Consider the following 1,121,279-nt stretch of genomic DNA (forward strand, 5'->3'; position numbering starts at 1 on the left):
AATAATTTAGTGCACATATATAGTATATATGCACAGGTATACATATGTATAAATACTATATATGTGCACTAAATTATTCTTTGTACATCATTGAAACAAATATTTATCAAAATTATTATACATTAGATGTTATTATTTTTTCTTTCTGAAGAAAAGAAAACTAAAGGCTCAGAGAGGTTAAGTATCTCTAAGTCTAAGGTTGCATAGCTGGTAAGTAGAGTAGCTAGGATTTTTGTCCTGTCTGTGTCTTCTCAAACCCATATGCTTTATAATTCTGTAAACCAAATATAGAGCTGCATTTTCTTCATTTTACCTCTTTGAGAAATGCTCATTATAAAAGTTTCAAATAATCCTAAAGCTTAAAGTGAAAATTGCTTTCATTTAGGATATGTTTACGTATGAGAGGAAAAGAGATACTAAGGCCAAGGGGAGAGAGCGAGAGATTTACTTTTGTTCTTTCTCTTCTTTCCTTGGGTAGCAATTGACTAGCACAACTCAGAGACTATGTGAACCAAACTTATTTTTTTAGGAGTAAATCACACAGCCCAGCAGAAAGATATTGCTGTATATATATTTGATCTCTGATCTCAAATGAACAGCTAGCTCTGCTTAGCATTCTGTTTCTCTTTCATGCTCACGACTCTATTCTCAGATATTCTGTGTGTATTTTTTACTTTTCTAATTATTTCAGTCTCTGCCGAGGTACCAAGCCATTAGTGCACCAAGATAAGCTCATATTTTATAGACAGTATAAAAGTACTTAGATGGGAACACTCTCCTATTCCCACCTCTAAATCTACCAACTAACCTGTTTCTGCTGACATACTAGTGTTGTTGGGATTCCACAGAGAAGAGTGCGACATTATGACTTCTGATTTTAAAATTGATAAAAACATTTTCGTGGGCCCTAAAAGCATCTGGAGGCCCCTAAAACTGTTCCTACTGAGCCTAATGGGTAAGTAGACTCTGAGGAAGAGCCTTTCTCACTGTCAAATACTAACCTTCTCTGTACCCTGGATTGCATTTCCTCTCACCTGCTTAAGGAATTTTACTTTGGCTCTCTCTCCTCATTACATTGACTCCTTTTTTTGTACTAGATTTCTACCCCCAGTATGAAAACAAGCTTCAGTGTCTTTTCATTTTAAAACAAAAAAAGAACAAACAACACATTTATTCATAATCTTCTGCCTCCTGCCTACCACTGTCTCCACTCCCATCTAGAGATAAGCTCTTCTCATTCTGTTTTTGAGATTGGTAATTTTTATTAATAATTATTTTTCTGTATTAATTTTTAATAATATATTATTCTTTTGATTGTTATCCAGGAGAGTTGCACTGCCTGTGGCCTCCACTATAAAGTTGAATACGAAAGGCAATAGCAGACATCCTTGCATTTTTCACAATCTTAGGGAGAAAACATTCAATTTTCACCATTACAAATGATGTTAGCTGTAGGATTATTGGTAGATACCCTTTAACCAAGTCTGGGAAGCTCCTTCTATTCCTAGTTTGCTGAGAGTGTTTATCAAAAATTTATGTCGAATTTTGTCAAATACTTGTTCCATATTTAAGATGATCATATGGTATTTTTTTCTTCAAGTTGTTGATAGGTGAATTCCATTGATTGTTTTCTTCCCCCAATTTTTTTATCGTGGTACCATATGCACAAAATGAAATTGACTAACCATTTTAAGTGTACTATTCAGTGGAATTAAGTACATTCACATTGTTGTAGAATGATTACCACCATCCATCTGCGAAACTCTTTTCATCTTGCAAAATTGAAATTCTAATCTATTGGACAATAACTCCTTCCTTTCTCCCCTAATCCTGCCTTGCCTCAGACCCTGGCAACCACCATTCAACTTTCTGTCTCTGTAATTTTGACTGCTCTAAATACCCCATATAAGAGGAATCATATAGTCTTTTTTCTTTTGTTACTGTCTTATTTCGCTTAACCTAATGTCCTCCAGGTTTATCCACGTTGTAGCATTATGTCAGAATTTCTTTACTTTTTAAGGCCGAATAATATATATATATACACCATATTTTGCTTCTTCATTCTTCCATTAGTGGACAGTCGGATTACATCCACGTTTTAGTTCGTGAATAATGCTTCTATAGTCATGGTCATACAAATGTCTGAAGACCCTGCTGTTAATTCTTTCAGGTTCCACCCACAGGTGGAATTGTTGGATCATATGGTAATTGTATTTAATTTTTTTATTTTCTTAAAAAAATGTTTGTGGTTACATAGTAGGTGTATGTATTTATGCGGTATATTAGATACTTTGATACAGGCATGTAATAAGCAATAATCACATTATGGAAAATGGGGTATTCATCCCCTCAATCATATATCCATATCCTTTGTGCTATTACACTCTTTTAGTTATTTTAAAATGTGCAATTAAATTACTATTGACTATAGTCACCCTGTTGTGCTATCAAATACTAGGTCTTATTCATTTTATATTAAAGTTTTTCAGGAACTGCTGTACTATTTTTCACAGTGGCTGTTCCATTTTACATTTCCACCAATGGTGCACAAGTGACCCAATTTCTCTGCATCACAGCCAACACTTGTTTTCTGATTTTTTATTGTTCTTGTTGTCATTTTGTTTTTCTAATACTAGCCATCCTAATGGGTGTGAGGGGCTATCATTATGGTTTTGATTTGTATTTCCCTAGTAATTAGTGATGTTAAGCATTTTTATATACTTATTGGCCAGTTGTGTATCTTATTTGGAGAAATGTCCATTCAAGTCCTTTGCCCATTTTTAATCAAGTTGTTTGGTTTCAGTTGTTGAATTTTAGGAGTTCTACATATTCTAGATAATAATAGCTTGTCATATATATGATTTCCAAATATTTTCCCCAATTCTGTGGTTTGATTTTTTACTCCGTTCATACTGTCTTTTGATGCACACAATTTTTTAATTTTCCTGAAGACTAATTTGTCTTTTTAGTTGTTGCCTGTGCTTTGATGTCATATCCAAGAAATCATTCCCAAATTCAATGTTGCGAAGTTTTGCCCTATATTTCCTTCCAATAATTTTATAGCTTTAGGTCATGCACTTAGGTCACAGATTTATTTTGAGTTAATTTTTTATATGGTGTTAGATAAGGGTCTAATTTCATTTGTTGATGTGGACATTCAGTTTACCCAGCATCAATTGTTGAGCAGACTGTCTTTTCCCCCATTGGATGGTTTTGGTATTTTTGTCAAAAATAATCTGATCATATGTGTGAAGGTTTATGTCTAGACTCTCTGTGCTACTCCACTGTTCTATATGTCTGTCTTTATGCCAGAACCAGGGTTTTTATTAACGTAATTTTGTAGCAAGTTTTTAAATCAGTAAATGTGATGTCTCCAGTTTTGTTCTTGTTTCTAATAACTGTTTTGATTATTGAGTCCCTTGAGATTCCATCTGAATTTTAGGATGGGTTTTTCTATTTGTGAAAAAATATGTCATTGGGATTTTGATAGGGATTGCATTAACTCTATACATTGCTTTAGGTAGTATTTACATCTTAACAATTTCAAGTTTTCCAATACTTGAATACTGGGTGTTTTTCTACTTATTTATGTTTTCTTTAATTTCCTTCAGCAACTTTTCGTTTGTTTGTCTACAGTATACACGCCCTTTAGCTCCTTCGTTAATTCTTAACTGTTTTATTCTCTTTGATGCTATTATATATGTAGTTGTTTTCTTAATTTTCTTTCTGAATTGTTCATTAATATTTTATAGAAATGCAACCAATTTTTGTGTGTTGACTTTGTATTCTGCTACCTTGTCAACTTTGTTTATTAGTTCTAGCAGATGTTTGTGTGTGAAATATTTAGGGTTTTCCGCATAAAAGGTCATATCATCTGCAAAGAGAGATAATTTTACTTCTTTTCCAATTTGGATACCTGTTATTCCTTTTTCTTGCCTAATTACTCTGGCTAGGTCTTCTAGTACTATGTTGAATAAAAGTGGTAAAAACAGGTATCCTTTACTTATTTCTGATCTTAGAGCAACAGCTTTCAGTCTTTCTCCAGGGAGCATGGTTTTCACTGTGGTTTTTCATATATGAATGTTATGCATTGACTGATTTTTAAAATTTTGTTCAGAGACAGGGTCTTGCTATGTTGCCCAGGCTGGATTCCTGGGCTCAATTGATCCTCCCGTTTCAGCCTCCCAAGTAGCTGAGGCTATAGGCACTATTGTGCCTGGCTACATTAACTGATTTATTATGTTGAACCATTTTTGTATCTAAGGAATAAACTCCAATTGGTCATAATGTGTTATCCTTTATATAAATATTTATATTTATATTTACATATAGCTAGATTGCATCTAGTGGCATATCGTCGAGACTTATTGTGTCTTTTTTCACATCAAGGTAATTCTGCTGTTAAGAAAAATTTGGAAAATATTCTTTCTTATTTTATATTCTGGAAAAGCTTGATATTATTGATGTTATTTCTTTTTTAAATACTTGATAGAAAGCCATCTAGGCCTGGAGTTTTGTTTGTTGGAAAGTTTTTCAATAGCAAATTAGATTTCTTTAATAGCTATAGAGCTATTCTAGTTATCTCTTTGTTTTGGCTGAGTTTTCACCATTTGAGCTTTGTAAGGAATCTGTTCATTTGTTAATCCAACTTGTTCAATTTATGGGCATATAATTATTCTTAGTATTCCTTTACTATCTTTCTGGTGCTTGTAATATTTGTCCTGATGTTACTTCTTTAATTTCTGATATTTCTAATTTGAGTCTTTTCTCTTTTCCTGGTTAGTGAACTTGAAGTTGGTCAGTCAGGCTAAAGATTGTTAATTTAGCTAATCTTTACAAAAGAACCAACTTTTGGTGTTATCAATTTTTCTGTGTTGTTTTCTGTTCTCAATTTCATTGATTTCTACTATTATGTTTGTTATCTTCTTTCTTCTACTTTATTTAGACTTAATTTGCTCCTTTTTCTAATTTCATACGATAGAAACTTTGATATTATTATTGTAATTTTAAATTTTCTGATTTATATCTGAATTTGGTTCTTTTAATAATTTTGTCTTTACAGTGTGCTTTTCTTCCTTTTGTGTGTATATGTATGTATCATGTAATTTTTGCTTGAAAGCCTGTTATCTTTAGTAGAACTGTAGAAACTGAGATAAATAGTAAATATTACAGTATATAAGTATATATATAGTATACTAATGTATGGTATTATATATTATCATCCATATTATTATAAAATAATAAATCATTTATTTCATGGCTAGAAATAGACATGCCTTTATTTACTTATTTTTATTGATTGATTGATTGATTGATGGATTGATTGCTATGCTTCTAGTGTGAGAGGTTGAATTAATATAGTTATAGCTTAAACTAAGTTTGGATTTTCCTATTGCTGTGGTTATTGTCAGTGCACCACAGTCTCAGTTCTAGATTTACCTTGTGCTTAATGTGACAAATGCTTTGTCAGCTGACTTTCCTCAATTTATGATTCTATCTTCAACTTAAAGTTTTTTCTTTCTACCTGCACTCAGGGAGTCTTAATGCACTTGCCTCTCTCTCTCCCAGCAGTAGATTGCTTTTATTTATTTACTCTACACTTGTTAGCCTAGTGACGGGGGGTAGGGGTGTCTTCTGTTGTTCTAGTTCAGCCTTAGTATTGGGCAGATGATCTGTCCCTGGATTAAGGGTCTTCTCAGTGATCTTGCCCCTTTCTCAGTGGCAGAGGCTCTCTAAATATCTGGTCCAGGGTGTTTTCTTGCTTCTTTTTTTGGGATAGAGGGATATTTATTCTATTCCTTTCATCCAATTGTAAAGAATCTTCCCCTATTGCTTGGGGGTGACAAAGTATCTGCTCCCCTCTCAGGGTCTTAAAGCTTTTGCACCACAGGAGAGATGGGAGAAAAGAACCTGGGTGGATCTTTGTCTTAATCAGTTTAAGCTGCTATAACAGAATACTATAGATTGGGTGGCTTAAGCAACAAGCATTTATTTCTCACAGTTCTTGAGGCTGGGAAGTCCAAGATCAAAGTGCCAGCAGGTCTGGTGTTTGGTAAGGGCATTCTTCCTGGTTTGCAGGTATCTATCTTGTATTCTCTCACAGTGAAGAGAGAAGAAGCAAGGACTTTAAATTCTCTTTCTTTAAGGGCACTAATCTTATCATCAAGTCTCTGTCATAATGACCTAATTGCCTCCCAAAGGCCCCACCACCTAATAACGTTCTATGGGAAGGTGGAGGCACAAACATGCAGTCTATAACAGCCTGTTTGCTATTTCTGTAGTGGCTGATGTTCCCTTTCCCAAAGCTGGCACCATGACGGATGGATGCATTCTCAGGTTTCTCACCATATTCTCAGTCTTTCTTACGAATGCCCAGGAACAGTCTGACGAAAAACTTGCAAGTGGGCACAAATGTCTTTTGTGTATGTGGCTCCCAGTGGTGATAAGCTCTTAAACTAGCCCACATTTAGATTTGGGCCATTTATTTAAATTTTAGCTGAATGTCTTCTCCCTGGCTTATGTAGAATCTGATACCTATCCCAGGTAAGCAGGTACTTGCATTCTTTCTTTTCTCTTTCGTTGAGGTAACACATAGACTGAGGTCATAGATTCAGTTGGGCATCCCAGTTGTAAAATCCATGCCTTTTATATTCTAAAGGCTTGTCTCTTATTCCTCATGCAATTGAATCAAGGTTCTGAATTATCAGAATCAGCCACAAATTCAGTGACAACTCACAGCATTGGCTTCCTGAACCTTCTTTGCTTTTAGCCATTGGAGATTTCCTTTTTTTTTTTTTTTCCAGCTGAAACAATTATTTAAAGAACATTTACTTTGTTGAACCCAGGACTTTTAGATATTTTATGTTAAGCAACATCTATTTTGTTTATTCATTAATTCATTTATCTTTAATCTTCTATATTGCCCAGATGTCAGGGGCTTCAAGTATTGCCCATGGTGCCATTTGCAGTTCTCCTAAGATAAAATCTTATTTTTAATTTTAACAGTTATTTTTTCTTAAATTTTAGACTTGCCTCCATAAATACTACTTATATTTATACTAGACATATGTGTGTGATATTTGTATAAAATATATTAATCTAATATATATATAAACAATCAAATGTAATCTCTTTTAAAAGATGAATTAACTCATTTTACATTTATTAATATTTCTGATTAATTTATTTGAAGCAATTTAACTTGTACTTTCTACTCATAATGTTTCCCCATTTACTTTTTCTTTGATTTATTTAATTGCTATTATTTCCCTCCTCGTCTTAATTGTTTGAAACTGTTATATTATAATCCTATTTTTATTAGTGTTTGCCTTTGCATTTTTAGCATGCATATTTGTCTTAATATTCTCTGAAAATAAACAATATATCTACCCTACACTAAAACAATATAGGAATGTTTGAATGTCTTATTTTTACCCACTTATGTTCCATTCAATATGCATTGTTGTCTACTATTTAACTCCACTCACCTTACTTTTTCAACCTCTTTAAAATGTCATTATAACTGTTTTATTATTGTTACATTTCACATTTATTTAGCTTTGCCCAAAAGCTTGCTCACCATAGCTTTTGACATTTTGTAAAGCATAGAGAGGATTTATTAATAATAAACTCTCATTTTCAGCTTTTATATAAAACTGTTCTTATTTTCCTCTTAATATTGAGTTATAGTTTTACAGATATAGAATTCTAAGTTTATAGTTATTTTCTCTCAACTCTTAAAGATATGATCCACTCTCTTTTGGATTCTATTATTGGTAGAGAAGGTCTACGGTAACTCTAATGTAGATGATTTCTCTTTTCTCTTTTGGATTCTGTAACCTCACACTCTCCTTATTTCCTTCCTATCTCTGTTTATACCCTGCTGTAGTCACTTGTAGCTGATCTTTCAGTATTAGAGTTATTCAGGGATATAACCTGATTATAGTCTTTCCTTAAGAAATATTACCATTCCCAAGTTTTTAAATATTACTATAACTCACAAATTGATATTTTATTCCACTCTTATTTTTACATCGCCACTTGAATGTATGCAGCCACTTCAGTCTTACTTAACATGCCAAATACAGAACTCTCAAGCTTCTTCTCTAAAACTATCACTCTAACAATTCTCTTTACTGCAGCAAATGACACATCTATCATTCAGTTGCCTGTGTCAGAAATTTTAGAGTCATTCTCAGTTTGCCCTCACCTTCCTCATCTTTCCCATCACCAAATTTGGTTAAATATACATTCACATTTATTCAAACTCTCTTTTTTTATATCTTTCACCAATGTAGTGCAGGTCTCTATCTTCTCTTGCCTTGACCACTGAAAGATCTCTTTCACTGGTTTTCTTGATTTCATTCCTGCTTCCTCTGCAATAATCTTCTAATCAATAGTGATATTCATATTTTAAAAGCATAAAATATCACTTCTCTGCATGAAATTCCTCACTGAATTCCTTTATTTAAAAGAAAATGCAAAATCCTTTATGTGAACTATAGGTTCTAAGAAAATCAGCTCTCTAACCACTTCCAGGTAAGTGTTTACTCTGCCAGGAAAACACTCCTATTTCTACCTGGCCAACTCTTAATCAATTTTTAGGATTCAGCTTTAATGTTGCGTTCTTAAACAGACCTCTCCATTTGTTCCAAAAACTATTACACTGCTGCAAAAGGAAGAAGAGATGATCAATTTTGGTAATCCTGATTTTGACTATATCAGAATTCATTGTGTCTTAGGATAACATCAAAGCTAGAGGTTAACATAACAATGATATTAAATAATAATAATAATGCTAATACAAACTAACATTTACTGCCAGGCACTGTTCAGTTTATCAAAAAATGTTGGGAATCTCACTATAGCCCAAAAACTGTTTTAAGACCTAGCGATAAAGCAGTAACCTAAACAGTCTCTGTCCTCACGGAGTACATAGTCTAATGGATCTATCGTGCTAGGATTCTCACAAATAGCTAGACAATTGGGATAATTTGAAAAAGACTTCATTAAAAATAAGATATTTACAAAGATTTTGGCAAAGTGTAGGGAAAGCACAAGGAATGGTACAACAAATTGGCCTTTGAAAAGTTGGAGCTGTTATTGCCTCTCAATGAAATGAAAAAACTACTGTAACCCAGAAAAGCAGTGAGTCTCAAACTTTACCATGCCTATGAATCACCTGGAGCTCATGTTCAACTGTAGACTTTTGAATCAGTAAATCTGAATTGGGGCCTGAGAGTCTGTTTATCTACTCAGCTCCCAGATGATGCCAATGCTGAAGTTCCTTGGATCATGGTTTAAGTAGCACAGATGTAGAAGAAATCATTCTTAAGAAGAGAAATGATCTTTGCTAAAAGAAAACAATGAGTCTGAAGTGAATCAGTTATTAAAATGATCCATGTAAGATACCTAACCTTACTTCACTCTTCTCCTTGCCTCCTTTATGCTGCTGGGGTGCTCCATTAGTCAAACCTAACAAGATGCCAGAGAAGAAGAGAATTTCTTCATACTGTCAATACAGATAAGTGTCCTGGGCAAAAATCAGGCTACAGAAGACTGGAGGTGTTTCTGGAGAGCCAAACAGAAGATATCTAACAAAGAAGACAGACAATAAACAAAAAAGATGAGTCAGTACATGGTCTGCAAAACAGTGATAAATGTTATAGAATAAAAATAAAGCTAGACTAAGAAGCTAGAAAAGATTCAGGAATAGGAGTGACACTCTCTTGGGTTTAGAAGGGCTCTCAAATAAAGTGGTCCCTTCTAAGAACTAAATGGGAAGAGAGAGAAAGTCATGTGTATATCTGAGCAAGAGCATTTCCAAAAGAGAATAAGTGAAAAGGTTGACAAAGAACACAGTGTGACTGGAACAGAGTGTGTCGGACAAAGAACACAGTGTGACTGGAACAGAGTGTGTCGGACAAAGAACACAGTGTGACTGGAACAGAGTGTGTCGGGGCTAAAGTGGTAGAAACTGAGGCTAGGTTAGAGGGACTAGACCATGACGAGAGCGGAAGAAATAGGGAGAACAGGCAGGCAGTTTTGCAATGGTCTCGCGAGAAAATTATAGCTTGTATCATGGTAATAGCTGAGGGAATGATGAGTCCTGTTCTAGGTACTTTACATTTATTAAACCATTTAGTCTTCATAACTACCCAGTAAAGTAGATGTTATGATTTTGTCTCAATTTCACAGATAAGAAACCTCTAGAAAGTATAGCAGAATCAATCATTTAATCTTAGATAATCTGTATTGGGAAAAACATTCATTTTGAATACCAGAACTAATTTTTGAAGACTGTCTTCTCTCTAAGACATCAAGCTCATGAATACCATTATCAGTCATTAAGTTGCAAGCCAATTTAACTGCAAAATATTGTGAATATGATTTTTAAATTTCCTCTTCAACCTTATGTATATCTTTTTAGTATCCATGTTTGATTAACCTTTTTTTTTTTTTTGAGATGGAGTTTTGCTCTTGTTGCCCAGGCTGGAATGCAATGGCCCGATCTCGGCTCACTGCAACCTCTTCCTCCCGGGTTCAAGCTGTTCTCGTGCCTCTGCCTCCGGAGTAGCTGGGATTACAGGTGCCCGTCACCACACCCAGCTAATTTTTTGTATTTTTAGTAGAGACGGAGTTTCACCATGTTGGCCAGGTTGGTCGGGAACTCCTGACCTCAGGTGATCCATCCGCCTCGGCCTCCCAAAGTGCTGGGGTTACAGGCTTGGAGCCACTGCGACCGGCCTGATTAACTCTTAAAAATCATTCACTCTTCATCTATGTCTATGGCTTCCTTTCCCACAACCAGTAAGAGTTTCAGTTGCTCTTTAGATATTCTTTAGAGCTGCTCTTGACTACCGATAAGATGATAAATTTTTATCTGGAACTCTTTCTTTTAGCTCAAAGTTGGAGGACTTCACTGATGATGCAATAGTATAACGGACCTAAGTCTAGTTGTTCAGGTCTCTGTTATTGACTTTTGTCTTCACAATTTATAACTTTTCTTTAACTTTTAGCACTATTACCAATTCATGCACTGAAACCTCCCATGAATATAACTTTGGTATGTATTTATATTTCTGTAATAAATCTGTTCCAATTATTGAAATATCTTTCTGAACTCACATCTTTATTTGCAAGTGTTGTGGCAAATATAGTTATAATGGTGGTATTGATTTTGTTTTAGTGGCAAATATAGTTATAATGGTGGTATTGATTTTGTTTTAGAAACAGATTGAGGATCTTCGAGAAAAGGTCTCTCTTGCCTGTCATCCCAGCACTTTAGGAGTCTGAGGTGGGAGGATCACTTGAGGCCAGAAGTTTGAGACCAGCCTGGGAAACATAGTGAGACCCTGTCTCTACAAAAAAATAAAATAAATTGGCCAGTCATCCTAGCTGCTAGAGAGGCTAAGGCAAGAGTATTGCTTGAGCCCAGGAGTTCAAGTCTGCTTTGAGCTATCTATGTTCATGCCACAGCTTGGGTTACAGAGCAAGATTCTATCTCTTAAAAAAGAAAAAGAAATAGATGAAAATCAAGGACTATGATGTTTTTATTTGGCTAAATAAAATATACTCAGCATGATACTGAGTTATATATACTGTATTCTTTCATGTATGACTATATATTAAACCAAATAAATTATTCCAGTTATTCAAATACTCTTAATACAATTTAGTAAAGATCCATGTCTGCCTCAGGCATCCATTGACACAGATTTTAAAACCTATAAGAAAAAGTTTTCAAAATTGTTTTTCTGTTATTAATTATATTACATAAATGAGCACCAATTTTCAATTGTTTATGTTAAAGTATACATTTTCATTTATCATAATCACATTTCATGGATTCTTTCTTTAATGTTTCTTAAACGTACAGCAGTTTAAAAAATATAAGTAGACAAGTAGATAAGTAGACAATGCTAGATTTCTTCCTTTGTCTCTCATCTCTTTGCATATTATAATGTATATTTCTAATTCTTTAAGCTGCTTTATTATTTTTAGCTGATATGAAATTTGCCAATGCATAGGATATGGTATAAATATTGCTATAATATTTAGAAATTAGAAATCCAGGAGGTGATAGGTATTCAGCAAACGACAGAGAAAACACCTATTGCTAAAAAGACTCTTTTACATCTATTTTGAAATACTGGTCCTCTTTTGGTATTAGATCCTAGTCATTTAGTATGCAGATTAACATTTCAAATCATTAAAATTAAAAAAACTCTCAAGTATTATTCAAATTTCCTTAAAATTCAGCTCATTGTATACCACTTTATTTATGGTATGGCAGCACATCATATGCTAATTGCATTATAAACTTTCCTAAAAATAATCTTAAATTCACTTTGAACCCTTTGACTTACTGTTAATGAAATTTTCCAAACATTCCTAAACATTCATCTATAAAAACAAAACTATACTTCACCCAATGAGAAGAATCTGCAGTTTGAAGTATTTCTAAAAAATATTGGTGCACAGACTTTTTAAAAGTCACACATACATTCTCATCCAGTGTTATTAATTATAATTTTTAACATGATATATAAGTCAAATCACTAAATAACCTTATATATTGAATAAACAACATATCTGAAAATTTTATTTCCATACTTATGGATGTAAAGTCAAGATAATTTGTTTACCAAAAAACAACAAAATATTTAAAGTTATTATTTCATCGTCTCTTTGCTTTATACTTTTAGATGTCTCAAAACAAAGACTATGATAGGAACATTTGTAATTCATGTGATAAGTCTTCCAATGACAAGTACGTTGAGTGATTGAAAATTATAGAAAATGAGCTACACAATTAGAAAAGCTCTAAGTGAATTGACAATGGAATATTATTAGCAGAGGATATAAAAATATTTAATAATGTACCTGTTAGCTGAAAGTAAAGTGACTTCTTATAATTACTCAAAGGTTGTGTTGTATCATAAACATTTTTAAATCACTACATTTTAGTCATAATTTTTCACATTCATGAAATTTCAAGAAACAGTTCCCTGTGGTAAATATATGAAACTTAATACATTTAGTCATTGCACTTAATGCATTTTAATGAATGTAAATTTGTCTGTGTCACTTCATTTCTTTCTTAATGGTCATTCAGTTTCCGACATATATTAATTAAATATCATTAGTTTTAGATAAATATTATATACTCTACCTAGTAACTGAAAATAATTTTAATTTAAATTTTGTTGAGAAAGCATTTTTACTAGAATTTCTGAAATGAAATTTGATGTATTCATTTGGACTGATTTTTTTCCTAGACGTGTCTTTTTTATTATGCATTTTATGTTTTTTAGTTCAGTCATTAATTTGATTATTTGCTTTATGAGATCATGTTATCCTTTTATACTGATCTAACTACTTAAGTATTTATAGGCATATTTTGCTTCTTTTCCAATGTCTCAATGTAAGAATCTCGTTTCAACACCAATCGGATCAGTTGCTACTTTTTCACTTTTATGGAATTGTTATCATAGATATTTCTATGTAGCATACGTTCCTGTCTTTGGTTTTCCCTTTTCAGTGTCTTACATTAAATTTTCCCCTCAGCTTCACTGCTTGACTCTAGGTTAAGTTAATGATAATCACCAATTTTACTGTATCTTCTAACATAGTAGACCAATGCTACTTTTTGTTGATTACTCGTTGTTGCCTTATCAGCAAGCCTTAATCAACCACAGGAATTGAAATATAGTGCTTGTTGTTGAGATAATATTCTTTTGGCATCTGACAATATTTGGCTGTAAAATTGTGTTCATTCATTAATGCTGAGAAGAAATTTGGTAAGCTGCTCATATTTTCTCTGTTGAATAAAACTAAACTTTTCAACTTTTGTTTTAATCTGTAAAATGCTTTCTTTGAATGCATTTTTACATGGAACCCCAATATTTGAAATACATAAAATTTATATTGTGTGGCTTAAACAGGGTTGGCTGTTCTTTTTCAACTTCCTTAGCAACTCTGAAGGGAGTCCACAGAAAGGAAGAGAGAGAAAGAGACAGAGGTGGAGACAGAGATGCAGATAGAATTGGAGAGGGTAAGAGAATGAAGATGTGTGTGATTCTTCTTTGAATGACTCTAATTTATATCAAGCTTGTCTGTTTGTATATGGAATCACTATTTATCGTATATTTATTAACACAGAAATGTCATTAAGTGAGAAGAACAATATATTATGAGGCTATCTATGCACACACACAAAAATTCAGACACCAATAATAGTTTCAGCATATAATATTGAGCAAGTTATTTGCCCCATCTCTTCCTTAGTCTCTCATCTATAAAACAGGAAGAATAATAATAACAACTTCATAAAACTTATTATATGTAAATATATTTAGAATAAGGCTTGACAGCATCTACAAAGGGTTCTGAAAATATTAGTCATCATTTTTCTGTCTGTATGTTCTATTCTTTAATTTCTGATTTTTCTACATTATTATGTATTACTTCGGTGATATAAAAACTTATTTAAAAAGTGAAGAATGCTAGAAAGCATGTAGAATGTGTAAAAATACTTTATAAAAATATAAGTGTTCCTGCATTACGAATAATCCTCAAATGCTGAAGTTATGAAGTAGTGTGGCTACAATTATACATTTACAACAGACTGAAAATGGAATTTGTGCCCAAGGCTCTGTGTGAAACTTGTTGCTTTGCCTTAGACATTTTCAATCTGAATGTTATAAGGTACTGGGAGTTCTAATGAGGTGCCTCTAGGGTTGGGGCAAGGCATGAAGGAAGGATGAATGGATGGGGCTCAAAACAAACCTCCTTTTCTTCATTTTGAGCAACTTCAATTTTTTTCTGTTTGATATAGCAGACTTCTGAAAAATGAAAAATGTCTTGAAAACAACATAAGGGATCAAGTAGAACATGTGCCACTACCGCTTGAAGCCCATCAATCCTAGGAGTAGGACTCATTTGAACAATGAGAAATATATGTGCAACGAGCAGAAAAGACTTTCCTTGGAATAAACACTACTTTATGGGAGTGATTAATTAGGCCATTCTTTAGTAAGATAGGATACCATGATGACCCAAGATCTATTAATTATTGTAGAAAACTTTTGAATTTTACAGTGACTCTCATCAATTTTCTGAGTCTATAGAGAAAAGTTATTGTAGATCACCCCTCATGTTCTTAGAATTTTGAAGTCCAAGAAACCCTAAGCATGTCAGTCTCCACTTTCACAAAGCAACTCAATTTCAAAAGAAGTTGTAGAATTTGCTGGCTCAACAGGAGAGGCTTTTCCAGACACGACTGAAATTCATTTGCCAGCTCAAGTTGGAGTCTCAGAGCCTCTTTGCAATACTGAGATTATAAGCCAGATGCCTCCAATCAAGATGAATTCCAGGAAATGCTGGCCCAGTTATACTTTTTAAAAATGCTGAGAACTTTTTGGACTACACTCATCTATTCATGGTGAGTCAAAAATAGAAGGAAAAGAATCTTTCATTAGAAATTCTTCAATGTTTCTCAGAAATCTATTTGTGACATGAAATATGTTTATTTATCCAGCATGTTTGAAAAACTAAAAGTATAGCTATAGATTTTGCAGGGTGTCTGATTTCAATGGGAGTTGAAAAGTGGCAGGTGCTTTATCGTGAAGGCTAACAGGCATATTACAGAAATGGTGTATTTTCTCACCTATAACTAACTAGTACCTTACTGATGATACAGCCTAGAAGCTTGTCTCTTCAAATCACAACGACGGAATTTTCTAAATGGCAGATAAATAGCCCTTTTAGTCTTTCAAATTATTAATGCAAAAACAAACCATAGAGAGAAAGATCCAGATGGAAGTTTTAGGGCTCGTGTTTAGAGACATGCCAACAGCAATATGGGTAAACAACGGTATTAAGGGAGGCAATGGTAGCATGAATACTGAAAGTTCAGAATGATTAGACAGAGGAAGAGTCATCAGCACAGAAACAAAAAGAAAAAAGTGAAAAGAGAAATAAATCTAATAAGAAATTGTACACATTAGACATTCTTGTTTACCTAAAGGTTATGTAAATTGCAGAGGAAGAGCACAATTTGCAGTAAAGGTAATACTGTAAGAGGAGATGTGCAATATCTTAGGAGGAGTTAGCAAGGTCAATGACAATATTAGGCTTAATGTGAGGAAGGTGGACTAAGAAGTGAAGGGATAGACTGAGACAAAGATCTGGTCTTCATACCCCAAACAAAACTCTTTCAATCTCTCTAGCATATAAGGAATGATGGTTATAATGGACTCAATGTTGTATAATTGTCTTGTCTACGTTTAGAATGAAGTTGGGTACATTCGATTTGATTATAATTCATCCATACTTCAGTTACTAAGCAATTCTCAAACCATTCATTTTTGTCCAAGTCTTTGTTTAAGAACTAAAATGAGTGTTTGTTTTTAATGATCCTGCCAATAACATTTCTACTTGCAATAAAAACAAATGAATACAGTTGGGTCCAAGTTCTTTCCTATACTCAGAATGGTGACCATTTTTTTTTTTCTAGAAGTAACTTATACCCCATTCTATTGATGTTAAGTAGGATATTTTATGTAGTTATTTTCTTTGCCAGTCCCTGGCGTATATTTAATGCTCAATAATTACATTCATTGAAGGAATGACAAATTCATTTCTTAAACACTTTTTCTAAATTTTCAGTACTACATGTGAAAAACTATTACTAATGAGATCACCAAAAGATTACTAAATTTAAATAAGATAATGTTTGTGTTTTCCCTCTTGATTAGGCATTCTAAATTAAATAAAATTTTAACAGATCTTATTTTTGCACTTCTATAATTTCTAAGTAATTCTAAAGTTCATTTTGATTAAACTGAGTAGCCAAAAGCAAATTTATGCGTGGCCTTATTTAACACAATATGATTGATTTATATATATATATAGTCAAAATAGCACAGTTGATTGTAACCATAGGCAAAACTGCAATATTTAAGGGCTAAACTCTAATTCATAAAGGGTTTAGAGCAAAAATGGAAAAGGCATTAGTTTGTTTTTAAAAGTATTGTAATTCATGGAATATTAATTTACCTATCTATTTAGATGATGAAGAAATAATGAACCTCTTATTATGTTAGATATCAAGATAACTTCTGATAAATATAGCTTTCTATCAAAGCAGTGTAACAAGTTGATATAATCATTTTAGGATCTCAATAAAATTGTTTTCCTTAAAGGTAAGTCTAAAGGAGGCATCTGTAAGTTAGATAGTGCTATCAATTCAGCCAAAACAAAGAGACAATCCTGCATGTAACTCAGCTACTCCCATAGGAGATATTTTGCCATCAAGATCTATCACTTCTCAGCCATCAACACAGTGCTCTTAACCTTTACCCTCACGCATTATTGCATCTTGAAATACTTTGCATTTGGTTGCTCCTTCACCCTTGGGCAAAGAACTTCCCCCACATAAGCGTGTGTGCCAGTCAGCAGCCATATTGTCATGCTGTCTCCCCAACCATTCCCTGTCATGCTATCATGACCCTAGTTATGATCCAGCCTCCTGAAATATCATTAATATATGGTAGAAATGGCTCTACTTTGAACTAAGTCCAGCCTGGCACTAGTGCCTTTGTTAATGCATTTCCCAGACTTTAGCATTCATAGCTATTTTAACCAGGGGCACAAACATAGGTGCAAAAAGCTTAATGCAAAATTTAAACTATCTAGCATTATTGTAGCCCCTTCTACCTAGTGTAGGCTACATAAAGCTTTGAACAGATCCTGAGGTCCCCATATAACAACATATTAATATTTTATCAATACCTAACATATTGGTATTTTATGATGATGCTAAATTTAAAGATAGTTAAAATCACATTGGTGTGCTTAATTATGACCAGAGGCTCATGAACAGGCTTATAATTTTGTGTTAAGTAATGACTTAGTTCCAACAAATAATATAAATGTCACAGGTTATACAAGTAACATTGTGTCTTCAATATTAAATTAATTATCAGTACCAACTTGATGTCATTTTTATCAAACAATCAGTTGTGAATCATTCTAAAAATACATCTTGTTTATCGAGTGTGGTCCCAGTATTATGTTAAAGGAGATTTTTTAAAAAGTATGATTGACGTATGTTCTATAGCCTGAGGGCACTTTCAATCTAGTGCGTAGATGTGTCAAACAAACTAACAGAATACAAACACTTAACAGAGATACAATAAAAAAGGACATGACAAGAATAAATTATAACTGCTTCAAAATTTCAACTATATCTGCTTCAAAATTTCAATTACAAAATTTCAATTTGTAATTAAGCATTAACAAAAACAGACATGTCAATAGGAGGAACTGATTTGGTGGGAGCAGATGATGAGTTTGGGCCTCAACAGTCAAACTTCAGTTTCAAATGACACACCAAGATGGAAGTATTCAGCTGAAAAGCTAGCACTGTTTCCATGAATCCAAAAGGGACAATGTTTGAATTGTGCTTTTAAGCAACAGTTCTTGAACTTTTTGAACTTAGGACTCCTTTGTCCACTTAAAAATTACTAAAATATCCAAGGGGAAACTTTCTTTTTATGGGCTCTATTTATCAATATTTATAGTGTCAGAAATTAAAACTGAGAAATTTTAAAAATTTGTATTAAGTAATCTAAAATAATTAAAAAGTCTTATATATCAACATAATCGATACATTTTAAGGCATAATACCACATTCTCCAAAACATATTAATGAGGAGAGCATTATTGTTTAAATTTTTTTTGAAAATAGTAGTGTCTGGCTTAACAAAAGACAACTGGAATCTTAAAGCTACTTCTGTATTCAATTTGTTGCAATATCACACATCATGTAGATTCTTGAAAACTTCATTGTAAACTTGTGAGATAATGAGAGTGAAAATAGACTAATAATGCCTGTGTATTATTATGAAAATAGTTTGACTTTAGTTAGAGAACATGCTTTATATAATTTGAATCCTTTAAATATGTTGATACTGTTTTATTGCTCAGAATACGATGTATCTTGTTAAATGATCTATATGCATTTGAAAAGAATGTGTATTCTTCTATATTTGTGTGGAATTTTCTATAAATGCCCATTAGGTAAAGATAGTTAATAATGTTATTCAAGTTTTCTATATCCTTCCTTTCCTACTAATTTCATGTCTACGTATTCTATCAATTAATCCTATTAATTATGATGAGATTATTGAAATCTCCAACTATAATTGTGGATTTTTCTACTTCTTGTGATTTTCTCACTTTTTGCCTTGGGAATTTTGAAGCTTTCTTGTTAAGTGCATAAAAATTCAGAATTGTTAAGCCCTCTTGAGTAATGGAACCCTTTATTGTTATGAAATGACCTCATTTACCACTGCCATTCTTTGCTTTTAAATATACTTTAATAGTAGTATAACTACTGCAGACTTCTTTTGGTTAGTGTTATCACAGTATATATTTTTTCATCTCTAATTTTAACCCATTTTTCTTATATTTAAGGTGTCTTTTCTTCAGAATTACCATTTGACCCAGTAATCCATTATTGGCTATATACCCAAAGGAAAAAGATTATTGTAGCATAAAGACACATGCATGTGTATGCTCATTACAGCACTATTCACAATTGCAAAGACATGGAATCAACCTAAATGCCCATCAATGGTAGACTGGATTTTAAAAATGTAGTACATATACATAATGGAATACTATACAGCCATAAAAAGGAAGGAGATCACGTCCTTTGCAACAACATGGGTGGAGCTAGAGGTCATGATCTTATGCAAACTAACCCAGGAACAGAAAACCAGATACTACATCTTCTCACTTATAAGTGGTAGCTAAACTTTGAGTACATATGGATACAAAGAAGGGAAAAACAGACACCAGGGCCTACTTGAAGGTAAAAGTTGGGAGGAGGGTGAGGATTGGAAACCTACCTATCAGGTACTAGGCTTATTACCTGGGTGACAAAATAATCTGTACATCAGACACAGACAACACACAATTTACCTATATAAAAAAACCTGCACATGTACTCTGAACCTAAAATAAATGTTAAAAATAATATATAAAGAATGTTTTTTTGTAGGCAACAAATATTGAGGAGTTATTTTATATTTAAACTAGAAATATTTCCTTTTTATTTGGGGCATTTAGACTTCTTGCTTTAAATGTAATTACTGATGCTGTTAGGCTTAAAGCTATCATTTGCTATTTGTTTTCTATTTGTCCCATCAGTTCTTCACTCCCTTTATCCACATTTTTAGAGATTAATTGCATATCCTTATGATTCTTTTCTATCTCATTTGTTGAATGATTGACTATATAATTCTTTGTGGTTTTTAAAAATATTAAGTTATTTTAACGTTTATAGTACATAACTTTAACCTTTCAGTCTACTTTTAAGTAATATTATGCCACTTAATGTGTAATATTAAAACCTTATAATGGTATACTTCCAGTTCTTCCCACCTGATATTTATGCTATTGTTTTCCTGCATTTTAGCTTTACATATGTTCTGAACCACACACTACTACATTATTTTGTTTAAACAATTTTATTTTAAAGATAGTTACATAAAACTATATATATATATATTTATTTATTTATTTATTTATGAAGTCACCATGCTCAGTGCTTCTCATTTCTTTGTGTAGATCCAGATTTCTGACTGTTGTTTTATTTTTATCTAAAGACTACCTAAATATTTCTTGTAGTATGGATGAACCTGGAAGACACTATGGTAACTGAAATAAGCCAAGTGCTGAAGAACAATTGTGATGTCAATTATGTGTGGAAAAAAGTCAAGTGTATAAATGGAGAGTATAATTATGGTTAGCAGAGGATGGGGGATGGGGAGATTGGGGAGATTTTGGTCAAAACACTCAAAATTTCAGTTAAACAATAGAAATAAGTTTAAGAGGCCTATTGTATATTATGGTGACTACGGTTAATAACGACATTGGGTACTTGAAAATTTTTAATGGAGTAGATATTAAGTATTTTTACCACACAAAAATAATAAGCACGTGAAGTATGCTTAAGTTAAATAGCTTGATTTAGCCATTTCACTATGTGTACGTATATCAAAACGTCATGTTGTACACCATAAATATAGGCAATTTTTATTTGTCAATTTGAAAAATAAATTGAATTTTTTTTTCTCTGCTCTCCCTTCAATAAGTTCAATATTAATAATGGTGTAGCTTCTAGTACCTTGACTCTACAGATTCTTAATCATCTCAAAACTGATAACTTTCTTCCCTAAGGTTCACTTTTGTGTATACTTAGGGCCTGACTTCCTCAGGAAGATTAAATACATTTCTTCTCCTTTCTCATTGCACATTGTATAATACAATGGCAATCATCGTACTAAATTGTAATTAATGATGTTAGTTTCCACTATTAAGCTATTGCCAATTAGAACTATTTAACTTTTAAAACGCAAAACATAGACTTGTCCATTTTTTCAATTTTCTCACCCCAAGTTTGCTTTTCATACTCAGGGTTACAGTCTTTCCCTATTCTTTACAATAATATCCTAATTTTATTACTGTTACCTAACCTAGACAAAATTATGATTAAAGGGAAGGAGAACAGGGTACCTACAGAACAGGTACCCATGTGGTAATATTGTCTTGGTGAATTTACTATAATTTAGACACGGATTCTCAGTATTTTAGTTTCAGAAACGTATCTTTTTGTGTTTCATAAGCCAGTCCCACCCAAATTAATATTTATATCCATTACAAATCCACATTTGCAACAATGGCTATAGCTAATCTTATATCTTGAACTATGGGACCCAATATTGTGGACTGGATAAAAATTCTGATCCCCCACTTATGGATTTTTTGTACCAAAAAGGCTGTAATGATAGGATCCCTTGATGATGCTGCTGATATTAATGACAATCATCATCATAATAAAATGATCCATAACACTTATCCAGGACTTTTGTGTACCTAGTGCTATTCTAAGCGTTTATTATTTAATCATCACCATAACCTGATATAATAGGCACTAATATTTTCTCTATTTTACTTGATGTGGTTTCAGTTTTAATTTGTTGGCTTCTTTTGTGGCCCACCGTGTAATCTGTCTCAGAGAACATTCTGTGAATGCTTGACAAGGATGTGTATTTTGCTGCTGTTGAATGAAATGTTCTGTATATGTCTGTTCGAAGTGTAGCATACATTCAATGTTTCCTTATTGGTTTTCTGTCTGGATGATCTGTCAATTGTTAACAATGGAAGATTGAAGTCCCCAATTGCAGTCTCTCTCTCTTCAGATTTATTAATACTTACTTTCTGTACTTAGGTGCTGTGATACTGCGCATCTATATACTTACAATTATATCTTCTTAATGAATTGATCTCTTTATCACTACAGTTGGCCCTCGAACAACATGGGGATTGGGGGCATCAACTTCCTATGTCGTCAAAAATCTATGTATAACTTTTAACTACCCAAAATCTTAACTACTAATATCCTGCTCTTAACAGGAAACCTTACCAACAATATAAACAGTTGATTATTGCATATTTTGTATATGTGTAATATGCCATATTCTTACAATAAAATAAGCCAGAGAAAAGAAAATGCTATTGAGATAATCATAAGACAGAGAAAATATGTTTACTATTCATTAAGTGGAAGTGGATCATCATGAAGGTCTTCATGTAGCCTTTTCAGTGTGAGTAGGCTGAGGAGGAGAAGGAAGATGAAGAACTGGTCTTGCTGTCTCAGTAGTAGCAGAGGCAGAAGAAAATCTATGTATAAGTGAATCTGTGCAATTGAAACCCTGAACAACACAGTTGTTCAGAGGTCAACTGTATATAATAACCTTCTTTTTCTTGAATTACAGTTTTGGACTTAAAATGGTTTTTGTTTTTGTTTTTGTGTTTTTTTGTTTTGTTTTTTTTTTTTGAGATGGAGGCTCTCACTGTCACCTGGGCTGGAGTGCAGTGGCGCCATCTCAGCTCACTGCAATCTCTGCCTCCCAGGTTCAAGTGATTCTCCTGCCTCAACCTCCCGAGTAGCTGGGATTACAGGTGGCTGCCACCACGCACGGCTAATTTTTTGTATTTTTAGTAGAGTCAGGGTTTCACTAGTTGGCCAGGCTGGTCTCGAACTCCTGACCTCAGGTGATCTGCCCACCTTGGCCTTTCAAAGTGCTGGGATTACGGGCATGAACCACTGTGCCTGGCCTTAAATTGTATTTTATGCGTTATACATATAGTTACCCTTTCTCTGTTTTGGTTTGTATTTGTTTTCTCTCTTTTGGTTTTCGTTTGCATGGAATACCTTTTTCCATTCTTTCACTTTCAAGGGTGTCCTTAAAAGTGAAGTAAGTCACTTGTGTATAGTTGGCTCTCCTATTATCCATTCAGCCAATCTATATCTTCTGATTGGAGAATTTAATTCATTTACATTCACAGTATTTACTGATTGGTAAGAATTGACTACTGCCATTTTGTTAATTGTTTTTGTTTGGTTTGTTGATCCTTTGTTTCTTTCTTACTCTCTTGCTGGAATTCTTTGTGACTAGATAATTGTCTCCAGTGGTATACTTTGATTCCTTACTTTTTAAGCTTTTGTATGTTTACTATAGATTTTTGCCTTGCAGTAACCATGAGGCTTAATAAAATATAATAATAACAGGCTATTTAAGTTTATAGAAATATTACTTTGATCACATAAAAAGATCCAATTTTAGTTCATCTCATTTTTTTGATATCACAATTTTAATCACTTTATATTGTATATCCCTTAATAGATTATTGTAGCTTTTATTATTTTTAATGTTTTTGTTTTTAACCTTTATACTAAACAACATACAACATTACAGTATGAAGGTATTCTTAATTTGACTGTGTATGTATTTTTATCAGGGAGTTTTATACTTTCATATGCTTTTGTGGTACTAATTTTTTTCCAACTGGAAGAACTCCCTTTAGCATTTCTTATAAGACAGATTGAGTGGCAACCAAGTCCCTCAGGTTTTATTTGTGAAAGTCTTCATCTCTCCTTTATTTCTGAAAGACAGCTTTTCTGCATATTCTTAGTTGGCAGTTTTTTTCCCTTCAGCATTTTGGATATGTAATCTCATTCTTTCCTGTTCTGTATGGTTTCTGCTGAGAAATCTACTGCTAGCCTTAATAGAACTCCTTTACATGTGATTTGCTTCTTTTGCTGCTTTCCAGATTCTCTCATTGCGTTTGATATTTGACAATTTAGTTATAATATGTCTTGGTGTAGTCTTGTTTGGGTTGAATCTGATTGGAGACTTCTTACTTTTCTGTGACTGAATATTTATATTTTCCCCCAGATTTGGAAAGTTGTTTGCTATCATTTCTTTAAGTAAGCTTTCTTCTCTTTTGTCTCTCTCTTAACCTTCTTTACCTTCTGTAGTTTGAATTTTGCTCTTTTGATGCTGTTCCATAAATCCTGTCAGGTTTCTTCATTTCTTCTTATTTTTTTCTTTCTTTTCCGCTAACTGTATATTTTCGAATAGCCTGTCTTTAAGTTCACAGATTCTTTCTTCTGCATGATAAATTCTGCTATTGACACTCTCTATTACATTTTTCATTTCACTATATTTTTCAGCTTCAGATTTTATGTTTTTTTTAATGTATATAATTTCAACCTTTCTGATAAATTTCTTGTTTTGGACATTTACTTACTTTCTTGATTTTGTTGAATTATTTCTGTATTTTTTGAAGTTTGCTAAGCTTTCTTAAAACAATTATTTTTAAATTCTTTTTAGGCAGTTCGTATATCCTCGTTTACTTGGAATTAACTACTGGGAAATTACTGTGTTCTTTTGGTGATGTTTTGTCTCTTTGGTTTTTCACGTGTCTGGTTGCCTTTTACATTGATGTCTGCACATTTGATGTAGCAGTCACCTCTTCCAAACTTTATGGACTTGTTTCTCTGTAAAAAGACCTTTCCCAAATGAGGGAGGCTGTGAGGGCACTTTCTGGGTGAGGTGCAAAGGTACTGGCACTAGTGACAGCACTGCTGTGTGGTCTTTGTGCAGATCTATCATCTGAGGTTTGTGTTGACAAACATTGCAGGAATCCTTAGCAGCAAGACTGGATATTTGCAGTGGTAATGAAGATTGTTGAGGTCTTTGGTGGCAATGGATGCTAAGGTGTTTCTCTCTTTCTCCTACTGATGAAATTTTGGCTGAGGGGATTGCTCTTGGCCCTGGGACTGGCTTGCACACACAGCCATGGTGGCAGTGGAATTGGTATCTGATGAGTGGCCATGAAATGAAGGCATGAAGCATGGACACATGTGTGGGCACTTTGGTTCTGGGATCTGCGAAGTAATTGCTCTAGTCCCTGAGATGCAGGCACATTTACCACCATGTTGTTAATAGTTTGTGAGGCATGGGTGCTTGTGAAACAGCCAGGGAGCTAAGGGGCACACAGGCTTGTGCAAGTTGAGTGTCTCTGAAGTCAGGGTGGGGCCTGGATGTATATGGCATGTGCCATGAAAACTTGGCTTCAGGGCTTAGAGTGCAAACTAGCTCATTATGGCTATGGTTCCAGTGTTTGAGACATAGGCAGACTCAATGCACCAATGGAGTTTGGGTCTAGAGTGTTGGGACACTTAGGGCAGCTGTGATTGTGAGAGATGGCGGCTCCTTTCCTGAAGCAGCTCAATAGTGGTTGCTTCTTTGGTAGAAGATGGGTGTGTAGCCATGTCTCCTTCCCTGAGGTTCCCTGGTAGAAATTGTAACCTCAGTGGCAAAAGATGCCAGTGTCCTCTGTGGAGCAGTCTTCTGGAAACTACAGTGGTTCCTGTCATAAGCCGGATATCAACAGCCTGTGACTTTCTTATTTGTTCCTAGTCATCTACTGGCATCTCAGGTATGTCAGTCTCACCAATGATCCTTTCTGTGTGGATATTGTGTCTTTTTGCTCTCCTATGTTGCTGCAGATTCTTTAATAGGCCTTTGAGCCATCATTGGCCTATTTTGGTTTGTGGATAGCTGCGTATATATTTTTGTGGAGGGATAAAGGCTGGTATCCCCTACTCTCCCATCTTGGTGGCCTTATCTCCAGAAACTGTTTTCTTAAGCATGAAAGAATAAATAAATCAAATAATATTCTAAGGAGTAATTAAAGAAATGTCACAAAGCAGTGCAAAAATAATTGCTAATGCAAATAGTTTGGTTATTTAAAGAATATGTATGTGTGAATGTTATACATGGCTTTTGTTGGCTTGTGTTGAGTCAGTACAGTGATGCCATGACAAGCAAGGCATAGTCTGAATGATTAAAAGAAAAACCAAACCGAAACAACAAATACACTTTTAATGCAGAAAAATCTTTCAGTTAGATAGATTAAAAAAAAAAAAAACCTGTCAAATGACCCAAACACACACTGTGGCAATAACATAAAGCTGTTCTACTTGCCAGCTGCTAAAATTCTTTTCAATTTTTTTTATGGGAGAGGTCAGGGTCAGCAGAACTGCTAGAAAATAATATCACAATGAATACACTTAAAGTTTTCTCTTAAGTCACACAAGATGTTTAATCAGATGTAAAGATGTTTTTCTCTTTCTCTTTCTGTGGTTTAAAGAAGGCCACAGGAAAGCAGGAGGGAGCCCAGTCAGCTAAGTGGGAGAGATGCCTCCAAACTGCTGTCTCTGGCCAACAGCTTGAGCCATTTGGGAGTGTTGCTCTACTTCTAATGCCCAGGTAGCAACATTTACTGCATCATTCTTATTACAACATGACACAAAAAGGATAAATTATAAAAGAAAAAAGATCTATAATTTTTAATTCATTAAAATAAAATTTTATATGTGTATATAAAAGTCTATATATATATATGTCTTCAAGTTTGTTAGATCCTGTTCATTATCTACCCTTTACTTTGTTTCTCCTGATTTTTATTTATTGTACTTAATAACAAAATTTTATTATCTTTCCAGGTATTCTTTGTAATATTATGGGTACTTTATATTTATTTGCTATCCTGTTCATTGCCCTATTTTCCTCTTTCTTTTCTCTGACACAAACATTTCATCTTGTCCATGATTGTACACACTCACATTTCTTCTCTCTCCCTGATTTCTAGTATCATCTTGCTTTTTCTCAAACTTACCTATATTCAATAATTTGTCATTTTTGAGACAAAATATAATGCCTAGATTGTAAAATATAATGCCTAGTTTCTTGAGTTTTGATAAGTTTATAAACTTGTGCAACTCCACTCCAACTGAAATAGAGATCATTGTACTCCCCAAAACTTCCTTTGGGTCACTTCCTAGCCAGTTTACTACATTCAAGTGAGTAACCACTATTCTAATACACAAATTAGTTATGCCTGTTCTTAGCTTTCATATAAATAGAGTCAAATAGTATGTACTCTCTTGTGTTTGGATTCTTTCACTAAATACAATATTTTTAAGATTTAATTTTGGGAGAATTGTCAGTAGTTCATTCATATTCATTTCTGAGTAGTATTCCATTTTGTGACCGTATCACAATTTATTTATTCATTTACCTCTTGATGGACATTTGGTGGGTTCTAGTTTTAGCAGTTATGATTAAAACTGTTATCAATATTATTGTATAAGTTTTGTGTAAATATTTATATTTACTTTTTGGGCTAAATAGCTAGTCATAGAATTGCTGTATCATAGGGTATATTTGTATTTAATACCATGAGAAAATTCCAATCAGTTCTCCAAAGCAGTTGTACCACTTTGCATTCATACCATTAAAGAATCAGAGATCCAGTTGCTCTACAAACTTGCCAACTTAAATATTCCCACTCTTTTTTTTTTTAATTTTAGCAATCCTACTGGGTGTAAAGTGATGTTTTATTATGATTATAATCTGTGTTTTCCTGGATATTCATGTTGTAAAGCACCATTTTTGTGTGCTGATTGGCCATTCTAGTACACAATTTCTTTTGTGAAATAACTGTTAAAGTTCGTTGTTCATTTTTTGTCAGTTGAATATCTTTTTACTATTGACTTGTAACTTTTAATATTTTTCTAAATATGAATTATTTTTCTGATATACGTTTTGCAAATATTTTTCCTCATTTGCAGATCGACTACATTCTTAATGTTACTTTTGTTCAAAAAATTTTTTGAATGAACTAAAATTTATGAATCTTTTTACTTTTATAATTAAAAAATATACATATATACATAATATATATTTATAAATAAATTAAAGGTTGCTGCCCAGGCATTAGAAGTACAGCAGCACTCCAGAATGGCTCAAGCTGGTGGCCAGAGGTATAGGAGCATCTCTCCCACTTAGCAGACTGGGTTCCCTGCTTTCCCGTGGCTTTCCGTAAATAGACCATTCACGCATTTGCCTGTGAACTTAAAATAACCCACATCCCACATGCTATTTCCTTATACGTATTGCTAGTTTTCTGTCTCCGCCTGATTCTTTTTTCCTGTATCACGTGACGCAAGGATGGAGGACTGCCCTCTTAACTCATTGCAACATCCCTGCCCAGGATCTGAAAGTAAAAGTATTTTAACTTGTTTTCTATTACTATGGTGTACTGAATTTGTGCCTTCCATATTTCGAACCAGGGGCTACCTCAGGCCAAACTTGCCTCAGAACATGGGGGTGAGATGGGGGGACACAAAGTTATGCTCCTAGTGCCAGAGTGATGGTCAGGCAGATCTGAACAGACCATGGGGCAGATGAGAGCCAGAAGGGTGTCTGCCATTGTCAACAAGTTTCCTGTGTGGAGAACCCCTTGGTCATTGGTTGGACAAGTAGGCATTAGGCCGCCTGCCAAGTAAAAAAAAGTAAGGAACACTGTAAACACCCATGTCCAACTCCCCTTCATTTCCTACTAGGGTAGGGTTGCTAGCTGCTCTGGTACTGGAACCCAATTTAGCTGGGGAGTCTCAAAACATCTATTTAAGAAATCTTCGCATATCCCAAAGTCATGAGGATATTCTCCTATAATTTCTAGTAGATGCTTTATTATTCCAGTTTTTACATTAGGTATGTGATCCAGCTCAAAATAATTTTTGCTTGTACAGTGAGGTAGAAGTTAATGTTCATTTTGTTTTCATAGAAATAGTTGATGGCTTAAGCCCTATTTGTTAAAGCAAAACAAAAACAAAACCCTCCTTTCCCAACTGAATTAACTTTCTACTTTGGAAAAGTTCAACTTGCCATATAAGTATGTAGATTTTCTATATATTTCCTGGACTCCTTATTCTATTAAAAATGGTATTTAAAAAGGTATTTCTCAAAAATTTACTCATAGTTTACAAAAATAAAATTTACTTTTGCCTATTGACCTTATATCCAGCAACATAGCTAATTTTGCTCACTAATTCTGCTTAGTCCTATTTTTTTTTTAGAATTCCATTGGGTTTTCTATATATAGACACTGCTGTGCAATAACAATATTCTTCTAACTTTCTAATAATTGCATTACTTATTTCTTTTACTTGTTTTACTTCAGTTACTAGGGTTTCTAAATCAATTTTGAATAGAAACTGTATACATGAACATTCTTCTTTTCTCAGAATTTTAAAAGGAAACAACATTTCTGCATTAAATTTGTTAGCTGGATATTTTTTGTAGCTGCCCTTACCAGCTTGAGGAATTTCCCTTCCATTTCTAGTTTTTGAGTGTTTTTCTCATGAATGCAAACTGAGTTTTGTCAAATGCTTTCTTGGTGTTTGAGATCCTATGATTTTTCTCTAGCCTACTGTTAATGAGATGAATTACACTGATCAAGTTTTGATGGTTAAGCCATTCTTTCATTTTGGGATAAAGCCTGCTTTGTCATGTAGTATTATTACTCTTTTGAACATAGTGGGTCTTCTTCTGGGCACTTTGAAAATACTCTCTTTACTAGTTTTCAGAACTTACGATGTGCCTTGGTGTAATTTTTTTCATGTTTCTTGTGTTTGGAGTTTGTTAATGCTTTTGGATTTGGGGGTTTATAGTTCCATCAAATATGAAACATTTTCTAGCATGATATCTTCAAAGTTTTTTTTGTCCTGTACTTTGGTGACTTTAATTACAATATATTAAGCCATTTGAAGTTGTATTATAGCTCACAGATACTCTTTTCCTTTTTTTTTTCAGTCTTTTTTCTATCCATGTTTTATTTTGGGTATTTTCTATTGTTGTGTCTTCAAGTTCATTAATCTTTTAATCTTTTGTATCTAATCTGTCTTTAATCCTATTCAGTACCGTTTTCATCTCAGATATTACATTTTTTCATCTATAAGAGTTTGTTAAATATTTATAAATATACATTTCACATCTCTATCTAAACTGCTCCATCTTCTCTACATTCTTGAAAATATGAAATATACAGTCATCCTTTGTTATCTGCAGAAGATTGGTTCCAGGACCCCCATGGGTACTAAAATCATGAATGCTAGAGTTCCTTACATAAAATGGCATAATATTTGCATAAAACCTATGCACATTCTGCTTGTACTTTAAATTATTTCTAGATTACTTACAACAATTAATATAATGTAAATGCTATGTAAATGATTGTTATACTGTATTTTAAAATTATCTGCTATTTTGTTATATTTTATTTTTTTTTTTGAAATATTTTTTCATCTGATATTGGTTAATTCCATGGATACTGAACTGGTGGACCCCTGGACTGTATTCTCCCTGTACTTTAAATTATTTCTAGATTACTTATAACACTTAATACAATGTAAATGCTATGTAAATGATTGTTATACTGTATTTTAAAATTATCTGCTATTTTTATTGTTATATTTTATTATTTTTTTGAAATATTTTTTCATCTGATATTGGTTAATTCCATGGATACTGAACTGGTGGACCCCTGGACTGTATTAGCTCCAAAGATTGTTCCACCTACACTTTTCTATTATTTTTCGGCCTTAGGTAGTTTTCTTACAACACATTCACTGATGTCTCAGCTAAAGACTCTAGGGGAACTCTCTAGATATCCAGAGCTCTTTCTATACAGCTTTCTTCTCTAGCTGCTTGGCCTTCTTGGATTCTATCACCATTTTCTCAGTACAGGAAGGTCTTCTACATCCTCACTGCAACCTAGAAACTGGGAAATTTCAGGTCTCATTTTGTTTGTTTTCCCTCTCTCAGGAATCACTGTCCTGATGGCCAATGACTGAAATCCCTATTTTATGTACTTAAGCTCAAGCCAAAATCATTAGACAAGGGAACCAGTTATTAAAGACATTTGAGATTGATCTTCTGGGATATAAAGCAGCATGAAAAAAGGCAGAGAGAGGACTTGAAGGGGCAAATAGAAAATATCCAGCATACTTGACCGAAGAGGTTCTCATCTTAGCTACTTCACAATTTATTCTTGTAAATAAACTGGACTAAGTCCTTTGGCCTCATTTCCTATTCTAAGCGTCTATAGACTTTGCAGCATATGATAAACTAAACATCCTCAATTTCATAGTTGCGAAAATACATAGTGTCAGAGCAATTTTGCCTATTTGTTCATCCATGTTATTTAAAATAGAAGGCAAATTTTACAAATTCAAAAGTTGAGTTCAGTCTCCTGATTTTATTAATAATGATTCTTCAGTATGTACAATGAAGTTCAATACATGTATCCAATATATCTGAATAACAATAATAGCTATAATTTATTGAGAAATGTCTGTATAAAATGTACATAATACATCATTTACAGATACTTCTCTTGTTTAATCCTCAGAGTACCATTATAAAATAGTTATTGTTATTTTAATACCGATTTACATATTAGAAAACAAAATTAAACTGATTCTGTGTGTTCACGAAGATCATCTAACAAGTAAATAGCCGTGCTTGGATTTAAGCATTGAGCTTTCTGCCTCTACAGCTCACTCTCTTGTTGCCTCTTTTTGCTTTGGTAAAAAATCAAAAAACAGTAACACAGGTTCAAAGACAATTTTTATTGTTGGGATCCAGAAAAAAAAATTATTCACATTTTCAATTTCAATATGAAGGTTAACTCAAGTGTCCCTTTAGGCAACTTGCCCGGACTCCACTGCTTCTCCTCCATAACTGGTTCTTTCCCTCATTTGGCACCTCTCTCATATTGAACGGTGAGTCCACTTTCAACATTTCTCTGATAGTGAAAGAGAGAGAAAAAGAGATAGTATGGAGCTTTAAGCCTTTTATTTAGTTACAGCTACTGAAATATTTTCATGCGTAAAGGCTGCAAAACTGTACTCAAAAAGGGTTGCTTGACATTTCAAAATGGTACCATCTCTGTAAAGTTAAGAAGAGCATGCTATTTACAAATCTTCCTTAACACAAATGCATATGATGTTTCAAGGATTCTTTTCCTCTTAAAACTGAAGTGCTTATACCTGTTTTCTCATCTAACACTGCATTAGAAGTGACAAAAAATAGCGTGAATCCAGGTCTGACTGCCAATGCATTGTTACATACAGATGGATAGAAGTCAGCTTTGTCCATATTAGCATTAGATGACCTTACTGACCTATTTACTGGTGTACAATATTTTATATCTAACTACTGAAAGGAATTAGTTAGTGCCGTGTGTGTGTGTGTTTGTGTGTGTGTGTGTGTGTGGAGAGATATATATATATCTATATATCAAGAGAGAGATATATATATATATATCAAAAATAACAGGAAAATAACAGAGCAGATGACAAATTGGAGTAAAAAGAGTGAACAGCCTTGTTTTTTGGATCTGTAGTTAAAGGGCAGAAAGAAAAAGAGGAAACCTTCATCGTCTTTACAGTAAGTCCCTAATGGTTATCACCCTCTACAACTGATATCAAAATAAAAGTCTCCATTATAGGGCCCAATGCCGGCAAACAGGCATAAAGATGTCACCTATTAATGAATTCTCTGTCATGGGAGATGTCCTGGATAGAAGATCACTTTGGGGATATATTGTACCAAAGTAGATGTTTGATAGAATGTACTCAGAGGTCCCTTACAACTCCATTGTTCTATAATCTTAAGAGTTATATAGATTAATAAGTAATTCCTTCCACATTACTATGTACTTGTGATGCAAATAGAAATTCCTGACTGTCAATAAGACAGCAGCATGTAAGTGCACAGCATATTTCTGGCCTTTCCATTGCAATTCATTTTTAAAAAATTATAGAATTGTTATATTTGAATATCATTACCTTCAACTTTTCATTATTCCAGATGAAAAAGCAAAGACTTGGAGAACTGAATTGACTTGTTAAAGTTCCTGGAGCTACCTAGTGGTAGATCTGCTAAGTAAATCATGACCTGCTAAGTAAATCATGGGAGGTTTAACTCAGTGCTCTAACCTACACATGCTAAAAGATAGTTTGTAGTTACAGTGTGCAAGAAAGAGCCATAAAGTTTACTACATTTTATATCACTATGTTACATCAGTTATTAAGTTTTCTACATTTAATTGTTCCATCAGTACAGTGGACAAACTGTTTTCTTCCCAGAAGTCATATAAATGTTGCTTCATACTTACAATTTTAAGATAATCATATAGAAAACATGCCATATATTTCCAGTGATTTATATTTTTATATAGAAAGAAAGATAAAACAAATAGTTTTTAAAAACAAAGCATGAACTGACAGAAAACTTTAGTTTTATCTGGACATTTAATAGGTTTCTCTACTATAAGCAAAGTGTGAAGAATATATACACTCGGAACTAAGTTGAACTACTCATTGGTTATCTTTAAGCACCCCACATCAATAGGTGGTTTCAAATTTTCTTAGCTATAGACTTGGTTATCTGAAATAAGTCTTATATTCTGAGCCATCCCGCAACCCACATGTCAGCTGAGAGGCCTTTCTGAGTTCTGTACGTTATGTAAGTGACCTCAACTCCAAGGCCTATGTGAATCCAGAGCTCTCTCAAGTTTTCTGCAGATGTGCAAGCCTTCACAAGCTTATGATCTCCTTTATCACCTAACCTCCTGCTTCCATATGCTACTCTCTTGCAAAACCCAACTCCCTTGCCAATTTCTATCCACAATCAGCAATCATCAACAACATCCATCCCTCCCAAAACATTTGTGAATATGGCATGACTAAGGTAGAATTTCCTAAGTGCTGAAGAACCTAAGTAATGAAAAAGGATGAGAAGGTCTTTGCTTATCATGCAGTAAACACTTTTAAGACTGAAATTAGACGTTCCTTTTTTTCTGTAGTCCTCTGGGTTCCTCTCCTAGCTCTCCCCCAAGATATCATTCCGTCTTATGTCCTTTCCAGATTCCTTTCTTCACCAGCCCCTATTTCCTCACCCCCTTCGCTTTCTCTTTCCTTTCTAAAAAAAAATTATCTTTCTCTGTCCCAGAAGACCAGATCCATTCCTTGCTCTGAAGCCTTTGGGCTTTGGAATGTCCTTGAGACCCATCCAGGCAGTTACGATATTTTTTTCCTAACTCAAAGATAGTTCTCTTCCTACAAATCCTGGGGTGTATTTATAGATAACATTTTATTTGCCATTTTTCCAGTTTTAAAGTAAATCTAGGGAGGGCACAAGAAGACCAGATATATAGATTGGCCTCTGAAAGATGCTAAAATTACCAACAGACTATACTGGAGTAAATTATGTGCCTCTAGATCTTGGGAAAAAAAGAGATAAAGTAGGGTTGGCAAATGCCCACTTGCCTCATTGAATATTATTCAAGCTATAATTTTATCAAGGTTATTGTGTTTAATAATTTGAATTTAAGTGACCACAATAATGAAAACTGTTACCTTTATAGAAAGAAGTGAATAGTACTTCCTGCTTGCTAAGTTATTTTCCATACTTCATCTCACTCGAGCTTCACAGAAACCTGGGAGAAATAGATGAGGAAATATCATTAGTTTAGTTTTTTGTAGGTGTCATGAAGGTATGTTATTTTTAGAAATGGGATTTCAACTTTAGTCTTTCCATATGCAGCTACTCAAATTTAGCCATTTTTCTATATCTCTGCCATTTCCACAATGGTGACCTCCCTCCTGTCTTGAGTTTCTCTAATTCAGTCTCACTTCTGCAACCAAAGAGATATTTTAAAAATCCAGATTTGCTCATTCCACATCCTTTCTTAAATTGGCTCAATGCCTTCCCATTGTGTGATGGTTAATATTAGTTGTCAACTTGATTAGATTGAAGGATGCCTAGATGGCTGGTAAAGTACTCTTTCTGGGTGTGTCTGTGACTGTGTTGCCAGAGGAGATTGACATTTGATTCGGTGGACTGGGAGAGGAAGACTCACTCTCAATGTGGGTGGGCAGCAATCAACTGCCAGTGAATCTAGAACAAAGCAGGCAGAAGAAGGTGGCATGAACTTTCTTGGTTGGTTGCCTTTTAATAATCATTTAATCACAAATTGCCCCATCTATGAAGTTGGAGTCTGGTGTCTTTACTATAGGAAAGCATATGACATCATGGTACCAGACATACTGCGGAACAACTGTTTTTATATTCATCTGTTTCTGCTAGTGGACTTCAAGTTATATGAGGAGAGTGACCATATTGCTTAAAAACACTTGTTGAGTAAATTCATTCGGGGGTCAGCAAATGACATCTGTGGGCCAGATTTAGCTCACAGCTGTTTTTGTACAGCTCACAAGGTGAGAAGTTTACAATTTTTAAAGGATTAGAAAGAGGAAACATAAAGAAAAAGAAGGAGGAGGAGGAGGAGAGGGAGCAGAGAAAATATATAACCCTCAAAGGCAAAAAAATAATGTATTATCTCCATCTTTACAGAAAAAATTATCAACCTCCAAATTAGTAAATATTTTTACTAATTAGAAGATATTTTGAATCCAAATGTTTGCCTCTTTCAATAAGCCAAGATCCTTCTCAAATATCTTATGATTATCTTTAAAATCTTTTGATTATAGGGAGAGTCACTAAGCCTGTTATATGAACATTCTAAATGTCAGTTCACCTTACTGATTAATAACAATAATAAACATCTCTGATATGTATTGCCAGGTAACAGTGGCTGCTAGCGGCATTAACTAGCTTCATGAGACTGATTCAACAGAGGTTGCTTATATCTGCCAAAAGTATGATAAGCATGGCAGACTACAAAACAAAGTAGAAGAAAAGTGTTTTTGAGAGCAAAATCAACCTGGTAATTTTGACTCTTATACTTTGTTTCTCAAAATATTTTATTCATCAAGTTGAGAGCCCATATGCGAAAGAGAAGAAACAAAGCTTTCAGGTTAGTGGGTAGCACATCCTCTACTGTTTTTATAAGAAAAGTGTGGTCTAGGTAGTTTTCAAAGGAGGAAAACAGTTTTTTAATATGTTTTCAAAGTTGTTATTTAAATAGCTGGCATTCTTAAGGTCTATTATGTATTCAACCACGTGCAATTTTATGTATTTTACCCTTAGCAACCATAATTTCTTTGTTGTCTGCATCAAAATAAAGATATTTAGGTGAAGGTTTTCACTTTCCAAGTTTTCACTCTACTTAGCAAGTTACTGTGTGATTGCTGATTCTCTAAAATATCAAATTATAAACAGGATGATTAAATAAAAAAGACTTATTGGTAATTGATAATTCTATTTTGAAAATGTATTGAACCTAGTGCTTTTTGCAAAGTCATGTGAAATATTCTGGTGTACATAGTCTTTTTATGACAAAATGTTTTAATAGGCATTGGACAATAAATTATAAAAATATTTTTGTAAATTTTCTTTATAATACTTATAAATTTACTTACATGAATAATGTCAGTGGAAAACTAGAGCTCAACAATTTTACAGTGCAATTACTGAAAGTGTGTCCTCCTGTTCACTGGTTTGCTTATCAAAAGTCTATCAGCTTGAGGTATGATTTATTCTTTGGCAAGCAAGAGTGTGACCATTCAAACCAATGGACACCAGCCCAGTCAAGTCTGAGCTTTCAGGATTTAGGGGAAGTGGCGAAGGGGAAGTATTGAGAACAGGGAGGGAATAGACACTGTGTTGAAAAACCTATTAATTTACTTTTTATAGAGGAGATGATGAAAATGTTGATTGCCTGTATTCTTAACATATGTAATCAGCTAATAAATAAAATTAGAATCCCTGAGTTTGCGTATATTATTTCTATATATTATTTGCAACAAATGATATATTACCATCTAGCTCTAAGTTATGATCATGTCCACTGTCAGAGCCTTTACTGGGAAATTCACAGTAAATGCAGAATCTGTTACTGTTTTAGCTCAGAGTCAAGTAGCACAAATCATAGATTCACTATTCAGGAATTAGGCATTGAAATGGCTCAGAATTTGGTAAGTAATTTTTTAATAATTCTATTAATTTAATCAACACATAGATTTTGGAGTACCTAATATATGCATGGCATTTCACCATAAATAAGACTAGTGTTTTTTCTCAATGAGTAACCAGTTTAATTGGGGGTAGCAGCCTATAAATACTATCATTTCAAATAGTGTTGGAAGTATGAAATATGGGCTATGAAAACACAGAGCAGGTAGGAAGAAAGTGTGTAGAGTATTCCTTATGAGGTTCATATTGACAAATCACCAAATAACTATGATAAATGTAAAGAAAGAGAACATGTTTGAGCTGCAAAAGTACCCCATGATTTTCCAAAGGGGAAAACATTGATACAACTCTATTTTTTTTGTTTGTTTTGTACTGGGCCAGTTAATTAAATTAAGGGCAAGGAAGGTCAGGAAGACCCCGGTATTATAAAACTCAATTTATAACTTGAGTTCCTTTTATGAAATGCATTATAGACATACTTGCTTAGGAATTTATTACTAGAATATAGTAAATAGTTGTTAGGAACTTTGCTGTCTTGATGTCAATGAAATAATGAATAATAATGCTGATGCTATCTACCTCTAATTGAGCTTTCTGTAAAACTCTACCAAGTGTTTTATATCTATTTTTTCCATTTAATTATTTTAATGAGCTAGGTACTATTATTATCACCATGTTACAGATGAAAAAACTAAAGCATAGAGATGTTAAGTAACATAGGGCAGCTAAGCAAGGCATTGGTAGGTCAAAGAGCTGGGATATAAACCAAACGTTGAAGGACTCATAGCTAAGAATTTAACTATTGTATTTTATGAAGGTAAAGACAAAATAAAGCTCAACATGCTTTTATCTGAAAAGTCAACAACAAAGGATATAGGCCAAAATTAATATGCTTATAATTTGGCCATAATCATTTATATATTTTTCTTTTAAAAAATGTTTCTTTGAAAGTAAAATTCTAGATTTTTTGTATTGTGGTCCCTGATATTTTTTACCTGCTGAATCCCAAGTATACAATTTTACTCTATTTATGTACTCATTTTGGACCTGTGCCAAATCAGAAAGTAGTAATTTTAGGATAGAGTGGTAATTCATTGCTTAAGACAAACCAAGAATGGAGATTAATAAACAGTAATCAAATGGTAGATATAAAATATGTGTTTGTGGGTTAGATTATATGCTATGAAGTCAAAGATGCTAGCTGATAAATAGTAACATTCCCATGCCTCTCAGAAATATTTATATATGCATTGTTGCCAAAAGTGGTAAACGTAGATGAATTGTAAAACTTATTGTCCCCTTTGCTTTTTTCACACATGTTCTTTGCACTGCTTTTAGAGAATCACATGCCGTTGGCATCTTCCCTAGTCCCTTGTAAACTTTGATTATAGGATTCCCCTGTGTGGCCCATTACCATCAATTTGATTAATGCAGTATTCCCATTTTTTTTTTTCCTGGGGCCTCTCAGTACCCAGAAACCTAGTTTTACATTTTCACCAAAAACTAAACTTTAATTATCACATCTGTGTTGGTTTCCTTTTGCTGCTGTAACAAATTACCACAAGTTTAGTGGTTTAAAATAACACATCTTTATTTTCTTACATTCCGGGAGTCAGAAGTCTGAAATGAGCCTTACATGGCTAAAATCAAGGTGTCAGAGAGCTGTGTTTTTTCTGATGTCTCCAAGGGACAATGTGTTCATTGTCTTTTCCAGCTTCTAGAGGCCACCTACATTCTTTGGCTCATGGGTACATCACTCCCACTTTTACTTTCATTGCCATATCTCCTTCTCTGATACTAACTCCCCTCACTCCCTCTTTCCTGTATAAGGGCCCTTGTAATTACACTGAGCCCACCTAGATAATCCAGAATAATCTCTCCCTCTCAAGACTTAACTTAATCACATCTACAAAGTCCCTTTTCCCTATAAGCTGACATATTCACAAGTTCTGGGGATGAGGATGTGAACATCTTTGGAAGGGCTATTTGGGACCATGATCCCTAAAAATGACATGGCAAGGTTTTGACGAAAAACCTGTTTGCAATTTTCAAAATATAATTAACAATCTTTTCATTTACAGGGAGTCCCAAATAATCCTTCCAGTTCTGCCTGATTATTTCTCTTCTCATCTTTTCTTATCTCAAGTGTTTGGGATAAAGTAACTGAATATAGGAATATAAGTCAAGTAACTTCATGTAGTAAATTATTGTGGTTTTTTTCCCGCCCATCTTTAGTCCTTTTGGTATTCACCAATGAAATCTGTTTCAGAACCACATTAGACTAAAAGAGGATGCATCGTGGTATGGAACCTAATTACGTGTTCGTATTACCTGTGTTTCAGGAATTATGTGGACATAGTCTGGTGAATGACATACAGCAAGTGCAAAACTGTTTGGTCTTGCTTTCTCCAACCTTTTCAAAGCCTAGTCAAGGCTGTAGGATGAAATTCATCTGTTCTGAGCATGACCCTTGAGTTGTCATTTTGGTCCTCCCAAACATCCATCCCAGTGGTTTGTATTGAAGCGGGCATTCAGTGAGATTCTTCCATCTGTTCAGTTCCTGATCAGTGGTGACTTCAGTCCTTCAACAAATGGTGCATTTGAAAAGATTAATGGGTTTTTTATCCTTGATGATGTTTCTAAATTCTGCACTAGGAAACAGAACTTGAGCTGGAAGATTTTGCAGGTTGAAGTTACCAGAGTCATAGCAGCTATGGTGTGGAAGAGTGTGCAATTTAAAAAGTTGCCCCCTCTCCCTATGCTTCTTGAATCTTTGAAAACACATTTATGCACAGAAAACATAAAACAGGGATAGCTTGCTTCAGATTGATTGGGGTTCCAACATTTGCTTCACTTATTAAAGCTTATAAAATGTCATTTAATTAATCCCAAGTTTTATTTTGGTAGGAAATTATGTAGAAGCCATTTTATTATCACAGAAGCAAGGGAAATAATGATAATTTTTTAAAAGATTATAAAAAGTATATTTTATTTCAACCTTTCTAATTTTTAAAATGAAATAGTGAACATCTGTGACTAAATGATTTTAATTTTATTTAAGAAGAAAAGGTTTAATGTAGCTTCTGTGGGCTGTTGTACCAATGAGCCCTTATCAGCTGAACTCTATAAACTCTAATACTTACACCTGGGATTCTTGGGACTTTGTCTAGATTCACCATAAAAGAACTTCAACATTTACTGGGTTCAACCAACAGCCATAGAGTGCCCACTATGAGTTAAGGCTTTACACTATAAATTAGCAGTGCAAATATAAATAAGATATAGAGGTCTTATATATTTATATTTCTGCAAGAGATTTATATTCTAGAACAACATTCAAGTTCTATCCAAATACAAGTACAGCACTCCTGCCCAATGGTGACACCAACATAAATAAATCTGGTCCCTGCCCTACGGAACACAGAATCTAATGTGGAGGCAGAAAAGTACGTGTGGCCCATATACATACTGTATAAAAATATACTGTAGAGTGAATGTACATGTATTAAATGGAGGAGACTTCGTTTGGAGAGGGTCAGCAGGCAAGTAGCCTCACAGAATTTTATGACGTGGGCCATCATACAGTTCAGAGTGTGTTTGTTACTCTGGTATTTCCAGAAATTAGATATATCAGTGTACTCAGGGGAGATTATCAAACAAGACAACAGTAACTACATTCTGAACATTAGTGGATACATCATTAAAGATGTTCTTTTGCTATGATGAGAACGTTCATATTTCCTTTCCATATTATTCCATTTTCTCATATGAAAAATATTACCATAGAGTATACTATGAATTACGTATTTGCTCATATTCATAGAGCATACTATGAATTACGTATTTACTCATTTAATCCTCAATACAAGTTTATGAGGCGGAAAATCATTTTACAAGTAGGGAAAATGAGGCATAGAGAGGTTAAGCAACTTTCCTGAAGTCCTACAGTCGGGAAATGAGGAACCGGATTTTGAGTGCAGCTTCATTCTCAAGCTGACAGTTGTCACTTCTGTGCTATTTTGCTTAAAGGGTCTTTAAAAGAAAAACGGAAAACTGATCAAATAAAATAAAAATTAAAACATTTTTATTATATAGGTTATTATTCCTGATTAAATTAGAAGTAGGTGTTTCAGGAATACATTGTCTCCCCAAATTATGTGTACATTTAAATAGTCTAAACTTTCAGAGACAAGCCTTCTTTCTGTGGGTCTCATTTCTTGTCTTTCCAGATATGTCTTGAAAAAGAATCAGAATAATAAAGATGTGAACCAAGTGTGGTGGAAACAAAACAGAGAGATGTAAATGCTTTAAAGCTATAGCAACAGACATGTGCTAATTAGTGAATAGCTTGTCTCTATCATTTCTGTATTGCCTGTGGTAAAATGCCTCCATGTGAGGGAGGTGATTTTTTATATATATAGAGTTGATTTTATATATATATATATATATATATATATATATAGAGAGAGAGAGAGAGAGAGAGAGAGAGGTGATTATATATATATATATAGAGAGAGAGAGAGAGAGACAGAGAGAGAGAGAGAGAGACAGAGAGAGACAGAGAGAGAGAACATATTTAATTTTTCTCCTCTCAGGATTTATCTGAAGGATCTGTCAGTGTCATCCAGCTCTAAAAATTGTTATGATTCCATAAAAAACCCTTCCATTTCCTTGCATATATAACATTTTTGTCTTAATTGCAAAGTTAATGTTATTTCCCATTGTAGCTATTAGTGTTAATCTCTATGTACAATTCGCTTATTACAGTAAAGCTTGGCTATCTGGAGACCAGGCATCCTAAAACCCCAGGCTTTCATCCAGATCTGAAGACAATTGGAGAAAACATGCATACACAGGATCAACTCTGCCCATTTCCTTTTTGTCATGGAGACTTGTTTCCTGTAGCCACTTGAAATACACAACAGAACCAGCTTAGATGAAATGAAGATCCCAGGGCTACAGTTCCATGTTATAACTGATTTGTCTTCCAAAATGAAGAAAGGAAGAATAAGTCTAGATAAAATTAGATTTGCTTTTTTTTTCTTTTTTGGCAAAAAGAGTAGCATTCTTTATGTAACAGGAAACAAAAAGACAAGGAGGGAGAAAATCAGAAATATGGAAGAGAGCAATGGAAATTAATAGTATCTGGTTCTCTTACTGAGGTTGAAAAATGAGGGTAAGGAGAGGAGGGGTCAGTAACTGAATCAGAGAATCTTAATTAAAAACAATATAATAACACTGGAGGGGTAAATCAATCCAGAAAATCTACAGTAGAAAAGATTTAGTTGCTGGAGACGAGTGGAGGATTAGAAAAAATGGACAATCTCAAAGGAGTCAGAGACCAGGATCAAAATCAGTACGGACAACAATGTTGAAGTGATGTGTTCACCACAGAGTGAAGTGGAATAGAAGCAACTGAAATCTACTGTAAGAGAGGGAAGAGTTCTGAGTGATAGTTTATAACTCAGCAGCATTTAGGGCTTGTTTTTAGGGTCACCAAGAACTCTTTGCAATGGTGAGTAAGTATGGCTTAAAGAGTCAAGTGCTGGGTTTATGTGTAGCCACAGTGGTGACTAAATGTTAATGAAGTCATTGGAGACTGTGAACAGCAGACACTCAAATAGTGGTGAACTGCAATATAAATGCATGTTTAGCTACATGGTGTTCATTATGCAATGATGATGATGGTAGAATTCCTAAATCTCCAATCCCCAGGTATCCTCTCGTTTGTTGTCCTTCCAGATATGCCTTGAATAAGGAACAGAATGATAATTCATATCCTATACTGTTTTCATTTCCTATAATGAATTCATTCTTGACTCCATTTCCTAATAGTATAGGATATCATTCTGTGTGTGTGTGTGTGTGTGAGAGAGAGAGAGAGAATGGCATCTGTGCATCAACATTGAAAACTTCCTGAAACTGTTGATACTTCAATGCAAGTTGCCTTGAAAGTGGTATCTCTCCATTAAACTTTATTAAAACCAACTTCTGCATGTACCATTGACCCAATGAAGGGTGAGGTAACCTGCTTAGTAACTATGGCTTCAGTCCAATGTGCTATTAGCTATGAAGGGCCACAAGGCCCATGATGACTTATTATCTTCCATCAGCTCTCCCAGGTCATGTCATTGTATCTGCAAGGGCTATTCCTTCTGCCTAGAATGCTCTTCCCTTGGGTGTCCATGTGGCTAATTCCATCGTCTCCTCCAAGTTTTGTTCAAATATAATCATCTCCTTGAGTCCTAACCTGACCACCCTATGTAAGATTCTAATTCATTCTTCTTGTCACACATAACCACCCCTTACTCTCTATTTTTTTCTTTCCTTCTCACTCATCGCTTTCTAACATACTATATTGTGTTCTTTTTTGTTTTGTAGAGTTATCTATCATTTGTTTTCTGTCTTCCCCCTCTTGAACAGAAACACCACAAAAGCAGGGGGTTTTTTGCTTATTTAGCTCACCAATGTTTTCTAATTATCTAGAATATTGCTTGGTTCATAGTATGCACTCAACAAATATTTGTTGAATAAGTTGAAAAAATAGATGATGTGGAAATGAAATACCTGAACCTATGCCCCAAGCCTTAGGCTTTCAGTTTGGGCTGCAGTTGAGTTCATTTAGGTTAAAGTGTCCTCAGTGGTAGGAAAGACTGACAGAGTGAAATCGCCATTCCTAGCTTTGCTATTTTTGTCTTTCAGTTTTAGTCCATCTTTCATCTACTTTTTGCATACAGAAAACTACACAAAAGTGTGTACTTCTTCGTGACAGAATTTTTCTTTAATTCCCTGCTTCTCCTGAGCCCCTGGGATTCCAGGATTAAAACATGTATTTTCTGAACATTTTTTCTCAGAATATTGTTCCAAATTTCTTTTCCTAACTGAAAATTGTCTATCCCCTGGGAACAGCATATGCTCTGCAGAAACCTCATGTATTAGTCCATTTTCATCCTGCTGTGAAGAAATACCCAAGACTGGGTAATTTTTAAAGAAAAAGAGGTTTAATTGACTCACGTTCCACATGGCTGGGGGAAGCCTCACAATCATGGCAGAAGTCAAAGGAGGAGCAAAGGCACATCTTACATGGCAGCAGGCAAGGGAGTGCGTGCAGGGGAACTGCCCTTCATAAAACCATCAGATCTCATGAGGCTTATTCACTATCATGAGAACTTCACAGGAAAAACCCGCCCCCGTGATTCCATTACTTCCCTCCAAGTCCCTCCCATGACACATGGGGATTTGGGAGCTACAATTCAAGATGAGATTTGGGTATAGCCAAACCATATCACCTCACTTGGAGAAGGCTGATACTTTCAAAACCCATTTACCTCATGTGGTATTGGTGTCCTCCTTGCTCCCATGAGCTGCTTCCAGATCACTGTTCATTCTCCATACTGCCCAACTCTTGGTTCCTATGCTATCTCACTTTCTTTACTTCATCGCTTTTTTTTTTCTTCTTCTTTCTTTTTTTTTTTTTTTTTTTTGAGATGGAGTCTTGTTCTGTCACCCAGGCTGGAGTGCAGTGGTGTGATCTCAGCTCACTGCAACCTCCACCTCCCTGGCTCAAGCAATTCACCCGCCCTAGCCTCCCGGGTAGCTGGGACTATAGGTGTGTGTCACCACGCCCGGCTAATTTTTTGTATTTTTAGTAGAGATGGGGTTTCACCATGTTAGCCAGGATAGTCTAGATCTCCTGACTTGTGATTCTCCCACCTTGGCCTCCCAAAGTGCTGGGATTACAGGTGTGAGCCACCGTGCTTGGCCTCATTGCTATTATTAATCAACCTCCTGACCATTCCTTCTCATTTTTTAATGACTGGGACATGGTCCACTGTGCAAGTCCAGAAAGAGAGGGGCTCAGTGTTCTGTTCTCCATGACTTTCAAATACTCATTCAGTGATATTTTTCACCGGTCCACAGCAGCCACTCAATTTTTATGGTCATAATCCTGATTTGTATTTCTCTGGACTGCTCCATTTGTGAAGTCACTAATTCAGATATCTTACTGTCAGATGACAGCTTTCTACCTTCAAATTATCTGTTTGTCTACTTGCACTACAAGTTTTCTGACATCAGGATTTCCAGACAGCAGAGTCCATGGTCCATAATTTTAATTACCCTTTTTTCAATACTCTGAATCCCCTTGCCAATTACCTGGCCCACCTGTAAACCTGAATGAACTCAACTAAATGGCTTTCCTTTTCTGCTCTTATAAATACTGTTTGAGAAAACCATGTAACTAGTTGTTTTCTTTTTAATCAGAATGTGTGTTCATCATGAACTGATTCCTCAGTACTGCTTAGGAACTGTATTATTTGTTTTGTAGTCAGATCATTTCTTGTTTCCTGCAACAAATATTGAAATTCTCTGAGTCCTGATATTTTGTTTTTGTACATGTGTCATTTATGCCTACAGCCTATAGTAAGCAAGCACAAACAGCTAAGCAGTAAAACTCCAGGTAACTGAAGCTGGGAGCAATATCAGATGTTACAATCAAGCAATCTCGAGTTCATGTTTTCTGTGTAGAGAGGGAGCCTTTGTGAGGTAGGACTCAGCCTGGAAGCTCCAATAAACACAGTTCAGATGGACTCAGAAAGAGTCAGAAGGCACACAGCAGAAAGCGTGCAGGGCAGAAAGGCAATTCCCAGGTAGTAAGTGGCTGAGCGTGGCATTTTTCAGGGCTTTTGGAAGAAGGACAAATCTTCTTAAATTCTGCAGACAATGGAGTGGCTACAAGTCACAGAAATACCACTGATAAAGCCTCCAAGGAGTCTGACTGTAAGGAAGCTTTATCCAGGGAGTTGGAGAATTCTCTACTATTAAAATTAATAACCTCAGTTCTGCTCCAATGCGGGACACAAAAAGTGTGGGATGCAGAAGAGGTCAGCAGATGGCAGCACTAGATGATGAGGAGGAGAATCCAAATGGATGGAAACAGAGCTATTTCCTTATTTCCTTTGACCCCCTAGCAAAGGGTTTCCCGAAGAGTGCACATACACAAGGTAATTATTTGTAGTTTTTGATATGCACTCATACACTGATAGTTTTTTAATGCTGTATGTGACTTTTTTGTAGTTTATGTGTTCTGTTATCCTATACTAATTCTTTTACTTCTTCATATATTTACATACAGATGATATTACCTTTAAACAACTTATTTTTTGCTGAATGAGCTGTACTTTATATAAGCATAGTCTAACTGCTGAATAGTTTTACAATGGTTTGGTATATTTAAACAGAAAGAGGAAATGGATTCTCTTTTTATGTTATAATAGCTACAGAATTCTATAAGCTTATTGGTAGTTGTTAGAAAGTATCATTATCCTAGAATTTTCAATTATGGAAAGCATTTTTAAGTACATTTTTAAGCATTTGAAGTGTTGATGGTTAGTCATGAGAAATTTGAGGTTTCCTATGATGATGGTGATATGGTTTGGCTCTGTGTATCCACCCAAATCACATCTTGAATTGTAATGCCCATGTGTCGAGGGAGGGAGGTGAATGGATCGGGGGGCAGTTTCCCCCATGCTGTTCTTGTGATAGTGAGTGAGTTCTCATGAAATCGAATGGTTGTATAAGCGTCTGGCACTTCCCCTGCTTTGCGCTTCTCCCTGCTGCTACCGTGTGAAGAAGGTTTTTGCATCCCCTTCGCCTGCCACCATTATTGTAAGTTTCCTGAGGCTTCCCCAGCCATGTGGAACTGTGAGCCAATTAAACCTCTTCCCTTTATAAATTACCCGGTCTTGGGTATTTCTTTACAAAACTGTGAAAGTGGACTAATACAGATAGCATGGATTGTAATGAAAAGAAAAATCACAAGTCATTTTATCAAAATGTTCAACAAACAGGGGGGAAGTGACCAGAATGTCAATGGGTGACAACTGTTGAGTGTTACCAACTATTATGCATCAAGTGAGGAAATATTTTACATTTAAGAGAAAAAGATGTATCTGGAGGCAGCAATGGTGAGCTAAGAGATTTTGTGCTTTCTGCACTCTGAGGTAACAGAATCAGGGTGTAGGAATATGAACAGTCACCACTTGACTTGTCTTCAGGGGAACCTATGTTCCAACTTGGTTTTAGTTGATGTAGGGAGTTTGAAGAAACGTTAAGTAAAACATATGTAGATAAATATATTTACCACAAAACTAGGATTCTAGAGAAAATAAGGTTAGATTGAAAGGAACATCAATTTGAAAAAAAAAAAAGGCAAAATGAAGAAATCACAAGGTTGTGTGTGAATACTGGGATTGAGCAAGTAGCTCACTAGAGCCATCTTACATTTGTCCAGTGACCAAGAATGAAATGGGTACGGGCCAGAGTTAAACTGATAGTTTTTGAGGCTACCGTCTTAGAAATACAGGTGAGACTATTAGACAGCGTACAGAGAGTATGTTCCTGAATTCTTCTGCTGTTTTGGTTGGTTCTTTGAGGTAATTTTTTAGTGGTGAATTCTCCCTAGGCAATGGCAGGAAAATATTTGGCTCTTGAGGTTAACCTCCAGGGTGTAATCCCAGTTGCTTAATACTCAGAACAAGCTATTGAGGGCATTTAACTTGCTTGTATAAAAATAGTCTTTAATTACAGTTCCTAATGGGTATTGGTTTGATTCTGAATTCTTACCTCATTATTTCATGTAACCTCTAAACAATCTAGCAACTTAGATAGTACAACCCGTTTTAATAATGAGTCTAAAATAACAGTTTCAGTGAGAGAGGCCTGCAAACATTCCTAACCTCTTTTCAACTGGGAAGAGCCACTGGGGAAGTCTTCACTTGTGCCTGGAGTTATGCTCAAAGTCAAACTTAGGGAGAGTTTGGAGAAAAGTGGGCCTGTTGTCATGTCAGCAGCAGTACAATATTCTCTTCAGGGAATGATCCAGACTTTGATAGCTTAGGAATACACTTTTCTCAGAACACCCTAACAGAAGTTTTTTAAATGATAGAGAAAATGATCTTTTTATAGTCATAGTATAACATATGAATATGGATAAGTATGCAGGCTAATAAGAAGGTACATGGGCATTGTGTCATTGATATTAAATTAATAATAATTTTTTAAAGTAACAACAGTAAAAGCCAAAAGAATAATACAGCAACAGTGAAAAAGGTGATTTTCTGAAGAGTAAGAACACTACCAGCTGGCTAAATCTCTTTAGCCTTTTATTCAACAGCTAAATTTAAGTTAAACCATTCAAGAAGTCATTCAATTTTATTCATTATTATATCTTTATTTAAAAAAAGCAAAAGATCTAAAACCTGACATCACAGAGAAAAATCCAACATTTTGGCAGACGTTATCTGGCATCATCTGCAATGTAGGGTAGAGGGTTCCTTTTTATCTATCCATTTCTCAGCTGTAATAGGTCTTCTTCCACTGTGCTCTGGGAGCAATAGTTTGCTACATGCTCCCCCGGGGACTAAAGACTTCTGTCTTATAAGAGCTAGGGTCTAGCTGGCTTCCTAGTTTTTCTGTGGAAAGTAGCTTTTCCTTCCTCCAGGCATGTACCACTGAGAGAAGCTTTCTGTAGTCTCCATGCTTGCCATCTTTGTTATTAGTATGCATTGGAATGAAGCCTGTAGAGAAGAGATAGTGAGTGGGTGTGAATTCCACTTACCTCTGTTGCTCTGAGGGATTCTATTTTCTTACCTAAGCTTAAACTAAGCCTTTAGAAATTTGTTAACATTTCAGCTGGATTCCTCTTATTTGTTCATGTGTACCTGACTTCCATCTTTTCCTTACATGCTCTAACACAGGTGAAGCATGCTTATGCCATGTCTTGACTTGGATTTCAGGCTACTCAGCTCTCTGATGGGTTCAAGAGAAGTTATGATTTGCAGTTTATCTGGCTTTTTCTTGTCCTCAGAGCAGTAGTAACACTCTTTACATATTTCTGCACCCTAGGCAGAAGCACCAGGATCCATAACTTCTCTTAATATTTAATATTTACCACCTCGTCCTTTCCCTGCTATGTTTTGAACGAAGTCCTCAATACTATATTTGTCTTTATCCAGTCTGCATTTTTTACTTTTTTAGTAATTATAGCTTTCTTCCAGGATTACTTATTTTCTGTATTTTTTCTGTTCTTAATTTATATTTGGTTGTTTTTGGTTTCTCAGTTTTTATTTTTTAAGTGTGCCATTTATTCCTCTATCTTTTTGACAACACTAAATATACTTAGGTTAAAGTAATTTTTAGATTGTTCTACTATTTTCAATTCACTGGGAGTGAATTTATCTCTAGGATTATATTATTTATTATTTGATTTTTCTCAATAATAGCTTATCACTTATGCTTTCTTTCTAGCCTTTTCTAAATAGTTAATTTATCTCTCTCTCTCTCTCTGTACCCACGATCTCTCTGCTACACATGTGGCAGCATTGCATATCTCACCTCCATGCCAGTGGGTGGCCTGACCCATTTCCAGGTTATACAGTGGTCTCTTACCCTGCCCACAGAGCAGACCTAGGCAGAGGTCAGCGTTTTTATCAGTCCTAGTCCCTGATTGTCACAATGGAGCCTGATTCTGGTTTTTGCTGTGTGCTGGATGCTTTTCATCTCTTTTATTTGTAGCAGTTGACTTCCTTGTGGCTTTTTACTTTCTTTCAGACCTAGAAGCCAGCAAGGCCTGTAGCTTTAACCTTCTTACCACTGTGTGTTTCTCTTCTATTTTGGGCCAATGAAAATGTTTGTCTTTGAACATAATGACTGTATGATGGTTCTTCAGAGAAACAGAAACAAAGCATGTATATCTTGAATAGCATAAATAAAATATTTATTATAAGGGATTGTGTCATGCAATTGTGGAGACTGAAAGTCCAAGATCTACAATTGGCAAGTCTACCCAAAAGAACCAATTGTAAAGCTCCAATTCAAATCTGGAGGCCCGAGAACCAGGATAACTAATGGTGTAAGCCCCACATGCAAGTTCAAATGCAGGAGAAGACTAAAGTCCCAGCTCAAAGACAGTGGGCAGAGAAACAGAATGCTCTCTTCTCCCACCTTTTTGTTCCATTTAGGTCTTTAATGAATTGGATGAGACCTACCCACATTGAGGGGAGCAATGTTCTTTACTTACTCTACAGATTCAAATGTCGATCTCACCAAGAAACACTCTCACAGGCACACCCGGTATGATGTTTAGCCAAATATCTGGGGCACCCTGTGGCCCAGTCAAATTGACTTATAAAATTCACCATCACAACTACACCGTTTCATATCATTTTTTAAAAGTTATTGATAAAAGTTTGGTGTGAGAAGAGCACTTAATCATTGAATTTACACTGCCATTTTGGGAATCCAGAACAAATAAATGTTATTGCTTTATTTAGTAATAAACTTGGATAACTGTACATAGTAAATAGTGTATGGTTAATAATGCATAGAAATTTATTAAAAAGGTAATGAGTTTATATATTATATATTGCTATATATCCTAGCTCCAGAAATTACTATCTATGTGGTAGTTCGTGAATTCCCAAATAATGTCAATTTTTTTACACTCAGTGTCTGTTTCCTCAGCTGTGCAGTGGAGATAGTAAAGAGTACCTATTTAAAAGGATTATTGTGAAGATCATGTAAGGAGCTTAGATTGGTGTCTGACACATGGAAAGCTCTTGATAGCTGTTGTCTATTATTGTTACTATTATTATTATCAGTGTTTGTGTATGTATGCAAAATTAAATGGAATGTATGGCTATCTTTGCATTCAGTTACTTATTCCTAGGGCAAAGCATAGGAATTAGACCTACGCAGTCATAGCCTTGTACTTTTTAACCTGTACATTTATTTTTGTTATACCAGCTGCCTTGATGCAAAAATTGTGCACCAGGCTCTTTATCACTAGGCTTGTAAACCTAAATCCATAAAATAATGGTCAAGTACACTTACACACTTACACACACACAAAGATTCTCTTTATCATATTATGTCTTTTTTGTGTGTGTGAGACAAAGTTTCGCTCATGTCACCTAGGCTGGAGTGCAGTGGTGAGATCTTGGCTCACTGCAACCTCTGCCTCCTGGGTTGAAGCAATTCTCTTGCCTCAGCCTCCCAAGTATCTGGGATTACAGGCACCTGCCACCATGTCCAGCTAATTTTTGTATTTTTAGTAGAGATGGGGTTTCACCATGTTGAAGGCTGGTCTCGAACTCCTGACCTCAGGTGATCCGCCATCTCGCCCTCCAAAAGTGTTGGGATTACAGGCGTGAGCCACCATGTCTGGCCCCATATTATGTCCTTTAAATATGACATAACATGACATTACATTTAGCTTTTAGTTTTAATAACTCTTACATATATATACAGACACATATATAAGCATATATATATATATTTGCTGCTTTAAATATTGATTGTTCATTTCAAACTTTCAATACTTCTCTACACTACACACAAACACAGATAAACACACATACTCACAAACAAAATTTAAAGATGACTTTGAGTTTTATGCCATTGAACAAATATATACTATCAAGTAGAAGCTCTTTCAACTTCCCTGCAAATTCTGCGAGTTTACTTGTATCTGCATTTATTGCCATCCTCTTAACTTTAGTTTTCAGGCTCTTCTACATTCTCAAGAACCTTGTCAACCTTCCCTTCTCTCTGTTATCAATCTGACCCTCTCTACTTGGTTCTTTCGATCAACAATTCAAAGTTAATATCTCCAATAGTAAAAAAAAATCAAAAAGAAAAATACCTGACCCAATTTCTCTTTGCAGCTACAAATCGATCTCTATCCTTCTCTTGACAGTCAAACTTCTGGAATGAAGTTCATGATGACTGTTTTCATTTCTTCTCCTCTAACTGACTGCTAACACACTTTAGTTTGGCTTCTGTCCTGAATTTTCCACAACAACTGGTTCACTGAGGCCACCAGTGTCCACACTGGACACTTTACAATTCTCATTCTTATCCTCTCACCAGCATTTGCTGCTTTTCACCTCCTTTCTTCTCCTTTTTAAGATTATTTTGGTATGTACACCCTAAAATGCTGTTATTCCACCCATCTGTGTCAGAGGCCCTTTTCTCTTCCTTGTTTTTACATTCTGATTAACGATCTCTCCTATCCATCATGCACGTGCTGACAGTTCGCAAATATCCACAATATCCACAATGTCCACAGTACTCCCCTTGACTCCAGATCTATCATCAATGCCTAGCTGCTGTTTTCCACTTGCATTTCCCACAAGTACCTGAAATTCAACATATCCCAAGAAAGTAAATTATTTTTTATTCCCCAAACTGCTATTTCTTCAGAATTGCTTATCTTAGTATAAATGGTACAATAAGCTACTCAATTCCTCAGGCAGGAAATCTGGAAATGATCTCCAATGTTTTGTCTCTCTCACTTTCCTCTCCATGTCCTATCAGTTCTATCTCCTGAATAACTTTCATAATTTTCCATTTACATCCATTTCCACTGCTATTATTCTATTTATACCACCACCACTCTAGTGTCAATAATGTGAACACCATTGAAGGACTGTGATAACCTCTTTCTAAAACAATTATATAAATTTAAGGGGTGTAAGTGCAGTTTTGTTACATAGACATATTAAGTAGTGGTAAAGTCTAGGCTTTTAGTATAACCATTACCTGAATAACGTACATTTTACCTATTAAGTAATTTCTCGTCTCTCACCCCCACCCATCCTCCCAACCTTCAAGTCTCCAATGTCTATCATTCCACACTCTATATCCACGTGTACACATTATTTAGCTCCTACTAATAATTTACCTCCCATTATTTAGTTCTGAGAACATGTGATATCTGACTTTTTGTTTCTGAGTTATTTCACTTTAGGGTAATGGCCTCCAGTTTTATCTATATTGCTGCAAAAGAAATGATTTTATTATTTTTATGGCTGAATAGTGTTCAATTGTGTGTGTGTGTACATTCTATTTTCTGTACATATATTATATGTATATCTGTATATATATATATATATACACACACACACACACATACACATTCCATTATGTATATATACATACATTCTATTTTGACTGGTTTAAGATGATACATCATTGTGTTTTTAATTTGCATTTCTCTGATGATTAGTTAAGGTTTGAGCGTTTTTGTATGCTTTTTGACCATTTGTATGTCGTGTTTGAAAATTGTCTGTTCATATCTTTTGCCTCCTTTTTAATGGGGTTATTTTTCCCCTGCCTCTGGCTCCACATCTAATGGGGTTATTTTGTTATTATTGTGGTTGTTGACTTGTTTGATTTCCTTGTAAATTGTGGATATTAGCCTCCTTTCAGATATCTAGTTTGCAAACATTTTCTCCCATTATATAGGTCATCTGTTTACTCTGTTGATTATTTCTTTTGCTGTGCAGAAGCGCTTTAATTTAACTAAGTCCCATTTGTCTATTTTTGTCTTTGTTGCTTGTGCTTCTGAAGTCTTACTTATTAATTTTTTGCCTAGATCAATATCCAGAAGAGTTCTATAGGTTTTCTTCTAATATTTTTATAGTTTTGGATCTTAGATTTAAGTCTTTAATCCATCTTGAGTTAAATTTTGTATATGGTGAAAGGTATAGGTCCAATTTTATTCTTCTGCATATGGCAATCCCATTACTCCAGCACTATTTCTTAAAAAGAGTGTCCTTCCCCCACTGTATATTTTTGGCAATTTTGTCAAAGGTCAGTTGGCTGCAGATACATGTGCAATGACCTTTTAATAAATTTTCTTTCTTACATATTTCTTTTTATTCATTTATTCATTGATTATAAATATTTATGAAATATTTACATGTGCAAGATAAACCATGTGCCGGGCACCCTAACAAATTAAGACAAACAAACTAATCTGTGAACCACTTCTTAAATAGGGCAGATGAAAATGCATAAATAAAAACTACTGAGAATCAAATGGTTATGCTTGCAGCAAAGTTATTACAGATGAAGTGCCAGAGAAGTTCAAAAGAAAAAGTACTACTTCCATCTTGAAGGTAAAGGAAGGAGGTCTCATGGCAGAGGAGACATTTGAACTGAAATCTACGTTTTTTGGCTCAAGAGTATTGGGGTTAAAAAGATAAAGAGAAAAAAGTATTTGGAAAAGGAATGCTCAAAAAGAAGAAACCAGAGTGAAGTAAAGCAAGTAGGGTGAAAGTGTATGCACATCACTAAATGTAGCATCCAGGGGCTGGGTGCTCAAAGGAGTTCATTGGAAGATGAGGCTAAGAAGTAAACACTTAACATAATTTATGGGGGTGCATTATTCCCACATTCCTCACCCCTCTGTACATTGCATTTGATTGGTAACATATAGAAATAGAGGGCTGGGCGCAGTGGCTCACACCTGTAATCCCAGCACTTTGGGAGGCCAAGGCGGGTGGATCACCCGAGGTCAGGAGTTCAAGACCATCCAGCTAGATCAACATGGTGAAACCTTGTCTCTACTAAAATTACAAAAATTAGCCGGGCGTGGTGGTGCATGCTTGTAATCACCACTGCTTGGGAGGCTGAGGCAGGAGAATCACTTGAACCCAGGAGGTGGAGGTTGCAGTGAGCTGAGATCGTGCCATTGCACTCCAGCCTGGGCAACACAAGTGAAACTCCAACTAAAAATAAATAAATAAACAAATAAATAGAGAGGGCCATATCTGAAATTCTTTTTTGAAAGAGGAATGAGATCTAGTTGGACTCTTCAGGAATGAGATTTGACTCAGAAAAATAAAATGGCTCTTATGTGCACATTTTCATCATGCCTACCCACTTTAGAGCCACATTTCACCTGGCTCCTACATCCACAGGCAATCTTTACGAAAGGGAAATTTTCTATTAGGAAATCTTTCTAGGCTGCACATTACCTCTCTATACGTGTAGGGGCAAATATCTATCACCTTCTAGCGATCAGAATGGTTTAGTTAGCTCAAAGCAGCTATTACATAAACCAAAATCTTAGATATAATAATATGAGCTTAAGGTAAAGTCTAAAAGGCTCCTTTTCATAATAACATCACACATATTGAGTACTTCTAATATATTTTCCATTGTGAGAGTACTAGAATAAATGTGAACCTGCTACTTCAGGCTTGCAACCTGATTTATGAATTTAAAAATTATAATTACTATTTTAAGCATCAAATATAGTACATTTATTTCTCTGAAAGAGAGAAAATGAGAAAGAAATGTGAGAGGGCAATTATCTCTGGCTTGAATCCTAAGATACTTAAATCATCTCTTGTTTCCTTTGCATTAAATATTTATATTGATTTCTTAATAGTGTAAGGGAGACCTAACAATGCTATTTATACATAAATGACTGGAAGAACACTTTTATACTTTGAACTGAACTAGATTATTAAGAAACAGGCACTTGATATTGTATAAAGAAGTATTTCATCACTTTAATGTAGTCCATAAATTATAATTGAGCATATGAAAACAAAACACATTTACTCATTACAAACAGGGAAATTTACTCTGAATCAAATTTTTGCCATTTTAAGTTTAAGCCAATCATCATTTTAAGAGGTATTTTCCTAAAACATTTTCTTGCTCTTTTAAAAAATCATTTAAATATATGTTTTTAGAGTTAGCTTTGAACTCCATTTATTTTCTGGATCTCATTTTTCTTTCCTTTTCTGGACAGAAACCTTATATTTATCACATTTTTTTCTTAATGAACTTAATACATCTTTCTTCGTTAAACATGCTCAGTTCTCTTCCAAATTAAAAATAAATCTTTTTTTGGTAGCTGGCAAGATGGCCAAATAGGAACAGCTTCAGTCTGTAGCTCCCAGTGACATCAATGCAGAAGGTGGGTGATTTCTGCATTTCCAACTGAGGTACCCAGCTCATCTCATTGGGACTGGTTAGACAGTGGATGCAGCCCATGGAGGGCGAGCTGAAGCAGGGTGGGGTGTCACCTCAACCTGGAAGTGCAAGGGGTTGGAAAACTCCCTCCCCTAGCCAAGGGAAGCCCTGAGGGACTGTGCTGTGAGGAACAGTGCATTCCAGCCCAGATACTATGCTTTTCCCACAGTCTTCGCAGCCTGCAGACCAGGAGATTCCCTCGGGTGCCTACACCACCAGGGCCCTGGGTTTCAAGCATAACACTGGGTGGCCGTTTGGGCAGACACCAAGTTAGGTGGAGTTTTTTCATACCCCAGTGGCACCTGGAATGCCAGCGAGAGAGAACCATTCACTCCCCTAGAAAGGGGGCTGAAGTCAGGGAGCCAAGTGGTCTAGCTCAGCGGATCCCACCCCCACAGAGCCCAGCAAGCTAAGATCCACTGGATTGAAATTCTCGCTGCCAGCACAGCAGTCTGAAGTTGACGTGGGACTCTCAAGCTTGGTGCAGGGAGGGGCGTCCACCATTACTGAGGCTTGAGTAGGTGATTTTCCCCTCCCAGTGTAAACAAAGCTGGCTGGAAGTTGAAACTGGGCAGAGCCCACCACAGCTCCGCAAAGCTTCTGTAGCCAGATTGCCTCTCTAGATTCCTCTTCTCCGGGCAGGGCATCTCTGAAAGAAAGGAAGAAGCCCCAGGCAGGGGCTTATAGATAAAACTCCCATTTCCCAGGAACAGAGCACCTGGGGGAAGGGGCGGCCGTGGGCGCAGCTTCAGCAAACTTAAACGTTCCTACCTGCCGGCTCTGAAGAGAGCAGTGGATCTCCCAGCACAGCACTAGAGCTCTGCTATGGGACAGATGCCTCCTCAAGTGGGTCCCTGACCCCTGTGCCTCCTGACAGGGAGACACCTCCCAGCAGGGGTCGGCAGACACCTCATACAGGAGAGCTCCAGCGGGCATCAGGTGGATGCCCCTCTGGGACAAAGCTTCCCGAGGAAGGAGCAGGCAGCAATCTTTGCTGTTCTGCAGTCTCCACTGGTGATACCCAGGCAAACAGGATCTGGAGTGGACCTCCAGCAAACTCCAGCAGACCTGCAGCAGAGGGGCCTGACTATTAGAAGGAAAACTAACAATCAGAAAGGAATAGCATCAACATCAACAAAAAGGACATCCACACAAAAACCCCATCCGAAGATCACCAACATCAAAGACCAAAGGTAGATAAATCCAGGAAGATGAGGAAAAACAGTGCAAAAAGGCTGAAAATTCCAAACACCACAAAACCTCTTCTCCTTTAAAGGATCACAACTCCTCGCCAGCAAGGGAACAAAACTGGAAGGAGAATGAGTTTGACAAATTGACAGAAGTAGGCTTCAGAAGGTGGGTAATAACAAACTCCTCTGAGCTAAAGGAGCATGTTCTAACCCAATACAAGGAAGCTAAGAACATTGAAAGAAGGTTAGACAAATTGCTAACTAGATTAACCAGCTTAGAGAAGAACATAAATGACCTGATGGAGCTGAAAAGCACACCATGAGAACTTTGTGAAGCATACACAAGTATCAATAGCCGAATCAATCAAGTGGAAGAAAGGATATCAGAGATTGAAGATCAGCTTAATCAAATAAAGCGTGAAGACAAGATTAGAGAAAACAGAATGAAAAGAAATGAACAAAGCCTCCAAGAAATATGGGGTTATGTGAAAAGACCAAACCTACGTTTGATTGGTGTACCTGAAAGTGACAGGGAGAATGGAACCAAATTGGAAAACACTCTTCAGGATGTTATCCAGGAGAACGTCCCCAACCTAACAAGACAGGCCAACATTCAAATTTAGGAAATACAGAGAACACTACAAAGATACTCCTCAAGAAGAGCAACCCAAGACACATAATTGTCAGATTCACCAAGGTTGAAATGAAGGAAAACATGTTAAGGGCAGCGAAAGAGAAAGATCAGGTTACCCACAAATGGAAGCCCATCAGACTAACAGCAGATCACTCTGTAGAAACCCTACAAGCCAGAAGAGAGTGGGGGTCAATATTCAACGTTCTTAAAGAATTTTCAACCCAGAATTTCATATCCAGCTGAACTAAGCTTCATAAGCAAAAGAGAAATAAAATCCTTTACAGACAAACAAATGCTGAGAGATTTTGTCACCACCAGGCCTGCCTTACAAGAGCTCCTGAAGGAAGCACTAAATATGGAAAGGAAAAACTGGTACCGGCCACTGCAAAAACATACCAAATTGTAAAGACCATCAACACTATGAAGAAACTGCATCAACTAATGGGCAAAATAACCAGCTAGCATCATAATGACAGGATCAAATTCACACATAACAATTTTAACCTTAAATGTAAATGGGCTAAATGCCCCAATTAAAAGACACAGACTGACAAGTTGGATAGAGTCAAAACTCATCAGTGTGTTATATTCAGGAGACCCATCTCACGTGCAAAGACACACATAGGCTCAAAATAAAGGGATGGAAATTTACCAAGCTAATGGAAAGCAAAAGAAGAGCAGGAATTTCAATCCTAGTCTCTGATAAAACAGACTTTAAACCAACAAAGATCAAAAAAGACAAAGAAAGGCATTACATAATGGTAAAGAGATCAATGCAAGAAGAGCTAACTATCATAAGTATATATGCACCCAGTACAGGAGCACAGAGATTCATAAAGCAAATTCTTAGAGACCTACAAAGAGACTTAGACTCCCACACAATAGTAGTGGGAGACTTTAACACCCCACTGTCAATATTAGACAGCTCAACAAGATAGAAAATTAACAAGGATATTCAGGACTTGAACTCAGCTCTGGACCAAGCAGACGTAATAGACATCTACAGAACTCTCCACCCCAAATCAACAGAATATACATTCTTCTCAGCACCACATTGCTCTTATTCTAAAACTGGACACATAATTGGAAGCAAAACACTCCTCAGCAAATGCAAAAGAACAGAAATCATGACAGTCTCTGAGACCACAGTGCAATCAAATTAGAACTCAGGATTAAGAAACTCACTTAAAACTGCACAACTACATGGAAACTGAACAACCTGCTCCTGAATGACCACTGGGTAAATAACGAAATTAAGGCAGAAATAGATAAGCTTTTTGAAACCAATGAGAACAAAGACACAATGTACCAGAATTTCTGGGACACAGCTAAAGCAGTGTTTAGAGGGAAATTTATAGCGCTAAATGCCCACAGGAGAAAGCAGGAAAGATCTAAAATCTCCACAATTAAAAGAACTAGAGAAGCAAGAGCAAACAAATTCAAAAGCTAGCAGAAGATAAGAAATAACTAAGATCAGAGCAGAACTGAAGGAGATAGAGACAGAAAAACCCTTCAGAAATCAATGAATCCAGGAGCTGGTTTTTTGGAAAGATTAACAAAATAGATAGATTGCTAGCCAGGTTAATAAAGAGGAAAAAAGAGAAGAATCAAATAGACACAATAAAAAATGACAAAGGGGATATCACCACTGATCCCACGAAAATACAAACTACCATCAGAAAATACTATAAGCACCTCTACGCAAATAAAGTAGAAAATCTAGAAGAAATGGATAAATTCCTGGACATATACACCCTCCCAGGACTAAACCAGGAAAAAAAAGAGTCCCTGATTAGAACAGTAACAAGTTCTAAAATTGAGGCAGTAATTAATAGCCTACCAACCAAAAAAAGCACAAGACCAGACAGATTCATAGCCAAATTCTACCAGAGGTACAAAGAGGAGCTGGTACCATTCCTTCTGAAACTATTCCAAACAACAGAAAAAGAGGGACTCCTCCCTAACTCATTTTATGAGGCCAGCATTATCCTGATTCAAAAACCTGGCAGAGACACAACAACAACAACAAAATTTCAGGCCAATATCCTTGATGAACATCGATGCAAAAATCCTCAATAAAATATTGGCAAACTGAATCCAGCAGCACATCAAAAAGCTTATCCACCACAATCAAGTAGGCTTCATCCCTGGGATGCAAGGCTGGTTTAACATATGCAAATCAATAAACGTAATCCATCACATAAACAGAGCCGATGACAAAAACCACATGATTAACTCAATAGATGCAGAAAAGGCCTTTGATAAAATTCAACACCACTTCATGCTAAAAACTCTCAATAAACTAGGTATTGATGGAATGTATCTCAAAATAATAAGAACTATTTATGACAAACCCACAGCCAATATCATACTGAATGGGCAAAAGCTGGAAGCTTTCCCTTTGAAAACTGGCACAAGACAAGGAAGCCCTCTCTCACCACTCCTATTTAACATAGTATTGGAAATTCTGGCCAGGACAATTAGGTAAGAGAAAGAAAGAAAGGGCATTCTAATAGGAAGAAAGAAAGTTGTATTGTCGCTGTTCGCAGATGACGTGATTGTACATTTAGAAAACCCCGTCATCTCAGCCTAAAATCTCCTTAAGCTGATAAGCAACTTCAGCAAAGTCTCAGGATACAAAATCAATGTGCAAAAATCACAAGCATTCCTACACACCAATAACAAACAGAGAGCCAAATCATGAATGAACTCCCACTCACAATTACTACAAAGATAATAAAATACCTATGAATACAACTTACAAGGGATATGAAGGACCTCTTCAAGGAGAACTACAAACCACTGCTAAAGGAAATAAGAAAGGGCACAAACAAATAGAAAAATATTCCATGCTCATGGATAGGAAGAATCAGTATCGTGAAAATGGCCATACTGCCCAAAGTAATTTATAGACTCAATGCTATCCCCATCAAACTACCATTGACTTTCTTCACAGAATTAGAAAAAACTACTTTAAATGTCATATGGAACCAAAAAAGAGCCCATATAGCCAAGACAATCCAAAGCAAAAAGAACAAAGCTGGAGGCATCACGCTACCTGACTTCAAAATATATTACAAGGCTACAGTAACAAAAACAGCATGGCACTGGTACCAAAACAGATATATAGACCAATGGAACAGAACAGAGACCTCAGAAATAACACCACACATCTACAACCATCTGATGTTTGACAAACCTGACAAAAACAAGCAATGGGGAAAGGATTCCCTATTAGTAAATGGTGTTGGGAAAACTGGCTAGCCATATGCAGAAAACTGAAACTGGATCCCTTCCTTAGCCTTATACAAAAACTAACTCAAGATGGATTAAAGACTTAAATGTAAGGCCTAAAACCATAAAAACCCTAGAAGAAAACCTAGGTAACACCATTCAGGACATATGCACAGGCAAAGACTTCATGACTAAAACACCAAAAGCAATGGCAACAAAAGCCAAAATTGACAAATGGGATCTAATTAAACTAAAGAGCTTTTGCACAGCAAAAGAAACTATCATCAGAGTGAACAGGCAAAAGAAACTATCATCAGAGTGAACAGGCCACCTACAGAATCAGAGAAAAATTTTGTAATCTATCCATCTGATAAAGGGCTAATATCCAGAATCTGCAAGGAACTTAAACAAATTTACAAGAAAAAAACAGCCCCATCAAAAAGTGGGCAAACGATATGAACAGACACTTCTCAAAAGAAGTCATTTATGCAGCCAACAAACATAGGAAAAAAGCTCATCATCACTGGTCATTAGAGAATGCAAATCAAAACAACAATGAGATACTATCTCACGCCAGTTAGAATGGCAATCATTAAGAAGTCAGGAAACAACAGATGCTGGAGAGGATGTGGAGAAATAGGAACGCTTTTACACTGTTGGGAGCGTAAATTAGTTTAACTATTGTGGAAGACAGTGTGGTGATTCCTCAAGGATCTAGAACCAGAAATACCATTTGACCCAGCAATCCCATTACTGGGTATATACCCAAAGGATTATAAATCATTCTGCTATAAAGACACATACACACGTATGTTTATTGTAGCACTGTTCACAATACCAAAGACTTGGAACCAACCCAAATGCCCATCAGTGACAGACTGGATAAAGAAAATGTGGCACATACACACCATGGAATACTATGCAGCCATAAAAAGGATGAGTTCATGTCCATTTCAGGGACATGGATGAAGCTACAAACCATAATTTTCAGCAAACTAACACAGGAACAGAAAACCAAACACCACATGTTCTCACTCATAAGTGGGAGTTGAACAATGAGAACACATGGACACAGGGAGGGGAACGTCACACAATGGGGCCTGTCAGGGGGTGGGGTGGCTAGGGGAGGAATAGCATTAGGAGAAATACCTAATGTAGATGATGGGTTGATGGGTGCAGCAAACCACCATGGCATGTGTATACCTATGTAACAAACCTGCAAATTCTACACATGTATCCCAAAACTTAAAGTATAATAATAAAAATACAATAAAAGCACAAAAAACCATTTTTTTCTTGATGACTCTACCTTTTATGGTGAAAAGCCTAATCTTTTTATCTTTCTGGATGATCTAAATTTCTATGTTTTATCAGTTTACTCATTTACATCACTTCCTTCATTTGTTCGTTTTATTCCTTCAAAATAAATATGCACTGAATTTCAGTCAGTCCTTGCTCCTTTCCTTCACTGAGTTTCCATTGCCCTCTTTAATTCACTTGTGTTGTTTGTGTTTTGTATATGTTTGTTTATTTGTATATGTGTTTTGTTTAACCTTCTAATTAAAAGCTCTTTGAGGATAGTGTCTCTGCTTTGTGTATTTTTACGTCTTCTGAATAGCTAATCAATTGCTTGGATAAGTCTCTTCAATGAAGTACAGAATATATACAAGGCATTAATTTCTAGAATTTCTATTTTAACAGGCAGGGATAGAGAAGGAATTAAAGTAACATAAACAAATTGAACAGAGATGCAGAGGTGGGAAGCCATGATTTGTAGTTTTGCAGCCTCAAGAATGCAAAGACTGAAGGAAGGCTGAAGGAACTGGAAAGAGGCTAAAAGGAGAAAAACTGGGAGTAGCATGTGGTGAACTATTATTATGGCTGAAGTTAAAGTTTGCCCAGCCAATTGTTTCACCTTTCTTCTTTTGGTAAGCACCCTAGGCTTTTCCTACATTGGCCTTTACTGTATGTGTAAATCTTGTTGTGCTACCTTACCTCATACAGGGGTATATCACGTGTCCTGCACCTGGTCAATAAAATTAACCCCATCTTCAGTCACAGAAAGGAATGTGTGACCCAAGCAAAATCATTTTAAGTCCTCCATAGGATTTCTTTTCTGTAGTTAACAAGGTAATTTTCCCTGGGGATGTTGCCCTGAAGAGTATGTCTGGAATTGCTGACAGGCGTCCTGCCCCAAAGGTGAAGAGAGGCTTCCTGAAAATAAAGGCAAGCCAAGGAATGAAGAAAAGGAAAGGAGAAAAACTTAAGGACCTCAGTTAAGGCTCTGAACATAATCAGGGTGAGAGCTAAATGCACCCTCAACTTCTCAGTTAGGTAACTGAGTTTGGGAGTTTGCTTTTTTTTACTTAATTGGGCCTGAGCTGAGTTTCTGTCACTTTCATTATAAAGAGGATGGATGATATTGAAAGATGTCTGTATTTTTTACAATGAAATGGAAGATCGTTGAACATTTTAAGAAAAGGAGTAATGCACTATTCCATTTCTTTTTGTTGTTGTTGTTGCTACATAGTTCAGACACCCTTTCATTTCTTTTGTGTACTATTGCAATAATTTCATAACTAGCTTCCCTGCCTTTGGTTTTGTCTCTCCTTCCTTATTCCACTCCCCATGCTGCTACAGACAGACTTTTCTAAAAAGCAAATATGATCACACAATTTCCTTGCTTAAAGCTCCCCACTGACACTGCTTGAAGGGTCAGGTCCAAACTTAATTGTCTGACACACAAGTCCCCTCATTATCTCACCCTGGTTACATACAAGCTCATTTATTTCCCCTCAACTACATACCTCTCCAAGCTCTAGCTAAATTGAGCTGCTTACCTTTAAGAACACATTTTGTTCTCTAGTGAGCTCGTGTCTTTAAATATGTTAGTCTTTGCTTAGAATATCCTTCCCTAGGAAGTCCTTTTGTATTATGAATGAGGGTATCATAAGGTCTAGGTAGGTTGCTACCTCAGAGATACTGTAACTTCAAGTGGGAAGAGACCACGTCTCATAGTTATTTTCATTCTTCAATAATGCAGTAAAAGGTACAGTTGGCACTCAAAGGACTGATGAGTGAAAACTCGTTTACTGAATTACATTTTCTCAGGAATGTACTTAATTCTGTATGTAAATACAGAAATACAAACTTCCAGGACTTAAATGTGATTGACATGAGATAATGTAGTATAAATAAACTTTACCAGCATACACACAAAACACAATCTTAACTTTCTTAAGAGCTATATACATGGGCATATTGTAAATGTGATTTTACGCTTAGTAAGTGCTTCTATAAATTTCAAGTTCTTAAATAATTACCAAAAACGTACTTTAGAACCTAAAACACACACACCCCTAGATACACAGTTGAAAGTACTAAAACTCTGGGAAATGAGCAAATGTGCAACCTGTCGTGTAATAAAATACCATTGGCTCTTAAATGAGCAAAGTATCTTTGAAAATATGGCACAATTGCTTTATGAAAACATTTGGGGCTAATATATGCTCATTCTAAATATTATCTCAAAAAAGTGGGGTCCATGTCCCATGAGTATAGCTTTAATGTATTTTATGTAAGACATTCATTTAAAAAATTGTTTTTCAAGGATATCTGAGAAAATTCTTATGCCTTTATGCTCAATTTTTAGCTAAAGTTAGAGATGGTCTATAATCATGCCCTTGAAATTTATTATTGAATCAATTTGGCTTCACACATTAATTGAACTACTTTAAGAGTACCAAAATGAGTCAGGCATACTGTTAGGTATATGGCATACAGCAGTAAACAAAACAGATTAAATTAAGTCCCTGATCTCATGGCACTTATCTTCTGGTGGGTGAAAAAAGCTGGCAAGCAAACAAATAAATATAATCAGATTATAATAGGTATGTTCAAGCAAATTCAAGAATTTAAGAAGGCAGAGAGTGAATAGGGAGGAGAATGCTATTTTAGATAACAGAGTCAGCGGAGATTTTTTAAAAATTATTTATTTAGAGATGGGGTCTTGCTATGTTCCCAAGGCTAGCTCTTAACTCATAGGCTCAGACCATCCTCCCATCTCAGTTTCCTAAGTAGCTGACTACAGGAGTATGCCACCGTGCCCGGCAATATTTCTTTGAAGGTAACACTTGAGCAGAGACCTATACGAATGAGGGAGGGAGCCTATAGCTATCAGGAGGAAGAGAGGTCTGGGAAGAAGGAATGGATATGTACAAGTTCCTGAGTGAGAGATTATTTGATATCTTATAAACAAGATATCAAACGATCCAGAAATAATGACGACACAAGATAGGCTGTGCTATTGCATTATGGGAGGTGCAAATTAGTCACAGAAGGGAAAATGAAAATAATTTCTGGCTCAGGGGATCTTTAAGATAACATTTTTGGTAGTTTTCCAATAGGTAGAGATGGTGATTTGGATAGTCCAAAATAAAGGTGTGTGGGATTGAGAGCCTGTTGAGCTTTGGTTCCTAGGATAAGAAGTTTGTATTTCACATGATAGAAAATACAGATTTATTAAAGGGTTTCAGAAATGGGGTTTGACTTGTTCAGGGCTAGATAAAAACAGGATGGATTTAGCCAAGCTGCATAGACCATATGTGGTAGAGGGATGGTGTGTGAATAGACTAGAGTTGGAGACCATGTGGATTCTGGTTAACTGGATATTATGTTAAGAGAACCTAGAAGTCAGGTTCCGTCTTGTTAGTATTAATAATATCTATATGTTTTGTCCAGGTTATAAGAAGACATTACCAGGAAGCTGTGCAGGGGGTCCACTTGGCAATGCTACAACTCAAAGACTATTTGGCTCTGTTTTTTCTTTTAGAACAGAAATATGAGCCGTCATTGCCCTATAAACTCTTTCTCAGTATATTATTTATATTTAACCAATTTAAAGTAAAATACATCTAATTTATAAGGAAACTTGCAAAATAATTTCATCTAAGCATCACATTTTATTAATATTTGTTCTTCCTAAATGCCTTGGGAAAGAAAAACTATGTGCTAATCTCCTGCTGTGGGTCTTTGGGATTTTCCAAAGAATGAGTAATATTCCTGCTTTTTCTTTAAGATAACATGCTATTTAATTTTCCTTATATGAATAATTACTAAAGAAAAACATCTAGACAGGCGCGGTGGCTCACGCCTGTAATCCCAGCACTTTGGGAGGCTGAAGCAGGTGGATCACGAGGTCAGGAGATCGAGACCATCCTGGCTAAAACAGTGAAACCCCATCTCTACTAAAAATACAAAAAAATTAGCCGGGCATGGTGGCGGGCGCCTGTAGTCCCAGCTACTTGGGAGGCTGAGGCAGGAGAATGGCATGAACCCGGGAGGCGGAGCTTGCAGTGAGCTGAGATCGGGCCACTGCACTCCAGCTTGGGTGACAGAGCGAGACTCCGTCTCAAAAAAAAAAGAAAAGAAAGAAAAACATTTTTCCACTTAATGACCTCTGGACTGAAAGCATGCTGAGTCTACACTCTATTGAGGTGTCTGAGGTACAATATGCTGTTTACACTCAAGCCTAGCTTTCTTTTCCAATATTTTCATTTTCATTCCTGGGAAAAACAAATTTTAACGTAACAATGATTAGGTAATAGATACATGCTTATAAAGTTGATTTCTCTACTTCTCTAGTGATTTTTCCCTATTCTCACTCATAGATTTGTTTTCATACTAAGATTCTTTCGAGCAAACATTTTCAGAAAATGCTAATACTCTGCCTATTTGCTACATTGAAGTCTCCTTCCAAATTTACAAAGGAGAAGACATGTGTAGGTAAGCTTCGTAGGGTTTTTATTTGTGTTTGACTTTCCAGAGTTCCAGTACTCATTTCAAACAATTCTTGACATGGTGAAAGGCAGTACACACAAGCACAGTTAATATCACAACCTAGAAGGCCACATGATTTTCAATGTAAGTTGGATCAAATCTTCTATATTTTACTGATGCCTTTATCACTTCTTCATGTGTTTAATGTCTTTTTTATGTCATCATTCACATTTAATATGTTTAGTCTAATATTAAAGTTAATTAATAGAAGACAAATATACCATAAGAAAAACAAAAGGCAAGGCCGGGCACTGTGGCTTACACCTATAATCCCAGCACTTTGGGAGGTCGAAGTGGGAGAATCACCTGAGGTCGGGAGTTCGAGACCAGCCTGACCAACATGGAGAAACTCCATCTCTACTAAAAATACAAAATTAGTCGGGCACGGTGGTGCATGCCTGTCATCCCAGCTAATTGGGAGGCTGAGGCAGGAGAATCACCTGAACCTGGGAGGTGGAGTTTGCGGTGAGCCGAGATTGTACCATTGCACTCCAGCCTGGGCAACAAGAGCGAAACTCTGTCTCAAAAAAAAAAAAAAAAAAAGATGATAAAGATAAAAGAAAAAAAAAAGGCAGGAAGGACCTAGGAATCACTCTAAAATCACTAATGACTTCCTGGTTATAGATACCATATATTGCCAACAAATGTCTTCATTAGTTTTTAACACTAATCTCAAATATCCATACAAACACACGCGTGTGTGTTGGTGTTTGAATCAGAAGAGAAAACATATTATGAAGATATTAAAATAGAAACATTGAAGAATTACATAATTTGTGTGCCAAGTGCTTTACGTGCATTATTTTGGATAATCCTTAAAACAATTCTACAAGGTAGGGACCATTATTATCTCCATCTTGCAGTGGTGAAATTCGAAGTTTAAGGAGATTAAGTGACATGCACCAGGCAATAACAATTTGTCAATCCAGGATTCAAACTCAGGCAATCTGATTCCAGAGTCCCAGACCTTAACTACATACCAACACAAGAAAAATAAAGTAAAAAACAAAACTTCTTGCTATGTAATTGCTTTTGAGATCAAATGGTAGGGGATGGGTTTATTTCCTTAAGAGGGTTTGATTGGTATAGTGGGAAAAAAATGAGCAAGGAGGTTTGGCTCATTCGTCTATATTTACAGATTGTGATAAATGCTGTTTGTGTAACAATTCATTTTGTTAAAATGCTTAGACTTTTTGTAAAACTAACTCATAGGAATGAGGTAATAATGGCCAACTGATAGTGTAGCCATGAAAATAATGAAAAGAACCCACAAGAGAACCTATTTAAAATTAATCTCGTACTATAAATACCAAATATTGGAAGTGAAAAATGCTTAGTTATTACCTTTAGGATTCTGATATTAACCTCAGCAAATACAGTTAGGAAGTGGTGCCCACAGCCTTGAGATACAAGAGAGTATATAAAACATTATGTTATGTAAATTATAATGGAGAACTTTATAGAATCATCCTTATTTCTTTTTTATTCTTCACTTGTCAAAATCATATCCTATATCAAGTTAGGTTAACGATGGAATCTCATGAAAATTAACAGGACCCATTTAGGTACTTTCACAAATATTGAAATAGATACTTATTTCTCAACTTTCTTAGGAAATTCCAGACAAATTTCAAAGGGTTTAGGTTTCAAATTAGACAAACTTGTGCAAGTTGGGCGTGGTACACCTGTTACCAAGAATCAGATGCATGTTTTAGTAGAATGAAACTTCACTTTCTTGCGAGCATTACCGAAATCTGCTGGATTTCTCAACATATAGCCTAAAATTTACTTAAAAAAAAAAAGAAAAACATGACAAGATAGACTGGATTCTAAAACGACATCAAGACAATGTGGTACTGAATTTCCTCTAAGCCAAAGGAACACGTCATATTTAAGACTGTTTTTTTTTAAAAATCAGAGCGGAAATGGTAGAACCTTGGTTTCTTACTTACTGTTATTAATTAATGAATGAGTGATAAGGGCCACGGCAGTCTAAATGTTAAAGTTCCTTTCTTTTACTTGAATTGTGGAGATTAAAGCATACATGAGATTGAGAAATATGAAGCAAGCTCTTAAATGGTGAGAAAAAACATATCTCTAGTTCACGTGTCACAGCGATTTTCTACTGCTAGGTTTTCCTTTTGGGGTTAGGATTATTACAGGTGGCAATCAGTTAACTTAGTGGTTCTGTAGGCACCGCCCTATCTTCCAACTCACTTACATTTAAAAATTCACACAGAGAGGCTAGTGGGAAGCGGGTAGGTGTAAATAATGTGCTATAGTGAGTCACACCCGTCACAAAAGCCAACAATGATTAGCTGTGTTTTTTTAAAATCACCTAACCAGCAGCAGAAGCTGTGGGCACAGCCAGGAGGGAGAGGCCAAAGGCAGTGGCGTTGCGTTTACACTACTCGCACGGAACAGGCTACAGCCAACGAACGCTTCAATTCGGAGATTACTCTGCCTCTAGCTAGAGGAAGCAGAGGAAAGAGAGGGGAGTTTGGTGGCTAGGGATTTACCAAAAAGGCGGTGGGGGGGGGGGGCGGAGGAAAGAAGAGGCACAGTGGAAGGCTGTTGCCTCCAACTCCGCGTTCTCCGTCACCAAGACGAAAACGCCTGGAACCGGAGCACGATGACGCCGAGAACAGAGAAACTCAGAGCGTCCGAGGCCTCGCGTCTGGGCGGCCGTGCCGGTTCACTCACACGCCGCTCTGAGTGGTTTGGCGAACGTCACACGTGACTCCCTGGGCCCTTCACCCCTCCTGCCGCCACGGGCGCTGCGGGAGCTGCGGGCGGAGGACGCTCGGCTGCCGCGGGAGGAGTAAGGGAGGAGGGCGGAACTTGTAAAGGGAGGGACCATCACCAGCACCAAGTCTGCCACCGCCGGACCCGCGCCCCCGAAGCCCACCCCCACCAAGATCGCGCCTCCGACCGGCGGGAGGGGCGCGCAGGGGAGGGGACGCTGTGCAATAAACCGGGCGGGGAGAGGGAGGCAGGGGAGGGAGTCCTGGCTCTGAGGGGGGCAGGATTGGGTCTGGAGGATGGTCTGGCTTGATTCAGACTCCTGCACCCGACAACGCCACGGAGTGAGGGGAGAGGGAGAGAGAGAGAAGGTGGCAGTGTGTGTGCGCGCGTGTACGTGTGTGTGCGTGTCTACAGGTAGCAGTGGCGGCGGCGGCGACGGGGACCGGAGCAGGGGACGCATCTGCAGCCACCTCCCCGCCTATGATTTTCGGAGGCGATTGCTCACTTAGCTGAGGATGTGTAGCCCCGGGAGATCTTCTCATCCTCTCCATTTCCAAGCTTCATAGGTGTCTTCCAGTTTCAAGTGTGTGTTTTGGGTATTTTATTTTTAATTTTTTTCTTTCTCCCTCTAAATCTCGGAAATTCTGCATATTGAAGCAGGTGGCTCCTGGTACGAAATCTCTGGATACATTTGGCTTGCCAAGTTTTGCTCTTCGCTGTCCCCTCCCGCTTACAGAAGCATCTGTGGTGCTTTTCTTTTGGATTTACATGCAGGAAACGTATATATGTTTATATACCGACCGCATAATATATAAATACATATACGCGTGCCCAAGCGCCTGGTTTTCGTCTCTCCTCCCCACGAAGCGGAATGTTTTGGAGCCGATGGATAACAAGAACACTATTAACATTCTTTTGAGCTTGTTTTTTAAAAGGGGGAGGGAGCGTGAAGAATTGTTTAACATTCGGCCATCGTTTGGCTGCACACTAAGCACCACGAAGTATTTATGGTTGCAGATCAGGTGCAAACGGGGCATAGAGAGAAAGGTAAGGGAGCTTCCTGCGTCCGCCGAGCTCCGGCGTTTACCTTAATCCCGGGGATTGCCGAGAACTTCCTACTCCCTTCCTCTCCTTCGCCTTCCCCACCTTCCACCCACCCTTCTCTGCTCTCTCTCTTCTGTAAACTCAACCCTTTTCCAGTCCCATTGGGGTGGGGGTGGGGGGTGCTGGAGGTGTAATCGTCTATTAGAGTTTAAATGCGTCTCTCTTTCCCAGGCGAGTAACTGAGTTTTCCAATAGCCTTTCTGGCGGTTTTAAGGAATTGTGTCCTTTATAAAAAATAATGCTACCTAAATAAGTGTTTTAAACATCTGAAGGTGCCAGTCCCTCACCCTATCCTCTGATGAAAATAAAAGCAATAAAAAATAATGAACTTTAATAAACTGGGTGTTTTTTTTTTAAGCGTTGGGGTTCATGGAAGCTCCCAAACGCTTTTTTTTTTCATTTAAAAAGAAAGATAACCAGCAAACAAACCAATATCTCAGGAGGAGTCCACAGTGGAGGAGATTCGCCTTCCGTTTCTGCATAAAACCAATACATTTCACTTGGAGGGTAATTTGCCAGAGTTGAGCGAGACGAAGCCGTGTCTAAATAAGTACATGACACTAAATTTCCTTTTAAATCCACCTTTTACACCATGGCCAGTCGCTTGTTTGACTCCCGTTCAAGGGACACGGTTTTCAAACCTGACCTTTTGGGGAGATGTGGGAACTTCCCCTCATTTCTTCTTCTACCCTTCTAACCCCCTTCCTCCTCCGCGCGGCATCTCTAGCCCCGGCAGTTTGTAAATTGCCCGTTTTGCCCACCCTCCTGGTGGGCGTTCTCTCCCCCACTCCACTCCTGCCCCCTCTGTCCTTTCTTCATTGGCGTCTTCGGAGCAGATGCATCTTCTTTCTTCTTGGGCTCACTCTCCCGTTCCCCCCTCAGTCCCCCCACCCGCTGCTCCCCACTTGCCCCAGCTCTCCTCGCCGCTCCTCCCCGCCTCCCCGCGGAGGGTTGACCCTTCAATTCCGAGTCCCGGCCTGTGGGCGGGCGGGGGAGCGCCGCGGCTGTGAGCCGAGGATCAGGCGGCGGCGCGGAGAGCGCGCCCGGGCGGCCAGCGCCGAGCGCGCGGAGCTGGCGTGGGGAGACACGGCAGGAAAGGCGAGCCGGAGTGGGTGATGAGAGGCCGGGAGAGCCCGTCCGAGCCGGAGAGACCGGAGAGAAGGGAGCGAGCGAGTGTGCGGCGCGCACGCTGCCAGAGCCCGGGGGGAGTGCAGTCGCCTCCAAAGCCTTAGAGCGGCGCCCCAGTCACTGCAGCTCTTCACCCTAGAGCTGTGCCCTGGGACCACAGAGACCAAGAGCATGGAAATCGGCTGAGAGGTACAAAAGAAATAAGGAACAGATTTACGAGAAAGCGGGGAGGGTTTCCTGGCGAAATACGGAGGCTGAGCAGATGGAGGAACAATGCCGCCTCCAGAAGAAAACCCTTGCCTGAACCCTCGGCGGAGCGCAGAGGAGCTGCTTTCAGCCTTCTGCTCTCCCCAGGCCCTCCGGCTAGTTCTGGGGTTGGTTCCGCCGGTTAGTTTGACAGGGATAAGAAAGTTGCTCTTCTTCCCCACAACGTTTCCTGCGAGGTGGTTTTCAGATCTGTGTGTTTTCAGTCAAGATGTCACTCCCTAGATCCCCCGCGTTGAGCAACTAATATATTATGCATTATTGGGCAATAAACTCTCCTGGGAAGAGAAGGTATTCCAAACATTTAAACCGTTCTCCACCGACTCCTGCCCGCCTCAACACAATGCCTTGTGAGTAGAAATGAAAAACCACCTGAATTTAAAATTATTTAGGTTGAGATTTTGCATTGGGAATAATTTCTTCCAGAGGAGGTTGTTAGTGTGTTATAGAGATGAGGGATATTACATGTCCAATATTTGATTCATTTGTGATAATTCTAAATCCTGAACCGTTGGCCTCCACAAAGGTACTATTTCTTTTTGCATTTCCAGGGCCATAGTGATACATATAGGACTTGGGAAACGTGAATTCGTATAGTTAACCCAGTATCTGTTACTCTGCATTTTTACAGTTAGTTAATATACTCATTTTCCCTCTTTTTATACTCAAACTCTGGTAGACTATTTTTGCTTAAATCAATTGAGTTGTCATGCTGTACATGAAAATTACAGGGTCTTAATGCATTTCTCACAATTAATTGTGCTCAATTATTAATAGGATCATAGATATTAAAATGTCACTGAGAAAGGGTATGTGTACCTATGTTTGAGTGTAAAACCTATAAAATGTCTCAGCATTTCCATCAGCCATTGTAACCTAGCAGAACACAAGGTTTTTGAAATGAGCTCAGAAGCAAGGGCCATTCATGTATTTAAAATATTAAATGTTAAATGCAAAAACATTAAATTTACTGTGCCTTTGGCAGAGAATGAATCTAAGTCTACTTGCACTGCAGAGTGATTGAGTGATTCACAGAGAAAGTGGAAGTTAATCATTACTCAGGCCTTCTGATTACATGGTTTGATTAAAAGAAGTAACTGTTTTCTGTAAGCCTGCTATTCTGCAGTTAGTCTTCCCAATCCTCTTAACATAAGCAGAAATTGAGGGAGTCAATCTTTCAGCAGATTCTACTAGAGTTCCAGTAGTGTGGAGTAAGAAAAGCTTCTTTAGTTCCCGTCCTTCCCATTGTCTCCCTTCTTCTACCCCCAAAGTACTTGCTGTCAATCTTTTCTTTATTCCCTCAGTGTAGTTTTATTTTGTGAAATTTTCCACTTACATTTAGTAATAACATATTTTCAAAGGTAAATGTTTGAATGGCTTTGAAGTTGAAGGTGAAATATACACTTACAGAAGGTAGGCTGAGAACTCCATTGATTTCATTTGCAGGGTTTTGGAAGGCCTGATGACCCTATGCATCCCTGGATGACTTTCTTGGATCACTCTCTAAAGTCTCTTCCAACTCTGAAATTTTTATATTTTATTCTGCTTTTACTATTTTCACATGGTTATCCAGTGGCAGGATCTACATATCCCTTCAAATTACATTAAGCTAGCTGTTTAGGGTTTTCTTTATAGGATAATTAAGTAGCTAGAACTAGAAAATACAGTTATAAATCTGAGATCTCAGTTTTTTATAAAATTTTTCACATACATTTTAATGCTATTGACAACTTTTTGTGAGACAATACTAATACAGATATAGCTTTGAGTGACACATATCTGTCTGGGTTTTCATGTATTGAAACAAACAGTTTTTAACATAGTAATGGTTTATCTTGATAATTCTTTATTATTTTTACACAAAGGAGTTATTTCACAAATTACCTAACAAATACTAATTGGTAGTTTTTGTAAGCAAAACACAGTTAAATTAACAGTAATATTAGAAACTGCAACTGTGTAACATATACCTTTGCCACATTTTAAAGGCTTAGTTTTTGAAGTGAAGTTTACAGTCAGTTTCCATCTTACTGGATTGTCAATAGAAAGATGATTTTTCAGTTATGTTTTAATTATTTGTAAATGGAATCATCAAAGTCCAGTCTTCTAGACTTAATATTATTATTATTTCTGAAATATAGGTATGATCTTATTAACATTGGCCAGTGGCTCCTTATAGATTATTACATGCCAAAGTCCACAACCCTAATGCCACTCAGTGCTTTTCACAATTCATTCTTAAACCTCCTTATGTAGATTAAAACACTGTCCTCCTGGCTCCCGTTCTCAATTCACTCTTTAGTCCATTCACAAGACTCTTAATTACTATTTTCCCCAACACTACATACCATTTTAGGATTTTGTGGTTTGCTTATGTTAATCTTTCTTCATTGATCCATTCCCTGCCCCTCACCCCACCCCCCCAAATATACACCAATGGTAGGACAGAAAAACATTTTAGTTCCTTGGGTGGTCTTTCCTTCATCATGCTGCTTCCTTCCTGTGCCCTTACTCTGAGCTCCCACAACACAGTATTTATACTGGGAGTAGCCCACCTTTCACACTTCTAATGGTTGGCTTTCTCACTGCACAGTGAATTGCCAGAGATCAAAAGACATGCCTGATTTATCATGTCATTCAGAAATGATAGCTTACCTTTATGTCTGAACTTAGAGTCTACTATAAATGAATAGTAAGTGTATTATTTGTAAATATATTTGGCTATGAAGTAACAGAAAACTTGGCTAACCGTGGATTAAGCAAATAAAGCTTTATTTATCTCACATAATAAAAAGTCAGGAGAAGAGAGTTGCTTAAGCATTTTATCAGGCTTCTTCTATTATCTCGAAACCTTTCTTCTCATGGGCACAAGGTCACTGATGGGCCTCCAAACTCGTGTCTGCTTTTGGGGTCCAAAATGGGGGAGAAAAAGATAACAGTATTCTACCTCAGGATTTCTCAGCTTTGACACTGTTGTCATTGTGGGCTGGATAATTATTTGTCTTTGTTATGGGGGAGTGTACTGTACATTATAGGGATGTGTAGCATCATCCTTGGCTTCTGTCCACCAGATGCTGGTAGTGCACCCCACCCCCACCTCATCATGACTATCCAAGTATCTCCAGACATTGCCAAATGTCCCTAAGAGGTCAGATTGTCCCAGGTTGAGAAGTATTGCTCTGAGATCAGAAGGAAGGAAATTCTCTGTTTCCTACTCTTCCCTACCCCTGTTTTGTTTTGTTTTGTTTTTTGTTTTTTTTCCCTGCATTATGGTGGTGGCGAGGATCTTTTTGATTTTTGCTTAATAAGTGGTAGAGAACACATGATGAGATTTAAAAAACAAATAAGAAGAAGGAAGAGGAGGGAAAGAGGCCAAATAAGGCTTCTCTGAGCATTGTGTCTTTTTTTATGGTGTGAACATTCTCCCCATAGCCTTCCATTCTCATATCACTGCCAGACTGTGTCAGCTGGCTACTTCTAGGTAACTGAGAGGTTGGAAGACAGATTTTTAGGGTGGCATTTTACTACCTTCAACAAAATCAGAATCTTCAAGAAAAGAAGGGGAAATGGATTTGGGTTTGAAAACTTAGTGTTTGCTGTGATGGCAGAGTGAATGAATACATAAAATTCGTCTAAATACTTCAGAAAGGAGAAAGAGTAAACACAAAATAAACATCCATCAAAGAGGGTTGATATGATTTTTCCACATGCTAAATGTTAATAAAGTAACTAGGATAATACTGTGATATTTTTCCTTTGATGATATTTTACTTAGAAAATAAATGAGCAGAATGGAAACATATAGCACTTCATAACATTTTTCTCTGCAGATGGCATCCCTTCTCCTCCAGTCTATTGAATAAAGCAATAGAGTTTGCTATTGATACTTACCAATTATTTAGTAATCATGTGAGAGATGTCAAAGGAAATAAAAATGCGCTCTATTGTTTTAATATTTCTTTCTAATGCTTGTATTTAGAAAGATAACACATGCTAGTGAATGCAGTAGGTAAAATAATGGATTCTGGTACAGATGCGTTAGCATGGACTATAGTAACTTTAAGTTGGGTTGCTTATCTGCCTACCATCTACCTACCAATAAGTACTCTTGGATTCTATCATAGGAAATAATTCTGTCTTGCAAAGATATATTAACATTGCTATGGACGACCAATGATCTTGTCTGATCGATTGTAATCATTTTTCTTCCTATTCTTGTTTATATTTTCTGTAAGTTCGTTGAATGCAAATTTTTGCTCAACTTTGTATAGAATATAGAAATATAAAAGATGGTGTCTGTTAGGAAGCTTTTGCCTGCAAGTAACAGAGTACCCAATTAAAGGCTTTAACAAAAAATACATTCATTATCTCACAGAACCAGATTCTGGAGGTGTGCTGATCCAGGGTTGACTAACTTAGGAGTTCAAGGATGTCATGGCTCTGGTATGACTTCACTATAAATCTCTTGAGTCTTTATCTTGGAAACAAGATAAACAATATGGTTTTCACAGAACCAAACATCACCTCTTCTCATAGCCCCACTCAAAGCAGAAATGAAAAAGCAGTCTTCTTCTCATGGATATGTCTCTTTATCTAGAAGGAAACTTTTCACAGAAGATATCAGCAAACTTCCCTTTATGCCTGAATGACTAAAACTATGTCACATTTCACTCTTAACTTATAACTGGCAATGAGACAATGCATTGTACGATTGTTTTTGATCATCATGGTCGGTCCCTTGAGGGCTGGGGAAGAGGTCTGTTTTCCTGTGGACTTGGCTGCATCACATGAAAAATCAGAGCTCTGTTAACTGGGAAGAAGGAGGCAATAACTATCTGGGGCTCCTAACAGGGAGTTCCACAAACAAAATGCCTATCCTTCTCAAATCTCTTAAAATATGGAATGCCTATATGAAAATTAAATTCATGAAAAAATAATTACATGGCCTTTGAATCCATGGAATGAATGGTGTATATGTCTGGCTGCATGCTTCTGATGTAGAATGCATGCTTTCATGATGTTACAGAGTTTTTTTTTTTTTAAATAGAAACTGAATAATTGGAAAATGTAGGAATGTGTCCTGCATAAAATTGCAAATACTAAATTATACTATATTACATGTCTAAATTATAAACCTTGCTTTGTCATCGTATACCTATCTATATGATCATATAATGTAAACCATAGTTAAATCAGAGGATGTCCACCTTACCAAACAGGTCACGTATCCTCATCTATGTTTGTCATATGATTTCACCATCATAATTCAGAGATAATAAGAGAAATGACTGAACCCTTTGGCCAGTTACTCTCATAAAGAAGGACTTCATATATGCTTTGCACAAATAAAAATTACTTCTTTGTTTCTGATAACGGTTTATTTACTTGAGGGGCTCAAGGGAGGGATCTAATTTTCAGCTCACATACCAGTGAGTATCTCTCTCATTGAACATTATGACTCATTTTTGTAAACAAGGAAAGCTTTATTTTCATTCTTTTGCCTGACTTCATGGAAGCTCAGAGCCAGTTTTGTGCTCAATTGAAAAAGATGTCCTTAATCATCTTCTTTTACTATGCTTTATTATTTGGATTCATTTTTAAACTTTAACTTTGTTTCAATATTTGATTATTCTGGAGTTTTTTTAAATCATAGCTGCTTCAAATTATTTTTTGGAAGGAGAAATAATGTAATGAATACATGCACAAACAAATGAGTGCCATCGCACATCACTCAATACGTGTCTTTTTTTCCCTGAATGAATATATGTTTGGAAATTAGACAATACTATGTTCGGTAAACTGAATTTGTGGCATGAGAGGAGCAATAGGTACAATATGGTGCAATAGGATTTCAGGGAAAAGAGATAGCAGTTGTGCTTGAGTTATTTTTATGGAGATACATATTGTAGTTTGCAGACAGGTGGGAAACTAAGGCAGTGTAGGTGAGATAAAACATAAATAAATTGAATTCATTATATTTATTTTGCTCTATGAACAGATATCAATTGTGTCTCAACTTTTTTTCCCTCCAGCTATAGAATTCTAATAACTTCATTGCAGTAACTCTTCAGTATAAAGGATCCAAAACCACAATGTAAAGGAAACATAAACTAGGAAAAGAATGGGGTTGATATCTCTGTTTCAAAGCAACTTTTGTGATGGATGTTGGCGATCTTCTTGGCTTACCTTCAGTATATTAGAATGTGCCTTCTGAGCATCTCATCATTCCATTGACAATTCTCTACTTTCAGGCTCCACGCCTAGAGCTGTTTACACCGCAGCAACCACCTCTGAACTGGGCTCCTCGCCTCCAGGGGAATTGATTTTTGAATCAAGCTTAAAATGGTAATTAGTAACCCCATCTGTGTTTAGGGTCAGGAACAGATGCTTTTCCTTTTTGCTTTAATGGAAGATATATTTGAAGGTGGAAATGTAGTGAAATAGAGTTTAAATAGATCTGTATTGTGGAGGGCACTCTATGTCAGGTGATGACCATCATGGAAGTATGTTTTTGAGTATCTACCTGAACCCTCTTATCTGGACACAGTCCAGATGATTAGAAGGTTTATTTCACAAATCCATTGTGAATTCATTATGGTTCATAGCAATGAGCCTAAGCTACTGCAAGTTCCTGAAACCTCTGCTAGGGAGTTAAATGTTTAATTATATTTAATAGACCATATTTTATCAAAACCAAGGAGCACTGATTCTAGAACACTGCATTTTATTCACACTGTGGAAAGAAGAACACCCCAGTATTAATTCCACAATCCTTCCCTACTAAGAATTTTTACTTTATATTTCTATAAAGGAGGATTTTTAGACAAATAGATACAGATTTTTAACATATATCCATCTTTTACATGAATAAAACATATATTAGCAAGATGCTTTGGCTTAAGAATTTAAAAAAAATTATCCTATTCAGAAACTCTTCTGAATCATTTTTTGACTCATTCATAGCCATGTTTTTCCACAGAAAATAGTATGCATGTGTTGGTGATGCACTATTTTTTAAGGGCTCCGCGATTGTCTTCAGAATTTAATTCCAAGCAGCTGATACCTTCTGAATGATTTGATCCTGGTGTGTTGTTGATTTTACCAGAATGTGACAATGGAATGTTTTCAGACAACAACCAGAACTCATTTGCCTTCCTTAAATTGTCCTGAGCTGTCAGGAGTGGTGGTTGTCTGGTCATGCTAAGAAGAATAAGAAGAATACAAACAATTTTCACATATATAGTCTATGGCTACTATGCCTCCACTACTGCTTGGCCATAAGAAATTGTAAAATGCACCTTGATTTCAGATATGTTAAAGGTGTCAGAGTCAATGAAATATGGCAACTTTAATTATACATGTATCCTCATTTTTTAAACAAACTAATGCCATAGCGATAACTAATTAACCAAACTAATAATCTCCAAATAGTTAGATAAGAGAAATTATTGCATAATTCTTAGAAAGTATGATTAAAATATAATCCTATCTCTTTTTTTTCTCTATTTGCCCTCCAATTATGTAATATATAAAATATAGCTAGTCTTAAGAAAAGAAGTAATAGTAGGATGAAAACAAACGAAGAGAAACGATGTCTGGGGAGCAGACTCTTCTAGTAACTCTCTGTGTCATTTCTTGTGATCCCTTCACTCTAGGCTTTGGTTTTCGTGTTTCAAGTGTATGGTTAGACTAATTAAAATTAAACATGTTTCCTGGCTCTAAAATCTGTTTTGGGTTAAGATAATCAGAAATAAAGTCTGTAATAATATATTACACATTTTAAGTTAGTATGATATAAATACCTAATAGTGGAGGGATGTACTCTAAGCTGGTAAGCTTAAAATATATAACATATATTATATAACTTTAAGATTTATTGTATCATGTGTAGCTTTAATATTTTACATGTTTTGGGAGACTTGTCCATACATATCTTACTTGTTCTTTAAAATAACTGTTAAGCAATGCAGAAGATTCAACAGAACAAAAGTAGGATTTAGGAACTCTTCTCCTCAAATATACTGGATGAGAAAGATTACTAAATAAATCACAGCCAAATAGCGGATGCAAAAGTGGGAGGAGGCAAGAAGAAAATGCATTTTCCACCAAGAACAAAGAAAACTTATGCAAGGAATTAACTATCACTATATATAAATGTTCTTCTTTTAAAGAATTATCAGTAAGAAGCAAGAGAAAATTGACAGGTAAAAATGAAGTTTCCCTTTTTTATTTTATCATTACTAAACCATATTTTATGATTCAGTATAAATTGGTGATGTACTATTTTATTTTATATGTATATTTACATATGAATATATCTGAATCATATATATATATGAATCATATATATGAATTCAATATATATGAATATATGACATATATCTATATATATGAATATATATTCATATATATTGAATTCATATATATATATATATATATATATATAAATCAAAGGAAGAGAAGCCTATAGTTGGACCAGTCAGATGCTACTATTTGTGGATACATCTTGACAGTTCTTACTGTGCAATTCCACAGACAACAGTGTTTCTTCCCTGTATTGTATTTGAAAATTACCACTGCTCTTAAGTGGTCAGAAAGCTGGGCACTTACTTTTTGATGAATAACAAGCTCTCCAGAGGTGTGCCACTCTCCTTTCTCTCATTGTAGCTGTAGTCACCACAGAGAAAACACTGTGTTGCTTCTCACCTACCTGATTTGCTTAAAAAGTGAGTTGATTTATGGAGCATGAAGAAAATCCTTCTTTTTTATTTTGGCTAGATATTCTTGAAGTTCTCTCATAATACAATTAAGATATCAAAAACACGATATAGTATTACTGAAGTAAGTCGGTTTCTATAAAAGTATTAATTAAATTATTTTAATCCTCTAGTTGTGTCACTTTGTCCATAAGAAAAAAATTCAAGATATTAGGTTTCAAGATGGAGAGTACTATTTAATGGCTTAGAGTCTCAGATCATTAAATGGGGTTCAGAGATTATATTCATATTGTAATCACATCTTTATGACTAAATGCATAAAATCACATTTTTTGACCTAAGGTGGTTTGTAAAACATATTGTACAAAGGAATCATTTATTTCTAAAAACTTTAATAAATTTTCAATGGTCTTTCCAGCTGAAAAGCTGAAAGGGCCATGGTGGGTTTTAGATTAACATAGGCCCACTTCCTTAGTTTACATGTGACAAAACTGAAGTCCAGAGGAAAAAAATGATTTGCTTGTTTATGCGATGGTAGAGCTGGAACCAGATCTTCACATAATGCCTTCCTGCATTAGTTTTATTTAAAGAGCAGTAATACATACATCAGCACCATATATTCTGTATATAAGTTACCATGATTACATAATTACTAGAATTTTAGAAGTATAGGTAATAATCGCCAGAACTGATAAAAAAGGGGAGTCATATTTTTAGCAAAGTTAGTGGAGGAGGTGTTATTTAAAGGAGATTAGGATATGAATAAATAGAGAAGAGGGAGCAAGCATTGCTTGCATAAAAGCAATAAAAATCGAGACTAGGACAGGCAGCAGAGGCAGTTGGCCGTTCTGGATTCTTTCAAAAGTAAACACACACATACAAACACATTGAGAAATATCATTGTAGAAAGCAAAGAAAAATGCTTATTGAAATCATACATCTTATTTTGCATTCAGTATTTTGGTTTAGGACCTCTGCAGATTAGAAATAACACTTATACATTTATTTCGAATAAATAGTCCTCAGAAAAATTGGTTCATATTACTCATATCAGAAAGAGTTTGCGTCCACTAAAAATAAATTAACTTAAAATGGGACGTATGATTTTCTGAGAATGTCTGTTCATGACACTGGTTGATACAAAAATCAAGCTGAGATTATTTGATTACCTGTCATCAAATGAGAAGATTCTTCTTATCACAATCCTGCCTACATATGGTTCTCTAGCCCGAGCACTCTTTCCATAAGAAATACTAGAAACGTTCTGCCTCACACAATATGTCTTCTTTTCCATGCTCCTTTTCAACATGGTACTCCAAGCAGTCCCTCCAGATTTGATGATTGCAAGACAAAATGCCTATTTGCTTAAGGGAGAGAGAATCTAGTTGGTGCCAATCTGTCTTTTAATGCTCATTGATCATACTCACCATCACTTAAAATTTTTTAACATTTTTAAGGTCTAAGGAGCAATTTCAAGAGAAATGTATTCTTCCGTTTCTACTAAATTCTATGTAAAATCAACACATCCCTCCTGACTCTCCTTGAAGTCACTCTCCATAAAAACAGCAGCTCATTCTGGGAGTCAGTGGCTAGAATAACCAGCACCTGGAGATTAGGGAGGAAATCATTCAGAAGAGCATAAGCGTGTTTTCTATAGAACTCCATAAACATGGCCTCTATAACTTCTCAAGAATAGGTGCATTGGCCGGGCGCAGTGGCTCACACCTGTAATCCCAGCACTTTGGGAGGCTGAGGCAGGCGGGTCACAGGGTCAGGAGATCGAGACCATCCTGGCTAACACAGTGAAACTCCGTCTCTACTAAAAATACAAAAAATTAGCTGGGCGTGGTGGCGGGCACCTGTAATCCCAGCTACTAGGGAGGCTGAGGCAGGAGAATGGCGTGAACCCGGGAGGCTGAGGCAGGAGAATGGTGTGAACCCAGGAGGTGGAGCTTGCAGTGAGCTGAGATTACGCCACTGCACTCCAGCCTGGGTGACAGAGCGAGACTCCATCTCAAAAAAAAAAAAAAAAAAAAAAAGAATAGGTGCATTACAACTCTGCCAGTCAAAATACCCTGGGAATAGTCCTGGTATGCTATTTTGAATGTCATTTCCTCACCAGCCTTCTCTAGAACCCCTAGGAAGCCTGAGATTTCAGAGAACAGCCTCTCATGGGACACTCTACCATAGAAATCTGAGAAAAACAAGAGCATGGGGTGGCGCTACTATAGGGGAGAACGAAGGTATAATCACTGCAAATGGAATAATTTGTTAGAGCGTTAGAAAGAGTATAAAGAGCCATCTTTAACATTGCAATATCTTTTATTTATCCTGCTACACTCAGGTTTGCAAAACTGCCATACGTATACATATATATCAATATGTAAATGTGTATCTATCTACCTCTATCTGTTTATCTATCTTATTTAATTGAAAATTACAGTTGAATGATTGATATGAGAAAGCCTGAGAAGAAACAATCACTTTTCTTGGAAAAAATTGTTCATGTTCCATATATACTGTAGACGAGAACACGGAAAAACACTAGAAAACGTGTCACTGGTGCCCAGGAAAATAAATCTAGCATTCATCTATCAGTCCATATATTTTTTTGCTTATCTTCATGAATATTATTTCTTTCCCCCATTTCCAACTCCTGATTTCCTGTCTCCTGATCCCTGTATTCAGTCAACAACGTCTCTTACACACGTCTCTTACATGGCATCCTTTCTGTACCTAAATCCAGAACCCAAATTCAAGATTTTCCATTGTGCTTTTGAAATGTTGCAAAAGCCTTCTAAATGCAAATATCAGCAACCAACACTCTAATATTAATAAGCTTGTCTGAATATTTCCCTCCCCCATGTGATACATGGCTAAAAAGAATGAAACATAAAAAAGACAAGTATTGATGGGGAAGGCCAGGATGATCAGTTTAAACCAAGATCATTGCTAGTGAGAACAAGCCTAGGTTAATGCCAGGTGCTTACTAGAAGGATGTTTTAGGGACCTGTAGGGGGGCCAAGAGGCAATCTCTGGAGAGGGTGGGAGATTGAGGAATTTGGGTCTGGGAAAGGGGCTGACACAAATGAGCAAGATAAGGGGGAAAACAAACAAACTTGTTCTGCATCATTCTTTAGCTTAATAAGTGGTACTGCTGCTAAGTTAGTACTAAAATTCATGATTCTGTGTGGACTTCACCTCTCTTTGATTTAGTTTTTCTGTCTGTAAAAAATACACTGAGAGTAGTCCTGCTAGTCTATTTTGAATGTCATTCCTTCACCAGGCTATTCTAAAACTCTAAAGAAGTATAGAGCTGTTATGGGAATAAACAAAATAACATAGCACTTTTGCCTGGCACATAAAAATGTTCAGAAGTGTTTGCATTATCATGAGAACCCTCCATACATAAACACAGACACACTCTGCTCACCTACTAATAGCCATTTATCACGTATTTTCTAAGTACTGGGTGGGACATGGTACTAGGCACAGTGGAGAAGGCAAAGATGAGTCAAACACTATCTCAATTGTGACAATCCTTCTTTTTTCACCTGGAGTTTTTGAAGTTAAGATATAGTGTTCTACATCCATGTTTTTGTTAATGCAGGGGAGATAGGGCTGCTTTTATTTCACTAGCACATGGAAGGAGGGATAAAGCATTTAGAAATGGTGAAATTGGCAGCTTTAGAAAATTGAAGAACTCTATCAGCATTAGAATGTGAAAACATTTGAGTCATAGGCTTGCTAGGGAGTATTTAATAGGTGCCTTTGTAAAATCTCCAAACTGGGCTGTATCATTTTCTATACATGTTTAAATCTCTTAATTACAAAGCAACTTTAATTATACATAAAGTATGCCACTTCAATCATGTTTTAATCACACATAAAAAAATTAAATTTATCCCAAAGTTATTTTCTGCATTTCAATTCTGATTTTTAAACTCTGGCATATTCTGTACCAAAAAATTGCATTAAGCTAATGTTTATGCTTGCACATAATCCCACACTTTCAAGGCAACACTTAAAATATTCAGAAGAGCTTCACAAGAGGGAGTAGTTTAATTCTGTTGTTGACTCAGAGCCATTGTTCTTCACAGTTACAGCTCCGCTGGCATAGGCTACATATGGTCACTTGTTTTCTCAGTGTACAGAGTGATAATGCATTAACATTCTGGCTGGTGGTGGAGGCTATGCTGTGTTTTAGAGAAGTATAGCAGGGATGATGTGCTGCCTCTTTGGCAGAAAAGAGGGCAAGATCAACATGAGAGAGCCTGCAGATTGTTATAAACTAATCATTGGGACTGTACACTGTGGTGGCTGACCTAGAAGTCAGATCATCCCCTTACGGAGTCTAAATTTCAAACATTGTCTGTCTGTGAGTAGGACTTACATTGAAAGAGTGGTCATCAGAGAGAACTATGGATCACAGCCACGGAAGGAAGTTTTGCCAGCTTCCTTCACCACTGCCATTCAGAGGTGCTGTTCTGGAGCCCTCGGTTGCCACTTGGAAGAGACTTTTTATGATCCCACTTTTGCTCTAATCATGGCTATGTAGGCCGCAGGTCAAGTGGAGTGCTGGGCTGGTGACTGATGGCCCTGTTGAGGTCCATTAGAAGTAGTACTTAAGTACTTTGTTAGGTCATTAGTATTCGGCAACAAGAATGGGGGATTTTGGCTGGGGTTTAGTAAACATGACTTTTCTTAAAGCTTTTGCAATTTCCTTTTGTGTATATGAAGTGAGTGAAAAAGGCCAAGGAAGATATTAAGCGTCTATTCCTACCCCGCCCTCCAAAACCCCTTATTTCTTATCTAATGTTATTCCATGTGAGATTGTGTGCCAAGAGACATTTCCAGTTATGAGGGCTTCTACCTACTTTTTCCTGCTTATCTGGGTTACATCTGTGGTTGCGAATAGAAAAATTAATACTAGTGGCAGCACCAGAGGGAGCCACTTACACGCTTTTGTTTCAAGCAGTGACGAAGCTGACAGGAAGACTTAAAATGCAGAAATATTAAGATTTAATTGTATTTTCTGAAAGAGAATGGCAGAAAAGTAGATGATATGTAAAATCTGTTAGCAGCAATTCCAAATTATGGGACTAGTAGCAACCACTTTATCTCTCTCACTTGAAATATTTGTGAATGGTAATTGCCTGGCTGCAATCCAGAAAGTAAATCATATTTCAAAATGTAAAATTGTGTTTGGAGCAAGAAATATTCTCTCTGATCCTGGCATTGTCCCTCTGCAGAATACTATTAGCAAGTTTGCATGTTTGAAACCTATACCAGTTTACTGTTTTTGTAGTGTTAATGATGCTACCAAAAATAAAGAATGAGGAATTAAGACTAAAACTTTTTAGATGCACATGCCAGTGCTCAATACATTCTCTCTCACTCTGACACACACACACACACACAGACACACACACACACAGTGTGCACCCATATTTGCACAGGTGATTTTGCTGTAGAGCATTAGAACCAGGATTGCTATAAGGACATCAGGTAAGCTTGCTCTTGAGTGCTATGATACGGTTGAGAGAATTAAAATCCTGAAAGGAAAATAGAATGTATTTATCTTTATTAGCACACTGACCTTTTTTTTTAATGAGGAAATAGTCAAATGCATAAAGTTCTGAGTGAAACTCTCTTAATTACCACACTGACAAAATATTTCAGGAAAATATATTGATTCCACCTTCTTGGAGGGAAGGTTTCTAGCCCTTCTCTTGTTTTGTCTTGGCTGATTCTAAACCAAATTATAAAAACACTGGAAAGGAAGAATTGCTATAGTTCTTCTTTGAACAACTACAAAAAAAGCTGTATTCTTAATACTGCTCAGCCTTCCTCCACCCCGCTTTGACAGCATCAGGCATATCCAATAACATACTTTCACAAGAAGGGATTCTATGAAATTAGATCATCTCCTTTGGCTCTGTAATGGTACTTTTTTGGCCTGATTGTGATAAGGCCTGCAGTGCATAATGCTGACAACAAATGCTTTCTTAGGTCCCTTTCCGTGTAACAGTAATTCTCTTCAAGAAAGTAGTTGATTAACTGTGGTTTGTGCTACAGATGGAAAGGAGGGAATAAGAAAGATTATTTGTGCTTGACTCCCTGGTGATATTTATCCTTCTTTCTTTTTAAGAGTCTTTCCTTCTCTTTCTGCCTTGCCCACCCTAGCCAACATGGTTCCCTTGCAGACTGCCCATTCCTAATCCATTTTTGGGGGAAGTGATGGACTAAGGAGGTTGGGAATACAATGTGACTGTGATCTAGTGTCCTTCTGCCTTCTGAACTTTTAAGAACACAAATTTGCCTCTGAGACAAGGAAGTTCATATATTTTTTGTTTTATCTATCCATCCATCTACCTATTTTATTTTAATTTTAAAAATAAAACTTCTCGGCCGGGTGCTGTGGCTCATGTCTGTAACCCCAGCACTTTGGGAGGCTGAGGCAGGCGGATCACAAGGTCAGGAGTTCAAGACCAGCCTGACCAATATGATGAAACCCCATCTCTACTAAAAATACAAAAATTAGCTGGGCATGGTGGCACGCACCTGTAGTCCCAGCTACTTGGGAGGCTGAGGCAGAAGAATTGCTTGAACCCAGGAGGCAGAGGTTGCAGTGAGCTGACATCATGCCACTGTACTCCAGGTGACAGAGCAAGACTCCATCTCAAAAATAAAATAAAATAAAATAAAATAAAATAAAATAAAATAAATAAAATTAAAATAAATAAAAACTTCTTAGTTTAGAAAGAGGGATCATTGGACCATTACTGAGGAAGAGATCTACAGCAATTTTGTTAACTTCCAAAACTCTGGAAGACATTGGTTATCACTTCCTTCAGGAGCCTTGACCCCAGATGTCTAGAGAAGTTCAGGGCCAGAGCAGCAGGTCAAATGGGAAGCCCTGGAGCTAAACATACCAGGTGATTCTGGCTACCCTATGGGCAAAAGGTTTCAAGAACCTTCTTCTCCCTGGAAAAAGAATAAGAAAGGAAGCAGCAGTGGTTGTGGTACAACAGGTGACTAGTGAAGGTAGAAGAGATGATGTGAGCTTTGTATGTACAGAGAAGGTGTCCCCAGCACGCGGTTCCACACTGTAGTGATTGTCATGTCCACTTTGCGCACAGGAGATCCTGGGTTCAGGAAGGTACCCCAAAGTGCCTCCAAAGCATCTTCATACTTACGTTGTATTAGGATGTGAACATATAAGAACAGGAGTGGGGGCCCGGAAGGGAGAGGGGCATGTGTGGTACTGAAAAAGATGATCTTCACATCTTGTTGTTTCAAGCTATGTCTGCAAGCAAACTGGTAGCTGTGTTGCTGACTTAACAGAAACAGAGAGGATGCTTGAATATTGACTTGAGTGTGATAAAGGAGATATTTGTTATATAGTACTCTTCTTGGTAGTATACAAAAAGCTGGGAAAGGGCAGGGAGCAGAGTGAGTAGAGGGCATGTCTCTTGGTTAGGAATGATTAAATGGCTATCTTTGAATTGGACTGGAGAAGAAGGAATCCTCAGGGAGCTAGGAAACCGATGGACTTAAGTAAGGGGTCAGTGTGGTCCTTTCTTTTGTAATCTGAGAATTACCGCTATGCTTTGTTTAGCAAAGGGTACATAGAGGCTTCAGTTTGCCACCTCAGAACCTTAGTTAAGAGACTAGAACTACATTATATGATATGCAACATCTCCATGTGAAAAAAAAAAAAAAAAACACCAAAAACTTCTTAGTCTAGAAAGAGGGACCATTACTGAGGAAGGGATCTACAGCAATGTATCCATTTGTGTTTAATAGTAAAACCCTTGAAAAGAAAAGGACCTGAACATTAATGTCTTTGGGGAGAGAAAGGCAGGATGATTTAAGGAGCAACATCTCACTTTGGAAATCAGATTTGGAGGAGCAGGACCACGAAAGGTGAAGTGAGTGGTTTTGAGAAGGCCCAAGAGGGTGTACAGCCTAGAATGACAAACAGTAGGAATCAGATAAGAAAGCATCCTGGGACAGAGCAGGGAAGAGGCCCTAAGATGTCCACATATGAATAACGTCATCAGAGAAGTCCACCTGGAAGCCCTAAACAAATAAATTGAAACAAGAGCCCACAATAAGATGCAGATGGAGACAAGAGGGCTATAAAGGAGGCAGCTGCCAAGTGAGCCAAACTTCTCTTTGGTCTTTGATTCTTCATCAAGCAAAGTCAGAACATTTGCAGTGTTTTGAAAACCGCATTTGTTTTTCAAGCTAATTGTTATTAAAGGGTGATTTCAAATAGTTAGATTTAACATTACTCCAAATAATTGTAGTAACTCAATTGTATGTGGTTAAATTCTGGACCTTTGAGCAAGGCTTTCAGCAAAAACCTCCTTTGTCAAGTGCAAAATAGGCAAATTTACAGCTCCTATTATATAGGGATTGCTATTTAAATCTGAGATGGCAGGAAGTAGGAGGGGGGATAATTTAAAGCAACTGACAGGCATTATGTCTTTCTCTGATCCTTATTTTTTAAGTTCTCAACAAGCAGTTTAACAGTATGAAGACAAATCTCTCCCGGAAAAAGTAGAATGGAAAGAAGCTTGATGCTACTCATAGTACACTGGGATTGAAGTTGGATGATGTAGATATAAGTTGACATAGGTAAGTTTTGACTTTGCCGTATGCTAATGATTGCTGAAGGCTGTTCAACCTGGCTGAATTTCAGTGTTTTTCCCTATAAAATAAGAAAGACAACATATTCTTGCCTGTTTCATAGAGCAGTATTAAAGGACCAATAAGTCAAAGTCTGAAAAGGCATTTTATATACTATTAAACTCTATATGAATATAGGATACCATTGAGTACAGCAGAGAAAAAGGTAATATATTGTAGTAGAGTCAGAAATTGGATGGATTCAGGGCATAGGCCTTAAAATCAGAGGAGCCTCTGCCATTAAGTTATTTAGTCTCTATGCTTCAGTTTCCCTATTGATAAAGGGAGATAAGGAGAACTCTACCTGTGGAACATTGCAAGGAGTAAATATGTGTATATATATATAGAGAGAGAGAGAGCGAGAGAGAGAGAGAGAGCGCTTGGCATAGAGCCTAACACACAATAAGATTGCATACATAAAATGAATATTAGCTATTACCAGGCGTGATTATTGGTTGACACCACTGAGTTTATTTATCTTGGAAATGATAAATTCATGAGCTTCACAGATAAGGACCTTGAAGCTCAAGCACTTTGTTTCTATATAACACTTACGTCACTTACATTATACTTGTTGATATATAGATGGTATTTAAGCCATGAGATTAGATTACACCACCAAAGGAGTGAGCATAGATGCTCAATATATGCGTTCCATTCCCCAAACTTCTAAACTACATAACCTTATGCAAGCTCCTTATCCCTCTAAGCCTCATTTCTTCATTTGCAAAATAGAGATAATATCTTTCTCATAGAATGAGAGGGTTTAATGAGATAGTATATGCAGAATATGCAGCACCTCATTGGAATGATTTCATTCTGTTCTTTTGGTGATAACTCAGCCTTCAGAAATGGCCCTGAAGGGCCAAAGGAAAAACAGGCAACCAGGAGCAGCTTCTTCCTCATGAATTTCACTTTGTGAGTTGTTTTCCCTAACTCATATTTCTTTTGCTTTCTATTTTCTAAAAGACTCCGTATTTCAGTTAGTTCAGAAAATATTGCTTTGATCACAAAGCTGACCCCTACTACATATAATCCTGAGGCTTTTTCTGGTAAAAGACATGCAAAAATATACCTACAAAACAATGTGTTTATTTCTTACTTAGATATCATTCCAAAGCATGTGAGCATCAAGATTCAAAAGAAGAGGTAGGAGACATATGGTTGCAAATAATATTTGTATTCTTTAGAATTTGATATGATTAAATGGATACTGATATGGCCCAAGCACAAAGATTTCACTTTAATATATATAGTTAAAGTGAGTCTAATGTATTTTGAGAGAGATATAAGGAAACCCAAGTATTTATTCTGAGATCTTCTACAAATAATGTTTTTGAAAGTTCATATAAAATAAATCTTTATAATACCATGATCAAACTGTAATATTCATCTGTCTGTATGAATTCAACTCTTATGTTCAATAATGGAAATATATGCTCTTGCAGTTATAAAATTGAAAGCTCTTGAGAGTACAAACTGGTAAACCTGGAAATCCATTACTTGGAATTAATACTGTATGTTATTTTTTTCATAGAAAATAATCTACCTTTTTTGTATTAGATATTACATTTGACATATTCTTCCAAGTCTCAAGGTAATATCTATGGTGTCACAAATTACATTTGTAATTAGTTGTTCATGCCATTAAACTTAAATATACTATAGAAGTTCAAGAGAGTTTGTAGAAGTAGAAATGAATTTAAAATAAATTTTCTGATTATCTTTTTTAAATGGTCTTTTTCAATTTGAAGACTATAGAATTAAGTAATCGTTTTAAAAGCTCACTGATTAAAACTATTTTTAAAATGTCTTGATATGTGATACTTGAACTTAATTCTCTAAATAATCTATTTACAAAAAATAGTGATTTTCTATTTTGCTTAATTATCTGAATCATATAGCATTTTTACTTTAATTGAAACAATAATTTTCTTTATAAAATTAGTAATTCATATTTTGCTATCATTATGTGGATTTAAACACTCTTAGAAAATATGTATCAGACACTAATAGGAATTATTTTGAATTGCTTAATTATCATACACCACACAGAAATGCAATAATTCATAACAGATTGCTTGCAACAATAACTTGTAATTTCAAAGATATGATGTTTGGGTCTCTATCAGTTATACGATTATTTTGTAACTTATAAATAGTTCTTGTACATGTAACTTGTGTAACAGATATTGTAATACAAAACATAAAGGGAATGAATGCACAATATGAAATATTAAATTAACGGTTTTTTAGGCGTTTCTTCTTAAACTAAACTTTTTTTTTTTTTTTTTTGAGGCAGAGTCTCGCTCTGTCGCCCAGGCCTCGGCCTCCCAAAGTGCTGGGATTACAGGCGTGAGCCACCGCGCCCGACCTAAACTAAACTTTTATGTAAACTTTCTGCCTCCCTATTCTTCTCAGACTAAGTTTTACTCATAAAATTTTGTGGCTTTTATTATTTTTATTAAACAAGAAATACTCATCTTAATAATTAGAAAAAAACAATTAAGCAGATAGGAAGAAAAAAACAGAATTCTGTCATCACAGGGTAGCTCCTTTTATTCATCCATTTTCTTTCTTTTTATTTCTGTGTTTATGTGTGTGCGCATATTATTTGAAAGTATATATACATAAATATAATAAAATATAATAAGTATATATAACAAAGATGATATTTTAATGCTCTGTCATACATTTCTTTCACATATTAATATGTGAAACATTAGAAGGCATAATTATAATTATAATATAATTAGAAGATGTAATTATAATTTCAAAATATAATTAGTATACAATGTAATATTGTTGTATACTATAATTTAACAATTTATTGCTTGAATTTTTTTTGCTTTCATTTCTTTTTTCTGTTAACTATGAACTGCATATTTCAATGCACAGTTTGATTATTTTCTTAGGATAAATTATTGATCATGAATTCTTGGGGTTAAAGATATGCACACTTTAAATTCTTTCAATGTATATTCCTAAGGTGCTTTCCATAAAGGTCATAGCCCAATGAAATGTCTCAGGCAGAAGTTCATTGTGCCTTGTGCAATACAGATATTACATTCTTTTTGATATTTTCCAATCCAATAGGTATGATCTTTCTTCTCATTGCATAAATTGGCAAGTCTTTGATAGCTAATGATATAAAACTATAAAAATATGTATTTGCCAAATGATTTTCATCTTTGAGATTTCATCTAATTTTTCTAATCTACTGTCCATTTATTCTGTTTATGTAAACACAGCTCTAGATCTTTGTTACTGTTTCTTTCTTTAACATCAAGCTTAGATTCTGAGAAGCCAGATTATGTACATATTAACCCATATGTTCTTTAGATAACTTTATGTCTTGAGTTTTTACAATTACATATTTTTCATCCAAAATGTGTTTTGTTATTAATTATGATATAAGGATCTAAACCAGACTTGTCCAACTCACAGGCCCTGGGCCGCATGGGGTCCAGGATGGCTTTGAATGTAGCCCATCACAAATTTGTAAACTTCCTTAAAATATGATTTTTTTTTTTTTTTTTTTGCAGTTTCCTTTCTGTTCTTTACCTTTCTTCTTTGTTTTTTGTTTATCAGCCATCATTAGTGTTAGTGTGTGTGTATATATATATATATATATATATATATTTTTTTTTTTTTTTTTTGGCAGTTAAAGACAGGTTTAGTTTCGATAAAACCTGAGAAGGGCTTCTGGCTGATTTCGATCAGGAGCGCTTTCTCTTACAGACTAAGTACATGAGTATATATTGGTTTTAGGGTGAGGGGGCTTATCACAAGCTTGGAATGTGTATGTGTGGGGGAGAAGTTTATGGTGAGGTTGGAATGTCTCTGGGTGAAGGAGGGATTATCTTGGGGCTGACATCTTTCCAGCAGGAATTGGGTTATCTCGGGGCTGGAATCTTCCTAGGCAGAGGGGGGCAGCTAGCATGTCTCTGGTCGCAGAGGAATTTGGAATGTTTCTGGTGGGAGATGTGTTTTTTGTTTCTGATCATGCTGATCTTGGCCATTTAGGCTGATGCCCTTTGGATTTAGGCAGTTTTTGATTAAGGTGAATTGGAAAATAACAGTGCTTGTGCAAGATGGTGATACTCCTGCTCTGTCATACTTCGGCCTCTCAAAGCTCGGGGATTATAGGCGTGAGCCACCGTGCCTGGCTCTGTTGTCTGATTTAAAGTCTGTTTTATCTGATATAAGAATAGTGACCCCTGGTTGGGTGTGGTGGCTCACGCCTGTAATCCCAGCACTTTGGGAGGCTGAGGTGGGTGGATCATGAGGTCAAGAGATCAAGACCATCCTGGCCAACATGGTGAAACCACATCTGTATCTGGTAAAAATACAAAAATTAGCTGGGCGTGGTAGTGCGTGCCTGTAGTCCCAGCTACTCAGCAGGCTGAGGCAGGAGAATTGCTTGAACCCGGGAGGCAGAGGTTGCAGTAAGCCGAGATCGCACCATTGCACTCCAGCCTGGCGACACAGCGAGACTCAGTCTCAAAAATAAAATAAAAAATAGTGACCCCTGACCTTTTTTGTTTTCCATTTGCTTGATAGATCTTTTTTCTTTTTTTTCCATTATTATTATTATTATTATTATTATTATTATACTTTAAGTTTTAGGGTACATGTGCACAATGTGCAGGTTTGTTACATATGTATACATGTGCCATGTTGGTGTGTTGCACCCATTAACTCGTCATTTAGCATTAGGTCTATCTCCCAATGCTATCCCTCCCCCCTCCCCCCACCCCACAACAGTCCCCAGAGTGTGATGTTCCCCTTCCTGTGTCCATGTGTTCTCATTGTTCAATTCCCACCTATGAATGAGAACATGCGGTGTTTGGTTTTTTGTCCTTGGAATAGTTTGCTGAGAATGATGGTTTCCAGCTTCATCCATATCCCTACAAAGGACATGAACTCATCGTTTTTTATGGCTGCATAGTGTTCCATGGTGTATATGTGCCACATTTTCTTAATCCAGTCTATCATTGTTGGACATTTGGGTTGGTTCCAAGTCTTTGCTATTGTAAATAGTGCCGCAATAAACATATGTGTGCATGTGTCTTTATAGCAGCATGATTTACAATCCTTTGGGTATATACCCAGTAATGGGATGGCTGTGTCAAATGGTATTTCTAGTTCTAGATCCCTGAGGAATCGCCACACCGACTTCCACAATGGTTGAACTAGTTTACAGTCCCACCAACAGTGTAGTGTTACTATATTTTATGTGTGGCCCAAAACAATTCTTCTTCTTCCGGTGTGGCCCAGGGAAGCCAAAGATTGTACACCCTAAAAATGGTGGCATTGAAGAGCCTATCTTTACACACTAATTTGAAATGTGTACTTTTTCCTGTACAAAATTTTTACACATAGTTGAATCTTCTGGACTTTCTATTCATTGCCATTGCTCTGCTTATTGGGTGAAAATGCTACATTGTTTTAATTTATTGTGTATTTCTAATACTGTTCTAATATCAGGTAGTACAAGCCCTGTGCATTAATTATTTTTCTTTTTTCAGATATTTTCTTACCATTCTGTCTACTGTGTTTCTTCTAAGTGTATTGTAAAATATTCTTCAAGTTAAAAATAATAATATAATTGTTATAAATTAATAAGGAAATGTTAAATAACCTCACACTCTTAATTTTCAGAATCAGGACTCTAGTCTATTTCTCAAATTTTTTAAAAATCATTTTTATTGTATACTTTGTATTTTGAAATAATCTTAAATGCCTAGAAAAGTTATTTATTTGGATGTAGTCTTAAAATTAGAATTTACAAGAGTACAAATGTCTATTTTTAAAGCCATTTAAAAGTAGGTTGCCCATCTTTCCTTCAAATACATTAGTGTACATTTTCTACAAATAAGGATATTCTCCTTCCTAATTACAATTGCCATCAAAATTAGGAATTAACATTGGTATGTTATCCCATCTAATCCTTAGACCCTTTTCAGTTTTTCTCAGGTGTTCCAATAAAGTCCATTATAGAAAAAGGATCAATTTTATAATAATTATTATTTTTATTATTATTTGAGACAGGGTCTCTGTCACCCAGGCTGGAGTGTAGTGGCGCAACCTCACCTCTTTGCAACCTCTGCCTCCTGGGCTCAAGCAATTCTTCTGCCTTAGTCTGGGATTACAGGTGTGCATCATCATACCCAGATAAATTTTGTATTTTTTGTAGAGACAGGGTTTTGGCATGTTGCCTCAGGCTGGTCTTAAACTCCTGGGCTCAAGTGATCCTCCCACCTCAGCCTCCTAAAGTGCTAGGATTATAGGCATGAGCTACCACACCTGGCCCAGTTTAGAATTATGTTTTGTTTTTAGTTGCTATGTCTCATTAGGCTTCTTCAGTCTGATACAGTGTCTTAGTCATTCTTTGATTTTATATCTCAACACTTTTTAATTGATACATAATGATTTTACATATTAATAGGATACCTGTAATATTTTGATACATATATACAATGTTTAATGATCAAATCAGAATAATTTGGTTATCCATCAAATGCAGACATTTATTATCTCAAACAAATAAACTCAAACACTTATGATATATACGTGTGTATATATATGTGATATATATGTGTGTATGTGTACTATATATATAGTACACTATATATACATGTATATACACACACAATGGAATACTAGTCAGCTATAAAAAGAAGGAATTCTTGTCATATGCAGCAACATGAATGAACTTGGAGGACATTATGCTAATTGAAATAAGCCAGGCACAGAAAGACAAATATCACATGTACTTACTCATACGTGAGAGCTAAAAAGTTTATCTCAAGGAGGTAGAGAGTAGAATGGCTGTTACCAGAGGCTGTGAAAATAAAAATACTATATGATCTAGCAATCCTGATTCCATACCTTAGCTGCTATGAATAGCACTACAATAAACATAGAAATATAAATATCACTTTGATTTGATTTCATTTTGGATATACCCAGCAGTAAGATTGCCAGATCATATGACATTTTTATTTTTGTTTTTTTTTGAGGAACTATTATACTGTTTTTCTATAATGGCTGTACTAATTTACATTCCCACAATCAGTTTACAAACCTTCCTCTTTCTCCTTGCCAGCATCTGTTATTTTTTTGTCTTTTTGATCATACCCATTTTAACTGGGATGAAATTATATCTCATTGCAGTTTCGATTTGTATTTCTCTGATGATTAGTAATGTCGAACACTTTTTATATACTTGTTTGACATTTGTATGTCTTCTTTTTAGAAATATCTATCTAGATCATTTGTCTGTTTTTATACCAGATTTAATTTTTGCTGTTGAGTTGTTTGAGGTTGTTATAGATGCAAGTAATTGATTCCTTGTCCGATGGATAAACTGCAAGTATTGTTTCTGTATTAGTCCATTCTCACACTGCTATAAAGATACTATCTGAGACTAGGTAATTTATAAAGGAAAGAAGTTTAACTGACTCACAATTCTGCGTGGCTGGGGAGGTCTCAGGAAACTTACAATCATGGTAGAGGGCGAAGGAGAAGCAAGGAACTTCTTCACAAGGCAGCAGGAGAGAGAGAGAGATTGAGGAAGTGCCACACTTTAAACCATCAGATCTCACGAGAACTCTCTCACTATCACAAGAACAGCATGTGGGAAACTGCCCCTGTGATCTAATCACCTCCCAGCAGGCCTTTCCCTCAATACATCAGGATTAAAATTTGAGATTAGATTTGGGTGGAGACACAGAGCCAAACCATATCATTCTGCCCTTGGCTCCTCCCAAATCCCATGTCCTTTTCACATTTCAAAATCAGTAATGCCTTCCTAACAGTCCCCCAAAGACTTAACTCATTCCAGCATTAACCCAAAGTCCAAGTCCAAAGCCTCATCTGAGACAAGGCAAGTCCCTTCTGCCTATGAGCCTGTAAAATCAAAAGCAAGTTAGTTACCTCCAAGATACAATGGAGGTATGGGCTTTGGATAAATGTTCCCATTCCAAATTGGGAAAAATTGACCAAAAAAAAGAGGACATAGGCCCCATGAAAGTCCAAAATCCAGCAGGGTAACCATTAAATCTTAAAGCTCCAAAATCTCTTTTGGCTCCATGTCTCACATCCAGGGCACACTAATGCAAGGGGTGGGCTCCCACAGCCTTGGTCAGCCCTATTCCTGTGACTCTGCAGGGTAAAATACCTATGGCTGCTTTCACAAGCTGGTGTTGAGTGACTGCAGCTTTTCCAGGTGAACAATGCAAGCTGTTGGCGGATCTACCTTTCTGGGGTCTAGAGGGTGGTGGCCCTCTTCTCACAGCTCCACTAGGCAGTGCTGCAGTGGAGACTGTGTTGGGACTCCAGCCCCACATTTCCCTTCCGTACTTCCCTAGCAGAGGTTCTCCACGAGGACTCCACTGCAGCAGACTTCTCCCTGGACATCCAGGCATTTTTATGCATCCTCTGAAATCTAGGCAGAGGCTCCTGAAGCTCAACTCTTGTCTTGTGTGCACCCACAAGCTGAACACCATGTGGAAGCCACCAAGCTTGGGGCTCACATCCTCTGAAGCAATTGCCTCAGCTGTAACCTTGGCCCCTTTTAGCCACAGCTGGAGCTGGAGCAGCTGGGATGCAGGGCACTAAGTTCTGAAGCTGCACAGATCCACTGGGCCCTGGGCCCGGCCCATGAAGCCATTTTTCCCTCCTAGGCCTCTGGGTCTGTCATGGGAGGGGCTGCTCTGAAGGTCTCTGACATGCCCTGGGGACATTTTCCCCATTGTCTTTGCTAGTAACATTCAGCTCCTCCTTACTTGAGCAAATTTCTGCAGTCAGCTTGGCTCAAATTCCTTCCCAGGAAATGGGTTTTTCTTTTCTACCACATGGTCAGGCTGCAAATTTTCCAAACCTTTATACTCTGCTTCCCTTTTAAACTAAGTTCTAATTTCAAACCATCTCTTTGTGATCATATATAACTGAAAGCTTTCAGAATAAGTCACGTTCTCTCTTGAACACTGCTGCTTAGAAATTTCTTCCACCAGATACCCTAAATCATCTCTCTCAAGTTTAGAGTTCCACAGATGTCTAGGGCAGGGGCAAAATACCGCCAGTCTGTTTGCTAAAGCATAGCATGAGTGACCTTTACTCCACTTCCCAAAAAGTTCCTTATCTGCTTCTGAGACCACCTCAGCGTAGACTTCATTTTTCATATCGCTATCAGCATTTTAGTCAAAACTATTCAATAAGTCTCTAGGAAGTTTCAGACTTTTTCCCATATCCTCCTGCCTTCTGCTGAGCCCTACAAACTGTTCCAACCTCTGCCTGTTACCCAGTTCCAAAATCACTTCCACATTTCAGGTTATCTTTGTGGCAGTACTCCACTCTGCCAGTACCAATTCTCTGTATTAGTCCATTCTCACACTTCTATAAAGATACTACCTGAGACTGGGTAGCTTATAAAGGAAAGAGGCTTAATTGACTCACAGTTCCATACAGCTGGGGAGGCCTCAGGAAACTTACAATTGTGGTGGAAGGTGAAGGAGAAGCAAGTACCTTCTTCAGAAGGTGGCAGGAGAGAGAGAGAAAGAGCGAGAAAGTGCCACACTTAAAACCATCAGATCTTGTGAGAACTCCTTTACTATCATGAGAACAGCAAGGGGAAACTCCCCATGATCTAATTGCCTACCAGCAGGTCCCTCCTTCAGCATGTGGGGATTACAATTCAAGATGAGATTTGGGTGGAGACACAGAGCCAAACCACATCAGTTTATCATTCTGTAGATGACCTCTTCACTCTACTGGTTTTTTTCTTTGCTATGCAGAGGCTTTTTTTTTTTTTTTTAAATCTTTATAGAATTTCATTTGTCACCTGTGTTACCCAAAAAAATCATTGTCTAGATTAATGTCCTAAAATGTTTTCCCAGTGTTTTTTCTAATAGATTCATAGTTTCGGGTCTTACATTTAAGTCTTTAATTCATTTTAAGCGATTTCTGTATATGGTGAGAGACAAGGTTCTATTTCCATTCTTCTGCATACAGATATCCAGTTTTACCAGGATTATCTATTGAAGAGACTGTCCTTTTATGTTCTTGGTGTCTTGGTTGAAAATGAGTTGGCTGTAAATGCATAGACTTATTTCTGGGTTCTCTGTGCTATTCCATTAGTTTATGTGTTTTTATGCCAATATCATGCTGTTTTAGTTATTGTAGCCTTGTAGTATACTTTGAAGTCAGGTATTATAATGCCCCTAGCTTTGTTCTTTTTGCTCAGGACTACTTTGACTATTTGGGGTTCTTTGTAGTTCCATGCAAATTTTAATAATTTTTTTTCGAAATCTGTGAAGAATGTCATTGTTATTTTGATAGGAATTGCATTGACATTGTAGATCACTTTGGGTAGCATGGACATTTTAACAATATTATTTTTCTCCGTGAACATGAGATCTCTTTTAATTTTTTGTGTGTCATTTTTAATTTCATTCTTCAGTATTTTATAGTTTTTATGGCAGAGCTGTCTCACCTCTTTGGTGAAATTTATTCCTAGGTATTTTATTTTTTGTAACTATTATAAATGGAATTGCCTTCTTGATTTCTTACAGATTGTTCACTGTTGGAATATACAAATACTACTTTTTTATGTCATGATTTAGTATTATATTTTGCAACTTCATTGGATTAGTTTATTAGTTCTAACAGGTTTTTGGTGGACTCTAGGTTTTTCTAAGTATAAGATTATGTCATCTGCAAACAAGGACAATTTGACTTCTTCCTTTTTCATTTGCATGCCTTTTTTTTCCTTTCTGTTCCTAATTGCTCTAGCTAAGGCTTCTGCTCTGATGTTGAATAAAAGTGATGAAACTAGGTATCTTTTTCGTTTTCCAAATTTTACAATAAACTTTTTCAAATTTTCCCCATTCAGCATGATGTTAGCTATGGGTTTGTCATATACAGCCTTTACTGTTTTGGGGTATGTTTTTCCTATATTTGTTGAGAGTTTTTATTATGAACAGATGCTACATTTTATCAAATGCTTTTTCTGCATTCATTGAAATAATAGGTTTTTGTCCTTCAGTCTGTTCATGTGCTATAGCACATTTATTTATTTATTTATTTATTGAACCATTCTTGCATCCCTGGGATAAATCTTGCTTGATCATGATGAATAATCTTTTTGATATGCTGTTGGAATCAGTTTGCTAAAATTTTGTTGAGGACTTCTGCATCTGTGTTCATCAGGGATATTGGCTTCCAATTTGCTTTTTTGTTGTGCCCTTGTCTGGTTTTGGTTTCAGGGTAATGCTGAACTCATAGAATGAGTTTGAAAGAGTTCTTTCCTCTTCAAATTTTTTGGATTAGTTTGAGGAAAATCAGTATTATATTTTCTTTAAAAGTTTGGCAAAACTTAGCAGTGAAATTATCTGGTTATGGACTTTCTTTGTGGAGATTTTTAAAATTACTGATTCAACCTCATTACATAATGGGCTGTCCAGTTTTTCTATTTCCTCATGATTCAATCTTGTAAGATTGTATGCTTCTAAGAATTTATTCATGTCTTCTAAATTTTCTAATTTGTTGATGTATAGTTCTTCACAGTAATCTCCAATAATCCTTTATATTTCTGTGGTATCAGTTGTAATGTTTCATTTTTCATCTCTGATATTACTTGGGTCTTTGTTTTTCTTAATTAGTCACACTAAGGTTTATCCATTTTGTTTATCTTCTCAAAAAAAACAGCTTTCTATTTTGTTGATTATTTTTGTATTGCCTTTTTCATCTCAATTTCATTTACTTTTGCTCTGATTGTTAGTATTTTTCCTTCTATGAATTTTCAGTTTGGATTGTCCATGCTTTTCTCTTTCCTTTAGGTGCATAGTTAGGTTGCGTTTTAGAAGTCTTTTTTCTTTTTCGATGTAAACATTTATTGCTGTAAACTTTTTTCTTAGTACTACTTTTTCTATACTGCATAGGTTTTGGTATGTAGTGTTTCCATTTTCATTTGTTTCAAGGAATTTCAAAATTTTCTTTGCAATGTATTCATTGACCCATTGGTTGTTCAAGGCCATGTTGTTTAATTTCCATGTATCTGTGCAATTTCCAAGGTCTCCTTTTGTTATTAATTTCTAGTTTTATTCCATTGTGTTCAGAAAGGTACTTGATATGATTTCTACTCTTTTGAATTTGTTCAGACTTGCTTTGTGGCCTAAGATATGGTCTATCCTGGAGAAGTTCAATAGGCTGATAAAAATAATATGTATTCTTCAGCAGTTTGTTGAAATATTCTGTAAATATCAGTTAAGTCTTTCTGGTCTAGAAACTCTATTTTTTTTTTTTTTTGGTTGAGTTTCTGTCTGGAGGACTTGTTCATTGCTTAAAGAGGGGCACTAATGTCTCCTATTATTACTGTGTTACAGTCTGTCTCTTTCTTTATATTTATTAATATTTGCTTTATATATTTTTGTGATCCAATGTTGGAGTACGTATGTGTTTATAATTGCTATATCCTCCTGTTATATTGACCCACTTATTATTATGTAATAACCTTCTTTGTCTCTTGATAGTTTTGGACTTGAAGTCTATTTTATCTGATATAAGTTTAGCTACTGCTTTTTTATGGTTTCCATTTGTATGGAATCTTTTTTTTCTCCTTCACTTGTAGTCTATGTTTATCTTTATAGGTGAAGTGAGTTTCCTATAGGCAGCATATGGTTGGGTCTTGTTCTTTCAGTTGCATAATTTAGTTTATTACATTCAATATTATTATTGGTAGGTGAGGACTTACTACTACCATTTTGTTTCTGATTTTCTGGTTGTATTGTAAGCTCTCTCTTCCTTTTTTTCTTTTCTACTGTCTTTTTGGCTAAGTGATTTTTTTCTGGTAGTGTGTTTTATTTAATTTCTTACTTTTTATTTTTAACATATCTGTATTTTTGATTTATGATTACCATAAGGCTTACAAAATATTTTATGGATATAACAACTTAAACTGATGACAACTTAACTTTGACTCAAAGAAAAGAAAAAAAATGATTCCATTTCCCCACATTTTGACCTTTTTTGTCTCAATTTATATCTTTATATATTCCTATATCTTAAGAAATTATGTAATTATTTTTGATAGATTTGTCTTTTAGTCCTCATACTAAAGGTATAAGTGGTTGATATATCACAAGTTTAGAGTATTCTGCATTTGTATTTGTTCTTGCCTTTTCCATTGTTTTATACTTTCAGATGTTTTCATTTTGCACATTAACATTCTTTTTTTTTCATATTGAATAACTCCCTTTAGCATTTCTTATAAGCTCAGTCTGGTGGTGATGAATTTCCTTAGCTTTTGTGTGTCTGGGAATGTCTTTAATTAGAGCTCCTTTATATGTTGTTTCTTTTGTTTTGCAGCTTTTACAATCCTCTTTTTGTGTTTGGCCTTTGAAAATTTGATTATTATATGCTTTGGAGTAGTCTTATTTGGGTTGAATCAGGTTAGTGATCTTCGACCTTTTAGTATCTGGATAATCTTTCTCTAAGTTTGCAATATTTTCTCTTATTATTTTTTAAATAAGTTTTCTACACCTTGCTATTTCTCAACTCCCCAACTCCCTCTTGGTGATCAACGGCTATTAGATTTGCTCTGTTGAGGCTATCCTCTAGATCTTGTAGACATTCTTTTTTCTTTTTCATTCTTTTTCTCTCTCCTCTGACTGTGTATTTTCAAACAGCCTGTCTTCATACTCTCTGATTCTTTTGTTTAATCAGTTTTGCTGGCAATAACCTCTAATGTATTTTTCTATCTAGCCATTGTATTTCTCAGCTCCAGGATTTCTGTTTAATTTATCTTTTATTATTTTATTCTTTTTGTTAAATTTATCTGAATAAATTTCTGCACTGATTTACTGTGTTATCTTGGAGTTCACTGAGTTTCCTCAAAACTACTGTTTTGAATAGTTGATCTGAGAGGTCAAAAATCACCATATTCTTAGGGTCAGACATTGGCTCCTTTTTTGTCTTTTCGTGGAGGTCATGGCTACGTGTTTGCTTTTGTTTCTTATGGATGTGTGTCTATGTCTTTGCATTCATGGTTTAGTTGCTTATTTCAGTCTTTGCTGTCTGCCTTGATTTGGTCTTTCTAGAGTATGTATGATTAGAAGTCCTGTGCTGGTTGATTTTTGAGTACCCTCAGCCCAAGAACACTGCCTTCTTTTCTGCACTAGATGACACCCTTGCTCAGATTTGCCACAGTTCCTGCAAATAACCAAGAGTGCTGCCCATCCCAGATTGGGGGTGGGGGAATCCTAAAGTGTATATCCCCGCTGTGTGGGAAAGGTGGCTAAGGGTTATGCCCAGAGGGCCCCTGAAGTACCTCCCCTAAAGCATGTTGCTGCTGAACAGATTCAGTGATTTGGCATCTCCTTTGACAGAGATGAAGAATAGCTGCTGAATTTTGTGTCCTGGCTGGTACTAGCCACACCTCTACTTTATGCCTCTAGTTCCCTTAGAAGCCTTCACCCTACGGGCATTTATGATGCTTCCTGTGGATTCAAGCAGAAATGTTTTTCCTGTGAAGAAACCTAACTGGTGACGAAACTGTCTGTCTTCCTTGATCTCACTTTTTCCAGGGTAAAAACTGAATCTGCTAGAACCTTTCTGCATAGTGCCTGGCAGCTTAGGGGAGGGGTGTTGTGGCCAGAAGGTTTTGTTTCTTTTACCTCCTGCTTGCGGTTTTTCATTTCGCTGTGATACCTGGAGTCATCACATCCCCAGGTTTTAGTTCTGGGATGTCCCTGGTAATAATCTTGGCCCTAGATAATTGATTTTGGTTTTCTATGAGGGAGAGTAAAGCCAGATTGCTCTTACTCCACCATTTTGATAATATCACTCTCTTGACACTTTTAAGGATTATAGACCTGTTGTTTTATAGTCTCTAAGTTTAGAATTGTCTGATATTTCTTCATGATTACTTTTATAGGATGTATCTTTTGGAAAAATGTCACAGAAGTGAAGCTGTTATCTTACTGCATCCTATCAGGTGGCTCTTGATTAAGGTGGTATCTGCCAGCCTTCTCCCCTGTAAAGCTGTCTGATATCATTTGGGTATTTTTCTGCTCTAAATCTCTTGTTAAAACTTTATCCCCAATGCAGGAGGTGTGACCTAGTGGAAAGTATTTGCGTTATGAGGGATATGCCCTCATGGCTTAGTGGCATTCTCATGAGATTAAATGAGTTATCACTGTTAGTTCCTTTGCCATCTAGTTGTTAAAAACAGTCTGGCATCTCTTCTTCTCTGCTTCCCACCGTGTGATCTTTACATACCAGCTCCTCTTTGCTTTCTATCATGAGCAGAAACTTCCTGGCAGCACCAGAAGCAGATGCTGATACCATGCTTCTTGTACAGCCTGGAGAACTGTGAGCCAAATATATTTTCTTTATAAAGTACCCAGCCTCAGATATTTCTTACAGCAATACAAACAGATGAAGACAGTATTCTTTTCCCCTTTGTAATATATCATGCCCAGCTAACTTTTAATTAATTAATTGACTAATTTATATCAGTATATACTCATTCTATTTTCATTGAATGGGTCAGTTTATTACTATCATTTTATTCTTTCATGCTAAAACTTTCCCTGTTTCACTAGTAGAAGCATTTTAGGGTGGAACACATGAACTTTTAGCATAACCCTATCATACTGAAAGCACTTTCTTGCCTTCTGGCCCAGTAAGATGTTCCTGGCTCATCTTGTGCTTTTCGTTCTCTAGCTGTTGAACCAGCCATTTCTCCGACGATAATTGTGTTTCCTTTTTTTTGGTTTTTAATCTACATTTTAGTGTGTTTCTTTAGGAATAAGAGTAGTTTTGGGCAAATATGGAGCAAACAATTTCTTTTTATTCATGCACTTTCCTTATCAAATCTAGCACACGTATATAATATACAAAGTCTTTCTTGTACATATATAACTTTTTATTTGTACAAAATATTGACAAACCTGATGAAATCAGTATCTGTGAGCATTTTTTCAAATTCAGTAATCAATTTTTTGCATGATTTTTGGATATATATATAATATATACTTTAATTTTTAGAGCAATTTTACATTTGTAGTAAAATTGATTGGAAGATGCAGAGATTTCCCATATATGCCCTGCCCTCATTCTTGCATATCCTCTTCTATTATCAGCATCCTACACCAGAGTGGTACATTGTTATGAAGAGTGAATCCACATTAACACATCATTATCATCCAAAATCCAAATTTTCATTAGGAATCATTGTTGGTGTAATACAGTCAGTGGATTCCATAAATGTATCATGATATATTCCCATCATCATAGTATCACGCAGAATAGTTTCACAGCTCTAAAAATCCTCTAGAGCTCTACGGTCTGCCTATTTATATGTTCCTCCCCACCAGCCCCTGGAAACCACCAGACTTCTTACTATTTCCATAGTTTTGGCTTTTTAAAAATGTCATATATCTGAAATCATATGGTGTGTAACAATTTTATATTGAATTCTTTCACTTAGTAATATGCATGTAAGGTTCCTCCATGTCTTTTCATGGCTTGATAGCTCATTTCTTTTTAGTGCTAAATAATATTCCTTTGTCAATATGCATAACAGTTTATCCATTAGCCTACTGAAGAACATCTTGGATTCTTCTAAATTTTGGAAATGATAGATAAAACTGCTATAAACACCTGTGTGCAGGTTTCTATATGGACATAAGTTTTCAACTTCTTTGTGGAAATACCAAGGGTGTGATGGCTGGATCATCGGGTATGAGTATAAGTACTTCTGTAAGAAATTACAAAACTGACTTACAAAGATGCTATACCATTTGTATTTTCACTAGCAGTGAATGAGAGTTGCTTTCGTTCTACCTCCTTGCCAGCATTTAGTGTTGTCAGCATTCTGGATTTTGCCCTTTCTAATAGCCGTGTAGAAGTACCTCGTTAGTGTTTTAATTTGCATTTCTCTAATGACATAGGATGTGGAGCATCTTTTTCTGTACTTATTTACATCTGTATAGCTTCTTTGGTGAGGTGTTTGCTAAGGACTTTGACCAATTTTTTAATCAGGTTATTCATTTTTTTATTGTTGAGTTTTAAGAGTTCCTTGTATATTTTGGATGAATCTTTTATCAGATATGTCTTTAATAATCATTTTCATCTAGTCTGTGGCTTGTCTTCTCATTCTCTTAGTAGTGTCTTTTGCATTTTTTTATTGTAATCAATTACAGCTTATCAATTATTTCTTTTGTGGATTGTGCCTTTGGTGTTGTGTATAAAAGTTAATGCCAAACCCAAAGTCCTCTAGGTTTATTTCCTGTTATCTTTTAGAAGTCTCATTTCCTTTTAGAGGATAATGATATTTAAATCCAAGATTTGGGTGTTGGGTATCCTCATTACTATGTGGGAACCACTCCCCCCAGGCTCTCTCAGTAGACAGAGTTAGGAAATATATATTCATCCAATTTATATCTCTTTATATTTCTGTATCTTTCTATCTATTAAAAATAATGAGTTTACACTAATACCTAAAATTCTAATCAAACACCACAGAGAGTTTTCTCCCTTTTCATATTTGCAACATTTTTATGTTAATGAGAAACATGGCTTTTATTATTCTTAAGGTATTTACCTGTTTGACCAATTGCCCTGTATTGAACCAATCTCCCATTGCTGCCATTGTGCCTTCCTCTGACAGATGTCCTCCGCACCCCACCTGGGCTCTGATGCTCCTTATTGGGCTGCCCTCCTGCAGGAACACCCTCATCCTATTTGGGGTTGAACAGTCTGTGTCTGAACTTGCCTCTCTTTGGATGCCTCCTCATTCTGCCAATCCCCTAGCTCCCCACAGTGTTCCCTCCTTGTCTGAAACCTCTCCTCACAGTGCTCAGGCTCTGATCCCTTTCTCTGGGCCATCTTGGATGAAAACCTTCCCCTGTTAGGATGCCTACTTTTCTCTGTCTTACCCAGTTAGTTTAGCTTAATGTTCAGTAAGGAAAAAGAAGGAAAAGAGAAGAGGGCCTGATTTTTCATGTCCCTCAGTAAAATTTATAATTTCATTGTTAGCTTTCTTAGATTTCTAGCTATTTTATAGTTTTGCTTGTATGGTGCATATTTATTTTCTTTTTTCTATTTTCTCCCTTTATTGCTGGTACATAGATAAGTTTTTATTTGTATGTTGAGTGTTTAATTTATAACCGACCAAGTTCTTGATCATTTTGCTCCCTCCTTATATCTATTTAATTGAGCTCTTCCTAAAACATCAGTTGTCTGATCACTTTATGTGTAATGGAAGTTTTCTTGAACTGATACTTCTTTGTAGTTGAGAAGCTGCTGGCTTAGGTTATATAATTAGTATTTATGGGAAACAAGTTGCATAAATAAAAGTGTCCCTAAAAATTCGTTAATTAGTATTAAGATTTGTTTATGATTTACTATATAAAATGATGAAATATAGAAGAGTGAGGCCCTTTTAAAAGTATTTAAGAATCAGCCAAAATACTGCTTGCTATTTAAGCTTAGATTCTTTTCTTCCAAACTGTAGAAGTAGAAAATACATGATTATTCAGAATTCTAGAATCGACTTTAATCCAAAATCCTTAACTAGAAAGTGGGGGTCAGGAGAGGTGGGGAATTAGAAAATTACAACTATGTGTTATAGTTTATATCAGATAATGTTTAGACATATTCAAATTACTCAAAATATTTTCTCCTTAAGTTTCCTTTTTTTCATAAAATCTTTAAACGTATCGAAAAGTATAGCAAAGTAGATTCTAATGTTCATATTCTTATTCCTAATATAATACATGAGTTCTTTGTAGTAGTGGTTTTCAAATTTTAACATGCGTGTGAATTACCTGGTAATGGGGCAAGGAAATTGCATTTTGATCAAACACTGCAGGTGATTACAATTCATGGGCCTCACTTAAGAAACACTGATTTAAGTGAAACCATATTTGAATAAATGTTTCAAGTAGTATACTTTTGTTTAAAGTGCAGACAAAGAGTAAACACACTATTTCTAGTGATTATGTCATTATTCAGGGAATACAGGACATCATGTAGTTGGAGACAATTGCACTCTCTACAATCTACTTTCAGAATAAGCTGTTGATGTTCACCAGCTGTCCAGGATCAAGAGCTAAGTTCCTTGAATGTTCCTATCCTTTCTGAGATTTTTAGTAAAATGACACCCTATAAAATAGTCTAAAAGGAGTTGTAAAGCCAGTCTATTTTGTAGTGATTTATCCAATTTTCAGTGTTTAAGAAGCTTTCTATTAGGCAAGAGTAGGTTCGGAATTATCTGCGAATAGCTGCCAAATAATGGTTGTTGTTGGAAACTCCTAAGTGTAGCACATGCTTTAGAGGAAATTTTTTGGTCATTTGGTCTAATGTAAAACTTAAAAGGTGGCCTGAAGTTCACCCACCATTTGAAAATACGTAGGTGCTCAGTTCCATGTCACTAATGCTCTGCTTTCTCTTTGCTTTCTGCCACTTCTGAGGAGCAGACCTGTGAAGCTTGAGGCCACTCAAGTTCCAAATTTGTGACAAATCCCCCAGGGCTCACTGGAGTGGCAGTAAGTTCTCGCAGTTTGATTTCCTTTCAATCATTGAAGTGTTAGAAAAGTAGCAACAAAAGCTCCCACGGAAAAACAGCAGTTCTGTTTCCTGACCATCCACCACAGTCATGACTTACCTCTTTTGTTCCATTGATTTTTCTGTTGAACAGTTTTAATACTTTTGGCCATACAACGTGCAGTATAGTTTTGACAAGCTGGCATAATCCTTTAACCGTGCTTTGAGTGTAGCTACTGTTTCTCACACTTCTTCTCCTTCTACCCCCATAACCTGCCATAGAAAAATTGATTTTATTTTTGAAAATGTCTTTACCCTTTTCAGCTATTATTTTCACTTAAATATATAATGTTTTTATGTTACAAAGTTTGATTCTCTTTTGATGATATATACATACACACACATATATGAAAATCTTATGTTCACGGAAGCGTTATTTTGTGATATTTATAATCAGTTCAGTAAAGTCATTTTTAGAAAAAAAAATGTAGTAGGCTGGGTGCGGTGGCACACGCCTGTAATCCCAGCACTTTGGAAGACTGAGGTGGGGGCATATCACGAGGTCAGGAGATCAAAACCATCCTAGCCAACATGGTGAAACCTTATCTCTACTAAAAATACAAAAATTAGCCAGGCATGGCAGTGCACGCCTGTAGTCCCAGCTACTAAGGAGGCTGAGGTGGGAGAATTGCTTGAACCTGGGAGACAGAGGCTGCAGTGAGCTGAGATCATGCCACTGCACTCCATACTGGGCAACAGAGCAAGACTCCCTCTAAAGAAAAAAAAAAAAGAAAAAAAATAAGAAAGAAAAATTTAGTAAAAGTCTACACCATGCATTTAGTCAACAAGGAAGGCTAACATCATTTTTAATGAGAGAAGAATATTTTAAAGAAGAAATAATGGCTTTTGGGTCAGAAAGAACCACTGATATCAAACTGACTCTCTGTTCTTTGTAACTAAACCCCAAACCAAACTGATTAACCTACAACCACAAGAACAAAATCAAACAACACATGATGTATGTTATTAAAGCATGTCTGTAACTCCCTTTTTAAATAAACTTATCAAACACTGAGTGAACCCAGCACTTGTTGAGAAAAAAAGACAGAAATGATTATTTAGCCTTTGCTAAGAAATTAAGAAATCAGTTTTAAATGACCAGCATTAAAAGCAAAACAATTTTTCATTGTCACCATCCAAATATGCTAAGAGGGAAACATCTAGAATATATTTCCCAATATTAAAATTATTTCAGAGTAGTTATAAACAAACAGAAGACTGCTCTACCTCACACAATTTTGTTTATTCTGGTTAGTTGGCTCCCATTCTTTGGTAAATAATGCATGGCACACACATGAGTTCTGGAACATGTTTTAATAACTCTTAATTTCCTACCACTCATGACCCATCTGTCATGATTTGAGGACCTTACATTAGGGAAGTCAAATAGGGAAGACTCTGTATTTGTGACCAAGACCATTAATTTTAGGCGTGGTTTAACTATGTGTCCCATTAACTCCATAACATATCTACAGGTTTTTATCTGTAACTCAACCCAGCCAGATCCATGTTCTCCTCTTCTTTGTCTTGTTGTATGCCTTGAGAAGCTAACCTTGACTTCTATAAGCTACATCCACCCAGGCCCCCTTGATAGTTGGCTTCTTCTAAAAATCCAACAAATGCAAGACAATGGTAGGAGAACAGGGTGTAAGAGAGAGAGTTTGGGTTAAACCCCCGTCCCTGCCATTCTTTCCTGCTCTAAACCATGATTTCTAGCAGTTACTACGTCTTTTTATCACTATGACCCTGGTTGGGTGACCTTTTTCTATGCCTCCAGCTCTAACTGTACTCCAGTAACACTATTTTTCTCTTGCCCTTAGGCCAGTCATAACTTCTTTCTATTGCCATTCCCTGGGTGCTGCAATGTTCCTTTTTATTTTTCTTCACCCTGTCCAGATCTAAAGTCATCCTTATTAAAACTTCTTGAAGTAGATTCTGATTCCTGCATGACTGACTCAGACATTAGCAATAAGAAGCACTACATAAAACATTTGACTGTCAAGATTCCATTTTTGGATATAGAAATAAGATGAGAAACCTGAGGAAAATTCCGAAGTCGTGATCTGTTTAGAAAGTACCTATACTTGGAATAATTTGACTGTTGCTTCCTCCTGCTCTTTATCCCCTGGTTTCTTAATGATCACAGCTAGATGTTCAGCTGTTGGTATTATCCATCACCCCCAACACCACATGTGTCTATTGTGGCCATAACTACTGCTTTCTGAGAGGACTGGGTCATCTACTGTAAAGACCTGATTACTCACTGTGATCAGAAGCCCTTTAAGATTGAATGAAGGAAGATGAGGCTTTTTCAGCTACATTATTAAAAGACAGTTGCAGCTGCAATAAAACATGCATTGGAATTTATTCAGCACTGCTGTGTGCAGCCCCTTGCTCCTGCTGCTTTTGAACATTGATGGATATGACATTGTGTCTAATCTCAGTTGTATTCTATGGTACTTGTCTTGGAGCTGGTTCTCTGACTTGACTCTTCATTTAGCTTAGTGGACTTGATTTCCTCTCATTTGGTTACCAACTTTTGATTTTCTTTAAATCTTGCCTCCAGACTACAAAAATGCCAAGTATCGTGCATCGCGTGTGGTTTCTTTCATTGCTGTTCCTGCTACCATCACTCTTGGCTTTGCCTCTGCTGCTGTCATTACTTTCACCACCCCCAGCCACCAACACACACACACACAGATGTGCACACACACACACATGCACACACACACGTGCTGTGTTGTGTTACAGACAAAGGTCTGCTATCTTTGCCTTCCTGATCCTGCTTTCCCTACTATCAGTCACCCTTTAACCACTGCCACCATCCCCTCTACCATCAAACTAGCAGTTTACTGGTCTTTTTCTTTCATTTCAGCCCTTAGACTGAGTTTCCAAGTATCCAAGTCCCCAACGATTATAAAATTTGTTATTTTGGATTTTTTTAACATTGCAGATTTATTATCAAGGGAAGTTAGTCCTGAAGGATTCATTCATTTGGGGTTTATAGCAGATAGACATGAATATATTTTTCTCTTAAAAAAACAGAAATAAGCCTTTGATGGTTTGGGTATTTTGAGATAACTTTCATTTTAATGGTGTTTTTTTCCCCTTTGGACTGTATTTCCAAATCAAAACCCTTTTAATTTGATGATGGAGAAAATCTTATATCCTAGATGCATAAATGTTTTGTGTGTAAAGTTTCTATACCAGAAACCCAATTTCCTGGTTAAGATAGGAATATAGTTTTAAAAAGGTGAAAAAAAATGAGTCCCTACAAATCGTCTTTCCTATTAAAACTATACAAGGAAAAAAATGACAGAAATGAAGGAAAGAACTAAGTTAAAGAGATATGCCAACTTGATCCAGAATTTCTTCCCGGGATCCTGGGCTCACAGATTCAATATGCAGTCTTTTTTAAACAGTATGCAATATAGTGCTCTTATTTTTAAAAATAATATGGTTCTAATATTGATACCTGTTATAATTATGAATCACTGAGAAAAAGTTTTATTTAATTTTTCACTTTTATTTTCAAAGTTTAGAGCTGAAATTATTAAGAAAATATAGAAAAACTGCAGAAGATTTAGGGATCATTAATAGTCTCTCACACATTTCAAAATGGGACTTCTAAAGAAAGATTAAAGGAATTAGAATATTCAGTAGACAGAAAAGATAAAGATACAATTGCCTTCAGGGAGTTAATAGGTACCGGATGTTCCTTTTTCTTCCTTGAATGTAAGAAGAGGGAACAGTGTTATATGTTAGCAAGAAAAGTAAAAACCATAGTTATTGTGTGGACATTTTTAGGATTATCTCTTCTGAAGTTCCTTAAAGATAGACTTATCTGGGAAATATTTCAGTATTTTCCAAATTCAATTCAGTGGAGACACAATTTATCAGAGATACTCACTTTCTAAGATTTCCTTGGTCAAAACAGCTTGACAAATGTCTCATGTTAAATTCCTCTCTTGGATATTAGCAATCTGGATTAGCATATTTAAGAAAAATTTCTGGAAAGAAAAGAGCTGTTGAAGTCTGTTTAATGCTTAGGCAACAAAGTTTATCTGCACAAGGGAAGAATTTTTTCCCCCATAGCACATATCACATTCTTTAGTTTCCTCTTAACACCTGTTCAAGAAGCAGTGGTTTAAAGCCTGGAGAATGAATTTCTAAACCTGTTGAGGCTCATTGTTGAGTTTTAGTGTTATATTAACAAAGGGTTATAAACTTGTGAAATTTAATCCAGTGGATGAATGGGAGCCAAATAAGAAATATGCAGGAAACTATATAGAGGAATTATTTTGAGGTTGAGTAAATACGTTATGCTCCTATTCCCATAAAATGTGTCCCAAGGTGTAGAACACAAAGAAAAATGTGCTCATCTCACATCTTTGAAAAAGCTGAAGTTTATTTCTTATTGTTAAAAGGACTGCTCATTCACCTGCAAAAAAAAAAAAAGGGTACAGAAACACTTTGGATATATTGTAGGTTTTGTTCCACATCACTGCAATAAAGCAAATATTGCAGTAAAATGAATCATGCAATTTTTTTGGTTTCTCTAGTGCATATAAAAGTTATGTTTACACTATACTGTAGTCAATTAAGCATGCAATACCACTGAATCTAAAAAAAATACATATCTTAATTTAAAAATACTTAAAGCTAAAATGCTAATGGTTATTTGAGCCTTCAGTGAGTCTTAATCTTTTTATTGCTGGAGGGTCTTGCCTTGATGTTTATGGCTACTGACTGATCAGAGTGGTGGTTGCTAAAAATTGGGGTGACTGAGGGAACTTTTTCAAGTAAGACAGCAATGAAGTTTGCTGCATCAGTTGATTCTTCCTTTTAGGAAAGATTTCTTTGTATCATGCAAGTCAGTTTGATAGGATTTTACCCACAGTAGAATTTCTTTCAAAATTAGAGTCAGTTCTCTCTCTTAGTTGCTTTATCAAGTAAGTTTCTGTGATGTACTAAATCCTTTGTTGTCATTTCAGCAATGTTTACAGCATCTTTACCAGGAGTAGATTTCATGTCTTTGACATCCATAAGAAGCAACTCCTCATCCATTCAAGTTTGTTCATGACATTGCAGCAATTCATTCATATCTTTAGGCTCCATTTTTAATTCTAGTTTTTCTTGCTATTTTTTTTAACCAAATCTGCAGTTACTTCCTCCACTGAAGACTTAAACCACTCAAAGTCATCCATGAGGGTTGGAATTAACTTATTTTTGCTAATGTTGATATTTTGATCTCCTCCTGTGAATCACAAATGTTCTCAGTGGCACCTAGGATGGTAAATCCTTGGAAGAAGGTTTTCCATTTACTTTGCCCAGATCCATTAGAGAAATCACTATCTATGGCAGTGGTAGCCTTATAGTGTATTTCTTAAATAATAAGACTTGAAAGTTGAAATTCCCTATTAATCTATGGGGTACAGAATGAATGTTGTGTGAGCAGGCATGAAAACAACATTAATCTTGTACATCTACATCAGAGCTCTTGAGTGACTAGGTGCATTGTCAATGAGCAGTAATATTTTGAAAGGATAGGTCTGAACTGTAGGCTTAAAATATTCAGTAATCCATGCTATAAACAGATGTGCTGTCATCCAGGCTTTATTATTGTATTTATAGAGCACAGGCAGAGTAGATTTAGCATAATTCATAAGGATCTTAGGACTTTCACAATGGTAAATGACCAGTCGTTTCAACATAAAGTCTCTAGCTGCATTAGCCCCTAACAAAAGAGCCAGTCTTTCCTTTGAAGCCTGCAAGCCAGGCATTGACTTCTCTCTAGCTATGAAAGTCTTAGATGGTATCTTCTTCTAATAGAAGGCTGTTTCACTGACATTGAAAATTTGTTGCTTTCTGTAGCCACCTTCCTGAATGATCTTCTGGATAAATGGTGCAGCTTCTACACCAGGACTTTCTGCTTCACCTTGCACTTTTACATTATAGGAATGTCTTCTTTCCTTCAACCTCATGAACCAATCTCTGCTAGCTTCCAACTTTCCTTCTGTAGTCTCCTAACCTCTCTCAGCCTTCACAGAATTGAAGAGAGTTAGGGCCTTGCTGTGGGTTAGGCTTTAGCTTAGTGGAATTTTGTAGGTGGTTTCATCTTTTATCCAGACTACTAAAACTTTCTTCATATCAGCAATAATGCATTGTTTTGCTTTCTTAACATTTTTGTGTTCAGTGGAGTCACATTTTTAATTTTCTTCAAGATTTTTTCCTTTGCATTCACAACTTAGCTAACCATTTGAAACTAGAGCCCTAGCTTTTGGCCTGTTTTGGTTTTAGGCATCCCTTCCTCACTAAACTTAAGTATTTCTAGTTTTGATTGAAGGTGAGATATATGTGACTCTTCTTTCACTTGAACAGTGAGGGGCCATTGTAGGGTTATTAGTTGGCCTAGTTTCAGTATTGTTGTGTCTCTGGTAATAGGGAGGCAGGAGGAGAGGCAGAGAGATAGGGAAATGATGGTTAGTGGAGCAGTCAGAACACACATATTTGTCAGTTAAGTCTACCGTCTTTGTGGATGGGGTTTCCAATACCCGGGCACAATCACAATGGAAACATCAAAGATCACTGATCACAGATCAACGTAACAGATGTCATAATAATGAAAAAGTTGAAATACATGAGAAGTGCCACACAAAGTGAGCACATGCTGTTGGGAAAATGACACCAATCGATTTGGCTAATGCAGAGTTGCCATAAACTTCCAATGTGTGAAAAATACATTCTCTGCAAAGCCCAGTAAAGAGAAGTGTGATCAAGCAAGGTATGCCTGTATTTGAAGTATACATTAAATCTGTTAAACCACCAAGTCATGATGTAAATTCCTGGTTGCCTTCTGTATTAATCTAATTTTAATATTTTGAAATGAACCTGAAAAATCTGTATTATAGGAAGTCAAGGTGTGTATTGGCCCCTTTAACTTCAAAACCATGACATTTGCAGTCAAATTTTGTAAAAATATGTATAAACAGCAATTAACTTAAATTTGGAGTAATGAATGTGTCTTTGCAAGTTAGAAAAATGCCAATAACATTTGGGATCTTAAATCTGTTATGCAGTTTTCAATGTGCAGTGATTTGTATTGAGTGCATTGCCTGTTTATTTTTGATTTTAAAATCATTAATTATTGAAAATCTTAATGCTATAAAAAACTAAGTGGGGTTTTTCATGTATAAAGAGTATTGAGTTATTTCCATTGTATTTAAAATGTATCAAATGTTTATTTTTCATGTAAAATTACTAATCATATTTTCTATCAAACGAGCTTTTCATTATACAGTTAAATTGGTTTCATCTCTCCTTTTAATAAAGGAGATCACATTGTTCCTGAATCCAGCCAAAAATAATGTGTAACATTCAACGTGTGTAATATTCTCCAAGGAAAAAGAGATTCCTGCAGGCTAATTTTTGTAACTTCACTTTGTTAGCATATAAATGACTGGATAGGGATGTTTGTATTGAAAGGTTTAAATTTTACACTTGTTTTGTTGTGTACTTTCAGTAATTATTGAGTCTTAATATTAGGTTAGAAACAACTCTAAAATTATTTTCAAGATTATATTAAAATATTAACTTTTGAAAGGTGTTTGATTAATTCTATTAATCAGAGGTCTGCAGGATTTGATAATAAATACCATGACAGACAATATAGCCTAGAGTTTCTGAATTTAAGGATGTTAATAACTTGCCTGCTGTTAGTTGTAGTAATAAATCTTTCAAAATTTATACTTCTGCCTGATTAATTATAGTATGATTTAGTCTAACAAGTAAGATACACAAATACACACATATTACATATATCTTTTAAGTAAGCCAGCAACCTATAGTACTAACTAAATATAATATAATGCTATACAACCAGTTTACGGAAATGACAGAGTGGTTTGAAGCCAGTTGGGGTCTATAATAGAACACTTGTGTCAGCAATCTTTCCAGGGGAGGCAAATGGCTGTGTATTTTAAAGTGGAAACACAAGATTTAAAATTAAATGCCAGTCAGGTGTTGTGCCTAGTGGCTATAATCCCTACTACTAGGAAGACTGAGGTGGGAAGATCACTTGATCCCGGGAATTGGAGGCTGCAGTAAGCTATGATCATGTCACTGCACTCTAGCCTGGGTGATGGAGCAAGACCCTGTCTCCAAGAAAACAGAAGTTTTTTTAAAAAATTGCCCAATTTTTATATTTTTACTTTAATAGTGTATATATATATATATATACTATGACTATATATAGTCATAAAAGGATAAATTGAAGCTCTTTGTGATTAAATTATTAATTTTTTGAAACTGTGCTCCCAATACCATTTTATATAACTTTATCGATTATGATTTCTGTTGCTTTGATAATTTGAAAATTATTTTCTATTTTTGAAAGCATTTAATGTGAATGGAAAAAGAAGTAAATAAACATATATATTGTATGTGCAGTATCAATAAGGATGCACACAGCACATTTTAAAAATTTACTTTCAGACTTAGACTTTTGGTATTTAATTTTCAATTTTCAACAATGTTTACTTTTCTGGCAATTTATGAATTTTTGTTGCTTTAGGAAGAAAAACGTGTAAACATTACTCTTAAGCTGGAATTATTTTCTAGAGAACAATTTCATTGTGTTTTCTTAGTAGAAAGACTATAGTGCTAGTTAAACCCATAACCATTAATATTGAAAATTGTAATGCTGTAAAGAACTTGAAGGAATCATATTTTTCAAGGTAGTACAATTTTGAAATAGATAATTTACACCTACTCATGCTTATTCATTGACAGCATATCATTGTATAAATGGCTCACTTAACTGATCAGTGAACATACATTCTTGGATAATAAGCAACATAAGATTGTATCGATACTTTGGTATTAATTTGCTCATAATTTTTGCTTCACTCTATTTTTTGTGATATCTGTGTATAATTTTAACTTGAAAAGATCTGTAAAAAATATAGTTTGAAAAATATCACATATACTGGGCATCTTTCTAAAAAGGCAATATCACTGGAATACAATACTAAGATTATAGGAATTTAGACTTACAGTCTTGTTTATAAAATCCTGACTTAAACATCTTTTTAAAAAGTTTAGTGGCTGCTCTTCTAAGGTTGTTATAAAATCAATTTCATATTTGATATTATGTTGTATGCCTAGATAAAATGATAGATGTCTGTGGCTCCATATCTGTATAACAGAAGGAGAGCAGGTAATGCTGCTCATCAAAATGAATAGGCTCTAATATCTATAAAATAGAAGATAAAACTTAGACTTCTGCTTGAATGAAATGAGCACGGGTGTGATTTCACGCAGGTCTGGTATACATTTATTTCACCTTCTGCCATCTTTTCTCCCAGTCTCGATAAGGCAACTTCTGCATAGTTGATTTTTAAGCTAAAAATTACAACTATTAATTTAAATACAAATGTGTGGATTTTGGTCTTTCAAAAAAATATATATATTCTCTATTTTACTTTATTTAATTTGGTTCCTTGAAGAAAATAGACATTTCTCAAAAAAGCTAAAACTTGAAAATGCCCTTACTATATTAGTTTATTTTTTATATTTCCTGGCCTCAATGGCTGGATGGTCACAACTATATACTGCAGTGACTATCTATCTATACACATATATACATGTGTATATATGTGTGTATATATAAATATACATGTGGATAGATAGATACTGCAGTATATAGTTGTGTGTGTTTGTATATATATACACACATACTCACACATATATTACATTTTGTAGCCCTTTAACATTACAGAAAATATTTTCTTTGTTGTTTTGTTCTGCTGCTTCAGGAATGCAATATGCAAGGACTTGTATTAAAAAAAAACAAGTACTTGTGTGAAGATCTATTATGGTTTCCTGTCAGTTGGTGTCTTTTGTTTTATTTGATATTCTAGTAAAATGACCTGTTCCTTAGGTATGGTTAATTAAAGCTTAAGTTAATTAAAGATTAATATCCAGGCTCAAAACTCTTTATGTATGTTTCAATTTATAGAAGCAAAACCTGAGACTTGGAGAGGTTAGATAATTTGCCAATGATCTCATAGCTAGTATATGGCTGAACTGACTCCAATTCCTGAATATTTTGCTCTTCCCATACAGTGAGCTCAATTGGTACCATCTGCACTAATAGAGTAATGCTTTTAGAGCCTGCTGAGATATGTTGCACAGTTTTCTTCCACATTAAATGGCTTCAGATAGCTAAAACTTTGGAGCCATTGTGTTTTCTACATATCAGCAGCCTTATTCTTCATTCTTGTTGACCCTAGCAGGGTTTTCTTTGTGCTTTCACCAGGGAAGCCAAGCATTATTTTAGAACATCAGAAAATAGGGAAGTTTGGGAACACTTTAAGTTTGCACTGACCAACCTCAGATAAGCCCTTAGCAGAACTTGGCAATTTGATTGCTGTTCTTTAGTTTCCTGATTTGTGCAATGAGGATTTCAAAACTTCTTCACCTCTAACAGACATTTGATCAATTCACCCTTGCCCTTACTGTGAGCAGATTACCCCTGTTTTTGCTTTACAGAGAAAATAAAAGCTATCAGATGCAAATTCCATTAATTTTCTTTCTTTTTTCTTTTCTTTTTTCTTTTTTTATTATTATTATACTTTAAGTTTTAGGGTCCATGTGCACAATGTGCAGGTTAGTTACATATGTATACATGTGCCATGTTGGTGTGCTGCACCCATCAACTCGTCATTTAGCATTAGGTCTATCTCCCAATGCTATCCCTCCCCCCTCCCCCCACCCCACAACAGTCCCCAGTGTGTGATGTTCCCCTTCCTGTGTCCATGTGTTCTCATTGTTCAATTCCCACCTATGAGTGAGAACATGCGGTGTTTGGTTTTTTGTCCTTGTGATAGTTTGCTGAGAATGATGGTTTCCAGCTTCATCCATGTCCCCACAAAGGACATGAACTCATCATTTTTTATGGCTGCATAGTATTCCATGGTGTATATGTGCCACATTTTCTTAATCCAGTCTATCATTGTTGGACATTTGGGTTGGTTCCAAGTCTTTGCTATTGTGAATAGTGCCGCAATAAACATACGTGTGCATGTGTCTTTATAGCAGTATGATTTACAATCCTTTGGATATATACCCAGTAATGGGATGGCTGTGTCAAATGGTATGTCTAGTTCTAGATCCCTGAGGAATTGCCATACTGACTTCCACAATGGTTGAACTAGTTTACAGTCCCACCAACAGTGTAAAAGTGTTCCTATTTCTCCACATCCTCTCTAGCACCTGTTGTTTCCTGACTTTTTAATGATTGCTATTCTAACTGGTGTGAGATGGTATCTCATTGTGGTTTTGATTTGCATTTCTCTGATGGCCAGTGATGATGAGCATTTTTTCATGTGTTTTTTGGCTGCATAAATGTCTTCTTTTGAGAAGTGTCTGTTCACATCCTTCGCCCACTTTTTGATGGGGTTGTTTGCTTTTTTTTCTGGTAAATTTGTTTGAGTTCATTGTAGATTCTGGATATTAGCCCTTTGTCAGATGAGCAGGTTGCAAAAATTTTCTCCCATTCTTTAGGTTGCCTGTTCACTCTGATGGTGGTTTCTTTTGCTGTGCAGAAGCTCTTTAGTTTAATTAGATCCTATTTGTCAATTTTGGCTTTTGTTGCCATTGCTTTTGGTGTTTTAGACATGAAGTCCTTGCCCATGCCTATGTCCTGAATGGTATTGCCTAGGTTATCTTCTAGCGTTTTTATGGTTTTAGGTCTAACATTTAAGTCTTTAATCCATCTTGAATTAATTTTTGTTTAAGGTGTAAGGAAGGGATCCAGTTTCAGCTTTCTACATATGGCTAGCCAGTTTTCCCAGCACCATTTATTAAATAGGGAATCCTTTCCCCAGTGCTTGTTTTTGTCAGGTTTGTCAAAGGTCAGATAGTTGTAGATATGCGGCATTATTTCTGAGGTCTCTGTTCTGTTCCATTGGTCTATATCTCTGTTTTGGTACCAGTACCATGCTGTTTTGGTTACTGTAGCCTTGTAGTATAGTTTGAAGTCAGGTAGTGTGATCCCTCCAGCTTTGTTCTCTTGGCTTAGGATTGACTTGGCGATGCACGCTCTTTTTTGGTTCCGTATGAACTTTAAAGTAGTTTTTTCCAATTCTGTGAAGAAAGTCATTGGTAGCTTGATGGGGATGGCATTGAATCTGTAATTTACCTTGGGCAGTATGGCCATTTTCACGATATTGATTTTTCCTACCCATGAGCATGGAATGTTCTTCCATTTGTTTGTATCCTCTTTTATTTCATTGAGCAGTGGTTTGTAGTTCTCCTTGAAGAGGTCCTTCACATCCCTTGTAAGTTGGATTCCTAGGTATTTTATTCTCTTTGAAGCAATCGTGAATGGGAGTTCATTCATGATTTGGCTCTCTGTTTGTCTGTTATTTGTGTATAAGAATGCTTGTGGTTTTTGCACATTGATTTTGTATCCTGAGACTTTGCTGAAGTTGCTTATCAGCTAAGGAGATTTTGGGCTGAGACAATGGGGTTTTCTAGCTATACAATCATGTCATCTGCAAACAGGGACAATTTGACTTCCTCTTTTCCTAATTGAATACCCTTTATTTCCTTCTCCTGCCTGATTGCCCTGGCCAGAACTTCCAACACTATGTTGAATAGGAGTGGTGAGAGAGGGCATCCCTGTCTTGTGCCAGTTTTCAAAGGGAATGCTTCCAGTTTTTGTCCATTCAGTATGATATTGGCTGTGGGTTTGTTATAGATAGCTCTTATTATTTTGAGATACATCCCATCAATACCTAATTTATTGAGAGTTTTTAGCATGAAGTGTTGTTGAATTTTGTCAAGGGCCTTTTCTGCATCTATTGAGATAATCATGTGGTTTTTGTCTTTGGTTCTGTTTATATGCTGGAGTACGTTTATTGATTTTCATATGTTGAACCAGCCTTGCATCCCAGGGATGAAGCCCAGTTGATCATGGTGGATAAGCTTTTTGATGTGCTGCTGGATTCGGTTTGCCAGTATTTTATTGAGGATTTTTGCATCAATGTTCATCAAGGATATTGGTCTAAAATTCTCTTTTTTTGTTGTGTCTCTGCCAGGCTTTGGTATCAGGATAATGCTGCCCTCATAAAATGAGTTAGGGAGGATTCCCTCTTTTTCTATTGATTGGAATAGTTTCAGAAGGAATGGTACCAGCTCCTCCTTGTATCTCTGGTAGAATTCGGCTGTGAATCCATCTGGTCCTGGACTTTTTTTGGTTGGTAAGCTATTAATTATTGCCTCAATTTCAGAGCCTGTTATTGGTCTATTCAGAGATTCAACTTCTTCCTGATTTAGTCTTGGGAGGGTGTATGTGTCCAGGAATTTATCCATTTCTTCTAGATTTTCTAGTTTATTTGCGTAGAGGTGTTTATAGTATTCTGTGATGGTAGTTTGTATTTCTGTGGGATCGGTGGTGATATCCCCTTTTTCATTTTTTATTGTGTCTATTTGATTCTTCTCTCTTTTCTTCTTTATTAGTCTTGCTAGTGGTCTACCAATTTTGTTGATCTTTTCAGAAAACCAGCTCCTAGATTCATTAATTTTTTGAAGGGTTTTTTGCGTCTCTATTTCCTTCAGTTCTGCTCTGATCTTAGTTATTTCTTGCCTTCTGCTAGCTTTTGAATGTGTTTGCTCTTGCTTCTCTAGTTCTTTTAATTGTGATGTTAGGGTGTCAATTTTAGATCTTTCCTGCTTTCTCTTGTGGGCATTTAGTGCTATAAATTTCCCTCTACACACTGCTTTGAATGTGTCCCAGAGCTTCTGGTATGTTGTGTCTTTGTTTTTGTTGGTTTCAAAGAACATCTTTATTTCTGCCTTCCTTTCGTTATGTACCCAGTAGTCATTCAGGAGCAGGTTGTTCAGTTTCCATGTAGTTGAGCGGTTTTGAGTTTCTTAATCCTGAGTTCTAGTTTGATTGCACTGTGGTCTGAGAGACAGTTTGTTATAATTTCTGTTCTTTTACATTTGCTGAGGAGTGCTTTACTTCCAACTATGTGGTCAATTTTGGAACAAGTGCAGTGTGGTGCTGAGAAGAATGTATATTCTGTTGATTTGGGGTGGAGAGTTCTGTGGATGTCTATTAGGTTCGCTTGGTGCAGAGCTGAGTTCAATTCCTGGATATCCTTGTTAACTTTCTGTCTCGTTGATCTGTCTAATGTTGACAGTGGGATGTTAAAGTCTCCCATTATTATTGTGTGGGAGTCTAAGTCTCTTTGTAGGTCACTAAGGATTTGCTTTATGAATCTGGGTGCTCCTGTATTGAGTGCATATATATTTAGGACAGTTAGCTCTTCTTGTTGAATTGATCCCTTTGTGATTAGGTAATGGCCTTCTTTGTCTCTTTTGATCTTTGTTGGTTTAAAGTCTGTTTTATCTGAGACTAGGATTGCAACCCCTGCCTTTTTTTGTTTTCCATTTGCTTGGTAGATCTTCCTCCATCCCTTTATTTTGAGCCTATGTGTGTCTCTGCACCTGAGATGGGTTTCCTGAATACAGCACACAGATGGGTCTTGACTCTTTATCCAGTTTGCCGTTCTGTGCCTTTTAATTGGAGCATTTAGCCCATTTACATTTAAGGTTAGTATTGTTATGTGTGAATTTGATCCTGTTGTTATGATGTTAGCTGGTTATTTTGCTCGTTAGTTGATGCAGTTTCTTCCTAGCCTTGATGGTCTTTACAATTTGGCATGTTTTTGCCGTGGCTGGTACCGGTTGTTCTTTTCCATGTTTAGTGCTTCATTCAGGAGCTCTTTTAGGGCAGGCCTGGTGGTGACAAAATCTCTCAGCATTTGCTTGTCTGTAAAGTATTTTATTTCTCCTTCACTTATGAAGCTTAGTTTGGCTGGATATGAAATTCTGGGTTGAAAATTCTTTTCTTTAAGAATGTTGAATATTGGCCCCCACTCTCTTCTGGCTTGTAGAGTTTCTGCCGAGAGATCAGCTGTTAGTCTCATGGGCTTCCCTTTGTGGGTAACCCGACCTTTCTCTCTGGCTGCCCTTAACATTTTTTCCTTCATTTCAACTTTGGTGAATCTGATAATTATGTGTCTTGGAGTTGCTCTTCTCGAGGAGTGTCTTTGTGGCGTTCTCTGTATTTCCTGAATCTGAATGTTGGCCTGCCTTGCTAGATTGGGGAAGTTCTCCTGGATGATATCCTGCAGAGTGTTTTCCAACTTGTTTCCATTCTCCCCGTCACTTTCAGGTACACCAATCAGACGTAGATTTGGTCTTTTCACATAGTCCCATATTTCTTGGAGGCTTTGTTCATTTCTTTTTATTCTTTTTTCTCTAAACTTCTCTTCATGCTTCATTTCATTCATTTCATCTTCCATTGCTGATACCCTTTCTTCCAGTTGATTGCATTGGTTACTGAGGCTTGTGCATTCGTTACGTAGTTCTCGTGGTGTGGTTTTCTGCTCCATCAGGTCCTTTAAGGACTTCTCTGCATTGGTTATTCTAGTTATCCATTCGTCTAATTTTTTTTCAAAGTTTTTAACTTCTTTGCCATTGGTTCAAACTTCCTCCTTTAGCTTGGAGTAGTTTGATCTTCTGAAGCATTCTTCTCTCAACTCTTTAAAGTCATTCTCCGTCCAGCTTTGTTCCATTGCTGGTGAGGAGCTGTGTTCCTTTGGAGGAGGAGAGGCACTCTTATTTTTAGAGTTTCCGGTTTTTCTGCTCTGCTTTTTCCCCATCTTTGTGGTTTTATCTACCTTTGGTCTTTGATGATGGTGATGTACAGATGGGTTTTTGGTGTAGATGTCCTTTCTGTTTGTTAGTTTTCCTTCTAACAGTCAGGACCCTCAGCTGCAGGTCTGTTGGAGTTTCCTGGAGGTCCACTCCATGCCGTGTTTGCCTGCGTATCAGCAGCGGTGGCTGCAGAACAGCGGATATTGGTGAACCGCAAATGCTGCTGCCTGATTGTTCCTCTAGAAGTTTTGTCTCAGAAGAGTACCCTGCTGTGTGGGGTGTCAGTCTGCCTCTACTGGGGGGTGCCTCCCAGTTAGGCTACTCGGGGGTCAGGGACCCACTTGAGGAGGCAGTCTGCCCGTTCTCAGATCTCAAGCTGCATGCTGGAAGAACCACTACTCTCTTCAAAGTTGTCAGATAGGGACATTTAAGTCTCCCGAGGTTATTGCTGTCTTTTGTTTGTCTGTGCCCTGCCCCCAGAGGTGGAGCCTACAGAGGCAGGCAGGCCTCCTTAAGCTGTGGTGGGCTCCACCCAGTTCAAGCTTCCTGGCCGCTCTGTTTACCTACTGAAGCCTGGGCAATGGTGGGTGGCCCTCCCCCAGCCTCACTGCCACCTTGCAGTTTGATCTTGGACTGCTGTGCTAGCAATGAGTGAGGCTCCATGGGCGTAGGACCCTCTGAGCCGGGTGCGGGATATAATCTCCTGGTGTGCTGTTTGTTAAGCCCGTTGGGAAAGCGCAGTATTAGGGTGGGAGTGACCTGATTTTCCAGGTGCCGTCTGTCACCCCTTTGTTTGACTAGGAAAGGGAATTCCCTGACCCCTTGTGCTTCCCGGGTGAGGTAATGCCTCGCCCTGCTTCGGCTCACGCACGGTGCGCTGCACCCACTATCCTGCACCCACTGCCCAGCACTCCCCAGTGAGATGAACCCGAAACCTCAGTTGGAAATGCAGAAATCACCCATCTTCTGCGTCACTCATGCTGGGAGCTGTAGACTGGAGCTGTTCCTATTCGGCCATCTTGGCTCCCTTTTTTTTTTTTTTTTGAGATGGAGTCTTGCTCTGTCGCCCAGGCTGGAGTGCAGTGGCGCGATCTTGGCTCACTGTAAGCTCCGCCTGCTGGGTTCAAGCCTCAGCCTCCCAAGTAGCTGGAACTACAGGTGCCCGCCACCATGTCTGGCTAATTTTTTGTATTTTTTTGGTAGAGACGGGGTTTCATCATGTTAGCTAGGATGGTCGCGATCTCCTGACCTCGTAATCCACCCGCCTCAGCCTCCCAAAGTGCTGGAATTACAGGTGTGAGCCACGGTGCCTGGCCTAATTTTCTTGCCGGCTTTCACATTCAAATTTTCTTATTGTGTGTTGATATGTAAGTCATAATTTGTTGAATACTTACAGTATGTATAATTTATACACTGTGGATACTGATATGAACAGGCCTGTTTTCCTGGCCTCTAGTAGCTATCACTCCATAGTAGAGACAGAACATAAACTCATGTTTAAATGCATTAGTCAAGGTTATCCAGAGAAACTGAACCCATAGGAGAGAGATAGATTACTTGATAGATAGATGATTAATAGTACAATAGGAGATTCAGGGATACCTCAGAAATACTGTGTGTTCAGTTCCAGACCATCACAATAAAGTGAATAACACAGTAAAGTGAGCCACAGACATTTTTTGGTTTCCCAATGCATATATAAATTATGTTTACATGACACTGTATTTTAATAAGTGTATAACATTTTGTCTAAAAATGTACATACCTTAATTAAAAATATTTTATTGCTAAACAGTACTAATGATCACTGGAAACTTCAGTGAGTCTTAATCTTTTTGCTGGTAGAAGGTCTTGTCTTAATGGTGATGGCTGCTGACTGATCAGGGTGGTTGTTGCTGAAGATTAGGGTGGCTATGGTAATTTCTTTTCTTTTTTTTTTTGAGAAAGGGTCTCATATTTTCATTTCTCATGGACTGGGGTGCACTGGTGCAATCACGGCTCACTGCAGCCTCCACTTGCCAGGCTGTAGCAATTCTTCCTAAGTAGCTGGGACTACAGGTGTATACCAATACACCTGGCTAATGTTGTACGTGTGTGTATGTGTGTTTTATAGAGATGGGATCTTGCCATGTTGCCGAGCTGGTCTTGAATTGCTAGGCTCAAGTGACTTTCCTGTGTTGGCCTCCCAAAGTGCTGGGATTGGGATTGGTAGTTTTTTTTTAAAATAAAACAACAATGAAGTTGGTCACATTGATTGATCCTTCCTTTCAAGAAAGATTTCTTTATAGTGTGCAAGTCGGTTTGATAGGATTTTACCCACAGTAGAACTTCTTTCAAAATTGGAATCAATCCTCTTAAACTATGCCACTGCTTTATCAACTACATCTATGTATGTTCTATATCATTTGTTGTCATTTGAACAATGTTCACAGCATCTTCTCTGGGAGATTCTGTCTCCAGAAACCACTTTCTTCACTTATCCATAAGAAGGAACTCCTCATTCATTCAAGTTTGTTCACGAGATTGCAGCAATTCATTTATATCTTTAGGCTCTACTTTTAATTCTAGTTCTCTTGCTGTTTTCACCAGATCTGCAGTTACTTCCTCCACTAAAGACTTGACCTCTCAAAGTCATCCATGAGGGTTAGAATTGACTTCTTTCTGCTAATGTTTATATTTTGATCTCCTCCCATGAATGTTCTTATTGGAATTTATAATGCTGAGTCCTTTCCAGAAGGTTTTCAATTTACTCTGCCCATACCCATCAGAATAATCATTATCAATCTGTCTATAGCCTTATGAAATGTATTTCTTAAATAATAAGACTTGAAAGTTGAAATTGCCTCTTGATTCATTGACTGTAGAATGAATGTTGTGTAAACAGGCATGAAAACAACATTAATCTCTTGTATAGCTCCATCAGAGCTCTTGAGTGACTAGGTGCATTGTCAATGAGCAGTAATATTTTGAAAGACATTTTATTCCTGAACAGTAGGTCTTAACAGTGGGCTTAAAATATTCAGTAATCCATGCTATGAACAGGTGTTCTGTCCTCCATGCTTTGATATTCTATTTATAGAGCATGGGTGAGTAGATTTAGCATAATTCTTAAGGGTCCTAGGATTTCCACAAGGATAAATGATCACTGGTTTCAACTTAAGTCTCCAGTTGCATTAGCCCTTAATGAGAGAGTCAGTCTTTGTTTTGAAGCCTGCAAGCTAGGCATTGACTTGTTCTTTCTAGCTGTGAAATTCCTAGATGTTATCATCTTCTGTTATCATCTTTCTTTAGAAGAAAGCCTACAAGCCAGGCTTACTGTACCCACCTTCATCAGTGATCTTAGCTAGATCTTCTGGATAAGTTGGTGGCAGCTTCTATGTCAGCACTTTCTACATGCACTTTTATGTTATGGAGACATCTTCTTTCCTTCAAGTGATGAACCAATTTCTCCTTGCTTCCAACTTCTTTTCTGTAGCTTCCTCACCTCTGACAGCCTTCATAGAATTGAAGAGAGTTAGGGTCTTGCTCTGGATTAGGCTTTAGCTTGAGAGAAGCCCCTTGAGGATTTCGAGAGAATGTTGTAGCTGTTTTGATCTTTTATCCAGACTACTAAAATTTTCTCTGTATCAGCAATAACACATTATTTTGCTTTTTTATCATTTGTGTGTTCAGTAGGTAACACTTTTAGGCTTACTTCCAACTTTTGATTGAAAATAAGAGATGTGTGACTCTTCTTTCACTTGAACAGTGAGAGGGCATTGTAGGGTTATTAACTGGCCTAACTAATACTGTTGTGTCTCAGGGAATAGGGAGGCGGGAGCAGAAGGAGAGAGACTTGAGAATGGCCAGTTGGTGGAGCAATCAGAACATACACAACATTTATGGATTAAGTTTGCCATCTTAGATGGCTGCAGTTCACAGCACTCCAAAACAATTACAAAAGTAACATCAAAGATCACAGTGTTAGCCCATTCACATTGCTATTAATAAATACCTGAGGTTGGATAATTTATAAAGAAGGGAGGTTTATTTTGGCCTGTGAACCTCAGGAATCTCACAATCATGGCAGAGGGTGAAGGGAGAGCCAGTGCTTAACATGGTGAGAGCTGGAGCAAGGGAGTAGATGCCACACTCTTTTAAACCGTGAAATCTCATGTGAAAGAGCAAGAACTGACTCATTATTATGAGGGGGCACCAATACATTCATGAGGGATCCACCCCCATGACTCAAACACCTCCTAATAGGCCTGCCTCCAACATTTGAGGTTACATTTCAATGTGCAATTTGGTGGGGACAAAATATCCAAACCATATCAATCAGTGATCACTCTAATAGATACAATAGTAATCAAAACATTTCAAAAATTTTGAGAATTACCAAATTTTGAGAATTACCAAAATGTGGCACACAGACAGGAAGTGAGCAGATGCTGTTGAAAGTTGGTTGCCACAAACTTTCAATTTATAAAAAAATGCACTATGTGGAAAGTATAATAAAGCAAACAATAAAACAAGGTTAGCCTGTGTGTATATATATGTGTGTGTATATATATATGTATATATGTGTGTATATATATGTGTGTATATATGTATATGTGTGTGTATATATATGTGTGTGTACATATATATGTTTATAAAGATTTATTTTACATTATTGGCTTACACTGTTACGGAGGCTGAGAAGTTCTACAATCTGTCATCTATAAGCAGAAGACCCAGAAAAGCCAGTGTAGTTTGAAGGCCTGAGAACGGCAGAAATAATGGTATAGATTCCAGTACAGGTGGGAGGGTGGAAAGAATGATGGCCCAGCTTATACTATCAGGCAGAAAGCAAATTGAACATTCCTCCACCTTTTTGTTCTATTTAGGCCCATAAGTGATTGGATGATACACAGCCATCTGCTTTACTGGGGAGGGCCATCTGCTTTAGTAAGACATCAATTCAAATGCTAATCTCTTCTGGAAACACCCTCACAGATATACCCAGAGATAATATTTAGCCAGATATTTGGGCACACTTGGCCCAGTGATGGTGACATATAAAATTAATCATCATCATAAATAAATATAAATGATATTTTTAAAACTGATAAGCTCTAAGAAGAGAGTAAAGAGGTGACATGAAACAGTGCCAAGACAGGAGGTGAGGATGGGGAGAAGGCAGCATTTACTAGTGTGGCAAGGAAAGATACCTCTTGGGAAGCAATATAGCATGAGGGTTGAGAACATGGACTGAGGTTCAGATTCTGCTGCTTATTGCCTGAGTAACACTGGGCAAGTTACTTAGACTCTCTGTTTCTGAGTTTTCTCATTTGTAAAGTTAGCCTTGTCAGTATTTACATATTAGTGTTAATGTGAATTAAATACATGTAATGTGTTTAGAAGAGCACCTGGATTACGGGAAACATTCAGTGATTATAGCTATAGTATCTGTCAAAGACCAATTAGCACATTCAGGAGTTCAAATGAAGAGAGTTTAATGATGGGGCCATTTATGGAGCTGTAGGATTAGATGATGGAACGAGCAGGATGTGGAAAATCGCCCAGGTAATAGTAACAGTAGAAAGCCAAGCCATTACTACCCATAAGCATGAAGAGGCACAGGGAAAGAATGAGAGTATTTACCAGAGCTTGGTGGAAGCAGTAGCTGTGAAAAAGAATCACTGGTGTCCTTTGGATCTCAGCATATGATCTTCTTCCTTCAGTCTCCATAATCTTACCTTAAAGATGATTATTTTCTGTATGATTTAGCTGCTCTTGTATATGGATTCCCTGATAGGAGTTGTGGTCGTAAAGAAACTCAGCCATGGAAGAAGAGTTGCTTGGCAGGGAGAACCATGGGAGGGTGATACCCTAACCTATCTCTTCCCATTTTTCAATCTTCTAGCATTACTTACTATCAGAACATCCAATCAGAATTCATGATAAGGGAATCTAGAAGATGTGTTCAGTGGAGGATGATATCCTGAGCCACAGAGAAAGACACAGAAGGGTGGTGAATGAGTTGAGGAGGACATTAGGCACTGAGCTTCATTATCATTATCATCACCATTATCATTATTATCATCACAATTTTCATCATTATTAAATGACATTTGAGTTGAGAAGTCAGGCCATTCCAGAATTAGGGGGAATAGTACCAGAAACAGAGGACAGCAAGTTTCAATGCCCTGAAACAGGGTTGTTGCATGTGGTTGTGCGGATTTTGAACCACATAAGTGTAGGGGGTGATATTCAAAGAGGCTAGGTTCACAAAGCATAAAGACAAGTGTGATTTGAGTAAAATAAATATGGGAAATTGGGGGAGAGATGCAACTGTAAGGATAAGCAAGTCCAGATCATTTAGGTTTTTAGAGGCCATGCCAAAGAATTTGAATTTTATTTTACATGTAACAGGAAGGCCCTTGAGGATTTTAAATAAGGAAGAGATGTGATCCTATCTATATTTACAAAAGACAACTTTAGATGCTACCTGAAGGTTAAATTGTTATAGGCAAGCAAGAGCAGAAGAAACAGTAATGATGTCACAGTAGTCTTGCTGAGAGATAATAGTGGCTTGGCCTAAAGTTGAGATTCAGTATGTATGAAATAAAGCAATAAGGCTATCTTACGGGTTGAATATGAGGAGATGGAGATGAAAAAGAAAAGAACTGAGGATAATTCCAGGTCTTTGGTTTAGACAGCTAGGTGGACAAGATTGGCATTTATGCAAGAGTGAAAGCCTGGAAGTAGAAGCATGTATTTTGCATGCATGTGTGTGGTGTGTGTAATAGGAGTTAGGGAGATGGGTGATAGGTAATCGTTTCAGAACCAGGAGTTCTGAGATTTCAGGATTTGAAGGATCCAAATTAACATATTAAGGAGACAGTCCAGAGTACAGAGATGAATTAAGGCCTGAAATATACATTTGAATGTCATCATGATATTGATGGGATTTAAAACTATGGAAAATAGAAGAGGAGTAAGGACTGAGGCCCCAGGTATACCTCAGTGTTAGGAATTTCAGCAAAAGTAGAGAAAGCATTGGAGAGTGAGAAGAAACAGAGAGTGAGAGAAGAGGGAAATCACTGCTGTTTATGTCATGAGTGCAAAAAGAAGAAAATATTTTTTTCTTTTGCTTTGTTTTGTTTTGTTTTGTTTTTGCATAATCCTGAAGGTCAGACATCAGAATAAAGTGTTTTTAGAAAGAGGGAGGGATCACTGGTGTCCTGTGGAGCAATATGGTGCTGGACATACCACCTTCTTTCATTCTCAGGTATCTCACCCTAAAGACGATCCTTCTCTTTTCTGTATCGTTTATCTTCTCCTCTGCATTCGATCCTGCCAATAATCATTTAAATATGCCCAAATCTTTTCTCTCTTAAAAACCAAACCAAACCCAAACAAACCAAAAATCCTACAGACTCCTCCCCAAACTGCAGATCCAGCTACTTCTCCCATTGTCAATGGCTCCTTCTCATCCAAGAGCAGTCTAACCTCTGTTTCCAGTTCCTCATCACCCACTCTCTAATCCACAAGTTGAGTTGTGATTCTTTTGGTAACAAGTTACTGAATACCCAGATACAAGTGACTTAAAAAATGAGGATTTATTTTTCTATTAAGAAGAAGGTTGCATGTGGGAAGTTTTAGGGTTGTTTAATTCAGCAATTCAGGGATGTTGGTGCTCTGCAGTCCCCTTGGCTTTTTTCTTATGGTTGCAAGGCAGCTGCAGCAGTTCTAAATGTTGTGTCTGCACTTAGGAGATGTTTATTTTTCACTATTTCACATTTCATTAAGGAAGAAACACCCTTTGAGAAGACACTAGCAGACGCCACTAAGGTATCATTGGCTAATATTGGAACATGTGCTTCACCCATTCTCCAGCCACAGAGAGCCTGAAAGAGCAAAGATCTAGCATCTTTAGCCTCAGTGGTGGGAGACACTCTGTTAAGAAGACGGTATTTTATTTTTAATGCTCAGCTCATAGCCCGTCTCTTCCTCTAGACTAAATTACATGATCTTATAGCAGTAATCTGTTTTGTTGTTCGTCATTTTCTTTTTAATGCTCAGCCCATTGCTCAACTCAGTTAGTTAAGATATATTTATTTAATGAATGCACAAATACATTTCAATGCATTTTTTTAAAAAATAGCTATACCAACAATTCTAATTTCCTGTTTCCACTTTGTTAGGGATTAAACAAATCCCCAAGTTTTTTCAGGTGTGTGTATGTGTGCATGCACATACACATGTGAATTCAATTGCAAATATGCTTGGAAAGAATGACTGATAACTTTCTTTTAACTAATGCGTAAACTCAGTGACAGTTCTTTGGTTAATCAGAGGCTACACATGCTAATTTTCTAGTTCTTGAGTTTGTTATGGTAAACAGAGATTGACAAATCGTTGGCTTCCAGGTCAATGAGATATTATTTCATTGTAGAAAACAAGATCATGAGAAACCATGGAAGTTTTTTCCGAGTTCACATTTTAAAATAATTTCTGAAATAATCTGAAGAAAATTAATGTCTAGTTAAACTTAAAGATGCAAAATAAAATTATTGCCATCAATATATTTATAATTTTATGCTATAATGATAAGCCATACACAGACCTATTTCAAGAGAGTCCTTATAATATGTTTGAGTAATAGGCAAGTCCTCAATAATTTGCAGTTAAATATTATAATAGCATATTTTTGTGTATCAAATACATATTTTTAAAGAAGAAATTATAATTAGGAGCCTTATTTATAAAGCTGTTATCAGGGGTTATTAGGAATTTTTGAGCTTTTATTTAAAACAAAAATATTATGAGAAGCAATTATTTTTATAGCATATATGAATGAAAATTGACAATGCAGAATTACTTTTTGCTGTGGGATTCTTAGATACAATAAACAATAATTTTAAAAATCAATATTTTTTAATTAACATATTAATTAACACATATTTGGAGAGCTACTAATGTAGGCCTAGTACTGTGTTAATAAGAGTTAATTGAAAATTTCAGTTGTAATATGTAGTTTCATAAATCATGTAGGAATTTTTATGTGTGCTCTAATTACCCTTTGGCCTCATAATGGTGCATTGTAGGTATTTATGAAATACTCATAAGATAGCTAGACCAATAAATAATATTAAATTAAAGGAGGCAACATGCTTTATAACTAAGACTACCCACATGACCCTCAGAAAATGGTAAGCCTTCAGGAAGCTTATGGCTTAGTTGAGGAGATCAGACATACACAAAATTATAAAAAGCTGGGACAGCAAGAAGAAACTGTTATTCTCTGTTCTTTCTTTGAAACTTGGCATCCCTTCTTCCCATAATAGTTCAACCAGCTAAGATTGAACTATTAAAGTGTTGAATGTTATCACCTCAGTACTATGACAGAGCTCAAGAACTGAAGGTATGGTTTTTGTTTGTGTTTTTGTTTTTTATCATTTCTGGGAACATGTAGAAGTACCAGTCATCAGAAGCTGCAACTAATCGTTTGGATTCGTTGCAGTTATATTGTTGGCCAAAAGTTAGATACACTCTATATTCCAGAATTTCTATTTTCTTGGCCCAGAAAGAAGTTGGGTTTACAAATGGTAAAGAAATTTTAATTTGTTTATAATCCATTTTTTTGATGTCTACATGGAAATAAAAGAGAGGTTTTCTGGGATAAACCATGGGGTATAAGCATTGGACCTAGTATCCCAACCTCAGTTGACTTTGATGTCCTCACAGTGTGAAGAGCTGTCTAGGGAATGCTCTCTCGCCAGACCTAAGGCACAGTCCTTTCCACTCAGCAATCTTTCATGGGTGAGTTTGAAAGAGACTTAGTCTGTTTCCGTGATTACATCTGGATGGTATCTCATACAAGGATGAATCAGAGAGAAAGACAGTAGAATGGAGAGACAGTAGTTTACTCTAGAAACTATTGAGCACCAGGGCGGTCTATTATAAGCAAGGCAGATATATCTTGTAGGCAAATCCAAACAATTAACACCTATATGAGCCTTGATGTAAGGAAATCAATCAAGGAGACTGAACTGTCCATGCGTGGCTGAAATCCTTGATTCTGAATCAAAAGGGTGGTAAAGTACCAAATTCAGTTAGTGATTTTAGTGAGCACTAGGGGAATTTTATACTCTAGCCAAACATGTGGTTATCTAATCCCCTTGGGAAAAATGTAGCGTCCTGAGTGTACTAGTTCTCCCAGTCCCATTTGTTTTTGTTCTTGCATTAATCATGCACTGTGCTAAATATTATATGGACCACATCATTTAATTCTCAAATGGGGGAAAGATTCTATTATGACCATTATATAGACATGGATACTGAGATTTAGAAAGACTGTTAACTTACTCAACTTCACTCTATTTGGACATCAGCTGATCTCCATTCTGCATAATATATTGTACATGTAGTAGGCCTTCAACACATATATGAGAAATAGAATAATAATAATTCTCAAGTCAACATCAATACCACTAACTTTAAACTTCATTTGACATTGTCCTATAAATACTTGTGATTTAGTAAACAAATATTATTGAATCATGTCCCGGTTACTCACAAAAGAAACTAGAAAGATTATCTCGCCATATGATGTAACCTGAAAATATATTGTAACATTCTACAAAAAAAGTCTCTCTTCTTCCCTGGTTTCTCCTTTTGCCTCCTCACCTACTTTTTCAAATTTTTCTTACCTGTATAGGTTAAATGTCTTACTACTTAGTAGCTGTGACAGTTTTCCTAGTGCCTCAATTCTTCACCTGTAAATTTCACATAAGAATAACATTTATTTCGTGACATAGCCGTGAAAAAGAAATCAGATAAAGCCTGTAAAGTTGTGCTTCTCAAACCGTCTATGGTGAATGAACATTTTCTATAAGTTATTATCAATTGCAGACTGATAAAACATCAAAAATCAATTGTAAGAGAAATTAAATAAAAATGGAAATTTTTATTATTAGGTTCAGCGCTGTTACTGTTTTGAATTCCTATAAAAGTCTTTCAAAGCTTGCTCAGATTTCTTTACTTATCTCATTGCAAATTGATAGCAAATAGTTGGCTCGTTGGCAATAGTCCATTGGCCCCATTTTGAGCAACTCTGATGTAAAGCTCCTAAAAGAGTGCCTTTTACATATTACATGCACAATAAATATTTGCAGTTTTATTGAAAATAAGCAAGGTACCAATGACACTGTTAGTTTTTACCTTTCTTTTTAGCTTTCTCCTCCAAACCACTATTTTCTTCACAAAATTTTCTCCATCAGATTTTACTACTCTCTATCCTCCTCAATGCTTTTGTTCCTCTTGCTAATTTATTTTGAATGTCCCCTAAAGTTTAATTCCTGGACTTAAGGCTCTTTCTCTTTTTGCATGTATTTCCTTGAATTCTTCATTTCATTAGAAAGTCGCCTTCTCCCTGACTCTACCACCTTCTCCCCTGGATTTTTGTCTTACCATAGCCAGTATCCAATTCAGACAACTCTGCCTCCCAGGTGACTTCAACCTTCAGCCTTGTTACCTTGCTTTCATATCAGTGCAACAATCTTCTGTTGCTGTCTCTACCATCATTTATTTCTGTTTCAACTTATTTTGCATGCAGTGGTTATTGTGTACTATTTTGATAACTGCTTACATTTAAAATAATTGTCATTAATTTGTTTTCTTAAAAAAATCTGTCAGGAATTGAGAAGTTGATAGTACCAAATTCAAGAAAAGGTGTTTTATATTCTGCTGAGACTTTATTTCAGCAGTAAGTCCTCTTTCTAGTTTTTCTCTTCAAAATTCAGTCTGTCTTTTCTTAGCTTCCTTCAGTCACTCGCTTTTTAATTCCTCACATCTTTCTTGAGGATTGTTTGTAACTCTGGTCATGCTGAATTGCTTTATATAGGAGAGGCAGGATCTCCACCTTGTCCTAATCCCTCTGGGACACTTTATTTGCTCAATTTAGCTCTGAGAAGAAATCATTTGTTCCCAGACTATGGGCTAGAGATCACTGGGACATGCTAGGATGTATGCAAGTGGTCTGTGACTCTACAGGTACCCTCTACCCAAACATCAGTCTTATTAACTATTCTGAATAATTCAAACTATACTTTCCCTTAAAAGGATCATATTGTTCAAAAACATGAGTAGAACATTATTCATTGTAAACAACTTGAAAACAAATCAATACAAAATATACATAAAATGTGCTTGTTCTTAATTGTATCCCTGTGTTTTCCCCACACTTGAAATTCCATCTCCAATTTCTTTTCATCTCTCTTCTGTACAGATCTGTTGCTCCCGCTGACCTTGTGGTACATTCAGTTCCACATTCCAACCTTAACCACAAATGTTAGCACTGCCTAGAATGTTCTCTTGTAGTGTCTCTGCCAATTATCATTCATTTATTAATACTGTTATTGTCATTATCATCATCGTTGTCATTGTTGAATTGGCTCACTTCTTCCAAGAAGATGTCTTGGCTAACTTCTTAAGGCAAGCAGTTTTCAAAGTGTGGTAAGAGGATCCCTCGGGGTTCCTGGTATCCTTTCAACTACGTATTTGTGTGTGGGCGGATTGTCTTCTAATACTTCAAGCAAAACACTGTATCATGATAGATTGAATGAAGGAGCAGATATGGCAATCCAGCTGTCTCATATTAATCCTAGCATTAAATATACTTGCAAAAGTGTAAAATGGCACAACTCTTCTCACTAAATGATTTTGTTTTTGAAAATATTGTTATTTTATATAAAACATATTTATATTAATATATAATGGGTTTATAGTTGTTACTTAAAGATAAATTGATACATAAATATACATTTTTCAGAATTCAAGCATATTATGGTAAATATCCATAGAGATATTCTAAATATTAAAAAAAAAACCTCTTTAGAATCCTCAATCATTTCTAAAGTCTAAAGAAACAGAGCGACCAAAAAGTTTGAGAATTACTGCTTTAAGCATTAAGGTATAAAGGGCATTTTTTTACTATATATATCTGCTCATTCTCTTTAGCTTCATAAATAATAATAAATAGCATTTACTGAAAGTCTTCTATGGAGAAGCATGATATGATATGTGCATTATCTCTATCCACACAGTAAACCTGTAAATTAGCTTTGTTACTCTAATTTTATAGATGTGGAAACTGATGTTTAGAGAAATCAAGGAATCCCTAAGTTTTCCCAGAAACTATGCTGGTAGAGTTAGGCTACTACTTAACTCCAAGTCCCTGCTATTTCTTAATATTTACCACTATTTTGTATAAATCCACATTATTCATCAAACCACCTCCCATGGTATCAGTTACAATTTTTTTTTTTTTTTTTGAGATGGAGTTTTGCTCTTATTGCCCAGGCTGGAGTGCAGTGGCACAATCTCGGCTCACTGCAACCTCTGCCTCCTGGGTTCAAGCGATTCTCCTGCCTTGGCCTCCCAAGTAGCTGGGATTACAGGTGTGCACCACCGTGCCCGGCTAATTTTGTATTTTTAGTAGACACGGGGTTTCTCCATGTTGGTCAGGCTGGTCTCGAACTCCTGACCTTAGGTGATCTGCCCGCCTTGGCCTCCCAAAGTGCTGGGATTACAGGCATGAGCCACCATACCTGGCTGGTATCAGTTACAATTCTATATGCAAGGAGTTAATGAACAAAATAATTATTAAATAGATAAAGTCAACCTATCTTTAGAAACCCCTAATGGCAGAGGTTAGTCTTCAAATGACGTATTTATCTCTAGAACTATTTTTTTTTTCTAAACTATTTTTTTTTCTAAATTATTTTCAGTCTGAATTGCCTCCTGTAGACAGTGGAATATTGGTTTTGCAAATCAGTAGGTTTCAAAGAATGAACACAATTCATTCAACTTCTACTTAAGCTTTCTAAGCTTAATTCTATATTAATTCACCTGTAGATGCTTAATTTGATCTGGAAACATTTTATAATTCCACTTCCTGATAATATGCTTAGGCATTTCTCACAGAGGAATTAAGATTTTCAAAGTTATCAGTACATAATTAAGCCTTGTTCAATTAACTGGCCTGCTGCCATGCTTGCAGGGTGCTGTGTCCTGCAACTCAGGAAACTGACACAGCATCACAGAGGATTCTGGCTTTTGTAGACAAGAGCCAACACTGAAGATGTAATGCTTAGGAAAAACACCCAAATGAGCAATCCACTTTAGTTGTTGCTGAGAACTTCTTGGAGGAAGGAGCTTTGCAGGACAACTGACTCATCTTGCAGCAATGTGTAATGCTTGTGCTGGAAGAGATTCTGGTAGGAGAAAACAACTATGGCAGCAAGGGGCAGAAACACCACCCCCTAGCATACAAAAATACAAAAGTTATTTGAGAAAGGGCATTTGTCAGAAAAATAATAAATTTGGTTTTAGCCAAATTTGATGTAAAGCCTATGTTTTTAACGGAAATGCCAAGTAGGTAGTTAGAAATGTCAGAGTGAACATCGGAAAATAATAAGACAAAATTCATAGAAGTGAATGTTTTAGATTAGAGGTAAGAGATGAAGTCATATTTTTTGAAAGGAAATCACAAAGCAATAAGCTGAAAAAGATGACTGTTAAACTTTATATAAGTCCTATTGTTATATTGAGAGATTAAGAAAAGTAAAACTTAAAAATGGCAAAGAAAAATATGGTAGAACATGCAGTTGGAATATGCCAGTGCCTGCAACATCTAGTGAGAAAGAAGTTTCAAGAAAGAAGATTCCATCAACAGTGTGAAATATTCCAGAGAAAGTGAAATAAAGAGGAGGAAAATATTTGGCTTGTTAATGAGAAGATACTTGGTGACTTGTGAGTTGTTGATACGGGAGCTAGATTATATGTCAGTAAACATGAGAATAGAAATATGATAATAGCTTAAGGAACTAGTAGAAAGACAACAATTATAAACAAAGATAAATAGACCAGGTTCTAGTGAAGGCTGAAAATTCAAGTTAGGATGATGCATGCATAACTTGAGGGAAAAGTTTCATCATTTTCAGATTGTCTAGTAAAAACATGAAAGACATGTTCATTGAGCAGTTGTGGTATAGAGGCACTGTCTTAGGTGCTTGAATATAGCAGTCAACAATTAAAACCAAGATATCTAAGCTGTGGAGCCTGAGATCTTTTTTGAATATTTAACAGGCTCCTAGCCCTGGGCCAATTAAGCACTATTAGAAGAAACACACTCTTGTGTTATATACAGTGGTGTGCTGGTAATCTAGCTTACTGGGAAAAATAAAAATAAAAAATAAAAAGCCTTGGTAGAGTATTTGAGGAGTTCCTAGTTGTAAATATTCCTGTACTGTAGCCAATTTCTAGCTACCAAGATAATACCACTGGTGTAGAGTTGGGAAGGAGGTGCAGAATAGGCTCCTGAGCTGGCTGCAACAGAGCGCTGGTACTGGCATGTTTTGTTTTGTATGCTAGGTATATTAACATGCTTCTACCTTTATTTTATTCATATGTAAAATAGGAAAAATATTTTGCAACTTTTATGAAGTTGTTTATTGATGAATATTTTTGGTGGAACCAAAAACTGGAGAAATGCAAGCTATCAAATTAATCAGCATAAGTGAAATGGTTAGACATTTATACGTGAAAACAATATTAAATTTAGATTTGGAAAACCATAGACAATTAAAATTAAACTCACAGATGGTAGACAACTTTAGAAATGCTGTAATACACCTCACTTATCTAACGTCTTCAGGGAATGAGCTGTTTCATTTAAGTTAATTTTCCTAATAAAACTTACAGATTCAAGCACTAGCACATTTTAATTTTAACAAGTTTATGTGGAAACCTTTCAAAAATGGATTCGAAAATTTGTTGCCTTCTTTATTTTTATAACACATATTTTGAGTTTCAAAATAATACATGATCATTATATAACATTTGAAAATAAACACATATAAAGGAGAAAATAAAAATATATTTCTAATCTCATCATCCAGAGGAAACCAGTGTTATCAAGATGATTTAATTTAATTCCATCTTACTTACGTGTATATTTTTAAGTAATTGAAATATTTTTAATCAAATATATGTTACATGAATTTATTTGCAAGCATTTTCTCACATCATTAAATATTCTGTAAATGTATGTTTTTTTAATGGCAGTACTATTTTGTCAAATATGTACACTAGAAGCATTTTAAATATATACATATTATTGATAGTAATTTACATTGCTTCCATTTTTCATAATTATAATGTGCTGCAAAGAACAACCTCATATATCTCTTTCTACCTTAGGACACTTCTAATTATAAATTCCTAAAAATGGAATTAGTGGGTCAAAAGATAAGGTTATTGTTTTAGACAATTAATGAAGTTGGTCAAATTTTAGTGCAAATTGGTCAAACCTTGCCTGCAGAAAATGTATGACAATTAATACTTTCACTAGAAATGTGTGAGAGTACCCATCTCTCTGTATTCCTTGTCATCAGCAGACATTGCCATCTTTATCGTTTTCAAACAATGTGCTGCGTGTCATAATGATTCAGTCATCATCATGTTTATAAGTGAGATAAATGAGATAACGTATGAGGTAACACCTAGAACACTCCATGACACATAGTCACTATTTAGTAAATAACTAGGTCAAAGTTGAGGCTTAACACAATGTTTATCTCTCATTCACATTTCAGTGTGAGTCAATGAGGAGTCGGCTCCGTGCAGTCCTTTAGAGATCGAGGCTTCTTCCATCTATTGGCTTCACCATCACTTAAGGCCTTAGAATCCTTGCTTCAAAACTCACTTCTGTTTAGTGGCAACCAGAGGCAATCTAAGGCATAGTTATTAATTCGAGTAAATTTTTGTTTTATTCATATACAAAGGTGCACCTGTGATTTATTAAAGATCATAAGCCTGTTTGCCATGTCTCAGACAAACAAATATTATACTGGTTCATGATTGCACACTGAATGTCTGCCCCTCTTCTAGGGTGGAAGCACTTTGAGAGCAGCGGGCTGAGCTTTATTCAACTTAGGCACTTATTAATATTCAATTAATAATGATTGGGTCAATAAATAAATAACTGGATTAATAAATGTTCTTTTTTTTCCTTTGCCTGTTTTTGTGGTTTCATTCATGTGGCCATATGTTCTCTCAGTGAGTCTCCCTCTCCTTTCACCAGTTATCCTAATCTTCAAACCTCTTGGAACTTCTGGGATAGTATATATAAAATAGAATATTAACTATCTGTGGGCCTAAAATAACTCTTGAAGTAGTTAAGCTTAGAAACTTTAATAAAATTCCTTTACATCAACACTGCCTTACTGTCTGGCCCATTACTATGTTCTGGGGAACTGAGGCCATCAAATAAACAAATCTGAATGAGTGAGGCACATTTTCACATCAATGTAGGCAGATACTCTGTTACCTAAAAAAGAAAAAAAAACTGGATGTGCATTATCCTCATATGTTGAATAACCTTTTCCCCTCAGTAGTAGTATTTGGCATATTTGAATTCAACGTTTTCCCATGTTTTGTGTTTCCTGGACCAGGTCTTCTTTGGAATAAAAGGAAACAAAGAGTTCCTGGGATATCAAGAAGGTTCTGTCCGTTTAATGACTTTTAAAAAATAGCACATCTATAGTAAGTGAGTTGAATCAACTCAGTTTCATATTATGGTTTAAAAAAACTGAAAATAAAAAAAAATTGTCCTGAGAGTTATCCACTGCAATGGAATTAAAAGCCAGTGCATAATAGGAAACTCTGTGTTCTGGAGTTGAGGAACTGATCTGACTTGGTGTATGACTAGGGTATTGCAGGATGAGCTACTTCAGATTCCACTACTACTAGATATGTGGTCTTCATATGAAAGATAAGTTTTATAATATCTGTTCTGTCCCCATCAGAAGTTTATTAGGCTTAGTTGAGATCAAATATTCAGAAGAAATAAAAATGTTATCAATACTTAAGCAACACTACTTATTTTAAATAATACACTATTGATACTTCTTGTAAAGCCTTAATTTTTAAATTTTTTCCAGTTCTTACTGGTAAAATGAATTTTATTCAAATTACAATAATTTTTCTTGAATAATTTATTATTTATTATAAAAGATAATGTACTTTTAAAATGGTTTCTAAAATCTCTTTTCAAAGAGGGCAACTTTGTTAATTTCCAACTAGGCTTTCACCATAAATAGGCATCCCAAACATAGCAATACCTCCCAGATTGTTAATTAGTTCTCCTACTCCAAGTTACACTGATGATCCCCTCTTCTTTTCTAATAGTTCCTAAGGAAGCAGTCTGATTACACAGGCCATTGCATATTTAGTTGGCCAATTAAAATCTTTGTCATTTCAAAATGTTCCTTGGCTTGTATCACTTATGCCAGCAATCTTTACGATTCAGGAGAATATTCCTAAGGCAGATGGATGCTGACTGACATTTGGGTGATGCCTAGGAAGCACAGTTAAGTCCTCAGAAAGTTGGTATATGCACTTTTAAAAACTAAAAAAAAAATACATTCACAATGTTGTGTAACCACCACATCTGTGTAGTTCCAAAACACTTTCAACACATCAAAGTAAAACCCCTTACCCATCAAGCAGTCTATCCTTATTTCCCCTTCCTCTCAGACCCTGGTAGCCACCAATCTGCATTTTGTGTTTTTCAAAACTTTTTAATGTGGAAGTAATTTAAAATTTATGAGAAGCTTTAAAATAAAAATAATACAAAGAACACCTACATATGCTTTACTCCAGTTCATCTGTTGTAAACATTTACCTCATTTGCTTCTCTATTATATATGCATACGATATATAATAATTATACTTTTATGTTAATTATATATGATTATATATATGTATAATTATTTTCTGAACCATTTGAGGGTGACCCTCAGACATTTGTGTGGTCTGGACATATATTCTCAGATTCAGCTTTAGAATTGACTTGCCCTCTTTCAGTAGCTGCCAGGGGTGCATCTAAAACACAGAGATGGATTGTATCTCTAATATGCTCAAAACCCAATGGGGACTTCTTTTTTTAAACAGAGAAATCTCTTAACTGCTTTACAAGGGCATTCAGTGTGCACCACACCCTGTTTTTAAACATCCTGTCTTGCCTCTTCTGCTGTCTCCGTTTCTTTTTCTTTCATCAACCCCATCCACACTGAACTGCTTATGATTGCCAGTGACTGCCATCATATTTTTGGGGATTTCTTCCTCCAGATATATACATTTCTCTTTCTCTCCTTGTCAAATTCACCCATGGCCCAGCTTAAATACATATTTTTGTTTTTGCTTCCCTGACCTCATCCTTTATCCCCAAACACACATAGCACTTGTAGCAGAGGGACTAACAGCATGGGTTTGTCTTGCCAAATCATGGGTCTGTCACTTGTTAGCCATGTGAATTTGAGCAATTTCCTTCTCTTTTCTTCTGTTTGTTCATCTGTAAAATGAGAATAATAATAATACACACCTCCTAAAGCTGTTATGGAATTAAATGAGAGAACGTTTCCAAGTGTCTAAAACAGTCTTTGGTAGATAGAAAGCACTCAATAACATGGGAACTACAGTTTTAGCAAGACTCAACTGAGTATATTTTGATTAGGTGTTTATGTATCCATCTCCCAGTGCAGGCTATGGGATTCTTCATGATGAAAACCCTTGTTTATTCATCTTCATATCTCCAGCCTTGCTGTTAGTAGAGCTACCTTGTGAATAATAAATACTGCTAACTCTACAGGTAATGCCCTTCTTTAGACAGAGTAGATTACAAGGGACGTCTCAAAGTGACACAGTTTAAAAGAAAGGTGGAATCTGCACTAAGGAATCTTTAGCCTGTAACTGCTTGCATGCTCTGGAATGAGCAAACAAAAATTCTAGTTATCTTTCTAGGAAATGGATCAAATAAAAGAATTAGTTGATCTCCAGAAAACAACAACAACAATAAAAGCCTGCATCCTTACAGCAAATTTATTAAAGGAAGACATTGTACTTTGAAGTACTACTGTTGCCTCGGGTCAGCATTAAGTTTCTAAATTCTGTGATATATCTACAGGTATATTAGTTTTTTAGGGCTGCTGTAACAAAGTACAACAAATTAGGTGGATTTAGCAACAAGATTTTTTGTTTCACAGTTCTGGAGTCTAGAAGTCTGAGATCAAGACATCAGTAGGATTGGTCCTTCTGAGGGCTATGAGGAACAATCTATTCCTTGCCTTTCTTTCAGCTTCTGGTGGTTTGCAGGCAACCTTTGGCATTCCTTGGCTTGTAGGTAAACCAACCCATTCTCTGCGTTCGTGTTCACATGGCGTTCTATCTGTGTATGTAGCTCTGTGTCAAAATTTCCTGTTTATAAGAATGTCGGCCATATTGAGTTAGGGGCCCAACCTAGTCTAGCACAACTTCATAATAAATAATTACATCTGTAATGATCTTATTTCCAAATAACATTCTGAGGTACTGGGGGGTTAGGACGTTGACATATGAATTTTGGTAGAGACATAATTCAACTAATAACAATAGACTTTTAGAGAATGCCTTTAACACATTTATTAAGGATGGAATATCAATAGATGTGCTTTTGTTCGTCACTGTCCCTCCAATGAAAATTGTTTTTGATGCTGCTTTCCAGAACCTAAGTGTTAAGAGGAAACACTTAATGTTTCTAAACTTAGCTTTATGATACTTGATATTCCTGTGCACTAGAGAAATTCCTATCCAAATAGATAGATTTATGATTGTGAACCTGAACTTTGCTGAAGCAGGCAGGTTTGCAAATTTTAGCAGTGTTGACATTCCAAGAAAGAATGTAATGAATTCTAGAAATTCAAATCTGATTATTAAGGTAGAAGTGCTGGGGTTAATATAAAACTCAACAGAAGTAAAATATTTAGACAAACAGTAGAGGTATCATAGAATTTAGGGACTTGGGGAACATTCAATCCTTCCCTTAAGAAAAAGTCATTATATCTAAAGTAATGCACACGCTGTTCTCAGTTCTCAAACACAGAAATAGGATGCTGATTACATTAAAGTAAGAAATTTGAAAATACCTAGCTTCTTACCCTGCCCAGTGGTAATATCTCTTAAAATTTGACCGCAAACATATTCTACTCTCTGTTTCCTCCACTTTTTTTGTTTTAGTTTTACCTGCAGAAAAACTTCTGCCATTTCTATAATTTTTATCCTTAGTCATAATGTCTTTATGAATGATTTCATTGTTTTACCTTCTAAAATCTTGCCTTGTATAGAAAGTTTAAATGTGAGCCATATAAGAAATGATGTTCCTTGCTTAGAAAGTATATTTCAGGAGTACAATTTGCAGAGTTAGAAATTATATTAAATAATTAAAATGGAGAATAATTTCACTTATCAAATTGTATTTGAGTTAACCTTGAGAAACTCTTAGTATCTAGTATTATGCCTTGGGTAGAAGGAATTTATTAATATCACCAACCTCCTCGGATTTATTAAAATTATCCTGTATTCAATAGTTCTGACTGAAATTAATACTTTCTCTTTTTTATTACTAATAAAGGAATATTATTAACCTGGGGTGGGAATACATAAAAAACGTCATGAGGACACAAGTTCTTGAAGAATTTAATTACTGTGACTATAGCATCTTTTTTCTTAGCATTTTTCAATTGTCAACCTAAAAAAGAATTGTCTGTACTATGTAAGGCATTTTGACTCAACCCTGAGTGTTTGACCCAAATGGGATAAATGAATCATTTTCATCTGCCCCTTTAGGAGTCTCTTGGCTCTACAGATCTTACATCATGAATAATTAAACAGTGTTGGCCTATAAATTCCATCAGAAGCACAGTATCTCAGAGATTCATATTTATTTCACAAAAGATAAATACATTGAGGAATCAAATCTGGCAATTGTGTATAAAGCTTATTTTCAAGTATAAGAATTTTTTTGTGCAGTGAGAATTCAAAATCCTTAATAGACAAAATGTTAGTAACCCCACAACAGAAATCCAAGATAAGTCCGTTATTGCTTTTAAAACCTTCATATTAAGATTTCCTATAAAAATGTAAATGTTATGTCTCTGTATTTGTGAATTCAAGCTATCACACAGTATAAAAAATATAGAAAATGTTTTGATAATTACTGCAAGTTGAGAATATGAACTGTCTCAGCAAGAGTACCTGGCCTTTCTAGAGTAATGAAACATAACTTAAAGAAGACATTATTTTCTCTATGCATTTGGATTGTTGGCCATTGGGTTAAAAGTAGAGATTAATTCCCCACTGTGGGAAATGAGCATTGAAATGCTGATTGCAGAAAAGATGTTTAGAATGAATTCAACTTTCCCTTTTTTAACCTTCAAATATGGACCTTGAAGTCCAGGAAGACAACTATATACTTCACTAAAATAGTTGCTGTTTGAGGACTATGTGCCTTGGGTACTACTCTTCTCAGACAGTGATGCAGCATGATCTATTTCAGAAAACTCTTTCTGTTTTCCCCTTCATTCTCCCTATCCCCAATTGGCTGTATATAAATGAAAATATTATATAATAAAACAATACGTTATTTTTTGCATTGGGCAGTAATTTCTGGTGTATTTTAAAGTGTGCATTTCCTACTCAGTTCCCAAATAAATCATCTCAAGTCAACTTCTCTGCATCATTTTGCTGGTCAGGAGGACAAGCCTTCTGTGTGCACTACAGCTGCTAGATGCTAGCGGGCGAATAACACCGCCTTCATCTTTAATGAGACGGCAGATTTCCTACCTCTGAAAATTAAGAATGTTGGTCTCTGCGGTAATCTGGCACAGGGCTGCTTTTACTTTATTAAATTTCTTCTAGTAGCAATAAAAAGAGTGCCAGTGTTAGCCTCAAACCCAGGGCTAGAAAGAAAATACGTTGTTAGCCTAGGCCAGGTCTCAGTTGAACTTTTTAATACTGGGTGTATTTTTTTTTTCTTCCTCCTGCTCCTTCTCACCCTCGTCAACCTCAGCCTCCCCCTCCTCCTTTTCCTTTTCCTTCTCTTTTTCTTTCTCTTCCTCCTCTTGCTCCTTCTCCTTCTTCTTCTGAATTCTAGTCTGTTTTTATTTGAGAGTCCTCAGACCACTCTCAACTAGCATGGGGTAGAATCTTCAGTACTTCATGAAAGACTTGTCCTTTTTAGAACTGAGAACAAAGAAAGTAAACTTGAATTAACAATACTGAAATTCACAGACTGGAAAAGTGGCAATTATTCTGTGAAGTGTTGCATCATCCTAAAGAAACCCCCAAATCCTTCAATTTCTTAAGAATATCTATATCTATATGTGTGTGTGTGTGTGTATACAAACTATATATTCTCATATGCAAATATGCAGCACTTAAATGAAATGTTCAAAATTATTTATGAGAAAAGGAAAACCTGAGAATCACTTGCCTAATATGAGGTTATTCTGACATATAGTTTGATTAATATGTATGTACTGATTGTCACAGTTTTCCTTGGTTAGTTTCAGTATAAAATATGCATGTTATTATTAAATATGCTTAAGAAATGGCAGAAGTTGGGCTGGGTGCGGTTGCTCACACCTGTAATCCTAGCACTTTAGGAGGCCGAGGTGGGTGGATCACGAGGTCAGGAGTTCGAGACCAGCCTGGCCAACATGGTGAAACCCTGTCTCTACTAAAAATACAAAAATTATCTGGGCATGGTCGTGTACGCCTGTAATCCTGGCTACTCAGGAGGCTGAGGCAGGAGAATTGCTTGAACCCGGGAGGCGGAGGTTGCAGTGAGTGGAGATCCCGCCACTGCACTCCAGCCTGGGCAACAGAGTGAGACTCTGTCTCAAGGATAAAAAAAAAAAAAGAAAAGACAGAAGTTATACATAACAAGCTACTATGATTCTGATACTATGAAATTTTATGCAATCTAAAAATAGTTTTTATATTATCTTAGATGCAGCATCAAAATTACCAATATAAATTTATACTCTGGCTAATAGATTTTCCAACATAGAAAAGAAGTGTTTTACTAATTAATTTCCAACTCATCACCTCTATAATTACTAAAGTTTGTGAAATATATATAATTTCTAAACTAATGTTATTTCAATTACTTGTTAGGGTAGTCAAAGCTATTTATACATGAATAACAAGTTATTCACATGTGCTTTAAATTTTTTTCTAAATGAATCGTTCTTTTGTTTTCTGATTAACAAAATCCTTTAAAAGAAATAACTATATACAGTCTCTCTGTGTGTATATGTGTACATTTATATATTCACTATTTAGCATCTGATTACTGAGCTCTCTAACATGCTGTCTCAAACATTTAAAGTTATTTGTTATTGTTTTTATTTCCAAATCTTAAACAAAATATAAGATTTAAAATCAGCTTGCCAAAACTTCAGCATCTTATATGGTTTGCTAATTTTTTTCTTACAATTCTAACAAAAAACAAACCTTTTTGGGAGCAAGTACTACATCTTGTCTGCCAGTGAATCCCCAGATCCTTATATGATGACTGATACATGGTGGGAGCTCAATAAATATTTTTAGCCAGAGTTAATTAATGACTGATCACTTATTGCATAGCAATTACCACTAATCATTCCTCAAGTATGTTTTATCTCTTTGAACTAAGCACATTACTCTTAATCAGATTTACAGAATTTTTGGATGTGATGTAAATACTCTAATCCTTGCATTTGAGACAGTTTCTAAAAGAGAACAACTGCAAGATGTTGTTCAAAATCAGTTAATTGGGTTTATTAATTGGGTCTATTTATTAACTAAACAAGCACTGCACTTCAAGAGAGTACGTTCATGAGATGAAAGGAAGGAAGCGAGTCATTTTCTTCTTTAAGAAATTATTGAAGTCAACATTGTATTATGATATTTTATGGCTGTAGTTCTCTGGCTACAGTGCCTTATAAATATTGATTATTTAAGAGTAGAGTAAGACAAGCTGGAGAATTACCTAAGGAGAAGGCCAAGAAGACAACTAACATCCCAAGTGGCCAGTAGACATAATTCAACTCAAAAGCAAGTTTGATTTCTTTAGATCAGCAGAGCACTGCCTGAGTGGGGACTCTGTCTCTAGCGATGGTGCTAATGCTAGATGTTGAAAATAAGTTTCGAAGGAAGCATTAGCAAAAAGTCAAAATTTTATAATAAGGTGCTTAAAAATGAGTTTCCTTATATTATCCTGTATGTGGGAGAAAATTTGGATAAGTTTAATGTTGTAACTTTTAGGAGTTAATCAGGCAAGATAACTACATACATAATTATAAATCTATTTATCATCTATTTTAAAACTGCTCCAAAAAATTGTGGCCTTTTTCGGTGTACATGAGCCCACTTAACACTGGAATGTAGGTTTCAGAATGAACAACTAGAATTGGTAAAGGCCTGGAGTCATAGAAGAATATACAGCATTTGGGGAACTGTGTAATGAGTAGATGTCATAGGTGATGGAGATAAGACTGAAGAAGTAAGGCCAGATTATAAAGGGTCTTCCTGTGCTATACTAAGGAATCTGCTTTATCCATTCTTAAAGTGAAGTGACAAGGTACGGTTGCATTTTGAACTGTCTTTTAGACATTTCCATGAAGGGTAAGTGGGTGGGCCTTTACTAGAGATAGAGAGAACATTTAGATAATAGATAATAGAACATTTCAGTATATTACAAGAGATAGAAAATGTATTTATTTGAATGTAGAATGGAAGAAAGATCTACCATTCTCCACTGTAGATTGATTATGTGTTGGAGAAAGAAGGGGTCTAGGCTGTTAACTGAGTCAAGGTAGTTGTGGAAGCAATTGAAAGGATGATGGCAACATTGACTAGGCTAAAGAAGGAAGGGAGGAGGAAGAACGGAATGTAGAAGAGTATGAAAAATTCATGTTTTGATTTGTTGAAGTTGGGTTATCTTTAATGACCTAGTGAAATGAGCATCAGCAGCCAGTTGGATATATTGCTCAGAGTTCAGGGGAGAGATCTGGACTAGAAATGGGGATGTCATTTCTAGTAACGATGTAATGTAAGTGGGTGTCAATGCAATGTAATGTAAATGGTGTCGTTTACATATAGGTGGAAGGTGAAGCCATGAAAAGTGAGATGAGGTCAAGAATGAAACCCCGACCAGGTGTAGTGGTTCTTGTCTGTAATCCCACCGTTTTGGTAGGTTGAGGCGGGAGGATCCCTTGAGGCCAGGAATTCAAGACCAGCCTTGGCAACATAGTGAGACCTTGTCTCTACGGAAAAATACAAAAAAAAAAAAAACAAAAAAAAAAGCCAAGCATGGTGGCCAGTATCTGTAGTCCTAACTACTCAGGAGGCTGAAGTTTATCACTTGAGCCCAGAAATTCGAGGCTGCAGTGAACTATGATCCTGCCACTGCATTCCAACCTGCATGAAAGAGCAAGAGCCTGTCTGAAAAAAAGAAAAAAAATAATGAAACCTTTAGTATTGACAGATTTGTAAGGAACAAGCACAGAAAGGGTAGAAAGGGACCGCCTGAAGGGATCTGAAACTGAATAATGAAAGAGAAAAACCCAAAGAAAATGGAAGCGTGGAAGCTAGAGGCAGATTAACTTTAAGAAGTTCATCATGCATTTCTCTAATGATAACTGATGTTGAGCTTTTTTTCATATGTTTGCTGGCTGCATGAATGTCTTCTTTTGAGAAGTGTCCGTTCATGTCCTTTGCCCACTTTTTAATGGGGTTGTTTTTTTCTTGTAAATTTGTTTAAGCGAGATACCATCTCACACCAGTCAGAATGGCAATTATTAGAAAGTCAAGAAAAAAATAGATGCTGGCGAGGTTGTGGAGAAATAGGAAGGCTTTTATACTGTTGGTGTGAATGTAAATTAGTTCAACGATTGTGGAAGATGGTGTGGTAATTCCTCAAAGATATAGAACCAGAAATACCATTTGACCAAGCAATCCCATTAATGGGTGTATACCCAAAGGAATATAAATCATTCTATTACAAAGATACGTGCATGCATATGTTCATTGTAGCACTATTCACAATAACAAAGACATGGAATCAACCCAAATGCCCATAAATGATAGACTGGATAAAGAAAATGTGGTACATATACACTATGGAGCAGTATGCAGGCATCAAAAGAATGAGATCATGTCTTTTGCAGAGACATGGTTGGATTTGGAAGCCATTATCCTCAGCAAACTAATGCAAAAATAGAAAACCAAACACAGCATATTCTCCCTTATAAGTAGGGGCTGAACCATGAGAACACATGAACACAAGGAGGGGAACAACACATACTGGGGCCTGTAGGGAGTGGGGAGGGAGAGCATCAGGATAAATAGCTAATGCATACAGGGCTTAACACCTAGGTGATACATTGATAGGTGCAGCAAACCACCATGGCACATGTTTACCTATTTAACAAACCTGTACATCCTACACATGCTGGATGTGGATGTATGTATGTTGGAACTTAAAAATAAATATTAAAAAAACTTTTTACAATGAACAATGTCATGTATTGGAAATCGGCCAAGTGAAACAAGGACAAAATGTGAAAATTGGGCTGGGCGCGTTGGCTCACACCTGTAATCCCAGCACTTTGGGAGGCTAAGGTGGGCGGATCACATGAGGCCAGGAGTTCGAGACCAGCCTGGCCAACATGGTGAAACCTTGTCTCTACTAAAAATAATCCCAGCTACTCCAGGGGCTGAGACATGAGAATCACTTGAACCTGTGAGGCAGAGGTTGCAGTGAGCTGAGATTGAGATTGAGATTGCACCACTGCACTCCAGCATGGGAGACAGAGCAAGACCTTGTCTCAATTAAAAAAAAAAATAGAAAAAGAAAATTGGATGTGGAAAATAATACTTCAATCTGACTATTACATGAGGCATTTCAATGTAATAATCAGGGTTGATATCAGTTGAAGAACTAGAGGAAATGAGTATAGACTATTCTTTCAAAAGTTTTACTTGGAGAAGAAATAGCTATAACAGGATATACTATAAAAGATGTCTGAGTTTGTTTGTTAAATAAACAAGCCTGTTTGCATGCAGTGGAAAAATACTAAATAGAAAGGCATCATTTGAAGACATGAAAATAAGGGCTATGATGGAATGGCTTGGTTCCTGAGGAAATGGAAGGTGTGAGAACTAGAATACAGGTGGCTATACATGTGGCATTGGGCAAGAGTGAGGATGAAGGAAGTAAGAAAATAAAAGAGTGAAGAAGAGAGGAAAAGGGCCACAACTGATGTAAATTATAGAATCCCAAGCCAGAATATATAAACAAACAAGGGAATGTATTGACTCTCATAATTGGGTAGGTCAGGAATAGAACTGGTTCCATAGAGCTGGATCTGAAGGAGCCTAGTTATCACAATCATGAAATGTGGTGCTAGCTTAATTTTGTAGACAGGCTTTCTTTGTGTTATTAGTTTGATGGTCACTGTGATGTCCGGATTCTACTTGCATTTTAGCCTCAAGGGAAAAGACTCTTCTACTCCCAGTGTTGGTATATCAACCCAGAGGAGTTCTCTGCATGGCCTTCACTGGCCATGTGCCTGTCTCAGATCACAGACAGAGAAGAGGGTGAAAAACCATTATAGAGAGCCCAGACAAGACCACAGGAAATGGAGATGAGATGGGAAAACAAGAAAAAACTGACAGCAACAGGGAAAAAGAGCTATGAACTTAATATGAACAATATGAACAATAAAGAAAAAATTGATGTAATTTGAGAGAGGGCCTAAGTGTAAGAGAGTAAACACATAACCATCTTTATTTTTATTTTTATTTTTTTGTAGGGTTGTAAAGTAGAAAGAGAAGTTGTTAAAGTGTGAAGGATTAGAGTCAAGTTAGGGACTTACAGATGGTGATGATTTCCAACTGTCACTGAAGAGAACCAGAAAGAAAGCTGGCCGGGATATGTAAAGAGATGGACAATTTGGAGCATTTATTATATAAGACAGTTGAAAAGGTACTAGAGTTAGTTCAGATGGTTTGGAGTATATTCTAGTGCTGCCACATTTTGCTTGTATGTGTTTAGGCAACATCTCTTCTCTGGTCCTCTTTTTTTTCCCCCTTTTTTATTTGTATAAATGAAATGTGCAAAACATGTGATTCTCAGTGCTAGCCACAAACGAGGTGTTGCATTATGGAGTCATAGACTCAGAATCAGATGAATGACAGTAAAGTGATCTAGAAGACAAATATATGACTTGCTTCCTGGAAAAGAAATGACGAATGGGTTTCTATTGAAATTGTCCAACTCTCACTGAATAGAAAATGTAAAATAAACCAAAACTCACTTTTCCTTCTCTAGTTTTAAAATATATTAAAGATGAGCCTGCTATATTGGTGACGGTTTGCACATATGCACTCAGATTTGAATAAACCAATGGAGAATATAAAAAGAGGAATAGGTCCAAGATGTTACTCATGGGGTCTGGATAATACTAAGACAGATTTATAGCAGTTACTTTCCGTATCTCATTACATAATTACCCAATCAAGGACATCAACAGGATTAAGTCTCATTAAATTGGTGGTAAATGTAGTAAATTTTCTAATTCATCAATAGGAAATCTCTAGATAATTTGACTAGGTGATAGCTCTAGCTTTTAAATTATTCCACTTAATTAGTCAATCACTTATTTAGAACTCTAAGATCTTTGGATAAATGTCACATGAATTTATTAAATATAGGTTCTTTGAAACTATCTAGACTGTAGTCAAACTCCACATAGTTTAGTTAACTTTGCTCATCTCAAAAGAAGTAAAGTAAGATCAATTGGGTATGAATAATAAGTGCTTCATAAGCACAATGAGTGTGTGTGTGTGTGTGTGTGTGTGTCTACACAAACCCTTAAATTGCATTTATCATGTGTCAGGTATTCTTCTAAATACTTCACATACATTAACTCATTTAATCTTCAGAAATATGCCTTTAGATAGATATAATTGTTATTATTAGACTAGTGGTATTCTGGTTTTTCAGATAAGGAAATTGAGGCATAGAAAGCTGGAATTCAAATCAAGGCAGTTTGGTTCCAGAATCTGTGCCCCAATAACACAATAGTTATGCTATAAATATATGCTATTTTAGAGAGATTGTTTACACAGGGTTAAAGGTTTTTTTCAGAATTGACAAGATTTGGTAATGTTTTATAACAACTAAATAAATATTTATTGTGGAGTGTCTGCTATTTTAAAATAAAAATTATTTTCTGACTATTTAATATAAAATTATCATGGAAAAGATTGAAAGGAAACTAAATATTACACATAAACTGCAGTGCGGAACTAATAACTATTATTCATTTTGGTCTACTTCCTTCCACCCTTCTTATAAATATGTTAATTGATTTTACAAAATTTGGGTCAAATTTTGAATAAACTTGTATATTTTGTTTCTTTCACTTAACATTTGATTAGAATCATACTTCTTTACATAATCTTCAATATGACTGTGTTCTTCAAATAATTTGTTTTGGATATAATATTTTCATATGAATGTATCATATGTTAAATAAGTCTCCTATTTTGTTTACTTTGAAAATTCAAGTAATTTATTATATCAGATAATATTATGGTCATTGTTATGCATTTTGAACATTTTTTAAGGTAGCAGCTTAGATGTTGAAATTATTCAATTAAATCATATGGCCTTTAAGGCTCTTTTAAAAAAACAAACAAATTGCTCTCCAGGAATATTATTATTCCAGTTCGCATTCTTACCAGCAGAGTGTGACAGTGTTCAATTCATCACATACTAATTAGCATGAATATTTTCATTTAAAAAAATCTTTGACACTTTGGTAAGTGACAAAATTATATTTCATTGGTGCTTTAATTTTTATTTCTTTGATATTAATAAAATGACACATTTTATGTTTGTTATTCATTTGTGTTCCTTTTATGAATTGCTGAGGTCTTTTATCATTTATCTTTCTTGTTATTTACATATAGGGAATTTGTTTTTCAAATCCCTTTCCACTCTCCCTAAATTGACGTTGATCATTCAGTTTTGTTTGTGGTAATATTTGATGATGTTCACTTGTGTGTAATCAAGTCAAGTGGTCCTTCATGCGTTATTTTTCATTTTGATAGCATATATGGAAATGCCTTTCTCATGTTTAGATTACAGTCATCTGTATACCTTTCTAGTGCTTGTATGTCTTCATTTTTTTATAATTACACTTTAATACACCTACATTTCTCCTTTATATGTGTGAGAGGAGGACCTCAACATTTCTTTCCAGAGTACTTTTGAAATTACTAGTTTATCATGTGATATAATTTTTTAACACATTAATTTTTTCCAGGTGGATCTGTCTCTTCAGGTTTTGATACTCTCAAATTCCTACCTTCACTCCCAGCCCTATCTGCACACTTTCAATACACTATCAGAAATTTCCTAGTTAGATTTTCCTGCTTCTTGATTTTTCTCAAAATATGACATAGAAATTTCAATTTAAAAATTTTCTAAATTCCTTTATATTTTAACATGATCTATTAATTTTTTGAACATTTCTCTTGGAGGCTATTTTAGATACAGTGGTGAGGGAAGATCATTCTGAGACGATGACATTTGGGCGGAGAGAGCTGAGTGAAGTGAGGGAGAAAACCAGAATTATTAACAGACATGAAGGAAAAGCAGTCTAATGAGAGCTAGGTTAGGAAGACCATGAAACCTGATAAGAACACTCTAATTTCCTGAATGCCTAAAACTATAGGCAGACAATGTCCTTAATTATTGACAACTATTATTACACGGACAGAATCTTAGGCTTCCCAGAATTAGAAGGAAAACTTAGGACAAAAAACGTCTACTTTGATACCCTTTCTCATTGGTAGGAATAAAATCGCTTCGAATTTAAATGTGTTATAGATCACGTCATCAGTGGTAGAATTTAGAGAAGATACAAATCACTTCACTTCCTGTTTTATATCCAGTCTTTTAAGCCTCCTAACCTCCAGTAGTTGATTCTGTGGTAGTCATGTTTTAGGAACTATAGATTACCTATTACACAGATATTCTTGGTAAAAAGCTCCTCAATAATTGAACACATCTTTTTGATGTTGTTTACGTTTTTGCTTTTTGAAAAACATATTCTAAACTTCCACAATGTAATTTTTAAAATACTAAGAGATTCTAGTTTTCATGTCAGGATATAGTGGTTAACACACTTATAATAGTTACATTTTGTGACAGTCTTTCTCATTAAACATGTAAATTTGCCTTTCTGACTTTTTTTTTTATTTTATTTTTTTTATTTTTATTAAAAAAAATTTTTTTTTCTTCTTCTTCTTCTTCTTCTTCTTATTATTATACTTTAGGCTCTATGGTACATGTGCGCAACATGCAGGTAAGTTACATATGTATACATGTGCCATGCTGGTGCGCTGCACCCACCAACTCGTCATGTAGCATTAGGTATATCTCCCAATGCTATCCCTCCCCCCTCCCCCCACCCCACAACAGTCCCCGAAGTGTGATGTTCCCCTTCCTGTGTCCATGTGTTCTCATTGTTCAATTCCCACCTATGAGTGAGAATATGCGGTGTTTGGTTTTTTGTTCTTGCGATAGTTTCCTGAGAATGATGATTTCCAATTTCATCCATGTCCCTACAAAGGACGTGAACTCATCATTTTTTATGGCTGCATAGTATTCCATGGTGTATATGTGCCACATTTTCTTAATCCAGTCTATCATTGTTGGACATTTGGGTTGGTTCCAAGTCTTTGCTATTGTGAATAATGCCGCAATAAACATACGTGTGCATGTGTCTTTATAGCAGCATGATTTATAGTCCTTTGGGTATATACCCAGTAATGGGATGGCTGGGTCAAATGGAATTTCTAGTTCTAGATCCCTGAGGAATCGCCACACTGACTTCCACAAGGGTTGAACTAGTTTACAGTCCCACCAACAGTGTAAAAGTGTTCCTATTTCTCCACATCCTCTCCAGCACCTGTTGTTTCCTGACTTTTTAATGATTGCCATTCTAACTGGTGTGAGATGGTATCTCATTGTGGTTTTGATTTGCATTTCTCTGATGGCCAGTGATGGTGAGCATTTTTTCATGTGTTTTTTGGCTGCATAAATGTCTTCTTTTGAGAAGTGTCTGTTCATGTCCTTCACCCACTTTTTGATGGGGTTGTTTGTTTTTTTCTTGTAAATTTGTTTGAGTTCATTGTAGATTCTGGATATTAGCCCTTTGTCAGATGAGTAGGTTGCGAAAATTTTCTCCCATTTTGTAGGCTGCCTGTTCACTCTGATGATAGTTTCCTTTGCTGTGCAGAAGCTCTTTAGTTTAATTAGATCCCATTTGTCAATTTTGGCTTTTGTTGCCATTGCTTTTGGTGTTTTAGACATGAAGTCCTTGCCCGTGCCTATGTCCTGAATGGTATTGCCTAGGTTTTCTTCTAGGGTTTTTATGGTTTTAGGTCTAACATTTAAGTCTTTAATCCATCTTGAATTGATTTTTGTATAAGGTGTAAGGAAGGGATCCAGTTTCAGCTTTCTACATATGGCTAGCCAGTTTTCCCAGCACCATTTATTAAATAGGGAATCCTTTCCCCATTTCTTGTTTTTGTCAGGTTTGTCAAAGATCGGATAGTTGTAGATATGTGGCATTATTTCTGACGGCTCTGTTCTGTTCCATTGATCTATCTGTCTGTTTTGGTACCAGTACCATGCTGTTTTGGTTACTGTAGCCTTGTAGTATAGTTTGAAGTCAGGTAGCGTGATGCCTCCAGCTTTGTTCTTTTGGCTTAGGATTGACTTGGCGATGCGGGCTCTTTTTTGGTTCCATATGAACTTTAAAGTAGTTTTTTCCAATTCTGTGAAGAAAGTCATTGGTAACTTGATGGGGATGGCATTGAATCTGTAAATTACCTTGGGAAGGATGGCCATTTTCATGATATTGATTCTTCCTACCCATGAGCATGGAATGTTCTTCCATTTGTTTGTATACTCTTTTATTTCCTTGAGCAGTGGTTTGTAGTTCTCCTTGAAGAGGTCCTTCACATCCCTTGTAAGTTGGATTCCTAGGTATTTTATTCTCTTTGAAGCAATTGTGAATGGGAGGTGACTCATGATTTGGCTCTCTGTTTGTCTGTTATTGATGTATAAGAATGCTTGTGATTTTTGTACATTGATTTTGTATCCTGAGACTTTGCTGAAGTTGCTTATCAGCTTAAGGAGATTTTGGGCTGAGACAATGGGGTTTTCTAGATATAGTATCATGTCATCTGCAAACAGGGACAATTTGACTTCCTCTTTTCCTAATTGAATACCCTTGATTTCCTTCTCTTGCCTAATTGCCCTGGCCAGAACTTCCAACACTATGTTGAATAGAAGTGGTGAGAGAGGGCATCCCTGTCTTGTGCCAGTTTTCAAAGGGAATGCTTCCAGTTTTTGCCCATTCAGTGTGATATTGGCTGTGGGTTTGTCATAAATAGCTCTTATTATTTTGAGATACGACCCATCAATACCTAATTTATTGAGAGTTTTTAGCATGAAGGGTTGTTGAATTTTGCCTTTCTGACTTTTTATAACTCGATAGGAGGGTAGAATTTCATGAAGGTCAAAGCAGTATGATATTATTGTTATAGATTGTGTAGAAAATTAACATTAATTGGAAAATACACAAATTCATATAATTAATGTTATTCTACTAGTCCCACAATTTTAAATGAAGGGATAAGTTTATCATTCAAACATAACAGATATTATATTTAATAAACACATTTAATTTTTAAATGAGAAAATATAGAATCTATGAACAGTTAAAGACAAAGGTAATGATATTGAACTTTTTAAAATGTAAGCAACTTTATTTAAAATTTATTTTTGTAAATCTTGAGAAGTTGTTCCACTTGGAGAAAAAAGATTTGCTCATACACGTATGGCAAAAGCCTCTGACTTATAGAGTGGGAGGGCCCTTGCAGATCATCTAGTTCACTAGGAAGATACAGAAACTGTGGATAAGAGAAGCCATTTGGCCCACACCCCTAAGAAACTAAAGTATCACATGTCACTCCTCTACTCCTATCTCTGTTCCTTTGAACCACATAAATGAAGAAATCAAAGGGTATGTCCATCTTTAATTTCATTAAACTTTGCCTGAAATGTAACAGTTTATAATACAACAGCAATACATGAGAGTTGTCATTTCTTCCAATTATTTCTGACTTTAAATTTTTACCAATCTTGATGCTAGTAGAGTTCAACATCTTTTCATAGATGTTTAACTACAGATGTTTCTACGGATAACACAGATTATAAAAGGCTATAGGAAATTAAATAATATAGTATCACTATAAGAATAAACAGTAGACCAATTAAGCAGGAAAAAAAAACCTTAGACCTATGTGTATTTAGAAAATATACAAAGCAGTGGAGAAAGAGTTGCTCATTGAACAAATGATGCTGGGATATTTTAACACCTATATTGAAAAATACATGCTTAATGGATGACAAAATCACATCCAAATGGATTTAAGATCTGTGTGTGAAATTCAGACTTTGAAACATTTTAGGAAAAAATATCTTTTTGATTGTGGGGAGGGGGATGGATTTGCTCTAAATTCTCTTATAAAATTTTCTATCTGTTAAACAAAATTTAAAAGATGGAATGTGTAAGAGAAATATTGATAAATAAGATTCATTAAAATGCTTGGAACACATTTTTAAAGGGCCCACAAGCAAAGCTGGGAAAAAAAATTCACAGACCGAGTGTAGATGCAGTGTATATTTCTCTTAGAATCTTAATAAGCAAAATATTCATATTAAAAGTCTCCTTCAAGTCAATAAGAAACTCTAAATGGGGAATGAAGATGGAACAAAAGACATAGGCTAATATATCTATGAAAAGATATTTAACTCTACTAGCATCAAGATTGGTAAAAATTTAAAGTGTATTGCTGATCATATTATAAATTCTTACATTTCAGGCGAAGTTTAATGAAACTGAAGATGGACATACCCTTTGATCTGTTCATTTATGTGAGTCAAAGGAACAGTGATGGTAGTAGAGGAGTGACATGTGATGCTTTTGTTTCTTAGGGGTGTGGGCCAAATGGCTTGTCTTATCCTCAGTTTCTGTGTTTTTCTACTGAACTAGATGATCTGCAAGGGCCCCTTCCACTCTATAAGTCAGTGACTGTATTAGTCTATTTTCACTGTGCTGATAAAGACTTACTCAAGACTGAGCAATTTCTGAAAGAGAGGTTTATTGGACTTACAGTTCCACACGCTTGGGGAGGCCTCACAATCATTGTGGGAAGTAAGGAGGAGCAAGTCACACCTTACTTATGTGGCAGCAGGCAAAACAAACAAACAAACAAAAAGGCTTGTGCAGAAACTACCGTTTTTAACTCTATCAGATCCACTATCACCAGAACAGCCTGGGAAAGACCCGCCCCCATGATTCAATCATCTCCCACTGAGTCCCTCCCACAACACGTGGGAATTATGGGAGCTACAAATGAGATTTGAATGGGGACACAGAGCCAAACCATATCAGTGACTTTAGCCATATACACATAACACAGATTATAAAAAACTATAGGAAATCGCATAATAATTTAATTAATAATCCTCTTTTCCCTTCTTCAAAAATTGTTGTGTTTATGTTTACTTTCTCTTCCATTTGAATTTCAGGATTAATTTTTCAAGTCCCATAAAAAATTATGCTAGGATTTTGTTGGGAGTCGTATTGAATTTAGATTAATGTAAGAAAAATTGCCATGTTTAAAGTATTGATTCTTTCCATTTATGAACATGGTTTCTTTCTTAATATTTTCAGTTCATCTTTCATGTCCTTCAATCCAGCTACATAATTTTCTGCAAAGAATTCTTGTATGGTTTTGAAGGACTTACTTTGAGGCATCTTTTAAAATTGTTATTAGAAATGACATTGTTTTATAATGCATATTTCCTAATAAAATGCAGCTGATTTTTATATATTTACATAGAATCTTGTAATACTTTTTTGCAGATACTTTTTCCTACATAGGTAATCGAATAATCTGAAAATAACAATATTTAGTTTTTTCTTTTCATATCTTTCCTTATATATTTTTCTGACATTAATTTGGCTAAATAGTCCAGGAAATGTCACATTGCTTTCTTTAGGTCTTATCTTTTTGTTTTGTTTTTTGTTTGTTTTTTAACCTCTCGGAAATCTGGCAAGGCCTCCCAGTGTAATGTTGAGTAGTGCCTCTTTTTCTAGTTTCTAACTTTATTTTTATTTTTATTTTTGAGATGGAGTCTCACTCTGCTGCCCAGGCTGCAGTACAGTGGCATGATCTTGGCTCACTGCAACCTCTGCCTCCCAGGTTCAAGCGACAGGATTGAGCCACTGCACCCAGCCTAGTTATGCTTCTAATGTTCACTGATATTTTGAGGTGAAATTATAGGCTTCACTAGACTGTCAGAGGAGTTCATGGGACAAAAAATGCTCAGAACCTTACATTGAAATGATCAGTCTAGGGATTTGGAGCAAACGCTGTGGAGAAAAGACTTCATAAAGCTTGCTGGTTGCCCTTCTACTTTTTATCATTCCACAAAGCATAGGGCTTTGTACCACCCTGATTTACTTCTGTGGATATCAGAACTAGAGCTCGGAGTCACTGCACCTCTTAGGACAGGCATTATTTAGCTCAAGGAAATGGAAGGAAAGAAGCAAGAACATAATTCAATTTGTTCTTTACTATTTTATCCTCCCACACTCCTGACTGTCTCCTGCTCAAGGTGCAAACCTGAACAAAACAGTTCAACTTTTGCCTGTTATCATCTTTATTGTAACTAATATGTATGTTTCATTAATTTCTGTTCAAATAGAAGCTTCTTTCTAATAAATTAATATTATGTTTAAAAATCTTAACATCTTAAGTTTCAAGTTTAGTTCATGCTTTTTAACCTTTTCTTATTTTCTGATATGTGCATTTAAGCTTATGACTACTCCTCTAAGTGCTGCTGTAGATATATCGCACAAAACATATATAGTGTTCTCACCATATCAGACATGTATATTTATTATTTCTTGTTTAAGCCATCTATTTTTAAAGGGGTATTTATAAATTTTCAAGCCTTAGTTTGGGAATTAGGAGTTTTTTTTTATTATTTCTAATTTTGTTGCAGTGTGGTTTGTATGCTGTTAAATCCTTAGTATTTATTAAGACTTGCTTGGGGATCAATTCTTGTAGATGTTCCATGTGTTTGAAATAATATTGATTCACTAACTCTTCTGGCTAGGGTTTCGTAATTATCTATTAAGTAATATTATTTTTTTTCTAAATCTTCCATGTCTTAGTATTGCTTTCATTTGTTTAATACATTAGATATTAGCCTATCTATGTTAAAATTGTTAAATTCCATATTGGCTTTTGTCAAATTCTCTTTATAATTCAAGTTATTTATGTATTTTGCAACAATATTGTTAATGAAATACAGGTGAAGTATTATTGTTTTCCTAGTGAATTGTTCTGTGTATTACACATTTTATCTCTAATATTTCTTTTTGTCATAAAGTGTATTTTATGTGAAATCAATGCAACTATGCCAGTTTTCCTTTCTGAGTATTTGTCTAATTTCTCTTTCTTCATTCCTTTCTTGAAATACCTTCTCTGTTGTTGTGTTTTAATAGTTTTTTAAACAGTATGCAGCTGTTACTTTCAATGCATTTTTAAGTTTCTGTCTCTGAACTAAGTTTATTTAATATCTATTTATTTTGGTTACTGATCCATTTGAATTTATTCTTTTTCATCTTATGTGCTTTATAATTACTAGTTTTTGTTTTATTTTGTTATCGCTTTTTTATTTTTGCTTTTTCATTCTTTTCTACCTTCTGTTTGATGATATTTTCTTCATTCTACTTTTTATGTTGTACATTTTATTTCTACTTTTTAGTGTTACATTAGATTTTTTAACACTCTTACTTGCCAAAATAATGCTTAACATTAAACCATAATTGTATCTTCTTTTCTAAAGTATAAGAATCTTAGAATATTATTTTACTCTAATCACTACCCACCTCATCATTTTATTTATTCATACTACTTTCATTTGTTTTAGTTCCAATTTGTGTTTAAATCAACCTAAACTAAAACCTACTCTTTGTTCATACTCTTTGCCATTATTTTTTTCTCTATGTGGACATATTTTTCTATGTATTTGCCAGCCATTATTTTTTATTTCCCCCCACTTTCCTTCTGGATTGAATTCTGTTTTCTTGATGTGCGTTCTTTGTCATTTCTTTCAATGACATTCTGTAAGTGGTACGCTTTTGCCTATGTCTATCTGAAAATATCTTTATTTCAGTCTTAGTTTTAAATTATGGTTTAGTTGAGTATAAACTTTTAGGGTAACCACTGGTTTTCCTGGGACAGCTTGAATATATATTCCATTGTAGTCTGGTCTCTATCATTGCTGTTGAGAAATCTGGTATTGTCTTCTTGGTATTCAAAAGTAATCTTTTTATCCCTGCTGTCTTTTTTCCTTTTTCTTTATGTGCTGCACTATTATTTTGGTAGGTCTAAGGTTTGATCTTATTTATTCTACTTAGGATTTGTTCTGAATCTAATCATTAATATATTGTATCTATCATGAAAAAGTTTCAGTCGTTGCTTCTTTCAAAATTTTTTCCTTCACAGTTTCTCCATTTTTCTCCTCTGAAACTTTTATTAGGTGATCCTTCAGCTTTCTTTTTTTTTTTAAATTTCTATCTCTTTATTTCTTTGCATTATATTCTGGGTAAATCCTTTTAGTTAAACTTTCATTTCACTAATATCTCCTCAACTACACCTAATCTGAGCTTTAAATTTTCTTCTCAACCCCCTATTCACTCCTTTCTCAGCCTTTTTCTTTTTCTGCTTACTTCTTAATTAATATTTTTCTGGGTTTCATTTCTGCTAATACTGTCTCAAGCAGTCATGTTTGTGCTAGCCTTCAATTATCCCCCATACATTTATGACTTCCATATCTATATCTCTAGGATGGTTCTTAGAGTATTGGCCTTGATACATCAAAAACTCCTAAACTGAGCATCATTTCCTTTACTAAATCTGCTCCTAATTTAGCTCCCTATAGAATCACATGCTGAAGCCAGTTTTAGGAGTCATCCTAAGTTGCCATTAACTCCTCAACTGTGCCGTTAATATCCTACGCTATAACACCACTCACCAAATTCCATTTATTCTACTACTTAATGTGACCCACCTGTGATCCTTAGCACCCTTTTTATTCTCACTCGAACGCTGTAATTCCTCCTCACTGACAAGGAAGCAAGATAGTGGATAAAGGATGGGATATGGGAGCAAGATAGACTGAATTTGAATTTACACCTCTGGGTTTACTCTATGTATAATTTCTCCAAGTCTCAGTTAGTGCTTAATTCATTTATGGTTAGGATTCTAGGCATAGTAATTGGTACATGCACAATACTGCATATATATATTTCTTATGGGTCAATCAAGCTGTATTTGATTGAAGAACAAAATGAATGTTATAAATGATAATATTTGTTACAATAGAATTTCCTATATATTTGGATATTTTCTAGGCAAGGTTGGAATTAGTGTGCATATATGTGGCTCATGCTTCTATTTAATTAAATTATAACAAGATTAGAATACAATAATTACTTAGTCATAATTACATAACAAGAAATATAATTGGTAAGGGAGATATTTTTAAATATATTAAATCAGAATCCATTGCAAAAAGAATAGTTTACTGTATCAGTACAAAAATAGAATAGGTTGGAAGAAAACCAAAGTAGGAAAGAGGAATCTATAATCTTTGATTAAATTATTTGCACTGAATTATTAAAGCAGATGATAGTGTGAATAAATCATGCTAGAGAAACCCTATGCTTTAGGCTGAAAATTTGGAGTTCCAATGTTCTAATATGGGGAATATTAGTATCTCCTTAGGAATCCTGGGTAGAAGGAATTTTCTGGATATTTGAGTCTATTCTCCAGCTCCAGGTCATTGTCAGTGGCCCCTGAAACATATTATTATTATATGTTAATGAATATTTCTCCTGTAGTAAAAAGTGAGAGCTCCACTTATTGAATTCACATTATACGTCATACTTTGGATTAAAGTTTTACCTATGGTAAATTTCATTTATTCTTCAATATATGCCTATTGGGTATTATCAACTTCATTTTACAAACGAAGAAATTGAAGTTCAGCAACATTAAATATCATGCCCCAAGTCACACAGCTGTTGAGCCGCTTGTCTGAGAATTCTATCCAGGCATGTTTATGAGGTATGAACCACAGTCCCTGCCTTCTGGATGTGTGCCATATTTTGCCTACTAGTGAAGGGACTCATTTTTACATGCTCCTTGGTCCAAAGAGTAGAAAATGTCATAATTTCAGCAAACAATCACAAACTGCAATTTGTGTTAATCATTTGAAGCTGCTGATAAAATTGGGGATTAGTAACTCAACTTTAGTAAGCACTCTTGTCTATTGTAAATATATTTGGAGTGGGTGATGTATGTTAGTTAATATATGTATTTAATAATATTATAATAGCTAACATTTTAAAGTGTTTACCATGTGCTGGGCAAAATTCCAAGTCCTATACATTCATAAACTCTTTCAATGTTAGCAGAAAACACATGGAAATAGTACTCTCATCACTTATATATTACAGATGAAAAAATTAAGGCACAGAAGGCCAAATACTTTGTCCACATTCACACAACCAGTAAATGGAAAACTGGATTAAAGTTTAGGCAGTGTAGCACAAGAATTTAGATAACAACTGTTCTATGAACAAATACACATAGAAAAAGATTTGACACGTGTAAATAATTTAATTGAATATATATGTATATATATAGTATTTCTTCAGAACTTTTACCCTTATTTTTGATTTTTTTGAAAGTTTCTAAAAATTTATTAAAATTGAAATAAAACTATATTAAACTTCCACATTGTTATCCTCAGATTCAGCGATTGCTGCATTTTGCCTTACCAAAAATGGTTGATAGTTCTCTAAAGTGTTGTATAATCCAGACTTCTCTGGTTACTTGTGGTTTCTTTTATCTTTTTCATCTGTGCCCTGTTTTTCCCATTCCTTCACATCTTTGTCAATATTTAGTGTTATAGGTGAGTGTGTGTGTGTGTGTGTGTGTGTGTGTGTGTGCGGTGGGTGGTGGTGGTGGTGTTTGGTTCTGTTGTTGCTATTTTGTTTAGTTTTAGCCATTCTAGTCAGTGTACAGTGGTATCTTATTGTGGTTTTAATTTGAATTTGTCTCCTGATTGATGATGTTGAGTAGTTTTTCATCTGCTTTTGGGCATTTGTGTATCTTCTTTTAGTGAAAATTTTTTTTTTTCAGTTGTTCTGCCCATTTGTCTTAGTGGTTATCTTTTTATTATTGAGTAGTAGTTATCCTCAATATATCATAGATACTAACCCTTGGACAAATATATATTTTTATAAATAGCATCTCAAGTTATTGCTTTCCTATTCATTTTCTTAATGGTGTTTTTCAATGATTAGAACTCTTTGATTTGATGAAGTCTAATATATCATTTGTTTTTCTCTCTTTGCTTACATTCTGTGACATGCCTAACAAACTTTGAATAACATCAAGTTATGCATACATTTTATGTTTCTCCAATAGCTTTTTATTCCAGATTTTGTGTTTAGATATATAGTTTGAATTATTTTTATGCATGATTTGAGGTAGTGGCTGAGAGTTCATTAATTTCCATAGGAATGTTGTTACTCTAGCACCATTTTTTAAGAAGACTTACCTTTTCTTATCTGATCACTTTTTTATATTTGTCAAATATCTAATTAATAAATAATTGAGGATTTATTTCTGGTGTTGATATTCTTTCACTGATCTATTTGGCTGGTATCATATAGTCTTGATTATTGAGAATCATACTAACTCTTGAAGCCAAGTAGTGTAAATCCTCTAACTTTGTTCTTTTACTAAATTGCTTTCAATATTCTAGATGCTTTGCATTTCCATGTAAGTTTTATAAACAGCTTATCAATTTTTATAAAATAGTCACTAGAATTATTAAATTTTGTTGAATCTTTTGTAATTTGAGGATCATTACTATATTAACAGTGTTAAGTCTTTCAGTTCAGGAGTATAACTATCTATATCTTCTTTACTTTCAGCAATGTTTTTATCATTTTCAATTTACAGGTCTTACATACCTTTGACTAAATTTGTTCCTAAATATTTTATGGTTATTGATGCTATTGCAAACATAATTGATTTTTAAATTTCATAGTTCAGTGGGTTTCTCCTGGTATGTAAAATATATACAATTTTTATACATTAATATTGTGATATTTGAGCTGTCTAAAGTTACTTGTTTATTCTATCAATTGTGTACATTCCTTTGGATATTCTATGTAAATTTTCATATCATTAGGAAATATAGGTGGTTTTACTTCTACCCTTCTGATGTTTATACATTTTATTTCTTTCTCTTATTGCAATGAGTGTGGCCTCTAGTAAAACAGTGGGTGAGTTGTAAGAATATACACCATTACCTTTGTCTTAATTTTAGGGGGAGAATTACATTCAATATTTGACCATTAAGTTAGATATTAGCTGTAGCATTTTCTAGCACCTTTATCAGGTTGAAGAAATTTTCTTCTTTTCCCGGTTTTCTAAGAGTCTTTTTTGAAAAAAAAAAAAAAAAGCTCTATTGAGTTATAAATTACAAACAGCAAAATACACCATCTTAAGTGTATTACCATAATCAAGATACACTATATTAAACAACTCCACAAATTTCTCTTGTACCCCATACCAGTAAATCTTCACCCCATCCCAGTCTGTGCTTCTGTTTCTGTACGTGAAGTTTGTGTTTCCTAGAAGACATATATCTTTGTATGATTTGAATCATAGAGTTTGTATACTTTTGTAACTGGCTTTTTTATTCAGTATAACGGTTTTTGAGAAATACTGATGTGGTTGCATGTCTCTGTAATTGACAATTTTCAATTCTTTTTTTTACATTGCTAATTTCTCTATCTATGCTTGTTCTCATCTCCTGTCAGCTTCTGCAGATTTTGTGCTACCAATTATACTTGGATTTTTCTGTCTCCCTGCCTTCTTTTATGTTTCTCCTCAACAGGATTCCATCTCCTTCATTACCCAACTTTGAGACTAGAGACCATGTCTTCATACTCTTTATATTCATTTAATCAGTCCTTTATTGAGTATCTGTGTTGTGGCTGCCATGATGGGCTCTTAAGTGATGCCAATACTGCTGGTTCAAGAATCGCATTTGAATAGATAGCTTCTAGAATATTCTGGGATACTGGGGACAGGTGAAGTTTAGATTACTAAATATTTCCTCATCTAATACAAATAATATATGTAATTTCATGTAAACATACAAAATATTAAAATTTATATTTATCAAGAAGGCAGATTATGCTGCAGGTGATCAGAACTAAATTTTTATATACATATATATGGTTATTCAATTCATAAATGTTTTTATAAAACATGGGAATATCTGAGATACACTGAATTTACAAACCTTAGAGAGACCACCTACATGGATTCTTCAATCAGGAGCACATTCATATTTAGCCTATCTGTTAGCTTATCACAATTGACAGAGATGCTTTGGTTGTGAGTTTGGAATATGAACATAAATGTGGTTGATGGAGAGACAAAGGATTTTTCTTAATGAGAATATATAAAAATAGATGGATTTACCTAACTAATATTACTCACGTGTTTAAACAGAATACACACAATTAGAATAAGATTTAAAGAAATAAGACTTCCTATTGTAAATAGAGATCTTATTATTAATATTTACTAAATCCCTTTTTAATCGAACTCTAGGATTTTGAATCTTAGCGCTTCTTATAGTCTTCCAGAAGACTTTTTACTTTTCTCATTCTGTTGTTTAATCCTTTTATTACAGAGTATTAATTACTTTTAAAATGGCAGAAAAAGAAAGTTTTGCAGTGGTGTGAGGGCACCTTTCTTGAATCATCATGATAACATTTTATGTAGACAAAGGCTATTTGTTTTCTGACTTACTTTGCCATTGTTTTTTCAGATATCCTTATTTAGGCCAGGTGCAGTGGCTCATGCCTGCAATCCCAGCACTTTGGGAGGCCAAGGTGGGCAGATCACCTGAGGTCAGGAGTTCGAGACCAGCCTGGCCAACATGGCAAAACCCCGCCTCTACTAAAAATACAAAAATTAGCTGGGCATGGTGGTGCGCTCTTGTAATCCCAGCTACTCGAGAGGGAGGCTGAGGCAGGAGAATCGCTTGAACTCAGGAGGTGGAGATTGCAGTGAGCCAAGATCATGCCACTGCACTCCAGCCTGGACGACAAGTGCGAAACTCCATCTCAAAATAAATAAATAAATAAATAAAATAAAGAAAGAAATTCTTATTTATATCTTCTCTTAAACTTAAATAGCTATCCAGTAAACTAGCATTATCAGCTCACAAGATAATTTAGACATTTCTTTCTATGAAGTTTTGGGATTAAAATTACATACATATACACATGTATCTATTTAATAGCATAATTTTAAGAGCACACTTTAAAAAAATAACAAAATAATTAAACAACCACAAGGTAGTGTGTAAGCTACAAAAAATATCTTCAAACCAATTCCTGCATTTGGAAAAATCCCAAATGTTAACTAGTCAGAACTTTTAATGATTTACAAATTGATATTCTATTAAAATTTAGCCATAAAAATGAACATTTGCATTAGAAAAAAAATCAATATTCAAGGCCCAAGTAGCCTAGGCTATTTTTAATGTTTGCCTTAATATAATTATCTTTATTGACTATGACAGTTGTTTTATGGTGTCTAGAAAAATAGTCTGCATAAACAATAATGCAAGAAATATCTTTATATATATGAATGTATCTGATAATTTTCATAGTAAAAATTCATTTGTTGTTCAGAAGATAGGCACTTTTTATAAGGTTTTAGTTATCATTAACAACATACTTCCTCTCAAATTTGTATTTGGGTGGTAAATGTCAGTTTCTCTAACCCTGAGTAGGTTCATTCTTTTTTTTTTTATTATTATACTTTAAGTTTTAGGGTACATGTGCACAACGTGCAGGTTTGTTACGTATGTATACATGTGCCATGTTGGTGTGCTGCACCCATTAACTCTTCATTTAATATTAGGTGTATCTTCTAATGCTATCCCTCCCCCCTCCCCTTACCCCACAACAATCCCCGGTGTGTGATGTTCCCCTTCCTGTGTCCATGTGTTCTCATTGTTCAATTCCCACCTATGAGTGACAACATGTGGTGTTTGGTTTTTTGTCCTTGTGATAATTTGCTGAGAATGATGGTTTCCAGCTTCATTTATGTCTCTACAAAGGACATGAACTCATCATTTTTATGGCTGCATAGTATTCCATGGTGTATATGTGCCACATTTTCTTAATCCAGTCTGTCATTGTTGGACATTTGGGTTGGTTCCAAGTCTTTGCTATTGTGAATAGTGCCGCAATAAACATACGTGTGCATGTGTCTTTATAGTAGCATGTTTTATAATCCTTTGGGTATATACCCAGTAATGGGATGGCTGTGTCAAATGGTATTTCTAGTTCTAGATCCCTGAGGAATCGCCACACTGACTTCCACAATGGTTGAACTAGTTTACAGTCCCACCAACAGTGTAAAAGTGTTCCTATTTCTCCACATCCTCTCCAGCACCTGTTGTTTCCTGACTTTTTAATGATTGCCATTCTAACTGGTGTGAGATGGTATCTCATTGTGGTTTTGATTTGCATTTCTCTGATGGCCAGTGATGATGAGCATTTTTTCATGTGTCTTTTGGCTGCATAAATGTCTTCTTTTGAGAAGTGTCTGTTCATATCCTTTGCCTACTTTTTGATGGGGTTGTTTGTTTTTTTCTTGTAAATTTGTTTGAGTTCATTGTAGATTCTGGATATTAGCCCTTTGTCAGATGAGTAGGTTGCAAAAATGTTCTCCCGTTTTGTAGGTTGCTTGTTCGCTCTGATGGTAGTTTCTTTTGCTGTGCAGAAGCTCTTTAGTTTAATTAGATCCCATTTGTCAATTTTCGCTTTTGTTGCCATTGCTTTTGGTGTTTTAGACATGAAGTCCTTGCCCATGCCTATGTCCTGAATGGTATTGCCTAGGTTTTCTTCTAGGGTTTTTATGGTTTTAGGTCTAACATTTAAGTCTTTAATCCATCTTGAATTAATTTTTGTATAAGGTGTAAGGAAGGGATCCAGTTTCAGCTTTCTGCATATGGCTAGCCAGTTTTCCCAGCACCATTTATTAAATAGGGAATCCTTTTCCTAGTGCTTGTTTTTGTCAGGTTTGTCAAAGATCAGATAGTTGTAGATGTGTGGTATTATTTCTGAGGTCTCTGTTCTGTTCCATTGGTCTATATCTCTGTTTTTGTACCAGTACCATGCTGTTTTGGTTACTGTAGCCTTGTAGTGTAGTTTGAAATCAGGTAGCGTGATGTCTCCAGCTTTGTTCTTTTGGCTTAGGATTGACTTGGCGATGCAGGCTCTTTTTTGGTTCCATATGAACTTTAAAGTAGTTTTTTCCAATTCTGTGAAGAAAGTCATTGGTAGCTTGATGGGGATGGCATTGAATCTATAAATTACCTTGGGCAGTATGGCCATTTTCACAATATTGATTCTTCCTACCCGTGAGCATGGGGTGTTCTTCCATTTGTTTGCGTCCTCTTTTATTTCATTGAGCAGTAGTTTGTAGTTCTCCTTGAAGAGGTCCTTCATGTCCCTTGTAAGTTGGATTCCTAGGTATTTTATTCTCTTTGAAGCAATTGTGAATGGGAGTTCACTCATAATTTGGCTCTCTGTTTGTCTGTTATTGGTGTGTAAGAATGCTTGTGATTTTTGCACATTGATTTTGTATCCTGAGACTTTGCTGAAGTTGCTTATCAGCTTAAGAAGATTTCGGGCTGAGACGATGGGGTTTTCTAGCTATACAATCATGTCGTCTGCAAACAGGGACAATTTGACTTCCTCTTTTCCTAATTGAATACCCTTTATTTCCTTCTCCTGCCTGATTGCCCTGGCCAGAACTTCCAACACTATGTTGAATAGGAGTGGTGAGAGAGGGCATCCCTGTCTTGTGGCAGTTTTCAAAGGGAATGCTTCCAGTTTTTGCCCATTCAGTATGATATTGGCTGTGGGTTTGTCACAGATAGCTCTTATTATTTTGAGATACACCTCATCAATCCTAATTTATTGAGAGTTTTTAGCATAAAGGGTTGTTGAATTTTGTCAAAGGCCTTTTCTGCATCTATTGAGATAATCATGTGGTTTTTGTCATTGGTTTTGTTTATATGCTGGAATACGTTGATTGATTTTCGTATGTTGAACCAGCCTTGCATCCCGGGGATGAAGCCCACTTGATCATGGTGGATAAACTTTTTGATGTGCTGCTGGATTCGGTTTGCCAGTATTTTACTGAGGATTTTTGCATTGATGTTCATCAAGGATATTGGTCTAAAATTCTCTTTTTTTGTTGTGTCTCTGCCAGGCTTTGGTATCAGGATAATGCTGCCCTCATAAAATGAGTTAGGGAGGATTCCCTCTTTTTCTATTGATTTGAATAGTTTCAGAAGGAATGGTACCAGCTCCTCTTTGTGCCTCTGGTAGAATTCGGCTGTGAATCCATCTGGTCCTGGACATTTTTTGGTTGGTAAGCTATTAATTATTGCCTCAATTTCAGAGCCTGTTATTGGTCTATTAAATACCTTATTTTCACAGAGATACCTTCTCCAACTCCTCAGCATGGGTTTAGTCCCCTTGCTACAAGCTCCCAAGATATCCTGGGCTTATGCTTCACAACACTCAGCACATATAATGGTGTTAATTGAGTAACTGCTTTTATTCTTTGCTAATCTGTGAGCTTCATTACGGAAGGAACCAGGTATTATTTACTCTGCACTTAACACAATGCTTACACATGGTAGACACTAAAAAAATAGCTACTGGGTTTTTATAGTAATCAAATGACTGTGTTAGTATCTTCCAAATTGACATCCTCCAGGTTTTTAAAAATCTTTTTCCAAGATATCTCAGAGTTTTATGTATTTATTTATTTTGTTAATTTTTATTTTATTTTAAGTTCCGGATACATGTGCAGGACGTGCAGGTTTGTTACATAATGCCATGGTGGTTTGCTGCACCTATCAACCCATCATCTAGGTATTAAGCCCTGCATGCGTCAGCTATTTATCCTGATGCTCTCCCTCCCCAGGCAATCCGCCAACAGGTTCCAGTATGTGTTGTTCCCCTCCGTGTGTCCCTGTGTTCTCGTTGTTCAGCTCCCACTTACAAGTGTATCTCAGAGTTTTAAATAGGTAATTGGATGACCTCTGAAGGCTTGTCTCTCAGACTTTCACAGCATCCAGTAATAATTACTTTGTAAGAACCTAGCAAATTTTGATAAGCAAACATCTAAATAAAAACAAAACTTTAAGCCCCAGAGACTTTATCTACTTCCCACTTAGAAATTCTTTATCATAATACAATAGTTCTGTTTACTACATACCATTTATGTTACTATTGTTGTTAGTGATTTGGAGTAACAGACTTTGTCCAGTTTTGAGAGATGGGAGGAAAATGTGAAGTGGCAGATAATTATGTACAATATATGTATAATTATATATATTAGAATTATATATAAAATAATAATTATAGAATTCTCTACATATAGAATTTCTATAGATAAAATTCTATAAATTCTATTTTTATGTTCAGTGCATGTAAAAACATCTCATAATGTAAAGAATAGATATAGATAGAAGATTTTTATCAAAAGGAAATGATTTTTCCTTTTCTTATTAAATAAATGCTGAACAATTATTTAAAGAATATTGGTTGGAAAGACTCCAAGTTGTTAGCCTGCCCAGGGCACCCACATACCTTGGTACAGTCATGGTCTTATAATAATAAGGCAGTGTCTGATTGCTCACAGTTTTCAAGTACATGACAGATCCTTACATGGTATCTGCTCACTCATGCTTGATTTAATAATGCTTGTCATGACCTAGACTTTGAGGTCGCTAGACACTTATGACTCTATATGTTAAGTCACACTGCAATAATTTTTTCCATAAATATTTTTACAAGAGTAGACATTTCAAGTGGTAAGTAGTTCATTTTGACAACAATCAACTCTATTATCAAGAGTGGATATTCTATTTTTCAATGTTCAGAAGTGATTATTAATTTTTTGGCCATGAACATTAAATTCTAGTTCTTGGCAATTTTCCTAGAGACTTAGTAAGAGAGGATCTTACGTTCCCAGTTTCCAAAGTATATAAATAAATCTTCAGGTCTAAAGGAGTAATTTCAATGAAATGTGATACCTTTATTCGTGTGTGAACTCTTAGATGACACAAATTAAGTTGATTTGAGGTTTGTGCTGTGTCAAGCTATGTATGTAATAAATGCTTCCAGAGAATATGAGCTACTGTTCTGATGTTGCCAGAATTTCACTTTTCACAAAAGGGATATATAGTTTTCTAGCTAATGTTTTCTTCATGAGCACACATGTTTCAGGTTCACTTATGTGTGTGCACGTATGTGTGTATGTTTCACCAAACATGTAAGCTTATTCTGTATACTGACAAGTATATGTAGGAATACTTGTTATATGAAATTAGGTACTACAAGACATGTATTAATATTTTGATTCAGCATATAAATATTAAGTGTAGAGCAACTGGGAAAGAGAAATAGCAAACTGCACAAATCACTGAATTTTAATCGACGTCCCCTCCCCTGGCAGTACTTTTAAGTTCCTATATGACCTTCACAAAGGGGTTTGATGTTAAAATATTTAGAGGAAGCAATGATCAGTCTACCAGCAGAAGGTAAAATGCACTTCCTAGTCTTGAAAGACTTATATTTGAATTGTTGTTCACTGTGGTTACATAAACTGAAGTTGAATTATATATGAATCACATTGTGTTTATGAATTATATATGTAATTTTATAAACCTTTTGCAACTTATAAAGCCTTATTCATAGTATCTTTTTTCCCCACAATTAACATGCCATATAAATGTATGTATATGGCATGTTATGTGTGTGTGTGTGTGTGCGCGTGTGTGTATTTAACCCTATTTTACAAACTGACACTTAAGGATATTGAATGACTAACCTGACCTCACAAGTATTAAGTTCCACATCCAATTACTTGAAGACAAAGAATCTTAGTTAACATCTGCTAAGTAAATATATAAGAATTCTGCAATATGGAAATGAAACAAACCTTCTAGCAAATATTTGCTGAGTGCCTACTGTGTGCAAAGCAGCGTGGGAACCTCATTTTCTCGGGGCTCAGCAGCATGTTCTAAATCCCTTGCGTGTTTTATAGTTGCATTTTCTGTCATTATAAAGGCATGACCCTCTTCTGGGCTTCAAGCCAAACACTGAACAGCATGAGATAATGTGCAAAGGCTTATTCTTGACATCTGATAATTTATAAAAACAAAGTTGTCCATGAGAAAGATTCCTATAAATATCTTTTATATAAAATCATTTGTAGAAGATTTTACTTTTTAAATTAAATTATTTGTTTTTCACTTAAAAGATTGTTGATAAATTTGGTCTACTAAGCTGTCATATAGACCAGACATCCATAGTGTCTGCAATTCTCCCTGGGAATGCTTGTCACTTTGTAGGAATCATATTATCTTTTTGAGGCCACCTGAAGATAGTTTATTAATTTGTTGGTTTACCAGTCTGTAATTATCCTGAAAGACTTAACTCCATTTCCAAAGGTGCTACAGGGTGTAGCACTGTAAATCTGATACTTGATGGTAATTTTTATATTATATAAATTTCTTTCATGGGAAATTCCATATGCATAACTAGAAGGGAACCCTGATTGGGATTTTTCTTTTCTTTTCTTATTATCTTCAATTTAAAGCACTTTGCTTCTTTTGCTCGCTGAAGAGAAGAAATAACACACATGAGTTATTGGTGCAAGATAGGAAAATAGCAACATCAGAAATCTGATAGGAGGTTTATAATGGCACACGTGTCATAAACTGCCAATTAATCTTGATAATGAGAAATGTAATCAACTTTAGTTATGAATAATGCCTCTCTTCAGAAGATTTAGAAAAATGTCAGTGGTCCATACAATTTTTATCTTTGTTTCTGTTTCATTGGACCACTATAGGCACACCCCTTCAGAATGTTTATCTGCAGGCTATAGGTAATGCTGGTTCTAGTTATTGAGTGTAATCCACACACTTGCTTATTTATACACTATATACAGCATATGTATACAGCATTTGGTGAATTAATGAGGAAATGTATGTAATGGAATACATTCTGAGATTCTAAACTGATAGCTCATATGTGTGCTTTAGCATTTTCAGAAATAGTGTTTTTAATCCCCCTATATTGAATTTACTTCAGATTTACATTTTCAACTTCAGTAATTCAAAATCTAACCTAAAAAGAGGAAAAATAGAGTTTGCAAAGCACATATCTTTCTGTTAAAATATTTTGATAGTATGAAGACCCTTGAAATCTCTTAACCTCACATCTGCTATCCACGCTTGTCTACTGCATTCACAGCCCAAGGTTAAGAAAGACCTGTTTATACCCAAGATTTCCATGTCCTCTTTTCTCTTTCACCCTTCAACCCACTCCAGTCTGTTTTCACACGAACTCTCCACCAAAATAGACTTTTTCAGCACTTGATGTCACCATTCATCATCTTTCAGTCCTCTTCATTGGTGATCTCTCAGCAACATTTGACCTCCATTGACCACTTTCTCTTTCCCTTATCTTTTCTTCCTACCTTTCCCATTTCTTCTTTCAGAATTCCCTGCAGGCTTGTCCTCTTAAGTCTATTTTGTGTTGGACTTCCTCAAAACAAAAAACTCCTAAATAAATATTTACAATTAAGACCTCAAATCTAAAGAGCAGATCCAGCTATTTCAGAGCCTGTTTGATATCTACAGTTGACTCTCTCATAGACATCTCAAGTTTAACAAGTCTATAATTAAACAAAATGTGCCCTTCCCCCCAACACACACACACGTGGACTCCTTCACATCCAGACTTCCTCTTCCATTCTGTGTCTCAGTAAATGACATCACTCTTCAACCATTGCTTGAGTCAGGAAACAGAGACTTACTCTGGATGCCCAACTTTTTCATCCTCTTTATTAAGACATCACTTTTAATTTATGAACACTCCTTGAGTTATCCTAGTTCCAGTTTCCACTGCTGTAACCTGAATTCAAGTCACTTTAACCCCTACCTGGCTTACAGCATTGGCAGATTGTAATGGAGCTCCCTGCTTGGAATCCAGCAGCCATATTGCAGCCAAAGCGAACTTTTGAGAACATAGATCTACATCATGCCACTGCCTTACTTAAAATTCTGCATTGGCTTCCTGTAATTCTTAAATTAGTGACCATGTGTTTAATATAGCCCATAATGCCCTTTAGAATTTAATATCTGCCTCCTCTCCAGATAATTCTGATATTCTGCACCACTCTTCTCCTAATGGTCTTTCAGTATATCAGGCTCCTTGGTATACTCAGAACATTACCTCCACCTTGAAAGTTCTCTGCATCCATTGTACCTTACCTCATCTCCCATTACCTAAACTATTCTTCAAAGCTTGGTGAAAATGTCACTTCCTCAGAAGCCCTTCCTGACCATTCAGGATCTTCTTGTTATCCTAACTCTCATTGGCAGTCGATTCCTCTCTGTCACTGAATTTAGCACAATTATTAAATAATGACTTAAATAACTACTTGTTTGAAGTCTTTCTCATCTGCTATAATAGAAGCTTTATGGGATAAAGAACTATATGTATATTGCTCATTGCTGTACAACACCCAAAATAATAATTTGCCTGTTACAGAATTTGTATGTATATATGTTTAATGAATGAACAAATTAACAAGTAATAATTTCAACAGCTAATACCACGTATTTCTAACACCACTTGCATATAGTTGGCACTAGGTAAATATTTATAAATAAATCAATGAATATAATGAAAATATACATTTTTGCTTAGTGTTCCTGATAAACCTTGAACCTTGACCATACTATTAACTATACTTTTTAGTTTCAAAATGGTGTTTGCTGTTTTTTCCTTTGGCAAAAGGAATTTTCTATCCTCTTGAAAACATACTTACCAGAGAAAAGAACTTGGAGTGCTTCTAGTTCGACATACTAAAGCTGAGGGTTACTATTTTTTATCTAGGAAATGTCTTCCTGTTAGAGTCTATATATTTCAGATTTTAACGAAATGAGGTTGAATAAAACTTTCTGCAACTATTAGATTTAACTGATTTTACCATTATATTATTTTAGTTTTTTTAACTGTCAAGATTTCTTGGGCAAATTCATAGTCCTTTGCTGAATTGTAACATTTCCCTTAATTATGAATTTAGACAACACACCACACTAGTAACTAGCTATAATTGTGACTTCAACACTTACAGAAAACACAAATATTTCATATCATTTTACAGTTGTTACAGACATTTTAAAATATTATTTTTACTCATCCCTTCCTTGAAATTATGGTAGCTATTAAACCTGCTACTATGTTTTGTTACAGAATGTGCTGAGACACATAAATACCCATATTACATTTATTTAAAATATTGTTAACAGTATTACTGGTTCTATCAGAATTCTATATTTGTTTATTTTTAATGAATTTTAAAACATTCTGGGACAACGGCTTGGTTCACCAGATTGCCAAGAGATCCCTATCAAAAAATGATCAAGAACTACGGCATTATGCTATATTTTCAGTTGGGTCAGTCATTGCGTTTCATGTTCAGAAAAGCTTTTTAAGGAGGAGACTCTAGTTTTTAAAAGAAAGGTCAAAATGAAAAAGAATGTCACAAGTTGTAAATTTAAACTCAGTTGTAACACTTGGTTTTTCAAATGGTTGTGCAAGTGTCTTGCCTTAATGTGCAGTATTCTTTTTCGTCCTTATTCTTCTTTGCACCCAAACCCTTCTCACTTCAGGCTGAAACAGATTTTGATGTAGAGTTGGGTCCCTGAACACTTGCTACTTCACACTTCTCTGCAGGAAAATAATTCTTTTGGATTAAATTTTTTCACTTCTGCTGTAGGGAATAAGTACATGTTTGCTGCTGATGAGAGAGAATTAACCTCAGGTTTATTCTATTCTGGACCACACAAATCTATGCTTTTGAATGGAAGGGGGAACCAAGAACCACCCTTAACATTTTGTCACACTGAGAGTGGAGGAATTGGTCGAGGAATCTTTTCATGGTTTGTAAAGGACAATCAAATCCATCCAATTAAAATAAAAAAAATGATAGCACAATTAGCTCTCTCTTCTTAACTGGATTGTTTTGTTTTGGAATGGAAATTTTCATTTCTCATGGTCATTACTAATGCCCAATAAGAGAGAATATATTTGAATTCTATGATTGCTATTGAAATAATTATGATTTCACTTAGTGTGTCCACCATGGTACATGGTCTTCAGCAAATTAGCAAGTAATCATTTGTCTTTGTGATTGTTTTCAGGTAATAGTTATTTATGTAAATGTAGAATTTTTTATATGTTGTATTGATGAAATTATTTCAAAATGCAGTACATCTTTCCTTACTTTCCCAAATAGTGTGTGTGTACATATATATTCCTGCCTACATTCTAAAAATGATTTAATCGTGACTATAAGTATTACATTATGCTAAATATGGCCCACTTTTCCTGACAGTTGTTAGAATACAAAAAAATGCAAGTAGGCATTGGTATTAGGGAAGACATTGGCTTTGAAGCAACGTATCTGGGTTTAACTTCTGGCTCCTCTGTTAAACGTGCAGTTTTGTGACCCTGGACAATTTATTTAGCTACAGCTCAGTTTACTCAACTGTAAAAAGAGAGTGTTAACACTACCTCTTACTACCTCATTAATTGAGAGGTACATATCAGGTACCTAATAAATGTTAGTGATAGAATTAGTGTGTTGTAAATTCTGTCTTCAGGACAACTGAATACTCGGTGTTTTTTCCTATAAAGAAGATCCACTTTAGGGTTCTTTTATCTACTTTTAGTGGCTAACATATCACTGCTAAGAGTATTTGTAACCTGTAACTCCTTTCTTATTTTTGCTTTGGCTTTTTCTTCTTCTCTTTGTAATTTTGGCTCATAATATTAGTGTTATGATTAGCAATTCTTTTGTTTTACAGCCAGGGTTACAAAGGTATTACTACATGTCTCTTCTATTTGATCAATGAGCTAATAAATTATGTTATGATGCCTGTAATTATTTTTTCTGACAGATCCTTTTGTGTCTTAGGTGATTTTATGTCATCTAGGGACTTTTCTTTTCCACTTGGTCTTGATTGGAACACCATGAAACTACCATGGAAAATAAAATGTAAGCCAGGGAGGCTTTCCTGTGTAATCTTTGCTATCCCTGAGGCTCCCCATGTTATACATCTACAGGAACATTATTACATCTTAGAAATGCCAGGAGAAAATGGGTTGGGGTAGAGGTACATGACTCTTCCCGTGGAAGTGCTTTTTGCTCTATAGTTGTTCTTCTCTGGAGCCCTCTACTCCTGCCTTCCCTCTGTTCCTTTTTGGTCTGCTGGTCCTGTGGGTCATTTGCCGGTTTCCTCTGAGTTAACAACCTCGAGTTTTCGTCCTGCTCACTAAAAAAGAAGTCCACAGCTCTTCAGTTTGCTCCCCAAGGAATACAGTTCTCCAGTCATATCAAACTCTCCTCTCCAGGGCTAACAGCCCTAGGGCGAATATGAGGGAGGCAGGCTGTTTCCTAGTAGGGTCAAGCCCAGCCCGAACTCTTTTCTTGGTCCCCCTGTTCATTCTAACCCCTGATTCCGCTGCTCCAGCTCAACCAGCCCATTTGTATCAGATGTCTTCTCATTTATAATGCAACAATTTTCCATGATAGTCCTGATGTTCTTTTGATATTTTCATGTCAGGTTCCATCATCCCAAGTCCATCAGAAAGATGGTACCTCTGAAATACATGAAAATTTCTTTCTTACAGGGTCCATATTTAAGAATATTTTGAAACCTGAAGTTCATTAAATAGTATCTTATAAAGTCTCCTTCCCCACCACCCACCCACTGCCACAAATAAGCCACTAAGTAAAATTCTAACATAACCTATTCAGCTCTAAGTCAAAACTTGTTGCTACAAAGTAAGTATATGTATAACACATCTTGACGTTTTTAGCATTTAGATATTTTGAAGGATTTTTAAACTATTTTCATCCCATTTGACGCTTTTTTCCATATATAGTTCCCATTACTCTTTCTAGATTTGTTTTTATTTTTTCAAATTTTTGATATCAAAAATGTATTTAGTTCGTGACCAGCCTGGGTAACATGGTGAAACCCCATTTCTGCATAAAATACAAAAATTAGCTGAGCGTGGTGATGTGTGCCTATAGCCTCTACTACTCAGGAGGCTGAGATGGGAGGGTCACCTGAGCTTGGGAAGTTGAAGCTCCAATGAGCCATGTTGTGAAACTAAACACTGCACTCTAGCCAGGGTTATGGAAGCGAGACCCTGTCTCAGAAAATAAATGAATAAATTATAAATAGTATTTCTATATTCACGGATTTTAAATGATTTTTTTCACTAGCAAACAATAAGTCAGGATATATAACTAAATAGCATAGTTAGATAAGAATAGTGCCAACATGCTTAGATTAATTTGAGAACATCAAAAATTATACCCCATGTGAAACTATAAGGTCCATACACTACGTTTGAATTTTAAAAGCATTATTGTATATTTTTCCTATAGAATTATGAATTGATTGTTTTGATGTGTTTTGCACCAATGAGTTAATTTCAGGAGAGTAGGTTTGCTTGTAAACTATGAGAAATATCCAATTTCAGTGGATGTGAAGGAGATAAGCACATGGAGTATGCTTCAGTGCACAGAACAGCAGTTTTAGTCACAGGAATAGATTTGATAGGAATCACATTTGGCTGTAACAAGAATCTACATATGGAGCAATGTACAAGGTAAATTCTCCACTTGCAAGATCAAAATGTAAGGTGGATTTAAATATCTTCCAAATTTTGGAACTCCACATAACACGATTTTTTTTTCTGTTTATGAATAGAGAAGAAGCCTACTGGAGGACAAGTAGAGAAACTGAGACTCCAACTCTTTCTTTAAATTTGGTTCCCTTATTCAAGGTGATGATTGATATCACTCACCTGCCATTTAACTTAATACTGCACTCTTGGCAAGGGTTAGTCTCCATTAGGCTCAGCAGGTGATATCACTGTCCATATGATTAAATGACACTTAGTAAGATGGATTTCCCAAATTGTGTAGTATCTTTCTAGTATGTCATCACTATTCCCATTGTATAGCCAGAACACAGGCGAATTTGGATCTGCAGTGAAAGATTCAGATAGATAAATATGAGAATGGGAGGTTTTCATTTGCTATTGGCATTGTTTAACATTCATAAAAAATTGTTTTATTGCCCAGATGTTGGAAATGTATTAATTATCGTATTGGCTCTCAGGCCTAGTTCTTGCAAGAATGATAGTAGATGCCAGAAGCTAAATAACCTTTTGTCATACTGCTGAATAAAGGATTGTTTGTGCTCTCCAGTTGATAAATTATCTTTGTGCCTTGTCGTTATAAAAAGAAACTCATCTTGTTCACTAGTCTGACAGGAGATGAGAAGGCCCTAGAGACAGCACAGAGAGTTTTTCCTTTCACAAATCACATGTAGGATGTATGCTGTGGGTCCTGTCTGGAAATGAATGTGGAAAGAATCCAGGATGAAGCATACAATTTTCATTGTTACTACTTGGTATATGATAGATTATTACAAATTTGCAAGATTAAGGTTTTCCTTTTACTCATACTAACTTATCTTAAATCTAGGAACCAATTCTAGCACAGACAAATGTTCTTTTGTGCATAGTTGAGAAAGAAAAGGATAGTTTAAATTTCAATGCAGCTAAGATAATATCCATAATTTTATGGTTATTCTATTAGTTTATGACAGGGATTTATGGAAACATTTGCTATGAAGTCATATCATTTTGTATTGAAGAGAAAAAGCTCAGTTATTCCTTTAGACCAGTGTTTCTGCTAAACAAAATGCACTGAAACTTGCAAATGACAAGTTGTTTTTGTTTTTGTTAGTAATAAACTTTATTTTATATAGCCTGTTTTAGGTTCACAGCAAAACTGAGGAGAAAGTAAAAAAGATTCCCGTATGTCCCCAGTCCCCACACACTTACCACCTCCCCCATTATTGACAAACATCCTGAACTCAGTTGGTACCTACATTGATACATCATTATCACCCAAAGTCCATTGTTAACATTAGGGTACATTCTAAGTGTTACACATTCTGTCGATTTAGACAAAGGTATAATGATTTTTATCCTGTTTGGTGTTCCCTGAGCTTCCTTGATCTGAGGTTTGGACATTAATGTGGGGAAATTATCAGTCATTATTGCTTCAAATATTGCTTCTGTTTCTTTCTTTTCCTTCTGGTATTCCCATCACATGCTTGTTAGACCTTTTTTGGTTATTCTACAATTCTTGAATATTCTGTTTTGTTGTGGGTTTTTTCAGTCTTTTTTTCTCTTTGCTTTTCAGGTTTGGAAGTTTTTATTGTCATATTCTCAAGCTCAGTGATTTTTTTCCTCAGCTGTGACCACTCTACTATGAGTTTACTGAAGGCATTTTTTATCTTAATTCTTTCTTAGAATTTTCATCTCTCTGCTTACATTATCCATCTGTATTTTTCAAGTTGCCTACTTTTTTCATTAAAGTTCTTTGCATATTAATCATAGCTTAAAAAATTCCTTACCTTATAATTATATTGCAGGGTATTTTCTTGACCCCTTCCTAAGATTCATGACGGGTGCATCACTTACTAAGCCCACTCACCCAACCCCTCATGGGTGGGAGTGTGCAAACAAACAAGTGCAGGAACCAGCTGCTTTGGTGCTGGCAGAAGTGAACTCCAGGCAAGCCCATGGGAGTGTCCAGGTCAGGGTGCCTGTGACCCCAAGACCCCAGAGGCTGAGTTACAATGCTCTCTTAGCTCTGCCATCTGCAGACAGCAGTGTGTTATCAACTCAGTGGGCCCTTTGCCTTGTAGCATGGGGAAGCTGCCTTCCGCCAGCAAGGGCAAAGTGCCAGTGTGACAGCCTTTTTGGGTATCCACACCCAGTGCATCTTGAATTCTTGTCCGGTGCCAAAGAGGAATGAGGTCACATGGACGAATTGAAAGATGGTGAATGTGGAGAATTTTATTGAGTGATGAAAGTGGCTCTCAGTAGAGAGGGGAGCTGGAAAAGGGACAGGAAGGGAAGTCACTCTCCCCTGAAGTCAAGCCACCTCTCTCCGATGTCCAGCCACTGTCTCTGAAGTCAAGCTGCGTCTCTCCAACATCCAGGTGCTTCTTCCCGATGTCCAGCTGCTTCTAACCTCTGCCGGCTGAGTCGGGTCTTATAGGCACAGGATGGGGACAAGGTGGGCCATAGGTAGTTTTCAAAAAGGAAACATTCGATTGATAAAAAGACATTATTCAGAAAGAACCAATTGGGAGAGAGTGGACACACAGGGATGGAAGTTCTCACTTTGGGCTATGAGTTTCAGGCTTTTTGGTTCAAAGGTGGGGATTTGCCAGGGACCCACCCCTGTCTGCCTAGAGTTTCTCTGCACCTGTCACTGTCAGTTACAACATTTCTATCATATCTGACTCTCTTCTGACATTTGTTCTGTTTCATTTTTGCCTTTAGTATGTCTTGTAATTTTTATGTTGAAAGATGAGCTCGATGTATGGGTAAAAGAAATTTCAGTAAATATATCTTTAGTAATGCAAAGTAAGATGTGGAAAGAGGGAAATGTTTTAGTCTTATAATTAGATCTCAGTCTTTTGGTGACCCCCTACCCCTGGACTGTGAACTTTCAAGCACTTCTCCAGTCCCCCACCTCCCAAAGTGGGCTAGGAAAACTAGAGGAAGCTGGAGTTGGATATTTCCCTTCCCTTATCTGGGTTAAGCTCTGATAAACATTGGCACCTTAGGTTCTGGTAAAATAGTTTCTCCTGAGGGCAGACTTTGTTACAGAATGTTCTGATGTATTTGAAATGGCTACAATTCCCCTCCCTCTGCTGAAAATGAGATTTTTTTTCCTTTGATAATTGCTGTGAGGAGGTGGTAGAGCTCCTGTAGGTAAAACTCACAAAAGAATGGGTATGCCTCTATGACTAATCCTTTCTAGACACTTTTGGAACAAGTCTCACTTTCAGACTTGTTCAGTCTGAGCCTTCAGCAATTTGTCATTTATAGCTTAGGTTTTCCTTCCCCAGCACTGCTTCCAGTGGAGGTTTATGCTCATGGATTTCTGCTCAGGTAAGTTGTGATTTTCTATATTCACCTTTCTCACTAATTTTTGAAGCAGTGGTTTGCCCTGTAACCTCACTTCTCTGATTAATCTAAGAAATGTTGTTGATTTTTCTGTTTGTTCAGCTTTTCATAAGTTGTTAACACAGAACGGCAACTTCTAAGCTCCATAGATACCAAAGTAGAAACCAAAAGTCCTGGTTTTCTTAATGAAATATGTTCTCATTTTTTGATGAATAAAATAGATACGTTCTCACTGTTTGGTGAAATCTTCCATCACTTTCATTAATATGTGTTGGCTGGGCATGGTGGCTCACACCTGTAATCCCAGCACTTTGGGAGGCCAAGGCAGGCGGATCACTTGAGGTCAGGAGTTCAAAACCAGCCTGGCCAACATGGTGAAACCCCGTCTCTACTAAAAATACAAAAAAAATAGCCAGACGTGGTGGTGGGCGCCTGTAATCCCAGCTACTCGGGAGGCTGAGGCAGGAGAATCGTTTGAACCCAGTAGGCAGAGGTTGCAGTGAGCAGTGTGTTGTGTTATACATTGTGTAACAAAGTAATGTGTTCATTAACATTGCTATGTATAATGATACCATGATATCATGTTAAGTTACTCACTGCCCTTCTAAAACATACTGACTGCACACATAAACAATGCTCAGTACATAAGTGTGATGTATTCTGAATGAATCATATGAGATTTAATGAGTATGTTTTTAAAAGTCATACAGGGTTATATTGAAGAATAATTACCGAAATTTATCTATTTCTTGACATTTTTAAAAGTGTTCAATAGTTTTTTGGGGTACAGGTGGTTTTTGGTTATGTGGATAAATTCTTTTGTGGTGATTTTTGAAATTTTAGTGCACCTATCACCCAAGCAGTTTACACTGTACCAAATATGTAGTCTTTTATCCCTCAACTCCCTCCCATTTTTCCCCACCCTAAATACCCGAAGTACCCATTATATCATTCTTAGGCCTTTGTGTTTTGGTAGTTTAGCTGTCACTTGTAAGTGAGAATTTATTTATTTATTTATTTTAAAGTTTAATTATGGTAAAACCACTTAGCATCAGATCTACCCTCTTCACAGATTTTTAAGTGTACAATATAACATTGTTATCTATAGGCACAATGTCACACAGCACATATAATAATTTACTCATCTTGGAAAGCTGAAATTTTGTGCCCATTGATCAGCAACTTCTTGTTTCCCCATACCACTTAGCCCTGGTAACCACAATTATATTGTTTGCCCCCTTGAATCTGATAATTTTAGGTACCTCATGTAAGGGGAATATTGTGGTATTTGTCCTGTGATTGGCTTATTTCACTTAGTACAATGTCCTTACTTTAATCCATGTTGTCACATATGGCAGGATTTCCTTCTTTTCTAGGGCTGAATAGTATTTTATTGTATGCATATACCAAAGTAAATTTTTTATACATTTATATGTTGATAGACATGTAGATTGTTTTACATTTGGCTATTGTGAATAGTACTGAAATAAATATGGAAAAAATGTCTCTTAGAAACCCTAGTTTCAATTCTTTTGGATAAATACCCAGAATGGGATTGCTGAATTATATGGTAGTTCTGTTTTTATTTTTTGAGGAACCTTCAAACAGTTTTCCACAGTGACTGTACCAGTTTACATCCCTCCCAACAGTGCCCAAGGGCAACAACTTATCCACAACCTCACCAATACTTACCTTTTCTCTTTTTGATAATAGCCATCCTAACAGGTGCGACATGATAGCTCATTGTGGTTTTGACTCGTATTTCCTCAATTATTAGTGATAGTGAGCATCTTTTCACACCTGTTAGTCATTTGTGTTTTTTGGAAAAATGTCTATTCAAGGTTTTAGCCCATTTTTAAATCAAGTTATTATTTATTTTATTATTGAGTCCCTTATATATTTTGGAGTTTAAACCCTTATCAGATATATGATTTGCAAAAGTTTCCTCTCATTACGTAGGTTGCTTTTTCACTCTATTGATCATTTCCTTTGATTTGCAGAAGATTTTTAGTTTGCTGTAGTCCCACTTGTCTATTTTTGCTTTGGTTGCGTGTGCTTTTGGTGTCAACATTCATAAAATCCTTGCTAAGACCAATGTCATGAAGTTTTACCCAGTATTTCTTCTAATAGTTTTATAGTTTCAAATCTTACATCTAAGTGTTTAATATATTTTGAGTTGATTTTTCTGTGATAGAAGGGTCCAATTTCATTCTTTTCATGTGAATATTCAATTTTTACAATACCATTTGTTGAAGAAATTATCCTTTATCCTTTATGATACTTGGTATTCTTTTCTTTTAGTTTTTAATATTTTATTTTTATACTCATAGCCCTCATTTCCTGAAGATTAGATTGGCATTCCTGCTGAAGATCAGTTGACCATATATGCATGGGTTTATTTCTGGACTCACTATTCTGTTCCATTCTTATATATTATCTGTCTGTATGCCAGTAGCACACTATTTTGAGATTCTTCATTTTTATCATAAAAGGGTCTTGATTTTTATCAATTTTTTTCTACATTTATTGAGAGACCGTATGATTTCTATCCTTTCTGAGCTCCATTTTACAAATTTATTTTTTTGACGGCTACCTTCAATTTAGTTTTCTTAGATTGTCATTGACCTTGTATATATGGAAAGTACTATCTTGGGTGCTTCTAGAAATGTGCTGATGAGGAAATCATCCGTGATGATAGTGACAAATTTTTTAATGGAGCACATATTATTAAAATAGAAGGAATAATACAAGGGTAAGAGCCTGGATATTCTAACTTACTATTATATATTGCATTCTCTAATTCCTTTTTATTGAATACACTGAAATCAATATGTCTAATCCATACAGCTCTCTTGAGTTCTAGCTCCACCTTTTCATATACTGTCTTCATATCTCCATCTAGATAGCCAGAGGTTTATCAAATTCCAGGTGATAAAAACAGAATTCATGCTCCTCCTACAATATACTCCTCTTCCTGAACTTTTTATATCAGCTAATGGTAATTTCACTCCTCTTGAACTCTCACCCAAACTGTTGAAATCACCTTCCAACTTTTCCTTCCACCTCCAGTCTCTTCTATCTTTGAGATAGATGCCAATACTTATCTTTCTATATTGTAAACATTGTTATATCTATTGCCCCCTCTAAAACCCTTCGGTGGCTCATCATTGCCTAGAAAACAAAGTCCAGATTTCTCAACATCACATTCAAGAAATCTGCCTAGCTGTTCAACTTTATGTATGTTCTTCATACAGTATTTTCATGGTACTCTCTATCAAACATGTTGCTTCCCATCATTCTGACACCAATAGGGCTTAGGAAGCGAAAGAGTGTTAGCAGAAGACCATGATTTTGAGCTAATAAATTATTGAGTATAAAACCTGACTTCAATAGTTTGGTAGTAATATGAATAATACAAATTGATTAGCTTTATCTACTTCATAGAATTATATTAAGGATTTGAAAGACTGATTCTATTTATATACATATTTTCTTACTATCTATTATCACTATGTAGTTAATTTATTACCATTCTATTCATATATCTTTATTAGATCTGCCACTTAGTAGGCAATTAATAATTTATTAATGTAATTATCCTCATCAGTCATGTGTTATGTTCTCATAAAAGCTTCTTCTAGTTTCTGTTAATGAATTTTTGACGTGCATCAAGTTGTTCAAAGAGGGATATATGCACATTGTTTTATAATTCCTTGTGTTCGCTATCCATCTCTTTCAGTATGAGTTTCTCATGCTCCTTAAATGAAGTAATGAGAAGGGAATTCAGTGTTAGAATAGAAGACGCATGGAGGAATTAGTTGCAGAACAAAGAAAGGCAAACACAGACCACTCATTGTGGAAGTTTATTCATAGCTACTATTGTTTTTCATTTCCCTCACTCTCAGAAAACTTCTTACAAAATATCTCTCACTCTGTCTTCTGAATCTCAATACTCTCTCTTACTCCTCAACCAAAGACAGTGTGAATTCTGCACCCATTACTCATTGATAAAATTGCTTATTCAAAATATACAATGGACTAATTTTTAGTGCTTATTATATTTTCTCTTAGCTATATTTGACATGTATAAAATACTTACTTCTTATAGAAGTATTCTCTGTGTTGCTTTCTGTGATACTAATGCTCTCCTTATTCTCTAATTTTTCTTTCCACTAGTCTTTGTTTCGTATATTTTACTCTTACTCCACAATTGTACCACCTTTATGACATTTCTTTAAAGTTTGTTCTCTTCTTTTTCTATGTAAACTTTTGCTGAAGCAATCACATCTACTTTCATGACTTAAATTTTAGCTTTTATAGTTATGATTTCCACATCTATACTTCCAGCAACTGAAGACTAGTATATTCAAGTGCTTATGGGACATTTTCACTGGGATGTCTTTCAGACCCCCAAAACTCAATGTATAGAATGTTGAATTCAAAGATTTTCTCTCTAACTCTAGTCTTTCTTCTTTGTTCCTTATGTCAGTGAATGATATAATCATACCGTTACTTTAGCAGATAAATTAGGAATAGTTCTTAACTCCTTTCTTTTTCTCATCTCCAAAATCCAGTTATCAAATCTTGTGTGTCTAAACCCCTCATCATGTTTTGAATCTATTCAATTTATCCCATCTTTTAAAATTCCTATTATTGGCCCAGAATGGTGGCTCATGCCTGTAATCCTGGCACTGTGGGAGGCTGAGGTGGGCAGATGGCTTGAAACCAGGAGTTTGAGATGAGCCTGGGCAACAAGGCAAAACTCCATCTCTTCAAAAAAAAAAAAAAATACAAAAAATTTAGCCAGCCTGATGGCATGCATCTGTACTCCCAGATACTCAGGAGGCTGAGGTGGGAGGATTACCTGAGCCCAGGGAGGTCAAGGCTCCAGTGAGCCATGATCGTGCTACTGCAATCCAGCCTGGGCAACAGAGCGCCAGGCCCTGTCAAAAATAAATAAATAAATAAATAAAAATAAATTCCTATCATTATCTTCTTTTTATGGAATTGCTGCCCTCATTTACTAATTGGTCTTCCTCTCTCCAGTCTGTTTTCAGATATATATCTCTTATCAAACTCTTTAAAACCCCTTATTGACACTTCAGCAACTTTTTCCTTGAATGGAACTCATTTTCATGATCCATTCCTTGTTTTCTAGCTTAAAAGTTACTTTCTCTGGAGATGATTTTATAGCACTCAAAATGTATGTAAGATGCCCTTTTTATAAGGTGCCCCTATTGTCCTTTGTATTCTATATTAATAAACTTATCAGACTGTTCCTTTAGTGCCACGTTAGTTTTCTTCTCCATTAGACTGCAAGCTCCATGAAAGCACAGACCTTGGCCCTTTTCACTGATGTGTCCCTGAAGTCTAGCAAAATATATGGCATGAAGTAGCTACTTAAAAGTAGTTTCTTAATTTGGGAGTAAAAACTAAGAGAGCAGACAGAAGACAATATGAATAATTGGAGGGATTTTGTTTGTTGGTTTGTTGACTTGTTTGAAAAGAGTTGGAGAAAAGGAGTGTCTCTTGTTTTTACTTTACATTTCTAAAATAGTTTTTGTTCATTTTCATTAGCTAATATATACACATGCTACAAAACGGAAAAGCACAACAGAGTATATAGTGAAAAGTTCATCTGCTTGTGTTCTTTGTCACCCAGTCATGCTTTTCCCCATCCTGGGGACAATTCCTGTGATTAGTTTTCTTTTCATCCTTCCATATACAGTCTATGTATTCTCAACATCTATGTTTATATGTATGTGATTCTTTAAAACATTTTATACAGTCAGCAGCATAATGCACTTTTCTGCACTTTGCTTTCGCAAATTTATCTATCTATCTATCTATCTACCTATCTATCTATCTATCATCTATCTATCTATCTATCATATCTATCTGTCATCTATCTCCATGGTGGTAATATAGCATGCCCTATTTTTTAAACCTTCATGAAGTTCCAATATATAGATGTGTTATATTTTATTTAATCTGCTCTACACTAATGGACAATTAGACTGTTCAAACCTGTGAAATAAAAGATATCACTACAATGTATATTCTTATACAACCATCCTTTTGTACACATGAGAAAAGCTTTAAATGAGAAATTAGATCAAAGGGTGTATCTGTTTTTAATTTTGAAAGGTTTTACTAAGTTGCCTCCTTAGAAACTGTACTACTGGTCACATTCCTACCAGCTAGATCTTCAACTGCCTTTAGGCAATGACATCAATGCAGTGTGTTACCAGACAAATTTTTTTTTGACAAACTGGTTAAAAAGTATCTTATTTTCATATGCATTTACATTTGTGCTAATATAAGAAAGATGCATTTTTTTCCTAAGATTAAGAGCCATATGTTGACTTTTTTTTTCTTTTGGGTAAACAGTTCACATGCTTTGCTCATTATTTTTCTAGTGAGCTAGGGGTCTTGTGATGAGCTGTTTCCAAATTATATAGAGTTATAAATATTTATATGTATATACATATATAATTACATTTACTGTAACTATAATTATGTGTAGGTATGTGTATACATAGTTATAAATACTTACATATTATAAAAGTATATATGTATGCATGTATTATATATATTAGTATGTGTATGTGTGTGTGTGCACATGCATGCATTTGTGTGTGTGTGTGGTGTGTGTGAGATATGAGTTGCAAATATTTCCCTCATTTATCTCTTATTTTCTGACTTTGTTCATGGAGTTTTTCCTCCTGCTTTTGAGCTTCTTTTGTTTCCTGCTTCTAACAACCTATGATCATATGTGTGATCAAAGAAATAACATAAAACTGGAACTTACATTTAAAGAGGAAGCAGAGTGTAAAACTTTGAAAAGTTTGCAGCCCAGCCACGTGGTAGAAAAGAAAAATCCATTTTCATGGGAGAAATTCAAGCTGGCTGCAGAAATTTGCATAACTAAAAGGAAGGCAAGTACTTACACAATGGGGGAAAGGCCTCGATGGCATTTCAGTGACCTTCACAGCAGCCCCTCTTTACAGGCCCAGAGAGGTCTAGAACGATATAATGATCTTGTTGGCCGTGTCCACGGCCCTGCTGTCCTGCACAGCCTCAGAACACTGCTCCCTTCATCCCAGAAGCTTAAGCTCCAGCCATGGCTGAAAGGGGCCCAGCTACATACAGCTCAGGTCACTGCTTCAGAGGGTGCAAACTATAAGTCTTTGCAGCTTTCACGTGGTGATAAGCCTGCAGGTGTGCAGAGTCCAATAGTTGAGTCTTGGAAGCCTCGGCCTAGATTACTATATTATGTATGGAAAAGCTGGAATGTCTAGTCAGAAAGCTGCTGCAGGGGTAGGGCCCTCATGGAGAACCTCTACTAGGGCAGCATGGTGGGGAAATGTGGGATGGGAGCCTCCACACAGAGTCCCCATTGGGACACTGCCTAGGGGAGCTGTGATAAGAGGGCCACTATCCTCCATACTCCAGAATGGTAGATCTACCGGCAGCTTGCACCATGAACCTAGAAAAGCTGTAGGCACTGAACACCAGCCCTTGAGAGCAGCTGTGGGGACTGAACCCTGGAAAGCCACAGAGGCAGAGCTGTCCGAGGCTTTGGAAACACACCCCTTGCACAAGTGTGCCCTGGATGTGGGACATGGAGACAAAGATTATTTTGGAGCTTTATATTTAATATTTAATGACTGTCCTGCTGGATTTTGAACTTGTGTGGGGCCTGTAGGCCTTTTCTTTTGGCCAATTTCTCTTTTGGAATGGATTATTTACTGAATGCTTATATCCCCATTGTATATTGGAGGTAACTAGTTTTTTTATTTTTTATTTTACACCCTTATAAGTGACTTTCCTTATCTCAGATGAGAGTTTGGACTTTGGACTTTTGAGTAAATGTTGGAATGAGTTAAGACTTTTGGGGACTGTTGAGAAGGGATGATTGTATTTTGCAGTGTGAGGACATGATATTTGGAGGGTCCAAAGGTCGGATGATGTGATTTGTATCTCTATCCCCACCAAATCTCATGCCAAACTGTAGTCTGCAGTGTTGGAGGTGGGACCTGATAGAATCATGGGGCGGAGTTATCATGAATGGTTTAGCATCATCCTCTTGGTGCTGTTCTCGTGATACTGAGTTCTTGTGAGGATTGGTTGTTTAAAAGTGTGTAACACCTTCCTCCTCTCTCTTTTCTCCTGCTTTGGCCATGTAAAATGTGCCTGCTTCCCCTTTGCCTTCTGCCATGATTGTAAGTTTCCTGAGGCCTCCACAGAAGCAGGAACTGCTGTGCTTCCTATACAGCCTGCAGATCCATGAGCCAATTAAACCTCTTTACAAATTACCCATTCTCAGGTATTTCTTCACAGCAATGCAAGAATGGATTAGTACAGTCTTGTAACATGCTGCTGGATTCTATTTGTACTTAGTCCAATATAATAGGAGTAGATGCAAAATTTTATTGAGATGAGAATGAACAAATGTAGGGACTTGTTATTGATAACCTTTGTCAATTCACTGAAATAAAAGGAGTGATAATCTTTTTAGTCACTTAACATTTGTAAAGCCCACACTAGAAAACAAGTACTGAGTTAATGCTGGGGCTGAGAATATGGAAAGGGCATTATTTCTGTCTTCAAAAGCACACAGCTGAGTGGGTCAGAAATATATTCAACAAATCATAATGTAGTGTGGTCAAAGCTTTTACAATAATAGGACCATGAAAAATCAGGGTCCAGCATAACCTAGAATGTTTGAGGGAGTTGCAGGATGCATAACAGGTAGTGACATATAATCTGGCTTGGAGACCAAAAACTTAGTTTTTGGAGAAACAACTGGGTGGAGTTTGTTAAGGAACAAACAAACAGAAGAGATGGTTTTAGGTAACCCAGACATTAAAAGAAGAGCCAACTTGAATTTAAAACATTTTTAGAGAGCTACTTTTATAACTAGAATTATTGAATATAACAGGTGGAAAGAAACTTAGGACTCATCTCATTTATGTGGCCATCTCGGTTGGTAGCATCCTTCTTTAGCATGAGAGGTGAAATAGTGAGATGGCAATTGAAGTTAGCAGGTATAATAAGGCCTGATAGTGGTCAGTGTGTGCAAGAGTCTAAGGAGTTTATAGGGCATTATGGGCATTTATCACAGACAGAAGTAAAATTGCTATACTATGTGAAGAGAGAGGCATTAAGAAGAAACACATTCTGCTGGTATAAGATGTAAGAAATAATTTAGATAGGGAGACTGTATATCTAGTATTTCATAACCTGCTGCTGAATGCATGGCAGACACCATACATATAATATCCTCTAATTCACAGAAATCCTGAGACATTGGTATTTCATAAGTGAAGGGTTAGATACACTGTGTAATTTGTTCAAGTCAAAAGCTGGTGAATGACAGAGCCAGGATTAGAGTGAAGGTATTTGGGACTTTGGTGAAGCCACAGATCACATGGAGAAGTGTGTAAGATCTCCATAGAGGTGCTAGCCTTCTATCCCTACAAATTTTACCTATTAAAACCATGGTTCTCCTTGTAGACAATATACGCCTAAAAGTATCGAACACCCAAATGAGGCAGTGATTCCAAAAGAGAGTAGTAAAGCCTAGAATCAGCACTATACTCATGGCCTGGTCCCTGGTTTTTCACTAATTTTTCAAATAACAAATTCTGAGTCTTTTTATGATCCTCCTAGTTATGTCTGCTCCCATAGAAAGTTTGACCCTTTATTTATTAACACTGTTACTTCCAGAACCTCCCAGGATGATTAGGAGCTCTGAGCCTAGTAATAATAATAGTGAAAATACTTCCGTAGCATTTATTATTTGCTTGACATTGTTCTAAACACTTTACATACTCATTTAATCTTCACAGTTAATACTATGAGGTATATCCTACAGCATTAAGAACAGTCATAGAGCTTCTAATGACAGAGCAGGATTTGGATTCAGATTTTTAAAATTTTTAAACATGTTTTATTTGGAAGAACACAATAAATTCTCCTTGTTTTTCAATACATTCTACTCATTTTCTTAAATTAAATTACATTTTATATTCAGGGGTTACATGTTCAGGTTATAACCATAGTAGTGGGTAATTACTAGTTACACTAGAAGCCCAGTCCCCACCACTGTAGTGTAACTATCACAGAATGAAAGAACATTGTGTCCCATAGGTAATTTTCAACTCTCTGCACACCTTCCAAGCTCCTTATCTTTTGAAGTCCCCAGTGTCTACTATTTCCATTTTTATGTCCATACGTACCCATTGTTTACCTCCCACTTGTAGATGAGAACATGCGTTATACATTGATTTTTTTGTTTATGAGTTATTTCACATAGGATAATGGCCTCTGGCCCCCTTCATGTCACTGCAAATGACACTATTTCATTCTTTTTTATGGCTATACAGTATTCCATGGTGTATCCATACCACATTTTCTTTATCCAGTCCACCACTGATGGACACTTAGATACTTAGATTGGTTCACTTTACTCTTGCAAATAGTGCTGCAATGAACATATGCATACAGGTGTTGTTGTTGTTGTTTTGAGACGGAGTCTTGCTCAGTCGCCCAGGCTGGAGTGCAGTGGCATGATCTCGGCTCACTGCAAGCTCTGCCTCCCAGGTTCATGCCATTCTCCTGCCTCAAGCTCCTGAGTAGCTGGGACCACAGGCACCTGCCACCACGCCCAGCTAATTTTTTTTTTGTATTTTTAGTAAAGACGGGGTTTCACCATGTTAGCCAGGATGGTCTTGATCTCCTGACCTGGTGATCCACCCACCTCGGCCTCCCAAAGTGCTGGGATTACAGGTGTGAGCCACCCCGCCCAGCCATTGTTGTTATTTTTTAAATACAATTATTTCTTTTCCTTTGGGTAGATACCCAGTAGTGGGATTTCTGGGTTGAATGGCAGTTCTGATTTTAGTCCTTTGAGAGCTCTCCTTACAGTTTTTCATATGGGTTTAACTATATTTACATTCTCACCAACAGAGTATAAGTGTTCTTTTTTCTCCTCATCCATGCCAACATCTTTGTTGTTTTTTGACTTTGTAGTAATAGCCATTCTTACTGGTGTAGGGTTATTATCACCTTGTGGTTTTAATTTGCATTTCTCTGATAATTAGTTATATTGAGCATTTTTTATATGCATGTTGGACAGTTGTATGTCTTCTTTTGAAAAATGTCTCTTCATGTCCTTTGCCCACATTCTAAAAAATGAGGTTATTTGTTTTTGTTGTTGTTATAATTGAGATGTTTGAATTCCTTATCAATGCATAATATACAAATATTTTCCCTCACTCTGCACATTGTCTATTCACTGTGTCGAATATTTATTTTTCTGTGCAGAAGCTTTTTAGTATAATTAAATATCATTTGTCTATTTTTGTTTTTGTTGCATTTGACTTTGGGATCTTCATCATACTCTTTTTGCATAGGCCCATATCCAGAAGAGTTTTCTGAGTTTTTCTTCTAGAAATTTTATAGTTTCAGGTCTTGTGTTTAAATATTTTATCCATCTTGAGTTAATTTTTGTATATGGTGAGAGATAAGGATCCAATTTTATTCTTTTGCATATGGCTAGCCAGTTTTCTGATCACCATTTGTTGAATAAGGTATCCTTTTCCCATTGTTTATTTTTGTCAACTTTGTCAAAGATTAGTGGGTTATAGATATGTGGCTTTATTTCTGGGTTCTCTATTCTGTTCCATTGGTCTATGTGTCAATTTTTGTACCAATACCATACTGTTTTAGTTACTATAGCCTTATACTATAATTTGAAGTCAGGTAATGTGATGCCTCCAGATTTTTTCTTATTGTTTAATATTGCTTTAGCTATTTAGGCTCTTTTTTGATTACATATGAAATTTGTGATTGCTTTTTATAATTCTGTGAAAAATGGCATTGGCCATTTGATAGGAATTGCATTTAACCTGTAGATTGCTTTGGAGAGTATGGTCATTTTAACACTATTGATTCTTCCCACCCATGAGCATGGGATGTTTTCTCATATAATTTCTTTCTTTTTTTTTTTCAGATGGAGTCTCTCTCTGTCACCCGGGCTGGGGTGCAGTGGTGGGATCTCGGCTCACTGCAGGCTCTGCCTCCCGAGTTCACGCCATTCTCCTGCCTCAGCCTCCCGAGTAGCTGGGACTACAGGCACTTGCCACCACGCCCAGCTAATTTTTTTTTTTTTTTGTATTTTTAGTAGAGATGGGGTTTCCCCATGTTAGCCAGGATGGTCTCAATCTCCTGACCTCGTGATCCGCTTGCCTCGGCCTCCCAAAATGTTGGGATTACAGGCGTGAGCCACTGTGCCCGGCCTCACATAATTTCTTTCATCAGCGTTTTGTAGTTTTCCTTATAGAGATGATTCACCTCCCTGGTTAGCTATATTCCTAGATATTTTATTTTCTTTGTGCCTACTGTAAATGGGATTGTGTTCTTGATTTGACTCTCAGCCTGGACATTATTGTCATATAGAAATGCTACTGATTTTTGTACATAGATTTTGTATCCTGAAACTTTAATGAAGTCATTTATCAAGTCTAGGAGTTTTGCGGATGAATCTTAAGGGTTGTCCGGGTATACAATCATGTTATTAGCAAACAGAGATTACTTGGCTTCTCTTTTCTAATTAGGATGTCTTTTATTTCTTTCTCTTGCCTGTTTGCTCTGGCTAGCACTCCTCGTACTGTGTTGAATAGTAGTGGTGAGAGTGAACATTCTTGTCTTACTTCAGTTCTTAGGAAGGATGCTTTGAGTTTTTGCCCATTCATTATGATGTTGGTTGTGGGTTTTTCATATATGGTTCTTACTGTTTTGAAGTATGTTTCTTCAATGCCTGGTTTGTTGTGGGTTTTTGTCATGAAGAGATGCTGGATTTTGTTAAATGCTTTTTCTGCATCTATTGAGATGATTATATAGTTTTGGTTTTTAATTGTGTTTATGTGATGGATCACATTTATTGATTTGCATATGTGAACCATCCTTGCATTCCTGTAATAAAAACCCCCACCCCCAATCATGATGAATTATCTTTTTGGTGTGCTGTTGGATTCAGTTTGCTAGTATTTTGTTGAGGACTTTGCTTCTCTTTTCATCAGGGATATTGTCCTACAGTTTTTTGTTGCTGTTGTGTTCTTACCTGATCAGAGGGTTACTGGTTTTATAGACTAGTTATAGGAGGACTACTTCTTCCTCAGGTTTTTAGTTAGAGAGGAATTATTCTTTCTTGAGTTTTTGAAATAGTTTCAGTAAAATTGGTACCAGCTCCTTTTATGTCTGGTAAAATTTGGCTAGAAATCTGTCTGGTCCTGGGTGGGTTTTTTGTTGTCGTTGTTGTTGGAAGATGTTTTATTACTGATTTGATTTTGTGACACATTACTGATCTATTCAGGATTTTTATTTTTTTCTTCTCCAATCTTGGGAGGTTTTATGTTTCCAGGAATTTATCCATTTCCTCTAGGTTTTCTAGTTTGTGCACATGGAGGTATTCATAGTATTCCTTGATGATCTTTGTATATCTGTGGTATGAGTTGTAATGTCACTTTTATCATTTCTGATATGTACTCATTCGAATCTTCTTTTTTTCTTGGTTAACCTAGAAATTTATCCTTTCTAAGAACAAACTTTTTGTTTCATTGATGTTTTATATCTTTTTTAGGTTTCAGTCTCATTTCATTGTGCTCTGATCCTTGTTATTTCTTTTCTTCTGCTAGCTTTGGGTTTGAATTATTCTTGTTTTTCTAGTTCCTTGAGGTGCAACATTACGTTGTTAATTTGAAATCTTTCTATCTTTCTGATTTAGGCATTTAATGCTATAAGCTTTTCTCTTATCACTGCTTTTGCTGTATCCCAGAGGTTTTGGTATGTTTTGTCTCTATTTTCATTCATTTAAAAAATGTTTTTTGATTTCTTACTTTTGTTGTTTACCCAAAAGTCATTCAGGAGCAGGTTACTTGGTTTTCATGTACTTGTGTAGTTTTCAGAGTTCCTTTCTGGTATTCATTTCTAATTTTATTCCACTGTGGTCCCAGAAGATACTTGATATGATTTTTATTTTTTTGAATTTATTGAGCTTTTCTTTATGGCCAAAAATATGCTCAATTTTGGAAAATGTACCATGCACAAATGAGAAAAATGTATATTCTGTTGTTGTTGGGGAGAATGTTCTGTAAATATCTATTAGATCCATAGATATTTAGTATCTATGGGTCTGCGTACTGTTGTCAGTGAGGTGTTGAAGTCCCTACTTCTGTATTATTGAATTGCTTCAATCTGTTTTCTTAGATCTAGTAGTATTTGGTTTGTAAATCTCGGTACTCCTACGTTGGGAGTATATATATTTATAGTTAAATCTTGTTGCATTGAGTGCTGTATCATTATATAATGCCCTTCCTTGTCTTTTTTTTAAACTGTTGTTGGCTTAACATCTGTTTTGTTTGATGTAAGAATGGCTACTGCTCTTCATTTTTTAATTTTTAAATTTCCATTTGTGTGATATATCTTTTTCTACCTCTTTGCATTTTTTAAAATGTTTAAATTTTTATGGGTACATATTAGGTGTACATATTTATGGGTTTCATGAGATATTTTGATATAGGCATCCAATGCATAATAATCACATCAGAGTAAATGGGATATCTATTGCTTCAAGCATTTATCCTTTGTGTTACAAACAATCCAATTATACTCTTTTAGTGATTTTTAAATGTACAATTAAAGTATTTTTGACTGTAGTCACCCTGCTATGTTAGAAAATATTAGGTCTTGTTCACTCTTTCTAACAATTTTTTGTACCTATTAAATATCCCCACTTTCCCCACTACCTTTCCAGCCTCTGCTAACCATCCTTCTACTCTCTGTCTTCATGAGTTCAATTGTTTTAATTTTTAGCTCTCACAAATAAGTGAGAACATGCAAAGTTTGTTTTTCTGTACCTGGCTTATTTCACTTAACATAATGACTTCCACTTCCATCTATGTTGTTGCAAATGTCAGGATCTCATTCGTTTTTATGGCTGAATTGTATTCCATTGTGTATATGTACCACACTTTCTTTATCCATTCATCTCCTAATGGACACTTAGGTTGCTTCTAAATCTTGGCTATTGTGAATAGTGCTGCAATAAACATGGGAATGCAGATATCTGTTGGATATGCTGATTGTTTTTCCTTTGAGTGTATACCTAGTTCTATTTTTAGTTTCTTGAGGAACCTCTACACTGTTCTCCACAGTGGAGAACCTTCACAGAAACAGTGTATGAGGGTTCCCTTTTCTCCACATCCATGCCAGCATTTGTAATTGCCTGATTTTTGGATAAAAGCCGCTCTAACTGAGGTGAAAAAGTATCTCATCATAGTTTTGATTTGCATTTCCCTGATGGTCAGTGATGTTGAGTACCTTTAAATATAATTGTTTGCCATTTGTATGTCTTCTTTTGAGAAAGATCTATTCAGAATTTTTGTCCATTTTTCTTTTTTCTTTTTTTTTTTTTTTTTTGAGATGGAGTCTCACTCTTTCACCCAGGCTGGAGTGCAGTGGCGCTATCTCAGCTCACTGCAAGCTCCACCTCCTGGGTTCACACCATTCTCCTGCCTCAGCCTCCCGAGTAGCTGGGACTACAGGTGCCTGCCACCACGCCCGGCTAATTTTTTGTATTTTTAGTAGAGACAAGGTTTCACCGTGTTAGCCAGGATGGTCTCGATCTCCTGACCTTGTGATCTGCCTGCCTCGGCCTCCCAAAGTGCTGGGATTACAGGTGTGAGCCACCACGCCCGGCCCCATTTTCAAATTATATTATTAGATTTCTTTTCCTATAGAGTTGTTTGAGCTCCTTATATATTCTGGTTATTAACCCTCTGTTAGGTGGGTAGTTTCCTTTATTTTGAATCTGTAGGTGTCTTTAGGCATTAGGTGAATCTCTTGAAGGCAGCAGATGGTTAGGTCTTGTTTTTGTTGTTGTTGATGTTGCTTTAGTTTTTTTAAATCCAATTTGCCACTCCATCTTTTACATAGAGCATTTAGGTCATTTATGTTCAAGGTTAATATTGATATGCGAGGTTTTATTCCTATAATAGTGTTGTTAGCTAGTTGCTTTGAAGTCTCAATTGTGTAATTGCTTTATAGGATCTTCTATGAGCTTTGTACTTACATGTCCTTTTATGACGGTGAGTATTGTCCTTTCATTTCCATGTTTAGAACACCTTTGAGCATATCTTGTAGGTTCAAGGTAGTGATGATGAATTCCCTTAGTGTTTGCTTGTCTGGAAATGACTTTATTTCCCTTTCATTTATGAAGCTTAGTCTGGCAGGATATAAAACTCTTGACTGAAAAAATTGTTTCTTTAAGGAGGCTAAAAATAGGTCTCAGTGTCTTCTGGCTGAGATGTTTGCAGTCAGTCTGATGAGATTCCTTTTATAGGGGATTTGATGTTTCTCTCTAGCTGCTTTTAGTATTTGTTATTTTGCATTGACCTTGCATAGCTTTATAACTATATACCTTGATTATATTCATCTTGTATAGTATCATCCAGTTGTTTTCTCAGTTTATTGTATCTGTATTTCTGCATCTCTGGCAAGATCAGGGAAATTTTCCTGCATTATTCCTTCAAATATGTTTTCCACATTTCTTAGTTTTTCTTCTTCTCTCTCGGGAGTAACTGTAATTCATAGGTTTGGTCACTTTACATAATTCCATATTTCTCCAAGGCTTTGTTTATTTTTTAAAAAAATATTTTCTCTTTACTTTTGTCTAACTGGGTTAATTTGAAAGACCAATCTTCGAGCTCTGAAATGATTTCTTCTGCTTGGTCTAGTCTACTCTTAAAGCTTTCAACTGTATTTTGAACTCATTTGAGTGGATTTTTCATTTCCAAACGTTCTGTTTGTTTTTGTTTTTAAGACATCTATCTCTTCCTTCATTTCCTGGGTTGCTTTTAGGGTTTCTGTGTGTTGGTTTTCAACCTTTTCTTTGATCTCATTGAATTTTCTTACAATCTATACTTTGAATTTTTATGTAATTTCCGAATTTTCATTTTGGTTAGGGTCCATTGCTAGAGAGCTGGTGTGATCCTTTGATGGTTTCACAGCATTCAGATTTTACATGGTACCAGAATTCTTATGCCGGATCCTTCTCATCTAGGGAAGCTGACACTTCTTGCTTTTGAAGTTGCTTTTGTTTGGATGGAACTTTAAAAATCTATCTTTATTTTATTTATTCCGCACCCCACCTTGAGGGCGTGACTGTACAGTATGTTAGTTAGGGGCCTTTTGGCTTGGCTTCTATGGTCGTGTGCTCTTCTGTTGGCAGGTTTTATATTGCATTGTGTGGTTTGACCTACCGGCCAGTAGGTGGCACTTGCGGGTAAGAGCCAGCAGCGCAAAAGCAGGTGAGTACGTACTTGACACTTGTTTACTGTGAGGTGCTCTCTGTTGTTTCATGTGATGGGCTGGGCAGCCCTGTTCGGGGTGAAGGGGTGACACAGATGGGCAGATCTGGGCCACCTGGCTTGCCCATGAATACTCCGATGAAGAGAACAAGCACCAGACTTAAGGGGGTGACAGTGGGGGCTCCTGGTTAAATGCACTGAGATCTTCGCTGGGGTTGAAGAGGCTGCACCAACTCCATGCCCTAGATCGGCAAGAACGTGATCTGTTTATCACATCTCTGTCCTAGGGGCTTGTGACTCTTAGTTCAGATCCACACCGTTTGTCCATCTATCTCTAGGCCACAGTGCAGCTGAATGCCGTGGGAAATGCCTGACCCTCAGCTCTCAGTAGGAATGGTTTTGGGATGGAACCTCTTTGTTCCACCCAATAAAGACAGCTTTGTGGCTAACCTGTTCTTCAATGCAGTAATGTTGCTACTTTGTGTAGAGAAGGGGAGGATACCTTTCAGGATGTGCGTGCGGCTGGGTATTAGCTGTGGTGGAGTTGGCTGGTTGGGTTGACCGGCCTCTAGCCCTGGGTGGAGTGGTCAGGTATCAGTGGTGTAGAACTGGACTAGGTAATTCCCCAACTCCCATGTTCCTAACTTATGGAACGCTTTCTTTTCCTTTTTTTTTTTTTTTTAGATGGAGTCTTACTCTGTCACCCAGGCTGGAGTGCAGTGGCGTGATCTCGGCTTACTGCAACCCCCGCATCCTGGGTTCAAGCAGTTATCCTGCCTCAGTCTCCTGAGTAGCTGGTACAGTTACACACCAACGTGCCTGGCTAATTTTTGTGTTTTTAGTAGAGACGAGGTTTCACCATGTTGGCCAGGCTAGTTTTGAACTCCTGACCTCAAATGATCCTGCTGTCTCGGCCTCCCAAAGTGCTGGGATTACAGGTGTGAGCCACCAAGCCCGACCTTATGGGGCACTTTCTGTGTGCCTAGTTGCACCAGCCTTGTTTTCATTCCCACTGTGACTCTGAGGTAGGTATTATGATCCCCCTTTGGTGAATGAGGGAAGGAATAAAGGACACTGATGAGTTCTATGTGTTGTCATCCTGGAAGAGGGAGGGTGTGGATGAATGAAACAGAAGTTAAACTCACCTAGGGGAGAAATATTTTCTGTTGGAAAGTAGTAGATATCACCCTCAAACATAAAAGCTATTTGTGAGGGTAATTTTCTGAGGTGAGTTTAGTTAAATTACTTACAGATATTTAACCATATGAGTGAATTAAAAATTTTCATCGTATTTACTTAATTTAGCACTTTTTATTGAAAGCTGTTGGCATTGGTCTTCTATCAGCAGAGAAAACGTTATTGAGTTGTTATTTAAAGTGTTAATCTGATGGTTCTTTAATTTTTCACCTTTCTACTAAAAAATCTGATTTGATGCCAAGCAAATGCCTGCTCTTTTAAGTCTGAAAACAGAGTTTAAATAATTACTTTCTAGACTCTTTATACGTCATCATTTTTCTTTTGTCATTTAGTTTATAATTATATTTAAATGCTCTTTGTTTTAGTTAAAATTATTTTTACTGTTCGATGCTCATTTTTTAAAATAAGTTTTTAAAAGTATTTTGGGTTTTCTTGGGCTTTGCTTTAATTGGCATAATTTTCCAGTTCTACCATTTTTTGAAGCTTTTAAAATCTTTCTTTCTTCTAAAATTCTCGCTGTCATTTTTGCTAGTCTTTGACCTACTCTGCTCTTCATTTTTAGAATATACAATTACTCTATTAGAAAAAATATATGGCTGTGTATTGTGACACTTACTTTTCTTTAAACTAACATGCACTCCATAAATTTTATGCTTAAGCACACAAATCTAGGTAACTATTTTATTTTACCTTTTTATTGCTATTATTTCCTCAAATACTTTGATGCCAAGAAAATTGGTGAAAATATATAGAGGCATAGCACTTGGAGACCTGGATTTTTCAAGAACTTTGAAGTTTAGTATAAATGTAGAAAAATAGTGTATAAGCAAAATAGCATGGTGCCATGATGGACATTGCAATTTTTTTTAATTTTATATTATTGCTTATTCTCTAGGATGTTTAAAAGTACAAGAAACCTTTATAATATTCAATTTTTAGAAAAAAATCTTTACTTCTATTTAGATTTTCATTCCTTTTGAAAGCTATTTCTAGCACATGTGATGAACTTGATTTTTATTCACTTTTATTTTTCTTAAAAATTGTATTTATTTTTACCTGTGTGAAATACACACACACACACTTCTGTGGAAATCATGTTATTAGTCAGTCAAGTTCTCATATTCTTTATTCCAGCTAAACTTTTGACTACCTATAAATCTCATGCTTTATATTCAAAGTTAAGGTAACCAATTATTTAAACATGTAATTCTCAACAGATCAAAGATTTCACCTTTGATTGGCAGCCAGTCTAAAGTTCTACCTTACATTTGATTCTTTTAAGCCTCCAGCGAGGATATTTGATCCTTTTCTAAGTCCTCTGCTCTTTTTTGCCCTCATGCCACTCATCTCCTTGTAAAATCCTGCATTTCATTATTAGCTTTATGCAGACCCACAAATGGCTGTTTTCTCTTATTAAGTTTCCCTGGGCTCTTCAGCCAAAGTGGAATTCTATTTTATAGAAGTGCATTTCAACTCCAACTATTACTATTGCCTTTCACTCATTGCTTCAATTTCCTCTTCACTAGATTTCCTTTGAATTTCCTTTAATTTGGCCTCTTAACTCATGAATTCGCCAAAGCTATACTTCCAAATGTCACTAATAATCATTTCTTGTTAAAATCCCAGAGCTTTTACTCTGTTCTTGTCTTTCTTTCACTCTTGATTGCTTTAGATATGTTTAAAAGTCTCTCTTCATTTGTTATATACATCTTTCAGTTCCAGGACCCTAGAGAATGGTAGATATTTGATGCCATCTCTTTGAGATACATCTGTTAAAGAAAACCATATATATTATTTGGTCTCTTAGGCCAAATTGTGGCTATTTCAAGGTATAGCTATTTTCCAGGATTGGAAATGTAAAGGATAAAGGATAATTGTAATTACCTTCATATTCCTAATGTTCTATGCCTTCTTTATTTTGTATTTTTGTATAGCCTAGTGAACACATCCACTAGGGTAACCCATAGTCATCTTAAAGCAAACCAGAATTTACCAACTCCTTCCTATTTCTAAGCCACTTGTCTTACTTGTATATGTGTGTTTCTTGAAGAAATCTTCATGATTAAGGAGATACTATAAATTGTCTGTTTCATCATAATAAGCAAAGTCCGATAGAGTAGTCACTAGTAATGTGTGGCTACTGAACACTTGAAATGTAACTGGTTACATTTGTTTCTTTTTTATTTCTAAGGTCGGCCACTTAAAAATTTAAAATTACATATGTGGCTCACATTTTATTTGTATTGGACATTGTTGGTATAGGTTATGCCACAGTCATAATCACAAAACCTTAGTGACTCACAGCTACAAATATTTATTCTCTCTGATACTCCATGTTTATTGCAGGTTGGCTGAAAGTTCTTCTCGATATCTCCTTACTCCTGAACCCAAGTTGATGGAGCAACCATATTCTAAAGACTGCCAACAGTGTGATAGAGGGAAAGAGAACTCTAGGGATCTTGCATTAAAAATGAAATGCTGTGGCCTCCAGCTGATTAATTTTGCATGCGTATTCTTGATTCACTGACCAGAATAAGTCCCATGGTCCTTTCCTGTAGTTACTTGGAAATGCTATTTTGGCAATCATACCATTGTTTATTCTAGCATAATGGTAATTATTAGATTTAATCTTTAGAACAACCTTACATTATTTTCAGTTTCTGATTAGAGCTTAGTTATTATTGGATAACCCACACAAAACTGTTATACTTCAATTAAATCTGTATTAGAAAATTTATAAAAGCAAATATTGGAAGGTGTTTACTTATCCCCTTTACTTATAGATTGTTTTCTTCATAATTTTTCTCAAATTAAAGGATTTTTAATTCCTCAGAATTCTACAGAGTTGCATGCCCAGTTTAACAGAGATTTCATAGCAATTAACACTGTTATAAGCTGTTATGACTGGAAAAACACAGAAAATAATTGAGTTATTTATTACCCCATGAGTATGCAGGCAACTCTCCATTCTCTGAGATGTGGCAGGTCTTAGGATCACTTGGTTCTTCTGGAAAATAAAGCCCGTAATCTTATTTATTCAAGTTCTCCCATGGCTCTCTCAGAGGAAGGTTGTGAAATCCTATATGACAGACCCACTCTCCATGAAAATGAATGACCAAACGACATGTTTGACACCATCATCAAAAAATATCCTTAAGATACAATTATGTATAGAAGCAAGGTTGATCACGTAGAAAGGTTTTGGGGCCGGGCTCGGTGGCACATGCCTATAATCCCAGCACTTTGGGAGGTTCAGGCAGGCAAGTCTCTTGAGCTCAGAAGTTCAAGATCAGCCTGGCCAACATGGCAAAACCCCGTCTCTACTAAAAACACAAAAATTAACCAGACCTTGTGGTGCGTGCCTATAGTCTCAGCTACTTAAGAGGCTGAGGTGAGAAGATTGCTTGAGCCTAGGAGGTGGAGGCTGCAGTGAGCCGTGATTGTGCCACTGCACTCCAGCATGGGCCACACAATGAGACCCTGACTCAAGAAAAGAAAAGAAAGGCTTTGGAACATGGGCTTTTTAGCCAGAACACATCTTCGTGCCACCATTTGCTAAGTGATTTTAATCCAAGTACTTAAGCTTATTCAGTCTTATTCCTGATCAGGAAAATGGGGATAATGCTTACCTGGCAGGTTTGTTATGTGTCTAACAGTCTTCTGGCACATATTAATTCCACAGCAAATGCTAGCTATTTTAAAAGAAGTATAATGTAGTTTCATATCCTAATTGGTGGCCACATAAACAGCATATTACTTTTCAGATAGATTCTTTTGCAAGTAAGTGTCCTCATTATTCGTTTCTTCTTAATAGTGTTTTCACTTTATCTTGAAATTATAAATCACGTTCAATTTGCCCTTCTACTCGGATTCTTGATGTACCTTTACTATATATTATCAAATTCATTAGCTTGCCCTTCATTCAAATCATTAGGGGCTTTTCTTCAAACTGGCCCCAGCTGGGTCTCTGTCTTCAATCATTTCTTTCTGTCTCCCTTCTCCCCATGGCACTTTGCTTATGCTGGTTTCGTGGCAATTATTACATATCCCCTTAAACTATACTCTTGTATACATGAATTATTGCTCTCTAAATCTTACGCTTTTTAGGGCAGGAGCTATAATAGTAAGAATCAACTAAAATGAATGGAAAACCTATTCCCTACTAAGTTTTCTAATTTCTTTATCTCAACTTAAATGTCTAAAGGACACAAAGAAGTGGGAAATTAAGGTTAAGACAGTAATTACCCAAGGCCACACCAATATGAAGTGGCAGAGCCCAGATTCAAATCCAAGTTGGCTTCTACCTAAAACTTAAGTTTTAAATCAGTTTTCACATTTCCTTTCCTCACACCTGCCCAACTCTGGTGGAGCTCCCCACCCCCTGCAACATTCAACATAATGCCTTGATTCATGCTTTTAATCGATTAATAAATAAATTCAAATTTCCTTAACTATCACTACTTTTATTAGTAAGCAGCTGTTTTGTTCTTTGCAAACACTGAAGGGAACAAAAGCACTAATAACTTACAGAGAATAATACCACTCTCCCCCAATCACAGGGCATGCTGAGAGTGCCCGTTTCAAAAACACATACAATTTAACAGAATGAAAATGGATAGATTAAAAATATAGAGTAAAGGGAAATAAGAGTAGAAAAAAAACAGATATTTCAGGCATATGGTTAGTCCACAAGGATACAAATCAGAAGACAGTGAGTTGGAACAGACTTCAAATTTGGTGCTGACCTTCTTTACATAAAAGTAAAGTGGAAAGATAATGAGCTATGAAATATAGCGTTCCTAATATGGAAAAAACTGTTTGCTCAAGGAAATTTGTTAACATATGAGGGCACTTTTGATGTTGTGAAAAATATCCTGCACTAAATACAACATTCCTTTTTGCATGGCTACATGATAAGTTTTGCTTTGTGATGCAGCCGTGTAACAGAACTCACTTATTAAGTAGTGTGCGTTCTGTCTCTCAGCCAAACACCCGTATTATTCCCTACTAAATTCAGATATCAGATCATAAGTGGCAGGACTATCGACAGTGCTCTGAGCCTTAGTAATATGTAAAAAAGAAGAAAAAATGCAAGGAGAATTGTATCTAGGCTGCTCAGATTATCAGACACCACATCTAGAGTGAGAGGATCAAACTAGTGTAAACAGTGACCATAAGATGTTGACTTACTTTTGATGAACGAGACCCACCTTTAATAATGGATTTATACATTTTTAATAGTTGGCTTACATTTCATTATTGTTTATTCAATAACCATTGCAAGCCTTTGGTTTTCTGTTGTTAAAATAAGTAGGAAAAACAGAAGATCAAATGGTCATAGTATTTTTTACATTGAAATAGGGCTCATGATTTAAATACAGGCAAGGGCATGCACAGATGAATTTTGATAGAACTGAGAAAACATTCACTGTCATCAAGTCAGCTCTCACTGTCTAAGACGTATTAACTCGTTTGCAGTCATGTGATAAAACAAAAGAGAAACCTCAGTCTCAGAAGTTTTACACAGCAAAGCACAGCATCAGGGAGTGGTCCCCCGTGAAGTTAGAAAGTATAAACCAAGTTGCCTCTTGGATTGTGCTTTTTGGGTGGGTGGGAGCCTTAGAAAACTTGACTGGCTTAGTGAATCCTTTTCTGATGATTCCCGTCTTCCCTTCTGGTGTCTGTGAGGATGGGAAGCTGACAACTGATCCAGTAGATGTCTCACCAGCTACTGAGTTCTTCCAAGAGGTGATCAGGCATAACTCTTAGGTTCTGCTACCTCTTAATCACAGTCTATTCTGGAGATGGTTAGTCTTCCCTGCTAATGAGGATTTAATTCTATTTTAATTGTGATGTTCCGTTTTCTTTGACTTACTCCCAGCTCCCAGCTTCCATTTCTTCACCTTTGTTCACTGAGAGTTAATCGCTCATCAATATCTGGGGGGAAAAAGTAAATAATCTTTTCAGTTTTGATGAGTGAATAGTAAGATATTAAGGCAGTATTCTCAGTGTGTTTAAGGACTATCTAAATTGGAATATCTTCATGTACTTGTTAACAGGCCAACATGGCCTCTACTCCAAACTCACTGAAGTTGGAGAACCAATACCTTACATTAACTAGCATAGCAGAAATGTAATTCCTACTTTATCTTAATGGTTTTAATTACTTAATGCTTTACTCTGTATAAAAATGTTGAATAATAGCTAGCTGTCTTTTCATGATGTATTAGTCAGGACTCTCCAGATAATCAAAGCCAAGAGTAGGGGATATGTGTGTGCACGAGTGTGTGTGTGTGTGTGTGTGTGTAGAGAGAGAGATAAATTTATTATAAGTAATTGGCTCACATGATTGTAGAGGCTGACATGTCCTAACATCTGAAGCCAGCAAGTTAGAGACTCAGGAGAACTGTTGTTATAATCTGAGTCCAAAGGCCTGAGAAACAAGAGAGCCAATGGTGTAATTTCCAGTCTTGAGTCTGAGACCAAAAGCAACAGAAGACCAATGTCCTAGTTTGAAGGCAGGCAAAAAGAGTGACTTCTCCCTTACTCAACATTTGTTCTTCTCTTCAGGCCTACAGTGGATTGGATGAGACCCACATACATTGGAGAAGGTAATCTGTGTTACTGAGTCCACCAGTTCACTGTTAGTCTCACCCAGAAACACTCTCAAAGACACACACAAAAGAATGTTTAACCAAATGTCTGGGCACCTCATGGCTCAGTCAGGTTGACAAATAAAATTAATGATCACAAATCCACGTGTTGTCAACTTGACATCCATATGTATCTCCTTAAGTCACACTTAATCTCCAAATAAAAGCAATAACTAGGTTATAATTCCAACTATTATACAAGTCTCCTGCACACAAACTGAGAATACACTAATTGCTCCCACAGACAAGGAGGTAAAGTCCTTGAGTAATGTTAACTTTTCTCCTTGATATTCCATAACTTAAATACTGTGATATGAAGTCAGTACATCTTACGTTACATGACAAGAAGGGAAGAAAAAAAGGTATTTTGCTTAGTGTGTGTGTGTGTGTGTGTGTGTGTGTGTGTAAATATATTTATAATAAAATAGGGAAGAACTACTCATAACAATTACAACCCTAATTTCTGTAACTGATTATATAATTGTAGCTGGTATTTATGGCTACTTTGTTCTACTATGCATTCTGTATTCCCTTTGCCTTCAGCAAGCACCTCAGCTAGCTGTGGTTCTTTACTGGTGGAGTGACTCAAACTTTCATTCCTGAAGGGTCTGGACTATTTGTAGTGCTGCTTGGATTGAGTTGGTGTACTCTTTCATTCAATTTAGGCACAGGACATAGTAATATCAAGAGATGCCCTAAAGGATCTCCTATATTCCAGACATCCTCTTTCTTACCTCCATTGTGGAGTTGCACTCCAGTTTTCATTTGGTAGCCAGGATCAGTCAGCACAACTAGCACAGTAACTCCCTTCTTTGTTGATTCAAAGGCATAAAGAGTTCAAAGTGGCTGTGTGGCAGTATTAGCTTCCAGGTCAATGGAATAATTGTTGTGTCACCTAGGGGAAGCATTTCTTTCCCTGAAACTAAGACTTCTAGGCCAGCAAAGGATAAAGCTGTGGAAATGGGAAGCAAAAATGTTGTAAGTGGTGTAATAGTGACTGGTACTACTTCTGTTTCCACCCTTGGTTCCCGGACCTATGAATCCTGGGAGAAACAGCACCATATATTGGATGCTGATTCAGACCGCATACAGCCTTCTGGAGAACCTTGCCCCATCCCTGCAAGGTATTGCCAGCTAGCTGTCACTGTAATGAAATCTTTGGAAGACCATTCCACCATTCTATGAAACCAGCTGCTTCAGGGTGGGGGGAAACATATAAAACTAGTGAATTCCTTGAGCATGGGCTCATTGCTGCACTTCTTTTGCTGTGACGTGAGTTCCTTGAGCAGAGACAATGCTGTATGGAATATCATAACAGTGAGTAAGGCATTGTGTAAGTCATTGGATGATAGCTTTGGTAGAAACGTTGTGCGCAGAGAAGGCAAATCTAAATCCAGGGTAAATGTATATTTCAATAAGGACAAAATGCTGCCTCTTCCATAATGAAAGCAGTGTAATACATTTAACCTACCACTAGGTAACTGGCTGGTCACTTGAGGAAGTGGTGTCATGTCAGGGACTCATAGTTGGTCTCCACTGCTGGGAGATTAGGCTGTCATTGATGGCTCTAGCCAGTTGGCCTTTGTGAGTAGAAGTCCATATGTGAAGCCCATGCCTAACCTTCAACCCTAGGTAATTGTGGAAAGAAGCCATCTGGAATCCACAGAATAGGTCATGCTATTCAGTAATTATGAAAATATTCCTCTGCTAGGGTCACCCTTTGGTGAACATTCACATGGAGCACAAATATCTTCATGTTTTTTTTTTTTTTTTTTTCTCATTCAGAAAGTCCTGTCCACACACATCTTCCCCAAATTTCCTTGTCACCAATTTTCCAATCATGTTTCTTCCAAGTCCCTAACCTTCTGGACAAACCATCAGCCACAGCCCCTGAATTAGTATATAATCACACATCTGACCATACCTCCTTACAAGAAAAGTGAACATCAGATGAACTGTCTGAAGTTCTGCCCACTGGGAGGATTTCCTTCACCACTGTCTTTCAAGGGTGTCCCACAGACGTCCTGTAGTGCTACATTTGTCCACTTTTGGGTGGTACCTGCTTATTGTGCAGACCGTCTGTAAATCATACCTAGCTCTTTTCTTCCTCTGTCATCTGATAGTAGGAAACTCTCTATTAGGCCATAGGTGCTGGTGGGGAGAAAGAAGGCAGTGTAGTAGGAGTGGGGATATGTACATTTGGGTCACCTCTTTATGCAACTCACTTGTGCTTTCAGGATCTGTTTGGGCTCCATCATATATATATATATATATATATATATATATAAAACTTCTACTCAATGATAGAGTGCTGTTGAGTGGGGCAACTTTATAATGGCTTACTGGGTTAGATAAGACCCAGTTTATGATGGGCAGCTCAGACCACATGGTAATTTGGTGATTTCTGGTTAAGTGTTCAGTTTCTACGAAGGCCCAGTAGCGGGCCAAGAGCTGTTTCTCAAAAGAAGGGTAGTCATCTGCAGAGGATGGCAGGGCTTTACTCCCAAACCCTAAAGGCCTGTGCTGAGATTCCCTTATAGGGACCATTCAAAGGCTCCAACCCGCATCCCTGTCTGCCACTGCCACTTCAAGCACTGTTGAATATGCTAGGTCATGTGGTTCATGTGGCAGAGCAGCTTGCACAGCTGCCTGGATCTGCTACAGAGCCTTCTCTTTTGCTGGGCCCCACTCAAAACTAGCAGCTTTTCAGGTCACTCAGTAAATGGGCCAGAGTAACACATCCAAGTGAGGAATATGTTGACTCCAAAATCCAAAGAGGCCCACTATGTGTTTTGCCTTTTTTGTGGTCATAGGAGGGGCCAGATGCAACTTAGCCTTCAGAAAAAGAAGGTTGTGCATTATGCGTTGGCTCTTAAACCCTCCACCTGGAAGTGACACATGTCATTTTCAGTAACAAGTCTTTGGCAGTGGCTCCTTTCATGGGTCCATGAAATCTTAAGCAGGGCCAGAAAGTGCAGCCCTGCCGTGTTCTCAGGGGTCAGAGAACAGGGAATGTTTGGTGAACAGAGCTAATGACTGACGGCAAGTTCTTTTGAAAAGCAAGTGTTCTTGTTGTCAAACTCCTCCCTCCTCTTAGACATTATTCCCTAGTGACAACTACTTCTGCTTCTGTGTTTAGCTCCTTTGGTGCATATTTTAATATGACACATTGACACGTTTTTTTCTAAATCAACTTGTATGTTACGTATCTATTCCTGCTATAACACTGAAGGGTTTAGTTCATTCACACCATCAACCTTTTCTCTGCTCTTGGCACCCAACCCTCTCTCCCACAATCACACTTTCTTAAGAAGTTAATTGAAGATGTACTTGGGTAAAAAACAGGATGTACCAAGGATGATAAATACATAAGCACAGTGACATGCAATCCCACTATGATAGCTGTACTGCTGACCTAGAGGTCAGTGGACAGAACACTCTAGGAAACAGTATATAGGGAATCTATAAGATATAAAGAATGTTTTACAGCTTGTACACAATAGAGAACATTATAAAGGCATTTGTAGAGTGCTAAAAAGGAGAATTCATTCTAAATTGGCACTAAAGGTATTTTCCTTATAGAGGCATAGGGGCTACAAAATATATGGGGGATGAAATATAATCCTAGTATATGACTCAAGGTTGCAACAAATTATATTTGTGTCATTATTGTAATAATAACATTTATTAGATTTGAAAGTTTGGAACTAATCCATGTAAACATAAAGGTATATTTAAGGCTTTGTGACTTGGGTAGTGCAAAAAATAAGGTGAAGAGAGAGGGTAGGAACATTAATATCATTTCTTATTCTATAAAATGGGGATTCAGTGCATATTGTCTATGATTCATGAAATTCAAAATGAAGGTTTAGCTATGCTGTTTGAAATTGTAAAGGCATCAGTTGATGAACTGAAGATAGTGATATAATTATTTGTAGGTGGGGGGATTAACTTAGTGAGAAAGGAAACAGAAGTGGAAAACTTTCTGATTCTTTGCCTATCTAAAAATGTCTTTATTCAGTCCTCATACTCAATTGATAGTTTCACTTTACATAGAAATTATTTTTGTAGTGCATCACTTTGAAAGTTTTGTCTTACTTGTTTTTATACATCTAATGTTGCTGGAATCTAGTTTGATTCCTGTTTACTTCATTGGTGACCTATTTGTTTCTCTTTAAAAATATTTGTGGTGTCACCTTTGAGCTTGATGTTAATTTTTACAAGGTGTATGTAGATGTGGATTTTGTTCATTCTTTTTGCTGGGCACTTGATGGACCCTATTAACCGAAAAGTTAAATCCCTTACTTAGGGAAATTATCTTCTAATATTTATTTGATAATTTTCTACTACATCCATCCCTCCCCTTATTCTCTCATACTTAAACTGTGATTTATCAGTTACTGGGACCTCTCTGTTTGATCCCCTGCATTAAATGTTTTCTCTTATTTACTTTATATTTTTAATATAATTGGTTTATTTTAAAATTATTTTATAAAATTTTAGCTTTATTTCTTCTATTGAATTTTTATTTTGAAAAAATTCATTTCCCCTTTCTAAGAGCCCTGTCTTATTCTTGTATGGCTCCATTTTTGTTGAATCCTCTTTTTGTTTTATGTCTGCAGACTCTGCGTATCTTCTCTAAATATACAAGGGGAGACTAACTTTTATTCTATTCTTTAAAGGGTGTTTTCATCTCTTTGGAAGTTAACTTTTTTATTTGCCTAGTTTAGGCTTCCTCCCTGTCATTCCCATTGCTTGATTTCCTCAAATATTCACTAATCATTGCTCACCTTTTATGATTAGAAGTGAGGTAAGTAAACATTTCCTAGAAGCACTGTAGATATAGACAGATTTGATTATTAGTCTCTTTATGGTAAACAGGCAAGAAGCTAACCCTTATATTGGTGGACTGGTAATGTGAGGTGTTTAAGTTTTCTTCTTATATTTTATTTAGGGAAGAAACTTCTGTTTTTTGTTTTGTTTTGTTTTGTTTCTTTTAACCTAGTATAAGTGGTGTGCGGGGTATTTTACAGTATGAGGACTTCTCTTTAGAGGCTTTCATTCTAACCCCGTCTCATCTCCTAACTCTGGCATTATTTATATACACTTGTCTTTTATATTTAACGAAGATTTTGCTATAGTTGACATTTATACTCTAAAGTGATTGAAAATACATGCCACATGTCTATTGTCTTTGCAATTCTCAATGGCTATAGAACGTATCCTTTTATCTAAATAGTTGTAGCTGATGTGACTGGTGTCTAGAGTTCTGAGTATTTCCTCTTACTTTCCTACCCCATCATGTCCAGGTTCCATGTCTTCAACTTTTATTTCACAGTAGGTGGTGTAGCAGAATGTATTGAAGAAAACTCAGTGTTTACTTATAGCATTTTATCTAGCTCTTTTGTTACCCTGCCTTTGCACAACTCAGATGAGGATATGATGTAGCTTAATTCTGTTTGATTTCAGGACCATGTTATTGAATTTTTTCTTGTATGCTAAAATGTAAGAAAACTGTTTTTGAACCAGAAATCTTCCTACAGAAATGTTGCTTTTATAGCTTCCAGCTAATTTCACAACATATGTTCTGATTTTCTACTTTTGTCTATTAGCATAGCACTTAACAATGTTCTATAAAAATAGCAAAAATGGATGTATTGCTAATGGGTCTATCACTTGGATGTCGGGCTTCCCTAACATAACTTAGTAAAGAACTTTTAGCTTTTTCAAGATAATCTTTCATTCCCAGCATTATTCTGCCTTTTTAAAGCAGTACATAAACTCCTGATGTATACTTATGAGGATATACACTGGGGTAAAACAGTTCTTGAGTAATTGTCTTGAGGATTTTTGATGATTCCGACAGTGTCCACTGAGTGAAAAGTTTATCAGAAGATAGCAAGCGTATTCTAATATTGTGTTCTGAAACACGACTGAAAGAGATTGAATAAAGCCAGATATTATAAGTGAAATTCTTGTAAGAGTAACCAAAGAACCTTGGATTTTTAAAAATAAAACTTCTATAGGATTGATAATGATTCCTTTATTTATATGTGCAATTTAAATTATTTATTGAACTCTAAATCTGTGCTAGTCAGTACAGTAGAAGATAGAAATAAAATGGCATAGAAACAGACACAATCTTTGCACTCATGAAGCTAAGAGACAAGTACAGAGAGAATTGTAATACAGGATAAGTTCAACAAAATGTTATTTATTATGAAACATAGATGAATGACAGTAAACCAAGGTTTGAGTGCAGTGATAGACGTCAGGGAAGACTTCTTAGTGGGAATAATATCTTAGATGAAATCTAAGTGATATATAGAAGCCAGGCATCTAAGAGGTTAAAGATGAATGTTTCAGAGAAAACTCCTATGGAAAATTCTGAAGTGTGAATAGAAACGTGGTATAATTGAGGAACAGAATGTTCTGAGTGCCTGGAGTATTATGTTGAATTGCAGGTAATAGTGGAATAAGGTGGTAAGGCATAATAGCATGCCAAGTCATCATAAAGACGTTGACTTCCTCCAAAAAGAAAAAGAAAAAAAAAGGAAGCTCTTATTTAATTTTAAGTAGTAAAGTACCAAGATTATATTATGTGTGTGTGTGTGTGTGTGTGTGTGTGTGTGTGTGTGTGAATTACTCTGGCTGCTGTGTGGAGAATGGTTTATAGAGAGCAGCAGAGAAAGCAGAAAGAAGACTATGCATTCATTTCAGACATAAAGATGTGGCAATCATAACAGAGAAAAGTAGATGTCATAGAATAGGTAGGTTCTAGTAATTGATTGGCTATCATGAATGGGGAAAAGGACTCAATAAGCACCCTAATTCTAGCTTGGGCAACTGTGTAGCCATATAGTGGCTACCAGTTCCATTCCCTGAAAATGGGACTACAAGGAAAGGATTTAATTTGAAAAAAGTCCCTTGAGGCAAGTTTGAGATATGTTGAGTTTGAATGATCTGTGGGATATCCAAATAGAAATGAAAAGAAAGACCATTATAAGAAAGAACAGGAAAAAAATAAGTTAAAAAAAGATTTGGCCTAGATATACAGATTTGGAATTTTCAGTACATAGGTGGCAAATTAAGTCACAGAGTTCATGTTATAATCCAGAAAGAGACTATAGGATGAAAAAGAAAAGGGCCCAGAAGAGAAAACTAAGGAACCTCAACATTAAAGACATGGGAAACCAAGAAGTCCCTAGAATTAGAAAGAACGGGAGGGAGAGTTATCACAAAAACCAGGAAAAGAAATTGTTGCAAGAGGTAGAGTGTAAATAACCAAAAATTTGAAATGATACTGATGGGTCAATATATGATAAAAGATAAAAGTTGTCTATTATATTTAACTATAAGGAGGTCATTGATAACTCTGCAAAGTTTTGTGTGTGTGTGGGGGGGGGTTTTTTGTTTGTTTTGTTTTGTTTGAGATGGAGTTTCACTTTTGACACCCAGGCTGGAGTGTAATGGCACAATTTCGGCTCACTGCAACCTCTTCCTCCCAGGTTCAAGTGATTCTCCTGCCTCAGCCTCCCGAGTAGCTGGGATTACAGGCATGTGCCACCACGCCCGGCTAATTTTGTATTTCTAGTAGAGGTGGGGTTTCACCATGTTGGTCAGGCTGGCCTCAAACCCCTGACCTCAGGTGATCCACCCACCTAGACCTCCCAAAGTGCTGGGATTACAGGCGTGAGCCACCGTGCCTGGCCCTCTGTAAAGTTTTTATTATCAAAGATGAATTGAGGCCAGAAAGGCAGAAATAGAAACAAATGTACATTTCAGAAAACTTACAACTTTAACAAAGTATGTGGAAATACGCTTTCCTTAAAGCTTTGTCAGGAGAGAATGTAGATTATGCTAGGTTGATAAACAGATTGTTTTTTTAAAAAATCTGAGGGTAATGGCCCCACCATCCCATTACTGGCTATATACCCAAAGTATTATAAATCATTCTAATATAAAGACACTTGCACATGTATGTTTATTGCAACACTGTTGACAATAGCAAAGACTTGGGAACCAACACAAATGCCCATCAATGATAGACTGGATAGAGAAAATGTGGCACATATACACCGTGGAATACTATGCAGCCATAAAAATGGATGAGTTCATGTTCTTTGCAGGGATTTGGATGAAGCTGGAAATCACCATTCTCAGCAAACTAACACAGGAACGGAAAACCAAACACCACATGTTTTCACTCATAAGTGGGAGTTGAACAATGAGAACACATGGACACAGGGAGGGGAACATCACACACTGGGGCCTATCAGTGGGTGGGGGGCTAGGGAAGGGATAGCATTAGGAGAAATACCTAATGTAGATGATGGGTTGATGGGTGCAGCAAACCACCATGGCACGTGTATACCTATGTAACAAACCTCCATGTTCTGCACATGTATCCCAGAACTTAAAGTATATTTTTAAAAAATTCAAATGATATTGATCAAAGATATGAAGTCATGATGGAAAGGAGTTCAAATATATACAATGTAACAAATATGTCAGCATAACACTGATAGGGTGGAGGTATCATTATAGTTGGATTTATGCAGACATTTAGAAATACACCACTGCATTCTATTTTGTGAAATAGTGAAACCCCTGGCACTTGGGATTTCTGAATCAGCACTATTTTTTGTATCACGTATGATATGTATGTATATTTTTCCCATACCATGAACCATCTATGTAATCACTTTAATTGTCATGTTTTGTCTGTTGAGGTCCCTGATGTACATCCAGTCCCTAAAATACTGTCTGGAATGTGTGAGATGGGCAATATATATTTGTTAAGTGAACAAAAGTTTCTTAGAGAAGTGCTGTTAAATAAAAATACATTGGTTAAATGAAAAAAATCTGAGGCTTTCTCATAGGAGTAACAAAAAAGAAAAATGCACATAAATTATATTCCACTAGATCTGAGGTTTCTGAATTTTTTCAGGCTATAGTTCTAATATTCCACTATATTTCCTCTCTCTGTTATGCATAGGTATGATAAGCCTTGGCAGTTGGGCTGCGCTATTAAATTCATGCATTATTGTTCACCTGATAATGAAATGATAACAACTGTCAAGAATCATTCCTTTATACAGGCTTTTACTTATACACATAAAGTTGAGCAGTATCCACCAATGTTCTGTATCTTGGATGAAGAAGAAAATGATTAAATATCTTATATTCTTGAATATAATGAGAAACACTATTTCCTTGCAAATATTATTTATAACTTAGAAAGTAATATGTGCAGATGCATAAAAAAGCAATGAGTACAAAACTAAACAGTATAAAATAATAAAGTGCCCTCTTATTATAAGTACCTTGCTTACTTCCTGGAGGAACCCATTTTTTCAGAACTTTCCCATGTTTCTATAAGTAAGATGTTCATTTTGGTGATACTCCACTTTGGAGTACTTGTTAATTAAACTTGGAACTAGAAAGACTTGCATTATTTAAATTATTCTTGGGTACAATTGCTATTTTTTTTCTCATGACTACTTCAGCGAATATTAGTCTGAATCTCTCCAAATCTTGTTTTCATACCACAGACCACCATCAACTGTCATTTGAGTTCTCTATCATTATGAACTACAGTCTTGTAAATCTTTTATTCACTCAACAGGATTATAGCGCATACTCTGAAAGAAGTACTTCATCCTAATTAGTTCCACAGGTGCCTTTCCTTTATAAAGGAAATAGTTTCCACACTGTCTCCAGAAGAATGTTTTCGGGTCATTATCCCTTTGATAAATGAACGTGCTGCGGAACCTGGGTTTCCCTGAAGGGTCTCTGCAACGCACAAAAATGCTGTGTTGTAACTTTTGATCCATGATTGCCCTAATTTTCTCAATTTATCCAATATTATATCCAGATATGCAGTCCCAGATCTCCAATGAACCACACTGATGCTTCTTTGTTGATTTTATGTACTTATTTTTCCTCAGGTTGCTACTAAACATAAGTTCTTCTCTTCATACTAGGTATTACGTGTCAGCTTTTAGAGAATTAGATTGTTTATGGCATTGGGATGAGAATAAAGTACTTACAAACAATGGATTAGTGGTTTGAATTCTTCCCAGGCTATCAGCAATCAGAGGTTGTTAGTACTCTCTTGGGGTCTATATAAAATGAAGGTGGTCTGATTACAATTCTGGGCCCGCAGGAAGGAGTACAATTTCTATTATAGGGGGCAGGAACAGAAGTCTTGGTAAGGAAGCCAGATGTCTCCTTCTAATTGCTTATAAGAACAAAACCTGAACATGTTTTAATTTTTTTTTCCTCAAAGCACTATCTCGGGAGTAGTGCTAGGGTATTTCATTCCCTCCCCACAATCATTTTCTCCCACTATGATAACTTATTCGTTAATTTACTTACTCATTTACTTCTTTCTCTAACACTCAAAAGTTCAAAAAGTTCATTGAGATTGTCTCTATTTTACTTGTTCCAAGCCAGTGCCTACCAAAATCAAACACCTTTGGCCCTTCACTTACCATATGCAGCCACCTTGTTAATCACTGTTTTTCTGGACCTCATAGTTTATTGCCTTTGCAAATAGGGGCTGTAAATCTATTGTGCTTCTCTAAAATTAATTTCTGGTCAATATATCAAAGAAGCTTTGATGACATTTGACCAAGGCAGATGAAGATACAAAAACCTATGTAAAATGATTCTGAAATGCTTCCTATAGATCAGCCAGACTTTTAAATCGTATATGCCTTACTATGATGAAAAAGTGAAGGAGAAAGCATGAGGAAACTAGAGCAAACTGGGAACTCTGCTTGGAACCCAGAGTGATACCAGCACCTCACATTTTTTTTTGTAGATCATGTGATGCTTCTGTAGTGGTTATAGAAGCAGTGTGATCTGCCTGTAGAGCTAATTGGCATCAGTGAGTTTTAAGACAACTTTCTGAAGGAAAATACAGTATGTGATTTTAGTTTGGTAATGAAGGCTGGATTTTTATACTATTGAAACAGCTTGAAACTGTTTTGACCAAGGCCTGTAGAAAGAAATATATGTATTTAATATTAGAATCTAGTGAACACAAACACGCTGACACGTGTGTGTATGAAAGTGTATATGTATATATTTATATATATGAAAGTATATCTATTTGTATATGAATATAATTTGAAGTGGAGATTCTATTAAATGATTCTTATCTTGCTGTGTGTAATGTCCTCTGACATATTCTAGTATTTATTCTACACTCTACCATTAAAAAATAACTCAAGTATCTGGCCATATACCGTTAGATCTATTTCATGCATGCTTAATGGATCATGTACTGCAGTTTGAAAAACATTGTTCTATTGTTACTCCTTAGGAATTGTGGACATGTATTTCTATATTATGTCATTTTTACCATAATTGCTTTCATTTCAAAAAAAATTGTGTTAAAACATGTTTATGCATTGGTTTTTTAAACTACTGAAGACTACAAATATGTTCACCATCGTTGTGAATTGAAATAGTTTGTAACTATTCCCTTTTCACACAACTAAATAATAAATCCAGATAAATTATATGTTTGAGAGTATCAAGATTTTTCTTTTCACTCATACTTACCTGTTTCCTGAGTAAATGAAAGATAGCTTCCTAGAGTGTTATTACAACATATTTACAAGTTCTAAATATTCTTTAGCAAAAACCAAAATATTTCTTTTTTATTCTTTTGGTTTTTTAAATTTTAAATTTGTATGGCTACATAATAGGTGTATATATGTATGGGGTACATGAGATGTAGAAAACATTTCACATTTTGATTAAACAAAGTGATTAGATTTATTTCACCTGTATGCCTGCTTTACTATAGTTTCAGTGTTACCATGCAGATTTTTCCATTTATTGGTCCGTATTCCTGTGTTAATAAAAAAAAGGTACCTCTCATTTTATAACAAAATTTACCTTCTCTCTGAATAAAAACAAGGCTTGCTCTTTATTAGATTAATTTATTTACAGGAGGGATGCTAAATCATGCAATACTTGTTGTAAAAATTGCTTGAAGCAGTTTTTTATATGCTTATATTACTGGCGGAAGATGACTATGCATATTTCTTAACCAAACTTAGACAGCTGACAACATTAACCCTTAGGATTTGAAGGACAAGCCAATCCTGTATAAGCTATTTAGGATTTCTTTTACGTACAAGTCATCCAACATTGCTCACTCTATTATGGAAGTCAGTCACTAAGTCTCTCCTAAAACCTGACCTTTTCCAGTGAACCATTATTGGTGACATAACCTTATCTTCTACTTCAGTGATGAATTCCACAGGTCACTGGCATATGATGGTTTTCAAAATGTAGAAGATGATGAGGAGATTATGAGGATCTATGTCAACTGAGTTAGACTCTGAAAGCTGTAAAAGTGTCATGAATCCTGTTATTGGTTGAGTCAAGGCTTGATTTTTAATATCTCAATTGAAGGTCTTCATGCTGCCTACATGCCATACAATATGGCAGCTTGTAAATTTTTCTTTAGCAATCTTAAAGACTTTTTTCAAGGGAAATGTGAACACCAATTATATTTAGATATTTAAAATGAATAAAATTTTGTTATTAATAAATATATGCAGAGAGATAGAACAAAAATCAGCTATAATATTATCCTCTTCTGTTGATTAGATAATGGGATAAAATATACGTCATGTTTTGATGAATAGCGTGTTTGGGCACACATGCATGTTCTCAAGTAAGGATCATCTGCTGTTATTATATCCTCCATCAATCTTCACAAAGAACTCAAGTTCAAGAAAAGCAGGAAGGTAAAGGAAATAACCTACATGAATTCATCAATAAGAATTATGTTAGCTATTTATCTTACATTTCCCTTTAACACACAGGAGCTCTGATATGGCCATTTGATAATAAGTATATTTCGTAAGACTGCTGAAAAAAATAGCATTTGCTAAATACTTGGAAAATGCGTAATGTTTACAAACCACATTTGTAACCTGCAATGTCTTTTTGAGACCATTAGACAACTACTTACTGAAGTTAATTTTACTAACATAGGCGTTAATGGTACACTAGTGTCTTAAACAGCAGAATGCAAACTAGGATACTATTCAGAAACATCATAGACATTGAGTAGCTGTGATTCATTAAAATATACATTACAACCTATTCACTTTTCGCTACGTTGTATAAAGGATACATTTTTATTTAAATATTCTTCCGATTTTTCTCCCTGTACACATGAGAGCTTCCGGTTTTTCTCCCTATACACATGACAGCTTGTCTCCTCTCATCTCAAATATTTTTACAAATCTAAGCAGATTTCTGCCTTTATTGCATTATCACCTTATTTGAGAAAGCTCATTCTGGTTCTTCTAATCACTTCTACTCTTGTCTCACCTTCATTGATAACTTTAACAGTGGAGAAGTCACAGATTAAGTTGGACTGGAGTTGTGGAAATAAGGTGAGGTGATTTTTCACAGAAATTAGAGGAATCTTAGTGATAAATAGTATAATTTTCAGGATCTTGCCAAAAGTTTTTCCAAATAACAAGCAAAAATAGAAAGAGTTGAAATTAAGGATCATCGTATTTTAGAAAACAAACCACAAAACTAAACCAGCTCAATGTGTAAGCTACAGGCAGGAGCTAATATCTGTATTATGGATTCTGTTAATATCTGTATTATGGATTCATTAAGTTGGTTGTATACTCTTTACCACTTAGTTAATATGTGAGCTTGAAATAGCTTAAAAGCTGGACCAATTGTTTCATGTTTTTAAAATATTGTGTTTGACATAAATTCTTGTTAATGATCTCTGAGCCTAAGAAGGCTTATATTTATGCCCAGAGGATAGTTCACATTTTAAAAAAATCATTTTTTCTTTTACATGTACTCTGAACGTACTATGATGGAATCCCTTAGTTTTAAGGATTATTATAATTACTTGCTTCAAGAGAAAACCTTTTATGCAGTAATATGAAATTTCTTTCAAAGGCAGGGAGGGTTGCATTGTGATCTTGGTACCAAAATCATCTGGCTCCATATTCCGGGTTACTTATTTACTACTCATGTGACCCCCACACAAGCTACTTCACATCTCTGAACTTACGTTTTTTCACTCATATAATGGTAACTATTGTACCTACTTTTTCAGAATTCCGTAAGCCTGGCTGACACCAGAACTTTACATGAGGTGGACACTCAAAAACAGTTGTAGTGGCTGCTGTTTGGCTCCTAGGCACCTATTAGGAAATAGTAGGAAACTAAGTAAAACAAATATATCAAAAGTGATAGAAAATACTCTTTGTAAGCCATTCAGGAGCTGGCTACTGTTAAGAAATGGGTGATTTCCTCCTTTGAGAAGAGAAAATTACTTCCTCCATATTGAAATAGACTTATTGCAGAATAGTCATACTATCACACATGAGAAAATTTCTGCAGTATGTGTGCCTAATCCCCTGGAGGAGAAATTTATTTTCACCCTCATGAAAATATGGAGAAATCTTTTTGATGGCTATAGTAAGAGCTGACCACTGGGGAGGAGAGAAAGTCAGCCTATGGAAATCACTCTCAATTAACAGGTCAGAAGAAGTCATGGTGGTTTTAATTACAGGACAAGTTTTGAGCAATTATTGACCTCTAACTATGCAAAAATAATTTGAGAGAGTTTTTTTTTTTTTTCTCAGAGGATCTATGCATCGGATAATAATTGTTAGCAGTGGAGACCTAATATGAGTGCCTCTAATTTTTCCTACAAATTTGAGGTTGTTGCATTAAATGGCAATGTTGCAGGACTTTTCCCTAGTTTAGCTGAAAAAGGGGTCCTTGATCCACAGCCACAAAACTTTAGGCTTGCAGACGATTTGAAGGGTGAGAATAATGGGATTTATGGGGCAAAAAGGAAAAAGTGGTAACAAGGACTCTCCACAAGGCCAGAGTTCTTGCTAGTGTAGTCTTCCCACCTCACAGATTGAATTCCATGTTTCGCACAGGAAGAGGAGGAGCCAGGCTCCTCCTCGCTGCAAACAGCACGAACTTCCTGAGTCTCCAGCTGGGCACGCAGGCCAGTTGCAGTTTTGCCAGGGAGCCCTTCCCACCTGGCTGTCTCAGCATCATTTGTTTATACATGTGTGGTACTGTTAATGTTTTGTCATACTTGTATGTTTATATAACACACAGTAGTGTGGAAAAACATGCTATATTTTTGAAACTTGAAATCTGTATGAGAAATTCTATTTAGATCCTGTTACTCAAAATATGATCCATGGATCAGAGACATAAAATCTTGCTAAAAATATGTTCTCTCTGTCCCTGGCTCAGAACTGTTAAATCAAGTACTATGTTTTAGTAAAATTCCCAGGTAATTCAATGCACATTAAAATTTACGGGGCAGTGGGTTAGATCACAAAGCTATTCCTGACTTTGGAGCTCCTTGTGCCTCCAAATTGTAAATACTTGGGAGGATTCTCCTTGAAAATCCAAATTCCCAAAGTATGGGATCACCATAGTTAACTAGTACCTTAAGAAATAAATCTAGATAAAAAGATAACTAATTGCCTGTGGATAGATGCAAAAAGGAAATTATATTATTTACTAAGCCTGATCCCAAGACCTAAGGAAACATCAAGAAGAGGTTCTAAATATATGAAGGGTTGTCCACCAGAATAGGAATGGCAAATACTCTCTATAGACCCAGAGAGAATTAATTACTAGGATCAACAAATAGAATTCGCAGGAAGAGAGATTTTGGTGCCAGATAATTGAACTATGTATAAGTGCAATGCTTTTCCTCACAAATGAAATCTATTTATCTCCTTTCTTCAAGCCAAGGTTTACCCAATATCTGTCATGGGCTCTGTTGAAAGAGCCTCGTAAGTAAGAGGTTTGAACTGAAAGACTACAGAAAAATGACCTCAGAGGTCACTTTGAAGTCTGAAATTCTAGGATTTGTCCACTCAGGGAGTAACAAATGCCTGTGAATAATTGAATATATGTGACAAGTGAAAAGAGAACTGTTTCAGTGAACATAAGTAGTGGTTAGGTTTAACAACTAATAAGAATAATCAGCTACACAGCCTGTGCAGATTTAAGAGGCAAATTATATGTTTAGAAAAGCCGGCTAACAGAAGGGCTCTTAGCTGTTTTGTGAAGACTTGGAAAGTTACTCGTTGAGCCCTCTGCTGGCTGATATGCAGGGCACTGATTTTTGGATAGGAAAGGAGACTAAATTTCCCCCCTGGGAATAATAGGTGATATTCGTACATCAAAGAGAAGTAGTGAGAAAGAGCAAGGATAAGTTGATTAAGATCGCTTATGAGAACTGCAACTTGTTTGACTCTTGGACATTTATTTGGGATTATCTTTGTAATAGCAATTGATTCAATTGCTACCATATGGTGACACCAGCAAATAATTTTTATTTGTTAATATTTGAATCAACTTTATTTTCAAAATCTATGTGGGGAATTATAATTCTATAAAGCTTCCAGGTAGTATAATTAATAAAGTACTAGCAGTTTCCAAAACTAAAAATTAAAGATGATTTAGAATTACTTTAGAAGAGAAACACACCTGTATGAAGTTTCTTCATGTCTTTCTGTATGTTTAGAAGTATGTTTATTTTCAGCCTAAATCTACAGTGAAGGTTGTTACTATCATTTCTAGAATGTAGTGGTAAAAGAGAGAATCCAGTGTATGGTAATGAAAAATACCCACTGTAGAATATTTCCATCATCCCCAAATGAAACATATCATCATCCCCCAAAGTTCCTCCTATTGTGCTTTTTTTTTCTCAGTCAATTTCTAACACCTGCACAACCCAGAAAACTACTCTTCTGATTTTAATTAGTTTTGCTTCTTCTAGAACTTCAGTAGAGATGAATTGTGTTTGGCTTCTCTGGATTTGAAAGATTCACCCAGGTTGAGTTTATCACCAGTTTCTTCCTTTTTATTGATGAATAGTATTCCACAATTTATCAGTTCCCATGGTGATGGACATTTAGCTTATTATCAGTTTTTGGTTCCTTTGAAAAAAGCTGCTATGAATTTTTAATTTATCTTCCTTAACCATCTAGGAGTGGAATTTCTGGTTTTTAGGGTAAATGTGTAACTACAAAAATCTCTCAAACTGTTTTTCATAATAATTTTAGGTTCATTTATTATGAAGAAGTTATATATTCTCATAAGTACTGTATGTGTGAGAGCTCAAATTGCTCTATTATCTTGCCAATATTTGGTATTTTTTGGCTTTTTTGTTTTAGCCCTTCTAGGGAATGAGAAACTGTATCTCATTGTGGTTTTTAACTTGCATTACTCTAATGACTAAAGATGTTGAACACCATTCTGTGTGCTAATTGACCATGTATATGTCTTATTTAGTGAGTTATCTTTTCAAATATTTGCCCATTTTTATTGAGCTGTTTACCTATGTATTGTTGATTTCTTAATATATTATAGAAGTAAGTTTTTATCAGATGAAGGAAATTTCACTATTGTTGGTTTGTGAAATATATCTTAAAGTCATGAATGGGCATAACATTTTGGAAGTATTTTTTCCTCCATCAGTTGAGATGGTTGTATGACTTCTGTCCTTTAACTGGTGAATTATATTGAATGATTTTTTAATGTTAAGCCTCCCTGGACTTACTGAATAAACTTTGCCAGTGGAATCTTTCTTATGTTGTTCCATCCATTTGTTAATATTTTAGTAAGGACTGATGTGTCTAATCTTAGGAGAATTATTAGTTCACATTTATCTATTTTTCTTACATGTTCCTTCTCAACCTTTTTTTATTTGTTTGTTTGTTTTCTGTTTTTGAGACTAGGTCTCACTCTGTCAACCAGCCTGAAGTGCAGTGGCATGATTACGGCTCGCTATGGCCTCAAAATCCCCAGGCTTAGGTATTCCTCCTACTGAGCCTCCCAAGTAGGTGGATGTGCACCACCACATCCAGCTAATTTTTATAAATATACATATTTTTTTAAGAGATGGGAGTTTGCCATGTTGCCTAGCCTGGTCTCAAATTCCTGGGCTCAGTCACCCACCTTGGCCTCTCAAAGTGCTGGGATTATAGGCGTGAGCAAATGCTCCCAGCCCCTTGTCAAGTTTTGGTATCAGGATTATACATAGAATGAATTGGGAAGTGTTCTATACTCTTATGTTATCTGAAAAAATGCTTTTAAAAGATTGACTTTATTTATTCCTTGAATGTTTGAAAATTCAGCAATAAAGCCTCTTGGCCTATTTTAGGAAGTTTGTTTTAGGAATATTTTTAATCATTAATTCAATTTTTAAAATAGAGATGAAGCTGTTCAGATTTTTAATTTTCTCAATCACTTTTGATAAGCTGTGTATATTAACAGTTTGTCTGCTTCATCTAAATTGTGACCTTATTCACCTAACGTCCCTACTATTTACAAATTTTATTTCTATTATCTAAAAGATTTTTTGTTGATCTTTTCTTTTTCATTCATGACATGCCTAATTTGTGTTTTCTTATTTTCCTTCATCAGTCTTCCTAAGTGTGTTTTGATGCTATTGATCTTTACTTAAAAGAAACTTTTGGTTTTGTTGGGTTTTTAAAGATCAATTTCTGTGTACAAGCACACATTTCTTGGCTATATTTGCTCTTCTTTTTCTAACTTATTGATTCTAGCTATCAGTTTCTCTCTAAGCACTGCTTTAGCTGCAAATCACAAATTTCAATATTGTATGCTTTTATTATCATTTAGTTAAAATATTTTCTAAATTACCTTATAATTTCCTTCTTCTTTTTCTAATTTGTTTTTAGGAGGGTGTTCTTAATTTCCAAATATATGGATGTGTTTTTATTTAAAGACTTTTTTTTTTGGCTGGGTACAGTGGCTCATGCCTGTAATCACAGAATTTAGGGAGGCTGAAGCAGGAGGATCATTTGAGCCTATTCAAGACCAGCTTGGGCAATATAATGAGTCCCCTTCTTACTATTTAACAATTAGTCCAGCCTGGGGCACATGCCTGTAGTCCTAGCTACTAGGGAGGCTGAGATAGGAGGATTGCTTAAGCCTAGGATGTCAAGGTTTCGTTGAGCTATGATTGCACCACTGCACTCCAGCCTGGGTGACAGAGCGAGAACCTGCCTCAAAAAAAAAAAAAAAAAAAAAAAAAAAAAAAAAAAAAAAAATTGCTGTTGATTTCTAAGTTAATGCTATTGTGCCTGAGAAAATATTCTTTATTATTTTAATATTTAAAGTTATTGAAACTTATTTTGTGCCCTAGATTATGGTATATCTTGATAAATGTTCCATGTGCAGTTATAGTGTTTTGTCACTATATGGATATATAAATATAAATATCCATTAGGTTGATACGTTTATTCAGATTTTCTGTAGGCATACTGATTTTTTTGTCTACTCATTCTATCAGTCACTGAGAAAGTAGTGATAAATTTTCCAACTATCATTCTGGATGCATTTACTTCTCCCTGAGATAAATTTTGATGCTTATTTATTAGGTATATACATATTCAGTTGTCATGTCTTCCTGATGAATGGACCTTTTTATAATTATGAAATGTTACTTTTATCTCTCATAAAACTCTGTCTTCAAGCCTGTTTTTCTGCTATCATCATAGCCACACCAGATCTCTTGTAATTAGGGTTTGTATGGCACCTGTGTTTCTATCTTTTTATTTTTAACCCATTTCTGTCTTTATATTTGAAGTGTGTCTCTTATGCACAGCATATGACTTATCTCATCTTTTTTTCTCATTTTCAAATCTTATCTTTAAATTATTTAATCCACTTACGTTTAATATAATTATTTATAAGATTGTGTTGAAGTCTACTTTCTTTTGTCTTCTCTTTGCCCTATTTAACTTTCTTGATTCTGTTTTTCTATGCTCTTTAAATAATTGAATGTATTTAAGCCTTCTGTTTTATATCTTCTATTAACTTTTTATCTGAACCCCTTTATTGGTGCTTGCTATCGAAATTACAGCCTAAATTCTTAACTCATCACAGTCTACCTTGAATTAATATTTTACCACTTCACATATAATACCAGAACCCCTTTCCATATATTTTACGCTGTTGCTGTCATTTATTCCTATGTTGGTAACCCCATGATGCTTTGTTATTGCTTTTCTTTAAATATTCAATTGTCTATTAAACAAATTAAAGAAAAAAAGTATTTTGTATGTACACATATAGTTACCATATTTTCTGTAGGTTCAAATTTCCACCTGGCAACAGTTCCTCTTGAAGAGCTTCCTTTGGCATTTTTCTTGTAATTGACATTTGGTAGCATCAATTTTTTCACTTTTATTTACGTAAAAATGTCTTTAAAATTTATTTTTTGAAGTTTTTTTGCTGTCTATATAATTTTGGATTAACAAATATTCTTTTTTCCCCTTTCTCCACCTTAAAAATACAGTTGCATTGTCTTCTTACTTGTATTATTTCTGATAGAATATCAGATGTTATTTTCTAATTATTATTTTCCTAATTGTAATATTATTTTTCACTGCTTGCTTTTTAAGATGTTCTATATACCATTGGTTTTCATCACTTTGAATATTGTATCCTTAAGTGTGATTTTCTTTGTATTCATCCTACTGTGGTTTGTTGACTTTCTTACGTCTGTAAATGCATATTTTTCATCTAATTGGAAAACATCTGGTCATTATTTCCTCATTTGCCCCCCTCCAACCCCATCCTGTATATCGTCTCCTCCTGTATTCCAAATACTTACATGCTAACGTAGTTAATATCATGTCACAGGCACTAAACTCTTTCATTTTTTAGCAACGTTTTTTCTTTGTTTCAGTTTGAATAATTTTTATTGACCCGTCTTCAAGTTTACTCATTCTTCTACAGGACCTACCCCTTTCAGTTCATCTAATGAATTATTTTTAGATGGTTTTTTAGAGTTTCTGTTTCTCTTTTGAAACAGAAAATCTCTTCATTCATTATATCCATTTCCCCTCGACATTTTAAAATCATAGTTATAATGGTTATTTTGAAGTCTATGCCTGTTCTGTTACCTGGGCCATTTGTGGGTCTGCTTTAATTCACTGTACTTTTAACTTGGGTATGGTCACATTTTCTTGCTTCTTCATATATCTCATAATTTTCTTTTGTATCCTGAGTATTATGTCTAATAGAAAAGTGAATATTTTAGTAAAGGCTTTGTTTGAATTTTGTTGTTGTTGTTGTTTTTCCAAATAGGTAAGCTGTTTTCTCTTCCTGGTGGTTAAGATGTAGGAATCCTCAGTCAGAATTTTTTTGGTTGAATAGATCTGATACGGCACTCATATTTAATTAAATTGAATTCATCTATGAATAGATGTACTAGCTACCATCAGTATTGCCTCTACCTTTTTGATCTTAGTTTGGACGTCGGAAGTCATTGGGCTGAAGTTTCAGATATTTGATTTATCTTTGGATTCATTTCTAGTAAAGCCTTAAAATCAAAGCTGCTTGGAATACACTATGATTTCTCTCAATTTTCAGCCCCTTTTCCACTGCTGGTTTCTTGGCAAAATTCAATAGGCAAGAATTGATGGCCCAAACATTTGTTTTAGCATATGAGTCTCTTTCTGATCTACATACAGTCTACCTACTCTGTGCTGTCTAAGGCACGACCTATTTATCCTTATCCCTGAAAAGTCTCCCTGTCTGTGGCAGACCCTTTCCTCTGTCTGCCTATACCTAGACTAAGGACTTGACCCAAGAATACAAGATGCTATACTCATGGCTCACCTATTGAATGCTTGCCCTTGTCTGGACTTTGATTCATTAAGGCTTTCTAGCATCCACCATGCTTCACTAACCACACAGAATATTAGAATTTTTAAATTTGTCTAGGATTTTTTTATTCATATCATGACAGTGAAGGTGTTTTGCCTTCTCCTATAACCTATCCAGAAGTAGAAAGCCCACCAGCAAGTAAATACTTTAAATCAAATCTCAATTTTTAAAGCATATATAAATAGAAGTCGAGATATAATGAGAGAGAATTAGAGATGTAAAGAAAAGTGTTATCTTAATATATGTTTTATTTTCAATGAATGCTAGAAAGTTTTTGATATTTTTATGGCTAGTAAATTGAAATATATATAAGTAGATTTAAAAATTGCATATAAACGATTTTCTGTCAGAAGAGAATACTTCTAGTTATTAATGAAAAACACTAATGTAGATTATCATTTGACTTCAGTGATAATGTTACTTTGTCTAGATACACTTTTTTTTTTCTTTTGAGACGAGTCTCGCTCTGTCGCCCAGGCTGGTGTGCAGTGGCACGATCTCAGTTCACTGCAAGCTCTGCCTCCCAGGTTCACGCCATTCTCCTGCCTCAGCCTCCCTAGTAGCTGGGACTACAGGCGTCTGCCACCACGCCCGGCTAATTTTTTGTATTTTTAGTAGAGACGGGATTTCACCGCAGTCTCGATCTCCTGACCTCATGATCCACCTGCCTCGGCCTCCCAAAGTGCTGGGATTACAAGTGTGAGCCACCGCACCCAGCCTAGATACACTTTTTAATAAATCTGAGCATTATGACTTTTTTTCTAAGCCATGGAAATATGGAGTGGCAACAAGGAAATTGAGTAAAAATAGGAAAGAAAGAGAGGAAGAAAAGAAGCAAGGCAGGAAAGGAAGGAAGGAAGAAAGAGAAGGAAAGGAAAAAGGGAAGAAGAGGAAGGGAGGGAGGGAAAAGGCAGAAGAAAACAAGGGAAGAGAAGAGAAAGGGGAGACTAATTTCTTATTTACTCCGGTAAATAAGATAGATTTCTTAATCAATAGATTTCTTAAACTTATTCCTCCTAATTGAAATTTTACATTCGTTGAGCAACAGTGAACAAAAGTATTTAACAAACAAAAGCAAAACAAATTAGGAAAATAAAGTTAGCTTCAGGAGGGAAAGGAGTGTCTAGGACTTTTTTGTTTGTTTGTTTTTTTGAGATGGAGTCTCGCTCTGTTGCCCGGGCTGGAGTGCATTGGCGCTATCGGCTTGCTGCAAGCTCCGCCTCCTGGGTTCACCCCATTCTCGTGCCTCAGCCTCCGGAGTAGCTGGGACTACAGACGCCTGCCACCAGGCCCAGTTAATTTTTTTTCTTGTATTTTTAGTAGAGACGGGGTTTCACCTGTTAGCCAGGGTGGTCTCAAACTCCTGACCTCGTGATCCACCGGGCTCGGCCTCCCAAAGTGCTGGGATACAGGCGTGAGTCACCGCGCCCGGCCTAGGACTTCTTTCTTCAACACTCTGTGTTTGTTTTCTCAGAGCTTTTCCCCAAGGAAAAAAAATGCTGTAGCACAAGGGAAATGCATGGTTCTTTAAAAGTGCAGTAAAATTACTCTTCAAAAGGATTTTACACTAATAATGTGTTAGTTTATCCTATCAGTTCTAGGAGAACATTAGGCACAATTTGAAAATGTGTTTTATTAGACATAATTTTAATAAAATTATTTTTAGGTTTTCTTGAAACCAGCCGAAGTAAAATAAAACAACACGGATACCTGGGATTGTGAGCTTGAATTTATTTACTTATTACTTCAAAATCTATTATAATACTAGTTCTTTTTAAGTGAGAGATTTTTCCTTCATCTTTCGGTTTATGAATTAATTGGCAGTCATATGCATTTTGTTACTCAGGGCTTTTATTAATTTTTTAAAAATTTTAACATTCAAGTTCTATCAAAAATCTTTACTGTATTATAGACATATTTTCAGAGAAGGATATTTTTATTTTCTTAAAACAGTAGTCCCTCAAATCTCCTTAAGAGTAATAGGTTAAATTTTAATTTTTTTTCTTTTTTCCGAAAATATCTGTTTTCTCATCATGGTTTCTTTTCTTTTTTTTTCTGTTTATTTGTTTTTCCTTTTTAATGCTATTTTTTTTCAGATGCTTGCTGTTCATTTTTTCTGTTCAAATTTATGAATAAAAGATTAGGGTGCTTAATGTAGGTATCTAGCAAGACATCTCTGTCATGGGTCTGGAAGTTTTAAGAGCTGTGAATTGGGAGCTGCTGGGGTCCATGACTGTCATTTTCTGGCAATATGATATAGCATAGGCAGCAAGTTCAACTGAGGCCCATTTCTTTGGAATGTATTCTACACTACCGCACATTCATGCTTTCTCTAAGAAATTACTTAGCAGACAGCATTCATTCATTCATGCATTTCTTCTTCTAACAAATTCTGATTGTGATGCTCAATAGATTAAAAATGCTGGGGAACAAAGGTAGGAATGTGGATAAAACTCTGTCTCCCAAAGAACAATTAATACAAGCAAATATGATAAAAGATAAGGATAAGCATAGTTTGAGTAGGCTTAACCCCAACCTAGCTTGGGAGTGGGGGCCAGAAGAGGTCAAGAGTAGCAGTGAGGGGTGAGGTAGGATAGATTGTATCTCTGAAGGGTTAATAGAGGCAGTGCTGAATAAAGTAAGAATTGATGGATCTATAGAAATTAGAAAGGTGGATTGATTAGGAAAGAGGGCATCCAAAAGGAAAGCTTTTCAAACAGAAAGACCATGTGCAAAGGTGAAATGTTTCAGAAAGAGCAAGGTGGATTTGAAAAGCCGCAAGTAGCACAGCATGCTTAGAGAGGCAGTGTGTGGAAAGAGAGATTGCTGGTCAGGAAAGGAAGTGGCCAGCTTGGAGGTGGTAGCTGAAGCTATTCACAACCATGTGATCTGGGAGACACTGTAACATGGCATTTCGTTAGGAATCCAGAGACCTGAAATCTTTAACTGGGTGAGCTTAACCAAATAATTTTAATTTCTGAGGCCTCTGCTTCCTTCTTTGTAAAAGGAGCATGTGATTTTTAGTGCTCCAGGAAGCCCTCCCTCCAATGGGTGCTAGGTGGGGATGGGAACTTGGTGGCCAGAGCTCTTTGTCCCCTGCCTCTTTCACTTATACTATATCAGTTTTGTTTTCGCCTGAATTATTTGCTTACAAATTACAGTGAATTTATTTATTTAAGAGAGAGTCTCACTCTGTCGCCCCAGCTGGAGTGCAGTGGCATGATCTCGGCTTACTGCAGCCTCCACCTCCCAGGTTCAAGTGATTCTTGTGACTCGGCCTCCCGAGTAGCTGGGATTACAGGTGTACACCACCAAGCTCAGCTATTTTTTTGTATTTTAGTAGAGATGGGGTTTCACCAGGTTGGTCAGGCTGGTCTCAAACTCCTGACCTCGTGATCCACCCGTCTCGGCCTCCCAAAGTGCTGGGATTACAGGCCTGAGCCACTATGCCCAGCCTATTAATTTATTATTTTTGGAAAACTGGCCTCCACAAAAAATATGTTGAAAGCCACAAGACTAAGTTATCTGAGGTCTTTCTGTACCCCACACCACTTAAGGAAAAATAGCAATGTTTACTATTAGAAAGAGCAGTAGACCTGGAGTTCAAAGGTTGGATTTTTATGGTTGGCAGACCTCTGTGTGGCCATAGGGAGCCAATTTTTCTTAGCTGATTTTTTTAATTATAAAAGAGGAACAAATATTATCTGCCCTTCTTGTCTTGATTTTCTTTTTCCAAAACTGAAATAAAATCAGATATGTTGAAGTGCTTAGTGAATAGTGAGGTATTTTAAAAATGACTGTTATTCTTAAGGAAAATATTACCTATGCTGAAAGCTGTCTCTAGGTATGAGTATCTAATATGTAAAAGATGCTCTTGGTATGATGAGTCTGGTTATTTAATGGAGGTGTCACACTTCTTATGTTGCATTTTTCTCGACTCAAGTTCCCCTACCTAAAAGTGAGATAAAAATCTCTGTACTGGACAATTTTCTCCATCGTTTTCTAGATTTATCAGAATGAGTTTTATTAAAAGAAAAATAAATATTAATGATCATTTTAAACTTCATTGTAAAGTGATGGTAACCTTATATCCCAGGATGCTTCCTTGAGTTATTCACTGTGCTTAAGAGCATGCATTAGGCTGGAATATTATGAATCTTCTTTTCATAGTAGTTTCATAACAAAGCTCAGGAGAAGTAGGTTTAGATGTTTGTTTTTTGTTGTTGTTGTTGGTCGTGATCTTTTAATGGAGCATTTCAAATCCAACAGCCCTTTCTCCTATTAATAATACTGCCCATTCTCAAAAGCAAAACTTAGGTATGTGTTAGGTTAAAGAAAGCTTTACGCAGTGTGAACAGGGTAAAAAATTAAGGTTGAAGGAAATAGATAACTCTTTCTACAAATATTACAGCCACTTCCACATTGCAGATGAGGAAAAAGAATAATTTTCCCTCTAAGAAGTTATTACTCAGAGGGAATAATATAGTTAAATATCACCCAGGTTTTTCTGAATGCAAATCCTGTGCACATCTCCACATGCTATCAGGATCCAATTTAAGGAGGACTTTGTTACCATTCTGCAGAGTCTAAAACATGTCTCTGGATCCCTGTTCTTAATCCAGGCTGCATATAGTGATAATTTGAAAGTGTGACCTAGCCCCAGCTCCAGAGATTCTGATTTAATTGTTCTTGAAGGAGGGGACCAAATATTGGTATTTTTACTCCCCACCCAAGGGATCCAAGGGATTCTAATGTGCAACCATAGTGAGAGCCACTAATTCTGGTAAAAATTAAGCAGATAAATGATTTGTTCAGATTTGTAGTATAAAAAAACATTATTTTGGTGTGAGTGTGAGAAATAGATTGGATGAAAGTTAGATGAGGAGGGCAGAGGCCAGTGAGGCTGGCACAGCCATGCAGCCATGAACCAATCTGAGTCCATGCCAAGAATTTCCAATATTGCTTGCAATTTCTGGATGAAGAATCTTGTTACCAAATCCTCTGCGATCTATTTCCCTGACCTTAGTTGACCCTTCTGCTTTCATATTTACTGGTCATTCTCTCCTGGTGCTTCTAGTTACACCTTTCTCTGGTTGTCGTAGTTATGATTTCGAGCCAGTGTCCTTTCCCAGATAAAGAGGGAAACCAAATATGTTGCTGTGAATGCAGAATTTTGAATGGGGCATCCTGGGTATTTTCTCTCATCTGATCAGTCCTTTCAGGAGGATTTTGCTTACAGTTCCCAATTTGCAGTCTCACCAGAGCCCTCCTCTTGTCTTCCCTTGCCTTAATACATAGTTCAGCTTCACCCAGGGAGGAATCACTGTATCTCACTACAAGGAGACACCTTCATCCTCTGAGTAATAACTTCTCCTGCCCTGTGTGAGGCAGGAGAACTAAAGCTACCCCAAGTCCCACTGTTATTTCTGCCTCACAAGAAGTGCTTGGAGCATTCCATCACTACAAGGTGATGCTCTCTTTTTTAGAAGAACCCCTCAACTGTCCATTCCATTTATATTAGCTCCGAACCCTGAAACTATTTCCTCAGTACCCATTCTCTTCAGCTCTGAGTTACCACCCTTCACAATGAACGGGAAGTACAGGAGGCTTGGATTTATACTTGGATGTAATCTCAGTTTAATCTGTTGTTAGCAGCAGCAAGTCACTTAGTGTTAGTGGGTTTCAGTTTTCTGACTTGTAAAAGTAGGAAAAGTTATATGTACCCTCCAAACTTGAAAAAAACCTATAAGCTTAAGAACTGAGTACAATATTGGTACAGAGGATGCATTCAACAAATGAGAGTTGATATTATTTTTGCTATTATGATTATTAAGTTTGCATGCCTTCAAGTCAGCTGAGAGAGCAAATACATAGTTAAAAATGTTAGTCTTTGTAATGGCTAAATGGGGATACATGTATCTTCATATGTATATTATATATATTAATTATATACATTTAATTCAGTATATTTAATATATAATCATTTATAATATAATTATGTATATTATATGTATTTTGAAACAAGGGAAATGGAATAGGGGAGAGGAAAATGGATAATGAGCATAGGAAGAAGACAGGCTTTCCTGAGATCTTATTATTTTTATGCTATTATTATTATTGTTTTTGTCTGTTATATTTGTTTCCTGGTCTAGTTCTCAGTGAATATGGGAAGAGGAAGGATAGAGAAAAAATTTTTCATTGTGTCAGGATTAAGAGTCAAAAAAGATGAAAAGGCCAGGCGCGGTGCCTCACACCTGTAATCCCAGCACTTAAGGAGGCTGAGGTGGGCGGATCACGAGGTCAGGAGATCAAGACCATCCTGGATAACACGCTGAAACCCCGTCTTTACTAAAAATACAAAAAATTAGCCGGGCGTGGTAGCAGGCGCCTGTAGTCCCAGCTACTCAGGAGGCTGAGGCAGGAGAATGGCGTGAACCCGGGAGGCGGAGCTTGCAGTGAGCCGAGATCACGCCACTGCACTCCAGCCTGAGCGACAGAGCGAGACTCCACCTCAAAAAAAAAAAAAAGAAAAAAGAAAAAACATTGCCATTATATCATGAAAGTTCTTTTAAAATGTATGCAGTCATAATTAGTTTTGATGCTAAATTGCAGTTTAATTACTGATTTGTTTTAAATTTAGATTAATTTTGAAGTTTTTATTAAATGTGCTCTTTTTATAAGGTAAAGTTCTTTTTAAGTCAATTAAATGCTGTCAATAGAAATACCTTTTGATAACTAAAATATAGTTGATTAGTTAAATAGAAATATTTGTGTAGCAGGGAGTAACCCAAATATAAGATCTTGACTTCTGTCTTTCAATTGAGGACACAGAGAGAAAATAGATGTTAAACTTTGACTAAAGTGAATTAAAATTCAATTTAAAATTTTATATTTAAATAATTTAAATTAAACTATTAGTAATTTTTAAAGCATCATTGAAAATACTAATTCTAAAACAGTTGATGGTTTTAAATAATTTATTTAAAGTCTGTAATCTAAGGCAGGTACCTTACTAAAGTGTCTCATTCCTATTTCCCATGAAACTAACATACTTAATGGACAAGCCCAATTACAAAACAAATTCCTTTAGGAATTTTATGCCTCAAAAAAGGAATAGAGAAGATAACATGAGAGAACATATATTGAATACTACAGTAGAATGATTGTTCAACTTTTAAGGGATTTATTCAACTACACCATAATTTAGCCCATATGTCACAGTTTTGTTCACAAGAAAACTAGGAGTGACTTTTGTAAAAGCCCTTGGATGCAGTTAAGATAAACTAGGCAAATGACACATTTGATCTGCCACTCCAATAATTATTTAAAAAACACAGGAGCTCACTCTGTCACCTAGGCTAGAGTGCAGTGGCACAGTCATGGCTCACTACAGCCTCCAATTCCTGGGCTTGAGTGACCCTCCCGCCTCAGTCTCTCAAGTTGCTAGAACCACAGTCTCACGCCACCATGCCGGGCTATTTTTAAAAAAATTTGTGTAGAGACAGGGTCTCACTATGTTGCCAAAGCTGGCCTTAAATTCCTGGCTTCAAAGACCTTGGCCTCCCAAAGCCCTAGGATTACAGGTGTGAGCCACTGCACCCAGCTCCAGTAATTCTAAAAAAAAAAAAAAAAAAGAAAAAGAAAAATTATGGTGACTTTACACTTAGCAAACACATATGAGCATCAGTTTTAGAATTTCAGTTAATGTCAAGATTGGTAAACTTCAGTTTATGGAATCTTGTTTGAAAACCAGGACAGTTAATTTTCATGGCACTTTTTCGTGGTGACTTAAAAATAATAGATATTAGTTCCAAGAACACTTCTTCACATACTTTTGGTGTTCTAAATTAGGTAACAGATTTGGACCTGAAATCTTAAAACAAATTTAAGTTACCTTCAGGCTTTCTTATTTCCTCACCATCATATTCTTTTTCAGTTCAAACACTATTCTTCCCTATGAAGCAATTGGAGCTGAGATTTAATAGTTTTGCTTTTCTCTTGGTCATTTGTTCATATTATGTAGTTGGCCCCAAGCAATGTTATTCTGATCCCATCCTTGGCTATCACTTTCTTCTAAAAATACCAGATAAATTTCTTTCTATTATTGCTGGCATTTTTACAAACGTCAGTCAACTCAGTATCATTAGGTAATCATACTCTTCTTTCATGTTGTTTTTAAGTTTCATTTCTTTTCAGATCTTTCTTTTTAAATATAATTCTCAAATACAAAGTTTTCAGAAACTTGCCTGTAAAGCCATCCTGATAATTTGTAGAAGCCTTTGTGATTCTTTATCTAGATTGTGACAGAGCTTTAGAATGATACGGAATAATATATACAGTTTTCTTTTTAACTTGTTTCTTATAATCTAAAGCTGCACTATCCTTTATGGTAGTCACTAGCCATATGTGGCTGTTGAGCTATTGAAAAGGAATTATTCCAAGTTGAGATGTGCCTTAAATATAATATACACATTGGATTTTGAATATATTTATATGAAAGCAATTAAATTTCTCAATAATAGTCTTTCATATTGATTATATGTTGAAGTGATAATACTTTGACATATTGGGCTAAATATAATACAGTATTAAATTTAATTTAACTTGATTCTTCATTTTTTAATGTGGATGCTAGGGAATTTAAAATTTCCTGTGTGGTTCACACTATGCTTCTATGGGCAGCACTAATTATTTCCATAATATTTTTAATATCTTTAATTTAATATTTTTAATTAAGTGTATTAGTTTCTATTGTAGCTATAACAAATTCCCACAAATTTAGTGGCTAAAAACAACACAAATTTATTATCTTACAGTTTAGGATGTCAGAAATCTACAATGATTGGCAAAGGCTGTGTTCTTTTTGGAAGTTCTAGAAAAAATTCTGTTTTCTTGCCTAGAGACCACCTGTTTTCCCTGGCTTGCAGCTCCTTCTTTCGTCTTCTAAGCTAAGAGTGTAGCATCTTCAAATCTTTCTGACTGTCTCTTTCTCTCTCATCTCTGTTTCTGTTATCACATCTCTTACTCTGATTCTGACCCTTGACCCCTCTGCCTTCCTCTAATAAAAACCCTTGTGATTACTTGATACCCATCTGGATAACCCAGAATCATCTCTCCATCTCAAGATCCTCAATTTAATCACATTTGCAAAGTCTCTTTTGCCATATAAAGTGGCATATGCACAGATTCCAGGAATTAAGACATCTTTGTGGGGGGGGGGGTGGTGGAGGGTATTATTCTAATTACCATATTAAGTATATTTAATGATACTCTTTCTTGATTTGTTAATTTCAATTTTTAAATTTTGGTTGTGGTCCAATATTTTAAGATCAACGAAACTGTAATACCAAAAAACAATCATAAGAAACATCAAGTCAGGTGTGGCATGGCACAACGGCTTCTCATCTGGGCGATGCTGCTGACCTCAATGTGATCTTAGTTAAGTCACTTACCTTCTTGGGCTTTTTCTGTTTGGCAAAAGGAGTTTGTGAGTCTATGAAGGAACTTTAAAACTGCAGTTCTTTGGGCCACTGTTCAAATATACTCTAGTTGTTTTAATGATTAGTTTGAGCCCCTGTATGATGAATTTCAGCTGTAAGATATATCTTATAGCTTCACCAGACTTATGAATGATGAGGATGTGAATTGTGAGTTGGTTTAATGTATTACACATAAGCCAAGAATTATATTCTCATTCCATCATATAATGAGTATACTTTCTGTTAAGACATAAACCATCTATCCTCATAGTCTATTTTGTGACGTAACAAATCATGCTTTGAACTATCTTAACATTGCCTTTTCTGCTTAATCTATGTAAACAACTATGTCTGAAACATTACTATGTCCTGCTTTCCTTCTCTCCCTTCCTACTAGTACAATTTATAAATAAAGGGTCAAAATTTAATTGTTGTTTGTTTTTTTTTGTAACAAATCCACCATTTGTTAGCTTGTTTATCACTAGGGAAGGTTTGAGAAACTTTTATAGAAGAGGACACAAGAAAAGGCTGAGAGTCATGAATTTTATGACGGTTGAAAGGTTGAACAATTTCTTGTGCATTGAATGTAACATAGTTTTGTCATTCTGTTTAATTAAATCATTCTGCTTGTTTCTAGGTCATCAGAAATAATTTTATTCACATACAAGCAAAAGCAAACTCTAAAACCAAACACAAATGATCATAGAAAAATATATCATTTTTGAAAAACTTGTGACATATTTTCTCAGTTTCTTGTAAGTAATCAAAGATTAACTAAAGAGACAGAGTAATGTGTAGATAGATAGGTGATAGATGGATAGATAGATAGACAGATATATAGACAGATAGATAGAGACAGAGAGATAAGAAGACAGAGAAATAACCATTCCTTTAGAAGATGTCATTTTAGGCCAGGTGCGGTCGCTCACGCTTGTAATCCCAGCACTTTGGGAGGCTGAGGCAGGTGGATCACGAGGTCAGGAGATCAATACCATCCTGGCTAACATTGTGAAACCCTGCCTCTGCTAAAAATACAAAAAATTAGCTGGGTGGGGGTGGGCACCTGTAGTCCCAGCTACTCGAGAGGCTGAGGCAGGAGAATGGCGTGAACCCGGGAGGGGGAGTTTGCAGTGAGCTGAGATCGCACCACTGCACTCCAGCCTGGGCGACAGAGCCAGACTCCGTCTCAAAAAAAAAAAAAAAGAAGATGATGTAATTTTAAGGGTTCCTTTATTTAATATTTTGGAAATCATGGAACTAAATATTTTGGGACAGGTAGAAGATGCTCATTAAGTTGCTAATTAAACAATAATGAAAATTCAGGCTAGTGTTTACTTTTAATTATGTAATTAGCATAAAATCCTATTCAAAAAAAGAGTACCCAACTCTTGTCTGTGAAGTCAATGAGATGTCAGTGCCACTGGGATATAACTAAAAATTTCTCTTTCCATCTTGAACTATAGAACATTAATTTTCATGTGGTTTCCCATCCTATTAGGTCAAACTTTATAGTATATTCTGCTAATACTGGAAACATAGACTCAAATAAACTAATATTTTACAATAAGCATTAATGAATGATATTTAATAAGATGATTTCCTGATTGTGTTTTTTCAGTACTTAAGAAACATCTAAGATAATTTTATACAATTTAACTCATTCTATACTACATTGCAATATCAAAATCAATCATGGTACTATGGAATTAAAAGCCACCAAAATATCAAGAGAACCTGCTCTGAGGTTATTAGAGGGTCAGCGTAAATACTGCCTCACAAATGTACTTACATTCAAAAATGAAGAAAATATTCTGCAAAATAATGCATTATGCTATTATTAGCTAAAACCTTTGAAATTGGAAATTTCTATATTTTTCAATTTTACCAATTAAATAAATGTATAAATTATAGATGTAAAAAAGACCTCTTTCTAAAAGAAAGCAGAATCTTAATTATTAGCATAATGGCACCATTATTTGAAAGTTTTTAACAAGTCAGAATTATTCAAGTTTGTTTTGAAAATCTGGATTTATTTCTGATTTAAACCCTTGTAAGAGTCCCTCTGTAAATGTCTTTTAGCATCTCTAACCAACATTGATGAAAAAGCCCCATTTCAAAAGTGGCAGTCTCATGCTAAAATATCTAGTCTTGGGTAGTCGCAGTGGCTATGCCTGTAATCCCAGCACAGCCAAGGTGGGCAGATTGCTTGAGCTCAGGAATTCAAGGCTAGCCTGGGCAACATAGTGAAACCTTGTCTCTAGAAAAAAATACAAAAATTAGCCTGATGTGATGGCATGGCGCCTGTATTCCCAGCTACTCAGGAGGCTGACATGGGAGGATCACCTGAGCCCGGGGAGTTTGAGGCTGCAGTGAGCCATGATCGTGCCTCTGCACTCCAGCCTGGGCAAGACAGTGAGACCAGGTCTCAAGATAAATAAACAAACAAACAAAATGTCTAGTCTTGATCATCACTTCCTTAGTTTCCATTGCCAATCTCTATTCCATGAAATATAAAGATACATCTGGTATATTTGGCATCCAGGCAGGTGTGTTCTCCCAATACGTATCTGAAATATAGTCAGTACCAGTCAAGCATTTTAAGTAGTCTTTTCTAATTAAGCAGGATTGTGGGAGTAGATTCTTCCCCATAGAAAGAACCTCTTTGTAAACAGTCACCTTTGCAGTAGTTAGAACTTACAATGTTGCACCACTTTTTATTTTTGTTTCTTTCATAATTCCCAATTGCCATTCATTTAGATTCAAGTCTTGAGCACTTAATATGAGGTTACATCAGGGGAGTTCTGAAGATAGTAGAGGATTTTTTTTTTCTCCAGACTTGCTTTACAATTCTGTTTTATTTTATTTCCAGCTTCAGAATTTTTTAAATTATTTTTAAATAATTGTTGTGGGTATATAGTAGGTATATATGTTTATGGGGTACATGAAATATTTCGGTTATTTCTTTTTCAGACACTGAGCTGCAATCTTTCACAACATCCTAAAACGTTTATCACAAGCCAGAGCTGAATTGATTTGACCTGGTCATAAAAGATGTGCACTTATGTGATTTTTCAGAAAAAATCCACCTTTTCCCAAAATAACTCTTTTGTATTAAAAGCAACAATGAAATACTTACTCATCTATTTGTTATGAAAACCATGCTACTCCCTCACATGATCCATTTGGTATTAATCAATCCATCATTTTCTATTTGCTATAGAAACCAAAATAAGATATGTAATTCTAAGATGTTTTTTATCAGAGCTGAAATTTTAATAACACGGTTAAATTGGAATGCCCTATAGTGCTCGGGTTTGCCAATCTTGGTCTTTTATTTCCATTATTATTATTCATACTAATTTTTACTTCCCTCCTGTATTGATTTCATTTTCTGAAGAAATTAGCAAGCCCATCTAATGAAGAGATTCTCTTCATTAGAGAGTTTATTCTCTTCATATAGCAACTAGTTTTATTGTTTGATCTATTAAGTCAGTCATTTACTAATAATTTGTATCATGAGGGATACAAATATTAAGTATGTTTCTATCCTCTCTGTCAGTAAATCACCAGGGAGATAAATGAATTTGATTCACATTTTTATCCTCAAACACCTTTCCTCTATCCCTCCTTCTCCTTCCACTTCTCCTCCTTTTACTCCTCTTTCTTCATTGACTACCTTACTCTGTCAACCCACTTTACTCTTAAACATACTGAAAAATGAACCTTCAGTTCTACATTAATATCTAATACTTGTTCAGTATGGATGCTGAAATATTAATTGATAATAGTAATAGTCATTTGCACTCAACAAATAAATCATCAATAGGAAACTAAAGATTTGTGGTAGTTGGCTGTTTTAAAGTCAACTCTCCTATGATATACTTTGGGTTGTGCCCAGTATACAGGAGGTATTCAATAAGTGGTTGCTGAAAGAATGTCAACCTCTCCAAATTTCAGAAATATAATGGTACATCTGCTTCTTCTCCCTTATCTTTCTATTATCAAAGGAAATTAAATTGGCATATCACTATTTCCTCATCACAAATCTGTTTTGGTTATTTCCAGGAAATCTATTCAGAATAGTTGAAAATTGATTGTTTGAAAATTAACTCAAGCATTTTTCCTGAGTCCAGGGTGCATTGAATAGTATTAACTGCTCAATTGAGTTATAAAAAATGCCTTTTCTAATATTTGGTATCTCTTTTGCATGGATTATGAAATATAATGCCTAGTGATTGTGAAATGAGGTTTCCAGTCCTCATATTTCATATCAACAAAGTCTTCTTATTTGAATTCACATACATATTTTAAATACTCTGGGTGAGTTTTCTTTCATGTTGTAATTTTGGCTTATGGCTACTCTGGCTTTGGTAGTTTATAGTTAACTGGTCAGACTGAACATAATCAATCAGTTGATTGACTGTTTCACAATTTCAGAGGCCCTGTTACTATTTGTAAGATCAAAGGAAAATACAAGAAAGAGCTAGTTGAGGATTACATATATATTTTTTTAAATTTCAATCAGATTTTCCCATTTAGGTAGTAATTTTTGCTTCCTAGCTAGAATTTCTAATATCAATTATAGAAATAAGTAAGCACCATTCCATTTACACTTCTTAGAAATATTCAGTAGTACAGTTTTTAAAAAAAATCTCCATATAAAAAGCACATTATGAAATATTGATATTTCATTTTTTCACATATTTTTTAATTAGAAAATTGTATAATATGGTAAAGATTCACAGAAATAATGTAGTCTAAATCTTTAATTTTAATAAAATATTTAAAGCATATAAACAATTTATATAGTAATATTGTAAACACCCGTGTACTCAAGATTCAGGCTAAGAAATAGAGCACAATAGATACAGTTGAAGCTTCTGGTGATGCCTTTCCAATTTCATTTACTTGGCACCCTCCCCACAGTAACCTCTACCCTGAATATCATGTTTGTCATTATCATACATGTTGATATATTTTGCTCTATATAGGTATGTGATCAAATATAATAGATGTAATTATTTTGCATGTTTTTGAATTTTATATACAAATGTCATCATCCTATAAGCATCTTTCCACAACATCCTTTGTTGTTGTTGCTCCACATTATATTTTTTGAGATTCATTTATATCAACTCAAGGAGCTAAGGTAACATTCATTTTTCTTGTTACTGTTTCTACTATTGCAGTATATAAATATTCTATAAATATTTTGTCCAGCTATTTATCTAAAGGTGTTTAGATTATTTCTCTCTCCTACTGTTTTTTTCTCTTTCAAATAGTTCTGGAATGAATAGTTCTAGGAGTGGAAAAACTGGATTATAGGACATAAAAATGTTCAACTATTGCTAAACTGCTTTCTGAACTTGTACTATCATATACTCTCCGTAATTTCTTCACATTTTCATCAATATTAAGTTTTGCTGGACTTGTAAATTTCTGCCAATTTCATGACTGGGAAACAAAAATCTCATTATTTTGAATTGCATGTCTCTAATAACTAGGGGGATTGAGGACCTTTTTCAGATGCTTATTGGACATTGAGAATCTTTTTCTGTCAATCAACTATTGATTTCCTTAACCCATTCTTTCCTATTATATTTTTTATCTTTTATAAGACCCTTTATGTACTTTGGATAGTAATCCTTCTTTGATTATATGCATTGCAAATATCTTTAATGAGTGTACATTTTGATGTATATAATTATGTTATTTTAATATATCAAATTTAATATTATTTCTTTATGGACTTTGGCTTTTTTATGTTGTTTAGTAAACCCTTCTGTTCTCATCTACCCAAAATCATAAAGCTATTTCCCTCTAAATGTTGTAAAATTTTGCTCAGAATCTTTAGGTCTTTAACCCACCTTAACATACATACATGTGAAATTGCAATCTTGTATTATCATTATTTCATATGGCTAATTCAGTGTCTGAATATGTTATCTTCCCTCAATGCTTTCGAATGTCACCAGTTATATATCAAGTTTCCACAAATCCATGAATATTCTTCTGGACTTTCTATTCTGTTCCATTGGACTAGTTTCTAGCCCTGAACCAAATCTGCATTGCCTCAGTTACTGTTATTTTATGTTAAGCCTTAATAGTTCATATGGGAACTTCCTGAACCTTGTTCTTCAGATTGTATTGATAATTTCTTACCCTTTGCCCTTGCAAACACATTTTAGAATTAACTTTCCAGCTTCCACAAAATATTGTAGTAGAGTTTATTAATAATTACATTAGTTCTATAGATTAATTTACCGTATTGATTCTCCCATCCAGGAACATGTATATTTGTTGATTTATATGGGTTTACCCCTTAGTGTTAATAGATAAATTAGCTGTGGGCCAAAATATGATGGCCCAAAGTCACAAAGCCAATTAATAGCAACACCAGTGGTAGAAGAAAGGTCTTTTGACTCCTTAACAGCTTGTACACTAAAAAGGCTTAATTATTTAGTCAGTTAAGAAGGAGTATCTTGGACTCCTTGCAGCTACAGAACCCGTCACCATAAAAGAGAATTCAACTTCTCTGGTTTACTAGGCCCAATTTGTGTTTCAAGCCCTCAAAGTGTGATTAGAGCGCTTGGGAAAACAAAGTCCTGAAATTCCTTGCATTGACTCTTTCTCTGGAGCCTGTCGGAAATGCTAGGGGTAATCTTGAGGTCATTGAATTTCAAAGCATTCAGGTAAGCAACATTGAGGCCTATGTAATGACTCTTAGGTCTTGTTCTGTGACCACAGGCTTACAGGAGCTATCACTTGCTTTGCTGAATGAACACTAAACATCCCAAATGAGTAAGAGATTGTCTAAGAATACACACACACACAATCACATTCCTTTAAAGGAAATAACATTTTAAATGTTTTTCCAAAAGCAGCATATCTCAGGAAGAGTAAGGCTTCTTCTAGATCGATAGTTATTAAAGAAACAAATACAATTGCTTTGAAATCACCGAGTTGCCTCAAATTGGCATTTTGGCTACTAACTGCCATTGGGGAAATTTTTGTAGACAAAAAAAAATAGAATCCAGAGGAGACAGAAGCACAGAAGATTCAGTCTTTAAACATAAAACAAAGAAACATCAGATGCTATATTCAAGTAGTCATATACTATTCATGTTAATTGCAGTTCAGCCTTCTTTAACTACTACAGTAGCCAGTTACCTAAAGGGGCAGAAAAAAAAAAAAGGTGAGGAGAGGGGATGGGAAAAAAAGTGAGATCCCTGCAATATCGCCTCGAGCCACTAGGGGTATCTTTGTACCATTTTTCATCCTGCACCGATTTGGAGTAGAAACCTATATTAGGGTAAAACCAGGGTCCTCGGCATTTTTTTTTTTTTTTTCGAGGAGTGCACCCAGAATCCAAAAAAGATTTTTTAAAAAAGAAAGAAAGAAACCAGAGTTTTTTTTCAGTCACCCGAGCAGGGTTATGAAATTGTTCTTCTGGACATCAGCACCGGGAATTCATTTTTGAGGTCAATTTCCAATCGAGATAAATCTATTGGATTAGTAGGATTATCTGATTGCAGCCGAAAGAAGTAACGTTGTTTGATCATTTGTATTTCTTGCCTGATGGTCGGATTTACATGGAGGTGGCTTTGGGTCCCCAGGATTCTGGATCGTGGTTGCATCTCGAGAGAAAAAAGGATCAATCGACACGTTTTGGAAGTGTCCGTGGGTGAATAAAAAAGGAGGGAGGGGTGCAAAACTGGGGTTGCGGATGCTTAAAGCAAAAAAAGAGAAAAGGAAGCGTCTTCATTCCTGAAACAAGAATTACCGGGTGCTCGAGATTTCAAAAAAGCGTCTAGAAACTGGTAAATACTTGGACCATTTCAGCTTGAATTTGACGGCGAAGTGTTGTACAAACCGTCTCCTTGAATCATTGCAAAGGGACCGGGGAAAGATGAGGGGGCTCCCTCTGTGGATTTATCTTGCTGAGGGTAAGTTTGTGGCTCTTTTATTGGGAGGGGGCTGCGAGGGTTTTGTGCCACTGCGCGGAAGGTGATGCGGACGCGGTGCCTGTGAAATGGAGAGAGAAAGGGGAATGTAAAACCACCTCGCGCATCCCCGGGGGGATCGCTAGGGAGCTACCTAGATCGAGCTAAAAGCCTGATTTTTGTGGCGTCGGTGGGGGAGCCAAGCAGCTCTCCAAGCTCTCAACTTTGCATTGAAAATCTCTCAGTTGGGAGATGCTTCCCAGATCCAGTGCTTTCTCCTAGCAATACTTTAAGGAGAGGAGACAGCGGTGCCTTGGAAAACCTGCATGTAGAGCGGAAAAGCCCAAGTAGAAATCGCTGGTGCTTCGGCCGCCGTTTCGGCGGCTGTCGTGGCTTCTAGGGGCATATTTTGCAGGGGGAATTGGCTGTTTTCATGTTGTCTCCTCCCCCACCCCTCTCTTCCTACCCCTTCCCGCTTCCCGCTTCTCTCAACCGGACACTAAAGGGTTACAGGGTCACTGCACCGGATAGAGACACTAGAAGTGGGTGGCTGGCCACACATGTTGTCTTGTAATTCACTTGCACGACTTTCCGTAATACAAGTCCAAGGTAACTTTCTTCGAGTTGGAGCAGCCCAGGAAGACGTTGCAGGCTTTTTGCCGAGGGCCCAGGCTAGCGAGTGCGCCAGGCAGACGGCTGCATTTCTGATGCATTCCTGCCCTGCCTGCCTCGCCACTTACTGGCTTTTCTTTCCGACTGAGCGGTGCGCGCGCGTTCCCAGACATTTTCTTGCAGCTGAATTCAGGAATTTTTTCTTTTTTTAAGAATTTTGTAGCTCCCAAGAAAAACTCATCTTTATTTGCAGAACGAAATCAATTTCAGCAGCTATAATTAATCACTCAAATCAGTGAATATGAATTGACTCAGGCAACTAAAAGTTGCTTTGGAACCCAGAAAAGCATATTATTCTGAAGTAATTTTGGAGTCCACGTAGCTTCAGAACAATTGCATACAAAGAACTGATTTATTTGAGGGATGTATATAAATGTGTTCAGTAGGTTAACGAATCTGAGACTTCAACATCACAATTTTAGTTGGCTTTTTTTTTTAAAGCCAATTCGTTAAATTTTAAACTTGTAGACATTCAAATGCTTTGGAATAAAATGGAGATGGATAAAAGATAAAACATACATTTTGTATGTTCTAATCTTTAGAAGAAAAGTGCTACCTTTTTTCAGGGATTTCTGGTTTACAGGTTATGAAGTGTATGCAGATACTTTTGTGGTTTTACCACTGAAGTCTGTTGTGTGTGAACTCATCAAAAGGCAACTCTTCAATGTCATCTGAAGCACACTCATTCTCTAGTACTTTTTTTCAGGAATTCCAGATACATGCGACATTCTGATTATTAGAAGATTAGTCTAACCAAACTTTCTTCCTGGATTTGTGTGTGTATGTGTGTTTCTGAAATCTAATTTTGAAGCATGCATATGAGATTTGTTTTTTAAAGATGAAATAGCAAAATAAAAAACTTTTGTCTCCCAGGAATTCTAAACTGGAAAAGATAGATATTTCATATTTCAGTAGACATTGTGTAAGCTTATTTAGAGATTATAGAAATAACAATAAATAGTTTCTGCAAACCCAATTGTTAGTTTTAAGGTGATATCTGAGAAGCTAGGTTAGTCTCTTTTTACTCTGCTGTAAGTCACGTGGTTCATGTGCAGGCTGAGAGTAGAAGAATGGATGTTCTGTGTATTGGCACAGTCTAGCCACTGATCCTAGCCACACTGTCTAATAGTGTTTAAAATATTTTCAAAGTTTAAACGGATTTTAAAAAGACAGCTAGCAAATATCATTAAGTGGTAACAGCAAATAAGTAATGAAGGTGAGTGGTAGGTGGGTTGGAATTTCTCTTTTTTAAGCTAATAGAGAATATGGCTGTTGATATAAAAATCGATGGATAATTTGAAACATGAAAAAGAAGGTCCTTTTAAAATTGATCTGCATATTCCAAAACCATTAAATCAGTAGTCATTGCATGTGCCATAGTATTAAAATGGAAGACTTAACTGAATGTGCCTTTGTAGTGCCTGGAAAATATATTTCTGTCAGAATAAACAATACTTTCTACTCCCCTATTATATTCTCTTTTGTCAGTTAAAATGAAAACAGAGAAAGTGACCTACTCTTTGTTATAATCTACTTGGAGGGGCTGTATCCTTTGTTTCTACAAGCAGTACATACACAAAACTTTGGTAAACATTGTAGGTAGTGAATCCACTTTGGAAAGCCAATAACAATGGAAATAAGTATATACAAAACTACACACCAAAAATTTTTTAAAAGTTGTGGCCAGTAAATGAAGAGCAAGCTACCCAGTTAGATAAATGCTCTCCCTAATAGAGTGGATGGTTCTAAGAACTATTGAAAAACCTGAGGCATGCACTTAGAAAATTAATTCCATTTAGCTCTATCTTACCCAATACATGTTTTTGGTCCTAATTATTAAAAAGAACATGGTAGCCTTGATGAGTTGTGAATTTTCTATCAGAGTAACACAAAATGTGGTAGTTTGGGGTAAAGAGATGGAAGCTGTCAATTAGCCCTGGAAATCTGCAAGCACAGTTTCTGATATAAGTGACAAGAAATAACATTGGATTCCCCTAACTTATCACTATGGAAAAACTGATGTTGCATTCACTGGAGTTTTGCTTGACAGCTGCACCTGTCCCTCAAAAACCTTTTATGTATTGCAACTGGCCTAACATTCAGGACAAGCTAACACATTTGCTATAGATTCTTTCTATGATTTTAAGATGATTAACTACATTAAATGTTATTTTACGTTAAAAAGAAGTTAGCAACACACTCTTAGTTAGAAGCAAAGTGATAAGGGCAATTATTTTTAAATGACTTGTTGAAATTTAACACATGACACTTCCAAGTGCAAATCTTCCATCTCTTTTGCTTTATTGAGAAATAAAAAAGAACAAAAACCAACTTTCAATTAATTTAAAATTTAAGTTTTTGACATATTGAATTTGCCAAGCATTGAAAAATATCAAATTTGTGAACACTCATGATGAGTCTAAGGTTTTTATTGCTTTTTAAGAGATAATTTAAAACATCATGAGGTAGCTAACCATATAATCCTGTGGGATAACAACATTCTGTTTCTAAGAAAATTATTTCTAAGAAAAATGATTCCTTAATAGTAACACATTTGCTGGTCACTTTTGTTCTGCTATTAATGAAATAATGTTGATAATATCAAATATTACTATATTGGTATAAAATGATCTGAATAATCTCTGCCTTCAAGAGTCATCCTCCAAACAAAGTAAAATCAAACAAACAAAAATCCCCACAGCCATTTGGTAGCTAACCTGTGTGATAGAGAATGACTGTCAACTCAAAGCTTAAGTGAAGTCAGGGAAAACTAGTGAATCATTCCAGGCATTTGAAATTATTAGACATTAAACTTTTGGGGGATTTTTATATGAATTCTTTTTATAACAGTCAGTATAATCTCTTCTGTGCCTATTTCCGTTGCATGTAAGAGAAATTCTAGTCAATGGTAAAACGCTTTACTGCTGCCATTACTGCAGACTTTATAGATCAGAGATGTGTCAGCATGTTAGGTTTAGCAGTAATGCCTCTTTTGTGTGAAACCTTATGGGCCTTGCAGGCACTCTGTCATCCTGACACTTATAAAACGTTCAAGTCCCCATATTTATTATTTAATTTTCTTCCTATATATAGCAACAGAGCACTTCAATATATGAATGTGTAGTCAAAAAAATGACAGGCAATTGTGGATGGGACTAATGAGTTTTAATAATACACATATTAGGGACTGCTAAAGGAAGTTTAATTAAGAAAAACAAGTTGAGCATGAAATTCATTTTGGAACAAATGCAAGTTAAGTTACTACTACAGATGTAAATTCAAAAACCACAGTGATATATCACAGGAAATTAAGTTCCAGCCTGAGACTAGATCTAACTAATGCAGTTGACATCTTAGGACTTAGCTTCAAGTGGACAAACTTTGATTTGACTTATGAAACAGAAGAATATGTACTTTTTTCACTTTCTCCTGGTTTGTATAGAAATTTTAGTTTAGTATTTTCACTGCGTATCCAGCCACACTTTATGTATATAATATTAGTTCACTTGTGACAGGCCACACAGTAACTTTTTCTTTTTCTGTAGCCTACTTTTCTAATGCTACATATGCTTACAATTAGAGCTACCTGCTGAGGCCCGTGCTATCTCTTTGGAGGTGCTGTAGGTGGTGCTTCATTAATAGAACTGCATAGTCATCAACTTTCCTCTACCTATAATTCTGTTTATGTTTTGCATAATTTAGAAAATAAATAGACTAATGTGTTTGCTTGCTTACTTTTATTTATTTATTTATTTGATGGTGGCAGTGCATGTGGAGGAAAAGCAGAAGTTGGGGAAGAGATTGAATATTGGGCAAATATTTTCTTAGAATATGATTTTGTTATATTTTGCCTGTATTGAAATAACACAGGCACTTTCTATAAAGAGTAAATAATCAGGCAATGATATGAAGGTCTTATTGTATACATATGGTTCTCAACAAATGCCTATTGGGAAACATCCAATTGATATACTGTTTTTTATACCAATGTTTGTCATCAGTTTTGTGTAACCATAATGATTCATTTTTCTTCCCTGACACACCCAATGAATGATAGATCTACAGGAGAAGAAAAGAGGTTACTTGTAATGTTTGAAAATTGTCATTGCTTTTTAAAAAATAGTCACAATGAATACTCTCATATTGTCATATGGAATACTTTCTGTGCTTGGAAGATCAACAAGTTCAAACATGTAATCAAGTAATATTGATTTGATAAAATCTAACTTGAGATTATCATTAGTATAAGTTTTTTCCATATGACAACCACCACTTCTATGACAGAACTGACCAGAAAAAGTGATTACAGCATAGAACGTTGTGAATATTGTGAATGGTTGTCACAGTATTCACACCTTGAAAATAAAACTTGAGCAATTTAGTAGTTAACTATAGAGCTAAAAGGAATAAAAGTTCACTTCAGCAACCATTATGTTTCAAGTCAGTGCATCTGTCATTTCTAATTTAAATCTGTATTACTTACTGTCCAACACTTTACACACAAGTGACAGTGTTATCTATTCTTTTTCTTATGGGTAGAAAAAGTCACCAGTTTCATTACCTGTTTAACTGTGCCAAGTGTTCTAATACATATGTTACTACAAGATTGATGCCAAAAGTCCCTGTTATTTTACGCCATGGTCTTTAATAACAACATCTAAGAAGGAAAGCGTTTTTTGTTTTGAAGGAATACTATACTAGTAGTCTGTATAACCTCCACCATAGTAGGGATTTTTGTCTGATTTGTTCGGAGCTGAGTGTATTTCTCTTCATCACCTAGAACAGTACCTGGTACATAACTGGAGATCAATAAACATTTATTGAATGAATGAATGAAAATCGACTTGTGTTCTAGCCTTGGATGTTAGTAACTAAACATGTAACCACTTTATGTAATGAATACCTGGGATCTTCATTTTTGCTTTTTAAAAAAATGTATAATCAGTAGTTATTTGAATTGACAAATAATTTTAAATAATGTACAAAATTCCAAAGGGAGGAAGGATTCTATTCAAAAATTGAATATTAATTAGAGACAAATAGTAATTGAAGCTTTTCAGTGATTTCATATGGAGTTTATATACTTCACTTTGATAAATTATTTGATCAAGACTTACAAGTATAGTAGGATTATTTATATTGTTATAATTTACTGAAGGTACATTAGAGCTATTTTCTTCCATGAAAAAAATGTGATATCTCAGGGAATGTTGGAATTACTAAAAGTTATTTCAAACAGGTAGAACATGAACAATAAGACAAGATTTAAAGTATAACGGTTTGGGATTTTCGTCATTACTTAAGATCTTTTTCCATTTTGTAAAACTTTATAATCCCATTCTCCCTATTATAAAATTTGAATTTAAATGGTGACTTTATTTGGCAACCTATATTCCATGTGTATATTACATTTTTGTTAATGTTCTATTCTATTCATTAATATGTTGATATACTATTTGTGTTACACAAATGGCCCATGAACAGGGCATTATTTTGAAGTTTGTTATTGTTATTAGTACTAATATAACTTTTATATGAAGGGAGAAAATGATGTAGATATATAAAGAAGATTGCTAGTGTGATATTCTTTCTCCTTTGGATCACTGGTTGAGCTCTAAGCCAGGTCAGGAGTGACAGGAAACCATTATTGCTGTTTGGTGCCTTATGTGAAAGGCGTTGGTGGTCTTAGTCCAGTTCCTAGTAGACAGCTACTCCTTAAACAATAGTCACTATAGTATTTGCCAGTTCCAGCAAAAGCCTGGGACTGAATGGACACAAAGGTTTAACTACCCTCTCTCTGCTCATCATCCTCCAAGGGGTCAAGATTGACACACCCTGGCACAGGGCCATACTCAGACTTAGCACTGCCTCTGCCAAAGTCGCAGCTATTCTCTGGCAACAAGGGATTTTTTTAACTGGACTTTAATTAAGCAGGGAACCAGGAATGGCAATTTTCCACTCTTCCCAGGCATGAGCAACTCACTACAAACAAACATAAGCTTAAAGAATGAGTTGAGAATGTAGCACTCTTTTTAGGTTGTGCTAGCTTCTCTACAAAGATACTAGCAGGCATAATTAAGTTGCTTCTGAAAGCAATGACTTGTGACCCAAAGGTGGCCCCTTCCAGACAAAAGCATCAACTTAATACCAAGGGAAGTAATCAGCTTTACCAGGCTGTCTCTTCTGAGCTCTCGAGTGATTATTCATTTTCTTCTGTGGGATCACAGGGTCATCAATTGGTTTTAAAAATGTATCCTGTGGTAGTTTACATATGCATTAAAACTATTGCCCATGATTTTTGAATAACATTCTGTCTCATTGATTTTTGCCCCTCTTGCCCCCTTCACCTTCCTGTTCATTTGGAAGTCAGGCTTCCTAAGTAGATTCTAGATTTAACAATTAATATTTGGAGATTACACCTGAAAATAGTTTCAGAATAAATAGAAAGTAAAACTGATGTAGTTAATGTTAATTTTTTTTCAGCCCTCCTTCTCTTCAGAATAACAAAATAAAGAAGAAGCTATCTAATATTTAGCCATTAGTTGTAATGATGGTTATAGCAGAAATACTCAGTTTTGTAATGCAAAAGACAATGCTGTCACCTTAATCTTTTTCTCTTTTTGTTGTCAGAAAAGCTATTATGGCATCTTAGAATCTTATTGTATTTTCTTTTTTGCCACACAATAATGGAATTAGCTGCCAGTCTGTATGGATATCTATGCACACTCCTACATGATGAGAAATTTCCATTGTACTGTAATTTGTTTCCACCTCTTCTATGTTTCATCCCCCCTGGCTGCAAGTTTAATTAAGCTAATGCCTTCACAGAGGTCAAGCATCACAGATGGATAAATAAAATCTGAGGGTTGTGTTAATTGATGAAAAATAGTGTAATGAATTAATGGGTCATTCATTCAAGAAATATTTTCTGAGGACTTCCAATGTAATGCATTGTTCTGGGGATGGTGGTTAAAAATCAACAATTCAAAAGACACACCCTCTACTCTCAAAGTGTAAGGGTAATCTGATCATGTCATTTGTATGATTATAATGATTCTCATCATACTTTGGATAAAATCTCACACCCCTAAAATGGCCAACTCAAATTCTTGAGTTGTCATATCCTTTCTCCTTTCCAGTCTGATGGGCTGCCCTTCTCTCAGTTCACAGTGATTTCTTTGGAAAGCCCCAACCTCCACAGCATTTGGGTTTCCTGTTACTTCTGGCACATTCTATACCCTGGTTTTCAATTGCCAACTCCTACTGAATCTCAGACCCCAGTGTCCAGATTAATTCTTCAGGAAGATCATCATTCCCACTTCACATTCTTAAATCTCCCCTAGAAATACCCTGCATTATCCTTCTTGGTATAGTATTTATTACTAGATAGCTCTCTGTGTAATTGACTTACTTAAAGTCTATCTTCCCCCAGTGAACTTCAGTCTTTTTAAAACAATTATTTTCAATTCAAGGGTACAAGTGCAGATTTGTTATATAGGTAAACTAGTGTCATGGGGGTTTGTTGTACAGGTTACATCATCACCCAAGTACTAAGCCTATTACCCAATAGTTACTTTTTTGTCTTCATGAATGTTAGCGCTATTCCTCTCCTGTTCATGTTGTCTTCTCCAGTGCCTAGTACTATTTGCCAAATATAGGAATGAAGATGGAAACTGAGATTACAAATTACTGTGGAAAAAAGTACTGTGTGTTTAGTTGCAAAAAATGTAATAAGTGTTTTGAGAGATAAAAGAAGGGAGTATTTTTATGACTTGAAGGACTAGGGAAGGAAGCCTTATTGACTTTTGAGCCAGGCCTTGAAAGGTACTAGCTGTGGTCCCTCCAGGAGGAAACTGATAGGAAAAGCATTCTCCAGGAAGAACAATCTTGGTGAACAAGTTGGGCCCAATGAACTGAGTGCTGCTTCCAGTGCTGTGCTGTATTAGTCTGTTTTCATGCTGCTGATAAAGACACACCCAAGACTGGGAAGAAAAAGAGGTTTAATTGGACTTAGAGTTCCACATGGCTAGGGAGCCCTCAGAATCGTGGCGGGAGACGAAAGGCACTTCTTACATGGTGGCGGCAAGAGAAAATGAGGAAGATGCAAAAGCAGAAACTCTATTGATAAAACCATCAGATCACATGAGACTTATTCACTACCACGAGAACAGTATGGGTGAAATCACCCCCATGATTCAAATTATCTCCCACTGGGTACCCCCCACAACACGTGGGAATTGTGAGAGTACAATTCAAGATGAGAGTTGGGTGGGGACATAGAGCCATACCATGTCATTCTGCCCCTGGCCCCTCCACATCTCATGTCCTCACATTTCAAAATCAATGATGCCTTCCCAACAGTCCCCAAAAGTCTTAACTCATTCCATAATTAACCCAAAAGTCCATAGTCCAAAGTCTCATCTGAAGAAAGGCAAACCCCTTCCAGCTAAGTCTGCAAAATCAAAAGCAAGCTAATTACTTCCTAGATTCAAAGAAGGTACAGGTAATGGGTAGATACAGCCATTCCAAATGGGAGAAATTGGCCAAAACAGAGGGGCTACAGGCCCCATGCAAGTCCAAAATCCAGCAGGGCAGTCAAATCTTAAAGCTCCAAAATAATGTCCTTTGACTCCAGGTCTCACATCCAGGTCACACTGATGCGAGGGGTGGGTTCCCCTGGTCTTGGGCAGCTCTACCCCTGTGGCTTTGTAGGGTCCAACCTCCCTCCTGGCTGCTTTTAGGGACTGGCATTAAGTGTCTGTGGCTTTTCCAGGTGAATGGTGCAAGCTGTTGGTGGATCTACCATTCTGGGGTCTGGAGGAAGGTGGCCCTCTTCTCACAGATCCACTAGGTGTTTCCCCAGTAGGGACTCTGTGTTGTGGCTCTGATCCCACATTTTCCTTCCACACTGCCCTAGCAGAGGTTCTCCATGAGTGCCCCGCTGTTGCAGCAAACTTCTGCCTGGGCATCCAGGCATTTCCATACATCTTCTGAAATCTAGGTGGAGGGTCCCAAACCTCAATTCTTCACTTCTGTACACCCACAGGCTCAACACCATGTGGAAACTGCCAAGGCTTGGGGCTTGCACCCTCTGAAGCCGTGGGCTGAGCTGTACCTTGGCCCCTTTTAGTCATGGCTGGAGCAGCTGGGACGCAGAGAATCAAGTCTGTAGATTGCACACAGCACATGGACCCTGAGCCTGGCCCACAAAACCACATTTTCCTCATAGGCCTCCAAGCCTGTGATGGGAGGGGCTGCTGTGAAGACCTTAGACATGCCCTGGAGACATTTTAACCATTGTCCTGGGGATTCACTTTTGACTCCTCGTTACTTATGCGAATTTCTGCAGCTGGCTGGAATTTCTCCTCAGAAAATGGGTTTTTCTTTTCTATGGCATTGTCAGACTGCAAATTTTCTGAACTTTTATGCTCTGCTTCCCTTAAAAAACGGAATGCCTTTAACAGCTCCCAAGTCACCTCTTGAATGCTTTGCTGCTTAGAAATTTCTTCTGTCAGATACCCTAAATCATGTCTCTCAAGTTCAAAGTTCCACAAATCTCCAGGGCAGAAGCAAAATGCCACCAGTGTCTTTGCTAAAACATAACAAGAATCACCTTTTTTCCAGTTCCCAACAAGTTTCTCATCTCCATCTGAGACCACCTCAGCCTAGATTTTATTGTCAATATCATTATCAGTATTTTTGTCAAAATCATTCAAGTCTCTAGGAAGTTCCAAACTTTCCCACATTTTTCTGTCTTCTTCTGAGCCCTCCAAACTGTTTCAACCTCTGCCTGTTACCCAGTTCCAAAGCTACTTCCACATTTTTGGGTATCTTTTCAGCAGTGGCCCCACTCTACTGGTACCATTTTACTGTGTTAGTTCATTTTCATGTTGCTGATAAAGACATATCCGAGACTGGGAAGAAAAAGGGGTTTAATGGGACTTACAGTTCCACACTGCTGGGGAGGCCTCAGAATCATGGCAGGAGGCAAAAGGCACTTCTTACGTGGTGGTGGCAAGAGAAAATGAGGAAGATGCAAAAGCAGAAACCCCTGATAAGACAATCAGATCTCCTAAGACGTATTCACTACCATGAGAACAGTATGTGGGAAACCACCCCCATGATTCAAATGATCTCCCACTGGGTCTGTCCGACAACACGTGGGAATTATGGGAGTTCAATTCAAGATGAGATTTGGGTGGGTACACAGAGCCAAACCATATCATGTGTGTTACCTTCCAGTAGTATTGTTTATTCACAAAATTAGTTTACTACCAGGTATAACGTCTACCATGTACTCATGTTTTACTCCTTGTTATTTTAAAAAATATTTTATTGGTAATTTTTTTTCTCCAATTAATGTTAAGTTTTAGTTGGCCTTTTCTCATTAACATTCTATTTTCTCTCTCTTTTTTTTTAAAATGTTATTGGAGAGGTACATTTAGTGTGGAAGTAGCCCAAGGGTAAAGAGAACAAATAGAACCATTTATATACTCTGCAGAGAAATGGGGAATATCATGCAACTCTGGAATACTACTGAGGGCTGCCCACAATTTCTCCCAGAAGGAGGTTCTGGGCAAAATTAAGAAGGAGGCAGCGTTTGTCTTTAGAGAGTGTTAATTCTTCAGCCTTATCTCTTTCTATTTGTTGAAGCTTACTGCATCCATAAAATGTGCTCTTGTTTTATTGAAGGATGTTACTGTGGCTTTGTGTTTCTGACTTCAATTTAATTATCTGTTACAAGGAGATGATAATGATCTCTATCTCATGGTACTCAGAGACAATAAAGGAGATGATGCAGTTAGCTCAATGTTTAGCCCCAGTACTTACTCATTTGGTGCTTGTCATTAATCCAGTTATTATTAAATGATGCTCATGGCAGAGTAAACTTGTCACCACTTTAGTTCTCAATAGCCTTATGTTAATATGGCCATGACATGGGTCCTGGCATCCCTTGGAACTTCTCCGTGATCAAGATCTTGAACTTTTGATATTCTCATCTCAGAGTAAACCCTTTTTGGCCTTGGCTTTAACTGTCTTATACTTTTCCCCTGTGTGTCCTTCTGGTACTGCTTACGTCTATATTTAGATTTAGTCGATCCGTTCAACATTAGGATTACCATTTCTTGTAACCTTTGTTCTTTGCTGTTCTACCATTCTTTCCTTCCTTATCCCCAACCCTGACTTCTATCATTTATTCTCTGCCCCAGGCTATTGAATGTTGCTGGAAAAAAGTTTCAATACCACAGTCTTTGGAGCGGCTGCAAATTATGACTGTTAACTAACCCCAGCAAGAGGATGGGCAGCCTTTTTATTTTCCTTCTGTTGATATTCTGTGTGTTTCACTCTCCTCAGTTTCTCAACCTGAGCATAGGACTTTATTGAATTGGTCTCACTGAGGTACAGAGCACAAACTCCTGTGTCACAAAGGTTCAGGATATGTTCTTTGGAGTTAGGCAGTGTTGGGTTTGTTTCTTGGATCTGCCTTTTCCTGGCATTGTGGCCTTCAGAGAGTTATCTGACCACTTTCACCCATGTTTTTCTCACCTCAAATAAGAGGGCTTGGCTTATAAATCTGTTGTGAAGACTAAGTGACATGAACTATATAAAGTGTTTTGGACAGCGATTGGCAAGTAGAGGGTGACCTACAATAGTAGCTGTTTCTGTTGCCATTTTCACATAATTGTGGATGAATCCAGCTGATATTTCAAACTGAACATGGAATTAAGATTCTCTCTGGTTTCTTTTACACCAATTCATTCACAAAGGTAATGATTCCCACACCTTTGTATCTGGTCCGTACGTTTGATAACCAGACCATATTTTTGCTAAAAGATGAAAAATGTATACATATATACATATATGTTACTTTTTAGTAAAAAATATGGTTTGGTTATCAAAGATTTATGTAGGAATATACATATATATTTAATAAATATTTCTATCATCAGATTGCACAACATACACAAAAATAGGCACTAAGAAAATGAGAAAGATGAAATTAACAGTATTTTAAAATGTCTAATAAATACTGGTGACTTCATTGCATTATTCACTAATATCAAGGCACTGAGATTTTTAGGGCACAGTTCACAGCTAATAAAATGGGCATTAATTCACACTTCAAGTTATCTTCTTGAGGTTTTCAAACATTTTTTCTGATTTGTTATTATATCTGATTAGATGGCCATTATTTTTAATCTTGTGATATAGCTGAAGAAGAGCTTGTCCTAAAAGTAGAAATTTCATTTTGCCTTTTTACAGTTCTTTATTTATGATTGTATTTCTAGTACTGCCTTTCATTGATATTTGATAAAAAGTTAATCCAGTAGTTTGTTTTTTAAGGGTTACTTTAATTACAACTTGATACAAATGTGTAAATTTATTTATCCAATGATGTAAACTCTAATGCATCACCGCACATTGAAAATGAACAATTAACAATAACAAAGTGCTACTGGTGGTTAACCAACTGCACTACAGACCAATCTACCTCCCCAAGAACACTGTAAGTGCTGTATGCATCAATAGCCTCGTGATGACACTGCTGTTACGTCATGTATTCATATTAGCAAACTTTAATTGCTTTCTCTTTTTGTTTTACATTAAAAATGGCAAATAGAAGTTCAACCATTTAGTTCCCTTATCTAATCATCTTGTGATGGAGTATGAACACGCTGCTCTAGAGGTCTCTGTCCCAAAATACTGCCAGTTTAATTTTCTTGTGAATGAATTTGATAATACTTTCCTTCTGCTAGGAGTGTGTAATGGCTTTTCATCATCTGGAGAATAAAATCCGAACTCTTTAGCCTCTTAACGAAGGGCTTGCTTGATTTGGCTCTAGCCTGCCATTTCAATCTTATCCAATGCTCATCCTCATTTACTCTGTCTTCTGGGCAAACTAGACTGTGCCTTCCTCAAAAAAGCCTTTTACTTTTCTTTCTGTCATAAGTCAGGCTTCCAAAGGAAAAAAATAAGACTTTGAGATGAAGGTTTGTCTACGAGAAGTTTCCTGGGATGTGCCATTGGGAACAATTCCTGTAAGGGAGTAGGAGAATCTCAACCAACTCCTCCCTCTGCCCATTTTCATGGGGAGCTTTGGGGCTCCTCTGATTATTCCGTATTGAGAAAAGGAGGCCAGGCCTTTGTAAACTGGCAGGAACTAGTCTTTAAAATGTGAGCTGCCCTCAGGAAGGGTGAGCAGCACAGTGTCTACTGAACATTCTTTCTGCTGTGGAATCCCTTCTGTACCATCAGTGTTTGTCCAAATCGTGTTCATTCTTTTAAGCCCATCTCAAATTTCCCTTGATTCATGAACTCGTTTCTAATTTACTAACTGGAGGTACACTTGTCTCTTCTTTTGAAGCCTAATATCATTTTGTAAAAATGTGTTCATTTGTTGATTCATCCCATTTTAAGACTATGTGAGTTAATTACACATTAGTTACTTTAAGTATTCATTTGCTGAAAGACGTCAAACAGTTTATACTCATTGGACAGCTTTATTACAGGCAAAGAATACAGTATGGCAACAGCAGAAGAAGGATATGCATTAAACTGAATTTAAAAACGTCAGACTCTGGCTTCTTTGTTCTCCCGCTCCTGGGTCACGAAGAATATCCTTTTGTCTCTAGGTCTTTAACCACCACTAGTGCATATGAAACATTTTGCTACAGGAAACCCAGTATCTGTCAGTGGTCAGGTTCTCTTACAGTGAACTAATCACATAGATAAATTCCAAGTATATGGCTAGCCTTGGTCATCAAGTTTCACCACACTCTGCTGAAACCAGATATTATTAAATTGCATTATTTGTTAAATTAGTATTACTAAGTCCATTTTTATATCCATTTATTATTACCATATATAGTTGGTAAGCTAGGGTGGCCTGACTTCAAACAACCTACAGACCTATAAGTGCAAAACATTATTTGTCTTCAGTTAGTACAGTTGATCTTCATTATTCCTGGTTTCTGTATTTGCAGACTTGTCTATTCACTAAAATGTATTTGTAATCCTAAAATCAACACTTACAGCACGTTTACCGTCATTCCACAGACATGAGCAAAGCAGCAAAACTTTGTCACCCTATGAGCATCTTGCCAGCTGAAGTCAAACAAGGCATTGCTCTGCCTTCCTTTTTCAACTTTATGAACACAGGTTGGAGATAGTAGAGGCCATGCAGTGCAGTGCAAGATGCTTCATCTTTGGGATCAATTGCGGGGCATTTTAATCCCAACTCTAGCACCTGTTAGTGAGGCGGCCTCAGGCACTTAATGCTTTAGAACCTCAGTTTTTCTTTCATAAAATAAAACAGAATCTACTAGTTGTAAGCATTAAGGATTTTAACCTATAATCTATGTGACATTTGTTTATCTATATATGTGGGTATATCTATGTACGTGTGTGTACACACACACACACATATATACACACATACATGTGTATGTCTTTAAAAACAAAAGGTCTGTGTTCCCTAATTTAGTGTTCATCATGACTTTATAGAACATAACTACCATGAATAACAAGGATCCACTGTATGTTGTATAGCATTGGTTAAGAGTCACCATCAAGCCAGGGAGCTCTAATGGTAAGCATGCTGTCCAATCCAGACCAACTGAGATTTAACCATGCTTGCACTATATAACACATTTTCATACAGATTTTATGAGGGACATAAAGATATTTTTTAAAACACAAGTGCAAAGTCTTGCCCCAGGTAAGAAAGTTAGCAGGGAGGAGTTGAGTTCAACAAGAAAACAAATAAATGCAAACAAGAAAACAAAGCAAGGTAGAAATAAAAACATATTTTTTTTTTTTTTTTTTTTTTTTTTAGAAAAAGATATGTAAAAGATACGTAAAGTTAGAAGTCAGATATTTCCTGCTAGGCCCTGCTCCCACATTCATCATGTATTTATGGAACACATGTCACATTTCATCTTGCATTAGAGTAATTTTTTTTAGATTACTTATTCCTTTACAATGTCATAAGCTACTTGGGAGTAATGAGTAGATTGTTCATGTCTTTCAATTCTCCTTAACATTCAGTACAATAGCTTGCACATTGTAAGTATCTAATGTTTGTTGAGTGAATGAAAGATTGGATGAATGTGGCCACCCACTGTAATTATCTAACGTCCCATACAGTTCTCCCTACTCTCTTTTCTGAGTTTCTCGGAAACAAACTAGTTGAGGGACCAGCTTTTGGTGAATTAATGTAAGGGAGAAAATGTATTATCATTTATGATGCACTTTTAATTATTATTTATTTTTATTTTATTCTTTTAGTGGGACTATACACGCTTTAAGTCAAAAAGAGGAATAATGGGGAAATTTATGAGCCAGTATCCCCATTAACTTCGAAGTCAGACGAAGCTAGTCCTATGTGTGGATTGATAGGCTAATCTATGGGTAATATCTGATTTGGTCTACTGAGTACGAGTTTTCCGGCCTTCTTATTTTAATGTATTCTGAAATATTTCAAACATACAAAAGAATACAGAGAAATCACATACTAAGGTTTTGTCAAACTTGCTGTAGTTTGTTGCTGGCCTTTTAGGGCCTTACCACAGGTTATCCGTCTTAGTTGTCTATTAAATAATTGGCCCAATTAATTGATTAGTTACTAGAATGAGCCTTATTCTCTTTCCTTTTTACTCAGAGATGACAGCTATCCTGTTACTATGTATTTATGTATTTGAGAATAATATATAATATTCTTTTATATACTTTAAGCTTTATTTAAATAGTATTTACTGTACCTAATTTTCTGTGACTTGTTTTGCCAAAAATTTTGAGATTTATGTATGTTGATATTTTGGGCTTAGGTCCTTTATTTTCACTAATATATACAATTTGAATTTGTGAATACATCATAATTAATTTATCAATATCTATTGTTGGACATTTAGGTTGTCATAGTTTGGGGATTTTGGGCTACTAATAAATAACCAAATTATTACACAAATCATTGTTTTAACATGATTTTGTGTAATGACATAAGAGAAAACTATCATTACATTCAATAGAGTAAAACTGATAAAATATGTATAAAATATATAGCAAAATAAAATATTAACTTCCAATAAGAATAGGGTAGACCATTTTTTAATTTCTTTGTCCTATGAAATTGTCCTATGAATATTTACTGAGACTTCATCTTCTGAAGAAACATAAAATATTTTTACAGTTCAATTTTAAATACACTAGGATCAATTTTTTAAAAAGTGATAATTGTGAATTGAGGGACTGTATCATGAGCGGTGATCATAAGGATGACCTTTAAATCAGATAGCAGTGGGCTCCTGGATCTGCTACTAATTAGCTAAGAGACTCTGGCCAAGGTAAAAATTAACCTCTTCAAGTCTGAGTTCCTCATGAGTAAGAAGGGGATAACTGTTGAATCCACTTCATAGGGTTGTAAATGAGACATAAATGCATGAAAACTGAGGATTTTTTAATATACTAAGGAAGCATCAATAAATAGGGGGAAAAACTGTCAACAAATTTGAGACTTTCTATTTAGGCATTTTTTTTTTAATTGTAGTACTTTAAATAAGCCATATTTTTACATTTGACTTGGATGACTGCTATTATTATAGTAGCAACTTCTGAAAATTTTGGGGAGTCAATACTATAGTTCTGCAAACATACAACATGTAAAATGGGATATTTTTGTAACCTCAGGAGCTAAACATCATTCAAATTTGAAAATCCATCATGGCATGCAGAATTCCAATCCTGTGCAATTTGCGTTAAAGTAGCACATCAGTGGGAAACAGGAGCTTCTTTATCCTTAACACAGGGATTTCTAAGTACAAAAAAAGGAGTGTTATTTTGTTCATAACAAAACAAGTATTTGATATCAGTTGTGTGGAGAAAAACTTTTGGAAATTGCTGTAGAGTACTTGAAAATTAGGTTGAATAAAACGTGATGATGGACTTTTAAGACCTCACCACAGGTTCTCTGAGTTAGGTGTCAAAGCAGTGCATTTTTAACACCAAAAGGAACTTGCAAAGACTCATTCATGCTGTGGCCCACTATGATGCTGCACAAGAATAAGCATAATGTACACTTTACAGAAATGGGTTCGTGTAGCTGAATCTTCGATAAATGCTAGAGTTCTGGAACAGGAATTGGATTGGTCTAAGCCTGTCTTTTGTATATTCATGTGCTTTCACAGAAAAGGTATGTGAATTAACACAGACTAAAGTATTTTCGAGGAAAGACATTTATCTCCTTATAGCATTCTGTGATGGATTGTTCAGAGCTAAAGACACACTGTGCCAGAACCAAATCTCCTGCTGCCCTATATAGTTTTTACAATCTCCTTTTAAGTAACACAAAGTCAGAGCAGTCTCACTGCCAGACCAACACTTCTTTAGGTATCTTCCCATAATATACAGTATAGATCCATCTCTAATACAAATCAACACTTTATTTTCAAAGTAAGCACTTCAAAAGGTTGCTTGAACAAGAAAAGACACATTTTTTGAGCTGTACGTTATTTGACAGTTAACATCACATTACTCCATGGATTGCATTGCACTGAATGTTATATTTTAGTCTGATGTAGTTTAAGTTGAACTGTGTAAACAGTGATAGATGTTTGATTAGTGTTAATATGCAAGATGCCGTGATTAGGTATGATTGTTTTTTTAATCACCACACTCTCTTTTTGTAATCTTCCTTTGATCTCTAACAGACAGTGAGAAAAAAACTGTAATTTAAAATATATTGACTTTGACTCGTAAGTTAATTTTGGCATTGCAAATTTATTGATATCTATAATATATAGCAAGATGGTAAAATAACTTGTCTGCAAAAAAAGATGTAAACTTCTGTCTCTTTTACAAATTGTATCTCATGCCATTTTCTCTTTTAAATTCTTGAATCTTAACTTCAAATAGAAAACCTATAAGCAAAATTTTATGAAAACATTTGAGACACAGCAAGGAAGTGAGGTAGTTTCATCTGAACAATCATAGCTGAACTCATATTAATTTTCTTGTCCTCATATTATCTTCCTTTTTTTGATAAGCATAGGATTGGGAACCACCTTTTTGTTTGTTTTCCAATGCATACAGTCATTCTTACAGAGTTTGTATCTGTTCTGCTAGTTTACTGCCAGTTTCTTAAAATATTTTCTGCTATTGGGTTTTAAAACTGAAACAGATTAATCATCTGTTGCTTGAAGTGATTGAAGACTATTAATAAAGTATAAATTTCACACCTAACATTCAGTGTTTTTAAATACTTTACTGTGACATGTTTCTAAAACTGTGTATTTTAATAAAGCCTGCTTCCACGTAAATGTATATAAAGTCAGCAGATGCATTTCTCAGTAATCTTATAATCAGTTAGTTTACTTGTCATCTCACTTCAATCCATGATTTTCCTATGGTAACATTTAACTTACCTGATGCTAGTCATTATTAATGTATTTCTATAGATTGTAAAACATCTAGTTATCACACTGTCTATGTTAGCTTGTTCCAGCTCATGATTTATTTTCATTTTTTCTAGGATATAGACCTGCAGCTAACTGGATTTGATTTATAAGAGAGAAATCTGCAGTCAGTGCCCACTCTTGCCACACTGCTAATATGGAAAACAGAATGTTCAATAGGATATGGTCGGATAAATAGTGATGATTGAAGATACTGCTCCAATACATGTGAAATCAATGGGAGATATCTGCTGTCTGAAGATCTTTCAGAGCTTTTCTCGAGAAGCTCCCCTGTAAAAAATCGGAGGTATACTCTACCATTATACAGTCTTTCTCAAGTGGATATAAATACGTTTGCCTCACTGTAACCAGACAACTAGACAACTAATGTGGGACCATGGCACTGCCCAGATGCACGTGGCCAAATTATGTTTGGAGAGCAGTGATGGCATGCTCGGTACACCGGGGATTGGGTGCCCCATTGACTCTCTGTATGTTGGGATGTTTGCTTCAGGCTGGCCATGTGCTATCACAAAAATTGGATGATGTGGACCCACTGGTGACTACCAACTTTGGAAAGATAAGAGGGATTAAGAAGGAACTCAATAATGAAATTTTGGGGCCTGTTATTCAATTTCTTGGGGTTCCATATGCAGCCCCACCAACAGGGGAACGTCGTTTTCAGCCTCCAGAACCACCATCTCCCTGGTCAGATATCAGAAATGCCACTCAATTTGCTCCTGTGTGTCCCCAGAATATCATTGATGGCAGATTGCCAGAAGTCATGCTTCCTGTGTGGTTTACTAATAACTTGGATGTGGTTTCATCATATGTGCAAGACCAGAGTGAAGACTGCCTATATTTAAATATATATGTCCCAACTGAGGATGGTGAGTTTATTGCAGGAAAAACAGGGAGATATATTTATATATTTTTTCTATTCTAAGTTCTAACAATATTAATTCATGTGTACTGGTAGTATGCATGGCTTTTCCTGTTGGCATGTAGACATATTTTACATGCGTGCATGGTGCTCTTTTTGTTTATGTGTGTCAGTGTATCTGTACTTATTTTTTTCCTGTGCTTACTCATTTTCTTTCCTCCACAGCACGTATCTTTAGGTAGAAATGGGTTTCTAATTTCCATTTCCTACCAAATGACTTCTGAGAAGATGCATCAACATTTCCTCATTGCATGTGCAGGCTCAACGAATTGGGGATCTTTCGCACTCAGTAAATGCAGGAGCATATTGAGTTAGATAGTGGTGTTGCATGTTCCGGCGGTCTGTGATGGAGCGCCATGTTATTTTCTAGTCTTCTATTCATTTTTCAGTAAAAAGAATATCCAAGGAATGTGCCAGAAAGCCCGGCAAGAAAATATGTAGAAAAGGAGGTATGTATAAAAGTGGAAATCAAAAATGGGGGAAAAAGCTTGCAGAGGAAGAACAAGATACTCTCCCTAAGGATGATTTGCTGATGCTGGGAAGTAAATGGTTAGGTGATGTTTGGAATCTGATGAAGGCTGTCAAGGAATATAAAGGTGTTTAAGGAGAGCTCTAGCTGAGTAGATTACATTGGCAAAGCTCATTGGTTGTGCCTTGTGTTCTGGTGCTGGTAGCATCGGCAAGAGTTGAATCTTTGCTTTGAGTTTGTGTTTAGTGGAATATGTACTTAGGCTATTATGATACCTGCAAGGAACTCAAACAATGCTATCTTACGAACTGGCAACTTTGATCTCTGAACTCTTTTCTACAGATATATATTTGTGTTCCTCTTAGAATTTGATCACTAAATCACAAATCTAGTTGTTTTGTTTATTCTCAGCGTTCCTTCTGAACACTCTATGGACTTTCTCATCCTAAGGGTAAATTTTCCATAATTATTGAGCAATTATTATTATTAAGGTAATAGTGTTTTTTTCTTAGTCTTTTCATTTTTAGTCACTTTTCCAGAGGAGAATGAGATTTTGCAGATTTGATACTAAATATTTACAGTCTTAAAATTACTTTAACATTTTTATATTTACGTTAAACAATTTAACACATAGAGAAGTGCATGATTCAGAAGCTACAATTAAATCAACCTTCAAATCATCCTCTAGCCAGATTGAGCAAATGTAGACACTGACAGCTGCAAGCTTGCATCTGAATGTAGCTTGTCCACACTCCACTTTTATATAACATTCAGTAAATCACTCATAGGAGAGTATGCTTTTTTATGGCAGTAAATCATCTAGGTGTTATTTTGACCTTATTCATGACTTTGTAGAATTTCCAATCTTCATACAGAAGTCATATTAATATTCTAATCCTGTACATTCTCTCTCTCTATGTACTTCTAATATCCTGGCTGGACCCAGTCAGATTTCATTATAGCATCCTTGTGGGGCAGGGAATGTCTAAACTGTTCTGTTTTACTGGGATTGCATTTATATGGAAGACACTTTATAAATAACAAAATTCATAACTCAGTTCAGAAGTATTTGCATTAAATTGAGGGGTTTTTTTTTGTTTGCTTTGTCTTTGCTCTTATTTCTTGGGTAATACTGGTAGAGTGAGATTTAACCTTCATTCTTTATTGATGTTATGAATTGGGTTAAAAGCACACTATACTTGAGAAGATGGATATGGAGGCAACAAGGGTGTTTTAAATGACTAAAAAAAGTCTCTTTTTTTCTGCAAATGAAAATAACTGCAGTAATTTACATACCTTCAACTAATGTACAGTACTGCAGTAGTTATTATTATGCAGCTTATCAAGCATGTGTAATTAGCTAAGTGACTTTTGCCTCCTATTACAAAGATGTTGATTCACAAAGTCATAAATAAAGATGCTATTGAAGAATGTATAAATAGAGCATAATAAATAAAAATATGTATGATGAAGAAAAAGATAAGAGCACCAAAAGGTAAGCTAGTAAGTGAGAAAGTGACCTTTCTTCTCATACAACTTTAGAGGATAAAAGATTTATTAGAAAATTCTTTTTCATTGTTCTTTGTATTGTTGGTTCCATTTGCTTTAGTAAGAGAGTTGGCAAAGAGATGTGTAGGCAATGCTATTTACCTTCACAAACTCTGAACTAAGTAATGATTAGAATGAGGACAACATCTATCAATGCCCACTTGAGCCTGTGTGGTTTACATTTTAAATCTATTGTGCTTATTCATACTATTAACTATGCATTCTAAAAATCATTTTGGCTTGGAAATTTAATATATCCTATTATTATTATTAAATACATTCTGCTCATTTATTAGCTGTTTGTACATTATCCTACAGTCTAAATAACAAGTAATTTTATTCTATAAATAGTATTTTTAAAATAAACAAAAATTAAAGTTTAGAGTTTAGCTTTTAACTAGAGGAGTAGAAATCATTTTTCCAAACTTTTACCTGTTTTTTTCTATGATTTTTCTACCATGAAGGGGCTATTTTGGTTATTTCAAGATACCATGTTTTTTGGAGTCAAGAAATTATTAGTCACTTTATATCTGTTTATGTATATACTAATATATACTGCATGTGGACTGTGAGATTTTCAGTAGAATGCCAGGAGTGTATAAATGATGGTTTAGGAACTGTGAGAATAGTTGCTTTGCCAGGACTTTATGAATGATGGTTCAGGAACTGTGAGAATGGCTGCTTTGCCTTTTATCTAGATGCCATTAAAATCCTGTCTTGTTATTATTTATTCTTTTATTATGTATGGATCACCTGCAGAGACAGATGGACTCCCATCCTTGAGCCAAGTACTCTATAATCTGTGCATATTGTATTCATGCAAAACTATTTCCTAATTGCCAATTACAAGCCACATACTATTCAAGTCAGTCCTCTTCCCATAGAACTTATAATCAAACAACTTTACAAAGAGCAAAGCATTTTCTGTACTTTGGTGTGTATAAAAGAAAAGAAATCTTATTCCTCCTCCAAGAGATGTTGTTCTATAATTTTTAAATAGGCCATTTACAGTATTTTCCTGCAATTTAAGAAAAAAGCTCATTTTTATCAATAGGCTGCCTTTTGTTTCAAAACAGGTCCCAGTTGTACTTTTTAATCTGTTTTTTAATATTTCCCATGATAGTTTTAGCCATATGTTAATTACCCTCTAGATATTTCTTCAGAGTTTTATCCTTACAAAATGGAAAAGAAGAATGAATTCTTAAAATGAGATGATTTTCAACACTTGAACAAACAGGCAGATAACATGGTAGAAACTGGAGTTTGGTTGTGGAGAACAGACACCTGGTTGTATCTATTAGGTGTTTTGCATAATTTATCCATTTAATCATCATAGCAACATTAGGGGGAAAGTATATTACTCTCTCTGTTTTTTAGTTTTAAACTTTTTATCTCTATTTTACAAGTAAGAAGGTAGACTCTGAAAAGTTAGGTATTCCAACCTTACCACTGACTGCTAGTTAGTGGTAGAGGCAGGTTTGGCCTTAATTCTTTTTTACATTAGATAGATTTTCGTTATGTTAAGTTACCTTCTGTGATGATTTCCATAACAGAGACTTGTATCTATCCATCCTTCCTCTCTCTCTTTTTTCCTTCTTTCTTTAACACATTCAAATATGTCATGAGTTCTTTTTATTCTATCAGTTGACCATATTTTAGACAGACTTAATGCTGACCTTAATTGAATTGAATCAAGCTAATGTTAGCAGCCAATTTCCAAAAATATATTCAGTAATCATTTAGTGAATACTTTAAACCTCAATTACTTTTGCGCCAATCTAATAATACCACATGCTTCTTACTGTCCAGACTAAGATCCCCACATATTCCTCCTGGCTGCTATCAAGGAGTTGCTTTACCTTGCTTAAGTTTCCCTCTGTTTCTTTAGGTTGCTCTCCTGTGAGAGTTGCTAACAAACAAGAAAGTGGTCAAATACTAGGCAGTGAACATGAGAAGGAGAAACAAAGGACCCAGAGAGGATTCACAAACACATTTTCTGGCTCATGGATTCTCTAGAGTTGTGTAGTCTTGTGTTTCTCCAGCACTTTTGCTATTATTTGCATAGCTCTTCTAAGATGGATACAGAACTAATTTTCATTCCTGCACTTGTGAGACATTAACTTGCTTTTTTATTTACCCCAATTTGTATTGTGCAGAAGATTAAAATCTTTATACATGACTCTGGTACAATCATTTACTCTTTGAGCATTTTGTTCGTGATTTTCAAAAGTGTTTTACTTTTACATGCTCTGGTTCATAGTCTTTACCTGATAATATTGAATTCTTTCAAGAGCCTTTTCCACAGATTTTTGGTTTGTCTGGTTGTCTATTTAACATAGGGACTGATTTTTTTCCTAATTTAATATGTATAACAATGACTCCTAGTACTGTCAAGGTTTTTAAGACTGTAAAAGGGGATTATATTCCAGAATGTTCTTCCTTCTTGCTTATGCATTTCTCACTCATTTACTTACTCATTTGACAAATATTTATTGAGTACTTACTCTGTGCTGACTATTGCTCTAGGTACAGAGTAAATAAAAGAAGACAAAAACCTTTCCTGCTTGTGTGAAGCTTACAAGCTAGTGGTAGAGACAGTTTGTAAATGATGAACACAATAAAAACTTTAAAGGTGTGAGAGGGTGAGAAATTGAAACAGAGTATGAAAGACCAAGAGTGCTGGTATGGAGAGAGAAAATAGTTAAAAATAAAATGAGGACTACCTCATTTGAGCAAAGATCTGAAGGAGATAAGGTTGAGTATCTAGAAAAGGATATTTAAGGAACAATTAGGAATATAGCAGATCTGGAAAGGGGGAAAAGAGAGAGAGACAATGAGATTCAGAATAATCTGACTTGATATTTTTAAAAAGTCACTCTGGCGGATGTATTGAGAGTAGGTTGTAGGAGAGCATGGAGAAATGGGGAGAGTAAGAGGAGGCTCCAGGTAAGACTTGGTCATGGTCCAGGCTCAAACCAGGGTAGTAACTACGGAAGTGATAGATTCTTTATGTATTTTAAAGATCACGTTCCTTGATCAATTTGCTGTGGGCTGTGAAAGAAGAGAAGAAGTCAAAGAAGATTACTATGTTTTTGATCTGAATACCTGGAAGAATAGATTTGCCGTCAATTAAGATGGAAAGGAAGAAGGGTTTGGGGAGAAGCAGAGTACAAAAATAAGTTTAGTTTTGGACACGTTTAATTTGAGATGACCCTTAGACATTCAAGTAAAGACATCAAAAAGCCAGTTTCTTGAACCAATATCTTGAGTTAAGATAGAGAGAAAGGTCTATGTAGAGATATAAATTTGGCAGTCACTCTAATATAGAAGGTAAAGATTTCAAGTCATGAGCTTGAGCGAGAATAAAAGGAAGTGAATGAAGATAACAAAAGAAACAAGACACCAAGGTTTAATTTATAGGAACATTCCAACATTATGAGGTCTGGAAGAAGAGAAGGAAAGCAATGGAAACTGAGAAAGAATTATGTATGAGGTGGTAGGTAAACCAAGATTTTTTTCTTGGCCTGGAAGTTAAGTAAGGAAAATGTCTCCAAGTCGGCATAGTGATCAACTGTGCCAAATTAACTTTTGTGGGGTGGTGTGGGTTTTACACACTGGAGTGTGTCTAAGAGAGAATGGGTGAAGATTTGGAGTGGCTTAACATAAATAATTATTTTAAAGAGTTTTGCTTTTTAAAAAGGCATCAGAAAAATACGAGAAGTGAGGAAAATAGAGGTTGCTTTTGTTATGGTAGGTTAAGATAGAAGAAATAAAGGAATATTTTTATACAGCAGCAAATTAACAATTTTAAATATAAGCAAAAGATGGTAGAAATTCTGGAACAGTATCCTTCAGTGGGTGAGAAAGGTGGGATTTGCAGATTTTGAATTAAAGGAACATAGGTAGAAAAATTAATATGTTGCTATGCACAGTACATGAGTGAGTGCATGGGCAGAAGTATAGTGGGGTTCTGTTCTTATCTGATTCTTTCTATTTCAGTTGTTTGATGTGTAATGTTAAGGGAAATGAAGATAGAATTAACATCAGTGAGATCTTCCTATGATCTAGACATCATGGCGTATTAATTTATTTGATATCGCAACAGCCTCGTGAGGTTCTCACCGTCACTTTCCAGATGTGGAAATGGAGGAACAAAGAAGTTAAATTATCTTGCCCAAAGATTCATAATTTGTTGTTGGCCAACTCTTTCCTTTGAAAGGGCTATTTTAGAATGGAGGAACTAAAACAAAACAACAAAAACAGCACAAAGCAACAATAAGAATCATGTTTATATGGGATTTAAGATCACATAGCAAATGAAATTGGTGGTCAATTTGCTAGTAGAAAAATCACCACACACTGAAATAATTATAACGCCTAATTCACTTAGAGTTTGAAGATGAACATAAAACTATATTGAACCAGAGATTTGGCTTCATATTTGAATTAGTAACTGTGGACAGATGTGGTTATGTCTTCTAAAAGCTAAACAGTGTAAGTTGGGACTCTGAAATGAAGTAGATCTAAAGGGCTGTAAAGTTTTAAAAGAACAACATCAATTGTTCCATTGTTTACTGACAGGCAGAGAGAGTCTCCTGAAGCAGATGATTAAAAGACCATTATAGTTGTCCAATTCAATTTTTCCAAAGAATAAATACTTTTTTTCTTATAGAAACTGAGATTGAACTTGAAAACATTTAAGATTTATGCCACCAGCAGAAAGAGTTATGCTAGAAAATAAATTCTTGGTAGAAACTGCTATCCTTTCTCGTACCATATGTAGTATCTTTCCTTATGTATTCTTTTCACATATATGGCATTCGATGAGCTTAATAATTAGAATGCAATGGTTTTTTTTTTTAAGTTGAGTTCTATGTTACTTACCATTACACATTTTGTAGATAATATTCTGGTCTTTAATATTTCTCCTATGAATACTCTTCTCCTTCTTCCTCTCCTGGCAGTACATGCTAACATAGTTTAGGACATGGCAGAATTCAAACATCACACCAGTATAGACATTTGCTAGTAACAATTCCAGAGAATCATTCTGGGTTTGATCACCTTAAACTCTGGACAAGTTGTAGAAGCATAATTTCTAATCATAAATCTTCACATAGCCTTTTATAACTGGACAGAGTACTTTATGTAACACTTCTTGTATAAATTTCCTAGGCTGCTGTGACAAATTATCACAAACTGTGTGGTTTAAAAGAACAGGGATGTATTCTCTCAAAGTCTGGAGTCAAGAAGTTTAAAATCAAGGAGTGGGAAGGATTGGCTCCTTCTGGAGGCTCTACAGGAGTACCTCCCTGCTTTTTTCTAGTTTCTAGAGGTTGCCAATAGTCCTTGCTGTTCTTGGCTTGTAGTTGCATCACTCCAATTTCTAGCTCTGTTGTCACATAGCTTTCTTTCCTGTGTGTCTCCCTACGTCCCTGTGTCTTCATGCGGTCTTCTTACACAGGTGCTGGCCCCTAGACTTAGGGCCCATTCGAATCCAGTGTGACCTCACCTTCATTATATTTACAAAAACCTATTTCCAGATAAGGTCATTGTATCAGCTTGCTGGATTGCTGTAACAAAGTACCACACACTGGGTAGCTTAAACAGCAGAATTGTTGTTGTTGTTGTTCTGCAGTTCTGGAGACTAACAAGTCTGATATCAGCACGTGGGCATGGTTGGTTCTTTCTGAGGGCTGCGAAGAAGAATCAGTTCTGGGCCTCTCTTTGTGGCTTATCAATGGCTGTCTTCTCCCTGTGTCTCTTCACATGGCCTTCAGCTTGTGTATATGTCTGTGTTCCAATGGTCAATATTTTAGAAGGATACAAATTATATTGGATTATGGTACAACCTAATGACCTCAACATAACTAATTATATCTGTAACGATCTCATTTCTAAATTAGGTCACATTTTGAGGTACTCAGGTTAGGACTTTAACATATAGAATTTTGGGGAGACACAATTCAACCTATAACTGTCACATCCGAAGGTTCAGCTGGACATAAGTTCTTGAGGGACACTAAGGACATTGCCACTTTTTTCCAAACTAATCCTCAGAATGATCTCAAAATGTTTCTATTATTATGTCTATTTTAAATGTTGAAAAACTATAGCTTATTGGGGTTAAATAAGTTGCCCAAGTTCACATGACTGTTAGGAGTACTGAGACTCCTGTTCAAGTCAAAACTCAAATTTTATGTGATAGCTCCCTTTACCACGATGACCCTTCCTACAGATAATGAATTTTCTGTGCCCTCCTGAGAAGTTCTTTTAATTTGTTTTTTGGTATTTTTCTATCAAGATAGGATACGATGCATTAGTCCACATGCTTTTATATATCCAAGTGTTTGACTTTGTGTCAACAAAATGATTCAGTTTTTTAATATATTTCTTGAATTTTAAACTTTTTATCCAGATGGTTGCTTATGTGCAAACATGGTTTAAGTTAAAATGAAGATCCTACCAATTTAAAACTGTAATATTATTACTTTTCAGTTCTGTTCCATTTGTTACTTTAGGGAATTGAACAAAGTTATTTTTAAAATAATTTTTAAGTTAAGACCTAATTCTTTGTTTACTGTAATCCTATTCATTTGGTATCTATGAAATGATAACACTAAAGCAATTTAAGCATAGCTCATAATTTTCATGAAAGCCTGTAAAATGTTGCAAAAATCAGATTTAAGCAATGACAAAAAGAATCTTAATAAAAGGATCTGGAGTCATTGTAACCATAATTATAATTTTTAAAAGTAGAAAAATCTGATTAATCAACAGTGGTCCTAATTTTCTGGTCCCCATTGCAGGAATGAAGGAGGAAGTCTTCACTTTCCTTTTCTTCCTTTTTTTTTTTTCTTGAGGCAAAGATCTTTGGAGTAATTATTCCAATTAAAAAAAAAAAGACCATATCATCTCCTAGTCTTAGAAGCATATAAAAACATCTACCTTTTCCTCTTACAAAAGTGCTCACATTTTCTTTTCTCCAAAAGGTTTGGGGCTCCTCTTCTAGAGTCTTCTTTCTGAGTTCCCCTAATTGGAAAGTGAAAGAAGGAAGAGCAGGGGCAGAGGGATAAGTATGAGCAAGGGCAGGGGGATAAGTATGAACAGGACAGGTTGACACTAGGACAAGTAATGTAACCCTGTCAAGTAGTAGTAACTATAGCTACTCTCAGTAAAGGAAGAGGGATCCCTGGTTAAAATTATTAAAAATATATATGTGCTTCCTAATTTGGACTCCTAGGCCTCTTGGGAACAGGTATGTTCTGTGGAGGATCTCTAAAAAGAAGAATGCCTGCAGCATCCTCTAACTGTCCATCCCTGCTAAGTTCCCACAAACCATCTTCTTCAGCTCACCATCTTTCCTGACAATGAGCAGGCCAGGCCTCAGTTTGCAATTCTGAGCTTTCATCAAAGAGAACTGATATGTTGCTTTGGCACAGTAAGGAGGCAGATCCCGAGGTTTCTGAGCTTCTCCAAGCTAGGCAGCCAAGCAGCCTATCAGTGCTTCTCTTGACCTATCCCCAGCTTCCCACCAACACAAACACCCACACTCCCACACACACCCACTTGGACAGCTTCCTCATCCCTCACACGTATGTATATGGAGACACCACCTACAATGGAAAGATTTCTTTCCTTTTCTTCACTTTTCTTCTCTCCTTCCTTGATTTCTTTCTTCCAGAGCAAAGGGAGGTTCTGTTGCCTTATTAAAATGTTAGGAAGTCATTCATTTAAGGAATAACTTCATTTCAGTGAAAATGGAAATATTTGTAAATTTGCATTCTGAGGAGAAAATATTTTCTAAAATGGCCACTTGAATGATTTTGTATTCCAACTGACTCTGAAAGGCCAGAGATGATTTGTTTTTTTTTTTCTTCTGTATTTATTTTATGAAATTCTTTGGCTGCCTCCATCCGCAGTTTAGCAAAGGGTCTTCTTATAGGGATAGAGGGGAAGAAAACATAAAACTTTGTATAATATTTACTGGGGCCTCAGACTGTCATCAGGTGGAAACTTTGACTATGGCAAGTGGTGCTTTTATCAATTAATTGATTGATTGATTGTTATTCTTTTTGGTGTTGTTGCCTTGCTGGGCTTTGTGTTCTGTGTCCTGGAGGCCCTGCCTCAGGTTTTCCAGTTTGGCTGTTTCCTGCCTCTCTCAACCATGGCCTACTGTGGACAAAGTGCCCCATCTGGCACTTTGGGAAAGAGGTTGCCCTCAGAGGGCTTACATTGCAACAAAAACCTCAGTAACAAGAAATAGGGCTTTTTTGTTGATGTCCATGTCAATATTACTAAGTAAATGTAAGTTTGATGTGTATTAAAATCTCCAAAAAACAAAATGAGGAAATAGCTGCTTCTGTAAAGAAAGAAAAGGTAATGATGCTGATATTTGGCACTGTGTTCCCCATAATAAAACATTTAATTAAATCTTTAAATGTGTATAGAGCACAAAATATGCACATCAGAATAAAACACATCAGGCATAACCCAAACTATAATTATATCAGCCCTGTTGCCTGAGCCCACCTTAGTTGCTCTGCCAAGAAGCAATGGTTTAAAACTTTCCATCCATCTGTTTTTTGTTTTTTTTTTAAAGTCTAAAGTATACCTATACAAATCTCTTTAAAGCTGGGGAATGCTTTGGCTACTGATACAACAGCTGCTGGGTTACAGGCTGTTGCTTCCAGAGGTAAAAATGAACAGCTGATGCTCTAGGGTTCTTTTCTCACTTTTGTTGGAAGTCTTCTCAGTGCAGAGCCCTGGGGTAGGTCCTGGAGATACTGAGATAAAAAAAGGCATTAAAGAGCTGCCCTCAAAGAGTTCACTATCTTGTGGGGGAGGCAGATACAGAAAGAGAAAATAACAATATAGTAAGCACCCTGAGAAAAGGAGGCAAGGGGCATTGAGGGAACACACAGGAGAGGTATCTGTGGTTCGAGATTTTGAAATAGAAAGTTAACCCTTACATGAGCACTCACGGATAAATACTGTAGTCTCTCAATACCTTCAAAGGCTAATGTAGTCTATAGGACCATATTTCAGATATTAAAATATTTTTGAGTGCTTTTTAAAAATATGTGTGTGTTCTCTTTTTTTGCATGGATATCAGTTGTCTCTTCTTCCTAATCTCACTTTGCCAGGATTTTAGAAACACTATCTGCTCACTTCTGTAGTCCTGAATCTGATCTGTCACCCATACTTGAAACACGCAAACAAACAGAAAAACTTGTTTGTGAAAAAAACTGGAATCAAAATGAGAGTTTTCACCATCTGTAACCCATGGGAACTTAAATATATAGACTTTGTTTGATGGTAATATTTTTTCAGTTTTATGTTCTGAATAACAGGCCACTGAAGACGTAGGCTTCAAATAAGTGAGGTATTACTAATTGGGAATCTATAGAAGCCAGCCCTCCCAACATGAGGAGACCTTTCAGGGCTGTGTACAGGCATTGCTTACTCCTGACATTCAGGACACCTGCAGACACCATCCTTCTTCCCTGGTGCATGCTCTCCTTCCTTCTCTATTTCTCGCATCCTAATCTAGAGCCTCCATTTCTTGCCTCAACCACTGTAATGGCCTCTTAACAGTTCTTCCTATTTCCATTCCTGCTTCTGCAATCTTTTCTACACATAGCAGCCAGTGTGATCTTTGCTTTAAAGTCTGAAATCAAATTATATCACCTCTTTCTTAATTCCCCTCAAGGATTCTCTATTGCTTTTTAAATAAATGTAGAACTCCCTACTATTGCCTAGAACACTCTGTAAGACTCTGCGTAGTAACTCTTGTCTGCTGTTTCAATCTCCTTCTGTATATTTCTCCCTTCTCTCTACTTTCTAGCTTTATTGATATTCTTTTTGTTCCTGGAATAGTCAACCTCCATCCTGCCTCAGGACCTTTGCACATGCTGATGATCCTTCTACTTTTAATGCACCTTTACCTGTTTACATGTCTGACTAAGTTTTATAATTCAAGTTTTGGAAAAATGCCACCTTATCAAAACAGCCTTTGCTGATCAACCTATCAAGGTAACCCTACCCTTTTCCTCCAGTTATTCTTTGATATCTTTGTGGTTATTTTCTACATTACATTTGTATGTTCATATGAAATTATTTTGTTCAGTTATGTGCTGATATTTACTCTCTCACTGCCCCCAAAAGAACATTTCTCTTGCTCACTGCTATATCTATAGCATTCACAAGGAATTCAATAAATATTCATTGAAAACATAAACACCCTTAAGAAACAATGCAATTTGTTGAAGAGAGCCTTCATCTCCCACCATCTGCATTTATTTGAGTAATACTACACCTACAATAATTCCTCACCAGACATAGTAAATTCTGTTCCTTTCTGCTATGCAATCACTATTTGTTTATGGCACAGTGCTCCCCAAATGAAGTAAATTTCAAAGCCAACATCAGAGTCTTTAACTAAGAAATAACAGTGTTCAGTGGCTCAGAGTCTGACAGATATAACCTGGACTCTGTCACAGGGGCCCTCGAAGCCAAGTGGCTGCCAACAGCCGGGGCTCTTGGCTTTCTGCACGTTACTGCCAGCCTTATTGCCTCTGCACTGAATTTATATTTTAATACAGGATGCCGACAATGCATTTGTGTAATAGGAGCACTGAAAATGGTTTTTCTTTAGTAGACAGAAGCTTAATTTTTCATTTCCCACCTTCTATTTTAATCTTTTTCTTCTTATTCAACCCCGATTTCCCTCCCCTGACAAATATATCTTCCAATTATTTTCTTTTTTCCTTGTTTTACCATCTACCTCTGTAAACAGGACTTCTTGCTAACATTTTCTCTAAGGCATTTAACTTGAGATTATGAGAGGCAAAAAGCCTGAATACCAGATAATCTAAGAGGTCTAATTGTGTTTGTTTAAGGGGTTATATAGCATTAAATAGCTTCTCCAATGGCCTGTGTGGGGATCTCATTCCTTATGATTTGGCCTTCCATTGGTTATCACCATTAACATATACATGAATTCAGTGGGTTTTTGTCATTGTTCTTCTTTTCTTCTTTTTTTTAGAGACAGGGTCTCACTCTATCATCCAGGCTGGAATGCAGTTGCAAGATGGTAGCTCACTGTAATCCTTGAGCCCATGGGCTCAGGTCATCCTCCTGCCTCAGCATCTTGGATAGCTGGTACTAGAGACACACACCACCATACCTGGCTATTTTTAAATCATTTTGTAGAGATGTGGTCTCCCTAAGTTGGCCAAGCTGATCTCTAACTGCTGACTGCAAGCGATCCTCCTTCCTCGGGCTCACAATGTGCTGGGATTACAGGCATGAGCCACTATGTCTTTTCTTCTTTTATTAGATATTAGCAACCACAGATTTCCCAGGGCAAGCCAGAAATCACTTTATAAAATGAAGCAAACCAGAGAGTGAGACTATATTATATATTTATCACCATAGGCAGAGTTTTTGGAACATGGTTAGTGTCCCCAAAACAGTTGATAAATGAAGGAGCATTTTGAGTATGGCAGAAAATGGGCCAGTTAGATCATTGAGATAAATAGAGTGGCCAGTGGCTTTTCTAGTGGATGGTGGAGGCTGAATCCTGGAGAGTGGTGGTGGAGAGGCATACTAAGAATGTTATTGACCTATAACATCCCAATCTAGGAGTGAGAGATAAAGCTGGCAGTGAGAGATAAAGTTGGCAGTGAGATCAGAACACATTGCAGAGTGATAGAGAAGAGGGTGTTGGATTTCTGGCGGAGCTGGCTTCATGGGCTCGTAGTCTGTGCAGTCCGGCTGATCCCTGAGCTCAGAATGGCCCCACACTTGGTTAAACAATCTTTTTTCACCATCTTGAAATTCCTAATACTTTTCGAACAAAGGATCCTGCATTTTCATTTTGCACTGGATCCTACAAATTATTTAGCCAATCTTGTTTCCTGGTTTTGCTGGCGTTTTCCCCATGGTGCACATCAGTAAATGTTCATGTAATTATGAGAGATGACAGAATAGAAACCTTCTGTGCACACTGAATAATTAGATTAAAACTCTCAACTAAAACACTATGACCACTTGTATTTTTACCTTTACAGTTCCCTTCACATCTAAAGGGAACAATGGAAAAAAGACATGTTGTAACTTCGGGAAATAAAAGATCTGTTCCTCCATTATTCTATTATTCTTGTTTTAACGTACTTGTTCATTATCTGATCAAACAGTTATTTACTGTTTAATGAGTCCTAGGGGCTATACTGGACCCCGAAGATAAAAACAGGAAGACTTGGTACTTGTCATAGGGTACAATCAAGCAAGGACTCACAAAAATCATTATTATAATAGCTACAATTTGTATAGTGCCTACCACAGGCCAAGCATTGTTTTAATGGCTTTATATATTAACTTACTTAATCTTCACAATAAAACTATGAAAAAGTTACTATTAGTATTTCCACTTTACTAAGGAGAAATATGAGGCACAGATAGGTTACTGTGCAAGGTTCCACAGTTAGAAAGTGGCAGAACCAGGATTCAATGCCAGATGGTTTAGCTCCATTGACTGTGCCCTTAGCCACTCACTATAACAAACATTAGAAATGCTATGGGAAATAAGTAAAATTTACATATGGTAGAATGCTACCCAAGGCGGGGAATGGACATCTCTATCTTGGATGGGAGCTGGAGAGAAAACACTTCATCATGGTAATGATACTTGAAATGACTGCAGAACAAGAGGAAGTGGCCCATCCACTGAGCACGGGATGTGCAGGGATGAGTGGGAGAGGGCTTCTTTAGGTAGAGAACAGCTTGTGATCAGAGAGTACAGTGAGAGATGAGCCTGGAGCTCTAGGCGGGATCCAGATGTTTCTGGAGCTTGGAGTATTTCTCTAGGTGATAGGATGTCATTGAGGGATTTAAGTAAAGGCTTGACATAATCAGATGAGCGCTGCAGAATGTTCTTTCTGACAACAGTATAAATGATGGAATCCAAGGATGATAAACCACGATAGGGAATAACTAGAAGTTCAGTACAACTTAGTGTGTCGGTGACAATGAAGGCCTTACCCAAGACAATAACTGTGGGGTAGAAATAAAGAAATAAAGGGTAAGAGATATTGGGCAGCTTCATAGGGTTTGTGGAGTAATTGGTTGTTATGGGGTGGCAAGACTGTGGAAATAATGGAAACAAGGATGACTCTAAGATGTCTCACTGTCCAGTACCTTCCTCCTTGACCTGATGTCCTTACTTCCCCTAACCAGCCTTGTCTAACGTGGTTTCTTCACCGGAACTCCAGAAGGCAGGATAGAGAAGACAGTGAGTTAAAATAATTAAAAAGTAAGTTGGAGAAAAGGGAAAGTATCAAAGTTAGAGGAGAAAAAGGGGAAAAGCCACCAGAAAATAAACAGAAGGGCAGGATGGAATACCGAACAAATTTTTAATCACTCATCTGCCAGATAAAAGGTAAGTTCTTGAAAATAAAGACATCTATATGGATTTATTTTATTGAGTCATCTTTTAAAAATAGAACTTGGGAGAGAGATAAGTATGTCAGAACGAGACAGAGATAGATAACACAGAAGTGGGGCTGGGAAAGAATCATAACTCTGCAGCTTACTCACGGTTGGGGTAAGCTCAAAATTGAGAAGAAAAACATGCAGACAGGAAATCATAAACTGTCAACTGGAAAGAAAGCAAAATAATTTAGTTGTAGTGGAAATTGCTAAAAAGAACAGGCAGGTGCATAATCTATGCAGATTTGTATTAATGACTAGACAAATGAACATAATTTTTCAGAACACTGGTAGGTCAGAAAATGAACATTGATTGAATTCAACGTGTATTTCCGAGCGTTTACTGTGTGGCACACCTCATGCTAGGTACTGAATTACAAATCAAGTCTGTACAAATTAGTGACACACAAAAGCATACAAGTACTGCACTTGGGTACTCAAAATGTGATATGAAGGCAGATTACAAATAATCAAATATGTACACTACAAGACTAGAGAGGTCATTAAGGAGGAAGAAATGTTATAGCTCTTCATAAAAATGTACGAACTCATGACGTTTAGGTTGAAACAGAAAGGTATCTTAGAAGAATAATATTTGGAATCAACCTTGAGTGATGGATAGACTTTCAACAGGCAGAGATGTAGGGCTTTTGTCTGGTAAGGGGAAAGGCATTACAGTTGGTAAAGTCGGGGGACAGTAAGTGTGCAGTTGATTAGATCACATAAAATATTGAATTGTGATAAAATATTGATTGTGGTAAAATATCAGAACCCTGCAGGGTCAGGATGAGGCATTTTACTATCAACAAGTATGCATTGATGGTTTTTGGGCAAGGAGCTGTGATAACAAGAGTGGTTTCAGTAAAGGATGGGCAGGGAATGGGAAGAGTAGAGAATTAATTACAGGAAAGGAGACTAGATATCGGGTAATAGCACTGCAGTTTATATGAAAAGTGACTGGCAGTGGAAATAAAAAGATAACAAATTTGAGAGACATTTCAAAGCAGAAATTAGTAGAATTGGAAAGTGACTGCATATGGGGGTGGACAGTGAACAAGGAGGCCTTGGCAAGGTTGACAACAGATTGGAAATGAAATGGCTGGGAGGAAGGAAGGTGATGCTGTTAATAAATCCCATTTCCAAGTCTACTCTGAGGATAGATTAGCTTGTGAAGTTTTCAGCAAAATTGATCATGGGAATGAATTTACCATTCTTTCTTTTATTCTTATCAATATAGAGGTATAAAAAAGCTATTTATGCCTTTGTATTGTGTTCAAATAAAATATTAACCTCATCAATTCAAAGAAATGCACTGAAAAATCCTCCTTTCGTTTTTTGCCAAAGCAGGGAGAAAAGATGATACATCTTACGCACTAAAATTTCTCTATTACTGTCATTTCTGGGCTGTGTATAGCTCTAGATTTCCAAAAGAGAAATGAATAGGGTACATAATCCTTTCTTTTTAAAGGCTACCCACAGCCATAGGCTGTCTGAGTATAATTTTCAATGACAATCCAAGATTGAGGAATGTATACAAGGCCAATTACAGACTCAGCTTGTTTTTTGAGCATTTAACTGTTCCCATCTAGTGCTGTGTTTATCTGCATGGGAGTGGAATGGACCCAAAGAATTTGAAAGCAGTGAAAGCCACATGTCTTGCTGTGGGAAGTACAGATGGGACTGGTTAGGCTCTTTCCTGAGACTCATACACCTAGATCATTAAAACCACATAAACCTCACAGAAAGACTGAGAATACAGAATGTGGGACATGAAGTAGAAAAGTATCTAAAAGCAATGGCAAGGACATCTGGAAAGATCAGAGCATGATAGAATGCCCAAATTGCTTTCTGATGCTGACCTGCTGGAAGAAGAAGAAAAATAGTCCCAGTAAAAAGAGGAGAAAAAAAACCCCAAAGCTTATTTTAAGATTCTAAAAAATGAATAGAAGTTTCCACTTGTAAGATGATTATGCCGTTGCCAGGACTGCATTGGAGAAGTGGTTTTATTTCACCTTAGGTAGTTTAAAGGGCAGGTATTACACCCGTGGCATTTAACATTGCCGAGAACTATTTTTGTTGCAAAAATTAGGAAAGTAAATCAACAGTTTCTACAATGTGATTCCAATAGAAAAATTATTTATTGTTTGCTATTTCCAAAAAAAAAGAAAGAACAAAATTACTAACTGACCCAATTAGTAAACACAACGAGTTGCCATACTTCCCGCTCAATAACAAATGTAGGCCTTGGGGAAGCTGCACATAGCCTTCCAGATCATTTAGCAAATAAATTCTTCAGAAATCATTAACAGAGCTTCTAAATGCATTCTGTACCCTCAAGGGAGTGTTGAGTCCCAGGGAACTTCAGCTGGATGAAGAACTAGGCTATGAAACCACAACAAACCAGCACCGTGTTTTTTTTCATAATCATTCGACAGCAACATATAGTATTTAGACCCATTCTGCCTCTAAAATGGCCTCTATATAAACCTCGGTGAAGGTTAAGTCATTCTTGTGTATTCTGTCCATGAAGCCCTTTGGCATGCAAGTCAACAATACTAGTTGGATGTTGGCAGCAGTGGCACCCACTGACTATGTCAAGGAGCTCAGTCTGATTGGAAAAGAAGTTAGGACAGGTGCATGCATACTGTAAAAATGGGGAAATGTGATTATTTTTGTGAAAGAAAAAAACAGATTGTTGGAGAATTAAAAGGGAAGGGGGGTAATATCTAATCGTGAATGTGTTTTGGATGAGGTTAAAGTGAACAATCAGAAAATAATGAGAGTTAAGATAGCCTTGAATAATATAGACTTTTTGACAGGTCACTATGGAGGGAGAGAATGTGTACCAACAAGAGAGAATAGCATGGGCAAAGAGAAGCGTTGAGATGGGAAAGAACAAGGTTTGTGATCATCACGTGGCTGCAGTTGAGCTGGGGAACAGGTAATAAGTACCAGGAAGGAAAGATTGATTGGGACATATTGTGAAGGGCTTTGAATGCCAATGTGAGGATTTTAATTTGGTAGGCAAAGGGGAGCTACCAGATGTTTGTGCATAAGAGAGTGACATGATTAAAATTGTTTTAGGAAGATTAATTTGGCAGTTGTCTGTGGTTAGATTGATGATACAAGAGACTGGGTCTTGTGAAAAATAGGAGGCTTTTGCATTTGTGCCATCTGACAAGAAGTTGATCAGTAATTTCAAAAATCTTTTAAATATTTAAATTTTCTTGCCGTCCCATTGACATCTATTTAAAAGGCCCCAAAAGATAGGCAATAAAGAACTCTATTAGCCTTTTTTCTTTTTTCAAATAAAAATAGGAGTCCTAGAAGAACATGAATAGAGTTCAGAAGTTGTTCTCCATGAAAGGGGCAGGGCCCTCTGGCTCTAACAACAGGTCAGCTGTTGATAAGAGTTCTTGACCCATGGCTTCCTGTTCTGGCTCTGTCATTCTGTTGCCATGTATTTGAGCAAGTCATTTTTATCGCTTTGGGCCTCAGTTTTCACTTGTGTGAGATGAAGGTTTTGGCTTCATGACCTTCAGTGTTGCAAGATTTCTCATTTTTAGGTTCATTCTAGGAACAAAGGGAATTGCAATAGATTACAGGGTTAATATTTGTCTGCACTTTCTGCCTACTTCACTGACTTGTCAAGAATTCTAGTAAGGAGCATGAGTTTCAAGACTTCACTTCATGCATGGATTTAATGTAGCATGAGCTTGTTTCATTTGTTGCAACAGTTTAAATGCCATCTTTAATGTTTTCTTCTCATGCTACTGCTGCTGTTTTCCCTGTTTCCAGGAAGGGAAACTTTTGTAGATATGCCTGCTCCCACCTCCTACAATGAATTAAGGACACATTAAGGAGACAATTTCTTCTTTATATTTAAGAAGATTTAGAATACCAATTTAAATAAATTAGCTGTGGTATGATATTGTATATCTTAGTTTTAACTGTCAGGGAATAATTTGAATCAGCTAACTATACTGTGTAGTAGTTTAACAACATGAATGCAAGACAGCTACCACATGCAGTAAGAATGAGCAGAAGGTTTCTCAATTAATTTACTTAATTCTAATAGAAGGTAAATTAGGAAACTAATGGTGGTATTACCCAGACTAATTTATAGCTCATAGGTTTTAAATTTTTTTTAAATAGGAAGATGACGATTTATAATTCTTTTTTTTCTATTTTATCCACTCTCTCTTTATTTATAATTTTTTTCTGGAGGCTTTCAGATAGTTCCTAAAAGACTTGGGATGATAGTGAGAGTCTTCTTAAACTTTAACTTAGTTGACAGCAATTTCATCTATGTCAGTCTGGTCAGACAGATGTAGAGAATGAGTGAGTCAAATATTCTTAATTCTGCCCACTTACCTTTTCCCTAATTTTAACTAGAGAGTCCTCAATTGTTTCTGGATTTACTATAATACATTTAAACAGTACTAGCTGAGTTTGAGTCATCAAGGAACTGGGGATACCACTGTCAGAAGTCCCACTCTTTTTGAATTTCGCAGAAAAATGGGCAGATAAAGTAGAATGGTAAAGAAGTAAGGAAAAGGACTGACATTTTGTAATTTAGGGAAATTTTTCATGATGTGTATTTTAGACATAAGATGTGTTTTGAGATGTGTGTTTATTTTATGATTGTACCTATTTCCTGTCCCCTCCGCCCAACACACGTACCACCACTACCACCATCCTGGTACGTCTGCTTAGATTGCAGCTGAATAAAGAAATTTAGGTTTGCCAGTTGACTGTACTAAATTTGTTTAAATGGTGACATGTATACATTTACTCATGCTTTTGCACTTTTCCAAATAATTTCCAAGGGCATGTGGAAAAGTGGGGAAGGACTCTGTCTTCCCCATTTTTCTTTGATAAGACAAGAGGCTTTCAATGTTTGTAATGTTTCAAGTTACAAATCATTAACTGTTTATTAAATAACTTTTATGTACTAGTTATAGATCAATAATAAATTGATATATTATTTACTGATGAAATATTAAGAGATATTAACTGATAAAATAATGAGGTTAAGGAGTATTCGGTTAACTTGGCTAACCTGTTCACCTGAATCTGCATAGAAAATCTTGGAATGTTAACGTAATAAGTCTTTATGTAGTCTATAGATACAAATCAATTGACTTTTTATTTAAAACCATATTTCTAGTTTGAAGAGCTCAGTATAAAATTGAAATAAACTTTCTGTTGGGGTATGGACTTTGTTACACTATAAAGATGATAGAAACAGTTTTGAAATTTAGTGTGATTTTTCTTGTAAAAATAAATACAGCTTTGGTAATTGAGTTTTTATTAGCAACTATATCATAATACATTCAAATGTATAATGTCCCTTCTCTGTTTATAACCTGTATATTAGTGCTATCCAATAGAGCTTCCTGTGGTCGTGGACATATTCTATATCTTCTCTGACCAATACAGTAGCGTCTAGCTCCACGTGGCTATCAAGCGCTTGAAACATGGCTAATGTGACTGAGAAACTCATTTGATTTAATTTTATTAATATAAATTAAAATTTAAATCGCTACCTATGATTAATTGCTACCATTTTGGGCAGTGCAGCTGGAAATGAATATTAGTATTACCAGGAGAAGGAGAAAAATGATCTTGGATTTTCAAATATGAGTAAAATCTTAGTCTTTACATTTTCATATTTTTAAATTTACAAGATAATAGCTAGAAACTGTCACAAGAAAGGTACTTGTTCAAATAGAATATGTGTGGTTTATTTTTGCTTTTAGGCATTTTGAGAATAGGACAATGTAAAATTTATTTTAACTACTTTGAAGTTTTTGCTGAAATTTTGTCATAAATGTTTCAAAATTAAAGCAAAATTCCTTTAGAATAGTCTGTTATATCAAGGGCTATTTTATATATGGCATTTTTGCTAATATTTTTTAGAAATATAAAGTAGATGAGAATTATGTTTTTGTTTCTGGAACTAGTGTTTACTACGTTTTTTCCCAGTGATATAGACCAGTGTGAGCCACATACCTAGGCTATTCTAGAACTGGTCCCTGAAAAATGATGTCACCATTTGGAAATATTTTATTAGTTGTTTTTTATGACTCTTGGTTTACAAACTTGTCACACCTTTTCTTCGGGAGATTTAAAATAGATTATTATAACTGTTGACTTTTCAAATAATTTCTTAAAGACTGTATTGATGATTCATAATCTGTTCCTCATTTTGGAAAAATAGCCGTTGTCAAAACTGGCAAAACTATCCTAGCAGGAGGAAAAGGTAGATTTTCCTTAAAAAAGGAAGTGACTTTGAAGTCACTCCTTGAAAGTCACTGACTAGGAAACAAAAACATTTTCGTAAGACTGGCTCATAAGTAAACTACGTCCTCAAAAGTGATGTAATTTTTCTTTCCCTTTATTCTTTACTCTGATCTACCATGGGTTTTTTGCTTGTTTGTTTTTCCAGTATTATTGAGGTATAATTGACAAACAAAATTTGTATGCATTTAAGGTGTACAATGTTTGTATCCTTTGACCATCTTCCCATTCCTCCCACTCCTCAGCCCATGGAAACCACCATTCGACTCTGTGCTTGACAAATGTGACTTTTTAAGATTCCACATATCAGTGAGGTCACACAGTATTTGTCTTTCTGTGATTTGCTTATTTAATTTAGTATAACATCCTCCAGGTTCATGTGTGTTGTTGGAAATGATGAAATTTCCTTCTTTTTTTAAGCTGATGATATTCCATTACACACACACACACACACACACACACACACACACACACACACACACACATCATTTTCTTTATCCATGTCTTTCTCAATGCACACTTAGGTTCATTGCTACCTTGGCTATTGTGAATAATGCTGCAACGAACGTGAGAGGGAAGATCTCTCTTCAAGAGAGTGATTTTATTTCCCGTGGATATATCTACCCAGAAGTGGTACTGCTAGATCATATGGTAGTTTTATTTTTAATTTTTTGAGGAATCTGCCATAGTTTTAAGTTGAGCATATTATATGGAAACATCTGAAATTTGTAATTTTCCAGCATATTATCCCTAGAGCTCAAATTCTACTCATTACTTGCATCATCTCTCCTAGTTCTGTGCTGCTTTGTTTGTAGCAAATGAAAGTACCTTTTTTGGCATTTTTTTTTTCTTAAAAGGACTTATGCTTTAAGTTATTCAAGCAGCTGACTATATTTCATTCAGCTGAGACTTTTTTACTTTAAAATGTTGGCTGTTCAGAAAAAAAAAAAGCTGTTCCTGAAAATCTGTGTGTATTATCTGAATTCTTTTGCCATCTTCCCATGAGGCTTATATTGATGTTGTACCTCATTCCAGTATTTGTCCACTGAACTTCTCTCCTTTGTATTTTTATCTTTTGTGTGAATGTTTGGCTCTCTTCCTGTCAGGTATTGCTCTCCTCTTCTGTCATAGCATAGCTGGGAGTTTAAGCACTGAAAAATAGTCTGTACTGACTGGGGCCTGTCCCACTAGATAAGCAAGCTTTTCGGAGCCCCGCGGTTACCCTTAAGGACTTGGAGTCCTCACCTTTAGGATGACCTTGCTCTGTAACTTGTTCTTCTTACTGGAGACTGTTTTCTGTTCTTGTTTATAGGTATGAGAATGTCATTTGACATCAACTTTAGGTTGAGCTCACTTAGCTACTGGGTGGTGGGGACTAAACAACCCCACCTTATTCTTCGTTTACTACTGACTTTTTCTGCCTGTAATGCATGTGAAAATGCCTTAGGTTTTGCCTTTTACAGTAGATATTAATAAGCATCCACATCTGCAGAGGTATTGCACTGTGATTGAATAAATATAAAGAAGTCAATGTAAATATGCACATAAAAAGAGAAGTTAGAGAATACTACAAATTAAAGTTTTACATATATATTAAATCAATATGTTAAACATTGTTAGTTACTGTCTAATAAAACTGGGAGTAATTTCAGAGATACTTTAGGCTACACCATCTTTTTTTTTAAGTAGAATAACTTACTTGGGGTCTGATGTAGCTTTAAAATGTTGTCCTAGGAAGCTGGATGTAATATTTTATTTTATTTATTTATGTTATTATTATTATTATTATTATTATTTGAAACAGAGTCTTGCTTTGTTGCCCAGGCTGCAGTGCGGTGGTGTGATCTCAGCTCACTGCAACCTCCGTCTCCTGGGCTCAAGCGATTTTCCTGGCTCAGCCTCCCTAAGAGCTGGGATTAGAGGCGTGCACCACCATGCCCGGCTAATTTTTGTATTTTCAGTAGAGACAGGGTTTCACCATGTTGGCCAGGCTGGTCTTAAACTCCTGACATCAACTGATCCACCCACCTCGGCCTCCCAAAGTGCTGGGATTACATGCTGAATGTAATATTTTTATTACTTATGATTACTTATGATTAGTAAAAGAAAAATTATAAGTTATATTTGAATGAAGATCTAGGTAACAATAGGTCATAAAATATCCAGTGAAAGGTTATTTGACACTTGGAAATCCTTAGACAAAGGGCTTTTAGCAAATTGTATATCAAGTTTCTATTAGACAACTCCCTTTGAATCATGTATGCATAACTAATGCCTTTATCTCCAGCTCCTCGACACCTTGTTTAATATTGCTGTTATAAATGTATGTCCCTCCATTGCTTAAAAAAAAAAGAGAGAGACACGACTGTGTTAAAACATTGAAAAAATCAATCTCCACTTCAGACTTTATCAGACTTGTACAATTTTCATTGGAAATGCTTTCAAAATTCAATAAATTCCTTTTCTAACCTTCATAGAAACTTTTTTAAAAAACAGTATATACCAAAAATAGAGGAGAACTTAAAAAATGCTGAAGATTAAAGAGGACAAGGGGTTATTTGAGAAGTATTTTCTATTTTACAGACAAAGGAAAGGAGTGGGAAAAATGCTTGTCTTTAGAATAAACTGTGTTTCTAGGTTACTTATGAGATGTGTCTGGGATAACGAACAAAAGCAGAGCCAATAAGTGTAATTGAGAAAGTAAGCTATTTTAGAAGTTATTACCAAGTCTACACAACAAGGAGAAAAGAGCTTAAGTGTTTGACATTCTTTCCAAGGTATGAGGAAGAATTCCAAGGGACAGAATTAATATTTCCCTCTATTAACATCCTGAACAGTGAACAGTGATCTATTTATATAATGAATGTTAAGTTCTAGAATCCCTAACTGTAATAGTCACATACTTACCTGATTTTCTTTAATTTGGGAATAAGTCTGCTACATTTAAGAAGACAGAAACCAAAGGACATTTCAACATAAGGTCGGTATAAGCTAAGAATTAAAAAAAAAAAAAAAGGAAAAAGAAAAGCTTTATTAAAATATGCATGGATGGCAGTGTTCTGCATTTCCCAAAAAATCAAGTGGTCTAGTATTTTTTTCTAGGTACATCTTACTGACCTTTAAAAATCAGATTCATTTTTTTTTCAGTCATCTATTTTTAACATCATTCTAATTTAATAGTATCATCCTTCAAAATTTCTTCTCTTCCACAGAGAAAAACTCAATCCTTTGTGAGGCCTATTTATTATCTCTTCAATGACATCTCTTACTAGGTACCAGTATTCTTTAAAAGTCCCTTCCTTAACATGTTTTCTTAATACAGAACAATATTCTTCTGACATGCCTTACTTACATTTTCTTTTACATGCCATAAACTTCTTGATTTGGTACCCCAATTAACAGTGTATGCAAATATTAGAGTTTTTGAAATTTGGAAAGAGAGAGACTCTTGGGAGAGATGAAACTTGAGAGGGGCAGTACAAAATCAAAAGCATCTAGAGCTGTGGTCTAGTGGAAGCTGGTCCAGATGGGGAGCTTCAAAGAAAGTCCCAAGAAGAGAGCCAGAAGGCAAGTTGCCTTCTCAGGGCATGAAGTTCTGCTGTGACTGCTCCACCTTCTTTGTGATCTCTTCTGATTGGTAACTGTGTAGGTAGTTTCAGATTTAAATGTTTGAGGAACAACAAGTTCACTCTGAAAGTGGTTATTTTAAATTAAATTTGTGGTTTCACTCATTATCATTATCAACTCTCTATGAAATGACTGCTGAGTAAGGAATATTCTGCTAAGCAGTCAGAGGGAAGATTCTAACAATGTGGAGAATACACATTTATTGTTTTGCGAAAGATTGTTAACACTATTTGTCCATCCTTTCTAAGTGTAGACTATATATCTATCTTTAGGGCTTGACTTTCCTTTTTTTCCGCTTTGTTATTTATTCAGAGACTTGACTTGCCTTTTACTCTTGAACAGCAAAAAACAACCAAAAGCTTTGCACTTGGTGTGTGTGTATCTGTGTGTATGTGAATCTGTGTATGTTGAAGGGACGGCAAGTGTTTGTATGAATTTCTGTTTATGTATCAGAAAGAAACAGAGGCTACTAGGAGTAAGGATTTTACTTCTCTCTTTGTACTTCATGAAGCAGGTTTTTGCCCCGGAGTTATTTTTAAAGTATAACATCATTTGGCAACTTGGTAAATATAGATATTCATAATTATCTATAACCATGGTTACGAGAGTAAATCTAGTCCAACAAAGTAAAATTTACTCTAGAATGATATAGTTATTTGCTCAAAGTTATTTTCCAACATGCACTCAGAATAGGTTAAAATAGATTTTCATCTCATAAATTTCTGGTGGTTATTTTTCATGCGTTATTTATTTTACTGAATAAAATTTACTTATTAAAATTAAGTTTTGGGAGAAAATTATTCAATCATATTTATAATTTCAAGACGAAATTTTAAATGTTCTTTTTTCATAATGAACTTTAATATTTTGCTTTTTTCTTCAGCCTACAAAACATGATCCTGTAGCAGATTTTTTACAGCTGGGTTATAAACCCTTGGAAAATTGTATTTATAATAGAAATGCTGCCGTAACTTTAAATCTAGCAATACTAGGAGGCAGCCTTCAATCTTCGTGATTTGCTGACAACATAGAAGTTTGTTTTCAGATACATCTGCAGTGTCTATCTTGAGCATTCCAGATTGTAGGGAATGAAGTGTCTTCCTCTCTTAGAGGAAAAAAAGAACATATTCATTTTGCTGAGGGCAGCATCACTGGAAATGGGTTTAGTATGCTGTACATATCACTTTGTGTTTCTTGAATTTTGTTAGATATTTTTGTTGTGACATGGGGCTTCCCAAATGGTGGTTGTGCAAACATTTGTTCTGCTTCATTTTCCCCCAGAGTATCTGGGAAAAGTAGCTGAGAAATTTCTAGGAATCAAGTGACGAAGTTCATCTTGCTTCCCTTTCACAAATTTTGGTGCATCCAAATCTGTGGAAGATGCCTGCAGTCACTGGGAGTTTATTTTATGTGAAGCGATGCTTGTGTTGTTGGTCAACAAACACATACTCAAAGAATGAGCATAAATTAAGTGCAGCAGAAAAAAATGGCCTTGGTTCATTTTTAGCTCTGTCCTACCTATGTTCATGAGAAGTTCAGAGAATTCAGTCAATTCATCGTTAGATATTTGAATACCAGCTGGGTGCTCAAATATTTGCATCACTTGAAAATCTCAAAGGGACAGGATTTCCTGTAGCTGACTGGATTCCCACCTTCCAATCCTTCCTTTTTGAGATTTAGAGCCAAGGAAAGCAGCCAGACATTTATGTTTCCCTAATATTGTGGATTCATTGTATAAATAGATAGAAATAGATAGGATTTTAGAGAAGTCCTCCTTGAGTGGTGGTTTTTTTTTTTTTTTTTTTTTTTTCCTATAGTTGTCTTCTCAAAAAGGGATGATACGGGACTGCTTTAGTACCTGCTGCCTGAGAGCAGTATGAGTATAATTGCTTCAAGCAAACTATCTTGTTGGCCAAATGATTGTTGTTTGCTCTTAAAATATTTTTCTCTTGTGATGCCATGAAATGTTTGTTGTGTAAAAAAGATTAGTGGGAATTAAAATCTGATAAATGGGGGCCTAGATCATAGACTGTTTTGTAGGGAACTAGAAGTACTTTAGCTTTTACTTGGTTTGGGACAAGGAGACTTTGTGGAGTTCTGAGCCAAGGATTGACACAGCTGACTTATGTTGACATTTTCACATCATAATTGAGATTATTTCACCATCTTTCTGAACCCCGTAACAAGTTTGAAACCTTCTGTGGTGTTCAATTGCTTTTCATGTAAGATCCTCCATGGCTTGGCCTCTGCAAACTTTTCTAGCATTATTCATGTCCACACTTGGCCTTGATGCCTGGTCTGCAGTCATTTGTCTTGCTTTCAGTGTTTTTAATGTACACTTCCCTAGGGCAGTTTCACCTGTTGTGTGTTCTTAGCCAAATATAGCTGCCATTCCTATCATTGAGCTACAAGGTAAGTGTTTACAACTGATCTTTAAGAAATAGAGATTTTGTAAGTTCCTGGAAAGAGGAATTTGGTGGCCTAGAAGTTCACCCTATGGAAAGAACCTCAGAAATATCGAATTCAAACATTTTACCATAGCATTCGAAAATGACCCTATGGGTTGACAGCTTCAGTGACAGGCAGGGGAAGTGCCATCTGAGAAGGTAGCCCAGCCCTTTGGGCTTTTCTGAGAAACAGCTTCTCTAAGAAAATAATTTCTGGTGAAGTCTATTGGGTGAAGAATATTAGACTTCTAAGACCAGTAAAAAAACAAAACTCCCCGATTCTCCTTATCTTCTAATTATCGTTTAGCAGTACAGTATAGGAAAAGAGAATATATCAAACTGGATCTTTTTTTTCATAACCCTTTCTGATCCCCATAGTTTGTTAAACCTCTTACATATAATCCACTTATATTAGCTTATACTCACAACACTGTAAGGCATTGTTCTGTTGCCCATTTTAATAGAATTCTGAGATGATGTGATAAATGACAACTTGCCTAAGTAATTCTCTACTAGAATAAAAACAATCTACTCAAGGCTGTATCTGCCAATAAAGGTAACCTTGCCTAAATCCACATTTTTAATTAAAAACATTATGGGATTTTAAGTTTTTTTAATTTCTAAAGAAATACATGTTCTTTGTTATAAAAGAAAAGCAAACAATACAATATTGGATAAAATAAATAAAAAATTCCCACTGACTTCTTCAAAATCACTGGACAATTTGTTGAGAGTACATATGATAAAATATGGTTTAAAAATAAAAAAAGAAAATTATTTAAAATGAGTATTACATCCCCTATAAAAGAAATAAGTAAATAAAATCTTCTCCAAGTTCCCCCAATCTCATCCAAAATATATGGTCACTAAGAACAAATATGTATATTACTGTGCCTCATGTAATATGTTTTTACTTGCATATTTCAAATACTTATATTAATTAGTACATAATTTACTTTTTTACAAAATGAGATGACACAATACATACCATTAAACAATTTCTTCTTTTCAACTAGCAATAAATTATAGACCTCTTTCCACATCAGTAATGCATATCTTTTTTGACTAATTTGTAATATATATGTGGTAGGAGGAAAGTGTCATGATTCATTTAATCATTTTCACCTTGAAAATGTATTTTTAAATGCACAGTATTATTTTATTTATTGCATTTATACTTGAGTCTATTTACTGTTCTTACGAAGAACTATATTTTAGGAGGATTGCTCATCCACTTAAGGCAGAATTGGAACTGAGAAGAAGAGTAAGGTAGTTTCTTCCCTGGGTGATCCACATCTGAGACAGAGAGAGCTGGACCAGGATAGGACTGAGGGAGGACTGAGGCTGAGAGATGCAGAAAGCGCCATCAGGGAAGGAGCCCTTGAGATGGCAATAGAACCTCTAAGTAGGCGTGTAACAGACAAGGGGAGAGCGCCCTTCTCCACAATGCAGGGATTTTATCTTTATGAGACATGGTTAGGTTAACTGAATTTTTAATCTCTTCTAAAATATAACACCTGTAGCACATGTAAAAAAAAAAGTTAATAATAAAACTCTGCTTTATGTTTTGCAGGTCTGTGAACACTTATTTTGTCTAAAGACATTAATAGTTATATTAATAGTATGAATAATAACAAAATAGCTACAGAGTATTTTATGTTCCCTCCTGCCCTTTGCTTCTTATATACACATCATCTACTCCCTACAGTTTCTTAAGAGACAAGTATTATCATTTCTGCTTTATTTTTACTCCTGTGACTCAGAGATATTAAGTAATTTCAGTTTATAGGGAGTTATTATCTTTGGAACAATACCACTCCTGCAAATAAGGACAAGGGAGCTCCTGTTCACTGCATTAATTCTCATTGGTTCTCAAACAAATGCGAATTACTGTATAATGGCAATCACAGTAGAGCCCTATCTCTATTTTTGAAAAACTATTATTCATCTACTCTGTTTTGTATTGAAGGTTTAGGTTCATTTTTCTGTTTGTCAAAAGAGAAAAACAGTCACAAATATCTATACTGTCTTAACTGTATTTCTAGAAGAAACACGTAAAATTTTTCTAAAGAAAATGATTTCAGGAAACACATTTTTGGAAATAAGTGATCACCCGGCCAGGAACTAACAACAATCTGAATTCTTTCTTTGTTTGGGTGCTTTCTATACTTAGAAATGATTTACTTCTATTATTTTAATTTTCTCATTACTGTTATTAATTAGAGGCATATTTTATATCAATGAAAACCTTGAAGTATCATTCCTTCTTCCTCAAAATGGTTAGGAAATATGTCTATGGGGACTTAATTGGATAAAACATTTCTGAAAGGAGTGAGTTTTATGTTCAGTAAAATGAGACTCAAATTTCTATTGAATTTTTTTTTACTATGAAATCTATTAATAAATAGATGTGAAAGAAGATAGTGATCAAGAACACTCGGCAGGCTCCTTATGTGCAACTGCAGAGGAGACTGTAGTATATTTATTGGCCTTGCTATCGAGGGTGGCAGTGTTTTATTTCCTGCTTTGAAATTCTTTTAATTTGTTATTTGGTAAATTGCCTATCCTCGTTTTTACAGTTCTATAAAAAGTAAGAAAAGAACTTAACGATGGTATTTATCAACTTATTGTTTAGTAGAATGTAATTAGTTGGTGAAAGAGGAAAGATGCCATATGTAAATGATATCTGTGATTCCTCCTATCCCACCGCCGCTGCATCCCTGCACAGAACTCTCCATTTGTACACTGGTTTTTTTGGTATGTCCACCAGACTCAAAAAAGAAAGGAAAAGAAAAAGCAGTGTTTTTATCAACAGCCGTTTTCACTGTATAACTAATTAAGCAGTGAGGTGGTTCTATTCCTTCAAGGAAATTGTAACTATTTTACAGGTTAGGAAACCGAGGTTCACAAGCTGGGCATCTTCCTCAAGGTCATAGTTTGTTGATGACATTTCTGTCTCTCTTTTCTTACCTTTAATTTAATTTAATTTGTTTTGTTTTGTTTTGTTAATGAGAGCACTCCTTATTCTACTCTTAGCATATCATTTTTTTTTTTTTTTTTTTTGCTTTTCAGACTGGAATATTCTTTGGTATGATGTAACTAAAAATTTCCCAGCCAAGAAAATTGAGTTCATGGTTTGGAATTTCAAAACATGATTATTTGAAACTTTTTGTCCACTCTTGGGGCTACCTGGGAAATAGTTGTATGGGGATTTTTAACTTGAAACAACATTAAGGATAGATTATCTTGTAGATAATACAATGACTCATTTCTCCTGGACACTAATGGGGTCATTAATACCTATACTGTGAAATATTGTAATAATGAATAAAATTAGAAATTTAGCAAAGAATTAGAATGAAAATGTTTTGCAGTGAAAAGAGGTCAAGAAAAGACAATGGGGTATCTCCTTATAAGACAGTGCTGTGCTTAAGCTAGGGTGAAAAATAAATACAGTCTTAGCTGTTAGCTTTATTGTGCAAAGTGCAAAGAGAAATAAGATAAATTCTGGGAACTTTTTGTCTCCTTGTGTTAGTCTTATAGTGAATAAGATAAATTCTTAAAAAAATAGTTACTTTGGCTGAACAGCAAACATTGGGTGATGTGGAACATTCTTTATTGCCAAACAAAAAACTTGGTTGTATAGGGACTCACCTAGCTTCAAAATCTGAGGGTCAATGAAAATCATTAAAGAGCTCTACTATGGAATGAGTAGGTAACTGTATCTAGAAGGCAGTTTATCATAAAATATCTTCGGAAATATGCGGAGTTTAAAATATTGAGAATAATTGTGTTGCTCCTTGCTTTTTCATCTGTCCTGCTATTATGGTACATAAAAGGAATAGTGGACAGAGTGGTCCATTCTTTACATCTGAATAACATTTAAACTAAATGACCTCTGTTGGTGTGAATCATATAGAGAATAATATTTACCACTATTTCTTTCATGTAAGCTTTTTATATTCTCTTGTTCTAGTTACTGTAAAATGCTGAAAATAATCTTTTAATAAAGTAGTCAAATGATAGCATGCTTATTTAAGGCCCACAATATAATGAGAATTTGATTTGTATGACTCTTAATTGCTTCCACACGCATTATTTTACAGCTAGGCTATTGAAATACTATGACATTATGAGACATGTCTATGTAGGACAGATATTTGTTCTCTGAGAAGCTTCCATGATACTTTACATGGAATTGAGCCTTGGGTGAAAAGACCAATGGAAAGTTGCATGGGCTAGGTATACTATTATGCAGAACCATGAAAATGGTTCCTTTTATGCCTCAGTCATCCTAGTGTGCCATAGGTTACATAGGATATAAACTTAAATTAGTATTTTCATTTCTTTGTGTCTGTGTTTGGGATTTGGTCTTATACACCCACATAAAAATCACCAGAGACAGTGTTTCATTCCCTTATCTTTCAACATTTGGAAGTGGAAAATGGTGAAACTTTGATGATAAATCATTCACTGCAATTGAAGATATATACTAATAGGTGTGCCAGTAGATTTTAATAGAGATATTTACTTTTCCTCCATCTCCCAGAAATCTGGAACTTGAGATATGATTTTTTTTCACCTATAATGAAACTCCTGTTTTACGCCAGTTCACTTTTTTTCAGTAAAGTTTTGTTTTGTTTTTTAACCAATGAATAAATAGGGGAATGCATTTGTTAGAGTTTTTTTTATGTAGCCACAAAGGTAAAAAACTTGGCTGTGACTCTGTTTTGATGTTCCAGTCTGAGGAAGTGTAATTGTAGCTGTGAAATGAAGTGGGTGTAAAACGAGTTTGATGGTTCAGTCAACTTCAATAGACAGATGTTGATTTTATCCTTTAATGGGAAAAGGTTCTGCAAAAATCATTATAAAATGAAAAAAAACCCCAATAAATTTGCAGGTGTGCAAGCCTTATTAAAAGAGGTATTTACATTTTAAAATAAAATTTAAGATCATATTCTTGTAAATAGTTTGTTTTTATTTTTTAAATAAAAACAAAGGCTCCCTTTCATCACCTGCTGAGCATGTGAGGTCAGGTTGCTCAATTTCTCTGATATCTTTACTTCTCTTTTGTAAAATGTACGTACCACACAAGGATTAATGACTAATTTGATGAGATAATATACAAGAATTGTAACTTTAAGGCCCCTTTCACATAATGGATTATTTTAATCAGAGGTGGAATCTCTATGAGGGGAGTTCTCTTTATTAAAATATCAATTTTAAAAATGTGGTTCATAGTCTGGTTACACAGTGTTTTTCCTGTAAGTTCATTGTGAGATGTGTCACAGCAACTTTGGAGGAAAGAATTCCTTTCATGTATTAATTTTCATGTGCTAATTATAGGTATTAATTGTTTCTGAGGTATAGAATATCAGCATGTAGTATAGGAAGGTAGTGAATAAATAAAGGAGAAGTGTTTATGAAAATAGAAAAAAAAAGAGTTGAAACTTCAAGAGAAGTGATTGTTCTGCCTTTGTTTTATGTCTGGCCAGTTGTGTGCTCCACAGGAACGCTGAAGGACTGGTGAGCATAGGGGTGAGGAAGTTGTACTCTTGGGCATGAATCTTTGATATAAAATGCTTCACTTGTTAGAATTTTATTTCACCATGTTTGCTTTCTCACCCTAAATGTGAATGGAACAGGCCATTAAGAATAACATATTTAAGCAATAAACTATTTTCCTGGCCTGCATGTTCTTTCTGGCTCAGTTAAGGCTGAATCCTAGGGGAATGCTGCCAAGCAGCAATGGAATGAGGCAGTCATTTGGGATGTCTCAGTCTTGGAGGTTCAACAAGACAGGTGGCTGATTTGGGTCAATCAGTGGAGTGAAGGGGACAGAACTTGGTCTGGCAGCAAGCAAGCTGTTGAGGCATCTCTGACCACTGGGAGAACTGGGCCAGACCTCAGCTGCTGGGTAGCCTTTCAGCCTTCTGGTCTTGTGAAAACTGATAGGGATAAGGCTGGCATCCAGTCATGGGGAATGGCACTGGACAGGTTCATGGTTAGACATGGAGGACTGTTATGGGGATCTGTTTATTGAAAATGAGATTTAAGTGCAGAAATGTAATTATTAGACCAGTTTTAAGATGATCGGAACAAGACTTAGCAATTGTTTTGGCCTAGCAATGATTCTCCTGAACTACTAGACTGGAAGTCCTGAAAGTCTCCCACAGAAAAGCCAAGACTGATGCTGTAATATGGGGCTTAATGAGTTCACAACTGGAAGCCCAGGATCTGGTTAAGGAAACGGTTTGTCCTCAGGGAACACTGCACATTTTATAATGTTCACTAAGCAATTGTCTGTCTGCCTCTTTCCTTTTCTTGTTTGTGAAGTCTTCTTCCTTCCTTTCTTTCTTCTCTTTTTTCCTCCTCCTTCCTTTCTTGCTCTTTCTTTCATCTCCTTCCCTCTCTTTTTGTCTCTTTTCTTCTTCCCATTTCTTTTCCCTTCTTTCCTCCTTCCATGTTTAGCTTTTATTGAAGGTCTAAACTGCAATATTCTAATTCATTATTGAAAAAAGCTTTTAAAATCACCTATCTGCATGATGCTTAATATGTCATCTGTCGAGGACAACGGGGTGCATAATATAATGATGCATAATGTACCAAGTATATTACATATAAAGGATAAATTGCAAATTATTTCCAAAACTATTTCTCAGTAAAATTATTCAGAGAAACAATCTGGTGATCAGATAGACTCTAAAGTCAGTCATCTGAAGCCTGTATTTTAATGAGGGAAATTTTACATTTTAGAAGAAAGGTCTATATTTCTCCAAAAATTTAATTTTTGGCATTTGCATATTGTATTCTTCTTACAGAAGAATACCATGAACACTCTTCATATTCTTCACCTAAGTTCATTAATTGTCAGTATTTTTATACATATCATTTATACGTATCTTTTTATCTATCTAGTGACAATGTTTTTGAATCATTTTAAACTAACAGATAGCAGGACACTTCACAACAGAATACTTCAGTGCATCTCTTATGAATAATGACTTTAACCATAAGGCTATTAGCATATCTAAGAAAATGAACATTTATTTAATACAATAATCTGATAACATAGAGTCCATATTTACATTTACCTAATTGACCCAAGTAGTGTTTTTTATAACTTCGGTGTTTGAATTTTCCATCCAGGAGTTAATCAAAATTCATGAACTGTTCATTTACTATGTCTTAAATTAGTTGCCCCACATTCTAATTTTTTGGTGTTTTATGACCCCGATGTCTTTTAATGGCCAACTCCAAATGTTGCTTACAATAATTCACATTCTGTATTTGTTTGATTGTCTTGTCATAGTTAGATCAGATTAAACACTTTGGCAAGAATATTACTTAGGGGTTGTTGCTTACTTTTGTTAGAAAGCAAATCATATCAGGGCTTTCTATTATTTATGATGCTATATATTTGAACACTTGGTTAAGACAGTGTCCATCATATTTTACCATTTAAAAAGTACATTTTTCTCTTCATGATTAATAAGCAAACTATGGAGTGATATTTTGAAGTATTTGAGATATTTTAAGATGGTGTGACTATTCTGTTTCCTAGTATTCTTGATAATCCTTGAGTGACTAAATAATTACACTAGAGGATGTGATGCAAATTTTTAATTTTCTAATCCCTTTGTACTTGTTATTCTTTCTAAAAAACCATTTAATTTTGTTATAGTAAATTAATTCATTATTCTTTCTTATACTCTAATATCTAAAGTTGGCCCCTTGAAGTTCTTTCACTTCAGCTACTTTTGATCCCATTAATATCTAGGTACTTCCTATTATTATTATTATTAGTATTATTAGTATTATTATTTAGATGGAATCTCCCTCTGTCACCCAGGCTGCAGTGCAGTGGCACGATCTCGGCTCACTGCAACCTCTGCCTCCCAGATTCAAGCTATTCTCCTGCCTCAGCTTCTCAGTTAGCTGGGATTACAGGCGTGTGCCACCACGCCCAGCTAATTTTTGTATTTTTAGTAAAGACGGGGTTTCACCATGTTGGCCAGGCTGGTCTCCTGACCTCAGGTGATCCACCCACCTAAGCCTCCCAAAGTGCTGGAATTATAGGCGTGAGCCACTGTGCCTGGCCCATATCTGGGTACTTCTTACCTTCCAGTGCAACATGATGTCTCAAGCTCACTTTGTACTTTGTTGCCTCAAACTGAAATTAAGGCATTTCCTAAGAAACCCTCATTTCTTTAAATGGAGTATAATATTTTGAAAACAAGATGTTAATACTAGGTTTAATCTTTGTTACTGGGGTGGCATTGACCTAGATTAGAAGTGGGTAAGCTAGAGCCTGTGAAGCAAATCCAATCTACTTCCTGGTTTTGTAAATAATATTTTATTGGAACAGCTATGCTCTGTTGTTTACATATTATGTATTTCTATTTTCACACTACAATGGCGGAGTTGATTATGTGCAACAGAGACCATATGCCTGCAAAGTCTAAAATATATGCTATCTTGCCCTTTACAAGAAAAAAAAAAGTTTGCCAGTATTTTATATAGATACTTTCAGTGGACTGCTCTCTCTCTCTCTCCCTCTCTCTCCATATATATATATTTTAATGTCATGATTTTACTTCTGTTCTGGCCAAAATGGAGTAACAGAGACTGGATCTGCCTCTTGCCTAAAATAACCAAAACACAAAACTAAACTAAATTAGATAAATTATAGGAAACAAGGAGTTCCACTATAATGGATGTCAGACAATGAAGATGAAAGAGAACAAATCCTGAGAAACAAAAAAACAGACAAAGTATGCCATACAACTCTCCCAATTTATTGCCTTGAGAGTTTTCAGACTACACTATAGGATAACGACAAACCCAGATGGAATCTAGCCGACTCTCAGGACTGGGGAGATGGAGTCCAGCCGACCAAAGTGGCTATGGGTGGCAACAGGGGCAGTGGGGGTCTCCCTTGAGTATTAAGCACCATGATTAAAACATGCATGTGAAGAAACCATCAGAGTTCAGGGAAAGAATTTGCCAAAACTATTACATTGACCAACATATGATGTGTAAACAAAACTAGAACTGATGCACACTGCTAACCAGCTAAACTGACAAATTAATTCATGAGACATGGGGTAGTGTACTCAGGAAGTTCTTGCCTTAGTGGTGGAAAATAATTAACCCTAGATCTAGTGCTGCCCTGTACCTACTTAACACTTCTTAAAGCAAGATTCAAAAGGCTTTGCAAACTGTTGAAATATACCTTAACAGAGGCTCAGCTCAAAGCTCAAGAATGTTTTTAGGGCTGCAAACATATCCAGCACCCAATAAGATAGATTTCAAAATGTTTGGTATCCAATCAAAGGTTGCAAAGTATGCAAAAAAAGTACTTATGTATGACCCTTAATAAGAAAAATACTAAGTCAATTGACACTGTACTAGAACTGACCAATACGTTAGAATTAGCAGACAAGACATTAAAAGTCATAACTGTATTAAATATTTTTTAAGTTAAATATAAAATGTGTATCTATATATACACACATCTGAAGCTACCTTCTAAACGTGAAACCTATAATATGTAAGAGGAAAAATACATTGAATGTGATTAGAGCAGATTAACATCACAGAAGAAAAGAAGTGAATTTGAAGACACAGCAATAGAAACTATTCAGGATGAAACGGAGAAAAGAAAATTTAGAAAAATAGAGAGAGCTTTGGCAACCTATCTGTGGCACAACTTTAAGAGATCGCATATGTGCATAACTGAATTCTCTAAAGCAGAGTAGAGAGAAAGGGTTACAGAAAATATTTGAAGACACAATTGTTGAGAGAATTCTAAATGCCATGAAAACTATACATCTATAGATCCCAGAAGTTCTATGAGCTCCAATCACAAGAAACACAAAATAAATGACAACATGCACAGCATAATGAAATTGCTTGAAAATAATGGTAATAAGAACATATAAAAATCATCTGAGAAGGAAAAGACACTGGGCATACAGAAGAAGATAATAACAGCAGAATTTTAATCAGAAACAATGTAAGTGAAAATAAGGGCGAGCAAAGTATTTCAAAGTACAGTACTTTAAAAAGCAAAAACCAAAAAGCTGTCAGCAGTTTGTGCCACATTCATACAATGGAAACAGATGCTCATTCCTCATTCACTCAATTGACATATAAGAATGTTAGTGTGAAAGTTACTGATCTTTATTTGGGCATACTGGGGGAAAAATAATCTTAGTGACCTCTTTATGTTTGTAACCAGGCTACCAGAGTTGGGGAAACAAGACTCTTACTCACTGAAAGAGATAGAGTCTGGTTATGCTGCCCAGACTGGTTTTGAACTCCTGGGCTCAAGTGATCCTCCCACTTCAGCTTCCCAAGTAACTGGGAGTGTGCTATCATGTGCACTGGTACAGGTGTGTGCCACCACACTTGACTTTCTCTCCATTTTAATTATAAAAACATACATCAGAGGAACCAGCAAACAGGATGCCCAAATAAAAGGTACACATGGAAGCTGCCAGTCCACCAGCTGCAGATCACCTGAGCCCTGGGGCTGGTGCTTACCTACTGAGAATGGCACCAAGGACCAGCCAACAAAGGTTAACCTGGGACACTCTTGGAGAGTGATTCTGATGTTTGTTCTGAGCAGCGCACTCAACAGTATGACAAGAGAAAGGGGCCAATGTCCACTGAACTACCAGTTCTTCCTGCTGCAAGCTTTCCCAGGGCTGAGATCCCAGGGCTAAACAAGGAGCCAGCCCCAGTCCGCACCTTGGCATCTGCCTGGCCTCAATGGCCCTGTCCTACTGGTACCTGTATGACATCCACGGCTTACTTCTGCGAGGTGATGCTCACTGTGGGAGTCCATGATGAACTTGAACTGGAAGTTCCAGGCAAGCATGTGGGCCCTCTTCATTTACAACACCTCCATCCTTGTCATGGGGCGCATGTACCTGTGTCTGCATGGCTGCTACCCACTGCTACTGTGCTGCCTCATCTACACGCTTTGGCTCTGGCCTACTCATGAGAGTTTGCCCCTTGCTGCATCCTGCACCAGTTCAACACCTGCCTCTGGAAGTACTGCCAGTTCCACTATGACTTCATGGGCCTATCACCCTGGAGTATGCTGTGCCCTGGTTCTGCGAGTCCCTCATCATGGAACAACTCCAGTGCACTCTGCCCCTGCTTCAGTGACACCCAGCCTGGGAAGCCTAGCGGACCCCTGGCCCTGGCCAACATCCATGTCAAGACTGACTGAGAGTAGGGGGGGTGAGTGGGTGTTCTGGAGGTCTCTTATGGAATTCATGGACAAAGAGACCAAGCTGGTGTATTGCTCCTTCTGTGCAGCACAAGCCCTGTCCTGGCCAGGCCTCAGCCCTGTAGGGCACACACAGCCCCATACCCTCCAAGGTGGGCAGGTGTTGAGGGGGCATGGTCAGGTGGTGGGGGACAGGGTGTCAAGGCAGCAGAGGAACGTAGGGAAAGATACATGGATTTTGGCCCAGCTCAGAGGCTGGTGGTGGGAGGCTGTGGGTAAGCGGTGATTGGACTGTATGGTTGACTTTGGAAGCAGCAGTCCATCCTGGCTAAGGGACATTGAGAATGGGGCCACAGGTAGGAGGCAAGGCCTGACCTCCCTCCCTCTCATCTGGATTTAGTTGGACTTTGGCTGGTTCCATTAGGCAACATTCAGGTTCTTGCTTGCAACCAGTACCTTCACAGAGGTCTGCTGAGCTGTAGCCTAAGAGAGGCTGGGCAGCCAGGAGGCTGCTTGGCAGTAATGTTGATGTACAAAAGCTAGGAGACTTTCCCTCAGCTCCTCTCCCCTCCCTCACAGACGTGCATAGCTTCCGTGGCCTTTGGGGGCCCCCATAGTGCTGGATTCCCACCAACCTTGGGCTTTTGGAGGTTTCAGTCCCCATGACAGTGCCCTCCCATCTCTTTCAGGCTTTCCTCCACTATTCCCGCTTTATCTCTTTTAGCACCACTATTCCTGGTGCTTGGGGAATTCCTGAGTTATGCCTCCCAACTCTTGGTCTAGTGGGCTGTGGCAGTGTCTCCTCTCCACTGTGGCCCAGCTGAGAATGAATGATGCCCTTCAATGCACAGTCAGGCGGAGATGGGCCTTGTGGATCCACAATGGTAACCTAGAGGAAAATTAGTTCTGTGGGGAAAAATCAGAGTTGTCAGTCTCTTAGGCTCTAACTGGTTTATTTTCAAACTAATTGAACAATCTAGCATTCCAGGGGATGGAGGAGGAGGTATCCAGCATTAGAGACTCATGGAGAATGAGGGAGAAAAAAAAGAGGTGTCCTTCAGCCTTGGAAAGCTCTTTGGAGCACCCTTTGTCGGAAAGGATCAGTTCTTGCTCTGCCATAATCCCAGCCCTGTGGCAAAGCATTCTCATGGTTGCCATTCCCCTCGGCCCCCTCCCAGTGAGGAAGATTCTTTGAGCTTGCTCCTTAAACAGTCTTAACCCTGCCACACTCATGGGCATTGTCATCTTGGTTCTGCCCTCTCCCTTTTCCTTGTGACAGGCCCATTGCGGGCAGTGGACAGGTGAAATCCTCCCTCTAGCCGATTTTGGCTCTGCCCCCTATTCCCTGAGGAGAGGGGTCTGTCAGAAAGTGGTCCGTCCCATGGTGTGTGGTCTCTTCTTGACCACACTCAGACACTTAGGTAGAAATTAGCCTTTCCCTTCTTATAGATCATTTTTAAATGACAGTAATACCCCCTCCAAAAAAAATTATCAGTGTGGAATTCTCTATACCCAACAAAATATATTTTAATAGCTACGGTGAAATTAAGACCTTTTGGAGGCTGGAATAATTAATCACCAGTAGAAAGGAGGAGTAATCATTTCCTGCTGCTGAAGCAAGAGCCTCCTAAGTACACTACCCCATGCCTCACAAATTAAGAGTTCACCGCTTTCTCTGGTTAGGAATGTGCATTGGTTATAGTCCTGTGTGTGTGTCACACACTGTTCACTTTAGTTCTTTTGAATAATTTTTTTCCTGGATGCTAGAAGAAAAGATTTGAAGAGTTCCCAACACAAAAAATAGTAAATGCTTGAGGTAATATATATCCCAGTTAATCTGATTCTATCATTACACATTGTGTGCAAGTATCAAAATATCTCATGTGCCCCATGAGTATGTACAATTATTACATATCAATAAAAAGATGTCCACTATAAACCCTAAATCAATGACTAAAATATCAAAACAAAGAGTTACACCTAATAAGCCAAAAAAGGATACAAAATGGAATTATAAAAATGTTCAACTAATCCAAAGGTAGGCAGAAAAATAAAGCGGAATAAACAGATGGAACATATTGAAAACACATAATAAAATACTGTCAAATTTAACTATATCAATAATCACATTGAAGGCAAATGTTTTAAACATTTCCATTTAAAAGGCAGAGATTGTCAAAATTGGATAAAAAACAAAATTAAAACATTTTTGCTGTCTAAAAGAAACACATTTTAATATAAAAACACAGGTTAAAAGTAAAAGAATGGAAAATATATGCCAGGTTAACACTACTCAAAAGAAAGCCAGAATGACTATGTTAATATCAGTTATACCAATTTCAGAACAAAGAATATTACTTGAATTATATGAGAAAGTTCATTTCAAAATGATAAAGGGGTTAATCCATCAAGAAGACATAACAAGCCTAAATGCTTATGCTTCTAATAATAGAGCTTCAAAATACATAAATCAAAACCTGATCAAACTTCAAGGAGAAACAAATACAAAATTTTAATCAGAAATTGAAATACCCTTTGTTCTGTAGTTGATAGAATCAGTAGACAGAAGATCAATAAGAATATAGAAGATTTGAGCAACACTAATAACCAATTTGACATAATTGACATATATATAAAACATCCCACCCAACAGGAGCAAAATACTCATTCTTTTCAAGCATGCACAGAACTTTTACCAAGAGAAGTGATATTCTGGATCACAAAACAAGTTGCAATACATTTAAATGGATCCAAGTCATGCAAAATGTGTTTTCTGATCTTAATGGAATTGAATTGGAAATCAATAAAAGAAAGTCTCTGGAAAATTCCCAAATATTTGAAAACCAAATAACACTTGATCAAAAATAAATCAGAATACAAAAATGGAAAGTATTTTAAACTGAATGAAAATACAATATATCATAATTTAGGAACTTCCCCTAAGCAGACATAAGGTAAAATTTATATACTAAACCCCTATGTTAGAAAAGAAGGAAGGCCTCAAATTAAAGACATCGGCTTCATTTTATGAAACTATTATAGAAGAATAGGAGCAAATTCTGCCAAAGCCAATAACATGAAAATATGAAATACATAGGGATGAGTATGACAAAAGTTGTTAAAGACCTGTATTCTGAAAATAGAAAAGTATTGTTGAGATAAATGAAAGAAGACCAGAATAAATGGAGATATACCTTGGTCTTTGAACAAAAGAGGCACTATTATTAAGATATCAGTTCTCTCCCATTAATCTATGGATTTAATGTTACACCAATAAAAATATAATCAGCCTTTTTTCTTAAAAGAAAAGAAATTGACAATCTGAGTTTCAAAGTCACGTGGAAATGCAAAGGACCTAGAATTTTTAAAACAACTTTGAAAAAGAACAAAGTAGAATTAACACTACCTGAATTCCAGAAAAAAAAATTGACAAACTGGACATCACCAAAATTTAAATCAAATGACTTCATTAAGAGGATGAACAGATATGCTACAAATTGAGAGAAAATATTTTCAAATAATATTTCTGTAAAGGATTTATACCCAAAATGTATAACAAAATCTCTAAACACAATAATAAGAAACCAAAATACAAAATAAAAACCAGTCAAAATATTTAAACAATGCTTCACCAAAGGAGATGACATAAGAAATAAGCACATGCTATGAAATGCAAATGACAGCAAAAATGAGATACCACTTTACAAGTAGCAAAATAAGTTAAACAGACGATCATACCAAGTTAGTGGAGGATGTGAAGAATTCCAAACTCTTGTACACAGATGGGAATGTAAAATGGTACAACCACTTTGGAAAACAACTAGGTAGATTCTTCTTTTTTTTTTTTCTTTCTTTTTTTTTTTTTTTTTTTTTTAGACAAAGTCTCACTTTATTGCCCAGGCTGGAGTGCAGAGGCCCTATCTCAGCTCACTGCAACCTCTGCCTCCCGGGTTCAAGCCGTTCTTGTGTCTCAGCTTCCTGAGTAGCTGAGATTACAGGCGTGCACCACCACAGCCAGCTAATTTTTGTATTTTTAGTAGAGATGGGGTTTCACCACGTTGGTCAGGCTGGTCTCAAATTCCTGACCTCAGGTGATCCACCCACCTTGGCATCCCAAAGTGCTGGGATTACAGGCATGAGCCACCACGCTCAGCCCTACTATAAGATCCAACTATCCCACTCATCAGTATTTAACGAAGAAAAAAGAAAACGTGTCTATTAAAAAATTTGTGCATGAATCTTCATAGAACCTTTATTTCTATTAGTACAAACCCAAAACAACCTAAATATCCATCAGCAGATGAACAGATAAATTGTGGAATAAGCATAAAATGGAATACAACTCAGTAATAAGAAGGAATTAACTATTGAATATTAAAATAATTATGCTGAATGAAAGAAGCCAGATTCTCTCCTTGACAAGAGTATATACTGGATAATTCCATTCGTATAAAACTTTAGAAAATGCACACTATAGTAACAGAAAGAATATGAGTGGTTGCTGGGATGGGACACTGGGGAAGAGAGAGAGGGATTCCAAAGAATATAAGAACACTGTTGGGAGTGATAAGGATACAATCTTGATTGCATCCTTACAAGTTACATGTCTATGTAACTATTACATGTTACAAGTTACATTTTGTAACATTTTGTAACTATTACAAGTTAACATGTCTATGTAACTATTACATATACATGTCATACATATGTCAATACATATGTCAAAATGTATCAAATTACATATTTTAAATATGCACAATTTTTTATGTGTCAATTATACCTGAACAAAGCAGTTAAAAAATGTTGAGACCACATTGTTACTTTAAATTCAAATGAAATGCCGTAAGATTCTTTTTCAACTTCCCACATTCCCTCCTTGTATTTTCATTTTCTCACAGTGAAAACTGGTTCCTAATAAAGTTAAAATATGTACTTATTGTTCTGTCTCACAACACACAGGCAACTATGATCACACACAGACCTAGAGAGAAAGAGAGAGAAAATTGGTTTTAGGATTGTATCTATACTATTACTAAACGAATATCATAAAAGTAAAAATTAAAGGTTTCTTGCAGTTCTTTTGGTCCATATGATATAAACCATTAAAGTACACTGAAAGTGTTCAATAAAAAAACTGTGTTCAAATTACTTGAGTTCTTATTTTAAAAATATAGTTTTTCAAAATAAAACTGTATGAAAATGTATACTCAAATATTTCTCCCATAATAATCTTTCTCACTTACCATTTCCGTTTACCACATAAAAAGGAAACTATATTCTTAATTTCTTTTTGCAAAGAAACCTAAATTTATATTTTTTATATTTGCGTATGTACATATGTGTGTATATGCATACTCATTTCTTACTTCTCATTTCTTACACAAATAGTGGCATACTGTACAATATCTTTATTTATCAACTTTCTTACAGTTTGATTTTTTTAACTTAATACATCTCAGATGTAACACAGACCATGAATATCCTCTTCATTCATCTTCAGCTACATACTTCCTACTCATCATTATTCACTCAAATTAGTTTCCTATGGATGGCATCCTATGGACAGTTTTCCCTATTTTGCCTTTCCAAATGATGGCACAATGAATAAACTTTTGCATAGATATAGATAAATATGAATGTAGATATAGATCTAGAATAGATATAGGAAGTTTATTTTTAGGGGAAATTCCTAGAAAGGGAACTAGTTCTGTTGTGGAAGATAATACAGATTTCGCCACAATGGTTATTGTATAGTTTACACTTGCTCCAGAATCTTTACCTGACTCCCGCCTATGTATGTATTGTCAAACTTAAAAGTTTGCAAATACAACAGGTTAGGAATGGTATCACATTGTGCATTAAATTTGTATCTTTGTGATAATGAGTGGTATCTATATGGTTTACTTTTTTATTCACCAAAATTCTTGCTTCATTTGGAACTTATTGTGGTGAGTAATGTTAGGTTGTGAAATAAGTATTAGTTGTCTCAACATAATTTATTACAAATATTTATGTTTTCAACAGTGAACTGAGATGCTACCTTTACTATACACGAAGTTTTCATACATTCTTAAGTAGATTTCTGGTAATCTATTTTGTTCGTTGGAGAAACCTCATATGCTTTTAATTATAGCGGTTATAGAGTATGCTTTTATATTTGGCAGGACTGCTACTCCCTCTTGTTATTTTTGGAGGGATTTTCTAACTCCTTGCCTGTTTATTTTCTTTTTTTATTATTTGTATAAATTTAAGGGGTACAAGTGCATTTTTGTTACATGGATATATTGTGTCGTGTTGAAGTCTGGGCTTTTAGTGTAACCATCACTTGAATAATATACATTGTATCCACGAAGTAATTATTCATCCCTCACCCGTCTCCCACCCTCCTACCCCTCCAAGTCTCCAGTATCCATTATTCCACTCTATATGTTCATGTCTACACACTATTTAGCTCCCACTTCTAGGTGGGAATGGGTGGTGTTTGACTTGCTGTTTCTGAGTTGTTTCCTCTTAAGATAATGACCTCCAATTCTATCCATGTATGATTTCATTCTTTATATGACTGAATAGTATCCCATATATATTCAATATTTATGTGTTATATATATGTATATATAATAAATTGTTATATATATTACTTTTTTATTCGCTCATCTGTTGATGGACAGTTAGGTTGATTCCCTATCTTTGCTATTGTGAATAGTGTTGTGATAAACATAACAGTGCAGATATTTTTGATATAATGATTTCTTTTCCACTGGGTAGATACCCAGTAGTGGGATTGCTGGATTGAATGGTAGTTCTATTCTTATTTCTTTGAGAAGTCTTCATACTGTTTTCCATAGAGGTCTTACTAATTTACATTCCCCCAGCAGTGTATATGTATTTCTTTTTCTCTGCATCCTCACCAACATTTGTTATTTTTTGACTTTAATAATAGCCATTCTGACTGGTATAAGATGATATCTCATTGTGGTTTTAATTTGCATATCTCTGATGGTTAGTGACGTTGAGCATTTTTTTTGTGTGTGTGTTTGTTGACCATTTGTATGTCTTCTTTTGAAAAATGTCTACTCATGTTCTTTGCCCATTTTTGTTTGTTTGTTTGTTTTTTGAGACAGAGTCTGTCTGTCACCCAGGCTGGAGTGCAGTGGCGTGGTCTCGGCTCACTGCAACCTCCAACTCCTGGGTTCAAGCGATTCTCCTGCCTCAGCTTCCTGAGTAGTTGGGATTACAGGCACACACCACCATGCCCAGCTAATTTTTGTGTTTTTTAGTAGAGATGGGATTTCACCATGTTGGCCAGGCTGGTTACAAACTCCTGACATCAAGTAATCTGCCTGCCTCAGCCTCCCAAAGTGCTGGCGTTACAGGTGTGAGCCACGGTGCCCGGCCCCTTTGCCCACTTTTTAATTGGGTTATTTGGTTGTTATTGTTGAGTTTGAGTTTCTTATAAATTTTGGATATTAGTCCACTGTCAGATACATAGTCTGCAAGTATTTTGTCCGTTATATAGGCTGTCTGCTCACTCTGTTGATTATTTCTTTTGCTGTGCAGGAACTTTTAGTTTCTCTGAGTCCCATTTGTTTATTTTTGGTTTTGTTGCTTGTGCTTTTGAGATCTTAGTCATGAACGCCTTGCCCGGGAAAATATCCAGAAGAATTTTCCTTAGGTTTTTGTCTATCATTTTTATATTTTCGGGTCTTACATTTAAGTCTTTATTCCATCTTTAGTTGATTTTTGTGTTGGGTGTGAGAGAGGGGTCCAGTTTCATTATTCTACATATGGCAATTCCCAGCACCATTTGAAAAGGCTGTCCTTTCCCTGGTGTATGTTTTTGTCAATCTGTTGGCTATAGATACGTAGCTTAACCTCTGGGATCTCAATTCTGTTCCGTTGATCTATTTGTCTGTTTTTATACCAGTACTATGCTGTTATAGTTACTATAGTCTTGTAGTATAATTCGAGGTCAGGTAATGTGTTGCTTCCAGCTTTGTCCTTTTTGCTTAGGGTTGCTTTGGCTATTCAAGCTCTTTTTTGGTTCCGTATACATTTTAGGATGTTTTCTCTAATTCTTTGAAACATGACATTGATATTTTGGTTAGAAATTGCATTGAATCTGTAGATTGCTTTAGGCACTATCGTCATTTTAACAATATTGACTCTAACAATTCATGAATGTGGGATATTTTTGCATTTGTTGGTGTCCTCTATGATTTCTTTCCTCAGACTTTTGTAGCTTCCCTTGTAGAGATCTTTCACCTCTTGTTTAAATATGCTGCTAGGTATTTTTTAGGTAGCTATTATAAATGGGATTACCTTCTTGATTTTGTTCTCGATTTGATTGTTGTTAGTGTATAAAAATGCTACTGATTTTTGTACATCTATTTTGTATTCTGAAACTTCACTGAATTTATTTATCAAATCTAAGAGGTTCTTTTGCAAAGTCTTTAGGGTTTTATAGATATAACATCACATCATCAGTAAACAGAGATAATACAACTTCCTCTTTTCCAATTTGGATGCCTTTTATTTATTTCTCTTTCCTGATTGCTCTAGCTAGGACTTCCAGTACTATGTTGCATAGGACTGGTGGAAGTGTAAAACCCTTGTCTTGTTCTAGTTTTAAAATGAATGCTTTCAACTATTTTTATTCAGTATGACATTGGCTGTGGGTTAGCATATTTGGCCTTTATTATTTTGAGGTGTATTTCTTCTATGCCTAGTTTGTTAAGGGTCTTCATCATGAAGGAATGCTGAATTCTATTAAATGCTTTTTCTGAATTTATTGAGATGATCATATGCTTTCTGTCCTTAACTTTGTTTATATGATGAATTACATTTAACAAAAATGTTAGCACCAATTTTTAGCTTAAGAAAATGAAAACTTAGCATCTTTATAAACATTATGTTCAATTTATATATTGATATAGTTGATTAAAAGATAGCTATAAATTATTTGCTATTTATGTATTGAGACGTGGAATCTGATTTCCCCTTCCTGGAGTCTGAGCTGGCCATTGTGATTTGCTTGCCTATTTGTCTATTGGAGTGTAGAAGTGACATTCTGAGACTTAGAGGCTTGGGCAGAAAAAGCCTCACAGACACTTTCTAGGTCTAGGAACCTCAGTTTTAGGAACTGAGGAAGTTCCTTTCTAGCAACCTCTTAGGACCCAGACACCATGCTGTTAGGAAGTCCAAGCAGCTCCCTGTACAAGCCACATGAACAGGAGCCAATTATCCTTGTCAGCAACCTTGGCTGAGTCAATAGCCACTACCAACCGGTTAGCCACATGAGTGAGTCTTCTTAGAGGTGGATCCTCTAGCCCTAATAGAATCACCCAGCTGATGCTATATGGAACTGAGTTGAGTCATCCTCAATAAGCCCTACTCAGATTTCAGATTTGTTTGACAAAAACTGAATAATTATTAAAGATTACTGTTGTTTTAAGCCAGAAAAATTATCTTAGGGAGAATTAAAACTGGATAGATAATTTTTAAACTTTCCACTTTGCACTAAGTTGCCATCAAATACTCTTTATACCTTCATTTTTCTACCCTATTCTATTAAAAATAACGTTTAGAGGATTGTAATACAGTCTATTTAAATAAGCATTTTACCTTAAATACCTTAATAGTACTAGTAATATCTTATAAAACATTAATCCTGAATAGCATAACATTATACTTGTTTAGTAAAATGAATAGTTTCTAATAATTAAAATAAATTGTTACTCTTATCCTATATACTTCAAATAAGAGTTCAAGGCAGGTAAAAATCTATCTATGCATCAGGTCCCTATTATAAGTAAATAGAAGGAGAAACCTATAAAAAGTAGGGATTACATTATTGCATTATTTTCTTGGTTCTAAGTTTCATCCTTTTAAACTAATATTTCTCAACTTGGATGCTTCTTGTGATTGATATATATGTTTAATGTAGTGACTCTCCTACCATCCAAAAGCTATTGCTAAGTCAAATAATATGTTAGGATTGGAGAATTATGTATACATCTTGAAGCATTTTCCTTTTTTTCTAAAATAAAATTAGCATCTATAGATAGATATCTGAGAACGGCAAGAAGTTTCTTCAGGCAATTTGATTGAAATGGCCAATGTAGTTAGACAGATATCCAGTTTGCACAGGAGGTAAAGAATTAATGGATGGATGATGTATTTTTCTCTGCTTGGCATTGACTTTTTCAATCATATATATAAGCATAGAGCCAGTAGTGTATACAGTGCGGTCACAGATACTGAAGCCAGACTCCTTGGTTTCAGATCTCAGCTCTTCCATGGTAGCCATATGACCTTGGGAAATGTTTGCTTCCATTGTAGTTTTCTATGAGTATTCAATAAGTTAATATTCATAAAGCACAAAGGAAAGTAATAGCATATAGTTTGCACCTTGTGGAAGTTTGTTAAATAAAATTAAAATGCAGGGAGGACCTCAGAAGGGGGAAAGCTAAATAAGTATTTTAACGGGAAGAAAAAAGGAAAAAATAGAGCAGGCAACACTGTAATGGGATTTATTTAAGCAGCTGCTGTTTCTTTACATCAACTCTTATTCACTTATATAAAGCATCTCTGTAGAAAGTATGAAAGGTGCTTCAGAGAAGTTTTCGAGCCTTTAGAAAGTTCCAAAGCCTAAATATATATATGAACCTTTTTGTATTGCAGCAAGTCATTCTGTTATGTACACATTTTAGTACAGATGGCTATTTTGAGAGAGTGTAAGTAAAACTGGTTATAACAAATGAATTTTCTATTCCCAAGATTTGTTTTTCTCTCAGTATGTTATCATTTTGAGCTACATTTTTGGAAGCATATATGACAGGTGTACTTACCAACTGTGCCTGAAAGAATGATGTTTTGAAAAAAAAAATCTACCACTTCAGACCTCTAGTTCTCTGTTCTTTCTTCACATTGAAATTATTTCTGGATGAATTTGTTTATTTCTTGTTTCTCAGGTGTATTTATTTATACTTTGTACCCTACCTACATCTCAAATGATTTTAAGATAGCTTTTAAAAATTCATGCATAATAAGACAATTAAAATTAAAAAAAATCTGACACTACATGTATATGACTGTATGAGAGCGTGAGGTTCTCAGTGGAAAAGTACATATGTTACCAGTGGATGGTGTCCAGGTTCTTGGCAACTTGAACAAAGAATTGGACAAAATGCACAGACAAAGCAAGGAAAGAATGAAGCAACAAAAGCAGAGATGTATTGAAAATGAAAGTACACTCCACAGGGTGGCAGTGGGCCCAAGCATAGGGGCTCAACAGCCCTGTTAAAGAATTTTTTGGGGGTTTAAATATCCTCAAGAGGTTTCCATTGGTTACTTGATGTACACCCTATGTAAATGAAGAGGATGAAGGAAAGTTACAAAGTCATTTACTCGGTGTTTGTCCTATGTAAATGGAGAGGATATTTCCTGTCATAGCTGAAGTGTTTCCCTTTGATTTAGTTTTAGGAAGTCCTTAGGTTTCCTGCGTCCAGACCCTATACTCCTGCTTCACATATGCCTAAAACTTTGTAATATCAAATTTTGTTTTGAGCTTGCTGGTAGGCAAGACAAAAAGGAGCACTGATTAAAAGAGGTATTCTAAGTTAATTAGAGCTCATAACTATTTTCTTTTCCTTGTCCCGAATTCTGAAAAGCATCCATTGGGTGGTTCCTACCTACACAGAAATAATACTCTCTACAGAGCTTTTGCAAAACATACAGAGATGTCCCTCATATTCCACTCACTTTTGATGAAAGTCATAGGCGTACTATGCAAATGTCACTTAGTGAAAATGTAAGTTGGTGTTTGGTTTTGGATTATTTTATTCATTTGTTTGTTCATTTGCTGTTGGTGAGACCCAGCTAACATGGTTCAGATGTGTTGCCTTCTCCTCTGGTGACAATTAAAATTCTTAATGAAGTTGTTTTCAGAAGATGACCCCACCACTACCTGAATTAAAATCACATGAATAATTTGTTAAAATGTACATTTCAGGTCCTCAGCTCAGTCTTACTCAATGAGGATTTTGGGGACTGGGTTATTTTTTAAAAGCTTCTCAAAGGATTGTTATGAACACCAAAGAGGGCAAATTACTTTCTTAGACAAGTACACCTGTGGGACAGGGATCAAAGGGCAATCTAAGCTACAAGAAAGTGAAGGTTTGAAGACTTTGCATACTACTCTGCAGGATTTTACAACTGACAAGTTAACAGCTTCTTCCTCATCTAAAAGAGGAGGAAATCATTTTGTCTTACCTACCAGAAAGGATTGTTGTAAAGATTACATTAGACAATAAATGTAAAAATGCTTTGAAAACCATTATGTAAAAAAGAAGACACAGTTTTCATTATTATCAAGAAAAACATGTAGTTTTTAAAATCCAACTCTAATAAGGAGGTTGTTAGGCATAGAACTTTGGGATCTCATGGTGTGTGTAACTCCCGAATTTCACTCACTGTGGTATCTAAAATAAAAGCCCTAAATTCTGGGTCTCAGGGAATCTGGAGATCCTCTGCTTCCTAAATAGAATTTCAAACTCCTTCTATCTTTAGATTTGCCTTCCCCATCCTTCCAACTCCATGTGCTGCCAATTCCTGGGGCATTTGGAGTTCTATAGTGCAAATTGAATTGGTTTTTGACCTTCTTTACTGCTAACCTAGGAATCAACTTTCTTAGCTACGGATTTGCTTCTTGTCTTTCTGCAGTCCAGCTTCTAAAATAGTGCTATTTTCTCCGTTCCCCCTGCCCCCCTTCTTTTGTTATTGTGAAATTTTTTCCTCTTTCAGAAGTTATTTGCAGTCATTTTAAGGGGCACTGGGCAGTGGGGGGAAAGCTAACCCAAGATTTTTGCTTTGAAGTTGTTGTTTTAAAATGTAAATGCTTTCTCCTTAAAATCATTAGTTGCAAACTTGATTCACACTCTTGTTTTATGATGTTTTAAAATGTGGTGCATATATTTTGCCCTCAGCTAAATAAAATAGGAATCATCCCACCCACTCCAAAGCCCCAGATCTGGTTACTTTATTCTCAGTAGCAGGATGGAAGAAAGAAGGAGGAGGGAAGGAAGGTAGGAAGGAAGCCAAAATTAATGGATATTGATTTTGAAGAGTATTGGTGATGATCCTTGTCAGCAATGTATTAATACTTCCTAGATTTTCTTATGACTCCCCTTTTTTCATATAAAATCTGATGAATGTGACAAGTTTATGCCTGATTGTACTGGGAGAGTAATAAACTTAAGTTTGTAAGTGCATGGTGACTTTCAGCAATATCCAGTAAAGGGACTTGGGAAAAAATAGGTTTTAGGGACCCTATCAATAAAACATAGGTAATTAAAGAACTAAAAATGGTGTAACTTTTATAGGGTAGTTAGAGAAATTTAACAGGCATGGTGACAGTCTACATTATTAGTGGATGCTGTGGCTATACATATTTATACTATAAGTCCAAGGTACCCCATATATAACTATGAACAATCAAAGAGATATCGGGTCTTTGCAGATAGATGTCCTAACTACTTCTCATTTTCCACAGGTGTGTTGCTACCAGGTATGTGATTAGGAAGCTGTCATAACCTAAATTACTCCTTTGTTGAGTCTCTGTTGGGTGTAATTCCATTAATTGCTTTACAGGAGAGAGAAATAGCTTGGGATAGACAAGTTTTGGAGAGAATTAAGAACAGCAATTGTGCTTCAGAGTAGAATCCAGGCTAGTGACATACAAGAGCAATAATCCGAATTTGTTCCATTCTCAGGTAGTCCTACTTCTAATCTTTATATTGAAGCTTTATGACTACTATAACATTAATTTGGAAGTAGCATAGAACTATCCTGCTCCTTCAGATGACTTCTGATGAGCCCATTCTTAGTTGTGCAGTCTTACAGAACCGGGAAAAATGATTCAGTGAAGGCCTCAAAGCCTTCTTGCTACTTTGCTTTGGTTCATTCAAAGCTGGGTGCTGCTAAACTAAAACTTCCTTGGGATTACCCTTGCTAGTCTCTCCCAGGGTCCTATTTCAAGGGTATGTAGGCATGGTGTTGATTCTAGTGCTTGAGTACTGCTCTAAGAAGAGGCCCCAAGTGATCCACTGGGCCAAAATATCTTTGCATGTTCTATAATGTACTTTATAATCTATTCATACAGCACTACATTTGTATGGTTTATACACATGCATGGAATGGAGGTTCACCCTCAAAATGTTTGTAAAACCATCCCATAAAATAAGAAAATTATTTGAAGAGTACAGTTAACCTTATTTGATGCTTCTGTGAAGATAAGCACACAATTATTTTCGTCTTCTCTTCAACAGAGAAGTGTAACTCCAGAAGCTTGAAGCCTTGCATTATCTCATTAGGCAGGTGAGTCCCCTAACTTCTATTGCCACTACTCATTTTTACCAAAAAATCTTGTCTTACCACTAGCATTATTGAGAGCAATAACCAGTGCAAGTAATAATAAAATGTCCAGTGAAAATAAAACCTAAATGTAGAAGAATTTTAGAGTTTAGGAAAATGTCAAATTTAGAGGTATGCATTCTCATTCTTACATTATACTCAATGGTGGTGTGTAAGCTATTAGAAACAAATCATATTAAAGAAAGGGCATTTGTTTTGTAACTTTTTTCAAATGAACAAATTGGTGATGCCTAAGACCATTTTATTTGCTGTCTCCTCTATTTGCTGAAATGTCCAACTCTTTGTGACAGCTGAAATGACAATCGCTGCATGACATAACCATTTACCTAGTGTGTACAGGGATATTTCAGAAATATTAACCATGTGGGAGTCATTTAAAAGGCAAGTAAGTATGACCAGAGTCATTTAGCACTTAGAAACGTCCAGAGCAGCAGTTTAAAAAATAGCCTTGGGCCACAGAGTCTTCTTTGCCAGCTAACATATTGGGTTTATTATATATATGTATATAAAAGAAACCGTTGTGATGCCTTGATCTCTGATTCACAAATTCAGAGCACTGCTAGCTTCAAATCTTGGTGTGTACCTTATGGTTGCTTATTTATGATTCACTGGGCTTCTGTGTGCGTGTGTATGTGTGTGTGTATGTGTGTTTAGAAGGGGGTGGTGGTTTCTTCACTGCTTTCATCATTTGCATGCTTGTGTTTGGTTTTCGCGAGGAGGTGTGTTTTGGTTCTATGTTTTGTTGAAATTCCTTATCACAAAAGTCCACTACCTTAATAACCATCTTGCAGGCTAAATGTGACTCCTGAAAGTCATAGGTGTTTTGTTCTGAATTTACATACTTGTCCTTAACTGGCAGATATGCAAGTTTCCTCTGTCTATACTTTGTTGATTTGTATAGGTCTCCTATTCTGAGGACATAGTGAGAGAAAATGTGGTACATGTTCTAGTAAAATGAGTGGTTATTCTTGCTATTCTGTAGAGACAGCGGAGGCAGGTGAATTATGTTCCACTATGTCAGCCCCAAGCTAAATAGAGCTTTATCTTTTCCACACAGTGAAAGCATCTAGAGGGAATGCAAAGTAGTTTCCATTGTGCAGTGAATCACTCATTAAAGTCAATTGACATCCAAGGAACACTTGTTTCAGTTATCACAGCTATTGGTAGGGGGAAGCTGGTTATCAAAGAAAGACGGAATACCACACTGGACCAATCATCCCCTTATTTTTTTTTTCAAATAAAAAACATACTTAGAAGTCAATTCATCACATTTTGTAGGTTCATGCATCGAAATTCAGGTTCCCCAACTTTCAAATTCTATGTTAAAAGTTTCTGAATGTATATACATTATTTTCACCTCTAGAAAGTTATTGAAACTATTAAATTGCTTGGATGGCTGAAGATCAAAAGCATTACAGTCAATTAAGGGGAGAATGCCATAGTAAGTGATCTTTGGAATATAATACTTTAAATACTAATTCAGCTTTACAACCTGAAGGTAAAAACCAAATAATTACATGGGACAAAAACTGCTTTAATGTATTACTTCTTATCTAAACACTGTTAAAATGCTCAAATTCTACTGCTAGTATAAAATGAAAAAAATGAGCACCAAAATATATCATGTTCTCCATCGTCAAGTCCTTTTGACTGGTGAGAAAATACTGGTTCATATTTTATCTAAATGTTCCCAACCCATCCTCTTCACATTATACTTGGATGCACTTTGGTGTACTGAAAAGAAGTTTGGCTCAATTTCAGACTCAAACATTACCTCTTCATGTGGTCTCAAGTTAATGAACTTCCCTGGGCCTGAGTTTCCTCATCTGTAAACAAAGAGAGTGTGAGGGCACTCATAAAATATTATTTGAAAAGACTGAAAAGCAAACGTGAATGGGTACTGTCCAGTGAAGGGTGTGTGCCAATAATCCACTTGAGATTGTTCATGCCTTTCATTCTGTGTGTTAGCGGCAGAGATGGAGGGAAATGAACTAATGAAAGAAATATGTAGATGGATAGGATCAAAGGAATTCAAAGTAGAGTAGTGAGTGAGCTGAAGAATTTTGTATAGTTTCTCTAGGATTCTAAAAAAGAAACTCATTTAATGACTGATAATTATAATGCTTCAAGTTTATTAATGGCTTACTGCAACGTGTCTCAATAAAAGGTGACTGATGTTGTCCACGTTTTTCAGATGGATAAGTTGAGGTCAAAGAAGATAAGTACCTTTCCTAACGTTCCATGGCTCATAGGTGGGAGCATTTGGATTTGACCATGCATCTGTCTGACTTCAAAGTCCAGGTTCTCAGCACTGGGTGAAGAAGCCTCCCAAATTGTGGTAAAGGTACCTAGTTATTATTATACCACATAGTGGTAAGTGAGATTATAGAGCAGGAATAATTCCCCTTAGGATACTGAGTTTACCTTCCACCATTTGAAAAAAGAATTTCTTCTTTGACTAGATATTTGGCCTGTGTCTTGCTAAAGCTGTTTCATCAGACATAAGTTTATGTTGTGATTAGAGAAATGTGTACTATTCCTTATCTTAAGCTATCTCTTAATAAAGTTACAATTCATAACTATAAGCAATATAGAATCATTAGTAAATAGCATAATCTGGCATTTTGGGCCACTTAGTGAAAGTCATTAGAATACCATTTCATTGATTAAAAGAGAAGTTTACCCATATCGTTAATATAAATAGCCATCTGCTTATACCATGAGCATGGTAACAGGCAAATCAGAGCAGGAAGCAGGGTGCGTGCAATAGCATTTGGAACCTTGGCAAATCAGACCACAGCAGGACTTTATTAATTAAATTGCTGTAGGCTGATTGCTGAAGGCATTGGTCTGTACTGTTAGAACTCAAATGACAAGAGTCACGTAACTGTTTGTACATAGTAAATTCCTTAATCACTTGACTCTCCGTGTATGGCTTATAATTCTCTTCCCCTTCCACTGAAGGATAAACAAGTTATCTTTCCCTTTATCCATGGCTGCTGAATACCTCTTTCAGCTTACAAGCATTGATGACAAAGAACATTATCTTAAGAAGAAAAGTATGAAGGCCCAATTCCATTGCCAAATAGGCCCTTACAGAGCTATTTATGGAATCCTAAAGTTAATACATACGGCAGTAATAATGAACTGAGACTAAAATAATTTGCTTCTAGACATAGTTCTGCTACATTTAAAAAGTATGTTAGCCTTGACCAAATCACTTTATCTTAGTTTTCTCACCTAAGAAATGAGGAGGTTGTACAATTTAAGGTGTCTGTCAGTCATGAAATCTCAAGATCTGTTCATCTATGTTTAATTTCATGAAGTATATTAAAAATTATTGGAATAATTTGTGCAGCTTAAAGTTTATTCATAATTTATCCATTTGAAGTATCTGTGTATTTCAAGATGGCTACATTGTTTTCTGTTCTTACTCCTTTTGAAATAATAGATGTTTGATTTTCTATGAATCTTTGGAAGGATTCCAGATGTTTTCATTGGAGTCTTTCTTAGCCATTAGCATATGATTTCATCAATTTCCTTTAACTCATATCAGTGGTTCTCAACTTAAGACATTTTGGCATTCTCAAAATAAGACATTGTTGGTTGTCACAACTTGGGAGATGCTACTGGTATCTCTATTACATAAAGACTAGGAATGCTGTTTTAAATCTCACAATTCACGAGGTAACTCCATAACCCCAACACAAAATTTTCCTGCCCAAAATGTCAACAGTATACTTTTCCATACGTATTTGGAGAAATCCTAAACTAACTATATACATTAAAGTAGAGAGGAACTAGCCCGGGAGTCTTATTTTTATACCAAATATAAAGCACACTGCAGGGAAGTTGTAAGTCAGTTTATTATGCATTTTAAAAGCATCAGGTGATACTTAACTATAAATAATTATTTTCCATTTCAAAATTCAGTGGGATAGATGGTAAATGCATGGACTTTGGAGTAGGTGAACTTGGGTTCATATCCTGACTTTATCATTTAATAGTTATATGACTTCAGACAACTGCTTTCTCATTTTTGAGTCTCAGTGCTCTCATCTGAAAAAGTGTTTAGTTGTATCTTCCTTTCATTGTTGTAAGACTTAAAATGGAACATTAAGTGCTTATAAGGAAAAGCTGTTTAAGACAGACACATAACAATGGTTATGTTAACAATGATAGCTGATTTGCTAAAAAAGTTCCATGAATCAAAATTTTCTTTGCACAAAATTGTTTAACTTATTAAGATTTTACAGCAGAAAAGGAATACTGATAAATGCTTCTGTTGAAACAATGAAAAAACAGGACAAAAACAACTTTTCAAAAACTTTTTTTTAATTTAAAAATATATATGGGAAAACACATTTTATGCTGTAAAAACGAAAGTTCTTGCATATATAGAAGCTAGTGCCAAAATAATAAATAGCATTGGAAAGATATTGTAAAGAACCGTGCTGAACAAGAGAAGCTCCTAAAGATATTAAAACCACCCACAAATGAATCAGAAAAAAGCTGCAGTTGAGAGATGACTAGAAATGTATTGGTAGCTGAGCTGGGAACAGTTTTCAACATGCTTTATTTCTAAACATTCCATCTTTTCTGCACTAATATGTCCAGTAAGGTCAATGACTATAGAAAATGATCAAGTATAGACAGAGGATTCACAGATATCTGAAAGCCACGCTCCTTGAAGATTATCAGTTTAAAATCTGTGAATCACTGCTACTTTTTTTTTTCCATTATGAGCAGTCTTTTTCCCAAAGGAATTCTGCCTGATGAGTAGGAGTACATTGTTTGAAAGAACTACAGAAGTACTTCTTAGGTGTTTTTCCCCTTTAGCAAAACGTTGGGAAGATGGAGGAGTATTCAGCATGAGGTATGCTGTCATTATATTTATTCTGGGCCTTTCAGCAGTGTAATTTATTTCTGTGCCAAAACAATATGAATTGTTAAAAAATGTACTTCTCCAAAATATGAAACAATTGGACTGGATCCCTATTGAATTATGCACATATCTTAGCCAAAAGAATGGTATTTTCTGAATAATAAAAATCATACTTTTTTGCAAAAGCAAAAAACTCAAAATATTTATCAGTACATTTTAAGGGCTGTTCTCCCAATTGGACCTAAAATGAACTTTAAAAAAATTCATATGGTTCTCAGAAAGCCCACAGCATTTATTTAGAACAGATTGTATCTACCATCTCTTATCTTTTTACTGAGATGATTCTTCCTAGTAATGAAGAATCCTAAATGGAATTGGCATCTAAATTTTAGAAACACAGAATCACTTTATTGTGCATGAAGATGCTTCTAGAATAAATATAGTCACATCATCTCTTTATGATAAAGAAATTGGTAGCTTGAGTGAGGGAACAATTAAAAGTGTTAAAAAAATGAGCACTGGACAGTGTTAATAATTTCCTCTGCTGTGATTCTTACACAAAGGGAAAGGAAGTTTCCATTCATTGAACACCCTCTGTGGGTAAAGTACTCTTCTGATGCTTTCATACATGTTCTCATGGAATCCTCAGAGCCACATGCAAGATGTGGAAACTGTATTATGCATTATGTGTTATTATGTATTATGTCAGAGATGAGATTACTGAGTAGCAGAGAAGTTAAGATCATTCAATTAGTGAGTAGAAGCTCTGAGTTTGAATCCAGATGTAAAGTATCAAGTTCAGTGCTCTTTTCTCTAAATCACACAGCTTACATTATTTATTATTATTTTATATGTGTTTGTATTTAAACACTCCCCAAAATGCTCTGAATTTCCACTGCTAGGTGAGTTCTTCAATGTCAGGGGTAATGATTTGAATGTTTCTGAGCTCATAATATATTCCGTATTAGTGACTGGCATATGGTTGGTCCTTATAAATATTTGTTAAATAGATTCCAATATTGACAACATACAAGAAATACATCTTGCTTCATTTGTCAAAAAAAGGTGGTTGAAATGGTCTGGCTCTGTGTCCCCACCGAAAATCTCATCTTGAATTGTAATTAGAATTATAATCCCCATGTGTTGGGGGAGGGACCTCATGGGAGGTAATTAGATCGTAGATGTGGTCCCCCCAAGTTGCTCTCATGACAGTGAGTTAGTTCTCAGGAGATCTGATGGTTTTATAAGGAGCTTTTCTCCCCTGTGTTCTGCACTTCTCCTTCCTGCCGCCATGTGAAGAAGGACATATTTGCTTCCGCTTCCTTCATGATTGTAAGTTTCCTGAGGCCTCCCAGCCATGCTGAACTGTGAGCCAATTAAACCTCTTCCCTTTATAAATTACTCAGTTTCGGGTATGCCTTATTAGCAGCTTGAGAATGGACTAGTACAGTTGCAGAATGGCACACCTGTCAAGCCATTTAGACTTTCTGAAGATAATGTTATATAAATACATCATTATATTTCTGCGGAAATGACAAGGTTTACATAACTGACATTGAAGAATCTCGCATGTGTAAACAGTGCTGATCTTCTGTGTACTTTAAGTCTTGCTATCAAAAAAATTCTATTGGGTATGTATTCAGAAATAGTTGCCTAGGACAACATAAAAAAGTTAAAAACATATGTATTTCAATGGGAAACATTTAAATTTACCTATGTGGTTTTATGCACTTCTTAATGTGCAGAGAGAAGAAATAAACTGTTGTTGAAAGATCTAAAATAGTAGTGACCAAATTCTTTTGGTACATTGTTTCCCTAATATGAAGTTTGTCATAATTATTCTTGTTTTTTTGAATTTGTAATTGGTATTAATTTTGGCCTTCCATTGGCATTATAACTTAGTGCTTCCAAATGCATTTTCTTTATATGCCTGACACTTTTCCTGAACACCTGAATGACAGAAAATGGCTATTCATCTTTGTGTCCCTGCAGGCATCTAATAGGTGAATTCATACTTTACCATACTGTTGTATGTGATTGAGGATATAAATTGTGATATACTTGGAAAAAGCATCATGCCTGTCATGAAAGCTCTGGCCTTACATCTTCTCTTATATGTCAATTGACTTTGAGTTCCTGATAAGTGATATCATAGTGTTGTAGTAAATATATATATATATATAAAATTTTGAGTTCCTGATAAAATCACTACAACACTATCAGCTTTCTCACCTCTGACCATTGATGTAGATAAATATAAGCCTAAGTATCCTCCTTTAGAAAATGAAATGTCCTATTGATAGGATACAATCGATGTAATTCTGGACCAAACCATTAGCTCAGATGTATTTTCTCCAAAATGTGTGTCATTTTATATGCAATTTATACAGTCAGAGTTAAAAGCTACACTATGAAGGGAGTTGAAAACATGCCTAATGTATTGGTGTTAAAACAAGTTATTGTTTTTGAAGGGAAATTGTGTTGTTAGAAATTGTGTTGATACAGTCTTGTTTTAATCAGAGGATGTCAGAGTTTAAGGATGTCTCCTTACAGAAATCTGATTAATGGATCAACCATTCCCTAACAGGGACTCTCTTGGTGATGCTCTCTTTCTTTGAAGATGATCCCAGTTATTTTTGGATGTGTTGTACATTCATTGCTGTCCTGAAGGTGAAAACTCTGCTCCAGTGAAAAGTTTTTTAAAAGTTCATTTGCGTGAATACTAAAATGTCAATAAAGATGAGAAGCTTTATTTATAATAGTTTTTTAATGGCACTCAACATTAAGACATCTTAAATTCTAAAAACAACATAGTTTTTAATTGCATTATTAGAACGATAGAAAACACAGATTAACAAACAAAACACTCATTATCCTAACTCACATAAAAAGAAAATGTTAACATTTTATTGTATATTGTTCAAGATCAGTTCCTTTGCACATATTCAGAGATAGGAACTTTTTGGACATAAAATACAAAAAGTAAAAAAGAATAAACATAATCACATTGTACTTTACATATATTTCATTCTGCTTTTTAACATGACAATGGATTACAACAACCCATGTATGCCAATAATTCTAAAGAAATATAATAATTTTCATGGCAGAATATAGGTTTGTGTGATGTAACATTATTTGTTGGATTTGTTGGGCATTTAGGTTATTTCCATTTTAATTTTTCAAACATTGCCGTAATGAATGAAACACACGCATACACACACACACACACACACACACACACACACACACACACACGTACAGCACTGTGGGCTTTTCTGATTATTCCCTTAGGATACATTTTAATAGATAAAACTGTGGGAACAGTAGATATGTATACTTCTTTTTTAAAACATTTAAAAGAAAACTAATTTTGGACTTGAAGAAAAATGGCAAAAATAAGACAGAGATTTACCCAACACACCCCACCCAGATTCCCTGAATGTAACATCTAGCATAACCATGTTACTGATTAAAACCAAATAATTACATTGGTATGATACTACTATCTAAATTGCAGACTTTAATTGAATTTCACCAATTTTATTCTGTAACATCTTTTTCTGTACCAGGATTCTATATAGGTTTTCACAGTTTATTTGGTTGCTATTTTTTCTGAAATTCCCTTTTTTTTTTTGAGTTCAAGTCTCACTCTGTTGCCTCGGCTGGAGTACAGTGGCTTGATCTTGGCTCACTGCAACCTCTGCCTCCTGGGTTCAAGTGATTCTCCTGCCTCAGCCTCCCGATTAGCTGGGACTACAAGTATGCGCCACCACGCCTGGCTCACTTTTGTATTTTTTTTTAGTAGAGTCGGGGTTTCACCATATCGGACAGGCTGGTCTCGAACTCCTGACCTCATGATCCGCTTGTTTTGGTTTCCCAAAGTGCTGGGATTACAAGCGTGAGCCACCGTGCCAGACCCCATTTTTTATGATAGCAAAACCTGGAAACATATATAACTTCTTAATTTAATAATGAATTATGTCTCATTCATTCATGCATGCAATTCACAAACATTTATTTATCTTCAATTGAAGGCACAAGGGATACAATGTGATTTCCTTAAGAAGCTTACATTCTAGTAGGAAGAAACAGACCTGTGAATAATATGATCGCTTAAATACTACAATTGGCATTTGTCCAGATTATTATGAGTTCAGAAAATAGGCAGTGATCAAAATTTCCTTAGGGAGAATCTAACTAGACTTCACAGAAGAAGAGACAGTTGCCAAGTCTTAAATATGTGAAAGTAGTTATCAGTTTAGTTGGGGTTTTAAGGCAGAAGAAAAAAATATTGCCAGCAGAAGTAATGAGCAGAAAAATACCAGGCTCAACTAAAAGACTCACAAACCAAAATGGGTGCATTTTGGGGTAATATAGTGGTGTGGAGGCTGGCTAGTGAAAAATGAAGAAATGATATTGAAGTACAACACAAGTAGAAGCCATATCTGGAAGGGATTTGGAATTATTGCTATTTTCATGTGATAGCTATCTGTGTATGTCTTTGAGGAAGACAACCCTGTGTGAAAGGCTTGGCCATTCTTCAGTATTGTAGCCATGGACAGTTCACTTTCTCACTAAGTCTTAGTTTCTTTTTTCTTTTTTTTTTTCTTTCTTTTCTTTTTTTTTTTTTTTTTTTTAAGACAGAGTCTTACTCTGTCACCCAGGCTGGATGGAATGCAGTGGCATGATCTCAGCTCACTGCAACCTCTGCCTCATGGGTCCCAGCGATTCTCATGCCTCAGCCTCCTGAGTAGCTGGGATTACAGGCATGAGCCACTGTGCCCAGCTAATTTTTGTATTTTTAGTAGAGACGGGGTTTCACCATGTTGGCCAGGCTGGTCTTGAACTCCTGACCTCAAGTGATCCGCCCGCCTCGGCCTCCCAAAGTGCTGGGATTATAGGCGTGAGCCACTGCACCCAGCCAGTTTCTTTATCTTTAATATGGGAATACTAATACTTAGTTCAAGGGGATTCTGTGAAGATATAATAGATATGGCAAACCCCCATGCATGGTCCATAGTGGATTATCATAAGTGTAAAGCTATAATGTAACTGTTATATTTGCATGCAGTGTTTATTTTTTTCCTGTAGACACTGGGAAGTCATTGCAGGGTTTTAAGCCTATGAGTATGTTCTTACTTTAAGAAAAAACAATGTAGTGACAATAGGTAGAATGACTTGAAGAGACAGTGAGACTTGTTAGGAAGGTGTTACATTTATTGGGTGTGTAGAGGACAATGTAATACAATCTTGTTTTATATTGTTTATATTAGTTTCCCAGGGCTATTGTAACAAAGTACCACAAACTGGGTGGCTTAGAACAACAGAAAATTTTGTCCCTCAGTTCTCGAGGCCAGAAGTCTGAAGTTAAGGTGTTTGGCAGGGCCATGCTCCCTCTGAATGCACTAAGAAAAGATTTGTTCCCGTCTCTCCCCTACCTTCTGGTAGATCCTTAGTTTGTGGCAGCAAAACTCTAATCCTCACATAACACTCTCCCTGTGTGCGTGACTGTCTCTCCACTTGGCTTTCTTTTTATATGGATGTCAGTCATATTGGATTAGGGACCACCCTAATTCACTAAGTCCTCGTCTTAATTTAACTAGTTACATCCACAACAACCTTATTTCCAAATATGTTGCATTCTGAAGTACTAGGAATCAGGACTTCATAGGTGAATTTGTGGGGACACAATTTACCTTACAATATTGTTTTTTCTACCTTCAGCATTAAATGGTCCTTTCTGGGTGCTCCCTAGTATTTTTGTTATAATACAAGTTTTTTAACAGAACTAGCTACCACTGACCATTGGTGCCAATCAAAAACCAACCCCACCATTCAAATACTGGGCAAATGTGGGATGGTGTATAGAGCTTCTGTTTACCTATGCATACATTGTTGGATAAAGAAGTTTAAAACTATTATGTGATGTAAGGTTTTAAAAAATAAAAACACAAAGTCTTGTTTACAGCGTAATTAAAACTTTGTAAGGAATATGCATGTCTGAAATTTAATATACTAAAAAAAGTGTTAGTTTTACTATAGTGGTAAGATTTTGATTTCAAAATTATCTTTAAGCTGATTTTTTTCCTATAAATAGGGAGAAAGCAGATAAACTGAAAAGTGTTGAATTCTAGATCTTAATTTTCATGGAATTTGAAAACTGTCATCATTATCCTGAGAACATAGGTTCCTGGTGCCTTATTGTGATTATTAATATCACATCTCAAATGTGGCATGAGGAAAGGATAGAGCACTGGACTATGTTACTGCATTCTTTCCATTTTTATTTTAACTATTGGCCCATTGCTTGATGCCAAGAGTGTTAACTTTAATGTCACTTAGTCACCTTTTAACTTAGAGTAAGGACAACAAAAGTGATGTGTCATTCATTTGTTTACAGGAGGATTATGAAGTATCATGTCAGGTTTTGTTCTAGAAAAACATTTTTGGACTCAAAAATGCTGTGCTTTTGAGTGTGATGAGATGAGAAATAGAAGTGTGCCATTTGCTAATTGTAAGTTATTGGTGTTTTTTTTTCAGAAGTTCTGTAAGTAGCTCTGTTATAAAAATTTCAAAATGGACAAAGTGCATGAAGCTATTTTGGGAACAAAATGTCATTACTGAAGGTATACTTTTTCATATATTGAACTAATGCGTAGTTCAGAAAGTTCTTTGCTAATTTATCAAAATGTCATCTTCAGGTACTGGGTTGGAAAATTAGTAACTGCTAGAGTGTTTGACCATTGAAAGGTGTCATTATATGTGGGAGCCTATCAATTTTTAGCTTCTAGCATAAAACGATGTTTATCATTAGTGTTGAGATTTAAAATGTCAGAAGTTCTTAAAGTTCTTAGCATAAAAAATAAAGGCTAAAAGTTAAGCATCTACTATACTATAAATCCAGATGTACAAAAGGAAAACACAGTATTCAAAAAGCATTAAATGTACTCAAATAAATTACCTAAAAAGTGCATAGGTAACAACTTTTAACCGTGTAATGGCAAATGTCTTAATTTTATCCTTATAAAAATGATTCCTGTTGGCTTTTAATTACTCTAAATTGAGGAATGGTGTATTATTAGTACACTCTTCACATATATGCTATTCACTCTTAAATACTTATGTGGCCAATCATATGTTGGGCAAATATAGTTTTGCTTCCCTGACAAAACTCTGAGCAATTAGAAGAAGTAGCATAAAACCTATAGCGAAATAATATAAGAATTGAATCCCTCGGCCAGGCATGGTGGCTCATGCCTGTAATCCAGCACTTTGTGAGGCCCAGGACCGTGGACTGCGTGAGCCCAGGAGTTCGAGACCAGTCTGGGCAAAATGGCGAAACCCCGCCTCTACATGAAATATAAAAAATTAGTCTGTAGTCCCAGCTACTAGGGAGGCTGAGGTGGGAGAATCACCTGAGCCCGGAAGTTGAGGCAACAGTGAACTGTGATTGTGCCACTGCACTCCAGACTGTCTCAAAAAGAAGAAGAAAAAAGAATTGAATCATTTTACCTCAACATGGTTAACCACATTGGAAGACAGAGGATCTTGATATGAAATAACTTCACAATTGACTATACTTCTACTTGCAACAATACTTCTCCTGCCACTTTACGTTTGGCACTTTGGTCAATCTCCCAACACTTTTGCATATACTTTACTCTTTTTCTCCACCCATTATGAAAACAAGCTAGATAGGAAATCACATTTGACAGGTGAGAAAATGGAGGCACTGATATTTCAAGTCTCTGACCCAATGGCAAACACAAGGTAAAACACCTGGTACTACAATTTAGACTTTCTAGAGATCAGTGCTCCAGTGAAAAGCTTTGTAGTTAAAATGTTATTTTTAATGCAGAATGAGTACTTCGTGCTCATAAGAATTCAAATAAGAAAGGAATAGTTGGCCGGTCGCGGTGGCTCACGCCTGTAATCCCAGCACTTTGGGAGGCCAAGGGGGGTGGATCACGAGATCAGGAGATCGAGACCATCCTGGCTAAGACAGTGAAACCCTGTCTCTACTAAAAATACAAAAAATTAGCCAGACGTGGTGGCAGGCGCCTGTAATCCCAGCTACTCAGGAGGCTGAGGCAGGAGAATGGCGTGATCCCGGGAGACAGAGCTTACAGTGAGTCGAGATCGTGCCACTGCACTCCAGCCTGGGCGACAGAGCGAGACTCCGTCTCAAAAATAATTAGAATAAAATAAAATAAAATAAAATAAAGAAAGGAATAGTTTACCTGTAGTCATGAAGCTATACTTCTCTTCAAGGTTTTAGCAGAGTAACCTTTGGGATTTATGTGCTATCTTGCTTCCAAAGAGAATACAGAAAATTTTTCAGATGTTATTGATCCATACCTGTGAGACAGTAGATGGTTGCTATCAGGGCGAATAAAGACTGGGTGAAATGCTTACGAGATTTGCATAAGGTTATTGTTTACAACAGAGTCTGTTCTGACACCTGATGATATAGAAATTCCTGGATAGGGGAAGATTAAATCTTGGATGTATTCTTGATGGCTTTGGACAAGTTATTGGGCCTCTGAGAGCTTTTGTGTCTTATCAGTACAATGGGGATGCTGGTGACATCTCTTGGATAGAGTTGACAAAAACTTGAATGGGAGAGCCATGTAGATTTCCTACAAGAAGGCTGACACCTTCAAGGAAATAGTCTTCCCTCTCTCTTCTCTCCTGACCATGTAAGAAGCTTCTTCATTGTTTCAACTTAGGTTACCTCATTCAAGCCTTATTATCATTATGTATAGCATTTTATAATTTTATTCTCAAGTTGAAGTACCTATTACAATGTAGCTCTTTCAACTATACTTTTTTCCCACTTGCTGAAAAATAGAGGTCAATGTCACTTTACAACAGCAGAAATGGTTATACATTCCTCAAAAATTAGGGTATATTTCAGCAGATAGACCTTTAAGGAGTCACTGTAGGTTTTTGCTGGTTTAAGCCTTGTCAATAAACAATTGCTCTCTCAGAGTAAAGGGATTTAGAATGATGGTTATATTTTTAATAATTGTGATGGCATGACAAGGAGACTGGTTTGTGATTAAAGGTTGATGCTTTTAAGTACTAAATGGAGACTTTTTAGGAAATTATATTGGTAAATCAAAGATTTACATTATCAGCATCAATTTTTTTTCCCTCATGAAAAATCTGATAACCATATATGATCAGAATGGTATTTTCTTGATGCTATGAAATGTACCCCTGGGTAAAGTAGTAAAATACTAAAATCATGTGAGCATAGTTTATGTTAAGTCATTCCTTTAGCAATAAGTAGCTACTAGTACTGGTTAATCCCTGATACAACTCTTAATATGTAACGATATGGTTATGTCATTCACAAAGAGGAAAATAATGCCTTTCTATTTGCCATGGTAGACTACTTGTGCATTTATTCTGAAATCAGTATCAGAACATTAGAGTATACATTAAAAGGAGAGGCATTAAAATATGGCTTATTTTACCATTTTTGAAACACTGGTCTGGTTTGCAAGGTCTAGTTTGCTTACCATGATTTTTGTAGTAATAGAAAATGCAATTTTTGCAGGAATGTTGCAGGAGTATCAAGCATGGTGCATTTAGTTCCTAAAATAATGCTGTGAGCTCAGTGGTATTATCCCATTTTGTGCATGAGGAAACTGGGGCATAGAGAAGATAAATATCTTGTTAATGTTATACAACTAAACATCACAATGCAACCTCCATCTAACCACAAAGCCATGTACTTTTTTTGTTTTTTTAAGTACATATGTTAATGGTAGAAAGGTGTCCAGGTTCTTGGCATCTTGAACAAAGAATTGGACAAAACGCACAAACAAAGCAAGGAAGGAATGGAGGGGTTTATTGAAAATGAAAGTACACTCCACAATGTGTGAGTGGGCCCAAGCATAGGGGCTCAAAGGCCCTATTACAAATTTTGGGGGAGTTAAATACTCTTAGAGGATTCCATTGGTTACTTGGAGTACACCCTGTGTAAATGAAGAGGATGAAGTAAAGTTACAAAGTCATTTACTTGGCCTATGCTCTATGGAGAGGATATTTCCTGTCATAGCTGAAGTGTGAATCGGCCGTATGTTCCCTGCCTCCAGACCCTATTTTCCTGCCTCATATATAGTCATCCAATAATCACTCATGTCTAGAGATCCATATTACGCACATAAATTTTGTTTAATTTTCCGAAGTAATGAGAGGTAAATGAAAAATACACAAAATTGTAGACTTTTGACAGATTTATGTAAAACATGAAAGTGAATATATGAACAATCAATAGTAAAATGGCCTTGTCTAAAATTTAGTTATTTTATATGTGCATTAGCCATTGTACCAAGGTTATTTATTGTGCCCTTATTGTGTACAAAGCACTATGCATTCATGTCATTATCCCAGCTTTACATATGAGGAGACTGAGGCTTAGGGAGTTTAAATAGCTTGTTCAAAAAAAAAAATTCAGTCACATCTGGGTGACTTCAAAATTTGTGCCCTTAATCAGTATGCTATATCTCAGGCTGAAGTGAAAGCCCTATAGGAAGAAAGAATTGTAATGTTATTAATATGTTATTTAAAGTTACAGGAAAATTTTTTAAAGGAATAGAAAGCTGTCCTTTCCAAAATTAGATTTCTCTTTATACCTGTATAAGAAATCATTACTGAGGAATTAATTACATCAATGATATATTAAGGATTGAAGACTATTAATTATTACGGTAGCTTTTAAAATTTTGAGTGGAGAGACCTTTCCTAAAGCTGCTTATCCCCACAAATTCTAGGTTAAATAAAACATGGTGAGAGAGCTTAGAGAGTCCCAGTTGGGATGAGACATAGGTTTATAAACTTGGAGAAAATAATTCAGCCTACACTAAGTTTTCTATCCCCCAGGATTCTGTAACTGTAGTAATAGGGATTTGGGATATATTTTTATCATTATAAAAAAATTTATATTTTTTTCATGTTTCTGTATGATAAGATTATTTTGGTTAACTAAAATTTTTTTTACTCAAATTATGTCAATCAGTGTGGTAGCATTATTTTTCATATGTTGGCTGGAAGTTTTGATTGACAGCTATATGCCTTTAATTTGTAAAATATATTAATTATTAATAAATTGTGTTTGTTAATCTCTAAGAGCATGAAATTTTGGACATAGCATAAAGGAAGAGAGAAGCAGCAGAAAGGAAAAAAATCTTTGTTGATTGAATATTTGGAAATGATTGTGCTGATGTCTATGTGGATCTTCCTTAATGAAATGTTTTTATTTAACATGGATGAACATCAATAACATATTCTTTTTTTCCCACTTTTTGGTCTTCTACCAGAATCCCATATTCATTTCATTGCACATATATCTCTCAATTGACCATCCAGCTCAATCTTCAAAATTGATCATTTTAATGCATCTAGGAGCTTCAGGTAGCAGAAGTAAATTGAACAATTTATTAAAACAAACAAAGAAAGCTCTGAGAAGTCTTTACATAAAATAATTCATCTGATTATCAAACCATAGATAAATAAGGAAAACGTGCTTGCTAATAGGGAGAAGAGATAGCACTTCACTCAAAAATTTTAGTCAATTATTTTATTCTTGGTAGCTGATAATATTGTATTAACTATCAGTTATCGATGCCAGGAAACCATGTAAGATAATTTTGTGGTTGCTAGAGGTGTTGGGGGAGTGGGTGTGGGTTGGGAAGAAAGGAGGTGGATGTGGTTATAGAAATGCAAAACAAGGATCTTTATTGGTGATGGAACTGTTTTGTATCTTGACTCTTGCGGTGGACACATGAGCCTGAATATGTGATAAAAGTGCATAGAACTGCTGTCTTTCTCTGTCTCTGTCTCTGTCTCTGTCTCTCTCTCTCTTTCTCTCTCTCTTTCTCTCTCTCTTTGTCTCTCTCTGTCTCTCTCTCTCACACACACACTAGAGTATAAGTAAAACTGGGAAAATCTCAATAGGATTAGTGGATTGTATCAATATTAATATGCTGGTTATGATATTTTACTATAGCTTTGCAATATGTTACTATTGTAGGAAATGGGTAAAGTGTGCAAAGGATCTCTGTAATATTTCTTACAACTACATGCGAATATACAAGTAATGTCAGAATAAAAAAGTTAATAATAATAATAGTAGTAATAATAATAAGATAGAGCAAAAGGAAACTAGAAAGAAAATCCTTCATTGAGCTTTGAGGCATGCTGCTTTTTCTTGTTTTCTAAACAGCCAGAGAGCTGAGGTAGTGATGCCTTTGACAGACTGTAGAATCTTAGCAGTCTAGCAGGCAGATCAACAGGACTGGAGGTCAACAGGGCCAGATGGAAATTGGAACAAAAAAAGCCCTAGTAGTGGGACCAGAGCTCTGCTATATTCCAAATCAGTTCAAGTACCATATGAAGAATTTTAGCCAGTCTACCCTTTTGGTTCCCTGACAGTGGCTATTCAGTATCCAGCAATTGCTAATATAAAGAATATACATTCTATGTGTTTCAGATAATATAAAGTTTTTGTTTGTTTTTTCTCTATAAAGGTAATATGGTAAATGAATAAAATAATTTTATATATATACCTTTGATGTACTTTTTATATAAATTCATAAATTGGAAAATACATTTTATTCACATTTACATTTATTTTAAATATATTTTATTCAAATTTTTATTGTGAACGTGTGGTTGCTGCACACTGGAAATATTAAGTAAATATCTATCTTTAGTCTGAAGAATGCCTAAATTTCCACTGTACATCTCAGCATACCTCAAACAAAGCAAAATTTCATATTTTCTTATAATTATTTGTCATCATATGTCTCTTCTGATAAGACATTGAGTCCTTGGACTGTAGAACAATTCTGCTTATTTTGTTTGTGTCTCTCTTCTTACTTTGATCACCATCCTTTTAGTCCTGGCCCTGATGTCTAGCATAACACCCTGAAAATGTAGATGATTAATTAATATTTGCTGAATTAATTTAAAAATGAATTGTGGGAAAATAGGTTCGGTGATAGAGCATGTATAAATTCCCAGAGCATATTAAATTTCCAGAGAAGGAGAATAGAGTCAGAAATGAAGGACCTGAGACTTAGAGAAAGACTATTTGTGTTGCTATCAGAAAAGTGCTTCAACAAGGACCAGGGTAAGCTGTACAGATACGTTGGCAGCTGTAGAGTGAAGATTGGCTATTATCTGGCTAGAAGGGTGATCTGAAGACCAAGATTTACACCCAGGAATACAAATCAGAACTCGATTATATGAATACTGTCTCTCACCAGACCCAAAGGTAGTACCATCTTGCACTTGCTTGGAACTATATGCTAGAATATCTTTCAGGCATCCAGGCTAGTACAGAAAAACATACAATATGTTAGCCTTTCTTGCATGTAACTCCATCAATCAATCATTCCTTTGTCTGCTTCCATTGCTTGGTTTTTATTTACTTTAATTTTTAATAAATTTCTCATTTAGAACCTTCAAGTTGCCTATAAATTATTGAGGAGAGAAATAGATTTTAATTTATTTAATAATAATCTATTTAAACCAAGGCAGTTTCTTCACAGATGAGCAGAAATATTGTTGTGCAAAGACTACTATATAGATTTGATAAGTTTATAACCTATCATCTATGAGGCTTATGCATTCTAAATATACATTTAAAAAACATTGTAAATGCAGATAGATATAGATACATACATATTTAGCTCCATGGGACAAAAAGAACTACCATAAATAGACTGTCTATAACCAGCTGGTCACTGTGGCTAAGGACTCACATGATTTCCATAACAATCCTTCCTGAATTCTGTATTAATGTCTACATTAGGTAGGTACAGCAATCAAATCTTGGAAACATTAAATTGTTGATTGAAAGTCTTACAGCCATACTAAAGATGGGATTAAACTTAGGGGCTAACAGCAGAGTCTTATTCATTGACACCATGACGTAGTGCCATATAATGTAATTTTCAGTTATCTATAGTTTCTGGTGCAATTTTCTTCAGTCCTGTCCAGTTCTGTGTGTGGCATTGTGTATGTGCAGTTTCCTCAGTTTGTCCCTTATCTTGCTGTATATGGAAGCATTTATGGGATCCACTTTTGAAACAGCCTCTGAATTGAAATACAATGTATCTAGTCAACCTGAGTGTCCACAGGCCTTTAATGTGACAAGGGCAGTTTATTCTCACAGTCTCTAATATAGTCATTTGACAAACGTATATTCAATGCTTGCTGTTTATCTGGATTTGTTCTATGTACTAGGAAGACTAAGATGAATATGGCATGGTTCCTGCTTTTAAGAAACATACAGACTGTTAAGAGGGCTACGTTAGAAATAATTACTACACAGATTAAGGACATGCCGCAGTAGAAGGAAGAGAAAAGGCCATTGGATGTACAAAAAAGGGAGAGTTTAATTTTGCCTAGTTATTATAAATCAATAGGAAAACTAGGGCAGGCTTCACAAAGGATGTGATTTTTGATCTATGTATTGAAGGAATCATAGGAATTAACAGGTGGAAAGGGGGGATGGGGTTCATTCCAAACAGAAAGATCCACGTCATGGAGGTTGCAAGGGTGCTGCAAATGGTTCGTTATGGCTATAGCGACTATAGAGTAAAGAAGTTGAAGAAGCAGCTGAAGACAAGAGATCCTCTGAGGTCTGATTTTAAAGGACCTTATACCCTAGGGGTTAGACTTCATTGTCTTGGTAAAGAAAACTATTCATAGGCTATATTTTTAAATTAGGAGAGTGATGTGGTCAGATATGAATTTCAAAATGATTACCCTGCCAACAACATGGAAAATAGATTTTAAAAACTGAAAAGAGAATACTAGTTAAGAGGCCACAGATCTAATCTAGGTGAGAAACATTGAGAGCTTCCACTAAGTAAGTGATATAGAAATTGAAAAGATGGACCAATTTTATAGACATTTGGGAGAATTCCTTGCTTTACAAGGTGTTTGAATTGAAGAGTCTATAATAATTGGGTGGTTCCGTTAAGTAAGAGAAAAAGTATAGTAAATGGAGCAGAGTTTAGTTGGGAATTAGATGAGTTTGGTTTAGATATGTTATTGAGTTTGAGGACACTCAGGAAATCACAAATTAATACTGAACCAGTCTGTCAGTGCAAAGATTTTTCATTCATCTGTGTTTTGCAGCCCTGATGTGAAAAAAAAATAAAAGTAAAAAAGTACAGGGAGATTTTAGAAATGATTCAGAGTTGATGAACAGCAAATAGATTAGTTGATTGAGATTTTTGATAAAAGAAAAATGTAAATGATTCACCAGGGCTAGTAAAAAAAGAAAAAAAAGACGAAGAACTGATAGATGGACAGAAAATGCACAGCTCAAGAAATTAGAGGTTCCAGGATTTAAGAAAAGATAAAGAAATGAAGGAGCTGAAATAGTGTAAAGATTTTACAGACAGCACTAATTCTGAGTCATGTGGTATTCTATAGATTCGGGTTATATGAGTGGGTTGCTGAAGTGATTTGGGGATGAATGTTCTACAGGGGAGGGGATAAAAAAGACTGAGAAGCTAGAAAATTGGATAGGTTATCTCCATGTGTTGCAATCACTGAATACCATTCATGAGTTAGGTTGGAGAAGTAGACTATAAGCCAAGAGCTAATTTTCTCTATGAATGTAAAATGACCTGGAGGTCAGTTGAAAAAATGATGAAAGGATGGAGTAGAGGGTGTTACAGTAAAATAATATTGGTCTCAGGAAGGAAAGACTTTTTCAAGAGTGAGGTAATTCTATTTTGAACTTTGAAGTAAGATGCCAGGAACATACCTGGAGTCTGATCTTAGTAATCCCTGCATCTGATTTTAGTAATTGTTAACCATGATAAACCTACTGTATGTGCTTATGAATAGGCAATGGCCATCAATGAATGAGACGTGGAAATCCCCTCTATGTCCTACAGAATATGGCATGTTTTATGATAAAAGTTCTTTGAAAAGTTCATGCCAAGGAAACAATTAATTATGACTGTGAAAAGAAATCAGGAAATCTTCTACAGAAGAGAAAGTATTGGACCAGTAATTGAAAAGTGCATATGATTTTGGCTGGAGAAAAAGAAATAAATAAATGGAGAAAATTTTCTGGAAAAGAGAATATATTAAGGCTAAAGAGAAAAGAAGATGAGGGTAGAAATATTTTATTCTGTAAAAAATAAATTGAGGTTTTGAAAGTTTATTTTGTTTGTTTCTTAGCAGGGGTAGTGGTATGGATAGTGGGAGGTATTTTAGTTAGAACTCATGAGGAATTCAGTATGAGATGCTGAGCTTTGCACTAATTTATGTTAATATACTGCAGCCTTATTAAGTATTTCACTTACTTATTTTTCTTGGTAATGTAATTTGTGCAAAGGTAACAGTAATTTGCAGAAGGAGGTGCTATTTTTAGGAATGATCAGAAATGTACTTTTAAATTATCTATATGCCTATAAATCACCACTGCCAAGTTCTAGAAAATTCTAAGGTAAAAGCAAAGATTGGAAGATAAAATTGCAATTTTGAATTAATTTGAAGTGTAGCCAGTCATCAGTTTTTAAAACAATATTCTCTTTGTTATCAAGGTGACAACTTTTTAAAATTCTGAAAAAACTAAATTCAGTTTAAATTTTAATTCTCTAGGTGTCAAGTAGCAAGATGGAACAAGGTTATGATTCTTGTGTTTGCTCATTAATACCATTTTGTGACAATGATGATATTTCTGCATACATTTGAAATGTGTTAATGACATGTAGTTAAAGGAGAGGACATTGGTTGATAATTAAGTTGAACCTCAGTCACTAGGGATCATGGATGGAAACTAAAATAACTTTGGGAGGTATATACAATATTTATTTGTTTCAGTTCTTGGTGCAGAACAGAACGTTCTGGACAAAGAACTAATGCAAATGTACCCTTTCTGGCTCCAACTGAAGCAATGTGATGCCTTGCAATTGGAATTTCGAGACATGGGAAACTGGGTCAGATTTTCTTTCTGCTTCAGGCTACATTTTTTAAAAAACCCTATAATAATTAATTTTAAAGATTTCCCACTTGCTTCATGTTAAAACTATGTCTTTCAACATGTTTAACAGTGAATTTTAGCTATGCAATTTTATTTGAAATTTTTTAGGCTATCAAATGCATGATGATTGGACTGACTGTTAACTTTGTATAGATTGAGTCTACTCTCTTCAAAAGAAATGCAGCATTTTCTGACCAGTGAGATAAGATAAGCAGAAGTTGTTTTATATTCAGAGTACTATTTTTTTTAATATGGTAAGAAATAGAAACATGAAATATTTTTTCCAAGCTAAGGTAACAAGATGACTTTATGGTCAGTGTTTGGATGTGAAAGAGGAATAGAAGATTGATGTTTTGATGGATAATAATTGACTGTTAGCTGTTCTCCCTCTTCTAAAGGCAAGGATGAATTTGCACTGATGCTTCCTTGCTGTCACTCTAAATAATATATTTCTGTGGCTCAAGCTGTTATCAGTAATTGTAAGTAGGTATTTTTGTGACAGTCAGTCCTCTGGAGCCTACATGATGAATCTATCCTTGGCCTCTCCAAACCTCCCTGGCTGATGTGCTTGAGGTTTGCAATTGTGTACTCCCTACCCCTCAGGGAGAAATCTGCACATCTTCCTGGTACTGTTTTTATGGGGAACTCTCAGAGTAAGACATATTTTTGGCCCTGATTAAGCACTTGGGCTCTAGACTCAGACTGCTAGTAACTACTTACTAGGTATACAATTGGGCAGGTTACTTAGGCTCTCTGCACTGTGTTCCTTCACTGACCATAAGAATATTGAACAGACAGTAACCCACCTCACAGGGACGTTATCAAATTGAATGTGCAGGCATGTGATGCCGTCAATACAGTGCTAATAAATGCTCAATAATTACTTCTTATTGTACTTCTTTTGATGGTTTGGGGAATTCATTTAACTACCTTAGTCAACCTCATTATTTCTAAAACACTTGAACATAATATTTTTAAAGGATTCTGAGATTTGTGAAACTAACTTACTAAGAATTGACAGTGTGAGCTTTATTTAGTAGGAAAATAGGCTGTGAAATCTGTTAGAACTGATTCGATCATAAGTATGCCATTTTACTAGTGTTTTTCTGTGGGTAATTTGTCTTTACTCCCTTGTCTTTTTTCTCATTTTTAAGGAAAGGTGAGAATAATAGTAGTGCCCACATCATTGAGTTTTGAAAGAATTAGATGAAAGAGTTTATGTACAACACTTCATTTAGTGACTAAATTCAAGAAATAATAACTATTGTTATTATTACTATTTTCAAATTTTTCATACAAATATTGCCTTTATGAAGTTGTCTTTGCCCACCTATAAAGACAATAGGTGGCTGGGCACGGTGGCTCACGCCTGTAATCCCAGCACTTTGGAAGGCTGAAGAGGGTGGATCACGAGGTCAAGAGATCGAGACCATCCTGGCTAACATGGTGAAACCCCATCTCTACTAAAAATACAAAAAATTAGCCAGGTATGGTGGCACGTGCCTGTAGTCCCAACTACTCAGGAGGCTGAGGCAGGAGAATCGCTTGAACCCACGAGGCGGAGGTTGCAATGAGCCGAGATTGCACCACTGCACTCCAGCCTGGGTGACAGAGCGAGACACTGTCTCAAAAAAAAAAAAAAAAAAAAAGATATTACTACATAAGCCATGATTTTCCATACCTAAGAACTTAAATAAATGGGCTAACCCATTATGCCTGAGGTTGCAATTTTGTGAATTTTTGCAATCAGACCTTGGCGATGACCTTGAGCAGTAGGATATAAATAACTCCCACATGTTTAGCGTTCCAATAATGGAACACCAGGCATAAATGGGTCAAGTCTTTTAAATTGTTGCCTGAGGTGTCAATAAATTATATACTAGCAAATAATGGATGTTGAAACCTGAGGTTCATATCAAATTCAGATATCCCTTTAGTTGAAGAAAGCCACCAAAGCTATTGTAATGTAAGGAGTTTACTCCAGCATGAGAGAATATTTAGAGATTTTTATTAAATTGTCATATAAGTTGCTGGTTTTGCAACTGTTGACAGATATTAAAACCATGCTTTTCATCATAAGACATTCTGTATACAGTGTGCGTTTTAGTGGTTAGTTTTAGAAAATAAATTTAAATGTTTCTCCCATTTAGTATTAAAATGCATCTGGCATGTATTTATAAATGATGTATAAGAATCTATTTTTTGCTCGTTATAAAATACAGAGATCTAATTTGATTTGCTTTTCTTTCATTTTTATCCCCTTGTTGTCTCAGTGGAAGAAACTACCATTCCTACACGTTTCAAGTCCTCCTTCCTTCCTCTTCCTCTTCCCCCCATGGCATGAATACTGCTTCATGCACTGTGTGTTTGAAAACACTGCTTTTAGTGAGTGCTAGTATTATCTTTCTGGGAAATAGAGTTGAAATTCCCCCAGATCCCACTAAGCTCTCCTCAGCCTGTCACTACTGAGGATATGGAACTGACAACATATTGGGGCATCTCCAAGTGACAGAACAACTATTGCTGAGATGTGTAAATTAGAGAAAAGACTGGATTTGAGGTAGTAACTCAAAGTATGGTTTTCTTACCCTCTTTCTCTCATTCCCTATTCCCATGGTAATCAAAAACACCTAATTACTTAATTTCAAGTTAAGCATTTACTGTGAGAAAATTATTTATTCTTACTTTACTTCAGAACCCATCTGCATAATTAAAACACAAGTAATTCCTTTCACTTAGTTGATACGATCAAATAAGATAATGTATATGAAACAGATGATAAACTGTGAAGTGTGGAAGGGTGTGTCAGGTGTAATGCTTGGTGCTTTGCCTATGTTTTCAAATGTAAACATCATTTCAACCCAAACAGATGCATATTGTCACCATTTTGCAGATAAAAAAACAGAGGGTGAGGCCAAGGCACATGCTGGGAAATGGCTGTTGGACTTGATTTTAGCACAGATCCAGCTGATTCCAAAGCCAATGCTATCTTTAATCACAGTAAACAAATCATATATCATTATACAATTATGATTTACATAGTAAACAATTTACACAGTAAACTGTGTAAACAGTTCACAGTAAACAAAAGTATATTGTTATTATTACTTAATTGTATATAACAAGTGTACCTTATTTTATTTAGTATATTGAAATTCAAACATGCCAGAACAGAAAATAATTAGAAGTGATTATTAACTTTTCAAAAAAATCATTTGCTTTTGAAGACACAGTAAGATTTTTAAAGTAGAACCCTTTTTTTTTAAATTCTAGTGTCATTAAAGATATGACTTGATTTTTAAAGACTTCACTTCTATATACCTTTCCAGCGGCGTGTGTTTTAAACAGACTGGTTTGCCTCTACAGTGCCTTTTTACTTTGAGCTCCATTTATGGATGAAGCACATTTGGCAAGGATAAATATGAAGTTTAAAAGTCAGAACTTAAGCAGTGTGCATATCTTTATGATACTATGAGGCTAAAGTGTACCTGGGTAATAGACATAAAAGATGTCCATTGCTCTAATTTACTTATAGGCCATTAGCTTTCTGCATATCTGGGCTTTGAAAAACTAGACCAAAGGAAAACATGCTTGTGAAGTTCAAAGAACCCAATTTTTAAAATGTGTCGAAGTAGTCCCACTAAATCTCTAAGCTCATGTGACATCCAATTTACATCATATTGGAAATGTCAGTCACTGAATCAGGTTATTGTTCGCTTTTTTTGTTTGTGTTCAAATTACATATAGAGCATTTACATGAAGTAAGTATTTCATGATGAAAATATTTGAAGCTTGAAAGTTGTACTTTAGTTGAATTAACTGTATATTCATCCCAATTTAATATTTTCCTGACCTTAGCAGTTAAAATTATAACTAAGCTATTTTAAAAATTAATACATAACAGTGGAGTGTTATTACAAAGGCCTTTAAAGGTAAATAATACTTGCTCTACTTCTGATAATTCAGAAATTATTGTTTTTAATAGAGTTCTTTTGCATGTAGATAATATATTATTTCATACTGATAGATTTTAATGTGTGCCACCACTTGAATCCTCTATGCCTGGTATGGCACCAGATGATTCTTAGCATTATGTTAAGCCCTCATTATTAGACCATTTAATGGCCTTTTTCTTTAATAATGGAAACTCATTTAATAATGCATGGTTTGTGTTACATTAACAATAATTACAGGATGCCAAGTAGTTGCTCCAGTTGAAAATCAATTTAAATAAGTTGCTCCCAATATTACAATAGACATAAAATGAAACTTGTTGGTCATTAGTAATTATGAGACAAAATCATTAGGAGCCCTGTGGACAAGAAAAGAACAGATTCAAATCATTTTTTATGTATGGTTAAGACATATTCCCAGGTTTTATGAGCTATGAGGGTTGAGGTTACTAATATCTTATGAAAATTAAGGGCTAAACGTGTTTTAAATGCATCAATAATTTGAACTGTCCTAAACACCATTATAAAAATGCTCCCATGATTCCTACTTAAACAGTATTGCTGGGTGATTTTCGAGGCCTTAAGTTAATAGTTACCACTGTTGTACCTCAGCCCCTGCATAGAACAAGGGCTGCCAGGCAGTCACCAAATCCCAGGAAAAGAGGTTATTAAAGTTCGGTTATCAGAGATAGGCTAGAAGTCAATGATTTAAGATGGTGAGCTTTAAGTTGTTAGGGTGGAAAGACAGCTATGTCACGTAAGGACTCAAATCCAGGAAGTTTGGTAAATGATCCCAAGAGTACCAAGTTTGGGTGATCCAGTGTGACTCTGAAGCATGTGCCGGGGCTTTTTGTATGTGCTGTGTCAAAAAGGTAAGCACAATGAGAGGGTTGAATGTGAGTATGGAGATATCATTTACAATTCTTCAACAGCAGATGTCCTCTTACAATTAAAATAAAATTAATACTTCTTTCACTCGATTGAGAAGATCAAAACCTGAATTGATGATGTGGGAATACGTGGACTATATCAAGCTCCAAGAAGGGTAAAGGGAAGTGGGAGAAGAAAAGGCATGGCAGAGCCTAGCAATCGTTGACCATGCTCATTTGGGAAAGTGGATAACAACTGTTTTTAAATTTTAAAACATTTTAAAGGAAATACATTGAGTTAAAACCCAAGGCAAGAACTTGTTATTTTGGTCACAGTACACAATTGATTTTTCATAGCATAACTCTGCAGCAATATTGAGATAACTGTGAAAGTGGAGACATTTTAGCTTATTCTTCAGTTGTTGAATTCAGAGTTCTCTTAATATTGTACTAAGATGAGAAAGCAAATGCAAAGCACTTGACTAAAAAAAAAAAAAATCAAAACAGAAACAAAATAAAATTACCCCAACTGTTGTAATGAGTGAAAATTTCTTTTACTTCCTCTTTTTTTCATTTTCAAAAGCGGGTTTTAACTTCATTTTAATTTTATTATACTTCTCCTTAAATTAGAATTACTGTATCAAAGTTTTTGAATTCTGGGACTGACTCTAATGGGAAGAAAATAAGGGAAATGATGTTTCCTGGTGATCTAATCAAACTTTGCTCTCTGAGGACTTTTAAGGGTGGTTAATTTTATTGTCATTACTATGTAAATGTTTCCCAGCTTCTAATCATAGGCATACTATTGCTTATCCATGCTTCCCCCAGCCATATAGACAAGATCCATAACCTACTCCAACATCCTGCATATAAATAGACACTCATGGCTGGATGTGGTGGCTCACACCTATAATCCCAGCACTTTGGGAGGCCGAGGCAGGCAGATCACGAGGTTAGGAGTTCAAGACCAGCCTGGCCAACATGGTGAAACCCCATCTCTACTAAAAATACAAAAATTAGCGGGGCGTGGTGACAGGTGCCTGTAATTCCAGCTACTCAGGAGGCTGAGGCAGGAGAATTGCTTGAACCTGGGAGGCAGAGATTGCAGTGAGCCGAGATCACACCATTGCACTCCAGCCCAGGTGACAGGGCAAGACTCCGTCTCAAAGAAGAAGAAGAAGAAAAAAAAGATACTCGTGAACCTCATATGAAATCTGAATTGTGTGTGGTATGGGAACAAGTATCCAGGAGGAGTGGTTACCGTGGGTTGGAAAGTGTGTAGCACTGGGACAGTAGTAGTCTATGCATGTTGGGTTTTCCTGTGCTTGTAAAGAAACTCCAAATGGAATCCACGATCAGGTTGTTTACCTTAAATTCTGGACTTAACCCTATGTTTGTAGAACCGTGATGGATTCTCCTGTAACAGTGGTTCTCAATAAAATAGACTCAATAACTCCTTTGTGTAAAATCTTTTGTAAGGCACATTTTACTTTAATAAAATGAAGCTAATGGATGATATTCTCTACCCACACATGTGATTTTTAAAAGTAATTTTAAAATGATATAGACCTTATTATGTAAATGCGTGGGTATGGCTTCACTAGAAGATGGATAAAATAGTCAGATGCTTATGCCTATACATAGAATCACTAAGATGAAATAGCTAAAATGCAGACAGATACAGGTGTGCTTTGTTGGGGACTCAAATAGTAGGAGCAGCCCTGCTGTCAGTCACCTGATTTTCCTAAATGGTAACTTACTCTTGATACAATTGTGAAAAATAAAAATGTCTCTGGACTTATAAAACAGTTGTATTTTGGGAGAATTTGTATTTGTACTAAAAAGTGAGAAAAATAAAATGTTTAAATATTGATATGTGAAAAGGAGTTGTCGATGTCATCGGCTCAGATAACTATACATATTTATTTCACTTATATATGTATGTCCAGCAAGGTCTTTGAAAGTTGTGTCAGATGTAGGATAATTCTTCACTCTACAGGAATGTTCCTTGAATGCAGAACAGCTAGCAAGTATTTCCAGATAATCAATGAAAGAGCCTCCCAAATTAAAAAGCGAACAAAAGACATTCTAAGGAACACAGCCACTGCAGGCAAGAACTGTTGCTCTGCACTAGAATACCACGTTTTAAAATCTCAGTTAATTTCAGGAAATACTAGTTCTCTAAGAAAGGTCTAAAATTAAACAGAATGGTCAGAAGGTAATAATAAGGCATACTAGTGTTTCAAATGCCTGATATAATGGACATTCTGCAGTTCATACACAAAGTTGTATGTATTCAGTTGAGTTGTAGACCTAGACTATGTCTGATGATGAGATACTGCTGGTCATGTGCCTTTTCAAAGGCGTTTTTTCAAATATTTAATGCTACTGCATGTTCTTCCTACTTGTGAGTCATATGACATGGTGTATGTGAACATGCTTTGTAAACCATTAAGCCAATTGTGAGTGTGATCAATTCTATTGTGGAGATTTTCTTAAATACTGACACAAGGATTTGCTAATGGCTCCTGAGGATGCAATGGAATCCTCTTATTTCATTTGCTGTCCTAAGGGAAGTAAGTTTAAGTAAGCTTACACAAAGTTAATGATTCATTAGGCTTTGAGTTTTGGCCTCCTAAAACAATGCTGTTTTTCTTAGGACTTTGTATTCCTCTGAGTGCTGTGTGCTTGGGCAGTGGAGAGCGACTAAAAAGGTCACTCACATTTTCTTTTTAATCATAGCAATACACTGGAATCAAAGAATCATAGCCATTGAGAGAGCCCTGTTACTGTGTCAGTCATTAAAATAAAGCTGTTTATCAAACACTAAACACATGCCAGACACTACGTTATTAAAGATACCACAGGCAAGTCACGTGGTCTCTTACTCCAACTGGATGTATAAGAAAACTAATCTTGCTTTCCCCTATTGGATAAAAATTAACTGAGCATCCAATATGTTTTCAAGCTTAGGTATAATATGATAAAATAGTTTTTGTAGTCAGCATTCAAAATTAGTCTTCAAAATGTCATGGACGAAATTGCTAATTTCTAAAAAGATACCTCCTCCAATTTTCTTTTCTTTCATTAAAATGGTGCCGAGGAATATTGGGGAAGGGAGTTACATATGAGACTGTCAAAAAGTTGGGTTTTTCTGTTTTGGCATCCTGTTGTCACATTTGGTGTCTGCATTTAGTCACTTTCCATTTGGGTGTACTAATAATTTATGACTAACATCTGCTGCTGTCATTTATGTCCTACTCTGGTAGACCCAGATCTGCTCTTACTGGCTGCCTTGGTCCCATTTGGCTCCATAAAAGTCAGACCTTCCTTTATGTCCTGAGTCACCTCCAGCCTCTAAAGTATTCCTCTAGATTATGCTGGTGGACTGTACTGCAGGCCTGCTTGTTCTTGACTCAGTATCCTGGACATGTGGGACTGTGCTTGCAGCATGGTAAAACCAAACCCAACATCACCCCCTCTGACTACTTTTGCTTCTAAGGGTATGAGATTGCTCTTGTCACAGGACAGTGTGAGGTATCTTGTAAGGAGGCTTCCCCTGGGAAGTTACAGAGACTTGGGTAATGGAGGAGGCAGCCCCAATTAGCTTGTAGAGTTCCTCTGACTTCCGTAATGCCACTCTCTATCTGCTGGACAAATCTGAACACACCCCTGCTGAAATGGCTCTTCAACTTTTCTTTCCACCTCCCAAAATTCTCTGAGATCAGAAAGAGAAAGTGGCATTTGACCCCACAGTCTTTTCCTGTAGGCACTATTAAATCTGACCTTTGTTACCCTAAAGAAGGAGCCAAACGAATTTTGACAAGATTCCTCAAGATAATGGCCTGGTTTGCAAGGCTCCCATGTGCTGCAAAATCATATTTTGTGTATTACAAGCTGAATTTTATCTTGAATTATTTTTCATTCTATCTGTAACGAATCCTGAGCCTCCCACTCTACCTTGCCCCGTTCAATTAGGTACCTTGGATGAACTACAATAAAAATCCTGTTCTCAAAAATGCAAACAAGGAAAGCACTTCAGTAGTTTTCAAAATAAACTAGAAATAGGGGATGCAATAGTGGAGAGGATAGACATGATCCCTTACTTCTATGGAGCCCATGTTCTATTCATAAGGAATGGGGGTCAGATAAATAAAAAAATAAGTGGGGGATTGGTATTATGAAAAAAGTAGACATAACATTAAGATAATGAATATAGGGAAGTTTGAAGAGATTGAGTGATTCTAGTCTTTTGTTTATATTTGAAGAAACTGAGACTTAGAATTTTCCAAATATTAATCATTTACTTACTGACAGCCAAAAGTGGTAGCAGGACTCCAGAATCCTTACTGAGTGAGCCCATTTTATAGGCGACACTTAAAAAAGAAAATGAACTAATGGTCTTGGCGTGGATTCAGGTGAGAACGGCTTGTATTAAATATTGTGTAAAACATTTTTTAGAAGTCTCTACTCAAGTGAACAGGACTGCTGACCACACCATCATGACTTACATATTCTATACCTTTAAACTTTTTGATTCTCATTCCTAGAATGCCATTTACTCTCACTTCTAGGCATTATAATTTTTATTCCTGCCTAGACACCTCCTTATTTAGGATTCCAACTATAATGACCACATCTAGAAATAAGCTGTCAGCTCTTGCTATTACCTTCTGTGGCATTTTTCACATACTGCCTGAATTACTGTTTGGTTTCTCACTAAGTTGAAATCTTTTTGTGGGGCAAATAATATATACTATAAATGTGTATAGTGCTTTGCTCACAGTTATCAGTAAATATTTGGTGAACAAATACATGAATTATGTAATGGAAGTCCATGATGTCAGATTCCATAGAAGCTCTTAGTGTATGAATGATTCATGGACCTCATAATCTATAATCAAGTTAATGAAGAACATAGTTTCTGCTTCCGTTTACAGCAGCACTGACTGCATATAAGAATAAATGCACAACGAGGCATAGATTTTTTAAAAAGATAAAAAGTACAAGATACATAGATATGTGACTAATTATAGTTTGTATGGAGAGATCAGAGCCAAGTGTGGTTAGGGAAAGAAGCCAAAGGCAGAAAGACTTGAGTTTAAACCGTTTTTGGAGTACAGGCTGAACAGGTTGTGGTGCCTTACAGAAAGTGCCTTAGGAGAAGCTGTAAAAATTGCAGACGTTGTAGAAGGGTGAACACAGTTCTAGGTAGAATATATTAAGTTGATATACCTGACTGAAATATTAACTGGGGATTCCGGGAGATGGAGGAGTGGAAGCTCTGAAGCTTGTGATTAGGAGTCTGAATTATATTCAAGGAATGATTGGTAGTCATTGTTGGCTTCTAAGAGGGAGAACTTGAAATAACATTTAGGGAATACTCCTACTCCTGTCCTTTGCTCATGCTGTTTTCCCATCTGGAAGATTTCCTTTTCTCCAAACCCCTCTTTAGCCCATTTCTTCAAGGCTTAATTCATATCCCTCTGTCTCTGAAGCTTTTCCAATGATCCCAGCCAATGCGTTCTCTCTCTCTCTTTCTCTCTGTCTCTCTGTTTCTCCATCCTCTGCATTTATTGCTTTTACTACAAAATTAATATCCTTCTGAATTCTGTCTTCTTAATTTATAACAGGCTCCTTAAAAGATTTTCTAAAATACAATTTTGTTCGGTAGCTGCAGGTTCTTATTTACATCATAAGGAAAATAAAATCTTTGAAGCCAGGGACTTTATATTATGTTTTATATTTTGTTTATAATATATTATATTATATTATGGGATTTTGCTCCATTTAGCATTCATCTAGGTTCACATGTGTTTAATATGTGTCTTAAAGTGGGATAACTTATAACCCAAGTATCAACTCAGAGATAACGTTTAAGAGTTAGAAGAGACCTTAGAGGTCCTCCGCAGAGCTTGTGTTGAGATCATATATGAAGTCAGTACCAAGGGCTTGCATCACATTTTTTTCTGTCAGTGGTGTTATCTAGCTGGATTCTATATGATACTGACCGTACTTGGTTCTAAATGCTATTGAACGGCTTCCAAAACCAAAGAAAATGAAACAACAGCAACAAATATTTTCTTTAAGTGAAATGTTTTTACTACTAAAGATTTTTGGAAAAAAAAAATTGGCTTATGGGTGGTGACTGAGAATACACATTAAATTCCCATCTGTGGAAGGACTTTAGTCATTTGAAAGCTACAATTGACTGCACAATGCATCTTTTTATAACAGAATACAAAATTAATTTTATTGCACTAAGGTACACATGATAACTTGAATGTTGTGGATGTAATAGGTCAGAAAGTAGTAGAAGATTTATTTTTCATGTAGCAATTATCAGGAAATAAAATTCAATGTACTAATTAAATCAAAATATAGCATCAATATAATTCTCTTTTCATTTACTTGTTAGACATAAGGCATTCTCAACTGGAAATCAATATTTTGTTAAGCCCACTAGTGTTTAAAAAGGAAATTGCTCTATTATTAATTATTCTGCTGGTAGATGTTATGACATCGCTTACTTATGTAGTCACCGTCTCTTCAGATATAAAAGCAGTAAACTTTAAACCTTGTTTGGCAGTTATCACTTTTCTGTGTGAAGAAGTTTTTATTTAATTAAAAAGTCAGTGATCTATTCACATTTGTGGCATGAAGATTAACTGATAAGTGTCTCTATAGCCCTAAATGTTATGTGACTGCTATATAATAAAGCAAATAATCAGTTATGTCTTTGAACATAGAAAATACTATATAAATGCAAAATATGACTTTTTCAACTACATTTTTCTAAAGTACAGAGGTAAGATTGGACTTATCTAATACCTGCAGTGGGTGATGAAAATCCTTGGTAACATACTACTTTAGTGTTTATATTGAGTATTTTAGAAATGTGTTTGATAGCTACAATTTGGAAGTACGCAGAAGGCTACGGAGCCCTGAAGGCAAAGGTGAGCTGCTTGAATTAATATGAACTAAAATGATAATACCTTATACTTAAAAGCTAACTTTTTTGCAATATACTTAGAAGTCTTTAGCTGCATTACCTCTAATCCTCAGAATACATCATGAGAATGGTCTCTGTGAACAGGGTTAAATGCATTGGAAAGAACGCTGATGGAAATAAGGAGGGGTCACTTTCCCATTAACAGGTACTATATAGAGTCAAAAGCACATGCCTGATGTCAGATAGAGCTGAGCACACAAACCATTTCTCCACCAGTGAGACATTTCAATCAAATCAAGTATCCTTGCTGTTTTGCATGGTTCAAATTGGTGGCCTAAGGAGATTTGTTACTTGATTACCTCAAGAGTAAGCTACAAGTGAAAGTAAAAGCTAGAGTTACAAGTTGGTTAAGGAATCTTTGTAAGGTAATTTTGTGGAAAAATAACAGAGCAAGTGATTCTGACATCTCAAAGCAGAATAAGATAAAATGCTGGGGATTTTGTGGTATGGAAGGAAGTGTTTTGATGTGCACCTTCTATAAAGTTAGTCCTTCATGTATTTCGGAACACAAGAATTTTTTTTAATTGTGAAGTTAAAGGAGGGACTGAAATAAAATTTACTTACCAACTATGAAAAGCAAATACTATTATTGCAAATTCCTTCATGAATAGGGAAGTAGCATAAATATGTAACATGTGAGAGTAGAAAACAATGGAGAATAATGGAGCATGTGTGAAAAAGCTAAAACTTTACCAGTACCTTCAAACATAAGAAGTTACTTAAAGTATTAATATAGTATTTATAAATTAAAATTATCTATTCATTGAAGAGAATTTTCTTTACTAAGTATCACACTTGACAACCTGCTTATATTCATGTTGTATTAGAATTTTAATTTATATTAGCATTCACTCTCCTAAATTTAGTAGCATGAATTAGAGATGTTTTTCTTCTAATATTGACTATACAGCAGACTAACAAATAGATAATGTTTGGGAGAATGGTGCAGAAAATAGTGAACAAAAAAACAGGAAATGGTGTTCAGAAGAATGAAAAATAAAAAAGAAGGTTAATTTTCTTTAAAAGGTAACAATATAGGTTTTTTGTGTTATTTTGGGTCGCTGAAGTATCCAGAACCAACATTTTTGGAGCAAGTTGAGGATAGTGAATTGGAAAATAAGATTAAGGTGTTTATAAACTATTAATATACAGATATTAGTTTAATTCATGCTACAAATTAAAATTTTAGGGAAAGTATAAAATAACACATTTAAGGACAATACGCTGCTGATAATAGGAAGAAATAAAAGGAAAGCATAAGAAAATAATAGGAAGAAAACAGTCCTTAAAAAGTATGAGAACCCAGAGGAAACTGAATCCCAAAGTATCAACAAAGAGAGAGCAATGAGACTGACCAGCTCTTAGTGATTTTGTATGATTTATATTGCTTGTTGCTGGTCAAAGTTGTGAAACTCTATTTTTTTCTCTCTCTCTTTGTCTTCTGAAATAAATAAGGTCAATTTTGAATTGTATTTCTTCTGTTATGTTTAAAAGTCAGTGATCCACTCTGAGCAGTCTAGAACAAGATATGACAAGATAAGCACCAAATAAAACATTATGTAATGTAGAGGTGCAAAACTAACTGAAAATTGTTTGGACACTTGAGGGCCAAGTGCGGTGCTGAAAGCTTGTGAACAATGATAAAGGCCCATTTAATGTTTCATTGTGTTTGGTTCATTGGGACATACTGACGTGTACATTATCTAGGATTTCAAATATATTGAGGTACAAACGGATTCAACAGAACATATTTTTCTCTCATATTGCCTTGTGTGATAAAAAGAAGCAAAACTGAATAAGATTTTGTTTGTTTGTCAGAATGTACAGTAGGGTAAATTAAATATGTTTTTGTGCATAGCTCCTGATATCCAGAGTGAAAACTTGTCATTTTTTTCATAGGTGCCATTGAAAATATTACTTACCTGGTAGATTCCAGCCTTCATTGTAAATTGAAACATAAGATTATAAGCCTAGGGCTTACAGCATATCTATGCAATGGTCCTGATTGGAATATTACTCACATATGCAATTTTGTGTTGCCTTTTGTTGACTGTGACAAGACACATGACATGCAGCATGTGCACAACCACTGCAAACAGTATTAGCAGAAAATGAATTCCAAAGAGGGAGAAGAAAAATGTGGCCCACTACCAGCCCTCCACTGAAGTGTGGACAGATAATTGAGGTGTCAGAAACTTGCAGATTTCATTAATAAATTCTGCATTTATCTTTATTTGCTTTGACTTTTCCAGTAATTGTATTGAGACTTTCAGTATCTGAGGCTTTTCCAGAGACTTTTAGCTATATATGTTGAGCCTGACAGTCAAAGACTTGCAGCTGGGTGTTAAAATTAGTCAATTTTTTAAAAATACCATATTTTATGGCCTAAATAAAGTTGCTAATAAATACTTCATTTTAAAAAAATACTTTTTCAGGAGAAAAAGAGAAGAATATCTACCTTCAGTATCCAGAAGTACTTTGAAGACATGATTCTGTACTGTTAAATATTCTAACAAACCAAACATTATTAATAGAGTCAGTCCCCATGTTTCAAAGTAGTTGTCTTCTAAAATCCATTTGTTAATAGGTAGCTTGAAAATAAAAAACAATACATTTTTATGTAGGAAAAGATAATTAGGTTTCCAGACTGATCCACAAAATTCTCCTCAAAGAATAGTGCATCCACAAGGATATATATGTTCATACTGAGGATTTTTTTTTCAATCCATTTATTGTTCTGAGTCATTAATAAAATTTTATTTATAAAAATAGACCATATATTCAAATTTTTTATCTTATTATTTTTCAGTGCCTCTTACACTATACTCGCATGCTATTAAATATTTTGTTTATATTTTGTTTTTGTTTTTAAAAATCTTATACTTAGCAGTAGTCCACAACTTTTTGCCAAACTAGTAATGTAAGAAGCATATCCACAAGCATAACTCAACCTTATTGCCACCACTTCTTGAAATAAAACCTTGCACAATTTAGTTTTTCTATCTATAAAGTGTGAAGAATAATAGTCATATCATGGAATGTCTGTGAACATTAGAGAAAGTTTGTGAAGTGCCTGGCACTGTGCCCAGCATATATTGGTGCTATCATGGCTCACTGCAGCCTCGACCTCCTGGGCTTAAGCAGATCCTCCAACCTCAGCCTCCTGAGTAGCTCAGACTACAGGTGTGAGCCACCACGTCTGGCTAATTTTTGTATTTTTTGTAGAGACAGGCTTTCGCCATGTTTCCCGGGCTTGTCTTGAACTCCTGAGCTCAAGCAACTCTCCCGCCTTTGCCTCTCAAAGTGTGAAGATTACAAGTGTGAACCACCGAGCCTGGCCTTATTTGTAATTCTTTACGGTACCTGTGAAGAAACTAAGTTCCAACTAAGTTGACTAAAAATGGAAATCTATTAGAATATACAATTCAAGAAAAGATTGAACAATATAAATGCTGTGTGACAGGAGGATTTTGCCCTCCGAAGGTTTAAATACTGACAACATTCTCTTTTGATTTTTATTTCTGCTTGTCTTGGCTTCTTGACTCCAATGTCTACCTTAGCACTCTAACTTCTCCTTGTGGCATAGTGGGAAAATGGCTATGTTTTAGATCCTAGTTTTATGTTTTATAGGTATGGCTACCAAGAGACTTTTTTTCTCAGCTCCAGTTTTCTAAACCTTGAAAAGGGACTATGAGTGGCCCTTTTGTTGAATCAAGAGATCCAACCCATTGCGGAGCCAATCATCTGTGGCCCAATAATGAAATCATTCTGAACATTGAAGAGTTATATGGTAAGCATCTTTGAGGAAGGAGTAGACTAAAATTTCTAGAAAATGGAAGAGAGCACTGGGAAGACAACTCTGTTTACTTCTTACTTCTTTTCTCTCCTTCACCTTCCTTTTCTTTCTTTTCTCTAAGAAGAATATGGTCATTGACAATTGAAAGAACACTAGTTGGGCTTGTTTTTGTTTGTTTGTTTCTTATGAGTTTTAACCACATAAAAATGTTGCCCTACATATACAAGAAAGTGTAAATTTCTATGAACTAACCACACTTTTTCATAATTACGTCACAGTCTTTTGTATTCACCTGCAAGGTGTTCTGCAGACATTATGGAGTAAACACCTAAACAGAGTAGTATGTTTCATAGAGGTATATTGCTACAGTAGATTCGGATTTTTATGAAGAAAAAATTTATGACTCTTCTGAAAATGGGCAGTCTGATAGAGCCATAGAGCAAGCCAGAGAGTAATAATAGCTATTACCTATTATTAACAATGCTCTCCTTCTCATCATTTTAAAAATATGATCAGAAGTAGTATTGCCACATTGGCTTTGATCCTAGTGAAAGTTAAATGTTTCTTTCCAGTTTTTATGCTGCCTTCATTCACTAACATATAGATACATATTTTAATTACAGGCACATTGCACAGATACTCATAAAACAACCTGATGAGTTAATATGACAGCGTGTCAGAGGATATGCTTGGGAGTGTGTCAAAGCAGGACTCAAGTTTATTTATTTATTTATTTATTTATTTATTTATTTTTGTACATATTTTCCAAGCTATGTTTCCTTAGGCAATCTGCCCTACCTTTCTAAGTCTCAGTTTCTACATTTGTTAATAAAGAAAATGGATACAATAAGCAAATTACTGGCCAGTTTTATTTTTCATTGTCTGATTTTATGAAAGAATTTTTAGAAACATTAAGAGAGAGACATACAGATTTCTATATTGTTTGCTAGAGTGACAGGGACAGAGAGAAAGATTTTCTTTTTTTTCTTTTTTTTTTTTAGACTGAGTTTTGCCCTTGTTGCCCAGGCTGGAGTGCAATGGTGTGATCTCAGCTCACCGCAACCTCCGCCTCCCGGGTTCAAGCGATTCTCCTGCCTCAGCCTCCTGAGTAGCTGGGATTACAGGCATGCACCACCAAGCCCGGCTAATTTTATATTGTTTTTTGTAGAGACGGGGTTTCTCCATGTTGGTCAGGCTGGTCTCGAACTCCTGACCTCAGGTGATCCACCCGCCTTGGCCTCCCAAAATGCTGGGATTACAGGCGTGAGCCACTGCGTCCAGCCAAGAGAAAGATTTTCAATCTAATATTATTTTTATTACTATTCCCCTTTATAGGTCAGACCTTCTCTGTGATTAGGGGGTAAATGTGCACTTTTTAGTAATATATTAATTTTTTTCAGATTATTGGGGCCATTTTGTAAATGTATGTTCCATTGCAGTGGATGGTAACCAGTGGCTTAAACACATAAGGACAAAGCTTAGAAAATGAAAAAAAAAAAAAAACTTATTTATATATGCTTTATTTCAAGATAGCTTAAAAACTTTTTCCCATGTTCTAGTTCATTAGGATCATAAATCCTTAGGAGAAATCACTGTTCTATTGCAGAAGATGTTGTTCACTGATTTGTGAAGGTTTGTAGTTTATTTATTCTGCAACTGTTAGACACTTAATAAATGAATTTGATGATAATGCTTATGGTATTTTTTCCAAGAATTAGAAATCCAGGAAAGAAGGACATCACGTTGCAATACTGCATTATCAAATGGAAGATTTTTTTTTTTTTTTATGCCATGTGAAAACAGAATACCCATTCTTTCACTGATGAGAGATAAGAGACCACCTAAACCATTTCATTAAATAGCTTCTGGTCATCTGATGCATTTATGCGCCTTCTACTGGTGGAACAACCGTATTCCCTTTTGATGCATAAGACTTTACCCACTAGTGGCAAAATGCTTTAAAATGATAGAATCAATTGGCCATCATATTTGTTCAGTTCTCAGTATATACCTTACTCTATATTATGCCCTGTGGAATATACAAAAGAAATAGGTTTTCAAAGAGCAACATGTTTGCTACATAATTTTTTTTCTATTTTATGGAAAAAAATTCTGTTGTCCATACATACACAAGAGAAGCTTTCCCAAATGAATAAATGATTAATTTCAAAAAGCCTTTATTTTGTTTTCTTTTGACATTATCTGCCTATTTGGAGCCAAGAGAATGCCAATGATGAAATGGTGAGAAATGTTGTGTATTGTGCAATTAGAAAACAGGAAGTTTTTTGTTTGTTTGTTTGTTTTGAGATGGAGTTTCCCTCTTGTTGCCCAGGCTGGAGTACAATGGCGCAATCTCAGCTCACCCCAACCTCCACCTCCCGGGTTCAAGCGATTCTCCTGCCTCAGCCTCCCGAGTAGCTGGGATTACACGCATGCGCCACCATGCCTGGCTAATTTTGCAATTTTAGTAAAGACGGGGTATCTCCACGTTGCTCAGGCTGGTCTCGAACTCCCGACCACAGGTGATCCATCCACCTAGGCCTCCCAAAATGCTGGGATTACAAGCATGAGCCACCGCACCTGGCCCAAGAAGTTTTAAAAAACAAAAATATAGGACCTCATCTCCCCCCTTAATCATGGCAAAACCAGTTATTTCAAAACCCAGATTTTATTATGGTTTACCAAGCATGAACATAAAATAAAAGAACACAAACTAAATGTTACCAATACAGGTTAACAATGCACATCCATACAATTTAGGGCAAATCCAAAATCAACTTGGCGTTAAATATGTTAGCCTATTCTTGACGTTAAATATGTCAAGCTCTTCTCTCTTGGTTTGTTTTGACCTAAATTTCTAACCTGATATTCTTATTCAAATGTGTCATGAGGGCAGCCAAATGGCCTGATTTTTCCAGGGCAGCAGTAAAAACTGTTCTGCTTTGTCATGGATTGTTCGAAATAAGTTGTTCTTGCAGTGAATACAAATGTAAGCTTCCTGTCTCAGTGAACTAAGCAACAGAATGGGAGTTTTAAAAGTCACAGATCCAAATCCCTCTCTCCGGTACTGAGTCACCATGTAGCCTTTGTGGCCTTGGGTTCTTGGTTTTCACTATAGAAAATGGGAATTATAAAATGCAGAGAGTATTTTATGTTTTAAAGTTTAGGGGGAAGGATGTAGAAGGGTATAGGAGAAGCAGCAGGTAATTTTTTGAGGACTGGTGAATAGACACACTGTAAAATACCTCACAAATAATGAGCTTTCCCCTCCCACCAGTGGGGAGAAAATTGCCCACCAGTGGGAGGTAGGAGGAAGATAGAAAAAGAAAAAGAAAAGAGAACTTTTCTGGTCACAGAGGTACTATTTAGTGCACTGGAGCATAATTTATTAAGTGGACCTTTGTGGCTAAAAAGAGCTAATTCACCTACCAAACTGAGCAGATTTACATTCTTCCCATCACAAGGACAAAACTCCACAGTTAGTTATTCATCTTTTGGGAAATAACTGGATAAGATATGGGCAATGGAGTAAATCAGCAGAATGAAAACCATTCCCCAAATGCCAAAAAACACAGGCTCCTGGGAAATATACTAAGATGTTATTGTTAATTGTATATCTACAAACATTATTGTAAATGCATTCATGTTCATCACTACTGCAGAAGTGCTCTATTTTCTTACTTTTTATACCATTCTGTTTCTTGGAAAAATACAAGATAATTTTGAAAGCAATCAAAAGAGCCAGATTAGTTCATTTTAATTAAATCTTACAGAAACTGCCTTGTTATCTATGTGAACTTTGGTTACTAACTTTCTCAAGGTGAGAAAAGATGTATTCAGATCTCTGTATTACTGTAATGTACTTTGTACTCTACAGGCAGAAACAAATAAATTCCATCATTAAGACTGTATGAAGAAAGCTGAACAGTAGCGGTTTATGTTTTCGTAACGAGTTCCTTGTATTGAATGTGGAACTTCTGTTATATTTTCATGGAGTCTGCGTAGAATCTATACATAATTAAATGCCTGTTTTCTGCTCTCTGATGCATCATCTTTAGGCAGAAACCTGCGTTTGTGTTTTTTGTGTCTAGCTATTACTTGAATCTAATTTCTGTCATATTTTATTTTTTAATGTGTTATATAATATTTTATAATGTGTTATATAATATTTTATAATGTGTTATAACTGATACATGGTAGGGCAAGACAATTATGTAGAAGCCAGAGTACAATGCTAATGTGTATGTTTGAGAGAGGCTAATAGAACTCTTAAGCTCTAGACCTCATAAAAGTGCCAGAAAGGCCGGGCGCGGTGGCTCACGCCTGTAATCCCAGCACTTTGGGAGGCCGAGGCGGGCGGATCACAAGGTCAGGAGATCCAGACCATCCTGGCTAACACGGTGAAACCCCGTCTCTACTAAAAATACAAAAAATTAGCCGGGCATGGTGGCGGGCGCCTGTAGTCCCAGCTACTCGGGAGGCTGAGGCAGGAGAATGGCATGAACCCGGGAGGCGGAGCTTGCAGTGAGCCGAGATCCCGCCACCCACTGCACTCCAGCCTGGGTGACACAGCGAGACTCCGTCTCAAAAAAAAAGTGCCGGAAAATGCCGTTGAAGTTGGTCTAAAGTTTTTCTGAAGCATACAGGCAGAATAATGTTCCCCTCACCATCCAAAAATGTCCATATTCTGTGAACATATTAGCCTACATTGCAAAAGGAACTTTGCAGATGTGATAATGTATCTTGAAGTGGTGAGATTATCCTGGATTTTCTGGGTGCCTCAGTGTAGTCACAGGAATCCTTATAAGAGGGAGGCAAGAGGTTCAGAATCAGAGAAGGAAATGTGATGAGGGAAGCAAAACTCAGAGTAATGAGGCCACAAGCCAAGGCATGTAAGCAGCATCTAGATGCCACAAAGGATAAGGAACTCATTCTTCTAGAGCCTCCAGAAATAATGTAGCCCTGCAATACTTTTGATTTTAACCCAGTGAAGCTGATTTTGGACTTCTGACATCCAGGACTGTGTGATAATACATTTCTGGTATTTTGAACAACTAAATTTGTGGTGATTTGTTAACAGGAAACTAATAAACAGTTATTGATCTGACTTTTCAGTTTTAAATACAAAACTCTGAGGTTTGAATTAGAACAGAGTGATTCAGACACAGCCTTAAGCTCATGCCTTTTCTAATAACAGAGCTAGAATATAAATAATACAAGCCCATTGCACTTAAGTAACTAATGCCAGTGGAGATAAATGACTTGCTTAAGGTAGTACAGCTAGTTAGTGATAGAGATGAGATGAATTGGGCTACACAAGGCTCTGAGACCACTGATATTTAATTTCTACTGTGCTGCCTTTGTTTCATGGTATAAAAACATTTGCATACAAAAGTCATGTTTAAGAAGAGTTTTCAAGTGTAATAAGAAATGGGGTAAAAGTGGGTGTGCGGATGAAGGGACAAAGGGAAGAGTGACTTCACAACAAGAATTTATATATGTCCTGCTAAGTTACAGACTAGGCAATCTGTAGTGAATCAATGAGACTTGGCCCTTGCCCTCTTGGTGCCTGTTGGGAAGACGAACATAAACAAATGTAATTATAATTAATTAATAGGATACTTTAAAGTAGCAAAGTTCTGTAAAGACTTTATCATGTGCAAGGAGTTTTCCTCTTAATCTATATTGTCTTTGAATAAGATGATGATCAAAAAGAATTTTATTCTATTAAAAGAACATCATATGATTTTGAGCTGTTACTCTTATTCTGCAAAGATATAATCATCGCCTTTTATTATGGGGAAGAATGTATACATGTATTTTTCAATGTCTTTGGAAACATACTTGTGTATATTTTAGAAGCCCAGGTTTGTGGATGACACTTCACTACAATGCCATCAGTTTCTATGGAGACACTAACTATTGTGCAGTTAGGAGGAAAAAAAGACTCCTCCGCTTCCCTGTAGCTTTAAACTGTTTTTACTCATCTTTCTATTCCACACATTCAGAAATAAAATTAAAATGGTTTTCTTTTCGAGCAATATTACTTGAATGCCAATAGTATTATCTTTTATTTCACAAAGACTATAAAACATTTATGAATTAAATATAGTCCAACAGAAAATGAGATCTTCCCTAGCCATCCCATACTAATGGCAAAGATAATATTTCCTCTGTGTGGTTTATAAATCTAGAATTTTTGTTGCTATTATGTTACTAGAGTTTTTTTTTTTTTTTTTTAAACTTATACGTTAAACACTACCAATAACTTCAACCTTGGTCTTTCACACAGCTGTGGTGTGTAGATAACTTCCATTTATATTAACTGAAGTTACATTTGCATGCTAGCAGGAAAGTACCCTTTATAGAACCAAATTAGTACAAAGCTATGTGAAAGAACAAATCTTTTCTACTTAGAAGAGGCATGGCAATTCAGTTTAATAAAGAAATTCTACATCAGTGTTTGTTTCCTAGATCCTGATGGGTTCACTTTGTCTTCTTTTACATCATTAATTTTAAATAATTTTTAAAAATTGGTAATCAACAGATAATATTGCCTGATTTGAACTTCGTTTTTACACTGGCTTTATTTACTGCTGGGAACTTTTTATTTATTTTAACTTCTTCTTAAAATAAGAATCTCTGTTTTACTAACATTTGTGTTTTTAAGTCCTGTGAATGCTGGATTACATAAGTATCAGTAAATATTACAGTTGGGAAAAGCTTAAAATCGCTTCCAAAAATAATTTTAGGAAACCAAAAATAATTAAAATGTCACTCCTGAATTCATACATTCAAGTGTATTTTAATATCAAAGTTAAATGTTAAGTGTTAACCATGAATCCATGGAGATAGTGTCATACTTTGCAGTCTAAGTACTTTTAAGTAGCACAAGGTCTTTCAACATAATTAGCACAGAATATTGAACCACGCCAGAAATATGGGATTCGTCATTAAATTTAGAGGCTTCTGTATCTCTCTTGAGTCTAATCATGTGTGCAGAAGACTAATTGTTAATGGCATGGTCTTTATTGCTCATAGCTTTCTTTTATTTTAAGTGGAATGGTCTGCTTTGTGAGAAATAATTAGGTTTTATAGGCCTACCTGCATGGAGCCTTTTGTTGAATGTCTTATGGTTTTGCCAATTCAAATCCTGAGAGCAATTAGAAGCTGTGGCGGAACTGTTCCTTAAATCACACACATATTGTGTTATTGCCTGCCTTTTATTTTTTTTACCTGCAGTAGCAGATGCAGAAGCTTCAGTTACTTGCAAGTACACACACTAATTGTTAGCCAGTGCAAAAACTACTTGGTTTGGGAGGCACAAACTAGGAAGACAAAGTTGTTATTATAAGTGTGGCACATAGTAGTGTGTCCTAATGTCTGACATTGTCCCCCAAATAATTATGTTCTCAATTATAGAACAAGTCTGTAATGATTCTCTGAAGTGACATGGTAGTTTCATTGTTTAAAATGATGGTCAAAATTGGTGGCCAAGCTGTAGTCTTTCAGTATGTATGGATTTTTTTTTCAACCAGAATAATTTATTTGCTTCCCACAGTCAGCTGGGAATTATTGTTGCTCAGTGAGGTAAATAGTAGAGACACTTTTCAAAAGTGATCATAACAGTTATAAAAATCAACGTTTCATTTCTGAAAGAGTTCAATTGGTATGATTCATCAGAGACCCAACTGGTGAGATCTGACCCAAGTATTGTCTGAAATATTGCAAGTTTCAATATCATTTTGAGAGAACTACATGTTATAGTAGAAAACAATGGCTGAATTATTTTGGTCACTCTGCCTGCTTGCCTTCTTCATGACACAGAAAAGCTCAATGAGATTATTCTTAATCATTTAATGATGATAAAAATGATTGTCATTTGTATGTTAGAACACCTTCATAAATTGCATTACCTTGGAGCTGTTTGTCAAATTGTGGTGAGGGGTTGGTGTTCACTTTTCCAACCTTCTCACATGAAGTTACAGTAAATCCTATTTGTCTACTGTTCTGTTTTACATAAATTTAACAGTGTTTTATCCTCTCTGTGTCATCAACATTTTAGCCAGGTACCATTTTCTGAGGCAACTATACTCCTGCTACTATGTAATCAATAACACAGTACTTTCAATCTTGACAATTTTCTTTAGTGGAAAATTACTTTGCATAGGGTTTTTGCCATTCCAATTGATAAGCCATCTTCATTCAGATTTACAATGTCAAATATTATCACTCCCAAAAAGGCACTGACAGCCTTAAACATATGCATGTACAAATCAGTATTTTTTTCAACTGGTCTCCTTTGGAAACATTTTTTTTGAACTGAAATACTAGAAGGTAGATGAATTTGTGACCTACATCCTGTGGCAAACCTGAAGATAAGTTTGAAAAAAATGTCATATGAACTTGCAGGATCCACAGAGAAATTTACTTGTGGGTAGTACATCATTTTTGATATAAAGAAATAGGTCATTGTAAAATGTTTTCATAGGAACCAATGGTACTGAGATGTTTATTTTCTGAATTTCTGTCTTTATTTTGCTAAATTCCTCCTCTAAGTAAGGGAGGGCCAAGAAAACACCTTTTTGTTACCTGGCAGATTGCCTTCTGGGTAACAGATGTTAGGTAAAAATGCACATTGCTGCTTTGAAACACACCTGAGATTTTTGAAATCCTAAGAGGCGTTTACAGTTGTATAAGAAATTGGCTAATTAAAATGTTGTTGAAAGATTATTTGAGGGAATATTCCTTTTTATGGAAAAGAGATGAGGAAAATAGAAAATCTAAGAATAACCTTAGCAGGTCGAAAGTTTTGTTTTAAATAATTTAACTTTTTTGTCATAAAAATGAATGGAATACTTATTCGGTCGTCATGGAGAAAGCCTAGCCTACCCATCCTTTTTTTTTTTTTTTCCTAATATGTGGAGAGCCTGTTCTTTTACATTTGCTTATGCTGCTTTGAACATTTTGGTCACAATTTTTATTTTTTATATTCAAAGTATGTAGACCTTGTGACAATCAGTTGTAGCAATAACTCTTCTTGTGGTCTTTGAAAGATCAAGCACAAACCAGGAAAAAAATCTAAATAAGGTTCAGATTATTTGAATAAATTTCCCCTTAAATTTAGTGGGGTTTGGGAAGAATTGTGTGTTATGAGTTTATGACAACTGAATAATAATTAAACTTCAAATGATTAAACTTTAAATAAGTAAAAGAGAAATAATTTTCATGCTCCTTGCAATAAGTCAACAGTGTTAGTGTTAAATAGAGCATGAGAGTTCCTTGTAGACCTATTTTTAGAGACAAAAATTGTTTATGATTTGGTATATATACCTTTCCATACTTTTCATGCGTAAGTAAGTATATTTTATCTATTTAATTGTAGACATGCTGTATTTACTGTTGTATCATTCCCCTCTTCACTTAACAATATGGGGAGGACTTATTTAGACATTTAAAGCTACCACTTTTTAGAAATAGGTGTAATTTTAAAAATAATTATGCATGATTAAGATTTAGACTTTTCAAATTATTTTAGCATAAACACTATTGTAACAAATGTTCTTACTCATATGTCTTTGCGTACTTGTTCAATTATCTCATTAGTATGGGTTCCTAGAACTAGATTTGCTGGCTTAAAGGTGCTTAGGTAGATATTTTATACTTCATGAAAATTTTGGTTTCCGCATCCCACAGTAGCATTGTCCTTAACCATCTTTTATGTTCTGTGTTTCTCTAATTATAAAACTCTAATTGGTTTTAAAATCTGCTCCCTTTGGTTATTAACACGTTGGTGGTCTTTTCAGCCATCAGACTGAGCAGACATTACCAAGCCTATAGCATAGGGTATTTACATGTAGATATTGATCTACAGATATGAATATAGATCATATAGATATAGATATAGTAATTGATATGGTTATAGACATGGTTATACACATAGATATAGACTTGGATAAAGACACGCATACACACACACGCCCACGTATGCACACACGCATGCACGCACGCACACACACACATCTTTTCCCAAAAGCAAGTTGTTGTTTATGCTGTTTCATCAACCTAGAAAATTTTATTTTTCGATATTCAACTTTATTCATCCTGAGAAGCTGAGCTCTGATTTCACACTCCCTACCAAGTCACAGCCATTTTTTATTGCTCCTGTCAGAAATCTCATATTCCTTCATAGAACTTATGTGGTACCTTGTACTCTCCTATAACACTTATCCTGCTCTGTCTTTAATTTGACTTAGGCATATCTCAGCTTCAGGATTCATAGATAAAGTCCTTGGTTGCAGGAACCATGTCTGACCTATTTTTTTAATCCGCAGATACTTCATGATTTGCCAATATTTGTTGATTTGGGGTAGGTACTAAGCCAGTGTTGTATACATATGGATTTCCATTGTTGTCTGCCACAAAAAGGAGTAATTTTGAGAAATGCAGTGTTTTGGAAAAGAACATGAGACATGCAGTCAGAGAATTTGCCACTTAATTTCTGTGTGGCTTTAAAGATGTTCCTCATCTTCTATGAACCTCAGTTTAATTCATCTGTGAAACTAAGGGAATAACAATATACTTCAAAAGTAGTAAGTATATCACAAAGTAATAATGAAGAATAAACAAGATACTGGCTTGACAGTGCTTTGCAAAGTTATATAAACATAAATATAATAATTATATATTATTACAGCTAAGATTTCTGAATTCTTATGTCAGTAGAAAGTAAATAAGAAGACTGAGTCTCCCTCTCCCAACATGTACCCAATGATATGAATCTTAAGTAATCGGATGGATAACAAGATTCCAGATGTAAATGTTGTGACCATATGCATCCATCAGAAATAGTTTAGTAAAAACAGAAAGAAAAATAAGCTCACAAATAGGGTTGCACTCTCTTTCCTGTATGATAGAATAGCTAAATTAATGGCTAAATCTAATTAAGAAACTGAAAAATTATAGCATGCCTGCTGCCAATATTAAACCCAATGGACTGTGAGATAGGGATATGGTAGCACTCAAAAATTACCTCACCATTGTTGAATATTAAGGCAATTTTGCTACCTATCCTTAGAAATAAAACAGCCCTTGCAATTAAATTTTGTAATTTGTTATTGGTTCAAAAATTAATGCCTTTTACTATCATAAATTTATCATCACAGGTGACAAAGCACAATTTTAATTAACAGTGGCAGGTAAAGCTCCTTACAGTCAGATTGAATTTATATTAGCAATTATATAAAAATTATATTTTGATCATCACAGTTTTGCATTGAAGCCAAGAGTTGTAATCATATATAGTCCTGCCCCTAACGTTTTGTGGGGCATGGGCCAATAAAAAATTATAAAATAGCTACAAACTGCTAAATATGTCCTTCTACCTTGATAAATAAATATACTTTTATAATGACCTAGAAGCCCAGGTTTGAATTTGGAATCCTCTGACCCTTGGACTCCTGCATCCGACTTTGGATGAAGAGCAGCAGGCCCCTCCCTTGTTGCCTGATCAGTTTCCTTTTCATCCCCAGCTCAGTGCTGCACCACGGGGAATCCTGTGCTCCACCTCTAGGGAGTCATACTTCTAAGCCCTGTCATCGCCACCTCTCAGCCCCAAAAGTCTGTGTCTGGGCCAACCTGCTGGTCTAGGGATGCACATTCGTAATGCACTTGACTTTCAGAGGAAAAGACCAGGAGAGAAGCCTGCGTAGACTTTAGATTGGACTCAGGACCATTAGGGCAAGATATCTCAGAGTTTTTGATACGTAGAGAATAGCCTAGAAAAGGTATTGTAAACTGCGGGTGAACACATCTACTGGGTCCCCTAGAATCCTTGTTCCCTGTGGAGAAATACAGGATGGCAGAGAGCTATAGTGAGGCTTTCTGACATACGGGACCGAGGGGCCTACCTTGCCTAGATGTAGGGGTGGTAATGATCATACATTAAGCATTTGAGTATATTCCAGAGATTTCAATTAAATAATGGCTCAAATATGTCAGTGATACTAATAAGTTTAATACATTGATTTTCAATTATATATGCTTTAGGAAAAAGTAAAGCTGTATTTTAAACCAATGCATTATTCGGTATATTAATTTTGTTTTAAAAGTGAGGTTCTCAAAACATTATTTCCGTGTGTTGTGGTATTATTTCCTTCTTGACATATTTATGGGGAATTTAGTTATTGAGAAATGTAGATTGTGTATGTGAAAGACACAAAGCATACCAAATAATTTAGACACAGACGTAAGTATAGCCATGAGTGTCTGTGTTAGTCAGGGAAGTCTAGGTTTTGTTATGGCAGCAATCACACTAATTTAGTGATTTAAAAATACCGAGGTTTATTTCTCATTCGCACTATGTCTATCATGAGTCAGCCCAGGGCTCTGTTCTGCAACATGGTCCTTCTAACACTGGAGTTCAGCCAGACCTAGCAGTCACCCTTATGTTCTTACAAGTTGTAGTAAAGAGAGAAAAGAGAACAATGGCAAATCTTGCATTACCCATTATGTGCTCAGTCCAGAAGAAATACTTGCTCCTCTGACCATAACTCATTGACAAAAAACAGTCAAAACGATCCTGTGTTCTAGAGGGAGATAGAACCAGAATATTTGTTGATCAAAACTAATGATTAATCTTGTGCAGTATACACATGTATGTATCTAGGAAAGCATAAGAAACATCAAGAATCAGCCAGGCACAGTGGCTCACACCTGTAATCCCAGCACTTTGGGAGGTTGAGACAGGTGGATCACTTGAGGTCAGGAGTTTGAGACCAGCCTGTCCAAAATGATGAAACCCCATGTCTACTAAAAAATACAAAAAATTAGCCGGGCGTGGTGGTGAGCACCTGTAATCCCAGCTACTCAGGAGGCTGAGGCAGGAGAATCACTTGAATCTGGGAGGCAGAGGTTGCAGTGAGCCAAGATCGTACCATTGAATTACAGCCTGGGCAACGAGAGCAAAACTCTTATCTCAAAAAAAAAAAAAAACAAAAAAAAAACAAAAAAATCAAGAACCATATGCACCAAATTGTTAATACAGTTTCCTTAAGGGTGGAGTGCAGGTTACAGCTACATTTTAAAAACTTGGTGTATGCTTTTCAGTACTTTTGTAATATTTGTTAAATTAAGGCTATAAAATAGTCTTTAAAGGTATAAATACTAATGCAATACCCATATATTGAAAATTAAAACCTACTATTCATCTAATATTAGTTGTACTTTCATATATGACAAAATGGTGATGGACATGTTTTTAATTAAATTTGAGATTCAGTAGACACAATTACTTATGGATTTTTCAAAAATTCAATGAGTGAATATTTATATATTCAGATACTGTAAGAAAATTAAAATAAGCATACCAAAAGATACAGTAGAAGATATTAGACTTATATACCATGGAAAAGGACCAGTAAGGTACTCAGTTTGTCCTTCCTTAATTCTATGGGACATTTTAGATTCTGGAAATTCACTACTGCCGTGTTTAACATTTCATTTAGTATTCTATTGTAAGCTGTATTCCCACTCACATTTTTAAAAAATATATTTACATAGATTTCCCAGGATTTATGCATTTCTTTATAACTTGACTGTCTTGCATAGTCTAATTTTTCAGCATTTAAATATCTAAAATAAGTTTTAAATGCAACGTTTCTGAATTATTTTCTATTGTTACCTACTAAAAGCAAGTCATATTGTTTAGAAGTAATTTAATTTCCTAGGACTTGGTTTATGAATACTTGGTAAGTCTATGCCTGCAACAACCACTGAATGCCCCACAGCACACGAGTGCAATGTCTTTGATAGCATGGGTTTTGTTAAATTAATGAAACCTTAATAATTAAATTTTTAATTGCATCTGGAAATTTTTCATTAACTGAGAATCTTTTAACAATAAAGTTCCTTTTTACCTGGCACACTTCGGAGGCAATGCATACTTTTGGAGGCATCTAATTCAGGCTTAGGAGTCTCAAAGCATAAGAAGACCCAGTCAAGTACCATGCGAGAGTAAACTGGGTAAGAAAGAAGGGAAACAGTCCATAAGAAAACAGATTTCTGTGGTGACCTGGGAGTGCATGCTCCTCTTAAAGGTATTCCAATTAGAACAGTTTTAAAGCATTATTCCAGTGAAACTAAATACTCTCATTGGCAAGATTTGAGTATCTGTCTATGAGTTTGAGACTCTAGGACTCAGATTCTTGTTTATTACACATATTTATTTATTATTCAATATTAGTCTACACAGGCAAGAAGATCCATAATTGGTCATATTCTAAATTGTGCAAACAGAAAAGACATAAAATCAAGAGATGCAAAATTCTTAGGAGAAAAATAGTATTAATTTTGTGATGGGTACATAGTTTTGTTAACCTCATTTTGGTCATCTTTTGGGTTTAAACAATTCACAATAATACTTCACAGATATCTCACTTTAGATGCTTTATGGCTAAAAACCAACAATGGGCTTGGTAATTTGTTTCTGGTGAGAGTGAGAGAAAAATCAGTGCGTAAGTTGTTTTCAGTTCAGAGAGAAGTAGGACAATATCCCAAGTCAACATGAAGAAACAGAAGTCACCAATGAAACACAGACTATTAAAGCTACCACCTGTTGCAAACTTGTGTTTCCTTAAATCCAACTAGGATTTAGGGTTTAAATTATAATATTAAATTGGTTTTAATGATGGTTTATAACAGTGTCTTTTGAAAACACTCATTTTTTGTTGTTTTGCTAATGCATAAAAGCATCAAGGCTCATTAGTTTCATATTTCTAGGCTCCAATCAGCCAAGGGGTTAAAAGAAAAATAGAAGCTGAAAGGACTTCTTTTGCCCAGGGAACCTTCTCATCATTCTTATCTCTTACCTGTTCTTAGGAGGTAAGATATGCACTGAGCATATTGGCTGCTTATGCTTGTTACTGGAATTGATCTACTATGGTGATATAACGAGTCACCATGAAGTAGCAGCCCAGTTACTGAAGGAGGTAAGGTTAGAGACCAGAATCTGACTGGCAACAAGGCTGTCTGGATGCCTCCCGACACACTCAACAACAGCTCTTTATGCTTTCCCAGAGTACGGGCAGTACTGTTCCAAGTCTGGAGTGGCAGAGGCCAAGGCTGATCACTAAGTGGGTCACAATGAGCAACAGGAAACTGAGGGCATAGAGCAATACTTGTAATTTTACTTTTGAACCTGATGTTTGTTAAAATCTACAGAGTATTGGGTTCCTGTTTTCAGGAAGCTTTAAAAAGCAAACTAAATACAGATCAGGAAATTCATGGACATACTTCTATGACTGCTTCATAATAATGTATGTGGTATGTAATATGTGCTAACCACTGTGTTGAGTGTTTTTATTTTGCAGTTTTTTTTTGTTTTGCTTTTAGTTAGTCCATGTAACTATTACACTAACTCAGTGAGGTAAGTATTGTACTTGGATTTCCAGATAAGGATACCAAAACTTTGGGAAGGTAATATGCTTGCTTAAGAGCATATAGCTATGGAGTAATAGAAAGGGGATTTAAATCCATGTCTGTTTAACTTCCAACCCTAAGGTAGCCAGTCTTTGTTAGCTATGGTTAAGCTAATTATACTCAAGATTCTTAACTACTAAGCTTGTCTAGATATTTAGCTCAGTGGTTAAGATTTAGGATCTAGTCAAGGCTGCCTGGACTCAGATTCTGGCTCTGCCACTGACTACCTGTGTGCTCCCTAACAAGTTATTTTACTTTTTTGAACCTTAGGTTTCTTACTGTAAAATGAGGATAATAGTAGAATTTAATTTCTAGGGGCCTCATTAATATTAAATGAGTTAATACATGGGAAGTGCCCAGAACAAGTGGTGCCTAGGAGACATTATTCCTGTCATTATCATTTTTATTATTAGTTATTGAAAACCAACAATTCTGCAAATGAAGATTAAACAAAATCCTTATATATAAGCGCAACTAGTTGTGTTTTTTTCTTGAAACTTGAGGCATTAAAATTTGATTTTTTAAAGATGAAAAATATACAATCTGCTAGATAACAAATTAGTTGTAAAACTTCAGAACAGGTTGGTTGGGGTACAGACAAATATAAAAGAGCAAGAAAAAATTAATAAGGGGAAAGATAGCCATGGAGGAAGAGACAATGAGAGATCTGTGTAGTAGCAGCTAGGTCGGAAGCAATGATATACTTAAAGACAAAGGGGCAAATAGACATTCTAAGAGATTATATTCATCAAGTAATACAATTAACTCATGATTTCAAATAAACTATTTATTTATTTTTTCTTTTATTATTATTATTATTATTATTATTATACTTTAGGTTTTATGGTACATGTGCCCAATGTGCAGGTAAGTTACATATGTATACATGTGCCATGCTGGTGCGCTGCACCCACCAACTCGTGTCCTTTGTAGGGACATGGATGAAATTGGAAATCATCATTCTCAGTAAACTATCGCAAGAACAAAAAACCAAACACCGCATATTCTCACTCATAGGTGGGAATTGAACAATGAGAACACATGGACACAGGAAGGGGAACATCACACTTCGGGGACTGTTGTGGGTTGGGGGGAGGGGGGAGGGATAGCATTGGGAGATATACCTAATAAACTATTACTTTAAACAAGGTTGCATTTTTATAATTCTGGGCAGACATAAAAATATCCTCTCTTTGTATTTACTCAGATGGAAGCTGAAATTGTTTTCCAAAAAATGGCTCTCACAATATCATTGGTCAACTTGACTGTGATAATGTGAAGTGAGAATAAAGAAAAGGAGTTAGGTCCCAAATGAGCAAAAATTAAAACAAATGAGTACTTTTTCAGTGTTTTCTTTACCCAATGAAATATTTGTATTATTTGGGTTTACAAATTACAAAGATACATGGCTTCATAACTCGTTTTTTTGTCTTTTAAATTATCTTCATTTTTTTGTTTATCTTTGGGAGCAAAGTGCTGATGAGTTAGTGTGATGTAAGAATAGAAGAGTTAAGAGAAGGCGAAGAATGGCAACAAACACTAGCTTTATGTTCTCAAATTTGGTGCTTAGGCCACTGATAATTGCTATTCTTTTGAAAATATGTATGTACATTATTTTCATTTTTTAAATTATAATAAGCCTATGTTCTGTAGAGATATTTTCTAGCTTATTTCACTGTTTACTATATGATTGACTTTGGACAATTATTTAACCTTTCTATATTTTTCATTTTTAAGTTGAAATTAATGATAGTACAGGGTCCTTGTGGGAATTAAGTAGGCTAAGATATGCAGAATATTTAGAATACAGCCTTATACCCATCTGTACTCAACAAAGGTTAATTATAAGCATAGCTGTTATGTGTATGATTACATTCCTTAGCTTACTTTCTATAAAACAAATCACATATGTACCCTATATTGTAGGGTGCATTGTTATGCCTGAAAGATATTTAAAGTGATATATGGCTTTATTACTAAAGAGTTATGCTTTTTATGGCTGGTTACATCCTAACAAGTTAGAGATGGCTCAAGGATACAAAGAAAAAAGAGAAAGATGAAGGGAAAACTAGATTAAGAAAGAGGAAAAATAAATGTTTGAATGCAAAATGTTAATAGAAATACATTTGCAACTAGAATTTAAGATTTAAATTATAACATTAAATTGGTTGTAATGATGGTATATAACAGCATCTTTTGAAAACATTCATTTTTTGTTGTTGCTATATTGCCAACTCAGCTAAGAAAGTCTTGGAATTGGAAATGGGCTCTGAAATACATTTGGTGTTCAAAATGTATTTCCATCATTGGTAGCTACGATTCTGGTTAACCTCTCTGCTTCTTGATTTTCTCATCCAAAGTTGGGGCCACTGGTATGTCTATTGCAAAAGGTCTTTGGAGGGTTAATTGGACTAATGCAGGTAAAGGGCTTAAAACTGTGCTTGACACCATATTTGCATTCCTTAAGTGTAACTGTTATTATATTGGATTAATTCTTAGGGTAGGAGAAATGGTGATGAAAAAGGCACTGTTCTTGGTCTCATGCAGATCAGAAGTCAACTGAGGAAGACTTAAAGAGTGAACAGGCTCTTATGATACAGCTTGGAAATTGTCCTGAAGCTGCTAGAGGTACATACAGGTTGCTGCTAGAGCAGCAAGTTAAGGGGAACCCATTTATTTTAGAGAATGAAGTATGCCTTTCTGGAGCAAGTGATCTCTAAACTGGATCCTAGGAGAATGAGATTTAACTTGAAAAGGGAGTGGGGAAGAGTACATCAAAGCTTGAGGGAACTGCAGGTGCCCAGAATGTTTTGGGAAAATTCAAGTACTCTAGTATTATGGGAGAAAAATGTATGGGTCAGATGAAGAGACTGAAGCCACTAAGAAAAGGAGGTAAGTGAGCAGGGTAAAATGAGAAGGGTTTTGTCCTGAGTGTTAGGGAGGTTAGACTTTCAGGGATTCTTCAGAATAATCACAGGAGAATAAACACAAGAGCTTAGATCTTTAGAAGAGTTATCTTCTCTGCCTTTTGATACAACATGAAGAGCAGATGGAAGGAGGCAAAGTTTCCAGGAAGGCAACCACTTTGGAAGCACTTATTGAAATTGTTAGGAAGTGGTTGTAGTCCCTCAAAAAAGGCATGAAAGTGGGGGAGAGAGAGAGAAGTGGGTGGCATCTGTTATATTTAGGTGGAATCAGTAAGACGATGTTTTTTCACTTCTTAAAATGGGATTACAGGTCTTGGCTTAAATGATTATTTCATAGTCATTTCACTTGTTTTCCTGAGTAAGGATCTGAACACTGTGTATTGTTTTTGTCCAGTAAGAATATATGCTACTCATGTTCCATGGCCTTTAAATAAACACTTTCATGTCCAATTCTACAATTATCATGTGGAATATTTCCACTTGAAATGTATTGTTAAGTCTGTGGCTTCAATAGTAAGAGAATAGTAAGCAAAATAAATATGCCATTTCTTTTTTCCTTGTTCCATAAGTGAGGGATAATTTTCTTGGTGTGATTCTTCTCTCTTATTAAGAGCCTTAATGTTTAGGATTCGTGTTTTGCGCTATTACAGAATCAAGGTAGCAAAAAGGGACTAGTGAGCTATTTTTGTGTATCAGGAGGAAGGTTCTGTATCCCTTTTATTACAAACACGTTTTTCTTTTATTTTCTCTTCATTTTCTGACCATTGAATGGTGTATAGAACTTCTTATTATGCTTGCTGATATTACATTGACGGAAAAATTAATTTACTTAAATAAATAGCATCAATTTTTAAGCTGTTTTCCAGATAGCATCCTATCTGGTTTTGCAGATAGTTCATTCATTGGCAAGTATAAACTAGTCACAAACTGCTTTAGTTGATAGTTTAAATTTAAAAATAAAATCCTTGTCCTGTTTATACTGTTTTTTTGTCACCACATTGTGAAAATAGGATTTCAGAGTTTTGAAAAAAATTATTTCATTATTTAGATTTTGATTAATGTATTTCAATTCTTGCTGAACAAAAATATTTAAATAAGATAGAAGAGTTGTATTTTAAATTATTTGGATGATATTAAAAATACCTAATACATAAATATGCTTACAATAACCAGAAATATTCATAAGACAATTCTACCATTCATATAAAAACTTGAATTATTTCACGAAATAAAATTGAGCAAATCTACCACTTTATTGCTTTCCTGTCAAAGTTGGCTATATGTCAGAGCTGGTGGAGTCAGTGAATTTGCACGTTCAGGAAAGGGATTTGAAGGAATTAATCTTTCCAAGCATTTCTAATCTCTGAATTTAAACTCTTTCTCTATTTTTGGAAAGATGGGTCCCAGATTTTGTAGATATATTCATTTTACTTAAACACATGAGTGCTTGTCAATAGGGTAGTGTTTGTGTGTGTATATATACACATGAAATATACCATCTATACATTATGTTAGAATTTCAATTTGAAACACCATGTATATAATCTTTAAGAATGTAACTCCCTTAAACTTCAGTCCCTTTTACAGCAGACTAAGTGCTGCTAATATACAGGAAGCAAGAGGCAGCAGGGTCTTCACCTCAAAAAGACCTTCGGATTGCACCCCTTTGGAGCTCATCAGAGCCCATTCAGGTTTATCCTGAGGAGTCAGTTGATGCACTGCCTGATACTACTTCCTCCCAGGGGCTGAATGCACAGCTTCGGCAAGACACCCAACTCCTGCTGACTTGAGAAAAGTGTTATTTTAATGATGATTATAATGAGTTTTAGTGTTGCTGGGAGCCAAATGTATCCTTAAGTCTAAAAGAGAAAGCTGCAATCAGAGTGAAGCATAATGTAGCTTAGATTATTATTTGATATGTTGGCCTTTTAATTAGGATTTTTCCCTTCTTGATATTCATTTATTGCCTATTGTTCCAAGGTGAATATTTGTCGTGTATCTTGATGAAGATATCGTAGCAACTGAAACACATTGAATGCACTGAAGGGGTGGGGGGGTCTGCCTCATACCGTTTATCCTGACACATTAATCAATGAAACTATAGCTTTGATCCTAGCGCCTGAATTCATTTCTAGTATTTGATTTCCTCTCCAGCAGTCATTACAAGTTACTTTTTATTAAGTGACTCTAGCTTTAGAAGACGGCTTTTAGCCACTTTTAAGCCCATTCTTGCACTGCATTGTCATGAGAAGTTGATTGAGGAAACATCTAATAAAAGAAGCTTCAGCCAATTTGGTATGGTGATGCCATAGCAATCCTTAGAGTTAGTGGACTTTGAGAGTGAACTTTTTTGTCTTTAGTAAAAGTTGATGTGATCTGTTCTAAAATGGTTGTGTTTTATTTATTCTGTTGCCAGATTTTAATATGATTGAAAATTTTTTGAAAGAAAGTTAGTTTTTATTTTTAAGCTGTTTAGATCTCTTAAGGAAGGTACATTGACTTGGTGCATGTCCATTTTTTACAAAAGAAATGTATATCAAGCCAGTTAATATTGGGAGTGCATAAAAGGTTAGAAACTAAAGGTGTTGATCCAGCTTGATTGTAACGGTTCTTCAGCAACGGGAGTCAAACTGTTTTAGCCATGATCCATGGCTAATAACCTATTTTACCTGTGCTTGTAGGTTAAAAGTAGAGCAAAAATTTCACAAAATGATAACCTCAGTACAGGCAATGAATTATATTTTCTTTTTTATTATAATTGATGACAATTTATTGAATATCTACTGTGTATGGAGTATATACAATCTTAGGTGCTAGCAAGATAAGAGTGAGTAATGCTTTCAATCTGTATGTGGCAATTTACAGTTATATGAGTCCTGCAAGCATCAGGAGCCACAAAGTGGTTTAAAAAGTGGTTTATGAACTCTGGCCCTCAGGAGACAATTAAAGATATCAAAATATCTCACGTACCCCATAAATATATAAACCTACTATGTACCCCCAAAAATTAAAAATAAAATGAAAATAAAATGTGCCTGATATAGGTACAAGGGTAAAAATGCTTATTAGTGATGTAGGTATGAGGGTAAGAGTGTTACAAATTAGAACATTTTCAAACATTTGAGAATGTTAGAACTTCACTCTACATATTTTTTAGTGTTTTTTATTGACATTAAACAACTATACATATGTAATGGGCACATGTCATATTCTGATACTTACATACAATGTGTAGCAATCAAATTAGGGTATTTAGTATATCCATCACCTCAAACATTTGTTATTTCCTTGTGTTGGGAACATTTTGCCTCTTCTCTCCTAGCCATTTTGAAATATACAATAAATTATTAACTATAATGACTCTATTGTGTTATCAAACGCTAGAACTTCCTTCTTCTATCTAACTATATGTTTGTACCCATTAACCAACCTTTCTTCATCCACTGCCCCCAACCTACCCTTCTGGTAACCATCATTCTACTCCCTACCTCCATGCAATATCAGTCTTTTTAGTTCCCAAATATGAGTGAGAACATACAACATTTTTCTTTTTGTTTCTGGCTTATTTCACTTAACATAATGACCTCCAATTCCATCCATGTTGCTGAAAAAAATGCCAGTCACAAATTAGTAAATCGATTTTATAATCCAAAAATGAGTTTCAGTTTGTAAAACACTGCTCGCAACCACAAATTATAATCCTTAGAAGGTAGGTAGACACACTATAAATTTCGAAAAGTTTCACTCAACTGTAAAAATCTATGACTGACTAGAAAATGCAACAGATTATGATTCTTAAGTGTCGTATGACAAATTCTGGTTATGAATATCCTGAGTTAGGCCAATAGATGCATCATCTGCTTGTGTGATCCTATTCAATAGAGGGCTTTATCTGATGCAAATTGTTTCAAAATAAGTGGTAACATGTAATAACTTTTTTAAGAACATTTAAAAATAATTACCAAAAATGTTTATAAACATACCAGAAACTTTCCTGTTTTTAAACAATAATGTATAGGTTTTATGATTGGTGAACTGAATGTGAAAAACTTTTCTTGAATCACTAAATAAAATAATTTCTCATATTGCTGAGCTATAGTTGAAAGGAACTAGTGTAATGAAATCCACTTTTCATACCACTGTCATTTTCCTTGCCCCCAAAGTAAACCAGACTGACATGGAGGCTTTGTGAGGACAAGCACCATTCATGTTGTTCAGCCATATTGATCCATTGTTTCCTCAAAGCAAAGCACTATTCCTGGCCCAGTCCCTTGCCACTTGTTAGATGTATTATTGATTCTATGAATATAAATGAATGGATGGATGGATCAATCAGTTAAGTGTTAGTAAGATTTGCTCTAGGTAACTGAAAAATGGCAAAAATTTATTTCGATCTCTGATTTTCCTCTCTTTTTGTCTTTCCTGGACTTAGTTTCCTTAGTCAGTAAATGTGCATAGTCTGATATCGTATTTTCCTTAAACTCCTTTTTGTGAGTACCTTCTTTCCTAAGCTCTTTTCCCCAAGCTCTAGACCTTCCTCTTGTCAATTTTTTTTAAACAAAAGTGACCGTCCCAGTATCTGGTCCTCAGACATCATTTAGTTACACACAAACTAATCTATGTAAAGGAATGAAGAAATCTCTTTAATGGCTTATAGTGTAACTGCATCCAAGGGGAGTTACATCACAATTAGAGCCTACTGGGAGAAGGCATCGTATTGCGTAGTGGAATTAAGGGCACTGTTAAAAAGATTTGGGAAATCTAATGGTAGATATTTTGTCAGTGTCCCACAATAAACCTCATATAGTTGATGTTTGAACTTTTCTCAGAAAATACCGACACTGTGCCGGAGACAGAAGTTATTAAGGAATCCTGAAAATGTCAAAGTGTTTATGTATATATAGTGTATATATTTTTCTTTCTACAGTCTAGGATAAGGTATTCTCAAACTGGCTGTAGATTTTGGGGTGTGCCTAAAAATGCTGATATCTGGGCCAGGCACAGTGGCTCATGCCTGTAATCTCAGTACTGGGGGAGCCAGAGGTGGAAGGATTGCTTGAGGCCAGGAGTTTCAGACCAGCCTGGACAACATAGTGGGACCTCATCTCTACAAAAATTTAAAAATTAGTCAGTCATGGTGGCACACGTCTATAGTCCCAGCTACTTTGAATGTTGAAGTGGGAGGATCACTTGAACGCGGGAGTTTAAGGCTGCAGTGAGCTATGATCATGCCACTGCATTCCAGCCTAGGCGACAGAGAGAGACTCTGTCTCTTAAAAAAAAAAAGAAAAAGAAAAAGAATTTTTTAAAAATTGCTGATTTCTGAGTCACGATCCAGGCCTACTAAATCAGGATACCTGAATGTGGTAAACAAAATCTTTATTTTTAAAATAAACACTCTTGAGAGAGTCACAAATTTTAAATATTTCGGGGCGGGGGGGGTGGCGGCGGGGAGAAAATTGTCTGTGATAACTTATTTTTTTGAAACTTGTTTGAAAATAAGTTTCATTTTTCCCTTATTCAAGTGACCGGAAGGTCACTTATTTTTTGTCCTGTATTATAAATGGTTATTGATACTATGTGACATGAAAACAAAGTTTAACCAATAGAACCTTATAGAGAATTCTAGGCTACTTCTCAAGACTTGTCAAGACTCTGCCTACATAACAGGCAGAGCAACTTCCAGTATATCACACATTATTTGCTTAGGAAGGACAAAATATATTAAATGAGAAGGTGGGAGTGGATATTTTGATTCTGTTTCAGCTCTAGAAACAACATATCTTTCATTATACCATATCTTACTAGTAAGTGAATTCCACGGAGGAGAAAACACAACAAAACTAAACATTTTATTTGTATTGCTATGTGAATACATTTTATATATTCTAGATCTTAAATCTCCATTTGAATCTCCATACTAGCAGAAGTAAATGAGAGTTTAATATATTCTTTAGACCAATATTATTGAATGCCTATGAAGGCATAGTGCAAAGATCTGGGGATGAAGTAATGAAACAAGAATGTAATACCTGCACTTGTGTGTCTGCTGATAATTTTTAAGGATAAACTTCTTTGTAAAATTAATTTTTAAGGTATCTAGGTAGAGCTATGATGAGGAGAAGTGAAGAGTATGGAGAGGAAGACTACCATGGTCTTGAAGAATGAATAAGAGGTAGCTGATCAGGCAAAAAGTCAGGTAGAAGCTTTTAGGCAGAAAGAGCAGCACAAATGAAGGCTGTGCTTTTTATTATTTAACGACTGCTTTTTGAGTGCTCATATGAGCACAATGCTATGATCCTAGCCTGTTTTAAAAATTATTTTCCTTTTGAAAGAAGCTGCAAGCCTCAACAATGAAGCCATTATTATGTTTACAAGTTACTTAGGAGAAAGAAAAATGATAGCAATTTAACATTTTACATTATGGCTCCAGTCACCAGGTGAAAATGAGCTTGGTGTTGACTGTCCTCACCCAGGTGACCTTGTGTCCAATCAAAAAGTATATCACAAAACTTGGCATCACTTGTAATTTCTAATATGCAAAAAGATAGCCAGGCCAATCTGAATGTTTTTTGGTTTATTGACTAAGGCTCATTTAAGTATATTTTCTAAGTAAACTCTATAGTTTTTGTTGCACATAGCACTTCTTTGCTTTTTGCTTTCAAATTTCTCAGGTTTGGTCACCACGCTCTAAGGTAAAATGTAAACATACAATCATTTATAATAATAGTAACACTAATTATAATAATTTCTTCAGAGTGCTTACTCTGTAGTAGGTATTTATGAATTATCACTTCATTTTACAACAACCCAATGGGTTTTTCAAAGACAAAATACACTATACATTTTACGTAATTATTTATGGAGATTGTTAAAGAAAGACTAGAGATAGCAGGGAATTTTTAAAGAAAGAAATTTTGTTTATTGCTGCTTAGAAAGCTATAAAATAATTTTTACCATCTTTGCAGCATAGTACAGCCACTAGCACATGACTTACTCTTCGCTATGCAGAACCATTTAATCATTTTAATGAATTGGGAAAGTGGCCCCCATTTGGCCAGGATAAAGAACCAAGTGTGCTTTGATGCTGAGAAGGAAGGTGGTGTGACGTGATGGGCAACATGAATATCTGCTGGTAAAAAAAGGTACCCCAGTGGAACGGAGTTACATATTCAATTATAAGGGTTTTCAAGTACTTCTCTATTTCACGTGTCTGCTACAAAATTGTAAGTGCCCTAGAATGGAGAAACACCTTACGTGATGACACCTCTGAGGAATTAGTAAAATGACAGAAATGATAGTAAAAGAGCTCCAAAGTTGGTGTCCATACAATGGGTTGATAGCCTTTGCTGTCTCAGTAACAAGTTCTTTAGTAGCCTTGTCTAAGTCATTAACTTGTATCACATATTTTTCTTTTCTTTTCTTCTTCTTCTTTTTTTTTCTAACGGAGTCTTACTCTGTTGCTCAGGCTGGAGTGCAATGGCGCAATCTTGGCTCACTGCAACCTCCGCTTCCCAGGTTCAAGTGATTCTCCTTCTCAGTCTCCAGAGTAGCTGGGGTTATAAGCACGTGCTACCACGCCCGACTAATTTTTGTGTTTTTGGTAGAGACAGGGTTTCACCATGTTGGTCAGCTGGTCTAGACCTCCTGACCTCATGATCTGCCCGCCTCGGCCTCCCAGAGTACTGGGATTACAGGTGTGAGCCACCACAGCTGGCCAACTTTTTTTTTTTAATCTTCATAAGTGACCTCAAATCTGCACTCATCTATTAAGACGTGAGAAACAATAAGGAAAGGTTCATTGTGCAGGCACTGCAGCCACATCAAGCCCAGAGTCTGTCACACATAATACCTGCAAGACCATGACAAAATTACTTAATCTCCCTTTTCCTCACATTTTTCATCAATGTTTAATGGCGATGATAATATTACCATCATTAATGATAATGTTAATATCATAAGGTTGTTGTGAAGATCCATTTATTCATTTACTCATTCATCAAAATTTTAAGAGCATCTACTATGTGCCAGGCACTATGATGCATTTCAATGAAGGACAGAAAGACAATAATTGAAAGAAAAAGAAAAATATAAAACGTGGAAAAATTAATTTGAGATGGGCAAGAATATTTTAATATGATAGGCAGAGAAGATCGCCTTGATAAAATGACGGTTAAACAGAGACCTGAATGAGGTAAGTGAGTTAAGTCCTGAAGCTACGAGGGGACGGGGACATATCATGTAGAATGAACTGTAGAAGCAAAGGCTGTGTGACACAAGGGTTCATGGCATTTTTCAAAGAGCTACCTGGAGGCCATTGTGGCTAGAGCTATGTGAGCAAAGGGGAGAATTTTCAGAAATAAATTTAGAAAGATGTCAAGAGGACAAGAGAATATATGGGCCCTGTGGAACATTATAAGGACTGGCTTTTACTGCATGTTACCGAATTTAACACATTTTTCATTGTTAGCTTCATCATTATTTTATGTATAACTAAGGAACAAAAACTGCCATGAAAACGATGGCACAACACTTTCTAATCACATAGATTTTTATTTTGTATTTATCTAAAGAGTTTATTTAGTCTTATTTAGACAAAAATTCTTTTATATGCTATGCTGGTCTGCCTCTGTTTCTTTTTACATACACAATAACTTCTCATTTCAATGTTGAATCATAGTAGAAACTTACTGAAGATATTAAGTTCAAATGTGTAGTCCCAATAGTGCCTACAATTTAACTGAAGTGATGACCAAGTTTGTTCATATACAAGCAATGATCAGTATGTTATAACTGCCACCTGGTTTACGGTGAATATAAGACACTTTTTAATTTTCTATATAAAAATAAGTATGTATTATAGTCATCTAAATGTGGAATGTAAATGAGATAGAAAGTCAGAGAAGGGTGTTGCGAGAAGAAGTCATGGTTTACTTAAAGAATTGCTTTTGCTGCCATGAAAAGAATAGACTGACTGAAACGCACAAAGGTGCAAGCAGAGAGCTGCCCAGGAGATTTATTTGATTAATAACGATTCAGATAGATGGTAGTGGTTTGGCTCAGAATGATATCTTAGAGGTGTCATGAAATGGTCAGATTCTGATGTCTTTTGAAGATAGAAATGACAAGATTATTGATAATTGGATGAAAGCGATAGGAGAAAGAAGTCAGAATAACTCTCAAGTTTTTACCTTGAGATTGGGAAGACTGTGCACAGATGGGTAGGGATCCGTGGGGGTCAGGAGTCTGCTATTTGACGTGATACATGTGAACTTCACTATTAGAAATTCAAGTGGAAATGTGGAGTAGGTGACTAGAAAATGAGTTTAGAGTTCACAGAAGTAGAATCTGGAGATAAAACTTTAACATAAAATAACTCCTTCCTTGTATAGATGCAGTTTAATATTGCGAAACAGGATGGCATCACCTACAATTGTGTTTCTCCATTTTTGGCTACTATTCACACTTTTTTTGGACAATGGAGTCTTGCTCTGTTGCCCAGACTGGAGTCCAGTGGCACAATCTTGGCTTACTGCAACCTCCGCCTCCTGGGTTCAAGTGATTCTCCTGCCTCAGCCTCCTGAGTAGCTGAGATTACAGGCATGCACCACCACGCCCAGCTAATTTCTGTATTTTTAGTAGAGACGAGGTTTCACCATGTTACCCAGGCTGGTCTGGAACTCCTGACCATAGGTGATCCACCCACCTCAGCATCCAAAAGCGCTGGGATTCAGGCATAAGCCACCATGCCCGGCTACTATTTGCACTTAAAATAACTAGTTCAACCATTGTGGAAGACAGTGTGGTGATTCCTCAAGGATCTAGAACTAGAAATACCATTTGACCCAGCCATCCCATTATTGGTCATATATCCAAAGGATTATAAATCATGCTACTGTAAAGACACATGCACACATATGTTTATTGTGGCACTATTCACAATAGCAAAGACTTGGAACCAACCCAAATGTCCAGCAATGATAGATTGGATTAAGAAAATGTGGCACATATACACCATGGAATACTATGCAGCCATAAAAAAACATGAGTTCATGTCCTTTGTAGGGACATGGTTGAAGCTGGAAACCATCATTCTCAGCAAACTATCACAAGGACAGAAAACCAAACACTGCATGTTCTCATTCATAGGTGGGAATTGAACAATGAGAACACTTGGACACAGGAAGGGGAACATCACACCCAGGGGCCTATTGTGGGGTGGGGAAGGGGGGAGGGATAGCATTAGGAGATAGACCTAATGAATGTAAATGACCAGTTAATGGGTGCAGCACACCAACATGGCACATGGATACATATGTAACAAACCTGCACATTGTGCACATGTACCCTAGAACTTAAAGTATAATAATAAAAAAAGAAAAAAATAATATTTTATATCACCATATCACTAGGTAGCACACAAACATACACTGGAAAAATATGTATTATTTAATGTAACTTTATTTTATAGGTATGATACATTCTGTTTTTCTTGTCTCATCTTTTCTGTGTTCAAAAGCCAAAAGTTACTACATGTTCCTAAGATTAAAAAACACTAAACCAGAATGCGAATGAGAATAGAGAAGAGATTAGTTCCAAGAACTGAGCCCTGCTTCATGCAGTGTGTCCAAAGATCTGCAGCAATGCCTAGCACATATTAAATGCTCAACAAATGTTGGTTTGTATTATTAAAGGGGGATCCCTTCCCCCCAAAATATTACTGATTTGTTTTTATCAACTTCATAGTTAGAGGACTCAGACTATAGCATACAGAAAGAGAAACAGGTATTGCATTAGTTTTCTATGCTGTATAACTAATCACTACAAACGGCTACTTAAAACCACGTTCATTTATTATGTCAGTTTCTGTGAGTCAGAGCTCTGGGTATAGTTTAGCTGGGTTCTCTTTTTCAGGATTCCACCAGATGTTGGCAAGGGCTGCAGACTCATCAGAGGCTTGACTGGGGAAAGATCCACTTCAAACCGCCTCAGGTTGTTGGCAGCATTCATCTCCTTATAGTTTTAGAGTTGAGTTCTCCACTATCTCACTGGCTGTTGGCTGGAAGTCACTCTTACCTCCTAGATGCTGCCTGCTGTTCCTTGCCATGTGACCCTCTCTATAGGCAGTTCAGTGCATGCCCACCTACTTCTTCAAGGACAGCAGGAGAATTTCTTAAGCTCCAGTATGCCCAGCTGGAGTCTTATGTAACATAAATTATAATAGGGATGACAACCCAGCACCTTTGTCATAGAACATAACTTAATCAAGGGAGTGAAGTCGCCTTTTCCTTACTGTATTGGAAATGAGTCATTTGTTATGCCCATACTCAGAAGGAAAGGATTACATAAGGACCTGACTTACTGGGGGTCATCTTAGGGCATGTTCTTCTGCTTGTCTCCTTCTTTTCCAAGATATTCTTCCTGGAACTTGTAGGAAGGAGTAAAATTTTGGTCTTCATCTTGATTATGAAATAAGAAATCATAGAACAGGGGTAAGAAGACGTGAGCACTATTCTTAATACTTTCTGTTTTATCACGGGAATATGGCAAGGTAATTAATCTATCATTACCTCAGTTTTCCCATCTTTAAAATGGCTGTACCAGTGTCTTTCCAGCATCTTTTCTCACAGGATTCTCAAGAAAATGATATAAAATATTTTATGAAAGATTGAATTTTGAGCTATAAAGTGGTATAAAACATGACAAAACCCTTTATTATTATTATGCTCTGGTTTTCTAACTTTTCACCAGCTGTCTAGAAGGACAAAGCAATGTTATAAATGGCTTGTGGCCTGTCACCTTTCTCTAAACCTTGTCAGCAGCAAGCTCTCAAATATTTATTGAAGGAATAACACGTGTTTTTCTTCATTTGGTTTATATCTACTTTTGTTCATCAAGGGAGCCATAAATAGTTTTACCTTTCTTTATACAGTGTGTTTGATTTTTAAAACAAACAAGTGTTGTACAGTTTGTATTAAAGGACTACTTTATTGCTTTTTTATTACCTGAAAAATGCAACAAAAGTTTAAAATTAATAACAGTAGTAACAGGGAGTAGAGATAATAAAAGTTATGTTCTTGGCCTCAGAAGCAACTTGCAATTCACTTTCCATTTCCTTACCAAAAAAAAAAAAAAAAAAAAAAGAAGAAGAAAAAAGATCAATAACTTTTCTGGTGTTTGTTTAATCAAAGCAGGAACAGAAAAGGAGAGAGAAAGAAAGAAAAATAAAAACTTTTAAACATAAGGCAGCATCTAGCAATTGAGAAGAGAGTCAGGGATTTGCTTGATTTGGATAGTCCCTCTATCAACAGAAGTTTCATAGCCACTGTTGGGAGGAAAAAGTAACAGTGAAACATCAGAGGGGGAAACAGATTTACTAGGGCATAGGAAATCCTAGTAGGGTTTAAGTATTTCATGGGATCAGTTAGTCAGTAAGTGGCAAGCTTAAATGACCATTCCCAGATATCTTACATAACATACAGAGCTGACTTCCCAGGAGAGAAACATATTTCCGTTTGGAGACCAATATCTAGTTTTCAATTATTAAAAAGTAGAAAAACGTTTATAAAACACATCTTTCAATGCTACTCTTGTAAAATAATAGATTCTCGCAAATATCTTTCATTATGCCTGCCACTGACCTATCTAGTGCTAGAGTTGTATGCCCTTCTAGCACCTTAAACTATCTCCTGGAAATAATTCTGACACAAAACCTAGACTTGGCTCTCACCATTTGCTAGGCGTTTCCAAATGAACATTCTTTTGGTTGAAATTCACTCTAGCAAAAGCCAATTTTTAACCTTTCAGCTCTTGCCCAACCCACACACCTTACATAGGCTGTAGGGTCCCAGTCCACAAGTATATATATATACAAATTCTTTATCCTTTATTCATGGAAGGAAACATTCTGGCTCCTTTACAAATCCTTTATAGCTCAGAATTTCCGTTTAAAGTGCCTTTTGAAATGAAGGCAGAATTATTCTCTGTATTTTTTGACGCTGCTAAGAAGGAATTTCCTCTTGCAATCAAAAAGAAGTACAGGAAGGCAATGGAGACAATAAACCAGGATTACTGGAGATGATGTTTCCCACTGAGTTGCAGAAGGAAGTATTTGGGGGTAAGTGAATGGATCAGATCATAAAAGTCTATGCAACTGATCTGAAGAACATAGATTCTACTCTAAATAAATGGTGAATCATTGATGGCTTAGGGAATATGAACTGATATGAAAAAATATAGGGAATTAATCCCTCAGTAGTTTGCACTGTGGTTGAAAAGTCTAGAGGCAAGGGTTAGTTTGAAGGTGGTTATACTCATGTTAGTGTGAGGCACTAAGGTTGAGTAGAATTCGAAGTGAGAGAGAAGAATGGATGTGAGAGATGTGTAGTAGAGAAAAATGACTAGACTTAGTGACAAGATTTAAGTGACAAATGAATAAGACGTGGCAAGACTATGAAAGTCCTAAGAAACATAAAAACAAACTAGTAGAAGATATCTTACAGGCAAATTTTGGCATATGGAAAAATAATATGTTCACTTTACCAGTCTAGGTGGACTTTGCATGTATGTATGGGAGGACAATATATAACAGAGGTGACTACCTCTTTTATACTCCATTGTGTTCTGACCTTTCCCTTGTTTTGGTTAAAGCCATGTGAGCTTTAGAGTGGGCTAAATATCTATAGTGTGTTGAATAGTGCCCCCCCTCCAACAATTCATATCAACCCCGCACCTCAAAATGTGACCTTATTTGAAAATTGGGTCTTTTAAGATGTACATAGTTCAGATGAGTCATGCTTGATTAGAGTGGGCCCTAAATCCAAAGACTGGTATCTTCGTAAGACTAGAGGTGAACCACATGGAGGCATATGTATAGGGAAGAATAACATGTGAAAAACAGAAGCAGACATTTAAATTTGGCAGCTGTAAGTCAAGCAATGCTAAGGATTGCTGGAAGCCCCCAGAAGCTAGGAAGACACAAAGAAGGATTTTTTTCCCTAGAGTTTTCAGAGGGAGTATGGCCCTGCTGGCAGGTTGATTTCAGACTTCAAGCATCCAGAACTATGAGAGAATAAATTTCTCTCATTTTAAGCCACCAAGTTTGTGGTAATTTGTTCCTGTAGCCCTAGGAAATTAATAATGTATCTGAACTACAGAAAATAATAATTAACATTTATTGAACCATCAGTATGTGCTAGACACTGTACTGAATGCTTTATTCAGATTACCTGATGGAATCTTATTTTGCTGAGATGATTGTCATATACTTTTAAAATGAAAACACTAAGACTTTGAGGGGTTTTATTAACCCAGGTCATACTGGTAGTAATTTTTGAAACCAGGATTCTTAAAATATCAGTTGGACTTAAGAGCCACCAAGCAAGTTATCTCTCAGTCATTCCATCCACTGCTGAGCAATTCCCAGAAAATGTATTTTCAGCTTTAAAATTCTCGAAAAACAAAACAAAACAAAACATTTTTTGTTGAGTTCAGATTAATCAATGGATCAAGGATTCCTAACCCAGATAATACTTCTTGTTCCTATATTTAGACTCCTTGGTCTTCTGTGAGCCTCTGAGTCTTTGGGGGTTACAATGACTTCATTTTGTTTCCATCTATCCTAATTCTTTAGGCTTTGGTATCTAAAGATTGTTATAATCTCTAAAATTATTTCACCCAGGGACATAAGTTGCTTGGATGGTTTAAAATACACACACTTACACAGATTTGAAGTCTTGGTGAAGCAATATGCAAAATTGTAAGCTTTTCTAATGATTCTTCTTAATTTATTATAATGCCTTTGATGGAATGCAAATCTGCAACTTGGAATTTCTGCTGTTTGTAAAAGAATAACATTGCTAAGTTTAATTTTTAAGGAGAAATATTGACAACGTTGATAAAAGCTTAAAAATAGCTTTATTGTTATAGTTGTATATATTAAAGGTGAATGCATTGTCAAATGTCCAGGTCACCCACAATATAAATGTGTATGTGGTGGGACCCATACATTGATGGTTCTGTAATCCAGTCAGAAAATTTTTACTGATTACCAATTTCCATATTATGTCAAATGCTTCAAAAATTCCATTTTACATTTGCATATCTATTTGTTTCAGATATTTCACCTATGGGACTTAAAGTTTCTGAATAGGTCAGTGAGGCAGAATTTTCTCTTTCTGCCCTCAATCTCTGACTTGTGTTTGGTGCTAGAAAAATGCATTAATTCAAAATACAATAAAAAAAACTATTGAGTGCCTACTATTGACCAGGCATTATTTTAGATATTGAAAATATAACATTGGAAGGGGTTCAGTGCATATATGCTTATATATTATTATATATCAATATACATGATTATATATAAATTTATCAATTATATTGGAAATACCAGGATATAAGAGAAAGAGTAAAACAAAATTGTAGTAGGAAATATCTTGTAGATAATATCAATGATTTCAGATCTAAACTTTCATGCCTCATGTTTTGAGGTCTAACACACTACTGCCCCACCATTTCCCCCCGCAAAAACAGAATGAAAGCTACAAATTTGCACCACATATGTAATTTTAAAATCTGTTAGTAGCCACACTAAAAGAAAAGAAATAGGTAAAATAGGTAAATGGCCATATTTTATTTCCAAAATATTATCATTTCAACAAGCGATCATTGTGAAAATGAGATTTTTACACCTTTTTCATTTTAAGCATTGAAATTCCAGTGGTATTTTACACTCATTTCAGACTAACCACATTTCAGGTTGCTCAATAGCTGCTTCAAGTAGCTAGTGGTCACTGTACTGGACAGCACTTATCTAATGCCTTGATTGTTTGCCTTGTCTTTTCCATTTGAAATGAGAGTATTAAGTAATTCGTATCTTTTTTTCTCACACGCTGCAAATAAAAAAATGAGGAAATAGGCAAATTGTTTTCTCAACTATTCCAATATAAAAACAAAATATAGTTATTTATTAAAAGGTCTTTCTTTTAAATAGAACAAAATGTTTAAAGCTTACTTACGGAACATCAGATTTGGGCATCAGTAGAAGATAATAAAATCTCTGATATATTCTCTTTGAAAATAATTGAGGAAATAATATTTTCTAACTTCCGAATTTTAAAGGGAAAGCAAACATATCAATCTGGGCAAGGCTTCAAAGAGGCCATGATATGTGCCTGCGGAAGTCCCTTGGCCATCACCAAGGGGCTATTCTCTCTCTCGGAGCGGCTCTGCGGAATAATTTTACCGTATAATCTGTGACTGTTTTCATTCCGATATCATTCACATAGAGTTTTAGATGACAATTTCTCTTTTTCTAGGGAAAAATTTAGTAGTATTTTATGCATAATGTAAGTTGTGTTATTACTAGACAGATTTTTAAAGGAAATCGGTTTTTGAAACCCTTAGTTTCATTTTATTCTTGAGTTCTGATAAGTTGTATACATTTGTTAATTAAACTTGACCATGAAACATAGCAATGAATTCTGAAGAATGGAAAGAAAGATGGAGTTACTTTATAATTTTGTTTCTAATATTTTGTAAAATCATTTAAATATAAGATGGACTGTATTCAATTTCAAGTTTTTATTTTGGAAATGCACAATATTAGGACTTTGGATCCAGGTCCCACTAGTATTGTGAGTTTCCTCATTATGAAATGGGAAATACTACCTATTCTGCAGAACTATTGAGAGGATGAGTTGAAATAAATATGTGATAAATAGTAAGTATTGTGTAGCTATTACAGCAGGCTCTTAGTAAAGGTTAGTTATCCTTTCTCCTCTACCACAATTACTGCTTCCTTTTGTTTTAAAAAAATTCAGATTCCTTCTTCAATCTGAAAAACAGCATGAGAAACATTTTTCATTATTGCTTAAGGAAACCAAAAAAAGAAAAATACAAATTCTGTTTAAAAAATAATTCACCAAGAACAATATTCTGCACCTATAATTTACATAGAAATATAAATATATAAAGGAGATGTGCAAAATGACGTGGATTTAGGTTCTTGTATTATGACTGAGTTCAGGAAGTGGTCAAAAAATTAAAAAGACTTTTTTTGTAAAGAAAAATACTGCTCTTTGCTAACAGAGTAATGAAAAGATAAACTCACTGAGGAATAAACTCAATAAAATCATAATCATGATGGTGTTAAAATCGATGATGTATATTTTTATTAAGAAAAGTACAAACTAAATTGTTGTTTACAATTATTTTCAAACACACCTCTAATACACCAGTGGTTAGGATAGTATTTTAAAGTAGTTAAGATAAAATATTATCTGTCATTTAAATTGCTTAAACCCCCTTCACTAGGACCTTAAATGCCCCAGTAGGACATCTTAGCATAACTAGATGTTTTCCATCTTTTAATTACTATGACTAATTTTTTACAGCTGAGTTACAAAACCTTGAAAATAATGAATATGGTGACACATTCTTAATTATAATGGTGCAAACAGCACCACTGTAATACAGTGTGAGGCTTACATTGAAAAGGAATTTCCCTGGAACTGAAGCTCCTCTGATTGCTTTCCACATCACGTTTTAAACAAACACTGTAGTGCTTTAGCCATGACTTGGTTGCCTAGGATACACAATTAATGTAGCACTAAGATGCTGCTACTAGTTAGACTTTGAGGCCGTGTCTGTAAGTGCTGCACATAGCTGCTTTTAATACATTAGAAACATTTATGTAACAGGGACACTTTGCGGCTGGGTTCGGGGTGGGTAGTTGCAGTTTCATTCATGAGATAACCAGCTGTATATTTCAGTGGTTACAGTGAAAATAATTATTTTTATTTTAGTTTAGGTTAGTTTTTCTGTGAAAGAGGCAAAAAATGACTGTTTTTAAACAAATGCAAAATTGATTCAGTGATCTAATTCTAAGACACATTCTCAAAGAATTAAATTTTCGTTGTTGAAGAACTGGAAAAGGTAACTAGCTAAATCACAGTGAGTCATTTCTACAAGCCTCTTCATTTGATAGTGACTTTTATTTGTAGATTTTTATTTAGTCTGTGTGGTAAAACATATCAGTTTATTTTTATTAAGATATTTGAAAGTTTCATGTATTATAAAATTATTATGATAATAAAAATAAACATTAGCAAGATAATGTTTGTAACAGTAGTTAATGAGAGTATTGGTGATGAACCACAGAAATATATACAAATATTGTATGTACAGGTTATTATACCTTTTATATCAAAAGTTATCTTTCAATTTTTATAACAGTACATTTTTAATGTTTTTGGTTTAAATATGACATGGAAATACAAAGCTGGTTATACATTTTAGCAAAACAACCTAAATCTGGTTTTAAAAATCAGTAGTCTTCTTGCTTCATTCCTATGAAAACTTGAATTGTCTTCTTGGCTGATTGGAGTTGTTGAGTGAGTGGGAAGATCCAATTTTAACCAGCAGGTGGTGCTTGAGTTATAAATGCATTTAGAATAGAGATTTTTTTTTTTTTGAAACTCTTGCAAAACTTTCAGGAATGGTTGTTCTTATTTTCTATTTCATAGGGGTAATTACATTTTAGAAGGAAAATCTCATTTAGAGCTTCTGAATTATCACTGGAATTGATAAGCTTAATGCCTTTTCATTCCTTGTCTCTTTCCCTTTCCCTTTCAGCAGCTGTACTGTCAGGCAGGAAGGATACAATCTTTTCTCCACAACAGAGGGCCTGGGTGGTGAAAGTGAAATATATTGTTCCAGGAGCTTCAGGCATATTGCCTGCAAGTGCACCACTTTTTCTCCTGGGTAAGATTCAAGGAGGTTCCTAACTTCACCTTGAAATCTTGGTGCATGTTTATGACACCACTTTTCAAGTTCACTCTTCTGTACATAAACCATTTTTGCTGTGTATTGGAATGCAGATCTCTTAATAGTGACTAATTTCTCCAGTCTTCAAAAATGCATATGGTCCCAAAGGTAATAAAATTATGGCCTTTGACATTTGTCACGGGGGAGGGACACTGTGTAAAAATTCCTTCAAAAAAGCATTGTCCATACCACCAAATTCAACAAGAAAATAAAGTCATTGTTTGTTTGATGGATAGTGCATTTTCAGTTTAGATGTACTACATCTAGTGAATGAGCATAAAACCTAAATGACTAGGTTTTATGTCATTTGACGTATCAAATGACGGAAGATATAATATTACCGGTTATCTAGTGTTACTTCTTTCTATGAGCACATCAAGTAGACTTTACTGTTACATTTTAATTATTAAATACTAAAGCCAGTAAAAGTCCTGGATGTCTGCTATTCCTGCAGAAATAATCAGAAAGCATCTTATAATTACATTTTTTCATTTTAGGAAATTCCTTTATTGGTTTTGTTAATAACATTTGGTTTTGTAATATTAATGGCTTTAGAATTATGATAATTTTAAGGCCTTAGTGCCTAATTTATTTGGCCAATCACATTTCTGACATTTTAGTTTAAGATAATAACCACTGTATATTCCTAAAGTGACATGCGTGTTGTGTTTTCAGTGTATTGAGAATTACATCAGATAATTAAATTCTGTGGATAATTCTATTTTTTTGATGAGAATTATATCAGATAATTAAAGTCTGTGGATAATTCGATTTTTTTTTTTTTTTTTTAGAAACAGGGTCTCACCCCGTGGCCCAGGCTGAAGTGCAGTGGCTCAATCATAGCTCGTTGTAGCCTCAAACCCCTGGGCTCAAGTCATCCTCCTGCCTCAGTTTCTCAAGTGGCTGGGACTACAGGAGTGTGCCACCACACCCACCTAATTTTTTAATTTTTTTTTGTAGAGATGAGGTTTCACTATGTTGTCTAGGCTAGTCTTGAACTCCTGGCCTCAAGCAAATCCTCCTGCCTCTGCCTTCCATAGTGCTAGGATTATGGGCATGAGTCACTGCACCTGGCCTTATTAATTCACTTGTAACAAGCAATCTGAATAAATCACATTTTTCCCCTTAAGAAACTCTTTTTCTTCTATTTTTCCTCAGTAGGCGTCTTCCCTGACAAAGTTAATATCTTCAACAAATTATTGTAATTGTTTTTTTCTGAACTCTGACTCAAAGTGATCAGGACAATTGGTATTAGCAACGGCAGGATAAAGAGAATGGAATAATGGATCTTTCCTTAGATTATGTACAGGTCTCCATCTTTATGACTAATATGGCATAACATTTTTCTCTGCAAAGGTTTTTCTTTTTCCTTTAAGAATTAAACTTCATGCAGTATTTGTCCGTTATAAATCCAGCTATGCAAATAAGGGTCCACTAGGACTCTGAAGAAGGGAATGAACTTCAGTTGCCCTTATGAGCTCTATTAATTTGCATGTCCATAGTAATATTCCAGTTTCCAGGTTCCTGTAACTAAGTATGGGCATAAGATACAAAAAGTAAGATGATTCACTCAAATTCCAACTACTATTTTAAAAAGTAACAACCAAAATTCAAAGTTCTAGCAATATTTAGTCCAAAAAGTGAATATTTTGTTGTTTTAATACATGGGAGTTTATTTTCATTCCTTTTCTCCCTTGCACATGGAACTACTGAAACACTTTTATTTTTTCCCAGTACATCTTTGGCCACTTGAATTTATAGAGAAGAGAAGAGCAATGTAAAATACTAATGAAGCAATTCTTTCTCACATTTCAGACTGCTGCAAATCAAACTCAAAGGATTAGGAAAAAGACCCTTCTTACAAGTTTATAAGACTAAAATTTCTTACTGGTTCATGAAATACATTTAACTTCTCATTCTTCTGCAACATAGAAAGCTGTTGTCAGCTGGTTGATTTCTTGCACACCAGGCCAACTCTTCTGTCTCAAATCTGCATAGAGATAAGTTTGGAGAGGAGCAGAGTCCCTTTGGGGATGAAATTTGCTTTTGCTATTTTTGTTATTCCTTTTTCACAGGAGGCTGTATAATAATTTTCTGCCTAGGATCTTGAAATAACATTAAAGATTGACAATTTGGTTAGACTTGTCACTCTTAGGGCCAAAGTTGACTCATATTGCACAAGGGACTGGTGACATTCACATAATTTTTTAAAAATAACTTTTGCATATAAATATTATTTTCCCAATTACAGGTGGCATTTTGAAATGCTTTTTTGTGTTGTGAGTCATTCAAACATGTTATAAAAATATATATTTTATCTTTGTATCTTCATGCTTTCCTTTAGGGTGATTTTGGTTTTTGGAGTAGCTCTTAGAAACCTCTTTCTCAGGCAGACACCAAGCAGATGGAAGCACAGAAAAGTTGGAAGACTTCATGTTTGGGAGGTAGGCACAGACTGAAGGAAGTGGATGCCCTAGGTTAGAGACAAGATAACAGCATTGTGAGAATAGAGTAAAAATAAATTCAGCTTGATTCGTTTCTGGTTTTATGTTGGCTACTTAATACAGTATATAGAAGTGAGAATGCTTTCTACCTACCTTCTTTTCTTTTTTATTCCTTCCTTTCTCCACTTCTTACTCACAGAAGTGAAATTGCTGATTGATTTCTGTGCTTGAGAAAGGAGGAAGGTTTTCCCGTCCCCCACTCTCCTTCCACCAGTCCTACAAATGTGATCGCTAAGTTTAGGAAAAACATATGCACATTTTGTGTGTAATGTTCTGGGAAACATGAAGTCCAGGGGAATATGATTTACAGATGGCTACGCAGAACCAATATCAAAAAAAATGAAGGGGAAATATAAACATAGAAGGGGACCAGAACATAGTTGTAAGATGAGATTCAGCCTTCTGACTTGTTTTTTATTTCAGAACAAAAATTGTTCCTTTGTTACTTCTGATGAAGTCCTCCGTCTTTTTAGAAGGGAGGCTTGGAGAGGGTTGCAGTATGAGAAAAGAGCCATTGCAGATAAAAAAATTAATTTCGTCTTGGAAATTCAAGTACCTACAAAATATTAAAGGTGCTAGTAAACCATTAAAGTGTAAAGTAACCTTAAAATCTAAACCCAATTCACCTACAATATGATTATGACTTCAAAGTAGAAATATATATTTATATTTTTCATATACCTACCCACTAACGTTGGCCAAAATTGATCATTATTGATAAACTAAAACTATATACATTTGCATAATACCTCTGTTTAATTATGAGCAATATTGGTGCAGATAGTTTCAAAATGTAGCTGAGATTTTAATGGTGGCAGTAAATCAAAGATGATCTATTTATTATTTCATTTTACCTACTCTAAAATGGCTGATAATTTTTACAAAGAATCTTTCTAATTATAGTCAGATTACTAAACAGAACCCATTTTATTTAGTAGATCACGTGATAAATGCAAAAGCAGAAATCCACTGGTACTTTTTTTGTAATTTAGGTCTTATTACCTAGAGAAATAGAGTGAACATGTGTCAGTTGAGTTTCCACACTAGACAATGAAAGACAACTTCCTGTGTGATTGCTAATATAAAGCCTCCTCACTAAGAAAAAAAAAAGTTTTAGTGAGATTTAATTTGCTTACTAGACAGTCCACCTATTTAAGGTGTATGATTCAGTGGTTTTTACTATATTCACAGAGTTGTGCAACCTTCACCACAATACATTTTAGAACCATCACCACAATTTTCATTGCTCCTAAATGAAACCCCATACCTATTAGCAGTCACTACCCATTTCCTCTCAACCCCTCACCTCTAGACAACCATAAATCTGTGTCTCTATAGATTGCCTCTTCAAGACTTTTCATGTAAACAGAATCATATGATATGCAACCTTTTGGCTTATTGTGTTAGTGTAATGTTTTTAAGATTAACTCACATCATAGCATGTATCAGTACATAATTCCTTTTTATTGCCCAATAATATTACATTGTATGGATATACTACATTTTATTTATCAGTGTCAGCTGATGGACTTTGAGTTTTTTCTCCTTTTTGGTTAATATAACTCATGCTCCTATGAACATTCATGTACAAGAATTTGCATGGAAATGTTTTTATTTCTCTCAGATTGTCTACTTAGAAGTAAAAGTGCTGTACCATATGATAACCTAATATTGAACACTTTGAGGTACCAACAGACTATTTTCCAAAGTGGATGCATCATTTTACATTCTCATCAGCAGTGTATGAGGACTCCAACGTCTCTGCATCCTCACCAACACTTGCTTATCTGTCTGTTTTATTATGGGCATCTTAATGAATGTGAAATCTATCTCATTGGGTTTTGACTTGTATTTCCCTGAAGGCTAATAATGTTGAGAATCTTTTGTGTGCTTTTTGGCCATTTCTATATCTTCTTTGGAACAAAGGCTATTTGGATTCTTTGCCCATTTAAAATTTTTTTTTAATTTTTATTATTGAATTGTAAGAAAACTTTATGTATTCTAGACACAAGTCTTTTATGAGATACATGATTTGCAAATATTTTCTTTCATTTTATGTGTAGTCTTTTCTTTTTTTATTATTATTATTATACTTTAGGTTTTATGGTACATGTGCGCAATGTGCAGGTAAGTTACATATGTATACATGTGCCATGCTGGTGCGCTGCACCCACTAACTCGTCATCTAGCATTAGGTATATCTCCCAATGCTATCCCTCCCCCCTCCCCCCACCCCACAACAGTCCCCGAAGTGTGATGTTCCCCTTCCTGTGTCCATGTGTTCTCATTGTTCAATTCCCACCTATGAGTGAGAATATGCGGTGTTTGGTTTTTTGTCCTTGCGATAGTTTACTGAGAATGATGATTTCCAATTTCATCCATGTCCCTACAAAGGACATGAACTCATCATTTTTTATGGCTGCATAGTATTCCATGGTGTATATGTGCCACCTTTTCTTAATCCAGTCTATGATTGTTGGACATTTGGGTTGGTTCCAAGTCTTTGCTATTGTGAATAATGCCGCAATAAACATACGTGTGCATGTGTCTTTATAGCAGCATGATTTATAGTCCTTTGGGTATATACCCAGTAATGGGATGGCTGGGTCGAATGGAATTTCTATTTCTAGATCCCTGAGGAATCGCCACACTGACTTCCACAAGGGTTGAACTAGTTTACAGTCCCACCAACAGTGTAAAAGTGTTCCTATTTCTCCACATCCTCTCCAGCACCTGTTGTTTCCTGACTTTTTAATGATTGCCATTCTAACTGGTGTGAGATGGTATCTCATTGTGGTTTTGATTTGCATTTCTCTGATGGCCAGTGATGGTGAGGATTTTTTCATGTGTTTTTTGGCTGCGTGTAGTCTTTTCATTTTCTTTGTTATAATCGTTGTAATACAAAAATTTTTAAATTTTTATGAAGTCCAGTTTATCATTTTTTTCTTGTTATTTGTGCTTTTGGTGTCATGTTTAAAAAGCCTTTGTCTAGACCAAGGTTGTGAAATTTTACTATATTTTCTTCTAAGAATTGTATATGTTTTGTCTTCTCATTTAGGTTTATAATCTCTTTTGAGTTAATTTTGTGCATGGTGTGAGGAAGGAGTCCAAATTCATTTTTTTACATGTTGATATCCAGTTGACTCAGGACCATTTGTTAAACAACTATTCTTTCCCCAATGAATTTTCTTGGAAGCCTTGACAAAAATCATTTACTGTAAATGTGAAAAGGTATTTCTGGTTTCTTGATTCTATTCCATTGATTTATATGTCTACCCTTCTTCCAAACCACACAATCATGATTACTGTAACTTTGGGGTAAGTGTTGAAATAGAGAATTGTAATTCCTCCAACTCTGTTTATTTTTGAGATCGTTTTGGCAATTTTGGGTCCCTTGAATGTCCATATGAATTTTAGGATCAGATTGTCAATTTATGCAAAGAGAGTATCTGGAATTTTGATTCAAATGTGTTGAATCTGTAGATCAATTTGGAGAGTACTGCCATCTTAACATTCAACTGGAAGAGGCAAAAACATTTGATATTAGAACATGGAAAACTATAATTTGAGGTAGCTTAAGATAAGTGGCATAAAAGATGTATAATAAAACCCCCTTGCAGATTAAAAGGAGAAGGTTTTATCGATGGAGAATGAAAAAGACTATTCATGGAGGAGGCTGTTCAAGAAGTATGACATAAACCTTGAGTTGTCTAGGATTTCATCAGGCTGTATTGGAAGAGAGGGGCATTGGCGAGAATATTCAAGATGGCACAAACAAAAGCTCCCCAAGCAGGAACTCATGAGTCGTACTCATGGAACATCAAACAGTTCAGTTTGGCTAGAGAATGGGACATGTGAAAGAAAGTGGTCAAATATTCTGCTCGAATAAAGGAGACCATATTGTGGGGGCCAGAAAAGTCAGCATAAGGGGTTTAGCATTTACTTGGTAGGCATTGCAGAACCTCCACAATATTTTGATTGAGAATATACTGTAATACTAGCTTGTAAAATCTGTTAGATGAAAAGCACATGTATCTGTAAATATTTTAACCCAAACAAAAGGCTACCAACGAAAGGCCCAGGCTGTGACAACTAACCTAGTAGATCCTCTTCTGGAAAACAAAAGGAAACATTGCTTATCTTGTCAACAGCAGGGGTTTGCTTATATTAATTCAGGATTTAATAGCAAGATAAGCCATAGGGAGCTGCTGTCATAATGAAAAACTCCACTAGAGTCCTCCCGGAAAAGGTACTTCTGATGTAAAAGACCTCGGGGAAAGGTTTCTGGAGAATCCATAATTAAATGTCACATCATGGCAAGGGCAGAGGAAAAAAATGACTCTACTTGGAAAATGGCAAAATATAAATGTCTGGTCAAAATATTTTCGTACCTTATTTAAAATAAGGCTGACGTTCTTCCTAGTACTCTAGACTTTCAATTAACCATCCTCAGTAAATAGACCATTTGTTAACAAAACAAAGGTTGTAAATGCACTTCTACTTTGCTTGGCAAGGTAATGCCCATGGAAATGCCTAATTTCTGGGTGGAATTCTTTCATTCTGAGTTGATGGACTAGAAAAAGCTTAACAGATTGCTGCACTACTGATTCATTTCCTAACAGACAGTTTAAAATATATTGGGGATGAGATCATTGTAACTGTTTTCCCATTTTCCCTAATTTAGTTTATTTATTTAAAAAAGAAAGAGTGTAGTGGAGAGGAAACAAACCTTAGTTTAAATTTCGGTTGTGTAGCCTCAGAAGAGACTATTAAGATTCAAAAATAGTTAATCCTTCCGGATGGGTCCAACTCATTGCAATAAGCACATAAAACATAAAGGACAGTAAATTAGCACACAGTACTTATCCGTGGAGTCTGCCATATGAGCCAACCAATGGAAATTACTGGTATACACGGAACTAGACAGTTAGTTAGAAGGAACTCAGTGATTTTGTGCTATATTAAGTCTAATCATACATTAGAGATAATAGAAAAATTATGAATTCTCTGTTAACACTAGATTCCTACATTCATCACCTGTTTAAGCAAGTTAAACAGTAAAAGAAAGGACCATATTTTGCACATGGCACATTTTAGGATAGTATTTTGCACAGAAAAAATAAGGCTCTTTTGATCAAGTCCGGACCTGCCAATATAAAACCCATATCTTGGCCAAAGTTCTCCCTCATGCCCTCCCATACCCCTATTCCAAAGAAGTACTGATTAGAAAGAGAAGAAAATAATTATAGACAGAAAGACAAATTTTAAGAATAGGAGTAAAAAAAAATTACAGCGAGGTTTAGAAAGTTGAGAACATGCAAAACAAAAGTTATGGTGACAGGCAATGATGTGTAAAAGAAATGTGCTTGTTTTTGCTCACACCATAGTTTATAGGCAAGGAAGCAATCATATGTTTAATTCTTGGATAATGAAAGATTTTGGAATTGAAAAAATAAAAGGAAAGGATAAATTGTTCTCAAAAACTAGAAAAGCCATGCATAAGATGGAGAAGGTAAGGGCTTACTAGCACTGACAAAGAAGGACCAAATGAAAGTAGATGAGATGTGAAATCAAGGAGTCAGACTATCTTCTGTGACAATTTCAAAGCCTACAGAAAAAATAGCTTTGACTTTATAAAACACGCAAAGTATTATTAGCATACAAAACTAAGAAAACTCTTAGCATATAGGTATACAATTAGTTATCAGAATGACTAAATACACGGAAGTTTGATTTAGTCAACATTTTATAAACTAATAGAACCTAACGAAGATAGTTACCAGTACATAAGTATTACATCTTAAATATTGTTAGAATCAATGCAGTAATAATCCATTAACTTGCTGCTTGGATTCCATTAAGTGGTATCAATTTTATTCTGTTGCCTAGTATGGCGTGTGGCACAGAGCAGACCATCAAGAGCCATTTCTTGAGTTAATATATAATTTCTAGCCCAGGGCCATCATAGAAAAAGTGATATTATAGACTTAACGCCCAGGAAATATTTCTTATATACCTACTATGTGCCAGGTAAAAGGGACACACTGATGTTCCAGGGAACTGATAGTCTTTGAAGTGGCATACATGGGCTCCTTAGCATCTTCCTACTAACTTGCGGTCTTCTATATCAGCTTTCTGGGTTTGTTTTTGTTTTTGTTTTTGAGACAGAGTCTCACTATGTCGCTCAGGTTGGAGTGCAGTGGTGCGATCTTGGCTCACTGCAACCTCCACCTCCTAGGTTCGAGTGATTCTGCTGCCTCAGCCTTCCAAGTAGCTGGGATTACAGGCATGCACCACCACACCCAGCTAATTTTTGTATTTTTAATAGAGATGGAGTTTCACCATATTGGCTAGGCTGATCTCGATCTCCTGACCTCAGGTGATCCACCCTCCTTGGCCTCCTAAAGTGCTGGGATTACAGGCGTGAGCCACCGTGCTCAACCATGCTATATCAGTTTTCTGACTCATGGAAACATAATCATGATCCAGCTAAGAAAGTACAAGTTACAAAGATTGAGAAAACGAAGAAAACTTCTGTCCCTGAGGAAACTGAGAATGTGTTCATACACTGCGTCCCTCTAATTTACGCTCCTTTGTTGGAAGCTGGCCTTCCCACCCCCTCTAGGCCCTCTGGTGAATAAGCAAAACCAGTCTCACTCTAATTTTTACATCAACTAAGTTGCAGAAATGTCAATTCATTCTGTGATGTTCTCTATTTTTTTCTGAAATAAGATTTGTTTCTTCCTTCCCTCTGCTTTTCCAGGAATCCATTCTTCTCCTTCTTTCCAAGGATAACTATACTACAATTTCTTAAGAATGTATAGTATATCTATTTTCCCTTTACAAGGCTGCAAGCAGTTTTATTTTGAAGCTAAAACTCATGGAATTATCAACAAGGACACTGGGGAAGAAGAGAGAGGGATGTGATTAGGAGAACTCAGATTCTCTTTTAATATTAGGGCTGATGTTGCTGTACTAGGTAATAAATATGTAAATTTTCTGTTTGCCCCAATTGATTAAATGTAATTAACACCTATTCTAAAATACTTTGTTTTCCTTAATGAAAAAAAGTGAAATGTTTTTCAAGCTTCTACTACATTCTATACATTTTATATGCAATGTCTCAACCTTTATTATGATCTTTTTAGGTAGCTTGTATATTCCCATGTCATAGATGAAGAAGCTGAGTGTCAGAAAGATTAAGAGATTTCTTTAATTTCTTTCTTATACCTAGATATATTATAGCTATATTCTAAGCCTTTATATTTTCCTTCATAACATGTTTTTGGTCATTTAAGAAAACAAATATTTCATTTTTATATGACATTTTGATGCAACAAATTTCCCTCAGAGTTCAGTCTACATTTCTTTTTTACTTTTGATTTGTGCTAGACTTTTTTGCAAGGGAGCAAAAGTTGTAATTTGTTTCCCATGAAAGTGGCCCTGGTTTTCTCATATTAGTTGACATTTTAGGGACGTGTTTCCATTGTTTATCCCTAAGAAAAGCAGAAAATACATTTCTTTCATGCTATTTTGTCTAAGTTATTCCTCCAGATTTGAGGGGTTGTTTGTATTATGTCTATAAAATTATTTGCATATACTTGTATTTAAATACATACACCTGTAATCTTCAATATAGAGATTGCCTGGCTAGACCTATATTTTAATAGCAACTGTGTTGCTACAGAAGGCCAGTGTAGGCGATTCTTCGCTTTGCTTGATATGCTGAGGCTACCAAAACTTGCATGGAACAGCTACTGAGACCTTTCTCTTGATGGAAGTTTTCTACTGTTGACCCTTAAAGACTCATAATAAACTCACACTTCAGCAATAGATGGAAACAGTTGAGTTCTACATTCTAAATTTGATTTATTTTTATCATTAATGTTTGATAATGGCTTTAATATTTAAAATCATGCAAGCATCTAACAAGGTATAACATGTACAGAATTCTGAGTAGCTTGTCCTAGAGTGTAGTCTAAATTATGTTTTCTGTGAGAATGCTTTCGTAGTGACTAAGCACCAGCAGCTCAAGGGACAAATACACCATTTACTCTATTATATTATAGTTTCTTCTTTGAACAGCTGCTACTTATTATTCATACTACTTCAGTGTCACTGTCAGTGCTTTCCACTATCAAATATATCACAGCATTTGCTCACATCTTTGCCTCTTTCACATAGAATTTGAGAAGAAAAGAAAAACAGGACGTTTTCTTTTTAGAATTTCCTCTTTTTCTTCAGCCTTTGAAAATGGTATTGCTAACATTCTGTTTTCTATGTCTAAGTGGAAAATGTTTCATCCTTGCTGAGGTTACAGGGATGAAATAACAGTAGCAGCAAGGTACTGGCCTTTCATTGGACAGTTCGATGGGGAGGGAGTGGGGATTGTTCAACTGACTCTGGCACTCTGGATGGGGTTCCCCATCTCTCCCTCAGGGTTAACTCCAGTCCATATAATTGCTTTAACTGCCTACAGAGTTCAACGTTCAGAGACAGACACTTGGATTTCATTTATTCTAAGTTTAATGTTTTATACAGTAAAACATGTCAGAGCAGGCAGTTGTCAATACTCCAATTTCTGAACACTACACATCACAACTTTTTAAATTTAAAATGACTTTATAAATTCAGACAAATAACTCATTATAAATTCAAAATAACTAGTTAGAAATTGAGACAAATTTCTGTTACATAAAGATATAGCATGATATAGTAAGGGAGGGTAAAAATTGCATGGATTGGGGCCATACTGATCAACATTTATATCTGTGCTGTATCCACTTTAGTTATGAAACCTAAAACCATTAATTTTATTCTCTGAAGTTCAGTAGAATGGGAATAAGAAGATTCAACTTGAAGGGTTGTCATGAGAAATATATAACACAACAGAACAATAGGTGTTCAAATCGCTACTCAATAGGTGTTCAAAAAGTGTTTTTCTTCCCTTCCTTTTCTTCCTCTTCCTTTACGCAACATTTATTGAGTGCCCAGACACTATGCTTAATTTAAGGAGGCAATGATAAGCAAAAACAGATGCACTCTCTGCTCACTGGGAGCATATTTCCTAGTGAGGAAAAGTATGATAAAGAAACAATCAAGAAAATAGTGGCACACTCTCACTGAAGCAGGTGCTGCCGAAAGGAGGGACAGAGAACAGCATATTTTAGAAGGATTTGAGCCTGTCACAAAGATCTGGAAAGACTTCTGTGAAAAGGTAACAACGTAGCTGAGATCTGAGAGATAAGTAAGAGTTAACTAGGCAATATCTTCACTACCACCACCGTTAGAAAGCATGATTGTGTGAACACTAAGCTTCCTTTAATTATTCAGAGAAGTAAAACCTGCCAAAAATTTTGTAAATCATTGAATTTTGCTGTGTATCACATCCTTATCTTTCCTTCTCCCTTTCCCTATGATCTCACCTTTGGTTTCTTGTGGAGGCCACTGATTGGCAGTGGTACTGAAAAAGCTGTTATTTATGTATTTTTTTACATCTTTGTTGCTCTGCTGGGATGGATCTGATATATCTTATTCTACTACTGCGTATACCAACAGCAGAGTCACACCGATCACTCTTTGTCCACACTGTCAACTTCAGTTGTTCCCAACATTGTTAATAGGCCACCTATCTTTCCTTGCACTTAATTGAAACCAAGAGGTACAGTTGGATCCGTGATTCTTAATGGCTCATCCCTAACCAGAACTGATGAGCCCTATGTATGGAGCAGACTGTGGCAAACAAGCGTAATGGCAGTTGTTTTCATCATCTATTGTGAAGAGTCTATAGAACTTAGTGACTTGATGTCAGCTCTTGCCATATTTTCTGTGTTCAGAGATGCCTTGCTTGTGACTAATGTCCTCATGACAGATTGAATGAAGAAAAAAGGTAAACGGAGAGCAGATGACAGCCTTCCCCATCCACTGAAAGAACATTCTTTTCCTTTCTTATCTCTACGAACTCACCCCCCAAATGTTACCAGACGTCATTTTTTTAAAGTAGTAGATCCTTGGAGATCCTAGTTTATGCTAATTGCATCAGTATTAAGCAATTTACTAATTTAATTAAATAAATTAATTAGCTTATGCTTTTTATGTAAGTACATCTAAAGCTTTTTTTTGTGAGAAAGAGTTGGTTATTTATTTATTTCAAACAGACAAAAGTTCAAGCAAACTTACAAACACCTGTGTAGTATCAGTAATGAGAATAGGGAGGAAGATAATATACATTGTTTGAGACTGAAAGGAATTTTAATTGATGATCATCAGCCCCACACCTCACATTTTATAGATGAGATTGTATGACTTGCCCTAGATCACACTGCAGGTGTTTAGGGAAATCTCCAAGCATCAGGCTAGGTGTTTGGATGCAATATGACATGGCTATTGGTGGCCCAGTTACCTAGTTCCAGGGAACAGGTACTCCAGAAAGAAGAGGTCTGATTTCTTTGTCTTTATTTTGACAAAGGATAATTTGAATCATGGACTATTAGTTCAAAAGGAATTTCAGATAACCATAAGTTAGAAACATTCACTTCACAGATAGGGAAACTGAGGCTCACATCATTGCAATCACTTATCCGAGTGTGTAACTGGTTTGCAATCAGGACACTGGACTTACTCAAAACTACCTTAGTGTTCACTGAATGCCCTCTCTGAGTGAGGCATTGTACTGGACAGTAGATTATAAAGGTAATTATAAGGATTTTCTCCCTCAGGATTGACAGCTTGTTTTCCTGGTTCCTAGGCAGCAGAAAGGAATAAACAGTTTATACCCACCTATTAATCTTAGGCTGCGCTTGGCGGCATGCACCTATAATACCAGTTACTTGGCAGGCTAAGGTGGGAGGAGCCTTTGAGCCTTGGAGTTCAAGATCAGCCTGAGCAACCTAGTGAGACCCTATCTCAAAACAAAAACAAGCAAAAAAAAAGTTAAAAAAATTTATCTCAGGTTATGGGTATCCCCATTAAAATGTTTCATTTTCTGTTCTTATTCTCAAGATAAAGTTTAAAATGCTTAGCTAGAATCTATATGACCTTTTACACTTGGCCCTTTGCTTCCTAACACTCCTGACTCATCTCCTAATCCTCTCTCCTCCACTTACTGACCTCCCGTCATTCAAGCCTTGTCCCGGTCTCTAGCTTGTATCAGGACTTCCATGCTGTTTCCTCTACACTAGCTGATTCTGACTAATGAGTCAGAATTCGAGTCTGAGTCTTAAAGCCTGTCACGAAAACCGTTCTTGACTGTCTACACTAGATTAAGTCTGATTTGTCACGTGCTATTATAGAACATTCTGACATGTCCTCTACAGTCACAGATATAAAAATATAGTTATTTATGTAATTATTTGTTCAAAATCTGTCCTTGTCACCAGAAGATAAGTAATCTCCATGAAACAGGAATCATCTTTTTATTCAAAATAACACCTTTAGGCTGGGGGTGCTAATCTCAGCACTTTGGGAAGCTGAGGCAAGAGGATCACTTGAGGCCAAGAGTTCAAGACCAGCTTAGGTAACATAACAAGATCTTCTCCCTACTAAAAGTATATATACATAAAAAATTAGTTGGGCATGGTGTCTTGCACCTTGCATCTGTAGTCCCAGCTACTAGGGAGGCTGAGGCAGGAGAATAGCTTGAACCCGAGAGTTTGAGGCTGTTGCACTCCAGCCTAGGGTCTCCAGAGCAAGACCCTGCCTCAAAAAGAAAAAATTTTATATATATATATATATATATATATGTGTGTGTGTGTGTGTGTGTGTCTGTTTTTGAGACAGGGTCTCAAAACACCATATATATATATATAATATATATATCTTTAAGTATATATATTTAAATATATATATCTTAAGTATGTATATATTTATATATACTTATATATATTGTATAATATATATTTTAATATATATATACTTTATATATACTTAAAGATATATATATTTAAATATATATGTAATATATTTAGTACATAAAACAGAGCCTGGCACATATTTAGACTATCAAAAAGTATTTGGTTAACATCTGCATAAGTGAATCCATCTTTCTTAGAATGGTTTGTCCCTGCATTGTTGATTGGCAAGCAAAAGTCCTGTTCGAATCTCAAGGGTATATTTTTTCTTCGCAATCTTTTCCACATTCTTTAGGAGATACTTTTTATGCACTTTTCACTTAGTGACACATATTTCCTTTTTACCTGATGACTAAGATTGAGTATTCAAAAAGGAATAATATACTCTTTGTTCCAAAGCAATTGAAAGTCTTGTTCATTTAGGGACTAGGGTATACACAACCATTGGACTATGATGTCAAAGTTTTAAAACAAAATCTTCTTTCTTCTTCTTCTTCTTCTTCTTCTTCTTCTTCTTCTTCTTCTTCTTCTTCTTCTTCTTCTTCTTCTTCTTCTTGTTCCTCTTCCTCTTCCTCTTCTTCTTTCTTCTTCCTCTTCCTCTTCCTCTTCTTCTTTCTTCTTCTTCTTCTCTTCTTCCTTTTTTTTTTTTTTTTTGAGACAGGGTCTTACTCTGTCACCGAGTCTGGAGTGCAGTGGCATGATCTCAGCTCACTGGAACCTCCACCACCTGGGTTTAGGCGATTCTCATGCCTCAGCCTCTTGAGTAGCTGGGATTATGGGTGTACACCACCACCATATTTTTGGTTGAGATAGGGTTTTACCATGTTGGCCAGGCTGGTCTCAAATTCCTGACCTTAAGTGATCTTCCCACCTCTGCCTCCCAAAGTGCTGGGATTATAGGCGTGAGCCACCACACCTGGCCTGAAGACATATATTTAGGAGCCTAAAATCTGGTAAATATTATTTGTTTATATAGTACTTAACCAGAAATAACTGCATTGTTTTATTTTTGTTGTAAGAATCAAGAAAGATTTTATCAAGAAGGAAGCAGGTAAAAGAAAATTTCAAGTGCAGAAGATAGATAACAGTTGATCTCTTAGATTTACTGTTGCTGCTGACTTCCTTGTTTGTACAGGCAGAACGTTATGTCTGAACACATAGGGGCAGAGGAAGTTACAATGGAGAAATACTATCTACTGAGTATGTGCAGAACAACTAGACTTCTGATCACAGCTTCTGGGAAGAAAATGTTGTAGTGGGAAAGGTCTTCCCTAGAGCTGTCCACAATGTGTGTGAGAAGAAACTGGTTGGATTTTAAAATCTCTGTATAAACATACATTGTTTGCCATACAGTATCTAAATAAGGGAGGATAAAAAAGGATGAATGCAAGAAATTGGCCTCATGGTGACTGTCTAATTTACATATTATCATAACATCCAGATGTAAACAAACAAACAAAAGGTTTCTCCATAACATCACCCATAAGTTACTGAAAACTGCTTGTCTTTGGTCTTGTTCTTTTGACTTTTCATCTGAAGTATTCAGCAATGTAGATATTTTCTTATCTATCAATTTGGAAGACTTGCATCTCAGTAGTTTATCTGAAAGCTACATTTGTAGATCAAGCCTACTGTTTGAGTAAGGTTGCTTATTTATTTGAACAAGTTTGGGTTGCAGCAAGGTGAAACTGATTGAAATAATAAGGTGGCTACACCTTGATACTACCCCTGGATATAGAGAATTCAGTCTGTTAGTGGTCTTATGATTTAAAAGTAGGTGAAGTCATTATATGCACATAGCATGACTGAATTCATTATGAAGGAAAAAAAGCAGATCTGTTCAAATGCATGCTTATGTCTCATTTGCATTTTCTGTATGCTTGATGCCATCATATATCGGTGAATACAGTGAAAATATAAGGCACAGAATCCTATAATTTGATTAAGTGTACAAACCATCTTGAAAAAATGTTTATCTCACTCACCCTTTTTGTTTTTTAACCTAAAGACTTTTTGCTATAACTTAGAAAGGAAACTTGGCATAAAGCCACAGTTTAAAATAACAAGATGATTTATGGCCTGCTAGATTTCCAAAGTCATTTTTTATGATCAGATAGTTCAGTCAAAGGACTACTGAACAGGTGTTAGGAGCCCTATTGGCCCCAGGCAGATCAGTTTGTCTTTCTAGGCCTCAGTTTCCTCATTTATAAAATGAGAAGATTGTCCTAGCGAAATAATCTCAAAGATACTCTTCTAAATATAATAAACATTTTTTATTTGGTTGCATAATGTGAGCATTTGGCACTTTGCTGACAAATTTAATCAATCTAGACAAATGGCTTGAATGCCAATCAATCAAACCATAACTGTTAATTTAATTAACTAGAAAGACTCCCCTTCCAAAATAAAAGATCAGCTTTCCAGTTTGAAACAATACCAGAGATCTTTATTCCACATGTAAGACATCATTTCCTTAAATAGTGCTTCTAACCGAAAAAAAATAATATTAACATATACACATATACATTGTAAAATATTTCTCTTCTAACAAAAAATTATTGTAACCTCTTAAACATTACTGTCACTCTTTAGTGATGATTAATACATATTAATTGAAAACAGAATGAAGTGCTCTTCTATTACCTGATTTTCTGGGAATAACTCCCTTTGTAACAGGGTGACTATATTACATTCCAGTCTTCCTAAAGCACATTAATTTGTCTGGGCAGTAAACATGTTCCTGGTAATTATTGGATGCTTTTCACTTATTCATTCTCGTGTGAAGGTAAACAGTTCCCAAACTAAGTAAAAGTGTGATGAAGTTTGTCCCCTATTCATGCCTCTGTGCTTTTCCTCTTCTGGTCAGAAATTTGTCCAGCTGGAAATTTGCAGACCTAAACGGAGTTAATTCTGTTATCCCATCATAGGCTTCCTTCCCTGGTGGATGCTGGCCTGCCCTGATTTGCCCTGTACCAAAACAATCTTCCTCAGCTCCTTGTCTCCTTCATATAGGCAGATCTACCCTCTCCTATCCCTTATAGCCCTGCTCATTATTTTGGACTTTCTACTGAAGCCTTTTTCATGTTGTCCTGGCTATGTGACTGTATTTTACTTCATGTTAGTGATAATTTATTACCATAGCAACACTTTCCTCATGGCTTACACCATACCCTTATGATTCCTGTGTTTGTTTTAAAGTCAAATAATGAAGTTTCTGGTGAGAGTATGTCACTGGATTACATCACCTTTGCAAATTGGAGGTTACTGAGCTAAGATAGAAAACTCATTTCCTTGGCATTGTCAGAGTATTCTATTTGGTATTTAACAAAATGTAACAAAACATTAGCTTACAGATTGAATGGATTTGCCAATTTTCTAAGAACTTGAACACAGGTACAAGTAGTAGTGGATATGTATCAAAATAATTTTATGTCTATTGAGAATTCAGAATGCATTTCTGTGCCTCAAAGTAATCATTATGCACACTAATTATTGTTGTACACTGCAGAAATAGTGGTTAGTAGAGGTTTCTTTTGATAGAAAGGCAGATAAATCAACTTCTCTGTCGTTAATTCTTTAGATGATGAATAATCCTTTTATGCAAATGCTTGTCTTCCTGCAGTGTACATTAAGGTCTAAACTCCAGCTCAGTTATGATGTGTGGAAGAAAATTCAAAGCTGAAAAAGTTCTTTGTAATGCACTTAACCCTGGGAGCATTAGAACATTTCAGCACAACTTAACTGCTGGTAGAAAGAGCAGTGCTTTAGAAGAGCTAACTAAGGTAGTTGTATCCAAAAAATTTAAAAACTCACATTAAACTATTACCCTATTTCTGCAGGGTATAATAGGAACGTATTTCAAAAAACAAATAAAAGGTCAGGTGTTTAGCCATGTGACCAATGTGTTTTTTGAAACTGTGGATTCCAATCACAAACTATAGAAATAGAAGTATAACTTCAAGTTTTGAAATATGATTCCAGGGTCACCTGAGTAGGGGCACATCTATAATAGGAGTATACTAGTTAAGATAATGTTTGTGCATAGATACACTATTTGCTTTTTTTGAAAAGAAAATAACTGATATAATCCAGTTTCAAATGTCCTAAGAATTCTTCATTTCCACCTGTTCCTTGCCATAGAGGATCATAGAAACATATAGTATGTTTATCAGTTATTTAATATATAAAGAGATATAGCCATAACTTGTTGATTTAATCTAACATTGATTAATTTTCTCAAACTTTACAAACTAGTTTTACTTCAATCCATCTTTATTTGCCATGTGTTGTAAAAGTAAAAACATGTGAGTATAGCTATTATTTCTCCCTAAATATAAGTGTGGTGGATCTATTTACCCAACTCACTCAAACAGGCCTTAAGTAAGTTACCTTTGGAAGTGAGGCCTTGTTATGCTAATAATCAGACAGAGTAAGACAGAGATTTCCAAGCAAGGATGAACAGTCTAGATAAGCAAATCAACAATTTTGTTGTGTACAAGGAAAGATGAGAATATCCTTAAAACAGAATAACAGCACAGCAAAACCATAGGATGTGAAGGTTCAAGGGGGCTTGGGAATAAAATATTGTAATAGCTACTAAGCACTATTCCAGGCACTATGCTAAGAGCTGTGCCTATATTATCTTATGCTATTCCCACAATCATCCCTCAAGTTAAGTTTACTTTTCCTATTTTACAGATAGGAAGCCAAGGATTAAGGAGTTAATTAGCTTGACTCAATGACACATCTAGAAAATCACAGGGCTGTGATTTGAATCTTTTTCTGACTCTGAGGGCTGTGCTTGTTAAAACACAATCTTAACATGAGTGGTTTAGCACAGCTTGAGGAAGAGGCCTCTGAGAAACATGGCAGAATTGTGAACTCTTTACCAGGCTGCTGGTAAAGGCCTATGGACATATGCCCTGTGTTTGTATTTTTCTGATTCTCAAAATTGTGTTCACAAATGTAAGTTATTTCCAGGATTATTGTAATGCCAAATACCTCTTCTACCAGACTTCTGAAGGACAAATAACAAATCCTTACTGGTATCTTAAAAATAGAGATTTGTATTCTTAACTTCTTATAATATGCAGAATGTACCCAGTGTTTAATGTGCCAAATATTAACCTCCTGAACATACCTTCTTTCCTTTTGCCCTCTGCCCTATATGAGTCATTTACACCCACTGGCATACCTTACACCTCATCATAAGTAGAAATCCCTCCCTGATTTTGCTGTCAAGGATTCCACTCTCTAACCACCAGCTGCTTTTTCCCAGTTCACCCTCAATGCTCCACGCCTAACATATTCTTCAATCCAACCCAGCACTGTAGTTGTTGAATCAGCCAACTCTTCGTTATTTCTTTTTTCCTTTTTTTTTTTTTTTGAGACAGAGTCTCGCTCTGTCACCCAGGCTGGAGTGCAGTGGTGCGCGATCTCGGCTCACTGCAAGCTCCGCCTCCCGGGTTCACACCATTCTCCTGCCTCAGCCTTCCGAGTAGCTGGGACTACAGGTACCCCCGCCACCAGGCCGGCTAATTTTTTGTATTTTTAGTAGAGATGGGGTTTTACCGTGTTAGCCAGGATGGTCTCGATCTCCTGACCTCGTGATCCGCCCGTCTCAGCCTCCCAAAGTGCTGGGATTACAGGCGTGAGCTACCGCGCCCGGCCTCTTCCTTATTTCTCATAGCATTAATACTTCTTTCCTTTGTTTAAACAGCTTAAAGTCTTAAACAGTTTTTACAGCTTAAACAGTTTTCTTACCTATAGCTGGACTTAATTCCCTTGCTCCTCTCTCTTTCTGGAACTTGATTGTCTCCTTCTCTACTTGCTACACTAAACATGGCAGGAAAACTAAACCACATTGAATGGGTCACCACTTTAAATATACTGCCAACTTCAGTGTTTTTCAGACTGCCCAGTGATTCTACTACAGTTCCCCTGTCCGTTCTCCTTCTATTTCCCAGTCGACTTCTCCCTCTCAAATCTTCAACAGTTCTTCCCCAGTCCTCAATCTCAGCTGTTTACTTTGCTTCCCAATTCAGTGAAAACATAGAAGCAATTATAGGAGAATGTCAACTCTCCTCCAATACCTACCATCTACCCCATCCCTTCCCTTACACTCCAAGAAAGGCCAAACCCTTGACTTGTATATTAGACACCATCCTCTTTTGCCAACTCTTGGACATTGTTCAAAAACATTCTACCCACCCCTCTTTTCAGTACCATCCACTTTTCACTGTCTACTCGGTTGTTTTCATCAGCATGGGAACATGCTACAGGTCTCAATCCTTTTATTTATCTTTAAAACTACACTCATTGCCTTATTCATTTCATCCAGACTCCTGGCTTTAAATACTGTCTATGAATTTATAATGCTTAAATTTACATCTCTGCTTCAGGCATCTCCCTCAATTAAGATCTGAATATTTCACTATTCTCCACCTCTACTTGGATATCCAATAGTCATCTCAAACTCAACATACCCAAACTCTTCTTTCTTCTATATTTGTTTCATGGTCTTCCTTGTCTTGGTTAAAGCAACTCCAAACTTCCAGTGGCTCAGGCCAAAACACTTGAAATCATCCATGATTTTCATCTTCCTCTCATACACCATATCTAATTTGCCAGCAAGTTATGTTGGCTATACCTTCAAAATATATCTGGAATAGGCTGTCTTCCTACTAAATCCACCCTGGACCAAACCACTGTCATGTCTCACCTGGGTGAAAGCAACAACCCAAACTGTTTTTTCTCTTTCTATTCTTGTACCTCTAGGGCTATTATCACTGCAATATCCAGAGTGATTATATTCAAACATTAGTAAGTCATATCATATTATCTCTTCCTTAAGATCTTCCAGTCACTCTGTGTTCGTCCAGAATAACAGCCAAAGTCTACACAGTGGCCTACCATGCCTCAAAAAGTCTAGCCCCTGTTGCTTCTTTGAGTCATCTACTTTCTATTCTCTCACTTCTTCAGCCACATTAGTCACTGTCTTCTCATTCTCCCTCAAAGAAGGCACCCTCTACCCTCAGAATCTTTAATTGCTGTTTTCTCTGCCAAAAATGCTCTTCCCCCAGTATCTACATAACATGGTTTCTCAGTGTCTTCAAGTACTTTTTTTTCTTTGTTTCTTTCTTTTCTTTTCTTGTTTTTTTTTTTTGTTTGTTTGTTTGTTTGAGACAGGGTCTCACTCTGTCACCCAGAGTGGGGTAGTGCAGTGGCATGATCACAGCTCTTTGTAACCTCTGCCTCTCAGGCTCAGGCAATCCTCGCACCTCAGCTTCCTGAGTAGCTGGAACTACAGGTACAGGCCACCATGCCTGGCTAATTTTTGTAGTTTTTTGTAGAGATCGGGTTTCACCATTTTGTCCAGGTTGGTCTTCTGGACTCAAGCAATCTACCCACCTTGGACTTCCAAAGTGCTGGGATTACAGAGGTGAGCCACTGTGCCTGGACTTCAAGTGTTCCTTAAAATGTCCTCATACTGGTAAAGCCTTCTCTGTACTACATGAAATTGCAATGCCCATTTCACCCAATACTCCTTATTCTCCTTTCTCTGTTTCATATTTTCTCTGTAGTATTTATTACCATCTAAAATATTACTTAATTTACTTATTTACTTAGTGTATTATCAATATCTCTACTAATAGTTCTATCAGTGTAAGGATTTTTGGCTATTTGTGCTGTATCCCCTGGGCTTAGAATAGTACTTAACATATAGTAGACACTCCATAAATATTTGATGAATGAATGAATACATTGGTAGGAAAATGAATGAGTTCTGTCACAAATCTGACTAATACAGAAAAATAAATATTCAAATACATTGTCCAAGTCTTAACCTAAGATAGTACTGAATCTTCTTAAAGATCTGTACCTACACTAATGTTTTCCTTCTTCTTCATTCTTTGCTTTCATATCATGCATTTACATGTCCAGAAAGTCACTATTTTTTACCACTTTTTATGTCAACACTCCATTCATTACACTTTATTTAATTTATACAACAATTCCAGTATTTGTCACCTTCAATCACTCATCACAGAGTTTACCATGAAATGCCGTCTAAAGGTTAAAGATAGGACTTAAAATCTGTTTCTGAAAGATAAAACTATCAGATCAAGGTAGTGCTTACTTGTTTAAGAGAATATAATTGTGTAAGAGAGAACATCATTTGAAACATTCTCTGACAATATTTTCCTTTGAAAAGCTTTAAAAATCAGGAAAAATTTTAGGTACTGTTTGGCAATTTTGTTCAGTTAATATTTGCAATATACATATTCCATTTTTTACAAAAATTAAAGCAAAACTGTACTATGTGTATTATCAAGGTTTACCAATATTCTGATGTTATATTGATATAATATTGATGTATCTATTGCATTATTTAATGTCAAATCTAAGGTTAGGAGAATAAATTATTATTGCATCATTCTTATGATTGAATATGATCTTTCTTATTAAGGAGTTTACAGAAAGATATGGTGCTAAAACATACAAAATACTGCTGAGACATCAGTTTGCAATATCTATATTTTTTAAAGGAAAGAAATATAATTTAAAATAATTGCCTATTTCACTTGACATTTGACATGTTGTAGGTACTTTGGGAGCAATCTTCAAGGCAGGCTCATGTGACTTATAGATGCTGGGATGGGAAATACCACACTGACACTAGGGCTGCCTTTGGAGACAGAAGCAGGAACATATAGACAGATGAGTGGCAAGGTTGGAGTTCATTCCTCAAATACATTGCCCCAGTCTGAGTAGGTAAATGAAAATGGCAAGGCTAATTAATAATTAAGGAGGGAGACCCAAATCAAGAATGCAAACATAAAGCGCAATGTAAAGTTGCCACATTTTGTGTTCCTCGGGCTCACTCAAGAACCCTGATATCAAAGGCATAGGCAACTGTGCCCAGCAAACATTTTTGGGGTGTTTAGCAAATTTAAGTGCATTAACAGTTTTCCTTACATATTTCTACTGACATATACTTTAATTAAAATGCTACTTCTATAATTAATGATGTTATATATGGATTCAACTGGAAGATCAATTGTATCATTGGTAAAACAGGTTATATTACTAATGAAGGCATTTTGCATTATATATGGTATTTTTATTTTTAATTATACTCCTTTTATTCAAAAATATTTTCAACAAATAGAGCTACAAAGAAGTCTTAAATTTCATTGAGTAATTCTGTTGTTAATGATATCTACATTAATGTTCCGGGATTTTACACAATCACATTTACACATTTTTTGTATCCAATAAGATAAAGCAAATAAACAATTACTTCTATGTGGTAAAGCCCATGAATTTTAGTATAAGAATGATAAAAGCATAAAAATCAAAGTATAAATTTTTAAAAGTTAAATTTTAATAATAAACATCAATATAAATTTATTTTATTTTTCTCTTCAAATACATATGTATCTTAACTTTGAAGAGAAAAACAAATCATGGATTCATTAGTTAATGTTGATATGAATCAAAATATTTAGTGTAAGAGAAAGAATATGGAAGTATAAAAAAATTAAACCTTTTCAGGGTAGAGAGCTGCAAAATTCGAAATATAATCATGAATTCTTCAGTACATGTGTGTAGATATATATATGCAATATGTGTGTGTGTAAATGTATATATCCAGCTGTGTGTACTAAAAAAGACTTAGAAATAGTGACAAGACAGAAGCAGTGAGCATAAAAATTGTGTCTCTAAATACCATTTCCCATTAATAGGAAACAGAACTTCTTACAAAAATGGCTGATTACAGATCTGTGTCAAGAAATGCACAAAATGATTCAGAGACATTTATTTTGTTCAGAAAACAAAGGAGATACAAAGACTAATGGATAAATGTAAAAAAAAACCAGAAACACATAGAAATCTATATAAAACAAAAACCTACAGTAGAAAAAAAAAACAGAAATTTACATGAAGATCCCTTTGACTAGTGCTTTTTGTGTGTTAAAAAGAAGATTGACTGAGGTTTATACAAACACTTCAAATAATAAAAATCAAAGAGTCTATAATGATACTAAGACAGAGAAAGCCAAAACAAAAGTCAAACAACAAATACCAATGCTTCGGTGGCAACTAGGACACTGACTCCATTTTCTAAACATTGTCAATTAGAAGAAAATAATTATCTAGAGGTGATGAAACCAACATCTTTGTTGTAAAAGAATTCTGTGTGTAAATTGTGGAAGATGCTGTAACTAAGAAAAATGGACATTTTTGCAATATCTAATGATACCACCTATAACAGATAAAATCATTAATGAATGAAACCGTTGGATGAAAGGTTAATGGGAAATCAGATATCACCATCTTGATCCATTGTCTAATCTCAGAATCACTTAAAGCAGGAAATTCAGCATTATGTGACATACTGATCCTATCCTGATATGTTGGAAGATGAATTACACAGAAATATTAAGAAATATTCTTGTAAAAAAAATTAAAAGTTGTACCTGAATCTAATCATGCCTTTAGAGCTAATTGATAGTTTACAAGAAACATAGGTGATGGTGGAATAAATTAAATTAAACCATAGTAAATGTAAAAAAACCACATACCTTTAAAACGTAGAATATTATAGAAACAATTTGACTCAGTTTCTTAATTAAGGCAATTATTGCCAAAGAAGGTGGATGGGAAAAGAGGGTTATAATTTTAAAAACTTGATACATAACAGCCAATGGCAATGTGCAGACATCGTTTATGTCCTGATTCAAACAAAGCAGCAGAAAAAAAAGTCACTTTGGAGATAATTAGAGAAATTTTAAAATAGATTATATGAAGGAATTATCCTTACTTTCATTAGGTGTGCAAATGGCCAAGTGATTATGTAAATAAAAGCCCATATACTTCAAAATTACATACTGAAGTTTATAATACGATGTCTGAAACTCGTTTTAAAATACATTATAACAAACGAAGTAATAAAGTACATGATATAACTATGCCCAAATTTTAATGTTTATCTAAACATGGGAAGATGGATGCTATGAGCTGAATTGTGTCCCCTCCTCAAATTCATATATGTTGAAGCTTTAAGCCTCAAGGTGTCTGTATTCAGAGACAGGGCTTTTAGAAGGCAGTTAAGATTGTATGAGGTCATAAGAGTAGGGTCCTTATCTGAAACTATTGCTGGCCTCATAAGAAGAGGAAGAAAGAGAGAAAACTCCTTCTCTCCATGTGCATGTAATGAGCAAAGGCTATGTGAGGACACAGTAAGAAGATGCCTGTCTGCAAGCCAGAGGAGAGCCCTCGTGAGATATGGAATCAGCTTTCATCTTGATCTTGGATTTCCCAGCCTCTAGAACTGTGAGAAATAAATTTCTGTTGTTTAAGCTACTAAGCCTATGGTATTTTGTTGTGGGAGCCCTAGCAAACTGAGACAATGGATATACGGAAATTTATATATTTGAATCTCTAATTTTATGTATGTTTTTAAAATTTTCTTGAAAATTTCTGACGATGTCAATAAAACAGAATGTTATTAGAATTTAAATTCTCTTTTTACTGCTTTTAACTCCCAGATCCCAATCCATCTGATCTTGTAGCTTTCCTGCTGATGTATTATCTACAGTACTTTATAGCCTACAAGAGAAAATCCAAGCTGCTTACCCAGCCAGTGTTTCCCGTAATTAGCTCCAAATGAATCTTTCCAGACATGTCTTGCTCTGACTTTTGTAACATATCCTTATTCTTCAACCAAAATAAACTTTACGTCACCAAAAATGCCCCCCTCCATGTATATCTGTGGCAATTCTTTAAATGATTCTGAATTTTTACATTAAAACTTAAAAAAAATAGCTAAGCAGTTACTATACCCAATTACATGAAGCTAAATAAATGAATGCAGTGTAGGTTCTGATATCAGTTCTCAATTTTTCCTTCCTAGGGAACTAGAAATAACCTTTAATCAGTGTGGCTAAAGGATTGCTTTAGAGAGAGCTGTAGATTCTCTCCTGTGGATCTCACACTGGGAGCCTTGTTGGCGCATGGATATCTCCCAGTTTTATTGCCTTTATTGATAAATTATTAATTTTGCACTTAGGTACTTGCATGACGTTCAGCCTATACATATTAAGCATTATTTTTCTTCTACATCCCATATTTTCTTCCCCCTTTCTCACCACCTTCTTTCTCACATGTACCCTAGAATCTCAATTTTAACGTCCTAACATGAATTCTTCCTTATTCTTTCATGTAATTAAATACACACACACACCCTATTTTCATGTCTTTGGTTTAAAAATAAAATATTTTATCTATTTGTCTATGCGTCTTCCTTTCACTAATTAACAACTCATCACGGAAATCCCTGCACATCAGCTGATAGATAGTAAATGCATTTTAAAATAATTTTATAATATTAGCAAAGATATACCATAATTTATTCAACCATTTTCCTATTGAGAAACATTCACCTTTTTCTTATGTAGTTTCGCCACCAACGTGGTTCATCAGTGAATGTCTTTGTACATAGTAGTTGTTTAATCTCTATGCGAGTGGAGTCACTGCTATGTATGTTTTTAATTTGAACATGTTTTCACATTGCTTTCTTAAAAGTCTGTGACAGCTATTTCTTTGAGCAATGTATGAGAGTACTCTATTACATGGAGAATGTTAGGCATTGCAATGCTATTGGCCATGTAGCCATCTACTGAGGCAAAAAGGCCCTATTGCATGATTACTTTTATTTATATTTCCCTTACACTCTGGGGTTGTTCATCATACTTCCATGTAACTATTGCCATTTTTATTTATAGAGTAGCTCATATATTGTTATTCTTTGGCCCAGTTTTCTACTAGGATGTCAGCATTTTTATCAATTTTTGAATCTTTTGTATATAATACAAAATATTTTATTATCTGCATTATTTTTATTTTTAAATTATTTCTATTATTATTTATCTCCCAAATTGTCCTCTAAGGACTTTGTTGTTTTATAATTACATCTTTAATCAACTGGAATTGGGTGACACAAGGATCTAATGTGTTTTCTTTTAGTGGATAGTCAGTTGTAACATTCACTTACTAAATTAGACCATCCTTTTCAAACGAATTGAAATACCTCCTTAGTGATCCATTACATTCCAAAATAATACTGTGCTCTATTTCTGAACCATGTGTGCTTCTCTGCAAGTGGCTTTAAATTTTTGCATTCCTATAAAATCCACCTCTTTCACTAGTTGGAAATTCTGTCTTCTTGCTCCGGGGTCCCATAGCACTTTATTTTTACTTTGACCACATCCTATCTCAAATTATAGTTGCTTTTGTCTATATGCCTACTGAATTTCACTGTATAATCCCTGAAAGAAAAATCCACATTGAATTTGTCTTTGTATGCTTCACAGTTTCTTGAGCAATTTAGAAATTTATGACATGGTTATTGAATACATGAATGTAATTATTCACTAAATAAATATACTAATAATTAAATAACTATTATGAGAATCATAATAGTTTCATACAGTTTTAGAAACCTGAAGTGAAGGTGATTCTGTTCAAGACGTGACAAGTTTTTATTCTTGTTTTACTTTAGAAGTTCTTGCGACAGTCAATGAAGTTAAACCAAAAAATTATATTTATGTAATCTCTCAATGTCCTATTCATTAGTACATAAATCCAGATTACCCTTTTATGCATAGTTTATTGTACTATATGAACATTTAGTAAGTAGCTCAGTCTAGTTTTATTTAGTGCCTCTAATTAAAGCCATGAATGATATAGATAAATTTATAGATCTGCAAGAGCCAGGAAACTTTGATAATATTAAACCAAATGAGAGAAAAGCATATAAAAGACAGGTTATTCATATTTTGCCCTCGGTCACAGGTTTTGAGATGTAGATTTTGCTGTAGTACAATAAAAGCAACTAAAATTTCTAACTCATTAATATGACACAGCAACTAAAATTTCTAACTCATTAATATGTTAGTATCACAAAAATCATCCCAGTTAAGTCAGCACAATAGAGCAATTAGCAGATGTTTACCTAGAACTACCTACAATTACGCAGTTTTAACTTTGGGCCTATAACAATTTTTAGAGAAACTGATTGTGGTAGCCTCTGGGTAAAATAAAATAGGAAATTCTGCTTCATTTCCAGCTGTTTTGTGTAGTACAATGAGAAATGTTGACAGCGGACTCAGTCTTGCCCTTTTCGCTATAATGTCTTTGTACTCAACATATAAACTGAATATAAGTTAGTGTGCAATGACTTTTAATACTCATATTACCATCTAATGCTAAAGAACACTGAGATGCAGTTCTTGTGTCAAAAACAACCTAATTTGCTTGTTCTAGTAGAGAGCTCAAAGCCCACTGGAGTGACCTCTTATTTTCTCTTCTATTAAAGAAAGAAGCTGTCTCCCTGGAGGTTGGCAAGGGTCCCAAACTCAGAAGAAAGGTTGATTAGATAAGCTGCATTTAGTGGCTATGACAGATGGACATGGAGTTGATGGGTAAGAGGTAGGGGAGCCGGTGTCCACAATCAAGTGTGATTCCAAAGTACAGTTCAACTGAGGTAAAAGCTGAAAGATTCTGATGAGGCAGGTAGATTAGCATGATATATAGAGCATCACTACATTTTAAATATGATTATTTAGTTCATTTTGGGCAGATTTTATGAGATTTCTTATTAAATAGACCATAATATTTCTGAGATCAGGGGGCCCTCCATTTTAATAGACTTCTTTAATAACCTGCATTTCCTACAGAAATATTTCTTCTAGCCTGGTAGCTTCAAATATCAGTAAAATAAGGAAATAAAACCTTAGCCACCATTATATGCATTGGATGCTCTTTTTGTTCTTGTAGCCTTTGTTCTCTGATTTAAACTTATCAATTGAGATAGATAATGCAGACTTTTTACCAGGGAAAAATCAGTGAATATCAAGGCAAATCTAATAAAATGGAGCTAAGGATCGTCAGTCTGTGAGGCTTCAGTTACATTTTGGGAATGAACCAACAGAATTCTAGTTCTCAGAGATACAAAGCAAAGAAATAATCCAAGAAAGCAGTCGAAGGGTTACAGAATGTTTCAGGGGCAAGAGTCTTATAGCTTGCTGGTAATTTTAGTACTATTCAGCAATATTAAGACATTATTCTGATTCAAACTGATTATTTCATTTATTTCTTCCAGGACAGGAATAAGCCAAAGGTAGCTTGGATGATTCTGAGCTTAGAGAACAGAGGCAGAGAAGAGACTCTCTTAATAAGAAGGGAAACAAATAACAGAAGGACAGTGTTGATGATAGATTCTAGGGAATCATGTTCTCTGATATGCAAACACACTGAGTGTGACTTGCCTTCTCCAATAATGAAGTACTTTTTTGTTGTTTTTTAATGAAAGGAAAAGCAGTTTACTATAACACTAGGTTGCTAAAATTGGGATCTGCTATAGCAGTGATGATGCAAACGAATATCTGTACCTTTACAATGATAATAAATAAAAAGAAATGGAGAACAAAATATTTGAGTGATTAAAATCTAGATGAGATGAAATATACTATAGCCATAGAAAATATGCAAATGATGTGATTTTTTTCTTCACTTTCTTGTGTCTTAATGGTGGGGGAAATAATGTACTTCTAACTGATACTAAAAACAGACTGTTTTATTATGTTTACTACACAATGAGCCTGCCTAAGGCATTCTCTAGTTATGTTATACATTATTAATTGTTATAAACCATTACTCTGAATAGTACCCAAGCGGCCTGAAAGTTAATGTTTCTCTTTAAGTGCTTAGCTCACTATAAGAGAGTAACTTAGATGTGGAAAGTGACTGCTTATTCATCAACGCTGATTCTGCCAAGATTAGGATAAAGTTTTGGGTGAGATTGGAGCATATTAGGAAATATAAAAGGAGGAAGAGGGGGAAAGGGTTAAACTCATTAAAACAGAAGTTCCAAACGCTAATCGTATGATACTTTAGGGCATCGATTTCAATAACTGTTGTGGAATTCTCCAATCAATGGGATTGTGTAAATTTGTCTATGACACACACACACACACAATCTTTGGCAGTCATGAGGCATATGATTTCATGTTCCTACAGACTGCACCCTTTTTCTTGTTACAACTACTGATAATTAAGTATTTGGAGAAATGGACAAAGCTTTTGGAGCTTACTTCATTCTTTATTTTCTCCCAATCTGTTAAACTCATTAGGTCAGAAAATTTATCAATAGCTCATATACTGCCAAGGACAGAGGTGATTAACTGTGAATTATTTAATGAACATTATTATTCCAGCACATGATGTAAAGGAAGTACCTGGCCCCTTTTTTTGTCCTAACCCCCACTAGAATCTATAAATACATATTCTCTTGTCTAATTGAATTTATTTCTTCATTTAACAAATATTTATTTACATATCTACTATGTGCTAGACAAAGTGTAAGGGGTTGAGAGAAAAAAGACATATAATTTCACGCCCTCTTGAATAAAATGGAAAGCACAGCAGAAATTCATGATTTGGGTTTACTTTTTGTTTTACAAATATAATTTTGGTTTGATAAGACATTTAAGATTTTACTTTATTTCTTATTCATTTTGAATGTTTCCTTGACCTATGAAACTTTGTTTTGATACACGAAGCTTCTCATTTAATTTGTATATATGGTATAACTAACAGAGTTTGAGATTCATTAACTGAATCTAGAACTGTCTTATGCCTTCAACTCTTCAGCAAACTCCTCTTTTCTCCCACCTACAGCTATAAGAAAAAGGGGAGGTATGAGGAAGAAAAATATTGAAAAGGGAACACAAAAAATGGAAGGAAGAGGGATAAAGAGGAGGAAAAAAAGAGTAACAAAAAGAAGAAAAAAGCATTTTCAAAGTGAGGAAACAATATGAGGAATGTTAATGAAAGAAGCAACCTCACAACCCACTTACCCTTTCACACATCAAGCATACTCACTCAGTTTCCTGTGAAATAAAAGATCATTTTATATTCAAACATTTTCCATAAAATCTGTACTGTGCTCAGTAAGCTAACAAATGTCTGAAACACTGCATTGAAGAGGTCGTAACATACTATTCATTTATTGTTTCTTAAACCTTGTTTTCTTTGGGCATGATCACTCTTTGAAGTTGCCTGTGAAATTTTCATATTCTCACTGATGAATTTCAAACAAACAACAAAAACTCTGTACACTTCATGATGGAGAGAAGTTCAGCAGGAGCTCAGGATGGGAAAGACTAGACTGCAGTAGAGAGGGTTTTTTAAAATAGGTCAAAACTGGATTGTGGTCTCCAGGAAAACTAATGGCATCTTAACTGACATGGAAGCCTAATGTGCAGAAAGTAGGTGATAAGTATACTCAATCTGATCAGATCTACCTTAGGTTTCACCATGAAGGGCCATGGACAGACTAACGCTATGTTCAGCGGGGTGTGACTGAATCACTGCTTCCTGTAAGGTTCACTTGTTCATTAAGCAAGATAGAAGCCGAACCAAAAAGAACGAAATGGTTGTCTTCACTTATCTGAAGGTCTGCCATGTGGGAGAGGTATATTCGCTCCTGTGTTCCCAAGGAGTTAGGAAGACTCTGAGAAGTATATCTCAGCTTATTTTTCAGATGGCATTCTCAGATGCCAATAACAGATTGGGCTACCACAAAAGTTTTAATGCCAAATTTCCATTAGTCACAATTAGCATAATCTGCATAACTACCTGGTAAGAATTTGTTGAAGGATTCACTCATTAAATGGGTAGTTGGATGAAAGGATTTCTAGTTCTTTTTCTACTCAAAAACACAATTTTCTGAATAGGAATAAAAAAACATAAATATAGAGCTTTCCAGCCTATCAAAAATATATTTATAAAAAATCATATTAGTATCATTTTTCTAGAATAAATAACATTACTTTGTCAATGTACCCACCAGACATTTGTATTATTTTTATAATGCTGCAAGGATGCCATCTGATGTTTCTTGTTGGATAATTTCCATTTCTAACTTATTAGAAAGAAAATAATTTTATGTCCATCTTTAGATAGGCTTTGAAAAGATGGAGAAGTGAAGAAATGTGCCAGAAATTGCTAATTGCTGTGGGTGCATGTGTGTGTGTGTGTTTGTGTATGTATGCACACATACCTTTGTATGGAGGAGTTTTTTTATTCAGAGATATAATTCCTTCTTGCTCACAGAAGTATTTCTGGTTCATGAGGACTAAAAAGAACAAAAGCGAGAAAGCTGGTGCAGTATAAAAACTTTAACTCACTGAAGAAAAATATATAGAACAATGTGTTGCCAGAATCTAAAACAATATAGAATGAAAATTTCATTGGGTTGATAATAAAAGGTAATTGACCAGATAGACAAGAACTGTTTCTGCACTGTGGCCTAAGCAGATTGAGAGAAACCAATGATACTTTCTCTGGAGAAATGGTAAAATGATATGCAAAATAAAAAACCAAAAGGAAATCTGCCAGTAGGACAGGAAGGAGAAAAAATAACTAGACACCCTTGTCTTTCTGTTTTGAAATTTCAATTTTTTCCTTTTTTCTCAGTAACAGTTTTCTCAGTAACCTGAGACAGTGCCTTGGGAGGTATGGCATTTTCCCCTAGAGAATGTTAAACACTGCCTTAAAGCCATACATCCCATTGTTATTGTTCCAATCTATCTCTATAAACTTAGAGATTTTTGAATGACCATTGCCACCATGCAGAGCCCCAAACTTATATTATATGGTAAGAATACCAAAGGAAATTGTTTCTCACACTTTTATTGCCGGCTTCAAAAGGAAAGAAAAACAGAATGACTGCCATTTCCATTCTGCTCATTTTGTTCTCATACATACTTATCTGCTTCAAGATGATATTTCATCATCTGTTTCTGTCATTTACCACTTCTTCCCTCATTCCCTACCATCTCCTCTATCCCTTATATCCTTTAAAGTTAGGTCATGCTCATGGTTATAGTGAAATAGTAAAACTTGGTGGAGGAGAAACTCTTCTATTTTCTAGATTACTATACACATATTATTATATGGATGCATGCACATATGTGTGAAAACACCTAGAATCTTCCTTATTATATTTTGTCTTCTCTTTTTATTTTATTTTTCTGAGACAGAGTCTTGCTCTGTTAGGCTGGAGTCCAATGGCGCCATCTCGGCTCACTGCAACCTCTGCCTCCCGGGTTCAAGCAATTCTCATGCCTCAGCCTCCCGAGTAGGTGGGATTACAGACGCCAGCCACCATGCCCAGCTAATTTTTGTATTTTTAGTAGAGACGGGGTTTCACCATATTGGCCAGGCTGGTCTCGAACACCTGGCCTCAAGTGATCTGCCCGCCTACGCCTCCCAAAGTGCTGGGATTACAGGCGTGAGCCACCACACCCAGCCTCATCTTCTTTTCCTCATACTTTTTCTCATTCGTTCTTATTTTCCCTCCTCCATGTTCTCCTATTAGTAGTACTAGTAGTAGCAATATTAATTGTTATAGTAGTAGTAGTAGGATAGTGGTATTTTCTACTTATTGAACACTGACTATATTAGGGATGTGCATGTCATCTTACGTACATTCTGCATAATCCTAAAATGTCCCTACTATGTTATTTCTCTATTTTATAAGATTGGAAACAGAAAGAGGTTAAGTCATACAGTTAGAGGAGCAGGACTCCTGCATTGAATTATCCTAAGTGTTAGAAGAGTACTGATTCTGAAATTTCACAATTTGTAAAGTTAGGAGAACTGGTCTCAATGAATATTGAAAGAAAAAAGGGAAACTTGTTTTGCCGTATCATTTTTATAATATAAGAATAAGTTTTTAAATCAAGGCCAGATCGGAATAAAAGGAATTTTATGGCTGTCATCTTATACACAGAGTATCATTAAATAACTTACGAGCTAATATGAAAAATGATTATTACAAAATTTTTATCTAGATAAATGATTTTGAAAATTTGATTAAAAACAATCTGCTGTATTTCTCCCTAAAATTATCTCCTTCACTGATTTGCCATTCTCTAGTTCAGTAATGATAACATAAATAGTAATTACAATTTATCTTGAGAGGGTATTTTAAAGCTTCAACTATAAGTAGCTGTAAATGTTTAATGTGTAATTATAATGCAGATATAAATTAATAATCTGGAAAAACAAAAGAAGGGACTGGCGTGTTTTTCTTCAATAATGAGTATTTTCTAATAGACACAGAAACAGAAATGTAAAATTGGTACTGAAAACAATGCTTTAAGTCTGAAGGGATTTCTTATACTTGATGACCAAATTATATTCATTGCTTCTTCCAACAAGAAGAATCTAACACCTATTTGACACAAAATTGGTGTCTGACATATGTTGGGTAGATGAGTGATGGACAAACTATACTGATAGTTGGTTTGTACTTAGTATTAAAAATATTTTATTATATGTAGAGGATATTGGCCAAAATCATGGGAAGTACAAAGATATTTATAAGGGGAATAGGCATTTTCACCAGACAGTAATAATAATAATAAATATTAGAAAATAATAAATACTAAATGATCATAATAACAGAGAATTATCCAGAAAGTTTAAGATACTGACTTTTTAAGACCTTTTCATGACAAGTGTATTCTTTGGTTTAAATTGTCCAGCCAATTCGTTAAATAATGCAATTTGTTTTATAAATATGTTCATTGTTTACTATATAAGTACAGGGAACATAGAGTAAATAATGACCCATTCAATTTGAAGAAATCTTAGTAAAACACACATTTATTTTTATCCTAATTCTATATATTTAAGTTTTATAATGTTCTTCAACATAAATTATAGTTTAAGGTCTTGAAATGAGTCTAGACAAATCATTTGTCAAAATTCAACAATTAAAAGAATCTTCGTATTTTGATGCAATTGCACAAATCATTTTAATCTCTGCCTTTGAATAATTACATTTTTGTAATTTGAATTATAATTTTTAACAATTTCCTTTGAACATATAAAAATCAATTTAATTTAAATTTGTCAGTTTAACATCAAGTAAGTTGTTAATCAGAAACAAGTTTCTCATATTGATTTCTATTTTTTTCTACCTGAAATTCTCTCTCAAATACGTATGTGTTCATGAAATACTTAGATAATTTATGCAAGTTAGAAAATGGAAATTAGGTAACCAATATATATTATAAAATAATTTCATTTCCCAATACCTGAGTAATTCATTGAATTTTAGAGAATACCTAATTCCTACTATGTGAGTTCAGAGACAATCTTCATGAAGCTGTTCTCCAGTCAAGAATGGACTTACTCCTCAGTTGTCAGTTGCTTGAGATGGTACCACAGGAGCTGAGAGAAAACTTGGTGAGACAGTTCATGCACTCAGTAGCTTATTAATAAATCAATAGCCCTCTCCCCAATCACAGTAAATAATCCAGGGTAGATTTGCCTCTTAGGATCTTGAGATTTTTCTTCTCAAGCATACCCCTTTCATAAATGCCCAAACTCTTGAAATGGTCACCATTCGTTAGTTTACACCTTGTGTATCACATATGTCAAATATTTCCTGAGGCCATCTTTTAAAATTTTCCCCCTTGGAACTTGTGTTAAAAAATAACCTTTCTATCAAACTCCATTTATGTTTTAATTAATTGTTTTCTTTCACTTTTCAAACGCATATAATAACCAATCAAAAATAAGTGTGAAGTTCCTAATGTTACAACTAAATTATTATCAAAAGCAAAACAGCCCCAAAACCAAACTAACATTTTGTTGTTGTTGCTGAGACAGGGTCTTGCTCTGTCACCCAGGCTGGAGTGCAGTGGGGTGATCTCGACTCACAGCAACCTCTGACTCCCAGGCTCAAATCAAGCTATCATTCCACCCCAGCCTCCCAAGTAGCTGGCACTACAGGCATGTGCCACCACACCCAGCTATTTTTTTTATAGAGGCAGGGTTTCGCCATGTTGCCCAGGCTGGTGTTGAAATCCTGGACTCAAGCGATCCACCCTATCAGCCTCCCAAACTGCTGGGATTACAGGCCCAGCCTCAAATTAACATTTTAACTGACCTAGATTGGTCTCCATTACTTTGTTCAAGAATCTTCAGGGCCCAGAAAGTCCAAATTAAGAGGCATAGTTTTGGAGGCATTAGTAGTGAACATCACCTCCTACCCCTTACACTCATCTTTTCCACAGCTGTCAGAATATCATATTTACCATGAAACTCCTCTGCCAAAAATTTTTCAGTGGTTCACTGTTTCTTCCAGGAGAAAGACCAAGCTAATTAACATAGTTTACAAGGACAGTCCATCCCTCATCTTCCACCATTGTATGAGTTACATGCTCAAATGACTGTAAACTACTTGGCCTTCTGTTCTACACTTCATCTCCCAACATTCCCCCAAACACACATACGAGGGCCGTGTGTTTCCTGCCAGTCACACTCTTTCTCATAGCCCAACATTTACCTCAGGAATCTCTTTCAAACTTTTCAGCCTGTGGTCCCCTGACAACTCATGCGTGTGCCTGGAGTAATAATACATGCTATGCATGAAACCGTCTGCCCTTCTAGGTGCTTATCTCTTTGAAATGTGTGTCTATGTCTCAAGAACCTTGTATTTATGCCAATCCATCCAAGGCCTGGCACAAATTACAGAGGGCAGCATCGGAGATGGAATGTAGGCTGGAGATAGAGGCACTGATTGGAAACACAGAAGAGTATAAGGTTGAGTGCATCTACTTAACACTTTCTGAATTCATATTCCAGTGAATAAATGAACAGGGAGGGTCTTACTGGTTATAATTTATTTGAGCTATCTAAAAAAGAGTTTAGTGTCCCTTAGCTTCTGCTACATTCTTCCCTTACCTCATCGCACTGGAAATATCTAAAAGGTAGCATTTCTCCTACAGGACAGTAGAAAAATATCAGGTGTCCCTGCTTTATGATTTCTGCATACAGAATCCATAACTTTCAAAGCTCACGGCAATTAATGGAGGCTCCTAAGCTTCTTTTATATTCCAAGGATGCAGCAAAGTTTGGAAACGGTCCTCTTCCTGGAGCTCTGGAAAATGCCCTATCTTAATAAAGATAATTCTCAAGCCATTAGGAACCTCAGAGATCTAGAGCAACTCTACAAATAAGGAAACTTTTGCTTATTCATTTATTCTGTGGTGGAAAATGCCAGGAAGATGCCTGGTGCCGGAAGAAAAATGAGTCAGCTGGCTGCTCCTCAGGCATTCCCAGTCTAGTTAGAAATAATGACCTATAATAAGATGATTAGACATGTAAAACATTTACAGAACTTGGGCTACAGAGGTGAGTTGATTTTCCCAAGGTTACATGCACAGATAATGTTGGTTGATCTAAAGAGGAGAGTAAAAATGATATGTCATAATTTCTGCCCTTGGCATTTTTAAAAAATTAATAGATTTTAAAAGTTTTATAAGTTATAGAGTCATATAGATTCTTTAATTACTTTGTTGCTATCCCCTGATATTTTGCTTTTCTCCTGGTAGAATATTAAATAAATATTTACTGGAATATATCTAAAATTTTAGTTCAGTGCTGCTCCTCACGGATTCCTAATTCCTTTGAGGGAGTGTATGGTGTAATGATAAAAAGAATAGATTTTGGAGTGAGAGACACTTGATTCACAGCTCTGGTCTTTCATTTACAGAAAATACAATTTCAGATGAATGTATTGACCTTTCAAAGTCTCAGTTTCCTCATCTGTGAAATGAAAATGGCAGTGTGCATCCCAGAAAAGGCTTGAAGGGGGTTGAAATGAAAATGGCGGTGTGCATCCCAGAAAAGGCTTGAAGGGGGTTGAAATGAAAATGGCGGTGTGCATCCCAGAAAAGGCTTGAAGGGGGTTGAAATGAAAATGGCGGTGTGCATCCCAGAAAAGGCTTGAAGGGGGTTGAAATGAAAATGGCGGTGTGCATCCCAGAAAAGGCTTGAAGGGGGTTGAAATGAAAATGGCGGTGTGCATCCCAGAAAAGGCTTGAAGGGGGTTGAAATGAAAATGGCGGTGTGCATCCCAGAAAAGGCTTGAAGGGGGTTGAAATGAAAATGGCGGTGTGCATCCCAGAAAAGGCTTGAAGGGGGTTGAAATGAAAATGGCGGTGTGCATCCCAGAAAAGGCTTGAAGGGGGTTGAAATGAAAATGGCAGTGTGCATCCCAGAAAAGGCTTGAAGGGGGTTGAATAAGATACTGCATGTGATTCAATTAACATATAATTCGCACTCAATAGAATGAAAAAAAAAATCCTGCTATTTTGCCATGAAGAGCCTTTCAACCTTTATAGGCGAGCTTGTGAATCAAAAAGCATACTGCCAATAACATAGCCTTTCAAAACTGAACCCAGGGCTTATTCAGCTTATAAAGCAGAAATCCTGTGCTCACTCTGTTTCCTCAGCTGGCAGTGTTCTTTCACCTTTCACCTCTCAAAATCCCTATCGTTTTTCAAAGTTCATCTCAAATGCACTTCCACAAAGAAGGCTTCACTGAGGTCTCACAGAGAAGTCTCATTTTCTCTTTCTCTTTCTTCCCATAGTATTTTGCTTCTATTACTTCTAAATCATTTATTTTAATCACCCTGATTTAAAAATTGGCCGCATGTCCGTCTTCCCATTATATGATGACATCTGTGAGCACATGGGGAATGGTTAGCACAATTTTTGTGCATAGTAGGTTCTTTCAAATAACATCTGTACAATCAAACTAAACTGAATAGAAAATAAGGAACTGTATTATTTTTGTGACTTATCTGAATTTTGCAATCTTACACCATCATTTAAAATCAAACCTATAAGCAGATGTGATGATTAGGGTATTTGAGCACATTGAGGAATGTTATAATTCAAGAAACATTTAGAGGAAGTAATTTTATTGACTGAATAGCAAGATAAACTCATTTATTTTTAATTGAGGGGCAAAATTAATACTTCTTGAATGAACAAGTACTCAAGAAAATAACTAACACCTTGAATTGTATGAGGTTTGTATGTTATCACCATATTTTTTAAATAATGGCTAGTAAACACAGAAAATTAGAGCTTTATTCATTCATTCGTCTATTCTTTTTTTTTAAAAAAATTATTGAACCTTTATCAGGTCTTTAGAATTTGACAAATTACTAAGAATGACCTCCAAGAACTCCATATTGTTAAAACATGTAATGGTAACAATATTAGACTTGTTGATTAGTAAGTTTATGCCAACTTTTAATAAAAAGTTTACATATATATCGAACTTATTTTGTCCATACCGTATTGTAGTGTGGGAGCCTTTCGGGCAGAAAATGTAGAAACAAATTAAAATATAATTATAATTATAAAAATATATATACATGTATCTATAGATCCTCAAGATAGCTGAGCATTCTAACTTTAATATGTTGTAGTTAACTTGTCTTTGTCAACTTTGAATTTAACCAAAAAACAGAAAAGTTTGACCTTATTTTTAAAAATTATATAATTCTCTTTGATGAATGTACTGATCATTACTACTGACTGGAGAGGGAACAAAACCCAGGGTATATTTTTATTAGTCACATGTGTTTTTCAATTATTTAAAGAGGAAAGTAAAAAGATTTAAAAGATTATTGGCCCATTTTTACTTTCTCTTTTGTGGATGTTAATCAAAGATTTGACTAATTTATTCTTACCTTTAATAGTGTATGGTAGGTTTTTTTTTTATTTGAAAGCAGTTTTTATTATAATGAAGTTAAAATCAAATTTATTCACATTTTCTCATATTCAGTCATGAAGTTTTAGAAGCTACTCAGTTTAAAAATGAAATAGGAAGCCAGGCATGGTGGCTCACTCCTGTAATCCCAGCACTTCGGGAGGCCGAGGTAGGAGGATCACCTGAGATCAGAAGTTTGACACCATCGTGGCCAACATGGTGAAACCCCACCTCTACTAAAAGTACAAAAATTAGCCAGGCATGGTGTCAGGCACCCATAATCCCAGGTACTTGGGAGGCTGAGGCAGGAAAATTACTTGAACCTGGGAGACGGAGGTTGCAGCGAGCCAAGATCACACCATTGCACTCCAGCCTGGGCAACAGGAGTGAGATTCCGTCCCACTTAGATAACAATAAAAACATCAGCAACAAAAACTTGATATGCCCCACATTTTGTTTAAAGTTAAGCTTTTCTTCTCCTTCAACTTGTTAATGCTTAGGCAGAAGCCTGGACCAGAGAATGGGATGTGGTGGTCTTCTCTTCGCATTCCTGCTCCTCAGTGACACCCATCCTTTTTCTGTATTCACTGAGTGTATTATTTTGTTCTTTCCTAGGCTGCCAGACTCCTCCTCCTAATTGCAGCTTCCTCTCCTTCAGCCAGCAGGCTATAATTCCACCTCGCTTTTGCATCCAAAGGCATCACCCCAAACTCTTTTTGCAAAAGCAATCTTCCCCTGGCAGAAGTCTACTTGGGTTAGATTTTCTTTTCAAATTATTCCAGATCAACATTCCTACTATGAATTCCATATCCATCTTTCCAGACATATTCACTTTTGGTTCTCTATCAATCAGTAAAAGTGCTGTTATTTTTTTCGATGCAACACCCAGCCCCACTGCCATAACCTACTTCAGTCAACATTTGTCTGCCTTTTCCCCACTGTGCTCAAAGAGCTTCAAGGCACACATATCAAGCTATCCAAGCTAACTCCTTAAAGCTTCTCATACAAGACTGGAAGTGAGGTGAAGCATTTATCTCCCTGCCTCTGTGGGGAGGGGAAGGAATGTGCTTCAACATACAGCTTTTTACAAAGAAATCCTCCCAAGAAAACATTTTTTTATTAATCTTTTATTTTCATATCATGAGCATTGGACTAAGTTCACAGGCAGCTTATTGGTCATCTTTGCAAGATTTACACCAATGATCTTGCAGTTCACCTTGGAATTGGTTTGTTCTTGGCTTTGTTTGAGACAGAAAATGTTGTTATTCATATGTTGTTTTAAAAAAGTACAGTGCCATTATTGATTTTAACTTACTTGTTTGTAATATGTTATCATTGAATATGATGTTTGTTATATATTTTGGGCAGATAACTTTTGTTAATCAATACAATTTTTATTGAATAATAATTAAATTAAGTACCTATTTGTGCTAGAAATTCTTTTCAATGCTGGGGATATAATGGTAGGAACAAAAGGTCTCCCTTCTCACACAGTAGTGGGAGGAGGTGGGTAGGTTCTTAAATTTAAAAAGCACACATATAACTGTATATATAAATAAAAATCGTAATTTCAGAAGTTAATAAATGCTATGAAGTAAACAAAACGTGGTAATGTGGCAGAGTGACTGAGGTACGAAATTAGATTTTGGAGGAGAAAAACCTTCTCTAAAGGGGTAGAGTTTAAGCTGTACTTTAAAATGGAGTTAGTCGTGTGAGGAGCAGGGAAGAGAACATCCCAGTCAGACAAAGTAGCACACCGGAAGTCATAAGGTGGGAATATGTGTGCATGTCTAAGAAACAGAAAGGACAGTGTTGCCAGAAGACTTCCAGGAAGGCAGAGAGTGGCAGATGCATTCAAATAGCAGGGCATGTGGGCCACAGTAAAGAGTCTGGTTTTTTTATTTATAAAGCAATTGAAATAAATCAGAGGATTTTAAGCAGAAATGCTTATGACTTCATATGTGTAAACTGAAGTGGTCACAGACAAGCCTTTGATATATAGTCCCCCTAGTTATCAGGCTACTGAGAAAGCCAGAGCAAGAAATGTCAGTGGCTCATACAGGTTCTTAGTAGTAGAGATGGAAAGAACTTATATAAAATGTAAGTGGGGGAATAGAAGGGCATCCTGCTGGATAAAATGCTTCAATGGTTGATCTTCTGGCTCTGGACACTCACTAATATTTCTCTTAGTTTTTGGCTACCCAGTCATCCTATCTTTTCCACACAAACTCCTGTATTCAATGTCTTTTTGAGAGACAGTGACTCCTGTTATTGGTCTGGCCAAGAAGTGAATTGGAGAATATGCAGAGGATTCCACAACCACTCCCTGCTATCATACTCCAAATAGCTGTGCTGTGGGCTTTCTGGACTCACTTCTACTTCTAGAATGGGCTGTTTATGGGCCTGGTCTTTTCTTGGTGTTGAATCTACCTTTTGTGTTAATTTTCTGTGAGCATTTTTGATAAAGATTTCTTTGTTCAATTTAAGATCACTTGCTCTCTGTCTTCCCAGGATTCTTTGTTGTTTCTGAGTACATTGGTACTCTCATTTGCATTTTTTTCTTGAAATTTCAAGGTATTTGGGAGTGAGAGAATTTGTACCTCTAACACAACCTCCCCCATCCCCCTCACACACACATTCTAGATATGGCTTGTATTCTGTCAGTTTATCATAGAGTGATTTTCCTTATTACAACCCATTTAAACCCAATCAAATCTTTTAACTATAGTTTTAATGCAGTGTCTACTAGTTTTGAAAAGATTTCAGATTTGATACATTATAACTGAATCTTCTTCAAGTATTGAAAATATTCTTTAAAGCCTTTATAAGTGCACCAAGCTTATGCAATTATAGTCAATAAAATAGTTTTTTATTTCTTAAATTTCTAGTTTCTTTCTCATCAAAATGCAAATTAGTACAATCAAATATGCTTCTGTTTGCTGAGTATTTATAAGAAATACTGGATTTACTAAATCTGCACTAAATGTCTAATAATTAAAAGGTAAAATTGCAAGAACTTAATTTTTTAAAATGCAATCCATTATTATATATTCAGATTATAAAATTTAAATTATTTTATGACTTTATGTTTTTTCATTACTCTTATGTGTTTTAAAATATATGCATCTTCCTGTGTGCTCTTTGATTTTTTGATGGGAATGTGCCATTCTCCCTTAAGGCTTTGGTCTTTGGAGTTGAACAGACATGAATTTGAACCCTTGAAGTGTTACTCTGTTATCTGTGGTAAAGTATTAACCTTTCTGATGCTTTTTTTTCCCCACCATACAATTGAGATCATGCCTGTTGAATGAGATTCTTCAGATTTGTTATATAACATATGTAAAGCTCCTTTCACAATACCTGATTCCCAATGAACGTTAGTTACCATTGTCTCGTTACTGACGCCACATTGGCTTTCCATTTTGCAATTATCATTTATTAGTTGTGTAATCACACATAGGCAACTTTAACTTTTTGAAAGCATATACTTTTAGGTTAATTAAATGAAAGAATGGACATGGAAGTAGTTTAAAAACAATAAAGCATTAATAAATACAAAGTGGGAAAAACACAACTAGAGTGACACTGTGTTAACTTAGGTCATTATAAAAATATATCTCCATTACATTGTTACAGAATAAAGTGAAGGATACAGAAAAAGAGAACAATTATGTGATACAACTACACAGCACTGAGGCTAAAAAGAGACAATCATTATAGACAGTCCAGATATGAAAACATAGACTTTTGTCTATTCCAGATTTTCTACTGGAGTTCTTTACTGTATATTATACTCACTTTCTACTATCAATATTAGCTTGTCTGTGCAAACTGTTTATTGCTATAGATTCTCTTTCCTTCATCTTTTTACTAAACCTTCCAGGCAAAAATGCCTGACTAGTATTTTTCTTAACTAAAGTTTTCTTTTCCTGGCTGTCAGTCTCAAATGGGTACAATTCTAAATAAGTCAACTTTCTCCAAATATTGGGGTAATGAACAAAAATACTTTATTAGAAATTGTAATGTTTTAGTACCACCTATCATCTGCAAACTGTGTCCAACTGGCTTTAGAGAGCCCCTAAGCTGACTGTAAACAATGTGAAAATAAATGGAATCTAGTTAATCTGGATTCTATGAAGAGTTGGGTGAGACAGGTTAAATGAACCATGGCTTGTTTAAAATTATTATTGCAGCTTTGTTCCTCTCTCATTTTAATTATTTAACATTATCAGTTACCTGATTAAGATTTAGTTTCCCTACCATTAATAAATAAAATCAATAGGCATTGATGGTAAGTGTCAACCTGTTGTAGTGTTCACAACCTAGTACAGCTCTGATTACTTCAGGAATATGTGTGGGGAAATCGATTTAGTTACCTGTTCCTTAGTAACTGCCTTTGCATGTCACATTTCCATATCTTTAATTTCCTCATACCTGACTGCTTCCTGATGTAAATTGGGCAGGTATGGAAGTGACATGAATGACTTGGCTATTATATGTTTATTTTCCTCCGTATGTAAAAGTAATGTGGTTGACCTTACCATATTAGGTGACAGATTTGGTTAAACCAGATGGAGATACCTCTCTGATCCTCTGTTATGACTGACTAAAAAATAATTCTTATTGTAAAATTGGAAAAGCATGTTCAAGTAGCAGTAGAATGATCTTTCATAGGGAAAAGTCAACACACAAATCAAACGTGTGACCCTGATCTCATTATCATCATAATCTAACCATACAAGACAGCAATCAGACTATGTATACCACACAGACAAAATGGAATAACTGTATAACTTGGGAAAGCAATAAGAGTGATTAAAATCTCAAGCTCTATAATAACTGCTTTAAATTCAAATTCTTCACTCCTTGGCTTATGCAAGTTATTTCATCTTTCTAGAAGTTTCAGTCACCTCATCTATAAAATAAGGATAATAACAGTACCTACCTAATAGGCTTTTGAAAAGAATAAATGAGGCCATTTATGTGAGGTTGTTCTCTCAGTGCCTGGAATATAATAGGTAAGTGTTAGCTTTACTAGTTTATATTACAATCATGAAACAGTATTTTGAATGCCCAAAGTAGCAACCATATGGATTTGGTGAGTGACTCATTGTGAATAAGTAGTAGGTTCTATAAGTGAACATTGAAATGACTACTTTTTTGTTTGTTTTATCTTGTTTTTAATTGATATATAGTAATTGTATACCTTTATGGGTTACAGGGTGATATTTCAATACATTTATACATTATGTAATGATCAAATCAGGATAATAGGCATATCCATCACCTCAAATATGTTTTATTTCTTTGTAGTGAGAACATTCAAAAACCTTTTAGCTATTTTGAAATATGCAATACATTATTATTAACAATAGTCAGCCTACTGTGCAATAGAAGACCAGAATGTAAGAATGTATTCTGTCTATCTATCTGTCTATCTATCTATCTATCTATCTATCTATCTATCTTACTGTGCAATAGAAGACCAGAAAGTATTCTATCTATCTATCTGTCTATCTATCTATCTCATTTTTAGAAATCCATTCATCCCTTGATGGTCACTTAGGTTGATTTCATATCTTGCTTGTTGTGAATAGTGCTAGAATAAACATGGGAGTGCAGATATATCCTTGAAATGCCAATTTCAGGAAATGACTGCTTTTGAAAAGTTTTCTGTTCTTTTCCTAACTCCATGCTGGTCTGAAAAGGCTCATACAAATTTCCCAAGTATCTATTCCATTCATTAAAAAATCTAGCATGTTTATAACTGATAATGATAATAATCATTGTATTAAACAATCAATACTTCACTATATAAATGTGATTCACTTTTGTTGTAGTATATTCCTTAAATACTATGCATTCATCAAATTCACTTTTCACTTGAAGTGTTAAAGTTCATCCTTAGTACCTGCAAGGTCATTCCCGACAAATTGACTGAGGTTGTTAAGGTACAATTTAAGATAACACACAATTTCTTTAGTGTCTGTTTCTAAAAAAAAAAATACCTGTTTTTCATTGTGTATAATTATATACTTACATTGACAAACATGAATGTCTTGTTCATGGCAGCTACTTTATCTTTGCTGGCTTTGGAGACCTCTTTTTTAGTTGAAATTTATAAATTAACCAAATGAAGTACCTCAGTATTTCTACCATTGTTAATTTTTTAAAGGAAAATACTAGAGTCTCGAATAATTTACAGCAGAATTTATTAGGCGATGGTTTTAGGAAATAGAAATGAATTTTTTATATGTGCCAATGTTTCCATCTTGTTACAGATGGCTCTTGCTGGCAGAAGATAAGGGCAGAGGAAAACCAATAAACTTGCCAGATTTTCCCTAAAAATAAATGAAGAATTTAGTATATTGCTCTTAAAAATGAATTTTTGCCATTATTATATACTAATATCTGCTTCTCTTTGTTTTTCTGCTTTAAAATTGTTACACAAAGATGATATTAAACCTTCATAATTTTTATGAAAGCAAAATGTAGCTATTGAATGGATTTTGGCTCTCAGTCTTTTCTTTCTTAACAATAAAGTTAATGCTCCAAAAATGCATGAAAATTTATTTTTAACTGACAGTTGATTTTTTTCAGTGAGTAAATTAAATCATTTCATCTTCTTCGAATATAGAAACAAATGTAGAATTCTGGATTACATATTGTAAAAAATAATATGAGTAATTAATTGATATGACAAAAGGTTGTGATATCATTTAACTAATTTACAGTGGTAAAATTTTTCTTACAGAGCAAACGTAAATACAAAGTTATTCAATTTAATTGGGATATCTAATGTATTCCTGGTATAATAAACAAGATAAGTGATACAGAACCATATTTAATATTTTATTCATTAAAATATGAAATACTTCAAAGAATAAGAACATTCCTAAAGTTAGAGTTCATTGTGCTTAATGTGTTTTATATACGAATCTGTAGAAATAAATAGTTGCATTGCAGAAAAGGTGGTATTTTGATAAGCTAAACAACCTTGAGATTGAATATCTGATTAACTAGATATTAGCCCAAAATTTTATTTTATTTTGACACTTTTAAATAATATTTCTAGGAAATAATATTTGATTTTTCTTAGTGAGCATACAGTATTGAACATAGACTGCATTTTTTGTTTTATATTTATTTTCCTCTTATATTAGATGTCTTAAATCCCTCAGGACCAACATTCTGAATATCAATTATTTTTATATCAGATGATAACTGTGAATATATGAGTGGAAAATATTTGGCTGAATCATTAGAAAATATGGAGATTAAGTGGAGGGTTACTTTTTTATTCAAGTCATTTTTCTTCGTGGTTTTTACTCTCCCCGTATTTATTTAACAAAATTTTAGAGTCCTATAATATGTCAAATCCTGCACCACAACCTCAGATATAAAGATAAAGTTGGCATGGTCTTTTTCATTGGATATTTAAAGTCTATTGGAGAAATTGGACAAGCATCAAATCAACTGAAAGCAGTGGGACAGAGACCTAGTGTTAATATGGTTTGAACTAACTACTATGGAACATAGGCTAAACCTAGATATTACCAAAAAATAAGAAAATCAAACTGTGTTTCAGATAAGTGGATTTTTGAGGAGAGTTGTCAGCTACAAATCTGACAGTATAAGTCCCATGCACTGGGTAACAGGCCTTAAAGATGAGTGGCAGAATATGGCGTAAAATAATAAAAAATGTTTTACTAGTTTCCCCTCATCAACTGCTATTTTTGCAAGATTATGTAAAATGTTCATAAATTGACTTTTCATTTTACAACTTCCTTTATCCCTTTTTTCCAATTCTGTCAGTTGTCTTTTGCCAGAAAGTGTTATCCATTTACCTACAAGGTCTGTGAGTCAGAGAATTAAAATACATGAATAAAATTTCCAAATTGCATGCATAAAAAGGTATACATTTTCTAGATGGCTGCCCATGGAATATATAATTTGTTCTTTGAAACGTCCATATTTAAACTTACAGTTGACACTTTATCCTTAATTCATGCTGCAATGCTTCTCACTTCCATACATAATAATGTGAATTAAAGATTGTATTAATCTACAGTTGCTACTGCTGTCACTTGGTTCATATATTTAATGATGATGCATATGTTTCTCTCTGTATGATATATAAATATATGCATACATGTATCTGCATATGGTCAGCGTACATGTATATGCTCAGTGGAGTCATAAATGTGTTAAAAATGTTCATTATGTTCAAAATATGAATCTCAAATAAGACTCAATAGTTTATTGGCTGAAATAATTGCTATGACAAGTGCAAATAACTGGAAGACTTTAAAGTTTCAAATGATGTTTCATGCACACACTTAAATTGACCATCTATACCTTCAATGCCACATGTGCTAGCAACCAAGACAATAACATGCATTTTGCTAATCCAACCATAATGTTATTCTGAGCAGTTACTTCATTGACGAGGTAAAACTCCAATTCATTTATTCCAGTAGAGTATTATAACTAGAGAAATTAAATATTTATTCTAAAAGTCAGTAGAGATGTGTGCACAAATAAAGTTGTTTGTAGAGCAAGCAGTAATCCAAGAGAAGCAGACATTTAAAGATGTGCCCAGAGTATTTACTTGGTTTGTTATATGTTAAACAGCAAGTTAAAAATTCTGATCACATATTTTAATGATGAAAATAACATATGTTGACATGGTTTTTAAAAACGTAAATATTGGCCGGGCGCGGTGGTTCATGCCTGCAATCCCAGCACTTTGGGAGGCCGAGGCGGGCGGATCATGAGGTCAGGAGATCAAGACCATGATGCCTAACACTGTGAAACCCCATCTCTAGTAAAAAATACAAAAAAAATTAGCCAGGTGTGGTGGCGGGCGCCTGTAGTCCCAGCTACTTGGGAGGCTAAGGCAGAAGAATGGCGTGAACCCAGGAGGTGGAGCTTGCCGTGAGCCAAGATCGCGCCACTGCACTCCAGCCTGGGCGACAGAGCGAGACTCCGTCTCAAAAAAAAAAAAAAAAAAAAAAAAATGTAAATATTGAAGAGCATGTAAGTGAAAAAGTAAAAATCCAACCCATTTCTCCATGTCACATACTGTACTCATACCCTAGAGAAAAAGCATTTAAAATAGTTTATCGGATATCCTTCCAGGAAATATCTATGTATATTTAAACATAATATGGCTAATACTTTTTTCTGTGCAAATAGGATGATATTTTTCAGATTGTTCTATAATTTGCCTTTTTCTCTTAATCCTATGTCTTAGATAACTAAGTATCAGAACATATGCATCTACCTAATTCATTTTAATAAACCTAAAAAAATTGAATTTGTTCACTGTTATGGATTATCTTTGATGGGCATTTTAGTTAGCATTTTGGCTTGTATCGTACCCATTTTTGACTTAATGGATACATTGTTGTCAAAGCCAGTTGTTCAATTTAAGATCTGAGGATGGGTTTGGTTGATCTCCATGAAACGTATTGAATAGAGACGTGGACACTGGAGTTACCCCCACTAGTTAGTGATATCACTTCGGACAGGAGGGGTTAACTCCCCGTGTCTCAGTAATTGGATTTGTAGGACAAATATATTTTTTAAAAAGGCACATTAGCCCTTGGTGTATGAGGTGGTCAGGAGAATCCACTGAAGCAATATATGTTGATGTGTTTTGAAAAAGATGAAATATTTTTTAAACAAAGTATATTAGGCACTGGTACTCTTGATAGAGTCATAAACTATTAGCTCAAACTGGACAATGTTATATGCCTCAATCATGGAAAACCTTAAAGTAATTTTTTCATTAAGCTTTAGTTGATTTAAGATTTAAGGGAAGGTTGAGATCCCACTGAAGAACAGGCAAGATAGAGTAGATCAGTTTGTTTTTCCTTGCTTTTTTAGTTACTTTTATTGAAAGTGTCCCTATGGGTCTCACCAAAGCAATCCTACCTACTGTTGGAAGAGCTTTGGAAGTGTCTTTTTTTTAGTTTTCTTTGTCTAGGGTATATTGGGGATAGGGAGGAATAGGGCAAATTAGACACGAAATCTAACCATGTTGCTATGGTCAATTTGGGAAAGATAGGGTGTTGAAAGAGCTAAGCAGCAAAAGTACATACAATACCTCACAACATTCCTGACAGGCACATAGGCACTCAGATGTTAATTCCTGGAAACGACATAGATCAGCAAATTAACTGAATGCAGTAAAGGCAGCGGGTAATGTAAATATAGTAAAACAGAAAAAAAATCTCTCAAGATACTTTTACCATAAAACTATAAAAATGTTGTTATAAGAAAAAAACAAGCATGTGCATGTATGTGTGTGTGTTTTGGTAAACTGATAATATGCTAGTTTTGAGCACAGCTTATTTTCAAAAAGTTCAATTCCTCAATAAAAGCTCCATTTTATGAATGTTTGTAGTTTATGGACTTTTGCTCTTGGGAGAAAATAGTAAAATAACTGTAGGTATTTTATCTATTCACTCCATGCCTCGGGCAGCCCCCGGGAGAACAGGAAAGGGAACGTGTGTGGCCAGGCAAATTTTATTGTGTACTCAAAGCTTACCTTTTTTTTTTTTTTTTTTTTTTGCATTGTTCTTACCACCCATGATTTAAAAATGGTGTGAGAATTTTTCAGACTATGTCCTCATATCTTATCACCTTGCTTATAATGCGCTTCATTCCCCCCCTCCCAACTTTAAGTATTTACAGCTAATTAAGTTTCTTTGAAAGAAATCTGAAATCACTCAGCAGGTATAAAAATATAGGTCTTTTTTTTTTTTTTTTTTGATTCTTTTTTTTTTTCTTTTATTATTATTATTATTATTATACTTTAGGTTTTATGGTACATGTGCGCAATGTGCAGGTAAGTTACATATGTATACATGTGCCATGCTGGTGCACTGCACCCACCAACTCGTCATCTAGCATTAACTTCATAATTAAAGGACGTGCCAATTTTCTAAAAAAAAAAAAATATATATATATACTAATACATGTACTAATACAAAGAGATCTCCTGAATATATTGTTGAGTTAAAAAAAAGTAATGTGCAAAACAGCAAATATAGAAAGCTGTCTTTTATGAAAGAGAGGGAATAAATAAATATATATGTATACTTTATAATTGCTAATGTCTACAGAAATAATTTCCTTCATTTTACATAAAGAACGTGGAAAGGATACACACGAAAACAAAGAGTGGTTACCATAGGATTGGGGATGAGAGGTAGGAACAGGGAAGCTAAGGGTGGATGAGGGAGAAGCATGATTTTTTACTGTACTTTGGTTTTTATTGTTTGGATGTCTCAACTTTGTGAATGAATTACATATTAAAAAGAGACCATTATATTTGAGAAAAACATTGAAAAATCCATAGTTGAGGCAGCAAAGTGCTGTGAAAACACTGGCTATAAACCTGAGGAGCGTGAGGTTTTTGTAGCAGATATGCTACTCTTGCCTGTAACTTGGAACAAGTTACTGAGACTTTCACTCTCCCTGGCCTCAGTGTCCTCACCTGCTCCAGATGAGGAGGTTGCAGCTGATTATCTCATGCCCTAGATGTCATTCTGAGCTACATTTTAATTGATCTAAGATTGTGCATAATCCAGAGTTATTGAATTAGTGCCATAGACCACTCACTGAAAGTATGGAAACATGTTCTAGTGTATTTTACGTCTGAAAAAGTTGTCATAATGTTTTTCATTCATTTGTTTTTTGTTTTTTTGAGACGGAATCTTGCTCTGTCGCCCAGGCTGGAATGCAGTGGCATGATTTTGGCTCACAGCAACCTCTGCCTCACGGGATTCAGCGATTCTCCAGCCTCAGCCTCCTGAGTTGATGAGATTATGGGCATCCGTGATCATGCCGGGCTAATTTTTGTATTTTTAGTAGATACAGGGTTTCACCGTCTTGGCCAGGCTGGTCTCGAACTCCTGACCTCAAGTGATCTGCCCACCTCAGCCTCCCAAAGTGCTGGGATTACAGGCATGTTACAATGATTTTTTTGAAGAGATCTGTTTTATAATGTTCTGGTAATGTTTCTTAAAGGTAGAAACTGCTTAAAATAATCTGTGTAAAATATTTGATTATGTAGCAGGTTTCCCTAGAGGAATTTATCTTTTCAATAAAATTTTAGCACTAATAAATATGCACTGATAGGAGTCATAAAATGTATGGAGCACTGATTATGTGCTAGGTAGTTTACTCAGAACTTTACATCTATAATTTTCACACCAATTGACAATAAGTTGCTTTTGTCTACATTTTCACTTGAGGAAATAAGCCTTAGAGACTTTTAGATTATATAATAGATATTCTAGGTGTAAAACCTGAGTTTCAACAGAATATGTTGAAAAGTAAGGAAGGTGAATATTAACATCTCTCCATGGAAAATGGTAGTTGTATTCTGTCTGGAAGCCACAAAGGACTAGGTAATTTCCTGGAGTATTTTCATGGACAGACTGGGTCTGAGAGAGGATATAGATCATCGGAGCTTCTTTTACCTGCCTCCTCTCCCACAGGCATGCTCAACAGGGACATACAGAGGGAAGTGGCCACACTGAGATACCTACCCCATAATTCTTATAGAAATAGGAGAAAGAAAGATGCACACACACAGACCGTACCTAGAGGCAGAGAGCGAGAGGCAGAGACAGAGGCAGAAAGGCAGACAGAGAGAAAGACAGAAAAATAGAGTGAGAAACAGAGAGAGGAGAGAGGGACAGAGAGAGAGAAAGACACCTTCAGAAACCCAAAGTCAGAGACAGCCACTATAGACTTTGAAACTGATATGATCAGAAAGGAACACAGGCACACAGAGGGATCACATGGTGTCAAAGACATTCTGAAGAAGAAGAGAGACTCATAAACGAAGATTTGTAAATATATACAACAGATAGAAAACATTTTAGAAGCACACTTCTGGCCAGAGAGATAAACAAGGCATAGCAAGGCACGCAAATAAGCATCAGGAAGACACAATTAGGCAGAGAATCATATATGCAGAGACATATACACAGAAAACAAAGTGAATGATGTGAATCTCCACATGTGAAGAATGAAACATGTTAAATTAGACAAAAGAACACACACATTAACACAAAACAAATACATAGACAGAGGTAGAAATGACATTTATGCACACAAACATGGACATACACACACATAACAAGACAGACATAGATACCCATAGTCTGACAACAAGAAGAATCAGACTTTATTTCTGGCTATAATAATAGTTCAAAAGTCGCCCCACTTCCCTGGCTTCTGCACTCAGCAGGGGGCCAAGAATTCCTTGTTTCCCAGGCCACAGATGGAGCCATCACCCTGGGATCATGGTGCCTCATTCTTACTGTATTTTTCTACTTCTGTTTATTTCATTATGTTCTAGTGAGCACGTTTCTCCTACTCTTTAGCATTTATTCCCCATCAATATATCTTGATAATTTCCACATCTTCCTTACAATACATTCCTTAATTTTCCCAAAAATATGTTCTAAATCACTGCAGGTTGGGTTCATTGTTTTATCTAAAAATGATTTTCTTCTCCCAGCCTTAGTTTTACTAAAGTCTGATATAACATTGTACAAGATAGTAGGGTGGGCATTTTTTGGTAATATGTGGACCCCAAAGAATCTAGAATATTGTCAGTATTAAATAAATTTTAAACCAACATGGTACAAAATATTTTGAGATAGAGATTATTGACTAAATTTCTAAGTACATAGATATTTTAATGGCATACAGAGGTATATACATATGCATAGTTGAGTTTATATATATATGTAAAATATATATGTGTTTATCTATAAGAGTGTATGTATAATCTCTCATCTATTTACAGTATTCTTACAAAAGAAAGCTTTATTCGGGAGTAGACCGTACTGTTTCTTCCTGACATTGTCTTCTCAAAGAGAAGTTACCATTTGAGTTGAGCTTATAGTATCAAACATTTCCAGCTGTTGTGCCTCATAGCTAAGCATGTACACAATGTGAGAAATTTTATATATTTATGTACAACTTTTCATTTTACTCCCCAGTGAGAGGTAAAAGAGGAAAGGGTCAAAATCCTACAAATAGAGAAAGGGTCTGGACTTCAAGTTTTCCTCGAAATGTGGTACATAGACTTCATTCAACATTAAATTGCTGAATTCTAGGCTCTACCCTGACCAACCTCGGAGGATAAGAGGGTTAGGAAATGTCGTTTTTAATAAGCTCCCTAGGTATTTTTTTAATGCACATTCATGTTGGAGAAGCACTGTCTAGAGAACAGAATTTTATTGATTTTTGTACAGGGATTAAATCTGAAAGGTATGTTCCAATGCAGAGGGAGGGCCGTGAGGGAAAGTATTATGGCTGTGAATTTTGTACATTGAAATTGCCCTGAATATCCCTATGTATTCAGTTTTCTTTCCTTCTTTTAAGTACCAAACCATTTTGATCTTTCTATGATCTTGTTCTCATATGTTTTCTCCCTGCCCTTCTGATGAACAAGAAATGTCCAGAATAATTAAGCTGCCAACAGAAACAAATTTCTACTTCAACAAAATAGTATTGAAAATCATTCTTTCTCAGTGGAAAGTTATCTTTAGGTGACTCGCAAAGGAGAAGTGAACCCATGTATCATATGTGTGTAATGCACACACACAAAAAAAACCCCATATACATAAATATGTGTAGTATTTATATTTATAAATCAAACACTACTGCCGTGCTTAATACTATATGATTCTGGCCTAATTATACATAACTAAAACATTAGATACTATTTCTTAACCTATATCAGGAAAAATGAATTTTATACTAAGTAAATACAGATGCATTCATATTCAAAGGAAATATATATTATAGGAACAGTAACTCAGAAAACAGATATGGGGCAGGGCACGGTGGCTCACTCCTGTAATCCTAGCATTTTGGGAGGCTGAGGAGGGTGGATCACCTGAGATCTGGAGTTAGAGACCACCTGGCCAACATAGTGAAACCTCGTCTCTACTAAAAATACAAAAAAGTAGCCAGGCATCGTGGCAGGCACCTGTAATTCCAGCTACTTGGGAGGCTGAGGCAGGAGAATCACTTGAACCCGTGGGGCGGAGGTTGCAGTGAGCCGACATCACGCCATTGCACTCCAGCCTGGGCAACAAGAGCAAAACTCCGTCTCAGAAAAAAAAAAAAAGAAAACAGATATTGGACTGATTATTCCCTTATAAGACTTGTTTACCCAAGTAATTCGCCATCGAGTACTCAAAATTGCAGCTTCTCTTAGTGTATTTAAAATTTACAAACATTAATTCATGTACAAATTTTTAAAAACATCTCTTGCCTAAAGTCAATTGCATATTTTTATTGCTTTAAATTTTAATACAGCTGTTTCTATCTTTCTATACTAAAGTAAAAAGTCTGTGATATTCAGGACATGGCTGTTTATCTAAATGTGAAATATTTCACAAAATCAAATGCGATTTCCACATAGTCTTAAAAATATACTTTTTTTGTAGAAATACTGGAGACTAAATGGAAAAGCATTTATATTGGTAAAGATATTTTTCTTCAAAGGCAATCTTGGCTGCCAATAGTTAATATTAGTATTAAATATGGTATCTTTGATAAATGTTATTATTCTGGACTCTCACAAAAAGTAGCTTGATTTGAGACATTTTAATAGCTTAAAGGGAAGAATGAAAATATAAGGAAGGAGAAATCAATAAAGCATGGGGCCTCTTATCCCATATTGATTCTTGTAATCCAGGAACCATTAAATACTTAAACAAGCCTCTTTTAAGATGGCATGTTTATATTTTGAAGATCAAATACTCTAATTTGCTCATGAGTTTCCCAAACACAATTAATACACAAGATAGAAGGTAGGCTTTCAGTGACCATGTTTCCCACGTTTCTGAGCTGACCACAGCAAAGGTGCATTGTAAATGAAATTATGCTCAAGCAATTGCTTCTTGCAGTGTTGGTGAACATAAGTGCCTTTTAAACGTGATCACAGGTTATGAAAATAGAGCTAGAACATTGAAGCTAGTGAGTAATAAAATGAGTAAAAATATTTTAATAGTCAAATAATTAAAAAATATAACTTCATCCAGAATCTCATTCTTATTTTCCATAAAAAATATTGGCTTTTTAACTGGATAAAATTTTAGAAATACAGCTTTGTCCCAAACCTGCCCATTTTCTCCTTGAGTATTATTACAATGGAAATAAAGAATTCTGTGACATTTTACCTTTAAATTTTCTGTATTTTTTTCTAATGCTATAAACCCAGACTTGACATTTTTGCAAAAAAAAAAAAAAAAAAAAAAAGAAAAAGTTTATTTTTATCTTTATTTGCTGGTAATCAATTTCAAATGTATAATGACTAAATATTAAATAGTAAATGGATAAAAAAATTTATTAAATACATTTAGAACCCTCACTTTTTAAAATGCAACATAAAATATCAATTGATTTTCTACTGCAACTGTTCCACTGTCAATTAACCTATTTTTTTTTAGTTTTTAATTTACTATGTGATAGTAAAAATTTTTAATATTTATTGTGTCCTCAACATATACCAGGCTCTATTCTAAGAGCTATACATACATTACTGCCTTTAATTTCGTAAATGATCCTATAAAATTGGTATAAATTATTTCTATTCCCAATTAACTAATGAAAAAAAATCAAGAGCTAGAGTCGTTAAGTAACTGACCAAAAGTCTAACAGCAGGTAGAGTGGTGAAGTCAGGAAGCAAAATCAAGAAATCTTACTCCTGCTGGATGCAGTGGCTTGAGCTTGTAGTTCCAGCTGCTGGAGAGGCTGAGGCAGGAGGATCACTTGAGCCCAGGAGTTGGAGGCTGTAGTGTGCCATGATCACACCTGTGAATAGCCACTACCATAATCCAGCCTGGGTTACACAGCAAGACCCCATTTAAAAAAAAAAAAAAAGAAGACCTGATTCCAGAACCTGTGTTCTTCATAGCCAATAAGAAAGAAAGAATGTTGGCCGGGCACAGTGGCTCACACCTGTAATCCCAGCACTTTGGGAGACCGAGATGGGCAGATCATGAGGTCAGGAGTTCGAGACCAACCTGGCCAATATGGTGAAACTGTCTCTACTAAAAAAACACAGAAAATTAGCCAGGAATGGTGGTACGCACCTGTAGTCCCAGCTACTCAGGAGGCTGAGGAAGGAGAATCACTTGAACCTGGGAGGCAGAGGTTGCAGTGAGCTAAGATCGCGCCACTGCACTCTAGCCTGGGTGACAGAGTGAGACTCTGTCAAAAAAAAAAAAAAAAAAAGAAAAAAGAAAGAGAAAGAAAGAAGGAAGGAAGGAAGGAAAGAAAGAAAGTTAGTTTTCATTGAAAAGAAGTGTGAAGTGTGTATGCACTTTTTTCCCGAAAATAATACAAATACAAATACAGCCAGTCCTTTGTGTTGTAACCAGGCTTCTTTTCTTTAGTAGTCCCCACTACTTCTAGCTCACTTAATGCCTATTACATTAAACTTCCACATTACACGTGAAAAGCCTTTGCAGAGCTTTCACAAACACCATCATATTTGATCCTACCACAGTCTCCCAAGGTGGATAGAACACATTGTCTCTTCCTTTTTACAGCCAAAGAAATGAAGGCTGAGAGATAGAAAATGACTTGAACAATGTCATATAGATTATCACCTAAGATGTAAGAGGCAGAGTTCAAACTAGAACCCAAGGCTTCTGTTAATAACTTGGGCTCTTTGACTACAGAATTTAGCATCTGTATTTTAGGGATGAGCTCTTTCATGCTGGTGAGGCCTCTGTGTACTGTGGGAGCCACTGACTCACAGCTTCACAGTCTGGGCTTAATGTATGGTGGTCCACACTCCGCCCATCGTTCCTTGGATTAAGCAATAAACTGAAGTTCAAATTCAAACTTTTGTGTTTGAATAGAACACATTTTCTGTGTTTTTCCCAACTACCCTACCTCCGTGAAGCTAATCTAGTTCTGATTTCTCAGCATCTCTGTTGAGGACAAGGCACCTGTGAGCTTCATTCCTTCTGCAGAGCACAGTCCCTACCCATGTCTTTTTTTAATCCTTTGTTGTCATAACCATGACTTTCTTTCCTCATACCATAGGAGGCACATCTTGCTCTCTACCTTCCAACTACATTTATAATTGTTTCTTTTATTTTTTTCTTCATCATTTCAATGTACCTTATGCCATGTAATAAAAGAGCAACAGATTACCCTGAGTGGTTAGGGAGTTTCAAATATATATATGTGTGTATATGTGTGTGTGTGTATATATATACATATGTGTGTGTGCGTAAATATATGTATGTATGTGTGTATGTATGTATCCCAGTGAAGCACTCCTCTTGGATTTTAACTACTATTCTATTATTCTCCCTAAAGTAGTTGCACAGAATAGTGTGAATGGTGTGAATTCCAAAATAATACAGAGCTGAGTCCATATCCTGGCTTCTCATTTATTAGATAGAGGATATTGGACAAATTTATCATCTTTCTAAGCCCTAGATCCTTTCTCAACCACCCATAATTCAGTGATAATTATCATTACTCTCATTGTATTCTCTTTATAGATCAGGCATTACACTAGGTATTTCACGTTTAGAATATTGAATTGTTATGAAAATTTTATTATGCAAGTATTATTCTGATTTATGTTTAAAGAAACTAATAATAGAGAGGATAAGAAAGCTACCAAGGTCATATAGCTGGCAGGTAATTGAGTGGGGACAACCTCATTCTAAAATTCTTCTTTTTTAAGTGCATATCATACTAGAAGGTACGTGTGTGAGTATGGTTGTGTGTGTGTGTGTGTGTTTGTGTATTAAGGATTTAGTTTGAGTTAATGGATAGAAGAGAGGTGAAGGGCAAAACAAATATTTAACTAAACTTCTCTATGCTAATCCCTGTAGGAGGCACTTTTAATTATTATCACAATATTTTTAGAAGAGCATGGCATTGTCTCCTGAGATGCTGTGAGATTAGAAAACATGTCAAAGGTTACACAGCTAGCGTATGAAAGAGCCCAAAATCCAAACCTGTATATATCTATCTCTAAGCCCTTTATGACACAGACAAATTATTAACTAGTATTAATGTATAATTTAGGAAATACCTTTTAGAGTCTTACACTTCTAGATTTGGAAATATCTTTGAGAATAATTCAGATGTGATAACAAAAATATAAGAATAATTCAGATGTGATAACAAAAATATAAGAATAATTCAGATGTGATAACAAAAATATAAGTTGTCTACAGTAGTTAAAAATAGTATCTGCATAGAGTACTGTGACTGGGTGTGGTAGCCCCAGTGATGCTAAACATTAACTCTTTAGTTTCTTAATCGTGCTACAGTAAGGGTATCCTGGGAAATGGGCCCAGCCAAAGCAACTTGGACACTTGAGTAGAAGGACTCTGGAAGTTCTGGGCAATCATTGTTCACCAACCTGTACAAGCATTTCACTCTCTCATTGGCCTATATGACTATCCATTAGCCCTAGCTACTCTTGTCCTTATTTTACATCTGGTTAATTATTTAATTTTTCCAAGCTTTAAGTATTTATTCCTCATACCACCCAATTTAATAATATCCACTACTGAGAAGTTATCCGATTTAACTGATATTACTTATTTAGTTTGAACTCTAGGATCTTTTGTCCTTCCGAATCCATTGGCTTGTTTTTAAGTTTCTTCTATTTTTTTGTTTTTCTTTTAAAGGCACGTCAATAAATATTTTTCTTTATTTTAATTTACATTTCAATTGCATCTAGATAAAGTATTGCTTAGGGTAGTGCTAAAGGCTTTCCAGTTGTAATATGATTATAAAAAACCAGTTGATTTATGGTTTGCTTAAAACAGGTCTATGCTACACCCACACTCAATTTTTCCTTTTCTCTGCTTGTCTTTATTGCTATGTGACTTATTATATAGGAGCTAACCAGACTGGGTGGGAGGAAAACTGAGATCCAGACCTAGCTCTGCTTCTGACTAGCTGTGAGTCCTGGGCAAAATCTGTTAAACACTCTATTTTTGTTTCTTCACCTGTGGAATGAGGAGTTCGACAGTCACTCAGTAGGATCATTTCTAGCTCTAGTGTCCTATGAATCTGGGCACATGACCACTGGATTCCAAGTGTTTCTATAGTATGTAGTATATGCTTAACATTTATTGCATCATGCGAGATAGACAGAGGAAGAGAGAGAAAGGAGCAGAGAACTGTGTCCCCGAAATACTCCAGCCTGCATGGTAAAAGAGGATCAACTCATGTGGAATAGCACAGAAAGTATGAAAAGAGTGAAATTGTGCTTCATTGAGGATCAAAGATGTTTAGCAAGGAGAGGCATGTGTGAGACCAGAAACTGTTAAGAAGTCATTTCAGGGGTATAGACACTGTCAGCTCATCCTTCACTGGCTTATTTCCAGTGAGACCCACTCAGAAAATAGGATCTTCAGAATTACTGCTTCAATATTTGTATCTCACTTATGAAGATAAAATTTAATAATGCCAAAAAGTTAAGATTTTTTATAGTCAGGTCTTGCTGGTCTGTAGAGAACTCTCTCTCTCATTCATATCCTGAAGACAGCATTTTGGGCCAAAATACGAAGTAATACTCCTTTCTTTTCAATGCGAAATATTCTTACACATTATTCTAGAGGAGACTGTCCATGTTTGCACTAACACCTTTCCTCCTCTCTGAGGTGAGCTGATTATAATAAGAACTTTAAGGAATCAAACATATGGAATAAAACACACAAGGTCTAAGGATGAAGTCACTGTTTTGTTCAACAGCACAAGACTCACAATAAAAAAAAAAAGACATATTTTGGAAACCAATGGAACTTAGAGATAAAATGTGCAAATAGTAAGAGGGTCTTATGGGCTGGATTTGAGCATTTAGTATATGATAATAGGAATAAGGAAATAGTAAAGACTTTTAAGGAGAGTAGTGGAGCAATGAAAGTCATGTTTAAATTACATTAATCTGCACTGCATTTTTAAAAATGTATTTTAAATGACTAGCTTCCATTTGGAATAGAAAATATCTTATTTTTGCTCATGAATTTCGAAAACATCAAAACTAGTGTTAAACCATATTTAGTTTTCATCTGTCTTGTTTTAGCTATTTTAAAACTCACAGTACAAGATTCACTATGTCTAAGTAAGCCTTTAGGTTTTTAAGTTCCTGTTAGTTCCCTTAGAGTGCTTGCAATTTTAGTCTCAGAAGACGTTGAATGTGTGCACATTTTAGCTGATGTTAATTTACAATGATTAAATCTTTTTTCTCTTTGGGTTTGCCACTATTAATAACTACAACTTCAAAAAACCCATTGAATACAAAATGGATTGGGAGAGAGTCTAGAGTCTGCATGATGTGGAAGCAACCAAGAGCTTTCTACAATCATTCAATCATGTGGTAATGGTGGCCACTGACTAGGCTAACAGTAGAGAGTATTTAATGACAGGAATAAGATTTCCCTGGGAAATCTGATGAAATATGATGAGAGCAAAGGAAGAAAGAGGGAAAAGTTAAATATTATTTCTAGATTTAGAGTTTAGAGACAGAGGGGGTTATACTTCTGAAAGCAAGACCTATGCTGGAGGGAAAATGGGCTTTGAAGGTGGAGATGATGGTCATCCCTGTTGTACTGAGATGTTGGTGAGACATCCAAGTAGAAATTGTTGCAGAATATTGTATCTTTGTATGAATAGAAGATTAATTAAAATATATTAATTCTCAGGCAAAGTGAATTTAAATACATATTTAATCAAAACTTTAGAAATATTTATAAAATTTCAGAAGTGCTAGAGTCTTGAATTTTACTTTTTGGTGACATTAATTTTACTTGCAAACACAAATGGAATAAGACCTCAGAGGCTCCTTTTTCATCATCTAATTTCACTTCTATAAAGCTATTCTTGTCTGATGAGAACATAATGCAGGCTTCTATATAAAATATTTCCTGTCATATTTCTGAGAATGATTTTGCTTCTTTTTGATTCTTGTGTTTAAGACTCAGATAGGGCAGAGTTTATCAGTGTGGTCTTAAACCCTGTAAATGGCTTCCAGTGCTTTTAAGATTAAGACAAAAATCCTTCAGCTGAAGGGGCTGCGTGTTCCAGTTGATTCTTGTCTGGCTCTTTGTCCTCATCACCCACGACTCTCTTTTCTACTCGTTGTATGCCAGCCACACTGACCTCCAGGCTTCCTCTCTTTTGGGGCCTTTCTATGTGCTATTTTCTTTCCCTGAAATCTTCTTTCCGCCCTACCTCCTCATACCCAGCCCTTTGCCTACCTGGTGTTTACTCATCTTTCAGCCCTCAGGCCACATTGCACCTAGTCACTGAAGACTTCCCAGACTCAGCCAGGTCACCTTGTATAACATCTCATAGCACCAAGACTTTTTCCTTGACACTTATCACAACTTATAAGTATATGTGTATGTATATTTGCTTCATGTCTCTTTGCTGAGATCTAATTTTCATGAGTGTAGTTGTCCTGCCTGTTTTGTTCCTCCATGTATCCTTCATGCCTAATGTACCATATATTTGTTAAACAGTTGGATGACAGAATATCGAAACCATGGCAGGGAGGTTGGATTATCGATGCCATCCCAATCCCATCTTCACTGAAATAGCTCTGGACATCTAGTGGCACTTGTGTTCTCACCAGACTCCGGCTCTAGGTGCAACTTTGGATAATATTTGGAAAGTCAGGGCAATGGAGAGTGTGTCTTCACAAAGTGTGAAAGGGTTTATAGAGTATACAGAAGCATTTTTCCAGAATAAAAGGAACATCAGTTTGAGATTCTTCAGGCTGTAGAAATACTGCATCTGCATGTAAAAAAAATCAAACAAATATAGTGTTAAAAAATAACGAGCTTTGCAAATTTGCTGATGCTCAGGTTAGGGGTTAGTCTATTTTATTTACTTTTTATCCACTTAAATTCTTTCTTCCCCAGATGCTATCATTTTTTATTCTAGATGGAATTGCTTTTGACATCAAAGTGTTATGTAATCAAGGTAATTTACGGAGAAAAACTATTTTTTAAATAAAAACAAATGAGCTCTTCTCAATGTACCAGACCAGAGAAAAATTCTCTTTTCCCCTTTCCTGACTTTAACATAAAATTCTCCTTTTTTTTATGTTTTAAGTTGTGCTCTTGCCTCTGAAAAACTGTCTGAAGGAATATATTTTGTGTTTATGTGTCTTCTTCCAACACAGAAAAAAACATAAGGTATGTCTGTTGCTTTCAGACCCTTGGAAATTGTTTCCTTCCAAAACATGTGTACATAGGAGCCATTTGCCTAAACAGGCAGCTCACCTAAATGACACTCATTGTCATGAATGACAGAGTACCACCACCAAGATTTGCACTGATATGGATTCTTTTTTAAATAATCAAGTGTTCCAAAATTCACTTCCAATATCTCATTGGAGTGGCTTGCATTGTATTTTTAGTTTAGCATAATACAAATGTATGACATTCTCAAAAATGTAATTCCCCTTTAACTGAAACATTTTCCAGAAAGAAAATTATTTTTCAGCTATAATTTCTTTATATCTGGTCATATAATCAATAGTTTTAAAAGTGTGATAACTTTTTGTTGAATAAATATGGTAATATCAAATTAGCGAGAATGATTCCAAATCAGTCACTTTTACTGATTTCTGTATTCTCAAAAGGTATGTATTCATTTTAGTTATATAAAATTAACTAAATTTCAATGGGTAAAATTCAATAACTTTGCAATGACAACTGTCATAATATCTAATTTCTTAAAACCATTGTATTTTAATGTTTGTCAGATTGAAAAAGTCAAATATAATAACATAATCCTGTTGTTACTTAAAATGCATTGAATTCTGGCATTGTTCTCCATATGGAATACACAGATTTTTTCATATCCTCGATTCAAGTTTTATAAACTAAATTTTACCCCAAGAAATACATCCTTGAGAATATTTAGCCTGCTTCCAATTGCTCCAGAACAACAATGGCAATATCTTAAATTCTCTCATTTTGTAAAAATTGCGTTAGGGATGCTTTACAATCAGTTTACTTCAAAGACTGCTGGGTCAAGAGGACAGGGGAAAAGAACAAGGTCACTAGCCAGGGCTTTCCATCTATCATGGTGGGACCACTGGAGCCAGAAGCTCTAAATAATCCTAAAAAATTCAGAGGCTTGTTCCCTTGAGAAGGACACATTTCTTATGGCCAGCTTTTCTAATTCGGGAGCTAATAATACCCTCAACCTACTTGCCTTTTGCAGATATGTGCGACACAAAGTATGGATAATTTCTGCTGAATTGAACCCATAATGAATGAAGGAATTTATAATCAGTTCTAATGTATTTGAGACCCAAAGTATATTAGCCCTTCATCAAAGGGAATGATAAAAAGCAGCATTAATATGGGTGGATAGTAATTATTTCAGAGCTCATAATTATTCTCCTGTTAACTACAGAGAAACGCTGATATTTTTACTCCTTTTTTAAAAAATAAAAGGCTCTGGTCAGATTCTGAAATGTAAGAAAGCGTCGCACATCCTTTACAAGAACCCATACTTTGAATTATGCTCATGTTAATCGAAAAGGAACTATTTTGGAATTAAATGAGTTCAAAGTTCATGGTTAGGAGTTCCCTTTACCTTGCTTAGTCCTGTGTTGTTTCACCACTGAATTTATTTATTGCCCATAGGAGATATAAAGTATAGTAATTACTCTCACTCTCTTTCAAAATGACAGGAGTTCTACTTTCCTATTAACTCTAATGAGAGTTATGTGTGTGTTCCTCAGGGAGGACAGACCCAGTAGAGTTTCAAGGTAGAATAAATCACTTCTACACACTGGTTATAGTGGTCTCATTTGCTTAATATTTTGGTGCTTTGAGATATCCATTTAAACTGCTTGTACTGAAAATGCAGTATTTGTTGTTTAAAAGAAGCATAAGCTGTGGTTAGAATGTTGTTAATAACTGTTATTTCTATTTGAAGGATAAATGTGTTACCCTTTGAGGAAATGATGTTGCTCAATTTACAGGAATACACAGTGTCTAAAATGTGACTGTCTACTTTTCATAAAAAATTAATGCCAATTACCTCTTACAATATTTTCTTTCCATTTAAAATGTTTTAACATGAGTGATTACATCAGTTGTAGCAGTTTAGAACAAAGGGAAAGTGAGCCAGAGAGCCAGATGCCCTAGGAAAGAAGGGAGCTCTCGGCAGAGGTGGTGTTTTGTTTCCAGCAGGGGAAGAGGGAATCTTGAGATCATGTAGGGATCTGTTGCGGTAATCCACAAGCATATGTTTACTCCACTGAGGCTTCCTCAGAGAAACCAATGTGGAGTTTCTCAGTTTGCAGCCCTGAACTCTGTAGATATTCATTCTCAGTGCCTTTAGGCATAGAGATAAAGGAAATCTGTTTTCTTTCTTCTTATAATCAGTTTTGCCCAAAACTGTTACCAACCCTCTTCTTCCTATGAACCTTCAAAAATCAGATATGTAAAAAATTCTTGATATTAAGAACACCCAGATATACTGAAATCACTAAAATACTGCTATAATTCGTACTATGGGAAAAACTTACTATCGTCTAATAATAATGTTTTATTTAGTATCAATAAATGAAGTGTATTGGGAGAACTGGACTTAATCCTCCTCCAGGATAATCATATCCCCATGATGCTGAAGCGATATTTGTATTTGCTTCTAATTCTTCAGATTTATTACAATAAAAGATGTCCTATACAATGCATGCATGCAATTATTATCTCACATCAGGTAAGAGACACACAGTTTCCTAAGTAAGGAAGGTAAAAATAACTAATGTAGCAAAAAACAAAAAATAAAACAACAACAACAACAAAAAAAAAAACAAGAAACAAGCAAGCAAAAAAACTGATCCATCAACCATGCATCCATGGAAAAACTCTCTCTATATATACTGTCCATGACTTCTCTACATATGCCCTCAACTAGCAACTGAGAACCATGTCCTACATGCAAAGAAGTGGGCGATGATGTTTTGACAACAGTTCTCTTACTGTTGCAACTCATTTAGGCCCAAGAGCTAGCCAGTTCTAAATACATGTAAAGTATATAGAAAGCACTGGCTCAATGACTATATAAGCTGAATGATTCCTCATAGAAATCATGTAAATTGACTTGGGTACCCTAGAAGGGGAAAGAAAGACAATTCCATCTGACTAATTCAAGAGAGAGATCTTATAGAGCCCCAAACAAAATGAAGACAGTGATTTAATTGTGATAGATTTTACACGTGCCTCCAAATATTAGCAAACTAATGATTCAGGAAAAAAAACTTGAGCTCACATTAATGATTTCTTAATATAGCCAAGAATTAAGCAAATTAAGTAATTTAACTAAAATTGGAAAGTAGATAGTGGTTTTGGCAGCAATAAATGCCACTGCATTTAAATTGTGTTGCTAACCAGTGAATAAAACCATAATTTCTACATAGCAGCCTAGAAAATAGAAATGTATATTTTTTTGCAGTCTTTAAGAAATTACAGAAAAATTAAAAGCTTGAAAATATAATTTTTGAAGTCTAATATTTTGAGGGATGCTTTGAAATTGGAAATATTTTAAATATAATATTCTGATTCAGCATTTTTAAAATTTAAATTAAAAAATATGTATAGTTTTCAGAAATGTAGCTATGTTGTTGCATGAATGTCAAATAATCCTAAGCTTGCCTTTTGCATTTAAACAGGGTCATGTTAAATAAATGTAGATTTCTGTGAACTTGCAACTGAGTGTCAATTAATGTAAATTATTGCTTTATCTAGGTTTTCTGTTAATGGAATAATTGCTTGCAGGTGTGATTATAAAAGTATATCACTTAATTTATTGTTTACAGTTTCCCTGTCTGTGTTTGAAATGACCTTGAAACCATGACCTTTCAATTGAGGTAGTCAATGGGTTACTTCAATTACTTCATCCATTTCTGCCTTTCCAATCTTCTGATCTTTGACAAGTTATTACTGTTTTTCAAGGCTGTCTCCCTGAGCTGATAAAACAGAACTGTATTATATCTTATTTTTTCCCCTCTGTTTTCTGGGATTGTGTTTTTCATTCTTTGGGAGTTATAATAGTAAATTTAGTTTGGAATTATAAACATAATGAATAGTAATCTCAGAAAAGACTTAGAAATTTTTCTAAAAATGTTTAACAATCTTTCCCTATGAAGTGTGCTTAGACTTAATGCCTGCTTCTTTACTATTTATATTTTTGAAATCAGTACATGACTTTCAGTCTCTTTTTCCCTCCCTTTTCTATGACTGTTATTTTATGCATGACAAAATTCTCTTGCTTACTGCTATGTGATTGGCTGTCTTTTAACTTGAGTGTCCTGTGTTTGTAATGATTGCTTTTTGCATGAGGATTATTAAATGCCATACAAATTAAATGGTTGTGGAAACAAAAAAAGAATGTGAGACTTCACTTGCTTTTTTGTGTGCTGAGTATGTCAATTATGTGGCACTTAAAATTACTTTCATATGCCCTTTGACGTCCCCTTTGGTGTGCTCCTTTATTCTTGCAAATTAGCATTGTTAAGTATAATAGAACACTTATTAAACATTCACGGTGTTTTAATACAATTATTCTCCTCAAACATGATCCTATTATAAATAACTATACTGAGCATGAAACTGCACTAAGGCATAATTCCATTATATTACTAAATTGATTATGAAATATAAGCCCTGACTTGGTAACTACCTTAATAGCTAAACACTGACTTCTACTGATCGAACTTTTGCTCTGCGGAATGATGAGACTATCTAGTGATACATTTGTGCAGGATGCAAATGTCTTAAATCCAAAAGTAATATTTAAATGAAAACACATGGGGAAATATTTGTGTACTGACAAGTAATTTTAAAAAGTCACAGTTTTGAAAAATGTATGGATTAAAAATATGTGAAAACCAAATGTTAATGTTCTTAAAAAAAAAGAAGAAAATAGAAAAAGAGCAACTTAAAATATTCATATCTCTGTCTTCTCTAAGGTTATTATATTGTCTCAAATTAAAGAATGAATTTGACCTACTTTTTTAATGTTGCCACCAATTTAAATTAGAAAAGACACTGAATAAATTAAGTTCTTTCAGCTAATAAAACTGTTTACTTTTTTGTATGCAATGGTTATTTTTTTTAAAAAAAAATTTTCTTCGCTCATGACTTGATTTTCAAGCCATAATGTATTTTTTATGCTGGATATATTTACAACCCAAATCTTCTATAAGATATTTTTGGGAAAGGGATTTTTTTTTTCTTAAACAAAAATAGGTAATCAATTATGATGTGACCACTTCGCCACTCTTTTTGGAAATATTCTTGAGAATTTTAGTATTTATATTTATTTTTTCCCCTCAGTCTTGTTTATTCTTGAATTGTCTTTTTTTTTTTCCTCCATTTCTCCGTTCTTAATCCTAGGTCCCCTTACAAAGAAACAGACAGATGATTTAGGTGATAATGACGGTGCTGAAGATGAAGGTATTTTTTTTCACCAAATCTATTTGCATGACAAGGGCCTCAATCACTTTTTCCACCCCTTTCTATTTTTTTACTTCTTGTCTTTTTTTGAAGAGTTGTTTTTAATTCCCGTTTTTGATGTGTTTTGTCTTCTTGCTTGTTGTTACATACAGAGTATTAATTTTTTTAAAAAATGAATGTTAAGTTTTACATTTTGATGCCAACCATTAAAATGTTTTAAAAAGAGGGGCATTTTTTTTTTGTTTTCTTGAACTGACTTTTGATATGTCTCATCCCACATTTTGACTGAATTTTGTCCACCTTCTTTGAACTAACAATCTCTCCCTTGTAGTCTCTCTGTGCCCATTTTGCATGTTTTCTAATCTGTGTAAATATTTTCCCGAATATTAAAATGTGTTTCATTTTTACATTCGACATTTGTTTTAAAAAAACACACACACCCAATAAAATGAAGGACAAGCTGAAAGCTAATATAAAGTGTTTCTTGAGCAATATATTTTAATGTAAAAAATACTGTTTTCTGTTGATTTGCTTAAATGTCACATAAATGCAATTAAATTGTATACATAAGAAAAGGCATTACAACTATTTAGAAAACTGTAGTAAACATTGTACAACCATTTAAGTATTCTGGACTCCTATAGTACTTTTGATAGAGTTTGTAGCTATTTTCTTAGACAAGATTCAGTGAATATTCTTAATTTCATGGAGACATAATTTCCAGATTGTCAAATAAAATATTCTGATTTTCAAACATTGCAACTATAAGCAATAGAATATTTTCTACTTCATTAATATCCACATTGTTTCTCCTTACAACTTTCATTTGACATACAATTCTGATTTACTCTGTAAACCTATGAACTCACTACCTAGATTGACTTGACATTTCTGATTTCACTGTACCTTTACATGATGTTAAAGTGAGCTCATCTTTTTTGGTTCCAATCAAGATTAAAGTTTATGTTTTTTCTTTGTTTATTTTGTTATGTTTTGTAATCCCAGGTTTCAAAGTAATTGCCAGAAATCTAGAAATTAAATCTCATAATGAAAAAAATAATGTGGTAAGAAAAGTTTTCCAAAATAAAATAACCTACAACCAGGACAGAAGTGTTTGTTCCATGAGTTACAAGAGAACTATGAGTAAATAAATTTTTACTAAAATATTTGCATTGTTTTCATTGACATATATACATTTAATAAACTCCTTCACAACAGATAATTAAATTACAGAGGTGGAGTATTGAGAACTTAAAAATTATATTTGGTGCTAATATTTTTGAAACACAAGAATTATTTTGATTAAATGAAATGTATGACATTTGATTAAATATTTATTTACCACGAACACCAGCAGTGGATTAAAGATTAAACACAAAGCAGTCATTAATATTTGAAATAAATCATTATCACTGTCCAAGAGTTACTCTGAATGTTAAATAGCTAAAAATAAACTTATACTATCAAGATGCAAATTCTGATTTTTTTAAACACTATTCAAAATTTGATGCATTCAAACATTCAGGATATTTTGTGACATTGTAGAACATTAATTACTGTTTCCAAAACTATAAGAAGGCTACTTCCACTTTCAGGCTTTGGGACTTTTTGAACCCCTTGAAAATCCTTAACTCCTAGAATTTGTTATCTAAATAATACTGAAAGCATACAGGACTTCTTCATGTGTATCTTTGTAAAGGCCATATTTTCCCAATTTAGGCAAAGGGTTAAAATACATTATTTTCCTATTTTAAAAATATTTTGATTGCTTATTTAATGTGATTTTTTTTTCCTTTTGTTAAAACAGCATCAAGTAAGGCATTTACCTATTTAGAGTAGGTAAGTCTGAGCAATCATAGCTAGGCCATGTAAACCTGAATCTATTTTATAGACATGTTTTGAAGCACATTTAACATTTTTAAATAGCCATTTAAAATATCCTAAAACCCTATTAAAACGTCAGGTAGTATTCAGGTTAAGTACTAAGCCATTCAGTCACAAGAGTTATCGAATCAATAAATATTTTTAAATACTCAAAAGCGTAGAATGTCAAAGCAGTCAATTCCAGTTTGGTCTCTTCCTCTGTGTTGTTTCGAATAATTGTTTTGAAGACAAGAAAGATGAATTCAGATATCCTACAGGGGAAAAGAAACCTTTTATAGAAATTTCTGAGCATTTTTAACTCAATTCTTTTTATCGTTATTTTGTAGATGTGACTGTGAATAAAAATTGTGATCAATATTGAATTTGTTCCAAATGTTGACTCGACATCACTGGACGTAAGACAACAAATATGAAGGACTTGATAAATAACTTCATTTACATCAGTCAGAAGTCAGGTCATCAGATCACTTATGTGAAATTCTCCATTACTTCCCAGTTCCCCTCCACCTATGCGTGATTTCAGGTCCCAGTCTCAGCCACTGAATTGCGAGGCCACCAGCCATATTCGTGGGGCTTGCCACTCACTCACCCCGATGGAAGGCTTCTTTATGGAGCACTATTCTTTACTTCTAATTATTGTTTGTGTCCCTGTCCCTGCTATCACTCTTTTGCTATGTTTGGTCGAACACAATTATATCATTTTTCATTTAAGTTTTATAACAACCGAAAGAATGGTATTTCTTTTTTCTTTTTTTTTTGACATAATTTCCTTTTGTCACGGAGACTGGAGGGCAGTGGCATGATCTTGGCTCACTGCAACCTCCGCCCCCGTGTTCAAGCAAGCAATTCTCCTGCCTCAGCCTCCCAAGTAGCTGGGATTATAGGCGCCTGCCACAATGCCCGGCTAATTTTTTTTACTTTTAGTAGAGACATAGTTTCATCATGTTGGCCAGGCTGGTCTCGAACTCCTGACTTCAGGTGATCCACCCGCCTCAGCCTCCCAAAGTGCTGGGATTACAGGCGTGAGCCACCACGCCTGGCAGAATTGTATATCTTTAAGACAATTCCATAGTTAAAAACAAGATTAATCTGAAGTGACAAAAATGGTTCAAAGTAACATCCCAGATATCTACCAACTTATTTTAAAAATTTAAGAAGTATTTTTAAAAATTTTAATGGTGCTAATAATATCTTCATATTAACATTTCAATATTTACCCTGGGTGTAGTGGCTCCACACCCTGTAATCCCAGCACTCTGGGAGGCCGAGGTGGGCAGATCACTTGAAGTCAGGAGTATGAGACAAGCCTGTCCAACGTGGTGAAACTAAAAATCAAAAAATGAGCCCAGCATGGTGGCGAGCACCTATAATCCCAGGTACTCAGGCGGCTGAGGCATGAGAATTGCTTGAATCTGGGGGGTGGAGATTGCAGTGAGCCCAGATTGAGCCACTGCACCACAGCCTGGGCCACAGAATGAGATTCCGTCAAAAAAAAAAAAAAAAATTTAAATGCAATTTTATATCCTATATAGTTCCTTTTAAGACAATTTTTTATAGATTTTGAATATTTTTAAGCTAAAAAGATGTGTTTAATTCTGTTATGTCCAGTTTAACAAGCAGAAATTCAGCCAACACTTCTATGTTCATTCAATGGTTCTGAATGATAACTTGAGGTTCATAAAAATAACTGGAGGCACGAAAGTCTCCCTTGAAATGTATTTTTTTATAATAGAGAAAGACTTAATTGAGGCAATATTTCACAATTTTAAAACTGTTAATCTTAAAAACTCTAAAATGTGGGCAATTAAATACTTCATGAGTCCTTTAAGATAAAAAAAAAATCAGTAAACATATTTAGTGATTATATCACTAATAATTATTCACTAAGATCATTAATGGAAGTGGTAATTTCAAACTCTGGTTGTCAGGTACAAATAAATCCCCATTAACTGTTCTAGATCTATTGACACTTGCTACATTGGCTTAAAATTTTGGTCTATAAGGAAGACAAAATAGGTACTAAAATTTTAAATCAAGGTGTTTACTCAGACTCCAATTTGTTTTTTAACTTGAAGAACTTGATTTAAATGTTTGTGTTGAGTAAGGCTTAAAACCATTGCAAATAACGGAAATTATAAACATGCCTGACAAACATTTGTACTTTTACTGGAACTGAGTTAGTATTTTAAAATTTCTGAGAGTGTTCTTATGATTTTAGTAAAGTCAGTAGATGCTGTTTAGGCAAAGTAAAAAATCTTAAGTGAAAATTCATAGTTCACAAATTCCACTTTATTTATAGGTGGTTAAATATGTAAAGGTTTAAAGAGACAACTTGGCTCTAAAAAATTAATTATAAATTAATAAGCTGCATTTGATATATTTGCACAGAAGATAAATGCCCCCCTCAACATTATTATTAAAATGATGGAATTAGCAGATGTTATTCAATGGTAGGCTATCTGATATATTAGTTTTATTTATAAAGAGTCTGATTCTTTCTAAAAACAAATAAATAGTTGTAATTGAGAGCCTTTAGATTTGCTATTTACATAAAAAAAAAACCTATAAACTAAGCATAAAAGTTAAGCCTACGATAGAAATCTGTAATAAAATATACAAAGTAAAGCCTGGCCAGGCATGGTGGCTCACACCTGTAATCCCAGCACTTTGGGAGGCCAAGGAGGGCAGATCACCTGAGGTCAGGAGTTCAAGACCAGTCTGGCCAACATAGTGAAACCCCATCTCCACTAAAAATGCAAAATTAGCCAGACATGGTAGCAGGTGCCTGTAATCCCAGCTACTCGGGAGGCTGAGACAGGAGAATAGCTTGAACACTGGAGGTGGAGGTTGCAATAAGCTGAGATCACACCACTGCACTCCAGCCTGAGTGACAAGAGCGAAACTCCTTCTCAAAAATAAAAATAAAATTAAAATAAAGCCTAAGATGGACCACTCTGACAATGCACTATTAAAGGCTTCTAATTTTTTCCTGTAACAGAAAGCTTCCAAAGTTTCTACGGTTTCTCAAACTTTGTTAACAATATTAAGGTTTGTTATGTCCAAGAATTTTACCTGTTTTAGTAAGTATCATAATTACTCTTGCACCAGCCTAATAATACTTTTTATAACCTAAATCTCAGGGTTACTTCAAATGAAAAATATTTTTCAGAACACAGCATAAGAATCCTAGAGAACTTTATGGAAAAGAACTGTTCAATATCTTAAGTTATTAGGCAAGACTGAAATTTGAAAAGTTTGAGAAGGCAAATTAAAAATTAAGATTAACCCAGACTATCAGTAATCCTTTGAAGTCTAATTTTCAAAGAAAAATAAAGAGATACCACTCAAAATAGCTCCTAGAATCTATTGTCATATTTTCAGTGTTTTCTGACAATGTCCACTTAATTCTGTTATTAAATATAAAACGTGGCAGGTCTTCTCAATGTGTGCCTGTATTGTTTTCCAGGTGAACAGAATGGTTCTACCAAGATTTCATTACTGTTCGCAGTTGGTGCTTTGTAATTCTATGTAATTTTAATTAAAGAAGAATTCTGAAACAGCCTCCCTCTGTGCTACCTCCAAGCATACAATTAGCAGAGTACAGTGTCTGCTGTGAACAGTCAGTTAATGATTTCAGTTTAATAATTTATTATTGCTTCTTCAGTGCCAGCCACACTAGAAAAATAAGAAGCTGAAACTCTACGTAGCAAACAGGCATTTAAGGTGCACAGTTTAACAATCTCAAAAGGATTGCTTTCTCTATGTAAGTCTAACATCTCCACCAGCCCCCAAATCTTTATAAATGAATGAATACTATTTTTTTTTCTCCCAAGGCTTCAAGGAGAAAATAAATTTAGATTTTCCTCTTAAATGTGTCTGTGTTTAGTGAATGGTTCCTATGTCAAAGTGTCCTTCCCTCACTACTTAAAAATGAGACATTATTCTCAAATACACCTTTGGGGGATTAAAGGGGTACTAGTAACTTTATACACTGGTATTAAGTCAAATTTAAATAGTGTTTTAAAAAAGTTTGTAAGTTCTGCAATGAGCCATTTCCCCAACTTGAAAATCTGGGCAACCAAGCTGAGCTGCAATTCTTGAACCTAAAATGATTCTTCATTTAAATAAATCACTTTATTATTACACTAGAGAAATCAAGGCATTTACATTACACATTCTAGTTTTCACAAAAAATGCAAAGCAATCTCTAAGTAATCACTAGTTCTTTCAATAAATTTGTATTCTGTAAGTCCATTCTGAAAACTGGCACCTCAATTATAAGGATGTTGGAGAGTTAAATGTGATAAAAAATTTCAAAAGCAAAGGAACAAAAACGTACTATTAAATTATACTTTTTAATATTGGCATTAAAAAAGATAATACATTTGATGTAATTTTGTTTCAATTGTGGGTATAAGAGATCATGGGCTATTACATAATAGTAATGTTTTCTTTATGTATATATTCAGAGCCATATATATGCATACATATAATAGTTCAAATATTTCAATCTATATAATATGTAGATAAAACTATGTTTGCTGATATACACAGTTAGGCTTATCTACAGAAATCAGTGCATTTTTCATACTGATTAAAATTATCTTATGTTTATTTATATATTATTTCTAGATGCTTGTTGAAAATTACAGAATTCAGGAAAAGTATGAGAAGAGCAAATATATTTAATGAAATTCAGTGCTGTAGAAATCACTTTAACCCTAAGTTTTGACACTTTACCCTTGAACTTAGCTCTATCCCATCCCATGTCTACATGATAAAATGTAGAGCCAAAGTGTGAATAGGAAGAGTATATTAGCTACACAAAGAAGGTGAAAAAATATTTGTCTGTTCTCTTCTTCCAAAGGGTAAGGAGAGCTGGATATAGTGGATGTCTTGAATTTCCTAAAAAATATCATTCTAATGACATTTCCCTAAATGCAGCAAGAGGAGCACAGATGTACATGACTTTCGTGCCTAAACATTCATCTGACATTACTTAGGTAGTAAACTGAAACATCTTGCATAACACAATACTGTAATTATGTTCACAAATTGGAGCATAAATGAGTTGACGTAATCATGTTGCATTTGACACAAAGCCTTACAGTACATAAGAAAGGGTAAACAGATTCTTTTGTTCACAACAGCAATAATACCATTGTCTTTAGTTTATGGCTCATAAATGTCATGTGCAGTCTCTCATATTTTTAAAAAGTAGTCCTAAGAATCACTGCCATTCTATTTCTTTTGCGTTTACTGTCACTTGAGGAATTAATCAAAATGCACTAAAATTCACATCTAATTTTAATTTGTCTAAGTTTTATAAGTCAGTTTGCAACTTGTAAACAAAATTTTGATAGAAAACAATGGATGCCTATTGCTATTTCCACAATAGCTATTTATATGAGTTGCTTAAGAAACACTTTAATAAAAACAGCAGTTTAAGAACTATATTGAAATTATGCCCTCTTTTCACTAAGATGGAAAGTGTATTCTCTGCTTCACTGTGTGTTATTTTTGAGGATAAGAACGATTGCCAACCATTTGTTTTCCAGATATTCGGGACAGTGGGGGTCCCAAACCAGTGATGGTGTATATCCATGGTGGCTCATATATGGAAGGTACTGGAAATTTATATGATGGAAGTGTCTTGGCAAGTTATGGCAATGTGATCGTCATCACAGTCAACTATCGACTTGGGGTACTTGGTAAGAAGAGTCTCTTTTTTTGTTTTCACCATGAATCCATGAAGTATGTGATGGTTTTGTTTTGACTTGTTTTGTTCTGCTTTGCTTTGTTTCACCCATTTTTTAATGCTTGTTGATGTTCTCGAACCCAAATTTTTTGTAGTTTCAATGAATTCTATAGGTTGGTTTTAAGATGTGAAACTAAAAGGTGATGAAATTATTCACATTGTCATGGAATGTACTTCCTGGTTTATAAAACTATGAAAGACAAAATGACAGGGCCTTATTGAAGAAGAGTTCATCTTTGAACAAATATTTCCTCCTTCTGCTTTTCTGTTTACAATTCTCTAAGTTTGCCTGAGGTTTGGCGTGAGCTAAGACTAAGTTTACATTCTCTTCTGGAGCATGTATATGGACTTGCTTTTGGGAATGACTGTTTGCCATTGTGATGGAGGTTTCTTTGGTTTGTTGTTGTTATTTTGGTTCCATAATAATTAGTAATATTTTTCTGAATGTATTCTGATTGAATTATTTAATTTGAAAAAACATGCATTGATTTTATAAAGTAACAAAGAATTAAGTTCAATGATGTATACTCTTGCCAAAAGAATGATAAACACAAAGTGGAGATTTTTAGCTTTGATAAAAAGTATAGAGAAATATTATTTATAAAATAACTTAGGTACTCTGAGATAGGCATGTTATCTTATACAATAACCAGTTTTTAAAAGATAAACTTGCTATTCTAGCATATATTTGTTTGTTATAGTATTACCACAATTTGAGGAGTAAAATTACTGTATGATTTAGTAAAACATCTTTATCTGTGATGTATTTAATTAACAGAATTTGCTAAAAGAGCACAATGCATCCACAAAATATTTAACTTTTTAATCTTAATTTTCCTCCAAGTCGTATCCCATACTGTAGACTTGAAGAAGTATAAATTATAATTTTGTTTATACACAAACAAGCACCTCACTCTTTCATTTTATTATCTAAAAGATTCTGAAAAAGGAATTTGAATTATATTCCTTCCTTGGTAGTATCATATCTTTTATCCATGTTGAGAATCAGAATTTTGCGTCTTCAGTGTTGTTGTAACTCCTATGTAATCATAATTCTGTGTTTATGCTTATCACAAAATATTTTAAAAGGTAGAATAATTTTTATGAATCAAGTTTATAGTCTGGGGGAAGGAGACATTTTACCAATGTGAAGATTAAGTCTCAATCATTTTCTAGTTTGCTTGTTTGAAATTTGGAATGTGGTGAATGACCATAGATGCACTGCGTAAGTGTAGGTATAAAATATTCTGCAGCATTGATCAAATACACATGAGTTCCTCCATAGTGTCTAATCATCCATTGCTTCAAACATTCATACAATTTCTGTGGGCTGGGATGAGTGTCTTTCCACCAATGAAAACTCTGTGTATTAGAAGACATATAAATAATTGCTCATAATAATTCTTGAATCTTAGATCTTGAATTCTTAAATCTTAATGTTGTCGTTTGTTTCCTATGGAACATTTTCATCAGAAGGAGGGTTTTTAATATTTTAATGCATTGAATTTTTATTGTAGTATTGTTGAGAGCTCAGTTGTTTTTGTTGATTATTATTCTTATATTTTTCTAATTTTTAAGTTGAAAATCCTGAGCAGTGACCAGTTTGCCAGATGAAACTTTAAATTGAAATGCTAAATTATGGTAACAGTGTTTTTAAGGACTTGAACATCCAGTTATTCATATATATTTATTTTATTTAAGAAATGCTTTGGCCACAACTTTTTTTGCCTCTTTCTGCTATTGGTTCTGTTTATATAAAGCAAGATTTCATAAAATAAACTTTGTTGTTATGTTAACATAAATTTTACCCATTCTTTTTCTTTTTATGTATTCAGAACTAGTGAGGACTTGACTTTGACCTGATTTTAATCCTATATTCATGCCCATACCCCATTTTAAATGCCACACTGTGAGGACTGGATTGCAAGGCAATGGATTAACTCGCTAAAATATAAAGAACTCAGTCAATCACTTGGTTTAGATAGTAGCAGAGAGCAGACAGTATTGATGTTATCGAAGTACGATTTCCCAGTGTTAAATATTTGTTCTGGCTCTACTGTACCCTAGAATATAACATTTAGTTGTCTCCTCTCCTTTATTTCTCTTAAACACATTATATACTGGTAACAAGCCAAAGGCTGTCCTTGATAGGCCTCCTCTCAACATGACAAAACATAAACTCTGTGAAACATTGTTTAGGTAGACTTTAAGACATTAGTTCTCGAACAGACGTATTCTGGTCACTTTTTTCCAAAAATATGTGTTGGGTATTATGAAAATGTATTTAAATAAATTAATTCATAAAAAAGAAATTATCAGAACATTTGTTTCAGCATACTTTGCATGAGTGCTGCACCACAGCAAGATCAACAGCTCATCTGACAGGAGAACTGCAACAATAAAGACTGTAGAGTTTTGAGATTGCTGTTGTGAATAATTTGTCTAACAGTAAAAAGGTAAGCCAAGGTTTCTTGGGTGTGGGATCCAAGACTATGGCTGTCTAATTTGCACTTGAGTGATTAAGTAGGAAATAAGATATGATCCCACATCTGAGGAAATCCTGAGCTGTGTTTTCACTGGGGTATTTTGGTGTGAAAGAAATAGATTTGGGGGTCCAATGGACAAATTGGGTAATTATAAGATCGTTGATTTGAAACGACTGGCTGGAACAGTCAGGATGTCTGGAACAGGTCGTGCAATCTGTGTTGATTTGAACTTAACCATGTGGAGGTGGTGGGGAATCTTACAAGTTTTGTTTTTTGCTCTTTGTTTTTAGTGATGAGTAGAGATGTGATAATGTTTCAATTAGAAAATTCTTACAGCTATCTAGCTGCCAATTTTTCAGTTTAAAGATCTCATGCTAAAAAAAAAATTGTTTATTACAAAGTAGGAATAGAATAGAAGAAAAAAATACCTCCACCATTCCTCAGAAGAAGCTAGTAACAGGTCAGAATTAGTTCTTCTACCAACACCCTTTAATGGTTTCCTTTCGAGTGGTAACACAGAATATCACTCTTACTGTGTTGTGTATGATTTTCCCCCACCCTGGAAATGCTATTCGAAATGATAGGGAAAACTGCCAATAAGACTGACAAAGAGGGAAGGGAATGCAGGACTCTGCCTGCTAACCTCACTCCCCAGTTTCATGTTAGAGCTCCTGGCGACCTCCTACCATTTAGTTTCACACTTCTTATACACTAAATATTTAACTTTTCTTTCACTTTTGACTATACACATTCTTTGTCCTCAGCCAGTTTTGACATAAACTTTCCATATTTGCTTTCTTCAGCATCTATTATTTGATACATTGTTACATAGTCCTTAAATATGTTTAAAATTATTGTTAGTAGGGTATTTTTTAAACATTCTAGTGTATGGTTTATAATCATCTTAGAAACGTAGGGAGAAATGGCCAGGTGCGATGGCTCACGCCTGTAATCCCAGCACCTTGGGAGGCCAAGGTGGATGGATGGCCTGAGGCCAGGAGTTCAAGACCAGCCTGGCCAACATGGTGAAACCCCATCTCTAGTAAAAATGCAAAAATTAGCTTGGCGTGGTGGTGGGCGCCTGTAATCACAGCTACTCAGGAGCCTGAGGCAGGAGAAGCATCACTTGAACCTGGGAGGTGGAGGTTGCAGTGAGCCAAGATCACGCCATTACACTCCAGCCTGGGCGACAAGAGTGAACCTCCGTCTCAAAAAAAAAAAAAAAAAAAAGAAAGAAAGAAAAGAAGAGAAAAGAAATAAAGAAATGCAGGGAGAAATAGTTTATGTGTTCTTAAAGGGGGGAATAATCAAAATTAAATGTTCTGATTGTAACTAGGGTAAACATGTTCTTATGGACAAGAATTATAGACTATATAAGATAAGAATTGAAAGAGAATATATGATAAATCACTATTAGATGAGATGTTGTCCACTAAACATTTTTTAAAATAGAAATTATTTAAATAATATTGACAAATCTCAAACATGAAAAAATATGTTAAGTAATTTATCATTAAAATGTTTCAACCACTTATTTAAATTTAGAATAAATCCATAAATTACTTTTGGAGTAAAAGAAAAATTTTAATACCCCTGTGAGGATCTTACTTGGGCAAACAAGATTTTAATCTGGTGGAAATTTAATCAGTTACTTTTATCTTGACATAAATATCTTGGAGGCAATTATGCAATTCATAATTCTAGCCCATGTGATTTATTTTAGAAAAAAAGTTTTAAATATTTTAGAAGTACTGATATCTATCTGGAAATCTGGCATATTTTTGGAAAAGGATCTAATTAAATATTTTACTTGGTAATTGAATATTTACACCACCCATCCATGGAAAAAAATAATTTAAAGTGCTAGCTCACCTACTTATATTTAAACAATTACATTTAGCTTACTTTATAATTCTATGTGGGGCTAAATTGTTTAAAACAAGCTTTTGTTAACTTTACTGCATATACATTTAATGAACACCTTAATTTATTTTTATTCTATTAGATATGGTTAATGAAATTTTTTGATTCTTAAAATTAGACTGTCTATGCCATAATAATGCTTCAAGTATTATTAGATAAATGGCAAAAATAAGTCTAACTTTAGGCCAGGTGTGGTGGTGCATGCCTGTAATCTCAGCACTTTGGGAGACTGAGGCAATAGGATCACCTGAGCCCAGGAGTTCAAGACCAGTCTGGGCAAAATGATGAGATTTGTGTCTCTACAAAAAATTTTCAAAAAATTAGCCAGGTGTGGTGGCACATGCTTGTATTCAGGGCTACCCAGGAGGCTGAGGCGGAAGGATCAGTTGCGCCTGTGATCCCACAACTGCACTCCAGCCTGGGTGACAGAGTAAGATCTTGTCTTAAAAAGGGTGTCTGTGACACACACATACTATATGTGCATGTGTGTGACACACACATACTATGTGTGTGTGTGTGCATGTGTGTATATATATATATATATATATATATATATATATATATAAAACTTTGGTGTGGTCAGTCATCAAATCAGTAACACTTGTTTTCAGCATTATACACCTTTTCTGAGGGATAAAAGTGAGGACAGTATAGTTTTTATCTTTAAAAAAGAGCTTTCAATATAGTTGAGGAGAAAAATAGTAGAGAATAATAATTGATATTCTACTTTATATTTATAATATATTGATTTATTGATCTATATGAATAGATTCACTTGATATATAAAAAGAAAACAGAATGAGAGAAAAGTAAGGAAGAGTAGGATATCTGATGGATTAGTAAGGATACAGTAATTGATATTTATATTTGAATCTGATTGGCCTAGGATCAATGAAATTTGCTAAAGCCTGTGCATTGATCATGACTTAAAGAGAAAAGCATATTAATTACTCAAGTGGTATAGTGTTTTGTCATTGTTACTCCTGTTTATTGCATTGTTTTTGTTTCTGTCTGACTCTTTAAAAGAACCCCCAAAAAACAAAAGTCGCAAACTCCTAAATAAACAAACAAAAAACTTCAAGTGTGATCATATATTTAAGAGTAATATTTAAACAAATGTTAAATTTTATACGATTATAATATTCTACAACACATCCAAATGCGTTCTTGAGGTGTAGAAAGAAAAGGAGTCAGTTTGTCTATAGAGTCCAGACTGTTTTCATGGAAATGGTTGTACCGGAGAAAGGCCACGAAGAGTGGGTTATCCTTGGTATTAACTGAAGGAAAGGGAGAAAGACAATCTTTATTTTTATTTTCATTTATTCATACTGATTTGAAAAAGTGGAAGGAATTTGTGACAATGCACACAAATAGATTGGTAAAATCATATTTGAATAGTAATATTTATAGAGAAAAGGATACAGAAAGTTAGGTCATGAATATGTACAACAGTTGAACACAGATGCATTTCCTAGTTTTCTAGAAGCACAGTAAAATATAATGGATTAAATTTCATAATTATCATAATCACAAAAAGAAAACAAACATATTCACCAGAAAAAATACACAAATAATAGTTTCTCTTACATTGTACTACAGAAGAATTTATCATATGGGTTGTATTGCTTCTATTTGAAACATGTGACAATATAGGAATTGTGTGATAGTCTTCGTGTCATTATAAGATGCAAAAATATTCTCAGTATATGATTATTTATAGTAACCTTCTGTAAAAGCCAAAGACATAATAAAGGCCGCTGGGGAACAAAAGCGGCGAGGCTGAGGGCTAGGCCTGTGTCCTCCCACGGATGACCATGACTTCCCAGCAGCCCCTGAGCTGGGCCCACGGGGTTCATGGGGTCCATGGCTTTCACCCAGGGTGCGTGTCTCGCCCACGGGGGCACCCCGTAGCATCATAACTTCATAAGTGCTCATAACTTCTATAATGTCATTTTAGCAAAGAGCTAACCAAAGGCAATCTGGGTAAGATATTTGGTGATTTCACTTATAATAAGATAGAGCTAAAATCCAATTTAGAGCAATGGATGGTTTATTTGATCCATAGATTTCTTCTCTCAAATATGTTATGTCAACTGGGTTTTAATAAGGGCTACATGGTAATCAATTTTAGATTGAGTACTAAAATGAGCTCCTGGAATAGAGAAACTATTTGTCCTTTGGCGGCGGGTGCGGGGGACAACTTTAGATAGGTAATGATATTTTGCAAAGTTGACTGTCTGTTCATTATTTTTATTCCCTTACTCCCTCCAAAATGGTTTCAAGTGGCCCGCAGTAAAAGCAACTATTTATTTATGCCCAAAACATAGAAAAAATCTGAAAGTAAGCCTGTCAATTACTGTGGATGTTAGTTAAAAGAAGAAAAATGCTGTGTTTTAGGAAATTCATTCATTTATTCGTTCAGCCATTTATTCTCTTATTCTCTGTAAATTGAGCAATATGATGTATGTCATTCTCTTAGCTATTAAGGATATTGTGAAAAATAAGATATATGTGATCCTTGCTATCAGCAGATTATTAGCTTTAGGGAAGGGAGAAAATGAATAATTAAACAAATCATATAGTTTACATAGATAATGATTGAATGCAAAGTTAATTTTCTTAGCAATTACGTATATAAATTCTAGAGAAATAGTGCAATGAGAAGGGAGCTACTTTATTTTAGAAACACAGAGCAGTTTCCCTGAGGAGGTAACATTCAAGTTTCCATTTATTTTCTTTCTTTCCCTTCCTCCCTCCCTCCCTCTCTCCCTCTCTCTCTCTTTCTTTCTTCTTCTTTCCTTCTTTCTTTTTCTTTTTCTTTTTTTTAAGATGGAGTTCTCCCGCTCTGTCACCCAGGCTGCAGTACAGTGGCTCACTGCAACCCCTGCCTCCCAGGTTCAAGTCATTCTCCTGACTCAGCCTCCCAAGTGGCTGGGACTACAGGTGTGTGCCACCACGCCTGGCTAATTTTTTGTATTTTTAGTAGAGTTGGGGTTTCTCCGTGTTAGCCAGGATGGTCTCGATCTCCTGACCTCATGAGCCGCATGCCTCAGCCTCCCAAAGTGCTGGGATTACAAGCGTGAGCTACCGTACCCGGCCCCATTTCTTACACCCTGCTGAGAAAGCCCTTGTCAAGATTCCCAAAGACCTCTAGGTTGCCAACTCCATTAGTCACTTCTCTGTTTTTATGTTGTATGATCACTTCCTAGCACAGGACACAGTTAACCATTCCTTTTTTGGCCTGCTTGTTTCATGGTAGCACCCAGGGTTTTCCTCTACCTCCCTGGCTGCTTCGTCTCAGTCTCCTTTGCTGACTCCTACTCTCCTACCCTGACCTCTAAATGTTGTGCAATTAAGCATAATCCTTGGCTCTCTATCCTTCTCTCTCCATGATACGCCTTAAGGAACCCTTTGCATTGCTTTAAATGCCATCCCTATGGAAGTGACTTTTCAAAACTGTATCTTCAAGACTAACCCTTCCTCAGAACTCCAGCCTTTCATATCCTTCTGTGTACCAACCCTTCCATGTAGATGTCTAATGAATATCTCAAACTTAACATGGCTGAAATATGTTGACTTTCTCAGCCCTGCTTTTCTTATTGACTTCCACAACTAAGTTATAATATTATTATGTCATTCTGTTATTAAGGATATTGTGAAAATCCTTAAATTATGTTATAATAATTAATTATAATAGTTAAATATATTTACAAAATTATAAATATTATAATTTATAATAAATATAATATAGTCAATAATGAAATACTATATTATATATTAAAATTTGTAATAATAGTTATAATTAAATCTATAATATCTAATTATAATTATCAAATACTATAATTATAATTGTTATGATTATAGCCTAGTTGTAGAAATCAATAATAACCTAATAATCATTTCAACAAGAGCAATAGTAATAGTGGCCACATTCATTGAAGACTTATATTCCAAAATTTGTTTTAAGCAGTTTCCATCGATTGCATTATTAAATTCTCACAACTCTATGAGGTAGCATTGTTAGTTTCTAGATTTCATAAATGCAGAAACGAATGAGTAGAGAGGCTAACTAATGTATTTACAGTCACACAGGCTAAACAGCATTCAGTGGGGGAGCCAGGATTCTAACCTCTAACGCAACACTGTACTGATGTCATTGGCCTTATCCATCTGGATGATCAAGTAAAAACTCTTTATTTTTCTAGGTTTTCTAAAATGCTAGATTTAAATCAGCAAAATTATCTTTTTAAAAACATGCATTATAACAGCTCACTTCTCTGCTTAACCCACTCTAGTGGCTTTCCATTATTCATTTAGCATAAAATTCAAACCTCATCCCTGCCTTGTCTGGCAAAAGCCCTCATGAAGTGGTCCTGGCCTGCATTTCTTAGTTCATCTCAAAACACTCTTCCTCTCTGTTCCAGTGGTCATTTATTCTTCATACACATCAAACTTTCTCCCATTTTAGGCATTATATGCCTGGTGTTTCCTCTACCCCAGATCTTTGTGGGGCCGTTCTTTATCATTCTGATTTTGGTTTAAATGTCATCTTCTCAGGGAGATCATCCATGTTCATCCAATCTAACAAGAACCATCACTTCATGCCATCTCCCTTTTAAAATTGTCTGCATTACTGCATTACAGTTATCATCCCTTATTATCTTCTGTTTATATTGGTATTGCTCATTTTGTTATTGTCTAGCTCCGCAAAGCCCAAAATAGTTTCTGGCATAGGATATTTTATCAGAAAATATTTGCTAATGAATTTAAACTGGATCTCAAGAGTCAGTAGGTGTTGATCAGATGTGGTCATAAAGTGGAGAAGGCAGAGCTATGGGCAGAAAAGAGGGTCTCTGTGTGAAAACCAGAGGAAGGAAACAGTTTCGCATGCTAATAGAGCTGAGCAAACTCAGCTGGAATGCTCAGTGTTAAATAAGGTTAAAAACATAGGCAGCAGGCTGTGCAGCACCTTGTTAAAGATTTAGGACTTCTATGAACAATCAGAAACAATTATAAGACACTGAGCAGGTAAGTGACATGATTAGATCTGCATTTAAAAAATGTTTTGGTAGGCCTAGACCTTGATCAAAGTTGACATTCTGCTGTGGATACAAAAAGCACGGCTAATACCTCATTAAAGTGAGACGGTTGGTAGTCAATGGATGAGGCAGATATTTTGCTCATAGAAGATTGAGGGACCTGCAGAGGCTGGACTCATTCAGGTAAGTATAAGAATCTATTTTTTACACAAAGAGCAACACAGATTTTGGCAGTTTTTCTTCCTTTATTTTGATAATGGAGTCAATCAAACCAGCATTGTGAAGAGTTCTTCTGAATGCCTGCTTTGAAGGAGTGAGAATCAATATCAGTTATATTTCAGAGACTGGCAAATATGAGAGATTATAATATAGTAACTTGTATCAGGATGCCTCCTTATTTCTTAATGTTTCTATGGTATTAATATGGCTTCATTTAAGTTTTGAGTTGTCCTAAAAAGGATATCTTATTATTTTTAATTATTGTCTTAATAGTCTTTGGGCAAATTCTGGGAGGAATTTGAGAATATGTGGTTTATGATTTGCTCAAGTTGTTAAGATCACTGATTTGGAATAAGACTACAGAACATAGTATCAAAATTTCCCTCATTCCTAGTTAAAGCATTCTTCTAGGACTAGAATTCAACAACCATTTCCAGGTATTGATAAGACTACAACTAACCAAACAATAAACAAAAATATATTTAGCTTTCTTTCAGAGCAGAAGTCATCCTTTTAACTAATTCATTCATTTATTCTTTCATTAATTCCACAAATATTTATTAAGCACCCACTATAGCCTTCTAATTATTGGTGTTTACAATGTTAAAAAAAAGTCAGCCTCAATCCTTCCTCTCTGGACCTCAGAGTGAGTAAGAAAAAATGACATTAAACAAATAAACAAAACATTGAATGACATTAAACAAATAAACAAAACATTAATACAAATTTTGATAAGTTGTATTTCCAAAAGAACAATGTGCTACAAAAATGAATTTTTTTGAAATGTAGACTGAGGGTTTCAGCACTGTTTTATGAGTTTTTCCTGCATGCATTTACAAAATTAAATATTACAAGACAGATAAAATATTTTGAAATAATTTTAAAGCTGTAAAATAATTAGAAGCAAAACAAATCATTTAAAAAAGCAACTGTGGAAAAATGCAAAATCTAGACAAACAAACAGACCACCCACAACCAACCAGGCAAAGTTCTCTATCTGAATTAAATAAGCAAAACTGGTTTGTAAAATAGAAAATACACAGGGAAAATATCCCAGGAGAGTGACTAGCCCTTTAGATATTTGATCTGTGGAATGGACGGGTAACCTTGGAACTTTGCAGAGAAAATAAAATGTTCTCTTCTTCACCTGCCTGTAACTCTGAGAAAAGTCATGAAGTGTAATAAATTAGCTGCGTTACTGACTTTTTAACAACAAAGATATGGGTCTTTTCTTCAGCCAGGGTCAGTTTTTTCTCTCTGTTACAAAAAGACAATGAGGGCTTGGATTTTGCTTTTTAATTTTGTTCTGCCTTTGAATACTTCTTTTTTTTTTTTTTTTTTTTTCAGTAAGGAACTAAGGCAGTACTCCCTTACCTTCCCATGACCTGGTGTCATGATCTTTGGTGTTCTGCCCACTTTTACTGATTTTGCCTTTAAAATATAGTGCAATTTCATATGCCAAGACATCTTGTTTATTCTTTCTAACATCCTTTAGAAAGGGATTTCTAAAGTCTTTCCTTGAACTACTTACTCTGTAAACATATGGATACTGCTCCTTTTCCTTTGTCTTTTTAGATTTAATTTGCAGAGTTCATTTTTTAAATCACCTTATGTTAGTTTTCTTCTTTCTATTCCCATTGCTACTACCTACTCACCTTGGGTTACCAAGTGGGTTTTCGGCTGACCCCCCATCCTCCAGACCTAAATTCACATGCCAATTTCATCCCACACCACAACCAGGCAAATTACATTAATGCAAGAGCACCAGTTTTCTTTAGCTTTTCCTCTGCTCCACATCTCTAAACGGTTCTCACCGACTCTGGGATCCATTCCACAGTTTTCCTGTCATTCCAGATCTGCTGAATTACTTTGCTCTTCTTTTTGTCAAACTTTACCTTCTATTGGTTTCTGAGAAAGCCTTTTCAGGCAGGCCATACTAGACTCCTCACTGCCTAGGACGATCCTTTCCAATAGCTGACCTGCCACAAATACCCATCTTTCTCAATCGTTGTAGCTCTCTTATCTCTCTCCCTTCAATTCTTTGGGCTTCATTGATCCCTCTCTTCTCTCTGCTTCCGTGGCATAAGCAGCTTAGTCTTTACTTTGGTATGCATAATACCAATCCTACTTGTTATGGTTATGTATATTAACTGCTTAATATGGTAGATGACTCACCACCCAAATTAAAAAATAAACACTGGATCTTATCTGGTTTTCCAATTTTATTAAGACAACAGACTGCTCTGCATACATAATCAAAAGTCATCAATAAACATATGAATGAATTCACTGTGTGCTCTTCTCAGGACATGCATTTCTAGGAATACAGAGCAGGTAGAAAGAGTGGCTGGTGGTATGGAATGTGGGTAGTAAAGTGTATTAACCATATGGTTGCACAGGCTTCCTTTCAAGTCCCAAATATATGAGGTGAGGCCTTATCCTGGCTAACACGGTGAAACCCCGTCTCTACTAAAAATACAAAAAATTAGCCGGCAGTGGTGGCGGCGCCTGTAGTCCCAGCTACTCGGTAGGCTGAGGCAGGAGAATGGCGTGAACCCGGGAGGCGGAGCTTGCAGTGAGCCGAGACTGCGCCACTGCTCTCCAGCCTGGGAGACAGAGCGAGACTCCGTCTCAAAAAAAAAACAAAAACAAAAAAGAGTAGCAATCCTTTACCTCAATACCAGTGGCAAGAAAGTCTCCTGGATTTTCTAGAGAAATATTCCTTGTTCTGAGGCTATAATGCGTGAAAGCTGCAATTTATTTTAAATTGAATAACTATTTCTACATTTCCCATAATGTTTGCATTCTTCTGGTTCATGCTCAGCATGTGGTAAGTGAAAACGTTGGTGCTCATAAGCACTAGATAAACATGAAAATAGTGTTGAAATGCTACTTTTTGAATTAAAATGCAATAGTCCCCCCTTATCCACAAGGCATATGTTCCAAAACGCTCAGTGACTCTCTATAACTGCGGATAGTACAGAACCTTAAGTAAACTACTTCTTTATGCATATGTACCTATGATAAAGTTCAATTTATAAATTAGGCACAGTACTTTATTAACAAAAATAATAATAAAACAGAGCAATTAAAACAGTATACTGAAATAAAAGTTATGTAAATCTAGTCTTTGTCTGAAAATATCCTACTCTACTGTAAGATATTTACCTATTTTCGGACCATGGTTGACCAGAGGTAACCCGAGAGTAAAACTGTGAATGAGGGAAGACTGCTATACATATGATATTGCAGAAAGGATAACTATTCGCTTTATATAGATAATAAGCTTTGGAACCTGTGACTTTTTCAGGCTCAGCTTAATGTTGTTCTTTTGTAAAGATAAGAAATAAAAGGAAATTGTTTGTAGTTTAACTTTGCCTTTTGATACTTCATCTGTCTTGAATTGAATTACAGGTGCACAACCATTATCACAAATAGAGATTTGGGTGCAATCTTAAGCCAATCCCTGATTACCCTCACACCCACTCATCTTTTATAACAGTGTAGTCAGGACCGTAGATTTAATTGTATTCTAAAATTCTTCCCCAAATATGCAACAAATGACATTTCTCGACTGATTTATATATTGGTAATTTCACCATTTACAAACCTTTTTAACAGGTGAGGCATATCCCTGAGATGAAACATATCTAAGAGAAATACTAGTTTCTGTTCTAGTATTTGCTAGCTTCTTGCATCTGAGCTTTGAAAAAAGCCATCTTTACTGGGGAAGTCAGTTCTCTCAGAGAGTATGCAACATGCTCAAACAGAAGTAAGTTATTAAAAAAGATTCTTTGTGGTAATATCACCATAATTAGGAGCAATTTTCTGACAGGAATAAGAGATGAGTTTATTCTTATGTTATTTAATTATGCTAGAATTCTTTATGTTTTCGACTTTGTATGAAAATAAGCTTTAACAAATACTCATTATTCTTTTTCAATACAAATAAAACAATTGCTTCAGTAGATAGTGTTTTTCCTTAAAATATACCACAATTTTATCTGCTTTAAGTAACAAGAAATTGGGATTTTAGTGAATATATTTGGCTCTTCTGTTATAGTATCAATCTGTACTATTTACTAAAGTAATTTATAGTCTACAATTCATATTTGGGTTTATTTTTTGGAAGAACATGTTTACAGAGACCACAGATCAGACATATATAACTTTTTCCCTGATTCCATGTTGATCTGCATCTATATGAGAAAAATTTACATAGTCCCTTAGCAATATTTTACTATAATTCATACAGTCTTGTTATTTAGGAAAGTAATTAAATAAATAATTCATTTACCTATTTTTACTCTTCTTGTGCTAGAAAGTATTTGTGAGAGCATATACAATAACATTATGTTGAGATATACATAATAAATCAGGTTTAGGGAAAACAGAAGACTTGAAAAGGCAAATAAGTCTCAAAATATTTTCCAAGTTGATGAATTGAAACTCTACCAGGTTTTATTCATTTTTTAATATCAGAAGGTTGTGAAACATGACAAGTCTTCAGAGAAATCAAAGTTATTCTAGGCATTAAGCTCTGCAAAAGAAATTTCTCCTGTGGGACTTTATATGTTGGGGACAGTTACAAAAACAGAATTCTATGATAAAAATGCTTTTAAATAGAAATAAGCCAAAAGCGTGTAGTTCAATTTTATTTATGATCCGAACTTCCATGTACTCTGTTTAACTGTAACCATCTACTCCATGCATTAGCTTTTCTCTACCTATTCAGAGTCAGCCTCCAAGTGGAACTGCTCAGGGATTCCAATGGCCAAAAGACCCAGCAGGGGTGATTAATAAGTAATAATGATTTCTATGTATGTGTGTATTCCATAGGTAAATGTTCCAATTGAATATTGTTTTGCATGAGAAAACTACTGATTATAGGTTGAACATTTCTAATCCAAAAATCTAATATCTGAAATGCTCAAAAATCTGAGTGTTTAAAATTACCTTCTGGCTATGTGTATAAGGTGTATATGAAACAAATTTTGTCTTTAGAATTAGATCCTTATTATGTATATGCAAATATTCCAAAATCCAAAGAAATCTGATATTTAAAACAATTCTGATCCCCAAGCATTCTGGGTAACTGTTACTCAACCTATATTTCACTTTTCTGATCCATTAATATAGGAAATCTGAATCAATGGGTTTGAATAAAAAAGAACTTCTCTGTGGCTTGCCAAGTTCATCAGCTATCTTTAAGAAGGAGAGATAATTTACTTATTTTTCTTTTTTAAAATGATACCATATAATTAAGAAAGCCAAATTTTTGTTTTCTCTTATTCTCTTAAAAAAGATCTACTTGCTATATTGTCCCTTTTTTTTCTTTTTTTGTTCTATGCTTCTGTTACAGTCTTTATATAGTAGTTTTTAAAAACCTGCTATTTTTTGGAAATAGAATTAAAATTGAGTAACTTCAATTTAATACCATGTCAGTTAATTCTTTAAGACTGTTCTATATGACTCAAGTGATATACAGTAGATGTCAGTGGAAATTCCTAGTTGCATTAAGATCAGCAAATCCCAATTAAAGATATTCTCATATAATTTTTAAGTGTACATATATATACAACTTCTATAGGTTAAAAATTGGTCTATTAGTCTAAACTTGAATCTGTCATAAGTTGTGAGTCTGTTCTCTTAAATGTTTCTTATATAAATCTCTCTATCCACCACCTACTACTTTTGGACTGGTGCTGTCCAACAGAAATATACTGCAATACACATACATAATTTGAAATTTTACAGTAACCATATTAAAGAAAAGTAAGAAGAAATAGATAAAATTAGTTTTAAATATTTATTTCATTCAAACTAATATATCCAAAATATTATCATTTCTAAATGAAGTCAACATAAATTTATTACTGGGGTACTCTGAATTTTTATTCTTTGAAATATGCTATGTACTTTATATTGTACTTACAAAACATCTCAATTTACATGCTAAATCTTCAACAGCATGTGTAGTAGTCCCACTAAACAATACAGTTGTGCATAACAGAAAACACTGTTTGGCACTGCTTCATTTAAAAAAAATTAAATCAACTAAAATTAAATAAAGTAAAAAATGCAGTAACACAGTAACATGAACCACATTTCAAGTACTCAATAGTCACATATGGCTGTTCGTTACCAGGTCAGACAACACACAGTTCTACACTGTTGTAACTAAAGTTTTTAATTATATACACCTGTTGGGAGAAATATTTGAAACAAGAACCCTCAATTCATGGAAGTATTTATAAATTATATACACGTACATGATATGAATATATTATGTATGCTATAAAATAATAGAGATTTTGAAGATTAATGAGTATTTTAAAATAATAATGTTATTAATAATTTTTTTTAAAAAAAATCTTTTTTGATGCTCTGTGTTAGGAAAACGCTTCGTTATTTTTAAGATATTCCTTTTACATTTTGTCTTTCCAGAGCTTTGGAAGAGTGTTTCTAAGATCAGTTTAATGTTTGGTTTTAATGGCTGTGACAGCTGAAAGAGATGATTCACAAAGACACAAAAGTACAATAACACATTTAAGGAGCAGTTCATTGTTAATCACAGTATATTTAAATCCACATAATAGTCTTATGGATAATTCTGAGAGCTGAATGCTTGTAAAATAGGATTAAATTGTCATGGTTTCTACCTTGTAATGTGGTTGGCTGAAAGCTCATTCTTACAGCAAAAAGGAAAAAAATGTCAGCTTTGCCATTTTATGTGACTCATTGGTACTTGTACAATCTTCAATCTGTGGTTTATTTGCAAAAATCCTTTGAACCACTTGCTCCATGCAAATGCTAGTTTTATTAAAATTGGATAACATGGACACTAAATTCAGTTAACTAGGCTCATGTAATCAATTATGCCCTTGTTTATTGTTGTTTTTAAAAAATTAAACTAAAATTAAATAAAGCAATGTGCTTTAAAACAATAAAAGTAAACAAAGGTGTAAGGGGCTGCTAGACATCTCCCTGCCCTCAGGGGACCACATGTGCTGTGTATGACATGTGTGTATTGACATGTGCACATATATGACATGTTTGACTTACATAACCAAGAAAGGGTATGTATATTTTAAAAGTTAGATTTCTTTTTTCTTTTATAAAAGATGCATATAAATACAAGTTTTGCTATTTTTCTCCCACACTCATATGGATCATGCTGTGTCTCCCTTGACTAAGCACTTAACCATTGTGAATATTACTAATCTAAGTTAAAATGCTCTGTATCTATAGGAATATGATTTAGTGACGTTGTGTACTGATATTATGGTTTGAAGATTTTCCTCTTATTAACCATATGTAACCATTTCAATATATCTAATGGAGGTAACTAGAAATATCTTTCATTGGCTGTCGTTGAATACCATGATTTTTCCTAAAGCAGATTAGAAACATTATGTAGGTTCTTTCAGTTTTGTGAGTATATGAAAGTGATATCCAACAATTTGGCAGCCCTAAAGTGGGCCCAAATAGCCACTTAGACCTTCGCAAATTGTGCCCAAGAGAAAATCACAGAAAACTGTGCCAAAGAACAAGTGAAAAAATGAAGAAATTAAGATCTCTATTTTAAAAATATTTCTCATTTTCATTCACTTTATAAGAATTCAAGTTATGCTTTTTTAAATTTTAGACTATGACACTGCTGAAAGGGATTGAGAAAGCTTTTGAGCAAAAATTATTTTTGAAATGTTGAGAGCATGATTAATTTTCATTTATTTTTAAAAGTAAATTTAAAGTTGGACCATTTATTTTCAAGTGGCATGGCAATAATGACCAATTGGAAAGATCTTTTTGCATATTTAATAATTCTTAGTGGAAAAAATGATAAGAGAATATGCCATTTCGTTCAGTTTCAACACTGATTTTGATTTTTATATCCTTTGCTCAGCCTTTGTAGTGATTAATATTAGTAAGATGTGTTCTGTTAGTTAAGATTTTTAATTCTATTCTATTTTTCCCACAGTGTATAATTATTATTAGAAAATAATTGATGCTTACATTGTGTTCTCCAAAGCTCGTAGTTCCCAACTAAATTAGTGGAAGCTTACCTCTATTTAACCTGATCTTTATTTACATGGTAGTTGATAAGCTGTTTTCCACTAATAAGAAGTAGATCACTAAGATAGCCTAATCCTTAACTGTGATTTTGTTTTTTTTAAATAAGTCTTGTGGTAGAGCAGAGTTCATTCTGAGTCATGGCTCAGATGGAAACAAGCAAGGTTACCCCCAGGACTCAATTAAAATCGTGGCTCATATTCTAGTTTATACCTGTACCTATGAGACATACTAATGCAAAAAACTAACAAATGTAGTTCTTTTTTAACAACTAAAAGTGCCTTAGCTGTGTGTGTGTGTCTGTATGTGTAGGAGGATGTTTCTCTATCAGCCAGGATAGGCAACATTCTGCTGCAGGAATAGCAAACTCAAAATATTAGTGGCTTAAAATGACAAAAACTACTTCTTGCACTCGGTTTCCTCTGGAAATACAGGAAACTCTTGATCAACTGTCCTCCATGTGACATTTCTCTAACTCAGACTGCCTTGATCTTAATCTTGTATCTCTGCCATCTCAATACTTGACCTCCTCATTGCCTGAGGTAGAGAAAGAGTAGTCACAGAGTTCCACGTTGCCCTTTCATTGCCTCAACCCAAAGAAACCCATAACATTGGCTAGAATGAGAGATACAGCTACACTTAACTGCAACAGGACTGGGAAATAGAAGGAAACACGTAGAACATGTGAGCGTTACTGCCTCAGCCATGATGCCTTACTCATTTGATCATAAGCAGAATACTTAAAATTTTCGTGTCTGATTTCTCAGAGATTTATCCTGAAGTTCCTTATAAATGGTTTTTCTTCAAGTGCTGGTTTGCAGTGTTCTGAAACTACAGGCTTTTGCCGAGGGTGTTAATGATGATTCATTCGGTTGAAAAACAACTAGATAATTTATCATAGGCTAGATATTGGGGATACAAAGAGGAGTGAGATGCAGTGCTTCTGAACTGAAGGAGCTTACTGATTAGTTTTCAAAAAAGATGTGTAAACGTTTATATTATACTGGTAAATGCATTCTCCCATCTATTGAACAAGTGTTTATTCATTGCCTATGAGGTGCCAGGTCTTTTAATGGGGGCTTGACTTAGCAGAAAAAGGTCTCTGGTTTGTAGTGATTATATTTTAGATGGGGGTTGGAGGAGGTATATAGGAAACAAATAAACAAAACAGAAACATATTTCATCAGAAAGTAATATGTACTGTGAAGAAAATAAAACATTGTGATCCCCAGAGAGGAAGCTGGAAAATCTACCTCTGATTAGGCGATTAGGAAAGAATGCTCTAAAATGGGACCACTAATGCAACTACCTGAGCAGCCATGCATTCCAAGATCTGATCTGGGGACACAGCGTTCTAGGAGTAAAGGTCAGAAAAAAAACAAGTTTCTTCTCTTGTAATTAGTTAGACTTTAGAAGACAGGCTAGTGGCACTGGAGCATAGTATATCAGGAACAGAGAGGTAAGGGATGAATTTGAAGAAGTAGGTAAAATCCAGGTTATGTAGAGTCTGTAGGTTGAGGTAAAGATTCTAGTGAAGAGATATAAATAAACATAGGATATTTAAGGGAACAAAATTGGTTCTGTTATCTTAAGGCTGGGCAGGGGATCAGAGAAAACTGTTCTCTTCGGAGAGAGGATGCCTGAGCTGGATTTTAAATGAGGGTGGGTCAGTTGGCCAAGAAGTGTTGAGGGTCAGTACATGCAGAAAATATTTAGCAGCACATTAATAGCACAGCTGAAAATAAGAAAGCAATGATCAGCATATATTTGACTGTGCCAAGAATTTGGAAGCATGGAAAACAGAGACAGCACCTTAAGACCCTCATCTTAATGAGGGATCATATATATTTATGGTGTGTGTGTGTGTGTGTGTGAATGAGACAAATAACATTTATTATGGAAATTGGCTAATGCAAGTATGGAGGCTGAGAAGTCCCACCATTTTCCATCTGCAAGCTGGAGAACCAGACAGAGAAGCTGACGATGTAGTTCAGTGTGAGTCTTAAGGCCAAGAATTAAGAGCACTGATGTCCAAGAGCAGAAAATAGATGTTCCTGCTCAAATAGCCTTTCTCTGCCTTTTTACTCTATCTGAGCTCCCAAAGGACTGGATGACACCTGCCCACATTGGAGAGGGCAGATCTTCCTTACTCAGTATACTGATTTCAATGCTCATCTCTTCCAAAAACACCCTCACAGACAACACCTGGACATAATGTTTGACCAGCTATCTGGGCATCCCTTAGCCCAGTCACATTGACACGTGAAATTAACCATTACTCCATATTAATATTCTGCTTGCTTAAAGAAAACTAAAGGATATTTTATAATTTTCATAATTTGGGGTTTGCTAAAATTATTTATTTTATTCCTATGATTTAAACTTGATAATATTTGTATATAATAGCATAATTTGAGTTGCTGTCTCATCATGTGGACACTTGATTTAAACATTTATCAAATTTGACAATGCAGATTTCTTTCTATATTGTGAATCCATTAATGTTTTTTCATGACTTAAACATTTTTGTAGGATTGTTACAAACTAGGAGGTCTAAAACACTGGAAAGTATATATCCAGGAACATGGGTCCCCTTCTAAATGATAAAGGCAGATAAGTGGGAGCTGCCCCAGGATATAAGAGTTTTTCTGTGTTCATCCAACAGATATATTCACAGAATATCATTCTATGCTAGATACTGATCTAGGTATTGGACACAGAGCAGCAAACACAAGATAAAAAACTCTTTTACCTTTTTCACCTCATATTCCAGTGAGACAACGCAGGTAATAAATAAGTAAATAAAATACAAAGTATGTTTGATAGTGATAGATGCTGAGGAGAAAGATAAATCATGGAAGGTGGCTGGGAAATTTGGAAAAGTGGTGGTAAATTATAGTAGGGTAGCCAGAGAAGGCTTTTGAGTAAAGACTTGATTGATGTGAGAAAATACATCGTGTTGATATCTGAGGGAAAAGTGTTTCAGGCAGGGGGAAAAGTAAGAGCAAAGAAATTAAACAGAGATAGAAACTAGGTTGGTTGTGAAACTGAAACTTGGCCTGTAAATGAGGCCAGATAGATATGAGAGTAGGGTAATGGCAAATGTTGTAGAGATGGCATTGGGAGGAATTTGTTGCTTTTTTGGGGAGATTAATTTGGAAAGGCACTGAAGAACTTTAAGCAATAATGCCATGACCTCAGTGACTTCCTAGCAGTAGTCCCTTGGCTTTCTGTATTGAGAACAGTTTGGAGAAGAAAAAGAATGCAATCAAGGAGACCAGATGGAAGACTACTGCAATAATCCAGGCACAATATGATGGAGGCTTGGACCAGGATGGTGAGCGTGGAAGCAGTGAGAAGTAGTTTTATGTTCTCAGTCACTGCAAGAGGGAGCTTTCATATTCTGAGCGGGAGAAGATGGCAGGAGGAACAACTTTTTGGCAAGATAGCATCCAGTTAGGGTAGATTAAATCTGAAATGCCTATTAAGTATCAAACTGGAGTTATCTATTTGGTAATTAGATACACAAGTTTAGAGGTTAGAGGAGAGGTCAGGCTAGAGAGAAAAATCCAAAATCCAAATATGCATGACTTTCAGGTTTGATTTTTTTCCTTTAAAATATTTAATTGATAAATAAAAATTATATACAATATGTACAATGTGATGATTTGACATGCATATGCATTGCGTACTGATTACCACAGTCAAATTAATTAATCATCTATCACCCTTCATAATTAAAATTTCATGTGTGGAATGTGTGCGTGCGTGTGTGTGTGTGTGTGTGTTAAGATCACTTAAAGAAACCACTCTTTTATCAAATTTCAAGTAAATAATACAATATTATTAATTATAGTCACTATACTATACATTTGATCCCAAGAACTTAATTCATTTTATAACTGAAAGTTTGTACCATTTGACCAACATCTGTGCTCTGGTAGGATTCACCTGATTTGTTCTCTCAAGCTCCTTTCATTCACATTTTTGCGATTCTTCTGCCCTCTTGCCTTCCAAAAGTTGACATTCAGCTCATCTTAATATGTGGCCTTGAGCATAGCCATGTCTAAAAGGTTTTAAGTAATCATCTGTGATGTTTTCTTCTTACCTACAGTAAATAGCTAATTGATCCAAACATGCCCTGTTGAGTGGTCATAATATTTGCCCAGTGACTTTGGGTAGGTTATAGAATTACAGTGGGTAGAGTGTTGGGGGGAGGGGGAGAATAAAAAGAAGTCTTTGTGTCCAACTGATTTATCAATATGTTTTCATCCATTTAAATTATGTTTAGTTGAATTTATCTGAGCATGTGAAGAGGTATCTTTTTAATATAGCAAGCTATGCACACATCCCAATATGTATTCATCAAGATTTATAATTCTGTAATTTTATAGGTCAGTTAATGGTATTTCCATTCAACCCCCAGACTGTCATAACTTATGACATTCAAGTGTATGTTTCGATATGGTCTTAGCCAAGGGAAGTCATGTAGCCAGTGAAGCAGAGAGAGGAAAGAGGATTGCCATAGTTGAATCTGTATCATCAAAATGATAGAATGGGTCTATAATAAACAATAGGTTAGTGGCTTGATATGCCTAACAGCATCCACTGCAGTGCACAACAGGCAAGTTATTTATGAAATGGGCCTTTTGAAAATATATAGCTTTTATAATCTGAATCTCATTTCTATGTCCTTTCCAACAAAATAGATTGTCATTATCCATCTATTTGGGACACATGGTTGCTTTATTATTTTTTAAAATATGACACCTTATAGTCAGGAAATATTGAGGAAATCCAATCCATACAATAAATGAAACTCATAAATATATTTTTAAAAAATCTCTCTTGTGGCATTTGAATTTTTATAATTCAGGAAAAAATAAAAAATATTCTAGAATTCAAAATAATATATGCTAGTATTATTCATATATTACGTACATTGCACCCATAAATAATACTAATGATGAATTAACTGTCATATGTACTAGCCGGAAAGATTAGTCAGTCAGAAAATGTTCTGGAGGAATCATGTGAATAACTAGTCCATGTTTACCTTGTACTTCTAATCTAGATTTTTATTTACTCTTAGTTCCACATGAGATTGAAGTTCATGATTTTCAAGGAGACTAACACAGAGTAACATCAATGAAGAATACACTTGACTTCTAGCCTTCTTCAAAAATAGGGAGATCATTTCAGATTTCATCTAGTTATAGCTCTCAATCAACCCAATATCCCCCTTTAAAAATAATATTTTCACTTAACATCATGATCTGCAATTCCATCCATGTTGTTGCAAATGACAGGATGTCATTCTTTTTTATGGTTGAATGGTACTCCATTGTGTATATGTACCACATTTTCTTTATCCATTCATCTGTTGATGGACACTTACGTTGCTTCCAAATTTAATCCCTCATAACTATCCTGAAAAACAAATCCAGTTTAGTATCATATTACCTACCTGCACATACATTTGAAAAAGGTATATATCAACCACATCTCTTATCTGCAAAATAAAAGAGAAGATAAAAGGAAAATAACTTTTAAAGAAACGTGTGTTTCAAAGTGCAAGTTTTGGATGAGGACTGTGCTACAAGGCATAATAAAGTAGACAAATGCCTCCCCATATACATAGAACCACTGTGAACACAACAACTACAGTGGCAAGATGACAAACACTGGTGCATTGTACTGATGGCTCGGTTACCACCAGTGGCATTGCCGTTGGATGTTGATATTTTCTGAGATAGTATAAACATCTTGATTACATTTCAAATAAAAAAGTACAATGTTTGTACTTTCTACAAAGTGCCATAAACTTCTTTAAAAATTTGTTATATGAAAACAGGAAGACTTTTTTTCATGACAATCACATGCATTTTATGGCTGTCTGGCCCAATTTATATCAGTTAAAAATATACTCACAATTTTTTAAAACTTTTTAATTGAGAATGCTTGATTTAGTACTGGATGTTACAGTCATATACCATTCATTATAATTCAGTAGAGACACATACATAATCTGCAGGGAAATATTTAGATTCTCTTTCTCTTCGTTGTTTTCTTTATTCACTTTAGAGATTGAGCAAACAGGCTACCCTTATTATTTTTCATACAGCTAAGTCTATATTCTACTTTCTTTTTCTTTTTCTTTTTGACGTATAGTCTTACTTTGTTACCCAGGCTGGTGTGTGATGGTGCGATTACGGCTCACTGCAGCCTCAACTTCCCAGGCTTACGCGATCTTTCCACCTCAACCTCTCAAGTAGCTGGGCCACAGTTGCTCACCTCCAAGCCCAGCTAAATTAAAAAAAAAAAAAATGTAGAGACAGGGTCTCACCCTGTTCCCCAGTCTGGTCTTGAACTCCTGGGCTCAAGCAGTTCTCCCACCTTGGCCTCCCAAAATTTTGGGACTACAGGCGTGATCCACTGCACCTGGCCTTTACTTTATTCTTAAAAGAAAATTATTTCTCCTGACCAATGAATCACAAAATTTCTCATGCTTCTCCAATGCATATCTAATATTCTATTATCACTGGAAAACTTCCCTTATATTAACTATTGAATTTATTGTTTTTGGATAATACAGGATTAATATTCTTTTAATTTCATGCCAATTTGTAGCCATCCGAATTCTTATACTGCTGCCCTTGCAAAGAGAAATCTCTTAATTGGGGGAGGATGTTTGCTAGAAAAGTTTATGTAAACATTAAAAACAAAAAGGTATGTATGAAATACTTATCTTCCTTTAAAGAACAAGAAGATTATTCAAGATATAGAACACTACGGTTCATCAAAGCTATTTCCTTGTGTTGTCAAATTTTGTTAACTTAGGAAAGTATGAAAGTTACTTCTGTCTCACATTAAGAACACATCATTATACTTAACTAGTTTTTATTTTTAAAGTAATACATGTGCATGATTAAATAAATATATATATAAAGCCTAGAAAAGAGATATTAGGAAAAGCAATTTTCTCTTCAACCTAGGTTTGGTCTTCTTTAGAGGCAACAATTATTGTTTGCTTGTTTATTTCTATCCAAAAATTTCTTACACAAATAAGTCTTGTTAATTTTTCTCAGTGAAGGTATATTGACAATCTTTTCTGGTCAGCACTCCCAGAAACTTTCTATTTCACTACGGGTTGCAGAGTATTCCGTATGTGGATGAAACTGTATGTGTTCACAGGTGATAAATATTTAGGCTATTAAATATTATTACAATACACTAAATTAAAAATCTTTCTTACATATTACATTTTATACAAACTACTGAATATAGAAAAAAATAGAGAAGTGGGATTACTGGATTACAGTATATGTGCATTTAAAATTTTCATAGAGATTGGCAAAGTGCATTGCAAGAGATTGAACCAAATTACCTGCTCTCAATAACATATGCGAGTGCGTAACTTCACAAACCCTTTTACTGTGTATTTTCAAATCATGTGCACTACACCATTTTGTTTGGTTTAAAATATATGTCAATTTGATGTGCATTTATTTAATTATGAGGAAAATAATCTATATAGAATTTAATATACTTTTTTCCTTCCATGGATTGCTTATTTGTACTTTTGTTGGTTTTTAAAATTATATTTTAGGTATTTTTTTAGATCTATGCTAAAAAAATAGCTTTTTTGGTCCTTTGTCTATGCATGCTGCAAGTAGTCATAGTTTGTCCTCTATCTTTTATTTTTATTTATTTATTTTTTTTTTAGATCATTTCCCACTTTCTTGTCCAGGCTGGTGTGCAGTGGCACAATCCTGGCTCACTGCAGCCTCAACTTCCGGGCCACAAGTGACTCCCCCACCTTAGCCCCCCAGTGGCTGGGTCTGCGGGCACGCACCACCACACCCTGCTAGTTTTGTATTTTTTGTAGAGATGGAGTTTTGCCATGTTGTCCAGGCTGTTCTCAAACTTCCGGGCCTCAGCCTCCCAAAGTGCTGAGATTACAGGCATGAGCCACCGCACCTGGCCAACTTTTAATTTTTCATGGCATGTTTTCTCCTATAGGAGTTTAAAATTTGTTATACAGTCAAATATACATTTTTTTTCCTATATGGCTTCAAGATTCTATGTCTTGTTTCAAAAGACCAAGACTATTGGGTGTTTTCAAGTCACTCAGATTTTTTTTAATAATCCCCTTATTTTTTGTGGTTTACTTCTCAATTAAACTTAAAATTGTCTAGGATTTATTTTAGTATGTAGAAAATAAGATTTACTTTGGTACATGAAAGAAAAAAATCAAACTTTTTCTCTCAACACCATGTTTTTCTTAATTGGTAGGCCCAATGTCATTCATTAATCCATCTATTTCTCGCTAATTTTAAATGTTAACTTTTCATATTACACATTCATATTATAGTCACACTCCTATATTCCAGACATTCTGTTCTATCTTTTAAATTAGCTGTATATTCTTTGCTCCTACCAAACTTATTTAATTAATAAGGCATTAAAATACATTTTGATGGTGGGCATGGCTAAACTCTGCTCTTTATTACTCTTTATTTTTTGGAAAATTCTTGATCTTTTTCACGTTGTATTTTTACTTTATAGATTTTAAAATCAGCTCCTCTAGTTTTAAAATTTTACTATATTTTATTGGAATTCCATTAAATATTTAGGAAGAACTGACCTTTCACAACATCGAATTATTCTTTAGAAAACAGGTGTTTTCCATTTATTCAAGTACAGCTTATTGGTTAAGTGAATTTTCCCATTTACAAGTGACCTAAAATTCTTCTAAGTTCTCTAATAATAATAATAATAATAATAATAATAATAACAATGCTTACCACTTAGGGTGCATTATATCTTTGCCAAACACTATGCTACAAGCTTTACACATATTATCTCATTTAACTCTTGCACCATGCAATTAAATACGTGGGGAAATTGAACATCAGAAAAGTTAAGCAACTTACATATGGTCACAGAGTTAGGTGGAGATTATCAAGCTCAAGCCCACACAAATTTAAGTCTCATGCTGTCCCTCACTATGCTAAACTTTATTTATCTCTATGTAATCACTCTCATTCCTCAAGGGAAAAAGGGCACTTACGAAACTGAACAGGGGATGTAACAGAGGAGAAATCCTGTGAACTTCACATAAGAATAGGCGTAATCTCTACGCTCTTCATCACGCCAGCAACAAACCAGAATACAGGCCATTGCTCTGTTGACAATGAACTTATGTGTGCTGCCTAATTCTGGCAATGAATTCTTACCCAAATTTTCTGATAACTGATAATCTCCCTAAATGTATCACAAGAGAAAATATTTTATAACAGTATGTAGAGTTTTCCCCTATTTCTTTTGTCTCTTTGTACAGTCATAATCTCACTTGAAGTTGGTAGTGATTTTTGCAGTTGACTCTGAGCATTATAGTTTATCAGAAATTTATTATTTTGCTTTAAACATTGCTTGAAAATGTTTTCTGGACTTTCATATATCGTGGTTGCTTCACTCTTGTATCACGTAAGAAATAATACTTATGCATTGATAGTGCGTAGACAATTTCAACAAGAGGAAAGGCTTTTTAATAAAAGATCTTTTTATTTTACTCTGTACTTGATAAGAGGATAAAACTTACCTTGCATTTTCCTGGTGTGATCGTTAAAATTTGCAACAGAATTTAAGGCTGAATTGTTCTCTTTGAATACATATTTCATTATCAATCATCTAAGAAAAGTAATATTTCATATTTAATAGAGATAAAGCATATATATAGAACAATACATGTTAGTATATGTAATATATATGGATAATAATATGTTCAAAAATACACACACACACACACACTTTTTCTCTCATCTATGCCCTTGTTTATCTCCAAGAAGATTTAAAATAACATTTGGGTACAACAGGTATATAAAACTCAAAGTTTTAAATATTGAATTAAAGTTATGAATTGCAATCAAAGAATATAAATGTTTCCTTAATCCAAGAATACTAAATGTTTCCTTCTGAGAGTGAAAGAAGAGGTGAACATCAGTTGAATCTTGAGAATGAGAAATTTAGAACAATCAGAATAAACATAAATCAATAGACAAGGGAATTTGAAAAATAATATCTTTACATATACATTAGCATTTGTGAATTATTTTTACAATTCCTATTTCCCTTGATCCTCACAACTGCACTGTAAGGTTGACAAGGAAAGTATTAATAAATCCATTTTGTATGTAGGATATCAGAGACTCAGTGATGTTAGCAAGGAAAGCTTCACTGATAGTTATTGCATGCCAGCATTGGAACTTGCAACCAGGTAACTTCACTCCCGCTGAAAATATAACTTCAAAATGGTTAAGATGAATCTGTAACATAAAACAATACCATCATGACTATAGGAAATATGAAGACATTAGAATATTTTGGATTACAGCCTTAACTTTATGATGCCTAGTATATCAAATATCAAGCACTGTGATAATTCTATAATGACTTAGGTGTCTTGTAACATTGTTTTCATTATAACATTGTTATAAGACATATTGGAGTTTTAAGATTTTATTCATAAAACAATTATTCATTGGGGTTAGCACCATATTATCACAAGTGCTGTTGCAATTATTACTACAACTAATACTATAGTAGTAATAATCATACTACTGCTACTAATAATAGTTTATTGATTTATGGACCTTAATTTACATGCAAATCAGAGGATTTTGTAACTTTACTTTTAAGAGAAAAATGTATAAAATCCTCATTATATGCTCTCACCAATAAAACAATATAATTGTGGAAAATAAATTGCAGTTTTATCAGATTTTCTTCAACGGCTTCTTCTAGGCTACACGAATTTAGTTGATGTTGTTAGTTTCACACTTAAATGTGGTATTATGATTCATGAAAAACTTCCTTCATTTTTGAAACTCAACTTCCATCTCCCCCATTACTGAGAAAGGAAATTTTTCAGATGCCCATCACCATCCATGTGGCATAATCTTTCTATATTCACAAAGTCTGGGTCAATCTTATCAGTGGAATCAAAAGTTAGAAGAGTGTGGCATTTCATGTAACTTCAAATTAAAATGAGCATTTCTTGTTTGGATTTTTCTAAGGCCATCAACAAAATGATAATGCTCACATGGGGTAAAGGGATGCTGAATATGTAATTGCTTCCTAAATTGATCTAAAGGCTTGATATTGATCTACTGGGTAACATGATATTCATCTTTGAAAAACACTATAGTATGTGTTATGAAAATCATCTAAGTATATTTACATAATAGATGTTAATACCTGTTTTGGAACTTTCAGATCCCTTTTACATATTTACACAATGGACTGATAATAGTAAAATTGTAGGTTGAAGTAACAATTTTCTTCTTTTTCCCCAAACTAAACATAAAAATGAGAAGAAACAGGAAATTAAGAGTATGCAATTTTCATTCTTAATTCATCTCCTTGCTGGCTCAGACTACAGCTACTTTATTTTTTAATAAAGACAAAAGATGTTTTTAAAGTTTTTAATACATATAAAATTAAGTAAAATCATGCATATACTTTAGAGTAACATTTTCATTAATTTAAAAGTGTTTATATTTAAATGCACTCATCATAATTATTATAGAATAAAGGAAAATATGCTTTAGGACAGTAAACATAGACAAGGCTTTGTTCTTGATGAGGCAATCTGAATTTTAATAGCATGTCTATTATAAAATTATCTGAAGACTCTGAAAAGCCTTTTGTTTCATAACGATATTCATTAATGTACAATATGTTGAGCAAAAGAAACGGCTGTCACCTGAAGTAGACTCTCTGGTTTCTGAATCTTAGCAGGGAAAAATAAAACCAGGGAACTCAGCATTCCAATCCTAATTCCACTGTACGAGATGGCCTACATTTGTATACGTGTATTAAATTTCTAATTAACTCTTTCTACTGCAGAGGATTTTTCCAAGCATACTTACATATACATTTAAGTTATTTTTCTTTTTAACTATGGCAAAGCATGAAAATATAAAAGAATAACTAGCCAAAATGTTTGCATGTGGCCATGGGGAATGTCGGTGCAGTTGGAGGGAAGTGGGACGGGTGGAGACTGTGTGCAGTTCTAGAGAATCAGTATTACTGATTTGAAATTTTTATATAGCTTCAAAAATTGGTATATAAACTTGTACTTTTGAAATTTTACAAATGGCACACTTAAAGCTGAAAAATATTTAATTAGTCTAATTTTGATTTTGTAGAATAGGAAACAGTGTTTCACAGGTGTAAGAGATATTACGTGATGACAGGATTGAGTGTAGAATGAGATTTTTTTGATTCCCAGCTCAAGGCTTATTCCTTATACAGTGTCTGATTAACTTGAGCATTTGTTTAGTGTAAACACTAAATTGTTTGTAACCTGGTCAACTTTCTACACTGACCAGGGAAAATTAAAAAAAAAAAAAAAGGTTTGATAATCTACTGTATAAAAAGAACATTTTATCTTTTTTTTAACATCAAGTTTGGCCAAGTGGATAGCCTTATAAAATAGATATGATAACCAAATTTTTGATAATTTACATTTACTCGTATTGCTTTTTGTTTGACCAGCTGCAGGTTCATTGAAATATTTATCTTGGAAATTAACATTTAACCTCTACATAGTGGTTTGTTTAGTTACTGATTTAGGTTACCATTTTATCAAGAAAAACTTTGTTTAGTAATTTTGTGTACCTGTAAAAATGTAAGTTTCTACTTTAGTGCAGTAAATAATGTTTGCCAACCCTAGTCTTAAATTCATTCTCCTAGAACATACGCTTAATAAGAATTGGGGATTTATCTGCCTGCTTCCATGCTGGACTCCCAGCCTCTAAATCCCTGCCTGTCAAAAGAGAGCCTTTAAAAAAAAAAAAATGTCCAATGAATGAATGAATCACTGCTGCTTTTGTATGAAACTTGTGAGAAAAAGTGGGTAATGATTTTGGTAGAGTTTCAGAATATTTCCAAGAACTTCTGAATTGCTTAGAGAAAGAGAAAAATGGGACTTATGATTGCTGAGGCAACGGATTCTATACTCATAGAGTGAAATTGTCTCTATGTTTGGATCCTGAGAATGTGTGAATAAAAATATGATGAGCAAGCAGTCTACGTTTGACTGATGCTTCACATGAAAAGTCTTACTGATATAGAAGTGTATTTTTTTGGTATACATTAATCCAGTTCAAGATGCTGGAATGTATAAATTTTTTTTATTCAGAAAGCCATTTTTCTTGTCTTAATTTTATATCATCAGGAACCAAATTTTGCAGATAAATGTAGACCCTCACACTATTCTTTTTTTTTAACTTCTGGAATTGGATGACTTTTTTTTTTTTTTTTTTTTTTTTTACAGATTGGGATTCAAACAAGCAGGTAACTTCACCTTTGGTTAATGTGAATAGTAAACAAAAATCCATCACCCTTTTCTTAATTTGTTAAATTTATGTAAGACAATACTCATAATATTCATTGCCCTAGCATTTTCCTACTTTTTCTTTTATTTTGAAGTTAATTTGGAAAACAGAATGTTTATGTGCATATAAAATTGTCATATTCTTAAACAATGAGTTTTCACACAGTGATGAACTAGGCCGCGTTCTCAGCAAGATAAGATCCTGAACATTCTCAGAGAAGTTTTTTGTTTGTTTTTTTGTTTGTTTGGCTTTTTTTTTGAGACGAAGTCTTGCTCTATCGCCAGGCTGGAGTGCAGTGGCGTGACCTCAGCTCACTGCAACCTCCGCCTCCTGGATTCAAGCGATTCTCCTGCCTCAGCCTCCCGAGTAGCTGGGAGTACAGGCATGCACCATCACGCCCGGCTAATTTTTGTGTTTTTAGTAGAGACGGGGTTTCACCATGTTGGCCAGGATGGTCTCAATCTCTTGACCTTGTGATCCACCTGCCTCGGCCTCCCAAAGTGCTGGGATTATAGGCGTGAGCCACCGCGCCCAGCCGAGAAGTTTTTAAAGCTAGTGTGCACTTTCAACTTTCATTAATGGGCTATGCATATAATGCTTAAAGCACTCAAACATTAGCAGCAATTAAGGAGTAGGAAATTCAAATCATCTGGAAAAATTAGTGCATTGCATTAGGAAATGTGGTATTATAGATATAGCTAAAAGCCTTATTATTATTTTCCCAACTTATAAAGCAACCGAGGCACAGAATTATGTAACTAACTTGAAATATTCATGCGGCTAGTGTGGTGGATGCGGACATTTAAACCTAGAGACAACTTAAGCCAGAGATTCCATCTTAACCACTATGCTATTTTACAAATTGCAACATCAGCATATTCAAGAAACACATATGGCAATATATGTGACTCTAAATACCATTATTGCATTTTATTGGACAGAATCCTGATTTCATCTACCTCAGGTGCTAAATTCAAGACTCCAGAGTTGCCTTAATTGACAAATAAATATACTATCATTCAAGAAAAAGGAGACAAAGTCTTCCCAGGTCATCTGAATTTGGGGAGAATGTATAAAATAGAAATAATAACTTACAACAAGCAGTTCTATGGACTACCATAAAATTATCGTATTTGACTGGTATTTGATTTGGGTTATATAGATGTAGCTAGTGATATAAATATAAAAATAACTAATTTGGTAGAGTTTTCAAGTATTTCCAAGAACTTTAGAATTGCTTAAAAGCATGTAAAAGTGGAGAGTAATCACTATGAAGTTAGTAGTTTCTTTGCTCACAGTGTGAAATTGTCGGTATGTTTGTAATTCTTAGAGTGGGTTGACATCTGTAATTTTAACAAGGATGTAGAAGAAATGAGGTTGTACAGGTAAGCTTCAGTCAAGTTGTAAGGGTATCAAAACCTGGGTTAAGGCTTCATACAACGTATTTTCATCTTTGACTCCTCCTTCCTTCATCGAATCATTAGGTATGCTTTAATGTCTTTGTCACAAACAACAACAAAATATTCCTTTCTTCTCATACTCACATTTTTAGTGCAGTCACAGATGCTGTGTATCCTCTTTGCAGTCCCCCATCATTATGTACCTAGTTATTATCTACCACTATTTTCTTAACCACAGTCCAGCTACAACTTTTTGCCTCAAAAGCTTTTACTAGAGTTCCAATCTTAATTTGCTGGCGAAATTAAATATAAGAAATACCCTAACCCGCATTTTAACATCCTCACAACTTAACTTCAGCTTACCTGTACAACCTCATTTCTTCCAGAATCCCTGTAAATATTGTAGATGTCAACCACAAACATAGAGACAATTTCACGCTGTGACCATAGAAGCTCGTAACTTTGTAATGATTGTTCCCCACTTTTTCTCAGTGTCTAAGTAATCCTAAACTTCTTAGAAATATTTTAAAACTCTACCTAATAAATTATCATTATATCTATATCTATATCTATATCTATATCTATATCTCCCAAATCAAATACTAGTCAAATGTGACAATTTCATGGTGGTCTGTAAAACTATTTGTACCAATATTACAAGTGGATTGTTACTTCTAGTTTATACATTTTCCCCAAATACAGATGATCTGGTAAAACTTTGTCTCATTTTTCTTGAATGAGAGTATATTTATTTCTCTATTAGGCATCTTTGAAAAGTCTTGAATCTGGCACCTGAAGTAGAATTCAAAATTGAGAGGACTGTCTTGGCATTCATAAAATATGTGGAACAGGAGGAGGTTGTTAAGGGGGAACAGAGGATGAATTCAGCCATTTGTGTTTGTTGATTTAAGGCTGTGGTGAGATAGTGAGGTGATAATATTCCCTCCATGAGCAAGGACAAATCCTTTTGTGAAGTTCTGGAGGAAGCCACTGATTGGAGAGGTACATTTGGATGCCATGCATGGAGGGAGGGCACAGCTGAAGTCTCAGTAGCAAATGAAATTGCTAAAAAGGAAGACTGGAGAACAAAATGTATAAAGGTAGAAACTTTGAGAAAACTGTAGAAGTAGAGGAGTCATGGCAAAGAAAATGGATCAGCCTAAGAAGCACTGGAGTGATAAGAAATAGCACAGGAGAGCCAAAGGATGAAATATGATGAAAAGGAGTGGTTAGTTCCTTAGAGAGGCAATGGAAAAATGCTAGTTATTTTGACAGTCATGGGTGACAGTTCGGAGCCTCATTTTTATAGAATAGTAGGGACAGTATTTCAAAAGGTTAAGAAATAAATGCTTAATGGGGGAGAAAAGCAGCCTGTATTAGTCCATTTTCACACTGCTGATAAATACATACCCAAGACTGGGGAATTTACAAAGGAAAGTGGTTTAATTGGACTCACAGTTCCACCCATGTGGCTGGGGAGGCCTCACAGTCATGGCAGAAAGCAAGGAGGAGCAAGTCACAGCTTACATGGATGGCAGCAGGCAAAAAGAAGAGCTAGTGCAGGGGAACTCCCATTTTTAAAACTATCAAATTTCATGAGACTCATTCACTATCACAAGAACAGTGTAGAAAAGACCAGCCCACATAATTCAATCACCTCCCACCAGGTTCCTCCCATGACATGTGGGAATTGTGGGAGCTACAATTCAAGATGAGATTTTGGTGGGGACACAGACACAGCCATAACATTCCACCCCTGGCCTCTCCCAATCTCATGTCCTCCCATTTCAAAACCTTCCCAACAGTCCCCCAATGTCTTAACTCATTTCACCATTAACTCAGAAGTCCACAGTCCAAAGTCTCATCCCAGACAACACAAGTCCCTTCTGACTATGAGCCTGTAAAATCAAAACCAAGTTAGTTACTTCCTAGATACAGTGGGGGTACAGGCATTGGATAAATACAGCCCTTCCAAATTGGAGAAATTGGCCAAAACAAAGGAGCTACAGGCCCCATGCAGTCTGAAATCCAACAGGGCAGTCAAATCTTAAAGCTCCAAAAATGATCTCCTTTGACTCCAGGTCTCACATCCAGGTCACGCTGATGAAACAGGTGGGTTCCCATGGTCTTGGGCAGCTCCGCCCCTGTGGCTTTACATGGTACAGCCTCCCTCCCAGCTGCTTTCACAGGCTGACACTGAGTGTCTGTGGCTTTTCCAGGGGCATGGTGCAAGCTGTCAGTGGATCTACTATTACGGAGTCTGGAGGATGGTGGCCTTCTTCTCGCAGCTCCACTAGGCAGTGCCATAGTATGGACTCTGTGTGGGGGTTCCAACCCCACATTTCCCTTCCACACTGCCCTAGCAGAGGTTCTCCATGAGAGCTGTGCCCCTGCAGCAAACTTTTGCCTGGGCATCCAGGCGTTTCCATACATCTTCTGAAATCTAGGTGGAAGTTCCCCAGCCCCTAATCTTGACTTCTGTGAACTCGCAGGCTCAACACCATGTTGAAGCTGCCAAGGCTTGAGGCTTGCACTCTCTGAAGCCATGGCCCAAGCTCTACTCTACATTGGCCCCTTTTGGACACAGCTGGAGTGGTTGGCACACAGAGCACCAAGTCCTTAGGCTGCACACAGCACAGGGACCCGGGGCCCAGCACACAAAACCACTTTTTCCTCCTAGGCCTCTGGGCCTGTGATGGGAGGGGCTGCCATGAAGACCTCTGACATGCCCTGAAGACATTTTTCCTATTGTCTTGGGGATTAGCATTCAGCTCCTCGTTACTTGTGCAAATTTCTGCAGCAGGCTTGAATTTCTCCTCAGAAAATGGGATTTTCTTTTCTATTGCATTGTCAGACTGCAAATTTTCTGAACTTTTATGCTCTACTTCCCTTAAAAAGCTGAATGCCTTTAACAGCACCTAAGTCACCTCTTGAATGCTTTGGTGCTTAGAAATTTCATCTGCCAGATACCCTAAATCATCTCTCTCAAGTTCAAAGTTCCACAAATCTCTAGGGCAGGGGCAAAATGCTGCCACCCTCTTTGCTAAAACATAACAAGAGTCACCTTTGCTCCAGTTCCCAACAAGTTCCTCATTTCCATCTGAGACCATCTCAGTCTGGACTTTTTTGTCCATATCACTATCAGCATTTTAGGCAAAGCCATTCAACAAGGCTCTAAGAAGTTCCAAACTTTTGCACATTTTCCTGTCTTCTTCTGAGCTCTCCAAACTGTTCCAACCTCTGTCTATTACCCAATTCCAAAGTCACTTCCACATTTTTGGGTATCTTCAGCAACACCCCACTCAACAAGTATCACTTTACTGTCTTAGTCCATTTTCATGCTGCTGATAAAGACATACCCGAAACTGGATAATTTACAAAAGAAAGAGGTTTAATAGGACTCATAGTTCCACATGGCTGGGGAGGCCTCACAATCATGGTGGAAGGCAAGGAGAAACAAGTCACATCTTACATGGATGACAGCAGGCAAGAAAGATAAGCTTGTGCAGGAAAACTCCCGTTTTTAAAACCATGAGATCTCATGAGCCTCATTCACTATCACGAGAACAGCACAGGAAAAACCTGCCCCCTTAATTCAATCACCTCCCACTAGGTTCCTCCCACAACACATGGGGATTGTGGAAGTTACAGTTCAAGATGAAATTTGGGTGGAGACACAGCCAGACGATATCACAGCCCTTGTTGTTTGTTCTTTCAAGAAGTTTGGTAGTAGATTAAGACAGAGGGGGTGTTTTGAGAAAAAACAGAGTTGAAAAAAAGTGCCTTACTTATTTTGTTTTTATTTATTGGTAGAATGTGTGGGTTTGTTTATATGGTCAGGTCTATCTATACGATTGATCTCCACATTTTTATGAAAATTTTTGAAATAAAAACAAAAATAGTTGAGAATGAGAGTTTGATACAGGAACGTATAATTAATAGAACAAGTTTCTGAAACACAAGGAAGAAGCTGAGGTACCTAAGCATGGAATCAGAAGACCTTTTCCTCGAACTTCACAGCAGAGGCAGAAAAAAAAAATTCGGCTGGTTTCATCTCCTCTGCATTTAGAGTTCTTGATTTAGGCTGTGAATATTGTAAGGAAGGAAGCGACGAAGAATAATGTTTGTGATTGTTTCACTGTAGACATTTCTTGAACAAAGTAAGCATAGTTCTAGACTTTTGCTGCATGATCATTCATTGACCTTCTCATTCATTTGACAAATTTTATTGAGCCTGTAGTATGAGTTACACAGTGTATTAGAAAGAAAACATGTTGTCACTACGTTTAAGGTGGTTCATAGTCTTCTATTTTAAAATAACCAGCCATTATAACAGAAAGAAAATTCTGACGTGAATGAAGACATTATGTTATGATCTTTGGAAGTTCTTTGTACTCATAAAATGCCATGCATTTAAGACAGTATCTCTAGGGAGGAAATTGGTTTGATGGGTTTGGAGGAAGACCACTGGATTAGGTGAAAAGTTTTATCAATGACCTTAAAAGATAGTGGTCTTCATAAAACAGCATCTCACTTTTCATCTTGTTAGTTCTGTTTCCCACCATTCCTGCTGATATTGTTGAATAAATTCTAATACATTAGCAGGCTCATAAAGCTAATTATAGTGGAACAAATATGTATTTGAGGTAGTTCCATAATGTGTAAGATGAGTCTAACTCAGTAGTCGAATCCTGGAGTTTTATTACACAATTAATACATACTAGGGCCTGTCTTATTGGACCATCAATATATGGCTTGTCTGTACTGGGAGATAGTAAGCCAAATGCCATCTACTTTCTATTATAGAGCATCTGAGTGAATGATCCTCTGTTGAAGCAAAAACAAAGACACAACATAAACAAACAGAAAAACACACTCAGAAGTATCTTAACGCAATGATAAATCTCTGTTGTGGCAAAATAATTTAATATTTTCAGATATTTCTCTAGGACTCAATAATTTTTACTTAAGATAGATGGATAGACAGATAGATAGGTAGATGGATAGATAGATGGATAGACAGGTAGATAGATAGATAGATAGATAGATAGATAGATAGATAGATGAATTATTCCAGGAGTAACTCAATAGGAAACATAAAATGTTAAAGCTGGTAGGTTCTTAAACAGAAATCTGTCTAGTTTCTTCATTTATAGGTGAAAAACTGAGGCAAGGTATTGGTAGCAGAAATGAGCTGGATTCCACTTATCTTGACTCTTAGATTTTTTTCAATAATACTTAGTTCTTAGTTTTTTTTAAGTGGTTTTTAATTAAAATTTTTTGATATCATAGTATTCAGTCATATAACCACCTTTTTACTTATTTATGTACTACTCATCTCTAGGATGGTAATTTCTGTTCTTTCTTTTTGTTTTTAAAGATGGGGTCTTGCTATGTTGCCCAGGCTGGTCAGCTCCTGGGCTCAAGCAATCCTCCTTCCTCAGTCTTCTGAGCAGCTGAGATTAGAGGCATGTACCACCACTCCTGGCTAGGATGGTAATTTTCTTCATAAATTGGAGCTACACTTTGCTTCTTTGTGTCCCCAGTACAAGTATAGTTCCTAAAACATGGTAGATTAATTTTAAATATTAATATAAATGAATGAATGAACCATCTTTTCTAAACTCTCCAGTTAAAATTCCATCCAGTGTTACTGAGTGAAGACTTATTGGACAGAAAAGGCTCTTTCTACTCTGTTAGATTCTCAGGCCTACAAGGTCTCAGTAGATAATGGGTGACCCAGGGCTCAGTGCTTTTGTATATGGTAAGCTATCCCTAGTATTTCTGGGACATTTCTGAGGGACATATTCCCATGTGGGGTACAATGGAAGTTAACAGTAGACATTTAGATTACTCAGAGTGGCAGAGGTGAGAGAACATGTGTGGCGTATGGAATAGACCTAAGCCTAGATTAAAATCCCACCAAAATAAGCTGCATGTTTCTTAATTATGCTACATCTAGGACTCTGACCTGGAGAAATGGGGAATGTGATTTCATGATGTGCCATCTGCTCCCTCTCCCACCCCCATTTCTACAAATGTCTTGAATTGAACGGTAGGTCATCCTTTTAGGAAGAGACAGATAATGACATTTTACTCTACTGAGGAGAAAATCGAGATATGGAAAGATTAAATCATTTGCTCAAGGGTAAAATGAATTATGCATGCATGCTTACAGTATTCTCACCAATGTGTCTGCTTCTCTGCCTTCCCTGTGTGTCGCTGAATTCACACCAAAGTATTACTCAGCCTTCTATGTGTTACTAAATTAAATAGAAGTATTTCCTTTAATTGCCATGTGAATAGTGGACAAGCATTGTATTTATATCTAAATAAATCAAGGAATCATGGTAGTAAGTATCTCCTTGATGTATCAATAGTTAAAACATTTTTAAAGCCTTGTTTTAGTAAATACCTTTTTTTTATTGTGTTATGAATGCACAAGAAAATAAAATGTTAAATTGCCCATGATGCTTAATAATAGTCCAAGGTGGTTGTCTTAAAAAGTGTATAAAAGATGCCTCTCCTAAATGTATTCCTTTATCTGATTAAATGATTAAAGAACCACTGTTTGAAATGATGAACTTTCCAGACAGTTAAATATATTCTTGCCTTAAAAAAATACTGCAATGAGAAGCTTGTTTAAAAGATATTTTGGGATTGTATTCTAAGATGACAACTGATGAATAGCTTTGTTTTGCTATTTTTTTGTCAGAAAGATTGTTTATACATTACTTAGATCTCTCAATGCATTTTTCTCACATCTAAAAGATGATATGGTTTTTTATATTATTTACCAAATGCAAATTAGACACAAAGGGAAACCAGACATTTTGATCAAGTGCTCAATTCTTCAAATAAATGTTTCCAACAATGATGGCTACCAGCTATATTAAAAATGTAGCTTTAAAGACTGGCTTATTACAATGAGAAGTTTTTAAAAAGCTGTATTCTTTATATTATTTTACACACTTAAAAATGTGTTCTCATTATCAGAAGATAAAAATGTATTATATTATTATTTTGGAAGGCTGAGGCAGGCAGATCACCTGAGGGCCGGAGTTTGAGACCAGCCTGGCCAACATGGCAAAACCCTGTCTCTACTAAAAATATAAAAATTAGCTGGGCATGGTGGCATGCACCTGTAGTCCCACCTACTCAGGAAGCTGAGTGGGGAGAATCACTTGAACCGGGGAGGCAGAGGTTGCAGTGAACCAAGATCACATCACTGCACTCCAGCCTGGGCGACAGAGTGAAACTCCATTTCAAAAAATAAATTAATTAATTTAATTAAAATAGAATGTACTATATTTTGAAATTCATCTACTTTCACTTTTTCCTCACAGTCCAATGAATGGAGATCAGTAAGAAACAAATATATTCGTTTTCCCTCTTCTGAGCATTTACTCTTGCCACCTATTTTGTTAATGGTAGGGTATGATTTCTGCAGCTGTATTACCTGGGTTCAGATTATAGAGTCTCCAGTTACTAGCTGTGAGACTTGGAGCATGTTACTTAACCCCCGCTTCCTTTTCCTGGAAAATGGTGATAATTACAGTATCTAATGTAGTATGACAATTTAGTTAACTCACAAGGGTAAAGACCCTAGAGGAATACTTGGCACACAGTAAGCATGAACTCAATAGTAGCCATTAATAACCCAAATCCTCATTCCACATCTGTGGTAGGCGTTATAATCTCTGACAGACAGTGAAACTTACAGAAGTCAAATCACTTTCCCAAAAGTCAAATCACTTTCCCAAAAGTTGCACCTTAAAGAGAGCAGAGATATAATTCAGTCCCAATTCAGATAAACAGACTCCCCTTTCCACTCATTTCAAACTGGTCTTCAAATAAATGTTAACATTCAGACATCTTCAAGTCATTTATTTCATAAGGAGTAATAATATACTGCAATATTATTTTTTCTTTCTACTGCATATGTCATCTTTCTGAATGCTAAAATGTCTTACTTCCCCATTGCTTTTTGCATTAAATAATAACAACAATGTAATGCCATTTTCCCCTGAACTGCTAAGAGAGGGAACATTTGAAGTAAGTAATAGTCCTTTTGGAATATTGGCCTGCATTTACTGAAGTATGAACAATTACCTTCCAATTTGGAATGCTTGTTGATTTTCTTAGCTAATTTTTCTTCTATTTTTGATGAATATTTTATTCAATCTTTATGTGAATTGATTTCCCTCCTATTAAGTTTAATGAGATGTGAACTATTTTATTTTCTAACTATTACAAAATTAAATAGGCTATACCAACATTAAAAATGAACTGTAATTACCTGCAATAGATTTCTTTTTAAACAAAACTCATAAGGTATTGCAAAGCAATTTTCTAGACATAAGGTATGTGGAGGGTGAAGGGTTGCATATGAGCTGAGAAACCAACTGGAGACTCCATAACCTTCTAAAATCCATCAGATATGTGTAGGATATAGCTAATGATTTTATGTACAGCTCATTGTCAATTTTCCTTGGACTATAGATAATTTTTTGTTATATTGTATAAGCTTTGCAATAACTACCATATAATGAAATAAGAAAAAAATTCTTTTGCGTGGGGGTTAGTGTTATATCTTTTCTTTTAAATTAATGAAGGCATTTTTTTTCTTTGAATTACTCTCTGTATTACTCCATATAGTAGTAGTAGTAGTAGATAGGTTTGCGCCTAATTTTAATTCATATTGGTTAGTCACCTTTCTGTCTCTACTGAACTTTATACACATACTGGGATAAAATGTTTGACAAATTTAATCCCATATTGACTCATTGAGAAACCAGGCTTCCATGTGTGTCTGTCAGTCATCTAAAAATCATGGGACAAGTTAGGCAAAACAAGAGACTGCAGAGTAACAGTTTGTCCTTCATCTGAACGTAAACATTAGTAGAGGTCACATGTTACTAGAAACTTGTTTGAAAATGTATTATATTATATACAAAATCAGCGGTATGCAAAATGTTAAGCATCATTTAGGTATGAGTATCATCCTGTCTTAAAGTACTGCTTATGCCAATGCTAACTGCTTGTCCCTGGTCAAGGACTATTGTGTAGTGGTGGGAACATAGTGTATTATGATGAACAGGGAACTCTGTTGTGGCTTTAGCGTCTCGTATAAATTTACATAACTCATTTAAACTATCCAAGGCTCTTCATAAATAAAATTATGACAGAGCAGGTGACTTCATGTTCCTCCTGTGATGCAATTCTCTGATACTGTGACTGAAAAATCTAACCATTTAATAGATAAATGTGTTCTTTCATAAGTGTGATTCATAGTTCATTGATACCACTGTTTGTGAGCTCAAATGTAATACAGTAATATACTATAATAAAATAAATTTATCTGAGGTAATGTTTTCTCTGTATTAATGTATTTTCTTTAATTATATTTATTACATATATACACATGATTTCATATGAAAGTAATATTTGCTGTAGAAAATTCAAATAATACAGAAAAATATAGAGAGAAGAGTGTGAAATGTCCTCAAGAAGTCTCACCATTCATAGGCAGCCATCAGAAATAGTTTGGTGGACATCCTTCCAAGCACCAATTCTTTCGTTAATACATACTAAGTGACATAAAATTTTACATAAACTTCCATTTATTCATATATATCTTACTATATATGTGTGTATATATGTGTGTGATTATGGGTATATACAGATGTTGGACTTAACAAAACAGGACATCTCTTTATGGTAATGACTATACGTATTGATGCTGACATTCAATAACATACAATAACTACCCACAGTGATTCTGATAGGTCCCTGGGGCACAAGTTCTCTCTCTTCTTAAAAATCACTGTGTTGTGATTTCTGGATTATGCTTATATCTTCCTAACCATACAATTAGAAACATGTTTACATTTAACTTCTTCTAGTACTTCCCTTGTGGGTTTCTTTTGGGGAGGGTAGTATTTTATTTTTACTCTATCTGCAATTTAGTGTAAAGAATGAGAGACACTCATCCCAAGGGAATAGTCAATTACCTCTGTCCTTTTTGTTGAAACAAAAATTTTTCTTGCTGATTTTAAATGTTTTTGTGAAGTCCACATTTAACTAATTTTTTATTTTTACTTGGGTTATTTCTAAATTATTTTTTCCAGCTGTATCCTTCAATTTTGTTTTGTTTTTGTTTTTGTTTTTGTTTTCTGAGATACTTTCTCACTATGTCACCCAGGCTAGAGTGCAGTGGCACAATCATGATTCACTGCAGCCTCAACCTCCCAGGGCTCAAGTATCCTCCCACCTCAGCCTCCTGCGTAGCTGGGACCACAGACGATACCACATCTGGCTAATTTTTTTTTTTTTTTACTTTTTGTAGAGATGAGGTCTTGCCATGTTGCCCAGGCTGGTCTCAAACCCCTGAGCTCAAGCAATCCTCCTGCCTCAGCCTCCCAAAGTGCTGGAATTACAGAAATGAGCCACACACCTGACTTCCTTATCTTTCAAACTTTTATGTTTTTTATACCATCGTGTTTTATTTAGTTTCATAATATGGTTTTATATGTGATTGATCAAGACCACTGTCCACATACCCATTACTTTTTTTGTTCATTTTCCTCGCAATTTGCACAAGTTGATTTTTCTGACAAATTTTAGAACATTTCATCAAATCTAACCTCCTAAGAATCATGACAGGATTCTTCTGTAATGAAAGCATAAATTAAATTAATGAAGATAAACAATTATTTCAATAATAAGTCATTCATCTACATGAATAAAGTCTCTTTTATTGTTTAAGTCTTTGATGTATATTTCAATAGACATATATAACTAGGTCATATTGATTTATGATTATGTTTATTCCTTGATTTTGATACTTTTTAAAGGAATATTTCACACAATTTTTAACTTATATTTTTAAAATGCTTACTTTTCTGAAGTCATTCATAGCCAAACAGTTTAAAGAGTGACCTTATACTTTCAAAATCTTAAATTTTCCAGGTAAACAACTAAGACATTTGAAAATATTAATAATGTTATCCCCTTATTTCTATATTTATGTTAACTTACGAGAACCAGACCCCAGTTTCTTTTGCTAATATTATCCCCTTGACCTTCTTGTGCCAGATACCTAGAAGATGCTTGATAAATATCTGGGGATATATTAAAATTTTGATCTAGTAGTACTGGCTTAGGATTTAAACCAGAGAGGGAGCACCCTTCTATTGCATCTGCTTTCATAGGTTTGAAGAATTTTTCTGTTTGAGTCGAAGTCGTAACATATTCGTGTTAAATGTTAAGAAACTATAAATTCATTTCTTATATTCTAAGAGTCTTATTATAAAACATTTAAAATGTTGTCAAATACAGTCTTGATGTCACTTGTTTTGTTTTTTTTTTTTCTTTTTCATTATTAGCATGGCAAATCAGAGTGTTTCCTGTTTATGTAGGGATTAAAACATACAATTTGAGGAAACTCTTTGAGAAAAGAATATAAAATTATGAATCTAAAGTTGAGACTAAAAGTAAGTGGTTATTTAGATTGGAAAATAAAAGCTGCCATGGAATGCCCCAATAGGAGTAAAATGTTCTGAATCTAAGCCTTCATCAGTTTCAGAATAAGTCCACATCTTGTGGTGAATTTTAAAAATTTCTAATATTTAACTAATCTTGTATTTCAGAGGCAAATCCTATTTGGTCATGGCATACTATTCATTAAATATCTTATTTAACCCTAATTGTTAGTAATATGTTTATATTTGTCATATCACTATTAATGTTAGATTATTTTATAACATATTTTTCACCAATTATATTTATAAAGTTTTAAAACCACTGACATGTTGGTTTTGTAAAAGCAAATTGGAAATTTCCTTTTCTTTCTATACATTTTCTATATTCCAGTGGAGCTTTAATATTCTTGCTTACATTTGTAAAGATCTTCTATATTCTTAAAATGATCAATAACAATCTAGCTAGATCTGCTAAGGGATGGGTTCATAAATACAGTATCATTTTGCTTTGAAAGAAGTCATGTTTTTATCTCATCAGGCTGATACTGATAGAGCACTGATAAAGATGTTTCCAAGTACTCTCAAGTGGGTTTATTTGTAGTCTTCAAATCCACCTATGTTATTGCTATTTGAATATGATTGCTAATCACAGATTTACAAGAAATGGGCCCAATCCTCTACACATTTATACCCATCTCCTTCACTTTGCACACTACTCTGTCTTTAAGACGTCAACATAATCACTTGTGACCTGCTTCATTAGTCACCTCTTTAGCCTTCCCAGGTTTTAGGTGTATCTTGTCAGCATAGTGGTGCCAGCACAGACAGGATAATGACAAATGCTACTTTTATAAGGTTGGCAGGTAGCAAACTACTTGTAGCATATGGAAAACATACTTTTATTTTTCATGCACTTGTGATGTTCCCATTGCTGATGCTTATGGGGCATAATTAAAGAGAAAAATTAAGTATGAACTTATAATAAACTAGCTTCAGTGTATCTGAAAGTCAAAGAACTGATTTTTTTAAATGCTTCATTTTATAATAATAGATTTGTCTTTCTCCCAAATTGAGTCATCTTTTCAGATGAAGAACTTATGAATTTGAAGCATTAAACTCAATATAAAAATAAGTGTAACAAATACATTACAAAGTACCCAAAGTATCTGGTAACACTAAGGAAATTGTATATTTAGAAAGTAGCATTTTGGGTGGCTGAAATTCATAAATGGATTGAATTAAACTGGTATACTATTTCTTATGCGGGCTTACTAAGTGCATTTTTCTTACTGTATTTGACTTTGTAATATGTCTTTTGAAAAACTAACACAATCATAAAAGTTTGCTTTATTTAAAAATATCGACTATGTATAAGCTTCATATTTTCTGCAGATTTTGCTCATGGTTTTAGTAATATCATGATTTAAATACCAAGATAAGACAATGATGAGAGGTTCTCATGGTCAGCAGTAATGAAAATGACATCTTTTTTGAGTTTAAATTAAAATTAATATGATCATCATTTTACGAATTGTTTATTAAATTTATATACATTTGATGGTGATCAATCTTATTTTATACAATTGATATATTCCCCCAAATATTTTTGCTCATTATATGTAAAAATACTATACCTTTAACATATAACACTCTGATCAAACATTAAGAAATCTTAAAAATTGTAGCTAAACTCTTAAAATTCAAACATCAATCTCTCATTTTATCAGTTTTATGCTTATAGAATTTCATGTTAAGTTTTTTTAAGCAAGGTACACTTTTAATATGGCAACAACAACAAAACTTTATCCATAATTCAAATACCCATTTTCCTTTGCAGAGTACTTAAGTATAACTTTTTAAAATAGCCACTTAGGAACTCATTTTAATTAAAGTAATCATATTTGCTACCTAAATTTGTTGTCCTATTGCTACTCTGCCATTTCAGTGTATTAAAAGGAAAACAGTACAATGATGCCAACTGTAAGTCGGATTTTTTTTTACTTTGCCCAGGAAAATCATTTCCTTTGAAGCCTATATAAAAATTATAAAGAAAAAAGGGTGGGTTATGTAAGTATGAATCTATTCTCAGCTTCCTGTGGCTGTGTCTACAATAATAATCGTTTATAGCATAACCAGGGGAGGAATGACTAACTTCTCTTCTTATCTACAAGATAATGAATATCCTATTTAACTTTTTTTTAAAAAAATCAATGTTTGCATTGATTTTTTTATGGTCACAATAGCAGCCAAAGAGAAAAGTTGCATGGTAAATTTGAAATTGTTGACTGATTTTTATAAATATTGAAGTTCAAGGAGTGCTTTACCATTAAAGGTCATATTTATTGGGGAAAACATTATTGGGGATTGATATCTGAACTGAGCTCATAGAACATGTAGCATTGAAGCACTGAAATAGAAGGAGACAAGTAGAATGACATTATTCCCATTGTGCAAGGTGATGTTTAGCAGGGTTAACTTACATCTCTCATTACATCTAGTGGGTAGAAGAGTTGAACAAAAAGTGCCAGTCCTTGCCAGGCTTTTTGAAAAATCATACTACAGGATACAAAAATTAGAACAAAAACTAGTAAATATTTTGTTCAAAATCACAAAGAATTATTTTTTACAGAGCAGTGTGTCTCTCCTGGTCTTTTATATTATTAATGTACTATGCCACATTTTTAACTGTTAGAAAGAAGGAATAAAAGAAAATGTCCCATAGTCTATCACTTTAGACGCTTTAACAGTGTTTGACAAAATGTAGGTAAATTCTTCTAAGAACATTATCATTAACAATTGATTATGGTGTTCATAAGAGTGGTGATATTAAGAATTTATATTTTAAAATTTAGTCATATCTGTATGTAATCCCAAGTTGCTGACTGAAGTTAAACCTTTTAAAGGATAATTACAATTAATGTGAAAATATTTTCTGCACTCATGCTTTTTTCTAGATGTTTATATGTTGTTTAAATATTCTTTAAAATATTTTAACTTTTAGAAATAACCAACTCTAAATATTCTCTTATAAATATCTATTTTGGTCAATTAACTAGAAATCAACTAATAACAAAATGATCTTGATTTTTTAAATTGAGGAGATGTACTTGGCAAAAAAGTTTTATTGCACCAAGCCCTACATATTTGAAACATTAATTTTAGATGCCTCTATGGCAACATAATGTATTCTTGTAGTCTTCCAAGATGTGCCACACTTTGGAATCTTTGATAAATGTCACAAACTGAGAGACATATCATAAACAAAATAAAGAATGACCACAACGGTTCAAAAAGTTGCCAATACTAACAGTTCCACCAAACGTCTATTATTCAACATACATGATTTGAATTTCAAATAGTTCTGTAACTAATTTTGACATGAAATTCTAAACAATTCTGAGTATTGCCAGTTGCCTCCCGTAGAGGCAAGGCGATATCACAATTCAACTCTATAAATAAATATTCCAAGTCTTTTATAATTTATAATATTATGGTGGCCAGGTGGCAGGTTGGGGATCATACACTACCACATCACTACCATAATTTTAAACAGCGACTTGGTTTCAGGTTTACCCATCACTCTAGCTACTTTGTGATGAAAGAATGGTATGTTTAGAATCTTCCCTCTTTCTGGATTTTCATCCTCAGGACTTATTTCTCTCCTAAAAGCAAGAAGCAAAGGAGCTATTTCTGAACCCTCTAGCAACAACATTTTAAGTTACTCAGCTGTGTATCAGGATCTTGAGGCATTCCTTTTGGGGTACTTCGTCAAGTGTACAGCTTCTTCTTTAAGCATGGATAAATACAAAAGCCACTTTCTGAATGCTGCAGAGACTTCACCTCTAGGGAGTGTTGTTGCAACATGTTCAGGCTTTTGCAGTAGTAGTAATAGAAATATTGCTAATAAAATAGTAGTAGCTCATTTACTGTATATTAACTACTATGCTGTGCACCTTGCTCAGATTATCTCATTTAATCCTTAAAACAACCTATGCTGTAGGTGGTATTACATCTATTTGGCAACTGGGCATAAACTGAATGTTAAAAATCTGTAAGTCACAAGTTTGGAAACAGTCAAATTGAGAATATAAGGCAGGTCTCTCCCAGGTAAAAACTGACTATAGATCATAAACTTCATATTTAGTAACTGTGTTTGTCAGAGGTTGAAAAGTTCTTTATTAAGAACTTCGTTCCTAATTAGGAGCTATTGTCCAGCAAAAGCATCAGGGATAATATATGTTGCAGTGTAACAGTGTGGCCCAAGCTGAAATTCAAAACCAAATCTGGGAAAACGGAAGGGTTGATGATCTTTCCTAGGGTCTATGTGCATAAATGTAAATGTATGGATAATATTCCAAGGAGATTTCTAAAGAAAATGAGAACTGTTGTACACAGAGGCCTAAAATACCAGAGAGGAAAGTGAACAGCACAAGACTTAAAATATTATCATAAAGCCAGAAGCTGACAGGTAAAATTTTATAATAGGTTTTATGAGACTCAGTACAGAATAAACTTTAGGATTCAGGTTCACAGGGAAGAAAAATTGCAGGGGATAATATCACCATTCTTCCATACAGAACGCAACAGTGCCCTGGCTCCTGGAATGCCAGGAAATCGAAGAAGCTGGAAGGGCACCTTTGGCATTTGCAAAAGGCATTAGAAAAAAAAAAAAGAGGCATGAATAAAATTAAGAAACAAAATTTCTTATGTAGCTCATCTTATTCAATACTTACTCTTGAGCACAAGAGGAATGCCACCTGGACACATGAAGGAGTAACTGACAAAGGCTTTGAAGTAGGTGGGGATTGGGGTAGCATGTCCTTAAGTCAAGCAGATAGAAGGTAAGGGTTAGTAATTCAGTAATTTGGACACAAATGTTACTGTTGATAGAATCTGAATCCACTGAGAACTGACCCCTGACATGCTGGGACTTGCATACCATTTATGTTCAAACCCTGAAAGACTAGACTACCTGAAATTTCCTCTATGCTGTAAATATCCCCATCTTCATGGTTTGTATAGAGCCTTCTCAACCTAAAACTCCCTCCCAGGTCTACCTTTGAGATGTTATCACTTTCTTTTTTCAAACCCAATACATTTTCCAATTTATTTAACTGTTTGTTTTTTCTGCTTCTCCCAGCTCTGTACCCAATACAATGGACAATATTGTTATTGATAATAACAATATTGAACAAACTTTGAAAATCAACCCACTAATATAAAAAAAAATCACAGAAAGTCATGTTGCCTCCTGGATTGCGAAAAGAGGGATAGAAGAAGGTGGCCTCTAAAATCAATGCCACTTATTGGGCTATATTGAGCATCTTCAGGGTGTTACTCTTTCCTTATTTTACTATCCAAGAGCTCCAGAATCCCTTTATTCCCCATCCCAAGGCCACTTAAAAAATTACTAAGTGAACAATTACTAAAAATTGCTACTAGAAAGAATATATTTAAAAATATGCTTAAATTTCAGTATTGTCCTATACAAAACCATTTCTCTTTGTAGGAAGAGAACTGTTTCAAGAACCTCACTATTTCAGGAACCTTATTTTGCCATTACTTCTTTGTTAGCATCTTCACATGCACAGTGAGTCTGGAAAGATTTCCAGCCTCTTTCTTCCATTTTGAACTCTCAGAGGGCAATATTTTGCTTGATTTTAAAAGATACATGAGTGAAGAAAAATGAGTTCTGTCAGATTTCTCTGCCTTGGACTGAGTCATATATTTTCCCTAAATCCATACACCAGACAAAACAGAAGGATAGACTGATTTGTCATTTTCTCTTCTAGGATGTTTAATTTCAGACAGTTTTTTTCAAGGTCTGAAAAACAGTTACCTTCTGTTTTAAAATTATAATCCAGTAATCAAGCCTATGTAGGTTCTGAGTAAAATGCTAAGATTTGAATTATTTTAGGGAGCCTTGCCATTTGGATAGGTTTCCAATTTCTGAATTCTCTTGTTTTTCACAGTTGTTGATTAAAATGGGTCATGATTTCTATCCTTGCTTATCCCATTGTAAACACACAACTTTAATATCAAAAGGAGTCTGTGTGGATGGTTTCTATGATAATTTCTAATTCACACATTGTTTGATTTCATTTTATTTGGAATGTCAGTTTTAAACCTTTAAGTTCTGAGCCTAAATGAAATTTTTATATGAGATGCCTTATTCATCTTTGACCTAAATTGCATAGGTAGTTTAAATAAGTAGCGCCAGATTTTTCATTACCATCACATTCCTGCAAAATACTTCTCCTAGGTCTGAAAATGATCTTCAAATCATTTACTCGTCTCTTCACAACCATAGAAACCACATTAATAATGTCAGCAGTCTTAGTTTGAAATGCCTGTCCAGCTTTTGTCTAAAATAAAACTTTCTAAGCTTTTGTATTAGAGAAAATCATGATGTAAATTAATGATGTTTCTCTCTGTATTAAAATATCTGTGTTTAATACCCTACTTCAATATAGTTTAACTTCACTTTTTTTTGGCCTCCCTTTGCACGTCAATAAAAGCTGAAATGCTTCAGGGAAAGAAAAAATAAAAAGAAACAGAGAAAGATTGAAAAGAAAGGAAGTCTTCCCAACACAAGGGATTTGGTATTTTTCATGCAGTTTGACCATAAAAGAATGAAGTATTTTGAACATCTTTTAATAACTAACTATGAAAACTATATCGTGGTCTCAAAGAGTTTACCATCTGTTTTATTTTTAATTACTGACTTCCTGTTTCCATTCAAAGGAGTTTGCATTTGGGCCACCATTATTTTTTCTGCCTCTCAGACATACATAAATGTGACCTAGCAAAGTTGTTTTGGTACATTAGTTATTCTGTTTGTTCATACCATTAGCAGGCTACACCCACTGTATTCAGAGAGAACCCCAAAGCCTGTAAGAATCTAGGAAAATATTTGCAAGGGCCCTATTTCACTCTTTAGGAGATTATACTGTTGTGTGATATGAACTAAAGAAACAACAGCAAAAGAGTCATTTTGATAAGGTTCTTTGAAACTGTTGTAATAGTAAATACAATCAGTTAATTAAAACAGTGTTTTCTCCTCACTGAAAAATTGAATTTTTCTTTCTAGGCCTCAGTTTTCTCATCTATATATTGGGGTAGTAGTGGAACGAAATAATTTTTAGAGGTGGTCTAAACAATTTGTTTTATAAATTTGAAATTATTATTCAAGATTGTTGTTTTTTTCAAGATGTTTTCTTGTTCAAGGGTACACAACTAAACATCATCCATTTTGTCTAAATTTTAAAAGTTTGGGTATAAGGTAAATTTTAAAATCTCCATTCTGTTTGTCGTTCTAGTACTCCATTTTATTTCTAACTTTAAAAAATGTGTGCTTTCTTATTTTCTTGATCAGATCCTTCCAGATGTTTATCTATTATACAAATCTTTTTAAAAGTCAACTTTTGATATTATTAATCCTCACTATTTTGTTTCTTTGTTTTCCATGTCATTATCATTATTTACATTTTTATCTTTCTTATTCTTCCTTTGTATTGTTTTGGGTTTACTTTGTCATATTTGAAAATTATTTTAAGAACCCTTAACTCACTATTTCTAGTTTATTTTTTTATTAAGTAATTAACATTATATACCTTTCCAAAAATACTATTTTAGATGTATCCCAAATATTTTTATAGGTAGTATTTGATTGTTGTTCAGTTCTGGGCATTTAGAAATTTCAATTATTGTGTCTTCTTTGACCCATATATTATTTAAAAGTGTGTTTTGGGGTTTCCAAATTTCTGAACATTGTTGGCAATTTTTTACATTTCTAATTTTATTGATTTTTTTCTAACTGTAGACTGTAGACTATCAATTATTTTGTCTTTTTTCAAATTATCTTTGGTGGCCCATTTTAGTTATTAACTAATTACCTATTTTGTTCTAGAAAGTCAAAAATACTTTCTAAGATTAATAAATCAAGATGCAGGTGTAAATGTTACAGTAGGAAGAAAAATGAGTATCATCAGTAAATTAGTTAAAATATGTTTAAAAGAGCGAAGAAACTGCCCTTGTTAACAGTGTGATCAGGTCGAGTCATTAGGGAATCCAGCAGGCAGGGACATTTGGATCCAACCCTCTAGTCTCTAATAAAGAGAACTGAGAACTGCTCTCTAGAGAATGAAATGTGAACAATGTTAATTCATTATAACCTTATTCTTAAAGAAGAACCTTCCACAGTGTCTGCCTCTAACTGCCTACCTGCTTTCTCTCTGTCAAAATATGAAGGGGAGGTTACCCGCTCGTGTGACCTGGGAAAGTACGCACACCTCAGTCAGAGCGAGCATTCAAGGAGTAGGCCTGCGGGGGACAGATGTATGAGACCATCAGGGAACTCATGCCAATTGCCTATGCTAGTCAACACAAATATGGACAAACAAGGAGTAAGAGAAATCTTTGAGTGAGAAAAGTTTTTATATTATAGGTTTCTTTTTCCTTCTCTATCACAGTGCATGATTAATACTCTAAATTCTGGTTATCTGTTTTCACTTTTTCAAAAATTAGCCCGTTATAAATTCAAAGAAGACCTTATCATATTTCAAAATTTAAATACACACTTTAAAACTTGGTGACATAAAAACAATAATAATTATAAAGCTAACAAATTAAATCGTAGAAAATAGATGAGTTTGAAAAAAAATTTCATTTTCTCTTATCTTTCATACTGTAAAGCCAATGTGTAATTTCAATAAAATCAAGAAAAATGGATGAAAGTATAAGCCTTAAAATCCTTATGGAAACCACTAGACATTTTTTTTTAAAAGTGATAATAAAGCAAAAGAAATAACAGAATCTAGAGCTGGGAGATGGAAAGAAGAATGAAATAGTGTTTAGTCTCCCAAATTACTTACTTTTCATACTGATAAGTTAATAGATATTGTTAAGAATTGCCAATTCCAGTAATTGGCATATGTGTGTGTGTGTGTGTGTGTGTGTGTGTGTGTGTGTATACATATAATTACAATTGTAATATTTAAATAATAACAAAAATGAAAAAAGTTACCAATAGAACAATTTAAAATAGAAACTTTTGAAGTGTGGAGATGTGTGGATAGTATGTGTGTGTGTTTGTGTGTGTTTCTAAATTTTTCATTTTATTTATTTATTTATTATTATTTATTTAATTATTGAGACAGAGTCTTGGTGTGTTGCCCAGGCTGGAGTGCAGTGGTGTGATCTCGGCTCACAGCAGCCTCCACCTCCTGGGTTCAAGCGATTCTCATGCCTCAGCCTCCCGAGTTGCTGGGATTACAGGTGCACACCGTCACGCCCAACTAATTTTTGTGTGTGTGTGTATTTTTAGTAGAGACGAGGTTTCACCATGTTGGCCAGGCTGGTCTTGAACTCCTGACCTCAGGTGATCCACCTGCCTCAGCCTCCCAAAGTGCTGGGATTACAGGTGTGAGCCTCCACACCCGGCCAATTTTTCATTTTATACCACTCTAGGTAGTTAAAAATATTAAATCATACACATAACTTCCAATAATTTTAAAATGAATCTTTATACAGACAAAGGATTACTGTTCAAATCAATAACTAACTACATCTACATGTGCTGATATGGAAAGAGGACTACAATATATTAATAAAGAAAATGAAAACATAATACATATAATTATGTATATTATAGATTCCAAACATGTAAAAATAGAGGGTATGCCTATATGTTTGTATTAATCAATGCCTAAAAATATCCAGACAGGGAAACACCAAGCGAATAACCGTGACTATTTAGACAGCATTTTATTTTGTATTTCTCTGTATCGTTTATATAAATTTTTCACTACTTCAATGCATTGATAATATAATAAAATTTTATTAGTAAAAACCATTGATATCCTAGATGATTTGGTTGGCAAGATATCTTACTTAATTTAATTTACTCTGAACTCCCAATATTCAGGTAAGAAGCTATGTGGGTATAGGAATTCTCTGTGCCTTGCTTGCTTCTCTAATCTCAGCCTCCAGGCCAGGTTAACCCCTATACCCATTATAAAATCTCTGCAAATATTTCTGTAGTGAGTTAATGAATGTCACAGATTACCTTAATATAATAGGTGTCATATAGTAGGTGTGCTAAAATATGTTAAAACTTTGTTTTGTTAAATGGTCTATGTGAACCAGTAAGAATTAATAGCTTTGAATAATAAAATTTGAAAATTGTTCAGAGATAGCAATGTGAGCGATGGCTGATAAAAAAAAAACTTTCTTCTATTTTATGTTAAAAATTACCTATTTGTATATATGTTCCTTTTTTACATTAAAAAGCTATAAAAAATTAATGTGATTGTTCTGGTTTAACCCGAACATTCTCATTTATGACTTTTATATTTTTCTCCATGACATATACCTGCTGTCTTTGTGGTTCGTATACTTTAGAGAATCGGAGTTCTCTAAAATGGATATACATTTCCTAAAGCTTCTTCATTATCATCTTTCATATCAGTAAAGCAGCAGCAGAAATCTTTGCTTACTTTAGGTTTCTGAATGCTAATATGTAGAATGATGTTTCTTTTCTGTAAGTCCTATTACTACAATTTTTTTTTAGTATGCGTATATAATGGCATTTACTTCCTCAATTAATTTCATTGTAAATGCACTAAAAGTTGTGTCAATGAAGTCATTCTAAATATCTTTAATAGACAATAAGCCTCAGTCATGATCAGAATGAGGAAAAAGGAGGATGTGCACATGGACTAACTTGATGGTTATGGCTTCCGATGAGTTTCAGTTTCCCTTCAGGGTTTGGACTAAAGCTGAAAGCAATAGTATTCAAGATGCTTAAGTTTCTCCTTGCTCTGATGTGGCTGTATGCAAATCAGCTGTGTTACTGGCAGGACTAGCATTCCACAGAATGATGGTGACCATAATACAGAACCCTATAGAGTGGGGTCTGGAAGTCTTCAGGCAGAAGAGAGCTTGATTGGCCATCATTGAGCTTTTGTATTGTATTAATGAAGAAAAAGTGATCAATCTATTGTAGCAGACATAGTTAATGCTTCCTTCAGATCCCAAGTACAACGTAACAGAGCTGCCTTCCATATTTGGATGATGGTGATGAGAGGAAAATTGGAAGAATAATGATCTGTCTCAAATGGGAAAGCTATGATAAAAAAGGAAACATTTAAACATTTTTGCTTTGTTATAAATAAAATTGTCGACCCAATAATGGACTGTTGAATGGCTTGTTTAAATGCAAAAATTTAGTGAAGTATTCATGAAATATGATAATATGCCCCTTAGTTTCACAAGCATAATATGACAGGAAAAATAACCTTTCGTCTCCATTTTAGAAATGAGATATAAGTAACATATTATAAATTTGTCCTAGTTCAAGGGTGTGACACTTAATAGATGTACATATTGGCAATTTGCTTAGTACATTATCATTTACTGTCACTTTTTTAATTAGAATGTGATCTTCCATTGTCTTTAATCTATTTACATCATGGATGACAAATTTCTTTCCCGTAAAGCAAAGTCTTTATTTATCATAAGACAATTTTTACCAAAATTATTACACGTTGAAGGGGGAAATCATAAGTGGGATCATTTAGCTTTTGAATTTTCAGACTACCTGGCATCTTTAACACAATAATAAAACATATTTTAAGTGACTGATATTTGCACATTTGCCTTCTCAAAAACATTCTTCATTTTGCTATTTACCATAAATCTATTATTATTTTACCATTAATTTTGGAACCATGCCATGAAAAGTTTCATTAAATTTACGTTCTGTTTATGTATGCAGCTGAAACTTCCCTGCAGGCTGTAATTCAATGTTTCTAGTCAGCACTGAAGGCGGGAGTCCCCTCCATAGTTTTTACATTGGCATATGCATCTCCTTACCCATAGAAAGATTGTTAAAGCAAATAGTTCTACTGGTAAGCAGGGATATTTGTAGAGGTGCTCTGGGAATTGGAATGGTGGAGGAGAGAGATGGAAAACCTAGAATGAGAAAGTCTAAACTGCCTTTTAGGGGGAAAAAGATGGTTTTGATGGGATATATGACGCCTTGCCATCCATTTCTGCTGGGAATATAACAAAAAGTATATTTAGATGATGTTTAGGTAGTGAAACTTTGTTTAAATATTTCTGATTGGATTGTCAACTTAATGGTGTGATCGTCTGGTACTGATGCCAGGGTGAGATTGTGAACTCAGCATGATGTTTGTCAAAGTGAATGCTACTCACTGTTAGGTGGCATCTTTAGCTTTATTTTAGAGGTTTAGTGTGGAGTAAATGTAACCACAGTTGTATTAATCCTTTCTTTATGTGTTTTATGTTTATTTCACTGAGTTTGTTTTTTTAAAAATCTCTATTTTGAACCTAACTTCAACCCTTTAATCTCCTAAGACCTTAAAATCATGGTATATTATTTGATTGCATATGTACTGTCATTTTAGTATTTTTAGGAACGATACATCCTCATCTCCAAAATGCTCCATCATTTCTAGTAGTTTGCTTAGTTCTTACATGTACATAATAATAACCAACATTGATTGGACATAGTATGTGTTAGAAACCATTATAAGTGTTTTATGTGTACTAAGTAATTTATTCCTCAGTAAATCCCTATGATTTCAAAACTGTTATATTCACAATCTTACAGATAAAAACTTGCAGCACTGATAGATTTTTTAAAAAACAACAAAGAAACTTGATCAAGATTACCCAGCTGGGAAGTAGAGAAACTGAGGTTTAAATTCAGGTAGCTTGATTCCAGAGACATTGCCCTGAAACTTAATCATAGAGCTTTGATATTTAAAAGTAAACTGTTTCTTGGAAAGGTGACCTTAAATGTAGTTATTTGACATTATTTATGCTTCAAAATGAATGATCTGAAAGAAGGCTTTGATGTTCATAAACCTGACACTGGAAGAGAGATCGCTCTTTGGGGAGGAAATATGATGAAGAACTGAGATGCTGGAATCTTATAAACATGAGACCCTTACTTCAAAATTTTCATTAGAAAATTGTAAACACTTTTGTAAACACTTTATTCTGCTATTAACCACATGGGCCTGGAGACTGAGAAGTGGAAGGCACCAGGCAGCCTTCCTCTTTAACTAATTCTACTTCAGCAGGGTTAGATCTGCACAGTTGAATCAGCCCCCTAAAGGAAACAGACACCTGTGACCACATCTGCTTCTTTCCCTTGAGCCTGACACCTGTTCTTTCATCAGGGTACTTCTGTAGTTTGGGAGGATGTGGTTGAAAGAATATATTTGTGAATTGCAAGCAGGTAATTAAGGTAGCTCAGTACCTTGAACATTTCTGATGTTAGGAGCAGGCATTTGAAAACAGTAACGACAGTAATTAGATAGGTAGTGATTCTCGCTTGAACCCGAGAGGCGGAGGTTGCAGTGAGCTGAGATTGCGTCATTGCATTCCAGCCTGGGCAACAAGAGTGAAACTCCATCAAAAAAAAAAAAAAGGCAGTGATTCCTTTCCTGCATTATTTATTATTTACCTGTTAGAAACTAATGTATGTCTCTCTGTAAATGCATGAGTTAGAAAATAAACGAATAAATGAATGAGAGAGACTAGTGATATTTTGTTGAGAAATTGGGCATATGTTTGCTATAATCTATTATAAGCAAAACTATTTTAGAATTGAATTTTTGCCAGTTGACTATATACAGTTGATTTTATATTCTCAACTAAGTTTACATCAATATCAAATTTGAAACCTCAGCGGCATCCAATTGATTTGTTGGTTTTAGACAAAAAGAAATCTCATGGAAGAAGTTGTGCCTGTGTTCTCACATAGCCACTGAAGAGACCAATTTTTCAATAAAGCCATGTTTTCTGATTTATATATTCATTAGGTTGGCAGTGGAGATTTATGTAATTGTAGGGTTAGTTATACAGCACCCTTTTGGGGATGGTCATCCTTTTGTCATTAGAAGCGATAAGGTTGAAATTGTTCCATAAAGATAAAGATGTTTCTAACATACTTATGGGGAAGAAGGGGCAAAGATGGAAAAGAGTTACAAATGTAAGGATTATACCATTCAGAATTGTAAGTCTGAATCTGTATCTTTGAATGTGTATGGCTTAAAACAGCCATAAACGGCGTAGTAGTATTTTCCAACAGCACAGTCTGTCTGTCTGTACTCCTAGGAAGATCGAGCAGCACATTAAGGATAATTTTCCTGATCAACTAAGCATTCTTAAAACTAATTTATTTTATGTAGATAAATTTTAATTTAGATAATTTTATTTAGATAAAAAATATCAAATAAAATTTAAAATGTAACCCTCTCCTAACCAAAATATGCAGAGATGATATCAGATTACAGCGCAGCAATCAGTTAATTTTCTCTCCAAAATTTAGTTTCAGCCGAGCAACAAATGTGTTCCCTGTATTGATACAGAAAGTAGAGGCAATCTTTGCCTATAGCTTGATTTTATACTCGTTATATTAAATAAAGAGAAATGTGCATTTTTCTGTATTGGCTAATTTAGAATGATTTGCACAAGGTTAAAATACAGAGTTACTGGAACTGGCAATTTGTGTTACTTATAATACGGTTCTGACTTTTATTATCTTTGATAGGTAAATTGAGCTTTAGAGTAGTTACTTTATGAATAATTCTTTTTCAAATCTAAATATTGAGAATCTGTTTTCCGTAAGTCAAATAACTATACCAGTTTTTAAAGAAACATATAATGTTGGTATGTTCTCTAACCTCATGGCATGTTAGTAAATTAAAATATTATTTAATTAATATTAATTATCAGACAATATCTTATAAGCAATAAAAGGGTGATTTATCATCATTATATGATAGTGGTGATGAAGGCTACATTCCAATTACTCTTTCAATTGTAGTAATACAGGCACGTTTGTCCCCTACAAAAATCACTTGAAGAGGCATAGTAAGAGGAACATGTGATAGGTTGGGAAGTTTAAAATCTACTTACTAAAAATAAATGATTGTATAAATATTTTCAAAGTGAGGTAGGCTATTGCTTTTTTTTGTTGTTTGAATTGAATATTGGATTTGCTTTAGATATAACAGCTACAGCTCCATAGGAGAATGTTCTCATGTGGCTTATTGCCTTTAAAATAATTTACTTGAAAATCTTAATCTCCACTAAGAAAATAGCCCAGATCTTCTATATATCTTAAATATATTACAAACCTGTAACTTTTAAATATTTCCCAGTTATATTAGTCCATGCCACCCAATTTATATCTATGGCTTTCATTCATGCGAAGGAAAAGGGTAACTGTTGGGGAGTTTTGAACTTTCCAGCATTTACAGAATCCTAGTGGGCTGATTACTTAGTGGAGGGAGAAGCAAGGTGAGTAGGTGAGTATGGGCATGAGAGAAAGTGAATATGAGAAGTCATGGGAATTGGATGACCAAGATGTTAGGGAAGCTATTGAAGGCAGTACTATTTTAATTGTTTTATCTATATGTGTTCAATCAACAATTATGACTATATTGATATAATTCAGAGACTGAAAATTACTGTGGTTTAGCCACCCAGATAGTCTGGCAAATATGGACTATAACAGGGTTTGTGTGGTAGATAATTGTTTTGAAAAATTAGTATGCGGTAAGTCTCAGAATAAAGTTACACTGACTACTATTCATTCATTGGTGAATAAAAAGGCACTTAGACATCTTGTGTTCCTCCTGGTCCAGGTTTCTCCACCTTGGGTAGAGAGTAAAATAGTTCCGCTTATAGTGAAAGGAGGGATTCAACTGGAAATCTGAAAGGGCTGACTGCTTAGAAGTTCTAGATAAAGAAAGTCTACACTAGTGGCTCCCAAGCTTCACTGGGCATATTAATCTTTTGTAAAAATCTAGACTTTACTGGGGCCCTATTTCCAAAGAATCTGATTCACTAGGTCATAGGATGCAACATCTGAAATTTTAACAAGCATCTCAGGTGGTCTAAGGCTAATGTTTCATGTCTCTAGTTGAGCTTAAACCCACAATATTTACATGAGGTACTTAAAACGTAGGGAGAGAGCAAGAGAGACAGAGAGACAGACAGAGAAAGAGAGAACAAAGAGAGAAATAAAAACCTTGGAAACACCCTGAAATGGACTCTAAGGCAAAAGTTATCAGTAAGTTTTCAAAAAGTATAAGGTACTGTCTCTTCTCTACTTCAGTGCTATTTTTCATATTTTGAGTATATTTTACTAAATGATATTCTGTACTTTTAAGGAACGTAGTAATAGATCAGAAAAAGTTAATTCCAACTGCAGAAGATATTATTAAGCTACATCATAATTTTTAAGTACAGATAAATGGCAAATAGCATTAAATCGTAACTTTGTAGTTTAAATGGCAGAATCATGCACTGCTAGAAAGAAATAAAAATAATACCTTTCAATTAGGAATTGTTCCTGTTTGACAAAAATGATCTATTTTTCTTAACACAGAAATTAATATATGCCTTTAAAACAAGTTCTACATATAAAATATTAGTAAGGAAATCCATAAACTTAATGAAAATGATAAATAATCTTTAGCTTTGTGAGAGGATAATATTTTGGATTGCATATGCATGCAAACTAATGGCCTATGGCAAAGGCTGTTTGGTTTTATTCCCTGGACATCAGGAACTTAGTAGTCTTTCATTTTAAGAAAAACTGAAGGTCTCTTTAAATCTATACCCCAAATCTACCATTAAGAGGACAGTTTTTCTGTATTTGAAGTAAGAAATGGGTGAAAATATCTGTCTGTAGGAAGCCGCGTTTGCTGGTGTTCAGTAAGCTAACCTAAGTCATTAACGTAAACCCAGGCTTCTTGGTGTAGAAAAAGAAATTATCACAGGTATTGGGAGACATATAGCACAAAAGAGAGTATTTCCTTCAACTTCTACTCCCCAATTTTTTTTTACTGGCTTTTACTGGAATTAAAATACGTATCATACAAACGAGGCTTTAATTCATTGTCTCTTTGACTGAAATTTTTTTTGCTGTTTGCATCAGATGTTCAACAGAGGACAAATTACAGTTTCAGACTGTATCAAGAATTCCAGCAGGCAGAGGCATCTGATTCAGATAAATTGAGCACACATTTGAAAGAAAGTCTTTTATTCTAGACACGGCTGACTTCATTGCTAGCTGTGATGTTCAGCAATAGATCTAGAGGCTGGAAGACAGGAAATGCTGACCAGTACAAATGCATTTCAGTGTGTGAAGTATGCTAGATTATCAGAAAGTATATTTAGAGAAAGCCTTCCTAGGTTTTAATAGAGATCCTTACTTTTGTGTCAAATAATGTAATTATTATACATGTAATGAATATACATGTTACCATTATCTCTTCTAATCTGTTATTAAGTTGCATATATTTTGCCATTATATTTATATTATTTAAAATCTCTGTTTTAAAATAAATTCATTTACATATATTTCCTCTTGCTTTCAAATCCAACAACTATGAATTCCATGAAATTCAGGGCTGTATCTTCACAAAAACCTAATAAAGTACATCTTCCCTAGATGGTGCTTAATGACTAAGTGTTGAAAGAATAAATACTTGCTCAGTTTGAGGCAGCCTGGGAAATTAAAAAGAACTAGAAAAACAAATGGCCTGGAAGCTGGTTTTAGATAACAAATTTATCACCAAATTTATCTCAGAGTTTTCTGACAGTTTCAACAAATAGGGGGCTGTTTTCATTTTGGTTTTGACTGTTCAGTAAAAGGAGCATCCAGGATGATAAATTTATCTGGTTTTGAATTTAAGAATGTATCAACAGAATGGTTTAAAAGAGAGGTAAATATAATAGACTATCATTCTCTTTCTGAGTTTCTTAATTTATATTTGGTGATTGATTTGATGGTTGATGATTTGGTGGTTGATGCAAAAATTATAACATTCATTGTGGTGCTTAATACATACAGAGAAAGTACACTGTGATCGAATTAAAAATATCTGTTTGGTCTCTGCCTCCCGTTCCTGGCACAGAGCTACTAAAACTATTGTGAAGTCCTGATGCACTTAGCATCTTATACTCCAATATTTGGTCTTTGAACCCATTTCTTGACACAGAACTCCTAATACCTTAGAATTTCCTAGGTGATATGAGGGTCCTTTGTTCTAATGAGGCAGCTCTTGGTAGACTCCTGGATGGAGGCTGGTGACCAGAAAGACCAAGCCATAATTAAGAGCTTGAAACTTTCAGCCCCACTATCCCATTCTCCAGGAAGGGGAGGGAAGCTTGAGTTAATAATAGGTTATGTCTACACGATGAAGCTTCTATTAAAAATTCCTGAACTACAGGGTTCAGAGAGTTTCTGGGCTGCTGAACATGTGATGATGCAGGGAAGATGATGTGCCCCGAAGAGGCTAGAAGCATCACACCCCTTACCACAGACTTCACCCTATGTGCCTCTGTATCTGGCTGTTGATCTGTATTATTTCTTATATACTTTATAATAAGCCAGTAGATGTGAAAAAAAAAAGATGTATTAAGCTGGAATAGAGTTGCAAATGTATGATTTTTTTCAAAAAGGACAAATACAATCTTTATATTTTTTGTATTAGCCCTCAATGATAACAGGAAGTATGAAATTAAATGTTTACTCAGTGAAGATTTTACATTGAGGAGCCACTAGACGTAGACAGATCTTGATCTTTCTTTTCCTAGGGCTTGGCAAAATTCCTGGCACCTAAAAGCATCTCAGTAAATGTTACTTGAATGGAAATATTTCAAGCTCAATTAAAAATCAAGTTGAAGATATTTCACTGGTTTTAATCCTCTGAAAGATAGCATAGCTCTACTGGTGGCTAAATTTATAATCCCTGAAACCTACAACAAGGCCATGCCTGGAACACAGTCTTGATGATACATCAAGAGTGACTCCCAGCTGGCTGGAGCCTGCATATTCCTGTTTTGGTTCTTTTTCCTCTAGTAGAATGGTCTAGACAGAAGCCATAGGAACAGGCCTGGGTACTGGAGTTAAGGTGTGATATGTCCAGTCATTGTCTTGAGCCAGGAGTGTTTAGGACACTGTTTAGGATACAAAAATTTTTAAGATTTGGGTGACATTCAAGATAACATGAAATATTTATTATCATAGGACCTTTCAATTTCAACCATTCCTAAGAGTTAGCTGGAATTCACGAGAATAACATCTTTGTTTATAATTTAAATAATGAAGACTGGTTGGATGACCCACCGTGAGGAGGGGAGTCAGGGCTAGCTGCAGTGAAGGTAGGTGGGTCACGAGAGATGCACTGGAAAGCATGCATCTCATGGGCAAGAGTATTGGAAGTTGCCTCCCTCTCGTGGACTGAGAGAGGACAGGGTAGCCAACTAAATTCCTTGGTAAGTGGCAGGCACATGTCTAAGGCAAACAGGCAGGAGGACAATTTGATTTGACTGACTGACTGACTAGCTATTTAGTCTAAATTGAGCATGTGGACAATAAAAGGTTTTCTAATGCATCCCCAGTGTGGGCCTATGCTAGTGATTGAACAAATGTAATTTAGACTGCAGTGTAGTCTGAACTAAAATGGGTCAAAAAAATCTAGAATGGCAAATAGCTTCTTGGCCATGTTCCCTGTTTTTCTTCAGGCACTAGAAAAATGCAAAAAAAAAAAATGACCACTGGATTTTTCCAGTGATCTTGACAAAACAAAGTTTTGTGTTAAACAGAAAATTTATTCTGCTTTTACTATAGAAAAGACTTTGGTGTGAGTTTGTGTGTCTTTGTGCATGCAAATGCCCCTGAAGCATCTTAGTTCCCTCAGGCTAAACCGAGGCCCCACATCACAGGATTTTTTAGTGTTTAAAGTAAGTTAAAGTTTCTTCAGGGCTATAAGAATGACAGCTTTTCTTTCTCACTGAGGTCCTGCCGACTTGCTTCAAGGATTTTAGTGTTTAATTTCTATCTAGCTTTTCTAAATGTAGTTTTGAAGTGGATCATAAAGCTTTTAATCTACTAAGTATCCATAGTTTATTTTTCAATGCAAAGGGCTTTCATTTGAATAATATCTGGAACCTCTCCCCACCCCCATTTTGACAGCTTTGTTTTTTGTTGTTTATTACGTAAGGAGACACAGAGGGGATAATAGGACAAGCAGATGAAAAAGGATGTGAAATGATCTTAGAGTTTGATGATATAATGTCACATACACAGTAATTACTGTGGAATGTCCCCAGTGCCCAAGGTCAATTGGGGCTGGCACATGAAGGAACTCAATAACTACTTGCTAAATGCAGGGATGCATGTATGATGGATTTTTTGTTCGTTTGTTTGTTTTTGAGACCGAGTCTCACTCTGCTGCCCAGGCTGGAGTGCAGTGGCGCTATCTCAGCTCACTGCAACCTCTGCCTCCCAGATTGAAGTGATTCTCATGCCTCAGCCTCCCAAGTAGCTGGGATTACAGGTACATGCCACCACATCGGGCTAATTTTTGTATTTTTAGTAGAGGTCGGGTTTCACCATGTTGCCCAGGCTGGTCTCGACTTCCTGACCTGAAGTGATCCATCCATCTCAGCCTCCCAAAGTGCTGAGATTATAGACGTGAGCCACCGCACCTGGCCTGATGAATTTTTAAATATTGTATTTTTAAGCTAAGAAGATGATTTTTGAAAAATATTCTCTGTCAGTATAAGAAAAACTAACATAACTATTTGAAGTTATAAGTAGAAAGCATTTAAAAGACAGAAGCATGTGTAATTGCAGATTTTTGGGGGATATTAACATAAAACAGGAAATTATTTAAAAATTTTATTGTATTTCAGTGTGGATTTATTATTATTTTTTAGTAGTAGCAGGTGGTTTATGCATTTTGCATACATTTTTGTAGTAGTCTTTCAATCAAGTTAGAATGGCCTGATCATCTGTAAAAGCTTCTTCTCTTAATTGTCATCATCTCATTTCGGATATGGTATTCCTTCAGCTGCACAGCCTGTCTCTTGGACCAGAGACCTTGGACAGTGATGGTTATGGGCTGAACTGTTTCCCAAGAAAGTCATATGTTGAGTACCTAACATCCACTACCCCAGAATGTGACTCTATTTAGAGATAGGACCTCTAAAGAGATAATTAAGGTAAAATGAGGTCATATGTATAGGCTCTAATCCCATATGACTGGTGCCATTATAAGAAAATGAGAGTAGGATATAGACAACACACAGACCAAGGGGCAGCCATGTGAGGACACAGTGGGACGATGGCCATCTGTAAGCTAAAGAAAGAGGCCTCAGAAGAAACCTAACCTGCCAACACTTGATCTTGGACTTCCCAGCCTCCGGAACAGTGAGAAAATAAATTTCACTTGTTTAAGCCACCCAGTCTGTGGCATTTTGTTATGGCAGCACTATCAGACTAATACAGTGACTATCTTTTCTTTTTTTTTATTTTATTATTATTATACTTTAAGTTTTAGGGTACATGTATGTGCACAATGTGCAGGTTAGTTACATATGTATACATGTGCCATGCTGGTGTGCTGCACCCATTAACTCGTCATTTAGCATTAGGTATATCTCCTAAAGCTATCCATCCCCCCTCCCCCCACCCCACAACAGTCCCCAGAGTGTGATGTTCCCCTTCCTGTGTCCATGTGTTCTCATTGTTCAATTCCCACCTGTGAGTGAGAACATGCAGTGTTTGGTTTTTTGTTTTTGCGATAGTTTACTGAGAATGATGATTTCCAATTTCATCCATGTCCCTAGAAAGGACATGAACTCATCATTTTTTATGGCTGCATAGTATTCTATGGTGTATATGTGCCACATTTTCTTAATCCAGTCTATCATTGTTGGACATTTGGGTTGGTTCCAAGTCTTTGCTATTGTGAATAGTGCCGCAATAAACATACGTGTGCATGTGTCTTGATAGCAGCATGATTTATAGTCCTTTGGGTATATAGCCAGTAATGGGATGGCTGGGTCAAATGGTATTTCTAGTTCTAGATCCCTGAGGAATCACCACACTGACTTCCACAATGGTTGAACTAGTTTACAGTCCCACCAACAGTGTAAAACTGTTCCTATCTATCTTTTCATATTGGGCAGTCAAGAGACTTTCCAGTCTCATCCTGGAGGATGACTGGGCTGTCAGCTATTCCCCTTTAGCTGGGTTCTAACTGCTTTTTGTTCCACAGACCTGTTAGGTGGTCTGATGAATCCTACAGATCCCTTCTCAAAGTGATGTTTAAATGTATAAAATAAAATACATAAACTTAACAAAGGGAACCAATTTTATGGAAGTACAGTTTTCCGAATATTTTTTACATGTAAGGCTTAAAATTATATGGGCATCCTTATTAGCCAGTGAATAATAACATCTAGCAAGGGAATATAATTTTAATAATATTTGGGGCTATAATTATAATATAATATGAAAATATCTGTGGTTTCTATTAATGACAAAGTCACAAGTACTATTTATCTTACTGTGGTTTATTTCCAACGTTCAAAATGGAAGACAATGAAAATTTTCAATTAGAGGTTAGTGATGATAAACATATAATTTTCCCCCTCATCCAAGTTCCACAGACTAAAGTTAAGAATCCTTGTCTTAGAGAAATAATAACAGCAGATCTCCACTATATAAAAAGCTTAGGATTAGAGACCACTAAGTAAAATGTACATTTTGGGTGATAAATTTGCATAGATCTATTCTATCTCTTAATCATTTCTCTTTGTGACTAGTGATATGTATTTGCAAGGAAGTGAAAAGAAGGAAGTAATCTGAGATTAGGGATAGAGAAAACCTAACCTAAGCCCTAGGACTGTTGCCGTTTATGACTAGTGGATTTTTGAAGTGCTTAGGTGGAGATGTGGGCTACAGGCTTTGCAACTACTTATGTTTAGTAACCTTAGAAAGTCTTTAGGCTTTTGGTTTTCAAAGCAATATACTATTGGGGGTATAAATCACATCCCCTTTGTTACTCCTGTACCAGAGCAAGGAATTTTTCAGAAGCCTCTTCACTTCCTGTCAGACTTTGCCATTCGTGACATACCGTGGATAGGAACAGCGTAGAAGGTGTTTGACCACTGCGGACGTTGAACGTGTGTTTTGGTGAGTCAGTATAAAAACTGAAGCCATGGCAGTTATTATGTCTACACATGACGGTGACCCTCTGCCATCTGAACTTTACTTGCCAGGTAGAATCTGTGTCTGGAGCCTTAATTTGTAAGATCTGTGCTCAAGTCCTGACTCTACCACTGGACACTGAATATCTTTCACCTTTAGTCTATTCACTTGTAAAAGGGATATAATAAAAATACCTGTTCTGCTTTCTAAAAATATTTGTTTAAAGCACAAAACGTAGTGACACATGCAAAAGCCATTAAATGTAAGTGGTGAAGTGCAATGCTAATGTAAGGCAATAATACATTTCAAATAAACATAGTGAACATTATACTAGAAACTTCAAATTAATGTAGCAAGACTTATTATTTATTCAAAATAATTTTGAACAAAAAAGTACCATTATTTTTAAATGAGAAAATATTATGATTTTAAACCTCTATTAATAAAAACAGAATCCTCATAATACCGTACTTTTTTAAACAGTTATGCTTTCAATTAGGCTTATAATATTAACAGGATAGAGACCCTAGATGTAAGGAAGCTTCTTCCTCTCTGAAGTTCTAGCAAGAAATCAGCACTTCAGTTGAACATTTTATCTAATCTAATGACAGTTTTTATTTTCACATGATTAGGAAGCAACCTCAGATACAACTTTGTAAATGAAATATAACTACTCAGAAAGAAGTTAGGAGATGCTTACAAAGAGTTTAGTGCTGGTCAGGCTGGGGTAGATAAGAGTTTTAAAAGCTTAACACGTGCCTTAAAAGCCTCTCAAAAAAAATCCCTGAGAAAATTTTAAAACTGAAGATAATGATTGATGAATGTGATAAGATTCTAAGTATAGCAATAGTGATAAAGAGTTAAAAAATCAAACTGATTCTCCTGGAAGGCAGTAACATATTTAAAAATGTCAAGTTGGTAGGGGTTCTTAAAGGAAACAAGATGTATAATTTTTGAACAGTAGGTTATGATGGCTGTGGAAGTGGTAATTTTGACAGTGCATTTGTGGTGGTTGAGTCGGAACAGGTCAATTAGCTTTTACAAAATGCGTTTTGCCTTAGTAACTTAACCACCGAATATTTATATATCATAGTTTAAAAGATTTGGGTATGCTTCATTTTACTTTAAAAATTTAGCAAGATTTAATTAATTCTAATTAATTAAAATAATGTTCAGGGTTTGTTTGTTTGCATTCATCAAATTGAAACACTTCTTGCAATTCAGAATAATTAATGAGGAGACTAAATTCAACAATAATTACAGATTTTTAAAGGGAAATTGTTGGTTTACATTGCTGTGTGAAAAATATGGAGCACTGCTAAAAATAGTATGGTTTTAAAAGCTATTCTATGATTCCAGAGCTGGGGCAGGAAAACATAAGATGAGCCTGGGGCATCTTTTGTTGCCAGAAAATAAAAATGTGCTAAAAGAGAAAAATGGGGCATTTCAAAAAGGCTTAGACACTAATGGGAAAGAGCTCCCAGTGGCCAAAGTTGGAACAACTTAAACAACATTATAAATAGCATAAACAAAAACATAAAATAAGCAAATAGAAAATTTTGGATTAAACTAAAAAACTAAAATAAATATCTATGACTACATACTGACGAAAATATATAGGCGAACAAATGCATAAATGCCATGGAAGTGAGAACTCTTCATTACCAAGGAATTGCAAAGAATTAATACAGAAAGAATGAGGGAAATAGAAAATCAGCATTTGGACACCAAAGTAATAATTGCTTTAGCCAAGTGGATATTCAAATTGGTGAGTAAAAGTTTAAATAAGAATAGGATATTTGCATAGTCCCCAAGTATCTCGCTCCCAAAATGGGTAATAACAAAGGAACAAATAACCGTACAATGTTGAATCTTGGCAGACACTACATTAACCAAGTGATCAATTTTAATTACTAGTACTATCTATGGATATCACGTACCTTCTCATATGATGTACAGAAAAGGGCACAGGACCTCTCTGATATCCTTGCCAACAATAACTAAACTCATCCTAATAATGAGAAAACATTAGATAGACCAAATTATGGGACAGTCCATGAAATTTCTGGCCATTATTATTCAAAAACTTCAGAGACATAAAAGACAAGGAAAGACTGAGAAACTGTCAGAGACTGGAAGAGACGAAGGAGACATCACAACTAAATGAAATGCAGGGTCCCAGATTGAATCCTAAAACAGAAAAAAAAAAGTGAAAAAAACCGTGCAGAAACTTGAATAAGTTGTGTACTCTAGTTAATATCAGTAGTATTGTATCAGCGCTAACTTCTTAGTTGTGATAAATAGGCTATGGTTATGTGAGGTGCTATCATAAAGGGAACCTGGGTGAAAGGCATGTGGGAACTTTCTGTACTATTTTTGCCACTCTTCTATTAAGTCTAAAATTATCTCAACATTAATTTTTTTAAATAAAAGCTTTTATAATAAAATGTACATATCCAATTTTAAGATAATAGCTAACATTTATGTAGCAGTAATGTACAAGGCATTGTTACAAATGCTTTACATATATTGACTGATATAATTTCTGCAATAGTAGCTGCCATTAACATCACCATTTTATAGAAGAGAAAACTGAGGCAAAGAGAGAGAGTTTACAGTAGAGCTGGGACTTCAACCTGGAATTTTAGTTCTGGAATATGTACTCTTAGCTACTGTTATATGGTCTTTAAATTAACTGACTTACCTCTAGGGAATACAGTTACCATAATAATGTTACTTTAAACAACTTGGGAATTATTTATTTATTTATTTTTTATCTTTTTGAGATAGAGTCTTGCTCTGTCACCCAGGCTAGAGCGCAATGGTGCGATCTCAGCTCCCTGCAACCTCTGCCTCCTGGGTTCAAGCGATTCTCCTTCCTCAGCCTCCCACGTAGCTAGGACTACAGATGCACACCACCATGCCCGGGTAATTTTTGTATTTTTAGTACAAACAGGGTTTCACCATGTTGGTCAGGCTGGTCTCCAACTTCTGACCTTGTAATCCCCCTGCTTCGGCCTCTCAAATTGCAGGGATTACAGGCGTGAGCCACTACGCCAAGCCAAAATATGCATAACATATAATATTGTTTTGCAGCAGGCTTTTTCATTAAACATTATATCATAAATACCTTTCTATATCTATAAAAATCTTCTGCATTATTTTTAATATGAAAAAATTTAATTCCTTGATTATATAAGACTTCGTATAATCAAGTATCTTTTTGAAAAATTGGCTCGATTATCTCAGAAAAAATACTGCTATGAAGATCATTGTGTACAAATTCTTGTGTCATTTTCCATTCACACATTCATGCATTTATCTGTCTTTTATTTGTTCATATAAATGAATATAAATATATATACTTATATATGTGTATATATATATACATACATATATAAGTTTGTAGATATATATATTTAACCTACTGTGCTTCAGGCTCTGTGTAGGTGCTAGGGATATAGCAGAGAAGAAAACCATTATCCCTTGCACTAAGGATCTCATATTTCACAGGATAAATTCCTGGAAATGGAATTGCTGGATTAGGAGTTATGTGGATATTTACACCTTTTGACTCACTCGGCATATTGTTGCCTAAGAAAGTGGTGGAAATTGGCAGTTCCGTCAGAAATGTTTTATTGAGGCTGGGCGCGGTGACTTATGCCTGTAATCCCAGCACTTTGGGAGGCCGTAGCATGTGGATCACCTGAGGTCAGGAGTTCGAGACCAGCCTGGCCAACATGTTGAAGGCTTGTCTCAACTAAAAATACAAAAGTTAGCTGGGCATGGTGGCACATGTCTGTAGTCCCAGCTACTCAGGCAGCTGAGATAGGAGAATTGCTTGAACCTGGGAGGTGGAGGTTGCAGTGAGCCAAGAACACACCACTACACTCCAGCCTGGGTGACAAAGTGACACTTTGTCTCAAAAAAAAAAAAAGAAAGAAAGAAAGAAATGTTTTATTGAGTTCAGGTAAACTGATTCCTCAATACTTTTTCTCTCTGTTCTTCAGACTGAACAATTTCTATTGATCTGTCTTCAAGTTCACTGGGTCTAATGCCATCTTCAATCTGCTGTTAATCTCATCCACTGAAATTTTAATTCAGATATTGTATTTTTCAGTTCTAAAAGATTCATTTTTAAAATAGTTTCTATATTGCAGCTGACATATCTTATCATTGTATTAATGCTGAGCATGGTTTTCCTCACATCCTTGAGCATAGTTATAATAGCTGTTTAAAATCCTTGTCTACAAAAGTTCAACATGTGGGTCACTTTAGAATCAATTTTCATTAGTTGCCTCTTCTATTGAATATTTATGACTTTTTTCTGTTTTGTTTTTTATCTAATTTGGATTATATTCTGGGCATCATGAATGATACACTGTGGAGACTCTGGATTCAGTTATGTTCTTCCAAATGTGTGGAATCTTGAATCCTCTGGAATCTGCCCATTTGTAGTTGTTGTCCAATGTCTTCAGATAGTTTTGCATGTTTTCTAGAATTTCTAGTTGTCATCTTTGAGACAGTTGTTCCAGTAGGAGCCACTTAGCCATGATGAGAAACAAAATTTCATGTAAATGAATTCTTAAAAGCATTTCTCAAGTGTATTTTAAAATACTTTGAGCATCAGAGTATTATTTTGCAGACAGAAAATTATTTGGACATATAAGTTCTTTAAACTTTGTTTAAATTTTATTTCTTTGTAGCTATATCCTATAAGCAAGCATAGTTTTTATTTCTCATCTTAAAAATATATTGTGTGTGAAAATCCAAAAAGATTTTCTTCTTTGTAAAAGTAGATCAACCTGAAAAAAATAAACTTAGGTAAATACCTAACTTAAAGTGAGCTACAGAAGTTTTTAGATAACTTAAACTGAATGATACATGACTGAAGAAATATATAGCTCATATGTAAATTGTGTGGTTGTACAAGATAGAATGTAAAAAGAAATAAAATCAAATGTAGACCTTTTCTAGACTTGATCTTAACCAAAAGACCAAAAAAGGATGAATGTAGATGTTTTCTAACAATTTTCTTAGCTGTACCATTGCCATTTTCTTTTTACTAATTTATTTTAATTAATGAATAAAAATAATATACAGGCATAGCTCAGATATATTGTGTTTCAGTTCCAGACTACTGCAATAAAGCAAGTATTGCAATCAAGTGATTCACACACATTTTTTTTTTAATTTTCCAGTGCTTTCAAAAGCTACGTTTACCCTATACTGTTGTCCATTAGGTGTACAATATGTTTAAAAATATATATATCTTAATTTAAAAGTATTTTATTGCTAAAAATCATTAACAATCATCTGAACCTTTAAAGACCTGTAAACTTTTTTGTTCTTGCCTAAACTAAGGATCTTGCCTCAGTGTTTATGGCTGCTGACTGATCAGAGTGGCCACTGCCAAAGCTTGGGTTGCTGTTGCAATTTCTTAAAGTAAGACAACAAGGAAGTTTGCCACTTCAATTAACTCTTCTTCTCATGACAGACTTTTGTGTAGCATTCGATGATGTTTGATAGCATTTTACTCACAGTAGAACTTCTTTCCAAATTGAAGTAAATGCTTTCAAAATGTACCACAGCTAAGTTTATGCAAAATTCTAAATCTTTTATTGTCATTTCAACTATATGCACAGCATCTATACCAGGAGTGGATTGCATCTCGAAAAAAACCACTCTCTTTGCTCATTCATGATAAGCAACTCCTCATCACTTGAAGTTTTATCATGAGATTGCAGCAATTTAGTCACATCTTCAGGCTCCACTTTTTTTTTTTTCCTTTTTTTTTTTTTTTTGAGACAGAGCTTCGCTCTTGTCACCCAGGCTGGAGTGCAGTGGTGCAATCTCGGCCCACTGCAACCTCTGCCTCCTGCGTTCAGGCGATTCTCCTGCCTCAGCCTCCAGAGTAGCTGGGACTATAGGTGCGCAACACCACCCCTGGCTAATTTTTGTATTTTTAGTAGAGACAAGGGTTCACCATGTTGGCCAAGATGTTCTCGATCTCCTGACTTCATGATCTACCTGCCTCGGCCTCCCAAATTGCTGGGATTACAGGCGTGAGCCACTGCGCCCAGCCAGGCTCCACTTCTGCTCCACTTCTTTTTTTTGTTTGTTTTTGAGATGGAGTCTCACTCTGTCACCCAGGCTGGAGTGCAGTGGCGCAATCTCGGCTCACTGCTAGCTCTGCCTCCCAGGTTCACGCCATTCTCCTGCCTTAGCCTCCTGAGTAGCTAGGACTACAGGCGCCCGCCACCACACCTGGCTAATTTTTTTTGTATTTTTAGTAGAGACGGGGTTTCACCATTGTAGCCAGGATGGTCTTGATCTCCTGACCTAGTGATCTGCCCGCCTCGGCCTCCCAAAGTGCCAGGCTCTACTTGTAATTCTAGTTCTTGTTCTATTTCCATCACATCTGCAGTTGCTTCTTCCACTGAAGTCTTGACCTCTCAGAGTTATCCATGAGGATTGGAATCAACTTTTTCTACACTTCTGTTAATATTGATGCTTTGACCTCCTCCCATGAATCACAGATGTTTTAATGGCATATAGAATGGTAAATCCTTTCTAGAAGGTTTTTAATTTACTTTGCCCAGATTCGTCAGAAGAATCACGCTCTATGACATATATAACCTTGTTGAATGTATTTTTTAAATAATAAGACTTGAAAGTCAAAATTACTCCTGATCCATGGGCCGCAGAATGAGTATTGTGTTAGCAGGCATAAAAACAATAATCTCCTTGGACATCTCTATCAGAGTTCCTAGGTGACAGATGCTTTGACAATAAGCAGTAATATTTTTAAATATTTTTTTTCTGAGCAGTAGGTCTCAACAATGGCTTTTAAATATTCAATAAGCCATGCTATAAACAGATATTCTGTCATCTAGGCTTTGCTGTTCCATTTTTTGAGCACAGGCAGGGTAGATTTATCATGATTCTTAAGGGCCCTAGAATTTTTGGAGTGGGAATTGGCTTCATCTTAAATCACCAGCTGCATTAGATCTTAATGAGAGTCAGCCTATCCTTTGAAGCTTTGAAGCCGGTCATTGAGTTCTATTTAGATATGAAATCCTAGATGGCATCTTCTTCTAATATAGGGCTTTTTCATATACACTGAAAATCTGTTGTTTAGTGTAGCCACCCTCATTCACAATGTTAGCTAGATCTTCTGGATAACTTGCTACAGCATCTGCACCAGCATTTCCTGCTTCACATTGCACTTTTATGTTATGGAGGTGACTTCTTTCTTTCAATTTCATGAATCAATCTTTGCCAGCTTCCAATTTTTCTTTTGCAGCTTCATCTCCTCTCTCAGCCTTCATAAAATTGAAGAGAGCTAGGGGCTTACTGTAGATTAGGCTTTGGCTTAAGGGAATATTGTTGAAACCTTCTCCATATCATCAATAAAGCTGTTTCACTTACTGATATTTGTGTGCTTACTATAGTAGCACTTTCAATTTCCTTCAAGAACATTTTCTTTGTATTCACAACTGGGCTGTTTAGTGCAAGAGATCTAGCTTTCACCCTATCTTGACTTTTAACATGTCTTTCTCACTATGTTTAATCATTTCTAGGTTTTGATTAAAGTGAGACATGTGTGACTCTTCCTTCCACGTGAACACTTAGCAGCCATTGAGGAGTTATTAATTGGCCTAATTTTAATATTGCTGTGTCTAAGGGAATAGGAAAGTCTCAAGAGGAGGGGAGAGATGAGGGAATGGCCAGTCGGTGGAACAGTCAGAACATACATAGCATTTATTGGTATAGTTTGCATTCTTATACAGGTGTGGTTTGTGGCACTTAAAACAATTACAATAGTAAAATCACAGATCATCGTAACAAATAATAATAACGAAAAAGCTTGAAATATTGCAGTAATTACCAACATGTGACACAGAGAGGTAAGCACACATGAAGTGAGCGCATGTTGTTGAAAAAACGGTGCTGATAGACTTGATTGATGCAATGTTGCCACAAACCTTCAATTTATATAAAAAAATAAAACTGCAATATCTACAAAGTGCAATAGAGTGCAATAAAGTATGCCTGTATATTTATGGTGCACAATGCGTTTGAAACATATATACATTATGTCATTACCAGTTTCTGATTTAAATCCCTGTACTATATATATTGATTTGTAATTGCCCATGTTGACATGGCGGTATCATGGGCCATGATATTTTCAAAATAATTGTTGTATTAGTTTTGATTAAAGGGAAACCTTCTTTTTTTTTTTTAGAATTCCGTGACCTTTAAAGGTAAAAATTCTCTCAGCTTAGTAATAGGAATGGAGACACAATCACAAAGATATTTCACATGAAAAATTGTGATTCTAGCATTTTTACTCTTTCCTTGAATAGTACTGTTCAACCATAATAAATTATCCTCCCTTTTGAATACATATTTACCTTTTGCATTTAGGGTAGGGTAAACTAAAGATTTCTTATTGACTTTTTTTTTAATCGAAAGAATCGTTAGCAACTAAATCATCTTAGGATGTTGTTTGGCCTTTACAGTGCTGACCCAAAACTTTTGTTTGCAATGCCTTACTAACTTACATTGTCTTTGAAAGGAATTCTCTGCTCAGTAATTGACAAGAATTCTCTGGGGGAGATAAAACCATAAATTGATGTTTAAAAAAATAAAAAGTAAGCCAGAAACATTAGAGATAAGGGATCAACTGCAATTTCTGATTTGGTTTCCTAGCACCTAATTTCTATTTCTAGGCATGCACAAACATCCCGTCCTAGTCTGAAAGTGTTATCCTTATGTGCTATTTGTAATGAGGCACAGTAAGAATTTAGGTGGTCTTTGATTTATGATGTGCGCTATATATGTTCGTAATGATCTTCAAGTAAGTAGCATAAATGTAACACTTTCTGTAGTGTCTGGTAATACATTGTTGACAATGAGTGATGGGAGATACTGACTTAGATTACTTAAAAAGAACCTACATACTTTGAGATTAGTTGAAATTTTTACACCCACACATACTGATAGTATATGGAGGAAACTAAAAGTTTCCTACATATGCATGTACATAGGACTCTAGACTTTATCTATATTTATACACTTATTTTTATCTCATGAATTAAAATCGGATGAACACATATATAATCTACCAATTTCTTAGTCCATTTGTACTGCTATTAAAAAAAAACTCAGACTGGATAATTGATAAACAATTGAAATTTATTTCTCACGTTTCTGAAGGCTGAAAAGTCCAAGATTAAGGTGCCGGCAGGTTCGTGTCTGTTGAAGGCTGCTCCCTGTTTCCAAGATAGTCCCTTGTTGAGATAGCCTCTTAAGAGGCCAAACGCTGCGTCCTCACATGGCCACAGAAAGGTAAAGAAGGGACTTACCCTCTCAAGCCCATTTATAGGATGCTGATCTCATACATACAAGCCCACTCTTATGACTTAATCACCTGCTAAAGGCCCCACCTTTGAATAGTATAAAGTTGGTGATTATTTTTCAACGTAATGAATTTTGGAGGACACATTCAAACCACAGAAACCAAAATGGTAAGATTCAGTTGAAATTTCACTATCTCCGTAAATCTGAAGGTCTTTACTGAGCAATCTAGCAAATATTGATATTTCTTGTAGAAATTATGTTGTATACTTTATCTTTACCCTTAATTTTATTATTTAATGTATTTTTATAATGAAATCTGCACAATTTAGAACGTATTCATATACTGTGTGCTGTTATTTTTTTCAAACATGTATGATATCTGCCTAGTTCATTTGAAGCACCTTATATAATTGAAACTCAAAGTAGCTGTGTTAGTATACAGTAGGTGATTGAAAAGTGAAAAGAATCTCTTTTAAGTTGTTGATTTTCACTACTGTATTAAAGTGTAAAGGCAAAGGAAACACTTTAATACATATTGTAAAACTAAAATACTTAACATAGTAAGTGCCATATAGTTAGGCCAGAAATAGATCCACTTACAGATAAAAAATTGATATATTGCTATATTAAATATATAATACATAGGAATTATGTATCTATAATAAAAAGAAAGCATATTCAATAAATGGCTAAGGGATAAGTGTCCAAAGGCAATAAAATTTATGTCACCATAATCAATTCACTAAATAGTTAAACACTTGAATATTTTTATATTGCTGGATGTCAAAATTTAGGAAGCAGAGAAAACACAAAGAAGAAATAAACTTCAGGGAAGAAAGATATAAAAAATTGAGACATAATTTTCAGCAAATATGAAAAACTGTATAAATCTTCATTACTTAATGGATTCATAAATACTGGAATATGTTAAAACCCAGAAGATAAATGGACAAAGACATGAAGTGATAATTATGAAAAACAGAACTATGTAACTCCTCTTGTATTTCACATTTTATTTACAGAACCTATTAGTAAGAATGAATCTAAAACATGAAGAAAGTTATAGGGATGTTTGTTTCAACATTATTTAAAACGGTCATATCCCAAATACCTAGGGGCCCATCAGTAGATAAATACTTAAGTAAATTACGGTGTGTACACACAGACTATTATGCAACCCCTGCAAATATTAGTCATTAGGACCATGTAAGATCGTGGCAACATGTGTACTGTTCAATGAAAATTCATCATTTAAAACAGGGAAAACAGTATAATTATAGCAAAGCAAAAGAAGAACACTCGTGAAAAAACAATGAAAGTAAGTACTTCACAGTTATAAGGTGATTTGCATTATGAAAGAGACTGTGAGTATTTTTTTCTCATTTTTCTAGTCCTCAAATTTACTGTTACGTGAACACTGCCTTTCAAATGTGAAAAAAAGCTTAAGGTATAAAAAGAAGAAGAAGAAAATATGCTTCTTTAGCTAGAAATACTCTAAAGTACATTTTACATTTTTTCAGCAGTAGTTTCATCCATTTTACTAGTTATTATTTTTCTTTTATTAAGACAAAGAATATTCAACAGGGGGCAAATGCAAGCATCTGTCTGGTTCTCAGGATTCCTACAGCTCTTAAATTATAAACTGAGAACTTATACTATATATAAGGCAAAATAGTTTAAAAGGAAAATTAATTCTAACAATGCATTTTGCCAGTAAAATATAAAATATGGATGAGTGTAAAAATCGAAATAAATGAAGAAATATGTCAGTCATAAAATTTCACCTTGGTGTTTCAACTCAGGCAATTCCTAGAGGGAAGAGTGGCCTCCTGACTCCATAGGAGGTATAATAAGTGCATGACCAGAGACTGCTGAAACCAATAAAAATAAACGTCAATCCACCACTTGTCTTTGTAATCACTGCATATCATGATTTCCCTTGCACTATAAAATAGACTAAATATAGGAGAGTTCAAGAAAAAATTGATTTAAAAAAATGGCTCTTTTTTCTGATTAGATTTCATAATTTATCAGAGACAAAATATCTCTACACTTCTTTGTCATACGAATCAACCTTGAGGTATTCACCTTTCAGCATGTAAGTAAAAATTTAAATAGTCAGTATTCATCCTTGCCGTTATTGTAAGGTATATCTTATTCCTCTCATTGGAAACAAAGTGCATTTCTTACCTGACCTCTGTGATTCTTAAACAATATTCATTTGAAAAGCTTGTAGACACCACTGAAGAGTGAAAATATCTACCTTTCTTATTTTCAGGACTTGATCACAGTAAAAATGCTTTTATTTGGGGAGATTGTACCTATATTTCTTGGATCAGAATGATTCTGGAATCCTGAAGAGTTCAGAATTTAGATTGCATATGTCTTTTCTTTTTCGACTTCTTTCACTTCTGTAGCTAAACACTTGATCGTAATGACTCAGTCCAAAAGAAATATGAACCTATTAGTTTTAGTGATCATGAAAACAAATGCTTGGTGAATTTTTTTCTAAAACATCAAAAAAAATTAAATTTTAGAATTGGAAGAAGTCTTGGAAAATGTTATCTAATTCTCACTCTTCACCTCACTAAAATTTTGAAAACTTTAAGTGATTTCCTAAAGGGACACAGCTAATTAGAGGCAGAGTTCTGACAGAAAACCTAAGTCTCTTGATTCATTTCCAGTGCTTTAACCAATATATTATGTTGCTATTTAGGATAGTTTAAATTCTAATTTTCCATGGTTAGTTTTAAAATACAATCATTTTTAAAATATATTAGTAAAACAGTTTTTGCTTTCTAAAAATAACCAGCTCTAAAAGGGATCTTTTCAAGCATTATCATTATTTTAATAACTGGTTTTTAAAACTATCAATCTCTATTAGTAAAATTTTCACTCAGAAAATTTAACTACAACAAAAATAGCACTAAAAAAACCCACTTCTACCACTACTATCATCACTTAAATATGGATCCTTTTCAAGAAATAAAATTATAAACTTTAATTGAAACTTTCTAAATTACTTCTAACTGATCTTCTAATTATATCCCATTCCTTAAAATAATGCAGATATTTGGCACCAATAGGAAATGCTTGTAGTGACAGTGAAACATGGTGTATATGAATCACCCATATAATGCACATAATAAAATCTTCGTGAATCACAATGTTCCCTTTATTCTATTCCCAAGTCTCTCAATTATAGGCATATCTGGAGCTACTAGTCCAAATATAATTGATTTAATAATAGATAGCTTAAAGCACAGTGAGATACAGTCATCCCTCAGTATCTGTGGGGAATGGGTTCCAGGACCCCAGAGATACCAAAATCCTCAGATGCTCAAATCCGTTATACAAAATGGTATAGTATTTGCATATAACCTAAGCATATCCTCCCCTATACTTTAAATCATCCCTCAATTACTTATAATACCTAATATAATATAAATGCTATATCCAGAGTTGTTATACTGTAATTTTAAAAATATTTTTATTGTTGTATTGTTATTTTTTATTCTTCTTTGTTCCCAGTAAATTTGATTGGCCATTGGTTGAATTGTGGATGCAGAACCTGTGGGTATGGAACTTGCAGATACAGAAGCCAACTATTCTGAAGTGCTTTTAAAACATCATAAACTAAATAGCAGTGAGCATATTTTTTGTGTTATGTTCATATTAATACATGCTAATTTTTTGAATATATAATAAACTTATGACATTTTATTAATACAAATATTTGATGTCCCAAAACTTCTATATAAACCAGGGAAAGTTTATTGTGATGTATTTTTTTCCTAACATTATGTATTTACATTTTTTTTGAGTGTTGAAGAAGACATTAAGATGTTTAGGAGTATTTAAACTCTGCAATAACCCAGTTAAAATGAAAGCTCAGAGGTTTTCATTTTGTTACCTTTATTGTCACTTGAATATGGACTATTGACAGCTCACCATTTACAAGACATGCACAAAGACAGATTTATTATAATTTAGGTGTTGATCACTTTGGCTGGAGATTTTCTGTTATTAGAGTAGAATACTACATTTCAAACCAGCTATACAAGTTTTTTGTTTGTATTCACTATCTCCATGAAGAATAATTTGAAATGAAAATTGAAGGCTTCTAATTTTATGCAGAGTGACAACTATGTATTTCCATAAATGTATGAGCATTTTGACATGAAACTGTTATTTCTCATCTGAAGTCATAATTGTTCAGCATGAAAGTGGGCCATGAGAATGAATAATAATAATAATTTGCTTTTTGAGATCATGGTATTAATAAGCATAATTTTCAGAGCTGCATATAAGCAAAAGGAGTTTGCCTGTAGACAGTATGACAAGATGGTTATTGGGAGGAGGGTATGTGAATTGCCCACCTTTGCAGCCATCCTGCCTTTCTGACCTTTCTTTCTGCATAATTGTAGCCTCTAGCCAGCTACCTTCCACTGCTTTACTAGAAACTGTGACAAAGAGAGCAAAATAGAGGTCAGTGTAGGAATTCCAAGGAGTTGTACTTTTACTACATAGCTCAATGGCATGACCATTTAGTTGTGACATGTCGTTTTTAAAGTAGTGTGTTTCCTTTTAAAAGAATCCAGTTGTTGGGTGCAGCGCACCGGCATGGCACGTATATACATATGTAACTTACCTGCACATTGCGCACATGTACCGTAAAACCTAAAGTATAATAATAATAATAAAAAATAAAAATAAAAAAGAATCCAGTTGTCAAGAAGTAAAAAGGGGTTTTGTTGTTGTTAAATGATGTTTTAAAATCCTGTCCAATTTATGTTAAAGAAAGTACCTATGGAGGTTGAGACTGAAAGACAGTGATACATGAAAGGGAATAAAAGAACACAGCAAACATAAGGTCTGGCAACGACCATGATAGTTGTTTGCCTGCCAACAGCAGTAATAAGGACTAGTTGTACCGGTTGAGAAAGCTGTTTAATTCAGATGCATCCAAAAAATATGCATCCTTCAAAAGAGATACGGTGCATACATTTATACTTTAAAAAACACCACCATGAACTTCAATCTTGAATGACTCAAAGAAAATGTTTAAATTCTTCAAGCTTACAGACATAAGAAAGAATGCAATAAATTGTGGGAACTGGTAGAGATTTTGCCAAAAATAAAGGGCCTTCTCTTTTGTGTATGTATGAGGGTGTGTGTGTGTGTGTGTTTAATTAGGTAAAATTATGTAAGTTCATTTAGGCTCTGCAGTATTTTCTGATGACCCAGTAATCATTTTCTGTTATCCCACTTAGCTGTTAAGAGCAATGAATCAAAATCTGAAACCAAAAGCCATTCCCTTTAAAATTCTACATGCATTAACTTGGGTTGCAGGAGGAAATTCCCTTATAAAAGTGAAGGTATTACCATTAACACAGAGAACTGTCTTTCGGATGTTCAGATAATAATTCTGACTCTCATTTCTAGGACCTGTCCCTTCAGTTGTTTTGCAGCTAATGGTCAGAGGTTTGTTCAGAACCACCCACACACACTTGTTTAGTCTCTGGGTGACCAACAGAATGCATTTATGAGAAGGCTGCTTGGGCCGGAGACTGCAGTGTGTGCCTTTGGTACAGAGATCCTCTTTGGTGCAAAATCTAACTGGCCTTTATAGATATTGAATTAGCATCGTGCACAAAATGTTCAACTGCCTTACTCTTGAACCCTTTTCCCTGACCTCAAGTGAATGTTTTCTGAAGATATAAATGTGTGAAAGGTGGTCATTTATATAAACCTGGAGAAATACAAGGAGATAGCATTGAAAGAAAATTGTTATTGCACTCTGATCTTGCAGGAAAATTGATTTATTATTATGAAATAACAAAGTACTTTTAGGCTAAAACCTTTTTTGCCCTACTTCAACCTGACGAAAAGGTTTACCTCCTAGTTATAAACCCATCCATAGCGTGGTCTCTAATGGAAAAATCCGAGAGCTCCTTTACACATGGCAATAGGAGCCAGTGCTCTAATAAAAGCCTTCATTAAAATATGGTTGGAATCTATGTGGCATGGCAATTCTCAGCTACAAATTGAAAAGGAATTCGTTGCACCTGTAATGAGAGTTCCATTAAGTGATCTTGGAAAAAAGCTAGAAGGAAATTAAATATTGAATCCTTCATCATTGAGTGTTTATCTTGAAGGGAATAATGTATGGACTGAAGACAAGTGGAGATCAGCAGACATAACCTCTCCTGTGTTTATTCTTTATGGTGAAGGAGCTTGCCCTTATTCAAGCAAGGCACTTCTCTATCCACGTTTAATTCTGTGATAAAATAGGATAGAACAAACCACATGTTTACTACAACATAGAGATGTCATACAGGTTGACAGGTAATGACAGCAAAGCACTCTGGACACAATGCTAATATTGTGCGCTGTTCATTATTTGAATTATTGATCATGTGCAATGGCCTAAATAATCAAAATAGCAAATATATAGCCTGATCTCTCAGTTCCCAAGTGGAAGGATTATGGGTTGATAATAATATCCCCTTAGATTCTCTTTAACCTAATGTGGTATTTTGTAAGACTTTCAAGCTATCTGCATAGTCAGAAAATCATTTTAGATATCTAGGCAGCAAAAGCCTCTTCACAGTACTGTATTTGGCAAGGTGCCATCCTAAAATAGTTCCTCTTTTCCATATGTGTTATGCCCTTTGTTCAGTCTACGTCCCTTCCCTTTTTGCCTAGTTTGGCCTTTATTCCTTCTTCTAAAGTTTCCAAACCCATGTTTTCCTAGCTGAGCCATCCACAAACCTTAAACTGTGAGGATGATTTAGTCCTGGCCAATGTCCAGGCCCATTTGCCAACCTCCCTAGCACAATTCTAAAACTTACCAAGGCAGTGGATATGAGCGGCCACCGCTGAGGAATCCTTGGTACACTTCTCAAATCCAACATAATCAAATTTAGAAAGGTTGGGTCTTTCTCATACCCTGTGTTCAAAAGAAATCTAATTATACAAGAAACTCTCCAGCTCTGTCCTAATCAAGTCACAATAATGCCCATCATGCAGAAAAGACAAAATTGCTTCTAACACACTGCCTCACACCTTGCGGTGAGTAATAAATACCTGATGAATGAATACGCAAGAAAGTGCACTAAATGGCAGAAAGTGTATTCCACAGCCAAGGTCACAGCAATTATGTTTCTAGAAGCAGGAGTCACAGGAAAAATAACAATCACCTGAATTACTGTTCTACTTAAGCACATCATTGAAATGGTTTTGTATATCATGGAATCCTGATGCGTGAGAGAAATCATCTATCTTTACAAGCATTTACTCCCGTTAGGTACCTATTATGTCATTAAAACAGAAAGTTTGTCACGTATATTTAAGGTTTTTTTTTTTTTTTTGCATTTCCCTTATTTTTATGTATTTTTATGTTAGATCCTTTGTTCTGCTTGGGCCTGTGAAAACTTAGTACTTTATAAGTCTCTGTGTGTCATATCCTCCAACAGATCCTGCCATCTCTGTTCTCTGTTTTTATTTTATGCAACTGCTTTTTCAGATATGTTGTGACCTTCACAAATGTAGGTTGGGAGGAACAAAACATTAGTAAGATTTTCCTATGTGTGTTTTATATACATCATTTCCCTTTAACTTTCACAATAGCCCTGTAAGGTAAGGATCAGTAGCCCCAGTTTACAGATGAGAAAACTGAGTCTCAGAAAGTAGGTCACTTCCTGCAGGTTAATATGTGTCAGCATCATATTCAGAACCAGGAAAAGAAGGCAAACCAAAAAAAAAAAAAAAATGACAGTTAAGAAATGAGGAATAAGAGATTATATTAAACTAACATTTTTAACACTACCTACTGGAACACTGCCATGATATCCAATTGCCAGACACTTGTGGGGTTTCCATCCAGCTCTATATCTGAGTTGTGATTTAGGATCACTGGGCAGGAAAATGTGAGGACACAGAGGAAGCTGACTGCAGCAGGTAGATGAGAAGAGGAAGTGAAGCATGCCAGAGAGGCACCGTCATAACCCCACAGTTAGGTTTTAACGTGACTTGGAAGCTATGTTGTCCTTGACAGCCATTGTAGTAGGTAACAATATTGTACTATCTTGGAGACTTGGGGAAGCCTTTTTTCCCCTTTTTTAATATCTAAAAATAATCTGTATTATAACTATGCATCTTCTGAGCCCTTGCCTCTTGTATATTTGCTAATTACATTAATATTTGAGCCAGCATGAGAATCAGACAGAAAACAGGTATCTCCTATCCACACTTTTCTGAGAAATTAGGCCCAGAAAATCAGGGGCCCTCTCATAGGCACCTCAAACCCAATATATCTCAAATTGAACATGTTTCCCACTTTTAGCTACTCATCCCTCTTTTTATGACCTTCGTAACTAAAGACACTCATTCATCTCGTCACCCAAGCCAGAAACCTGGATGTCAGCTATGGGAAGGCAATGACATGTGGTGGTTAAGAGCATAGCTTTTGAAGTAAGTGGATTCTGAGTTCAATCACCAAGGTTTAGATTTCAGCTCTGATACTAACAATGTGACTTCGAGAAAGTTACTTTACCTTTTGAAGTCTCAGTTTTTTCATCAATAAAATGGTTGTATCAATCATACCTTTCTCATAGCACTATTGTACGGGCCATATGATATAATCCAAGTAAAGAGTTCAATAAAATAGCACACAGGTATTAAGACACAGGAAAAATTAGCTACACTGATGACCATGATGATTAATGATGATGCTTGACGTTTTCCTAAACCATCCTTCACCCTAAAGATCATCAAATCCTGCACATTCTAACTAAATACTTTCAGATCTTCACCTTGTGTCTATCACTTTGTCTTAGGCCCTAAATAATTTTTTGCATAATTATTATTGCATGGGCTCCTAACCTGTTTTTATTTTTTTTTTACCTCCTACTTAACTCACCTCCCTTTGTCCTTCGTGTTGCCCCAGAAGCATAAATACAATTTTGTTTTCCTCTGCTTAAAATTCTGTGGTAGCTTGCCTATCATTTATAAATCCCAACCTCCTTTTTATGTCATAGCAAGTCTTGCATGTGTGGACCCTGAATACTTACGTTACAACATCTTTGGCCTCCTGCTACTCACATCCTTTATTCCCATTCACCTCTTCATGTTTTTTTGGTGACATTAGTTCTACCTGAAATGTCCTGCCAGTTTGTCCAACTTTCACACTTTACCTTACTCACTATTTCAAATTCCATGAAGCACCTTCACCTCCTCTTTCCTGCCATCCCTTGGGGTGAGCTGGTTGCTTTCTCTTTTATACAAGTTGGACTTGGTATAGACTTCCATTATAGCACTTATCACAGGGTGTTACAATTATTATTATTATCATCATCATATAGTTAATGTAGTTCTACTAGAGGCCAACATCAAACACACTACCTAGCAAAAACCTAGGTCGAGCCAATGAAGCACCGTGACTTACCAAGAGGTAAAAGGAAGGCAATCAAGCTAATTGTCAGGCATAATTCATCTCCAGAAACTCAAGTTGACAGGAAAAGAATAATCATTGGAAGCTTGCAAGTTTTCAGCCTCCTGGGGTGGAGAAAGGAGTCTCTAAGTCATTCATTCTCCTGTATGATTTACATAAATTGAATCTTGCTTTTCTTTGATATTTATTAAAGATATAGTCTCATAGATATTTCAGGGTCATATAGTATATGAGTGTTCCATTGTTTCCATACCAATTACCTCAAACTTAAACATTTTTAAATGTTTAAAACAATGAATTTCTTTTCTTTTCTTTTCTTTTTTTTTTTTTTTTTGTGAGATGGAGATTTGCTCTTTTTGCCCAGCTTGGAGTGCAATGGCACATTCTTGGTTCACTGCAACCTGTGCCTCTTGGTTCACATCAACAAGTGATTCTCCTGTCTCAGCCTCCCAATTAGCTAGGATTACAGGTGTGGGCCACCACGCCTGGCTAATTTTGTAATATTAGTAGAGACAGGGTTTCACCATGTTGGCCAGGCGGGTGTCGAACTCCTGACCTCAAGTGATCCACCCACCTCAGCCTCCCAAAGTGCTGGGATTACAGGCATGAGCCCCCCCACTCGGCCAATAAATTTATTTTCTTATAGTTAAATAGGTAAAAAGTCTGACACAGGTTATTACTGGGCTAAAATCAGTGTATTACAAGAAATCCAGTAAGACTGGATTTCTTACTGCAAGCTCTAGGGAGAATCTGTTTCCTTGCTTTTTGTGGTGGGGGGAGTTGTTGATCTAATAATTCAGTTTCTTGTAGCTGTACTACTGAGGAGAGTCCCCAGCTTCTAGAGGCCTCCCACATTCACTTTGTGTCCTTCCAGCCTCCTCTTTCCTCTTGCATCTCTCTGAAGACAGTCCTTTTAAGGACTGATATGATTAGACTTGATCCGTCTGAGTACCACATCTGTAAAGTCCCTTTTTCTATGCAAGGTAATATAGTCACAGGTTCTTGGGAGATACTTCATGATTTTATTACAAAGGCATCAAGAGGCTGGCAGGTGATGATCTCTACCAGGATTGCCTGGAAAGGAAAGCAATGAAACTGAAACTTGGGGAATCTTACTGTGAGGCACAAAGAATCCAAAATATGGTAAAGATTTTTAAAATATGTCCTTTTAGACACCGTGTAACAGGGTACTCAGAAAACTCAACCTGAATGGAGACACTCAACTTCCCAGTGTCAGAGACTTTTATTCTGTGTTACCAGGAGCCTCCCAGCTTCCAGAAAGACCAGAGACCAGTAATCACTTGGTCCTTTGAATGATAGAGTAATTTTCCCCAAAGAAGACCTCACAGAGAAGGAAAACTTGCCAGCTTCCAAGGACCTTTTTTTTTTTTCCTTTGAGACAGAGTCTCACTCTGTTGCCCAGGTTGGAGTGTAGTGGCATGATCTCGGCTCACTGCAACCTCTGCCTCCTGAGTTCAAGCGATTCTCCTGTCTCAGCCTCCCAAGTAGCTGTGATTGTAGGCATGCGCCCCGACACATGGCTCATTTTTGTATTTTTAGTAGAGATGGGTTTTGCCGTGTTGGTCAGGCTGGTCTTGAACTCCTGACCTCAGGTGATCTGCCCGCCTCGGCCTCCCAAAGTGCTGGGATTACAGGCGTGAGCCACCGCACCTGGCCTCACCACACCTGGCCTCAATGACTATACTTTTCCTATCAACTTGAGTCTCTGGAGATGAATTATGCCTGGCAATTAGCATGGTTGCCTTCCTTTTACCTCTTGGTAAGTCACTGTGCTCCATTGGTTCCACTCAGATTTCTGCTAGGCAGTGTGCTTGATTTTGGCCTCTAGTAGGAATACAGTAGCTACGTGATGATGATAATGATGCTTATAATTGCAACATCCTATGATAAGTGCTTCTTAATCTGTTTCCAGTTTCCCAAAAGATCTGCTTTGTGAAGTCCTCATGGGGGAATCATTCTGTCTGTCATACATAGGACCAAATAATTACTGTCCAGCTGATCCTTCTGTGAGCTAGGAGAATCCTGATAATGTAGAATAAAAGTCTCTCTGGTTCTGGGAAGTAGAGTCTCTCCTTTCAAATTGAGTTCTCTGAGCACCCTGTTGTGCAGTGTCTGTGAAAAGGCTAGGAATAGACTTTCATTTCTCCTGTAGCAATTTTAGAATTGCTTGGGTGAGTTCTTCATGCCCTGGGAAGGCATTTTACTTTCGTAGTATTTATGACCTTATTTGACATTTGTTAGTTTGATCCTACAAAATATGAACATCTGGAGCAAGGCTGGTGTATGCTTTATTAGCATATATTCTCTGGCATGACCTTTGCTTTTTCATTCTCTTCTCCATCCCAGTCTCTGGTCACAGTTCTCATTCACACCATAGATGCTGACATGCTTCATTATAAAGTACCAGCCAGCCCTGAAATCTCCAGCTGTCTCAATGCCACCGCCTTATCTAGCACCACTCCCATCCACTCTTCTCACCCAATCACCTTTCCCTCAGCTAGAGACCTGGACTCTCAATTATCATTTCATTCAAATAAATTGTCTCTTCTTTGCCACACTCATTGTTCCTTTTCCTTGAACTTGACTGTCAATTAGTGATCACAAACTGCCTGATTACCACACTTACTACTAAACACATCCCTCAACACCTCACTATAAACTACTCCTGTTTCTTATTCAACCTGTTTCCGGGGTCCCAAAAGATGTTCTTTGTCAGAACCAATGTTCTTTCATCAAGAAGTAAGTATCTTTCTTCCCTTTCAAATTTAGCTACTTTCTTCTTCAACCTCTCTATTCCACTGATCCCATGATTGTTTACATATTATTAAAATCTTCACCACATTTTTCACTCTTTTGCTGGGCAATAAGATTCCCCAAGATTCACTTTCACTGATTTTCTTTCCAGGCAATCCCACTAGAGATCATCACCTGACTAGCATCTTGATGCCTATGCAATAAAATCATAAAATATCTACTATCTTCCCAAATATCCATCCCATTAAATTAAGATAGTAAAATTTGGTATCTTCCCTTGAAGAGGACATTGACATATTGCTATTGCCTTGTTTAGTTCCTATAAATATATCATTCAACAAACAACCTGCACTGATGTCCTCTGCAATTTTGTAGAACCAGAAATTGAGATCCAAATACGAATAGCTAAGGTTAGATGAGTTGTTGAGCTACTAAGTGTAGTCTCAGTCACCAGTAGGCATGGCTTATCCCAATATAAGCAATTTTACTTTTGGACTAAAATCCAATGACAATTTACATTTTGATCTCATTATGTCTAGGTTAGGTAAAATGTTATACTGATACCCTCATTTGGATGTAAAACAAATAAGGCATTCTTGTTCTAACTAGTGAAGGCAAGATAAACAATAGATATCTTATAAGAGGAAAGTCCTGTTCACTGAACCAGATAAGCTTTAGGGACTCAATTCTATAAGTAAGCCATAGATTTCTTCTCTCCTTGTCATGAACATCTACCACTCATGTTACAAATCAATACTAATAGAATAGCATGGTGTTCTTGCCCCCTTTAGACTACATGAATCATTGCAATCAATCAGATTTGCATTTGTAAAAGCCATGGTATACCGTAAAAGTTAACACTGGAAAAATTAAAGAATTCAAAAGCCACATGTAAAAGAAATGCTTTTCTAGATTATACTTGAATTATCATGATTCAATAGCAAAAAAAAAAAATCCTAATAAAAGTTTCTGTCTTGAAAATTAGCTTTCACTGACATTTATAAATGGTAATTTCTTTGCCTAGGCATCTCCCTATTACTTGTAACAATTCTAAATTTTCCTAGTGTTAAGACCTTTAATTGTAAGTTATCCTGAAGATGTGCTTTAAATTCAATGTTTTTGCAATCTTTTAATCATTGAGATAATTTCATTTTATTGTGGAAATATACAATATTGCAGAAAGTAAACATAGGAAAGAGTTTTGATGTTCAGTTTCTCTTTTAGGTATCAGGAAAAAAATACTGCAATTTCTTAGTACCAGGCAGTGAGGTACTGAAGCCAGCTCATTTTGGCTTTAAAAGGCAAATAGTGTGCATCTCTTCCCATTGTGCATTCAGAGATGTCACTGTAGTTGCTAGAAATAGACCATGTCAAGGTATTCACATCATAGAAATCAGTAAATGCTCCAAATCAGGGCTTTTCATCCCAGAGACCTGGTATTAAGCATTAACCAGCATACTACTGGTATGGCATGTTAACATACATACAACGTCTATAACAATGTAGTAGCTTCTAGCTCTGGGGAGCCAAATGGACTGATTGTTGTTGCTGTTGTTGGGTGTGTATGTTTTACAGTTAACTAGGGACTTATTCATTTCTGTAGTAAAACTGTCACTATTAACTGTGAATCCTTTTTTAGTAGTAGGATTGTATGCTACTTAGACAAGGTACCAGCTACAAATATTCCCTGTAATAAATGGAGTATCAGCCACAGGATCAACACACTTTCAAAGAGACCTCATAAACTACATTGGATTAAAGCTGTCCCAATGACTTTAGACAAACTTTTAAGGAAAAAATGAAATTGTTCTGCGGACCATTTAGATAGAGCTTTAAGAGAATACCAAAACAATAGCAACAATAAAAATGAAGTTTGATCTGGGGTAAGGAGTTAGAGTTGTTTCCAAGAATAATAAAATTATTTGAAAATGTTAAGTGTTAAAGTAATTAAGTTCAGAGGCAGAATGATAAACATGTACATCTCTGGATCTTTTAGCAAGATATGCAAGCAAGAAGCCAGTTTTATTTCTTCAACTTTTCCTCCAGTGTACCATTCCCACCTCCGTCAAACTGTGGGTTTCTATTAGTTTAAAAAAGGCAGAAAGCTTTAGAGGTTTTGGGGTAAATACATTTTAAAAACCTAAAATGGGATCTTAGATAGCATAAATTTTGTTGAACTTGATATAGAGTCAGAGCAATTAATACATTGAAAGTTTTTCAAATTAGTAAAAAAATTTTCAGACTGACTTGCATTAGTAGACTATACTAAATGTTTTTAAGAAAAATTTGGAATAAGCGTAGAACATTTTTTAATGAAACTTTATCATTGAGAACATAGGTAAACCTTGGCCATTTTTAAAACCACTTCTAGTCAAATTAGTCTAGCTAGATTAAACAAGGGCTGGGCAAACTATGACCAATCGGCCAAACCTGGCCTCCTAGCTGATTTATACAGCCCCTGAGTTAAGAATGATTTTTATACATTTTTAAATGGTTGAGAAAAATCAAAAGAATAGTATTTTTGTCATGTGAAAGTTATAGGAAATCCAAATTTTCCATTAATAAAGTTTTATTGGAACACAGTTTCACCCATTCTTTTACGTGTCGTCTATGCTGCCTTCAGGCCACAAAAGCTGTGTTGAGTAGTTATTGAACATTATGTGGCCTACAAAGCCTGAAATATTTGCTATCTGCTACTTTACAGTGTAAGTTTGCTTACCCATGGACTAAATGACACTTATTTTTAATTTGGATGTTTTAATTCCTTTTCTTTAACTTGAATCAAATTCAAGATCAACAATTTTCTTAAGGATATTAAATAGCTACATGTTAATTATGAAACATGTAAACAAAGAAATAAATGATGCATATGCAATCAACTGAGCTCATAAGAGATAATGTGTTCAGATTTTCCTTTTTCCTTTCAATCATCTCCAGCCAAAGGCTGTTGAGCAGCTGGTGAACCTTCTGCTTCTCCTCGCCAGAACAGAGAGGATAAAAGGGCAAAACTTTGGAGCTATTAAAAAGATGGTAGCAAAGATAATGCTCAAAACAGAGAAAATAAAAAGAACTTATAATTATATTGTGTTCTATTTTTGAATGCTAACAACATTAATTTGTCAAATGTATGCTTTAAAATGTGCCCAAGTTTTATAAACTCTGTTTGGTTACTACTTCATTTTTTAAATACCAACAACTTCCAATGATTGGAATTAACTGGACCTTCTCAGGGCCTGACCATAGCTTTGGGTGCATCTGTTACAGTAGACATGTGAATATACCCTAATATCATTGCCCTGCTGATGTGCAAATTCAGGTAACTAACCAGAAGAAAAGAAAGTAATTATTTCCAGATGAAGACTGGCCAAACATAGACAGAAATAGATTTTGAAAACTCATGGATTTTTTTCCATGAATCCCTTTAATTATTTTTCTTATACAGTATTACTAAATATGGTTTTGAATAACTCTATCTCCATCTCTCTTCTTTTTAGTTTTTCATAAGTATGGGAGCAAAGAAAGAGGGAATTTAACTTCCAATTTTTAACAGGCAAGATTTACTTAAGATTATCTGTTCAAAAATCAAACGACTTTGAGTTCTTCAGAGTTTCAGGGGAAGAAGGTCATGCAAAGTACAAAGATCCAGAGAGAAACCTATTAACAATGGTATGGGGCAAAATTTATTTTCACCAGTAGAGTAATCCTAGGATGACAGTAAAACAATTAAGGCTTAATTATCATTTGTTCAACATTTTACCCTGATAGAACCTCTGGTAGGGGAGCATGTGTTATACTGACATGGCAGGAAAGAAAACTAGCAATTATGAAATGACGTTTTCAAGGTCACAAAAGTAATAACTAATGTAGCCATGTTTAAGGCCAGGTCCTCTGACTGGAAACTCGTGTCTTTTGGAACTGCTGTTTAAGAAAACATCATAGAGTTCAAGAAAAGCACCTAAGAATACTCTTAAGACTTTTTTGATCATCTAATTTAAATAATATTTACTTAATGTTATTTGGCCTATAAAAATCTAGAATATAGATTTATTTTTTCTCACCTTCCAGTAAAATCCCTTTACTAGTGTTTGACATGGAATTGAGATTAAGAATGCATTAGGAGTTCACATATATATGCACTCCTTAATATGTGCATGTGTGTGTAATCCTATAGCTGCAGGAAGATGATGAGGAGTACAATTAATACATAGACATGTTTCTGAAACCAGTAACTAAAAAAATAGAAATATAAATAGAATATTTGAAAAACTAGTTTTTTTTTGGTTGTGTGTGTGTGTGTTTAAAAACAGTGGCTTGGCATTTCTCTCTATGGCATATTAGATTTGGATAATATAAAATTACACTTAAATCTGTTTACAATCTCATTTTGGAGTTTATTCCATTTGTTAGCTGCCACTAAAGAGTATTTCTTATTTTGCTTATTCAGGATATGCATATTCTGTATGGAAGACTTCGGTATGTGTGATCCTCATTTCTAAGATTGCATACAAAATGATAAAGATTATATTTTGCAAAAATGAAGTATGAAATAGTAATATCTCTCTTTATGGTACTCAAGACATCCTGATTTGATAATTTCATTTTGGAAACTTTATTGGGAAATGATCTGAATTTACACAGAAGACTTAATTTCTTTTTCGAGAACAGGCCTTAAAATGCTGTTGAATTTTATTGATTTGCTCTGAGAATCACTGCACTGCCCTTCAAGAAATCTGGGCTGAATTGAAAGGACGTACTGCAGTTGCTGTGTCAGAGTCAGAGCCATTTGTCTCACAACATTACACAGTATATATTGAGACTTCAGATACATTTTGCTTGTCTAAAATACAGCTTTTATATTTAAGCCATTTTAATGGCAAGTTAGTATTAAAACTGATGATTGGATCTTCTGATGTGGATTTTATTATTAGTACTTTGCTTGGCATCCAAAATTTGGTTCCCTACACAGATAGCCCTTGACAGAATGTTATTTGATTATCCAAATCAGTACTCAGACTTTTTCAAGAAACCTTGAAGAAAATTTCGTTTCCCGCACTCTGCCATATCCCATACTCCTAACTTCTTTTAGCTTGAATACTTTTTGTTTACTTTTTCCAAATCTCATAGTTTTTCCACTCCTCCTGAATAGGATCCATTAAAAGTAGGTGAGTTCACTTAGAGGTCACTGCTTCTGTCTGTTGTCTTGACCTTTCCATAGGAATGAACACATGACTGGCCCATGTCTTACTTCCTCAACTGGTGAGGATTTCAGAATTGACATAGAAATAGCTTATGTTTGACACAGAAAATATGATTTTTAAGAGAGTTTATGTAAGGATTTTAAAAATGTAATATCCCAAAGTTATAGGTCAACCTGATTTCATGTAGCAACATTTCATGATAGTTATTCTTATGTAGACTTTCTCTCCACAATATGGAATAATTTAAGGTTACATTTATCATTACACATGAACTTTGAGTAACCTGTGGCTACTCAACCCAGTTTTTAAGTTGGCAAGCCTCTGGCAACTATATGTTAATATTTGATTGTGGTTATTTCAACAGACTTTATAGCCTTATTCTTTTTTATTACTTAGAGATAATCATAGAGTAGGCATGGAATAGTGAATTTTGGTTTATTTCTGGGCCAAGAGAGAACATGATTATAATTATATGAGACTATAACTATTCTGTGAGCCCACAGCATTAAGTCTAGAGATCATACCAGGAGCATTCATTTAACAAAAATGCATTTTGTGAACTACTGTGTGCCAGGCACTGTTTTGATGCTGGGAACAGCATCAAAGCGAGGCTTAGTACTTGTATTAAAGAGGTCTCATGGGGTGAAACAGATAAACACAATAAAAGTACCATGTATTTACTGCTATAATAAAAATGCTATAGGAATTTGAGGGCTTACCACCCAACTTAGCTTTGGTGTGTCACAGCATTCTATGCAGATGAATGGCACTGTAAAGTTCTGGAAAAGTTTAGCATGAGGAAGGGACTTGTGAAGTAAACAGTGGACAGGTCAGAAAAGGCATTGAGTGTTCTGTTAGGAATTTATACTGGGGAAAAAGGGAGAGCATTGATGGGCTTTCTGGAGGATAATGGCCTTATTAGATGAGATCGGCAGTAATCCAGGAGGAAGACTGGTGATTGGATCTAAGGAAAAGGGATTAGTATGGGGAGGAGAGGATGATCAGGAGAGAGAACAGACCAGACTCGGCTACTGACTGAATGAAGGGAGTGATGGAAGTGGAGTACTCAGGGTCAAGAATGGTGTGGACAGATGACAAGCCTTTTACCTTTAGTCATATATGTGTTATGTTGAAGAGTTTTTGCATGGTAAAGATAATTTAATCTTTGTACTTTGATTATCTGAAATATATTTATGTAAAACATAAACATGTTTCTCTCAATTGTTTAACAAGTAATGCTCTATACTACTGCATTTTCCTATTTGTTACTAGAGGTGACAGATGGAAGCTGCAGATTGGGAAGAAGTGATTAAACAGTGAGAATAAGCTATTGGTGAGGCCAGGCCTACATAATCAAGGTAGCTGTGCTCTAGGTACAGGATATAGAAGAGAGGGTAGGAAGGTATACCTGCGGGCAAGGAGCGATGGAGGGCCTCCTGAAACAATGAAGCGATTGCTGAAAGCTGGGACAGTTAGTCTTCTATTTTAAAGTCTCAAATGAGAGTTGGTGTCAGTCTCAGCCAAATTCCTTGAAATACTGTCATATATTTCAGGGAGCTGTAAGGAGATCTTTTATTACATCCTTTCAAATCCTGATGTGCCCTCTAGAAGTTGGCTTTAAAATACTTGTAGTCTTTTTTCCCAAGCACAGACTCAGAAGGCTTTTCTTTTTTTTTTCCATTTCCAAGCAGCTACAAAGTTTACCTTTAAAGTGGAGGTTTACTTTTCTAAGAACTTTTTGAAGGACTTTTATATTACAGTACAATTTAAACTTTTAAGAACTTCGTAATAGATTCAACTTATACAACTGTGAGCTGCCAATTTATTTTATTATTTGAAAAGTCAAACTATCAGTGGCTTTTGGTTTGCATATGAATTCTTTTGGGTTCCTTTTGTTTCATTATTGCATGGGCTTTTTAAAATAAAAGAGGTATGATGTAAATATCTCCCTTTCTCATTTTTTAATCTCTCCTTTTATCTCTCCCTTTCTCCTTTCCAATTTCAGTTTAGCAAAAAATTACTCTTGGGCTAGTTACATTTAAGGCATTGTGCTAGCTCTGGAAAGACAAAGAACATAGGAAGATATCTCTAGGATCAAGGGGTTAGAATCTCTTTGTCCTGGCTTCTCTCCTTAACTTTCACCTCTTTCTATTTTGCTTAATTTTTCTTCCTTTTTTTTCTCCTAAATGGAGTATACTTTTGATTATATGTGAAGATAAAGTGTGTGTTTTTTTTTTTCATTTAGTTTCAAGTACACAAGCACAAATATGTGATAAATAGGCCCATTGAATGTTCCCATTTCGGTATGGCAGCTGGAGGAGGATATGGAATAATACCTTGAGAGAAATATCCATCCTAATGTCTTCAGAATTTCAGGGGAAGAGACACTCATATTTCCTTTCTGGGTCACCTCTGTTTCTAAGAGGGAATGCCTTAGACCAGCTCTGACCATACAAAGATATGTTTGCATTTATGATTCTGCTTGCTTATCAACAAAGTGACGGTGATAAGATTTGACAGAAAATGCCAACAGATACAGAACAAGAACAAGTTATTTTCAGGTAGGTAAAGGAAAAGCTTACAATAGCACACACTGATTATACAAGACTGGTGATATTGCAGTGTTCCCAGGGAGAGGGCCAACTTGCCCTGGCTTCCCAGGCCCATAAAGAGCCTGATATTGCTGCTTCTGTCCTCTTCTTGAGGTGAGAATCTTATCAAAATTTTGGAAAAGCTCCTTTTTCTAGTTTCATGGGTTTTAAACCTCCGTGGCTCCTCCTGACAATAAAATTCTGGCTACTCACCTGATGCAAAGAATTGGTAACAATTTCAGTATTTCCCTGTCTGTTTGCCTGAGTTCTCTTTCCCATGTGGACTATCCCCATAGCAGGGTGAGGCCTTGGACCTGCGAGAGGTCTAGTCCCACAGATTCCAACTTCTGTTAGTTTTTACAGATGAATGGCACTGCAAACTCTTGTTATTTGTTTATTCTTGTTTTACACAGTTTAAATTTGCAACTTCAGCTGAATTGTTAAAAAGACTCTAGAGTGAGGAGAGCCAGAGTCCATATTAGCTTCCAACCCCAATTTGTACTGTCCACTTAAAGCAATACGTTAAGAAAGATTTCAAGGCTTCATGCTGGTTCACTGAGAAAGAGCTCTGGTCCATCATGTATTCCACAGACAAGGGAAGGGAATAATGGCATGCATTCCTGACATTTCCTTTTCCTGGTCTAGCGCCATCCTAAATCTTTAAGAGAGAAGAGAGACCTCTCATGTGGTCCTCCCTTGAGCATACACTGGCCTGTTGGATCTGGCTGTGAGTTATATTCAGAGACCTGCCAGGGACAATGGATGTGATAAGAAATACATCACTTGGGGCATTTCAAGCAAGCACAGAAATGTTTGGTAAAAATAACAGAAGACATGGATCCAGCAGCACTTTCCCTAGCAGGTTTGCCTCTATAACTGCAAAAGAAGTCTCAGGACATGGCCTTTCCTTGAAGCAAAATGTCTGTCACTGAATGGTAGGATTTGTGGGGTTCTGACAACTCTTATCTAACAGAAGTAAAAATCTATTTCATCAGCTTGTAGGTAGTCCCTGAAATTTAATCACGGGGGATGTATTCCTGTAGTATACTAGGAAATTGAGCTCTACTGTGTAAGCAGAATGTAGAATTAAAGAACTCTTGGACCGAGAACAGACACAAGGGCGATGGATTTTAATACTATTGTTTTCTAGTTGAGGAAACAAAGGCAACTTCACCAATAAATTCTCTTTAATTTCAAGGGGAAAGAGAACCAGTATTTATTCACTAGTTACTGTAGATTGTTTTATAGATTAGGAAACTGTAGAGAGTTTAAGTATTGTGTTTAACATCACGCAGCTAAGTTAGTGCCACAGTCAGAATTTGAATCCAACTTTATCTGGTGCCTAAGCCTATGTGCCCTTTGCACTTGATCGTATTGCTCTCTTTTATTAGCATTTTTTCCATCCATTCTCCTCCCTGTCCCACTCACTTACTGTATGTATATCTTACTCTACTGAAATCTGATCTCTTCTACTTTGGACCTTAGTAAGATTCTGATAAACTAATTGATGATTTATATTAATACTTGATAAAACTCAATGCCTTATGGCCTTTATTGTGTACCTACTTTGGGATAGTCTCTAAGGGTATAAAAGAAATATCACCCCTGCCCTGAAAAATTCCAGAGTAGCACTGCGCTGCCATCTATCTAATCAACCTGTCACATTTTTGTAAACAAATTTGCGATAAAATTATTACTACATTTTTCATCTTTCCCATGATGGAGGCAAAACAGTGGGTGATTCTTTGGCCTATTTCAAATCTACTTTTTCTATAACACTATATTTCTTTCTCTTCTGTCTCCCTTTTTAAATTAAATATTAAAAATGTTAGCCAGGCATAGAAGGTGCACGCGTCATTCCAGCTACTCAAGAGGCTGACACAGGAGGATCACTTGAGCCTGAGTTCCAGGCTGCAGTGTGCTATGATCGTGCCTATGATTAGCTACTGCACTCCAGCATGGCTAACATAGTGAGACCTCATCTTTAAACAAACAAACAAAAAAAAAAAAAAAAAAAGAAAGAAAGAAAAGGAAGTCCACATTACTGAGGCTGTCTTTAATTAATAAATGCTTGAAAAGATCTTTGTAAGCCTCAAATACTTACTAAATAAATTGTAAATTATCTTTTTCTATGGGTTTGGGCATTTTCCTGCAAGAAACAGTTCAAGATCTTTCCAATCTCCCAGGCCTGGTAGTCATTAAAACTTAAAGAAGTATAATTGGTGACATGAAATATCCACATCTTATTGTTCCTGGTCAAGCTCGACAGGCAGGAAAGAGTCAAAACTCAGGAAGCCTAAAGCTTTGCTTCATTATAAAGAAATGCCACCACCAGCATTTCTCACATTTCTTTTGGAAAGAATATTCAAGTGTAAGGATATTTTCCTCAGCAACTCCTTGTTATTCATATCAAAATGTTATGTCAAGTTGATTTCCTCTTACCGTGAGGCATCACTTAAAATACCTACCTGTAGCTATGTCCAGTTAGTGGAGAATACTTCATTTGTGGTATTTCCAAGAGTCCAGGAATCTACAGAGAATTTCTTCACAGTTAAGAACAAGCACTCTACTTCCCTATTTCCCTACATTTCTGTATTAGGGCTGAGTCCTCTTCTCTCTTCTTATCACATGTAGAGAGTTGCTAGGGACTATGAAAGAAATGAGGATCCAGGAGAAGGTGTATCTTAGATTGCTTTATCTCTCTCTCACTCTCCTTTTTTTTTTTTTTTTTTTTTTTTTGAGATGGAGTCTTGCTCTGTCACCCAGTCTGTAGTAGAGTGACATGATCTCAGCTCACTGAAACCTCTGCCTCCCAGGTTCAAGCGATTCTCCTGCCTCAGCCTCCTGAGTAGCTGGGATTATAGGCATGCGCCACCGCGCCTGGCTAATTTTTGTATTTTTAGTAGAGATGGGGTTTCACCATGTTGGCCAGGCTGGTCTCGAACTCCTGACCTCAGGTGATCCACCCGCTTCGGCCTCCCAAAGTGCTGGGATTACAGGCGTGAGCCACCACGCCCAGCAGATTGCTTTATCTCTTTTACCTTTCAATCTACTATAGAGCTAAAAGAGAAAACAGGACAACTTTTATAAAAATATTGATTACTGCATGTTAGTTAAAACTAAAAATAAGGCACAAATAAGGGATCATTTATACCAAGTAAATTGGAAAAAAAAATATTTAAATGGTAATACCTAGGCAAGTTTGATTGCAGTAAAAACATCACACATATCTAGTGGTTCTTAGCCCAGAATGGTGCATTAGAACCACCTGGGGAGTTTTTGCAACTTACCAATACCAACCTTCCACCTCTACCTCAAATTCTTAGTGATGGAGTAAAACAAAGTATGCTTTTTGAAAGCAATTTTTGTAATATCTTTAAATAGCCACACAAAAACGTTTGCATTTTGAAACCTCACAATCTCACTTGTGGTAAGATAGCTTTATAAAACTGGAAATTAGGAAAAAGCTGCATGAGAAAAGCTCAGAGTTGTTTATTATATTTAAAATGTTAAGCAGCCAAAATCTTGAATGTGCAATATAGTAATTTCTATCCCCATCACCCTACACTCACTAATATAACAGCACCTACCTATGCTGGTTTTAAAGTCTCTCTAGTGCAGAGCTGACTATGAAATCAGGCATGGTACAGCCTACGTGTAGCAATATCTATAACTCTAGTGGGGCTGGCAAACTCAGGGGCAATTAATATTGATGTAATTGTGGAAATTGCATTAAAAAATAGACACTGCTGGTAAACAACTAGAAGGAAATAGAGAAAAATGAAAATAATTTGGCTTGGTGAGATGATGGCATTGTGTAAGCTATTTTTCTTTCATTTTGAATTCTGTTAACATAATTTTGATGTCCATAAAAACGTTTTTGATGGGGACTATTGGCAGGCTAAAGATGTTTTTAGCTTTATTAATTTATCTAAAGATTGAAATGTAATAACATCAACTGGCCAGACTCAAGTAGCTTAAACCCAGTGTCTTAAGAATCATTAGTCTTTCACTATCACAAAGTATCCCTCTCTACCAGTGAGGTGGAAAAATGGATCATTTTTCCATTACTGGCAAACATTTGTATTAGAACATTGTCTCCCAAGATTAACGTTATTCATTTTAAGGAAATAACTAGCATATGAATTGTATTCTATTAGCTAGTCACTAAGTCAGGAAGTCCTTGCAGAACGATGCAAGGAAAGTCAGATTTGGTTTCAGGGGAGGTTCAGTTAAGATATTAAAAAAAGCCCAGACAATGGCATTTGGCACCTAGAAGAGAAAAGCAACTTGAACTTCAATTTAACCCTGGGCTTAGCCATCTTTTTGATGATAAATTTTCCCCAGGGACCTACACTACAGATCATCCTTTATCATAGGACTTTCCCAAACAGAAGCATCTCATCCTTTGGGCCTTTCCCTGAAAAAAGTTTAATTCAAATAGGGATTTGTGTGTATCCTGTGCCAGGCACAGTCACAGTTCCTGGTGTCCTAGACCTTACAATTTGAAATGAAGACTCACTTTTTCAGTTTCCACTATTGAGCAATCAGTTTGCCTGGAGAAGCTAATGGTTGCTGGTAGATTATATTATTTTCTCACCTTTCAGTGGTTACATTCAAGTATGGACTTCTGAAGGGAAGCTTCTATGCAACCACCCTCCCCACAGCATTTATTTATTTATTTATTCATTCATTTATTTATTTTTTGAGATGGAGTCTCACTCTTGTTGCCCAGGCTGGAGTGCAATGGCACGATCTCAGCTACCGCAACCTCCGCCTCCCAGGTTCAAGTAATTCTCCTGCCTCAGCCTCCCAAGCAGCTGGGATTACGGGCATGTGCCACCACGCCCAGCTAATTTTGTATTTTCAGTAGAGATGGGGTTTCTCCACGTTGGTCGGGCTGGTCTCCAACTCCTGACCTTAGATGTTCCGCCCTACTTGGCCTCCCAAAGTGCTGGCATTACAGGCATGAGCCACCACACCCAACCTCCACAACATTTCTTATAGTGAAGACATATTAGGTCAATGGGGGAGAGATTTGCTAACCCAAGAGTCTCTAATATTAAACCCTAAACTCTCCTCAGACTTTATTCCAGGCACTTGACATTACTGGGTTTTTCATGCTCAGTTTCTTTCTTCTCCTTCCTGATCGTTGGTAGAAGTTTCAGAGGATGCAGTGCTCCTCAATACTAATGTGCACACAAATCACCTGGGATCCTGCTGAAAATGCAGATTCTGGTTCATCAGAACTGGGATGGGGCTTCAGATTCTGCAATTATAACAAGCCTTTTGATGCTGCTGCTTGTGTTATTTCTGTAGTATCTGTTAAATAGCTTGGGAAATGAGCTAAACCTTGAAGGACAAGGACAGGAAAAAAATGAAACTTTTCCTACAACAGACTGGATATCAGTGTTCATTGCCCATTCCAGTAATACATATGATCATTCTAAGCCTGAAATGTGAACTTTTGCTACCATTTTATTTTGCTTTACGGTGATTCTCTCTTTCTTCTTTTCTAATTTCACATAGGATAAAACAGGAATAATTAAGTAATCCCTTTATATAGCTTGTATTTTCTAGTATCCTTTTATTTAGATCTATACAAGGTATGCAGACTTTTCAACTATATTCTACTAAACTTCTTAAGATTCTAAAATCACTAAATTTTAATAAGTAACATATAATGCTCACAGCAAATATATGCTTCCTTGAGGAAAAGAGAAACAAAATTATTTTGGTAATAATATAGCTAAAAATGTCCATTTGGAGTGAGAGACTTGATTTTAAGATTGAGCTGTTTTAATCTCATTGGAACTGTGGCCATTTTCTTATCTTCTCCAAGTGTTCTTCGTCATCCATAAAATGGGTATGATAACTATATCAGAGGGTGTTGGAAAGTAAAAAGGAAAACAAATTATTTGAAATGCTTTGGGAACTGAAGACACTTTAAATAGCTGCTAATTATTAATTATTCATTACATTTTCATGTACCTTGCCTGAAATCACAATGTTTTATTGCATTTCACACACCAATATTTATGAATATTACTAAATGTAAGTATAAAAGACTAAATTTGTGAAAAATCTCCTAAACTCACTGTACCTCCAGAAAGAAAACAAGCTGTTATAATATCCGAAGAGAATTTGTTAAGAAAGCAATCCCCCAAACAATAAAAATGTACTAATTTTTGAAAAATAATTGTTTAAGCTGTTGCAAGCTCCAGTGCTTTTTATAGCTAATATTCTTTTCTCTAGCTTTGCTAAATTTAGTAGTTTATCTCAATTATTAAGTGACAGTAATATGTAAGTATCTAAGAGGTGAAATAAATCTACTTTAACCTTGTATAGAATGGTTTCTAAAACAATGATCAAACTTTATGAGAATGCAAAAATACTCCTTAAATATTGTAATCATCCAGAAACACTGACACACATGTCTAATGAGTCAAAAATATTAATTTCCTTTTTCTCTCCTTCAATATATGTAAATGTTAGCAAGCCTGATGAAAGGTTGAATCAGAGATTAGCTCAAAACTGTCAAGGAGAATATCAAAACGACACCTTCTGGGGCATGTAGGCAAACCCAATGCTTAGTGGAGACAGGCTAATTTATCATAGTGCAGTTGCGATGGCAACAACAGTTCTTGGTGCCATGTGACCCAAGGCAGTTTCTGTTGACTGGCTCTAACTGACTGTCAGTTCAGCAAAGGTTCCACTGTTTGCAGTGAAAAGGAAGAGAGAGCATTGATACTTGTTGAAAAGGCATAATAATAATAGTGTATCTCAAACCATGAAAGCATCCCTTTGTTTCCTCGAAGTTTATTTTTATGCTGGCTAAAGAGATCCCTCTAATTTTTGTTACACAAAGACCCCTTATTTATTCATAGATTAAATATGTGTCCCTCTGTTTACTAAGAATTCTATCTATGCCGATAGAGTTGCAAACAACAAGAATTTAAATCTTTCAGGATAATAATAATGTTTTATTTACAATGTGCTAAATTTTTTACAGAACTTTTTCTAGTATATTTCATAAGATCACAAGAAGTCTGGTTGTATGAAATCTAAGCCAGTAACTAAATTCTCCTGCATATAATTTTTTCAAATGCAAAACATGGAGCCTGACAGTGTTCCCCTCTGATCCAAAGAGAGCATGAAGATCTTTATTATTATTATTATTATTATTATTATTATACTTTAAGTTTTAGGGTCCATGTGCACAATGTGCAGGTTAGTTACATATGTATACATGTGCCATGTTGGTGTGCTGCACCCATTAACTCGCCATTTAGCATTAGGTATATCTCCTAATGCTATCCCTCCCCGCTCCCCCCACCCCACAACAGTCCCCAGAGTGTGATGTTCCCCTTCCTGTGTCCATGTGTTCTCATTGTTCAATTCCCACCTATAAGAAAGGTAGACAGTAAGTATTCCCTTTATTCTTCTTGTCTCCTTTTCACTGTTATTTTCATTGATGAGCAAGTAACAAGGGCCATGGAGAGATCACCACACTCTTTGATTCAACAGTTCCACTGTCGGGATTTTATCTTGGGGAAACCTCACTAAAGAAATAGTTCTATGACACAGAGGAGCAAGAATGAGATTTGGAGTCAGATAGGAATTTCAAATCCTGGTTCTGCCACTCGCTCACTGACTGCCCTTGGGGAAGTATTTTTCCTCTATGAGCTTTGAGTTTTCTCATTTGTAAAACAGACTTCAGAGTATCCACCCTGAACGGTGTTCAGGAGCCTTATAAATCATATGTGCTAAGTGTCTGGTATATGCCCCATGTATCTACCAGAGCTCTCAGTATGTGGCATTTCTCAGTGCAGTATCATCTCTAAAAACACTGGAAAAGCAATCCGCATTCCTAGAATTAGAAAAATGAGAAAACTTAGAAAAATGAGTTAGTAAACTTTATAAATGAGGTGTATCAACAGAATTAAGCATGATCTAATCATTTAAAATTTTGATTAAAAAATGTGACTATGGGGGAAATTTTATGATGTAATAAAAATAATACTATTACAAAGAGCACAAGTAAAATTATGGACTTTATAATATTCTATCACTGTATAAAATACACATGTCTGAAGATTGTAACTGGCTAGACGAAAATACTATAGAAAGTATGATTACAAGTGATTACTGTGTTAATATTGATCCCTCCTTTAAGGTACTTCACTGTCCTTTCCATTAAAAATATAAGGAAAGAAAACAGTATAGAGGTTGGAGTGGTGAGAGGAACACCTTCAATGGCTCACACCACCAACAACAGCAACCAGAATGCATTTAAAATCCCTCTTTCTCTTCCACTTAAGAATACCCATTCACCCCAAGTCCATGGGAGGCAGAGGCAAAGTTAACTAAATATGGCTCTGCAAACACTTTTGTGCATGTTCTTGATATTCCCTGACCAGTACTGCCTCAAGGAAAAAACAGAAAAACATTTATAAGAAAGAATCCATGTGTTAAAGAATTCTAAATTACATACCAAAGAAAGAGTAAGTGGAAGAAAAGTGCGAGAATGAGAGCAGTTTGCAAGATTGATTAAAAGGTGTGGTTCGCCTTTGGAATGCATTTGTGTTCAAATTTGAGATTTAGATGTTTGATACCCTGGCATGCGGGAATAGCAGCTTTTCCATAGGATTAGAAGTTCATTATAACCTGGAACTAATGGCCACAGGAACTAAGAGACACAGGACTTTTTAGCTGAGTCTTTTTAAGTGGCAGTTGAGCAGTTCACTGAGGGCCAGGTTAAGTGCTGACAGCCCAGGAAGGAGTGAAGAAGGCAGATAAGAAGGCATCGACAGGGGCAGCTGGGTAGGTCTCTCAGTGAATGCTGACATGCTTTCCTCTTTCAACATCCCAGCTAAACTGGCTAGTGTCCAGGTACTATTATCTGCTCTGGCAAGGACAGGCCACATTTCACTCCATGCAAAAAGTATGTCGAGCAGATGCACTCAGGAACAGCCAAAGAAAAGTGCTTGATTCTTCATTACACTCTTCTTATCTCAACTGCGCTCCTCCTAACTATGAGGTGTTCTTAATTTACCAGTCTCGTTAAAGAGTATTGCTGTTTTAAAGCAGAAAAACATATACTAAAAAAGATAGAAAATATAGACTGAAAATCCATCTTGTTGGTCTTCATGGAAATTCTGTTAGTCATTATTAGGGTTCCCTACCTAAGTCAAAATCACGCTGCACTGCAGGAAACTTGTATGGTGTACTCAAAACAAGGAAATGACATCTAAACTCCAGTCTAGTGTGGTCGCAACTGGCATCTTCATTAGCAAGTCAAAGTGATCTCATGAAATTGAAATTTGGTTGCTCTGTGCTTCCTTACAATACACGGTTGATATCTTTGGGCTGTGGTTCTGCCTCACTAGGTACTCCGACAGCCATCTCTCTTTGAGGTGTCACCACTCTCTAGCATGTGGCTGAGTTCCCATTGTTGTTTTAGTGACAGAAGTCTCCCCTCCCCCACATCCTTAAAGAAATCATTATTGAATCTGAAGGAAGCCTCTGCCCCACTACAACCTCTCACATTCACTTTGCCTCTTCTTCAAAGGGTGTAGGCTTTTGTGAAACAAAAGCCAGCAAGACTTACAGGCTGTGCCTGGTTTGTGGTCAGCCTTATACTTCCCCGGAGAAAATGAAGCATGTGAAGCATGGAGGCTACTTGAATGGCAAAAAGGAAAAGGAGAAAATAGAAACACACACACATATATATATGTATGTATATACACATACATATATACATACACACACACACACACACACACACACACACTATTTGATGAAGACTTACATCGTCAAGCTCTGGGACCAAGTACAAGGTAGAGAATTTGTAGAGTATGTGTGTGGTGGCAGGGGATGGGGTTACTATGTAAAAGTGAAAGCCCCGAGGCACAGGGACACTGAAACAGGAAGAGACTAAAACAAACATGAATCAATAAAGGCAAAATCACCAGGTTGAGTGGAGTAACGATTTGAGTTTCCTGATATAGGCTCTTCACACTAACGCTAGGTCAGCTCTAAACATCACTGATTCCTAAATCAATAACTGTTACAAGATTTTTGTTTTATTTGTTTTAAGTTAAAAGAGTGCCATACTTTGTGTGGTGGTGTTCCTTAGAAGATGTGCCTATACTTGAATGGAGCAGAAGATTTTATTTTCAACGGTGAATAATCCTTGTGGTTTTTAAAATAATTGCTGTAATTATAAATAGCATTAATTATGACATTGTTTTCTTTTTAATCATTTACACCTTCAGTTAGACTTGGGCTCTTAAGATTAGCTGATTTGAGCAACATATTAACAGGACCAAGATCACAGGCATGGATATCTTGGGGCCAGCTACGCTGACTCTACGTCATGATTATGGATTGTACTTCTAACCTCAGCCTGCCAGTTTTTAAATGCATTCTTCTGGTCTCAAGGGGTATTTTGTAAGAACACACGAACAAATCGATGAAAATCGATTTCCTGTTGGAAAAAACTCAGATTTTATGACCTACATCTCATGAGTAACCAGCCCCTTTGCATATGAAAAACATAATTAATTAATTCATTTTCAAATGGAGCTGTCTACAAGGATGTCAGGGCAAAACAAATTTACATTAAAAACATTGTTTACTCTTGACAGATCAGTAGACTGAAGTCTATATCTGCAGGCAGGAAATGTATTGCTCTTGAATAATATCCAATTAAGCTTTTCAACATTTTCCAAGAGCATTCAAGAAGGAAAACATATCCCTTATCAAGGATTCTTTGCCTTATAACTAACTAGGTAACTTCTAGAATCATTCTCACTATTGCTGATACAATCTATTCAAAATAATATCGTGAAGAAGGCCGATTTTATCTGTAATCTATATGGATACTGTTGTGAGTTAAAGTAAGTTTGCTAGAAATAGTCATGGGAACCCACAGTTTTAGAGGCTCACATTCTGTAACCGTTCTTGTCATGGGCTAGTCCCTTATTCAGACATTGAATAGCCTTTTTTTTTTTCCAGAAAATCATGGTACTTATATTTTTGTCTTCTTTTATTTTCAAGGACCATGTAGCTTTTTTTCATATTAATGCTCATATGCAAAGCCTATACTAGTCTTTCTTATTATTTTCTAATTTTTATTTTTTTACATTATAGTAGCATTTTAGGCTGAATCAGGATTGTGTGAGAAAAGTAGCAGGGTTTAGATCATGGACTTTAATGTGGAGCTCCAAGCAGGCCTTGCCTTTTACTGCAATGGGTTAGCATGAGCATGTTTTACAGCTCTGAGCCTCAGTTTTTACATTTGTGAAATATAGGCACTGATCCCCTAGATCTTAGGTTTCTTGTGAGAATGCGATTAGATAAGCATGTTATATAAACTAGCACAGTGTTAGCATGTAGCACATGGTAAAAGTTAGTATGATTATGATATCTTACTATGATCATCAAATAATGAGGGGTTTAAGATCAGTTGCCTTTCAGCTACCCTATTATTGCTGAGTTTAATGAGTGACCTCTAATGGAATACAGAGCTCAAAACACAATTGGTAAGACATTATCTGTGGCATACTACAAATATTTTGCTCATTCATTCACTCATTCATTTATTGATCACCGTAAGTGGAAGGACTGGAAACAAGAATATAAGCTCTAGCTTAAGGAAATAGGAGAGGCACATTATTGCAATATAGCCTAATTATAATATTTTATATCAAATAATTTAGATACATGTAAAAGTTCTTTGTAAATGTTGTCATAATGATAATTATCTGGTGCCCTTCCAGATAGCAATTTCAGTAGAATGACTCTTTTAATGCTATTTTTATTTATTATAATACCTAAAGAGATACATATTCCAGTGAGGCTAATACAAACAACATGAAAATTTCAGATGAGGCCACCGTTTTATGAAAGTGCTTGAATTTGACCAGACTGGAATATAGGATGCGTGTTCTAGTTTATCCATAAAGATACCCTAATATTCTGAAATTAAGGATTCCTTGAGTCTTGCTGAATACTGAGAGCAAATCTAAAATGCCTTCATTAGTAAAATTTTAAAAAGTAAGAACAAATTGAAATTTTCTGGATGGTTTCCTGTGATTGGACCAAACTGTCCAAACTGTCCAAGGAAGCAGAAAGTAGAAAAGCAGACTTGTTTTGTGTAAATGTGGGTGTTTTGTTTTGTTTTCCAACTTCAGACTACAATTGCTGAATTAAGCTAGTTTCCAGCTTACTACTCAATCAAGTGAGAACAACATAGAAAGGGAAGAAGGCACACATTGCTTAAAGACCACTTCTGGAAAGAAAACCTGGATCAGTGCATTCCAAAGTCAAGTTGATAAACTATATAATGGAAATTAGTGACAAATTTAGATTAAATACCTAATTTGCAGAATCTGATTTTGCTTCACTGTATGAGAAGGGATTTCATGGATTTTATAATAAAGGAAGATTACAAAGAGACAATAATCTCTTGGATTACTCTATACTTTCTCAGGATTGTTACTTTATCATGGGTATTGGAATCAGTCACATATGAAACTAAATTGACTATAATTTTAGACAAACCTTGTAAGCCTTAGTTACTTCTTTTGTAAAAATGAGAGCATGAATATGTATAAAATATTCGATAGTGATTGGCGTAACACCAGGAACATAATCAATATTCATTACATATTAGTTTAATTTTGCCTACATTTTTAATACAGATACTGATACTTTTCTTAAGAAAATAGCAAAACCAGAACTTCGATTGAATCCAAAAGTAGATTTTACTAAAACAAGAGAAAAGTAAATATATCCTTCTTTGCCTCTATATTTTTCTAAGCCCTGACCTAAAATAGCTAGTCCTTAGTCCCCCAGTGATAGTTATATCAATTACTCCCTAGTCAGGAAGATGTCTAAGCCAAAAGTAAGGCAGAAATTCTGGAGAAATTGGCCATCAGCAGACACAGTGTCTAACTGCCTCCACCTGATTGAGAAGTCTCATATCCATGACACGATGAAATATTGTCAGCTGAACTTAGGAAGGGCACTCTGAAATTCTTACAAAGCAACATTTTGTGTGTGTGTATGTGTGTGTGTGTGTGTGTGTATGTGTGTGTGTGTGTGTTGGCCTTTATCTGGATTTATTGTTGATGAATGGCTTGATTTTAAATCAACAGGCTATGGTTCAAACCATTTCACTTCTTTTCAGTTTGTCCATTTGTAAGTTAAACTTTTAAATTCAGTCCCTCGTCTGTAAAACTGCAGTAAGAACACTTACCTCTAAGGCTGTTTTATGAATTAAATGAGATAATGTATGTAAGATGGTTATCATATTGGCACATATTAAGCATTCAGTCAATTATAGTACTTGTTCTTATTATTTATTAATAGAAGTAATGCATTCGTTACTTATTAATATCTTCCAAAGTTTGAAATTTGTAATTCTTTAAACGTATTTATGTGAAATCTTAACTGTGCTTACTTAATGCTTCATTAAGTGTTGCAACACGAAATGACCTCACTATTATTAAGTATCATTACAGTCCTCTGTAGCTTGCTACACATCTACAAAAGGTATCAAACACCAGAATTTTAAAATACGTAGAATGGGCTGGGCGTGGTGGCTCATACCTGTAATCCCAGCACTTTGGGAGGCCGAGGCAGGCAGATCACGAGGTCAGGAGTTCGAGACCAACCTGACCAACATAGTGAAATCCTGTCTACTAAAAATACAAAAATTAGCGCCATGTGGCGGCGTGTGCCTGTAGTCCCAGCTACTCGGGAGGCTGAGGCAGGAGAATCGCTTGAACCTGGGAGGTGGAGGTTGCAGTGAGCTGAAACCACACCATTGCACTCCAGCCTGGATGACAGTGAGACTCCATCTAAAAAAGAAAAAAAGAAATATATACATATATATATGTGTATGTGTGTGTATGTATATATGTGTGTGTGTGTGTATATATATATATATTGCATAGAATGGTAACGTCTTCTAGTCCATTTATTGCCTTTATTGAGTGTATCAGTTTCCTATCGCTGCTGTAACAAATTACCACATATTTAGTATTATAAAACAACATAAATTTATTATTTTATCGTCCTAAAATCAGTGTGTCTACGGGATTGTATTACATTTGGCGGCTCTAGTAGAGAATCTATTTTCTTGTCTTTTCTATCTTCTAGGGGCTAACAGCATTCCTTGGCTATTTCCTCTGCTGGTTTTAAATAAACTAGCAGTCCAGCATGTTCAAATTTCATTTTCCCTCTCTGATTTTGCTTCAGTCACCACATCTTTTATCCTGATTCTCACTCTCTTACCTCTCTCCTTTTCTTGCAAGGACTCCTGTGATTATATTGGGTCCACTTGGATAATCCAGGATAATCTCTGTATCTCAAGATCCTTAACTTAATCACATCTGCAAAATCTCCTGACAAATATACTTGTAAGGTAACATATTCAAGATTCTAGAGATTAAGACTAAGACATCTTTGGGAGGTCATTTTCTATCTGCTACAGAGAATATGAAGGAAAAAGCTGTTTATACCCTTGAGGACATAAAGGACATATTAAAGAAAAGATTCAAGTTTAATGTTGTTCATATTTTATTTTACAAGCATATTTCAAAGGGGATAGAGCAGAAAAAAAGTTTCTTGGGTTTTTACCATGTGACAGAATCCATGCGAGATAATTTATACAATTTCATTAAATTGTCTAAGCCACACTCACTTTATTAGGAAGGTTCCATTAGCCACATTTCACAGAAGAGGAAACAGGACTCCTAGGACTCCATTCCAGCTAATGGTAGAATTAAGAATTTGAAATAAGCCTGGCCAATTCCAAAATCCACATGCCTAACTAGGTCACGCTCTGTCTATAACTCATGGTATCTTAGCTAGAACAGTTTAAAAGAATTCCTAAAATATGAATAAAATATTTAAGGATTTCTATATTATATTAAATGGCTAATTGTTTGTACATTTTACTCATGATTTTATCTTCTATTGAACTAAAAATGAAAAACATGCAAACAGAAAAAATGTTCTAGTACATATATAGCTATTAAATATGCACAGTTTTGCTATAGAGAAGACTCATTTTTCTTTCTTAATAGATAATAGACATTTTTCTGAAAGTTTTATAAATCTTAAAATATATGCAATCAATATTTAAAATATTAACATGGATACTGAAGAGCTTTGTACTTAATTTAATCAAAGGAGAATGCTGGGATGCTTTTTTTTTTTTTTTAATATTTTAGTCATAGGACTTTAGATTGCAAACTGCCCAGAGCAGGGTTGAGAGAGACATTGAGAAAAAAGGAGCAAACCTATTATCTTGTGAAACCGAAAATTCTAATGTTGATCTTCAGGCTGAAAGGGCAGACTAAATACAGATACTCTGAGGCCACTTATTTGAGATAGAAATAAAAAAGGCTTGGATTATCTCTTATGGTTATCAAGTGTTCTAGCCTACTACTAGTCTAGATTACTGCATCTGAAGTACCAAATAAATGGCCCTTTGGATTGGATGATTCATTGACTCCTAAAGCAGGTGTGTTAGAAAGTGCAAATGTAAATGTTATATTGCCATTGACTGTGCTCATAAAATAATGAAAACTATGATAATATAATTTGTTTTCTTCAGATTTGGGCCATATCTTGTATCACATCATATAAGAAAAATAGAAGACACAGTCTGGCACAAAGTTTACTCAAATGTCACAGGTGCAGATTGTTTTTGGTTGACGGGACAGATGCTACCATAACACCTACCAACCTGCTAGTTTGGCTATTTTCATCTTCAGCCACCTTCAAGCATGTGAGAATGCATATGAGCCATCAGATTTGCTGTTAACTTCCTCTGAAGCTCAAAGTTTAAGAGTCAGTAGCTCATCACACTCTATTTAAGGTTCACAACCCCTGGTTCAACCTCTAGGTTTTAAACATTGGAGCCACCTGCTAAAGGAGAAAAGATTGGTGAATAATAGAAGACTTAAGTGCTCCAGGTCTTTCAACCTCTGTCAATCAGAACTTTTCAGTTCTTGGCTTGTTTAGGTAGAGAGAGAGAGAGAGAGAGAGAAAGAGAGAAATGTTTGAAAATCACTGCTCTAGAACCTTGTAGCTGGCTGACAAATGTATACATATGTTTAAAATGAGAAGCTTATAGTTTCAAATTTTGAATCATAAATTCAAGGAACACAATATAAACAACGAATTGGAATTCAGCATATGTGTTTCAATTTCAAGATCTTTTGTTGACTTACTTATCCAACTTACTTTTTAAGATGCCTTTATGTTTTGGGGATTTAAATGAGTTAAACCTCAAAAATCCTCCAAAGCAATTTGGAATTTACATGAAGTTCATAGCAACAGATTTCACTCAAATTTGGTTCTTAATATATATATGTAATATATATTACATATAATATATATTATATATTATATGTAGTATATAGTATATATTATATATAGTATACTATATACATGTATAATATATGGTATATATTATATGTAGTATATATAATATATGGTATATATTATACATTTAATATATTATATATCATATATTTCTACTATATATTATATATAGTAGAAAATAATTCAATTGACTTTAGTAATCTATTGTTTCAGTTGTAGTAATTTATTTTTTCTGTGTTCAAGTTCAGTTCATACAAGGAATGCATTTAGACATTAAAAAAATGGTTTTCTTTCCTTTCTCTTAAGGCTTCATTTACACTGTTTTGATTGTGATCAAATCTCATTTATTTTACCCTAGGAAAATATTATTTCTCAGCAACTCAAATGTAATTAAATTTATTAATTTAACTTTTTATTTCAGTTAAGAGATTATCAAGGTATTTTTCCAACAAGATTATATTACCCTCATTGAAGGAAGCAGGTAACGTGTGTATGAGTTCTTTGACTTCTCCCAAGTCGTACAGCTAATGAGTGTTAAAACTTGAAATGAGCTGAACCCTCCTAGCAACTAGTATGTATTCTCATCAGGATGTCCCTTCTTCTATGTATAAAACCTTTGAAAATACAGTTATCAGAAATTGACATCATGAAGAATTAAGTGGTGTTGATCATTGCTAATTGTAGTAGTTGGAGCTATCTGAATCACTGGCTGACTCAAACAGACCCTTAGGGCATGCTTATTCTAACTTGCCACTCATTTTCTAAGCAGAAGGTTTTTCTTTGTGCCATTCTGAATACATTATACCAACAGCTACAGCAGAGCCCAATTCAGGGCCTTAGCAACCCAGGGTGGTGCTACATAATTCCTAAGCTTTAACTAATGTCTTTTGGTGATGGTGGTGTTTCTTGGTTATTTGCTACTTTAATCAGTTTCTAAATAATGTTTTAAGGAAACAGCCTCATTGATCCAGGCTAATACAACTGCACATATTAACGAATAATATATAAATCTATATTTTTTATGACTTGGAATTTTAAAATTTGTATAAAGAACTAAATATTTATGTTTTTATATGTTTGATCAATTTTTATTAATAAATGTTTCTTGAACTTTAAATAGAATCAGGCTAATAAAAGTTATTTGCCAAGCACTGTGGAAGAAAAAGACACAAATATAGTTTAGACAGTATACTGGTAGCTGCATGTATACTACAAAAATTTGAAGAGAATTACATGTAATGTTAACTTTGCTAAGAAATATAGCTCAAATTTTTAAAAAGCCATTTCTCATCATGCATCTGAACATGTTTGTTCACATTCTGTTTTTCCTAGGAAATAAAAACATTAAATATTATGTTTCATAAAACTATTATACTTTCATAAAATTATTTAAAATTTCATCCCAAGTGAGTTTTGGGTACATTTTTTCAAGCTGGTTATTTATATTAATCTTACACACTTCAAGAACTGCAGATTTGTCTTCTCAGAATGGAGGAGATGAAAGATTTTTGGTAAGGATTATTGATAAAAAGAAGCTTGAAGCTCTTTATTAGAAACAGTTAACTACTTTGGCTTCTATTCTAATGCCATGTGTCATCTCTGGAAAGCAATTTCCCCAACTGATAGAATAATATCTTCATGGAATAGTGTTTGTTAGGTGAACTGACATAGCAGGTAGACTGCTTGGGGTTAAATTCCACGAGCAATTCCATTAAACTCTTTATTCTTCAATTTCTTCACCTGAAAATGGGAAGAGAAATTGAGTCCACTTCATAAGCCTGTTCTGAGATTTGAATAAGTTAATGCATGAAAAGCTTTTGTAATAATGACTGGCACATACACACTATATAATTATTATCATCATTGTCATTATTGTAACTTCATATCACATTTCATCAACATTTTTTCAGCAATCTTACCTACAAAGCCAAGAGGTAAGACACCTAATCTAATAGTTTCGATCTTTATTTGACTATATTTCATATTTTTAAGTCTATGAGTCTTCAAAGTGAAGAGGAAATAGGAAGCTAAGAGGTGGAAAAAAGTCAATTTACTACCATGGTTGCTAGGGTCTGTGGGAAAGGCAGCAGAGATGGGAGCCTTAGGAGAGGGTCTGTTTTGTGGTAATTGTTTTATTCTTAAACTTCTGGAACTTCAAAAGGACTTTCCAAAAGTTTCACAATCAGCATTTCTAAAGGAACTGAGATCTGCATCTTGAATGGTCATACATACCCCACCCTAAAATGAATTGGCCAGAGAATGTGCCTGCCACAGAGAGCTATTACACTGTATTCCTTTTCTTCTTCCCTCTTTAGAAGGGCACTTCATAAAGAATGGTGTACATCTCTCTCTTCCTATAGTTTACTGATCCTGTGATTTAAAAATTGCTGGTGTGGGTTAAACATCTTCCAAGACGAAGTAATTTTGAGGAAATATTCTTAGAGTTACCTGAATGATGTATGACATAATCTCCCTCTCACATCTCATTAAATTTTCTGTATAAATCTGATAAATAAATTGAAACAAAAAATCGTTAGATCATTAAGTAAAGAAAATATTTAACATATTGGTGATTGTATTTAGAAAAAGAATAGCTGAGTAAAAACTCCTTTTACAAGTCAGTTAATTTTCATTTCTTTCTTTTCAACCAAATTGAAGGTGATGATAATTGAGTTGTCAGCTGAGAGATCATTAACAGTAATTTTCATCATAGATATCTATGTGATTTTTGGCATATAACTTGGAAAAAGTTCAAATAATTGAATGGCATTTTTTAGAATAAAACTTCTTCCATTCTCATTTACTTTATGTGAATTTTCTCAAAACTGACATCTATAAAAATAAAACTAAGCATAAAATCTATGTTTAATATTACCTTATAGCAATACAAAAAATTCAGCCATGACTACAAAAACTGATTGGAGAAACAGAGATCATCCATCTCATTAAGGACTGAATTCCCAATACATTTAAAAACATTTGTTTAGTAATTATCAAATGTATTTATTTATTTGGATCAAGTGCGTATCAATAATAATTATACAAAAAACCTGAAAGAAATATTTTAACAATTTTGTCATCACAGGAATTTTTTTAATTTAAATTTCTATTTATATACATATTTTCATTGCACAAAATTTTAAGACCTGATAAAGGTCTTTCAAACGTGAAAAATATATTTCATTAAAATATAATATTATGGGAAAGGTTAAATAAAAGTCCAAAGACAGAAAGAAACAATGCAAAATCTTTTAACTCTACAGGGCTTTTTGATGCATTCTATTTTGTAATGTATGACAGTAGGTCTTAAATTGATGTGACCTTCAGAGTCAATTAGGTATGCCTGTAGTCCAGCACTTTCAGAGGCCAAAGTATGAGAATCCCTTGAGCCCAAGATGTCAAGGCTGCAGTAAGCCATAGTCACACCACTGCAATTCAGCCTAGGCAACAGAGTATAACCGTGTCTCCAAAAAAAAAAAAAAAAATTCAATTAGGTACAAATAAAAGAGTCAAAACAATTATTATAACATGCCAATATTTACTGTATGTTGGGAATTATATACTTTTAAATGTTAAACTTATGAGAAGACATTTAAGTGACATAGTTCTTAAAATATTCTTTTAGAAGGTATATGGGTAAAAATATATAAAAACCACTAACTTGAACCCTTTCAAAAATCATCTGGTTCTAAGATGGCATGATTATTTTGAAAATGAAATATTTACTTGGTATATTTATTAACATTTTACTTAAATTTTAATCTAGAATTCCTTAGAAATATTTAGAGTATTACCTTTAAAAACCAATTTTGAGTGGTTTGGTTTTGCCTGTGGATATTTTCTTTGGCATCTTGGTATTCTTTCTAAAAGTTAATAAAAGAAATAATAACACACAAACATTGGAACATAAAATGGATCAAACCAATTTTTTTCTTTTGGTGGGCAAAGCAGATGGGAAGATAAAATGCAGGAATATTAATTAAAACACCACTTAGTGTAGTAGAAATTCACATTTGTAGATGTTAATAATGTTATCCATTTTTAAGTACTTAATTAAAAAGTGACATTTTAGAAAGCTGTACCTGGATAATGAAAATAAGCCACTGAGGATCTTTTGGGAATGTTGGTATTTTGATTCAAGTTTTGGACTAATAACAGTTTGAATAAAAAAAACAGTTCATTTAAAGAATTCAGAGAGTAGGAACCTTCTGACAAATGAGCTCAATCCATGGGAGAAATAAGGGAAAAATATACCACTGCAGCTGCTGTTTTTATTTCACCAATTCAGAATAATTAGAATGTCATCTACCTGGACCCAGTATAGAGTAGTAACAATTACTATTGCCCAGATGTTTTGTTTACCTGCCTCCCTCGCAGAACCATTGTGCCACTTTCTGCTAACTTGGGAGCTGGAAGAATTATAGTCCAATTGCTGGGTGTGGAACCAGGACAGGAAGGAAGAGCCTGCTCCCAGAGCAAAGGCCAGGAAGCCTGTCTGCAGAGTAGGGGAAGATAACGTTGGATATCTTTTCCCAAAAAGTGGATCTGTTGACAAACATATATGTAAATGTATTCTAAGAAGATTAATTATTTAAAAGTAGACCAGAGATAAAAATTATAAATATATATATTCATAGCTTAAAGAATAATAATGAATCAGCACCCCGATTAAGAAATAGAACATTACAGTACCTTTAAAAAGTTGATTATTTTAAAAATAAAATCTATGTCATTGTTCTGATTTCTCTCACTCCAATTAGAAAGCAAAGATTTTCAAAAAGCATACATGTCATTCAAAACTTCTTTAGCTGTCATTCCTTCTTATTTTTAGTGCTGTCATTTTCATTAGAATCTTGGTATACTAAAAACTCTAAGATCTTACTATAATCAAATTCTAATTTTTAAAAAATTTAGTGACTAAAAAACGAAATACATTTAGATTTTCAGGTCTAAAGATTTTTAAAAAAAATACTTTTTTATTAACTTTAAATAGTATTTTTTTCTGTTTTCATGTTATCTAAGGAAAAAGATAACTGTATCAGAAAAGACTATCACTCTTAACAACTTAAAATAACTCTTAAGAACTATTAAAAGAACTATCTCTATTCTGGAAAAGATAATTTTACTAATTATTATTTAAGTATACTGTGAAATCTCAAAAACGTCTAAGTCTCCAACTCTAGTTTCTCTAAATAATACTTTTTTATTTCATCATTTTCCCTAACCATAAAAGTCAAGCATAATTCTGGAAAAGATAATTTTACTAATTATTATTTAAGTATACTGTGAAATCTCAAAAACGTCTAAGTCTCCAACTCTAGTTTCTCTAAATAATACTTTTTTATTTCATCATTTTCCCTAACCATAAAAGTCAAGCATAACTCGTAGCTTGCCATACAGAATCAAGTTCACCTAAGTGGTTTGCTGAGTCCCATGGTCTAATCCCAATCTTATTTCCCACTAAATTCTGAGAATAATCTGCTTCCAACAAACCTACCGGTGTATACATCCATATATTTATCATTCTCTACTATTTATTCAAATTCTCTCCACTTTACAATGTTCCTTATCTAGGCAAGAGCACAGTGAATCTCGTTTCTTTTACCTCACGAGATTTTCATTACCTATAGCTATCTTATATCGCACCTTGTAATGTTCCATGTTTATGTGGCATCCTGCTCCATGAAGGCAGGAAATGCATCCATCCAGGTTAGAAACTTTTAGAAACTGTGTTTGCGAGTGGGTGGGGAAAGTGCAGGAAAGTATTTTCAGTCCCGTTGTTAATATAAACCTTAACCCACCCATTCTTCACCATACCTTTAGGCAATTCAGTACCACCTTCAAAGTTATAGGACTATTAACTGCTTTATTGCCTGGAATGATCTTGGTAGAGTGTAACTGGAAAGCCAGTTGGGCCTTTCTTACCACTTTCTCTTTTATCCACATGTGGCAAATGATTATTTTCTCCCCATGATCTACAAACTTCTCATTGCTTTTCCAGACACCTTCTGAATTATGAATTGCCTTTTTTTCTTTCTTTCTTTCCTTTTTTTTTCTTTTGAAGTGGAGTTTCACTCTTGTCACCCAGGCTGGAGTGCAGTGGCGTGATCTCGGCTCACTGCAACCTACACCTCCCGGGTTCAAGGGATTCTCCTGCCTCAGCCTCCTGAGTAGCTGGGATTACAGGTGCACGCCACCACGCCTGGCTAATTTTTGTATTTTTAGTAGAGATGGGGTTTCACCATGTTGGTCAGGCTGGTCTCAAACCCTGACCTCGTGATCCATCCACCTCGGCCTCCCAAAATGCTGGGATTACAGGCATGAGCCGCCATGACCAGCCAAATTGCCTCATTTTTTAGTATTTAAAAGTGTAGAGTTTAGCCTAAGTCTAAGACAAAGTCTCTCATCTAGTGTGAATCCTCCCCTTCTAACTCAGTCATGACATAGGCTCAGAAACTTGAGGGAGGGATGAGGACACAATTAGTCTCTCCTCCTGCTCTTCCTGGCTACTATACACTTCTTCCCATTCACTGCCCAGGCTACTTCTGGCTCTTTCCAAAGTGTAAGAAGAAGATGGGGAGTAAAGTTAGAAAGACCTCCCTTGAAAGTTAGCATTTGCACATTTTTCAAGAGTGGCCTCATTTTAGGATTGGAGGAGACAAGGGGGACATTGTTCTCCCACTCTCAACTGCTGCTCCAGAAAACACACACACACACACACACACACACACACACGTACACACAGATACAGATACACACATACATACATACATGTACATTCATAAGCAGGTATGCTGGTGTGTCACAAAAACAGGCTTTCTTCCTTCTGAACCCGAGAGCAGCTGCAGAGCGCCTTGTGATCCCTGTAGCATGCTTCTTCAGTGATAGGGAGAGGGGCTCCAAGAGTCCTTACTTCTCTGAAGACCTGGTTGTGTCCGGCACAGTGCTTTTTATGTAGGAATTGTAGAACACCCCTCTGAGTAGTTGAAATTCCCTAACATTCAGGGTTGCACACATATTTTCTGAAATACAAGTGTAGCTAGGTCTCCATTATTTGTTTTTATTACCATGACCAAAAAGAGTTATTGTGATTATTCTTAACAACTTTAATATTAAACTTCCGATTTTACAACTTAAGTTGTGAGTTACCTATTGTTAATCTTATAAATTGGCTAGTGTTATTTATATATGGAAACCCAGACTCAGAAAATTAATTTGTCCAGGGTCATACACTTTTAAGTGACAGAGTCTTCCAATCCTCTGTTCTTGGGGATCACCACACAGCCTCTTTGGTAACTTTCCTTTTTGCCTCGTGAGTGACAGGAGCCTCAACTGTGTGGTACATTATCCTCTGTGATCATGACAAAGAACTTGAACTTTTCGAGTCTCAAGTATCTTATCTCTTAAACAAAATAATCTTAAAAATACTTGCCTCAAAGATTTACTGGGATAACTAAGATCTATAATACTTGGAGATAGGAACTATGTCACATAGTGCATGACACATAAAAGGCACTTAATATTCACTGAATTGAATTAAATCTCACAGATTTAAATAAAAGGCCTTTGCCTTAATGTTCAACTTTGTATTTGGTATGAGGTCTCTCTGTCTCCCTTCAATTCAATGATATTTAGAGGTACGCTCACAATAGATTAGACATAGTTAATTTTTTTTTTTTTTTTTGAGATAGAGTCTCTCTGTTGCCCAGGCTGGAGTACAATGGCACGATCTCAGCCCCTTGCAACCTCTGCCTCCTGGGTTCAAGAGATTCTCCTGCCTCAGCCTCCCCAGTAATGGATTACAGGCATGTGCCACCATGTCTGGCTAATTTTTTGTATTTTTAGTAGAGACAGGGTTTCACCATGTTGACTAGGCTGGTGTTGAACTGCTGACCTCAAGTGATTCACCTGCCTAGGCCTTCCAAAGTGCTGGATTACAGGCATGAGCCACCATGCCTGGCCTGACATAGTTAATTTTTGAGAGGATGAAAATTTAAAAAGGAAAGGTTGATTATTATAAATCCTATTATTGTAGAATGCTGTATTTAAGAACCTCTAAATTTTTTAGTGAAATAGGTTCTATGTATCCAATCCAAAGGTCTTATATCAACTGGGAAAATTAGATATATTCCATTTAATATGTGTTCAATATACAAAACTTACATGAAGTTCTTACTTTTCCCTGATTTGAAAGGAGCAAAGCGCTCCTTGCCTAATTCAATTGCTCAGGTTGGCTTCAGATGGAAGAAAAACTTATAACCGTTGCAGGATGATCAGCTATCTTCTTGTCATCAGGGGTTTACAATCTGAGCACGATATGGTTAGTGTCATTTATTTTGCATTCTTGCATATTCTTTCTTTCTTGAAAATAACCAGCTAAGTTGTATGTTCACCTTAAAGAAATTCAAAGGATATTGCAGGTTGTCAGATCTGCCCACACAATATCTGAAGTCAGACCACACACAGAGAGTTTTAATTGGAATTACCTTTTGCTGAGTGGGTAGGTATTATGTGACTTTAGATTCTGTAGTTACAATGGAATATTTTATAAATGTTCACTGTCATTTCCAAAAAAAGAAGAAGAAGAAGAAGAAGGAAAGAAACCAACTTAAAATTTCCCAAATATTTTCTGAGAGGAACAAATCTCCTTATTAAACTGTATGTCTACCCAATAAGCTTTTTTTTTTCTTTTTTTTCTTTCTTTTTTTTTTTTTTTGAGACGGAGTTTTACTCTTGTTGCCCAGGCTGGAGTGCAATGCCACGATCTTGGCTCACCGCAACTTCTGCCTCTCGGGTTCAAGTGATTCTCCTGCCTCAGCCTCTCGAGTAGCTGGGATTATAGGCATGTGCCACCACACCCGGCTAATTTTGTATTTTTAGTAGAGATAGGGTTTCTCCATGCTGGTCAGGCTGGTCTCGACCTCCCGACCTCAGGTGGATCCGCCTGCCTCGGCCTCCCAAGTTCTGGGATTATAGGCATAAGCCACCGCGCCTGGCCAAGCTTTTTCAAATAAATTCCTTCCTACAACTTTTTTCTGATGACACCTGATGGCAAAAAAACAAAAACAAAACAAAAAACTAGTAGGTGCTAGTCACGGTGAGAAGAGAATATTTATCTCTGCATCTCCACTTGATGCTTTTATAAATGATGAATGTTTTAGCTTGGAAACTCCGTACCTACTGGGAGATTTATACTTTAATATCATTTATCAAAAATGTAAATTGCATATTATTCCAGGTTGGGGATGATTATTCTAATTATTGTTATTTATTATTTTTTAGCACCATCAGTGCTGCACCAGGTAACTGGCAAAAAATGTTCAAGTTAGAGGAGGAACTGTTATTTTCATATTTCCTAAGCAACATCAATTTGTATGGCTAACATTTTAGCAATAAAAAGCAAAATGTAAAACTGCAGCCTGCTGTGAAGGGAAGTCTACACATTGAATGAACACTGCAGGGACATACTCATAAATATTCATTAAACAGGGTTTCATTGAAAATGAAATTTAAGTACTTAAGGTAATGTAATACAAGTAGGTGAAAAGCTATTTCACCCTAGCTAAGAAACCAGGATAGACTGAGATAATCTAAGAAAGAAGGATAGAGTTTAGAGGATGTCTTTTGTACCCCAAAATACGAATTAATAAAATGAAGTGTTAATTCAATTGTCATATTCATCCTGGTGCTTCCAAAGTCCAATCTTCATAATAAAAGAGAACACAGTGTCTTTTAAACACCCTATAGTTATGTGAATTTGGGAGATTTGAAGGTCTAGAGAGTTCTCTCGGAGTAGGTAATGAAATACAGTCTCCAGGAGATAGCATTGTTCAAGAAGTCAAGGTGGCCTGCTTAAAACCTGTGTGGCCTCCAGTAAGTCACTAAGCTCTCTGTTGTTTCTTACCTATAAAGAGATGTTGTTTCTTACCTATAAAGAGAAAATAGTACTACCTCCTCACTCACAGTCTTGTTAAGAAGAGAGAGTGTGTGTATATTTAGAAGTATTTTGTAAACTATAAAGCACCATGAAACTATCCATTATTGTAATTTGCTAGTATTCATTTCAGTACATTTATGGAGCCTAATCTCAATCTCTATGATTGCTTAGTTATACTGACATTTTTACACTCATTGCTTCTATTTTCTTTTTGGTAAAGAATGAATTAATAAATGAATTTAGAAACTCAGTCAATAAATTTTGAATGAAAACCTATGATTTTCCAAGCATCATTCTAGGGGCTCTGGATAAACCAATAAACAAAACAAAATGAGAGGCTTCACCGTCATGGAGCCTATGTCCTATTCAGGGGAAGTCAATAAGAAGCTAACATCATAAATATATAAAAATTAAAATGTTAGTAGTTGAGAAGCACTTTGAAGAAAAAACAAAGCGTGGAAGTGGCATAGTAGCATAAGGAACATGGAGGGTTACAGGCGTGGAGGGGGCTTGGGTCAGTATTTTCAAATAGATTGATCATGGAAGGCTTCAATGAGGAAAGATCATTTAAAGACAGGCTTTGAAGTAAGCTAGGAAGTTAAGTCTCGTGGCTATCTAGGAAAGAGCATTCCAGGCAGAAGAAATCACAATTGCAAAGGGCGGCCCTGTGGCAGAAGTGTGTCCTGGATATTGAAGGAACAGCAATAACTGAGGGATTGAAAAGTGAATGAGAGAAAGAGTGAGTAGAAATAGAATCAGAGAGTGGGAAGTCAAATTGCATAAGAACTTTTAGATCACTGAAGAATTTTACCTTGCCTGGGTAGAAGGAAGGAAATCACTAGAGAGTTGTGAGAGGAAATGTGAAAAGATTTGACCTATATTTAACCGCATCATTCTGGCTTCTGTGTGGAGTTAGGTGACCAGTTAAGAGACTATTGTAATAATCCAAGTGAGAGAAAATGGTGAATTGGGTAGTAGCATTAAGAGTAGTTAAGAAGCACTGAGAGTATAAATTATCTTGGAAGGTACAGTCAAAATAATCTATTCACAGTTTGGATGAGAGATGTGTCAGAAAAAAGCAGAATTAAGATGACTTTAAGGTGTTTTTCTGTTTTGTTTTGTTTTGTTTTTTAATTTTTTTCCTGTTTTGTTTTGTTTTGTTTTCCAGAGCAAATGGAAGGATTGGGTTTCTATTACTGAAAGAGAGGAGTTATTTTATTTGTTTTGTTTTCTTCTTTCAATGCATTTGTGTCTAGGTGAGAATGTGGGTACACAGGATCAATCTTAGATGAGCTATTTGGTTATTTTTTTCAGTTATTTGTAATCGGTTGTCCTGTTTCCACTGTGATCAAGTTAAAAATGGTACTGTTTTAAATTGTCTTGTGTCATTGTGGCAATAGTTTAGTTTTCAGTTTTTTCCTTAAGTTGCTTCATAAGAAATAAATTAATCTATAACTCCTCTTTCATATCGTGTTATTTATCACTAAGCTTGAGTTATATAGGGAAATTTTCTGATATGATTAATTCAAGGATGCTGAAGAGCAATGAGTTGTGTGGAAGCAGAAAACAAACCAGTACTTAACTAGGTATCTGTCTGTGAGAGAGAAAGGAGGTGCACACTATTTAAAAAAAAAAAAGTGTGGTAAGATTTATTTGCAAATTAAATCTGGAGAAGAATAGAAAGAAAAAAATTAGCTTTAATACTATTGCTCAGGAGAATTGTTCAGATAGTAACAGCACCTACGGTGACTGAGAAGTTAGGGTGTGTAACCAGATTCTTTGTGGAATGACTAAAATGTTCTTTCTTTGCTAATCTTGATGAGAGTGATGGTTTCATCAAATTTCTTAGAGGCTAAAGAGAATTAAAGTGTTCAGCATTCTTGAAGGCTGTTTGCTGGGTGACTTGCTGAGTGCCAGGGAATAGCTGATTTGCATATATGAAGAGTCAGTTAGATGTGACTCATCCCAGACACTGGCTGCCCCAGGGAGGTGCTGTATTATAGCTTAGCTCATGTGTAAGTGTAAGAATATCTGCCACAGTTCTTTTGGCATAAGCCATCTGAAATTAAGAAATATTAATTTATGTATAAAGGTAACAGGGGTGGTGGATAAGGATGGGATTTATTGGAAGATACTCAAAGAATCACAAGAAATCCTAAACAAGAAAACTCTGAGACAGGCAACAGAAAAGCTCCGAAAACCTTAAGAGAAAGTAGGAGAGGCCTCAGTAAAGTGTGAAAAATGTTATCTTGAGAGTCATTAAGTAATTGAATGGGAAAAATAGGTGTCAATATGAAAGAGATAAGAGAGCAAACAAACAAATTAACTATTCAGAAGGGCACCTCCAGTGAAACACTAGAAGCTCAGAGAATGGCAGGAGAGAGGAGGTAGAAAAATAATGATTAGAAAGCCTCATTGTGGAGAGAAGGGCTGATTCCCACCACTAGATCTTCAAAAGATAAATATGAGCCTCCACTAGTGGGAGACTTTACAATAAGACCCATTTCAGTCGAGGCCAGAACTTCAAAGGATCTGTGGATTAAGGGAGTTTGATGACTACAGATGGGGATTCTAGAGAGAGTGTAATCAAAGTGTCAGAAAAATGGCCAGAGGGGTATCTATCTTGGTTGACAATTAAAGATAGCAGGTATCTGAGACACAGTTTATTTAGCTTGATGCAAATGGCAAGTGATTCAGATCCCTGGTGCTCGGGAAGACCCCAAGGATTTTGAGAGGAGTCAGATTTGACATAGTTCTTCCTTCTGGTCTTTTCTATTTCTTGTTTCAGAAACATATGATGAAATGATAATGACTATCAGATAAATCAACTGAGCTTTCTTCTGATATTTTATTTACTTTCCCCTAATTTAGACACAAATCCCATTAGACAGTGACTAGGTTATTTCTTTGTTCTGAATAACATCAAGCAAATTCTCAATGTACTTCATAAATGTTAATCTCACATGTATCTCTCAACCTCAAAGGTTCAGTTTGGTTTGGGTAATTTTTTTCTTAAGATGTCTGTCAGATCACAGTCCTTTGTATTAATATATATTATAAGTGAATAAGGATGTTCTATTAAATAATAATATAATAAAGAAATATTCCTCTCATTGAAGGAGAAATATTTAACTCCTAAATGATGCACAATGCTATTCTTAGTATTAGGAGAGGTGCAAAAAACACTGTATTGCTTTGCAAAACTGTGTAATATCATTACAGAAAAACCATATGTGCAATAAAATAACTCTATGTAAATGACAACTTTAAATAACATCTAACAATTCTCCAGAATCATTAAAAACGTCGGGATGTTTTGCATTCTGTGGCAGGTAAAAAAACACGACTATCTAAGTTATAATAATAATAATACTGTACTATTATAGTATATAATACTACATAGTATTAATATTAGTCGTAGTGTTAATATTATACTAATATTATTTAATAATAAACCATTATTATGTTGTAATAATAATAAAATACTTGATATCTAACTTGTTTATTTCACTTTGTTTTATGAAGCGGTTGCAAGAAAAAGTGAATAGTGATGTGAATAGTAAACATTTGCATTTGAATTATAAGCAAATATTTTTATTGACTGCATGCAAACCACAGGTTACATTAATATTATGATAAAACTCAAATGGTGACTTTTTATATGGAGGATAAGAATTACTTTGAGTAAATACACACTTATCACTGGGTTTCTTAGCTTTCCGGCCTTTTCTCAAGACAGAGGTCACATTTCACACTTTACCTTCCCCTGATCTTTTACACCCTGAAAAACCGTATTCTGTAAATAAGAAGCAGTTTCTTTGTTGTTTTCTTTTATGAGTATTCTCAAAGTATTTTCTCAGAAAACCTCTTGATGAATCCATCTTTATCACAAAATTAGCCTTTAGGTAAGAATTAAATCGCAAGGCAAGTTGAGGCCGTACCTTTTTCACTCACATGTCACTATTTAAATATCTGACGCAGCTGATTTAAAAACCCGATAATATCTCTTTAAAGACGTAATATATTATGTATGCCTGTGGCAAATTTCTTAATAAAAGAGTCTCTATCCCAGTATTTTGTTTCAAAATTTTATTGCAACCTTGTGAGGTAGGTGTTATTATTTCCAGTATACAGATGAGGCAGGTAAGGCTTAATGGTTACAATGTCTGTCCCAGACCACTCCATTATTTACAAGCAAAGCTGCTTTTTCAGACCAATCATTGCTCTTAAATTCTGTGCTAATGTTCCCATCTTCTGGGATTTCTGGAGTCTTTCTCTTCCTTATTATTCCCACTGCCTTAGTTCAGGCCCTCATCATTTTGCATCAAATTCGACCTGGTTTTTTTAGCAAGCAAAGCCTATCACAATTTTGCCCACATCGGTTAATTTACAGTTAAACTATCTGGGGGTTATAAAGGTTAAGGGACCTGCCTAAGGTTATACAGCTAAAAATATCAGAGATGAAGTTTAGCTGCAGCTTAGTGAATGAAAGGTACAATTCTTGGTTAAAATCTTGTAATGAGAATTAATAAAGTCTAATCTAAAACTTTCCTTTTATGTAGTCCAGCATGAAAATATGGACTTTTTTTTTACCTGCCCTGCATGTCAGTAGATACTAGTTTTATTGGAGCCCAGGAGAAACAAAAAATCCAGTAATGACACTCTTCCACAAAGTTAGCCAACTTCTAGAATCTTGAAGTTCAAAGTGACAGGTTCCATTTGTCATGAGAATATACAGTCTACACACACACACACACACACACACAATCTATCTCTCTCTGCCTTACTGTTAAATTGATTCAGACCAATAAAAATCCACTAAAACCAGAAATTAGATTTTGGATAGACTAGTGTGTTTTGGTTTTATTTCATGTGTATGTATTTTTGAATCTTTTAAAACAATTGTTAGTGAAAGGAACAATGTTTAGCAACCAAGGATTAAAAATTACTAGAATTTGTAAACTAAGAGAAAATATTGAATTATATCACGAGGGAAGTTGATAGCTGATACAGATTTTGAGACACCAAAGACCTACTACTCCCCATGGACAGTGTGAAGCCTACAGCAAAAGCTGTTCTGAGCAAGTTAAAAGTTCTTAAGCATATTTTCAAGGATAATACCTCATGGAGAATATTGAATTAGTTCCCAAAATTTTCATAGGCATAGATTCTGTTGTGCAAAGTTATCATTTTTTTATAAAGACCTTTGGATTTGCACATTAAGTCTTTTTTTTTTCTTTCGTGGATCTTATGTAAAGGTTCTCACAAAATTGACATAAAATAAGTGGTTGGTTTCTGTATTGTGTTTATATGTTTCAAACATTTATTCTAGTTTTGTAGTTTATAAATTCAGTCTCTACATCTGCTTTCTCCTTAAGGGAACCATGTTTCATCTTAAGCATGGCCGTGTAGATGCCTACCTCCTACACTTCCTCATAAGTACCATGCATTTTATGTTTATTACAGTGTGTTTAATTTGCATTATTCCAGATCCTTACACCACGGGTTTAGAAATTTCAGGTCAATAAACACTACAAGAAGTATTTCTCTCATTTATTCTGGCATTATAAGGGTAATTACATCTAAGCAGTGTGACACCATTGTGAATTTGCTTGGATGGCTAGGATTACAATGGCAGATGGCAACCCTTGGACGTTATTACTGCAGTTTACTGTAGTATTTTCACAAGTTTTTACATTAAAATTCTCAACTGAAAGGGTGCCACAAGATTGAAGATAGGACCTTTAGAATGAAATAACTTGCATAAGCATTCATTAATTACTGTATTGATTCTATCATTTTTTAGGTCCTCAAGGTATGTCTTATTTAGTTGTAACACACTGTTACAACATTATAGCCTGAAAAAGCAGACTTCCTTGCATCAGTTTTTCACTTGAAAATTGGTGCTTTTGCTTCAGCATTCATCATTATGTGTTAGGCAGTAAGTATATTTAAAAATTAGAGAATTTTGAATTGACAATGGTTTTATTGTATCTGTATTGGGTTAACATTTTTATTTTCACTATTTAGAAATACAAGAAAATAAAATAGGCTTCTTCCCTAACTAAAGTAGCATGTAAAAAGCATATAAAACTCATTTGAACACAGGGACATATGTGTACACAGAAACACAATGAAAGTTTTCTAAATTAACTAAAATGTCAAATTATGGAACTAATAACTTTCCTTCTTCCATCCCCCTCAGCTTCCTCTGATCCCATACTATAGGTCCCAGACCATTCAGTGAGCAACCAGACCAAAGAGATTTTTAGAAATGTGACCAAAATTAGGATTCACTGGCTCTAAGAACATGAGCTATTAATTATGTGTACATAAACTTCAGCTAATGAACTCTGTGATGATATTAGCTGCATAGGTACTTTTTTTTTCTTAATTATAAACTGGATTTCAGATTACTGAGCTTATGAAATAATTCACCCATCAATGAGAGGTGTTCAGATATGTACAAATAGAACAAAGATTATAGCTCAGACAACAAATTAATATACTTTATGAACTTCACTAGTGGCTCAAATTGGGAGATGAGATTTATCATTGAGTCCAGAAAATGATGATACTTCAAAGAACAGGTATAACTTGATCAAATCTTTATATTGCAAGTTATTTATTACTACTGAGAATTAAAAATCTGAACTTTTGAATTTTTAAAATTAATTGCAGTGGAAAAAATTAGACAGGACTTGTATGCAGGAGAAAACATATAATCTGCAGCTTATCTATGCCATATCCCTTAGTAAGTGATTGTTAGAGATAAGTTACTAATAGCTACTAATCACTTGACAAGTGATTTTATTTATATCATCTGTAACATCTTTGCATTATATCTCTGTAAAATGTTGGGGTTTTGTAAAAATGTGATTAACGCAAAATAAGATAGTAGAAGCAAATATCTTTCATCAAAAAATGCAAGGCAATTTCTCTGGTCAATTATGTATGAAGATATACATTAGTGTTTACATTTTCAAAGTTAACCCTAGATGCTCCATTAACATTTCAAAATTTAAAATGTAATATTTGTAAATGTGACCCAATAATGTAGTTGTTCTGATGTTAAAAACAATCCATCTGGGTTTATATTAAGTACATATAAAACTTATAACAATAAACATAAATAGGCCATTATGTTATCAAATACTTACGGAGCACCTATTAATTGTCAAACACGGGGAATACAAAGATGATTAAAAGAGGGTGCTTTTCGTCAAGGAGCTCACTTTCTAGCATGGAAAACTGAAATTGCATCATATTTTGAGCGTGGTTGAGTAGTCACTAACGCTATTCACAAGAATTGCAGTTCTGCTCTTTTCAGGCTCGGAGTAGAATTATACTTCCCAGTGCCTCAAAGTTAGGTATGGCCATTCAAATTGTTTTAGAGGATAAAACGTGAGCAAGTGCCCCTCCATAGCAGAAAATGTAAGAGCCAGAGCATGACTCAGCATGTTTCTTTTTCCTCTTACTCTTGATGCTAAGTACTGAAGCATTTATTTGCCATGGAAACATAGTCTTGGTGGCTGAGTTACTAGAATGAGCTGAGGCCTTTCAGTGATCTGCAGTGAACATGCATAATGACCAATAAATGTATGTTTGTTGTATTAAACCACAGAGATTTTGGAGTTCTTTGCTACTGCAGTGTGACGTAGCCCGTGTTGACATATACTGCTATCACATACAAAATGTCAAGGAGGTGCAAAGGAAAAACTGAGCATACTGCTCAAGCTTGTAATAGACAGGATCAAATGAGTAATTAATCATTAATTTGGCTTCTCTAATACTATAGCTTGACAAGAGGGCTAGAACAAACACCCTCCAGATTAGAGGAGGCCCTTAGCCCCCCTCTTTTCTACTCTGCTTCTTATCTGATCAGTTCCTACAGAATGAAGTACCGAGAAAAGGCATCAAGTCAGTGGCTCCCAGCATCAGTGATTTATGACAGATGTCCTTAGTGGTGAGAGCAGGATTTAGGGATGGTGAGCTGTAGCCCACACAACATTCTACCACCTAACTGAGTCAGAGATGTAATTTGGCATGAAATAAGTAAATCAATGCTTTCCAAACTGAGCTTGTCAACACAATGACCAGAGGAACGTATTTTGAAAAATTGAAAAAAATAGTTTAAAGTATGACTGAACACATGAGAAAAAATGCAAGCCATAGCAAAAGGTTACACAATATAAAGCATATATCTCTTTCTTTACCTAGACTGTAACACTTACTCCAAAAATCAATTAATGTACATAGTTTTTGCATGCTTCCAGAAATATGTAGTATGTGTGTATATATGTATAGCCTTAAAATTTCAGCTAGAAATGTTTATCTAACAGAGTTCTCCTGAGTAGAGCTCAACTGTGCTGGACTCAACCAGCAACATTGATTTTCCGTGTTCTTATCTCTTCAACTGAAAAGAATCAAGTTAAATCTGTAGGGAATGAAAACTAAACAGCTCTTTACATGAAGGTCCGTGTCCTGTTGCCTTTATCTCGTGGGTTAAAATCATTCATTGATTGCTAATCACCTGTGGTTGTTTACACACAACAGGTTCCCTGGACAGTACAAAACCACGAGGAGGATTATACATACCACAGGAAACAATCAATAAAAAAAGGCACATAATGATCTTCCTGAGAGGAAACTGAATGATTTTCCCTTTGTGACAGTCTGTATACGTGTGATAGGATTGTCAAAACAGACATAAGGGTTTCCAGCTGGCAGGAAAATGTTTTTAACATTTGGTTTTCATATCCACTTTTCTTGTCTCACTATAATAATATTAAAAATGAAAAAAATCATTTCAAAATTTCTTTTAATAGAGAATTCAATGCTTGTTTTGCTTTTCTGCCCAAATAATAATGAAGCATGCCTTTTGTCTCCTTTGGAATATTACTGGGTTTTGTTTTTGTTTTTGTTTTGCCTCGCTAATGCCTAAAATATCTAATCAAGAGTCCATTTTTGTTATCCAAAAGAAGTTGAATGACATTAGTTTAGGATTCTTAAAATTGATTTAATGCACTTTTAATTCAAAAATGATTACTCGGTCTTAAACAAAAATCACATGTATAATCCACTAAAAATACTTAAACGTATGTTTCAGGCACTGGACTAGAAACGGAAACTAAAACTTTGAATGAAATTAAAACTATTCTTTGAGACGGAGTCTCGCTCTTATTGCCCAGGCTGGAGTGTGGTGGCACAATCTCTGCTCACTGCAACCTCCGCCTCCTGGGTTCAAGCGATTCTCCTGCCTCAGCCTCCCGAATAGCTGGGATTACAGGCATGCACCACCATGCCCAGCTAATTTTTGTATTTTTAGTAGACGCAGGGTTTCTCCATGTTGGTCGGGCTGGTCTTGAACCCCTGACCTCAGGTGATCTGCCTGCCTCGGCCTCCCAAAGCACTGGGATTACAGGCATGAGCCACCGTGCCCGGCCTCAAATAGTTATATCTTGTAGGTTCCTGGTCTACAGTATATACCTAGTTCTCATTTGAGGAAATAATAGAACTCTTTAACTCAATCAACACCAGTTTATCTTTCCTCATTTTGTTTCAAAGCCTTTAATATTTATATAAAACTACAGATTTGATATGTGTCTTTCAGAAAAACTATCCTGAACAAATTCAACTTAGAAATAAATCTTTCCCTCCAAGTGCCAAAAACAAGAATGAAGGAGTCTGACCCATCTGAGAACGTTTGCCCATAGGGGGACAGAATATCAAAAATTCCTTGAGATCTTCCAATAATCATATCCTGTTATTTCCTGATTTCATAAATTTGCCTTACAATTTCTCCCCCAGTGATATTTGATAGTTTTATATTTCTCATAAGTAGTTAAAGATGACTGAATATCTGCGTGCATTTGCCTATGACGTATTCTTAGAACTAGCCAACTGCTTATTGTTATAAATTTCATACTAGTAAATACTTTTACTATATTTTATAAATACTAACTGTGCATTATTTAGTGGTCACCATTTACTTTCCCCACTTCTGAAACTTCATGATTCTTACCCCATTTTCCATAATTATAGAAAGAAAAGTTTTAAATGTTACACTTGGTACAGTTTTATAAAGGGGCTTTTGTGTAGCTTTCATGGATTAATTATGAAGAGAAAACAGGTGAGAGTTCTCTAATAGTGTAAATGTGTAAACACTTTGAGAGTGAATGTCAATATCTACGTGCCAGATAGTTTTGCTTGCTGCTCCAATTATCCGAAGATCATAGTACAGAATCATAATTTGCTCTTCAAACCATTCAGGCCTTCCAGAACACCGCCTGAAATTAAATCTTCTGCTTGTGCATGGCTTATAAAAATTGAATGGCAGTTCATTTTCACAACACATGACAAACATAAAGGAAATTATGAATTAATTTTAAACCTTGCTTAGCAGAGTCTTATCACATTGATGGCACCCTTTGTCTTACTGAAGTCAGGCATCAGAGCTGATATGCTTAATTAGAATCAGGCATCACTAAATGTTTTAGAGTGACTGTTCAGATCATCCTATTGGACTCCCAGGCCTTCCAATGGTTGGAAGCGTAAAACAAGGCAATTGACTCAAAAGGTTGACTGGATTTGACTTTCATTTCCATGAATTACATTAACCTCATCAAAACGCATTATTATGCTGGATGTTCAAATAAACAAAAACAAAGACTTTTGAGGGCTTATTTAGATAGGTGGATGGAGACAGAGATAGATAGATAATAGATCAATTAAAAATATGTATATATATAGTATATATACATAAATACTATATATTTGTAGAAAAACTGTGTTATAGGAAAACAAACTGAAGTTACAACTAACTGTCCTTCTGCAATTATTCAGGAACTAACTATGCATTTGATGAATTATTTAGATTTTAGCCTTTCCCATTTTGGCCATTTCCCTATTCATCACATGCCATCATGAGCTTCTAATTAACACCAAACCATGAATACATGTCCATTATCCATCTTAAAAACAACCTGCTTATGAAGAAGTGACATCCACAGATGCTGTGGGGCACTGGCTGTTTATTCCTAGTTACAATGCTGACACCGAGAGATGTCCACTGTTGATGCTCCCTCCTTATTTACTACTAAGTTCTTGTGTTTGGAATAGTTTTCCAGGGAAACGTCATGGTCAGGAATATTGGCAGTTGGGGGGATATATGTGTGTGTGTGTGTGTCTATGTGTATATATAATATGTGTATACATACACACACACACACACACATATATACATACATAGTGAAACACTGCCTATATTTTTGGCATCTTATAATAATTGCTGTACTGTTTTAGAACCAAGCACTATCTATGGTAGGTCAGGTTTAGGTCACATCTACTTAATTAATTTATAAAAGTAACTTCAGAAGAGCACCCCATTCTAATAGTGTTGGCTTGAAGCAGGATCATAAGTGTAAACTTGCAGTGTATCATTCAGTGAAGACTGACCTAGTAGCCATTATAGGATGAAAATGAGGTACCTCAGGCTAGTTCAGATCATTGTGACATGGTTCAGATTTTACCAGCATATATCCTGAGCTCAGAATAGCGCCAACAAGAGTTGAAAATGTGGCATCAACTTCATAGTTCAAGGTTTAGTTTCAACGTTTTCTTTTCCCTTTGGAGGAAAAAACAGTTTTTATTCCCTAAGAGCAAAATGCAACCAAAAAAGAACAAAATACAGTCAAAAGATCTGTGAAACTTTCTGATGCCTGTGAGAACAGAGTTGTATTTGTTATCCCTTTTTTCATAGTTAATGACAGCTTCAGATATTACCTTCCATGACTGACTAAATCTTCCACTGAAATAATAATATTCATGACAACCAGGGAAGTGAAAGATACAGACCTGTATGTTAACGGTAAAACTACATTTTCACATATTAATTTAATTAAACATTACAATTTATGTACTCGTTTTTCTTTTTGGACTGACAGTGTAACATATTGGTAGTCCTAAAAGTAATGAAGGACAGATCAGATGTAATGGTTCACACCTGTAATCCCAGCACTTTGCGAGGCTGAGATAGGTGTATTGCTTGAGACCGGGAGTCTGAGACCCTCCTGAGAAACATGGCAAAACCCCATCTTTACAAAAAATACAAAAAATTAGTTGGGCGTGGTGGCGCATGCTTGTGATCCCAGCTACTCAGGAGGCTGAGGTTGGAGGGCCATCTGAGCCCTGGGAGGTAGAGGCTGTAGTGAACTGTAATGGCACCACTGCACTCCAGCCCTGGGGGACAGAAGACCCTGTCTCAAAAACAAAAAAAAAGTAATGAAGGATATAAAAATATATTTTTCCTTTGTGAGCACTTTAATATTAACACTTTTTAAATGGGACCTTATGTATTTCTCTATTTATTGCAACCCCAACACTGTCCTTGTGGGGGCAAGTATTCTTTCTTTGGATTTCAGAACCAAACAGCTCTTAAGGCTTCAGGGCAGCCCCTACAACTCTCACCTGGAAAACAAGTGAGCTCAGGAAAACACCTAAGTCTATAACTCAGCTTCAATGAAAGTACATTCACAATGAATTACCTTTGAGCTGTTTCCTCTTTGTTAGGTAATGGTGAGTCTGCTCCCCTTGAATTGGGTAACATATTGTGTCATCTACTTTGTTAGAGTGCTCTAAGACTTGATAATGAATCAATGATTGAAGCTTTTGGAGGAATTCGGCTTCTTGGTTTGTGGGAGGAGGGGTAGGTCTGTGTTTTTGTGTTTTACAGGCAAATTTTCTTCCCTGCCATTTTATTTTGCACATCTCTTAGCATTATTGCTGAAACGTGAGAACAGCATTTAGGAAGCCTAACAAAGCCTCCCAAGTGTGAAGCTGTGACATTTTGTTATTCTAGAACCACTTCAGAAAGCAACGTTGTATTTCTACTTAACATTTAATGTTTTGCAGCTGCTAAAGAATTATTTACGAAGTAGTAAAACAGAGAAAAAGCAATCCTTTCCCAACATCATTAGTAACAAATATGTTTGCTTATATTTTCTAAAGAAGTGACAAGAAATGCAGATAATGAGTGACTATTTGACAGATATGTACAAATGTGCCAGCCAGTATTAGACAAAGAAAAATACAAAAACAAGGAACTGAAACATTTTATAATCTTTTTGTTATGAATGTCATTTTAAATGTCCAGTTAATATTATGTGTGTGTGTGTGTGTGTGTGTGTGTGTGTTTTGTCCCTATGCAAGGAGGATTAGAAAGCTTCCAGAAAGGAAGCATTGTATCACCTTCCTCATTTTATAATGTGTACTCGTATTTTAGTTTATGGTAATTCCCAATTGAGCCTATTTAAGAATGAATCACAAATGAACATGTAGAGAAAAAAATGCCATATTAAAAAAGGAGAGAAATTAAATTTCTCTCTGAAGCTTTGTTTACATGGGCAACATGAAGTCAATAGAAACCATCTCCACAGCATTTACTTGATGCTCTGTGTTAGAACTAAAGAGAGAAACTGGGAGGGGCAACCTTCTCTGGCCCTGGAAAAGTTGACTGGATGAAATGTTACCAGTCAGTTATCCCTCTCGTAAACCTAGGATGTTTGCCACCAAGGGTATAGTCTGACTGGCAAGGCTAAGAAGGAATGGAGATATGATTCAAGCTAGAAAAAAGGATGACTCCAATCAAGTCTCTTAATAACTTCTCCTATCATCAACTCAGGTTCAACTAGAAAGTGTGAAACTCCTCTCTAAGGCTGTCTTTTACTTTTTCCCATCACGCCCGGCTTTTTGAGTACATCTTTGCTCCTTTCTAGTCTGATAATTTAATGCTGGGTAAGTTAACTATGTAATTTGTAGACTGTTAGCTCCTTGAAGGAAATGGTCATGCCAAATTCACATGGGGTGTACAGAGTTGGTATTCAGTAATCATGATTTGTATAAATGGATGTGTAATAAAGAGAAGAGTTTTAACCAAAAATTTTATTTGTTCTGTCTAGGTAGGATTCTTTGGGTAACTTTATATTTGACAAACTTTGATGGTGAAGAGAAAATGAGATGGAGGTCACTTACTGAATAATTAGGACCTTTAAGCCCCCTTTACCTGGACTTAAATGGAAATTTGATTGGATTGCTTTCATCCAATCTGGGCTTCATTTGACCTGATTTGAAAGTCAATAACATGGTTTGATAGAAGAACTTTAATCTATGCCTCATCTGCTTGATTTCAGAAGTCTTTGGAAAATTTGAAAAAGGTGGGTGTTTTCCGTCATGCCTGGGCTCCCTTTAGAGGGGGTGGTGGGAACAGGAACCAAAAACTCTGCTCTCTGGTGATGTTGGTTACATCTGTGCAGCTATCAGTGTTTCCTCCTACACTTCTATCCTAACAAATACATTTTTTGATGTGGGTGTAAACCTAATTTCCCTGTGCATAATGCTAGTGCCTCTGGAGTGTGCAGAGCTGGCTGGAATGTGCTCTAAGTGGTTTGGGAATAAAGGTTTTTCTTGTCATTATTTGCAGTCTGTAGTATTCAGCTGCCAACCCCTGCCATATTATTTGTGTGATGCTTGGTGACATTCTGTGTTGAGTTTTAGCTATGATTTTTGACATAATTTAATGAGCTGGAATGCCATTTTCCCCTGTAAGAAATATGTACATATTTTTAATGCCAATGAAAAGTTGTTTATTTTATACATGTATTATTTTTCTGAATCCAGAATGTCTACTCTTAACAAATATTAACATTATATGTTCAGTATGTAAAATGTACTTTTTTCCCCACTCGCATTTATGAGAGGTTTAGTCTTCAGTATAATTGAAGGAAGAAAATGTACCTACTTGGTTGCACGAGGGTTTGCTTCTTTCCTACTCTTCCTAATTAGCTTTTAACAAGCTGTCAATCTTCCACTCTATATGTTGCATTTGTAAAGAAAGGACAAGGATGAGTTGCAATCTCCCTGTGAAAATAGACTGTGCTTCTTAAGGCAGGTATCTCCAGGCTGTCAGGGTAGGTCTTAGCCCTACAACTTTGAGTCAAATACAATATGATTTTTGCCTGGTGCCACAAACTGATGCTGAGCACATGTTTATGTGTCTGTGCCATCTGCCCTTTTCCTTAGAGATGTCATCAGCTTTTCCCACACAGACTCAGTTTAACACAACAGGAAAAGGCCCACCTAATATTTTTCCTTTTGTTAAATTAGAGTTTAGAAATGCAAATTATTTTTTTTCTAATAAAAGAAGTAATACACGTTCAGTGCGAAGGATGTAAGTAATTCACAAAAATTTACCCAATAAACCAAAATCACCTCTTAATCAATCATGCAGAGATAACCAGTTTAATATTTTAATGCATTTCTTTGGGCATTTAGATAATGATTTGTGTTTGGTTGTGTGTGTGTATGTGTGTGTGTACAAATATTTGTTTTCTTCATAGGAAGGTTGCATTTTACATATTATTTTTGTAGCATGTATTTTTATTTAGCAATAGCTTATGAACATTTCCTTTGTCAATAGTATTGTTTACAGCACTATTTTTAATATCACTCTAGCATGAGGCAATACAGTAATTTACTTAACCCTCTATTAATGGATGTTTAGGTTATTTTTCAGTTTTTGCTGTTCATAAATTATCTCTGTGCGGTTCACCTCATGTTTTTAGTATAGATACCTAGCCATGATATTATTGGATCAAACACTATGTACATGTTGGATCTTTTATATCGATTGCAAACTGCCCTACCGAAAGATTAACTAATCTTGTACTTCCACTAGCAGAGAATGAAAGTCTCTTCCTATGCACTGTCCTCTACTCAGTGGGACTCTCATTATCTTTAACCATTGCCAATATGTCCATTGAAATATGGAATCTTGTTTCTTTAATTTACACTGGCGAGAATAAATGCTTGTCATATGTTTAATGGTCATTTCATTGAGACAAGAAAACGCAACTTCAGTAGCATCATAGTATCATGTTTAAGTGAGGGCTCTAGGGCATCAGAAAACCTGGTCCTCCACAACGTTTCACCCAATTCATGTGGACTGGGAATTGCCTTCACTTGTCTATGTAATGTAGTGAGCAGTGGAAACGAAATCGCAGATTGTTATGATTAACTATCTAGCAGTTGTTAGGATTTTTTTTTTTTTTTTTGAGACAGAGTTTCACTCTTGTTGCCCAGGCTGGGGTGCAATGACGTGATCTCGGCTCACCGCAACCTCTGCCTCCCGGGTTCAAGTGATTCTTGCCACCATGCCTGGCTAATTTTGTATTTTTAGTAGAGACAGGGTTTCTCCATGTTGGTCAGGATGGTCTCGAACTCCTTACCTCCGGTGATCTGCCCACTTCAGCTTCCCAAAGTGCTGGGATTACAGGCGTTAGCTACCACGTCTGGCTCAGTTGTTAGGATTAATCAAGTCTTAACATACAATAGTGATAAGAACAATAATAATGGCCGGAACATCTCCATAGTACTTACCGTATGCCAGGCATTGTCCTTAGCACTTTGTATATTTTAACTCTTTTACTGTATTATGAAGCTATATATAAAGCTCTTAGCACAATGCTTGTCAGGTAGTAAACTCTCAATACATATTAACCGTTATTTTTTAAATAATTACGCTTTTCTCATAACGTGCTGCCAAACATGCACATGGATTAATTTTATGGATGAAAAATAATTTTATCAAAACATCTTCAAATCATCAACATTAAATTCCTTTAAAATATACAACACAGGCATGAAATATCATGAACATTCACTTAGAATTTATTTTTAGCTTAATAAAATTAAAGATAAAATTATAAGAATAGATGTTTAAAAATAGGTTTTTAAGTAGTATAATTATTATTGAACTATCAAATGCCAATATCCCTCTTCATACTAATAGCCATACTTGGAGTATACAAATTAAGTATAGAGTTAAGAAAATATCTAGTCAATTGGAGTAATAGAGGGACTTTATTTGATAATTAAAAAATGAATTTCTTCATCTCAGTGGTAGTACCTGTTGCTATAAGAGGTCAAGCAACTGAATGGTAAAATAGCTAACCATGTTCATTTGCTTCTTAATGTCCTGATATTTGGCTTCAAGTGGAGATGAGTGTCTGTTTTCTAAGGTTAGCATCAACATACAGGGCTCTGTGATACAATGTGGGAGACAGCACAGAGGTGTAGCTATGAACACATATTTTATTGTTAGAAAACCTATCTTCAAACCACAGGTTTCCTTTTTAGAGTTGGTTGACACTGGGAATGTTAGTTAAATTCTCCAAATTTTAATTTCTTTATTTATATAATGAGATTATTTACCTCAGAGCCTAATGTGAGAATTAAATGAAATAAGAAATGTCAAGCACATAGCACAGGGACAAGAACACAAGGCATGTAACTAAGCTGTTAGCTGTTGATTTTATCATTACAGCAGAGACAATGCCAGATTATCCAACATGTGTTTTGTTGATGTGCAAGACCTGACTTTGAAGTATCTGCAGGACAAAAAAAGTTGAGATGGCCAAAAGACACATAGGTTGTCTGGTCTGAAACTCAGAGGAAAGACCAGAGTTGAGAAATAGTTTGTCCTCTGTAGAAGGGTGAGTAAACGGACAGGGATAGAAGTTTTAGGAGAAAGATTGCCCCTGAAAAGGTGAGAGGCAACAGAGTCTAGGACAAAGGAAGAGGACACATTCCATAGACAGGGAGAAAAACATCTATGGCATAGTAACAGGAAGATAGACACAAGATGGGTACAGACAGATGCGTGAATATTTACATGATATTTGTCTCAAACTGTTCTGAAACTCCAGTACCTGTGCTTATGACTGTTAAACATTAATGCTTTCCTTCCTGATTATTCCTAAAGTTTTATTTTCGAATGATTCCATGATTGGACATTATACTTGATTATGATAAACTCAAATTTAGTGGCAACCCAGACAGACTTTAGATAAAGAGAATTGGGGAAATTAGTAATATATTTTAAATAATTATTTTAACAAGCAGAAGATACAATTTAGTAAATTTAAAAAAAATAATGTTTTATGTCTCCAAAAGAGTTTGCCCTATTTGCAGACACCTCTCTTCACTCAATTTTTTTTTTTTAACTATGGTCAACCTATGTAAAAATATATTAACTCATAAATAGAAACAGCTAAACAAGATAATCAGAGTAAATGAGAATTTAGAAAAATAGCTCTCAGCACATTCTTTCTGAACACACAGTTCTCTTTATATAAAAATAGCGTGTTTTAGATGCCTTTTATTATACTTGCAAATCTCAAGGTGTAAATATATTTTTCTGAATATATTCCTTAATATTTCAATAATTGGATGCAAAAGGGGGCTTTATGTATGATGCAGCCTTTAGTCATTTTTCTCTCCTAGCAGAAGTGATACATTTAAGAAAGATAAAACTTCTTAATCTACAGAGTGGAAAAGAGCAAAACTGTAAATAAGACATAATTAGAAAGAGGTATCTTCTTACATGATTTGGGGCATTTTGCAAGTTCTTCCTCTGCTTATTTATATTTTCAGAAAAATTCCCCTAATAGCCAATGCATAAATGTCAATTTATAGACTCTGGGGTAAAAGAGGCATCTGGATTGTGCTTTTGATACCTTGTCTTTACTACTTTCAGACTGAATATGATGAATTGTTAAATAATCTTCAGTTAGTAAAACCAAGTCTTAAAAAATGAAGGCATCCTATAAACATTCAGTTTGAAAATACTAAAAAGTATCTGTATAATATTATGTCAGAAAGTGAAACATGACATTGTCATAATTCTAAAATGAAAATTAAATAGAACCAGAATTTATACAAATTTATTACAGTTTGTTTACCAGTGTTGCTAGAGTTTAAGATGTCAGAGGAGGAAATCATTATGTCTGGCATTGCTGGATCAATTACCTTTGTGGCTTCTAATAAATTTTGTCTTCTGATTTTGATGGATATTTAACCATCTGCTTCTGGAGAGATATCCATTTATATACCTGGAAAATGCTTCAACTGAGTACTTATTAACTGTTAGCAACTGAAAGATAGATATAGTTCTGTGGTTACTGTGACTTAAACAAACATTGGGACCACATGATCATTTTATAATGAGATTTAATATCCTTTTGTAGTTAAGAAAAATAAAAAATTTGGTAAAATTATTGTTTTTCTTTATTATCTATAAATGCTTCAAAGAGTAGTTAATAAGAGTAATTTATACTAAAACTTTAAACTATTGAACAAATAAATGGAACTGTTGGTAAATATTTTGAAATTTTGTTTCTGTGAATGTAAAACTTTCATTCAGCCAAGTTTGTTTTAGCTCATGTATAAATATTATATAAGTATTTGCTGACATAAAAATATATTTACTGGGAACTATAAAATTTATTTTCACATTTACAAAAAATATGGTATCAGAATGCTTATGTGTATGCTGGAACTTAATTGTTATTACTAGGTTGGTGCAAAAGTCATTGCAGTTTTGCCATTACTATCAATGGCAAGCACTGAACTAACAAATACATATGTTTATGTGCAAAGGAGAGTTTAAGAAAATATACTGATGTTCAAACTTATTCTAAAAAGGTCGTAAACAACTGGGTGTGGTGGCTCACACCTGTAATCCGAACATTTTGGGAGGCCGAGGGGGTGGATCACCTGAGGTCAGGAGTTCAAGACCAGCCTGGCCAACGTGGCGAAACCCCGTCTCTACTAAAAATACAAAAATTAGCCGGGTGTGGTGGTGCACACCTGTAATCCCAGCTACGCGGGAGGCTGAAGCAGGAGAATTGCTCCAACCCAGGAGCAGATGTCGCGGTGAGCCAAGATTGCACCATTGCACTCCAGCCTGGGCGACAGAGTAAGACTTCATCTCAAAAAAAAAAAAAAGGTCCTAAATAATACAAAATAAATATGTTATTAATTTTATTTATTTATTTGTTTGTTTATTTGTTTGAGATGAAATCTTGCTCTGTTGCCCGGGCTAGAGTGCAGTGGCGTGATCTTGGCTCACTACAACCTCCGTCTCCCGGGTTCAAGCGATTCTCCTGACTCAGCCTCTCGAATAGGTGGGACTACAGGAGTGCGCCACCATGCCCAGCTAATTTTAGTATTTTTAGCAGAGATGGGGTTTCACCATGTTGGCCAGGCTGGTCTCGAACTCCTGACCTTAGATGATCCATCTGCCTCGGCCTCCCAAAGTGCTGGGATTACAGGCCAGAGCCACCATGACTGACCTGTTATTAATTATACAAATAGAGTTTTAGCACAACTCTTTTTCCACCTAACTGGAAAAAATGAAAATGAAGAAAATTTTCTTTGGAAAATTATTTGGTAGTCTTTCAGTTTGTTCAAATTTGTCTAATCCATGCATATGTCATCTGATAAAATCAGACTCTGGTTAAGACTTGTGTTCAACCTTTTTAGCAATTTTGATTAGTATATTAATAACTCTGAAGCCACAAAATGGTCTATCTTATATCTTCTTTTTCCTATTAGATGTAACCTTTCTAAGAGCAGGTATCATTTTTTTTTTTTTTTTCTTTGTTTTGAGACGGAGTCTTGCTCTGTCACCCAGGCTGGAGTGCAGTGGTGCGATCTTGGCTCACTGCAACCTCTTCCTTCCAGGTTCAAGTGCTTCTCCTGCCTCAGCCTCCTGAGTAGCTGGGATTACAGGCATGGATCACCATGCCCAGCTAATTTTTGTATTTTTAGTAGAGATGGAGTTTCACCATGTTGGTCAGGCTGGTCTCGAACTCCTGACCTCATGTTCTGCCCACCTCGGCCTCCCAAAGTGCTGGGATTACAGCCATGAGCCACCGCGCCAGGCTGAGACCACGTATCATTCTTATCTCTGTATCCTATATAATATGTCTTAGTGTCCTCCAAATAGTAAAATCGACATTTCATGTATGTATATCCCATACCATTCTTGCAAATTATAATGTGTGCCTTGCATATTCACATAATTTTATTATGACTTAGTGTTAAACCATTTTGGTTAGATTTTTCACAACATAACTTACGCATAGTGCAATAAAAGTACGTGTCTATGAACAAAGCATACTGTTGAGAACATTTAATATTGCACCCGATATTATAGCCAGCATTATTTCCCTTTCTTTTCATAAGGACACCATTTTTATGTGAGGAGTGGGATGCAGTTAGGAAAAACACTTTGTTCCATTCATCAGTGTATATACTTCTGGCATAGCAAACTTCCTGCAGGTCTGTAGATGAGCATGTGGCACAGGTCTGTTCAATCAGTCCAGTCAATCCCATAAAGATAGGTTTAAAGATGGGCACATTTCCCAATAAGAGCCAACAAGCCTGGAATCCCAGACTTCAGTCTCTCCAGAGTCACTGAGATGAAGAATGTGTGCCTGGAGCTGCTAGCAGTCATGTTGCCCTCCAGAAGAGAGCTGTTGCCTAAGAATGTACACAAGAGGTGAGACAAGGAATAGTCTTTGTGACATTTTTTTTATTCCTGAATCTTGTCAGATTTTACTCTAGTGCTATCCTGGATTTTTCAGTTATAGAAGCAAACAAATGGCCTTATTTTTGCTTAAGCTTGCTTGAATTGCATCTATAACCCTTGCAACTTAAAGAAGTCTGATTAATAGAGTCATCTGTACTTTGGTTATTTCATCTACGAAGCAAGGAACTGAAATAGATAGCTGTTTCATGATTTCTCTTTCAGAAATCAGGCTATATGTACAACCGCATGAACTTAATTACAGAGATCCCAGATGTTTATTACATCAGGATAAACTGAAAATGTTTATTATTTTCCTTCATTTTATTTTTTTATCTTACTACTAGTTTTTTTTTTTAAGTGGTTAAAATTTACTTTTTTATTTTTTGAGACAGTGTTTTCACTCTTGTCACCCAGGGTGGGGTGCAATGGCACGATCTCAGCTCACTGCAACCTCCACCTCCCAAGTTCAAGCGATTCTCCTGCCTCAGCCTCCCAAGTAGCTGGGATTACAGACGCACACCACCCACACCAGGCTAATTTTTGTATCTTTAGTAGAGACGGGGTTTCACCATGCTGTCCAGGCTCGTCTCGAACTCCTAACCTCAAGTGATCCACCCACCTTGGCCTTCCAAAGTGCTGGGATTACAGGCATGAGCCACCATGCTTGGCCCTAAAATTTACTTTTAACCTCTATATCTTTCCATGATTATTCTGCTGTTTATCAGCATTCAGAGTAGCTTAGAATTATCTATTTAAAAATTACTAATAAAAGGCAATAATTGTCTTTAAACATGTAAGTGACTGTCAGAGAAAACAATTCACATTTATAAATCAGGTTATTATACTAGGTTCTCTTATCTAATGCTTACCAAATCTTGTTATCATTACTTAAGTTGTTTTTCAAAAAGAACTTTGTGTAAACAAAAAATAATACTTATTGATTTTCTTGCAGAAAAAGCTTCATGAAAAAGAAAAAAATTATTGTTATGTTTCTGAGTTAAGCTCTGTTCAATTTTAGAGCTGCTTGTTATCCAACTGGGCACTAAACTAAGGTGACCATTTATCCTGATTAATGGTAGACAGTCCTGGACTGCCTGGGACCATTTTATTTATTTATTTATTTATTTATTTATTTATTTATATACTTATTTATTTACTTATTTATTTATTGAGACCAGAGTCTCACTTTGTCACCCAGGCTAGAGTGCAGTGGCACTATCATGGCTCACTGCAGCCTCAACCTCCTTGGCTTAAGTGATCCTCCCACCTCAGCCTCCCAAGTGGCTGGGACTACAGGCATGCACCACGTCTGGCTAATTTTTTGTAGATAAAAGGTCTCAATATGTTGTCCAGGCTGGTCTTGAACTCCTGGACTCAAGCTATCCTCCCACCTTGGCCTCCCAGGTGCTGGGGTTACAGGCTTGAGCCACTGTACCTGACTCATTTCTATTTATATCTGCTTTCCTGATGTAATTGCTAATGGTCCCCCATTTTACTATCAAAAGTATTCCAATTATGAGAAAAATTATGTGCTCATCCCAGGTATGGCCACCAAAGATGTTCTAAAGTTAAATGACAAAGGAAAATGATATAGTGATGAACTTGTAACACTTTGACAATAAATGAGGTATCTGAGAGACATTTTACAACTACAAATGGTAAACATGGAAATAATTTGTAAAATCAGTAAAAATGTAAAATATTATCATCATCAGTCTACTGTAACTTATTGACAAGAAAAAATGAAAAAAATTCGTATGTTTATTGCTGAATTTAGCTGCACCACTAACCCTCAGTGAACTATTCTTCAGAAATAGCAATCAAGCCTGACCCGGGAATAGTACATGGCTTATGTATATCTATGCATTCTATAGCAAAACTCTGTGCTAAGTGAAGCACAGATGTAATCATCTACATCGGTAGTCACCACTAAGAAAATCTTTCTAAATTTTAAATCTTGAGGGAAGTGTAAAAGGTTATTATTGTTATTATCATTATCATTGAAGTGCATAGAAGTGTAACTGCTGTCATTGGGAAACCTGCATTTGAAATTTATAGGAAATTTGCTTTGCAAGATAAATTTCATTTCTAGCTTCCTGAATAAACTGTTAGGTTGAAGTGGAATCAGCATTTCACAATGTCTGCCAACCATTTCAAATGTCACTTCTTGAGTTGCTTCTTCCCACGTCCCACCTTCTTCTTGCATATTCTTTCAGTAGAACCAATGTACTTCTGAGGCATTAAGAGAAGTAATCACTGATTAGGTAGAACTGACTATTGCTCACACGGTCACTAAACTAAGGTTTAGACACAGAGGACAAACTGAAACCAAGGTTGCTCTTTCCAAACTCTCCTTTTTAGTTTATTTCCATCATTTTATGTAGACTATCTTAAATAGCAACATAAACATACATATATATGCACACATACAGGAATAGTGCATTAGCTCACAAATATGAGAATTAGTCATTGAATCTGGAAATAATACTGAGTACTTGCAAAATGCATGAAATCTCCATTAGGTATCAACAGGTCATAGAGAGGGAATTGGCAATGTTTTTTCAGTCTAGGGCCAGGTAGTAAAAGTTTTAGGCTTTGTGGACTGTATGATTTTGGCTACAACTATTTGACTCTGGCATTGTAGCACAAAAGCAGCCACAGACAAAACATTAACAAATGAGTGTGGCTGTGTTTCCATAAAAACCTTTATTCATGAACACAGAAATTTGATATTCATAGAATTATCATAAGTCATGAAATAAAATTCTTTTTTTGAAATGTTTCAACCACTTAAAATATAAAAATCATTCATCCTTAGCTCATAGGCCATGCAAAAATAAGTCAATGGGCACAATTTGGTATGTGAACCATCTTTTGCTGATGCCGCTCATAGAGCACATTAATATTGTTCCCTCTCAGGGAGAAAAAAATAAAGAATTGTGTGTGGCATTTGGCAAAGGCTCCCAAATATGCTTTAAGATGCATGTAATGTTGTTAAAATGAGGTGCCATATTTTTCCCCTTAGGAAATACAGATTATTAGAGTGCTGGGAGAGTGCTATGAAAACAACAGTTTCTAATTTTACATGAAGAGTCCATGATAAATACACCTCCAAAACAAAGCTTTGTTATACAGAGATATGATGTCAGTTTTATGTATAGCCAGCTTCCTTGCCAATCAAATAATACTATAGATAGGTGCGACATTATGTTTGGGCATAATCAGTTTTGACTGACAGGTTGGAATATAAACAAGAATATAAACAAGAGACTGGAGAATAATTGCTTGACTTAAACTTCAGATAAAAATAGTTGAAGAAGACTGGTATTACTAACATATAAATGTATTAGAAATTATCAAAAAATTGTTTCTTCTGTAACTGCCAAGATGTAATCTAATGATGAGAGAAAGAACCTTGGAAATTTATATTATTATTTAATTTATTGTTTAGTCAAATGGGTCATTTTAAATAGATCACTGTTGCAAATATAAGTATTTTTGGTACAATTAGAGGTCATTCAGAATACACAAGAATACATATAGTTTAACATGTGAAAGAATAAATTATAATCTGATGCCACTTATTAGCAAAAAATATAATTAATGTTATATTCCTACTAGTGGAATAAATTTTTTAAAATACAAAACTTTATACAATAAGCTTTCATAGAGCTTATATAGATCTTCAATTATGTTACTATTCAAGTACCCAAATTTGATAAGGCAGAGTTTAAATGTTTCATTGCATCATGTGGTTTGTCCAAGCCTGTCATTTTAAAATAAATAAATCAAGCAGAGAGATGCAAAGGGAGTTATTTAAGGTTACACAGCAAATTAGCAGTGAATCAAGACAAGAATACAGCCTTTTCCTATTACAATATTCTATAACCAAAGGAAGCAAGAGAAATCTAGCTTGTGAACAGAGGAAATAAGAATGTTTGAAATTGACCAAAAGGTTTCTCTTTATTGTTGTAATCTCCTTCCTCCTCTTTCCTTTACTCTTCCTCCTTCTTCCCTTATCACTTCTTCCTTCATAAGCTAGTTATATGTTATTCTGGGAAAAAAATAAATATTATTTGTAGTTATTGCTATCATGAAAAATAAAATTTTATGTGTCCTCAATTTAATGATATTTTTTGAAACATTAACTCTGACATGATGTGGTATACCATCATGTAGGTAGGACTTCACTGGGGACTCTCCCCTTTCTGCCCTGATGCCTGTTTGCCTCCTGCCACTGTATGGTTGAATATTTCTGAAGTCCTAAATACACTTAAAGTTGTAGCTTTTATGTATGGATATGATAGTTTTCTTTAAAGAGTTGTCAGTGTAAACGTTCTAAATAGAACAAAGCATAATGATACTGGTCATGATTGAAACTTTTTATTGATAAGTAGCATTAAATATAATCTTCCCACTCATGATTCCTAAGAAAGATTAGTAAAATCCTACATAGTAAACAGCTCACAGACTTCTATAGAGATGGGAAAATTTATTTTTCCCACTGATGAGAACATACGGAGGATTTTCTTTCCTTCAGAGAACTCACAGTTTCCTACTGAGTTGGATTTTTTTTTAAATGAGTTAATAATATGGTGAACATTATAAAATGGTGATTTTAGGCATGTATGAAAAGCTATCAATAACAGAAATAGAGATATATCTACAGAATTATGATGCATATTATAATATAGCAAAAAAATTTGGAGGGTAAAGTGATTTAATGAGAATTAGATACTGTTTAAGATAAATTTTAAATATCTTAGTGGTAAAAGTATATATCTTTCTGAGAAAATCAAATGTATTTATTTGCCTGGATAAGTTGTTTATCCAGACAAATATTAATCAACATTAATTAATTACTGTCTATATTAAGGCAAAAGGGCAATATTATGAACATTTTCTTCTCCAAACAGCTGTTCAAATTCTGCAGATCATAATGCAGATATAAATAGCATAGCTTGTTATATTTTAGATAGCTGGAGTCTATTAGGCACTTTTGAAAATTATTATTTTGCTCAGCCTATTTTTCTCTCGTGGGTTACAACTAAATACTGACGTGTAAAAGAAACATTATTTAAAGCTAGTTTTCCCCCAATATCCATTCTCCCCTTCTTGAAGAACCTGAGATTTTTAGCCCAGAATAACAGCTATATTATTTAGACTCCTAAACAATAATTTTTAGGCAGCTAAACAATCATTTTAAGAGACATCTGCATTATTTTGACCTACTGGGTCACAGCAGAAAATGCTATGTGCTCCTTACAGGTTGGACTCTTAAGAGAAGGAATACACCTTACTTATAGTTTCTGCTCCCTCCTGTGGGCCTGAATGTAGATTTGGTAGTGTCATGAGATTCTTGGGGTGTTGCTTCACCAGCCAGAAACCTCCGTAGCCAGTGATGCCTTTGCGTCGGTTTTGCTTGGGCCTGCTGGGCTCCTTCTGCCCACTCAGCCTGGCAGGCTATGCTCAGCTTGTGCTACTGGCCTGGATCCCACACCTGCCAAGATGAGTCAAGTGTGGAACAGCAAGGGGTGTGTGAGTGAGTGAGTGTTGGGTCCGGCCACTGCACACAGCCAGGCACACCAGGTGCTGGCTCCCTGTGAGGCTGCAGCTGGACCAGACATACTGCAAGCAGCTTCCACAGTTGGCACCAGAAGCTTGGAGACACCAAGAACTGCAGAGCCCCAAACAAGGTGTCACAGCCCTGGCTTGGGGAGCTTCTAGGTCTGGGATCCCCAAAGGGCTGTAGCTCTTCTCTCCTCTCCTTCTTGTCACCCCCAACATAGCGAGCAAGGGGCATGTTTCAGCCCTGTTACTTACAGTTCTTTTAGCCCCACCATTTGGCAGATTCCAAGTTCTTGTCTGACATCCTGGAAAAACGAAGTACATGGACAAGTGGAGGTTGAGCAAGGTAAAGACGAGCTTTACTGAGTGACAGAACAGCTCAGGAGGGAGACACACGGTGGGTAGCTCATCTCCACTGGAAGGGTATCCTGATGAGTGTTCAGCTCTCAACAAGAGGAGACCCTGGAGTGGGTAGCTCCTCTCCATGGCTGATTGTACACTCATTTACTCGGCTCTCAGCAGAGAGGAGACCCTGGAGTGGGTAGCTCCTCTCCGCAGTGAAGTCATCCCATTTTCTCCTTGAATCTGACAGTCTGGGGTTTTTATGGGCTTCAGAGGGGAGGAAGGGTGAGCTGATTGCTCCAAGGGCAGCCATGGGTGGGCCTGGAAAAAGCACTGTAAGTTCCCACTCTGGTCTGTGAGACTGGCAGCCTGGCCCCCAAGATTCAGGCCTTCCCTAGCTTGAAGACAGGGCTTCATCAGGGACTCTCCCCTTTCTGCCGTGGTGCCTGTTTGCCTCCTGCCATTGTTCATGGCACCTAGGCTGTTCATGCTGAGAGATGCCTGCAGGCCAGTGTTGAGCTGCCTTCAGCACCCCCTTGGCCTCTCTCCCATGCTCATTGGTGCCCAAAGTCTGGAGGAGGCCTAGGCAGCTGGGGGTTGTCACATCAGTACTGCCCTGAGCATGCACACACCTGGCCGGGTTGTGACAGTGCCCTAGCTCAGCCTCAATTTTTCTCTGAGATCAGAGCAAGTGCCAGGAGCAGGGAGAGGCCAGGCAGTGGGAGCAGGCACTTTGGACCCTGCAAGGGAAGGGGGCACCTTCCCAGGCCCTCAAGAGTGCAGAGATGCCTGGGTCTGCAGCTGTGGCTTGGGTGGCTGCAGCTGTGCCCAGGAGGGCAGGACACCTGCCTACTCCCAGCATCCAAGAGCACAAGGATGCCCGGGTCCACAGTCACAGCTTCAGTGGTTGCAGCTGCACCTGGGAGGGCAGGGCTCCTACCTGCTCTGTGGAGCCCGCAGCCCCAGCTGCTCCTTCCCACTGCAGCCAGTGTTTTGCAGTGGCTGCTCCAGAAGGGCTGCTGCTGCTATCAATAGTGAGACATATTTATCAAACCAGAAGCAGGAAACACCTAGGGATGGCAGAGTAAAAAGAGAAAAGGAGTCTATGTCTCCCATGCCTGGAGTCACCATAGGAATCCTGGACTGACAATGCTTATGTTGATACATGAGAAAGAGATAAACCTTTGGCTTCTTGTACCCTAACTTTCAAATTTTGTTATTTATCACGAGAACCATATAGTTTTTTCCCATTATCTAATAATATGAGGAATTACATAAACATTGAATAAAATATTCAAAGCATGAATCTTTTGCATTCTTGATAAAAGCTCTGCTTGGTCAACTTTGCAATAGATTCAGTTTGTTACTATGTCATTTAATTTAAGTTATTTACATCATATGCAAAAGTGCTATTAGTCTGAAATTTTTAATTTATTTTTTAAATGTTTTGGTATCATAGTTTTGCTAGATTTATAAAATAATTTTCAGAATCATCCATATTTTCTATGCTCCTACATAATTTATATGTCAGGTAAATATTGGTTTTTGGAAAACTTTAAGGAAATTGCTTTTAAACCACTATGGCCTAAATATTTTCACCCACTTTTCCATTCTTATATAATTATTGATATTCCTAGGCTTCCTTCTTTTTTGTTTAATCAACCATATATTTTTAGAAAATCATTATACTGAGATTTGTATATCAGATTACGCAGATTTGTATATGACATTCAAAAACATTTTCTCAGATTTTGGATCTTCTTTCTCATTCTTAATATAGTGCTCTTCAGTTTTATATATTACTTTTTCCTTGGCATTACATAAGACAGAAGTTTATCTATTTAATTATCTTTGTCAAATAATCTCCACTGACTTTTCTTCTTTACAATGTATTCACTTACTTCCTACAATACGGGCTCTCTTTTTGCTTTTCTTGTTTTGTGTTTTTCTTTTCTTAAATTGATTGGTTAGTTCACTTATTTGTAGGTTTTTTTGCTTAACAAGAAAAATATTTGCAGATAAAAATTTTAGTTTCTGATTAAACCTTTGATCATGCTAAAAATTTTTGATATATATTATTCCCACTGTTATTTTTCTACTAATATCTAAGTGGAATTTTTGTTTCTCCTTTGCTCCAATGTAACTTTGGGGAGTTCTTTTTCTTTTAAATTTTAGAGATTTGTAGAGGGTTACAATTATATTACTAATTTCAATTGTTAAATTATTGGATTCAGAATATGTGGCTTAAGATGTATCTACCATTGAAGATTTATTCAGGTTATTTGGTGCCTAACACTATAATTTTGAAAAATTTTGCATAAAATTTTAAAACAAAGATATAGGATAACCATTTAAATATAAACTATACAAAGAAAAATATGTTTCCTATATCTATTAATCTTATTTTTCAGATTCTTGAAATCCTTGTCTGTTACATATTTAAGTTAAAATAGATAGGAAGACAACTTATTTTTTTTCAGTCCTCTAATATTTCTGTCCATCTACACTGGAAGTTCTAAAGGGTTTATCTTTATATATTTAAATATAAGATTATTCATTTTGCAAGTGTTTATGTCTGATCTACCTTTAATATATACTTTACAGATTATCAATGATGCAACTTTAATGTCTGAAATACTACTTAAATTTATACTATTGAGATCCCTGTTTTCACACTGAATATGAGTAATATATCTTTATCTGTCTTTTTGCATTTAATTTTCTTGTTAGTCATTCTTTAGGTGTGGTTTTATGAATAGCATTTAGATTTGGTTTTCTAGACCAATGTGATAATCTACCTTCCAATTTTTTGTGTTTTTTTGCTATTTCCTGTGTATACTTTACTTTCCTCAGAAACATGAAGTATAGAATACAAAATATACAGTATATGTCTTTTCCAGCCCATCTCTTGACCTCCTGCCCCATTCCTTCTTGCTTTTTTCTCCTCTTAGACCTATTGGCTCTGTATGAAGGTAGGAAAATAAAATGGTAGAAACAATTGTAGGAGGACCTTAAAAAATCAATACCCAGAACATACACTGAGGACATCTAGCAGAGCTTGGTTTTGGGGACATGTTGAATTCACTTCCAATTTTACTAATTACAATGTATTATAATTTGATTCTCTTTCATCCCAGGGATGATTTAAGAGTGCTGTGAAAATATTGTTTATGCATATGGATTATTTTTTGAAAAGATTATAAAGTAAATAAGTCATATATTCATTGGAATATATGGATATGTAACTAGTTCATTTTTGTAAACTACTTAAGATGAAATTAGTGAAGGACATTAGGTATAGGTGTTAAGTATAAAGTGGGTATAACTCTGTGTAATCTTAAAGAAAAACCATAGGACAAGACAGAAGACTCAGGGTACATCAAAAATGTGGATGGCCGCCCTTATGCAAATAAGGAAGGTTAGACCTTGAATGTCAGATATGAGGATTCAAGCTTCTAATGGTTCTTCCTCTTTTTTCTTATTATAATCAATTAATAACATAACCTCACATAAGCTACTCTAAGTTAGAGAAGCTTTATCAACCACTTCTACCTTAAACTTTAACAGGGAGGTCTCTCCTGCCTACTCAGCTCTCCCCCCAAAAATAACTCTGGGCTAATTTGTCCCCCATGGATGTCTTCTTCCTCAAGCTATCTTTTCTGCTTCCTGCTTCTTAACTTTGTGCTGGTCTCTAAGTAGAAAGTGGAAAGGAGATGAAAAAAAAACAATAAGCCAAGTTTGGAAGTCTTCTTTTTACTTCATGGACCTTTGTTACTGAGAAGAGAGTTAAAAAAATTAATTTGGTCTTTGAAAATCAAACACAAGACAACGAGTATACAACAAAGTGAAATTTGAAATATATATTTTTTTAGTCTGCCTTCATCAAAAGTTGGCAGGATTTCCTTCCACAGTCTGGCAATTTGTGAGTTAAGCTTAGCCTGCATATTAGGTGAGTTTTATTATTTTCTGTGTCTTCAGACGCATTTTGAAAGTCATATTAGGAAGAGGTTAAATAGGAAGTGTCTTTGTCAAACATCACCTTAAGTTGGAAGCCCCATTAAGAGGGAATTTCACTCTCTCTTTTATAATATAATGCATTAGGTCAAACATCTTTTTCAAGTTGGGCTTAGTTACCCCAAATGTGTGTTTGGTAAATACTCTACCATGGACTGTCACATTTTATTCAAAGCTTTCAACATGAACATTTTATTTTTGCCTTTTACCTGAAAACACTTGAACATAGTTGTGAATTCTAAAACAAGTGTTACATTGAGTCAAATATTTCCTAAATTAGTCATTTATTATTTTGAATTGGAGATTTAGTTCCCAAAATTAAAGTTCTGAAAGGATAAAGAATTTACAATGTAATAAGCCAGGAAATTCGCTATTAATATAAAGGCATGTTATTTCCATTAACTAACAAATACGTTCTTGGATTTGACTCAATAACTACAAAGTTATCCTTCTGATACAGAATAGCCTAAGGGTGCTTTCTAATTAAAATTTTGAAAGTTGATGCTCAGTATACCATATCTGTCTGCAATTCTAAATTAAGCTGGGATCTCTTATATTGAGTTAGTCTATAATCTTTTCTTTCGCTGGTATGTAGCAGTTGAAGAAATGCTAATTTAGTAAATCAGATCAAGTTCAATCCTAAACTATTATTACTATAGCAAATAAAGTTAGTGGTAGTTATGGTCATGTTGCAATTTATGGAACCTCATAATCTTACTAGTAATAAAAATAATAATTCCAACAATAATAATATTCTACCATTTGTTACACTCTTGGTGTGTTCCAGGCCTTTAAAATGCATTATCTCATCTGACTTATGCTACAGCTATAAGAGGGAATTATCACATCAATTCCATAGTAAAAGCAGCTGAGGTGAGAAAATAGGATGGTTTTCAATAACAAAGCAATGGGTGCCAGGGGGTTGAGTAATTGGATGGAAGGTGCAATCCGAAAAGAGGATTCATTAAAGAACTTTTAAAATCTTATAATAACATTTATTTTAGGTTTTAAAATTGCCTTAGTAGTAGACATGTGCCTCAGATGACATGGAAAGATGGAGCAAAACACATAAGAAAATAAAAATCATAAGAAGTTGAAGTCTCAGGTATGGATAGGACATTTTAAAAGAGGTTTGTGGACTGAGAAGCAAAAAGGACAAAGGATATGATTTGTGGAATTTGGATATTCAAAAAGCAATAAAAATGAGAAATAATAGTATAATTAGGACAGGATGTTATCATCAAAACTAATGAAGATTATATGAGGTAAAGAATAGCTGAAAATGTTGAATTATGTTGTCAAGCAATACAAAGTTCAAAAGGTGTCTAATTGGCTCGCCAATTAGTCAGCTACAGACACCCGTTCCTGGTGAACAGAGGTGGGCAGACTTGGAATTCAGTTTTCTAGTGCATTCAGGAGTGAATGGTAGGTGGGTAGGTGAGGAAGTGAATGGAAATTCTATAAAAGCAAGGGTGTGCAGAGATTAAGAGGTCGGTAGCTAGAAATCAAGAAAACAGTTTTATTAGAGAGACTATAACACATTTATCTCTGCACAGGAGTGAATGGTAGGTGGGTAGGTGAGGAAGTGAATGGAAAGTGTAAAAGCCAGGATGTGCAGAGATTAAAAGATCAGTAGCTGGAATCAAGGGAAGACTTTTATTAAAGAAACTTAAACACATCTATGTGTGGAGAGAGAGAGAAGATTGAGACGTAGGGCAGACAGATGATATGACAGTGATGCTTGAAGGAAGTCCAGTGCATAAATCTCAACAAGATGTCCTGGAAGGGCTGCCACAGATGGTAGTGCGGGGCACTGACAGGAGGGGTGAAAGACAACACAAAGTCATGCAGTTCATCTTGTTACCATACTGAAATTACACATTGTCCATGATAGAAAGGTCCTTAGGGTTATCTACTGCAATGTGCAGCTGCTATATTTGTGCATATTCAGGAAAGTGAAGGACTTGCCTAGGGTCAGATAATAACTACATGGGGACAGAGGCAAGACCGGGATTTTGTTCTGATTTGTAATTCATTGTTCTTTCTGGTACACCAGGAAACACAGACTCAAGCTTATACTTTCTGGTGATAGAATATCAAAGCAGTTCTTAACAGCATCCTGAGTATTGAATTCACCTTTTATTGAGGTGAAGGCCAGAAAAACCAATTTTTCTTGCTTTCTAAACTTGCCCTACTTCTGAAATCTGTATGAATCAAATGTAATTTTGACTTTTAATTTTTAATAATGGTTCTTCCAAAATGGATTAAAAATGGTAGATGTATGGCAGTTTGATTTTGCATGATAGTTTTATATATTTATGTTCTCAAATCTAAGTAACTATCATATTTTTGAAACTGTATGCCAATATTCTTGAAAAATAAGCATGGAAAATAAATGTTTTCAGGTACGAATACATGAGGATAGGATTGGAAATCACATGGATCAGTAAGGAGATCTGGGATTTTGTGGTAGCTGTTCAGATATGAGATCTTCAAGGCTGTTTTGAGTGAAAATATTCACAGTCATAAGTAGCTATGCATCACAATTCTGAATAGTGGTATTCTGAAATTTTGATTTATATTTCAGTCATCGTTTTCCAAATTTTGGTTCCCGAGTTGCTTATAGGTATTTTTTTTAATAAAGAAGTCTGTGGTCAAATTTTGCCATACTTTCACTGTATCCTTTCCTACCCCTACTTGAAAATTATAATGCAGAGTTAAAGATCTAAATAATCCTACAGAGTAGAAGATCTAAAGAAATCTAAGAACTCCAGTTACCTTGTTGAATCCATGTTTTCCAAACTTGTTTAACCACAAAGCAGGGTTTGGTTTTGTTTCCCTTTTTTTTCCCCTGGAACATTTATTATTAGTAATATTATTATTATTATTTGAGATAGAGTCTCACTCCATCACCCAGACTGGAGTGTAGTAGTGTGATCTTGGCTCACTGCAGTCTCCGCCTCCCAGGTTCAAGAGATTCTCATGCTTCAGCCTCCGTAGTAGCTGGGATTACAGACATGTGCCACCAGGCCCGGCTTTTTTTTTTTTTTTTTTTTTTTTTTTTTTTTTTTTTTTTTTAAGTAGAGACAGGATTTCACCATGCTGGCCAGAATGGTCTCGAACTGCTGACCTCCCTGATCCACCCGCCTCAGCTTCCCAAAGTGATAGGATTACAGACATGAGCCACCCAACGCGCTGGCCCATTCCTAAAACATTTATTATCATCTCAAAGGTAAAAGTGTTCCACAATTGGGAGAGAATTTTCTCGACTGGATTTTCTCTTTTTCAGGATCTTTTATTCAGTATCCAAATTTTTAAGACACCTGTTGAACACAAGTACTTATCTTTCTCTGAAATAAAGGTGCATTTGCCACACTAAAGGAGCTAAGAGCTAAACAGCTAAAGAGAAAAAAGGGCATGTTTTGCTATAGTACCTATACATTCTATCAATACTAACATTGTAAAACATAATTGTTCAGTATATAAAATACATATTTTTATATTATATACATCTGTTTGTGTGTACATTTTGTGGGACAGGTGTTAGCAGTACAAATATCTATCTTTTAACCAGGCTTGTTCATATTTTGGGAACGTCTAAATTTTGTATAGCTCGTTGATATTTACCTTGCCTTCTTTATAAGAATGAAACATTTTAACTTTGGTTAACACCAACTGATATTCAAAATAAGTATTATTTCCATAATAATTTGGTTTATTGTCCCTTTCTGTAACAATAGAGCCAATGACCAGTTGCCGAAAATCTCTCCTTCCCATGCTTAATATTAAACATTTGGTCCAGTAAAAAGTCTACAGCTCTGCCTTTCAAAGCTTACTTCAGCACACTCCTCTTACAGGTGGTGGTATGTTTTCCTAAGTCCAAAAAGAATCTGACATGTGACTAATCTAAAGATGCCAAGAGAGATTTTCTTTTGTTTTGATTTGAAATACTATTGTGAAGTAGAAGGTCAATCTTGAAGGGGCTAGCATTAGAAACATGTTACTGTGTCATCTAACAAAGGACATAAAGATAATTGAACAATAAACTAAGAATGTACATGAATTATTTGTGCCACCTATTTTTTAATTCCATAAAACAATATGGAAAACTGTAGATATCAGTTTAAGAATATTCAGATGCCTCAGCTAGTCACTGAAAGCACATACACATTTCTTACACTGACTCCATCTGCCTTGGATTGCCAGACTTAGTGATAAGTGGACTTGATAAGTTGTGATGCCTGCTTAATCAGCAGTATCAACCATGATAGTTTGATATATTTAGAAATACCAAAGTTGAATAAAGCATAATATAAAAATTGACAAAATTTTTTCTTAAAATAGCATCATTGTAGTGCATTGCACTATTGGTAATAGACCTTGAGAAAATCCCCAAACTGAAAGTGGTTTGCTGAACCAGGATGTATTTTGCAAGGTAAGTGTACACCCTATGACATGAACCAACTTTTTAGGTTTATTCAAAGAGAAAGGTCTATAAATGATGACAATGTTCAAATATCTTTAGTAGATGAATTGGAGACTAAAATCTGGAAAAAATTCATATAGTTTCTGGAACAATTTCACCAACTTTGCCTATGAGTCACACTTAACATCTAACGATAAGACAAGGTCAACAACAGCAGGATCCCAGGACATCAGCATGGAAGTCAAGCTCACTGAAATTCAGATTTACTGGGCTAGACATGTATGGAAGATGGATATCAGCAGGGTGGCGAAGCAGCTGATAGACTAGCTGAAATGGAGTGATTGTAAGCACAGTAGGCAAAAGAAGTACTCTAAGGCCTTTAAGCAGTGTGGCATAACTTCCGACTGGTGGACAGTGATAGCAGCAAACAGACCATGCTGGTGCACAGCAATCGGAATTTGTGTGGCTCCCTTCAAGTGACTGTGCTATGCAAACTCTAGGACTCTTGCTTGAACTATAATAAGGTAGCTGTATAGAGATGTATAGTGGTATGCTTCCCTTTTGAAATAGTTGTAGCTAGGTCTTTATTGCATTGATTTGAACACAACTAATATTTCTACTAAAAAAGAATTCTTGTCAAAATCTGTCCCTTAGTGTCCTCACAGGTGATTTTTCACTCCTAAGTTACGCCAAACTATCCTGTAACCTCTCTTTACATTTTCACATTACTATATAATTTAGCTTCTCGGAAATGTTTATTTAGTTTCTGTTTTCTTTGGCATGCTCTCTATAATTTTTACTTCTTATTTTCAAGGTCTACTATGATTCTCAATCCTTCTGAAATGCATTTCATCCCGTTTCCTTCTGCTTTATTCTGTCTCTGAACTTATCAGTTCAATGAGCCTTTACTTTCACAGGAGCTAAGAAACAAATAAGAAGAGATCCAATGAATACATATTATGTGATTTATCCTCATTGCTATTTCTTTATGTATTTCATTTTTCTTTTTTAGAAATTTGACATAAAGCTTAGCCCTAGCATGAAGTCTTCCCAAACCAGTAAAGTTGATTAGAACATATTCAAGTTTAATTTTATCCCATTAAGCAAACTGGATTCAGGGCCTTTGAGCTTTGATGGTAGCTGACGCGTGTTCCAGTAACTTATAATTCAAATGCGACTGTCTAGAGTTTGCTGTAGTTTTGAACTTTATCTCTGAAAGGTTGTGTGGTTCAGACTTGTGTGTTTTTCTTTTCTAAATTATAATAAAGTATAAAATTTCATTTTAAGAATTCTACAATCCTTGAAAACATCGTGGAGTTTTTCAATTATAGAGATTTGAAATAGATCTTATGATTTATATATTTCTCAAGTCCATAACACCTGATCTTGTTTAGTTACTATCAAGAACATCTTTTCACCCTGTAGAAAAGGAATATTTTAGAGAATGACTTAATTTTGAACTGTTATTTTATCTTCCATACAAGCTATTTGATGACTGGAGTTTTGCCTTTCAGAAATAATTAAACCTAATTTTAAAAACAACTGATTATGGGATATATCTGTATCTATATTTATTTCTATATCTATATCTATCCCTCAACCAATTATAGTCCTATAGAATATTTAGCAGTTCTAAAAAATGAGTCAATGACCATTTTTGCTTTTTTGACAAAAATACTGGATGAGGCTTATAATTAAGTGTGTTAATCAGAAAAAAAATACTTTATAGCAAGAATATATACAATGAATGCCTTATTGAGTCCTAAGCTTTCTGGAAAATTATCACAGAATAAATTTTGGTGTGTTCACCTTCTCTAACACCCCACAATTACTGAATATAATCTTTTTTTTTTTTTTTTTTTTTTTTTTGAGATGGAGTCTTCCTCTGTCACCCAGGCTAGAGTGCAATGGTGCAATCTCAGCTCACTGCAACCTCTGCCTCCCAGGTTCATGTGATTCTTCTGCCTCAGCTTCCTGAGCAGCTGAGATTACAGATGCATGTGCCACCATGCCTAGCTAATTTTTGTATTTTTAGTAGAGATGGGGTTTTACCATGTTGGCCAGGCTGGTCCCCAAACTCCTGACCTCAAATGATCCGCCCACCTCAACCTCCCAAAGTGCTGAGATTACAGGGATGAGCCACCATGCCCAGCCTAAAAACCATCTTTAACATTACCAGATTGTTACTTGGATGAGAAAAGAATATGCAAGAAGATTTTTAAAAAAATTTTGTTACTGTTAATTTGTTGATAAGATTATTTTATTTTATTTTTATATTTTACTTATTGTCTAAAAAAAGATTTAAGGATGAGTTCAACATCAAAATGTGACCTAAACAAAGGGAACCAGAAATAAATTATAAGATGTTTTGATTTTCCTTCAGTTAAGGCCATAAGGACAATATGCCACATGATATGATTTTACTTATTTGATAAAGGAATGAATGCCAGTTCATTTGGAGAAACAGATTATTTCCTAGTACTAAATTCTAAATAAAATCTATCATATAAATTTCTACAAAGGGTATTAAAGTAACATAATTAGCTAGGTATTTTATAGGAAAAAGAAAAATTGTTTTAATATTCATATATTACCCATTCATAAACACTAAAAATTAAATATCGCTAGTAAATATAGTGGGCACTATCCAGAATTTAGATAATTTAGATACTAAGTTAATACATTGACAACATATATAAAACTAGAGCAAGGTTTGGCCTGCCCATTGAGAAGTCTATCTCAAATATCCTTGACTTACGTGAGCTTGTTTCAGGATTAAGTTATAGTCAGTTCAGGGTTGGATTCTGTGATGACTATCTGGAATGCCAATATTCTATGCTGTTGAAAGCAATCCATATTCTTTAAATCTAATATAAGTCTATGGCAGAACTTACGTTTATTATGAAAATCTGGAAACTTGATTTTTATTGTCACTACTTTCATACAGAAGGGTGCCTCTGTGTAGAATCAAAATTGTTACCAAAAAAGAGTTTTGACTCATTCCAAGTAATTGCCCACTAATTTATTTGAAATCGCAGATTTCTGCATGGAGAAGATATTTGGGCTTAAAAAAAAAGATCTAACCACAAAATAAAACATTTAATTGCCTATTTTTATTATATAACTGTAATATTTTAAGTGAACTGTATATACTAGTTCACTTATATGCACTTGATATGCATTAAGTATGTGCCTATCAAGTGTTGCATTTCTGATAGTTACAGTTTCTTTTTTAACTTCTTTCATATATTTTAACATCTAAAAGAGTAAAATTAAGATTGGTATTTTCCCAATACAAAACCATTTAAACAAGTCCTTTAGTCTATTATGCACTTATGATGTGATAACCACAGTCCTTGTTGCTAAAGACTAACAAAGCATTTGTTTAGTGGAGGGTGAAACAAGTAAACATTAGTGAAGACTAGTAATATTTTGTGGTAAATGCAATGAGAGAAAATGTACAGGATGCGTTGTGAAAACAGGACAATCACCTCATTGGCCTGAGTCCCGAAGGCCATTTAGCTGTTAATCAGGTGAAGGGCATTTTAGCTAGAAGGAATGGCAATTTAAGGAGTATTGAATCCAAATGCCAGAAGTTCAGTGTGGCTGCAGTCCAGATGTTTTATGGGTAGGTAGGAGGAGATTAAGTAGGAAGGGATGTGGAAGCCAGATAATGAAGGGCTTTGCTTACAATAAAAAAAAAGTTGGATTTTATCCGGAGTGTTAAGGCATGAATTAAAGCTTGAGGATTTATAGAAGAGGTAGATTCCAGAGCTATTAGAAGAACACGGTATAGCATAGTGGCTAAAAGGACCTGCCTAAATCTGAGCTTAAATCTAGGCCTTGTCAACTAAGAGTTGTGTGACTTGAGCATGTTATTTAACCTGTAAACCTAAGTGTCCTTATCTGCAAAATACTTGCCTGGTACATCGTTATTGTACAGTAAAGAGTAGCTGGTGCTGCTGATTCTGGCTGTTACTTCCACTTCTTAAAAAGTGGACTTGAAGACTGAATACTGGCAGTAATGGAGGAGTAGAGTGCTACTGGAGAATTCACTAGAAATATAGGAAGAAGAATGGGTTTGGACTTTGGTGTTTTAGACGTGTTAAATTTGAAACAGAAAGTGGAAATCCAATGGAATCCATACTAGTTTGTGAGCTATCAGCAATGGTGTATGGAAAGATGAAACCGTGAGTTAATGACAAAACTGCCTACATAGAGGAGATAGACAAGAAGATGTCAAGGGTGAAAAACTGCGTGCATTCACTATTATTTGAAAATTATGTGGAAAAATAAAATAAAATCCCTGAATGAGAAAGAGGGAATCATATAGGGATATAAGAGAAAATGGTGTTACAAAGGTCAAAGAAAGATTTCCAGGAAATAAATTGTTTATAATACTGATTGCCAATGAGATGTCAGTTGTGATAATACTAGAAAATATTCACAAGAAGGAGCCACTGGCAGTCACTCTCAGTGTTCAGAGAGGAAAAGGGAAAATCAAGTTTCAGTGGAATAGGAAGTGATTGAGACAAGAAGAAATGGAGAGTCTAGAGATTTGTCTGAAAAGGAGAGACAGAGGATGATGATGATGATGATGATGATGATGATGCTGAGAGGAGAGCTTAAGGACTTTTTAGTTTTAATTTGAGCATATTATCACATTGCATGCAGGAAAAGAGCTGATTAAGGAGAATATGTGCGCAAGAAAATGGGGAATAACTTTGTAATAGAAATTTTAGTTAAAAATTTCCCCCCAAACACTGAGAAACAGTATATATGAAATGCTAAAGTAAGGCATCAAACCACTGAGATGACTGAATTGTTGATTTAGGTTTCTTGGGCTTCCTCGGGACCATCACATGGGTTTCTTGCAGTCACAAGGCATGAAGGACTGGTGCCTAACTCATACCAAAAAGCCAATACTAGTGTACACATAAAAAGTGACTTTCCAGAATGTGTCAGGGCCAAGGATATGTAAGGATTACCTTTGAACCAGATAGGGACTACAACTGAAAACTGTTATACAGTCATTCTGACTCTTGTGATTAGGCCAGTAATGAGATAAAGAAGACTATGGAGAGTGGACTCCAGGAAACCAGGAGTCACACAAGTGCAATTGACAGCATGGGAGGTCAATGGAAAGTACCCAGCTGAGGAGCAGCTTCTGAAGAGCCCACAGAAGGCCCCACCAAGAAAGAGCCAGTTTTAAGCATATAACAGGACTACGGGGCATAAAGCCTCTTAAAAAGAACATTAACAAAGTAAGAATATCCCACATTTCTTTTCCTAATGGGAGAGGAGAGAGTAAGAAAGTAAGACTACCACATTCCCCTTCCTGAAGGCAGGAAACCTGCCTGCCTGCAGCGGGAGAAGCTTCAGCTTGGAGAAGAGTTTAGAGTTTTGATGATTCTTTAGGACTGGCTTACTACTTTATGATTTATTATAAGTAATTTAAAGTGATTAGGTTTTTCTACTACCTGCAAATGACCAGAAGAGTCATGAGACTGCTTAGAGCTCTACCTTGGTGGTAGAATAAATGCAAAGGCACAGAAGAACATAGAAATAAATAATATACAAATCACACTTATTTGGCATTCTGGCACATTTGGTTCAGTAAGGTCCCAAAGCAGTGTGAGTGGATAGAATCCACATTTAGGAAAATTGACCTTGAATACCACACTTTCACAAATGTAGAAGAGAAAGAGATAAAAATGAGAAAAGATAATGATAAAATTTAGTTGGAGGAAAGAGCTAAAAGAACAGAAATAAATGAGGAGAAATTTGACTTGATGAGCCTTTTCTGTGGGAATTGATGAGCTTCCCTTCTGTGAATTAAGAGTCCTGGTGAGGCAGGGATTAGATTGGAAGATTAAAAATTGAGAGCGGTTTGGAATGAAACAGAGTAGTGGTTCTCAAAGTGTGGTCCCCAGCCTAGTAGCATCAACATCTCCTGCGAAATTGTTATACATCCAACTCCTTAAGCCTCAACCAGACTTCCTGAATCAGAAACTCTAGGGGTGGAGCCCAACAATCTGTATTTTAACGAACCCTCCTGATGATTCTCCTGCACACTGTAGAGTCTAAGAACCACTGTAAGAGTTTAGTGATTTAAAGCACACGTTCTGTATTTAAATCACAGCACTGCCACTTATTGTCTTTTGCAAATTACTAATATTTACCCTCTCCTTGTCTCAGTTTCTTCGTCTGTAAAATGAGGATAACTAGCAATAACATACTCATAGTATTCTTGTAAAGTCTGTATGACTCAATGCACTGGAAGTCTTTAGAACAATCTCTAGCATATTGAAATAATAATTAACAAATGTGTATTATCATTGTGGGAAAATGGAATACATTTCTAAGTATACATATAAGAAAATTGTAGTTCTGATTAGTCTAGTGGGCTGTACTTTGTGACAATTGCCCGCTTAGTAGCCAAGACTCTTTGTTTTAGTCCCTTGCCACAAGCCTGTCCACCCAGGAGTCCTGTTGTCTTTTCCTTTTTCTGCACCATCTTTAGCAGCATAAGGCTACTTTGATGAAAGAAATGGAGGAAAGGAGGAAGAATAAACCAAGAAGCAAAGTAATGTGTGCAGGGAAATCCATGTTGAATTAGTCAAGCTCTGTAGGAGTTTTGAATAAATATATGATAACAAATTTTTGAGAAATAAAATTATATTTTTTTTTTGGAAACACATTAAATGTTTCTTTGAGAAATAATGCTAGGAAGCCACATCAAATGTAGTAGCCTGGTAAAAGACAAATTCTGTGTTATCTAGAGAATCTGGTTTCCAGTGCATTTGAAAGAAATGTCTAATTAAATTGATTATATTTTCATTTACTTAGATCTATATGGCTTCATTTTCAAGTATTTAATGATATTTTCCAAGACCCAAATAATTTGATAGTAATAATGTTGGCTACACAGATGAGCCACAGTAGTTTTATGCTTATTATTAGTGATAAAACCACATTCAAAAGTATACTATTTGTGTTTTTCTGGTTACACCCTAATAGGCTGAAAATATGTAATAAAATACCCTAATGACTACACCTTGAGAACTAAACCCTATTCTAATTGCTTTGATGCATGGGCTAGCAGGATAATTGATTGACACTAAGACCACTCAGTAAACAGCCAGCTAACAGAATTAGATTAATGAAAACATATGGTAATTACCACTGTGCAGAACAACTTGAAATCTACAATGTAGCCTCAGGATAAATAATCAAAAGTCTGATCAAAGAGCAATTAAAGTTAATAAAAGTCTTATTGTGCATTTAGGATTAAGAAGGGCTGAAAGATAAAACTGTGAAGTTTTAGGAGGGTATTTGATGAAAGATTTACTTCATTCCAAAAAAAAAAAAAGGTTTTGTTATTCTGGTGTAATAATTGAATTTTTGAAAAAGGAAATTCTATATGTTTTTTCAACATTGCTTAAGAAACATTTATTTTAGGACTCTTCATACTACACTGGTATTTTTATAACACACATTTACTTTTACTTAAATACGTCCTTGAACTTTGACTCATTCATTCTTCTGACAAATAATTATTAATCACTTACTATATACAAGTCTCCAAAGAGAACATCATTGAGAAAAGGTAAAACAGTCACAAATCCTGACCTTTACTATTTTATTCTAGTGGAGAACTAAAATATGTTTTTTAAAAATTTGTGATTTGAGGTGGGAAGAGGTAGAAAAGCTTTTTAGAAACATATGAATAAAATATTTGAACAGTTAAAAGGAAGAAGTGATTACTTTTGGGGGGGCTTCAAAGAAAGCTTTAAGATTCCTTCGTGAGTCTTTTAAGTTTGAAGAATTTGTTACATATGTTGGCAAAGATAGGAATGTTTTGCTTTACAATACTTCCTACAGCGGGCCCTATTTTCTGTTTCGTCAGTCCCAGCGTATAGTCTTTATAATTGAAAGCATATATTTGATTTTATAGTCTTATTGTCTCATTTCCTAGATGGATGAAACTAGAAGTAAAGCCATGGGTCATAAATCATAAATATTAGGCTTTCGAGTCTTACTTTGATTCAAGAGCCAATAACCCTTTTCTCACATGCCACTCTGAATATTTATTATTAAGTTCAATGAGTTCAAAATACAGTAGTGACCCAAGGACACACCAGTCTAGAGACAGAGAGAAAATTGTCTTGTGTTCACATGTTTCTAGTGCTGGGGTCTGTGGCAGTGTCAGCATCATGGAAATGGATTGTAACCACTTTTGTAAGATGTGCACATTTACACTTACAGTTGTCTTTAGGTAAATTAATTGTCTCTTCTTGGATGCCTTGGGCTAAGTACAATCTAGTTTATGTATCACCAATTTGGGGCTTCAGGGAAAATAGGGAGTGAGTTCACCTGGATATTTTTGGGTAGTCTCAACACTGGGGATCTCTTCCAAATCTCTCCTCGTTGCCTTTCACTCCTATCTGCCACCTCCCTTTCCAATCAATGAAGAGTGGTTGATTGGGAAAGGGAGCTCTGGGAAGGAGAGAATGACAAGACAAGAATTATTATATCAGAAAAAGTTGACAGTTTGGTGCTGTGCAAACCAAGGGATAATATTGATCACAGAACAAAAATGCAATTGATTTTCAAGGAAGGTGAATACCTTAATACTAAAACTTCAAAGTGTAATAGTTCTTTGAAGTATATGAAGATGAGTATAGAATCTCTTTTAAAAGATGAGAAAATTGAGATTCAGGCAGGGTATGTGACATTACCCAAGATTGCATGGCCTAGGTGAGATATTATCTTGAGATAATACTTTCCAATTCCTCTTTTAGTGCATTTTTTACTCAGACCAAGAATGCCCAGGTCTTCACTGAGCACCCTATCAACTCCCTCCCACACTATCATTTTCTTGCCCCACTCATTGCCCTGTATCTTATTTTTGGTGGCATTTTTATGTTCATGTTATTATATGGTTGATATTCTCATGTGTGAGATTATTTATTTTCTTTCCACTAGAAACGAAGTTTCTTGAGGGCAGTGATATATCTTGTTCACTAATGTTTCTAAATCCGATTACCACTGCTGTATCCTCAGCACCTAATACAGCATTGGTAGATCTGCGATATATATTTACTATTTATCTACTATACAAAGTGGGCTAGGTGGTTATAAATCAGAGTAATCCCAACTGAGTGATATGCACTGTTTACAATTGGAGTTGTGGAGATAACATAAATATTCTACAACTCTACATTCAGGGTTTTTATTGTGTTATTCAACTATGTTGCAAAATGTACTGCTCTCCTCCTTTCCTGAAAAATGCCCATTTAAACTACACCACAAATTTTGCATATACTTTTATAAGTGATTTATTAATCCAAGGTATTCTTAAGTATTGGCTATAGGATAAACTATTCTACAGGATTAACAACACAGACTAGCTAAATACAAGATTCCATTCTATACCCTGGGGAGTACAACAATGAATGTACTATGGTCCCTAGCTTTGGGTAGCTAATAGCCTAATTGCATGTAAAACTCTTTTGGAGTAACAGGATCAGAATTTTGGAGCTATTACAGACAATGTACTGATGAAGATGTGGGTCAGCATATTTTAGTGATTTAACCAATCAAGCTGGAGGTAATAGTAGAGCTGGAACTGAAACCCAGATTTTCTGGTTCTCAATCAGCATCTTTTCCCCTAAGTGTTCATGAGTTCTAGTTATTATTTTTGCTGATTAACTACCATGAATAAATGTGTCTTACCATGAGCTTGTTTCTCTGATTGTCTTCATTTCATTTTGTTTTTCTGGGCTATATTGAAGAGCATGATTCTACAAGCCAATGATTCTTTCCCTGGCATCTGCCCTTAAGGAGTCTATGACCTTTCATGTTTCTTAGCTGTCATTTCCTCAAGTACACATTGGCAGTTCTATCCATCTTTCCTCATAGATACTTTCTAACCTCTTAATAATTTGATATTTTTAGCCACTTGCCAATTTACTCAGTGTGTATATTTTCACTTCACTGACTTGTATCTAGGTTCAAACTCAACCTTTTAAGCACTACAGAAAAAAAATTGACTCAGTCATTCATATTTCATTCATTATTTCATTTTACAAATATGAATGCCTACCATGTGCCAGGCATGATGCTAAGTGCGGCAGATAGAATTGTGAGCAAATAGTCAAAGTACTTCTTTTATAAAGACTACTGAAGTGGAGGAAAAACATACACACACACACACACGCGCACACACACACACACACCATTTCAACTGTGACAAATGCTACAATAGAAAGATATTCATCCTATGTGAACCTATGATAGGAATATTTGACATTGCCATGTAGGTCAGAAAAGGCTTCTCTGAGAAAATAACATTTCAGTTGAAATCTGTAGTATGACCAGATGGCAGTTAAGCAAATAGGAGGGGGAAGCATGTCTTAAATGGGAGTGGGGATGGGGGAAGGGCACCTGCATAAACACTGTAATGTGAGGGATCATGGCAAAGGACAGACAAAAGACAAGTGTAATTGTAGGTAGAGTACAAAAAGTGAAGGGCAACTTTATCTGAGTTGACAAGGCGGGTAGAAGTTGGAATCTGCAGGATCATGTACAATACGTTAAGGAGTTTCTTAAGCCCCAAAGAAAAGGTAGTCACTGAAGATTTTAAGCAGGAATTAACAATTTTTATACTAGAAGATAGAGGTTCCAAGGATGACTTCAACAAGCCGGTTCGTGATCCTGGAAGTCTAGTGGTGCTATTTATTGACCTAGAAAAAAAAATGGGCAAAGCCCAAACTCTGGGAGAGTGAGGGAAGGAAAATCATGCATTCATTTTGGACCATGTTAAGTTGGAGATGCCTTTAAGATACCCAAGATGAGATGTAAAGTAGGCAGTTCATTAAACTAATTTGGAACTCAAAAGAGTGTTATGGCCTAGAGATATAACTGTATGACTCAGTTGTGACTAGATGATAATTGAATCTGTGAGCATGGATGAGATCACTTCGGGAGAAAACATCAAGTGAGAAAAAGGAGAGAGAGCTGAGGTGCAACTTTAGAGGAATGTCAACATTTTGTGGCTTGAGGGGAATGAGAATGGCAATAGAGTAGTAGGGAGAGGCAAGGTAACAACAGGAAAACGAGGAGAGAATTATCTTGAAGCCAAGGGAAGAGAAAATATCAATGATGTCAATGTTTATGAGAGATAAGGAAAAGATAATAGGTCATGACTACCGTGTTTTACAAGGAACAAATAAATGGTTTTATTGATTCAGGGAATAGTAATGTCTAGCATCAGTCTGACTTCATTTAAGCCTTCATCAGACAATGCCACTAAGGACCAAATGTCTCTTCCCTTCTGCCTCCTTTGGCATTGGCTCTGTCTTTACTTGTGACAGACTGGATAGGAGATAAGTAATTATATAATTATATATTGGTGTAATCACTAAGATGAATAATAAAGAGAAAGAGCAGTTTTGGAGGGAAATTTTTAGTTTAGTTATGGGCATGCTAAGTTTGCAAGATATGTGAAGATCCAAGTACAGATGTTGAGTACATAGATGAAATTAAAGAAACTGGTAAATGAAGTCATGAATGTTCATGGAAGTACCTATGAAAACAAAGAAGGTTAAGGGGGCTTAGCATCTAGAATTGAGAGACTTCAGTATTTAAGGAGTGGGTCCACATGGAATAGTCAATTAATAAGGACCAAAAGTAGCAGTCAGGAAGAAGAAAAATCAAAAGAATGTGATGTCATTAAAGCCAAGGGAAGAGAAGCATTAAAGAAAGCAATGGTCAACCTTTGTCAAATATTCCTGAGAATCAAGTAAAATGAGGCCGGGCATGGTGGCTCATACCTGTAATCCCAGCATTTTGAGAGGCCTAGGTGGGTGGATCACTTGAGGTCAGAAGTTCGAGACCAGCTTGGTCAACATGGTGAAACCCCTTCTCTAATTAAAAAAAAAAAAATAGCCACTTGTGGTGGCAGACATCTGTAATCCCACCTACTCGGGAGGCTGAGGTGCAAGAATCGCTTGAACCCTGGAGGCAGAGGTTGCAGCGAGCCAAGATCATGCTACCACACTCCAGCCTGGATGACAGAGTAAGATTCTATCTCAAAAAAAAAAAAATTGAATCAAGAATGAGTAAAATATCTATTTTAATGAGCAACTGAGGACATTAGTGATCTTGTCTGGAGCTGTTTCACTGACATACTAAGGACGAAGGAGGTAAGTAGTGGGAAGGGGGACTAAGTTAGATTAGAGTAAATTGAGGAGTGAATGGGGAAGCAAGAACTGTGGAGGGCTTGGTTAGCAATGTAGATAATTCTCCCACAAGAACAGATTATAAAGAGAAATAGATAGAGCAATAGCTAAAGGAAAAATTGGGATACCAAAAGGTGACTTTGTTTGATGAGAAACACCTGGGCGTGTTAAAGGATGATAGGAATAATCCAAGAAATAGGGAAATATTTAAAAAATATAAAATAAAAGAAGTATTAATAAGTGGGAAAGAATGAAATTTAGAGTACATGTTTTACAAGGTGAGCACAAGGTGCAAGTTAAGAGGATTATTAAGTGTAAGAGTTTATTAAAATAATGGCTAATAGACTCCAGATTGAAGAGAAAATGTGTGAGGATAAGAAGGGCAAATGAGTAAGAGGTAAAAAGAAGTGACAATGTGAAGACACCAATGAGATTAACAACAGCTATGGTTAGTGTAGCTGAGCGCCAATATGTAAAGTATGATCTGTTATAACATTAATAGCAGATGCTAAGCCTGGTACACAGTGCAGAATTTTTCGAGATTACCATGGAACTGGGAGTCTTCTGAAGGTTACTGGGAGGATTACTATGGATGTATAGGAAAATAATCCTATACATCCGTAGTATTTTTGTGTCATTATTCTAGTCCTATCACCATATCCTGTTATTGACTGCTTGTGCATCTATCCAGATGAGTAGATTATAAGCTCCTAGAGCATCTCTTTGAGCCTACCAAAGTGTTTTAAATATAAGAATACTCAACATGTTCAATGGATTGTGGTAAAATTTTCCATCTGGCATCTTATCAATAACTGTATTTATATGTCTGTGGTTAATCTTCAGCTCCCAGGTGGTAACAGTAGCATGCATTTGCTTCCATCTCATCTTCTGGATTGAAACATGACATATTAAGAACCTGAAGATTTAGAAGTAGCATGGTGTTTCCCCTTGTTTAAATCTACTTACTCAATACAAATACACTGGGTTGTACCAGCCAGTTATGCCTCTTGGACAAATTTAAGTCACTGAAAAATAAATTTGAAAAATTATTCTAAAGCATTAACATATAAACTCCCCATTAAAAATATTATGTATTAAATAAAAAGCAAAAAAGTATACACTGAACAAAAGTAACATTATCTTAATGTATGTTCTTTTTAAGTTTACTTCATGTTATTTTCAGCTTCCGTTCATATTTTCCATTATTTAATCATAGTATATATAAAATATTATAGCTTATTTCACTCTTCATTAAATCATAAAATTATTCCATGTTGCTATATAGTCTTTTATATCTATCATTTTTAATGACTGCAGAAAATGTCACTGGGTTGATGCATGATAATGTACACGGCCATTCCCCTTTTGTTTGACATTTAGTTTATTTCTAATTTTTCCTCATTACAATAGTTTAACGAACATCTTTGGGAATATAGTTCTTTCTTGTTGGATTGTTTCCTTAGGATACATACCTATGAGTGGGATTACTGATAAAATATAAAGACATTCACATGAAAGTTTATATGTTTTCAAAAAAAGATTGTATAATGACACGATATCAGTGCTTCAAACTCATCTCATCTTTGCCAGCATCAGGTATAAAAATTTTTACTTTAATATACATAGAATGGCACCTCTATTTTAATGTACTTGGGCAAGGGTGGGAATTATTTCAAACTCATGTGACTAATCTTCCAAAATTTGAGTACTATGATTGACCCATTTATATTTTGAGGAATATTAGTTATATCTTATCCATTTGAATTTTCTTTTGGAGAAATTAATACTTTGTAATTTGATCCTTTGATCCATATTTTTTCAGTCCAGACTTTCCCAATTATTTTAGTTCAGTTGTTTTTATTACATACAATTCTACATAAAATATTTTCTTTATAAATTTATACCAAATCCTAATTACAGCTATATGTCAGAATAAATTAGCAGCTGAAGCTGTGGGCATTGGAGTCACAAGAAACTTGATTTGAAGCCCAACTCTGCCTCTCTAATTGTCCTCCTGGTGACATAATCCTCTGGGCTTCCTCATGTGGGAATTAGAATAACAACAGCATGACAGTTGTGTGAGGACTACATATAAAGTATTTAAATATTGTGCTTAACAATATTCAGCTATTTGTTGATTTGGATTATCAGCCAACCCAGGATAACTGATTTTATTTTATTTTTCTCATCCTCCTGTAGATTCACCAAATTTTCAAACTGATAGTATTTGGGTGGTTTCACGGCAGAAATAAAACACAGAATGGTAAAATCTTTAGTAAGACTATTGACCAAATAAATTTCCGTATGAAGTTGGTTTAGCTCAAAGTGCTGGAAGAGTTGAGGTCATGGCTCACAGGTATCACTGATGTGACACGTAACTCCAACTATTTCTATATTACATTAAAGCAGGGATCCCATTTTATCTGGTACATTACATTTGTTGTTTGATAGCATTGGCTGAATATGTCTTCTGTTTCTCGTATTGCTATGTAAGGCCATGTTGTGATACGCTGTTTAATTTTGCTGGGGTTGTATGTTTATATATGTATATAGAGAAATACCTTATACCTACAGAATAGTGTTTCCTCTTTGTGTAGTATAATTCTTCATATTCATCATGATACCAAGCATATTTTCTTACCTATAATCATACTCTAACAATAACACACATATTTATACTTTACCATTTAAGAATTCATCTTACTAGCTTTCATTTTCTCTTTAATATATGTTGCCTAACTTAAGTAATACGCATATGAGTGTTATAATCTAGCAATCAGCTTCCAAGCTGCTTTCTTTTTTCTTCAAGTGAAATGATTTTAACAGCTGATATTTTTACATTATATTTATGATTTTTGAAGTACACTAGCTGTCACATTTGAAAAAAATCTGTTTTGATATTCAACTCAAACATTTAAGGAATAGAAAACATATAGTATCTTTAATTTATGAGCAAGGAAACTAAGATGCCACAGCATTAATTGACATTTTGTATGGTCTTATGAATATCAGATGAAATGACTAGGGCTAGAACTTAGGTCTCTAACCATCAGCTTTATTCTAACCATTAATGTGTGCCTTTCTTTGGTTTGGTATAAATATTAACTCCAGGACAGAGGCACTTTTGTTTCTGAGGATTAAAAGAAAATACTTAATTCTGTTGAGAAACATACCAGGAAGCTTTATCTAAAATAGTAGATAAAAAAGTAATTGGATAATTTATATTTTAATATTTAATTATTACATATTTGCTTTTTCTTGAGACAAAGAGAAAGAATAAGGCTGATTAAAAAACAGGAGGAAATAATGGAACTCTCCTAGCCTCTCTAGCATTCTAACTTTACCATGTATTATTAAATGCTTGGTCCATAGAAATACAGACCTTATAGATAAGGAGCCAGAGTATATCATGGACATAGTAAATTTAGAATAAGGGCAGTTAACTCTATAAGGTGAAGGATTATTGATCATTCTGGAGAATATAAAAGTTTAAGAATGAAAAGCAGTGAATGGATTGATGGTCACAGCTAAATACACTCTGTATCAGTTTCTGAGTCAAATTTTTTGTCATATTGGTTAGGTTGATCCAGTTTTCCTTTCTATGGCTGCTGTTGTGAGTTTCAGTGAAGACAGTGCAGACATGTACCAGAAACATTTAAGTGCCTTTTGATTGTAGTTTACCATAAAACATATAAGGCCCAAATTTAGGGTCTTGTGTTACATTGTGGCTAAAAAAGTTTTCTTTGTTGTGTGCCAACATGATGCATCTCCATACCCAGGTCCCTATCTTCGAAAAGGTATCAATCCTTAGACAAATAAGTAGAATGTGGATAGTCATCTAAAGATCATAGATAGAATTAGTATGATAGAGTTCTACATTTTTTCTCATAAAAACATTTTTATTCCATTTCATTCTTTTTCTCTCAAGGAAAAAAATACTAATATAGAATAACTAAGTTTAAATATACAAGTTTTCGAGTTCTTCTGTTTTTTCTTCATTATTTTGGGTAAGTTATCGTTTCTCATAAGTATTGTTGATTTTCTTTTAGTTCACCTTTATATTTGAAGGGCAGCACATTACTTGGTCTTAGTTGGGCACTGTCAATTGCCATGTACTAGTCAATGCCAAATGTCAAATGCCATAAGCTAGAAGTAACTTGTAATTATTTGCAGATAGCATAACTCTAGGATACCCTTTTCTTTAATTTTCCCAAATCAGTTATTGAGTTGGATATATGGGCTGTAAGTAAAGGAGTACTGATCCCACTGTGCTCGGGAAATGCTTCTGGTCGAGTCCAGCAGACACCCAAAGGATTAGTGCAGAATTTCCTTAAACATTTTCCATCCTGAATCAGAAACGTGTATCCTTGTTTGAAAGGCAGATTCCTGAGTCCATCCCAGACCTACTGAATCACAATCTCTGGGGCTGGATTCCAGGAACCTAACCTCAGTGCTTGTCTCTCTACCTACTCCTTGATCCTTATGCTCCAGCCTCTTGTAGTCTCTGACTCGTGCCCAGTATGTCTCCATTAGAAAGCCACGCACAGCTCTTCCTTTGCCTGGATCTCTTATTTTCCAACTTTCTCATGAATGGTTCCCCCTCATTCAGGTCTCAGTTCAAGTGTCACCTTCACGGAGCAGACTTCGTAAACTCCCCAAGCTAAAGCAACCCCCATCCTCACCATAACATTTTCTATCACATTAATATGTTTTATTTTGTAGTGTTTAGTGTCTGTCACTTTTTACTAAAATTGAAACTCCACTAGCACAATAACTTTTCTCTGTCTTATTCGCTGATATATTTGCAGAAGGCACTCCAATACATACTTGTGGATTAACTAACTGAATTTTTAAACAAAAATTCACATGCGGTCACATGCCCTCAAATTTGGCACCACAGGGCTAGAGGATGTCTCAGGACGACTAGCATATGTTTCTCAATTAAAAGCGAAACTATGTGATGCCCCAGGTGATTTTAATTATCTGGTTAAGTGGCTCTTCTCCGAGGCAAATCAAATCTAAACGAAACCTCCAAGAGTACTTAGGTACATCAAGAAACCCTGTGGCAGTGTGAAAGTTCGCTGAGCTGGGATGGGGACCATAGCTTTGGCTCCTGCTTCTGCTGGCTTACTATGTATTTTCCTTGGGCCAAACAATCAAAGATTATGGACTTCAGGGTTTTGTTGAGATGCTTTACTTCTAGGGGCCTACATATCTGCATATCTAAAATAAGAGAATGAGACTAGATTAATATTTCCCATACTAGGTTCTACAAAATGCTAATTCATTGAGACCTAAACATTGACTCCCTAGAAATAATGTAAGATATTTCAAACGCTCATATGGTCAAAAAATTCAAATTATTATGTCTCTTTCTCTCTTGGAGATTCAAATTACTATGTCTCTTTCTTAACTGGAGATTCACAATGCATATTTGCAGTGCTAAAATACTAATAATCTTCCAGGAAATAAATTTGTTCACTCTTATTTAACCCAACATTTATCAAACTTATCTAATCACAGCATTTGTTTTATCCTGTACAAACTATGAAGTAGTATCCCACAAAATTCAGCATGAGAAGTGCTGAACTAGATTATCTCAATGCTATCTTGTGGTTCTGAGGGTTAAAAATTGCCTGGTGCCAGCTGGGTGTGGTGGCTCACATCCGTAATCCCAGCACTTTGGGAGGCTGAGGCAGGTGGATCACGACGTCAGGAGTTCGAGACCAGCCTAGCCAATATGGTGAAACCCTGTCTCTACTAAAAATACAAAAACTAGCCGGGTGTGGTGGTGTGTGCCTGTAGTCCCAGCTACTCAGGAGGCTGAGGCAGGAGAATTGCTTGAACCCAGGAGGTGGAGGTTGCAGTGAGCTGAAATAGTGCCACTGCATTCCAGCCTGGGCAATAGAGGGAGGCTGTCTGAAAAAAAAAAAAAAAAAAAAAAAATTGCCTGGTGCCAAACTTCAAGGATGTTTGCTATCTATTCTACTCTAGAAGCTCTGTAATCCCCATGGGGCTGGCTTCACATCTGCAAAATAGAGAATTATGACGATTTGAAACTCCACTAGCACAATAACATTTCTCTGTCTTATTCACTGCTATATTTGTGAAATAGGGAATTATGACAATTTGAACCTTTTTGCTTTCCATGCTGAAATCACTGGTCAGCATTCCCTAAGCTTGGAGTCATTCTGTGTGAGATCAACCCCTTTTTATTAGAGCCTATACCTACCACCTTCTCACTCCATCCAGGCAAGTCCTGGGTGTCAAAAGCTATGCAAATTCTAAGGGATTCAGGCCAAGATAACTTTTATCTTGGTAGCAGGAACCCATTCTAGTGCCAGGAGAGAGACTAAAAGAAAGCATTTTGGTTTTGTCTATAGAAAATATGCATTGAGTAAACAATACAAGGAATTTTAAAAGCTTCTCTTTGACCGTCACTGGCACAATATTGCCGTACATCAGGTAATTTAAATGATTCTGCGCCAGAAAGTTCATGTACCCCTGAAGTCATACATTTTGTAATAAAGTATTTTTAAAAAAGAAACTATTGTGTGGGTGCACTGATTCACGCCTGTAATCCCAGCACTTTGGGAGGCCCAGGTGTGTGGATCACTTGAGGTCAGGAGTTCAAGACCAGCCTGGCCAACATGGCAAAACCCCGCCTCTACTAAAAATACAAAAATTAGCTGGGCTTGGTTGTGCATGCCTGTAATCCCAGCTACTCCGGAGGCTGAGACAGGAGAATCGCTTGAACCTGGAAGGTGGAGGTTGCAGTGAGCTGAGATGATGCCACTGAACTCCAGCCTGGGCAACAGAGAGAGACTCCATCTCAAAAACAAAAACAATAAAAAAAAAAAAAGAGAGAAACTATTAAGATCTGCTGTGATTTGAATTACAGTTCCCTCAAGACTCACATGTTGTAATCCTAATCACCAGTACTTCAATGTGTGACTTTATTTGTAAATAGAGTCATTGCAGATGTAATTAGTTAAGTCAACATGAAGTCATACTGGAGTAGAGTGGATCCATAATCCAATATGACTGGTATCCATATAAATCCAATATGACTGGTATCCATGTAAAAAAAGGGGAAATTTGGGCCGGACACGGTGGCTCACGCCTGTAATCCCAACACTTTGGGAGGCCAAGGTGGGCGGATCATGAGGTCAGGAGTTTGAGACAAGGCTGACCAAAATGGTGAAACCCCGTCTCTACTAAAAATACAAAAATTAGCTGGGTGGTGCGTGCCTGTAATCCCAGCTACTCAGGAGGCTGAGAGGGAGGAGAATCGCTCAAACACAGGAGGCAGAGGTTGCAGTGAGCCGAGACCGGGCCACTGCACTCCAGCCTGGGCAATGGAGCAAGACTCCGTCTCAAAAAATAATAAATAAATAATAAATAAAAAGGGTGGGGGGAAATTTGGACACCAAGACAGACATGCACCAAGGGAAGATAATATAAAGATATACAGGAAGAAGATGACCAAGAAGGAACCAACCTTGCCTACCGACACCTTAATTTCACACTTCTAACCTCCACAAATGTGAGATAATAAATTTCTGTTCTTTAGTCTGTCCACTTCAGGTGCTTTGTTTCAGCAGCCCTAGCAAACTAATACAGCGTCTACATGCTGGAATCAAGTCTCTGGGTCCTATATAGAAATCTATCCAATTGCCAGCTAAATTCCTCCTTCCAGACTACCAAATGTTTGAGTAATCTCAGGACACAACAGAGCAGGACAGTGAACAATCTTCTTCAGACTACTTTATTTAGTTGTTGTGCCCTAGAGTAGCTGGTTTATCTCAAGTCTTGGAGCAGATTTCTTAATGACATTTTGGTGAATCTTCCTTTACTGTTCTAGTGTATTTTGTTTCAGCCATAATAAGCAGAGACTGGAAGAAATTACAAATATTTGGAAAGATAAAAGGCAATGAAATTACTTTGAAACCCACTTTGTACAGCCCTGTAAGGTTGACCAGGCAATATTTTGGGCAAAACTGCCTAGATTTATAAAGTGGATGTTAGAAACAGGTAATATAGAAAATTGAAGTGAATCTTCCCTGAAATTACTGCTACCATTACCACTCTTCTTTGAAGACCAGTCTAATGAATTTATACCTCTTCAGCCTAACACTAAGAGGTCAGAGCTTTAAAATGGCACTTGTAACAAAGGGAAGAGTCAAATTGTTCTTGTCGCTAATTAGTTCAGATGTTATTTCAAATTCACTTTGACTCTTGTTATTGACTCAAGAAATCAAGATCTGAGGAAATCAACTGTGAGAATGTTACGAACAGGGAAAATTAGGTCACCATTTATGTTTTGCAGCTAGAAAAGGAATTCATTGCCCATGTTTAACTTCTATTTGGCACTAATCTCAATATAAGAGGGTTGACAAAAATCGGAAAATAATTATAATATGAAAAATAATAAGGCTTGAATCCAAAACTTTGTGAAAATTAGAGCCACTTCTTTTCTCTCTTTATAGTTTCTATCTCTTTTAATCCAGCTTACCATAGAATAATAATATCATCATCTACAACACCACAATTATCACCATTAACTTCATTTTCACCAATAAAAGTCACTCGGTACCCTTCTGAAACTGTGCAAAGGCAATGCCTAAACCCAGTTCTGCCCTGTAGTTATTTTTAGTTGTATTGAGAATGTGCCATACTATGGTTCAGTTGGACTTAGCAAATGACTTAATTCTTTTTGGCATTTTCAGTAAGGGAGGCTTACTTCTGAATTCTCACTTGTATTGACAACTAATGAAATTGTCAATTGTAGTCATGGTTTTACTGTCAAATATTCCAAATGCCTTTCCTTATCAATGGCAATATTTTAAAGTGTATTCTCATTTTATTAAAGCCAGTAGTTTGGTACTCTGATCATATTACTTGAACAATATAAAGATGCGTAGCTACATTTTGGGAAAACTTGCCTTTTTTCTATCACCCAAAATAAAAAGATTCTCAATTACGGAATATGCCCACTTTTAAAATGTAGCTTCATCTACAGGAGTACATTTCTTATTTAATTTTCAAATATATAATATATTTGGGGACACAAAGGCCAGAGTAAACAAGAACAAGTCCATGAAATACAATCTGTCTATAATCTAATAGCCCTAGTCAGGGGACTAGATTCAGGGCCTAAAGTCATTTTACTTGTCTCTATATAAGAAGAGTTACAACAAAAAACAGACCGTTGTTTAAATGCTTTTTCTTCGTATAGATCCAGGTTTTGTGTGTGTTAGATACAAGCTCATTCTACCAAAATAGATGAAGGTACAAAGTTTTTCATTCTTTCTTCTACTGTTTATGTCATCAACAATCTTTTATTAATAATCTGATTTTTTAAGGGTTTCCTATAGCCACTACTTTTAGTCCATTTCAGGATGCGTGAAGGAAAATAGCAGGTTGCTCAGACCTTTACAGGAAGAATAGGGTGGCAAGGCCCTACCTTTTAAGCACAAGGCTGCCTATCATGACTTCTAAGGAATACTATTTGTCCCAAGAATTAATAATGCCTCCTGGAAGAATAGCTATGCAGGCAGAAATTAACCTTCTCTCTTCTACTGTTTTTGCTCCCTGCTTAACTTGCCAAAATTCCATATACAAATAGCTATTTTTTTAATCTCCAAATAATTTTTATCTAGTACTTTCTTCAATTGAATGGATTGATCCTACTTTAATTTTCTTATTAAATGTACACTTCTTATTCTTCTTGTCTTTCATACCACTACTCTCTCCTAAACACCTTATCAACCTCCCTGCCATCTCTACTTACCATCACTGTGATATTATTTAATCCCCTCTCAACCTCGTTCTCTCTTTTTCTGTTGACCAATCCACTTTTGTTTTGCATACTTAGGATGCTGAAGGAAAGATAAGGTAGGAGAGAACAGCTAGCAGATTGAGAAAAATTTTGATGAGTTGACACTTAATTTGGTAAATTCACCAGACTTTGGCTCAGCTAATTTCATTCTGTCACATCTCTCAAAGTTGTCACTCATTAACTAAGCCCACAGAGCTCAAGGGATAAGGCAGTTGTTATCTCCAAATGAGAAACCTAACAGTCACATCAACTGATAAAACAGCATCAGCATGACTTACACATTCCTTACCGTTGGGCAAATCTACATGGGAAATCGCATGCTTGTACTCAGAACAATCTAAGTCAGTTTTTTAAAAAGAAGTAATCCTTAGCTAAGAGACCTTGAAAAACTCTTGTCCACTATAAAGATAACTTTGACCACAGAATAATAATACTTCAAATCTTTGGCCAAAATTTCGTCTCCCATGGGCAGCACTTGAATGTGGAAAGTCAGGGTTTATTTTTCTTTCTGATGTTTCTTTTTCTGTACTTCCATGTCTGAGAAGCCTCCTTTAGGATTAATATATTTTTAAAAAATTCTGATGATGCAGTGAATCAAGTATAGTCCAATCTAGGAGTCTCCTGTAATGTTAATATGACTTTGTAAATCTCTGATTTCACTCACTATAATAGATGGTGTTCAACAAAAGTAATAGAAAATCTTATTCACAATGGCTTAAACTAAAAGGACATTTACAAAGAAGACTCATGGTTTGCAGTCTTACCGCAGGTGCAGCAAGTAGCTTAATTATGTAATCAAAGACCTTCTCCCCCCACCCTTCCTTTTCCCCGTGCTCAGCATTTTGGCTTCGGAGTTCATGACTGTCATAGCTTCATGTCCTCAGAGAACAGCACACAAACCAAGAAGGGAGGGAAGGGGCAAAAAGCCTCTCTCATCTCAGAGCACTCTCTTATCAGAGCCGTTTTTGCACTCAAGCTCTTCCTTCCAGTTTACTTCTCTTTGGGCATACCTGGATCACCAGCTCACTTACAGACAAATAGAAGAATAAGATTGGCATATTGGCTCAGAATAATCATGATCCATCCTCAGCAGCTAGACACATTGTTTTGGGTGGGGATGGATAATGTTGTTGCCTTAGTAAGCAAGAAGTGGGAACGGCTGTTAAATAGACAATCAGCTGATATTATCACACCATACTCTGTTGGGTGATTATAATAGTCTTAGGCTTTACCCAAAATCTATTGATCAAGCATCTCTGGTGTTGAGGATCTTCATGTAAAACCAAAGGAGAATTGGTTTGCAAGTACTTAGGGTGCGAGGCAACCTCACCATTTTCCCCATGTACTGCTTACAGTACCTTTCTTGATCAAAAAGTTCTCTACAAATTCTTTGTTTGTTGACTATTTTCTTTATTCTCCTAATCTTGATTGAAGACACTTACAAAAGGGTAAGCCAATAGTACCTCATAGAGAAATACATTTTGTTTGATGCAAACATACTTAAGCTTGCAACTTATTTGAAATTTTTTGCAAATGAGCATGCAAATTTTATATTACTATATCACTTGCATAACAATTCCAGTTAACAATCATCTATCTTTTTAAAGTTTTATTTTTCAGAGGGTCTTAATCTATTTTAAATATCATTTGATGCAGCCAGTATCCTGAAAATTGTTTATTGGCAACTTGATTATTCCATAATTATAATGGCAGTTCAAGCAGTATGTGCCTTCTTCAGATAATGTCATTATAATTCAAAGAGAAAATTAGTAAACAACCCACAGCTGTTTTGGTATGAAATGTGCATGCGTAGTTATGAATATTAATATTCATAAATATTTTATCCTAATAAAAGATATTAATTCTATATTTTAAAAGAAACAATTTTAATGGGTATTAGAATATAAAAATACTTTTTAAGATTGTGTTTCATTTTCTTATTAAAACATTTTTTCTAAACATATTTTAATAAACTTTATTTTTATAGAAGTTTTAAACTCACATCAAAATTTAGCAGAAGGAACAGAGATTTCCCATATACCGCCATACATGCAGAGCTTCTCCAGTTATCAACATTTCCCACAGAGTTGTACCTTTATTATAATTGATGAACCGATATTGACACATTATTATCACACAAAGTCCATAGTTTATATTAGGGTTCACTTTTGGTGTTGTACCTTCCTTGAGTTTCAACAAATGTATGACATATATCCAGTCTCCTAATATCATATAGGGTAGCTTCACTGCCATAAAAATCCTGTGTGTGCCACCTGTTTACCCCTTCCTTCTGCCAATAGATTGATTTTTGAAATATTAAAAAACCTTAATAATTGATATAATTTAATAGAAAATACCTTTACAATCAATAAAAACATATTATCTATATGACTTTTATACCTTTTAGAAATTTTATATGATTTAGTATTCTTCACTTAATATGAATATATTCAATGACAAAACATTGTGTGACAAATTTTATAATTCATTGAAAACCTCTAGAGCAGGGCTGTCAAATTAAATTTTCTGTGATGAAAGAAATGTTCTATATCTTCCCTGTTGAATACAATGTTACTAGCCACACGTGTCTATTGAGCACTTGATATGTGGTTTGTGTAACCAGGGAATAGATTTCTCAATTTTATCAAGTTTTAATTAATTTAAAAGGGTCATATCTGGCTTGTTCTACTATATTGGATATCACAGATTTAGAAGGAAGTATAAAGTAGGAGAAAGAATACTTCTTTCATACCTCATTGAAGGCTCCGTATGCCCCTTCTCAGAATATGGAGATGCTCTTTAATAAAATGGTCTGCAAACATCAGGACACAGAAGAATTATCTGGAGAACTTGTGTTTTTGTTGTTGTTGTTGTTTGTTTGTTTGTTTGCTTTTTGACGGAGTCTTGCTCTGTCCTCCAGGCTGGAGTGCAATGGTGCGATCTTGGCTCACTGCAACCTCTGCCTCCTGTGTTCTAGCGATTCTGGTTCTAGCGATTCTCCTGCCTCAGCCTCCTGAGTAGCTTGGATTACAGGTGCCAGTCACCATGTCTGGCTAATTTTTGTATTTTTAGTAGAGATGGGGTTTCACTATGTTGGTCAATCTGGTCTCGAACTCCTGACCTCAGGTGATCCACCTGCCTCGGCCTCCCAAAGGAGAATTGGTTTTACGTGAAGGTCTCTAAAATAATGACTTTCAAACATATTTGCCTATTTGCCCACAATTCATAGTAAGAAACAGATTTATTGTTACTCACACACACACATAATATATGTATAGTATTCATAAGTATACATATATTTTTATGTGAACTCTGATCCTTTAAATTACATTTTACTTTATTTCATTTTTCAAAATCTGGTAGTGATCCACTAAAATGTGTCAGGACTCAAATGAAAAAAACATTGTGCTGAATAGCCATAATTCAGGCCCTGAAGCTGCACACAGGACTCTAGGGCAGAGATACAGAAAGAACAAATTGAGAAAGTCTTTTTTTTACTCCACCTCTTTCCCATGGCTAAGAAATGTCTGATTCAACAAAGTCACCAGTGGCTCTTTTCTTCTCTTAAATGAGTCAAGAATAAACTACATATTTATGGTGTAACTGCCATAAAAATCAAACATAAATGTCCCATGAAAGAATTATTTGTATGAGTAAAATAGGCTTATCTTTTTAAAGTATGATGTTGATTTTGTCCAAAAATAGATACTGTGGTGACTTTTCATGCTGAACTGTGAGTAGTTTTAAGGCACTCTCAGGTTATGTAATGTTAGTTTTTAATGTATTCTTTCATTTTTACAGACCCAGAAAAGACAAGAAGATATTAAGAGCACACATATAGTCTATATGTCTGTTCATTGTATGAACCTAAATATTTATTACAGACTCTTATGTCAAATAATACAGCAATATTTGTGTTTATTTGTTTAAAAGTAACATGGAAAAGATTTCCGTTTACAACAATCTTAGTCTATTTTTTTTCTCCTGTTGGAATGGATCTTAATTTTATCCATGTGGGTTACGAATCTGAAGCAATTAAAATTAATGATTGCGTGACGTAATAGTACAAGAGGCTATTTAATCCCTGGGGGATAAATGGTTCTTCATTATCATTTATTGTCCTCCTGTTTCTTGTTAAAATATGTAAATAAATAGAAGAGGGACAGCTTACAGGCATTTTCATTATTTTTTGATGTCACCGGGACACAGTTTAATACTGTCATTATGCGTGGCCTATACACAGTTGGAATTCTGTATTCAGTGGTATAACAGCTTCATAGAAATGTCTTAAATGTGTTGTGGAAGCATGTAAACCATCTTAAAGATCAATGCCTCATGGGTTTATTTGTGTGTGGCCAAAGCAAATCACCAATGTAGTTGTTCATGTTGCCATTTGCGGTTTGTAAAAGACATGCCATGTGTGCACTAAATAGTGCATTTTCGGCTAGCTGTATTTGTAGCACAATGTCAGATTGAATTTGGAGATATGATTCACTCTCTTTGTTCCAGAGCAGATACAAATTATCTTGGCATGAAGTAAATAGAGCTACTAGTGGTTAGGTCACATGTTAAGAATGATGTGTGTGTTTCTTTGTGTCCCTAAGAATGCTATGGTAACTTTTGGTCAGTAGATGGAGTCGCAGGTCGCAGACATGTTTATTTTCCTTTGGATACTTTGGCCTTATTCAAAACAGAATATAGATAGAAAGATAGCTAGATAGATAGATAGCTAGATAGATAGATAGCTAGATAGATAGATAGATGTATAGTTCAGGAGCCAACTAACAGTAATTCAGTTTTTCCATTCATTAATTTAATAATGAAATACATATCTATAGTGTGTATATATATATAAATGGCATATATATAGTAGTGTGTGTATATATATATAAATGGTATATATATAGTATTGTGTATATATATAATATTTTCCTCCACCCTGCACAAAAACAAAATGTATACATACATGCATTTGGTATGTGTGTGTGTGTGTATATATATATAAAAAATATATATATATACATACACACATACATACACACATATATACATGTGTATATATATACACTATATATACACATATATACATATACACTATATATATACATATATACATATATGTATATGAGTGTGTGTGTGTGTGTGTGTGTATGCGTGTATATATATAGTAACTAGGAACCCAATGTAAGGCAAATTGTTTCTCGTGTCATATTATCGTAAGTAAATATTCCAGATCAATCAATATAAGTAGATTGCCATAAAGGATTTTGAATGTTTAACTTTTATGGAAAAATAACTTAATTTGAAAAATATAAAGTTTAATACTTCACTTAAAAATTGTAAAATACAGGCTCTCACTCTGTCACCCAGGTTGGAGTGCAGTGGCGTGATCACAGCTCACTGCAGCCTTGACCTCCCAGGCTCAAGTGATCCTACTGCCTCTGCCTCCTGAGTAGCTGAGACTACAAGAGTGCACCACCATGCCTGGCTAATTTTTGTATTTTGGGGGGTTTTGCCATGTTGCCCAGGCTGGTCTCAAACTCGCTCAGGCTATCTGCCTGCCTCAGCCCCTCAGAGTGCTGGGATAACAGGCATGAGCCACTGTGCCCAGCATGTGCTGGTAGATAATTCTCAGTGAGATTTTCTTTTGTATGAAAATTTTTATTTTAACCTTGAGAAAAGCAAAAAAAAAAAAAAAGAAAAAGAAAAAAAAAAGAGAGAGAGAGAGCCTAATTAGTAATGCATTAGCTCTGTTTTAAAACCTATTAAAATGTAGTTCTTTATCTTACATCTGATGGCAAAATTTTAAGCTCATGCGTGATTCATGCCTCTCTTACTGTGAAACATTTTGTTTAGCAAAGATCCAGGCAAAATTAGGTGACAGCATTAATCCTTTATTTCTCTCTACTAGCGTCTAATTTTTTGACTTTAGGTTAGAATTGGGCACATGTGCTTTGCCTGAAGGCGACTGATATTTTTGTTTTTAAAATTCTGAACAGCTTTTGGAACACCATGAGCATTTTACAAATGTCAGATAATTACAGTACTACAAAGCGTAAGGCAAGACCAGCACCAACAGCTTTCCAGAAGAAATGTTTGAAACTTTACCCTTGCAAAGAGGAAACATAAGGAGAAGGATGAAAGCTAATGGAGTTAGGCACCAAACTGTCAAAAACTAGTAGATATATTAAAAAAATGGTTGTCAGTGTAAGTTTCTGTTTATATTTGTCTCCCATTCTTTACACACCTGATTTTGTGAATTTTCTTGTACCAAAGAATTCATTTTTCCTGCTGCTAGTTTCTTAAAAATTATCCAGCCTGCTAGCCCGAGGTTTGCAATGTTTGCTTGCATATGAGAGAAATAAACTAAAGCTGGTTAAGCCAAGAAACGTTTTATCCAAAGATTATTCAGGTGTCTTGAAACCTAAGAGCCAGAATTCAATTGTTCCAAAGAAAGAAACTAGAGCCAGGGGCCTCAAGCCTAGTGAACTATTTGCCATCTCTGCTCCCTGCTTCTCTCTGTCCACCTGCCTCATTCTCGTCTCTGTAGACTGGCTTTCTTTCCTTCACAGGGATATGGAAGAAAACATGGCAACTCCTCAGTTCTTGAGTTATATGTTGCAAATCCAGCTGCATAAAGGGGGAGTAAATGAATCTCTATGAATCCTAATCCCAAATTTTTAAAAAGGAGACTGAGCTGAAGTAGGTCAAGTGCTCATCCTAGTCCAATCAAATATGTCAAGATGGTATCCCACTGTACAAATGGCTGCAGAAAACTTTCTGCCCTGAGTGAAGAGGGAATTAGGGAAAAAGTATTGTGAATTGATCAGTCACTCCAAAATGCCCCAATTAGTGTTAGACTTTTTTTGTTTTTTTTTTCTTTTTCTTTCATTCTTTTTTTTTCTTTCCTTTTATTTTTAGCTTTTTTTAGAGACAGGGTCTCACTCTGTTGCCCAGGCTGGAGTACAGTGGCTCCATCCTGGCTCACTGTAGTCTTGAACTCCTGGGCTCAAGTGATCCTCTTGCCTCAGTTTCCCAAGCAGCTGAGACTCCAGGTGCACATCACCATACTCGGCTAATTTTTAAATTTTTTGTAGAGACGGTGTCTCACTATGTTGCCCAGGCTACTCTCAAACTCCTGGCTTTAAGCTATCCTTCTGCCTCTTCCTCTGAAAGTGCTGGGATTATAGGTGTGAGCCACTGCACCCAACCCTTGTGTTTTGTTTTTAACCATAACAATCACTTTAGTTTGTTTTAAAATATCAACAAATATTTATTGAAAGCTCAAAAACAGTAGAGTATCAGTCTAAGCATTAATGTATTTCTTTGTTGCCATTTTTCAAAATTAAAAGTAAGCTTCAAAATTATGAATGGTGCCAGATAGAAAACTCCTAATTCCTGCTTCTATTCAGTGGTGGTAACTCAGCATCTATAATTTACATAATGGTTTCTTGTTAGTCCACATGTTTAAAATTACTTCTATTTTAAGATCCTTGCTGTATATATAGTGCAAGGACATGCTGTTTTCCTGAATCAGTGCTTCCCAAACTGTCTGGTGCCTCAGATTCACCTGGAGAATTTGTTAAAGCACAGATTGCTGACTCACACCTAGAGTTTTTGAACCAGTTAGTCTGGAGTGGAGCCCCAAGAATGTGCCTTTACCAGTAAGTTATGGTTTGGTGCTGAGAATGCTAGTCCTGGACCACAATTTGAGATACCATTGCCTTAAATAAAATTAAATTGAACTTCTCCAAGGTTGGCCAGTGAAATAAGGCTTTCCATGTTAAAGTCTTAGTTGTAACCATTGCCCTCCTGAAGTTGATCTTCCCTGAAGAGACCGTTTTACACACTAACACCAACACTCTCCACAACACTGGCCTCACCAAGTACGCTTGAGCATTTCAAATCAATTCATAATTTTTACCTTTGTTCCGAGAACTACACTTTGGACTACTTCAGACTATGTAAACAAGGGATCACTCTGAATCAAGGAGAAATTATAAAGAAGAGAATATGCAACAAAGTAATCTGAATTGCAAACTTTGTGTTATGTTTTATTTTCTGGCAGGGGAGGTGGTTGGGGAACACCATAAGAGATGACTTCTAGACTATCAATGAGACTTTATGTGGAGGATACCAGGAATTTCCTTGGCAAAACCACTTTAACAGGGCATAAGTCCCATATCTATACAAGACAATGTTTTTTAAATAGTGGTTTGTGACATATTAGTGAGTGAGTAAATCAATTTAGTGGGTTATGTCTATTTTTTTATATTAAATAGAATGGAAAATAGCAGAATATTCTTATACTTAGGCCAATTATTATACTGTGAAACATGTCATACAATATAGATCATGGTCACAAAAATTTAGAGCAAACTACATTCAATAATTGTTTTGAAGTGGATGAGATAATAATTATCAATTATTTTTAAAACATAATTATCTTGGAATGGGACTTCAGTACACTTTTGTGCAAAATGATGATGATGGAGGAACAATATTCCCACCATACCCATTCTACAGCCAGACTAGAGATAATTTATCAGAGGAGGCACCAGACATCCATATTAATTGATCCATGTTAATTGATGAGGATTCTGCATCTTTCAAATATTTCAAAACTCATTGCACTTTTGAACTGGATGGAACGTCCAGAATCATTTTTTATGGTGACTTTTAAAATACGTTTACAGAATTCTAAGAGTCTTATTGAGATTTCCAGGGCTCATAGTCCCTAGTCCTGTTTGAATTAAAGCTCTTTATCAAATTGATTCTAAGTCTTGTTGATGGTATTTACTGAGCTCTGACTATGTTCCCAGCAATATTCATAATCATCCTATGAGGATGGTAGTATTATCACCCCATTTTTCAGTTGAGTAAACAAAGGCATAGTGAGTTTAAGTAAATTGCTAAGGTTCCAGATTATATTCTTAACCATTATACTATAATTCTCACGGCAAAACTACCGCAGAGCTCAAAACACACCCACTTAAAAAATATCCTTATTTATTCTAGCCACTTAATTTAAAAAGGCTTTTACAGCTTACTGAAGTAAAATACTAGAACCAGGCTCCATAGTTGCAGTAGATTCAGGGCCAGAATTGCGATCTTCAGTTTGTTTAATATTATTCACATTCAACAAGCATTTGACCAAGATCTCGCCCATTGTCAGTACACTGGGCAACATCAATACAAGTTTCTGTATGGACTGAGCCGTACTTGAGATTAGCCAAGGAGATGGCTATGGCTAACCTTCACAATCTGCAAAACCTCCTGGCAGGCACTCTTGTTCTTACTGTTTTATGAAGGAGAAAAGTAAAGCCCAACAAGGATACATAGCTCTTCCTGTGTTACCTGTTAGTGAGGGTCACAGGCAGCCTTTCCATCCTAGACAACCTGCTTTCAAAGCAGTCATTCTGTTCACCTCATCCATTGCTATTTCGTTGGCCAGGTTCCCCATTGCCGTATTACTTTGGGAATCAGAACATCCTACTTCAAAGGAAGCTTTTCCATTCACATGGAGTTTATCCAAGCTTACAACACACTGTTACAACTTTAGGAGGAAACGTCCATTTTATTTGAGTGTTTAAGTAGAGGAGGTAATTCATAATGTTCTGACTTCCCTTCAGCATGTGGCTCAAATAAATTAAGAAGAAACAATAAAATGTAACTTCAATGTCAGGATTCACCTGATTATGTGTATCAAATGAAAAACATCACTTTGACTAAAGCCCAAATTATGATACTTTCATCTCTTCCTTGCCCACTAGGAATTTAATTGCCTAGAATTCAGTTGTTTCAGAGTCTTCGAAACATTGCCATGTGTTAAGAATTAAGTCTACTTACACTGCTTTCTTCTCGTGAGGCAATAAAATGTATGAGATTTCATTCTCATAAGTCTACTTGCACTGTTTTATTCTCATGAGGGAGTCACTCCCTGTTCTATGACTGCTCCTTTCAGGATACCAGTGGTCATGCTGATTCCAGTTCTCTCAAAGCTATCAACCCCTGAAATATTGGTGTGATTCTGAGCTCTGCACATTATTCACTTACATGCACCCTCCAACTTCATGCTGAATGCCATCACTTGGGTCTGAAAGTGTTATTACCCATTATAGTCTAATAAACATCCTTTTCAAGTAGTTCCTTCACCTGCTCATCTTCAGTTTCTAAACTCTTAGCCGTAGTTGCACACACCAACAAAGGAAACACACTTACTTCTATAAGGATCAGCAATAATCTTCAGGCATAGAGCATGCTTTCTCCAACTTAGAAACTTTTCTCTACAGGAGTTAGTATCTCTAGAAGGACAGTGAAACTCTAGATGCTCCATAAAATAACCTCTTTGTTACTTGACAGAACAGATGAGCTCCTTAGAGCTACAATTGAATAAAAGTCTCATCCATTTTCAAAGAAGATGACTGCTTATATTCTCATAATAGAAGGTCTTCTTGGTGGTTTTCCCAGAACACAAGAACAATTTGCCCCAAAATGATTTCAAGGAGTTTTCAAGAAAGCTTTGAGATGACATATATTTTTTTCCAACTTCTACTCAGCAAGGCTTTAAAAATTCTAGGACTGAATTTCATTTGAAGTACTTGGTCATAAATAACATTAGAGGAGTTCTAGGAGATGATTTTACCTTTGATACCTCTAAATATATGTTGTAAAAAAACCAGAAATATAATTTCAACCGTACATCTTGTAATAATGGGAAAATTGCTGAGACTTAGATGATACAAATAATGCAAGTTTCATAGAATATGTTTGGAAAAAAATACTGACCTTTATTCTCCAACCACCACTTCATTTTTAACAAAGTCCTAATAACATTTTGGGAAGCTACCTCTTCATTTGCCTGCAGGAGCAATTTGTGAGACAAAGACATTAATTTCCTTTCTAGTTATACCACGTTTTGCCCAAAGCTGGTATTACCCAGCATGACCATTATTTTATTCACAAAAGTAGCTTCAATTGACCTTTCAATTGAAAGATTCTAAAGACCTGAATCCACCCCTGAAGGGTGAAAACATGTTACTAATAAGTAAACTGGGCAAAACATTTCAAAGTACAACAGCATTTCCAAAAGAAGAGTAAAAATTTGCCTTACACAATGTAGTAACTGCCTGAATTTCTAGAGTCATTAATTTGAAGAAATAACAAACAGGTTTTTTTTTTTTCTGGTATAACTAGATCTTGCAAAGCCTATCAAAGCAAAGAATCATAATAAGGGGTTACGTGGTGGATACCTTAAACATTTTATTATTTTGAAACATGCAAGTACATATTATTGTACCAATCTTTGATGCAAGACTGAGTATTTTCGTTTGTGACTTGGTCCACTGATGATGGTTCCTCTCATTGTTTCTCGTCTATAATACCCTGACTACAGATTTCCAGATTCCATTTTTTTAGAGTAAAACCTTAAAGAAAATTTCTCATCAGGAATTTCTATTTATAATTTTTGCACCTTCACATCCAATTTACAGCAACTTGAATTTTTCCGTAACATTTAACTTAGTTTTCATAACAAATGCTATATTCACATTCATTTTCATCTTTATAAGAAATAATCAATTTATATATGTAACAAATTCAACTGGCATAAACAATGTCAGGAATAGTTTTGGCAAGCAGACAATTCCAGATATGGAGGCAAGGTGAGTTGATGAATCAGAGCGAATCCTACCTTCTTTTGGATTCTGTAGGTATTGAAAAGCAGTCAGTAGGTTTTAAAAAGGTAACAGAGAGCCATTGTTAATCCAGGAAGTTGAGTAAATCAAGGTCAGTTAATAAAATTTTAGTATTTTAATTAAGAAATTATCTTTGCATCTTGTATAATGTGAAATGTATAAAGCACCAAATGTGAAAGTCACACAATGAGGGCAGGAAGGCTTTACCATCCTTTGCTGGAGGATGGTAAAGATGAATTCATGAGGTTAGTTGAACTTAAGTAATGGATAGATTTAAATACATACATGAGATGAAGAGAGAAAAGGTAAGACTTGACTTGTTCATTGTGACAACATGTCCATATCCAGACGTGTGTCAGATCAGCAGTGGGCCAGATTTAAATTCTGCTGAGTGGGCAGATGGGTGGACACTGGTCTTCTCCTGACTTTCTCTGAACCCCAGGATATCCCGGGAGCCCAGTCAAGGACTCCATGTGTATTGTCTATGGTGTGGTACTCCAGCTGAGCGCGCACTACCTGTTCGTCACCCACCTCCACAGACAATTCAATTCTACTTTGCATGTTGGGCTCAAATGAAAGATGTAATTGTACAGAGAATGCATCAGCAAAAGACTTTGAAAAAACAGTCTACAATATTTTTCATAGAGAGAAAGGGAAGAACAGATGAGAGCAAAATTGAAATGGGTTTTTGAATTGCCAAGCTAAAATTTTCTGGTTTAATTTCAAAGGTCTGAGGTGACCAGAAAAATGTTGGGCTTGCAAGACAGGCTAAACACTGAGAGGGTCAGCGAGAGGGAGGTTAAATGACGACTCAGTACTAGAGTTAGAAACAGATTCTTTTCTTTGAAAAAAAAAATCAGAAAATTGGGAATAGAAGTAAGTTTTGGATAAGAAACATAAACTCACCTTTAGATCCATTTAATTTGATCAATATTAATTCAGCACCTAGTCTGTGTCAGGAATTGAAGTTAAGTCATTATGTGATAAACTTCCAGGATGTTTGCAGTATTGAGAAGAGATCAGTAACTAAAAGTCTACAAAGTAAAATGTATTGTAGGGGTTAAGAGGATAGTCCCCTGAGTCAAAAGCAGACATATATTGGTTTATATTCTGCACCCATGCATCTCTGACCTTGTTTCCTCATCAATAGTGTATATATGTACCTCATTACTATATTTTGAGGATTAAATAAAACAGATAATCCATGTACAACAGTTAGCTGGGTACCTGGCATATGGAAAGCATTGGTTAATATGATGATGGTGGTGGTGACAAGGAAATGGGATGATGATGACGATGTTCAGCAGTGGTTCTCAATGTAATTTTGCTTGTTAGGGGACATTTGCCAATTTCTGGAGATGGTTCATGTAAAATCATCTTATAATGTACAGAATGACCTCCAAACAAATAATTTTCCAGTCCCAAATGACCATAGGGCCGCACTTCAGAAACTCTGACATAGAAAGAAATGCTATGACATGGATAAAAAGATGCCATAGAAATATGAGAGTCATGGATGAAAGTAGGATAAGTTAAGGTAACAGAATCACCTAGACAGATTAAAAAAAAAAAAAAAACACACAAGATTAGGGCCCTACTCAAAGGCATGAGACTCTTATGAGGAAGGAGGTTGAAATCAGTAATTTTTTTATTTTGAGACGGATTCTTGCTCTGTTGCCCAGGCTGGAGTGCGGTGGCACGATCTCAGCTCAGTGCAGCCTCCGCCTCCTAGATTCAAGTGATTCTCCTGCCTCAGCCTCCTGAGTAGTTGGGATTACAGGCGCCCACCACCATGCCCGGCTAAGTTTTGTATTTTTTAGTAGAGATAGGGTTTCACCATGTTGGCCAGGCTGGTCTCGAACTCCTGAACTCAAATGTTCCACCATCCTCGGCCTCCCAAAGTGCTGGGATTATAGGTGTGAGCCACCATGCTCGGATGAAAATCAGTATTTTTTAACACTTAAAATGTTAAGTGAATCATTTTTACTTAATGACTTGTAATCAGTAATTACTGTAATCCACATTTCTTAACACTTCCAGGAATCCGTCTTTTTTTTTTTTTTTAATACTTCTCAGATTATTCTAGTGGTACCACAAGTTGAGAACTGCTGCCCCTTATGAATAATAGCTAATAGGTAGAACAATGTATGAAATTGACCTTTAGTTTGTATCTCTTGGAAACTGACAAATGTTAAAAACCACAGTGAATTTCTAGTGAAATTTTTTGCCTGGCGGAGAAGTCATTCTATAGCACCCCCTGGGGAAAAAAAAAAATGGAGGGAAAAGTGGAGGTAGGTAGTAAAACAGACTGGTGCTGCTCCAATTTCTCTCATTCGTGACTTTGTTAGGGGCCCGCAGCTGCAAGCTATGCATTGCAAGTAGAAATTCTTTTATACTTGTAAGTGAATATTTTAAGCTAGGTCAGGATAAAGTCTTCAGTAGTCCATTTATCCATCAATTGTCAATGCTTTAGCAGAAGAAATTAGAGAAGTATCTAGATGACTTCAAAGGCATGCAGAAAAGAGTCGAGAATCGTACCAAAGGAAGAGAGCAGAAAGTTGAGGATGAGGGAGACTGGGTGGCAATGAGTTAACGAGAAACAAGCTCATGTTTGTTCAGAGAGAATCTCACACTTTGAGGTGGAGGAGCTGGAAAAAAAGAAGGAATAATAGTGTTTCAAAGGAATAATAGTGACATTATTCAGAAGAATAATATCAGAAGGTCTATGGACTTACAAGAAAGTGACTATTGCGAAGGTTATTTTCTTTTTATGAGAATAACTTATTTCACTTTACCTGGTACATGTAGCGGGCATTATTTGAATTTAATTGATAGCTTCACTGAAGCAAAGTTCTTAAATCCTTGCCAGTTAATGAGTGGTCCATGGACCAGTGGCATTAGTGTCACCTGGGAGATTGCCGGAAATACATAATGTGAAGCCCGCTTTAAATATGTAGGTGTATTGTACACACATTAAAATTAAGAAGCACTTTTGTAAATTATGGAGTCAAGATATACATTCAAACCAAATGATCTGTGGAAACTCTTTATTTCGTATTCTAAATCCTGCTTAGCCTGAAAACAATTTTAAAAGATTTTAATTCAATAGATATATTTTTCTACAAGAATAAGAAAGAATTTTTAAAAACTCTAACATATCTCTCTATGTATATTTCGGTGTAAAAATAGGATTTGTTTTTATTTTTAAAAAAGATGGAAATTAGACTCTTGAGGAAAGGACATTTATCTATTTTATCTGCAAATCCTAAATGATTAGATGCCTTCCTCTGGGTTAATATGATAAGGACTGGTATTTTCTTGCAATTGAATATATCAAAATAATAATAATTTTTAATGTAAAACTCAGATTTCAGAAGTACTGTAGTATATAATCAAAGATTGTATGTGATATGTGATGCATTTCATCAGATTTGTTTGATGAAAGCGTACTCTATAGTAGTATGTATTTTGCGTGAAATCACAGAATCTTAATGCTGGAATAAACTTTATAAGTGAGTTAAAATAATCCACATGCTGTTCTGCAATTTCTTTTTCCATGTCTGTGGATTGGGTTTTGTTTTTCAGTGTCACTTAAAATATGGTTCTCTGGATTGAATCAAGCGACAGATCCACAAGCAGTGATCACTTCCAATGATCTGGAATCTGAACTTCAATTTGTGTAGCCTAAAGATTCCTGTTAGCTTTGTTATTACTACATGTTTATTAACATTAGTTAGAATCATTTAAAAAATATATTATTAATACAAACTATCAGATAATTTCCCATGAATTCTTGCTAATAGGATTCTCTACAAAACTAGGCTTACACAATTGATATTTTGAAAGTAAAAGCCTGTTTGTCAAGTTATCCGTTGTGTAGATTTAGAGTAGCTTGTTAGTATTTGTCAAGATAATTTTGAATCTTGATTCGGTCGCTTCTTGCAACAGCTATCATTCCATGTTGTGTAGTATCTTCAAATTTTATATATCTTTTTTTATCCTTAAATAACTGACCCAAATTGTCAAACACAAGGGAGTGCTCTGCTAAAACAAAAACATTCTTGGACTCTCATTTACTAATATAGTAATTCTATTTAACAAAATTAGATAAATGTGGAAGAAGAATCTCTGTGGATCTATGTTGGCTTCTTTTTAGTTGGTTATTTTCTGAATGCAAAGATAATAATTTGATAAGCAATAGGAAAAACAATATTTCTTCTTAAACTTTAAAATGGAATAGAAATTATCAAAATGTAAAAGCATCAGATTAGCATCTATTGTTTAAACAGAGTAAAATGTTGTATGTCGAGAGAGGATGAAGTGTGGCCAGGTACAGTTACTGTGGGAGTCATAACAATGTCTTAAATTACGTTCGTGTTAATTCTCAATCATAACATCATTTTACTATAAAATATATTTTATTTAATTAACTTCTGATTTTACAAGTTATATCTTTATTACTTCTGCAGGAAATGATAAAAGCCTCTAAAGATTATTTGATATATTTAAGATAACAAGTCTGTCTGGGTCAAATCCAGTAATTAGTATTTCCCTAATGAAAATAAAATGAAGATTTATTCTTATTAAATAGTATTATATGCTATCTTCATTTATTAATATGACTTTGCCTCTTCAATGTACCTTTTATCCAAGGATATAATAGTCTGTTATAATTTGATCTCTGTTTCATTGATGGACAAACTGGGATATCAGAGGTGTAATGATTTTCCTTGAATTGTATGTCCCATTAATTATGAAGGTAGTTTGATTATAATCTATGACCTCTAATATCAGATGTTTAGTTCCATTCCTTATAAAGTTGCCGATGATCCCTTTAAGTGTTACTAATTGGAAAATCCATAATTTCTGGGACCTTGTGTGTATTGCTTCACATTGTACCTCTAGATTCTAATGTAAGTGCCTGGCCTGTAGTAGGTGTTCAATAAATATTCATTAAATGAATGTACCAATGAAATGTAGTATATATGACTCTGTCATGTAGGAAATGCCTGCTATTGTTAAGTTCAAATACACAAACTATACTTACTCTGTCAACTTGTTCCTGTCCTATTTCGTGTGATGAGTACTCAGCATAAGCCCTCTGCTGCATCTGTGCTGATCTCAGTTTACACAATCCCCCAACCCCTTACAAGCGGACACAATACTGTGTTCATGCATGCAATTGCTCAGGTTTTTCTTGCCACCTTAATTGAACTTTTTTTTTTTTTTTACCACAAAACTAAATTTATATAGAGAAATAAAAGAAGAGCACTTAATATATGTATTCCTGAGTTAGGTGCCTGGGATCTCTTTTATTTACTAGCTATGTAACAGTAGATAAAATATGTCATCTATCTGTGCCCCGTTTTTCCCGTCTGTATGATGGGGATTATATCTACCTCACTAGATTTGTAAAAATTAAATGATCAAATAGTTAACAAAGTTATCTTTATTCTTACATTTTCTACTATATTCAAGACCTTGTTTATGTACTATACTTCTCTCTACTACTATACGGTCAAACTGCCCTCTCCTGCCTCTGCCTTCACCCCCTCCAAACCTAACAGGACTATTCGATAAAGTTATACATTCATCCCCTCGTTGCCTAACATAATGGTCTTTCTCAGAGTTTACTCTTCTCATTCTCTCTGCCCCATAAATAGTTACAAAGACCCTATTACTGACTGTAAATCTCCCTTTTCCAATTTCTTGGCTCATCCAGGACTTTTCTACTTCTCTAGACTCAATTTCTATTTTCCAGACTTCTATTTGTACTCTTTTCCAAAGAAATCTCACTCTTTTGTGGCCATCAGTATATAGTCGTGGATCACAAGAATAAATAAGTTTTCATCTTACTGTTTTTCTATCCCTCATTCAGGAATTATTCATTATGTGTCACATTTTCTTCCACACGTATCCCTGTCTTTCTATTGGTACTGACCTTCTCTTTAACTGGGTCACCTGCTGTGTGCATTTGAAAAGATCTATCCAATCTCTTCCTCAGTCCTATACACTTGACACACAGACATGATCTTTCTAAATCAGAGCTCGAATTGTCTGTCCCTCTCCTACTTACAATTTTTCAGTTTATTTTAGTTGCCAACCAACCTATATTTTATTCTATCTATTCACCTAGTTATAGACCTCAATTGTGGACAAAAATTCATATGTTGAAACCCTAACCCCCAGTACTTCAGAATGTGTTTGGAGGGAGGGCCTTTGAAGAAGTAATTAAGTTAAAATGAGGCTGTTAGGGTGTGCCCTAATCCAATCTGACTCTATCCTTACAAGAAGAGGAGATTAAGGCCAGGCATAGGGGCTCATGCTTGTAACCCCAGCACTCTGGGAGGCCAAGGTAGATGGGTCAATTGGGGTCAGGAGTTCGAAACCAGCCTGGCTACATGGTGAAACCTCATCTCTACTAAAAATACAAAAATTAGCTGAGGGTGGTGGCAGGTTCCTGTAATCCCAGCTACTTGGGAGGCTGAGGCAGGAGAATTACTTGAACCCAAGTGGCGGAGATTTCAGTGAGCCGAGATTGCACCATTGCACTGCAGCCAGTGTGACAGACGAAGACTTCATCTAAATAAATAAATAAATAAATAAATAAATAAATAAATAAATAAATAAAAAGAGAAGATTCAGACACACAGAGAGACACTAGGGATGCATGCACACAGAGGAAAGACCATGCGGAGCACAGTAAGACGGTGACCATCTGCAAGCCAAGAAGAGAGGCCTCAAGAGAAACCAAACCTGTCAACACCTTGATCTAGGATTTCTGGCCTCCTGAACAGAGAGAAAATACATTTTTTGTTGCTTAAGCCATCCAGTCTGTGCTGTGGTATGTTTTTATGGTAGCCCTAGCAAACTCATACACACTTCTTCTGTCCTTTATAGTCCCATGCTTTAATGAAAACATGTTATTGTTTTCCATTCTGTGCTTTCAATCATACCTTTTTCTCATTCTCAAATGCTGCGACTCTCCTATCAATAAACAGTCTTCTCCAAACCACATTGCCTGAATCGTTCCTGACTGTGACTTCCCATAGTACTCTGTTGCATCCTCCTTTACGGAAATATTTAGTTTATATCCTTAGGATGGGTTATAGCCAATGATGTGCAAACTTATATCCCCAGCTAGGAGATAATTTTCTTGACAACAGAAACCAGATCTAACAAGACACGTGCATTTAGCAGACTGCACTGGATGATGTATGCTCAATATAGTGAAATGATAACTCCTTTTTTATGTTCTCAAGGTTTACATATATAATCCCACTAATACTGTAAACCTTAGCAGGAGTCATGTTTTATCACAGTGCATATCTGAACATGCAGTTAGAATTATACATTGTATACACACACACATTTACCACACACATTGACTTGTGAGCTTGCACAAACATAATGAGGCTGGATAGATGTGTAGCAATTGTTAATTGCTGAGTTCTTCAAAGTGAGTACGTTGGTTTTGCTGACCCAGACCAGTCTAAGTGTGTGTGTGTGTGTGTTGGGAGTGGGGATGGGGAGAAGCTACTGTGATGTTTTGCAGAAGGATGTATTTGCCCTAAGAATGAACTCTCAGAAGAGCTCTGTATCCATTAGCTTTTGCTGCCTTATGCTGTGGTAATAACCTCCAAAATCTATATTCTTGCAACAGCGAAGTTTGTGGTTTAGCTGTGCCTCTGTTCCATTTCTTCTTCATTTCTGCCAGGCAAATGCCAGGTAGAAGAAAGAGATTAATAGAAAGATCTCACAATATCTCTTAAAGCTTCTGCTCAGATGTGGCATATGTCACTACTGCTCACATCCCACTAGCCAAAGCATGTTACATAGGCAAACCTGCTGTCATTGAGATGGGAATAATATCCAACCCACCCCCACCCCCACCGCCCACAGAGGAGCTCTTTATCAATAGGCACTTAATTTTGAGGAAAATACATGAAAATTAAGGCTGCTAAAGAAAACTCCTAAGTTCCCATTGCTTCCCAGCCCATCATTTCCTCCCTGTGTTCTCTTCTGTTTGTTCCTCACCTATGTCCTTGCCTTAAACACAAAGCAAGAGTACCTCACTCTTGGCTCTGCAGGCAGGTACTCAGGTTTGCTTGTATAGTAAGCCCCTTACTGAAAGAGGAGAACATGTCCTGAATGTGTTCAAAATACTGATCCTCACTCTACAGCTCAGACTGTGCTTTGTGGATTTTGGGAGAAGTGCACATTAATGTATAGCAGGAAGATCAGGAACACAGGGCCTCAGATAATCACCTGCACAATGAGTAAGCAAATGTCTTCACCAAATGTAAGGTCCTTTCACAATCTTGCATGTATAGATAGTGTTTCTTGGAAAGAGATTTAAAAAATCTCTTCTCAAATTAAACCCTTTACTTTCTTTATTGATTTGATTTCATTCATTTATTCAGTCATTCATTTAACAGTATTGAGCACCTGCCCTGTACTATATTCTGTGTTTGACATGAAAGATACTAAATTACTAATGTCTTTGTCAGCTCAGGCTGCTATAACGTAATACCATACCCTGGGTGACTTAGCAATGAACATTATTTCTCACAGTTCTGCAGATTGGGAGTCCAAGATCAAGGCATTGGCAAACACGGTGTCTGGTGAGGACCTGCTTCCTCATTCATAGATGGAGGTCTCACCACTGTGTCCTCACATGGCAGAGGGAAGGAGCAAGCTCTCTTAAGATTCTTATGAGGGCGTTAATCCCATTCATGAGAGCTCCCTCATTACATCATCTAAAATTCTAATTACCTCCCCAAAACTTTACCTCCTTTTACCATTCTATTAGGGAGTAGGGTTTTAACATATGAATTTGGTGGAAGGAAGTGAGGGGTTGGGGTTGGGGAATAGGCATTCAGGTCATAGGAAGTATTAATGAAAATATCTAACAGCAATTGAGTGTTTATTATATGTCATTCACTACGATAAATGCATTACAAGATGCATTATCTCCTTTCATCTTTACAAAATCCTAAGGGGTAGTTACCATTTTATAGTAAAAGAAAAAAAGGCTTAGAGAGACTACATCCCTGTGCCACGTTCACTCAGCCAGAAATGGGTGGAGTGAGTACATGAATCCTGGTCTCTTCGACTTCAGAGCTCACATTCTTAACCACACAGTAAACATAGCGATATATTCCCTCAAGAACCTTATTATCTAATTGGCTGATGAGTGGCAGTAGAATTTCTAAGTATCTTCATTAAATAAAATGTAGAAACAAAGTAATGTATTTATAATCTGAGGTTCCACAGGAGAATAGAGAAAAGTAGGAGTGATTAATTCCAATAGGCAACAGATGGGAAACATGGGAAACCTTCATTGAGAGGACAATGGCTCAGCTGGGCAAAAAGGGTAAGTAGGATTTCAATAGGCAGAGAGCATTTATAGCTTGAGCAAAGTCAGAGAAATGCTGCCGTGCATAGGGGACAGGGCATGGATCTGGGTGATGCTACGTGAAGAGCATCCCTCTAACCTGGTAAGGTTAGAGAGAAGATTGGGATCACAAAAAGAACTTTAATCATTATACTAGTAAATTTGAACTATTTTGGAAGTCAACACAGAGCTACTTCCCTTCTAAATCAATATTGACTTTTAAATGGGTATTCTAGAGAATGTGAAATGACAGCTTTAAAGATGGCTTTAAAACAATTATTCAAAAAAAATTTTCAAATCAAAACATAATACCTCTGAAGACAAACTCTATAATGCTTTAGGCCAAGTCAGTCTCTGAAGCTCAAATGAGCATAAATGCAATTAGCCATTTGCTCCCTTAAAATGAGGGTAGGTCTGTCTAATGTAGCTTGTAATTTGCCAATTGCATGTAAATTATTTTCACTTGAAAATCACTTAAGTTATGTAAAGGGACAGTCCTTTCAACATGTTAATCCCAAATATTGACACTTTTTCCCCCAAGAAATACTATTGTTTGATTTTCAAAATATACTACAAAATAATACAAAGGCATAAAACTCCTTCCTGTTGAATTAAATATTATCAAAATCCTTCAGGAATAATTTTGTTAAGGCATCTATGCTTAATATTATATATTCCATACACAACATTTCTTTCTGATTTGATTGTTAATATGTTCTACATATAGTCACAATTCTTCTTATGGCAGATTTTATATAACATCTGAATTGCTTATCATTAAATATTTTATAACAAGTAAAATGATGAATGAAAAACTTGAGTTGGTGAATTAAAGTTGGGCTGCATCAAAATTTCTTGTCTCTGCATGAAAATTGATGAGTTTGTTGATGATTCATTGCATTTTGCATTTAGAAGCATTATATTTAGTGCCACCAGGTTACCGTATAAAATGTAAAAGGCTAGAAAAATTAATATCATGTCTCTCAAATTTGATGATGGGATGAGAAGGTAAAATCTAAATCTCAGCTTTCAAGGTCAAAGAGGGATTTCTTGCCCGATTCAATTACTGCTCAATTTGATAGCAGTAAAGGAGTTAAGAGCATCTCTCCTATAATTTGGCTGGACTTTCATTATAGAAATAGAACACATTAACAGGAAACCATTAAATACAATTTACGTATGAATAGCCCCCTCAATGGAAGCTTTGTTTCTTCCATTTGCAGGATAAATTAAAGGTAACTGTTTCATATCAATTACCAGTCACTGTGGACAACATACTTTTATTAACTCTGTGGTCAGATGCATTCATCTTTATATTTCAAGAATGGCACAAATCTATTCTTTTTCAGTATTAATCTATGTCCCACACAATTACTGCCCTGACATTTATTGGAGTAATAAATTGGCTTTAGTGTTTGTTGGCTTTTCTCTTCTTTCAGCCATTCTGCTTTCCTGAATTTTATAATGTGCCTTCACTTTTTTAACTGACTGAAGGGAAGGTGGTTCTAATTTCACATTAGTGAATGTGGCCCATTTATTTTCATTTCCTTGGTACCCTAAGAGAAAAAGAAAAGTATCTATATTCACATTTTCAATTCAGAACAGTGAATATAAATGCAAAATGCAAACAAGCTTTGAGGTTTAAAGCTTCTATTTAATCATCAAAGTTTTAGTAGTTATGTTTCTTGGATCCATAACTGTACTAAAATGGTTGTAAGTATGTAATTGCATTGAAGAAACCTGGGTTCAAGTGTAAACTCTGCTTCTCTCTCTCTCTCTGAAACCGTGGGGCCCTAGGAGTTCTCTTAATTTCTCCAAATCTTATTTATTCATCTGTAAAATGGAGATACTACCACCTACCTTCAGAGTTATTGTAAAGGTGAAATAAAACATTTTATATTCCATAATATTTATAGAAATTCATGTTGTTCCAGACACTGGTCTAGGCACAAATTACATCAGAGAACGAAACCTAGGAAAAAACCTTCTCTCCTGGAATTTATAATTTCTCATACAAGAAAACAAAATGCCATTTTATGGTATAAAGGAGGTGCTCATTATTCCCAGATATTTTCAGCCTATAACAACAAAATGAAATGACAATTCTTTCAAATAGCAAATTTTGATAGATGAAAGACCACAACTTCTCCTCAAAGCTTTCTTCAGTACTCTCAGAACTCCCAAGGAGCAGTCTAATGTAAGCTCAGAGAAATGGCTCAAGTTCTCTCCTTTTCTCTTCCTCCTCAGGCCACCATGACAATGAGTCTGTGCTGCTAAACTTGTGCAACTGCAGTTGTACTTGGAATGGCCCTGCACAGGCCTCCAAGGTGTCCCTTACCACCCATCTCCCATACTTACACCCCAGTCTCAGGAAATGCTAAGTTCACCTGGCCCTATATATTGCCTAGATATTGCTCTAGACAGAAGAAGAATATATACCTTACTCCATTCTTGAAGAGATCCGTTTCTCTAATTCATATTTTCTGTCCCTTAAATTGATCTTTTTTTTTAAGTATGAGTGACTGTGTGAAATCTCACTGATTTCAGAGGAAATACCATTTCCCACTCAAAAGGCACAAGCCCTTACCTTCAGCTTCTGAGAGAATAATTAGTAGAATATAATAAAGCATCCTCTATCATTCATTCTTGACTAACACTATCTGAAGGGTACCTATTGCCCAGCCCACATCCTCTTTACTGTTTATCTTCTAGTAGAGGAATTCTACAAGTTATTCCTGCAGTCCTTGCCTTTTGCCTTAACTTTAGAAACCAGCTACTTGAAGATTTGCATTCTATCTTCACCATCATAGTTTCAAAGACATTGGGGTCAAATATTGGTCATAGCTGAGCCCTAAAAAGATAACAGTAGATGGTCTACTCTCTTTTACTGATCTAGCTCCAAAAAGGACCACATTCTCCTTGTCATATATATAATAGGTTTGAGATTATAGATACCAGTTTCAAGTGATGTAGTAGACATGTTAGATTTGGATATAACACTTAAGCAAGAGCTTCAATTTCTTTGAGGTTTTTGATCTGATGTTAAGTTGCCAAAGCAGAACATACAGCTTACAGCAATAAAAGTGAATCAGAGAGTGAGGAGGGAAAGCAGACGCTGTATTGATATTTACACATGGACAATAACATCATCAAAATTGTCATCTTCAAACACATACAGCAGCTTTTGCAAAAACGAGAGAGAATAGTAAATTCAGAAATGAGAGTAACTTTAAACTGTAATGTACATAATGGGTGAAGTCTTCCAAATAGCTCCTCCAGATTTTGCACAAAGCAGTGAATCTTGAGTGAGTCCAGTTTTTGGTTACAGGTATTTTCTTTGAGATGATAATAGATACGTGGGATTCTGAGTGTTCTTGAAAAAGTCCTTATTCCAGCAGCCCTCATACTGGTAATATTTTGTCATAAAGATTTTGAAAGATTCTAATGTTGTATGATTTGCAAATGACTGTTATTCCCTTTCAAAATAACACAAATTGGATTTAAGACCAATATCCTCAAAACTGGCTGAAATGAAAAATGAACAAAGTAAAACATAAAATAATATTTCTGCAAAATAATAGTATTTTAATAACTCAAAGGCAGTTATGTCAGTAAGTGAGAGCTTATCTTTGGAAGGATCAAATTCAATAATACAATGGGTCAACTTCAGATTAGCTATTGCTTAAAATTATTGGTGATTGAATAGAACTTGTAATTCCAGACTAGTCAACAGAATCCAAGCATATGTGATGCCTCACATACATTTGTTAAACCAGAGAAAACGTCAGATAAATCTCCACTTTTCTCTTCTCATCTTGAGTCTAATGTTTTCTTTTCTTTCAGTTTTTTATTTGTTTGTTTGTTTGAGACAAGGTCTCACGCTGTCATCCAGGCTGGAGTGAGATGAGGTGATCATGGCTTACTGCTGCAGCCTCAACCTGCTGGGCTCACTCACTCCTACCTCAGCCTCCCATGTAGCTGGGACCACAGGCATGTGCCACCAGGTCAGGCCAATTTTTAAAATTATTTTTAGAGACAGAGTCTGACTATGTTTCCTAGGCTGATCTTGAACTCCTGGGCTCAAGTGGTCCTTTCTCTTCAGCCTCCCAAAGTGCTAAGATTATAGGCATGAGCCACCGCACCCGGCTGAATCTAGTATTTTCTAAAGATACTACTAATAGTACAAAGGTATGGTTGATATTGCCACGTCTTAGGTAAATGGAAACTTTACCCAAGATTTTGCAAGTGTTGAAGAGTTAACAAGACAAGTTAACAGAGTTTCTCAAAATTGAAAATAACCCAAGCCCCAAGCCCCATGAAACATGTAAAAAGAAAAAATAGTCAAATCACCTCCAAATATCTTAGGATATGTAAACTACATTGTTGTGTTAATAAGCAAACATCTGATTTAGCCCTTTTTTTCTTACACAATAAACTCCAGACTTCTTAATACAGCATTTTAATCTTTTTACTTTATCGTGCCAACCTGCCTTTTCAGATTTGAACATATTTTGCTTAGGCTTTTGCCACATCTGATAATTGCTTGTTCCTGTTCTTCACGATCTTTCAACATTCTACTTACATTGCAAGGCACTATTTAAATGTTACCACTTTAGGAAGAAAGAGTCACCCACCCTCAATGGCTACATGTGCCACATTCTTCTATTAAATACTTATTACCATCTCCCCATATTAGGTTATATTGCACTCTTTGCATGTATCTCATTCGTTAAATTGTTAGTTTCCAGGAAAAAGAGACATGCCTCATCCCTTTCCTTCATCTCGATGGCATGTCATAAAGTGTAGACATTTTGGAGTTAGACAAACAAGGTAGGATTTTGAATCCTTTTTCAGAAGCGTTATGTTCCAGAGTAACTTATTCAGTCTTTCTGAACTTCTGTTTGCTTATCTGTAAAAGGAAGGCAGTAACCTTCCTTTCAAGCTTGTTATGAGAATCAAGCGAGGGATCACGTAAAGCACTTGGCTCAGTTCCTGACCCCAAGTAGAGGCTTCATAAATGATAATCAGGACTCTTGAAGGAAGGGGTATGAGAAGAAAAGTCATTTATTTTCAAGTCCACCTAAGTGGCCATGAGCAATAGGGGCAGGGCTAGGGGACAAACTGAACAGCTGGAGGAAGTCTCTACCAACTCACAAATCTAGGTGATTTTCATGTGGAGAAAAGCATAGTCTTATTTACCTTGTCTCAAAGTGGCGATTTTATCTTTATAATTATATTTTGCTATATTTGTTCTTATAGAATTTATGATAAAATACATTAGCCCATTATTTTAATTTTATGGTTATCAGGTAAGAAGTAGCACTCTATGTTCTTACAGAAGCTATTATCAAGTTATGTGCTATGTTCCTTGGTCAGTTTGGGCTGCCATAACAAAATACCACAGAGTAAGTGTTTTAAACAACAGAAATTTATTTCTCACAGTTCTGGATACTTGAACTCTGAGGTCAGAGAGCCAGAATGATCAAGTTCTGGTGAGGCCTCTCTTTCTGGCTTACAGATGGCTGCCTTCTAGCTATGTCCCCCTCATGACAGAGAGTTAGATAGAGAAATCAAGCTCTCTGGTGTTTCTTCTATATGGGCACTAATCCTCTCACGAGGGCCCCATTTTTAGGAACTCATCTAAACCTAATTAACTCCCAAAGGCCCCGTCTCCAAATACAATGACTTCAACATATGAAAATGTCGGGGGAACACAATTCAGTTCATTGCACTGTGTATAAAAAGATTTGAATATTTAATCATAGACAGCATACTATAGATTTTAAAGAGACTTAGTTACATTTGGCCAAATTCCCCCATTTTTTACAATGGAGAAAACAGAAAACAGGAGTGGTTAGATGGCCTGCCCAAGGTTATTACACCAATTAACAAATAAAATGAAAGTAGAATTAGATTCTCTGATTTTTTAACTAGTATTTTCAGCAAATAAATGGCAAATAAGATGACACATGGGCACAAACCACTAAAAATGCTCATGCAGAGTGAGAGTAAAGAAAATAGAACAGAAAGTTTTAGAAAAGAATAAAATAAAAGGTGGCTGAAAATGATCATCAAAGGGGTGGCAAGAGATTGGAAAACAGAAGTGAATAATACCTGGAAGACAAAAGCAACATTGAAGGGATGGCAGACAAGGCAGAATTCTATATAAAATAGCAACATTTATAAGATGCCAGAAATTAGAGTAGATAGTATTGGGTTCTAATAATGTGACTCACAAAAATGGAGTTTCCAAGTATTCTGATTAATAACTAACAACTGTATAGTGACAGAAACTCCATTTTGAGTCTAAACTGTGCCTAATCTAAGATTCCAACATAATTGGAAGCCTAGAAATGTCAGTTTGCCAGAAGACCTTTAGAATGAGCATCAGAGAAACTTTTGGGTTATGACTTTTTCTAAAGCAAAAGAGACTGGATGTATATGGGCCAGAGTCTAAAAGTACAAGTACAAATACAGCACAGCAATCATTACTCAGACTGTCTTATGACTAGTTCCCTATGGAGTCGTGGCTGATTCACACAGCATTGGAATGAAAGAATAAGTACATCTCGGAAAGAGCTGCTTTATTATAATAACCACAGGACACTGAGTGCACAAGATATCAGCAGATTGAGACCAGCAACCATCACTGGAGCTGGTTTTCTTGGCATAGGGAGTAACACCCTCAATATAGTAGCATCAGGAGACAGGGGTGATGCCAGAAGAAATGACAGCACTCTCTGCAGATGCTTATAATTGGGTTGCTGTTTTTGGCATGAGAAACTATTAAATTGGTGCAAAAGTAATTGCAGTTTTTGCCATTAAAAGTAATGGTAAAGAATATTTTCATTCTCTATTTTTGTATTAAAAGTAATACAAAGAATATCTTAATTGCAGGCCTTAGCAAGAGAGGAGGAAATACCTGAAGCCACATAGCAGCCAAGAGGCTTCCTCACAAGGAACAGTAGAAACTTAGAAACCTCCAGCCCAGCAAGAAGAATTATCACTGGAGGTTTATTTTTGCCAGAAACATTGGATTGGGCTGAGAAAGGAGCAGAGAAGGGAAAGATGAAAGAGAATAGAGCCAGAAAAATATTACTGCATGGTCTATTTTAGTGAGAGAGACAGGGAAAATGGCTAATACAATCTGAGAAACAAACGATGCAGCTCTTGACAGTAGTGTGTGATCATAATACACAGAGTCTAATCAAAAGGTACTTAAATTTTAAATGGCTGCTAACCCCATTGCTAGAGGCCTTGCAAACCATAGGTGCTTATATTTTGAAAGATGAATGTAGTTAAACAGATGAAAAGCCTAGATCATGGTTTTACACAGTTGACATAATATTTAGCTTGTTTATTCACTCTTCTTTTGGCTGATGTTGTGTCTAGAACTCTTTATTCTTCATTATTGTGTAGGACTTTAATTGATGTCTGTGGTTGCTTTTTGAACATTTTAGTCAAAGCCAGGTGTATGAAGCAGACATGTATACCTTAATTGCTGAGATGTGTATAGTAAATAATTTCTTTGACAGCCTATCAGTGTTTTCTAATGAATCCAGAGCCATTCACATAATTTGTCATTTTAGTGGAATTATAGGAATTGGTAGTTTGTGGTCATTTTAGAATTAATTTATTGAGGTTCTATCAGGGGAACCTGCCCCTGATAATTCAACATTAATTCACGTAGGTTCTTTTCGATTTCCCTAAGTGTCGGGCAGTCTGAGAAATAAAGGGAAAGAGTACAAAAGAGAGAAATTTTAAAGCTGGGTTTCCGGGGGAGACGTCACATGTCGGCAGGTTCCGTGATGCCCCCTCAAGCCGCAAAACCAGCAAGTTTTTATTAGTGATTTTGAAAAGGGGAGGGGGTGTGCAAATAGGGTGTGGGTCACAGAGATCACATGCTTCACAAGGTAATAAAATATCACAAGGCAAATGGAGGCAGGGTGAGATCACAGGACCGGGGCGAAATTAAAATTGCTAATGAAGTTTCAGGCACACATTGTCATTGATAACATCTTATCAGGAGACAGGGTTTGAGAGCAGACAACCGGTCTGACCAAAATTTATTAGGTGGGAATTTCCTCATCCTAATAGGCCTGGGAGTGCTATGGGAGACCGGGGCTTATTTCATCCCTTATCTGCAACCGTAAAAGACAGATGTCCCCAGAGCAGCCATTTCAGAGGCATACCCCTTGGAACGCATTCTCTTTCTCAGGGATATTCCTTGCTGAGAAAAAGAATTCAGCAATATTTCTCCTATTTGCTTTTGAAAGAAGAGAAATATGGCTCTGTTCTGCCCGGCTCTCAGGCAGCCAGACCTAATGGTTATCTCTCTTGTTCCCTGAACATCACTGTTATCCTGTTCTTTTTTCAAGGTGCCCAGATTTCATATTGTTTAAACAATTTGTGCAGTTAATGCAATCATCACAGGGTCCTGAGGCGACATACATCCTCAGCTTACGAAGATGATGGGATTACGAGTTAAAGTAAAGATAGGCATAGGAAATCACAAGAATATTGATTGGGGAAGTGATAAGTGTCCATGAAATCTTCACAATTTATGTTCAGAGATTGCAGTAAAGACAGGCATAAGAAATTATAAAAGTATTAATTTGGGGAACTAATAAATGTCCATGAAATCTTCACAATTTATGTTCTTCTGCCATGGCTTCAGCCGGTCCCTTCGTTCGGGGTCCCTGACTTCCCGCAACAGGTTCTACATTGCTTTTTGAACAATAAGATTCTACAGGTACATCTAGAAATGTTCTTAAAACAAAATTAAAATTCCCTTTAGAAGACATCATACACAAGGGTGCTTCCTTCAGGTCACTGAAATATCCAGTGGTGCTCATTGATTTCCCCACTTTTCCTTTTCCTCTGCAACCTCATATGCAAGCCAGAAAGTTCAGGAGTTGATACTGCCTTTGATTAAAGTATCCAAATACTTCTGTGCATAATTTAGATTACTATAATGTGGATTATGTGTGTGTGTGTTAAACCTAATACTATATTTTTTAAAAATAGAATCAAACCAATAAAAATGCAGATATATTTATTTTGGAATATAAGAAAGAAAAACTGAAAAATAGCCCCAAATATAAACAAATATAGCTAATAAGGTGATGATCACAACAATGTTCATTGTATCAAAAATAAAAACTTCCAAGTGTCACAAAATGGAGTATTAATAAATTAGGTATTCAATACCACCAAATACAAGCAGCAGTAAAAAATATGTATGTTATTGAATTTAGGCAAGCAAATATATTCCTAGTGTATTGATATACTACATAAGTGGCTTACAAAATTATGAGTATAGTATTGCTATGGTTTGAATGTGTCCCTCACATTTCATGTATTGGAAACTTAATCCCTAAATTCATATGTTGATGGTATTTGGAGATGGGGCCTTTGAGAATAATTAATATGAAATATGTTCATCAAAATGGGGCTGCCATGGATAGGACTGGTGGCTTTATATGAAGAGGAAGAGAGCTGACCTGGCTCACTCTTGCCCTCTTGCCATTTGATACCTCCCACCATGTTATAACAGTAAGAAGGCCCTCACCAGATGTGGCCCCTCAAGCTTGGCCAGCCTTCAGAACTGCAAGAAATCAGTTTCTTTTTTTGATAAATTACTCAGTGCTATTCTGTTATAGCAACAGAAAACAGACTAAGACAAGCATGATATCATATTTTGTTGCAAGTAAATACTGTTAAATGTGAAAATATAGTTAGAGACAGGTAGAGAGAAAGACACCAACATCTTAACAGTATCTCTGCATGGTATATTATCAGTAATTGTTTTTTCTTCTCATTCATTTGGGTTTTCTACAAATAATATGCATTATTTTGCTACTAAGAAGAATGGGAAAGGTTACTTTTTATAAACAGCTTTATTTTCTCTTAGCATTTGGTTTGCATAGTTATGCACTAGAACAAATGATTGACTGTAACTGAAATAGTAATATATAAATAGCAAGCATGATAGAGACCATTTAAACAATATACCTTGACTCTCACTAAAATCTGGCCCTCAGGTCTATGTCACAAGATTGTATGATTAATTTAACAGTGTTCAATGACTTGCTCCTAAAACTTAAAGTAAAAAAGCCTCTAGATTAGAGGCTTCATATATTAACTTTGTGCTCTAATACATTGTATTATAGTAGATTCTGCTCCTCTTGTATTTTAATGCACATTTCTTTTGAAAATTTTTTAAAAAGATAAATAACTTGTGTAACATAAATTTGTAGGTCACACATGCATCTGAACCTTTCATTTACCCAAATTACAGAACCATCATGTGTAATTTGTCACAATTAGCAATTTTATAGTTTGCAATTAACTTTGTTGTTAATTGATTCCTTCTGTAATAAATGTTTGAGGAAGTGAAATGAATATGACATAATTCTTTGTCAAAGAGGAAAATTTTAGGTTGAGACTTGAGCAATAACTGCACTGCCTTGGAAAGACAAGTTTTTTTTCCTGCCAAAAATTGTCCCCAAGTGATTGATGGAAAATTTGTATCAGCTTTTTATGGAGACTGAAAATTATATTGATAATTTTAATACTGTTTTACTTCTTACTTTGTATTTTTTCTCACTGAAAATGTTACCTAATTTAAAAAACATTGATGTCTAGGTCTTGATGTACTACTCTCCTTAAAAAGATGTAATAAATGTGCTTTCTTAAGGAAATATGTTTTAGTAACAGGTTGAGGACGCCTGTATAAATTTATAAAGGACTAATTTTATATTATATTGGAGTCATTCACTAATGCAAATGGTAATTTGAAAGCTTGGCTTGTTGTTGAATGACTGAATATATTTCAGAGTAGTAGTTTGTGTTATGCTCTTTAGTGGTGAAGAAAAATCTTCAGCTTAAAGACTTCATTATGTTTTTGAATACATGGGAGAGATGGGTAAAATACAATTAGAAAACAATACTAGCAAGTTAGTATGTATATTCTTACATAAATGTCTGGAATCCAAAGTAATTTTGTGTCCTCTAATTGGTGCTAAAAGCATTTAGAAGTGTGGTCTGTGTTTTTATATTGTGTAGAAATTCAAAGACAGGAAAAAATTTAAATTGATACAGTTCAAAAAGGATAAGGAGCTTCATTCCTTTCTCATAAATAACTGCCACTGAGTATATCTCTTTACTCAGCTATTGCTCCTCTCTTGCTTTTTCCGCTTGATTTCTTGCTGTTAATGAATCTATGTTGGTCCTGGTTTCTGGCAAACTAATGGTTGAGGAGGGTGGCTAGTGGTAAAGATAAGAAACTTAAAACAAGATTGTGCGGACAGAGAAATATATTAGTGCTCCAGGTACCCACAACAGCTGGCTTCCGTCTCTTGGTATCTTTAAGCAATAATTTACAGGGACTGGTGCTGGCCAGTGATGATACATTCATTGGCGAAAGGAAAAAAGTAAGGGCAATGTAATAAGGTTTTCATAAGGCAAACTATATTCTATTTAAAGAACTTTATTTTCTTCTAAGATTATAAAATTTCCTCTTTTCTTAGTTAAAAATATCTTTTTGTGTAACGAAATGATGGTGTTACTGGAAGAAAGGTAGTTCGTTTTGTTTTTTATTTATCATCCAACGAAAACAATAAGACAAAAATTATAATTTGGCCTCCCAAATATATGTTTTTACGTTTTAATTTTATTATTCTATGAAACACAATAATCTTGGAAGTAGTGTAATAGAAATGAAGAAAAGAAAGGCAGTTCCTCTCTGTATTTAAGTGAAGAAGCACATCTGGGAACTGCCAGTCATGTGGTTCTAGCCTTATGTATAAGCACATCTGAGAAAATTAAAGCTGCATGCTGAGAATCAGAAAAGAGACAGAGAGACAGAAGTCATCAGGTTTCCATTTTTGTTATCTTCTCTTGATTTTACTTATAGGAAATAATACATTCCTTTTTTACATGAGATAGTTTCTGTTGGATTTCTGTCACTTACAAATGAAAGCATCCAGATGAAGGAGTTTCTGGAAAGGGCAATCTCCAGCTCTCTGTGAAGGGTCCTTGAACATTTTCTTTCAAGAGCAAGGTCTGCAGTGAGACACAGAAGTGAGATTCTTGACCCAAGTTAAAGTGGCAGAAATCTGAGAAGAGGGTTCAGTTGTGGTTTCTTCTCCCTGCTCCAGGCTGTGTTGCCTTGGTGTTCTGCCAATGACCTGTAGTTGGTGGAGATCTGTGCTACTTTACCAAATTTCTGATGCTGCATTATCTCTCTGGGTTTCTTGATGCATGCTTGGTTGACTTCCACTAAGAATAAATATCCTTTTAATGTCCAGCACTCCCTAGCAGTCTGTGGGCAACCCTTGGGTCTCTCTTCAGTCTTAGTAAAGCTGCTTCTTTTGCTTATTCAGTTTGCCTTACAGAGTTTGCTCTGGAACTGAGCTGAAATTTAGCATGTTTGTTACCATGACATAAACACTCCAGAAAATCTCAGAATTGCAAAATGAAAAGGAATACATGAGCATTTAATTTTTCAAAAACTATAAGTACAGAAATGAGGAGACTGAGGGTCTTTATGATTTTAACATGTTATTTACATATACTTGTATAATTTTATATCCTGATAACTGTTTATTAAAATATATCTAGTATTTATTTCCATTTATCTGCCTTTCCTCTTTTTCTTCGAATGACATATAGTCCCCATATTTCTATTATTTTAAGGTCAATTAATTTATACATCTTTAAAAATTCAGATTCATTAATACACAATTTGTAGTAAGATAATTTATCATAAATTTATATATATTCACTCATAAAGAGAAAATTTTTTTACAGAGAAAATTAATAAGTATGATTATTAAGGTACTATCTAAGTTTTGGAGCACTTTAAATCTGCATGTGCAGAGCAATCAGGCGAGAGAGAAATAAAAGATAAAAGGCATCCAAATAGGAAGAGAGGAAGTCAAACTCTCCCTCTTCACAGGTGATATAATTCGATACCCAGAAAGCCCCATAGTATCTGCCCAAAGTCTTCTAGAACTGATAAACAACTTCAGTAGAATTTCAGGGTACAAAATGAATAAATAGAAATCAGTAGCCTTTCCATATACCAATAACATGAACCTCGAGAGCCAAATCAAGAATGCATTTCCATTCACAATAGCCACAAAAAGAATAAAATACCTATGAATACAGCTAACCAGGGAGGTGAAAGATCTCTACAATACTAATTATAAGACACTGCTAAAATAAATTAGAACTGACACAAACAAATGGAAAAACATTCTATGCTAATGGATAGAAAGAACCAATATTGTTAAAATGGCCATACTGCCCAAAGCAAGTTACAGATTGATTGCTGTTCCTATGAAACTACCGATGACATTTTTTACATAATTTAAAAAAGACTATTCTAAAATTCACTTGGAACCAAAAAGAAGAAGTCCAAATAGCCAAAGCAATCCTAAGCAAAAAGAACTAAGCCAGAGGCATCACAATACTTTACTTCAAACTGTACTACAAGGTTACAATAACTAAAACAGCATGATACTTGTCCAAAAACAGATACATAGACCAATGAAACAGGTTAGAGAACTCAGACATAAGGCTGCACACCAACAACCATCTGATCTTTGACAATGTCAATAATAGCAAGGAATGGGGAAAGGACTCCCTATTCAATAAACGGGGCTGCAATAACTGCCTATTCACACGCAGAAGATTGAAACTAGATCCCTTCCTTTGCACCATATGCAAAAATAAACTCAAGATAGATTAGAGACTTAAATGTATAACCTGAAACTATAAAAACCCAAGAAGAAAACCTAGGAAATACCATTCTGGACATAGGTTCTGGCAAAGATTTCATGACAAGGACTCCAAAATCAATTGCAACAAAAACAAAAATTGACAAGTGGTACCCAATTAAACTAAGGAGTTTCTGCACAGGGAAAGAGACCACCAACAGAGTAAACAGACAACCTACAGAATGGGAGAAAACATCTGCAAACTAAGCATCCAACAAGGGTCTAATATCCAGAATCTATAAGGAACTTAAAAAATTAACAAGCAAAAAATAACCACCGTGTTGAAAAATGAGCAAAGGATATGAACGGACACTTCTTAAAAGAAGGCATACAAGTGGCCAACAGGCATATGAAAAAATGTTCACCATCACTAATCGTGAGAGAAATGCAAATCAAAACCACGTTGAGATACCATCTCACACCAGTCAGAATGGCTACTTTTTAAAAGTCAAAAAATTACAGATGTTGATGAGTTTGTAAAGAAAACAGAACACTTATACCCTGCTGGTAGGAATGTAAATTAATTCAGCCGCTGTGGAAAGCAGTTTGGAGATTTCTCAAAGAACTTAAAACAGAATGACCATTCGACCCGGCAATCCTATTACTGCGTATATACCCAAAGACATATAAATTGATCTACCAAAGACACATGCACTCATATGTGAATTGCAGGACTATCCACAATAACAAAGTAACGGAATCAGCCTAGGTGCCTATCAATGGTGGACTAGATAAAGAAAATGTGGTACATATATACCATGGAATACTATCCAACCATAAAGAAAAAAATGAAAATAATGTCTTTTGCAACAACATAGATGCAGCTGGAGGCCATTATCCTAAGTGAATTAACAGAAAACCAAATACTGCATGTTGTCGCTTATAAGTGGGAACTAAACATTGAGTATACATGAGCACAAAGAAGGGAATAATAGATAGCAGGCCCACTTAAGGATGGAGGGTGGGAGGATAATGAGATGGGGGAAAGTACCTATTGAGCACAATGCTCATTACTATGCTCACTACCTGGGTGATAAAATCATTTGTAAACCAAACCCCAGTGACACGCAATTTACCCATGTAACAAACCTGCACATGTGCCACCTGAACCTAAAATAAAAGTTGGATGTGTATATATAATATATATATTTATATATAATATATATATTTATATATATAAAATATATTATATATTTATATATAATATATTATATATTATATATATTATATATTATATATATATTATATATTATATATATTATATTATATATTATATATTATATATATTATATTATATATTATATATTATATATTATATATATTTATATATTACATATATTAATAATATAATGTTATTAAAATTAATAATTAATAATTAATATTAATATTAATAATATTATATGTAATTAATATAACATTAATAATATTACATATTATATATTAATATAATATATATTACACATTATATATTAATATAATATATATTACATATTATATATATTTATATATTATATATTATATATTTATATATATTATATATTATATATTCATATATATATTTATATATATTATATATTATATATTCATATATATATTTATATATATTATATATTATATATTCATATATATGTTTATATATTATATATTATATATTCATATATATGTTTATATATTATATATTATATATTCATATATATGTTTATATATATTATATATTATATATTCATATATATGTTTATATATATTATATATTATATATTCATATATATATTTATATATTCATATATATATTTATATATATAATAAAACTGCATGTGCATGCAGACTATTGATATGCTGATTATTTTAGGGCACTAAACTTAATTTGCACTTGTTCTGTGAAATATCTTACAACAAACTGGTAATCTTACATGCACTGTAGTAATAAATAAAAGTTAAACTTTCAGTCACTCTCATCATACCTCAAATTGAACTGAATAATTAAACTTTTACTAATCCAACTGAGTACATGCATCATAAAAATCTTAAGATTGTCTTTACAGATGAAACCTGATGGTTAGAGACTTTTAAACTTTTCTGAATTACTTAACAGCCTTACATCAGAATCCATGTCTAATGAAGCCCACAAGGCCAACGGTCTTGGCCAGTGATGGGTTATCTTGCCTCTTGGTAACGAAGTTCCCTATCTTGCGTCTTGGTAATGAAGTTCCCATTGCCAAGACAGCATTTATGGAATAGCTTGTGGAAGATGAAAGAGTCATCTTTTAAACACAGCCAATAATGGTGACTCAGGAAAGGCAGAAAAGGAATCTCTGAAGTAGACGTCCTGGAGTCAGTTGTTGAAACAATCCTATTGACAAGTACTGTGGTTGATAGAACAAGATACATATGCCAACAGGCATGTGAAAAAGTGTTCAACATCACTAATTGTGAGAGAAATGCAAATCAAAACCATCTCACACCAGTCGGAATGGCTCTTTTGGGGAAATAGCCATTGGGGAAATCGTGGCTCTAGATTTTTTTTTCTGGAAGAATTTTCATTTGATGCAGGGGATATCTTTTGTCCTTGGTACAGTTTCCCAAGAGCCTTTGAATCTGCACTTACTGACTTACCATTGTCCTTCCAAACCTTGCAGGACCAAAAGGGGACACAAAGGGGTTTCTGGAGGTGCTGGTAATGGTCTCTTTTAGAGCTGGGTGTTGGTTACAAAGGTTTATTCACTTTGTAAAAGTTCATCAAGCTGTAGATTTAGAATTTGAGTGCTTTTCTCTGAATTATGTTATACTTCAATACTATTTTACTTAAACAGAAAAAATACCTAGAAAGAAGCTTTATTGATATAAAAAATTAGCAGAGGTGATAGCATTCATAAATTATTGGAAGAGGGATTCAATGAGACAAGAAAAGGCAGAAAGAAAAATGAGACAAGATAGACAATATGCCATTGCTACCTCGCGTGTCCCTGCTGCAGCTCACATTGATTGGGTACCTATTGAATGCCAGGAATATTCTCTTTGCTCTACATGTAACAACACCTCACTTAGCTCGTGAGTTAAATAGTATCATTTCCATTTTACACATGAGAAACTAAGAGTTCAGCCAAGTTATGTGATTCTAGGCTCACAAACCTGGGATCTGCAGGAGCTGGGGGTCTGCCTGGAGGCAGGATTCTCCTAGGATATATGTAATGCTTTTTGGTAGTCATAAGAACTCCCTTTTTTCAGGCCTCCAAAAATGCTGGCATCTGCTTGCTGTTTGCAAGGGTGAAGAATGGGATATGGGTAGAAAGGCATAGAAAGCGTATTGGAAAATCTCAAGGGGATTAATGCCCATTCCTTCCTGAGGTGATGGAAATCCATCATCTCAGTGTGGAGAGGCACTGCTGTTAAATTCTCTGCCCTCTGCAAACAGCCATCTGTCTGAGAACTCCCTGAAGTGGCTGCCATCCAGGATGACTGTGTTGCTGCAGTCTTTGAGTGGTTGGAGCGCTGTAATGTCTATGTTAATAGCTGGGAAATCGCAGTAGCAGCAGCCAGACCACTCCAATGGAACAATCCAAGTTGGGGTAAGTTTGATTGAGCAAAAACGTCATGCTGACTGTGTGATGAAGATGCAGAACTGGTAACAGTGACAGGCCCTGCAGTCAGCAGCTGTGGATTTTATGTGCAGGGCAGACTGATCTGGAAAATGGGAAGAGCTGACTGCCAATAACACCCTGGGGGGAAGTTTGTTCAATGCATCTCCCTACTCCTTGTATACCTCTGATGACATGCAGAAGCTTAGGAAGTAAAACACACTTGTAACAACATCACAGGGTGCAAGTAAGTACATGTGGATGCTGGTGTAGAGAGAAGCAAAAGCTAGTTTTCATTGCAAGAATCCAAACAGAGTAACAGGGCTTTGTCCACTATCTCCAGTCCATGGTTCCCTGGTATTCCTAGAGTCCTATTAAAAACACACACACACACACACACACACGGGCTGGACCATAGTTAAACTGCCACAGTAGGGCATAGATCATCCATCAATTAGCTATTATTTAGAGGAGAACAAAGGGATTTCATGATTCCTATCAATAGGAGTTTGCGGACTAGTTAAGGAGATTATGCTTGTCAAGAAAAGACAACCAAGAACTTTGCCCAGTAAGCGTTAGCATGCCAAATGAGTAATGCAGGCCACGAGAACAATAGGAGTGCATCCCTCCTCAGAGGAATAGGTTATCTGCTATGTAGAATCAATTATATTTTAAGGAATAAGAAAAAAGCTGGGATTGGGGACCCTTTAGATTTATGGTCTATGTATAACAATGCACAGAGTTAAATTTTCTGTATCCCACTAAGAAAAATGTTCTCTTTGTACGCAGGACTGTCATTTGTATGTGGCCCTCTGTAGAACTCATCCAAGGCATTTCTGAAAAAACAAAATAAAATAAATTAAAAATAGTCATCATTCAGTGCTATGGAAGGCTCTGAAGTCTTCTATCCAAAGCATTGAATATTCAGGTAAAAAGTCAGATTGCCTGAAAGGGGCCCCATGACTCAGTCTTTCATAAACACCAGTGACTTCTTGAATTCTTTTATCTGCTCATTGACAATATAAAATCGCCATTGCTCTGTCAATCTGTCATTAAATATTTGGCTCTAATAGTGATGCCATTTGGGATTTGTGGCATCTTTCACTTTAAATCTTTAAAATAGAAAGTAAACACATTCAGTTTTATCAGCATTTAATTGTACAAACTCAACATATAAAAATTAAACATTCACCTCTAAATCACAGTCATCATTTTTCATGAGCCCAGGCTGTTCTTTGTTAGCTCTTTTTGGCTAATTATTTCTAGTAGTAATAACACTAACTGCCATTTAGTATATGCCTACTATGGGCCAAGAATTAAAAATGCTTTAACAATATTTATTTCAGTTAACTGCATTTTTCATTTCTGGTTAATCATAAATTTATGTAAAATTTTTTTCTAAATTTAGCATTAAAAGACAAATTAACAAGTACCTAGGCCAAATCTATATTTTCCAAATGAGGTCACTAAGGCTGAGAATGGTGAAGTATCTGGCTTGTAATCTTTTTAACCTTGGGTTGTTTTTAAAAGTATGACTTATACATGACTTCAAAAGCACAAATCAATTGTGCACAAATTGTCAAAACATAAATAAATTAAGAGTATGACTATAAGGATATTAAAATATTCTGTTCAATTAAGGAAATTACATACAAAGCTAACAGTTTAAGAGAAGATATATTCAACATCTAGATTTGATAAAGGAAATATTATACAGAATATACAAAGAATGCATTCAAATCACCAACAACAATCATTTTCAGGGACTCCAAGAGAAAATGGACAAAGAATGAAATTAAGGATGCAGAAAGTTAAGTCCAAATGGATGACAAGCATATAATAAGATATTTAAGCTTGCTAGTAAATAGGAAAAAAGACAAACTATAACAATGCAATATTTTATATCAATCAGATGGACAAAAATTAGAAAGATGAGTAATTATCAGGACTGCTAAGGATGCAGGAAGCTGGAAACACTATGCACTGTTGATAGGAAAGCAAACTGGATTAGCTATTCTGGAAATGATTGTCACTGTAGAGATGTATTTATATGGCAGCTTTATGACATTGGCTACATGGTAGAATTTAGCTGTGCAAAATTCTTATATTCACCAAGAGACAGAATTTGTATTTTGTGGAAAATACTTATAAGAGGGAAAGGAAGCCATTTTATGTTTAGTTTCAAACTCTTAACTAGAAATTAAAATGAGAGTTTTTTTTTTCAGATATAGTTATTTAGTCCTGTATTCCCAGAGGCCAAAGACTATGTCCATTATTGTGCAGTGGATGTATTTGATACTAATAAATAGCTGTGTATGAATAAGAGAATTTAAAAAATTAATGTAGAGGATTTATTTTTATTTTTTATTTTTATTTATATTTTTGAGACAAGGTCTCTCTGTCACCCAGGCTGGAGCACAGTGGCATGATCACTGCTCACTGCCGCCTTGACCTCATGGGCTCAAGCAATCCTTCTCCCTCAGCCCCACAAGCAGCTGGGACTATAGACATGTGCCACCATGCCAGCTAATTTTTGTATTTTTTGTAGAGACAGGGTCTCACTTTGTTGCCCATGCTAATCTCAAATTCCTGGGTTCAAGCATTCTGCCCACTTTGACCTCCCAAAGTTTTGGGCTTACAGTCGTGAGCCACCACACCTGGCCTACATGATTTTTTAAAATCCTAATATCCTACATATACATAGAGTCATGTGGATAATCTTAAAAATGATAAGTGAAAAAAAAATAGTTCAAATGAGAAATACAGCACAAACACTACTCATATAAATAAAAGCAGATGAACACACAACATTACTATATATTTTATAAACACAACTCAGAACATATATCAAGCTTAATAGAGTATGAGGTGGGGGAGAGGTTGGAAAAAACAGGTGGTCAGAACAAAAGGAGAAAACAAAGCTTGAGCAGGATTTTAGAATACTTATCATGACTATGTCCCATGCACTATTAGGAATGGTTAGCCTAATTCTCTGTACTTGAGGTCCAACAAGCAAACAAAACAACTTCTATTACACAGCTTGTTAGCAGCAAAGGCAGAACTTGAAGCAAAGTTGCAAGAATTTCTGTTCCTAATTTTATTCTCTTTTTATATTGCATACTGCTTTTGTAATAAATATTTACATAATATATTCATGTGATAAGGATATTGTAATTCAATTCAAATACATTTATTAAGCAGCAATTATATGTAAAAGATTGATTGTCTTGGGTGTTCAAGGACAACACAGCTAGACGTATAAGCCAAATAAAGCTTGGCTAAGTTTGGTCTAGTTCAATTTTTTTTTTAAAAAAAGAAAAAGAAATATGAAAAAAAAGCACTAAAAACAGAAATCCGTCTTCACCAAGCCTTTAAAGCAATATAAATTTATACTGAGGTTCCTGCATACTATAACACACAGAAGGAATTCCTAAAAATGTTTTTTATCCAGCTGTCTACCCAAAGTTCTATCGTCCTGGCAAACTGCTCTCTCCAAAATTCATCATCTTGGACTCTCTCTGAAACTCCAACCCTTCTCTCTTATACCCTGTTCTCCAACTTTCGAATTTGTTTAGTTTTTCTTCTTCCTAATATAGCTATTTCTGTTTATCATTTTGAGCTCTGGAACTCTAACCACTACTTATCACCAAAACAAAAGACTAGCAAATAGGTTCAGGGGAAACACTATACATAAATACACAGGTCCACAATCTCTTTGGTGCCAGATGTATTTCAGAATTCCAAATTTTTCAGGTTTTAGGAAGAAATTTGGTGCATAATAAACACCACTAAGGGGACAGGGAAGCACTAATGTAATAATGATATATTATTATTACTGCAACAAGACATATAGTCACACTGTATAAGACAGAGACACATCAGTTCAGGTCAAGGTTTGCCCCCAAATATATTCAGGATGGCTCAAGTTTTGCTGTCTAATGAATTTTTAAAAGCTCAATTTTTATAGCTTTGTAAATTGTGAAATTGAAGATGAGGGAATGTGGTCCTATACATCAATACTCAAGGATCATATGAGTTAATTTGCATAGAACTCATAGATCAGTGCATAGCTGATACAGTTTGGCTGTGTCCCCACTCAAGTCTCACCTTGAATTGTGATAATCTCCATCTTTCAAGGGTGGGGCCAGGTGGAGATAATTGAATCGTGAGGGGTGGTTTCCCCCATACTGTTCTCATGTAAGTGAATAAGTCTAATGAGGTCTGATGGTTTTATATTTAGGAGTTCCACTGCACAAGCTCTCTTTCCTGCCACCACGTAAGATGTGACTTTGCTCCTCATTCATCTTCTGTCATGATTGTGAGGTCTCCCCAGCCATGTTTAACTGTGAGTCAATTAAACCTCTTTTCTTTAAAAAGAGTACAGACTAATACAGTAAACTGGTACTGGTTGAGTGGGGTGCTGCTGTAAAAATGTCCAAAAATGTGGAAGTGACTTTGGACCTGGGTAACAGGCAGAGGTTGAAACAGTTTGGAGGGCTCAGAAGAAGACAGGAAGATGTGGGAAAGTTTGGAACTTCCCCAAACTTGAGACTTGTTGAATGGCTTTGACAAAAATGCAGATAGTGATATGGACAATGAAGTCCAGGCTGAAATGGTCTCAGACGGACATGAGGAACTTGTTGGGAACTGGGGCAAAAGTGACTCTTGCTATGTTTTAACAAACAGACTGGAGGCATTTTGCCCCTGCCCTAGAGAGCTGTGGAACTTTGAACTTGAGAAAGATGATTTAGGACATCTAGCAGAAGAAATTTCTAAGCAACAAAGTGTTCATGATGTGACTTGGGTACTGTTAACAGCATTCAGTTTTATGTATTCACAGAGATATGGTTTGGAATTGGAACTTATGTTTAAAAGGGAAGCAGCGTATAAAAGTTGGGAACATTTGCAGCCTGATATTGTGATAGAAAAGAAAAACCCATTTTCTGAGAAGAAATTCAAGCCAGCTGCAAAAATTTGCATAAGTCATGAGGAGTCAAATGTTAATCACCTAGACAATGGGGAAAATGTCTCCAGGGCATGTCAGAGGTATTCGTGGCAGCCCCTCTCATCACAGGCCTGGAGGCTTAGGAGGCTTAATGGTTTTGTGGGCCAGGCCCAGGGCCTTGCTGCTTTGTGTGGTCTCAAGACTTAGTGCCCTGCATCCCAGCCATGGCTAAAAGGGGCCAACATAGACCTCAGGCCATCAGAGGATATATGGAAATGCCTGGATATCCAGGCATAAGTCTGCTACAGGGGTGGAGTCCTCATGGAGAACCTCTGCTAAGGCAAAAGGAAAATGTGTGGGGTTAGAGCCCCCATACAGAGTCCTCACTGGGGCACTGCCTACTGGAGATGTGAGAAGAGGGCCACCATCCTCCAGACCCCAGAATGCTAGATCCACTGACATCTTGCACTATATGCCTGGAAAAGCTGCAGACACTCAACATCAGCCTGTGAAAGTTGCTGGGAGGCGGCTGTACCCTGCAAAACCACAAGGGTGGAGCTGGCCAAGGCCATGGAAGCCCATCTCTTGCATCAGTGTGACCTGGATGAAAGACATGGAGTCAAAAGAGATCATTTTGCAACCTTAAGAGTTAATGACTACCCTATTGGATTTTAGACTTGCATGGGGCCTATAGCCCCTTTGTTTTGGCCAATTTCTCCTATTTGGAATGGGTGTATTTACCCAATGCCTGTACCCGCATTGTACCTAGGAAGTAACTAACTTGCTTTTGATTTTACAGGCTCACAGGTGGAAGGGACTTTTGACTTGGACTTTTGAGTTAATGCTGGAATGAGTTAGGACCTTGGGGGACTGTTGGGAAGGCATACTTGGTTTTGAAATGTGAGGATATGAGATTTTGGAGCAGTCAGGGGTGGAATGATATGGTTTGGCTCTGAGTCCCCACACAAATCTCACCTTGAATTGTAGTAATCCCCACATGTCAAGGGTGGGGCCAGGTGGAGATAATTGAATCATGGGAGTGGTTTCCCCCATGCTGTTCTCATAGTACTGAATAAGTCTCATGAGATCTGATGGTTTTATAAATGGGAGTTCCCCTGCGCAAGCTATCTTGCCTACCAGCATGTAAGATGTGACTTTGCTCCTCATTTGCCTTCCACCATGATTGTTAGGCCTTTCCAGCCATGTGAACTGTGAGTCAATTAAATCTCTTTCCTTTATAAATTACCCAGTCTCAGCTGTGTCTTTATTAGCAGTGGGAGAACAGATTAATACAATAACTCATGGTAAATACATAATAAATATTGGCTATAATCATTATCAATACAATTTTATGGCACTGGATAACACATGTGTTATTTCATTTAATCCTTATGACCACTCTTTAAGTTAGCTTTTTTTTTTTTTTTTTGAGACAGAGTTTTGCTCTTGTTGTCCAGGCTGCAGTGCAATGGCACGATCTCAGCTCACTGAAACCTCCACCTTTCAGGTTCAAGCAATCCTCCTGCCTCAGCCTCCCAAGTAGCTGGGATTACAGGCATGTGCCACCATGCCTGGCTAATTTTTGTATTTTTAGTAGAGACGGGGTTTCACCATGTTGGCCAGGCTGGTCTCGAACTCCTGACCTCGTGATCCTCCTGCCTCGGCCTCCCAAAGTGCTGGGATTATGGTGTGAGCCACTTCGCTCAGCCAGCTATTCTTAATACACTCCATAGAAGAGGACATCAAGACTCAGTATCTTGCCCAAAAACATTTGAGTAGTTAGTGAGCAAGTTAAATTTCCATGTAAGCTGTGTCTGATTCTGAAGAAGGCTTTTAATCATATTGTGATTCTTAATCTCAGAGAATTAGCCTCTGGTTAAAGATGACAGACTGAACTTATATGTTTACCTGTTCCCTCTCCTGAAATGTAAAATAACAGTAATGGGATATTTAAAAATGCTTAATCCACGGTGGTGGCAGGGTGGTAGAGGTAAAATAACAACAAAATTTTGGAAACTAGAAAGCAGATGGACAAATCTACTTAATGACTAAATAATACCAAGGAAACTAAGTTCTAAGCTAAGAAACAACCCAATTTACATTGCAGAATTTCCCAAAGGCTCAGGACATTACCAAATTAAGTATCTCTAGAAGTGAGGATAATACTGGGATGAGAAAAGGAAATATTGGTCAAAACTCTTTAGATGCATGTTAAACCTTTCTTTATGCCACACATCTTAAGTACCTGAACACCACTCTCCCCTGGCCTACAGTATAAAACTGGTTAGAAGGTGAAGAAATTTGAGGGAAGGCTTACATATGGAAGAGTAAAACATTTTACGTTTGTTTTTCTTTCAGTGCCCAATACTGGCAGCCAAATTTATACCCTTCAGAAAGACAGGTGAGAAATCCTTCTTTGGGAGAATCTAAGCAGTCCTAGAAGGCTTCTCCACACCAGTTCCTTCTCCACAACCAGGGCCAACTCTCCACAGGAAAAGACTGCCAGAGGCTTATCCCAGTGGAGGAAGCACATTATTTCTACTCTGAGCCAGGCTAACTTTCCCTAGCCTTCCCATCTCCTGACTCCAACAGATTCAAAGAGGGAGGTTCTTCATTGAAATGACCTATCCTAAAGAGAAGCCCAGAGTTGGCAAGCCTCATCCATTGAGCTTTTTGTCACCTTTAGTTTCTGTTTGTAAGTGTAAAAATGCCAATGATCAACAGATATTTGAGACAAAGGTTTGTGATAAAAAACATCAACAAATAAGAAAGAGACAAATTGAAGACTTTTCAGGAGAAAACTACAACAAGCCATTGTTGATATCTTCAGAGATGTAAAAGATTATGTTTCCAAAAAAAAAAGCTGTATGGCATAAAAAAGGAATATTCACAGATTAAGGCCTCTTAAAAATTTTTTAAATCAATCAATAAAAAATTTTAATAGAAGGTTTAGAATATAGAGTTCAAGAAATATCTCAGAAAGAACAGTAATAATGATAGTCGTAGAAATAGAGAATTGAGAAAATGTAGAGGAGGAAATATCAAATAATTAACTTAAGAAAATTTGCCAGAATTTAAGGATAGGAATTTTCAGATTTTAGAAAGCAATTTAGTGCCTGGTATCCTGGATTAAAATAAGTCTACACAAGGCCTACATTGTGTAATTTTAGAAGACTAGAAGAGGAATAAAAACTTCTAAAAACTTCTAGGAAAGATACAGCTTTAATAACAAAAAAATAGTTATTATATATTTTCTTACATCATAAGAAAGTTAAAAAACAAAATTCAAAGTTAATAAAAAAGAAATTCTAAGAAACAAATGATTTCCAAAGAAGAATCCTATAACCAGGCATGGTGTTAATTAATTGAAAAGTAAGAGTAAAGAGTAATTAGATATACAAAACCTCTAAAAATGTAATTCACATGTACTCTTTCACAGGAAGCTACTGGAGTATGTGCTCTACCAAAACAAGAACGTAAACCAAAAAATATGAAGACCTAGGATTCAGTAACAGAGAATTCAGCAATAGAGAGGAACAAAGGGAATTTCTAGTTTATGTGAAGGGAAATCTGTGAAGGAAATCTTTTAACAGGATCTTAAAGTATTACATTGAAAAATACTAGACCACACACTGAACCAATTAATCACAAAATCTGGGGATGGGCCCCAGGCATCAGTTTTTTCTAAGCTCTTTAGGTGGTATCAATGCGTAGATAATTTTGATAAGCATTGGTGTAGAAGCTTGTACAAAATGTGCTCCCTGAGGCAGTAGCATTGGCATCTCTGGGGAACTTGTTAGAAATGCAGTATCTCAGGAATGGTAGGGACATGGAAATATGTTTTAAAGACTTGCTGCAGGCTGAGTGTGGACTACTGTGAGAGTGAGAAAATTCTAGGGGCTGCAGTCTTAGGGGAAAGCCCCACACTCTCATGGGCTTTACCTCCAGTAACTCCACTAAAATCTTATGGTGGAAAACCAAGAAAGTTGATGTCCTTGTGCCCCCAGCAGAGGAAAGGGAAGAATAATCATTGTAAAAACACCAGTGCCTTCTCCACAAGGAGGGCCACCTCTCCAGGGGAAGACTGTCAGAGGCTTATCCCAGTGGAGGAAGGGTATTATTTCTACTCTGAGCCAGGCTAGCTTTCCCTAGCCTTCCCATTTTCTAACCCCAACAGGGGTCAGAGATTCAAGGAAATAGATTTGGAATGCTGCAGCCAGAGAAGAGAGTGGGGGACAGAAGCAAAAAAAAAAAATATATATATATATATATATATTACTAGAGAATCACTTGTGAAGGTCACAGCCTCGAGACAGCCCACCAAAGGACTGAGATTAAATCATAAGATTATAAAATACTCTTCTCCCCCACACTGTACCACCGCGCCACGGGGCCCTAGTAGAACAACGGTTACAGCTAAAAAGATGCAAGACACAGACTTTCTCTGAGGATTAATTAGGGAAGTCCAAAGTTAAGAATGAAGGCAAAACAAGGACAAAGGAATTAAAGACCTCTGGCACTATGACTACTGCAAACATTGAACAAAAACACAAATGTTAAAAACACCTAACTCCTAACCAAATTAACATAAATCCTCACATTAAGGATCTATTTATTCAGTTTCTAGTACCTGATATGTATTTGGCTTTCAAGGAAAACTTACAATGTATGCCTAAACCAAGAGAAAAGAAAAGAGATAAAGCAATCATCAGAACAAGATTCAGTTGTAACACAGATGCTGGAAATATCAAATGGGGCATTTAAAATAACTGATTCATGTGTTCGTTGCTCTAATGGAAAAATTAGACAACATGAAAAATAGGTAGCATAAGCAGAGAAGTGAAATCTCTAAGAAAAAATAAAGAAGAAATACTAGAAATAAAAAAAAATCTAAGAGAAGTTGGAGAATATCTTTGATGGGCTCATACTAGACTTGACACAGTGGAGGAAAGAATCAATGAGCAGGAAAATAGGAAAACAGAAACTTCCAAAACTGAAATGCAAAAAGAGGAGAACTTAAAAAGCAAAACAGAACATCCGAAAAATTATATGACCATTTTTAAAAGTGTAAAACATGTATAATTGTAATACTAGAAAGGGAAGAAAGAGAGAATGGAGCAGAAGGTATCCTGAAAGTAATAATGATCAGGAACTTTACAAAATTAGTGACAGACAGCAAACAACAGATGGAGGGAATTTAGCAAACACCAAGCAGGATAGGTACAAATAACTAAATAAATAAACTAAGCATATCATATTCAAGCTGCAGAAAACCGAAGATAAAGACAAAATCTAGAAAGAAGCCAGAGAGAAATACTTTATATGTAGAGGAACAAGGATAAGAATTACGTGAACCTTCTCATCTGAAGCCATGCAAAGAAGAAGAAAGTGGAGTGAAGCATTTAGTGCTGAAAAAGAGAGAAAAACCTCATAAATCTAGAATTATATATCTAGCAAAATTACTCTTCAAACATGAAAGAGAATTAAAGCCTTTCTCAAACAAACAAAAACTGAATTCATTTTCAGCAGGCATAAGAATGTTATCTAAGAAATGTTAAAAAAATATTTAGGCAGGAGGAAATTGATATACGTCAGAAACTTGGATCTACATTTAAAAAGAGCATTAGAGAAGGAAAGACAATGAAGGGAAAATAGAACCTTTTATTTTTCTTATACTTAATTGACCTAAAAGATAACTATTAAAAAATAATAGTAATAATATTTTAGGTGATTATAGTACATGGATAAGTAAAATGACAGCAATGTCACAAGGGATGAGAAGGAGGAATTGGGAATACTCTGTTATAAATCACCTGTACTACATGTGAAGTGATATAGTGTTATTTGAAGGTAGACTTCGATTAGTTTAAAATATATATTGTAAACTCTAAGCTAAACACTAATTTTTTAAAGAAATATAGTTGATTAAAAGAGGAGATAAAACAGAATCATATAAAATGCTTGTTTAAAACCAGACAATACAGAAAAAATTTGAGGAAATGGAAAACAAACAGCAAATGTAACAAATGGAATCTAAGTTACAAATTAGGTAGATATTAACTCAATGATATTAATAATCATTTTGTGAATAGTTTACACATACCAATTAAAAGACTGACTTCGTGAGGGTGGATAAAAAAAGACAAGACTCATGTGTTTAAATATAGACTCAGGTTAAAAGTTGAGGATTGGAGAAAGATATACCATGCTAACCCTAATCAAAGGAAAAGTGGAGTAGCTATGTTAATTTTAGAAGAAGCCAGCTTCAGGACAAGGAATAATTATCAGAGGTTAAGAGGAATATTACATATAAAGCACCTGCTCTGTGTCTAACACCATGACAAATTTTTAAAATTTACATTATTTAATTTATTCCTCTTGAAAATACAATTGGTGAGTGGTATTTACTCTATGTTTAAAGATTTAAAAATTAATAAAATGTGAATAATGGCATTATGAATTGGTCTTCTTTTGTTAACTAAATTACATTGCAACAGCAAGCAAAAATCAGCATTTGAAAGGTGCAAACAGGAACTTAATACACCATTTCATTGGTTAATTTTATATTTCATTGATTATTGTCATATGAGCCTATTCAAAACTGCTGACACTGTTGCGGCTCAGGTAGGCAAGAGACTCAGGGAAAGGCATATCGGTAGAACCTTCTACACTAGCCTGTTGTCATGTGTGGTCGGTGGCTATCTTGTGTCCCAGGCTGCTGATGCCACGCGATCTCACATGTAATCCTGGTGGCAGTTTCTACTGCTACTTACTGTCTCACAGCTTTACCACATGGGTTGATGTGTTTGGTATGTGCTTAGCACATTTTATCTGACTGCCAAGTTGGGGTTTGCTCCACTTAATGAAGCTCCTGCCTTGGTGTCCTGCTACCATTTATCATTTGCAAACACCTCGTCCTGCAGAGCGGGAGCTAGAGGGAGCATGGCTTCATGTTGCTGAGCTGGCTGGAGTCCAGGTTCTTGTAGCTAGTGATCCGCAATTCCATTTCATAATAAGAAAGAGCTTATAGTATTGCTGGTGAAACTGCCTGAAGAAATCCAGGTGCTGGCAAGTCTAGATCCTATTATATAGGATCTAGATAATGTGCTGACCTGTACATTAGTGTTTAAGTCCACCCACCTCATTCCAAGTTACATGACCTTCTGCACCACCAACCTTGTACATTCTGCATTTACAAAATAGACAATATATTACTTGGTCTGATGTGGGAAATGACGTGAGTTATTATACTTTTACAATAAAGAGATAGATGGTATCTTCATTTGTAAATGTACATGGCGATTTATTAACTTATGCAAGAAAAAATATTAATGCTATGTTATAAATATTATTCTTCAACTAAGGACTTTACAAGTAAAATCTAGATCAGATTAAAAACAAAATAAAACAAACTAGCAAATAGTTTAATATCAAGATCAATGTCACTGTCCTCACACTTCCTGGCTTTTGAAGTTTATTTTATACATATTAGTTTTATTTAACACACTTTTATGTAGTGCTGATTATGTGATTTAGCAAGTTCTTCAGGTGATTCTTATGGAGGTGGAACCACTGACTTACAGGGAAAAGTAAAGCTCTTGGATACCTCCTATTATATGAACCTTATTCTCTTACTTTTCTGTTGACTCTTCCTATGCAAATAAAGATCAATAGTGTAATTCTAACTCTATCACACATGAGAAACTTTATATGAAGTTACAAGCTTGGAGGCCACGAACTGCTTGGAAGAGATAGTAGGGAACAACCCAAACACATTTTATCCAGTGACCCCTGGTATTTATGGAGATAGGTTTTTGTTGTTGTTGTTGTTTTCAAATTTAACATGTATTTTAAGTTCAGGGATACGTGTGCAGGTTTGTTACACAGGTAAACTTGTGTCATGGGAGTTCATTGTACAGGTTACTTCATCACCCAGGTATTAAGCCTAGTCCCCATTAATTATTTTTTCTGATCCTCTCCGTCTGCCCACCCCGTGCCCTCCAATAGACCCCAGTGTGTGTGGTTCCCCTCTATGTGTCCATGTGTTGTCATCATTTAGCCCACTTATAAGTGAGAACATGCAGTATTTGGTTTTCTGTTCCTGTGTTAGTTTGCTAAAGACAATGGCCTCTAGCTTTATCCATGTTCCTGCAAAGGACATGATGACATCCTTTTTTATGCCTGCATAGTATTCTAAGGTGTATATATGTACCATATTTTCTTCATCCAGTCTACAGCTGGTGGACATTAGGTTAATTCCATGTCTTTGCTGTCGTAAATAGTGCTGCAGTGAACATACGTGTGCATGTCTCTTTATAATGGAACGATTTGTATTCCTTTGGATATGTACCCCGTAATGGGATTATTGATTTGAGAGATATTTCTGTTTTTAGGTCTTTGAGGAATCACCACAGTGTCTTTCACGATGGTTGAACCAATTTACACTCCCACCAACAATGTATAAATGTTCCTTTTCCTCTGCAACCTCATCAGCATCTGTTATTTTTTGACTTTTTAAGGAAAGGGGTTTTAACCTATAACTCACATTGTATATACATACTTTCAATTGCCTTTGTTTCTGCTTAAAAACTAAATAATCATCAGTGATAATCTCTTGATATGCCCCAGCAACAAGTGAACCACCTTACTGTCAAAGGGGCTGCTCTCTACCAGCATGACTGTACTGGAGAAAACTATCTTTTGATGTTAGAGAACACGATGTTGATGAAAGCAGTAGCAATATAATATCCCTCAAAGCAAAATGGTTAAGAACGTAAGCTCTGTGGAGCAAGTATATTTACATAGTGCCATCACACAAAGTATTGCTTACAGACAAACACAGGTGAGGAAATAGGAAAGAAAACTATTTAGATATTAGCTGAGGCTGATAGTTAAGGACAGATTTTGTTACATGTTAATTTAGGATACTTAATTTTAAAAGAATAAATATATCACTAATGCTATTTTGCATGTTTTAGCACCTTTTTTTCTGAAGTAAACACATGAAAAGAGAAATTAAAGAGCCTTAGATGAAGGTTAAGGCAGTGGCTTTGAGCATATTAGTTGGGTGGTAATTTAAACAATAAAAAATTACAATTGACGGTGTGGTGAAACATTATTGAAGCAGGATGTTATGAGGACTATGGTTTTAATAGGTTGCAGGAGAAAGTGTCGATGCAGAAAGGGCAGAGATGGTCCTGATATTAATGCCTCCAGTAATGATAAAAATATATTGAATTAATTTTATGATACAAATACATCCACAAATATGGAAAATCATGTTTCTTATTCAAAGAATGTTGTGAGGCATGAAGCCTGCTGAAGAATATGAACTAAAATAAGGTAATAAAGAGAGAGAATGTGGCAGTTGCTGTGAATCCAGGCAGTATAATTCTTGTCAGGTTTTTGCTTTTAATTCTGTAAATCTCACTCAGCTTCTATGAGCAAGTCATGGAACTTTACTGCCCCACTGAATCGCTAGATTTCGGTCAAAACTGAAAATTTTTTAACACCAAGGCTAGTCGCTCTGCAGCCAACAGTCAGCCTTTTTTATTGAGTGTACTAGGCTGATTCGATGAGGTGTCAGTCATTCCATCTGTCACTTGGCTCTCAGTTCATGCACCAGATTGACAAGGAGTCTATGTCATTTGCCCTTCTTGTGATGTGGGACATGATCTCTACCGGAAACTCCTTTTCAGAAAAAGATTCTCAGCAGCAAGCCACTTCTATAACTTACCCTAATGATGGTCTTTACATCATCTAAGTGCATACTAAAAATAAAGTTTAATGCTAACCTTTCCACATCGTTCTTCTTAAAGGATTGTTCAGAATGTTCCTCCATGTGCTACATCTTATGGAATGTTTACTCTAAGGTTACCCCCCTGAGTCCATAACTGGTTAACTTAAGAAAACACCGTCCTTCCAAATAGGTAAAGTCAGCTACTACAATGAATTAAATTTATGATTTAGAGAAATATTATGTTCTGGGTATTCAGAAGTTCTAATTGCCTTATGTGTTACTTCTTGACTGTCCAGGTGGCCTTTCACAAACCCTTCATACTCTTCAAAGTGGCTTCCTTCTTCTTCTCTGGGAAGCTTGAAGAACTAAGCAAATGTACTCTAGCCCTCTTAATCTCTCTCCTTCCATACCCACAGTAACCAGTGATGCTTAGCTATTTTGTGGTTTGAATTGTTTCATGTACATAACTCTCAGGGAAAGAACATGTGGTATTTTCCACAGGATCTACCATAGACGTGAGCATCAAAAATTGCTCATTGAATATAAAAGCAATTCGCTCAGTGAGCTCTAATTTCACTTGAAGTTGTTTCCCATAGCATGAAACTCCTGGGGCATGAGAAAACAAGAGAGACTCCCTTAGAAGTCAGTTATTTAGAAAGGAGGCATTCAGTCCCATATACCAGCTGCCTCATACATTTTACCTTCAGATACAGAACATAATATATATATAAATATAAAATTTTAATTTTTTAATTATTTGAATTTTACTTTAAGTTCCAGGATACATGTCCAGAACGTGCAGGCTTGTTACATAGGTATACATGTGTCAAGGTGGTTTGCTGCACCTCTCAGTCCATCATCTAGGTTTTAAGCCCCGCATGCATTAGGTGTTTGTCCTAATGCTCTCTCTCCCCTTGCCTCCCATCTCCCGACAGGCCCCAGTGTGTGAAGTTCCCCTCCCTGTGTCCATGTGTTCTAAGTCCTTTATGGGAAGAACTATCCAAGATGTCTAGGTTAATTCTTGTATTTCCAAAATGTTTTCATTGGCTCCCCATGATTTTTCTTTTTCCTTTGAAGATGAAGCATTCAAAGGCACCAGGTAAGGGAGATAAGGCTCAGTAAGTTAGTGAAGTTATTGGAGCTCACTCATTGCAAAGGACAAAATATATACACCTGAAAAGTGAAAATAGCAATAGAGTGATTTCCAGGGCCAAAGAAGTCAGGGCTTCTGGCAGCGAGGTTGAGATGGATGATGTGTTTGGAATCATTTGTGTTTATGGTGCCTTTGTAGGCCTGTGACTGCCTGTGCTTAGGAAGATAAGAAACGCTGAGAGGTAACAATTTTCTGCCTAAGAATGTGAGAAATGACAGCAAAATAAGTAGGATTTTCATGTTGCAGCAGTGGTAGCTGGAAAGCTTACTGAATTTGAGATACTGATAAGCCCAGAATGGAAATAAAGCCAACCCTCTGATGCCCCCACCACCTCCTTGAAAATGATCTTTGTGAGGCCAATATTCAAAATTCTCACAATTCAAAGACATTACTCTGTCCTAATTATCTTTGGCTTTCCATAGCATTCGGCTCCCCACTATTCATGGTAGTCTCTAATTTGACATACAGGATGCCCCATTCCTCTGTTGTCTTTTTTTTTCTTTTTTGGCCTACTCCCCTCTTTTCAGAGAAAAGGGACTAGGGGCTAAAGAAAGCTAAATGCTCACCACGTGTCTTCTGATTAACTGTGTGTTACTTAAGGGGAATGACAGAGAGAGCAAAGTCTGTTACTAGGTGAGGTCAAGGACATCGTTCAGAAGAAACTGAGCAAGTGACTGCTTGGCAACTATGTACAGAAGGGATGAAGAATGAAAGTTAAGTAGACAATCTAAATGAATTCTCGAAACTTCTGAAAGGAGCTATCTTTGACCTTGAAGGGGAATGTAGGCAAAATAAAGGATAAAATAACTGACACTCATTAAAGACCAAATTTGTGTAGGGCACCTCATTTTATGCATTATACAAGAAAAAATTTGATAAACAACAAAAAAATTAGAAGTTTTTGCTCATCAGAGGACACTACTGAGAAAATGAGTAGGCAATCCACAGAGAGAATAAAAAGAAACATTTGCAAAACATATATTTGAGACCTCATTGTCTCATTTTACTTCAGAAAATTCTGGGCTGTTAGGAATTATAGTTTTCCTCTTTTAGAAAGTAAGAGGTTTTTAACTTTGGAGGCTTTTTAATAAAAATCCTCAAACATCAAAAAGCCAAAAGAATTTTACAGTAAATGTTCATATATCTATTACCTAGATTCTATCATTAACATTTTATTATTCTTGTTTTGCTACAAATTTATTCATCAATCTGTTTTGTTTTTTAATATATAGTTCAAAGTAAATTGCAGTTAACAGTACATGTCTCCCCACACACCTCAACATGTACGTCATTAACTATATTTCAATATTTTTTATGAATATTTTTCTCTTGATATAAAATATACACACACGTATGTGTATGCAATGAAATTCACAAATCTTAAGTTTATTCCCTGAGTGTTGAAAAATACAAACATACCTGTGTAAGCCAAGCTGCTATCAAGATACAGACCATTGTCATCACCGTCATGCTCCGTTCTGGCCATTGCCACCTGTCCCCAAAGTTTTAACCACTGTGTGGATTTTTTTTAATTGTTTAATGTTGCCTGTTTAGAAGTTCTTATAAATGAAATTAAATAGTGTGCATTTTTTCCTGTAAGGCTTCTTCTACTCAGCACAATTACTTTGAGATCTATCTATGTTGTCAATATGTTAGTATTTTTTCTTTTCATTGTTTACTAGTATTCCGCTGTGTTATTATACCACAGTGTGCTTATTGATTCTATTATTAATAGATACCTAGGCTGAAAGCAGTTTGAGACTATTATAAATAAAACTGCTATGAGTGTTATTGTACAAATATTTTTGTGAATACATATTTTTAAATTCCTTATGTGAACACCTAGGAATGGAATTGCTGTGAGATACTGTCACTTCTCGAAAGTGACAGTATCATTTTGCATTTTTACAAAATCAGATGTGAGTTGCAGTTACTCCACATCCTTACCAAAATTTGGTGTGGTCAGTCTTTTAATATTTATTATTCTGATGGGGTTTGGAGTGGTATCTCATTGTGGTTTTAATTTTCATTTCTCTAATGATTACTGATTTTGAGCAGTTTTTCCTGTGTTTATTGGCCATTTGTATTAATATATTGGCCATATATCATTTTGTGAAAGGTTTTGTTCAAATGTTTTGCCCATTTAAAAAATTGAATTATTGGGAGTCCTAGATGGGCGGATCACTTGAGGTCGGGAGTTTGAGACCAGCCTGGCCAACATGGTGAAACTGTCTCTACTAAAAATACAAAAATTAGCTGGGTGTGTTGGCAGGTACCTGTAATTCCAGCTATTTGGGAGGCTGAAGCAGGAGAATCACTTGAACCTGGGAGGTAGAGGTTGCAGTGAGCTGAGATTGTGCCACTGCACTCCAGTCTGGGTGACAGAGTGAGATTCTGCCTCAAAAAAAAATTAGGTTATTGGACTTTTTTATTATTAAAGTTTAAAATTACTCATATCCTGGACACCTGTTCTTTATCAGATATATGTTTCACAGATAGATATTTCTCCCTACTCTGTGGCTTGCCTATTCATTTTCTCAATGGTGTCTTTTGATGCGAAGAAGTTTTAAATTTTGACGTATTACATTTTTCTTTTATAATTATTCTTTTGTGTGATCTGTTTAAGAAAGCTTTGTCTAGCTCCAAGCCATACAGGTATCCCCCTGCATTTTTCTATAAAATATTTAGTGTTTCATATTTTACAGTTGGGTCAATCTTTAAATTAATTTTTGTGTGTGGCATGAGGTAGATGTTGAGATTTATTTTTTACCATATGGATATCTAATGATTAGACTACCCTTTGTTGAAAACACCTTCCTTTCTCTATTGCATTGCTTTGCCTTTTCTCTGAGACTTTTACATAAGTTGGCCAAGATTTCAGTTAGTAGATCAAGGGACATTAGTCTGAACTTATGTTTGATTGATAAGGCCATTTGTGTTCTTTCCCAATTTTTACCTAATGAAAAATAATACTATCAATTACCAACATTTACTAGCCACTGTGATAATTGTCTTAGCGTGGATTTGTTTCATTTGTAAACTCTATTAAATAAACTTTGTAAAAAATAAACTTTTTTATGATGTCCACTTAGAGATAAGGAAACTAGGGCTCAGAGTGGTAGAATGTGTCAAAGCCACACAACTCATAAGTGACAAAACCAAAACTTGACCTGAGGCCTGTCTGAATCCAAAAATGGCTCTCCCAATCAGTGTGCTATGATGCCCTGTATTAGTTCCTTCTCACACTGCTATGAAGGAATACCCAAGACTGAGTAATTTATAAAGAAAAGAGGTTTAATTGACTCACAGTTCTGCATATCTGGGGAGGCCTCAGGAAACTTACAATCATGGTGGAAAGCACCTCTTCACAGGATGGCAGGAGAGAAAAATGAGTGCCAGCAGGAGAAATGCCAGATGTTTATAAAACCATCAGATCTTGTGAGAACTCACTCACCATCATGAGAACAGTATAAGGGAGGCTTTTCCGATGATTCAATTACCTCTGCCTGATCCCTCCCACGACAAGTGGAGATTATGGGAACTACAATTCAAGATGAGATTTGGGTGGGGACACAGCCAAACCATATCATTCAGCTCCTGGCCCCTTCCAGATCTCATGTATATCCTCACATTTTAAAACACAATCATGCATTTCCAACAGTCCTTCGAAGTCTTAACTCATTCCAGCACTAACTCCAAAAGTCCAAGTCCAAAGTCTCATCTGAGACAAGGCAAGTCTTTTCCCCCAGTGAGCCTGCAAAATCAAAATCAAGTTAGTTACTTCCTAGATACAATAGGGGTACAGGCATAGGTAAATACATCCATTCCAAATGGGAGAAATTGGCTAAAACAAAGGAGCTACAGGCCCCATGCAAGCCCAAAATCCAATAGAGCATTCATTAAACCTTAAGGTTCCAGAATGATCTCCTTTGACTCCATGTCTCACATCCAGGTCATGCTGATGCAAGAGGTGGGCTCCCATGGCCTTGGCCAGCTACACCCCTGTGGCTTTGCAGGGTACAGCACCCCTCCCAGCTGCTTTCACAGGTTGGTGTTGAGTGTCTGTGGCTTTTCCAGGCACACAGTGCAAGCTGTTGGTGGATCCACCATTCTGGAGTCTGGAGGATGGTGGCCCTCTTCTCACAGCTGCAGTAGGCAGTGTCCCCAGTGGGGATGCTGTGTGGGGTCTTTGACACCCCCATTTCCCTTATGCACTGCCCTGGCAGAGGTTCTCCATGAGGTCTCTGCCCCTGCAGCCTGCAGCACACTTCTACCTAGACATCCAAGTGTTTTCATACATCCTGTGAAATCTAGGCAGAGGTTCCCAAACCTCAATTCTTCACTTCTGCGCACCTGCAAACTTAACACCATGAGGAAGCTGCCAAGGCTTAGGGCTTGCACTCTCTGAAGCCATGGCCCAGGCTGTATCTTGGCCCCCTTTAGCTATGGCTGAAGCAGTTGGGATGCAGGGCATCAAGTCCTGAGACTACACACACCTGGCGAGCCCTGGGCCTGGCCCGCAACACCATTGTTTCCTCCTTGGTCTCTGTGCTTGTGATGGTAAGGGCTGCTGTGAAGGTCTCTGACATGCCCCAGAGACATTTTAACCATGGTCTTGGTGATTAACATTTGGCCCCTCATTACTTATGCAAATTTCTCCAGCCAGCTTGAATTTCTTCCCAGAAAATTGGTTTTTCTTTTCTATCACAAGACCAGGCTGCAAACCTTCCAAACTTTTATGCTCTGCTTCCTCTTGAATGCTTTACCAGTTAGAAATTTCTTCCACCAGATACCCTAAATCATCCCTCTCCAGTTCAAAGTTCAGCAGATCTCTAGGGCAGGGGCAAAATGCCACCAGTCTCTTTGCTAAAGCATAGCAAGAACCACCTTTATTCCAGTTCTCAATAAGTTCCTCACCTCCATCTGAGACCACCTCAGCCTCTCAGCCCGGACTTCATTTTCCATATCACTATCAGCATTTTGGTCAAAGCCATTCAACAAGTCTCTAGGAAGGTCCAAACTTTCCCATATCATCCTGTCTTCTTCTGAGCCCTCTGATACGGTTTGACTGTGTGCCCTTCCAAATCTCGTATTGATTTTTAGTTCCCATAATCCCCAAATGTCGTGGGAGGGACCTGGTGGGAGGTAATTGAGTGATGGGGGTGGTTACCCCTGTGCTGCTCTTCTCATGATAGTGAATTCTCATGAGATCTGACGATCTTCTAAGGGGTTTCCCCCCTTTTGCTTGGCACTTCTTCTTCCTGCCATCATGTGAAGAAGGATGTGTTTGCTTCTCCTTCCACCATGATTATAAGTTTCCTGAGGCCTCCCCAGCCAGGCAGAATTGTGAGTCAATAAATTACCCATTCTTGGGCGGTCCTTTATAGCAGCATGAGAATGGACTAATACACCATCCAAACTGTTCCAACCTCTGTTACTCAGCTCCAAAGTTGCTTCCACATTTTTAAGTATCCTTACAGTAATGCCCCACTACCCAGTAACAATTATGTGTTAATCCATTTTCATGCTGCTAATAAAGACATACCGAAGACTACGTAATTTTTAAAGAAAAGAGGTTTTAATTGACTCACAGTTCCACAGGGATGGAAGGAAGAAATAGGCCTCAGGAAACTTACAATCATGGCAGAAAGGGAAGCAAATATGTCCTTCTTCACATGACAGCAGGAAGGAGAAGAATGAGCAAAGAGGGGAAAAGCCCCTCATAAAACCATCAGATCTTGCGAGAACTCACTTACTATCATGAGAACAGCATGGAAGGACTGCCCTCATGATCTCATCACCTCCCAGGAGTCCTCTCCTGCAACACATGGGGATTATAATTCAGATTACAATCCAAGATGAGATTTGGATGGAGATACAGAGCCAGACTATATTATGTCCCTTAATGAAAATCAGTGTGCCAATCATACATTTTACCTTGTGGGAAGTAACTGAGACATTAGCTAAGATTGCTTCTACTACATAGAAAATAAGCATATTTGATTCTATGTACCACCCTGAGGAAACTGGAATTTCAAACCAGTATTCCTCAAATGGTAGCTCACTTTCTTTAATGACTTATGTTTTTATTCTTTACTCTATATTTTACTGACAGTATTTGAATAAATCTGCTTGCAAATGTAATATAAAAGTAGCCCAGAGTAAGTATGGAAAGCTGAGCTTATAAAATTCTTCTTCCTTATCAGTTGAAACAAAACAGGCTTTTCAGTCCTCTGAAGTAATTTCTATAATAAGAATTCCAATCTGAGATCAGATTTTCTTAGTTTCAAGAAATCTGAGGAAAAGCATTGTGATTTAAAGTCCTACTAGGGCAAAAGCTACATGTCTATTTGTTCAGAAAATATTTGGTCATTATGCTCTTAGTGTTTCAATAATGACCTAAAGAGAAAGGTGCTCTCTCAATATATGTGAGATTTATTGCAAGTATATTTGTAAGGAGAATTGTACCAACTATTTTGCAAGAGCATGTAAAAAATTGAAGCTCCATACTATATTTTCTTAAAAGTAATTCAGCAGTAACTTGAAATTGCTTTCATATACAAAAAGATGACAATAGTATTTCCTCAAATGGATTTGAATATAAGGGTTTTGTTCTTTAAATAATAATGGAAAATTGAAAATTGCACAATAAGATATTCCTTCCTGCTTTATTAAGATCAGTCATGGCTGCATTTAATAGAAGCAGGCAACTTTTTTTTTTTTAACCATATTATTTTTTTTGTTCACTTTTGCCTCTTGTAGCTCTACATTAGTGCAAAGAAAATGGAGCTGTGAAGAGCTTCTGGGATTTGCTCTTGATCTTGCAAGCACAGTCCCCTCCCCCAGTGTGACATTTGTTGAACTCCAATTACCACTTTTATCTGCGTTTGAACACACATTGCTAGGTTCAACAAACACATGCTTTACTGTGCTTAGAAGGAATAAAGATAACAATCTCATGCAACTTTGTGACTGTTTCCTAAGGATTATACCTTGGAAGTATAGAAGAATAGATTTATAGTTCTGTCTCATAATGGGGCTTCCTACACCCTGCCTATTTATAAAATTAAGAAGAGGATTAAATGAAATAGCTAAGTAATGTATATTTGTGAAGTATGAAGGGGCAGATTCTATTACTAAACAAGGAATTGCTTTCTCATTCCTTAATTATATTTAGTGCTATGTCATTCATCCATCAAATTTTACAGAAGTGAAAAGTGAATGGGTATGAGAGTTGTATAGTATAGTTGAGAAAATTTATAAAAGGTTTGGAAGTATTAAAAATAATTCTACATTGAATGTAAATTAAATTGTTAAGGAAAGTTATCGATGATGAAAAGGTAAGATTTCTAAAGTTTTAGGAGAGTATAAATTAGATGTTCATTAGGTCAGAGATTGTTACATTTTTCCCTGCCTTATTACTATGTTTATTATATTTAACTTAAGCACAAAACAATATTGCTGATATATTAAATATTAATATTTATTTGAAGGTTATAATTTTATCATAATTCACCATAATTTTCTATACTGGGTGCATTAATAGTATATTTTTATAAAGTGTACATTTTTCCATTTTCCACAAGTTAGTGAAAAGACAAGATTCCACTAACAGAAATTTATTGTACAGTAAACCCTAGGATTACATATCTATTCTATCTAAGAGATTTCAATTTTAGCCAAGGTCCAATAGACAATTCTATATGTAATTGAGATGGTGACTGACAATTGAGTTAGGAATTAAAGTTTAGTGACAAATTTGGAAACATCCAAATCCATTATTGAGTTGCCACCATTTGCACATACTATTGTATTTGCTTGAGAAAGTTGAAAAAAATATTTTGAGACAATTTCTGTCTTTGGGTATTTTACAGTCTGATAGGAGAGATAAGATAAATGAAAAAATCTTAAGCACACATGCACAGATGCACATAAGCAGGCACACACACACCCTACACACAGATACACATAGTAATACGTGTTAAGTAAATATAAAAAACAGCCAGAAAAGACATGATGTGTCAGAAGTCTAGAGACTTTGTATCTATTCGCTTTCCTATCATTATTTTATTTGCTTACGTATTCTTATCCTGTTTTATTCTCTCTAAATATTTGAGATAGTAAAAAAAAGATATAATTTGCAAGATTTTTAAGACAAACATAATGGATGAAATATGTGTGAAGAAAAAGTTTTGCTAGGAAAAAGTAATTTAAAAACAAAGGGACAGTAGAGTTCAAAATGGATGTTCTGCGATCTTAAGCACTTCATAGATGTAGGCAAAATCGTTGGGTATGAACCTTCTAGAAAGCAGTTAAAGGGAGATCTGATTAGGTTTGTCATTTTAAAAGTCTAAATAGAGCAGTTGCACAGGAGGGACTTATCTGTCCTCCATACTGAGCAAGGAGAGAATTGTTTTCTATCTAACCTCAAAAAGAGAACATTGTGGGATAGAGTCAACATTCTCAACACATCGTTGCTATAAACATAACAGATTTCATGGGATTATTTTGATGACATCCCTCCAGATGGGCTGCTGGTTTAATGTTAATTTGATCTGGAGATAGTTGTGATGTGTAATTTTGGACCAGTCACTTGCCCTTTATAAGCTTTAGTTTAGTTTCTAAGTTTAGTCTCCTCATCTGCACAATGAGGGAATTAGACTGATTGGATGATTTAGAGAAGAAATTATAGTTTAAGCGCCTGTGAGAGGTGAAATCATTGGTGTCAATGATGGCAAAGAAGGATTGGAGAAAGAGGTATTGAGTTTGGTCACAGACAAGTTGACAGTTTTGCAAAAACTTTAAGGAGACAGTTGGAAACAAGGCCTCAGATAATTACTGAAGCTGAAAAAAAATGTGGGTCAGTGCTACATATCAAAGATTAGAGATATGAAAAAAAAATTTCTCCTGGGGGAAATCTGTAGATGAAAGACAAAAGCCAATCCATAAAGAATGACAGGAGTAAGAGTCACGAGGTGAAAGAGGAGCCAACAAGGTGACAGAGAAATATAGAAATCAAGCATTTAAAAAGGATATAATGATAAATGTTAATTGTACGAATTATCATCAAAGATAATACTTGAAGATAAGATACAATAATAGGTGTGATAAAATATAATTGATATGTTCAAATTAAACACACAAAGAAAATTATATTAGTAACTATAGATGCTAGGTACCACAGAATATTTTTTTCTAAGATAGAGTTGTGGCTCTCAAAACTATGTTATGGGAACAAAGTGCAGTTAAGTAAAAAATAATCAGAGCATAAGCTAGAGTATCACAAATACCCAAAGATAAACAAAAATTTCTGCATCTTTGATAAAGATGGGTTACATTCAGCCAACAGTCCATGGTGGGTTCAATTAAGGAAAAAAATTAAAAATTACACCTACAAGACAAAGAGACAAGATTAAAGAAGGGAGGAGGAGTAAAGTACTTTTGAATGTCAGAAAAAGCTTGGACAAAGTCTTAGACATAGGAAAGTTTGGGATTTTCAGAAAACAGCTAGTAACTATGTTGGTCACATAGAGTATATGTAACGCAGTAGCTATTGATATTTTCGAAAAAGTTAAGTTGAGACTCTCTAATTCTAGAGTAAGAAAAGTTATACTTAATATGTTGGATGATGAAAAGCTATTCAAGATTTTTGAGCCAGTAATTGGCATGATCAGGGCAGTCCCTTAGTAAGATGCATGTGACAGTTATAGATAGGACAAAGGAGAAAAGGGTTGAGCAGGGATAAGCTGGGATGGGAGTTCTCATTACACCATGGCAATAGTGTAGGTGGCCTGAACTGGAGAAGTCACAGTAGAAATGAAAAGATCCAGAGGGCTAGCAGACCTGGGCAGAAACTGAATGTCAGTGTGTAACTACTGGCAAATGACAGTGGACCCTAAGGCTAATTCCCTATCTCCCTGCCATCTTTCTTACTTAGTAAAAATGGACTATGGTGTTTTGCTTCTACCTATCTCAGTGATGCTGTCAGAATTGATTATGCATGTTTCTCCAAAGTAATCTAAAGTGCTTTAATTCTTTGGAACTGGACACTATGTAAATACGATTATTCATTACGTGTAAAAGAGGAATACAGAATGATGGATGTGCCTAGCCAACGTGAGAGAACTGTTTAAGAATATAGAGAGGGAAATAAGCTAAGTAATCAATATCATGTTTTAATGTGGAGAGCTAAAGACATTGATAGAAGGATACTGAGTGGAAGGGAAATAGATGAGGATAATGCATTTGGGAGTTAAGACTGATAAAAGAGGGCTATGTTACACTAAATAATTTCAAGAGAAAAGGTGAGTATTTTAGGTTCAGTGTTCAATATTATAAAGTAATAAGAAAAAGTTTAAAATGAAAATTAGAGGTAATTTGTAACATTTATTAAAAAGTTGTAAGAACAGTTATGTATGTAGATGTACATTCTGAATTTTGCATCAAAAGTGATCAACACATACACAAATGCATTATAGAATAACATTTTATTTCAAAGACAAGTCACTGGAATTGTACAGTTCAAGTGATTAAAGTCAGGTGACTAGTATTCAAAAGGTTGGGCACCATTGTAGGCTACTGTGGCATTGACATTAAGGTGTCAATTTCTCTGGAGTACACAGAGATCACTTTAGGATCATGTTTTTACTTGGTACCTATAACAATAGCCATGAAAAGAAAGAACTATGACAGTGAAATTTGGACTTTGAAACATTTTTTTTTTTTCTGTTTTCAGTCCAGGATTATGGATCAGATTGACCTAGCATTTAACATAGATTGAAAGTCTATGGTAAACTATTAGAAAATAGTGTATCGCTTTCTTGTTTTCTCAAGCCACTGAAAAAATAATAATTAAAAAAGAAAGTAGTACATCACTTAGCATAAACTAAGTTATGTCACGGTTTGACAACTAATGCCGTGGCCTGGTGCAGAGAGGACTCTCTGCTTTGGATTAAGATAAGAAATGAATTAAATTGGTCTTTTAGGTCCCTTCCCTCCACCTTTATTGAAACCTTACCACACTAGCTGCTTGGTCTCCTTCCCACTTAGAATGTCTTTAAAGCTTTTCCTCCTATCAGCTGATAGTTTTAAGATTAAAGTGAACATATGAGTGTTGAAGAACATTCTAGAATTCAAAGCTATAATGGTGACATGAGGACTAGAGGTATTTCTCTGAGGGCAAGAAGTATCACTTGTGTCTATTTGTCTGGCCAGTTGAGCACGATGATTCCAGCCATGAGAGAAGAGAACGCTGGGCTGAGAGGTTAGCTGTTGGAATAAGGTTTGGTTAACTTTGGAATTATACAATCAGCGGCGGGATGTCCTCACCAGCACTTCTAAGAGATCAAACAAGAGGGCCTCCAGCTCCCTAAATTCTGGTTCTACTGTACCAACTCTGCTTTAATTTGTTTTAGGTAATGGGATTCCAGATGCTATTACATTAAGAATTCTAATTTAACTCTTAAAAAGTGTTTTCTTAGATAAAGTAACTGGGACTCAGGGAGACAGAGTAACTTAGTGACTCACCCAAGTTTCCCCTTGTCTCCAATTCCAGGGTGCCACTCACCATGTTATTATGTTGATTTGTGAAAAGACTCTCAAGTAGGTTCAATTTCATAGCCCCAGTTTAAGAGAGAGGCTAAGTAAGGATTTGGCATACCACGTCGGAAAGGTTGCCAAGCCCTAGATTTCACTGATGAGACGGTTCCATTCTCATCTGTGTGTGCTGATCAGCTTCCACCTAAACCAAGGAGAGCTCCCATTTGCTTTGTGTGAACTGGCTTTGCTGTAGCAGTGCTAACTGGCTACAAGGTAGATTTCTTACTATCAATTTGGCATGACTCTTTGCTCTTACCCTTATGTATGACAATCAAGTCTACATGGATGCCTAGAGGATGCTTTAGGGATTGGAGGACATAAATGGGACTGAAAAGCTCAAAAATGAGGGCATGTCACAAAAACTGAAATTAGAGAGTAATTATGGTACTTAGGGCTATGGGAAGAACTAATGGGATCAAACTAATAAAATATTTCTTGAGAGCAAGTGACATTAGCTTGTGTGAGGAGTCCAAAAAGACTGTGGAATTATGTTCTGTGCCATCAAAATCCTTACCCCATCCACCCAGAAGAGAAAAGTATATCCCTCACAGGCAGATTGGCCTCATATGCTTTTGCTCTAATTTTCCGTTTGTCTGAATAAAGATGTAACACAATACAATTGAAAAAGGATGTGGATTCAGTGCTGGACAGCAATAGTTCTAGCCATGGGTTCTCTGTCTTTTTTTTTTTTTTTTTTTTTTTTTTTTAGGAGATTGCATATTTATTTATTTATTTTTGATAATTCAGTACAATTTTTTTATTTTTTTTATTTTTTATTTTTTTAATTTTTTTTCTTGTATTATTATTATTATTATTATTATTATACTTTAGGTTTTATGGTACATGTGCGCAATGTGCAGGTAAGTTACATATGTATACATGTGCCATGCTGGTGCGCTGCACCCACCAACTCGTCATCTAGCATTAGGTATATCTCCCAATGCTATCCTTCCCCCCTCCCCCCACCCCACAACAGTCCCCGAAGTGTGATGTTCCCCTTCCTGTGTCCATGTGTTCTCATTGTTCAATTCCCACCTATGAGTGAGAATATGCGGTGTTTGGTTTTTTATTCTTGCGATAGTTTACTGAGAATGATGATTTCCAATTTCATCCATGTCCCTACAAAGGACATGAACTCATCATTTTTTATGGCTGCATAGTATTCCATGGTGTATATGTGCCACATTTTCTTAATCCAGTCTATCATTGTTGGACATTTGGGTTGGTTCCAAGTCTTTGCTATTGTGAATAATGCAGCAATAAACATACGTGTGCATGTGTCTTTATAGCAGCATGATTTATAGTCCTTTGGGTATATACCCAGTAATGGGATGGCTGGGTCGAATGGAATTTCTAGTTCTAGATCCCTGAGGAATCGCCACACTGACTTCCACAAGGGTTGAACTAGTTTACAGTCCCACCAACAGTGTAAAAGTGTTCCTGTTTCTCCACATCCTCTCCAGCACCTGTTGTTTCCTGACTTTTTAATGATTCCCATTCTAACTGGTGTGAGATGGTATCTCATTGTGGTTTTGATTTGCATTTCTCTGATGGCCAGTGATGGTGAGCATTTTTTCATGTGTTTTTTGGCTGCATAAATGTCTTCTTTTGAGAAGTGTCTGTTCATGTCCTTTGCCCACTTTTTGATGGGGTTGTTTGTTTTTTTCTTGTAAATTTGTTGGAGTTCATTGTAGATTCTGGATATTAGCCCTTTGTCAGATGAGTAGGTTGCGAAAATGTTCTCCCATTTTGTAGGTTGCCTGTTCACTCTGATGGTAGTTTCCTTTGCTGTGCAGAAGCTCTTTAGTTTAATTAGATCACATTTGTCAATTTTGGCTTTTGTTGCCATTGCTTTTGGTGTTTTAGACATGAAGTCCTTGCCCATGCCTATGTCCTGAATGGTAATGCCTAGGTTTTCTTCTAGGGTTTTTATGGTTTTAGGTCTAACGTTTAAGTCTTTAATCCATCTTGAATTGATTTTTGTATAAGGTGTAAGGAAGGGATCCAGTTTCAGCTTTCTACATATGGCTAGCCAGTTTTCCCAGCACCATTTATTAAATAGGGAATCCTTTCCCCATTTCTTGTTTTTGTCAGGTTTGTCAAAGATCAGATACTTGTAGATATGTGGCATTATTTCCGACGGCTCTGTTCTGTTCCATTGATCTATATCTCTGTTTTGGTACCAGTACCATGCTGTTTTGGTTACTGTAGCCTTGTAGTATAGTTTGAAGTCAGGTAGTATGATGCCTCCAGCTTTGTTCTTTTGGCTTAGGATTGACTTGGCGATGCGGGCTCTTTTTTGGTTCCATATGAACTTTAAAGTAGTTTTTTCCAATTCTGTGAAGAAAGTCATTGGTAGCTTGATGGGGATGGCATTGAATCTGTAAATTACCTTGGGAAGGATGGCCATTTTCATGATATTGATTCTTCCTACCCATGAGCATGGAATGTTCTTCCATTTGTTTGTATCCTCTTTTATTTCCTTGAGCAGTGGTTTGTAGTTCTCCTTGAAGAGGTCTTTCACATCCCTTGTAAGTTGGATTCCTAGGTATTTTATTCTCTTTGAAGCAATTGTGAATGGGAGTTCACTCATGATTTGGCTCTCTGTCTGTCTGTTATTTATGTATAAGAATGCTTGTGATTTTTGCACATTGATTTTGTATCCTGAGACTTTGCTGAAGTTGCTTATCAGCTTAAGGAGATTTTGGGCTGAGACAATGGAGTTTTCTAGATATACTATCATGTCATCTGCAAACAGGGACAATTTGACTTCCTCTTTTCCTAATTGAATACCCTTGATTTCCTTCTCCTGCCTAATTGCCCTGGCCAGAACTTCCAACACTATGTTGAATAGAAGTGGTGAGAGAGGGCATCCCTGTCTTGTGCCAGTTTTCAAAGGGAATGCTTCCAGTTTTTGCCCATTCAGTATGATATTGGCTGTGGGTTTGTCATAAATAGCTCTTATCATTTTGAGATACGTCCCATCAATTCCTAATTTATTGAGAGTTTTTAGCATGAAGGGTTGTTGAATTTTGTCAAAGGCCTTTTCTGCATCTATTGAGATAATCATGTGGTTTTTGTCTTTGGTTCTGTTTATATGCTGGATTACATTTATTGATTTGCGTATATTGAACCAGCCTTGCATCCCAGGGATGAAGCCCACTTGATCATGGTGGATAAGCTTTTTGATGTGCTGCTGGATTCTGTTTGCCAGTATTTTATTGAGGATTTTTGCATCAATGTTCATCAAGGATATTGGTCTAAAATTCTCTTTTTTTGTTGTGTCTCTGCCAGGCTTTGGTATCAGGATGATGCTGGCCTCATAAAATGAGTTAGGGAGGATTCCCTCTTTTTCTATAGATTGGAATAGTTTCAGAAGGAATGGTACCAGCTCCTCCTTGTACCTCTGGTAGAATTCGGCTGTGAACCCATCTGGTCCTGGACTTTTTTTGGTTGGTAAGCTATTGATCATTGCCACAATTTCAGCTCCTGTTATTGGTCTATTCAGAGATTCAACTTCTTCCTGGTTTAGTCTTGGGAGGGTGTATGTGTTGAGGAATTTATCCATTTCTTCTAGATTTTCTAGTTTATTTGCATAGAGGTGTTTATAGTATTCTCTGATGGTAGTTTGTATTTCTGTGGGATCGGTGGTGATATCCCCTTTATCATTTTTTATTGCATCTATTTGATTCTTCTCTCTTTTTTTCTTTATTAATCTTGCTAGCGGTCTATCAATTTTGTTGATCCTTTCAAAAAACCAGCTCCTGGATTCATTTATTTTTTGAAGGGTTTTTTGTGTCTCTATTTCCTTCAGTTCTGCTCTGATTTTAATTATTTCTTGCCTTCTGCTAGCTTTTGAATGTGTTTGCTCTTGCTTTTCTAGTTCTTTTAATTGTGATGTTAGGGTGTCAATTTTGGATCTTTCCTGCTTTCTCTTGTAGGCATTTAGTGCTATCAATTTCCCTCTACACACTGCTTTGAATGCATCCCAGAAATTCTGGTATGTTGTGTCTTGGTTCTCGTTGGTTTCAAAGAACATCTTTATTTCTGCCTTCATTTCGTTATGTACCCAGTAGTCATTCAGGAGCAGGTTGTTCAGTTTCCACGTAGTTGAGCGGTTTTGAGTGAGAATCTTAATCCTGAGGTCTAGCTTTATTGCACTGTGATCTGAGAGACAGTTTGTTACAATTTCTGTTCTTTTACATTTATTGAGGAGAGCTTTACTTCCAAGTATATGGTCAATTTTGGAATAGGTGTGGTGTGGTGCTGAAAAAAATGTATATTCTGTTGATTTGGGGTGGAGAGTTCTGTAGATGTCTATTAGGTCCGCTTGGTGCAGAGCTGAGTTCAATTCCTGGGTATCCTTGTGAACTTTCTGTCTCGTTGATCTGTCTAATGTTGACAGTGGGGTGTTAAAGTCTCCCATTATTAATGTGTGGGAGTCTAAGTCTCTTTGTAGGTCACTCAGGACTTGCTTTATGAATCTGGGTGCTCCTGTATTGGGTGCATATATATTTAGGATAGTTAGCTCTTCTTGTTGAATTAATCCCTTTACCATTATGTAATGGCCTTCCTTGTCTCTTTTGATCTTTGTTGGTTTAAAGTCTGTTTTATCAGAGACTAGGATTGCAACCCCTGCCTTTTTTTGTTTTCCATTTGCTTGGTAGATCTTCCTCCATCCTTTTATTTTGAGCCTATGTGTGTCTCTGCACGTGAGATGGGTTTCCTGAATACAGCACACTGATGGGTCTTGAGTCTTTATCCAGTTTACCAGTCTGTGTCTTTTAATTGGAGCATTTAGTCCATTTACATTTAAAGTTAATATTGTTATGTGTGAATTTGATCCTGTCATTATGATGTTAGCTGGATATTTTGCTCGTTAGTTGATGCAGTCTCTTCCTAGTCTCGATGGTCTTTACATTTTGGTATGATTTTGCAGTGGCTGGTACCGGTTGTGCCTTTCCATGTTTAGCGCTTCCTTCAGGAGCTCTTTTAGGGCAGGCCTGGTGGTGACAAAATCTCTCAGCATTTGCTTGTCTGTAAAATATTTTATTTCTCCTTCACTTATGAAGCTTAGTTTGGCAGGATATGAAATTCTGGGTTGAAAATTCTTTTCTTTAAGAATGTTGAATATTGGCCCCCACTCTCTTCTGGCTTGTAGGGTTTCTGCCGAGAGATCCGCTGTTAGTCTGATGGGCTTCCCTTTGATGGTAACCCGACCTTTCTCTCTGGCTGCCCTTAACATTTTTTCCTTCATTTCAACTTTGGTGAATCTGACAATTATGTGTCTTGGAGTTGCTCTTCTCGAGGAGTATCTTTGTGGCGTTCTCTGTATTTCCTGAATCTGAATGTTGGCCTGCCTTGCTAGATTGGGGAAGTTCTCCTGGATAATATCCTGCAGAGTGTTTTCCAACTTGTTTCCATTCTCCCCGTCACTTTCAGGTACACCAATCAGACGTAGATTTGGTCTTTTCACATAGTCCCACATTTCTTGGAGGCTTTGCTCGTTTCTTTTTATTCTTTTTTCTCTAAACTTCCCTTCTCGCTTCATTTCATTCATTTCATCTTCCAGGGCTGATACCCTTTCTTCCGTTTGATCGCATCGGCTCCTGAGGCTTCTGCATTCTTCACGTAGTTCTCGAGCCTTGGTTTTCAGCTCCATCAGCTCCTTTAAGCACTTCTCTGTATTGGTTATTCTAGTTATACATTCTTCTAAATTTTTTTCAAAGTTTTCAACTTCTTTGCCTTTGGTTTGAATATCCTCCCGTAGCTCGGAGTAATTTGATCGTCTGAAGCCTTCTTCTCTCAGCTCGTCAAAGTCATTCTCCGTCCAGCTTTGTTCCGTTGCTGGTGAGGAACTGCGTTCCTTTGGAGGAGGAGAGGTACTCTGGTTTTTAGAGTTTCCAGTTTTTCTGCTCTGTTTTTTCCCCATCTTTGTGGTTTTATCTACTTTTGGTCTTTGATGATGGTGATGTACAGATGGGTTTTTGGTGTGGATGTCCTTTCTGTTAGTTTTCCTTCTAACAGACAGAACCCTCAGCTGCAGGTCTGTTGGAGTACCTGGCCGGCTGTGTGAGGTGTCAGTCTGCCCCTGCTGGGGGGTGCCTCTCAGTTAGGCTGCTCGGGGGTCAAGGGTCAGGGACCCACTTGAGGAGGCAGTCAGCCCATTCTCAGATCTCCAGCTGCGTGCTGGGAGAACCACTGCTCTCCTCACAGCTGTCTGACAGGGACATTTAAGTCTGCAGAGGTTACTGCTGTCTTTTTGTTTGTCTGTGCCCTGCCCCCAGAGGTGGAGCCTACAGAGGCGGGCAGGCCTCCTTGAGCTGTGGTGGGCTCCACCCAGTTCAAGCTTCCAGGCTGCTTTGTTTACCTAAGCGAGCCTGGGCAATGGCGGGCGCCCCTCCCCCAGCCTCGCTGCCGACTTGCTGTTTGATCTCAGACTGCTGTGCTAGCAATCAGCGAGACTCCGTGGGTGTAGGACCCTCTGAGCCAGGTGCGGGCTATACTCTCCTGGGGCACCGTTTCCTAACCCCGTCGGAAAAGCACAGTATTCGGGTGGGAGTGGCCCGATTTTCCAGGTGCCGTCTGTCACCCCTGGAAGGGGAACTCCCTGACCCCTTGCGCTTCCGGAGTGAGGCAATGCCTCGCCCCTGCTTCGGCTGGCGCACGGTGCGCTCACCCACTGACCTGCGCCCACTGTCTGGCACTCCCTAGTGAGATGAACACGGTACCTCAGATGGAAATGCAGAAATCACCCGTCTTCTGCGTCGCTCGCGCTGGGAGCTGTAGACCGGAGCTGTTCCTATTCGGCCATCTTGGCTCCTCCCCAACGGGTTCTCTGTCTTTCGAGTACCAATAAAGAACCCCCTCTCCTCTCTGTGAAAAAAATTACTTATTCTTGTGGCATAATCTGTTTTAACACAGTTCAAGGCTCACAAAATCCAAGTGATTCTTCAGTAAAATGTTAATTTCCTGTTTTACTTGCAGCCTCACACCCATATTGAGATGTCACTGGGCTTTTTTTCTCCATGAACCATTTTACTGAATGTGCCAAGTGAGAAATGTAAAATGAGGTTGTCATTTCAATCTGGGGGGAAAGGCAGGGCATGTGTTGTGTAGGGGAAAACTGCTCAATGCAGCAGTCTGTAATGCATATGTAAGAGAAATTCAGACAATTTGGTGCCCTTTTGATAGCATGTTCTACTTTTTTTATAAGAATATTAATTATTATATTTTCCCTTGAGACTTCATTGAAGAGTTAACAAGATTATTGACTTTTTTTTCAAATTAAACAAGGAATATACTTGAGAATGCATAATTCATAATAAATAAGCATCAAAACATTTTATAAAGTCAACAAGCAAAGTTCATTCTGACCTATTCAATTTTTAACTTGAATACATTTCACATTTCTTACCATAACATTATATTTCAATGCACTAAATAGTGATATACAGGTATATTTAAATGTGGCAATAAAAATCAACTGGAACCAACCAAATTTATGTGATAGGACCCTTGAGGCTAATATTTTACTATATCATTTATTTAAACTCTTATCTTACTAGTCTATTTAATAGGACAAAGTGAGGTAATTAGGCGCTTCTATTTGAGAGTGTACAGTGTTTGCATCTGTGTCACTGACACTAATGGCAGGGATCTGTGTGATTTTCAGTACTGGAAATTAGACAATGAAATTCACTATCAGTAGATTTCCAAGAGGATTCACAATTTGGCTTAATCAGTGGATATTATTATTTTACAAAGCCAACTGCTTTGTGCGAGTAGCAACAATGTTCTTTCTATCAAAAATGCTCCTACAAAATAGATGCAGCAGTAAATGTTTTACAACTAGCTAATTGCTACCTGTTCCCATGAAGGCCGTTATGGAATGATGTTATTTGCACTCCATTCTTATCTTCATACTATCCCAAAGCACATGTGTAGGACTTCTTAGAGTTATCATATTGTCAGAGCAATATTATCTTTTTAGGGGGATAGTGTTGTGTTGAAGAAAGTACCCCCAAAATGAAATAAATAGATTGGGTGAGTTTCTTGCCTTTAAAACTTACTACCAGGTGATTCGGGGCCAATCTCTAAATATCCCTGAGCCTTAGTGTGCTTCTCAACAAAATAATAGTAAAATATTTTGCTCTACTCAGGTCTCAGGACTGTTATGATAATTAAAAATGACAATGAAAAGTATTCTGTAAACTGTAGGACAAGAGACAAATGGCCATAATTATATTTTTAAAATGTATGCTTCTGGTGGTCTTGTAAACACAATTTTATGAACTACAAATGTACCATTTGAAATGGACTATCTATATAGTTTTGACATCACATTTAATTGATTCTATTTTTTCAGTGGGTTTACCCAAGCTTCAGTTAGTTTGAAACTGTTACAAATAAACATTTGTATACTTTTAAAATTATTGTTTTGATGGGCTGGTATTTGGGAAAAAAGCAGTAAGTAATGGGTAAAACTAAATGATCGCTGTCCTCTAGGTGCTAGCATTGAACAGTTGTGTCCCTTTTTGGCTTCGACTCTTCCTTTCTCTGCTTTCTTTCTTACTCGAGCCATCTTGTGTCTATTCTCTTTTCCTATTCCCTAATCCTTGCCCTTTTCCTTCTTTTACTCTTCAATTCATCCATTTCATTTGCTACCTTTTCCTTGGGTGTCTAGTTATTAGGAAAAAACATTCACAGCATTACATTGCACATTGATTACCTTAGAAATTTGATTTTCTTTGCTTATATTCAATATATTCCCTATATTGAAAACTCTGAAATTTTCAATATAAGGATTTCTGAAATTTTCAATATAAGGAATTTATTTATGCCAAGCTTCTTGAATATTTTTTCTATTATCAAATACAAATCTGAGCAAGTTCCTAAAACTTAAGTAGTCTTGGAAAAAAAATCACTGGAACTTTTAAGGACACAACAGTTTGCCAGACTTCTATTAAAAAAGTAGATTTGCTCAAAATATAGCTTCTTTGTGAACTATAGGTATGGCTTCAAATGTTTCCACTGACTGCATAATGAGCAACTAGAGAGCAAGGATTTGGTCTAATTTATGGCTGTATACCTAGTATCTAGCTTGGAGCTCTGAGTAGCTAAAACAGAATGGTAAATAGACTTGGTGTAGTCCCAATTGCTACATGGAGACTCTTGTTATGCAGCAAATTACACACACGTGCAAGTAATTTTATTCAAGAATTATTTGACAGTAAAGACCTAGGCAGTTGTGAGAAATACAGTGATATCTAAAATAAAATCAATCATTAACAAAGAGTTTACAATCTTGAAAGAATAATTCAATGAGTTCTATAAGAAGAAATTATTATGTTGGCTTACGTAACCCTTCATTATCTGATCCTCTCTTTATTCTCTATTTTAGTTTCTTGCCATCCCTCCTCCCTAAGCTTTAGGGGTTCTGAACTGGTGCTTTTCAAATTGTGTGGAAGAACGATTTGCTTTTGTTTGTTTGAATATTCCATTTCCAATCCACTGTGGACATGTGCATGGGTCCTGCTGCATGCATATGACTAGTACACTGCTCATTTCACATGACAATACAAGAACTGGTCCGACCATATTCAAGGCCATGATGATGAGTTCACTGATACTCTGATGTTATAACAGTGTCCACTTTCCATAAAAGTTTCTAAGCACTTATTCGCAATGTCTGATCTTATTTCTGTGCATAGTCTGACAGTGAATTAGTGGATCACTCTCCACCAATTACCACACTCTTAAATTACTTGCAGTTTGCAAGCCAGTTGATGCCCCCTGCCATTTTGCGCTTTTGGTTTCTCCTTCCTGTAATGACCCTTTCTTCTTCTCCCGACTAATCCTTTACTAGTCTGTTGAGACTTAGCACTAGAGTCACCTCCTCCAGAAAGCCTCCCAAGACTGATCCAAAACTATTACTATGCTTATCCTCCACATATATCACAGCACATATTGCCTGGATCTGAACATGTGTGCTCAATTTTCTGAATATCAACTCCTTAAAGGAGCTTGCTTTTTTTTTTTTTTTTTTTTTTCTGTCCAGTGCCTACAATGACTTGTGGTCATCATTTACATTTAATATCTAATTATTGAATAAATTAATCATCAAATGAACCAAAAGACATGTAAATGACTCTGGAACCACAAAATAGGGAGATACTGATTCTGGTTGAGGGAACTGGGAAAGTTGTCACTGAAAAAAAATTTTGAACCAACATTGGAAAGAAGAGAAAGTTGGCAGGCATAGGAAGGAACAACATATTTTAGGCTGCAGAAAAGGCAAAGGGGCAAAAAGGGCACCAAATTGTGATCTGATCAAGCAATGATGACTTGTCTTATGTGACTAGAATGTTGAGTCTCTGGCAGATAAGGCTGAAGAAAAATCTGGAGAGGGAGGCATTTAGATTTAACTTGTGGGATGTGTGAAATCATTAAAGATTTTAGGCACTCTAGGAAAATTCATTCCTGTGTTCAGTCCACAGCTCCTAAGCAACAACTGAATGCCATATACTATGTTTGGCCCTGCTACTAAAGCATAATCCCCATCTTCAAACAGCTAGTGGAGTAGACACACAAGCAACATGAAACCATGCTCAAGACTTTTGGTGAGAATTAAATGTGTAAAACACTTAAAACAATGCTTGGCATATTACAGGCACTCAGTAATTGTCAGCAATAATCATTCTTATACCTGACTTCTTATTCCTTAATCTTACAAGTTTACAACATTCTTAATGTCAGGTATGCCTGTCCAATAAAAGTGGACATTGATTTTTTTTTTTTTTTGCTACTTTTACAAGTAGATTATAGCCCATTGTCTCTGTCCTAGTAGAATCTGAAAATAAATTGTGTTATCAAATAAGAGAGCAGATTATATGCTAAGTATTGTGCTCTGGGCTTTACATGTGTTACCTCTATTATTTAATTCTCATAGCTCCATGAGCCAATACTATTATTACTTCCCTTTAAAGATGTATAACCTAAAGCTTAGAGGGGTCAAGTAACTTGTCCAAGGGAATTTGAGCACAGGTCTATCCCCAGAAAGCAAATTCTTAACTATAACATTCTACGGCTATTTATCCAGAAATACATTTTTTATATTTTGCCGTGATGTAATGAGTGTGTTGGTAATTCCTCGTGTCTGCATTTGTTTCTCACTTTATTGTTCCTCCTCTTTCAGATTATCAAAGTGTGATGTAGGCTGATTTTTTTTTTTAAAAAAAACCTTCTTTTTAAATAATATTTTTTCTACTGAAATAAGTAATTTCTTTTTCTTTTCATTGAATTGTATGTCATATAAAATGATTGTTCTCATGTCATTGTAACAAACAGACCTATTTGTTACTTTTTTCGCCTAACTCAGGGACATAATTTCCTTAAAAAACGAGTAAGCTTTGAATCTCTCACTGGAGCAGGTTTTAGTTTCAGTGCAAACGAGAATCCAAAGTTTGTATCATGGAAGTTCTCTAATACCAGGATACATTATGGGATTTTTATAGTCACTCCTCAAAGATAAAGGCCATTTATGTTTTTATTTTCCCATAATGAACCATTTAATAAAACACTAAGTGTCTGTATGCCATTTACAAATACGCTCAAGCACTATATTTCAGACTTAAGGAAACCATTCTCCTTTCAGGCAGTTTTAATAAATTGAGAAGCCTTGTCACTTATTACGGTAAACATGAACTCAATCAAATTATTAATAAAAGCTTTCTAATTCATCTTTGGATGTTTTCATTCCCCTAGGAAATACAGTTTTATAATTTAACTTTTAAGCCATATATATATATTTTTTTTCATTTTTCTACATTATGATTAATCACTTGCTGATGGACATTTTCAGTTGGGTTTTATTTTCCTCCCGCCTAATTACATCCAGTCATTTTGTTATCCTTCTGTAATTTCATGACAACTCTGCTGAAAGTATTGTGACTGTAGATTGATGTTCCACAGCTTCTCATAGTCTTGTAATTTAGGGCCTATTAATGGCAGACTGAGGGGAAAAAAAAAGAAGAACGTAATTGGTTTTAAATTGCCCTTAAATTGTAATTAGAGGAGAAGAGAAGTAAGTCATAACTTAAGTATTTTTTGTCACAACAAAATTTAGAGGCATCCATGTGACACGGTACTGTTTTTGATGGGGACAGGGAAAACTTCTTGATAACTAGACGTGTGAATGCTACTGCAATGCTTACTGGGAAAATAAACTAGCACCTTATGGAGATGTGTATGAGCCTGAATGTGGCACCAGGACCTCCAGGGAATCCCACAGTAGCAGTATGACCTTAGGTCTGGGGGTGACTAGACAGAAAGGTGAAAGCATAATTTAATACATAAGCAAAATCTTCCAGCAAGACTTGAGGCATAGAAATGAGTTGCTTCCTAACAGAATTTGAGAAACAGCCCTCCATAAGATAAGTCTTCTAATCTTCCATGTGTATTTTTGTTGCCACCATGAGTCGACTTTGGCTGAAAGTACACTGATCCTGCCATGGTTTTGGTGTGGCTGTAGATGGAAGGGCGATCTGGCTGCCACATCTGTCACCTATTGATTTTCCAGTTGATTTTGCCATGACTTGCTAGGTGGGGTCTCCTTTCTTTCTCCATCTGCATCTCTCCCAAACCTCAATCAAAAAGAATGCCCTTATAAGGAGCAGAAATCATCTTTAGTCATGTTGTTGAATTCTGTGTGTATAATTTCAAAACTAGCTCTGCTTGTAGAGAGTAGATAATTTTATATAATTTGCTAAGTTACTCTACCTCTTTTACGGTGGAGGGGAAATAGTCTTAGATGTTGAAGAGAAATACTTGCGGAGTCAAATACAGAAGGAAGAATATAAGATTTAAGATTGGCATAGGTTGTGATTTTGAGGGACGAGACAGTCGTAGCTAAGATGATTTCTTTGCATTATCAGTGAAGTGACTCTTGAAACGCAGTAACAATTCAGATGGCAAGTGGTAACAAGGCAGGTAAAAATATATTCACCAGTATTTTTTGTGCTTCTTTTGTCAAGTGAGTGATTTCAAAGCCTTTCATATCATTATTCATGGATATGCAGTTTGTGCAACAGGAATTAGCCAGAGAGGCAGTTTTTATTTTCACAGTTGACTTTCAGAATTATAAAAACCTAACTTCTTTAACTCCATTTGCTTGTACATTGTTTTGACACATTCTGTAATGAAATTTTATGACAAGGTAAAGCATTTATACTGAAGAGTACCTGATTCCGTTAAATTAGATAAAAGCATATGAATTGGACACACTTCCCATCCCCTTGCAGATGAATCTCACTTTTACAGATTGTAGAAAAGAGCAAGAGGGGTGCCATGTTGCAACACAGAGAGATTTTCATCTTGCTTCTTTCTTACCCTTTCCTAGTGCCTATCAAATTGCCTGAAACACAATAGGTAGATACTCGTGTACATTTGTTGAAAAGTTCATAAGTAAGTAGATGAATATTAATTACAAACTATTTAAAGAATTTGAATCATAAATCAATTTTTTATATACTTTTTGAAAATTAATAAAACCATTAATAAATCTCTTATTATTTTACCTGACCTACCTCTGCCTGAACCTGTAAGGGTAGTTTAGCGGTAGACATGTACCTTGTATAGTTACTGTGAAAAAAAATTCCTTATAGTAATCCATGTCATTTATCTGAGATTTTTTAAGAGGCATATTTGTATGTAAAAATACATAAAGCATTAAATTTTTCAGTACTTCCTTGTCTATAGGTAATTTCTGTTGCCAAAGGTCCAGCATTTCCATGGGCAGGATCTTGAGAACTCAAAGCAAACGCCAGTTCTTTTACACTCAACCCTGCAGGCTTGTGGATGAAATATGAGTTATCTGATCTACAAATACATTCACAAATGTGTATAACAGCTGTATGTAGACAGAATATGAACAGTTTCCCGTTGCTGTTTAATACTTTTCTGAGCTTTCTTCATGTGTTTGGTGCTAACTGGGCACCTCAGTTATTCTCCATCTGTGCTCACTACCAAAGCTGCCAGCCATCATACTGCTTGGGCCCCGAAGCCTATGGCAGAGAGCCTGACAGGGTAAATGGTGCAATCTAGTACTTCTTCCTGGGCTAGCCTAGCTAGTTAATCTAGTAAACAGATTACTTTGTCTTCAGCATTGACTTAGACTACGAAATAAAGCCGTGGGTTGTCACAGCCTCAAAGGCAACTTCGAATGGAAAGGATATTATATTCGAACTCCATTTAGCAGTGTTTTTCATTGCAAATGGGATGAAATGGTTTAAAAGTGAAACTACTACAAATGAAAGGTTTTGGGTGGGGCAAGAAAGGAGTTAAGTAGTCAAATTAGAGGATGAGATATAAAATCCATCAGCCTCAATTTCCAATTTCACTCCCTATCAAATAGTACGCTAAGCTAAACCAGATAGCCTTTTGTTCTTTAAGCCTATAGACATTTTTCACTGATATGGAGACTTTTTTGGTAAAAATGGACATCCATGACTTCTCATAATATTTGAGTCAAGTCATATGTCTTATGATGACCACAATTACCATTTATGGAGAATCCATTATGTGGCAAGCTCTGTGCAAGAAGCCCTATGATAGCTAATTCTTGTAATAACTCCACAAGTTAAATGCTATTACAAATTGACAGGAAGGAACCTAGGTTCAGAGCAGTTAAGTAATTGTGCTGAATTTACACGGCTAGCAAGTTTCCGTGCTAGAGATTTGAACCTGGCTGCATTTGGCAGCATAACAGTTATTCTTAATTTATTTCACACTCTGCATCTAAGAGCCCAAGGCTGTCATGGGTTTGGAACCAATTTCTGCAGCTTCTGGATTCTTATCTTCACTTTTTATAAAGCTGCAGGTGAATTTGTGAGTGGGAAGACGGGCACTCAAAAACGTCACTTAACTTTTGTAAAGGCATTGAAGACAATCATCATGGCACCACCAATGTGATCTTAAATTCAGAGACTTTTCACAAAAAATTTGTGTTTCTACATGGTATTTATTTTATGGTTATATTTCACCACGGTATAAAATATTAGAGAATATATGTTTTTTAAAATTGGGGGTTGAGCGGATGAAAATGGTGGGGAAAGCAGTGAATTGGAATGTTTTCTCTTTTCCCACTAAGCCTGAACAGGCTGCTCCATCTCATATGTTAACAGATCATACAGCCTCAGCCATGCATAACTTGGACTTTTCAAGTTGATGTAAAGAATAAGGAAAGAGGAAGAAGAAGGACAGGAAAAGAGAAAATGGGAAACAACTCAGGATCTGATTTAAAACTGTGAAAAGAAGAACCAGAACATGTGCCCCCTTTACCCTCCTTGAACAGTAGGACTTAAAGCAAGTGGAACAAAACTTTTCTCTTTCTTTGTCTCTCCCTAAGCAAATATTCATTTTCTTGAAGGAGATTGCTGATCAGAATCAAGCTCTCCCTACCTCTCTCTTGCCACATCCCATCTTGCCCTACAATTCAACTTGCTTACTCCTACACCTTCAAGATTCCCCCACTTTCAGTCAATCAATCATGTGAAGAGCCATGCTGTAATTTTGTGCTTTTCACATCCTCAACTTATGTTACAATGAGATTTCAAGGTGCTTTTTGCTGGCTCAAGCTGATAAGAGAAAATATATAAGAGTGTTGGCTTCTTGAGCTAACATCAATGTTGTGAGTTATGTAATGAAACCTGTCTGGATCGGAATCCTAAAGCTATTATCCTTCTAGTACTGAGATAAGACACTTAAGGAGCCATTTAGAATCTCTTAGCCACTTATAGGTTGGGAAATCAGGTTCTTTTCCTCTTAAAAAACGTTTGTTGAGGGTAGTTATTCAGCTTACCATATTGTCAGCATTTTGCCTTATCAGACCTTGGGAGATATACTGAATTCTAAGGTATGATTTCTCCATACGGTTATTTTGTCTATTAAATGAGGTCTCAATATCTATTCTGGTGGTGTTTGAAAAGTTTTCACTTGGGATCTTCTGTGACCTTGGTGTTGTGTGCCATTTGTGCATCATTAAAAGGTTGTAATGAAGTTCTGCTTCACACAGATTGTAAAAGGTCAAGCAGAAAGTTGGGAGCCAATGAGGTTGGGAAGAAAAATTGTGCTTGCTGCAGAAGTTGAGGGATTCATTATACTGATGCTATGGGGTTTTCAGCAGAGTAATAACTGGGTTAGCAATAGAATGTAAATCTTCTCAGCCACTTAGTCTGAATCCGCTTCTTCTTGATTTGTGGGGATATATTTTTAACAGAGTACAAGGAAAGTCATTACACTCAGAGGAAAGCCAGTAGAATTGGTAAATGCACTGTAGATAGACCAGCCAAAAGAAGAGCAGAGCTAGAGGGATAAAGCATGTCAGCCTTCCTGATTCCCACTCTGAGAAGTATTGTCAACCCATATAAAATAATTGTCTGAGAAGAACTTTACGTAAGTAATTATTTTAATTCTTTAAAGGATATAAAGGACTGTTTTTTAACTTTAATGTCCCGGAGGTACAAGAGTAGCTAATTAACTTGCTTAAAATAGCTATCAACAGAATTAATTAAAATGATTTAACATAAAAATAACATCAAAATAGCAGCAACTTCAAGTCAATTTATTTAGAAAGGATCAGCAAGGTAAGCTAATAAGGGCTTGGCTACTCTATAAGGTGCAGAAGCTCCAGTTACTGGATCTCCATTGAATATTCCCTGGTTGCAGTTTCTTAAAATGGGATTCTAGAAATTATATGTAAAAGTGCAGCAGTTGATTGCATGTCTCACAAGCTTACATATGGAGTGAGATAATTTCTTCTTTAAACAAGCCCCAAACCATCTGTTGACTTAAGTCAACCCTCTGAATTTTACTTTGAAATAAATCGGAAGCCTAGTTATTCCACAAGACTAGTTTAATGTGTTTTCTAAATTCATACATGTGAATGCTTGAGGGAGAAGAAAGTGTAAGAAAGCTTTTTCTGTAGAAGGATAAAAGTCATTAAGATATGGCTTATAAAATTAAGACTATTATTAGGAATTTCAACTTAATTCAAATCCACTGATCTTAATTGAGTGTTTAAAAGGTTTTAAAAACGAAAAAGTGACTTTTAAGAAATCTTTTGAAGCTTGGGAGTGAGGGACAATGGGAGGTTACTGACAATTTATTTAATTATTATGTTGTATTATCAAGTATTTTGGTATTAAGGCACATAATCTAAGGTAGAAGGACTACGTATAGTTCTCTTTTCCGTAGATGGCACCCTGTTTTATGTAGAAACTGATTTTTTTTTCATCAATACCATATGTTGGCTAAATGGCCAACATATCAAGTGGAGTTAATCTTTTATTGCTGTTCACATATAATAATCTCAACATCTTTTAAATTTTTGCTTTTAAAAAATTCTGATTAAATGCCAACTAAGAAGATAGTAAATTCAATGGCTTGAACGTATTCTCTAAAAAGAAAACACTAATTATATGAACCAGAATGTTACATGACAGCCCTTTAGAATCAGAATAGTGTATGTCATATATATCATTCATTCATATAGCCTTGTTACTCAGAGGATGAAACTATTGTTTCTATCTAACTTTTTTCTCTAAAATGAAAATGTTGTTGAAATCGCTATCTTTGTGATGAAAGAAACAATATTTATTAATACATTTTTCTTTTGTCTCTTTAGAAACTATTTTTTTCTATTAAAATGTACATACTCAGAATACTATCATTATTAATTTAACAGTGATTTAAATATAATAGTTATGTGGGAAAATATTACATTTATTATGTTCTTCCCTCAGTATAACACTATATTAGATACTGATCATAACAACCAGAGCCTTTTTCATGGCAATCTCATTCATTCATTTACTCATCCATCAAACAGTTCCTTAGAAATTGTTCCATACCAGGCTCTGGAAAGTTTCCTCTGAAAGAAAACTCTTATTATCTAGCAAAGAACCAGATATGTAGAAAAATGATTGCAATCTAACATGATAATGTTGGATGTAAAATATCATTGCATACATAGGAACAATAATATGGAATACAGCTGATCTCTCATGAGAATTAATGGAGTATGGACAACAATGGAATGACATCTGAAAAATGTTGAAAGACTGTGAAAACTGAACTCAGAATTTTATTTCCAGGGAAAATAACTCTCAAAATTAAGGCTTAAATAAATACATTTTTAGATAAATAACAACTGGCAAAGTTCATCACTGCAGACCTGTTTTACAAGAAAGCTAAAAGAAGTTCTTGATGCTATGGGAAATGACATCTGTAAAAATTCTGATCTGCAGAGAGGAATGAAGAGCACTGGAAATTATCAATTTTGAGATAAACAGAAGAGATAAACTTCTTTTATTTTCTTATTTTTTTAGGTAGACTAATGTCTGTTTAAAATAATAACAAAATATTGTGAGTTTTCCCATATGTAGATGTAAAATATGACAACATTTTCACAAACGATGAGAAAAAATGAAATTATGTCATGAGGTTCTTACATTTTATATAAAGTACTAAAATTTGTTATCAACTAGCTTAGCAAAAATGGTAATGTGTGTATTTATGTGTGAGAGAGAGGGAAACAGACAGAGACAGAAAGAGACAGATTAAGCGAGAAAAAGGATGTTGTAAAATTTTAACAGTTGGTAAATTTGGGACAAACATTTGTAGGCATGTATTGCATTAGTCTTTTAACCTTAGTATGGTTTTGAAATTTTTAATAGTAAAAGGGTTAGAAGTAAAAGGAAAAGCAGATCCTAAAGGATTAAATAAATAAATAAATAAATAAATAAAAACAAGGGGGCTGGGTGCAGTGGCTCACGTCTGTAATCCCAGCACTTTGAGAAGCCAAGGTGGGTGTATCACCTGAGGTCAGGAGTTCAAGACCAGCCTGGCCAACATGGTAAAATCCCATCTCTACTAAAAATACAAAAATTAGCCAGGCATGGTGACAGGAGCCTGTAATCCCAGCTGTTTAGGAGGCTGAGGCAGTACAGTCGTTTGAACCCAGGAGGCAGAGGTTGCACTGAGCCAAGATTGTGCCATTGCACTCCAGCCTGGGCAACAAGAGTGAAACTCTGTCTCAGAAAACAACAACAAAAAAAACAATAACAACAATAAAAAAAAAAAAGCAAGGGAAGATCCCAGGAAAAGCATATAGAAAGCTTCATGAAGACAACACTTTTTTCCCAACACCTAATGTAGTGATGGAATTTAGTGTAAAATATTTTTTGGTGAATTATTAATTATTAATGAACAGGAACTTGAGAGGTGAAAGAGTAGAAAAAGGAAAAGGAAAATAATTCGGAATATTAGCCTAACATCATAACTACATTAACATATAGTATAGTGATCAAGAGCAGGAATTCTGGAGCTAGATTAATAGTTTGGGTTTGAATCTTGACTTCACTACTTACTAGTTGTGTAATCTTGGACATATAACTTAACCTCTCTATGCCTTAGTTTCAAATGAATTGAATTACGATGCTTATTAATTACATTAATATTAATTATAATATTAATGTATGATACATATATTAATAAGAAGGATATATGAGAATATGTATATGTATGATGGGATATATGTGTGATATGTGTGAATATATATATGTATGTATACATTTAGGGAAAGCAGTTACAGATATTCGTTACATTAGTCTTTCAACCTCTCAATAGTTTTGAAATTTTTAATAATAAAAAGGTTAGAAGTAAAAGAAATAGCAGTTCCTGAAGCACTAATTATTAGACAAATATTCAGAGTAAAAAAAGAGACAAGAATGTGAGGATATATATATGGATATACATTATATTAATACACACATTATATATAATATTTATAACAGTGGTGGTCACATAGTAAGTACTATATAAATGTTAGCTTCTATTATATTGTCTTATAAAACATTAAAAAATCTCAAAGAAAACTGCATATTCAATGAGGTGTCAAGTATTTTATAAATAAGTACAGTATATAATCCTTAAATTAAAAAGAAATAAAATTTTATTTTCTGAAATAAGTAGAAGAGATAAACTTTATTTTCTTATTTTTTGAAAGACTACTATCTGTTTTAAAATAATAATATGTTGTGGGTTTTTCCATATGTAGATGTAAAATATGACAGCATTTGCACAAATAATGAGAAAATAAATGAAATTATGTTGTGAGGTTCTTATATAAGTACTAAAATGTATTATCAAAGAGCTTAACAAAAATGATAATGCATGTGTTTCTGTGAGAGAGAGGGAAACAGAGAGACAGAGACAGAAAGAGACAGAAATTAAGGGAGAAAGAGGATGTATGTATAATTTATATGTATAAATTTATCATTCACTATTTGTCAATTATTTGATCATATCTTTTGAAATATATTAGGTAAATATTCTCAAAACACATAACCAAACCTTGACTTCTGAAAGAGAATTTTTCTTGGTGTGGAAGAATAATTCAAGGATGATTTAAACATTTTAAGACATTGATTTGAATTCCTCAGTGTAGTGTCATAGCCTGCTTCGAAAATGCATCTCATTGATTCCTGCCTCCTGATATTCTTGTTCTTGTGTGTGTAGACACTTCTTCTGGTATGTATACAAAGTTCCTACTTATTTGCTTCTAGTGAATAGAATATGGTAAAAGTGATGAAATGTTACTTCTAAGATTACATTATAAAAAAACATGACATTTCTGTTTCCCTGGTACTCTCTCCCTCTCTGGCTCTTCTCACCTGCTGTGAGGAAGACAGCCGCCATGTTGTAACCTTCCCTATGGAGAGGCCTATGAAGCAGAAAACTAAAGGCAGTCTCTGACCAATAGCCGGCAAGAAACGAGGCCCTCAGCTCCACAACATTCAAGGAGCTGAATCTTGCCAACAATCACATGAGTGAGCCAGAAGATCCAGCTAAGCAGCACCAAAATTTGTTATCCATAGAAACTATGATGTAATAAATATAATTGAAGTTTTGGGTTAGTTTGTTACACAGCATTACTAATGCACTTGGATTTGTAAGACTGCTTTTTAAAGCAAATTTAAGTAGCTAGATAACTTAATGACATTTCTGAGATCTTAAAAAAGGGTCATTACAACAGACTTGATGCCAACTTTCCCACTATACAAATAATTTGCAGGCTAATTATTTATGATCTCACTAATACAAATTTTCAGAGGAAGTTTATTTTCCTCATTTTCTTCTGTTTCCCTCATTTAGAAGAGATAATCTAATTACTAAAGTAACTTGAAAATTATGGGCAGATTTTTTTTTAAGATTCTAAAATTATCTGCCTTAAAGGAAAAACTGAAGTCATATCAAGATGAGGTATTTATTTGAAATATTTTTAAGTAAACTGTCAACCTATTCCAAGGTTAAGTGTGGTTTTACAAAATTTTATTCTCTTACTTTCCTTTCACTTTTGACCCAAATATCAGTTTCATCTAACCACAGTTTTTAAATGGATTATGGAACAAATGTCTCTCGCTCTCTCTCTCTCTCTGTGTGTGTGTGTGTGTGTGTGTGTGTGTGTGTGTGTATCTCATAATTTTGGTTGTTTTTAGGTTATAGATAGTTCCACTGTAGTGAAGTTAACCAGTGTGTTATGAACAAATATGTATTACATGATCTAAAGGTAAAATTATGTCTTGGTGACACTCTTTTTAAAATGCTAAACTTAAACGGGTCCTTGCTATGGGCAAGGTGTGATTTGGCAGGACCTTAAATCTAAATGACTTGTTAATGTTGGAAATTATGACCAATACACAAAGGATTAGAACCTACAGTCTGTTCAAATGACTGTTCTGGTGTTTGATAAAAAAGGAATTTAATAGTAAGTAAGTTCTTCAAATATTCTCAATGAAACTAAAGTGTTTTTCTCAGACTGTGATGCTCTTGGTGATAAAAAATAGCATTAACACAGGAAAACTTACTTGATGTACTTAATTTCAAATGCTTTTGCTTCTGTGTATTTCTGAATTTGTTGTTTAATAAACCTCATAAATATTTCACTGTTTCACTGAGAGAAGTTACCTTAAATAACTCCTTCAGATAAAGAAAAAAATTAAAAACAAAGTCACAAAGGAATATAGTTATATGATACTATGTTGAAAATTGTCAGGTTTGGCAAATCCTGATCGTTTTTCTTCCGTTGCTGAGAGACTGAAATAAATTTGATAAATCTGCCTCTCTACCTCCAAAGCTCCATTAAATTAATCATAATACTAATGGGAATTTAGTAAAACTAGAATATATTTGAGGGGGTATATTTTTGCTGATTACAAAAGCAGTCTGAACTGTAGTAACTTTTATTTCTACCAAGTATTTAGAAATAGTAGATCAATAATTGCAAATTCAATACCCAGAATTGATTTCCTTCCCTTAAATTAGAGAAGGTATTTACAGTGGCATTTGTTTACAAAATGCAGCTTAAACACCTGCTTCGAAAGTCGGTGTTTTCTGTCTTCTACGGTTACTGAGTCAGATGAAATCTTAATTGCTGTCAACATAGGCAGATCTGAGTACGTTTCTATGAAAATACTTGTCCTCAGGTCTCCTCTACTCTGATGGGCACAGGATGTTCCACTGGAGGAATTTCATCGGACGAAGTTTTCACAAATCTGTGCAGATCAGTTCTATTTAGTACTTTAAGTCACCTGTTATACCCTGTGCCGGGGCCCCCTGATGACTAAACTTAGATATTCTTTAAAAACAGAATGATCAGATTCATCTATTTGAAGAACATACTTTGGGACACCTGGGGAAAATTCAAAAGGACGTAAATATTAAAGAAAGTAAAATGTGGAATGTTCAAGTACAGAGAATTGTCTTGAGAATCAGGACACAGAAGTTTTCTAGTATTTGTTCTACGAATAGCACACCCTAGTTCTTTAAAGTAATATAGGATTGCCTCTCAACAGGCTGGCCTGAGGCAAACTGGGAAGTAGGTGAGGCTGGAGTGTTTTTTTCCCACTTGTGTCATTCCTTCTAGCAATAAATATGCATTTGCATTTTAAGTGGGTGTCCCTGCTTTAACTACTGGAAATTGGCATTTTAGGCACCGTGAAGATAGCTAAGAGAAAGTGTTTCTGAGTAGCAGTAGCCTTTTAGAGCTCCAAGATCAGCATACAGCTGGCAGCCCACTCTGCCTAAGCACTCTGGGGCTCTACTATCTTGAGGACACATTAGGTAGCACAGCAAAAATGTTGTATAAAATACATAGGTATCTATAGGAAAGCTTCAAGTCTGTCCCACTCCCTTCCAGCCTGCAACCGTGAGCCCAGTATGCTAGATATTCTGACCTCTATGCATCTCCTTTCTAAATCAATAGTAGAGCCCCAGAATGCTTAGGCAGAGCGGGCAGCCAGCCGTATGCTGAAGATGGAGCTCTCAAAGGCTACTGCTACTCAGAAACACTTTCTCTTAGCTATCTTCACAGTGACTAAAATGCCAATTTCCAGTAGTTAAGGCAAGGACACCCACTTTCTAAACCACGCATGTACTTGACTTGAACCTAAGTCTATCTTGTACTCAGAATTAGCTAAATATTATTTGCTTAACAGAAATATTTGCCTTAGACTGACTTTATTTGCAGGCTTTCAAAATTTGTTTTTAAATATTATGGATTTAGAGAATGTTGATGACCTCGAAAAGAAGTTATATTTGATATAAAAATGATTAGAGTCACAATTTCGCTTTAATCAATCTCAATCATCTTCTGCTTCATTTTTTAAACTTTTAGTGATATTTATCTAAGATAATAGGTGAGGTCAGATAGATTTTTTTTATTTTTAATATAAAAATGTGAACAGAAAGCATTTTATTGAATAGCAAGTGTATTCTACATTAATGTGTGTGCCGATGGTGTGGGGTAATTCTAGAGATTTATTTAACACCTGTAACATGCCACGTGAGAGAAATGAGTTGGTGGGAGAAAAGAGTTATTGTTAAACATAGTAGTATTTAATTCTGTGCCAATCTGTGTGGTGGAGTTAAGGAGGATAACAGAGTTTCAAAGGCAGGGGTCATATTAGAAGACAGGAATGTTGCACAGACTTTGGAGAGATATAAAGAATGGGGTTTAATGTTTCTTGAAGATCCAAGAGGAGCCCCATGGTTTAGAAGCCAGAATAGACATGACTTTTCATAAATCATAGATTAAGTAATACATTATCTATAGCAGAACCTCATGGGGGAAGTGAGGTAAAGTGCATAAGAGGAATTTAACTGCCTTGGATATGAGGCTAAATAATAAAAAGTTTTTCCTGTAGTTTGTGAATCTGGGTGTGGTATTATCAAAGTAGTGTTTTGGAACTGTAACTCTGATAGCTGTGCCCAGGCCTCATGAGACATGAGAGAGGAGGCCTGATGAAGGAGGCCAATTAGTAGGATATTGCAGTGACGGGAAAGATGATCATAGTGGGAATGATAAGGAAAGGAATGTCCTAGGGACAATTTTCAAAAGTAATTAATGAGACTTCTTGTTTATATAAACTTATGTTATCAAAACATATTTTTCAAAGCAAATGAACACTTTGAGGCTGGATGAAGGAAAAACAGAGCACACTTGGTTGTAGACAGCTGGGCAGGGAAGTGTAAAACTGCCCACAGAGGGTACAGTATAAGGGGTTCATTGATTGTTCAGCTGTTTGGGCAACTTCTGCCCTGAATGTAAAAAGAAGATGAGGAAATCATCTCAGGGTGTCAGATAAGTACCAGGAAAATAATTCAGTCTTCAATTTTGATATTATTTCTGGAAAATCAGTAAAGTGGTTATTAGCATATGCTCCGAGTCAGAAAGACCAGGTTTTGAGTTCTATTTAGCTGTAAACCTGACTACTTGTGTGAACTGGGTTGAGTGACTTAAGCATCACTAAATCTCAGTAACCACATCTGTAAAACAGAAACAATAAGTGACCTTTATAGTTTGATTGTAAGGATTAAATGAGATAGCTAATGTACAATACTGAGGAGAGAGTTTGACATGTAGTAATTAGCCAGTACATAAATATTAGCTGTTGCTGTTATTATGGTGACGATGTTATAAAATGGCTAAAAAAAACATAGGATGATGGCTTTGGAAGGAATTAGAAGCAACATTGCAAGTCTGATATTTTTCTGCAGCTCTGGAGAAAACTAAGGCTATGAAAGGCTAAATTTAAGTGAAACCAGACAGAAGAGTCCTACCTCACATTTTTCTATTAAAATGAGAATAAAAGCCTGAAACTATGCATTATACTTGGTTATTATTTGCAAGACAATTCATAACATATACCTCACTATCTCTGACTTTTTGGGTTTTTTTTTTTGAGATGGAGTCTCACTCTGTCACCCAGCCTGGAGTGTAGTGGCGCAATCTCAGCTCACTACAACCTCTGCTTCCTGGGTTCAAGTGATTCTCCTGCCTCAGCCTCTTGAGTAGCTGGGATTACAGGTGCCAGCCACCACGCCTGGCTAATTGTTGTATTTTTAGTAGTGATGGGGTTTCACCATATTGACCAGGCTGGTCTTGAACTCCTGACCTTGTGATCTGCCCACCTCAGCAATCCAAAGTGTTGGGATTACAGGTGTAAGCCAGCGCGCCCGGCCTTATCTCTGATATTTTTAAATAAAAAGTTCACATATTAAATATTAGAACATTATAAAGCTATGTTTATGAGAATGTCAAGGTTGGCTAAATATATAAACTGATAAATTACTATAAAGTTGGTATACTCATTGATAGTGATGGGCACTGGGTGCAGTGGCTCACGCCTATAATTCTAACACTTTGGGAGGCCAAGGTAGGAGGATTGCTTGAATGCAGGACTTCAGGATCAGCCTGGGCAACAGGAGGACACTCCCATCTCTATGAAAAATTTGAAAATTAGCCAGGTGTGGTAGATGCACATGTGGTTGTAGCTACTCCAGAGGCTGAGACTGAAGGATCACTTGAGCCCAGGAGGTCAAGGCTGCAATGAGTCATGATCAGGCCACTGTACTTCAGCCTGGGCGAGGGAATAAGACCTTGTCTCAAAATAAATAAATAAATAAGTAGTAACGGGCAAGAGTAAGATACAAAATTTTTAAACAATGAAAATTTACACAGGAAAACTCTGAAATTTTTTGATGACCACAGGGAACAAAAACAGGGAAGTGAGGCAGCTTTTAGTTTTTTGACACTTTAGCATTTATTCAGAATTTTATTTTTAAGATGGCAGCATTTAAGTCAGGAAGACAGAGAAATGTTGGTAGAATACTGAAGGACATAGATAGTTAGGAAAATAGAATCAATTAGGAAAAAGGAGGTGAATGCTTAGTTTTCTTGTATGAAACCAGAGGCAGGAGTAGGCTATCCCATCTAAAAAAGATGTCAGGTGGATCAGGTTTGATGTCTCATGCCTGCAATCCTAGCACTTTGGGAGACCGAGGTGGGCGGATCACTTGAGTCCAGGAGTTCAACACCAGCCTGAGGAACATGGCACAACCCTGTCTCTACAAAAACAAAACAAAACCAAAACACACACGAAAAAACAATTAGCTGGGCATGGTGGTGTGGGCCAGTAGGCCCAACCACTTGGGAGGCTGAGGTGTGAGGATCACTTGAGCCTGGGAGGAGGAGATTGCAGTGAGCCAAGATTTTACCACTGCACTCCAGCCTGGATGACACAGCGAGACCCTTTGCGAGACCCTGCCTCAAAAAAAAAAAAAAAAAAAAAATCAAGTGTGCATTTGGAAATATGAATCTGACAAGTGAATAAGAAATATTCTCAGTTCATTCAGTTATTTATTATGTACATGTTTTCTGAGAGAAACCGTATTCTGTGAGAAACTATTTCCAAGAATATAGAGACAATGGTTTGCTCTCAAGAAACTTATGTCCAAGTAAGATCTAGTCGGAAGATCTGGAAAGCCTTCTGAAGAAGTTAGCATTGAGAATGTCTTTAAAAAAGATTTCAGAAGGCAGAGATTAGAAGGCACCTCATGTGGAAAGGACCAGAATGAATTAAAGGGTGGAAAAGATGCACAGTTGATAACAGAGAAGTAAAAGTAATTATGTTACCTGGTTGCAGAAAAGGAAAAATAAGGGGGAGAATCTTTGAAAAGTAAGTCTAAGTCTACTTTCACATTATTGTATTTATCCTCGCAGTTACTCTGAGTGGTAATTGCATGCTCTTTTCATTCTACAAATGAACCAGAGAATTCATGGGTTTGCCTAAAATCACTTAACAGGAAAGTATGATACAAGAACTCCCTATCCTAAGGAGAGACTATGACCTTGGGGAAGGAAGCAGAGGAGAAGGTTTTGATCTTGGGTGAGTTAAAAGATGGCATTGTAAGATAGGGACTAGAGAAAGCCAACAGAGAACTAACTTTGGCATGAGGACGAACAGTGTGTGCTGAAATGGTTATTTGACAGGTGCCAGTAAGAGAACAAAAATAAGATTGGAAAATATAGACTCGGGAGTTTTAACTTATGTTAATAAAACCATGAAAGTGTGGGGCACATCAAGGATACTGAAGGCAAAATAGAGGATTTGAGTATAATAGTGAGGTCTGAATTAAAATTGAGCAACAGGAATGTGAGGGCAGCTACGTCTGTAAAGCTGTCTAACTACTTCCCACAAAGCTTGCAGTCCAGAGCAGGAACAGACCAGGCAGACACAGTGAGTGACAGAGAGAAGGGTATTGGTGTTTACCACTTTAGCATAAGGTAAGATGTCAAAGATTCGTTTTGGAGCCCCCCAGAAGGAACTGACCATGGAGTTCAAAATGAGTTCATAGCAGAGTAGCAATGAGGAAGTTAAAGAGAATGGCTGAGTGAATCACTACCAGTATTAATATGTCCATACCTATGAAGTGGATTTGAAACATAAATGACTCAACTTGAAGACAGTAAGATATATTGCCACTCCCAATGTAAATAGTATCATATTTTCTGATTAATAAATTAAATGACTCTGAGTAAAACATGCCTTCTTGAGTGGAATTTTCTTGAGTGAAATTCCATATAAACATCAAATGGCTTCATTACCTAAATAACTTCTTAGGCTATGTTTGTATGGTATTGATATAAATATATATAACAACTATCTAATCGTATTTTTAAGAGAATAATGAATCAATAAAAATAAAATTTTAGATACAATGAGTTCAAGAAAATCATAGTTTTTTTTTTTTCAAGTGAAGAAACAGAATGAAGTCATGCTAGGGATACAGAAGCCATTCTTTTAGAACGTTATTCCATTCCATCACAAAGTTTGTATACAACTTCTACAAGTTTTAGTTTATATTTAATTAAGATTAGCTAAGAGGTTATGCTACATATATTTCAATAACTTTTGAACAATAAAATTTCAGAATTTTAGGGGGGCACTTTAGCATATGTAAATAGTTTCAGTATGAACATTGAGCAGCACATCTTTTGAACATAGAGCTAATGAGGTTTAACTAAAATCATTTCTTCCACTGGTAGAAAATTCCAAATCTTGGCGTCACTCTTTTGGATTAAGACACTGGTTCTCTGTTTGAGTTCTTTTCCCTCTAAAAGTCAATATGTAGCAGTGAAGCCTGAAAGATAATTTTCAATGTTTTGGAAATTCTAATGAAAATCTTAATTTACTTCTTCCCATTTGGTTGAAAGTATCACAATTCTAAATTCATGCTAATCAGAAGCTCAGATTAATTGCTGGTGATATCACCAAAACTTCTGGAATATGATGATAGAGCAGACACACTTACCTGAATCATATGTCTGATTATCACAATACCCATATCCATCACTTATTTTCTTACAAATACAAAATGACAGTCAAAATCTTTCAAAACATAAGATCCACGGAGGAATAATAGAGTGGTCCTTTTAGTTAAATAAATGATAAATACTATATTTAAGGTACTAAGAATATCTTGACTTAAATGTAAATGTTTCCTGGAATGAGGTAATAAGCAAATTGTTAGCTTTCATCTAATATAAAAGTGGAGAATGGTTTGTCAGATACACTAGCAGAAAGTAGTCTATTACAGTATGCAGGAAGGGTGTCAGTGCAGTGAAAAGGTTGGGAATAGGATTCTTTTCGGAATGTTTGTAACATAAGCTTGTTTGGAATCCAGTGTAGAGGGAGCATCTCAAAATAAAAGGCTTGATTTCAAGTGGAGAATTGAGGATGTAAATAACTCTCACGTGTTTCTGTCTAAGACTGACTCTATATAAATACCTAGGAAAATTAAGAGAATCAAACAGACTTTATAAATCACAATTATTGCCCATTTCCTATTGGCAAAGATGATAATGTGCTAATATTTATGGTTAAGCTTCTGTGGTTGGGATGTTGTTTGTGATTATAATTTCACACTAATTTAAATGATGTTTGCTTCAGTAGAAGTATAAATATACAAAAGGAATTATTTAATTCCAAACTGTTCTTTATAGCAATAACCAACTATATGATGACAAGGGTGAGTTTAAATTCTGGGTGATTACTTATTTTCTTGTGGAAAACATATTGAAAATCTGGAATAAAATGCAAGTCATGATATTTAGGATCAGACACGGATGTTACTTTGGCAAATTACACAGGGTTTACTTTTCTAAGGGATAGAAAGGGAAGCCAGTACAATCAAATTTGAAGGCAGAGAATTCAGCAACATTATTTTACCACAAACACTGATATAAGTTTCTGAGCTTCCCAGTGTAGTGCAAACGTAGTTGTGGATGATTCTTAGCGAGTAAGGGGCACATCAGACCTTCTGAAAGTTCAATTGCTCTCTTCAGCCTAGCTTTAAAAAGACAAAAGTTAAGCAGTCCGTCACACAGTCTTGCCCAGATACATGCTGGCCACAACTACCCCTGAGCCATGGGCTTCTTAGTCTTAGGGTTCTACTGTGCACAATGTGATTGCTAGTGTATAACAGACACACTTAATTTGGAATAAACTTCTAATCCACCACTCTTGGTCTTCCCAAGATTGTCTCACTTAGACCCAATACATTCCTGAATCTACTGCTGTGGCATCAGAACAAGCCAAACATCTCTTGGAGTGGCTAACAGACCCTTGGATGAGCTATAGATGTTATTTGGCAGGAGATTACAAAATCTACCATAAATCTGCATCCTGAATTCTGGTGGCATTTAAAATATGTTCTTACAATAGTCGAACTTAATTTTTAACTCTTCTAAAAATAAATACAAACAATCTCATTATATTTGTAAAGACATATGTTTCCACATCATAAGAACTGGGGAAACTTATGATACAATCAATAATTCTTTATTTTAAGAAAGCACACTGTCAAGATAAGTTATTACATGAAGATAATGATTTTAAACCACATAATATTGGTTGATTCAGATCCTTAATCAATAAAAATTAGCAAATCTATTTAAATGATAATCAGAGCTCCTAGATTAGAAATAATTTTGATGAAGCAGTCCTTTAAAGTAAATGCCAGACATGACTGAAAATGTCACAAAATGAATCAGAATTTCCTCCTGATGCCCAACCTGACAGTATGACTTGCCTAGGAATTACACATTCTTATTGAGAGGAGAGTGGAGCCAGATAGGCACAGACATTTCCGCAAATTTATATGACTCTTTTCAGTTTTTAACGGTAAGACTGGTAAGCATTTCTATATTCAAAAATGTCTTAAGGAAAAATAAAATTTTATTCCAGATACTTATGTTTCATCATTAGAGCTAAAAAGAAAAATGAAAAGGACATAAAAATAATGCATAAGTGGATTATTGATTCTTGAGCATGTCAGTATTTAGATATAAATCTCAGTGGAACTGAAAATAAGCTATTAATATTTAAATTTCATTGCTTTAATTAATTTTATCAGTATCAAATCATGCATGGAAATAGCTAATTTAACACTAAAAGTATATACTTTACATTGTTATATGAAGAATCACTGTGGGTGTAACATCTGACTAAGTAATTAAACTAGGCAACATCGCTTTATTTTACATATGTCTGCCTACACTATAATTGTTAAGCCAATTAAATTCTGATTTTTATTAATTATTTGTCCAATATATATGATATTTTGTGTCCAAAATTTGACCAGTGGTTTTAAAGCAAGATGTTTTGTCATTTTAAAAATAATTTATTTTCAAATAAATTTTGTTTTATTTAGAAGTGATACAGGCAATCACATAATTCTAAGTTTTTGAAATATATTTAACATTTCTTTACATATATGTATATATGAAAAGAAATGCTATGAAATGTCATATGTTTTATATATATATATTTATTTATTTAACAAAGTCTGTAAGAATTAGATTCAATTTTCTTTATTGGTTTAGCTGCTTGAAGAGCATAGGGAAATAAGGCCTTACCCTTCTTTGCATCACTCCATTCAAACCTCACTGCTATTTCGTGAACACTCACATTTGTTCTGAATCTGCTCTGGATTCTGGGAACTCAGGATGCATCTGAAGAGGCCCAGACAGTGTTCCTCTGTTCTGAACCAAAGGTTTCATCTAAACTGGAAATGTTTTTCTATATTCTCTTTGCCTAATAAATTCCTATACATCTTTCACAATCCAATTAAATTGTCGTATTTTCTATGAAACCTTTCCTGAAGCTGCTAGAGTGTTAATAGTTCCTTTCTCCTCTGGGACCATAAAGAGAGAGAGAGAGAGAGAGAGAGAGTGTTTATCCTCACATGTGTGTATGTACATATGTGTGTTTCTAAAATCATCAACGCTTGTCAAGGATTGTATACAGGAGATGGCTAATGAATTCTATCTATATGGCTGTTACTTTTAAAGGGTTAAAGAGTATCACCACTTGGTTAAAATTGTTTGTGGCCCTTGGAAATCACTAACAATGGTACCTAAATAATTCAAATTTCTCCTACCCAGAGCAGCTCCAAGTATGTTCAGCTTGTCAACAATTAATATACAGAATTCTCTAGAGCTATTAATAAATGCTGATTTGTTTAAATAAGTGGACACTTAAAACTGATTCTCAATAGAGAATTTGCCTTATGTATCTTACAGGCATATTTTCCTACTAAATCAATACGCTGATGGACACATCAAGTGACAAATTACAGATAAAAATATATTTCTTTCCAGGAAAAAAAAACCTATTCCCACTTTTAAAATGAGATTATGTAGAATACATTGTGGGAGGAAATGAAGCATTATAGTACTTAGAAAGTAATGCTCCATTAAGATCCAAATGCATCAACCTAGATACCCTGACTAATTTTACAGGAGTTTAATGCACTACTAGAACATTGAAATCTGTGAAATAGCTCCACTAACTTGATTTTTAAGTGAAACTTGCGTTGTTTAAAGGAAGCAGTTTACTTTTAAAGTTGTTGTAATGGAGATATTAATTGTATAAATAGTATCAAATGATGATCAGAAAATATTTGGACAACATGAAGAAATATATATATTTAGACTTTTAGCTTCTTTATTTCTTTCTTTTCTTTTTATTTATTTATTTATTTATTTTTTGAGATAGTCTCTCTCTGTCCCAGGCTGGAGTGTAGTGGCGTGATCTCAACTCACTGCAGCCTCCGCCTCCCAGGTTCAAGCAATTCTTCTGCCTCAGCCTCCTGAGTAGCTGAGACTACAGGCATGCTACCACGCCCAGCTAATTTTTGTATTTTTAGTAGAGACGGGGTTTCACCATGTTGGTCAGGCTGGTCTCGAACTCCTGACCTCGTGATTCTGCTGGCCTCGGCCTCTCAAAGTGCTAGGATTACAGGCCTGAGCCACCGTGCCTGGCCTATCTTCTGTCTTTTTAATAATTTCAGCCAAGGAAGGCACATTTGATCTTTACAGGGAATGAAAACCAGAAAATTTCACAGATGTGCAGTTACTCTCTACTGAGTTAAAATACTGTTTCCTGGGAGGTGGGGGAACAAAGTGGAGGAACAAAACCAAACAGTGAAATATGTATCTGTATATGCCACATAGTCTTTTGTCTACAGAAGAAAAAAATCTCAATATTGCTAAAACTTAAGTAGAATATTTCAAAAAGCATACTATGTGATGTCTCTATTATATTTTTAGAAAAAAAAAAAACACTAGTGAGGTTTTCAAGGAGAGGAACAGGGAAGATAGATTATTTTGCTAATTAATTTATAGCATGTAATTCTGGAAAAGGATGACTAGTATGTGTGTCAGATTCATCCTTTTGGAGAAATGTTTGAAAACACCCCATTTCATTATGTCAATGTAGTTCCCTGAATCCACACAGCTTGCACAGTGTGGAAACACAGAAGAATTCAGTAACATTTATTAGAAGTATTAATAGTGATCAACTGTCCATCGGAAGGGCTCTAGGTGGAAATTTAGACTAGATTGTTTCTGAAGTGTCTTACAACTCTGAAATTATATATTGTCTTAATTTTGTTTTCCTATTTGTGTGTGTATAGGATTAGAATATTTCTTCTCATATAAAAGTATATAGACATTTTAAAAAAAAGAAGTAATGACCTAATGGAAGGGTTTTACTCTTTGGGGTCACAAAGACCAAAATGTAAATCCTAAATCATTATGATGCCACTTCCTACCTATGTAGCATTAGGATTATTTATTTAGTTTTTGAGACACAGGTTCTTTCTTCATAGGGTGATCTTAAGGTTGGAAATTACTTTCTCTGTTTTACACCATAGTCTCTGAAAAGGAAAAGGACTGACAACCACAGTGGTTTACTGCTGTTTCAACTTAGAAGAAGCATTGGATTTGTTAATTTTAGAGAAACTTTATTTCAGTCATGTTTTGCAACTTACTACTCTGGGAATATCTTGCATTTACCCTCTCCTTTACAAATCAACAAATCTAAAGAATGATTCCTTAATACTAGCTGCATTTCTATAAATGAAGATTATATATCCTTTATTTTTTAGTGACACAAATACCGTAATACAATGGGGTGTGTGTGTGTGTATGTAAATGTGGATATATTTTTCCCTTTAGTCTCAGATTGCAATGTTAGTGCATTTGGCTAAAGACTGTATATACTCTCAAACAGACAACCTACGGAATGGGAAATTATTTTTGTAAATTATGCATTTGATAAAGGTCTACTATCAAGCATCTACAAGACACTTAAAAAAATTTACAAGAAAAAAAAAACTTCCCCATTAAAAAGTGGGCAAAGGACATGAACAGAAAATTTTCAAAAGGAAATATACATGCGGCCAACACTCATATGAAAAAAAGCTCAGCATTACTGATCTTTAGAGAAATGCCAATCAAAATCAAAATGAGATACGATCTCACACCAGTCAAAATGGTTAAAGAAATTTAAAAGTCAAAAACAACAGCTGCTGGAGAGGTTTCAGAGAAAAAGGAATCCTTATACACTGTTGGTGGAAGTGTAAATTGGTTCAACCATTGTGAAAGACATTGTGGTGATTCCTCAAAGACCTAAAAACAGAAACACCATTTGACCCAGCAATCCCATTACTGGGTGTATATCCAAAGGAATAAAAATCATTGTATTATAAAGACATGCATATGTTCATTGCGGCAGTATTCACAATAGCAAAGACATGAAATCAGCCTAAATGGCCATCAATGGTAGTCTGGATTTTAAAAAATGTGGGACATGTACACCATGGAATAGTATGTAGCTATAAAAAAGAATGAGATTATGTCCTTTGCAGGAACATGGATGGAGCTGGAGGCCATCATTTTTAGCAAACTAAAACAGGAACAGAAAACCAAATACTGCATGTTCTCACCTCTAAGTGGGAGCTAAATGGTGAAAACACATGGATGCATAGAGGGGACCTACACACACTGGGGCCTATTGAAGGGTGGAGGATGGAAGGAGGGAAAGGATCAGGAAAAATGACTAATGGACTAATGGGTACTAGGCTTACTATCTGGGTGATGGAAAAATCTGTACCACAAACCCCCATGACACAAGTTTATCTATGTAACAAACCTGCACATGTACCCCTGAACTTAGAGTTAAATAAAAAATATTAAAAGATAAACAATGGAAAAAAACTGTACATACTCTCCATATATTACATTTGATTCTTCTTGCCCTTTGCTGTGATAATTTCTGTCCAATCAAACATTTCACCAGTGCCTACATCCAAAATATATACCCAATGGGACGGAAATGCTCAATCATAACATAGAATAAATTAACCCTTTCCTATACTTCTGTTACCGGCAGCAAATCCATACGGGTGTGCAGCAACCCCAATTCTTGCCTCCTCAGAAGAAAGAATTTGACCAAGGAGGCATAGGGCAGATGGAGAGACTGAGACAAATTTTACAGGAGTGAAAGTTTATTAAAACATTTTAGAGCAGGAATGAAAGGAAGTAAAGTACATTTGGAAGAAGGCCTAGCAGGCGACTTGAGAGATCAAGTGTGTCATTTGACCTTTTGACTTGGGGCTTTGTATGTTGGCATACTTTTGGGGTCTTGCATTACTTCTCACCTGATTCTTCCCTTGGGATGGGCTGGCACATGTGCAGTGGGCTGTCCGCAAGTTCGGTGGCCAGTGTGTTAAATGGAGTCGTAGGTATGCTCACTCGAGGCATTCATCCCTTACCAGTCGTTCCGAGAAGAAGATCTAGGTTAGACTCCACCAGTTTGCCTCTTAGTGTGCATGCTTAAACCCACTTGCCCAACTCCTGAGATCTTATCAGGAGGCTGCTGATCATCAGTCTCAGGTTTTTTTTTTTGGTTGTTGTTTTTTTGTTTTGTTTTGCTTTTGTTTTTTTCTCTATTGGGAGACTGCCTTTCCCTGGTGCTGGCTGAGACCAATTATTATTTTAGAGAGACAGTTAACAACTGCCTAACCATCATTTGAATTTGATGGTCACCTGACATTCCTGGTGTGTGTGTGTGTGTGTGTGTGTGTGTGTGTTGATAGGGGGAGCCCTCTCCTGCCCTGCTCATACCTGACTAGCTACCTACTGTAATAGTTCTGGTAAAAATTAAATGTGGGAAATCTAGTTACTGTGTTGGGTGGGCTGCTGAACTTAAAGATCATGTTCATCAGTGGATAAGTTGCATCCTTCATCCAGTTTACAAGTCACGGAATACACTTACCCATGACTTATAACTTAGACAAGAAAAAGTCTGAATTGCTCCATGTTGGTGTGCATTGGAGGGAGAGAAAGACACATATTATATTTATTTATGACTTGGTGAAATGGGGATACTTAAATTATAGAAGCTTCCTTTCTTAGTCCATTTAGGCTGCTATAACAAAATACTATAAACTGGGTGGCTTATAAACAACAGAAATTTATTTCTCACAGTTCCAGAAGCTGAGAAGTTCAAGATCAAGGCATCCGAAAATTTGGTGTCTGCTGAGGCCCACTTCCTGTTATATATAAGGTGTCTTCTCACCGAGTACTAGCATGGCAGAAGAGGGCAAGACAGCTCTATGGGGCCTTTCTTACAAGGACACTAATCCCATCAATGAGCGTTCCGCCCACCTGATCTAATGCCTCCCTTACATGTCCCACTTCCTAATACCATCAAATTGGTGATTAGGTTTTCTTTCTTTTCTTTTTTTTTTTTTTTGAGACAGAGTTTTGCTCTTGTTGCCCATGCTGGAGTGCAATGGCACGATCTTGGCTCACCTCAACCTCCACCTCCTGGGTTCAAGTGATTCTCCTGCCTCAGCCTCCCGAGTAGCTGGGATTACAGGCATGTGCCACGACATCCAGCTAATTTTGTATTTTTAGTACAGATGGGGTTTCTCCATGTTGACGAGGCTGGTGTCGAACTCCCGATCTCAGGTGATCTGCCCACCTCGGCCTCCCAAAGTGCTGGGATTACAGGCATGAGCCACCGCGCCCGGCCTAGGTTTTCAACACATGAATTTGAGGGAAACACAAACATTCGGACATTACCATCCACCTTGAATTATTTAATCGAATTTGGGGACATTTCTACTATCCAGTTTATCCATATGAGAGAGTAGTTGATTCCAATGTGAGCCATTTAGGCTGTAAGATTGATACTGAAAAATGTACAATGGCTGCAGTGTAATTATTACTTTCCTAGTGGTGTCATTAAAATGAAGATCTAAGAAACGGATTTCATTATTCAAAGTGGGCTTTTGTAACTGCTCCTGTATGTAAAGAGAAAATATCAAACAACTTTAATAGAGCCTTCCATCCGAGGATTCTCTGATGAGGCAAACCACACATTTATATAAGATATATACATATATTCCCAATACTTTCTTGACATGACTACCCAGCACTCACTTTTTATATGCCCATCCCAATGTTCTTTTATTTAAAATCCTACATAGATCATTGGGCTAGTGAAAAGTCAATTAAAAAAACAAATAATAATTTAAATAGGGAGAATAGATATATTACTGGGCTTATTAACACTAGCTTTAGCAATCATTTTCCTATGACTTTTCATTTAAAATGAGACCATTTTAAATGCAAGCAATTGGCAGCATGTTATTCAGCCATTACAAATAATGGTAAAAAAGACTATATAATAGAGTTTAAGATATAATAGTAAATAGAATATAAACAATAGTATATACTGTATATACAATAGTAAAAGAATATATACAATATCTACTAAGATTGGAGCTTTGTTTTAAAAAGCAATACATTTTTAATAAGAAACTGTATAAACATATTAATAGTATTTATTTTTACCTGTGTGACAGAATTTCTGTTCATTTTTTTCTTTTTTTTGAAACAGAGGTTCATTCTTGTTGCCCACGGTGGAGTGCAATGGTGCAGTCTCGGCTCACCACAACCTCCGCCTCCCAGGTTCAAGCAATTCTCCTGCCTCAGCCTCCCAAGTAGCTGGGATTACAGGCACCCGCCACCACACCCGGCTAATTTTTTCATGTGTATTTTTAGTAGAGACAGGGTTTCACCATGTTGGCCAGGCTGGTCTTGAACTCCTGACCTCAGGTGATCCACCCATTTTGGCCTCCTGAAGGGCTGGGATCACAGGCATGAGCCACCGTGCCTGGCCCTGTTTATTTTTTTCTACTTTATTCTCTATCATTTTATTTAATAAACATAGATTATGTTCTTAAATAACATATTAGATCTAATAAATGAAATAAATATCAGACATATAACATATATGTTAGAAAATGACATGTATAGTAGATGAACTTATGTTAATATGAAGCTATACAGTGTAGGGAAATAATCCTTTAGATTCTGGACTCTGACAGAACTTAAATGGTGATTCCCCTTAGCAAGTTAGCTCAACTCTGTGTAGCTCCATTTATTCATCTATAAAATGAGTATATACAAATAATCTTAATTTATGAATTAAGATAAGTATATTGTTAGGAACAGATGTATTTATATATATAATGAAATTAAAATAGTGTCTCGCACATAGTAGGTAGTAAATATGTATTAACTATTATGATGAAATTTATACTATAATGAAAACCCTTTAAAATTGCAGACAACCTAATATTCAGTGTTCTTTGAAAACACATAGTGAATTCCTGGAATTTAATTTAAAATATATAATAACATCTCATATATTGAGGTTACTTGCTTGACATCTTTAACAATTTGGAAACAAGTAAACAATATAGATTTTAAGTATTGGAATACTTTTAAAAAAGAAATGCCAGAAAGTTCATAGGCTGATGCTCATGTAACTCATTCTTCACATAGTCTCAAGCTCTCACTCAGAGAATTTCTTCTTATTTTGCATCCAATGCTAATACCCGGCTAATATAGAAATTTTTTTCCCTTATAACCACAGCAAACAAGGGACAGGTAAAAAAAATGGTGGCCATTGGAAACAGTCTCTCTGACAAGAGTGAAAAAAAAGAGCTGATAGCCACATGGTGGAAACAGAGACAGACCTGCTGCACATTATGAAGAAACAAAACCACGACCACAACAAAACCAAGCACTTGTTCATTCTGTAGAGGGACAAACAGCCTTTAGATGGAAAATATCATTTTGTATTTTGCTGTAGAGTGAATACAAAAAGGTGATGCTTCTGCTAAATTATTATGATTGTTATGGTTAGAACTCACTGTTTCGGAAAGCAGGAATATTTTTTCACACATTTTAAAAGGATTTTTTTGACTTTAGTACTTTTGTGTGGGATGGGCTATGGAAAGAAATAATTGCATTAAATAACTTATTCCTTAACAATTTCAGATAATTGAGTAACAATACAGAAATTCTAAATTACGATTTTTTAAAAAAAGAGTTTTCCTCCTTTACAGTTCAGAATATTTAAAAAATAATCTGCAGGCACTTACATTACAACTAAGTCAATCAATTTAACTAACAATAGTTATTGAAGAAGAAAATTCATTAGTGAATAGGTTGCAGCAAAAATTAACATATCTTCACATAGAAATTTTCTCCAGATTTTACATTTTTTGAAAAATGAGACTTTCTGCTCTCTAAAAAGACAGTACAAAGTGAAAAATGAGAAAGAAAAATCAACAGAAATTGAACATGCAAATTATATTCCTTTAATCTTTGTCCTCTAAAAATTCAGAATATAATAGAAACCAGATAACCAAAATAATGGAGAGATTATATTTGTGTTTATCAGTATTCAGAAGTCAAAAAATGGTAAGAAGGGATTATCCTGGCCTAAATAATGATAGAGTGACATCAACCACCTAATAACTTCCCTGAGAAAATACTGTTCCTGACATTTAATGCTCCAAATTCTTCCTGTAATCTTTGTTCCACTTTTTTTATATGTCATAAAAGTTTACGCTTTTGTAATTCAATCATGATTCATGTTTTTATATTGGAATAATGAGCTTCAGTCTTGATATTTTGCTAAAGTTAACTCCAAATACTTAAACAATGTGAAATATTTTTCTTTTAAAAACTAAACACGAAACTCAATAGAAAGACTGAACCATAATTCTTTTTTGTCAAAACTAAGACCATATTTCCTCAATTGCAAATTATCTTTGATTGTAAGAATCATCACCAAAATAGTGAAAATTCTTGAAAGAAAAACATTCTCATATTTAAAATATATTTTGGTTGTGAAATGAGATTTCACTTCACAAAAGTTAAAATTATAAAAATGTAAAAATTATTTCTTAAAATTTGCCCCTTAGGGATGGATAGATAATGTGATAAAGCAAGTGTAACAAAATGTTAGGTGTAGTTGTTATATGAATATGTATTATATTCTCTTTACTGTATATTTGAAAATTTTCCAGATAAAGTCTTGGGGAAAATATGCTTCTTAGAACAGAGAAGTTTAAAACTCCTTATTCAAATTAAGAAAAATAGCATTTATTAGGCTTTCAATTGCATTTACTGAATTATCTTTCTATGATTACTCATTTATAAATGGTTTTATAAAATTGTATCCTCATAAGTCAAGTGTGAATTAAAGTCATTTCTTGGGCAATACAGTCCACATAAGTAACTTCATTCTTACCCATTAGTCTTATTCACATTTTCTCCTTTCCTGGTACTCCAAACCTCCTGCCAAAGAATTTTCAAAATATGTAGGTCTTCCCTTTGGGGCACTTTTCAAATTAGACCTTGTGTTGTGGTCATTGTGTCTGACCTTAAGCATTTTGAGTGAATATATTTTGTACTTTATCCTTCATAGCAGAAGATTACAGAGTAAGAAAGGCTACCCTTAGAAAGAAAGTGGATATGTTTTTCTTCTTTAAATTAAAAATCTAATGGACAAATTTCTAATTTTTAATCTTTCACTAAACTATTGAAAAGTAAATATGTTGCCTGTTGGCAGCAAAAAGATTTAAAAATATGTATAAATTCAGCTTTTTTAAATGAGCTATTCATTCTATAACTTTTCACGTATTAGGCTGGTGCAAACCTAATCGTGGTTTTTGCCATTACTTTTAGTGGCATTATCTGAGCTATCACGGTCAAGAAAAGACTCTGACTAGAGCAGTCTTCCAACTTCTGTTACAATGATGATTGTCAATGGATTTGTAATGAAATTAACAAATTTGTGGATAAAATCATTAATATTTATGCATAATTTTTAAAAGGCCAAATAGTACAAAAACATATATATGAAAGTTATTCTTTTCTGATCATACATACCACAAGCACCAAAAATTTTACCAACTTTCTACAGTAATGACAATCATTTTTTTCCTTTCAGGAATATTTGATGAAATATATACATGTATATATATATTTATGTATGTGCATAAATTATATATATTTATGTATGTGCATAAATATATATAATTTATGTATGTGCATAAATTATATATATTTCTGTATGTGCATAAATTATATATGTTTCTGTATGTGCATAAATATATATGTTTATGTATGTGCATAAATATATATGTTTATGTATGTGCATAAATATATGTTTATGTATGTGCATAAATATATGTTTATGTATGTGCATACATATATATGTTTATGTATGTGCATACATATATATGTTTATGTATGTGCATACATATATATGTTTATGTATGTGCATACATATATATGTTTATGTATGTGCATAAATATATATATATTTATGTATGTGCATATGACCAGTTTTTGGATTATATTATATGATTGTTAAACAAATACTTTTTAATTTTTTGGCCTAATCTTGACGTTAATTATTAATGGTTTTAATATGCAGCCTTAAGGAAAGAAATCACATATGTAAAAATATTCACTACATGCTCTAAAATGAGCCTTGGTAGAAACATGGAGAAGAGGATATAACATAACATTAAGTTCAGAAAAGAACACAAGTTTTATAACTCAGTATAAGCCGCTATATAAAATGTATAGTTACTTAAGATGATTGGAAAGAGAAACTAAAAAATTTTAATAGCCTTTGTACCTTTGTGGTGAATTTTATGGAATTTTTTCCTCCTATTTCACCCAAAACTATCCCAAAACTTTTAAAAATATTCAAAATATTACTGTATTTAAAATAAATATTTGAATAATGCAACCTAAAATAATATGTAACTTTTTTTTCTTACTTTAAATACAAAGTTTACAGCAGAATCTCTACAAAATCGTTTGTATTTGGCACAGTTATTTTATTTTTCTTGTTATAAATCCCCAAAGCCAAGATTCAGAATCTTTTAGCATCCAAAATGTAATTAATCTGGAAATGTGGTGTAAAATATTTCCTGAAGGAATACTATTATCTTTACATAGACAAAACGTGGAGCTAGAGGCCATTATCCTTAGCAAACTAATGCAGGAACAGAAAACCAAATACTGCGCATGCTCACATATAGGTGGGAGCTAAACAATGAGAACACATGGACACATAGAGGGGAACAATACACACTGGAGCCTACTTGAGGGTGGAGGTGGGAGGAGGGAGATAATCAGAAAAAATAACGATTGAGTACTAGGTGTTGTACCTGGGTGACAAAATAATCTATACAACAAACCCCGTGACATGAGTTTAGATTATCCATATAACAAACCTGCACAGGTACCCTTGAACCTAAAATAAAAGTAAAAACCAAGTATGTGGGTGTTTGTCAGAAGCACTCATTTCCTTACAGCCATTTTGTTTTATATCTAGCCTGGTAATAACAAGCTGATAAACTTTTCTGGAGTAGTTAAGTGTAAAATTACAAAGCTGCCAATGCGTGCATATTCTGCTGGTATCTCAGAAAAAGGTTTTATGAAAAGTGCTTTTATTATTTTAAGCCACAATTATACCATGAAAGAAAAACACATACCTGCATAATTTTCCAAAGTATTAAGTAACTACCAAATATGTCCCGCACTCTCACCCCTAAATCCAAACCCAGACCTGGGTTTCAGATCTTTGCATACATACATTCTCTGCATTTTTTCATGACTGTATATCCTGGCCTTTAGATATAATGTAAAGTTCTATGCCACAACTATACCTGTGGTCACTACAAAATGAATTTTAGTATGTTTATATTTGCCCACATAATTATTTGACACTTCATAATTGATCATAAGGATCCATCACTCAATGAATTTCCCTTTTGAATAATTAATTATGAATAAGAAATGCAGTCAGTCATGTATTTAATTTCTCTTAGTCCCAATTACATATCAGGGAAAGAAAGCAAATGGGTTCTCCATTTTAAGAAGTATTTTTTATTGTTTGCCTTTTGCTTTGTATTCCTGCAATATGGCATCATTTGCTGCTCAGGGCAGAGACTTTTAAGTCATTATGAATGCAAGCAAAGTGTTAATAGGTTTTGCTGCATGGTATATATGCTAATATATATGTGTATATATAACGCATATATGCTAATATTACATTTTGTTTTTTCCTCAAATGCCAAGGTATAAAATAAAGTAATATCATAGAATAATAATAAAAAACATTCATTTTGCTTCAAAGCTTATTCTGTATTGACATTAATAACATAAGTGAATGATTAATTTGCAAAAGGTAAGCAATTAATATCAGATGCTATCCAAGGTTCAGATACTTTACGAGAGAAGGCAATAAGGTTCAGAAGCAAGTGACAAAAAGGAGACTAGAAGAGGGAATAGAGATTACATAGGAGGCCTTTGGAGAACATTCAAATGAAGGACATGTTACAAGTTCCCATTTTACAGCCTTTATTGCCGCAATTGAGGACGTTGTTTATCAAACTGTCAAAAGAAAAGAGAGACAATAGGATTTTTAAAAATCATTAATTAAAACTAGATTATTTTGGCCAGGCACGGTGACTCACGCCTGTAATCCCAGCACTTTGGGAGGCCGAGGCAGGCGGATCACGAGGTCAGGAGATAGAGACCATCCTGGCTAACACAGTGAAACACCGTCTCTACTAAAAATACAAAAATTAGCTGGGCGTGGTGGTGGTCGCCTGTAGTCCCAGCTACTTGGGAGGCTGAGGCAGGAGAATGGCGTGAACCCCGGAGGGGGAGGCTTTCAGTGAGCCGAAATCGCGCCACTGCACTGCAGCCTGGGCAACAGAGCGAGACTCCATCTCAATTAAAAAAAAAAAAAAAAACTAGATTTTTTTTTTACTTCTTAAAAATAGACAAGTATCCAAATATTTCAAGACACATTAAAGAAGGTGCCTGAAATTCATCACACCAAGTGCTGGTCTCTGCAGAGTACCTATTTTATGACAGATTTGAAATAGAAGTTGGGGATACCATAGAATATAAAAACTCCGATCTCTTTTTAAAAATCAATAGCTTTTAAAATCCTAAATGCTCTCACTTCTGAGATTAATAAACACCAAGAATCCATCTTGAACACACACAATGGCTTCTATTACAAAAGGAAAAATGAAAACAGTGCTATTACTGACACAGTCAATAGATCCCACCTCAGTGTATATTGTACTTTCTATATTTTTAATTTAAATGCATATAGTTCTAGGGACGGGAGCATGATCAGCATTCATTCACTTCAGAGCATAATAGAAGATGTGGAAGTTTTTCCCATAAATAAACATATAACCTGTCTTGGGTACTATTTGCTTAAAATATTTTCTCTGGAAACTTATCTAGCCATTCTCAGTATGTGGTTCTTCCGCTAGCCTGTTCTTTATTACTGCTTTCCTTCTTTCTACTAAAACTTGAGCAGAAAATCATGAAATTGTGGTCTCTGCTTCAGGTTTGAGGACATAAAACCTAGAGTCCACAAAAACAGCAGCCTTCCTTGAAATAAGAGGGGATACAAGAAAAGTTTGCATTCACACTTTCCTTAGCTTAAAGGAACACACAATTTTAGAAGCATAATGAATTTTCAGAGTACCTGAAAATATTTCTTACTCTTTGTGTTTATGTGCCCTTGAAGTAAAAGGGACCTCTACTTTAAAAATTTTAAAGTAGTTAATATATATTAACTCAAACGATCCTTCAGCAAGACTTCTATTCTTATTATGAAGGGTGAGACCACCAATAAAACATTCAAGAGAGAGCTTTACAGTATTCATGTGGAGTGTGCTGCAGATCCACTTAATCCAATTAAGTTCAAGAAGTGATTCTCTCACTGATGGGCATCCAGAATTTCTATGGCAAATTCACAAATGCATTCAGAGGGCAAAGTAAGCTCTATAATATTTGCCTTGGGGACTGCATAAACAGGCTTTTTTTTTTCTTTTAACATATTATTGGGCAGACATAGGTTTTAGTGGTGGTACAATCACTGTATCTGGAGTTATCCGTTTATTTTAACTCATTAACTATCAGCCAAAAGGCAGTTCTATAATGAAATTTATCTTAATGAAAAGCAAACCTTTATTTATTGAACTGCCTTTTTAAAAAATGTAATCACTTTTTCTGTATGTGAACCAGCAAAGTGTTCTCTTTACATAATGTAAACTATTTTGTGTTAGAATTTTAAATAGAAAAAAGAAAGAAAAAGAGACTAAGGTCCGGGCGAGGTGGCTCACACCTGTAATCCTTGCACTTTGGAAGGCTGAGGCGGGCAGATCACTTGAGGTCAAGAGTTCAAAACCAGCCTGGCCAACATGATGAAATCTCGTCTCTACTAAAAATACAAAAAAATTAGCCGGGCGTGGTGGCAGGTGCCTGTAATCCCAGATACGTGGGGGGCTGAGGCCGGAGAGTCGCTTGAACCTGGGAAGTGGAGTTTGCAGTGAGCTGAGATTGCACCGCTGCACTCTAGCCTGGGGGAAAGAGCGAGATTCTATCTCAAAAAAAAAAAAAAGAGACTAAGACAGTAATTGTTTATTGCTCCAGAAAGTCCCACCCACAAAGATATTTCAAGGGAGAAAGAATACTTGGACCAGTTCATACACTGAGAAGGTTGGTCATTTGAGAACCAAATTGAAAGGAATTGTCTAACCAAACCAGTAAAACTCAGGTTGAATATAGAGACACATAACGATCAAAACCCAAAGAGAAATTGCAATATTTGTACATGACGTACAGTGAAATTTAAGAAAACAATGATTTTTTTTTTCAGAATGTTATGGCAATCTTCCAGAAAGCCACAGATGATTCAGCCCCTTGCTACTCAAAGTATGGTTCTCAGACCAGCAGTATAGACATCATCAAGGAGATTCTTAGAAATGCTGGCGTCAGGCTTCATTCTGGCGCATGCAGGGGATTCTTATTCCTTCTAAACTAAGAGTAGTAATTTTTGCCTTCAAAGATACTTGCCATCCCCACTGGATTTTCACAATTGTAAATAACATTGTGACATTGATGCATTGGTAGACCATCAGCTCTTGCAGCTGAAGAAGTACAGTGCTGCAGCCAGGAGGCAAGATTTCTCTTTTTCGGACAGCTCTGACCTTCCCAGGGCAGTAATTGATTTTAGATGACCAGGTACCTGAAGGAAATTAACCTGGAGTTGTAAAATCAAGATGAAATTTGAGTTAATCTCTAATCAGTCTGACAAATGAATGATTCAAGGTCTTCAACATTGGTCATCTCCAGTGAAACCTTTTAACACAGCTATTTGTGTTTATAGCTTTCTCTTATAACCATCAGGTGGTTTCTATATTTATTCAAAAATTATAGAATGCATTCTACTCTGAGTTTTTAAAAATTTCTCTAAGTGATTTATGCTGACTTAACACCTGATGAAAACAAATGCCTTTCAGTTACTTAAAAACTCAAATTAATAGTAGGCTTGCCTTCAAACTTTGCCTGTGGCACAAATATTTCCTTTAACTAATGTACTATAGTATTTAGTCAGGGATCATGCTAGTTCCAAAATAGATCCGGAACTATTGTTTGTTCATTCATAACAAATTAACGAAGAGGTCATGCTGCAGCTACCATGATTTTTAATCCAAAAATACTGTTTTTAAATATAGGTTGATGAATCATTTATTTTCCTTCTCAGGAACCAAATACTTATTTTTGTTACAGTGACTGGTTTTATAAAAGTAATATATAAAGTTTAGGGTATTTTATTTTTGCATTTAAGATACTGTAAAACTTAAATCCTACCTAGTTACAAGTTAAATAAATGGTTATGTTTAAAAGATAATTTCTAATTCATTAATTACTAATTAGTGGCTCCTCTGCCTCTTCCTGCCATGTAGGCTTTGATCACTTTACTACTGTTATAAGCCTCCCCAAACACGGCCAAGTCCCAAAGGGAAGAGCAATCAATCAAATCTGTTCTAAGAGTACTGTACTAAGGAAGTTTTGGAGTAAATGAATTTTAAAAATAAATCTCTGACCCTCTCCCAGCTTATAATCTTTCAACATATAAATATGTCCAAATTACTATTACAAATAAAAGTGCATAGAATATAAACATGTATGAAGAGATAAATAAAAGGAATATGTTTGTGCAAAGCATTCCTCTTAGCCCATGAATATGTGCTATAAAATGGAGTTGCACTGAGAAGGCACCAGAAACAGATGACTCTTCAGAGCTTGTAAGACGGTACTGAACTGGTGAATGGAAGGAGGAAATTATGAGCTGGGGAGAGACGCATAAGCTAAACCAGAGGAAAGAAGACATGTATGATAGAAAATATCCAAGTATGATAAAAAATAAAGAATAATTTCACCAAAAATGGGGAACAGGTACTATAGGTATAGGCATAAGATTGGGAGTCATTTTAACAAAGTCAGGGAAAATTTTGTGGAAGATGAAATGAGGATTTTGGCACAAAAGTTTTCATTTCTTCATATATGCTCTAAGAGCTATGTTTGCTTCCTATTAAAAACACTTGTCACAATTTGCCATTTGGCAATTATAAAAAAAATAACAAAATGAAAGTAATACCAGTGATGGAATTCTGTTTTCCATTTTTGAGAAAAACCAAAGAGTGACATTATTCATAACATTATAACATTTCTCTGATTATTATTATTATTATTTTACTTCAGCAGGGAAATTGGGTCTCTAGGGCCCATATCTGCTGCCATATATGCACTCTGATGCATGACAATACTGGCCACTTCATGAAGATATATAGTTAGTCCATTCCAGGTGTCCCTAAAGAGAATATGAACATTCAACTTAACGATTATTCAAAAGTTACGGACAATTGCCAATTCAAATGTGGACCATGGATTCTAACTTCAAATCTGTTCTCTGTCTCCCTTCCCCCCAATGTTTAATTCATCAAGTCCTTAAATTTTCTAAGCCATTATCAAAATGAACTGGATCTGTACCAGGATTTTAGAAAGGAGCAGTCTCATAGCTCATTGTCATTCCCTTGAGCTAGCCAGTCCCATGGGCCATAGCTAACAACAGTGAATGCAAAAAATAAATCACACTCTGGGATGACTTTAAAAAGCTTAGTTTTCTTATGAAAATGAAGGTTTAACCTTGCCTGCCACATCAGGGATCTAAAGGAATACAATCTTCCATTTATTTGCATTAGCCAGAAAGGTATTGTGCCAACACGGAACCTTATTTTCAGCAAACACAATTTTGCAGGAAAGAAGGAAAAGGAAGAATTAAGATATCTATCTGAAGTGAATTTAACCAGATACAAAAATTCTGTTATGGCTAAATAAGTGCAAGTAATAAAGGTACCTGTTTACAGAATAATGCTTTCTTTACTAAAATTCTACATGGCCTGTTAGAAGATGAGAGTATTTTAGAAGCACACAGCTTCGAGCTAAGCAGCTGCAACACATTTCAAAGCTGTACATGAGCTATGCGTTAGAGGAAGGAAGTAAAGGCTCATCTCAGTATATTTTAGAAAACAAATTAAAACAGTAGTTTTTCTCTCTGAAGCAATCTGATTAATAGATACACACAAACTCATCAATAATGCTAATGCCTAGCAATAGGTTAATGCTGTACATTAGCCTATTTGATATAAATGAAACCACAGGAAACATTTATTTAAGTTGTGAGTTTCATTGTGTGATTGCCTCTTTCCCAAGTTTGACCTTATAATTAAATTGTTCACACCACACATATAATTATTTTCTGCTAGTTGGTGTACATTTAATATTCAGGCAATCCTTTTAGCCAATGTCACTATAATTTAGTTAATAGTCACTATCTATTACGAATACAAAGATTGAGCCTCTTTGCTCCTCTCACCTCCAACCCAACATATATGCATTCTAAAGTGTTTCATACATTCCCTTTTTTTCCTCTCCAATGGTTTTCCTTCCATATCATCTCATATATCTCATGAATAAAATTTATTATCACAGTTTGGGAATTTAAGTGAGGAAATTTTGTTTTCCACTGAAATTAATTTGGGGAAATTTTTCTTTATTATATAAATCTACAAATCTGAACATAATCCAAAAAAGTAAAAATCTATATACCGTAGTGTGCTGTATAGTATAGACTAGATTTAAAGAATTAGTGACACTAACCAAAAACTAGTAGTAACAAGATGGTTTTATATATTTTCTTAAACTGTTTGTTTACTTTATATTTTATTGATATATCATATGATTATCTAAAAAGCAATTTATAAGTTATGTCCCCAAAATAGCACAGTATAGACACATAAGTGAAAAAATAATTTCTACCTTTTGTTTTTCATTTAATATGTTTGAACATTTATATTTTAAATACTCATTATCTTATATAGAGACTTGTAGCTATAGAGCAAGCTTGTCCAACCTATGGCCTGGTGGGCCGCACGTGACCTAAAATGGCTTTGAATGTGGCTCAACACAAATTCATAAACTTTTTTTTTTTTTTTGAGATGGCATCTTGCTCTGTCACCCAGGCTACATGATCTCGGCTCACTGCAACCTCCGCCTCCCAGGTTCAAGCAATTCTCCTGCCTCAGCCTCCTGAGTAGCTGGGATTAAAGGCGTCTGCCACCACACCCTGCTAATTTTTTTTTTTTTTTTTTTTTTTTTTGTATTTTTGTATTGTTGGTAGAGACGGGGTTTCACCATGTTGGCCAGGCTGGTCTCGAACTCCTAACCTCGTGATCCGCCCACCTCGGCCTCTCAAAGTGCTGGGATTACAGGCGTGAGCCACCACGCCCGGCCGACATTCTTAAAACATTGAGTTTTTTTACAATTTTTTTCTAGATGATCAGCTATCCTTCGTGTTAGCGTATTTTATGTGTGGCCCAAGACAATTCTTCTTCTTCCAGTGTGGCCCAGGGAAGCCAAAAGATTGGATGTCCCTGCTATAGAGTGAAGTTATCATCTTGCAGTTTGATGGGAGGAAGTATAGCTGTGGCTCAAGTCCTTTCATGGTGCTTTGCCTTATTTTCCCATATGTGAAATGGGGTTCATAGTTACCACCATTTTTCGTTAAGATGTAATATATATCCATTAGGTTTCATTTTTGTTGGACTCATATCTGAAGGCTACAATTTGTATTAATCCATGAGAAATCTCTGTGAGAGATTCTTCTGTAACTTTCATTGTGAGGCATAATTGTTTCAGGGATAAATGTGGAATTCTAGGAACGTCTGGGCTTTAACCATCGATTAGTATAATATCCTAGGTAACTGTCTTTTTGCTAAGACTCAGTTTCCTCTTTGATAAAATAATTATAGGATCTATCTCACTAGGTTGTTGTAAGAAATAACTGGCCCTGTAATGAGTTCTTTGTAAATTGTAAACTGTGCTACACACGTTAATCAAAATATCACTGTGGAAATTGCCATGCCATTGTGAGCTTTATTTTGTATTTAAATAGCAAACTTGAAATTCTGCATTCACATTAGAATCAGCAAATCTTAAAATTATGCATGTCTTGTTAGGTAGTATTTCTAAACACACGGCCTTCTGTAGTTTTACAACTACAACAAAAATTCATGTTGATTTCACCTTCCTTGTGTCATAGCACAGACTTAACTTGTTTGATGGAGAATTCACTCCTGCATTTTCTTTAATGAATGCTTGCTCTGCTTCATTTTATTGAGATAGTATAAAATGGGTAGAGGAGTGATGACCGTTAAATAAATCAAAAGAAAAAAGTTACCTTTTTCAAAGGAGTTCTCTGTTATTAGTAAATTTCCCTCCTCTTTCTAGTCATTGGACAAAACTGGCTTCTTATTGGACACGTAATTGACATCTCCATTCAGATGGAGTTGAATATGACAAACTTAATGTGTCTGCCAGTTTCACCTCATACCACAGTGTTCTTGAATTCCTACAACAAACAAGTTCTTACAGGCCCCAGGATCTTTATACGTGCTATTATTTTTGCCCCAAATAATGTTTGAATGTCCAGCTCTTCTCATCTTTTGAGTCTCAGGTTAGATGTCACCTGATCCAAGAGAATGTTCCTGACACTCAATCCAAAATACTTCCCACTTATTTTATTATTTCCTTTCCCTTCATAGCATTTATCTCATTTTGTAAGTACATACATCTTTTTACTTACTAATTTGTTGTTTGCTTCTTCTAGTTTACTATAAACTCCATGAAAGAGGATTATCGTGTCTGTTTTGTTCGTCTCTATATACCCAACAGAGTGTCTAGTACATGGAAGGCACTTGATAAATATTTATTGCATAAATGAATAAATTAGTAAAAGCAACAGATAAAATATACCTGTCCAGAGCATCTATCTCAGAAAATTACACTGGGTGGTTTTAATTGCTGGCTGAACAACTTCTTGTGGCTCTCTTGCTAACATTTTAAGCTCAACATGCCTTAAGCTCAACTCATCATTTCTCTACTCTCTGTACTTTCCACCAAGCCTGCTTATCTTTATCCTCTGCCTATCTCCTGTGATGACTCCACATACTTCCTAGTCTAAGAGTAATCTTGGGAATCAAATTTAGGTCCTTCACTTTCTTTACTCCATACTTTCAAATAGATTTTCTCTTCCAAAAGTCTATTTATTCTTATTTCATACTCATTTGAAAATGAAACTGTATAAACTCCTCATTAATCTCAATTCTCCAGAGTTTGTCCATTCTTATTTACATGTTTATACCCCTACTAGTTTATAAACATACTAAGGGCAGGGATTCTTTTTATTATCACGGTTCCTAACATGGTGACATACACACATGGTCAATTCTGGCTGAGCGCTTATTGACTTCTCCTAAGATTCACTAGTTTCTGCAATGTCTATGCAGAGCAAAGTTTTAATTTGTAATAAGTATGATATATTTTTGACATTGCTTCACAAGATATCTTCAAACCCCTTGTCTCCTAACTTAGCACTAACTTGGTAATCATTCAGACATTATCATTACAAAACCTACAAAGCCTATTCTTTTCTCTCTTTCAGGCAGTCTGCCCTGAGGGTATAAACAATAGTATTTATTATGTATTCTTTAGGACTCCCATGTTATACCCTATTAAACCTTGATAAATATTCTTCTGTGTTTCCAGAAAAAACAAATTGCTTTCCTGCTCATCGTTCCTTGGCTCCACTAAAAAAAAAAAAAGTCAAGCATATTTCAACTAGAAAAAGGAAACCATAGGGAGCCAGACACAGAGACTATACTGTTTCTCATTTCATCAGCCTTGGGACTTGAACAGCAGGTCACTCCATTTGAAAACTAGCAGACATAATAAATAGAAAGAGGCATAGAAAGCAAGCTGACCACAGATTGGGCTGTCGCACCCAGCCATTTCTCTCTGTCCTGGAAAGGCCAAAGAGAATGCATTGTATACCGCCATTGTATCAAATGTTTTGGGCACCTTTTTTGGGGCATTTATGAAAGAAAAAAAAAAGGGAGGGATTAAGGACTGGATAAGCCCTTTCCTGCCTCCATACCTGTTTCATGATGTTTCTTTATAGTCATCATGACTGGCAAAATAATCTTTAGGTTGCTTGGCAGTGTCCAAAAAGTAGACAAATAGACCTTGTACCTGTGGAAGAAATTTTAAAAACTAAAAAAAAAAACCAAACCCCACAAAGGTACTTTATGAAAAATAAATTATATGGGTATGGAGCTAAATTTGGCTAAAGAAGGAAAAAAATCTGATTTTAGTAACAGGTAGCCAATGAAAATCAAATTAAGTGCAGCCCTCACGTATCTTATAGATTAACTTCCCAGAAAGTCACTAGCAGTTATAAAAAAGTATGCTAAATTACATTGTACACATGATAGGGGAGTCACTTTCTTGTGCAAGAGCTGATGTGTGTGTATGCGTGTGTGTGTGTGTGTGTGTAGAATTATGGAGGTGACACATCCATTATATATCTATATATATATAAAAAACGTGTGTATATATGTATATGTACATATATAAATGCATTGTATATTTACACACACATATAAAATGTGTGTGTGTATATATGTATGTATACATATGTAAATGTGTGTGTATAGATACATATATACACACACATTTTACTATATATATTACATTCATAATTTTAGGCTGGGCACAGTGACTCACACCTGTAATCCCAGCACCTTGGGAGGCTGAGGCAGGTGGATCACCTGAGGTCAGGAGTTCGAGACCAGCCTGACCAACATGATGAAACCCCATCTCTACTAAAAATACAAAAATTAGCTGGATGTGGTGGCATGCGCCTGTAGTCCCGGCTACTCGGGAGGCTGAGACAGGAGAATAGCTTGAACCCGGGAGGCAGAGGTTGCAGTGAGCCAAGATCACACCACTGCACTCCAGCCTGGGTGACAGAGCAAGACTCCATCTAAAAAATAAATAAATAAATAAAAAGTGATTAAAAAATAATTTTATAAACACTATCATAAGCCATATATACAAAGAGTGAGTTTTCAAACATTTTTAACTGCAGAATAGCTTTTGATATAACATTTTTAGTGGACACAATGTATATAATAGACAAAAATGGAATTAATGTGATATGTGTGTATATAATATATAATACATATGTAATATATGTGTATATGTATATATGTATATAATATATATAAATATAATATATGTAATATATAAACATACTGTTATTTAGAGGAACTAGGAACAGAAACTTGGTTGTCTCCTCCGTCTCCCTTGGTGACCCATGAAGGGTTCTCCAGGGAACATGGGTTGATTTAGTTAAGTACAAATATAACCTAGTTATACTATAATAGTGTAAAACTTTCTAAAATGCATTTAACTTAAACAATATAATCATGGAAATATCATTTTATAGAGCATTAATTCCCTGAAAGAGATTGTAAATATCCCTCTACCATCAGAATACAAAAGTAGATAGAAGGTCGGTTTGAAAATGGATAACTTTTAAACGGGAAAGTCCCCCCCAAAATACCTACACCATTCAAGGTGAATGTTTAAATGAGATGACATTTGAGGTAATATATTATAAATTTTAGAAAACAAATTATAACATGATTTGTAACACTAAAATCCACCTGGCTTCTTTTATGTTATTTAAGTTTTTATTAGATGTGATCATTTTTGAGAAATCATATTGAAATATATTATTCTAGTGAGTACTCTCAATATTGCTTTTTATAATTAAGAATATTAGAATTTTTCTCATGTAATTGAACATGTAGAAACCATGACAGTGGTATTTAGAAACAAAGATTTTCATAAGTGACCTCAGAAGACAAGGTAACATATTTCTGGAATTAACATCTGGGAGTGAAATTTAAGAAAATAAATAAATAAGTTTGTGTGTGTATGTATGTGTGTAATCATGTGTGTCTGTAAGTTTTGTTTTTTTTTTTTTAACTAATGGCTTGTGGCTTTTGCCACAACTGAATATTTAAAAGACTTCCATTTATTCACCTTGGGAACGATTTGAGGGTTAAGAAGACAATAGGACTATGAGCGCCACTTTAGAAAGATGCTAACTAGATATAAATGATTATAATTATCCAATATTCTGAATGTTTTCTTAATCAACAGATGGGATATTTCTGTTCATGGCAATGAATTTCAAAGATGTAATGATTTAATTTTTGTAACTATTCAAAATTTTAAGTATAGCTCTGTTTAGAACTCAAATCACTTTAGAAATCATTCATATTTATTCTTCAGGGCAAAAATTAGTGAATGGATATGAATATCTTTGGACTGTCTACACACCAAACAGCAAACTGAAAACTTGGCAGTTGTTCAATTTATTTGATCAGTGTAAATTGTCAAAGGGAATATTCATGGCCCAAAAGGGAGCCTTTAAAATTATTTGAATTTAGAGCTGCAAAGAATCATTTTTATGTTTTAATATAATGTACATGAGTCATTTCTATCCAGTCTGTGTTATAAACAGATAATTCTGCCAGTCACTCACTCAACCTTTTGAATGGTCAATCATTAAATCTAAAATTATTTCAATTGATGTGAATGTAGGGCACAATTATGTAGTGTTTTGGAGTGAGTTTATCCAGCCAGCTATGAAGAAAAACATAATATGTAATGGAAAAATATCTGATCCAGTTTACAAAGAAAGTGGTTATAAAGAGTTACTGAAATAGCTCCTGGAGTTTGACAGAGATCAAATCCTAAGGGAAGTGGTCAGAGGTGTGGCACAGTCTCTAATTATGAACAAGGATACCTGGTCATTATCACTCCAGCACCAGTTCACCCTAAGAAGGTAGTGATTCATTGTCAGTGGGTGAGTGGTGAATAGTTAGCGGAATAACTGCCCACCATTTAACTAACTCGTGTAGCTCTAAGCATGTGTCTGGATTACCTGTTTTATCAGTTAATCCTCCTGCAGTAGCTTCTCTGCAGTATATCACTGAGGTGGTATTAACATTCATCTGATAAAATCAAAGCATTTCTCCATAAATGTTGGACCACAGCAAACACATATACAGGAAAAATAAAAAGGAAATTTACATACAAATCACCTTCATAATGTTACTAATTTGTTGCTACTTGCAGTAAAGCTCTTAATGAGATTATCCAGGATTGGGACTATTTCCTTTGAGGGTTTCATTTGCCTCCCTAACATTTTTCCTTCATTTGTGGCTGTGCATTTATTACACTCCATTACCTATATTTCACATTTTGTAATTCAGTTTGTGCAAATTTGTAAAATGTTTTCTTACAACAAAAGGAAAAAAATTTGAGAGGAAGCTTGTGCAGGATCACACTTTTCTTACTATAATACACATGTCTATGTGCATTTACCTCTATACCCACCTAGCAAATTGGTGAAGGTAAAAGGAGGGTCAGTGGGAAACATTTTTACCAAATTCAGAAAATCTGCTGTCTCAAATGTTTTTTCCAGTGTAGTAGACAGTAAGAAAATAAATAGACATTGGATGACTAACAGTCTCATCTTTCTGCAGTCCTACTGAGGACTGATTTCACTAGAGTATAGAATAGTACTTCTCAGACTTCCCTGTGCATTGAAATCACCTGATGGTCTTGTTAAAATTCAGATTCTGATTTAATCAGTTCAGTGTTAGGCCTGAGTCACTGCATTCCAAACCACATCCCACAAAGGCCACTGGTCCACAAATCAATCACACCTTGAGTAACAAGAGTATAATCTATTAAACTACTAATAGATAAACTCACTTTCAGTTTAAATAACTGAATATCAAGCAAATGGGTGTTGTAAGCAAACACCAAAAAGTGAGTAATGCCTTAAAAATGCATAAGCCATTAGAAAATTTATTACATAAGAGCTTGTTTATACATTTAATGAGATTTTAGCTTTGTTAACTTAAATGAGATCTCATTAAACAAATGAAAATGCCGCAAAATTAAGGTATCAACTAAGTAGGGCTCCCTGCTGTGAAATTCTGATAGTCATAGTCAAGATAAATTACTTTATTAAAACTGGACATTTCTATTAAAATCAAAACAGCCCTTAACAACAAATATATAAATCAAAAAGCCAATGTCCAAAGGAAAACAGTAGAAGTTATGAAACAGACGTTTTAGTCCCAGCTCTGCCATAGAACCCATTTCCATTATTTATAAATTGAAGATGATAAACACCTGGCTCGAATCTCATAAATATGTAGTTAGATCTGAATATGATAATTCATTTGTAAGCATTGTGAATGAATTATAACTTATACCTAAGACATTTTTTAAAATTGAAATATTATTTTCTGCTGTAGATACCATGCATATGCTAATTCAGTGTTTAAGGCTGTTTATGATCTCCAGGTTTTAAGATATGTGTGGTCAATTTTAGTTGGTATTGCATTTTTAACAATGCCCCAGTTTCACTGCAAAAATAGATATAAATGCACAGATTTTGTTGAAATTTATAGCAACGTGTAACAATATTAGTTCTTATTGAAGGCTTTCCCTGGACTTCCGAGGTTTAAAGGTGAGAATATAATTCCAAATCTGAGTAAACAGTTATAGAAAGTGATTAAAACGTATTTAGTGATAGAAATCAGTGATTATTTTAACTTGGCAGTCTCTGTGCCATCATTGTAGCCATTTAGTATGACATAGTAAAGTAATTCAAAGGGAAGGCTTAATTAACTTCAGAAAAAAAAGTTCAAAAGAATGCAGTAATAAAAACAGGCCCTCTTGTGAAAACTTATTGTTAGTCAATTCTTATATCTCAAAGAGAGATAAACTGTGAAAATACCTGTAGAGTTAATTTTCTCAGGCAATAGAGTGTTTCTCGACATCCATGTATGGACAGGATGCAGTTCTGATGTGTTTTGCTGAGTCGGGGATTTCTTGTGGCAGCTGTCACTCTTGATGCATCATCTTTAAAGATGTGCCCGAGAACTTTGCCATGATCCTTGGAGGCTTGTTGATTTTTCTGTGGAAATGTATGAAAGTATAATTCAGTTTGTTTGGGTTTTACATGAATTAAATATGGGGTTTGTGCTCCTTATTGAGCAAAATAAAGTGAAAAAAAACTTCCTTAAATGTTTCAGAGTTTGACTCGAAATGAAAACTCAAAATGTAATCTTGTGCTGTTATTTTTGTTTCCATTGTATGATGCCAGAGGCTATAGACAACTAAGGAATCTTTCAACACGGGTTGAAATTTTGCATGTATCAATAAATACTTACGGTAAAAAAAAAAAACTTTATTTTAATTTTAGCTACTCTATAATGTTCACCGTAAAGTATAATTATTTTCATTTATTTTTATCAATTTAATTAAACATATTTTATTGAGCTCTACCCCCCTGCTAGAAACATATTCCAAAAGTACAAGGCTCATCTTGTCTCTCTTGGTTTAAAGTCCTGCAATGCCTTTGCTTTCCCAAGGCATTTGCCTAAAGTTAAACCCTTTCAGTGTGGCCAACAAGCCCCCTTAGGATCTGTCTCTGCCTGCTTGATGTATAACCCAATTTCTCCCCTCACCCCATCACTTCACATGCTGGCTTCCAGCCACACTGAACTCTAAAAGTGGTTTCTCCAATGTGCCATCTTCTCTTAAGCCACCAGGCTTCACATAGGCTGCAGTTTATCACTAAAAAGGAAGTTTCCTTTTTTTTTCTTCAAAATCCCTTCATTTCAATTAAGAAGTCACCTTCTGCCTCCTGCTTTCTAAGATCTTCATAAGGGGTAAGAAAGGTCACTTCTAAGTAAAGTGACCATTTTTTCTAGTTCACCAGAGAAAGTCTCAATTTATGTCAATTTTCTCATCATTTCATTTATTTAGCACTCCCTTGCACTCACAATGGGGTGTGTAGTCCTGGTTTGGATAACACACTCCACAGCCATCATACTTATAGAGGCTCCATATTCCCCTCTGCAGCAAGTACGAGGCCAAGAGCGTAACTGTTTTGGAGTCAGCCAGGCCTATTTTCAAAACCCATTTCTCCCTTCTGTCAACTGTGTGATATCAACATAGGTAGTTGCTGAAAATGTTTGACCTTGATTTTCTTACTTTTAAAATTGGGACAGTGATGTTTAACTTCTGGTACTTTTTGATTTTTAAATTCAACCATGCAAGTAAGGTACATAGCTTAGCGCCTGGTACATTTTACGTTCTGTTAATAGATAAATGTAGGCACATTAAAATGTTAAAGAGTTATTTCAGACAAGGATTCATGAATCAGGCAAATCAAACTATAAGCAGTTTGGACTCCACCAAAGGAGCATGAGACGAAAAATTGTATAAGCTGTTTGAGGAATTAATACACAGAAACTATTTGCTTGTTTAAACTGGAACAGTAGCTTTCAGGTCTCTAGTCAGAGATGAGTTGGCAGTTTCCGGTTGGTTCAGCTGAAGTTTTGTTTTACTGTTTACACTGAGTTAGGTTTGATCAGCTTATGTCGGAACCCAAAGTGCTGGAGCCATCTCAGCCTAATGGCCTCCCAGTTAATTTTGTAAACAACTTTCAATGAATCACAGCTTTTAAAAATCTTAATGATAGCACTGTGTTCTAATGATATGTTACTTCCTTCACAGGACTGTGTACTTCTTAAAGTCAAAAACGTGTCTTTGTCTTTTATTTATTTTTCCTCAGGCCCTCGCACAGTAGTGCCCACACTATAGATTCATAATAAATAGTTATCAAAGGGATTAGTGATTAGAAAAATGACTGACTAAAAAATGAATGAAAACATATTATCTGTCCTCAAAGGAAGAAAGGTACTTTTAATATAAGCCACGCTCTGTGTCATAAGTGCTCCCCAAAAAGACAAAGAAAACAGTGAAGAAATTACCCTATTTCCAATCAGGGGATCAGGGAATATTCACAGAACAAATGACATGTAAATAGGGCTTCACTAGGAAGAAAGATGTGTTATGGAATAGTACTTCCGACAGAGGGCATGATCACCACATTTTCATCAAATAATAAATACGTTAATGAAAGATATGTACTTAAAAATCACAAAAAAGTATTTCTACAGTTATATGCATAAGTTTAGATTTTCCACCCTCCAAAGAGGCCTTTGTGGTTGCCATTCTTTTCACTGACAAATGTACTGCTGAATGTGGTTTCTCTTAGGTTGATATGTAGTATAAAAAATCATAGCCAGCTTTTTTTCTCCCTCTCTTGGTTTAACTCTTGCACATTCACACATGGGGGGTATAAGATGTTCATTTTTTTCTCCTTTGCTTTTTAATATGATAATTATCTCTTAAAACTAAAGTTGAAATTAATAAAGATCTTTTTTCTAAAATTAGAAGGATCTATTTGCTTTGACAAATTCTAACTGTTTATAGTGTCAGATTATTTTCAAAATATTACAGATGTGGAAAAGGGATAGAATTAGTTTTGAGTAAAATTATGGCTTGTCGGCAGATAACACAATCAACCTTTCAAACGCAAACACCTCTTTCCAAGTGTAATTGTTAGGAAATGAGAGCCTTATTCAGATGCTAAATAAGAAAAATGACGATAGGAATAAAAACTCTTCTGGATAAAAAAATAACGAAGAACAGAATTTTAGGCACGGTTTTCAAAAGCTCTCCGATTGCAGGTGCTACTGGCTGTTGCTTGGTTGATTGGATGGCCTTGATAGTGTTGACAGCCCATGAATTCTCTGACAGCCCAGGGAATTCAAGTTAATGGACAGTTAATATCATGATTGAATGGTGCCTGATCTATTTGAGGATGGAAAATCAATAGATTTTCCATCTATTGATGGGTTAGAAGTGGGGGAAGAATAAGCATGCCTATCTGCCTTCATTGCTACGTCTACACTAATTAAGCACCGCCTTAAGATGGAGGGGAGTCTGGAGAATTGAACGGGTAATGAGATTCCGACTTGTAGTAAATGAAGCAACTTTACCATAAGGCACACTGACAGACAATTAAACCTTTTTATCAATGTAGCTTTCATGCAGAAATAAAATCTCATATGGCAACTGTAAAATAAATGGAGGACTGGAAGGAACTGTAAATCTTTTTCTCAGCTTGCAGTTGTACTTGTAACTTCCACACTGTTTTGACATTTGGGGTTTTTGCATTAGAAGTCACAGTGAGTAACATTGCATTTTTCTACATAGAAGTTCCGTGTGTCACATTCATTGAAATGTTCCAAGAAAGGTTTTGATTAAACATAAAACCAATTAGAGATAAGCAATTTCCTTCAAAAAATTTTGGACTGGAAAGAGGAAATATTCTAAAGAGTAACAATTGCTGTATTTCAAAAATATTTTAAAATATTTTAAAGCTGTTAGTTGTATAGATAAAGGCTCATTTTTGCTTATACAAATATCTCTTTTTCCTCACGTTAAAAATTCTCCAATAGGAAAGACCATCATACATAGCCAGAGAATCTTGCCATCTTAATTTTCAGAATGGGAGTAGGTTTTATTTTAAACATAATGATGGGAGAATGGGTTTTTTATTGGCAATTAAATGTTCTAGTGAACTGACAGGTATTAATATGCCGTTACAATATAGTAAAGTAACATAACTCAACTGCATTTTTAAAGAAAATATGCCTTTGAATCAGAGGCCTTTTGTTATGTTGCAGTGAACTAGTGGGATGGTAAGCTGTTGTACAAAACATAAAGATATTATCACCTATTAGAATCACACCTAAATTCCTCACCATCAATATTCTTGAATATAGTTTTTACTGTATGGCCTAGTCATACATTTACCTGTTAAATTTCTATAAATAGGTTCTAAATTTTTTTAGGAAAATAGCCAGAGCATATAAAATTTTTTTTCTTTACTTTTTTCATTTCTGTGTTATAGCTAACACTATGTACTTCACACTACTGCTATTTATTATTTTTCTTTTTCTATATAGATTACTGGTAACATTTCTAGTTTATCTTTTGTATAAAAGCGGAAAAATAGGACACCTGGCTGTTTCTTCTCACCTCATAATGATATTTTACTTTATCTTTTATTTACTCTGATATATTTAATACAATTTTTCATTTCCCAGTCTTTTGCAGTAGCTTCTCTTTTCTCCTTTCAGGTTTCAAATCATCCTTCTTTAAGCCCTTGTTATGTCCTTATTTCTTCTGCAGTTATTTGGTTATTTGTCTCTCTATCCATGTCCTATGGCTTGGCTATTCGAGTTTCAAAAATCTCATAGTAATATTTCACTTAAATTGACTTGTGAGCTTTAAGATATTATAATAATATTTCACTCAAAGCTATTTTACTCAAATAGCTTTTATTGAGCACCTGTTAGATATATTTCACTGGGGTATATTTATACCATGATTCAGATGTGTGCAGTAATTCATGTTTTTACTCAAAAATATTTATTAAATGTTTAGAACTGTGTGTTCTGCATGTGCTCAACACCATGAAACACACTGGGGATTCAAAGACTGCCTTACTAGGCATAGATTCTGCCTTTAAGTATCTTAAAATACTTGTTTTAAAAATACAGCATGTAAGTTAGACATGTAGGAAAATTAAATATAATCTAAATAAGAATGAAAGAAATTATATAAAAACATGCACTTGAATTATAGTGGTACAAAAAAAGTTGAGGAATTTTGTTGTATTGTTCTAACTCAAGACAAAAAAAGAGCTTCAGAGAAAAGATAGGATTTGAGTTCAATCTTGCAGATAAACAAGATTTTGTTAAGTGGGGAAGAAGTGGACAGATGCGCATGATCATGTAGGTGTGCAAGTCAGCAGGGTTAGGGTTAATATTTTCTTTGGCAGCGTTGTAGGTTGTATTGAGATAGGAAACAGGAATTTAGGGTGAGATTATAGAAGGTATTGAGTGTCACGCTGAGGAGTTTAGACATTATTCCGGGGTCAAAGATGGCTTCTAATCAGGAAATTATATGACTTGATATGAGTTTTCAGGATATGGCTAGTGACAAGAGTAGAAAAGGATGTGTTCTCAGATTATAACTAGCAGCAAGCATGAAAAAGAATGAGTCATCACAAAGTTCAGTGAGGAAGTTATTTTATAAATACAGGTGAAAATAATATGTGCTCGTGTTTTGGCCAAGTAGGGTATAGCTAAGAAAAGGGAGACAAAGAAGTAGACTAGAAAGACATAATTTATGGGACTTAAGTTACGACTGGATATGAAAGGTGCAAGAAGGGGAGGAATTGAAGTTGAGTTTCATTATTTGGATCAAAGAGTTTGGCTGGCTGACATGGTGGCTCATGCCTGTCATCCCAGCACTTTGGGAGCCAAGGCAGGTGGATCACTTCAGCCCAGGAGGTCGAGACCAGCCTGGGCAACATGGTTAAACCCTGTCTCTACAAAAACTACAAAAATTAGCCAGGCATGGTGGCACGCACCCGTATCCCAACTACTCAGATGGCGGAGGCTGAGGTGGGAAGATCACTTGAGCTCAGGGAGGTCAAGACTGCAGTGAGTCATGATAAGGCCACTGCACTCCATCCTGGGCAACAAAGTGAGACCCTTTCTCAAAACAAACAAACAAACAAGCAAAACCAGAAAACAAAGAATTTTTCTTTTAACTTAAATCAGTGACACCAGATCATGTTTATTCAGGACAATTGTCTTCACCATATTGAGAGATTTTCTTCCTTGGAGACATATATATCTATATATCTATATCTATCTATATATATATCTAACTCTTCTAGCATTTCCACATTTTAACTTTTTACCTAATGAAGTCCTATTACCTTTTCCAATAGAAAATAATAGTACACAAGACTCTTAAGGACCCATGGAAATGTATACTATTAGCAATGTTGGTTTTGGAGCAATTGTATGAATGGCTACAATATCCCATGGCCATGGAATTTATTTGAGGTCACATTGGTTAATTGCTCAATAAAACAGAGGATCATTTTTTGACTGATATGCTGGAGTCCCTGAAAATAATTCAGTAATTACCATCGATTGAGAATCTATATTTTACTTGACCCAGTGATAATACCTTTACACAAAACATCTGATTCAATTCTTAGTAAGAACCATAAGCCTTCTTTTACAGATGTGTAAAATGAAGTTCAAAAAAGTTAAATCATTTGATCAAAGCCTCAATTAGAATCACCGAGGAAGGATTTTAACTTATGTTAGAATCTAGAGCTCGTGTAAAGTTTATATACTCACTCTGAACTTTTTGAGGTGAGGTGTCTCTTTAATATATGCTGTTTCTTCAAGAATATAGCATTATGCCTTGTATATATGTAATAGTTTCTCAAAAATTCAGGATCAGTTATACTTTTCTATTATGAACTAAATCTAGATTTTTAAATCTGATCTTTTCTCTCAATATTTTTGTATCTTGAAGCAAAAATACAAAGATGTTCCAACCACCCATGGTCAGGCTTCCTCAAAAAAATATTCTCTTCTTGTCTTTTACGGTTTTAAGAATTAATTGTGTTCACGTATTCAAAGAAATTAAAAGCCAAGAATTTATATATACTATATTTTTTCATTAAACATTTTATTTTTAGATAATTATAGATCTATATGCAATTGTAAGAAAAGGCAATGAGAGATCCTGTATTAGTCAGAAATTTCCAGAGAAACAGAACCAATGAGATATATAGAGAGATGTATAGGAGGAGATTTTTAAATGTGAACTGGCTCACGTGATTATGGAGGCTGTGAGGTTCCACCATATGCCATCTGCAAGCTGGAGAACTCAGAGAGCCAGTGGTATAATGCAGCCCCACTCTGAAGGCCTAAGAACCAAGAGCTCTGATGTCTGAGGGCAGGAGAAGACTCAAGTCCAGTTTTAAAAGATAAAGAGAATTCACCCTTTCCCCATTTTTTTCTTCTATTCAGGCCCTCAATAAGTTACATGATGGCTACATATATTAGGTGGATCTTCTACTCCATCTACTGATTCAAATGACAATCTCTTCAAGAATCACACACACACACACACACACACACACACAGAGAGAGAGAGAGAGAGAGAAATAATGCTTTACCATCTATCTGTGCATCCCCTACTTCAGTTGTCACATAAAGTTACCGTCAAAGATCTTATGTTGCCTTTACCCGGTTTCACAATGATAACGTATTCTGAAACTATACTACAACGTCACAGCCAGGATATTGGTATTGATATAGTCAAGGTAAAGAACACTACCATCACCATAAGGATCTCTCATGTTGCCCTTTTGTAGCCACTTTCCTCCAGCTCCACCCTCTCCTAAATGTTACCTATGACAACCACTACTCTGTTGTTCAATTCTATAATTTTGTCATTTCAAGAAAGTTATATAAATGGAACCACAAAGTAAGTAAGACAAAGTAAGTAAGACTTATGCCCGGCATTTTTCCCTGAGTATATTTCTGTAGAGATTTATGTAGGTGATTGTGTGTATTAATAGATCTTTCCAATTTATTGTTAAGTAGGATTCCATAGAATGATGTACCATAGTTGGTTTAACCATTCACCCATTGAAGGACATTTAAATAGTTTCCAGTTTTTGACTATAAATTAAGTTGCTATAAACATTCATTTACACATTTTGAGGTGAACATAAATTTTCATTTCCCTGAGAAAAAAATTCCCAAAAGTTCCATTGCTGGGTTATACAATAGTTGCATTTTAATTTTTTTAATAAACTACCATATTGTTTTTCAGCTGAGGCTGTACCATTTTACATTTCCACCAGCAATGTATGAGTGATCTGATTTCTCTGTATCTCCAGCAGCATTTGCTGTTTTAACTCTTTTATTTTAGCCATTTCAATGGGAATAGTGACATCTCATTGCTTTAATTTGCATTTTTCTAACATCTAAAGATGTAGAACATCTTTTTATGTGCATATTTGCTATCAACATATCCTATTCAATGGAAATGGCTCTTCATGTCTTTTGCCCATTTTCTAACTGAATTATTTGCTTCTTTTACTGTTGAGTTTTTAAGTTCCTTGTACCATATTTTTATATTTTAAATAGTAATATTTCATTAAGTATGAAGTTTACAGATTTTTCTTTCTATAGCTTGTCTTTTGATCCTTTTAACTGCATCTTTCACAGAGCAATTTTGTTAAATTTTGATAAAATCGATTGTATTGATTTTTTCTTTCATGCATTGTGCTTTTAGTATTATGTCTAAGAACTATTTGTGTAACTATATCCCAAAGATTTTCTCCTGCATTCTTTTATAAAAGTGTTATAAGTCTGCCACCAATTTTGAGTTTATTTTTGTATAAGATGTGAAACTTAAATTTCTATTCCTTGCTTGGTTGCCCCTTTCCTGATCCTTTGACTAAAGAGAGCAGGCATTTTGGGGACTAATTTTGTCTGCACTCCCTGGAATTTCCAGGTACCTCTTTTTCAGTACCAAGCCTGGACTATACAAGGCATAAAGAAAACACAGCACACTCACCATTGTTAGGAAAAGCAAAGCTGGACAGTACTTAAAGAGGTGAAGAAAAAATTTTATTCAGGAACTATTGCAATAGGAAATAAAGAGACCTCAGTATAAAACAGCTCAATTCTGGATAAAGCATTGACAAGTGGAGATTTATAGCCAAGGAACAGGGTAGGGGTCAGTGCATGGAAATTACTAAGAGGAAACATCAGGAGTAAGGGGGAGTTCTGGCTAAACCAACTTGCAAGGATTCTTGCTAAGACTCTGTGATGCAGGTCTGGCAAGGACAGGCCTATTTGAGAAGATGGGTCAGAGGAGCCTGACTAAACTTTGGTCAAGGAAAGCAACTTAGTCATCAGCATGTCATTTCTTGGGTCTGAGGTCCCTAACTGGTCTGCTGATCTGCTTGCTCTTCATCTTTCAAAGTCTCCGTCTCTGTCTCTTTCTCTGTTCTCTCTCTCTCTCTCTCACACATACACACACACAGATATAACAGGTTTTTTATAAATGTGAATGTTAGATATATTTATACAGCAAAAAGTGCCCTATAAATTTTAAAGAACTATTTGAAAAGATACAGGCTAAATATTTTTAAATAACTTTTACAATAAATTATCTTATTAAATTTTTTCGTTTGCTAAAATTATAGAATTAACTGGTTTATTTAGAAAGAGAAAAATGAAAAACAATTAATAGCATAATGCAATCTAAAACGAGTGCCTTCTAATTATTTTAAAGTAATATTATTATACTTTTGTAGTGATTTATCCTTTTGAGATAATTTTTTAAATAATAAGTTCCTTTTTCTTCAGTTTTAAAAATATTTTCCCTCATACTTATTTGCACCCTCCTATGACTGTGCATTATTTTTTGGTGTACCACTTTCTAGTTTGCACATAAAGTCACTGTTCCACACTTTTTTTCTTTATTTTTATTATTTTTTTGGGGGGGGGTTTAGAGTGGTATACACTTGATTTGTCATTTTTAGAAGTGAACATTCTGCCAGTACCTACTTCCCGAGACTTGTTAAAGCTGGAAACTACAGGTGTTCACTTGGGTGGCTTCTCCTCAGTGAACATTTCCCTGATTTGTAGTTAATTCTCTATTCCATTGGGTACTGTGCTACATTTCCCTGTAGATTTGTGCTTGCTTTTCCAGCTTTTCCACATCTCCACCTCTCAAATGAACTAATCATAACATTACATTTGGTTGCTTGCATTATTACTGTGTTTAGTTTTTATTTCTATCTAGCTGTTTTAAGAGGATGTTCATTTTATTTTTTCAGGTAAGATTAGATATTATTCCTGTTTTTGCCTGGATCTGACATCCAGAAAAAGCATAAAACCTGAAACCAATAAGAAACAAATTATTTTATTCCTTGCTATTTAACTCTTCAAGCATTTTTCGTTGGGTTTAAGTACATTGTAAAAATTAGTGAATATTATTAAAAGAGATAACTATTATGACACTAACTCCGAGGATATGCCAAGTGCATAGTAGGTACTTAAAAATATTCCAGTGTACAAAGAAGTAAATAATGAAAAGGGTTAAAGGACATTTGCTGGATATAGTCTGTTAAAATACATAATTCTGACCTAGGAATTATTTTCTAACATGATGACTTTTTCCCTAAATTATCTGGATAAATGCCTTCATTTTAAAATATGTTTTGTATATGTAAACATAGAATCTTAGAATATCTTCTTTTAATCCAAAGAAACCCGAGGTAAAATGTAGATGAATTAAACCAATTTAAAGCACTAGATAAGAAATACGTGATTTCAGAGAACGATCTCTCTATGGCCTTTGGTAAATAGTTACTTCTGCTTTTTAAAGGTCACAGTCAGAAACACCCAAAGTAAGTGTTGAGAAATATTTATCCTCAGTCCTTAGACACACTTGGGCACCATCCAGCATTAAGCAACAGTAATTTCTCATGGATTGGCCAGAATACACTGTATTTAAATAATTATTTTAATCCAAAAAAGGTATCTTAAAGAGTTAAAATGTTGTAGTTTTCATAACTGTTAGATTTTACATTTTGCTAATCTAATTTTACAATCTGCCAGTCTAAGAGAGGAAGTGCCAATTCATACTCCACAGTATGGCTACATAAGCTAGTGAAGCAGGCAAAGAATGGGACTGTAGAAACTGGTGTGGCCTAGAAAGACCAGTCCCCAGTAACTAGTAGTTACTTCTTATTTCAAATTGATCGTATGTAAGAATGGAGACTAAAAATCTCCAAATATTACAATTTTAGGATTTTGAATTTAATAAAAGCCAGAACTTTGGATTTTTATGTGAACCCTCCTTTCCCAATTTTTAAAGGTTGGCAATTATTTCACGAGCTTTTAAACCCACTGTGATCAAAATAAGCTACAGGAATATGCTAAATACAGGTTAATTTTAACAATATATTAAATTTATATTAAATTTTAAAATCATCATAGGTTAAAAATGGCCTGTCACATTTGGTAAAGTTAAAAGTTATAAAATATACTTTTAATTAATACATGTTTATGCAATAAAACCCTAAAAAAAGGAAAGCAAAGGAGTAGTGTAGTGAACACGAGGATATAGAATGGTAATTACACTTGGTAGGGGAAGAAAGGGAATGAATTATTACTTATTAGTATGGTTTTGCCTTATGATCTGAATGGAGGGTTACTGGGTGCTATTATGTTATTTAAAATAATCAATTAAATGAAAACTAAAAAAATGAGAGCAACACGTGAACTTGCAAGGAAAGTATGCCATGAAGCAAGGGTTAAGTTCTATGCATATTAAATACAATTTTAAAATATATTAAAACATGCTAAACATATCGACTATTGGATGTACCAGTGGAAGTAGTCCTGGAAATGCCAGTTTGGAGCTCCTGTTCTGAGAGGAACCCAGCCAGCAAGATGATTATGTGAGTGAGAAGTTGATGCATAAGACAAACAGAAGTTCAACAGAATGACTCAAAAAATATCACAAAGTAATACCTGAATAATTACCAAATTAATGTAGTGGCAGTTGGCACTATATTATAAATTAGGAAAATTTCTAGTGGCTTAGAAAGATGCCTGAGTATAAAAACTGAGTCTTGGTGTATGAGGAGTTTATATATGAAACTTTACAAGGTTGAAATATCTAGTTGAAGAATGAAGTCACTGGATATTGAAATAGATAAGATGATTGATTAATAAATGGAAATCAGTTAAAAATTTCTCTTTATTACCATATCTGTAAATATTTTTTAAAACTTTCTCAATGCATCAGACTACTGTTAATAATATGAGAACAAATTGACAACATAGGGTTTGAACTTCTTGGACAGAATCAAGAAAAAAATGTGAGAGAAGCCACTATTCTTTTTCTTCTGAACCGATCACAGCAATTTCTATTTCTCCTTTTTAGACACAGTGCCATTTCAGTGATATTTGCTAGTATCACTCTATTCTGCTCACTGTTCAATAGATCCATGACACAGATTAACTGCCCTGGTTGGATGCAGAATGTATTTTATATCTTCTGTTGTATTGAAAAGTCATTTTAAAATGTCACTCATTACTTCTGCTTAAAATGATGAATTCATACAGTAGAAGACCAGATTAAATTGATTTAGAAGTCCTTATTTATAAGCCAAGTCCTTATTTATAAGCCAATAACATCATGTTTCTAAAAATATGTTAGATTAAAATAAAAATATGATTTAATTTTATTTTAGACCCATTATTGATTAAAGAATTTGACACGGTGATTAGTATATAGTAAGCACTCAATGAGTAGTCAGTGAACATATGAATTCATGAGTTTGTGCTTGGCCTTTAATTGACCCTCTTAAGAAGTTGATACAAACCAAAAATCTTTACGGCTAAACAGAAATATATGTGTATGTGCTATTTCTAATAGGATATGTATATAAACACATATACATAGTATCTTCTATAATTCCTTATGCCCATTTTCAAGAAATATTGTTAGATAGGATAGAGGGATTAGTAAGGAAAGGAAGAAGAGGCTACTTAAAATAAAGTAATCCCATCACACATCTAGATTTTAATGTTTATTTTTTATGTTCTATATGGTAAGTACTTTGACATTTTTCGTACCTTGAATGCATTGCTTCTAAGAGCATTTGTCAATAGTATACAATCTCCAAAAAATACATTTTCACATGCAAGTAGGTTAAGATACTAATTTTATGTACTTTCAAAATTTGATCTTAAAGAAATCAAACAATAACCTAACAGTGATTTTGAGCTCTAAATGTTTCTAAGGAAGATTGACAAAATGAAAGCAAAACAAAAAGAATATGATTTATTTCCAAAGGAAGACAAAGTTTTATGAGACATAGTCTTTACTATTCAATTCAAATGTATTCTACTCTAGTATTTATTAGGGGAACATGTCAGTAAAAACTAATTTAAAACTTTGTAGAACTATAACTTTCTTATCATTCTTGCATCTCCTAGCTAAAATGAATTTAAATTCCCTTTTTTCTGAGAATTTTACAACAATTGTTGCCATTCATTAGCTTGTGTGTCTTTAGAATATTCACTTAATTTTTCTGAGCCTGGATTTAATGATTTAAAATGTGGGCGTAAATAACACTTATTTATGTCATAGGCATGTTGTATAGATTTAGTAAAATGATTCTTGAATAGGTCTTAAGATAATGCCTAACATTTAGAAAATTAACAACACTTTATTACTTCTGATATTTTGATTAGTTCATTGTCAAGTTTTTATTTATCACTAACTGTACGTAGGTGAATCAACTGAAATGTTCAAGGCTGACAATTGGAAGAGTCTATATCAGATCTTTTTACAGTCACGACATAAATCTTTGGAAATCAGGATTGATAACAGTAGCACAGATAGAACTTAACTACCCCACAGCAGTAGCAGGAACCACTCTAATAAAAATAATTTAGTTTACCAGATGCTCTCTTCTCTAACGTTATTTTCCCCTCCTCTATTTTTAGATTGAGTGGTACAAAAATTAGCTAGGAATGTCCAACATATGTTAAATAGAACTCCTCTTGTGTGACAGAAGTATATTTCCTCATCCTTCTCTAGGCTGAAGTATTGGCCTTAATTTTTCAGTGCCATGCATGCACAGGCTTTAGTTTTTATGCCATGTGATGCTGGCTGTTTTCACCCACGTGGCTTTAATGGCACTAGAAGTATTTAGGCATGCAAGTTCCTAGAAATGCAAATTGCAGTAACAAACATATTTTATAAACATGAAGGAAAGATTTTATGTAATTCATTAAAATACCAACCTATGAATATCAGCTTACAGCCCCCAGTCATGTGAGTGAAGCTGTAAAAATGATCTCTCTCATTATGGATAATCCCCAATTTTAAAATGGCATATAAACAATTTCAAAACTCCCGGAAGTGCTCTAAATATTGTAAAATGGATGCGTCATACCAATTTATCTGATGCCTTACTCAATGAGGCTTTAAGTCTCAACCTAATTAAGTCACAAAAATTATTAATCTTTCAAATACAACAAAAAGGTACCCGTCTTTTCTTTTTTTCAGTATGTTTCCTTTTAAATTACAATTTTGTTAAATCTGATTTTGCCTGCATAACTTCTAGTCATATTTGTCATATTTTATCTAACGCTGCATAGTTTACATGCACTTATACATTATCTGTAAGGTGTTATACTTTTCCACCTCATAGATGTACCCAGAAAATGCATCTTTCTTTATAATGTTCATTTTTACCCCAATTTGAAGGTTCCTAACAATACTAGGTCTCATCAAAGAGACTAGGCTCTTCCAAGTATCAGGAATCTCTGACTTTCCAAATTCCTTAATCTCAGAATTGTCCTACAAAATAGCAGGTATCTATTAAAGGCAAGTATACTGAGTTACAGAGTAATTTGCTTAAGAGTATATAGCCAAGAAGGAGCAGCAATTGGATCAGAATCTAGATTTTCCAAACTTTGATAGACATATCTTTACTGCCTGGTTAACAAAGGACTGTTGACTATACTGACATCTAAAATGGTCCCGGGATTGTGGACGGTCTCTTTCAAAATTAATTATATTTTGATTTTTGTACTTTCAAATTAAAAATCAAAGTAAGTAGAGAATGGTCAGTGACTCAGTACGTTGAAGTTAGATTTGGGTTCAAATTTTGTACAGCCGCTGGTTAGCCCTATGGCCTTGGAAAGTGATTTGATCAACTGGAGTTTACTCATTTTCCAATGAGATTAAATGAGAGAACTACAGGGCTTAGTTACGCATAATGACTGATACTTAAGCACAATATATAATAGCCACTATTATTGTAAAAATTGAAACATGGGAAAACAAGATTAGATCTCGGCTGCTATTTAGGTTCTATCCCTGGTTCTCCATGTCACTGACTGCTGCATTACCCTAAGCAAATCTTACCTCTAGATATTATTTTTGTCATGTGTTACACAGATATATAAAACCACCGTTATAGAATCCACATTAAGACAACTGATTCATGGAGAGATCCTTCCATCCAGAGAATGCTGGGGTCATGGAGATAACTTTGGAATCCCGACCCAGAAATTAAAGGTACAAATGAGGCTGCGAAGAGGTGACAAGGGAGAGCGTGTTAGTTATCCAAAAGACTATGTAGAGATAAAGGGAGCCTGGGGATACTCTTACATCCAGATGTCACAATAAAAAAGACAAAGCTCTAGGGTTTAAAAGTTTGGACTATAATTTATCCTCTATCACTAATTTTCTGGATAGCCTCAAAAAATGTCATTTAACTCCTCTGAGCTTTAATGCTTTATTTGCTCAATGAAGATGTTGAAGTACATGACGTGTGACTGTGGTCACCTCAAGCACTAAGGTTCTATATGTCTCTACATTAGATGAGGGCATCCCAAAATATATTCCATTTAACAGTTAAAAATGTTCCCATAGTGAATTGTGCATATGCCTTGTACCATTTAAAATTTCCTAGTAAAAACTCTGAGAATATTAAAACACTGGGAAGTCCATTACAACAAGAAAATTATTAACCATTCAATTCCCAAATCCCATAGCCTCCATAGAATTTGTTTAATACACTTTTATAAATACTGAAATAGACAATATAAAGGCTTTGAAAGGTATGTTTAGGTCAAATGAAGATATTATTATTATCACCATTCTCATTGCTGTATACCACCACCATCAACACCACTCATCATCAACATCACTATCATCTTACATTTATGAACACAAGTTCTATATGCTGCATTGTGAATTGTGACATGTAAATTTTTTTTTTTGTTTTTTTGTGTTTTTTTTTTGAGACAGTCTCGCTCTATAGCCCAGGCTGTAATGCAGTGGCAAGATTTCAGCTCACTGCAACCTCCACCTTGCAGGTTCAAGGGATTCTCATACCTCAGCCTCCTGAGTAGCTGGGATTACAAGTATGTGCCACCATGCCTGGCTAATATTTGTATTTTTTGTAGAGACAGGATTTCACTACGTTGTCCAGGCTAGTCTCAAATTTCTGGCCTGAAGTGATCTGCCTGCCTTGGCCTCCCAAAGTGCTGGGATTACAGGCATGAGTCACCATGCCCGCCCAACATGTAAGATTTTTAGAACTCACAGACTAAGATAGCATTTGAAAACTGTATACATACTCACATACCACAAAGATGAATGTTGATAATGAATTTCAATATTAACTCAGTGCGAATGTAGAATTTAAATATTCTTAGATAATGGCAGTTGAAGTAGAAGGCATATGAGCCATATTTCAGTTAAATTTCATTTCAGTTCTAAATGACTTTTACTTATTCTATCTTCTCATTTCTTAGAATAATTAATAAAATGATATGTGAAAAAAGATTTCTATTCCATGAATGGAAAGTATATACTGGAGTTGACAGTCTTATAATTTAATAATACATAGGGTTCAAAGCATTGTACATCCATTATTTTGTTTTATATTTGTAACAATCATTTAAAAATTGGCATGACAGATATTATTTTATTCATTTTATGCACAAGCACACTAAAAGAGGTTAAGTGCCTTCTTCAAGGGTACAGATAATCTTGAATTTTCAATGATATTTAATATTTTTAACTTTATAGCCTATTTTGTTTTGCTATCATTCCCTTCAATTTCATTATGTCTGTAATAGGCATCTATCAAAAAAAAAAAACTGGTTCATGTGAAAGAATGAAGGTTTCAAATGAGAGTAGATAAATGTTTCTTGAGTTGTTTTATATATATAATATATATCACAGCACATAAACAAAAATCACTGGGATAGGCCGGGCACGGTAGCTCACGCCTGTAACCCCAGCACTTTGGGAGGTCGAGGCAGGCGGATCACTAGGTCAGGAGATCGAGACCATCCTGGCTAACACGGTGAAACCCCGTCTCTACTAAAAAATACAAAAAAAAATTAGCCGGGCACAGTGGCAGGCGCCTGTAGTCCCAGCTACTCGGGAGGCTGAGGCAGGAGAATGGCGTGAACCCGGGAGGCGGAGCTGGCAGTGAGCCGAGATCGCGCTCCTGCCCTCCAGCCTGGGCGATAGAGAAAAAAATAAAAAAGAAGAAGAAGCAAAATCACTGGGATAAATGAACCAGCCTGCTTATGGCTGGTGAGGAATGGTCATGAGAGTGGCAAGAGGTCCATATCTAACACACCTGAAACCTCTTTGCAACACACCATTGTGTTGCTGCCTATCAGCTGGAAAGCCCTGAAATCCCTAAAAAGTTGATTGATTTAACCAAAGATTAGAAGGAAACTCTATCACTGTCATTTTCATAGAGCAGGTTTTATTTTGTATGGCCCATTAAAAAAAATGCCCTTTATTTAACATACAATCTTAACAGACACTCAAGTCCAATACTCTGTTTCAGGATATGAACTAATCTGGCTTCAAAGAGAACAAAGAAACTCCATATGCAGGAAATAAATGTGCTCACCAGGAGTTTGTTTTGTTTTTTCTCTCTGTTAATGAAGGCCATGTCATTAGTAGTTATTTGTTGTTGATTTTTCATCTACTTTAGAAACCAGTCATTTTTCTCTCATTTTTATTTTCTATATTCAAAATTCATAAATTGTTTGAGCCATTGCCACTTACAACTGCTCAGGGATTTTTTAAGTGGAATGGGCAGCTAGCATTTTCTCTAAATTCTTCTCATGACTCTAATCACTTTCTTCTTATTTGTATTATATTTATTTGTATGTATTTCACCTGTTTACCCAGTGGAAGCATCTATGCCTGCTTCAGCTTCAGAGCTCTCAGAGAGCTTACTCTAATATCTTGCATGTAGCATCCCAACTCCATGACCCAAGCCATTCATTTTTGAAACACTTAATTTGGAATTAATTTCCATAGCCTGTTTGTTGCAGGCTCTGAGAATTAAAGAAGAAGAAGAAATGTTTTTGTGAGTACATAATGTAGTGATGAAAACTAAGGTTATACAACAATTTCAACATGTTGTAATAAATGTTAAGATTTAAAATTTTTTAAGCATAATGTATTCACTTGTGGAAGAGAAGGAGCTAGTGAGGAAACATCTCACCAAAGAATACAATTCTGAAGTTATTCTTGAGGGATTCTTAGATGTTCGGCAAGTACATATGGGGTGATTTCAGGAGTAGGAAGAAGGAAGTTTCTAGCATGCGCCTACCTTCATGATCTAAAAGAGATATAAGAAAATCTAAGCATTTGGAATGATCTGGAGAGGAGATGTTACATCCAAGTAGAATGCAAATTGGGAAATTGGTGGCTTTGTATTACTATGACCTAGTATGGCTTTTCCTGTTGCACCCTTGACTTGTAGAGATTACATAACTGAATGTGAGCACTGCCTGACATTCTTCATGTTATATAGTAAAAGACCATATGTAATCTCAATATTCTTCTCTATAATCTTCTAGAAAGGCAATAATAATTGGTATTCTATCTCTAGCTAAGGCAGAGGACATAGAAAAAAAAAGCCAGTGGAATATGCTTTTTTCTTCATGCTTAGAACATGTATGGTTAAATTAAAATAAAACTATTATAAAAGTAATACATGTTTTTATTGAAATCTCAAATAATACTAAGGTTAGTAGAGTAAAAATTGAATGTCTTCTTTTACCCACAACACATCATCCCATGATTCATCTTTTCAGAAGCTACCATTAGAGTTTTGTATGTGAATTTCCAGACCCACTTCTATGCATTTCTAAATGTACATGTTTCTTAACATGATAAATAAAATCTTTACATATAATGTATTTTCTACAATTTGCTTCTCTTTTACTTAATTATTTGATGCAGACAACATCTTCTACATTGTGCATAGGTTTATCTCACTCTTTTTAACCACTTCAAAGTATCTCATAGCTTGGATTTTTTAGAATTTATTTTTAAATCCCCCATGTCTTAAAATTTTGTGCAAACCTATTAGACTGGCTAAATAGTTTCATTTCGCATGGATATAGGAAAGCTGTTTCATGTGCCTAATCATTCTATGGACCTACATTGGGGTTGTCTATTTCATAACACATGCTATTGTTAGAGTCTTTAAAACTGCTTCAAAACAAAAGAGTTTCTCCCTGGAATGACTACAGTATTACTATACAACTTACTTAGAAGCTAAACTAGCTTCTTAACTTAGACAGTGCTCTGGGAATATTTGCCTGGGACCCATCACTTTAAGATTTACCTCGATCAGAATTTCCCAAACTCTCTGTTGTAGAATACTAGTACATCTTAATATGTGTTCAACCCAAAGAAATTCCTTTGTCAAATAATACAATTCCACCTTATTTTCCCTTATATATTCATGGTGCAGTGACTTATATTAAAGACCAGAAAGTTCCTGTAGTAAAGATATTTATTTAGCTTTGTTTTTAAGAGGAGTGCTAAGCTCCTTTTTAAATAATAGCTCTATTTTATTAAATACTGCTATTCACAGTTTGAAAACCACTGATATAGATGCTGAAATACCTCACAAAATGTCCATTGACATTAAAAATAGCAAACATTGACAAACATCCAAATATCACAAAAATATAGAGCTTGAAATAAAATCAGAAATAAATGTAAGGTTGTTTTAGTGGTTAAATGAGATGATGTGAAGCAATTTACATGTCATCAAGTACATAGCAAGTATTGAAAAAAGTATTGACTTATGGCCGGGCGCAGTGGCTCATGCCTGTAATCCCAACACTTTGGGAGGCCGAGGAAGGCAGATCACAAGGTCAGGAGTTTGAGATCAGCCTGGCCAACATGGCAAAGCTCCATCTCTACTATAAATATCTCTACTATAAATAAAAAAAAAAAATTTAGCTGGATATGGTGGTGCATGCCTGTAATCCCAGCTACTCAGGAGGCTGAGGCAGGAGAATCACTTGAACCCAGGAGACAGAGGTTGCAGTGAGCCGAGATCATGCCACTGCACCCCAGCCTGGGTGACAGAGCAAGACTCCGTCTCAAAAAAATATAAAAATAAAAAGTACGAATTTATTACTAGTTCCACCTGGTGATCTCATAAATTCATTTATTAATTTGACTCATAAAAAATATTTACCAGTGACCCACTTTGACTTCTTAAAGAATTTGAATTTAACCCTATGGCATTAAGAAACAACTGGAGATCTCACAACAAGATATGATGTGGTCATATTTGAGTTATAGAAAAATATCTCTTTCTCTCTCTCTCTCAGCAGTATGGAGATTTAATTGACAGAGGAGAGTTATGCTCCCAAAAGGTAAAGTTTAAACCTTAAAAAGATAGTTTCTTGGCCAAGTTATCACAACTTAAAAGCCTTGGAACTCAAACATAATTGACTTTGAATCCAGGCTTCACTGCTCACGACTCTACTGGCTATATTCCTGACTCTTGCTATAAGGAGGCCCAGCAGCTGTTATTTGACCCTCAATATATCTGAATCTGCAGAACAATAGGCCTTGTTATGTTAGCCATTCACTTCAGTAAGCTAGTAGTCTGCAGCTTTCAAAGTTCTCTAACTTATGTGCCAGGAATTACCTTAGAGCAAGGGAAATTCAAGTTCAACTTGAATAATACCTTTAGAGTCAACTGGGTAGCCTTGTGTGTGCCCTACAGTTGGTAATACATTGAGAGTTCAGGCCAAGCACATATGCTCATTATTTCTGCTGCTTTGGAGCAGTGACTAGTGACAGCATTAGAAAGAACAAAAGCAGCAAGTTCTGTCTGAGAGCCACTTGACCTTTTCAACTCTACTTGACCTCCACTGTGTCCATAGGTCCTAAGTGGAATGAATGTGACTAGGAATATTATTGTCTACAGCAGCATTTTATTTTGAGATTACTGACCAGACACATTTCCACCCAATAGGGTGACCTGTGCTTTGTGTAAAAATGCTGTGTGTAAAGCACAGGGCAACATTGTCACGCTGGGTCCACATTTGTATTCTAGACAAGTTGGCGAGTATATGAAATTAGCTAATGGAATCAGCAGTTGTGGCTTGAGCTTCAAGTAGCCTTAGAAATTAGTTCTCAACTAGACTTCCAGCACAGGAAAATAAGAAAAATAATATTTGCTCCATAGCTATGGGCATACAATTTCATTTGGAATAGATTCACTTCTGGATGCTTAAATATCCAGTTCTCATCACTGAATTTTTTATCAAAAAATAAACAATAAGTTTTAACTTTCAAGTTCTTATACCTCCAGGAGCTTACACAATGAGAACTATATACTGATATATTAAAGCGTTCATCATTTAACTTACATAGGATTTTGTGGGGACAAAATCATAAACTAGAATATACTACCAGAACATATGTTTCTAATTTCTTTACTTTGTAGAGCTGAGCCTACATGAGCATATAAATATGAGAAACTGAACTCACTATTCTTGCACTTGTCATTTTCTTCTGTAAATCAAGCAGACTTTTCTGCCTCTAATTTACACCCACGCTCTCCTCCATCTATTCTTTTACTTCATATATGTGGAAAATTTTTCCATCTTTCCTAAGTAAAGACTTCTCTTTCTGCTCTTTGAAATTCCTTCTCCTTTGGACTGGCTTTCAGTAATACTGTCTTAACATACCCTGTAGAATTTTTAAAAAATAGATAATAGGAAAAATGAGTAAACGTATTTCCCAAGCCCAGTCATATTGCCTATTTTCGATCTCCGTAAAAACATAGTAAGTTGTTCAATGCCATCCGCATCTAATTATTTTCCCCCGTGTAGCAGGTAACCTCTTTGAGATCAACATTTTTTCACATAAAGTTTTAACCCATTTGGAAGACTGGTTTTCTGCATGTTATCTAAGAGGCTGAGCATGAAGGAAAGGCTTAATAACCATAAAATAAAAATAGCAGGGTCGTACAAAGGAAATGTAACATTGCTGCACACTTTCTTGCTCTAACTGAAAGACAGGTTATGTCCTCTGTTAGCTGAAAATCCACCAGGATCCCTTAGTCTTTTATTATCTTCTACCTAGAGGGAGAGATTTTTTTTTCCACCTCTCTGATGACATTTTCAAAATAATTCTTGTTCTGTAATAACCTCTTCAGGGAGAAGGAAAAAATGCAATTTATGCATCCCCATGATCATCATGTGGCAAATTTGCCCTTCAGATTTAACAATGACATTGTTTTTAAGCCAAAGCCCAGAGCTAGACCTCTCAAAGAAAAGATCGTTTGCTCTGGTTTTTCCCTCACATGGAATATCATTTCCTACCTTTGCTTAGTTTATGGGTTTTAAATTACAGAGAGAAGACGGATTTTTTTTTCTCTCATTCTTAGATCCACTATACCTATCTATGCCAGTGTTTTTGGTTGTCAGACATGTACAAAGTCAATTTGTTTCAGCAGCATGCTATTTGTTAATAAAAATAAAATGTAATAATAAATAAATTAATAAATAAAAGTTTCCTCTTTAAAATGAGACAAGGAGAAAGCTTTTTTAAGATAGCAAGCATATATGCAAATATCAGCTGATATATGAACATATCTTGGAACCACCAAGAAGAAGACGTCAAATGCTATCAGTTATGCATTTAGGTAGAAGACAAGTGAAATGTGAAACCATGGATGCTTAATTTAAGGTAAATTCACCTACCACAAGATTTCTGGTATAGACTCCAACTCATCAAGATTCATAATTGAGAATCCCAAAGCAAAGAGCAGAGAGCCATTTGCACGCAGGTTTTGGAGATGAAAACCAGTGACAAAGGCAGAAAAATTAATGGCCATCAGAGTAGCAGAACAGAGACAGCCGAGAGCCCATGCATCGTCTGTGGTTGTCAAAGATTTCTGCCTGGGAGTTAATCAATGTTGAGTCTGTAGTCAAGAGGCTGTTTTTGTTGTTGTTTTGTTTACCTTTTGTTTTGTTTACAATTCTGCCTTGGGGTTTCTTCCCTGGTTTAGAAACATTCCCTTCACAATCCCCCATTCTCATAGAATTCTTTCTATCCTCTTGCTTCATAGAGTCATAAATACATATTTTTTTCTTCCAAGCAGTCATAGTGTGTTATCTTTCTATGAAAGTCTCTTAGAATGCCTCCCTTTCATGTATTCCTGCTTCCATTACTGAAGCTCTTGCTTCCATGCCTCATACACTGGTGAATATCATAGCCGGCACCCATTTAATCTATTCAGCCCATAGATGCCATATTAATCTTCCTGTGAAACTGTAGTGGTCATGCTGTAAAGCTCAAGAATCTGCAGTTATTTCTAAGGCTTCCTTCACTAATCAACACATCTGTTCAGTTTTAGAACCTCTTATTAATATATCCTATGTACTTCAACTGCCTGCTGCTCCAGATATGTTGGTGCATTTCAAGTCTTATATATCTTCATAAACCACTATGCTGTGGTCTGAATGGTGTTCTCTCAAATATACATGTTGAAGCCCTAACCTCCAGTGTGACTGTATCTAGAGGTAGGGTCTTTAGGAGATAATTAAGATTAAATGGGGTCATAAGGGCGGGGCCTTACTCTAGTAGGATGGTGGCCTTTTAAGAAGGGGAAGAAAGAGAGATCCCTTTCTGTGAGAATGTGGCCATCTACAAGCCAGAAAGAGAGACCTCACAAGGAACCAAATTGTCCGGCGTTTTAATCTTAAACTTCCCAGCCTCTAGAACTGTGTGAAAATAATTTTCGTTGTTTAAGCTACCCAGTCTATCGTGTTTGCTATGACAGCTCAAGCTGACTACTATACATTGTCACTGGTATCATTGACTGCTCTGTTAATAGCTACCATTTATTGAACATAAATCCACTGAATATTCCTCCATTCAAAGATATTTCTTGAGCACCTGTTTTGTACAAGCCTTGTACTAATTTATGGGAATACATTGGCACTGAAAATAAAATCACCATAGTCCCTGTTCTATGGGAGAGATTAAAATGAAACAAATATACTATAGATTATGTATATACACATATAAGCATTATATATGTATATATGTGTATACTTATATATGTATATATGTACACATATATATGTATATATATACATATAATATACATACGTATTTTATATACATGTGTAGTATATGTATATATAAGTATACATACTTATATATACATATGTATACTTATATATATGTAATATATGTGTATATACATATATTACACACGTATATAAAATATGTATGTATATTATGAATGAGCTAAATGCTGGGATGAAGAAACACAGAATTTTATGGGAGCATGTAACAAAAGGACCAAATTTAGCATGGAGGTTCCTGGAATCTTTTCTGAGAAAGTTTAAGCTAACACTGGAAATTTGACTGGGAACTGACCAGGCAACGTTAGAAGGGCCAGCAGATTGAAAGAGCCTGACTCAGGTGCACGCTTGGGACACTTGAAGAATGTAAAAAAGGCTAGTCTAGCTGGAGAATATTGAGAGTGCATGGAGAATGGCATGAGATGGAGTTGGAGGAATACTCAAGTGCCAGATTATAAGGTAGCATTTTAGGCAAAGGTTGAGGTTTTTATTTGTATTCTAAGAGCAATGAAAAGCCATTAAAAGCCTTACAGTTTAAATATGATCTTAATAGATTTTCAGATTTGAAAAGACTTTTTGATGACTCTGTGTAGGATGATCTGGGTTAAGAAAAAAAAGTAAGACTCATTTAATATTTTAGTCTATAGGCCATATTGGCTTACACTGGGTTGCAGCAGGGGAAGATAAAAAGTTGAGGTTTGATTTAAAATATATTTAAGAGGAAGTCATGAAAAGAGAAATCATCATTCTCAGTAAACTATCGCAAGAACAAAAAACCAAACACCGCATATTCTCACTCATAGGTGGGAATTGAACAATGAGAACACATGGACACAGGAAGGGGAACATCACACTTCGGGGACTGTTGTGGGGTGGGGGGAGGGGGGAGGGATAGCATTGGGAGATATACCTAATGCTAGATGACGAGTTGGTGGGTGCAGCGCACCAGCATGGCACATGTATACATATGTAACTTACCTGCACGTTGCGCACATGTACCATAGAGCCTAAAGTATAATAATAATAATAATAATAATAAAAAGAAAAAAAATAAAAATAAAAATAAAAAAAAAAAGAAAAGATTTCATGACTGACTGTATATGAGCACAAGGAGGTGAAGATTATCAAAAATGATCCCTAGAGGTGTGGTCTGAACAACTAGCAGGATGGTGGTGCCATATACGAAGCTAGAGGAAAGTAAAGGAGAAGGAGTTTAGGTGGGGGAGGTGGTGTGCTACAGGGAGTTCAGGTGTGGACATACTCTTCTTAGGATGCTGGTGAGATGGTCAAGTGGAGATACTGAATAGGCTGCTGCATATTCCAGTTTGGAACTCAAAGAGAGGTCAAAGTCCGAAATATTGCCTAGTGAGTTGGCAGAATATACATGCACATGTCATGGTTGTACATGAGATTGTATATAGAGAAAGTATACAGTGATAAAAGAAGCAGACAAAACTCGGCACTGAGTCCCAAAAGAAACCAAGAGTATTCAAGAGATAGGAAGAAAACTTTTAAGACTGTAGCGTCCCAGGCCACAAGGAGTGAGGAATATTTCCAGAGAGTAGTCATCAGTCACTTTGTCAGAAACTACTATGAGGTTAAATCATAAAAAGAAGAAAATACCTGTTAAATTTAACAACACAGAGCTTCTACTTTAGGGCAGACATCATGCAAGACCTTTTACATCTAACTTTTAGCTTCTCAGTGCAGTAAGTGATATTGTCATGTTGCAGTTGAAGAAATGAGCATCTGAGTGCAAGGTCACACATTGAGAAGGAGTGGAGGCAAATCTGTGTTCACCCAGGCATAATGCTGGAAAGAAGAAGCCTTATACTCTATCACTGCCACTAGAGCCTTCACCTTTCCATTTCTTGAACTGGAATTGCTGTATTGTCACTGTTTCTTTGTTTGTTTGTTTGTTTGGGCTTTAAAATCAAGGCCACAGAACTAGTTTCTGTTTATTTTCTTATTGCTTTATGTGTGGTAGCCCTGTCTCTCCCATTAGATTTATGAGTTCACTGAGGGGAAGCACCAGAGCATAGTGTAGAGGAAAGAAAATATACTTTGCAACCTGACAGACCTGGGTCATAGTTTAAAAATTATAATGTCCATGAAGTGTTCAGAGAAGTGACAGGTACAGATGATCCAAGTGTTGGATGGATGTGACTTTTATTATTTCTGTATATTCCTTCCAACCAAATGCACTGCAGAGAGTAAGATTAAATATTTGTGTAACTTAATTTTTAGGATACCATGTGTGATAATAAATTCTTCCTCAGTTAATTGTTCCCATCATAATTGTTAATATAGTTTAAGAGACAATTCACTCTCCATATGAAAACTTGCCTTAACCTGGGACTGAGAGGAGAATATAAAATAAGATACTCTGCCTTTCCTTAAACCTGTGCAAATGCTGTATTGGAAAACTAGACCCTTGAAAATCATGAACTCCTAGAGGACAACTTCTGTGATTTTTCTAAGCTGCCTTTTCCATGTACCTAATCTAGCACCAGGTACATGGTATTTACACAATATTTACTAAAAATAAATAAATAAATTTGATGTTAATGAAGAGGAGATTTCTTGGCTCCCAAAGACATTAGAAGCTTTTTTCTGAACTACAAAATGTCATGTGCTAGCATGGCATGCTAACTTCTTAACTACTGCTCTAAACTCTATTGGTAAGATAGATAGTTAGATACAGTTTACACACATGCACAATAGGGTATATCTCATCATTCTTTCCAAAGATGTCATGGGGACGATATGATTTTATAGGTTATGTTTGACACCGGAAGAAGCTAAAAATGTTTCCTAGACTGAAGCTGAGGCTTAATAAATATTTTTACCATCATGACTCATCAAGCTTAATATCTTGGAATACTGTGTGAGAAATCTTATCTAAACAGTTTAATCATGCCCAAGTGTGTGGTAGTTTGATAAGATCAAGTAATGTAGACATTTAAAAACTTCTAAATTATCTGTATTCCTCCCCTTTCAACCTTTACAAGTAGAGTAGAACCATGTGATCCAAATGTATGGTTATTTTCTATTATTTAGGCATTATAAGGGCATAATATTTTAAAACCACTTGATTCTATGTTATTCTGTTGTTATTTTCTGGCAGATTTTTTACTTGTAATAGCTAGTTCTTTTGACATAGTAACAATAGCCCCTGCATTTTTTGCATCAGATGTAGGGCTCTGAAATAGTAATACTCCCTCCTTCTTCCCATGTTCCTGCCAAACTCGTCTCTTCAACATTCTCAAATGTGTCCGTCATACTACCTTCACCTGAAACGTCACCCTCCCCATGCATCCTGCTGTAGAAACTCCTCTCCTGTCGAAACTCCTCTCCTGTCAAGGTTCAGTTCCAATACTAACCCTTCAAAAAAGGTACACATAGCAGGTACTTAATAGAGGCTTGAGTTGAGTGTAATAACAGCTGGCAATTTTCTTCCCAACTTTATCCTTCGTGTATTATTTGAAATGCAATAAATTGGGTCCGTTTAAGGTCTCTTTCTAGAATTTGAGTGCACACTGAAAGTATATTCCAGGCATCACAAACACAAATGTTTATAGGGACAAGGCAGTTAAAATAAATTTGTATAGTGAGCCTGGTTGTCTGAATATAATATAGGGGTGGTGGGGGCTATGATAAAACTAAAGTACAAAAAGCTGTGTATAGAAGCGGTTCCTGCTAGTTCTAGCTGATTTTGGCCACTTTGTTCTGTCATTTTCTCAATGTGTACAAAAGTGCCCATCTCTCAATGAGAATTTGTTGAATGAGTGACTGAATGAATGACTTAATGCTAAATGAGAAACCATTGCTACCAAACCTCCTAATTTCCCAATAAATAAAAGGAATATGAAATTTTTATTGGAAACACTCTCAATTTTTAATTTTGATAGTTAGTCCCCTAAAACAAAAGGTCTTTTTTGACCAAATAGATTTACACACTAAGCTTAGCCTGAGAGCCGGCAGGAATGCTACCTATCCTACATTCACTTTTAAGAGGTAATTCATTTCTAATAACTTTGTAAAGGTGTAATAATTTAAATTTGACTTCCAGCTTCCCTCCAGCTGGAGTCATGAAAAATAGTAAAATAATAATAGAAAAGATAATATGTGGGATAGATAAGAATTAAATTTTAACATTTTCTGAAATATTTTCATTTGGATCCTTACTTGATCCTTACAACGGCTCAGTTAAATGGAAAGAAAGTAGCTTTCACCTCCATTTTACTGCCTTTGAATATATCCAGTCTCTTTACTGCTGTTCTGATTGAATGGTGATTATTTATTGACCCATTTTAAAAGCAGCCCCAAAGTGCATGTAGTTCTCATCTTTGTACATTTAGTCCAAGTGACTGACCTTAGACAACCCATAGTGATGGTGCTTTTACCTTCTCAGTTGGTAGCTTGTAACTTGTCCATTTTGGGACAAGCTATTTCGGTGGGCTTCATAAAGGAGCCACCTGCCTGCACATTCAGGAAGGCTGGGTACTTTAGATATGGTGCTGCATAAAGCAACCCGAAAAGAACATCATAAAGCATGTCCTGATTATCACCCTCCTCACTGCTTCATCTGGAAAATGTGTCTGCCTGCCAAATACAGCAGGCCCAGGAAATCAAAATAGAAATGGGAAACAAAGGAAATTAGAGAGAGAAATTTCTCGTCAGAATGCATCCTTGTCCTGTGGAGAGCAGAACGTTGCATCTGTTTGGGTCATTACCTGGACATTATAGGTAACAAGCTTCAATTAAAACATGTCCAAACATGTATGGTTAGCCTGTTGTCAAATCTGGAGGTAAGAGCCCTAACACAAGCAGATAAGTGGCATATAAAAGCATTGTCTTGCCACTCCTTACCAAACCCTCATTTGGTTTCAGAAATATCAGTTGGCTAGGGAAAGTTTTTATCCTCTACATTCAAGACTTAGAAGTGTTGAGGCCCAAACAATCAATTTTTTGGCTCATAATTTAAAGAGGTAAAAATCTCATTTTGTATGGCATAGATGAATAAATGTGATTCAACTTAACACCTGTTGCTGTATCTATCCCCCCCCCACCCCCCGCCCCTGGTTTACAACACACACACACACACACTCATTCATTCATTCTACAGTATCTAGGAAAAACATATGAAGTGGAGCTGGAAAAATTTACAATCACAATCTATGTTTATTTTTAGGAAAAGCTCAGAATTTTTCAAAGTTCACTAAAGGTGAATTTAGTAGTCAAAGTACGTACGACATTTGGGTTAAGACGGGATTGTTAGATTTTTCTGAGGGCATTGACTTTTTCAAAATTGTACTGGCTAGACTTTAGCTATGCTGCTGAGTGGGATACCCCAGCCAGCGAAACAGTATAGCTTTATCTTTAAGCCTAGGGCTGGGAATTAAGTCCTTATCATTGTATATGTGAAGGGAAATTTGTATTTAATAATGTTTTTTAAAGCATGCAAAGTTAAAGTAATTGATGTGCCTTATAAAATAAGATACCTAAATGTAAGTAAAAGAGATTGCAGTGGGTCCTAAGTATAATTTTATACCCTCTGATCTAACACATTTGTCACTGAAAGTTCATGTGTAATTTTCAAATGAACAATATCTTTACATTTACTACTGATAAGACAACGTTGTTCATTGAATCTAAACTTCTCTTGTAACCATTAGGATCTGTAAGAGCCTGTCTGTTGCTAGTTTGCAGAATGCAGCTGCAGACCCCACCAGGAAAGAGACTGAACTTCAGGGCAGGGAGCAGATAGCACTATCCTGAGATCAAATCACTGTATAGTAGGCTGGACGTGGTGGCTCACGCCTGTAATCCCAACCCTTTGGGAGGCCAAGGCAGGTGGAGCACCTGAGGTTGGGAGTTCAAGAGCAGCCTGGGCAACATGGAAACCCCGTCTCTACTAAAAATATAAAAATTAGCTGGGTGTGGTGGTGTGCACCTGTAATCCCAGCTACTCGGGAGGCTGAGGCAGGAGAGTCACTTGAACCTGGGAGGCAGAGGTTGCAGTGAGCCGAGATCGCGCCATTGCACTCCAGCCTGGGGAACAGGAGTGAAATTCCGTCTCAAAATAGGAAAAATAAACCTCACTGTATAGTAGATCACCCTCACCCCATGCCTCCAAACTTTGGTCCAGTTTCCAAAACAAAATTTGTTCCTTGCCTGACAGCTCTAAGTCCTCGAGAATCTAAATAGGCCAGGTGTAATATAATGAAAGAAAGGAATAAAGGCATTCATCCCTTTATTCACTCCACAAAGTTTTAAGGACCTATGATATATGAGGCAATATGGTATGCAGGAGACACAAATCACAAACAGATGAACTTTTTGGAAGATGATGGCCAGGAGAGAAAATGGCAAAGGTGGAGCAGGTGACGCAGACAACAAGAATAAAAGCAAAGGGACAGAATTGTTCACTGGGAGAGTTGCATTCATTAATGACGGAAGAATGAGTAGAGTATAAAGGGGAGGGAAATGAGAGAAGAGGATGAAAAGTGGGGTTTAAAATTTGATTTTTATACTGAAAGTTAAGAGCATGTAGATCATTCTTCAGTCAATGGCAGAAACTACTTGCTAGCAATTGTGTTCTGTAGTGTCTGCCATTCAGTTCCTGCCAAATACTCACAGTGACAATAAAAAAAATTGTCACAGGGATATAAACTTTTTTCTGTGAAAGATCCTCATGTGATTCTTACTCATCATACCCCTTTCCTGAGAAGAGAAAAAATAGTGTAATGAATGTATCAATTATCTATTTCTTAAATTTCATTTCTCTAGTAAGCCAGGTTACCCGGAAGTACTAAAGCATCATTACACACTTTAATTCCTCATGCAGATACTGTGATGCCCTTGCCTTTCTCCAAGGCTAATGTATGAAATACATGGAAAATGAGATTAATAATTATAGTATTAATAGCAATAATAAGTAACGTACCTATTATTTTATCTGACGATAATAGACTTTTTATGTATGCACTACTCTAAGTGTATTGTCCATAATATTGTCCAAAATGATTTGTATAAACGTTTTCACACATATCCCTTAGTTCCCTGGGTTCTTCTATTAGCCATAAGAAAGCTATATAACCACCATGTTTCCCTCTTTATTGTGGATGATGAGAAGCCCAGAGCTGAGTTCTGATTTCCATGGTGGCCATAAAGTTTTTTCTACATTAAACTCTCTGAACTTCAGTTTTCTCATTTGGAAAATGAACCTTAAAATGATAATATTAATAGCAATAATGAGTAAGTCACCCATTACGTTATATGAAGATAATATACTTTTTTAAAAACTTTAATATAAACAGTGTAGTATGTGATTATATATGTCTGTTTAAGTAAACTATAATCTATTCCTTAGCATTGAAGGACTCAAATCAGGACACTACCTTTCAGGGTGGCTACATGAGCTATTCAAATATTATTAGTGAAATTACACCAGAAAGTTTGCCAGTTAGCTCAAGAGATATTAGAAATCTATATGGTAAAATGACAAGTGTTTAAAATTTGTCAATGGCTAGAAAGGTTGTATTGAGATCACTGCTCTTTCTTAAATGAGGTACTAGAATATAAAATCTCAACAGGTTCATACTTTCAGAAAAGTGTTCACAGTCTGGATGCCTATTTGGTACCATGTGTCTCATTTCATGGCCTGCAGCTCAAACACTGGCTGGCCTCACCTTGTTTCATCTGCCTGGGATATAACAGAAAAGGAATTTCCATTCATAGTTGTTTTTCTTCAAGAGTTCTGAGGACAGAAGTTGTGTGCTCCCTTGAATATACAAGGAGATGATGTATAAGAATATTTGTGTCTGCTTACTAATCAACCTTTATAAAAATGAGAGTTTGGTCTAAGACTTGCTTTCACTTTAACATAATACTTGGCAGCCTGGAGAAGTATAGAACTCCACATGCTTCTGATTACTAAAGGCTAAAGATATTTACAAAACATCTAGACAGTTGAGGGTAATGTCATCTCAGAAGATTAAATAAAAAAGCCAAAACCTTTCCATAAATATTTGACATCCTGATTGCATTTGCAAACCCATCTCAGAAAGGTAGGATATTGAAATTTTTTCTTTCATGTTTCTTTTCTTTTAATAGGATATTGAAAATTTTTCCTTCATGTTTCTTTTCTTTTAAAACTGCTTCAGAAAAAATCAGTTTGAATACTCTTGTAAGTCTGGCCCTGTCTTGAGGGATTTATGGATTTTTTCAGTCTGTTTATAACCTCCTATAAAGCTTCTGAAACCTTTTGGATTAATCATCAATAAACATTTACTAAGCACTTCCCAGAGTTCAAGGTACTCGACTAGTCACCGTGGGCTTAACAGTGTTCAAGGTAGACTCAGTCACTGCCTCAGGAGTCAGCAAAATGATTCTGTTCTTTATCCAGTAATGAGATTATTTTATATGATCTCAACAAGGACATTCAATCCAACAAATGATTGAGTATGTCCCAGATATAAGACTCAGTGCTCTCCAAGGCAGTGGAAGAGATTGCATAAAGGGCATCCAAATTACAAGAGCCATGGAGAATGTTTACCAAGCGAGTAACCCAAAGATCTACGAGGGTCACTCTGTCCTTTGGCCAGTGACAAATTAGGCTTAACCACTAATCCATGATTTCTGGAAAATCCAACACCCTCCCCAAAGTTGCTGTGAAATCTTGAGTGTCATTGATTCCACCTCAGCCTCTTCTAACCTACTGCCAGTAAATTAAAAATGATCAGTTATAGATCATCTCTCTATAGTGCCTTTTGGTTCTTGTTCCTTCTATGTCCACTTAGCCTCACTCCTTGATTTTTGTGTGAAAACACAAGGATATTTGGCACTTATTAGACTTTTCTGAGTGATCATTTGGTCAATAACATTACAGTGTGTAGGAAGGGGAGAAATGTAAAACCAAAGAAAAAGTAGCCAAGAAGTTAAAGCCTTCACATGCCATTCATTCCTTCGTAGAAGTCTCCAGATCCTAACCTGTTTTCTTGTCTTGAGCCTCACTTGGAAAATATCTTCTAATCTTTGACATCTAAATCTCCAATCATCTTTCAGAAAAAACTCCTCCCATTTCATCTTTCCTTCGGGATCCATTCCTCTTTTTCCCAACAGTGTAAGTCTGGAGTCTAAGAAATTCAGTATTAATTAACGCCTGGGTTACCAGCCAGTCAATCTTTGGAGGTATTTTGTTCTTTAAATCAGATACAATTTTGGCTTTTGTTGGGAACTGGGTAGACAGTATGATGACAAGGAGGTTGAGGATGAGAAAGAGGCTTTGACAATCCGAGTTATGCAAATAGTACAAGGTAGGTCAGAGCTCCTTGTCTAGTTTCCTTGAAGGTCTTCTCTCCATAAGAGCTGAAGGTCTTAGTTATTCCTCTGACTATAAGAGCAAACTTGCACACTTCCCAAAGACAAGCAGTAAGTTTTTGGAGGCAGATTGTCGAAAGTCCCATAAGATAAAACCTTTGCCTAACTCCCTTCTTAATTAGCAAGATTATCTTTCTCACAATGGAGTATTTCTTCTTATCGTACAAAACAAGATGTGCTTTTTCTTTATCTCTCCCCCACCACACCCCACAAAACACACACACACACACACACACACACACACACACACATATTTTTTACTTGAGCCTTTTTAAGATTTAGAAGCAGACCTGAATAACTTTAAGTTATTCTAATACCTGGACAAAGCTTTAAAGCCACTGCTAATAAGATTTTAGACTGTTAATAAGTTCATAGGCAAGGCCTTCCTCCTCCTCAGCTTTAATCTTGAAGGTGAAGGAAAAAGACAAATTATATTGTATTGTACCCACAAAACCGAAAGAAACAGTTGCGATTAAAGGACAGAAATAGGAGAATGACTGACTTAAGTAAACATTAAGAAAAGAGTCAAAAGGATCATTTTAGAAAATGGCAGATGGGAAAGCCAGTTTGCAAAACATTAAGGAGTGACTGGCTTCCAGGGAATTGGTGAGGTTAAAAACCAACAGCGCTTTTATGAGATCTTAGGGTGAAACTGAGAGGGAAATGGAAAAGCAGCATGACCCATCTTGTTTAGTTATCAATTCAACACTTTCATATACATGAAGCAATTTATTTAGCCAAAACATTAAATAAATCATCTGGGGGAGCTTTATAATTTAAATTATATCTGTATTTAACACATTACGGATGAAAAAAAGTCTGTATTTCTTTCCAAATCTGAACGAGATATACTGTCCCCTTCCAGACTTTATACTGAAGGACTAAGAAACCAGTCTCATGATGGGTGCCCAAAATGACATTTCATGAAGAGGCTGAAGCATGTGAAGTAGTGAGAGAAACTTGATTCATCTTGGTATTTCTACATAGCCCCCCAAAAGCCTGCAACTTCAAGATAAATGACTTGAAGCCGGATAGTGTGGGCCCTGGCAATTCTGAGGAAACTCGTATGCCACCAGGAAAGTAAGGACTGGATCAATTTCTCATACACAGTTAAATGCGACCTGACCGGTGGAGACACAACTGGGTGCCCAGGTAAAAGCAGAGGGCAAGGTCTAATTCCATGTTCCCAGATATCCAGTAAATTTTTGGAAGCGTATGCAAGAAAGATTAAGGCTGTGACTTTCTACTGTATTCCTGGAGGAGCTGGCACCCTGTCTGATATTTATGCTTCCTTTTCAGAAACAATTGTAGGTACTTCTGACATAGAAAAAAACCCCGCAATTTAGTGTTCTGCCAAAGTTCTGAGATTATTAAAACCATTTTCCTAATGTCTTTATTATAATACGTATCATTCTGATCATCCCACGTGTAACATTATCGTTTCTTAAGATTTCTAATGCATCTTAATCAGACATTTGGTATCCTAAATTAACCATTATTGAGGCAATTTCATGGAGGTTGTATTTCTCAGAATCTTTATTTTAAATAGTTTATTAGGTAAATGTCTGAAAATACTGAGCAAACTGATAAGGCAAAAAACATTTGTTTTTATTTTTTGACAAATGAAATTGTAAGTAGTTAGCTAGAACATACAATAGAATTGTTTTTGGTTACATCCTAATGATAGGCAGAGGACTTAAAGGTGTAACACGTTTCAAGGTAAACAGTTAAATATGCTCCAAAGGGAGCAGTAGTTGTCTAGAGAATATGTGGCTTAAAGCAAATATTTTTCTAACCCTCGAGAGATGTTAATGATTCCTATTAATAACACAGATAAATCTTTGAAATAGCAAGCTTTTTTATTCACTCTAGTTTTTAGTAAATGGGTTTGAATTGCTAACAGTTTTGACTTTTAAAAGAATATTTGGTTATTTCCAGATCTTCTGTGTAACAGAATTTACGTATTTACAGTAGTTGAAATATGACCTAATAGAATACCAGGGAATACAGGATCCAGTGCTGGAATCGTCACTGGGGTCATTTGATACTTAGTTTAACTAAAATAAAAATTGAATTTTATATGCTGCTATGTATGTGACACAAAATTTACAGATCAAGAACTATCTTGACTAAGTAATTCCTTATTATTTTGAGCTAGTACCTTTAGGAAAAGCCATTTTTAAGATTCAGACTCAGATCAAATCTGGTGAAATAATAAAATGGAAACTATTATTACTGTATCATTGAAAATTGAGATTCAATAAAGTAAAAAGTGACTACTATTTGCAGGCCGCTGTTATTAAATTTTAAAATTCTACCTCTCGCTTCTTCTTTCTGCCTGAACATGGCTTAATTTATCTTCTAATATGTTTAAAGCTATGCATGCTTGTGGAGGGCTTTGATCTTTGCTTCCTCTGGAAATAATTTTGAAATTGCAAGATTGGAACAGTCCTCAATTTCTGAACATCTGCAGCAGGATACAATAGATACAGGATACAAAAGATGTTTTAAGTTCCAAAAATACATATCTGATATGTTGGTGGAATGTTCACATTAATATTAAGAACAGGAAAATAAAAGGCATATAGCAATACATACTATTGGGTGTTTGTTACCCCCACTTTCAGATACTGTAGGAAATAACTAAATTTGAATAAATACTTAAGCCTGTTTCCATGACCCTATCCCTAAACTGATACCCTTCAGTATCATTAAATTGGGACTTAGGTCATTGTATTGTGGGGTCACAGAGCCATATAAGATATATAGGAGAAAATTGACACTTACTGGGTGGGCAGAGCAACATTGTTTTGACAGTGAAAATTACCAATTTATAAATTTTTAAGAAAAGCATGCCTAGCACAGACCACCTGGTTACCAAGAGGAAGCTGAAGAGGAGATTCTGCTAGAGGTAAGGAAGAGATATTATTTTCTTGACTCTGTTCATTAGGTTCAGGGTAAGCAACTCTATTTACCAAGAATAGGCTAGCTCTCTTTCATTTGAAAATATGTCTGCCCAGGTAGGCCTGCAGACATAACAATGTTAAAAACAGGTAGCTTTACTGCAGCACTTGTCAGTACCTTGACTATTCAAAGGTGTTAATATGCCAGGTTCCCAAAGTAATTAATTTTTATCTTACAGAATATTTGTTCCATTTACATAGTTTGGGAAACACAGCCATAAATGTTACAGATGCTCCTTGACTAATGATGGGGTTGCATTTTAATAATGCCATCATAAGTTGAAAATACCATAAATGGAAAATGCATTTAATACATCTAACCTACCAAACATAGCTTAGCCTAGCCTATCTTAAGCGTGTTCAAAACACATTAGTCTACAGAGGCAAAATCATCTAACAAAAAGCCTATATATATGTTAAGGTGTTGAATATCTCATGTAATTTATTGACTACTGTGCTGAAAGTGAAAAACAGAATGGTTATAAGGACACTCACCATTAACATTCGCAGTTGAAACCACCATTGTAAAGTTGAAAAATCATAAGTGGAACCATCCTAAATTGAGGACTGTCTGTATTTTCTTGGATATTTCCTGAAATATGTTTCTATGTGTTTCCATCTAATAGAAAATGGAATATACCAGCAAGCAAAATGTCTAAATATTTATTTCAACCCCTGCACTGTTTCCTAAGGCTGTTTAAACCTTAAATTCTAATATTAGGATTGGATATGACATAATTTTATAGTGAAGATTGGTTTAGAAGTCACTAATCTAGGTTTTAATCTAGACTATACCTAATTAACTAGCCATATGACCTTGGAAAACTAATGTCAACCTTCTGAACCTTAGTTTTTCATCTTTTATATGAGAGCACTAAAATCTACTTTGGCAAACTTGCTGGATTGTTGGAAATCTCAAATAAGGTCATGGTATTGAAACAATTTTAAAAACTCTCACATCAAGGGATTATTTTTATGCTCTACCAGAAATTATATGTGTCATTTAATGCCTGAGGATAAGAAAAGACTGTAAATATGTATAATGAATCAAGACAGCCATATTAATTTTGATATGTCTTTGTGGGAAAATACCGATAGTTCTATATTATTTTATCTATTTTACATGTGGGAAAACATAAATCTGAAAAGGAAAATCATTACTTCTGGTCTTATTAGGTAGAAAGGGGCATTACTGTGTATTCCAGCTCCTGATTTCTGGGAATAAACAAAAACAGACTTTATTTGCACATATTGTGCCTAAACTGTTCTAGAAACCATTTATCTGGTAACATTTGGCAAAGTGTCACTCGTTAACATCATTAGCATAGAAGAAATTGATCACTCCAATTGCTCTGCTAATCCATTTGACTCCAAGTTAGAAATGACACTATTTTCTAACAATTCTGTTTGTTATTCTATAAGCATCATTCCAAACATTTGGAGGCTTCAAGTCCCCTAATATAATGTTTTAGATGACCTGTTAAAAACTTGGCATTGGGGTAAATAAATAGTTTAACAGCATGTTTGGTCTCAAAGGAATTTACCCGTATACTATATATATAGCAGTTATTTGAAATTTGGCATAGAAATTTAGTTCCCAATGTTTAAGGTCTCTTGGTAAGTCAATTCAAGTTATCAGAAAAAAATGTTGGTTGCCACAATGTATGGAAATTATTTTCGATAATGTTGTTTTTACCCTCTCAAGGCTTCATTTTAGTTGTAATTTAGAATATAATTGAATTATTTTGTTATAATTTATTCTACATTCACTAGTACTGCTTTCTACTATTCTTTTTTTTTTTTTTTTTTTTTTTTTTTTTTTTTTTTTGGTGAGAGAGAATGTTGCTCTGTCGCCCAGGCTGGAGTGTAGTGGCGCCATCTCTGCTCACTGCAAGCTCCGCCTCCCGGGTTCACACCATTCTCCTGCCTCAGCCTCCCAAGTAGCTGGGATGACAGGCATCCGCCACCACGCCTGGCTAATTTTTTGTATTTTTAGTAGAGATGAGGTTTCACCGTGTTAGCCAGGACGGTCTCATGATCCGCCCACCTCGGCCTTCCAAAGTGCTGGGATTACAGGTGTGAGCCAACACAAACAGCTTCTACTATTCTTAAGATTTAGTTCTTTATAAATAGCTGCATAATTCTAGGAGTTTTTACAAGATACTGAGTATATTGCTTTACTTACCAATCTTTATTTCCTCATTTTTGGCTCTTTGCAAAATGGGAAAAAAAAAAGGGAAAAGGTGGTGCTGAAGGTAAAAAAATTAAATTATCTGGTTTAATTAAGTTCAGGCAGTAAACTTAAAACTTTTTTAAATTTAAACTTAATTCTCTCATTGTTTTGTAATCATGGCTAAAGAATATAGAAGCCAAACATACTTTTAATACCCAGTTACAAAATATTTTGTAGTAAAATTAAAATCTGTGTTGTACTAAAACTAAGTATATTGCACATCTTGCACAAGTAATGATAATTGACACATCATTATCACTCAGAGTCCCTGGTGTACCTTATGGTTCGTTCTTGGTGTTGTACATTCTGTGGGTTTGGACAATGTATATTGACATATGTACACCATTGTAGTGTCATACAGAATAGTTTCACTGTCCTAAAAATCTGCTGTATCTGCCTATTTCTACCTTCCTCCTAATCTCTGGCAATCACTGACCTTTCTACTGTCTCCATAATTTGGGGACTTTTCCGGGAAGACATATGATTGGAATCACACGGTATATAGCTTTTTCTGATTGGCATCTTTAACTTAGTGATATGCATTTAAGTTTCCTCCATGTCTTTTTATGGCTTTATAGCTTATATTTTTTTTTAGCACTGAATAATATTCCCTTGTCTGGATGCATCACAGTTGATTTATCCATTCTTCTACTGAAGGACATCTTGCTTACTTCCAAGTTTTGGTAATTGTGAATAAAGATACTATAAATATCACAGTGCAGGTTTTCGTGTGGACATAGGTTTCCAACTCCTTTGGATAAATAAAAAGAGGAAAAATGCTGGATTGTATGGTAAGAGTATGTTTAGTTTGGTAAGAAATGCCAAAATGTCTCCCAAAGTGGCTGTACCATTTTGCATTCCCACCAGCAATAAAAGAGGGTTCCTGTTGCTTCACATCCTCAACAGCATATGGTATTGTCAGTGTTCTGGATTTTGGCCATTCTAATAGATATGTAGAAATATCTTATTGTGGTTTTACTTAGCAATTCCCTAATCTTTTCATATGCTTACTTACCATTTGAACATCTTCTTTAGTGAGGTGTCTATTTAAGTCTTTTGTTCATTTTAAAATCATGTTGCTCATTTTCTTATTGTTGAGCTTTAGAAGTTCTTTGTATATTTTAGATAACAGTTATTTATCAGATGTGTCATTTGCAAATATTTCTCTCAGTCTGTGGCTTGTCTTGTTCTTCTCTTTACCAGATGCTTTTCTTCTGTTGAAATATTAGCTGTACTTTTAGGGAGATTTGCTATATATTATTTATTTAATACACCTTTAAAAACATTTGTAATATTAGACAAGCAAAATTTTATTATAAGGCTTTAAACATAGAGTTGATCTGTGATTTTTTTGCCAGATAAATTTATATACTAGCTTGAATATTTCTAGAACAGTTTCCAAATTTGTTTTAGATGTGTTCATATTAACTTGAGTTGGATAAATTAATCTTTATTCTTAAAGTTTCATAGTTTGGGTAAATGGTAGTAATATTTATTGAGCATATATTATTTGCTGGGTATATTTTAAGTATTTTACATGAATTATTTTATTCAGTCCTCAAAACCCTAGGAGACAAGGAATATTATTTTCATCCTCATTTTATGGATGAGGAAATGAGGCAAAAAGAAAGTAAATTTCTGAATGTCATACAACCCATACATGAGTGGAAGAAATAGTGTCCAAATCCAAGCAATTTCGTCCAGCAATGGGCTTAGCCATTATTCCACGTTACTATATGTCATCTTCCACCTTCTGGAACATTAAAATTCTTGAATTGCTCTTGGTTGACAATATCTTCTTCAGTTTTCTATGTCATGGATTATTTTTTAAAAATCAGTGATTTTTACAAAGATTAAATTTTGAAGAAAGAGCTGGGTGAAAGTTATCATTTCAGTCAGGCTATTCTTTTATTAAGTGTTCACAAATTTTATAGCCAAAAGTTGAATAATTTTGTATAACTCTATGATTGGGAAAAATTATATTAGCTAATGACTCAATTTTGGGAATTGATGTTAGAAATTTATTTTTAATCTCTATATTAAAGTATTATCATTTGTTATTCCTAGAATAGTTAAAAGCCAAATAGTGCAATTTTACTGAAAGGAAAATTTTAAAATGCATATGTTAAATGTTGTTTACTGGCTTCTTAGCTCATCTTATAATTGTTGTTACACTTCACTTAACATTTTTCTGGTTTTCTTTAGTAATTAAGTACTTCAGGCTTTTCCATGCCATTTAAGTAATAGTTTTTACACTGTTTTATATTAAGAAATTAACAAGAAAAATACTTTTTTTTAAAATACAAGCAAATCGTTTTTCAGGCAGTTAACAGGAATAGGATTATATCCTTCAGGAAATTTATGAGTAATTTTCCTATCCAGTAATAAAATAAATGAGAGGAGGTTGCTGAAGTGTTTCCTAATCTTTCATCTTGTCAAATTAGGATTCATTTAAATGCCAAAATTCAAAATGTCTCATGTGAAGAAGAAAAAAATTGCACATCTCAATGACCAAATATACAAGGAAGAGCAGTGGGTGCATGTATGGGAAATTTGGTTTGATAAGAAAATGGTTTCATTCACTGAAAACATACAATGTTGAACAAATGTAATTAAAATCTAAGATACTTAAGGAAAAGATCCATATGTACCTTAAAATGTCTTCCTCGTAGTACTCTGGAGTTATATTTGTAATAAATATCTGCTGGTGGTTCATTAAGTCAACAAATATGTTTAGTACCGTACTAATTGCTAGAGAGTCTCCTATCCTGAGCTCTCAACCACAGAGGCCATGTGCCAGCTTTGTGAAGCCTGCAGTCTGCTAGAGAAGTGGGGAGAGATGAACAATAAATAGATCAGCATTAAATTAATAAGGTCATTTCAGGTAATTGTAAGTTATGAGAAAATACAACAGGATATGGTACAGAAGGACTAATGGTTTATATTTTAGTTTTTAAATTAAATGTTAAACACATGAAAAATGTTATTATTTAATACTACATTTATATTATTTATTTCATGTGTATATCACATATATAAAACCAAAACACACGGCTTCTTAAAATCTAGTGAAGAAATCAAACATTTAAATCCCCTACATACCCTTCTAATCTCAACTTTCCCCCACCCTCACCTCTAAAAGTTGCCACCACTTTTACTTTTGTGTTTATCACTTGCTTGGTTTCCCTAACTATTTTATCACATATACCTGTACCTAAATATATAGTATCATTTTGTATGTTTAATATATTGTATAAATGAAAGCATACTCTTTTTTAATAACTGCCTTTTGAGGGTCTACATTTTGTTTTAGACATTCATCTATGTTGATGCATATTCATTTGTTTTTCAATACTAGGCATAATAATTCACTATATGAATTCATCAGAGTGTATTTATCCATTCTACTCTTGATTGGCATTTAGTTTGCTTCCAGATTGTTTGTTTTTCTCTTTAATTGCCATTACAGCTAATGCAGCTCTGATCCTTTTTGATCATACTTTTGACCTGATACATATGTATAAGTGGTTCTCAATGGGTATGTGCCTAGGTGTAGTTTCTGAGTTACAAGGTATGTTAGTACAAATTTTCTAAATAAATTTTCTGGTTTGTTTCCAGCAGCAGTACTGATTTACAGTAGAAATGTGAACTTAGAAGCAGAATGCTCTCCACAGAGAATACAAGCAAAAGCCCTGAGGTAGAATGAGCGTGGTATATTCTAGGAAGAGAAAGAAAGACAAAGAACTAAAACATAGCAAGACATCTAAAAGCCAAAAAAAGGGTTAAATCAGGGCATTATAGGACATTTGAAATAGGAATCAGGATGAAGAACATATAATTTTATGCACAACACTAAATTATTGGTACAAAGACATATGCATTTATATTATATGTGTGTTCTTGCACTGCTATAAGGACATACCTGAGGCTGGATAATTTACAAAGTAAAGAGGTTTATTTGGCTCACAGTTCTGCAGGCTGTACAGGAGGCATGGTGATTGCATCTGCTTCTGGTGAGGCCTCAGGAAACTTACAATCATGGCGGCAGGCAACAGGAAGCCAGAATGTCACATGGCAAGAGCAGGAGCAAGAGAGAGAACAAGGAGGTCTCAGACTGTTTGAAACAACGAGATCTCATGTGAACTAATTCAGTGAGAACTCACTCATCACCACAGGGATGGTGCTAAACCATTCATGAGAGATCCACTCCCATCGATCCAATCACCTCCCACCAGGCCCCACCTCCAATACTGGGAATCACAATCCCAGAGATTAGGAGGGGACATCCAAACCATATCAATCAGTAATATTATTTATATTAAATAGTACATAAATACTGTTTAGTAAGGAATTTATAGGCTACTGCAGATTTTATAGAGCAGGAAGACAAGTGAAGCCACTGTTAGCCACAGGGAAATTTTTATTTAAGAACTTCATTCAAGTTCGGAAACCAAAGTGAAGAGAATGACAGAAACCAAAGATGCTATGATTATTATTTGGTTGTAACTTTACAATTATTACCTCCACAAAGGGTATATCTGGTCTCCCTCAAGATGTCACCTTTCATAATCTCTGTATTCCAAGTGGAATCAGTAATTGTATAGCCTGAGCAGCAGTTTTTGTGCTAAAAAGCAGCCAGCAAAAAAGACTTCTATTAAATGAAAGCTTAGCCTTCTGTATTTACTTCAGGTGGACTTTATGACGTACTGATGGAGTTTGGGAGTGGGGGGTATACAGCATCTCCCCACAATGCACTCTTTGGCAAAACCACAGAGAAATAGTCTATGTATAAAATTATTGTCAGTTACTTCAACCTTCAATGTGTTTATTTTCTTCCATCAGACACAAGTTTAGGACTGGTTAACAAATTCTTCATAGCAGAAATTAATTACTGAATAAGCAACATCTATGAAGCTGAATAATGCAATGTTGCTTGATTAATTAGTGTACCAATTTTTTTTAATTTTAGACTTAGATGCTTTATTGCATTCTTGTTTCAATTGATAGTTTTATTATTATTATTATACTTTAAGCTCTGGGATACGTGTACAGAACATGCAGGTTTGTTACATAGGTATACACGTGACATGGTGGTTTGCTGCACCCATCAACCCATCATCTACATTATGTATTTCTCCTAATGCTGTCCCTCCCCTAGCCTCCCACCCTCTGACATGCCATGGTGTGTGATGTTCCCCTCCCTGTGTCCATGTGTTCTCATTGTTCAACTCCTACTTATGAGTGAGAACATGCAGTGTTTGGTTTTCTGTTCCTGTGTTAGTTTGCTGGGAATGATGGTTTCCAGCTTCATCTATGTCCCTGCAAACAACATGAACTCATCCTTTTTATGGCTGCATAGTATTCCATGGTGTATATGTGCCACATTTTCTTTATCCAGTCTATCAGTGTGGGCATTTGGGTTGGTTTCAAGTCTTTGCTATTGTGAATCGTGCTGCAATAAACATACATGTGCATGTGTCTTTATAGTAGAATGATTTATAATCCTTTGGGTATATACCCAGTAATGGGATGGCTGGGTCAAATGGTATTTCTGGTTCTAGATCCTTGAGGAATCACCACACTGTCTTCCACAACGGTTGAACTAATTTATACTGCCACCAACAATGTAAAAGCATTCCTATTTCTCCACATCCTCTCCAGCATCCATTGTTTCCTGACTTTTTAATGATAGCCATTCTAGCTGGTGTGAGATGGTATCTCATTGTGGTTTTGATTTGCATTTCTCTAATGACCAGTGATGATGAGCTTTTTTTCATATATTTGTTGGCCACATAAATATCTTCTTTTGAGAAGTGTCTGTTCATATCCTTTGCCCACTTTTTGATGGGGTCTTGTAAATTGGTTTAAGTTCCTTGTAGATTCTGGATATTAGCCCTCTGTCAGATGGATAGATTGCAAAAATTTTCTTGCATTATGTAGGTGGCTGTTCACTCTGATGGTAGTTTCTTTCGCTGTGCAGAAGCTCTTTAGTTTAATTAGATCCCATTTGTCAATTTTGGCTTTTGTTGCCATTGCTTTCGCTGTTTTATTCATGAAGTCTTTGCCCATGCCTATGTCCTGAATGGTATTGCCTAGGTTTTCTTCTAGGGTTTTTATGGTTTTAGGTCTAACATTTAAGTCTTTAATTCATCTTGAGTTAATTTTTGTATAAGGTGTAAGGAAGGGGTCCAGTTTTAGCTTTCTGCATATGGCTAGCCAGTTTTCTCAACACCACTTATTAAATAGGGAATCCTTTCCCCATTGCTTGTTTTTGTTACCTATTTTGTATTTATAGAAATAAGATGTTTAAGATAAAACAGATGGTCAGGCACAGTGGCTCATGCCTGTAATCACAGCACTTTGAGAGGCAGAGGTGGGCAGATCATGATGTCAAGAGACCGAAACCATCCTGGCCAACATGGTGAAAACCCTTCTCTACTAAAAATACAAAAATTAGCTGGACTTGGTGGTGCACACCTGTAGTTCCAGTTACTCAGAAGGCTGAGGCAGGAGAATTGCTTGAATCCGAGAGGCAGGGGTTCCGGTGAGCCAAGATTGCGCCACTGCACTCCAGCCTGGTGACAGAGTGAGACTTCATCTCAAAAAAAAAGAAAAAGAAAAAAAAAGATAAAATAGACAAAATAGTTAAACAAAAAGGCATTGAAAAACATATATTACACCTGCTTTTTAAAAATGAATCATCATTCTTGTTTTTGACATTTCTACTTGCATTTTGCAGCACATTTGATTGTATTCCAATAGAATTCTCCTTTTTAAAAGACTAGATAATGCTCTAAAAGTCTAGGACATGGCCATCATTCTTGATTAGTAAAATTATAATACATTTTAATAATTTTATGCACTGTAAGGCTAATGGTGCATATATTTTAAAGGTTGTTTAAATCTAAACTTCACTTTTACCTAAAATATCAACAAAACTTAATTAAATATTACAAACTCTAATAGGAGGGAGCAATGTGCCATAGTGCAGTAGTTTAAAACTCTTTTGACCAAATTTCTGTTAGAAAAAACTATTTTACATCATGACTAGTGTGTGTGCACACACTTGTGCCTGCTCACACGCATGCACAAACCTTGTAACTGCATCAAAAGTTTAAGAATCAAAATTTACTATTAATATATGCATGTACCCTAATATAATCTATTAATCTATTCTACTCTTTTCCTTCCTTCCTTCCTTCCTTCCTTCCTTCCTCTCTCCCTCCCTCCCTTCCTCTTTCTTTCCTTCTATTCTTTTACACTTCTGAAGTGGTTAAGAATGTTACTCGGATATACAAGACATTTGTATAGCAAATCATCATGTTGTACACTTTGAGTATATACAATTGTTGTCTATCAAATATTTTAAGATTTTTAAAGAAGCATTGTTAGGCAAGTTGTTTTATCTCTAGGTGTAAAATGAAAATAGCAATAGCACACACAATATGATTTTTGTGAGGTTAAATAAGATAAAGTATATAATCAGCACAATTTATAACCACTAATAACTGCTCAATAAATGTTAATGATCAGCAAACGTGTTTTAATTTTAAAGAAAAGCAAATTATTTTAAATGTTTAAAGATAATTCAAATAAAATTCTTTATAAAATATCTGACATGAATCTTTTTTTTTTTTTTTAGATGGAGTTTTGCTCTTGTTACCCAGGCTGGAGTGCAGTGTCGCGATCTTGGCTCACTGCAACCTCCGTCTCCCAGGTCAAAGCGATTCTCCTGCCTCAGCCTCCCCAGTAGCTGGGATTACAGGCACCCGCCACTGCGCAGGGCTAATTTTTGTATTTTTAGTAGAGACGGGGTTTCACCATCTTGGCCAGGCTTGTCTCAAACTCCTGACCTCAGGGCATCCACCCGCCTCTGCCTGCCAAAGTGCTGGGATTACAGGTGTGAGCCACTGCGCCGGGCTGACATGAATCTTAATTACAAAGTAGACCTTTAAAAATAATCTGTAATATATAGTGTACCGTCCTTCTTAGTAGTGTTTACATAAAACAGGTTTAAGAAAATAAAATTCCGTTCATAAAAGTTATACTTGAACAAGAATGAAAAACATCCTTTCAAGCAGAATGGAAAACTTTTGTTCAAGATGGTTTATCGGTATGTAGATACCCGGTGAATCCCTGATAGCTGAGATTGGCCTCCCCCTTCATCCCCAGTTATTGAAAAAGCATTCTAGTTACGGCCAGTATTTTTTGTTCATGCCAAACCACAGCTAAGCCTAGATTACCCAGGTGAACTAGGGTTTGTGTAAGGATGTCACGGTTAGCGTCTGTAAAAGTTCCCGGCTCCAGGAGACCGATGAAAGTGAGGCTACCTGGAGTCAGAGCGCACGGGCCCCACCTACAGGTCTACCGAACAACAGCAAATTGTTGCTATGCGGTGTAGGTCCATTGTTGCCAGTGCTTCTGATGTTCTTGCAAAGGGGAGTGAAAATCTGAATTTTTGTGTAATGGCTCATGGCTCTTTTTTTTTGAGACAGAGTTTCGCTCTTTTTGCTCAGGCTGGAGTGCAAAGGAGCGATCTCGGCTCACTGCAACCTCCACTTCCTGGGTTCAAGTGATTATCCTGCCTCAGCCTCCCAAATAGCTGGGACTACAGGAGGCTGCTACCACACCCGGCTAATTTTTTTGTATTTTTAGTAGAGACAGGGTTTCACATTTTTAAATTCTGAAAAATAATTTTTGAAAAATTAAAAACTGTGTGGGCCAAGCAAAACACATTGCTCACTGGATCTGGCGGAAAACGTGCTAGTTTAAAACCTGTGATATAATTCAGCCTAAAGATTCACACTTGCTGAAATCAGAGGAAGAAAGGGTGTGGGAATTAATTAGATTATTGTGAATAAGAGTTTCTTAATATATTTGGAAAGACCTCCACTTCAAACACTGCATATGAATAATACATGATAATGACATGAATATTATTATACTTTAAACATAAATGAACTACCACATTAAAATAGCTTCTAAATCCTCCTCTTGTTCTTAGTTGCAGAACAAATTTGCATGCCCCAATTACCAACATTCTGGTGTGCATTTTGCAGAAGAACACTTCTACAAAAGAATGTGTGTCATTCAGTGAAGAACATGGCATAACACAGTTTCAAGCTACTAAACTGAACAATGAATTAACTTTCTCAGTGACAAACATGAGCTATTCTCCAATTTGATTAAGGAGTATGGGTATTTTCCCATTTGTAGATGTTGTACTGTTTTTCTGGTTTAAAAGAAAAGAACTCCTTAGAAAAATGTGTTACTTGTGAATGTGTTAGGTTTCTGTTCAGTTTTAGTAGCTTAGATTACATGTAAAAGGGGACACAATATGTCCTAGATAATACAATCCTACAGAAGTCATACATTTCCCAGAAGAAATGATAAGGTGTTAAGTAATTACAACTCTATGGTAAGTAAGTCTCCATTTTACAAGTGCTTAAATAAATATAAATATACATTCCTCTCTGCTAATTTAGAAATACATACCAAATTGCCATAACCCTATAGCTACACTTGCATTTTTTTCTCCTTCCCACTCTCTTGCCTATCTTTAAATCTGTTTTCAGTAACATATAATTAATACTCAGCAGCATAACTCAATTTACTAGCACTTAATCGTCTCCTCCTAATTAAGTATATAAATCTGTTTGATAAATACATCACATATACTTTTACATGGATTAGAAGGAACTTTACTTGTTCTAAATCTAAATAGAATTATTAAATAGTAATCAAAGATAGTTGGCCATTAAGGCTCTATAATAACTATTTGTGTGATTTCTTTCCTTCATATTATTCATCAAATATTTACTTAGCATTTACTATGTCCCTGGCCCTAGTATGTGCGTGATACAGTGGTAAAGTAAAGCATTTATTACTTGTACTACACATTTCCACAATTATATTATTCTGCTATTACAGGCCTTCCACAGGCATACCAAATGAAGTACAAGGTATTGCAGTGTATCATTCAAAACCTGTTATAATAGGAAACATTTTTTCTTACATTATTTCCTACTCTTCTTTTGTGTGTGCTAATGTTCTGGTCACATCTGATTATGTTATCAATTAGAATACTTTGATTTGCAAAACATGGTGAACGGGGAAGTTCTTAGTGGGTAAAAAAGAAGTTCCTAAGGCAAAACTTCATCCAACAAGCATGACTTCATTCAGCTCTCATACATTTACATTTAGTGAGGAGAAAAAACTTTCAGAGTAGCATTAAACCCACCTTTGATGTCCCTCAAGGTTTCATTGGCCAGAATTGAATCACACAGTCATAACTAGCCAGCACTGTGGAGTAAGCTAACAATACTATCTGCCAAAAATTCTTACTATAACCCAAACCTAACCATTTCTTATCTCCGCCTCCCTCCACGCCATTCCTTTGAAATGCTTTCTTCTTCTGACTTCTGCATGTGTTAAAATTCTACATTTCAGCAGCCAACTTTATCCCAAAGCTTTAATATTTCTCTACTTCACAAAGAAAAGTGACTTCAGCATTCTGTACACTTAGTCCGTCCCTATCTTCTCTAATGTTTATGCTTTTGTTCAATAGTTGTTAGCATGCTTTTCTTTATTTCATATCAAATTATAAGCATCCTCGAATGTAAGGACAGCTAGGTTCTTATTATTTATGGCTTTTAAAACTATCACCACTTTATGAAAGTAATGTAGCCATTAAAGAAATATTGATAAATTTAATAAAACTCTAAAATGTTAACCCAAAGATCTCTAAAAATATTTGAAGTGATTTACAAGATATGATAGATAATAATAACACAGAATAGAGACTAAAGAAAAGAAAATTGGGTAGCATAGAAAACCTGGATAAGCACATCACTGAGGTTGGGTATTAAATTGGTTTGAGAGCTTTTGAATAACTAGGTGAAAAAAGGAAAACAAGCTGGGTTAAACAGGTGTTGCATTCTGGTAAAGTGTGACTTAAAAAGTCATATTTCCTGTAAAGAAACTCAAGATGCGTATATTCAATACATGGATAAATTACACCGCTTATTGATTCATAATCTCTAACATTTTACTACTTTTCCCTGAAAGAATCTTAAAAACATTATTTGTCCCTGTCTTCTTATACTCTGAAAATTAGCAAACCAGTCACAGTGTAGTTACCATTGTAGAAGTTGCCATTGTACAGCTAGTAACATGGACAATACATGGCTATTCAATAGAAACTTAGTTATTTCTCTAAAATATCAGAAATATGACCACATAGTGGGCATTATTAATATTTTAAGTGTAAATATATACTGGCACCTACAAAAAATAATTAATTCTGCATCCTCTCTTTTCTGTATCAAAGTTAATGTGTTTCAGCAAAGTTGTTACAAAACAATAAATATTTCTAATGCAGGGTTTCTCAACTTCAGAATTATTGACATGTTGTGACAAATAAATTATATGTTGTAGGGGACTCTCTTGTGCACTGTAGGATGTTTAACAGCATTACTGATCTCTGCACCTTCTCAGTTGTAACAAACAAAAATGTCCCTAGGCGTTGCCAAATGAATCCTATAGAGTAAAATTGCCCCTATTTGAGAACCACTGTTCTAGAGCCAACCCTACCTTCCTAGAATTACATTTGGAGCTGCAGTTAAGCCCAAGTTAGGAAAGTTACACAGCATAATCAAATAAGAAACCGTATGAATACTGAAGTATCTTATCTGGTCATTGCTGCAGCTATCATTAAAGGTCATAGCCATTATCTAGCAGAGATTCAAAAGGTAAATATTAGGAAGAAATGATAAATCACTACTTTTATTTGGAGCAGAAAGTACAGGGATGGAGAGTAGAAAGCCGTAATATTGGAGAATACAGTGGCATAGGAAAACATTAAATAATCAAAGATTAAGTTATTGATAATAAACATTCCTAAACAAAAATTAGTCCTGTAGCATGCTGGTCATTGTAGTACAATAATTACATCAACTACCATCCTCTCAAACTAACAGTACTCAATCTAGCAGGCCATTTGTCTTAATAGCATTTTTCTGATTGTGGACACTCTCCTCTGCTTTTGAATTCTCTGGTTCACAGACATTTTTTTTCCCCCAAGTCTGAAACATCTCTACAGTTCACATAATCCCCTCTTTCTCTTCTGGATAAGTGTGTATATCTAACAGAGTAGAGCTGCAATATCATATATTGATGAGTGGTGTCTTTTACACATAGAAAGCAAAAAAAAAAAATCCTCCTTCACTTTAAAACATTGGATTATATAAAATTAGTTAGTTCCTCACTTACCCTCACTTCTACAAGCTTAATAACTTGTTTTTGTATAGTAACTTATAAAAAAGATGTTTATTAGTAAAAAGCTTGCTATCTGTTGATGAATTGATCAATCTGTATTTGTCAATAGTCATAATTTTTACTTTCTACCTTCATTATCTCCTAATTTCATCAATGAGTATTTGAAATAGTTGCTGTAATATTGAATATGCTGATCATGTGCATGATGTTTAAAATTTCTTCTGACATCTTTGCCATAGTATGGGCTTGCATTTCTCTGAAATGTTGAATTGTCCCGAGGCCTCTAAATTAGAATGTATTTATCTTTTTAAATAAAGTTCTAATAAAAACATATCACAGACAGATTAAGTTTCTATGAATCTCTAGAATGTTTGTTCTTTGTAAACGTTTACATAGCCTTCTGAAAACATGCACAGCTTGATACAGATTTACTCTGATCATTGTGTTATGTTGATGGGTTTCCTTTGTGTAACCTAGTTCTACAAAGTTTTCTGCATTAAGTGCTAAGTGACTGATCTAGAACAAATGTGCTGCCTGAATCACTTGAGTATTAAATGAGACACAGATATTCCTAAAGTCTTTGAAAGAGTTCCTCTTTTGCTCTTCGACTGATTTCCACACTACAGATGGACAAAAAAAAATTATTTTAAAACTCCATTTCTGAGTTAAAAGTTTGCTGAGAAAAAAATATATATACCATGAACTTCCATATGCCAATTTTTGGACCTCATAATGTGAATAGAAAAAAATAACTTAGAGAAAAAATATAGGTACCAAAACACCTTTGTGTATCTGTTCTAATATCAGAACATTATGAAAAGGCCTTAATCACAAATCACATTCAAAAGTTTTCATCCAGAACAAGTCTGATTTTTGTCTTCTTCTGATTTCAAAATATAATGGTGAGAAATAAAAATCATTAACTAAAACTTTAGAATATTTGAAGAGAAGTAGAGCTAAACTTTTCATCTAGAATTATCTCAAATATACCACATAATATTCAAATAGTAAAAAAGTTTATGTCTATATCTATATGTCTGTCCTTCTATATACATAAATATATCATCTAAACCATATTTAGCGCATTTTAGATTCTTCACAAGGAAAAACAAACAGATGTTCTTAATGTCAAAGAAATATTTAAATATTTAAAAATTACAAAAAAACAAACACCACATGTTCTCACTCATGGGTGGGAATAGAACAATGAGAACACTTGGACACAGGAAGGGGAACATCACACACCGGGGCGTGTTGTGGGGTCAGGGGAGGGGGGAGGGATAGCATTAGGAGATATACCTAATGTAAATGATGAGTTAATGGGTGCAGCACACCAACATGGCACATGTATACATATGTAACAAACCTGCACACTGTGCACAGGTACCCTAGAACTTAAAGTATAATAAAAATATATATATAATAAAAAAATTAATAGTACTTTGCTTATTAAACATATTAGGTTTAAAGGACATATCATTTAGGCTGACACATAGTATTCATTGAGCATCAAGTGAGTCCTATAATGTTATGTGGAAACATTTTTTATTTAATCTCCCACTAAAAGAAAACCAGATACTTAATATAATATGATAATCCTAAACCATCCACATCTGTCATCTATTATCTGTTCAGCCCCTAGTATGATGACTTTTTAAAGTTTATCAAATCATTTTATTCATCTACTTAAAAGTCTTTACTATCTTTTCATGCATTTAGAATAAAATGTACATTCCTTGCCTGTCTCTTCTAAATTCTGATCTAGCTCTTGCCTACCTTTCTGACTTTACTTCCTGCCTACCATCTCCATCACTATGCTTTGCAGACATAAAATACCAGCTCAGGTCCTCTGCATGGGAAACCAGCCTCTTTTATTGACTGATTTCATAGGCTTCCAATCTTAGTTCAAATGGCACTTCTTGAAGAGGCTTAGCTATAATATGTCACTCCCTTATTCGACTTTTCCTCAACACTTCATAGAATTTACCACAATTTATAATATTGATAAATTGTGACAGTTGCATTCATAGGACAATGCTCAGTATGATTACACTAATGTAAGCAAGGTAACATTGCAAGGACAATGTTAAATTCAATTTTCCTTAGGTTTGAAACAAATGTGAAGGTAGACATGATATTCACTTTCCCACATACATTTAAAATATCTATAGGTATAGACAGATGTAGCATTTTGCTTACAGAGAAAATTGCAGTGAATATATCATATTGTCTGTCCAGAGGTCTTGAGCATTATCTTGGTTTCTAACATCAACTCTACAACTTAATAATCACATTTGTATATATACTTATGTTTTCATGATTTTAAAACAGGAAACATCTTTGAAATGTTTATGATTCTATTGAATTTAAATTGAGTTAAAGTTGGCTCATAATTAAAATCACAATAGGTTATAGTATAACTTTTTTTCAAAAATCAGCTACATATTGAGCTCTGAAGATTCTGAAATTGGCCAGCTACAGTGGCTCACATCCATAATCCCAGAAATTTGGGAGGCCAAAGTGGGAGGAGCACCTAAGCCCAAGAGTTTGAGATCAGCCTGGGAAACGTAATGAGACCTTGTCTCTACAAAAATTTTTTTTAAGCCAAACATGGTGGTACATGCCTGTGATTTGAGTGAATTCAACTGAATTTCTCTCCTTTAACTTAGTTGCTATTTTTCCAAACACTAGCTAATTCAAAATGGCTGTGAATTTCTCTATTTGTGTATTTTATTGTCTTTGGCATTCAGAAAAGAGTGAACCACAATGTAACCAAAATAAAATGTAACTGTGATTCATTTCCATATGTGGTTAATGGCCCATGGCAAAATTTTGATGATAATTCATCTTTACGGAATTATATTAGGTTATTATGGAATCAGGAAGACATCTAGAACTATCATCATTCTTTAAGAATAGCATTTTTTTCTTCTCAAAGTTGACGTCAGCAGAAGGCATCCTGGACAGAAAATGAATCACCAAAGAGTTTATGCTTCATTTTATAAAGAACTTCGATACCAAATTTTTAAAAATAAATTTTATTATTTAGGGTGATAGTATAAATATACTTTTAAGTGCTATAATGGAAAAAATAAGATTGCATTTCCGTGGAAGAGAGTGACAATATTTCCCATTTAATCTAGGGCTCCCTGTTCTCAAATAAATTGTTCCGTAGGTGACACAAAGTAAGTGATTTGGTCCTTTCTACACAAGATTTTTCACAACAAGTTTTTATGAAGGGATATTACTGCAAGAAATTTTACTGAACCGGAAAGTGTAAATGAAGGATCATTGATGAAATGTGTTACAATGAGAGCAAAACGTGAAATGTTGCTGAACTAAAATGAACTTTGTTTTGTCTCCAGGGCAGTCATGACTTAATGAAGTACAGCTATAAGCAAGATAAGTCAGACTTTGTGCAGAAAACTGACAATGAAAGTGCTTACATAGGAAAAATGCCTCCTAAGTAGATTGTGTGTGTGTGTATGTAGATGGTTGTGCATATGTTTGTATGTATATATATTTATATACATGCATGTGTATTGATAGTATATATATATTGTAGATAGATATATAAGATGTTTTCATTTTATAAAAACATCTTAAATATTTGGAATGCTTTTGTTACACAGTTATTAAGAGATCTAAAGCCCATCATTTTAACATCAAATAGCATAACTTGCATTTTTTTTTATTAAAAATACTTGCCCTTACTATATCTTTTCTCAAAGACAAGACATTGATACTCTAGGTGGAGGCTGTTTATGTTTTTTTCTTTCAAGAGATGCTTGACAGCTGCTCCCTGGAGAGGAACTCAGACTCCTTAAATTTTTATTAGGCTACAGTATTTGAAATTTGGAAAGTAGACATTAGTCTTTGAGGTACAGTGTTTGATGGTATGAATCTTTTAAGCTGTAGTACCGCAAGAGAAGATTTTAGAGATTAGCTACAGACCATTTGTCAGGGGAGACTGAAGCATTCGTGAACAATGTATAGTGAAAATATACTTGCAAACTTTTCATTAGACAATATAGGGAAATCTTATTGTGTGTTTTTCAGGTTTCAATGTTCTATCAAATAACATAGCTACTGAGGTTGTAATGGATTTTTTTTTTCCAATTTGATTCTCATTTTCAGAGAAAAGAAATGTTTTCCTGGCTAAAGTTGCTTTATATTACAGAAGTAGTATATAGCATAAATTGCTATGGAAATAAGCAAGAACATGCAAAGTGAATAAAGAAATATCAAAATGAATAGGGAAATAAAGGTAGCAAGAACTGGAGTGTGTATATGCTAACATTATTTTGTTGTAATTGAAAAAAAAAAAAAGGCTTGTGGTGTTTTCAGGGAGCAAAGCCAATCTTAGTGAAATCTATTTTGTAAGCCTTAGAGCAAGGAAATAAAGTTATTCGTTTAATTTGTTTCCTTACAAGTGTTTCTGTCTTCATTTATAATCTAGCTACAATACTTTGAAACACCTTTACATAATAACATAAACTGTCAGGAGGCTAAATTTAAGGCACATATTGGTTATTTTAAGTACCTAGGCTGTGAGAAGAACATTTACTACATTTAACTAGTTAAGGTATAAAGAGCAGTGGTACAGGTCTTGGTAGAAAACGTTCTTTTTAAACATATAATATCACGCCCTGCTTCTTTTCTACTTTAACGCATATATGGGGTAAAGGTGGCTGAACCTTGTTATTTGCTAGATGGTGACTTTGGGAATACCATTTAAGCCAGTTAGCTGACTTAATACAATAGTAAATGTTTTTAACTGACAGCTTATTTCCGGAACGTTGTATTTCTCTGGGAAAGCTATCTAGGAGATATTTCTGGCAGGGTCAGCTGGGCTCCCCGAAATATGTTCAGCCTTGTTGCCTGTGTTTTCTTTTTGACCTAATGTTTTGCTTCGTTTTGTTTTGTTCTTTTAATGCTGCCCATTCTCGAAATAAAAGTAAGATAATGTTATTTGAGTGGAATGCTTAGAAATCCCTTTCACGCAATGACTCTGTATAACTAGTCATTTGTCAGGGAAAAGTGTGAGATTTTTCTCTAAAATTAATAGATTTGAGAGTCAGATTCCATATTTAGTGTATCAAATGTATTGTTTTAAGAATGATATTAATTTTAAAATAGTCTAATATAAAACATAAGGGGGTTCTCACTTAAGGAGGTCTTCATATTTAAGAGGTAAAGTACAGTTTGTAGTGTGCAAATCTGAAAAAGTATGATATTGATAATATTAACAAAGTCTGAATTTTGCCCAAAATTTGTGATTAATGTCCAAATTTAAAACAAAACATTATCAAAAATAGCACTATTGCAAAGCTACGTGGCAAGTTAGTTGTAAACTACATTTACTATATTTCTGCACTATAGCAACACTTACTCTAGAAAATATAAATATCCCACTATCATTTGCATAGATTCATTTTAAATTGCGTGATTTTAAAAATTAAACTTTGTCTTTCTACATAGTCTTATTTAAGGAATGTATGTATATTTATATATATAATGTAAATGTAGAAAAAAATATATGTATATATATTCCTTAAATGAAATGTAAAAGGCCTGTATTTTAATTACATATTACACTAATGTGAGAATTTCAAAGGCACTTGGTGAGTGGTGGACCTGAGGATGTGTGGATGTGTTGGAGAAAAAAACGGATATTTCAGTGCAAAGCCAATTTGACCAAAGTGCTGTGAACAAGATTTTTAGATCATTTATATTCAAGGATGCTTCTTAATAAGATGCTTATTTAACTAAAAACATACACACAAAACCCAGTGTAACTGGTAACCTTACAACATCTTTTTCCCCCTCTTTCTCATCATTGCGTATTAGCATATTAAGGAAAATAAACAGTGTGGTATATTTTTATGTGACATCTCCACTTGTGCTTATTAATAAGTATTATAAGTCACTATTAAATATGATTGATGAAAGGTTTTTAAAAAAACAAAACTCGTCAATGGGCTTAGATAATTCAGATATTCATTTTTTTTAATGTGCTTTGAATTTTTCTACCAACGATAGTTGACATAACCCCCCTCCATCCAAAAAGACTAAAAGGAAACAAAATGCCTGATACAATGATGGTCTTCAGTAAATGTTAGAAATTTGTAGTAAAGAGAGTTTGGACAAGATACTTGCAATGTCTCTTTAAACTCTAATGATGCTGGGAACTTTTACTTGCAACCTAAACCTCTTCATCTGCTGGAAATAGATTGTCGTGATCATATTTTCAGTGATCTCTTTTCCAAGCATGGGGAAGAAGCAAGGAAAGAGTTCTGCAAGGAGATTGAAAACAGACTGGGGGCAGAGAGACATGAAAGTTTTTAGAAGCAGCATCATAAGTGTATATAAGATATTTCCTTAAATCTCTTCCTTTCCCCCCTTAGAACACTCACTCCCACTATTTTTCTTTAATACTTTTTAGTCTTAAACATCACCCAGGATTCTAACACCACTTACAAAAATTACTTATTTTCTTCTGCCTTAAGTAGAAAGTACATTGTCCAGCCCACTAGTCCCTTCTATTATGGGGCTTCTGGAGGGTCATAAGTAGAAGAGAGTATTGGTGACAAATGAAATGCTGTGTCTAAATGGCGTTAAGATTGGATGAAAGAACAGCAGTACGCTTTGTGTTTACTTACCTTGTTAAGTGTGTTTTCACTCACTCCTCAAATCAATTATAGTTTTCAGTCTGCTTTTATTTTCATGTGCTAACCAACAAAATTTCACACAAGTTTCTCAAATGTGAAGGAGAAAATTTGTGTTCAAAGACTCTGTAAAGTAATACATTTAATGTAGAATTTATTTGAGCATGTATTCCTTGAATGCCCACTATGTATCTGAAACTATAATGTATATCATGTGGAAATAAAATATAAGTAGAAATCAAACCCCAAAAGTTTATAAATCTGGGTGAAAGAAGAGATAACATTTCTAACCATATAAACATTAGAGACAATATAAAATAGAATATCATTGAAATTCCCTAGAAAGTCACTGTGATATATAGCCTTGCTACTCAGTGTTGTCTATGGATCAGAAGCCCCGGGCATACCTTGGTGCTGTTATAAATGCAGAATCTCAGACCCTGTTCCAAATCTACTGGGTCGGAATTTGCATTTTAGCAAAATTCTCAAGGTGTTTGTGTGTACATTAATGTTTTGAGAAACACTTAATTGGAATAGTGTTGTTTTGTGTGGGTATAAATGTGTTTTACAGAGTGAGGGGCTGGAGGAGGTGATAAGAGGAGGCAAGACAGGATATATGTACCACAGTTTGAAAAAGCTATTAATCAAACAATCAAGGCTTAGTATAGATGCCAGTTCATCATGTCCTAGCTCCTGAACTCCACCTTGTTATCCAACAGTCTGCATTCCTTAGGCCTTTCCCTTCACTTTCTATTTTAATCCAGGCCATGGTAAGCTCCTTACTACTACTGAGTGCACTCAACTTTTTTTCAGTCTCCTTTTTCAAAAATTGTGTTTTTGCAGTCTTAGAGATGTACAAAATGAAAAGATACAAAAAAGTCTTCTCTGGTTATTAGAGAAGAATTCTTTACTGAGTAACTCCTCAGTCAATTCAGGAATACCCAGGCTGCTATTCATCCAGTATACCCTAGGTAGTATTGCATCTGTTGTAAAATATCTTCACCAGCTCCCTAGGAAATGGCTACTACCATAGAAGCAAGACTACTTACTCTGAATTCCTGGCACTTTGAAAGCCAATTATGAGATAAGATATTTGTAAGTTTTTTTTACTCTTAATATCTATACATCTGTAACTAAGGTTAAATTTTGGTCCATTTTTCAAGTGTTACTTAACCACAGACAAATTAGTAAAGAGCGAAATCCAAGGAAATATCAATTTGTGGGCAATTTTTAATTGAGAGAAACATTTGAAAAACTCAGCTTTAAGTATAATACTATAAGTGTCATATTATATTCACTAAACTCAACAACTAAATTTTATAAAATACAATTTGCTCTGATTATACAGTCAGTAGTGGATGAAAAAGAAAATCAGGATCTAGTAAATAGGTGGGCAATGGAAAAGAGAAAGAAAGCCCAACAATGTAAGAGATTTTCTAAAAGAAGTGGAGAGACAAAGAAATATTTATAAAGAGAAGATCACACAGAAGAGAAAAAACTGAGACAAGCAGCAAGAGACAAGTTCCCTAGGCTATGAGGCTGATGTGTTAATCAAGTTAGGCGGCTGGTTGGATTCCACAGTTTATTTGTACTATAGTCATCAAAGTAAGTTATCACCTGCTATCCCTAACCTTTGAAATTCCAATGAGCTTTTCAGCAATTATCCACTAGCCACTGCTCTTCAGCTATTATTATTATGCTTAACCTTCACTAGGCATTTAGCAAGATGCCATGACAGCCTCCATGGGGGATTGATTTCATTCTCTTAGATGTAGCATTAAGGCCACAGCAGTATCATTTCATGAGTACTTGAAGTGGGCCAGATGAAATCAATTTCTTATGAGATTTTCTTTTTTATGCAAAATAGACATTCTGTTTTTAAATATATTCCTGATTTTTAGCATGAATTCTTTTCCTTTTATTCATCTCTAGAACCCCAAAATAAACAGACACACAAACACATACACACACACACATGCTCTACAAACAGAAGCCATTATTTTTTTACTCTTTCAGTTTTTATTTCAAATAGTTTCACACTTACAGAACAATTTTAAAAATTATACAAAGAAATTCATCCAGATTTTCAAATGTTGAAATTTTGCCACATTTACATTCTATCTCATTTGTTTTTTTCTCAGCCATTTGTGAAGGAGTTGTAGACCTGTAGATCCTGATTCCTCTCTCCTAAATACATCAGTATTCCTCTTCCTCCCCCACCCAAAATAGGAAATCCTTTTACATAACCATAGTAATGAATAACTTAAACATTTTTTTCATTATTACAAATATTTGGCATTCTCTAACAATGAATTTCTTATTTACAATAAAGAATATCTTTCTTATTTAGCATTGTTCTTTCCACAAGAGCTTTTCTTCAGTTGCTAACATCTCATTTCTTCATATTCATCCTCATACTTCTGTAAATTGTTTTGTAAGAGATGACTGCAAAGCATAAAACTTTGAGTGTGAACACTTTTTTTCTCCTCTAAATATTTATCTTATCTCCTTCCTATATATTATATAGGAATATATATTATTCCAATATAATAGTTGTATTATATTGTCTATTATATTATAATAGTTTTATTCATCCCCTCAAGCATTTATCCTTTGTGTTACGAACAATTCTTTTAATTATTTTAAATTGTCCAATTATATTATTATTGACTGTAGCCACTCTGTTGTACGATCAAATACTAGGTCTTATTCATTCTTTCTATTTTTTTGTACCCATGAACCATACCCACCTCCTGCCCTCAACCCCTCTACTACTCTGCCCAGCCTCTGATAACCATCCTTCTACTCTCTAGCTCCATGTTTTCAATTATATTGACTTTTAGATCCCAATAAGTAAGTGGAAACATGTGATGTTTGTCTTTCTGTAGTCATTTCTGTTTTCATGGAGAAAATATTAATCAAACTTTAAACAACTTAATAATGTAGACTGTGTTTTCTTTACCTTTTCCTTTTTTCTACTAAGTTGCATAAAGTACTGTGAGATCAGCTCTAAATCTGTTTTGGAAAACTTTATGAATAATATTTAGCCTAATGGATCATAGCCTAGAAATGCAATGACAGAAAAAAAAAATCACCATATAACTGTTACTCACAGTTAGAATTTCACATGTCAGAACTACAACATCTCCCAAAGGAAAACATTATTTTATTTGCACTCCAGATAGAAGGAGCAAGATATTTAATTCATGCTATGTGCTTGTATAAAAATGTGTTTTATTGTGATTCAATATTTCTATGATTGTGTTACCAAAACACTAGGAGTTTAGTTTAGGTCTTGCTGCTTGCCACACAGAAAGCTAATCACTGAGACAACTAGTATTGCCAGTGAAGAAGGCTTTAATCATGTGCTGCAGCCAAGGAGATGGGAGATCAGTCTCAAATCCATCTCTGCGACTTACTAAAATTAGGGGTTTCTATAGCAGGGAAGAAATCCAACAATGTATAGGAAAAGAAGGAATTAGGGAGGGGTAAGGAAGAAAGGTTAGTCAACAGGAAGCAGGTAGCCAATGATACAATCATGACAGGACTAGCATCTCATTTTCCAGTTGCAGTGATCTGGTAAGTTTCAGCTCCTTAATACTATCTGGGGGGTCTGATGGTAGGTTTCCTGAGAATGGAACTGATAGAAGACAAATGTAACTTTCTCAAGTTTTAAGGCTGGGAGGATCAATTTCTATATGTATTGAAAGAAACCATAAATATCAGTTCTGTGGGGCAATTGGACTGGTTTCAATTGTGAGCCTCACTTTCCACCTGCTTCCACAAAAGCAGGAATTCTAGGGTTAGAAGAGCTTAGATGGATGGTCCAAATCCCATCTAATACAGGAATCATCAGCATTAACAAACAATGACAGTTAACTCCTGGGGTAGTTACGTAAAAATACAGCCGAAACTAGTTGTGGACAATTTAGTTTCTAAATTGAGAAACAACCTAACCCCCCAGAATTCTATACTCATGTGTGTTAGATATGATTTTTGAGCAATATAAAGGTAGTTATATCATATCTTTCACACACAAATAGAATTAAGAACTCTCATAGTCTTAAGTTTTTTTCTCCTCCTCTAGGCTCTGTTTAATCAGTTCTTCTGTCTCTTACTAATATGAAATGGTTTCCAGATGGTAATATCATTCTTTATTTTGTATCAATAAAACATCTAGAAGCAATCTGTGTAATCCAGTTATGGATTGAGTTTGGAGGGACTATAACCTCTCACTAATCAGAAATTATTGCCATTGGCTCAACTTTGAGAGCAGTTGCTTCACATTTTTCATTCATTAATACAATGATCAATAAAATCATTATGTTTGTTCTGCTTTTTAAGAGCGACTGCTATCAACTGAATTATGTCCAATTCTGTACTGTGCAATTGATTTCTTGAATTTAATCAAGATTTTATATTCATTATTCTAAAATTACTTTTTTATTTTCTGAAGAAGCTGTTGGATTTCCCTCAATTAGAGAATGACTATGGATACTAACCATGAATTAGCACTAAGAAATGAGACAAGTTTAAAACAGTCCTATGACTGTTCTACCATCTTGTGAAATGTGAGCTTCCCATGGATTCCTGTCTAGTGTGTTGTCATAGCCTGTAATTCAAGGAAGAAGCATCTGATTAAATGAGGATGAGAGAAAAGAAAAAAAAATGCTTTAATACTGTGGCTACTCTCTGTCAGGCACATGATTAGGTGAATGAAGTATCAGTTTTTATTGACACTTGCCTCTGAGAGAGGAAGATATAGACAGCCTCTGTACGCTGCCATGCTAGATTTAAAGCCTAGAGACTTAGACTCACATCTTTAGCCACTATTTTTTAGCTCTGTGTTCACAAGCAAGTTCCCTGGATCTTCATTTTAAAGTGGAGAACAGATGAAATTAAACTTTACAAAGAGAATTTTCATTAATAAGTACTGTTTATATTAAGGTTATCATTAACTACAGGATACCACTGTCTACTAGACTAGATTTCTTTTTTCTAGGTAGAATCGAAAATATTCTAAGATAAGAGCATCAACCTTATTCTTCAGGTTAGGAAGTTACCCACTTTAAAAAGTTTTTCTCTTTTCATGAGATTCACTGCCCATGGATATTTCTAAACTTAATTTCTCTCATTGAACTTTTGTTGTTTATTTAACATACAAAGTAAATTTCCATGTAAACTGGAACCTAGAAAACTTTTGTTTTCCCTTTTATTACACCTTGAAGGGTTTTTTTAGTTGTTAGTGTTTCACTTAATTACTCTTTTACAACTTTTATTTTAGACTCAGGGGTACATATACATGTTTGTTACCTGGGTATATTGTGTGATGCTTAGGTTTAGAGTATGAATGATCCCATCACCCAGGTACTGAGTATAGTACCCAACAGTTTTTCAACCCTTGCTTTCCTCCCTCCCCCGCACTTCTAGCAGTCTCCAGTGTCTCTGGTTACCATCTTTATGTCCACGAGTACCTGATGTTTTGCTTCCACTTCTAATTGAGAACACACAGTATTTGGTTTTTTGTTTCTGTCTTATTTCATTTAGAATAATGGCCTTCAGCTGCATCAACGTTGCTGCAAAGGAAATGATTTTGTTCTTCTTAATGGCTGCATAGTATTCCATGGCATATATGTACCATGTTTTCTTTATCCAGTCCACCATTGATGGGCACCTGAAACTGATTCCATGTCATTGCTATTGGGTATAGTGCTGCATTTAACATACAAGTGCATGTGTCTTTTTGGTAGAATGATTTGAGTTTTTTAATATGTATACTCAGTAATGGGATTGCTGGGTCAAATGATACCTCTGTTTTAAGTTCTTTGAGAAATTTCCAATCTGCTTTCCACAGTAGCTGAACTAATTTACATTCCCACCAACAGTGTGCAAGTATTCCCTTTTCTCCACAGCCTCATCAGCATCTGTTGTTTTTTCTTTTTGACTTTTTAGTAATAGCCCTTTTGGCTGGTGTGAGGTAGTATCTTATTGTCATTTTGATTTGCATTTCTCTGATGATTATTGATGATGATAATTTTGTATATGTTTGTTGGCTACTTGTATGTCTTCTTTTGAGAGGTGTCTGTTCCTGTCTTTTGCCCATTTTTTAATGAAATTACTTAGCTTTTGCTTGTTCAGTTGTTTAAGTTTCTGGATATTAGACCTTTGTCAGATGCATAGTTTACAAATATTTTCTTTCATAGTGTAGGCTATCTGTTTACTCTCTTGATAGTTTTATTTTCCTGTGCAGGAACTCTAGCTTTCTTAGGTACCACTTGTCAATTTTTGGCTTTGTTGTGCTTTTTCTTCTGCTATTCTTACAGCTTGAGGTCTTACCTTTAACTCTTTACTCTATCTGGAGTTAATTTTTGTGTTTTGCAAAAAGTACAGGCCATTTTATTCTTGTGCATATAGCTTGCAAGCTAATCCAGCAATATTTATTAAATAGGGAGTCATTTCTTTATTGCTTGTTTTTGTCAACTTCGTCGAAGCATAGATGGTTGTAAGTGTGTGGTTTTACTTCTGAGTTCTCTATTCTGTTCCATTGGTCTAAGTGTCTTGTTTTTGTACCAGTACCATGCTGTTTTGGTTACTGTAGCCTTATAGTATAGTCTGAAGTTATATAGTGTGATGCCGCTGGCTTTGTTCTTTTGCTTGGGATTGCTTTGGCTATTCAGGTTCTTTTTTGGTTCCACATTAATTTTAGAATAGTTTTTTTCCAATGCTGTGTAAAATGACATTGGCAGTTTGATAGGAATAGTATTGGATCTGTAGATTGCTTTGGGCTGTATGGATATTTTGATGATATTGATTCTTCCAATCCATGAGCACAGAATGTTTTTCCTTTTGTTTCTGTCATCTGTGATTTCTTACAGCAGTGCTTTAAAATTCTCATTGTAGAGATCTTTAGCCTCCTTGGTTAGATGTATTCCTAGGTATTTTTTGTGTGTGTCTATTGTAAATGGGATTGCATTCTTTATTTGGCTCATAGCTTTAATGTTATTGGTTTATAGAAATGCTACTTATTTTTGACTTTTTCTTTTATTATTTGAATGCTTTTTCTTTCTCTTGTCTGATTCCTCTGGCTAGCATTTCCAGTACTATATTGAATAGGAATGGTGAGAATGGACATCCTTGTCTTGTTCCATCTCTCAAGGAAAATGTTTTCAATTTTTTGCCCATTCAGTATGATATTGGCTCTGGATTTGGCATAGACGTGGTTCTTATTTTGTGGTATGTTCCTTTGAAGCCTAGCTTCTTGAGGGTTTTTATATGAAGGGATTTTGGATTTTATCTAAAGCTTTTTGGGCATCTATTGAGATGATCATACGGTTTTTGTTTTTAATTCTGTTTACATGGTGAATCACATTTATTGATTTGCATATGTTGAACCAACCTCACATCCCAGGAATGAAGCCTACTTGATCATGGTGAATTAGCTTTTTGATGTGCTGTCGAATTTAATTTGATAGTATTTTGTTGAGGATTTTCATGTCTATGCTTATCGGGGATATTGGCTTGTAGTTTTCTTTTTCCACTGTGTCTTTGCAAGCTTTGGTATCATGGTGAGTCTGGCCTGATACAAAGAGTTACAGAGGAGACTCTACTCCTCAATTTTTTGAAATAGTTTCAGTAGAATTGGTACAGGCTCTTCCTTATATTTCTGGTAGGATTTGGCTGGGCTGTGAATCCATCTGGTCTGGGGCTTTCTTAGTTTGCAGGTTTTTTATTACTGATTCTATTTCAGAGCTCAATATTTGGTCTGTTCAGTGTTTCCTTCCTGATTCAATCCTGGGAGATGGTGTGTTTTCAGAAATTTATCCATTTCCTGTAGATTTTGTAGTTTATGTGTGTAGAGGTGTTCATAATATTCTCTATGAATCTTTTGTATTTCTGTGAGATTGGTTATAATGCCACGTTTGTCATTTCTGATTGGGCTTATTTGGATCTTCTCCTTTTTTTTTTTTTTTTTTTTTTGCTTTTTAATCTAGTTAGCAATCTATCAGTCTTGTTTATCCTTTCAAAGAACTTTTTGTTTCACTGATATTTGTGCAGATTTTGAGGTCTCAATTTCATTCTGTTACATTCTGATTTTAATTATTTCTTTTCTTCTGCTAGTTTTAGGGTTAGTTTTTTCTTGTTTTTCTAATTCCACTAGGTGATGCTAAGATTATTAAGTTGAGGTTTTTCTAACTTTTTGAGATAGGCTTTTAGCATTATAAACTTTCCTCTTAACACTGCTTTTTCTGTATCAAAGATCTTTTGGTATGTTGTGTCTCTATTTTTATTTCAAAGAAGTTTTTGATTTCTGCTTTAATTTCATTGTTTACCCAAAAGGAGTAAGTTGTTTAATTTCCATATAATGGTATGGTTTTGAGAGATCTTCCGAGTATTGATTTCTATTTTTACTTCACTGTGGTCCAAGAGTGTGGTTGGTATGATTTTGATTTCTTTGAATTTATTGAGGCTTTCTTTATGGACAAATATGTAGTCAATCTTGGAGTATTTTCAGTGTGCAGATGAGGAGAATATATATCCTGTGGTTTATGGTTGGAGTATTCTGTAGATTTCTGTTAGTCTAGTTGGTCACATGTCAAGTTGAAATCCAGAGTTTCATTGTTAGTTTTCTGCCTCAGTAGTCTTTCTAATGCTGTCAGTGGGGTGTTGAAGTTCCCCACTACTGTTGTGTTGCTGGTTAAGTTATTTTGCAGGTCTGTAAGTACTTTTTTATGAATATGGGTGCTCTATGGTTGGGTGTGTAGATATTTTGTATAGATAAGTCTTCTCATTGAATATAACCTTTTGTTAATATGTAATGCCCTTCTTTGTCCTTTTTTTACTGTTGTTGGTTTAATGTCTGCTTTAACTGATATAAGAATTGCAACCCCTACTCTTTTTTGTTTTCCTTTTACATAATAAACATTTCTCCAACCCTTTACATTGAGTCCATGGGTTGTCATTACTTGTGAAATGGGTCTCTTGAAGACAGAAGAAAGATGAGTCTTGTTATTTTATCCAATTGTCACTCTGTGCCTTTTAAGTGGGGCATTTAGACCATTTACGTTCAAGGTTAATATTGATATATGAGGTTTTGATCCTATTGTGAAGTTGTTAGCTGGTTGCTTTGTAGTTTCTATTGTGTTTTATTCTATTTTTGCTTTAAAGGGTTTGCAAACTATGTATTTAAGTGTGTTTTGGTGGTAGCAGGTATCATTCATTTGTTTCTATGTTTAGAACCCCCTTTAGGATCTCTTGTAAGGCTGTTCTAGTGGCAACAAATTCTCTTAGAGCTTGGTTATATTTTATTTCTCTTTCATTTATGAAATTAGTTTGGTGGGATATGAAATTCTTGTTTGGAATGTCTTTTCTTTAGGAATGCTTAAAGTAGTGTCCCAATCTCTCTTGGCTTATAAGGTTTCTGCTGAGAAGTCTGCTGTTACCCTAATGGGGTTCTGTTTGTATGTGATCTACCCTTTTTTTTTTTTTTTTAATTCTAGTTGCCCTTAAGATTTTTTTTTTTTTTTTTTTTTTTTTTCTGTAGCATTGACCTTGGACAGTCTGGTGACTATATGCCTTGGTGATATTCATTTTGTATAGTATCTCATAAGTGTTCTTTGCATTTCTTCTATCTGAATGTCTACCTCTCTAGCAAGATTAGAGAAGTTTCTTTTATTATTCCCTCAAATATGTTTTTCAAGTTGTTTGCTTTTTTCTTTCTCTCTCAGAAATGCCAATAATTAATAGGTTTGGTAACTTTACAAAATTCCGTATTTCTCAAACACTTTCCTCAGTTTAAAAATTTTTTTTTAAATTTTTTTGTCAGATTGACTTAGTTTAACAGACTTGTCTTTCAGCACTGAAATTATTTTTTGTTTTTTTTTCCAGTCTATTCATAAAGTTTTCAATTATATTTTGAAATTCCTTAAGTTTTTTATTCCAGAAATTAGTTTCTCAATTCCAGAAACTGAGATTTATTTCTTTTTAAGATGTTTATCTCTTCCTTCATTTCCTGGATTGCTTTAGAGGGTTTCTCTGTGTTGATTTGCAACTTTGTCTTGGATCTCATTGAGCTTCCTTGCAGCCATTCTTTGAATTCCTCTGTCATTTCTGAGTTTCTATTTTGGTTAGGGATCATTGCCAGAGAGCTAGTACAATTATTTGGTGGTGTCACTACATTTAGATTTTCGTGGTGACAGAGTTCTTATGCTGGTCCCTTCTCATCTGGAGATGCTGGCACTTCTAATTTTTGTAATTATTTCTATGCAAGTAGGATTTTCTTCTTTTTCTTTCTTTTTCTATAATATTTTTTAATTATTATTTTTTCTTTCTCTTTCTGTTTTCCCCCTCCCTAGGGGATGTGACTGTAGAGAATGCTGGACAGGGTCATTTGGCATTGTTTTTATAACTCTATGCATGTCTTTCAGCAGGCTTTATATTGGCTATTGGGCTGGGCAGTTCATCCTACAAGCCCATAAATGTCACTTATAGGTAAGAGCTGGCTGCAGCCAATGTGACTGGTTGTATACTTGATTCTTAGTTATTTGCAGAAGCTTCCTGTTGTCTCAGGCAATCAACTGATTTGAGTACTGTACAATGGTCTGAGCTCCCTGCTCAGCCCTAGGTGGTGTGGGCAGGGAGCCAAAACAGGAGGGGATGACCAGGGCATATCCACCTGCAGGTTCCCTGATGGCAGGCACAGTACTAGCACCAAGAAAGAAGCCAGTGGGTGGACTAAGACACTCAGAGGTGTGACAAATACTCAGGAGAAACTTCCTTAGCTCCAAGTTCTCTGCATGGGGATAGGGGGTGGTCTAAGCTCCTAATCCAAGAGAGTGAGTACTCCAGATGCCTTGTGGACCTGACTGAGTGTGGAACAGAGAAGGCCTGCCTGCACAAAAATCTCCACACAGGAGGGGTGGGGTGACTCAGTCTGCTTCACCAGGCTTGGAGCCTACCTGTCTTGAAGAATGCTTGGAGATCTGCCTGGGCATGGAGCAGAGAGGGGTCTCCTTCACTAAGATCTCTGTACAGGAAGGGTGGAGTGACTCAGGCTGCTGGACCAAGCAAGCAAGTGCTCTGAATGCCGAGAGATATTCCCGAGCATGTAGCAGAGAGGGTACCCCTGCACAAGGATCTCTGCACAGGAAGAGTGGGGAAGTTCAGGCTGCTGAATTAGGCAGACAAGTGTTCTGAATGCCAGAGGATCTGCCTGGATGTAGATCAGAGAGGGCCTTGATGCACCACATCTATGCTTAGGAAGGGTGTGGCAACCCAGGCTGGTGAACCAGGTGATCAGGCTGCTCCTAATGCTTGAAGATCTGCTTGGGCTTAGAACAGAGAGAGTCCCTCTGTACCAAGATCTGTGCCCAGTAAGGTGAGGTGATTCAGGCTGCTGAAACAAGTGAGCCAGTTCTCTGGATGCCCAGGCATGGAGCAGAGAGAGTCTTGCTGTACCACAATTAATGTGGTAGGAAGGATTAAGAAGGATGGGTGGCTCAGGCTGCTGGTGCAGGCAAGCAAGTGCTCCAGATGTCTGAATTTCTGCCTGGGAGTAGAGTAGAAAGGGCCTAGCTTCACCACAATCTCAGGGAGACAGAGTGGGGCACCCAGCAATGGCACATGCAGATCAGTTCCAGGTCACTAAGCTGGCCTGGGCTATGAGTCTCACCACCCAGGAGAAACTGTAGCTATAGCAGCTCTCTTCTTGCCCCAGGCTTACGATGGGGGAGAGCACAATTCCAGTGCCTACTGCATCTGGGGAAATGTCTGCAGCTTTTCCCAGTGTCTTTCCCTCACAGCATTTTCAAGCCTCTCCCTAAGTAAATTCCAGGCCTTGGGAGAGGCAAAGTCCTCTCCCTCGGCCTGGGTTGCTTGGATTCCCAGTGTAAAGGTGAGTCACAGAGGGAGCTTCTCTGCCTCTCTCACATACTGGGGCTTCACTCACTTTGAACAACCAGACACCATCATGGGGGCTGTTTGCCGGTGTTTTCCTCTCAAGCTTTGGGGTATCCTTTAAGATTCCAGTGGATTCCTGTTGTCTTTCTTGAATTAAAGCTCACAGAGTTGATCTTTATGTACTATCTTGTTGTTGCTAGGTGGTTGAGGTGTGCTGAAAACCTCTAATCTATCATCTTTGAAAAAAAAAAAACACCTTTAAGTTTTGTTCAATTAGTCCATCAACATTTCCCACCTCCTACAATCTTTGATAACACTTTAAAAAAATTCTAAACAAAGCTTTTCTAGGAAGTTTTAGTTTTTTTCAAAGCTGCTTTGCTTTTGTGTCTCAGTAACAGTATATTACAGAGCCCAGCAAGCACATGGATGATCCACTGCTGTAATCCACCAGCAGGGCTCCCTGGCTCCATGATGGATTATTGCATTACCTCATCAGCCCAAGGGCTGACAGGAAAGAAAGTACTTCAAACAGTCCTCCTTCATAAATTGTTTTAGTCTTAATGAAAGAAAAAATATGGTTTTGAATGGGTATGGATGAGTAGAGAAACTGACTATACCTTTCAGCTTTGTATTGAATTACATACATGTGAGAGCAGCTACCAAAATGCTCTTGGTTCACAAGATGGAATTTTCTGTTCATTTTAAACATATGACACTAGCTAATGTGCCTAACAGTGACCACAATGAATGTAATATTCCATGAGATACTAAAGAAATTTTTAGATCATCTGAATCAAAGAAGAGATTTAAGTAGTATTAGTATAGCTTTTATAATATGTGCATTTTAGTTCTTCAATAATGTGTGCTATTGCCCTATTAAGCCAAATGTTTGTTTAACCACATACTACATTTCATATCCTTGTCAGATAACAGAATTATCACTGAACTTGCATGTATCCATTTACATATTTGTACATGAAAAATGTGAAATGAAAATTTACATTCATGTCAAGGGAAACAAATCATAAACTCTATTATCATCTTACTCAATATTTGAAATTTAGTAAGGTTGTAAGTTTGTTGAAAGAATAGATAGGCAAATAAATTAATAGACCTCTAAGTTCACTTTTTTCTTTTTAAGAAATCAGTTTGAAATATACAGTAATGTTATGTTTTTGAGAGTAATAAATCAAATATTTTTGCAAACAAATTAAATACATATCTTTTACCACTCTATCTAAAATAACTTAAAATCAGGTGTCTAATTGGTTGTTATTAGAGAACTGTATGGAAAACATAGATTTGAAAGACTGAATTTTTATTTTAATTTGCCTACATTTCTTTTCTTTATTAAAAGAAATTAAATAGCATCACAAACAAAATTAATTATAGGACAAAGCCTGTTATTTCTATTATTGTGAATATGCCCCTTCTGCATCATTTTCCAAATGTAGGATTTGCTCGTTAAAAATAAGTAGTGGCACACTTTATGATATTGGCAAGGAAAAACATGATCTAGAATATGATCTTGTAAAATAGTTTCTACCCTTTTCTAATAACTCATTAAGTGTCTTAAAGAGAACTTTAATGATGAAAAATTAAATATTAAAGTCTTTAATTTCCTTCTGAGGCTGCTAATAAAATTGGGTAAAATGAATTCATAAGCATTTTTACAGAGTTGTCATAATACCAGCACTACAAATCATACGATAGTTTGGAATTTTGAATCTTTAGGTATTTTATTACACTCTATCTGTGAAACATTTAGTTATATCTATTTAACTCTTCTTTAACAGTCCCAGGACCTTCTCCTTGTCACCAATTTCCCACCTCTCATCCCAAGTTTGGGACCTTGAGAAGCTCATGGTTCCACATGTCAGGGTCACCAGCTTGGATGACAATAACTATCCCCTTAGTTCTCCCTCAGATTTTTATGTATCTGACAGATTATTTATTATTTTGGTTATTATAATAATAATTTCAAGATTTACTTACTAAGACCCAAATTCTAATATAATCCTTAGATAGAATTTAGACTCAAATTTTTGGATCTTTGCATGCCAAGAGTTTTGTTCAAGGTTTTCTCTATTTCTCCAGTTTGCTAAGTATCTCTTATGAAGTTCTCTTGGTGTTTTAAAATTTTTTAAATTTGTATGGGTTTTTAAATTTTCATATGATCATAGTCATATGTCATATGTCATAGATCATATATATATGTGGGTTACATTTGATATTTTGATATAGGCATGCAATGCATAATAATCACATTGGGGTGAATGGGGTATCCATCACTTCAAGCATTTATCCTTTCTGTTACCAACAATCCAATTACACTGTTAGTTATTTTTAAATATATAATTAAATTATTTTTGACTATGATCACCCTGTTGTAGTAGCAAATACTGGGTCTTATTCATTCTTTTTAACTATTTTTTTTACCCATTGACCATACCTACCCTCCACTTCATATTTTAAGGTCTTAGTTTTAAGTTTTTAACCCAATTTGATGTGAGTTTTGTATGTGGCAAGAGATAGAGGTCTAGTTTTATTCTTTTGCATATAGGTGTCCAATTTTCCCAGCACCATCTATTGAAGAGTCTGTCCTTTCCCCAGTGTATGTTCTTGGTACCACTGGCAAAAATGAGTTCATTGTAGATGTATGAATTTATTTCTGGGTTCTCTGTTATTGTCTACTGGGTCTATGTGTCTGTTTTATGCCAGTACAATGCCAATTTGGTTATAATAGCTCTGCAGTATAATATAAAGTCAGAGAACGTCATTCCTCCAGTTTTGTTCTTTTTACTTAGAATAGCTTTGACTATTCTGGGTCTTTTGAGACTCCATAAAAATTTTATAACTGTTTTTTCTATTTCTGTGAAGAATGTCATTGGTATTGTGATAGGGATTGCATTAAATCCATAGATGGCTGTGGGTAGAATGAACATTTTGATAATAATTTTTCTTCCAGTCCATGAACATAGAATATATTTCCATATTTTTGGGTCCTCTGCAATTTCGTGCAGCAACAATGTTTGAAAGTTTTTATTGTAGAGATCTATCACTTTTGGAGGTAATTCCTGTGTATTTAATTTTATTTGTAGATATTGTATATGGGATTTTTTCAATCTCTTTTTCAGATTGTTGGCTGTTGGCATATAGAAATGCCACTGAATTTTGTTGGTTGATTTTGTATCCTGCAACTTTACTGAATGTGTTTATCAGCTCTAGTTTTTTGGTGGAGTCTTAGGTTTTTTCAAGTATGAGATCATATCATCTGCAAAGAAGAATAGTTTGACTTATTCCTTTCCAATTTGGATGCGCTTTATTTTTTTCTCTTATCTGATTGCTGTAGCTAAAACTTCAGTATTATGTCAAATAATACTGGTGAAAGCAGGCATCCTTGTCATGTTCTAGATCTTCGAGGAAAGGCTTTCAGTTTTTCCTCTTTCAGTGTGATATTAGCTATGTGTCTGTTGCATATAAATCTGTCGAATTTGGATTATAGGAGGGTATGTTCCTTCTATACCCAATTTTTGAGGATTTTTTTATTATGAAGGGATACAAATTTTATGAAATGCTTTTTCAGCATCAATTGAAATAGTCATTTGGTTTTTGTCCTTGATTTTGTTGATATGATGTATCACATTGATTGATTTACATTTGTTGAACCATCCTTGCATCACTGGCATAAATCCCACTTGGTCATAGTGAAGATCTTTTGTATGTGTGTGTATGTTTGTGTGTGTGTGTGTGTTTCTCAGTTCTTTAACTTAATCAGCAAAATTAATTAGCACTCTTTCCAAAGAAAATCTACATTTTTATGTTATTTTATCTGCTTGCTTGCTTGCTTGCTTGCTTGCTTGCTTTCTTTCTTTCTTTCTTTCTTTCTTTCTTTCTTATTTCCAAAGCTTATTGGGGAACAGGTGGTGTTTGGTTACGTGAGTAAGTTATTTAGTGGTTATTTGTGAGATTTTGGTGCACCCATCACCCAAGCAGTATATACTGCACCCAATTAGTGGTCTTTTATCCCTCACCTCCTTCCCACTCTTTCACCCTGGGTCCCCAAAGTCCACTGTGTCTTTCTTATGCCTTTGTATCCTCGTAACGTAGTTCCCACATATGACTGAGAACATATGATGTTTGTTATTCCATTCATGAGTTACTTCACTTAGAATAAATTGTCCAATCTCATCCAGGTCACTGTGAATGCCATTAATTCATTCCTTTTTATGGCTGAGTAGTAATCCATTGTATATATATACCACAGTCTCTTTATACATTCATTCATTGATGGGCATTTGGGTTGGTTCCATGTTTTTGCAAGTGTAATTGTGCTGCTAAAAACATGTGTGTTCAAGTATCTTTTTATATAACGACTTCTTTTCCTCTGGGTAGATACCCAGTAGTGGGATTGCTGGATCAAATGGTAGTTCTACTTTTAGTTGTTTAAGGAATCTCCACACTGTTTTTCATAGTGGTTGTACTAGTTTACATTCCCACCAGCAGTGTAGAAGTGTTCCCTATTCACCACATCCATGCCAACATCTATTTTTTTATTATTATTATTTGATTATGGTCATTCTTGCAGGAGTAAGGTGATTATCGCATTGTGGTTTTCATTTGCATTTCCCTGATCATTAGTGATGTTGAGCATTTTTTCATATGCTTGTTGACCATTTGTATTTCTTCTTTTGAGAATTGTCTATTCATGTCCTTAGCCCACTTTTTGATGGGATAGTCTTTTTCTTGCTAATTTGTTTGAGTTCTTTGTAGATTCTGGATATTAGTCCCTGATGCATCATCAGGTTGTTTATTTAAAGTTTTCTCTTTTTTTAATATATAAGCACTTATAGCTGTAAACTCCTCCCTTAGTACTGCTTTTGCTGTATCCCACAGGTGATTTTAGAATGTTGTGTTTCTATTATCATTTGTTTCAAGAAATTTTTCAATTTCCTTCTTAATTTCTGAATTGACCCCCAATCATTCAGAAGCATGTTGTTTAATTTCCATGTGTTTATATGGTTTATAAAATTCTTCTTGTTATTAATTTCTAGTTTAACTTCATTGTGGTCAGAGAGATGCTTGATATTGTTTCAATTTTTTTGAATGTTTTAAAACTTGTTTTGTGACTTAACACATAGTCTATCTTCGGGAATGATCCGTGTGCTGAGGAGAAGAATGTATACTCTGCAGCTTTTGAATGAATATCTATTACGTTCATATATTTTGTAGTACAGATTAAATCTGATGTTTCTTTGCTGATTTTTTTGTCTGGAAGATCTGTCCAATGATGAATGTGGGGGAGTCTCCAGCTACTATTCTATGGGAGTCTCTTTCTCTCTTCAACTCTAATAATATTTGCTTTATATATCTGAGTGTTCCAGTGTTGAGTGTGTATATATTTACAATTATTATATTCCCTTGTTGAATTAGCACCTTTATCATTATATAGTGACATTTTTGTCTCTTCTTATAGTTTTTGTCTTGAAATCTATTTTTCCCTGAGGTAAATATAGCTACTCCTGCTCTTTCTGGGTTTCCATTGGCATGGAATATCTTTTTCCATCCCTTTATTTTCAGTCTATATGTGTCTCTATTGAAGTTTTCTTGACTTTTACATTATCCAGCACCTATTTTAGTGGCAAGAATATTGCACGGAAAACTGTCATTCAAATTCTACTCCTAGAACCCTCTAATATCTATTGATTCTTTCCATCTCACACACACTGAGTGCTACAGCATTTTTAAAGTACCTTAATGTGTAATTATTTTTAAAGATTTCTAAGGTACCACAATTTTTTTTCACCATTTTCAGAATGAGGAAAATTAGACTCAGAGGAGATTAAAAGATTTCCCCAAGGTAACATGATCCTGGTATATAGTTAAGAGCTACACCAATCCCGTAGGTCTTTATGCTAGAGATATCACAGTGCCTTCCTAATAACTCTTCCAGGCTCATTACTGGCATGATTTCCATTGAGAATGTCTTCAGGATATTTCTCTCTTCACATTTATAGTACAAATATTAGATTTGTCCTTCTCATTCACCACAATGAGCATATGTTTTTCATATTAAATCTGCCTACTTATACATAAACAACTCAAAACATACACAGTTGGGAGGACTTTTGTACTTAATATACATCCATGAGTTCTGTTTTCAGGTCAGGTTTCTGGCCCTGAAATCAGGCTTGTTGTATACTTTATTTTACTATGTAATTGACAAGTCATGTTGGGAAGTTGGACCCTATAATTATATGTATTTTTAGTGCAAAATATCATCAATCTTTTACCTTTAGGATACCTAATTTAGATCTAATAAAATATATTTAAATGAAATGTAGAAAGTAGTCAAACAAGTCTCCCCAATTCTGTTACCTATACCAATATTTAGGATTTTTACAATAAAAATCTTCAAAAAGTATTTAAATTTTTACTGTCATTGGTTAATTCTAGTTGTTTATAGATGTAAAAAAAAATCATCAGTGGTATTTTTAAAAGTTCCAGCCATGATGTATGTTGCAACAGAACTTTGCATTTACAGTAAATAGCTTTTCTGTAGGCCATCAGTGGTGAGACTCCCTTTCCCTGCTAAGCAGACTGCCTCCTTGGAAAAGAGAGAGCCATTTTAGTTTAGCACTTCAGTTTTGTTTTGTTTTGTTTTTCTAGAAGGATGTAAATTATTCTGTTTGTTCAAATGCAGGACAGTGAATGAACAGTGAATAGTAACTTTGTAGTACAGATTGCTGTCCAAAGGGAACAGGGGAAAGAAACATCATTTTAATTGAACTCAAAAATCAAGAGTGTTATGTTTAAATGCAATTACATGTATGCAACAATGTAAACACTTACACAGTTGATATCATTTGGCTTCATCTTTAGTCATAATTTATATTCATTACATATGGGTAATGGGTATGACTTGCCTCACCTGAAAGGAACAAGTAGGGGCTGCCTTAGTTTTGATGACTCTGAGTTAATCTACACATGCTTGTAACTGTGCAGTGCTAAGTTGTGTAGAACACATCAAATATAGAGTTATCTGGTTCAGCGCAGTGTAGGAGATGTTTATAATCTGACAAATTGAACATTTAATTTTAAATAAGGCTATCATAAAAAAACTAATTTAATGATTTAGAAGAGAAAATATACAAATATTATTTATGTGTTCCTGGCTATGCACAATACTCAAAATTTGGAAACTATTTCAGAGATTTGGGCTGTATAGACATTCTAATTCAACAATAAACATTTTCTTATTAAAATATTCATGGAAAAGTTTTGAAAAGATATATGGTAACCCATTATTTTTCTCTAACAGAGGGTATTATAGGTACTTTTTTTCTTCTTTCTACATTTCTATTTTTCTCAATTTCCTATGCTGAGTACATATTTCATGAGCCTTGAAAAGCTTCTTTAGAAAATCACTGGAGATCAAAATTTTAATATTTACTTAAGTGTTTAATGTTAATTAGTATTCTGATTAGAAGCGATGACCATATTGTTTGGCAATAAATTCTGCTTGATTCCTCTGTTCGGAAGCTCCATTATTAGTTTTCCATTAAGTATATATTACATATAATAAAAGTGAAGGAATAACTAATTATAAGTCAGTGTCTTCAGCAAGGAAGAACATTAGTTAAATTTATGGAATAGAGTTCTTTTCAGTTTAACAGTTAAGAGTAATTGTCATTTGGATGCCAACTAAAGAACTGTTCCTAGATTAGCAGGTCCTAGTATAAAGAAAAATACGAGATTCTTATATGCATATGACTATATGCATATAGTCAAAATACAATTATTTACTCATGGCCTTTCATTATGTTATATTCTCCTTAAGAAATATGAGTGGTCTTGACAACAGACATAAAAGCATAGTCATAATTAATAAATTTTTGATTTATTCTTTATGTTGGAATTAGTCTTTCACCATAATGTAACAACAACCTAGACAGCAATACTGCCCCGGATGTACCTGCCTCATCATGGGAAGGCAGAAGAATGAAGTGATAAGAGCATCGGTTCCAGGGTCAGGTGTGAGATGAATTCTTAGCTGTCCCACTCACTAGCTTTCTAAAATTGGGCAAGCTCTTTAATCTCTCTTTGCCTCCGTTTCTTGATCTGTAAAGTAGGAACAAAAAAAGGTAAAGTGGCTTAATAGTGCTTGGCACAGTAGGAAGTTCATGACAAAGGTTAACTATTTAGAAGAATAGGTGGGAAGGAATGCACACTATCTAGTGAACTAGGGCAAAAGCTTTTTCTCTTGATTTATTCAGTTAACTGACCCCAGAGGTATGCTTTCTGTTTTCATTTGAGTTATAGTCATAATTTTCTCTATTCCCAATACAGTGTGTGTAGTCAGCCTAGGTGTTATTCAATAGACCTGTTCCAACATCTACTGTGATTGATTTATTTAGAAATACCTCCAGGCCAAAATGAGAATGAAAATAAATGGAACAGATGAAAGTGCCCTGCTGCAAGCAAGAGCTACAAATTGAGGTTAAGAGTAATTGCTTTGGCATAATTGTTATTTGTAATCTTAGAACAAATGCAAATCTCCCATTAGGAGCAGTAAATCCGGTGCTTAAAGTAGAAGATGAGTATTTCACTGCCTAGCAATGGGAAGCCATAACTGAATGCTAAGTGCAACGACATAAAAATTTCCTCAGGCCTTTCATTCAGACTAATAATGCAAGGAATATGGTGGACACAGGAGTACCTTCAGAAAAATGAATAGCAAAGATGATTTATTTGCCCTGTGTATTTTTTTTCCAAGATACATTATAAAAACTTTGTCTTTAGATTTATAAATTCATACTGTGCTCTGCTTCATAAACACTTTATATTTATACTGAGCCTGACTTCCAGAAAGCCTGATGTGCTTTTTATGGTTATTAGTCTTTACACCTTCATTACTGAAGTAGATAATAAGGTGAACATATTAGCTTTACTTTAAAGAGATAAGAATAGAGGCATATAGGAGGTCAGTGACTTTCTCAAGGTTATGAAATAATTCTCTGGTAGCTCTGGGAAGAGTAAAAAGAATACATGATTCAAACTCATTTTAACTACCACATCATCTTTTTTCAGATTACTTTTTAAGTCAGTAGTTATTATTACCAGTGAAATTATGATAATCATATTGATGAGCCAAAGGTTGTCATTAGATTTCTCAAATATCCAACAATTCCTGGGCCAGGATTACTACATAAGAAATGTTGTATTTATTTTTAAATGAATTGTTTGCCTTATAATAGAATACTATTTTAAACTATTAAGTTAAAGCCTAGATAAGATTAAATTGAGTTCTTGGCCACACAGCAGATTATTATCTTGATTTAAAAAAAAAAAATGAAATTCCAAGGTCCATGTGTACCTGTAGAAATATTTAGAAATGTAAGTAGGTGAAGAAAGAGTAGATAGGTAAAGTTGAATATGTGTGTTTAAGAAAGTGAAGGGCACAATGGGATAGAAAATATATTGCAGTATTGCAATAGAATAATGAAAAACATCAGTATTCAGACAGTTTCTGATGCATACATAGCTGAGGTCAAATATCAAGCGGATTTTTTTTGTCTCCCAGACTGAGATCACACCACCTTAATATTGTTTGTTAGATATTGGCAAGGAAAAAGTTTAGTATGGTATAAATGTATTTTTTAACTTAAATCATTTCATAGATTTTTAAAGAATTCCATGTTAACTCTGGAGAGGAAAGAGTACAATATGTAGTCTGTTGCAAAACCAGAGTAGTATATATTTTAGATAAATGGGTATTTTTGAACTCTAGAAAAATTGAATATTTCTGGGGGTTATTACCCCAAGACTGAAATCCAAATGTCATCTCAGCTTTCTCACAAGGCCCTTAATAGTTGAAGAATAGAACTTTAATTTAAAATCCATCTCTAAGAAGCAGCATCCACAAGACTACCCCTCTGATAAACTTTTTGACCTGTGACCTCTTCCTATAGATCTCATATGGTGATAGGTTTTGATCTGTGATCTTAGTTAATAATTAATGGTGCCCCAGATTGCGAGGGACATTCTTTGCAAAACAGTGATAGAATTATAGCAATATAATCCCAAGCTGATTCAGTGAGACTATCTATTTTTCTTTAATAAAATAAAAGAGCTGTCAAGCACTATTTATGCCCCCAGCTTCTATTTCTGTAATAGCCCCTTCCTTCAATTTGCTAAGGAGGCAAAAGAGTCACGGAAGAGTTACAAATGAAAGAAAAAGTAAACACAATACAAAAGTGAGAGTGCCTTTTAGCCTACATTAGGGAGGTGGGAGTAAAATATCAAGGACACAGACATCACCTTCAATGGTTCCCTCACAAAAACAAATTGCCAGTAATTTGGAGGTTTGTAGCTTCATCACTTTCTGTCTCTTTCCTGTAGGCTACAATGTGTTGTCCAATTTTAGTATGAGACTGACCTAGACAAATAATTGTATTTAGATAACAAAGTGAATAAACAAGTGCAATTTTGTTTTTGAGCTGTTTATAGAGAAATGTCATGTAATTATTGCAAAAGCAAATGTGGAATTTAGAAATATTTTAATGGCATAAATGGCTTTAATGAGGGGCAAAGGTTGCTAGTCTCTTCTCTCTTAAAGCCAGTTCTGAGTTATTAATGACTTATATATATTAAGCAAGTTTGGGGAAACAATTCACTTTTGACTTCATTATTTTAAAGATAACAACTCTCACTTTTACCACTAATTATCTACTTAGTTCAATAATTAAGAATTCAGTTAATTCTTTGGAGATGATAGATGTTTTCTTGTGTGTCTACTCTGTGCCAAGCATGATCAACTGAAATGCTTATAAAAATGAATAAGATAAACATTTTTTTTTTAATTTTTTTATTTTATTTTCTTTTATTATTATTATTATTATTATTATTATACTTTAGGTTTTATGGTACATGTGCGCAAGATAAACATTTTAACTTCCCACAGATCACAATCAAGTAGAAGACTTAGACTTTAAAAAAGGAAAGATAAATGCATGAAAAATGAGGTACAAAAAATGTATAGAACTATAGACAGGAGAGAATGGATATGAACTTGCTTCTTTGGGGGAGAAAAAGAGAGGTATTTAAATCAGTTTTGAAAGATTATTAAGATTCTGACAAGTGACTGGAATGCAGAGAAATCAGATGTAAATTTGATTTACATCACTGCAGACAAAGAGCAGGGGTAACACTAAATTGCCATGTTCTCCATGTCAGAGACCTGTGTTGCAGAAAATACTGTGTACCTTGATCTGAAATAACCAGATCCGGGACACTTTAGTATTGTCCTGTATTCTTTTCAGAATATCAAAACTCCTCCTGGCACTGCATACTGCTGTCATATGGAACAATATAAATTCATCAAATAAATCATATATGTTCACACTCTCAGGCCTTCTGTACCTACCTGTGTCTTTTATGTCCATAAGTCTGCTTTCTCCCTTGCTTTTTTATCCACAGAACATACCTACATTTACCTGGCTATTTATTAGGCTTTAATGACTCATTGTGGGAATTCTGTCTTCTGAGAAGCATTGTCCGATGCTACCATCTCAAGTTTAAATTAAGTACCCCTCCTCAGGGGCACAGAGCCCATCGCTGTTACCTCTGTCACAGCACTTACTTCATGCTCTCTCAATCCACAGGTTTTTGAGATCTCCTCCTTTAGACTATAATCTTCTGATAGCAAAGACAATAATATCAAACACCTGGAAGAGAGCCTGCCCTGCAGAAGACCCTGATTCAGTTAATATTTGTTGACTGGGAAGCATTCAGATGTAAAAATGTAGAAAAAATGTCTATAGTCAGCCGGGCACTGTGGCTTAAACCTGTAATCCCAGCACTTTGGGAAGCCAAGGCAGGCAGATAGCTTGAGCCCAGGACTTCAAGACCAGCCTGGGCAACATGGTGAAACCCTGTCTCTCCCAAAAATAAAAAAATATACACACACACACATATATATGTATGTACACACAAAACTTAGCCAGCATGGCGGCATGTGCCTGTAGTCCCAGCTACTTGGGATGCTGAGGTGGGAAAATCACATGAGCCCAGGGATGTCAAGGCTGCAGTGAGCCATGATACCACTGCACTCCAGCCTGGGCAACAGATTGAGACTTTGTGTCAAAAAAAAAAAAAAAAAGAAAGAATGTCTCCAAATAAACTTGGACTATCATTTTCATTGTGCAGCAAAATGAGTAGGTGATTGTACACACCTAACCCATACATTCTGTACTTGTCTCTCACCTTCACTTTTCATATCCTTAATTAGCAGAGCCTACCAATCTTTTTTTTCTAAATATATTTTTTATTATTTCCACTTCCATTTTATCTCCACTATCATTGCCTTAATATAGGACTTCATTTTTCACTTGGACAATATTGCAATAACCTCTTAACCGGTCTCCCAGTTGCAATAAATGTCTATTAAATTTAAATGGTTGAAATGCTTAAAGTAACACTCTCTATTCTGAAAATAAATCAACTAGCAAGTACCTGCTGCCCACCTACAATATGTTCCAAACTTATTATGTGCTATGAGGGAGTCAGGAGAAGCAGAGCATACAAACTTCCACTTTACCCCCAGGACACTATAATGTGGGCATGGAGAACTGAAACTGTGCTTCTCAAAGTACATGATGCATACAAATCACCTAGGGATGTTACTAAAATACTGATTCAGTAGGTCTTGGATAAGGCCTGAGATTTTGCATTTCTAACAAATCCCCAGGAGATGTGGGTGCCACTGGTCTGTAGGCCATCCTTTGAGTGAAAAAATATTAAAATCCATTAAATACCATATGACATACCTCATAGTGAAGATTCTAAGTGCAGGCAGACTTCATGAAAGTAGTAAATGATACAACAGAAAACTCTCCATGATAAGAGAAGAATGGACACTGAGAAAATGCAAGCCCATCTCCTGTTCCTAGTCAGCTTATAAGATGACTCACTTCTCATCTTCTCTCTAAAGCCTTTCTGATACAATCTCACCTTCCTGGCACAATCTCACATTGCTCCTCTCTCTCTACCCCTTTCTATTCACGCTTTAAAGTATTAACACATTCAGAAAGATCTTTCTAAAATACAAATCCGACTTTACCACTCTGAGGCTTAAAGTTCTTTAATTCCTTTCTATCACCTGCCATGTAAATTCCACAATGGAAGGCCCTTCCCATTTGGCCCCCTTCCTGACTCTCTAGACTCAATTTCCACCACTTCTACCACATGTCACCTGCATTTGCCCAGCTTCGCCACACTCTTTCTTACCTCTGCTTGTCATAGGCCATTGCCTGTGCCTGGCACCTCCTGTCCCCATTGTCTGCTAGGAAACAGTGCATCCATTCTTACTGGAAACACAAAAGTTCCCTCCTCCACAGGGCCTGCCTTCTCCTGCCAGGCAGTTAGGTATTTCAATGCCTTTTTGAGTTCCATAGCATATAAAACATTATTGAGTTCTATTTATCTCTACTGATTTCAGTACTCCCAAGAGAGCCCCTATTTTGCAAGGACCTGAATCTCCTCTTTCTTTATACCTTCTACCCATAAGGCTGTATTCAAGATGTAAAAGATGTTTTAATAACCGTTGGTTAAAAGAATAAATAAATAAATAAATAAATAAATAAATAAATAAATAAATAAATCCGAACTAGCTATTTACTCAAACATCCCTTTTTACCAAGAAATAATTTATGATGGCACTAATAAACAAAACCAATGTGTTCTGTGATGAGATTTCAGTACACAACAGAAGTAAATGTTAGCGTGAAGGGAAAGGAGAAAAAGAAGACAGAGGAAGAAAATGCTAAGAAACACTGCAATGAGGAAAATAGATATTTCTACTTACATGTTAAGTCTTTTCTGAGCACACACATGTGCACACACACACAACATTCATAATTTAAACTGCCCTAAGAAGTCCAACCAAATTTTAGCTCATTCCCAGAAAGCAGTAGACAAGACAGGAAAGTGTGTTAATACTCCTTCTTTTCCAGTCATTATTCACCTAGGTACTGGAAGTTGTGTCTCAGATATTGGATTGAATGGAAATGAAAGAGGGACTCTTGGTGAGAGCAGTCAATGTTCCTCCTATTTACAGATGGCATGGCTGTGCTTACGGACAATGTATGTGAATTATTATTTTTCAGTTGAAAGCAAAACTCAACCATGAATTTCAGGGAGCAATTAAAAGATAATCCTGAATACAAATAAATCATGCCCCACAACTCATAAGAAAGGCACATAAATGGTCATTTGGTAAAAGAGAAGTATATCTTTAGAATTTTCTTTAGAACACTGCTCAATAAAGAAATACAAAAGTCAAAAACACTAGACAAAATAATATGCAGTAAAACAAATGAAATATTTAAAAGACTGTCATTTATACTGAAAAAAATAGACTATCAGCATTATTGTTACTCAGAAATCTCACATTCTTAATATAAAAGAAACTTGGCAATGAGTAAAATGAATAAAAATTATTCAGTGTGTCAAAAAACACTAAGCCAAATATTAATGTAAATAGAAATATTAATAAACAATTACTCATAAAGAATAATGTCACATTACGTAAAGCTTAACTTCAGTATTACATCAAATCATTCTTCTAAAGCTATTTTTATTAAATGTCATTAAATTCTCCCAAAATTTTAATACTTTTCTATATCATCTTTTGTGTCCATATTTTTAATCCCCAGATAAAAAGTGAGTGTCTACCAGGTTATAAGTTCAATATGTGTTGAAGCTAAATAAAAGTGAGTTATCATCAGCCACTACATCGATCAGTCGGCCATATTTTCCAGAGCATCTGCCTACATGCTCAGCACTGCTCTGAGAGAAATAGAAGAAACAGGGAGCCTGAAGTTGGTCTCCTTTCCTGGGCAATTAAGATGTAGTCAGGAGACAATACTAAATGCTAACAGTGGGATCAGTGAGAAACGGTGGAAGCCAGTTTATAAGCTATATCATGTAGTTCATGATAAAATTGCTGTATAGGATTCAGAGTAGAAAAGTTCTGCTCAGACATGGTCTTATGAGTAGGGGATGGAAAGATTAAAAAGATTTCCAAAGGAACAGACATGAAGTGAAGTCCAGAGTGGACAGATCTGAGAAGATGTTGCACTCTTCAGATTCAGGAAAAAATATGACCACAGATCCAAGGGCAGGAATAATAATGCACAGCCGGGCCCTTGTAACACAACTAATATAGGAATGGGACCCTATAGAGCTGCAACTGCACAACCTGCACAGTATGCAAAAGGCCCTGATATACAGCTCTCTCAACCTGTTGTGCTGTTTTTGGCTTCCTTGAACCCACTTGATTCCATCCTTTGAGACTCAAATGTTATTGTCTCTGTGAAGCCTTTCCCTTTCCCAACCTTCCATCACACTCTACATGTATTAACAATTTATCCATATGCCATAATTACATACCAATAATTGCATGTAATCTTTATCCCACCAGTTCACTCCTCCTCATCCCACACATTGTCTAAATCAGCACTGACCAACAGAACTTTCTGTGATTATAGAAATATAACATCTGCACTGTCCAAAACAAGATCCTCTAGACAAATACGGCCACTGAACACTTGAAATGTGGCCGATGTGACAGAGAATTCAATTTTATTTATTTTAGATTTAAATTAAAATTTAAATAACAGCATCTGGCTAGTGGCTACTGTACTGGACATACGGCTTTATACTATGAACTTCTTGAAGGCAAGAATGATGTATTATCATCCATATACTTTAGTATAGTCAATCATAGTATGTACTCAGTAAAGTTTTGTTGAATAAATGGCCAAATATGAATGAATCTTAGTATATAGTTGACAAAGTAATGAATATAAAGATCAGACATATGAAAAAGTAACAAATTTAAAGGTGTCTAAAGATAATTATTGAAAGATGAGAAGAGAAATAGTGTGATTTGAATGTAGTCTGCTTTTTAAAAAAGTTAGTAAAGGTACCCTAAAATAGAAATTAACCAAAAAAAAAAAAACCTGTTGAAATGCTGATACTCTATCTTCTTTGTATGTTTATGTTTTATACTACCTTTTTCCATTATTTTATACTGTCTTAATTATATCTAAGTCTTCAAACACTAGACTGTGACCTCCTTGAAGCAGGTACTTTAATTCCCACTGTGCACCCAGTTCCAAATGTAAGCTTAGACCACAATAGGTACCCAGTAAATTTTATGGGGAGAGTGAAATGAGTGATAAGACAGGAAATAAACTATTTTAATAAAACTAGCAGAGTTGATGTTCAGAAAGAAAAGACAGCTGTTAGAAAACATCCTAAGTGACTGTGAACAATAAAGCATTCTGCAACATCTGCTTCGTGTGTGCATTTATGCCTCGTGTTTGAGAAACCTGTTATTTCAAATAACGTTTTCCTAAAACAAACATGACTGTCTTATTCTCCCTGTCTCCTACCTGCCATTCTATAAAGTCCCATTGCTTTTAGCTTGAAATTTGGTTTCAGCCTCTTTGACTCTTTTACTATTTTCTTTTAGTATTTCCATTACCTTAAGAGAGCGAGTACAGTTGTCTTCACTTTCTCGTGATAGAAAGTTAACAGTATAGAAGTATGAAAATGTCACCAAAGACTAATCAGAACAAATTGCAAGAGTTTTTCCTAATGTCTCTGCTTCAGACCTACCATGTAGATTAGCATATCAGATTTATCATTCTGATACATCAGAGTCTGGTTTATATTTGCCAGCCAGTGTCACTTGTCAGAGCACTGTTTTTTACTCTGAGTCAGAACAGGTTTCTTTGATATCTCCCTCAAGAAATGCCAAGTTTGGCCACCATCTATATCTTTTTCCCTTTCCCTGGGTAGCTCAGAAATCAATAAAAGAGCAGGTTTATGATTGCTGATGCTTAAATTATACTTGTCATTCTAAAGATATTTATTGCATACTTACTATGCAAAACTGTGTTCTAAGTGCTTTAAAGGAAATTGAGATGACTCATGCATGAACCTGACCTCCAAGAATATGGTCATCACTGAAAGATAAGATACAGGTATAATAGATACAGAGTAGCAATTGCTAAGTACAATTATCCCTCCATATCTGAGTGGGATTAGTTCTGGAACTCCTTCCAGATACTACATTGCCATGATGCTCAAGTCCCTTATATAAAATGGCATATTATTTGCATATAACCTATACACATCCTGTATACTTTGTATTGTCTCTAGATTATTTATAATACCGAATACAATGTGAGTACTGTGTAAATAATTGTTATACTTTATTTTCTATTTGTATTATTTTTATTGTTGTATTATTATTTTTTATTTATTCATTTTTTGGAAATTTTCAATCAATGGTTGGTAGAATTCACAGATGAAGAACCCTCAGATATGGGGGTCCTACTGTAGAGCATAGTGGTTTAGAGCAGCCTTGGATTTGTATTTTGACTCCCATATTAGGAGTTACATGACATTAAACAAAATACATTAACCTCTCTGTGCTTTACTTTCCTCTTTTACAAAATAATACCAGGTTTTGTCTCTGGATTATTGACTTATAATCTGGATGAACCCAAACCCCCTGGTGGAGGATGAGAGAGACCAAGCATGTCAATACCTTAACATTGTTTTGTCCCTGGCACACACATAAAAATGCTTAGCCAATGCCTGATTATAAGCAAAATGCTTTCAGAGTTTAGAGAGAGAATGCTTTTGCTGTGTGGATGACGTGGATTCTGTCTGAAACTGAAAGATTGTTGGATTTAGACATAGAAAATGCAAAGTCAAAATCTGAAAAGAAGAGTATCAACTATCCACAATAATTCACAAGGCCAGGAGATCGGAAATTATGAATTTTCCTCACAATTATGTTTATCGAAACATTGTCTAAAATCTATGAAGTACCATGCTAGGTGTCTTAGGGAAGAATGGCACAAAATAAATGGTCTCTACTCTCACAGGAGTCATTGAACTAGTAGAGGTTCCTGGGGGAATCACGCCACCTTTAACCTACAGCATGTTTTTCTCATGGTAGAAGTAATATTGTGGGTTTGTTGGGAGGGTGGACTGCTAGATGTCAGGGACTGTGTTTTAGTTAACTTTGCCTCCACGTTAAGCACAACTCCTAGCACCTAGTAAGTACTCATTACATGTTTATTGAATGAATCAATCAACATATTTTGCATGAATATGTTCTAGTGCTTACCCAATAGTAAAATTAAGACTTTTATAATAATTCTTAAAAATAGCTACTTGAGTTCTACAGTGTTAATACCTAAATGATGTTTATCAAAGAGTGTAGCACTTCAAAGGCAAAATTAACAACTGCTGAATGATTTTAATCATGAAATAACATTCATGATAATATTACCACATTTGTGTAACACTTTATACCTTTCTAAAAACGTCTTTTGGATAATATTCCTGGTTTTTGGTTTTATAATTTGTATGTTTATGAAATGTGATATGTTTGAATTTGAGTAAAATCTGCTCACCTAGAATGTTTAGACAAATGAAAAAGTTTAAAATAATAACCAATAATAGTAAAAATCATAACAATGATGACAAAACCAGGAGCTTCCATTCATTGAGCAGTTGCTGTGTTCCGAGCCTAACTACCGGTGCTTTACAGGTGTCCTCTTATTTAGTCCTCACAATAATCCTACTTAACAGGAACTACTGCAAGTTCCCTGCTACAGTGAAGGAAACCCAGAGTTATAAATCTTAGAAAGAATGTCAAAGATCATAAAGCAAAGAAATAGCAAGACCAGGATTGAAACCCAAGTTTGTCTTCTCCCAAAGTCCAGGCTCTTCACACCCTACTACTAAACTGCTACCTACTCCTAAATAATGACAACAGAGACTATTTATAAACTCATCCTTTTTTTCCAGGTATTAGACCTTTAGTGAATCATTTATCCTCAAAATAACACTAGAAGAATATAGGTTTTGACATTCTATTTTCCAGATGAGAAAATGAAGCTTAAAAAATCTTGGCTGCTTGCCCATGTTTACAGAACTAGCCATGGCAAATACAGAATAGACCCAAATTTATTTAAGAGGCAACAGAGTCCTTAATCACTATCTTCTATCAATGGTAATTAAGTATTTTGGGTAGGAAAAAAATCATTGTATTTAGAGTAAGTTCTTACTATAGTTAAAATGAAATAATGTACTTACACTTAACATTAAAGTCACACCAAATATAATTTCCTCTTTTCACAATGATTAGAAAGGCACTTCAGAATCTTGAAGTGCCTCATTATCATGCACATAATTAGCATATAATAATATTTTTAAAGGGTGGGTGTTTGAACCTTTGGACCATTTAGCTTCTGGACATGTGGGAGTTTGTTTTTAATGTTTTCCTTTACTAAACAATTTCTAGCTAAATTATCTGGAAATCAGGTCTGAATGAAAGACGCAGAGCAAAGTATACTCTTAACCCAACCCCTATGCCCTCAGATGAGAGAAATAAACCCATCTTTCCTCAGTGGATAGAAGAATTATGGAAGAAGGTGAGCATAGCTCCAGTGTTTTCAACATCTTAAGTTACTCATCAACATCTATTTCATTTCATTAATAATGAATTCAACCACCACCCAATTTGAGTAATTGTCAGTAATCAGAGAATGTTTCCCCAACCTTCAAATCTATTTCATGGAAGTGAAAATTTCCCTAGCACCGTAACAGAGGAGAAAAACTTAAGTTATATAATGTGAAAATATTTGCCATTTTATTTGAGGTACTGGGATTTAAATTATATATATGTGTCCATCATTCTTCAGCATGTTTCCAAATCTGCAGTGTATTGTATTTTTTGCAACTAGTAGAACTCATTACACTAATAGTCTAGTATTATGTAAATACATTTTATCCAAATATCTAGTATCCATAAGTAGTTTGTTCTCTATATCCCTAATGTAATATATCAAACAATAACTCATTTGTCAAAGGGAGACAGTTCATTAAAATTCAACAACTGTTTGGCCAGGATAAAACAGCAACAGTATAAAAATTGATGTTGCAAAACTTAACAAATGAGGGAATAAGGGAAGTGAGAATCAGGAAATTGCAGGCCTGCCCTCTAGGGCCGTTTTTGGGCCACTTGTCTGAATTTTAATATTACAATTGTTTTACAAATGTCTCCAAGTTATTAGGCTGGGAGGGAAGCCAATTTACAGCTAGGTGACTTGAATATCAGGGGCATTCAATAAATGAGAACATGATATCACTTAGAACATAGAGTGGAAAAGGTACAACACTTGAGCACTGTGCTACAATTCAGTTTTTAAAAGTGAATTATTATATGACTTAGCACATTTCATCCCTTGTTGAGTTGTATTTAAGTAGCATAGTGAATAAGAGTTTTAGACTATTTTGTTTGTGGTTTCAAATGTAGTATTTGCTCCATATTTTTTTAAAGCAAAATACTAAGCATAGAAATAGGACCTACCAGAGGCTTAGATAATTTGAAAAGCAAAGAACATGAACCTGTTGATGAGCTGACACCCATTGTATCGCAAAACAGTTTTAGGAAAGGTGAAAAAAATAAAAACATGCAATTTTTGAAGGTACCCAGAGAAGTACATTTATCATTTGGGATGTATCTATGAAATCTGCTTAAAATTAAAAATAAAAGATTTTTAAATATTTAAAAAATTAAACTTATTAGACTTATTGTAAAAATATTATACTTATTGATACAACTATGTTCATTGAAATCACTTTATTCAAAAATTACTATATTAACATATGCATGTATATTAAAATATTAGACTTATTGATATAACTATGTTCATCGAAATTGCTTTATTCAAAAATTACTATATTAACATATGTATGTACATACATTTAAGAGGGAAAGTTCTTTATGTTTACATGCAAGTGCTGGTTTGTACTTATACATGATTTACTTATTAGCCGTGTATAACTTAACTGAATAACTTCTCATCACTTTAATATTACCTACATACTTCTAGAACTTTCTGTTTCTAAACAGGTTTTTCTCCAAATGGTGTTATCAGGGAACATCATGTTTGACTCTTCATATAGCCAACAAAAACCCTGATTTTCAAGAAATCTGTCTTTCCAAAGGCAAATACTAAGGGTTTGACTGGAGGCAGAGATCTCTTATAGCTGAGGTTTTATACTATTCTCTCCTCTTTCTAATGGCAGTAGTGTGTGCGTGTGTGTATGTACGTGTAACTTTCATTTTCCCACATGCACCCAATGTATTAAATTTATTCTTTCAGTTAGCAAAAGGCTTTCCATGTGATAACAATGGCAAGCATTATGAAAGGCATTCAAAGTTCCCAGGCTTGTTAGGCCCATTCAAGGATCAAGTATTCCTTCAAAATCCACTTTCAAGATTCGACAAGTTTATTGCAAGATTTTCATATGTAAATTAACAGACCTGTGTAGTGATCTCCCTAACATATTTTTGCTCTATCAAAGTTCTACTTGCTGTTAGAAAGTAGCAGTTAATGTCACAACTACTGTTCTGTTATGCATGTGAGAGAAAGTATAGTAATCAAAGTACAGTAGATAATTATTTTTTAGTACATAGTAGAGTGGTACAACTAAGCTTTCTTTTAAGCTGTTAGTCAAATTACACAGCTAATAAGCAAAAGACAAACGAGCAAAGCTATATTTGCTACCCTGTTTGTCTCTTAACGGAGATCAAAGAATGAAGCTGGTTTGCAACTCTGTGACCTGTCATTCTGTGAAAAGTGTGTCTCTCACCAAAAATGAAACTACAAATCACATGCTGTTTGATGGTGTTCCTGTGCTTGTGTGAACAGGCCACCTCATTCAGGCTATGAAGAAGCTGCTAACAGGTGTCGTCTGCTTTGCAAAATTACAGTTTCCACAAAGCACCATGAATTGGGATCATTAAGAATACCCAGATGCTGTATCCCAGGCTTCAGGGCTTAACCGTGTACTTCAGATTTTGAGGTTGTTTTGTTTGTTTGTTTGTTTGTTTTCGCTTTTGTTTTTGTTTTCAGGTTCAAAGATCTATCTCCAAATGAGATAATCTGAGTGTTTGAGCTTTGCACCTATCTATGAAATTTACTTCAAGTAGGTTCCTTATTCAATGCTGAAAATTAGGTCACCTAGAACTTCTAGTCTATTTGACTTCTTATCTATTAAAACTTCTTGTTTGACAGAAGTCTATGAAAACAAATGAACAAATATGAATGTGACTTATGCAAAGCCAATAAAATTATACTTTAACTAATCTATTAAGCTTAAACCCCTGAAATTCCATCGTATTCCGTTGTATGTTTCCAGATAGCCAGAGCAGATACATGTTTTGTTTTTGATAGTGTTAAAAGCTGAGAAAACATTGATTTGTTTGAAGAAAAAAAAACATAAAAGGCATGCTGTAATGAGATTTTTGAAACACATTAGAGAAATTTTAACTTAAAAAATTCAAAATATTAAACATAAAACTCATTTACTCTAAATTTATTATTTGAAAAATGATTGGATTTAATCAAGTAACCAGGATTTTTCCTCTGCTTGATGGCTAATAATTTTTTTGTGTGCAAATTACCTTTCAACTAGTTGCTTCAGTGTTCTAAGATATAATTAAAGAGATTAAATGCTTATAGAAATCAGAGATACTATGCAGATGTTATTACTCATAAATTTTGTTTTCAACAAGTTAACAGGGCAAATGCTTTTATTTATGTATGCATTCAGTATTCATTCAGTAAGTTTCCACTTTGTGCTTAGCATCAGACTGGCTCCCAGAGAAATGTATATGTAATAAAAACAATGTAGGTCCTGTCACGATTTACCGCTGCTTAGTTTGTGTGGGTGTTTCTGTCTTGTCTTTTCTGTTGACCTATAAGCTCTTGGGGTTAGTTATATAGCATCATGAGTTCCCCAAAGTGCTTCCCACAAACAGCTCAATTAATAAATAGTTTTATTTGCCTATGAAAAGCATCTGTTATAACTTACTTTCCGTCCCTCATTTTTTCCCCAATTTCCCTCCCCAGCAACTTCCACTCTGTCCACACAGAACTGTTCATTATTCCTTGGAGTGATTTGCATTTCCATATATCTGGGCCTTTGCTATTACTAAACTCCTGTGTGTTTTGTTTTGTTTTTTAATGTCGTTTATCCATACACTTAACTCCTCCTTCAAACCAAGCAGAAGTAGTTCTCTTCTGAATGTACCACTATTAAAGCACTTATTACATTGGTATATAACTAATTGTCAGCTCCTGTCACTAAACTACTAAAAGTGTGATATGATTTTATTTCCCTCTTTGTATCTGTAGTGCCATGTAAGACCATTTATAAGGTGACATGTAACAGCTGGTACAAAGGAACAAAATAAAATGGCATACAATAGTTTTGAAAAGTTTGCTACAGCTTTGTCTAACAATCAGTCATTGCTTACTATTGAGCAGGATAATAATGCCTTGCGATTGCTTCCAAATCCCTCTTTCTCTGACCTCTCTGCCCTTCAGCTTTTCAAGAGTACCTTTTCCATATACTCTCTACCTCAAAAGCTTTTCACTTAAAACCCTCCTGCCAAAGTTGGGAAAGGGATTATTTGTGTAGTGATGGTACTTTTTCTGGGAGTATTTGAATCCAAACAAGAAATAAATTACCTTAAACCAAAAAAGTAGGTTTTTAACTGTGAGATTTCAAGCAGTAGCAGAAACAAGGGAAACAGTTTTGTCAGAGGCCATACACACAAATGCAAAATCTTCTGACAATTCCATTGATCTCCGTCCTGTGCCTCTTAATGTTTTCATGAAAGATGGAGGAATTGCTATTACATGAGAAATAAGCTATTACTAAGATTATTCCATTTTACCATGGCAGAGTAGTGTAGATGGCCATATGGGAAAGCTGAATAAATAATTATTTTATAAAGATAAAACTAAAAATAGTATCCATCTCTCATTCCTAAAAGTAGCATCACTGTGCTATCTTGTGTAGGATTACATTTTTAAGGCTTGGTTTAGAATATTTTCATTACAAATTCTTCTCTGACACTGTCATAACATTTTCTATTTGTTTTATAAATTTTATTTTTAAAAATTAATTTAAAAGCCAACAGTCACTGCAGAGCTTAGAATAAATTTCATCATTTTTCTTTATCTACATTTACCAAGGGAACACCATAGCATACCATTGCTAAATGGTGTTTTCATTCACTAGATGACCATCCTCCTCTACTTCTGTTATTTTACTACTAAAGAAACTGCAATATTTTTTATTGTGATGTAATATTCACTTCCCACATATTTTCCAAAAGACCAAAATTTTAATCAAAATTTAAGAAACAATCTCCTGGCGAGGCGTGGTGGCTCACACCTGTAATCCGAGGACTTTAGGAGGCTGAGGCAGACAGATAACGAAGTCAAGAGCTACTAATTGCCAAGCATATTACCTATTCTTCATTCCCCTTGGAGAAGTAGCATCTGGAACAGATGCTTTAAGGAACGGTAAGCCAGACCCTCAACAATTTGATAACTAATGACCAGACAAATGAAGGGAATGACAGACCCATGTTTACAGGAGAACGAGAAAATCTTTCACATCTGGGCCATGTAACAATGGCAGATGGCAAAGGCTAGAGTGAGAGAAAAAAAAAACAAACCTACAAGAAATGGCAAGTTCTAGCAGCTGCAGAATCAAGCTCACCTACTGAACTCTTCTGAGTTCGTTCAAAAGAAATTTTCCCCTTGACAGCCTCGAGATTTGTAGTTAAAAAGATGCATACTGCACAAGCAATGATTGTCAAAAGTGTTCACTGAATCATCAGCCAGCAAAACACCATAGCAAAACACTAGAGAATTTGTATAAAACACCATGTAAAAGGTGAAGACTGCCTCAGTAGCTGATTCAATCAACTGGAAGAGAGGGTATCAGCGATGGAAGACGAAATGAATGAAATGAAGTGAGAAGAGAAGTTTAGAGAAAAAAGAATAAAAAGAAACGAACAAAGCCTCCAAGAAATATGGGACTATGTGAAAAGACCAAATCTATGTCTGATTGGTGTACCTGAAAGTGACAGGGAGAATGGAACCAAGTTGGAAAGCACTCTGCAGGATATTATCCAGGAGAACTTCCCCAATCTGGCAAGGCAGGCCAACATTCAGATTCAGGAAATACAGAGAACGCCACAAAGATACTCCTCGAGAAGAGCAACTCCAAGACACATAATTGTCAGATTCACCAAAGTTGAAGTGAAGGAAAAAATGTTAAGGGCAGCCAGAGAGAAAGGTCGGGTTACCCACAAAGGGAAGCCCAGCAGACTAACAGCTGATCTCTCGGCAGAAACTCTACAAGCCGGAAGAGAGTGGGGGCCAATATTCAACATTCTTAAAGGAAAGAATTTTCAACCCAGAATTTCATATTCAGCCAAACTAAGCTTCATAAGTGAAGGAGAAATAAAATACTTTACAGACAAGCAAATGCTGAGAGATTTTGTCACCACCAGGCCTACCCCAAAAGAGCTCCTGAAGGAAGCACTAAACATGGAAAGGAGCAACCGGTACCAGCCACTGCAAAAACATGCCAAATTGTAAAGACCATCAAGGCTAGGAAGAAACTGCACCAACTAACGAGCAGAATAGCCAGCTAACATCATAATGACAGGATCAAATTCACACATAACAATATTAACCTTCAGTGTAAGTGGGCTAAATGCTCCAATTAAAAGACATAGACTGGCAAATTGGATAAAGACTTCAGACCCATCAGTGTGCTGTATTCAGTAAACCCATCTCACGTGCAGAGACACACATAGGCTCAAAATAAAGGGATGGAGGAAGATCTACCAAGCAAATGGAAAACAAAAAAAGGCAGGGGTTGCAATCCTGGTCTCTGATAAAACAGACTTTAAACCAACAAAGATCAAAAGAGACAAAGAAGGTCATTACATAATGGTAAAGGGATCAATTCAACAAGAAGAACTATCCTAAATATATATGCACCCAATACAGGAGCACCCAGATTCATAAAGCAAGTCCTTAGAGACCTAGAAAGAGACTTAGACTCCCACACAATAATAATGGGAGACTTTAACACCCCACTGTCAACATTAGACAGATCAACGAGACAGAAAGTTAACAAGGATATCCAGGAATTGAACTCAGCTCTGCACCAAGCGGACCTAATAGACATCCACAGAACTCTCCACCCCAAATCAACAGAATATACATTCTTCTCAGCACCACACCGCACTTGTTCCAAAATTGACCACATAGTTGGAAGTAAAGCACTCCTCAGCAAATGTAAAAGAACAGAAATTGTAACAAACTGTCTCTCAGACCACAGTGCAATCAAACTAGAACTCAGGATTAAGAAACTCACTCAAAACCACTCAACTACATGGAAACTGAACAACCTGCTTCTGAATGACTACTGGGTACATAACGAAATGAAGGCAGAAATAAAGATGTTCTTTGAAATCAACGAGAACAAAGACACAACATACCAGAATCTCTGGGACACATTTAAAGCAGTGTGTAGAGGGAAATTTATAGCACTAAATGCCCACAAGAGAAAGCAGGAAAGATCTAAAATTGACACCCTAACATTACAATTAAAAGAACTAGAGAAGCAAGAGCAAACACATTCAAAAGCTAGCAGAAGGCAAGGAATAACTAAGATCAGAGCAGAACTGAAGGAAATAGAGACACAAGAAACCCTTCAAAAAATAAATGAATCCAGGAGCTGGTTTTTTGAAAAGATCAACAAAATTGATAGACCGCTAGCAAGACTAATAAAGAAGAAAAGAGAGAACAATCAAATAGACGCAATAAAAAATGATAAAGGAGATATCACCACCGATCCCACAGAAATACAAACTACCATCACAGAATACTATCAACACCTCTATGCAAATAAACTAGAAAATCTAGAAGAAATTGATAAATTCCTCGACACATACACCCTCCCAAGACTAAACCAGGAAGAAGTTGAATCTCTGAATAGACCAATAACAGGCTCTGAAATTGAGGCAATAATTAATAGCTTACCAACCAAAAAAAGTCCAGGACCAGATGGATTCACAGCCCAATTCTACTAGAGGTACAAGGAGGAGCTGGTACCATTCCTTCTGAAACTATTCCAATCAATAGAAAAAGAGGGAATCCTCCCTAACTCATTTTATGAGGCCAGCATCATCCTGATACCAAAGCCAGGCAGAGACACAACAAAAAAAAGAGAATTTTAGACCAATATCCCTGATGAACATCAATACAAAAATCCTCAATAAAATACTGGCAAACCGAATCCAGCGGCACATCAAAAAGTTTATCCACTATGATAAAGTGGGCTTCATCCCTGGGATGCAAGGCTGGTTCAACATACGAAAATCAATCAGTGTAATCCAGCATGTAAACAGAACCAACGACAAAAACTATATGATTATCTCAATAGATGCACAAAAGGCCTTTGACAAAATTCAACAACCCTTCATGCTAAAATCTCTCAATAAATTAGGTATTGATGGGACGTATCTCAAAATGATAAGAGCTATCTGTGACAAACCCACAGCCAATATCATACTGAATGGGCAAAAACTGGAAGCATTCCCTTTGAAAACTGGCACAAGACAGGGATGCCCTCTCTCACCACTCCTATTCAACATAGTGTTGGAAGTTCTGGCCTGGACAATCAGGCAGGAGAAGGAAATAAAGGGTATTCAATTAGGAAAAGAGGAAGTCAAATTGTCCCTGTTTGCAGACGACATGATTGTATATCTAGAAAACCCCATAGTCTCAGCCCAAAATCTCCTTAAGCTGATAGGCAACTTCAGCAAAGTCTCAGGATACAAAATCAATGTGCAAAAATCACAAGCATTCTTATACACCAACAACAGACAGAGAGCCAAATCATGAGTGAACTCCCATTCACAATGGCTTCAAAGAGAATAAAATACATAGGAATCCAACTTACAAGGGACGTGAAGGACCTCTTCAAGGAGAACTACAAACCACTGCTCAATGAAATAAAAGAGGATACAAACAAATGGAAGAACATTCCATGCTCGTGGGTAGGAAGAATCAATATTGTGAAAATGGCCACACTGCCCAAGGTAATTTATAGATTCAATGCCATCCCCATCAAGCTACCAATGACTTTCTTCACAGAATTGGAAAAAACTACTTTAAAGTTCATATGGAATCAAAAAAGAGCCCGCATTGCCGAGTCAATCCTAAGCCAAAAGAACAAAGCAGGAGGTATCACGCTACCTGACTTCAAACTATACTTCAAGTCTACAATAACCAAAACAGCATGGTACTGGTACCAAAACAGAGGTATAGAACAATGGAACAGAACAGAGCCCTCAGAAATAATGCCGCTTATCTACAACCATCTGATCTTTGACAAACCTGACAAAAACAAGAAATGGGGAAAGGATTCCCTATTTAATAAATGGTGCTGGGAAAACTGGCTAGCCATATGTAGAAAGCTGAAACTGGATCCCTTCCTTACACCTTATACAAAAATTAATTCAAGATGGATTAAAGACTTAAACGTTAGACCTAAAACCATAAAAACCCTAGAAGAAAACCTAGGCAATACCATTCAGGACATAGGCATGGGCAAGGACTTCATGTCTAAAACACCAAAAGCAATGGCAACAAAAGCCAAAATTGACAAATGGGATCTAATTAAACTAAAGAGCTTCTGCACAGCAAAAGAAACTACCATCAGAGTGAACAGGCAACCTACGAAATGGGAGAAAATTTTTGCAATCTACTCATCTGACAAAGGGCAAATATCCAGCATCTACAATGAACTCAAACAAATTTACAAGAAATAAACAAACAACAGCATCAAAAGGTGGGCAAAGGATATGAACGGACACTTCTCAAAAGAAGACATTTATGCAGCCCAAAAACACATGAAAAAATGCTCGTCATCACTGACCATCAGAGCAATGCAAATCAAAACCACAATGAGATACCATCTCACACCAGTTAGAATGGCGATCATTAAAAAGTCAGGAAACAACGGGTGCTGGAGAGGATGTGGAGAAATAGGAACATTTTTACACTGTTGGTGGGACTGTAAACTAGTTCAACCATTGTGGAAGTCAGTGTGGCGATTCCTCAGGGATCTAGAACTAGAAATACCATTTGACCCAGCAATCCCATTACTGGGTATATACCCAAAGGATTATAAATCATGCTGCTATAAAGACACATGCACTCGTATGTTTATTGCAGCACTATTCACAATAGCAAAGACTTGGAACCAACCCAAATGTCCAACAATGATAGACTGGATTAAGAAAATGTGGCACGTATATACCATGGAATACTATGCAGCCATAAAAAATGATGAGTTCATGTCCTTTGTAGGGACATGGATGAAGCTGGAAACCATCATTCTTAGCAAACTATCACAAGGACAAAAATACAAACACCGCATGTTCTCACTCATAGGTGGCAATTGAACAGTGAGAACACACATGGACATAGGAAGGGGAACCATCACACACTGGGCCTGTTGTGGGGTTGGGGGAGGGAGGAGGGATAGCATTAGGAGATATACCTAATGTTAAATGACAAGACGAGTTAATGGGTGCAGCACACCAACATGGCACAGGTATGCATATGTAACTAACCTGCATGTTGTGCACATGTACCCTAAAACTTAAAGTATAAAAAAAAAAACAAAAAAAGAAAGTTTCAGTGACCCCCCTCAAGATTTTGTTTCTTTTCTTTTTTTTTTTTTTGAGATGGAGTTTCATTCTTGTTGCCCAGGCTGGAGTGCAATGGCACGATCTCGGCTCACTACAACCTCTGCCTCCCGGGTTCAAGTGATTCTCCTGCCTCAGCCTCCTTAGTAGCTGGGATTACAGGCATGCACCACTACGTTCAGCTAATTTTGTATTTTTAGTAGAGACAGGGTTTCTCCATGTTGGTCAGGCTGGTCTCGAACTCCCGACCTCAGGTGATCCCCCTGCCTCGGCCTCCCAAAGTGCTGGGATTACAGGTGGCTCCCAGCCAAAGAGCATGCTTTTTATTCATAGTCATAGCTAGACCCAAACACAGAAGTCTTGACCTTTAAGCTAGTTCCCTTCCCATCATATATAATACTTTTTGAAGAGTTATGTTCTAAATAGAATATATAAGCACATTTAGGATTTCTCTTTTTTAGAAAATTGAATCTTTAAAAAATATGTTTGATGATATTTCAGAGGCATTATTCTTAGCATCAATTATCACTGTGTTAATAAAATTTACATTTAAAAAGTCCAGTAAGTAGACTCATGAATAATGAAGAGTTTATTAACTACACTCAAATAGACGATCTGAAAAAACAGACTAATAAACCAGAAAAATAATTAGATTAGGAAGCTAATCTGTGTATGAGATTGCTCCTCAAACCAAATCCACTCTGAATTTGGACTCGGCCTTAGTGAGGGATTAGAGAAATCTCTCTAGGGGCCAAATTCATAATCCATGGCAGCCAATGCAGCCGAAGTGTCTGACTTGCAATATCATCTTGATGCTACATGTTTCACCTAGGTTGGAAGAGATGCCGCTAAAGAGCAGGTGGCACAGGAAACCTGATTCAACTTTTGGAAACCATTAGAGAAGCATGCTGAAGGTTGGAGAAAAAAAAAAAATGCCTTTTTCAGGGGAAATTAAGTATAATCAGAGGTCAAGGTAGAAATTTACTAACATAGATTGGGCAACCATTTACATGGATTAGGGCATGGACTCACTCCAGTTTCACCAAATGCCACACCTGGAGAGTAAACATAACTCTTAGGCATCAGTCACCTGGAGTCCCCGGGCTCCTTAATGCTCTGTCAAGATTGATGAGGATGAACCAGGAGGGGAACAGATTTAAGCCTATAAATTGAACCTTAGGTAAGCCTATAGTCTTAGATAGACTATATTTTAGAAGGCAGAATCTGGCACACTTTAAACTTTGATTTTTAGAAATGTTTTTATTAGTTTAGTCCATTCACTTAACAAGCATAATTTTATTCACAAATGCCTATCATGTGCCTGGCAATAGGGTCTGAATTCTTCATAATCCAGAACTTTGTCATACTCAGTTTTTAGCCTCAGAAACTGACATAAATTTATAGTTATTGATAAATCAGAAGATAATTCTGTGCATCTATTTTTTTCTCTTTTTTTCACTGCATTGATAATCTGAAGATTAAATTTCCCAAGCTCTCCCAATAGTCATGCAAAATTATACTTACTTAGATTTTCTATTACATTCGTTTGTAAACTTAAGTTAAAATCTATTTTCAAAAGTTCTCATTTTGAGTTTTATTCGTCTTGTATACACTCTGCATGTAATGTCATCAATTAAAATTAGAATATGTTTAGAAAATCTTTATAACCATCTACCATGGCTAATGATCTTAACTTTAATGCACAAAATGTTATTTCATTGGAAATTTGGTGCGTTCTTAGAGTGAACCTTGTTTCTGTAACATTTTCAGTGATCTTAGATCAAAAAGCACCAACAAATATTTCTAGATTTGTTTTCTGTAACAAGTACTCATATGGCACTTAACTATTTGAAAAATAAATCAGTTAAATTTTAAATAATTGCCAACAATCAATGCTGTCATGATCTACAATGTATAGAAAAAAATAGCTAACACAAGTAGAACTTTGCATAAGCCAAGATTGTATTTGAAGTGCTTTACATATATTGACTTTATTCATCTTTACATCAACTCTGTAAGAACCATTATTATCCCCAGTAGTAACATTCCCAAGGCCTTCCAGCTTGCAGTGGTAGAAGTAGGGCTTAACCCCAGATGGTCAAACTCCAGAGTCTGTGCTTTCAATAAATATTTAATTTTGTCAATTTATAACAAATTCATTTGGAGCATCTCCTGTTGCTGGGATGCATGGATGGCAAAAATATCTCTATCTTTTAGCTATCACCTTTGCGGAAATGTTGGGTGGTCCATGCCCACAGGAGGTGAGAAAGTTTTATATGCTTATTTTTAACAAATAGAACGTAGGATTTAAAAAGAGAAGGGTAAATTTCAACAATGTGGTGTATATGTTGTCTTCTAAGGAGCAATAGAAGACCACTCTGACTACCTTAAGCAAAAGGAACTGTTTTGGAACAATTGTGGAAAGCCACAGAATTACAGGAAGGCTACAGAACCAAGCTTAAAACCTAACAGGAACCAAGCCATCTTGGTGGAAGAGGAAAAATAACTATAGGTATAGCTTATATCAGATGCAGAGTGATTAAGTGAGCTGTACTAGGATAAATGAATTCAAAATATTTTCAGTCTATTTGCTGCTCTACTCAAGACTTAAACTCTATAAAAGGAGAATCCAATTAGCCTGGCTTGGGTAACAATAACTCTTCCTTGACTAAGAGAGGGAGGGGATTGGAACACAGCCCTGACAGTCTATGTTCAAGGAGGACAATACTTTTCCAAATGCAACTGAGGCTGCTCTTAGAAAATAAAAATAGGTATGGGTAGTCAATAACCCACAGACATCCATGGTTGTGACTTTCAAAATAATTCCCATCATCTCGTGTGTGTGTGTGTGTGTGTGTGTGTGTGTGTGTGTAGGTAAGTTAATCTGTCCTAAAAACTGCTTTAAAATCATATTTTGTTAAGGTTTATTTCTGATTATAAAAGTAACACATATTTGCTGTAGAACACTTGGAAACTAAATATAAAAAGTCACTTACAATCCCAAGAATGATCTAGTATTGACGTTTTAATGTTATTCTTTTTTTTCTTTCTACAGGTAGTTATACATACACATATATCTATGCATTCTATACTAAAATTTGAGATGGTTCCTGTAATTTTGTATTATACATTTGTCACTTAGTTGATTGTTATTATGTTTATATTATTAATCTCTAAGAACATGATTCCATGAAATCGATAATCATCTATAATGTAATCATTCTACGTTGTTGTACCTTTAGGTTGGTAAGTAATAATAGTGGTAACAGAGACAAAAATAAAACAGCTAATATTTATCAGGTATGTATTGTGGGTCAGATACTCTGTGGCATGCTTTACATGAAATTTTATTTTACTAAAGCAGAAACTAAAGCTCAGGGAGATAAATTTCCCCAAGGTCAAAGAGCTAGTGACTATAGAGTTGGGATTTGAGCCCAGATACTCTGGATAGCCTGTGTTCTTGTAGCTATATCTTTGTGTTATTACTAAATATATTGTGGAGTACATCCTTACATATAAATATTTGCACAGCTTATTTACTGTAGATAAATTCCAAGATGGGAGATCGCTGAATCAAAGTCTAAACACTTACAAAGCCCTTGATACATTTTGCCTGTACAAATATACAAATTTCTATTTCTTCTGGCAGAATATGAGGATGCTTATTTCATAATAGCCTCATCATTGGATAAAATTATTTAAATTTTCAAATTTGAAAAAGATGTAATGGGATCTTATTTTTGTTCATTTTCTTTTTTTAATTGATAATGAGACTCACTATGTTTCAATTTATTATTTTTACCTTTATGGTAATTAAGTGACATTCACTGAACCATATTTATCTGAGTGCCCACACTTCTCCCCCCTGGGGTATTATTTAATGACAAACGTAATGTGCATGAATCTCTTTTGATCTGGCCTCATGACTAGATTGCATATTCTTTTTTTTTTTTTGAGACGGAGTCTCGCTCTGTTTCCCAGGCTGGAGTACAACGGCACTGTCTCAGCTCACTGCAACCTCCACCTCCCAGGTTCAAGCAATTCTCCTGCCTCAGCCTCCCGAGTAGCTGGAATTACAGCCATGTGCCACCATGCCAGGCTAATTTTGTGTTTTCAGTAGAGACAAGGTTTCCCTATGTTGACCAGGCTGGTCTCGAACTCCCGACTTCAGGTGATCCGCCCACCTCGGCCTCCCAAAGTGCTGGGATTACAGGCGTCAGCCACCGCACCCGTCCTGCATATTCTTATATTCATTTTATGGAGCAGCTTTCTGGGAGTCAATCTAACCTTGCTACACTGAGAGTATGCAATGCTTTGACAAAGGATGTAAACCTCAGGTTCCTTATTTGTAAAATGATAATGATAAGAATAGCACATACCCCGTAAGTTTGTTATGATGATTTAATAAAACATAAAGGACTTGAGACAATGTTTGATTCATTTTAAGTGTTTGATCAATGTTAGCTACTATCAGTAGTAGTAATGGTAATAGTAGTAAGAGTGAGTGGATATGTGGCCAAGGTGATCTGTTCTAAAAAGCACTATTTTCTAATTCTTGGGGATGTGGACTGCCTTACAGAGGGGAGTAAGTCTGAACAGTGTGGAAGAGTTGACCTAGAGCTCACAATCTATGAGGGTCCTTTTCAAGAGGATCCCCTCAATGGGCAGATATCTGCATCAGTAAATGAATACGATGATTAGATAAGGTTTGCCTGCGGTAAGGACAGAGGTGCAGGAACAGTCAAATACGTGCTCCAAAAGGCTCACGGAAAGAAACTTTCTCCTCATTATCATTTTGGTGCCATAAATTCCATTTTACTTCTGCAGAAATTCAGGTTAGAATGGCATTTATTAGATGCCAATCATGTGGCAAGCACAGTTCTGCAAGATTTTCAAACATCTCATCTCAACCCTATATAAAAAGACAACCAATGGATGTGAAAGAAGTATTGTTATTTACAGAGCAGCATTATTTGCAGAGGAGGAAATAAATACCATAGGAGCTTAGTAATTTACCCAAAGCCCACAGTTATAGTCAAGTTAGTCTGTCATTTTTTTCCTGCCAATGGCCTTTTCTGGACATCTAGGCCTGGAGAGCTCTCCCTGGAGACTAGATTTAACAGGAAAGTTTCATAGCTCCTGGTGTGATCAGCAGTGGGGTGCTGGGGTCTAATAATAATGGACCAGGAACCCTGAGTTTGACTTCAGCTCCTTTGCCTCTGCCGTTTACTCATTTTATCACTTTGGACAAATTACTTAATCTCCTGTTTCCTCATGTGTAAAATGCAGGTAATGACTGCTACCTTGCAGTGCTAATGCAAGAAGAAAAGGTAACTGCTGTAAAGTTCCTAGCACATAATAGGCAATGAATAATTAATAATTATAAATAATGGCTCAGAATACTAGCTATTCAACTTCTAAGGCTTGAACACTGTGTTCTCAACTCTATAACCTCAATATTAACACAGAGAAAAACCCAAAGCTTGAGTCTTCACATTCTGACCTAGAAAGACTTCCTTCATTGTTCCTGTCATTTATACACCAAATGTAAACTGAGTTCTTACTGTGCGTGAAGCTCTTTTTAAATGCTTTGAGAGGCAAAAGATTCATCAGACACGGATTGTTCACTGAAGGTCCTTACAGTATAGCAGACAAGACGAAGCATGGCCATCAATAACTAGTATCCAGAGTAGAAAGTGGTAAATGCTTCAATAGGATAGATTTCATAGAAAGTGCTATATGTTGCAGAAATATTAATTTCAACTAATAAACATCACAAAGCAATAATATTAACAGTCTTTTTCTTTTATATGCACTTTTACCTGAGATCAAAATTTCATTTCAACCTCCCTCTCAGCTATTGAATGGGGCAACTTTATCTTACTTGACCCTAAACAGACCAGTTATTCCTCCTCCACTATATATTTTCCTTAGCCATCAGACACAACTATTTTAATTACATGGAGCAAAAACCACTGCTAATCTTTTTCTCTGACCCTAGAGCAGTAGTGTCCACAGACTATACAAGTGTGTATAGCCTGGGGGTAGAAATTGAGCCCTGTCAGGGCATGGTGGTTCACGCCCATAATCCCAGCACTTTAGAATGCCGAGGTAGGTGAATTGTTTGGGCCCAGGAGTTCCAGACCAGCCTAGACAACATAATGAAACCTCCTTTCTACAAAAATTACAAAACAGTAGCTGGGTGTGGTGGCACATACCTGTAGGCCCAGCTACTTGGGAGGCTGAGGTGGGAGGAGAGCATGAGCCCAGGAGGGGAGGCTGAGGCTGCAGTGAACTGTGATTGCACCACTGCACTCCAGCCTGAGCTACAGAGTAAAACCCTATTTTGAAAAGAACAGGAACAGGAACAGGAACAGGAACAGGAAGGAAAGGAAAGGAAAGGAAAGGAAAGGAAAGGAAAGGAGAAAGGAAAGAAAAGGAAAGGAAAGGAAAGGAAGGGAAAGGGGAAAGGGAAGGGAAGGGAAAGAAAGGAAAGGAAAGGAGAAGGGAGGGAGGAAGGGAGGGAGGGAGGAAGGAAGGAAGGAAGGAAGGAAAGAAGGAAGGAAGGAAGGAGAAAGAGAGAAAGAAAAAAGAAATTGGACCCTGTTTGCTCTTGGCCTCTCCTAATGTCCTATTTACTTAGAGGTACTGCTGGGATTGATTCTGGGTCTCCCACCCTCCAGCTCTGCCTTCTCCTTCCTGTATAGCATCACCCCCTCTCAGCAATGACAGGTCACTTATAATGTTCTCACTCCATGGATAGGCAGGTTACAAATTACAGCCTAGTAATCTGGAAATTGCAAACTCAAATGAATGAGGTCCAATGAGAAGCAAGGATCAAGATGTCAGAAAATCCTCAAGTTCATTGAGCTTAAATATAAAAGGAGAGGGCAATATTGAAACAAATTTCTTACATATAAATGTCACCCAGCAGCATTGCCATCTGCTCCCAAATAAAGCTTGTGTCTAGATAAGGAAACCTCGTTTACATGGACAATATAATGAATCTAAGAATCCATGATGGTGTTCCACAGCACTTATTTCCCTCTCACCGTGGTTCTCCTTTCCCTAATTTGCCCTGACCTTTTAGGTGAAGTTTCTTATTGAAGGCAAATTGTTTTCCTTATGTTCTCTTTATCATTCAAATTTTCTTTCATGCATTTCTCTGTGTACTTCTTATTCTTTAATCCTTATTTCTTTTTCTTATGCTTTCCTCTCTTCCCATTTCTTTCTCCTTCTTTCCTTTTTTCTCCTTTTATGCTCTCAATTCACTTCTTTCTATCTCAACATGTCCCCGTCTCTCTAAGTCTTTATGTCTCTCTACCTTTCATCTTATCCCTCTCCGTTGAAATGTGTTGTCTGTGCACAGTACTATGGTACTTGAGGAATTGGGAATAAAATGACCTGGATCCAAACACAAACCCTCTTGCCCAACTAAGCTAAACACAGAAGAGTTGGTATTTTATTCTTGTTCCCTGCTCCTCTTAAATAGCCATGTCTATTTCCAAATGAAAAGTCTGCTAATGTCCTAGCAGGTTCCCAGTGTAGATAGGATCCAATTATCTGCTATTTGGCACACAATGGCCTTTGTGTCTGCCAACCGTGTACCAGGTGGTGAAAATAGCATGTCTACTTTATTCCTAAGTGTCAGGGTGTTTTTCTACTAGAAAAAAAAATAAAACCCTGAAAAATAGTTTTGAAACTCAGAGTATTTTACTCAAAAGGTCAAAGATTCACTGGAATTCTATTTTCTTTTTCTTGTTATTTTTAAGTTGTCATTTTTCTGTAATATTAGTTGTGCTGTGTGTATATTTTCAGCCTGAGTTTTCTTTGTTCCTTACTACTAGATTTTGCCTTAAACTCATAATCCTGACTGCTTTTCAGAATGTTCATTTTCCCATGGCAACAGAGATGCAAATGAATAATTCTGGTGTTACTGTGGGGAAGAAAAGAAGAACCTGTGTGTGACTCACACACAAAAAAATCTGTTATTCAAGAATAAATATCACAGCAGTAATAATAGAGGTCAGTGCTCCCATCTCACCCGTGGAAGTCAATGAGAGATACACACAGGTGGTTGAGGACAGGCTGTCAGTCCTCAGTGAGTGGTGAATCTTGTTGGTCAAGTGAATTGCCCTCATTTTTCTGTTAGAGGTTGTGGACTATTTTTCTTTACAAGGGAAGCACTTTATTTATTTATTTATTTATTTATTTATTCGTTTACTTATTTATTTATTTTGAGGGTAGAGCGTCTCATTGAAAGGTACCTGACCCAAAAAGAGAAGTCTATCTAATGTGCTTAATTACTGAAGCACAAACTTAAGATCTCTCCTCCTATGATTATGAGAGTTCTTGGCCATTTCTACCCATCAGCTCACATTCCTGACATCAGCAGAAGTTCACTGATGCTTCAATGACCTAGACAAGAGCAGTAATTTTCTGCCCTGTGCAGTCTCTCAAAGGTTAAAAATTCTAATGGCTACCAAGGATTTCCTGCAAAAAGAGATGTTTAAAATCCTTATTGGAAGATCCGCTTTACCGTGCACAGAGTAAGTGTATTCGTGCACAGAGGAAGTGTATTCATTCCTTCTGTGAAATATAAGCACTCACTCCTCCAGATTAGCCCGTAGTACATTTGTTCTTGGGCAGTTTGATGTGGATGAATCTTGTGAGACAGGGAAGCCGTGGTAAGTATGCTGTCCTGGGTGTTCTGTCTTAGGACTTTCTTCTGCCGCCCAGGGCACTGCTATTCCATCATCAAGCATGCTGCTACAGCTGCAGAAGGCAGATAGAGATCTGATACATTCAGGGCTCCCACATATATGAGGAAAATGGATGAAAGATCAAAGAACACCCTCCCATCACCACTCTTCCAGCATCACCAACATAGGATGCCATCTTATTTATATGAATATCGACTAGAGCTTGGGTAATTGTAGCTCATAAAGCAGGATCTTTTCCATAGATACATATTTTTCATAAGGTATATTTCTACAGAATTTCTAGATTTGAATGATATAGCTGTGGCTATTCTGTTATTATTAGAAACTTAATCCAATCATTCTTTATTAAAAAAAGATTTCCATAGCAACACAGACACAAAACAAATTTCCTGGGTAGATATTATAATTTGTTTCAGATAATATAGAAATTCTATTGGAGTCATTATTTTAAAATTACAATTATTATACGGGCTTTTTTTATCATAGCATTAATATTAACACTTTAAAATGAATTCATGCCAAAAATACAATTTTATATCTTTCTATTAGACATAAGAGACAACAGACTTGTATCTACATAAGTAAAATTAAATCAGATGGTGATTTTTAATGAAATATGTGTTTTTCTCCAAATCTTTAACTTTTCTTTTAGAGCAGTAGGGCTTTTTGGTTTTTTTTTTTTTTTAATTTTACAAAATTGACCTATTATTACCTCAAGTATTTTCTTGATAACTTCTAATTCCAGAGCAATTTTGTTGTTCTTTAAGGACAATTAATCAGAATAGATTTTAACATTGTACAACACTCTAAACTTGTTTCCAGAGGAAGAAATATTCTTTGCATATCAAAAAAATTTTAACCTAAAATGTGATTAGCAAAAGAGTGGATTAATTGTGTTTCCACTGACATAAAGAAATCTTCATTGAACATTCCAGCCGATCAGCCACTGGATTAGTGCATAGGATAAATGCATCCACGGATGTTAATTGAAGTCCTACATGTTCTCAGTAGAGTGTGTCAGATTCTGTTGGTATTTGCTCCACTAAACATAGGGTTGGGGTTTTTTGATAATAAAGTTTGGGGTGAAAGTTTTGAGACAGCATAAGCTCATGAGGAAGCAAAAATGTAATCTGATTAGCAGGATTTGTATCTATGCATGGTAAATTATGGAAGACTGTGGTCTTTCCATGACTAATGCCCTAGAAAAGCTTCACAGATGAAAACTTTGATCGTTAACATGGATACTCTTTCATCTCTAAAACAGCTTAGTATATCACCTACCACAACTTTTCAACTTTTTAATTTCTAGGCAAGTAAAACATTAAAATGCATATTAACTAAACTTCAAACAGGTTTTTTTTAGATGTCACCTGAAAATCTTTTTGGATTACTCATTTCCAGTTATCATATCCTAGTCTGCAGGGGCTTATTAAAGAAGGATTTAAATGTAATAGGCACCAATGAGTTGGCAGAAATAGAACATAGAAAACTAGTCACATGATCACAGGATCGTGAAGTCTCTTGATCCAGAAATTATGTAACTGTACTGAACACAAAATAGTTAGCAAACTATTGTGGCACTTTTATTAATTTGAATATGATTCAAAATTTTAAAAAATATTTTTATGTGTTCAACTAATATTTCGAATAACATGAAAATACATGTGGTTTTTCTAATCTTAGGAATCCACTGAAATTTCCTCTTAAGAAAATTAAGATATTCAAAACAATACACTTGAAGATTTAGCATTGGTTGTATCATATTCTGTTTTTAGAATACAATTAGCTTGAGGTTAAAGTTAAATATTATAACATTGCAATTTTCAAAAAGAAAATGGAGATGTTTAGATTTTCATTACTCACTCTTACTTCAGCACCTCTTTTATAATTAGTACATAAAACTCTCCAAATGTAATATAAATTAAAAGTTTTAATTTTAGTTAACATTTAAAAATCAAAGTAATTATTGTTATTACAGAAAAGAATATGCATATTACGGTAGTAATTTTTAAGGTTTTCAACTCTTCAGGACTTTTCAATGATTTTGCTGTCATAGTATCTGTATATGTGTTGGTCTTTTGCATATATTTTTAAATTGCATTAATATAGGCATTTGTAAGTTAAGCTTTACGATAGCAAAAATGAACTAAATCACCTGTGAGTATGTCCCTTATCTAATTTCTGTGTTTTTGTATCTGAAAAGAAAATACCTAGACAGATGACTAATTTGTATATATTAAATAGGAAATACAGTGGCACTTAAATTCTGATTAGACAATGTATATCTTTTTTATTTTAATATGTTTCCACAATATATACTAGAGAAAGCCTGTTTTTAAGCATGTCCCAGAACTGCTAAGTTCAACCTTATAGGATTCTCGTGAGTATCACTGAAATAACTACATGTAAAGTGCTTCAATTCAGTGCCCAGCAACCAGAGCCCAGTAGGCAGTGGCCACTATTATTTGTATTAAATATTTTAATCAACATAGATGAAGTGGACATGAAAATTATGTGATTAATTTGTTCACTGTAGAACCCAAAATCAAATTTAGCAACTGGGAAAATACTTCAATTATTAATATTAAAGTCCAGATGAATCTGGCAAAAATCTCCCGATAAGATGACAACGTTTGTTTCAAACCAGCAAATAAGAACATGGACTCTGATTTTAGATCAAGAAAATGCAGCATGTATTCTCAAAATAATCACAGATAATCTTCTAAACAGGTACCTCCAAAATCCCTGAGGAGGCATTGTGTTCCTTTCTTCACTTTGTCTCCTCTGCATGCAGTGACGGGAGAAATCAGATACTGGGCTCAAGGATCACACCAGCTTCAAGCCAGGAAGGTCAAGGAGGCAACATCAGGCACCTTGGAAGCAGATCAATCCTTCGCAAAACTGAATTTCGTTTTAGCTACAGCACCTTTTTATCTTTTACCTCATACTACACCAGTGGGTTCATAGGCCTCCCCCCTTATTTGCTCAAGACCTCTCATCCCTGCTGTCTGCCAAGGCCCCCAGCCAAGACAAGGAAAGAGGGCCTTTGTCCTACACTCAGCCCCCAGTGCTGTTCATTTTAAACTGCTTTGCAAACCTATCAGTGCTCTATAGAAGTTGCCTCTCAGAGTCTCCCTGGGCTTGCTGTTCAGCTACCAGTAAAATAATTTATGATAAGTTCTTCTTTGATGACAGCAGTTTTACTGTGCTTCCCAGTGCAGGGTCTGGCAAAATTTAGACAGACTCTCAATTGGGGTGAGCCTCTTGGGTTCAAGAGTAAGTACTTCTGGTTGAAATTTTGAAGTATAATATCCTGCATATTTGCCTTATTCCCCCTGGACTGGTCTCAGGATTACCATGGAAACACACACATCAATCAAAGGTCCACAATGAGTAAAACAACCCCGCCCAGCCACAAAGACTGCCAGTTGACTTGTGGGAGAAGTGAAAGAATGTTAAAAGTTCTCTTTCTTTTTCTTCTTCTTCCAGAGTGGTAAGATTTTGAAACTGAATGCTGCTCATGTCTGGAGGTGTTTTATACATTGTTTTTTTTTTGTTTAGCTCATTCATAAAAAAAAAAAAAGACAAGCATTGGATACAAAAAGTGCAATATTGAGTAAAGATAACATGCTTGGCTTTTGTACTGCTGTCTCCCCATTATATCTCCTGGTGTAATGGCCCTGCCCAGATCCTACATAGAATAAGACCCTAACAGGTTCTTTAGCCACAAGCACAGGATTGGCATAAAGTAGGCACTTAATACATTTCTATCAAATTAATGCACCTGTACTAAGGTACAGACAGAATGCATATTTATTCTCAGCTCAATTAGAAATAAAATGAACATGTTTTTCATTACAAAGAAATTGATTCATGTTATATTGCCAAGCCAAATGTGTGAACTGAATGGACTTTATGATAGTCAAAATGTATATGGCTTCTATATACAGAGGCCACAGGCTATGAGAGATTTCCACAACAGGAATATTTTGTACTCCAGGATATTTTTCTTATCTCATTTCTTCAAGTAAGACAGTCAGAGACAATTGTCCCCAAAGATATTTGCTTGTACCTTTTCATAGCTATTAATAATTTTTTGTTCATGTGTCTTGCTGTCTCAACAAACGACAATCTCTTATCCCTCTTTCAACCCTTCATGGTGTCAAGCACAGAAATGTGCACATTCTAGGCCTTCAGTAAAAGTTGAATTAATATTCTTGTTAGAGATGTACAAATGAATTTCTCTTAATTGAAATATATGCAAACTAGAACTGCTTGCCAAGTTCTAATTGGTAAAAAATGCAAACACTGCATGTATTTGGTTTGCTTTCTTTGAATACTGCCTGTATTTGTCAAACCCCTTGACACATTATAAAGCAAAGCTTTAGCAAAAAGCAAATCAATTTATTTTAACACAGACTCCTTAAGAATGACTTTTGGGGGCATGAATGAATGATATAAAATGGGCATCTGCTCCCCACTATTTCCAGGTCATGAAAATATCATTCAATTCCAATTCTATGCTTCCTGCATCACCACCCAAAGGAAAGCAGCAGTCTGACTTTACATTCTCATTTCAAACAGAGAATCATCTGTGGGAGGTAGGGAGATATGGTTGAATTAGATTAGGTCAAACTTTTATTTCACTTAAGAAAGGATGTACCAAATCTGCAAAGCAAAGGGCAGGGGTGAGGATAATCTGATTTGTTACTGTAACTTAATAATAAGTTTATTCAGACAAGAAGATAAAACAGCAGGTGGTCACTCAAATGGTAGGTGAAGGTAGATGACTCACCATTATTGCAGCCGATATGACCCCCTTCCAAACACCCAATTTAGATCTGATTGGCATTACTTTAGAAAGCTAAGTCTAGGGTCAGATATAGGGCAGGTTCTTATTGGAATTTTCTAGTGCTCTCTAATATTACTGGTACATAGCTGGCCTAAGTAGCTTGTATTTATAAATCTGACAGCCTACTTATATGTTGCCTTCAAAGAGGTACAATTATTGCAAGATGGCACCATTATAGGGGGAAAAAGAAAAGGAGAACAATAATTTATCAATCATGAGGCCCAGAAGGTAAACACAATGCCTAGAACCTCAATTCAATCAGCAAAGGCCCAAAGGATATCATCAGCAGACCTAAAAGAACTGAATGTTTATCTTTCTATTCGTTTGTTTGTGAGGGTGTTTAGTATTATATGCTGCAGGGAGCAATGTGTGTAACGTGGTAATATAGGCAGGTGGTAATTCTGTATTTTATTTTCTTTTGTTTTCCTTTTCTGTTGTTGTTGTTTCTTTGTTTAGACAGGGTCTGGCTCTGTCGCCCAGGCTGGAGTGTAGTGGCATGGTCTAGGCTCACTGCAACCTCTGCCTCCCAGGCTCAACATCCTTCCACCTCAGCCTCCCGAGTAGCTGGGACTATAGGAACATGCCACCAGGCCCAGCTAATTTTTGTATTTTTTTAATAGGAACAGAGTTTTGCCATGTTGCCCAGGCTGGTCTCAAACTGCTGAGCTCAAACAATTCTCCCGCTTCAGCCTCCCAAAGTGCTGGGATTACAAGTGTGAACCACCGTGCCTGGCCTAATTCTGTGTTTCCTACTTAGGCATTGCTACTTTTGTTTTGATTTGTTAAAACCTACCTCCATCCTTCCTTCTGACTGCACTATAACTCTACTTCTTTCTTATTGTACTTTATCACTATGCATTATACACACTTTAGATCAGTGTATAGAGCATCACGAGGTTTGTTGTTTGTCAGTACTCGTTAGCATAAAAATAATATTCATCCCATATTTTCCAGTGGGTATCTCCATCACACAGTGGCAAGCAAATTCCTGCAGATAAATGCCTAACAAAGTTGTTAGGTCAGATGAGAATATGTATTTATTGGAGCAGACTTATATTGTCACTTGAGAAAAGATGCTGTTCACCACACTGGTACATGCCCACAGCCTACCCTGGTGTCTATCAACCTTTCTTTTTTTTTTTTTTTTGAGACAGAGTCTTGCTCTTGTCACCCAGGCTGGAGTGTAGTGGTGCGATCTCGGCTCACTGCAACCTCCACCTCCTGGGTTCAAGCGATTCTCCTGCCTCAGCCTCCCGAGTAGCTGGGGTTACTGGCACCCACCACCACGTCCAGCTAATTTTTGTATTTTGGGTAGGGACGGGGTTTCGCCATGTTGGCCAGGCTGGTCTCGAACTCCTAGCATCGTGATCCACCCACCTCGGCCTCCCAAAGTGCTGGGATTACAGGCGTGAGCCACCGCGCCTGGCTGTCTGTCTACCTTTCCACCTGCATCCTCTATCACCCTCATCCAAACCACAATGTCCTGGGCACCTTGGCATTATCTTTCTTTCTAGGCACACCAAGATCATTTTCGTCTTACAGATGTTTTGATGCCTTTTCCTGGAAAGTCCTTACCCCAAATCATCACATTATAGGTTCCCCTTAACATGTAAGTCTGAGTTCAAATACCTTTTTCATAAAATTCACATCATCTATATCCTCCAACTCCATCCTTACTCACGAGCATCAGTTTTTATTTGTCATATCCCCTTGTTTGAAAGTCTTCATATCACTTATCACTATCTGAATTTACCACATTTACTTTCTTATTTGTTCTCAGTGTGTGTCTCCCCATTGTGAAAGATATAGGGGATGAAGGCCATTGTCTATATTATTCACTGGTGTAGTTCCAGCACCTTCACGTATATCTGGCACACAATATTTATACAACAAATATTTGTTGAATAAATGAATATGCCCTTCAAAGAGTATAGTAGGCCAGATTAATGGAGGCAACTGGTGTTGGCAGTGGTGGCAGGGGGTGGAACAGGACTGCATATTGTCCATGATGACTAGATTTTCTGAGGCCCTGAAATGTCACAGAATTGAAAAGCTGCAAAAAGCTTGAGGCCCAAAGAAAACAAGATCTTCCATCTCTTTATTAATAATTGGCAGAACAGAGATAGATCCAAAGTCTTTCTACTGTTTTTCTTCACCCTACCAGCTCTCACCTTCAGAGCCTGGGACTCTAAACTGTTCCTAGCTTTATTTCAAGTAGCTGTTAAAAAAATACAGTTACATGCCACATAATGACATTTTATCAACCCCAGAGCAACAGGACAAACCTTGTATATGAGGGTGGTCCCATTAGATTATAACACATTCTTTTTACTGTATCTTTTCTAGGTTTAGATACACAAATACTTACCATTGTGTTGCAGTTTCCTGCAGTATTCAGTACAGTAACATGCTAGGCTGTATCATTTAGGTTTGTGTAAGTGTATCCCATGATGTTTGCACAATGATGAAATCATCTAAGGATGCATCTCTCAGAATGTATCCCTGTCATTATCAACATACAGAGATGTTTATTAGTTTTCTATAGCTGCTACAGTAAGTTACCGCAAATATAATGGATTAAAACAACACAAAGTTATTTTATTACAATTGCACATGTCAGAAGTCTGACACTGGTTCCATTAGATTAAAATGAGGCATCAACAGAGCTGTGTTCCTTCCTGAAGGGGAATCCATTTCTTTGCCTCCTGCATCTTCTAGGAGCTACCTACAATCCTTGGCTTATGACCTCTTCTTCCATCTTCAAATGCTGCAAGGCTGGTCAGGTCCTTTTCATATCATACTGCTCTGACCTTCTCTTCTGCCTTTCTCTTTGACACTTAAAGGCCCCTGTGATTACATTAGACCCACCTGGATAATCCAGGCTAATATCCTTATTTAAAAGTCAGTTAATTAACCATCTTAATTCTGTAAGCAACTTTAACTCTCCTTTGCCACATACGGTAACATATTCACAAACTCTGAGAATTAGGATGTGGACATCATCAGAGGCCTTTTTTCTGCCTATCACAGAAGCATTATGAAAATAATTGCTATGTTTCCCTCTTTCAAAATAACTATAGTTTAAATTTTGGAACATACGGTACCATTTGAGTTGTGGGCAATTTTGGGTGCTAATAAATTCTGCTATAATAGTTGTCCATATCCATAGTCAATTGTTTTGTTTGAGTATAATTTTCTGAAAATTAAAAATAGGACTTTCCTTGAAATTTAAGATAAACACATGTCAAATATTTCATTCAACTTATTAATTGTTAAAGAAACCATGATTCTAAGACTGGTTCAAAGGAATATATGAGGAACAGAGGTGTACAATCAATCAAACAATGTTGAAATAATAATAGTAAGCCATAAGTAATAATAAGTAATAAGAAGCAAAACTGTTTAATGTCCCATGTGATAATAAAACAATAACCTTTGGGGTTATTCTTTTCTACCAGGCAGAAATCTACTAGTTAAAATGTAGCATTACAGTGTCTGCAGTTTGCATTCTTTTAGACAATTTTTTAATCCATAGAAGAACCTGTACAAACAATTACATTGAAAAGAACTGCATTCATTCCCTTGCTTTCCAAGTTTTGAATAATTTTTCTTAATATTTTAGAATAAATTCTGAAAGGAGAATTACTGGATTAAAAGTAAAATTTAAATTACTGAATTATTTTAACATTATAATTTACTTTTGAAAACTATTACATTTGTAGATGATGATTTATAGCATTTGTCTTCCTTGGATTTAAGATTAGGGATAAAACACTGGTTTCGTGATGCTATGTTACCATATTTAATTTATAATTATTTGCCTTAAAGGGCTTTTTTCTCCCAAATATTAACATAATAATATATGTGACATGCTTTTTTAGCACTTTAAAAATAAATCACTTAGGACAATGTTACTCAAAGAATTTTGACTTACCGTAAGGGTTTTTTTTGATGTTACTCTGAGGGTATTCACTATAGTTTTGTGTATTTTTAATGTCTGGAATTTTAAAAGATACAAAACTACAGCCAATACTATAAATTGTGTTGCAATTTTGCAACACAAATCAGAGATTATCAGAAATGAAATTAAGCAATACCCATTATGTTCTCATAATTTAAATTTTTCCACTATTTTTATTGTTTCTTCAGAATTATATTTGCCATGTATTGAGTTTCCGAATTATTCAGTCATTTTCCTGGATTTTCATTAGCTTTCCTGAAATGCTTAGTAAATTACAGTGAAACTAGCTTATAGAAGCAATTACTAGTGAATTCTTAGCCTTCTTTGCACATGTAACAACAGTGTTCCGTATTAAATATGTTAATAAGTACTTTACCTATTTGTAGGCACATATTTTAGTATTATCTTCTGAAATAATGCTTATACCTTTAAGAATGGACCCATATTCACAAGTCCTTTTGGTGCCTTTTTTTGGTTATCCATGATGGTAGGTACCAAAACATTCAGTTACTTAGTTTTTAGAAAGACTTCTGGGCTTTGTTTGTTTGTTTTTAACTATGGCAATAATCTGAGTGCAGTTACAATTCTCCATATTACAGTAAGGAAAGCTGAAAATAAAAGTGGCTTTTAAAATAGCTAGTCATAGTCTCTAAAGTAAAAGGAGTTCACAAATGGTCAGTAGGGTGAATTGGTGGTCATTAGGGACCCAGCATTCCATAATCCTACCCTGAGTTCCTTCTTCGAGGCCATCTTATTGTCCAAGATGCTGGTTCTTAGGACATTCCACCAAAAACTTAAACTTATATGTTATTGTCTAAAATTTACCTGAAGCAATGTAATTTTTTTTTGGTTAGTTACATTATTGCTACCCAGAATAAAATCTGTAAAAGAAGGGAAAAATAGGTATTCAGTGGCAATGAACAGTTTCTGCCACACTTATTTAATTATTTAAATAATTAGAAACTGTCAGGGAACTGACAGGGAACTCAAATTAAAGTCAGAATTTCTGAATATCAAGTCCACCTACTATTAACCAGGAGTTTTTCTCGGTTGGGTTACCTAAACTTTGAGTTTCAGATCATCACCTCTGACTTAATTATTTCTTGGGTTTCATTCAGTTCAGAAATTCAATAATCTTATACTGCAATTTATATTTAGTCTAAGACACAAATGGTGTTTAGATTTAACTGCTATCATATAGGCCTCTGGTATGCTCAAGACATAAATTGAGAACTTCTTGGAGAAATATTTGAGCACACAGAGTGCCACTTGCTGTCTCACTAACAAAAATGTGACACTTTCAAAAGCCTGTGGGTAAGCCTCAAAGCAGAAATATCTATTTAAAATTATACCTCCTGCCTATTATTGAGCTGAGACACTGAATGCTTCCCTTCATCTGAAACTTCAGGGACTATTTGCATATTAGGAGCATAAATCTTAACTAATCCAGCAAGAGGGAAAGTATTTATTTTGTACTGAGAAAATTTTGTTTCAGAAGGAGAGAAGATATTCGAGTGAGGATTGTCATCTTTTATATGCCTTGTAACTGTGATAGATGGTCTTGAGCTTCAGTGATTCATAATGGCATTTGGAGGCATGCAAAAAAAGCAGCTAATTCAAATGAACGAGTCAGTAAAACATCACAGCAAATGTAGGTCGCAGAAAACTGTGGAAATCTAACAGAAGGGCAGTGTGTTGCCAATGAATATATTTGAGGACAGTAAGAGAAAACTATTTCTACACTCGTCACTGGTTCCAAATAAAATGGTGATTTTATCTTTTCTACTGCAGCCTCCCAGTGGAACAACCTTCCTCTCTCCATTCCTTTTACCTCCTAAACCTCCTCTCCTCACAGAGCCAAATGGCTTTATACTTGCTCCCTCTTCAACAGTCAAATCTTCTTAATATTCAGAGGAGGAAAATGTGACCCAAAGGAGATTCATGACAACCCAAGGGGTAGGTTATTGGCAGTACAGAGATGAGAAATCCAATTTTACTGGATTTCCAATCCACTTTCAATTGCATTACTGTGTTCTTTAATAATTCCTATTAAATTTTGCGCTTTACAAATTTAGGTGTTGCATTAGTAGCTAACCTGAGGCCAGGATCTAGACTCCTCCCACTGACTCTTTAGCACCACCCTCTGTACATCTTGTCCTCACAAATGGGTTTTCATTGTAAGAACAAAGAAGGCTTCACAGAATGTGTGAGAGAGACAAGTAGAGGGACATAGGACTCCCCAGAAAAGAACCCATGAAATTACAACATATGGTGACTTCTTGTCATGAGGATAAGCCAGTTCAGGCTTTATGGATCAATTATTATTTCTTTCTTTCTTTCAAATAGCTTTTGAACACATACTATGTACCATCAACTATGCAAGGTGCTGAAGATTCAAGGGGAAGAAAATCAGTTCTTCCCATCTTTCAGTTGTGTTGGTCTTGGGCAACTGAGTAGATAGATGTGCCCCTTTCTGAAATAGAAAAGACTGTATGAGGAGCAAAAATGCAGGACAAGAGCAAGTATCTACCAGAGTGAGAGATACCCTAGACTCTCAACCAATAACTACCTCCTTTGCTATGTTCCTTCCTGTCTTTGCATTACTTAGGAAGTGAAGTTCCAAACAGGATAGTTTAGATGGAGGTTGTAATGCCAGGTCAGCTCAGAAAACCCTGGAATCAGGACCTGTCATGTGAAATTGATGACTGCCCCAGATCCCTTTCCATCTCAAAACATCTTTCCCATTGACCTGTCAGTTACCTGAGTCACATCATTAGTGGTATTGCTTCTGCTATGTCATTGTCTACTGAACACCTTATTATAATAGACATATGTAAGTTATTCAGAAAAAAACATTTTAACAAGTTAGTCTTTACACTAGTTTCCTAGGGCTGCTGCAACAAAGTACCACAAACTTTGCAGCTTAAAACAGTGAAAATTTCGTATGTCATAGTTCTAGAAGTTAGAAATCTAAAAATAAGGTGTTGGCAGTTCATGTTTCTTCCAAAACCTCTAGATAAGGATCCTTCTTCCCTTTTCCGGTTCTGGTAGTTGCAAGTGGTTTTCAGCTTGTAACAGCATAACGCAAGTCTCTGCCTCTGATGTCAGGTGGGGTTCTTCCCTTATGTATCAGTAAATATCCTCTTTTTATAAGGACCACATGCTACATTGTCATGCTACATTTATTGCCCATTCTAATCCAGTCTGATCTCATGTTAACTGATTGCATCTGCAAAGACCCTATTTCCAAATGAAAACATCATCTACAGTAATGGGCTGTCCTAGTCAGCCAGCCTGCCCTAACAAAATACCATAGACTGGGCAGCTCGTCAATGACAGAAATTTATTTCTCACAGTTCTAGAGACTGAAAGTCCAAGATAAGGGTACCAACATGATCGGGTTCTGGTGAGAGCCCTCTATCAGGTTGCAGACTACTGACTTACTGTATCCTCACACGGCACAAAAATCCTATGAGACCTCTCTGTGGGATCCCTTTTATAAGAGCTCTAATCCCCTTCACGAAGGCCTACTTTCATGACATAATTACCTCCCAAAAGCTCCACTTTGTGGGGGACATGAAATTCAGTCCATAACGTGAGTGTTAGAACTTCAACGTATCTTTTGGAGAGAAACAGTTTTTATGAAGTATAGGGGCAGGATGAGAGAGAAAAGAGTAGGGTGAAGGCACCTAGAATGAAGTCAATATGGCAGGCTCAAGTAAGGTGTAACGACAGACAATCCTTGTTCAAATAGGGGACTATATACATACATCAGGCATTGGAGAGAAGCACCAAAAGAATACTCCAGAAAAAGTCCTGAGGGGGATAAAGAAGACAAACTTCACCTAATTCATAAGTTTGCATGAGCCAGAAAATAAATGAACTTTAGAAGTAGAGTTTTGCAATTTAAAGTAAATTAAGTCAATGAATAATTTCCTCGGAAAATTGTCTTTGGCCCACTCACAGCTCTTTTATGGCTTATACCAGCTTTTTCATGGGAAAAATTAATGCTTTAGACAAGTTGAATCCATACCACTTAAGTTCCCTTTAAATAATCAAGCAAGGTTAAAATGAAAGTATTCATGGTAATAGAATCTGCCACCAGGGGATTATAGCTTACTAAGAAAACTATGACTAATACCATTCATTGACTACCCTTTACCTTCCCAAGAGTAATACGGTAAAATTGCAGTAGGGAGGATTTAAGGCAGACAATAAAAATGTTCCCAGTACAATTTTTTTTTCAGTATTGCTGCGTCATCTTTTCTTCAGTGAGGTTAAGGAATTGGAAGGAGATTATCAGAAAGGGTTGAAGTAAAATGATACCTTACTTCACTCAGTCATAAATATTTCTTGATTTACCCAATATCTTTCCCACCATGAATATTCTTATTCTTTGCTTCTCAGCACAAACCGATAGTTGCTTTTTCAATAAATAGCTCTTACAACCTTGAGAACCTCACCTCATAATGGTATTATAGTTAAGGTCTGTGCAGCAGACCACCTTCAAAACAAGGAATCCTCTTCTTTGGGACTCTCTTAGATGAGGACTAAAGTGACCCTTTAAAATGAGACCCCTTTCTGGAAAATTGCATCAGGACAGCATGATTGAGGCCTTGTTTGTTGAGCCTAATATCAGATAAGTAAGCTATATTTATCAAGCTATCTTTCCCCTCATGAGCTTCATTGTAATTTTGCTTTCTTGGCTCTTGACTTTCTCCATGTTTCCCACTCTGTTCAGGGATCCAGCTGACAGTAGCCCATTTTCTATTGTTTGGGAGCATTTCTTGAGTTTCCCAAAGTGGGAGGATTGCCTCCGGGCTGTTATTGCCATTTATTGAGATTGGGATGATGCTCTAGTTCTGACAGAACAGTCCTGGTTTATGTTCAGCTGGTGATTCATTATGACCTAGATCATTTTCTACCATATTTGTTCATATTCAATCTTCCCTCATTTTAAAATAAGGACAAAATATCCAAGTATATTTCAGGCAACTTGTCAAGATATCCAAAAAATGGTTTCCTATTTTCTGAAATTCTGGCAAATGATGTCAATAGCACCAAGCTAGTGCCGTAAGTATATACAGTTTATCTGGGAGACCACCCTGGAGTAGGAACCAGGAACCCATGGAAGATACAGTTAAAAGGTTCTCTGAAGCAGTAAAGTGGGGATGGCAAGGATTTTCAAGCCACATAGACGGGGTTTGGATCCTGCTTCTTCCACTCTTCACTTGGGAAAGTTACATAACTTTCCAGTTCTCAGCATCTTAATCTGGAAATTGTGGTTTATTAAATCTGCTCCATTGAGTTGTTGTTAGACAGTATTCTTCAAGACATGGTCCTCAGGCTGTCAATGACATAATCACAGGGGTCGCTTGCTAAGGCAGATTACTAGACCCCAGAGCTAAAGATCTGATTGACAAATCTGGAATGAGGCCTAGAACTCTGACATATTAGCATACATTTCAGATGATTACCTGCTAAGCTTAGAGAACTGCAGCAATGAGACTTAAGTGTAAAGTGCTTAGTACATAGTAGGAGTACAACAAAATAGATCTATCCCTGGACAGATAATCAGTTCCTTGAAAGCAGGTTGGTGTGTGTTCACTGTTGTATCCCCAGTAGTCCAATGCCTTGGCACAAATCAGATGTTCCATAAATGTTCATTTATGTGAATGGTTAGAAATCACTAGTCAGAGCTTAAAGCAAAGACCAAAGACCAAAATGGTCAGGGAATGTTTGGTTCAAGTAAAATAGGAAATAGGAGCAAGATACACCATCAGAAAATAAGCAAGATTGCTGGCTGCAGTCAGTTTTTCCAGATGTCAGCATTAGTACAGAAGAGCAGCCAGCAGGTGTCAGACAGAGAGAAGCTGTTGGGAAGGCAGCAGAAAAAATAAGTTAGAGAATATAATGAGGACTGTAGTGGGAAGGGACCAGGCAGGGAGGCGATGTAAGTCTCTGGCAATCAGGACAAAAGTGTCCACAAAGTCTAAAGAGAGAGGCAACACAAACTGGAAAACAGAGACCTTGCCCTGAGAATCCAAAGCAGAAAGTTTGAGCACCTGGATGAGTGCTCAAACTCATTGGGACTGTGTGAGCAGATTCTGGTAGGAAAATCTAGGTAGTTTCCAGGATGGCACTAGACAAAGTCAAAACTAAAAACATAACAAAGGAAAGTGGCAGAATCACTAGTTCTGTGATGAAATCAGACAAACTGAGTAGACCAATAAAATCAAAATTTTGGTTCTAAATCAGTATGGAGATCTCCTACAGAAGTGAACCTATTAGGACTGTTTCATACACTCTGGTATAGGCCTAGAGATATATAATTAATATTTTATAACTACAGCTAACATGGTTGTTATTGGAATCATAAACAGCAATTACATCCTTATGTGCAACATTTCCTGACAAAGATATTCTTTGGCTACACACACATACTTGAAGACAAATTTAGACCAAGACGACATTATGTCAAAAATAATAATGAATTGAGCATGTGAAAATTACCTTACATATTTGAGAAATACACTTGATGTGTGCATATATAAAACTTTATTCATCTTTCATTTTTACATTGATTACCTCAGACATTATGCAGAACAGTGTGTAGATCCATCTTTTGAATCCTAACATAATATAGTTTTCTAGGGCATTACTTACACATGGTTGTGCTTTTCATGTACCTGAATTATAGCCTTATATCTTATTATGCATATGAAATATGTAGACAGCAATTAGCCCAGCAATTCAGTGTATTAATTACTTGCCTTTTAGAAAGCAACATGTCTGCAATCTGCAAAGAGAGTCACAAAAGGAATTCTATGACAATACAAGCATTTGTGTGTTTTTACAGATAATTCCATTACATAGAGTCATTCATGAAGAATAAATGGCAAGAAGAAATAGGATTTATCAGGGTAAAGCCCTAAGGGTTGAAGAAAACACAGGAAAATCCAATTAGAACTGCAGGGAGTTGGTTCAATCTCTTAATCGGCACTGCAGCACAGCAGATTAATATTATTGCCTACTATTTAAACTTTATTACTCCATTTTTCTGTCTGTGGTCCTCTGTTTTGCCAGCCCACCTTGAAAAGATGGCAGGCAGAACCATATAATACTTTTTATGGCCTTGGCAACAGCACTGTTTTGTGGCTTGAAAGATAAGTACCATTCTAGAAATGATGAGGTGAGGAAGCAGGCGACACTTTAGCTTGTTTTATAAGCCAGAGTGTAAGGCTGTTTGCCTTGCATTCTAATCACAAAAACCATCAGCACCAGCACTTTGCCAGCTTCTACTGACTGACAGCAAAATTTACAGGAGTCATTTTTCTGTAGAATTATCCTCATAAAGTCAGAGGCATCTGGAGACAATGACTACAGCAAAGACTCCAAATAGGTCTTGGTCTTGGGTTCCAGTTATGACACAGACTTACCAGATGACCTTGAGCACTCAATTTTTGGCATCATGAACAATAAGTTTACTAAAAGCCAGATTCTTAGATAAATGGTACTTAAATAAACATACATTAATTTTTTTTTTCTAAAAAGTGGGGCATATGAGTTTCCTAGGGCTACTGTAACAAATTGGGTTGCTTAAACAAGAGAAATTTATTCTCAAAGTTCTGAGGCTAAAGTCCAAGGTTAAGTTGCTTGTGGGGCCATGCACCCTTTTAAGCTTCTAGGAAAGAATCCTTTCTTGCTTCTTCATAGCTTTAGGCGGATTCCAATAATTTCTGCTGTTCCTTGACGTATAGCTGTGTCATTCCAATCTCTTCCTCCGTTATCACATGGACTTCTCTGTGTCTCTGTGTCGGATCTGAATATTGCTCATGTTTTTCGTTTTGTTTTTCATTTTATAAAGACATCTGTCATTAGATTTTGGCCCTCTTCTAATCCAGTATAATCCCATCTTAATTTCACTAATATCTGAGAAGATCCTACTTACAAATAAGTTCACATTCTGAGTTTCCTTGCAGATACAAATTTTGGGGGGAATCTATTCAACCAGCTTCAGTGGGAAATCACATAGCCCTGAATCTTTGAGTATTTTGAGATAAGTAGCTGTGAGCATTCAAATGACTTAAATCACGAGTGTTTCTATTAATGAGCTATTGCATGTATATACTATACACAATCATGCAGTCTGTGATTTTATGGTATGTTAATTTATTCCACAAACATTTATTTTACCTGAAACCTCTTAGATAGTTATAGTAAAAGCATGTTGTATATTATTTTCCTAAGTTTATTTTGCAAGTACTTCAACTAACAAAATAATTCTAGAATTAAGAGTTTATTTTTTACTTTATATAGATATTTGGTAGGCAAATGTTAATCTTGGTTAGAAAAGTTAGAAACTAAACATAAGTTTTCCAAACTTTTATCCCCACCACAAATCAATGCACACTTTATTTTATATAGTAAATGGGTGTTGTATATTTCTCACAAATCAAATCATCTCTTATTTCACAATCAACATGGTTCTCTGAGCTAATCATTTTTAGAATGAAAGATTCCTAGGTTAGGTTTGGGGTTTATTTTGCATTGACACAAAAACTCGTTAGATTCAGCTCAGTCAATATATCTGGCAAAATAAGATTCCTGTTTGGGCAAGCAAAATTTTCTTTTCTCTGAGTTTGCAGTTCTCTTCCAGTTTTCAGGTTCATAAGACACATGTAAATGTAATCTCCCTTCTGCACACCACTGGCTCATTTATTTCATTCGTTTCTCCCCAGGTGTTGATTAGACCATTCCAGTTGCTATCTGTATCTATTTTACAGTATAGAGTTGTTCAATTGATATAAATGGAAGTGTTTGTTTGAAAATATAACTTTTTTTCTTTCTACTTCAACTCTTCTGAGGTTGTACTTTACATTTTAAAGTGTGCTACTAATGTTTTTTTCACATTTTCAAAATCAATCATCTCACTTTATCTAATTTATTTCCCTAGATGCTTATATGCTTTGTGCCACCACAGAGGAGGTTGGACAATCTCAGCTCCTTCAGGGATTTTATATATGTCTTCTGTAAATCACTGAGGATACTTTAACTCTCCTAACAGAGTTCTCACAATGATCAGAGGAGAGCTGACAACTTCATTTTGTTATCCCTTGTAGCACCTCCCACTTCACCTCACGCCCTTGCCTTCTTTACCTAAATATGTGCTTTATCTAGTTCACGCTCCCTTTGTGCCAAATTACCGTGCCAATTCTGCTTTTTATGTTTATTCTTACTCTGATTAATGTCTTTTTGGTCCTTCATGAGAAGTCCCTACAGGGAAAGCTCAAATCTTTGTAATTTTCTTGGCATGAAAGCAAGCAAAGTATCAAACACAATTAAGTTTCTGACAAGCTTGGTCTTCTCCCTCGGATTTCAGTACACCTTTTTCATTCGTTTTTCTACCTCTTTTACTCTGTTGCTTAATATTGGTATTCTCTAGCATTTATTTCCTTCTCATTTTTCCTTTACCTAATCTCACCCACTCACCTGCCTTCAACTAACACCTGCCCCTGGCAACTCTCAAATCAGTGTGTGCAGCTGGATGTCTTTTCCTGACTTCTAAATGTGTATCCTAGATCCAAAACAACTACTTTGTTGACAACTGCACTTGAATATTTTATATGTACCTTTTTGATAAATGTTTTTCAAACTTTATCGCCTGCTGCTCACAGAAATAAATGCATATTTGCATCTCAAATCACCAAGTATATCCAAAAGCTCCAAATCACCACATGACTTGGTGCCTACAGTAGCATGACCAAAATTTACCAAATCATTACCTTCCAAATTGCTCCTCCTTCTGCATTTTCTCCCCGAGTTAATGAGACTCTATTGTAGAAATCTGAAAGATATTTTAGACTCCTCCCTCTTGTATTTCTCATCAAGAGCCACAAAGTCCTACACATTCTACTTCCTAAATGTCTCTCTAGTTTAACCCAAACTTTCCATCCTGCTTCATGAACTATTTTGCATGATAACCCTGAGAGTTCTGCTTATCTCTTTTCTATCTCATGAATATTTAGTCCATCTTCTATACTGGTATATAAATTATTTTTCATCACCTTCTGTTTGCTTATCTTTCTCGTTCCATAGAGCAACCACTTTCAGGGTTCTAGAAATGGCCAATAAAGAATGCTTCTTCTGAGTTACTTACAATCCAATAGAGGAAACATAATTATAAACTAATTACTATATCATATAGAAAATGTTCTTATTTTGTTGAGCATAAGGTATTCAAGTGCAGTTGTCAAATGTTCTCAAATTGTTGAGCAATTTCAACATCTCAAAAAAGGAATGACATGGGAATCAAAAAGAACCGCCTAACATGGCTTAAATTTTCTCACTTAAAAATGGAAATCTGGCTGGGCGTGGTGGCTCACGCCTGTAATCCCAGAACTTTGGGAGGCCGAGGCGGGCAGATCACCTGAGGTGGGGAGTTCAAGATCAGCCTGACCAACACGGTGAACCCCCATCTCTACCAAAAATACAAAAATTAGCTGGGCGTAGTGTCAGGCACCTGTAATCCCAGCTACTCGGGAGGCTGAGGCAGGAGAATCGCTTGAACCCAGGAGGCAGAGGTTGCAGTGAGCCAAGATTGTGCCATTGCACTCCAGCCTGGGTGACAGAGTGAGACTCGGTCTCAAAAAAAAAAGGAAATCTATGCACTCACCTGCCATCACCACATCCACCTTTCCTGCTAGGAGGTGCATCAAGCTAACCAAACTTTTTTTGCACTAGGCTTTCATCTTGAGATGGTCACTGAAATACTTTTCCAGAATCCCCAGGATTTCAATAAACAAGTTTTGCATAATGCTGATGTAGTCCAACACACTCAGTTTAGAGATAAGCCAAAGAGGTCAACTGATGGGTCTAAATTTAGAAGCTTGTTAGGAGTTTAGTCCAAAGGAAAACCCAGGCCTTCCAAAAGACAGTCCAAGTTTTTATCTTTATGTGGACTCTTTGCTTTCCCTCCTACTCTTCCCTCCCACCACTAGAATGGAAAAATACAAGTATCTTAAATATCTCAGTAATCCCTTACTTTGGTTGGGAAGGGCTACCTGTGAAGCCTGAGATATTAGTCACAGCATAATATTCTCACGAAATCCCAATACCAAAGTTTTTAATCTTGTTTAAAATATCAATAAAACATATGGCCACTTTCTTCAGACAAAAATATGCCTGAAACCTTAAAGTTTCTCAGATCCCACTAAACACTTCCAGGGATCTCATGTAAAGAATCTCTGCCCTAAGGGCTTAATGGGCATTTACTTTGTGTGGTAGAAAAAGAAAAAAGAAAATTCAACAACCAGTATCTGGTCCAGCCAACCTGTAACATGAATATCCAAAGTGATATAATATGTCTTATACTGTGGCTTTATTCCTGTAATATTAGATTATTCTTGCAAGTCAGAGAAATGCTAAGGGGGAAGAAAAATATGATTTCTAATTAAGACCATGAAGCACCTTTACTATTTGGAGTACTTGGGGCTTAATGGGCTTAATGGGCTTAATGGGCATTTACTTTGTGTGGTAGAAAAAGAAAAAAGAAAATTCAACAACCAGTATCTGGTCCAGCCAACCTGTAACATGAACATCCAAAGAGATATAATATATATGTCTTATACTATGGCTTTATTCCTGTAATATTAGATTATTCTTGCAAGTCAGAGAAATGCTAAGGGGGAAGAAAAATATGATTTCTGATTAAGACCATGGAGCACCTTTACTATTTGGAGTATTTGGGGGGTTTTGTTTTTGTTTTGCATCATTACAATTAAACTCTAGAGTAGCAAGGTTTATTAAACAAGTCAAGGAAAAATTTTGAGAGCGGAAATACCCATATAACATCTAGTAAAATAGCAGAAAGATCTAATTTTATTAGGAGTTGTGTGGTCATGATCACAGATTTCCATAGTTTTCTCTTTTGTACTGAAGGTGATGTTCTCTTTATGAACCAACATTGAAGCTCACTAATGGCCACCAAGACCAGTTATGCCTCAGATCATCAAAATGTATTCAAACAGATGATTAGGAAACATATGGCTGGAAATGCCTCATCTATGAAGAAAGCATGGAATTCTTTATGAGCACAGCTATGAAATAATTATGAGTGCCAAAAAAGTACATGGTTTCTAATTGAAGGCATTTGATAGTCCTAGGAGCAAGAGGTAGACCATTAGCTACTCCCCCCACTCCCTTACCCACCACCCCTGGTTATCTAGGTTTGCTTTTGACCATCCATTTCTTATACTGTGCCAAAGGCTGGACTAGCTTAGTATAAAAAGTGAGCCTAACAGGTCATAGGTTGAGAGGGATTTTTCCAGTTGTTTTGGGGGTTGTTTGTTTGCTTGGTGGCATTATTGCATTTTTCTGGTACAAGTAGCATAACACAGAAGTAATGATTTTAAGTTCTAGTCTGGATATGCCTTTCCATATTGCTGCAACATTGGGGAACTATTAAAGACTATATATAAGATGCTTTTAGGCTAGTTTTTGTCAAGCTCAGCTTTTAAAAGACTCATGATGCACTGAATTTTATTGTTACTTCCTCTACTTTTTAAGTATTTTACAACATAAGAACCAGGTGCTATATGTCTGTTAACTTAATTAAAAAGGGTTATATACCATCCACTAAAATTTAAAATAACACTAAAATTTTTTTAAAAATGACTTGCTGAGGTGTTCCTTTGTGAATACTCTCCCCATTCCTTGGGCTGCCTTATTATGGCCATTCTATCCAAATTGGCAGTTCAGGGAATTATTCAGTTCTGGGGTTGATGACTTTTTCCATTTGCCCCAGCTACAAAGGAGTACATGTGTTTTAATGAAGTCATATTTAAAGACCTGGATATTTATTACTGGTATACAAAAAATGAAAGCAAGTAGGCAAAAGATTGTTGACTTTTAGTGATTCTAATATTAAAAATAATTTTAGGCCTGGTCTAGTAAGGTTTATAATAATAGGTGAGTTTTGAAGAGCAATGAGGACTAATTGCATAAGCTTTGCATGAATTGATAAATGGAGAAGAGAAATCATTGTACTTAACCTGCCAGGTTCACATAGTCTTCAGGTATAAAACACAAAGCCATGTTTATTACCTGTACAATTAGCTAATCGAACATCTATGGCAACTTTAAATACTATGAATTCATTACGTTAATCCAAATTCCTGTGAAATATAAGACTGAAAAACGAAAGCAATCCAAGGGAATATTCACTCTTGCTACATAGTGGGGAAAAAATACTTAAAATTTTACTGCCTTTTCCGTTTCACACATGAGGGATCTGAGACTCAGAAAGGTTAAAGAGAAGGCCACAGAGGTTGTAAAAGTTACAGCAGGATTCAAACACAATTCTCTTCAATTTATTAATATCTTTTTCATTTTTCTTTAGTACCCAAATAGCCATGTCACTTAATATAACTATTTTGTTTTTACTTCAAATTATTTCGTAATTTATCATTAAAGTTGTATTTTCAGGTAGATGTAGTTTTTATAACACAAAAAGGCCCTCATAATTTATCTAACTTAGACCTTTTATTTTACAGATGAGAAAACTGTGATCAAAAGAGGCAAATAAAATTTCCTAAAGATTCATAAATGTCTGGTGGCAAATGTGTCACCTAGATTTCCAAAAATCTTTCAAAAATGTTTATGAAATAGCATTACTTAATTAATTCAAGTAGATGTATATTTCAAGTACAAATAATGAAGAAAGAAGTTAATGTTAGCATCATCTAATATTTATTTGACTTATGAAAATATATGAAGTGCATTAAATATGTAATTTGACTAATTGCCTTTAAATTTGGCCACTGTATGAGCATAAATAATAGAATCAAATCTGATAGTATTTGCATATTATATATGCTTAAGTGATTTTTAATATGTAGTTGTACATATTCTTAGGAAAATTTGTGTATTTGATACTGAGACATATTGTTATTGGCTCAGGATTATTGTGTTTTTCTCTCTCCATTTTTTTTTTACATTGAAATTGTTTCTCAATTGGTTCTTCCAAAGAGAATTCTTCAGTTAATTATGTAGGTATTTATTAAGATAATTGATTCATGAAATTAAGATTACCTTTTGTTCATTTGATTTTGGAGGAGCACTGCTATAACAAATAAACAACCTCGTTATTTGCCACTTTTTTTCCAGTGACTGCTCAGGAAAGAAATTAAAATGGTACATCATCAGTGGATCTTCCTGTAGAGTAAGATAGAACAACTTTTGCAAATCAAATGGCATGCAACTTCACATAAAAGAGATTTGGCTCAATTATGAGTTCAATCATAGTTCTGTTAGCATAAATCATTTTTCTTCATCCCCAAAGGCATGTGTTTACAGAATACCTGCTAAGTGGTAGGGGCTACGGAAACAAAACTAGAGACATCAATGTATTTTCTGTATTGTGCATACAAGCGTAGAGGGTCATAAAATATCTTTTAGAAAATAGGTTAGATATAGACGCTATTCAGCACTAGGTAACTATATAGTTGTCATTTTAATTCTATGTTAATATGCCCCTGCAAATAAAACTCCATTTGCTCTTTATCTAAATTGGGTGAAAAAAGTTTTATTTCAAACTACAGCAATAAATGTGCCCTTCCTTTTCATAACTCTTCTTCAGAGTATTCCCTGCCCACAAACAAGCATTTTTATACAAATCTAGTGACAGCACAAAAAAATGGTATCTCTATTCTATTAGATTTCTATGGGAACCAAGAAATAGTACAAATATTGATCATGTAAGTAGACTATTATATTTATTATAATATAGACATTGATTACTTCCTGGAGAGCGTTACCTTGTAAAAACTAGGCTACAGTATCATATTCCCACTGAAGATAGTATGGATTCCATTTATTTCCAAAGCATGTCAAGAGATGCCACAGTGTTGTATTTCAATGTACGGACTTAAGTCTCAAATTGCCTGGGTTTAATTTCCAGCTCTGCTACTTCCTGGCTGCGTAAACCTAGACAAATTCTTCACTTCTCAGTCTTTTAACTTCTTCACTGTAAAACAGTGGTAATTACAGTTTTCATTATATAGAATTATTAAGAGAACTAAATGCACTACTATTTCTAAAGGACTTCATAACAAGATCAAGTATGCCAAAAGTGAAAAAGGAAGAACGTGAACTTTGGTGCCAGGCAGAAGTAGATTTGGGTTATGAATCTGTCATTTACTAGTGGTGTGATCTTGTGCAAGTTTTCTAAAATGTGCAATCTCAGTTTCCTCATATGAAAACGAGGACTGGTACACATCAAACCTCACTCGTATAATACACATTCATCCTCTTCTCTTTCCGCATCTCCATAAACTGTTTACAAACATTACTGCTTATGCCAACATCAAATTATGCCCTCCCCAAATTAATAAAAGTGAAATGTTAGATTTGTTTTCATTTACTTAATTTGAATTAACTTAATTTCATTTACTTAATTTGAACATTGTACGCTTTCATGTCTTTGTCTTAGGCAAAATTTTCTTGCTAATGAATACTAAAAAGTAAAAGAAAAAAACTGGCAGATATATGTATTTGCAGGATTTGCTCAACTTCCTTAAAACATGATTAGAATTTTAGTGAATTAATTTAAGGAAGTTTTAATTCAGAATAAAGCAAGAGAACATAACAAGATTCCATTTTACTATAATTGCGATTATGTGATGTTGCTTTTGAAATAATTTCTTTTGGTGGGAAGGTAACTGCGATTTCTTAGCCTTGTTTTACATAAGCCTCTTGCTTTTTATTGACTGTGCGTGGAATCTATCCACTTCTGTGTGAATAGAATACACTTGAGCCTCCAGTTCTTATGTGCTGCTAATCTGACAAGAAATATACTCATCCCAAAATGATTAATTAAGCATCTAGAGAAATCCTTATATTCCTTCTCAACCAAAACTATGCTTTTCCCCATTTCACTGTAGTCGTCAGATGCATTTTTAAAGGGAAATTTCCTACAAGTGAAGGTCTCACAAGTCCATGTATGGCAGTGTGGTGAAATGCAATAAGACTCTCACACTGATATATTGAGCACCCACTATATGCAGAGATAGGTGCCCTATGAGACCTGACCCGGGAGAGGAATTACAAAATTGAAAAAGCACAACTTGAAACTTTAAAGGGTGACTGAGAATTGAGATGAATATTTTCCTAGGAAAATTTTAATCATGAACTCTTAAACTTATTTGTGAAAAACATGTAATTTCATTAAGAAATCAAAGATATACAAATTAAAATGAGATGTCATTTTCCCCAAGGAAACTATTAAAGATGAATACAAAATGTATAATTCCCAGTGCCAAGAGTAGTACAATGGTATGTATCTAACATTCAGTATTATTGGTGTGTAAACTTTCTGAGAAAAAAAGTTGTAATATTTACCTATCTTAAAATATGAATAGATTTTCCTTCAGTGTTTTCATTATCAACAATTAAAAAATGAGAATAGGAAAAAAGATTTATGTACAAAAGTATTCACCTTGGCATTATGTGTTTTAGTGAAGTATCAGCATTGGTCTAATGTACAAAAATAGAGAAATAGCCCGGCATGGTGACACAAGCCAGTAGTTCCAGCTACTGAGGGGGTGGAGGGGAAGGCAAAAGGATCGTTTGTGCCCAGGAGTCTGAGGCCAGCCTGAGAAACATAGCAAGATCCTTCTTTTTATGGATAAATATTTTAAAAAAATAAAGAAATAAATTAACAAATTATAGTATATTTATAAGAGAAAATATTATTCTCTCATTACATACTATATTGTATATTGTAAATGGCTTTAATGGTGTAGGAAATTGTTTTCTTGTTTTGTTCAAATGACAATTTTGAATTTTGAATCTTGTGACTAATTTGTTAGTCCTGCAAAGGCAGTCTAGTCCTCGGGCAGGAAGGGGGTTTGTTTGAGGAAGGGCTGTTACTGTCCTTGTTTCAAAGTTAAACTATAAACTAAGTTCCTCCCAAAGTGAGTTCTGCCTACACCCGGGAACGAACAAGGACAGCTTGGAGGTTAGAAGCAAGATGGAGTCAGTTAGGTCAGATCTCTTTCACCGTCATAATTTTCTCAGTTATAATTTTTAGGGCAGTAATAAGAGAAAAACTTCGGCCGAATTAAATTTAAGAAGTGAAGTGAGTAATGAACGATTCGCGAATCGGACAGTCCCAGAATCACAGGAAATTCACGGAGACTCCAGGGGTTTATAAGCAAAAAAAGGTAAAGTGATGTACAGGAATCGGAAGCGAGGTACAGAAACAGTGAGACTGGTTACAGCTCAGCATTGGACTTCTTTGAACGCAGTTTGAGCATTCAGCAGTCTATGAGTGGTTGAAGTACGGTCGCTGGGATTGCCCAACACTCAGCTATTGTTACAGGTGCATACTACTAAGCTAGGTTTTCAATTTTGTCTGACTATTAAGCTAGGGTACAGTTCATCCACAAGGACTCAAATACAGAAGTACGGAGTCCTTCTCAGGCCATATTTAGTCTGCGGTTTCAATGTGGGTAGGATTTGGTAATTCCTACTTCTGTGCATAGCAGCCCTTTTCCAAATCTGAATGTCTCTGGGCTCATGATCCCTGATCTCCAGGGCTCTCATGCCGTTCCCCCAGCCCAGAATCTTAGCCTGGCATGTTGCTCCCAAGTCAAGCCAGCCTAGCTGGTGCTGACACGCTTTCACGATTGCTTCCCTTTTCGTATTGGCTCTACTCTGCAAGGTTCCTCTCCTGGGTGGTTGTTTAGAGGAATTATTTTGCCTTTCTAAGTCTAGGTTTTCTCCTCTATGAAGTTACATATCCCTTAACTTATGGGATAGTGATTGCTAGCCATTTAAATAGTCATCTATTCTGTGAAAGGACTGTACATGCAAAGCAGCCCCCAGATAATGAAGGAGCCAAGAAACTGTGGGAGCTTTCATGCGCGTCTGTGTGAAGACACCACCAAACAGGCTTTGTGTGAGCAACATGGCTGTTTATTTCACCTGGGTGCCGGCGGGCTGAGTCCGAAAAGAGAGTCAGCGAAGGGAGATAGGGGTGGGGCCGTTTAAGAGGATTTGGGTAGGTAAAGGAAAATTACAGTCAAAGGGGGGTTGTTCTCTGGCGGGCAGAGTGGGGATCACAAGGTGCTCAGTGGGGGAGCTTTTGAGCCAGGATGAGCCAGGAGAAGGAATTTCACAAGACAATGTCATCAGTTAAGGCAGGAACTGGCCATTTTCACTTCTTTTGTGGTGGAATGTCATCAGTTAAGGCAGGAACTGGCCATCTGGATGTGTACGTGCAGGTCACAGGGGATATGATGGCTTAGCTTGGGCTCAGAGGCCTGACAGGAGCCATAGGCTGTTGGCCCTCTAAAGGTTTGCTAAAAATTACTGACATGAAGCGGATTGATTAACAGGAGAAAACGCATACAAATGTATTTAACGTGTATACCTGGGAGCCTTCAGAATGAAGACTCAACTTCCCAAATAGTTACAGAAATGAATATACCATCCTGAGGCCACAGTAAATAATGCAGGCTTAGAATGTGGCCGGAAACAGGTAAATCAAGTTTAATGGCAAGACAGGTTAAAAGAGAGAGAAAGGCGGAAAACAGGTAAATTAAGTTTAATGGCAAGACAGATTAAGAGAGAGAGAAAGGAAGATTTTGGCTAGCAAAAGTGGCCTTGTCATGTAGATGAAGCTTCCCTCAGGGAGAATAGATGGTAAGTGTTTCCTTTCAGATTTTAAATGGTTCAGACTCTCAAAGGAGAAAGGAACAAGGCTGCATTAATGGAGATTCTCTACAAATGCAAATTTCCCCAACTTAAGACAGCTTTGTCAGGCTGGCCAAGTGGCAGCCATTTCAAAATATGACAAAGAAATATATTTTGGGATAAAATGCTTTAATTTCCTTCAAAACCAAAGAACAAGGTAGACAAATCCAATTTCTCAGTGAAGGATGTTTTATTGAGGGGACTTACAAACAGAAGGGTGCTCTTGGGTGGCAGCAAGACAGGAAGATCTTTGCCCTGTTACTTCCCAGATTCTGGGTTTATGTACCTGAAGGAAAGGGTGTATGTGCTCCAGTAAAAAAGTTCAAGGCGCCGGGCACAGTGACTCATGCCAGTATCCCAGCACTTTGGGAGGCTGAGGCGGGAGGAGTTCGACCTGAGGTTGGGAGTTCGAGACCAGCCTGACCAACATGGAGAAACCTCGTCTCTATTAAAAATATTAAAAAATTAGCTGGGAGTGGTGGCACATGCCTATAATCCCAGCTACTCAGGAGGCTGAGGCAGGAGAATCGCTTGAACCCAGGAGGCAGAGGTTGCGGTGAGCTGAGATCATGCCATTGCACTCTAGCCTGGGCAACAAGAGCAAAACTCTGTCTCATAATAATAATAATAATAATATAAAAAATAAACAGTTAAAGGCAAACCTCTTGAACAGACAAAAATGCTATATGTGTCATATAATTTGTGTGGTAACATCAAGGTTGACGTATTCTTACACTAGGGACAGTCATCAGTAAAGTTGTAATCAGGAGGCATTCTGGGGACTGAGGTTAATCAGAAGTCACCATGGTGTATTAGCATTCAAGATGGAGTCACTTTTGTCTCCACAGCATCTTTTTTGGGTCAAAGAATTGACTTAAAGATGTGGAAACTTCAACAGAACTAGTTCACTGAAGGCATATAATTTAACGTTATTATTCAGTCCACAAACGTAGATATTGCCACAAAATATTACCACCTTTGCCATTTAATTCTTTAGTAGTGATAAAAATGCAGTATTTATTACGTACTAATTTCTAACTTACTTTTTGTTGTGCCTATTATATGTTGACATACAGTTTCTTTTTCTTTTATTCTTTATATGGGCATTTAAACTTTAGTTTTCTATAGCTCTTTTCATTAACCTACTTTAAGTTCCATGTGAATAGAAGTGTTTTGGTAGTGAATCTATTTGAGTCTGCAGCAACCTCAATTCTTGCTTCCTCAGAAGAAAGAATTCAACCAAGGGGCATAAGGCAGAGTGAGAAACTGAGGCAAGTTTTAGAGTAGAAGTGAAAGTTTAAAAGTTTTGGAGGAGGATCAAAAGGAAGTTAGGGTACACTTGGAAGCAGGGTACACTTTGCCAAGCAGGTGACTTGAGAGATCAAGTGCACTGTTTGACCTTTGACTTGGGGTTTTACATGTTGGCATGCTTTTGGAGTCTTACATCCCTTCTCCCCTGATTCTTCCCTTGGGTTGGGCTGTCTGCATTCACAGCATCCTGCTAGCAATTGGGAGGGAAGCATGCACAGTGTTTTTACTAGAGCTGTAAGCATGCTCACTTGAGGCGTTCTTTCCTTACCATCCAGATGTTCCAAGAAGGTCACGTACCAGTTAAACTCCACGATTTGCCTCTTAATGCACATGCTTGAGCCCACTTGCCCAACTCCTGAGATCTTACTATGAAGCTGATGAGCACTAGTTTTAGGTTTTTTCTGTCTATTGGGAGACTGCCTTTTCTTGGAGCTGGCTGCAAGCAGTTATTTTACAGAAACAATGTAACAACTGCCTATCACCTGATGGTTGCCTGACATTCCTGGTGGGAGTGGGGGGAGCCCTCTCCTGCTCTGTTCCTGTCTGACTAGCTGCCTACTGAAACAAAAGCATACGAAATTTAGTAATTCCACACTAAATCATTCAGTTATGCTTTTAGCACCAAATTAACGTAAAACAAAATTATATAGTTTATAACCTCAATTTTAAAATATATAAGAAAATCCTCTTTTTCCAACATTTTATTTTGAATTTTTTTGATATTCCCTTTGATGCATTTTTTTATATATATATCGTCCTTCTGGGCTTTGTAAAATAAGGGAATCACCATTTTATTTTTTTTTTTATTTTTTTTTTGTAAAATAAGGGTACCACCATTCTAGTGACAGCCAGTTTTTTTTAGTATTACCACAGCATCAAAGCAACATGTGGAGCATCTGACCTGCATTCTCTTAACTTTGCTGCTGACTTGGGCTGAGAAATCAGATTTCATATGTCCGGGAGTTTGCAGTTGTTTCTTCACAATTTATTTAGAAATCTACTCTTGATAATGTTTAACCCAATTACACAGGAGATTAAATAAGAATTATCTACCTCCTTACCCCTCCTTCATATACACCGAGTATGTAACTCCCACTCTTACCATCTCTCTTCTCCTGAACTTTTCCTCTTGGCTAAGACCTCAGTCCTAGGGAGTAATAATTAATTTCAGCAAGCCTGGTGTGAGGAAAAAGGAACAACAGAAAGCACATAACTCTTAATATAGTTACTTGTTCACACTCCAGTTCTACTCTATACCTGTGTGAGATCATGTGATTCTAGCTTAGTGATTTAGCAAACCATTTTTAGTACATGTCATCCAATGATTTCTTTATAATACCCTGGGCAGATGCATCTTAAGTTCAGATTCCTAAGACATAGAAAAAGTAAAACAGAGGATCTGTTTTAATACAACACCCTTCTCAACTGGCTTGATATTATTTTATCTATTTATGTTGTTTGTGATTACAAATAGGACATATAGTTGCACTTTCCTTTTAAAAATGTGGATTTGTTAACATATTTTCTGTGTTATAGATTAAGTAAAATCATAAAAGGCTTAAATATAAGGAGACTAGTGTCTTCTAAAAGAGTAGAACTAAGAACAGACCAAATTCCCAGTAAGCTTGAGGAACGTGACCTTAAAAAGGCAAGAAATAGAGTTGAGCTCTTTAAAAGTCCACAACTCCAATTCCCCTCACGCTTCTTTATTGTCTCTATAGCATAGTCTACTATCTGATATAAAATATATTTGCTGGCTTATTTATTGACTCCTGTCTTCCTCCACCTAAAATGTAAATTCCGAGTAGTCAGGGAGTTGGACTCTTATTCACTGCTCTTTCTTCAGTACTTAGATTGTGCTAGCACAGAGTGGGTCCTCAATAAATATCAATAAGTCATGATCAAATGAATGTTACCAGTATGCTTTTTTGGAATCTATAAAGATTTGAGGCCTATCATACAATCAGTTTTGATAAATATGCCTCAGGTGTTTGAAAAGAACTGTGTTCTCTATAGGATACATGTGGTTCAATACCAGTATGTTACTTGAACCTATTATCCAAACAACATGTAATTCAAATCATGAAATCCAAATTCTCTATGCCTATATATATATTTTTTCCTACCTAGTCTGTTAAATGCTCAAAGCATTATATGAAATTCCTATAATTATTTTTCCAGATGTTTCCCTTTTATTATTAATATTTAAAATTACTATATTTCTAAGAGTCTTACGTTACATGTTTTAATGTAACATCGAAGACATGTAAAGATTGGTGACAACTATTTTCATTGTAGATTGTAACTCTGATCCAAAAAATGTCCCTCTTTTTAAAAAAATTTAAGTTGTTTTATATTGTCTTTCTTGAATTTTACTTTTTCTAGATTTAATGCTGTTCTTAGTGCTTGCTTTGAGTCTGTGTTTACTTGTGAAGTTTTGTCCATTCATTGATTTTTACATGTCTTTAATATGTTACAATCAATATGTGTTTGGATTTTGTTTCTTAACCAGTCACAAATTCTTCACCTTTTAAAAGTAGAATTTATAACAGTTACATTTATTATAACTGCACTCTATTTAGTCTTATTTGAACTTTTGTTATTTTATTATTTATCACTGTTGGTAGTTAACTTTATTTTCCTAGTTTTTATTATACAGATTCTATGGCTTACTTTTATTTCCCAGTTAGTACAACAATTTTTAAATCTGTAAAAGTAAGTACATCTGTATACACTCTGCTTCTAAATCTAAAGTTAAGTTCATCAATTCATTAATCTACTACTTACTGAGCACCTATTATATACTAGAAAATATTCTAGGCAGTTGGGATATATCAACAAAATACACAACACATGGAATTTGATTCTAGTGTGTTGTTTTAAAGAAATTAGAAATAATTATAATTAATTTATTGATAAAGTAGAAAATTAAATAAAGTCTTTTTTGCTTTTCTAATTTAGTGTAAGGAATTTCAAATACTTTATCTTCACTTTTATTCCCTGCCATCCCAATTTAAAGTTATTGTCAATACAATCTACGTGTTTAGACCCGAAAGCTTACATTAATATTTATTTATAGCTTATATAGATTCTATTCCAATATTACATTTTGTTTTGTTCATTTGTCTATCCAAAAACTACAATTACTTATACTGTTAATTATGTTTAACAATTGTATATCACACCAATCCTTTAATGACACCATTTTCCTATGTTAAAATTCTTGCTTTTGATTCATCATTCAGTCAGCTGGAATTCACCTTCAAGTAATATTTGCAAAATGAACATAACTTTCTGAGCCAAGCATATCTGAAGTTAGCATTCTATTGTTTTTATATGTAAATAAATATTTGGTTAGGATACTTTTTTTTTTCTTCTTGAGACAGTCTTACTCTGTCACCCAGCTGGACTGTAGTGGCATGATCTCTGCTCACTGCAGCCTCTGTTGTATGAGTTCAAGTGATTCTCCTGCCTCAGTCTCCCAAGTAGCTAGAATTACAGGTACTCACCACAATGTCTGGCTAATTTTTGTATTTTTGGTAGAGATGGGGTTTCACCATGTTGGCCAGGCTGGTCTCAAACTCCTGACCTCAAATGATCTGCCCGCATCGGCCTCCCAAAGTGCTGGGATTACAGACATAAGCCACCGAGCCTGGCGTATATTGCCTAATTCTAAGAACTTACATGTATGCATCTAGCATGCTTGTACTGTATTTCTCTTGGCCCCTTTCATCTAGAATTTATGCAAGAGAAGGTCCTGTTAGTAGGGGTTAAACATTTGGATTCAGCTATTCCTGATTGCATTTTAGTTATTACATCATGTAACCCAATACATTTCTTTTGTTGCTGTTACTCTTTTTTGCTTGATTCATTTTTAATATTTCCTTTTGTATTATTTTTTTAAATCCTGGATAAAACAATAGTTATTATTTCTTTATGTGTTTTAGCATGGCAGAAAGAAGGGTAGTCGATATAATTGTAAATGCTAAAAACTGAGTCAGCCAGAGTGTACACCAATCAGCCATCCAGCCTTAGATCTAACAAGAGGGTTTGGCTAGTTGACAAATTCACTGAGTAGGACCAAGAACAAGTCAAACTCATATTTTGACAAACTGCAGGGATGGATACCATGCTCAAGGAAAATAAAGAAAAAGAAAACATTAAAAGTAAAATAATATTTTTCCTTTTAAAAATATTATCAAGCAAAAACAATAGATTATCATAATAAAAGAAAAGCAGATCTCTGAAAATGATACAGGAACCCCAGAATATAATTTTTAGAAATTGATACTCTTTATAGAATGTACACTACATTAACTCTGAAACAGAGGCATAATCAGAGAAAATAGATTTAATAAAAAGACATGAGGCTGATATTTCACAATGGGTGTGTATAATAACGAAGGATACCAAGAGAATTAAACAGTAATGATAGATTTTAAGTTCACAAAAATTGATGCTAATAAAGAGTGGAATCAATACAATAGAAAACTGATTCATTGCATGCAGGTCATACTTAAAAAGTTCACTTGTAATATAGAAAAAAAAACAAAGTTCAAATGAAGAGAAAGAACATAATATATATGATATTAAACATATAGATCTAACTTTAAAATTTTCTAAAGAAATATATAAAATTGGAATATAAGTATAATAAAATGTAATATGGAAGAATTTTGTTGAGTTGAAAAATTGGCTCAATTATCCAAATTGAAAGAGTCCTCCTTATAATAAGCAAGGATTAAAAAGAAATATCTATATTTAGATAAATCCTGAAAAATTTTTAAATTACCAAGAACGCTGTCATTATACAGGCCAGACAGGAGAAAAGTCTGTAAGAAAAAACAAAACCAACAATAGAATATCTAGAAAGTAACAAAAAATCGCACACCCAGTCTCTCTGCAACTGTATTTCAGAATACGATAGAGCAGCATCCATAGAGTTTTGGGAGAAAACATCATGACCCATGGATATTACACTTAAGAAAATTTCTATTCTGGAATATTCAAGGGCTCAGAATATATACCACCCCTGAATTCATTTTGAAAGCAAAGTAGGGGTTCAAGCACATGTTATATGTAAGAGAATTTGTGGGTCTTTTCATTCTTTGATTCCAACTCAGGAATCCAGGTGGACTGCTTCCTGTCAGGGGAATTTTGCAACCCAGGGGATATACGTGGCTCTACCATATTCCTCTGCTGTTTCTTTTCTGCTTCCACATTTCCACCAATTTCCAAAATCTGTTCCTTGTGCAGTGTCTTCTACTTTACCATTGAGATGGCCTCTTGTAACTTACTTAATAGTCATTAAGTAAGTAGTCACTTAAAGTAACAGGTGCCATCCTCATCCAACCCCTTCTAACAACGACGAAACTTAGTTTCAAGAGTTTAAAATAGCTTTGAACCCTACATTTTTATTTATTTCCCTCCTAGAAAAACAGAGAAGATAAAGTTTCTTTATACTCATTTTAACTGCTAGAAAATTTTATTCTAACTCTTTGTAACTTTTTAAAATTCTTATTCATAACCGGAGTCATTGTTTTTTTCTAATATGAAACAGGTAGTTTATTTTTGCCTGTTTTATATATTTTTTCTTTTTCAGGTTTTAAATTTTATTGAGTGTATTGCTTTTATAGTAAGTATATACTTGATTAAAATTTTTAAAAATAGCTTTCCCACAGTAGAGATATGGATGCCCAATTAGGTGTATTGACCTTGGACTTCTGAGCCAGGATTCTTAGAAGCGGAGTTTTCTAGCCATCATTTAGACCTGCGCTTATCCACCAATTAAAAAAAAATAAGCACCTTCCTAATACTTCGTATATATAAAAGAACAAAATCAACACAGTCTTTATTCTCAAGGATATTACAATCTTTTGGGCACACAGGTAGTAAATTGATAAATCCCTACCCCCCAACATCCAACATATCTTTTTTTTTTTTTTTTTTTTGAGACGGAGTCTTGCTCTGTCACCCAGGCTGGAGTGCAGTGGCATGATCTCGGCTCACTGCAAGCTCCGCCTCCTGGGTTCACGCCATTCCCCTGCCTCAGGCTCCCCTCCCGAGCAGCTGGGACTACAGGCGCCCGCCACCATGCCTGGCTAATTTTTTGTATTTTTGGTAGAGACGGGGTTTCACCGTGTTAGCCAGGATGGTCTCGATCTCCTGACCTCATGATCCGCCCGCCTCTGCCTCCCAAAGTGCTAGGATTACAGGCGTGAGCCACCGCACCCAGCCCCAACTATCTTTATCAATGTGGATGTGTGCCAGCAGAGCACAGTAGCTCTGTTTCGTGAAGCAGTTCTTAACCTATTTTCTCACAGCAACGGAGCATAATGGTTTTGAGCATGGACTCTGGAGTCAGAGAATCTGGGTTCAAATTAAGACTCTACTACTTACCAGCAGTGTGATTTTAATGTGGTGATAATAATACTGGCCTAGTAGAGTGCATCGGGATTGAATGAGTCAACAGTTGTAAATTGCTTAGACTGCTTGGTACACCATAAATCGGGGGTCCCCATCCCCCAGGCCACGGACCGTGCCAGTCCATGGCCTGTTAAGAATCAGGCCGCACAAGAGAATCGCTTGAACCTGGGAGGCGGAGGTTGCAGTGAGCCAAGATTGCGACACTGCACTCCAGCCTGGGCGACAGAGTGAGACTCTGTCTTACAAAAACAAAAACAAAAAATCAGGTGGCATAGCAAGAGGTTAGCTGCAGGCAAGCAAGTGAAGCTTCATCTGTATTTACAGCTGCTCCCCATTGCTCACATTACTGCCTGCGCTCAATCTCCTGTCAAATCAGTGGCAGCATTAGATTCTCATAGGAACCTGAACCCGATTGTGAACTGCGCATGCAAAGGATCTAGGTTGTGTGCTCCTTATGAGAATCTAATGCCTGATGATCTGTCACTGTCTCCCATCACCCCCAGATGGGACCATCTAGTTGCAAGAAAACAAGTTGAGGGATCCACTGATTCTACATTATGGTGAATTATATAATTATTTTGTATTACAATGTGGTAATAATAGAAATAAAGTGCATAATAAATGCAATGCACTTGAATCATCCTGAAACCATTCCCACCCCCATCCATGGAGAAATTGGCTTCCACAAAACTGGTCCCCAGTGCCAAAAATGTTGGTGACCACTGCCATAAATGATCTAAAGGTGTTAAGTGAAATCCAGCATGATAAACTTTAAAATTACTTCTAGAAATAAAACATTCTTGCCATAGCTTAACTCCCTGCCTTGATTTTCATTGTCACTTCAAGCTTTTTATTTTTTCTATGTCCTTTTTCTGAATTTGAAGCAAAGATGAAAAATGATATGTTGGAGTTATTCAGTCAGACACCATTTTTAATCACAAGTCTTGGAAAGCTGAATAGATTATCTGAGCAGGCCCAAGCCACTGGTGTATTTAAATATTCACATATAGACATTTCTAATACCCAAAAAGAAAGTATGCCCTTTGCCTATTGCTTTGATAACCCTTTGCTGTAAGGAAGGAGATCATATTTAAATTCCTCCTTTCAAACCTGTCTATCTTCCAAGATCCAGAGCTCACAAAATGACTTAATGTGGCTTGTTAGGCTCGTGGGTGGGCAGGCTGGAGACTCAGTCACTATGGCAATGACAGGTTTAAATAAACAGTGCTAGTAATATAAATAAGCTGCTGCCACAAAGCAACACTTTTAAACCAAACACAGAACCACATTTTAATGACTGTAAGCTTAGAAACTTTTAGTTAATATTAAATTAACTAGGTCTCTATGCTTCGGCTTTCTCTTTCTTACAAAATCTTAAAAATTCCCCTACGTAATTCCTTTTCTATTCCAGTTTCTTTTTATACATTTCTAATATTTTTTTTCTGGAAGTCCCATGAGGTTGGTTATATTGCAGTTTCTTGTCAATTACAGTATACATAATTCCTTACTCTTAAGAAAACGGCTGCAGAATACTTGTTACAGAGAGATAAAACATTTTAGTAGTTCTTCTGACATTCTATTTGAATGGTAAGTACCCCACAAAAACGACAATTTTCCTGAGTATACACAATCAACACATGTTAACACATTTAGTCCTTACAACTTGTTGAGATGTTGCCTCATGCTACAGAGAACACTGTTTCACAGAAGTCAAAGAGCTCACCCCAAATTCATACCACTTTTGGGTGACAGAACTCTCATTTGGACTCAGATCTTCTGATTTTTTTTAGGTCCAGGGCCTCTGACACTTCCATCATTATAGGGGAAGAAAAAAAGCTGAATTTGCTTTACTTCTGTTTCATTTTTGTGTTTCATCTCTAAGAATACATAACTCATAACTGAAAGTAGACTCTTTTCTTTCCTAATAAAATAAATGTAGAGTTCTTTATATTTCAGTATGCTTTTTAATTCAGCTAATGGCTAAAGAAAGGAAAAGAAGTAATAGTTCCAATAAAGCTATTTTTATTTATTAAAAAGTTTATGTTCTTAGTCATATGTTCTGGATTCTGAAAGAAGAAGTATTCATTTAAGAACAGATAAACAAGTGATAACCTTCCTGTTTAATTTGTGGGAAGTTTAAAAAGGTCAAATATGATGCACAAAATTTTCTGCATGATGCTTGTCATCTACTAAGATGAAATTTTAATTTGGGAAAACAGTAATTAAGAATCTTTCCTCTCTTTACTACAAACACTGCATTTTCTTATTGTTGAGAGTTATATATGCTCACTGAGATAGAAATACTGTACAGAACAATGTTTTTCAAATAAATGTCTTTTAATTATTACTTTATTGAAGAAAATGCCCTTTAATAGTACAAGAGAATAATTGAAATAAAAGGAAACAGTGTAGGTAAAATAATTTTTAAAAGGAGATGATTAAAACTGACTATTACTACAAACAATTGTGGTTAGGGGAAATTTAAAAAGGGGAAGTCATGGATGTGTAAAATAGGTATATTGAGTCTCTTAAAAGGCAAATTTAAAGTGTTGCTAGTTTCTGACCAGATATTAGGACAAGAGATGACAGAGAGACCCCCATTAAAATGCTTGGTGAGCACTCCAGAGGCCGCCTTTGAGTTAATCGGCAATTTTTCACAGACGACATCTAATCTATGAGTATAAATTACTTTGCACTCTTATTATTCCTTAATTGAAGTGCACCAATGTGAAATTGCCGTAGATGTCGCAGGAATGATTCTAGCCTCAATTAACTTGGGTGGAATTGAAGCCCTTTTTTCCCTGAACTGGGATTATTGTCTGACATCTTGTATTTATTTAAATTGTTGCTAGAAATTAGAGGGAGACTGTGTGTGACTAGGTGTTTTATAAGGATGTTCTGGAGCCAAAAGAGCATCTATGCAATCTATTTCTATTTTCATCTATACCCATTGTATGCTGCTGTTTTGTGTAACAGATGTGCCTCTAGCAGTAGCTTAATCTCCCTAGATTCCATTTGGGAAGTGGAGATTAATAGCACTCATATTTTTTTTAAAGTGCCATTTACAGTCTTTGTAATTTTTAGTTCAAAAGGCAATCACCCTATTAATTTTTTAAACTAAGTCTCCTACATAGCTATTTTTGTTTAATATATAAAACATGATTTAGGCTTTCTTTCTAGATTGTAGGGAAGGGCAACATGAGTGAACTCTACTGTGTATCCAACTTTACCCATCCTAAAAACTATTGGAAAAATATTTTACCAATAGCTATTTAACATTAATAAGTAACTGAATTAAAATATCTTCTTCTGTTTTTTCCTAATGAGTGTCATTTGGGAAAATATTCTTGGTTTGTTTGTTTTCACCTGGAATTAAAAACCATGAAGAAAATAAACCCAGTGTCTAATTACACAGTAACTGAATAGATACGTGTAAAATTATCTCTACAAAGACTATAACATGCTGATAAAATTACTCCCAATTCTCAACATTACTAATAAATATTATTGATATCACAGATTATATATAACTAGAGGTGTTTTCTAAAAGTAAATTTTATGAGGTCTCTGTAATAACAAATTGATCAATTTGCTTCAAATATTCTGCCCACTTACTTTACACATTCTTAAGACCTATAACCAGCCTTGAATGTTGTCTCTGAAAGTCTCCTATTAGATGGAAAGGTTACCTAATATGGCAACCTAATAACATATTGTGGAAGTTAATTGACATTACTTGGAGACTGACATCAAAGGTGATTTTCTCTAGCTTCGATAGAATTGTACCCATTGTCAATTTGATTCAATGTACATTTATTGAGTTTCTATTATGTGACAAGCCCTAGGGAGACACATTACATGATCCTTTTTCATTCAATATAATTTAGCATAAGTTCATTTAACAGATTATTTAGCTAGTCTCAAACAAATATTCTAGGAATGAGAATTGTAGTACTGTTTCTAGACATCACTGGATACTTGCTGAGGCTAGAAGAAAGCAGAAAGACTTAAAAGAAATTTAGAAATGGCAAGATTCCCACTACATTTTTACTTACCTATTTTGAGTCAGTCAAATTCAATGAAAATCATTAATTTTTCAGTATATTGGTTGCTCTGTATATGATCTTATCTTTAAAGCCAACTGTTTATTATTCCAAAACCAGCTTTCTATACATATGCAAGATTTTTGAGAAGAATAGACAAGGCCATTATTCTTGAGGAAAAACTTACTAGGATGACCCTAATTCCACTTTTTTAAAAATAGAGACAGGTTCTCACTCTGTCACTTAGGCTGGAATGCAGTGGCCTGATCACAGCTCACTGCAAACTCAAACTCTTGGGCTTAAGTGATCCTCTGGCTTCAGCCTCCCAAGGAGCTAGGACTACAGGTGTATGCCACCACACCTGATTAATTTTTCAATTTTTTATAGAAATGAGGTCTCACTATGTTGCCCAGGCTAGTCTCAAACTCCTGGCCTCAAGTGATCCTCCTGCTTCAACCTTCCAAAGCATTATGATTACAGGTGTAAGCCACTGTTTTTAGCTCCTAATTCCATTTTTAATAAAGCTATTTTTTTGAAGCTTAGAGGAAATACACTCATGAATGAATGGATGGTTAAATGGTTTGCACTGGGGAAAAATTGGTCTTGATAATCTGCTGATGGTCACGTTGATGGATTGGATCAGCAGAAACCAAAGAAAGCATAGCTGGTTCACTCTAGGAATTTGACAAGTAAATTAAACTAATCCAACCTAAACACCCATTGATCTCATTGATCCTTAGCCTCATTATGCTATGGTCCATGCAGACATACAGAGCAAAATAATTCCTAAGAACCAATAGCATAGAGCCTATATAATTGGAGTATCTCCAAATCTTAAGGTTGATACATCTTAAGCATTCTCTAAATTACTATGGCTCATTTCTACCTATCTTAGGAAAGACTGTACATGGCTCTTCATGATGCCAATATAATTTTTGAGGTATTATTGTTTTTTGGTGTTACTTGGAGATCAATATCAAAGGTTCTTCCTCAGTTTTGACAGAACTGTGTCCATTTTCAGTTGAAGTCAATGTACATTAGTTGAATGACTATTATGTGTCAGGTCCTGAGGATACGTATCATCTGGAAGCTGTAAAACTAGTCCCTGACCTCAACAGGCTCACCACTCATTGAGCTTCCATTTAACACAGGTTCTTCATTATTATCTGGCTGAAGGTAGTGTGGGTGGCTGTGAAAGATAAACCCACCTACATTTTTCTGTTAAGAGTCTGTCTCTCAAAACTCTTCCGAAGAGCCTTTTAACAGGTCTTTCTTCTTCCTGCTGTCTCTCACTCTACCTCTACATTGTATTCAGACTTCTCATCTAAATGATTTTATCAGTTCAGCCAGAAGTCTGTCCAGTCCTTTAATTTTACTTACAGTTATCTATAGCCTCTTGGTAGTTGACAACTGTCAGCTGGACCAACTTACATTCATTATTCACTCATCAAGCGACCCAGCCTGGAGATGAGATAAAGAGCCCAAGCCAACAGTCCATTAAAGCTATCTCAGGAAACCAAAAACAGCCATCTCAGCTGGCAACTACCCTGGCTGTGAAAGACCAGACATTTTCAGGCTCCACAGTGATGGTTACCACTCTGCTTTGCTCCAATGTCTGACCTCATCTGAACAAGAACTGAAAGGGTCTGTAAATCTTCCTGAAAGTTTGCAGATGTGTGATGTATATTAATTAGGTTCTTGAAAAAGATAATAATCCATAGGACATGTTTTTAGCCTGTGTCTGTACTCAAAAAATAAGCAGACTAGGCATGACTAATTCATTCATATTGGCTGTTAGCAATTGACATGGATCACTGCACAATCAGTTTAGCTTTGGCACTGATAGGCACTGGATTTCTAGCTCCAACTTCAGATTTGCAAGTGGAACTCAGCTAGATGATAGACAAGTAAGGGGACATGTAGAGACGATTACAGTGCTAAGACCCCATTTTCACTTGGGAGAAATGATAGCCAGATTCACTTATTTTTTTTTTATTCTATAAATTTGTACATATGGCATACTGTGTGTAGAGATTGGCAGGGGATATAAGGATGATTTCTTTTCTTTTCCCTCAACCTTCTCAAATGTTTGTAGTCTAATAGGGAACAGAGTCAGGCAAATAGTTGTTTATAAAGAATATCCACCATTAATATGCATAGTCACCAATTCAGCATTTATTGAGCACGTAAGATGTGTAGAAAGTGTGCTAGGGATACGTTGCATAATAAAGAGCACTAAATATGGACTGTATAGGCTGGGCACGGTGGCTCACTCCTGTAATCCCAGCACGTTGGGAGGCCGAGGCAGGCGGATCACCTGAGGTTGGGAGTTCGAGACCAGACTGGCCAAAACAGGGAAACCCCATCTCTACTAAAAATATAAAAAATTATCTGGGTGTGGTGGCACGTGCCTGTAGTCCCAGCTACTCAGGAGGCTGAGACACGAGAATCGCTTGAACTTAGGAGGCAGAGGTTGCAGTGGGCCGAGATCATGCCACTGCACTGTAGCCTGGGCAACGGAGTGAAACTCTGTCTCAAAAAAATAAAAATAAAATACTGTATATTGGAGCTACAGCTCTATTATAAAGAACTCTAAATAAAGACTATATAGTGTAGGAAATCAGAACAAAAGTGGGCACTATAATCCAATATACAATTTTCATATTAGAGTTTTTATACTATTTCCATCCTGTCATCCTCTCCACTCCTGCTCCTCTGCTTCCTACTCTGTGGCTTCTCCACATCCAGGAAATTTGTGATGGTGCCATATTTAATTAAAAGTTTCAGATGAGATTTGTTAGGAACCCTAGAGGGGATGTAACAATTCCATTAGTGCCCATATATTTGTCTCTTAATGGTACAACCTTAGACTCTCAATAAAATGATGCACGTCTCAAGTCCTATTTTGTAGTTATTAAAAACATACCTTTCATAGGTTCTTCCCTTCCCCCATCTTTTCTATTATGTCACTGCTTCATTTATGTATAGCCATGAGCTGAGAACTGCATTTATTCCTTCATTTTTATTTTAACATGATTGCTCTAATTCACAAGTTACTTATTTCCCATGCCTCTCTACACTTGGTGCCTTCTGTGGTACCTGTCTCATGCTGCCGATAAATTTTCTTTTGAACTGAACTATAAGATATGTTATGAATGTACTTAAGAGAGTTTTTTCTCCCTCTTAGAACCATATAGTACTAAACAGGAGATGGGAAGAATGGAGCTCACAGGGCAAAGATCCAATGTCAGTCTCTTCACATTGCATGACAAGTGAATATGGTCCTTTCTTGAAATAAGGCTAGACAGTTCTGTCCCCAGGAGCTCTGACAGAACACTTTCTTTGAGATGAGTGCTCATATCAACTGAAGCTAGTTCACATTTCCTTTAAAATTAATGTAAAATTGAATGAGTACTTTATCCACTTACCTACTTTGTAAAAAGTGAGTCCTATTCTACTTAAATGAAAGCTAAAGAAACCACAAGTCGTTAGCCTGGAAATACTTTTGATGAAAGACCAATTTTCTATTGAGTTATGTTTAAAACCAGGGGAGTTTTCTCTCACTTTCCTTTTTTGCTTAGTTATTTTTCTCTTCTTTGATTGTGCCTTTGTATTATAAGAAGGAGGCTGCTGTGTTTCATTGTCACAAATGGGTCATGCATTTGTTCCAATGTGTGACCTCTGGAAAGGAGAAGATTATATTATCAAGGAATAGAAGGTTGTAGCTTGGATGATTTGTTAAGGAAGAAAAAGTTAAGTGTTCAGCAGAGAGATACTGAGAAGAGTAGGAAATCTTTTAGGTTGTCACAGCAGAGGAATATTTTGTTCAAAAAAAAGATCATACATAAAGCCACACTTCATTATTAAAATATTAAGTGCACACTTTTTTTCAGGGCAAAGTCCTTAAGTATTACTCTGTCATTAACTCACTAGGGAACCTAAACTCTTATCTTCTAATCAGGGCTATTATATCAATTAAATGAAACATGATATGCAAGTACTTAGCCAAGTGCCTAGCACAGAGTAATGGTCTCAATAAATTCTAGTGATACAACATAGGATTAGTCACCATTATTATTAATTGCTATATGATAGAATGGGCATTACTAAAATATAATTAGTTCATATTCTGGAAAGATCAGACAAATATATATGTATTCAAGTGAGTTTTTTATTTGAATTGTATTTATTTGATTTCAGTTAAGGGGTTTATTTGTTTCGGGGGAAAGCATTGCAAAAGACAAAATTATTGCTTGAAGAGCGAGCATCTGTTGCAGAGGAACTTTAAGATGGCAAAGGAAACACAACTAGAAGGACGCTGGCATCACTGAAAGCCTAGAGGAAGACTCTGAGGTCTGGAAAAGGAAGAAACAAAAGTCTGCACTGCCTGAGTCAAAGAGACAGAGGAAAAAAGAAGGGAGAAGGAGGTCATATTAGTGAAGCAGAGTTGGTGCTGGGCCTTGAAGCTGAGTTTTAGAAGTTAACATTCTTTACTTCTGATCATAAATAATTTAAAAACTACGGCCCATCTCGGGGGAAAGAAGCAGCTGTGACCCAGGATATACAGACAATCAAATATTGATCACCCTTTCTACCCTTAGAGCCTTGCTTGTTCCTCTGAGTGAGGTTTCTCTGGGAAGAATCTGACATGCTGTTTTTAATAAGGAAAAGGCTTTTTTGTTTTGTTTTGTTTTACTGTTGAGCACAATATGACTACACCAGCTTAGCCTAATAGTGAATCAAGGTTTCCTCTGATTGTCAAACGTGCACCTATAACTGGTGCTGATCATTTTTTATCAGTCAGTGCATCACATGTGCTCTGGTGGAATCCATCTTCCATCACAGGAATATCAATCAACTGTAATTTTAAAAACCAAAAGGAAACTATGTACAAAAATAGGAAAATGCTATATTTATAACTGTAAAATATTCACAGAAATGATTAATACAAAATGAACATTTTTCAAATAATGTTTATTTATTATCGGATTTTCAGTTCACAAGGTGTCATGAGTAATGATGTAAGAAAATTCTTTGTAAGAAATGGTTGGATAGCCTTCCTTAATATTTAGGAAAAAAAGTCTAAGCCTGTTTACATTCAAATCTAAAGCTGAACACCTGGCCAGAGCTTGTTGTAGACCTTTTGGTGAGCTCCCGCTAATTCATAAAGTAACTTTGTGCAAATTAGAAAAACATACCTCCTGGAGGCAGACTGTCTTGTGCCATTACAATCTCCTCAACCAGGAGGTAGCCCTGTTACATGGGCTACCTTATGGCACCTGGGCAAAGCTGGGCAATTGCAATATACCAGCTGGCCTTTCCTCTTAGATGAGCTTGTTGCATGATGATATTTCTTTTGGCATGGATAACAGGTAAAAACCCTAAAGAGCACATTATTTTCTGTAGAATTTATAACATTGATTTTGTTATAATTAACTTTATTTAAATAAATTGCAAATTAAGCTACTATAATTTGGCTCTGATCAACAAATATCCATCTACATTATGTATTTATACACTTATATAAAAGTTGGAGACTAGTTCCATGCAACACAGACAAAAAAGAATTAGATTGCTTTGCCTGAAGAGTAAAGAAAGTATTTTCTTTGAATATCCTGCCAGAGGAACCTGCCAGATGTTTTCCATCTTTTCTGAGTGCAGAAAAAAAAGAAAACTGGCTTAAGCTATGTAGATATTTCAGCTCTGGAAAAAGTTTCCTGGCAAAGAGAATAATAAAATTAGTTTATAACAAAACCTTTTTTTCTCAAGGTAGATAGAATTTTAAAGGCAAGAAGAATAAGCATTTTATTGGCCCACATTTTAAAACCCAGTTTTTCCTTTCCTTTAGAAATATAAGGATAGTTTCTAGATAAAATCAGCATTTTAAACTGTAAGAAAAATTAATAAAGGTATATAAAACAGGCCTCACATATTCATTTCTTGTCATAAAGAAACGGATTTTTGCCTGGAAAAATACCCCTACTTGTCTAGAATAGTTAAGTGTGGATAAAATATAGTCTGGAAGAAAGGGCAACAGAGTAGGTAGTTTCAATTACTAGATTTTTGCCATCATGTTTCTATAACAAAAAACACCATTACATAAAAATAGTAGATTAGTAAAGCGAAAAGGAGAGGAAATGTATAAAATTCATATTACAACAAAATATTGTTATATAGAAATAGTTTACTAGTAAAGCAAAAAAGAAAGGGAACATACACAGTATAGTGAGTTGTTTGAGTAAAGAAATCCACAACCTATTTTTTTCCTTGACTAGCACTGGACTAGAAAACAGAAAAACTAGGATCCTAACCAGCTGTGTGAAATCAGGCAATTTACATTCCCTCTCTGATCCTCAGTTTTCTCATTTGAAAAATTATATGGTCACCCTAGTTACTGAAGTCTCTTCCAGCCCTAATATTTTTGTTGGAATTCTTTACAGTCTTTATCTTTAAGACATCAGAGTTCTCAAATTTTAGGATACATCAAAATCACCTGGGAATTTGACAAGACAGCAGATTCCACCCTAGAGATTCTAAGCCCCTCTCCAGAAACTGATTCAGTACATAGGCTTCAAAGCATCATTTTCCACATACTGTCTCCACGGTGAGATTGCAGGAAGGTGAAAAAGGGAGAACAGGAGACGTGTCTTATTAAAACTATAAATTAAGTAACTAGCACAGTGTCTGGCAAAGAATAGATGCCCAACAAATGTTGATTTAATGAACTATTTTTCATTAAAAGATTCATGTTCATGATATTAATTGATTTTCATCATTATCTGATTCTCTAGGAGAACGAGGGGATATTTCTAACAGAGGGAAAATAGTCTAGGTTGCTCAGTACCTACAAATTGATGTAGAAGTGCTTTGTAAAATTAGCAAATGTTTTAAAAAATATTTCTTTTTTTAACATAGCTCCCCTCCAATCTTCAATGTAAAAGAAAAAAAATGAATTCTGTACTTGTATACTTTTTGTAAGTGGCATAATAACAATATACTCTTTTTATTCTGAAAAAGGACTCACTCTTTACAGTAAAGTGCTGGAAAATCAAGCCGTCACTTCAACCCACAGCATCTGTCTCTTGCACCATCTCTGCCAAATGTCACGCTTCCTCTCGGGTTTGATTCTGCTACTGTATCTGGGAGAGTATGCCTCGCTGCATAGCTTGTAATATCCGTCTCTGTGCCTTCCAGTCTCAGATTCCCTCTCATTTCACCTCATGTATATTAATACAGAGATTAGTTTCACTTTTTTCCTTGAATAGCTAATCACTTGGCAGCCAACATCCAACTGTGGCATTACAGGTCAAATCAGCTGAAAAGGACAGTGACTTCAAGCAGGAAAATAAAATGCTTAGTGAAAACTGCACCCAGAACAGGACCTCAGACTTGTCACCCGGACATGAAAGATTTATTTTCAATTACAAATCTGAGCTTAATATGAGGGCACCCTGGGGGAGATTCAGATCACTGCCTCTTCTAAATTGACCTTCTACTTGTTCAATATTTCCTCTCTGCTGAACAGCATTCCATCACCCTCTGAGCTGAAGATCCATATTAGCTGCTGTAGTCATTCCAACCCTAGGAAAACTTTTGAAAAATTTCTCTAACTGAAGGCCAAGTTACATGAATAATTTTCTCCTTGGTGAGCCTTCACTGGCTAACACAGCAATAGATTTGGGGCTTCAGACAGTACCTCCAGAGGACTGCAGAAGCCAATATCACCATGTTGCTTAAACTTGAGTGGAATCCGAAAGCCAAAAATCATTCCAATTTTCAATATTAGGTGGATTAATTGTAAACAGCTAACTCAGAACTATCATATATCCCCTTGGCGTTAGTAAACAAGATTCCTTGAGGCTAGCTGCTGATACTGCTACACTGGCTGCTGGAATCAGGGGTTTGCCTCAGGATATTTCAGTTCCTCGTTCTAGTGCATTTATGCGCACTTAGCAGATGCACCAAAATACATACCATATGGCCCTAATATAGGGTTCGCAAACTTGTCTCTTAAAAACTACTGATTGTAATTTCTTAGGAAAAGTCCTTTTTAAATTTTTTTTTTTTTTTTGGTAATTTAAAGTTTAAGGTAGTGAGAAACTTGAATTATCTTTCAAGTTTTATCAGAGACCTGATTATTGAAAAGTAGCTTAGTGTAATTTTCTTTCTTCTATAGCTTTCACTACATCTAACTTGAGACTTTTCTCTCTACATGTGTTTCTAGATCATTTGTTGTAGAATACTTACACCATTCTTGGTTTTTTCACCTTTGAGTCTAATTATTATGCCCATAATCATGGCTAATTGTGTTAGATGAAAATAAACATATTACCTTCACTTAGTTAATCTTATCGATATTTAGGTTTTCCATAGTGATTTTATCTACATAATGTCAGGAAAGGTAGATACAATCTACCATTGTGTCTACCAATACAAAAAAAAAATTGGGTCCAGTTTTTCCTTTCCTTTAGAAATATAAGGATAAAATCTAGATAAAATCAGCATTTTTAACTGCAAGAAAAATCAATAAAGATATATAAAACAGGCCTCACATATTCATTTCTAGTTTTTGTAAACACAGTATAGTCTAACTATATTTGTATTTAGGCTATGCATAAAGAGAAATCATTAACTAATTCTCCCTTGTTATATATATATATTTTTTAACTACTTTTTTTCCAGAATCAAAGGTGCTTAGAAATAGCCACCTTTAACTTCGTAAGTATTTATGATACACCTACTATATGTGTGGCACTTTGCCAGATATGGGGATGGTGTTAAACAAATTTCCAACTCAGTGTTGGTACACACCTACAAATGAATGTCTAGATTAAACTGGGTGTTTTAGAGGAAGGTAGGATAACTATGTCTGAAGTACTCCCAAAAAACATTTAAGCAAAACCTTAGAGACAGAAGGAGTTGATCATTTAAATAAGTCAAAGATTGGGAGGCCGAGGTGGGCGGATCACAAGGTCAGGAGATCGAGACCATGCTGGCTAACACGGTGAAGCCCCATCTCTACTAAAAATACAAAAAATTAGCCAGGTGTGGTGGCGGGCGCCTGTAGTCCCAGTTACTCGGGAGGCTGAGGCAGGAGAAGGCCATGAACCTGGGAGGCGGCAAGTCAAAGAGCAGTGGTACTTTGCAGAGAGGAATCTGTGAATGAGAGTGACAGTGATAAAAATCAGCCAAACTCCCTCTGACTGCAAAGACTAGAATATTTTGATCAATTTTGAGATTTAAAGAGAATATTTAGGTTATTATAGAACTAAGTCTTTTTCTCTTTCTTTATTTTCTTCTATTTATTTATTTATGTATTTTTGAGATAGGGTCTCACTCTGTCGCCCAGGCTGGAGTGTAATAGTGTGATCTCAGCTTACTGCAACCTCTGATTCCTGGGCTCAAATGATCCCCCCCATTTCAGCCTCCTAAGTAGCTGGAACTACAGTCATGTACCACCATGCCCAGCTAATTTTTGCAGTTTTTATATAGATGATGTTTTGCCATGTTACCCAGGCTGGTCTCAAACTCCTGGGCTCAAGTGATCCGCCCACCTCGGCCTCCCAAAGTGTTGAGATTACAGGCATGAGCCACTGCTCTTGGCTTTCTTGAACAGAAAATTTCTATTCAAAAATTATAAAGGAAGTTTTAAATGTATTGAGCATAGTGTATGTTAATCTTCTCCCATTCCCAGGGTATCGTGATAAGTCAAAGGCCAAGTTCATTAAGCTACATGCTCCATCAGGCAACAGAATATAGTAATAGAAGTCCTATCAGGAAGTTCATTCATTTATTATTTATTTATTATTTCATGAAATATTTATTCCATGGAAATTAAGCTAGGTGTCAGGAACACAAAGGTATACTCTGTTTATTCAGGGGACATAGGCCAATACACCCAGTGACAACAACTTGTCAAGAGCGCCAATGGAAGTAAATCCAGAGATTGGTTGCTTAATCATCTTCTCTATATCCTCCAAAATGCTGTCCCACTTCTCCGACAATATTTGAAATGTTCAAAGAAAGCTGATTCCTTGCCCTCCTCATTATCTTTAATTTTTCTAGTGACATAATCTACATAACTCATATTACCATGCTATTTCCATAATCTATGAAATTTAAGCCATTAATAATATTTTTTAGCTAGGATGAATTATAGGCATTAGTGATTTCAATTTTTATTTGGTGTGTGCATGTGTGTTTGTGTGTGTATGGCAGTGTGTTGGTACTTCTATGTGCAATGTATGTGAGATTATTTAGTATTGTTCTAGATTGTGGTTTTACCCCATTTTATGCCTCTTTTTTGGAAATGAAATACCCCTATACTCCAAAACTTAGGAATAAGCTTCAGTTTCTGTTTCCTGTAATTACTAGAATTTTGAAATAATTTTCACATGCAAAAATCAACTCAAGATGGATTAAAGACTTAAATGTAAAACCCAAAACTGTAGAAACCCTAGAAGAAAACCTAGGCAATACGATTCAGGACATAGGCACAGGCAAAGATTTCATGACGAAGACACCAAAAGCAATTACTAAAAAAGCAAAAGTTGACAAATGGGATCTAATTAAACTAAAGAGATTCTGCACAGCAAAGAAATTGTCAACAGAGTAAACAGACAATCTATCAAATGGAAGAAAATTTTTGGAATCTATCCATCTGACAAAGGTCTAATATCCAACATCTCTAAGGAACTTAAACCACTTTATAAGAAAAAAACTACCCCACTAAAAAGTAGGCAAAAGACATGAACACGCACTTCTCAAAAGAAGACATAATTGCAGCCAACAAACATATATAAAAAAGCTCATCATCACTGGTCATTAGAGAAATGCAAATCAAAATCACAATGAGATACCATCTCACATCAGTCAGAATGGCTGTTATTAAAAAGTCAAAAAACAACAGAGGCTGATGAGGTTGTGAAGAAAAAAGAATGCTTTTACACTGTTGATGGGAGTGTAAATTAGCTTAATAATTGTGAAAGAGAATGTGGCAATTCCTCAAAAACCTAGAGGCAGAAATACCATGTGACCCAGCAATCCCATTACTGGCTATATATCCAAAGGAATATTAATTGTTCTGTTATAAAGATATATGCACACATATGTTCATTGCAGCACTATTCACAAATAGCAAAGACATGAAATCAACCGAAGTGCCCATCAATGATAGACTGGATAAAGAAAATGGAGGTACATATAGGCCATGGAATATTATGCAGCCAATAAAAGGAATGAGGTATGTCCTTTGCAGGACAGGATGGATCTGGGAGCCATTACCCTCAACAAACTAATGCAGGAACAGGAAGCCAATTAGTCAGAGTTGTCTAGAGGGACAGAACTAGTGGAATATATATATATATATATATAAAAAATATATATATAAAAAATATATATATAAAAAATATATATATAAAAAATATATATATAAAAAATATATATATAAAATATATATATATAAAATATATATATAAAATATATATATATAAAATATATATATATTCAGTTTCTGTTTCCTGTAATTACTAGAATTTTTAAATAATTTTCATATGCAAAAATCAAAACACATGTGTGATGGTTAATACTGCGTGTCAACTTGATTGCATTGAAGGATACAAAGTATTGATCCTGGGATGATCTGTGCAGCAACTTTATATATATATATATAAAGTTGGAAAAATAATAATTTTTATAATTACCTTTTGTAATTTTAATGCACATTCATTAAATTTTTTGTAAATTAAATTAATTTGATAATTACTAAGTATTTAGGAATTATATATGGGAAGACCATTCAAAAATTTTAACTGGACAAATAAAGGAAAGCCAAAGTCCCCTAACTACTAGTTAGAGGTTTCTTGTAAAATTGCTGTGTTTATTGGCCAAAGAAAAGATGTGTTCAAAGGTAATGGGTACATGTCAAAATGACATAGGAACCAGCTTTGAGGGGCTCCCATTAGCCATATGTGGGACAATTGTAGCATCAAAATATGGCAGTAAAAGATTATAACCACTAGAACAAAATAAGAACCCATGAGTCCATAATGATATAAACAAATGAATAAGTGAATAAAAGTTGAAAAGAAGAAAAAGCTTTTTTTAACAGCCAATTCCAACTAATAATAAACAAATGATAACATTAAATTTTCTTAAAGATCAACAGATGTTAAGATTAGTGTGCAAAAGTGATGAAAAAGAAAATGTTTATAGTTTCAATATATCTATATACTTTATACTTATCCCTTGCAAAGGGAAAATAGTAACTTTCTAATGGAGAAATGGCAAAATTACCACCCTAACCAAACGGTCAATGGGCAAAGCAACATCATGTGCCTCCTGCTGTAGTGCATGGAGATGAAACAACATTTCTTCACTAATCTTTTACCAGAAATGCATAACCTGAATATAATTATGAAGAAACATCAGATAAACCCTGATTGAGAGACATTATATGCAATAACAGACCTATATTCCTCAAAAAATGTCAAAGTCAAGAAAAATAAAGACCAACAAACTGTTCAAAGTTAAAAGGACTAAATAGAAAACTAAATTCAACATGTGAGTTCAGGTTTGCTAGGAGAGGGAGAGAAAAGAAAGGGAAGGGAGGAAAAGGAAAGAAGGAGAGGGTGGAAGAGGGGAGAGTAAAAGGTATTATGTTGGAGATATGGTTGAAGTGTAGACAGTAGCTCTTTCTACCATTTTTTAAATGTTTCTGTAATACTGAAAGTATTAAAAAGTTTTAAAATCACTAAATCAGTCACAATAGCTTTTATTGAGAAGACTATAATATTATCAGCATATAATAAATACCAGGTTTTCCTAGTCATTCATTAGGGGGACATTTATCCTCTCAAAAAATCTTGAGATATTAGAAATAAAATATGGAAAATAATCTAGTCTAGCCAACATTCTTGCTAAATTATCTTGTCATTTTTATACATTACCCAGACCTTATCTTATGTCTTTCTCTTTTTATTATTTGTGTCTGTCTCAGGGATCAGCTAGTGTGAAATTAAAGACCATAGCATCCCTCTTTCCCACTCAGACCCAGCTATTTTCAGTTAATCCTTGCTACGTCTTTCATGATGATCAGATTTCTCACGTATCACCTCTCTCTCTCGCTGTCGCTCTCTCCCTCATTCTCCCTCATCCTCACACTTTTTTTGGAGGAGATGGCTTTTTTTTCTACTCTCTTTTTTCGATAGCCTAAAAATTGCATCAATTATGTGTATTAGCAATTAAAAAAAAAAACTATTCTAAGGTAATGAATTGCCAGCAAATCAAGACACAATGTCCATTATTTCATCATCATCGTAGTATTTTGGCTCACAAAACTGTTTTTATTACAATACAATTAACTGTTTGGTTTCAGTTCTAAGAAACTACCTACAGTGAATACAAACATGTTTCTTACCCTTAATAGAATTCCTTAAATTTGTTTATTGTATAACAAAATACTCTTACTCTACCTAAAACTAAGAGGGCTATATATATATATATACATACACACACACACACACACACATATATGCACTGAGGGCCATATATATATAGATATATGAGGGTCATATTTTTATATATATTTATACATATATATATATAAAATAACAAAATACTCTACCTAAAACTAAGAGGGCTATATATATATATATAGCCAAAGTATTTTTATACATCTATATATATATGTAGCCCTCTTAGTTTTAGGTAGAGTATTTTGTTATAATATATATACACACATATATATATATATACATACATATATATATGTACATACACACATATATATATATACACATATATATATCCCTCAGTGCATATATATGTGTGTGTTTATATATATATATTTTTTTTCTTTCCAACTTTTAGGTTAAGTGGCAATATGTGCAGGTTTGTTACATGGGTAAATTGCATGTCAAGGGGGTTTAATGTACAGATTATTTTGTCACCAAGGTAATGAACATAGTATCTGATAGTTTTTTCAATCTTCACCCTCCCCCTAGCCTCCACCCTCAAGTAGGCCCTGGTGTCTATAGTTCCCTTCTTTGTGTCCATGTGTATTCAATATTTAACCTCCACTTACAAGTGAGAAGATGCAGTATTCTGTTTTCTGTTCTGGTGTTAATTTGCTTAGGATAATGGCCTCAAGCTCCATCCATGTTGCTGCAAAAGTCATGATTTTGTTCTTTTTCTATGGCTGCATATATTTCCACAGTGTATATGTACTACATTTTCTTCATCCAATCCACCACTGATGGGTATCTATGTTGACTCCATGTCTTTGCTATTGTGAATAGTGCTGCAATGAACATACATGTGCATGTGTCTTTATGGCAAAACTATTTCTATTTCTTTGAGTATATACCCAGTAGTGGGATTGCTAGGTCGAACGATATTTCTATTCTAAGTTCTTCAAGAAATCTCTAAACTGCTTTCTACAGTAGCTGAACTAATATCATTCCACAAGTAGTGTATAAGCATTCCCTGTGATTCACAACCTTACCAGCATGTTATTTTTTGAATGTATGTATTTTGAGATGCCTTGCCAACTCTTTTCCATGGGCTAGTTTAAAAATGTGGTAAATTTAACCCTATTTTGTATATTATAAATATTTAACTTTTTGTCATTTTTAAAAACTTTTTTCTTTTAATTCTTCTTGACTTCATTTTTTTTCAGTAAAAATGGATAAGTGGTTTATTCTACTTAATGAAATAGGTGATAATAAAGAAAATGTCAAATTTGTTAGTTGATTATAGCCACAGTATTTTTATACAACATATATTAAGCCCCCTGCATACTGAACACATTATCTCTTCTAATAATGATAATTTTATGGGGTGGGTACTATTACTAACATTGTCTATTAGGAAACCAAAACTCAGAGGGACTAACTAATTGACACAGTAATTTGCTCACAAACCTGTATTAGTCTGTTTGTGTCGCTATAAAGGAATATGAAAGGCTGGATAATTTATAAAGCAAAAAGATTTATTTGGCTCATGGTTCTGCAGTTCTGTATAAGAAACATCACAGCAGCATCTACTTCTGGTGAGAGCCTCTGGCTTCCACTCATGGCGGGAGGCAAAGAGGAACCATTGTGTCATATGAGGAGGGGAACAAGCCATTCATGAAGGATCTGCTCCCATGACCCAAACTCCTCCTAATAGGCCCCACCTCCTACACTGGGGATCAATTTTTAACCTGAGATTTGAAGGAAACAGATATCCAAACTATACTAACATCCTCGTTATCCTACTAAGTCTGGCTGTCTTTTTACTAAATGTTGGGGGAATCTCAAGAGTCTCTCAAACTTTAGGACCTTGGCCTGTATTCTAGACCAGTATTCTGGGATAGCCTACCGGGCCACATGTCCTCTTATCTCATCTCCAATAAGCCCCACCCAGGATTGTCCTATTTTCCTCTCTTCAAAGCTAATGCCACCCACACTGCATCTTAGAGTTCTTTCCCTCAAGATTGGCTGCTGAGAGGGATTTTTCCTAAGTTCTCACTTCATTGCTGCCATCTAAGAAAGATACATAGACCTCTTTCATTTGGAAAGTTTAATTGTTAGTCTTCATGTGTTAATGTAATAGAAAATTATAACATTAATGCTGTCCTTCGTTCAGCAAACATGTATATAACGACTATCTGGGGACAATTACAGTGGATGGAGCTTCTAGTCCAGAAAAAAATAAAGAATATGAATAACTTATAAATAGTACATTACAAAGCACACACACACATAGGTTACAATGGGAACACTTAAGAGAGATAAAAATAAATATTGAACAGTTAGAAAATTGCAAAATTTGTATAGTTGTTATTGTTCCTGAAGCTACATAGTATGATTCTGAAGTATGTAGTTCCTGAGGACCTTTTTTATATGATAGACGTTGTCGTTTCTTCAATGTCATGCTTTGAAGTGCACTATGTCTTTAAATCACAAGACATATTCCCGCACAATCAAAGCAATTAGAAATGAAGGATGTGATTTCTTTTGTCTCAAAAGCCCTTTTAGAAGAGATATTTCTTCTTTTTTCACTTCTTTGTGAAAGCAGTTATTCAAACTGCACAGGAACTTTGTGAACTTTGAATACCAGGTTTGCTGTCCAGATACACACAGACAGGAAATACACAATAGCCTAAATCAGGGTGTGCTGGATAAACTTTTCTTAAGATGCAGGCCCAGGAAACACTAACAGCCTTAAATTGTGGTGATGGGGGCTGGAGCTGGGGGTTACTTTCTCCCTAGTATCTTGGGGCATTCTTGAAATGGGAATGGTATTCATGATTCAGAGCTAAGTAAATCAGGGCCCTTTTTTCTAACCATTACAACCTAAATTGGGAAGAAATCTGGTTAAAATAAATACTTCAGTCTTATTTGGGGGAAGGAGTCACAAGATGTTAAAATTGAGTGTAACATAGAAGGAACAATCTCACCTCTTTACCTTGGAGATGGTGAAAGTTTGGAATTTGGAAACTGAAAACCAAAGAAATAGCTATAGGTGTTTTCTTTCCAGGCATCTATTTACAGTCATCTTCTTCTTTCCCACTGTACTCCACTGCGTCCAGCTGTCAGTGATCAGAAGCCATGACCAGCAACACAGTGTGTTATTTCTGAGACAAGTCATTAAAGAGCAAATTGTCTTAGAACAAATTGATAAGTAGATTCACCAAAACATAAAATTTTGGAAATACCACCAAGTTGTTTGATGTTAAGATATTAACCTCATTTCAGAGCCAGGTTTTTTTTTTTCCGAAGGATACACATAAAAAGGAAATTATTTTTACTTTATCCTTCATTGCTTTCTAAGAAGAATTTAGACAGTAACCTTCAAGGGAACACAATAGCAAGGAAGCTAGCTATATGTGGTGAATAATTAAATGCTGTGTGTGTGTGCTTTACCCTCCCACGGAACACAGGTTGTCCAATTTGGAGAATTTTTTTATTATTATAGTAAAAAAAATTTAACATTAAATTTGTCATTATTACCATTTTTACATATACTGTTCAGTAACTGTAGTAATATATTAAGTATATTCACATTGTTTAGCAACAGATCTCTAGAACTTTTTCATACAACACTGAAACTCCATACTCATTAAATACTAATTCCCCCTTCCCCTTTCTCCACAGCTCTTGGTAACCACCTTTCTAATTTCTGTTTCTATGATTGTGACTACTTTAGATATTTCATATGAGTAGAATCCTACAGTATTTGCTTTTTTTGTGACTGGCTTATTTCACATAGCCCATTGTCTTCAGAGGCTCATCCATGTTGTAGCATGTAACAAGATTTGCTTCTTTTTTAAAGCTACACAATATTCCATCATATGTATATTTTCTTTATCTGTATTTTCTTTATACATTCATCTGTCAATGAACACTTGGGTTGCTTCCTCTTGGCTATTATATATAGTACTTAGATGAACATGGACTTGCAAATTTCTTGTTGGGATCCTACTTTGAATTCTTTTGTATATATACCCAGAAGAACGATGCTGAATCATATACTAATCCTATGTTTAATTTTTTGAGGAATCTCCAAACTATTTTTGATAAGGGCTATATGTCTTACATTCCCACCAAAACAAGGGTTGCAAATCTTCTACATCCTTGCCAACACTAAGTATTTCCTATTTTTTGATAGTAGTCATCCTGTGGGTTTGAGGGGATATCACAGTGTGGGTTTGATTTGCATTTTTTAATGATTAGTGATGTTGAATATCTTTTCATGTGTTTATTGTCCATTTGTATATCTCTTTGAAGAAATGTGTATTTAAGTTCTTTGCCCATTTTTAAATTAGGTTATTTGGATTTTTTGTTGTTGTTGTTTAGTTGTAAAAATTTCTGGATATTAATGCTTTATCAAATATATAATTTGCAATTGTTTTCTCCCATTCTGTTGATTTCCTTTCTTTTTTTTTTTTTTTTTTTTTTTTTTGATGTGCAGATGTTTTGAAGTTTGGTGTAGTCTTGTTTATTTTTTATTTTGTTTCCTGTGCTTTTGGTTTAATATCCAAGAAATCATTGCCAAATCTAATTTCCTGAAATTCTTAATCTATATTTTATTTTAGGAGTTTAATAGTTTTGGGTTTTTTCATTTTGAGTTAATTTTTATATGGTGTATGCTGAGTCCAACTTCATTGTTCTGTATCTGGATATCCATTTTCCCAGCATCATTTGTTGAAGAAACTGTTCTTTTGCCATTGTACAGTCTTGGCACTTTTGTCAAGAATCATTTGGCCATATATGCCTAATTGTGGGGATTTAAATACATTATATTTTAAACAATTTTGACTCAAACAGAAATAAAGAGAAACTAATCGTATTCTAGCATGAGGATTTTATTTCTGTATAGCCGTGTCACTCCATTAGAAGACAATATTTTTCATAGGTGAGTAGTGACAGATAGAAGGGATAGTTGCTTGCTGAAAGTTTGGAGGTTAATTGACTAATTAGAATGATTTCAAGGGTCTAAGAAGAAAAGAGGAAGACCTGGTATAAGTCTGTGACATGAAGTTTAAAGCAGGAGACAGAGGCAGAATGCAGAGGAAGACATGACTGAACTTGGCAACTGAAAAGATAAGGAGAGTTAGCACATAGGATTTCGAGTTGGATTTTTACCTGGAAGAATTCAAGGTTTTATTTCCACAGTTTTAAATCCTTTTAGGTTTAAGATGCAAAGTCCTTAATGAGCTATTTTTCTGATCCGTATTCCCAAGTCCCTAGAAGGACATCTCACTATCATTCAGAGTCTCATGTCTGCAAGGCTGGCTCTTTAATACTCAGTATGGTCTCTATTTTGAAATACTTAGCAATGTGACTCAAAGAACAAACCACAGTCATTTGTATCCAGGCAACAGCATTGATAAACACTGCAAATTTCTTTTCTACCTTATAGCTTGAGCTACATAATGTGGACTAAAAAGAATATTGTATTCTATTCAGTGTTTCTGGAAATTAACAACTATAAACATAGACACTCAAATATGCTCCTACCTTAAAAAAGAAGGAAGCACAGCTACAGTACAGAATCACTGTCATCTTAAATTTCTGACATTCTAGATGTCATCTCAAATGTAAACAGTCTTTATTTTTTTTTTAACATTCTAAAGATATTTGTACATGGTTGTTTGATTGTATTGTAAGAGACCTAAGTATAAACTGAGTCAACCAATAAACCGGAGGGCTACTGCCTGACAGTTTAAATTAGCTCCTTTCACACCCCTTAGGGTCTGCCTATCAGAGAGTTATCTGAGTTCCATATACAACAGTAGCCCAAGCCAATACCTTGATCACAGTAATTATCTGTTTTTATTTATTTTCCTCTTGTCCAATTTATTTCAGCCTGGTTATTTTTCCATTCCAAGAGCCTATGCACCCATGTTCAATTACCTGGTTTCTCTCTAGCACTTGAAACTAACTCTAGTTGCCAGATCAGGTAAGCAGAAAATTCAAGCTAAGCCTGCTCAGTAGATGTAATCAACTAGTAGTTTCATGTAGGAACCACAAATGGAGATGTTTTTTGATAGACTGAATTTTTAAGTGGGAAGACTGGTATTAAATAAATTCTATTTGGACAAATAGGTGAATGACAATTGTAATAGATATATGAATCAGTCAAATAATTTTTAGCGTAATTGCAATTATGAATGTTGAGAGTTAGCCTTAAATCTAAAATTACTAATTGTTAAAGTTTTACATTCCTGAGTCAAGTAAATTAAGTAGTTGAATTTTTGGGGGAAAATTTTGTGAATTTTTCTGAAAAGGAAAAGAGTTTGTTTTATAGTCATTATTGTTCTATTTTACAAAAATAATAATGTGTCAATGTGTTACGATAATAATTAGTCACACATCCCAGGAACTTAAAATGAGTGTCAAGAAAAGCGAGATAAAGTAGTGACTATCTGTTAAGAATGATTTAAGTGACATTAAAGGAAAAGCCTTCTTCTCCAAAGTAATCATGAAGTGAGGACTCTGTAAAATTGAGTTCCCCAATGACTGGACTGTAGTTAAGCACTTCAATGTAAAGTTTCAGCTAGGGTGATCTGAAATGGTTGTGCTGTTAAGGACATAACAGCTAAGTCAATTTAAAAAGAACTTTAAATGACTACTTCACTAGATAGCAAGGTATAGAATGCTGTCAATGTACATCACTTGGGTAATTAGCAAACTGTATCTCTTTTGAGACAGCAATTTATTTAACTTTCCTCATTTTGTGCCTTTAACTTACCCACAGGATGTTGTTTGAATATACCATCAGTAATCAAACAGTGTATGCAAGTATATATCTCTTTACCACTTCTGAAGACATGTTATTTGCTTGGTCAGTTGGCCTTAATAAAGACAGCTGCTATCAGTTTTTCCTAATATAAAACCCAACGTGCTCCCCTAAATTCACTCTAATGATCAGTTAGTTTCAGATGATGATGTGGATGGATGGATAGATAGATAGATAGATAGATAGACAGATAGATAACATACCCGTGAAATACACTAGAATCAGGAATAAGAGAAATTCAGTACTGAAGGGCAAAAATGGAGCTTGACTGAGTAATCTTGGACATTTTGAGGCTACAGCACAATAACTTCTACCCGATGATTTACTCTATTTTCTATGCTGTGGTTTAATAATGACACTTTTGAACTGAATTTATTTTCTTTAAAACTCTTTCTTGAATATATTACAAGACTTCTTTAGACTATATATAAAGTAGAAGTTACTCTTCAGAGGAACTTTTTTTTTTACAGCACTGTTACATAAACACAAAGCTATTTGACGAAAGAGTGCATCTATAACTGGAATTACAGTGGGGATACAATTTAGTTAATGTAGAAATAATTGTCTGATTACCATGGTTCTCTACATACTACACATTGAATGATGATTATTTTATAAGTAAGTTAATTCCGTATGGATGTAAAGATTCATTTGAATGTAACTGGAGTAATTTGAATGTAACTGCAATTACTTTTGCACCAACCTCATAACAAGAGTATTATGTTCTTATTCTTTCATTCACTCTCTCTCTCTCTCACACACACACACACATCCTTTTTCCTTCAAGAGTTTTTCTATCTAATGTACAGTAATCCTTCCATAATATTGTTTTCAGAGTTCATGCCAATAGTCTGTCTTTACAGACCAAAACATTTGTAAGAGAATCTTTCAGAAATTTAAACTAATGATTCTGTCTTATACCAAAGTTCATGCGATAGCAAATAGAGTTAAAAGAATTCCTGCTATGCTTCTGTTTTGTTTTATTGTCCTCTAATTTATATGAATATTGAGTATTTGCAAATACTTCTATCTAACTAGACACATAAAAATTTCCTTAAATTATTATGCAAATTCAATACAAGAGAATGGGTATGACCAGAAAAATTCGTTTATTTGAACTGTATTTTTTACAACTTTAGTCTTAAGGAAAGTTAACATTTTCAGGATTCCACAAACACAGAGACACACACACAAGGAGTTAGAGCTGCAGTTTTATTTCTTAGAATTTTTGATCTTGTAGGAAAAGAATAACTAAGCACTTTCATTTCTTCAAATTTTTCAAAGTTATTCAGGAGAATTTGTCTTCATCTATTCCTTTCTACAATGATCCTAGAGAATTTCTTATCCATTTATTCAGTTTGGTTGTGGATTTATTTGCTAACTTGGTAGGTAGTGTTATCATGGTTTTGTTTTCATAAATGTAATTGATGTCCTAGCTTATTTTATAAAGAGATATATTTCAAATTGAATAAAATAATTTTTATCACAAACATTGACCCATTATGTTGAATTTCTAAAAGTCTCCAATAAGAGAGAATGAATTTTTAAAAATTAGTTCTATAAACTTGTTGAGATTGGAAATTATATCCCTGAATATAATCAACTTATATCTAATAGGACTCTAAATATTTTCTACATAATATAAAATAGTCCATAAGATGGAGTATTTTATGAAACACTTTCTAAATTTTCATTTATACTGAATGCAAAAATATATTGGAGAATAGATGTTTGCTTTACAAGTTATAATAAACACACTATAAAAGCTATCAGGTCGGCTAAATGAGTGAATATGTTTAAGATATTGCTAAGTAATATGTTTGACTCTCCTTTCTGCAACTTTCATATGTAAAACAGTTGCTCAGATCTTAATGCCACAATATTTTTTCTATCCATCTTCTTTTTTTCAATTGCCTTTGCCATTCTGTCAGTTCAGATCCTTAAACTCTCTCCCCTACCTCCATTTTCTCTCCCCCTCATTTTCAGATTCACCTCATTTTCCTACTCATTTTCAGATTTACTACAAAGCAGAGCTCTGAGCATTCCAGAAATATGTCTCAACTTTTCAAAAACCTTCAATTATTCTACACCATTTCCTAATTGAGTAGCTCCCCTCAGTTGGGCATTTAAAGTAGTCCTAAATGTGGCCTCAAGTCATCTCTGACACAGTAATTCTTTCTTAATCATTGATCACCATTGACAAAAATCTACATATTCATATATATGCAGAGTTCTATATAATTTTATGGAGTTTACAAAATCTTTCTCTACAAGTCTTAGAGAAATACCCGCCTGCTCTACACATTTCCATCCTGCCACTCTGCAACACATACCTAACATTCCAACCACGTTCGACGACAAGTAACTTGAGGACAGACACGGTGTTTTCTGCAAAATGCACATTCACATTAGCCCTATGATACTATCCAAATGTCTCCACCGAGTAGCTTGGCCCCTGGAATGTCTTTCCTGAGGTTTTCAGATGTTTGCATTCCCTTTATCTGTTCCTGTTATCTGTTACCTGGATAAGTTGGGAGGCATTTGGGGAAGATAAATGTCATTTTTCAGATTTCAGCCACTACTATTCTTGCTAAAGTAAATTCTTTCGTTATGGTGGAAAATAATTTTTACTAATGAACTTGGACTGTCCTTACCTTGATTAATACAGGCTTCATTTGTGTTTAAATTTGATGTCTATTTGATTCACGTCAGCTCAAAACGTGTTTTCTAAATTTATGTTTTTCAGGTTTCTTGAGTACAGGCGATCAGGCTGCAAAGGGGAACTATGGACTCCTTGATCTCATACAAGCTTTAAGATGGACTAGTGAAAACATTGGATTCTTTGGTGGTGACCCCTTAAGAATCACTGTTTTTGGATCTGGTGCTGGGGGTTCATGTGTCAACCTGCTGACTTTATCCCATTATTCTGAAGGTAACCGTTGGAGCAATTCAACCAAAGGTATTATGCAGGTTGCAAATTTTGACAATTTTGGTGTCTGCATGCCACCACTATCAGTAGTATGTGATGCTCTGTATATTTCTCTGTTCAAACTGAGTGTTAGGTTGAACTCAATATCTGTTTAAAGCTTTGTTTCTTCAGTTTTTCTGTGCATGTTTAAATTTTCGTCAAACTCTTTTCTGTGTCTCCCGTGGAGCTTGGTAAGGATGCCCTTTCAAGCACACTTCAGAATAGTTAGCATTACAGTTACTCTTCTTTCCTTTAAAGGGTGATTTGAGGAAAAAATCAAAGACGTTCTACAGTTCTGTCATCTTTGTTTATTCAGTGATCAAAATCAAAGATGAGACTTGTTACATGCAGGGATTGTATATAATCTATTTTCAAGACAATAGACATTTTAAACCCTTTATTAGTATGAAGCTAACGAAGCGGTCATAAGCTAGTTTGTCTGAAAACATGTGATTTCACTTGTTGTCTGAGTACAGAATGGATTGTTGATTATTTCGCATGCATGATCCAAAATTGTCAAAGCATCAAGGTCACTGGTAGAGCTTTTGATTAAAAAGAAAAATACATTTGATTCAGTGTTTTTTCTATTTTTAACTCCAAAAGCATTATTTTTCCCCCGAAACTTGGCAAGGCAGCATGGAGTATTGAGGCTGCTGAAATCCATGAAATATTTTTCTCGTTTCCATTTTCTGGCTTTGACATGTTTTTTCCAAAGTGCCTGTCCAAGGCTTACCATGTTGTTCTTTATGAGCTCCATCTCCATTTTACCATGCATAGAATCACCCATTCCGACCACATTATTAATCTGAAATTTCACAAGAACAGAAGAGTATTGTTGGAGAAATTTGCAAAGCAAATACTTTTCCTACATTATTTATGTATAATAGAGAGGAAGACAGAGAATATATAAAAACGTACACCATCTTTTAATTTCTGATCTTTTATTGTCATTTTATATCCAAGAAGAAAGTATATACTGTCAAGTATAATTCATGAAGTGTCTTAATTTGTAAGGTTGAGTTTTGTGATAGGAGCACCAGACATATGGTATTTGTTTTTGGTATCAAAAACACATGAATGTTGAATTTCAAAAGAACAGCCAGTCATTAAATGAATCTATATATTTGGAGAATCATATATAGACTCAATTTATTAACATAGTTTACATAACATTTCATTTACATTAGTAAAATTCTGATTCAAGATGACAAAATAACACAGATGAACATTTCCAAGAGACATTTCATCTGTAAAGAAATGGCTTCTTTTGAAATAATAAACTTAGTGTTTCTTTAATTAAACAGATTAGATTGTTCTAATCTCAGTATTTTTACTAATGCCACTATGTAGCTAAAGCAACACTAAGCCACCTCTACAGGTTTCTCAGGGTTACTTGATCAAAAATTGACGTGAAAGCCACCTTTAGCTAGTATCAAACTGGCATTGGTTTAAGAGATGAGTCAGTTAGTTCATCAGCTAACACTGCCAGTCATCAGCTGATGGTGTGGTAAACAGTAGGAAATGGTTATGCAAACAGTTGAAAATACGACATTTTATCATACACTTCAGGAAAATCTGTCTATCCCTGGAAAAAGACATGAACTTAGGTTTGGCCTAAACCTATCTCCAGACTAAGCTGCCTGATTTTACCAGGAGATGCTGAAAAAAAATCTCTTGAAATCATCAAGCTGATTCTGCCTCCAATGGAGATGTAAACTTTAAAGGCAATAAACCCCACAAAGGGCTACACCAATGCTTACGCCTGGATATACCATGAGTCAACCCCATCTTGCATCCACATAAGAGGCACTTTCACTAATGATAAAACATACGTTTTTCCCATATTTTAGGAATCTAGGTGGCATATTTTAGGATATATTGGACATGAGGTGCCTTTCCCTCTAAATCTTTTTTGGTATATTTAGTTAATGTTGAGTCCCTGAAATGGGAAAGAATATTATAGAAATCACCAGGTGCATTTTAGTTACACAATTTTTATTTATTAAAATATTTTCCTGAGCAAATGTTGATAAACAGCTACATAATTTTTAAAATTATCTGTATTTGTATCATTTGCTCTAGCATACTTTGTTCTAGTAAACTAAAAAATACTTATAAAGATGTCAGAAAACCAAAACAAATGTATATTAATACTGTTAGATTTTTTTAGTATCTTCAGAATTATATAGGAACATGTTATAGACATGTTGAATATATAGGCGTATTAGGTTAAGAAAAATCTAAAACTTTCCTTCTAATTCAGACAGTGCCTCAACACCTTTGTGAACAGAGTTTTTATCTCATTAACACATATGAATAATTAAGCATGTTTTTAAATAACTGAAGCACAAAGCTGTATTTGGAAATTGATAATAAATTTAAATATGTAAAAGAAAATAGATAAACTATATTTTTAAAACAGGAATTTTATCAGAAAAATACCTTAATGAGAAGATAAAGTGCATTTGTAAATTTGAATGACATGCAGCACTTAGCTGTATATGGAACCGTCATTTACAATTCTTAAATGCAATTAAACAAAAAGCAGCGGACCTTGTGCTTTTCATCTTTTATGATAAAAACAGTAGTGTACATTCAACAGTGGCAAAAGTTAAATCACCCCACACTAAATCTTTCTGCTGATGGCTTTTTCTTTAACCTAGTGAAAACACTTCAAATGTTATGTCTTCTTCTGAAAGATGAATATTTAGCATACTATGTCTGACATGAAGATCTGGAAAGAGTATGTCTAAAGTGATATTCTGTTTTGTGTGAATTCAGGGCCAACCCCAGGGTATAAACAAACAGCTAGCCCCAGTCATTGTATGAGCCTTCAAGAATTCCTTTTCAAATAACATCTGGTTAAAACAAATATAGAGAATCATTTTGAAGGAAGATAGACACAGCCAAACTGGAGGAAATATTCCAAACAGACAATGTAGAGTCTGTTGGAGAGTTAAATAGGAGAAGATTGGCCCCATCTGGTTAATGTTGATGATAATGTAAGTATTTACACACTCATTGAAGAGCATATTTGGGACTTTTTACCACTATATCTTCTCCGTTTCTTCTTGCCTACTACCTCTTTGAGGCTTCTTGATCCCTAAAGCAGGTGCCACTCAAAGCACAAGACTTAGATCCACCTCTCTAATCCATTATACCCTGTGGTTGGCTTTGTGTACTTCCCTTAAGCAAAAATATCTCTATCTCCCTGTTTCTTGAGCTGTATCTGGGTTTTTATATACGTGTCTAAAATATCAGATGTTATTGTTTTACCACAACATTACTCAAAGATCATCTAAAATTCTTTGTTGATTTTCCCATAGGACTTTTTCAACGAGCAATAGCTCAAAGTGGAACAGCCCTTTCCAGCTGGGCTGTTAGTTTTCAACCTGCAAAATATGCTAGAATGTTGGCCACAAAAGTTGGTTGCAATGTTTCAGATACAGTAGAGTTAGTGGAATGCCTACAGAAGAAGCCTTACAAAGAACTTGTTGACCAAGATATTCAACCAGCTCGATACCACATAGCCTTTGGACCTGTGATTGATGGTGATGTAATACCAGACGACCCTCAGATATTGATGGAGCAAGGAGAGTTTCTCAACTATGATATAATGTTAGGAGTGAACCAAGGGGAAGGGTTAAAATTTGTTGAAAATATAGTAGATAGCGATGATGGTATATCAGCTAGTGATTTTGACTTTGCTGTTTCAAATTTTGTTGATAATTTATATGGATATCCTGAAGGCAAAGATGTTTTGAGAGAAACCATTAAGTTCATGTATACTGACTGGGCTGACCGTCATAACCCTGAAACCAGAAGAAAGACATTATTGGCTTTGTTTACGGACCATCAGTGGGTGGCACCAGCTGTAGCCACAGCAGATCTTCACTCAAACTTTGGTTCACCTACATACTTCTATGCCTTTTACCATCATTGCCAAACAGATCAGGTTCCAGCTTGGGCTGATGCAGCCCACGGAGACGAGGTTCCCTATGTACTGGGAATCCCCATGATTGGCCCTACAGAGTTATTTCCTTGCAATTTCTCCAAAAATGATGTGATGCTGAGTGCAGTTGTAATGACATACTGGACAAATTTTGCTAAAACTGGGTATGTACCTAAGGAATGAAGTTTATTTTTAATAAAAATGTTATTTTAACCATTTAAAAATAATAGATATTTATGCCCAGATAATGTCATATTGGATTAATACCTGCAAGATATTACATTCCTTTATTCAGAATTAATTCTATATTATGGTGTATTTAAAAGTCATTGCTTTATTATTTCTGGTGTTTTAGAAGCTCGTTAAGAAAGCACATATCTCAATTGCATTACTTAATTACATCTGCTTTTGGTTTTTGAATTATACAAGACTTGTTATTGTTCAGCAGTAATAAATATTATTTTATAGTGCTTTGTAATTCACAACACTCTTTAATCCTTCCAACTACCTTTCTGAATCTGGCAGATCAGGTACTATTAATCCCACTTTACAAGAAGGAGACCTGAGGCTCTGTGAGTGTCATAGAGATGTTCACATGTCTGGTATATAGCAGAGCCTAGTCTCAAACCTTCATCTGCTAATTTAAAATCAAAAATCCTTTCCACTATTCCATGTCATCTCTGCTAGCTTGCCTATGAGACAACTCATATGTATGTGAGTATTTAAATAATTCTTTAAAATCTTTGGGTAGATAGCAGCCCATCTCAGGATAAACAGAGAGAACAAGAATGTGAGACTTACTTGCCTTACATTATCACCCATCTAACAATCTGCCTGCTAGGAGATTTATATTTCTAAATTGACCCAAATTAATGTTAAAACACAATCTAAAGCATTGCTGAGTCATCTATTTAATTATTAGATGTTAAAGTAGTGTGATTTTAAGTAAAAAATAAAATAGCTTTATTCTCATAATTTATCTTTTCCTTCTTAGTGACCCAAATCAACCAGTCCCTCAAGACACGAAATTCATTCATACCAAACCCAACCGTTTTGAAGAAGTAGCATGGACCAGATATTCCCAGAAAGACCAACTTTATCTCCATATTGGATTAAAACCAAGAGTTAAAGAACATTACAGAGCCAATAAGGTGAACCTCTGGTTGGAGTTGGTACCTCATCTGCATAATCTCAATGACATTTCTCAGTATACCTCTACAACAACTAAAGTGCCATCAACTGACATCACTTTCAGACCTACGAGAAAAAATTCTGTACCTGTCACGTCAGCCTTTCCCACTGCCAAGCAGGATGATCCCAAACAACAACCAAGTCCATTTTCAGTGGATCAAAGGGACTACTCAACAGAGCTGAGTGTCACTATTGCAGTTGGAGCATCACTGCTGTTTCTGAACATCTTGGCCTTTGCAGCCCTGTACTACAAAAAGGATAAGAGGAGACATGATGTTCACAGGAGATGCAGCCCTCAGCGCACTACTACCAATGATCTAACCCATGCACAAGAAGAGGAAATCATGTCCCTCCAAATGAAGCACACTGATTTGGATCATGAATGTGAGTCCATCCATCCACATGAGGTGGTTCTTCGGACCGCCTGTCCCCCAGATTACACACTAGCTATGAGGAGGTCACCTGATGATGTTCCCTTAATGACACCCAACACCATTACAATGATTCCCAACACTATACCAGGGATTCAGCCCTTACACACATTCAATACATTTACTGGAGGACAGAACAATACTCTGCCCCATCCCCATCCCCACCCCCATTCACATTCAACAACCAGGGTATAGCCAGATAAGAGAAACAAACTATTTTTTTTTTTTGATGGATTGCAGTAAACGATTACTGAAGATTCCTTGGCTTTCAACCTACAAGACTTACTATTTAAATAAGGAGGAATATTATGTGAATATACATATCAAGAACTTTGGGGGTTTTGAAAAAAATGAATTGTATATATACAAATCAACTTTAAAAACAAATTTCAGTTGCTTGAAGCAATTGTTCTGAATGATACTTTTTCATTCACATTCAAGAATTAATTTTTTGAAGATTTAAGTTACATAATGGAATTAGGCATGTGGAACACCAAACAGGAAAGAACTATGTCTGAAATATAAAAAATAAAAATAAAAAACAACTATGAATATGCACAAGGGACACACCAATGGAATGTCAGATAATTTTCACCAGTTTTTATTTGGAGCCGTTTTATTGTGTAGACCATATTTACATATTTGGATAAGTACACAAAGCGTCAACGCTGTTAATGGCCTTAGCAAAGGCTCATGCTGAAATTTGCCAGTAAAACAAAGAAGTTTAAAGACTGGCAGGTACACCATTATCACATAAGTGCTGTCAGTATAAAGTTGTGGGGATAAAGGAAACTGGATATTTTTAGCACGATGTGCATGATAATTTATATGCTTGGTGGCTGTGCTGCTGATTAAGCCGTAATTAAAATTCTTCTCATCCCATTGGAGTTTTTAATAGAAGCTTCCTCCATCAATTGGCAGAACCTAAAGAAGATTTTAAGGGGCAAAAGTAATTACAATAAAATAATTCACAGTAGTTTCAATATAGAAGGAATTAGCTATTAAAGGTATTTGAAGAAACTATAGGTATAGTGGTGAATACTCGCTGATATGAATCCCAGAGAAAAATTTCTTGTTTTTAATTTGCTTTTCATTCCCATCTAGATAATTTATAGAAATATAACCCTAATTGGACATGTGGTACAGGATCTATAAGTTGCTGTGTTTTTTTGTTATTCTGTATTTTGTTCCTTTTGGTAAGGTGAAGTGTGTCCAAAGAGTTACTTGCAACAGTCTTTCATGATATGAGGGTGCCCCACTATTACCACTCTGATTATAGTTCTGAATTCATTGATTTACTCATGCTGCATGACAAAATGTTTACTAATAACAATTCATTATAAAGTTATGTCCCTCTTTACATCACTTATCTTTCTCACTGAGGTTCATTCACTGGCATTTACTCACGCAATCTCAGTAGAGTACAACGTAGATACAGAACCTAGGAGAGTCAACACCTGGAGGATTTTAGTCTTACACATATGTGTGATTTTAAACGAATATTCTCAGACCACAGGAAACTCTTCATCCCCATGTTGTTTACCAGTAACGGTATATCACAGACCTTTCCAAATGTTTGTATATGTAATCAGATGTACATTTATATTGAAAAAAATGAGATGGACTTAAAGAGCACATCCTGATAAATACTTTCTCTCTTACCTGTACTATATTTCTATTAGACTAAAGTTATGTGATTTTTTTTTTTACATTTTTTCAGATGACTAGCAATTTTGATAGTTTATAAGATAATGCAAAGAACTTTCTCTGACAAACTAACTGCAGTAACAGAAACCTTTCTTTTCAGTTACTCTTTTTCAAGAATGAAAGATTATTATACAAAAAAATTGTATACTACTTGATGGAACCAACTTTGTACATCTTGGCCATGTCACTGGTCATTGCGTGAAATAAAGATAATCTGGATAATGACTATTAGTCCAGTGCTAAGAAACATGATCTTTGCTCATTAAAGAGCTAAAATGTTTATTGCTGTTTTGTCTTTCTTTTTTCTAAAAAAAAAAAAAAAAAGAAAAAAGAAAAAAAGGAAAAGAAAAACAAAGAAACATGACTGTCTCAAAGAGTAATTTTTCTAGATTAGACCAGTCAGATTTTTGAAGACATATAGGTAACTTCCACAGAAAACACAAACATGTATTTAAAGGCAAGTCTCATCTAAGATGAAACTCATAAAACTTCTTTAATGTTATGAATTTAAAAGCTCCAGAAATTCATGAAAAAAAGAAAGATTAGCTTTGTGTTGTTAAATATCTCTTAGGTACAGATGTTGTAGAAATAAAGTGCCAATTGTTTTCAGTTAGAAAAACAGGTTCCGATTCTGGTCATCAAGGAATAGGTCTATTGAAAAGAAATTTGCAATATTTCATGGAATACAAATAACTAGGTTCATAAAATGGGGGTGATTAAACTACCATAAAGTAATGAATAGAAAGTTGCCATGCTAAGAGAATGTAAAAGTGCTGAGCAAGATATTAAACTGACACTAAAAGATAAAAATCTATTTCAAGGAATTTATGTGATTATAATCCCCCCCCAATTATTATCTATCAATGAAATGTAGGTATTCCTCCATAATTAAAAAAAAGTCTCTGTTAGAAGCAAAAGTCTTCTTCAAAATCCAGAGTGATCTACATACAGCTTTTGACTGAGGTGGTTATGCTTTTAAACTAACTGCCAGTGTACACAAATACAAAGAATTGTTTAGCATCTGAAGTATTGTTCAACTGGAACACTGTATTTTACTGTATTAATTAAACAAAACACAAGAACAGAATAGAAATGACAACAAAATAAGATATGAATGAATACTTTCATAAGCATTGCTTCATTTGGCAAAACCATTCTATTAAATATTATGTTTTAACGATGGCCATATTTATATCTACCTACCTATTGCTCTGCATTTATCAATCTACCTATATATAGCATAACTGTCACCCTCTTTATATTAATTTAGGAAAATGATTGAGGAAAACAAAGCATAGCCCTATTATTTTCTCTAAATTAGGGTAGAATAACTTTCTGGAAGATAAAGCAGCCTAGGTTTAATTGCTGTTCACCAGTCACGTGATAAAGTCATTGTGAATGAGTGTTAGTTGCTAGTTTTGAAATTGCAGTCTCTAGTTTTTGGAATGAAAAAGGATGTCCCACATTATACAGAACATTAAGAACTGTTTTTAAAGCTGAAACATAATCTTTATATGCAAGAAAAATAAATACTGTTACTCAATTTTAGCAAATATGTTTAAAATGTATTTATTTAGATAATTTTCTTTGAAAAACAATGTAAGTAACAAAATTAAAATAATATTTTTGGCATTATTTGTTAATTCAGATTTTCCTGCCTCCGATTAAAAATTAGGCAAAGCTGCTTATAATTTATACAAACATTACACTAAAATGAACTTTATTTCATTGTTTTGCTGTTATATAAAATTTTTGCCAAATGTTTACCAACAGATTAATGTTTTAGAGTATGGGGATAGAAAAATAAAAGTGACAGATTTCATAGTTTTAAATCTCTACTGAACATGTTGACTATGAACAAAATCTAACTGGCTACCACAGATATATAACAAAGTTTTTTACTAACTTTATGCAAATTGGAAAATAATTTGCTAAAGCATTAAAAATGTCCAATTTGTAGACATCTTGCTGGCAACTCAAAGCAGAAAATCTGAGTATATATTATTTTATTCCTCATTTCAAATATAAAAGTTGACCAAAATGATGCTTTATTTCAGATTTCCTGATCTGTACGTGAATACAGCAACAACATTTTTTAAAAAATTATCAAGTATATGTAATACTAAAGAGGAAAACAGATGGCACTAATTTTCTTACAGAAGTGAAGTGCTGAAACTAAATTGTTATAACAACAGTTATTTCACCTCTTGGCACGCTCATCCTGACACACGTATTAATATCAAAAAACGATACAAAGAATATGAGAAATGTGTTCCAGCATTAAAGACACTACTACATAGAAATTACTGGGATTCTTTTCTTTGGCGAGTTTCACTGAAATAGTTTCACAGGATGAAATGATGAATTGAATTCTTAAGAAGCTGTCAAATATGGCAGTGTTTTGATGTAATTTTGTTTTCTTCTGTGTTATTGGTTCAAAGTACTGGCCTTTTCCTTCATTTCCAGTAATTAGTTGTTATAGACTATCACTTTTTAATGTGAGTGGAAATTAGATAATTTGGTTATACTTGTGAAAACATGCTTCCAAATAAATTCAATTAATGGGCACTTCCCTGCTGAGATTTTATTATCATTCATTTAATTATCTTGTCAAGCTTTACTGTTACGACAAATGTTTTAGCTTTCTGGTCAATAAACTAAGGGAATTTCTCCAGTAGCCTTATACCTCTCCTGCACTTGATCTGATAGCAACATACACTTCAAATTTCCATCAGAAGTCTCTAAAGAAATTTCCTACTGATGTGAAACATTTGATGGCCAACGATTCTTTTTCATAAGCATTCTGATTTGATTTTATTCTGGCACTTTGCTGTATTTGAATGCAGGCCAGAAATCAATTCCATTTGATAAGAGTTGTGGAGAATACAGACTGGAATAACCATGTGCAGGGCTTAAGTGCCTTTTCCTCCTGAGATTTTATTTATAAAACTTAGCCTTTTTTAATTTTCAGATTCAGATAATTCAATTTAAAGAGTACAATAGGATGACTATATTATAAATTACCAATAAGAAAAGTTTACTTGGACATTTTTACATTTAATTTGATTTTTTAATAATATCAGATGCATCTAAATGGCTTCTGGGAAGGATTGAGGTAAATTTTTGAAAGTGACAATTATATAGGCATCTGACTTGATGGTACTTAAGAATAAAAATTTAAATCTCTAGCAAACTTTAAAAATTGTCCAAATAGTAAGTTTAATTTAAAAGAAGTCTGAAGCTATTAGAGAAAATCATATACTAGATAGGTACATATTTTTTTCTAGTCAGCTATCACATACACCACATAATATATATACCCTACATACTATATGGTTTATATAACATTTATAATGGCCTTTTCAGACCCATATACTTACAAATGACATTGTATAACTACCTACATATGTATTAATGTGACAGAATTTAGTCCTCTGTGGAAAGTCAAACCAAATTGCTAGCAGTTTTGAGTTGAAATGAATGATAACAATTAAAGCTTTTAAGAAATTGGTAAAGGTACCATAACAAAAACTCAGCAGATAAATTTAAAAGAGAGGGACCATTTTTGAATGCCATTTTCAGAGTTGACATCTAAACTAGATGGTGTGTTTAAAAGGATTTTAGTGGTTTTGATTCATCCTTTCTCTGCATTCATATCATTTAGCAAATTAATGGGACATATGTCATGGTTTTTGTAAAAAAGACCATTGGGTTGTCATGATTCAGTTTGTGTTTGGACATCTATGGCTTTCATTAAAAACGTGTTTATTATCATGAATAAATATTACCATGTTTTCCAAGTTGTGTTGACTATTTTTAAACTCAGAAATAATGTATTCTCTATTTGTCTCACACAAAAAGGTTACTAAGATAAGTGTTTTCTTACAGTCTTTGTATTGCTTCCACACTGCTGACAGTTCTGACTCGATAGAAGCAATGATATTTTATGATCTTTTCACCTCTTAGTGAATGCAGGGCAAGAATTTAGAGAATAGATTTGGGGAGCTGGACACAACTTTTCAGAAAAGAGAGAGAGGAAAGTGGGAGAAGGAAAAAGAAAAGAATGGAAAAAAGGAAGTGAGAGAGAAAAAAAGGAAGAAAAACTTCTCAATTTTAAATTAATGACTTTTTGCATCCAAATAGTGTTTTAAATAGAGATGTGTGACAGTTTTTTAAAAAGAAGAGCAAAGGAATTTAAATAAATCCCTTTAAATCATAAATCTATTATTCTTAGAGAACAAAATTAATAATATTTAGGAAGATATCTTAAATTTAATTCTTGATCCAAGTCTTGATCAAATCGTGTCACTGGAAACAAAAATAAAATCTATACTGAAATATTTATGGTTTTGTACTATCTAATCAATAATGATATTGGTAGGAAGACTATGTGAAGTAAGATCATCTCTCATCTGTATATAGCCCAAGATAAGAATACAGCAAAGAGGACATCATAGAATTTCCTCATACATAGCCTAAAGATAAATGTTTCCAATGGCTAAATAAAAGAATTAGCATTGCTTTACAAGTCTCTGTGGCCACATATGGCACCTAATAAATTAAACAGTTAAAAAACATATTCTAACAATTTCACTTTCCATAAAAAGGTTTTGATGTTTTGTAAAATTTGGTGTTGTTTGATATGGTTACTTTTTCACTAGTTTTGTATTCCCTTGTGGTTTGTAGGATGTTATTTCTGAGTTCAAAAAAAGTCTCAAATATACTCTGTGAATGTTCATGTGAAAGCAGTATTGTCTAATGGAATGCTATAATTTGAAGTACTGTCTCAATTTTGGAGAGTTGATTGACTATCCAGTTAAAACATTTCTGTCTCCCCTGAAAATACTCAACTTTGCTCTCAGAGCTGCCTTCCTCTGCACTACAGGGGATCTTCTTACCAGTTACTGTTGCTCCTGTTTCCATGGCCTATCCTATTACTAGTTATGACCTCTTCTCCAAGGGGGTAAAGTTGTGCTGAAAGTCTTAAAAGGTGATCTAACTAACTGGTGCCTTGGGAATTGGCTTCCTCTGTTCCTCAGACAGGTTAGAAGCTAGTGAACATCAATCAAGCAATGAAAGAAATTAGTCATTTCTTCTTTCAACAAATGGTGTCTACTATGTGTTAGGCAACATAATGGGTGTTAAACACGTGGCCAATTCTATGACTTACTAACATACAACTATTGTCAAGTTTGGAATAGGTCCAAACACATGGACTGATTTAGACCACTTTCTATGCTATACTCTGTAGCAAATCATTGTACAATTCCTTGTTTTATCTATTTCACATGTCTCAAAATAGTAAATACAAATCAATATTTCTTGAGTTCAAAAAAATATTAGTGAATTCTATTGAGCCAGTTCACCAGTTAAGGTATGTAGCAGACATCTTTCCAAATAATAAATACAGCCTATCTGAAGTCATGCTATAGTATGCCAATTCAAATTTCATGGAATATGAAATTTCCAGCATAAATCTCATCTGATCCAGCCCCATAAGTGGTTCCTTAATCCTTTGCCACAACCTCAACATGTAATTGTGAAGCCTATCATTGAACACTGCAATGGGTCTGAATTCTAAAACAGCTGGCTGCATTTTGGATTATTTGGGATATCTTCTTTATATTGATTTATTGCTCTTTTTTTTTCTTTTTATAGTCATACCGTCTTCATCGCCTGAATTGATCTCAAATATTTAAAGATAGATAGTTTTCATATCTTCCATGAGTTATTTTCTCCTCAAAGCAAAAAATCCCACTTGCAATACAAAATAGTTCAGTCTTTTCACAATTCTAATCACTGTTCTCCAAATTTGCTCCCAAGCCTGTTTCTTAGAAAGTTTAATGTCTAGGATTGACCATAATAAACACTTATGTATAGTTCATCTCTGCCTAACAGAGCTCCACTATCAACTTCCTCATTACACAAAGTATATTTATTTTAATATAACTTGCAATACTATTACATTCTTTGTTGGCCATAGCATACTAGTAATTCAGATTGAGATGTACTTCCTACTAAAACTTTAAAAATTCTAAACGCACTATTGTTAAGCAAATTCTGTCTTTCTACTGCCCTTGATCATTTGAGTTTTATTGTATGTTCAGGATATTAAACACTATTAAATTCTACCTCATTAGGTACAGCACTACAGCCTATGGAGACCTATCTATCCACCTCAGATTAATGAAATCAACAAAGATGATAAAATTCTATCTTCATCCAAGTCACTAACAAAAACTACCACGCAGAATCAGGTTGAGGATAAATCTCCGGAATAATAGTAATAGAGATAGATAGTGTGTAAAGTACTGACAAAAGCAAAAGGTGACAATTACTAAGCCCTTTTATGTTCCAGGTTCTGTATCACACCCCACAACAAACTCCTACATACCACCCTCAAAATATCTACTAATACTTGTTGATGTGCTTATTCACTAATTCGTTGTTTAAAAGATTTTTATTAGGCATCTCTTACATATGAGTTACTGAGCTACTTGTTAATGACAGAAAAGTGAATAAAATGTGGCCCCTGTTCTCACATTACTAGCAGCCAACTGATTACTCTTCCTCTTTTCTACACACACAGCACAAAAGACACAATCAGATATATTTGCAGGATATACTTTTTTCCCATGTAAAACATTTGCCTGACATCATAGTCATCTTTAGTAAGAAAACTGGGATAATTACTCTAAACTTTCTATTTGGGAATTTCTGGGTTCCTGGTGCATTGTATTAAATGTTAGAAGATATAGAAAAATAATTCTCACACCAATCACCTGTCATAATTAAGATGTGGATTTAGGCCAGTCAAGTGTTGTCTTAAAGTGGGATTCCTTGTGTGAAAAAGTAATACATACATAAGACAAAACAAAATATTTTAAAGTGAAAAGTAAACATCTCTCTTACTACAGATTCTAATCCCTTAGTCTTTTTCCCCAGAGACATTGACTATCACCAATTTGTATATAAATCTCTACAAATATGTCATTCATGTGTAAACATGTTAAAGTGTATTGTCTGTGTATGTATGTGGGGGCATTTCATATATATATATATACATATATATATATATATTCTTTTTTAAAATTTATCTGGAAATGTTCCATGTGAGGACACTACATGTCAGCTCTAAGGAGAAAGTAGAAGAAAATAAAAATAAGTTTCAAATTTCTCCTTAAATTCAAGGCTATTCCAATCAAAATTTCAACACTGTTTGTTTGTTTACAGACTTTAGGTGAGTAAGGGTCAGGAATAGCCAGGATTATTTTGAATCAAAAGAATGAGCAGCAAAGACATTGTCTACCATATTTCATGAGTTACTATAAAGCTATTGTAATCAAAAAAGTGTTATATCAATTCAGAGACAGACCAGTGTAGGATAAAATTGAACCCATAAACAGACCTATGAAGAAAGGGGAACATGGCATATAAATGGAAATACAAATCAAGAGAAGAGAGAGATGCCTCAGCTAACAATGGCTATCCCTTCCCATAGGGAAAATATCCCTATGTCATACTAGACACAAAAATCAATACCAGACAAATTAAAAATATAAAAGCACATTTTAAATGTTTCAGAATGCATAGGAAAACATTGTCATGTCCTTGAAGTAGGGAAGAATTTATTAACAAGACATAAAACAGCATAAACAATAAAGAAAATGAATAACAAGTTAAAATTAAAATGTTAATACATCAGATAACAAGTTTTTTTTAAATGACTATAAGCACATATTGAAAGTAAGTATTTGAAACACATATAAGCAATGAAAGATTAATTAATATGAGTGGATAGAAAATTCCTGTAGTTTAAATAAGGAAAGGACAAATTCACAAGGAAAATAGAGCTGATTAAATACTGGGAATAAAAGACATGTCTGTTTTTTCCCTGTTGCTAATTCTCACAAAAATATAAGGAGAGGACTGAAAAATATATAAACATCAGAACAAAAATAATAGAAAAAGAGATAACAGGTAAGAAGTTCTGACAAGTTTTTGAGAGAGAGAAATTAGATAAACTAAAAAACCTTAAGAATATAATACAACCTATGAAATAGCAACATAAATCAGAATTAAAAAAGAGATGCTTTAATAGAACTCAAGAAAGAATTATAAATAAAAGAAAAAATAATTTTTTAAATTAAGACTAAATTAAAAGAAATGCAGACCAAAGAATGCTTTAAAAGACATAGAAAAATGTTCAAAAAGAAATGGGAATAAATAGTAAAAAGTAGAAAAAAATCTAAAAAGTTTCAAAAAGGAAGGAATCGGGGATGTGAGCTGAGGGGGAGAGGAAAGGAGAAATAAGAAAAAAAACAAGCATAAGTGATAAGAAGATAGAAAAAGAAGACTCAATATGTATGTATATGGAACCTTCAAAAAAGAAAACCAAAACGAGGAGACACAACAAATACAATGAAAGCTGTAATTCAGGAAATCTTTTACAATACAACAGAAAAAGATTTGATGTCACATTTTCAAAAGGCACACTGAATATCTGAAATAACTGATCAAAAATGACCAACAACAAGACATATGCTAATAAGTTTAATGACTATCAAAGAAATAATACAAGCATTTACATCTAGCTAAAATCACCAAATCTCTTAAAATGAAGACTCTTTTGTTATATAATTAGATCATCATCAGACTTCAAAAACAATGCTTTATGCCAGTAAAAATTAAAGTAACATACAAAAGATAAGAAGTTAGAATGTAAGCAAGTTATTTTTATATTCAGCCATAAGCTAACTTTCCTACAAGTATGAAGGGCATGGACAAACTATTATTGGCATTCAAGGACTCAGGGAATATTGTTACCATGAACGCCTCCTGAGAAGTTTACCAGAAAAAGACCTGTAGACAAACAGAAGGGTGACATGGATATAAGGACTGATAATGGGCACTAAATACCAGAGAGCTAACACTAAATGAGGGCTATATGGTGGAGTACAGTGTAAACTGGTTACATGCTCTGACAATGAAGACACAGTACAGCTATAAGAAATATGAAGATCATAGAAAAATCACAGGTAAAAATTTTCATTACTTTCAATAATCATATTTACAGTGGTAGCAGTGCTGTTGCTATTCTGAAACTGCTTTCTGTGTAACACAGAATACAGCAAAGAGGGATATTGTGATATGCTAATTCTATCATCTCCACTGTCTTTGAGAACCAGTACTCTTTAATGTGGAAGAAAGGATATTCTGAATCGGAGTAGAAGACGTTAAGTAAAAACCCACCTTATTGTTTCGATTTTAAAGTGTAACTATCAGAATGAACACTTTAAAAAAATGTTATGCAAACTATGGTCAAGCTAGTAGCAATGAGCATCCTTAAGGACCAGACTGTGGTCTTGAACATTTCCTACTGTAAAAAAATTCACCATGCACAAAACACACATAGAAATAGAGGTCTGGGGAACAAACTGTAGAAGGTGAACCTGGAACATCTTGCCAAAGACTTCTAGGAATATATCTGAAGGACATAGGAACCAATACAAAGATGATCTGACTAAAGATAAGACAGTTTGAGCATCAATAAGGATAATTTCAATTAATTGAAAACAAATCCAATTTAAATTCTAAAGTGAATAATAATTAAAAAGAAAACCTCTACCACTTATGGCAGATAATTGGAATATAATTCATTGTTTTGAAAATTCATAAGTAAAAAGAACAGTGAAATATTTTGTCCTGCCATTCCTCCACCAACTATACAGCAAGGTAGCCAAATGGTAGATGAGAATTTACTCTTTGTAGAAGTATTTCAGCTAATAAAAGAAGGAACTGTTCTATTAGAATTTCAGTTGTTACTTGTTTTATTGCTCCCAGTGAATCAGTGGATCTAGGTATTAAGCAACACAAAATTAGAAATAATGAGTTATCATCTGTCTCCTGGACAGATGTACACAAGATTACCTCTGAAAAGGCTTGCACCCAAAACCAAACCTGTATATGATGAAGTCTCTAGGTTCAACTGTCAGAAAATATATAGGTACAGGAAGTACATCAAAGAAGCATGTTAAATTATACCATGGATATGAAATCAGAAAAATTCACACGATTTAAAATTTTCCCAATTAAATTTTCTTGTTTCCTCAATAAATAAATTGCAAGAAAAAATACAGTGAGAAAATATGTAGATTTTTATAAACTTACAAATACTTTTTAAATAATTTCTGCTTCAGGAAGAATGATTCAGTGATAAAATTATAAAGGAGAGCAAGATGGGGTAACCCAAAATAGTGTTGATAGATAACAGAGGAAATAAGCTGTGATTGAGATGGTGCATGCAGAGGTTTTTTTTGCAGTGGCTTGCAAAGTGCTATCTCTTAATCTGGGTGTTTTTTACCTGAGCATTTTCCTTATGATGATGTTTTAAACCAAACATTAACTTCATGGTGTTTTTCTGTACCTAGATTATATTTTACCATAAAATAAATAGGATTGTAATAAAATTAATAATACATGAAAATGTTGCAGACTTAAAGAACATGAGTTTATTAATTGAAAGGACCTACCAACTGCCCAGTATAATGGATGAAAAAAACACCCGTGAAAGCAAACCATCACAAAATGTCACATCAGAAAAAAGAAGAAAAGTTTCAAAGCTTCCTCAGAGGAACAAAAGGAATTCTCAACATCAGCTCTGGAAGCTAGAAAAAATTGGATAATATTTTTGAGAAAGAATTATGATCAACCTATAGAATTTTATATTCAAACAAAATATAAGTTCACTGTATCAGTCCACAAAGGCATAGATTCAGGAGAGAGAGGAAATAAAAAACCAGGATCACTGCTCAGGAGACTAGAGAACAGCTCAGAGTGTGAAGCTGGGGAGTTGTAGAAAGAATATCTATACAATAAAATTAAAACTGACGTATTTCATCATGTGGAAAAAAGTGTTATTTGTATAGATTTTACAATTTTTTTTTTTTGCTAAATTTGGAAAGAATGTAGAAAACTACACAAGAAAATCAAAATTATTAATGCAGAGAAAAACAGAAAGTACAAGAAATGGAATGTAATCTGTGACTATATATTTGCGCATATGAATATAAGTACAGATAATTCTTCCAAATAGAAAGTTTGGAAAAAGCATATTTTAAGGTTTTTTTCTACAAATTTACTAATTGATTTAAAAAGATGTTATTCAAATTTACATTCCACAGTGTATTAAAGTATCTATTTCCCTACCCTCTAACCAAAAATCAATTTATCAATTTTTTATATTTTCCATTTCAATATAAATGTAATATCATTACTGTATTAATTTGCATGTTTAAATTGAGGTAAAACATCTTTTCTTATGCTTATAAGCCATTGTATTTCTTTTTATATTAGATGTATTCCTTTACTTTGTATATTTTTTCTATTTGTTTATTAATCTCTTCTTATGAAATTATAAGAGTTCTCTACAGATAAATAAAATCAGTACTTTTGGTCATGTGTGTTGTAAATAATTTTGCTCAACTTTTCTTTGAATTTTATGTTATTTTGTGCCAGGCAGAAAATTTTTTCTTGTGTTCAATTATTGAAATATATCAGTGTTTCCTTTGTGTTTTCTGAGTTTTGTTTCTTGCATACAAAGACCTTCCCCATTTCAATACTTATTTTAATTCATTCATTGTTTTTCCTGTATGGACAACCTCATTGTTTATAGTTAAATCTTTGATTTAACTTTAAATAAACTTTAACTAAAAGTTATATTGACATAACCAGTAAGAAAGGGATTTAGGTTTATTTTTTTCCCAGATAAGGTTTTAATGCAATTCAGACCTGAGTTAAGTGGATTGTGTTTTATTGTAAAGCTGAGGACTTTTTATTTTCAGCTACTGAAATTTGTAAGACTGTAGAAGAGCAGGATGCTAGCCAAGCCATGTAAGGCTTATTACTACTACTAACCATCTTCTTACATGCTTACAACTAAGACCTGCCCTCTTAGTATGTGACAACTAATTCCAAACACTATCCCAAAGAGTAAAATTATCCAGCCAGTGAAAGGAAGGCTCTCTGACTTACAATAACAATCTGTACCTGTATTTACATCAACAGATCATATTTTAAAAGAAACTCAACACTAAAATAGCTTAAGAATAACAAGTTTTCTCAGCCCTATAATCAAAAGAAAATCAATGGAAAGAAAATAACTGTGATGGGTAAGTGTATTGATCTAGGTTGGAGTCAAAAAAGGGCAACAACAACAGAAGTATACCTTCACCTGCGCCTGGACTCACAGACCTAAACCAAATGCCTCACAGATGCTGTCGTAAGATTGCCAGTGATTTCCACTAAGTAACGTATATTAAAGACTACAGTAGTTGTGTTGGCATTTTAAAAATACCCTACTTGGTGGTCTTGGGTTTCTTCCCAGCTTGTATAGTAATAGAATAGGCAGTCTTCTGATTCTTCTTCTTTTTTTTTTTTTTTGGTTGCTTAGAAAGTTCTAATTTAAGTGTTTGCATCATTTCTTCATCCGTTGTCCAAGATTCCTACTGCATCTGTGGCTTTCTGGTCATCATTTTTTGAGACTGGCTGTTCGGGCTTATACTCTGCTATATGAATTATTTATGTACATTTTTGCTCTAATCCTTAAAGGGCCTAGGAACAAGAAAAAAATGTTTAAAATGTAATAAAAGGCTCCACATTAGAGTTGAATATTTAACAGAAACTATTTTTGTTCAGATTCCTATAAAGGCTTTTAGCAAAGATAAATGAGCTTATGCCATAAAGCTATGCATGTTTTGAAAAGTGATAAAAGGTTAATTGGGTACCATGTAAGCAAGAGTGTATGTCAAGAAACCCTTTAGTTAGTTGGTGGTCAAGTATATTTAACAAATGTTTATATATCTTATGTCTATATCAAGTTGCCATTCTACACGAAGACTATACAGTGTTTCTAGAAACAAAACAAAAGAGCTTAGCAATGTGTGAACAGTTTTCAATAAAAAATTTGGGGGGAGCTGGGTGAGGGATGAGTTAGAAGGAGAGAACTGAGCTGTCTAGCAGACATGAAAAGATGTGTTAAAGAAGACGATCTGTAAGTATTTTTGCCTCTGGCAAACAAAAGCTGCCTTCAATAATAAGTGCATATGTTTGTTTCAAGGACTATAAAACCATGGAAAAGATTAAGGGCCCTAGTAATTAGTGCTGAAGCTGAAAGAATTATTATTTGCAGAGAAAAACCTTAGGAGGGAAGAAGGAGTCCTGAAGATAATATTGATCAGTAAGAGTGAATCTTGACAATTTCCTCTGGAATTTTCCACAGTCCGAATCCCATGTTAAACTACATTTCCTTCTCACCAAAAACCAAGAAATATAAAACTATAGATTTATATACATGTAGCATGGAGGGAACTATGCTCTCCTACCAGGAAATATACCTTTCATTCTTTGCTATGTAGACCAGCAGTACGATAAAGTGGAGTGGCAATTTGAAGCTCCTGAGATTTTTTATTTTGTTATGAGAATTCAGCCTTAAAGATCTTGGCCAAATCAAATAGTCATAATTTTGTACATCAGATAAGAAGATCTATCAAGTTGCATTTGCCCAACTAAGATGACTTAATTACAAAGGCAACCTTCCACCTAGTTTTGTCTACACTAGCCTCTGTGCAAAAATAACATTTCACTGCAAATCCGGTGTTTCCTGTTTTCCTTCATCACTTCTGCTCTCCACAGCCCCCGACCTTTCTTTTCTTACTTGCAAACTTTTCCTGTCCTTTCTCTTTGCATTCTCCACCTAGCCTTTCTTAAGGTGTAGCCTTTAGCTTTACTCCTGAGTGTGTTTTCATCACCGTTCTCTGCTGCAATACACTCATGAAAATTTCGTGTGGTAAAATCTCTCTCAATTAGACTAGATTTGAGGAATATCCCTCCCATGTGCCCCATTATCTATTTCATATGGATTCTTCTCTTCATTAATCCCCCCTGCCAGTTCATACTTTCAAACCCTCATCCACTCTTACCTAGATATTGAAATAGCCTCCTACCAGGTCTCAAAAATCCTGTATGACCCAGCTGCTGTTTGCACCCAATTCGCTATTCTCTTCCTATGTAACCTGGACTCCAACAACAAAGAAACTGCCTAGAGTTCCTCAAATGCATTGTGATCTTGATCTCCCTGTTCTGGGTATTTGCATGGATTTCTCTATTTTCCCTCTCTTTCCTTGGCCAACTCAAAGTAAACCCTCAGGACAGGGCTCAGCTAAGATGACATCTCTGCTCGGGTAGCCATCTCTGCTTTTTGTGACTCCTAGGCTAGGTAAAATCTTGACTGTCTTTTTTTCTGCCACAATATAAATCATCTTTTATTTTAATTATCTGTTTCTCAGTACCCCCTCAAGGCTACAAACTCCTTGAAGTCAGGAACTATCTCATTTGCTGTTATTCTCCCTATGCCCACTGCTCAGTTCATATTTGGGGGAAAAAAGTGGCGTGTAGAGTTTCTAAAAATATCTTGACTTTGCTACCCCCATGATTTTTCTCATGCTGTTCTTTTTGCCTAAATTTTATCCTTTCCAATTTATTCTCTCCCCAGCCCTATGTGCATGCCTTGGTCTATTAAATCCTACTTATTTTTCCAGCCAGTTTCAGGTATCTCTTCTATGAGAATTCCCTCATGATACCCACTAGAACCGATTTGAATTCCCACTCTTCTATATCCTAATCATGTAGCACGAATCACTCACTGCTTTGTAATATGCTCAATCTCTGTTTTTACTCCCACACTAGATGGATTGAAAACTAGAAACTGTGTTTTAAAATCTTTGTGTTTCTCATGTTATCTATCACAGTGTTTTGCAGAGTTGGTGGTTAATATATACCGAATGAATTATTGTGAAATAATTTCTCAAAGCTATAAACTTCTCTGTGTTTTATCAAGAAAATGTTCAGTCATAGCACGTTTTCCCCCTTGTGAATCTCTTTATCTTTCCTATTCCAACAAGGAAGTATATGATCTATTTCTACATATTTCCCTTAGAGCACTGCAGCAGAAATCTTTCTGAAGATGAGGTGGGAGCAATAGAGATGCGTGAATAATTCTGTTTGGTATAGGTGAAATTGTAATTGGAATTCACATCTCTTCTGCTGCTGTTTCAAAGACTCAAAGATCTCCAGGAGGAACTCTTTTCTCCTCTACCTAATAGCAATGTGGAGATATATGTCATTTTTTATATTCTTCTCTCTCATCACCAACATGACCAAAGCCCTACCTCCCATCCTTAGAGACCTTAGCTTAAGTAAGACATTATTTGTGAAGTCTTCTGTAGTTTCTCTAAGCTGAAAACATTCACTTCCAGCCCTGCATACACATAGTATTATATCCATATCTCTATGACAGTCAACTCTCTTGGCCTCATGTTTCAGTAAACATTTATTCCCAAGTCTTGTTCCCCTTCTAGAGTATAAGTTCCCAGAGGGCAAAATTTTTTCCTGGTTTCTCTATTTCCTTTTACCCATAGAAAAGTACATCCTTTTCTACGTACATATGTGTTCTCTCACTTATATGTATGTTAAATTGTATACAACATATACATAAAGAATATGTAGTCTGGGTGCAGTGGCTCATGCCTGTAACCGCAGTGCTTTGGGAGGCCGAGGAGGGAGGGTTGCTTGAGGCCAGGGGTTCAAAACTAGCCTGGGTAACCTAGAAAGAGCCTTCTTCGCCCAAAAAAAATTTTTTTTAATTAGCTTGGCATAGTGATGTGCGCCTGTAGTTCAGTCCTAGCTATTTGGGAGGCTGAGGCAACAGGATTGCGTGAACCCAGGAGTCTGATGTTACCATGAGCTATAATCAGGCCACTGCGTGCCAACCTGGGCAGCAGAATGAGACCTTGCCTCTAAAGGCAAAAAGAGAGAATATGTATATAAATATGATATATATATGTAGTACTCCTATTTATGTCTTTGGAGTGGAACTAGTATCTATATTAAGCCAGTCTGTTCAACTGTAAAAGTGATAATATGAGATTGATTGATTGATGCTATTAGAGCCTAGATTATTGTACCAACTTATTTTAGTACCATTATCCTCCCTCCTAAATTGTAACAAAATGCTCAAATAGAATTTTGGTTCTATGTCTTAGATAGTCCTTCTTCCCAAAGACTTCCCTGATCCCCCAAGATTTTATATAGTTTTCATCACAATTTCAGAGCCAAAATTATAGCACGTTGTAGCTACTCACTTATTTGACTGCTTTGTCTTTGATTTCCTTGAGGGCATGGACTACATCATAATATTGACTTTTGTGTTTACACTGCTTAGGAAGACAGCTATGGTAGACAGAATAATACCACCACTGCCCTTCGAAGATGTCCGCATTCTAAACCCTGGAACCTGTGCATATATTATCTAACATGGAAAAAGTGACTTCAGATGCCATTGTTAAGAATATTGAAATGGAGAAACTATCCTGGATTATCCAGGTGGGCCCTAAATGTAATCACAAGGGGCCTTATAAGTGAAAGAGAGGCAAGAGAGTCAAAGTTGAAGAAGGATATATAACTACAAAAGCAAAGGTTGGAAGAATGTGTTGCTAGTTTTAAAGATGGAAGGGGTCTGGCATGATGGCTTACTCCTGTAATCCCAGCATTTTGGGAGGCCAAAGTGGGTGGATCATGAGGTCAGGAGTTTGAGACCAGCCTGGCCAACAATGCTGAAACCCCGTTTCTACTAAAGATACAAAAAATTAGCTGGGTGTGATGGTGCACACCTATAATCCCAGCTACTCGGGAGGCTGAGGCAGGAGAATCACTTGAACCCAGGAGGCAGAGGTTGCAGTGAGCCGAGATTGTGCCATTGCACTCCAGCCTGGGTGACACAGCAAGACTCTGTCTCTAAATAAATAAATAAATAAGATGGAAGAGGGCTACAAGTCAATGAATGTGAGTAATACCTAGAAAGTGGAAAAGGCAAGAAAATGGAGTTCCCTCTTGAGCCTCCAGAAGGAAAGTAGCTCTGCCAGCACCTTGATTTTAACCAGTGAGATTCATTTTGAACTTCTGATCTCCAGAAGTGTAAGATAATAAATGTGTTGTTTTAATCCTATGGTAATATACCAGCAATAGAAAACTGACACAACCATCAACACATGGCATGTGCTCCATAAACATCTGTTCAATTAAAGAACCATTAGATATTAGGCCTGAAAAATATCTGATAGAATTAATGGTTGCGTGTAACTATTGAGGGGGATCCTGAGGGAGAAGTACAGGTAAAGAAAAATTACATATTTCCTACCTGAATGTGGGCCTGAAAAAAATGTGTAGGAAACACACCCACAGAGATAGAGGGAGAATGAAAGAGAGAGAGAGAGAAACTCCAATTTTCTGGCTTAGATAATAGGAATGGATTTTTTTGGAATGGATAATAGGAAATATATAAAGAATACACTTATATACTCCTAATTTTGGACATGTTTGATAATAGGGTCCCTATGGAACAACCGGGTAGAGGCAATATAGGAGACAATAGAAATTTTGACTCAGGAAATCAGGGGACATATAATGTAACCCAGTAGCCTTGATAGAACAGAAAATACCTGGAGATAAGACTAGAAAGGCAGTGTGATGTTTCTTAAATGCCAAGAGAAGCCAAACCCAATGCTTTAGAAAGAGGTTGAGAAGAAAATTGAAGGTATTTGAGCTGGAAAAAATGTAATCAAGCTGATGCTTTAAGATTAATCTGGCAACCTTAAATAAAATGGATTGGTAAAAAGGAGGACAAAGCCAGAAACACCATTTAGACTTTAGAGATTACTTTCAAAGGCTATCTCATTTGATCCTCACAGCAGTTTCATGAGGCAGGTAAGCCAAAGCATTATCAAAGCCTATTTTTGTATCATCATAATTCCACTTGTATCATATTGATGACTAGTTCAATCTACACTTAAAGCATTACATACAATTTGTAATGGACTTAACTTTTTATTGTTCTAATCAGTGTGTTAAGATGCTTGGTCAAATTTCTTGCCCCTAGTGTTCAGGTATCATTTGTTAAAAGAAAATCAGGAGAAATGAAGAAAATAAATGGAATTTATTCATACAAATAGTTCAATCCTTACATTACCAAATTGTCCTGAGAAGGGAAAAATAATATTTTATTGTTATTAAATGGAATGAAAAATTATTTCTGTAAATTGAGTTTGATCAGATACTTTCATCAGAAATAATCATTGTTATGATGGAGCCACGTTTGTCCAAACTTATTAACCAATAAAAGGCATTTGGATAAACCACTCCCAACCTTCTGCAGAAGTTCTCTCACAAAGAACTTTGAGATTTCAATATTGAATCTGATATCCATCTGACAAGCCTTTAAAATCACAGAGCTTAAAAATCATATACCATGATGAAAGAGTCCCTGGGGCTAAATTTAGGGGCCAGCAAATCACCAGGAATGATTTGGTCACAACAAGAGAAAGATAACTGGCAGAGTAGTCAGGTAAATCAGGTTAGGAGCTCAAGATTTCTCACCATTACTATTCCCAATTTAATTCTCTCCCTTTGATTTATGGGAGGCTTCTCCGAAGCATTTATGTGAATAATTCAGCAGTTAGAGACACGAGATACAATGTAGGTCTATCTTCATATAGATTAAAACTGGTTCTACAGCTGATGTCACTGATTTCAAGCTCAACTTGGGGTTCACTTTTGACTTAGTATTTGGTTTTCTAAATCATTAATCCAGGTAAGAACACTATTATTTTAGACAAGTTTATTATTGGCAATGTATTTTTTTCAAAATATAAATAGTAGCAATTATTTAGGGGATTTCAGTATTTTAGTAACCAAGAAATGGCCAATATGGACTAAAACCTTATTGCTAAAAGCATGATTTGTGGACCAGCAGCATCAGCAAACTGAAAGCTTGTTGGAGAAGAAGAATGTAGAGACCTCCCATGAACCTACTAAATCAGAATCTGCATTTTCACAAGATCCCCAGATGCACATTGCAACTTGAGAAGCTTGGATCTGAATTACAAACATTTCAGAAATCACTTTAATTTTACTTCTTCAAAACTCTCTTAGCCAATGTTTCTTTGACATCATAAAAGCTCCAAGCCTCTCCAAATTTCTTATTTATTTTCTCTCTTTGTTCGGTTTCCACTATCCTAAATAGCCAATCATCTGAAGAGTTTTCAGGCTCCTCATGCTGGAGCACAGTGATTGAATGCATGTGAGGGCTTATTCTTCTCACAAAACAAACTTCTTGCTTGACTATACACATGCCACATTGCCTTTATTCCAGCTTAGTTTGACTTTGTTTAAATTTGTACAAATCTTAATAAAGAAGGGAGAGAGTGCACAGTTGACAGAAAGAATGAATTGGGATGAGTGAAATGCATTACAGCTCAGTATTTATTTCTCTCTGGTTCCACCTCATGTGTAATAATTTCAATTACTGTGTGTATGATTTTAACCAATTTATGTTAACTAGACATTCATTCATGGAAAACAGATAAACTATGCAATTTAATAAATCACCTTCAATTTAACTATCTGAATTTTCTCACTCAGAGATGGCTTTGGTGTAGCATTTCCTCACAAGTAGAGAAGGGAAGCAGAAGTCTCTTCTGTAGCGATGTCTCTTTAAAAAAAAAAAAAGGGCCATCAGTTTGTTCTTCAGGGAGTGTAGGAAAGTTGAAGCTGGCATGGAATCTCCCTGAGACCAACCCGTCCTGTCTACCTAGATTGTCCACTTGTCCTGATCCTGTTTGTTGCCTCCCACATCCACATCATTGGCGTCTCCATCACCAGGTTACTCATTGAAATCATTCATGTCATCCATGTCCTGCATGTGCTCATCCTCCATTCTTTACTATCCTCCTCATCTTCATACTCCTCCCCCTCATCCTCATAGTGCTTTGAGCCTGGCTCAGGAAACAGGTTGTTGTCTTTCTCTGTGAAGCTACAGGCCTGATGCTGCTGTTCCTGCTGCTGCAGCTCAGTCTCCTCTACACAGGTTCAATATAGATTTAAATCACAATATATCAGTCACTTCCGGGGCAGGAGTGAGGGGAACAAGGTGGATATGGCTTCTAGATTACTGACTGAACTTGGCCAAGTCACTTAACCTCTCCAAACCTGAGTTTCATCATCGTGCCAGGAGGCAGCATCTTGCAGTAATATCTTAGGCTATGGAGTACGCATGGTAGCAGGATGACAATAGGAATGAGTTGTTTTCAGTTTCCTGCAAGGCTATTCATTCTCAGCCTAGATGTTAGGCACAAGGGAACTGGTGTGTACATACATAGAGATTTAGGAGACCTCAGTTCCAGTCCTTGCTTTACTACCACTTGCAACCCTTTGCCAGCCACACATTTTTAGATGATCATTTAGCTTATCTAAGCCTCTATTTCCTAGGTGAGAAGGGAAGCTTCACTTATATTCAATGTCTAATATGTATCACTTACTGATATGGTTAGGCTTTGTGTCCTCACCCAAATCTCACCTTGAATTGAAATTCCCATAGTCTCCACATGTCGAGGGAGAGACAAGGTGGAGGTAATTGAACCCTGGGGGTCATTTCCCCAATGCTGTTCTTGTGATAGTGAGAGAGTTCTCATGAGGTCTGATGGTTTTATAAACGGCTCTTCCCCACTTGGCTCAGCAGCACTTCTCCTTTCTGCGGCCTTGTGAAGAAGGTGCCTTGCTTCCTCTTTGCCTTCTGCCATCATTATAAGTTTCCTGAGCCCTACCCAGTCATGCTGAACTGTGAGTCAATTAAACCTCTTTCCTTTATCATTTACCCAGTCTCAGGCAGTTGTTTATAGCAGTATGAAAATGAGCTAATATACATACCTTTGCATGCTTATATCAGACATTCTTCCCGACAATTCTATAGGACTAACATTTACTTTTTAATACTGAGAAAATTGGTGCTTATAGAGGTTTAAAAAAGTTTCCTAAGATCTCATAACCTGCAAGCAGTTGAGCAAGAATGCAAAGTCAGGTCTGTCTGGCTCCAAAGTCCTTTTATTTGTTTTTCCTCTAGGCCAATGCAGTCTGCTGAGTACTGAATGTTGTAGAGTTCCAAGGAATTAATGAATGTAAAATAACTGTTGATAAAAGCAAAACACTTCTTTTAGCCCCTTTGTGCTGTTATAATACTTCTAGCATGTGTCTTCAAGAGACACAGTCTGAGCCAAACCTGAGCCTGCTTGAACCATGGCTGAGGCAGCCAATGAGTTCTGCTCTGGCATGCAGGGAGAAGAGACTTGAGGTGGCCCAGGGCAGTGAGTGCTAAGATTTTAAGGTAGCCTGAGGTACACCTCCCTTAAAACTGTTCTGCTCTCAAGGCCCTAGCAGTCTGGGCCTGTGGTGGGAGTGGAAAACTCAGATATCTCTGAATATTTGGGGTCATTCTTCCATTTTCTTGATGAATAGCATCTGACCTCCCTCTATCCATACTAATCTATTTATTAAATGCTTGCTTGGCCACACCCTTGGCTTTCTCTACCAAACAAGCTTTATTATTTTTCAAATGTGAAAGCTGAGAATTTTCCAAATCTTTACATTCAGCTTTCTGTTTGATTACAAATTCTGTCTTTAATTTGATTCTCTCTTCTCTCATTTTACTATAAGCAGTCAAAAGAAGCCACATAGCACCCTGAACACTTTGCTTACAGATTTCTTCTGCAAATATCTTAGTTCACTGCTTTTACGTTCTGCCTTCCACAAAGCTGTAAGACAGGCATGGACAAAATTCAGCCAAGTTCTTGTCACTTTGTAACAAGAATAGCCTTTCCTCCAGTTTCCAAGATAGTTCTCATTTCCATCTAAGACCTCATCAGAATGGCCTTTACTATTCATATTACTATCAGCATTCTATTTACAACTAGTGAGATAATTACTTGGAAGATTTAGACTTTCTCTACATCTCTCCTCTTCTTCTAACCCCTCACCAGAATCACCCTTAATGCTCCATTTACTGTAATCAAGGCTTTTTCTAGCATGCACTTCCAAGCTCTTCCAGCCTCTACCCATTACCCAGTTCTAAAGTGCTTCCACATTTTCAGGTATTTGTTATAGCAACACCTTCTTCTCTGGCATTATTATTATTTTGAGAAGAAGTCTCACTCTGTGGCCCAGGCTGGAGTGCAGTGGCATGATCTCAGCTTACTGCAACCTCTGCCTCCTGGGTTCAAGTGATTCTCCTGCCTCAGCCTCCCGAGTAGCTGGGATTACAGGCACATGCCACCACTCCCGGCTAAATTTTCTATTTTTAGTAGAGATGGGATTTTGCCATGTTGGCCAAGCTGGTCTTGAACTATTGACCTCAGGTGATCTGCCCGCTTCGGCCTCCTGAAGTGCTGGGATTACAGGCATGAGCCACCGCACCCAGCTCTGGTATTAATTTTTGTCTTAGTCAAAAGTAATTGTTATGTTTGTGCTGTTATGATAAAATACACAGACTGCGTAATTTATAAAGAATAAAAAATAAAAATGCATTTCTGGAGGAATGGGAAGTCCAAGATCAAGGCACTGACAGATTAGTCTCTGATGAAGGCCTGTTTCTGACAGATGCCATTATCTAGGTGTCCTCACATGGCAGAAAGGATGGAAGGGGGAAAGGGGACAAAAACACATATTCTCCCATGGTGGAAGAGCAGAAGAGAGGAAACTCACTCCCTCCAGACCTTTTATAAGGATTTAGTCCATTCATGATGGCTGAGGTTTCATGAATTAATCACTTCCCAAAAGACTTTACCTCTTAATACTGCCACAATGTGAATTCAGTTTCAACACATGAATGCAGGGGACATTCATGTCACAGCAGGACTGGCTGCAATATTTCAATTAATATATTTTTTTTACGGAATTACATAAGCAAAAAGTCATAGATTTCTGTAAATGACCCGAAGATGCTCATAGTCGGGTTGTGACAACTCTTCATGAAACAGAAAATGAATAAACCATATTGTATATGTTCAATCCAATGATTTAAACATGTGATAACACTGGCTTGGATTTTATAGGGGATGCAAAGAGGAAGAAAATGGGCTCCTTCTCTCAAGAAAAGTGCATTATGATGAAGCTGACAGGTAAAGAACTTGCTGTAAAACAAGACAGAATGAAATGAGTGTTAAATAGTGATATAAGCAGCATATTGAGGAAATACAAAGAACAAAACCCTGAATTCTGACAGAGGGTATCAAGGAAGAGTTTACAGAGTATATCTCTTTTATGAGTCATAATAGATGAGCAGAGAATGTGAGAATGTATTCCTGGTTGAGAAAAAAAATGGCAGGTAAAGGCATAGAAGCATGAAGGTGCACATGTGAAAAAGTGTTGAGTGGCAGTGGTTACATCTGGGGAGGAAATGTCCCTGGAGAGGAAAAATGGAAAGACTTGCCAGTTTAACCATAATTATTTGGTATTACTGAGTTTTTTTTCCCACCTGCATTTAATGCCCTTCTGATATTTTTTTTCAATTTAAATGATGTCATATCTGAAGGAAAACAAGGTGTTAGTTCAAGCAATGGGAAAAAATTTTTCATTGTATTATGTGCTAATTACAGGTACCAACAGTAAAACTGGAGGCTAGAAAGGCAGAAGGTTCCCCAAAACAGAAATGTGCACAAAGGAGACTTGAGTTGACCTTAAATGACAGCTAAGTGATAATTAGATAGAGAGGAGAGAAAATGGAAAGAGAACTAAAGTGATTTGTTATGTCAATCGTGTCTTTTTGTCTGACCCAGTTTGCCTGAGTGGAATTGTGCAAACAATCCTGGAACATCTCTGCCACCATGAGCATATATTGCCTTGGTTAAGTTTAAAAACGCATGAAATGAAGCATGCTACAAAGAAATGGAGTGTTTTTCAGTTTGGTCTTTAAAGTTCCTCCTTAGCAATTTGTATCTTCTCTCCAAAAGCTTAGAACAAATTTAAGTTCGTGGCACTTAAGTTCACCTCTTTCTTTCCTTTATCTCTCACATTTCAATGTGAACAGTGAACTTCCTAAGAGTAGAAAATCTGGATACTTTTATTTGAATTTTTTAAAGGATGTTGTTATTGCATCATTAGGTTTTTTTTACAAATAATACATGCACTTAAATAAAAAATAATAGTAAATCGGTTCCTAAGTGACTGCTTAAAGATCACGCTGGAACAATAATGAAATGATCCAAAATATAAATGAACATTGGTTAAGTCTGTGTTAAATACTACTAGCAGAACCTAGTGCATTTTCATGTTTCATCAAAAATTAAGTCGATTATATCAATAGGCAGTGCTATTTACATTTACCTTTTAAATAATGCTTCACTCGTTCAGAAAAATGATGAGAATTTTACTAGCTCTATTATTTTTAAGTCTCTGTTTTTCACCTCAATAATTGCATCTGTGAACCTGAATCCAAGTTTTTTAGGCCCTGGCACAGACCAATCCCTTTATTAGCAAGTGGGTCAGAATCTGCATATGGGCCTTACCATCTGCAAAAGGCAAACCATCTGGATGGAAAAGAAAGCTGACCTTAGAAAACCTGCTTTTCATTTAAAGTTAGACATCCTAGAAATAACTTTCCTGTGTTACTGAGGTCTAGGTCTTCTCCTAGATGCCATGAGGGATAGTGAGTATGGTTGTTCATTAGGAGAGCAACCCACACTCAGGTCCTGCTACTAAGCCAGTTAGAGAAAAGTTAGATACTCTGACGATTTCCCAAATATGCCTACTCAAAATTGAGAGACCAAAACATAGTTAATGGAGTACAGAATATGCACACTCCTTGCCTAATGGTTCAAATGTGGACAATCAGTAAAAAACATCTTCCTCTCTCAACATTCCATTCTGCCAAGAATCTTTTTCAGATCTCTCAACAAATCAAACAGCATCACCCTCTGTCTTATCCCCCACATCTAAGATTCATCCCCATACATTATTTACTCAATCCTGGCTCCTGAGACCTCAGCAAGGTCTACAGCCCAAGTAAGTCAGATCTAATCAGAAAAACAGAATTCTCTCCAGGGATGTACTAGTCAGGGTTTTCTAGAGGGGCAGAACTAATAGGATATATGTATATACGAAAGGGTGTTTATCAGGGAGAATTGACTCACACAATCACAAGGTAATGTCCCACTATAGGCCGTCTGCAAGTTGAGGAGCAAGGGAGTCAGTGGTGGATCAGTCTGAGTGCCAACACCTCAAAAGCAGGAAAGCCGACAGTGCAGCCTTCAGTCTGTGGCCGAAGGCCTGAGAGCCCCTGGCAAACCTCTGGTATAAGTCCAAGAGTCCAAAAGCTGAAGAACTTGGAATCTGATGTTCAAAGTCTGGAAGCATCCAGCACAGGAGAAAGATGAAGGCCAGAAGACTCAGCAAGTCAAGTCCTTCCACGTTCTTCTGCCTACTTTATTCTAGCCGTGCTGGCAGCTGATTAGATGGTGCCCACACAGATTGAGGGTGGGTCTGCCTCTCCCAGTCCACTGACTCAAATATTAATCACTTTTGGCGACACCTCACAGACACACCCAGGAACAGTACTTTGTGTCCTTCAATCCAATCAAATTAACACTCAATATTAACCATCCCAAGGGAGTTCAAAAGATGACTTAAATACAGAGAACTAATTACAAAATTGTTGGAAGAGATGCAAAACCAGAAGGGGTGATGAGAGAATCCATCTTAGCAACAGCAGAAAGTCACTACCACCCCGGGGTTTCAGGAATAAAAAAAGGAACATGGAATTACTAGAATGCAGAAGCCAGGGACGGCCAGCAGAACTGGAACCACAGAGAGAAGTACTGATGGGTAAGCTGGTTCTGCAAAAAGATACACAGCCATTACCATAAATATCTCCCAAGCCAGAGAGAAAGAAGGGGAAGAAAATTCTGGCTTTTTGACTTCTCTACCTTCCATTCTCCTGCCAATTTCATGCATAGGCTGAACCAAATAGAAACCACCAGAGCCAACTCCTTGTGATCGAGGGTAGAGCAGAAGTGTGAAGATGGATCTGAGCAAACACTAAATAACTGACCTAGTCTTGTTTTTACCCAGGACTAGAGATCAGACACTTATTTCACATCCTTCCCCCACAGGTCCTTCAGAAAGACATCTGAGGCCCACACACAAGAATACCCTAGAATAACAGCTTTTATGAGTCTTCTTGAGTGAGTAATATTTTTCTCCCCAAACATCAATTGAGATTTGCTGCAGAGCCTAACATGTGGCAGCTGCCGAAGAGTTCCTCCACCTAATGCTGTCAGCCAGGAACCACAATCTAATCACAGCTGTGGAGTCTACACCCTGACTTTAGAACTTAGCAAGAACCCTTATCCCACAAGCGCATCCGAAGTCCCTGATGCCATTGTATTTGTGCAATGGACCTGGAGATGTTCCAGTTCTCCAAATTATATTGCATTTCATCAGGATAACCATCTCTAGCTGCCACCATAAAGATACACCAAATTCTCAGTGGCCTAACATAACAGAGACTTATTCCTCACTTGCACTGTCTAGTGTGGGTCAGGATCTTCCCTCCACGTTGAAGCAAAGCCATTTGGGTCACATGGCCTATGCAGTAGCTCTGCAATGTCTTTTCTCCTACACCTAAACATTCATCCCCAATTATTGCCATACCCAATTTTGGCTCTGTACTCAAAAATCTATAATAAAATGGTCATTTAGGCCATTATCAACCTTGACAGGAGGCAAGATCAGTGATCAAGAAAACTGCAGTTCTGGCACCTCACCCAGAAGCAAGAATGGAATAAAAGAGCAGAGAAAGAGGACTGGAAACCCAGATTCACTGGCCCAAAGATTTGGAAATATTTGGCAGCATCATGGTCCAAACCTTGGTCAGTTAAGCCTGACTCTTTTATTGAAATTGTTGATTATCCCCTACTTAGTCCTGCCACTTGGCCACTGCCCAAACTACTCAATGGCCCTGTGCCCTGACCTAGGACCACACTAGCTCCTATAAGGCTGAAGCTCACCATACTAGCACATACTGATGCCATCTCTGCCACCTGTCACCATTATTGCCTACATATCCTGCCCAACCAATCACCATAATCATATCACTTGCTAAATTTGTGCCAAGTCTCCAGACATATACTTTCTCTGCAAGGAAGGGTTTTCAGACAAAGAAATCAAACAGCTATGTCCTATAGTGAATAACGCTACCACATAGTCAATCAGTGCCTGAGTTCTTGTTCTCCCCAGAGAGTTTACTGCCTATTCGAGATGAAGGCTGAGGTCAGTGTACTGATATAATCTTTGAGACACAAAGAAGCATCATCAGAGGATCTCCCTCCACCTCAGGGTACCTGGTGTTTTTTGTCAAACCAACAACACTTAAATAAAAATATAAACACCAGAATGGTGAGCTCTTCCACTATCAATATAGTAGCCTCCTGCATCCCTTTACCCATAAGGATTTTTTCCTCAGATACCTTGTTGATCTCTGATCCCTTGAACCAGAACCAATAACTATTAAACCAGTTTGCTAGGGCACCCACAACCTATCCAGGAAACTAAGGAGTAGACAGTAATCTTCTGGATGCGGCGAGTCAGTAAAAGCATTTAATGATGTCATATGATCTGTGAAATGCCCAAGGTCTCGTAATTCTTCACTTATAAATTATCTTGTAGTACTTCATAAGAAAGGCTGAAATCAGTGACCATATAGACTGTTGCTCACTCTCCTGACCCCTTGATTCCCTGTATTTTATTTCTGACTTGCTCCCTGATATAGACATCACTCTTTTCCTGCAGTGATTGTGTTCTTCATCTAGATGGTGCACATTTTTTCCCTTATACATGTAGATAAAACTGTTCCAGCATGTTATCAATGAGCTTTTCTGACTCCATGAAGCATCTGGCAATCTAATCTCCCAGTGTGTCTTTTTGCTTTTTTTCTCCTTTTAAAGTCAGTGTTTAGTTTTTGTCAAAGTTATACATTCACAGGCTTTAAAGACTCACATAATACTAAAAGTCATATAAGGAAAAACAGCAGTCAGCCACTATTATCAGATTTTTATCTCCAGAGACAATCAATTTCTACTTTTTTATTATTTTATGTGGTATTTACCTTCATATTTATAAATATGCTTGTATTGTCTCTTTAACTCTCCAATTTTTATTTTGAAAATTTTCAAATCCATAGAAGAACTGAAAGAATGGTATCTCTCCCTGAGGTTCACCAATTGTTAACATTTTACCACACTTGTTTCTCTTTTCAATGACCTATTTAGATGTAAGTTGCAAATATTATGACATTTTACAGTAAAATACTTGAGCACATATTCACTAAAATAAGAGATTTCTTCTCTATAATATCTCCTGGCTTTTGAGGACACAGGCTACATTAACAAAGCCCCAACTCATAAATCATAGAACAATGGCCTAGTGGAACATATCTACTGATCACAGAGGATCTGTATTCCTATAGTGCATAATAGTTCATTTTTGGCCCCTCTACTTTGATACCATAGAATCTGAATATACCTCTTTACATTCCACTACCTATGATATTCTCTCCCATAGAAATAATGAGCTTCATTTTCACTGCTTTCCTTCAACCCTAGTGCCACATATATACTTTTTACATCTCTTAATAACTTCCAGGTGATTTCTTTAACCAGTGACCCGGAAGGACCTCAAATATATTTTCAAGTGCACAGGAATCATATTAAGCAGCACCAAGCCTTGGCTGTTAAGTGTTCTTTGGGCCTTCCTGTGTGATATCCACACTTACCTTCATGCTAAAAGCAGAAGAAACTGAGCATAATGACAGCTATAAACCTTTTTCTTTCTAATTCTAATTTTCTCCCTTCAAGCATCTCCATGTCATCATTCATAAATGTACTGTAATTCAGACTCCAGAGGCCCTCTTGAGTAATGTAAGATGGGAAAACACCGTATGTTGTACAGAAAATGGTGTTTTATCCCAACTTGTTTTTTCTAGAGGGACCAGTAGAAAAAGTCCTTCTTTTTCTGAAATTTGAAACATCTCTTAGAAGACTAGTTTAGTCGTCATTCCATGAAGACTAAAGCATTTCTCCATATCTGGGAAACGATGTCGGGAAGTAGTATATGAGTCAGCCTAGAAACCCTGAGTTTCCTAGGGCAGGCAATCCAAATGTCTCCTCTATCCTCCTTCCCCCATCTACTCAGGACTTGAGGCAGGGGAGGAGACTTATAGAATCATGCTCCTGAGACCCTCAAGTTTATCCTCAATTGAAGGCATGAAACAAGGACTTACCAGGATCTGACCAGAGGCCAGACAAGAGATCAAATGAAGAACAAGAGATGGAATGTGCATTGCTGGAATATTTAGCAAAGTAAGTCTGAAAAATTAGGTCTCTGGTGAGAAGGCCCTTTCATTTGGAGTCCAGCATGGGCAGCCAGGATGAAGGCAAAATCTGGAGTATTTTATGGGCAGGAAGGTTGATCTTTGATTTTTGTTTTTCTTTTGGATGTTTGTTAACCATATATCTTTTCCTTTGGCCAATAAAAATCGAAGTCATTTATAACAATGCATGCTTACGGTGTTTTTAATGTCTATTTAATCTTCTTTGAACAGAGAAAGCTTTTGACAGTATCTCAAGTGAGAATCCGTAAGAGCTTGGTGACAACTTATAAAAGGAGCGGTCATTAGCTCTCCTTCACAATGATCCTTCTACTCTAAGAATTTTGACCAAAGTTTAGCTTGGCTTTTCAGTTTTCCCAGTCATCTTTTATTTTCCTACCTCTCTCTCTATAAGCTGAGTCAGAAAGAGTAACTAGAGCATCCCAAGCATTTCTCCACCAGAAGAATGATTTTTCTACCTGTTTTTTTTTATCAGTAAGAGAAGTGACTTTCTATATTTGCTCCTGCTTATTTTTTCCCAAGAGAAACCCAAATTTATTCTTTCCTTTCCAAAGAGCACATTAGCTGTGCATTTTACAAACTTAATGTACATGTGATAATTCCTATAGCAACTACTATACACAAGATCCAAAACAACTGCTTTCTAAAACAGTCACCTCCTTAAAGAGATGGTAAAACCTCAATTTATATAAAACATTCTAGATTTCACATAAATCAAACTTAAAAATGATTAAACAGAGAAGAAATATAGAATCAGCATAAAGGAAAATGATAAATTAAGTCATATTGCTGAATTCAAAATATATATTGTGGACATGGAAAAAAAACTTTAAAATTGGACTTCACATGAAACACATTTCCTTAACTTTACTGAGTTACTTTGAAACGCTGGTATGAATTTCTACAGTCCTGTTTCTCAAAGTGTGCTCCACAGATCAACAATATCAATACTTCCATTATGTGTATTTATAACATCTGATTCCTACTCCAGATGGATGCCTGGTGATTCTCACCCAAACTAATGTTTGAGAACCATTATGAGGGAGAAAAAAAGTGGAATAATTATTTGAAAGAAATAATTTAACAAACATAAAATATCAAAGATGAGTAAAAAAAAAACCATAAACATTTCTGTATTTGGAGATACATGCTAAAACTTCATCTGCTGATGAAATGGCATAGCATCTACACAGGGCATCACTGGTCCTGAGTTCATTAATGTTGAAGTTGAATGATATAAACATGGGATCATTATATTATTTTATTTTTATGTACACTTAAATTTCCCATACTACAGAGTCTTTCAACACGTTGTTACATAACATTCCCCAAATCGGGAAGAGACATCGGTCATAGAGTGGCTTATCTTTTTCCGCATGATGAACTTAGAAAGCTAATCCAACATGCCCTGAAATCATTCGGTATGTGTCTGATATTTAATCTAATTGTGTCTAAAGTATATCTGATAATATAAACATACAAGTTTATATTTGAAAGTATTTTTTCTTTTGAAATCAACACTCTACTTATAATAGTCGTTTAAAATTATGTTTTTTACCTTCATGATATTTCTCAATGTTTCCAATAGCAGTTATTAATAATAACTACTCTGATGTAACATCACCTTTCATTTTCTGAACTTTGTCTTTTCCACATGACCCTGTCTCCCTTGAAAAATAAAACTCTTATTTTAGAAAAGCAACTTTAATATCTGGGATCAGTGGAAAGGGTCATGTCTCATTTATTAATGTGTTTCAGTCTTTGTCCCTTTAGTCTTTTTTGATCTGAAGAAAAATAACCACTTTTTTCTACCAGCCCCAAATACTCTGAGGCATTGAACTCTTAGCCTCTCTATGCCTGGCAGCTCCTTTTTAAAGGGCTAAACTCTTCTTAGATTGGTTTGTACAAGTAAAACAATTTGAAGTACATCCATAAGGTTTATGAAATCAATAGACTGGTCTACACAGGAGATGGCAGAATGGTTCTAAGAACTGTCCAAGCCACAACTTTCTTTTGAACAGCTCAACAGTCTTTATAGATATCAGTAAAACTGAACTAATCAATACCTCCTAGCTTCTGCTAATCACACTGTTGTATAGACAAATGGCAGCTGGTTAGTTTAATCAAAATCATAGTTGGAAGAGTCTATAGTTATAAATACAAAAATAGTCCAAGACTTTAAAAAGAAAAGGCATTATTATGATGAATCTGTTTTAACAGTTATTTCCAGTGACATTTTTTAAAAGGCAGAGAGAGAAAAAGGAAGAACCAAGAGGATAATAACTAAGAAGGGAGGAAAAATATTATTTTAAAATCAGTTAACTTCTTGTTAATAAAAAAAAAATAGCTAGGCTGTTTGAGGGAACACATTTTGTCTCTCAGGGTATCTTTGGCTCATATTGACTGCGCTTCATCAATCCCAGTGGCAATGGCTTCGGCTTCCATATATGCTACATCTTTTCTAACCAAAAAAATATTGTCTTCATAATCAGGCATAACTAAATTCTATTGTTTGGGAATGCATGCTTTGGCATTAAAATTATAAAGCAAAACAAAGGTGTAATTATCCTAGAGGCTGGGTTCACAGTCACTTGTAAGACAGAGGCAAAATTGTAACTGGGAAGGTCCACAGAGGGTTTCCAGGATACTGACCACATTCTCTTTCTTAAACTGAGAGGTGGCTACGTGGGTGTTATATTCATAATGGTTCATTGAGCTATACATTTATGTTTTATGTCTTTTTGAATGTATATTTTATAATTTTAAAAAGCATATAATATCCGTACTTGCAATTTTGCTATACACCGAAACCTGGTCCAAAAATAAAGTTTAAAAAAAAAAATTAAAAATTTAAATTCAAAGTTTTTAAAAATTTAATAAAAGAACTGCTCAAGAGACTATGATTAACATCTGGTTTGCTAACCATGGCTCTGACCAATAAGAAACAGGAGCCAAAGCCAAACAAGCATTTTCAAGAGAAGTTTTTCCACTGTTAAAAAATACCATACATACAGAAACACTATGCACAGACACATTTTTCTACATTATTTTGCTGCTTCAGTAAAGATGTTGTACTTGAAGCAACATTTCCAGCACCTGGATAAATGTAAAGGAGCCCAATTTCAGCTAGTATTTCCACCTGAACTCTTTGGTTCGATTACAATTATACTGTATATATTTTCCTCCATTTTATTTTTCTGTTCACAATATGATTTTACATCTCCTAGTCCGCTCCTCTAATCTGTCTTCTGTAAGGTCTCCCAATCAAATTACCAAGGAAACTTGGTACTCTTTCACCACATGTGAGATAATACCACTTCCAATAGCTTCCTCAGGCATGCCCTGGTTGAAGCCATAGTAGAGCCCTAACTAAAGTGCAGATGGTATTAGTGACGTACACATGACTACAAAGCTAGGAGATACTTTTTCTTAAACCAAGAGCGGTGCTTGTACCATAATGCAACCTAAAATAAATCTTATTTGAATATCTAGCTAATTCATTTAGTTCAAGGCTTTAGCAGTTGCTAATGATCTGTATCCATAAACTAAGTTCAACAGAATCATGAGAACTCTTAACACTCTTAACTTTAGCCTAGATATTACAGGTAAGTCTTTATCCCATCAACATTGCACGAAATAAGGAATAAAGATGAAAACAGGAGTGAAAAAAATTTTGTATTTTGTGACGAATACTACATTTGGAGTTGTGATTGAAAGTAAAATGAAATTAAAGAAGATGTGTTTTGTTTTAGCATAGGACTGAACTAAATTCAGAGACACAGATCACAACTTACTTACTACTAAATGTCTTAACATCATCTCCCAAACATCTAACTTGGACACTGTTTATGTCATCTTCAAGCTTCCTACTGCCTCCTCAGGCTAAGTGTCCCTACATCCCACCCCTTCTCATCTAGTCAACTTCCCTTTACTTTTTCCAATTTCATGCCCAGGACAATTTTATTCTAACTCCTAACATTGTTCAGTGTTATTTCATGCAAAGCTACCTCTGGACTAAAAGAATACGATCCTTCTACAGGTTATACTCAATTCACCCAAGGAAATAGTGAAAATGTGGGCATGTTAGGGTACAGAGTGTGCGTGGACAGAGCGATAGATACCATTACTGCCCCAGTCCCATCAAGGAGGTGCTGCCTGATCTGTAGGTGTGGATGTGTGAGCTGGCCCTGAAGACAAACCTTGGCATGACACAACCTAGAATTCTTGCAACCTAGACACTCAAGAAGTAGCCACAGTAGTACCCAAACTAATTTACATGTGCAAAAGTCCTTAGAGAAAAATCCTATTTCTCCAAAATGAGGTCACAGTGAACTGTTGTAAATGGTTTATTTGGAAGACAAAATATTTGTCTGAACCATCAGCAGAGGGATAAATTATAAAAAGTGTCCTTGGTGATATAAGGTTGGAAACCACTGTTCAGGCAATAGGAATTTAGGCTATTTATATTCTAAGCAATCTAACATGTGTGGAACTGATACATTAAAAGCAATTAACTAGCAGTCCTAAAAGAAATCATCGACACTATGCCATTACATGATGCTGCTACAAGTAGATTCTATGTAATATCAACTGAAACACTATAATACTACTCTGGTTTAAGCCTTATTAAATTTGGAGAAACTGAAGTACAAATTACCTGAGTGCTGGCAATAAAGTGTGTTTATGCAAGATACATTTGTTTGTTCTTGTTAGGAATTGGTTGATTTGTTCCAGGAAGTTGGGTACTTTTCCTTTTCTTCTCAAGGCTGAATGAGAGGTTTCATAAAATATACATTGAACAGACCCTTTCCTAAGAAGTTGTCTGTAAAATGTGCCCTTGGATGAACAGAGTTCAACTGGCAACTGGGTCACACCCTTAAGCTGAGGAATGGGGAAGTGCTCTAACTTTTCTGAACCTCTGATTCCTGATAATAATAATATAAAGTTAAAGATCAAACAAGCAAAAAATACACTGAAAGCAATTTTCAAACAAGGGCAAAATTTTAACATATATAAATATGTATATATATAAACATAAATATAATATATTGAACCTAAATATAAATATGTATCTATTTTATTGTCTCTCTCTCACTGGAGAACCGTGACTAATACATATATATAGGCACCTCCATATTAATAAATTTACTATGGCTTAGCATATAAATATTAATATGCAAAACTTTAAAATTACTATTAAAGCAAGTTATCTTTAAAATCTGTTTGAATCAAATTTAAAAAATTACATATTGATTTTATTTTATTTTTATTTTTTATTATTTATTTATTTATTTTTTTTTTTTTTTTTTTGAGACAGAATCTCGCTCTGTCACCCAGGCTGGAGGGCAATGGCGTGATCTTGGCTCACTGCAACCTCCGTCTCCCAGGCTCAAGCAACTCTCCTGCATCAGCCTCCCAAGTAGCTGGGATTACAGGCGTCCGCCACCACACCTGGCTAATTTTTGTATTTTTAGTAGAGATGGGGTTTCACCATGTTGGCCAGGCTGGTCTCGAACTCCTGACCTCAGGTAATCCACCCGCCTTGGCCTCCCAAAGTGCTGGGATTATGGGCATGAGCCACTGCATCTGGCCTACATATTGATTGTATTGCTTCAAACTTCCTTTAATTGCTGGAAGATGAGTGGTGCACAGGGAGCAATTAATATATACAATTTTTTTGACATCTCCCTTTTTTGAATTAAAGATGCCCATAGGCTGAAAAGGAAGGGATGGAAAAAAATATTTCATATACATAGTAGCCAAAAGAAAGCAGAGATAACAGAGAGAATTCTGGCAAGATGGTGGAGTAAGAAGCACCAGGAGTCATTCTCCTACCTAGACAATTTCACAGACAGAATATGTCTGTTGTAACCAATTTGGAATGCTGGGATCTATTCAAGGTTTGAAAATTCCAGAGAAAGGCTTGGACAATAAATTATAGTTAATTTTAGCCAATTTCACCTCTTAGGACAGTAGCAGTAGCCTATTCTTCATCCCCAATCCTGTGGCAGGCAGATGTGCGTGTGTTCCTGAAGTGACTTGCACACATCTTGCAGGAGCCAGGATAGGCAAATAGGACCTTGTACTCCAAATGTCAGTAATCTGTGGACAAATCCCTGATTACTGCTTCTGATTACAAGCATACAAAGAGTCAGGTGACTAATATTGTTGCATCTCCCCTTATTGTTGCAAACCCCTCCCTCTCTGACTGAAGTGACTTTCAAGGAATTTACAGGGCTAAAATTCCCTTTTCCTCCCTCCTTTTGCTATTTTTCCCCTTTTGGGAAATAGACATTAAACACTTGAACATTTCAAAACAACTGTATATGCAGAGAAATGAGAAGACAGTTGTGCAGACTCAAAAAAGATCTAAACTGACCGTAAATTTACACCACTGGCTGATTGTTGGCACAGAGACAGCCTACAGCAATCAAAAAACAAAAGTAAAAAAATTAAAATAATAACAAAAAACAGCAAACCCTGGGAAATTCGATGAATTTGAGTTACAGAGTTACCACATTGTTAGATGCAAATGCCCAGTTTAAAAAAAAAAAAAAATCATAAGGTATACAAAGAAAGAGGAAAATCTGGCCCATTCAAAGGAAAAAAACTAAATCAACAGAAACTATTCCTGAAAAAGATCTGATGGCAGATCTACTTGACAAAGACTTCAAAATAACTGTCTTAAAGATGATCAAAGCACTCATGTGAAAAAAATCAGGATAACAGCACATGAACAAAATGGCAATATCAGTAAAAAGATAAAAAACCTGCAAAGAAACCAAAAAGAAAACGTGGAGCTCAAAAGTACAATAACTGAAATAAACATTTTACTAAAGAGATTAAAGGCAGGCTTGAACGGACAGAAGAAAGAATCAGCAAGCTTGTAGACAGGACAATGAAAATGAAGTAGTCTAAGGAACAAAAAGAAAAAAGATTAAAAGAGTGAACAGTTTTATTTTGTTTTGTTTTGTTTTGTTTCCCCACAATAGCAGATTAGAGGTAGTGTTGGCCTGCCTCTCCCACTCAGAAAGACAGAATAGTGTGTAGAGATTGACAGTGAGAACTGTTTTTCAAGAAGCAGTACAGGAACTCAATGGGAAAACTGCAAGACTCCACAGACCCTTTGAAAAGAAGGGAGAGGCCTGGTCCATGAGACAGGTGAAAAACTGTAAATTCTCAGTGTAAGATGGGGAGAGATTACCTCCAGAATACACATCCCCACTGGGGAATCTGAAAATCCAGGCCACGGGAGAAGGACTTAACCCTACCCAGAGGTGGAACTGATTTAGGGAGTGATGAGAAACATAAAAGTAAAAGCAGCCGTGGGAAGTCCTTTGCAGGCATTCCCAGAACACACATTCTTCTGAAGTGCAAATGAAACATTTTCCAGCATAGGCCTACCACAAATTAAATATCAATAGATTTTTTAATAGATATCATATAAAGTAGTCTTCTACAACCACAATGGGATGAAGTTGGAAGGCAATAACAAAACTAAAACTGGAAAGTTTATAAATTTGTGGAAATTAAATCACCCTCTCTTTAAAAACCAATAGATCAAAGAAGAAATGAAATGGGAAACTAGAAAATACTTAGAGACGCATGAAAACAAAAACACAACATATCAAAACTTAAGGGACATAAAAAAACAGTGCCCAGGAGGTACTATAAGCTATAAATGCTTACATTAAAATCAAGAAAGATCTAAAATAAGCAAGCAAAGTTTACAAGTTAAGGAACTAGAAAAAGAAGAACAAACTAAACACAAAGCAACCAGAACAATGAAAATAATGTATATTACAGCAGAGGTCAACAAAATAGAGAGTAGAAAAACCCTGGAGAAAATCAATAAAACCAGATATTGGTTGCTTAAAAAGATTATCAAAACTGGCAAGCATTTAGCTAGATGAAATCAGAAAAAAAGAGAGAATAATCAAATTACAAACTTTAGAAAAGAAAATAGGGACAGTATTGTTTATTTACAGACATAAAAGGATCATAAGTGCTTGGAAAAATTATATGCCAACAAATTGCATAACCTAAATAAAATGAATATATTTCCAGAAACACAAAGCTCACCAACTCTGAATCACACAAAAAAGCTCAAGAAAATCTGAATAAAACTGTGACTAGTAAGACGATCTGATCAGTAAACAAAAAATCTCCACAAAAAGAAACGCCCTGAACCTAATGGCTTTACTGGTAAATTGTTTCAAACATTTAAAGTACAGCTCATAACAATACTTCGCAAACTCTTCCAAAATATTGAGGAGGGAAAATTTCCTAACTTATTCTGTGCGGTCAATAGTTCCTTGCTACCAAAGCTAGACAAAGATACTAGAAGAAAAGACAACTCTAGACCAATATCCTCTATGACAATTGATGCAAATATCCTCAACAAAATACTAGCAATCTAAATTTAGTAGCATATTGACAAGCTTATGTACAAGTGGGATTAATTTCTTGAATGCAAGTATGTTTCAACACACAAAATTGATCAATGTCGTATACCATATTAACAGAATGAAGTAAAAAAAATACACAATCATCTAAATCGATGCAGAAAATGATTAGACAGAATCAACACTTTTCCATTACAAAAACATATAACAAATTAGGAATAGAAGAAAATTACTTGAATTTAACTAAAGCTATATATTTAAAACTACACAGTAAACACCATACTTAATGGTGAAGTACTGAAGGCTTTTCCTCTAAGATCAGGAACAAGACAAGGATTCCTGCTTTTATCACTATATTTAACATAGTACTAGAAGTCCTTGCCAGAGCAATTAGGTATAAAAATAAAATAAAAGGTATTCAAAATGAATCAAAAGAAGTAAAATTATCTCTGTTCATAGAGGAGACAATGTTGTATTAAAAAATACTAAAAATTCAACAAAGGAACTATTAACACTAATGAATGAATTCAACAAAGTAGCAAGATATAAAGTTGACATACAAGATTCAGTTGTATTTTTATACACTAAAAATAAACAATCTTAAAAGAAAATTTTTAAAAGCTTCCATTCACAATAGCATCAAAAATAATAAAAGACTTGGAAATTTATTTAACCAAAAAAAAAAACAACAATAAAAATAACAAAATATAATTGAAATAAATTAAAGAATACATAAATAAAAAGGAAACACATCCATGTTCATGAATTTAAAAACTTAAATTATTAAGACGTTCATACTACTCAAATTCAATGCTATTCATATAAAAATCCCAAAGACACTTTTTGCAGAAACAGAAACAAAATCTTAAAATTTGCATGGAATCTCAATGGACCCTAATAAACACAAAAATCTTAAAAAATAAGACAAAAGCTGGAAGATTCAAAATTCCTCACTTCAAAACTTACTGCAAACCTACACTAATCAAAACAGTATATTACTGTCATAAAGACAGACATACAGACCTGTGGAATAGGTCACAAAAAGTGGAAAAATATTTTATGTTTATGGATTGGAAGAATCAATATTGTTAAAACGTCCATACTACCCAAAGCAATCTACAGAGTCAACGCAATCCTTACCAACAAACTAATGACATTTTTTCACAGAAATAGAAAAAGCAATTCTAAAATTTACATGGAACCAAAAAAGACCCAGAATAACCACAGCTATCCTAAGCAAATAGAATAAAATGGAGAAATCATACTACCTGACTTCAAATTACACGGCAGAGTGATAGTAACCAAAAAGCATGGTAATGGCATTAAAAACAGACACATAGACCACTGGAACAGAACAGAGAAAACAGAAGCAAATCTACACACAGTGAACTTATTTTTTAAAAAGGTGCCAAGAACATACACTGGGAAAAAGACAGTCTCTTCAATAAATAGTGCTGGGAAAACTGGATATCCATATGCAAAAGAATAAAACTTGACCCTTGTCTCTCACCACATACAAAATTTAAATCAAAATGGATTAAACACTTAAATCTAAGACCTCAAACTATAAAACTACTACAAGAAAACACTATGGAAAATCTCTAGGACATCGGTCTGAGCAAAAATATCTTGAGAAATACCCCACAGGCACAGGCAACCAAAGCAAACATGTAAAAATGGGATCACATCAAGTTAAAAAGCTTTTGCACAGCAAAGGATACAATCAGCAACGTAAAGAGAAAACCCACAGAATAGGAAAGAATATTTGCAAACTACCCCTCTGACAAGGGATTAATAACCAGACTACATAAGGAGCTCAGACAACATTATGGGAACAAAGTCTAATAATCCAATCAAAAAATGGGCAAAAGATTTAAATAGATATATCTCTATTTTTAAAAATTTATGTAACTTTTATTTTAAGTTCAGGGGTACATGTGCAGTTTTGTTATATAGGTAAACTTGTGTCATGGGGATTTGTTGTACAGATTATTTTATCACCCAGTTATTAAGCCCAGTACCCATTAGTTATTTTTCCTGATCCTCTCCCTCCTTTCACCCTTCATCTTCTGATAGGCCCCAGTGTGTGTTGTTCCCCTCTATGTGTCCATGTGTTCTCATCATTTAGTGCTCACTTATAAGTGAGAACATGTGGTATTTGGTTTTCTGTACCCGTGTTAGTTTGCTAAGGATAATGGCCTCCAGTTCCATCAATGTTCCTGCCAAGGACATGATCTTGTTCTTTTTTATGGCTGCATAGTATTCCATGGTGTCTATTAGAAGACAAATGGCAAACATGCACATATAAAGATGCTCAACATCATTGATTATCAGAGAAATTGAAGTCAATACTACAACAAGATATCATCTCATCCTGGTTAAAATTGGTTTTATCCAAAAGATGGGCAATAACAAATGCTGACAAGAATGTGGAGAAAAGGAAACCCTCATATACTGTTGGTGGAAACATAAATTAGTACAACCACTAGGGAGAACAGTTTGGAGGTTCCTCAAAAAAACAGAAATTGAGCTCCCATATGATCCAGCAATCCCACTGTTGGGTATATACCCCCCAAAAAAAGGAAATCAGTCTATCAAAGAGATCTCTGCACTCCTATGTTTGTGTGGCACTGTTTACAATAGTTAAGATTTGGAAGCAACCTAAATGTCTATCAACAGAAGAATGGATAAAGAAAACGTGGTACATATACACAATGCAGTACTGTTCAACATAAAAAAGAATGAGATTCAAACATTTGCAGCAACATGGATGGAACTGGAGATCATTACATTAAGTGAAATAAGCCAGACACTGAAAGAGAAACATGGCATGTTCTTACTAATTTGTGGGAGCTAAAATTTAAAACAATTGAACTCATGGACATAGAAAGTATTAATAGAAGAATGGTTGGTTACTAGAGGCTTAGAAGAGTGGTTATTTGGGGGGAGGTGGGGATGGCTAATGGGTATTTAAAAAGACCTACTATTTGATAGTAAAATAGGGTGACTATAGTCCATAATAACTTACTTGTATATTTTAAATAACTTAAAGAATTAATTGGATTGTTTGTAACTCTAAGGATGAATGAGGGGATGGATACCCCATTCTCCATGATGTGCTTATGTCACATTGCATGCCTGTATCAAAAATCTCATGTACCCCATAAATAGATACACGTACTATGTACCCACACAACATTGTTTTTATAATTTAAAATTTAAAAAAAAAAACAGGAATAAGAGAGGAGACATTATAACAGATGCCTCAGAAATAAAAAGAATCATAAGAGACTATTATATACAATTATACACCAATAAATTAGATAACCTAGAAGAAATTTACAAATTTATAGAAACCTAAATTACCAAAACTGCATCAGGAAGAAATAAGTAGCCTGAACAGATGAATAACAAACAGGAGATTGAATTAGTAATAATTAGTAATAAAAAATTTTTCAAGAAAGGAAAGAACAGGACCTAATGGCTTCAAGGGTAAATGTTACTAAACATTCAAAGACCAATTAATGCCTACTCTTCTGAGACTCTTCCAAAAAAAAGAAGAAGAAGGATCACTTCCAAACTCATTTTATGAGGCCAGCACCACCCAGATACAGAAACCTGACAAAGATAATACAAGAAAAGAAAACTGCAAGCCAATATCCCTAATGAACATAGATTCAAAAGTACCAAATAAAATACCAGCTTATCAAACTTAACAATACATTAAAAGAACCATACACCATGACTAAGCGGGATTTATCTCAGGGATGCAAGGATGGCTCAATATATGCAAGTCAATCAACATGATACAACAAGTTAAAAACACAAAGGAGAAAAAAGCACATGATCATCTCAATTAGCACAGAAAGCATTTGACAAAGTTCAAACTCCATTGATGATTAAAACTCCCAACAAAATAATTATAGCAGGATCTTACTCCAATCCAGAAAGGGCTATATGTGAAAAGCCCACAGCTCATGTCATAATCAATAGGGGAAAACTGAAGGCATTCTCTCCAAGATCTGGTACAAGACAATAACGCCTGGTCTCATGACTTCTTTTCAATATAGTACTGGAAGTCCAAGCTGGGGCCATTAGGCAAAAGAAGAAAATGAAAGGTATTCAAACCACAAAGAAAGAGTAAAATTGCCTCTGTCTGCAAATGTCATATACACAGAAAAACCTTAAAGATTCAGTGACAACAAAACTGTTAGAACCAATATAAAAATTCAGTAAAGTGCAAGATACAAAATCAATATACAAAAATCCAGCATGTTTCTATACACAAACCATGAGCTATTCAAAAAGAAAATTAGAAAAACAATCTCATTCACAATCAAGACAAAGATAATAAAATACTTAGGAATAAACTTAACAAAAGAAGTGAAAGACTTGTACACTAAAAATTATAAAACATTGACAGAAGAAATCTAAGAAGACACAGATAAATGGAAAGACATCCTGTGTTCTTAGACCGAAAAAATTAACATCATGAAAATATCCATACTAACAAAAGTGATTGACAGATTTTCAATGAAATCTCTATAAAAATCTAATGTCATTCTTACAGAAATAGAAAAACATCTAAAATTTATCTAGAACTACGAAAGATTCCAAATAGCCAAATAAATCTTGAGTAAGAAGAGCAAAGCTAGAAGAATCACACTGCCTGATTGTAAAATATATTACAAATCTACAGTAATCAAAACAGTATGGCACTGGCACAAAGGCAAACATATAGACCAATGAAACAGAACAGAGAGAGAGTAGAAATAAATCCGTGCAGCTATAGTCAACTGATCTTAAACAAGGGGGCTATGAACACAAAACAGTCTCTTTGATAGATGCTGCTAAGGAAAGAATAGTCTCTTTGATAAATGCTGCTAAGAAAACTAGATGTCCACAACCAGAAGTGGACCTTACCTAACAACATATATAAAAATTTACTCAAAATAGGTCAAAGACCTAAATATAAGGCCTAAAACCAGAAAACTCCTAGAAGATAACATAGACAGAAATGTCATGACATCAGATTTGGTAGTTTCTTGGTTATGACAGCAAAGGCATAGACAATGAAAGCAAAAATAGTGAAATGCAATTATATCAAACTAAAAATCTTCTGTACAACCAAGGAAACAATCATCAAAGTGAAGAGACAACATTTAAAATGGGAGAAATTATTTGCAAACCATATATGTGATAAGGGATTTTTAGCCAAAATGCATCAGGAAATCAACTCGATAGCAAAAAAATAAATAATGTGATTTTAAAATGGGTAAAGGAGCTGAATAGGCATTTTTCAAAAGAAGACACATAAATTACCAACAGATATATGAAAAGGTGCTCAATATTACTAATCATCAGTGAAACACAAATCAAAGCCAAAATGAGATATCATTTCACATCTGGTACAATAGCTATTATCAAAATGATGAATGAAAACAAGTGTTGGTGAGAATGTGGAGAAAAGGGAGCACTGCTACACTATTAGTGGGAATGTTAATTGGTACAGCCATTGTGGAAAATGGTATAAAAATTCCTCATAAAATTAAAGTTAAAAGATACACCAGAATTACTGGAAGGTTGATACAGCAACTAGAAGCTGTGATATTTGATGTAGCATGGCCATACATGTAGGTAATAAAGTATTTGCAGTGATGGAATAATTTGAAGTGAAAGAAAAAATGTGTTTCATATATCCAAAGCTTGATTAAATGTCGGGAATAGCCAAGAGTTGATCAATGATAGCCATGAGGCAGGATAAAGAGTGGCATGTGCCTCAAATAAGTGAGAATTTCCATACCAAGATAAGGGGGAATAATGGTTTCTAAGTGGCAGTGATGTGCAGGATGGGCTAGAGAAATAACTGAATGTAGGGAGTCCAGTTAGAAGTCTATTGCAATAGTCCATGCAAAAATCAATAAACCTTTGATTCAATTCAATTCAACAAATATTTATTGAGCACTGACTATGTGTCAAGTACTGTGCTCAGGCTAAAATAGTGAACAATACAATCTAACATTCCTGCCTTCTTATATTCCAGTAATTGAGGGCAAAAAAAATAAGAAAGAAGACTATTGCAGCATGAGAGATTACAGAGATAGAATTGTCAGGTTCTATCTTCACATGGTTGATAAAAAGAGGAAGCATTTCAAAAAACTTCTATGGGCTTAAATTTAAGTAACAGGTAAAAGAGAAAGGTCATTGATAGAGAGGAGGCAAGTTATTCATTCAATATATGTTGAATATTTCCCATTGCCAAGACCTAGAAACATAAAGCCGAATAATACAGGAAGAAGCACCAGATTGGAAAAGTGACTGGTTGACATGATAATGATGGCAATTACAGACAAGCTGAAATTTTGATTGAGGCAGGACATTCTTGTGAAACGTTCAACAACACAGTTGAAAGGATGGTTTTGAATTTCAGGAGAGAAGTTAGGCTAAGAGAAGTCTAATCTGCCTTTCAATTCATTTAGGAATGATTTTGGAGGATATAAATTTTTTGAAAAAAATGAAAGTTATTTCCTGGAAAGAAAATTCATATGAAAAGGTTGTGTTAAAAAAAAAAACCCACATATACAATATATGACAAATTTTTAACTATATTAACCACATTAATATTCTAGAAATCACTTGCTTTAGTAGCAATCACATATTATCATTACATATATTTGTATTAATCTTGGTAACAACAATATTAAATTTTTTCAAATCAAAGAAATTCTGCTTTCGGAAAACCAAGATTTTTGTCTAAGAGGAGAATTAGTAGGTATGGAAATGTGACAAATTTGTATTATACTGGTTTATGTGAATGGGTAAGTAGAAGTGAAGCTGGATATTTAGATGTACTTATTACGGCGATCATTGTTACTAATGGCAATTGAAAAGATTTCTTTGCATTTCCCCAGGTAAGACAAGGTAAGCAGTTTATATGTATTATAATTTTTAAAGGCAGCACCTGAATTTGTATCTACTATGTTGTTTTTCAAAGAGTGTCATGATCACAAGAGAAATTCACTACATGCCTGCTTGCAAATGATTTAGTTGAAATGTACAATTTCTTCTTTAAAGTATTTAATACTTCCCAGAGACAAATCAATTTTAATTTAGTGATGAGCTGAAAGGGCTGGAAAATAAACTACAAATAAGCTGAAATCATCAGAATTAAGAAAAAATGAAACAACCTTGTGCTCACAGTAACTCTAAAAATTTGTTGCCTAAAAAAAGCATTTTTTTTTAGTGTGCCCCTTATTATGGTGGTATTTTTCATCTTTTATTCATCATTTCTGTTCATAAATCAACACTTGGTTCTATTTTTTAACTGCATCTGAAATATATACAACAATTTGTATGTATTCCATCATGATTGCAGAATCTACAGCACATTTTTCATATTTTGTTCCGCGATCATCATTACATACGAATAAAAGACAAATGCAGGCAAATATTTTTGATATTTCTCTCAATGAAGAATGCCTAATGTAAATCTAACAAAATACAGCACATTTTTTAAATGACTTTTTTTTAATGATGACACTCAAAGAAGCGTATTCAAACTCTGAGAAAAGTTATTATTTTGTAATGTGCACCTTTTTTTTTTTCTGCTTTATCTTTCACATCCAAAGTTGCTTTACATTAGAATAGTTTGGTATTTTCAAGAAGTAAATAAAGTAGATCTCAAGTTTAGTTCTCAAATATTTTCAGAAATCCCACAATTTTCATTTGAACAATAATGCTATGAATACCAGGCTATGAGAAGTTTATGTGGCCACACTAGACTGCCAGATCAATACACAGATTTGGAAGTAGTGGTGTTTCTTGAACTGTGTTCTGCTGATTGCATATGTCAGAATCACTGTTACAATGCACATTCCTCGGTTTTCTCTGAGACTTTTTGAGCTAAATTTTTTTTAGGTATGGTACCTAGAAATCTACAAACAACATTTCCCCCAGGACACTCGTGCAAAAACCACTGCTTAATACTGGATTGGCTTAATATTGTGTTTGGCAATTTTCATGGTTATGGAGGGAGCAGGCAATGATGGATAACGGAAAACAGGTTGAAAACTGTTGAAAAATGATGTCTTTGTTTAAAACCTAGACCACTGTATATTTGGCCACCTACATTTAGGTCAAAGAAATATAGTGTCCTGCTCTACAGTAAGCAGAATTCTAAGATGACTGCCTAAGAGGCCCACTAGCAGGTATCTACATCCTGCATTATCTCTAAGACTGTGAGTATAATGGACCTTAGCCCCGTGATTAGGTTATACATATGGGACAGCTGACCTTAAGAAAAATTATCCTGGGTGAGCCTGCATAACCACAAGAACCCTTAAAGGGGACTGCGGTCTCCCTAAAGTCAGAGATCAAAGCATCAGAGAGATTTGACAAGATTCTCCATTGCTGGATTTGAAGATGAAAGGGACCATGTGGTGAGGTACACAGGCAGCCTTAATGAGTGAAGAGCAGCCCTCAGCTGATAGGAAGCAAAGAAACAGGGACAGCAGTCATATGTCCATAAGGAACTAAATTCAGCCATACACCTCAATGAAATGTGGAAGCAAATGTTTTCCCAGAGACCCCAACTGAGAGTGCGGGTGGCCAATAACTTGATTTCAGCCTCAGAAGACTGTAAGCCGAGAACCCAGTCTCATTCCATGCCTGGACTTCTGACCTGAAATCTGTAAGGTAATAAATGTGGCTATTTTTTTAACCTGTTAAGTTTATGGTGATGTGTTATGCAGAAACAGCAAACTAATAGGTACCCAGATTACACAAAAGCAACTCTGCCTATAGTAATTAGAGTTATACCAACACAGCTGCTCTTATGTATACTTTGATCTCCCTGAGTCGTGTATATAAATGACATTGGAAACTCTTGGTGTTATGAACCAGCAGATTTTTCGTATCAGAGTTAAGTTCGTGGAGTCACCAAGATCTCTTGTGACCAGGTTGAACAATTCATGAAGAAATCATTAGTAGGAAGAGCACAGCCCCAAATAGTCCAAAATTTCTCAGTCTGAAGTATTTTTAAAGAACTTTATCCAAGATTATATGTTACAATCAACATTGTAAGGTAGATTAATATTTTAATTGCTATTACCAAAGAGGTATAAGAATTTAATTGGAGCTGATGGTCCAAGATTGTGCACTAAAACTGCCAGCTTATGGTAATAAGACCTCATTCTCATAACAATTCTTTTCCTCAACAAAGAGAATCTCATGATTCCATCTATTTAGCCAAAATAAATCAAGTTTTTATTTGTATGCGTCCATGAGCAGCATTCACTTTCCATTATTTCTTGTGGTCACACAAGCATTTCATTGAATATTTCTATAAATAGTTTCCACATGCCCATGCCTCCTTTAATGACTTTGCAATTCTAATAAAGTGATTAGAACTCCTCATCCCTGCTGTGGCCTCTGCTAAATGATGTGAAAATACCCCTCCTGCTGGGGTTATCCCGCCAGCGAAATCCAAATGACCCACCAAAAAGTACATCTGTTGTAATTTGACTTTCTTTGCCCTTGTTACTTTGTCCTGCCATTCTATAAGATCTTTAATTTTTCCCTTGGGGCTCTAAATTTCTTTTTAATTTTTTATTCATGGAGAAGCTCTTGTACAGATAAAATCAGGTTGACTGGTCTAGTTTTCCTCTAACTACTGGAGCTGTAATGTGTCGCTCTCTGAAACTTCACAGCTTCCTAATTAATATTCTGCTCAAACATGACAGGGTTATATGATTTCGTCTTAGACATTCATTAAGTGTTCGACTCTGGGTCCCAAATATGCTAATTAACAAGTGTACAGTTGTGATCTCACTGAGAGAAAATGTTGCAAGGAGTCTCTGAAACACAGTCAATAAGATTTTGGCAAGTAGTTTTGTCAAACCCAGGAGGTAATTTATAGTGGAAGAACATTTAAACACAAATTGCTAAATGTTTTGTAAGTCTTCAAGAAATGTGAAAATCCAAGCTGTGTTTGGAGCCAGGCTCTTTTTGAAATTATGGGCTCCACATGGGTAAGAAAGGAAATTTGACACCTTGCTGATTTTGCCTTTAGCCTTGGCCACTGGTAGAAGCACCTGATCCTACTTTGGGAAGTCAGTCATTTCCCAGTGGGCATATGGAACATAATACTGAAACTACCTCCTGACTCCAGGATATACAGGCGACCCACTCCTAGCTAACAGAGGCCACATAGCAATGACCATGTGGGGACACATCACCATTTAGGGCCAGCAATAGTCCAAGGACTTTCATAAAACTGTTGGGAAAGAAAAACTCTCTTTTTCCTCTGGGATTTCCCCAAGGATTGAAAAACACTTTAAGATGCTATTGACCCAATTTGCTCTAGGGAGTCCTTGCTCGAGAATTATAATAACCTAAGGGAAAGCAGTACCGAGAAGAAAGAGAGTGAGTGAGTGACCATTTCTTTATTCCATCCTTTGAGGACCTACACCTAATCATTCCTGAAGCTATACCACTCCCAGCCTTTTCAATTACTTGAGCCAATCAATTTCCTTTAATAGTTAAGTTCCTTTGGGCTGGATTTTCAAACTTGCAACTGAAAAGATCCCACTTTATAAAAAGTCTCTCTCACAAAAATTAATTCAAGACACTACTCTTTGAATTTAGTAAAAGTAACATTATAAACTAATTTACTAACAATAATTTTTGAATGGAATACAATCAAACTCCCAAAATATTCCTTTGGTGGTCATATTACAGTTAAACGATTTACACAATTTAATTTTTTTTTTTAGTATTTAAAGATATTTAATGATACAGTCTCATTCATTCTTACAATGTCATTTTGAGCTAGCCAGGGGACAGGTATGCTTATCTAATAATATAATAGATTTCTCTTGAACTTCATGAAACATTTCAGTGAAGGTTAAATAACAAAGCCCCAGGTCAGCTGTGTAAGCACCTAGAGAAAACAGTAATTATTTCCCTAATGGTGTAGGTAGTATATCACTGTGGACATCAGAATAAAGATTACAGCATAAATTTTTCACCTTTGAGCAACCATGTGGCCAATGAGAACTTTTGATAAATATAAAATGTACATGATGCATGTTATATATACTATGTAGATATTTAATCAACACAGTTTAATAAAAGTCCTTCTACTTGTATTTTATTATATGTATATTACACAAAGGCATATAATTTACTAATACAGTTATTAAATGGTTTCTGTATATATATCATTATAAAATTAATATATAAAGTATATATGAAAATATTAATATAAAGTTAAAATATGCTAACAGTAAATTTAAGTATTCCCATTATATTTTTTCTCATTATATAAAAAGTTTTTTTTCCCCTCTCAATTAAATAGCAGCTTTTCAGACTGCTTAGTAAAGTAGGACTGGGGTAGATTTTCCCATATTGTTAAATATTTTTCTCACTAAGAACAAAATTATATCTTAATATTTTAATAAAATTTTTTCTAAAATGTATTATACACCCTTATCAATTTAACTTGCTCTTGGTGACTCATTGGCCTTCTAATGAGCATCCAAGTTATAAAATTTTAAATGCTTCTTCTACTGAAGTATGTAGAGCTGTTTAAACATGAAATGCTATGCTTTCTGAGTTTATGTGTCCCCTTTTGATAGTTTCCTATTTTTTATTCCTTGGAGTTTGTGCAACTTTAATAAACTCTTTTTTACTTGAGTGACTTTGAGTTTCTATTCCTCACTAAACATTGTAGGGGTGTTTACAGGATATATTTTAATATGTAGCCTTAAAAAACAACTACACGACCCAGAAATTTCATTCCTAGATATAATCCCAACTGAAATATGTATAAATATGCCTACTGTAAGATATGTCCAAAAATATTCAGTGAAGAACCATTCATGATAGCTCAAAACAGGAGATAACCTCAATGCCCATAGTAGAATTGGCAAATAAATTGTGGTATATTCATACAATGGAATAGTACACAGTCATGAGAATGAATTAACTGCACAAAATAATAAGGATAAAACGTCCCAACAACATGTTGAGTCAACAAAATTGGACACAAAAGAGTTTGATGGGTGGAGTTTTGTAGTGACTGGAACAAGAAGAGAAACTCTGAGGTACTGGATGCCAGTAATACGCTGTTCCTCAATCTTGGTCTTGGCTACAAAAGTGTGTATATGTTTTGAGAAGTCATTGAACTGTGCTATAACGTATGTGCTTTTCTGCATATATTTTATACTTTAGTAAAAGTTTGCTAAAAAAGAAGATAAAAATTAATATAATGTATGCCTTTATTGTACACCACTTTCAAAGCACATGTATTATCTTTCAAAAAGCACATTATCTCATTTTATTCATCCATTTATTTATTTGTTTCTTTTTTTCTTTTTGGTCATGATCTAGCCATCAGGCAAGGGACTAGGAATAGAGCACATATTAAGTTAGACATAATCCTACTTGCATTGAGTTTATAGCCACTTCTATTTCATGCCCATAGCATTTCTGCAAGGTAAGTAGAGAATGTATGCAGGTATGGTCTTTTGTGTCATATTTGTTTGTTTGTTTGTTTAAATGGAGGACAACTAAGCATGTTTATATACTTCAGAGAAAAATCCATTTGAGAGGCAGCAGATGTACTATGTGAGAGTGAAGGAAAGATTTAAAAGTGAAACCTCTGAAGAGGACAGAGAAAAGAACACAAAGTGCAGGATAAAGGAAGAGACACTCCAAACTGGAAATTTTCAGAGGCCATATGCTGTTTAGTAGCAGGTCATGGACTAAAGTCCAACAACTTGACATCCCACCTACATCAAATTTTTCTGCATTGTTGCCATTTCTAGAATGCCAACGAATCATTCACACACCCTTTAAATAACAAGTTTTGGTGCCAGATGCATAGTTCACTATTATCTGTTGGTGATTCATTATATGACTCTTAAGTGAAGAGGCGTTCAGGCCAACTTGCATGTTCTAAAACTATGATAGATGTTTTTGCTTTTTCTGACAGCTTGGAGAACTGCAGTGGAAGAGATGGACAAATTAGTAGTGTAGAGGATCAGAAAAGAGAATAATGGCACTAGTTTAAAAAATGGAAGGAAAGGGCTGGGTGCAGCGGCTCACGCCTGTAATCCCAGCACTTTGGGAGGCCAAGGCAGGTGGATTACCTGAGGTCAGGAGTTCGAGACCAGCCTAGCCAATATGGCAAAACCCCATCTCTACTCAAAGTACAAAAATTATCCAGGCGTGGTGGCGCACACCTATAATCCCAGCTACTCAGGTGGCTAAGGCAGGATAATAGCTTGAACCCCAGAGGCGAAGGTGGCAGTGAACTGACGTTATGCTACTGCACTCCAACCTTAGTGACAGAGTGAGACTCTGTCTCAAAAAAAAAAAAAAAAAAAAAAAAAAGCAAAGGGAGGAAATTTCTCTTCAGAACCCATTGATTTGGACAGTGAATTTCTGAATACGTTGGAATTTGTGATCAAAATCCTTCCTAAGATGGAGAGACCTCTTGGGCCGTGGGATGAGTTTCTTTTATTTGCTAGTCCAGTCGTGAAGAAGCACAAGCCAAGATAGAATTAAACATCTAAAATATTTCTAAGGAGGAGTGCCTATGAGGAAGCTAAGGGAGATAGGAAGAATCAAGAAACTAATACAAGTCTGACTCTTGTAAAAGAGATAAGAAAAAAGTGAAAGTAGTGTGGACAAGTCTTGGACTAGTGTGCACTTCTAAAAAAGTTTAGTAATGTTGATGGGGAGTCCTCAAACTAAAGTTGTCCATCATATTAGTCCAACATCCCCCAGTAATGAGCCTGCCTTAGTGTTCCTGATTCACTCAATCATCTTCTGGGAACAGCTCCAGGAAATTTTGCATTGTCAGGAATCCAGTGTGGAATTCCAGAGTGCAGCAGCTGGGATAATATTTGAATTATCTTCTCCCCAGTTGGAGATCAGAGAGAGGCATTATCATGGCCACCACACCTCACATACCATGAAATTGCCATTTTACAGTTAAATGGAGCATTACTCATCTTGATGATAATAGAGACTGGGGATTTTTTAATACTGTATATCTTCATCTGGACTCTGCAGATACGATGCCAGATAGATAGACAGATATCAATTTTTACCTTATAGATGTGTGGGTATCTATCTCAGCAGAAGAGGTGGTTACTGTCAAAAGTTGTTTCTCCCATTATTCATTCAGAAATATTTATTGATCATCTATTGTATGCCTGGTACTCCTATAGGCTCTAGGAATAGAGCAGATAAATAGCCATCTATCATTGAGTTTAAGTGCTATGTAGTGATAGGACTATAAAGAAAAATAAATCTGGATACGAAAAGCAAGAATGATAGTGGCAGAAAGATGTTATTTTAGAGAGAGTGGTCACAACAGTTGTCTCTGATAGGTGATGTCGGGTAGTGATATGAGCAAATAATACACTTCCAGGCAGAAAGAACAGTAAATGCAAAGGTTGTGAGGAGGGGTAGTGCTTGTCTTGCTTCAGGAATAGCAAGAAAGCCAGTTGAGAGGGAAAGAGGAAGAGCAAGAAGGCTACTTTAGAGTAAGCAAGATGGAGAGTAGAAGGAAATGAGGTCAGTAAGTTAGAGAACCTGATCACAGGACTTGGTTGCCATGGAAGAAGCTGTATATTTCTTCTTCTTCTTTTTTTTTTTTCTAAGAGTCTTGCTTTGTTGCCCAAGGTGGAGTGCAGTGACGGGATCTTGGCTCACTGCAACCTCTGCTTCCTGAGTTCCAGTGATTTTCATGCCTCAGCCTCTTGAGTAGGTAAAACTACAGGCACATGCCACCACACCTGGCTAATTTTTGTGTTTTTAGTAGAGATAGTTTTTTTGCCATATTGGCAAGGCTCGTCTTGAACTACTGGGCTCAAGTGATCCACCCACCTCAGCCTCCCAAAGTATTGTGATTAGAGGTGTGAGCCACTACACCCGGTCAAAGCCGTAGATTTCATTCTGAATAACATGAGAAGTCCCTGAAGAGCTTGGGGATAGGGAAGAGCCGACACACGTTACTAAAGAAATAACACTGGTACCTGTGTGAAAAGCCACTGCTTTTTGAAATTTTGAAATCATGTTTTTTCAACTTTTCAGTATCTATCTCCCTATGTCAATTATTGTCTCAATCCTATATGTGCTGCCTTTCTCATGGGCTTCTTCTCAACAGGTCACACATTCAAATGGGGTAACTGAAGAATATTTAATGAAGGAATTGTATGTAAACATGAGCAGAGTAAAGGAAAACCAACAAAAGAAAGAAATACTCGCTGGTCCCCACCCATAGGCATGAAAGAATAAATGAATGGGACTATGCAAACTAACAAGCTTCTGCATAGCAAAGGAAGGAATTAACGGAGTGAAAAGACAACCTACAGAACAGGAGAAAATATTTGCAAGCTAGTCATCTGACAGGGGATTAATATCCAGAATATACAAAGAACTCAAACATCTCTACAGCAAAAAACAAACAAACAAACAAACAAAACGTAAAACACCCAAACAATCCAATTTAAAAATGGCCAAATGATCTGAACTGATTTTTCTCAAAAGAAGACATACGTCAGGCCAACAAATGCATTTAAAAATGCTCAATATCACTAATCATCAGGAAACTGCAAATCAACACAACAATGTGGTATCATCTCACCCCATTTAGGGTGGCAATTATCAAAAATAAAATAAAATAGCCACAGGGGCTTGTGCCTTAGTCCCAGCTACTCAGGAGACTGAAGCTGGAGGATTGCTGGAGTTCAGGGGCTCAAGGCTGCAGTGAGCCATGATCATGCTACTGCAGTCCAGCCTGGGTGACAGAGCAAGATTCTGTCTCTAAAAATACAAATAAAAAAGACAGAAAATAACAAAGGCTGATGAGGAGGATGTGGAGAAAATGAAACTCTTGTACACTATTGGTGGAGTGTAAGTTGTTACAGCCACTATGGAGAACAGTGTGAAGGTTCCTCAAAAACTACAAATAGAACTACCATGTGACCCAGCAATGCAACTACTGGACATTTATTCAATGGAAAGAAAATCGATATATTAAAGAGAAATCTGCACCCCTGTGTTTATTGCAGCACTACTCACAGTAGCCAAGATATGAAATCAACATAGATGTCCAACAATAGATGAATTAAGAAAGAATATTTGGTATATACAAACAATAGAATACTATTCAGCCATAAACAAAAAAAATCTTGTCATTTGCAGCAACATGGATGGAAGTGGAGATCACTACCTTAAGGGAAATAAGCCAGGAACCAAAAATTAAATATTTCATATTCTCACTCACATGTGGAAGAAAAAACAAAACAAAACTAAAAAACAAGACCCATTGGTCTCATAGAAATGAAAAGTAGAGCAAAGAACACTAGAGGGATACAGAGAGATTTATAAAAAGATGCAAAATTATAGCTAGATAAGAGGAATAACTTCTAGTGTTCTACGCAACTGTAGGATGAATATAGTTAACAATAATATAGTTTTGAATATTTAGAAGGAGGATATTGAATGTTCCTAACACAAAGAAGTGATAAATATTTAAAATGATGGATATGCTATTTACCCTAATCTGATTACTATACATTGCATGTATTGAAACATCACTATGTATCCTCAAAATATGTACAATTATTAGGCATCAATTAAAAATAAAGTATAAAAATTAAAAAAAATAAAATCTCTCTACTCAATTCCTTGAATCTCTCAAATCAATCCTTCTTACCATCCCTATAAATATTGCTTTGATTTATGTCATTTTCTAATAGCAGCCTTTATATATTAAGTACTACATTAATCTCTTTTAAGTAAATATGTTATCTCACTTAATCCTCATAAAAGGTATGTGACAGTGTCTTCGTTTAGATTTTAAAATAGAGAATGTGAAAGGTCTTAAGTCAAAAGAAGTGAGGGAATGGGGCAGAAAAGCCAATGCTAATATCCTGGTTGATCCTACAGGCAACAGGCGCTGGTATATTGGAGAAATCAACAGAGTGCATCCAAGAAGTGCCCATCTGAAATATAAGAGTTAGGGATGTTTATTTATAGCTGCTGTCTCCATTGTTAGACAGTTGGCCCTGGACCATATTTTCATTTGTTGAGAGGCACTCACGGCCCAGGGACAGAAGGAGAAAAGATACACAGCACACACTTGAATTGGAACAATGCCTGAGAAAGGTGAGTCTACGCTTACTTGGAATTATTCACCACAGCTGCAACTAAATCCAATGTAAGCCAAGGAGAGGTGACACAGAGCACCAAAGACATCTGCTACTGTTAAAAAAAAAGTAAAGCTTTGAGAGGTAGCACAGATTGCAAAGTAACCAAGCTAGAATTTAAATCTAGGTCTGTCTGAGTCCAAAGCCTATACTTTTAATTACTATGTGCAAGAAGTTTCAGCCAAGTATAAAATTAGAGGACACAGTTCCCAAGACTGCCCTGAATTTTGACACCAACTGTAAGTTGAGGAGGGGACTGGGATGGGTAGCATTCACAAAACCCTATTCAGTTTCAATATTTCTCTGAAAAGACTCATAAAACTCTCCGAAACCTGTTATACTCATGGTTATGATTCATTACAGGGAAAGGATACAGATTAAAATCAGCTAAAGGGAGAGAGGCATAGGGCAGAGTCTAGGTAAGTTCCAAATGTGACCTGTCATTGTCCTCTTCCCATGGAGTCAGGATGCATTGCTCTCCTGGCATCAGTGTATGACAAAATACATGAAGCATTGCCAACCAGGGAAACTCACCCAAGTCTTAACATGCAGAGTTCTTACTAGAGCACCATTACTAAGGCATTTTTGATTGATTGATTGACTGATTGATTGATTGATTGCCCATTTGGTTAATCTTAGCCTCCAAGTTGACTGATATCACATAACCCAAAACTCCTACCCAAAATGATAGGGTTGGTCTTTCCTATAAAGCCAATCACTACCCTAAGACTACTGAGTGTGTCTGGCCCCACCCTAAGATCTGGTGAGCTAGTCCCCACCCTGAAAAATGGGTGTTAGAGAGTTGGCCCTGGGCCATTTTTGCATGATAATCCTGAACAAAGATAATCCTACCAGGTTTGACATGTATTACCTCCCAGAAGCTGAAGACAAGATCTCTCTGTGGGCAAGACCAAATTCTTTGCTATACACTACTAAATATAACATGAAGCATGGCCATTATATAATATAGATCCGATTGTGTCTCTCCCCTCCTTGAATGTCTTCAATGCTTCTCATCACTTTTATGGTGAGATCCCTTCTTTTGGTATGGCATCCTTGGCAGCTCAGGATTGTCCCCTGTCTATATTTCCAATCTCATACTTTGCAATCCTGTTTGTATCCTACAGTCCTGCCAAGCCACTGGCACTTCCACAATTACCCTTCCCTGCTGTCATCAGGGAAATAAAAATATGTGACAACACTTTCTCTACCAAAAAAATAGTTATTCTTTTCTCCTTTTAGTAGGCAAATAGATTAAGACAAGGTCCTGGGACCTATGGGTGTATGTGTGGATGAGTTGTTCCTTGATGAAACTGTCATTTGAAGAGGAAAGTAAATGTGATAGAATAGGAGGGAAGGAGGGAGATACTGCAGTTAGCCAGGTGAGTAGCAGAAGTAAGATTAAGGCTCATCATCTCTTCCGTCATTTGGAGCAGAGGTGGAATGCTCAAAACTCCATCAAACCCCATGCATGGCCCTTTCTTGCCTCAGGACTTCTACACATGCAGTAAGTTCTTCCAAGAGAGTAAATGTGCGTGTACACACACACATACATTTATGAAACATGGCTTGAAACATGGCTTCTAATTACAGTCTTGTCATATTTCTAACTAGCATGTTAGACAAGACAATATAACAGGTTTCCCATCTGAAAAGGAGAGAATTGAATGAAATGATTTCCCAACACCCTTTCCTAATACAAACCTAACATTAACAGTTTTTATTTTGATAAATGCAACTAAAAAGTATATAGAATTGCCTAAACTACATTATTTAAGTTGTACACCCATGTCATGCTGTGGACCCCATGTTTCAAGACCCAACACAGACTGTCTTTCTTGACAATTATTGTTCCCCTCCCTCCTTTCCCTGTTTATTGCACAATACTCCCAAACGGTTATTAAGGTACATTATTACTGTTTATTTGTGTTTTCTTCCCATGGTTATAAGCTCTATGAGAAAAAAAATTGTACTTTTACCTTTGTATCTTTATCTACTACAGGGCCCAACAACATTGAGATAAAAATCTATAGACTAGATGGGCAAATGAAGGAAGAAAGGTAGGGAGACAGGAAAGAACAAAAAAAATGGGAGGGAGAGATGGAGGGAGGGACGTTCAAGTTCACTTGGTTTTAGATATGCTGAGGAGGAGTTAATGCCAAGTTTAATAAAATACTACACCTAAAACCCCCAATTCTCGTCCCCCAAGCAGCAACTCTGTTTCTGACGGCAGAGTTTAGTTAGCTCAAGGATAACACACAGCGTAAGCTGAATGACATTAAACTGCTCATGGGTTCATGCTCAAACCAATTCCCTCTGCAGGGAGATAACATTTCTGTATTCTTCTACAGTACTTTTAGAATCTCTCTAGGCTATGGTGGCAACAGATTTAGTAGACAAGTGGGAACTAGAAGCACATCACATGAACTGAACTGGAAAATGTCCTGGCCAATTAACAGCAAATGTCTCTGGCAATTAACAAACAACCTGGGAACAAAGACTATCTGTGTTGTTATGCTCAGTCTTGGAATGTTTATTGTCTCTTCATGTCTTGGTTTTATAGTTTCAACATTTGAAAGATGTATATTCCACTTTTTCAGTAGTTTGTAAGCTCCCTCGAGGACCCAAACTCATTGAATATGCTTTTTTATTCACACAACACCTAGCATAGTATTTGACTCAAAGTAATAATGCTGTAAATATTTTAAAATAAATTAAAAAACTTTATTCCAAACCTGATGCTACAGATTAAGTCTCCAGCTACCAGGGGTCCACAGCATTACATGGGTGTACAACTTAAATAATGTAGTTTAGGCAATTCTATATACTTTTTAGTTGCATTTATCAAAATAAAAACTGTTAATGTTAGGTTTGTATTAGGAAAGGGTGTTGGGAAATCATTTCATTCAATTCTCTCCTTTTCAGATGGGAAACCTGTTATATTGTCTTGTCTAACATGCTAGTTAGAAATATGACAAGACTGTAATTAGAAGCCAGCTCTACAGACTCTTAGTCTAGTGCTCCCTTTATTAATAGCAAGTCTTCTCTCATTACTTCTTTCTAGTAACAAAGACAACAGAGTGTTTTTATTACAATATTTATAAAACATAAAGTACTTTGGTACATTTTGGTAGCATTCTCACTAACACACATCAAGCAGCCTAAATGTGTGTTAACTGAGATTCAAGAGCCATTTTTGATGGTTTGTCATCAATCGACCCTTCCATTCTATCTTCTTGAAAGAAGAGAGACCATCAGCCAAGGTCACTCTTTACTTCTGATTCCCTGTCTGCACACTTGCCCACATCCATGGGCAGCAGGATTGTTTCTTCTTTGTTAGCCTTAGAGAATGAGGTGTTTCCCCCTTTTCAAGGCCAAGCCTTCACCATGGCACATTTTTCAATTCTCGTCAATATTCTGGAGATTTGCTCCATAGTCTACTCTCTGTCTCTCCTGAATCTTAGACCTCTTTCTAGCTACTATCATCATAAGCAGATTCAAGTGTCTTCCATCTAAAGCCTCCCAACCCGATGTATTTGAATAAGTACTTCCAAATTCTATTCTCCCTTTCTTGTTCAAATATCTTGAAAGAATATGCTCAGTCTCAATTTGTTAGATTCAATCATTTCTTGTCTCATTACAATCTGCCCTCTACGCAAGGTTTCAAATTGCTTCCTAATTATGAAATGCAAGAGAAATTTCCACTCTAATGTTTCTCTCTCACTTCCTTTTCAAAACAACTCCTATTCTTTCAGTTTCCATGACTCTGCACTCATTTGATCTTGTGAAATATTTCTGCTCATATTTTCTGTTTTCTGTGTGGGTTCCTCTTCTGCTTTCGCTATAAAATGTCAGTTTCCGAAGGAAGTATAATCGTGGTTTCAAGTACCAATAAATGCCGATGTCCAAAAAATCTGTTTTTGCAGCTCAAATAGCTCTGGCATTCAGATACATATGTTTATATTCCTTTTCATGGGTTCCATCTCCATAGCTGATAAGCGCCATAAACTCAATATCAAAACTCAATTCAACATCTTTGACCTGATTCTCCAACTACACATAGAACCACCAAAATACTATATGTTGGATTGAAAGAATTGTATCAGCTAAAATTCGAGGTCATATTGTTACAAGGTGAATTTAAAAGTCATGTTATAAAATTGCAATAGGCACAAACATAAAGATAGTAAAAAATATAGTGAACAATACCCTGACTGTGAAAGCCTCAAATAATCACAAGGCACTCACTTCCCGACTACTCCTTGCTCCATGTTCTTCCCCCCATTTGGTTCCTCCCTCAGTCTTTCTCTGATTAACATCTGGGTCTCAGAGGAAGATTGGAAACAATCACAAATACCATTATTTCCAAATTTGTGCCAGGGAGCAATGTTACTGAGTTTTCTGTCTTACCTAATAGAACTGTCATGAACATGATCACTTAGACTAAAAATTTAAGATTGAATCTTAAACCCTCCTTCCATTACCCTCTATATCCAACTAATCACCAGGTCTTGAAAATTGTGATCCTTAAAAATTCCTTGAACTTACACAGTGTCTCCATATTACTTAATCCAGACTTTAATTTCTTTCTGGGCTACCCAAACAGCTTTTTATCAGGTCACTGTACTTCCAGGCTTGTCCCATTCAAACTTTAGAAATGAGATTGCAGAGGAATTTTAAGGTGCTGCCCCACATCCCACAATGTCCCTTGTGATTTCAAAATATGCCAGTATTATTCATGTCTCTGCTATTTGTTACTGCAGCTTCCTCTGCTTACAGCCCTCTACTAACTCATGGTCTGCCTGGCAGTCATCCATTAATCTGTTTGGCTTCAGCTCTAATTTCATCTCTGAAGGTATCTCTGTCCTGTCTCTTCTGTTTTTTCCCCAACAAATTTAATTGACCATGCCCTGTTTTTTTATTACACTTTATATGTATGCATGTGTCTTTTGTTTATTTATTTATTTATTTTTTTGTAGAGACAGGGTCTCACTATGTTGCCTAGGCTGGTCTCAAACTTCTAATCTTGAGCAATCTTCTTGCCTTGGCCTCCCAAAATGCTGGGATTACAGGCACGAGCCACTGTGCCCAGAAGCATACTTTTTAAAGTACCTGTAACATTTTATTATACCTAGTAACTTATTTCTTTTTCCAAATAAACGGTAAATTTATTGAGGAATGGGGCTAGATGTGATTCAGCACTGAGCCTAAATGGTGGATATAAGGTGTTTATAATTATTTTTTAAACCAAGCTATCTTTTTTTTAAAAAAAGGAAAAATAAAAGAGGTTACACAGAGCTAAAAGACCATCTGAAAGGCAGTAGTCAAATTAAAAAAAATTAGATAGGAAAAGGGAAGCTATGGTAGACAATCTTAGGTAAGGAAAAGAGACTATGTTTGCTATCTGTCACTTTCCAAATTATGACTCCTTTTTTGAAGTCAATCTTTTGCCTTGTTTCCTATTCTTTTTTTCCATCTAATAAGTGAGAGAAAACCTTCACTGGCTGGAATCACGTACAAGCACTCATCACTCTAACTCAACATACAGATCAGAAACTAGTACAATCATGAAGTAAAACAGAGAATTTCCCCCAAAATATAAGTTTATAAAACTCCCTAAAATTACTTAAAATGAGTATTATTATTAGATACAAATGATCTTACCCATTCTTTTATTCTCCTTTTTTTTCGAGATGGAGTCTCTCTCTGTCGGCCAGGCTGGAGTTTGAGATGTAGTCTCTCTCTGTCAGCCAGGCTGGAGTTTGAGGTGGAGTCTCTCTCTGTCGGCCAGGCTGGAGTGCAGTGGCAAGATCTCAGCTCACTGCAACCTCTGCCTCCTGGGCTCAAGCAACTCTCCTGCCTCAGCCTCCAGAGCAGCTGGGACTAACAGGTGCTCACCACCACACCCGGTTAACTTTTGTGTTTTTAGTAGAGACAGGTTTTCACCATGTTAGCCAGGCTGATCTCAAACTCCTGACCTCAAGTGATTCACCTCCTTGGCCTCCCAAAGTGCTGAGATTGCAGGTGTGAGCCACCATGCCTGGCCCCTTTTATTCTCTTTCAATAATTTTCATTCCAGACCTCTCAGAGACATAACAGATTTCTGACGTTACCTTTTCATCATAATTTAAATCACTGATTTTCATAAATGAGAACTATCCGGGATTGTTATTTCTCTCATTTGCTACAAGTACTTATATGAAGAATTAGGAAGTCTTTATAGGAGCAGGTATTCCAATGGAAATAATGTAACCAGTGGCAACTTGAGAACTTCTGTATAGAAAAGACATGGGAGGTAATACTTTGGCTGAAATCAGGATGTAAGAGACTTGTCTAGGAGATGTGTTCACCGTGTATGCTCACCATTTTATTGGAGTGTATTTTTGTTTTGTGAAAACTTGACAGGGGTGTGGCTGATAGAGTGTGACAGGGATAAATCATCTTAAGTCATCTATGTGTGCTAAAACCGAACACCACATATAACTGGGTTCTTGAGATCTGGGGTTTTGTTTTTCATTTTACAAACGCACCAAAAATATTAAAGCCAAGATATGGGGATTAAAATTTCTGAAAATTGACCTGAATGATCATAGTTATGTCTATTTCTGAACAGGAAAAGCAAAAAATAAATAAAAATGACAATGGTGGAAATCAAGTGTAAAAATTTTCTTCATATTATATATAAAGGCACAGAGAAATTAGTACGAGAGCCCTGCTTTCATCTCCATTTATGTTAAAGCTTTCTGTATACTGATGGAGCAAAATCTCTCACTTCATGTCACTTTAGTTGAATAATCGACATTGGTGCATGTATTGCCTAATGAAACATTAAATTGTGGGATTCAATGTTCCAAATTTCATCTAAGGAACAATAGAATGGTGGAATCTCTTACTTATCTTAGCTTTCATGAACAGAATTTGAAGTATGTGCCATCAGACAATCACACATTTTCTCTAAACAATAGTTTTTATCCCCTAAACTCTTTTTAGTTGTAGGGTGGCATAATGTGACAATAAGTGTCTCCAAGTACTAGTTGAACCAAATTACACTCTTGAGCATGTGCGTGCTCTGCCTGCTGATGGCAATGTCCCTGTTTCAGATGTCCTTCCTCATCAACTGCCTTGCTAAAGTGTGCAGTGAGTAATGACTACAGGGTGATATTTAATGAAAACGCTACCCATGACTCTGAGCCAAATGTGACCCCTACTATTCCTTTACTATTAAAGACTAATTATCCACTCCCCATGCAATTATAATTGCGGGTGGCAGAGATCTTGAGTTGCTGAAATATGCCAGTAAACTATTCAAATTTTTAAATTTCTTAATATCCAAAATGCTAATATTGATATAGAAATGTATGAGAAGTAAAAAATCTGGCACTTGGGAAAATTAAATATAAATAACCTTGCTTTCACTAATTTGGGTGAGAGTTGCAACATCTTTTTAAACTAGCTTTTATATAGGAGATGAAATAAAGATGCCAAAGATTAATGTTGTCAATTTCAATAGCCAGCATGTACCCAAAAGGCAAACATATAAATCTAAAGCAAATAGAAGTGCATTACTTAATTTCTGCTTATCATTCATTATACAATTGCTAGGAAGTTAACCATTACATTTTGCAAATCCATCACTTCTTAAATTCATCTTGGAAAGCTCCTTCTTCTATTACTGCATTGGGCTTTTATGGACATTTGATGGCTCTTGTAATCAGCACTGTAGGAGTCACAAGATGAATGTATACTAAGTTCTGAGAGAAAGAAGATGAGTATATTCCACAGAATTCGCTAATTTTTTTCAGGGCCTCAGAACTAAGGACATGAGCTCTTAATCTGGGCATGTGATAATTTGCTTTCAATGACCATAATGCTAATGAGAAAAAAATAAGTTTGGGGTTTCTAGTCATTTGTTTATCAATATACACAATGTAGTAAACCAATTGTAATTTTTCATAAAGCCCAAAGCAAAATGTCCTTAGCATTGAAAGAAATGATTTTGCATCACTTAAAAAGTAAGTCTGTTTTGTTATAAATAAATTTTCTGGCTTATATAAGCTTTTTATATTCTCTTATATTTATTATTCAATACTTTATTCAGTTCAATCAGTCATTCAATTAACAGACTTTTTTTGATACTGAGCTAAATAACACAGCTAACAAAGAGAATATAGAAACATTTCTCACAGTTAAGACATTTGTATTCTAATAGACCAGACAAGCATAAATGAATATAGATACACAAAAAAATCATACTTGTAATAATAGAATAGAGTACAGAAATAATAGAAGTATAATGAAGCAAATGGTCAATTTGAGAAAGGGTAAGGGGTAAGGTGAAATATGAACATGGTCCAAAGCCTTCATAAGAGAGACGACTGTAGACGGGAGTCTCAAAACATGATAATAGGCATTTGCTCTGTGCACATGGCGGTTTGAAAATATGTTCATACATTCTTTGACATTCCACCCACAGAAAAGTGGAATCTAATTCCCCCTTCTTGAACATAAATCGTCCCTGGCAACTCCTTTCTAACAAATAAAATGCAGCAGAAGTGACATTGCAAGCCTTTTTAGACTAGCCGTGGAAGATGATATGGCTTCCACCTGACTCTCGTTCTGTTAAGACAAGCATTTTAAAGCTCTGAGCCATTGTGTAAGCAGTCTGACTCTGCTGAAGCTATCATGCTGGACAGAACATATCAAAAGACCACAGAGAGAGGAATATCCGAAGAGCCCAGCTGTTCTAGATTCCTCTGTCTGACTCTTTCAAGTCCAGGTACAAGACACGTGAGTTAGCAAGTCCCAGACAATTACAGTTTTAGCCACCAACTGACTGCGTTCCCATGAGTGACTCCATTGAGTAAGGACCACCTAGCTAAGCTCTGTCAACTCCCAGGACCACCAGTAAGTGTTAGAATGATTTATTACCCAGCAGTAGATAACTAGAACAATAGATAAGAGAAGTTGCTTATGAAAAGCTATGGAGGCTGAAATCCTGATGTTTTCGAGCAACAACAAGTAGCTCAGTATGATCAAAGGATAGAATTTGAGTCAGGGCAAAGCAAGAGATGAGTGTGAAGAGGGCATCAGAGGCCAAGCCATGGAGGTCCTATGCCATCGAGTTTGATTTTTATCCTGAAGCTAATAGATATTCATCTATATTTTGAGACCTGCTTATTTATAAATATTAGTTTATTACTTGTGGAAATTTGATCAGCATCTTATATATTAATTAATTTGTGAATAGACAAACATATTCACTCACTTTCTCATTCTGTCACATACACACACACACACAGACACACACATACACACACACACTGTATTGGCCGTTTAACAAATAAATGCTCTGTAAGTGTGCTCATTTTGTTGGTATGCATCCTCTTTAGTCTCTGGAAACTCTGAAAAACTAACTGCTTAGATTTGCACTTCACTTTACTGAAATCAAAGCAACCCCTCCTGGATAATGGCTTGTCCAGACATATTATCAGTCAGGGGTTATTTTCTACTCAACAGCTCCAACGGCTCTGGCTTTATTTAGAAGGATTTCAGTGCTTGGTTCAAATGGTTCATCTAAGCACTATGTGGATGGTTAACCTCTCGTGGCTATAAAGATTACTTAGTAAGAGTCTTTAATTATAGGAACCCTGAGTGGAAAAGAGGTTAACATAGTTCTCAAGTTCACACAGCTACATAGCTTTAAGGCCAAAATAAGACCCACACCTTTTTCCAATTAACAGTTCTTTGAAGACAGCTTTTGACTGGCCAACTAGTGGCCATGTTAAAGCGATAAAGGCTTCAATGCTTGCTTGCAAATATTTCCAAAGAAATCTTGAGTTTGGCAAATACTGACATTTGGCAATCTATAGCTAAAAGTTAGCATTATATTTGTAGCAGAAAACATATCTTATGTTTGTAAAAGTCAACAGAGGTAGAAACAAATTTTACAATATAAAGTCTGCTCACTTTATAGATTAATATACATGTTTTGTCAAAATAAACTTCTAAAGATGTGAAGAACGGAGTAGATTTACCTAAGGTGAATTTTCGGAAGCAGTATATTATGGGCAAAAGACTATGAAATTTAAAAACGCAACAACAAAGTGTTAAATGAGGCTTATTCTATTATTTCTGAATTTCAGCTGACACCCCAAGACTAAGGAAAATAGATTATATATACCCCCTGCATTCTTAAGGAAAGCGTTAGACACAACCATGTTGGACTAACTTAAGGCAGCAAAATTAATCCAGCAACTTACTCAACATAGCTATATAAAAGAAAGCTGTTTCATCAAAGAGGCTAATTGGGGAGTACGGTTATCAGCCCTCCTGATGTATATATCATTCCCCACCTCAAGATAAGTGAGAAGACTGCTGACAGAATTGACATAAATATTAGGAATGTCTAAAAGGGGACTCTAGCATCTCACTCCCCACTCCCCAGCTGGCCATTTGGGAGGACCTGACATGTGTTGCAGAGCATGTGTAAACATGGAAGCTTGTCCCTGCCTCTCACCTGGAGAATGCTCAAGGTGCAAGGATGGCTAAATTGATTTAAATGGCAAGACAAGTAGAGAGCACAGCAGCAGGGATCAGACTGCACTTATATATATGGCCAATCAGAGATGTCTGAACTCCCTTATGCCAAATGGATTCCTCAGAAAGTAGGATTTAAAACATACTGATGGGCCCTGCCAAAGGACATCCTATAGGAGAAGCTGAAAACATGCCTCACAGTGGAGGAAGTGAAGTTTAAAGAAGTCAGTCAGAAAGTGAATCTCCTGTGTCAGCTAGCACTGGGAAACTTCATTGAAAGGGGCACTGACAGACTACTGCAAGGAAGATGTTGCTTTTTCCTCCTACTTCCATCCCTCTCCAGCCTCCCCTGACTCTGAAGTAGCCAACTGCTGAGTTAAGTGGAGAGGAAAAGTGGAAAAGCCTAGAAAACAGAAGAAAATGACATTTCCCTGGCTTTACCCCTTCAAATCTCTGATGCTCAGCTGAGGTCTCAGTTGGAGCATGGGGAAAACTTTGAGTTGATAAGCGTTTGAAGATTCGCTTTAAGAAAGATTAGACTTGGTAATACCTGAAAATGAAAAATGTCCTTAAGTTAAAAGCAACTCAAAATTTGTGCAATCTCCTCAACAGATGGGGAGACGCAAGGGAGCATTTTGGAATGCAAACATAGAAGAAAAATAAAGCTGTGTCCTGATTATAACCTATTAGGATATCATTCATTCAATAAACTGGTTAGATATTGAGAAGTCTGTATGTCAACATTGTCGCTTCAGATCTGTTTGAACCCAGCTTCCTGATTTATCAAAATGGGATCATAAGACCTATGTCATAACGTGTTGGGAGGAATAACTAAGATAATGCATGTACAACCACATAATACATAAAAACATTCTGTTTCTTCTTGTGTCTTTTCTTAGTTACCATTTTTATAATAGAGAGTTAAGGCTTCTTCTAATTAGGCTGCTTAAATAGAAATTGAGAATCAAAGTAATATGAAGGCATGAGCGGCATAGCAAGTTTGTTACTGTGATTAGTTCTCAAATTTGAATTTGCTGGAGGCCAGAACAAAATAGGTACAAAATTCTTATTACCTGATTAATGGAAACTTATTCTTCAAGAGAGAAAGTCTTCTAGGGTATGAAATTCTAAAAACAAAAAATTATCATTTAAAACATTATCCAGAGAACTTTTATTTATCTTGTCCAGAGATTCTAAGATGTATACATTAATTATAATATAATGGTTTATTATATTTGGTCTGTAATTCGAAAGTTGGAAAGATGTTCTAGGCCAGCCCATAAAAGCTGTTTAAGTCACTCATAGCTCTTCTTTATGGTGGTATTAGTATTTCCTCAGTTCTTTGTCCTAATGGTACAGAAATCTCTTTTTTTTCCTAAATGGAGTCTTGTTCTGTTGCCCAGCTGGAGTGCAGTGGTGAGATCTTGGCTCACTGCAGCCTCCGCCTCCCAGGTTCAAGAGATTCTTGTGCCTCAGCCTCCCGAGTAGCTGGGATTACAGGCCTGTGCCACCACGCCTGGCTAGTTTTTGTATTTTTTTTTTAGTAGAGATGGGGTTTCACCATGTTGGCCAGGCTTGTCTTGAATTCCTGACCTCAAGTTATCTACCCTCTTCAGCCTCCCAAAGTGCTGGGATTACAGGTGTGAGCCACCATACCCAGCCCAGAAATCTTGAATATAATCTCTCTGTGTGTGCATGTGTGTATGCACATGTGAGTACATACATGTGCATGCAATGAGGACAAAGACAGTTTTGTGCTCTAAAAATCTCTTTTCTTGAAATAGATCAGTGCCCTTCGCTGTCTCACCACGTGACCCACCCAGGCCTAGTCTACAACAAAATGTTCTGTGTTTTCACATTATTTGATTTCTTCTCTCCAAACAAATTCATATTGTCAAGGCCCTTGCTGAGTTTAGAAGGCAAACAATCTGATTAAATTAATTCATACTAACATGTAAATGCCTACACACCATTTAACATTCCCAGAAATGTTTGCAATTTTATTCGGTATTTTTTAGCCTGGATATTTTAATTATAGAAATGTCAGGTAGCATAACAAAATGAAATGAAAAACATCAACTGCCAAAACCCAATCAACGTGGCCTATTCCCTTAAAGCCCTGAGTCTTTGTATAGCACTTTGTATAGTAATTTCTTATGCTGAGAGAATGGAACAGCCGGGATAGCAGCCGATTTATGCATGGCCTGTGTTTTTCTAATTCAAAGACTGACTTCCTTTATTACAAAATCTCATTCAAAATATACAGCTCATCGATACTGTATTTTTAATTATATTGGATCATTTGAAATATTTCTAAATGTCTCTAAGTTACTAATAGTCAAACTAAATGAGAAAAAAAGTCTACAAAAGAATAATCTCTCTGGAAAAAAAAAAAATCTATTTGACTTGTTAAATGGGGATAAGCTTTGAATTATCCAAAGCAGAGGCCAAGCAGGCCCTAAACTGCTGAGGCCCACTCAGCAAAGACATGACATTCTTCAAAGAAAGCTTGTGTTCCTGTTCTTATCCAAGATTTTTAGTGTTTTGGAAATAACAATCCGACTGTTCATTTATGTGTGATGAACGATTTTCTGAGCGGCTCAACACTAAATTTAGAGACTTTGAAAAGAGTGAATTGTCCCTGTGACCAACAATACTGAACAGACTCCAGGGAGCAAAACAGTAGAAGGAGCAGTGAAATATTTGTCAGCCACCCTGAAACCCTGTGGTTTTCCCTGTGAATTGTGGTGCTTTGTTTAATAAATGCTGATGTTTACTTGATTGGAGCAAAGCATTGTTAAAATGGTTTTAAAACAGAAAGAACTTTCTTAAATGTCCCTAATCTCTGCTCATTTTTTAGAGGCTGACTGGTATGACGGCCTGCAAGACAGTGGTCTGAATTCAAATGTTAGATCTGATAGTAAACCCTTGACTTGACTTTGGACAGTTTACTTAATCAATGAAGTTCTCATTTTCCTTTATATCTAAAATATGAAGGTTAATGCTATATTGTATATGATCTTTTTCATGAAACTCTGGCTGTCTCCTTCAGCTTAACTACAGACCCAATGTGCTACAACTACCCCATAATGCCCACTCCTGACTCAAGCAATATTTTCAAGCTTTGCCTTCAGCATCCCAGCTTAATACTCCCAGTAAATTAACAATGAAGTCTTGGCCTTTTTACCTTTATATCTTATCTTCCTACTCATCTCACCTTGCCACTTTGCGATGTGGTAATAACATAGTTTACAACTGATTCAGAAATCCTGATGTTTGTTAGTGTTTGCTAGTTGCTCCCCTTGTCCCACAAGCGCCATACCTTGCATTCATAGCAAGAAAAATTCATAGTATATAATTTTCTGGTATTTAGTACAAGCAACCTGTAAACTATAGGGCAAGAGCTTCCTGCTCCATCCAGAGCATAAGAAAGAGCATCTTTGAGCTCTAACATACTATACCTCTTTATCTTAATGGAAGTACTAATTCCATTATCTTCTACATCCTCTGAATTCAGTGCCTTGGGTGATTTTTTTTTCTTTAATAGCTAGAGCCTATAAATCTACTTTGTAATCACATGTATTGACTGTTCTTTCATAATCTGTCAAAAAATATCCTTTTATTTTTATTACCCAGAGTATCCACTTTTTCTTCTTAAAGTAGTCCAACTTTCCTTTGTATGATTCATTTAGATTTCAGATTCAACAGCACATTAATGGGAGCTGCAGCCCTGGTAATGGATGAGATCACTCAGTAGAAACACAGGTTGAGAAGGCTAGAGAGAGCAAACCAATGCTTTAGGGTCAGGCAAGTGAGAAGGCATCAAAAAAAAAAAAAAAAAAAAAGAGAGACAGAGATCAAAAACATTAACAGTGAAAAAGCTTAGTAGAAAAAAAAAGTAGAAAAAAAATAGAATGCTATCTAAGAAGCCAAGAAAAAGAAGCCATCTCATGTGGAAAGGAGGTGGGGTATGTACACAGAACAGAGTTCATGTCAAAAAACAATTTAAAGAGATTTGAAAATATGAAGATAGTAATGATTCAAAGAGTTGCAAATGTCAGCTTGCAGAGGGTGGAAATATGAATGGTAAATGAGTAAGGTTTTGCCATGTTTATAAGAAAATGGGATGACAGTTACAATGTAATAGAAAGAAGGGACAAGATTCAGAAGAAAATGGTGTTTGAACAAAAATTACTTTAGAATGTTTATAGGAGAAGGGTCTGGCAGAGAGAAAGAGATAGAAGATAGAAGAAAAAGGGGCCTGGCCTGGTGTGATTGCTCATGCCTGTAATCACAACACTTTGGGAGGCCAAGGTGGGAGATTCACTTCAGGCTAGGAGTTCGAGACCAGCTTGGGAAATGTAGTGAGACCCTGTGTCTAAAAGAAAGAGATGGAAAAGAGAAAAGGAAGGAAGGAAGAAAGGAAGGAGGAAAGGAAGGAAGGAAGGAAAGAAGGAAGGAAGGAAGGAAGCAAAGAAGGAATGAAGGAAAGAAGGAAGGAAGGAAGGAAAAGAGAGAGAGGAAGGAAGGAAGGCAGGAAGGCAGGAGAAAAGAAGAAAAGAGAAAAAGGATATCTGAGGCAAACATCTAAAAGTGGCAAGAGAGAACGAAATTTGGAATCTGATAACAATTTAAGTAAAAGTGAGTCAGTGAGTGTCTTTTTCCCCAATTAACTTTTCAGTTATGCTATTATTGTGTTTCTTCCACTCCAGATACTTAAACGAACCCCTGCTAAAATTTGAAGTTCTATTTTGCCTAGTCTACACCAAAATGGTAGCAGTACAATGCCACTTTGCCATTCTAGTGTATCACAATATTTACTATTATTCATCAGTAAATATTTAAAAGGGGCCTGCCTTAAATGTAAATATTTAGGTTTTATGTAAGTGCTCCACAGATTAATCTCGTATTTTTATCTTGTTCTCTTAAGATTCCAAGGTAATAAATGAGAAAAGATGTCCCCAAGTGATAACACACTTTAAAAAGCACAATTATATTCAAAGAAATGTATTTCCATGGAAATAAAACACACAATAACAGAAGTTTGATGACAGGAAGGACATACTTTGAGAAAATTTATTTCTCAAAGTATATGCTAAAGCTTTGAAAGGGAAATTGCTAAAGCTATCTTAAATTAAATAATACCCTACTGACAAACACCAAGAGGGCAATGTTCAGTTTTAAGTAAAGTTTATTTGCTACCTGACAAAACGATTGGATCTAAGACAATCATTGAAATCCTAGACTACTAAATTACATAGTGAAGAGTGTATGGGGCTTGGTGTTTTAACACAAGGAAAAGGAGCCTCAGTAAACTTGCCAATCACCTCCTCAGATATAGCTTCCCATTTTGGATAAAATGTTACAAGTTAATAAAAGTGTTGCAAATTGAGCAGCAGCTTTGTTCACAGAAACAGCACTCAAATGACTATTAAAACATAATGCAATTTAAATGTGACAACAGATAGAAACAGTTACACAGGGCACCAACATAAGCACCTGTATTTGTAGCCTCATTCTGAAACAATCCCAGGTCAGATTCTAGGGAGACCCCATGATGAGTTAAATGACAAGGACCCACACAGCCTAGAGCAGGGACTCTGTAGTGTTTCTTCCCCACTTGAAACAAATTAGCCCTCCCAGTTTTAATCCTCAATGGGGGTGAACATAGAATGGTTTTCTATTTAGATCTAATGTTGTGTAAGCAACCCCACTGGTGCTCTGAGCTCTTCATAAGGAAGTGAACACTGTTGGGTGCCAATTGACCCCTTCCAGCGCCATCTTGCAGCTTCGTTCTGTTACTTCAGTAGAGTAGGAAGTAAAACCAATCATCATTAGAAAGTTCAGAGTAATGCTGCTAGTTGATGAAAATACTTGTGTTTCAATCCATAAGCAAGCTATTCTAAATAGATTTATAACCCCTTTGGCTTATGGATGAAGGTGTGTGAGCAGCTAGAGATAGGCAGAGGTTTATGACCAGAATAGGATGCAATAGTATTAAAACGGAAGTTTAATGCTAATAGCTGGGATCTTAACCATTCCTTAAATATATGTGTGTAAAACCAATGATAGATAGGGGAAATCTGTATTTTTAAGAATTCAATATTTTACTTATCATGAAAAAGTCAATATTAGCAAAAAAAAAAATTTTTTTTTGAAGTAAATTTAAACGTTTTAATTTTGCCAGTTTCTGTCACCTAGGATTTCAAGAATCATGACTTAAAAAAAAAAACTCCTCTTTTAGAGACAAGTAATAATTTCAGGTTTTATATAAATATGATTATATAGTACCTATAAGCATTATCCTGTTCATGTGTCATAAGAAATTAACTAAAGAAACTTCTTATTAATTATGCCATATTGAAAGGTGTTATTACATCCTTATCTATTATAAAGATGTTGTTGAGTGTAAAACTAAAGAAACGTCTCTTGAATCTCATTTTCAAGAGAAATTGACCTTCTTCTGACTTCTGAACAAGTACTTTCCTTTTGTTTTGATATATACATATGCTGAGAACCTTGTGACCTACTTAATTATCGGCTTTGTCTGCTAGGACACTCAGAAAAGAATATTCAGTCCATCTATAAAAACATTAGAAATATTATAAAATTTTTGTATGAACCTTGCCCTGGGCTTTATTATATTTATTCTTTTACCCCAAATTCTTCACCTATTTACTTTTTAAAAAGTTATTTCAGTATGAACTGACATACTTATTTTATAGTTTTATAATTCAATAGTACTTTACTTATTGTAGTGATTAATTGTTCCAGTTTGGGTCATTGAGCACTCTTTCACTTGGCTCCTGTGTTACACTGGCATACTCTTGTACATTATTGTGGGTTTTAATTTCTCTTTTTTCTTTTTTTTTAACACTTCCTTGCTTTCTGGTAGTACTAGATTCTCCAGAATAATCTTGTATATTTTCTGCACCATCTGTTCCTCAAATCAAATATTTCTCCAAGCAGCCCTGGGTCCTTTTATTGGAAAATATTATCAGAAACAAATATCTGAGTTCCAGCTATGTCATTGCTTCTAGATCCTCTCAGCTGACAGAACAAGGAAATATTTGTATATACTCACCGTTTGTATATGTATAGCTGTAAATATTTCTATATGTAGCCATCTATATCTATATTACTTAAATATAAGTTTATACTGTTGTCTGTAATCCATTACCAATTACAGGGATCATTCTAACCTCTCCCTCTGCTCTTCTGTAAACTCCTACTGTAACAAAGAAATCTGGCTCCCACTATATAGCACCCATTTACTTTATTGTTCAATTCCAATATATATGTGTAGAAGTTTTAGAATTATTAACCAATTCCCTCATGGGAAACAACTTTATCAAATAGAATACAGTGCCTATGTGCAGTTCCTTTTGCTGTTAGTCTTATAAACTTCACTTATTTTCAAAGGTGCTAAGGTCAGTACCTCCCCTCCCACCCAATTCAGTGAGGTTATTTCATTCATTTATGATACAGTTAAATTATCTTGTCGCAGTGTGCCATCCTTCCTGGGAACTACCAACCTCCTAATTTTTTAAAATTAAATTTGTATACATTAAAGTTCACTTCTGTGCTGTAAAATTCTATGGGTTTTGAAAAATGCATAGTGTCATGTGTCTACCATTAAAGTCTCATACCGAATAGCTTCACCACCCTAAAATTATCTTCTGCGATTAATGCTTCCCTACCAAACCCCTGGAAAGCCACTAACATTTTACTATTGCTATAGTTTTTGCCTTTCTTAAAATGTCATATAACAGGAATTGTATGGTATGTATCCTTTTCAGATGAACTGCTTCAACTTAGAAATATACAGTTAAGGCCAGGCATGGTGGCTCATGCCTGTAATCCCAGCACTTTGGGAGTCCAAGATGGGTGGATCACTTGAGGTCAGGAGTTTGAGAGCAGCCTGGCCAACATGATGAAACCCCATCTCTACTAAAAATGCAGGCATGGTGATGCACGCCTGTAGTCCCAGCTACCAGGGAGGCTGAGGCACAAGAATCACTTAAACCAGGGAGGTGGAGTTTGCAGTGAGCCAAGATTGTGCCACTGCACTCTAGCCTGGGTAACAGAGCAAGCAAGCAAGCAAGCAAGCAAGCAAGAAAGAAACAAAGAAACAAACAAAGAGGAAGGAAGGAAGGAAGGAAGGAAGGAAAGAAGGAGGGAGGGAGGGAGAGAGGGAGGGAGGAAAGGAAGGAGAAATGAAAGGGAAGGAAAGGAAAGGAGGAAAGGAAAGGAAAGGAAAGGAATGGGAGAAAATAAAAGAAAGTTAAGATTCATCTGTGTCTTTTTTGTGGAATGGTAGTTTGTTTCTTTTTATCGTTGAATAATATTCCATTATATGAATATGCCATAATTTGTTTTTTTCATTCATCTATTTAAGGACATCTTGGTTGTTTCTAGTTTCAGGTGATTATGAATAATGCTACTACCACTATTCAATTGCAGCTTTTGTGTGTATGCACTCAGTCTCCAGCAAGTCATTAAAATTACCATTTAAATATTCCTTCCAGCTTATGGCTCCACTTGCTTCTACTCCAGATAAAGAGATCTCTGTTATGACTCTGGATTTGCCTGTCTCTACAGATTTCTGAGTGTCAGTTTGCTCTGTAACCTCTTCCCTGAGAGATTCAAGAAAACTTGTTGATTTTCCATTTGCTTAGCTATTTCTTGCTGTAAGAAAATGAAGATTTCCAAGTGTTTTACATGTCAGAGATGAATCCAGAAATTTTATTTACTTTTTATCCGTTTATCAAAGCAATATCTGCCCATGTAATAAAAGTTTTAGTGAAGAAACACATAGAGATATACAGGAAAAATATCAACCGATAATGCCATCACTTAGAGCCACAGTTTCTTCAAGATTAATTTGTATTAAACTCTTTAATTTTCATATATTTTCCATTGTCATTAATAATTACTCCCAAATACTGTTTCATGGTTATATGGCTATGCTTTATCTTAAGTAATAAATATGCTAAGTTCTAGTTCCGATTTTGTGGAACGTAGAGTCAAACATGCATTGTCACTTTCCTTTTCTTTAACTTTGCAACTAGTAGAAATTCCTCAGGCACTGTCATATACAGTAAAGGATTTTTGCCAAGTTCCACAAATAGCAACCAGATTTACCAGAAAATGTCCTTTAATTCATAAAACTTGCCAATATTCCCGGTACATGAACACTCATGTCTAGTAGGCTGTCAGCTCCAGCCATTTGAGACATATGATTTCATAAACTAGTGAAGCATAAATATGCTATATGAGTGCAAAATAAATAAAAGTATCTCTATGAAGATTAATTTGTAGAGATACTAACTTTTATAGTTGAATGCTTTGAGAAGACTTGGAAGAAAATTCCTAAAAATGTAAGAGTCTGCAAGTTATTATTTAACTGAAAAAAAACTATAAAAAGCAACTGATAAACAATGTTTCATATAATGTCTATGCAAGAAATTTGACTTGGAATCCCAGTCATATGAACATATTCCATAATAACAGCTAACACTTAAGGTTCACACATATAAGCATTGTTCTTTAATCCTTTAATTAATTGTTTTTCAAACTGTTAATCTTTACAATAACTCTATGAAATAAGTTTGATTTTTGTCCTCATTTTATCGGAGAGGGAATGGATGTAGAGGCCATAAGAAACTTGGCCCATGCTGCAAAATTCATAAAAGTTAAAAGTGTAGTTGTTCTTCCCTCATGTTTGTGTAAATCAAAAGCCTAGTTCTGAAGAAAACAATATGGCAGTTTTATAAAAATGTATATATAAGTATACCATACAACTCAACAATTTCACTTCTAAAATCCTACCCCAGAGAAATAAAAGCTCATGTCCATATAGACTTGCATGTGAATATTAATAGCAGAATTATTCCTAATATACAAAATGTAGAAAAAAATCCACGTCCATGAGTGAGTAGATAAAAATCCATGTCCATGAGTGAGTGGGTAATCCAAATCCATGCGTGAGTGGATAAAATATAGTATAACCATACAATGGAATTTTATTCAACAATAAACAGGAATTAAATACTACAACATAGATAAACCTCAAAAATATTATGAAAAATGAAAGAAGCCAAAAACAAAAGATCACATATTATGATTCCATATATGTAAAATGTCAAGAAAGGCAAATCTAAGAAGATAGACAGTTGTTAGATGTTCCCTGGCTTTTGAAGTCAGAATGGAGGTTAAATCTAAATGGATACAAAGAATCTTATTGGGGAGATGGAAGTGTTCTACAAACTGGATTGTGGTGATGGTTGCATAACTGTAAATTAACAAAAATATTTCAATTGTGCATTTTATATGGGGTAATTTTATGAGATGTTAATTATACCTCAATAAAGTTGTTTTTAAAAATTATGGACAGAAACTAGATCAAAGTGATGCACAACATTTGAATGTACTAAAAGCCACTGAATTGTACACTTTAAAATGATTAATTTTGTGTTCTGTAAACGTTACCTAAATTTTTAAAAGGCACTAAAAACTTATGGCCGTTGTCAGAATGTGTGTATTTTTAAGTTTGTTTTATGATGTTTTTATTCAGGTATTTATATTTACATATGTTTCATGTTCATTGTATAATAAGCAGAAAATTAAAAAGAGAAGAGATTTTTCTTAAAATTGTTCATTATTCTACCACCTAGGAATAACAGTGAACTCGTGGGCATATAGCCTGTGATTATTTTTTCTGTGTTTTTACCAAACACATAATCATACCATATACATGGTTGTGTAATATGCTTTTGCAGCCTAACAATACACATAAATATCACACTATGTCAACGAGACGACATGGTTTTGAAATTTGAAAATCAAATACCCACCTCATTTAACGATGAAATCCATTCTTTGGAAGATAAAATGGCCAATCCATGCAGTGCACACTGAACAATTAACCACCACTGTCTGTACGTCAAATGCTATGGACTAAATGATGTCCCTTCAAAATTCATATATTGAAGTTCTAACCCCCAGGTGACTGTATTTGGAGATAGGGCCTATAAGGAGATAATTAAGGTTCAATGAGGTCATAAGGGCGAGGATTCGATCAAATAGGATTAGTGATGAGGAGAGACACCAGAGGGCTCACTCTCTCTTTTTTCTGCCATACGAGGACATAGCCAGAAAGAAAGCTGTTTTGCAAGCCAGGAAGAGAAATCTCACCAGAAAACTGATTGCACAAGATCTTGATCTTGGACTTTCCAGCTTCCAGAGCTGTGAGAAATACATTTCTGTTGTTTATGCTACCTAATCTATGGTATGCTGTTATGGCAGCCCAAGCAGATTAATACTCCATATCTTCCAAGCTAACCTACCTCCTGGACTAATCAAGAAAGCATATAATAGCATTTCTTGAGTGTGAATTATTATATTTCAAGTATTGTTACTAGGTTGTTTGCTTTGTTTTGAGATGGAGTCTCATTCTGTTCCCCAGGCTGGAGTGCAGTGGCACAATCTCTGCTCACTGCAACCTCTGCCTCCCAGGTTCAAGCAATTCTCCTGCCTCAGCCTCCCGAGTAGCTGGGATTATAGGCATGCACCACCACACCTGGCTAATTTTTGTATTTTTATTAGAGAAGGGGTTTCACCATGTTGGCCAGGCTGCTCTCGAACCCCTGACCTCAAATGATCCACCTGCCTCGGCTTCCCAAAGTGCTCGGATTGCAGGTGTGAGTCACCACACCTACCCAATGTACTAGGCACTTTAGATGTGTTAGTTTATTTTTAGAACCTTCATTTGTAAAATTACTTTACAAATGAAGAAACCAGGATCCAGGAAACCAGAAAAGAAAACTAATTTGCTCAAACTCATGCAGCTACTTACCTGCCAGAGCTTGAATTTGAACTTATATATGTCTGACTGCAGGGGCTATGTGCCTGCCATATCAATGTGCTGCACACTGTATGCCAGGAGGACAGGAGACTGCTACAGCTAAGAAACTTTGCTGGAATTAATAGTGCAGATATATTTTCAACATGCATTTTCACCTAGATACAGTTTTATGCATAATCTACTATGTGCTAAATATCATTTATGAAAGGCAATAAATGCCAGGCTGTAGAGTTTTTATTTTATGTTGCAGTCCAGAAGTCAGCTAAACTTTTTTTCTGTAAAGCATAAGATGGTGACTAGTTTAGGCTTTGTGGGGCATACTATCTCTGTGGAAACTAAACTCTGCCTTTGTAGGACAAACGTAGCCATCGGCAATAAGTAAATGAACAAGCATGTCTGTGTTCCAGTAAATTTTGTTTATGAAAACAGGGGGCCGATTGGATTCGGCCTACATGCCATAGCTTGCCAACCCCTGCTGTAGTCAATAGTATGTGATTGACTGAAGGTGCTTGAGAAGGATTTAACTGAGGATGTGTTTTTATTTAGATAATAGTAGTAATATACATGATGATTTGGAGGAGGGAGAAAACAGGCAGAGAAGGCTTGAGAAGACTAAGACTCAAAAGACTTGGTATAAAGCATGAAGACAAAAGGGAAATCTATAACAAATATGATTATGTCAGGTTTTTAGATCATATGTTGATCTCTTTTAGAACTCAAACTTAGACCTTTCCCTTTGGAAAACTAACAAGAATAGGTTATGTGTTAAAGTCAATAATCAATTTTTTATTTATATTTTTTCTTGAAAAAAGTTTCGACAACTAAAGAACTTGAAGACCTAGTATAAAGCATGAAGACTAAAAAGAAATCTATGACAAATATGAATATGTCAGATTTTTAGATCACATGTTGGTCCCTTTTAGAACCCAAACTTAGAAGTTTCTCTTTGGAGCTTTCCTGCGCTACCGAAGAGCCATTAGTCATGCCGGTGTGGTGGCGGCGGCGGAGCCTGCGGGCCGGTAGCTGGGCTCTGCAAGGTGCAAGAAAGCCTTTGAGGTGAAGATGTATGAAGGTCATCATAACAAATGTTTTCCAAAAACTTGCAGAAGGCTGTGAAAACTACTACGATCACGCGGCATGTATTGAGCATATAGGTTGCTGTAGATGAATGTTCTTAGCTGTCATGTTTAAAAATACTTCTTCGTTACCTCAAGTGTAGCATGCAGCATTTTGGAAGGAAAATTGAAGACTTGTTCAAGAAAACATGAACAGAAGCAAATGATGAAAATGAGCATTTTACTTGATGTTGATAACATCACAATAAATTATGGAGAAAAAAAAAAGAAGTTTCTCTTTGGAAGACTCACAAGAATAACTTATATGTTAAAGTCAATAATTTATTTTTTAATCTACTTTTTCTTGACAAAAAGCTTCAATAACTAAAGAACTTGAAGATATTCAAAAGTGAATATCTTATTCTCTCTCTCTCTATATATATACGTATATCTTCCTCTTTCTTCCCCTCTTCACGTGTGTGTGCATGTGTGTTTATGTCCAAGGCCCTCTTCACGTGTGTGCATGTGTGTTTATGCCCAAGGCCCTCTTCACGTGTGTGTTTATGTCCAAGGGACCACAGGAACAAAAGGACCACGGAATATCCAACAAGTGTCTTATTTGTAATTTTTGTAATCATGTTACTTGGTAAATGTGAATGTGAAATTAAGGAAGATGAGGAGGAGTTCCCAGCCACACAAATTGCCGTAACTAACACAAAGTTGGGGTGATTAATAAGAATAAAACCATTTATTCATAGCATCTTCCTTAAGCAGAGATAGGAACTAAGCCACTTGGCCTTTTATTTCTCTCCAGGAAGTCATCTTTTACAAAAGTGTTGGCATGACAATTTTCTTGTGAGGCAGTGAGCAGGCTGACTTGACTATACTTTTTAGCAGATGGAGAGGAGAAGACCCAGGGAGATTTTAATTTACTTGGTCACTATCATCCGATTAAAAATTGCTTTATCTGAGAACAAGACAAAACACCACGCATTTCTATCTACATGATCTTACAGCCACAAACTAGAAAGTGAACAATTCAATTAATGAGCCATTTTTGTCTGTGTGATGATAAAACATTGATTTCACTCATATTACTTTTAAATTAACCAACTGTTTAGGTAACATGGTGCAAAACAACTGGCATTCCAAACCACTCATTACTTCTTATTAAGCTATATTGCCTTATAACTGTTAGCAAAAGATCATTCATTCAGTGGTTCATGCATTGTTTACTGGTTACACAATTAGTGAGCACCAGCTGTTTCCCAGTGCAGGACATTATGCTAAATAATAGAGAAAATAACAGAAATGAGTGAGACACAACCTCTGCCTATGAAGAGCTTACAATCTCACAGGGAACATAAGCCAACAAAAGTAAATATTGATAAGTAAGTAGCAAAATGTAATGTGTCATATGTTGACAAAAAGTCAGGTGCTTACACTCCACAGGGCTTCTCTCTGAGTAAAGAGCATTTAATGCCAATCTGCTCTATTGGATTCAGATCTTCGTCCCACCACTAGCTAGCTGTTTACCATTTGCTTAGTCACAACTTTTCTAGGCCTCAGTATCTTCACCTATGAAAGGACAGGTTACAGTAAATGTTTTTTAATATTCCTTCTACCAATACTACCCTAAGTTTCAATATTTTAAGTTGGGGAAGGAGATAAATCAAAGTACATTTCAAATAATAAAGGAAGCCATGATTAAAAAAGAGTAGAAATATAGATATTCTTGAAGATCCTCTTGAATACAGTAGATCTCAACTGATGCCGATGGCACACTCTTTAAATAAGGGAACAGTGTAAGCCAGCTTCATAGGTAAGAAAGCATAGCAATGACAATACCTACATTTGTGAGGTAAACATCTGGAAACAGGACATGCTCATTAAATTGGATGAGGGGGTCAGGCCAAAAGCAGATAGAAATGTTGATGGACAGTATTTGGTCAGAAAAGAAATGATTTTTGAGTCATCCCCCAACCCCCTTTTCTGAATAGACAGCTGCAGGAGGAGAAGGAAGGTATGGAAGTGGAAAAGGCTATCCAGTGCAGGAGGTGACATCCTAGCACATCAGTCCTGGGTACCGAGAAGCTACAATAGCACCAGTAGCAACATGAAGCATCCTCACTCTCACAGCAGAGGACTAGTACAAAGAGGCAGATAAATCTACCAGAATTCAGTCTCCATACTAGATGTGTTATGGATGGCTAGGGCCACTTATGGAAATTTCTAGGACTATAACCTATTAGGTTGAAGTCAACTAAATGAGTGAAAATGATAGGGATCTAGAAATGTAATTCACAACAACACTGGCCGGAGGGGAAATATCTTCAGCTCAACCTTGGTGCTGGAAAAGCTGTGGTAAAGGGTAATCGAGAAAAGAAAACAATTAAAATTAGCAAATCAGTCTCATTTTGAGAAGCAACACAGGCACTCTCAAACTTAAAATTCAGAAGCTTAAGAGTGCATGAGACACTTGAAGAACTGACCCCTTTCTCTCATTTCTCCCAAATAATAAATATTACCCCAGAGAAAGCAAAAGCAGCAACTTTAGAAGCTTGTGGGACCAAGTATAAGAACTAGTAGCTGTGTCCCAGCACAGTCCTTGATGGGTGGCATTGCTGTGGATATAGACCTGGAATCAAGTCTACGGCATAGAAACTTTTGTAAGTATGTGTGGCCTGATGGTTTTTCCTCTCCCCATAGTGCTACTTGATTTTCTTTATTTCCCTCCACCCCAATAAAAAAAAGAAAGAAACAAGACTTAGTCAGTCACTCTGAACTTTTCTTTCCACTAGAGATGTAGGGAAATTTCAGTGAAGTCTGCATCATCTGTAATGCTAGGGAATCCACCCTCTTATAATCAGGAACAAAAGGAACTGGAGATTACAATGGGAATATCAAAAAGTTACCATAGGAGTATAACAGTGGAAAATCCCTGCCTCTCCTAAGAATAGGCTCAACCTAAATCTGTTGCCTTTACCCTCAGGAACTATAGACCATCCCAGAAATTAAATGGGAAGAAAGGCCATGCCATATAAAACTGGATAAATACGATGTCTACATACTTTTACGGTTAACATCTGATCTACCAAAATTGAGTTTGGGTAAAATAAGCTTGTCCTAACAGGAACATTATTGTGGTACTGAAATCCCCCAAAGAGATTGTAAAGTCCTATACAGGAAGCAGCTATGTGATGTGTCCTATATACCAGATTTGGTGGTAGTGAAAGGATAACTCTCTTTTCATCTTGTAGCACACCATGGCCACCACTAAGAGATATTTAGTCACACCAAACATGTCTAATGTATAATGCCTAATCAAATATGGAGAAAAAACAGAAAATAATCCCTAAAAACACCCATGTCCTAGAAACACCCATGACCTGAGCCTAGTATTCTTGCATTTTGTGGTTTCTTTAGCATCTGAGCGGACGAAGAGGTTAACGTGAAAACTGAAGTCAATCCTTACGTGCCTGGCTTGTGGGATGTGCCCAAGGGGAGCAGCATACCATCATGTTAAATGACTCAAGGGCATTTCTGGAACAATCTAGGAGGACTGCTTTTTGTGGGAGATTAATGACCTAAGGGATCATCTTGAGGAACTGTTGGTTAATAGGATCATTACTGAATCATAGCCCATATGCTTCTCCAATTGCGATAGTGAGAAAGGAGACTAGAAAAAAATTGAAAGTATGTGCATTATTATACCGTTAATTGTTGAATTAGGAGTGATCAATAGCTGTTTGTAAAAACACCTAGAGTTCACCTTGCTAGATTTGCAGAATGGCTATTGCCAGATAGCAGTTACAGCTGATGAGGATAAAGATAAGTGAGCTTTTTTTATCTGACCAGCAAGATTTCATCTACTTGAGATGATGCATCAGGGTCCCTAAGGAGGCCCTCCTGTCAACCCACAGTGGAAAAGGTTGTTTGTGACAGCAACTAGTTCAAGGATACTCTCCCCTTCATCTGAAACACCTACAGTTTCTTGAGGGGATAGGTGAATTGCTTCTCACCTGTGTGTTAATAAAGGCCCTGCCACTCAGGTAACAGATGATGTCCATGTCTCACCCGTATCTTCTCAGTGTTCACCTCTAAGCTGAAGGCTGGTCACTATGAATAAACACAACTCTCTACTGGATGTTTTTATTTTGTTTTGTTTTGCTTTGTTTTTGGCTTGGTAGCACAATAGCCATGCTATCAAGGCAAGACAAAAGTGATAGGAGTTAATGTGTCTAGAGGCAGGCCTCAACTGATAAAGGATCCTCACCCTTTTTTTGAGATACTTCTAAGATAGGGTCTATCCAGACCCCAGAGTTCTCAAATAGCACTGAGCTCCAGTTCCTCACAGTCAGAACTTGCTTGATAATTTGCCCTCTATTGACCTCTTTTTTTTTTTTTTTTTTTTTTGCCTTTCTTGCATCACTTCTTATGGACCATCTCCTCCCCAAAATGCATATGTTGAAACTCTATCTTCCAATATGACGGCATTAGGAAGTGGGGCCTTTGGGAATTAATTAGGATTAGCTGAGATCATGAGGAAGACGCCCTCAGGGATGGTATTATTGCCCTTATAAGAGCCCCAAGACAACTTGCTTCTCTCTTCTCTCCACGATGTGAGGATACAATGAGAAATCAGCAGTCTGCAACCAGGAAAAGGACCCTCACCAGAGCCCAACCATGCTGCCATTTTGATATTGGATTTCTAGCCTATAGATATGTAAAAAATAAATTTCTATTTTTTATAAACTACTCAATCCATAGTATTTTTCTTATAGCAGCCTGAGATGAGTAAGGAACTTCCCTACACTCCTACTAGGACCACCTTCCTCCTTCCTCTACCTTGTCTTATCATCATCATTTTCCCTAACTATGGGAAAAGGGGGAATAGGAGCTCAAATCTATGGCCTGTGGGCCCATTAAAAACTTGTTACTCGGGCCGGGTGTGGTGGCTGATGCCTGTAATCCTAGCACTTTGGGAGGCCGAGGCGGGTGGATCACGAGGTCAGGAGATTGAGACCATCCTGGCTAACATGGTGCAACCCCGTCTACTGAAAAAGTACAAAAATTAGCCAGGCGTGGTAGTGCACGCCTGTAATCCTAGCTACTCAGGAGGCTGAGACAGGAGAATCGCTTGAACCCAGGAGGGGGAGGGTGCAGTGAGCTGAGATCATGCCACTGCACTCCAGCCTGGGTGACAGAGCAAGACTCTGTCTTAAAAAAAAAAAGAGAAAAAAGCAGAATCTCAGACCCCACCCAGATATACTGAATAGAAGCCTGCATTGTTTAAAGCCAGATCGCCAGGTGATTCACATGCATGTTACAAGTTGAGTGTTACTGTCGTCAGAACACAGGGCTATGGTCTTTTGGAGGAGAAGGAAGCTTTATTTCTATTAGCGGATCTTAGCAGCTGCAGCTGTCTACCTGATTGTACAGTGTATACTGCTATGTCAAGTAACCCAAAAAGAAGCCCCAGAATTTCCCTTTATTGAGGTTGTCTGGGGGTAACTGAAATGTTATCAGTTACCAGCAGATATAATGTGCTGTCAATGCCTTCCAGCCAAAGACCATCAGGAACAAATGTAGTTGAACAAGCTGGGCTTATTACTCATTGCCTCAAGAGAGAATGTACATCATGGGGACTCCTTGGTATCTCAGTAAAAGACTTAAAGGATTTGGGCTATGGTTGAGAGATTTTTGAGGAGGGTCTAATGAAGTAGGGCTTTCCTATGAATTAGGAGCTAACAATGCAGGGATAATTTTATAATTGGGTATCTCAATAAATCTTGTTTATAGAGAAGGCAGAGTAAACTGAGGCTAAAACTATAATTGGAAAAAAAAACACACACATGCACAGTGGCCATTCATATTAGTCAAAGAGAGATACTTAGTATTTTGTGGCTTGGACAATGTTCATGCTTTGTGTCCAGACATAATTTTAGAACAGTCTTTGTTTTGATCAATTATGGTCACAGAGTGGACTTATCATATGTTGAGGTTCTATGAAATTGTTTCTGTTCACAAGAGAACATAAGTCCTAGAAGTGAGTGACAAACCAGCTCGTAACACCATCAAGAGCTTGCTGAAGACAGTCTTATTTATAGTGCAAAAAAAGTCTAAGGTTAAAAAAATACCAAAGTTGATTATTGGACATTCCTGAGCTTCAGCCAAGTAGAACAAGTAGAATATTCAGCTAGATTAGAGAAGAGATTTTGAAATTTAGCTACTGCAAAAAAAGCGGGGGGGTTCCTATGACTGGCTTATGAAAATCTAAAATCATTCCAATTTATGGTTAAAACTTCATAAATGGAAGTTTCAATCAAACTTGATGGAATGTATTCAGGATAATGCAGGCAAACCTAAAGGGCCAGTTGAAGCCAATATGTGGGACTCCTGGTATAAATTCACTCCTCCACTAGAGATTATAGTGCACCCTCATTTTTTTTCAGTGTTCTGAATATTAATATCCCATCTATCTCTGCTCATATATTGGTGAAAATAATTGATATCTGAGTATGACTCTATAACAATTAATCTCAGGAAGAAGAAAAGGACACATTCCAATGGAAATGCTCTAGTACTTAGTAATTAAAAACAAAACATTTAAAAATAAAGCTTAGATGAGAAATCTGATGATTGTAGAGGTTAGAGGAAGAACCAAATTTTATTGTCAAATTTTGGCATCTCAATAAGCCAAGTAGATGCAAAGCTGCCTCTTATCTAAAGTTGTTCCAACTGTACACGGGTTGAGGCCTAGGATTCACTGTCCTAGGCCTCAACCCATGCACAGTAGCTTTTGAACTTGCTACCCCTGCCTCATCGGGTTCTAAAGTAACCTGAGGACCCAAAAGAATCAAAGTTCTTGTTTCTTAAATTGAAAAGTATTGAATACTCTCTTTGTAAGGAAGAACCAACTTTTTAAGAAGGTGGTGGGTTGAAACCCGGCCTGTTTGTCAGTTCCCTAATAATGTCCGTGGTGCAACTTAGAATGAAAAACTTAGGAAATTTTGGGGGGATTAATATCATATGTAAATAGAATATATTCTAATTCACATATACATTTTCAGAAGAGACAGAATTAGTTTAGATAGTGGGATCAGTTTTGTCTACCATTCCTGTCAATAAGCATATTCCACAGAGTAAGAGTGAAGCAGAAGACAGGAATCTGCTTTTTACTCTCTGGGTTTCAGATTCTTTATGCCACAGTTTATCACCCTTAATTTGAGTCCGGAAATTAAAAACGCATACTGTTTGTACAACATAGACTCTAAATTCAAGCCAATGACTTCTTTAATATTCAGCACAAGAACAGTGACATGTTCTATGGTGAAAAAAAGAAACATTTGTGTTGAACTTACTGCAAAATGATATCATTTAGTCATTTATTGAAAAAGTTTTACTGTGTTGCTACTATGTACCACATAGCATTTTCTCGTTGTCTAAAGATACAGATAATATCCTGACTCCCACAGAGTTTGTACATAGTGAAGAGGGAAAGACAGTAAACAAATAAATATGATAAAAATTCAGATAGTAAAAGTGCTAGGCCTGGGCACAGTAGCTCATGCCTATAATCCCAGCACTTTGGGAGACCATGGTGGGCAGATCACTTGAGCCCAGGAGTGTAAGACCAGCCTGGACAACATGGTAAAACCCCATCTCTACAAAAATACAAAAATTAGCTGTGCCTGTACTCCCAGCTACTTGGGAGGCTGAGATGGGAGGATTACCATCTGAGTCTGGGGAGGTGGAGGCTGCAGTGAGCCATGATTGGGCCACTGCACTCTAGCCTGGGCAACAGAGTGAGACCTTGACTCAAAAAAGTACATTAAAAAAAAAGTGCTATGAATAAAATGAAACAGAGTAGTGGAATAGTAGGATAGAGAAATTTGGAGAAAGGGCCTGCCTTAGGTCTTTAGTAGGGAAGGCCCCTCTGAGGGCAAGACATTAGAGCTGAGACCTGAATGATGAGAAGGAGCCAGTCATGTACAGATTTGAGGCAAGAATATTTGAGACAGAAAGAGCAGATAGTGCCAAGGCCCTGAATACGGAACAAGATTGGTGTTTTCTAGCAAAAGAAAGAAGGCCAGTATGGGAGGAATGTAAAGAACTATGAGGAGAATGGCACAAAAATAGGTTAGAGGGTAGAGAGAGTACGTCTACAATTATCGAACCTGTCAAGTTTGACATGGCTAATACAGTTGGCAGTTGGATGTTTGAGCTTGGGATTTGAGTGAAAAAGTTCAAGAGATATAAATTTGGGGATCAGCAGCTATATTATTACTCTGCTATTTAATCCTGAATTCTGCTTAGGATATATCTTCAGTACATAAATTCCACAGGAACCAGGTATAACAGCTCTTAGGTAAAGATAGATAAAAATAATAGGAAAATATGATCTAAGCTAATATCTTTGGAATAGGTGAAAATTTCGATATTTACTCCTCACCCCTCACTGAGAACCAGAAACAAATATACAGTATCAAGATTTTTCATCAGCAACAACCCAGAACTCAAATATGCAGATGAGGTATTTCACAGGTCCTAGCCAGCCTTTCCACATTGTAAGAACTTCAAAAAGTTCTGCAGGTAAAATTGGGAAAGGGTGATCTCAACAAGGAGAAAACAATCCTGAAGAGCCAGATCCTTGAGTAGAATCTGCTCATTAATCTCCAGGTTGAGTGGAGAGTGGCTCAAAATAGGAGAAGACACATGTTTTCTGTAGCATGCAGCAGAAATGAGAAAAATGAAAAGAGTGAAAAGGAGAGGACTCAAATATTATAAGGCAGGGAACTAAACTACACTCATGGACTGAAAGAGAGATTAACCACATATAATACAAACTTTACAAGAGACAATACTGTTGAGTAAAGACTGAAACAAATGGCCTTTAAAGTGACAGAAAGATTATAGGAGTCTTCATATTGAGGACTTCGCTTATGTTATCTCATTAATATGTTTCATCGTTTCTCTTTTTGATATTTATGTTAGCTGGGACTTAGTCTCCCTGGACTGATACTTTAATGCTCTTTCTTTGTTTGTGTGCTTTTTATCTCCTTTTTAAATAATTATTTTCTTAAAATAATTTAGAGTACATTTAAGTAATGTATGGCACTTTTTCGGATTTTATACATAAACAAGAAACTCTAAGCAAATGGTTAAAGTAAGTATGTAGCAGTGTGCATTCTGTATATTTTGCCACGTGCATGGATACTTTTATTTTATTTCACTTAAAACATTTTTAAGTGAATTATAGAGACTGTAAAGTGCCTATGATAAGAAATAGATACGGAGTTGTTACTATTTGGCCAAAAAATTTCATTTTAAGGAAAAAATTTAAAGAAATAATTGGAAATATACATAGAATTTTATGTAAAGATACTCAATATGGGATTTCCAATTTTTAAAAGGTGGCATAAGCTGGGTGCCATGGCTCACGCCTGTAATCCCAGCACTTTGGGAGGCCGAGGCGGGTGGTTCACAAGGTCAGGAGTTTGAAACTAGCCTGGCCAATATGGTGAAACCCAGTCTCTACTAATAATACAAAAACTAGCCAAGCTTAGTGGCGCATACCTGTAGTCCCAGCTACTTGGGAGACTGAGGCAGAATTGCTTGAACTCAGGAGGCAGAGGCTGCAGTGAGCCAAGATGGCACCATTGCACTCCAGTCTGGGTGACAGAGCAAGACTCCATCTCAAAAATAAATAAATAAGTAAATAAATAAATAAATAAATAAATAAGGTGGCAACGAAGCAAGCTTTACTCCCCACTCCCTACTGAAAACCAAAAACAAATACATAGTATGGGGATTTTCATCAGCAACAATCCAGAACTCACATATGCAGATGAGGCAGATCCCAGGGCCACAGACAGGTAAAGACACTCCACGCAGATGGTAGGAGAATCAAACTTATATATCTCGGAGGCCCTTCGTCACTTTCTTTGCCAAGCAACAAGCATTAGGAGCATCTTTCCCGACTCACAGATTCTACACTGGAAAAGGTGAGGCTGAGTTGGTCAACCAGCTTTCCCACCATCTTGGGCTCCCTGCTAGGAGACCTGTTGCCATAACCCATGGGAACATCGTGACTGCCTGAAGGGAGAAATATCCCTGAGGACAGGCAGAGAGAAAGAGGGTAGGTAGGAATAACATCCTCAGTCACAGAAACTCTGCTCTGTAAGTTGGCCAAAGGAAATGCTAAATCAGAGTGGCTGCTCAGCAGCAGCACCACACTATTGACTATTTGGCCAAGAAGTTAAGTTTTAAGGAAAAAAAAAAAAAAAAAAAAAATCCTTAAAGAAATAATCAAAAATATACATAGAATTTTATATAAAGATGCTCAATATGGGAGTTCTAGTTTTAAAAAGGTGGCATAGAAGCAAGCTTCACTCCCCACCCCCTACTGAAAACAAAAAACAAATATACAGTATCAAGATTTTCATCAGCAACAACCCAGAATTCAAAATATGCCAGGTGTTTCACAGGTCCTAGCCAGCCTTTCCATACTGTTAGGATAATCTCTTTGGGACCTCCCCCATTCAGGAAAGACAGCTCTCTAATCATTTAATAGAGCCAAGGCAAACCTGGGCTTAAGGTACCACCTACAGCAGTAAAAAGGCAGTGACCTAGCAGTAAATATTTGCTAAATCAATTTGTCCAATAAAAATCAAAACAAGCCAGATAGAGAAAACTAGAATACATTTTTTAATGCAAAAACAGAAACATATACCCACAAGAAACACCAGCAAACAGGGAGCCATGACCTCCTAAAAAAAAAAAAAAAAAGCAAATATCCGGCGACAAACCCTAATGAGATGGTGATTTGTGAGCTCTCTTCCCAAAAAGTGAAAATAACAGTTTTAAGAAAACTCAGTGATCTCCAAGATAGCACAGAAAAGCAATTCAGAAAGTTATCAGAGAAATTTAACAAAGAGGTTTAAATAATAATAAAAACTCAAACAGAAATATTAGAACTGAGAAATACATTTGCTGAACAGAAGAACTCATTAGATGCTCTCAACAGCAGAATGAACCAAGCAGAGGGGGAAAAAAAAATCACTGAGCTCAAATACCATCTGTTTGGAAATATAGTCAGAGGAGAAAAAAGAAAAAACAAAAGGAATGAACACTACCTATAAGATAGAAAATTAACTTAAAAGTCCAAATCTAAGAATTATTAGTGTTCGAAAGAGAACTGAGCAAGAGCAACAGGTAGAAAGCTTATTCGGAGAAATTACAACAGAAAATTATACATCTGGGTACACGAAGGTCTGAGAACACCAAATTGAGTTAACCCAAATAAGATTACCACATGGCATAGATTAATGGAACTCTCAATGTCAAGGACAAAGAGATGATCTTAAAAGTAGAAAGATAAGGGAGGAAAATAACACAATGGAGCTCCAACTGTTCTAGGAACAGTCTCTTCAACAGAAACTGTACAGGTCAGGAGAAAGTGGAATGACATTTTCAAAGTGCTCAAAGAAAAGAACTACTATCCAAGAGTACTGTACTCAGAATATTATTTTTCAGATATGAAGGAGAAATAAATCTTTTCCAGACAAGAAAAGCTGAAAGAATTCAACACTACCAGACATGTCTTCCAAAAGAAGTTCTTGAATCTAAAAGAAAAAAAATAATAATAATATCCAAAAAACAAAAAAGAAAAGAAAAAACTTTTCAAGGTAAAACACCCATTGGTAAAATTAAGTACATGAAGAAACCCAGAATACTCTATTATTGCAATTGTGATGTGCATTCCGTTCAGAACTCTAAGCACAAAAGACAAATCTATCTAAAACAATAATAGCTTCAGACACCTGTTAAGAGATAGGTAATATAAAAATGGGTAATTTGAGATATAGAAAAGTCAAAATGAGGGAAATGGAGTTAAAGTGTATTTTTTTTTCTTTTTTGCCTTTGTTTAATTTATTTTATTTGTGATTTAAGAAAAATTGTCACCTTTTAAAATAACTTGTTATGTTTTTTGTAAGCCTCATAGTAACCACAGCACAAAAAAAACGATAATTGAGTCATGAAAAATAAAAAGTGACAAATTAAAACATACTATATGATATGGTGTGGCTGTGTCCCCACCCAAATCTCATCTTGAATTGCAGGTCCCATAATTCCCACATGTTGTGGAAAGAACCTGGTGGGTTATAACTGAATCATGGTGGCAGTTTCCCCCATACTGTTCTCGTGGTAGTGAATAAGTCTCACAAGATCTGATGGTTTTATGAGGGGTCTTCCCTTTTGCTTGGGTCTCATTCTCTCTTGCCTGCTGCCATGTAAAATGTGCCTTTTGCCTTCCCCCATGATTGTGAGGTCTCCCCAGCCACGTGGAACTGTGAGTCCATTAAACCTCTCTTTCTTCATAAATTCCCCAGTCCTCGGTACGTCTATATTAGCAGCGTGAGAACAAACTAATACAGTACCAGAGGAAAACCACTTAACAACAAAGGAAGACAGTAAGAAAGGAAGCAAGAAAGAAAAGAGTCACAAAACAACTAGAAAACAGGCAATGAGATGGCAGCAGTAAGTACTTACTCATCAATAATAACACTGAATATAAACGATCCCAATTCTCCAATTAAAAGACAAAACGTGGCTGAATGGATAAATAAACAAGACTCAACAATATTCGGGATACCTACTTCACCCATAAAGACACATACAGAATGAAAATGAAGAGGTGGAAAAAGGTATTCCATGGAATTGAATACTAAAAAAAATAAAATAAAATAAAAAAGAGCAGTGATACTTATATCAGACAAAATCAACAACAAGTCTAAGATTGCAAAAAGAGACAAAGAAGGTCAACATACAACCATAAAGGAGTCAATTCAGCAACAAGATATAAAAACTATATGTATATATATATATGCACCCAACATTGGAGCTCACAAGTATATAAACCAAATGTTAGTAAATCTAAAGGGAGAGATGGATTGCAGTACAATAATAGTAAGGGACTTTATACCCCACTCTCAGTAATGGACAGATCATCCAGACAGAAAATCAACAACAACAAAACAGCAGCGTTAAACTACACACTAGATCTAATAGGCCTAACTGACATTTACAGAACATTTCACCCAGCTGCTACAGAATACACATTCTTTCCATCTGTACATAAAACATCCTCCAGAATAAACCATGTCTTAGGCATGGTCTTTATAAAACAAAACTGAACAAATTCAAACAATGGGAAATCATTTCAAGTGTCTTTCCTAAACACAATGGAATAAAAGTAGAAAACAATAACAAGAAGAAATATGAAAAATTATCAAACACACAGAAATTAAAAACATGCTTTTGAATGACTGATAAACCATGAAGAAATTAGGAAGAAAATTTTAATATGTCTTGAAACAAATAAAAATGGAAATACAACATACCAAAATCTACAAGATATGGCAAAAGTAGTACTAAGAGTGATGTTTATAGCAATAAACACCTATATCAAAAAAGGGGAAAAATTCAAATAAACAACCTTATGATGCACACAATGGAACTAGAAAAGCAAGAAAAAACGGAAACAAAAATTTGTCAAAGGAAAGAAATAACAATCAGAGCAGAAATAAATGGACACTAAAACAAAATCAATGAAACAGTAAGTTGGGTTTTTTAAAGATAAACAGAATCAATGAACTTTTAGCATGACTAATAAAAAAGAGAAAAGACATCAATAAATAAAATCAGAAGGAAAAAAGGAGACATAATAACTGAGACCTCAGAAATAAAAAGAATCATCAGATGCTATCATGAATAACTATATGCCAACAAATTGGAAAACTTAGAAAAAATGGATAAATTTCTGGACACATACAACCTACCAAGATTGAACCACGAAGAAATAGAAAACCTCACTAAACCAATAATCAGTCACAAGATTGAAGCCATAATAAAAAGTCTTTCAAGAGAGAAAAGCCCATGACCTGATGTTTTCACTATGGGATTCTACCAAAGATTTAAATGAGAACAAATACCAATCCTACTCAAACTGTTCAAAAAAATGAAGAGGAAGGAATACTTCCAAACTGATTGTAGAAGGCCAGCATTACCCTGAAACCAAAACCAGACAAGGATACAACAAAAAAAGAAAACTACAGGCCAATATCACTAATGAACATAATGCAAAAATCCTCAAAAAAATACTAGCAAACCGAATTTGACAACACATTAAAAAGATCATTCAACATGATCAAGTGGGATTCATCCCAGGGATGTAAGAATGATTCAACATACATCAGTCAATAAACAGGCTACGTCACATTCATAGAACCAAGAACAAAAACCACATGATTATGTCAATTGATATTGAAAAAACACTTGATAAAATTCAACATCCTTTTATGATAAAAACTCTCATCAAAATGGCTGTAGAAGGAACATACCTCAAAATAATATGGGTCATGTATGACAAACTCATAGCTAACATTGCAATAAATGCGAAAAAAAGTGAAGACTGTTTCTCTAAAGACTAAAACAAGACAAGGATGCCAACTTTTAATACTTTTATTCAACATCACACTGAAAGTCCTGGCCAAAGTAAATAGGCAAGAAAAAGAAATAAAGGGCATTCAGAATGGAAAGAAAGAAGTCAAATCAGCCTTATTAGAAAATGATATGATTTTATACCTAGAAAAAACCTAGACTTCACCAACAGCCTGTTAGAACTGATAAATTCAGTAAAGTTGCAGGATACAAAATCAACATACAAAAATCAGTAGCATTTATATATGCCAACAGTGAACAATCTGAAAAATAAATCAAGAAAGAAATCCCATTTACAATGGCTACAAAAAATGTGAAATACCTAGGAATCAATCTAACCAGAGAAGTGGAAGATCTATACAAGAAAAACTATAAAACTCTAATGAAAAAAATTGAAGAGAACACAAAAACATGGAAAGATATTCCATGCTTATGAACTGGAAGAATTAATATTGTTAAAATGACAGCACTGTCCAAAATAATTTACAGATTCAATGCAATCTCTATCAAAATGCCAATGACATTCTTCACAGAAATAGAAAAAAAAAATCCTCAAATGTACATGGAACCACACAAAAAAACCAAATAGCCAAAACAATTCTGAGCAAAAAGAAAAAAGCTGGAGACATCACAGGTACTTCAAAATTTACTACAAAACAGAATGGTACTGGCATAAAAATAGACACATAGACCAATGGAACAGAATAGAGAACACCAATATAAATCCATGCATTTATAGCAAATCATTTTAATTTTTTTTTTTTTTTTTTGAGACAGAGTCTTGCACTGTTGCCCAGGCTGGAGTGCAGTGGCGCCATATCAGCTCACTGCAAGCTCTGCCTCCCGGGTTCACGCCATTCTCCTGCCTCAGCCTCCCTAGTAGCTGGGACTACAGGCGCCCGCCACCACGCCCGGCTCATTTTTTCTATTTTTTTAATAGAGACGGGTTTCACCATGTTAGCCAGGATGGTCTCTATCTCCTAACCTCTGGATCCGCCCACCTTGGCCTACCAAAGTGCTGGGATTACAGGCGTGAGCCACTGCGCCCGGCCATAGCCAACTCATTTTCAACAAATATACCAAGAACATACAATGAAGGAAAGGACAGTCTTTTTAATAAACAGTGTTGGGAAAACTGTATAACTCAACGCGGAAGAAGGAAACTAGATCCCTGTCTCTCACCACACACAAAAATCAATTCAAAATAAATTAAAGCCTTAAATCTAAAACATGAAACTACTAGAAGAAAACATTGGGTAAGTGTTTCAGGACGTTGATCTGGGCAACATTTTTTTTGTATAAAACCCAAAAAGCGCAGACAACATAACAGAAAATAGACAAATGGGATTACATGGAGCTAAAAAGCTTCTGTACAGTAAGAGAAACAATTATCAAAATGAAAAGACAACCTACAGAATGGGAGAAAATATTTGCAAACTCTTTATCTAAAAATAAATTTAATAACCAGAATATAGAAGCTTAAACAACTCAATAACAGAAAAAAAATATAATCTGATTTAAAAATCAGCAAGGGATCTGAATAGACATTTCTTGAAAAAAGACAAATGGCCAACGGATTATAAAAATAATGTTCAACATCACTAATCATCAGAGAAATGCTAATTAAAACCACAATGAGATATCAACTCATCCCAATTAGAATGCCTTGTATCAAAAACACAGGTAACAACAGATGCTGGCAAAGATGTGAAGAAAAGGGAACGCTTGTACCCTGTTGGTGGGAATGTAAATTTATACAGCCACTGTGGAGAATAGTATGGGGGTTCCTCAAAAAACTACAAATAGAACTACCATATGATCCAGAAAATCCACTGCTGGGTATATACCCAAAAGAAAGGAAATCAATATATTGAAGAGATATCTGCACTCTCATATTTATTACAGCACTCTTCACAGTAGTCAAAATAGGTAATCAACCTAAATGCCTATCAAAAAAGTTATATATATATATATATACACACACACATATACACACACAATGGAATATTATTTATCCATTAAAAAAAGAATTCCTGTCATTTGCAATAACATGGATGGAACTGGAGATCATTATGTTAAGGGAAATAAGCCAAACACAGAAAAATGATTATCACATTACTTACTTATATGTGGGAGCTAAAAAGTGTATCTCATGAAGATAGAGAGTAAATTGGTGGTAACCAGAGGCCAGAAAGGGTAGAAAAAAAAGGGGGGATGAAGAGGAAGAAAATAATATAAATGTTTTTATTACCACTGAACTGTAAAGATGGTAAAATTTATATGTATATTTTAACTCAAAAAATATTAAAACAATGTGAAATATTACATTATTTATTCGACAAATTCTGCAAGATTTTTCTTATTTGCCTAACTTTTAAATGCTATTTTAAGCTGGAATCATGGCATAGAAAAAGTCTCTATCCTCATCAACATTACATTCTTATCTAATTAGATGAAGTAAAACTGTGGAAACAGCCTTAATTTCCTATAGGGTAGAAATGGTTAGGTACATTATATGCATGTGATGAAATGCTAAGTAACTATTAAACATAAAGTTTACCTACATATATTAACTTGGAAAGTTCACCAACATTTACTGTGAAGGATCTGTATTGCTCTCCAGTGTGTAGCATATGGCCCCCCAAAAGACAGTAACTGGCATACAAATGAATAATTTATAATGTTAATATTTGTCCAATTATCTTTGGGTGATTAGAATATAGTAATTTATTTCCTTAGTTATATGTTCCATATTTTCAAATTGTTTACCATTACCATGTATTAATGTATTATGTCTACAGCTAATAAATATATGTTAGTAAATGTTGACAATGTCACTTAGTAATATTAGATACTATTACTAGTATTTTAATAACTATGACTTATTTTTAGGTATAAATAAAAAGCCTAATATTAACCTGGAAAAGCAATAATTTTGGAGATAAATAATTGGAGAGAACTTCACTGAAGCATATAAGCCCTTTTTTCTAGGCCTTCTTTCTTTGTGGGCTTACCAAGAATCATCCTTCAAAGGTAAATGTGTGTGTGTGTGTGTGTGTGTGTGTGTGTGAATATTTGTTCATATTCTCCCAGTTAAAGGATTTTGTTCTATATCAAAAAGAAGATTTCAAAATATTTTCATTTTTCACATGGAACTGTTTTTAACCCTTTATTTTAAAAGGATAGAAAAAGAACAGAATAAAAATTTCTACCATCTCACATAGAATCAACTACACAATTTATTATAGTTTAACACATAAAATTTGGAGAAAATACAGACTTCAATATGATAGGGACAATGAGAACACTGAAATAATAATCTTAATTTCAATAATTGCTAACATGAATTAAGATCTTAATATATTCTAGGACTCATGCTTTATACATAACATGCATTATTATCTCATCAATCCTTCAAGAAATGTTTTATGTAAAAACAACCATGTTCCCCCATTCCACAGATTTATAAAAAGGGTACAGTGGTTTCATCTATAGCTAGTGAATACAAGAACCCATGTACAAATAAAAGTCTGTCATGCTCCAAAGCCAATTATTTAATCTCTGCTTTTTTGCACACATGAGGTATTTCAGAGTTCAAATTTTTGAGGTTGTTAATCTTTGATTGTTAAAAAATGATAAGACTCTTCAAACAAGAAAGGGCATATGTCTCCCCTCCTGCCTATGTACCTAAAGATATTTTCCCCTACCTTTCCTGGCCTCTGGTTACCACCAATTTACCCTCCTTCTTCCTGAGACCTCTTTTTAGCGCCCACGTACAAGTGAGAAAATGTGATATTCATTTTCTGTGTTTGGCTTATTTCCCTTAACATAGTGGTCTCCAGTTCTGCCCGTGTTATAGAAGACTGTCACTATACATCCTGCCCACTTGAGTAGGTTCAGTATCTAGAAGACTTATCAGCACTAGGTCCAAGTATATGCAGAGCTGGTATCCAGCACAAGGAAAAAGAGAAGGCAAGACCAAGTAGAAGAAATAGGGAGCAGGCAATCCTCTTGAACAAGGAGTCAAGGAGCCTAGTCACAGGCTCAAGGAAAGCAGGCAACATTTATTGTTATTTATTTATTCTCCCAGTTGTTGTATAAAAGAATCTGTGGAATATAATATGTAGGTAGATATACACACATACATATTAATGAGCACTGTGTAAATCGCTTTCTAGCATTGTTACTTAACCTCTACACGTGTCCATCTTCTTATCTATTAAATGGCAAAGATAACTATCTTAAAGTTGTATCATGTGTATTGTAAGAGATAATCAATTCAACATGCTTAAATGGTACCCAGTATTATATATGTACTTGATATTTGAAGAAACTTCTTCAGTCCCAGAAACATTCATATCTATGGATATTTAGTCTTTTGTATAATGAAGCTAAAAATTTGATTAAAAATATAAAATAGTACAAGTTTTTTTCTTTTTATTATTATTATTATTATTATTATTATTATTTTGAACAATGGTGCAAACAAGTCATTTATCTTTCTATGTTGGATTGCTATGGCTGTGATAATTAAATTATTTAGATGTACTACACAATCTTAAAAAATGCAAACAACAGTGACTCAAACTTAGTTAACATAATCTACCACAAACTTTGTTCAACTGATAAGGTCTTAGGGAGGGTACAGAAGTCTTCATTTTGAGATGCAATAGCACAAAGTCTTATTCTCTTATAATGAACTATAGAACAGTGAATAAATGTAATTGTTCTACTTGAACTGATGCTTTCTCTCTTTTGTTAAATAGCTTGGAGCTAATAAAATGACATTTCTTCACATTCTATAATTCAGTGCTTTCAGGAATTTAGATAGATCTTGACAAATAGTATTAATTAGTGAAGTTTTACTGTTGGTTCATATTCTGTGCTATTACCTTCAATATTTAATAACTAACTTTGAGGGATTTGAACTATACTTGTAGTTTAAATAGTAGAATTGTTTTATATAACTGATATATTAGTAATTTTAAAAGGTCACATTTGGCCGGACACAGTGGCTCACGCCTGTAATCCCAGCACTCTGGGAGGCCGAGGCGGCCGGATCACAATATCAGGAGTTCAAGACCAGCCTGGCCAAGATGGTAAAACCCCGTCTCTACTAAAAATACAAAAAAATTAGCCAGGCGTGTTGGCGGGCGCTTGTAATCCCAGCTACTCAGGAGGCTGAGGCGGAGAATTGCTTCAACCCGGGAGGTGGAGGTTGCAGTGAGCCGAGATGGCGCCACTGCACTCCAGCTTGGGCGACAGAGCGAGACTCCGTCAAAAAAAAAAAAAAAGGTCATATTTGGTCTTTCGGCCGCGCTTGTGAGCAGGACCCGTCGCCATGGGCCGCACGATCTGTGGACAGTGGAAGGGTGCCGGGTCTGCGTTCCCCGCGCAGGTGAAGCACCGTCAGGGCACAGCGCGCCTGCGCGCCGTGGACTTCCTCCAGCGGCTACAAGAGCACCGTGAAGGACGCTATCCACTACCCGGGCTGCGGCGCGCCCCTCGCCAAGATGGTCTACCGGGATGCATACCGGTTTAGGAAGTGGACGGAGCTGTTCATTGCCGCTGAGGGTATTCACATGGGTCAGTTTGTGTATTGCGGCAAGAAGGTCCAGCTCAACATTGGCAGTGTTCTCCCTGTGGCCACCATGCCTGAGGGTACGACCGTGTGCTGCTTGAAGGAGAAGCCTGAAGACCGTGGCAAGCTGGCCCTGGCATCAGGGAACGATGCCACCATTATCTCTCACAACCCTGAGACCCAGAAGACCCCTGAAGCTGCCCTCTGGCTCCAAGAAGGTTATTTCCTCAGCCAACAGAGCTGTGGGTGGTGTAGTGGCCAGAGGTGGCCGAAATGACAAAGCCATCTTGAAGGCTGGCTGGGCCCACCACAAATACAAGGCAAAGAGGAACTGCTGGCCACGAGTACGGGGTGTGGCCATGAACCTTGTGGAGCATCCTTTCGGAGGTGGCAACCACCAGCACATCGGCAAGCCCTCCACCATCCGCAGAGATGCCCCCGCTGACCGCAAAGTGGGTCTCATTGCTGCCCGCCAGACTGGACGTCTCCGGGGAGCCAAGACTGTGCAGGAGAAAGAGAACTAGTGATGAGGGGCTCATTAAAGTTTGTCCTTCTGCCATCAAAAAATAAATAAATAAATACAAATAAAAGATAATATTCATTCCTAACGCTCTTAAATGTTTTTCCACAGTTGAAACAGATGTATTATGAGTTTTTTGTTATATAAATATAGGATTATTGTAAAAGAGTTGAGTGGTACATAAAAGTGTAAAGAAGAGATTATATACCACCTAAAATCCCACCAGCCTGAGTTAAAAAACATTAGCCATTTAGTAACCATATGTTCATGCATTTCTCTATCAATATAAATCTACACACACATACGTAGTTGTGTGTGTATATATACATACATATACATAATTTTATATTAAAAATCAATCATATTGTATATGTTGTTTTACTCTGAATTTTTGTAAGTGCTGTCTTTTGTGGGGTTTTTGCTTGTCTCTCTTCTTTCCCTCTAGTCCCCTATTCTATCTCTATACATTCCCAATATTACATCTTCCTCCCTCACTGTGTAACCAATTCATAAAGTGATATTTATCTTTCTCATAAGCACATATATCAATTTACCATTGTTTATTTTACAAAAACATAATCATCTTACATACAACTCTTTCACATCTTTCTTTTTTCCAACATATATATATTTATATATATATAAAATTCATTCTTTGGAATCCCAACTCATCACTTAGTAGCAGTGACTTGGGGCAAACTGTTTTGTTTCTGAGTTTTTATCTGTAATATGGGGATAATTATTGTAACTATTTCCTTGGGTTGTTATTAAGCACAATATATTAGTCTATATAAAGTGCTTAGAACCACACGTTACTCAAAGTAAGTGCCATGAAGCATTAGCTATTATTTATAATAGGTGCAGAATATTTTTTCATGGTATAGATGTAAAAAATATATTCAACCAGAAAGCCCCTAATTAAATAATGGATCTAAGTAATGATCATCAGTGGATACTAAACTCTTTGGATGAACAGTGGCAGGGGGCAAAGGGGCTGATTAGACAGACAACACCTGAATTCATTCAATAATGTTAAAGAAAAAAGTGGGACAACTAGATATTATTTGCTTACAGAGGTGATAAAATAGGAAGTATTTAGCACCATCTATGAAACATTGTTGCCCAAGAGTCACAGAAACTTCTTTAAGCTTATAATCTCCTCATGTGTAAAAGCTAGCATTCTCCAAGTCTTGGCATTAGAAAGGACCTTTATCACCTGTTTGGCTATTTCTGTTGGAGAAGGAGACAAGCATATTTTTCTGGGAACATTCATTTTCCTCCTGGAGATTTGTGGATCTCTGTAGGGCAAGCTGCCTTCAGGATTCACAGAATTTTTATCAGCACCTCATAGTTCTCCGTTACTGGTCCCCGAAGGCATCTCTAAGAGCAGAAGGGGAAAAGGGCTTCCATTTCTCTCCATCTGTTCTTCGAAGAACCAAGGCCTGGCTCCTACCCTCTAGACCCCCTGTGAGCTGGTCCAACAGCTGCTTGGCTCAGGAAAGACAGTTTGTCATTGATTCGGACTGGGGGGAAATATTCAAGCCACCATATTCATAAATGAAAGCCTTTACTACTATTGGCTAGGTCCAGTCGCTGACACCTGTAATTTCAGCACTTTGGGAAGTCAGGGCAGGAAGATCACTTGAGTCCAGGAGTTTGAGACCAGCCTGGGCATCATAGCAAGACCCCATCTCTATTAAAAATCAGAAAAATTAGCTGAGTGTGGTAGTGCACGCTGCAATGTAGCTGTAGTCCCAGCTACAAAGGAGCCTGAGGCAAGAGGATCACTTAATCTCAGGAGTCTGAGGCTGCAGTGAGCTGTGATTGCACCACTGAACTCCAGCTTGGGCAACAGAGCAAGACACTGTCTCAAAACAAACAAACAAAAACCACCACAAATAACAACAGCAAGAAGAAAGGCTTTACTATATGTTTCAAAAAACAAAGTGATTTTCATAAATTACACAGATTTTAAGCAGAAAAAGGAAGGTAAAGCTCAGATGAAATTACATCATTGAGCCATAAAGGAAAAGAGTTATCATTCCATTAGAGGAAACTCCCATTGACTGAAGAAGGATAAGATGATATTTTATACTTTGGGAACCTAAACAACTAAAAAGGAAAAGAGAAATAAATATAAGTAATTAAAAATTTAAAAAAGTGCAGAATCGCCATACTTTTAGTCTGTCTTTCTTCTATGGGAAGATTCTAACATTATTGAGTATGCAGGTAAAAGAGAATGGAGGTGGCACCTTGAGTTTTTCCTTCTATGCCCTCCGAGGAGTGTGGCATTATATATGTACCTTGCCGTGAAATAAATATCACCATAAAAGAGGAAGTCAAACATAAATGCTCTGCAAATTCTAGCAGACCTGCTTTATGTCTGTTCATTTCTGGAGATGTCCAGATACAACTTGTATGGTATTTTTTTCTTTTTTCTGAAAATCAGAACTATATTTTTAGAATTTATAATAACTAGTTGAGCAACAATGATACACTTTCCATAAGAACCATTTTTACCCTGTTTTAATAAGGTTGGTATACATGGAGTGCAGGGTAGCAGAGCAGCCGCAGGCAGAATACATGGGACTGCTGTGAAGCACGAAAAGTTTCCCTTAGGAAAAAACTGTACCTTTAACAGTGTGACCTAATTGAAGAGCTCCAGACATAAAAATTCAGCCTTCCCAAAGCATGAAGCTTGCATTCTTCTGTAACTGCCATGGTAAGAATAACTCCAGAGAGACCGTAAAAGAATAGTGCTGTTGTCATTATCATTCCTGTGTAAAGAAAAAAAAATATATGTCTAAAGGTGTTTCTTTTTCCATTTTATCAAGGGTCTTTGCTTGGAAACTTTTAAATATGATCTTACAACTCTGCTTCTAAATAATACACCTGCTGTAAGATAGTAAATACTCAATTTGTGTTACTCAATTCAGCTTTACTTAAATTATTTTCTTATAAAAGTTCAGAAGATCATCTACTTATGACTTGATAGTACCTGTAGGATGCCATGACACATGTGTGAACCAATAGCAATGCAGTAAAATTTCATGAAACGATGGTTAATAAACTCGGCCCTGATGAGTACTCACATGTTAAGTGACATTTTGCCTACTATGTTGGGGATACAGTTGTTAGACTTCAGATCTGAAGAAATCTCCAGAGACTATCTGATTTATACCCTTCTCTTCAAATATTTGAATACCATTCAAGACTGACAGTTGTTTGCTTTCTTCATAAAGATGTTGCAGGACAGAGATTCCATAATTTTCAAGATTTTTATCATTTCACTTACAAAATTGCTTGCAATTATCCCTCTAAAAATTTTATGTTAATAATATTATTTCAAAACGGTGGAATTTTTATATTCTGGAAGAACTGGGACATAAAATGAAGAAGCTGAATCCTTAAAAGAGTGAGTAGGATTAAAATTCCATCTTCTGATTGCTAACTCATTCTTTCCTCTATAATATGCTACCTCAAAAGTGAACAAAAATTTTACAATAGTATTTTAAAATACCTTCATCCATTACTAATCAGAGTGACTTTGTCTTTTAATTTTTATATCCTTACTTCTATCACCTTGTAGGCACAATATAAGAAAGGAATGATAAAAACCCATGTAAACATAACGCAATTTTTTAAAAAAGAAATACTGCAATTGGTTAATAAATTCTCACAAGTTAAGAGAAATTTGTTTAAGCCAGACCATTTTACTCATAGACAAAATGAAGAAATTAAACTAAAGGATTTGTAAGATACCTTTCTATTAAAAGGGTTCAGAACATGTCTCGCCAAAATATACCACTTAGGGGTATTATTTTTAGCTAATAGAAATTGAGGACCAACACACACAGTTGCTAAATCAAGTTTAGTCTAACGCTGCCTGCTTACTTATTTTAGGTTCAGCCTAAAGACTTCTCTGTAGGTAGGTAACTGTAGCTTAAATGGGGGCATAAACAGACTGTAATGTACTTTTGTGCCAATCACCAAGTTTTGACCAATCAACAGGGGCCAATTGTTCAAAACATGTTCAAATAAGGCAAACACCAAGTTGTAACCAATTTGGCTGTTTCTGTACCTTACTTCTGCTATCTGTACCTTGCTTTCCTTTTTCCCTCTAAAAATTTTCTTCCACCACGTGGCTGAACCGGAGTCTCTCTGAACCTACTTTGACTTAAAAGTCTTTCCGATTTGCGATTTCTTTGCTCAATTAAACTGTTAAATTTAATTTGTCTAAGGTTTTTCTTTTAACACAAGAAAAGCTCTTTACTTGCCCCTCAACTTACCAAAGTATAAACTTCCCCTTTTGTAAAAATAAATTTAGTTTGTAGAGGAAATTTTCATCAGTGAAGGAAATTTTCATGAGTAAATCTGTACCAGGAAGAGAGCTACTCATCAGCTGAGAGATTTTTATCTGACTAACAAGGCAATCTTCATTTACCCTATATTTCCTCCCTCCCCTCACCTTCCCATAATTTATCTCCCCACTCCCCTGTTATAAAAGTCTCAGTCATCTGCACTTCCTTGAGTCTCATATTTCTGTAGGACCCCTGTGCATACATACATAATTAAAATTACTTTTTCCTGTTAAACTGTTTTATGCCAATTTAATCCAGAGACCAGCCAGGAACTCAGAAGAATAGAAGAAACCCATTTTTTTTTTCTCCCTTGCACCATTTTAACACTGCTTGAATCAATTCAATTTTGTTTTATGAAAGCTTTCCTTGTGCTTTCCATGCTAACGTTATCACCATATTCACCATGAAAGCATGTAGGACTTCGGGGTGGAACTGAAAGGAAAAAAGAATAATTTTCTCTCTACCCTTTATTGTTCTTAATGAGGACAGACCTCAGTAATGAAGGACAGATTAATAAGGGAAAAACAGTTTATTAACATGTATACCTCATATAGACACAGGAGATACTCAGAGAAATGAGTAAATCTCAAAAAGACAGCTTCGAAATCAGGCTTAAATACCATCTTTAGTTAGAACAGAGACCAGTTATGAGGAGGTGATCAGGAAAAGCACAGTAAACAATGGTAAGGTTTGTTATACAGATTTCAGTCCACGCCTTCTCCATTGATAACAGTCTCCAATGACTTAGAGTCATTCTTCTCTTCCTGGAACTGACAGGGAAACACCCTTACAAATGGAGATTTCCAGTATAGAAGTAAAAGTTTCTTACAAAAGGGTAAATCCTATTCTGTTTTTAGAGCTTCTCTTGTGGCTGCTGTTTCTCAAAATAATCCTGATGCCAAAGAGGCACATTTTGAAGTGGCATATTCTGGTCCCTTAAAGTATGTACCTTTATATAAGAAAACTGACATAAATTTTACAATTTAATGGAGTGTCATTCATGAAAAAGTATTTCTGAACCCAGCCTCTATTTCATTAACGTTATGGATTTAAGGTTTGAAGTTATGGATTTAAGGTTTGAAGTTATGATCTTACCTTTTGTTTTCCAGTTCTTTTTTGAGTTCCTAATTAATTTGTGAGAAATTAAAATTAATCCATCTATTAGAGATGAGTATGACCATCATCTGCAAATTGAAATTTCTTTATATATTTTAAAGTTCTTCTCCCACCATCAGGAATGCATTATAATTTCAAAGACATATTCTTTATAAACAGAACACAAAAATAAATGGGATTTGGAGAATGGATAAGAATTGGTCTTTGTAAAATAAGAAGCTCTCAAGTTGCACATTCTTATGATAATCTACACTGAATCAATACTATTGTAGGTCTCTTGCATCCTGTAGCAAGATTCTGTCTCCTAAACTTAAATCTAACTGAAAATAGGATGGCACTTTATCCCTATGGTAGGTATAAGGACAAAAATTAGAAATAAATGTAAAAATCATCACAACCTCCTTCAATTTTTCCACTCTACTCAAGCTTTCAACTTCATGTCACTCCATTCATGCCCTGGCTGCCAACAGATGGTATAATTTTATAATGTTCCTATAATAGGGTCTCCTGATTATAGTTTCTTCAACTTCCATTTCTGCCTGAAAATTTCTATCATCACGGATTCTACTTTCTGCATTGTACAGAAGCAGCAGCTAGGGCTTAATAGACAAATGTGTCCAGTTGCATTATTTACCAACTAAGCAACCTTGTGTAAGTTATTTATCTCTCTGATCCTCAGTTTCATTAAAATGATAATAATAATACTTCCCCCAGAGGATGTCATAAGGATTAGAGATACCTCTCTGTAGAGAAGTATACACTAAGTGTGCTTAGTACATTGGCTCTAGTTGGCACATCAAATGTGCCAAATACATCATCATTGTCATGTCTGAGAAAGTGTCTTTCCTCACCAAAGGTAATTTCTCTTATCTTCTCTAAAACCATCAAATGTCCTCCACTCTTGCTCAGCTTTTAATCATTCACAACAGGCTCCTCCTGGGCTTACCAACAGGTACAGATTATTTTTTGCTGTACAGTACTATGACTTTTGACAAATGTACACTCTTATGTAACCACCACTGCAAAAATAAATAAATACATAAAAATTCAATCACTACCACCCCGACCTGCCCAAAATTCTTCTGCATCTTCCCTCATTCCCAGCTCCTGAAAATTGCTAATTTGTTTTCTGTTCCTACAGTTTTGCCTTTACAAATGATACATATAAGTGGAATCATACAGTATATAACCTTTAAAGCCTGACTTCTTTTATTTAATAAAATGCGTTTGCGATGCATCCATGTTGTTGCATGTATCAGTTGTTCTTTTTAGTAGTGTTCCACTGAACAGGATGGAATGTGTTTGCTCATTCTCCAGTTGAGGAGCATTTGAGTTATTTCCAGTCCTTGGCATTTACAAATAAACTAATGCTGAGTTTTAAACTACTTTTGTTATTCAAATTATTTTTCAACTTTATCTTTAACTATTAGAGGTTTTCAGTTGCTGCTTCTATCCCTAAAAATCCAAAAATTCAGATTCTCTCTATTATAGTCCATTTCATCCCTGCTTGCAAAGTGGCAATTTCTATTTGAGCTAACCTTCTTGTAAATATTATTTTTGGACTCAGGCTATGTCTCCAAAAGCATGCTGCCATCATTCTATTTTGCGATGTTTTTTCTCCTAGTACAAAAAGTTCATTAAATACATCATCATCCATCCACATCATTGAGAGCAACAGTTTTACCAAAAGTTTTCTACTACAGAGAACAGAGAAACAGTCTGACCTTCAATATTTTCTTCCCCCTGCTTCCCAGAGTCCATTTTTTAATGCAAAAAATTTTGGTTTTTTATTACAATATCCCCCACATTCTAGACACCAATTTTCACATTAGTTGAGTAATGCTGGGGTTGCAAAATCTGGTGTCCTACCACAATAAACACTTTTTATTTCTATGTGGAAGTGACAACTGCCACAAATGTTTGTATCTTATTGGCCAAAACAAGTCCCAAGGCCACATCTAACTTCAAAGGTGGTGAGGAAATACAATCCTGTTATGTGCCTCAAAACAGAGAGCTAAAAGTATATGATGGACAGCACTAATGATCACCGCGGGATCTAATTTGTCCCTAAGCACTTCGCTAACTTTTCTAACACCATTTATTAAAGATTACGCCCGTTGCCCAGTTATTTTAAATGTCACCTTTACTATCTACCAAAATCCATATGTAATGAGTCTGTTACCAGTCTGTATTCTATTCCATTTAGTTTTTTGTTGCTTCCTGTAATTGTACCTCAAGTTTATCATTACCATAGCTGTACAAAATATTTTGATAATGGTAGGGCAAATCTTTCTTCACTAGTCTTCTATTTCAAAATTTGTGTCATCTAGTCCCTGTATTTATTCTTCATTAGGCTTATTTTATCTATTCTAAACACACAAGTAATATAGGAATACAAATCATAAAACACACTTAAATAAAGCACAAATGTCCCTCTTTAATCCCCCTTTTCATTTCCATTTTCCTGTTAAGAAGTGATCTTTGATCTATATTCTGTCAGTTCTTTTTATACATATGTGCATACACACTTTTGTATACTTAAAATGTATTGGTGTCTTCCTCTGTTTGGGTTGCTAAAACAAAACACCACAAGCTGAGTGGCTTATAAAAACAGAAATTTATTTCTCATAGTTCTGGAAGCTAAGAAGTCTAACATCAAGGCACTAACAGATTCAGCATCTAGTGAGAGCCCATTCCCTATTTCAAAGATAAAAAGATGTCTTCTCACAGAGTTTCCACATGGTAGAAGAGGTAAGGGATTTGTATTAGTCCATTTTCACACTGCTAATAAAGACATACCCGAGACTGGGCAATTTACAGAAGAAAGAGGTTTATTGGACTTACAGTTCCACCTGGCTGGGGAGGCCTCATAATCATGCCATGTGAAAGGCACATCTCATATGGCAGCAGACAAGAGAAAAGAGCTTGTGCAGGGACACCCCTGTTTTTAAAAACATCAGATCTCATAAGACTTTTTCACTATCATGAGAACAGCACAGGAAAGACCTGCCCCCATGATTCAATTACCTCTAACCGGGTTCTTCCCATAACACATGGGAATTCAAGATGAAATTTGGGTGGGGACACAGCCAAACCATATCATGATTTATCTGGGGCCTTTTTAAATAAGGAGACTAATTACCTTTATAAAACCTCTGCTTTCATCACCTAATTACCTTCCAAACCCTCATGTCCTAATACCATCACCTTGGGGGTTAAAATTTCAACCTATGAATTTTGGGGAGACACAAATATTTAGATCATAGCAATTGGTTTGCTGGATTAATAATATTTAACATACATAGAATCATACCATAAATATTGTTTTGCTATTTATATTACTAATTTAATTTGGTTATAGACAGAGTATATGATTCCAAACTTTGAAATTTGTTAATATTTGTTTTGTGGTTCAGCACATAGTTTACTGCATGTTTCATGTGCTCTTGAAAGGAACGTGTATTCCACAGTTGTTGGAATAGTGTTTTATAAGCATAAATTAGATCAAGTTGATTGATACGTTGGTTTAAATTGTCTATGATAATTTGTACTGACATTTTGTCTACTTGTTCTACCAATTACTAAGAGAAGTATTACAATCTCTAGCTTTGGGGATTTATCTATTTTTCCCTTTAATTTTATTCATTTTTGCTTCATATATTTTAAAGTATTGTTATTAGGTGTATTCACCTTAGGATTATTATGTATTCTTGATGAATTGACCCTTTGTGATTATAAAATGATCCTCTTTATGTCTGGTAATACTCCTTGTCTTGAAGTCAGTTTCATCTGACATTGACGTAGCACAATAGCTTTCATTTGCTTTGTGTTCGCATGGTGTACCTTTTTCTATACCTTCATGTTCAACCTGTCTTTCTCAACATATTTAGAGTGAATCTCTTGTAGGCAGCAAATAGTTGGGTTTTGCTTTCTTATGTAGTCTGATAAACTCTGAATTTAAATTATTGACGTAAGTGAGATTGAGTCTATTATAGTGTCATTTGCTATTTATTTGCTCTTTGTTTCTTTGTTCTTCCTTTCCTGTCTTCTTTTTTGGTTAATAAAAATTTTAATATCCCAAATTATCTTCTGTATTGGCTGCTTAGCTAATATAGTTTTTGGGGGGTATTGTTTCCTCTGTGGAGTACAATGTATATCCTTAATCAATCACAGACTTCTTGAATTCATATTACACCACTTTATGTAAAAACTGGTAAATTTCAATTTTCACTGCTCATATTCTTTGTAGTATTATACTATATATTCTACTTCTACACATTATAAACCTCACAATGTATTGCTTTTACTTTTGTTTTAAATAGTCTATGGCTTAAAGAATTTTAAAAATAAATAAAAGATAATGTTTTATATTTACCTATATATTCAATATTCCTAGTATTCTACATGCCTTCCTGTATATCTGAATTTCCATCTGGTATCAATTTTCACAGTGTGAAGACATTCCTTTAGCATTTCTTTACCGTGGCAAATTCTTACAGTTGGCAACAAATTCTCTCAGCTTCCATTTTTCTGAAAACATTTTGCTTTCATTTTCAAAATACATTTTTGCTGGATCTAGATTTCTAGGTGAGACTTGCACTGGTTTCCATGAAAAATAAGATAAATCTTGAATTAGCTCTTGCTGTCAATTAGAAAATAAAAAATTTACTGGTGGGTGTATTAGTCTGTTCTCACATTGCTAGAAGGAAATACCTGAGACTGGGTAATTTATTAAAAAAGAGGTTCAATTGGCTCATGGTTCTGTAGGCTGTATAGGAAACATGATGTGGGCATATGATTGGCTTCTAGGGAGGCCTCAGGAAACTTACAATCACAGCAGAAGACAAAAGGGGAGCAGGTACCGCCCATGGCCAGAGCAAGAAAAAAAGGGAATGAGCCAAGCCAAGTGCTGCACTTTTAAATAGCCAGATCTTACAAGTATTCACTCACTATCATGATGACATCACCAAGGAATGGTGCTAAACCATTCATGAGAAATTTACCTCCATAATCCAATCACTTCTCACCAGGCCCCACCTCCAGCACTGGGGATTACAATTCAACACGGGTGGGAACACAACCCTATATCATTCCACCCCCAGGCCCTTCCAAATCTCATGTCCTTCTCACATGGTAACATACAACCATGCCTTCCCAACAGTCTCCCAAAGTCTTAACTCACTGCAGTATCAACTCAAAAGTCTGAAGTGTAAAGTCACATCAGAGACAAGGGAAATTCCTGCCACCTACGGGCCTGTAAAATCAAAAACAAATTGTTTAATTCCAAGGTACTGTATTAGTTCATTTTCATGCTGCTATAAAGAACTGCCTGAGACTGGGTAATTTATCAAGAAAAGAGGTATAATTCACTCATACTCCAGGATGGCCAGGGAGGCCTCAGGAAATTTGTAATCATGGCAGAAGGCAAAGGGGAAGCAAGGTACCTTCTTCACAAGGCAGCAGAAAGAAGTGCCAAGCAACAGGGGAAGAGCCCTTTATAAAACCATTAGATTTCATGAGAACTCACTTACTATCATGAGAACAACATGGGGAAACTACTCCCATGATTCAATTACCTCCACCTGGTTTCTCCCTTAACATGTGAAGATTATGGGAGTTATGGGGATTACAATTCAAGATGAGATTTGGGTGGGGACACAAAGCCTAACCATATCAGATACAATGGGGGTACAAGCAATTGGGTAAATATTCCTGTTCCAAAAGGGAGAAATTGACCAAAAGAAAGGGGCTACAGGCCCCATGCAAATCCAAATCCCAGCAGCACAGTCATTAAATCTCACAGCTCCAAAATAATCTCCTTTGACTCCATGTCCCACAACCACAGTACACTGGTGTGAGGGGTGGGGTCCCAAGGCTTTGGGCAGCTCTGCCCCTGTGTCTTTGCAGGGTACAACCTATGCAGCTGTTCTCACAGGCTGGCATTGGGTGTCTGTGGCTTTTGAGGTATAGGGTGCAAGCTGTCAGTGAATCTACCACTCTGAGGTATTGAGAATTGTGGCCCTCTTCTCACAGCTCAAATAGGCAGTGTCCCAGTGGGGACTTTAACCTCACATTTTCCCCCTGCCCTAGTTGAGGTTCTCCATGAGGGCAGCACACATGCAACAGACTTCTGCCTGGACATACAGGCTTTTCCATAATCCTCTGATACCTAGGCAGAGGCCCCAAGCATAAACTCTTGTAATCTGTGCACCCACAGGCCCAACACCACGTGGAAGCAACCAAAGATTATAAGTTGCACTCTCCAAAGCAGCTGTCCAAGCTCTACCTGGGCCCCTTTGAGCTAAGGCTGGAGCTGCAGTGGCCAGGATCCAGGGAGCAGTGTCCTGAAACTGTGCAGGACAGCAGGGTCCTGGGCCTGTTACACAAAACCATTCTTCCCTCCTAGGCCTTAGGACTTGTGATGAAAGGAACTGCAGCAAAGTTCCCTGAAATTCCTTCAAAGTCTTTTTCCCATTGTCTTGGCTATCAGCACTTGCCTCCTTTTTGTTTATGCAAATTTCTCTAGCAAGTGGTTGCCCAGCAGCCCACTTGAATTCTTCTCCTGAAAATGGAATTTTGTTTTCTACTACATGGCCAGGCTGCAAATTTTCCAAACTCTTATGCCCTGCTTCCCTTTTAAATAAAAGTTCCAACTTATTTATTTGCTTCCACATCTGAGCATAGGTTGTTAGAAGCAACCACACCGCATCTTGAACACTTTGCTGCTTAGAAATTTCTTCTGCCAGATATCCTAGGTCATCACTCTCAACTTCAAAATTCCACATATTAATAGGGCATGAACACAATCCAGCCAAACCCTGGGCTAAGGTATAACACATGTGACCTTTGCTTCAGTTCCCAGTGAGTCCCTCATTACCATCTGAGACCTTGTCAGCCTGGCCTTCACTATCCATATCACTATGAGAATTTTGGTCACAACCATTTTTTTTACCAGTCTCTAAGAAGTTCCCAACTTTCCCCCATTTTCCCGACTTATTTTGAGTCCTCCAAACCCTTCCAATCTCTGCCTGTTTCAAAGCTGCTTCTTCATTTTCAGGTATCTTTATAACAATGCCCCATTCTTCAGTATCAGTTTTCTGTTTGCATTTTCACATTGCTATAAAGAAATACCTGAGGCTGGGTAATTGCTAAAGAAAAGAGGTTTAATTGGCTCACAGTTCTGCAGGTTGTACAGGAAGCAGGATGCTGGTATCTGCTCAGCTTCTGGGGAGCCTTCAGGAAACTTACAATCATTGTGGAAGCCAAAGGAAGAGCAGGTATATCACATGGCCAGAGTAGGAACAAAAGGGAGCAAGCAAGGTGCCACATGCTTTTAAACAACCAGATTTCATGAAAACTCACTCGTTATTGTGAGGACAGCACCAACGGAATGGCGCTAAAGCAGTCATGAGAAATCAACCCCCATGTTCCAATCACCTCTCACCATGACCCACCTCCAACACTGGGGATTACAATTCAACACGAGATTTGGATGAAGACACACATGCAAACTGTATCAATGGGCACAGGACTCTGATCTCTGAGAAACTGAAAACACATGAGGTGAGTCCTATCATTGCTGTGGCTTTCTGAGTGGAAGCTATTCCCAGATTTTGGCACAGGGAAGGCAGACCAAAAAAAGAGTCCAACAATCTCATGGAATTGAGAAAACACAGACTGGAAGCCAACGTGGCTGCACTTTTCAGAGTTCAGAGAAAGAGCTACCCAGAGAGAAGTTTTCATAATCTGAATGGGGTCTCCTTCCTCCAAAGTTCAAATCCTTCCAGTTTCTGTTTTATTTTGATTGCCTTTAAATAGGCCTGTTTTGAATATTTTCCCCAGAATTTATAATTATTATCAGCAGGAGGATGAGTCTGATACTCCTTTATTAATATAAGCCAGAATTCCTATATTTGTTTCTTAACTACAATGTCTCAGAGATTTTTTTTTTTTTTTTTTTTTTTTTTTGAGATGGAGTCTTGCTGTGTCACCCAGGCTGGGGTGCAATGGAGCAATCTCAGCTCACTGCAACCTCTGCCTCTGGGGTTCAAGCAATTCTCCTGCCTCAGCCTCCCAAGTAGCTGGGATTACAGGTGTGCACCACCACACCTGGCTAATTTTTGTATATTTAGTAGAGATGGGGTTTCACCATCTTGGACAAGCTGGTCTCAAACTCCTGATCTCATGATCCGTCCTCCTCAGCTTCCCAAAGTGCTGGGATTTCAGGTATGAGCCACTGCGCCTGGCCTCAGAGATCTTTTTCTGCAATGTTGCCTATCACAGCTCATTCTTTAGTACCTGCAGTGTTCCATAACACAAACATAATATGATTTATTTAACCATTTTTTCAAGAAAAATGATTATTTATAAAATTTTACTATTAGAAATAATGTTATAATAAATGTTAAATAAATAATATACTATAAATATGTCATTTTTACTTTTCTAACAGTTTTGTACATTTGACTCTCAGAAATGAAATTGCTGTGCCAAAGGGTCTAAACATTTAAAATTTGTATAGATATTTACAAATAGCCTTTACCAAATTCAACTTTACAGAATATATTGTCCTGTTTCATTTACTCTTCAAGATTAAGTTTAAAATCAACTTACCAAACTCAGTTTTTAAATGCTATTAGAATTAAATTCAGAATATTATTTTCTTACTTTATTTGTATGTTTTATATTTATTTTAATTTTATTTTATATTTTTAGCCCATTTGAATTTTCTTGGTGGTGCTGTTGGTAGTTGATCCTGCTGTTAATACATTTGGCTTTATATTTCTAGCATAAATTGATAAAACATTACTTAGGAAAGATTCAAAAAACACAAAAGAAAAAAATTTCTTAAAATCTTAGGACATTTTATTTTAATCTTTTTTCATATGCACAATTTTTGGTTTTAAATAATGTGATCACACTTTATATAAACTATTGTACTTTTCTATTTAATGCAATTTGAGAAGCATTTTCTTTCTTGTTAAACATTCACGTTCTTTTCAGTTTTATTTACTTTAAATGACTCTGCAGTGATTTTGTACTTCTAGCTTCCTTTGGAAGTAGAATTGTTAGGGAAACAGGAACCTAGCAGAGCCAGAATAAGCCCATTTTAAGTTCAGCTCCATCTTAAGACAAATCAGGCACATTCCTTTAGTCACAACCCATGGTCATAAGATGTTTATAGTTGAGAAAACAGCCTAAGTATACCTACAAGGACACACTCTTACATCAACAGAATCCAGATATCCAAATACCCATTACAATATGTTTATTTTATATATTTTGTTATGTTTTGATGTACTTACACAGTACAATGTCAAGGACAGTTTTCTTTAAATCAATAGAACAATAAATTTTGTCATGTTGTCAGCTCACCTGCACATAGTCACAGCTTAGTCTTTACATAGACAAGACCTCTATATAAGAAAAACTTAAAACAAAGATAGTGCATTTCTTCCCTTGCTTTCTGAGGACACTCTACTCTGTAATGATGTAGCTTTCACTAAACTGTCTCTTCTCACTGAGAGGCACTCCTCTGCTTGCTTTCTGAGGATGCCCTACTCTGTAACAGAGTACTTTTCAATAAGCTTGCTTCTTTCACTGCACTTTGCAACTTTCCTTGAATTCCTTCCTGCAGGAGATCCAATAACCCTCTTTGGGGGTCTGGACTGAGACTCTTTTTTTCTGGTAAAAGAATTATCTGGTCAAAGATACATATTTAATAAATATAGCTGAATTGCTTTCCAAAATGTTTTGATACCTTACATTCACATTATTGAGTGTATGTTTCTTTATACCTATGAAAATACTTCTTAAAAAACTCTGCTAATTGCATGGACAAAATAAATGGTTTCTCATTTTTTTCAATTTAGTTATTGAGCTAAATTTAATTTCTATTTAATTAAATTAAACAAATTTCAATTTAGGTCTTGAGCTAAATTTAAATTTTTAATTTAGTTACTAGCTCACTAACTATAAAATTGGACATTGTTTTATAGGTTTATTAATCAATTAATTTTCTTCTATTGAAAATTATTAGTGTCTTTCATTTCCTTTTGGTCCTAACCACCACTATTCCCATCTACTAACATCCTGATAACTGTTTCTAATTAAGTAATGGCTTTGTGAAATTATTTAGGCTTTTCTGCAATTATTCTGGTTATCTATCAACATCTATCTAATATTTTTGCCTCTCATTTTATTGACTTCCTTTCTTCCATAGACTTCTACTTCCACTTCATTTTTTTCAGCCTCTCCTACCTCAGCCATCATTACAAATAGTCTGAAGACTTAAATTTCCAACACCTGTCTGACCTTTTCTCATGATCCCAGCTCTCCTACTTCATTATTAACGTAATACCTTGTCTTTACCTAATTGCCAAGTACTTAAGAAATACCAACCTCTCTCTGTCAAAAGCTATACATAATTTGTCTATAAAACACCTTTTCAGAGCTACATCAATTCCATGAAATATTTTGATAATCATCCTTCAGACTAGACCCTTATCTCTTGTCATATGTATATATGATATCATATATATAAAACCAATAACATATATGTATATATGATATGTATATGTATATATGTATATATTATATGTATATGTATATATGATATATATGATATGTATATATGATATTGGTTATATGTGTTTGTGTGTCTGTGTGCATTTGTGTGTATAAATTTTAAAAACAAACAGCTCAGTTCACCAATTCTCCTTCTCTCTGACTAAACTTTGCTTAATGAGCACTGATGATGATTGGCACCATTTCAAATTCAAGGTCTTTTGCCTCCACTGAGGCTTCAATGTGCCTCAGAAATCCTGTGTATTTCTTCTGGCCACTTTCTCTTTGTTTTACTCTAATTCTCAACAATTACCAACAGAAACTTTCTTTATTTTTTCTAAACTACCAAGATACCTCTTCCAACATCACTTTCAGAACGTGATCTCAATCATCACTTCTCCAAACCTTCCTCAGCCTCCCAACACTCTACTTTCATTTTACACTCCTTCGTTCTTTCTTCCTTCTTCCCTGACACAATTAGTAAGGGGTTGTCTCTCTTAACTAAATGGAAAATGGCTTCTATCTTTGCGTTTATCTCTCTCTGCTCCACCAAAATCACTCCAGTTCTCCTGTCTTCTCCCATGATCAAGTTTCTTGTCAGCATTTAATTTTACTTAGGTTACTCCATATTAAGGAGAGACAGAAGAAAGAGAGTGGGAAGGGAGGAAAGAAGAAAAGAAGGGTGTCAGAGAGGGTGAGAGGAGAAAGAAACTTCATCTGGGATGCCACTAGTTAATGTGCCTGGCAGATAAGAGGTTATGATAAACATTTATGAAATAAATATTGAAGAGCACTATGTTTCAGTGTGATAAACCTTGACTTATGAGCTTCATGATGTTAAAGAAGAAAACAGTATGATCTTTCAAGAACTATAAACGTGAATCCAAATCATGCCTTAAAGGACATACTTGACATGAATCATCCACCTGTTTTTTGCTTGTTTGTTTGTTTTTTGACAGCAAAGATCAGAGAAAAACCACAAAATGGAATGGACATACATTTTTCCTAATCCTATATTGTAATTAAAAAAAAAGTTTATCTCTTTCAACAGAGGTAGAAAATTTACAAAGGAACAGAGAGCTCCCTTAGTTGAATTCCAAAGAATTCCAATATATAAATTTGTTTTACTTTCTTCTTACCTTAAAAACATACAGTTTATATTTCATTTTGTTCAGATTTCATTGAATTAGCTTTGTTTCAATATTTTTTTTTTTTTAGAGACATGGGTCTCACTGAGTTACCCAGGTTTGTCTCAAGCTCATGAATTTAAGCAATCCTTGCCTCTCAGTCTCCCAAAGTGCTAGGATTATAGGCATGAGCTACTGCACCCGGCCCACTAGGTTACTTTAGAAAGCAAATGTTGTATTTCACAATCCTAAAAATCTTTCAATATGTGACAACTGTAAGTGTAGTGATTTGCAGTACAAAAATTGTCATTAGTGCACATCACAATAGCATTTCTTCTGTTAATCTTGTCTAATTACTTGGTTTTATCTATTACTTATAAACTTCCCAAATGTGATGGTTAATGCTGAGTGTCAACTTGATTGGATTGAAGGATGAAAAGTATTGATCCTGGGTGTATCTGTGAGGGTGTTGCCAAAGGAAATTAATGTTTGAGTCAGTGGGCTGGGGAAGGCACACCTACTTTTAATCGTGTGGGCACCATGTAATCAGTTGCTAGTGCAGCTAGAATATAAAGCAAGCAGAAGAACATGAAAAGACTAGACTGGCTTAGCCTCTCAGCCTACATCTTTCTCCCAGTCTACATCTTTCTCCCATGCTGGATGTTTCCTGCCCTTGAACATCTGACTCCAAGTTCTTCCATTTTGGGACTCAGACTGGCTTTCCTTGCTCCTCAGCTTGCAGGCAGTCTATTGTGGGACCTTGTGATTGTCTGAGTTAATACTTAATAAACTCCCCTTTATATATATATATATATATATATATATATATATATATATATATATATATCCCATTAGTTCTGTCCCTACAGAGAACCCTAACTAATACAGATTTAGGTACCAGGAGTGGTTATAGAGGAACAGAATATTAAGAATGGAGTTCTTTTGTTGGTTTTGGGGTTTCTGGAATTGGCTACTTAATATGATTAGGCCTGGAAATACTAAGGACTCTACTTCTAATAGTATGGAGACCACCGATAATCCTTGGCATAAACTGTATAGAGAATTATTCAAAATAAATGCATTTGGCACTCCTGATTCATGGCTCGTGAGAGGCAAGGAGTTTAATGACTCTATACATAATATCTTTAACCATATGTGGAGAACCAAGAAACGTAATGAAACTGGTTGGTTGCTCCTAAGTTCAGTGGACAAAGTGATGAAAAAAAATGATGAACTCAGGGATTCTTCTCCTGGCTTCAGAAGCAGATACTGAGCCTCAAATCTGTTGAGATTGCCCTGAGCGAGAGTCTTATCTCCTTTAGAGAAAGAGCTAAAATTGTGGAAAAACAGACACAAGATCTTATCATGTGAGTGGCTGACCTGCAATGAAAGGTGCATGCACAGCCTCACCAGGTGTCTACTGTTAAAGCAAGGGCATTGATTGGAAAAGAATGGAACACTGCAACTTGGAATGCAGATGTGGTGAGAGGATCCTGATAAAGCTGGGGACACTGAGTTTGTAAACTCTGATTAACTTTTTTGCCAGAAGAAACAGCTTCCCCATCCCCAGTAGTGGCAACTTTCCCTGACCCATGCTGCCATCAGCCTTTCTACCTTTGTCTGAGGAGATAAACGCTGCGCTGCCTGAGGCAACAGTGACGGCCTCCCGGGAGGCAGTTGCCAGGAAAGATAATGTTGATTCTCCTTAGGAGCCATCACCAACACCCCTGTTTTCTTCTAGACCTATGGCTAGACTAAAGTCCTGGTGGGGCCCTAGAGATGAGGTTGAGAGTGACCAATGAGAAGGTATGCTACACTCAAAAAGAACTGCTTGAGTTTTCTAACTTTTATAAGCAGAAATCTGGAGAACAGGCATGGGGATTGCTATTAAGGGTGTGGGATAATGGTGGAAGAAGCATAGAGTTGGACCAGGCTGAATTTATTTATTTGGGCCTACTAAGTAAAGACACCTCATTTAATGTTGCAGCTTAGGAAGTTAAAAATGTTCTAATAATTTATTTGTTTGGTTACCTGAAATATGGATTAAAAAATGGCTCATTGCCAGCGAGCTGGAAATGCCTAATCTCCCTTGGTTTAATGTAGAGGAAGGGATCCAAAGGCTTAGGGAGATTGGGATGGTGGAGTGGATTAGTCACTTTAGACCTACTCATCCCGGCTGGGAGGGTCCAGAAGATATACCCTTGACCAATGCCTTGCAAAATTGATTTGTAAGGGCAGCACCTGCATCTTTGAAGAGCTCTGCAATTGCTCTTCTCTGTATGTCAGATCTAACAGTGGGAACTGCAGTCACTCAACTACAAAATTTAAATACTATGGGAATAATTGAATCCTGACATGGCAGGGGCCAAGTGGCGGCACTCAATCATCAAAGGCAAGGTAGGTGTAGCTACCGTAATGGACAGAAGAGGCAAAGCAGCAATGAGAATGGTCTGACTAATGTAGAGCTCTGGCATTGGCTAAAAAATCATGGTGTTCCTATAAGTGAAATTGATAGGAAGCCTACTGCATTCCTACTTATTTACATAAGCAGAAAACTTCTAGTTGAATGGACAAAAGACTAATTCGAACTTTAAAAACAGAGACTCATGGGCCCTCCAACAATTTCCAGACTTGAGCCAGTTTACAGTCCCAGAACCCCTTGAATAAAGGAGAGGGCAGGTCCCATTGAGAAAGGACCCCACCACACTACTAACAATTTATGCTGTTAATCTTTCTTGCATCCTTCCCCAAGGAGACCTCTGGCCTTTTACCAGGGTAACTGTGCAATGGGGAAAGAGAAATGATCACACATTTTGGGGACTACTGGACACTGACTCTGAGCCAACATTGGTTTCAGGGGACCCAAAACATCATTGTAGTCCTCCAGTTAAAGCAGGGGCTTCTGGAGGCCAGGTAATTAATGGTGTTTTAGCTCAGGTCCAACTTACAGTGGGTCTAGTGGGGCCTGGAATCATCCTGCAGTCATTTCCCCAGGGCCGGAATGCATAATTGGCATAGACATGCTTAGCAGCTGGCAGAACACCCACATTGGCTCCCTGACTGGTAAGGTGAGGGCTATTCTGGTAGGAAGGGCCAAATAGAAGCCATTAGAGCTACCTCTACCTAGAAAAATAGTAAATCAAAAAAATATTGCATCCCTGGTGGGATTCCAGAGATTAGTGCCACCATCGAGGACTTGAAAGATGCAGGGGTGGTGATTTCCACCACATCCCCGTTCAACTTCTCCATGTGGCCTGTGCAGAAGACAGATGGATCTTGGAGAATGACAGTGGATTATTGTAAGCTTAACCAAGTGGTGGCTCCAATTGCAGCTGCTGTATCAGATGTGGTTTCATTGCTTGAGCAAATTAACACATCTACTGGTACCTGGTATGCAGCCACTGACTTGGCAAATGCCTTTTTCTCTATTCCTGTCCATAAGCCCCACCAGAAGCAATTTGCTTTCAGCTGGCAAGGCCAGCAATATACCTTTACTGTCCTTTACTCAGGGGTATATCAATTCTCTGGCTTTGTGTCATAATCTTATTCAGAGAGAACTTGATTGCTTTTTGCCTCTGCAAGATATCACACTGGTGCATTACATTGATGACATTATGCTGATTGCATCCAGTGAGCAAGAAGTAGCAAACACACTGGACTTATTGGTGAGACATTTGCATGCAAGTGGATGAGAAATAAATCTGACTGAAACTCCGGGACCTTCTCCCTCAGTAAAATTTCTAGAGGTCCAGTGGTGTGGGGCTTATCAAGATATTCTTTCTAAGGTGAAGGATAAGTTGCTGCATTTGGTCCCTCCTACAACTAAGAAAGAGACCCTAGTGGGCCTATTTGGATTTTGGAGACAACACATTCCTCATTTGAGTGTGTTACTCCAGCCCATCTATCTAGTAACCCAAAAGGCTGCCAGTTTTGAGTGTGGTCCAGAACAGGAGAAGGCTCAGCAACAGGTCCAGGCTGCTGTGCAAGCTGCTCTGCCACTTAAGCCACATGACCCAGCAGATCCAATGGTGCTTGAGATGTCAGTGGCAGATAGGGATTCTTTTGGAGCCTTTGGCAGGCCCCCGTAGGAGAATCACAGTAAAGGCCTCCACAATGGAGGTAAGGAAGAGTATGCATGGAATACAGGAGATCCATTAGGGTGTCTCTTAGTATTATCATGCCATGTGATTAAGGTAAATGGGAAACTAAAACAGCCCAATCCAGGCAGGACTACAAATGACCCAGACCCTTCATGAATGAAGATTTGGGTCACTCCACCAGGAAAAAAAGCATGACCTGCTGAGGTGCTTGCTGAAGGCGAACGGAATACAGAATGGGTAGTAGAAGAAGGTAGTCATCAATACCAGCTACAACCATGTGACCAGCTGTAGAAATGAGGACTGTAATTGTCATGAGTATTTCATCCTTCTTTTGTTAAAAACATGTTTGTACATGCATATACTTGGACTAAGAAAATGTATTTTATTTCCTTTTTCCTTTGTCATGTTATATAAGATTATTGACTTCATATCAGCATTTAAGTATTATTAACTTCATGTAATAGCATTTGGGTTGGGGATTGGTGCATTTCTGGTTGTATGAAGGATAGTTGTGTTATGTTAGGCATAATTATGACATTATTGCCTTTACTTAAAGATTATGTATGATCTCAGGAGATGTGTATGGGTTCAAGTTGACAAAGAGTGGACTTGGGATGGTTAATACTGAGTGTCAACTAGGTTGGATTGAAGGATGCAAAGTATTGATTCTGGGTGTGTCTGTGAGGGTGTTGCCAAAGGAGATTAACATTTGAGTCAGTGGGCTGGGGAAGGTAGACCCATCCTTAATCTGTGTGGGCACCATCTAATCAGCTGCCAGTACAGCTAGAATATAAAGCAGGCAGAAAAATGTGAAAAGACTAGACTGGCCTAGCTCTCAGCCTACATCTTTGTCCCGTGCTGGATGCTTCCTGTCCTCAAACGTCGGACTCCAAGTTCTTCAGTTTTGAGACTCGGACTGGCTTTGCTTGCTCCTCAGCTTGCAGATGGCCTATTGTGTGACCTTGTGATTGCGTAAGTTAATACTTAATAAACTCCCCTTTATATCTATCTATCTATCTATCTATCTATCTATCCTATTAGTTCTGTCCCTCTAGAGAACCCTGACTCACACACCAAATTCTGGGCTGGGTGCAGTGGCTCACACCTGTAATCCTCGCACTTTGGGAAGCCAAGGCAGGTGGATTGCTTGAGACTAGGAGTTTGAGACCAGCATGGGCAACATAGCAAAACCCTGTCTCTATAAATGTAAAAACATTTAAAATTCCCAAATTCTTTATGTGTTCAAAGTGAAAAAAAATTAGATTAATTTTAATAGTACCAACAGAACTATAAACTCATTCTATGTATGGATTCTTATAATACCCAGACTACCTTTAAGAGTAGATTCCTTAAATTTCAAATATACACTAAGACCTGAAATTTATTATTTCATACACCAGATGTCACTGTTTCTCCGTGCTAGTAAAATGAACCAACAAATTTTGGCAGGTAAAAAAACCAAAAAGCCAGCATGATGGTATGCCACTGTAGTCACAGTTATATGGGAGGCTGAGATAAGAGGATCATTTGAGTCCAGCCTGGGCAACATGGCAAGACCCTATCTCTATAAAGTATTTTAGAAAAGCCTAATTACCCTCCATTACCATTTTTAAGTGTATACTGAATGGAAATGTGTAAATTTGTAAACCAAAAAACAAGACCAAAAATGTTCATAGTGGCAGTACTTGTAATATACCAAACTGGAAGCTACCCAAATGCCAGCCAATCAAAAGTAGAATGAATAAATACATTGGGTGTATGTATAGACAGTGGTATACTATGCAGCAAGAAAATGAAAAAAAAAAAAAAATACAACTACACACAACAAATCCCAGAAACACGTTGAGCAGAAATCACTTAAAATAGAGTATGTATTTTATGATTCCATGAGTTTTATAAAGTTCAAAAACATGCAAAACTAATATATGGGTTAGCAGTCAGGTTAGTGATTGTCCTTGGGGGCAGGTTGAGACTAGAATTGGGCAAGAGGAAACTTCTGGGGTGCTGGTAGCATTCTGTCTCTTGACCGTTTGTTCAGTTTCTAAAAATAAAATGAGCTGTACTTTTATGATTCATGCTTTTATTTATATGTGATAAAATTAAATGTTCAATTAAATCAATTCAAGTATAAAGAATTACTTAAAACTATGTTAGTAAACCTACTGAAGATCTACTCAAAATATAATTCAAATTTGATGATTAAATGTGTTGGAAATTCCCAAGTTTTTCCTTCAGTTGATTTCAAAGTCCTAAATATTTTTATTTGATTCCCATGGCTGCTCCCTTTTGTGATTCAAGGAAATTTTCTTCATCTTGGCTTCTTATCTCATCATACTGTGTGTCCAAGGAATGTACTCTTCAATGATGAGCTCAATTCTGCATTATCTCAATTAATGCCTTTCTGCTGATTCTTTCCCCTTAGCATATAAACATGTCTACATTTTCCCATCTTCAAAAACAAAATATACTTCTCTGCTTCTTAGCTCTCACTAGCTAGTATGCTATTATTTTTCCACTTTTCACAGCCAGGCTTGCTTGCCTCCATATCCTCATCTCCCAACAACATGGCAACACATAACTCCATGAAAATTGTGCTGCCTAAAGTCACAGGAAGCCTCTATATAGTAATTCGCCTTTGTGTTATTCCTTGGGACATTTCAACTTTTAATAACTATTTCTTGGGGGGAGCTGAGGTGTATGAAACAAAAGTCCTCACCTAATGTGTAATGGTAAAAGGAAATCAGTCCAATACAGTAACTTTAGTCCTATATAATAATTTAAACAATATCATTAGGTCTCATTTTTTATAGGTAAAATTTCTAGCTTCTCAGACATTTGTTAGCATTCCAAATACCTCTCCAAGACAATGTCTATGTACAAAGTACAGTGTTTCTTATTGTTTCTTCTTGGTAGTGAGGGAAAATGGTGATCAGAGATTTATTAATCCACATTATTTACTTGTGCTATTTTGGCATTTTTCTCTTCTCTTGATGATATACCTTGTCTAATTACTACTGCTCTTAATGGCATTCGTGGATAAAATCAGTGGTTTTTCATGAAAGCAGTACTGCCCTCTAGGGAATGTTTTGGAACTTTGGGGGAAGTGGCAGAGGAAGTAGTTTGTCCCATAATTTGTAGAAGTTACCAGTATTCATTGGGTAGAAGTCAGGGCTGTAAGGTGTCCTACACAACCAAGAATTGTCCCACATTGTTAGATTTGGGTATATTTATATTTATATTTCATTTATATTTATTTTATATAAATGAAATCTATATAAAATAATTTATAGAAATGAAATCTATATAAAATAATTTATATAAATATATATTTCTTTGGGTATATACCCAGTAATAGGATTTATATTTCTTTGGATATATACCCAGTAATGGGATTGCTGGGTCAAATGGTATTTCTGTCTCTATATCTTTGAGGAATTGCCACACTGTCTTCCACAATGATTGCACTAATTTACACTCCCACCAATAGTGTAAAAGCATTCCTTTTTCTCCACAACCTTGCCAGCATCTGTTGTTTTTTGGCTTTTTAATAATTGCCATTCTGACTGGTGTGAGATCATATCTCACTGTGGTTTTGATTTTCATTTCTCTAATGATTGGTGATGCTGAGCCTTTTTTTCATGTATTTGTTGGCTGCATGTATGTCTTCTTTTGAGATGTGTCTGTTTCTGTCCTTTCCCCACTTTATAATGAGATTGTTTGTTTTTTTCTTGTAAGTTTGCTTAAGTTCCTTGTAGATTCTGGGTACTAGAACTTTTTCAGACACATAGATTGCAAAAATTTTCTCCCATTCTACAGTTTGTTCACTGTTGTGATAGTTTCTTTTGCTGTACAGAAGCTCTTTAGTTTAGGATCCTATTTGTCAACTTTTGCTTTGGTTGCAATTGCTTTTGGTGTTTTCATCATGAAATCTTAGCCTGTGCCCACGGCCTGAATAAAATTGCCTAGATTTTCTTCTAGGTTTTTTATACTTTGGTTTTTACATTTAACTCTTTAATCCATAATCCATCTTAAGTTGATTTTTGTATATGGTGTAAGGAAGGGGTCCAATTTCAATTTTCTACATATGGCTAGCCAGTTCTCCCAGCACCATTTATTAAATAGGAAATCCTTTCCCCATTGCTTGTTTTTGTCAGGTTTGTCAAAGATCAGATGGTTGTAGCTGTGTGATCTTATTTCTGGGTTCCCTATTATGTTCCATTGGTCTATGTATCTATTATTATACCAGTACCATGCTGTTTTGGTTACTATAGCCTTGTAGTATAGTTTGAAGTTATGTAGTGTGATGCTTCCAGGTTTGTTTTTCTTCTTTTTGTGTAAGATTGTCTTGGCTATTTGAACTCTTTTTTGGTTCCATATGAATTTTAAAATGGTTTTTTCTAATTCTGTGAAGAATGTCAATAGTAGTTTAATGAGAATAGCATTGAATCTATAAAATGCTTTGGGCAGTATAGCCATTTTCACAATATTGATTCTTCCTATCCATGAGCATGGAATGTTTTTCCATTTGTTTATGTCATCTCTGACAAAACAAACTTTAAACCAACAAAATCAAAATAGACAGAGAAGGGCATTGGATAGTGGTAAAGGATTCAATTCAACAAGAAGACCTAACTAACTTAAATATATCTGCACTCAATACAGGAGCATCCAGATTTATAAATAAAGTTCTTAGGGACCATCAAACAGACTTGGACTCCCACACAATAATAGAGGAAGACTTTAACACTCCACTGACAATATTAGACAGATCATCAAGAGAGAAAATTGACAAAGATATTTAGGACCTGAACTTAGCTCTGGATCAAGCAGACCTGATATATATCTACAGAACTCTCCACCCCAAAACAACAGAATATACACTCTTCTCATCACCACATGGCACTTACTCTAAAATTGATCACATAATCGGAAGTAAAACACTCCTCAGCAAATGCAAAAGAACTGGAATTATAACAAACAGCCTCTCAGACCACAACACAATCAACTAGAGCTCAAGATTAAGAAATTCACTCAAAACCACACGAGTACATGGAAATTAAACAACCTGCTCTTGAATGACTCTTGGGTAAATAATGAAATTAAGGCAGAAACCAAGAAGTTCTTTGGAACTAAAGAGAACAAAGATACAATGTGCTAGAATCTCTAGGACACAACTAACACAGTGTTAAGAGGGAAACTTATAACACTAACTACCCACATCAAAAAGCTAGAAAGATCTTAAATTAACAACCTAACATCACAACTAAAAGAACTAAAGAACCAAGGGCAAATAAACCCTAAAGCTAGCAGAAGACAAGAAATAACCAACATCACAGCTGAACGGAAGGAGATAGAGACATAAAAAACCTTTCAAAAAATCAACGAATTCAGGAGCTGCTTTTTAAGTTATTAACAAAATAGACCACCAGCTAGACTAATAAAGAAAAAAAGAGAGAATATTCAAATAAACACAATCAGAAATGATAAGGGGGATATCACCACTGACCCCACAGAAACACAAACAACCATGAAGAGAACCCCACACACGTCTCTATGCACATAAACTAGGAAATCTAGAAGAAGTAGATACATTCCTACTATGTACACACTCCCAAAATTGAATTAGGAAGAAATTGAATCCCTAATACACCAATAATAATGAGTTCTGAAATTCAGGCAGTAATAAATAGCCTACCAACCCTAAAAAGCCCATGACCAAATTCACAGCTGAATTCTACCAGAGGTACAAAGAAGAACTGGTACCATTTCTACTGAAATTATGCCAAACAATTGAAAAGTAGGGACTCCTCTCTAACTCATTGTATGAAGCCAGCATCATACTGATACCAAAACCTGGCAGAGATACAACAATAAAAGAAAACTTCAAGCCAATATCCTTGATGAACATTGATGCAAAAATCATCAATAAAATACGGCAAGCCAGATCCAGCAGCACGTCAAAAAGCTTATCCACCACCATCAAGTAGGCTTCATCCTCAGGATACAAGGTTGGTTCAACATATGCAGATCAATAATGTGATTCATCACATTAACAGAACTAAAGACAAAAATCACATGATTATCTCAACAGATGCAGAAAAGGCCTTTGATAAAATTCAACATCCCTTCATGTTAAAAACTCTCAATAAACTAGGTATTGAAGGAACAGAAGTCAAAATAATAAGTCATATATGAAAAATCACAGTCAATATCATACTGAATGGGCAAGAGCTGGAAGCATTCCCCTTGAAAACCAGCACAACATAAGGTTGCCCTCTCTCACCACTCTATCCAACATAGTACTGGAAGTTCTGGCCAGGGTAATCAGGCAAGAGAAAGAAATAAAGTGTATTCAGATAGCAAGAGAGGAAGTCAAACTATCTTTGTTTGCAGATAACATGATCCTATATCTAGAAAACCCCATCGTCTCAGCCCAAAAGCTTCTTAAATGGATAAGCAACTTGAGCAAAGTCTTAGGATATAAAATCAATGCCCCAAAATTATGAGCATTCCTATATGCCAACAACAGACAAGCCGACAGCCAAATCATGAATGAATTCCCATTTGCGATTGCCACAGAAATAATAAAATACCTAGTAATACAGCTAACAAGGGAAGTGAAGGACCTCTTCAAGGAAAACTAGGAAAAATGGTTTTAAAAAATGGTATGGACCCCCTAAAAAATTATTTTTTTTTGGCCCTCTTCTACCATTCGATCAAATTTTCTTTCTCTCCTTTGGCAGATACAATAAACCTTAGTTCACTGCATTTAGGTACAAACTATACTTGCTTTTGAATATTTTATTGTCACTTTTATTAACTTGTTTAATTGACACGCTTTTCTTTTTTTCTTTTTCTTTTTTTTTTTTTTTTTTGAGACGGAGTCTCACTCTGTCACCAGGCTGGAGTGCTGTGGCGTGATCTCAGCTCACTGCAACTTCTGACTCCCTGTTTCAAGCAATTCTCCTGCCTCAGCCTCCCAAGTAGCTAGGATTACAGGCACACACCACCATGCCCAGCTAATTTTTGTATTTTCAGAAGAGACAGGGTTTCACCATGTTGGCCAGGATAGTCTCAATCTCCTGACCCCATGATCTGCCCACCTTGGCCTCCCAAAGTGCAGAGACCACAGGTGTCAGCCACCGTGCCCAGCTTACATGCTTTTCTATTTGTGAGCATCTTTGGTTACCTTGGGATGAGATGGAACACATAATAAATTTTCCCATTTAAACTAAAGGAAAAATTGTTTAATATGGGAGTTTTCATGTTACAGTTTTCATGAAATATCATTGTTATGCAAATGATAGATGTAATCATCCTTAACTTCTAAACACACACTCAGATTGTTTCCTACCCTTCCAGAGCTGTGGGTACAAAGCCACCATTGTACAACAGGAATTCTTAGGGAGGTGCTGCTGTTGTGACCTAGGACTGCAATTGCTATTTAGTCCTTTGTTCCCATCAAGAGAACAGAAAGTGAAAAAAAGATTCACTGTAAGTATGATATTTCAATTGAAAATATTTTCTCTTGTTATCCAAGAATCACAAGAATTCCTGGTAACATTTTGTAGTTTGTATCATAGTGAATGATTTGATAAATTAAGGAGAGGATAAATTTGGAAATTTAAATACAAATTAATATTTTCACCAATACATTTTACTTGTATTTGCTAATGAAAGTGAAGAGTAAAAGTATTCTAAGAGATACAGAGAATGAGAACACAAAAGCTGATTTCTACCTCCACAGCTTTTCTTTCATCCTTACCTACCACACATTCCCCAGTTTTCATTATGGAATAAAAACATCAAGGGAAAATTAATAGCATACCAATGTACATGTGTATAAAAGTGTATTAACTTAATAAAAACATTGTTAAGTTAAACATTTGACTACATTCCCCAGTTTACAGAATGTAAAATTATTCTGACTTAAAAATCCTCTGTGCACAAATATATTAAATTTTCAGCCAAACATTGTTTTATTATAACTTTATCAATTTATTTTTCTTTAAATTTAGACATTGTTTTTACATCATTGGAAACAAAATAATTCTATTTTATATGGCAAAACACTGCCTTTTATATCTGTTCAACTACAGTTTAACTAGGAACTCCCTCAAACTTCACCTGTCACCCTATTCTGTTTTGTGTAACTTGTCTAGTCCTCCAAATTTAATAATAATGTATTAGATTAACAGGCAAAACTAATAATCCTTTTTGTACCTGATCTAAGAAAATAGATTGATATGGCATGAACTCATGTGAGGCAATGGCCTATCTTATTACAAAACCATGAACGAAGTTATTGAGCCTCTGGGCCTGGCACGATGATGAACACTGAGTATTGAGAAGAGAACAAAAATGATGACAGGCTCTCTGCCATGCAGATCTTAAATCTAGTGGGAGAGATAGAAAATAACCAAGAAAATAAATGAGTATACAATTACTAATGGTGTTGAGTGCTTTGAAGCAGACAGGGTGTAGGAAAAGAAGACAATGATGAGGATGGTTAGGGGAAGTTTCCCTAAAGCCAAGGTCTGAAACTCAAGAAATAGTCCACCACTTTAACAGAGTGAAGCAAAGAAGGAACTTGAAAGAGACAGAACAGTATGTTCAAAGACTCTCAGGCAGAAAAAAGCTGAGCACACTCACAGAGCTGGTTAAGCTTCTCCTTTCCCTTTTCTTCCAAGTATGAGAGTGGAGGATTTGAAATATATGAGCCCAGGCCGGGTGCAGTGGCTCACGCCTGTAATCCCAGCACTTTGGGAGGCTAAGGCGGGCGGATCACGAGGTCAGGAGATCGAGACCATCCTGGCTAACACGGTGAAACCCCGTCTCTACTAAAAATACGAAAACTTAGCCGGGCGAGGTGGCGGGTGCCTTAGCCGGGCGAGGTGGCGGGTGCTACTTGGAAGGCTGAGGCAGGAGAGTGGCGTGAATCCCGGGGGGCGGAGCCTGCAGTGAGCAGAGATCATGCCACTGCACTCCAGCCTGGGCGACAGCGAGACTCCGTCTCAAAAAAAAAAAAAAAAATATATATATATATATGTATATATATGTGTGTATATATATATATGTGTATATATATATGAGCCCTGTTACTGAAGATTTTCCTAAGGATTCTGTATCTTAGGTAAAAACTAGGGTAACTGTCTACCTCCTGTCAGGAATCCTAGAATAGCAACAGTAACAGTTTGTGTAGCAGCTCATAATTCAAAAATCTGTATCTTTTCTATAACTCATCTTTTAATTAGAACTTTCTGCCATCTGGTTGACAGAAATTTTATAACAATTAATTTGGGGCTCTCCCTTTCCTCAAGGTATAGACAAAGTACTAGGTTACATTATGGCAATAATAGTAATTGCAGTTGTGCAGGAAAACTATTGTGCAAATGTGATTTGCAGGCCTGCCTTGCTCTAACCCTGTACATTCCCAAAAATCTTTTCAAGACTGGCCCTTGGCCAACTCCTGGTGTATGAACTCTGACCCCTGGAAATAGTCTTCCTAATGAAAGACATTTTGTATATCTTAGGCATTTAGCAATACAGTACCAGTTTGATGAGATAGTTTATGCTAAAAATGAGATTTATGGTAAATGTCCCTTTTTGTTCTGGGATGTTGTGATCTAACTGAGTATCTATGGTTGGTCACTTAGGTACTGCATCCATACATGACTGATTTCCAATAGAAATCCTGGACATCATGGTTCTGGTGAGATTCCCTGGTTGGCAGCACTTTGCATGTGTCTTAGTTTGTTTCTTATTGCTATATCAGAATACCATAGACTGGGAAATTTGTAAGGAAAACAAGTTTACTTGATTCACAGCTCTGGAGACTGAGAAGTCCAACAGCATGGTGCTGGTATCTGGTAAGGGTCTTCTTGCCTCATTATTCCATGATGGAAGAGCAGAAGAGCAAGAGAATATGTGAGAGAGAGAGCTTATATTTATAGCAAAGCCACTCCCATGATAATGAGATTAATCCATTCTTGAGGGTAGAGCCCCCATGACTTACCACTCTTAAAAATCCTGCCTCTTAATACTGTTACAATGACAATTAAAGTTCAACATGAGTTTTGAAAAGGGCATTCAAATCATAGCAGTATGTATTACCATACATCATTTCTGAGATAATTAAGTATATCCATGCAATTCCACTGGGAGAGGGCACCTGAAAATTTGTACTTAGTTTCTCCTAGACCTTATCCCAGGCACCTTTTTCTTTTGTTGATTTTAATCTGTTTCCTTTTGCTATAATAACTGTAACTGTGTAGATAACAGCTTTTCTGAGTCTTGAGGGTAGTCTTTGGGACCCCTAACATAGTACCTAACATTTATATGGTGCTTACTACATTCCAGCCACAGTTCTAAGCATTTTAGCTATATTTACCCTTTTAATCTTTGTCTTAGTCTATTTTATGCTTCTACAATAGAATACCACAGATTGGGTAATTTGAAATGAACAGAAATATATTTGGCTCATGGTTCTGCAGGCTGAAAAGCCCAGGTCAAGGGGACACATCTAGCGAGAGTCTTCTTGCTGTGTTATCACATGGCAAGAGATAGCAAAAGAGGCCAAGATGAAGTCAAACCTACTTTTATAAAAAACTCACTCCCACAGTAACAACCCACTCCTAAGATAACAACATTAACTCAGGCATGAGGGTGGAGCCCTCATGACCGAAATACCTACCATTAGGCCCCACCTTACAATTTTGTGGCATTGGAGATTAAGTTTCCAACACATGAAATTTGGATTTTGTGTTCAAAATTCCAAAACATTAGAACCATAGAGATCCTGAAAATCATTCTTTGAAGTAGGGAATGTGTTTAATTCTATTTTAAAAATCAGGAAACTGAGGTACAAGGGGAATAAATTATTTGTCTAAGGTCACAGAACCAATAAATGACAAAGTCCAAATCCAAACCCAGGCAATCTACCTCTAGAAGTTGGATAGACACCTGACATATTCAAATACTGGGTTAAAGCACAGAAGCAGGGACAGAAAGCCCAAAGTGTTTTTGAATAATGTATCCATGCCGGTATTCACCAAAGTGTCATCACCCTGTTGTTCTCAGGTCATTCATACTCTCTATCCCTGTCGTTCTCAGGTCATTCATACTGTCTATTTCTGTCCTTGACTTTCTCCGGTCATTCATACTCTCTATTTCTCTGCCTTGTTGGAAATCCTGGAAACTATGTACGTGTCTTTGTCACTGTGGGTCAAGTTTACCTCCTAAGTACCTATTCAGCCACAAATAGCAGACAAGCCCTCATGCATTCTTGTTCAGAAAGCAGAATATGCCTATACTCTACCCCTTTACTTCTCTCTTTACTCTCACCTAGGAGTTTTCTAGTTAGAGGGTGAGATTGGAGAAAAGCTTACTCTCCACCACTTGGAGTTCTCACCATTCCCCAGGGCATATATATTCATGAGGTAAATAAGGTCTAAAAAGGCTAACTTATTTTTTCCATCCAAATGTACATATCTAATAAGTTGTAGAAGTGGAATTGGAACCCAGCCAGTTTGAGTCCATAACCAGTACTGGTTAACATTTGCCATCCAGCTCTTTAATGCAGGTAGCTAAGCTGTTCTTTAAAGAGATAGGCATTGGAGAGAATGAGGATAGAATTGCATCCATGGAAAAGAGAATTACTATAATACTGATTGTACTGTATACCCCTTACCTGATCTTAGAACATGTCTTCAAAAGGTGCTGGTAGGTGAAAGTATCTCAGTGGAACGCCACTCAAAAGAGAAAATTTTAAACCAGAAACAAAAGAGGTTGTGGGTAGAAAGAGGGAAGAAGCTGGGCCTCAGGAAATAGAGCCAAATAGTGCTAACAGAGCAGTGAGTGACTCACAAATGGAATATTTGTGGCAACAGAGGAAACCCTAGGACCTGGAGAGCTAACAAGAAGAGAGAGATCAGGCCGGAGCGGTGGCTCACGCCTGTAATCCCCGCTCTTTGGCAGGCCGAGGTGGCGGGATCAACTGAGGTTGGAGTTCAAGACCAGCCTGACCAACATGGAGAAACCCTGTCTCTACTAAAAATACAAAAATTAGCCTGGCGTGGTGGCGCGCGCCTATAATCCCAGCTACTCGAGAGGCTGAGGCAGGAGAATCGCTTGAACTTGGGAGGCGGAGCTTGCGGTGAGCCGAGATCACGCCACTGTGCTCCAGCCTGGGCAACAAGAGCAAAACTCCGTCTCAAAAAAACAAGAGAGAGATCCTGCAAGCACTGACTCCAGAGTAATCTTGGAGTAGGAAACTTCTAGTTACCAAGATAAATGCCATTGTTCAGCTGCAAGAAGAAACATGAGGGAACAAGCCCAATCTCATTCATGGGCAAATAAAAGAAATACACCTAGTCCCAAATATTTGGATCTACTGATATATTGAAATGAATATTAACTTTAATAGATTAGAGCCAAAAATAAATACTATAGAAATAAGACAGTTGTAATAGCTGATTTATTAACCATTTGCAGGCACTATTTTTTATTTTGTTCATATCACTGAATATTATTTTATTTGCTTACAAAAATATAATTTTCTTGCGAGGAGGGAATTTTCTGCCTTGTTGACTGCTGTGTGTTCATTAACTAGAAGAAGAGTTGACACAGAATAGAGGCTCAATAAATAAATATTTGTTAGGTGACTAAGTGAATCATTAAATAAATGGTGGAGAAGTATTCCAGGGATTTGTCCTGAGCCTTAGGGGAGGGAGATTAAAACAGAAGGTGATAGGAATGAGAGAAAAGTAAAAATATTCCAACTCCAAAAAGAGGAAAGGCAGCCTCATCTTTGCCATGGCATTTAGATGAAGATGGGTGTTAACAGTCTCGTCTCACAGTGCTGAGAAAAATCATTACATGGCTTAGTCACAGTTCAGTGGCTTGAACTGATTTACTAGCCTGAGGGGAGAATGGCTGTATCTTGAGCCTGAAACACACAGTGGCTCAGTGTAACACTCATTGATAGCATCAGCCACTTTAAGAGAGAAACCCTATATTCAAAGAAAAGGATGGAGTTAAGGTGATGATAAACAGAGATGTGATCATATTTGAGTTACTCACACAGAGAAAAAGAAGTTTGTATTGAAGCTATAGTAAGGACAAAAATGGTGGCATATTAGAAAAGGAAGTGATTTGAGCAATACTACAATTCTTGAAATTATTTATTGAGGGCTTCAGCCAGAATAATTGTGCATTTCTATTGTTTTTCTTTTTGCTGCATTATTGATTTCTTTTTTATGTCTTTAGGCTGATGGACTGTGGAAGTGTATTTATTAAATTGTTTGTTCCCTAATGAGATGGGCTCTAGGTCACTGATTCAAATATCATGAACAGCTTTAAAGATAATTTTTACTTAATATGGGGAGTATCACTCATTTTCTTCCTTCTTTTTCTTCCCATATCTTTTAGGTACATATGTGAAATAGCACCTCAGGGTATAGAAAACCAGAAACCTCTGGCATTATTTGTTGAATAACTAATATATCCAATTGTTTCTTCCAAAGAGGTGGGTATAACCTTCCTTTCCTCTCCATTTCAAAATTAGCTGCACATTCTTGGGACCATGTAAAATATTGACCCTAGCTGTGTTATGAAATAAATACCTTGGGAGGAAATTTGAAACCAGTAAAGAATTTTAGCCAAAAGTTTGACATTGCCTTTGACTAGCTCAGGGTTCAGTTACTACGTGAAGTCATTGTACCATTCAGCCACAAAGGCATTTCCCACCAAGCTCTAAGGACATAATATATGCAGGGTCCATGCTACCTGTGCTTAGACCTAGCATTGTCCAAGATAACTTTAGCTAAACTTGAGTGGTTGTAAATCAGGTATTTTTATTCATGCTTTTTTATCTACCCAAAATGCAGACTTTCCTGGCATATTACTTGGTTCTTTCATTTGAAAATCTATTCTGCTCATTCCAAGCTATCTTTCCTCTTCTTGTTGTTGACTGCCTTCCAAACCCTTCTTCTTTGTTCTCTGGGGTCACCATTCCACTGTCAATTTTTTTTTTCTGCATATTCATTCTCTTCAGAGGAAATTCTCTTCACGTTCTTATTTTAAAGCAGTGTTTCCCAAAGATGATTTCAGACTACCCATGTATAAATATTTAAATTTTAATATTTGCATTTTATTTTAATGTATATTCAAAAATATATATCAGTCGTGTTTGCACATAGATTGTCATGTAGGAAATTAAAGGAAGTATTTTGATTAAAGAAAGAAGGGAGGAAGGTATAAATTGATTTAAAGAAAAACAATGAGAAATCAGTAGTATACATAGAAAGCAGAAATGATAAAAATCTTGAATGACTCAAGTTTCAAAACTGCTATCTTAAGTAAAACTAATTTTCTATTGAAAACTCCAATTTCAGTATAACTTCTCCCGTGTATGTTCTACTTTCTCATATCCCAGCTACCACAGGGCCAGAAGGTGACAAGGTATCAACTGTATTCTCTCTCATTATTCTTTCCAGATCTTGACTTTGTCTGCCTTCATTTGAAACTGGTCTTCTTTGAAGCTCACATCTTCAAACCATAACACTCTATAAGTCCCATTTTTTTTCTCTGTAGACCATTGTCCTTCAGATCAGTCTCTTATGGTCATAAAAAGCTTGAGCATCCATCTCACAGCCTTATACTCTTGTGGTTATTGTGTATATGTGTGTGTGTACTGTTAATAAAAGTGATATACATCCATTTTTGAATACTTTGCATATACAGAAATTACTACTGTTAATATTGTTGAGGACCAGAAAAAATGATACCCCAAAGTATGGCACTTTGGCATGCTGAGCACTTTGAACTGCAGAAAATGAAAAGGTTTCAGAAGCATTCTCAGAACCAAGGACTTTCTGACCTTCTCCTGCTTCTCTCCCTAAGTGAAGGCTGAAACTCTCTCTGAAGTTCCCTTATCTGAAGCTTCTTCAGAAGGAATAAAATTGCCTTCAATCCCCTCCTGAAATTTCATTAACCAGGGAAGATTAAACTCATATGGCAGGAAGGAAGACTGAGGAGTGTCACCACACCTAAACAGACTTTGTCACAAGCTATTGTCTGTTTATGGGTCCCATACAATTTCCTAAAAGAATCATTGACACACTATTGTCTGTTCTTTGTTTTGGGCCCATTCATCTTTCTAAAATTCATTTAGACTCCTCAAAATTGCCTATATTCTGCCATCTTCCTCTCCCCTACGAAAAAAGGCATATAAGCTTCTCAACCTTGGGGTTATTGGGAAATCACTTCCCTGTGATTTCCCTGTGCACATAATAAAGTTGCTTTTTTTTTCCTCCTGTTAGTCTATTGACAGTTTATTTCAGCAGACTCATACGTAAACCAAAAATAAAATTCTAAGCACCCCCAACCAACTGAATAAACTCCTCCTCTTAGCCAAGGGCATTCTGAAGTTAATCTGAAACACTAGTTCAGGCCATGAGAGTAATGAGTTGTCAGACATGCCTCATTCTACCTTCCTCCCTTTGGAATTCAGGCATAGGTGACTCGCATTAACATTAAAACAGAGACCATGAGAGTGACGATAACAGGCTCTTTGTAGCAATAAGATACCAACATGACAGTAGGCCCTAAAAGAAATTAAAGTATTTTGCCCCAAAATACATTTTGTTGACACATTTTGAAATGGCCCTGCAAAACTGTCTCTTGTGAAGAAAATATACATTTTATACAGAATCCTCTTCCTTTTCCAGATATTTGTGCTGATCCAGGAGAGAACAACTGCTTCTGGCACCATCTTAAGTCTGATAAGAAACGTTTACAATCTGTGCTCTCTGAAGCCTGCTACCTGGAGGTTTCATCTAAATAATAAGAACCTTGGTCTCCACAATTCCTTACCTTAACTTAAACACTCCCTTCTGTCTATTCTAAGTCTTTAGATAAACTCTTTCAACCAATTGCCAATCAGAAAATCTTTGAATCCACCTATGACCTGCACACAACCTCCTCCACCCACCCACCCCCACCTTGAGTTGTCCCGCCTTTCCGAACCAAACAAATACATAATACATCTTACATGTATTAACTGATGTCTTGTATCTCCCTAAAATGTGTGAATCCAAGCCCAATCACCTTGGACACATGTTCTCAGGCTCTCCTACGGCTGTGTCATGGGCCATGGTCACTCATATTTGGCTCAGAATAAATTTTACAGAGTTTGAGTCTTTTCATCAACATGCACCTTAAAAGGAGAAGGGAAAATTCCCTTCACCCCTACAACACTATTAATGTTTTGTCATTTTTGTTCAGATTTTTTTATACTTTATCATTTAACAGTACATCCCCAAAACTTTTAGATGTTATTAAAATATCTTTATAGTATAACTAATCCTTAATAGCCTAATATAAATATGCACCACCGTTTATCCATCCATTTGTTGAATGTTTGTGTAATAATACATTTTCATGATTATATAATTTTTGCAATAAGCATTTTTGTGCATTACTCATTGTACCAGTTTGAATTACTCCATTAGGCTATATTCCCAAGATAAGAGGTCAAATGTCATGAAAAAATTTGCCTGTAACTGGATAAACTGAGGACTCCCAGGGGTATTTATAAAGAACAATAGGTGGTTAGAATGTTGCTAACAACCCTGGCTTTGGCACTTTTGTTATCTAAAGCTATTTCATCAGCTCTCAGGCTTTTATTATGCTGAGTGGGCCATGGGAACTGAATGAACTTTTTGAGAAGCCCAAAGTTAGAAATGCTGGGAATAGTAGGAGCAAAAGTAGGAAAGGAAAGAGATGTAAATAGTACCAGGGGTAGTGAAATTTTGTGAGAAATTTGTTTAAAGGGAATATAATAGGATTTAGGAAAAATCTTTTATATGGAACCTACATTCTCTTTTACAAAAAGCTTGTAATGTTTGTTCACACTCTGTCTTCAAGAAGTTCAGACAGGTCACATGGAAATTTACTAAGGCTGGTACACAAAGGCTTATAAATGCAAACTTCAAAAGAATATCTGCAAAGCTTGCATGCTATGAATCTATAAAGTATGTATCTGGGTTAAGGCTATAAGCTTTTGGAACACAAAAAGCCATAAAAGAGGCTTTTAGCTACTGCCTGGTGGTTTTAAATTTGGGAGGAGGAGGTAGAGGGTGGGACTTACGGAGAGGCCTGTAATGATAGTTTCCAAGTTTAGATCTTAAGAAGAACTGGATACAAATATATGCAATTTTCAACAACACCCACTTTCCTGTAAAAAAGAGTTTGATAATTTCTAATGAGGCAGTTTAAGTCTAACATTTTGTTTAAGACCATAGACTCAAGCACCATGCTACCTGGGTTCAAATACAAAATAATGAAATGTAAAAAATGAATAAAAATGGTTTACCTATATAAGCAAAGAGAAAATAGGAAAAACAACCCAGTTTTGAATTCAGAATCATGTACATGTCACACATATTTTCAAAAAAATAATAAGTCCAAAGGATGACAGAACAAACCATCCCCAAAATTTGAAAATAAAGTGAAACAAATAAACCTAAGTAGGCTGGGTGTGGTGGCTCATGACTGTAATGCCAGCACTTTGGGAGGCCGAGGCAGGTGGATCACTTGAGGTCAGGAATTTGAGACCAGACTGGCCAACATGGCGAAACCCCACCTCTACTAAAAATACAAAAATTAGCTGGGCATGGTGGCTCACGCCTGTAATCCCAGCTACTAGGGAGGCTGAGGCAGGAGAATGGCTTGAACCCAGGAGGTGGAGATTGCAGTGAGCCGAGATAGCCCACTGCACTCCAGCCTGGGAAACAGAACAAGACTCCATCTCAAAATAATAAATAAATAAATAAATAAATAAATAAAATAAACCTAAGTATATATTGGTTGGTACCATAACTGCATGGACAAGAATTATTTCAAATACCTTTCAAACATGTTAGTTTGACTCTACATCCCAAAGCATAATATCCTGACTCTACATTCTTGTATCCTAAGAAAAAGTAACTGAAAAAACACTGAAATTATATTCAGTGGTATTACGCTAGTAGTAATGTTGGTGTCGTTATTTCGGTATTTGGTATGTTGGTATTATTATTGTTAATGGAAAAATCAACCTCTGTAAAATATTTTAGAGAGGCTTATTCTAAGCCAGTATGAGTGACCATGGCCTCTTGAAACTGTGTTTCAAGAGGTCCTGAGAAAATGTGCCTTAGGTGGTTGGTTTGCTTTTATACATTTCAGGTAAACAGGAATTGTAGACAAAGACATAAATCAACACATGGAAGGTATACATTAGTTTGGTCTGAAAAAGTGGGATATTTTGAAGCAGGGGCTTATAGGTTATAGATAGATTCAGAAATTCTTCAATTTGCAATTGGGTAAAGAAGTAAAGCTTTGTCTAAAAATTTGGAGTTAGCAGAAAGGAATTTTTATGATAAGAAAGTCTGTTAACCAATAGATTGGGTCAGAGTGACCTGTAAACGTGTATGACTTAACCCTTGTCTGGCATGGCCTCAGGTCCTGTTTATAATTGGGTATCTTATTGTCACAAAAAGTCCATTTTGTTAGTCTTATGATCTCTGTTTTAACATTAATGCTGGTTGGTGGTTTTGCCTAAATTCCAAAAGGGAATGGGTATAATTATGCATATCTGACCTCCCTTCCTGTCTTAGACAGGAATTCTGTTTTTAAGGTTTTTCTGGGGTCCTCTTGGCCAAAAAGGGATCCTTGTAGTTGGTGATGGCTTAAGATTTCTAATTTATAAATGCAAACGTTTCAAAATTTTCATGTACATTATTATATACCTTATGTACACACATACTTATGGTAGGATAAAGCAAATGAATAATATACTTATGTCATTATAAAATAAGGATTTTCAAAGAAACAGAAAAGAGATACAAATATGAAATCAAATAAATTATTAAATAAACCAAAACTTAAGATTTTCAATGTATTTTTTTCTAAAAAAAATTTATTTCCTAACATCATTTGCCAAATGTGAAACAAATGGTGTAATAAAAGATGACAGGAATAGATCAAAATATATATATTGATATAGATATACAGATATAGATATATGTTAACATCATAATAATATTCATAAAGAAACTTCTTAACTTCATAATGATATTCAAAAGTAAATTCATATATTGGCTTTGATGATTAATAAGACAAGAACTCATTATTATAATAATAAAAGAAGAAAGATAACATTTATTCTGTCTTTCCTATTGACTGTATTTCAGAACACTCAAAAAATGTATGAAATTTCCTCTTTAGAAAAGAATAACAACTAGTAAATTCAGAAGTAATATTAGAATTGAAACATCACCACTTTGCACCTTGAATTAAATAATAAATGCTAAAACTATTAGATGAAAGATTGATGGGAAAAATTTTTAATGGGTAGATGACAACACTTGATCCATCTTAACCTAAATAAAAATAAGAGAATACATTATGTTCTTCCTGATGAGATGCAATAAGAAGTTCAGATTATATCACCTCTCTACGGTCTGTTATTGCCAAAAAAAAGAAAAAAGCAAAGATGAATAATCAAATCTGGATCTACTGCCAAATTATTGCAAAAACATGGGTGTGGAGAAACATGTTAATTAATACTATATTCATATAATCAGTCCAGTGAAAAATATAAAAGATTCTGCCGTACAAATGATTTGGTAGATATAATGAGAAATGGCATAAAAGGGGGTGGGGAGAGTTAGCATGCAATACAAACATGCCCAAACCACGTGCCCACTCCCATAGGTCTAAATACATGCTTCTTTTCTAGTCCTACTTGATCCCAATCTTCCAATCTTACTCCTTCCTGACTTCTCACCAGAGAGCTAAACCATTAAACCATTGCCTAACAGTTCACTCATACCCTTAGTTTGGACGACTTTTCTTAGTATACAAATGAATGACCAAATGAACTGACAGATACTCTGCCTAAGGGATTTTCCTCCCAACTGTCTGTCAGGGACATTCCCAAGTAAGGGGTATAGTAAAATAGCCGTTCATTTTCCACCAGTAACCATGTATCAAGCCAATCTATCCATGGATCAAACTCAAACTTTCTTTCTCTATCAGCTGGTAATGGAGAATTCCTCCCATGAGGCTGAGGGAGTGTTGTTAATGCAACATTTTCAGGTGACATGGAGGTCCAAGCCATCTTTCTCGAAGCTTACTTAAGCTCTCTGGACTTAACTGAGCCCAAAACTTAATATAACACTTCCATTTTACAACAGATCGCTGCTGAGGTTGCCTAATGTTATGACTTGTTAACTAATGGTCTAACTCAGTTCAAGATAGATAATTTTATTATGTGGTCATTTGATGTTCTAGGTTCAGAAGATTGGTTTCTATGTGAGTCCAGTAGTATACCAAAAGCTGTTTTTCTTTTTCTTTTTCTTTTATTTGTTTCTTTATTTTAGAGACAGGATCTTGCTGTATTGCCCAGGCTGGTCTCCACCTCCTGGCCCCAAGTGATCCTCCTGCCTCAGCCTTTCGAGTTGCCAGGGTTACAGGAGTTAGCCACCACACCTTGCAAAAAAGCTCTTTTTCAGATGGTGTATAGTTCTCTCATGCAAATGGTTTATCAGTCTGAGTCCTATCAAAAGAAAAGCAAAACAGTAATTTAAACACGAAAAGTTTAATATAAAAAATTGGCAACAATAAGGGATTAGAATATAAAGAGATTAGATAGTAAGAAGTAAGAAAACTTAACAGAATATAGGAGGAGTAAATAAAGCAACACTCATTATTCCTAGGGCTGAGATTAAACGCCCAGAGGAGTCTCACCCTCCACCCAGAGATGAGATCTAGACCTCATGTCAGGAACTGAGAAGGGTCTGATATTTGTCCTCCTTGACAACTAACCAGTTAGTCTGCAACAGATTTGTAGATGCTGGCAGAAAATATGAGATGCTAGAGTCAAAGACAAATAACTTTATTACTCAAGGCATAGAATAGGAAGGTGTCTTAATTAAGGCAATTTACCACAAACTCCCGATATGAGAGGTTCTGGGGGTAGCTGCTGGCCGTTGGGTGCTGATGGCCAATGTGCACTGAAGGGGTCCAGCACTAGAGAAATTACAAGTGTTGCAAGAGCTTGGTGCTAGAGAAGCTTTGTATGCTGCAGCAGTACAGGGGAAGTTTTGTGCGCTGCAGGAGCGTTCGGAAACCAACCATGCATTGGGAAACAGGAAGCAAAACAATTTTGTCCTTGCAATGTCTCTCCAATGCCCTCAGCTAAGAAATCAGTGCCAACTTTCAAAAGGAAAATATATTCATGTATGTGTGTATACACGCACACACACACACACACACATTTTTTGTAGGGGGCTGGGCAGTGGGGACGGAGTTTTGCTCTGTCACCCAGGCTGAAGTGCAGTGGTGCGATCTTGGCTCACAGCAACCTCCGCTGCCCGGGTTCAAGTGATTCTCCCGCTTCACCCTGCCAAGTAGCTGGGATTACAGGCACCTGCTGCCATGTCCAGCTAATTTTTTGTATTTTTAGTAGAGACGGGATTTTGCCATGTTGGCCAGGCTGGTCTCGAACTCTGGACCTCAGATGATCCGCCAGCCTTAGCCTCCCAAAGTGCTGGGATTACAGGCATGAGCCACTGTGCCCAGTCCCCAAAGGAAAATATTTAAATATTTAAAGGACTTAGCTTCATTAATACAGAGCAGGCAAATAAAAAAATTTGAAGCTAAAAATAAATCAACTGGTAGCCAGTACAGGTGGCATGCCCTTGCTCTGAATGTAAGAGTGTACACTTTGACTCTGCTTTTCACTTTTGCTAGAGGCTCGAGAGAGCATCTTTCTCTAGTACCTTCGTATATGATGGGTTATATGGTCCAGGTAGATCTACCTATACCACAGTCAGAACATGTCAGAGCCCACAGTCAGAGCCCTTACTTGCTCTGAGTTTACACTCAAAACTAGTAGACTCCCAAACCATCCAACAGAAAGTTTTGGGCAGCATTTCAGGTGCAAAATATGCTACTTCTGAAATCCAAATGAACTTACTAAGATTTGTACTTATTCTGTATTGGTGAGTAGTGCGATAAATTGTTGTTTACTTTGGAAGAGATGCCCTAGATGACAAGATCATTAAAAACTTCAGCGAAGTATCATGTCCTTGAAACTTTATAGAGTTTATCTCCCACCTCTTGAAACATATATTTTAACAAGGTACCCAGAGTATTTTCCATCTCTTGCTCATCAGGTTCAGTTAATAAGATGTCATAAATCTAGTGTACCAATACATTATTTTGTAATATGTCCACATGATCAAGGTTCTTTTAGACCATAATGACAAAGAACAGGAGAGTTAACATAGCACTGAGGAAAGACCAACAACATATACTGTTGTTTATTCAATGAATGCATAATGCATTTGATCTCCGCCACCTTCTTATGTAGAATAAATTGTACATAGGGTCTCACCATACTGTGTCTTTTTTCTTTTCATTTCTTAATAAAAAATGTTTCTTTTGCTTTCTAAAGCCATTCCTTAGCTGCATAACTTTGGGCAAGTTAATTAGCTTCTCTGCAGATCAGTTGCACCATCTGTAAAATGCAGACAACAATATAAATATCTCAAAAGGGTTATTTTTAGAAATAAGTGAGTTAACACATGTAAAGTAGTTGGAATAGTTCCTGATGTGCAATAAGCATACAATGTTATTATTGCTGCTTTAAAAAAAATCTGTCCCACACATACATTTGTCCTATAAGTAGAGCTGTAGACTAGTCTGGTGAGCCTGAAGAAGTTCTCAGGCCTCTGTCTGCATGTCCTAGGTATGCAGTCCATCAAGTTCTAGCATTCATAGCTGTCTGGAAAATCTGCCTCTTAACCTAGAGGGAAGTTGCTTTGGACATCTGGTGATTATGTACCATCTTTTGAACTTGGGTCTATTGAGTACTCAAGGATGATTATGAGGAGGTGGAAAGAAGCACTATGTGACTTCACTCAAACTTTCCATTTCTTTATATTTGTATATTTATAAGGTCTATAACAATTCTAAGGGGCATCAAAAGATTAGTTTGAGAGTTTTTCTTGCCTTCCCCAAGCCAAAAACTTTATAGAAAATTTTGTATTGTGACTGTAATGTAATTCTCATCAGTGCATTTTTTACCAATGCGTTTGTACTTAAATTTGTTGGGGTTTTGGCTTAGCAAGACTATGCTGCAACTGTCTTCAATGCAGGCACAGGGCAAAATTGACATATAGGCCCAGTTATAGGTAAGCATTTACATAAATTTCTCAATCCAGATTGCCATATTACTACCAGAAAAATAGACGATTTATATTCTCAACAACAAGGTGTAAGATTCTAGTTTAAAACACCTTCACCAGCACTGAGAACTATTCATTTTTATTTTTGTTCATTTGATAAGCAGATAACTCTGCCCTCCTTTTTACGAGAAAAAGAAACATCATTTGTGCATAAATTCCTTACATTCTACTTCCTTTTCATAGCTACAAGGATATCTACAATTATGCCCATCTTCATCTCCTTCCCTTAATTAAGTCTTAGAGGATGTTGGCATCCCACTTTCTCTTAGAGGTTGGCCTAGTACTTGTAATCTGATTTCTATACACATGCATTTTCTCCTGGGACTTGCTACATTAACTGTATTCTTGTTGGTACCTTCAGCTCTTCCTTCTCTATTTACTGCTTCCTCTCTACCTGAAACATGAGTGAGTCTCGATCACTTTAAAATTATTTTTTCTTGATCCTGCATCATCTCTTTTCTTTATTTTGCCACCCCTTTTCTTTCTCTCCTTATCCTTATTTCTATTCCTATCTTGAAAGAGTGGTCGAAGTTTTTTCATTTCTCATATCCATTTACAGTCATTCAAATAAGATTTTTGTATATAACTTTTCAATATAATTATTTTGGAAATGATTTCCAATAATCCCCCTAGTTCATAATTCTAATGGCTACTTCTAGTTTATATAGTATTTTACCTCTTTAAGTTATTTGGCCTCATTGGCACTTTTCTTCTTTTTCCAAAATCCTTTCCTCGACTGGCTTTTGTGCTAGATTTTTGTTTTTTTTTCAGTAAACATTCATCCTCACTCCTTTCTATTCTCTTCTAATTATTGCTGGAGCTAGAAACACCAGGAATTAAAATTTTCAAATTCCTTTCTCAGCAGAATTTTGCAGTAATTTATATTCTAACAATGAGAACTTGCTTGAGATTTGAAAGAGAGGAAGCAAAAATCAATTATTTTTCTGGAATCAATGGGCACCAGTAACGACTTCTGCAAACATGTAGTCAGCTGTGATTATTAACAGCAATTGTCCAAATTTCTAATAAGTTATAATAAATCTCTTTCTGATTAAAATAATTAGAGGTGTTTATGCTTATGTTTTTCTGATGAAAGCCTTACTAGTCAGCTTCCATGAAAAATACTCTGGTTTTTATTCTGATCTTTCTCCTATATCTCAGTCTGCTCTTTCTCAGTGTCCTTTGCTGCATCTAGTTCCTCTCTGCATTCCTTAAATGTTGGTGATTGTTGATGCTCCTGTTTTCTCATCCTACTACATCCCCTCCCTAGTCAATATCACTCATTCTCATACATTATTCTTAAGTTCCAGATTCATATACAATAATAATGGTCATATTAGTCAGATTGGATTTGAGGTAAAGGATAATTCCACAATTTTAGTGGCTTAAACAAAGGTTTATGAGTTACTTGCATTTCATATCAACTGAGGGTCACTGTGAGTAGGATGTGGGGCTGAGCCCCTATTTGGGACACACTGCTATTACATGGTTCTCAAAACTCCTGCTTGGATGTGGCATATATCACCTGCATGATCAAGCACAGCATGAATAGTATAGGTATGTATATTGTTCACATGGGGAAGCACTGCAACTCACCTAGCAATTGGCATGGATATATACCCCTCCTTCAGGGATAAGGAAGTGAATATCTGTGGATGACAATTTAATCTAACACAATATTGATACTACTAATATCAGTAATTTAAAACTGTTACAATATACAGTATTCCTACTTCTAAAAATCTTTAGGATGCTTTTTGTTTATTATTTCATAAAATACCTACAATAGAGATAAACAGAAAACGTAAGAAACATAATGACCTTTTTTCATGTGTTTTTTGGCTGCATAAATGTCTTCTTTTGAGAAGTGTCTGTTCATGTCACCATCATGAACTGGCCATCAGAGAAATGTAAATCAAAACCACAGTGAGATACCATCTCACACCAGTTAGTATGGCAATCATTAAAAAGGCAGGAAACAACAGGTGCTGGAGAGGATGTTGGAGAAACAGGAACACTTTTACACTGTTGGTGGGAGTGTAAACTAGTTCAACCATTGTGGAAGACAGTGTGGCGATTCCTCAGGGATCTAGAACTAGAAATACCATTTGACCCAGCCATCCCATTACTAGGTATATACCCAAAGGATTATAAATCATGCTGCTACAAAGACGCGTGAACACATATGTTTATGGTGGCACTATTCACAATAGCAAAGACTTGGAACCAACCCAAATGTCCGTCAATGATAGACTGGATTAAGAAAATGTGGCACATATACACCATGGAATACTATGCAGCCATAAAAAAGGATGAGTTCATGTCCTTTGTAGGGACATGGATGAAGCTGGAAATCATCATTCTCAGCAAACTATCACAAGGACAGAAAACCAAACACTGCATGTTCTCACTCATAGGTGGGAAGTGAACAATGAGAACACTTGGACACAGGAAGGGGAACATCACACACCGGGGCCTGTCGTGGGGTGGGGGGAGCAGGGAGGGATAGCATTAGGAGATATATGTAATGTAAATGACGAGTTAATGGGTGCAGAACACCAACATGGCACATGTATACATATGTAACTAACTTGCATGTTGTGCACATGTACCCTAGAACTTAAAGTATAATAATAATAAATAAATAAATAACTAAATAAATAAATAAACATAATGACCTAACTGCCATTTTCTTTCCCTCCACTTCTTACACTTCAGGTCTGAAGCAACTGATATTAATAGGCAAGTGAGTGCTGGTAAAGCCTCTGGCTCTGTTGAGATTTGTAGCTGATTGCTAGTTGTCTGTTACTATTCATTCTCTTCTTTCCATATAATAGAGTAGAAAGTAGTCACATATCTTCCCAGCTAAAGTTTAGAATCTCCAGATATCTTACAGTTAAGGGTAACCACATCACAAAGCTTTGCTCAAAGGGATGTAAAAAAACAAAAAGTACTGTGTACCACTCTGAGACTTGAACAGCTAAAAATGATTGGGAATAGGCCATTCTTTCCATTGGTGGGTAGATGAAAATCATTGGAGGATCTTTCCAGAGTTGCACAGGAAGGTCACAGCTATAAGTTGAGTATGGCAGAGATGACTACAAGGACAATTTTGCCTACTTATCTGTAAATTATTACATGGACAAGGATAAACTTCTTCTTGTTGAAGTTTCTTGGTCCCTTTGTTATAGTAGCATACCTTGCAGCCTAAATAATACAAGGCCCTGGTGGAGAAACACCAGTCTGATTTATTTCTTTTCCCCTTTTCTCATTCCATTTCACCTTGTTGGTAGACATTTCTGGAACAGAGCCTGGGAGTGAGGACCAGAAATCTCTGGATCCTGTTAAGAGACTGGCATTCAGATCCTAGTGGACCCATGAAGGAAAGGTTGACATTGACCACACAAAAGCATGTCAGGTCTCTAAATTAGTTCCCAAGAAGACTCTCATTTCCCTTTATCCTGCTTTATTTTGTTACATAACTTATCACTGTATGAAATAGTAGATAATTAGTTAAATTAAAATGTCTGAACTTTCGTGTCCAAGATAAAGCCAGAAAATAGGCTCTCTGAATGGGGGGTTTGTTGGGGTGATGGCACCCAGTTACAATATTGGGTCCTAAGAGAGATCATACAACAGCTTGAGGTAATTCTAGACTTCCACAACAGACACAGAGATGTTTGGGGCTGAGGAGGGAGGAAGGACACTGCTGACCAGGAATGATTTAAACTAAAGACCTCCATTTCCAGATTGAAGTTACCCTTATTAAGGAAATTATCTTGGGAAATGATGCTCTCTGTCCACATGTTTGAAAAGAATCTTGCCTCTGAGCAAGTGCAATTCAGGCATAGAGTTAACTAGCCATCAGCTCTTCCAATGAAGGCAACTGTAAACAAAGAAACATAGCCCAATGGAAATTTTAAAAAGCACCTTTTGATAGATAACCCAGGTTCAAGAACCTCCCATTCAGAGCCTTCTAGTAGAACTTGGGCTGGAAAACAACATCCTAGGTGTAGCAGGTGCTCTTGGTGCCTCAATCACATCCCCTCTGCAGGCACTTACCTTTTGGTTTCATTTTGATGACTTTTTACTGCAAGTTCTTGCAACTTTTGCCTTTCTCATAGGAGTGTTCTCAATCTATCCACAAGGGTAGGTTAGGAGGACCAGGGAGTAACCCCCCTATAGTCACAGTGGAACTGAGCACCAGTTGCCCAGTGAAGCAAACTTCTCATCAACACACTTGTTTTGACATCCTCTGCTTTGTCCTCTTATTTCTCCATTCCCTTCCTGGCGCTTCCTGTGAACACTTCATTCTAGGAACACTAACTCTGAAACTCTAGGACTTGAGGTCTTCTCTACTACTTACAATTTTTAAACTTTTGCAAGAATTTCCCAAAGTAAGTGGATTAGTCCATTTTCACACTTCTATAAAAATACTACCTAAGACTGGGTAATTTATAAAGGAAAGAAGTTTAATTGACTCACAGTTATGCATGGCTGGAGAGGCCTCAGGAAATTTGCAATTATGGTAGAAGGCAAAGGAGAAGCAAGGACCTTCTTCACAAGGTGGCAGGAAAGAGAGAAAAGCCCAGGGAAAACTGCCATTTATAAAACCATCAGATTTTGGGAGAACTCCTTCACTATCATGAGAACAGCATGGGGGGAATCACCTTCCACGATCCAATCCCCATGTCCCTCCCTTGACACATGGGAATTATGAGGATTACAATTCGAGATGAGATTTGGATGAAGACACAGCCAAACCATATCAGTAAGAGAAGCTTCTATTAATGCAGGCTTGGCTTTACATTTTCCAAAGTCTTTAGAAATGTTAATAAATAAAAACAGGAGTAAACTTTGCAAAAAAGCATCTGACTATAAATGTGACCCATTTAATCTTAGAAGAACAATTGAAACAGAGCTATTCTTTTTATTTAGTTGCTGGGAATTCCAATGTTCATATTATCAGGAAGTCCAAGATCTCCTTCTGAAGGCTCATCTCTTTATGTACTGTCCAAAACCTTAGGCAGAGAAAGAAACGGAAACTGTGACCAGTCCCCTAAGAGGGCTTACATTAGGCTTGCCGTTGTTCCCACTGCTGCCAGTTAAACTTGCTGTATAAACTTTGTATTGCCTAAACTGAAGCATCCCTGCCCTCTCTTCTTGCCCTCAGTTACCCAGTTTCCAGCACAGGCTTCAGAAGGGCACCATATTCAAGATTCCAGGTTGATACTCCCAGGCTTTGCCATTGTGACCAATGTGCACAAACAAATGGGTCCATGTAGGGATAATATCATCTGCTCTAAGGAGATTTTTTCTGCATTTACATCGGCCAGTGGAAAATTAGAAGCATCTTTTAATGATACATAAGTGAATTAATGCTTTCAATATTTTTGAAAAACTCAGGGAAGGATAGATGTCAAAATATATGTCATCGTATCTACATGTTGAAATTATGGTTGATTTTTAGTTTTCTTTTTGTTTCTGTATACTCTAAATATCTTTAATGCAAATGAATTACTTTTGTAATTATATTTGTAATGCTATGATTTTTGGGAAAAAAAAATTTTAAAAATGTGACTTACGGAGTTAGACCCATCAGAGAATGGAGGAGGGCACAAGGCAAACCACCACCTTGTAAACTTTAGGGTCAGGTACATCCAGAGACATAAAGCCACCAAGATCTGTTTCTCTGAAGCAGAAACCACTGGACTCCAAAGCAGGAGTAAAAACATTTAGATAACATTTTTAGTGAATTGCTGGAGGCTTAGTGCATGCTGGTATAACAATGAAGGGCTTTCAAGAGTCATAGTCATATAATAGCCCACATACTTGGATTTTTCCTCAGGAAAACCACCAGATTTTTACAGGAGGTCTCTGAGAAAGACCTGTCATGGAATTGGCAGGGAGAAAGAAAGAGTATTCATTGTGAAGCCCTCCCAGAATTTTCTCCATGACAAAGGGCAACTCTTACCCAATACAGCCCTATCCATCCTGCCTGTCTCACCTGGAGGGCAAGGGTTGAGGAGAAACACCATAATCTATAAGGGAGGGAGGCTTACAGAAAACAGTCTGGGAATGCCATACCCAGAGCAGATTGGAGTACTGGAGTGGGAGGTGACAGAAGACAGGCAGGGGAGAAAGGCTAGAACAAGTCATGTGGTACTGGATTAGAAATCAGTGCTCTGTACCCTGCAAGGGCCTAAAAGCTATGATACCCAATATGGGTAAGCACAACCAACATTGCTTTGTAATACCGAACAATAACTTGACCTCACTCTTTCCTATTTGGGAATTAATGAAAATACTTTTTATCTTAGACTTGTATAAAGACGTTGTGCATGATTTTTTTTTCTTTCTCTAATTGCTACATTTATTTTTGTGATTCCTTCATCATATTTTTTAATATTATAAAATTAATTTAAAAGAAATCTCATCAAGATAAGCAGTGAAAGGTGGTACACGAGGGCTCTAATTTCAGAACTTTTGGTTGCAAAAGACAGGAATCCATTTAAGAAAAACAAGATGTATATGATTCACTTACCTGAGAGGTCTAAGGGTGTAGACAGAGGTGGCGGCTAATACTGTGTCATCAGAACATTTTCTGTCTTGGTTCTGTTTTCCTCAAGAGACTCTACATGAAGTGAGGAACCTGGCTGTCAGCAGCTCTAGGCCTAGAGCCTGTACAGCGTTATAAATAGTTGCAACTCTCTTTCCCCTAAATATGGTATTGGGGCTGGGTGTGGTGGCTCAAGCCTGTAATCCCAGCACTTTGGGAGGCCGAGGCAGGTGGATCATTTGAGGTCAGGAGTTCGAGACCAGCCTGGCCAACATGTTGAAACCCCATCTCTACTAAAAATACAAAAATTAGCTGGGCATAATGGCAGGAGCCTGTAATCCCAGCTACTCAGGAGGCTGACGCAGGAGAATGGCTAGAACCTGGGAGGTAGAGGTGGCAGTGAGCCGAGATTGTGCCACTGCACTCCAGCCTGGGTGACAGAGCAAGACTGTCTAAAAAAAATATATATATATATATACGTATATATGTATATATATACATATATATGTATATATACATATATATGTATATACATATATACGTATATGTATATATACGTATATATGTCTAAAAATATATATATATATACACATATATATATATGTATATATACACAGTATTGGGGCTTTGAGATCACAAATTTGCCTCTGTGGTGATGGAGAGTAGGGTCGTTTTCTAGATAGTCCTATCACATTCATACGGCGTAGAGAAAACCATTTCCTCAAGGCGAGGACATATTGCGAGAAAAAGAGATGTAACAGACATATATTACACAGACTGGGATGTCAGGATGGACGAGATGAAAGTTATATTAATAGACACAATTTTATACTTAATGTAGAAAATCGTGAAAGTGGTGAACTGAAGAAACCTCAAACATATACATTATATAAAGAAAGTTGAAAAAAATTATGTAATATTTGGGATGGATTATTTTGCCTTTGTTTATACAAGGCTTAATACATAATTTCTATGGTTTGAATGTTTGTCCCCTCGGAAACTCACGTTGAAACTTAGTCCCCAATGTAGAAGTATTTTTACATCCTAAAGTAGTGCCTTTAAGAAGTGATTGGGAGCTGGACACGGTGGCTCACGCCTGTAATCCCAGTACTTTGGGAGGCCGAGGCCGATGGATCACCTGAGGTCCGGAGATTAAGACCAGCCTGGTCAACATGGTGAAACCCTGTCTCTAATAAAAATACAAAAAATTAGCCGGGTGTGGTGGTGGGCACCTGTAATCCCAGCTACTCGGGAGGCTGAGGCAGGAGAATCACTCGAACCCAGAAGGCAGAGGTTGCAGTGAGCTGAGATCATGCCATTGCACTCCAGCCTGGGCAACAAGAGCAAAACTCCATCTCAAAAATAAATTAAATAAATAAATAAAATAAATTTTTAAAAAAAGTGATTGGGTCATGAGGACTCTGGTCCCATAAGCAGATTAATGGTTTACTAGATTAATGTATTATTCCAGAAGTGGGTCTGTATAAAACCCAGTCTGGCTCTCTCTCACATGCCCCTCCTGCTCTGTGATGCCTCCTACCATGCTATGATACAGCATGAGGCCCTCACCAGAAGCTGACCACATGTGGCCCCGCAGTTCTCGACTTCCCAGATTCCAGAGCTGTAACACATAAATTTATTTTCTTTATGAATTACCTAGTCTCTGGTGTTCTGTTACATCCATACAAAGCAGACTAAGACAGGCATTAAAACCATTCTGTATTCTAGTAGTCATCTTTCTTTTTAATCATTAGACAATAATTGTATTTTGATATCAAAGTGGATTCTAAATCATATTTAGGAATGCTTTGCTGTAGTTATTTAAGATACCCTTTAGCATGAAAAATCCTCACGGATATTCATGCTAACTCATCCATTCAATAAACAGAGCTTGGGCTGCACATACCATTTAATATTTTTTTCCCGGTTCATTTGGTATATTGACAGGGCAGGGAGAGAGAAATTCTCAAGTCTCTTTTCCACCTTATAGTCTGGACTTGTATCAGTAATTTTTGTAAAAAATAGATTTTCAAGATGGGATCATATTTTAAAAGCTTTGTAACATGACGAAAAAGAAAAGTGGCAATCACACAGTTCATCCTTTTAGTAAATAAACCATTTAGGAAGATCAGAAACACAAGAGGGAAAGAAGAAAATTATACCCCACATAAGAAAAAAATGAAGAATGGAGGCAAAAAAACACTTCACTTTTAATTTTTTGAGTAATTAAGATTTTGATTTCATGAATAGTTCTCTAATTTTTAAAAAATCAAACATGTCTTTTGGACAGAGAGGGAGATATTCTTTGAGCTACTTGAAATTTAAAAATACGTATGTCAATCAATCATACCAACAGTAATTGTAGTAATAAACATTATAAATTATCCTCATTATTTCAGACATGGAAGTTCACTTCTGAATGAACATACAAAATCTGGTCAGACACGATGGTAGCTATAGTCTGTAATCCCAGCACTTTGGGAGGCTAAGGTGGGAGGATTGCTTGAGCCCAGGATCAAGACTGGCCTGGGCAACACAGTGAGACCTTATCTCTATTTTAAAAAGGAAATAAATTTAAAAAACAACATTCAATGCATAGATCTAACATGAAAATATGTGTATTTTAAATATTATGTTAAAGAAATGAAGATTTTGTGTGTAAAAACTGTTAAGTCTTTAACACTTTCATAGATCTTCAGAATTCTTTAATTTTGTATTGAAGGGAAATTTCAAATTTCCTGCTTGAAATAGTCAGACTAGGCTAAAAGCTGTTATAAACAGCACCAAAATCTCAGTGGCTTAATGTAATAAACATTTATTTCTCATACACAAAGTCCAAAACAGATGTTCTGGGTTCAGTGGCTCTCCTAGTGTCTCACCTCTGAGGAAGAACTCAAGGACCCATGCTCTTCTCATCTAGTTTCTCTTCTATAGAGAGGTCAGAGATTTGAACTCACAAAAATGCACAGTTGTTCTGGATATGAATTTGCTTTACTTGTCAGCAATGCTTTGGCCAGCACCACCATTCATAGACTTCCAACACGCCAAAATTTATTACCTTGAAGTCCCACTCAACACTGTTTTATGACAAAAACAGTGTTTCCCCCATGTCACACGTCTTTCCCCCTATGTCACTGACTTAGATTATCTGCTATAGCATACAATATATGTTTTGAACACATACGGTGCTATTTCTCCCAAAGCCAAAATTCATGGCTGAGAGTCAAGAGGCAGAAATAAAAGTGGCTTCCCTTACTGTTAAATCTAATTATCCATTTACAAGTTTGGTTTCCCTCCCTGAAACTTTGGACTCTGCTAACTTAGCAACCTCAGTTCCCAAAGGAACTAAGAATAATTTCACCATGAGACACAACCCCTGTTCCATCAAATTGGATGTTGAGACTACCACATAGCTATGTTGGGTTTTTCATAAACTTTTAATGAATTAACTGTTAAAGAAGGGGATACTTTATTGGCTGAAGTGATCGACTCTGATTTTCAGAGAAAAATTAGGTTACTACTACATAATGGGCACAGAGAGGATAACAAGTGGACTCTCTGAGTTACCTTTTAGCATGGATGTATTCAACAGTAAAAATTAAGGGAAAACAACAGAAGTCCAATAAAGACAAAATGACTGAGTCATTAGATCTTCAGAAATAAATATTTGATGTTACTCTACCCGGTTAATAACTACGACCAGCAGAGACACTGGCTGAGGTCAATGGAACATGTCGTGGATAGTGGGAGAAGTTACAATTATCACATTTCTTGGCTGGGCACGGTGGCTCATGCCTGTAATCCCAGCACTTTGGGAGGCCGAGGCATGCGGATCACCTGACATCAGCAGTTCGAGACCAGCCTGGCCAACATGGTGAAACCCCATCTTTACTGAAAATACAAAAATTAGCTTGGCGTGGTGACATGTGCCTGTAATCTCAACTACCTGGGAGGCTGAGGCAGGAGAATCACTGAAACCAGGGAGGTGGAGGCTGTAATGAGCTGAGATGGCACCACTGCACTCCAGCCTGAGCAACAGACTGAGATTCCATCTCAAAAAGAAAAAAAAAAGAAAAAAAATTCTTCTGATTAGTTACAGAAACAAGGACTAGCAACTTTGCACATAGTATTTTCCCTCTTCTCTACGTAATTAATTTAGATAAGGATTAGTGGTGGTGATTAGCATTTTTATTTTGTTGCTCAGTTATAGAGTATCTGAGGTAGTTATGACTGAAACAGTAGAGGGACTAAGCTAACTGATCGATCAAGAAGGTGATGTTAACATTCTTATCCGTATTTCCCCTTTTGGGGTAGAGGGTGAAAGTATTTTTGTCTGAATAAATGCAAAATCATGAGATTGTTGCTAAAGAATTTAAAAATTAGAAAGCAGGGTCGGGTGTGGTGGCTCACGCCTGTAATCCCAGCACTTTGTGAGGCTGAGACAGGTGGATCACCTGAGGTCAGGAGTTCAAAACCAGCCTGGACAATATGGTGAAACCCCGTCTCTACTAAAATACAAAAATTAGCTGGGTGCGGTGGTGCACACCTGTGATCTCAGCTACTAGGGTGGCTGAGGCAGGAGAATTGCTTGAACCTGGGAGGCGGAGGTTGCAGTGAGCCGAGATTGCGCCACTGCACTCCAGCCTGGGCTACAAAAAGAGACCTTGTCTCAAAAAAAAAAAAAAAAAAACAAAAATGAAAGGAGATGTGCACAGATGCTGAGATAACAGAGGTAAGGAGTGTACTGGTTTTTTGCCCATTGACTTTGCTTCAAATCTACACTTTCATAGTGTTTTCTGTAGTGCTACCCAGAGCACAAGTGTATATTTCTGAGACATCTATTAATTTCTGCTAATAGGTGTTTGTCACTAAAGGGATTTTGGAAGGTGGAAAAGAAAAGAAGGACTTCCTTTTTTCCTGTCAGCATGGTTTGAGCAGAAGCAGTTAGATTCCATCTTAATTGTCTTTTACTATTCTCAGAACTGGTCATACGGTCTCTCAGAGGGATCAGCTGCAGTCAATTTTGTTCTGTGTTAAGAGGTCAGAGCACCATCTCCTGGGGTCTCTCCTCTGCACTCCTAAAGTACAGAAAGCAGCTAAGAGACACCCTGTAATAGAGTCTGACTTCATTTTTTTATGTTTGACTTGTAACTTATTTTAGCCTCACCCCCCCTTCCCATTTGGCCCCACATCTAAACATGCTGATAAGAAAGCCTGTGTGTGCCTCCTCCTTTGGCATTGGTGGAAAATTCAAACCTTGCAAATAGTCAGCCTATGGATAGGAACTTTTCCCCATTCCCACTCCCTAGCCACCATTATGGTTTAACCCACTCCTTCTGCCTGACTTAAATCAGCATGAACCTGCTTGTGCCTGTGTAAGGATCATCGTGCTTTGGTAAAGAATAGGCCGAGGTAAACATCCAGAGTGTCTCAGTGAGTTTAGAGCACAGATGTGTAACTCCACTTGTTATCATAGCTATGTAGCCATAACATGGGAAGGCCATCACTTAGCTCTAAGCCACTACTGTCTGTAAAAGGTATAATTGCCCTGCTGACACTATATGCAGTACACTTGTGCCCAGAGAAAGAGAGAGCCAGAGTTGTCTGTCTTGCAGACAAACAAGGGGAAGTCAGGATACAACTCAGCTCACTTGTGTCCAGAAAGAGAAAGGGTTAAGCTGCTGACCCTGAAGGCAAGGGAAAGCCGGCTGTGCAGCTGTGCATGGGAGTGGCTGGCTCAAGCAGCCAAGACAGAGAGGACAGTGTAAGAGAGCTGCTGATGAGAGAGCTGCTGAATAAAGGCATGTCTCATGTACCTGCTTCTCTGGGTGTTCTTCTAGCTCCATGCTCCACATCTACCTACACCCTTTGGACCTCAGCTGGGGCTTGACCCTAACCCTGAGCATAACAGCCTGTTCTTATTGCCTTAGGAGTCGCTGTGTGAGTAATAAACTTTTTCTCAAGTTTATCTGGTGTGTGGAATGTCCGCAGCCTCTACATCATATCTATAATAGGAAGGGGATCCATACCAATTTTAAGGGTGACAATAATATATAGCCCTTTCTCAGAGGACTGACCAAATAATTTATGATTAATTATTTTCTGAGTTCCTAGGTTTTTGTAACCCACCTGTTCCTTTTTGCTTCCCTGATGTATTTGTTATTATTGGTGCATAACAAATTACCCAAAATTTAGTGTCTTAAAGCAAATGTTTATTATTTCAGTTTCTGAGGGTTGGGAATGTAGACATAGCTTAGATAGATGCCCTGGTTCAAAATTTCTTATGGAGCTGTATTAGAATTGTTGGCAGAGGCTGTGGACTCATCTGAAGGCTTGACTGGTAGAGGAGAAATCAGCCTCAAAGCTCTCTCACATGGTTGTTGGCAGGCTTTAGCTCCTTGTCACATAAGCCTCTCTCCCTGGTAGACTGCTTTGTAATATGTCAGCTGGCTTTCCCCAGGGTGAGTAATCCAACAAAGAGTGAAAGAGAACATGCCAAGACAGAAACCATAGTATTTTTATATCCTAATATTTAAACTGACCTCTCATTATGTCTGCTTAGTTCTATTCATTAGAAGCTTCATTAGGTCCAGCCTATCCTTGAGGGGAGGGTCATGTATGAATGGAGGACATGAGCATCAGGAAGTGGGGGTTTTGAATACCATTGAATAAGCTATTACACCCAGCCCTAGGGTAGTAGCTGTTTCCTGCTATTATCTCAGAACTAAAAAGTAACTTTGTGCTTCTTCATCTTCACTGATTACACACTTGTGTAATCAATGTTCTGATATTAAATCCCCTTTCTTTGAATAAAAAGCATGATTTATTTTTCCTGACTTGACTGTAAAAAACACAATACATAGGATCCTATGCTGGAGTTTTTCCACATCTAATTCACAAATAAAGAGAGCACGGCATACTTTGGTCCACATCCCATTGGCCAGAACTCAATCACATGACTAATATAACTGCAAAGGTGGCTGAGAAATGTATGGAATACACAGATATTAGTGAAAATAATAGTGTCTGCATGCTGATTATTTTTCAAGTCATACACACACTGTCAATACTTCCCAAGTACTACTTTCTAAGCTAAATAACTTTCTTTACAAAAACATTTTTTTTCAGAAAACTCAAAACACTGCAAGCATGGTGATTCTAATTTATGGATTTTTTTCCCTATTGAATTCTTCATGAGGAAATCAATTTCCCAAAAATGTGTTGAAAGTAGTGGAAGCTTCATGTAGTCAATAATTTGAGTCTGTGATTCAAAGGTAATTTAATAATTTTTTCAGTTATTATAGAATTAAAATATTAATAGTTGTTATCATACAGTGTTTTCAACAAAAATAGTAACTTTTAGAAACTCTGTACAATATATTAGCATAAAATGCACTATAATTTATGCACAAATTTCTGTTTTTCTGAACTTTAAAATCATTAGAGAGAAATGAAAATGAATCTTGTCTATGTGAGGGCTTCTCTGCTATTTTCAAATACTATGTATCTTTATAGTCAAAACAGATGTAGATAGAATCCATGGTTTAATTACCAACAAGAAGTCTTAATAGTGAACTTCAGTATTTTCAGAGTATGACAGGGAGATTACTCAACTTCAAAATAAGTTTTCCAATTTTACCTGCTTATGTTTTATGAATACATGGGGTGCACTATTTATAAAGATGTAATTTCATAATATCAAAAATAAAAAAAAGGTAGGCCTAGCTCTAAAGTAGCTCTAAAGGACCACAATTTCAATATCTTATTGAAGTTAAGCTGGTGTAAATTCAAATAAGATTATTATAACTTTAGAATGTTAACTATACTCCCCCAATGTAACCACAAAGAAAGTAGATATAGAATATACACATAAAAATATGAGAAAGGAATGTAAATATTTCACTAGAAACAATCAACTCAACAAAATGAAGACAGTATTACAGGAAATGAAATATGAAAACTATAAAGCATATAGAAAACAAATAGCAAAATGACAGAAACAAGGTCCTCCTTATCAGTAATTAAACATAAATGAATTAAACTTTCCAATCAAAAGATGGAGATCAGCAGAATGAATAAAAAACAGGTCCCAACTACAGTCATGCTCTGCTTAACAACCAGGATACATCCTGAATAATGTGTCATTAGGCAATTTTATCATTGTGAGCATTATAGAGTGTACTTACACAAACCTAGATAGTCTAGTGTACACACCTAGGTGATAAAGTATAGCCTATGGCTTCTAGGCTGCAAACCTGTATAGCATATTACTGTACTGAATACCATAGGCAATTATATCACAATGATAGGTATTTTTTAAATCTAAACATATCCAAACATAACAAAGTTATCGTAAAAATAAAGTATTGTAATTGTATGGGACCACCATCATATCTTTAGCCCACTGTTGACCAAAATATTATTACATGGCATACGACTGTATATGCATCTACAAAAGAGTCATTTTAGATTCAAAGATGGAAATAGATTGAAAGTGAAAAGATGGAAAAATATGTTTCCTGCAAATATTAATAGTAACCAAAAGACAGCAAGGGTGGTTATACTAAAATCAGACAAAATAGACTTTACATCAAAAAGTTTTACAAGATAAAGGATAATCCATATTAGTAAAAAGTTTAATACAACAAGATATAACAATGATTAATATTTACACACCTATATAAGACCATCAAATGTTGGAGGCAAAACCAGACAGAATTGAAAGGAGAAATAGACAATTCCACAACAGTTGGAGACTTCAATATCCTATTCTCAATAATGGACAGTACAACTAGATGGAATAAGACAATAGAAGACTTAACACAATACACCAACTAGATCCACTAGATATGTACCTTACAGTCTATCCAGTAACAGAATACACATTCTTCCCTAGAGTACATGAGACATTTTCATAGACCATATGTTAGATCACAAATTAGGTCTCAATAGAATTAAAAAGACAAACAGTAAACACAGTATATTCTCCAACCCCAATTAGTTGTAGTAAGAGAACAGCAACAGCAGGAGAAATTCACAAATTTGAGGAAATTAAACAGTCTTTAATTTGATCCACAACCACTGGATCAAAGAAGAAATCATAGGAAAATGAGGTAAACTTAGAAATAAATGAAAATGGCAACACAGCACCAAAACTCATGGCACTAGTGAAAGCAGTGCTAAGGATCAAATTCACAATCATAAACGCTTACATCAAGAGCCAAGAAAGTTCTCAAATCAACAACTTTATAGCTTAAGAAACCTGAAAAACAAGAATAAGCTAAATGCAAAACTACTAGAAGGAAGGAAATAATAAAGATTAGAGCATAGATCAACAAAATAGAAATAAAAAATAGAGAAAATTAATGGAACCGGAAGTTGGTTCTTTGAAAAGATCAACAAAATTGACAAACTTTAGCAAGATGAACAAAGAAAAAATGAAGATTAAAATTACTAAAATCAAAAATGAAAGTGAGGACATTATTACTGATTCTACAGAAATAAAAAAAGATTATAAGAGTACTATACACAATTGTATGCCAACGAATTGGATAACCTAAATGATAGAACTAAATTCCTAGAAACGCAAAACCCATGGAAACTAAATCACAAAGAAATACGAAAATCTGAGTAGACCTATAGCTACTAACAAAACTGAATCAGTATAAGATATACAGGGAAAAAAAAGGATATTTTGCCTTTTCTTATACATTGAATACAACAGAGAATACTTCACCTCTAATCACTAAGATACGTGGGAATTTCTCCCCACACATGAAGCAAACAATCAATTCAGCAACTGACACCAGCTGGCTGTCCTATAATTCAACTCAATTTGCAACTATCTTACTGGTAATAGTGTCAGATCCCACAGGCTGAGGGCTCAGTTCCACCTGGGTGCTCCCCACTTCAGATGCAAGTCAGTTGCAACCACAAGTTTATCATCTGTGCTTCTGATCAACTAGCTATTAATCAGCGTTCCCACAACTCTCAGGTTTAAGTAATTTGCTAGAATGGCTTACAGAACTCAGGGAAACACTTATTTATGTGTACCCATTTATTATTTTAAAATATTACAGAGGATACAGATGTATGGCCAGATGGAAAAGATACAGAGGGTAAGGTGTATGGGAGAAAGCACAGAACTTCCATGCTCTCCCTAGGTTCACCATCCTCCAGGAAACTCTATGTGTTCAGCTATCCAGAAGCTCTCCAAACCCTGTCCTTTGGGGTTTTTATGGAGGCTTTATTATGTAGATATGGATGATTACATCAAAGGCCATTGGTGATCAAATTAATCTTCAGCCCCTCTCCTCTCCCAAGGTGGGGTGTGTGTGACTACAAGTCCCAATCCTCTACTTATTTTGGTCCAATCACATTTCTACATGTCTGTAGATCACAGATCACATCTTCTTTGTCTAATCGCAATTCTACATGGCTGCCCATTCTTCATCAAACTGAAGCCTAAAAATAGTTTTCCCTAGGTCTTTGGTCTTCATTTCTGAAGACTCCTGTGTCACGTAAAACTTTGATTAAACAAATTTGTTATGCTTTTGTCTTGTTACTTTTCTTTTGTTATAGGAATCTTGGCCATAACCTTTCTGATGAATGAGGAAAGGTATCACATCTGTCCATCCCTACACACCCATTAGGATGGCTACAATGAGAAAAACAGAAAGTAAAAAGTGTTGGTGAGGATATATAGTTTAAACTCTTTGCACTGTTGGTGGGAATGTAAAATGGTGCAGCCACTGTGGAAAACACTACGGTAGTTCCACAAAAATAAAAACAGAATTGCCGTATGATGTAGCAATTCCAATTCCTGGTTATGGATCCAAAATAAGTGAAAATAGAGTCTCAAAAAGATATTTGTACACCCATGCACACAGCTGCATTATTTATAATAGCTAAAACATAGAAGCAATCCAAGTGTCCATCAAAGTGTTAAAGTATGCTATTGCCTGACAGATAAAATGAATTCCCTGTGGCTGAAGCACTCTACGTTAAAATAGAGCAAGGTGACCATAGCTGGGTGAAGGAATAGGCATGTACTCTGTGTTCTCAGAAAGAGACTGTAAAAATGTCACAGAGCCTTTCTTTTTGCAATCAAAACAAACCAGTTCCTGTTATTGGAACCGAGATAGACTGCAGCTGGAAATTCTCAAACTGACCACAAACAGATCACCTGAGGCCAGCCAATAAAGAGACTTGTGATGTCTTGCTTCAAGTTTATCCAGTCCAAACCGCGCACCTGATTTCCACCCCACCCTCATCCTGCGGTTTTTGCCTTTATAATCTCCTACTCTCCGACCTCTCCTTGAGGGACACTTTCATTCTATACCAGAGACTACATCTTCCCAATCTACAGATTGCTTTTAGAAAATAAATTTCTCCTTTTGCTTCCACAGACCTCATTGGTCTTTTGTTAATAGAAGAATGAATGGATAATCAATATGGGTGGTACATGGGGAGCTAATTGTTTACTGGGTACGGAGTTTCAGTTTTATAAGATGAAAAGAGTTCTAAAGATAGATGCTGGTGATGTATACACAATAATTACGAATATTTAATATCACTGAACTATATACTTAAAAATTGTTGACGATAAATTTTGTCGTATTTTACCACAAAAAAAAATGGAAAAAAGGACTTGCAAAAATAATTTTTAACTACCTAAGAATGTGTAGTTGGTTCCAAAAATTAAAAACATAGGGTGACCACTCTTAAACCTACCTCAAATATCTAAAAAGGTTAGAGTGCTATGGATTTGAATAGTTTCAAGTGGACCTCTTCTAAAATATGTAAGTCAGTTTTCATAAACACATATATACGGTTGACAGGAAAAAACAAGAATCTGCATCTTTTGTTTTTTGTTTTTGGTGAGTCCTATCTTCCCTATTACTATTTTTTTTAGTTTTTAAATTTTAAACATTTTAAAAATTTCAATAGTTTTATGGATACAAGTGGTTTTTGATTACATGGATGAATTGCATAGTGCTGAAGTTTAGGATTTCAGTGCACCTGTCACTCAAGGAGTGTACATTGTACCCAACAGATAATTTTTCATGGCTTACCCTCCTTCTTCTCTCCCCTCTCTGAGTCTCCAATATCCATTATATCACTCGGTATGCCTTTGCTTATCCATAGCTTAGGTCCAACTTATAAGTGAGAACATAGGATATCTGGTTTTCAATTCCTGAGTTACTTCACTTAGAATAATGGCCTCCAGTTCCATTCAAGTTGCTGCAAAAGACAATGTTTCACTCTTTTTTACAGCTGAGTAGTAGCCCATGGAGTGTGTGTGTGTCTGTGTGTGTGTATACATACATATATACACACATGTATATGTATATATGTGTTTGTGTATATATTTTTTATATATATATATATAAAACGTATCACATTTCTCTATCCATTCATTGGTTGGCAGTTAGGTTGAAGAGTCTGCATCTTTTAAGACCGTCCCCTTAATAAGCTGGGTTATTAAGTAATCTTGCAACACACTGTTGTCAGCTAAAGCTCAAATTTGGCTTGGCAACCACACTTCAGTTTTGACACAGTCTTTAGAGGAATTCCTGAAATTAGTTTCCAAAACTATAAATTTGCTGAGGCTATTTTGCTGTTTAACTATTGCTTCTTTTTATGCAGTGATTTAGCAACAGGTAATTTAACAATGTGGCAGGAAATCCTCACTACCCTGACGTTTTATATTAGAGAGAAAAATATCTTTTGAAATCCAAACAATCTTTTCCAATATAATTGTCTAAGAAATGTTAAATGAAAATCAAATTAGCACACTAAGGTTAAATTCAATTGTATATATAAATTCACTTGTAATATCAAATTCATATAATTTAATTATAACTTATATACTATCTACAAAACACCTGGAAAAGCCAACCACTATTTAATAAAATATTAACTTAAATTATTTAAATTATTAGCATAATGAGTGATGATGGATTTAAGTGATTTAAAAGCAAACACTTACTACTCACAATCCACCTCTGGATAAATTCACATGATCAAAACCTGAGTCAAGGTTCAGTTTACAGAATGCCAAGTCCAACAAAAAATTGCACCCAAGGGATTCAGGTGATGGAGGTGTTTTATGAGCACACACAAAACAAGTGATACATGTTTTTGTCTCCACTTAAGATGAAAGGAATTTTCTTCTTTGACCACAGTGTTTCACACAAGGTAAGCTTTGTATCTGATCTGACGAGATCTTCTTAGTTCCCAGCTTTAGTTTATATTGCCTATTTGTTTAAGGCAAGTCACAGACATTCATTTTACAGCCCACAGTTCAAAGGTTCCCCTTAGAAAGGCTTCCTAATCTCTTTCTCTATTTTCTGGGCCTTGGTTTGTTTTCTTGCTCCTTTTGGGTTAAGGGCTTCGCATCATTTAAGATTTTATCTTTTTTTGGTTTCACATTAATAAAGGTTTAATGATAATCTGTTTGCCTCAGCCTGAAGGCTTAGCAAAATTGAAACAAAGGAAAAGGGATTCTTATCTTACTAATAGTTTTTTGCTTGAGCAAAAATTATCCCTTCAGAAATTTTGCTTCTACAAAAGTATTTCTTCAGAAGGGTGCCGAAAGAAGCACTTCCGTGTCTTTTACCCTGAAGAAGTCCTCCTAAGAAAAAGCAAATCATTACAAGAATCTGATAGAGGTTTTTGGTTTTTATTTTTTCCTCTTTTTTGAAGGTCTGGCTGGTGGAGGGAGGCCACCATTTTTCTTTATAGGATAGGAAAAACTTTCCTCCAGTCTTTGGTTCTTACGGTAATTAAGGAATAGAACTGTTTCTGATTTCTAGTCCATTCCCTTTCACTCAAGTCGTATTATTTTCTTGTTTGTCTGAAAACACTTCTGATTTCACATCTGCCAACTACTCTCATTTTCATTAAAACTTCAGCTAAAAAACCTTTCTTTCACAAAGCTTTACTGTCTTAGACAGGCCTAGCTGAAATTCCTTCCATTCTTTCGTATTAATTAAAAGCACCTTTCCTGTAGGCGGTCCCACTGTAAAAAATCATACTATAAAAGTGGATAAAAAGCAATACGGTGAAAGCAGAAACAAAAGGGAGGGAAAATGAAAGTGGGAGAAATGGTTACTTGTTTTGGAATCTGTAACTGTAAGCTCCTGGTGGGTGGATACTCGTACATTAAGTAACTAGTTTGGCTTTTATTTTTAAGTTCACTTCTCAAATCTTTATTCACACTCCTTTCTTCTAAAATTGACAGAAGTACAGAAGGGAACATCACACAGTAAAACTAACCAGAATGCGTCCATCTGGCATGCCTTTCAGGAATCCAGCCCACTAATATTTGCTATGGGTTTCATGACTCAACCCTTCAAGA

General features: G+C 35.6%; 1 protein-coding gene and 2 pseudogenes across 8 annotated transcripts; all 3 read left to right on the forward strand.

The window, feature by feature from the left end:
• Positions 1-70,592: 70,592 nt before the first annotated feature.
• Positions 70,593-957,058, forward strand: NLGN1 (neuroligin 1). Of its 8 annotated transcripts, none has more exons than XM_054553007.2 (8): positions 71,184-72,107; positions 89,419-89,545; positions 269,890-270,702; positions 467,550-467,609; positions 475,052-475,204; positions 949,276-949,488; positions 952,824-953,613; positions 954,444-957,058. In XM_054553007.2, exons 3-8 carry the CDS (start codon positions 270,210-270,212, stop codon positions 955,264-955,266), a joined length of 2,532 nt encoding a protein of 843 aa, XP_054408982.1. In that variant the 5' UTR covers positions 71,184-72,107; positions 89,419-89,545; positions 269,890-270,209; the 3' UTR covers positions 955,267-957,058. The 8 variants fall into 8 exon arrangements, with proteins under 8 accessions (XP_054408985.1, XP_054408982.1, XP_054408983.1 ...); XM_054553008.2 differs by lacking the exon at positions 89,419-89,545 and adding an exon at positions 109,084-109,152; XM_054553010.2 differs by lacking the exons at positions 71,184-72,107; positions 89,419-89,545 and adding an exon at positions 70,593-70,733.
• On the forward strand, positions 297,991-313,723 carry LOC129058728 (transmembrane protein 229B-like; annotated as a pseudogene).
• Positions 957,059-1,055,034: 97,976 nt separating the features above from the next.
• Positions 1,055,035-1,055,817, forward strand: LOC100446674 (large ribosomal subunit protein uL2-like; annotated as a pseudogene).
• Positions 1,055,818-1,121,279: the final 65,462 nt, after the last annotated feature.

This window comes from Pongo abelii, chromosome 2 (genome assembly GCF_028885655.2).
Source record: "Pongo abelii isolate AG06213 chromosome 2, NHGRI_mPonAbe1-v2.0_pri, whole genome shotgun sequence".
NCBI classification, from domain to species: domain Eukaryota; kingdom Metazoa; phylum Chordata; class Mammalia; order Primates; family Hominidae; genus Pongo; species Pongo abelii.

Coding starts and splice junctions, on each gene's coding strand:
- NLGN1 (XM_054553010.2), top strand. CDS start 270,210: ATGGCACTGCCCAGATGCACGTGGCCAAATTATGTTTGGAGAGCAGTG. Junction 467,610..475,051: donor TGACGGTGCTGAAGATGAAG/GTATTTTTTTTC, acceptor TTTGTTTTCCAG/ATATTCGGGACAGTGGGGGT. Junction 475,205..949,275: donor CTATCGACTTGGGGTACTTG/GTAAGAAGAGTC, acceptor TATGTTTTTCAG/GTTTCTTGAGTACAGGCGAT.